The 1,153,433-nt window shown below is 39.2% G+C and overlaps 2 protein-coding genes, 1 long non-coding RNA gene and 1 pseudogene across 15 annotated transcripts in view; 2 read left to right on the plus strand and 2 right to left on the minus strand.

The window, feature by feature from the left end:
- WWC1 (WW and C2 domain containing 1) overlaps positions 1–498 on the minus strand; it is a 154,074-nt gene extending 153,576 nt beyond the window's left edge. The window contains exon 1 of the mRNA XM_047871447.1: positions 1–498. This exon is cut by the window's left edge and continues 105 nt beyond it. Within this exon, the coding sequence (XP_047727403.1) occupies positions 1–14 (14 nt within the window). The 5' untranslated portion in view covers positions 15–498.
- A 22,325-nt stretch (positions 499–22,823) lies between these two features.
- TENM2 (teneurin transmembrane protein 2) lies at positions 22,824–967,547 on the minus strand. Of its 3 annotated transcripts, none has more exons than XM_047877002.1 (29): positions 967,322–967,547; positions 888,472–888,747; positions 401,877–402,086; positions 324,679–324,913; positions 293,368–293,606; positions 241,820–241,942; positions 228,268–228,473; positions 204,719–204,914; positions 197,779–197,880; positions 174,278–174,472; positions 168,400–168,600; positions 166,495–166,680; positions 136,124–136,270; positions 109,643–109,853; positions 105,236–105,355; positions 101,637–101,898; positions 100,589–100,856; positions 94,850–94,993; positions 94,179–94,428; positions 84,140–84,160; positions 80,951–81,183; positions 79,560–79,714; positions 77,471–78,345; positions 70,808–70,983; positions 69,097–69,332; positions 39,067–39,363; positions 35,884–37,498; positions 25,228–25,358; positions 22,824–23,585 (listed from the first exon to the last, which is right to left on the minus strand). In XM_047877002.1, exons 1-29 carry the CDS (start codon positions 967,545–967,547, stop codon positions 22,824–22,826), a joined length of 8,298 nt encoding a protein of 2,765 aa, XP_047732958.1. The 3 variants fall into 3 exon arrangements, with proteins under 3 accessions (XP_047732958.1, XP_047732949.1, XP_047732966.1); XM_047876993.1 differs by having other exon boundaries at positions 166,468–166,680; XM_047877010.1 differs by lacking the exons at positions 84,140–84,160; positions 241,820–241,942; positions 401,877–402,086; positions 888,472–888,747; positions 967,322–967,547 and adding exons at positions 339,236–339,247; positions 513,181–513,307 and having other exon boundaries at positions 166,468–166,680.
- On the plus strand, positions 123,279–123,839 carry LOC125172481 (40S ribosomal protein S11-like; annotated as a pseudogene).
- LOC125176114 (uncharacterized) lies at positions 921,209–969,949 on the plus strand. 11 transcript variants are annotated; one of them, XR_007156128.1, is made up of 8 exons: positions 921,209–921,341; positions 923,565–923,712; positions 929,767–929,876; positions 933,410–933,519; positions 935,175–935,342; positions 940,074–940,225; positions 950,449–950,567; positions 968,229–969,949. It is a non-coding gene; the product is annotated as an uncharacterized LOC125176114 (long non-coding RNA). The 11 variants fall into 11 exon arrangements; XR_007156127.1 differs by having other exon boundaries at positions 950,449–950,487; XR_007156130.1 differs by lacking the exon at positions 933,410–933,519 and having other exon boundaries at positions 950,449–950,487.
- The last annotated feature ends 183,484 nt before the right edge of the window (positions 969,950–1,153,433 follow it).

Raw genomic sequence — 1,153,433 nt, forward strand, 5'->3', positions numbered from 1 at the left:
TCCGGCCGGGGCATCTTCCCGAGCGCGGCCCGCGCTCCCCCATGCAGCTCCCGGCCGCCGCGGGGGCACCCGGCTCAGCGGCTCCGGCCGGCCGTACCCGGCCCGGGCGGCCGCCGAGGCACCATGATGGGGGGGTGGGGAGGTGGCGCCCGCGGACTGGGGGCCCTAGTGGGGGCTGGCCGGGGTGGCGCCGCGGTCCATGCGGCCCTGCGGCTCCCGCCCGGCGCCGCCCGCTGCTCCCGCCGCCGGCCTCTCACGCTGCCATGTGCGCCCGCAGCGGCGCGGTGCGGGCCCGGGTACGCGCCCGGCCGGCGGGGCAGAGCAAGCCAAGCGCAGCTGCCGCCTGCTCTCCTCCGCCGTGCGGCGCGCTGCGCCCTCCACGCCGCCGCCGCCTCCTCCTCTTCCTCCCCCAGGCCGGGCGCAGTCGCCCCTCTCCACTGAGCCGTTCTGCGCTCGCTCGCTTTGCGACTTCTGCCTCCGCCAGGTGCGGCTCGGGCGGTGCAGGTAACCGCGCTGCCCCGGAAACGGGAGGCGGAGCGCTGGGCGCCTGGGTTCCCGGGTCCCCTCCCCGCGCCCAGCGCTGTGAGGGCGGGTCCTAGGCCCCGAGACGCGCCCCCTCGTGGGACTGTCCGAACCGGTGGCCGCCCTTGCAAGGGGAAAGGCAGACAGCCCGTACCTGGGTCCGGGACAAGGACTGGAGCCCCAGGTGGGGGAGCAGGACCCGCTATGCCTCTGCTTTTCAACGCTCCCGGCTCACTCCACCCCGTGTCCAGGCTCTTGGTACAGGTGGCCCCAAATCTTACAACTCCCCACTTATGTAGCATCAGGAGTCAGGAAAGAAGTGGTTAAATGGAAACATTCTTGCGAATCAGGGAACATAAGTTTTCCAGGATCTCTGGTCCCTTCCCCCAACACACTCACCATCTGTCTCCCTCTCATTCCATTCTTCTCCCCGTGTTGTTTCACCATCCCCCCACCCCTGTATTTGCTAATGTAGCTAGCTCTCCTCAGGGTCCCTAAGATTAGGAGTACATACTATGAATCCCCTCCCCGGGGAGGACTTCCAAAGAGTGTCAGGGGAAACATTGTGTAAAGTAATATAATGATGGTGTTGTTAGCTAAATTGAGTCCTTAGCCCTTCCCAAACTGTGCGCTAGCAGCTTCACATGGGGCTCTGTCCTGTGATACTTTGAGGTAGGTATGTTATGGATTTGGGGGAAAATACAAGACAGCAAAACAAAGTTCCATTTTGAAAAAAAAATTAGAAGAAATTTTAAAATCGTAATATTTCTTGAGAAATTAAAAGTATGTAATTAAATATAAAAAGGTGGCATCATTAGGTTAAGGATCAACTGGCTTGTCTGTGTTTCCTGAATGTATGTTTTACCATTTTTGCCTTGGATATTTGGCAGGAAGCTGGCCTGGAGGACTGGAGCCTATTGCGGTGTATCCTCTTGTCTGAGCCCCACAGTCTCCCAGAGGAGCCAGCATCCTGTGCTGTATGGGCCAGAGTGTGCTGAGCAAGGGAAGGAATCCCATGCTTTTGGCCTCATTTTCTCTTGATAGGTAAGACCCACCATGGCAGTTCCTTACCTCCCATGCAAAGTCAGTTACTTCCCTGAGGCTAGACCTAGAGCTCAGTGTTTAGCCCTGCCTACCCTCCTTCATTCCATAGATGCCATGCACAGAAGTCCAGAATCATGGGTCTCAGACTGGCCCACAACACCCCTAAGTAGGAGTTCTTCATCCTTTTAAGGGGGATTCCCACAGCCCTCTTCACTTCCTCTACTGGGCCAAACTTTCACAATATAAAAACCTATTACTGATTAGAGCAATAGCTCAAAAGCGAAGCCAAAATGGCACTAGGTGCTTCACACACACAATCTCATTTAGTCCTCACAACAACCCTTTGGAGTAGGGAATACTTATACCCATTGCTATTGATGAGAAAACTGAGGCTCTAAAACGCTGTATTATTGGCCAGGGAAACAGAACTAATAAGTAGACTCAGGTCTGTTTGTCTTTGCCGCTCAACCATTAACCTATACTTTCTTTCTTCTTTTAATTACTCTGTAACTCTTGGACCTACCCATGGTCTGGATCTGGAATATTATGGATACTGATGAATGCTTATCTCTGTTGATACTTGCTTCATAAAGATTTTGCTAAGAAGCAAATTCTCTTCAGTCTGTTTGGGTCCCAAACCTGTCCTATTTTCTGCCTGTGTGACCTTGAATAACTTGCTTAACTAAAGTCTCAAGTCTTAGGTCTGAAAAATATACAGATTTCATAGGGATTTTTAAAAATTATTATTTAAAAACGTTTAAAATGTTTATTTATTTTTGAGAGAGAGAGAGAGAGCGAGAGAGAGAGAGCGCACACAATTGGGGGAAGGGCAGAGGGAGACACAGAATTTGAAACAGGCTCCAGTCTCTGAGCTGTCAGCACAGAGCCCAGCACAGGGCTTGAACTCACAAACCATGAGATCATGACCAGAGCCTAAGTTGGATGCTTAACTGACTGAGTCACCCAGGAGCCCCCATGGGGCTTGTTTTAACGGCTAAAGGAGATGAGACATGCAGAGGGCTTGGCACCCACTGTAAGCCATCCTCTCAGGGGCCTCATTGTGGTACATTTGGAGCTACATGCCTGGCAGCAAGCAATGTCCCTGTGAAGTATGAATCAATGAGGTATTTTCTGTTCCAAACACAAACCCATGTCCTTTCCATCCCTGCAAATTGTACGTAGTTGCTTGTGACAATCATCCCAACTGCTGATTTCAGTTTTGTCTTCTCTTGCAACCCAGCCTTCTCACCTGTTGGTGTCAGTTGCGAAGGGAAACACAGTGTAGACTACCAAATCCTGCTTTCTTTTTAGTCCAGGTGCCCAAGCCCTGGATTTTCCAAATGCCTTGTTTCTTTGGATCTTTAGATGTGAGCAGAGGAGCAGGAAAGAGAGACCAAAACTGGAACTGACTCCTTAAAGCCTTGGTCTGCTTTTCTGTCCCTCCTACTTCCATTCTTCCCCCCAACACACACAAAAGAATCCTAGGTTATCTCCCAGAAGCTGCAAGCAGGGTGAGGTAATAAAACAGATGACTGCCTGCCCCATGTGATGGCGGGTGAATCATCCCCAGGCATTCTGCAAGGCTGAAGACAAACGTGAAAGGGATTAAAGGTAAAACCAGCCCAGCCACGTGATAGGGCAAACTGGACATTATTCTACAGGTGACTAAACTGCAGGAATGTGAACTGAAGACAAGAAGCCCAGCCTCTCCCGGCCTTCCTCCTGGGGCTGTGTCTGGCTGCCCGTGAGCTGAGTCGGAGGCATGGCCAGTACCGGAGCTGAGCAGAAGTGACTATAGGACAAGACTTTCTTCGTGTACTTTCACATCTAGTGGCCCATAGGAGACACCTGAGCCCAGGACAGGTTCTCTTGTTTTTTGTTTTTTGTTTTTTAAGCTTATTTATTTATTTATTTTCAATATATGAAATTTATTGTCAAATTGGTTTCCATACAGCACCCAGTGCTCATCCCAAAATCTCTTGTTTTTTAAAAAGACGCCCACTTAAAACCTTGCCCCCTCTGCATGAGCAAAGAAGAAAGGCCAGTTTGCACATATGTGTTTCAGAGAATGTTTGAGTGGCAGGGTAACATATTTCATGAAGATGGTAAGGAGGAGAAATTAAGCTTTAAAAAAAAAGGAACAGAAATGTCAGCAGTAGTTTCTTGTTAGCTTCTAAATTCTTCAGGGAAATGAAGGCTGTGAAGACCTCTGCTGAGATTTTTCTTCCTATTCCATGTTTGTAACTCCCTGCCTCATGCTGTCCTTCCCACACACACTTCCTTTTGTATGATTGAGCCCAGAATGTCCCTTTTCTATAGCCATGCATTATTTGAGGTTCATAACTGGGCTCATGGACTGTTCTTTTCAATGATGGGAAACATGTCCTAAGCCGGAGAAAATTGGGCTTGAAGAAACCTTGGCAATAGGAGAACCGAGGTAGAAGAGATGGCTTTTTAATTTATTTCTGGGTCCTCAGTGCTTAATACAGTGCTTGAAAATAAATCAAAATAAGTCTAGCACAGCCTACTCATTTTACAAGTAGAAGGGGTGTCTGAATAATGACTCATTGCCCTTGTTTTTACCAGTTCCATTTTACAGATGTGTAAACTGAGATTCTAAGACATAAGGTGACTTTCTTGCAGTGACATAGCATATAATAGAGTCAAGATTCCAACTCAGCTCCTTCTAGTAAGTAGGTTTTGGCTTCTGAATTCATAACTGTGTGGGCTCTAGAGTGTCAGTGAAAGAGGAACTTCAGGACACAGTCTGGTTGGAAGGGGGTAGAAGAGTATCCAGGAGATTATCTTGAACTCCTGCTTTCATTGGAATTGCTTATCTACTTGGAGTGGCTGGACATGGGAGCCGGCATACTGAGGTCATAGCTGAGTTTACAATGAGAGGGCAGGATTGAGGCAGGGGTTCTGAGTTCTAAGCAGAAGATAGACCAACCTGGGGCGCCTGGGTGGCGCAGTTGGTTAAGCGTCCGACTTCAGCCAGGTCACGATCTCCCGGTCCGTGGGTTCGAGCCCCGCGTCGGCCTCTGGGCTGATGGCTCAGAGCCTGGAGCCTATTTCCGATTCTGTGTCTCCCTCTCTCTCTGCCCCTCCCCCATTCATGCTCTGTCTCTGTCCCAAAGATAAATAAACGTTGAAAAAAAAAATTAAAAAAAAAAAAAAAAGAAGATAGACCAACCTGATTCTTTACCTCTACCAGTGCTTTCAACAAGACCCTCCTGGGGGATTAGGTATCAGGGGTTCGAAGCCCAAGCTGTCACCATTGGAAGGAGGAGCACTTTTCTCCCCATGCTGCATGCCTCTCTCCCCCCTTTTTTATCCCTTTCTTGTTCATTTACTAACTGAACTGGATTTCTTCTGGACAGGAGGCTACCCTGGGGCTGGTAGGAGAGGTTTTGACTTTCCCATCCAAGAGTCTTCTGGGTACTGGGGGCTAGGAGCTGTTGAGTCTTTCCCTGGAGGATGAGGAAATGAATTCTGCACTGAAGGAGGAGGTGGAAATCTCAGTTTCAAGGGTGGGGGTGTGGAGAGGAGAGAGAGTGTGTGAACAGAGGGAGGGAGTTCCTGCAGAGCAGTGCTTTCCTCTGCCCCCACCCCAGCAGCAGCAGAGGAGCCCTGGTGGGAAATAGGGGTGGGGGTGCAAGTGCGGTAACCAGCAAGCTGGCGGAAAGAAGCCTCTCTCGAGTATTTATAGAGCTTGCATCGCCATGGTACCCAGGCGCTGAAATTAAACTCCAGCCCAACTGCTTAGAGACGGGTGGGAAGAAAGGCTCTTTACCTGTCCATTGCTCACAGTTTGATGTCTCATTCTCAGAATTTTAGATGAGCAATCTGAGGGAATTTTGTAAGATACTGGCAAGAAGAGTGTAGGGCTGGGGCTTAAACCCAGATAAGTTGCCTCAACAGGGGGGCTGGCGGAGTAGTGGAAAATACATAGGCAGGGGAGAAGAAATCCGTGCGCGAAACTTGGCTCTGCATCTTGGCTATTGTGTGGGGCTTTGAGCATATGAGACTGCATCTCCTTGAGCCTCAGTTTCCTTGTTTGTAAAATGAGAGCAACAGTACCCACTTTCCTGTCAACATGTGACAACTACATGAGCTGATGTAAGTGAAGCACACTCTCAGCCCCTGAAACACAGTGGTTCTTTTAAAGGGGGGTCCCTTTCTTTCTCAGCAACTTAGTCATTTATTCAACCAGACTCTTGTCTGTCAGCTGTGTACCAGACCATGGGTGAAGCACTCAGGACACAGGGTGGTTTCTGGACTCATGGAGTTTAAGTTTGGCAAGGGGGATATACAATGTACCAATCAACAACTGAAGAAGTAATTGCACATTGTGGTCAATAACAAGACAGGAACAATGGTGCTATGATAAAATTTCATAGGGTGGGGATTGGTAGAAAATCTACTTTACATAGAGCCAAAGGAGAAAGCCCTTCTGAAGGGTAACATTTCTCCAGAAAGCTGAGGTGGCCAGCAATGTCAAGAGGCAAGGCATGTACATTCCAGCCTATGGGAGCAGCAGAGAGAAAGACCCTGAAGATTTGGTGTGTTCAATGCCCCCAAAGAGCACTGTTTCCATTCCACTGAAAACCACAGGAGGTTGTTTCCATGAGGGAAACAAGGTAAGAGGTGGTCACCCTAAAATCTTGCAAGGTTCTCCAAACACATGACTTCCTGCTCTGTCATTGACACACTGATTCAGACTGAACAGAGCTCTTTCTCCTCAGCCCTGGTTACTCAGCTGGGTACTTAGCCTCCAAAGGTCTGAAACAGCTCAGTAAAAGGTTAGATCCTTTGTTTACTCCATCTTTAATTTTCAAAAGTTTAATTGTGTGTCTCAGTATGGATTTCTCTGGGTTCATCTTGTTTGGGGTTCACTAAGCTTCTTGAAGCCGTAGTTTGATGATTCCTGTCAAAGTTGGGAGTTTTTCAGCCACTATTTCTGATTCCTTTTACAGTTCCACCCTTTCTCCTCTCTTTGTGGGACTCCCATCTTTTATTACAGTTGCACAGATCCCTGGGGCTCTGTGCTTCCCGTCCCCCCCCCCCCCCCCCGCCTAGTCTATTTTCTCTCTGTTGTTCAGATTAGGTCATGTCTGTCCGTTGTTCTCTTTTCCAGATCACTGATTCTTTCCTCTGTCTCTTACCTTCTGCTCTTGAACCCAGGCACTGAGCTTTTCATGTCTGAGTTGTTAAATTTTTCAGTTCAAACATTTCCATTTGTTCTCCTTTATGTCATTTATTCCTCTGCTAAGGCTTTCTTTCTTTCTTTTTTTTTTTTTTTTCATTTTGTGTTAACTGTGTTTATCATTACTTATTGATGCATTTTTACCGTGACTGCTTTAAATTTTTTGTCAGAAATTCTAACATCTCTATTGTTTTAGTGTTGGCATCTATTGATTGTCTTTTTTTTAAATTCAGTTTGAAATCTCCCTGATCCTTGTTATGCTGAGTGGGTTTTTTTTTTCTTTTTCTTTTTCTTCTTTCTTTTTCTTTTTGTCTGAAACCTGGACATTTTTATATTATGTTCTGAGACTCCGGATCTTATTAAACTGGTTGTTAGCTGGCTTTCTCTGATACTGTTCCAGCAGAGGTGGGGGATGGTTGAAGGGGGTGGGGAGATATGGCACCCGGTTACTGCCAGGTGGAGGTGGAAGTCCAAATTCCCACTTGGTCTTGTTGACACCTGGGAGGTACCCTTTGGCCTTCTCTGACACAATCCCAGGAGTGTTGGGGCTCCTTATTAAAGCCTCTTAAAGAGGGAAGCTTAGGGTTCCTACTTGGCTTTTGCTGGTATGACTGAAAATTGGGCCACGTTTTTTTTTTTTTTTTTTTTCCCATGGTATTTAGCTAGAGTAAGATGGTTATTGTCTAAATGATTTCTGTGTGCTAGTCTGCCCCTTTTCTGGCCCTCTGGCTGACTTTTGTCAAACATTTTTTGTATGGACCTATTGACATTTCTGGGTTTTCTGTTTCTCCAGCACAACAGTCAGGGACATGTGAAGCAAAAAATCCAGGGAACCCGTGTCATTTCTCAGGTCCTGAGGTCCCTAGCCACCTGCCTCCTTTTCTGCACTTGAAGAGTTGTCCTACATTTGTTTTCTGTATAATGTCCAAAGGTCTTGGTTTTACTTAGTGGAAGGAGAAGGGAAAAGTAAACCTATTCCTTCTTTCTAGAAGCAGAAGTTTATTGCTTACTTTGAGCCAACAAAACTCAGTGTGTCTAAGTTGGAATTCACCCCTTTTCCTGCAGTTAGTTGCTTCCCTGTTCCTCCTCCCCACTCTACATCCCTATTTCCATTCATGTTTCCTACAGTTATCTAAGTAGGAAACTGAGAATTCTGCCTTTGTGGCCTCCCGTACTCTCTTCCTTCTTTTTGACCTAAGCCCTAGCTCAGGCCCTTTTGTCTGATTCTTGTCATTTGTTTTTTATTTATTTTTAAGAGAGAGAGAGAGAGAGAGAGAGAGAGCGTGCAAGCACGTGTGAGCAAGCTGGGGGAGGGGCAGAAGGAGAAGGAGGGAAAGAATCTTAAGCAGTCTCCACGCCCAGCCTGACATGGGGCTCAGTCTCACATCTGTGAGATCATGACCTGAGCTGAAATCAAGAGTTGGATGCTTAACTGAGCCATGCAGGCACCCCTGATTTTTTTTCTTTTTTAATGTTTATTTATTTTTGAGAGAAAGAGAAAGTGTGAGTGCAAGCATGGGAAAGGCATAGAGACAGAGGAACAGAGGATCTGAAGTGGGCTGTATGCTGATAGCAGAGAGCCTGATGGAGGACGTGAACTCACGAACCGTGAGATCATGACCTGAGCCAAAATTGGATGTTTAGCCGACTGAGCCACCCAGGTGCCCCAAGACTGTTGTCATTTGAATGGTGTCTTAACTGATCTCATGACTTGTATTCTCCCCAATCTCTACCCCTCCAGAATACCTCCTAATCTTTTTGAAGTGACTGTCGACAGGTACATTCCTCAGAGTTAAACTGGAATATAGACTGAAAATGAATACATGTGGAAAATGTTGGCTTTGATAAAGAGATTTCTTTACGGAAGGACTTCTCAGAGCATTCGGTGTACCTACATCCACAGTGAATTTTTCCAAGAAAGCCATACAGAATGCAGAATTGCCCGAACTTTTTGAGTACCATATCCTATTTCTTCCTGAGGCATCTCTGGAATACGGTGATATAAAACAGAGGTTGGCAAATGTTTTCTGTAAAGTACCAGATAATAAATATTTTCAGCTTGGGAGGCCATATGGTCTCTGTTGTAACTACTCACCTCTTCTGTTGTAGCTGAAAGCGGCCATACACAGTATGTAAACAAGTGGCTGTGTGCCAGTAAAACTTCATTTACGAAACAGACCTCTGGCCTGCAGGTTTTGGTTTACCTACCCCTGTTCTAAAACATTACTTTAATTACAGAGACTTGGGTGTCACCCTAGACCTCTCCCTTTCCTCTACTTCCTGTGTACATTCCACCTGCCAGGGCCTCGAACCCTATCTCCAAAGTATATACATCTGTTGTGGTCTCCATTTCCACTTGTGCTACTTTAGATGCAGGCCGCCATCACCAGCACCTTATGCAGCTCCCAGCTGGCCTTCCTCTTCCGCTTATCCCATCATTCTGTAGAGTGTGACAGAACATTTGGTGTTAACCTCTTAACAGCTCTTCACTGGTCTTAGGATAAAGTCCCAGCAACTCCGTGCGTGTTGTAGGGTCCAGTGTGGACTGATCCTGGTGTGCTCTCCCAGTCTTGATTCCGTGCCTCCTGTATGACTGAGTTTGTGTATGTACCTTATACATGCTCTCTCTCCTCGCTCTGGACATGCACCCAGGCTCTTTTTCCTGTTTAGGCTACTCTCGCTTTGTCTTCAGCTGGTGAATTCTCCTTCAGCTTGCAGCTTAGATGTGCCTTCTTTCTTCACCATCCACGGTTGGGTTATGTGTCCCGCCATCTACTTTATTCTTTAGCGATCTGGCCTTATCATTAAAAATTTTTTTTTTAAAGTTTATTTATTTTGAGAGACAGCGCACCTGCCTGCAAGCATGGGAGGGGCAGAGAGAGAGAGAGAGGGAGAGAGAGAGAGAATCCCAAGCAGGCTCCACACTGCCACAGATGTGGGGCTCAAACTCAGGAACTGTGAGATCGTGACCTGAGCTGAAATCAAGAGTTGGTCACTTAACCGACTGAGCCACCCAGGCGCCCCTCTAGCCTCATCATTTTATTTCTTTATTTCTGTTTTTTTTTTTCCTTTCTCCCAACTGGACCGTAAACCCTGTGAGGATAGGGTTGTTTATTTTATTTTTCCCACATCCCCAGTGCCTAAAGGCAGGCCTGGAACAGAGTGACATGGGGATGTGTCAGAGGACATACCTGATCAGGGCCTAAGATTCCCTGCCACCACCTTTTAACCATTTTTCCTCCTTGTCGGGAGCAGATGGCATTAATCTGCTGGAAGAATTATGAGTCCATATGCCCCTCTAAGAAATAATTTGCCCATCTGTGGTGAGGAATAAGCATGCAGCATCCAAGGGTCCTTATGGAAAGATTTTTCTTCCTCGTTTGAGTCGGAAGGTTCTTTCTCAAAAGTCTTTATTTGAGAGCTCTCTAACTTTCTTTACAGAGTTCTATATCTGTCAAAACATGAAGAAGAAGCCAAATGCAATGATCCACAAGTGTATCCTGGAGTACCTTTTTAAACAAAAAGCTACAAAGAGCATCCTTGGGACAGCTGGGTAAACACGAAGAGGAACTGTGTGTTAGACACTATGATGTCAGTGTTAAGGGTCTCACAAGTGGTCATGGTACTTACTGTAGTTATGTAGGAGGATAACCCTAGTTCTTAGACAAAGGCAGAGGCATTTAGGGCAAAGTGTCATGATGTCTACAACTTATATTCAAACAATTTGGCGACTAGTTGAGCATTTCAGAGGGAGGGAAGGAGAGAGAAGACACATATGGACAAACATGTTAATTGGCGAATAATATCAAAGGTACTGTATATTTTATTCAGCTCTCATCTTAGCAGCATCTGGCATGGGATACACCTCTGAAAATGTTGGCTGAACTGTGACAGCAACAACTAGATGGCCTAAAAGTGTGCACCGAGTTAAGATGATCTATTGTCTTCCTATTTATGAACTTCAGATATTGGGCTGTGAGCAGCTTTGTAACCACAAACCAGCCAACAGTCATCTCTCTCCTGGTAAACCAAACGGTCTGAGCTCCAAATATGTTTCAAATTGCTTAACATTTTTACAGTAAGCCTTTATAAAGGAAACCAAACAAAGATAGGGAAGACACTTGCCCAGTTATAGTCCAAGTTAGGGAAAAGAAACCTGGGTTTGGATGTGACTGTGATGTTACAGTCTCTGATCCAAAATAAGGATGGAGACACGCTCTGGCCCGTCTTCTTGGACAGCTCTCTGGATGTCCCTTTACGAGCTCAGCTGCAGGTGGCATGCAGCCTCCGATGTCCACCCCATGCTCCAGTTCAATGACTGAAATTGCCTGGAAGGCTGAAGACTTGCACCTGCATGGAATCAGCAGGGATCCGTGGGCAGGTGGAACCCCTTCCCTGGCCTCAGTCACTTGGTGTCTTACGTTGCTATTTCATGGTGATCATACATAAGGTCCAGCCCAGAAGAGGAAGCCCCTACATTTGGCAGCCCTTAAGTCAATGTGACAGGCCTTCAGAGACTGGCTTGCCCTCCGACATGGCCATGGGCCAGAGGATGGGATGAGAGCAGGCATCAGTTAAGCCCCGTAGGTGTCTCATCTCTGTCACCAGGGACTTCTGGGGTGGGGGTGGGGACAACAATGAGGGATAATAATGACAATTGTGGCCACTGACTGAGCACTTACCTGTTCCAGGCACTGAGCTGGCACTTCCCACATTTCTAGCCTCAAAATTTAAGTAACCCAGGATTCAGCCCTGGGCCTGCCTGACATTAAGATGCAGGCTATAGCGTAGCCGATGCAATGTAAGCAACTCCCCACCCCGGGAATGTAGAAGAGTCCAGTGGCACATGGGGTCTTGGTAAAGTTCTAGATTAATCTAAATGGTGGTATAATTCATTACGAGGGCACAGAGAGTAAGAAACTCCTCCCTTCCACAGGTTTTCTTGTTTAGCTCCAGCACCTCTGAAAAGAAACTAATTTCCAATCAGCAAGTTAATAAGTAACACAGTTGCCCCTACGAGGGTCAAGGGTCACAAGCGTGCTATCAGTGAGTGCCTAGATTGGGCAGGGGGATTCCTGAGGGAGGTGGGAGGCAAATTCTGTCTCCACTGGAACCACCGACATGGACACAGCCCACGGCCTGGAGTTTGTTCGGCAGAGCCCTCCTGTCTGCAGGGAGGCCAGGAACTCCCTTCTTCCAGGTGGTGGGGAAGCTCTCCATCTGTACCTTGTCTGATGAAGCACGAGCTGGGGCTCGCATCACAAATGGAGCTTCTGAGCCAGAAAGCTGGCAAACCGTAAGTCCAGAGAGCCTCTGAGGAATGAATGAACGCGTGTGTTTTGTGAACTTCAAAGGGTCATGCACAAATAAGTGACAGGTGCCTGAGTCTAGGCTTTGGTGGTGACCGGGAGCTGTTCCTGAGCCTGATTCTTCAGCTTCGCCTCTTGTACTGAAGATGAGTTGGGCTGACTTCTTCCCATCTGCACTCGAGAACCAGGGCCTGGGATGTGGGCTGTGTTTTTGGGACAGCGTGTGTTGTGTGCCTGGAGGTAGGGAGCGTGTATCTGCACTCTCAGATGTCTGTGGAGCCGACAGACCTGGTGGCTATTGCCACAGAGGTCCACTAGTGTTGCTGAATCCACCACACCGGTGACGTTCTTTTGTCTCTTTCCCCTTGCTGTGCCCTTCAACAGAGATGCTGGCCTGAGAAACAAACAGCAACACACACACACACACACACACACACACACACACACTTCATGATACTTCTCTCTCTGCTCCCCGCACCCTCTTCCTAGATTGCTTAAAAGCACCCCCTGCAAAACACGCTGTGTTGCACCTCTCCAGAGAGGTGAGAGGTGGGTAGAGGGTGTCTTGGGTTGAGTTCCCCTGGGAAAGACTCTGGGCTAGAGATTTGCGTGCAGGCTGTTTTTTAAAGAGTGCACCAGGACCACCTGGGAAGGAGTTGAGGGCCCAGGATTGGGCAGCATGGAAGTCAGGCTGTGATGGCACACCAAGGGTGATCTCAGCCAATCCTCTTTCCAGCTCTGGAGCTGGGATAGCCCTTCACCAAGGCACACAGCCTGCCTTTGTACCCCTGTATTGACCAGACCAGTGCTAGATGACTCCCACCCTTCTACCAGACCTACCAGACAGCTCCCTTCCGAGAGGGGGGCTTTGAAGTGTCTGCAGGCAGCATTCTTGGGGCTGGTGGGGGGGAAAGGGGTGGGAGGGAGGAATAAATGCCTGAGTCCCCAACAAAGGGATCTGTGCCCACTGCAGGGGGTGGTATGCACTGTGGCCCAAACAGTCTTTGTGAACTGGTTAAACCCACCCTTAAAATTTGGAAGAATGTAGAAAATGTTCTCTGGCTGCTTCTGCCACAGTTATTATTAATTTTATAATGGTGCCAGGCCAGAGTTCCTGACCCTTGAGTTTCAAAGTGCCCACATCATTGAAGTCAACAGAGAAAGCTTTTATAAAATTGTGGTTGACACCATGTTAGATTAGTTTCAGGTGTACAATAGAGAAAGCTTTTAACCCATGGATATCCCCTGTCTTTTCTTCTCCCCATGCCTCTTTGACGTTTTTATTCTCTTTTGTGTCCTACCACCCCAACCCCACGCCAGTCTCCTGGAAATTTACTGATTTCCATGATGTAGATATCCCCACCATGGCTCATTTCAAGCCACCAGGGTGATGTCACTGAACGCAAGGCTGGGAGGAGACCCATGTATCAGCCTGGTGAGTGGTTCCTGAGTATAAGGAGTCCATGCTGTGTGGAGCCTCAGGGAGAAGCTGGGTTTGAGGCCATGAGGCAGTGGGGTGAGGCCTGCGTGTCATTGGTAGATGAGGGCTTGTCTGCCTTCCCTCTGTTCTTAGGGCATCATCCATGCTCCATTTCAGGGGCTGTGTGACCGCCAGCAGAGGGGCAAGATGGGAGGGAGGAAATAAAACATGACCCTGTCATCTCAGGTCCTAGCACCTCCCCCCAAGTGCCAGGGGAAGGTCCTCTCATTTGGACTGCTCTGACAGTCATCAGTGTAACGTTCATGAGGCTGCCCCTTGCTGCAGACAGAGCCCACAGCTGTTCTGTCTCAGGAATGCTCTATGCCTCTGGCTTCTCAGGGAGGTCTGGGGGGTGGAGGGAGGATCTGGGAGGGGTGGGGCAGAGCAATCAATTCTCTCCTCCTCTCTGGGCTCATGGCTCGGCTCGTGAACTCAGCTACTGAGAACTCCCGGATGGTGAGCCGAGGAGAATCAGGGCAGAGCTTTATTAGTCTAGTTCTAGAACCCCTGGCTTGGGGGCTGTTCCTTGGATGAACATAGGCAAGTCCTGGTAAATGTATCCTTAGGGAGAATTAGCCTCCCTAACCAGAGGGCAGAGGCTTCTTTCCAAAGGCTGTGGTCTGGGGAGAAATGAGGGAGGGAAGGGGTCAGGGGAAAATGAGCTAGAGCAGTGATTCTCAATGGAGGGTGAGCCCCTCCTCTGGCCCTCATAAGGCATTTGGCAATGTTTGGAGACATTTTGGGTTGTCACAGCAGGGACACTCAGGACACACAGACAGGGAACCACCACTGGCATCTAGTGGGTAGAAGGCAAGGATGCCACTAAACACCCCACATTGCACCAAGCCAGCCCCCATGACAGAGCACCCCTGGCTCCAAATGTGCTGATGCCCAGATTGAGGAAACTTGCACTAGAGCAGAGGCTGGTCCGATGGGCAGAATAACCTCTCCTTACATGGTTGACACTGAGGGGTAGTCTTGCTCTCCATATACTCAAGAGGAAAGGAGGGAGTGAGGGACATCTAGTTCCCTATACACAGTTCAACCCAAGGAGAGGTTCTCTAGGCTGGTGTTGATAAGAGGTTTCCTGTCTTCCCAAGGGAAGGAAAAAGACCCATGGTAGGTGGGCAAGAACCTTGGCAGGAAGCCATGAGGGGCTGGATGCCTTTTTGGCTATTAAGATGCAGTCTGTATCTTCCCAGGACACTAGTGATACACAAGCCCTTTTCCTTTCTTCCAAATCCCCATCACCCACTGTGTAGTTCTTTCCCCAGCACTTCCACATTGTGTTGCTATTGTTTATGTTCCTCACTAGTTCCTGGGTAGCTGTGTTTTATTCATCCTTGTATCCCTAGCACCTGGCTTTTCAACCGAACACCTAAGCTATGTTGGGCACTATTTATTGATAGAATGGACAAAATGAGTGATGTCAGTAGATATCCTATCAGCAGTTAATGTTTTTTGTCCAGGAAGTTATCTTCCTTGGGGGAACCATCCCTTCCCTCTTCTTTATGGTCCTGATGGGATTTGGGCCCATCCAAGTTCTCTGGGAGTTTGAGGGAGAATCTCTCTGCCTTTTCCATGGGTACCATGGGGACATAGGTGAGAGGGTGCTAGTAATCATCTTTCCCACATGTGGAGAAAGCCCACCTGGGAATAAAGCCACATCTCAAGGGAAGCAGAACTGGAAGGGGAGCAAAGACATCCTTTGAGTGTCTGGATCCAGCCATGTCTGAAGCCATCATGTTTTTGAACTTCCCAGTTTTTGCTTTGAGTTAGTTGGGGTTCTGTCACATATCATCCTGATTAATCTAGTGATGCCACCTGGGGGCAGAGCCAAGTACTGTTCATTGTCTCCATCTCCCGTAGCTCCTGTGCTTGCCTTAAAGGCAGCTGGACAGATTGCTTCTGGCCAGGGGCCCCGCCTTGGAATAAAATCTACATGAGGTTGTGAGATCGAACCCTGTGTCAGGCTCCTTGCTGACAGCGTGGAGTCTGCTTTGGATTCTCTCTCCCCTCTTCTCTCTGCTTCTTCCTGCCTGTGCTCTTTCTATCTCAAAATAAATAAACTTAAAAAAAAAAACCTTAAAAAGGTGGAGGGAAAGTAAAGAAGCATGTTAGAATGAAATCTGCATGTATTTGGCTGAGCTAACACTAAGATAAGGGCTGTGGAGGGGGTGGCCCAGGAGTGGACATGATGGTAATAGACTGGGAACAGAACTTCCAGCGCCCTGGCAGGGGCCTGTTTTGTTGTGTACCTTCTGGTTAGTTACTTCAGCTCTCTAAGCTCCTCCTGGCCTCTCAGGTGGTGGTAAAATTCAAATACAATCCATGTGGGCAAAAGGGTTTATGAATGCATAAGCGTAAGGAGATCACTTTTCACTGCCACTGGAGTTGGTTTAGAGGGAGAAGGCAGCCAGCGTGGGGAGCCATTGGAAGGGTGTAGAGAAGGGAGAGGGGGAGAGAATGAGGGGAGCACTAAAGACAGGTGGGGACAGGCAAGAGGAGGTTCTGTTCTGTTCTGCCCAGGCCTGGGGACCCTGGAGCCCTGGGAAGGCTTGTGGAGCTGGTTTGGGTGCCAAGTGGTCACCTCCTACTTACTGAGAACCCAGATAAGGACCCAAGCAAGGCATTCCTAGTTCCTCTCTGGCAGGATGGCCACTGGGAAGGTTGTCCTTGAGGGGTCACAGGCCTCCCACCGTTAGGGCCTGCTAGCAGAGAAAGGCCCTTTTGCTTTATGTAGCTTGTGTGGTAGGAAGATGGAGGGGGCGGTAGAACCTTGACTTCTTCACAAATCAAGACTTCAAGACTGGGACTGTGTGTGCAGCTAGTTTCAAGGCGGGAGCCCCACCTTCAGTCCTCACTGACTAAGAATAATAGTAATTTGTGGTCAGTCAGTAGCCATCCCTATATGCTAGGCACTAGATTGGGTGTTTATTGCAACAATCCTGTGAGATAGTATTCTACCAATTTTACAGGGGAGGAAACTGAGTCTTCAGAGGTTAAGAGCCAAGGCTTAGTTAGAAAGTAGAACAGTTGGGATTTAAAGCAGCGTTTGTTTTTTGTTTTTGACTCCAAAGACCATAATTCAAAAAAGGCCTGATGTTTTTCCTGAATAGTAGCTTACTATTTAATATGCACTTGTTAGTGACCGGCACTGCCCAGCACTTTACATGTAAACCCGTCTGGAGCCGACAGACGCAGCTCTAGGAAGATTTTGTGGGAAAGGCCGCCATCTAGTGGCCAAACTGCAAGCCCAGCATTTTCCAGGAAGAAGTGATCGCTGGGGAAGGTGGGGCTTTGGGAAACAGGAGAAGTCAGTGCTGGTGCAGCCTTGCTTTTGGAGGGCTGCTGCACAGTCATAGTGCCAGCTCTGGGCGTCAGAGGAGGCTCAGGCTGCCCAGCTGCCTCAGGATGGAAGGTGGGACTTGGGTGTGGCAAACCAGAATTGTCCTGGAAAGTCCCAACTTGGGCCCCTCAGAGGCTCCCTAAAGGTAAGCCTTAGACTTCTTAAACCCCTCTCCTGAGGTGTTGAGTACTTTCACTGGAGTGGGATGGGGAGGAGAGACGTTGGTGCACATGAGGCTTTCCTTGGAGAGCTACACTGGGATCCTGCCCTTGATGCTCTGTGTCGTACAGACACTATCCCCAACACGCAGGGAGTCCCACAGCCTCGTCCTCCCTTCTCTAATGGTGTTCTGAGGAGCTCTCCTTCTGTTCTCCCCAATAGCCCCAGTTCAGGTTCTCAATCTGGGCTGGTACATTCGGGCTGTTACAATTTCCCAGGCTCTATTCTGTTGGCTCCCCTTTACTCCCTTCTTTGCTTGTGGAAGGATTTCCTAATCGTGGAGGGTGGAGGACCCCATGTAGGCCCCCTCCAGCCCTGCAGGAGAATGTCCAGCTTCCTGGCCTGATTTTCATTCCTGCTTCAATCTCTCCCACACTCCTCATCCCAGGCCCGCGCCACCTGTTGGGCTCTGACTTGGTGCTTCTCAGTCCTGGCAAGGCTGCACATGAAAATCACATGGGAAGCTTCCATGCCTCCCCGTGCCCACAGCCCTGGAGATTCTGGTTTAATTGACCTGGGACCTGGAGGTCGTAGGTATGTTTCAAAAGCCCCCAGCTGATTGTAATACATGGTCAGGGGGCTCATGCATAGTCATTGTTCCAGCCTTTCTGGACTTCTCCCCAGTCGACTTGCATATTTTTTTCTCTCTCCTGTGTCTAACACATACTTCCCTCTCAGCCCAGAGTGCCCTCTTCCACCTTTTCCAAATGACACTCTCTTACCTGTGAAGGCTCAGCACAAATGCTCATGGAGAGAACTTGCAGCCCTCTCCTCTAGGCTTCACATTTTTGTTTATTTTCTTTTAGAGAGTGTGTGTGTGTGGGAGGAGCTGAAGGGGAGAGAGAGAGAGAGAGGAAAGAGAACGAACATATCTTGAGCAGGTTCCATGCTCAGTGTAGAGCCCAACTTGGGGCTCAATCCCATGACTCTGGGATCATGAACAGAGCTGAGATCAAGAGTTGGACGCTCAACCGACTGAGCCACCCAGGCACCCCATGGGATGCACATTTTTATGCATCACTTCTATGTGCCCTTGAGCCTACTGTGTCCCATTGATTGGCTTGTTTCTCCTCACACCTTGGACTATGAGATCTTGGACCGTGAGATACTTATCTTTGTATGCCCAGCTTCTAACATGCTGGACAAAATTGTGCTCGGTGATTGAATATTGATGGATATCAACATTGATGAGTGTCTTTCTCACATAGTCTGTCTTCATGTTGCTGAGACCTTCGACCTTGCAAATGTCAATCTTTCTGAAGAGCCCTTGAGGCTATGAACCAGGGTTTCACACTGAAAGTACCTGTTCATGTTCCCTAGGTCTGGAAAAGGGGAATTGCCACGTGGAGTGCGATTTGAGGGAAGGTCCTCCTTCATCTTCCCAACCCCTGCATAAAAATCTCACCCATGTGATGAATGGCTCATTCCTCAATTTTCACACTTAGAAAACCTGTGCCTGGAGCAAAGATTTAAAAGTAATAAAAACTAACATTTCCTGAGTACTTAGCATACGTTAGTGATACATACAGTATCTTATTTAGTCATCATGGCAGCCTTGTTCTTACTAATCCTCACGTACAGGTGAGGGAACAGAGGCTCTTGGACATGAGTTACATGTAAGAGACTGCTTGGGCTCACTAATATCCAGTCTCCTCTTCTGAAGGTCAGAGTCAAACTACATTTTCTAGTCTCTCTTGCAGCAGGTGGGTCCATGGATATATGAGAATGGAGAGGGTATGTCTCATTTTCAGGTAGGGCCCATTCAAAATAAAATAGTTACACACGTGGTCTTGGGTCTTGTGTCATCAACCAGCTCAATGGAGAGGATGTTGAAGATTCTGAAGACCTAGAAGACTGAGCCACAAGGTGAAAGGAGGCTGGGGCCCTGAGTGACTGAATGGAGCAGAGCCATTCCCATCCCTGACCCACAGTGGATGACTATATGAGTAAGAATTCAACTTTTTTTGTGTTAACTTATGCTGGGTATATCTCTTATACAACAGCTATTACTATTTACTCTAATGTAATCATCTCAAGCTCCCATGTTTAGGGAGTCATGGAGTTAGAACATGTTTCCAGGCAGGCCGTCTTTGCACAATTCTATCCCCTGCACTGCCTTTCCAGAATTCTGTATCAAGGTACAAATGCTCTGGGAGAGGTCAAGAATTTCCTCCCGTCATTCTAGGACCATTCTAGCCTGAGAAAAGGCAGGAGAGGATTTTTACCCAAGGCTGTCTTCCCCTTCCATGTTACTGATTCATGTGTGTGTATTGTGAGGGCTTGGACTGGTCTAGGTGTAGGAGGAAACTCATAGATAATTCAAAGATGGTTGGCATACAAGAGGAGAGTTTCAGGTTCTAGTGAATTTCTGGTGACATTTTGTGATTCCCTGTCTGCCACACTATTTGGCCACCCCTTTGGGTCTACCTGCCACCTAAGAGTCTGGTTGGGGCAGGGGAGCTCTGGGCTAAACAAGCTCCCCACTGGCTTCTTGCCTGTGATTAACTGTCATGTTTTGTCCCACTGGCTGCTTCTACCCAGGGTGACACAACAGAGTAACACCTTTGTAGCCCCCAACAAAACAGGATTCAGGCTGGCCCCATGATCAGTTGGAGGCTGCTCTGTGAGTATATATCCAAGTGACCCTGACACCATTCAGATTAAAGGCAGGTAGCAGCTGGACCAAAGCACATAGGAGGAACTGATTCCTGCCTCCCTCCTGAAGGGAAATGGTGCAAATTCACGGCACTTGGCAAAAGTGTTCACATATGCTTCTGAGAGGGAAGTTGTCTGAAACGTGTTTGTTCCCCTGTGTGGTTTACTGAAGCCTCGCCTGTTGTGCTGATAATGCTAACAGGGCCCATGAGACTTGACAACCTGGTGTAAAGCAGGCCAGCCTTGCCTCTCTCTCCCTTTCCTTCTGCCTGGGGAAACCACCCCTGGCCTGGCTGGATGATTGGGAAGGCAGCAGTGACTCGAAGCACTGGAAGGGTCTCGGTGGTGTCCTCCCTAGACCTCCTGGGGAGGCCTTGAAGTCAGCCACAGCTAGGCTTGAATCTTATTCCACCACTTACTGGCTGTGGATAATTAGCTTTAGTTTCCTCACCTGCAGAATGAATGCTACCAGGAGCTTGTCCTTGCAATCCAGCCACTCAATGCACTTCCATTTCCTTCTGAAGTCCCAAATGCCTTCATATCAGGTCAGTGGCCACCAGCCTTCTGCTTCACCTCACACAGATGACCACGTCAGCCATACTGTGTCCAGAGCACTTGTTTATGAAAAGACTCTCTCTTGTTTTTAATGAAAGAAAGACTGAAGGGTTTTTTTCTTTTTAATCTGTGCATCTTCCGGTTCCTGCTAACCTCTTTTGAGTTCAGACTGTCTCACCACAGATCCTTTGGATATTCTGTTCCCTAGGTCTGGAATGCTTTTTAGTCTCTTCACCTGGTTAACTCTTTCAGCCCCCAGCAACTTCTGTGATGTTCTCACTCTAGGTCACCTCTCCAGTAATGTGCTTCCATAGCTTTATACATCTATCCTTCTTGGCGCTTAATACCCCTGCCATTTTCACTGCTTAGTGTAATGATTTGACTATCATCTGTTTACATCCTTGGCCCTTAGTTTCAAGAGGCGAGGACCCATGTTTATGCCTGCCCACCTCCTTTATCCCCAGAACTTAGCACAGGACCTGGCACATGACAAGCTCTCTCTATAATGTTGCTGAATGAATGAAAGGTGAGGATTAAATGAAAATATTGTGTGCAGAGCACTTAGCACTGTTCTTGGCATTAGTAAGCATCAATAAATATTAGCTATTGATTATGGTATTCCTCTGTGGCCTTGGTGGAAGAAAATTCATCTAAATCATAAGTGTTCTCCTTATTTGGGTTGCCCCAAGTGTGCAAATATGGGAGTAAATTAATCTGGAAGAAAATATAAACACACACAAATACATGCACATCTCCCAGTGAGGTGAGAGGGTTTGCCCTCACTTCCTGTCAGCACTTCCTGGAAGTAGAATGTGGCATCAGGGAGAAGCCTGACTGTCCCTTGAGGGCTGGAGGGACCCACCCATGCATGGATCCAGCCCCAGGCCCAGACTTTTCTCACTTCTGATCCATGCAGAAAAGGGGGCTGCAGATGTAGGCAGAGATCATTCTAGCACTCAGAGCAGTTTGGGGAGCATTGAGCTGCCTTCTAACAAAAGTTCCTCCCAAAGTTTGAAATACCAGCTCAGCCTGTATGTCTAGGAAGCTCCCTTTTCCTCCATCAGCCTTTACATTTTCCTCACCTCAAAGCATTTCCACAGAAGACCAGTGTCCACAGGAGTTTTAGAGACTTTATTTATGTATAAACAATTTAAACACTTTGCCATAAATTATCTTTGCCTGTCCCTAGTCTTTGCTTAGCAGCAAATTAAAATTAATATAAAAACTCGATGAACAATTCATACATGTATATTACAAAAAAGTTCCTGTACCAAAGTTCTTATTAGACTTTTTTTTTATTTTTTATTTTTTTGTGTTTTTTTTTTTTTTTTAATTTTTTATTTTCTCTCCTCGTGGTGACTGTCATGTGATTGTCTCAGTTTCTGGACCAAACAAACACACTAATAATTTAAAATCTGAAACGGTGATTGTGCCTTGAGGCTTATGTATGTACAGGGTGATCTGAAGTGGTGCCCATTAGCAAGAGTGTCACAATGCCACACCTCTACTGCAACTGATACCCACGAACTACGGAATCTAAACAGACTACACCCTGTAACTGCGTATTACTGTCCACAATGGAATCTTCAAAGACAAAAGAGTATGAAATTTATCTGTAGTGATTATAGCCACCATTTTGAATTAAATTGTACACTCTGCGCTCAAATAAATTAACTCAGGCCGGACTAAGTTGGGACCTGAGAGTTAAGTGCTGAACGGTATTATCTCGCTTTGATTTTTTGATAGTAATTTCCTTTTGTGTGTGTGTGTTTTTAGTTTTTTTTTTCTTTCTTTAAAAAGTATTTCCAGTGCTCACTCTTTCACTTGTATCCCCCCCTCCCCGGTTGCTACACACAAATCACCCCCAAAGTCGTGTTTTCAATGCACCTGTACTGGTTGAAACGAAAACGTCTGTGGTATTTGTCCAACGAGCAGTCTGAATCGGTTTCCTCAGCTGGTCTGTGACGCTGGCCCTGGTGGATGTGTCTGCGTCGCTCACGTGTGGATGAGTGAGGTAATAGAATAGGAGGCCTTCTCGTCTTCACGTCTTTGTTTTTCAGTCGTGTGTACATGTTTTGTTTTTTTGTTTTGTTTTTTTTGTGTTTTGTTTTTCTGTTCTCTTGTTCCTTTTAGACATTTCGCGTCTTTTTTTTTTTTTTTTTTTTTTTTTTTTTTTTTCCTCTGTAGACCCAGAACAAGTGGGTCATATTTTAGGGGAACTTGAAACATTTTGTGTGTTTGTTCATTCATTCATTTGTTTTGTTTTCCTCAGAATTTTCAGCCAGGCTTTAGTCTACTTCAGGATGTGGGACTTCTTGCTTGGATAGTAGCATTTGAACTCAAAAAATGTGAGCTTCCTTGCCACTTGGTATCCTAAAGCAGCCCGGCCTTAGTGCCCCTGTTAGGTCTTCATCTCCTTAGGAGAGGAGATAACAGTTACTCCCGCCAAGCCATCCAGACAGGGAATGGCAGCAGATTATTTTGTTACCTCTTTCCCATCTCATTCTGTCTTAAAAACTGGATGTTGCTGCTACTGTCTGCAAGCTCTGGGTATTGCTCTACAGGAAGCACGTAATACCCCTCATAACCTTGCACACGTCCCGTGCTCAGGAGCTGCTGCTTCTCGCCCTCAGTCCACAGGCGGCTCCCCTCTCGCCCATCCCTGGCTTTCTGCTGCTCCTTGGCCCAGGCAGTGCCCAGGGCCCTCTGTCTCGCCTGGTCCAGGACGCGGGCCTTCTCTTCGTCCAGGGTGTCGGGGGTGAGGCCGTAGCGGATACTGAGCAGCAGCGTGGAGTACTGGAATTCAATGTTGGTGAACCTTCGAGTCCTGCCGTTGACTAGCAGTGTGGGCTGCGACACGGTCACATTTACCCCGCTCTCTAGCACCTTGCGGCCGATGGTGGTGCCCAGTGTGACCAGATCACCGTCGGCCGAGCCAATCTTCACAAAGTAGTGGGTGTCCTTGCCTTCAATGCTGTAGTGCATCTTGTCCAGGTAATAGGCATTGTTCAGCACGGAAGCCACCTTGCGGCTGTCCTCACTGGCAATGCTGGACACGCCGGTAGTCACTTGTCCTTCTTTGATGGCAAACATGATGCCTTTGCCGATGATGGGTGTGGTGGTGGCAAACCAGTGGCCTGCTTTCTCTCGGATGTTGGCATGGAGCTTTTTCGAGATAACTTGCCCTTCCAGAGCCATGAAGGCCTGATTATGCCTCTCAGTTGTCTGCTGGACACCTGTAATGAGCTGTGGGCAGAAGAAAACACAGAAGGCTGAGATGATGGTCTGGGCAGCTCTTTGCATGGGCCAAGAAGCTCATTAAAAAAAGGCTCAGAAAGGGGAATGCTTGGACTCCCTGTAAGAACTAGTCTTCTATCTGTAACGATGCCAGCTAATACGTCCTACCTTTTGAAACTAGCAGAGGCTGGCTGGTTCCCAGTGCTCTGATGGTGTGACCTGTCCGCCTTGTAACCGTGACCCTAACTAAAAAGACAGTACAGAGGTTTGCCACCTTGCTGACATCTATACCCAGGCCTACCCACTTACCATGTCTCTCCATTATTGGAGAAGAGAGAGTCACTCTGCCCTCAGATGGTTTGGCAGCTGCCTTGCACACTTCAGACCCAGGACTATTCTGACCTGTAGGGCAGGGTGTTTGTTTGAGAAGCTATGAACCCTGCTGCTGTGACCTAGATTTTTTTCGAGGCCAATGCCCTGAGCATTCATTAACTTCCTTGGGTTAAGACCTTGCTACTCAAAGCATGGCTAGCAGCAGAAGAATCGCTGGGACCTGCCTTGTTAGAAAAACAGAATCTCAGGCCTTATTCCAGGCCTACTGAGTCAGAAGCTACATCTTAACGAGGCATACCCTAGGTGGTTTGTGTGCATATTAATGTTTCAGAAGCACCAGACTAAGAGGTTCTGGCACTGTGGGCCAGAGGGAATATCCCTGGGCTTTGAGTCGTTTGCTTTGGATCCTAGCCCCAGTTCTGCAGAGGGACGAAATCACCATTATCTCCTTGGCCTTGAGCTCTCTACTCACAAATTACAACTCCTCTCAATTGGTGGTTGGGGGACAGGCTGGGATAATGGAAGAGGCTGTGTTTGGGAGGTAACAGCACTTAGATAAATGAGAGAAATGATGGCTATTCATCCACTGAGTGGTCCCCGAAGGGCAGAGCTGAGAGGACGTTGTTCTCAATTACCCACCAGCTCCTCCTTGTCTCTCTCTAGTTACACAGTGTGGATGATTATTCAGAGCAGCTGAGACCTTTCAGACTTTTATGTTGCTGGGCACTGTTCTGTAACAGGGGTTATCTGAACACTGTTGCCCACCCCTCCTGTCTGACCGTGCCAGTGTCTCCGCAGCACCCAAATGGAAACTGACCACCTCTCGGTCATCACTGAAAGACCCAAGCACAAATTATGTTCTGAAAACTCAATCTGTATACATTTGGGCCATAAAACGCTGAGGTTTTATGTCAGGCATAAAAATGTTCTTTAATGGGATAGAAACTGCAAACCACAGTTATATTATGCCCCATAAAAGCAAAAAGGGTTATGATCTTATAGGCAGTGCAGATGGTAGGTTGCTACTAGGTTTCTCGGTGCTATTGTTAATCAAGGAGTGACTCAAGGGTATATACTGAACAGATAATGATACCACAATTAAGGTCATAATTGAGGTTGGGAAGAAATATTTGCTGCGCCAGACAGGTGATAGCCCTGACATTCGCTTTCCTGGGAAGTCACAATGTTTCAGGCACCTTTTTATACCCAGCTCTGATGTTTTCCTCCCCTACTGATGTGCCCTTGGCTCCCATGCGGTTCTGTCTGCAACAGGGAATGAGGACAATAATTCATATTCTTGGCAGGAACCTCCGCTTACCTGTCCATTCTCACTGGCTTGACTCTCTGACAATTCATAGGGAGGAGGCACGAAATACATTTTGGCTCTTGGGAAGCCAGGAATTATGTTGCTAAGCTGAAATCCAAACATCACAAGCCAGCTTTTCACATCTATGGTGGAAACAAAAATAAAGATTTCTGAATCATGATGGATGGAAAGCAGTTGAGGATCTTGGGGAGAGAACAAAACAAAATGGGTGGTTGGGTGTGGAGTCCAGCAGGGGAGGGAGGCAAGATCTTGTGAAGGTCTCCTGGTCTGGACCCAGAGCTGCTTTACATGGGTCCTAGGAAGGATGTTCTTCCAACCTTGGTCACTTGATAACCCCCATGTGGTGATGTAGGAGGCCAGTGCTGGCTGAAGATCTAGTTTTGATTCCCCTTACTTTGTGACCTTGGGTAAGTTCCTGCCCCTCTCTAAGTTTCAGGTTCTTCAGATGTGAATTGGGATGATAGCTAGACCAGTGTTGTTGGGTTGTTGTGAAGGTTGAAGGAGAAATCCATGTAAAGGACTTGTCACAGTACCTGGGACATAGATAGCTCAATAAATATGAACTCCTTCACTTGGCAAGTATTTAAGGAGGCATCTGTGATAGGCCAGTTAATGTGTTTGGAAGATGGACATACAATGATCAACTAGATGGATAAGTGATGATTATTAACACTACGTAAGACATTGGCAGGGGCAGGAGGCTGCCCTGAGGCTGGCTTTTTATAGAAAGGGTGTTCCAAAGGTATATGGAAGGCCCAAAGTCTTCTGGCTCCTGAGACCTTTTTTTCAGGTACCTACTCTTCAGAGAGAGGCCAGGAGAGTGCTCTTGCATGCCCAGAGTAAGACTTCCCTTCCCCTGCCAGGGTCATGACTGAGTCCCTTGTTTTGGGAATTCTATCTCTTGCCCCATGGTCCTGCTGTCCATTGACTGATTCAGGCTCTCAGAGTAAGGCCGAGGCCCTCAGGCTGCCTTGTCTCCTTTCACAGTGATCAGCAGAGAGCCTGGGACATGAATCCCTTGAGCACTCAAAGTCTCACTCATGGCACCGGCCTGGAGCCCAGCAGGAATCTCCCTTTTATGCTCCTTATCCCTGTTTATAATGGGTACCCCAACATCATGCCCTATGTCTCTCCACTTCTCCTACTGTTGCTGGGCCTGGAGGTACAAGTGCTCCTTGTTGCAGTCATTACTGACCCCTGGGCCACTCACTCACCTGCAATTTCTTGGTGATTTCCTGCTCCACTGTCCTTCTCTCCACCTGTTTCTAAATTCGTTCTTAGTGACTTCCTTATATAAGGATTAATCCTTCCAACTTTCTGGCCTCTTCATTCCTTCGATGCCCCCTCCCCCAACCCCCATATTCATCCTCTGGACCCTGTCATCACCAATGATTCTGATCTACCATTATCTCAATCATGCACATCACCCTCTGACCACCACCTGGACTCCTTTCTAGTTTACTCATTTTGTAACCTGACACCCATGCTCCTTGATCCTCTCTCCCCCTCCCTGGGACCTTCAAAACCTCCTGAGCTTCTTGTCCCTGTTCCTCAACATGTTGGTCTTTTTTCTTACCTAGCACATATCCATAGCCAATCATTAGAATCATTCCTTGCATATATTCCCAGATCCTGTGTCCCGTTCTCACTTTATCACTTGCTCGGTGAAAATCACAATTTTGGTTAAATCCACATGTTTTCCCATTCCTTATTTGGACCTGTGCAGCTGAATATGTCTGGAGAAACAAACTTAACTACACTGACTGGTGTCCCTTTAAATTCTTGACCGTGAACCTCAATTGTGCCTTCCCACTGCCTGACAATATTCCCTTCCTCCATCAGTCAATCTCCCATTCTGCTGGGTGATGTTACATTTCTCCTCTCCCCTAACACCCTTAACATCTGCTTTCCCTTCTCACTAGAGCAGCTGACATTGTTTCCTATTCTGAAAACAAAAACAAAAACACCCTGATGCAGCCAGAGGGGAATTCCCCTAAACTCTCATCACATTTACTGGCCTTCCAGCATCGGTACCCGTATTTCCCACCTTTTTCTTGTTAATCTAGATGAGCTGTTAAAGTCAACCCTCCGTGTGTGCAGTTGGTAGCATCTTTTCTTGCCCACCCAAGGATATCACTCCAGCAACTCTCTCTCTCTTCCCCATGGCACCAAATTATTCCCTCTTCCAATGGATCAACCCTGTCAGCATACAAAAACGCTACCAAATGTCCACCTTAAAAGAAATTCCTGGGGCACCTGGTGGCTCAGTTGGTTAAGTGTCTGACTCTTGATTTTGTCTCAGGTCATGATAGCATGGTTTGTGAGGTGGAGCCCCAGGTTGGGCTCTGCCTGACAGCATGGAGCCTGCTTGGGATTCTCTCTCTCTTCCTCTCTCTGCCTTTCTCCACCTTATGCATCCATGCTCTCTCTTTCTCTCAAATATTTATATTAAAATTTATATTAAAAATTATATAAAAATAAATTTATTGTCCCTATTCTCCCATTTGCTACCATCTTTTCTTTCACTCTCCTTGATAAAAACTTCTCAAGATTAAAATAATTCTTTCCACTTCTTGTTTCCTATTCTCCTTTGAACCAGACTTTGTCCCCAACTATTCCACTGAACCAACTCTTGTTAAGGTCATGAATGACCTCCATGTTGCTAAGTCATATGTTAATCTTGGGTCCTTATCTTATTTGACTTATCAGAAATATTTGACAGGTTGAATGCTCCTGCTTTCATTTTCTTCTTGACTTTCTGGCCAACACATTCACTTGCTTGTCCTTCTCCTGTGGTAGCCATTCTTTGTCCCTTCTTGGTTCCTCTTCATCTGCCTCATGATCTCTTTTTAAAAAAAATTTTTAATGTTCATTTGTTTTTGAGAGAGAGAGTGTGAGGTGGGGAGGGGCAGAGAGAGAGAGGGAGACACAGAATCTGAAGCAGGGTCCAGGCTCTGAGCTGTCAGAGAGCTGGATGTGGGGCCCGAACTCATGGACTGCGAGATCATGACCCGAGCTGAAGTCAAACGCTTAACTGACTGAGCCACCCAGTTTCCCCCTCCTGATCTCTTTAATGTTGGAATGCCCTAGACTCAGTCTCTGAACATCTCCACTCTATCTACTCTCACAAACATGGTTATCTTATCCATCCTTAGGGCCCTAGCTACCATCTAAATGCTGATGCTGACTCCAAAATTTTTATCTCCATCCTGTGTCTCCCCTTGAACTCTAAACTAATATATCTAATTACATTTCAAAGTTTTGTCCAAAACTGGACCCCTGATCTTCCTCCCCAAACCTGTCTCATCACAGACTTTTCCATCCCAGATAATGGCCCCACTCCATCCTTCCAGCTACCATCCTTAACTCCTTTCTTTTCCTTGCTCTCCACATCTAAATCTACTGATAAATCCTCTACTTTTTTTTTTATTGAGGTAATATTCACATAACATAAAATTCATCATTTTAATCATTTTAAAGTGCAGAGTTCAGTGGCTTCTAGTATATCCACAATGTTGTACAACCATCATTACTCTTTAATTCCAGAACATTTTCATCACCTCAAAAAGAAGCCTTATACCTATTAGCAGTCGTTCTACATTCTCCTTTCCCCTCAGTCCCTGACCACCACCAAACTGCTTTCTATCTCTGTGCATTTGCCTATTCTGGACATTTCTTATAAACGCAATCATAGAATATGTGACCTTTTGTGTCTGGCTTCTTTCACTTAATGTATTCAAGGTTCATCCTTGTTGTAGCATGTACCAATAGTTCATTTCTTTTTATGGCTAATAATATTCCATTGTTTGTATATACCACATTTTCTTTATCCATTCATCAGTTAATGGATATCTGGGTAGGTTTTACTCACAGATTTTTGTTTGAAAACCCATTTTCAGTTCTCTTGCTTATATACAAACTTAGGTGTGAAATTGCTGAATTGCCGAGTAAAGGGTGAAATCCTCTACTTTTACTTTTAAAACAGACCCAGAATCTGTGTCCATTTCTTGTCACTTCACCACCTTGACCTTGGCCCATCATCCCTCACCTGGACTTCTAAGTGGCCTCCCTGCTTCCATCTTGCTGCCCCACAATGTCTTACCAGCATAGCAGATAAGACAGAACCAGGCTTTATTTTATTTTTTTATTTTAGAAAGAGAGAAGTGAGAGAGCATAAGCAGGAGAGAGGGGCAGAGGGAGACAGAGGGAGAAACCCAAGCAGGCTCCATGCTCAATGCAGAGCCTGACGTGGAGCTCAATCCCATGACCCTGGGATGATGACCTGAGCTGAAATCACGAGTCGGACATTCAACCAAATGAGCCACCTAGGTGCTCCCAGAACGAGCCTTTAAACCTGGAGTAGACCATGCCATGCCTCTGCTGAGAACACTCCAGGAAACCCCCTTTTTTTCTCAGTGAAGAAGCCAAAGTCTTCCTACTGGTCTATAAGGGCACTCATTATCTGTTGGACCTCAGGTTCTCCCTTTCTCTTCCTTGCTCACACAGCTCCAGCCTTGATGCTGTTTCTGGAACATGTCAGGCACACACTCATCTTGGCTTTGCATCGACAAACTCCTCTGCCCAGAGTGTACTTCCCTAAAAGTATTTTCTGGTTTTCTGACCTCTTTTAAGCCTTGTTCAAATGTTGCCTCTTCAATAAGACAAACCCAACCACCACATTTAAAATCTGTCCCCCTTCTCCACCACCAGCAATGCCAAGTCCCCTTACTCTGTTCATTGTCTCCACCCCTCTGTCCCTAAAGTAATCACATTCTAACACGCTGTATCATTTGCGTACTTATTGTTTACTGTTTGTCTCTCTCAGAATGTAATTTCCTTCCGGGCAGGGAGGTAAAAGCTTTGTTTTATCCACTGATGCCCTCCCAGGTCCTATGATAATGCCTGGCACAAAATAGGTGATCGGTAAGATTCCATGGAGTGAATGAATGAAAGAACACTGAATGTACGTGGCAAAAGCTGCCCTGACTAGTGTAAGTTTGACAGAGGAACTAATGGTACCTAAGAGAATACTTCTGAAGAGGTTAAGAAGACTTCCTGCCCTGGGACTGCTGTGAGGGTTTTAATGTTAGCTTTGCTACTAAATATATAGGCATAAAAGAACCTTCTGATGAGAGGGACTCTGGGATCCACAGTCCATCCATCATCCTTAGGCACAGACTAGTTCCTTCACTAACTTGGTAACTACTCTGTTAGGGATAGCCCATATAAGAGTCATTTAAGAATACAGATTTGCAGTTGCCTTAAGAAGTGTGTTTGCATCAAGCAGTGAGAAGCCTGTCTCTAATCCAGCAATGATCCTATATTTACAGAGCACCTATTCTGTGCAAGGTAGGTGCTGGCTGCTGTGGAGGATAAATTTCCCCACTTTGGATATTCATAGTTACTCAGTGCAATTGTTTTGCCATATCCAGGTATTTAGTTACTGATTGAAAAAACAAATCTGCCTGTTCCATTTAAGCCCATTTTATTTTTACTTTCTAATGTTTGTTTATTCATTCAAGTTTATTTATTTTGAGAGAGACAGAGCATGAGCAGGGGAGGGGCAGAGAGTGAGGGAGAATCCCAAGTAGGTTCTGTGCTGTCAGCACAGAGCCTGATGTGGGGGTCAAACTCATAGAACTGTGAGATCATGACCTGAGTCAAAAATCAAGGGTTAGACGCTCAACTAACTGAGCCACCCAGGCTTCCCTCAAAATAAATAAACTTAGGGGCACCTGGGTGGCTCAGTTGGTTGAGCATCCAACTTCTGCTCAGGTCATGATCTCATGGTTTCTGAGTTTGAGGCTTGCATTGGGTATTCTGTCAGCGCAGAGCTGGCTTTGGATCCTCTTTCTGTCCCCTTCTCTCTCTGCCCCTCCCCCATCATGTGCATGCATGACCCTCTTCCCCCCCTCAAAAATAAACAAACTTGACAGCACGCAGGTAAATGGGGAGGGGTAGAGAGAGAATCTCAAGCAGGCACCATGCTGTCAGCACAGAGCCCAATTCAGGGCTTGAATCCACAAACCATGGGATCATGACGTTGGCTGAAATCGAGTTGAATGCTTAACTGACAGAACCACCCAGGTGCCCTCACTTAAGTCCATTTTAAAAAAGAAACTTTATGTTACTATCATAAATGGGAAAGCTGACTCACTTGATGCAAACAGAATAACTGTAAAATTAAAGAAAACAAAGCCATGCAATTAAATTAGAGAAGGATTTTTGTTACCTGAGGGAAGTCTCAGACCTGCTCTCTCCGTTAAAAGGGGGAGATTGGAAGTGTTAATGAGGTGTGAAGTACACACCAGCATTGGGTGGAGACTCTTTCCTAGACTGGATTGGAAGAATAAAAAGCACTAAAGAGGCGAACTTTCCTCATCTGTGTTTCCATGTTCTTTAATACCTCATCTGTACACCATATAAAATCATCCTGTCTTTTGTCAGGGGTACATAGGGTATGTGGGGAATTCCCAGAAAGGCATGGGAGGTCTTGCTCTCAAAGACTCTCCCCATCCTGATATTTTCACTGCAGGGATCCCTCCTTAGTTAGTACTCAGGAGATGATGTTGAGAACCCCCTGCCTTTGAGACTGGAAACTTTAATGGCCACTCGCATGAACACCCATAGCACAAGTCATCTACCTTCTTTTTCTTTCCTTAAAGTTTCTAACGTGGCTGAGTTTCGGAGTCTAAACCTATTCTGAAATGTTTATTCACATTCTCATCTCCTCCATTCTGCTAGAAGGCACTTTCAGCACCACACAAACACCCCTCTTCCTTTTTGAAGTAATTAGTGTTATCTGGTGACAGGCTCCCTAAATAGTCTGTAGAGAGGGAGCCACTGGGGCAGGAGCCAGCGGGGTGGACGCTCCTAATGGCTCATTACTGTCCTTCTCTCATGTTCTTCAGAGTACATGATTATGTTGGGGCCACGGAGCATACTGTCTGTCTCTGAAAACACTGTCAGAACAGCATCTTAGGTGTTAAGTGTAGATCTGAGAAGAGGGTAATGTGAGAAAGAGGTTGCGGCTCCCTCTTCACTTAGGGAAATTAAACTCCACAAAACCCTATCATGCTCACAGATGCCTGAGGTTTGTGAGCCCACAGACCCACCAGGGAGAAGAAAGGGTGGAAAGAAAATACAAGTCATGGCGGATGACACCTAGGGCATTTGCTTAGCTCACATCTGTCTGGGGCTTCAGGTTTGCCGAGCCAGTGCCACTCAGGCCAGAGTTTGGATCTGTTTCAGGGTGGATCTGGAGACCCCTCCCCACATTCCTTAGAAAATTATGCAAAGGTGGCATCTCCACCCCTCACCTATGAACTCCACCATGTTTGTGGCTGCCTGTAAATAACAAATGCATCCCTATCCTTTATTAGCCTTAGCACTGCGCTAGGCATTTCACACTTAAGGACTCATTTACTTTTCATAGCCCCATGGGGTGGGCGCTATTATCACCCTTTTGCTGATGAAGAAATAAAGCCTCAGAAAGTTGAAGATCTCATCCAAGTCACACAGGAAGTGAGGAGCAAGGCCAAAACTGGGGTCTTGAGGTGTACCTAGGGTTCTAACATCGGAATGAACAGGCCTAAATTACAGGCCAGACATGGGGATGAGCACAGGTCCCCATTTGTTCGGGACTGAGGAGCTTCCTGTGATGTCCAAACTGGAAAAGACGGAGGCCCTGCAGGTTGTTGGGGGAGGGAGTCTGCCTCCCAGTATGTTTTTTTACATCCTTTCCCCTAATACCTGTTTATCACAGATACATTAATTGTCAACATATTACCTTAAAAAAATACTTGTTGGAAAGGGTGCTGCTTAGGAGCCCATGGGTGGGAAAAGAACCACTTCTGGCCTTCTTTCACCCCTCTGGATGGCTACACCTCTGCTCCAGCCTGGATGTCTAACGGGCACTCAACACTGTCCTCTTTCGTACTTGGTTCTCAGGAGGAAGCAGAACCTCCCCCCAGCCTCAGCAGCTGCCTCTTGCATTCAGAGAGCTCTGTTTCCAAAACATTCAACGATTTCTTTTGAGCACTGGAGAGAGAAGGTTCTGTTCTCTGTGTTCCTCCTGACTACATCTTAATTACTTCTGCTTAAATTGTGAGCGGCAAGTTCAACCACTCTGCTTGTCTCCTAAGTGGCAAATTAAGACTAATTTAGACGGGGTTTACAGATTAGCCAACATTCAAACAGCAGAGAATGATTTGGTGTTCTCTGCTGGGATCCTCTCTCCAGGGGGCAGCTCATCTTGAATGGGCAGCAGGTGTGGGCTTGTGCCTGCTATGACTCTGCCTGGGCCCTCCTTTCCCCAGCTTGGACTGTTCACATCAGCTCTATACACGTGCTTCTCTAATGCCACCTTTTATTTTAGACTCTTTTGAATGGTTTCTGGATTCGATTTTGTTGGACTTAGTTTTTTGATTCCCATTTATTGAGTCTCCATGAAGCACTGGAATGAGGAAAGGCATATTGCTTTTCAGAAAATTCTGATAATTCTTTATTGTCCTTTTCAGAAGAACCAGGAAAATAGCTGAGGGGGTCAGTGAGGTTGACTGTGCTCTGTGGATGATGTTGTTTGGGACTTGGCAGCTCTAAGTGTCCATTCAGCCCACTCTGAGAAGGCTTCCTTTTTATTTGACACTAGCTGCCTCATCCCTAAGTTATCCAGGGCTTTGGGAAGCACAGTCTGGAGGGTGAGGGAATTCTTTTCCTAAGGCTAAGATAGGCATGGTCTACCTTCCTATTCTCATTGCTTCCTATGTCTTGAACACTCTTCCTTTTCTTCTACCCTTCATAAAGGTCTCTGCTCAAATGTTGTCTCCTCAGATAGCCCTCTGTGAGCACCTTTAATATAGGAGAACTTTCCCATCATTCTCTGACTAAAACCTTATCCTATTTTATCTCATAGCACTTATTTTTACCTGATATGTATATGTATGTTTTCCTGACAGGTCCTTTAATTTGAAACTGCAGTGAAATGGGGGATAAAAGTCATTCTGAGCCATGGGGAAGAGAGATCATGGCAGGACCTCTCAATGAGGTGTGGTGGGGAGAACAGGAGGGAACTAGCTTGCCCATAGTTCCTGTGCTCAAGGGGCACCAGCTGCTTCAGTTGTAGGGGGAATGCTGGGCTCAACTTCAAAGGCTCTGGAACTTGATAATGAGATACCACATGGCCACAAGTTGATCTTTAAGGTCATCTTTCTGTAGCATGGGACATTGAGGGCAGCCCTGTGCTCAACTAGTTGCTGCTTCCATTTCTGAGGGTGGGCAAGTGACCCCTGGTCACCTGAAGGTAAGGACCTTTTGGGTTTGATGTCTTCTTGGCTCATGGCCAAGAGCTGTGGGTTTCCCAGAACTTGGAGGGTCCTGGACTTGGGGTCCTTACTGTTTCTACTCTATAACGCATGGACAGGTGAGATGACCCTGGCTTCCTTGCTGAAAGTTGGTCTCTTTGCATCTATCCATCCATCCATCCTGATTTTCTTATTTTCCTGAGGATAAGGACTTTATCTTGTTCTCCACTGCATCTCTGGTACTTAGTCTATGTTAGATATTATGAAAATATTTGTTGAATGGGTGAATGGATGGAAGATAGATGGAGGTATGTGGATGGATGGATAGGGACCCTCATTTTACCAATTTCTCACTTTTCGTGAGGAAGTAGATTATTTGCCCTCCTCAGCCTCTCTATCCATACCCTTCTCCAAGCTTCCCATGTCCTTTTGACTTTTGTTCATAGTATTTCTTTAGCCTTGAGCTCATATCTGCCAACCCAAATCCCCTTCATTCTTCATGCCCAGTATGACATGAGGCCCTTCTATGCACTGTGTCACAGTTTTCAAATTTGAAGTCATCTACACACACATACACACCCCTTTGAGAGAAGGGTATTTGTCTTGTTCATCCTTGTATCCCTAGAATCTAGCATAATGCCACTGTACAAATGCTTGTTGAATAGGTAACAGACATCTATACAGTAGCACAGATTTAATTCTGCTTTGCATTATAATTGGCTGTTTGTGTTTGTATCTTGGCAGCCTGGTTGTGAGGTCAGGAACTGGGTCTTAGTCATCTCATGCCTATGGTTAATGCTTCATTTGTCAAGATAATAGTAATAGCATGAGCAGATACTCTTTTGTGAATATTGATTGTCTAAATTTGCCAGGCACTAAACTTTACCTGTATTAAGTACACTTACTTCTTGCAGTTACCCTGTGGGGTTAGTTTATTAGTGCCTTTCACAGAGAAGAAAACTACAGCTCAGACAGTTAAGACACTGAGCTCAAAGTCCTTTGGCTTGTAAGTAGAAGAGAATTTGAACCAGATATTTCTGACACCAGAGTCCCATTATTTCCCCCTTCATAAGTCTGCTTTCCTCTCTTGGGGTAGGAAGGGCTCTTATAAAAGCTATTTCAACTAAATGGGCTTGAAAATGGTCAGGACATCTTCAAACAGATCTGAAGACTGCTCTGTACTGGTGTCACGTGACTGTTCTAGATACTGTACAGACCAGTGTTTATAGCTCTCCAGGATTCCCCTGTCATCAGCAGTAAGACCTTCTTTTGAAGTTTCTGACAACCTACCAGGACAACCACCCCACAGGGAGCCACTGCCCAACTGAGGTGGTAAAGTCCTCACCTGTCACGTAGTTCTTCAAATCCAGCTCATTGCTGAGAGGATTGTTGCTCTTGAACATATACAAATTAAAGGGGGCTGGCTCCTTGCCCACGTTTTTCCACATGGTATAGTCTGGAGAGGTCCATCGTCCTGCCAGCACATCATAATCACGCTGAGTGAAGTGGACCAGCTTGGTCAGGGGATCATAGAGTCCACCATGGAAGCCAATGACCATCTGGAAGTCAGGGTTAGAGTCATAATAAATCTCCCCATAGGCCGTATACTGCAGTTGTTTGATCATGAGACCATTGATGCTGAACACAGCCAGAGGAGTGCCTGTGTTATCTGAGGCAACGTAGTACTCCTCCCCACTGCTGCTCTCCATGGCAAAGAGGTGACCTTGGAGGTCATAGTAGAGTGAGGTTATCTCTGAGTTGGAGTGATTATAGACATGGGTGATGCGGGTTGGGTTGTGAAGGTCAGAGTAGAAATACTGCAGGTGGTGGCCCAGGTTGGTCTTGTAGGAAGCCCGCCGCCCCACACCATCGTAGCGGTACTGGACACTCCACCCACTGGCCTTGTTGTAGGCTCTTGTTAGGAGACCCTTGGAGTTATACTCAAAGATGTCAGCCCCTCTCTGGCACAGATAGCCATCATCATCAATTTTGTATTGCACATCACCGAGTCTGGTTATCCTATCCCGGAGATCATAGCGCAGGGGCATAAGGCGCACACTATTTCCCGGGTTCAGCAAATGGAGGTTCCCATTGAGGTCATAGCTATAGCGCCAGGTTGGGCGGTCATTGACAGCCACACTCTGGAGCTGCCCATCTCCATCATAGTCATAGGTATACTTTGTGGTGTTAGCATAGGGCCCCAGTTTTAGCTCCCTCTTTATCACCCTTCCCATACTGTCATACTGCACCGTCATCCAGTACATAAGGGACCGAAACATCTCATACTGGACTTCCTTGATCCGCCCGTGGGTGTCAAAGTGTTTGCTGAGGGTCATTACAGCAGTGGTGATGATCTGGTTGATGTCATAATAGATGACTCCAAACTTGCCAAAATGCTCCACCTTGCCAGAAATTTCATCATAGCGGTAGAGGTCAACAGGAAGGGGAGTCTCACTTATGACGGGCTTGATGCTTGCAATCCGGAAGCTGTTGTCATGATAGGTGTAGTCAAACCTGGCATTGACCATGCCTTCCTCAGAGAACCTGTAGATCTGCTTGTCCACAAGTGGGCCAATCTTCCGGTACCTGATTGTGCAGGAGAAACCTCCACTCTGGAGACTGACCATTTTTAAAACACCAGTGGTCTCATCATACCCAAAAGTGACAGCAGTACTGTCATAGACAATCTCTGATAGCTTGGAGAGTTTCCCATACTTGTAGAATACCTGACGCCCAGTGCCCAAAAAGGATGTCTTGAGGATGCGGCCATCATCACTGTAGTCAAAAATGACTGAAGCATTGCTTTCAGGGGGATTATAAATGTTGCGGATGTAGCCAATGGAGGTATGGGTGGACATGCTGTGCCGGGCGACACTGGGCATGGTGACGGCGTGGAGACGGTCGGAGGAGTCATACTCAAATATGTACTGACGCTGACTCTGAAGCAGGAGGACCATAGACTGGAGGAAGGAAAGAGGGGAGGAACATATGATTTGGTTCTTTAGGACCAGGCACTCAAATGGACAGAATCTGTTCCATTCCCCAAAATGGTAATTCAAAAGCCATGGAAGGATGGGGAAGTTTATACCAGAGATTATGACTAGATTGATTTCACTGGGCATGCTAACTCTGATGGATCATGGTCACTACCCAGACCAGTGCTTCCCAAACTTTACTGTGCATATGAAATAACCAGGGATCTTGTTAAAAGGCAGATTCTGATCTAGTAGTTTGTTGGGGGAGAAGGGGGGATCTGACCTGAGAATTTGCTTTTGTAACAAGCTATCAAGTGATCCTGATGTTGGTTGGACCATACTTTGAGTAGAGAGGGCTTGAAGGACTGAGGTGATAGGCACTGAGTTTGCCTCCAGGCTCAAACAAGAAATCCTGTGATTGTTTAGAAATGACTACCATTGGCCCAGCAGGAGACAGGTATGACACACATACTATGCTTTGATCACCCCTCATTAAATCTAAAGAGAAGGTATATCTTCCATTTATAAAATACTGAGAAGATTACATAACCCAGAATCATCAAATTTGGGGGGGAATAAAATGGCCTCAAACTTCAGGCAATTGGGAGATTCTTGCCTTCTCTCATCAACCATTCTAGTATTTTGTGGCATAATGAGAACAGGATTCAGGGGTGACCAAAGGGACGACAGCCCCACTCTTATAGAGAGGGTCACAGCTCTGTCTACAAGTGACTACTGTAATTGCGAGGCAAGAAAGGAAGAAATAGAAATGGAACCCCTATCAAGGTGAGTACAGATGAGAGGTCCAGGCTGAGCAAGCCCCCGCCTAATGACTAGATGACCAGGACAGCCTTCATGAGTCTTGACTTGTGCCCCCAAGGGATTCCTTCCTTCCTTCCTTCCTTCCTTCCTTGATTTTATTTGTTATTTTTTTAAATTTACATCCAAATTAGCATATAGTGCAACAATGGTTTCAGGAGTAGATTCAACCAAGGGATCTCTTCTTACTGCTGCTCCAACCTGACCCTTTCTCACACAAAGACCTGAATCTGGCACTTTCAGACACAGGGAATTAGGTAGAGAGAATCCATTGGCTGTTTCAGCCAATAGGTCAAGTAGGAGGATGTTGCTCTGTGTGCTTGAGATTTAAGCAAAATTCCCTACCCTGATAGCTTAACTTCAGGCAAGGCATAAATGAATCACTGCATTTCCAATTCATAAATAATGATTAGCCGTGATACCAGTGGGATAATTCTGTCTGCTTCCGCAGCACTTTTTGGGTTTTTTTTTGGGAATAAAATTAGACAATCCATTCTTTTTGCCATTACTGAGTGTCTAGCACTTTTTTTCTTTTGGTAATAGTGATGAGCTATGAATAACATTTTCCTTCAGATTTTCCTCCCTCCCAGTGAGGATGGAAGTGTGAGGGGAGAACTTGTAGAGTCAAAGTAAAGATGTTCAATGTCTTATGGCAAAGCATATCAGGTCAGCTTAAAAAGAGGAGTGTGAATAAGGGAAAGCTCCAGCTGAGTGAGGGCAGCACGTTCACTTACCTTATCAAGGTAGGAGTAGCTCCACACTTTCCCATCAGCAAACATGCGGGACACAATTCGTCCCTGCTTGTCAATGTCTGTCCTTTCACTCATGGCTCCACGCTGAAGGCCAGCCAAGCGCCCATTGAAGAAGTATGAGACATTGACTGCTGCCAACCCACTACTGGGGAGCCAGAGGAATGGGCGCCCCACCTGGTCATAAATGATCCTCAGAGTGAACTTCCGGTGATCATCATAGATCTTTTCTGTCCGAATATTCCGGTCATAATCAATGGACAAGAGATTTCTTCCATGGACCTAAGAAAACACAATGGGCTTGGTATGAAAGATAACACCTGGGCATGTTGGCTTATATGGAGGACATGGCTGGCATGGCTAGGGAATGAGTGTGCGTTGGAGGAAGAACCCACCTTGAAGTTATTTAGAGTAGTGTTTTCTAAACTCCTTTACATCATGGTACACAAAGAAAATGGTAACATTTGTAGGGTGCACTAGGATACAAAATGAGGCTGCTTATGGTCAGGGATGACTAATCTGGGTATGGCTGCCCTGAGCAGTTATGTAGGCCATGTACTACACAATTATAAGGAATGCCATCATGTCATAGAGAGTGTGAATGGTGAAAAATGTGCACTGCACGAATTAGCCATACACAATAGCCCTGGGCACTGGGGTTCTGACTGTTCTGCCTGGCCACCTTGGAGAGCAAGATAATATGTATATTTGCACACTTTCAACCCTCTTTTTTTTTTTTTTTTTTGGCACATCACCAGCTGAGTAGTTAATGATATTTAAGAGCAGATGCCAAGATTTCTTCTGAAACTCAAGTAAAGGTAGCTAGGAGGGTGGGGAGGTTGTCTAAGAAATCCATATTTCACAAAGACCTGGGAATAAGAAGGCTTATTGCTATGTGAACCTCTTTACTCCTATCTAGAGAAAAATCTTGCCACTGTCAAGGATGCAAGATATCAGTGGAAGACCTTATCAGGGCTGGGGAATTCCAACAAAGGGAACTGATTTACTTAGATTTGAAAGGAATAGTGGAACACATCTAGACATAATTTAATATTTATTTAGAAGTTGATCTGAACAGTGAAGAGCATCTGTCCCAGAAGGCAGAGCTGGGTGACTAGACTCTGGTTAGGGGCAAAGGAGAGGGACTCTTGAGATTCAGCTAGTCTTGACTGGATAACTGGAAGTGAATAAAATGAGGCTGACTGAGCCCAGGTTCTTTCAACATAATTGGTTGCAAATCCAGACGTCCCTGGGGTGACTACTGAAGGCAAAGGAAGATGTACACAGGCAGAAAGAAAAGTAAGAGACATCTGGTACCTCCTTACCTTACCTAATAATTTAATAGCTCCTAACAGTAATAATGATGATGGTGATGTTGATGATGGTGGTGGTGATAACTTTAACACATGCTGAGGGCTAGACATAGGCATTGTGTTAGGTAATTTGCATCTCTTGTCTGAGTTGGTGCCCACAAGGACCGCTTGACAAGTGAGGAAATGGCCTGAAGCAGACAGGTTACATACTTGCTCAAGGTCACATAACAACGAAGTGGTAGGGTTGGTCTGGAACTTAGGTCTTCAGACCTGATCCATTTAACCACTTAAACATTTAATCAGCCATACTGATTCATGTATTATATATGCATTGTTTGCCCTGAGGTGTGAAATGCTGAGGAAACTGTAAAGCATAGCATAGCCCCTGAAGTCTCCATGTTATAGCCTGAAAATACCACAGACTTTTGTTTTCTAGGGTGCCTCATTGTACACAGGTAAAGAACTACATTTCACAGCTTCCTCTGGAGAGATGGGTGGCTGACATGATGTAAGTGGTAGTTGTCATCTGGGTCTCCTGGGAACCTTAAAGGAGGATGACATAGCTATGATACAGGCACCCTTTTGTTCTTCCCACTCTCCTCCTTTACCTGGGTGAAATGTGGTTATGATCCCTGGAGTTCTAGCATTCACCATGTAAATATGGGTGACTTTGAGAATGGAAGTCTCAAGGCTGATGGTCATTCAGAGAGAGTCTAGATCCCTGTTGACCTAGGTGTCTTTAATGGTCATCCATACCAGCCATGAATGGCTCACCTCTAGACTCCTTTTATGTTATAAAAAATAATAAGGCCATATCTTATTTAAGCTCTTGTTATTTCTAATGCCTGTTACTAGCAGTTGAGACTGAACTAAACAAAGATAAGCCCCTCATACTTTGGCAGGTACTGTGCTGGGTACTTTATATACCTTATCCCAGTTTAATTCTCACAACATAGTTAGAAATTATTTTATATATGGGCAGTTGAACTCAGAGGGGTCATAAATCTAGATTAGTGGTGGAGGCTGGATTTGAACCCAGGACTACTTGACTCCTCAAACCATTGCTATTTCCATGGAGTCATCCCAGGGAGAAAGGGATAAAACACTTAAGATAGAACATTTTGGAAAGAAAATACATCAAAGCATGGATATAGGAATAAAGGTGGTGAGCTGTTGGGATTGAGACCCCCAACTTCAAGTGGAGGATTCATACAATCAAATGTGCAGCCATGGGGAAGAACAGTCAAGAAAGTAAAGGGAGAGTGGTAGGTTTTTTAAAAAACATGTCCAAAAGTTAATGCAGTCAGAATTATTGAGGATCTTGATCCCAAATTAGAGTCACCATATCCAAAGGAAACCACTAGATGGGGTCAGAATGATAAATTCCTCTGGAAAAAGAAATTTGGCTTTATTGGGTTGCTTCGTTTGGAACAAATGCAGAAGGCCATCAAAATTCTTAATCCTATGAGTTTGAAAATTTTAGTTTTTTTTTAAATTTTTTTTCAACGTTTATTTATTTTTGGGACAGAGAGAGACAGAGCATGAACGGGGGAGGGGCAGAGAGAGAGGGAGACACAGAATCGGAAACAGGCTCCAGGCTCTGAGCCATCAGCTCAGAGCCTGACGCGGGGCTCGAACTCACAGACTGCGAGATCGTGACCTGGCTGAAGTCGGATGCCTAACCAACTGCGCCACCCAGGCGCCCCGAAAATTTCAGTTTAAGACCTTGCCAACATTTTATTAGGCAGAATGAATAATTTGGCAACAATGAGGAAGGATTTTTAGGGTTTCCTGAGCCAACTGCTGGGGACTCCTTACCATACCTCTCTATTTCCCATCTCCTTGGTCATCCTTCTATCCTCCTCTTTCCTTACTAATTTTCCTTTTTTCTTCTCTTTGCTAATACCATACAGCTCCCTGTGAATTTATTATTTATTGAGCATTAAATCTCTGCTAATGTCAGGCTTGGTGCCTCCTCTGGAATGCAGGGATGAACAACACCAACAAAGCAATGCATTTTGAGAATTTATGATGGGCTTAGTGTGTTCTCAGAGCTACCCTTGTTTTATCTTATTTAATCCCCACGACACTCTCAGGCAAGCACTATTATCCCCACTTTACATAAAAGGAACAGATAGGTTTAAGTGCTCTGTTCAAGCTTATACAAATAGTAAGTGGTGGAGCTAGGATTTCAGTCCAGAGCTCGCTGTCTTCACCCCTAGGCTGTACCACCTCAATGACCAGCTGCTCTCTATCAGGCATGCAATTTTAAGCCACCTGTGATGCTCTCTCAAAGCACTGCTGATGGGCTGATTCTGCAGCTGCTGAATCAGCCCCCTAGGGAATACGGGCTGGATGATTCTGTTGTGTACTCTTGGTTAAAATACAGTCGGATTAATAAAAGTCCCTATCTTCAGCTACCTGAGAGAGACCAACAGGCAAATCGTATAAATAACAATATATAATAGTATGTATATGTATCTGTGTATATATATGAATATATACTATAACATGTAGCTGTAGGAGAGAACAACACGTAAATCGTATATACAAGCATGACTATCATTGTAACAATTATATTAGTATGTGAGGGTGCTAAGACTGCCGAAGGAACTGAATAGTGGGCAAAACCAGCAAAGGGGTTCCTAAATTCTGACTGCCAACATTTGGGTTTATTGCTACTACTTAGAACTAACAAGGGCTCTGACCCCTGGCCTGGGTGCATCAACCAAAAAGAAGTAATAACCATTACTAACCATTAGCCATTGATACTTTAAGCTGGGATCCACCATGTCCTTGGGAATGCAATTTAGTTGTAGCACTGGTTCAAATGAACTTTACTGAACTTTATTTTCCTCCCCCTAACTTTATTGACATATAGTTGATATACATCACTATATATGTTTAAATTATGTAGCATAATAGACTTATGTGTATAATGAAATGATTTCCCAAATAAGTTTAGTTAATATCTGTCATCTCATACAGATAATGGTTTTTATTTTTCTTTAAAAAAATTTTTTTTCACTTTGTGATGAGACCCCTTAGGATTTTACTCTCTTAACAGTTTTCTGCATATCATACAGCAGTGTTAACTATGATCACCATGCTGTACATTATATCCCTAGTACTTATTTATCTTATAACTGGAAGCCTGTAGTTTTTGACCACCTTCCTCCAATTCCCACCCCCCACCCCACCTCTGGTAACCATAAATTTGATCTCTTTCTAAGTTTTCATTATTTATTTATTTTTAAGATTCCACATATGAGATCATACAGTATTTGTCTTTCTCTAACTTATTTCACTTAGCATAATATCAAGAACCATCCATGTCATTGCAAATGGCAGGATTTCCTCATTCTTTATGGCTGAATAATATTCCATTATAAATATATACAACAACTTTTTTATCCCTCCATCTGTTGATGAACACACAGGTTGTTTCCATGTCTTGGCTATTGTAAGTAATGCTGCAATGGACATGGGAGTACAGATATATATCTGACATACAGCTTTCATTTCCTTTGGAAATGAATTCCAGAAGTGGAATTGCTGGATTATGTGGAAGTTCTATTTTAAAAATTTTGAGGATCCTCTATACTGTTTTCCATAGTAGCTGCACCGATTTACAGTCTTACCAACAGTGCGCAAGAGTTCCCTTTTCTCCACATCCTTGCCAGCATTTACTCTTGTCTTTTTGATGGCTGTCCTAACAGGTGTGAGGTGTTACTGTGGTTTTGATTTGTATTTCCCTCACAATTAGTGATGTTGAGCATCTTTTCATGTACCTTTTGGCTATGCATATATCTTCTATGGAAAAAATGTTTATTCAGGTCCTTTGCCTATTTTTATTATGTATGTATGTATGTAGGTAGGTAGGTAGGTATTCATTGATTCAAGTAATCTCTATGCCCACGTGGAGCTCAAACATGACTCTGAGATCAAGAGCTGCATGCTCTACTGAGCCAGCCAGGTATCCTCCCCACTTTGCCCATTTTTAAATTGGATTATTTTAATTTTGCTATTGAGTTGTAGGACTTTTTTAAAAAAATATTTTGGATACTAACCCCTTATCAGATATATAATTCGTAAATACTTTCTCCCTTTCTTTAGGTTGTCTTTTTGTGTTGTTAGTTGTTTCTTTTGCTGTGTAGAAGCTTTTCAGTTTGATGATGTCCTGTTTGTTTATTTTGATTTTGTTGCTTGTGCTTTAGGTGTCGTATATATATAAAAAAAATCATTGCCAAGACCCATGTCAATGAGTTTTTTCTTGTTTTCTTTTAGGGATTTGATAGTTTTGGTTCTTACATTTAGGTCTTTAATCCATTTTGAATTAATTTTTGTGAGTGGTGTAAGATTTGGGTCCACTTTCATTCTTTTATAAGTGAATATCCAGTTTTCCCATCACCGTTTTTTAAAGAGATTGTCTTTTCTCCATTGAGTATTCTTGGCTCCCTTGTCAAATATTAGTTGGCTGTATATGCTTGGGTTTATTTCTGGGTTCTCAATTCTGTTCCACTGGTCTTTTTAAAATACCACTACTGTATTAATTACTATAACTTTATAGTATAGCTTGAAATCAGGAAGTATGATGCCTCTTGCTTTGTTTTTCTTTCTCAGGATTACTTTGGCTATTCATGTCTTTTGTGGTTTCAAATTTTAGGATTTTTTCTCCAACTTCTGTAAAAAATGTCATTGAAATCTTGATAAAGATTGCATTAAATCTATATATGCCTTTTGGGCAATGTGACAACCATGAAGCAATATTTCATTGTTGTGAGTTGCATTTTCCTGAAGATTAGTGATATTGAGAATATTTTCAGGTGCCCTTGGCCACTTGTATGTCTTTTTGGGGAAAATATCCAAATCCTTTGCCCATTTTTAAATCAAGTTACTTGCTTTTGGATATTAAATTGTATAAACTCTTGATATATTTTGGATATTAATCCTTTATCAGATGTATGATTTGTAAACATCTTGTCCCATTTATAGGTTGCCTTTTCATTTTGTTGATGGTTTCCTTTGCTGTGCAAAAGATTTTTATTTGGTGTAGTCCCAATAGTTTATTTTGGCTTTTGTTTCCCTTGCCTGAGGAGACACATGCATGAATATGTTACTAAGGCTGATGTCCAAGAGATTACTGCATGCTTTCTTTGAGGAGTTTTATGATTTCAGGTCTTAATAAACTTTGAATCTTTAATCCATTTTTATTTACTTTTTTGTATATGGTGTAAGACAGTGGTCTAGTTTCATTCTTTTGCATGTAGGTGTCCAGTTTCCCCAGTATCATTTATTGAAGAGACTGACTTTTCCACATTTATATTCTTGTTTCCCTTGTAGATTGATTGACCATGTATGTGTGGGTTTTTCTCTAAGCCTTCTACTCTATTAATCTATGTGTCTGTTTTTGTGACGGTATCATACTGTTTGGATTACCTGAGTCTTGTAGTATATCTTGAAATCAAGGATTGTGATGCTTACAGCTTTGTTCTTCCTCAAGATTGCTTTGGCTTTTCTTTTGTGGTTCCATACAGATTTTAGGATTCTTTGCTCTAGTTCTGTGAAAAATATTTTGGTAGTTTGATTGGGATTGCATTGAATCTATAGATTTTGTTGGGTAGTATGGACATATTTGACAATATTAATTCCAATCCATGAGCACAGAGTACCTTCTCCTTTATTTGTGTCATTTTTATTTATTTTTTCATCCATCTTATAATTTTCAGAGTACCGGTGAAAAACCTGTTTTCTGGTACACCTCCTTGGTTAAATTTTTTCCTAGGTACTTTATTTTTTCTTAAAATGACTGAAGTTTCTTTCTTATTCAGGCTAAGTCCAGGAGACTCTCCAAGGTAGCTGCTGTCCTTCCAGGATGCTTTAATATTATGGTACTTTTATATAGATACAAACTTCTCTGACATCTCTTTCACTTCATTTTTTAAATTACTTTTTGATTTTTATTATTGACGTATAGTTGACATAATATTAGTTTTAAGTGTTAACATAGTGATTCAACAAATGTAAATGTTACTCAATGCTCACGGTGATAAATGTAGTCACTGTCACCATACAATGCTACTACAATATTATTGACTATATTTAATATGCTGTACTTTTCATCTCCATAACTTACTTATTTTATAGATGGAAGTTTGTACTTCTTAATCCCCTTCACCTGTTTTCCCTTACCCCTAATCCCTTCCCTTTGGCAACCACCAGTTTTTTTCTATTTATGAGTTTGTTTCTGTTTGGTTGTTTGGTTTTTTAGATTCCACATATAAATGAAATCATATGGTATTTGTCTTTCTCTGTCTGGCTTATTTCACTTAGCATAATGCCATGTTGTCACAAATGGCAAGACTTCATTCTTTTTTATGGCTGAGTAATATTCCTCACACATATACATGCATGTAGGTATGTATCAAATCTTTATTGCTTCCATATCTTGGCTATTGTAAACAATGCTGCAATAAATACAGGGACACATGTATCTTTTTGAATCCATGTTTTTGTTTCCTTTGGCTAAGTACTCAGTAGTGGAATGACTGGATCATATAGTATTTTTATTTTTAAAATTTTGAGGAAGAGCCATATTGCTTTCTACAGTGGTTGTACCAATTTACATTCCCACCAACAGTGCACAAGAATACCCTCTCCTCCACATCCTTGCCAACACTTGCTATTTCTTATCTTTTTGATACTAGCCATTCTGACTGGTGATATCTGACTGCAGTTTTGATTTGCATTTCTCTGATTATTAGTAATGTTGAGCATCTTTTCATATGTCTGTTTCCCATCTGTAGTCTTCTTTGGAAAAATGTTTATTTAAGTCCTCTGCCCGTTTTGTAATTGGATTATTATTATTTTTTGGAGTTGTATAAATTCTTTATTTTAGATACTGGATATTAACCCCTTCTTGGCCATATCATTAGCAAATATCTTCTCCCATTCAGTAGGTTGTTTTTTTGCTTTGTTGCATTCCTTTGCTATGCAAAAGATTTTTATTTTTGTGTGGTCCAAATAGTTTATTTTTGCTTTTGTTTGCCCTGTCTAAGGAGGCATATACATACATATGTTTCCAAGGCTGTTGTCCACGAGGTGACTGTCTATGTTTTCTTTTAGGAGTTTTATAGTTTCAGGTTTCACATGTACATCTATAATTCATTTTGAGTTTCTTTTGTGTATGCTGTGAGAAAGTTATATTGTTTCACTATTTGTATGTAGCTGTCCAATTTTCCCAACACCATTTATTGATTAGACTGTCTTTTTCTCATTATATATTCTTGCCTCCTTTGTCACTGATTAATGGACTATATAAATGTGGGTTTATTTCTGGGCTCTCTATCCTGTTCCATTGATATTTTTGTGTCAGTACCATACTGTTTTGATCACTATAGGTTTGTATTTATATCTTGAAATCAAGGAGTGTGATACCTCTAGTTTTGTTCTTCTTCCTCAAGGTAGCATTGGCTATTTGGGGTCTTGTGGTTCCACACTAATTTTAGTATTGTTTGTTTTATTTATGTGAAAAATGCTATTGGTATTTTGACAGGAATTGCATTGAATCTGTGGATTTAATTGGGTCGTATGGACATTTTAAGAACGTTACTTCTTCCAATCCATGAGCATGGTATATCTTTACATTTATTTGTGTCATCTCCAATTTTTTTCATCAGTGATTTACATTTTTTTAGAGTGTGGGTCTTTCAGTTCTTTGGTTAAATTTATCCCTAGGTATTTTATTCTTTTTGATGCAATTATAAATGGGATTGTTTTCTTAATTTCTCTCTGATACCTTGTTATCAGTATATAGAAATGCAACTGATTTCTGTATGGTAATTTAATATCCTGTGACTTCATTGAATTCCCTTATTCTAATATTTTTTTGGTGGAGTCTTTAGGGTTTTCTATACATAGTATCAGGACATCTGTGAATAGTGACAGATTTACTTCTTTCTTTCCAATTTGGATTTTCTTTATTGTCTAATAATTCTTGCTAGGACTTCCAATACTGTGTTGAATAAAAATGGCAAAAGTTAGCATCCTTTTCTTGTTCCTGATCTTAAAAGAAAAGTGTTTGGCTTTTCACCACTGAGTGTGATGTTGGCTGTGGGTCTGTCATATTCAACCTTTATTATGTGGAGGTACATTCCTTCTGTACTTACTTTGTTGACAGTTTTTATCGTAAATGGATGTTGAAGTGCTTTGTTTGAATCTATTGAGATGAGCATGATTTTTATCTTTCATATTGTTAATGTGGTGTATCACATTGCTTGGTCTGCATATGTTGAACCATCCTTGCATCTTTGGAATAAATTCCACCTGATTGTGGTGTATGAACCTTTTAATATATTGTTGAATTTGGTTTGGTAATATTTTGTTGAGGTGTTTTGCATCTATGTTAATAGTGTGTGTGTATGTGGTGTGTGTATGTATATATATATATATGTATATGTATATGTATATATATACACTGTATGTATATATATATATATATATATATATATATACATATATATATATATACATACACACAAACACTCTGGTGTGTGTATGTACACACAAACACACACACACACGCATATATAGTGTGTGATACAAAAATCAAAGTGATACCAAAATCAAAGATACCACACACACACACACACACATATATATATAATATGCATTATTAATTTTATTATAATAATATGCATTATTAAATTTTGGTATATATATATGTGTGTGTGTGTGTGGCATCTTTGATTTTGGTATCAAGGTAGCGTTGGCTTCATAAATTCAGTTTGGAAGAACTCCTTTCTCTTCAATTTTGAGAAGGATAGGTACTAATTCTTCTTTAAATGTTTTTGGTGAATTCACCTTTGAAGCTGTCTGGTTCTGGACTTTGGCTTTTGTTTAAAATTATGGGTTTGGGGTTCCTGGGTGACTCAGTCCGTTAAGCATCTGACTTCAGCTCAGCTTATGATCTCACAGTTGGTGAGTTCAAGACCCGCATCAGGCTCTCTCTACTGTCAGCACCGAGCCCGCTTTGAGTCCTCTGTCTCCCTCTCTCTCTCTGCCCCCCCCCCCGCTTTCTCTCTCTCTCTCTCCCCAAAATAAATAAACATTAAAAAGATTATGGATTCAGTTTCATTACCTCTAATCTGTCTATTCAAGTTTTCTATTTGTTCATGGTTCAGTCTCGGAAGGATATGGGTTTCTCGGAACTTATTCATTTCTTCTAGGTTGTCCAAATTGTTGGCATATAATTGTTCATAGTAATCTCTGTTATCCTTCATATTTCTGTGGTGTTAGATGTAACTTTTCCTCATTCATTTCCTTTTTTATTTGGGCCTTCTTTTTTTCCAAATGAGGCTGGCTAAAGGTTTATTGATTTGTTCATCTTTTCAAAGAACAAGCTTTTAGTTTCATTGATATTACTATTTTTAAGTTTCTATTGCATTTCTGTGCTGATCTTTATTATTTTCTTCCTTCTATTAACTTTGGGTTTTTTTTGTGCCTGTTCTTTTCCCACTTCTTTAAGTCATAGATTGTTCATTTGGAATTTTTCTTGTTTCTTGAGGTAGGCCTGTATTGCCATAAACTTCTCTCTTAGAACTGCTTTTGCTGTGTCTCATGGATTTTGGAAAATTATGTTTCCATTTTTATTTGTTTCAAGGTATTTTTAATTTCCTTTTCATTTCCTCATTGACCCACTGGTTGCTGAGTAACATGTTGCTTACTCCCCATTTTTTTTGTGTTTTCCCCCATTTTTGTTCTTGTAAATGATTTCTAGTTTCATACAATTGTGGTTGGAAGGTATGCTTGATACAATTTCAATCCTCTTGAATGTATTGAGACCTGTTTTGTGCCTCAACATATGATCTATCCTGGAGAATACTCCATGTCCACTTGAAAATGATGTGTATTCTGTACTTTTTTTTTATTCTGTACTTTTTTAAATGAAATGTTCTCTCTCTCTCTCTCTATATATAACTATATGTAACTATATATATATAACTATACATATATGTAACTATATATATACATATATATATGTATATATGTAACGTATATATATACATATATATGTATATATGTAACATATATATACATATATATATATAGTATATACTTTTTTTATTCTGTACTTTTTTAAATGAAATGTTCTCTCTCTCTCTATATATATATAACTATATGTAACTATATATATATAACTATACATATATGTAACTATATAGATACATATATGTGTGTGTATATATATATATATATATATATATATATATATATATATATATGACATTAAGTCTATCTGGTTTAATGTGCCATTTAAGACCAAAATTTCCTTATTAATTTTCTGTTTCCAAAATCTATTCATTGATGTAAGTGGGTTATTAAAATACCCTACTATTATTGGATTACTGTCATTTTCTCCTTTTATGTCCTGTTAATATTTATTTAGGTGCTCCTATTTTGGCTGTATAAACATTTATGAATGTTACATCTTTCGTGGATTGACTGCTGTATCATTACATCATGCTTTTTCGTCTTTTGTTACAGTCTTTGTTTTAAAGTCTATTTTGTATGAATAAAAAAATCTTTACTTTTTAGAGAAACCATTTATTTTTGAAGGCATGATCAAGCGATTATTTATAATTCTCAACTTAGAAAATCAGAAATTTCAGTGATCACAGCAAAACATGGACAGTTTTTGCAAATTCTAACACATCTATGTGACAGAGTTGTGCCTCCAATAAGAAATCCTGCTTTTAAAGGACTTGGAATGGTGTAAGGAAACACATATGTGATATTAATAAAAAACAGGAATAAAATTAATTATATAGTGTGGTCTTTACCATGTAAAATATATGAATATGCATTATTAATTTTTGGTTTTTTAGCGGGAGAAATAAGAGCATGCAAACGACTCTTTTAAAAAGGCATTCTCTTTTTACGATAAATGTTAACCTTTTAAAGTAATTTTAATTTTTTAATGTTTATTTATTTTTGAGACAGAGAGAGACAGAGCATGGATGGGGGAGGGTCAGAGAGAGAGGGAGACACAGAATCTGAAGCAGGCTCCAGGCTCTGAGCTGTCAGCACAGAGCCCGATGTGGGGCTTGAACTCACAGACCATGAGATCATGACCTGAGCCGAAGTCGGATGCTTAACTGACTGAGCCACCCAGGCGCCCCTTAAAGTAATTTTAAAGAACAATTTCTTATATCCTTCAATTTCCTGAAAGAACATTGTTCATATATTTTTTTTAAATATAATTTATTGTCAAGTCAGCTAACATACAGTGTATACAGTGGCTCTTCACTTCAGGAGTTGATTCCCATGATTCATCACTTACATACAACACCCAGTGCTCATCCCAACAAGTGCCTTCCTCAATGCTTATCCCCCATTTTCTCCTCTCTCCTGCCCTCCTTCCCCATCAACCCTTGGTTTGTTCTCTGTATTTAAAAGTCTCTTACTGTTTTCCTCACTCTCTGTTTGAAACTCTCTTTTTCCCCTTCCCTTCCCCCCATGGTCTTCTGTTAAGTTTCTCAAATTCTACATATGAGTGAAAACATATGATATCTGTCTTTCTCTGACTGACTTATTTCACTTAGCAAAAAAGGGGGCGTCTCGGTGCCTTAGTCTGTTGAATGTGTGACTCTTGATTTTGGGTCGGGTCATGATCTCAGGGTCATGGAAACGAGCCCTGAATTGGGCTCTGCACTGAGCATGGAGCCTGCTTAAGATTCTCTCTCTCTCTCTCTCTCTCTCTCTCTCTCTCTGCCCCTCTCTCTTGCTCGTGTGCTCTCTTGCTCTCTAAAATTAAAAAAAGTCTATTTTGTCTGGTATAATTATATTGCTATTCCAGTTTCTTTTTGTTTCCATTTACATGGAATATCTTTTTCCAGCCCTTTACTTTCAGTCTGTGTTTGTCTTTAGGTCTAAAGTTAGTCTCTTGTAGGCAAGATATAGATGGGTCTTTTTTTTAAATGTTTGTTTGTTTATTTTGACAGACAGAGACTGTGAGTAGGGGAGGAGCAGAGAAAGAGGGAGAGAGAATCCTAAGCAGGCTCTGCACTGTCAGCACAGAGCCTGACATGGGACTCCATCCCACGAACCACAAGATCATGACCTGAGCCAAAATCTAGACTTAGCCCCTCAACCATCTGAGCCACCCAGGCACCCCAGGTCTTGTTTATTATCCATTCAGCTACCCTCTGTATTTTAATTGGAGTATTTATTCATTTACATTTAAAATAATTATCAATATTTACTTATTGCCATTTTGTTAATTGTTTTCTCATTGTTTTTGTATTCTCTTGGTCTCTTCCTTTGAAATTTGATGGTTTTCTTTAGTGTTATGTTTGGGTTTTTTTCTCTTTATTTTTTTTTTATTTTTTTTTAAATGTTTATTTATTTCTGAGACAGAGAGAGACAGAGCATGAGTGGGGAGGGTCAGAGAGAGAGGGAGACACAGAATGTGAAGCAGGCTCCAGGCTCTGAGCTGTCAGCACAGAGCCTGATGCAGGGCTTGAACCCACAAACCATGAGATCATGACCTGAGCCGAAGTCAGTTGCTCAACTGACTGAGCCACCCAGGCACCCCTATTTTTTTGTATATGTATTGTAGGATTTTGTTTTGTGGTCACCATGATGTTCATATATATTTACATATATATAGTATATTTACATATATGCATAGCATACTTACACATATATGTCTGTTTTAAGCTGATAGTTTTTTAAGTCTGAACACATTTTAAAAGCACATTTTAATGCCCTCCCCCATTTTATATTTTGATGTCTTATTTTACATATTTTGTGTATACACCTTAACTACTTATTATAGTTGTTAATACTACTTTTGTCTTTTAACTTTCATACTCACTCTTTAAGTGGCCAATTTACTGCTTTTGCTGTATTTGCCTTTACCAGTGGGATTTTTTTTCTTTCATATTTTCTTAAAATTTCTAGTATGGTATTTTCCTTTAGGCTTAAAGAAGATCCTTTAATATTTCTTATAAGGCTGGTTTAGTGGTGATGAACTTTTTAGCTTTTGCTCTGCTGGTGAACGCTTTATCTCTCCTTCAATTCTGTAAGATAACCTTGCCAGGTAGAGCAAACCTTGTTTGCAAGTTTTTTCTTTTTAGCACTTTAAATATATCCTGTCACTCCTTCTGGCCTGCAAAATTTCTGCTGACAAATTTTCTTTTGCTGCCTTTAAGATTTTCTCTTTAACTTTTGCCGTTTTAATTATAATATGTCCTGGTGTAGATCTCATTGAGTTTATCTTGTTTGGAACTTTCTGTCCTACAATGGGCTTAGATGTCTGTTTTTCCCTCCACAGGTTAGGGAAGTTTTCAGTCATTATTTCTTCAACTAAATTTTCTGCCCCTTTCTCTTTTCCTTCTGGGACCCCTATAATAAATATCAGTATGATCAATGTTGTTCTAGAGGTCCTTTAAACTATTCTCATTTTTTAAAATTCTTTTTTCCTTTTGCTGTTCTGATCAGGTGGTTTATACTATTCTGTCTTCCAGGTTGCTGATCTGTTCTGTACCATCTAATCTGCTGTTTAGTGTATTTTTCTAGTGTATTTTTCAGTTCAGTGACTGCATTCTCCAGCTCTGTGACTTCTGTTTGGTACTTTCTTGTATTTTGTAACTCTTTGTTGAAGTTCTCGTTGTATTCATCCTTCTTTATCCTGAGTTTAGTGAGCTCTTTATGACCATTACTTTGAACTCTTTATCAGGTAAATTACTTTTTCTGTTTTTTTCCATCTGAGGTTTTATCTTGTTCTTTTGTTTAAAATATAGTCCCTTGTCTCCTCATTTTGTTTGTGTGTTTCTTTTTATGAATTAGGTGGAACAGCCAGCTGTCCTAATCTTGAGAGTGGCCTTATGTAGAAATGTCCCCCTGTGTAAACAGTATGTGTCTGGCAGGATGGCTGGAGCTGGAGTGGATGCAGATCAGGGAATCCTGGGGTGCTCTGTGCTGGGGCTGCTCTGTTGAGACAGTTGAGCTGAAGCAGGCATGGGCTTGGGGGGTTTCAAGGGTTTTGCCTCTGGCTGTTCCCTAGTAGGATGGCTGTTTGCCTCTGGCTGTTCTCTAGTAGGATGGCATGGGCCAGAGTTCCCACAGTGTGCTGCATCAGTGTATAGGTCTTTCACCTCCTTGGTTAAATGTTTTCCTAATGATTTTATTCTTCGTGATGTAATTATAAGTGGGCTTGTCTTCTTAATTTCTTTCTAATAGTTCATTATGTATAGAAACAAAACATATTTTTGTGTATTGATTTTTGTATATTGTAACATTTCTGAATTTGTTTTTGCTAACAGTTTTTGATGGAGTATTTAGGGTTTTCTGTATTTAATATTATGTCATCTGAAGATAGTGACAGTTTTACTGCTTCCTTCCCAATTTGGATGTCTTTTATTTCTTCTTCTTGCCTAACTGCTCTGGCTAGGATTTTCAATACTATGTTGAATAAGAGGTGAAAATACAGGTTTGAAGGGATACATGGGATCCCTGTAGCATGGGATACCCCAATGCTAATAGCATTACCAACAATACCCAAACTATGGAGATAGCCCAGATGTCCATTGACTGATCAGTGAATGAAGAGGTGGTATATATACACAATGGAATATTACTCAGTCATCAAAAATTGGCATTTTCAATGACACGGATGTAGCTAGAATATATTATGCTAAGTGAAATAAATCAATCAGAGATGGAAAAATACCATATGATTTCATTAACATGTGGAATTTAAGAAACAAAACAGATGAACACATGGGAAGGTGAGGGAAGAGGAGAGAGGGAAACAAACCATAAGAGACTCTTAATGATAGAGAACAAACTGAGAGTTGATGGAGGGAGGTGGGTGGGAGATGGGCTAAATGGGTCATGGATTTACATTAAGGAAGGCAATTGTTGTGATGATCACTGGGGGTTTTATGTAATTCATGAATCACTGAATTCTATTCCTGAAACCAATATTGCATTGTATGTTGGCTAACTAAAATTTAAATTAAAAAAAAAACCCCAAAAAACACAAAGACACACACACACACAAAACAGAGGTGAGAGTAGGCATCTTTGTCTTATTTCTGATCTTGGAGGAAAGGCTTTCAGCTTTTCATCAATGCCTTTGATGTTAATTGTGGGCTTTTCATAAATGGCCTTTATTGTGTTGAAGAATGTTTCCTATGTACCTGCTTGGTTGAAAGTTTTTATCTTAAATGTTGAATTTTGTCAAAAGCTTTTCTGCATCTATTGAGATAATCATATGATTTTTACCCTTAATTTTGTTAATAAAATAGGTCATAATGACTGATTTCCACATGTTGAAACATTTTTGTTTCCCTGGATAAAAAACCCCACTTGCTCATGGTGTATGACCCTTTATTATTGAATTTGGTTTGCTAATATTTTGTTGAGAAGTTTTACATCTATGTTCATCAGGGATGTTGCCTGTAATTTTCTTTTCTTGTGGTGTCTTTATCTGGTTTTGGTATCAAGGTAATGCTGGCCTCATAAAATGAGTTTGGAAGAGTTTGCTCCTCTTCCATTTTTGGAAGAGTTTTAGAAGGGTAGATATTAATTCTTTGTATATCTGGTAGAATTCACCAGTGAAGCTGGACTTTTGTTTGTTGAGACTTTTTATTTTTAATCTTTTTTTTAATGTTTATTTATTTTTGGGAGAGGGAGGCAGAGAGAGAGGGAGACACAGAATCCAAAGCAGGCTCCAGGCTCTGAGCTGTCAGTACAGAGCCTGGTGTGGGGCTCGAACTCATGAAATGTGAGATCATGACTTGAGGCAAAGTTGGATGCTTAATGAACTAAGCCACCCAAGCACACCAAGTTTTGGTGTTTCATTTTCATTTCTTTCAAGAAACTTTCTATTTCTCTTTTGAATTCTTCTTTGATTCGTTGATTGTTCAAAAGAGTGTTATTTAATTTCCATGTATTTGTGAATTTTCCAGTTTTCTTCCTATTACTGATTTCTGGTTTTATATTATTGTGGTTGGAGAAGATGCCCTCTATGATTTCAAACTTCTTGAATTTTCTAAGACCTGTTTTGTGGCCCCACATATGGTCTATCCCCCCAAAATGTTCCATGTGCACTTGAGAAGAATGTGTATTCAGCTGTTGTTGGATAGAAGATTCTGTATATGTCTGTTAGGTCCATTTCGTCTATAATGTTGTTCAGATCTGCTGTTTCCTTATTGCTTCTCTGTATGGATGATTATTGAAAGTGGGGTATTAAAGTCCCCAACTATTACTGTATTGCTGTTTATTTCTCCTTTTAGTTCTGTTAGTTTTTCTTTTTATATATTTAGGCGCTCCACTGTTGGGTAAATAAATATTTACAACTGTTATATCTTCTTGATGGATTGACTACTTTATTACTATATAATGATCTACTTGGCATCTTTCTACTATTTTTAGTTTAAAGTCTATTTTGTCTGATAGAAGTGTAGGGATTCCTGCATTTTTGTTGTTGTTGTTAATACATGTTTGAAATCTTTTTTTCATCTCTTCAGTCTCAATGTCTATGTGTCTTTAAGCATAACATGAATCTCGTGTATACAGGATATTGCTGAATTTTGTTTTTAGCCGTCCTGCCATTCTATGACTTTTCATTGCAGAATTTGATGTGTTGATGGGTAGGACTTGCCATTTAAAAAATTGTTTTCTAGATGTTTTGTAGATCCGTTGTTATTTCTTATACTACTTTTTGGGGGAGTGCTTGTCTTTTGGTATAAGTATGCTTGGACTTTAATATTTTCTTTTGTGTATTCACTATAGGTTTATCTCTTATTACCCTGAGGGCTACATAAATAATCTTCAAATTATTATAATGTATTTTAAACTGCTACAAACTTAACTTTAATAGAATTCCTAAACTTTATACTTCTCTTTCTTGTCACATTTCAGGTTATTTATGTTATAGTTTACATATTTTTTTTATTATGTAACTAATAATAGATTACTGTAGTTAGGGGTTGTTTTAAAACATTTAAAAAATATTTATTTTTGGGGGGGAGGGGCAGAGAGAGAGAAAGGAGAGAGAGAATCCCAAGTAAACTCCTCACTCAGTGTGGAGCCAGATGCAAGGGTTGAGCTCACAAACCGTGAGATCATGACCTGAGCCGAAACTGAGAGTCAGACACATAACCAACTGAGCTACCCAGGTGTACCTTACTACATTTATTTTATAACTTTTAAACTAGAGTTGTGAATTAGATGCCACCATTAACATATTACAGAATCTAACATTGACTACATGTTTACAATTAAAAGGAGTTTTATGCTTTCTTATTTTTTAAACATTTACTTTTAAGTACTCTCTATACCCAATGTGGGGCTCCAAGATCAAGAGTTGTATGCTTCATGGACTGAGCCAGCCAGGCACCCCTCTTTTTTTTTTTTAATATTAATTAGTATCCTTTTGTTTGCAATTAAAGAACTCTGTTTAGCATTTCTTGTAAGGCAGGTGTAGTGGTGATTAACTTCCTCAGCTTTTGTTTGTTTAGGAAAGTCTGTGTTCCCTTGAAAGTAATCTCTACACCCAATGTGGGGCTCAAACTCATGACCTCAAGATCAAGAGTTGCACATTCTACTGACTGAGCCAGCCAGGCACCCCATGTCTTTGACTTTTGACAATTTAATTATAATGTGTCTTGGTGTTGGCCTATTCAAAGTCAACTATTTGGGAGGTTTTGGGCCTCATGGATGTCCATTTCTTTCCCCAGGTTTGAGAAGTTTTCAGCCATTATTACTTCAAATATAGTTTCCCTTTCTCTTTGTCTTCTTCCTCTGGAATTCCCCTAATGCAGATATTGTTTCTTTTGAATATGTCTCATAAATTCTGTAGGCTTTCCCTACTCATTTTTATCCTTTTTTCTTTTTACTACTCTGGGTAATTTCAAATGTCCTATATTCCAGGTTATTGGTTCTTCTGCATTATCAAGTCTGCCTTTGTAGCACTATACTGAACTCTTCAGTCACTATATTTTTCAGGTCTAGGATTTTTATGTTTTCTATTTTTTTTAAGTGTATGTATTTTGAGAGAGACAGAGACAGCGTAAGTGGGAGAGGGGCAGAGAGATGGAGAGAGAGAGGAGACAGAATCCCAAGCAAGCTCTGTGCTGCCAGCACAAAGCCCAATGTGGAGCTTGAACCCACGAAACTGCAAGATCATGACCTGAGCTGAAACCAAGAGTCGGATGCTTAACCGACTGAGTCACCCAGGTGCCTAGATGTTTTCTGTTTCTTTGTTGAACTTCTTATCTTGTTCATTAGTTTATTAGTTTCCTTTGGTGATTCCTTGCATTTGTATCTGCACATTTGAGTAAGTGGTCTCGCCTTTAAGACTTCATGGATTTACTTTGGTAAAGACAGTTCTTCACTAGTTAGCCCAGTTTGGGTTTCTGGATATGTCTGATGGTAATGTCCTTGGGCAAGTGGGCCTTGCTTCAGGGTTAATTTCTGGGCAAGGCAACTACCTGAGCTTTGAAGTCATGGGTGAAAACAAGCTGCAGTGGACTTCTGGCTTGGTTCCTTGTCCAGTTGAGGCTGTAGGATGGGCTCTGTGGTTTCCTGGTTCTCTGGTGAGGCTTATTAGACTGTTGGGCCTGGGTACTGTATTTAATCAAAAAATGGGACCATGAATTAGCTTCTCTGCCCTGGCAGGATAGCAGAATGGGATCTAGGTCCTTCACAGCTTATTGTTTAGGAATCCAAATCAGGGAAGAGTTTGCACTGAATTCCCTGTCTACACAGAGTCACTGTTTTTGTTCTGCAGAAGAGGAAAGCCAGGGGCTCTGCATTCTTTCCAAGTGCCACTGTAAGAAGGGCAATGCAGCTTCCTATGTGATATGGTTAGGTTCTGTGGTAGGGCAGGCTGAAGGCTGTATTCAGCAATAAGCAGGGCTATGAATTAGTTTCCTTGTCCACGTGCAGCAGCAGAACTAGTTCCAAAGCTTGTAAGACTCTGTGGTCTTGACTCAAGCCAACCCTTGCTCCAAGTTCCTTAGCTGAATAGGGCCACTGGATTTGCTCTGTAGGCTATCAGCTTGTGTGCTTACCTCTCAGCTTGCTGAGAGGTATATAACCACATTTCAGACATTGCCACCAGCCCCTCTGGCCAGTCAGGATGGGAAATCACATTCAGCAGTGGGTGTGGTTATGATTTAGCTCCCTTGCCTGGGTAGAGTAAAAGGGCCCACTCCAAGAACCTTCAAAATTTTCTGAATAGGCTTTCTGGTTGGTAGTGGCCAGGAGCTATATTAAGCAGTGGGTGGGGCTGTGAACTAACTCCTCCTGTGTGGGCATACCCTCCTTGTCTGGTACTGGTTGTACTTTGGGGGTGATCAGCTCTGTCTGCCTTCCTCTTAGCTTTTCACTACTGGGCCATTCAGCTGCCAGGTGGTCTCACCAGCCCTCCCAGTCAGATGGGGCTGGGAGCCACACTCAACAGTGCATGGGGTTATGGTTCAGCTCTCCTGCCTGGGGAGGGGCTCCAGGGCCAGTGAAACTCCTCATTTGAGGACCTACATCAGGCAGATTTGCACCCTGCTGAGTTCCATGTTAAGATTGCACCAACAATTTGGTTCTGCAGATGAGCTGCTGGTTGGGAGTACTACTTGGGCTCTGTAGGTAAGAACTTGGTCTGCCAAGATTGGTGTGCTGGCTGTTGGCAAGCTTCTCCTTTTGTCTCTATCATAATCAGTTCCTAGGGTTCAAGCCCTGCAGATTCTCCTGTAGTTCTTGTGGGGAAAGACTGGAGTAGGAGCTTTCACAGAGTAACCCACAGGCTGTGTGTGTGTGTGTGTGTGTGTGTGTGTGGCTAGATGTCCCATCTGGTTCCCTTTCACCCCTGGAGGACCTGAAGGCTCAAGGGAGACCACTCTACATGGTGCGGCACTGGCCTTGGGGAGGGACCATGTGGTCAATATGTAGCTGTTCCTCTTAGCCTTCTAATCCAATCTGTCTTGGTCTCTGTGGTTCAGGGGAGTACTTCAGCCTCACCCCCATGTTCTAGGATTGTGTCAGTGGTGTCCTGTCCATTAATAGTTATTTATTCTTGAGAGGGGGAGAGCGACTTACGTCATCATCTTGGTGATGTCACTCTGAGTTAGCTTTTGAAATGTGTAATTTCTATAAAAATGTGCAATCCTTCTAATAATTAAGTTTACTGGAAGCTGAGCCAAGGTGTTTAGGCCTGTTGAGTAATCAAGTATCTTTAATTACTAGGGTACCATTTGTGAAGAGGAGATGCCTCGGCTGTGGGGTGTGGGATGCGGGAGGGCTGGAAAGGCATGCTCAGTACTTCCTGGGCATCTGCCTCCAGTTTAGAGTGTGCAGGAGCTTTAATGTAGCCACACTGTTCTTTTATTCTGAATTAAATTACCCATCTAACAATATTTAAATTAACCTTGAGGCTTCCTGGAGAACATAAAAGTTATTTTGAATTATTTTCACTGCCAGGATCAGCACAATTCCCTTCCCAGCCAGCTTGGTAGGTATTCAGTGACAGAGAAACCAATTTTTAAATTAATACAATTTTGTGTTTGTAAGGAAGCCATTATTTTTAATTATCGGGCATTTTCCTCAGCCTGGCTTCCCCAGTTAATAAAACTCAGCTATTTAGCATGGTTTTTATTTTTGCAGAGGGCGGACTTTGGGAAGTAGTTTCCCCTGTGGAATCTCCTCCCAGAATGTTTTGATCTCACCAAGTATACGCCTGTCACAAGGAGGCTCGTAAAAAACCCTGAGAAAAGGAAATGCTGTCGTCAAAATGGCCCTGCTGGGCCTATAACCAGTGATTCTAACTTAGCTCGAGGGGCAATGACAGGAGCTGGTGATTTGAGAAACATGAAGGAGGAAATTAACACTGGGCTGGATCCCCTCCAGGAAATGGCATTGTTGCACGGCAGGAGAGGTTTCAGATAGACTTGCAGAGGAATACCTTGCCTGTCGTGTTTTGAGTGTGGGAAACCCCAAAAAGGTGGTGGGGGGGGAGAGCTTTCCCATGCCTGGAGGCATTTAAAAGCCAATTTCCTGCCTTGGAGAGTTTAGGTATTCATCTACCCAGAGGAAAAGTGAGGCCAGGATGACATCTTCATTTCCTGTCTGGGTCAGTCCTCTGGGATTTATAAAGCAGCTCTCCCTAGTTGCCATACAAGACTCAATGCTACATTGGGATCAGTGCTTGTGCAGACAAAACAACTTGCTATAAATTTAAGATTAGCTTAAATAATGCATAATTAGAGGGGTAAGCCTCTGCAAACACATTAAATAATGTATTCCCTAAGCAAACATTATTTTTGGATGGCTTGCTGTTTTGGATGATGGTGAGGTGGAAGGGTAGACCTGAATTTGAGCTTCAGTTTTAACTCTGCAGTTTTGACTCTGATTGGCTTTGTCATTGCAAAGCAGTCTTTCACCTTGAATGCCTCAGTTTCCTTATCTGTAATGGCCTGTGAACTGCTGGTGGGTAGGGACTTCCTTTTTCTTAGTGTCCATGTTATTTTTCAAAGTGCTTGGTACTCAGCAAACATTTGTGAATAAGAGGGTTGAATTAGACCCACCATAAGAACCATGGCAACTCTGACGATGTACGGTTCTAATATGGAAAACTGGGAAGAGAAAATGTGATCTCCAAATAACTGAAGGGCTTCATTCCAAAGAGCAATTAGAGTCATTCTGGGAGGGTCCCCAAATCTGGAATTAATAGAGGTTTCAGAGAGTGGATTTTCATGACGTTAACTTAAAATCCCATTCATCAATTCACTAAATATTTACTGAGCACCTATTATGTGCTTGTTACTGTGACCGGCACTTAGGATAGAGCAAGACAATTATGGCTCTTGCTCTCATGGAACTTACAGGTCAGAGGAGGGTAAAGACACATGAACCAACCATGAAAATATTAGTGCTGTTAGGAGAGTAAACACTGGGAAGGAGGGAAGGATACTTAGAACTGGGCACACAAGGACCTTTTCTTACAGGAAGTGCTGCCTCCGTGGGGGCTTGAAGGAGGAGTAAGACTTTACAGGTGAGGGCAGGAAAAGAGTTGAAGAGAATAGTCCAGGTGGGGAGGTCAGCAAGTGAAAGCCTAAGAAGCGAAGGTCCCACACTGGTAGACAACTTAGTTTCAGGTGCTGTGGGAATATTCTAGTAGAGGTGGGCGGTCTGTTGGCATAGATGTGGCAGAAAAGAGAGGCATCTGTATGTAGACTCAGCCCAGGCAGCCTGAACAGACTTGTACCTGTCACCTTTCAACCTGAACTTTCCAGAATGCAAGTATGTTTTTTCCCCCTAGCCTCTAAGGAGGACAGTAGATAGTCCAGTCTGCAGATGAATGCTCCTTTGCACTCACCAATGTGTCAATCTGGGGAGGACTTGTGTATTTCTAAGATCCTTACCAGGGTCACTAAGGGCCTGTCCCTGTGACCTTGCCCCTACCTAGTTTGCTCCAGTCACGCTAGCTCTCTTGCTCAGGATATAAGCAAGAGTTTCTTCTGCTTCAAGGCATTTGAACATGCTGATACACTGGCATAGGTTTGCCTCCCATCCCATGCCTGGAAAATCCCTATTCTTCAGTTCTCAGCTCAAGTGTCATTTTCTTTCTTTTGAAAAATATATTTATTTATTTTGAAAGAGAGCATGAGTGGGGAGATGGGCAGAGAGAGAAGGAAGAGAGAGATAGACTCCTAACCAGGCCCCACACTGTCAGCACAGAGCCTGACGTGGGGCTCTATTCCATGAACCGCAAGATCATAACCTGAGTGAAAATCGAGAATTGGACACTTAACCGACTGAGCCACCCAGGTGCCTCTCAAATGTAATTTTCTTAGTGTGGCCTAATCTAAATCAGATATTCCCTCTTATCTGCACCCTGTATTTTTCTTTATGGCACCCATCACAGTGTCTTTATATTATTTGTTCATTTATTCGATTATTAAATGTTTCCCTTTGCTAGGGCATGAGGGTCTTTTCACTCTTCCAGCACTCCATCCAAAAATAGGAAGTCACCCAAAAGTAATACTTGGTTGGGGAATATGTTGTTTAACGTGTTTGCAGAGGCTTGCCCTTCTAATTATATATTAAGTTGGTATTAAATTTATCACAAAGTCCTGTCTGCACAGGCACTACTCACATTGAGTCTTGTCTCTTTGGTTCACCAATATACACTGAGTGCCTAGTACAGTGCCAAAACTCAGATGTTTGGAATATAAACTATTGGTGCAGGATGAAAGCACTGTGGCAGGAAGGGGCTGGTAAAATTCAGGCTTTCATGATAACTGTGAGTGTTAACAGAGCTGCTTGAGTGGGCTCCATGCAGAATTGCGTTCACAAGCATGTGTCTGCATGCACAGTTGCCTCCCATCTCAGTCCTATGTCACTGTCATTTGGCACAAAGGCAAAACTAACACAAGCCAGTGTGTAATTACAATGTCATATTAATCACATGAAAACCAAAACCAAAATTACTAACTCCCACCTCTTCTTGGGAAGAACACTAATACCACTATCATGATGGAAGATGATCTTAGAAGTGATTTTTCTTTTGTTCTGCTACCTACTCATGTAGTTGTTTCTTACTTCTACAGTCTCCCAGCAAATTGTAATCAGGAGGAAATATCCTAGAGGGTGGTTGTATGCTTCCTTTTCAGAGAGAATCATGCACTAAATCCATTTCAGGAAAAAGCTGAAGTTTTAATTCTCAGTAGAAGAGGAGGTTGGTTTCTGTTCTTCCAAAAAATCTAGAAAAAGACTTTCTGGTGGAGATGCATTATTAAACCCTCAGGGCCAGGAGTTTACCTTACGGATTAGGCTCTGGAGGGATGTAGAATATATTTGGTGTGTGTGTGTATGTGTGAGAGAGAGAGAGATTTAACCTGCTATATTCCTTATTTGGGTGTAGCACCCCATTTCTGTAAGGTTTCCTGTGTTTAGATGTTTTTACTGAGATGTCCATCACAAGATACATGTGTCCATGTGTGACCCAATCCTGGCCAATCATAGATCTGCATCTGTACCAGGTTAGACACCTGGGATTATTACCATTTTTTAAATATAAGTGCTGTGGGAGATCCTTTCCTCTGGGTTCAGTAAGCTAAGTTGATGTCAGCCTGAAGTCAATTTTGGCCAACTCTGTCTGAACCCTCAGTGTGGAAAGGTCATTGGTCTACCACGGGAGAAAATGAGGCCAACTGCCAACAGAAATAATGCTGGATGAAAGGGGACCATGAGAAAGAGAGAAAAAGAGATATCAGCCTGATGACATCATTTGGGCCTTTGGGGACCCATTAGGCAAGACAATGAATGCCCCTTTTTTATTATGCTAGTTTGAGTGTACTTCCTGTCTTTTGCAGTGGAAAGATTCCTGACAGATATAGGGCAAATGTGTTGGTGAACTCATGCCTGCTTTGGGTGAAAGGTGGGGGGTGGGGGGGAATTCACACACTTCTTCTAAGGAGGAGCCTTAAGGAGGCATGTCCTCACCTCTTCTTCATGTATTGTCTGAGTGTCTACCACATGGCACTTGTCACCAGGGATACAGTGGTGAGATGGTTCCTGTGCTCATGGAACTTATAGATGCCCTGATACAACAGTTTCATGTGCTTTTGCAAGGCTGGGGAGAACAGAGAAAGGAGTGTAGTGGAAAAGACTTTCAAATGAGATTACTTGAGACATCCTTAGGAGACATAATGAAAATTATTCTCACATTGAGTTTGGGCCAGGAAGAAGGGACTAGCACTCCAAATTTTGTCGAAGCATCATAAAGTTTTTGGTGGAAGGATGGTCTATATTTACCATCTTACATTAGACCAGCCTATATGGAAATGCTATTGACACATTACTCACCTAAGAGATGTTCCTGACTGGATTGCTGTGAGGAGGGCTACCTAGGTGGCTTAGAATTTCACTGGGCACTGGTCTCTCATGGTAGCTTCACTGGAAATTTTGGTTTCTTCTGAATCCTAGGGAAGCTCAGAGCCTTGGGGCCTTGCATAATTCAACTGGCCAGACTTCCAGGAGCTTGATAGTCCCTGGAAAGGTAAGTCTGTTGTCTTCAATGCTTGATACCCTCAGTTGCTGCACCACAGGTTCTCTGCAAATTCCCTGCTTTCCATGAAGGAGCAACACTTTCTTCCCTATTCCAAGATTCAGGGCTGGGGCTGCCAGAATGCCACGTGTCTGTCATCCTAGTAGGCCACCTCACAAAGTCTAGACAGCCACTCAGTTTCCCAGTCCATATGACTTAGGGAGAGGAACCCTCAAAAGGAGAGCATGATACAGCAACCCTGCTACTTGTCAAATCCTGTTAATTGTGTGTACTAAATCGCTCTCAGATCTTTCCTTCCCTCTTCTTTCTCTCTTTAGTGTTAGTGATTTAGTTCTTTGTTTGGATTACTGCAATTGCTTCTGTGCTGTCCCTGTCTTCCTATCTTGTCCCCTTCTGATCTATCATCCTCCACATCTAAGGAAGCCTGAGAGGTCTTTCTAAGACTACACATCCCAACACATCACTCTGCTAATCAAACCCTGGAACAGCTCCCCATAGTCCTCTTGATAAATGTCAGCCTAGCAAAATATGCTTTTCCATGTGCTGCCTCTGGCCAACTCTTTTTTTTTTTTTTTTTCCTGCACCACAGTGTAACACATTCCCCTTCCCCATGGCCAAACTGAGTTAAGGTTTCCTGAAATGTTCTTCCCTTTTTGGACCTCTTTGTTGTCTCACAGGCAACACTGTTGGTCTCATCACTCCTTCCCTGTATCTTTGCCAGGCTAATTCCCACTGCTCTGCAGAACTGATTCCAACCTTTCTGTATGAGGGGGCAGAGAACCTGCTATGTGTTCAACTCTTTTGGTTTTTTTCTTCTTAGGCACCCAGAAAGACAACATTTCCTAGGCTTCTGTGCAGTTCAGTGGAAACGTTCTCACTAGGGTGGGTGGAAGTGATGTACACCATGTCCATCTCTGCTCATTCAGCCCCTCGTTCCTTCCAGAGCAACCTGAGAGGTCATTTGCTTACTGTGGGGGGGTGGTCACAAGACAGCAAATGCCATGAATCATCATTAGGTCAAGCTGCCTGCCTTATGTGGAAGGTGATGTGGTAAGCTCCTGAGATTTCAGGGCTTATTTATTATCTGGCCTCATCTCATCCCCTCCTGACACAACGAACTATCCAGTGTTCCTTGTGACACTGCCTCTGTTACAGCTTACACCACACTGTTTACATTGGCCTCTCTACTAGATTGCAAGCTCTTTACTGGTGAGGATTTAGTTTTCTCTCTCTCACCTCCATAGTGCTTGGCATATAGTTGGCACTTAGCCCACATCTTTTTAAAAGAATTTATAATATTGGTTTAATTTGCAGCCCAAATGCAGAGGAGACTTAAATCAAGGAGAAAATTTAAAAAAATGTGTTAGTTATACACAGGAAAACAATTACAGCTATAAAATGTAATGTTCTCCTCTAAGAGTCCATTTGACGATGGAAGTCAAGACGGAGTGAAAAGAAATGTCAGGCCTGGAGGTAAGGAGAGAAGAAACTGCTTGCCTTGTGGGGGCCAACAGGTACCTGTGGTTCAGGGGCTGCAAACTTCCCTGCCCTGGGCTCATAAAGAATCTGACAAAAAGGACACTCCCCAGTTCTCTTGATCCACATCCTGCCTCACCTTTCCTTTACACCTTCTTGCAATTGCTTTGCTCTCCTGCAATTTCTAGGAGTTGCTTTTATTTCATTCACTAAACAATTTATGAATTGAATTAAAATAAATGAGATGCAAATAAATTCCAGGCTTTCTCCCTCATTTTCAAATTACATTTTCAGTCCACTCAACCTGTTATAATCTCATAGTGATTTTCATTTAAGAGAGCTAAATGGATATGTGATTATTGTTACAGGAACTAACACCAGACAATTAAATGTTGAGGTGTTGATAGATAAAGCTGTGTTTTGATTTGCATAAACATGATGCCAGCAAATCTAAACCTGGCAGAAATTCAGTTATAAGATTTGCGTGCCTAACTTCTGCTAATTGCCACAAGTACCATTATTAAGATTTTTAATATTCAGTGTTGGGATTATAGCCATTTTATTTTAGGGCCACATTTATCTTTATTTGGAAAACTTAGTCAAAAAGCATAACTGATTTATCAGAGAAAAGGCATGATTACTACTTATAATCAACTTCTACAGTACAGCATATCAAAAATCAATTACACAGGCCTGAAATCCAGTCATTAAGGATTTAGCTACTAATCTCATTTCATTTTTTGTCTTTGGGAAGATAGTGCCGTTTGCAACTTTGCAGATACCAGCGTTGGAAGGAAAACATGGGAGACTGCTGATAACCTAATGTGAACAATGAAACTCCAGCTAGATGAAAGCAGAATCTTAATATGCAGTGGCCTGGCTCTGCAGGGAGGTAACCTGGGCTGGGTGGATTTCAATCCAATAACAGGCAAAAGTTACGCTGATGGTGACACTTCTACTCTTTTCCATTGTTTACTGTCTTCCTAGTGCTTATCTTAATCATAATTATTTTAGTTATTTATCACTGTATTCACTATCTGCCCTTCTTGTCCCTTTCCCCCATCCCTGACTGTAAGCTGCAGGAGGGTAGGCTTGGTGTGTCATATAGATCTTCAGTGCCTGACAAGTGGTAGGTGTTTAGTGAATATGTGAATTTGGTGAAGACTGGGATCCCTGGCCCCCCCCCCCCCCCCCCCCACCATGGGGAAAGAGGTTAGCATGATGTTAAAAATCAGTCAGATGAGTGAGTAGGGCAGGACCCCGATTATCTGGATGACTATGAATTTAAACAGGAAGCTATGGGGCTTGGTGGTTAAGAATACTGGCTAGTGAGCCAGACACAAATATGGAACTGGGACTGAGTCCTGGCTTTGCCATTTTCTAGCCATGGTGCCTTTGGACGGGTTATGTACCTCCCAGAGCCTGTGTTTCTTTATCTGAAAAACAGGGATAACTATCCCCATGTGGTTGTTGAAAATAAGTAAAGCACTTAACATACTGCTTGCCTCACGGAATCCTCAATGAGTATTGTGTCTTTGTTTTTAAAAGAAGTAACTTTGGGGTCAGTTGCCTAGTCTGGGGAAGCTATGGTTTGTTAAAACTTTCTGCTTGGTTAGCTTGTTATTTCCTCTTGGGAAGCCTCCCCTTATCACCTTAGGCTGGGCAATCTCTCCTGCTCTGTGATTCCATCAGGCCCTGGATGTTCCTCTCACTTATCCCATTGGATTATCCTGCATCTATATATTCTACTGGACTGTTAACTCCTTGAGTGTAAAGAGTACATTATAAAATTTGTATTCTTTCAGTGTTCATCAAATTCCTCAGCACACAGTAGGCACTGGCACTCGGTGCTAAGTCGTTTGTCAAATTGGCCAAAGAGTGAAAGTTGAGAAAGAAGATGGCAAGTGTGACAAGAAGACTGAAGCTATCTCTAGCTAGAGCATAAGGTAAATCCCCACCTTGTTTTCTCCTAGGCAATGGAGAGGTTTTCCCAAAGGGACTGGGCTTCTAACTTCTGAGGGAAAGACTTTGTCTTTTCCAGGGAAGAAAGGAGTAATGGAGGCTTGGGACCTAGGAAATTTGCTCAGCTCCTGAGCAAAGGGTGTGTATCCCCTACTGCTTTGTGGTGACAGATAGGGTGGAATCACTTACCCGGAGCTTCCTGCCAAAGATGGTGACTTTGCCTTTAATCTGTTCCTTTCTTAGGCGCCACTCAATGGAATTTAGGCCATTCTCCATGGGCAGGGAGATGTTGCAGCGCCCAATGGTTGGGGTGATGGTACCTGCTAGGACATGGGGCTCACTGTGGAAGCTGACACCCATTCCATTGGCATACATCACCCTCAGGGTACCGTTATTACAGAGCTGGTAGCTGTTCCGCACTTGATCTGGAGAAATGTAAGTGGGGGTGGGGATATGGAAAGAAATTATCCACTCTGTTAGTCATAAGAGAACAGAACCCCTATTTTTATAGGTTTCCATGGTACTTTGCAGCTGTCAGTCTAAGGCTGCCTTCAATTAGCACCCATACAATGTTAAGGTGAGTAGCAGAGATGCTACTGATCCATGGAAAGAAAAACATTATTAATATGTGGCACTCCAGAAATAATTATGCTGTGATATTTTTCTTTTACTCACTGAATACTATTAATAGTACCTTTAAAGATGTCTATTGCCTACACAATTTGTGTCAATCAAATCCCTAATCTTTAACATATGGTAAAAAAAAATGACTTAATTTTTCCCCCCTTTTGCCTACCACCTAACCTGAAGTTGATGGTATAGCTACAGATCAGATCAGGAGAAAAAAAGCAACCTTCTTGCCCCTCATGCTTCTGCTGCTGACTCCACTATGATGCCACCTTTACTTAAGAGAACTCTGAAGAGATTCAAACAGCTTAAGGTAGACTGAGCTAGGGGTGCTGATAACACGCGTTTATCTCCCCAAAGAGAATCTACACTAGTCAATCAGACTTCTGACCTTTTCCTTATCAAAAAGTTCCAGGAAGGAAATGTGAGTCCAAAACTCCTTTTACAGATACGTTTCTTCCTGATTATTTGGGCAAAGGAGTCCAGCTGGGCTGGCCTCTGAGATGCTGACTTTTGGGATTGTGAGCAAATGTGTATCTGTCACTCCTGCAACTGCAGCCATCATGCAGAAAGACAGAATCTACATCATTAATCATTTGGCAGAGCAGAAATAGAGTCATTGAAACAGGCTCTGTCGTGGGATAATAGTGCAGAAATGTCACCATTTATCTACTGAGAGGACACTTTTATCCTCTGACAACGGGCTAGCCCACTGACATTATATCTTAATTAAAAGAAAAATTAATCTGCACAATTCCTTTTCTTGCCAGCTCTTGTGCTTGTCCTGGAATTTGTGTCATGTCAAACAGCAATAGTAACTATGGGGTGGTCAGAAACCTTTGTGATCCCAGTCTTGGCAAGAGATTGCTAAAGGCTTTGATTCCAGGACAATCAACTCAACAAACAAGTGGCACCAGAATGGAGCCAAAAAAGGAAGAGGTGAACCCAAGAGGATAAATAGCCTTTGAGAAGCTAACTCTGTGTGTTGGGTTAGTGGGGAGTGCTGATGATGGAGAGGTAAGAGCAAGTGGGTATGACAATTGACATTTTCAGATAAGTATGTAGACATTCCTAAATTCCTGGACATTTCGTTTAGTATAGATGACATTCTTCTGAATCTGATTAAGTCATTTTCTATAAGACTGACCTCTTGTAGAATTTGTTTTCTGTGGACACTTGAGTAAAATAGCAAGGTAATAGGTGTTCCATGGTTCTGGAGGTCCTCCCAGGCTTGCCTGGGGTCTGTGGGTGAGTTTAGTGGGCAGGGGCTTACCTTGTACCACCGTGTAGGAGGCCTCCACTGAAGACAGATTGGTAATGACAGTGACATCATCATCACGGTTGGAGTTCTCAATGTCAATGGTGATGGATTTCTCCATTTCCCGGTGCAGACTGGTCACCACCCCCGTGGGGCGTGTCACATTGGTCAGGCGGCCCTCGTGGTCATAGCTGGAAGACAGACACACTGGTTGGAAGCACAGTTACTCGAGCTGAAGGCTTTCCCACCACTCAGAACCTCACAAGGCCAGAGAGAGGTTGGGAGGTAGAATGGCTGGGTAGTGTATCACACAGAGGCTCCTTGTCACAATCAGCAAGACCTGGCATTGGAGACCATCTATGCTCATACAATTTCATCTCACTTGCCACCTCAAAGTCCTCTGGACAGTCAACCTAGGCCAAATATCACCTCCAGACCTTGGCTCAAGCACAGCAGGTCTGGCAGCCTATCACCCTTTCTCTGGTTTTATAGTCTCAAACTAACCACAGCTCCCCAAGCAGCCTTCTTAGACAGTTTTCCCAATGAATTACTTGACGTCACCCAAGTCTACGTATACCAGTGATCAAGTTCTGCTGCTAGAAAGTTGCCTGAAATTGGGCCCTTCTCCTTTATCTGTATGTCATCTTTACTTTTTTCTTGAACTGTGGAATTGTTTTTTCTGCCTCCTTTAGCAAAAAGCCTTGCTATTCCACTTGGTGGAACATTTTCCCACTCTGAAAGTTTCATTGTAATCAGAAAGCTGGACCTTCCATATGCCCAAGTAAGAGACTCTTTTTAAGGTCTGAGCATAGAGGCCTTTGAGCTTTCCCAGATGATATCTGTTACTAGAGATATCTGTTACCAGAGAGGGGAGGAAGGTAGAGGAAAGAAGGTAGTTTGCTTAACCTTTAGGTGTGACTCCCTCTGGACTGGGGACAAAGGTGGTAAGTTCTCAGTGATGGAGACTGAAGCTTGTACAGCATATGAACAGAACCATTATGGCCTATCTGGCTTTGTTGCTTAGAACTACGGAAGCAAATATGGATGGAAAATGGCTTCAGAAAGACAGTAAGTGATTTGAGAAAACATGATAAGAAATTTTTGCTTCCCGGGATGTTTGAAGGCAGAGAACAGAACCACATTAAGCTGGGTGGCCAGTTGGACAAAGGGAGGGAAGAGCTTTGAATGAAGGGCCCAGCATTTGGCTCTACCCTCATCACTTGCCCAGGGCACTAGGCAATAGGTGGTACAGATATTACACTAACTGGACCACTATAGACACAGGTGGGAGTCAGGCCCTCCAGGTCAAAGGGACTCCCTTTTGTCTTCTTATCTATTAAAGAAACTGCCTCTCAAAGATGTTATTTACTAATAGTGACAAATTTGTTAAATGATTAGGTAGATAGCTACCTATAAAGCCACAAAAATTGATGACAGTGATTTCTATCTATTGGAATGAAAAAATGTATATTATTGAGTGGAGTATAAAAATATATTCCACGGATAGTATAATGAGTATATATAGAAGAAATTGTCTTAAAATATAGACATCACAACATTAAGGGTGGTTTTTCTACCTGTGTTTGTATGTTCCCCTATTTTAGGAATTATTTCTAACCAATATGCCTGACTGTTAGGTTTTCTGATTAGAAACAAAAGGTATTTAAATGAAATAGTAAATGCCTAAGAGTTGGTTTTTTTAAAAGATAAAACTGACCAACCTTAAAAGACAAGAGTTCTCAAAAATCAGAGATGTTACAACTGATATGACAGAAATACAAAAGATCATAACAGATTACTACCAAGGAGTTTCAATCAGTAATCAAAAGCGTTCCAACAAACAAAACTACAGGGCCAGATGGCTTCACTGGTGAATGCTACCAAACATTGAAAAACTTATTGATAGAAATCCTTCTCAAACTCTTGAAGGAACTATTCCAAACTCATTTTATGAGGCCAGCATTACCCTGCTACCAAGATAGGGGCACCACACAAAAAGAAAATGAATATCTCAGATGAATATAGATACTCCAATATATTCATATTTAAATCAAATACAGAAAATAATATTCAATAGTACATTGATAGATGTATTACAGGGATGCAAGGATGGTTCAACAGATGCATAAAAAGCATCTGACAAAATCCAACACCCATTAATGACAAAAACTCTCAACAAAGTGGGTATAGAGGGAATGTACCTCAAAGGTCATATATGACGGATCCACATACAACACCATACCCACTGGTGGGAAACTGAAATCTTTTCCTCTAAGATCAGGAACAAGACAGGACAACTAAGAAAATGAAATGCATCCAAATAAGACAGAAGTAAAACTGTCATTATTCGCAGATGATGACTTAACGTAAAAACTTAGAACCAATAAATTTAGTAAAGTTGAAGAATACCATTGTGTTTCTATACACTAAGAACAAACTAGCAGAAAGTCAATCCCATTTACAATTGGATCAAAAAGAATAAAAAAGCTAGGAAAAAATTTAACAAAGGGCATAAAAGACCTCTTATACTAAAAGCTATGACATTGATGAAAGATAGTCCATTGTTCATGGACTGGAATAATCAATGCAATCCCTAACAAAATTCCAATGGAATTATTCAGAGAAATAGAACAAATAGTTCTAAAGTTTGTATGGAGCCACAAAAGCAATGTTGAGAGAAAGAAACAAAGCTGGAAGCATCATGCTCCCTGATTTCAAACTAAATTACAGAGCTATTGTAATCAAAACAGTAATCAAACAGTTTTTATGAGCATAAAAACAGATACACAGATCAATAGAGCAAAATAAAGAGTCCAGAAATAAACACACACATATATGGTCAATTAGTTTACCATAAAGGAGCTAAGAATATACAATGGGGAAAGGACCGTTTCTTTAATAAATGGTATTGGGAAAACTGGACAGCCACATGCAAAATAATGAAAATGGGCCATTATCTTACTCGATACACAGAAATTAACTCAAAAGGATAAAAACCATTAAACTAGAAGAAAATATGTGGTAAGCTCCTTGATATCAGTCTTGGCAATTTTTTGATTTGACACCCAAACCAAAGGCAACAAAAGCAAAAAAGATGTGGGACTGCATCAAATTAAAAAGCTTCATAGTAAAGGAAACCAACAAAATGAAAAGGCAACCTACAGAATAGGAGAAAATATTTGCAGATCATATATCTGAAAGTTTTAATGTCCAAAAAATATAAAAAAAACCCTCATACAATTCAAGAGCAAACAACCTGATTAAAAAATATACAGAGGATCTGAATGGACATTTTCCCAAAGACGACACATGGATGGCCAACAGGTACATGAAAAGGTGCTCAACACCACTAAGCAATGGGAAATGCAAATCAAAACCATAATAAGATATTACCTCACACCTATTAGAATGTCTTTTATCAAAAAGAAGTAAGTGTTGGTGAGGATATGGAGAAAAGGGAACCCTTGTGCCTTGGTGGTAGGAATGTAAATTGGTGCAGCCAGTATAGAAAACAATATGGTGGTTCCTCAAAAAAAAAAAAAAAAGAATTACCATATAATCCAGCAATTCCACTTTAGGTATCTATCCAAACTCAAAAAGATATATGCAGCAGCCCATGTTCATTGCAGTGTTATTTACAATAGTCTTGATATGGAAACAACCTAAGTGTTCATCAGTGGATGAATGGATAAAGAAGATGTGGTATATATATACATTCAGCCATAAAAAGAATGAAATCTTGCAATTTATGACAACATGGATGGACCTTGAGGGCATTATGCTAAGTGAACTAAGTTAGAGACAAATACCACATGATATTATATGTGGAATCTTTAAAAAACCCTGAACTCATAGACACAGAGAACATGGTGGTGGTTACCAGAAATGGGGGATGAGTAAAAGGGGTCAAAAGGTATAAATTTCTAGATATAAAATAAATATGAGGATGTAGGGCCACTTGGGTGACTCAGTCAGTGAAGCGTCTGACTTCGGCTCAGGTCATGATCTCACGGTTCATGAGTTCGACCCCTGCATTGGGCTCTCTGCTGTCAGCACAGAGCCTGCTTTGGATCCTCTCTCTCTCTCCCTTTCCCCTGCTCATGCTCTTTCTCAAAAATAAACAAACATTAAAAAAAATATGAGGATATAATGTATGGCATGGTGATAGGTAATAGCACTGTACTGCATATTTGAAAATTGCTAAGAGAATAAATCTTAGAAGTTCTCATCACAAGAAAAATTTTCATAACTCTATAGTAATAGATGTTAATTATACTTACTGTGGTGATCATTTCACAATATATACAAACATCAAATCATGTTGTACACTTGGAACTAATATATATCAATTTTACCTCAATAAGAAAATAAAACACTTCTAAGGGTTTGCCTATGAGGTGCCTGATGGAGTACTCGACAACAGACAATATCCTCAAGTCCCACAGTCAAGCAGGGACTTGTATGAGGAGTTTGTGGTCTGGGATCCAGGCAAAGATTGAATTCCAATGTACCTGGACACATACAATGGTGCTTATGAGAGAAGTGGTAGAAACTGGAGATTCTACACAGAGGAACAGAAGTTTGGGGCTGAGGCCAGGATCTCAGGGGTCACAGGAAGAAAAACATGTTCTCTCTAATTTTCAAAGAAGAGTAAGTTTCCTACAACCGTGCTTACTTGCCCAGGGAGTATCTTCAGATTCAGGTCTTTTTGCAAATAAGTCTACACATAGTTTCAAGGTGCTATGAATTCCTGTAATGGGATCTCAAGGCCATTCAAGGGAACTACTACAGCCTTGGACTGTGTGGGGCTGAAGGTTGCTTTTGACTCATTTATTCAAGTATTTACTGAGTGCCTACTATGTGCCAGGCATTGTACATGGCACTGGGGGCATGACTAGAAACAAAATGGATGAGAATCCCTGTCTCCATGATGTGTACATGATGGGCAGAGTATGTCAGATGGTAACAAGTGGCAAGGATTAAAATAAGGGAGAGAGAGAGAGAATGTGTGTAAGAGTGGTTGTAATTTTAAGTATGGTCCTGTGCCTTTCAGGGATACAGGCTACTCTTCTCCAGATGATCATATGTAAAAGTACCATGAAACAAAAAAAGTTCACCATCATTTTAGGAGGAACAGGAAAACCTCATGCATTTGAACCCCTATAATGGACAATTTGATAATAGGATTTACCTACACTATGAAAAAGCAGCTCTTCAAAAGAGAAAAAAAATCATGCAGTTTCTATGTAACTTGTGAACACTTTTAAAAAGCGTACTGCCCATATTGTTATTAAACTAGGGACCCTTCCTGGAAAATACTGTCCCAGTTAGAGCTAACGTCTAAAGATGTACCTGAGGCTGAACTTCTTTATTATAGTCTCTAAGTCAGGCCTAATTCAGACTGGCCTTCTGAGAGTGACATTGGTTTGTCCTCAATCAGATAAGGCAACATATTGTCTCTGAAAAGCATTGGTCTTTAGGTAGAACTGCTAGAAAGGAAGGTGAAAATCTATGAGGTGTTTGGGTTACAGTATAGCTTTAACCTAACTTGGTGTGAGAGTTACAGATGGCACTAAGATGGTGCCTTAGGGACAGTGTCACTGGCTGGTAAAGTTTGATCAAGTCCCAGTGCCCTGGAGGATGCTAGGATGCTTCAGAAATCTGAGAAAGACAGCTTTGCCCAAAGAAAAAAAGAGCAAGGAAAAGCAATTCTACAACGCAGTAAATTTCCAGCAGGTGGCAACAGCTTCCTTTGCATGCTCCCAAACCCATTTGACTACCAACTGGAAGTGAACATTCCTGAATCTAGAAGTGGATCAACAATAGGGTCTTCTGTTCTCTCTCTTGTATCCCATTCCCTCTGCCGACAACCTCTACCCAACTTACTAAGTTCTCGGCCAGCAGCAACACCTAGACAGAAAGCAAACAAGAACTCCAAATACAAGTAAGCTTCACTGTCAAGGAGAGCCAGATACTTATAAATTCCATACCAGACTTAGTGGTGACTGGGGGAATCACGCCTTAGAAATTTTCCCCAACCAGCATCCCACTGGTTAATACCTGCAGCAGCAGGCAGTATGACCAAGCGCTGCCTGCAGGAGTGATGGAAAACAGCTTTTTGGCAAAACAAACAGTGGGACTATTAAGTATGAGATAATTGTTAGGGGAAATATGACCAGCTCTCACATCTTTTAATATACCTAGCACTTTATCTGTATTGATCTGCTTCTGCTAAAGAGGAAATTCAGAGTTTATCTACCTGTCTGTGCAATCAAGTGTGTTGCTGGACCTACTGGCAAATTACAGGAGTCCCACCAGGATCTTGCCTTTTAGATTCTAATTTCCGCACCCATGGCAAACATGAATAATCAGCAAAGTTAATGAACACTTGCTCTCCCAGGTGCTGTGCATGTCCAATGTCCTGAAATTGGAGGGGCAAGCAGGCAATAGGAATTGGAGCTCTTGTTAGGATGTTCTCTGAAGTTCAGTATCAGAGACCGAACAGTGCAAATCACTTAGAAGTCAGGGAGAGGGGACATGAATATCTTGAGGCCACAAGTTGACATTAAAGTTAGTCACATTAATGTGACTAAACAATTCTAAAATCTACATGGACAATCAATCCTGCTGCAAGCTAAGGTAGGGTACTTTTAAGAAATGCTTTACAAATGTACTTACTCATAGAAAGTTGTCCATCCTGTTTCATCACTCTTGGTGGCTAGGAGGCCAGTGTTCCCATCGTAGGTCATGAGGCCAAGCTCCAGATTCTGTGTGGACACGACTTTGAGACCTCCATTGGTGCCCACGGTGAGGGTGATGATCTGGTTGTCAGGCATGAGCAGGTGGCGGGGCATGCCACTACTGTCCCGACGGATCTTTAGGGAATTCCCATTATTGTCAATCAATTCGGTGACATCATTGTCAGCACTATATGTGAAATTGTACAAGTACTCCCCTGTCACCAGGCTCACGGTGTACTGGTGGATGCCATCAGCGTTGAAAACATACAACTCCTGTTCTCCGGGGGATGCAGCCTCATACTGGTTGAAAGCATTAAGAACAGGCTTGTTTTTGCTGACCGCCCTAATCCGAATATTTCCAAGATCTGCGATGTAGATGGTACCATCTGGAGCTACAGCTAAGGATGATGGGGAATTCAAGATGGCATCAGTCGCATAGGCATCGTCTCCTGAGTAGCAGTTGCAATTGACATCATTTTTGCAGTCACAGTCTGAGGCTGCCCCAGCTAAGAGGCAGATCTCCCCATTTGTTGTTACCTGGCGTAGACGATTAATCTTCTTCTCATCGGTCTCAGTGATATAGAGGACCCCAGTGTGAGAAATAGCAATGGCACTGGCTGACTCCAGAGCGGAGTGAATGGCTAGTTTGCTGAGTGAGTAGTCAATTCCAGGAACCTGGCAATGCATGGGGCGTCCTGCAATGATGCTGACTTGGTGATTCTCAGTGATTCGAAGGATGACGTTGTTCTCAAGAACATACAAGGAGTTGTCCATGGGGTTGACAGCAAGGTCTGTTGGCCACTCCAGGCGAACCTGTGGATGACACGGCATTAAAGAGCAGCCTCTAACATGCCCAACATTGAACTGTAGGGCACTTATACTGGTTTTATGCAACTGGTGAAAAAAAACTTTCTTTTTTAACCACACTGTATAAGAAGTACCCATCATCAAACCACTTGCCCATTGCCCATGTCGAGTGTACACAATGAAGAAGAGGCCAAGTAACAAACATCTCCTATTATATCATCTGCTATAGCTGGAGGAGGTCACCAGCTCTACTCTTGATGTTCTTCTCAGCCCCAGATGATTGGACCAAGGTCAGAGTCATATATAGTTGGACAAATAATTCACTGCACAAGGGGCTAAAGTAATTCCTTCTATCCTCTGCTCATCCAGCCATAGGCTTAAGGAGGCTATGTTCATATAGAGGTGGAACTTTTATCTCATACACAAAAGAAGCCATGCTGTTTGGAAGATGGCCCTGACCCAAGGGCAGCCAATGCACAGGCTGGCTAGTGAACTACAACTTGGGCATTCGCTTGAAGAAATGAACTGGACCTTCTCTGCAAAACTGAAATGAAAATCTCTGGGGCAAGTTTTCAGTTTGTTGTGGAATTTGAGCTGAAATTAATGAGGTTGATTGAAGGTTGAAAAGGCCCTCATAGGAAGGGCAAGCATATATTCCAGGTTGCTTGAGGATCCATATAATAAACATCATTTTCTCCTGCTGTCCATTTAAGTGAGCCGCTGTTCTCTGCCCCCATAAGAACTCATACTAAAGGAATATCACTTGGAGGAATATTGTAGAGGGCTCTGCTCTAGTTACTACTTCACAAAGTAAAGGTTTATATAGTGAGGATGCAATCATTTTAGATTAACAGTGAAGTTCTGATTGACATATAACACAGTATAGTACATTCTCAAACCTGCAATAATGATGGAGAAGAGAGGTAATTACACAGTAACTCCTACCCTGTAATCTGCCACGGCTGGAGTGTGTCACTAGCTACACTTTTTGAGCTGAATCCCACCCTCCCCCTTTCCTTTCTCTCTTGCTCTCTCTCTCATTCTTGTCTAACATTTCTCATTCCATTTTGCTGCCTAGTTCATCTCAAGCCTTCTACAAACCACCCTGTAATCTGTATCTATATCTCTTCCTCCCATTCCACTTTCAACCCAAACAGGCTGCAGGTGAGAACTTCAGGCCAAGAACCAGGTGTGGCACAGTGATGAGAAGTAAATCCCACCTGGGCCACATCCATGCTGGAGTCACAGCTCAGTGGCCGGACAGCAGTGAGGTCATTGGAGCCCAGCAAAGTGGAGATGATTCCATTCTGGTCAACCTTCCGGATCATGGTGGCATCAACAAAGTACATGAGTCCGTTCTTGTCCACTGCAATACCTGATCAAGACAAACAGCGAACGTGTGTCTCTTGACAAGGAGTAGGGCTTGTGGGGGTGGAGGTGGGGATGCCCTATTGGGCATTAGCTTCTTGATCTTCTCGAACTCGGGAACATACTGGATGGATTCGCAGACCCAGAGCAGTGGCTCTCAGCTTTTTAAGGTAAAACCCTTTCTCATAGGCACTCTGTTGAGATCTGCATAATTACTAGGGTGCTAGCTACATTACCACCCAATTGAAGAATGAACTTTGGGCTGCAAATGAACCAAGACTGCAAATGAATGAATGGGGAAATAACTTGGCATCTGCTCTCTTTAGAAAAGAAGTTATTTTCCAAGTTCATTGCTTGAAAAATTATTGGTAGTAAATTACTTGAATAACCTTCACAACTAATTACAACAATGAGGTTCAGAAACAATGATTCCTGTAGTCACAAACTTCCAATTCAAAATATATCCTCCAGGAAACATTCTCAATTAAGCCTTGACTCTACTCGGTACGCCCTGGGGGAACACCTGTTCTAGCACTCTCCTGGTAAGATGCAGACAGTGGCTTCTATTTCTTTGGCACCTTCACCCTAGTGCTCATGCCCAAGGCCATTCATCCTTAATCCATATTGCCAGATGCTTTAGTGATAGCTAAAAATGTTAATAAGAATTGGGGCTTCAAAGGATCAATAGGTCTTTATCCCTAAGTATCTTTGGTCCTTTTCCAACAGAGATCCATCGGTTCTAAGAACACCTCCCCCCTAATCCCAGACTCTTGGAAATTATACCCATTCTTAATTGCTACCATTTATTGGGCATTTACAAAATGTCAGGCTCTGTGCTTATGACTATGTACACTATTGTCTAACATAAACATCTGGGAGTGGTTGGAGCCCCCCCCCCCCCCCCCCCACTGGGCTCTGTTCTGTCTCCAGCCCACACAGCTGTCACTCTGGCTCATGGAGCTAATATTTCCCTCTGATTCTGTGACTGGCAGCATTCAGAAGTCTCCAGGAGCAATCCAACCCACTTTCCGTTTGTAGCATATGTGGGTGATGAAGTTTACTTCAAATAAACAATTTTTTTAAATACTCACCCACACACCAAAGCAATCTATAAGAGTTAAATTATTGTAGAGAAAGCTGTATTTGTGACTGCCTGGACTTAGTTCAGTTCCAGTTAAGAAGAAAGACAACCTTGTGGCAAGGTCATTCTGGAGGAGGGGTTTTCTTCTTTTGTAACCTTTACCTCGAGGGCTCATCAGGGTTGCATCCACAGCCTTCCCCCCATCTCCACAGCGGGCTTCATCAAAGGGCAAGCACTGCTCTCCAGTCCCTGCCACCACTTCTGAATTCCCAGCCAGGTCTTTAGCTCCACTCAGAGACTTGACTCGGTAGATTCGCCGACTGTTGGTGTCAGACACGTAGAGAGAGCCGGACACAGGGTCTACTGCCAAATAGTACTTGTGTGCTGGGTTGTTGCTTTAGAAGAAGCAGAAAGAGAAATGAGAAGGGGCTATGCAGCTGGTCTACTGGATCAAAGAGATGACAAAAATCCTGGTAAGACTCTGTTTCTAGTGTCTTTCCACTTTATTGAACTGGAAAGAATCTAGCATAACAACCTAGTGTTCTAACATATCATGGCTCTTAGCTATTTCTTTTAATTGGACCTAAGCTCTTCATGCTATTTAGAGAGTTCATCCTTTCCCATCATACTAAAATACTATTGCTTCATTTAGCTGGTACAAAAGATCCCAGTCTGGTCCTGCTTTTGTGTCAGTGTTTTGTGTGTATCAGCCTTCTTTATTTTCCCCCATGGGTTTGATATATTTCTCAAGTGGGATTGAGGAACACTTCCATGAGACAAGGTTTTCTTTTAATCCATGCTTCCTTAATGTCTCCAGGGCACTAGATCATTAATACTAGGGCAACCTGGAATTTTCCTGACTTTCTGATGGGAGGCTCCCAGATCGATCCCTAGTCCTCAGCCTCAGGTCTTCTCTACTATTTCTCAGTGTGGATATGAATAAAGTTGGCATTTTAAAAAAATGATATTTTGCTGATATCACATCCAGAATCTATATTACTGAGGGAGAAGGTACAGTTTTAATATTTTATGTAATGGTGAGGTCACAAACGTGGATGAAGAGCTGCTAGGGCCCTAAGTGACACTAGACGTGTTTGTGAGAAATGTAATAGGAAGGCACTATTCCTCAGAGACCTGGACCTCTTTCTCTGCCATGCATCTAGCTGCCCTATATGTTGCTGATAAGGATAGGACTAAGCCACAGGAAACTCTAAACTCAGTGTGACCCAGCTGGTGACCTTAAGTCTTTTGGCTGTGTTGGGTCCTAGACTGCTTATTTGGATAATGAATAAATCAGATCATTTCTCATGTCCCTTTTGGCTCAAAACCCTACAGTTTCTTCCCTTTGCAGTGTCTGTCATTTGTTGGAGGTTGAGACCAGAATAGGTATTCATGCTATTCCTATACTGGTTATTAAATCACCACCTCTAGGTTGCAAACAGTGAATGCCTCTCTGCCTTAGGATGCCACATGCCAAAAATCAGCATAGGCCTTTTGTTTTTCAGTTATTTCTCAATTGTAGTTTGGAATTATGGGAAGAAAGGGGATGGAAGAGGTGAAGGAAAGGTGAGGGTGATGATAGTGTTGGATGCATTTGTTCTGTAGACATTAGCTGGTAAATTACTAATTAAAACACCCCCATTTGGATTCTTCCTTGATTTAAGGAAGAAAAGAACTAGGAAGCTATTTTTAGGAACAATTTGTGAGTCAAGACCATCTTTAATTCCAACTTCTCCTCAGGTTGCTATTAAGACACATAATTGAACTAGAAGTCAAGGTCTTTCTAAAATTCCAGCCTAGATAACTAGTTTAAAAGAGTAGGCTACCAGGGTTCCATTCCTTTCCGTTCCTTTCCTTTCCTTCCTCTTCCTCTTTCTCCTTTTCTTTTCTTTTCTTTTCTTTTCTTTTCTTTCTTTCTTTCTTTCTTCTTTTGCTACTAAGTCTTTAGAGAATATCCACATATGCAAATTAGGGCAGAAAGGGAAAACTTCATGCTATTTTTTTAATTAGATGCTGTACTTTGTTACCGAATGATAGTAGCTGGCTAGCATCATGAGCAGAAGGATCAGGGCACCGCACATCTGTGCCTATCTGTGAGCAAGATAATTAATTCCGGACTTTCTTGGGAGCCTGATTCAAAGAGCCTTTTCAAAAACTCTGGTAGAAGAGCAGACAATTAAGGGTGTGAGGTCAGTTCTTGTCGGGGTCTCATTCTTCCCCATGGCCTCATACTTGCTCCAACCAAGATTCTTACAGAGAATCTCAGGTATGGACAGCCCATACTTCCACATTTGTGGCTACGGTGAAGGTCAAATGAGGTATGTGAGTTTGAACTGGGATGTCCTTTCAGGGCATTGTAGATTTATTTTTGCTTGGCCCAGTTGGGGTGCCTATAGGCAGACCAGTTTGGGAGTACCTGAGGAAGAGGCAGAAGGTGCATACGCATAGCTTTTCCACTGAAGTTGATGATCTTATACAACTTGACTCCATTTTTGTCTAATTCTCACCTAACATCAGGAAGAAGCCCCTTCCATGTTTCATTTCAAGAAGTGAGGAGAAACATTCCCTTGAGTATTAAAATACATTATTTTGTTTTTCTCTCTCCTTCTAAATAAAAAGGTCACTTTTCTTCCATTTCAGTGCAACCTTGGGACAAGCTGGAGTTTTCCTAGCTTTGTAATGGGAAGCTCCCCAGAGCCATATGCACAAATATGTGTGTTGTACACTCCATATGTGAATTTCACCAGTATGGTTTTAAATGATAACCTGGAGCAGTTGAATGACAAAGGCTATTTAGACAAAAGTACTTGGTCTACACCCTTCATACTACTTAAAAGTGATTTAACTGCATGAAAATTCCCAATGCATCTGACTGTTGGATTCATTCTGACCAGCAGATTGGCAATTAACTTGTTTTTTTTTTAAATGACCATATATCCAGGGGAAAAAATCATTAATGAGTTGAAAATGAGTTTTTGACCCGTTTCCAGTTCATTAAAGCTTTTGTGAACCCAGTCCAGCATTTACAAAAGCCAGAAGTTTGCCTCAACTGTTTAGCCCAATTATGGACCGCGCTGAGCAGTCAGGATAAAAGTTCGCTGAGGGTTCATTATCTTGCACTTGCATCTCCCGGAAATTCTAATTACTGTCAGCTTATTTGGTTGCTTTTTGACTGCATTTCATAATTGCTAAAGCTTATCATATCCACAACACACAATTAGCACATAAAAAAGTTACTATATTTGGTACATAAAAATACACAACATTACACAAGAAGCACAAAACAAAAAGCAAACACAAGGAAGCAAACGAACCATATCAAATTATATGGGAAAGAGTTCTTCGTCTTACCTATGTTTAAACTCTTTATTTCTTTATAGAAAGAAAACAGAAGGAAAAAGAACAAACAGTTAGCTGAAGAATTGATGATAAAGCAAACATAACATTTTCATTTCTTGCATAAAGGGACCCAAAAAAAGGCACTCGTCTTCCTTTTTTTTTTCCCTTCTAGCTGACAGCTCCTGGCTCAATTACTTGGGGAACACCCCTGATTTTGGACTCTTCCTGGCCATTGAAAAATCTACAGAAGAATGCTTGAATTCTCTGACCAGCAATGTGGCTGTCACATGACACAGGTGGCAACAGGTGAAAGAGGTCTTTTGGCTAATGAAAGATGGCAAATAGTTTCCCTCTTGAGTGCCAATACTGATTGATTAGTGATGCCTGCCAGGAGCACAGAAGTAGAAGGATTCTGAAGCCAAATGCCAATCAGCTGTAACAAGTGCTGGGACTCATTTATAATGTCTGCCCTGGGTGTGGGAGGGAACCTGGTGCCACCTGTGCCACCTATATGTTATTGGTGCATCACAGGGTAGAGTCAGTACCATCCAAGACAGCCTCTTCCCAAATCCATCTGCAGTTTGGCAAACATTCTGTTGAACCCTGAGAGTCTCAACCATTTCCTATCCCTGTTCTATGACACCTTCCCTCTCCCTAACTCAATTTGCATGTGTGGGGCCCCTTGTATGCATTCTTTCCTACAGATAACATTCATACATGAAATTCATAGATATTAATATTCTCTATAATTGGAGCCAAAGACTCCATTTACCATTTCTTTTTTGGAAAAGTGGTAAAAGTGTTGCTGTTCTTTTTTTTAATTTTAATTTTAATGTTTATTTTTATTTTTGAGAGAGAATGTGTGAGAAGGGAAGGAGCAGAGAGAGAAGGGGGACAGAGGATCTGAAGCATTTTTTAAGAACAAAAATACATGTCAATTTCAACAGGAAAGAGGCTAGAAGTTAATAACATTAGGGCAAAGAGGAGAGATGCTAAGGCCTCAAGTAAAGAGAACTGCTTCTCATTCCTGAGACTTCTAGGCCAAAGTGGAAGGAGTCTCTAACCCCCTCTTTCCCTCCTGGCTGAGGGAGGAGGCTTCAGGGGAGGGACAAAGAGAACTAATGCCCTGATTCCTGCTTAGGTGCAGCCTGGGCCTCTGCCAGGGGCCATGATTAGTGGTGGGTTTGCACAGGGATTACATTTTTATATTTTATTCCAATGTGTTAGTTTTCGTTAAAAAAAAAAGTTAATTAAATGATGCTGATAACTCCTGAGCTCTGACTGACATAGTGCAATTTAAGATTCATTCTGCAAAGCCTGGTGTGTCAGGGTGGCAGCCGGGAATTCTCGCGTCTATTTTATATTGCTTAATGAAAGTGAAATGTTATCTGCCACCAGTGGTAGTCATATTTGGCTCTTAATTATTGCAATATCAATTCCAGTGTTTTAGTCAAGATTTTGTGAAAAGACTGGATGGGATTTGGGTCTGCAGACCTGACCTACTTCTTTCCTAAGAACATGTGCTTTAAGTTGATTAATATAATATCTATGCTGGGGAAAGGAGAAGGGCAGGAGTGGCAGACCAAGTCACTGAGGGTACAGTCCAAATGATCATATGGATATGAGCTTTGGAGACCAACTGAGGTCACCAATATTCCAGTCCAAGGCCATTGGCAGCATGGGTACTTAGTAGCCAACAAACCAAAATAATGGCATTGAGTCAATCGATGTAGATCAGCACAGGTGCCTTACATACAAAGGACAGGCCAAGGCTTTGTGTTTGCAATAATGCAAACCCTTTAGGCACAGCCTTCAAGGGCAGAGTGGTGTCTTAGATTCAAGAAGTGAGATGGCTTAGCTCATCAACATTTGAGACTGTTGCCTCCTTCCCTTCCAACTCCCTCTGTGCCACAGAATAGGGTGGTATTGGAGTGGCCACAGTTTGTTTGTTTCAGTTCTAATGAAAGAGAAGTTAGCTGGGATAAATTCAGTTTAGGGGGGACATGCTTATGTGTTAATTAGTTAATTAATATGCTTAAATTAGTTTTAGGGGGACATGCTTATGTGGCTCATATGTGGTCCTTTCATTATCTAGTTAGATTACTGCTAGTGTTGGGGTGCCTGGGTGGCTTGGTCGGTTGAGCGTCCGACTTCGGCTCAGGTCATGATCTCACGGTCCGTGAGTTCGAGCCCTGGTTCGGGCTCTGTGCTGACAGCTCACAGCCTGGAGCCTGTTTCAGATTCTGTGTCTCCTTCTCTCTCTGCCCCTCCCCTGTTCATGCTCTGTCTCTCTCTGTCTCAAAAATAAATAAACTTTAAAAAAAAAGATTACTGCTAGTGATTCTGGTATAGGAATGGCTTTCAGGAAAGCTTCTGCCCTATTGTTCAGACTCACTAAGCATTATTACTGGAAGTGTAATGCCCAATGTCACCAAATGGGTGTGGTGTGGCTTGCTCCAAGTGGGGCCTTAGCTCATTCCATTGATGTTATGGCTTCCACAACTTGAGAGACATGGGACCAAGGACAGATTCCAACAAAAGGGAGGACACTGGTGCATGTCTCCTTTAACTCAAGCAGTGTGTCCTGAGCCCCTGATGTGGACCAGAAACTGTTCCAGGCATCAAGGGGCAAAGATGCCAAAGGTGTCTGCTCTACAGAAGCTTATACACTAGTGCCCTAAAGACTTACACAGAATATTTCACTATTACCAGGACATCAGTGACAGGCTGGTTAATGAGTGTCAACTCAAAGACTATTTAGATTATTCACTGTACAAGGAAACCTGAAATTCACAGAAATATTATTAAAGAAGCCTGATAAAGATTTTTCCAAATTTTACAACTCTAACAATGTTCATAACATCACCAGTAATCAGTTGTAGACATGAAACATTTACTAACTTATCAATAATCTGAAACAAATCTTGACTATAGCTATGCCAGAGGAAAGACTGAATATTGCTCTATTCTTTTTATAGGTAATGACATTACACAATCATTGTCATATTAAAAGACAATCAAAAACTATGCAGCCAAAAAGTGTAGGAAAACAAGTATCATGGAAGTGTAATAGTAGTTAATTAATAAAACATTTTAGGTAATTCATCTGGATTTTGTGATGTTTGCACTAATTATCAGCTTTTCAAAATGTGCAATTTCTGTTGGTTTCCTTTTTCATCCTAAATAATACTACATTTCATTCAAAGTTATGTTAAGATTTAGTCCCCATGAAACCTGGACCTGCCTTTGGTAAAGGACTTTGAAAACAGTGCCAAGAACTGCCCCAAATTATATGGGGTATTGTTGTTATTGTTATTCTGGGTAGGGGTGATATGTTATATTTTGTTTCCTGACTTTGGTATTTATAGCCTGATCACATGGGGAAAGCATATAACTAGAACTTTATATTCCTCCCTATCATTCTATGCCCGTATCAAGAAGGGTCTTTTCTCATTGAAATTCTCAGGCAAAGCTTATCTTTGGTGAAGCTTTCTTCTAACTTCTGCTGCTCTTGCCCTCTTTCTTAGGCTCCCATTCTCTTGTGATTCTTCCCTCTCTATTACTAATACATCTGGCCTGGACAATTCCCTTCCCTGAAGATCTTCCCTGATAAAGCTATTGCTGTTGATCCACATCAATAGTACCATCAGAATCTCAGCATGGGAGAGATAGAAGGATCATACCTCAAGATCATAAAAGCCATATATGAAAGACCACTGCAAATATCATCCTCAAGGGAAAAAAACAAGAGCTTTCCCCCTAAGGTCAGGAACACGACAAGGATGTCTACTCTCACCACTGTTATTCAACATAGTGTTGGAAGTCCTAGCCTCAGCAATCAGACAACACAAAGAAAGAAAAGGCATCCAAACTGGCAAGGAGAAAATCAAACTCTCACTCTTTTCAGACAACATGATACTCTATGTGGAAACCCAAAAGACCCCGACAAAAAACTGCTACAACTGATCTATGAATTCAGCAAAATCACAGGATATAAAATTAATGTACAGAAATAGGTTGCATTTCTATACACCAATAATGAAACAGCAGAAAGAAATCATGGAATCAGTCCCATTTAGAACTGCACCAAAAAACATAAAATACCTAGGAATCAACTTAACCAAAGAGGTAAAAAATCTATACACTGAAAACTATAGAAAGCTTATAAAAGAAATTGAAGATCTCTCTCTCTCTCTCTCTCTCTCTCTCTCTCTCTCTCACACACACACACACACACACACACACACACAAATGGAAAAACATTCAATGCTCATGGATTGGAAGAACAAATATTGTTAAAATGTCAATACTACCCAAAGCAATCTACACATTCAATGCAATCCCAATCAAAATTGCACTGGCATTCTTCTCAAAGCTAGGACAAATAATCCTACAATTTGTATGGAACAACAAAAGACCCCAAATAGCCAAAGCAATCCTGAAAAAGAAAACTAAAGCTGGAGGCATCACACTCCCTGACTTCAAGCTGTATTACAAAGCTATAATCATCAAGACAGTATGGTACTGGCACAAAAACAGACACAGAGATCAATGCAACAGAATAGAGAATCCAGATATGGACCCACAAATGTATGGCCAACTAATCTTTGACAAAGCAGGAAAGAATATCCAAAGGAAAAAAATCTCTTCAGCAAATGGTGTTGGGAAAACTGGACAGTGACATGCAGAGGAATGAAAATGGACCACTTTCTTACACCATACACAAAAATAAACTCAAAATAGATGAAAGACCTCAATGTCAGACAGGAAGCCATCAAAATCCTAGAGGAGAAAACAGACAACCACCTCTTTGACCTTGGTTACAGCAACTTCTTACTTGACATGTCTCTGGAGGCAAGGGTAACAAAGGCAAAAATGAACTATTGAGACCTCATCAAGATAAAAAGCTTCTGCACAGCAAAATAAACAATCAGCAAAACTAAAAGGCAACCGACAGATTGAGAGAAGATATTTGCAAATAACATCAGATAAAGGGTTAGTATCCAAAATCTATAAAGAAGTTATCTAACTCAACACCCCCACCAAAAAAAACCCAAAACCAAATAATCCAGTGAAGAAATGGGCAAAAGACATAGACACTTTTCCAAAGAAGACATCCAGATGGCTAAGAGAACACCTGAAAAAATGCTCAACATCACCCATCACCAGGGAAATACAAAGCAAAACCACAATGAGATACCACCTCACACCTGTCATAATGGCTAAAATTAACAACTCAGGCAACAACAGATGTTGGCGGGGATGTGAAGAAAGAGGAACACTTTTGAACTGATGGTGGGAATGCAAACTGGTACAACCACTCTGGAAAACAGTATGGAGGTTCCTCAAAAAATTAAAAGTAGAACTACCCTACGTCCCAGCAAGTGCACTACTAGGTATTTATCCAAAGGATACAGAAGTGCTGTTTCAAAGGGGCACACATACCCCAATGTTTATAGCAGCAGTATCAACAATAGCCAAAGTATGGAAAGAGCCCAGATATCCATCAAGTGATAAATATATAAAGAAAATGTGGTATGTGTGTGTGTTGTATATATACATGTATATATGTATATATACACACACACACACACACACATATATATATATATATATATATATATACACAGCACACACACACATACATACACACACACAATGGAATATTACTTGGTGATCAAAAAGAATGAACTCTTGCCATATGCAACAATGTGGATGGAACTAGAATGTATTATGCTAAGCAAAATTAGTCAGAGAAAGGTAAATACCATACAACTTCATTCATATGTGGAATTTAAGATACAAAACAAATGAACATAAGGGAAGGGAAGCAAAAATAATATAAAAACAGGAGGACAAACCATCAGAGACTCTTAAATACAGAGAACAAACTGAGGGTTGCTGAAGGGGTTTTAGGTTGGGGGATGGGCTAAATGGACAAGGGGAATTAAGGAGGACACTTTTTGGGATGAGTGGTGGGTATTATATGTAAGTGATGCATCACTAAATTCTATTCCTGAAATCATTATTACACTATATGTTAACTAACTTGGATATATAAAAAAAGAATCTCAGCATGGGAAAGTGTTTTAGTTGGGGAACAAAAGCATTTTTCGTATCATAACATAATTTTATATTTGGAAAATAAAAAGTTTTTTAGTATTTCAAACATTATGGAAAGTGTGAGATTCTTATGTTTAGCACAAGAGGCCAAGTTAAAAAAAGGCAGAGAGACACTGTCCCATACCTTATAATTTATTGCCTTATATTGGGATCCAATTCCAAAGATGTTCTCAATTGAGGAGGAAGAAAGATTTTTCTGTGCCAGAAATTCACTCTAAGGTGTTAGTCACTGACAAATTTACTCTCTAAGGCTGGGGTTTTCTAAGGATTACCTGGAGTGAGTGTAGTTATAAGAAAGGGAATATGCCACTAAAAGTGGGGTATCAGGCTTTTTGGGGAAGTGCATGATGAAAATGTCTTGAATGCTGGTGGAACTGCAGCGTACAAATGATAACCATTTTACGTAAGAATAAGGCTCTTTCTAACATTAGAAGTTTTCCAAGTGCGTAGAACTCTGCCCCTGTATATTTTTGTATAGACAAAGGAAGGAGGAAGAGAGAAGGAACCATGGGAACATTTATATAAAATTCTGACTCAGATGCTTAGATCTGGGGTGGGTAAGTGAGATACGGATGGGCACTGAATCCTGAAACTAAATCATTTAGCTGCCAACTCACAATGGAGAAAAGACATAAGCAAGACAGGTCTCTTTCCCCTCCTCCCTCCCTCCCCTGGTTACTGTTTTTGAAGAGAGGGGATTGACAGCCTTAGTTTTCAGTTATGTGGTGGGAAGAAAAGAAAAATCAAACCAGTATTCTTGTAAAAGCTTAACTTCTAATCGTCTCTGGATACCTGGCTGATGAAAGCAAGAACAAGTCTAAAGGCAGTTAAAACAGAAAAAGAAACCACACAGCTATTGAGGGAAATTGATAGTTACACTCCCTCCAGCTGTCCTTAATGTCACCATGTGGGTGTGGTGTGCTGCTCTGAGTGGGTCCTTAGCTGTTATCATTAATGTTGTGGCCTCTACAAATTGAGAGACCTAGAATCAAGGACAGATTCCAAGAAAGGAGGATAATGGTCTGTGTCTCCTTTAACTCAAGAAATGTGCCTTAAGCCCCCAGTGTGGACAAGGCATTGCTCTAGGTATCAAGGGGCAAAGATGCCAAAGGTACCTGTGCTATGGAAGTTCACACACTAGGACCCTAGAAGACTTACATGGAAATAACTGAAAAACAAGGCAATAAATGGGGTCACTTTTGTGGAAAATTAGAGTTAAGTGACCCAGAGGAGGGTGGGAATTATTTCTGCTAGAGAGGTCAGGCTTCATGGAGAGGGGACCTTCAAAATGAGCATTAAAGATGGACATGATGAGGCTGATTAGACAAAGTATTTTAAGTAGAGCAAGTAGCATGAGTCCAGGTTTGGAGGTGGGAATGTAGTAGGCAAGTGCTGATTTAGCTCTGAGCACCTAGACCCATGACAAAGAAATAAGGGCCAGACAATGGAGAGTTGGTTATAAATGTCAGATTTAAAAATGCAACCCTCATGGAAAAGCAGAATGCTACCTTCACTCCCTTCCCTGACTCCTGCCATGGCTCTCCACTGCCAACGGGATTCCTGAGAAAAGGACTCTCCAAAGATAAAAAGGGAAATGAACATCTTGGGAAGGGGACCTAGTTGGGTAGCTCTAGAAAATGTGGTTTGTCTGATTGGCAATTTGACAGCTTGAGGATTATCTATTTGTCTCCTTCTCCTCTCTCTGTTTATCTTTTGCTCATTATACTCTTCTAGTCTACCCCATGACTTCCCCTTCTTTATTTCCATGATGGGTGGTTGTTGGTTCTTCTACAATACTCATCCTGAATTGTCTCTACTTGCCTAGGTTCCCATCTGTCATCTTCAAATGGGTGCTCTTTGAGCCTTGTGTTTCATCCCCTTCTAGACCTTTAGAGCCCAGCACATGCTTGGCTCACATTATGTTCAGTAAATGCCTACTGGATCACTGAATCTGTAACCTTCTTGGGGGTGAAGCTGGGGTTTTCTCCTCTCTCTCTCTCTCTCTCTCTCTCTCTCTCTCTCTTTCTCTCTCTCTCTTTTTTAACTGCCCAGTGCTTGGCACAGTCTCAGGTCCCAGGAATAGTCAGCAGTACTTGCTGATGGTCTAATCACTGATCTCTCTCCCAGAAGGGGCCGCTAAAATGCAAGTGCAACCTGTGGCTTCTTCTAAGTCCTTCACATGGTAGCTGAGGCTACTTTATAAAGCACCACCACCTCCTTGGTTGCTCAGGTCAAGATGCTCATCATAATCCTTGATTCTTCTTCTTCTTTTTTTCTTTTTCTTTTTTTCCATTTCTTACACCTGATCCATGAACAATTCCCATCACATTTACTTTGAAAATATATCCCAGTTGGAATACTTCCTTATCTCCCCTGCTACCCCTCTAGTCTACATCACCATCACCCAGACCCTGGTCAGCTATTACAGCTTCCCTATTGGCTTCTCTGCTTCCACTCTTGCACCCCTACAGTCCATTCATCTACACAATGGCCAGAATAATCTTTAAAAAGGCAATAAGATCATGTCAACTCTACTGTACTTTCTACTTTAACCTCCAACAGCTGTCCATTGTAATAAGAATATAATTTACACTTGTCAACAAGGTCCGTAAGATGCTGAAGCATTGATTCCCTACTGACCTCTCTGACCTCCTCTGAAACAGTTCCTTCTGAGCTTACCACCATGCAACCATATTGGACTCTGTCAATCCCTTAAGTAAACCAGATTATTGCCTGATATTAGGGCTTTTGCACAACTTCTCTCTGCCTGGAATACTTTCCCCCAGATCTTCACATGGCTGACCTCATCATTTAGGCCCCATCTCAGATGACACATCTCAGATGTTCCCTAACTATCTTATGTAGCTTCCTTATCCTTCCTACTCCACACAGTAGTCCCTAATTATTACCCTGTTAGGTTTTCCTTAAAGCATTATCATTTTTTAAATTTGTCCACATGAATTGGTGTGAAGTTTCCTATAAAACCATAAACACAACAGCTAGGGCTTGCTTGTTCCTACCCTCTCCCTCATGTCCTAGCAGATAGTCCTTGGCACGTGGTAGACATTCACCAAGTATTTTGTCCCTTATTTATAGAATTCATTTATCCCTCCACTTACAGATCACTTTCTAGGTTTTAGGGCCTGGAGTCAACTTTGCTGGGAAGAGAGTTTATAAGAACTTTCATCCAGCACAGAGGAATCTGGACTTCAGAGTTAGTAGCAAGCAATGACCAGGAGGAATCTACCAGGTGTGGCCAGAAATTAACTAGCAAGGACTATGCAGTAATTCTAAGTCATATCCTAGTGAATGTGCAAAGACCCAGAGAATTTATAGAAAGGTAGTACATAGAGGCATAAAATATAAACATTTGAATTAGTAAATGAACATTAGTGGTTCTCAAACTCTCATGTACATCACCATCTTCTACAGAGCTTGTCAAAGATAAAAACTGCCTTGGCTCATCTCTAGGCTTACTGAATCAGTGCTCTGGGGTGGGCTCCAGGAGTCTGTATTTTTAAGAAGTGTCACTTTAGAAACCACTGAAACAGATGAACAGCTTGAAGTAGTGGTTCTTTCATTGTTTGGTATGTATCAGATTCTTGTGTGGAGATTCTTGTGTGGATTCTTGTATTTACAAATACAGCTACACAGGTCCCACACCAAGCACTATGACCTAAAGCTTTCACCCTTGTTTGTTTGTAAGTCAGGTGTTAACAATTGTATCCAATATGTGTGTGGTGTTTTATAGATTCAAAAAGAATTTCCCCAACTATTATTTGATTACAGGCCTAGGTTTTGAAGCTCAGCCCATTTTGTGGGATATATATTCTCTGGAGAACCCCCAATTCAGCCATCATTTGCCCAGGGAAGTTTTGTAGCAATGGGAACAATAGAGCAAAGGAAGGTTTTCTGTGTGGCCACTTACCGTAACTCCAAAATGCTGGTCACATTTCGAGAAGGAAAAATGCGCCTGATGTAATTGAAGTCTCCAACGAAGAGGCTCCCATCAATTCCAACGGCCAGAGCTACTGGGGCCAGTAGCTTGTTGCCTTCGGCAAGGCCATTGCAACTAGGACAGGAAATGCTTCGTCGGCGGCCATTGCCCATAATGCTGGTGATGATGGCAGGCTGCTGGGTCAGGAACTGGTTCTCCCCGGTGCCCTTGTGTAGGATTCCTGGGGAGCAGGAAGTGGGGATAGTTACTGCAACCCTCTGGGGAGGATACTTCTATTGGCTTACTGAGGGTGAGGGGCAGTGGCAGAGAGAAGAGAAATAGTAGGAAACTTTGATCTTTGGAGAACTTGCCTATTTCCTCATGATGCTGTAATGGAGTGGCTGAACCCCAAGGCTAAGATATTGCCTGTAGGGATAACTGAAGAAGAATTGTGAGGTACACTAAAGCAGATGGTCTGGGAAAAACAGCCTGAGATTCTTTGACATTTAAAAGGAGAAGGTGGGAAAACCTATGAGTGTTTTGGACATTTGATGAAAAATGCTAAGGGAAGGGGAGGGGCCACCACTTAAATGTCAAGGCTGCCGAGAAGTTTACGGAGGGGAGATCAGGATGTATTTGGGAAAGTAAATGTGCCCACATACCACTTTTAACATTGAGAATGTGATGTTTGTCCAGGGACCAGCCACCGAGATTGGAAGGGTCTAGCTCGAATCCTTGAAGGAGGGCTGTCCTTTTCTCCCACAGTATTAGACTGGGGCAGGTCTCATATTCAAACCCAACAGATACTGAAAGATAAAAGTGGGTGGGGCAGAATGGAGAAAAGAGAGTTTACTTGATTACTCCAAAGCTTTCCAGCTGGAATGAGAAACACATGTTCATGGTAATACAGATTCCTTTCCAAAAGCCCACTGAAGGAGGTGGGTTGATTGCTTTTTCTCCTTGTGATTCCACACAATATTAAATTCAGATTTCAAGCTGAACTCAACCTTGAAACTTACACAGTAGTACTCTGTAGGGATAGAAAGACTTTTCCAATGAACAGCTGGCTTTCAAAATATGACCCTAGTGATGTGGAAGGAGGAGAAGAATCATTTAAAAATGAAATACACCTCTCCTTTATAGATGGACAGGAGACTGTTTCTTTCAGCCTGCTGTTCATGGCATGCATTTATCATATTCTATGTTATTTATTTTCGCTCACTAGGAGGAAGGCCTATGGAAGCATAGTGGCTCATTTATAAGGAGATTCTGTAGGCAACAGCTTGTATAAGTTAAAGCTCTTTGTACGCTCACTCAGGATTCCAGAGAGTGCCAGGCAAGGCAGGCATGGGGACAAAGCCTGCCAATTATGTGACAATTCAGTGGGGAACAGAATCCAAAGACTGTAAAAATCCTACATTTGCCACATGGACAAATGGGAGAGGGAGGTGGGAGATGAAGGACTTCAGTTCTAACTCTGCTCCAGCTCACACTTCCTTGTGGCTCTGTTTTCCCATGTGTAAAACAGAGCAAGTGAAACCTCAATTTCTCAGAGAGATGTAGTAGGGATAAATGAGACAAAATGCCAAGATGCCATACATTTTTAATTGCAACATTGCTTTAGAAATATGAGGCACTGTTATTATTGCTATTCCTACTACATTAAATTCTTAACTATGTGTGTCACCTTTGGGGATTCTCCACAGCTTCTTTTAAATCCTGAGATATAGGAGCATCAATATGAATTGGAGATACATTTTATTAAAAAGAAACCCCACATATATTTCTTAACTTGTCCTCTGAAAATTCCAAGAAACAACAACGAAATCAGTGGCAAAGAGAATTTCTAGTGCCTAGCTTGTGGCCTTGAAATATTATTTCTCATTAAAAGGAAATCAGGCAGGGCTCCTTGAAGAAATGGCTGGAGCAAGAAATGAACAAGATGAGACTAGGGTATTTTATCATACCAGATAGCAAGGAAGAAATCAAAATCTCCTAGGGTTATGTCAAAAGATAGGGAGTCAGCCTGAAGAGTGTCCCACTGACCAAAGATGGGATAGTTTGACCCTCAGTAGAGATAATAACTTCAATGGATTGAAACATATTAGACACATTTTATTCTATGAGTTCATAATGGTATTAGAAAATTAATTTGCCACTGTTAGAGGATGTTAGAGAACAAACTTATTATATTGAAAACAGTATATAAAGGCAAACAATCAAGAATTTATTTCTTCTTTCTTATTCGAACTCTACCTCCTATAACCAAGTAGTTAATGGGAGAATATCTCTATGTAAAAGTATTCTAGCTAATAAATGGAAAAGCAATGAAAAAATTAAAATATGACTTTGCAATTCTTAATGACCTAATGGATCTAGGTAATGAGCATCAGTGGCCTCTGAAATCACAAAAGGATAAACAAGATGACATTAGGTGCCTCCTGATGGGAGACAACAGTACCACCTATCTAGTTGTCCTGCTGAAAAAAAAAAAATTAGAGAATAAAATACTCAGGAATTAATTTAATCAAGGAGGTGAAAGACCTATATGTTGAAAACTATAAAACACTGATGAAAGAAATTGAAGAAGACACAAATAAATGGAAATATATTCTGTGCTCATGAATTAGAATAATTAACATCATTAAAATGCCCACACTACCCAAAGCAATCTATGGATTCATTGCAATCCCTAACAAAATTCCAATGGCACATAAAGAAACACAAAAATAGAACAAACAATCCTAAAATGTGTATCAAGCTGCAACAGACCCCAAGTAGTCAAAGCAATCTTGAGAAAGAACAAAACCTAGAGGCATTACACTCCCTGATTTCAAACTATATTACAAAGCTATAGTAATCAAATCTGTAGTGTGGGCATGAAAACAGACACACAGGTCAATAGAACAAAATAGAGAGCCCAGAAATAAACCCATACATATATGGCCAATTAATTTAAAGCAAAGGAGCCAAGAATATACAACAGGGAAAAGACAGTCCCTTCAATAGATGGTGTTGGGAAAACTGGACAGCCATGTGAAAAATAATGAAACTGGATCACCATCTTATACCATACACAAAAATTAATGCAAAATGGATTAAAGACTTGAATTTAAGACCTGAAACCATACAACTCCTAGAAGAAAACACAGGGGGTAATCTCCTTGACGTTGGTCTTAGTAATAATTTTTTGATTTGACACCAAAAGCACAGCCAACAAAAAGCAAAAATAAACAAGTGGGACTGCATCAAATTAAAATGCCTCTGTGATGGGGTGCCTGGGTGGCTCAGTCAGTTGAATGTTCGACTTCGGCTCAGGTCATGATCTCCTGGTTTGTGAGTTCGAGCCCCACATCCGGCTCTATGCTGACAGCTCAGAGCCTGGAGCCTGCTTCAGATTCTATGTCTCCCTCTCTCTTTCCCCATCCCCTGCTCATACTCTGTTCCTCTCTCTCTCTCAAAAATAAATAAACATTAAAAAAATTAAAAAAAATTAAAATGCTTCTGTACAACAAAGGAAATAATCAGCAAAATGAAAAGACAACCTACTGAATAGGAAAAAAAATAGTTGCAAATCATATATCTGATAAGGAGTTAATATCTAAAATATATAAAGAACTCATACAACTCCATAGCAAAAAGGCAAACAATCCAATGAAAAATGGGCAAAGGATCTGAACACACATTCCAAAGAAAACATAGAGAAGGCCAAGATGTTCATGAAAAGATGCTCAACTTCATTAATTATCAGGGAATTGCAAATCAAAACCACAATGAGATACCATCTCATACCTGTCTGAATGGCTGTTATCAAAAAGACAAGAAATAACAAGTACCGGTGGAGATGTGGAATAAAGGGAACTCTTGTGCACTGCTGGTGGAAATGTAAATTGGTGCAGCCACTATGGAACACAGTATGGAGGTTCTTCAAAAAAAAAAAAAAAAACTAAAAACTACAAATAGAACTACCATATGACCCAGGAATTTCACTTCTGGGTATCTATCCAAAGAAAATGAAAACACAAACTCAAAAAGATATCTGCACCCCATGTTCATTGCAGCATTATTTACAATAGCTAAGATATGGAAATAGTCTAAGTGCCCAATAACGGCTGAATGAATAAAGAATGTGTGTATATGTGTGTGTGTGTGTGTGTGTGTGTGTGTGTGTGTGTGTAGTATTATTCAGCCACAGAAAAGAGTGATATTTTGCCATTTGGGAAACAGGGATGGACCTTGAAGGCATTATGTTAAATTAGATAAGTTAGAGAAAAGACAGATACTGTATGATTTCACTTCGATGTAGAATCATCTAAAAAAAATAAAACAAAGCTCACAGATATAGAGTTAGATTGGGTCTTGCTGGAGGCAGCAGGTGGGAGGTGAAAGAAATGAGTGAAGGGAGTCAAAGGTACAAATTTCCAGTAATAAAATAAATAAGTGTTGGGGATATAATGTGTGGCGTGGTGACTGTAGTTAATAATACTGTATTGCATATTGTAAGTTAAGAAAGTAGATCTTAAAAGTTCTCATCACAAGAAAAAAAATTTGTAACAATCTGTGTGATGGATGTTAACTAGATTTGTGTATATATTGCACCCAATATATACCAATATGGAATCATGTTGTACACCTGAAAACGAATACAATGTTGCATGTCAATTATACCTCAGATAAAAAAAAAAAAATCAAACCTGAACCTGAAAAAGCCTCGAGTCTCAACTCTCAGTTTACAGGAGATAACAGAACAAAGGAAGACATTAAACAGCCACAGGGGTGCAATCAGAAAATAAATTAGACTATGGAAAATTCTACAGACAAATAATGCACTTTGTCCAAAATAAAATATAGAACTTAAAAAAAGAGCTAGAGATAGAAGGGAAAACCATAGATTAAAGAAATTTAAGAGAAATCAAAATTGCAAAAGGTGGATCTTATTTGGATTCTGACTCAAACGAAGCACTAATATTTTATGATACTCATAAGACAATCAAAATATTGAATAATGGGCTATTTAAAGATATTAAGAAGTAATCATTTAAAAATTGTGATAATTATATTGTTGTCATTCTTTTGTAGTGTGTTTTTGAGATACATTGTGAAATATTATGGATGAATTTATATGATATCTGAGACTTCCTTCAGAAAGTCATGGGAAGCAGGGAGGTGGATGAAAGGATGGACTTGATAATGTCAGAAGCTAGATACATGGGGGTGCATTATAATACTGCATCTACGTTTTGATGTTGGATATTTTTTTGATATTGGTAAAGGCTGGTATAATATTTGATTAGCTACTTTATAGTAAATGCACTAGTTAGTTCAATAACATTACTATCTTTTATGAAGTTAATAACTCCCTTTGCTGATGAGGCAGACTACTAGGGCCATACCCTGAGCATGTGAAACCTGCTAGGTACATGATGTTAGGCATCTTACTTACCCTCTCCCTCATGTCCTACTGCACAATGGGGGTTATGAGAGTGCCTCCCTGATAAAATTATTGACAGGCTACCCCATACAAAGGATTTTAGCTCAGTGCTCTGCACAAAAGGAGTGTCTGACAAACATTGGCTTCCAACTACCATGAAAATTTCTAAGTTTGCTGGTTTCTTATTTTGGTAACTTATTATAGTTCTTGGAAATCACAAGGCTAGTGGTGAAGAAAATACAGGATTCTGGATTTTAATTAATCCCACCCAGACTTCCACAAGTAGGAAAAGACACTAGGTATGTTGATATCAATCTCAGCTCACAACTTTTCAGAGATTGGTAACCAACAGACCCTTCTCTTATGGTAGTCTTTCATCAGTGGGCAGTTAAGCTATTCCCTAAAAGGCATAGCTTGAAACACAGCACGTGGCTTTCACACCCCCTCCATCTTCTGATTCTCCTGATGCATTCTGGGAATATGATCTAGCTCCTGCCCACCTCTTTCCCCTATCTTGAATATTCTCCTTGTCCATACATTTCAGCCACACTGCCCTTCTCTTTGTCCTTCAAACACACCTTAGTCTTCTCACTTTTTCTGCCAGAAAGATAATGTTTTGTTCCTGATTTTCACATGGCTCCTTCTTGCCATTCAAGCCTCTGCTGAAGTGTCACCTGCCAAGAAGTCTTCCCTGAATGCCCACCCACAGTTGCTCCTCCTTCCCAGTAAATTATTTTTGCTTTAATATTAGCACTTATCACTGCTTGATATTTTCTTGTTCAGTCTGTGTTTATTATCTTGATCCCCCACTAGTACAGAAGGTCCATGAAATAGGACTCTTGTCTATCTTACTGACCAATGCATTCCTATCTACTGGGATAGTGCGTGGCACATATTAGGAACTCAATATTGATCAAATTAATGCATGACTAAATCCAAGGATCAATAAGGAGTTGAAACTGAAACATACCAACAGCATCAGAGAGTCCGTAAACCCTTTGGCCATATGCATCTGTCTTATCCCAGATGAAGGTGTAGGCCAGGTTGGGAGAGGCCTGGAATGACTTCTGGAAGAGGTGCCCCTCTACAGCTACCATCAGATGAACCTTGATAAGATTCAGGGGCACCGTGGACTGGGTCATGGTGATCTTCAACAGAGACTTATAGCCTGCGGTCCTGGAGCTCAGGTAGCGAAGCTTCACAGTGGAACCAGGGAGCTCAATTTCTTCATGAAGAACCTGGAGAGGAAACATAGGGTGGACATGAGACATGCTTCATCCAGTGACCCCCGGGCAGGTGGGCTGCTCACAACCCTGAGTCTGCCTGTCTGCTGCTGCCCTCACAAAGCATCATGCCTTATGTGGGGTGCAAGAACCACTACCCACGACTGAGAGAAAAAAAAAACAACCAAAACTTTATCCTACACCATGGAGTAAAGGGGTTGAGGTTATGATTTTTGGATTAATAATTATTCCTGGTCACTGTTGTGTTTCTTTTTAAAAACCACACTGTTGGCAAAAGATGTAAATAAGAACAGCAGGCTTTATTGCTAGCTGCATGTGAGGAGGCCACAAGAGGCTGTAATTATATGAACCTGCAACTTCCAGTGACAATTGGTATAAAGCAACAGGGAGGCAATAATGTAATATGCCCTCTGTCCTAACACTGATGTAGATCATTAAAGTGCCTCTTATCATGTATCTCTGTGACTAACAGGAATAAAAATGCAATTTGCAGGTGGGTTGCACATATGTATATTGTTTTTTTTTATTTTATTAAAAGCTCCGTTGACTGCCAAAGTCTTGAATGACTATCTGGAAACATCTGGAAGATATAGGAGAGATTCAGTTGTCTCTCCAGTGGCCATAAATTCTATTGTGTTCCTACTTTTTGTCTCTCTCCCTTAATATTAGTCTCTGGCCCACCCAGAGAGTGAGATATGGTGAGAGGAAGTTGGCCAGCCTGTTTGGGTTAGGGTAGGATTTGAAGAGACCTACCCTAGTACCTGCCATTCCTACCTGGGTCTCAGGCACGATGGGATTCTGCCCAGGGGCGGCGCTGAAGAAAGTGGACAGCGGGGAGGAGATGATGATTGGATCTGGTCGGACAAAGCCACTGAGGTCACAGCTGGGGATGGAGTTCTCCTCAGTCTTCATTACCAGGGTGTCCATGGCGTAAAAGCTATTCCATGGCAGCCACACGGTGCGCTCCTGGCTCATGAATGGGGCTCGCTCGAAGTGCAGGGTCAAGGAGGCACCCCCATTGGCAATCAGGTCAAACCTGAAGAGGGGGCAAGTGGGCTCTTAGGAATGAACTTAGCTTTAGACAAGGCAGGGGCTCTGAACTGTGCACCTGAGGGCAGTAGGAGGGGCAGAGCACACGAGAGATGAACATGGGCTTTGAAGGCAGATGGTCTGAGTTAAAATACAATCTCTATCAATGACTTGTCCTGTGATTCTGTGAAAGTTACCAACCCTCTCTGAGCCCCAGTGTCTTCATCTGCGAATTGGGACTAATTATACCAACTTCACAGTATGGCTGAGAGAATGAAATGTGACGACTGCAGAGCAGGGGTCAGCAAACTAAGCCCATGAGCTAAATCCAGCCCGCCACCTGTTTTGGCAAACAAAAGTTTCATTGGAGTACAGCCATGCCGATTTGTTTACTTATCTTCTCCAGCTGATTTTGTGCTACAAAGGCAGAGCTGAGTAGTTGTAACAGAAACCATATGGCATGCAAATCCTAAAATATTTACTATCTGGCCCTTTACAGAAAATGTTTCTCCACCCCTGCTGTAAAGCACTTAGCATCATGCTAGGTTGATACAAGTATTCAATACATAGTAGAGTTATAATGATCAATGAATGCTAAGTCATGGGAGGGGCTTTCTTCTTATCTACCTGGGCTGTTTTATATTTACATATATATATATATATATATATATATATATATATTTCATAGAGGCTTAATTTTTGAGATACAGTTGACATATTAGTTTCAGGTGTAGTACAACATAATGGTTTGATATATGCATAAGGTACAAAATGATGGCCACAAGAAGTCTAGTTAACATCTATCACTACACATAGTTACAATTTTTTTCTTGCAATGAAAACTTTTAAGATTCTCTTAGCAACTTTCAATATGCAATACAATATTATTAACTATAGTCTCCATACTGTACATTACATCTGCAGGATTTATTTATTTTATAACTTTATACTTTTGACCCCTTCATCCATTTTGGCCTGTTTCTGATATATTTTTTTAAAGTTTATTTTGAGAGAGGGGTAGAGCATGAGTGGGGGAGGCAGAGGGAGAGAGAGAGAGAGAGAGAGAGAGAGAGAGAGAGAGAATCACAAGCAGGTTCCCTGCTGTCAGTGCAGAGCCCCACATGAGGGCTTGATCTGAATAACCGTGAGACCGGAGCTCTCAGTGCAGAGCCCCACATGAGGGCTTGATCTCAAGAACTGTGAGACCACGACCTGAGCTGAAATTAAGAGGCAGATGCTTAACCTGAGCCACCCTGGCATCCCTTTGATAATTGTCCTTAAACCTTATTCCTGTTTGTTTTTCGAGAGCTGAACAAAGGTATATTGCTAGTAAGGTAAAATAAAGGTAGTTCTTTCCCAATTAACAGAAAAGAAGGAGGTTAATGGAGAGAAGTCTCCCAATTTTGAGTTTTATTCCTCCATCAAGATCTCAACTGTTTGAGGGAAGTAGTGCTTTTCTGTTCACTTCAGAATTTCCAGCAGTTAACAGAGCTCCTGGATCATAGTAAAAACTCAGTGCAAATATACAGACCCACTTGGCTTCACCCAATTTGGGTAATACTTTTGGTGTTTTTTGTTTGTTTCATTTTTTGGTTGTTTGCTTTGGTGTTTTTTTTTAACAGACAAAAATGAATGAGCAAGAAGCACATGAACATTAAGGTGAATATCAGAGCATGTATGGCACAACAATTTATTACATGAACTTGTTTGTCTATTTATTTTGGGGAATGCATACTGCTGGGGATAGGATGGGTATAGGATGCAGAAGAGAGTCAAATGTTTTGATGTGAAATTGGTATGAAAGAACCAAATCATCAATGTCTGTGGGACACCCCACTATATGACAGATTGTATAATTCCTCAGAGCATTCCCAAATACATCCTGTTACTTCCAGGGCTTTGCAACCTGAACAAGCTGAAGAAATCACTAATCCTGAAGGTTGGATAGATGATATGGGAAGTGGGTCTGGGCTGTAATTAGTCAAGAAGCAGCTCAGAAGGATGGGGCAGCATAAGGTAGGGACAGGCAGCAGGCCAAGGACTTAGAAATGTCCTCTGTATTGTCATAGGACTGTGCAGAGTGGGAACACTGGCTTCTAAGAATGAACAAGGGCCGAGGTAGTTCTGCGTATTACATAGTCACCGTCCTAATGCTTTAAAATAGTTAGATTTGACTACAGAAATGTATGAGATATCAGAAAGTTTGTGAATACTGAGATTTTGATGGAAATCATCAGATGTCTTCTTTGGGTTTCAGAGGTGGGAATATGAGAATAGGGCTATTGTCAGCTGGTAAATTTTGAAACTACCAGCAAGGCTACCTTAGAGCATTAGAAAGTAAGGCCTGACTCTTCACCAGAGAAAGGCAAGACTCATAGTTCTTATCCACATGCTATGTCCATGATTTTGCAGACTGCAGTTTTATGGAAAAAGTGTTACATCAGATTTACAGCAACCATCTTCTTTTACATTTGGAATAGAATGCAATAGTTTAAGGGCTTGGGTTTTTTGTTTATTTGTTTGTTTGTTTTTTTTTTTTTTAGCCCAGGGTGGTTGAGTGATTTCCCCATCTCATAGATTTCTTTTCTTCTTCTTCTTCTTCTTCCTCTTCTTCTTCTTCTTCCTCTTCCTCTTCCTCTTCCTCTCCTCCTCCTCCTCCCCCTCCTCCTCCTCCTCCTCCTCCTCCTTCTTCTTCTTCTTTAAATTTCAACTCCATGCCCAGTGGATTAAGGAAATAACATAGCTTTCATCTTGGTGGGGGCTGCACGGGTGCATGTTTCCAATCAGAAGATAATAGGAAAAGGTTGCCTCCTTCACACAGCAGGGTGACAGCTAAATGTATTTAATTAGACTTTTCTGATTACATCCCACCCCCTCAAAACAGGCACAAAAACAACACAGCTCCTAAAGCCACAGATGAAAGCAGAAGGGGTTCACCACAGGACACTATGTCATGTGGATGCTTGTCACCCTGCACTGACTTTGATTTAAAATAGGAGAGAATTTCCAAGAGCCAATTTGCCTTTTTATTTCTAGAATCTGCCCTCCCCTAGCTGCAATCCCAGTACATGTACACACACAGAAAAGTATTTACCTGACAGGGAAAAAGGGAGAATGATGGTTATTGGCAGCCTTGGACAGGCTGGCCCTTCTATTTGTTTTTCATGTTAGATACTATACCACAAAGCAAAAAAATGTATTTGGGGGGATCCACACTAGGGGTCTTGCCTGGTGGTCACTATAGTCCACAAGGGGAAGCCATGTGGTTCTAAGCCAATAGCATGATCTGTCTTTTTGCCTGCATCCTCAGTTCTGAGTAGGTAGAACCCCACAAAGATACTTACGTGCCATCTTGGCGGGTGATGGTGTAGCCATATTTTGGGTACTTGACAAAAGACACATTCACACCAACCAGAGGAGTCCCATCTGTAGTTACTACTTGGCCTCGAATGAGAGAAACCAAGCTGAGAGAAAAAGAAACACAAGTCTTGAGCCACACACAGGAAAATAAGACAAGGGGGCATGTCAAGTTCTTCCATCTTGCCATTCTCTCCACCCATCCTCATCTGGTTGCTAAGGTAAGAAGACTCTCAACATTAATTTCTGGATTCACATAATCACACCTCATGGAGAGGTCTTAACGCTTGCTTTCCTTGAGGAACAGAGCTGATGACATGTTGGAGTGAAATCCACGGGAAGCATCTCTAGTCACTTGGCTGGCCAATGGGGTCTCCTGTGCACATTCCCTCTACCCTTGGCCTTGCTCCATTTCTTGACATCATTTGGCTTTTGTTTGGCCCGAGCTTCAGGCTGCCCTCATCACTCGCGCTTGTGCCTTAGTCTGGCACAGAGAGTATTATACTCGGGTGAGAGCTTCCCCATCTGGCTACTCATTTCCTTTTTTGGTCTTGGAGAAAGGCAATGTTACTCTTCTCCTCCAGGCTGGGATGTCAGAGGGAATGGAGAGAAGTGCACAGAGGTGTTTTTTTATGGGGCTGGGACATATACATACATTGTTTTTTTGCTGCTCTTTAAGAGCAAAATTTCTCACAATCCATGACAGCCTGAGGAAAAGAGAGTATTGGAGCTTTACGTATTTTTTTCTGGTAGAACTATCCTGGGTTCTGACTTCCATGTAACTATATTTCTCTTATATCAAATTCCTGCTATCTTGGTGGGGCAGGGGCAGGGGTGGTTGAAATCCCCCTCAACTTTTTTTCCACTGTCAGAGAAAGCTGTCCTCTCTCCAGATCATAGTAACTAGAACTTTTGCAAGAATGACAGTATCAACAAGCAACGTCTGGGAAATCCCCTAAAGCAAGAGAGATGCCACAACAGTCCTCTCAAAATCCATACAGGGAGAATGCACATGCCTCCTCTTACCTAAATTTTCTTGACTTCATAGAGAAATGGGTTACTGAGAACTTCCATTTTTGCACTGAGTCTCCAGCCTATTAGGCAGGTCTGCAGCTATATTGTTAGCCTTCAAGCCACTGGGCAATTTGACAAAGGCAGAGAGGTTCTCAGGTTTCCAGGTTCCTGGACATACTCCCAATTTCTGGGCTAGGTAATCAAGCTGACCTATTCTTTGCCAGAATCTTGTCCAAGTCTGTTTGATTTTTGGATTGCACTTACTTCTGCTATCTCAGGTGGGATGCAGGCATGGAGGAATGCTTTCTCCTGGCACCTCTCTTTTTATTAGCAATAACTACCCCCAGCCCCTGCCACGGTTCAACTCCAACCCTTTGATGATCTCATGAGGGTTTAGACTGTTCCACTGACAGCTCTAATTGTCTGCTACTGGCTGCCTGACAAATGCATCCCATTTTTAGCTGGTTCCAACCATAATGCCAGAGGCTTTTGAAAGTGGAAAACTAAATTATGAAAATAATTCTTTTGTTCAATTCCATTTCCTTATCTTAGTGCAGACTAAGATTTCTTTCATGCCTTCCAAGGCACGATTTTAAAATCGATGTGTGTTGATGACCACAAGGTACAAAGTGTTTATGATGAGAAAACAAAGCTGGGAGTACATCTCACAGTGGGTTTTTTCCCCTCCTTTTTTTTACACAACTGTTATTTATTTTAAATCGTTCCTATAGCATAAGACTTTACAGAGCACCACAGGAATAAAAGGGGCCTGGTTGCCTAGGCTTCCTACTCTCTATTTTCCTAGTTCCTCATTGTTGCTGGCTTCATATCGTTTCCAGGCAGACAATTCACAGAAAAGACTCAGCTGAGACATGCTATCAGTTCGTTTCTATTTATGATTATTGATGTGTAACAATTATCACATTATCTAGATAGTGAGATCTGCTCTATAAATTATAGTGGTGGAGTCAAGGCATTTTAGTTATTTTTGTATGCCATTATCTTGGGGAAACGCCTTCTTAGAAGTCTTGAATTAACTTCTTTTTTACTCCTAGCCTTCTCCTTCGTTTTTTTTTTTTTTTTTTTTTTTTTTTTTGGTCAGAGGATAATACGCTAAAATTCACATGCTTGGTGAGCTTCAACCTATGTCTTGGAGTTACATTTTGTATTTCCGAATTATGTATCTACACCAACATGCTGGAGTGTGGGCTCATTTGGGTGGTGCTATTTATTGCTACTTTCAAAGCATCAGAGAAGCTTTCTCTAAAGCAAGTTTCTTTTGCCCAGATCTCCGGGGCTGCTATGGTCCACAAATATTCTGGAGTCCTTACCTCCTCTTCTGCATCTTGGCTGTGGCTCAAGGTGCCTTCTGGAAGTGTTAACTTTGGTGAGGAGGATAAAATTGAATTTTAAGGGACAAAAAGGAGAATAACAGGAAATTACTGGATTTAGGGTAGAAAAAATGAAATGTTAATAGGAAACTGAACAGAGCATGGGCTTTGGAAAGATGCATTTACAGTATTAGCAAACTGTATGTAAACTATAGTGAAATGCTTATGGCCTGGTGCTAGGGCCATTCAGGACTCTTGGGCAACAGGAATTATGTTCATAATTAAGGGAAATATACCTGTAGAATCCCTGTCCAAGAACTAGGATTTAATAAGCAAGTACTTTTTTGATCAGATATTTATGGTTTCTTTTTATTTTTGAGGGGTTCTTGTATTAAGGTAATAATATAACTGTGTGAGTATATTCTATAGTATTATTCTAATTTTATCAATCAAGAAAATGAAGTTTATAAGGTTAAATAAGTTGTCTAATATGACACGGCTAGAGGGGTGCCAGGGCTGAAATAGAAGAGGGCTGAGATGATTTTTTTTTTCTTTTTAGTAAAACTAGGACAGAGAGAGGCTAAAGTTGCTAGCCCAATGTGACCTTGCTAGCCCAAGAGCCCTCATATTAAAAGAGCTGTCAGGAAGTGGGGCTGCACAACTTCCCAGAGAGTTCTAAGGGGTTGTAGAATTAACTGGCTGTACCATTATTCCTTACCTCCCCATCCCACCTTTGCCAGGCTCTCCCAGGGAGAAGCAGAGTCTGAGTCATGACCTGCTGATGCTTCCTCCCCAAAGTCTAAGGTGGGGGCACCAAGAGAATCATTTATAAAGCTAGGGGCTCCTGTAAGAAGTGAGAGCAGGTATTTTATTTGCTGGCTGGAAGGCTGCTTGGGCAGCGTACTTCCTGAGTTGCTTCTGGGCCTCCCCAGAATGAAGTAGGATAAAGGGAACTAAGAGAAGAATGGCATGAGAAGGATAGTTAGTGGGGTGAGGAGGCCAGAAGTGCCCCACTCAAGTTCAAGGTTCCTAGAGGCTTCATGAAAGAGGACCCAGCCATCCATTCTTACTTTTCTACAGAAAGGAGCATAGAGATGAGACAGATATCCCCAAGAAGACTACGCCTGCCATCTTCACATCTGCACATACCATCGACATCTGGACCCAGACCCACCAAGAGCAAGATCTGTGATATGTAGGCAGACCGTAAGAAGTCCCCTGCCTCTCCTATCCTTTCTCTTACCTCCAGAATCAGAAACAGTGCCTAGAAGGGAGAAGGGGATGGGATGTCTCAAAGCCAACTCTTCCCCCTGGCTCTCCTCTCTGGGTGTACAGTTCTAACTTGTCCTGGGAGGAAGGGCCAAACTTACTATATAATAAATCTAGAATTTGCTCCTAGAATATTCATAAGTCTCAAATTAGCAACTGAGAGCAAAAGTAAACATAAGAGAAACTCTATCATTGTGCAAAGAGGGGTAACATGCCCCAGCATGACATCTTGCCCAAAGTAGGCAGTTAGCAGATGCAATTGATGGGGTTGCTGTGCAGATTAGAGATGGTCTATATAAAGTGTCTGGCTCATAAGTGCTCAATAAATTCTAGCCACTGGCATTATCTTGGCTCTAAGGTGCCAGAAATGATAAGCTATGTTATTAAGTTAATAATTGCTTTCAAAAATACTCTATTGAATGAAGTATTTCAGTGATGATCAAACAAAAGCCACTACCAGAGGTATTTTATAAAGAGAGATAAAGTAATGAAATGTTGTAAAATAATAGATTATAAAAATGATCTAAAAACCAGACAATCAACAGGTGTCTCCAGCAGGTTCTAGGTTGAAGGTGGCCAAATCCTACAGACAGATGAGGACTCTGCTCTGGATCTGACCCATAGAGAGCAAGGGGCCTTCTGTGAACCAGAGCAAGGAGCTGCCCTCATGGGGTAGTTTCCAGGCCAACTGGGCCCATGGAAAAATGGGAGCACCTCTTCCTGCTCTGATAGGGAGGCAACCAGCCACCTTGGGGTCTGTGTGGACAGAAGGGTGCCCACCTGCTATTGAAGGGGTTGTCTCCAGGAATGATGTGGGTGCTGTCTTTGCCTGCCAAGAGCTTGATGCGGTCATAGAAGGACTTCACGGCAGGCGAGTCTGTCTGGCCCTGCTGAATGATGTCCAGGGGGTCCCGGGACCCTCGGCAGAGCAGGCTGTTCTGACAGGCGGACTGCAGGCAGCAGTCAGGGTCCAGGCAATCCACCAGGCCATCTGGAAGGGCAGAGGGAGAGCCAGGGTCAGTGCATTGCACAACACAAAGCTGCTGAGAGATGCTAACACCTTTGTCATGAACAGCATCAACCCTTCCCAAGGGCTTGAAGTGGCAGGTTTCACACAACAAGTCTAGTTTAATTCCAGTATATATGCATAGAAAATAAAAGACTGAAAGGAAATAATTGAAAATGTGGACAAATGATTATCCCCAGGTAATAGATTAGTGTGTTTCTCTCCTTCTTCTTTATTATACTTTGCTAGGATTTCTACTTTTTCTGTTATGAGCAAGTATATTTGAGTGGTTGGAAATAAAACCAAATATTTTGCTTTTGGATAGAGCAGCACTAAAAATTACCCATAGCCAGTTCTCAGGGCCTTGTGCTAATTGGGTGCACAAATCATCAAAATGCATGGGATTCCTTAAATCTCAGTTTAATGGAGAAAAATGTTCCATCTCTGCTCCTTGTCAGACAGGGAAGGTACTGCTGACCAGTGTGACAACTGGGTGGGTGAGTTTTGCATTTTCTGGGAAATGTGGAAAAATGGCTTTGGTTCCAGCACCAAGAAAGTAAGCTATCAGTTCACCCGATCGTTTCTGGTGCCACCTTGCTACACACCCGTAACACTTTGAACATCCTGATTTACTAGGTCCTTGGCCCTACATCCCTTTCCTGGGCTGTTTCTTATCATTCATGTACCATTCAACAAATATTTGAGTGCCATCCATGTTCTGGAAATGCAACATGGTATGAAGAACAAAGAATGATGGGGTTGGTCCTTAAGAAGCTGACAGTACAGTGGGGAAACAGATGCGACTCATCTTTTACAACCCAGACTAGGTATGGGCACCTCTTCTAGGAAGCCTTCCTGGTGATGCCTCTGACTAGGTTATGGTACTCCTGCTCTGTGTATCCCTGAATCACAGTTTCTCAAAGAATGGTACTGCATCAAAATCCCATGGGTCTCAAGGGTCTATTCCCGAGCTTCCCAGGGAGAGCCTCCAGGAACAGGTCCTGGGATCTGCCTTTCACCCATGCTTGCCCGGTGATTCTAATGCACAATAAATTTTAGAAACCTTTGTTAATGCCAACTTCCTTGGGCTAGAATCAATTATCTCTGTGTGCTTGCTTTCCTGTCTGGAAAATGAGCTCTTTGAAGAGAATAACAGTGTCTTATTCATTTCTACATTCATGCCTTACTTAGTGCCAGCCACAGAATTGGGTATTCAACAAAGGTTTGTTGAATGAATAAATGACTGTTTCCCATTCTTCACACGCGTGTTAGGGCTGAGCATGGGAATGTTTCGGGTAGTGTTTGCTCTTTGGAATTCCCTATTAGAATGGATTAGTTGGCCAACCCTTATTCACTCTGCTGGGAATTGACTGAACACACAGTGGAGAAGATTGGGGAATAACTTGCTTGCACCTCCCAGATTTGATAGCAAGACACTTTGGGGCCATAATTAACATCATGGAAACATGTACTCAAACCCTGGGCTGGGACTTGACAGACACTTGTACTGGAACACTGAATCAGAGGCCTGGCTGCATGCTTTAAATTTACTACAATGTAATTTTTTGGCATTACTCTTTTCATTTGGTTCTGCTAACAAAATTGAAATATGTAATTTCACCGAAGTTCCACTGTAATTTAGCAATTAATGTACAATTATTTTAATGCATTACTTTCTTTTTAGCAAACAAACAAATTAGGAGGTTGTGTGTTTTGCTTGGCTTTAAATTACTAAAACTAGCCTCTCATTTTCCACATGGGCAAATGTGGCTTCAGTGCCTCGTAACACATTTAGATTTACAGAATTTCCTAGAAATGCAGACCCAGGAGGGTGAGCAGGCGCACACACTTTAAATTTAGAGACTTTCGAAATCAAGGCTCTGAACACCTCTGCCTGATATGCTGGCTGAATCAGGTGCTCCCTAGAGCCTCACAAATCTCATACCCAAGAAATGGGGCCAGAGAATTGTATCTCAGCAGCAGGATGATGCTGGAGCACCATCACAGACCTATGTTCAGATCGTATAGTGGATCCCATAGCCACTGGCAGAATAAGAAAAAGAAAAGAAAAAACGCATAGCATTCTGCCTTTAACATCACCTTCCGTGGACCGCCTCCACCAGACAGAAGGAATCCACCACGGAATGCCTGCTTTGGATTTAAAATTATCCTGCTGAGATAGGTTGGTAGTGCTTCATTCAGCAGCTACAGAAACTTCGCAGGTGAGAAAAAACACACTGTTAGTAGCACTATAGATTTCTTTAAGGCCACTGGCCTCTTCCCATTAGAAGTTCCATCTGTCTCTGGTGGTCTTTCCCTCCTGAAGCTGGGAACATCTCCTACCCCCTATCCGATTTACCACCCCTTCCATCTAACCAGGTTGAGAACCTCATCAGGCTCAAATAATAACCTGGGACAGTTTTTCTATTAAGCACTCAACACTTTTCTCCCCAACCCCTGCTAGTCTGCCACTCATTCTGGACTTGCAACTTCTTCCAAAGGGTGGACCTCAAATTTCCCTACTGTTTTGTCGATTCTTGGCTTTTTATTTAAGGGCCTGTCTGGCAGGAGATGTCCCATAAACACATCAGCAATCGCAGATGGCAAATGCTAAAAAAAGAAAAAAAAGGATAGAAATGATTTCCTCCTACATGTTTGCATTGAACTGCTCCAGAGATTGTGCATTTGGGGTTCTATCGGTTATTAAGTGTGAGCATACGTTATTCCTGTAATGACCTCATCATGTTGCATGATTATGGGCTGCTGCTGCCGAACACTTTCAAACGACACTGTGAACTTTAAATTGGCACTGCTATCTCCCAGCGGCCTGTCAGTCATGAGAGCCGCATCTTTATGCCAGCAAGCCCCTTGCATGGAGTCTGACATGGCAATCTTCAGTAAATTACCCTGTCACTGACAATCTTGCAGTTATCTTGCAAACAATCAAGCAGGCAATCAAACTGTCCTGAATTGCCAGTTCAGGACCCGAGAGGCTGCCAGCGTCTCTATTCAAAAGGGGCGCGAGAGCAGCACAGCCCTCCCGTGACATTGGCCGATTTCTTTCTTTATTTATCCACCTACTTGTTTGTCTGGTGGGCTTTTACCCAGTGAGGGTGGCGAAAGAGGTGTGCAGAGACCTCAAAAAGGGCCCAATTCTGACTCAGCGTTTTGGGAAAATGACCCAGGCCATCCTGAGCAGGCCCCACAGCAGTGTCCCACGTTTGCCTAATGGGTCCTCATTTACTTCACTCTGTGAGATGTGGCCATGGAGAATTATCTAGGTGCTTTCTGTCAGGATGCATGCTAAATCACAGCTCTGGCTATATTCCACGTGTGTATGTCATACGCTAATTGCAATGGCCATTTCAGAGAAATATGGATGTGGAGAAACTTTCTGGGAACAATGTGGGAGGCATTCTTTTTACTGCTTTTGATAAAGAAAATCAGAGAGTCTTCCATAACAGGTCTGGCAACGTGAAGCAAAAATCAGGTTGATGCTAAATTGATTCCTTTGAATTAGAATTCCTAAAGTAAAAACCCAAAAAGTCTACACAGCATCAGAGGGAGGTTCCTGGCCTCTGGAATCAGACAGATTTGGGATTGAAGCTCATCTCCTCTAGTCCTCGGTTGTGTAAGCTTAGATAACCAATCTTGCCAAACTTTAATTTCTTTGCCTGTAAAACTGAGTTATAATAATGCATATAGCATAGGGTGCTGTGATGGGGAATAAATGAACAGATACGCACACACACACACACACACACACACACATCAGTTCGGCATAGTTTGTGTTCAATGAACTATAACCAGAAACCCTGCAAAGTTTTCAACTTTTTCAGTTTATAAAAACCAGACATGGCAGGGCACCTGAGTGGCTCAGTTGGTTAAATGTCCAACTTTAGCTCAGGTCATGATATCACGGTTTGTTGAGCCCTGCATCAGACTCTGTGCTGATAGTTCAGAGCCTGCTTCCAATTCGGTGTCTCCCTCTCTTTCTGACCCTCTCCTGCTCATGTTCCGTCTCTGTCTCTCAAAAATGAAAAAAAAAAGTTAAAAAAATTAAAAACCAGACATGGTTATAAATGAAATTAATATCCCCTATTAGAGTCATTCACTGGTATTTGCTATGGGTAGGTTGAATCCTGTCAAAAATGCTATGTTTCTAAATAGCAATAGGTAAATGGACAGTATGAATAAATGCTATGGGTGGAACGAGATTTGCACATATCCTTGATTTAAATCCTCACATAACCCCACAGAGCAGAATAATATAACCCTTAAGCTGCATAGTCTGGATCAGGCTGTCTGGGTTTGACTCTCAGATCAGGTACCCTATCTGCTGACCCTGGGCTAGTAACCGCTCTGCACCTCAGTTTCCTCGTGTACAAAATGAACTGATGACAATGATGTTAGAAAGCACAGTTTGGAGGATTAAAGCAGTTATTACACATATAGTACTTAGAACAGTGCCTGGTACAGTGACTACTCTGTTAACTGTGTGTTACGCCCATTATCACGCCATCATCCACTCTATAAAGTTGGAAACTGAGGCTCTGAGAAGCTGAGTAAGTTATACAAGTGGCTACGAAGGAATTTTGGATAAAAAGTAGGAAAAGGCAACCAGTGAGATCATTACTCTTTGTCTTCTTCATTATCAGGAGGAGGTGATGTTTCTTTCCCAAAGGGAGTGTGAAGACAGGGCAGTGAACACCCATGAACTCTGGAAGTATGGGTGGCCGTGAGATTTAATTACCTTTGTAGGCTTGTCTACTCCTACAGTTGGGAAAGAATCTGGTTGGTTAAAATGAGCTTCTAAAAGGAATCAACATGAGAAACGAGATACCTGGGGATTTATTCCCTGCACTGCAGGCTGCTGGGGACCACACTATTTATCTGTGAGATTCAAAGCCCCCATTCAGCTGTTTACCATTGGCACAAGGTGGCACTTGCCTTCTGGGCTGGCTACAAGTTTGTGCCAGCTGTTTCCAGCCCCTGCCTAGTTCGCTCTGTTAGATTTTTAAAGGAGTCCCTTTAAAAGATTCAACCTCAAAGCCTTAACTGAACACTTACTAGTGAAGCTATGCTCAGGGGGAGGAGGCCACGGGTTAATGGAGAGGCTGCAGAGAGCCATAGTAGATACTGGGTATTTCAGAGTTGGTTGAAACATGAGCATGTTTTCTGTTTGGGGAAGGCTGCCTGAGTCTGTACATCACTCTTACAGGGAAGGGACATCTCCAGGAATGAGAGGGTGTTTATTTCATTCATTTCACTTATTTTCCTCTTTGATCTCTGTAAACTGGGCAGCTTATGGAGAATCCAGATGAAAGCATTTTGTTCAATTTTGGTGTCATTTATTCCCTGTAGCTTGGTATGCAAGTGATTCCCTTTATAACCTGCATGAACTCTCCAGCTTTCTTGGGTATTAAAGGCTTCAGAGAAACATCTAAATTTACTCTTCTTAGTTTCATTTTGTGACAGGGTGGCATGAATCGACTCCAACAACTCACTTCAGGTGTCGTGGGTAGCTCTGTTACAGTCTGCACATAGCACTTGACGGGAATGGGTTATCATCTCAGATTTTAAAATTGAGCTTCACTCTTTCCAGATTATGGTTTGGTGAGTGGCATCACCAACCACCAAATCTGCCTTCCCTACTCCTTGGGCCAAGAGGCTGGTTAAAACCTAGGCTTTGAAGAGTACCTATATTTCCATTCATCAGATGTTCAAGAATAGGCAAACTGAATCAATTATGGTAGAAAGTTAGGACTTGCAGTTACCTTAATGGGGAGGTGCTGGCTGGGAAGGACACAGGAGAACCTTCTGATTGCTGGAAAGGTTCTAGATCCTCACTTTATGCACCTGGCTATATAGGCTATATATATATACATATATGTGTGTGTGTGTGTGTGTGTGTGTGTGTGTGTGTGTATACACACATAAATATATATATATATATATATATATATATACATACATACATACATACATATCTATAGGATGTATACACACACACATTCATTCATCGGGATGTATATTTAAGATTATGCAATTTATGTACTTGCTAACAGACTGACTTCAGGCAAGATACCAACCTGCCTGTGCTCTGTCTTCCTTATTTGCAAAGTGGGCATGATGATACCTCACACGAGCAATGAGAGGACTAAGATAATCCACGCAAGGTACATGAACAGTTGTGAGCACCTAGCAACCTAGCATGTGCTTCAGAATCTTTTCTATTTCTTTTCTGCTTTTTGAGTCTTCTTGGCATCGTATAGGTTTGTTTAGCACACAGAGTGAGGTACTTGCCAAGTTCTCATTTCCCTAAGGAAAATACAGGGAATCCAGGAGGTGGACCCAATAAATCCTAGGGTCATTCTTGAGATCAGTTAATGATGGAGAGGTAGAAAATTAACAAAGAGTGGAGGGAAGGGGGGAGGCAACAAGTTGGGGCAAGAAGGAAGAAGCCTATGCTGTTTGGTTTTTGTGATGGAAATAAAGGAGTGGTGAGGGCTCGCTGGCAAAGGCTGGAAGTGTCTGAATGGCCAGGCACATAAAGAGGTTCTTGAGTAAAAAGAAATGAGGCAGCTGTAGTATTCTTTTTTGCCTTGGGAATTATTTTCTTTTAAGGTGAGCTCTTTCAGGACTGTGTCTAAAGTGTGTGGGGTCCCTAGCAAATATTTTTTGTCCGGGCCCCTGTCTACATAAACAGTTTGATTTACCCAAATTGAGGGGCGCCTGGGTGGCGCAGTCGGTTAAGCATCCGACTTCAGCCAGGTCACGATCTCGCGGTCCGTGAGTTCGAGCCCCGCGTCGGGCTCTGGGCTGATGGCTCAGAGCCTGGAGCCTGTTTCCGATTCTGTGTCTCCCTCTCTCTCTGCCCCTCCCCCGTTCATGCTCTGTCTCTCTCTGTCCCCAAAATAAATAAACGTTGAAAAAAAATTGATTTACCCAAATTGACATATCAGCACCATTCTGGCAGGCTGATCTCACATGATCTTGCAAAATTTTCCTCCAGCCAGCAGGAGCAATCTACTTGCCAATCTGTCCACTAGAATTAAGGCTGGGCAATGGGCCCTGAGATATCTCATAAATGCAAATCCCCAAATATCTCTGAGAATCTGGTCAACCTCACATGCATGGGGATGGGGTAAGGAATGAGAGAGGATCAGAAAGCACCCTGAAGTGGAGAAATAGGGACCAGGGCTCAGGTGGGTCCTAGTCTGGGCTGGCGTGCTTCACCCATACAGCACTGCTGACCCTGGCCACTCCCTGCCACTGGAGGAAAACTTAGAAAATAACAAAGGTGGGGGGCACTTCAAAGCTCAAGAACTCACTTGCCCAGAGCAGCACTGGATTCTTGGTCCAGTTAGACAAATAGCAAAATAATATGGGCTTTAGAGTCAGAATGGTTAAACCCTGTTCTATCATTCATTAGCTATGTAACCTTGGCAAGTGAGGCAAGTGACCAACTTCCTGTGACTCAGTTTTCCCACCTATAGAATGGACTTAATACCACCTACTTCACCAAAGAGCATGGAGATTCTATAAGATGGTGCACATGAAATGAGATGATGAAGATATTGCACTGAATACACAGGAAGAGTTCAACTAGTGGAGGCTATTCTTCATAATATTTTCTGCACTCCACCAGGGAAGGTACTGTTCCATTTGCATTTTACCCAATGCCTGCTGACAAGTTGGAAGTGAGGGATAATTGAAAGTATTCTGGCTTGATGTAACTAAAAAGTGAAAGGAGCAGGCAAGGCTGACTTGATTTAACCTGGCAATATGAGATTAGTTCTTCATTGCCTCTGTTAGGTCTCCCACATTGCCAACCTTTTAAAGCAATAGATTGGCTGACAGGGTGCTCATTTGGAAGGTTTCACCTGCCATTAATACCCCGGCTGCCTGATGGACCATCGTTACACAGGCATCCCCTCCCTCCCAACCAGAGCAACCGCCATTCTTAAATATTGCAAGAAGTGGGATTGTATTTGTGCTGCTTCTGGAAGTCCTGTTGGAAGTTTTCCTCTCTCCTCTTTCCAACTCTTTTTTGACAGTCCCTGAGTTCCAAGGCCAGAGATCCCTGCTCCAAAGCACCTTTGGCTTTTCTTACACTTAGCAATGGAAGATCAATCATGTCTGACCAGAGATCTGGCAGAATGGAGGCCCACTGAGAGCTGCTTTTCTTGGTTTCCTACTCTTCAGGACACGTGTGAAAAAGAAAGCAAAGGCTGCTTAGGAAAACCCAGGCACTGTTACTGAAGACAGGGATATAATCTAGATAAGACCACTTTTTAATGGGACTCTAGCTTACCGGGAAGCTACTGGGGCATCTGGTCAACCCCTCACGTATGGGGTTAGGGGTAAGGGTTGGTAGAAATTTTGTGACAATGAGCTTGTAGTGTGTATCCAGTTTTTATTTTTTCTTTTTTTTTTTGAGTGTTTATCAAAAGTAAACAAATGGAAAACAAAAACAAAAACAAGCACCATAAATAAAAACCTTTAAAACCAATTCTTCTTAAAATATAACCAGCACTGGAATCACCCGGGACCTTGTTAAAATGTAGATTCTAATTCTCTGGTCCTACAGTGGTCTGCATTCCTTATGTTTCCAGGTAACGCTGATGCTGCTGTTCTGAGCCCTGACTTCCAGAAGTCAGGCTCTAAACCACTGTTGGTCAAGGCATGCTTCCTGACCTCCTGCCCTGGAATCACCTCAGTGATTTTAAAATGCTGATTCTTGCTGTCACCCAGGCCTACTAAATTTCTGAGCATGGAAATGGAAAATTGGCATTTTAAAGAAGATTCCCAGGTCATTCTTTTGCCGACTAAATCTCAAGAACCCCTGCTCTGAATTATTGAGAATGTCCCACAAATATCCATAGCAGTATATCTGACTCTGAGAGACTAAAGTGGTTTTCCAAACTGGGGGATGTTAATGGGGGTTCCCTGAAACATAGAAGCAGAGGTGACACTGGAGGATACAACTTGGGAAATGTTGGTGAAGCAGGTAAGCTAGTTTTTTTTTACAGCAGGACTTCTCAGAGCCTTTGACATGTGAATATGCATCATGAATCTTTAATATTGCAATGGAACATGAAGCATTTCCTGACCATGGACCCCTTTTGTCCCAGAGCATCTCCCCACAATAGTCTAGTGCAATACAGGTTGGGAAGCACTTCATGGACACAGAGCTCTAGGTTTGGGAGCTCTGTCCTTGGAAGGACGAGCCACACCTTCATCTACTCAATACTCACAAGTGGTAGCCCTATCCTTGAATGACCTTCTCACCTTCTCACAAATGCACACTTTGGGATGATTAGGTGCAACACACAACACATCATCACTACTAGCACATTAGCTCAGAGTCCCTGTCCTTGGGCTTCTAGTGCCCCCCAAAGCCAGTGTATTTCAGCAAAAAGACCCTATGTTAAGTGACACAACCTTGGAGGGGGGGTCAGTAGGATGAGGAAGCATTAATGGCAACCACGTCTAATCAGAGCTAATGGTTGGCACTTATGAAAAGCTTACTGGGGTGGGGGGCATCTGGATGGTTTGATCCATTCAGTGTCTGACTGTCGATTTTGGCTCAGGTCATGATCTCAAGGTTCATGGGTTTAAACCGCACATTGGGCTTGGTGTTGGCAGTGTGAAGCCTGCTTGGGATTCTCTCCCTCTCCCTCTCTCTCCTTGCCTTCCCTGCTCATGCATTCTCTCTCAAAATAAATAAGTGAACATTAAAAAAAAAAAAAGAAAATCTTACTGTCTTACTGGGTGTTAGGCACCATGCTAAGTGCCCTACACTCATCCCCTCATTAAATCACCACCAGATTTTCAGGCATCATTAGCACCACTGTTTACAGATGAGGAACTGGAGATTTAGAAAGAAAATAACTTGCAGAAGACCACACAGCTTCTTGCATGTTGGGGCTGGGTTTGACCCAGTTTGTAGCACTCTGAAGCCAAGTCCTACATGGATCTGCAACATAAGGTCTGTTACAGTAGAATGTTCCAAATGGCTAACACACAGGAGTCATTGTGCCCACCACTATGACATGTTATTATCTGCACTAAGCTCTTTTACCTAAGGCAGGACTATGCCAATCAGAAGAGGAACAATTTAAATACATACTGGAGGGAGATTTACCTTTTGAAAATCTGGGATGCCAAGTGTTTTAGCAAGCCCTCTGCCCTCGCTCCCTCTTCTGGTAGGTGGACCAACACAGGGCTGTTCCTCTGCCAGCCGCATAAGCTCCTCTGTGCTTTGACAGCCTACACCTTGCACCTTATCCAGCCATCATCCCATATGCTCATAAGAACACTTTGAGGTGGCTTCTATGATGTCCATTTTGCGGATGAAGAAGTTGAGGCTTGGAGAGGTTAAGAGCCTTGTCCATAATCACACAGCTAGTAAATGATGGAGGAGTGATTCACCCTCTGGCTGTCCACCTCCAATGGCTTCTATCCTCAATTCTTCATAGGAGGCTATGAGTAGTCATGGCCTTATAAAGGTATCCGGTGAGTATTGTAGGACATGGGGAACAAAATACTAAGGCTTCAGAAAACATCTTCATTTTCTAGTTGTTCTTTCTCTCAGCCTGCTCTCTTTTTCCTTCCCTCCTTTTCCTCCCTCTGCTGCTTCTCCTCAACCAAACAGAGCCTCTAGGAATAATGATCTCACTTGATGAGAACTGGCCCACCTTGGACGTTCCCTGACAGGCCTCTCTGGCACAGTCTCACCCTTGTTAGCCTAGGGCCATGTTTTTTTATACCTGGGGGATTTCTATCCTGGCTGCTGCCATCTCCCCACTTTTCTGTTACAAAAACTACTGGCAACAGAGAGCAAGGGTCTCTGATCTCAGCCACCGATGTCCCCAAATACTCACCCTCTGCCCGCTGTTCCTGGCCTCTTTCAGTCCAGTTATTCCCCCCTCCCCTGTGCCCCTCATCAACCTTGCTTTCAAAGAGCCCACTGACAGGTCAGACAGAAGCCAGCCCAGCAGGGGGTGGCGGGCTGGTGGGGTGGCAGACAATGACCTGCTGGGCCCCTCAGAAAGAAAAGGGGCTGTCACCACCGGCAACACCTTTGAGCAACAAGCTGGAACACTTACTTTCCGTCTGAGGAGAGACCCCGTCTCCTGGGGGGAAGGCAGGGGACTGTTCCCCCCACCCCTCCTTGAGCTGAGAGAATTAGCAGAGGGTAGGATGTCTGTCCTTTTGCTGCATGAAGAAGTTACCCCCAGACTGCCAATTGGGAGAAGGGAGCAGACTCAGCTATTATACAAGCTTCCTGCTGGATTAAGGAAATCTGAAGTACTAATTCCTACACATGACTATTGCCATGGTCCATGTACTATGCTTAGCAGTCCCTGGAGATCTCCTTGTTTCATTTCCACTTCCACTCTAGGGGCAGGCGTAGGGGCTAGGAGCCAGTATTGTACTCCCAATTAACATCACAGGAGCTGGAGGTTTGCAACTTATTGGCTGTGTGGCCTTGGGCTAATTAGCTTACCTCTCTGAGCCTTAGTTTTCTTATCAGTAAAGTGGAAATAATAACAACAACAACAATAATAATAGTTTAACAGGGCCTTTGTCAAAGATTAAATAGACCTTGTGCAAAGGCATTTAGTGTATAGCAACAATCTGTTTACTCTGGATTTATAGATGGAGAACCCAGTCCTAGAGAGGTTAGGTTACTAGAAAGGGTTGGGCAGCTGCTCATGACTGGCAGAGGTAGGATTCACACACAGGTGGCCCAGCCTCAAATAAGCTGATCACTCTCACTACTTTACGCGTCACCAAGCTGGCCATGGTTTGTAAAGTCCGGCTTTGCTCAACAGTGATTCTTGGCAGCCCCTGCCTTTCCTCTTGTCTCAGAAGAGTACTATGGAGCTTGTATACCTACTGCTACCATCCCACAGGAGGTCCATGTGCAGGGTGAGCCAAGTTGAAAATAGAGATGAAGAGAAGTATAACTGTGTGTTCATGTCTTACTGAAAATAAATCATATATCTTACATTTAGATTTTCTTTGCATTAATAAAATGGTATGAATGGTAGGTAGTGATTTGGATGTCATTGTATGGGTGTATTTTTAATCCTAAAATGAAATGTATTCATACTAAAATAATGTATTGCATTAAAGACAAGTGCTGTGTATCCTAGAGTCTTCTCATTAAAACCTTCATTCATTCAATTCATTTAATAATTAGTTGGCCAAGACAGAGAGGGACCCAGTAGTTAGGAACCTAGATTCTAGAAGGGAAACAATTAACAGATAAATGTATATAGACTTAAAATATTTTTTTAATGTTTATTTATTTTTGAGAGAGAGACAGAGTGTGATTGGGGAGAGGCAGAGAGAGAGGGAGACACAGAATCTGAAGCAGGCTCCAGGCTCTGAGCTGTTAGCACAGAGCCCGATGTGGGGCTTGAACCCATGAACTATGAGACCATGACCTGAGCCAAAGTTGGATGCTTAACCAACTGAGCCACTCAGGCGCCGCTAAAAAGTTTTTTTTAATGTTTATTTTTGAGAGAGAGAGAGAGAGAGAGAGACAGAGAGACAGAGAGAGGGAGACACAGAATGTGAAGCAGGCTCCAGGCTCTGATCTGTCGCACAGAGCCTAATGTGGGGTTCGAACTCACGAAACCATGAGATCATGACCTGAGCCGAAGGTGGATGCTTAACTGACTGAGCCACCCAGGCACCTCTACATGTATAGTAGACTTTGAGAAGGTGGTAGTGTTTTAAAGAAAAGTAAGGCAGGACAAAGGGTAGGCGAGTGATGGAGGAGGGGGTTTGCTACTTATCTTTTTTTTTAAATTTTAATTAAAAAAATTTTAACATTTATTTATTATTGAGAGACAGAGAGAGACAGAGCATGAGAAGAGGAGGGGCAGAGAGAGAGGGATACACAGAATCTGAAGCAGGCTCCAGGCTCTGAGCTGTCAGCACAGAGTCTGATGCGCGGCTCAAACTCACAAACCATGAGATCATGACCTAAGCCGAAGTCAGACGCTTAGCTGACTGAGCCACCCAGGTGCCCCAAGGGTTTGCTACTTTAGATACAAGGCTTTCCAGAAGTGTTTGGGGAGACACCTGAAATGAGGAAACAAGTCATGGAAACCTTTGGAGGAAGAGCATTCTGGGCAGAAGAAACAGCAAGTACAAAGGCCCAGGGTGGCAATGTATCATCAGAGTAGAAACAACAAGATGGTGGACGTTGGGCGGGATAAGGGAAAAGAGTAGACAGAAGATGTAAGTGCTGAGTAGAAGCAAGAGCTCACTAACGCAGAGCAATGGAAGCCACTGTTGCGACCTGGACGCCATTCTGTGGGAGATATAATGCTCAGGGAAGGTTTGCATGGGGGCATGATGTGATCTGACTTTTAAAAGGATTCTTCTTTTTTTCAGACAGCCAGGAAGATGATGGGAATACAGACTGAGCATGCCTACCAAAAGCAGTTGACCATCTTTCAAAACAAGAAGAAGGTCCTGCTGGAAGAAATTGGCAAGGAGAAGCTCCTGCAATACTACAAAAACATTAGTCTGGGCTTTCAGACACCTAAGGAAACCACTGAGAGCACCTATATTGATAAGAAATGCCCCTTTACTGGTAATGTGTCCATTCGAGGGTAGATTCTGTCTGGTGTGGAGCCCAAGATGAAGATGCAGAGGACCACTGTCACCTGCGACTACTACCTCCACTACATCTGAAAATACAACCGATTCAAGAAATGCTGCAAGAACATGTCTGTGCCTCTGTCCCTCTGCTTCTGGGATGTCCAGATCAGTGACACTGTCACTGTGGGTGAGTGCTGGCCCTTGAGCAACACTGTGCACTTTAAGGTGCACGAGGTCACCAAGGCCACCAGCACCAAGAACCAATTCCAGAAGTTCTATGACTTGACATCTGCCCATACCCCAAGAAAAGAAAGTTATTTTCCCAGTCTTGGGCCTAGCTAAAAAAATAAAAATAAAAGGATTCTTGTGACTGCTTTGTGTGGAATAGGCTGGAAGTTGGAAGACCAATAGTCCATCCTAGTGAAATTGGTGGCATGATCTGGGTTGAAGTGGAAAGATATTACAAAACCATGACCTTGATGGTTGTGAATAAATGGAGGGCCAGACAAGGGTGCATGCCCAGATCTGTGCAGCAACATTCATAGACAAAGGTGGCACATGAGAAATTCAGGAATGACCATTGCAGAAGACCACATGATAGTTGGGAAGTGACAGTAGTGGTGTTGGACACCAAAGGGTGCTTCGAGTGATGGGCGCCAGTGGGCTGGACGTTTCTCCCTGGATCTGCTCTCCCTGAGCCATGTGTTTTATGAGCGAGCATAGCAGAAGTAAGAGTAGGGGAAGCTGGCCCCAGTGACTTCAATGTCCCTTTCTCTATGGATTCCCCTTTCCCTTGCCTCTCTTCTCCCAGAACTCAGCAGCCTTGGACTCTTTGGAGAACCTAATATACAACTACTTTCAGAAGAAGGGTCTGGGAGGAGCACAAGCAAAACATTTAGAATTAGGAGAACTGGGCTCCAATCCCAGTGCTTCACTGTTGACTTTGGGCAAACTACTCTCTAGCTCCTCAGTTTCTTTGTTGGCTAAATGCAATCCTCCATTGTTAAATGTCGGCAACTGATTCAAAGATGTTTTGTAGGCCAGATATTATCTGAGTGAGCTATCCAGATCACTGGGTTGTGATCTCTGAGGGAAAATACCATTCATTGTAGCATGAGTGGGTGTGGGATTGAGGAGGATACTTTAGAACAGGGACCAAATAATGGATTTCTGATTTTGAAATGTTATGTATTACTTGACATGATGGGCTTTTGGTTGGGAATAATGTGTGTGTGGTTAGAGGATCTGAAGTCACATTACACAGGGAGATACTAATAATTAGACCTGTCATTTCAATAAGGTGGCATTCAGGCACTTTCTATAAACTTTCTAGTCAAACCTCACAAAATGTCTGCGAGGTTGGTGTTGCTGTTCCTAGTTTACAGATGAGGAAACAGAGGCTTGGATGGGTTAGGTGCTTTGCCCAAGGAAGTAAAACCAGTAAGAACTGGAGCCAAAACTTACACAAGTCTGCTTGACCCAAGAGCCTGTGGACCCTGGCAGAAAAGGGCACAACATTGACTCTGTGCCTGAGGGGGAATGGGAGAAGCTCCAGGAAGTCACAAAGGTAAGAGACCAGGGCCAGCTACCACATACCCTCTCCTACCATGCTCTTCCCACATCTGTCCTTTATTCCAGTGCTCTTAAAAATGGTGACAGATCCCGGGAAGTTGGGGCCCTGAGCCCCTCTCCACAGTCCCATCTCTGTGGCAGGTGAGTACAGTGATGAACCCAGGGTTCATATGCCAATCAAGTTGCCACTGCCTTGGGATGCAGAACTTTTTGGCTTGTACTCCCCATCAGGTGACCCAGGGATGCCACACTTGGAGGAATCACTCTCTGTTAGCACTTGGGTTTCCCTCAAAATGACACCCATTGTGTCAAGTCAGTGATTCCCAAAGTGTCAGTATCACCTGGGTACTTGTTAGAAATGCATATCCCTCGGCCCTGCACCACACCTACTGTATCAGAAACTCTGAGTGGGGCCCAGAAATCTGTGCATTATGCCTTCCAGGTGATTCTGATGCCCACCGAACCATAAGTGTTTTCCATGTATTAACTCATCTGAGCTCACAGCATCCTATGAGGTGGCAGCTAGCATTACAGAGGACAAAACTGAGACTTTCAGAGAACAGTTTGCCCCTATTCATACTGTGAATTAGTGGTTGATCCAGGATGTGAACCCAGAGCTCCCTGGTCTCTAAGTCTCTTTATCACCCTGCCAGGCTGTCTCCCCTTGCAGCGAAAGATGCACATATGCAATGGAAGAAACATAAGGAAAGGCCACTGTTTCTCCTCTGCTGTAAGCACATGTGTTTAGGAATAACCCAAGAAGATAGATGATTGCAATTTTGAAGACCAAGATGCTAAATGGAGGAAGGCAAGGCAAGTACTTGGGGTGAACTTCACTCTGCCCATCAAGGCACATAAGACCTGGCTCTCTCTGTCCAGACCTGCTTCCCAAGCCTCACCCTCCACCACTCTCCACACAGGGTTGTCCTGTCAGTCTTCTCAGAGGTCCCCAGATGTGTGCTGCTGCCTCATGCCTCTGTACCTTTGCCAGTTTCTTTGCCCACAGTGCTTTCCCTATGTTCCTGAGTGAAGTGCTCTGTAGCTCTCTAAATTCAATTTTACCTGCTCTGGAAGCCTCTGAAGCCCCTTCCTTCTCTGGGCTGCCATAGCCCCTCAGCCTTATTCTTAAGTGTATTTTTTTAAATGTTCATTTATTTTTGAGAAGAGAGCACAAGCAGGGAAGGGGCAGAGAGTGAGGGAGACATAGGATCCGAAGAGGGCTGTACACTGACAGCAAGTAAGCTGGATGTGGGGCTTGAACTCACCAACTGTGAGCTCATGACCTGAGCCAAAGTCAGACACTCAACCGACTGAGCCACCCAGGCGCCCCATCGTCTTTATTCTATCCTGAGTATATGGCTTTGTAGTGTCTGGTTTCACATATGTTTCATCCCCTCCACCAGACCTTGGATTCTTTGTGGATGAGTCTGTCTTATTCACTCATGTGGTCTGGCTGTGTGTGTGTGTGTGTGTGTGTGTGTGGCTGGTATAGGGCAAGGTGTTTGTTCACCACCATCCATGACAAGAGGTGCGAACAGGGCCAGGACTAGGGTAAAGTGAGGCTGGCTTCAGTGCACAATTAAAGGGGCTCACTCTCTTTCAGGTGCATGGGTGCCTAGTCTAGTTCTTAGGTCTCAGATTGACCTTATCAGTAATGCCAGGCACACATTCTCTTGAGGGTGACGGGGTCCCTGTGGGGGCAGCATGGCATAGAGGAAAGTGTGCTGGATTTACAGACAGGGAACCAGGCATCTGGCCCAGATCTGCCCTAGCCTGCTATTTGGCCTTGAAGAAGTTCCCTTCCCTCCCTGGGATTTTTGTACCTGCTGGAGAATCCATATTTTAGCCTCTCTGCCTCTGACATTCCCAGACTCCATGATTACTGTGAATCAAAGAGGTAGTGTTCCTCAGCGTGTGTGGCCACAGAATTCTGGAAACGGGCTTAACAGATCAATGCTGAAATACCTTGAGCTCAGGAAAAGGGAGGGAATTCCCCTGGAAAGGTTTGGTTTTCAATGTGCGGGGGGGGGGGGGGGGGGGGGGGAGAGAAGGGCAGGCCCTGACACAGAGCTTTGGAGCACACCTTGCAGTTTCCTTTGGATTCACGTTTGGCCACATAGTTCTGGCCCCTCTCCAATCCCCCAGAGCTCTTGGCTGAGAAGATAGAAAGTCAAATAAAAGAGCACAGGCCTTGGGCAGCTGCTCGTGCTGTGCTACAGAGAATGTCTAGCTATTTAAAGTCCAACTGCTCCACTTTCCCTGCTTGTACCCTAGCATTCCAGTGCGTAAGCACTTTGTGGGAAAAATGCATCCCACATAAAAACTGGGGGGTGGGGAAAGCTAACGCCAATGCTATTTTTCAGAATGCTACAGAATTCATGTTTCTGAGGGGCAAAGAGTATTAAACACTCATAGATTGCCCTGCTCAGGTCCTGGACACAAGAGTCAGCTGCTGCAAGGGGCCCTCAAAGAAGGTTCTTGACTTGCATTCTGAGTCCTGGCATAGCTACATTTTAGCTGTGGGGCCTGGGTAAGCCAATCCACTTATCTGGCCCTTAGCATCTGCCTCGATGTAAAGGATACTGAAGGCTCTTCTGGGCTATTGTCGTGGTTTTTTGGGGCAATGTGGGTAAAGTCTTAGTAAGTGCTCAATGCATCACGTCTCTGACATCAAGCCAAAGGACACTCCCTGTTCTGGAACTGTCCAGACCCCTCAGATATGTCCCTAGGAGGTGTTAATATCTGCACCAGATTTCTCATTATTGGCATTATTGACATCATGCCTTGTGTTGGGGGCTGTCCTGTGGATACAGGATTATTTTGCAGCATCCTGGGCCTCTACCCACTAGAGGCCAGTAGCATCTCCTTCCTTCCTCCCTGCTGTGACTCATAAAATATCTCCTGATGTTGTAAAATGTTCCTTGGAGAGTAAAGGTACCCCTGGTAGAGAAACACTGGTCTGGACTGAGGGGGGATTGTGGGAGCAAGAAAGCTAATCCTGGCACCAGAGCTCTTGAACCTTTATTCAAATGCTGGTCACAGGCACCAAGAGGGTACTTGCTGCAATCCAGGAAGTTTCTCTGGCCAAGAAAAAATACAGGAAGCCAACACAAGGCTATAAATGATACCTCTTTGCCACCAGTTAAATCTGTGTTTTGATCCTTTAATTCCCTAAAATAAGTCCACAGTGTTTTAAATTATTAACTTTTTTTTTTGCAAATTATGCATTTCAATCACAATTTTATGAAGAATATTTGATTTGTCATCTAATCAGGGAAAATATAATCCCTTAAGAGACACTTAATAATCATTTAAACTACTAAAAACTTCATTATAAAACACTGAAGGTGTGATGTTAGGTAAACCCATGAACGTTTACCCCACCTGCCAACAATTCCATGGTCAAATACATTTAGTGTGAAAAGGTCTTCAATGGACAAGTTTTCTGTTTAAGGTGACTTTTACTGAGGCTTCTTTATAAAAAAATTCTGTACTTGTTTGACCCTTCTTCAGAAACAGACTCCAAATTTTGTTAGCATTTTAGAAATGAGCTGCTGCCTTTACAGTAGCAAAGCAATCTATCACAGTGGTTAGTTGGAAGCCTATTTTGAATATTACTTTCTCAAACCTCTGTATCCTTATCTGTGAAATGGAAAAACTATGAAGAGACAGATTCATAGAACCTCTGTTTCTGCTATGAGGACACAGACAACATACCAGGAGGATACAGATGGGATAATTTAGGAGTGTGACATATGCTGTGAAGGAAACACCACAGGGGAATGGGAGAGAGACAAGGCTAGATTTTACAGGTCAAGACAGGCCTCTTTGGGGAGGGGGCACTGGAGTGAGAACGGAGAATGGCTGCAAGGAGCCACTCATGCCAAATGCCCAGGTCAGAGCATTTCTGGCCCTGGGTCAGCAAAGGCCCTGAGGTGTGCCTCAACTTAGCATGTGAGGATGAGGGGCTGGCCAGAGAGGATGCAGCAGAGTGGCCGTGGAGGGCAGTTGGGGACAGGTGAGAGAGAAGGAAGGGACATGTCATAGAAGGCCCTGCAGGCTAAGGTGAAACATTTGATTTTGATTTTAACTACATGAGAAGCCCTTTGAGGGCATGGCATCTGATTTACAATTCAAAATGATCTCTCAGGCTGCTGTGTGGAGGAATAGACAGCATGATGCAGGAGCAGTAGCGTAGACCCCCACCTGTTGGTTGCCTTTCCCATTACCCAGATGCATAAAAAGCTCTGCACAGGGCTCACTGCATGTAAACTCTCAACCAATGTCACTGGTTATAGTCTTTATATGCAATAAAGAATGGATTCTATCTTTTTTTTAAGTTCCATAGAAAACTGGCCCCCAACCCTCAGTTTCCTAAACAGAAGGTTCTCTAGTTAAATATGTTCCCAGAGGTCAAAGATCTTATTTACACTAGATGATCCAGAATAATTTCAGCCCTCTGTTGCCATGTGGTCCTCAGTTGGGGTTAGTTCTGCTTCTCTCCCAAGGAAAAGAGACCCAGTGCCTGGCCAGCTGGCAGTGGCCTCACGGCCAAATTTTCCTCCTAAGCATTAGATATATTGTCTTCCTCTCTGGGAGCTAATTGGGGACTCTGTTTATGACTCCAGATACATTTGCCACAAGGTCTTTGGACTGCAAGGGGAATCCTCATCCAACCCAATTAATAGAGCAATGTTGCACTTCTAAGCTGACCCCCACCCAACCAATCCATCAACGTGATTTGCACACATTAATCAAGGCATTTACAATGGGTTCACCAAGCTTCATCTCTCATTGGATGAAGAAATGGGACTATTTGGACTTGACAACTATAACTCTTCCAGAGTCCCTGAAGTCCTAAGCTTGGCTCTGCTAAATGCACAGACAAGGTGTTATTAATTAACAATTGAGATAAATGCCGGAATAGCATCCCTGAATCATGTCAAACCAATTTGGATGGTTATGGGATGGGGAAAGGGGGGAGGAGGCCGTGGGCAAGGGGTGGGCTTTGTCTGTTCCAAGTGCTTTGGACAGACTCCAGTGTTATTTCTCCTCATTTAGACCTGGCTGGAGTGCCTGGAACTCAGGCCAGCATCCACATCTCTTAACCCAAGGCAGCCTCCTTTGGAGACAAACAAGGAACCAAACTTCGCAGATGGAGGAGAGCTGGAAAATACTGTTGTGAAGAGCAGCCTGAGTGGAGCCTTTAATTTAAGGAGAGAAATGTAGAAGCTGCTGGTGGATGGAAGAGCCACAATCAGGGGTTAATGACCACATAGAATGGTGGCTTTGAAGACTCTCCTAGGAGAAAGACTGAAGACATTGGCCTCCATATTGTGATGGGCTTTCTCTCCTGTCCTGTGGCCGACACCCACACTCCGTGATAGTCACTTCTCTATGCTCCAACTGAAGGAAGGTCTTCCACTCTGTCAGCCCTGACTATAATAATTATAATAATGTGTTTATACATCTTATTTTTCCATATGGATGTGGACTCTTTGCAGACATGTATCATATCTTATTATTTCCAGTGTCTAACATTCAGTAAACCCTCAATGAATCTTTGTTAAACCATGAACAAATAGCTAGTGGATGGGTGGATGGATGCGAATCTCCTGATGATGGAGAGTTAAAGGAGTTTTAAAATTTGAAGGTTTTAAAGTTTTTTTTTTTTATTTTGAGAGACGAGAGAGAGAGAGAGAGAGAGAGAGAGAGAGCCAGCACAAGGAGGTGAGGGACAAAGAGAAGGAGAGACAGAATCCCAAGCAGGCTCTGCATGATCAGCACAGAGCCTGGTGCGGGGCCCGAGCTCACGAACCATGAAATCATGATCTAAGCTGAGATCAAGAGTCAGATGCTTAACTGACTGAGCCACCCAGGAGGCCAAAAGGTTTTTTTTTTAATTTGGAAGCAAACATTGGTCACCTCTTCATCTGGGAATGGAAAACACTTCTAAAACACACTCAAATTATTCACTCGAAAACTAAACATGAGAAAGTGTTAATATTTTTTCAATTACTTTTTTTTAAGTTTATTTAGTGATTTTGAGAGAGAGAGAGAGAGATTGTGTGTGTGTGAATGGGGGAGGGGCAGAGAGAGAATCCCAGCTAGGCTCTGCACTGTCAGCATGAAGCCCAACGTGGGGCTCGGCAAAGGGCTCAAACTCATGAACTGTGAGATCATGACATGAGCTGAAATCAAGAGTCAGAGGCTTAACCGAATGAGCCACCCAGGTGCCCCACTTATTTCTTCTTGAAATAAAACTCCCCTTTCCTCACTTTACTTCTTTTGTGTTCTAGGAATTCTAGGAGGGAGGGTTTGGGGTGTAGGCACTATGACCTTGGGCTGGGTCAGCCCACTCAGTGGAAACTATTATTTAAACAAGTTTGGGTCTGCAGACCACTTGTAGCAGAATCCTCTGGGGTGTTTGGCAAAAATGCAGATTCCTATATCCCATATTTGACTTAATAAATCAGAATCTCAAGGGCAGGGGCCTAGAAATTGAAATGTTTTTTAATTCCTTTTTTAATGTTTATTCATTTTTTCAGGGAGAGAGAGAGAGAGAGAGAGAGAGAGAGAGAGAGAGAACACATGAGCAGGGGAGGGGCAGAAAGAGAAGGAGACACTGAATAAGAATCAGGCTCCAGGCTCTGAGCTGTCAGCACAGAGCCCAATACGGTGCTGGAGCTCACAAACCGTGAGATCATGACCTGAGCTGAAGTTGGGTTCTTAACTGACTGAGCCACCCAGGTGGCCCTAGAAATCTAAATTTTAAGCAAGCTCTCCAGGGTGGTATACAATGCCAATTATTGATTGGGCTCCATCTATGTGGATTCGGCATCCGTTCTAGAAAATAGCAGCAACATCACTACTAATGACATTAGAGCTGGCAGCAGCCAACATGTGGGGACATCCCATGAGCCAGGCACTTTGTGAAACATATTGCATATGTTCCTCAGTGAAACTTCACATCTACTAATGGAGGTGGCATTATCATGCCTATTTCAAAGACAAGAAAAGACTTTGAGGAGTCAAGTTACTTGCAGAAGTGGGACACAAAGACTGATCCCTGAGCCTAGGCTTTTAACCTTTATGATGTTAGGGTGTCACCTGAGTAACCAGAGAAGTGACAGGAGAAGGAATAAAAGTCTAACTTTCAGGGCTGTGTTCAAGCAACAGAGGGAAACACAGACAGCTCGCTAATGCAGTAAAGCAGGATGTGATGCAAGTGGGACCGTGGACAAGCTCAGCTTAGGAAGGGCTTTCTCCCACCCCCTCCACTCCAGGCCCCCACCCACAGACTGGAGAGGACATCCGATGGGATTCCATGGGCACTTCAGACAGATTCTCAGGTTGGCTTGAAATGATGGGAGCTGGGCTTTGTAGAGACAGAGGGCTGGAGCTCCTGACTCTTAAGTTCTGGTTGATAAAAGGGTGTGGGGAAGGAGAAGGGCCTGTCTTTCTAGGCCAGACGGTCTAACAACGCTTCCCCACTTCGAGGTTCCCACTTTTAGAGGAAATCTACACCCTTTCTCCTACCCCTGGCTGTGATGAACTAAATCTCACACCTCTGACTTGGTGGTGATAATTAAATATTATCCGCCTGTCACTTGATGCACATGTTGTGTGTATTCTCAGACTTTAATGAGCTGGTATTTGTCTTCTGTAAGCAAAAATATTTCTTTGAGTCTCTTCTTTTTCAAATTGGGGTGAGCAGTTCAAGTGAAGATCTCTCACTATTAAAAAGACAGTCTACTTGCTGGCATGTGTATCTGAACTGTTTCTACTTCTTCTTAGGGTCAATGGCAGGGAAAGCCTACCCCTTCAGAATCAGCCATTGCTTTCCTGAGGTTAAGTTAGTGGTCACATGGTTGGGGGGGCGGTTGTTGGGAGACTTTGAAAGGGATGGGATAAGGAATGCAGGGAACCAGCATAAACTGGTTCTGTGGGATATTTGAATGCAGCTTTTTCCAACAGGGCTTCTCCTATAAGCACCGCAGAATCCAGAAAACATTTGAGTGAAAATTTTCTCAAGTCTTCTAAGGAAGGCACTTAGCTAGTACCATTCTAGATGCATAGGAGAAGAGTTAACTCATTCCATATAATGAATGTCTTAGGACAGTGGCTCTCAAAGAGAACCTGCATCAGCATTACTTGGAAATTTACCAGAAGTTAAAATTCTTGCATCCCACCCCAGGTCTGTGGAATCAGAAATTCGGGGGGATTTAGCAATCGGTGTTCAATCAAGCCTTCCAGGTGGTTTTGCTATAAGCTAAAGTTTCAGAACTACTAGTGGCCATAAAGCACCAGGGCTTAATTCTCTCCCAGAGGAGCCCAGTGTGAAAAAGGCCGTTAAAAGGGCTTCGAATATCTGCGTCAATATTTGTATCTATATCTATCTCAGTTTAAAATAAAAAAAAAAACATCTATCACTTTAAACTGAGATTTTTTTTTTTAAACGTAGAGTGTTCCCAGATGAAAAAATGATTTGCCTCTTCCAACTCACTTTGGATGAGCATCCTGTTACTTCCCCATTCATGAGGTTCATAACAAATGTGTTCATTGCAGCTGCTCCCCAGGCTGATATTCATGTTCTGTCTGGGTGCCTCCTCTGACCTACTGTCAGGTTTGGGAGCCACATAGCCTTGCTTGAGAACTCCCAAAGCAGGAGAGAGCCTGGGGCAGAACTCCTACCCCCACCAAAACAAACAAAAAAGTGATATAATTAGTGTGCTGCAGGATTGGATCTGGAGTTGATGAGGAGCAACTTTAATATTTATCAATAAACAGCAAAGTGCTTAGCACACCTCCTAGGGAAGTAATTAACCATAAAAAGGATACTCTGCGCTGAGGAATCTCCTCCAAAAAAAGAACTCAGTTAATTGTGAATTGCTTACGCCAGGTGAGAGACAATCCGTGTCTACCTCTCTCACCTGACATAAGCAACTCTGAATTAACTGGGAGGTTCTTTTTATAAACACTATGCGGAGCCTTTTTTTTTTTCTTGGTGGCTAATTACTTCCTTGGGAGGTTTGCTTTAATAGTTCCCATAACAAGGCCATTATTGTCTTTAGCATAATCACTGCCTCATTTGCTTTTGTGCCTTGCCTTTCTGATGCTCTGCCTCTGCCCAGCGGGAGGGACCCTGCACTGTGCTTGTAGCGTAGTCCTCAGACCAGCACCAGTCGCACCTATTGAAGTCTCCTCTAGCTCCACTATTTCAGGAATTTGGTTTTCTCCTGGAAGGAGCTGCGATCAGGGAGGGGTAGGGCTGGTGGAGAAGGACATAGATGGTGCAGGTTATGTTGGGGAGACTGAGTCCCCCTTCCCTATGTGCAGCATTCCAGCCATTTGCTATGCTTTTACCTGCTGACATCTGCAGTGGGGAAGGGCACCAGAGCAGCAGCTCCTTTCTGCAAGAGGAAGGAGCTGATCTATCTGTAAGCAACCACTTTGCTAAGTGAAATCACCAGGGACCAGGAAAAAAAACCAAAAACTGAACCTTGTCAGGATAGGTAATGTGATTTTGACTCAGTCTTGGGAAAAAAAAAATGTATGGATATATGCAGTTATGCCTCACTTCATTCAAAAATGAATTAAAGTGGCTTCTGTTTTGGCTCTGTTTCAGTAAGGTAATGAATGAATGGGAGCTCTGTAAATTACATTGGCTCTATAAACTTTTTTGATTGGTGTACTCCTATCATTATATGTATGTTAGCTTATTTACACATTATGTACATGTATAACAGCAAGAATATATTATGGAAATTGCAAAGTGTCTATTAAGAGGACGAGGAAAAGTAAAAATAGAATATCTAACACTTTCAACCATCACCCTGATGGATTACACCCCCTTCTGGACACTACCTAAACTGACCTTGGGGTCATGAGGGCAGGAGATGACACTTCCAGAGCACAGGGATTGACAGAGTGGGACTATACACATTTTTATTAAATCAAATAGTTGAATGCATGGATCCTGTTACACTCTGAAACAACTTGCACTCTGAGGGAATTCTGACCAGTTAGTAATTTTGGTGGGAGTGGGTCACACACCTGTACTAAAGCCTAGGGAGCACTGGTCCACATTCTTAGGAAATCACACAGCCCCTATGCTACTGCAACTCCATTTATCCCCAGAATTTTACCATTTCATCAGGGAATAATACAGGAAAGAAAATTCAATTCAGAGGTTCAGAACAGGGATTGGCAAATTTCCTATAAAGGGCCAGAGAGTAAATATTTTAGGCTTTATCAGCCATGTGGTCTCTGTCTAACTATTCAATGCTGCCTTTGAGGGTGATACATAAACTAATAGGCAATAGGCTATCTTCCAATAAAACTTCATAAATGAACACTGAAATTTGAATTCTACACAGTTTTCACATCTCTTGAAATATTGTTCTTTAGATTCCCACCCCCCCCCCCCCCCAACCTTTTGAAATGTAGAAACCAGTTTTTAGCTATATAATGCCAGGCAATGCATTGGATTCAGTCTGTAGTTTGCCAACCACTGTTTGGAAAGTGGACTTTGGAGTCAGATCTGGGTTTGCGTCCCAATTTTACTATTGGTAGCTCTTATAAAGTTACTTAACTATGGTCTAAGCTTCAGTTTCCTCATTTGTAAAGTAACATCTCAAAGGGCTGTAAGGATGGAGGGATTGCCTGTGATGTCTGAGCACAGCATGAAGCACATATTGTGATCATCATCATCGATTTGTTTGTAACTTCCAGCCCTGAAGGGTCAGGCAGGAGCAGGGACCCAAAGGCAGAGCCAGGGCCCAGCCACCTTTCTGTGGTGGTGCTACTTGCCAATCCAAAGCCAGCATCAAACCCCAGTGCCTTCAGCCTTGTCTCCAGGAGCCCCCCGCCCCTGGCCCAACGACGCCCCCCCCCCCCCCCCCCGTTCTTTGCTGCATTTGCTTCAAAGGAAATGTTACAACAACATTTGACAATAGTATAGGGGAGGTCTTTCAGGAAAAAAATGACTCATGACGGAAGTATACACAATGCTCTGCTCTTGAGGGGCTGGGAATTAGAAGACGCTTGCTCACCTCCCTCATTATCCTTGTTATCAGCACAGGAGGTTTCCATGGCAACGTTGCATCCGGGCCCTCTCCAGCCGGTCTGGCAGACACACTGCCAGCTGTTCTGACCCAGCGTGCATCTCCCGTTGCCGTTGCACAAATCAGGGCAGCCATCTGGTTGGAGAAATGGAGAGGATGAGAAGGAGGGACGTGAGGCCATGCTGGGGTTGCAGGGGAGCCATGCAAAGGGGGAGCAAGGCCGCAGGGCAGCCACTGGGCCAGCCTCAGAGTGGGGCCCGTGCCTGCCTTCGAAAGAGTCAGGGAAGCAGGCAATGCATGCAGTTGCAAGACAGTGGGGTCCCAGATGCAGGGGATCCCCAATGACACTGACCTGTGTGAAGGGGTCTGAGGCAACCTTCCCAAAGTGGGGAATATTCCAGAAAACTAAACCAGCTCTGAGCTTAAAAGCCTAGGTAGGCTGTTATTTCTAGCCAGTAGCTCAAAAGTGAGGCTACCTCCAAAAAAATTTTTTTTCCTCCATTTTTTTTTTAGAAGTACCTTCTGCAGAAAAGAGAAAATTCCCTATCAACCCAGGATGGAGGCAAAGTGCCCTCCATCATTCAGAATCTCAAGGATACACTTATGTATGATTATTACAAGCTTCTTGTGACCAAGAACTGGATGGCTCTGCTGGGCCATTTTCATATTTTTGTAATATTTAGTTTTAAGGGGGCACTTTAAAATGTTGGCTGTTTATCACTCAACCTATTTATATCATGATTTAAAAATACTGCTGAATCTGAAGGCTGTGGAAGGAGTGGGTACTCAGTGTCATGAATGGGGAAAAGAGAGCAATGTGTATGTGCATGGGGAATGAGGTGGTGCTCGAGTAATTCCGATTTTGTGGTAATATTTTCTTTCCTCTTTTCTTTTTCCTGCGGTGGGGAGGAGTACAAAATCAGCAGCCTACCTAATTCCCTAATCGCTCCAGCACCCCAAAACTCTGCACCTACCACTCTTCTGACCTGAGCTTGGGTGCCAGGAGCCCGGGTGAGGGAAGAGGAGGAAGGGTAGCAGGGAGCACTAACAAGGGAGGGGAAAGTCTTCCACCGCCTCCCCCCCTCCCGGCAGAGCCTCTGTCACCCTTTATAGGATGTGGAGAGCAGCACTGAATTGGTAGGATATCACCACACTCCCAAAACCTACTTGCTGGCAAGATTTCCTGGATATGTTTTCATTTTTCCTTTAACAGCTTTATTGAGCCATAATTTACATACCATAAAATTCACCTGTTTTAAGTGCACAATGCAGTGACTTCTGGTAAATTTACAGAGTTCTGCAACCTAGGTATGTTCTTCTTACTTCATTTAAATATACCCCAAATGACCACTAATTTAATTGTCTCAAGAATGTAACTTCCCTGAATATCTATCTCTAATTCTGTCTCCACCTCTGTCACCATATCTATCTCCAGCTCTTTCTATATCTAGTTTTAAACCACACAAAGTGCAGCGGGCGGGGGCGGGGGGAGGTTGGACTGTTGTGAGGGGATGAAGAGCTTTGCAATGAGGGAGGCAATTGATGTGAAACCATTCTGGCCCAAGTCTTCTGAATCAAAAGCATGCATCTCCCCCTACTTCTCTCTCCAGGGTTCCACAGGCCTTAGAATGACATTTTAGCTCTCTTCTCTTGAGTTTCCCTTGTGAGAATGCCAACAAACCTAATCTGTGCATGTGGCAGTGGTGGGAATTGAAAGGACTCCCCCCAGGAGGAAAGGTCTGGAGTGTCTGAAAATGAGTTGAAATTTGCTTATTTAAGATATCTTACATTTGAAAATTCTTCCCTCCCATCCTTTCCAGATAGTGTATGGGTTAGGACCTGAGAGAACAGGATAAGGAAAGGAGGAGAAATTCTATGTGGGGGAGTCTCTGTGAGGAAGCTGAGCTGGCTTGAGAGGAGAAACAGGAGACTGTTACCAGAGAACCTGTTTCCTTTTGCTGTGTAGCCCAGCACTAAATCCAGGATGCAAACAAAGCATAAGTGTCTGCATAGCTCAAGAAAGACTTGCTGGTATCCACACTTATTTTTACAGATCCCAGACCCAAATTTCCATTCCTTTCCTTACCAAGGAAGTGACCATGGCCCTGCCTGGAGAACCGCTGACATCCCCTTTGTTCATACTGTGGGTGTGTTCTGGGAGTGGAAGCCATCAGTTTCAGAGAATTACCACAAACATTTCACAGGAGCAAAATGAAACTCAGTAGGAAAAGCCCAAGGGACTTATCAGAGGTTCTCAAGGAAAAGAGTGTATCTCCAACCTCTTGCCACCTCCAGCTTTACAATTTCCACCAGTAGAGTTTTGGTTGAATGGATCACAGGGAATACACTAAATGACAGACCTAGCAACATTTGCTCAGCACGCCATCTATTATATGTGCTTTGTTATTTAGCCACTTTGAGGTCTCATGTTTGACTAAAATCACACCCAAAGTCTCAACAGAAGCCTCATTGTGCAGGAAACCCACGTCAACTACATAAAATTTAAATTTGCAAAGAACACTAGCATGTCAGTCAGAGATAGGCACTCTAAATATCTGTGCTCTTAGATTGAAATGAAGCTTTTTCCCCCTTTCTCTTTCTCTTTTGATTTTTTTTCCTCCCCCCAACCAACCGAAGTGAGATAAACAGACCACAGTAGCAGGTTTTCTCCACATCATATGAGGAAGATGAAAACATGAACAGTGGGAAGCTGGCAAATCTCTGAGAAGTTTCGGGGTAGCTGGGAATTAATGGACAGCACTTTGCTTTTAGCTTGAAGAGGAGGAAAGTAGCCTTGGCAGGTGCGTGGTGTTGCTAGGCAACCCCAAGCTATCCCCAGCACAAGTTCATTTGGCTGATGGCCTTCTGAGGAGGTGATTCGTTGTGTTTGTAAAGTGCAAAGCCAGCTTCTGCTTAAGGAAAAACAAAATGTAGGAAGTAATTAGTCTGGAGGGCAAATGGGAGTCAGGTGGCAACTTTTCTCTGGAGAGGATTTTACAACTAAAGTTGGAATGGACTTATGGGCTCATGCTTGGGGATCCAAGAGATCTCCCATATGGAGTCTTCTGGATTTCAGGCCAGCACTGCTGACTTCCTTCAGTGTCCACCTCTGAGATCACTGATATAGAATGTGGTAAGGCACATTTTTTCATTCTTTGCACAGCTAGGCAGCTGGCTGTCTGGAGACTCCAGGTTCTATCATGACCCTAGGCTAGTGGGTCTCCACTGAGGCTCGTTAGTTCCTTTTTCTTCTTTTAGGGGACATTTGGCAAGGTTTGGAGACATTTTTGATTATCACAACTTGGGGAGGATGCTACTGACATCTAGTGCATAGAGGTCAGGAGTACCGCTTGACATTCTAAAATGCACAGGACAGTCTGCATAACAATACAGCTTCAAATGTCAATAGTGCCAAGGTTGAGAAACCTTGGCCTGGACCCTCAACTCCATGAAACTGGAGAGTTCCTTGTTTGCTGGCCTCATGTCAGGCACATTGTAGATGCTTGAATGAATGGCCAGTCAGGTTGTGCTGTATCATTTCAGCCTGCCTTATCTATAAACTCTTCTGAGAGTCATGAGAATATGGGAGCCCCCTTCTCAAAGATCAAAAGAGAACTTTCAAGGCCATCAGTGATATCTTGGGCTGGTTCTATCAGAATTCCAATGCCTTTGCAGGGTGGAAATGATATAGTTTCTAAGACTTATACATACAGAATTTCAACCACTAAAACAACAACAACAACAGCAACAACAACAACAACAACAATCCATCAACACAGTTACCAGGTAGGCAGGCTTTTTGCCTTGACAAAAATTAGACCTAATGCAGAAATTTGGGATTAAAAAAAACAACAACCCAAAACTCATACTTATACTCCGAAGACTCCCAAATCTTTACCTCCAGTCCTCTGAGGTCTATACATGGACTCCAACTCACATCTCAACATCTCCATCTGTTCACTCACAAGTACCTCAAACTCAAGAGAATTTGGCCTCTTTACGCCCACCCCCAAACTCTGATCCATTGATCAATGAATGGCACCTCCATGTACCCCAATGCCACAACCTTAGAGTCATTCTTAATACCCTCCACAGTCCTCCACCACCTCTGTCATCTCTTATACCTTGTCAACAACCAAGTCCTGCCTGATTTTTATCTTAACAATAAGAAGTCCTACTTGTCCTTCCTCCTAAATATCTCTGGAATCTGCATTTTGTTCCCACTCCCACTGCCTTGCATTAATCCAAGCCTCCTCATCTTTGCTCTGGACTCTTGTGAAAGCCTCCTAACTGGTCTCCCTGCTTCCAGTCTTGCACCACCATCCACTTCTCTATGTTCAGGAAACTACACAAAACACATCCACAGCTTTCCATTGACCCCAAGGTAGAGGCTGAAGTCTTTCACCTGGCTTACAGACCTTATGTGAACTGGTTCTCATGTCAGCCCATCTCTGTATCACTTTAGGCTTTGGTCAGATCAAAACTGTTCAGTCTTTCTTCATCTGCCTAACTTCAACCATTCTTCAGATCCCCACCCAGAAGTCATCTCTGAGAAGACATTCCAAAGCTCCCAGTTCGAGGCTAGCTACACCTGTGATAGTGCTTTTATCCTGCCCTATCCTATCCTACCCTACCCTACCCTACCCTTGCTTACCCTGCCCTACCCTATCCTGCTCTGCCCTAGCCTAGCCTACCCTATCCTACCCCACCTTACTTTATCCTATCCTACCCTATCCTATTCTACCATATCCACCACACTGTATCAGAACTGTCTAGCATCTCCTTGATACTTGCTATCCCTGTAGCAGCCACTCCTTAAGACATTTTACTGTCACTTGCTAGAAAATTATTGCAATAAATGTGTACATAGCCAACTATAATTTGAATGGTGCCTCTAGACTTATGCTGTGTACAACTGAACAGCTTCCCTGGGCACTCCTGTTATGAAGTAAATCTGTCAGGGAAGGTGCCATGTCTATCCTGTTTACTCTTGGATTGCTAATAGTCAATAAATAGGGAAATGAATGAATGACTTTTAACTGAACTCAGAATCTCCAATATCTTTGGCAGAGTGGAAATGGAATTGTTTCCAAGACTTTACTACACATGGAATTCCAAACACTAAAAAAAACCCCCAAAACCAAACAACAACAACAACAACAAAAACCTCCAATGACACAGTTACCAGGTAGGCAGGCTTTTTGTCTTAACAAATATTAGGCATGAGGAAAATAATGTCTAAAGTACAGTAAAAAGGGGAGCATAAATGCACTTGAAGAAAGCTGTAATTACCATAAAAGGCTTTTCTAAAAAAGCATCAAGGAATGTTCTGCCATGTGCAGCAATTTAGAGGTAGAAATAAGTGGCTAATAGTATATAAGGGTTGTAAGGGGTATGTAGTGTATAAGGGGTGTAGAAAGAGAAGAAGGATCTTAACATTCAGCATCAAGCACACCTTAGAAAAGCACACCCTACCCAGATAGAAATGAAGGTGAAAACACAAAACAGGCTGTGTATAAATGAGGACAGATGACAGGAAAGCTTGAAAAGTGATGGATCCCTGCTTGGCTCAAGAGACCATTAGGAGAGCTACTGCATCCTGGAATAAACCCTGGTGGAAAGTCTTCTGAATCAAGGGGAAAACCTTAACCTGGTTGGGGTCAGAAAATTCTGGGATTAAAACCTAGATTCGCCTCTTGCTGTCTGTGTGACCTTGAGCTGGTGTTTCACCTCTTACTCCTGTTGGTAAAACTCTGTATCTTACAAATTAATCTTATTTACTGTCCTTCCCAATATAACCTGCATGAAGGCTGGGACTTTGGTCTCTTTTGTTCACTGAGATATCTTCAGTGTCTAGAAAAACAGTTGGCATATAACAGGCATTTATTAAATGTTTGTTGAATAAATAACTCAACAAAGGTGATGATGATACTTTGTACAGATGCCAGAGGGGTGAAATGAAATTATACAGGTAGAGGTTTTAGCATAGAGCTTGGTATATTGTGAATGTTCAATAGATAGTAGCTCTTGTAGTTCGTGTTGATATGGCTGCTCTTGCAAACATTACAGTTAGTGCTGGGCTTTTCTCTGGGGCAAAGTTATAAGCGCAGGCTATTTCTCTTTGCCTTACCTCCAGGTCAGGATAAAAAACACAAGCCTATCCTGTTTCAGGTTAAAAAAAAAACCTCCAGTATTCTCAGTATATGACTGCATCCAAGAACCCAGCAATGCCAAGTTGGTCTGGGTAACTGAGAGGAAAACCCACTGAAGCTAAGGGCAATTCTGAGGGGCAGGAGAGTTGAAGGTAGAATAAATGGTGGCTTTTTCTCTTGGATAGGATTGTACTTTGGCATGTTAACTTAATTAGGGAACCCCTCTCTTTCAATTGTTTTAGATATCACTGTTTTCTGAGAGCTGGGCATTGTTGGAATTGAGAAGCGGATACACACTGGAAATATGTAATAGAGTCTTCCATTGCATTCCAGAACTCTTTGGAATTGAAAATAGCTGAGGTGTTGGGGACCGTGTATCACCAGGGGTTCAGCAGCCATTTATACTAAACAGCAGTGGCAGACACTCAGAAAATTAATTTGGTGCTTCAAGACACTCTGGGGAAAGCTCAAACTAATTTTAGAAGACTGGCTGCCAAAGAAGCATTCTGGTATCCAGAAAATGGAAGTGCTTGTCCCTCTTGCTCACCTGTGTGAGGAGGAGGGAGCTATATAGGGACTCTGTTTCTAGGTACAAATTGGCATGGAAACTCAGCCATGAACCTGTACTTGAATGGCTGCTTCTGCTTTGTTAGGGAAGACATGGCAAATCCAGAGACAGATGTTTTTCTCTGTTTCAGCAGCCTCTGTATGTCTTAAAGGGTTTGTGTAGGAGAGCATATGGGGGATGCTGGGTAGGGATGGCTGGGAAGGCTAGTGATCCTTTCCATGGTCCACTGCTCATCTTCTGCTCATAAGGCAGAAATCATACCCCTCAGCCTTAGGAGCAACAGAAGCAGCAGAGCCTCTGTGCAAGGGGACATAAATTTGGATCCAGCTGTCTATGTTGCACGTTTCCTGGATGCACCTGGATTCTCACTGATCAGCATCATTTCTGTCTGCCCAGGAAAAGGAAGGCAGCAGGCTTAGCCTTGGCCTCAGAGAAAATGGTGAACTTAAAAACAAATTCCTTCCACATTGGAGAGAAAAGGGGAAAGGAAGATACATCTTTTTTTTTTTTTTTTTTTTTTTTACCTGTTTTGATGCTTTAAGCTCCTATTATTGCTTTGTTTTTCTGAACCAGTAGAAGATAATGGGGGGTGGGGGGAGGAAACAGTGTTTAGGCAACAGTAGCTGGAAATAGCTCTTCTTGGGAGGGGGGAAGCTCCTGTCAATTACTTAGTGAATTCAAGACTGAATCATTGTCACCCAGTAGAACCAGGGTTTCACACAAGACTATGCTTCCCTTGGGGGAGCTTGCCTTCTTCCTCTGGAACATCCTTTTTATTCCACTTCACCTAACACAGGAGGATGTCGTGGGCTAGTGCTGGGAAAACATCACCATGTTGCTAAGGCAAAAACAACTGATACCATGTTGAAATCTGCTGAAAATGCACCAGGGGTTTCTCCAATTGATTAAATAGGAACAGTGCTTCTCAAAGCGTGGTTCTGGGACCAGCAGCATCAATGTCACCTGGGAACTCATTAGAAATGCACATTCTTGGGTTCCATCCCAGGCCTACTGAATCAGAACCTCGGGGGTGGGGCCTGGAAATCTGCATTTTAACCAGCCCTGGGGAGGGAGGGATTCAGATGTCTGCTCTGTGTGAGAACCACTGCTTTAGGGTTAAGTCCCGAACCTCTAAAAGGGCCTTGAAGGCCCTGCATTTATCTGGCCCTGTCCATTTCTCCCTCTCAGGTCACATCACATCAGGTTCTGCTCCCTGAGCTTCAGCCACACTGCCTGGCTGGGTTCTAGAACACAGCCTGCATCCTCCTCTTGGACTTCTGCAGCTCCCTGTCCCTAAACAACACTCCCTGCACTCTGGTTAGAGCCATTCATCCTGGGTTTAGCCAGTGCTCCTTCAGAAGGCTTTTTGACTTCCAGCCTGGGGGTCCTCCCTACTAGGTGATGTCATGGCACCACCCACTCCCCCTCCTATAGCACTCCTGCTTTGTCTCACTTCCAATTCATCCTTTGTTTCAAGCAGTGGGTCTCAACCTGGTGTGCATTAGAATTGGCTGAGAGTTCTGAAAAATCTAGATGCTAGACTGCACCCCAATTAAATCAAAATCTCTGAGGATAAGACTCCAGCATCAGTATTTTTATTTTTTTGAGCTCCCCAAGTGATTCCTGTGTGCGGCTGAGAGTGAGAACCAGCAGTTTAATGCCCATCATCCTGGGAGCCTCTAAGCCTCCTGAGTGCAAAGACTCCGACTCTGTTGTGTATGGCTGTTTTCCCAGCGCACACCCCAGTGCCTAGCATTACAGGTATTTGTTGAATGAATGCATAAATAGACCGTATGTGCGGTGTTTCTGCTGTTTCACTGTGCCCTTGATTCAGCAGCCAGGTAAAAGTAAAAGCTCCCCGCAGTCTACATCCCAAGCCCCTGGCTGGATGGCACTTCTCCAAGCAAAAGAAACAGCTGGTTGCAGCACAGGGTCCAAAACCAAGCTGATGACAGTGACTGTCAATAAGTGTGGGAGTAGGTCCGTGCCTTCCAACTTGGAAGAAGCTGACGCCTCCTGACTGAAAGAGACAGAATAGAGCACCCAGCGAGGTAGAAGAGAGCACGTTGGTAGATTAAGAGGGTGACACAAAGGCATGGATGACAATAATAAGAAAGTCCAATGGTTTAATTTGGTTCTTGGAGAATAATCAAGTTGTCGTACCTTATGTTGCTTATTCCCACAGCTGTCCGGCAAATAATGAATGTGGTACCTACCCGGTATGGAAATAGGGACAAAGATGCGACTTTGATTTCTTATTTGTTATTTTTAACCATCCAATTTCTATACCCACTGAGCATCCTTATAGCCACAGGAGGGTCATAAAAATACAAATAACATCTAGGAGGCCTGTGGGCACGGACTCGTTACTTACTGCAGGGCTGACGGCTCTCTTTTAACTAGTGTAAAAGGAGGCCAATGATAAATTGCTGTGTGTTTGGTGGTTGTTGCTGTTTGTAGCACAACTTTAGGAAATGTAAGGAAATCACTGAATGCTTGTTTCTTATAGATGGTAAAAGAGCTAGGTTTAGAATCTATCTCAAGACTATGGGTTTTAAATTCTGGATTTTAACATGCTTTTAATATAATAACAATAACAATAGCAGACCCCCCAATGGAGACATTTCTGTGTGCCTGGCCCTCTTTTACGTGCCTGGCAAGCATTAGCTCATTTCATTGTCACACCTTATAGTGTAGGTACTATTATTATCCCTGTTTCACAAGTGAGGAAACAGAGGCACAGAGAAGTGAATTAACTTGGCCAAATTTGCAGAGTTGGTTAGTGGTGGAGCCAGGATTTGGCAGCAGACAGACAGACTCTGTAGCCTCTGTTCTCAACCAGAGTCACTCATGGTCCTTGTTTACCCGAAACTGTTTTAGCACTAAAAGTCCCTAATCCCAGGAAACTTCTTAGTCCCGGGAAACTTGGACAACTGGTCATCATCAAGGACAGGGACTGAGCACTGGGATCTTTTCATTGGAGACGATAGAGGTGGAAGGTAGGGCTGGAGGTGAAGGCCTCCAAGGGCAAGAGGGAAGGTGCCTAAAACATACTGGTGTCTCCTCAGGCCAAAGTCCCAGGTCAGCTCAGTAGTCACAGGGCAGAACTTGGTGTGTGAAAGAAATGGGCTCTGGATCCGGCCTGCCTGGGTTCAAATCCTGGCTCCACCCCTTGGCTGCATGATCTTGGGCAAAAATGATAAATTCTTTATTCCTTACTTTCTTCATCTGTAAAACCAGGACAATAAAAGTACCTTTTCCAGAGGGTTGGTTGGCCTTTAAAAGAGAAAATACATATCACATGCTTAGCATGATGGATAAATATATGTAAATGTGTCTAGTAAAATGCAAGATGTGTAAATTTTAAGTAAATGCACATAGTAAATGTTTCAAAACTGATATTATTGTTGTTGTTTAAAGTAACCTCAAATGCTAGCAGAAATGTTTATGTGGCTCAGGGAATTCTTCGATTTTTCGCTTGGCAATGAGGAAGGACTGTACACTATGGTTCAAAACGGGATTGGTACAGTCAGTATAGCAAAGGCCCCAGGAAGATGCCCTCCAAAGACTGAAATGGAAGTGAGAAAAATGAGGTAATTTCCTGAGAGTTCCATGAGTAAGATCATCACATAATGGATGTGACATGTTATCCAAAGAAGCCCCCCCTAAAATGTAAGAGGCATGTGAGGTGAAACTGAAGTCACAGGGAGTGGACATCTCAACCAGGCTCAGAAAAGTATGTTAACAGAGAGGTGTGGTCTGCCTGGGGTGTGGAAAGGGGGCCACTGAGGGACATGGGGCAGAAGAGTGACTTGATCTGACTTGAGTGTCTAAAGGATTCCTTCGTGCTAGGAGAACAGACCAAGGATGCGGCAAGGATAGAGTCAGAGAGGATGTCCAGGAGGAGGCCATATGGATAATTTCTGTAAGTCATACTGGTGGCTTGGTGGGGCATGGGGGTGCCCTGCTACTGTGACCCAACATGGCAGGACTAATTCTATATGTTTTTAGGGTTCCCTACACATCCCTCCAATAGAAAGACTTGTGGTACAGATGCGGAGCAGAGGACAAAATACACTGTCCAGAAAATAGCACTCTGGGTGATACAATTAAATTAAGAGTACAGATTAAACTCTTGAGGTGGGAATCAGCAAATAAACAAGGTTGAAGAGGCTGGATTTTGTGGTGATTCTGCCCTTGTCTCCATGTTGCTTTTCCATATTAAAGGCAACATGCAGAAGTGGAGGGAGAGGGTAGCATGGGTGGAGGAGAGCAGAGAACTACAAAGTCACCCAGGCTCTCTCTCCAGGTTCAGGGCTGCCAGTGTTACACAGAACAGCTCCAGCAAATGACCTCCCTGACTTTCTTGATGTAATGACTTCAGACCAAGAGGCTGCATTTAGTCTGCCAGCTTCATCTAGTTCTTGGCAATAGAGCTTCCTTGAGCCAACCCCAAACACCCTCCCAGGTTATTTCAGCTGGACTTTTAATCCCTTTGCACTCTGTTTATCCCCATAGATCAGCTTGACACGTCTGAATTGCGGCATTCAAACACTTAAAAAGCTCCATGTACCTGTCTATCCTTCCATCCATCTATTCATCATCCATCTATGTATCAATTATGCACCTCTGTATATAAATATATACATATATTTATATTTATTAATCTGTCAAGACTTCCTTAAAAACTAGTCCCTCCAAATTATCTGAAGACTTGTTTTTAAAACACTGTGTATCAAATGATCTCATACAGTAGCTGTATTTTATCTTGTTTTATGTTACCATCTACCTGTACAGAAACACCAAAAACATTTCAATCTCTCCTTTGCTTCTTCACTTTCTTTTCTTTCTTCTGGATGAAATGGCATCTCCCACCCCCACCCTTGTTCATTAATCCAGCACCTTCTATCATTCACTCCTTCCCATCCTTGTGACCCAAGTAACCCTGAGTCATGAACTTTTCCTGTTCTTTGAATCTCTGTTTGCACGTATTTTTCTAGTCCTTTTCTTAACACAGTTTTTAGGTGACCAATAACCTGGGGGGGGGGTCTTTGGTTGTTATATGTTCTTTATAAATTTTGCGATGTCTCAATCAGGAGGTTCATTTATGTGTGGCACTTATAAAAAATAAGGAGGTTTTTGTTTTCTGAAAAAATATAGAACGGGAGTCAGAATTTTAAAAATTTGGCCTATGCTATTGTTAGGTGCTATTCTTCCATTTTGCATAATGAATGTACCCTTAGGAAGGTGAGAGTTTCCTCTTCGAAAATCCTCTCATTTACAGAGAAACAAAAATCCCTCCTTTCAAATATATTTCAGACATGCAAAACAGCAGCATGTTTCTGTAAAGTCACATTTTAGCTAAATGGATAATTGAATGGTGAATGGGACCTGCTCCTCAGCTGCTAACCTGCAGCGTTTCTATACACACACACACACACACACACACACACTCCCAAATTGCAGCACAGCAATCCCCAGGAGGCAGAAAGCATGACTGATTTTTCCAATAAAGCTGAAAAATCGATAATCCTTGTAGATGGAACGCTCACATCTCTAACCACCTCAGAATTTCATCTCCCTCTGCTATCCCTCCCCAACAAGCTTCTGTCTCTGCCCTGGCACAAGTCACCGATTCCATACCGCCAGGATTTAGCCTGAGTTCTATTCCAGTTCTACTGAACGTACCTCTTAGAGAGGCCCTGCAATGCGTCTTGATTTAGAGATGCTTGGGTTTTATGTGGCTCTGGGAAATGTTGTTTAGCTTTTCCGGAGCTCCAATAAGTTCTGATGTATGGCCGTGCATGCCTGCATGATTAATGGCACATGCAAGGACTTGGAGCCTTCAGAGGTCACCCTGTGTGTACTGAATAATACAGCGCAGATCCAAAAATACCCTTGGATGAGAATCCTGGCTCCTCACAAATGCAATGGCATTGCTTGCTTTAGTTGACATTGCCTGAGACTTGGTGCCTCTCACTGACTGTGCTTCTAAGAAAAGTCACTTCCCCCCAACAGACATTTTTAAGATAAAAGGGGAATAATTTTGGTTTCTTGGCTATTTCTCTATCAAGTATCAGAGGTACCAGGATAAGTAAGAAGGCTAGGAAAACTAGAAGGCTGATATACTAGACTCTGACAGGACTTCCAAGCTCATGGTAGCTAGGCCATGGTGGGAAGAAAATTAAGCATCTGTGCAAAATATGCTATGGTGTGCAATGCTATGGTTGAGAATTTAAATGCACCAAAGTCAAGAGATTCGAAATGATGGTTCCCACAGCAACTATAACTCAGTTCTCTGGTGAATATAAAATTAACTTTATTGCAAAACATGCTGTTCAATTTACGCCTTAATATAGTCATGGCAGAGTTACAGTTGCTGTGAGAACGCTAACTCTGAATTGTTTTGAATAATTAATTTAATGAAAAGTTGGTGGAAATGTGAACTCTGATAGAAAGTCAACTTAAATTTAGGGAAGTTGGCCAATCATGCCTATGCTGAGGAGTGATGATTCATTTTGGGAATCTGAAATAACTTAGTACACTCTTTGGCCTGGGGGGCACTGATAAAGCAGAGAGCCCCAAAATACACTAACAGGGGGATTGTCCTCCATCACTGAAGAAACACTCCTGCAGGTGGAGACTTTACCAACAGATGAGGGTACCTTCCTGGCACCCATACACTCTGATTTTGCTGCTGGCCTCCCAAGTAACCCTCTTGGCACGATTACCTAGGGTCAAAGCAGGTGATCCAAAGAGTGCATTGTTACACCTGGGCTCTGTCAAGTAAATAGAGGATTAGAGCTCACTTCCCCTTGTCACTGATGGTTAGGACTTATGTCAATTGCTTTCCCTCTCTGAGCCAGTTTTCTCACCTGGATGATGATGAGGACAATTTCCACCTCACAAAACTGATATGAAGATTCGATGTGAGAAGGTGTGCTAAGAATTTAGCACTGGGGCTGGCAAGTTTTATGGCCAGTACTCAATAACTGTTAGCTGTTATTATTCAGTAGATCAGTAAATTCCAAACATATGCAAAACCAATTCTTTGGCCTGTCTTGTTATTTCCTTCCAAACTGATTTAATAGAAACCTGAACCAGCAGGCAGGGGGGTGATAAAGGCAGAAACATGAGTTGGCAGAAAGTTTTGTAAGCAGGAGTTTGTATTCGGTAAAGATACTTGAGACCACTTCTTTTGAAGTTCTGGAAACAAACCAATCTATCATCCCTTCTACTAGATGACTATTTCTCCTTTTTTCCACCACATCATCTCCTTCTCCACGAACCATTTTAGATCTTTTCCTCCTAATTCCTCTCCTCATCATGAAATTTTAATGTCATAGATACATTCTATATCTGCTTATTTATTGCAAATATATTTGTGTTTTATACATGAAAAGGGTAAGAGTTTTGCAGTCTCCCAAAGAACCACTTTTTATTCTGTTTGGGCTGACACTGCCCTCATTTTGAACATATGTGCTAGATTACAGGCCAACACATCCCTTGTTCAAGTCCTCACGCTCCGAAACTCAGGAGAAACCCTTCATTTATTTGGTCATTTCCTTTGCTATTCCTTCTTCAAATCTAGCTTTTGACTTCTAGCAAATGGGCTATTTAACTCACGGTGGCTTCTCACTATATCCTTCCCAACTATTCTCCTTTTTCTCTTTCTCTTAAATGATTCCGGAAGGTCACACCCAGAGAATCTCAAGCCAGCTAGCACTCCTTGAGCACCTGAGGTATTCCTGTTCCAAGGCAGGGGGTAATTTAGGTTCTTTCTGGATATGATGTTTTGCTGCTGAGTGCCAGGGTTGGCCAAACCAAAGGAATTGTCCCTGCCAGAGATCATCTTTCTTGGGAGGCACTGTCAGGGTTTTAATAGAAAGGGGCAAAGCCAAAGCCTGGGAGGAAAAACAAATGAAAAGGAAACCCCCCAGCAATGTGCATTTCTAGCTTCTGAATCCATTCCCAGCTTGGCTTTAACTACTTTATGTATCCGTCTCATGCTGTTTTCAGGGCCTCTACCTCCTTCCCCTCAAAGTCTTGGCTTGCGGCTTTTTACCTCACTGTGATTGGTATCAGTAACATTTTAATGTCTCCTATAAGACATGATTTTATAACACTGCAATCGTTTGCGTTTACTGCTCAGAAAATATTTTAAAGCTGCATTACTTAGCGTAAACCCATCTCACCGGTGATGGAAGCAGTAACTTAAATGTCAAGGTAGAGCTGTCCTAGTATGTGGAGATCAGTCAGATGCAACTTTAAAGTGACTTGTTGGTCTGGCCAGGTACGTAGCTAAACCTGGAACTTCTTTACCTTGGCTTCTCAAACTTGAGCATGGCTGTGAGTGGAAACTTCAGTGGCTGAATTCCCTGCTGACCTGGTGGGGGGGCGGGGGGTGCTCGTTTGTGCTTCCCTGAGTTTCACTGTTTGCCTTTAGGAGTCAGTTTAACACAAAGTCCAGTTCAGCCAGGCGGGCTTGAATTTGCTGGCAGACCTACCATGGGGATCACCTGTGCTGGCATTCTGTACACTGTACAACAGGCTTTATTGGATTTGGCAGCATTGAGAGGACCGGGTGCTTCCCTATTTTGAACTTGTAGAGTATCACCCTGGGGCTATTATGACAGAGATGTCCCCAACAGGATGCCCCTTTAACTTCCAAGAATGAATGTGTGTGTATGTGAAAAATATACATGATGGTTTGTTTGAGTGATTCTTTGAGAGGCACGATGAAGGAATATAAGGAGAAGCCTTGGCTTCCATTCTGAATAGTCAAATGAAAAGCACAAGGTGATTCCTCCCAAGGCAACAAAAAAGCTATCTTTTTATATAGTCAGGTATAAAGAAATACTTGAGTATATAAAGAGATGGCTTTTTAAATCTACATACTTAAAAAAAATTCAGTATTGATTTTGATCTATTGGGATGAGCCACACAGACTGGCTGATTCTGGATGTTCAATCAGTTGCACTTCCGACTGGATTGAGGAGGGATTTCCAGGGGTTTCCCATGAGATCTTTAAAGTTCTCACTCCCAGAAAAGGCAGTGTCACTGGACTCTAGCGAAGAGTGTCCTGATTTGCGGGATCAGATGCGAAGCTGACGGGTATGACAGCCTTTGTAGCTCCAGTGTCAATAAGTCTAGTTAGCTCTTCAGCACATGCATTTACAATGGCCAGGTGTTTCGCTGGGTTTGCATCTGCCTCTGAAGGATGTTTATGGCATGCTCGCATGCAGAGAATGTGAATGATTATAGTGGAACATCATGCTGGGAACTGTTCCCAGGAATCAGTAGCCTGATCTGAGACAATTTGGAAGGAAGAGCAAGGCAATCTAGAAAACGGAGGATACTTGTGCTCTGCTGTCCTGGGAAAAAGATCAACAGGTTTACACTGCTGTACTGGAGTCTTCTCTCTGGGTCATGCCTGAAAAGCCCAAGTAATTCCCCTGAGTAGAGCAGGACACAGAGCATATATGCCCATAAAGCAGAGGAGAAGGGGAAGGACAGGGGAATGGTGTAGCAGAGCCCTTGAACCCAGTCTAGAGGGGAAAATGACTGTGGCAGAGTTCCAATCACTCCTGGTCAATAGGAATTTCTTGGGTGTTCCACTCATGGCAACTTAAAGAAGATCTTTGTTTCTGGCCCTCCCTGCACTGCTCTGGTTTCTGTCCCCGTTTTCCATGACCACTACTGCTAATTCACTGTGGCCAAGGAGAAGGCACAACTGTCAGTTCTGTACGGGAAAACCTTCTCCTTCACAGTTGTAATTCTATCTGCTTAAGGAAGAGGAGGGAGACAGGGAGGGGCTCTGGACAGCATGAATTATTGGGCACTGTTACTAAAATACAGATATCCAGATTCCTGCAGATACCTATTTGGAGTTTCTAGGTTGTGAGCATTTGCCAGAGTAGCATTTCAGAGCATGGCATCACACCAATGACCAATGCAGAGATGTGTTGTAATGGGTGCAGATGAACCATGCTAGGCCTGCCGAGAAGTCAGATGGGCACACACACATGCATGCACACACAGACGTGTACACACTCACACGCACGACAGGAATTAGTCACTGGCTCAGTTTGCTCATATATATTGTTGAGATCTGGGGCTTAGCTGTCAACTGGAGCAGATGGAAGGAAGATAAGCCAAAAAGGGCAGCAGAGGAGGCAGTAATGGGAAACCTTGTCTGTGCTTCTTGAATGCTGTAATTTGCCAATAGTGTAGACCATGGATTTAAACCAATGAGTCAACCTAGCTGCCTGTGTAAAATACTTTCTAATGCTGCTCACTTCATGTTTGGGGGCAATAGCTACCTGCTTGCCTCACGGGCTTATTGTGAGGTTGACTGAGGCAACACAAAGTCTTTTGAGCTCCTTGGAGAAAATTCACTTTGTAAGTGCAAAGTATCACATTATACCCTGGCAGTGAGACTCCCACCAGCAAAAACCAGTTACCAGGAGAGTAGGGACATCAAAGAAAAGAAGCCAAAGCTGTCATTGCTTTGACATTGCTCATTCCAGGCAAATGATGTTCCCTAACTTGGTACTAATCTTGTACTGGAGCTTAGCGTCAGTGGCCACAGATGGGTGATCCATTTGGCCCCCAGCCCTGTCTGAATGGCTTGTATAGCATTTCAACAAATTTTGAATTGCTTGCTAACATTTGAAAATGGGGAGAATATGCACAACAATCCTGATATCTGGCTTCTATTGAAAAATCAGAAAATTTGGTAAAACTAGGTTTGCATTTCTATATGGCAACATTCAGTGGGAGGTGGGTCATGTCTGGCCTCCACAGAAGGGGCATTCACTCTCCAGTTTATTACCGTTCCCTGATGTCTTACACTCTTTTCAGTGCATTCATATACTTTTTCTTTTCTTTTCTTTTCTTTTCTTTTCTTTTCTTTTCTTTCTTTCTTCCTTTTTTTTTTTTTTTTTTTTTTTTTTTTACAGAAAGGCAGACTGCCACAAGCAGTGCCTCATTTGGATGTGTCTGGAGTCTTGGAAGCTTGACCACTCTATGTTCTCCTACAAATGGACCCTGAGAGCTTGTTTGGAGGTTCCAGTAGTGGGTATGGCTACTCTTATATTCTTGACCCAGGAATCATCCTCTTCTATGGGGGAAGGTCGTTCTCTCTGACCAAGCACACAACTTTGGGAGGGACGCACATGGAGCAGTGAAGAGGAAGGGGACACCCGCCTAGCCAGCCAGATCAGCCGAATCAACCCTGGCAATCAACGGGGTGACAGATGTCTCAGCCGGATCGCCCCCATATCTACGTACATTGTTCTTGCCTCATCCACATAGGGGTGATTGAGTTTACAACTCTTTCTATGGGTTCTTCCCTCCCTTCCCTTCCCATAGGTGATGAAGATACTGAATTCATAGTGCTCTCATCATGCCAACTCCCCTAACAAAGGAAAGGCCTGTTCACCCACCTCCTGCCGGGGGAGAAGGAAAGAGAATTTGGTTTATCCCACTTCTTCCCTTGCCAGTAATTCCACCCTAAAACCTCAAGGTTTTCATACTTGGAGATGTCCAAGAAATAATCCAACTAAATTAGATTATAAGCATTGAAAGGTTTCCATAATAAATAAAAATATAGATATAGCTAAGAGAAGATGAGATTTAATTAATGAGTGTTATTTAACAGAACAAGTTGTGTCATATACGGAGGATTAAAAGATAAAAAAGGATAGGAGGGAAAATCAAATTTTAATGAGTTGCCATCTTCATTTTATTTAACTAAATTTCTTCCGCTGTTGAAAATATTAACACTTATGAGGGAGTCATTTGTGTGTATCCACCCAGTTTGATACCTGGCTGCTTTCTTTTATGTAGTTACATTGTGCTACAAATGAATTTAAACTACCATTGGAAGTTTAAGGTTTCCATCCTTACACTGATCTCCTTGGGAAGCTGTTAGCAGGAAACAGCATTGAAAAAGAAACCAAAACCAACTGGCAGAAACACCAGAAAGGGTGCCCTGCATTAGAAAACAGCAAAGTCTCATGTGGGCAAAAAGACAGCTGAGATCTGAAGTTCTTGAACTGTTACCAGCCTCTGTGCCAATCACTTCTTTCTTAGTCCTGTAGCCCAGGGCCTCACCCAGGGGAAGTTTATGTTGCACCCAGCACTCATTAGGTGCTCAATAGATGTTTCATGAATGAATGAATGAATGAATGAATGAAGTTGTCATTGCTCAGCTGGAACCAGACGGAGGAGGTGTGGACCTCAGACATGGCATAGGATGATACACATGTGGCTCTCTTCTTTATGTTTTTAATAGTCATGTTCCTGCAACCAGCAGTCAGATCCTCACTGGGCTGTTTCTCTCTCCCTGCTTTGCTCTTGCTCCCTGTGTTCTCCTTCTTACAGTCATGGAATCCACATGTCCCAGTGAGATTCTCTTGTAGGAGTAGAACAGGAGGTGGGCCCAGACATCTGGGTTAACACAGGACATTTAGCACCCTGACTTCTCTTTTTGGAGTTCTGGGCCCTATGGGTGGCTGTGTGCCAGCCCTATTGCTTTTCATAAATGTCCACTCCGCAAAGAAATTCCGGTAAGGGCATGAACATGTAGTGTTGATGATTTTTAAACTAACATTTATGGAGCATCAAGCACTGTGTTAAATGCTTCACTAATGAGTGAAGTGCTCCCCAAAGTAGGACACAGGTATCACTATTCCCAGTTTCCAGATGGGAAAAATGCAGGTACTGAAGATAGAGAACTTGCCAAAGATCACACAACTTGCAGTGGATGGGGGCTGAATTGAGATCTGTTTGATCTAAAGCTCATGCTTTAGTTGATTCTAAAGCTCATGCATTTAACTCCTTTGCTACATAATCCCTATCACCAGCCCCACCCTGCGAATACATTCTAACTACAATTGTAAAGCACTGACAGTGAGTGTTAATAGTTAGCAAGGAGGGAAGATGTTACATTCTACAAACATAACTTGCAGGAGATATTGGGAGTTTGGAGTGGGTGTTGATATGTATTATGTTTCAAGCTGTTAATTCTGGGTAAACTAGTTTCTGTCTAGGCTAGGCTTCTGGATGATATGATAACATTTCCTGCATCAGACCCCCAGAGAACAGGTCTGTAAGTGAATGCATATAGATCTTTCTTGGTCCCATTAAATGGAAATAAAAAGTTAAATTAGTTCATATTCAGAGTCTGGTGAGAAGCCGATAGCAACATGCTTAAGGGACCCAACTCAACTTTCCTGCATTCCCTGGATTAATAGGAAAAAGCTCATTTCTCTTACCACCTCTAATATCTTCTTCAATCTCTCTCCCTATTCATGGGAATTGCTATCATCAGTGACATTTGGGCTTCCAGGGCTCACATACACCTAATGTAGAGAAACAATCTCACTGCCTATTGCCAGGATGCTCTCTGCAAAGCAGAAGCCACTGCCTTGAGTTTCGTGTCATTAGAGAGAGCACATTTCAGTGCAGTAACCTGACCGGTGATTGACAGCTTGCTAACTTGTTGGAATGAAATCGGGTACAAACGTTTCCTCTGTGCTTCTGAGGTGGTTATTTTATAATCTCCGGGAGCCCCCACCCCCTGGCATTGTTTCTAGACAACTAGACAGGGCTGTCTGGCAATCCCTCTTGAAGTTCAAGCATAATTTTAAAAATAAAGAAATGCAATTCACACTTATCAGAGCCTATCTCTCTGCTTACAGCTCTAGACAGATGACCCTTCTGAGCCAAGTTCTAACCAACTTCACTGCTAATTTGACCAGGTGCTGCTGCAGCTAAATTTGGAAACTGTGGGACAGGATTCTCAGCAATTTAAATCCCTATGGACAGCAATTTTGTGGGACATTTTGTCTCTAGAACATCGGTTAACCCCTCCTTTCTCTGGGGTCTGGTGGGATGTGGTTTTTGTAATGTATAGTTTGTGCTTGTGTGGTGTTGGGGGTCACACACAATTAGAGTGAGCTGCCCTAAAGAGCCATGCCAGAAACTGCTGGAAACCTGAAGTCTAAGGGACATGGAAGCAGTTGTGTCTCCATTCCTTTTGCAAAATAATTCATATGAGAATGGGAGATCACAGGGGCTCTTTAACTTGTAGTTGAGCTGGCTGAAAATGGAAGCGACCCTGAACCTAAATGAGAAGGAACAAGGAGGTTTTCTCAATGGGCTGGTTGTGTAGACGATAGGGGTCCTAACTGATCTGAATTGGAATTTAGAGGCTGGGTGTGTTTGAAGAACATGTGAGCCTCCCCCAAGACCCCCAGGTCTATGGAGGGTGTCTGAGGTGAGGGAAGGTGAGGAAACAAAAAGGATCCTGTGTTGCCTATTCTATAGCCCAGCTGTGGGACAAAACCATGATGGGTGAAAGATGTGCTAGAGGCAAAAAATGAACAGCTGTTTTCTCAAAGGTTTTTGGAACCAGCTGATAAAGATCCCCAGTGTGGAGGAGTGTGGTGTTCTTTCCTTCACTGTGTAAACACAGTGGGGCTTTAGTCGAGTGGGCACAAAGGGTATTGGATGATAAATCCCTGGCAGTAGGGGAAATACCGTGGGGCTCCACTGAAGTGAGTTCTGTAAGCAGCAGATCACCACGAGGGGACCAAGCCTGAAGAATCCAAATGGGCTGAACATGAGCATGTGAGACACCCTTGAAAACTTCTAGGAATGTTTGGGATGAGAGTGGGGAGTGAGCTTTGCAGTTGGGATGAGCCATGAAGTTGGAGAGATGATGTGAATGATTCCTTACTTGTGAGACAGACTTACAGGGCTTGGAGTGATTTGGGTTCTGTCAGTCTTAAAATAGAACCCGTGACAGGCTAGAGTGTGTCCCTGTTCTATTTTAGGAGTGTCTTGTGTGACCTACCCATCTCATTTTGACTGCCATCCCACCTCACTTGGAAAATTATAAAAACCTCTGCTAAATTAATCTCCTTACTTGACCCTTGTTGGCCAGGAGTCATCAAACACATCTTCACTGATCTGGGAACAGAAAGCAAGTTATACCACCACGGACCATAAAATGAGGTCGCTTGTGGAGAATACCATTGTGCAAATTACAGGAAAAGACTGAGAAGGCTACTTACAGATCTTAATAATAATAATAATAATAATAATACATGCAAAAAACAAAAAACCAAAAAAACACTGTCTGGGAGCTTTTAATTACTTTGCAGTTGTTTTCTCCTATCAGTGAGGACAAAACAGGCCTTCCCCTTATTGATTACAATGAAAATATGCTTTTAAAAACAAACGCTTTATTTAAAACTAGGGATATTTTTTTAATTAGAGGAAAGATTAACTAAATGCATTTTCTCTTGTAATTTAATCCATTCTAATTATCCTGAGAATGTTTATGATGAAATACTTAGCTTTCTCCTAGTTGCTATTTCATGTGGTTTCTTTCTTTATTAACCATGAAGGAAAAAGCTCAGAGGCCGTCAATGGCATGGTGGCCTTCTGTGGGTCTACTTATAATTATGCATTCAAATGCATGATGAAAAGGATGAAGAGGAAATCAATAAACCCTGACTGTGGAGGTTTTTTGAAATGCTGGTACCCTGTTTTCCAAAGGCAATAAAGACAAGACTTTTGAAAAGAGCTCGTGAAATAGAGTGCTATGAAAGAAGTGTTTGGTATAAGATTGAACCCTATTAGGCAGGCAACTTGGGAGGAAATGCAAAATCTGTTTCTTACATAAACATCTGGGATACTATGTATGGCTCCTGATAACCCAGGAGATGAGCAAGGAATTGCAAAGAATCCCCAGATGTTACTCATGGGTGTTGCTCCAAGGAGTCATGCAATTGTACCACTGGAGGAATGAGGGTAATCGTGCAGTTCACTGGACTGAGTAGGGGACAATCAGTGCAATTCTTGAGTCTCCAAAAGGCATTTGTAACTCAGCTGAGTTCAGAGTTGAGTCTCCCTGAGTTATTCTTTGAATTCAGAGTCATGAGGAATGGGAAAGGAGTCCAAAAAGGAGAGACCAGGACAAGGTAATCTAAGAGACACTGACCTGGCAGCATCTTCAACGTGAGAAATGCCAGGTTCCTTCTTAAAGGAAGACAGTGTCCTTCCAAACTCCTGTAGAGTATGTCTGTGGTCCCTAGTTTGAGGAATGCTGGCTTAAAAGAATTGAAGTTTTATTCTATTCAATAATAATTCCAATCTAATACTTCAAAGGAAAACACTTTTCTTTTGAACTGTACTTATCATAAAAATGAAACCCAGAATTAAAAGGAAATTCTCATAGACCTCTTGGCTTCTCTGGAATGTGTCCAAAAAAATCTAGATGGAGAAATTTTGGTTGAAAGAAGCAAACCCCAATTTCATAATAAGCCTCCATTAACATGAGGATATTCAGATGTTTGATTCCATGTGTAAGTGGGCTGTTTGGTAAAATAAGCAGGTTCAATTTCCAGGTAAGAGAGCTAGTTTATATTTCCCTGTAAGAACCCGATGCCAGTGAGTTATAGAACAAAACTTTGCTTGGGAAATTGGTAGTGGGTAGGTGTTATTTTTGAAATGCTACTAACTGCTTGATGGGTTGGAGGCAGTATATAGGAAAGGCAGGTTGAAGGTAGCAGAAATGTCTTAATGAAAAATTTATTTTGATAGTCTTCCCTTGCTTTTATCTGACATTTGTAATAGATAATGATGATGGTGATGGGCCTGGGGGATGATGATGATGATGATGATGATGATGATGATGATGACGATGACAACAACAACAACAACATTAGCTTACATTTGCTTGGCTCTTGCTTTATGGTAGGAACTGTGCTAGTACTGTGCATATAACTCAGTGAGGTAGGTCATCTTTTCAGTATTCCCATTTACAGACAAAGAAACTGAGGCACACAAAGGTGAGGACACCTGCCACGATTTGATCTCAGATAGACTGACATGCAAGCCTGTATGTTAAGCAGTTCATCATGCTTGTCTTGCCCCGAATCCAAGTGAAATGGACATAGATAGATAAACCTGTACTCAACACCATATTTTTAAAATAAAAAAAAACAAATATAAAGGAATAAAGTGGACTCTGATTATTCAGACTATGTAAGTTTTTCAATGGAGAAAAAAATCTCATAGTTAACCATATATAAATTGGACCTGAGATGCTAGGGATGAGACGAGCAGATAGACAAACAAAAAAGTATCATCGACTATCCTCAACCATTCAAAAAAGCATCATCAGCAGAGCCAACATTACACTGTATCTTGTCCTCTCATGTAAAGTGTATATTATTGGATCCTACATGGAAACCCTCTCTGTGCCTTGCAGAAGAGAGAAAGGTTTCAATGTGCTAGAGTGGTCCATTCGTATAATTTTGCATCAGAGTAATAAAATTCAGGAGATGGACCAGTCCTTAGAGATCATCTCATCCAAGTGTGTTCTAAATTCAGTCAATCACATATTGCTTTCGTGATATTTGCAATATCTGCACTGTTATTTACTTAATATTTTTCTTTAAATTTACTCAGGCCTGATATTGGTACCCAATTTTGCCACATCCCTTAGCAATAATACCAGTATATTCATGAGTTTGATGAGGTAGTTATAGTTTTTCAAAATATGTATTTTTAAACACTCTATGTAACTATTCAACAAAATATATTTGCACACCAATGAAAAGCATTTCATGTCTTTGGACTACACTCTGTAAAGTGATTATATGGTCCAACCCCCTCATTTGCAGCAGGAAGAAGCTGAGGCTGGGAAGATGGGTGACTACTTTAAAAGCACCCAGAATGTCTGTGGCAGAGCCAAGCCTAGAACACAGATCTCCCCCTTCCTCCATCAACCTATTCTTCACGACAGCACCACAAATAAGACAGAGTGACGAGCAAATGTCCATCACAAATATCTAAAGGGAGCTCAGATCTCTAGGGCCCTCTTTGTGTTCCTTTCCTTTTAATGTAAAGTCTTGAGGGAATAATGTGGGATCTGAGAATCAAAGACTTGGAAGGAACTGGTTCTTAATAGATTGAACAGTTGATTCTTTGTAGAAGCTCAAGTGACAGAGCACTCACTACATAACATGATGGCAGAGCATCTCCCCCTGCTGCTTTTCTTTTCAGCAGCTCTTATTCTTACATGTTTTCCTTTGAGTGTAGAATCTTCCTCATGCTAATTTTCACCTGTGGGTTTCTGTCCTAAGAGTCCCAAACTGTAACAGTCCATATTAAGGTATTTACTTGTTGAGTCAGGCTCTGGCACAGTGGGCCACAGGCTGGTACATCAACAGGACCATCTAAACTATTAAGGGTATGGCACATCAATGCTCCAAGTCACTGTTCCTCCACAGAACTAAAACATCAAGGTTCCTTCCACTCTTTTCTTTGTTGATGGGAGCTCCTTTCATGGGCACATATTACTAAATCACATAGGAAACAGTACAAAAGACCATTTCCACTTGCATAGCCCCACATGATCCTAGGAATCGAGTCCTCATGATTCTGAAATGCAATTGGAGATCAGGACCACACAGACAAAAGAACCAAAATAACCATTCTGTGAATGGTTGAGCCATTAAGTTAGGGTGAGCCTTATTTTCCAACTAATGTTTAAAGCCTTTCATCAACATCCAGGCCAAGAAAGGCTCATCACACTTTCTTGTGATGAGAATCTTATTACTTGTAAGACATTTTTCTCTTTTGATTTTATTTTTTGAGTGCATTGAAAAAGTGTTCCTGTAACTTCTACCTTCAAGTCCTTGTTCTGAGTTTGGGTAAGGAAACCTGGGTAGATTGCCTGATCCAGACTCAAAGAGAACTTCTGGGCATGTGGTGGTTCTTGATCTTCAATGAGGAGGCTCACATTTTGGGCACATTGTGGGGGGAAAATCAGAAGTAGAACATCTTTTGTACCCCACAAAAAGCTTGTCCATAATCTTTAACAGTGAAAGACCATCCCTTCAGGTTTTCACTTCACAGAAGAATGGAGCTCCTAGCATAGGTTCTAATAAGAGCCCCCGGAAGAATAGGTTAATTAACCAATCAGAGAATTAGCTGCTCCCACAGACCTGGTGGTAAGGATGGCTCCACAGTGGCTAATTTCATCTCAACTTGATCTCATTGTGGAGTCATGAAAGCTTGAATGTTCAAGCATAATAGCTACAAAAAAATGTTTTCATGACCGAGAATGAAACTGGAACAAGATGCAGAAGCAGCTGTATTCAGTCTGAAGTTGGTTAATTTTGATAGTCACTTCCTTCCCATCTTGTTCCCTGTAGCTCTCAAGCTCTCTCCCTCTTGGACTGTGACCCTGTCTACTTCTGATGACAATCACTTAATCAGCACATCAGATTGTCGCACGGCTGGTTTTACCTTGGGTAAAGATTCATTTTCCTTATTAACATCACAAGAACCTATTTCCTTCCCCAACCAATTAAAGATGAAAAATAGAAGGGCCCAGTGCAATAGCGAGAAAAGAAAACTGTTCTGACTTGTGGCACACAGCAGGTCACCCAGCCCCATATGGGCCTGGGAATCGAGTCCTCATGATTCTGAAATGCAGGTGGAGGTCAGGACCACACAAACAAAATAAATAGTTGTAACAACCACTACAGGCATTGCTCACTATCCAGACATCAAACAGTTCACCTAGGGTGGGTGCCTGGTGGTGGTGGATTTATTCTGTGGGTGTGTTAGTTTGTATTACTCAGAGCGGATGTCTGGACAGCCCACAGTCAGCAGATAATAACAACAATCCTCAATTAGCATTTAGTTTCTCGGCTTGCATTCTGCGGCAAAATGTTATTTCTCCCTTGTACTTCGCTCAATGATTCTGTATGCAAAACACACTAACAATTACCTCATTTCTTTATAACAGACACTTGTTTGAGTTTACGATAGTTCACAGTGATTTTTGACCTATTCTGTAGTCCCTTTATGCCTTGCTGGAATGGTCTTTGGATGGTCTTCTGAGGTTCAATCCCCAGTTCAGTAAGGCACGGCAGGTGATAGAAACAACAACCCATTTTAGGATTATGTTTAAAGAATAAAACTAATCTAACCACACAGTGCACTTTCTGATTTATTCATAAGAGTAAACTGCAGCTTATCCAAATAATACTAATATATTCCAAAGATAAACATGAATTGTGGTTCATTTGGATTCAAAGCATATTTCTTATCTATGCAATTCTGTAGGCTTTAGCCATACCTTATATTTAACTTGTTAGAAAAATGTAATATAGAATGATTGCTTGGTAGAATCCAGTCTACCAGTATGTTCACTTTAACAGTATTGAAATGTTATACCTTACATTTAAATCTTTAGTAATATGTACTAAATTTCCAAATATAAAAAATAATAATTCAGTTGGAAATTCCAGAAATTCACTTGACCAAACATGGATAGATCCTACTTGATTTTCAGAAGTCCGTGTTTTTATCCTCACTTCCCCCTTCCACCCCCATCTATATTCTTGCTTTCTCCAGCAAAATAAATGTGATCCACAAATAATGATGCAAGTTGTTCAGGTGACTGTTGGCAATGATTCTAAGAACACCACCTCACCACAACCTTTTGAAAATAGGCTGCAGACAACCCTTGTGCCCCAACACTAATCACCTAGGCTCTGCCTTACCTCAAATTTCCTAATGTGTTGTTTACAGACTAGGTGCCATTTCATTCTTATTTATTTTCTCTTTTCAAAATACAGCATTTGAGGCTTTGCTTGGAAAGGACCAAAAAGCCTCTCTTTCTTTTCTTTTCTATCCCTGAGGAGGAGGACCAATTCTGGGCTTGTAAATTGTCACATTTACTTAAAATGAATTGACAGGAGTGTCTGCTCAAAATAAAAGTCTAAACCTCCACATAGAAGCTTGGAGACCAGAGGTTGAAAAGGAAAACAAACAAACAAACAAAACAACAACAACAAAAAACCAATTATGTGCATCCAAACATCTCTACATTCTGAATAGCAAATCTCAACAACCAAGGTATGTTTGGCTTTTCTAGAGCAAGTCCCAGTGAACACAACCATGAGGATACAGCACCTATCTAGAAATGAAACTAGGGAGCCCTAGTTCCTCACAAGAAAAGACTTTGGTGACAAATACTTTGTAAACTTACATAGAGTGAACCCAAAAGTCACGAGAGATCACAGTTCTGGACAAGACACTTCCCTGAACCCAAACTCCTTTCATTTACTTCCTTTACCTGACACATGAATTTGCCTGTTTTCTATGTCTCCCAAGAGCTCGTGTATGTTTAGCACACACACATGTAAAACTTGAACCAGCCACTTCAAGTAGCAGAGACATCTTCTCCCAATCCATCTCACCCATAAGACTGCTAGAATGAAACATCTCCTGTGTTCTCTTGCTGGCCATATCCCCATAATTTCCTACTGAGACTAGAGGTACCATCATCCCATTTCAGCTTCAAGGCTCCAGACACACTTCAATTCAACCATTATTGTCTCCCTACTTCCACACTGGACCTTCTCCCTTTGTCTGACAACCTTCAAATCACAGCTGGAGGCCTTTTCCTAGAGTGAATGTTGGCCAGCCTCTCTCTTCTCCTCTCGATCCATCAAGCCCTGTACAACTCTCCAATTCAGGGGTTGGCCAATTGTTCCTATACAGGGCCAGGTAACACATGGCTCTGTGGACCATGCAGTCTCTGTGGCAATCACTCAACACTAAGATGCAATGTGCAAGCTGACAGTCTATCAATGAATGGGTGTGGCTGTCCTCAAAAAAAACCCCACTTTGTTTAATGGACACTGAAATTTGAGTTTAATAGTTATGTGTCAGAAAATATCTCTTATTTTTTTCAACACTTAATCAACATGAAGACTATTTTTAGCTTGGAAGCCATATAAAAAAAAAGGCAGCAGGTCAGATATGGCCCCTTTGACTGTAAGTTTCCAAACTCTACTCCAATCCATCTGGGATGCGCTATTGTGAGCTATTCCCAGAGTGAGGATGAGTTGTAGGTAGGGGAGAGCTAGCAGGCATCATGGTGGGGCAGCAAACTCTCAGCAGATGTGGAAAGGGAGAGCAAAGGGGCGGTGAGGCTGGATGGTGTGAACTGAAAGAAAGTAGGATTTTCTACCTAAAGGTTATTGGTTGGCAAGAGCTTTTTTTTTTTTTTTGAGGGGAGCAGCCTAGGACAATGGAGGTATGGGGGGTGGGGGAAGTCTTTAAATCACATGGGGCATGCAAAAGTACATCAGGAAGAACACCCCTGAAGAGAGGAAGCTATTGGTAAGAATTGTAAACTGTCTTGGTAGTGGGCTGTGCACATCCTCCCTTGAGAGTTTTCTGAATTATCCCCCAGACTCTGCAGGGAACAGAAGATGAAAGAAGCTGCAGGGGAGCAGTATCTGGAGCATCACTGAGAGATTGCAGAAACAATTCACTGCCAACAGACTGTCCCGACAGGGTCCCAGTGCTATAGTCATGGCCTGGATTGGCACGCTGCCCCTCAGATGTCCAATTACATGGAAATGGGGTAAATATAATGCAGAATTCACTTTTTCTCTGCTTAACCACTCAAATGAACAGCATGGGAAATTGAGTCTGACCTCATGAGTCAGCCCTGGACAAGTTCTTAACCCTGTCTCTCCCTCCAGGTACCCAATCTGTTGACTGGGGTCCTGGGGCTAGGACAGAGGGGAGGCCCCCAAACTTGATGGCTAGATTCAAAGATAACTCCAAGAAGGCAAGTCAGTAGTTTGCTTGGAAACTTCTCCGAGAATTTCCTTGCAAGTGAGTGTATTAGCCAACTTGAGCATGAACTCAACCCAACAAAAACAAATCCTAGAGGTAAAATGACACTCAATTTGACACCTTCATAACTCCGACTGTCAGAGGGATATGGAAAACCAAAGAGCGTTGGCTCCCATCTTCTCAAAGGGATAACTGGATACATTCAATCCAGTATTGTCCTACCCTAAACCACAATATTGACCAAAAGCAATCAAAATCAAAACTGAAGAAACTTGGGAACGATTACTTCTCAAAAAAGAAAACCATCTTAAAAAAATTTTCATCAAAAAACTTGTAGAGAGAGGTGGCTGAGTGAGAATGACATGGGACTAGAGGTGGAGACGTTGATCAGTGGTGGTGGTGATGGGGAGGGTCAAGAGCCCAAGGATGACACCTTGCCTTGATAGCAAGAGGGTGCTCAAACCTATTCCAGTGGTACCTGGCTACCCAGGAAACCTGGGAGTCCTGCCTGTATCTAACCTTGTCTAAAACAGCTCAGGTGTTGCTGGCAAGCAGGGATCCAGTGATCCATCCAGCTGGGAGGGTATTCAACAAGGAAGGACTTGCAGACCACGGTCACGTAGGGTGCTTGAAACCTCCAGGTCCTGACAATTTCCCATGCATGTGCATTTCTCCCTCCCCGAATCAGTAATTTGAATGGATTTACTTCTCTAGTTTTGTTCTTTTCCTCCCAATATGGAATTCTGGAAAAAAGGGAAAGACTTTTCTAGTTGGGGACCTTGTTTTTCCCTTCTCTATCCCCTTGAAGATTTGGAGAGGCAGCAGGAATGTTGTAGAGCACTCATATCCCTGAAGGAACAGCCAGTTGCAACGCACGACCATCACTATAGATCTACGATTTATGAAAATAAAGCAATATGTGCCTGTTTCGGTGCCTGCCGTTTGCCTACCAATGGTGCAGTGTTCACCATTCCAGCCCTCTCGGCATTCACATTTGCCATCTTTACAGGTCCCGTGCTCAATGCAGCGGGGGTGGCACACGCGCTGGTCACAAGCTGCGCCTGTCCAGCCCTCTTCACAGCGGCAGGCTCCCCCGATGCAGACGCCGTGAGTGCCACAGTCTACTGAGCACACTTCTGGAAGAAAAACAATGATTACAGCTCAACACCACAGCTGGCAAAACCCTCCACTGGAGGCCAGACCACACACATGGCCTGGGTCCCTGGAGCAGGCCCCAAGGCCCAGCAGGTGCGTCACCTTGGGAGGCCTCTCCACTGGCTGGGTATTAATTTATTCTTATGTAGTTTCTAGAGCAGTGGTTCTCACAGTGGGGTCCCTGGACCTGCAGCACCACCATCACCTGGGAATTTGTTAGAAATGCAAATACTTGTGCCTTGTTTGGACCTCCTGAATTGGAAACTCTGGGCATGGGGCTCAGAAATTTGTTTTCACAAATCCTCCAGGTGGTTTTGATGTGCACTAGAGTGTGAGAATGAACCACTGTTCTAGAGCTTGAGGCCATCCCAGGAGGAGGTCACACAGTGGCGATCCAGTTTGGCAAAGCTACCCAGGAGGTGCCATCTGAAAAGATATATGTGCATCCTGACTCCCTAGTCAGCTGGGACTTTTTTTTTCCCTGTTGAGAGCCTGAGCTGACCACCAGCCAGCTGGAAACCCCACAGCTCCATTCCCCTAATGATTGCACACTCACCCATCACCCAGATCGGCACCTTGTGGCAATGATGACCTCTATGATTGTGCTGCATTTACACAGCCTCTTTCTCAAAGGAGCTCAAAGTCTTTTGTGCTTGGGGAGGAGACAGACAGACAGATAAACACTCGCTGGCGTTCCAGACCTCTCACTCGAGGACAAGCACGTGCCAGACATTCATCCTTACGACAGACTGCTAAGGGAGGCATGGCTCATTGTGCCAGGGGAGGGAAAACCCAATCAGGAGGGGAAGTGACTCACTCAAAGTCACACAGCATGTAGGCAACACGGTTGGGTCTCAGATTGAGGGCTCCCCCTTCCCCATCCTCTGCAGAGCATGGCCTGGACCACCAGCATCAGTGTGGAATCCAGAGGTGAGTGGGCTTAGAAGACGTCTCAAAATAGCCCATTTTAACGGACTCTTTTTTTTCTTTTGGAATGAAATATTCATTTCTTTCCCATTGTAGGCAAAGCTTCACATATATTCCCTTCCTGATTGCCATGGCAATCTGACAGCTGTCTCACTACCCAGAGGAAGGGGGCGGAATGATGATCGCTTGCTTGGATAGGCACTTGTCACTGTGAATGGAACCATTCTCAGGTAGGTTGGGACTGGCTTGAACTGTTGAACCGTTCCCTTTTAGGGTCACTCGGGAGGGAAGACACATACTCTTAATTTTAGGAAAATAAAGTGTATAGTGCAACTTCATTATTTTCCTGTCACTGGAGTATTGCAGAGCTTTATAACATGTTCACACAGCACCCCAAGGGAGCCTCTTTTCTGTTTTATAGGACGTTCCATTCAGTTTGTCTGGGACTGAATTGTTCTGTTTTGTTTTCTGGTACCTTTAGGGAGTGTGCATAAGAAAACCTATAATGCAAATGGAAGCATTCCTCCCGGGCCCCTCATCCATTTGTAGTGATGGAACAAACGAGGCACAAGAACCTGCGGTATTTTTGTGTGTGTGTGTTTGTTTCTCAGGATCACAGACTTCATGACTGAGAAGAGAGTATGATAGGCCCTATGCAATTAACCTAAGTCCCTTTATCCCAGTGAGAAGAGTAGATTCCCATCCATTTGGGCTCATGGAAGACCATAGGGCATGAGTATTGGGAAAAGTGAGGAGGAAACCTCTTGGCTTACCAACAGAGCAGTCGGGACCCATCCAGTTGGGATCACAGCTGCAGAGACCTGTGTCGGGGACGTAAGTGCCATGCCCACTGCACTGGTCTGGGCACTGGACTCTTGCCAGCTCACAGTTTAGACCACCCCAGCCAGGGCTGCAAAGGCATTCTCCATTTACACAGACCCCATGGCTGGAACAGGTGGGATCCAAGCAATCAACTGAAAAAAAAAAAAAAAACAAAGAGGACAAGTATTGATCACTCATGGGAGTGGGCCATGAGACACCACCTTCCTGCTGAAGAAGCCAGTGATTCACTAATTCTTATCCTCTTGGGAGCAAATGGAGCAGCCCAGGTAATACTTACGTGGTCTCTTGAAGAACAACCCATAAAGAATTCAAGGATTTTTATGTGCCCAAACACCGAATCTCCAACTTGAAGAGAACGTAAGAGAGAGAGGGGATTTTTCAAGCAGAGCTTTAGTGGGAACCAGATATAGAGGTGTGTCATTCAATGTTGAGAACCTTGTACTTCTAAACATTAGTACTTTAATTATATCATATCAGAGCTTCTGAGCCTGGAACATGAATACTGGTGATATCTCTACATGTATCCCCAAACCCAATTATCCCTCACTATCAGAGAGAAAAAGAAGGCTCATTCTAACTTCACTAATATTTGACTTCAGATGGTAACAAAGGATTAAAAAGAAAACCAATGAAACTTATAAATGAGTCACTTTCCTAATTAAATTTCACTTAGGCTAAGTTTAAAAGTAGTTTCCATTCGTTGTCACACATCTACAACAGGAGTCAGTAAAAAAAGCAGTATAGAAGGGGTGAAGCTAGGTATAGAATGATCCCAAAGAGGTAATATTCCTAAATATAATCATGAGTGGACTGAATGGCGGAGTCTCTATCTGTGGCACTGACATTCCCTCAGACTGTCAGTCAGAAGAGTTAATGGTCAGATTTTGGTCACTGTCATTCTTGCTAGTTTTATCGTCTGTTTGGCCATCTAAGTACTCAGAGTGGGTATGCATCCAGTAGGTAACTTGAAGATTCCTACTCTAGATTCAACTCAAAGTGAGCTGCCAAATCTTCTCAACAAGAGGACTTTTGCATGGGAATTTGACTCCAAACCTTGGATGTTCATCCAGCCCCAGAGTTGGATAAATAGGGCTTTTTAGAGGAAGATCAACTTCCTTAGGTATTTCTAACAAATGATACAATGGCATTTGAAGATGAGAGAAATGTACACCGTGGGGTTTGGATGGCAAACAGTGGTTTTGCAGAGAGCTCAGATGTTGTCTTGTGAATCAGAGAACTAGGGAAGTCTCATCACCTTATTTAGCTAAGACATACATTTTCTTCATTTTAACAGCTTGGAAATCAGCCCTCTCGGCCTAGGTTAAAGCATTTTCTTCTGCCGTCATCTGGGGGCACAGCCAGCTTGAGACCACTTTAAATTCTTTTTTTGAGGTTTTTTGGACCACTCTGCTGCTGTAATTTAGTCCCTCATGTGCATGTGTGCCATCGTGTAGTTCAAATTCTCAGAGATTTTGATTTCTCTCTTTGCCTGATGCCAAGATTGAAACATACAAGATTTTTGGCCTCTTAAATAGTTCACCATGACACTGAAATGGCAACCCTTTGGGGTCCCAGCTTTTTGTACCATAGTATCAACTTTTTTTCTTCTTATGGCATACAAAATAATGGTATGTTTTAAAATTGATGATACATTGGCTCTAAATATGACATTTAGATTACCCATGCCACAAATGATTTCATTCTGGGGTATGTCAGACATCAGGAACTTGAATTTATTAGAAATCACACTATTCCATGAAGTTTCCAAAGAGCAGTGCTCCCTTGAGGCAACAATATGAATTTTCAGTGTAAAGACATGTTTCTGATCTGATCCATTTGAATCTTCTCAGGAAGGTATTATTTATGAAAACCAGCTCAAAACTATTTGAGCCATGGGGAAACAGCAGCTGCCATTGATTATAAAAAAATAAAAAATACACCCTCAGAAAGGGGAATTTCAGTGATTTATTATTAGGTGGAGACGTTTATGATGATGCTACTTGCTCTGGTTGCAATCACTTTAACGGTTGAATTCATTGTCTTCGGTACTATCACTTCTGATGATATAACCTTTTCTAACACGTTCAAATTTTCTCAGGATGGTGGAGTGCATCTGGAGGTAAATGAATTGAAAGTTTCAAACAAATAGAAGACATTTACAAAAAGCCTGTGCAACGTCTTTGGCATCTGTCTTGTTCTTAGAACAGTCAAAAAATATAGTAGGTGTTCAATACCCAGTTGCTACAGGAATGAATGGCAGACTGCTATAAAGCATTTGTCATTACCGAGAAAAACTATGGAGAACTAACAACAAAGAAATGGTGCTAACAACTTCTTGCTTTTGGGAAGCATGCTGTGTCATTTGGGATCTGTACAATATGAGCTAATTCATTCAGAATCAATCTTGTCCATATTCTTCTAATACAAGGAAATCCCAAAGTTGTATTTTTTTCCTCTCTGCCCATCTCTAATATAGCAAAATCAAAATATACACAGAGATATCTCATGTGCTATGTGTCTCAAAAACTATCCTCCATCTATAATTAGCTATTTACAATGTTTGGTGAGGTGCCAACAGCTAGGAGCTTTCAAAAACTTAAAAAAAATATACCATACACTTTTTCTTAAAAGGATGAAATAAAAAGTAATATACACCTCCCTAAAAGAAAATAAGAAAATATAGTTTTTCTTCCAGACAAGTTAGCTTTCTCTTCTCTATCTTAAATTATAGTATGGAGAAAAGAAGAAAATCCACTGAGATATATTAGTCCAGGAGTGGAATGTCATCAAGAGAATCATTTATTGTATCTAGATATATGAGCCAACCCTTTCAGTTATACAAGTAAATATGCTTTTTGTGCTATACAATTACAGCAGCTGATGGAATAACTAAATCCAGACTTTAAGAAGAGCAGTTTCATTATGAATTTTAAATTTGGTTCCAATTTCATGAGATGGTCTTGTGGCCACATCCTTAGAATCTTTAGCAGGCAGGAGGGACTATGGCATCTTACAAAGCTTTATAAATAGAAACAGTGTTACACTTAAAAGGGGGACAGTGGCCTTTACCAGCTAAGAACCATGTGCCTTACAACACCAGCCCCTTGGCAGCTGAAATCATTAGAACTCATTTAGTCTTGGGCCCTCTGTAGGTTTGACAAAAAAGGGTTGTGAATGCAATTTCTATCCCTAAGGATAAAAAAAGAGGTCAAGGAATTTTACAAACAATATGTACTATAAACCCCTGAAGAACCATGAATTACATTTATGAAGTTAAATGTCATTGAAAAATGACTCAACCATGAAACTGACAAGAAAACATGGCTGACTTGAACTAATATGTCAGTTCCTCTCTCATCACCTGCTCACTCCCCCAGATATCATTAAATGAAACCTCGTGAATCCATCCTTTCATTTTCTTGTGCAAATTTGTTAATAGTACAACAATGTTTATACAGCAAAAACGGAGGATGGCAACTATTGATTTCGTTGCCATGGCCATTTCAGGTAAATTGTCTGAACGTTATGACTATGATGAATATCAGAAATAAAAAGCTAAATGGAAGAAAAAGTGCTGATCTAGAGTTTCTGATTCCATTTCCTATTTTGAAAACAGCATATGAATCACCTCAATTCATTCTTTTTGGGTAGCAGAAATCAATAGAGGAGATTTCATCCTTTTATAATGATCCACGTGGCTTTCTTGTTTTGTTGGATGGTTAATTCATTCCGAACATTTAAATAAGACTGGTTGGTAGAGTAAGAAAGTTGAGAAATCACTTGAAATTCTACTCACAAAGATATGTACAATCTTTACTGGAGGGAAAAAAAATTCTAAGACGGGCAATGTCATTGCTTTATCATTTCGTTCTCGCCAAATGATGTATGCAAAGGTCGTTTTAACCTTTCTTGTCATGTTATTGGCCTCTCCCATGTTTTCAGCAAATGCAGCTTTGCCTTCTGCAATCCATTTATCTTTAAGAACTTTAACCTTTCAAGCAGGGTTATTAAATCAGTCCTTCCTCTATCCAAACTCCCAATTTGGTTTTATGATGCAGATGGAGGGAGGCTACCTTTTATAATAGAGGGGAAAAAAAACATATAGAGTGTTGAGCAAATGAAGATCTGGGGGTCAGACTTCTGGGTCCCATTAATGGCATTACCACTGATGTATTGGAAAATCTTAGAAGAATAATGTCATGGAAGCTGACTCTTTGTAGCCATAGTTCTAAAAACTATGAAATGGGAGATTTCAGAAGGAGAGCTTTTGTATGTTTATCTAAGGATAAGCTACTGTCATTACTTTGTCGTGAGGGCTGTAATGATTTTTTTTTTAATAGAACCCTGGAGATCTATTACTTAACAGGATGGGAGAACAGATCCACTTGAATCTGAGAACCTCATAGCACCTGAGGCCCCTTTTTCTCAGCTTGGCAGTGAGAAGCTGAGAGGCAACACAGGCATATGGCACCTAACAGAGTCTTTTCTAGGAGGACATTCTGTGTGGTCTTCTCAAGTTGTTTCACATGGGGTAGGTGGTGGGCTTCACTTTTCCCCTTAGCTTGTTGGGTGAGTTGACACTTTTTCCACTGGGCATGTGGGAGGGAAAAGTGCTGTTTGAGTTGCAAGGGGATGTTTGCCTGGGAGACACATGTAGAAGAAATGTACTCAGCTGGAAAATAACAACTGAGCCAATTTGAAGGGTGGGAGTGGGCCAGGGATAGAGAGCATCAAGGCTCTTACCTGACTACGAACTCTGGTTCATGCTTTATATTGAGAGAAACAAGAGATGAACAAGCCGAGACTGTACTATGGAAGCACAAATACAGAGGGGGAAGAGTGACAGGCAGTTTGTCAGAGTTCCTTCGCCTTATAGGTCTCAACACCTTGTACCAAATAACTCTTCTACAAGCACTAACCAGAGTGACTAGGACTGTAGCTGGCTTCTGATCAGCTCCAGAGTGGTGCTCCTTCTCAATCCCTGTACTGCCTCCTCCATGCCGCCTTCCTGCTCACTGAGTCTCATCTCTGATAGTGTCTTTTCAGATTGGATTCAGTTTATTACACCCCTAACTTTTCCCATGGGTGCTAGAGGCCACCAGAGTGCATGTTATACTGAGCATTTCAGAATTCACCAAATTCCAGTCCTGTGCTACACACCCACCCTCCTCTAATTCTGTGTGATTTAGGTTACCAGGACAATGTGCCCTACAACATGTCTCTAAATGACATGGCTGTCTATTGTCTTTCAAGTCTGACTGCTTTCTGTTGGTATTAATTTTTGTAAAATGTACACATACATATATGGGTACTAGATTACCAGGGGCAGTTTAAAAAAAATAAAACAACTATGGGGAACACAGGGAGATTAAGGATTCTTGTTTATTTATTTATTTTTCTGGATAGCTTTAGTAATTCCCAAATCAGAGGATTTTAAATAAAGCAGAAGAAAAGAGGAAGATCGGGAAGAAGAAGAAAAAAAAAGGGTAAAGAAGGAGCAGGAAGGGGGGGGGGAGGAGGAGTTACAGGCAAAGAGAAGAAAGATAAGGCAGAGAAAGCAATTTAAAGAAGTAGCCAATTAACATAAAGAAGGGTAAACAAAGCATTCCTTCCAGAACCTCTCCACAGCCCTGTATTTTCTACAACTTCAGAAGTCTACAAAACCCAAGGCATTTGAAGTTCTCTGCGCAAAATGTTGAAGTTTCCTTTGCAAAATGTGGAGCCTTGGATTGGGCTCCTTAGCAAACGTCTGAGCCTGTAGTAGCCTCCCGCCTCTGCTGCTGCCCAGCCTGGCCCTGCAGCACTTACCTTCCTCACAGTGCTCGCCTTTGTGGCCAGCGGAGCACACACAGTTCCCATCAATGCAGGAGCCATGGCCCCCGCAGGAAGGATCGATGCACTGATTCATGGGCACATCACACTCTGCGCCTTTCCAGCCGCTGTAGCACTGGCACGTCCCTTTGGAATATTGTCCGTTTCCACTGCACAGGACGGGGCAGGCAGCTGCAAAAACCAGAGACAGAACACCAGGTCACAGGGGGCAGTGCCTGAAGGGTTGTGTCTGTCTATGGAGGCAGAGCCCACCTGGCATTTCAGCTTTGTTTGCAATGTTAGAGGTTGGAAACTCTGGTCATGGAGGTGCGGAGCCATCTTCAAATAAACAATTACTATCACAATGACAACAACCAAAATGCTACTAGTAACAGCAGCTACCACCAATTAGATGCTTATTATGTGCCAGGCATAGGGTCAAATGCCCTATGTACAATTTATTCCTTAATCACCATAATCGTTCTATGAGGTGGAGGCTAGACTCTGGATGCCTGTTTTACAGATGAGGCTCAGACTGGTCAGATTAGGCAGCCAAAGCCACAAAGCTCAAAAGAGGGGGAGTCCCCTTAGAAAGCAAGTTGGCCCAACTCTAAGCTGTGCACTTGATCAAGCTACATGGATTCATGTGTTATTATTAGTGGTACAGGAGATTAGGATCCATTTTGCTGAGTATTTAGCTAATTGGCTTCTATTCCTGACAACTTTATGTCCATTAAAAAGAAGTGGGATGGGCTGTGGTTGACACACTCAATCTCTTTATGTTTTAGCTTCCTTATCTAGACTACAAAGAGATGAATGTGTAATAAAGAATAGACTAAACATGCCTGGACTATTAAGAAAAAGAAATCAAGAAGGGGAGGGCAAACCGAAGATCTGAAACTTGTAGTGGTTCCTGTCCCAGCTGGGACTCCCCTGCATTTGTGCAGAGGAAGAGGGCTGAAAGTCATCGAGGACCATCTGGTATGAGATTACCCAATGTTTTTCACCAATCTCGGCTCAAATGTGCCAATTCACCACTTTTAGAGATCAAGACTGGGATTTTAGTGGTCACCTTCAGTCTTTGGACTCTTCCTTTCAGAATCGGTTTGTAAAGAACCTAAGTTTCCAATGTGGCTTCTCATTTTGGGCCTAGAAGGAGGGCACAACTGCCTGCTTTGGAGCTGGCCCTCAGGGGCCTTCAGAAATGACCAAGAGAGATGTTTCAGAGGCTCCTGGTTTACCCATGATTTGGAATGCATGGGTTCTGAGAATTTTACATGTACATGTATGTGTACAGACCAAACTATGTCACAGGACAGGGATGCAATTAGATCGCTGCAGTCAGTGGTGCCACCCTGCCTCATCAACTGTCCCCTGTTGTCTTGTATCTATCTTGTTTTTATAGTAATTAGCTTTCCTTCTGTGAGAGTCTAATTTCCCAGAAATTTAGTAAACCCCTTGAGGACAGGACCATGTTCATCAATGTTGATTTCCTTTTAGCTCTGCAGTCATCAATGTTGATGTAAGTAAATATTTCTCCTATGTTCCTGATATTTAGACATCGTCAACTAGGAGGTTATGGCAAGCACTAAATGGCCATTTATGAAAGACATGGAAAACACAGTTTGTGGAATAGACCTCATGCTGTACACCTGGTACCTTTTTCTGAGGTTTGTAACTTAATTACAAACTTTTCTGAAAAAAAAACATCTTAAAGTTGACATATGGTTGAGGGATGTCCTGCCCTCCCCCCAGTGTTTTATTATAGGATAGTTGTGGAAATTATTTGGGCTATGATTCTTAGCAGAATTCTCATCCTTCTGAATCTACCAGAGAAAAATGAGTTCAAAAGTAAGAACATCAAAGCCACATAATTGACTCTGGATAGACTCTCTTTAAATGTAGAGAGCATGCTTTCTATTCCAGGATACTTTAGCAGAGGTCTGTACAGAGTTGCTACACATGCTGATTGTCTAAGGCAGGGTAGAAGAAAGCTTTGAACCCAGGGTGCCCAAGATACAGGTTAGGGACTGTGCAAATGTGAGGAAGCATGAGAAAAAGTATGGTCTTTTGAAAAGTTTTGAGAGGGCTTTGAAGAAAAAGTAAATTTGTTCCATGTCAGTTTCTCATGAAATATGCTAAGTTCTATGTCAGGAATGGCAAATGTGTGATGTAAATTACTATTCTCCCTTCCTGTACCTCTGCAGACATCATCAATTGATCATGGCATCTTGTTGCCCTGAGCCTAGACAGAGCCTCAAACCCTCAATGCAGTGCCCAGGTTGAGACCTGCAAGAAGGCAGAATTGGCATTTCAAGAGAAAATCCACTTTCCATTTTTGATCTAGGTAACATTAAAGATATCTCTTCTACTGGCAAGACTAGAATCGGCATCATTTCTTACCCCACTTCTACTCTAGCCCACTGAAATAGGAAACTAGTGAGAAGGGTGGCCACACATACAGTGAAATGAGCTTCCAAGGGCTGTTTCTGAGTTGAGGATTATATATTGGACAAGCTGCCATGAACAGCAGAGAAAGTTACATCAAATCACCCCCACTGGACCCTCACTGCACCTTCTTTCCTCTCAAAGGGTGGAAGAGGGTAGAAAGTAAGGGGTGAATAAGTATTATCTTTATTAATTGATAAAATAATTACAATTATTTTATTTATTCATACTGCAACTATTTCTCTTCTGTATAAACTCCATGTGGTGAAAAAAAATAGGATTGTCTAGAAGGTAAGAATGGATTTTATTTAAAACCAGGTGCTTGGGAAATCAAATTTAAAATGTGACCTACTTAAATTACTCAGGGGAAGAAATGGAGACTCGTCAGGTCAGAGAATTCTCCACATTCTAAATGCAGCTTTCCTTCAGTATGTTTGCTGCATGACCACTGGGAGTGTGGTAAGAAATGCAAAACACTGTGGAATTCTCTGGAAAGCAAGGCACTGGATGGACTTGGCTGATGCCACATAAAAAGTGGAAGCAGCTTAAAGAGGAATGAATTTTTCTAGTAATCCAGGTGCCACTGGGGGCAAATGCAAAAGCCAGATGAGAGCCTTCTAGTGGTCACTGGGCTCACCTGCATGGAGAGCATCATCCCTCAGGAGTAACTGATTCATTCTCAGACATAACTCAACCCAGACCGTCACAGTATGTAAGGCTCAGCCTGATCCTCATTTGAGAGGCCGAATGTGGGGACCTCCCATATTCATAACTTTTCTTATATTTTTACTATCACAAATCTACATGATTGTTTTCTTTAAATGACAGCTTATAGGACAAACAACTCTTGACTCCATGCTCTGCCCAGAGGTGATATGGAGCAGAAGCAGAAAGAGCAAAAATTTTGTTGTCAGAAAGACCTGGGCTTAAAAACCTGGCTTGTCACTTACCAGCTTTGGGAATTTGGCCAGATCACTGCATTTCTCTGAAATCCAATTTTATCTTCAATGTATCATTTTTTCAGACTTAATGGGAGCATTAAGTGCAATTATGCATGCAAGGACTCAAAGTAGTAGCTGACACATGGTTTACAATGACCAGATGTTCCCTCTTGAAATTCCAGACTGAACCTCCAAAATGACTTCAAGGGTTAACAAAATAAAAAATGCAGTGTGTCTCAAACGTGTGCATGCACGCACATACATACCTCCACCACCACCACCACCAGGCTATCAAATAATACTAATGGAAAGAGTTCATCTTCTTCTTTCCGCAATCTTCTCTGGTTGTGGGTGGGAGGTGGTTTTGGAATCACATGTGGAGTGTTTGATGTCCCTGCCTCTCTCTCCTCTTCCTGAGGCTTACAGTAGCAGAACATTGTGCATTCAAGCTACTATTTAAAATTAATTAAGATGTTTGCACAAAGTGACTATTCTTGTTTTACAAATCTAGTAAATAGAAGCTCTAAGACTTACGCAGAAGAAAAATAAATTACTGCTGCCACTAACAAATGACAAGTTAACAGGCTGATGACAAAAAAAAAAAAATGACACAATTTAGATTCACCTAAATGTGTAAAGCTCATTTTAATGATCAAGCTGGAAGGTTTTTTTCTCCCCCAAGTTCTCGGTAAGGGATGAAATGAATTATCAGTGTTATTTGCTCAGTGGGAAGTAACAGGACAAGCCACCCATATCTTCTGTTTTCTTTTTTTTAATGTTTATTTATTTTTGAGAGAGAGAGAGAGAGAGAGAGAGAGAGAGAGAGAGAGAGAGAGAGAATGAGTGGAGAAGGGTTAGAAGGAGAGAGGGGGACAGAGGATCTGAAGCTGGCTCTGTACTGACAGCAGCAAGCCTGACGCGGGGCTCGAACCCACAAACCATGAGTTCATGACCTGAGTCGAGGTCGGAAGCTCAACTGACTGAGCCACCCAGAAGTCCCTCAAATGTTGTATCTTTTAAAAATTATTTGAAATATGATTGAAAGCCTCTGTGGAAAAGAGACTTGAGAATACTTGAACCTAGTCATCTGGGTAAATTGTCAAACTAACACTAACGATTAATTGGTTGTCTTACTTCCCAGTTAATCAATAAATACTTATGAATAACCTAATATGTACTAGTAGCTGGGTTAGGTGCTAGGAAAAGAATTATGGAGAAATAAAGATGCCTTATTGTCCTGAAGCAATTGAGGATCTAATATTTGGGTGATAAAGGCAAAGCAAAGCTCAGTATCCTTAACACCAAAACTGGTGTCCCATGGTCTTTCCACATTGTGGAATTAGCTTGGTGCTCAGCAAAATGGGTTAGGAAAGAGAAGTTTCATTTCTTGCTAGGTCCCTGCAAGGAGCTCATCTGCAGAACCAAGGTGGGGAAGTACTCTGACCAGGGAACTTGGTGGGATGCAGATCTGCCTGATTTGGATTCTTAGATGAGGACTTTTGTGGGCTCTAGGGCCTAGTTTGCCCGCACCCAGGCAAGGAGCTGAATCATAGCCCTACCCACTGTGAAGAGTGTCTTCTAGCTCCATGTGACCAGAATGGCTGGTAACAGCTCCTGGAAGCTGTGTAGTCCAACTGTGCTTGAGCCAAGAGGCAGACAGGAAGATCTGACTGCCCCCAAAGCAAAGCTAGTACCACGCATGGAGGCTTTCTGTGCTGTTCACAGTAGGGGGATTAATTCATGCCAAGGCTGAAAGTAGCTCTCAACCCCTCCCACCTGAAGAGCATGTTTGGAAGTTGAGAGTAGTCTGGAGCCTTCCTTCTCCCTTCCACATAGGCAAGGGGGCTGAGACATAGCCCCAATCAGTGTGAAGTGTGTCTTTCAGCCTTATCTAACCAGGGCTGGTAAGAAAAATGTGAAAGCTGCATGGCCCAGTAGTACTAGAGCTGAGAATAGGGGAGGTAGAGCCAAATTTGCAGAGCGAAGCCAGTAGACCTGTTTGGCCCCAGAACTTGGAGTATAAGTCAGCTTGCATTAAGACAACAAAGAGTTTTACTGGTTTTAGAGTGGCTTCCCCCACAGTGCCCTGGCAGGAAATCTTATTTGTGGCCCTGCTTAATGCTGAATATTGCCTTCAGCCTGTGTGACCAAGGAACCTGCATAGCTCATTCAACAACCCTATATACAGTGGCATTTGAACAAGAGCATAGCCTGTGGTTTCCTTTGTCTGTAGAGCAAAATGAGTGGCCTCATATGACCAAGAATTCAGTGAATACCCTGGCCTGATTCAAACTCTCAAACAATGAACTGTACAAACCTTGGGTCCTGGTTTGTTGCCCTGACTAATTCATAGCCCATCTATAATACCTAGCTCTAACCATTTATGAAGCCTGATCAGAGAATCCAGGCAGCCATGAAGCCCATCCCATAGCTTCACTTGGGTAGAGAACCAAGCCAGCAGTCATATCCAACTATTCTTAGCCAGTGGAAAATCCCTTCACCCTTGTCCTCAGGGCTCAAACAGTTGTCCTGCCCCAAAACAGACCATAATATCAGGCTCTACCTGCCCAGGGACATTACCATAAGACATATTCAGAAGCCCAAAATGAGCTGATTGGTGAGGAACTATATCTTCCAAAGCAAACCTGTAAAATCTGCAAGAGAAGTCTCAACATAAAGAATCAAGGACCACAAAAAAATTAGGTAAATATGACACTACTGAAGGAAATTATAAAATTCTATACTGTACTGATCCTACAGAAATGGAGATCTATGAATTGTGAGACAAAGAATTCAAAATAATCCTCTTAAGGAGGTTCAGTGAACTCCAAGAAAACACAGACAACTAAATGAAATTAGCAAAACAATGCATGAACAAAATGAGAAGTTTGACAAGGAAATAGAAACCATCAAAAACAAAACAAAAACGAAAACAAAACTCAAGTTGAAAAATATAATAGCCCAACTGAGAATTCAATATAGAGTTTCAAAAGTAGTAGACTTGACCATGCAGAAGAAAGAATCAGTGACCTGGAGGATAGAATATTGGAAACTATCCAGTTAGTGGAGCAAAAAAGAAAAGAATGAAAGAATGAAGAAAGCCTACAGGAATTCTAGGACACAATGAAAACAGATAACATTCACATTATCTGAATTCCAGAAGATGAGATAAAGAGAAAGGGACAGAAAGTATATTTAAAAGCCAGTAATGGCTGAAAACTTCCCAAATCTAGGGAGATAAATGGAAATCTAGATCCATGAGACTGAAACAAATAGGTTGAACTCAAATAGGGCTACACTGAGACACATTAATTAAATTGTCAAAAATCAAAGGTAAAGAATTTTAAGAAAATCAAGATAAAAGAGAGAAGTAATATACAAGGAAACCTGTATAGAACAATCAACAGACGTCTCAACAGAAAATTTTCAGGCTAGGAAAAACTGGGATAACATATTTCAAATACTGAATAAAAATAACTGTCTACTGAAAATTCTATACCGGGTGAAACTGTCCTTCAGAAACAATGGAGGAATAATGACCTACCCAAATAAACAAAAGCTGAGGGAGTTCATGACCACCAGACCTGACCTACAAGAAATTCTAAAGGAGTTCTGTGAGTGGAAGTGAAAGAATGCTAATTAACCTCAAAAACAAAAACAAAAACAAAAACGTAGTGTAAATCTCACTGGTAATGGTAAATATATATATAGTTAGATTTTGCAATATGGTAATAGTGGCACATAACTAACTTACAACTCTAGCTCTAGTTCTAAGTTATACAATTACATGTAAATTGTAATAGCAATAGCCTAAAATGTGAGTGGGAGAAGTATAAAATATATGAATTCTATTGAAATTAAGTTGTTATCAGTTTAAGATATTATAAGTTTAAGATATTTTATGTACCTCTCATGGTAATCCCAAGGGAAAATCTTGTAGCAATTACACAAAAGAATACAATAAAGATGCTTAAGCATACTAATGCCAAAAGATATCAAAACACACAAAAAGCAGGATAAGAAATAAGGAACAATGGATCTACAAAACAAGCAGAAAACAATTAACAAAATGGTAATAGTGTTTACTTATCAATAATTATTTATTAAAAAAATTTTAATGTTTATTTATTTTTGAGACAGAGAGAGAGAGAGAGAGAGAGAGAGAGAAAGAGCAGGAGAGGGGCAGAGAGAGAGGGAGACAGAATCCTAAGCAGGCTCTGTGCTGTCAGCACAGAGCCCAATTTGGGGCTCGAACCCACAAACTGCGAGATCATGACCTGAGCTGAAACCAAGAGTGGGATGCTCAACCCACTGAGCCACCTAGGTGCCCCTCGATAACTACTTTAAATGTAAATGATTAAAATTTCTAATCAAAATACAAAGAGTGGCTGAAAGGAAAAAAGACAAGATCCAACAATATGCTGCTTACAAGAGACTCACTTTAGCCATAAAGACACACAGAGAGTGAAGAGATGGAAAAAAAGACATTTCAAGTAAATGGTAACAACAACAAAAAGGAGGGGTAGCTATATTTATACCAGACCAAATAGACTTTTAAAATGATAAAAACAAACAAAGAAACAAGGAAAGTCATTATATACAGGGGTCAATAAGAGAAATAAGAGAAAAACAATTGTAAATATTTATGTACCAAATATTGAAGCACCTAAATACATAAAGTGAAAACTAACAGAGGTAAAAGGAGAAATAAACGATAAGATAATAATAGTTGGGGACTTTAATACCCCATTCTCAACAATGGATAGATCATCCAGACAGAGAATTGATAAGGAAATAGCTGATTTGAACAACAGTATGACTAAATGGACCTAAAAGACATATAAAGAACCTTCTATCCTACAACACCAGAATATACATTCTTCTGAAGTGCACATAAAACATTTTCTAGTATAGACCACATGTTAGACCACCAAATAAGTCTTAGAAAAATCAAGGTTAAAATTATAACAAATATCTTTTCAGACCACAGTGATCTGAAACTAGAAATCAATAGCAAGGGGAAAATGGGAAAATTCACAAAAACATGGAAATTAAACAGCATCCTCCTGAGCAAACAAATGATGAAAGAAGAAACTAAAAGTGAAAAAGTTTTCTTGGGACAAATGAATATAGAAATACAACATACCAGAGCTTATGGGATGCAGTATAAGCAGTTCTTAGGAAGTTCACAGCAGTAAATGCCTACATTAAGAAGCAAAAAGAACTCAAATAATAACATAACTCTATGCCTTAAGGAACTAGAAAAATAAAGAACTAAGGCCAAAGTTAGCAGAAGAAAAGAAATCATAAGGATTCGAGCAGAAATAAATGAAGTAGAGAACAGATACACAACAGGAAAGATTAACCAAACTAAGAGTTGGTTCTTTGAAAAGATACACAAAATTGACAAACCCCTCACAGGACTAACCAAGAAAAAAACAGAAAGAATCCAAATCAACAAATTTAAAAATGAAAAAGGAGACATAATAACTGACCACACAAAAATACAAAGGATCAGAAAAGGCTACTGTGAATAACTATACACCAACAAATTGGACAACCTAGAAGAGATGGAAAAATTCTTAGAAAATCTGAAGAAACAAATTACCAGTAAGGAGATTGAATTAATAATAAAAAATCTCCCAATGAAGAAAAGCCCAGAACCAGAATTCATTGGTGAATTTTACCAAACATTTAAAGAAGAAGTAACACAAATGTTTCTCAAACTCTACCAAAAAATCCCAACTGGAGATCCTGTTTGGGAAAATGAGAGTAATCTGGAATGGCTCCTCTTCTTACATCCAGGCAAGGGGGCTGAGAATATACTTCATGAGGCTAGCACTGTCTGATACCAAAACCAGAAAATAACACTACTAGAAAAGAACACTACAGGCCAATATTCCTAAAAAATATAGATGCAAAACTTTCACCAAAATACTAGTAAACTGAATTTAGCAACACATTAAAAACATCATTCGCCATGATCAAGTGGGATTTATCTCTAGGATGTAAAGATGGTTCACAAACATAAACCAATTAATGTGACACATTCTGTTAATAAAAGGAAACAAAATAATATCATCTCAATAGACACAATAAAAAGCCTCTGACAAAATTCAACATCCACTCATGATAAATACTCTTAACAAATTAGGCAAAGAAGGAATATATCTCAACATAATAAAGCCTATATATGAGAAGCCCACAGCTGACATCATACTCAACAGTGAAAGGTTGAAAGGTTTTCCTTTAAGATCAGGAATAAAACAAGGGTGTCCACTCTCAGTCCTATTCAACAAAGTACTAGAAGTACTAGTAAGAGCAGTCAGGCAAGAAAAAGAAATAAAAGGCATTGAAATTGGAAAGGAAGATGTAGAATTGTCTCTATTTGCAGATAACATTATTTTATATACAGAGAATCTTAAACATTCAACAAGAAAACTTAGATCTAATTAATGAATTCCATAAAGTTGCAGGATACAAAATCAACGTAAAAAAAAATCAGTAGTATTTCTATATCTTAACCACAAAGTTTTAAAAAATAAAGAAAGAAGTTAATGCCATTTACAATAGCATCAAAAGCAATAAAATACTTAGGAACAAATTTAACTAGGGAAGTGAAAGATCTCCACTCTGAAAACTGTAAAACACTGATGAAAGAAATCAAAGAAGACACAAATAAACAGAAAGGTATCCTATGCAATGTATTTGAAGAATTCATAATGTTAAAATGTCAATACTACCAAAAATCATCTACAGATACAACGCAGTTTTTATAAAAATTCCAATGGCATTTTGGTCCACAAAAGACCTCAGACAGAAAAAGAAATCCTGAGAAAGAACAAAGCAGAAGATATCATACTTCCTGAGTTCAAGCTATACTATAAAGCTATAGTCATCAAAATAGTATGGTTCCAGTATAAAAACAGACACATAGACCATAAGAACAGAATTGAGAGTCCTGAAATGAACCCAAGCATATATGGTCAACTAATATTTGGCAAGGGAGCCAAGGGTATTTACTGGAGAAAAGATGGTCTCTTCAATAAATGGAGCTGGGAAATTTGGATATTTGCATGTAAAAGAATAAAACTGGGCCCCTCTCTTACACCAGTCACAAAAACAACTCAAAATAGATTAAAGATTTAAATGTAAGACCTGAAACCATGAAACTTCTAAGAGAAAATGTAGGAACAAATCTCCTTGACATGGGTCTTGCTAATGAGTTTTTGGATATGACACCTAAAATACAAGCAACATAATAAAAAATAAACAAGTGGGACTATATCAAACTAAAAAGCTTTTCCACAGCAAAAGAAACCATCAACACAGTGAAACACAACTTTCAGAATGGGAGAAAATATTTGCAAACCCCGTGTATCTGATAAGAGGTTAATATCCAAAATGTATAAAGAAGTCATACAACAAAATGGAAAAAACAAACAAAAACAAAAACAAAAATTTAAAAATGGGCAAAGGGCCTAAATAGTACTTAATATAAAAAAGATATATGAAAGACTAATGGGTACATGAAAAGATGTTCAACATCACTAGCCATTAGGAAAATGAAAATTAAAACAACGAAATATCTCCTCACATATGTTAGAATGATTATCATTAAAAGACAAGAGAGAAAACCGTAAATTGGCATAGCCACTAAAGAAAACAGTATAAGGAACCTTAAAAAACAGAAACACTGTGATTCAGCAATTCTACTTCTGGGAATATACTCAAAGTAAACAAAACCAATAACTAACTTGAAAAAGATATCTGCACTCTCATGTTCACAGGAGCATTGTTTACAATGGTCAAGACATGGAAACAATCTACATGTTCACTGATGGGCGAATGAATAAAGAACATATGATATGTAGACACAATGGAATATTATTCAGCCATAAAAAATGAGGAGATCCTACCATTTGCAACAACATGGATGAAACTTAAAGGCACTATGTTAAAGGCAATGTCAGACAGAGGAAAACAAAATTGTCCAATCTCACATGTGGAATCTGAAAACCAACAACAAAAAACTAAACTCATAGAAAAAGAGATCAGACCTGTGGTTACCAGAGGTGGGGGGGCGGGCAGGAACTGGAGGAAGGTAGTCAAAAGGGACAAACTTCCAGTTAGAAGATAAATACTGGAGATGTGATATACAGCATGATGACCATAGCCAACATTGCTGTATGATATATAGGAAAGTAGTGAAGACAGTAAAATCCCAAGAGTTTGCAACACAAGAAGAAAATTTTTTTTCTCTTGTCTTTTATCTTTTCTTTTTATGAGAAAGCTATCCATATGAGAGGATGAATGGTAGTTGTGATCACTTCACCATCTATATAAATCAAACTATTGTGTTGTATGCCTTAAACAGTGACATATGTCAATTGTTTCTCAATAAAGGTGCAAAAAATTCCATACAAAGATCTAAATAGAAAAAAAATACAAAAGCATGAGAAGAAATACTGAAGACTAATTTTATTTTCTTGGGAAGAGGATATGTAAGGAAGACAGATTCCAGAAACCGAGAAGGAAAAGATCAGCTTTGATTACATAAGATTTATATTTTCTCTACTACAAAGAATGCCCTAAACCAAATTAAGGGATGACCAACCCCAGGAAGAAATATTTTTAACACATTTTACAGAGTAGAGTTTGATATCTGAAATACACAAAGAGCTCTTACAAATCAATAAAAAAAGAGACAGATGAATGAAAACCTGGGCAAAGGATACAGAAATGTAAACTGCCAATAAAAGTATGAGAAGACACATAGCTTCACTAGCAGTTAATTAAGTATAGATAAAAATAATGAGGAGAAATAATCCTTGGCTTATTATATTGGGAAAAAAACATTTAAAAGACCACCAGGACTGCTGTGGCTGAAGGGAATGGGCTTTGTCAAATCCAGTTGGTGGGGGCAGAAATGAAAACTAGCCTTCAGGTGCTGGGCATAATTTGTCACTGTCTGGATAGCTCCCCGGCTCACTGTGCCCAACCAAGAAACCTAGTGATCAGTGCCTCAGTTTTCCCTCCCTATTAAATGGGCAGGGTGATAAAGAACTGTTTGTGTAGGAAGAGTGAGGAGGTTGGAAAGTAGAAGGAACAATTACAAAAGTACAAATGCAAAGATCATCAGCCATTCTGATCACAATAGTCACCTGTGACCCAAACAGCAACCCCTACTTCCTGCCTAGAACACTCAGACACTAGTTGGTCTCAGTGAGGGCAAGATCCAGCAGGACTCCCGTGAAGAGAAGGAGAAAGCAGAGGGCGCTTCTGACAGACAGGGGCAGAGTCTCTGGCTCAGAGGGCCAAAGTTCAGGTGCACCAACTTTCTCATTCCTGTTCTGTCAAATGGCACATTAATAAGCAAGAAAGAGATTCAGGGAAGAATTTCCAGAAGGACAAAAAACTCATCAGGTGTGTCAGATCTCTGACATTCAGGAGCCATGTGGGGAAAGACGCACACGCTGACTTAAGCACGAAAGTATGGATGCTTTAATTAATCCGGGGTGAATTTAATTGCTTTAGTTAAGTGGAAATCGGGTTAAAAATGATGCAGAGCATGCTGGGGTGTGTTAAAAACATGACATATGAGTTGGATGAATCGATAAATTAAAAGTGCACAGATGTTTTAATTAAACCCAGGGAAGTTAACGAAGATCACAAGAGACTTTTAAGCCTATGATTAATTCAATTCATTTAAAATACCTGTAGAGATATGGGGATGCCTCCATTTTGAGAGTTATAAAAGTTCTCAATCGGTAAGTGCTTAAGCTGTTCTTAAAAAACGTCTAAGTTTGTGTGTGTGTGTGTGTGTGTGTGACTGAACAACATTAATTACATAATGAATATTTAAATTCTTCATAGTACATGGTAAGCCTTTCTGCAGCTCAAGTCCAGAAATGAAGTAGCTTTTTAGTTACTACGGTTTAAGCAAGGAGAAGAGTCTGCAAATTATTGGCATCTTGTTACCTACAAGCACGGAAGCTTTTGAAAGACCTAGGGGGTCTATTTTATTCATTGCTGTCTCCCCAGCCAGTAGAGCAGAGCCAGGCTTAGGAGGCAGCCTGAATCTCCCTTCATTTTTACTCACTGTGTGACTGTGTACACTATTTGCAGCCTTGATTTCCTTATCTTTAAAATGGGACAAGAATTCAGGAGTACTTACCTCATTGTGTTTTTAAGAGGATGAAATAATGCCTATAAAGTGCTACGTACAGGGCCTGGTACACAGTAAGAAATCTGTAGATGTGACTTTATTATCATTTTGATTAGAGAAAAGTGTTGTGACTCACCCCATCATAAGGGGACAAGTCACCCATCCCAGCCAACTCCCTCTCTAAACACTGGTTTATTTACCAATACAGGTTTTCCTAAAACCATACTGCTTTCCTAACTCTGTGCATCAGATCAACAGCAAGTTCCCCCAGGGTTAGGCACTCTGCTTCCTAAGGCTGCTTGGCAACTTATGTAGTCATCTATAAAGGGGAAAAAAAAGTTTTTAAGTTTCCAAAGCAATTTAACTTGGGGGAGGGCTGACGGATTTAAGTCCTGAGAAGTGATTTGTTTGGTAATACAGCAAGCATGGGAAACGTGAACAGCCACTTTTGGAGGCTGTGGGTGTGGACTCGCTTGGGGCCACCAAATAATGGGCTCTGTCCCTTGTACACTGTGGAGGCAAGCCTCCTCCATGTCTGTTCGGCAAGCTGGGGGTAGGGATGAAATTGACCTTACTGCTCCTGGGCACAGTTATCATTGGACAGTCTCAGCAGAGTTCAAGGGCAACGTGATCTAGACTCAGACCTGAATGTGCACAAGCGTCTTTTGGGGATCCCATTAGAATGCAGATTCTGATTCAGAGGGGCTGGCATAGGGCCTGAGGGGTTGGATACTTTATAGTCTCCCCAGGTTGGGGCTAGTACCCCGGACCTACTGACTGAATCAGACACTCTGGAGGGAGCTGAGCAAGCTGTGTGTTAACAGGGGATTCTGATGAGTATGGTTCTAATTCCATACCTGGGCAAGTGTCTTAATTTCTGTAAGCCTCAGTTTCCTTAGCTGCGAAATGGGGATGATGATGATGATGTATGTTACAAAGATAAAATGAGATAATAACATAAACCCTTCACATAGTGCCTCAGCCATTTTCTGCAATGTTTTCCAAGTGTATCTGCTTTAAGCCCTTGTCCTGGGCCCTTGCTGCCAAGGAATTAACTGCATGTTTTCTCAGGTCAGGGGTGGGAGGAAGGAGAGGTAGGATTCAGCCATCAAACTTCATGGGGTGTAGAATGACTTATACAGGTAGCCACCATGGCTCCTGGCCCTTCTGCATTAATGGGGATTGTGGGGAGAGAAGGCGGACAGAGGGAGACAGGTATGCAAGGCAGAGGGTCTGAAGGGACAATGCATGGGGTGCATCTATGCTTATTCCATGGAGGATTGGTGGGGCCTGAGTGTCTTTCACTGAGACAGGCGAGGCCAGCTGAAAAAGGGGGAGGGGTTCTTTGGGCCAAGAAAGTTCTGAGGGAGGTGTTTCTGGGGTGGTGGGGAGGACCCCTCCACCAGCAGGGAGGGGATAAGGGGCTTGTTTTTCCTCTCCTGAGTGCAGAAGTCCACCGAGGGGAGCGACTCATGGGGAGGTGGGAAAGCAGGTTATGAGGCAGAGTCCAGCCAGGAGGTCGGACAGCCTGAGCTGCACATGGGGCCTAGACAGTTGTCACTGACCTCCATTCAGGGAGCCTTCCTGCCAAGCCTGTCTCCTGTGTGGCCACTGGGGCTATATGCCTCAGAGTCAGCCAGACTCAGCCTCAAAATTGGGCCATGCTATGTGTCCTTGGGCAAATAGCTAACTTTCCTTAAGTCTATGTTTATACTGTAAAATAAGGATAAAAACATTGATTTCAAAGACTCATGAAGACAAATGCTATCTAATATTTATGGAGCACTTGATACATGTCAAGCACAGCTCTATACACTTGACATGAATTTACCTTTTAGTCCTCACAGCAATGCAACAGGTAGTATTTCAATTCACCTCCATTTTACAGATGAGAAAACCAAGGCTCATGGAGGTTAAGTAATTTTTTAAAATGGGTATAGCTAACTGGAGGAGCATGGATTCAATCCCAACAAACTTAAAACTCTACTGCTTTTGTGCTTAGTAACTGTGCTCTTCTGAGACAAGGCACATAAACTCTGAGATCAATGTCAACTTTTTTTTTTTCTGTTTTATTCCTCCTCCTTCCCTCTGACCCTCCCTCCTTCCCTGCATTTAAATTTGTGCCTCAAAGTTGGCTGATTCATATCACATGATTAATCTGGTAAATTAGAATCTTGTTCTCCAGTGCTCATTTGGGTCTCGCACATTTTCTGGCAATGTTTTCATCTTTACAAGTCTTGTCCCCTAAATTCAAGTTGCCAAACATTTAGAAACCACATGCGACTTCCTGGGCACCAAAGTGGGTGCAAGGAGGTTTAATAAAGAGGACTGTTAGACACCCCAGTCTCTCCTCCATGGACCAGTGTCCCAAACAGCAGTGCTTTCAACAATAGCCAAAATTTGGAAAGAGCCTAAATGTCCATCAACTGATGAATGGATACAGAAGATGTGGTTTATATATACAATGGAATACTACTTGGCAATGAGAAAGAATGAAATCACACCATTTGCAGCAATGCGGGTGGAAATGGAAGGTATTATGCTAAGTGAAATAAGTCAGCCAGAGAAGGACAGATATCATATGTTTTCACTCATATGTGCATCTTGAGAAACTTAACAGAAGACCATGGGGGAAGGGAAGGGGAAAAAGTAGTTATAAACAGAGAGGGAGGGAGGCAAACCACAGGAGACTCGTAAATACAGAGAACAAACTGAGGGTTGATGCAGGTTGGGGAAGAGGGGGAAATGGGTGATAAACATTGAGGAGGGCACTTGTTGGGATGAGCACTGGGTGTTGTATGTAAGCCAATTTGACAATAAGTCATATTCATAAAAAAAAAAAAAAAGAGGACTGCTAGAAACTTGTGATCCAGCAGGAGAAACCAATGTGATCACCCAGCTGGAACATGGCCCAGCATGAAGGAAGGGTCACTGCCACGATGTTGCCAAGACATAGGACTGTGGGGTCCTATCTGGGCATGTTTCAGCAATAAGGTGGCCTGAGTCCTGTCTGGGGATGTTTCAGGGTTGCGGTGACCTGCGAGCAGCAGTTTGATAGGAAAGGTCGGGATTGATGAGAACCTTCCAGCTGAAGAAACAGCATGAGCTAAGAAGGAGAAGCAGGGCTATGATGCTTGATGAGTGACAAGTAGCTGGAATCTATGATATATGGGCTCTAGTAGGAGATGGTGATGCAAAAGGAGCTTAAATCATGGAAGACTTTGAATGTCATTCCAAGAATATTCTTTATTCTCAGAATATAGTCCCTGGCTGCCTGCATCAGAGCCTCCTGGGAGGCTTGTTTAAAAATGCACATCTCTGAGCCACAGCCCAGTCCTATGGATTCAGAATTTGCTGGCATAGGGGGTGAGCCTGGAAATATGCATTTGTAACAAGTGTCCACATAAATGTCTTTAAACAAAAGTTCAGTAGCCATTGTGGGAGGCAGCTAGGAGCCACTGAAGGTGTTTGAGGAGAGTAGTGACATGCTCCCACGTGCTCTAGAGAATGCTGGAGGTTGTGAACAGGGAGAAATGGCATCAGGAAGAGGTTGGCAGCCATATGAACAGGGCTGTGACTGTGAAGGCAGAGAGGAGAAATGAAGCAGAGCGTGTTGGAGGTTGATGAAACAAGAGTCAGCAAATGATGTGATGAAGGAGGTGATGGGATGTCTCTGGTAGCTGGGAAAATGACTTAGATAGTAGGCTCCGAAGTCAGAGGGACTTTGTTTTGAATGCTGGCTCAGCCACTTTCCACTTAGTAAAGTCTTGTTTCTCTCCTGTAAAGTTTCCTGGGGTTCAAACCCTAGTGCACAATCACCACACAAACTGCTTGAAAAGTGCATCTTCCTTTGGCCTCACGTCCCCCAAGCTGAATTTCATGGTCTAGAGTTAAGAGCCTGGCCAAGACTGCCTGGTTTGAATCCCAGCAATACCACTTCCTAGCTGAGTGATCTTCAGCAAGTTACCTAACCTCTCTGGGCTTCATTTTCCTCATCTATAAACGGGGACTGTAGTTGTATATAAAATAGGGCTATTGATGGTAAGGTGAGATAATTATGCAGTTGCTTAGTACAGTGGTTGGTGCACAGTAAGAACTCAATAAATGTCGGTGATGATGACGATGAGTTTGGCTTTAGTGTTAGAACTCCAAGAGGGACTGGATAGTGGGTAGATTTTCCAGTTAACAGGAGAAAAATGGCAAGATCCCTGTTGTCTTTTTTCAAGCCTCCCAGAAGCTGGGTAGGAGCTGAAGACAACCCCCAGAGAGAAGGCTTTATGTTCCCGTGGTTGTGGCATTTCTAGGTCTCCCCTGACAGCTGTTCAGCAGCAGGAAGTGTCATTTCTAATAGCTATTAAGTACGCATTACCTAACAAGTAAGGCTCTCGTGTTTTAAGCTTCTGCTGTAGGTTTGGGGCCTCAAGCTCACAACCAAACAAGCCATCGGAGAAGCCAGTGTCAAAAGAGAAAAATCAGAAGCCTTGGATATCTTCTGAAATGCAAGGCTGTTTTGCCAACAACCCAAGGAAGCATCTCAAGCCAGTGAAAGACCTTCAAATAAAAGTAAATAAAAGAAAAAAAGGAATCATAATTAAAAAGCATGTAGGCCACAACAAATAGCATTTAAGCAAGGAGGAAGTTATGAACGGCAGATAGTAATAATAAAAACTGTAGACTTAACAATACTTAGAGCTGGATGGGAGAGGTACCTGATGGAGAATGGGACAAGGTACCAGGAAAGAAATGCCATTTGTCCTCAAGCTCTGAATCTGAACACATTGCTTATTACACTGCACAAATAATGAAAATCTATACCGGAAGACACCCTTCAGTATAGTTCCCTTGTTAGAGTCTTTCTCCATGGAATTTTCTCCACATGCCCTGATGCTAATTGGCTACTTTTATAGATTCATATAGATTCATTTCTTCATAAACTTATCATCTTAACAATGTCTACACCATTCAAAGCCCACATCACAGCATTTAAGACTCAACACTTATACTTCCCACTTGCTTAATCATGTGTATCCAGCAGAATGGAAGCTCTCAGAAGGTAGGGCCATGGCGTGCTTGCTCATCATCATATTTCTGGCACTTAGTGAAGTACCTGACTCATACAAGGCACATAATAAGCATTTGTTGGATGCATGAATAAGTTCTGTCCCCTCAACTGACTTGGAACAACGTGTTAGAACCCTTACACATTCTTTTGATGTGAGGATCAGTTCCATTTTGACTTCTGAGCCTCCCCGGACCCCAGCTCAGTGGGGGATGTGGAATGAATGCTCTGCAAATTCACGCTGACTGATTCCTCCGTTCACCACAAGGCTGTCTTCAGATGCCTGATGCAGACTGGCAGGTGTATAAGAAGACAAGGAACTGCTGTCTGCACCACACATCTGAGGGCATGGGAGGCGCAGTGTGAGGTCAAGAGAGTAAATCCGTATTTCTGTCACTTGGACACATACCCGGTCGTTCGGATGTGATGGGAATCTCACTTGCTAACATGGCAAATTTCTCCCCTGGCAGGAGGGCCTGAGTCTACCTGCCACCTGCGGTGGCAGAAACTGGCAGCACTGGAGGCATCCTGGGCACAGCTGTCAGGGAAGGAACAAAGGTGAATGCGGGTTTGTGTTGAGGGGGGACTTGGGTATTCCTAAGACTTTTATCAAGAAGGAAGAGAAATGATCATGGGCTAGAGCTGGGAGGTGGCAGGAGCCATTCTAGCTGGCAGGGCCAACTGACTTTCCTTCCTACATTTGCTAGCATGATTACCTCACCCTGTCTGCCCCACTTATTTTCTTCTAACAGGAGCTTCTTGGGCTCAGAAGTTGGGTTTTAAAAAAAAAATTAATGTTTATTTATTTTTGAAAGAGAGAGTGTGAATGGGGGAGGGGCAGAGAGAGAGGGAGACACAGAAGCTGAAACAGTCTCCAGGCTCCTAGCTGTCAGCACAGAGCCCAACATGGGACTTGAATTCACAGACCTTGAGATGGTGACCTGAGCTGACATCGGACGCCCAACTAACTGAGCCACCCAGGCGCCCCAGAAGTTGTTTTTAAGTAGCAATCTGCCATAGCCACCAACAAACTGTGCAGGACCAATGGGATAGAGCCTCATAGTGTCTCTGCTATAGGGGTGGTGGGGGAGGGGAGATACATGTGCACACACATACACACACTTACACACAACCACATTCTAATATTTCTTTTATTAAAAATCAGAGGTGTATCTTTGATACGATTCACTGAGGAGGGCACAGCATTTTGCTAAAAATGTGCAACTTCAACCTAATCTCGAGAAAACATCAGACAAACCCACATTGAGGGACATAGTAAAATATACCTGACCAGTACTCTTCAAAATGGTCAAGGTCATGAAACACAAGGCAAAGACTGAGGACCCTTCACAAACTGGAGGGGACATAGGAGACATGACAACTAAATACAATGTGGGATCAGAACCAGAAAAAGAAGGGAAAAATTAGAAAAAAAAAAGTCTGTAAATTAGTCAATAGCATTGCTTCAGTGTTAATTTCCTGGTTTCAATAATTGAACCATTATAATTTAAAATGTTGACATTAGGTGAACTCTGCACAGCAACTCTATGTACTGTTTTTGCAATTTGTCTGCAAGTCAGAAAGGATTTCAATATAAAAAAAACTTCAAACGTGGGGGGTAGTTAAAACAGGATTTATCTCCTATTGTTGATATGAGAAAGGATAAAGTAGTATGTTTTAAGTACTTCACACAGTGCCTTCTACATATCTAATACTTAATAACTATTTGTTATTATTAAAAAAAAACAATTTGAAGTGGAGCCTTAACTCAGGTGCTAATCATTACATTTATTCACTTGAAACTCTTACAGTTAAATTTGAGTGCCTATTTTTACTGGTTTCTCACTTCATCACACAGGTGTAGTTAGTGATTTTTGTTACTCTGAGGAGCCGATATTTATAAAATGAAATGTTAAAGGGTTGCATCTTTCTAGAAGCCAGACTAGAGTACATGGGCTCAGCTCCACTTTTGTGATTCTTGGTGTGCAATAAGTGTATGAGAAGCTGACTTGGCTTGAATGCTCATGACCGTGAAAATATTCCTCTCTCGATAAGGTCAAAGGTAGCACTAACATGTCCTGTTTATTGCAATTGACAAGTTTTCTCTTTTCAAATTTTGGATTTTGACATTGTTCTTTTCAGAATAAATTTATCAATGTAAATGTCATGAGTTGACTTGGAGAAATATGTTAAGTAAATAATAATATAGATAGTCCGTGAATTTATGATTTTGAAAATCATAAAGGTGGTACATGAAAGAGCAAGGTTCGGGGAATAAAGGGCTTAGAATATTTCCCAATATCGTTAATAAAGTAGCTTAAACTGTGTCCATTTCAAAAATCCTAAGGAAGAAATATCTTTAGGGCAAAGAGGTAGATTTTTACTCCTAATACTCTTGAACCAACTTTGCCAAGAAAAAAATAGGGAAACAAAGAGAAAACAGTTTTATTCTTCAAATACTTCAATTTTGCCCACTGTAGGCATCAAGAGCTAAATTAAAATATACAACAAGTTCAAAGGCTGATTACAGGAATAGCTCCTGAGTATGCAGGAGTAACTACTCTTAACAGCCGCTCAATATTTGTTTCACAACGATCAATTATATACCATGGCTAATGCACACTTGGAGTGTGCGCCCAGCCACAGTGCAGGTGGCGAATGCAAAACTCACACCGAGAGTCCTTTTAAGCAGCTAAATGCACACGCCATTACAGATCCATAATGCAGAATGGACGCCCGTCTGCAAATGGATTTAAAGCGAGGAGTTCTTAAATGGCTGAGGTACTTAGGGCTGAAAGGCCAGTAACTGGATGTGCTGCCAGAGCACACATGGTTTTTAGGATTAATAATACATCGATGTGTGTCAGTGTTAATATACATTTACAGCTCATGGGCCATGCAGCGGAGGGCTCAGCCCATTTGCAGCCACATATGAAAGAACTGTTCTGTCCTTCCTTTCATTAATGTCTTCACTCCTAGGAAAATTAGATTACGCAAGAAAGGCCATTCAAGCAGTACTGAGGTTTTCCCTCCTTTCCAGCATTCACAAGGAAAAGTGTTCAGTGCAGTGAAGCCTTGTGTCATCCACCTTCCCCCATCACGGTGCCTCAGAACCTGGCCAAGCAAAGCACTCAAGGGTCCACGGTCTACTTGGTGATGTGCCCACATGCCACTTGGTAGAGTATGCTGAGGCTTCTTGCTCTGCTTCCCTTTTGTATCTGACAAGTTTACCAAAACTTTCACATTACTTAGTGATGGAGGATATGTCTGTAGGTGGTATCATTTAGGGATTGGTCTTGTGCATGTGCAACCAAATCCAGAACTTCAAGCACAAGGAACTCCTCTTTGCTTATCACTCAGCACTCAGAGAGCTGGGAATCACAAATCTTTGGAATACTGTGAATGTTTGAAATGCAATTTCCCCCAGCAATTGTGGTGAGAATGGGGAAAAGGAGTGGCGCTAGTTAGCATTTACAGAGTAGCTTTATTAATAAGTGCCTCTCTCTGAGCATCAAGGCAGGATGATGGTCTTTTAATGAGGGGCACATAAAAATAATGAAAAGATTGTTTAAATATATAAATAATACAGTGTGATATACATCAATTAAAAATGGTAAACATAAACTCTTAGAGGGATCACAACATGTTCTGCTAAGAGCTTTGGGTGTGTTTGCCTCATACCATCCTCACAATGAACTTGTGAAGAAACTCTGCATTTTTCCAGAGGAGGAAACTGAGATTCAGAAATGTTAGATCACTTGCTCAGGGTCACAGAGACACTCAGTGGTGGGGCTGAGATTCAACTCAGAAATGTCTGACTCCTCAGCAAGGGTTCTGAACCTCTTCCTCATTGCTTTCCACACTGGGATATGACCTGCTGGTGGGTGAGGAATCGGCATAGCTGTTTTTTTGTTTCTTTAAAGTTTATTTATTTTGAGAGAGAGAGAGAGCCAGAGAGAGTGAGCAAAGGAGGGGCACAGAGAAAGGGTGAGAGAGAATCCTAAGCAGGTTGCACGCTAACAGTGTGGGGCTTGATCCCACAAAGTGTGAGATCATGACCTGAGCTGAAATCAAGAGTTGGATGCTGTGCCATCAAGATGCCCCAATCAGTGTAGTGGGTTTTAACTGGTGTTTTTAGAAGATGAAACAGAAAAAAAGCATGGAGTGAAGATAAGTGTAGTTTTGTAAAAGGTTAATTTACCTAGAATATATACATGTGTGTGTGAGTGCGCACAACATATCTGAAAAGGGCGAGAAGCTCTGCTTTCTCTTACGCTTGCCTTTGACAGAGACACTTGAAGGTTATGCTCAAGGTCTTTTGCAAGCTAGGTATGCAGCCCCTAAGTCCCCTGGTTTTGTGAGAGTCATTTTCTCTTATATTACCTTTCCCCCAAGAATCCCAGGGCCCCAGCAATTCTGTGCAAAGGAGTGTAGATAAATTAATAATACAATTTAAAACCGATTCCACCAAGATAAATAGCGCTTCCTAGATTAAGAGTGTAGCTGGCCAGAATGAATGAAATTTACTAACCCTGAGATGCTTAATCTTCCATTACATAGAAGTTAATGATTATAAGAAAGGAGTGATGGTAATTCACTTTTGGTTTTACAGGAAATCCAACCATCTAATTTTTAGCAAATCTTTCTTCTCAGCACACCTCGATGCCAAGGATAACCTCCCTGCTCTTCTAGGTAAATTGGCCAATTGTCATATATTAAAACCTGCTCCTTGCTAAAGGGTTAGGTCTTCTAGCATGTATGGGCTTACAAGTTGTCCCAGTGGAATTCTGGAGGGCGTGTGGGCTTCTTTGGTACCCCCTCGCCCCCTCAAAGAAGTCTATGTCTTGTTATCCAACCATAGCAGGGAAGGAGTGGTAAGTACCTTTAGCACAGTCTGCTCCTAGAAATCCTGGGAAGCAGTGACATAGCCCGGACACACATTCGCCATTCCCGTGGCAGTTACGTGGACAGTCTTGCACTGAATCTGAAAAAGAGAGAAACTTAGCAACTACCCTTTCCTCTGCTTGCTGATGAAGCAATTTGGTAATCAGTTTTGAAGACCAGTGGTAGTGTCCTCAAGTGCCCACAGGGGACCGGTAGCGAGCGTGAGTGAGTGAAGGGAATGGGAAATTAAAGGGATGAGGGCAATGTGGACAATGCATGGAAGTAACCACTGCTCTCTATCTGACTAACACCCAGGCAGGAATGCAGGGTTAGTATTGCTGCAACATCTGCTTTTGCAAAAGAAATGACTTATTTGGATTTAAAACCTGAAATTTCCCATGTCTGAATGTTGACAAGTTTAAAACATCATGAATGTTGTCCCCTTCCCTCCCTGTGCCCCCTACCTGCCCCCTGCCCTTTCAGGCTATCAGTCTGAGATTTGGTATGACATGTGGGATATCAGCCTTTAGCCTCAGATAACGGGGAGGAGTCTCCAAATGACAGTGGTGGTTCCTGATCTCAGGTTTGTAGAGTAAAAAAATTCCTTGCTTTAAGGAAAGAAAAATCCAAATGTGTAAGACTGACCAATTCAGGCACTGTTTTGGATCCATTAAGTAGTAGGTTTTAGGTCATATGAAAGTCCTTTTATGCCTACCTTTTTCAGATCTTATTTTTCATGAAAACCAATTAGTTCCCATTTGTTCTAACCAGCATAGCCATCTTATTTCATGATTTACTTTTCTATGCATACTCTTAAGTCATAACTTCAAAGGGATCATTTTGGAACTTTTTCGTGTTAACTTAGGTCTACAGAGACGAAGACATACTCTTAAAATTATTATCATTATTATTATCAACCTCATTTTTTTTTTTTGCCTTAAATTAAAATAAACACTTAGACTTTCAGGTGCCAAATTACTAAGATGATGAAAAACACAAGCCATCATGGCCAGAATGTGACCTTTACCCAACCCTTGGGGAGTCAGGGTCACTGACCTGATGGATGTTGCATGAAAGACTATCAAGTAAGACCGTTCCTAATGGAGTAACCTGAGAGTGGTAAAGAAGGCTTTTCCTTTAAACCAAATTTTCCAGTTACTCCCACTCTGGACTGAAAAGCAAAATTGTGCATACTGCTTTCTTTCTAGTGTTTCCCTTCCTAGCCCTCTTCTTCCAGAACCAAGCTGTAGTTGGTTTCTGGCACTCTGAGGAGAACTCAATGAGTGTATTTGCTTTTATGAAATCAGGTAAAAGACTACAGACTCCATGAAGCCAATTTCTTGAATGTTTATCAATTAACGCTTCAGGTTAAAACTCCTTGAGGTTGGCTCTGTGGGTGGGCTGAGAAACATCCAAGTGGCTACTGATTTCCATTTATTCATCATACACGCATTCATTCAAGAAGCTTTAGGTTGAGTCATGAAATAGCCACTTCTGCAGATCAAAAATCAGCAATTTCACATGGTTTGGGGAGACAATTCTCCATGTCTCTAATCCTCCATATGGTTTCTGAAGGTCTTGTGAACTGACACACTGCCTTAGTTTTGGACTATCTTTTCAAGGTTGTCTGCACAGTGAACCACGTTGGAAGACAGATATAGTGTCTTTCTCCAGAGCAAAGGGCAGGTTTACTTACTGTCCAGTATAATAAAGATAATATTTCCCTCTAGAGCAAAGAACAGGCAGGCTCACTGCCCATTCTGAGAGACTCAGGTGTAATAAACTCAAGATTTCTTTTCTGTGATGCAACCTATTGCATGTGCGGGTATCATGGGACCCTGTTCATGTAGCCCTGTGGGAACTGGGGCTTGGAGGACCAGCACACATACTAATATCTGGATATTGCATTGTTCTGAGTGATAAAGGCCCTTGTCTCTGACCCAGGAGTTTCATGCCTTTTGATAATATCTATGAAATTGTGGCAAGCTAACATGTTAGCTTACAATTAGGGTGAGCTCTTAGACCTGTCATATTCTTGAAGTATGGTTCACTTTATTAACTAAACACCTATTCTATGCGAGGTACTGTAAAAGGCATTGGTGAATACAAGGGTAAATAAGACAGGGAAGGTCCCTGCCCTCATATAACTTTCACTGTCATGGAGAATACAGGTCACCCCCCCCCCCCCAATATATCAACAAATAAAACAAGGAAAAGTTGTGATAAGTACTTTGAATAGAATAGGATACTTCGATAGGGAGTAGCAGGAGGAAGATACTCAGGGAGGAAGGCCAGAAAGGGCCTCTCCATTCCATGCAGGTGATATTTAAGGGTGAGCTGGGATAGGCAAGTGAAGAGCTAGTTACAAAGTCTTTCATATAGTAGGAATAGCTTATGTAAAGGCCCTGAGGTGGAAAATAGCAGAACTGATCCAATGTGGCTGGAGGATAACAAAAAGGAAGGGAGTGCCATGAAATGAGTTTGGTGAGGTCCAGGCAGGGGGTCAGATCATATGGGGCCCTGTAGGTCATGCAGATAGTTGGATTCTTTTCTGTGACCCATGGGAACAAGCCGTTTTCAACACAGAAATAACACTATGTCCACTTTGTCCACTTGTCCACTTTGCATTTTAAGAAGTCACCCCTATAGTGAGGTAGAGATTGCTTCTCCCTCGACCAGCATCCAGGTCAGGGAATGGTTTGGTACAAACTGACACTGCTGAGGGGAACCTGGGTGGCTCAGTCGGTTGAGCCTCTGACTGTGGCTCAGGTCATGATCTCATAGTTCTTGGGTTCAAGCCCCATGTTGGATTGTGTGCTGACAGCTCAGAGCCTGGAGCCCTCAGATTCTGTGTCTCCCTCTCTCTCTGTCCCTTGCCTGCTTGTGCTTTCTCTCTCTCTCTCTCTCTCTCTCTCAAAGTAAATAAACATTAAAAAAAAAAAAACAAACCCTGACACTGCTGAGCTCAAAGCACCCTGTTTCCAAACTTACCAACTTTAGAGATAAGGCAGCAGAGGTCAAGGGAGCTCTTTGCCACCAGAGTCTCATGCAAAAGGATGGAGCTCTTTGCTGCGCTGGAGGACCTCTCTTGCTCTTTAGCTGAGGTATTTATCCTTAATGTCAGTTTACAAAATACCTAGCTCCTGGATATCTTCCTTCCCCACCTTCTCTCAATCAAGGAGGTTTTTATATCAATTTCTGTGTTCCTGTAATTCCCACAATCACCCTTTCATGCGTGTGTCTTCTCTCATCAGGCTCCATGAGGAACAGACCAGATGTGAATCATTCATTGAGGTATTCTCAATGTACACAGCAGGTCCTTGGTAAACAGTTGTCAAAGTGTGTGCACGCATGTGTGTGTGTGTGTAGGAGGGTAGGAGAATCCAATATAAGCAAAAGCTGTAATGATGAGTACTTTTCATTGCATTTTCTCAGCATTTCTACAGTTTTGGAGAGAAAAAGCAATCACATGGTGCTGTTGAAATATAAAAGGAGCCCACACTTTCAGTCCCCCTTTTGCAACACCGGATTAAATAGTACTGTTGTGATATTATCAGTTTTCCTTTCTGTCAGCCTGGTTTAAGTTTTCTTGAGGAACAATGGCAGGTGCTGAGAGGACGCCCAGGAAATGGGGTTTTTACATAGGCAGAGGGTGGCCTCTAGTAAATCTGCACTGCACTTTGAGTATACCACTCTGTTGTCCCCTGAGATGAAACTCATTTCTGAAAGCAGCTGCTTCTTTCCAAAACACATCAAAAGACTTCCCTGAGTCAAAGGTATATTTAGTGTGATCGCTGGTTGACACCCGTCTAACATTTTTCCTTCTGTTTCATATCGCAGGGGCTTTCGGCGCTCCTGGCTGCTCTTGACGGAGAACGTTCTGATAATAGGTATGTGTGGGAAAACCTCTGAACCAAATAAAACACTATTCTTTTCCCTGCATTTCAGGCCAATTACTATCATTGCTCTATCAAGATGTCTGCCCAATTATTAGGCCGATTACCTTTGACTTTCTGTTTGAGCTACAGTCCAGACAAGAGAAATCCTCTGGGGAAAACTGCTATTCTCATCTCTGACAGGGGAATGAGGGTAATGGCCTGGGGGAAGGGCATCTCACTACCACAACGTCTGTGTCTATATGGATAAAGGAGAGGGAAGGCAGAAGCCATTACTAGATAATCTGGCCCCCAGAAAATTTGCTGTGCAGTGGGAAAGGGACTTATGTGGCTGGAATCCAAAGCAATCCAGTGGTTACGAGCACAGGCTCTGGAATGTTTGGATGCTGACTCCACCCTGGATTAGGGTGTATGACCTTGGGCAAGTTGTTTAACTTTTCTCAGTGGTGGCTTCTCCACTAGAAGATAGAATACTGGAGGTACCTACCTCACATGACTACTCTATGGGTTGACTGGCCTAGTACTCCCAGAGGGCCTGATCCAGAGGTGAGCGCATTGTCAGCATTCCATAAATGTGTACTTGTTTTCGTTATTAGCCATTTCACTGAGTCCTGTAGACACCAACTAAGCCAGCTGCTGTTTATGGCACGTGGTTTTATGTTTGTACTAAACCTTTTGAGTATAAATATAAGGTGTCAAAAATATGTAATTTCTCATGTTCTCTCTTTTTTCTTCTGCGAGAGAGTGAGTGGGGAGAGGCAGAGAGAGACAGAGAGTGAGAGAGAATTGCAAGCAGGCTCCACACTGTCAGCTCAGAGCCCGATGCGGGGTTCAAACTCACGAACCATGAGATCATGAACCTGAGCCACAGTCGGATGTTCAACCAACTGAGCCACCCAGGCATCCCTCTCATTATGTTCTTAAACTTAAGATTGCTTAAAAAAAATTAATGTTTATTTATTTTTTGAGAGAGAGGCACACAAAACTAGCAGTGGGCGTGGGGGTGCAGACAGAGAGGGAGACACAGAATCTGGAGCAGGCTCCAGGCTCTGAGCTGTCAGCACAGAGCCCGACACAGGGCTTGAACTCACAAACCATGAGATCATGACCCGAGCCGAAGGTGGACGCTCAACCGACTGAGCCACCCGGGTGCCCCAAGATTTCTTTTAATCTCAACAACTCAAACTACTTTTTTCCTCTCGTGAGCTGGTTTTTATCAAACTTTTTGCTTCTCTCTATCCCCCATTGGTATGTAATCTGATGCTGGAAATTTTCTGTCACTGAGGAAGACGTTTTCCAGTGGCTTCCATGATACAAAGTTTATAACATTAGTTTAGAGCAGGGGTTGGCAAACATTTTCTGTAAAGGGACAGAAAGTAAATATTTAGGTTTTGTTGGCCAAACTGTCTCTGTTGCAACTACTCAACTCTGTTGTTTTAGCTGCCAGAGACAATATGTCAACAGATGAACATGGCTGTGCTCCAGAAAAACTTTATTTATAAAAGCAGGCAGTGGGCCAGACTCAGTCCATGGGCTACAGTGTGTCAACCCCTGCTTTAGACCATTTGGCTACTCCTGATAGGACCAATTTTTCCTTAGCAGAGGGAATAAGGTTTAGCTGTGATGCTATGGTCAATACCAAATCCTGATTTTATACAATTTGGAAGTTGTGGCTATGGATAACAAACTGCCACCTGCATTCTAGGTTGGCTTACATAGATCTTTCAAGAATCAAGGAACCCCTCAGAGAAATCCATGTGGCCAATAGAGAAGTTCTGAAAATGCAGTCACTAGAAAAAAACAGCTGTACAAGATGGGCTCCTAGAAAACCATCAGCTCTCATTCAGTGACTACTAGCTCCATTGTAGACACGTTCCATATGTAAAGTCACATCATCCTTCCCTTCAACGACACAGTTATTACATTTTCACAAATGAAACTGAGGCTCTGGGAGGTAAGTGACTTTCCCAGTTAGGAGGTAGGAAAGAAAAGCTGGGATTTAATCCTCCATTACCAGGTCTTTCCTCATGACACTACCTTATCGAGGCTTCTCCAGTGAACCTCAGCATGCCCAACTAAACACGTTGGAGACAACATGCAGAAAGGCCCAGAAGGCCATGCCATTTCTACCATGTCTACATCCTGGGACCTGGAGAGACTCAGTTTTCTGAGCCTCAGTGTATTCCTCTGTGAAATGTGTCTAACACTGCCCCAATTCACAAAATTCACAAATGTTCTACCCAGGATCTGTTATCTTCGTCAGGATAAAAACCTGATGACAAAATAGATATAATGAAAATATCTGTTCTTATTTAATTGTTAAAGTCCTTCAGGTTTGCTTTAGAAAACTTTGTAAAATCTTCTCAAACTAATGGCCCTTTCAGGGGTTTATAAGCACATATAAGAGGAAATTTTGAATAAAACCATAGCTTCTCCTGTGAAAGCTAATAAAAAAAAACAGGGCTAAAACATGCCAAAAGTGACAAGTGCTTAATTAAAGCATTTTGAGATTTACCTACGTGGGAACGAAGATATGATTTTTTTCCTTATGTCTATATCCTTTTCTTGATTTATTTTTATGGCTTTTTAAAACTTTTTATTTTGGGCTTTCCTGGATTTTTAAGAGAAATTCTGAGCTGACGTGAATGGTCTGTATCTATTGGCTCCAGTGCATGTTTAGAGATTTATAAACTTTATGTTATTTGATTCTCACAAGAGCCCTATGGCATGGGTCCTAGTTCTATCTTACCATGAGGAAACTGAAGCTTGGAAAAGTCTAACAATTTGTGTAGGTTGTGTGGCCAGGACTTGAGCCAGTCTGTCTGATTCAAGCTATTTACCACAACTGGATCCTGTAGTCAGTCTTCCCATTTTAATCAGGGCTAGTTTTAGGTGAAAGATACTATGAAGTCTAACTAAGGGATTCTGGTTTGGTTTCTCATACAGTAGAAACTACATTGGAAGATGTGCCTTCTACAGAGAAACCCAGAACATTTCCGTTCTTCGCCTTGTGGCATATCACCTCAGAGACCCCACACCTACCTAAGACAACAGTGTTGAAGGAAACCATCTCTTTGTCTTTGCCATCATTGTAGAAGGCCAAGTGCCACAGGCCCACATCCAGGTACTGTACAAACACGGCTTCATTTTGAACGAGGGTCTGTATGCTCCGGCGTTCCCTGGGTGACTCAACCACACTCCACTTCTCCTTCCCATCCAGACGTTCCATGAAGTCATACTAGGGTAAGAAGAGACAGTGCCATGTGTGAAAGAGGTAAAAGATCTGGTCTCATGACTAGTACCTTCCCCTCCCAGCCCATTAGTTAACTGAGGAATGTTTGAGCACATTTTACTATGAGCTCATCCAGTAAAAGAAGAGTCACAGAAGTTGTAATAATAAGCCACCATTTATTATGCTTATAATCATTGCTAATAATTTTATTTCTATAAGGCTACAATCCCTTTTCTGCAGTTTGAAATCCAAAAAGCTTTAAAGCCCAAACTTTGATCATTCTTTGTGTGTGTGTGTGTGTGTGTGTGTGTGTGTGTGTGAGAGAGAGAGAGAGAGAGAGAGAGAATTGGTCCAATCACTACTAGGTTATATAATATCTAGTATGTGCCAAGTATAACTTTTTTTATAATTCTCCAAATTCTGGATTCCAAAAATCATTTGGCTCCCCAAGAATTTCAGATAAGGAAGTATAGACCTATGTTACCGGCTACAACTTACTGATCATTTACCAAGGGAAGGTGGAATAGAAGATTAGTTAAGAATGAGGGTTGTGTTCACTATATTGTATACCTGAAACTAATGTAACATTGTATGGAAAATATATTTTAATTAAAAAAAAAAAGAATGATGGTTGTGTAGCCAGACTATCTGTGTAGCCAGAATCAGGCATTAGCTTCACCCATCTGTGCCTCAGTTTCCCTATTTACAAAATTGAAAATAATAGTACCTATGTTATATGTTGTTGTGAAGAATAATATTTATAACAGTGCCTGGAGGAGAGCAAACACAAAATACATGTTAGCTAGCCAGCTATCATCATCATCATCATCATCATCATCATCACTGTCATCATTTCATTCAATTCTTGAAAAAATCCTAAAGATAAGTACTATTTGTATCTTATTTTACAGATAAGAAAACTGAGGCTCAGAGAAATCAAACAACTTGTCAAAATCACACAGCCACTAAGTGACCAAGTAAAAATTTAGACTTAGATCTCTCAGATAAACCAGCAATTAAATATTATACTGTTTCAGTGGAAACTGGGCTAATAACTAGAAGGGATCAATGAGAGATAAAGTAGTCAGTGAAGGCTACCAAGATGAGGGGAATGGGGAGCAAATGTAACCCAAGAAAGCCCTGTCCTAGAGAATGGTGAAATACTCTGGTGGGCAAGTTGGAGCCACTGATGATACCTGAGCAGTGACTGATGCAATGGAAGGAATGTTTTGAGGAATTCATTTGCAGGCAGGATACGAAATGTTCTAGAGGGGAGGATGAAAAGAACCAGGTCAGTTGGGAAATTGCAGAAATCCAAATATGACGTGACAAGGGTCTTGATTAGGACGGTCAACGAGAAGAAGAGACAACTTTGGAGGAAAGTTTTTAAGAAAGAAGGGACACTGTTCGACCATGGGCTGGACAGAGAGGATGAAGGAAAAGGAAGAGAGGACACTAATGCCTCTTACTTGACAAGAAAATCGATAAGACCCCTGTAGAAATGGTCTAATCTTGTGAATTCTTCAAAATCACAGCACAGAAAAGTCAGTTGCTCTGTGACTTCCAGAGAACATTCAAAAGTGTAGGTCCCTAGCAGATAAAAACCACCACTGTGGGATTAAGCTTTCTCTCACCACTTCCCCTCCATAAAAAAGGATTTTATAGGTTACAGACATTTACTATAACCTCTTTCATGAAGTTCATAGAATTAAACTTCAGGAATCTATTAATGTGACTTCCCCATCATTAGGATTGCCAGTTTTTCCCAACTGAAACATTATCATTGAAAACAAAAGAGTCTGTAATTCTAAGCACAAAGACTTTACCATCGGACAAACCTGGGTTTGAATTCTGACTGCCTTTTGCTATTGTTTAAAGTTGATCAATCTGCTTTTAGACTCTTCCTGGTTTGCACATTAGGGAATAATAATACTCAACTTTTGGACATGTTTTAAGGATGACATGACATAATGCTTAGGGCAGCATCTTGAAGGAGTAACAATTTTACTAAGTACCTCATGACTATGAGAAACTTAATGGCAAATTAGAGTGATCAGAGAAGTACCTGGTTCCAGTTTTTCCATCTGGGGGCTGGAGATGGTCATTGCTTAGGAAGTGAAAATTTCCCCATCTCTGAGAAAACAAGTATTTGTATTTAGCTTTTCTCTACCCCATATCCCATTGGTCACACCTGTCTTTATGGGATAAAATAAATGGTTTGAGGTGATACAACAAACCAATGCTTCTTTCGGAGACCTCTGTAACCAAAACATTTGTTCCTTAGCAACCTCGTAAATGTTCAACTACCCAGACCCATGTCTACAAATTGCTGTCAGCCAGAGTAATGAGTGTAACTTCCTTGGTGCTGAGGTGAGAAGAATATACTTCATTTGGGGCCCACGATATCACCCCCATGAGGAAAAGTTTGGAGAAGGTGATTACTTGTGTGGGGGGCCATTGCTCACGATTAATTTGGACATTACTCATCTCTTGCTGAACTGACTGGCTGGCTGGCCGGCCAAGAGCACTGAAATGGGTTAGGACCAGCAGCAGTTCTAGCTGTTCAACCAATCAGATTACTCTGGGAAAAGGTATGTGTCAGAGGAGAGAGAAGGCATCTATTTGGCTGGCTCCTCTGAGTCACTCCAAAGAAGCATGGAGGGCAGTTTTCATTTAAGGAAGAATCTGCAAGCCAGGGCTGTCAAACAGGGCAGTGGGACATGTGGATGTGATACAATACAATGCCTGATGTGCTTCAATCCTGTACCCTCTATTGTGCTTTGCTTTTTTCAAATCACTCCTCACACTCTACAATCATACAGCTTATTTTTATGTTTATTGTCAGTCTACTCAGGAGAATGTAAACCCCAGGAAGGTGGGAGGGGGAGGGGTTTGCCTGTCTGCTGGAGAGGTTAAGAGGACTTCTGAGCTAGACTACCTAGGGTTAGAATCCTAGCACTGCCACTTACTTGCCATGACACTCACACAAGCTATTTAAATTCTCTGTGCCTCAGTCTCCTTATCTTTAAAATGGGGACAATAATTGTGTCTATGTCAGAACATCGTTGTAAGGATTAAGTGAACCAATTCATGTCAAGCGCTTAGAACAGTACTTTGTGCATGGTACACATGCCCCAAGGCTTCAGTTTTTTTTTTTTTCCACAGGGCTCAGTGTTTAATCTCTCCAGCTTCTTACACCTTATGACCATCACAGAGGTGAGGGAAAGAGAAACACCGCTTATCTAGCCTCTCACCATTTCCAGACAGGAGACAGAGGCATAGTGCCAGTAGTATTGGGGTTCCCTTGCCTACTGCTGCTTAAGAAACTCTAAAAGAAAAAAAAAAAAGAAACCAGTACCACAGATCAGTGCTACAGATTGCAAATAAATATGCAGTGAGGAGCAAGGCATAGATCAACAGCGCTGGTGGGGAGGGAGTGTAACAAAGAAACTCCCGCACCAACAAGTCTCCCCCAACTGTCCTCCTCCTCAAACTCCAAAGTAATTCCTCTGTCATCCTTTAGCCTCACACATGCTGAACAGAGGAGCAGGTCAGAAGGGTGAACTGGTGATGTGGAGAGTTCCAGTTCCTATGTTGCTGCTTTTTCTCAGAGCAAGAGTTATAAACAAATTATAGTGGACTGGTTGGTTAAGACTGAGCCCAAATTCTTTACATTGAGACTGGGGAAAAGCCCCAGCACGGTCCGCCATTCTCTGCAGGGGGCTAGATCACGGATTGCCCCACCCTCAGTGACATGCTTGGCTAAGGTGGGGAAGGTGGGGAGCCAGCGGGCATTGGCTTACTACTCCTGGGCTCCCTTCACCCCAGAGTTATAGAAATCCCATTTTTCAGTTATAAGAGGGAAACGTACGATACAGCAAATAAATACTACTTCAATATAGCACCAAATAAATTAGGTAACATAGTTGGAGACAGAGAGGAAGGAGGCTGGGGGCTGAGGGAGTCCTTGCCACCCTGTTCTAAGGTCAAGGGAAGGTAAAAGGGACGGGGAAGCCAACAGGGATGTAAAAAGAGCCTTTTGAATCTGAAGGACAGCTCTAGATTCAGACAAAGAACTGAGGAGGGGTCTGCTCCCCATCCTCTACTCTTGGAGTTCACTCCTCCATCTCACTGATCTCAAGCAGAGTCTGATCAGTAAATATTAAATACCAAATTAATAAAATACTAAATTTGTAAATGAATTCCACTGAAAAGCAACAAAATTGGAATGTATTCAAGGTTTTGTCTCTAATAATAATCACTTGCACTCCCTAATGCACTGTATTGAAAGAAAGAGGACAGGATAGAGTTACAGACAGCACGGCTGAGTTGCGGACCACCTGGCCATGCAGGACATGCATGCAATGGGATGTTGTGGTGGTTGCACATTCCCATAGATCAAGATTTGAGAGTTGACTGTAGGAGGCCATGATGACATCCCGTTCCCAAATGTCAGCGGGGTATTGTACAATGCCTGCTTTCCTTCTCAGGACTTCCCTTGTTCCTTCTCTTGTCTTCCCTTCCCACTTTGACACTGTTTCTTAGTGCCCACCGTGGTAGTGATTGTTGATCATTGTCTACATCGGGGCTCTCACTCTTTTTCAGCCTTCTTGCTGCCTGGTGGGGAGCACATGGTGGTTTTCCAGTCAATGGAATATAAGCTGTGGGATGAGCTCCACTTCCAGACCCTGCCATAAAACATCCTGTGCAACCTCCTACTTGCTCTCTCTTCACCTCTATCTGCCTCTGGAGGGTGCCAGAGCACCTTTACAGCCCAGGATGGTGGAGCTACATGCCAGGAATGGCCTGGATCTGAGCATGAGCCCTTGGAGGAAGGCTGAAGTCACAACATGAGCAAGCAATAAACACTTATTACACCAAGCCAATGAGTTGTTGAGGCTTCATTGTTACTTCAGCAGAACCTATCTTGATGTCATGCTTCTCTTTGTTCCCTGTTACTCCCCAAGGTCATGGTGGGTTCCCGCATATTTGCCATGGAGTCAAGCCCCAACCTATTTTGTGTGGGGTGTCTGTTTACCCCAGTTTGCCCAGGAGTGTCCTAATTGACACTTCTTGTTCGTCCTTTCACTACAGAAAGTGCTCCAGTCTGGAATACATAGTTACCCTACTCACAGGCGAACAGGCACTAAGCAGCATCACAGAGCACCATTTATCATTCCTGTAACTTTGGGAAGGTTGAAGGCTGGTAGCACAAAGTGGATCAATGCAACCAAATGCAGAGACTGCCTTCTAGGGTGGGGAATGCAGGAGCTCAGTGAGAAGCTGGTTTGCAGGGAGGCCATCTAGTCTAGGAGAAACTCTGCTCTCTCGGATTCCTAGACTGCAGGCTGGCCAGCTTGCTTGGCAGCCTGGCTGACACTAGAAGGAGGCCATTTTCCAAAGGCACAGGCCCTGGCCAGAGTTTCTTTTTCATGACCCAGCACTGGGGATTGATAACTTAGGCTTGGTACCAGGGACATCTGTCTCCTCTGTTCCAAGACCTCATCACGATCAGTCCTGGATATAGGGATGCTCAGGAGATCATGCTGTGCTTGGTTGACTAAGAGGTTGCTTTATAGCACATTATATCTAATAGATTTGCAGAAGCCCTGGAAGAGATTAGGAGGCACATGACCAAATCCCGGTAGGGGGTGTACGTGTGCATGGGCTGGCTGTGGGAGGAAGCCTGTCTCCCAAGGCAGCTTGTCTCTCTCGACTTGGCAATAAAGCCACCCAGAGGGTGATAGCACAACAGCCCAAATAAACACCCCCACCACCCCCAAGTTCTCTATTTTTCCTTGGCCTTTGAAAAATAACCTATGCCGGCATTCAACGTAAGGGCTATGCCTTTGAGTCATCAGTCATACCAAAAGTGGCATGAAAATGCAACTTTTACGAGCGCTGGAGAGGCAAAAAAATAAACCACAGCAAATATTTGACTGATCCAATTATAAATCTCCCCTACTTCTTGGCAGAGACCAAGGAGGAATGGTAATTAAGATAACTTAGTGAGTTTGCAGGATGAGCTGCAGGAGAGAGAAAAGGAGGCAGGACCATCGAGCAGGGCCTGTCACTCTCCCAGAAGGGAGAGCATCCATAGGCAGGGAGTGCCGCCAAGAGATGCTTCTGGAAGCCACACCGATACGCACCTGCCAAGGAGGGCAAGGTTAAAGACAGACTCATTGCCCTTCAGGAAGATGTTATTACTGGGTCCAGGACCCTGAGTAGGGGGAAAATAACTTCATTGCCATTTGGAATGTCTGCTTGCTGAGGGTCGATGTGGACGGGAAAAGCAATAAATGTTGACATTTCCCACGGACGGCCTCCCTTGCTCCGTGCTGGCAGCGTCCCTGGCCTCTCAACGTCTGATGTTGATTCTACCTCAGATGGCAGGGCACGCTCAGCAGTTGGTAGGATGGCAGGGAAGCAGCGTGTGTGAGTGAGGGCTGCTTGAAGCCACATTACCACAGGGTCTCTGGTCGCATCCAGGGACGAGTGGTAGCAGTGGGTCACTCACAAGGGCCTGTTCATCTCCTGCCTCCAGCCAGGTCTGTGGCAAAGTGTGACCGGCTGATTCCTCATTCAAGCTCAGCACAAGTTCCTTTCTCTCCTTCAAAGAGGCTGAGTGCTGAGGGGAGTGTGGAAGGATGACAGCAGCAGGGCCCTGCTCCAGTGGGGGCTGGCTTCCCTTTGCGTGGCCCTGCCCATCTTGGTTAGGATGCCATTGCACTTCCCACTTCCAGTGTCCAAGTCACTGAACCAGATGCCGCTAGGCCCAGATGTATGCACTGCTGGGGCCGCTCGTCCACCTTCTATGAGAAAGAACCCCTAGATTTTGCAGGGACACAGCACCTGGATTTGCTGACCATAACAATGCTCTGTGCAATATTCCACAGGTAAGGATCAAGCAGACTAAAGATAGAGAGGATCCAGCACAGAGTACGGGAGGGCACACCTACGTGGGTGGAATCCCTGATTCTTCTATCACATGTCTTCCTGCAGCAGTGGGAAAAGTAACCATCAAAAATAAGATCTATCATCTGGGCACTCGCTATGTGCCAGGCATGATGGCAAGTGCTGACATATGTTATCTCATCTCATCCTCCCAGAAACCTTATTTGTTCCCCACTTCTCAGGAGAGAGTAATGGCTGTGACAGGAGTAAAGTAACATACCCAGTGCCACTGACAGTAGCTGGTGGCCAAGCACAGACCTGAACTTGAATTTGCATGGGTCTTAACAACTACGGGAGGTCACTTCAAGTTTTCCAAGAACTTGGCCTCCAGCATATCTGGTCATGGGCCTGCTGTGTAAGTCTGCTAAAGATGCTGCTGATCAGAGAAGGAACTGGAAGGCAGAGCCCAGCAGTGCTAGGGCCAGACTTGCAAGCAGGTTGAGGACGGGGGATGCCCCACTGGAGTAGATGATAAAGGGAGATAAAGGGTGTCAGGAAAGGTGGGGATGGCTTTGCTGGGTGTCGGCCATCCCTGGTCTATAACCTCCCTTTGCCTATCTCCCAACTTCTTTGTCCCTGTAGTCCAGCCATACTGTTCTCTGTGTCTGGAACATGCAAAACTCATCCCAGACTCAGGGCGCTTGGCAGGAGCTGTTCCCTCTGCCTGGCCTACTCTTCCTTCTGATCTCACACCTGCCTGCTTGTCAGCCCTCTGCCTCAGCACGGCAACTTCAGCTCGGGGGCCCCCAACCCCCAACCCAAATGCCTCTACCACCACTTCTTTCTATCCTCAGCAAAGACGCATCTCTCTTTGAAAAACCACAACTCATTATCTTTTAATTTATAGTCCATCTCGTTCTTCTTGGATACAAGCCTCTGAAGAGTGGGAGACTTGTCTGTTTGACTCACCAGAGCATCCCCAGTGCCTAGAGCAGTGCCTGGCACATGGTTGTTACTCGGTAAAGGTCTTGTGTGATTCAATGACAAACATTTAGTCTCAAAGGAAACGGTGTGGGAGTGAAGTCTATACCGACGCAGTGGAGTTTTGGTGATAGGACCACTGAGAAGATGTAATGTCTGCAGGAAAGGTTTTAGGAAATTTTAGTCAACATTCTGCAGTTTTCTTGTATTTTTATTTGCTAACTGTTCAGATGACACCATAAGGGAACATTTAATGAGGCCAGGCACTGTTCTAAGTGATTCAAATGTACTACCTTATTTGATGCTTACAGTAGCCCTACTGAATACGAATCATTACTCCTCACCTTGCACATGAGGAAACTGAGGCACAGGGAGGTTACTTAACTAGCTCAAGAGTTGGTAAGTGGTGGAGTTTATGTCTACACCCAGGCAGACTGCTCAGAGGGCATTCCCTTAACCCACTGCATTATAGGCTGCTCCATGAAGCAGACAGGCAGCCAGTACCTGGTGTTGGCCAGGCTTGCTCGGCTAGAGGGAGGTCAAAGTGTTATATTCTCTTGTTCCCGGGAAGGAGAAAGTCTGCAATGGGTCAAGGGCAGGAAGGTATGTGGTGACATAATGAGACTCCCAAAGAAGCCCACAGAGCTTCTAGCAGGAGAAGTAGCAGTATAAACAGAAATATATTTGGCACAAACAATGCGTTTCATTTTCTGAATCTCATTTCTTTGGCTCAGAGTATCTCTTCCCTCTCACAAGCAGCTATGTTAAGACAAATTGGGGTGCCTATGGTTTAGGGGGTACCAGCCCATGTGTAACGAGATGAAACAATTGTACTAATATCATTGGGGGAAAACAGCCTTTTAACAAACTGCTTAGTGTAGAAAGTAAGAAACCAGGGAACATGGGTGTGAGTAGGACCTTCCTGAAAGGATGAAGGCAGAATCTGTTTGGTTACTGGAAAGAGAGGGAGCTACAGAGAGGTACAGGGAAGGGAGGGTAGAACAGCAAGATGTGGGGGACCCCCTAGGCCACAACACAGCCCCTTCCTGACACTCCCTCCTCACACTCCCAAATCCAAAGGAAAAAGAAAACTAAGGGAAGATGTGACCAAATTTCTTACAGAAACCAGCAAAGAGAGAGAGCACCAGTCCTGGAAGTCAGAGGGCAGGAGAGTGAGGGTCGAGTGATACAAAAGGATTAAACCACCGGGACTCAGGAATCACAATCAGGCTCATGGGGTGCAGACACACTTAGCCTGGATGTGGTTGGGCAGGGAGCCCTCTTAACATCTGGCTTTACCTGGAAGGCCTAAAGTTCCCTAGACTGAGGTTCAGAGAAGAGAAAGATTGGAAGCACAGCTCATAAGCGTGCCTTGCCCAGGCTTTATGTTACAAAGGAAAATGAATGCAAAAATATTGGTGCTTTCAACCAATGCTGAGCACTGACTATGAGCCTAGCCCTGCTCTGGGTACTGGGGGTCCAACAACAAGTCATGTGGACAAGACTTCTGCCCTCCAAGGGTAGGCACTGCTATAGGCAAATAGAATGCCAGGGGGTGATGAGCTTTGACTAAAAAAAAAGAAAGCAAATCAAAGACTTCCCAAATGCCAATCAACAAGTGAATGGACAAATTATAGTTTATCCATATAATTGGAAATCTACTCAGCAATAAAAGGAATGAGCCACCAATACCACAACATGGTGAATCTTACAGACATGATGCTGAGTAAAAGAGGCCAGACACAAAAGGACACAGGGTTCCCTGTTTATGAAACTCGAGAGAAGACAAACCTCATCTCTAGAAAGCAGATCAGTAGTGGGTTGGGATGAGGTAGGCATGTAGCACAGGAGGCTTTCGAGCAGTGGCAATATTCTATATCATGAGTGTAATGGTGCTTACACAAACACATACAGTTTTTACGTTTTAAGAATCAAACTTAAAATGTGTGCACTTAGAATGTGTGCATTGAGGGGCGCCTGGGTGGTTCAGTCGGTTAAGCGTCCAACTTTGGCTCAGGTCATGATCTTGCGGTTTGTGAGTTCGAGCCCCATGTTGGGCTCTGCTGACAGCTCAGAGCCTGGAGCCTGCTTTGGATTCCATGTCTTGCTCTCTCTCTGCCCCTCCCCTGCTCATGCTCTGTCTCTCTCTGTCTCAAAAATAAATAAAACATTAAAAAATTGTTTTAAATGTGTGCATTGGGTGGCTTGTAAACTATACCTAAATTAAGTTGATGTGAGACAAAGATAGCAGAGTATGTGATAAAGTGTAAAGGAGGATCCAGTTTTAGACTCCCTTGTTAGGAAAGGGCTGAGGGCATGGTGTTTGGGCAGAGACCTGACAAAAGTAAGGAAGGAGCCAAGTTATTACCTTGGGGAGGGACATTCCAGAGAGAGGGAATAACCAATGCAAATGCTCTGAGACAGTGAGTTTGGCGTGACACGGGGAGAGCAGGAGGGCCAGGGTGGTGGGGTGGAGGGAGTAAGGAGGAGATGGCTGGTTAGCCAGCCTATAGAAGGGTGGTCAGTGACATGCCATCAGACATTTACTGAGCCCCTACTATGGACAAGCATTGCTGTGAGCACTGCAGACCTAATGGGCAACCTCATAGGGCTGACATTCCGGAACAACTTCAGATTTTCCTTTTAGCAGTGATGGGAGGCCAGTGGGAGATTTGCAGAGACTGAGTGCTCTGACAAATGGTTATAAAAGATGAGACCAGAGCCTTCTTTGTAATAAGAAGCAAGCTTCTTTCCTGGTGTGTTCATCGTGCCTGGTTCCTAGGAGGGCCCTTTGGGCTTGGCAGTGGCTTTGCTGGTTTGCTGGCTGAAGATAAGCAGATTATGGGTTCTGTCAATTCTCCCCGAGGTCCCCCCCCCGCCCACCCGGCACCATATATCAAGCCTAAAATTGTGGTTTTCAAGTTTCAAAGGAGTATGTTTTGAATGTCTCTGAATGGGGGGTGGTGGTATAGGGGGGATGAAAAATGAATAAAAATAGATTCGTTACCACTACTAAAGGGTGAGTTAGCACTCTCACAACCACTATGGTGAGCATCTCAGCCAGCCTTCTCCTGTAGCTGTTTCAGAGTGGGATTCCCAAGGGAAACAGGGGTAAACCTTAAACAATGAAGCCAGGGCAAGGCAGGGATAATGCACTCCCTGCTGGGTGACCCTTCCTGTGAATTCTTGGAGGGGTCTTAATGCCAGCGCCCACTAGCCACACAAGGGCAGGGCCAGCTCTGCCTTGTCCATTGCTGCAGCACCTGACACATGGCATAGAGTAGGTACTCAGTTAATGTGGGTGGAATCCAATATTATCATGTGCCTTTGGCAAAAACGGTGGCTCTATCTTAAGGCAGGATCTCCCTGGGAGATTGTTAGCCCTTTCATATGAAATTTTTGAGAATAGGGAGAAACAGTTAAAAATTCTAAGTCCTAATCTCCTATTCTGAAGACCTTCCCTCAGTACATCAGAGTGTGTGTGACTCAGAGCTTTGTGATGTGTGGACACTTTTTCCTTTGATTTAACATGTGCTCCTAGCTGGGGCTGTGTACATGGCTGTAAATGTGCAACAACTCAACACGGGGTCACAGCCTCTAAACCTCCAAAGGGGCCATCTTCCTCTGTGGCTCCTGGTCTTTTAAGAGCCAGCACTGAGAAGAAAAGCTATGCCATCGTTGGTGAGTGATGGCTCAAGAAAAGCACAGCTTCTAAAATGACAATCGTCATGTGAAGCTTCAACACAGTGCCCATAACAAGGGGTATCTTCACTGCCCTCTGCTTGAAAAGATCTTTCCTCTTTCTTTACCTGCTTAACTTGCCTTCTGAGACTCAGCTTGTGGAACATTTCCTCCAGGAAGCTGTCCTAAAATCCCACACAGGTTACAAGTGGTGGACTATTTTTATGATCTTGAACCTCCTATACCCAACTCTTTAATAAAAATCACAGCTAACATTTGATTAGTTTATTATACAAAGGGCAAGAACAAACTCTGTAAATGATATATGGCAGCAGCTTCAGGAAACATACAAGAGAGTAGTGTTAGCAGGAGTCATGCCATCCACCTCTCCCATCCCACAGAGAGCTGTGCTTAGACTGGACATGGCTGGAGGCAGTGGGCATTGGGCCCCAGGGGAGGGATCCCAATCCCCTGCCACCTCACATGTTTACAAAATGATTGAGAGGGGACAGAAATCACTTGACTGAGGTGGAAGAACCAGATCTTTGCAATCTGGATTAGTAGCTTGAGGAGGACCAACTACAACTCACTGTGTGTGCCCGTGCTGGTTTCTGCCAGAGGCCTCACCATTCTTCCTGTAGAGACTGCTGGTTGCTAAGTTACCTGTGAGTGAGCTGTAAGAGTTGTAGACCAGTCAGATTGATTGATTGATTGATCTCTGCAGGGTGCTTACTATTTGCTAGGCATTATCTCATTTATTCTCACAACCACCTGATGAAGCATAGTCCTCATTTCACAGATGATGAAACTGAATCCAGAGACAGTTGGCCATAAACATTCAGCTACTACATAGCAGAGATAAGATTCCAACCCAGAGCAGGCCAATTCTCAGTTCTTGTTTTCTGCCCCGTCTGCACCTCATGGCCCTCCCTACATGATGCTGCCATTGTTGCTTAACTCGTTAGGTCTTCATCTCCTTAATGTCGGGCAAATACCTTTCATCTCTGTATCCCCAACACAGATCACAGACCTTTGGTGAACATTTGTTGAATGCATAGATGAATTGATTTCACACTTTCTTCCCACAAGCTCATGCTCTCTCATCATGCTGCCTTTTGATCCAACCCTGGAGAAGGGTGGAAGGTATTTCTCTGAAGACCAAGTGAGCCACAGTGTAGAGGTCAAGTTCAATGAAACTGATGAACATCTCAAGGCTATTCCAAGATGCACAAAATCTCTACCATGAGGCCAAGAAAATGGAGGTTTTAGCTCTCAGTGCCTTGCTGATGTTGAGTTCCTATTTACTGCACATTCTTATCTAATTGTCTTTAGCCTATGGCTTATCAAAAATGTCACATTTGGCTCCTCGCCCTCCCAAGATCAATAGGAGGATCTTCTGGGGACTGGTTGTGAAAATAAATCAAATATATCTCTGAAGAGAGGGAGTGAACTGGGAACATGTCCAGTCACAAAATGGCTTCCCAAGCACTAAAGAGGAACAGAATCACAGGCACTGGCCAGCTTCTCTCAGGGCATGGTCTCAATCTTTCATCAGGCAGCAGCGTGACCTTGGGCAAGTTACTTCAGCTCTCTGAATCTCCACTCTCCGATCCCTAAGCCAACGATAGTAAAAGCACCTACCTCTGAAGGCCATTAGGAGTCGGGCCAGGCTCATGGTAAGCAATCAATGTCAGCTATTCTCCTGGCTATTATTATTGTTATAAAAGTTTGACATATTGTAAATCCTTTGTGCCAGCAATTCCACTCTTAAGAATTCATCTTAAGGAAATTATTAAAAAAATACATGAACATAAACCTGCAAAGATGTTTACTGTGGTAGGATTATAATGTTGAAAGAGGGAGATTGATTAAAAAAATTTAATCTTTAGAATGGACTACTTTTGAAGCATTTAAAATGAGTTTATGGAAGAATATTTAGATTTAGGAAGATGTTTCCTACCTTTCTTTATGCAAAGAATCAAGGTAAAAACTATGTGCAGTATAATCCTATATTTGTAAGAATGGTTGCTATATGTGAACAGAAAACTGTCTGGAAAATATACCAAAAAATGTTAATGTTTTCTATTTTTCCTAGCATCATCATATATTGCTTTTATAATGAGAAAAACACAAATAAAGGTTATCTTTTTAAAAAATTGAAATTTGTTTTGTTTGGGGACGTGTGTTATAGAGGCTTTGGAAAAACACGATAATAGTAACATATCATTTCCGTACGCAGACACAGTTCTAAGTGCCTTATAACAATTGCCTCACTTAAATCTCACAACGATGCTATGAATGTATAATAATATCATCTCCATTTTACAGCTGAGGTAATGCAGACACAGAGAGGTTGAGTGACGTGTCCAAGGTCACACAGCTTTGAAGTACTAGAGTTTGAAATTCATGACCAGGCAGTCTGGACTGGTCCATACTTTTCTGCCCATGTCTTTCTGTGTTGGGAACAGCAGCATTAGGCACACCACAGAGTATTTATTTAAGCTTTATTTTTGTGTATTTATATATTAAAAAAATTATATTTAAATCTCCACACTGACTTGACACATGCAACAGGGTGTATTATTGGAGGATATTTGGAATTAATGAAAGGCCACTTAAAATGAATATCCTTAACAAATGGGAAAATGATTAGGCCTTTATCTTGAAGAATGAAACTCTAATTATGAACACCTTCTTCTTCTCCCAGACTTAGGGTAATTCAGGTGATATTAGCAACTATGCTCTAATTGTTAGAACGCACACAAAAAATGTGATGGGAAACATTTCATTGTCTCTCAGCCTCATTGATTGCAAAACACATCCTGGTTTCAGAGATGTCAAAGATGACCATTATGTGCATCTCCGAATCGATGGAGTACTCGAGAACAATACAGCATCACTTTGGCTTGACTGGTGTAACACAATCAAAAGGGATCTTTCGGTAAACATACTGGACGTCTTTGTCAAATGTCCTAGGACCTCTCTTTATGTTATTATAATCGTCTTCTTGAAGTGCCGATTCTGTCACCTTGTTACTTCTCGCTGCCGCATATTTAGCTATGTTACCTCAGCCAGATCCACGTTTACCAAGGCTTCCCCAGCAATTTAGAGCAGACCTCTGGCACCACTCTCACGGACCTAGTGAGATTCCCGTTCAGGGCATGAGTTGTAGTTTTATTCTGTCGGGTCTTGCGTTGTGCTCTGTGCAGCCTGCTCCCACCAGAGGGGAGAAAAAAGAAAGGTCTGACGGCTGTACCCTGTATGTACCAGCGCTGCAGCTCTGAACTCTTCCTCAGTTGTTTCACGTGTAAAGTGGTGGTAGGCTCCTAATACTGCCTACCTCACTATGTTGTTGGGAGGATAAAATAATTCATGGGGAACAGTCCCCGGCACAGTGAGCCCCCAGCAAATGCTTTCTATTATTACCTTAACTAGTGTTAAATGGAGACGGAGCTCTGAGTGGAGAACGTTTTTGTAAGTGATCAGGTGATGAATGAATATTTTTGTCTTGTAACAACTTTTGCTTTCCTATGAAACATCCTTAACCTGAAAGAGGCTTCAACAAACATTTTAAAAGCCATTAATTTTTTGTGAAGATGTTGGAATATAGCTTTCCTTACTATCTCTGACCATAGACTTGAACTTTTCCAGCTCTAATCTATTAGGAAGCTTATTTATCTACACGTGGCTTTCTTTGAAAGCACACTGGTGTGCTGTGTGTTTGCTCAGATAAAGTTGTATGAGCAGCTGTACTGGTGGTTCCTGTTCTACCAAATGCCCGACAGAGAAGAAATGCAAGTTTGTGCTAGAAGCTGAAACCAGAGGAGCAATTTCCAATGAACATGTAACATGTCCCATAAAGGTGAGATAGAGATAGAGACAGAGGTAGAAATAGAGACATATTTAGTGAAGACAGTTTCAAAGCTTATTTTAAGTTTAGGGTCCAACCTCTCTCTGTATTTAAGGCAAGGGATGTGAGTAGTTGTTAGATATCTTAAGCGATTTAGCCTTGAAACTATGATTTCCTATTGTGCCTCTTTCAAGCTTGTGCATCAATTTAACTGAAGAGTATTCAGGGGCTGTAAGGGAAGTGATTAAAGAAAATACTGTTGTATATATATATTCATTGTGATTTTTCTCAAAACAGTGCAAACAAAACAAAGCATGTGAATGAATTGAATCTTGAGAGTGACATAAGATTAAAGTCACCATCTATAGCCTCCTAATGCTTGTTTTACTCAAAACACTCATGCTTGTCATGGATGCACTTTTCTTAAAGAGAAAGACATTACAACAATTAAGAAAAGTATAAAAAATATGGTAACAAATACTCATACTTGAACCAAAGGAATAAATGTTAACTTTTTGTCATATTTATTTCCAATCTTTGTGTGTGTGTGCTGGAGATGGGGAGGGAGTTTGCTTTATTGTTAATATTTTATTATGGATAAAAGCAAGGGCTTTTTGAACCTAATTCTCAGTCCTGTTCTCCTCACCTACTCCTAGAGATGAACACCCTCAGGAGTTTATTCTCTCTCCCTGTATCTCTATCTATGTGGCTATATATAGAGAGTTTTTCTCTCTATTATGCATATAATAAACATACATATACTGAGATTAACATAGTAAATATGGATTTGAACTATACACTATATTTTATGCTTATGCATATAATAAACATACATATACTGAGATTAACATAGTAAATATGGATTTGAACTATACACTATATTTATGCTAATAAAACCATCCAAACTTTTATCCATTTTATTCATGGGGTTCTATATCTGATCGCACTAGAAGATAAAGGTCCTTGCTTAGAAAATTTGCAAACTCCTGAATTATAGCCCCTCTGAGAGTCTATGCAGTCTGAATATGTGATGTAGTCCTGCCCCCTCTTATTCATCTCTGTCTTCCCAGTTTCTTTCTCCCCAAGTTCCACGTTCTCAAGCATTACCCTTCTTGAAAAACATCCACAGCCTCCTCCCATGCAGCCCTCTCAACACCAGCTCTCATATAGAACTCATGCATCCCTGGAGATTTCTCCTTAGCTCTGCTTGGTAGCTGCCCAGGGGGGTACCCACTCATTTAAGTGGCAGTTTTGGTTCCTGTTAGGATACACCAGACAATCACAAGAGATCTCCTGAGAAAGACATTTTAAAAAGCACTTTTAATCCAATACAGAAGAAACCAAGTCTCTCTTGGTTTCACAAAACCTTTCTCCATATCTCAGATTTTTTGGGAAAGGAAGAGTCTGAAAAACACACCTGTAAAAATACGCCTCCATCCAAAATGAAGTTAAATCACTATGTGATGTGCTTTGCAAACTGACAGTCAAACCCTGATATTCCCTCTGCATGAAGCTCACAACTCCACAGGAAGGGGTAAAATCCAGGGAGATCCCATCTGACTGGTTAGTGGGCACTGAGAGGGTGCAGAGATGGCAGCAGGCTGAAAGAAGCAGTGTGTTCAGAGCACTCAGTGCTCCCATGTCCCAGGGACCTAGCCAGTCCCATCTGTAATTGAAACAGCCTGCTGTAGGGGCACCTGCATGGCTCAGACAGTTGAGCATCCGACTCTGCTCAGGTCATGATCTCACGGTTAGTGGGTTAGTGATTTCAAGCCCCATGGTGGGTTCTCTGCTGTCAGCACAGAGCCTGCTTCAGATCCTTTGTCTCCCTCTCCCTCTGTACCTCCCTGCTAGCGTTCTATCTCTCTCAAATATCAAAAAGTAAACATTAAAAAAAACAACTATGTGCCGTTTACACACAAGGGTGAGAGAGAAGGGGACACAGAAAGTGAGAGTTCACTTTTAAAAAAGGCTCTGAATCAGGTGCACCTGGGTGGCTCAGTTGGTTAAGCATTCCACTCCTGATTTTGGCTCAGGTCATGGTCTCATGGTTCATGGGATGGAGCCCCACGATGGGCTCTGTGCTGTCACTGTGGAGTGTGATCAGGATTCTCTCATTCTCTTTGCCCCTTCTCTGCTCCTGCTCTATCTCAAAATAAATTAAAAAAAAAACACCATGTTTTTTTTTAAAGGCTCTAAATTAGAAAGGGATAAACCTGAGAGGGCAGAAGCTAACATCACTAATCACCATCTATAAATTTGCTTTAAAAAATGTCATATAGGGGAACTCTGCTGATGAAGACACATAGGAATGTTTGCTTAGCTCATTTTATCGTGGTCCATGCATGCTCCATCTCCCAAATTTGCATGTATTTCCTATGATCATGGGGCAATTGGTGGTGTCCTAGATACTTCTTCTTTATTGTTTATTGTGCCTTGTGGCTAGTTTACTTCTTATCCTACAGACACGTCTCAGTAAAAAGCATCAGGGGTTGACAATGTCTACTTCTATCTCAGTGCCATAGAATCCCTAGTATCTCCCTCTAAGAAATCTGCTGGAGCTGCAAGCCCACCCTCTGCTTCCAAGTTCCATCTGGAAGTCACTGGGCTCATGGCTCCATCAGTCTGAGTGATGAAACAGACATTTTTAATATTTGCTAAACAGGACTGTGAAGAAGGTGAGTCTCAGCAGGGCTCCCAAGCGGTAAGTGCATCTTGTTGTCTCAGGTTAATCATGTACCTCATTTGCCGATTATTGACTTGTTCTCACAAAGGATTTTACTTGGCTTGACATATCAGTAGCAATCAGTGATAAACTGTCAAGCAAACTTGCTCACTGCCTTAACCACCAAAGACCCTGACTTGCAGTAACAGCTTAAAATTTCCTTTGATGTCCAGCACTGTAGCCAGGTCAGATTATCATTATTATCTTTAAGTCTGATCGGTATCCTTCCTAGAACTGGGGTTGAGCAAATCTGACAGTTTGTAGGGTTTCAAATACCTGGAAAGATGCACTAGGCTTCCTCACTCACCTTCCTCGTAAGAATTCAAATTGGTCGGTTGAGAATGGCTTATATCGACTTTGTTTTGTTTTGTTTTTGTCTTGGTCTTAAAAAATGCAAAGGAGAGTGTCAAAATGTTGCATTTCAAAGACAATAGCTACCTTTCAAATGGACAAAGATTAAACAACGGTAGCATTCAGCTTATGTAACGGTTCAGGTAAATAAAATGGGCACACTGCTGCTGGTAGGTAGGAATATATGAAGAGTAACTGGTGTAAACCTACAGAAGGACAATTTAGCAATCCATATTAATTCTGTAAGGGTTTACTTTCAGGGAAAGAATTAAGGGTGTACACAAACACTAGCCACAAGGACAGGTATCCCAACATTTTATTGCAAGTCGCTAGGGCTTTTCGTTGATTTATCTAGTGCTCCACTTCTCAGGGTCACACCAGATTGCACTTCCTGCTCCACTGAAGTTAGGATAGGACTCGCTTTGGTCCGTAAGACAAGGGGAATATCCAAGCAGTCCAAGATGCTCTACCTTCCTTCACTACAGGGAACTAGTAAAGCCTGGATAGGGGAAGTTCCACGGGTCTGTGTCCCTGAATGAGGCTCACCTGGCACCAAGTCTTCCTTCATCCATGTGAACGTGTAAAGTGGGGTTTCCAACTTCAGCACTACTGGCATCCTGGGAGGGATAATTCTTTGTTTGGGGGGTGTCCTGTGCGTGTGTGACAGCATCCCTAGGCTTGACCCACTAGCTGTTAGTAGCAGCTTTGGCCCAGTGTGACAACCATAAATATCCCCCAGACATTGCTGAATGAATCTGGGTGGAGGGGAGGGCGAAATCATCCCTGGTAAACAAAAAATGCCTTCTACTATTTTAAGTCCTTTAGATTCTTAGGTTGCCCCCACTTTACAACTTAGAGATTTTATTGTAGCAAAAACATATGTAAACATTTATCGAAAGGGGACTGCTTCAAATGATGGGTGTTTCTGCTCCTTTTTGTTTGTGTGTTTAGAATTTTTTTTCTGCAATGAAAACACAGTTTGTTCTTCCATAAGAAGGGAAAACACTAGAAAATTAATTTTAAAAACTGTATTTGCATAATAACTCATCTATATACAGTGTTTGCTAGGGCCACAGAGAGTTTCTTAGTACCATGAAACACTCGTATCTGGTATTTTTTTTAAATTGACGGGGCACCTGGGTGGCTCAGTTCGGTTAAGCGTCCGACTTCGGCTCAGGTCACGATCTCACGGTCCGTGAGTTCGAGCCCCGCGTCGGGCTCTGTGCTGACAGCTCAGAGCCTGGAGCCTGTTTCAGATTCTGTGTCTCCCTCTCTCTCTGACCCTCCCCTGTTCATGCTCTGTCTCTCTCTGTCTCAAAAATAAATAAAAACGTTAAAAAAAAATTTAAATTGTGCTTTAGTTTACAGCATGTTTTCCCATTCTATGTTTGTGGTGGTGGTATAATTACAACAACGTTGTGAGCCAGGTAAGGTAGGTAGACAAAGAAATGGAGGATAAAAGAGGTTAGGGGACAAGGCTTAGGTCTCCTGGTTAATATGTAGCAGGGCTTCCATTCTGAGTTCTCTAATTCCAGGACTTTCTCCCCTAATGCCATGTTGCCTCTGTACCACTGTAAAAAGCCACTTTCAAAAAGTCAACTGGGACACACTCTGATTCTTGAGAAATATAAGCAGGTAAAAAAGGATTCTCTTCTGTATTTAATATCCTTGGACAAGGATACTAAACCTTGTAGACTCTTGGTCAAAGCATGATACTCAATAAAATTTAAGCATAGCTATTTCATGCAACACAGCCAATAGAATTTCATAGTCATCCCCCCCCACCGCCTCCCCATATCTTTCTCTTTCTCTCTTTCCAGCTCAAATGAGTCACCTTGGCTACACTGCCAATCCCCATAGAACTTATGTTCCTTGATAGGATATGCCAATAGAAATGAGAAATTCTATAATGGTTCGAGATGTGAGTTAGTCACCTATCCCTGCAAGGAGCTAAGTACCGTCTCCTCAAGGAAATGTACCTCATCAAATGGACATGAATGCATGTAATGACAGCGACTGAATGTGAGAATGTGTAGGGAGTTGTTTTTTTTTTCTCTTTTTCTTTTTTTTAAGAAGTGTCCCTATATTGTACCTGTCTTGTGCATTTCTAAGTATCTGCACTGTGTCTCGCTTACTTGACCCTGTAACACACGCTAAACTCCCAAATTGGCAGCTGGACTGAAACCCTCAGCGTACATCAGCCCATGCCTATTCATTTCCCTTCCCTTGAACTGTGATGAGGCTGTCCCTGGAGTGGAGCTATTTTGAGAGGACGACCGCTAGAACAATCACTAGCCTGGCAGGAGATGGACAGTGTGGTGTAGTCACAAAAGAAGAAAAGACATTGTCATTGAGGGTTTGAGTCCTGAATGTCAGAACAGCAGGGAAACTGGGTAGAGTATGTTTCTGCCTGCTGTCCACTATCACTCAGTTACAGAGTTACCTACTTGACTTGCCATGATCATTTGCTTTTCCATGATACTAGTTGTTCAGAGCATGCAAGGGAAGGGGGATAACAGTGCTTTGGAACAGTGTCAGGAAGAAGCATTTTTCTCCAGCAAAGCACCTTGCATCCAACTGGCTGAGAGGAAAGTTATTCTCAGCTGTGCCCAGAGGCATGTTCATATTTACTCGAATAAGGCCAATAAGCAGATTTCACCACCACTGCAAGTGGTGCTGTAGTAGAATCAGTGGAGCCTGAAGGTCAAGGAGACCACCTCACAATTTACTTAACTTCCCAGAGCATCACCCTGCTGCCTGCCAGAAGTTACAGAAATGCCACAGGGATTCCTGCCAGCCCACTTCCTCTCTTTCTCTTGATGAGAATCTCTTTGAAGAGCAGATACAATTTTTGTATCGGGAGTTCTGCTTGGTCAGGGGCTGTGTTAACTCATCCCTGAATAATCAGTGCCTCAACCAATAAATATTTTTCTGGATGGGTGGATGGATGGAGGATTTATTGATTACTACTTTACATATTGGTCCCTATAGCATGGACTGTGTATGCTAAAACAAAACAAACAGAAAACAAAAAGCCCCCAAAGCCCTCCTCTAAGGCTCTGTGATACTTTCAGGTTGTAAAGATGGGGCTGCAAATAAGTTTCATCATGAGAGCCAACACTGGTCAGTTGGTAGCAGCTGCCTTGAGGGTTCTGTGGGAGGTATCTATGCATTGAGATCACTGAGGACAAAGTGCAGCCCTCGATTAGCGATGTCTGCCAGGAGCCAAAGCCAAGGAAATGGTGGCCTGATGCCTTTGCATTTGCCAATGGGTTTAGAGCTCGCAATTCTTTCAATTCAATTTTCTAGATGAATACCTTTCCAACACATTTTAAAGTCATCTTTGACTGCATATAATGGGTAGTTAAGGAAGTTTTCCTTCCACTGGGGTATTTTCCTAATGTACTTCTTTATGTACTTGCCGGATTTGAAAGCAAATGAGGCGGGAAAGCCCTACGTGGTTTTTCTCAGGATATGCAATTCTTATTGGAAAAGAAAACCAAGCTAGGTGGGTGTTAATTTATCCCCAATGGTGGGTATATAATAAAATCTCTGCCAGGACAAATTAAAGGAGGGGTGAGAGAAGAGACAATGAAATTCATACTCTAATCCAGTCTCTTCATTCCCAACATGGGATAATCTGACTTTCAAAGTGCTAAGGATGTCCCAAGGAACTCAGTAGAGGGTAGAACAGAAGAACAGAAATCACAGAGAAATGGCTGAATTTTGGTCAGTGTTACACATCTCTTTTTAAATTCACTGGGATGTCTCCTAGTGATATTTTAACAAACTAATACAATAACTAGAATACCTGAAAAGTGCCTGAGGATTCAGCCCCAGGGCTAGCAAAACTGGCTTCTTCAGGTAGGAATGTTATCTTTTTTTTTTTTTTTTGGACACACCATACAAACAACATAAACTATGCCATTTTACATTCTAGTAGTGTTTTTTTTTTTAATTTTAAAATTATTTTTTATTTAGTTTTTGAGAGAGAGTCAGAGAGCAATTTGGGGAGGGGCATAGAGAGAGAGGGGGAGACACATAATCTGAAGCAGGATCCAGGCTGCCAGCTTTAGCACAGAGCCTGACACTGAGCTCAAACTCACAAACTGTGAGATTATGACCTGAGCCAAAGTTGGACACTTAACTGACTGGGCCACCCAGATGCTCCTGCATTCTAGTAGTTTTTGAGTGTATTCACAATGTTGTACAACTGTCACCACTATCTAATTCCTGAAAATTTACAATATCCCTAAAAGAAACCTACCATACCTACCAGCAGTCAGTAACAATTCCCTCCTCTCTCACCCCTGGCAATCACTAATCCCCTTTCCATCTCTATGGATTTGCCTATTCTTGACAGTATAAATGGAATCATACAATATATGGGCTTTTGTATCTGGATTCTGTCACCTAACACCATACTTTTCAGACTCATCAATGTTGTAGTGTATAACAACACTTCATTCCTTGATATAGTTGCATAGTATTTCACTGTATGCATATATCACATTTTGTTTATCCATTCATCCAGTTCATGGGCATTTGGGTTGTTTCCACTTTTTGACTATTATAAATTATGCTGCTTTGAATGTTCATGTATATGTTTTTATGAGAAATAACCTTTTCAATTCTCTGTGTATATGCCTAGAAGTGGAATTACTGGGTCAGATGGTGACTCTATGTTTAACTTTTTGAAGAAATGTCAAACGGTTTTCCACAGGAGCTGCACCATTTTACATTCCTACCAGCAACATACCAATGTTCCAATTTCTCCACACCCTGCCAACACTTGTTATTGTCCAACTTCCAACTATAGTCATCCTAGTGGGTGAGGAGTAGTAATTTTTTAAAACTCATATCAAGTATGTTCATACCTGGGCATGGGATGGTGGAAGTCCTCTTCTTATGTAAACACCAAAGAGAGCATCCTTCCCAAGGGAGATATTGAACTTTAAGAACTGGGGTTGACTGATGTGAATCTGTGATCTCCAAAACACGCCTGGTGGGACTTCTTGGGTCACCCGTCGACCAACTTCTGCTTCACCACTGTCTATGCTGCTGTTTTTCAATGACCAGGGCACTGGAAAGCAGGAATTGACATCAAGTCAGTGATATCTGTACACATTTGTTGGTTCTACATTTCTGTTTAATTGCATGCCAGGAGTTTCAAAAAAATTACGATTAAACTCATGGCAAGTTTGTCTTTAAGTATAAACTCATAACCCAGGGCATGTGAAATACTGGCACCATGCTTTCTAAACTTCTTTGATTACTATTAACTGATCAAATATAGTAAGAGCTGGAGTCTGGGAAGCACAGGTAAAGCTTCCAATAACCTCGAATATGACTGGGGTGTAAAATTATCAGCAGGGGAGAAGAGAGTGATATTAATTTGGCACCAAATCTAATTCTTGTAGCCTTTAATTATTCTTTCCAGCCACAGACAAGTCCAATATACTCTCTGACATTTTCATAAATTAAAATAGAAAGAAGCAACTGTGAACAAAAAATTCGTCCAAAGTAAATAACTGTAGAAAATAAGGACTTGATGTCAGACTGATCTAATATTGGGGGTGACTCCTTCCTTGAGTTAGCAGGAGGGATCTAAGCACACTGTGGAAATCACACCTCTGTCATGGCATCATCATAGCATCTCTGTTGCATTTGAAATCACGAATACAGAAAATATTGGTTGCCCACATTGAGCTTCCTTCAAAACTTTAGTGAAAGGAGTTCCAGAAATACCTATTTTTAAAGAGGATTTAATAGCAATGAACTCGCCAGTACCTTCTACACTTCTGAGGGTGGTTTTATTTGCAAGCACAGAATTCAGGAAAATCTGGGAGTTGCTAGTAGTCACCCAAGGAAAGCAGTTAATCTCTTGGAGTCTCATTTCCCTGATCCCTTAAATGGGAACACAACCTAGATGGAACCTAGTTTTATCATGGTAATTTGTGATTTGTTCAAATGGGACTTCTGAAAGAAGTTCTGGGGGACTTTTCACTTTTCAACCCATCACTTTGATGGCCTTGTGGATTGGAAAACCTCTTCTGCCCAATGGGCAAAGGATGGGAATCAAGTTCCCTTCTGCATTCTGGAACGGATGGGTTCTTGAGAAAATATTTATCTATATTTGGCAACAGTCCAGAGTAAAAGATTTGGATGGTCAGGAGAGGTTGTGGGAACCACAAGCAGCTGAAGGCTGGCACAAAGTGTTAGTGAAGCTGTCTGACTTAGCAGACCTGGTCTGTCACTATTCTGGCCCCTGCATTAAGACAAGACTCATAAATGACCTTGATGCTACTTTCTCCATCTGTAAAATGGAGAGGTGAAATTTTTGGATTTCTGATGGTTTTCCATACCTAAATTATAAAAGAAAAACACAGAATGACTTGAGGGTGAGAGACTAAGACGAAAATTACCAGGTGTACTCACAACTGCAAAGAAAAGACTCTCCCCCTCCCCGTTCCCCCGTTTCCCCCGTTCAGAAACCAGCCAGGGCATGCCTGGTTGTAGTCTGACATAAAGGCGGGAACCAGTCAAGTTCTGCTGAATGGTTTGAAATAAAGGCGGGAACCAGTCAAGTTCTGCTGAGCGTTCAAATTTAAATGTTAACCAACAACAGCTCTGTAACCTCTAAAAAATATCCCTAACTTGTTTGTGCCTGTCTATAAAAGAAGCTGTAAGATCCTTACTCGGGGCCTCTTAGCATCACCGGCAACGAGTGCGCGGAGGTCCGGGTTCGAACCTGCAATAAACGACCCTTGCCGCTTGGCTTTGATTCTGGACTCTAGTGGTTTGTTTTCGGGGGGTCTCTCGAATCGGGGCATATCAAGGGTATGAAGTTATTTTTTTTTTCCTTTTTATTTTTTCTTTTTAAAACAAGAGAGGGAATGATTCATTTTTATTTAGCTCAATAGGGGATCAAATAAAAAGTCAGCAAGGGCTTAAAATAAAGCAGGAGAAACAATGGTTGAGATTTTAAGAAGAAATTCTTGACCTCTAGAAAAACAAAACTAGGGAACAGGTTTCTGAGGGAAGTTTGGAAGCTCTTGTCACATAATATCGCCAAGGAAAGAAATAGATAGTAAGTCCCGAGTGGGTCAAACCTTTGGATGCAACTAGATGGTTTATTCCTCAAACATGTTTATGTGGATAATGGACATGGAATACTTCTCTGTAGGGGGAGGAATAATGCATGGTATGGAAGAACAGAGATTCTGGGCGGAGACTTGCTAAGTGTATCAATTCTCTATGTCTTAGTTCCCACATCTGAATAGTTGGGATACTATTACTTATTTCATAGGGTTGTTGTGAGGATTTAATGAGTTAATCCATGCAAAGCTCTTAATTTTAGGCACAACAGAAGTCCTAAATAAAAATTAGCTACCATTACTATTATTATCAATAAGGCTCTCAGCCTAAATAGAGTGTTGTTGATTTTGCTGAAATAATGGCATGTCCAGGGGGAAATACTTGTTATCATCCATTAATCAGAGGCTCTAATTATTATAATTTGAACTAATTTGTATGTAAAAATGCTGCTTTTGGCAGACTTCCCCCCCCCCCCCAACATTAGGGTCTTTGGGGGGAAGGGATATAATAAAAAGGACCCAGTAAGGAAGAGGTGTAATAAAAAAGACCCCTGGGGAAGAATAGTTTAGGGGCCTCTGATAGAAACCAAAAATAAACCCAGCAATCACAGTGTGGCAACAAGTTAAAGAAATTCATTTAAAATAAAAAAAGAATTTTAAAGAAATTATTCATCTTTAAACTTAATAAGATGGGCTTTCCTTCATGTCTGTTGGGCTTTCAGGGGTTGCTGGGTTAATGACAGGATATGAAAAAGAAGCAGGAAATCAGCACCCATGAGCCTGCTAATCTACTGTTGAAACCTAAATGGATTTTGATAATGTCAAGCCCAATGAGGATGCAAGAGATTCACAAGGGAGCCAGCTGCCAGAGAATGGTTGCTCTGGAGGAATTCAGACAAGGAGCCTCAGGGGCTTGGTTTGTACAGCAGTGGGAGCCCTGTTCTTTTACTAGACCCAACTTCAGGACACCATCTTCTGTAAATTAGCTGCTACCATCAGCGAGTACAGGCTGCCTTTTCAGTATTCACACCTCCTCCTAGGATTTCATATGCTCCCCTTCTTCATTTCCAATCCACTAAAGGAGGAAGTACATTGGGTGATGAAGTACAGGTTTTGCAGCCAGACACAGTGGGTTTAAATTCTGTCTCTGGTTCTTCCTTGCTGTGGACCTCTAGCAATTTGCTTAACCTCTCTGGGTCTCCATTCTTCTTTATAGTAACTATCTCATAGGGTGGGAGTAACAAATGGAAGTATACAAAGGGCTTTGTACAGAGCCTGGCACATAATAATAGCAAAATATATGCTAGTTAGCTTCATTTAATTAAATAAAAAAATGAAGAGCTATATGGGAAAGCACCTGGCTTTCTTTTTAGAGTAAAGGATTTTCCTTTTTAAAAAAATTATTTGAGAGAGAGAGAGAGAGAGAGAGAGAGAGGAGAAGAGAGACAGAGAGAGAGAGAGACAGAGAGAGAGAGAGAGAGAGAGAGAGAGAGAGAGAGAGAGAGAGAATGAATGAATGAATGTGTATGCATGTGAGCAGAGTATCTTATGGGAAGGGGCAGAGAGAGAGGGAGAGAGAATCCTAAGCAGGTCATCCTGGAGCCTGTTGCAGGGCTCGATCCCAGAACTGTGAGATCATGACCTGAATTCAAATCAAGAGTCAGACAGTAAACCAACTGACCACCTAGGGGCCCCTAGAGTAAAAGATTTTCTAAAAGAAAAAGAAAAAAAAAACATTGCATGGATATGTGATATATATGTTTATGTATATGTGTATATCTATGTTTATATATTTGTATATCTACCAATCAAGAGACAGTGTCTAATTCTTCTGGAATAGACCTAACTATGGGAACAAGTGTAAAATTGTTGGTTGGGATCTGTTCCCACTACTGATTTTTGGTGGGACTTTCCAGAGCTGGTATGATTACTTTACTGATAAACCTGTTTTATTGAGTAGCCCTGAAATGAAGGTCCAGGTCAGCTGCACCTTCACACTGATGCTGTCTTTTCCTTTACACCCAGCCTTCACTCCTACCATCAAATAAGTAGACTCTTTCTCCGAGTGTTCATAGCATTTACTCTTAAGTCTACTGCAGGGTCCAGCACCTGTTGTTAGGTCCTATAATTGATTTTGCTTGCCTTCGTAAGTCTCTCATATTAGACACTGCACTCCCTGAGGTCAGATAGAGGTGCAAATGCATCTTTGGGTTCTATAAGGTTTGCACCTGGCAAACCATGGATGATTTATAAATGCTTGCTGAACTGAATCAAGTTTTACCTGCCCAGCTGCTGGGGTGTTTTAACATAACCCCTGTGACCACCAGGTAAAAATGAGTGCCTTAAAGTAGATTTACTTTGAAAAGTTGCATGTAAACTGACTCCCTCCCCCCCCCCCCCCAAGTAAAACCAAAAGCTTGAAAACTTTATGGGGAAATTTACTATTTAAAGGAAACTTCATTGAGAATCCTCTTCAAAAATCATGAATAAACTCTTAATGTATCTTTTGTATAAAACCTTATAGGTAAATAAGCAAACCAGGGAGACTGGAATATAGTGGGAAGGTTATTAGATAACAACCAAAAGCGAAGGGTCTTATTCCTGATATTTAACCTTGGACCTTTTGTGGAAAGAAACAGGGGTGTAAATGAACTTTGTTTGAACTCCCTCCTTGCTACTAAGCAGCTGACTAGTTTGAGGCAGTTCTAGCTCTCAAAGTCTCTGTGTCCTTATCTACATGAGAGAGGTTTGGACTCAGAGTATCTTATGGGACATTACACTGTAGTCTACTGTGTTCTAACAGAGAGAGCTAGGGGGTGAGGAGGGGTGAGTCATCTCTGGATATATGCTACAAAGAGTGTGTGTGGTGTGTGTGTGTGTGTGTGTGTGTGTGTGTGTGTGTGTGTGTGTGTTTGTGTGTGTGGTCCGCAGGAGGGAGGAGAGGTTATCCGATTTCACTTTTAACAAATTCAATTCGTTTAACATAAGTTACAATTACTATTAAAAGCTAGTGACTACTTTCAAAGTAAATTCTCCAGATAATGGCAACTGAATTCTGCTTTTGCAAAGTGGAGTTTTCAATACTTTTATATAAAAAAAATCTTCATTTTGAAATAATTTCAGATTTACAGTAACATTTTTAAAAAACAGTACAAAGAATTCCTGCATATCATTCACCCAGATTCCATAAATTTAATACATATTTGTTTTATCATTCTTTCTTTTCTCTATTTTTTTTCTGAAGAATGGGGAATAAGTTACAGATAGGTTGTTCCTTTTACCTCTTGATTCTTCTATGTGTTTTTCCTAAAAACAAAGGCATTCTTTTTCAGAGCCACTGTACAGTTATCAAAAACAGTAAATTAACATTGATACAATGTATTTCTAACTTAAAGATCTGATTCAAATTTGCCAGTTGTTACACAACATTCTTTGTAACAAAGGAAAAAAAAAGCTTTTCTACATAATTAAAAAACATCTTTAAATTGAGTGTGCAGGGGCGCCTGGGTGGCTTAGTTGGTTAAGCGTCCGACTTCAGCTCAGGTCATGATCTCACAGTCCGTGAGTTCGAGCCTCATGTCGGGCTCTGTGCTGACAGCTCAGAGCCTGGCAGAGCCTGGAGCCTGCTTCGGATTCTGTGTGTCCCTCTCTCTCTGACCTGCCCCCATTCATGCTCTGTCTCTCTCTGTCTCAAAAATAAAACATTAAAAAAATAAAATAAATTGAGTGTGCAAAACTTCTGTAATGTTAAAAACAATAAAAAAGGAAAAAAAATGTTATGCAAACATTGCCTTGAAAGACATAAATAGGAAAGCAGGCATTTGTAAACTGCTGAAGCCAGTGTGGGGAACCATCTCAGTAGCTCTGTTCCTAGAGGTCAAGTCCCTGGGCTGTTGTCCAACAGGAGTGAAGATCTGTGCTGCTCCTGAAGGTCAAGGAGGCCAGCACCCTGAGTCAGGCTCCCAGTCCTACCAAGAAGGATCTAACTCTGGGCTCCTCCTGGCCCTGCTTGTGTTCTAGGACCCCAACATGGCTAATTCCTAATGAGGTGCCACTGAGAGACAGACAACAAGGAAGCAAAGTAATCACACTTTCTATCTTTACTGAGAAGATCTGAGACCTCAGGAGGCATGTTGGACAGTGAAGCTGTCAGCCCTGGGTTTGAATCCCAGCTCTGACAACTACTAGCTGTTGCCTTTGGGCTAACCACTCCCTTTCTCTGGGTTTGTCTACTCATCTGTATAATGGGGTGGTTTCTGAGGATTAACCAGGGTAACATATGTAGCACCCAATCTGTGGCACTTCTACATCTTTCTACCCAGGTGTTGTGCTACCCAAACACAGCCATAACTATTTTTCCCAGATTTAGAGTATAAATTTATGATGGTATAGTTAAAATATAGGCTGCCCAGCATAGGTACAATGAACTAGTGTAGGTAACAATGAGATAAAGGGCCACGGGGTGGGATAGGACTCAGTGAAGCAGGAAGTCATTTTCTAGAGCAGCTGAAATCAATATTCAATGAGTGATCAATATGTCTATAGATAAGGAGGGACCAGTCACGTGAAGGAAGGTGCTAAAAGCAGAAAAAACAAAGTCACAAGATCATGAGTTCCAAATTGCCCATGTTGCTGTATACTCTAGCTGCTTTTCAGGTGGACAACTCTCTGGAGCCTACTTTAGCAAAAATCTGCCAGATTTTATTTAACAATGACTAACAAGTGTCCCAAGCAATGTTGTGGAGATCATTCATTCATACTTGATGCAACAAATATTTGTCAAGCATCTACGACAGCGCTAGGTAATTTTTGCTCAACATCAAATGCAGGGATGCATATCATACCCCCAGTATCCCTCATCCAGGCAGCAAGGCATGGTCCCAGGGACTCAGTGTGGGCTTCAGTTGGTGGCATCAGGAGAAGATTTAAACAGCCATCCCATAATCATTCAGTGAAAGACTGGCCACCACCCTTGGGTTCTGGGTAGTGACTGAGCATCATGTCCTGGCAAGGAGCACTGAGTCCCACCCACATTTCCCTGAGCTGCGGCTTCTATGTCAAACTTTCCTCCCTATCTATGAGATGCAGGACCAAAAGTGGAGATGATGATCATTTTGCCCTAAAAAGCAGATGCTTCATGATGGTTCTGGCTGATTCATCTCCAGCTTAAAGATGAGATTTCTTGGATTTTTGAGGCAACACTCTAATGATCAATTTTATAGGATAGTCCACCTCTATAACTCCACGGAAGAGTGCTCATGTAAATGTGAAGCTATTGCCTATTTCAGAAACACGTACCTAAAATTCCAACCAGTTAAATAAGACTGATGTCGAGCAAAACGACAGCCTTCCATAGCCACATTAGGAGCTAATCATTTCAGAAAATGTTGCCATAATTCATTTATGGAAACAGCGAGACTATTCCCCAAACAAGTGATAACGGGAATGGACTCATAGTCATAGCCGGGAAATGAAACCTCATATTAATACTTCCTAAACTTAACCGAACTCCAGAGGCACCTCAGCATAAATCTGCCTTACAGATTATTCTGCCTCACATATTTTTATCTATTGCAAATAAAGTTGAATTCAGATTATTGCTTCAGTCATTACACCTCGTTTCCATTTATTTGGGAATCAGGACAACCATCTGAAGCTTCTGTTTAACCAAGAGATAGGCAAAGAGATTCTCCTAAGGACATTAGATTCACTGCCTTACACTACAGCTCCTCTGAATCAGTCCATCAGCCTTCACCCTGCTGCTGGCTGGCTTTTCTTCAGGAATAGATTTCTATCCTCAGTGTTCACTGCTCCCATGATGTATTCACAACATCACACAGCAATAATGATTTTTATAAAATCCTTCAGCAGTTGGGACTACATGTGGCCTTTACATCTTTTGAAACCCAATTTGTCACCTTAGATAAAAATGGCCAACTCTTTGCCACTAGGGGAATTAACAGACATTTATTTATCTGACCATTCAGGTGAGCATGATTCTGCATTAATATGTAGTTCAGTTTATTAGTGTTATTTATAGCAGCTAAAATTTACTGAGTGGTTACTGCTGGCCATGCCATCTCCTGATATGTTTCTGACTTTTCCAGTTTTCAGATTAGAGAACCATGAAAATACAGTGACTTGCTTAAGGTCACACAGCTCTTAAGTGGTAGAACTGGGATCCAAAATATGAACGCTTCCAGAACCCACATTTCTAATCACCCCGCTGACTGCTTTTCAGACATTGGCCTAAATACAAGACATACAAAGAGGTGTGTATCCAAACAGGTGGCAGGGACCACCCTCTGGATGTACAAGTCAACTCTGAAAGGGAAACGTGCCAGCACAAGTGAGGATAAATGCACTAGGGAGGGACATAGATTATCTTGCTATTAATACCCATGTCAACCCACAATGATGTCAGGTACAACAGAAATTATACAACTTAGAACGGGGTTGTGGGTAGCAATCAGAAGCTAAAATCAGCAATATGAAGCACGTAAGCAGTACTCACATGTAACAAAGGGAGAATAAGATGGCCTCCAAACTGAGAGGAGTTGTTACATTGGTATGTAGGCTATTGGTATATTTGCCAGTAGACGTGCAGTATTGTAATGGTTGGCTCAAACATAACCACCCCTTGCCCTTCTGGGAACTTCACTGACTTTGAAAAAGCCCCATGTAGAGAAGTGATCATTTTGAAACCCTGGGCTGTGTTCATTGAGAGGCTGACAAGAGCCAGAGGAAGAATTACCAACCTCCCTGCTAATCTGGCTCCTAGTACCATGCATTAAGCCAACTAGTAAAAATCATTATGAAGTTTTTGCTGAAAGGGCAAGTGTAGAAAAACATGTTTCTAAACAGAATAACAGTCTTTGCCATTTTTTTCCAACTTGCATACCATCTGGAAATTCTGATTTTTTTTTCAAAGGGTAGGAAAGAAATGTGCTCCAGGCACAAATAAATGTTTACAGCTGAGTTATAAACCGAGAATGGTGGGGCTTAAAACAGACAGTCTGGCAGTGATGGAACTCAAGCTGCAGTGAGACAAATAATGCTGTGGGGAACGGGCCAGCTTGTTTTGCACATTGGCCCTTGTGAATGGGAAGTCTTGCTTCCCACTGACCTCATCAAGCAAATGTTTGAGAAGAAGTCTCCACATCTGGGTTGGTTCTAATTCTTAGAAGGCAAAGGGAAAAGATGAAGCAGAACGACTCTCTATCTTGATATTCTGAAGGCAGCCTTCACCTTTGGAAACTACAATACCTCATAAGAAGTGTCAGCCCGTGGATGCTTGTTAAATGGAGTAACTGAGAGATGGCATGATGATGTCAGTGACAACTAATATTCCCGGATCTCTTATTAACTGCCTGATGCCACACACCATGTTTTACAAGCACCGTCTCCTTTATACTGGATGCCAAGTGTGAGGAGTTCCATTTTACAGATGAGGAATTGGTGGCTGAGGGAGGACAAATGACCTGCTTATGTTCAAGCAGCTAAGTGATGGAGCTGACAGTTGTAACCAGCTGGACCAACTCTAGAGTCATATGTTACACAGAATTTGTCGATGCAATGTTACCCAAAAGATGCCCAACCCTTGGTCAAGATGGAAAGGCTGATCTATTGGGAGTTTGGTCTCTTCTGCCTCATCTCCTACAATTTATAGTTGCAGAACAGTCCAATGAGAGCAGACATAGGTTTGCAAATGATACAGAGTAGTAGACAAACTTCCATAATGGGTCAGGTAACAAATATTTTATGCTTTAGTGGGCCATCTCATCTCTGTTGCATCTACTCAGCTACATTGCTGTAGTGCAAAAGCAGCCATAGGCAATGAATGAATATGGCTGTGCTCCAATAAAACTTTATTTGCAAAAACACATGGCTGGCCTGATTTGGTTCATGAGATGTTATTTGCTGACCTCTGATATAGAGGACACCTTGACTTTAAAATGAGTGATAGGTTTTGAGAATGATCCATGAAATTCTACTTGGGAGTTTATTCTTTCTTAAGATCAGTGCACAAATTGGCTACATGTGATGTGCCCTTTAAAAGCTCTTGTATTCTTTGCCTCTGGGCCTAGCCAATCAAACTGGATTCCCTTATGTTATCTGACCAGGTCAGAACACTGTATTGAATCTTCGTTCTCAAGGCTTATCTAATCCCAGATCTATAGAAAAAGTGCTCTGTGCTCTTGTAATGAAGATGTATGAGTTCATTCCTTTTAACATAGAAATACACTCGAGATGGTGAGTGATTCTGGCAGTCTGTGGGCTCCCTTTTCTTGATGTGAAACCCAACAACCAAACCAACCACATTAAGGTTTAATTGAAAGAGAGAATGGAGAAAAAATAAACCATGAACAACAACAAATGGAAAAGGGAAGACAAAGCCCAAAGAACATACTCTCCTAACTAATTAATCAAGTGCTTTGTTTCCACTAACATATCAGAGAGTGTAGGCTGCCCTGTCTATTAGACTCCTTTCCAAATCTGAGCAATGTAAACACTCCTAAAGACCAAGTAATGAAATCTCTATCGATGTGCCATCTTAGATGGAACTCACATACCCTTGTTTTGCTTACATTTTAATTTGCTTCTGCTGGATACTTACCCAGTAATTGCTTAATAAGATTAACCTCCCTGGCAATGTGTGGTGTATCTTGATTAAAACATTATCAGAGTGAAGGATTATCGTATACCACAAAAAAATGGAGGGGGTGTTATTTAATTAACTTATTGCCAATATATCTTGATTGTCTCTTTGAAACACTGGAAAACTAGTCGATGGGAATTGATTCAGGTTATCTAAATGTATAGAATTGGGGAGTGGGGAGGAGGGAGGTCACTAGGTAAAGAAATTGAAACCTGAGGTTCACTTTTTCAAAAAGACATAGGTGGCTGTGAGAAAGCCAAAATCTTTCTAGTTATTTTTTTAGACCAAACTTTACAACAGCTTGAGAGATCTGCTGTCTTCGGTCATAAGAAGAGTACTCTTTGGTGTTCAGAAAGGAGATGTTCCCAGTTTTCGTTCAACTTTATTTTAAATTCTCACACTTTTTCATAAGAGTCCTATTGACAGAATTCATTGGACAACAATTTGGCAACCATTTTACTATCTTGTAAACTCATTTGGAAAATAACTGGTGATGTTACAGGACTTAAAAAAGCATGTTGCATCTGAGGGGGAAATTCTGGTCTTTCCAAAGGCACTGTGGAAAGTGCTTCTTCATTTAATTGAGAGACACTGTACTCTTAGTTAGGACTTGTTCTCTTCAGGGAATCTTCAGTTCTGCTGATATGGGATGTTCAAGTGGGGGTGGGAGTTGGAAACAAAACTTAATCACCAATGCGCAGAGTGGCTGACCTTAACTTATGGAAGTTAGTGCCAATCTGTGAGTCTCTTCGGTAAAGGATGCTATTTAAGAAGCATTTGCATGTAACTTCAGAATGTATACATACCAAATATATACCTGTGCCCCATGAGCAAATATGCATATTCGCTTTCAAATGTGTGTTCTGCATTCTTCTCAAGGGGCAGGGTGCTGCTGACTTGTAGATTAAAGGGAGCTTAGGGATCAGAAGCAGCAGAGACCCCCTAAAGCGTTTCTCCAAGAGCAGCACCATGGACCTCTTGGGCAGGATCATTCTTCGCTGTAGGGGCTGTCCTTTTACTTAACGGCATCTCAGCCTCTCTCTGCTAAATGCCAGTTGCACCTCCTCTAACTGTGACAACCAAAGAAGTCTTCAGACACTTGCCCAATGTCCCCTGGGGGCCAAAAATGCCCCACAGAGAAACACTGTCATAAAGGAAACAGGAGCTGTGGATGGTGTCAAATACTGGAGGGAATGGACTACACATCAGAGACCAACAAATCTGGCTTCAGGCTTTTTGGTCAGTTAAGGCAGAACATGATCTGTTAAGGCAAGATATACTTTCCATTTTTAGATCTAGTTTTAGTTACCTGCTAATGGAAAGCATATAATTTCATCCTCAGATAAAACTTTTTCATGCTTACTTAAAGGTAATTTAGTGTTATGATTAGGATGGATGAGTAGAGCGATTCTTGAAGATGGGATACAAAGAAAGACAAAAAAGTTACACTCGATGCCATTAGGACAACTCCAGGGAGAATAATTTAAGCAACATTAACATCTCAGTATGACTAACGTGCATCTCTAAGGGAAGATGAATTCTGGAATCTTCTCTGTGGGAAATGATGGTGCTGAGGAATACCCCAACAACTTGCCCAAAGATGCACAGAGCACAGACTTGAGTTTAAGTCTGTACCTGCCTACGTGTTTGATTGGGGAAAGTTTCCAAAACACCCTGGGCTTGGTTTCCCTGAGATGATACCCTTCCTTTTAGAGCTGTTGAAATTAGGCAATGTTCAGCTTGGTGCACACCAGGTGTCCAGTAAACGTTATTTCCTTTCTTGTCTCTGAACTATCTCTGCGGGGTATTTTAAGAAACATGGGGGTAAACTGTGCTAGGTGAACTGTTCTGATGTGCTAGGAGGCAGAGTGGAAGAGTCTGTGTTTGGAGAAGCCCTTCCACACCATCTCTCCTGTTTGTGATTTCCATCCTGACTCAAGCACACCCCACAGTCTGCCATCGGCTGCTGTTGTTTTTTTTTTTTTAATTGCCCCCTGTCTCTACCTCCTCACAGTCCTGCCTTTTCTCTTCCTTCTTAGCACCTTGTTAGCACCTATTTTTTTTTTTCCTGCAAGAATACAGTTGCCTGATTGCTTCAATAAACATCTCCATTGTCCCCTTTACTGTTCTGAGGAGAGAAGCTTTGTTCCCTGAGTTGTCAAAACTCTGTTCTATTCTCTCCCAAAGCAGAACAGCTCAGAATCTTTCTCTTTCCTGCCAGGCAGCCCTTCCTCCCTGGGGAGACTGCCTCTCTCCTCTGGGGAGTGGGCTCTGGTCTAGCGGCACGCGCAGCCTGCTGCTCTCAGCTTTCTTGATTAGGCAGGACTTTCTCCTGCTGCTGCTGCTGCCTCTCCAGCTGCTGCTGTTGCTGCTGCTTCTGCTCGGGCCTTGGGAGGCTTTCAAGTGGCTCCAGATAGCAGAGGTATGCACATTGGTCTGGGAAGGCGGGGTGCCAACTCTCAGTGGCTCCAGCCAAACGCAGCTAACAGACAGGAACAGCAAACAGCTTTTAACAGGGGCACCTACGAAAGGCAATGGTTTTGTACCCCCCCCCCCAATTTCTTTTCCTTTTTGTGTACCTTCCAAAATTTGGATTAGAAAACCTAAACCGGTTGGCGGGAGCTCTGAATTTCCCTGTGACCTCAAGAGGGCAAGCAGCAGCTGTAACCTCACCTTTGCCTCCAGATGGCATTGTTGCCACATCATCGCTTCCTGGTAGGCCGGTCCTTATCCCATTGTTAAAGGTGTGTCCATCTGCCGGCTGCAGTTGCCAATTGAGTCCGAGCAGATGCATTGCTGCAGGAGAGACAAAGTAATGAAAATATGAATAGATAATTCAGCAATGCAAATGTCAAGGGGGGAGGGCCAGGTGCCTCTTCCAAGCAATTGCCTTTTAAGGAAGCTGCACTTCAAAAAACAAAAAAACCCAAAAACAACATCAACAAAAAAACCCCAGCTTACCCCAGGCCTCAGGGATTAGCTAAATACAGAAAGGGAGGAGATCCGGGTGATTAGGTCTCCTCTCCCTGTGCTGCTGTTCACCACCTTTGGTGAGACGATTGCCAAGGTGGGGAGAAGAGGAGGGGGAATCAGAGTTCAGGCCTCTCTACCATGGAGGAGAAAATGTCCCTCTGGAATCGCTGTAAAGAATACTGCTCCATCACATCTAACCTCTCCCACACTGTGGATGCAGCTGTTTTTAGACTGAGGGTCCCAGGGCGTTGACAAGGATAATTTCCCCCAAACTACTCAAAACAGTCAGTGTCGAAACAAGGCTCCCCAGATGGGATGGTCTGCTGCTGAGACTGTAGTTGCACTAAAACAGCAATGCAGCAAGTATTGCCCACAGCTGGACTGGCCCCTGTAAGCTCACCATTCTAGTTCAAGCTCTCAAACTGCCTTTCCTTTCTACCTCTCTTCCTGCTAAGTGGGTACCTTTCAGCACACTGTAGAAAAAGCTCAGGGGTGGTTGTAGAATGGGGTCCTTTCACAAAAATACTGTGATGATTCCCTCTCACACCCTGCACCCTCACCCACGCTTTCCCACGGGGACAGAGGGAGCCGGAGTGCCAAGGTGCTATCTTTGCTAATGAGACAAACATGTTTGTAGGACTCTTGCTTTATTTCCACGTATACTGCAAACCTTCAACACAAACTTCCTTCCTTCTCTCCTGTCTTTCTTGTCACCCTGTGCCAGCTCACCACTTCCCAGGTGGTTTCTCAAGCTCAAATCACCCCATCTTCTATGGTTCTGGGGGAGTTGTTTTTGCTACGTGGAATGAAAGGCAAATCCCAAACACCTGTATTCTTTCAAAGTCCCCATCTAAGAAATGCTTCATTTGCAGATAAATAAGGAGCACACTCCCCTGCATACTGCCCGTTCAAACAATAACCACACTGTGTCTGTCTGGCATTTCAACCGGACATAGGTTGATGCTGTTGCTAGGGTTCCAGCGCTGCAGGAGAGAAAGGGCTGTTGACAGGGAAAGGTTCCGGGCATGATGTGGGATGGGAGAAACAATTAACCACAGGAAATGCAATTAACAATGCTTAGGAAATTGTTCACACAGCAATTAATTCTGCATGCCTACCACCACTTAAAGTCAGGCTGCATTCTATTAAGGTTAAAAACCTATCTTCAAACAATACAGCTCAGATTGATGGCCGCAGATTAATGTGCCAAGGTGTCCCTGTGTGTATATCTGCTTTTTTATTTTATTTTATTTTTTTGCATACTTCCCCATTTCAGAGCCATGTTTTTTTCCCCCTATACATTACTTTGAAGTGTAAGGCAACTCTTTGAGATGATAAATACTAATAAGAATAAGTGACATTTACTATATACACTTTCTGTCAAGGTAACACCTAATTTTCTCCTGCAGTTTATCCGTTATATGTAGGTCACTCACTTGAAGAGACCGGATTCTATTGCCTCAAATAATGACATATTTTCACTGTACAGAGGTCAGGAAATGAGAACTAATCGTGGCTGCTTCGAGATAACGATAGCTTCTGATTTGTAATTACCAGGTGAAAGGGAGCCAAGGAATTATCTATTTTAAAATGATTCCCTTTTTTTCTTTTAAATGCCGCTCTTGGGTCTTGGGACTTGCCTTGAGCCTGCTTGCTGCTGCAGTGGAGGTGTGGTTCCCTCATGAAGGGTCTCCCTGCGTTTTAAGATATACACAGACCAGTACTGCAGGTGCAGCTGGGCTCAGGCCTAACAAAGCTTTGAGTTTCTCATCTAGAGAAGGAAGCTGTGGGTCTATCAGGCAAGAATGACAATCTGCCCAACGCCCCATCAGTGTGAATCTCTTTTCAAAGCTGTTCCCCTCTTTGGAAACCCAGTCTTGGCACTCCAAGATGAGGAACATACTGCAACCGTCAACTTCAACTTTGAGAGAACAGCAAGCAGACAATACCCTAATCTTCTTGTGCATAAGGAGGGGGTTCATGAAACTAAGTTCTGTTTGCAGAAACGCTCACCCCTCCCTTTTTGTTTCGGGTTACATAGCATCTTTTTATTAAAAAAAAAAAAAAAGAAAAGTATTCTGAAAACAAGAAGATGAGAGATGGGGTGAGAAGGGTTAGGGTCAGAGGAGACAAGTAACTGCTCAGACAACTCCCAGAAGTGAAAAGAAAATAAGAAAGTGAGATGGAGACAGGCAAAGGGGAAGAGCCAAATCTGCTGAGTGTAAGCTCTGTCATCCCAGCAGAAGCGAGGCAAAAAAATGAAACTCAAGTTTGGGCATATTTTCTGTTGTTGAACTGAACGTTAAGCAAATAAGTGAGAATTATATCAGGGGTATAACCACCTTCTTTTGTTTTTTGGGAGGGACGCTGAAATAGGCTTTTGTTTGTACTTTGTTTTTTTGTTTTTTTTGTTTTTTCTTGGTCAGCTATTCCTTCTCTTTTACTTGAGTAAGAAAATGAGAGTATCTTTCTGGCCTATGGGGATGGACTAAAGTGTCCTTAGGATAAAGAAGACCCAGGAGAGCTGTGAAATAAATGAGTTTCCTGACTAATGAGAACTCTGTTTCTTATTCTGCTACTGATTTGCTATATGGCTGGGGCTGAGAAATCCGTGTCTCCATCAATCTCTCCCTTCACCTTCTGAAAATATTTCCCTTTACAGGTAGAATAATGGCTGCTGAGGGCTTGAGAGAGGTCAAGTGTCCACAACACCCTCGAAGATCTAGCAGAATGTCTTGAATATAGAAGGCATTCCATCCATAAATGTTTACCAGAATAGATAATGACACATGGAGTTAGATATGAGGGGCTGGATTGTAGGACATTATACTCTCACAAATCAAACATATGGAATAGAGAGGCGTGAAGGGTGGACTACAACAGTGCTGGCAGCAATAGGGACAAGACTACAAAGAGAAGCTATTTTGGGTACTAGTGTTATCAGTACCTGCTGCCAGTCCTTGAACCCCTTCTATGGCCAGCACTTTAGGAGCCATTCTACAGATATTACCTTAAGATGTATGACTCGCATCTCTGGTTGGTACTATCCCCATCCCCATTTCATAGACAAAGAAACTACTGACTATGAAGTTTGATCACTGGGGGATTTCACAATCAGAGGAAGGTAACAGTGGAAGTGGTTATCTGCTTCATATTTCATAGTGATTTGGGTACAAATTATGGTTTGCAATGGAATCTCAGCAAACCTGGTCTTTTGCTCGAAACTCATGATAATCTCACTGTGGTTGACGAATGACCATTTTCCATATTCAGCACCTCTTCCTGAAGGGGTGATATCTCCTGTCTTGTTGAATTCAGATATGGCCACATGACCTGGCAGCACACACTTTGTATACCTTTTTTCCTTCTGCCACATGGTCAACTTGGGTCTTGAGGAACGATAACATGGCTCAGACCCACGGCTGATGAGTGGGAGAATACAGAATGAATGAATGAATAAACTGTTACTGTTATAAACTGCTGAGAGTTTGGGGTTCTTTGTTTTAACAGCATGCCTGAGACTTCCCTAACTGATAGGTTCGCTTACAGCAGCCCCAACTCTTCCATGGGGCATACGTTCTAAGACTTGCCTTCCTGGTGGATGCCTTAAACTGCAGAATAGTACTGAACCCTATGTACACTATGCTTTTTCCTGTACATATATGCGTATGATAAAGTTAAACTTATAAATAAGGCACAGTAAGAGATTACAACAATGACTAATAATAAAATAATTATAAAAATATACTCTAATAAAATTTATGTGAACGTGGTCTCCCTCTTTCTCAAAGTATCTTCATCTTGTGATGCTGTGAGACAATAAAATGTCTATGTGATAAGATGAAGTGAGGGGAATAATGCAGGCATTGTGACCACAGTGTTAGGCTCCTGCTGACCATCTGACCATATGTCAGAAGGAGGATGGTCTGCTTACTGTGGTTGACCACGGGTAACTGAGCCTCAGAAGGCAAAACTGAAGATAAGGGGAGCTGCCATGTAAGTAAACTAAGATACTCCATTTGTATACAACAGGGCTCTGTGCATTCCTTAAAGTTATTTATTTATTGAGTCAGGATCCTTTCTAAAACCCAGCCAGGAAAAGTTAGGACTACTACATACTTAAGGCCACCAACCACAAAAATAGCTCTTTAAATATTATGTCATAGTATATCCAGCTGTGATGCACTCTAATTTGGACTTAGAAAGTCTCAAGACTTTGTTTGAACACTGGCATCATCAACTTACATTTTCTCCAACAAGACATCCTGGATGCAGTGGGGTGGTCCCCTCTCTCACTCTCCACAAATGCTCTAGCAGCTCATCCCAAAAGGTCCTGTTCAGACCATCCTAGGGTCAGAAGTGAAATGAGTTTGGGAGGTCCTCTCCCTAATGTGACTCACCCCTGTCGGCAGCCAAAATGCACAATTTATCATGACTTGACAGGCTCTGCTCCAGGGAGACCCTCAGATGGAACAGTGGGGCTCCATGGGTCAGCAAGGATGGAACAGGGAAAGGTTCCAAGTGGAAGTTCATGTAATCCAGGTGGCAGCTGGGAAATCAGCCACTAAAAACACAATAAGCAGCCAAACTCTGAAAGTATCTCCCTGGCTAATTGGAGAAAACTTTCACCAAGAGCTGAAAGTGAACCAAAGCAGGATGAATAGACCACACACAGATTCCAGATTTCAGCAAGAATAATAAACAGACCTATTTGGAGTTAGGGTGATAGTTCCTTAGCAGAGTTGCCTGTTTTTGTGCCACATGGGCTCTAAAAGAAATACTCAGAGGTAACCAAGTGAAGATTAAGGGAGAGGGGTTGGTTGCAGGTAACAGAATTCCCCAGCAACTGCAAGGACAGGAGATGTAGGCCTTGAAAAGTGGCAGCATGGAATGGGGGTTGTCTGAAATAGTAATTAGGGTATGTGTGGGTCCTGCTGGGTGCCACTTAGAACCTTCCATGTTCATTGGCTGGCAGAGGATCAACCTGACAAGAGAGTCAATCAATATGTCAGCAGCGCTTCTCAGAGAGCTGCTCAGCCCCTGCTTGTCAAGGAGGGCAAACACGGGGGCCACGGATGCTCTGTGTTTGCTGAGCAGGCCTCCAGGAGCAGGGGGTATCTTTAAAGATCAGGCTTGTCGATACATAACCGGAGGAAGAGATTGGGCTTTCCCTTTGAAAATGGAAGGCTTGAGGCCAAGCAGAGCTTAGGAAGTGGGAGGAGGGAGGCTTGCTTGCTGGGTCTTATAGCTCAGCATGCGGTCAGATTCACAAGGACCTTAGAGATGATGGCAAAGCTCCTTCAGAGACCAGGTAGGCTGGGACTCCCTGCCCCTCCCCCCCCCCCCAACCGCATCAGCCAATTTAGTCAACAATGCCAGGACTCCTGTGGGAAGTGTAGCCAATTCCCCAAGTGCCACTGCTGAGAGGAGAGAACCACTGCAGAATAATCAGGGCTCAAATACACAAACACTAACCCTGAACTTGCACAGGGAATCTGCAAAGGCACTTTTGTAAGCTGTAGTCAAAATTAACACATGCAGATGAGCCTGCTCCATGAGGATGTTGACAATTAACAATTATTTTGGCAATGCACCAGGTACTGGGCTAATTATGTTAACTGCATCATTTTATTCATTACTTATCATTCAGCAAATATTTATGGAGCACCTACTGTGTGTTAGGTGTGTTCTAGGCTCCAGGAATAAAGAAGTTGACAGAAGGAGTTCCTTGTTCTCATGGAACATACATTCTAGCGGGATACAGAGAAACTAAACACACACAAATGAAAAGTAGAGGATGAATAGGGTTGGAGATGCCAGGGCCTGGGGGTGAGTAATTCAGTTTTTTGTTCAGATATAGACCAGTCAAGGATGGTGTCCGATAGGTAACATTTGAGCCAAAGCCCAAAGGGAGTGAAAAAGCAATTCATGCTGACATCTGGGGGAGCTTTGAGGTTGGAGTGGGGTCAGTGGGAGAAGAGAGTGCAAGGTGGTGGGTGGAAGGGAGTGGGTGCCCTTGGAGAGACTTTGCCATGTATCTAAGTGAGATCAGATGAACACCGGAAGATTCTAAAGAGTGTGAAAGTCTATTTATTTCCATTCTCACTCAGTGACATGGTAGTGTAGTCTACCTCTTCTAGATAAGGAAATTGAAGCTTAAGGAGGTTAAGTCACATGCCTAAGATCACACAGCCAGTAACCAGTAACCAGGAAGTCTGGAAGTTAAACCCAGACACATGTAACTGCAGAGTCAGAGCTCTCAACCCCCATACTGCCCTGCTACTGACTTACTCAACAGTCCTCAATAGAGGCCATTAGGCCCCTAATTCTCTAAGTGAACCGCTACTTAGTCAAGACTGAACAGGGCAATGGGCTACAGAATTACTTACTAAATACTGTCAAGGCTCACTCAGCAACAGACACCTCCCTTTGTAGGCAGTGGTTAGTCCTCTGATAAATCTGTCCTTGGTCAGCGACCAGCTTGCTACTTAACTGAAAGGAATCGCGATTGTCAATAGAAAATAAATCTGTTTGGCAACCTCAGTTCTCAGTCAGGCAGGCTAGCAATCAATATGCTTGGTGACTTTTTCCTTGGTCAGTTTGCTTATCATCCTTTGGGGACCTTGAATACAGTGCCCTTTTCTCAGAGAGGAGGGGGCCCACTGCAGTGGATTAATGGTATCCTTTTTAGGAACACTGTTGTGCCTAAATTACCTTCTGCCTAAAAGAAGAAATACAAACAAAGCCACGTGGGATAACATTCACGGAAGTGCCTTAAGTCTTAGAGGAGTTTAAAAAATTTAAATATAAAGGAGTTAAAAAAAATCCCTTTCAAACTGCCTTGGTGGAATGATTTCTCTTATTCCACCCCTCCCCCTGCCCCCACTGTATTGCAATACACTGAATGGAATGAATTTTCAAAGCACTGCAGGGAAGTTATGCCCACAAATCCCTTTACTAGTAATGGGATTTGTGTACCTATCTCCCAAGAATGCTCTGAAAAGTTACTTGTCTGTGTCTAACTTCCAGCTTGCAGCTTCCAAAATGGTTGCAAAGTTTCTGGCCCAGGAATGACACAGAAGAGGAAGAATGAGGCCCAGATAGGATACCAGAATCCTGACAGGACCAGCGGAAATGAGAGGGGGCTTTGGAGAAATGCACCTGAATTCACACCTCTATCTGCACTCTCTTATCTTCCAGCCATGGTGCTAAAACAGGGATTTTGTCTCTGCCTTCCTAATGCTTGTCCCTTGCAAAGGCAGGGAGGCTTTCTGTCCCCTCCTGCACGTCTGCCAAGAGAACAAGGTGACAGTTGCGTGAGGCAGCTCTGAGACCAAGGAGCAGCGTGTTCTGGAGACAAGAAGAATCCACATGGAGGGAACCAGCGCATTAATCTATTTTCATGACAGGCTCAGGATAGTACAGCAAGTGGGAAGTGGTATGAGATTAATCAATTCCTGTGTTTGGAGGAAACAAATGGGACCCCTTGCAGCTTCAGGATGCATGGGGCCCCCAAGCTGGTGTGACTCCTACCCCTCGAGTCCCCTTACACCTGCCACTGTGCGCTGCAGGTGGTAACTCTGGACACTGTCGGGGTGTGGTGTCTGGTGTGCTCAGGTGACCTCTAACAAGGCCCTTTGCTCTCAGCATCACCAGGCGGATCAATATGTAAGACAGACACATATGCTCACAGCTACTGTCTTTTCCTTGTGCACAGTCTCCAGGAACGTACCCTGGAGGATTGGCGATGCTGGCCAGGCGTCCCATTGTCCACTGAGCCAGCTTATCCTCAGGCAGATAAACACATGCCTGGAGCCATTCGCCACACAGGGTATCATTTCCCACCCAGACGACTCCTTTCCTGCCGCTATTTTTCCCAGGAAAGAAATAAAATAAAAGCCTTTCTTTCTCTAAGAAAGTACCCATGTGATCAACATACCTTTAGAGAATGATAATATCAGTAGGTTTTATTCAGCAAATAAATCATGGTCTCGGATTTTAAGAGCTTTTGTGATAGCAAAACACATCCCCGCAATCCACACGCATACACCTAAACGCATCTTTCTTCTCCCTCAGAAGCTTGTCATTCAGTGTTGACAACCCAAACAATATTTGTCTTTCTTTAAAGAACAGCACCCGGCAGCCCTGTTAAAGAGGGGGCCAGTCCACAAGACTACTTACTACAAAGGAAAGGTGATGCAGGCTGCACGCGGCATGCGGCCACTAGACTCATAGGAAGCAGACATTATGAATGTTTTAGAGGATAAGATGTCATATTGATTGGTAGATGTGCAGTGTATGCTGGAACAAAGAGGGGGAACTCTCCTGTGGAAAGTAGGCTTCGCAAGAAGCCATGGTGAGGGGCGTCAGGGAGGTGGCAGTTGGGGCATTGGCCATATTCCTAGGACACGTTTCTTCCCTCTGCTGCAGCAAATGAAGAAATGAAGGATCTGGTCTTGCTTCCCTCCCGAGTCCCAGGCACCCCCCCCCCCCCCCACCACCATCAAACTGCTTCCAATGAACCCTCTGATCGAACTGTGGAGGCTACAGTCAAGCAGCCAGAAATGAATAGCAAAGCCAGGGGTGCCTTAGGAATGGGGTGAAGGAGGAACCATCCCCCTATCCTGGGTCTTTGAGACTCATTCCTGTCAGGGTTTAAATCCCCGTTCTGCTACTCATAAGCAGATGACCTTGTGCAAACTAATTGACCTCTCTGAGCTTCACTTTTCTTAGCTAGAAGAAAAAGTTAGCATTTTTATCAAGTACTGACTCAGTGCCTAACATCGTGTTAAGAGCTTTATACGCATTATCTTATTTACCCTTTACAAGAAGTCTAAAATAGGTACTATTATTCTTCCCATTTTACAGATGAGAGATGGGAGGCAGTATTGGAAATTTACCCATACAGACACGGCTGCTAGGTGGGGCAGGTGTTTATAGAACCAAGTGTGCACTTTCGGCCACAAAGGGAAGAGGGTGATCAAACTGACCTTACGATGTGGTGTTAGTATAAAGGAGGCAGGAATCCGTGAGTATCGAACACAGAGAAGGCACTCAAGAAATGTGTCTTACTTTCTGCTGTATCTTGGGTCATTTTGCCATTACAACGAGACCCATTGTAACTAATGTTTAATTGAGCTCTTGATGTGTGCCAGGCGCAAATTTTATCAAGTGTGTGTAATATTTTCCCATTTTGCAGATGAAGACATTGAGGCTCAGAGAGCTGGAGTAACATGCAGCTGCTAAGTGGTAGAAAGGTGTGACTTGAACCTGGGCCATGACACCTAACACCTGAGCATCGCATCATTCCAGCTCACAGCAGGACAAATATCAGCTCCAGGCACCAGGAAAGACTAGGGATGTTTATTCATCTAGATATTCTTCTCGCATTTGCCTAATCCCCTTTCTGAGAAACCTCTTAGGCTTTCTTTTCTGCATTATATCAGAAGGGCAGAGCCACCCAGCTCGAAGGTCATCTGGTCTGGTTCTTGTACAGATACTGACCTTGAGCCTCACGTAGGTGAAATGACTTGTCCAAGGTCATGATGACCAATGACTAGCTAAGCCAGGATTTGAAGCTTGGTCTCCTAACTTTTTGTCTGGTGCTCTCTCTACGGTCCTCTTCCATCTCTTTAAAGAACAAAGGATTCTGGGGCGCCTGGGTGGCGCAGTCGGTTAAGCGTCCGACTTCGGCCAGGTCACGATCTCGCGGTCCGTGAGTTCGAGCCCCGTGTCAGGCTCTGGGCTGACGGCTCGGAGCCTGGAGCCTGTTTCCGATTCTGTGTCTCCCTCTCTCTCTGCTCCTCCCCCGTTCATGCTCTGTCTCTCTCTGTCCCCCAAAAAATAAATAAACTTTGAAAAAAAAATTTTTAAAAAAAAAGAACAAAGGATTCTGAGGCCTACGTGCAATGCAATGCCTTATCAGAGAACATGAGGGGACCTCAGCGAAGCCTCCTTCTCTCAGCCTTTTAAGATTTTTATTACTACTATTTGCAAGGTAAGGGATGAGCAAAAATAACCTGTTTATAAACTAGTCAACAAAATGGGTATCATGATCCTTCCCAATCCTAACTTCATTACATCGGGTTTCTATGAAAAATTGCTTCTACTGCAGGAGCTCATTCACAACGAGAAACTAAAATCACCATTTTTCTAATTCTACCTGGTCCAAGGATGCCATGGTCGATACAGACACGGCTCCCTCCTGCACAGAAGCTGGGCAATATTTCAGGAGTGAGGAATGAGTTAGAGAAATAAGGATGCTGAGCAAATCCTGCATGTAATTCTCATGTCAATTTGGTCATTTGTTCAGCAAAGCCAAATTAGGCACACGGGGAGACTGCTAGTGTTCTTTTCAATGTTTAATTTCTGACATGGTTCTCTCAAGGATTTTTTTTCTGACTCAAATAAAAAATCTTGTATGAGCAAATTGGGCTTGATCTTTCTCTTAACTGGTTTTTAGTTAAGTGGATTTTACATGCCTAACCTGAAACATTTTAGAGTTGATTCTAATGGAAAGAAACATTGCATTAAAAAATTAGTTCTTTCTCTCAGAGCCTGATGACACAGGAGGAAATAAAAACCCAGAAATCCGGTAGTCCTGGTCCTCTGATATGTTTAACATAACAGGGTCAGCTTCTTACTGAGAGAAAGATTATCTGGTAGAAGAAAAAAAGGATACTTTGTTTTTGGAATGCAAGCCACCTGTATTGTAAAAAAAGAACTACATTTTCATCTTCAATTAGATAAATGACACAATTAGACTTATTTTGAGTTTGTGACAATTTACTTAATAGAACTAATTTCAGGGGTTTTATGTGACACTCAAGTCCCACACATTTCTTTCCTGCTAAAGGTACACATTTCTCTCAACAGGTAGCAACATGGTAACTACTGTGGCACTTTTGGCTTATACAAAGCACTGTGATGACAGCAGAAAGACACTCCACATTGTTCATTATTAACTGCCCTCCCCTCTTTGGCTTGTGCTCCACTCCTCCCCCCGCCCCCAAACAATCTCTAAAAGATCCCAATTCTGGTATAATCCATTTCACCTCCAGGTGGGGGTTGGTGTCTTCTCTGATCCCAGCCAGGGAAGAGAGATTCTCCCTGTCCTGCATGTTCAGAGCTCAAGAAAGGTGAACCTGTTTGTGAAATCCCCCCACTCGTTTTTTACTACTTAGTTCTTTTAGACTTAAGTTTCTAAATTGTGTCCCTTCTGGTCTTATCTGGTTTCAGCTAATCTTTAATACAGGACACTAATGAGGTAGGTATTTTATTATCCCTATTTGTCAGATAAAGCAACTGAGGCTTGTTGCAGATACAGACACGCCCAAGGTGGAGAGTTGCCAGTTGTTGTTTTTAAAACTGTTAAATCTGGCATCCCAATCCCATAGTTAGGACTAATTCTCAGAGACCTCATTGTCCTTCTGCAGCCCCAGGAGTAACCTCCCAACTAGTGTCCCCAGATCCTCTGAGCTTCGCTCCAGAACTGTCAGAAAGAAATGCCCAGGGGAACCAGAGTTGGGTCTAACCTCTGAACTTCTCTGGTTCTCTACCCAGAATGTTATTTGCATTCTGCTTCTGGTCCAACAGAAACAGAATGCAAGCCACATATGTTATTTAAAATTTTCTAGTAATCACATTAGTAAGTAAAAACAAATTTAATACTATGTTTTTTAACCCTATATCCAAAATATTATCAGTTCAGTATGCATTCAACATAACAACCATTAATGAGGTATTATACACTTTTTTTTGCACTATGTCTCCCAAATCTGGTGTTTTACCCTTAGAGCTTATCTCAATACAGACGCTAAATTGTCAGTGGTTAAAGTGAAACGTGGTCCTTCCAAAACAATAAAAGTATGTTAAATAGATAAATGTTTTCTACTGCGTCAGTTTTAAAATTTAAATTAATTACAGTGAAAATAAAGTGAAAGATCAGTTCTTTAGTCACACTGACCAAGTTTCAAGTACTCAGTAGCCATATGTGGCTGCTAGACAGAGTAGTTCTAGACTACGGTGGCTTTGCAGGGTTCTCCTAGGCTCTTCTCCTCTGTGCTCGCAGGATATTTTGTACCCACATCTATCACAGCATTTATGGCCTTATTTTGTCTGTGTTTGTTTATCTTTGAGAGAGAGAAAGAGAGTCAGAAAGAGAGAGAGAGAGAGTGTGTGTGTGTGTGTGTGTGCGCGCGTGTGCCAGGTGGGGTGGGAGGGACAGAGAGTAAGGGGGCAGAGGATCCCAAGCAGGCTCTGTGCTGACAGCAGAGAGCCCAGTGTGGGGCTTGAACTCACGAACCATGAGATCATGACCTGAGCTGGTTGGATACTCAACCGACTGAGCCACTCAGGCCCTCAGCGTTTATGACTTTAAATGGTAATTACTTACTTACTGATCATCCTACCTGCTCCCTGCTGGGAGCACCTTCATGGGCGAGAGTGAGTCTTCATCTCCCTTTTTTTGAATTTGCCCCAGCAAGTGGCATCAGGCCTAAACACAATGGCATTCAATAAATATTTCCTAAATGAAAGAATGGTTTGGAATTGAGTTTAAAAACTCCTAATTAGTTGGGTCTTATGGTGTGCCAGGCTAAGAGCAATAACGGTAACAGTAATAAGTGATTTGTATGGAATTCTGACGTTGTGCCAGGTTCTCAATTCCTACCTGCTTTAGAGACATTTCTCTTGATCACTACCCCCTGCCCCTAGGCACCTTTGAGGGCGGAACCATTATTCCCATTTTCCAGATGAGAAAACGGAGGCTTAGAGAGATTAAATAATGTGCCCACTCCCACACAGCTGCTAAGTGCCAGAGCCAGACATGTGCAGAAGCATCTTCACCCCTTGGCAGGGCTTCCCTCACCTCAGTCTTCAATGACCATGGTCATGACTTTTACTAAAGCCGAGAGCCACTTGTACTGGCACATCCTTGCCACATTTAAAAAGCAGTCCCCCTTTTTAAAACTCTAATCCATTCAGCCTCATCCCAAAATAGTATCTGTGAAATAAAACGCTTGCTGTATTAGTTATAAGGCTTTGTGATACATTCAAGTAAACATAACTATTGAAGTAAAACAACACGGCCACATACCACACAAGGTCATACCCTGTAGGTTCTACTAGTGGTATGCCTACCATACTTGGGGAAACGTGAACTTGTAACTTTTGTCTTTCTGTCCCCATAGGCCAAGCATTATTTCTGTGTTTTCTGCCCTCAGTGGCAGTCTAACAAGGGAGGAGCAGTAGAGGAACAGGCTGGAAGGAAGGTTTCCCCATGCCTACCTCATATTTCTAGTATAAAAGCAAAACACAAGACCTAACCTCCCACCCCTCCACCTTGTGGGTTTTTCTTCACTTCTTCAGGGCCAGAGGACAAACACTGCTTCAGGGAGGCTACATCCATGGAATCAGTCCTTCCTGCTGAGGGATTTCCTATCTTATGCTAGGTAATGCCAAGAGAGTCTGGAGTCTGTTAGAATCCAAGAGCCCCATCCTCCCCACCTGCCTTTTCCCCCAGCCCTGTGGGGGAGGGGCTCCATAGTCCATACCACCACAGTTGTGCTCTTGGGCATTGCAATTTCTACTTACTTCATAAATTCACCAGCAATCATTATATCTCAGATACTGCAAACCCTAAATGCAATTTTCAGTAAGAATAACAGCCTACACTAATATAGTGCTGACTGTATGCTAACCACTGTTCTAAAAACTTTAAATATGTAGACATGAGATTGTCATTTCTGATAGATCAACTGTGATAGAATATCAGTAGTTTTACTTGGTCCATCTTAAATAAATTAATCACTTAATACAACAGCTCTAAAGACAAATACTTTTATTATACCCATTTAGAGCTGAAGAAAGTATGGGAGAGAGATTAAGTAACTTGCTCAAGGTCATTCTGTCAATAACAGTAGAGTGGGGCTTTGAACTTGGGGACTCTGGCTCAGAGCTCTGAACTGCAATGCTTTCTGCCACTTACAGTACAAGTATCATAAAAAGAATGCTGTCTTGTACCTAAAGGCTGGAGTCTGTATTTCCGACATATTGGGTAAAGCATACTTAAAACATTTTTTTTTAACATTTATTTATTATTTAGAGACAGGGGAGAGTCAGAGAGAAGGGGAGACACAGAATCCAAAGCAGGCTCCATGCTCTGAGCTGTCAGCACAGAGCCCAATATGGGGCTTGAACTCACAAACTGCAAGATAATGACCTGAGCTGAAATTGGATGTAAGCATCCAACTGAGCCACCCAGACGTCCCTTGGATAAAGCATACTTTTGCGGAAACAACAGAACATGGTAGTTAGAGTAGCTTTGGAATCAGACAGACCTGGCTTCAAATCCAGGTCTAGGCCCTGGACCTTAGTATCTGTGAGGCTCTGGGAAAGTGTGCTTTTTGATTTTTGATCTTGTGGACCCTCAGTTCCCTGATCTGCAAAGTGGGGGTGTTAAAGGTCCCTAGTTCACAGTGGGGTTGCCACGCTAAATGAAACAAGGCAGGCAAAGCACTTAGCTCAGCTTGACACTGCGTGAAGAGCTCAGCCAGCAACAGTTGTGCCATGGACTGGTCAGAAATAACATTGTTCGCCTGGAAAAAGGTATCTTTCAGATTCCAAACAGCTAGGTTTCAAGCAAGTAGTCCATTCCTAAATTGGAGAGGGCCTGCCTTCTGAATGAAAACTACAGAATCCTGTGCAGGAAAACTGGAATCATGTCCTCCAGACTCATTTTACAGAAGAGGTTACAGAGACCTAGAGGGGTTAAATACCTCGGCAGGGAGGCCAGGCATCATTTTTGAGAACCACAGATCCCTGATCTCATTCGCTTCCACCTTACTGCGCTGACTTGATGCTGTCCTTCTGGAGTGATGCTTTAAAGAGGAGTCTCAGACCTGCTGACCTGAATCACATATTTCATGCACGTGTGGTATCATTGGCAGCACTAAGCAGCGTTTGGGAGGTGCAGTTGGGGTAGGAATGGGAATTCTTAATGATTTCCACCAACTTTCTCCAAAGCAACCACAAATATACAGCTTCTAAGTAAAACCTGTGTGTTTCCTATGCAAATGTAGCTTCAAGAAAAGGCCTCAAGCCTCCCTTTCTCTACTCAGATCACCACCTCGAATCCTCTCCTATGTTAATATTTTGGAGAACCACTGCATAAAAACACATTAAATGGCAATATTTTCTGAATTTAACCTTATATCTGCAAATTCAGGGTGCTCATGTGATGAGCCGTAACAGGACAAAGGCTTGTGTCGTGTGGGAGAGCTCTGTTAATAAACATTTCCTAATCTGCTATTCTGTGCCTGGTGCTGAGCTAGGCTCTGGGGGTGCAGGGATGACTAAGACAAAGCTGTCCTCAAAAAACTTAGTCCTGGCCAGTCCTGACCAGCAGGATCAGAATTCTTTGAGAACTTATTAGAAATGCAAATTATTGGGCCTCATTCCAGACCAGCAAATCAGAAACTCCAGCAGGTGCAGGACCCAGGTATCTGTGGATTGAGGGACCTGTAGGTGATTCTGATGAGCTCTCAGGCCTGTGACCCACTGGAAGCGTGTGAAGCAAGGCTGATGGCAATTAGGGAAAGGTAACATGAAGGGAAGGAACAAGCTCCCCTTGTCTGTTTCCAGGAAGGTGGAGAAGGTGAGAGAGCCCCAAACCCTCCCTCCAGGTGCACTAGGTCTCTGCCTACAGGGGCAGGATGTCAGAAAAAGTCTGGAAGAAGCAATATAGAAAAGAGACATTCAAGCCAGGGTGGAAAGATGGAAAAAAATGCCAGACCCAGACTTGGGCCAAAGCAAAATGGTTAAGCAGGTAAAGTTTCTTCTTAGCATGTCTGCTCCCCTTTCAGTATCTGCTCTGTGTCTGTTCTGCCTGTCCAAGACGGACAGTTATCAGACAGACTCACTGTCACTTCCAAACTCAGCCGTGCCACTTGTATGAATGCTTTCCCATCACGTTGGAAGTTTCCTGGACTCCCCTCCAATTCTCTCAGAACTGTGCTTTCCAAACTATCAACCACTTCCAGAGAACTTAAAAAAAATCTGTTGGAACTAGATATGTGAATTCATCCACAGCTCTCCCAAGCGCTCACATTGTCTACCATTAATGGATGTGCAATTACAGAGGAGATTAATGATTTAAGTCAAACATATAAACTCTAAAGGTAGAGATTTTAGGCATGATGCCAATTAGGGCAAGGGAGATATTTTTAGAGAGAAGGTATTGTAGACAGTGGCTCTGAGATGGCAAGAAGGGAAGGTTTCCCCCTCTACTCTGGTTAGCCTTGGCCATGGAGGTGCTGACCAGGTGCAGATGGGCCTTGGGGGATCTCTGGTCTGTTTGCCAGAATGACTGCAACCCCTTCCCTGCTATCAGGCACAGAGCCACCCAAAGCCAATGATCCACTGGGGTAGTTGTGGTGGGGGCATCTTATTGTAAATACCTGACTGTAAGCACTCCCATGGAAAGTCCATTTTTTTATAGTCCATGAGGCTGAACTCAGGAGTTTGAGCTATGTATTAGTTTAGGAATATTAGGGATTAGCTTTACCTGGCTTAGGCATAAAAGGGAAATTATTGGAAGGCTGTTAAGATAGCTCATGAAAGTGAAGGAGTAGCTGGGCAGTCAAGCACTGTCTTTATTCTCTGTCACTGGGCTTTCTCCATGAGATGGAGACAATGGTCATAAAGAATACCAGAATCATAACCCCATGCCCTTGGGACACCAAAGAGAAGAGAGCTTTATTTTTCCAAATTCACATATAGGCATCTTAGGCAAGGACTCTGGTTGTCTTGGTTGGGGGTCACTGGCTTTCCTTAGGCCAGTCACTGTAAGATGACACTGTGAACTCTGTCTGGGTGCCAGGTTGGACCCAGATAAGACATGAAGAGTGTTGAGTATAGACCTGGCCACCAAGTAAAGTTGCCAGATTCAGCAAATAAAAATACAAGATGTCAGTTAAATTGGAATTTCCCATGCAATATTCCGGGCATACTTATACTAAAAGCATTATTTTTTTGTTTGTCTGAAACTCAAATTCAACTGGGCATCCTGTGTTGAATCTGCCAACCCTATCACCAAGGGAACTGATGTGAGTCATTCGGGTTTCCCATGTTGTATCTACAACAAGTTGTTTAAAACCTTGAAGAAGTACAGAGTTCTTTCTAGAGGAAACCAGTGTCCATGCCTGGAGGTACCCCTGAACCCATTCTCCATGATGGGTTGGCTGTCTGACCAGAAGGGAATCTGTATCAGGCATCTACACTTTCCACAAAGTTTCACAACTGCCTGGCTGTCTTATGTAAAGCACATGGGTTACTCTTTTTATCAATCATACTGATCCTTTGGTGGGACTTAAGGAATTCATCAGAAAATTCAGCTAGGATCAAATTGTGAGTCTACTCTTGCCAAAGCTCCTAGAGCAATCTGATATTGATAGTGTCAGCGTGAGACTAACTAGCTGGTGGGTACCCATCTCTCAGGCTGGGTGTTGGTTTCCTCCTCTTGGGAGGCTGACCACAACCAGTTTGTAAGGTTGGCTGCTCCTTAGTCTCAGCTAAACATTTGGAACCTAAAGATCTCTGCAAGCTCCATTTTCACCAATGGCGTTGATCCCTATAAATATTTACTAAACTTGCTCTGTAGTCAAGGCACAGCCATTTTTTCTTTTCCTCTGGAAGGAAGTTTATTACAGAAAGTAATAGGTGATGTCTTCTTACTACCCCATAAATCTGCTATAGTACCTGTGTGCTGAACTTCTTAGACAGCAAGAACAAACAGTTGTTGCTGAAACCTTCCACACAGAGGAAAACAATAAAACCAGAAGCAAAAGCAAAACAACAAGCAAAACTTATACAGAGATTTTTTTCTCTGTTAGAATATTTAACACAAGGTCAAGCTGCCCAAAGCTGAAGTTCTATTATATTTCCTAAAGTAGGAAAACCAAACAGTTCAATTTTTCTTTAGACAACACTTTCTTATTCTAGTGATCAGCAGTGAATTTTTCAGCACCAAGTATCCAAGAAATAACCCTGAGCTATGGGGTGCATACCCAAGCTCAGATTTAGGACACACAAAGCCAGTTCAGGGGCAAGGTCAGTTCTAGACAAGGTGTGGAGCTAAGTAACTTTTGCTTTGTGTTCTCCAATCTGTTAACAGAAGTGATGGTTGGTGCCTGAGAAACTCTGGGTAAATTATATGATAGTTTTAGTGAAGTAAAAAGCCAGTTTCGTGGCCTCTCAGCAGCGTATTTAGATTTAAGGAGAAGACTGTATTTCTTTTTTTCTGAGAAAGCCCCATGCACTTAGGATAAACTCCTTAACGAAGTGCCAATGATCTCAGAGTTGACCTTCAATGTCCTTTCCACACAGCCTGTGCTGCATACCATGGTCAGGAGCCAACTTTCATCAGGTGAGGGTGACTTGGTTCTCTATAGGCTTTCTGGGAAATGTGCTTCAGGGTCATCTCCTAGGCGTGTGTGTGTGTGCGTGTGTGTGTGCACGTGCGCGCAAGCGTCTATGTGTGGTGTGGGTAATTTTCTGGCAGGTGTACATGTGACCACTTTGTCCATGGGAGGGATTATTATTTTAATAAGTTGCTTTAACTAGTTAATTTTTGCTGAGATAGTCCTTTTCTATACTCCGAATTTGATATCCTTATTTTTTATATAGAAACTGGAAAGCTGATTGACCCTTGCATGGATATTGAGTGGTTCTATTTGGGTATGCTGCTGTATATCCTTGAAGGGCAATGACTAAGTTTGTCTGGTTCACTATTGTACACCCAGAACCTAGCACAATAAAAAGTCTTTATTCAGCGCCTTCCTTTGCTGAGCACTGTGCTAAAGGTTATTTAAGAACTATCTCATTTAGGGGTGCCTGGGTGGTTTTATTGGTTAAGTGTCTGACTTCAGCTCAGATCATGGTCTCATAGTTCATGAGTTCTAGCCCCATGTTGGGCTCTGTGCTGACAGTACAGAGCCCGGAGCCTGCTTCAGATTCGGTGTCTTCCTCTTGCTCTCTGCCCTTCCCTCACTCATGCTCTTTCTCTCTCAAAAATAAACATTAAAAAAATTAAAAAAAAGAACTATCTCATTTAATCTTTACAAAAGCCCTATAAGACAACACTTTTATTGTGCCCACTTTGCAAGGAGGAAACTGAGTCACAGAGAGGCTAAGAATCTTGCTGTGCTCATGTAGCTAGTAAGTAGAAAAACTGGGATTTGATCCTGAGCAGTCCGGATTCTGGAGCCCGTTCTCTTACCTTGTACCAGAAAACAATTGTTTTATAAATACCTGAATAAGTGGATGACTAGTACCCTAAGATTAAAGTGCTTGGTGACAAAACTGTGGTCTGACCCTTAGTTGTCAGGCCCAGAATTCACATAAAATTCTCAAAAAGTACTGTCCATTTCTGCATTTCTCCTTCTGACTCAAGTCTGTGACCTTCTAGATCCTCTGCTGCTCACTCTGATTCCACCCTCCAGAATGTGTGTCATTCTTACAGTTCTATGACATGAACTCCCTGTTCTGGAATTGCTGACTGCTGATCCCCATGCCAGTGGATAAATGTTTAGGGGGACACCGCTTCTGAGTGCTATTTTCACTTTCAGAGTGGCCCTCAACATTCAAAGGAACTGTAGGCCAAGCCTCCTGATGTAAGGACAAAGTTCCTTGTTAGTGTAGCTACCCCTCCCCCCGCCCCCCAGACCCAGAAGAGGCCCGCCTAATTTCACACCTTGAAAAGAACAAAGAAATAGAAAAGATCCAAACTGCAATCATTCCCCAGATCACTGAACAGATCACTCTGATTTAGAAGTTGTTGTTTTTTCCTCAGGTCACTCATCCACTCCCAGCACAGCCTTGCCGGGTAATGCTACTCATTGTGGGAGTTACGTTAACTTATGGGTGGTCTCTTCATGTTCAGAACTTTGCCTCCATCTTTTCATGTGTGATTTATACAAGCAAATCTTGAATGGTGGAGTTTCTGCCATTCCACAGGACATGTGCTTCTCTAAATCTATACCAAAAAGGCAGCCTACTTGATCTACAAATATGTTTGCTCTTTGTAACTCAAGCCTAGTCAGTAGACAAGAGAACATGGAAGAAAAATCTACCCATATTCTACTCTGCTCCCCAATCAAACCGCATACACCCAATACTTGGGGCTTCTTTTTACCACATCGATTCCAATTTTCAATTCCTGTTGGAGATACCTAGTGTTCTCACTATCGCATCATCTGTCGATGTCCACTATCCAAAGGAACAATTATCTAACACCAAAACACAGGGAATGTACAAAAACACAAAAAAAGAGAAAGAAAGATTCTACTTTCCAAACCAATTTCCAGGAACTGCTACTAAAGACAAGTATCAAACACTTTTCTACTTTAATCATTTTCAAAACTTTTAATGAATCTCCTCTTTTAAACAAATAATGCCATTAGCATGGATGCTATGCAAATGAAATGCAGGGCCTGCTTTTGTTTGGCTTCCTTGAAATTGTTTCAGAAACCTGATCACATCAAATATTTTTCAGTTTATGCAAAACAGAACCTCTCAATACATTTTTTTTGAAGAGTATGTAGTTTTTCATTTGCATGTTGGTCCCAAGTGGTAAATTTACACTTTGAATGTAGGATTAACAAATTTCCATGTCTGAACTGCATTTTGAAACTTAATCATACAGAAGTTACTTTCGTATGCCAAGAGCCTTAAGAATCTGAAACTGAATGACCTTAAAGGTACCTGGATGCAGGAGTTTAGCACACAGGTGGCACCAGGGACACCTGTGTCCCACAGGAACACCATTTTTGCAGTTACCTATTACATACAGTGTTCTCTCAAAAACGAATCTGTGGTCATCTTGGAAAATGCAGGAACGAGCATACACTGCCTGCAGTTAAAAAACCATTCAGATCCTGGGATCCACAGATCTGCATCCAAAACCCCTTTTTCAAACTGCTCTTTCTCAGTTTGGCAAGCAGGCCGGCCGGTGCCACTCTCTCACTGTCAATGAACAACATTATGGCTTGAGAGAGCTATGCATGATCACACTTACTGTAGCATCAACTATTTTTTTCTTAATTGTCCTGAGATCCTAGAAAGGAAACAAGCGTCTGTGCTGACAGAGGAGCTCAGCGTGAACTCTCATTTTTCACATGGAGCTAATTAAAAACTGAAATTAGTTAAATATGGAAATGACACTTGCAAGCACTTTAGTAGAATTCTGGCAAAATCCCTCTGGAGTGCTGTGACATTACCTGCTGCTTCGAAACTCCCCAACTGAATTTCACAGTTAAAAGGCTGAGCAAAGGGAAAGTTATTATTGAGATTTCGGATTCAGAATGTGTCTGTAAAACTCCAAATTAAATTTCACGGCTGGCCCTTGAGTGGTTGGCAATATATAACGCAGGCCAATAGAGTGGGCTGCTAACAATGTCCCTGCAAGCAGGCGCTCCAATTACCCCTCTTTAGGTATGGTACTGTGGGTGGCACAGTGCAACAATCAGAAGGTTAACGGATATATTTCTCTTGGAATCTGTCTCAAGGCGCTTCATACACGCACTGATTTCAACCCAAAAAAGAGGCTGTACTCATGCATGGTAGTATGATGGGTCCAATTGTGAAAACTGAGCAGGGTTTCTTAGGGGTAACAAGACACACTTTTTACATATGAATTCTCCTCATAGGTTGGTCTATCTGTAAACGTATAGGTATGTGTATACATAAATGCATATAAATGTGCATGTACATATATGTATGTACATGTCCACACACACACACACACACATATATATATATATCCTTCTGTATATGTATGTCTAATAGGCATTTCCCAGTTTTTATTCACAATTGTGATACCTTATCTTGAAGCAGGGAGATCAAACAGCTTCAGTCTTAGGGGAAAGTGAGAATAAATAGCCTTTCCAAATGGGCAATGATGAAGAGGGGCCTTCCAGAGTAGGTAGGAAAAGCACCATCCAGGAGGTCAAGTCCCCGTTAACAGGCAAAAGCAGTAGCATTTGCTCAAGGGCAAATTACGGTGTTTGTCTACATCTGCATACAATTTAATTAAACCCGCCTATGTGTCTGACGGCCCTGGATCTGCGGCAGAGTATTTGGGAAGTCCATACTCTCTCCAAACAACTGGAGTGTTGTGATTTTATTGTTTTTCCGACACCCCATCCATTTGCCCTTGAGGAATTCCCTCCTCCTGGACCCTGGCCACGACTGAGGCAGGCATGGTGTCCCTGCCTGGGCAGGCCAGAGAGAGGGGCTGATGCGTGCCAAAGCCAGCCCCGCCCCTCGAGTGGGCTGGCAGGGAGCCGTGGGCCGGCTGGCCTGCCAGGAAGAGTCCTCTGGCAGCTCGGGGCGCGTATCTCCCCATCTCACTCGGGCTTTGCTAGACCGAGGCCTGGAAATCGTTGCGGCTTACCCAGCTGGATGGGTGCAATGCTGCAGCTGTACCATCAGGCTGGCTTATTTTTATTGAATTTTGAATATCCAATTTCAAAGCAATTCAAATGAATTTGCCCAAGGCCTCGGATCAGCGTGGCTGCTGACACTCTCTGCAGTAGGGTTTCGAAGTTCATATTTCTAAACAAAGGCAAGATTACAGAAGCTTTCCTTGTCAGGACCAGCGCCTCTAAAGAACCCTCTCTACCAACTCTATTAGGTCCCATGCTGACAGCAGTGAAAGCTGTTCCGATAATCCGGGTCCAGGTCCCTCACTGCTTAGGCCGGGGTGGGCAGGCAAACTTTGTCCACTGACTGAAGAAAGATGGAGGAGTACAGTAGAGGTGTCTAACAGGATGCGGAAGGGTCCAGGACACGGAAGTTGGCACATGTAGCGTTGTTGGACAGAGAAAGTGTGCAGAAGTAGGGCAGAGGCAACTCCAAGGTCAAGGTGTGCCCATGCCTCGCCCTTCAAGATTCAAAAGAAAAACAAAGAAACCCTATCCATGCTCTAAGAGCAACCGAAGAGATGCCGGGAACTCTTTGTCTTGGGGAATCTTTCTAGCAGCTCCAAAAATCTGTCTTCCCTCACCCCCGCCATTCCTTTCTAATCCTGCTACACCCATGCCTAGGAGCCACAGCTTTTAAATGCACAAAACAAAACTCAACCCTCATGGTAGAAGACTGAAGAGCTATGGAGAAAAAAGTGCTTCCTGAGAAAAAGCCCAACACAGCATCTCAGGACCGATGGTGGCTCGACATTTGAGACACAACCTGCTCTTAATTCTTTCAGTAGGATGTGGGAGACATTCAGGGCTTGGCATTCACTGAAAACTGTTTTTAAGCAGCCTTGGGACAAGACCAATTCAATAACTACTGGTGTTCACAATCTGTCAACTCCTCCCCTCAGGGGTTAAAAAAAAACCCGACAAAACCTGAGAGCAAAGAGCAAATTGGGACATGAAGACTCTGAGTGACACTACAGTCAGCTTCATAGGAGTGGGGTGCCTGTTCGTTCTTCCTCAGCAACGCACCCCAGCTGCCAGCACAGTGCCTGGCTGTTAGTACGTACTTAATGGATATTCGTGGAATGAATGGATGAATGAACGAACAAAGGTTGTCATCTTATGTCACCATGGGTACAATATGGGTTTTAGAGTCAGAAAGGCTCCTAATATGGCCACCATTTAATTGCCATATAGCAGTGGACAAATAACCTCTAGGCTTCAGTTTTTCAACTATAAAATGTCTTTAACAGTAGTACCTGTGACACAGGATTGTTTTAAAGATGAAAGGAGAGAATGAAAAGAAAAGCCCGTTACCATTTGGAAGGGGTAGGTGTCAAGCTCTTCCTTTGCATGTATCCATCTGGACAAATCACAAATCTTTGTACCTGATAATGTACGTTCCCTTTGCATCCTTCCATGGAGTCTGCCTCTTAAACAGGAAAATATTCAAATATGTAGAAGTCCCAGTTTTGAAAAATTTGATAGTCCTTCAAAAGTGATTATTTTGTCTGCTCAATGCAGTCAAACTTACAAACCTCAAGTGTATGCTGTAAATGAGGGAGCCATGGTTTTCCTTTAAGGACTAGTTCTATAGATTTAGATACAGAGTAAATACATAGAAATGAAAACGTAAAATAAATAGCACCAGGATAAAGTAAAAATCCCAAAGATCGAAGTAAAGGAAGGCTGTGGATGTCAAGAACCCAATGGCTGGAGGAGGCTGGGGGAGCTGGGTAGATGCTTCTAGAAACCAGAGGTAAGAACAGATACCCACAGGTCACACCCCTTTCATTGTACAACCCAGCCAGTTTTAAATCATTTGCTCCTTTGGGCAAACAGTGCTGCTGGTTAGTTATCCAGGAGATGTTTTTAATTACGAGCTGAAAAAGTCATTCTGTAGCCCTGAAACCAGTGCCCTCATGCCTAAGAAGTGCTTTTTAATATTTATACATCTAAAGAGGGTTTGCCCTTCCAGACATAGAAAATCATTAGGAAGGCTTCTCAGGAGGATATAACTTTGGTCAAGGTCATGCACAAATCTAAACTTCAGATTTCAGCCAATGCTTACCAGTAGGTGCCACTTTTGTGCCACAAACCATTTCTGGCCTCTCTCGATTTTATTTCTAGGTTATCAATTTTTAAATAGAGGAAAAGAACAAAAATATGCTTGTGAGACAATTCTGAGCATATAAAAGTTGAAGAAACTTTTCTGTTTTTCCTCGTTACTTGGCATATCTATTTAATAGAGCTTTTTTGATTTTTACTTTTTTCTTCCAGCACAGCAGATGAATGGGCGACCCAGGAAAACTGCACTCAAAGAAACGTCTTGTAACAGTTCTAACTTTGGTTTGGCATGTCACCTCTGTAACGATATCAGGGAGAGGAAATATTCCGTCAAAGCTGTGAGCATGGAAGGAAACAGCCTGGATGGTGTCCAAAGACATACAGTATCTTAGCAACTTCTGAAGTTCAGAAAAGCCAACATTTCAGTTTGGGAAGCCGTCTGGTAGAAGTTCCGTCCTACCCCACCACCATCACTGAAAGACACACCTTAAGGTGGAAGTGGCCATCGTTTTCAGGATCTACTACCCAAGCTGCTGAAATGAAGTGGCTGTCAGGGTCAGGCAGCTCTTGTCGAGAAAACAAAGCAAAACACTACTGCCAGAAACATATGAAAATAGGGATAACCAGGTAGGTCAAACATGCTGTGATTGAAAAATGTCCTCTTCCCTCCTACTTTGCAAAAGCATAAAATTAATATTCACAGGAAGAAAAGGAGAGCAGGAGTCAGACACTATTCCAAGACCTTTCCTCTAAGAATGGGGCTTGTGTCTTTGCCTTCTGAAGGAGGGTTCTTTGAGAATCCTTCTCTCTCACTTATCTCTGGAAAATGAGAGACTCCAAACACCCATTAAAGACGTCTTGGGGATCACCTTATAACCCTCAGCCCCGTCTTTTGTAGCTAAGTGGTTAGTGCGTATTTGTGTGGGTCAAGGTCGAAATCAACTTTATCTATATCCTCAACATTATCCCCCACATCTGATACTGAATGTTAATCCTAACAATCTAATCCCTGGCCCCTCTCAACCCAGCCCAGTATGGATCCTAATCCTCAGAGAACCCAGTATGTAATTGACACATAAGTAGAAATCCCTGCCCCTCTCTAAATGAAGCCCAGCTCAGATCACCTGTACTGTGACTGTTCCTTATACTTAGGCAATGAGATCACTGGGTAGGTGAAACATGTCATTTCCAGGGAAGAGGAAAAGTGGATGTTTGTTAAGCATTTTCTTTCCCCTAACAACTATTGTCCTTCAAACATCATTCAGTGACAAGACAGGAACGTTACTAAATCTAATTCTATTGTCTTAACTTTTCCATTACACATGTGAAAATAACTTAGGAAATACATTCCTACAAGATTTGGTGACCAAACCTGGACATTCAACCTCCAAGATATCTCTCTCATAACTGTTCTACTCTTGGGCTTCCCTGCTTCTGTCCTTGTTCCATCCACATTCTCTGCTTTCTGGGCTTTGAAATGGCCACCTACCTCTGGTCTCTTCCTACCTCTGGTCTTGACCCACTCACTTCATTCTGCATAGGGCTGCCAGACTGCTTCTGTGCTTCCCTTATTCAGAATTCTCAGCACCTTGCACATCACTTCAGAATCAAATCCAAACAGGCTCTTTTTCTTTTGTCTCTTCTTTCTAGTCCTGTCTCCATTAATACCTCAGCATCCTATATTTTTTTGGTTCAGTGTTAATGATATGTGGTTCACTACAACACCATGCTTTCCTAGGCTTTAATCACTGCGTTCTTTATTCCTGAAACGGACTTCTCCCACCTTATCTTCCACCAAACTCCTGTGCACCTTTCCAGGTAGAAGTCAAATAGCACCTCCTCTCTGATGTACTTGAAAGCTTCAGATAAAGTCATCCTTTTCCTTTCCCCACTCACTTAGTACAGAGCACAGTATGGTACCCTTAGTTTTGTGTATCACTGATTGTTTGCACATCTGTTTTTCCTCCTTGTGTGATGAGGACCTTCTGGAGAGCAGGGACTTTGGTTACTCATCTCTGCTTTGCTGGGGTCTCAGCACTTAGGAGGAAAGATTCAGTAAATGGCTGCTGATTGAATGGATCAAGGGCAGAGTCAGTTCTCAGGAGGTAGTCTAGAATCCACTCAAGCTTGGGAATGAGGCTTAAAAGTAAAACACTGACATGGAGGTTCTCTCACCTGAAAAGCCCTCAGCTGCTCGACTAGCTCTATTTTCACAACTCTCTTCTCCTCCCTCCATACAATTCCTTTCTGGGAGTTCTGGGACAGCGGTGCAAATAAAACTGCCCCCCACTCCCACCAAGGGTGAGAAAGTCCATATCTGAAGTTACTCTAGGGATCAGGGACCCAAAGTTGTAATCAATGAAAGAGACCCAAGAATACAGGGCAATCTGATCCTTTTTTCCTCCAGGCTCTGTTTTCCTGGAAACACTTATTTCTTTATGAAAAAAAGAAAGAGGAAAAAAAGCTCACAAGACCATGTTAAAGCAAATGCTTAGAAAATATTTTTGAAACATTTGGAAGTAATTTCTATTCACAAATTATCTCCATTCACAAAATGAAAAGGCAAATTATGCGAGCTGGATAAATTGAGAAAGAGAAGAAATAAGACTTAATGCTGGGAGCAGAAGAGGAATAGGAAGAAAGAAAAAGAGAGAAAGACTAGTAATTCTTGTATTTCTATAGTAAGTAGAATTTTAAAAGCATTGAACTTGTATTACTTCCTGTGAACGTACAAACAATTCCAAGATGCTGGTAGGCAGTTAATTTCTCCAAAAGGCAGAAGAGACAGTTTAAGCTAAATAAAGACAGGTCTTCCATAACCCACCAGTGGGAGAGTTGTGGCTAGCAAGTGAGAGGTAGATGAGGAAGAAATTCAAGAAGAGGGAAATTAGACAGAACAAGATGGAAAGATGGAGAAGGAATAAGGAAAGCTAACATGAGCGGAAGAAAGTGACAGGAGAGGATTCACTCAACATCAACAATGAATGGCAAAAATGGCATGATAAACTTTGAAGCCATCCTCTGCTTCAAAGACAGAGCTTCTTTCTCAAATACCCATAACTGAGAAAATAATCAGAGTAATCATTAAGCCAGTGGAGCCTCTTGATTCTTAGGAAGGTGAACCTACCGATGGTTTAGAGGCTCCAACCCTGGGCTGGGTGCTTGTGACCATCCTGTTGGGAATGCTGCTTTCCTTGTGATAACAATCAATAGTCAATAATCAATAAAAATTCTCTAACCAATAAAAATTAAATAGCTACATGTCTTTCAAAAGCAATTTGCTAGTTGCACGCTATAAGAGACCCAACAGTCGCAGGTAGAGTGACAAAAGTTCAGAATACAAACAATGGCAAATAAATGAGCAGAGAACATTTGCAGAGCTCAGATCACTTCTGACTGGCCCACCACAACTTGACCACTGCAAAAGGGTTGGCTAATCTAAAACTGGCGGCCATTTTCTTATTCCATTCAGTGCACTCTACAGCCATCCTCTTGTTTAGTCTTAATGATAATTCTGCAGGAACGGGCATTGTTATCCTTGTTTTAGAATGATAATCTGATACTGAGGGGGGTTTTAAACAATATCCAAATTTGAATCCAAGCCTTAACAGATCCAAATCCACATTCTTTCCACCTCAGTCCCCTGCTTCTAAAATTAATCATGAACTGTCTCCACTCCTTTTCCTTTAGAGGTCCCTCTAGCTGGGTCAGGACAAAAGGAGCAAAGAAATCCTGAGGGCAGAAGAAGCAGCTGCCTAATGGTACCTTGAGCATTTAGGCTCAAGGCAGGTGTACGGAGCATTAGCAGGGTGCCTGCTAGGAGAAGGAGCCCCAGGCAATGTCGGGTAGTCCTGGGTTGGCTCAGTCTGGTGACCCTAGAAGGTGTGCTCTAATCCCTTGTAACAATTACTTGGCACTTTATACCAACCACTATGCCAAAAGCTGTGCATGAAACATCTGACTTCATCTTTGTAGCTACTCTTGGAGGTAGATGCATTTACTATTACAATTTTACAGAGAACAAAACTATCTCAGAGAAGTTAAGTAATTTGCTCAAAGTCATATAGGTGGTAACTGGGAGAGTAGGGATTCTAGCCCTATTCTGATTCCAGAATATCTGCTGTTAGCCACTAAACAACCTGCTTTTTTCATGTCCTGCTAAGACACTTGGGGGATGCTCAAGAGATTAGGAAGCAGTAAACACAGTTGCTGAGTGTCAAGTCCACAGCATCTAGATTAACATGGAACTGGAATTCAGGAGGTCTGACTTTGAAGACACTCCTGCTTATCACTGATTGTATTACTTAAAGCAACTTATTTGACTTGAACCTCAATTTATTCATCTGTAAAGTGGAAATAAAATAAAGATAGCGCTTGTTCCTTGAAATACCACAAAAACTCACTATAGACCTGCTACACTTGGGAAGAAAGGTACATATCAATGTTAATAACTCAGATAAAATAATGGATTGATAGAAATTTAGAGCTCAAGTACCTTGAGGATTACCTATGGTCATAGAGCAAATGTTTGAGTGCATGTATGCTTTGCTTATGCAATTCCTGGCTGTGGGACTGTGGACAAGTCACTTGACATCTCTGAACCTTTGTTTCCTTATCTATGAAATTGAGATAAAAATAGTACAATCCCCACAGTTGTGGGGATGAAATGAGATGGTGTAGGCAAAGCCTGGCGACCTGCACATAGTGAGTGCTAGGTCAATGCTATGATTGTTTTGATGGGGAATCTGAGGCCCTAGGAAGGTAAATCCTTGTCCATGGTTACACTGCAAGTTAACAGTAGAGGAAGGAACAGAATATAGGCCTCTTGTTCATGCTGCTTCTCCTCAGCTGTACAACCTTTTATGGTGAGAAGAAGCAGGGGGAGATGGTGTAGGCAAAGCCTGGCGACCTGCACATAGTGAGTGCTAGGTCAATGCTATGATTGTTTTGATGGGGAATCTGAGGCCCTAGGAAGGTAAATCCTTGTCCATGGTTACACTGCAAGTTAACAGTAGAGGAAGGAACAGAATACAGGCTTCTTGTTCATGCTGCTTCTCCTCAGCTGTACAACCTTGGGCACATTACTTAAAATTTCTAAGGCTTAGCTTTACCATCTGTTAAATGGGGACAATTCTTCTCACCTCTACCAATAAGAGGGGAATTAAATAAGCTATCCAATCAAAGCCTTCAACCTGAAGCACCCATCTTTAATGCTCATGAAATGCTACCTGCTATAACTTTAGCTTCCTTCCATAGTTTTTCTTTCTATTCGGATTTGAAAGAGATTTTATTCTCAGGAATCAGAATGAGAAAGATCTTTTTCTCAGGGCTGTTTGCTGAGTCAGAGAAGGAGCTAGACACACCCATCACAAAAAAGGAACAATTGTGGAGTGGACAAAGACCAAACTAAAGGAAGCCACCCAGGAGAGGTCACTTACAGTAACATCATCTCCTGCATCAGCTTCTCCCTGAGGCACAGCACCTGGGATAGGTGCTTTAGTCCTCCATTCAGAATTCTTTCCCTTTCTGATTTGAGAAGTTTCTGTCAGCTCAGGTCAGAAGCACTGCATGACAGCTTTCTGCGGCAGTGCTCAATGTCACTGTGGAAGGAGAACAGTATTTGGACACTGACTACCTGGGTACCCGCTGCACGGTGGTCACTTACTAGCTGTGTGCCTTGGACAAGTCCTTTCCCTGAGCCTGCCTCATATGCCTGTCCACCACATTAAACCATGAGGTGCCACAGAAACATAAAATATTACTTGCTTTTCACTATCATTTCTTGCACTGTCTGCCCCTAGTCTGGAGGAAATGAGAAACTGTTGTGATTGCCTTTAAAAAAGCCAAATTTCCCATGAAGTCCCCAGTATTATATAGATGAGGAAGCAGCCTTCTTTTCCATTTGTGGTCCTGTTATGGGGGGAGGATGACAGCAAAACCCTGGACAATTGTAAGTGGCTACTAAGGCTGTTTTATGGTGAGAAGGATCAGTTACGGTGCTGTTTAGCCAAAGCAATGTGTGTAAAGCAGGGGGAAGTGGCACCAGACCATACAGATCAATGCCAGCTTCCTGATGGCTGATAAGGGCCAGCATGACATTATGCACCAGGACAGACAGCACTGCTGCCTCCTGAACCGCATGGCTGTCAACAGCCCCATTTCCTCCTCTCCCTCCTCTTCCCTGGGTTGCCAGAGCAGAACCATAGTCACCCATGAGCCTGGGCAGGAGTTGGGGGCAGGATCCCAGTGCCTGCTTGTGCCTCGAAGGTGTCACATTTGGGTTTCTGTATATCATTTGCCTTCAGCTTGGGCACTGTTCCACCAAAGGGCGATTTCATCTTTTGAGTGAACTTTTGATGAATTTGATGAAGTATTTTGCGCAGATGGTTCTGCATCTGAATAAGAGGAGCCCATCACGTCCAGCGCATGGAATGAAGTGTTTTATTTGTGTTTCTAAGGCAGCAAAGAAAGCTTCTGAGAACAAAAAAACACACAAACCAACTTTTTTTAAAAGCTTTTTTAAATCAACTTGTCTGGCCTTATTTAGCATTTATGAGCAAGATACATGGCATACGAGGGATGTAAATGGCTGTGGTGAAGTCCTTGTAGTCAACAGATAAATGGGAGGATATAGAAATAATGATAGTCCTGATCTTATGTGCTAGTGGTACCATTAAATGAGAATATCCATATCAACTGCTTAGCATACAGTAACTGCTCTAAAATACCACCTATCATCATTACTACTAAGAGACTATGAAGGATTCAGAGAAATCCTGTGTTATAGGTTGAGTTGTGCTTCCCCCACCAAAGGTGTTGAAGTCCTAATCTGTGAATGTGACCTTATCTGGAAGTGGATATTTGTAGATGATCAAGATGAGCTCATTAGGGTGGAGCTTGATCTAATCTATGACTGGTGTCCTCATGAAAAAGGAAAATTTAGGCACAGAGACAGACATGCACACAGAGAGAATGCCATGTAAAGACTGGAGCTGTGCTGTCATGGCCAAGGAACTGCTGGAAGCTGAGAGTGAGACCTGGGATGAACCAGGCTCAGACATGCATGGCTCACCTGACTCTTTAGTCTTTGACTTCTAGGCTCCAGAAGGGCAAGATAATAAACTTTTGTCACAAACCATTCATTTAGTGGTACTTTGTTATGCCAGTTCTAGCAAACCAACACACCCTCTTTCAGAGTACCACAATGGACATGTCTATAAAAGAGATATCTTAGAAGAGCTGTTGTATCTATTTTCAGAAAAGTAGAAACTTGAGTGTAAAAATCACTATAAAAAGACACTGCTAGTTTTTGGATTTATCAGACAATTTCAACCTTTTTTTTCCCCTTCTCTCTTGTTTCCAAGGAGTCTAGAAAAGCTTTCCTAGCTTCCTTTGGAGCAAGGGACAGCCACGTGATACAATTCTGACAAGATATAAGTAAAGTTTGGTTGGGGTGGATGTGTGTGTGTGCACATACAATGGGGCAGGGGGATAATTCAGGCTTTTCCAGATAAAAGGGACAGAGATCTTGAATCTTTCTCCCCTCTTTCTTCCCCCATGAAGGTAGATATAATGCCTGGAGCTGCAACAGCTATCTTGCTACAATGAGGCAGCAAAACCAAGGGGTAAAAAACCCTAAAGCACCAAGAGGGGCAAAGCAGAGAAAAAGGAAGAGTTCATGCCATGGATGTCATCACCGAGCAGCATCATCAGTGCCAGTTTCTGTAAACCTTGGATATCCAGCTAGCTATGTAAGGAACATAGAGCCTTGCAGTTTTGTAAACCACTGTTAGCATTCTTATGGTTGTTAGTTTATGATAACTTGTAGCTGAATGCCTCCCTCATTGAAGTGCTGTCTTGAATGGCCATCCAGAGAAGGACTTTGAGCCCTCCTTGTGAGTTTCAGTTTTGAAGTACATTTCATTTATCTTCCACTTCTTTCTGCCTATTTTGGTCTTCCTGCATGCCCTGACATGGACAACTGGTTAGGGAATGTGTCATCTTTCTGCTGTCAGGACAAAGGTAAGGTGCAGCTGACCAGAGTTTGCATGGCCAGAGGGACTCTCTTTTCTCTTTTCTTGGGAGCACTATCATTAAGAGTAGTTGCAAGGACTTCTGGGGGTATGGAAACACATGAAGTTAAAGTCACCAGGCACATAATTTTAGGTTGATGTCAGTAAACATATGGGTGAGGATGTGGACTTGGGAGTTGAATGGACCCATGTTTAAATTCCAAATCCCAACTACTGACCAGTGTGTAACTGTGGGCAAGTTACTCAACCTCTCTGAATCTCCTTCCTTAATTATCAATAGAAAAGTTAAGTCATTGGGAAGATTGGATCAGACATGAAATGTGAAGTTCCTATATATGGTATGTCCTTAATAAATGTCTGACTTCATTGTCCTTTGGGAAAGATTTACATTCAGGGGTACTTGTCATTACAGATCTTCAGGTGAACCCTCTTTTCACAGCACAAATTTGACCAGTTTAGTTAAATAACTTTTCAGAACTTAGCACCACAGCTTGCCTCCATGAAGGGGATTGAGGACTTTGGGCATGAAAAAACAGGCTCAAGAGGAATAAGTAACACAGAGTCAAAGCTGACCCACACTTGGCAATACAGGGGTCAGAGACTTCATTTTCATATTGGTGGTAAAAGAAGAAAAAATATATACCTAAAGACACAATTACAAACCAAGGATAACAAGATTTCTCAGTCTTGGCACTAATGACATTCTGGGTTGGATGATTCTTCGTTGTGGGTGGCAGTGCTATGCATTATAGGATGCTTAGCAGTATCTCTGGCCCCCTACTTACTAGATGCCAGTAGTGTTCCCCAACTATGACAACTAAAAATGTCTTCTAGACACTGTCAAATGTTCCTAGGGATGTGGTGGGGGTGCACTGAGTTAGAGCAAAGGGCAAAAGAGTGAAAAAGAGTCTCCCTGGGTGAATGTTACTGGGGTCGATAAGCAAGTGGTCCCCAATGCACTATAACCCCGCACAGTGTAAAAAGTAGTAAAAGAAGAAAGAAAAAAATTTTGCACATCTTTGAGCCCTGACCACCTCATTAATGAGCAAAGGTCCAGGTGACCAGTTATTACTCCATCGAGACTGCAGAACAAGGAGGAATAATATTTGGACTATTTCATTAATCTGTGCCAAGGACCTTTTCAAATTGAGTCTCTTAATGGGTAAAATATTTGACATTCTGTAAAAAGACCTAGTGGGTTCCAATCCATCCTTTTCACACAAAGCGCTTTTAAAGGTAAAAAAAAAAATCATAGGGGGAGCAGTTATGAAAAGGAAGTGGAACCCAAGAAGGAGCCTCATTCCTGTTTTCTAGCCACGACCCTGACTTGAATACAGAAAGCCATTCCTCCCATACACAGGCAGTACTATTTACCCTCAGCTCATCTCACATACCCAGACTATAAAAGATCTGCTAATTGGCGTAGGATTATGTGCATTTTACTTTCATTCTCTACTATTCCTAATGATTTTTCAAGGGTTCTTCCCCATGAACATCCTTATCCTTCATCATTTGCTTATAAAAATGCAGTCTTAGAGATAGTTGCTATTCATTTACACTTCTCTCAGGATCTTTTTGGGAGCCCTTGGTCTTGAGATTGTAAAACACTGTTCTAAAAGACTCTGTTGTATGTACCACGAAGCACTGAAGAGGGCAAAACTTGGAAGAAAGGCTGTTCTGCATGAAAATATTCATACACATTATTTCATTATACACTTGAGAAATGACAAGTTGGTTTGCAAGAATAGTGTAAAATGTTCTCTTACAATTTTACCCATGGTTAAGAGCCTGTTCACTCTGTTCCCAACTCCACTTTAAACTTCTCCTGGATGTCTTACAACTCTCAACCAATTTTTGAGTCCTAAAAGCAGGTTCCTTTCTATTTTAAAGAGGCTTTCAGACAGTTGTCATCTACAGTAATGCTCTTAGACAATAATGCCGTATTGTCCTGTGATTATTCTAACCAGCTGATAAGTCGACTAAATTTGAGTGCCATTTAAAGTAATTCTCTCCATTTATGATTGAACTATGGGCTTGTTGGGCATGCATCCCACATTTAATCATCATGCAAATGTGATATCTGATCCCTGATCTCCCTTCTTGGGGAAGCTGCAGGAGGACTCCAAAGGCTTCAGTGGTGGGTTTATGAGACCATCATGATATTCCTGTCGTGGGCTGAAGTGGAGAAGGCAGAGATCTGACATCTGTCTTAACCCAACTGGGCTTGGAAAATGGTAACTGATTTAGGAGTCCCTAAAGACCTGCACCATTGCTTAGGGTCAAAAACTGGATAGGAATGGGATGTCCAGCTTTGTGGCTGAGGCTTATCTCCTGCTACCCTGTAGCAGAAAGGGGACCAGAAGAGGTGAGAAGTAGGATAAAGACAAAAAGAAAGTACAGAGACATAATTATCTACTAAATTGAACCTCATCCATTCAGTAATTCATGTAACACCTTTGGGGCCTAAACTCTCTTGGTTAGTTTGGAAGCTGACTCTAAAATTCCCCAGGTAATCATGCCGTTTTATGCTTTACTCTAGGCACCTAGCATCTGAGAGGGTATTTCATGCACTTCAGTCAGATGTTAAAGCATTGAAAAGAAATGGAGACTTCAGCATGGCGCAGAGGGAGGGCAGAGGGGAGGAGGGTGCAAGCACATTCCCTGATGTCTGGCCCTCTCTGCCTGGATCCATAAACCCATAGCCAAACTCATCCATCTGACCCTTCAGCCTGGGTACAGTGAGTCAGCCTCACTTTCAGAGACACAGGCAGATGCATTAGAGTTTAAACCTGTTAATACAGTGAATATGTAGCATATTTATCATAATTTCAAACCTGCCTCTAACCAGCTGATCAAAAGGCAACTTTCTTCTTTGAAGATTTTTATTTGTAAGCTTCACTGCCCCAAATCAAAAAGGGCAATGGTACAGACTCCCAGGACCACATTCTGCATTTGTTAGGTGAGCGCCTTCAAGTCCTGGAACGTGCTTTTCTATTTATAAATGGGTATGCTGAATTTCCACATATTTCCTGATGCCTTTTTTTGGTTCATGAAATTTACGCTACGTATGAGCAATGTTATGGAAGCAGTTGGTTAGCCTTTTAGAGTTTAGTTTTAGCCCAATTCTGCTCTCCTTTTTCTCCACAGACTTTCATACAAAATCCAAAGTGAATGTCTCAGAAGGGGTCTTGATGGGTTTTACTGGATCAAAGGGCCCTCTCCTAATAAAGAAACCGCACAGAGATTTACTGAGCACATTAAAAAAAGAATAGCTCCTTGCCAATTCTGGTAGAATTACAAGCCAATAAAAGAATGTTTTGGCCAACCATGCTTTTAGAAAAGTGTGCAGTGATTTAAAGATGGTGTTAGTTTTAAGTTCTTAAGTTACACCGTTCTTGACAATGTTCTTGTACGGATCCAGGTTAGAAACCTGAAGGGTATATCAGATATTTCAGTCTTCTTCATCTCCAGTCAGTACTATGCAAATTCTATCATAAATCTGCCTTTTCTTCTTTGGAAGGAGGCTCTCACAGATTTACTGTTTCCCTATTTCCATGTTCCTCTCTAATCTACCCATTCACATACCCACTGATTATGGCCAGAACCTATGGATAAGTCGCCCTGTCTTCTGTCCCATTTCCCAATCTATCCTGAATCCTCAATCAATTAGTAAGTAAATATTTATGGAACATCTACTAGGTAACTATCATGATAGCATGTCATAATTAAAAAAAATGTTTTAATGTTTGTTTTATTTTTGAGAGAGAAAGAACGTGAGTGGTCGAGAGGCAGAGAGAGAAGGAGACACAGAATCTGAAGCAGGCTCCAGGATCTGAGCTGTCAGCACAGAGCCCGACACGGGGCTCAAACTCATGAACTGAGAGATCATGACGTGAGCCGAAGTTAGACGCTTAACCACTGAGCCACCCAGACACCCCAGCTTGTCATAATTTTATATTACATTCCTGCTTATGAATTTTAAGTACCTTCTTATAGCCAAACTAACCAAGTTAAATATTTTGCTAGCCTTCTAGGCCATCTATCACCTGGTTCTGCTCTATCTCACCTCCTATTTTCCACCGCTCTTCACTGGGCACCCTTCTCCTCACTGGCTGAGCTCCTCATCTCCCCTGCCCCATGCCTTATTAATTCTGGCCTCTCCCCTTCCTTGCTGCCTGCAGTGCTTCTCAACTCATTCCTACTTCAATTCATCTCCATCCTCCCAGGGCTAGGTCAGCATGGAAATGTGTTCACTGGGTCATCCTCAACTCCTCCAGTCTCTGAACTTTGATAGCCTAAATCCTAAATTGCAACTTAGCATCTGTATACTTTTTCTTTTGAATGAATGCACAGATAGCACGAATACTGATACCAATAGCTACTTTAAATGTCACATAGAAAGTCTATGAAAAAGGTATCATCATCATTATAACTGTTATTTATTAACCATTTCTTACAGTTAAGAAAAACGAGGCTCAATACATTAAATTTTCTTTCCCCAAAGTACGCAGTTGGTAAGGGTTGAGATGGCAGCCTAGCCAAACTAAATCCAGAACTTTCTTCAGGGGACTATTCCAATGCCCAGCTGGCCACTAAAGTGAGGAACCATTATAGACACAAATCAGGTTTCCTGATCCAGGTGAACAATGATGTCGGAAGTATGAAGTTTCAACGAGTCGTTATTTGAACCAAGAGGGCACAAAGGCCAGGAATTTTGTGTTGATAACATGTGTAAAAGAAAACGTATCTCAAATTGAAATCAACTCTCTTTATCATGAGTGCCTTTCTATGGCCAAGTGCCCAGACCTTTCTCAAGTTCCTCTTGAAACTCATCTTCCAGGACCCCATAGTTTCCTTGGCCACTAAGAGGGTGGACTCAATTCAGTTTCTTGACACTGACCCAAATCTCAGTCCTGAAAAGAAGGGAGGCCCAGAGTGTGCATGTGCTGACTTTGAGTTGCTGTATTAGGAAAGCCTCAAATGAATCACTGAGTTTGCTTGAAATTACAATAAAGCTTTGTATGATCTTCAAAGAGAAGCATGCTTGCGTGTGTTGACGAGCTTACGTGGGTCAAAACAAGACAGCAACCACCACCACCCCAAAAACCATGCTTACTTCTCCATCCCTGGCTTCCCTGCAGATTTTAGCAGGCACCCAGGTGGAACCTGACTCAAATTGCAGCTCATTAGCACAGAGGAATAGAAGTTTAAGGGAAAGTGTGTAGTAAACAATGCTAATCCTGACTTAAGCAGGAGATAGCGACCTTTCTCCCTTGCCTAAAACAAATCGCTGTTTCAGGCTGTGCGGGCCTGCTTTACCATTACCTGTTAATATGTCTGCAGGCAGAAGATGCAGCTGTGGCCCCATGAACAGGCTCCACAGTCAGGCTGAACATAATCCCTCATGTAATGAAAAACCTATTTCTATTTCTGAGGCCTCACTACTCTTCATACTGAAGAGCCTTGTGCCTGTCACACATTTATTGAAGCCTATTACTCATCTAGGCAGCGGGGCCCAGTTAGTATTTGGAATTATATTTTAAATCACAATTTTTCTATTATTTATTTTAGGATTCCAAGGCTCCAGTGAAAGCATGTCAGTGTTCCTCTTGATGCGCTTTCAAAGGCATTAAAGCCCCAAATCAAAATTCTTTTCTACGCAGAGAACCTTTCTGCATGTGTGGCAAAACTTCCGTCAAGATACCACAGTCCCCAGTCACCCCTTGTGTGCTAGAACCTCAGGATGCTACCATGATCACATGTGCAGGGGTAGAGATTTTAAGTCTCTCTCCATTCAGCATCAGAGTAATCTTTCCTGGGCCACCAGCTTTACTCCCTCCTCTCACATCAGGCTCTTTTCTTTGGCTTTCGAAGATAAATGGGTAGAGTCTCTTAGGATGCTGGGGACAGGGCTGTGAAGAGATCAGCTAAAACTGTAGCCTCATCATCCAATAGAAAAATAAGAACTGGCTTAATCTAAGTCAGAGGATTTTCTGAGCTGACCACGAAGCCTGAACTTCCATTTATTCACTAGGTCAATGGTGACTATGCGGTTCCTTCCTGTTCTATAGAAGCCAGTGGAAACTATAATTTTCTCTAGCTATTCATCTGGCCGCCTTCTCCCTTTATATCCCCAGGAAAAAAATACACACATCATATATACCACGGTGATGCAAAGGGATGCCTTCCTGGATTTTCTGTCCCTTGTGCACACTTGCTTCTTCTCGTAATATGTGTTTTCCCCTTGGCATACACAAATCTTCTTGACATTAGCCCCTACACTCTACTTGGCCTATCTATATGAATGAAAATCAGCCAAAATTTGATAGCATGTGCACAATGTCAAGAATCCTTTCAATTTTTTTTTTTCTTTTTTTGCAATTCACACTTCGTTCCTTTTCAGGTCTGGAGTCCTTCTCTACATTTCCACTGGCAGAGATTTCAGACCAGCCCCTTGAAGGAAACCCTGTTGTATATGCAACCTGGTTGTTGGGTTTTGAAGGGTGTGGTGACAAGCCAAGAGCCAATTCAATCCACTCTGGGTATCTTCTCAAGGAGCCAGGTTTTGGGTTTTTTTTTTTTGTTTGTTTTGTTTCATGCTACTGTCAGAGACACAGGCACAGTAAAGTTTTTGGTCAGGGGTGAGGCAGCAGTAGTGTTGTGATGAAGAAAGAATTACAAAGGGTGTGGCAAATTAGCAAAAGTACTCAGACATGCAATTATGAGAAGAGTTCAGACTCGGCTTTCATGTGATCTCTATTTTTTTTTTTCTTCATGTTTTGACAGCATTCTCCCTGGGTGGGGTACACAAGCGCTTGTTTAATAAACTCCTTAGTCATGCGAACGTGAGAGACAATTCTTTTTCTTCCTTCAGGACAAATTTAGTCACAGATATTTCAGTCGGGTCCACTCTCCAATTTGCTTCTGACATTAAAACAAGCCATTGGTATTTCACTACAATACAGATAGCACTGCTGGGTCAGCTAACCTTTCCAAAGGCTTAATTCCTGTCAGTTTTGAAGAGAAGAATAAAATACCATGCAATCAGCATCCACCTCCCTACAAAAGAAATAGAGATATTTTCTCCCAGACAGGGCCAAGACCATGAGCCCTTGGGTAGCCCTTTTGCCCTGACCACCCCCATCTAAAGAGTCAAGCTGCAGAGGTGGGGATAGGGTAGACAAGAGGTGGGATAAAGTTGCAGTCGGCATACCAGCACATTTTTTAAAAGTCTAAAATTAAGTGAACTGTAATGTATGTATATTAATTTTAATAAATCTGGACTTGCTCCAAGGATACTTAAAGGTAGAACGTAGAGAATAGGGGACAGGAGGGGAAGGAGCAGTGACATCCACATCTCTGTGAATGCAAACAAACGCTGTGAAAGATGAAACCACTGGAAGCAGGATCCAAAGCTGGTTTCCTTCAAGTCAGATTAAATGTAGCTGTCAAAACATTTCATTAAGATGTGCACATATTGAAAACTTTTTCTGACCAGAACTTTTGGGGCAGGATCTGTGGGAGGAGTAGTGTGGGGGGCCACACTCATACACATGCCAAATGGAGAGGGACTGACCTTCTTTCCCTTCTCTTTCCCAGCCTCCCGACCCCCACTCCCCACCAATCCAGATTTGGCTGAGTAATGAGTTGCTACCAGCCTGAACATACCTGTGTCCTATCCTAGACCAAGATATGCCCATGTAGGAATTTGGAAACCTTCCTAAATGTTACAAGTTCATAAATACATTGAATTCGACTAGGAGCTAAAAGTGTAGTGTCAGCTCAGATATTCCTGCTGGACCTTCCTTTATACCATGAAAATAGGCAAAATAAGTCAGGGAAAGGATCTAGTATAAAATAATTCTCCATCATGTCCATTCCTGATCAAGACTGAAGAGAAGATTTTTGAGAATGCCCTCACCTGATTAAAAAACAAATATGCTTGCTTTCTGGCTTCAAGGGTCATTCTAAAGACAGCACATCTGAAGACAAAGGTGATTTTTCTAAGCCTAACTTTCAGCGCTCCCCTGGGAGCCAACAGCCACACTCTTTCCATCTCTTACATCATTTGTAGTAGCAAAGACTGTAGCGGAATTACATGGGTATCAATTAGACACAACACAAGATAAACTAACCTTAGTGAGAAATGATTTTGTAGGGGGTGTTTTTACTGCCCCCTCTTCATACAACGTATTTGAAATATAGATTGATGTTTAACATTAGACACATGACTCTCATCTATTAGGCAAGAGCCTGCCGTGTCTATAAATTCAATTTCCTTTATCATGGTGGCTTTCTGGTTTATTTGGATAAATGTTGAGCTGTCCACTGTTATTTATTTAAGTAGTTCATGAGGGAACAGAAAGTTTAATGATGTGAGATGAGGGGGTGAAACAGCACCTCCAAGCAATTCTCAAGGATTGCTTTTCATCTCATTACCTTGGTTGGACTTATTGGTTCAAGAAATCATGCAGAAGATTACATGTCATTTGATGTGCTGGGTGTCACCTTTCCCCCATCCTTGTCTTCTAATTGTTCCATGTTTTATCTTGCTTAGCATATGGTATCTCACAGCCTGCAATGCTTGTTAGTGTTTCTAATCACTGTGTTCATAGCTTCTAGTGTCTTTTCCTTACTTCTTGTCTTAACTTCATCCCACTCTTTTTTGGTATGTATTCTCCTTTCTTTGGATTTTTACCCTTCACTGCTATGGTCCTGAGAAATGTAAGCTAGTCACAGGCCAGCTTCTTTTTTTGAGAAGCTTTATGGTTTTTAAAGTAAATTCAACAGGAGACAATGCCTTCATTGGGCAAAAACAGACTGAATAAAAATGGGCACAAGTCTCTACAATTTCTTACTGTGTAATGGTTAGACCACTTCACATTTCTAAGGAGAAAGAAGGATGGCTGACCATTTGTCATAACGATAAGTTAATAAAAACCTTTTTAGTATAAAAGCTTCTATTGCCTGATGGATCTGGGAAAAATGAAGCTCAAATGTCTTAACATCATGGCGCATATCATTTATGCAAACCATAACTTGTCCAGGCTTTCTCAGCTTTCCTATTAAAAATTTTTTTTTTAAATCTTAATTTTTGAGAGAGAGAGACAGACAGACAGACAGACAGACACAAGAGTGCGAGCAGGGGAGGAACAGAGAGAAAGGGAGACACAGAATCCGAAGGAAGCTCCAGGCTTTGAGCTGTCAGCACAGAGCCTGACGATGGGGCTTGAACTCACGAACCATGAGATCACGACCTGAGCAAAAGCTGGACACTCAACTGACTGAGCCACACAGGTGTCCCTCAGCTTTCCTATTAAGTGTACTATTTTATGGAGTTGCTTATCAGACTCTAGGTCTAGGGAAATTTTTCAAGTAAAAATGTCCTAGATGAGGCTGGTCAGCAGATCCCAGCAAACAATGTGAACAGCCAATCCTTTGCCTAAACAAAATTTTTGGTGCAATGGAAAAACATGAACTTAATATAATAAATTTAATACATTTCAAATTAATAAAAATAATACATAAAACTCATATACAAAGTGGCGAGATTTTTCATGAGAAAAAAGTCTTTAACCTACAATTCTCTCAAGAGAAGAGACACCTTTCTCAAGGAAGTATACAAATGTTATTAAAAGAAGTTTTAAGGGGAGTCTAGGTGGCTCAGTCAGTTAAGTGCCCAACTAAGTGACTGCAGCTCAGGTCATGATATCACAGATCGTGGGATTCTCTCTCTGTGCCCCTCCATGCTTGCACTTTCTCTGTCTCTCTCAAAATAAAAAAAAAAAAAGAAACTTAAAGGGAAGTTTACTAATTCAGCGAATGCCCTAGAAGTCTATATTTGTAAACTTTGGGCATAAGGTAGCCTTAAAACCAGTTTCAACAATGCTTCTAATTCAAAGGCATACCGAACTTCTTTGAAAGATGTCGTCTTGTTTAGCATGGCCCAAAGAACAGAATGCACTTGACAGACTGCCACTTACCTTTCCCTTTGGAATATAAGCAAGTCTAATCTAAACTTCATTAACGTGCCTCTAAAACACTCATGGTGTAATAGAAGTAAGCCTACGGATAGGATTGCATCATGACGGCAAAGGCAAAAGCAAGGCAATATACCTTTCTTTTATAAAGATCAGAGTCCCTAGGGGAGGGCCAAACGTGTGTGTACACATCTTTCCACATGACCTAACTCCACTGAAAACCCGTCCCAAGGGAAGGGCCTTCTCTAACAGCTATGAACACAAGTCATGACGAAAGAAAGGCAAAGATTGGAGGCAAAGCTGATCCTCCCTTCTCTGAAGCTTTGGTTTATTAGGGAAAAAAGCCTTTGAAACATGATACTTACTATGTATCATATAAATCTTTCTTTCCAAGAAAGGAGGACAATATTCTCTTCAGCAAAACTCTTTTCTTATCAACACATAGTTTAGGACTGCTATATTTCCTGAGACATTCTGATATTTACATATTTAAGGCTAGAAGTTGATAATAAAAAAATGAAATTAGTGGAACATGCAATGCATTATCCTCTCTTTTATGGTAATATTAAATATGCTAATGTAGTTGATGGACCATTTGCTCTCCTAACACAGAGGATCTTAATACAAAACATCAATTTAATAAATGATTTATTTGATGAGTAAAGGGCTCAGACAACAATTCTGCATGTCTATTCTTAACAACCAAAATGTGGATTTTCTAGAAAGGAATTTTCAGTGAAGGACACAGGAAGTATGATTTAAGGTGACCTTAAGAAAACTATGAATGTTCTAAAAGTTTGCTTTGGGGTCAAATTTCTGTCATATGAGGCTGCACAGCTAAGCTGGGCATTTTAGCACAAAACATTCTGTATGGCTTGTGTACACAGACCTAATTCACCATATAATATTCCTCTTCTCTATTTGGTGCCTTGTAGCAATTTCTTAGCACATCCTCATTTACAGAGAAGCAGCCAACAGACTTTCAGATTTATGCCATTATTTGCTTTTTCACCTTGAACTCCAACTAAATTCTGCCACACTTTTGTAAAATGAGTGCCAAATGGTGGCTGTATGCCAGACACAAACACTTCCCAGTTTCACTCATCCAGCTCTCTTGATTTCAGGGAATTACAGATTCCGGCTAGAGGGCTTAAACGTGGTGCTTACACAACCCCCCTAACTGTTCCTTTGCCTAAATGCCTTCTAACTTGGAAATGCTTGGGAACGGAGGCAATTACAACTTCAGGGAACCAGAAACTTCCCTTTACCTGGGGGAACAAGTAAAACCAGGGATCAGGGATTTCGGGCACTTGATAACGCTGTCCATTAATGGTCCAACTTAGCCCTAACTCTAATCAGCATTTATTAATTAAATAAATATTTATTTATGCTTACAAGGTGTTAGGCATTGCTGGGGATACAGTGATCCAAGAGCCTGGTTTTATGCTTTTCAATGGACCTCGTCTAGGAGTGTGGGAGCCAATACGATAATCGTAATAACTGTTTAGTTGAGCTTCTACTGTGTGTCAGGTGCCACCACATTTCACTGATTCTTAAACTCAGATGTGTTCACATTTTCCTATGTCTGAAACCAGAATGCATTTTACAACTGGTGTTTTCTTACAGTCATGGCTGGCCAAGCAGACAATGGTTTGCTGGTCTGACTATAGACCTATCTATTCATAGGGTTGTATGTCATTCCAGGTGGTCTGTGCCTACCTCTTTCCAAAACTACATAATAAAAATTATAAATGCTAAGTACTTGTCACAGTACTTAGGGGATACATACAAAAATGACATTGCTCATACCTGATGACATTGCATTTGAAGAAAAGTTGAATACATATATAATATTAGTGAACACCTGAAGTATCTTTACAAGGCAGGAATTATCCCACTGTTTTGGATAAGGAAACTATAGTATAGGGAGATTAAGCGGCAAGCCCAAGTCACAAAGCTTTTAAGTATACATATCAGAATTTGAACCCAGGCTTCCCTGAGACCAAAGCTCATTCATGTGATTTCCATCACATCAAGGTAGTACTTTTCTAATTAACATGGCAAGAACGCCTGCAATTGTGTTACAGGTAAAACGTAGAACGAAACAATACTTATTTACAGTACAACAGAAGCTATATCCAGAATTCTAAATCATGAAACATGTAAATATAAACAAACACATGCAAAGCTTAGGAAATGAAGAATTTAAAAGCTTCCTGTGGAAGGTGAAGGGTCTGTGGGCTTGATGACCACCCTAAGTGATGCAGTCAAATAAACAGAGCATGTGGGAGAGACACACAAAATGTCATAGCTTCACATCCCATTACTGCTTCTGAACTGATTGCTGACTGCCAGAGAGATAATGGTCAGAGAGAAATTTCAGGACAAAGGCCTGAATGGTGAGTTGACAGAAAGACAGTTGGTGAACACTGCATTCTCATTCACCCAACACATGCTCTGTGGAGCCACAAGGTCTTAGGCCAGCAGATCATACTGATAACACTTTCTACTTGTCATGGTCCTTGAGGGGCACAGGGTGGTAGCACTACTCACTCTTCCCTGGTTTTGCATTAAGAGGGTCTACAAAATAAAGACCAAAAGTTGCTTCCTCTTCCTTATCCATGGAGCTTGCCTGTCAGGGTGGGAAAGCCCTGTATCAGCTGGCTACCTTGATTTCTGACAGGTAGATTGTGGAGGAAAGCCAAGGCACCTCACCTCAGTAAAGGAACTTTTCTGAATGTCACACATGAGATATGCATGTTGCCACATGGCTGCTAGGTGATGGAGACCAGAGACCTAGCTAATGACTTAATTTGCTTTCCATAAATTGGCACATCCTCTGAAATTAAGAGTACAATTATGAAATGGCAGCCCCCACTGCCAGAGACTCACCAGTGTGTAAGCAGGGACAGGACTTTATTATCTGGTTAAGAGCACATTAGCATATCTATTAGATAAAAAGTCTGTTACTAACATCAGAACTGATAACATAACTGGGTCCCCTGACTTATTTGTGGGAAGTTTTTTTTCCTTCTCTGTGGGACTAAATACAAGCTTTGACCATCTGGGGCAGGGGAGGTGGGTGGAAATGTTACTTGCAGGATTGTTCAGATTTAATCACTACCATTTTGCCCTTTATATAATGGGAGGTAAATACACAATTTGGAATTCATACAGAGGTCAAGGATTAGCATCTCTTGGATCATCAAAGAACAGTGAGTCTGAATGAGAGGGCCAACATTTTTCCTAGGCTGTATCCTCACAAAGGATGCCAGGTGAGTGTACGCTTCTCATCATTTTCTGTCATTTTCTTTCTGTTTTCCCCAAATCTGCTCTGTTCAGTGAGATGGGAATACACAAAATAGCAGCTCTGAACACAGGATTCATCAGTCTGAGTCTCAACATATCAATTTTCAAGTGTAGCAACTTTAAACACATTGTAGGCTTTTAGTTTCCATAGAAAATAATCTCTCATTGTTTTCAAAAGAAACTGAAAGCCCCCCAAATTACCACACTTTTAACATCCTGACATGTTGATGGCCCGCGTTCTTCCCAGATCAAAGTGAGAGTGGCAGAAGACAGAGCGTTGAGCAGCTTACTTAAAACATAGTATTTCATATTTGGCAGGAATTACTGTAGTGAAAAAAGACAAGGTGACTTTCTAATATATAGATGTATTTTGGTTTGGCAGAGATCTGAAGAGCTAAAAACTAATTTAGGATGACATAAATGCTCTTATCTTTCTTACCCCCTTCCCTTCCCAACCACAAGAAGAGTTTTTGACAGAAACTCAGCATATATTGCGTATTGTCTTTAACTTGGGGATGACAGTCTGAGTCCTGTGTCATGGTGAACTGTTGTGTTGACTCTCATCTTAGAATTTCTAGGATTATCTTGATTTAAGCAGTAAAGTCATATATCACAAGCACCTTTCTTCCTTGATGTGGGTAGCCTGTAAGAACTTCAATGCCTTTTAAGGAAACGGGATCTATTTGACCTTAACCTAGGAGAAGAAAGCAATGATGTCATTCAGGGACTCTGCACTGTTACAACCTGTTGGAAAACCTTAACAAAGAAAGGGTCTTTGTCACCTTGAAAAACAGGCCATGATTTTGCAGAGGAACCTAGGGTAAATGAAGGATGAAGACAAGTGTGTATGTGGCAAAGTTTTTAGGTCATTACACTCTACCCATGGGTTGAAACACTATCTCAAGCCATCCATTAGGATGGAAACTTTTACCCTTTGCAAAGTTTTAAAGAGAAAAGTGGCTTGCTTTTTCTACCTTTTGGTTTGGATCAGGAAGTCAGATCTAATTATTCATTACGAAGTGGGATGGCAGCATCAGAAAAAAATTACCCACTGCACTTATAGTGGATGAGTAGTTGGACAATTGGCCAGTTGGAAAGCAAATGTTTTCTTTCTGTAAAAATGGAAACACTCCGAAAAGGTATTTTTAGGAAAAGAAGAGTAATGTAATCAAAGAGGGGCTGGCAAACCATGGCCTGGGGGCCAAATCCAGTCTGCCACCTGTTTGTTTGTATGTTTTTAACAACAGCACATGAGCTAAGGACTAGTTTTACATTTTAAATAGCCTTAAAAATATAAAAAGAATAATATTTCATGACACATGGAAAGTACATGAAATGCAAATTTCCGTGTCCATAAGTAAAGTCTCCTGGAACACAGCCCTGCCCGTTTGCTTACACACGTGTACGGCTGCTTCTGCCATACAACAGCAGAGTAGAGCAACTGTGACACAGACTTCACGACCCACAAAACCAAAAAAGATCTGCTATCTGGCTCTTGACAGAAAATATCTGCTGACCGCTATAACAGAAGAGGTTTGTGAAAACAGACACAAAAAGACCCAGGTTAAAAGACGGAGGAAGAGATATAGTTTCTCTCCACATCAGGAATCATCAGAAGATGGCTTGGGAAGGAAAGAGCTGAATTATTCTTCCTTATTAATGAAGGCAAAATCAGATACAGGGAGTTGATGCTACAAAAGGGATGATTTAGGTCTTATGTGATATTTGGAAATCATTAGGGGACTAATCAGGAGACTAAGGACCTAGTCTTTTACCCTTATAACTAACCAGCCATGTGATGGCAGGCTCTCTGGGCCTCAGCATCAACTCTTGTGAAATGATTGTAATCTGCCAATTTTATTTTCTGCTAGAGTGGATGTTGGGGCTGTGGGTATGGTTCAAATGTAATAATTACGGAAAAAATGCTTTAAATGTAAAGGCTTGCAGTTCTGAGCAAATACAAGTTTTCAATCAGTTATTGTTACGTATACTATGAGGATAAAAACAGTAGAGTTGACATAAAACAGGTGAGAAACTCTACATTAGTTACATGATCCAGAAACTTAGGGATCTCGAGGGATTTCTGGTGTTGCAGGCAATGAAAGCACTTGACATGCCTGAGGATAGAAGACAACTTCCTGAGAGGGAAGCTCTTCTGTATTTCATAGCCACTACTCCCTAGGAACCACATGGGCTAGGGCCTGAGTGATGCACAAAATGGTCCCCTTGTGGTTCATGCAGCTTCTCAAAGTAATTTATTCCAGGATGTTATGTACACTGGGAGAATCTGGCATAGGAAGAATCTTATGGAAAGTACATCATAAAAGATCGTTGGCTCCAGTTGTGTCAGTAGGAAAGGGGGAATCTATCCTGAGTTGGTAAAGGCCCACACTTCCAATATGCACCAGAGTTGACCTTATTCTGCTTTCACACTCACTCTCATACTGGATGTAAAGAAGAACTTGTCATGGGGCTGAGCTATTCCAGATTGCTCATTTTTGGAGTCTTCTCTCCACAGGTTTGAACATGAAAGGAAGATAATTTGATCTATTTGTCACAGCTCCTGGCAGGCCTGAACCCAGTGCCTGTCCATAAATATCTTGGGGCTGATGCTTAATTTCAGGACTTATAATGTTCTAGTGGAACATGGGGTCATGTATGAACCAGAATGGGCTCAGGTCTTAAAAACTCTGGTCTCCCCTAACAGGAAGGCTTTGATTTTTACGTTGCCCTTCTGTCCTTCCCTGATGGCTTGTTTTCTTGGTGGGCACAATCACTTGTTGCTCCCAACAGCACTTTTCTCTGTGTTTGTAATGTACTGTTTATGCCCTTGCAGCTTTGTAATTAATAACATACTGCTTTTCATCTTCAAAGTGATTTATACACATTAATTAATCCTCACCATACTTTGGAGTTTCTGCATGTAAATATCCATCATGCTTCCAGAATTTACTTGGGAAACCAAGACTCAGAAGGAAAACAACTTTGTCAAGGCAAAGGAGAAATGAATCACTAGGTCAAGATCAGCACTCAAAACCTTGACCCGTTCATGGTGCTTGCAGATCTGCTGTCACCTCTGGGAGAGTAGCCCTATGGCTCCACACTCACCAGCATTACTGCTGGGAAAACTGGCCCCTTCCATCATTTATTTTTGAGTCATAATGTATTCTTTAATACTCCAGGGTTAAAGCATAATCTTACCTAAAGCATACATAATAGAAAATGATGGATTATAATCTAATAAACTATCCTAAGATGCTCAGGTCCAGCTTCTAGTAGCCTCCAGACTGAGGATAAATATGTTTCCTAATCCATCATTTACAAGATACACACCCAATTAAAACATTAAACTCTCACTATATGGTTTCCCATTTATGTAATCGCCCTACAGAAAGCTATTATATTTTAACCATCAAGCTCAATACATCAGGCGATAGCCATCTATCTCTCTCTGGCAAGTGGAGTAGGAGGTACACTGGGGATGGTATTGGCAGAGGTGAGCAGTGCCTCAGTTTCTGTATCTGGGCTCCCCATGGTGCCCACAGGCTCAGCAGAACATTAAGCCTGAGAAGTGAGCTCATGGACCCTTTTTGCAGTTCCTGACACAAAGCCAAATCATGCAAAGACCCTGAAGGCAATTCAATTTGTTTCTACCAAGCCTCCCTGAACAGTTAGCTGGGGAAGTACACAAAACTACTTCTAACAACACAAAAGATTCTACTCAAGTGATTGAGAGTGCAACAGATGCCTTTTCACCTCCCTTGTCAATCCATGACTCCATCATTCATCGAGAGCAAGTGAGAAGCAGGCATGACTTTAAATTAGGAGTATATGGGTGTCAAACCTCAGTCCCCATGTGGAGCTGGGGTTTACAGCATCGAGGATTCTGCAAAGTTCCAGATAAACATGGTGCCTTTCCCCAGAGTGTCAATTTTCTCAGTTTTGGAGGTCATTACCAGGAGACACAACAGGAAAAGAATGTTAAAACTTATATTTCTACATTAAGGTGAGCATAGCAATATTATGGGAGAGAGTGAAAACTTCACATCAATTTTTGGCTTGTAATGGCGTTGGGCAGAGCCCCAGATCACTGGGGCTGTGTAGTCAACCTCCTTTACCATCAGGTAAGCTTGGGTAGAATGGTCTGGGAAGTCCTGGACCAATTCCTTCTCTGGCAGGCACCAAGCTGGCTGCCTGATGATGAAGGAAGAGTTCACTGCTGAAGGACAAGGGACAAAGTCAGAATAATCAGGGTTGCTTTTTTACCCCCCTCTCTTAAGTGAGAGGAGTTTCAGCCTAAGTGTTGAGAAGAATTTTGGAGTCAGCCTCTTTCTGCTGGTGTTTTATAGGTTTGTTTTGCAACATGGCAGAGCCCCAAATTGGGGAGGCCTGTCATGGCTGCCCTGAAACTAAGCCAGAGCCATCAAGTGTTTCAAATAAACTTTATCAAACATCACGGGGCCTCTGCCTGGGCCAGGAGATCTGCATTGGCAAGCTCAGTTGACAGAGCAGCAGCACCAGGGCTCTTTGCTGAGGCCAGGAGCTGTGAGCAAGCTTTGTGTCCAGACCAGGGTGCTCATATGCACATGGCACTCTGCCCCTCAGCTCTTGGCACCTGCTGCTTCCTGCAGTTACAGGGCTACACCCCATGGATGCAAACCAATACGCCTGGCATAGGAAGAAAAATACCACTGCAACTTCACCAACCTGCTATCCTAAGTTATATTCTGAGTTCCCAGAAGCAAGTTTGGCATGTGAGATGAACCTCACTCATGAACGTGGTGCAATTCAGGTTGAGACTAAAAGGACACAAGCAAAGGAAAGGATGTGGGCAACATCCACTATGCCTAGGTGACTTGATTCCACACAAAGACCTGGTTGGATGCTCTGACCTCTCAATCCTGTTTCTGTTCCACACCTCTGAAAATAAGCTAGCAATTTAACTTTCCTTTGAATCAAGATGTTCCCAGACATGCTGGTTACTATTATTCGATTCAGTTTTTGGCTGAAATTAACCCATGTTGCATGAATTTTAGAGCACAGACCTGGGTTAAAATCCAGTGATGGAAGACACTAGAAGACAACTTCAGGAAAGAGGGATGGGTTCACAGGAACAACAGTTTTCAGCTCATGTCCAAGAAAGAATACAGCAGGCATGCTTAATTCATCTGATAAATGTTAATTAGAGTCTTGAGAAAGAAACGCATCAGATTTAAATACATTTCAGGAGAGAAAAAGCACTCCCATCCCTCATTCATTTTTATGTCTTTCAGGAGCCAATAAGCAAACTGTACAGACAACAGAGGGCTTCTCCATTCATAAGCCCACAATCTCTGCCCCACCTCCTCATGGCCAGGGTCATGGAGCAGGCTGCCTTGACTTACCTATGAAGTATGCCAGCAGAATCGCCAAAAGGAGGGCTGCGGCAATGGCGGACAGGGCGGCACATTTCCAGCTGCAGTATTTGGAGGGCTTCTTCAGCTTGAAGGCCTTCCTGGAGAAGGTATTCCGGGGCAGCAGGCGGGGTGGTGGCGTGTAAACGGTTCCTGAGGTCAAAGGGTATCCCGGAGAAGAGCTGCTAAACAGGGGTGTGCTTCCCGAGGAGGTTTTAAAGAGAAAGTGCCTGGCAAGAAAAAAGAAAGAGTTAGCATGGACATGGGTGGCTCCTGGAGAACATAGACCTGCTTTTTCTTTCACTCTGCTTTATCTAGCTCTATACAGTCCTAGTTAACTGCTCTACTTTGTCATGGAAAAAGGGGCAAAGATTACATCTGATAGTGACATAAATTAATTCCATAGAGTCACATCATTTATGCATTCCATATGCATCTAAATTTTACCTTCCACAACAATCCTGAAAAGTATTCAAAGCAAATATGGAAAGTGAGTTACCGTTTGTAACTTGGAGATGATGATGATGATGATGATGATGATGATGATGATGATACTAAACAGTATCAGGTACTAGAACCTGCTATTTAAAGGCACTTGAAGAGTGCCTGGTTTGTTGGGTTAAGGTTGGTTAAGTTTAACCAACGCTCGATTTTGGCTCAGGATCTCATGGTTCATGGGATCAAGCCCCTCATCAGCCTCTGGGCTGGTATCATGGAGCCTGCCTGGGATCCTTTCTCTCTCTCTCTCTCTCTCTCTCTCTCTCTCTTCCTGCCCTCTGTCCCATGCTCAAGCACACACATGTGTGCTCTCTCTGAAAATAAAGATTCAAAGACACTTGAAATAATACTGTCACAACAACTTAGAAACTAAATATTAAAATATTTAAGATATGAGAAATCAGGCTGGAAGAATTCAAGCAACTGTCCAAGGATGTGAACCCTGAGCGCTGCCTCATGCTAAAGTGTGTACTCTTCAGTGTTACTCTAAACTACCTATCTTGAGCCTTCTTCCTGGGCTGTTTACCCTCCTCCATCTTGCTTCCTGTTCTGAGACTGCCTCTCTAGGTCATGTGATATTTTTCCTTTGGAAACATCTTTGCCTGACAATTAAACAAGGTGCCCTTGGTCTCTAGGACTATGGTGTGACAAGAGGGTAATGGGGTCTACTGTTGACACCTAATATAACCCTTCTTCAGGGTCAGGAGACTGTCACTCCAAGGACACTTCAAGGACCATAAATTCTCTGACAGATTCTTCTCTCTTGTGTGTGCCATTTATAAACTTCAAATGTGACTTGCCACACCTTATTTAAAATGATGACTGTCTTCCAGGAAATCTATAGTGAACTTCAAAGCATGGATTAAGTAGTGTCTAGAATCTGAGCAGCTGGAAGCTGGGACTGTGTCTTCTTTTATACCTTGTTCATTTTTATGTTCCCAGTAACCAACTCAAAGCTCCACATGCAAGGGGCTTGAATGAATGAATGGAGTTTCCTCATTTTTTTGTAAACTTAAGATCCTAAGATTCCAAAACGTTATGCAGGTATTTCCTTTCAAGTCTTCAGTAGGTGACCACATACTATGTGTCAATTACAATGGTAAATGTTTTATTTGCATGCAACCTCACATCAACCCTATATTATTACCATAGTTTTACAAATGAGAACACTGAAGCTGGAAGTTAGCAAGCAGGGTCATCGGGGCTAAAACTACAGTCTGCCTGGCTCTCAATGCTCCAGTTGGACCTACTACACCACACTACCCCCTGCATATGGGGCTTAGCAAGTTACCCTGGTAGGATTCTGAGGCAAGATCAGAGTTATTACAAATATTTGTGTCTTGGATGCTTCCAGATAAATCCGTGAAAGTATTTTAATCTTTGACAAAGATCACACAAGACTGATATGATTGACAATGATGTCAGAAAATGAGTGTCTGATTAGTGAACTATTTAATATAGCCAACATTAAAGCAAACAACTGATATTTAAACTTTATTTGTACTATAAGTATGTTTGATGATCTGAGTAAAGGCAAGAGGTTGGATTCCATAAATAAACTTTTGTATTCCTTATCCAATAGCACTCTTTTAATGTTCCAGATTAAAAGTGTCTTCTAGAAGAGGTGGCAAGTGGGCAGGGTTTAGAAGCAGTGTTTGGCAGCAATGTTCACCTGGACTGGAATCTCAGCAGTGCCATTATTGGACAAGTAAGCTCACACAAGGTACCTAATGCTGCTCTTAAAAGCCTCCATCTCCTCACTTGTAACATGGGGTAAGAGCAGTAGAGGTACCTCATGTCACAGAGTAGACTGTTGTAAAGGTTACACAAGATCATGTAGGAAAAGCACTTAACCAAGGGTGTGTCACATAGTAAGTGCTCAATGCATGATGAGTAGCTTTTATTATTAATTCTCAGAGCAACATACGGAGCCTGAAACATGAATTTTAATTTAAAGCCTGACAAATGTCCAACAAACACCTGAAGAGTTCTCTAAATCACTAAATAATAGTCCACTGCCTTACAATTAAGCTAGAACATATGCCCACCAGAAAGCCAGGGGGATGGGAAAATGCTGGAATTTGATTTAGAACTAGCTCAAATGTACTTCTTGAACAACTTTCCAAGAGTGGGTAGTGAAAACTGGAAATCAAACTAAAACCAAGGAATATAAATATATCTCAAGCTGTTATTGATAAATATTTAGAAATATGGGAACACCAGTTCTCAGCCCTACAGAGATCTTACCCATTTCCATGGCTTCAGGCATCACCAATATGACTCAAGTCTCTGGGTCTCCATTTCCAACAAGCTTCCTTCCTGAGGTCCAGATTCATATTCCACTTGTACACTGGGCATCTCTCTATCTCTACATCCCACAGCTGTACTGAACAAGTTACAGCCAAGCACGGACTCTTTACCTTCTCCTCCCCATTCAGATTCCTCCTGCAATCCTGTTATTCCCAGGTTCCTGAGAGACTGTAGCCATTTTTCACCTCCTCCCTTCCCCTCACCTTCTCCCATACAATGGGTGAAAGAATCCTATCAAGTTTACTTCTGAAAACTTCTCCCACCAACCTTCCCCTTCAATCCTCCTGCTAGCTTTTTCCCCAAACCACAAATGTCATTGTGCTCTGGCTTATAAATCCCTGATGATCCTCCAAAGCCTATAAGAAGAAATCCAAATCTGAATATGGGACCACACTCTTTGCAACAACTACCCAACTTTTACCCTTGTCTCTATCCCTGTGCTTCCAGCTCCCAAAATCTATGCTTCAGTCATGCCAAAAGACACCTCCTTCCTTAACCAGCCTGTTCATGTTGCCATGCCTTTGTGAATGATGCACAAGGCTTTCAGGAATGGCTGTTCCTCTGCTTCCCCACCCATCACACCCCAGCCAACTCCTACTCACCTTCCAAACACCTATTTTGGAAGCAAATTCCAAAAGCACCCCCACCCCATCCTCTATCACTTTTTGCACTCAAGCATCTATCATCTACTTGGAGATTACATACACTATATATATATATATATAGTGTATATGTATATATATGTATATATATATGTATATATATAGTGTATATGTATATATATGTATATATATATGTATATATATATGTATATGTATATGTATATGTATATGTATATGTATATGTATATATATATATATAGTTTATATATATAGTTATATATATATAACTATAAATATATATATTTATATATATAGTTATATATATATAGTTTATATATATTTATATATATAAACTATAAATATATATAAACTCTAAATATATATATAAACTATATATATTATATTATATATATAGTTATATATACAGTTATTTATATATATAGTTATATATATAGTATATATATAGTTATATATATATGTGTGTGTATATATATATATATAGTTTATCCCAGTGCCTGGCACCTGAGTATCAGTCATGTTTGTGGACAAAATCAGTAAATGGGAAACAATGTTTTGGCAACATGAGAGAAATCACAAGAGGAAGATTAAGAAGTTTAAATTGCTTTAATGTTATTTTTAATGTACTCATCTGTAAGAAATAATAGAGGGATAGGATTATTATTTTCTTTGTATGGGATTCCTTCCTGAGATCCTAAAATTGTCTCCTTGACAACACGGTCTATTTTCCACACTTCTTTCTAAAGAGGAAGTCAGATTGTGTCACATGTCACTATTCTCCCACCCCCTCCCCCCAATCAATCAATCAAGGCTTCCAATAATACTAAAAATGAAATCAGAAGTCCTTGCCATGGCCTACCTTCTGCCATGATCTGCCTTCCAGTGGCCTTTCCAGTTGTATCTTCTGCCACTTTAGCCCCTCTCTCCCACTCCATCAGGTACACTTGATATTCCACCTCACATCACACCTAACACATTTTCACCTAAGGGCCTTTGCACCTGCTGTCCCCTCTGCCTGGAAATAACCTGCACAGCTTGTTTCTCCACATCATTCACCACTCTGCTCCCATGTCACTTGCCCAGGGAGATCTTCTCAGCCCCCCCCCCCCCCCACCTTCCTTCTCTGTCATTCTCCATCCTATTATAACTGCTTTTTCTCAATTATGTATGTGTTTGTATGTTATTTATTATCTATCTCCACCATTAGATCGGAAATATGAAGTTTAAAGTAAACAGATATTTTGTAAAATTTGTTTACCACCGTATCCTAACATTTAGAATAGAACCTGGCACATAGTGATTACTCAACAAATCTTTGTTAAATGAATGACCTACAACCTTTCTGAGGCCAAAACAATGAATGTTAACAGGACAGCACTGTGAACATTTTCAATTTTAAAATTAGGATTCTTTCTGCCATGCTGACTTCTGTTTTCCAGACTTACAAGTTTGCATATATGCATATAGGCAGATGTTTATGTTTATATATACAAGGCCATTTCACCATAGGAAAACAAAGACAAAAACACCATATACTTTTCAGCACTGCATTAATCCTAGAAGAATAGAGCTCTCTTTGATATCATGGTGTCTGTGATGATCACAGCTAAATGAAACTCATTTTGTTATTGCTTCCCCCCCCCCCACCACCCCGCCGCTTTTTTCCTAGTTTCTGGTGCTTAAAATTATTAAACCAAAGTACCAAAGATATGTAGGCTCCTGTTTCTCCACAACACAGCTACACTCCAAATCTTTAGAAAGTTAAATTCAGCAAACAAATAAAAAAAGAGATTCTAAAGACATGATCTTCAGATTGTGTCCCATAAATACCTCCTTTGTGATCACTTGAGTGCTGTGTTAGAAAAGTACAACTTTCGAGGCTCCATCCAGACCTAGGGCTAGAGTCTGAGAGGTATCAGTTAAATAGCTCTCTATGTGCTTCTAATGTATCTTAAAGTTTAAGAAACTCCCTTCTACCCATTGTGCACCTTTCAAATGTGTCTGATGGCTAGTAGATGTATCTTTTTAAATGTGATACATCTAGAGAACATACTAGATGGTTAGTAGATGTATCTTTTTTAAATGTGAATTTTGAATGCTGACATCTTTAGGGGTAAAGTGTCAGGAAGTCTACAACTTACTTTCAAATGATTCAGCAAAAAATCTCTGTGTCTCTCTCTTTACAGATAGATGAGGCAAATGTGGCAAAATGACAGCAATTGTTGAAACCAGATGGTTATTCTTACGTTGTACTATTCTCCCAACTTTTCTGTCTGTTTGAAAATTTTCATAATCACCAAGTTGAAAAAATGAAAGCTTTGATTCACCAAGGATTGCTGTCACATGCTGCAGGGAAAAAAAAAAAGATAAATAAAATGAAGCAAGACCCACAAGGTAATGGTCTGGCCAGATGGTCACTGGGAGGACCAAGAAGGCTTAGGGGACTTCTCCTGATTTTTCCCTGAACTGGCTATTAAGACAGCTTTTCCCCCTCAGGGGCCTGCTCAGTATGCTCCGATGAATCATTTGTGATGCCACAACTGAACTTCTTCCCAGCGGTCGGTCATGGAAGTAGCTCAGCTCAGGACTCCAGGCGTCAGCAAAAATGTGTAGTTTCCAAATGCACTTGACATTTTTCAAGCACAACTCAATTGCTCTCAGAATTGGCCACTTGTGCCTCAGAAAGGAAAGGCAAATGAGGGGCCCCCAAAGTGCTGTCCTTGGAGTTTGCTAACACTCAAAGGGATAGAGAAAACCGGTCCTTGATGTGTTACAAAAAATAAACGAAGAGCTTACACACTTCTTCCTTTCCTAGCCATGTGGTTATCAGGGCTTCAAGTCGTAGCACCCAGCATCCTTCCTGCCACAGGTTAGGGGCTCAGAATGCCCATGGAATTGAATAGTAATGCTAAGGAAGGATTGTGGCTCTGTGTCCTCATCTCTGTACACTAGACTCCAGTGAGTTCTTAAGAATAGAGTGATCATCACTTCACCTGAAACTATCTTTTGATAAATGTCACTTTTCCTCATGTGAAAACAAAACCATTAAAAAAAAAACCTGAAAGAGACAGAGAAAGCGAGCATACCTAACAGCTATTCTCCCATGCATTTTACATGGCAGCATCTTGGCAAACCAGGATTTTGCTTCAAATTGGCTTAGAAAATTAAGGGCATACGTTTTCTCTGATTAAACGACCATGGAAAAATTTAAAAAGAAGTCTAACAAACAAGAAACTCATGCATAGCATCCATGCAAAAAGGAGCCCATCAAGTCAAAATGCTGTGAATTTTTATTTTATTCTTATGATACAGAAGGGGCTTGACTCATCTACAGAAGCGTTGAGAAGTAGTAGCTGGTTAAACTACTTGAGACTCCAACAGAAGATTTCTTTTCCTTTTTCTCTGAGTCAATCACAAGTAAACTCACTCATTAACCTCAAACCCTGCTAAAGAAGGAAACAAACAAACATAGAAAATCCCTCAACACCAAGTACCATTTTTCAGGTTGCAATCAGTGGGATCCTCAGAGGCAGTCTCCCTATTTTCGATTGGTTTGGCTTTATTCCCAGGGGGAAATCCCAGCAAGGCTTTGAAACAGAAATGCACTACACAGATAATTGCACTGCCTTAACTCCAAAGGTCAAGTTTTTGTCCCTACCCCCACCCCTCTCTGTTCTCCTCTCTCTCAATCTGTTTCCCACTATTTCCTCACAGTGCACCATTCAGCTAACCACCACAACTAATGGCTAACAGTACAGATGAGTTCTCTCTTGTTCATGAAGTCAGTTGCAGGAAACATTCTCCTTGAAATCAAGCAAAACTATTGAATGGCCTCAACATAGTGCCGTGTGCAAAAAAGCAGATCTAGTTATCAGAGAAAGCAGGTGTTGACTGTTGTTCTACCGAGAAAATTGACCTCCCCAGTAAATAAACTCACAGGTATTCAGAGTAGTGGATGAAAATATTGATACACAGCCCATTAATCCCTAAAAGATTTTTAATATCATACATGCAGTTGCTGAAATTTGATAAAAAGCCAGAGAAAGGATAGAAGCAGAGATGCACCTGGAGTGGGGATGGGGTGATCAGTGAGGGAGATCAGGTGTGCACTGGAAAATGGGAGATTTCATCACATTTTACTGGTCCTGGCTCTGCCCTTTGAAGCATCAGGTTTATTGTCTCTAAAGGAGTAAGTTTAATAAAGAGGCAGCCCATAAAGGGTACTGTAGCATGTAAAGTTACTGTAATTAGGTTTTCAGGAGTTATAATAAAACATTTAGCTGGAGAGAGGTTAAATAACCACCACACTTTCTTGCATCACTATTATACTCTCCACTACAAGAAGGAATGATGGTGGTAGAGGGGAAACTCAATGGGTGGAGTCCTGAGAGAGACATGGGGTATTGAGAGACAGAGACAGAGAGAGGGAGAGAGAGAAGCATACATGATGGGATGGAAAAAGCAAGAGAGATAATGAGAAAGATGATATTGGATACTGTACTGTTCAACCACTTCTTGAATAGCAAAACTAAGTTATTTTTAAGTGTTCTGTCTTTATTTTCCTGTTTGCAAATATAAAATGTGCACATTATAAAAAATCAAATACATAAATTAAAAAATAGAAAAATTTTATATACATGTGAGACAGACTGGTAAACATTTTATGTCAGATGCTTTCCCTACATTTAAACGTTCCTTTTTCTTATTACTTTTGACACGAATAGGATCATATCAAGGAGGCAGTATTAAGTGTGCATATTCTGAACTTGGACAGCCAGGATTTAGATCCTGGCTTTTTTTTTTTTTTTTTTTTTTTTGAGAGAGAGACAGAAGGAGAGGACAAGCAGGTAAGGGGCAAAGAGAGAGAGAGAGAGAGAGAGAGAGAGAGAGAGGAGAATCCCAAGCAGGTTCTGTACTGTCTGGCAGAGCCTAATGCTGAGCTTGATCTCATGACTGTGAGATAATGACCTGAGCCAAAATCAAGATTTGGATGCTTAACTGAGCCACCCAGGTGTCCCCTGGCTCCTATTCTTATCACTGTGTGACACTGGGTAAGTTACTTATCCTCTCTAGGTGGCCTCACCTGTAAAGTGAGGGAACGTTAGTACCTTTATGAGCTTGTTTAGGGGATTGGGTGATTTTGTTCATGTGAGATGCTGAAAATCGAATTTGATGTCCAGTGAATGGTCAATAAATGTAGCTACTAATCACTGGAAGGCAGGAATCATGTATATCTTGGTATTTACTAGATCTCCTTGACCTAGCACAGTGCCCTAGCTTATTTAAAATATTTGTTGAATGCATGAGCCATTCTAATTAGCACTGTGACTGGGACATTGCAGGCACCCCACTCCCCAAAACAATTTTATTAGGAAGGGAAGGCACTGAAGATATTACTAATATGCTTGTTCTCTCCTTCCAGTTGGGAATTTATGCTTGAGTTGAGAAATGAACTGTTGCTTTTAACATAAAACTTTAAAAATGTTTTTAAAAAATTGCTACTTCCTAAGTTTGAAAAAGAAGCCAGTAACCCAATTAGTATAATTAAAAGCCCATTTCATTTCACGATTCCCTAAGCTTAGACTCAAACCAATTTTGATTCAATGAAAAATAGGCTTTCAAGGTTTCTGATCCCTGAACCTTTTAGATCATAGGGGACCATCACTACATTTGCATATGCCATGAACAACAGGAAAATCCTCTATTTTGCCCTCTTCAAAATTTGCAGTCATACCAAAAATACTCACAGCTGGAATAATTAGCAACTCAATTTATTGCCTTCCGTTTTTTAAATAGAAGCTTCGACTCTTGATATTTAAATAGTGTCACACTGTGATATAACATAGCATTTTTCATGGTAAAACTTCTCTTTTTTCCCCCATGAAATGATATACTGCTCAGTGTGACAGGCAAGGTCTCTGGAGGTCACTAAAGAAACCTGGTGTTTTGTGAGCAAATCCATTTCAGAGTCTTTGGGATGAAATGAGGAGTCTTTTTTTTTTTTCCCCTGGAGTTGTTAACTTGTTGACTTTTTTCAAGTTAATTGGTAAAAGTCTTGATACAGTAGAGGAAAAAAACAAAGACTTCTGACTCTGACTTCAAACTTGACCTTGAATTCACCGTACACTATAATATGGGAGTATAGAGACGGCCATTTCAAATAGACTTGCATTTGTGTTCACAGGCAGCCAGAGGTAGATGAAGAAAGAATGCCCGCCATCAGATACAATCAACGAGCACAATGATTTCTCCCATCGAGTTTATTGCCTGTACCATTCAGAGAGTCAAAGAATATTCGAGCTGGAAGAAACCTTAGGGCATGTCCCTTTATCATATTCTGCTTCATGCTACTACATTTGTCCTGTGTGTTTGCCTTGTCTCTCCAGTCATATTACAAGCTTCCCAAAGGCAGATCCTATACCTTTTGCTTCCTGGTATCTTTCTCTGTTTATAGTAGGAGCTCACAGATATCTGCTGAAGGAACACAGCAATTGTGGAACAGTGGAAATGCATAGGCTTTGGAGTCAGGCATATCCGAACTCAAATCTCAACTCTACCAGGAACTGCATTAGGTTGGGAAAGCCAATTAATCTCCCTGAGCCTCAGATGCTTCCTCTAAAAACTGGGTAAATAACAATATCTGCATTACAGACCTATGGGAAGGGTTGAAAGAGATAATGAATACAATCTGTGAGCACAGAGGCTGACCCACAGGAGGTTTCTAACACATAGATATACCATATTCCCTCTTTTCCTTCTAAAGAATTCAAAATCTAAAATAGGAAGGTACAGGGCGATTGGGTGGCTCAGTCGGCTCAGCGTGAGACTTCGGCTCAGGTCATGATCTCTGGTTCATGACTTCGAGCTGCATGTCAGGCTCTGTGCTGACATCTCAGAGCCTGGAGCCTGCTTTAGATTCTGTGTCTCCCTCTCTCTCTGCCTCTCCCCCACTCACAGTCTCTCTTAAAAAATGAATAAACATTAAAAAAATTAAAAAAAATTAAATAGGAAGTCATGAGTCAACTAATAATTACTGAACATGGAATATGTATCATGTGGTACCAGATGTTTTGGATAAAATGGTGAATAAATCCTTATCCTCCTATGGAATTACTAATCGGAAAGACAGATGGAATAAACAAAACTCAAGTCCAGGTAAACCAACAAGTACATCAAGTAATTACAAACCGAGAAGTGCCATGAAGGAAAAGTGACTAAGAGGAAATGTGGGACTCCTGTAGAATGGTGACTCCTCTCTGAGGACATGATCAAAAAGGAGAGGTCTAAGAATAAGAAGGAGTTAATGATTCAAGGAGTGATGAAAGGGCATTCCTAGCAGAGGAAACAGCGTGTACAAAAGTCCTACATTGGGAAAGTTCTACTTTTTGAAGAAGTGAGAGAAGAACATGTGGCTGGAACCCAGTGCTCCACAGGGTGAGTGGCAGGAGAGGTAGGCAAGGGGAGAACTACACTATGCAAGGTTTTGAGGGCATGGAATCTGGATATTAATACACATACAAAGGGTCTTAAACTATGCCTTCTCTTCGAGCAAAGGGTGACAGATCTTTAGAAGCATTCCATTTATAAAAGAATTAAGACAGAAAAGACTCATTGGGAATTCAGTTGTCTTCTGTGATAAAAAGGGTTGGTGGCCTCGAGGGTTTTGGTTTTTGTCCAGAATATTCTAGCCATCCTCATTATTACTATCATTGTACATTTGGATATAGTCAGAAATCTCAAATTTAACATGTCCAGAACACAACTCTTGATTTTCACTCCAAAGTGTCCTTCTCTTTCAGGTCTCACCCCTGTTGGTCAAAGAAGTAATCACCTATCAGTTGACCAGGTGCCATCCCCAGAAAGCAGACTCTGAGAAAGAAATGTACATGCAGGAAGTTTTATTAGAAAGGGCTCTTGGGCACACCACGTGTGAGGGATTGAAGAAAGCAGGCTGGGCATAGAGAGAAGCTAAATTGTGATGTTTTAAGGATTCCTTGGTCAATCTCATGGGGTGCTCTAGAGTTTTTGGTCTTGGGTCATGGGATGGCTCTACAGAGCTGTTCCAATGTAATCTGAGAGAGCTGGGCCTTGTTAAACCTAGGGACCAGTCCCCACCTGAAGTCCAGTCTCAGAGAAGAAGCTGAGATGTGTGGGCCACCAACATTGCCAGCAACAAGGACAATTGTCAGTCCTGGTGTGTGACATCTGGCTGGGTGCCATGCCATTTACCTAACGAGGCTTCACCATGGTTCCTGTCCTTCCTATAATCCCCATTCATCATCAGTTCATTTCTCTCAGCCTGGAATAATACATACAGATATCCATCCTCTTGTTACCACTTAAACCTTGTGCCTGGCTTACTGCATACAGCAGCCTCAAATAGGTCTCCCTATTTCCACGTTGGCCATTTACATCCATGCTGTATGCAGGAGCCAGCCATTGTCTATAAACACAGATCACATCATACTACTCTCCTGCTTAAAACTATCCATCTCCTTTATACTTAAAAGTAACCCAGCTCCTTATGCAGGTCTATATAGCACCTCATTATGGTGTACCTCATCTCTTCCTGTCCTCCACCGGTTATGTTCTTGAGACTTCCACCATACTTTTCCCTGTCCTTCAAAGATGCCAAGCTTCTCTGCATCTCAGGGTATTCTACATTGTGTTTCCCTCTAGAAAGTTCTTAACTCAGATCTCTGCATGACTTCTCAGGAGACTGAAAGCAGTCTCCCTTCAAAACTCATTTCTCAGAAAAACTTTTTTGATCAGCTTTTTACTTTATACCCTACCTTGGCCAAGGCGGCAGCCTGGGGACTTTCCACCTCCAATGACTGATTTTTGAGGGATGTAGAGTGATGGTATTCATATAAGGCCCTGCCATATCATCTGCTCCACATTTATGCTTTGAGTAGCTATCATCTTGCTTATTACCTGCTTCACCCAACAGCATGCACTTTCCTTGAAGGCCCAGATTTAGTTCTCCCCACTGCTGTATCCCCACCCTCTGGAAGCATGTCCAGCAAATGTTTGGTGTTTGAACAATTTTTAGTAAATGAATGGATGAATGAGCCAATCTAGATCTTGAAAACTTTTCTATATGTTCTCAGGTCCACACATCTATTTATTTATCCTGTGGTGTCCTCTTCAAGGAATGCCCTGTCACCCTGAGTTTCAAGATTTTGGTAAACAGGACCATGTTCTCATTATGCCTACATATGTTTTTTTTTTTTTTTTTTTAAATCCTTTGAGAAACCTGCCATCTTTCTATTCTGAGGAGGCTTTTAGCACATTTTATGACAGCCTTCTCATTTTCTTGATCTTTTAGGTTGGAATTTTCCTCAACCTTTTTGTCATTCTTGAGGTATGTTAGCTATTGACTATTGACTATTTCCATTGAGAACTCACAATAGTTTTTGAAATAGTGATAATGCACTTTTGATTAATTTTTAGGATTCTACTTAGTGATGCTGTGCATTCTTCAGCCCTTCCCCTCCTCTCTTTCCTCAGCAACCCAATGGACATCTATGTTTAGGCATTAGTTTACATTAATCTCAGGGCCAGTTTCTGGTTTGTAACCAGGAACTCAGAGATAATCTTCCTACAACCCTGGAAGAATTTTTTTTGGTAAATGTACTTGCTCCTTATCTGTCACTTCTCTGCCCACCTACAGAGCAGTTTATCTTCATAGGTTTGGTATCTTTGCAAACATAAAGATTTCATGGTGCATTTTCTCTTCCAAATCACTTTTAAAAGAATATGATGAGAACAGTTTTCATCTCTGAAAAATCTTGTGTACACCCTCCTCCACCCAGATAAGAATCCATTTATCTTTCTCTACCCTCCCTCCCCTGCCACCTCTGTAACAAAGGAGTCTCGTCTGATACACCTTTATTTCCTTATCTTTGGTGCTTCAACAACTTCAGGAAAGTCTGATGAGTTGCATTTACCAAGATGCTGAATGGGAATCATGTTTAAAATCTTCCAGATGCTAATATATTGCATCCTTGGATCCATTTAACAGTATTAATCAAATCACATGTACTGGTATTTTGTGTACTGCCTTCAAAGTTAACCATTCTAAAGCATGTTTTGGAAACTGGCATTTTTTCTTAGCATTTTTCTTGGAAAAGATGGGAGCAAGAGATGGATTTTCCAAGCCTAACTATCTTGTTGCCTCTTCCTTGAGTAGACTTTTCATACTAAGGGGAATACATTGATTCTCTAGCTGTTTTCCTTAAATCAATTAATTAATTAATGAAAAATTTTTCCTATTGAGGTGAAATTTACATAACAAAATTAATCATTTTAATGCATACTATTCAATGGCATTCAATGCATTCAAAATATTGTACAACCACCCTCCCTATTTTGTTCCAAAACATTTTCATTACCCCAAAAGCAAACCCTGTACCCATCAAGCAGTAATTCCTAAATCCCTGTTCTCCTACTCCTAGCTTCTGGTAACCACTAATCTGATTTCTGTCTCTATGGATTATGGGTATTTCATATATATGGAATCATACTATATGTGACTTTTTGTGCTTGGCTTCTCTCACTCAGCATATTTCAAGTTCATCCCCACTATAGCATTTATTAGCATTTCATTCTTTTTTTTAATATGAAATTTATTGTCGAATTGGTTTCCATACAACACCCAGTGCTCATCCCAAAAGATGCCCTCCTCAATACCCATCACCCATCCTTTCATCCATCCCACCCCCATCAACCCTCAGTTTGTTCTCAGTTAGCATTTCATTCTTTTTAAAGGCTGAATACTATTCCATTGTGTGTGCATGTATATATATTGCATATACAACCATACACACACCACATGTTGTTTATCCATTTATACATGGAGGGGCATTATGTTGTTTTGGTCTTTTGGTTACGGTGAATAGTGCTGCTTGGTACATTTGTGTACAAATATTTGAGCACCTATTTTCAATTTTGGGGGGAAATACATAGGAAAATTGCTCAGTTTTATGGTAATTCTATGTTAAACTTTATGGGGAACATTTAGCTGTTTTCTAAATGTAGAAAATGATCAACCTTGAATTCCTCAGCAAGGTCAAATTCTAGTTGGCCCTGAACATGTTGCTAGTCTCCTTTCATCTTACCCATGTTATAAATTTTTTTTTTAAACTTTCAAATTACAAGAACAAAAACATCACCAAAGAGCCATGTGGCAGTAGCCACAAAAACAGTAATAATACTTTATATCTTACAAAATGTTTTAACATGCCAAGTGAACAGACTCTCATTTTAGGAAAGAGGTTTTAGTAGAAAAGTACTAGGGTTTATATTCTAGCAAAATGATCTATCCATGACATTTTTATAAAAAAGTTTTTATTGTTAGCACATAATCTGAGCACTGTATTATAAACAGTACTTACTCACAGGCCCAAATATTGTAGAACATGATGAGTGAATCTGTACATGGGTGGATTTCTTAAGTTTTGGCTCTGAGAGAGAAATTACATCTTATCCTAGAAGACAAATTCAGAAAGTCCTTCTCTAGAAAGAGTTTGAAGAAATTCTAGGTTTCCTACTTCTGTTGTGAGATCAAAGAGGGTCTGAAATATAAGATCTCAAAGTATCTTCTTCGGATCACCCAGTGTATTCATATATTACTAGCTTTAGGTAAAGAAAGCATTTCATGATATTTGGGAAATACTGGAGTGAAGAAAATTTAAGAGATTACTACAGAATCTTCACAAGCCTTTAATATTTTAAATATCTCAGTACTCTACAATATAATATTTATCATTCTGCTTATTTTATCACATAAGTTTTATATCCACCTACTTTCCCAGTCTTAAAAAGGTATTCCATGGGGTACACCTTTGAGAAATGAAATTCTAATTCATTTCCCTCTATTTCTGGATGAGTACACTAAGGCCCAGAAAGAAATTAAAAGGAAACAAACAAAAACCTCAATAATGGCTATTTCCTAGATTTTTGTAGGTTCTCAGGACCTAGTCACTTGGTGGAAAGAGTGAAGAAGGAGGGATGGAAGGAAGGAGAGAATGGAGGGAAGGAATGGAGGGAGGGAGAAAGGCAGAGAAAGAAGGAAGTTTTATTATGATAGAAAAATTAAAATTGGCAGATAAAGTATTTTATGTGATTTCTTCAAGGCTTAGGAAGAAAAACAAAACTGATTTATTCAATTTTTGCACAGGTAAAAATAATTCTTAAGTCATTAAAGCAATCCTAAGATGTAGGGATGGGCAGAGGAGAAGGAAAACAAAGAAAGAAAGAAAACTACTCTTCACTTTTTGTATTATAGATTTGCTTCCACATCAATAGTGTGTAGAGATTTCTAGCATTTAAGTTTGGGGCTCTGTTGCTTTTTTTTAAACACCCAAATAAAAGATAGTTATCTCTAATACAATTTATTTTCCCATTTGAATTTACACAGACCCTTCGAGACATGAACAAATATACAAAGACCTATCAGTTTACTCACCCACATTTCTTTATATGTGTAATATCCATAGGTACAATGTTTTCTTCTTATTTAGCACTCTTCTTGAAATGATATAAGAGCTCTTTAGGGATATTAATTAAGCTTTATAGCAACCCCTGTGACATGTCTGCCTGCCTACATATATCTGTTGGACACTTAGAAATTAAAGCTTTGCAGAAGTGTGCCATTTAAGTGTGTTTGTAGGCCAGCCACATACCCACTGACAATGCATTGAACAGATCCATACATTTCAGTCATCAAAAAATGCCATTAAAAAAGGCAACCATTATTTAGCATCAACATGTAAATATTGCCATGGTGCTTAATATACTCTCAAGCAGATCCTGCAGTGTCCCTGTCACAAAACAAGTCCCAGGGAAGCAGGTTCTGAAAGTGTGGCTTCCTTGGAAGGCTCCTGGTTTCCTAAATGCTGGGTTTCCTAGGGCCCCAGGCAAGGCTTTTTAAAAATGCAAGTGTCAAGGAAAACTGTCATGCATGTTTGCCTTAAGTACCCGAAAAGCTTGTCACTGCCATCTTGGAAGTCTTGACGAAGATGCGGTTGGACATGCTGAGGCATGGTAAATTGAAAGCTGCCTGACAGGGAGGTGGCATGTTAGACTAAAAGCCAGGTGCCCGCCTCCAGGCATTTTCTTTGCAAGCAGCAGAATTAAACAAAACTAAAGGAGAGTCTGGTCAGGAAAGGCTGTCTTTGCAGACATCTCAGAGGCTTGGACTTGAACTGGGATCCTTTCTGGCTCTTAGGTTTTGCTTGACAAAAGTTAAGTGGCTACATGAAAAGCAAAGTACGGTCTGCATTTCTGTGAGGGCAGTGGAAGGAGGGGAAGAGCAGTGTATGGAGAGGGTAGAGGCCAAGAAGGAAGAGGAAGGTCTAGGTCAGGGTCAGGCTGGAATAGCCTGCCTGTTCCAGGAGGCTGAACATGGCAGTGGTGAACCAGCAAACTATTGGTAGCAAGGAGGTTCAGAGCCTGGTTGCCTCATCTGTAACCTGGGCAGCCTTGGGAAAATGATTTGAGGAATCTGGGTTTCTTTGTATGCAAAATGTTGAAAACAACTGAAATATTTCATAGGGATATTGTGTGTATTAAATGCGCTCAGCACATAGATAACACTAAGGAGACCCTCAATAAATGTTGGCTTTTATCTATCAATGAATCCCATAAATTGCCTACTTGAAGGATAGATCTTTTCTTCTTGTCCCACTCGCTTTCCTTCCTTCCCTTCTCCTTTCCTTTCTTCAACATGGGATGCTTTGGGTAAGTGCTGTAAACTTTTATTTCTTTTCTTTCTGGTATACCAGCTGATTTTTTTTCCTTCCTACTTCTCACTGCAACTGTGACCATAACACACCTTTGAAGACTCCCCATCCCATATAGAATAAACCTTAGGTGCTTCACTGTGTCTAGAAGGTGTCCCCGACATGGGCCATAAGACATCTCTAGCATTGTCCTCTGAATTGTCCCCAGTTGATCCAGAATGCTTGCAAACTCTTGCTTTTCTGGCCTTATTCTCTTACCTCTTCCTCGAGAGCCCTTTTGATGGGGTATACTTTTCTATCAAAATGGGAATCAGACACTATCTACCTGGTTTCCCTGACCAGCGAGGTGTGGAAGTCCCCTACCATCATGTGCTCCCGTGTTGTCCTGAGCTTCTGTCCATATTACAGTGTTTTATATTAATATAAATTATCTACTTAGCTGTCTTTCTCCCACTAGACTGTAACTGTCAAGGGACAGGGACCATGTCTTTTTCATCCTTTACCCTCAGCATCTTGCATGGTGGTCAGCCCCTAATAATAGAGCCTCCATAAATGTTGGCTGAATCAAGCTGAAGTCCTATGAACACAGCTGGTAATGGGATTACCAACAGGAGGTGGGAAATACAAAAAATCCTTATTTAGCATAAAATCGGAATTTCAGATAAAGAAACTATAAAAGTTTGGCCTGAGGGCCTCTTATTGACAGAACCCTCACATACTTATTTCACAAAAGAGGCTGTCTTCCTTGCTGGATTTTCAAGCCCTTGATCATAAACGCTCTTCTATAATAGTTAGAACAATAATCCTGCTGTACTAGGCATTTCTCCTGGGGACTCAGAAACTTGACTAAGTCATCTTAGATATTCTTATAATATCCCCATTAGGTAGATGGAGGCAAGGTAGACAGGGAGAAGAGGCAAATTTAAACACTGCCAAATTATAAATGAGAAAACAAAAGGCAGCAAAGGTTAGGTATCTTGAATCACGTAGGCCACAGTGTAGCAAAATCTGGGAATAAAGAGAAAGAGCCCTACAGCTAGAACCAAGGAAAGTGAGTGAGTCAGATTTTCCCCACAGCTATACCTTTTTCTTATACTACACCTGGCACATGAGAAGGGAGTTGAGTTTCTAGAGTATTCTAATATTATTTAGTACATTGTCCCTTGAAAAAGAAAATTCTTTCAATTCTATGTTTAAAATCCAATACCGTAAACTTCAGGGCTCTTATTTCAAGCTCATAAAATAAAATTCAGGCCATTAAAGAATGAGGAATAAAGAGAGACTACAGCATTTGAATTGAACATAATTTGGCACAATCTATCAAAATTTAAAATGCACATTATATATACCCTTTGATCTAGCAATTTCACTTCCAGGAATTTGACTCTTGAATATAATCATGTAAGTATGCAAAGAAAGGTATATACACAAGACTCCTCATTACAGTTTTGTTTGTAAGAGCAAAAATGTGAAAGTGATCTAAGTGTCCATAAAGAAGAGACTGGTTAAATAAATTATGACAATCTGGAATATTACACATACTTTAAAGAATGAGGCAGGTCCACAAGAAATTACCTGAAGTGATTTCCACAATATCTCATGAAGTTAAAAAAGGAAGTTGCCAAATGGTATGTATAATGTGATCCCATTTATATTAAACAAAAACATGCTCAGACATCCATAAACATTTCGGGAAACCTAAAATAATAAACCTTCAAAAGAGATTTCCTTGAAAATAGGAGCAGAAGGGCAGGGCATCTTACTTTTCATTTTCTATCTTCCTGGTTGTTGAATATTTTTATCAAGAGAATGTATGCATTTTGTAATGAATGAGTGGAAAGACCAAATCTATTGCAATATGTGCTCTAATCTTTGTCTTAAATTCTTGATGATTCCTTTGTGGAAGGAAATGGAGCAGAATCTATTCAAGATGAATAGGCAACAAAGTCCCCTAATCATGCTGGAAACAGTGAAGCATGGTGAGGAATGCTTGAACAAGAGACCTGCTTTAGGGCACCACTCGGACATTCCAAGTGGGAGGAATTGGTGAGTCATCTGGTCCTCACTTCCCTCATCTATAAAATAGACATTGGACTATACTAGGTAATCTAAACATGGATTCCAGCTTGAAAATTCTGCCTCTGTGCTGCCAAATGATTCCCGCTACTCTTAAATGATCAAGCCAACCTAAATCTAGTTGACCTTGATTCCTTCTCCTGGTCCGCCTTCTGGCAGAATCAAAGGACCAACTTCCCAGAAGACAGCATGACTTTACTTCTATATTCTTATTGCCAGATCCTTTCTTCTCTATCTCTGACTCTCTGTCTCCACCTCTCTGCCTGAAATAGGCTTTGGCTTATCTCTGTGGCAAATTCTATACTTTGTCTTTCCCCGACTGAATGATACTGTGACCCTGAAGATACACATTAGGGGCAGGACATGAGGGGACTCCCATCCAAATACTGCTTCCCTATTTCTAGACAAGGCCAGCAGTGGTGAAGACTCAGAAAAAAAAGTACACTAAGACACGCATCATGTCCTTGGAACTTGTTCTCTCACCCACATCATTAGTATGAAATTCTAGGAGGGTTTAAATGCATGTGTACTACCTTCCCTCTATTACACTGAGTTTTAGTACTTCTAGTAATGCCAGATCAAATCACAGGGGTGTAGACAGTGATGGGCATAATTATTGACATTAGGACATGTTGCATCTTAGGACCAAGATTTTGTCTAATTAAATATAGCACAATTCAATTGTTACCTACATTGTGGTCCATTATGGAGCTGAATGACACTGCCTACCTGAGATTTTCACCAAGAAGAGAACAGAGTGCATTGTTGAGAACAGGAGCTTAAAGCATGGAGTTTAGATGTTTTCCATTCATGGTTTTATTGAAAAAGCAAAACCAAAAATTGTCCAAAGTAATTTGACTTTGTAAAGGTAAAACTGCATCTCAAGCCATTTTCAGGAGATGGGAAATGAATCGAGTTGTTTTGAGTTAACTTTCTCATCATGAGCCCTCGTAAAGAGCACTGGTTAGTAAGACAATAAATGAGCATGTTTTAATTAGAAAATGTGGAATCCAAGCAGTTTTGCAGGAAAGAAGATGATAGCTTCAAAGAGACATCAGGAGACTAATAAAAGTTAAAATGCATTAAGTGGCCATAGTGAACTCAAAGGTAAAGTTGTGGGATGTTTGAGAAGTGAACCAGAGAGGGCAATGAATCAGAAGGGGATGGAAATTAGTCAGTGGAACTTATTCTTTCTACTTCATATTGGAATCAGCTGTAAACCCCCTTCTGTGCCCAGGCAAGTGAGATAACCTGATGCCCTAAAATTCCCCCATTCCCCCACCCTGGCCAGAACTGTGTGTGCCCAGAGGAGAAAATCACTATCATCAGGCGATGAGAGAAGGCAGTGGGGCTAAGGCAAAACTAGCATTGAACTTGACTTTTTTTTTTTTTTTTGACCTGCCAGGTCTCCATTTTATAGTCTCCTAAAATCATGATGTTTGGTTATGACCATGCCCTTCTTCCTGCTATGATGTTGTATGTGGGTACATGATCCAGGTCTAGCCAATCAACATGGCTGCTTCTCCAGGTGTTGGGGACTGGGTCCATTGTGGGTATGTGACCCTCGTTCAGTTCAATGAAATTTAATGAAGGGGGTGTTGGTGAAATATCAGGAAAAAGATATCCTTTTCCTGTTAGGTTTCTAAGCTATGAGAATATAGTCTGTAGTTCCCACAAAGATCTCACAGAAGGTCTGGTTAAGAATGATGGATGGAAAGAGAGAAAAGCAAAGTTGAGGGACAGACTTCTAATGCCTGAGTTTACTTCTGTGAATCTAGTTCTTCCAGAATCTTGATTCTGCCCCAGGCTCTTTACCTTCCCAAGTTCCATCTTCCTGACATGCCCAAAACGACAATAATATCTATCCCACAGGGCTTCCACTCAGATAACATAAAGTACCTATTACAGTACTTGGCACAAAGCAGGTATTTAGGGGGTGATGATGTCTAAAAAATAAAACCACAAAGAGTGTTCACTTGTTTCCCAGAAGTGAAAAGACATTTAATAAGGCCACAGTCTCTCCTCACATGGATTCTGAGTTCTAGAAGATGGAGAAGATAATATTTGTGGTCCTCTGCCTTTGGTATACTCCTGGAGACACTAACATAGCAAGAGAGAACAGACTGAAGCTGAGAAAAAGACACCCACAAGACTCGGATGTACATAGCATTGTCCCCACACCCAGGGGGCTTTTAGATTTATTCTCCTTTTACTGATGCCAGGGTGGGGTAGATTTCCCCAGGTCCCAGCAAATGCTTAAATAGGCCCAACATCACCTTATGCCTTCTAATCCATGTTCCCTAGTAGAGGAAGTATGGTTGATAGGAGATTAAAAAGTTACTATGATTAAGCTTTCCATTTTAAATTCTTATCTAAGCACATACCAATGCAAGAAGAACAACATCGTCCACCTTCTTCTAAGTGCAGAGTTTTAAATCCATTTGTTCAAATAATTTTAAAAAATGAGATTTTCTTTTTATTTTAAAAGGTGCTTTTCATTACTCACAGTAACTTGGATACTATTCTACATCAATGAAAATACATTATTTCCTTTTACAATAGAAATAGATTTCTAGTATAATAGCAGTAAATAACCTTTTAATGAATATAATTTGTCAAATTAGCTTACATAAAACACCCAGTGCTCATCCCAGTAAGTGCCCTCCTCAATGCCCATCACCCACCTCCCCCTTCTCCACCCCCACCCCCATCAACCCTCAGTTTGTTCTCTGTATTTAAGAGTCTCTTGTGGTTTGCCTCCCTCCCTCTCTCTTTGTAACTATTTTTTCCCCTTCCCCTCCCCCGTGGTCTTCCATTCAGTTTCTCATGATCCACATATGAGTGAAAACATATGATATCTATCCTTCTCTGACTGACTTATTTCACTCAGCATAATATCTTCTAGTTCCATCCACATTGTTGCAAGTGGCATGATTTCATTCTTTCTCATTGCTAAGTAGTATTCCATTGAATATATAAACCACATCTTTATCCATTCATCAGCTGATGGACATTTAGGCTCTTTCCATTATTTGGCTAGTGTTGAAAGCACTGCTATAAACATTGGGGTACATGTACCCCTATGCATCAGCACTCCTGTATCCCATGAGTAAATTCCTAGTAGTGCTATTGCTGGGTCATAGGGTAGCTCTAGTTTTAATAAAAAATGTGGTTTTAATTGTCCTATCATGGGTGTGCAACATCTTTATGGGAGGACTAATTGTTGAGAAATGGACTTATAGATGTTTATACCCAACTGAAGCTTTAACAAACTGAAATACAATTTCAATACAATCTCACAAATAAGAAAGAAGGGTTACTCATTCTGTTGTGACATATAAGGCAAGAACAGTTAAAACAATGATGACAGAAATTGGGGGCATTTGCCAATTTCTCAGTCATTCTGGGTAAGAAGTGATTCTATAAGGGATTTAAACATACACAATTTTGAGGGTGAGCCTTTGTGGTTAGCACTGTCATGACCTCTAAGAATGAATATTTGCAAATATGACTCATAAAATAGCTTGAAATCATTTGGTGGGTTTGGGAGGGAAAAATACCTGTCTGAGAAAAAGTTTCTTACATTCTCTCCTCTAATCTAGAGAACGCAGCCCCAGTGGAGTGACCTGGCTGAGTGCCCTGTACAGGACTACAGTGCTGGGGACACAAAACTCCACCTTACAAAGGCAGGCGAGTCTGAGACTAATAAATCAAAGGAAGCTTCAGAAAAGTTGCACAGCCTACTTCCCCTGCCTGGGAGAACCATGAATGCCTTATCTGGCCTCTGTGAAAAGAAAAGGATCATTGGGGAACCAGAATTAGAAAAAGACTTGCACTTCATCAAGTCTATCCCTGTCTGAACCAGATAAAATATCCTCTGGGAAGCCTTCAGGAAATGCCCCAAGGGAGTGACACTTGATATTAGCTGAATGGGTGAAAGAGCACAGAGTTGGAAATATTTGGCTTTTTTCAACTGTGAACTTAACCCAAGAGTCTTCAACATTTAACATAGACTCAGGGCAGAGTCTTGTGCTTACAAAGCATGACCACAAGGTGGCCTCAATCCGTGATTGGGTCCCCATGGTCTAGGCTGCTGAGGGACAGTTTTTAAAAAAGTTCTCTTTACCTAGAACTTAGCAGGGGTTAACTTACAAGTAAGAAGTTCAAGTCCTTAAAGCCTTAATAAACTTAATAAGGCTTTAGTTTTATGGCGGGAGCCAAATTTGAAAGGGACAGCCTCTCCTTCGATAGCTCTGTGTTCAAGGATGATTCCAAATTTGCAGATCCACACCAAGAGCAGGTTGGAGTGGTCTTAAATAAGATGTGATGCTTGTTTCTTTCTTAATGCACCTAGTAATTTGCACACGTGCCACAGCACTTTATTTATTCTCTTATTAATGGTCTGGAGTGTGTTAAACACCACAAGTCGTAAATTGCAAAGCAGTAGATCAGACCAGGTTCTCTTTATTTTCCTGCCAATTGTCAGAAAGTGATGTGGGGTGCAGGGGTGCCTCTTCTAACTGGCTTTCTGTCTCCCATTCCCCCACCTCTTGCCTCCATCTGACAACCAACCCCTTGTCTCCATCTGCCAAGAAAAAAAAAAAAGACACAGCCTGAATTCTCATTGGAGAGTTTGCCTATTGAGCAGCTCAGTTATTGAGATTAATAAGCTGCCAGTTTCCAAGGAAGACTAAGAAAACTACAAAATTAAAGTGCACTGCAACGTGAAATGCTGCTGGTGGCCAGGCGGGATCACAGTGTCAAAAAGGCAAGGTAAAGCTATAAAATAAGGCTGAGCTTGAAAGGCTAACCTAAAGGTCTCATTAATTTCCATGTTGCCTCTGATGAGAATTTAGAGGGGGCATAATGTTTTGCAATATGGAGAAATCAAGCTGCCTATTGATTTGAAAAGTGCTTGAATATATTTGGTTCACCCAGAATGAATTCTGGTTTTCAACTTCACTTGAAAACGTTAAAAAAAAAAGTCCCAAAAACCCAAACAGGTTACCTTGGTTTAATATTCTCAAGATCAAGCTTGTCAGTGATTCTGTCAGAAAATTAATCCTTAGGTAGAAAAATCAATCTGAGAACAAGTTTGGAACAGTCTTCGGGCTCAGCATGGTGAGGATGTTTCAACAATCTTGTTGCTTCTCTGTGAAAACCTTATTTACTAAAGGTCTTGTGTCTTGATTCCCAAATACACACTACCAATAAAGCATCTAGATTAGGCTAAGATAACTTCATGGCAAAGACAAAAAGTGTATCTTCTAAAATTCTGATACCAAAATTAGATTTTTAAAATGTCACTCATCAAGCCCAATGTGCTCATTTCTTTATCAGAGTACTTACACAACCTCCTACTAGCAGGAATTACCATGGTACTCCAAGTAGGAGCAAGTGGTCAGCCATGTTACCCCTAGCCGTTTGGCTTTCTCTTATTAATCTGGCAAAGCTCTGTTTGAGGGATAAAAAATGTACAAATTACAGAACTGAAAAAGTAGCAGTGCTTCTTATTTCCACACTGTCAATTTGCTCTCACATTTTATCAGATGCAGTGTATTAAAACTCTGTAAATCAGCTCACACGGATCCTAGGCTGCCAGGGCCATGGAACAGCGAGGCCTCAGATTCAGCACTGTGACTGCCACCAGACCCAAAGTGCTGCAGAGAAGAGTCCCTTAGCTCTTGCTGGGCTTTTGATTTTGTCAGTGACTCAGTCTACATCCAGTAACAGGCCAGAATTCATCCCATAGATAATTTCTTGCCTTAGGTCACTTATAATGCATTGACCTCACCATTTCCACGGCCTGACATATTAAGTTGTTGTGTGCCATCAGAATAAGCATTGTTTTGTTTTGTTTTTCTAGTTCCAAAGGCACTATCATTTGGTGGTTATGAACTGCCATTTGGAGTCAGACCCAGGTCAAGTTCCAGCTCCACCGCTTACTTATTTGCAGAGGTGTAGGTAACATAATTTTCCCAAGCCTCAGTTTCCCTTTATTTAAGATGGGGAGAGCAACATAAACCTAACAGAAGGGTTAAGGGGTTCAATGTGATCATGATGTTAAAACTAAGTGCCAAGCAAAAGGTATTTAATAAAGAAAAATTGTTATTTGTAGACCTATGTGATCATGTAGGATAACTGCTAAATTGAACATATTTTCTGGAGAGTAAATTTTTAAAGAGAAAAAAAATTAACTGCTGACAGCTCTGAACATAGTAAATATGCTGTTATTTGTAAGGCTGAATTTCCACATCACATCTATTATTTTGGAATCAAAATATTTAGAATCAAAACAGCTACACTTAAGTCTCTTGTTACATACGTAGAGTTAATGTGCCTGAAACTGCACTTCTGTTTTCTGCCACAAAACTTGTTCCATCCTCAGAAAATGAAATCACTATCCAACCAGTCTCCTAAGTTAAAAACCTGGTCATCGTACTCTCAGTAGTCTAACCCACAGCTCCACAAGTGTTCATTCCCACTTGACTCTACCTTCAAAATGTACTTCACATCTATGAATGTTCACCTTCTTGCCAGATTGGTAGGAAAAAGCCAGATATGAGTACTACAGCTACCAGGAACCTAGCGGACACCAGGACACCTTTCATCTTAACCATGATGACATTCTCTAAACTGGACCTACAACAGACTTGCTGTACCTTCCACCATACCTCCAACATGTTTGCTATATGGCAGCTCTCACAATTCAAAACAAAACCAAACAATAGTATTTTATTATTTCGTTCTTTTATTTAAAATACATCATTGACTTTTCATTATTCTTGGGCTAGAGTCCAAAACCTTTAACCCAGCCCAGTGGCCTGCAACATCCTGCCCTCACCTGCCCTTCTAGCTTGCTTTCCCTTCCTGGCATCTTAGTCTGTCTTTCCCCAGCAGGTCATTGTTTTGCCACCTAGAACATTCTTCAAGTCTAATTAACACTTACTCATCCTTAGGGCTCAGCTCAAATGTCAATTTCTCACGCGTCTGACTTCTCTATACCTCACACAGCACTTAGTACATTTGTCATGGTGGGGAGGCATGTATCTAATCATTTGTACACTCTGTCTACATCCAGCCTGGAAACACCACAAGGGCAAGGGCTTTGCTTTTCTTCTTCACTGCTGAATCCTCAGTACTTGGCACATGATAGATAGGTTCTCATAGTTATTTCTTGAATGAATAATGGATGATGATCTTAAAAAGCAACTTGCAAACTTCTTTGTAACTTGGGGATTTTGATAGTTAAAATTAGGGCTTCTGGAGTTAAGGGTCTGATGGAGATTTTTTATGTATTTCTTTTCTGTTCACCCTGTGTCAAGATTTGTAAAGACAGGGGCGCCTGGGTGGCTCAGTCGGTTAAGCGGCCGACTTCGCTCAGGTCATGATCTCGCACTCCATGGGTTCGAGCCCCGTGTCGGGCTCTGTGCTGACCGCTCAGAGCCTGGAGCCTGTTTCGGATTCTGTGTCTCCCTCTCTCTGAGCCTCCCCCGTTCATGCTCTGTCTCTCTCTGTCTCAAAAATAAATAAACGTTAATAAAAAAAATAAAAAAAAAAAGATTTGTAAAGACAGAAAAGGAATTACTGACCAAAAATGGGAGCTTCTGGTCTTTTAGGGAGAAAGTAAAACCAGAGGGAAGTTTTATTCTGCCAGGGGATTCTCTTTACTGATGTGCTGCTGAGAGATTCAGAGAGAATTCAATAAAACACATAGAAGAAGGAAAGTTAGCTTCTGTCATCAAGCTACTTTGTACCATTTTAGACAGGAGAAGCTGACTTCAGAAATTCCCCAAGAAGCAGCTGGCCTGGAAGATTCCTGACCTTGTTATTCTCAGGAGGGAAAAGTGTAGATGGATGGTATCAACCAGGAATTGCACATGGATTTTGTTTCAAGATGTAAGTGGGTGGAGATAAAGATGGTGGTGATTTTGTTACACATCATATTAGATAAAGACAGTATTGACTGCTTGCATTTAGCTCCTCTGCCCTGAGTTTTTTTTTTTCCTTAGATTATGTTATGGTTTATACATGAATTGACTGGTTTTGGTAGTAGAAACGTATATGCACTGGTCTCTTACATGATTAACATCGGTAGAGAATTTTTAGGCTTTTTGTCTTGTGTTAAACTAGTAATTCGTACAGTCCCATTTTTGGGCTATGCCTCCTTAACCACCACCTTTAATTCTACTTGTCACGGAAAAAAATGGAAAAAAAAGCGCAGTCTAGAGAAGATGTAACATGCCTCATTAAGATGGATGGGAACGTCAAAAAGCAATGCAGAGAAGCAAGGGTTTGCTCCTCACTGGTCTAAAGAAACACGTTGGACTTGGCTTAGAGTCTCTGGGGGTGGCAGCATGCCTGCTCATCACCTCCCAGTTATGAAATTCTTCCATCACACCCAGAAGTCTGTGTTAGGGAGAGTAGAGGTGGTGAAGCCGTTTGTAAATTTCCAGTGCATTTTCGAAATTGATGACTACATCATGATCAGACTCTATGACCTGCCTTCAATGATTTCTCTCCTGGATATAGTTAACCAATCCTTATTTGGTATAAAAATAAGAATGGGAATCCTAGTATGGCATCATGCCCATAAAAGAAGGGCTCCCATGTCTACACTTTCTCTTGTGGGTAAGAAAATGATCCTATGAAACTCACAATGTTCCAACATTTGAATAAGTGACTTTGTTCAGTTCTACAGTTTCCAAGACTATATTAAAAAAAATACTAGGGAACAGAAACAAATAGTATGCTACAATCTTTGACTTTTTTTTCTACCTATCTATTAGGCAAATTATTATCCTCCTCTAAAAACCCAATTCAAACAGATACTCAGTTTGAAATGTTTCCTGATCATCCTGGGAGAGTTAATCACTGCATCCACTGTATGGTCACTTTAGTCTTAAAGTGTATTGTATACACTGCACTACCCCTCTGTTTATGTACCTATCTCTTCCTTTAGATTGTGTGAACTTCAAGGGCAAGTTTCATGTGTTACTCATGACCTCCCTAGCACCTCATATAGTGTGTTTGGTATACATGAGGGACTCAGTAAATATTTGCTAATAAGACACTGAATGATAATATTTTAAAAAGAAATGTAAAGCTCAACAATTCTATTAATTACTGCTGAAGTTTTCATATATGGGACCAGATGCACATCCAAGTTATATGTATTCATGAATTCCATGAACAGAGCTGCTGACTTCTGCACCCTGTGTTTGACTTCTGGTGATAGCCCTATCCCAAGGGCCTCACATTCTCTAATCTTTGGCCCTGGAATGCACTGATCAAAGGATATCCAGATGTTGTTCTTGCTTGCTTTTTTCTTCTGACTGACTTGCACTGATCAAAGGATATCCAGATGTTGTTCTTGCTTGCTTTTTTCTTCTGACTGACTTCAACATTTTGGCAATCCTATCTACTCAAGCTTTGTATTGAACTTGCCTCCTCCAAAACTTCCATTGAGAAGCCCTAATCCTTGGAGAAATGACAAATATATAAATGATTTATGGAAGGACTCTATAGATCAGATACAAATTCTAGGAAAGCTAACTTCAGAAAAATAGGAAGGTGACACACTTGGCTCTGCTGGTCCTCTCTCTACCAGATACTTGTCAAGATAACACTTGATTGCAGATGGTTTTGTAAAGTAAATCTCCTGGAAAATGAATTATTTTCATCAGCAGCTAGGAGACAGGAGATGTTTCTGCACCATATGCCTTGTAATCACCAAAGGGAGAATCTTTGTGAGGAGCAAACACTCTGATGGATTTTGCCCTGTAAATGTAACAATTAGGGCAATAAATGTAGTCTTGTATGTATTCATTTATCAGACATCATGCCACCTTATTTTGTGTGTGGAAACCAGTGGAGGTCCATCCAAGGTGGTTCAGAATGTCCCATCTCACTGAAGCCCTAGACCTCTTGCAAGTTACTTTGCCCCTACACATCTAGATTGTGCATCTTTAAAAAGGTGAAAGTAATGGTTCCTTCCTGCCTCACTCTATTATTTCAGGCTCTAATGAGATAATGCAATAAAGAATGAATACCAGGCAGATACAAAGTGCATAGTAAAAACTGGTGATGAATGGTGATGGTGGTCCTCTTCCTTCCTTCCTCTCCTCCTCCACTTTCTACAATGGCTAGTACATTTCTCCTTCCCTTTCTCCTCATCCTTCTCCTTCATCTAGTCCCCTCTATGTAGGCTTTATGTCCAGAAACTCTTTTTCAAACAAAAGACTGTTAATGTAAAAGAAGGTTGACTAACGCCCAACAAACTCTGTGGCAGAAGGAAAAAAAAAAAAGACAGAAAGTCTTATACAGCCTTAAAGATCACCACCAACTATGAAAATATCCTGAATTAAGCCATGTGGACCAGTCTGCTTTCAGCCTAGAAACCTTTTGACAAAGGTTTATTAGTGCAGTTATTTTTAAATGTTTATTTTTGAGAGATAGAGAGCGAGAGAAGGAGACAAGAGAATCCAAAGCACGCTTCATGCCATCAGAGGAGAGCCTGACACGAGGCTCCAACCCACAAACCGTGAGATCATGAGCAGAGCCAAAGTCGGATGCTTAACCAACTGAGCCACCCAGGTGCCCATATTAGCGCAGATGTTGAAATATATCTATTGTATGTAATATACACATATAATTTCTACTGACTTTCATATTTTAAGCCTCACAGATTAAGAATGTAGGCATCGTTAAAAATAACCTATATCATCAGAGAATAAAATTTATTACAGTTTAGAGTGACCACAGTGACAATGGTGCACAAGTTATTCAAGATCTTATAAAAATAGTAAAAGAATATTATAGGTACGAAATGACAGAAATGCTATGGCTTGCATAGTCGCTTCCAGCAGTGTGCAGAGAATTCACTTGCCATTACAGATTCCTTTTGTTTTTCCTCAAACCTAGCTTATTAACATTTAAAAACTTAAGTGAGAACTGTTTATTTATTTATTTTTTTTGAGAGAGAGAGAATGAGAGGGGGAGGGGCAGAGAGAGAGGGAGAGAGATAATTCCAAGTAGGCTCTGTGCTTTCAGTGCTGAGCCTCACACAGGGCTCAAACTCACACCGTGAGATCATGACCTGAGCCAAAACCAAAAGTGGGACACTGAACAGACTGAGCCACTCAGGTGGCCCTAAGTGAGAACTTTTTCAAGGGTCAGCATGAATTATCGCCTTTCTCTGTTTCGTTTTCATGGTTCTTTTTGGCAAGGAAACGATAATAACTGGAGCATACAAACCATGACAGGGTCTGGGGTTGGGGTGCAACAGCGTTCCCCCATCTAGCGGCCCGCCCACAGCCTTCGCAGTCATTCCTTCCCAGTCCATCGCACTGTGACCCACACACCTTGTCTCAGGGCATTAAGGTGGGCGTGGTTTTGGAGGACCAAAAGGGGAGGCAAGAAAGGGACAGAAGAAAAGGCAAAACAACACAAAGCCAGACATGGAGATCACTTTGAAACTCTTCCCTCCAACCTAAGTGCTGCCCCTTTTCTCTTGTTTGTTTTTGTACATTCTTGTTTGCCCCTCAGGCATCAAGCTGTTAGTGTGTACAGGAGGGATTAAAGTCAGACGGCATGTTGGATGAAATATAAATTAAAATTATACTTCTGTCAGTCTGGAATCAGGGATTGTTTCTCAAGGTCTCCCCAAACACTTAATTTCAAATGAGTCTTCATTTATTACTTCAGGAAAGGCCAAATGCATAATTTATCAGCAGCTTTCAGTCAATATACCCTTATAAGCATGTTTCCCATGAGCCTTTGAGTAAAAATATGTTATGCTAATTCTATTAGTTGGGTACACAAGATCTGTCTAAGAGAGTAAACAAGCATTAAAAGGAGACACATGTGAACAAAGAAATACCTATCAGCCTACCATCCAGAGTCAAATTACCAAGGGAACAACAAAGAGGTGGTATACTTGTCCTGTTATTTACACCAGAACCGTCTCCCCGACAAGAATCCTGAACCGTCTAGGGGACTCTGTGCACATGACTCAGGTGGGGCAACAGGTGTGACCGGCGATGGGGACTTACCTAGTCTCCAGTGGCACGTTGCTGTTTAGCACCCAGCTGTCCTGGAGTTGAACGGACTCCGGTGTGGTGGCCAGGTCATTGGGTGCAGGAGCTGGGGCGTGGATCTGGCTCCGCCGGTTGGTCAGTGAGTTCCTGTTGAGGGAGTTGGCAGACGAGTGGTGATGGGACAGAGTGTGGTTGTGAGGGGGAGGCAGAGGGGGCCTCAGAGTCGATTGGCTGTGGTGGTTTGGAGGACCTGCAAAGAGAAGAAGGAGAAATGGCCATCAGTGGCTGCAGGCTGTAGCCCCAGACACTGTGCAAACCTGAGGAACAAAGCCTAGAATCAAAGTCTTTAGGTTGGTAATTGCTAAAAGTCACAAACAAGAGAGAGAGAGAAAGAGAAAGACGGCATAAAGCGTTCCAGGGTTGGTTACTAACAAATAACATACTTTGATTTGCTTTCTTCTGTAGGCCTCAAAGGAAGAAGGAGGAACTAAATTAGTAAAACCAGGCTGGAGCGTATTAATCTTGAATATGTTAATCTTAAAGTGGAAGTGACACAGACCTGACAGGGCTGGTCACTGATGTAACAAGTCCCTGTACCATTTCCTGGTAAACCAGTACATTGAATGCATTCTTTATAAGCATTTTCTTTTTCTGAAAGGCAATGAGAATATGGTACACTCTAAGTCAGAGAGTAGCATATTTAAATATCTGTAGCAGGTAAGCAGGGAAGTCAAGTGGGCCAGTTGTGGACTGAGGTGATTTGGAAAGGGTAGGAAGCACACCTCACTCAGATCCAGGCCCATGTGGCCATGTGGGGATAAGGGCCCAACGCAGCCAAGTCTTCTACTTTTTCTAGGAAAGCTGAAGATCTGGACTTTTAGATAAAATTTCCTGTTTCTTAAAAATGTTGATGATTTTTTAAAAAGTGTATTTGTTTTAGGTGTTATGTATAGATGTATGCTTTTTTTTTTCCATGAGAGTCAAGAAAATACCTGTGAGCCTGCTCAGACATCAGGGTTGATGTTTTCAAACCTTGACCCTTACTCCAAATTGCATCCTCTTTTCTCATCTTGAAATCCTCTATCCTCATAGGAAAAATGCATAAAAGAGAACTATACCTCTGTGTGTATCTCCTTTGTAAATATGACCACAGATGACAACTCCACACAGGGTTTTCCTAGCAACCCACTCTCAATCTACAAAATGAAATATTTTAAGCATAATGAAAACGAAAGTAGTTCACTATGCAATGTAAGCCTATAATTTGGTTTTAATGGCTGCTGAAACATGACTTTTAATTTGTGTCCTTTTTTGAAGCCTCCAGTCGAGGTTGGCAGCTCACCAGGTGACTGCCAAGCCTTGTCATTTTGGCCCCTGCCAACTTTTAAAATCCTCAGCCCCTGCTGTCCTGGCTTTAAGAAGTTGGCTCACATCATTTAAACAAGCAATTTGACACAAATTTCAACTACTTGTCTCCTTATGTGGCCAGGCTACATCTCCAAAAGGTGTAATCTACATTCCGTAGCTCCTGTGAAGCCTGCAGAAATATTCTGAAAGAAAGACAACATGTCAAGAAGATGCTAGGTTTGGAGCGCATCATGACCAAGGAAAACAAGAAGGAAAAATAACAGACACAAGTGGTTCCCCGAAGTTTCTATCTCTGGGCTGAAATTACTTGGGGGATTTTTTTTTTTTTTTGGTCTCCAGAAAAAGACAACTAAAACTAAACCCCAGTGGGAAATGCCACCATACAGTTGTACAGGTTTTAAATCGCGTCCTCCAAATGAACCTGCAATTCATATTTTACATCAGGCACCAGTGACATTTTAAATATATCTTTGAGGGAGTTTCATAGCTGTAGCAGGCTATTACATTTTCTGGCTTTGTTGTCTGTCTAGTAATGTATTATTATATACTTATTTAGCGTTTGTCTGTCTCATATTAGTGGGAAGAGGTGAGAAAAGGGGATGAAATGATTTCATAATGATCCTTCAGAGATGCTATCCAAGCCCCTCACACAGGGTTAATAAATTTTCATGCTTTCCTTTCCCCTCCCTCAACTCCTATCCAAGTGGTGTCATTATTCTCCATTAGTGAAGTAATCTTGAGACTTGCCTCAGGAAGATGAGATGAATCAGTGTACAAGTGAGAACCCACCCTCCTCGGTCCCAAGCCCCAACTTCCCATTTCCCTTGGCCCCTGGCCCCACCTCCAGCACTCCAGACCACACACTCTCCCAAAGTACAAAGAGGCCATGTGAGGCATTTAATTCACTAAATGAGATACCAGAACTCTCCTGCTTCCTGTCTATTCATCCTGAGCTAAGGTTTCTGAGCCTGCTTCAACTTGTGTGGCCCTTCTTTGTCCATCTGTGTTCTGTGTGGGTGAAATTCCTGTGGTTTTACCTTTTGCTGATGCTATCCAGGGGTGCTGCCAAGGGGGAAGGGGAACCACGGACCCAGGTGCTATGTGGCATGTTTCCTATAAAACGAAGGATGAGCTTTCAAGTTAATTGCAAGAGATGTCAAGCTCCCTTTCCATTCTTTTTTTTTTTAAGTTTATTTATTTATTTTGAGAGACTGCACCAGCATGAGTGGGGTAGGAGGAGAGAGAAAGGAGAGAGAGAATCCCAAGCAGGCCCCACACTCAGCGTGGAGTGTGATGCGGGGCTCAATCCCACAAACCGTGAAATCATGACTTGAGCCGAAATCAAGAGTTGGAGGCTTAGTCAACTGAGCCACACAGGCTCCCCCAGCTCTTTTTCCATTTCTACTAAATAGAAGGCCCAGAGCTTCATGGAGGAGATGAAAGAATACATAGTGTTCTTCTCGCACTGCCCTCCTGTACAGCAGTATGTTATTTCACTGCGAATAAATCAAATTATTGATGGCAACAACAAAAACCATCCAGCATCCTCAGTATTAGATGGTTTCCTCATTACTACTGTTCATTTCCACTGTGACACTGATTATATTTTCTCCTTTATCTATCCATCCAACAATCATATTTTTCAACTATGTACAAGAAAAAGAAAAGACGATTAGAATACTGAGTGGGAAGAGCTACCACTGGGGAATATACAGAGAGACATGGAAGAGGCACTTGGCCACTGGTTAGGAGAGGAAATCTAAAGGACTGGGTTTAAGGGTTGGGTCTGCCCCTTTTAAATAACATGAACTTAGGCCTACAACTCCATTTCTGTAATTGTCTGAGTACTCACCCACCACTCCTGACAACAGCAGTAAGTGTGTGTGAGTCAACATGAAGGATGGAAAGGAGGAGGAATGCACAGTGCCACCACATATGCCACCTAAGGTAAGGTCCCCAACCATGTGCATGGAACACTGCTTGCTTCTTTCAGGAATAAAAGCATGGATAAGACACAACTGTGGCTCTCAAGGAGCCCAGATTCAAGTATAGCAGCCCCCAAGCTGGATATGACCAAAGATTCCGAGTCAAGATTTTGTATAGTATTCTAGATCGCTGACTTCTCTTGAAAACAAAAACAGAATAAAAACACTGAGTCTAATCTCTCATGGTAACAACAGGATATAGCTGAGTGCTTTTTTTGGGTGGTTTTCTGCTTTGCCATTAACCCTAACAATCCCAGTTTATTTTAATCTGACTGGGTGTAAGCATTTATGTTGCCACTGGTAGGCATTTAGGTCTCACCCATGGTACCTTAGCATTCTGGGTAGGTCACATATCTCTCATATAACAACACCCCTGCTACAATCACTCATTTCAAGCACTTTTTGTGTTTCCCGGTTTTCATTAGTCATCCAATGAGCTTGCTGGATGTGACGGTTTTCCATTTCAAAAATGTGAACAATGGCCAGCAACACGCCTTACTGCTTTCCAGGAAGCCAAATTACATGAAAAAGGCCTTCTCCAAGGCAACTAATGTCTTCAATGTATGCTGAAACAGAAATGATTAACAGCTTGATGAAGGAACCTAAACGTCCACTCTGAGTTCTACACATTTATTGGGTTTAATTAATGTGCATATTAATGGCTCTTCTATTACATAAATAGGAAATCACATAATAATGCAATTGAGCCACAAATAACTATGTAACATAAATGCTTACATAGTATCAATTTAATAAGTATGCTATTAGCAGGCAAAAGGCAACTGTCATTAAAATCACAGTGTTAGCCTATTATAGTACACCTGATTTATCTGGAGTACCTAGAATTTATTTTTAGGTACTGTGTGGCTTTTAGTCCTAGGAAGGAGGAATTGCACATTTATTCTTTGTGAAAAGCTAGGGCAGGACAGGTAGGACTCCTGGCAAGGGTAAGTGAATTTAGAGAGAGGCTGCTGCCTGTGTACTTAAAAACTAAGTGCTTCAATTGTCCTGTTTGCTTGTTTGGTCTTATTTGCTGGAAAAATCTATGCTTAGATTTGTTGATGCCAGAAATCTTGATCCTTACAGGGATGCCATTCCCATATTCTGTCCTTCCTAAATGCCAATTGGTTGACAGTGGAGTCATAAGAAAAATAAAGTAGTTCTTTGTTGTTGGGTCTAACAAGGTTAGCCATGGGGCCTGCAAAATCCTGGAGTATCAGCTCTTGTGTTGACTAGACTAGCAGAACTCAAACAGCGTGTGGAAACAACCAACACCCACATTGTATATATAATATATATATAAAGGATTTTCTTTGGAGTGAAGGAAGTAAATTCTTAATAATTGGCTATTGTTGTACTCTTCCTAAATAAACAGATGGAGGAGGTATTTAGGCTAGGTCTACCCTTGCCAAGGTGGGTGGGTGTAGAGGAGAGTAGGCAGGCAGGGATAGACTAAGATAGCTTTGTTTTGCTCTGTAGTCCACACTATTTTTTTTCCTGATGATTAAAATGATAAAATGTATGAACAAAAAAATTGTAAGTATAGGCCTGCCTAACTGCCAATAATTCACTCTTTTTGGAGATGGCATGCCAACTGTTGGTCTTTAAAAACTTCGACCCCTTGGACCCTGAGATGATGAATTAACCACAAACTCTCTGCCTCCTCCTACTGAACTATGTCATTGGGGCAAGTTACATCTTGAGAGCAATTTGAAGATGCTAGAAGTGATGCTGGTGTTGGCAGAGATTTTGGACTCTCTGGTTAGCGAAAATTGGCACCAGGACATGCTGTACAGATCTGACCTCAAATGGGAGGCAGAGGGGAATCAGATGGAAGATTTTCAAGAATAACAGCCTCTAGTTAGAACTGGGAGTCTGCTGCAGATAACCAGCTTTGTGGTTGGCTTTGAACCCCTGCTTGGCCACACTTACTTGCAGTATGACTACTTGAAAGTTATGTATTTGTTTCTTTGTTTCTTCATCTGTAAAATGGGTAATTTTACTTCTCTCATATAGTTGTTAGGAACATCAAATGAGAATACATCTATAAAAAGCCTACCATGATTCTTGGCACATATTAAGTATTAACAAATGTTATTAGTATATATTATGTGTTATAATTAATAATACCGATCATAGCAATAACAGCAATAGCAACTTTACCTCGTGAGGAACTCTAGCTTTCCTGCCTCTTTTGAGTGGTCGCTTTTAAATCAACATATGTTTAAATCAATATATAAAGGCAAAATCACCAACCTCAGACCTCTTCCAGCTTCAAATGCTGTCTACAGAAGGGCATTGTGACTAAGTGACATGACACAGGCATTAATACGCACAATCTCTAGAGCATTGCTCTAAGAGCTTCCAGAAATGGAACTTGGGATTCAGAAGCGTTCCATTTCTTGGCACAAAAACAGACACATAGACCAATGGAATAGAATAGAAACTCCAGAACTAGACCCACAAATGTATGGCCAACTCATCTTTGACAAAGCAGGAAAGAACATCCAATGGAAAAAAGACAGCCTCTTTAACAAATGGTGCTGGGAGAACTGGACAGCAACATGCAGAAGGTTGAAACTAGACCACTTTCTCACACCATTCACAAAAATAAACTCAAAATGGATAAAGGACCTGTATGTGAGACAGGAAACCATCAAAACCTTAGAGGAGAAAGCAGGAAAAGACCTCTCTGACCTCAGCCATAGCAATCTCTTACTCGACACATCCCCAAAGGCAAGGGAATTAAAAGCAAAAGTGAATTACTGGGACCTTATGAAGATAAAAAGCTTCTGCACAGCAAAGGAAACAACCAACAAAACTAAAAGGCAACCAACGGAATGGGAAAAGATACTCGCAAATGACATATCGGACAAAGGGCTAGTATCCAAAATCTATAAAGAGCTCACCAAACTCCACACCTGAAAAACAAATAACCCAGTGAAGAAATGGGCAGAAAACATGAATAGACACTTCTCTAAAGAAGACATCCGGATGGCCAACAGGCACATGAAAAGATGTTCAGCGTCGCTCCTTATCAGGGAAATACAAATCAAAACCACACTCAGGTATCACCTCACGCCAGTCAGAGTGGCCAAAATGAACAAATCAGGAGACTATAGATGCTGGAGAGGATGTAGAGAAACGGGAACCCTCTTGCACTGTTGGTGGGAATGCAAATTGGTGCAGCCGCTCTGGAAAGCAGTGTGGAGGTTCCTCAGAAAATTAAAAATAGACCTACCCTATGACCCAGCAATAGCACTGCTAGGAATTTATCCAAGGGATACAGGAGTACTGATGCATAGGGCCACTTGTACCCCAATGTTCATAGCAGCACTCTCAACAATAGCCAAATTATGGAAAGAGCCTAAATGTCCATCAACTGATGAATGGATAAAGAAATTGTGGTTTATATACACAATGGAATTCTACGTGGCAATGAGAAAAAATGAAATATGGCCTTTTGTAGCAACGTGGATGGAACTGGAGAGTGTGATGCTAAGTGAAATAAGCCATACAGAGAAAGACAGATACCATATGGTTTCACTCTTATGTGGATCCTGAGAAACTTAACAGGAACCCATGGGGGAGGGGAAGGAATAAAAAAAAAAGAGGTTAGAATGGGAGAGAGCCAAAGCATAAGAGACTGTTAAAAACTGAGAACAAACTGAGGGTTGATGGGGGGTGGGAGGGAGGAGAGGGTGGGTGATGGGTATTGAGGAGGGCACCTTTTGGGATGAGCACTGGGTGTTGTATGGAAACCAATTTGTCAATAAATTTCATATAAAAAAAGAAAAAAACCCAGAAGCGTTCCATTTCTATAAACAAACTATTGATGTTAATGACAGCAAAATAACACCAACAATAGCTGCTAGGAGTCAAGCTCTCCTGTGTGTCCGGTCCTGTGCTAAGTGCTGTACATAAATTATTTCAATTTGTTACCACTCGATCTTATGGGGTAAGTTTTCTTCTCATTCCCATTCTACAGATCCAGCCAGTGAGGCTCAGAGAGGTTAAGCAAAGCCCCAAAGGTCACGTAACTTAGTAAGAGGAATAGCTGCTTTTGGATCCCAGGGTTTCTTCCCCATTCTGTCATATGCAAAATATCAGGAGGCCCAAAATGCACTCACGTAGGGAGAGAACAGAGACCTCTGTCCTGGTTTATACAAATCACCCTGACAAATACAGAGGAAAAACTGGTTTAACTCACTTCTTTCCACATTTGCTTAAATGGCAGAATGAAAACTTACGAGGAATTGGAGGGAATTGCCCACCTCAAAGCTCTGCACCTCACAGTGCTGCTTGAATCAGGAGAAATAGGCCAGAACAGCCAAACTGCAGTGCAATCTCTTTTCTGTGCCTTCCCAAAAGGCCTTTCTCAAACTTCCTCCTCCATGTGCATCCTGGCTCCCATAACCAGTGGCATGAGGGATAAGCAGCAATTAAGTCTTTCGGAGACAGAAACAAGGGCACACTACGTCCCAGCTCATCCTTCCTGCTCTGACTGAAGGTACTTTGCCAACAGCCTGGGGGTAAGGGAGAGGGGTTGGGCGAGTCCAGATCCAGCCTCGTCCTGTGTTTAGAAAGAGGTGGAAAGAGATTTACTTGTGTCTAAGTACTGGACACTCGGGACATTCAGCTTGCTTGCTCCTTCCCTGTTGTAGCATCTACTGAATGATTTGTCCTCTCAAGAATAGACTTTTATTGTTACTGACCACTGGATGGTATTGCCGGCTTTGTAGGGCAGTGACTGATCTGCAGTGTTTCTCAGATGTGGTCACTACTGTAGCAAGCTGCAGCCCCTTCTCCACATTTCAGAATGGGGGGGGGGTGCGGAAAGAGAAGAAAGGATGAAGGAATGAGCCAAGTTATAACCTCTTTCTCATCTCCCGGTGCTCAGCTACAGCTTTGACCAGTGCCTCTCGGCCTGGATCGCACAGTCCTGGATCAGGGGACTGTCCTTGATAGAAAGGCCCCATTCAGCCTGAGAGGAGCACCAGAGAAGGACAGGGCTGTGTTCACTCATAAAGAATGATTTGTAGTTCTCTTGCTTACACTACATATATGACCTCAGAGAAAAAGCATTCTGAGTGCATTCACAACGACACACACACCAACACTGCATGGCAGAAGCAAGGGAATTGCCGTCACCAAGAGCAATTCTTTGCAGGCTTAGAAACCAAAGTTTTGTCAGCTCTACCTACATTCATAAAAAATTAGGGTTTAGAGGGACATCGTAGGTCATCTAAGAACAATTGCGCCCATTTAATAAGCACCAGCTGTGTGATAGGCCCTGTGTACATTTCACCTTATTTAAACTTATAATAACCTTCACAGTGGATATTGTTCTCCATGATAAAGACAAAGAAATGGAGGTGCAGGGTGTTAAAAGATCTAAGTTTCTCTCCTTACATGTTGTATTTAACTGTAATACATCTGGGCCCCTCCTGAGTGCATACTGGGCATGTCTCTTTCATACCCTAGATGCATGGTTTTATGTCATTTTTGGACTCTCCTGTTTTTCCTGCTAGACTGTGAATTCCTTCAGCACAGGGCTATGGTGGCTAGCAGAGTAGTGCTGAATGAAGGAATGAATGAACGAACCAATGAACACATCATGTCTCCTGGGGTTATTTTGCAGAACCTCAGCAAGGAGGGGTCAGAGCAGATTTCTGCCTCTGTTCTTTGGACATTTCTAGGCTACTAGCATCTGATGGGCCTTCCCTTATGCCCAAATCCTTATTACCCTCACAGGTCCTTCAACAGGGAGACAGCTGGACCCAGGGAGAAGGTGACTTTGTTCCTCTTTGTTCTTAGTTTTATTTTATTTTTTCCTGTTTCTGCCTGATCACCTATTCTCTCTTTTAAATAACAGATGTACAGGGGTGCCTGGGTGCCTCAGTCAGTTGAGCATTCAACTCCTGATTTTGGCTCAGATCACGGTCTCACAGTATTGTGGGTTTGAGCCCTGCATAGGGCTCTGCATGGAGCCTGCTTGAGATTCTCTCTCCACTTGCACTCTCTCTTGTCTCTCTCAAAATAAATAAATTTTAAATAATAGATTTACTGAGATATGAAATTCAGCTTTAAAACATGTACACTTTAGTGCTTTCTTTTACTATATTCACTGAGATATACAACCATCGGTACTGTCTGATCTTAGAGCATTTTCATTACCCCCCACTAGGAAACCTCATAGTGTTTAGCAGTCACTTCCCAGTTCCCCCAACCCCTGGCAAATATCAATCTACTTTCTGCTTCTATGGGTTTGCCTATTCTGAGTACTTCATATAAATGGTGATTCCCTCTGTTTTTTAGAACAATGTCTGTCTGTTGCAGAAGCCCATTGGAACCAATCAAAGTTAGATCTCAGATGGGGCATACTTCATACTACTTAAAAATATCTTTTCCTGGCAACTTGAAGCTGGTGTTCACAGGAGCTTGTTGGCTGAGACCCTACTGCTGTTGATATTTTTCAGAAGGAGATTGTTAGATATGACCATTTGAGAGCCAAATGTATACTTGAGGGTCCGAGGGGGATCCTGGAATTTGTTCTACTGCTTCAGGCATGGCTGTAATCACTGCAGACAGCCATTCTTGCTCAACTAAAACACAAACCCATGCAGGCGGGACTCAGGGTGGAGGGTGGAGGGAAAAAGAAGCAGGGAACTCTTGAATTGGGTGCCCAACCAGTAGCTGTACTTGAATGATGACCTTAATACCATTTGTAGAGGACCATCCTGCCCACGTGGGCAGGTTCTCACATATGATGGGGCAGAAAGGGATTTTAATCACAGGTGCCACATCATTATACCATACCCCTATGCTCATTCTTTGTGTTCTTCAATCATCTGGAAGGTATCACTTGAGATCAATGTCAACTCTATTAGCTACTTTCTAAGTGACAAAGACAAAAAAAAAAAAAAGACCACTTGAAATACTTGAGAGGAACCATCCTAAAGAGAAGATTTTATTGCAAAGTTATGTCTGAGCAGTGCCTATCTGAGCATTTCAATAAATCTACATTACCCTAGGTATTTTGGCATCCTCTGGGAGAGGAAAGCCTATCAGTAGAAAGTAATGATTTTGGGTTTTTCAATTGCCCTAAGGATCTTGACAATGCTATTAAGACCCATGCTTTCCCTGTCGAGAAGTTTAGGAGTGAAATTATTAATATGCCCAGACGTTATGTTGATTGTTGCACTGTAGCAGAAAATACTCTCTCTGTTATTTGAGCTGCATTATCACTTTCCCAAGCAGAGAATTGCATCAAAAATTTAAACTCCTCTCATTCCAGCTCATTGCATAGCTTTTCAAGGTCTTATTGTAAAATAGTCTGGGCAAAATTTGGATATTTCCCTACCCATGAAAGATAATATGTTTTTCACAGCCCAGACTATTATTTTTTTTTTTTTTGAAAAATAAAAATCACAAGTGGAATTTTCTTCTATCACGATGCCATTCTTTAGCTCTTTAACCAGGTTTTTGTCGGGGTATATTTCATTTTCTTTTCCTTTGGATGGTCACAATGTTTTCCCCTGATCACAGGGAGAAGATCAAAACAAAGATAAAATATGATTTTGATTTTAGGTTGAGCGTCTGATGAACAGAACGACGGAGACAAGCTCTGATCTACACCATTCATTAATATCAAGAATGACTGAAGCACACTAGATAAATGGCAAGGACAGGATAAAGGTTCTTGGAGCATTTTCACTACAAAGCTCAGCAGAATTATTTACTATCTGGGTGACCTTTTCCCCAAATCTCTCATGGTACACACCTTATAGGGCAAGGGAACTAAAGTTTCTCCATACTATATAAACAGAAGTCAGCTGAATGTCAGACCTTGAACTGCATCTGGTTTCATGTCAAGTGACAGCTGATGTAATGGGATGTATAGGGCATACTGCTGGAGGGATTTTCAGGATACTCTTTCTGCCTTCAAAATATACAAACACACACACACACCACAGCAAGGAATTACTAAAGAAAAATATCTGAGAGCTTCCTAAAGAAACATCTCCTCCCAGGGTTGCCTGGTGTAGATACTGTCAGAGAGACTGCCCTCTGGGTTTTATTCACAACTGTTCAGTGGTTTCTTTCAAAGTCAAAATTGTTTTGCTTTCCTAATTAAAGTGGATGAGACAGTGCTCACAGCCTTTTCTATCATGTAGCATGGATGATGAGTAGGAATACCCAGGGCTGAACAGAGAAAGATGAGGAAGTCCACCTCCACCCCACCCAAGAGTCCCAGGATACAAACAACTTTCAGAAAAAAAACTGGGACCAGTAGGATACCAGCGTGCTCTGCAGATCTTAGTTCTGTGGGGAAAGAGGAGGCAATGGAATCACCGTCTCCCACTGCCCCCTCCCACCCTGGGAAACAAGGGTTTCTTCCTAGCCATGGCTCGTAACAGGGCTTTCTCAGTCTTTTTGATACTCATCTCTCCAGTTTCGCCTGAGGGACTTCTGGAGTTAGACAATCAGAGTTATGAAGCACTTCATGTGTCTGTGCCTCTATTTCCCTGTTCAAAAAAGGGGGCAAATACCATTCCTACTTGGTCAAAAGTTAAAGGAGAAAGAACATTTTAAGTTAAAGTGCTTGGAAAATGCATGACAAATAGGAAGTACTTAAGAAATGTCAGGATTTATTTATCTTTCCCTGAACAGGCTAATTCTTTCTTGAGGCTGTGGAGAGAGGAGTGAAATAGACCCTGTGATTCAAAGATTATTATTGTAATGACTTGGAAAACTTCCTGTTGCCAGATATTTTTAAGGTAAATAGCACCATTAAGAATTAAGGATCTCTTTTCATTCTTAGGAGTTATAGAAACTCTAGGTCTCACAGACTACCAAAATAATCAGTGCTCTTGATTTCCACCTTTTGCAACTTAAACACTTGGAAATAAAACCACCTGGTGGTAGACAATATGAAGGGCCCTACATCAGCTTACCTTGTATAAATTCTCTTATTCCCTATGGAAATGAGCATAAGGAAGGCCCAGGTTTTCTTGAATCTTGGTGTTTCTATTTAGCACCAGCTCCCATTGCCCATGAAAAGCTCATGATAAAATCAAGATTTTCTTTGTTGTTGTTATTGTTGTTTTTGTTTTGCTCATGCTCATCTATGACCCATGCAGTTTGCTCTATCATGCAATTCACCACTGAACAACTCAGGCAGGTCCTGAGTTATTCATCACATTTAGATGGTTTAAGTCATGAATTAGCAATTTGTTTCTCAGGGCTTCTTGGGTTACAGAAACTCTTTAGTATTTATCATCTCAAATGGGATCATTCTTAATCCCATAATGCAGAGAGTGAGTAGTCTCTCTCGTGAAATATCAGATTTGGAGGAGAAAATAATTTCCATTTCTAACACTTCTTATCTTTCTAACACATTTTAATAGTGTGGTCTGGGAAGGCTTCTCAATAAGATGATATTTGATCAGAGACCTGAAGGAAATAGGGAGAGAGCCACCGCAATGTCTGGGGGAACAACATTTCAGGTAGACGGAAAAGGAAGAACAGAGACATTTTAAATGTGGGATGTGCATAGGGATTGGCCAGAATACCACCTGAGGTTTGTCTCCTCCATTAAGCTTCAAGCTTACTTCTCAAAGTAAACAATGAAGTAAGTAGGAAAGGTCCTGATCTTCACTGGCCTTTGATGTGGGACTGAGCCAGGCAGGCTTCTGCCTCAGGCCCTTTGCAGTTGTCTTATATTTGGCCTGGGGATACAGATAACTGACTGGCTCACTCAAAGTGGCTCACTCCCTTAAGGTTGGAATGTCTTTCAAATCTCCCCTTTAAGACACGCCTTTTCAGGCAACCTCAGCAGTCATATCCTCTTTTCTATGGTGTTTCTCTAAACCACATATCATCACATTTTTCCCCCTAGTAATTGTCTTTCTGCACTAGAAATTAAGTACCTTGAAAGCAAGAATGTTATTTTATTTTCTACTTGATCCCTGGCACCTCGAACACTTAGTAGGCACAATAAAGAACTTCTGAATTAATCAAATAATTAATACGTATGGCAAGAGCAAAGGAGTCAAAAGGAGAGTCCAAATTCCGACAGAAATGAAGGTCTTGCAAAGGGGCTGCTGCATGGTGTCATCTGAGACAAATCTCAAATGCTTGAACTTGACTAAAGTTCAAGAAAAAAATTATTGCAGGCATCCTTGCCAAAACACAGTTCTATATCACGCAAACTGTAGCAATTTTTTCTCTTCCTGCAGTAATCCAAACATGACAACAAATGCCTTACAAGCAGAAATCCCCATGGAACTAATGATGGCAGAGGCCTCTGACACACCCCAAGTGGGAATAGACACATTTCACTTCTAAACTCCGACTAACAGGATCTCCTGTGGCTCTCCGTGCCACTTGAAAATGTTCGCTTTCCATCACAAATTTATTGTATTAAAGGATCTTTGCTACAGGCCAGTGGCTTACCTGAACAGGGTGAATCCTAATTCATCCATACACTTGGTGGTAGGAGAAGCCAACTGGATGTGGCAAGGACAAAGGGTATACTGTAAAGGGTTTACAAGTCAAAAGCAGGATACATGGAGTTCTTCCTCCTTCAGGAAGCCCTTTCACATTGCATCAGATCAAGTCCAAAGGCTTCCTGTGTGCTGACCTATGTAAGATATTTTATGATTGCCCTGTTCTGGCACTAACATTGGATCTGACACTGGCACATTATATACTGAATGACTCCATTTGGCCATATTTAGCCTATTAGATCTTTATTAACTTTTCTAACCTGTACATGGAATATAATTGGAAAGAGTTTTCATTCCAAGGATTTTCTTAGTAGGGAGTCCAGCTAGATTAGATGCAAGTAGCCACTGGGTAAAGTCTTTCACATTCTCGGGGAGAAACCCAAAGAGTGACGGTTCTCTCTACAAGATTCCTTTTGTTTTCTCTCTAATTAAGTTCTGACACAAGAAGAGTGGCATATGAGCTATGCCCACTTGTGACAAAGCATTTTCAATTACTTCCTTGTTCATTCCTTCATTCACGTCTTCATGGGTTCATTCACCTGGCAATTCATTATTGAGCATCTATGCCGGGTCTGGTAGATTTTTGACATGGTAGATCTCTGGCCTCTAGGAAGGTAAACAGGTGGCAGATCTCCAGCCTCTGACCTTTTTGTTGAGCCTTAAAGATCCCATGGTAACTCTTCTATTTTTCTTCTGGTTGTTAACTACCCAAAGACTTCACTTTCTCACGAATGTTTTTATTCACATGTCAGCTTATGTGCAATAATTTTATAAGGGTCATTATGACATACTGCTCTGACAAGTCTTCGTATATGCATATCATTCGACTCCACATGAACCCCTTCCCCCTGTCCCCCTGTCTTATTTCCCAAGATGAACTCAATCTTCGGTCAAGTCTACATCTTCCAATATACAAGATTTTGTGCTAGGGTACTGTTTAAAGGGTGCTCCATGGCATACAGAGAAATTCATAAGAATGTTAATTATTACCTGTGGAGAGAAACTATAACATTTTGATTCATTTGTGTTTTCAGTTGAATGTGGTATTTATCAACTCTCTTTTATGTTTGATTGTAGATAATATAGCATGGTGAATTGGAGCCCTCTATTATGCATATGGAATACACATGCTGTATTGCTTTCCTTGTAAGATTAAGACTCAGAATTCTTGCTGTGAATTTTCAGTTCCATCAGTAGGATCCATATGGACTTTGGAGTAGTCTTTGCACACAAAAAATAGAGTGAGACATCTAGATCCACGAAGTGAAAATAGAGATGGGATTAATGAAGTTTTGCCACTTGAGTTTACTCCAATTGTCCCATCCCAATCTTTCAGCACATCTATAAATACCCTTAGCATCCTCACCCTCATTCTATGAATAACAGAAAAACCCATCATTTATAGATTTTTCTAATTAAAACACATGTATTCTAAACCAAAGAAGCCATAAACAGCATTGAGAAAAGTAGGCAAACACACTCCATGCTTTTTTTGTTGAGAAATTTTAGCAGAAGTTCTTTTTAAGATTTTACTTTTTAGGCAATATTTACACCTAACATGGGGCTCGAACTCATAACCCCAAGATCAAGAGTTGCAGGCTCTCACAAAAGAGCCAGCCAGGTGCCCCATATGACATAAAATTTAAGGGTTATCTCATTAAGGCACTAAACAAATAAATAAATAAATTACCTATTAAATCAACCAGAAGCAGCACACGATAAAACAGAGTATTATGCTACAACATACTTTTCACAGACATAAAAGCTAATCAACATACCATGACAGAAACTCTCATACATTGCCAGTGGGGATGTGAAATACACAGACATTCTGGAAAAGTCTGCCAGTTTCCTGTATTGTTACATTGACCACGAGATCTAATCATCTCAATTCTAGGTATTCACCCTACAGAAATGAAAATGTATCTTTATCTCAAAACCTATACATGGAAGTTTATAGCAGTTCTATTATGATCACCAAAACCTAGAAACAACCCAGATATTCTACAAGTGAATTAATACAGTGGGGTAATCTGTATGACAGAATGCTACTCAGCAATAACAAGGGACCAACTATTGATACATGCAACAGCTTGGAAACATCTCAAAGGTACCATGCTGAATGGAAGAAGTCAGTTTCAAAATGTTATATACTGTGTAACTGCATTCACATGACATTCTCGAAAAGACAAAACTAGCGCGGCCTGGCTGGCTCAGTCGGTTAAGCGTCTGACTCTTGATTTCGGCTCAGGTTGTAATCTCAAGGTTCATGAGTTGGAGCCCCGCATCAGGCTCTGCACTATCATTGTGGAGCCTGCTTGAGATTCTTTATCTCTTCTCTCCCCTCCCTCTCTCAAAATAAATAAACTTTAAAAAAGACAAAACTAGGGGGCGCCTGGGTGGCTCAGGTCATGATCTTGCGTCGGGCTCTGTGCTGACAGCTCAGAGCCTACAGCCTGCTTCAGACTCTGTGTCTCCCTATCTCTGCCCCCCCTCCCTCCACTCATGCTTTGTCTCTGTCTCAAAAATAAATAAACATTAAAAAAATTTATAAAAATAAGACAAAACTATAGTGACTGAAAACAGATCGGTGACTGCCAGGATTTGGATTGGGAGAGGATGTAACTACAAAAGGGCAGCATGAGGGAGGTTTGTGAGGGGACAGAACTGCTCCGCATCATGATAGTGGTGGTGGGGTTACACAAATCTATATGTGTCACAATTCATAAAATTCATAAAAGACAATTTTACTGCGTGCTACTTTAAAAGTATACAATAAAACAACAAAAATTAAACATGTGGCTGAATGTTAAGAACAGGACATAAGGGTTCCTGCGTGGCTCAGGAAGTTAAGTGTCTGACTTGGCTCAGGTCATGATCTCACAGTTTGCGAGTTCCAGCCCCGTGTCGGGCTCTCTGCGGTCAGTGCAGAGCCCACTTCAGATCCTCTGTTCCCCTCTCTCTGCCCCTCTCCCACTTGTGTGTGCTCTCTCTCTCCCAAATAAACATTAAAAAATAATAAAAAAAGAACAGGATAGAATATTTGGTGTTGAAGGGGACAGACTTGTGGCAGAGTATGAGCCACTCCAGGGAGAGAAGCTGAGGCTATTCTCTGTAAAACAAAGGAGCCAATCAATGCCAAAACTTGGAAATCTGTTTCCAACATATATGTCACATCCTTAAAAATAAGATAAAAAAAGCACCCTAGAAAAAACAAGAACAGGAGCACCTGGGTGGCTCAGTCGGTAGAGTGTCGGACTTCGGCTCAGGTCACGATCTTGTGGTTTGTGGTTTCGAGCTCCACGTTGGGCTCTGTGCTAACAGCTCAGACCCTGGTGGAGTCTGCTTCAGATTCTGTGTCTTTCTCTATGCCCCTCCCCTGTTCACACTCTGACTCTCTCTCTCATCTGACTCTCTCTCAAAAATAAGTAAACATTAAAAAAAAACAAGAAAAAAAAAAGAACAGAGTCAACATTGGTGTAAAACTTCTACTGTGTATCACGAATAGTTTTCGTACTTGAATTCATGTGAATACTGTTTACTGAAGCTCGTGCTCCTACTGCAAGCTTTCCAAGAAACTATACTGTGTAAAAAGGAGAAAGAATGGCTTTGCTGCACAACACTGTCAGCTTCTCTACTGACACTCAGCACAATCTGTAACCTTGTAGAAACATTAACAGCACTACATTATTCATCACAATAAGATTATTAGTTGATGGGAAACAAATTACAGAGCTTCACAACCTGCTATACTTCCTGAATGCATACAAGGCAATTTTTCATGAATGGAAATTGCTACCCGGGAAGAGAAACTTGTGTTTGTCTTCTGATAGTTCCAACAGGAGAAGGGATCAATTCTGGTGTCAAAAAAGGCCAATGAAATAAAAGAAGAGAAAAAATTTAAACGGTATTTAGGAAGACCTCCTCAGGGCACTCACAGCTCAGCAACATGTCCAGTAAAGATACAGACTGTAAGCTTGGAGGAATGGAGAAAGCATACCTGTTTCGTTTAATGTGATGGCACAGCTCTGCATGTTGCCATGGATTTATTGGAAAAGCACCTTTAGAAATATAGGAGATGCCAGCAGCGCTGAATACAGGTCTGGCCATCTATGCAGCCATCGAAAATGGCTTGGCTTGTTCTGGTCCCTGTGCTACAAATGCCAGCAACTAGCAAATGCTCATCTCATCTTTTACACCTCACATCCTCCTGAAATGCCTTCCTGGCCACTCTCTTGCCCTGCAGGTGGAATGCACCCTTCTCTCTGTCATGACCTCTAGGTAGCACACATAGATGTGATTTTCCCACATGCTATTCCCTACTGTCCTTGTCCCCTTGCATCAGGGTCTGAGCCCCAGATCCAGGGTCTGTTGGATGATGGGGTGGAGGAGCAGGACTAACGGCTGGTTGGTAAACAGATAAATGAAAAGGGATATCAAGGTTTCCAATAGCAACAGCCTAACCTGGGGAAACAGGTGTGGTGTAATTAGCATAGGTCTGTGCAGCTCCAGCACCTGTGACCCACATCAGTCCTGTCCTTCAGAGCCCAGGAGGTTCCTAACTACTGGGGCTGGGACTAGCAGAAAGGAGGGGGGAAGTGCAGGAAGATGACACTGCTTAGGCTCACAACAGGGACTGTGGCTTATGAGGTCTAGTCCCAGGAAGGGCATGAGGGCAAAGTGTGAGAGGTGAGAATTCTAACAAGGGTACTGTAGGCACTGACAAGTAACTCAGGATGTCCCGTTGCACCAGCTGCTCTTCTTTGCTCCTGTTTCTCTCTCAGTTTATAGAGCCTTGCACGTCTTATTTCCTTTTCTTTTCCCGGGCACACTGTTTCCCTTCCTCTGTCCTTGCCGCTTAGGTGTTCAGACACTTTCCACAAACACTCATGAGTACCCAGCTAAAATGCTATCTACTGCTTTGATACTTCCCACCCCTTTTCTTTGCTTCCAATCTCAGGGAAAATCAGTAAAAAAATCCATTATTCTGCCTACCTGGACGATTCAAGGTAGAGCCACCTGTGCAACCGTCTGGCTGAACTTGCAGAAAGCTACGGCTCCTCAGTTGCTATAGCTGGCCATGGAGCCAAGGACACAAATACCAGGCCCTGGAAAGCTGCCGTGGCATGGGCTGGAGCTGAACTTCTCTCGTGGTGCAGACTGCGACCTGAATGAGGACAGCCTTGCAAGAGGGCAGGAAGGTGCCAGAGATGTAGGCAAGCCCTGAATCAGAAAGGCGGGAGCTATCTTTGTCTTTCCTCTCAGGGATCACTCTGCCAGTCTGGTTAATACCCAAAGGCTCTCGACGCTTCTCAGTGCTCCAGCCAAACTCCCTTGTCCCAATTTCTTCCTCTGAACCAGCCCTTTCTCTGAGTTACATCAGTGGCTAGGCTTGTCATTAGTACGTGTTTTCCAGAAGGAAGCAGCCCTTTTCAGGTCCTTGCTTTTATTTTATTTTTTATTTATTTTTTTTTTTAATTTTTTTTTTCAACGTTTATTTATTTTTGGGACAGAGAGAGACAGAGCATGAACGGGCGAGGGGCAGAGAGAGAGGGAGACACAGAAACGGAAACAGGCTCCAGGCTCTGAGCCATCAGCCCAGAGCCTGACGCGGGGCTCGAACTCACGGACCGCGAGATCGTGACCTGGCTGAAGTCGGACGCTTAACCGACTACGCCACCCAGGCGCCCCAGGTCCTTGCTTTTAAAGGTCACTACCAATGTGGCATGTCTGCCTCCTTGTTGGGTTACATTTTGCTTACAAAGTGTGGTTTGAAGCCAAAACAGTTTGAGAGAACATGTGCATCTTTCCCCTTCTCTTGGGAGGGAATCTGGTGTTCTGAGGTAAGTGAAATGCAACTGTCCCATTCCATACCCATGTTCTATTTCTCCCGTTAAGAAAAGAACAATGTGAAGGGATGCTGGAGATTCACAACATGTGACAGCTTATAGTAGGATCTGCCACAATACTAGGTGAGTGGATTTTACTATTCTAGAAAACAGCCTTTCTCAACCTAACCAAAGGAAGTCCAGGGTAAGATGTGTTCTGGAGGAATTAGTCCCAGGTGGGCCTGATTTGAATGGGTTGGATAACTATAGATCAGGTAGCACCTTGTCTAAGGTGAAGTCCCAGATGCCTTCACTGTATACTTTTACGTAGTCTCCTATAGTACCATGTGTGTGTCACATTCATGAAAACACTTTACCATAGACAAGAGTGATCATAATATTTATAATACTAATAGCTAACTTTTTTGAGCACTCACTTTGTGCCACGTTCTAGCTTAAGAACTTTACTTTTATATCCAGAAAAATAATGACAAGATGGTTGTCTACTTAACATGCAATAATAGCAAGAGTATCTAAGTATGATAATCCTACTTGGTCCTCATAGTGACTCTAGGGAAGATGCTCATTATACAGACCAGGAGACTGAAATTTGAGAGGTTTAACTGACTTGCCTCAGGTCACAGAGCTGGAAAGGAAGAACCATCATCCCAGGCTACTGATTCCATAGGCCTGGCTCTTCATGCTAGGTGGTCCTGGGTCACAAATATGTCTTTTATCACACATCATTTCATAAATGAGGAGGTCCGAATGAGTGAAATTCCCAAATAACCAAAACTCACTGTCCAAAAATGGTAGATTTTTTTTTGAGGGAGAGAGCGAGCAAGCAAGCATGTGCATGAGCAGGGGAGAGGCAGAGGGAAAAGGGGAGAAAGAGAAAGAGAGAGAGACAGACAGACAAAGACAGAGATACACGGAAGGAGAGAATGAATCTTAAGCAAGCTCTAGGCCCAGCTTGGAGTCTGAACTGGGGCCCGATCTCACGGCTGTGAGATCATGACCTGAGTCAAAATCAAGAGTCGGATGCTTAACCAACTGAGCCCCCAGGTGCCCCAAATGGTAGATATTTGTATTTTACCCAGGTTGTATGGATATAATAATCCAAAATTGGAAGCTCTATTTGGCTGCATTTTTAAAGAGAGCATAATGAGCATAATTCAATACTTAATTAATGACTGAAAGCCTATTAAGAGCAAACATAATTGTGCTATATGCAGTCATATAATTCTGTATCTCCTTGTGATTTATTCTGTCTCCTTCCTTGAGGTCAGGCTGTCAGGTGTCAATCTTGGGTATCAATCTTCCGGACCTACTGCTCTGCTCTACACCACCACACCCACCCTTCCATTTTCTGTGTATCTCTTAAGTTCTTATTTTGTAGAAAGTTGTTAAGTTTGTTAAAGATTACATGTTAAGGAAGAACAAACGAGACTCCAGATGAAGGCCTAATGAAGTGCAGAACAAAATAAAGCTATTTTGAGAACATAAGAGGGCATTTTTAAAAACTTATTTCTCAACTTGGGGTTATATTCCAGAAAGCCAGAGTTGCCAAGGGCCTGTCAAGCACACTCTTCAGTGTTCTGAATTGTCACTTAGCCAGTTTCTACACAGGATCTTGTTTTTCCAGCTGGAATATTAAACTGGAAGGTGGAGATCACTGTATATTTGGAAAATGAACACTTGCCAGTGGTTAGGCCAGGGTTGCAAAGATAAGAGCCTCCACTCCAGGAATTTTGAATTTAGTTCTTTTCAACACCATGTGAAGGCTGCTATGGAGGATGAAACAAGGTATACTTGACTTGAACAAACCATGGCTCATGGACCATATTCAGCCCCTGAGCTAAGTAGACTGTTTTGTCTATTTCTGAAGGGTTGTAAAAAAAAAACAAAAACAGAAAAAAGAAAAGAGAAATATGTGATAAAGACCATATATGGCTCTGAAAGTGAAGTCTAAAATATTTACTATCTGGACCTTCACAGAAAAAATTGCTGACCCCTGGCCTAGAGGTAGCAAAGACTTCCTGGAGGAAGAGGTATATGAGCAGTCACATTATAAATTCATCAGGGTCTTTTTCAGTCTTGTTCACATATGCATATATGTTTATTATGTGTGTTTGTATTGTGTTTGTTTGAATGAATACATGATGAAGCAAACAGGTATAATTGGTAGGTTCAATTAGTCTTGATCACAGGCTATGGTTCCGGCTCACTCCACTGAGCTGTCACCTTCAGCAAACAGTCTCTTTCTAAATCAGACACATTTACATCTGCTCATTGAGGAAACAACTGAAAGAAAACAAAGCATAAAACAAAGAAACAATAGAGTTTCCTTTCTCAGGTTCCATATTACACCCAATCAATCTGTACAGAAGTGAGACATTCAAATATGGAATTACCGCAAGGGGTACGCTGCTAAGCATCCAATAAATTACACCTCACAGAAGTTAACATTCCCCCCTTCCCCTCCCCGCCTGCAATCAGCCTCCCCACTTACAACTGTTCACCTAGGCAGCTCAGTACGGACGATGGTAAAATCAGCAAACATATCTTTTTCTTCTCTGGTGTTTTATATCTTGCCTTCTATTTGAGCTTCATTGAAACAGAAATGTCACACTGCTATCTTTAGAACACTCAGAGAGTTTGAACTAAAAAACACAGTAGCTGATGCCCTAGACAAAAAGTGAGGGGATGCAGATTTCATGTCTGAACAGCAAAAGTAGACACAGTTTTAAAACAGCTATTAATCTGTGATAGGAAAAATAGCATAAAGGTGCAAGATCTTTCTTCCAACCACAGTCACAACCAAAGTTAAATAATCCAGCTATTTCTGAAGCAATTAGCAGTATGTATTATTTCCTGACACTCATGAACGGAATCATTTTGAAAATCAGTGCTCTTAACACGTTTCACTATAAAATCAATTACTTTTAAAAGAAAGAAGCTCATTCTCCACCCCAGGAACATATGATACACCACCTGCCTGTTCCAAGAGATGCTTCATTTTTTTTTTAAATGGGCTTATGGGAATGGGGTGCTCTCCTTTCTGGTATTATCTGCATTATTCTGGTATTATTCTGCAGTAAGGAATTTCAAACTCATCCCTATAGTTCTATGACCAATTCACAAACATTGTGAGTCTACACCATCAGGAAACTTTCATCTCCTTTTGGGAATTTAAGCTTTCTAAGCCTGATATGATCTTAATTATCAGAAGTACATCCTTGCCCAAGTTCAATCTCTGACATCATAAGAAAGTACAGTAGCTCCATTTCAGATGAGAAAAAGCTGATTTGGGGAGATATTGTATATATCTGTTTGCATAGAAGGAATCAGGCCTGAATTTATTTTCTTAGAGATGTTTCATGGGTAACATTTTCATTTTCATCAAAAGCAACCAATTTAAAAGTTTCTATTGGCTGTTGACAGTGTCCCTAGCAGGGGACCTTGGCTGATTACAAATGGCAGTGTTTTTCAAGGAGCAAAAGGTATTATCTTATTTCCAGAGAATATCATGTAAGGCATGGTCAGAACACTGGCACTACTGTGGGATTTTTTGCTTTGTAGAAATCAAAGGAAAAGAACTTCCCCCCAGCTAAGGCTGGCATTGATAAAGTTGTAAACATTACACAGCTATAAAATATGTTAAACATATCTGTAAGTGTTTTAAACTGGCCATCTTCTACCACAGCATAAACAGCAACTTTTTCTGGCCATTTAAAAGGTCATTTAATTAATTTCCAGTTTGGTTCAATTAACGGCATCTTGAAAAAAAATGTTTCTTTCCAAATAAAATGTTTTTCTGCTTTAGGAATGATCTACTCGCTGTCAGCAACTGGCTAAGCAACTTTTAAAAGAAGGTAAAAAAATTCAATTATTTCATATTAAACCACAAGTCATTTGTCAACAGACATCAAAATGAGGATTTTTGGAACAAGCCTGGAGTCTATGGCATTAAAACAAAAAAAAAAAAATCCTTTTGTTTGACTCATTAAATCATCCTACAATGTCACAAACTTATTTGTTCCTACAACAAATGGAACATTTTGTGTCTAGACATCCATCAAAACCTTAACAAAAATTAATTGTTAAGATATCTGTATTTGTGGGGATGTGTCTCAGGTCACGTCAAGTCTGTCATGTAAGTTACCTCTGAAAAAGTCTCCCCTATCTGAGATAGGCTAAACCCAATTGATCTTTTTATGTCTTTGGTCTTCTGTAGAAGAAAGTAAAAACTGCTATTTCCCCAGAGCACAGTAAAGAGATCTGAGCATGCCTCTTCTTTAAGCAATAACCATTAATATGAGTTCCGCTTGTACCAGACATCTGTAATGCTTTGGGCTGTATTTTCTGGTGTGATAACAGTGTTGTCTTGAGAACTGGTGCATGAAGAGGACAGAAGGCAGAGAGGCGGAGCTGAACTGCTCACTGGTGCTCCCATTGAAGGGACAACATCTTCTCTTATGGGAAAACAGAGCCCTGAGCCATAAAGGGAAGTTTCATAAATCTTCCCCCACCAATTGTGTCAGTCTCTATTCTTGCTTGTGGCCCATGTCTGACCTTGATTAGAACCCAATCTCCCATGTAAGGATTCAAAAGGATCTGACATAAGATCACTGAAGAACATCTCTCACATTCTTTTAGGTCCAGACCCCGAGTTACTTGACAATCCATTTTGTGGGCAATCTCGTCTGAAAAGGAGCCAAAAATCATGCTTGATAAGTTCCACAGACATTTATTGAGCATCTGTTTTGCACCTGGGCCTGAGCTCAATGCTAGGAACACAGTGGTGTCTAAGATTTAGTGCCCATCCTTGAGGTGTTCATAGTATAGTAGGAGGGACAGACAACTTTGGTAGAACCTGTAAGTGGTAAGAAAGGGGAATGTGCAGGGTGTTCTGAAAATGTCTTCTAACCACTAGAATGACATAATGAAAACTCATAAGCTTCTGTATGGACTCAGAATTTTCTAGACTAGAGCAATTTCATGGGCAAGCTCTAACATCCTGTAGGAGGTATTTGTCATGCTCATGGAAAAGTTTAGGAATTACCCTGCCTTTTTTTTTTTTTTTTTTTACAAATTTTTCCAATGCACTCTTGGGTGTTTCTTATGTGCCCTGGGATGATATAGGTACATCACTCCATCTGCAGTTATTACTGAATAATTAAACGTGCTCCTCTTCACATTGGATGTAATTTCAGGAACATGAAAGCTCTATCTGCCTAAAAATCTCCCTCCCACAGTTTTACTATGATGCCTGGCATTACATTAGGAATATCCTTTATGGGCCTAAGGAAATGAATGCCTTCATGACATGTTAGAGCTTCATGTTATCCGATTAATCTAATTATCGCTCAGTGTCTTATCAAGACTCAGGGGCCTGAGGGACTAGAAAACAGAATTGGTAAGTTTTGATGTAGGAGTGAAAATGAGATGGGAACCACAGGCATTCTGGGGGGAGGGTGGTTCTTAGAGAGGGTAAAGAAATGCTAATAGAAGAAATGAGAAGAGACAAAGATCATTTTCATACATACTTGTTTTAGATTCTTATTATGCCCCCTCCCAAGAAGGAGGAAGAGGCATAGGAAGAGAAAGAAGGGAAAAGGATGAAAGAGAAGAATACACAAAGAAGAAGAGAGAGAAGGAGGTGGAAGATAAAGAGCAAGGATAGAGAGGGAAGATAAGGAGACTTAGCTGTGATTGAATTTCCTTTCTTTGAAATGGAATAAACCATACCAGCCCACTTTGTGGACATCATTGGGCATAATGGGATAATGCTGGTGATGCCCCTGCCAAAAAAAAGGGCAGTCAGTTAGCTTTTCTAAAGTATACCTTTGTAATCATTGGCATTTATAATTCAGAACATCAGCCCTACTATAGCAGACATTTGGCTAAGGCAGAATCTACAAGGCTAGGTGCCTTTCAGAGTGGTACAGGCAGGCTCCCAGGAGACAAGCCAGCAATGGAAACTCATAGATGCCATCCTGTAGCCCCCAGCAAGCCAAGGCAGGCACCCTATTTTTGTCCTGAAATCAACCTCTTTCCAGCTGATGAATCCCTTCATTCTTAGTTCCATTCAAGCTAGAGCAGCTCTCCCAGGGGAGTTAAAGAAAACACCCCCAAAACTAGATTTTGATATTGCATGCATCACTTGCTTTCCTCAAACACAAACCATTTGCTCACGGAGGCATCCTTCCCCTCCCTCTCTATGTGCAGCACACATGAGGAAGCCCTCTGTATGGATTGGAAAAAAAAAATAAGGATTGATTTATGCACTTAAGGCACCCAGGGGAGTGACATAAACCCAGTTGGTGTCCCCGCATCCAGGAGACTACATTAGCACTACTGCGTTACCCCGGAGATGTGCAAAATCACATGTGGCTGACATCTCCCCCCACTCAGCAGCAAAGATGCCTCACAGGCACTATTTGCTCCACAATGTTAGTGAAATAATGGAATGTTCAAGAAAGGGGTTCCTTGTATTGTACAGCAATCATGAGACACTGGGAAGAAGTGTTGAGTGATAGAGAGATTTTTGACCTTGGACTGATGAAGTCAGCCCCACTGAAGGGGTGGATGTTTAATCATGAGCACACAAAACTAAAAACATAAAAAAAGTAGAAATCAAAGGAAAAAAATAAATTTGAAAATCCTTCCTCCTTCCCATATAGCATGTGTGGACACATACACACTATATACAAACACAATGGGTTACTTACAAGAAAATTCAAATCTCAAGCTGTTAATAACAAATGTTTGTTGTTTTGTTTTTTAATTACAACTTTTAAATTTGAGAGAACTGTAGATACATGCTCCATTGTAAGAATAATGCAGAGATATTCCAAGTACTCTTTGTCCAGTTTCCCCCAGTGATAATAACCATCTTTTTTAAATGTTTATTTATTTTTGAGAGAAGGAGCATGAGCAGGGGAAGAGCAGAGAGAGAAGGGGACAGAAGATCCAAACAGGCTCTGCACTGACAGCAGTGAGCCTAATATGGGGCTTGAACTCACAAATCCTGAGACTATGACCTGAGCTGACGTTGGATACTCAACGGACTGGGCCACCCAGGTACCTGATTATCTTGTAAAACAATAGCAGAATATCACAACTAAGATGCCAATATTGATGCAGTGAAGACATACAACATTTCCATCACCAGGAGGATCCCTCATATTGCCCTTCTGTAGCCATACCCACTTCTCCCCAACCCTTTTTAAAAACTGAAATTTATACACACAAATCTGAAGCATACAACTTGAAAAATTTTGATAAATACATATACCCACATAACTATCAGGATATAGACTTTCCATCACCCCAGACATTTCTCTTGTGCCCTTATCCTGTTAATCTCCAATGCCTCAACACCATGCTATGATTTCTACCACCATAAATTAGTTTTACATGTATTAATTCTATAAAGAGGATGATAAGTATACTATTTTTTAAGTGACTTCTTTTGCTCAGAACATTTTTGAGATTCATCCACATTGTGTGTTTCATCTCTTTGTATTGCTGAATAATATTCCATTGTATGATAATATCAGAGTTTGCTTATCCATCCATTTGAGGATGGGCATTTGAGTTTGTTTCCGGTTAGTGGTTATTGAGAGCCAAAGTTGCTATTAACATTCATGCACTTATCTACTCTTGAACATATACTTTTATTTTCTTCTGTTCTTGGAGAAGGATTGCTGGGTACATATTTAATTGCATAAGAAAAAGCAAACTGGGGTGCCTGGGTGGCTCAGTAGGTTAAGCGGCTGACTCTTGATTTCGGCATAGGTCATGATCTCACAGTTCATGGGACAGAGCCCTACACCGGGCTCCATGCTGTGAGCTTGGGATTCTCTCTTACCCTCTCTCTCCCTCTCTCTCTATCTCTCTCTGCCCTTCCCTGGCTCACATACTCTCTAATAAACATTAAAAAAAATAATAAAAACTGTTGCCCAAAGTGACTGTGCCAGTTTATACTCTCAGCACCACTGTATGTGAGCTACTCTATATTCTTGCCAGTACTGGTGCTGTTAGTGTTCTTAATTTTAGCCATTCTGGTAGATGTGAAATGACACCTAAGTGTTTTAATCTTTTCTACCCAAAGACATGGTAAAAAGAGGGTCCTGAGACACATTTTGCAATCTAATGTGTGGAGTAGACTTGTAGTCAGATCTCAGTCAAAGCTCTAGTTTCAGCATCTAGCTGGCAACACTAGACAAGGCTTGCAAGCTCAAGCTCTCCAGGTGTTTTTAATGCAGGTGGTCTTCCAACTTCACTTTGATAAACAGTGCTGGGGAATAAGTTCCATGTATTTCTGATGTATCCCTTCCAGTGGAGTCCCTTTTAGGTTGTGATAAATACTTTCTTCATGCTTTGGTCACCCTGAGTTGAAAAAAGCGTTAACCTATGTCATGATCTCTAAATATTTTATAATTTTTATGCTATTGCCAGGAGAGATAAAATTGGCTGACAGGTCAGACCAGCCAGTTGGACATTTTTGCCTACTCTGCATGCTCCTGTTGAGAAAAACAATGTTTGGCCCATCAATGGGCAACCCATTGACTCGCCTGCATGGTTCTTGGCAAGCACCCATGGACAGAAATGGATCAGAGCTGGTCCCCATACACTGACACAGGAGTCAGCAAGAGTACCTTGCCTGTCTTCTGTGTTCAGCTAACTAAGCCCAAGCACCAAGAACTGCACACCTGATTCTGTTCAGCTGTAAAGAATATGTATAAAGACAAATATGTTACTGAAGTTTTGATGTGGAGAGATGTTATAATCAGATCCCTGAGCTAAAATGAAGCAGCCTTTCCTTTGAAGGGTGTGTTTAGATGATAAGAAGACAGAAATACGGAGACCCACCACTTGGCTACTCTATCAGCAAACACAGTTGGTCATGCGTATAAGCACAGGGACAAGATTACATAATAGGCATTATTGTAAAGCATTATGATAGACTTTCACGTGTGTTTTATTCTGACATCTTTCTGCTTTACGGTCACACCTGGTATCTCTATATAGATACAGATATATCCTGAGAAGATTTGGTAGCAAGATGATGACCAGTAAAGAGAGGGAAAGGGGTGAGACAGATGGCATAGTGGGAAACACTGGGCTTGTCACCTGAAAGTTAACTCCCAACTTCCCCACTTATAAGGTGTAGGAGGGAATTTTATGGGCAAAATATTTAACATATTCAGGGTCCCAATTTCCTCATCTGTAATATGGAAATTGTGACATTTATTTTATAGGGCTACTGTAAGAAATCAATAAGCTGATGCTTGTGGAAGTCATCTAACCTGCAGCCTGAAACATTACCAGGACTCATATGTGGACTGAAACTGACAACGTACACCATGGGGACATAATTCTATTTTGAAGCCACCCAAGCTGCCTTTCTACCTCACTGGCAGAGGTTCAGAGATTATATAGGTAATTTAAATTATTTACGCATCAACTAATTCTATTTCTATTCAGATGCAAACCTCTTTTCTATTGGAAAAGAGGTGGCTGACAGACCAGGTGGTGTCCTCACATTGTGAATGAAAGCCTGAAAACATTCCACACTCTCCTCACGTAGCTTTGGTTAGAGTACAAGGGACAGACACTGGGTGGTGGTGGTGGTGGAATGCGTCTAAAATGTCTTAAATCCAGTAACAAGCTCTGAAGTCCAGCTGAGCCATTCTACCATTTCCTTGTTCTTTCTTTGTTACAGGAACATGGTAGGAATGCAAATTCTGATCTAGAAGGGGCAGTAAACAAGTAAGCAAAATGCTGATTTAAAAGTGGATTTACAAGAAGGGAACAGGGAGCAGGTGCTTCTGCTTGGGTAAGGTGAAGCAAGAGACTTCACATCTGAACTGGCTATTGAAGGATGGGTTGGAGTTCACCAGATAGTTGAGGAAAAAGAGGGCCCTGGGTACTGCAAAGAGGGTGAAGGATGAGAAGTTGAAGGTGGCTGGGATGTTATATTTAAACATGGGGAGGGGGAAATGAGATCAGACAGGTAGACCAAGTAGAGTGCAAGGGCTTTCCTTAGACTTGTCACTTCCTTGAGGGCAGAATACATGTGTCATTTGCCTTTGTGTTTCAGCATCTGGCACAGATCCAGGCTGAGAAATAGCACGGTTGGATTGGGTTTTACAAAGATGGTGGTGATTAACACCAATTAGGTGGATGGGCTGGAAAACAGAGAGGCTGGGGTCCAGGAGCTAGTTTGGAGAATGTTTCTCTAGACCCAGCTACAGATGATGAGGTCTGAACTAGGGCAGCAGAGTGGACTTGAAGAACCAGGGGAAGAGTTAAAGAATACTAAGGAAGAGGAGTAACAGAAATGGGAGATGAACTGGTTATGGGCCATAAGGGATAGGGAAGAAGTGAGGGTGACTACACATTTTTAGTGAGGGAACTCAAACAGACCATTCTAATAGAACCTAAAAGATCATTTGTTGGTCTTACTTTTCCATTTCATGATTTATTTCATTTTCAATATTGTAGTCTTTCCTCCATGGCTTTCCTTGTACACTGGCAATTCTGACTAACAGGAATTTAGAAAAGTGGTCAGAAAGTCAGACACATCTGAGTGTACATCTGAGTCTGGTGCTCAAAAGCTTTCAGGGGCACCTCGGTGACTCAGTAGGTTAAGTGTCCGACTTCAGCTCAGGTCATGATCTCACAGTTCATGGGTTTGAGCCCTGCATTGGGCTCCATGCTAACAGCTCAGAGCCTGGAGCCTGCTTTGAATTCTGTGGCTCCCTCTCTCTCTGCCCCACCCTTGTTCATACTCTGTCTCTCAAAAATAAACAAACATTAAAAAAGAATAAAAAATAAAAACTTTCAGACCAGAGAAAGTTTTTTGATGCCCTCAGTCTTTTACTTCCTCATTTGTAAAGTAGGGATACTACTATTACTCTTCTCACCGGGTTGTCTTCATAAAGAGTTTATGGGGTCATGTATGTAACAGCCTGTGTACAATGTCTTGCTCATAGTAAGTGCTCAATGAATGTTAACCACTGTTTTTTTTATTGTTTTTCTCTTTGGGTTTGTTGTTGTTATTATTATTGTAGTCATGTGTCATGGTCATTTAGCACATTTTCTGAGATACATTAAGAACTTTCCTCTTCCTTTCAGGCTTCCCATCTATGATAGCATGATTGCCCTTTCAACCTGCACTTGTCAAACCATAAGACACATGAATCATCTAGGTCATCTTGTCTAACTCAAGATACAGAATCTAATTTGAGAAGTCTGGGGTAGGGTCTGAGAGGCTGGATTTATCACAAGCTCCAGGGATGCCAATGTGCAGGTCTGTGGACCACTCTTTAGGGAACAAGGATCTGTATTCTCTAGACAATTCTAGAGAGGAGAGAAAAACTCAGACTGTAACCAGATTTTTTTTTCATGTATATAATTCACATTGACGAGGAAACACTTCCTGTTAGAGCAAATAGCTTCACTGGAACTACATCCTTTGTTTTCCCATCTACGCAGTTAACTCCTGTGAATGGGACCAACTCAAGTTTACCTTGTGTTTTGAGACTTTGAAATACTTAGAACTGAAATGGGCGATGAAAAAAACAAGTTCTATTTATTTTGTACACGGCAAGTGAAATCCTTGCACATCCAAATGTAATAAATATATTTTTCAATGTCTGTTCCATAATTTATCACACAATTTCTCTCTCTGCTTACTGTGGCTTATCATCAGGACAACACCAATTGGATAAGATGAAGACGCTGCCAGTAATTTTTAATATTATGGTGAAATCATATATTTTCCTAGATGGTTGATTTGATACAAGGCCTAAGCCCTGGTCCATAAATCTTTGGATGCTTGAGATTTGTAGTAATTTCATATTTAATCTTTAGCCTATCAATATATCATCAGGACCTGAGAAATGATTAAGAGGAACTTGGGAGATAAGCATGGGTGGTTGTGGATAATAACCTAATTCCAGATACATTTATAGACAGAGGACCCTGGGATGGGAAAAATAAGTCAGGTATTTTTTCCCCCTTGTATTGTTGATGATTTTTATTTAACTCCTAACTTGCACGTTGGGCTCCTTAAGGATGTTTTCTTAGGCTTTATAGATGCTGTCATGTTGTGAATGCCAATAAATGCAAAACAAAACAAAAAACAAACAAAAAAACCCACCCCAAAACAAAACAACCCACCACTGTTGCTTTTCTGGAAATTTTATCTAATTAAAGCCTTATATTCGAGTTTTAAGATCTCCCTCAATTATATACCTTCTAGAGTGTAGGCCTTTCCAAGGGCTTGGTAGGAGGATATATATACCCTCAAGGCTATGACTTTGCTTCATTCACTGCTGTACCCCTAACACTGAGAGTACATGACACATAACAAGTATTTTTTGAGTGACTGAATGTTTCTCACTCATTTATCAGAAGTCGCCAAGAGTCCCTTGGAAAACAGAGCATTTTTGCTTGCATAGTCTGGTGTCAACTTGAATTGTTGAGATCCTCCTCCCAGATCATTTCTTGTTGGAAGGACCCATCCCAGAAAAATCCTTGGAGGCTCTGAAATGCAGACACCTTGATATCATTCCCCTGACTTCCACCTTTACAACTCAACAGTCAGCTGAGACTCAGACAGGAGAGAGCTACCTCATATTGGCCTTGAATCGTCTGAAAAAAAAAAAAAACAGTGTCTTGATTTATTCCACTTTGAGTCACCACGATCTTGTGGGAATTTAGGAAACACAAATAAACTCGAAATAGAAATGGTTGTGATCCCTTCTCCCTCCAAGAACCCTCCCTGGATCTATCACCAATGCACTTTGATAAGCACTCAAACGTTTTTAGTTTACCTCTCATAAATTCTTCCCCACCTTCCATTCTCTATGCTTTCTATAAGGGGATTTCAGGAAGTAGACATAGAAACCGCAGCTTCTTTCCAAACAAAATGTATCAACCCTGAAGCTTCAGACCCATGCTGCTCTCTGAAAATGATTTTCTCTCAGGCCAGGAGATCACCTCCGTCTCTCCCTCTGGGAATCTAGGGAAACCTGAGCTCTTCTCCCTCACTTAGAAGAAAAGCCATAGAATAATGTGTCCTTAAACTATAATTTGCTTGCATTCGGCAGTTTCCTATCCAGCACCACAATAGTCTTCTATGTAAATCAGATTTATTTATTCATAGGCACTAGTATTCCATTACTTTCATCAAAACCAGTCAGGCTGCATTCAGCGGTTTCTGCATTCGTATAAACTAACTGGAAAAGCAATTAACATTCGCCAGCACTTTAGATAGTGGGGAGAGGGTGAGGGACCCCACCACATTCTTGATAACACAACCTCTGTAGGCGGATGGCAGTGCAAAATGACTGCTCCTCTGTGTCAAGGGAGATAAGAGAAGTGACACAGATTAAAACAAATTGTTGATCCATACCAGGGAGAAGCTAGGGAAACAATAGAAGTAAAAGCATAAATGTCAATTTGGGATGATAAAGGATACAATCTAAATGTAATATGAGAGGCCCCCAGACAAAAGCAAGAAATAGAGATTGCACATTAGTGAAGTATCAAAGTACTGGAACATTATAACACACACGCGCGCACACGCGGAGTCATATGCTCCCGGCATATGAAAATACAAGCAACACATTGTTGATTGCTCAGCAAACCCAATTATGAATTAACTGGCTATTGCAGAAATTCTCCAAAATTATGCTCATTTCAAGCTGCTCGGAAGAACATTTTGTCCCTGTGGTAAGTTTGCTTCCCATATTGGCTTCCTTTCTTCTGCTTCTTTTTTCTTTTAAGTGCCTACAGGCTACACACACACACACACACACACACACACACACACACACAGCTGCCTTGATTGTGAGCCTAACGGGAGGTTCTGGCCAAATGCTCACCGGTCTTTCTGATAGAAAGACTAAGAGAGAGGTCAAGCCACAAGGTTAAGATCTCAGCTTCCAAAACACTGCCACGTGGTTCCTGCCTCCCTTCCTGGTGGCGTGCTGGATAAGTCAAAGTCTGAGAATTCATTCCTACTAACTACTCTAGTATCATTTCTAGTCCTGTCGTTATGGTGACAAAAATCCAACCATGGGCTCAGCTGTGCTCCATCTAATATTATCAGTGAAACTTGCTAATGTAGCAGGTGGAGCTTATGGGGTGTGTGCAGGTGGCAATGTGTCCCACCCCCCTGCCCTAGTCTGCAGCTCATTCCTGATGGGCCTCAAATGTCAGCGTGGTTATTAATTACAAAAGTGGTCAGCATGATGCAGGGGGGCCTGGGAATTTGCCACATTCTGGAAAAGTTCTGTGTTTGCTCAACACACATCTCAGCACCTCCTTTTATGGACCAGTGGTAACTGTTCTTATTCACTCAATATAATTGTTTTGTTTTAATGAGAAAGGAATATAGACAAACCCTTCTTTATCTCCCCAATGCAATGCCAAAAATGCATATAGAAACCAATGATTTGAAAGGCAGGCTATGTGTTGTTTTATTATTATTTAAGCTTCCTTGAGCACTAACTTTGTGCTAAGTACTATAGTACTATACTAAATATCACACATCAGTGAACAGGAGCAGTCATTGTCCTCTCCAGCTAGTAATAACAACATTAACCACAGTAGTGATAATATATGGGTATGGTTACAAAAAAATTCTCCACTTTACAAAATAATTTGCCACAAGGTGTCCTTATACAGACTTTCCTCAATATATTGGAAATATTTTTTTAAGTTTTATTCATTTTGAGAGAGAGAGAGAGGCAGAGAGGAGAGAGCGAATCCCAAGCAGGCTCTGTACTGCCAGTGCAGAGCCCAATGCGGGACTTGAACTCATCAACCCTGAGATCATGACCTGAGCCAAAACTAAGAGTCAGATCACCTGACACTGAGCCACCCAGGCACCCACACATCCTTCTTCCTACTCCCTTATCTGAAGTGGAAATAAAGTCCTTGAACTTAGCAACTATTATTTAAAAATTACCTGTTATTTATTACCCATTATTATTAAAAATTACCTATTATTTAAAAATGACTTTACTTGGCTTCTTAGGGAATGTTCTCTTGGGCTAGAACAAGGATTTGCAAATTACCCTGGATTCTACGGGCAACTGGCTGGGTGAGCAAGTCTTTTACTCTACCTTAGTTTCCATATTATAATTTAGGAATGAGGGAAAAGGAGGAGGAGGAGGAAAACAAAGCTCCTCTGAGAATTCCTCCTTTCAAAGAATTGTCAGGTGCTTCTGATGCCTGGTGGCATCAAAGATGGGCCCTCCGCAGTTTGGAAGGCACTGGCACAGCATCCCCCTTCAGGAAAAGGTTTTCCTTCCTACCCTCTTCTAACCCCTTCCCTACACACCTCTGCACACAGGCTCTGAGTGAGAAAGCCAACTCAGCTCTTTAAGTAACAACAACAATGCTGAAATCACAGCCTCGGATGCTGCTATTCTGTGGATGGCAGAAGGCTGGGCAGGTGGTTTGCTCACCCTGAGAAGGAACTGAACTGCCCCGTCAAGGGCAGTGGACCACTGAGAATAAGTTAGGCCTCCCAAGGATTTTCTTTTTCTCTTTTCTTTTTCTTTCTTTCTTTCTTTTTCTGTCTTACTTTTTTTTTTTAAATCTGTTCTAGCACCTCCCTCCCTCTCAGGATGAGCCTAGCTCTGCACACTGGCGTCTCAACCTTTCAAGGTGAACCTCTACTCCTGGAGATGTGCTTCCCAGCAAAGGCTGGGGGAGAAGGGAGGGAGGGGGTCCAGATCAAAGCCGGCTTTGAAGTGAGTATAATTTTTGGAATGTTGCTAAGAGTGTAACACACAGTTCAGCAGGAAATTGGCTCTGGAAACAGCTTTGTAGTTGCTCCCCGGGACTGATGATTTCCCTGACCTGGTGGCAAAGGTGCGGAGCGGAACAGTGGGGGAGATGAAGATTGCGGACTCTCACCGATCTGATTTAAATTTTTCCAACCAGGTCCTTTGGCTCTGACTCGCTGAACAAATGTGTAGTACAATGAAGGCTGAAACAAACCCCAAGAGAAACTGGGGCTCTTTCAACAGCTTCTGAGCAGGTCCCAGGACTGGACAGGAAAGACAGTACGAACATTTTGCTTTCCGTAGCAGATTGGATAAAGGTATGTGGTAACGCAAATAGCGACCGTTCATTGTTGATTATGTGTCAGACCCTCTGCTCAGTGGCATTCAGCATCAAGTGACAGTCCACAGAAAGTGCTTCAAGGGTACCTGGTGCACAGCACGTGTTCAATATAAGTTATCAGCTTCTTCAATCCTCATCACAAACCTGTAAATTAGCTACTTTTTTGTACTCATTTTACAGATTACAAGTAGACTTACTTCCCCAAGGTCAGATAAAATGGCAGTATAAGTAATCAAAAGCATACCGGTCAAAATCTGAACCCACATTTCATACTTATATACCATATGTCTTGCATACAGAGCAAGCACAGTTAATAGTAAGGTCCATTTTAGAACAATTCATGCCCTCCAAATTAAGGAAATACTGGAGTTTCATAAAATAAAATCCTGAGTATGTTTTCCTATAGAAAAAAAATAGAAGACAGATAGTCTTTCTTGTTAGTACACAAGTTTTCCTCTCTCAGGGACGCTGTGAGGGCTGCTCTTTTGGTTTATGCTTTTAATTTCCGTTGTTGTTATTGTAGTAAGGGGAGGGACTGCAGAGTGGGGATTAGTGTATAATTGGTGAATCGATACAGGGGAACAAAAGATTTTTCTGGGAAGGGGAGATCTAGCTGCACGCTTTGAATATCAGTGGAGTAAGAGAGGCCAACGCCAGCAGAAGGGAGCTGGTAGTTGGTGGGGTGTGTAGAGGAGAAAAGAAATTCAATATGGAGCAAACTTCATCCAACAGGAGGAGAAAAGACACTTCCAAGAACGGATTCAGACACCTTAAATGAAAGCTTGGTTGGGATGAGATGTGACCATATGTTGTCAGGGATTTAATTTCTTCCTTTTCCTCCTATCTCTCCAACTCCCTTCTCTGTCGCTGTGGACTGAAATCACTTTGACAACACTATGTCTACTTGTCCTTCATGTGTAATTTGGGCTCTACCTCTTCTTGCATTAATGGACCTTGAGAAGTTAGCACCTCAGGGCCAGGAATAAACTGAAGCTTCTCTTTCCCATCATTTTATGCTGTTTTCTTTGCAGCCAAACGGGGAATGAGGGTGACCTGAAGGGTGGGTGGTAGGTGCAGTAACAGCCCCCTAAAGATGCCCATGTCCCCATCCCCAGAACCTGTGACTATGATAGGTTACAAGGTGTTCTGAGTTGAATTGTGTCCTCTCCCCACACCCCACAAAAAGTATGTTGAAATTCTAACCCCTAATACCTCAGATGAGACTCTGTAGATGTAACTAGTTACGATGAGGTCATATTTGAGCAGAGTGGGCTCTTGATCCAATAAGAATGATGTCCTTTTAGGGAAAAGGCTTTGTGAAGATACAGAGACACAGAGAGAACACTATGTGACCATGAAATCAGAGCTTGGAGTTCCTACAAAGCCCAGGAACGCAGAAGATTGCTGGCAAGCTACCAGAAGCTAGGGAGTGGTGGGGGAAGTCTCCTCTACAGGTTTCAGAGAGAGCATGGTCCTACTGACATCTTGGTACTTAGACTTCTAGGCTTTAGAGTTGCGAGCCAATGAATTTCTCTTATTATAACCCACCTAGTTTGTGGCACTTCCTTATGGGAGACCTAGAAAAGTGATAAGGATGGCAAGGGGGAATGAAGGCTGCAGATGGAATTATGGTTGCTAATCAGCTGTCTTTAAGATGGCAAATTATCCTGGGTTATCTGGGTGAGCTAAGTATAACCATAAGGGTTTTTATAAGTGGGAGAAGGAAGCAGAGACATGGCATGAAAAAGACTCAGCCTGACACTGCTGGTTTTGAAGATGGAAGAAGGAGCCATGAGCCAAGGAATCCCCTACAAGATAGAAGAGACAAGGGAACAGATTCTTCCCTAGAGCCTTCAGAAGGAATGCAGCCCTACTGACACATTGATTTTAGCCTCTTCAACTTATTTCAGACTTCTTACTTGCATAATTGCAAGATAATAAATTTTGTGTTGTGTTAAGCCACTAAAATGTGGTAATTTTTTACAGTAGCCATAGGGAACTGAAACAGGGGGTGATGCTGCCCCTGCACAAGGAAAACTCAGAGTCAGGCATGCCCCAGACCAAGTACAATATAGTAGAAATGGGAAAACTCAATCTCTTTTTAAAATATTTTTTAAAAAAACGTTTATTCATTTAGAGAGAGAGAAAAAAAACACATGAGCAGGGGAGGGATGGGGGGCAGAGGGAGAGGGAGAGGGAGAGGGAGAGGGAGAGAGAGAGAAAATATATCCCAAGCAGGACATGCTGTCAGCTCAGAGCCTGATGTAGGGCTCGATCTTACGAGCCTTGAGATCATGACCTGAGCTGAAAGCAGACACTTAACCAACTGAGCCACCCATGTGCCCCAGGGAAAACTCAATCTTGGTTGAGCCCCCACTTCACCCCCTTTACACCTACCTGGCTCTTCAGTTCAAGGCACAGAGAGGATGGCCTCTTCTTATACATGTAATAAGAGTAGTACTAACAACAATAGCTGCTCACATGTACTGATTTCTCACCAGACACAGGTGCCATTCTTAGCACTTACATGATTCCTTGCTATAATCTTAGTATTAGGTCCTGCCCTTATTTCCACCAAACTGAGGAGGAAACAGAGGCAAAAGATATTAAAAACAGAAAACTTGACCTAAGTTACACAGATAGTCAGTGGAGCCTTGACTGCAATGGTCAGAAACGATGAGTTTGTGAGAATTACAAGTCTCTGGAGTGAATGGGCCTCCTGGAGAGGGGATGGCCAGACTGAGAAGAGTCTGCAACTCTTGTCTCCTTTCTACATGTGACTACACTGAAGGGGAAAATCACATTGCAATGTGCCAAATACTTCAGTATAAGCTTTCTATTGTTTTAATTTCTCCACCACAAACTAGCAATAGATCAATGCTGAAGATATTCAAAATCTTGATATTGGTTTCAATTCAAAGTTGGCAGTAAGGGGATTGAGAAATGGGAACATGCTGCTCCCCCCTCCCCCATTTCAACTGTGGTGCCGATATCCTGCCGAGAGAGGGATAAAAAGAACATCTGTATAAATAAATATGCTTTGTAACATCACTTAAACTTATTCTTCCTGCTTGATATTAAAATATCATGGGTGATAGTATGTGAAGCTTACTGCTTTCACCACTTTATCAAAGTTTATAAAACCCACTGATCTTTGGCATGGAGTTAACACACTCAAATCCCATGCAAACAGGATGCACTCAGTCATATAGTCAAGGCTCTGGACTATGTAAGAAAAAGAGGCAGGGGCATGAAGAGTTAAAGTACTCCAACCAGCTAGCTGGTCAGGGAGCTCGGGTGGGTGACCCTGTGGTTCACAACATCATGATTGCACTACTCCATCTCACTGAGGTTGCTGCAGAGTTTTGCTGGAGTCAAGATGCTGAGGAATGAATGCCTCCAGGTCTTCTAAGAGATACCCCGTCATCCATCACTTCATGCTTGCCTGAACCTCCCTTGCTGTTTGGCCAATCCTGTTCCACTTGGGAATGCCTTCTCCTTTCTCTGCCCTTGCCCAAGGTATACCAGTGGCTGGCATAAGGAATAACGATCAGAGCATATACTCTGAGTAAAGCACTTCGACTTTCCACTTGCTCTTGAGAGAAGGAAAAGGTACCTTGGATTTCTATTTTCAAAACCACATTGGACTAAAATTACCTTAAGCTCCCATCCTTTCCTTTGTTTCTTATATTAACATCTAACTTACCTCTAATCCATTCCTTGGGTATCTCTGAAGTTATTCTGCAGCATTTTTTTTGCATGGCTATGAGGTTCTGAGATCTCAGAACACAGAGATAGCAGACTTGTGCCCTGACCTTAGGGAACTCAATGTCTCTGAGAGGAATATGCAAAATAATGTTAACTCACTCACTGCCTCTTCCCACTGACTTTGTCTAATGCATTTCATCAGCATGTGTTTACTCAGTGCCTACTATGTGCTAGCACTATGCTACTTGCTGGGGGATCCAACATGAACTAGAGAGGGCATGGTTAGTGACCCCTCAAAGAACTTCATTCAAGAGAAACTTAAAATGAATCATTCATGGGTTGTAAGTCTCCATTCCTGGTTGTACATATTTCTGTAGTCTAACAGTGCCCCTGGAAGGCAAGGACACTGTCAGGCACAAAGAAAACATCAAAAAATATTCATTGCATGAGTGACTGTTGGGGGTTGACCGCCCACAGCTTCCTGCACCCCAGCATGGGCTCTCCTATTGGTGCTTCCAGGATTAACCGAGGGTATCTCAGTTGTAGTGTTGGTGCCTAACACAGAGCAGGTGCCCAGCAGATATTTGTTGGTCTCATTTGGATTTATCACCTCACTACCCACTCTACAGCATGAATTGTCATTTCTGTGCAATGATTCCATTCTACAGTAATAATTAAAACCACAGGCAGTTATATTTATATCAGGGAAAACATGATATGATCATCCCTTATCACAAAAGGAAATATAAAATCATTCTTAATTCTAGAGATTGTTGCAGTTGAAAAAAAATTCAAATCTTCTAATAAGAAGTTTATATTTTGAGCTCTTAATAACAGGTTTTTGATGCATAAACATGCTTTTTTCCTAGGGTTTGTTTAACCAAAAAATATGTATTCATAAATTGCATAGTCCTCAATTTAGCAGAGATCTAAAGAGAATCTGAGAGTAATGATAGGTTCTTGCTCTTATGAATTTAACTGTGCTGCCATGGATTTACTTATTTTAATGTAACTTAGGATAAATTATTCCTCTATAAATATAACTCTTTCAAGATTCAGAATATTTCATTCTGTGGAAGGACATGATACAGTATCAGTATTCAAAACAAAGGATGCTAAGTGTTCAGAACTATGTGCCCATAGAAGAGTGATTTAATAATAGTAAAATTGTACTACAGGGTTGTGCTTCCCTTTTTTGGAGAAAATGAATATGAACTGAACTATAAGTTAGTGGGTTTCAATGATGGCTCTTTTTGTGCAAGAGCAGGTTGAATCTTGGATCCATAAAGAAATTCAAGGATGTTAGAAGTTCTTCTCCCAAACAGAACCTACTTTGCATGTCTTTATTCTTTTTATTTATAACAGAGAAAAAGAAAGTATTAAATACACATTTTGAAGAGGCAATTATAGTAAGTTTTGGCATCCTGGTTACCCCAGGGAATCACATCTATGAGACTGCCATTTTACGTGATTATTGCCCTGAAAAACAAATGCATTTCAACTTGCATGCCGATTTGATTGATTAGTAGTGGCTGCTTAGAGGACTGTTGAGAAGTATTGGCAGGCTGCATCTGCTCCCAGTAGGAAAAAGGGGCTGTGATCGATTAGTGATGTCTACCCTGGGTGCAAGAATGAGAAGTGATAACACATGTGTTTAGTATCTGCCAAAATGAATTGTAATGCCAAAATCAGGAGAGAAAACTCATTTTTTTCTGGTATTGCTGATATATAATTAAGCTACACATCCAAACGGGCCAGGTTTTTATAGAAGTCAAAATTAAGACCTATGCAACTTCTATCCTAGAAGTCAAGTCACTGGTCAGTAATTGTATAATAAGTCCAGTTTGCTCTTAAATTAAAAAATACATATATGTACTGACACAAAGTCTAACACTGTGTACAAATGTAGTCTGTGTTGGAAAAAAGCCTTACTCACAATTGCAAATCCAGGCATGAACTTCCAAAGGCTTAACTTTCCCTAACCACCTGACTTCTAATAATAGTCTCTTGTTCCATCCGTGATTTAAGTGCTATCCTGAAGTTATTTTTTTTTCTACCAAATAAAACTATTGGTTCAAAATCCTATTTATAGTCTGCAGGATAAAATCCTGCAAAGTTCTGCATTTGGGTGATAGAACAACACCCTAATTTGTATTAAAATCCCAACTATGTGTACTTTTCACTTAAAAATTAAACTCAAATACAGATTTGATGACTAAAAATACAGATTTGATTGTTAAATGAAGGCTACTCCTTAAGGCTCAAAGAGAACTTCTAACTGAAAGAGTGCTGCCAAATAAGAATGAATGGTCACACAATTATAAATGAAGGCCAAGAGTGGAGAACTGACAGAGTAGATCTCTTTAAGAGTAATTTTACAGTGACATTGCAACAATACTTTTGATAATCCTTCATTCTCATAAGCAGGGAGATTAAACACAATGATTACATTATGCAGCAGGACAAAGTGATCGTAGCTATGATTTTGAAAGTAAGACAATGATCAGACATTTAGCCCACTAACCCTAGCCAGTTTAATGTTCAACTTTAACCTCTGACACAGTATCAAGTAAAAACTAAAAACAAAAAAACAAAACAAAACAAAACAAAAAATCTTCTCTGTAGCATCCAAGATTTAAAGAATTGTGCTGTGAGTTTCTAGTTTGTTTCTCTCCTACCCTTAGAAAAGGAAGCTCTATCCCTTGGAAAAGAATAAAACTAGTTCAATTTTTGCTTTAAGAAAAAAGAGAAAAGAAAACGAAAATATAAAATTCAGCAGAAATGTCACACTGAGGAATCATAATAAGCATTAAGCATTATTTAAGTCATGCATAACCACTAAAATATATGACCCCTTTCCATAAATTGAAAGGCACTGTATTCAGCAGATTATGGGCCTCAAATGCTGAACTAAGGGAAGCTCCTAAGATGCCCATGCCTTGTAGACCTACAGATTAACTCTGATCCGTGGTAGCTTTCTCTCCAAGCAAGCACTACGCTCTGCCTGGAGAACTGCCAAGGTTGGGCTTTCTTTTCTCTTCCGTCAGGGGATATTTGTTGAGAACCTGTATGCTAAGGGCTGTGTTGGGGAGAGGGAGGGAGGGAGGGAAGGAGGGAAGGAGGCAGGGGAAGAGAAGGTAGAGGTGTGGATTCAGACCTTCTCCTCCAAGGATTTACAGCCTGCTGACATCTGGCAAATAGTCTCCAGAAGACACTTTAAGGCTCATCCGTTGCTAATGGAATGTGTGGTTCTGACAAGAGAAAGGCTAGAACCGGCTGATTCTGACAACAAAGAATTGGCCAGAAATATTACACACACAATCAAAGAAAATGCTCCACTCAAAACTAATTTTGAGACAGAAAATGTGAGCCCTTGAAAGGACCCTAGAAGATCATCAGGTTGAACATCCTCATTTTACAAATGAGGAAACTGAGGTATATTGACAAGTGATTTGCTCTCTTGTGGTTGTTTTGCTATAACACATGGTGTCTTTATGCAACAGAGAACTTCATGTTTTCCTAAGAGCTTCAATGCTTCAGCTCTATCAGATTTAATTAAGTTAGGGTAGCATGATATTTAAAAATTAGTTGTGTGGCTATCAATACCAAGTTGCTGATACTTTAATCTCCATGGTGGGGCAGCAGGACAGAAGATGGGGTAATACCTCCTCCTGAATTCTTAGGCCTATGAATATGCTAAAGTACTTTACAAAGGCATATATTTTCATTTTCAGGATGACTTAAACAAACTAAAGGCTGCAAGACCATCTTGACCAGACAAAAAAATTTTTTGCCTACTTTTATATATACCACTTTTTATTACCGAGTTGGCATCATGAGTGACAACATCTAAAGTGACAATGTTCAGCTTCTGATTCAGGATTTTGCAAACTAGGGTCTGTGAGTTCAAAAATGGAGATGTAAGGACACGGAGTTTAACATTTCAGATTTATGCTCCCTGAAGTTGATATTCTTCCTTCATTTGAAATGTCATCTGGTGTACATCTAGCATAGAGGGTCTATTTAATGAGACTCTACGGCAGTTCTCAAAAATACCTACTCCCAATCTCTCCCCTCTCCTTTTCCTAGTTTTCTCTTCTCTCTATCTTAATCAAGAGAATGTAATATAGCCAGTCAGCAGAGAGCCTAAAAAGAGAAATCAGAAGCAACATGGGGCATCATTCACATTGGACACCTCGAATGCACAACTTTACATACAGAACAATGTGAATGGCTCCCCCGTGGAGTTATCCACTCTGCTGTGTTGAGCATGCTTCTAAGCTGAATCAGATGGTCTATGTGGAGTCAAGATCTTGACTCTTAAGCCTCATTACAGACACTGAGGCCAGAGTGGGTAGGAGGTGCAGATGATTGCTTGGGAATGCTGTCCTTGAGTAGTTTTGTCAAAGGAAAAATTGAGGGGTTTGATCGTGGCCACTGAGTTCCGGGTTGGTGGATAGTGGTGCCTTTCTCAGAAAATCAGGGGTTGTACTCGGGCAAACAGGTGCACAGGCTAATTGTCCGCTCCCCAGCAGAGTTTGCTAGCCACTGGAGAGCAGGCCTGCGCCTTAGGAGCTCTTTGAAATGTTCACTGATTTGATTGTTTAGCACCACCCACAAGAGGCTCTTAATTGCATTCCTAGAGCATTGGCTTTCTACTGAAATTACTTAAAACACAGCTTAAGTGTTAAATCTGAACTGTGTAATGTGCAATTGAGGGTTTTTATTTTATTTTTTTTAAATAACCTCACTCCTGGCTGCCTCCTTGTAGGAAGCACTGACAGGTTCAGTGGGAAATCTTGGGGCTGGCGCACATTATAAGTTATCTCCTGCAGGGTTGGCAGGTGTGAGCTATGTCAAATAAATTTATTACAGTCTGTGCTAATAATGAAAATTATAGAAAAGCAAGATGAAAGTGCTCTACAGCCAGCTAATTTGAAGCTACCTTACTAGACAATAACAAGCTTCTAACAGTTTTTCCTTTTTTTAAAAAACACTAATTATGCTTAATGTTCCCTGTCGCATTAGCTTTCATGGTAATTATATTTCAAAACTTTTGCAATTAGGGTGCAGTTAATATTGTGGAATATTGCAATTATTTTTCATTGTGACACCTCTATTGAAAACTGGTGGCATAATGATCACATTGTTCAACTAAATCAGAACTGTAGAAATATGGCAAATGAACCAATTACACATTATTATTTCTAATTACAGATAATGTCATTTTCTCCGCTTTTGTCCAAAAGAATTTCTCAAACACAGATATCCCGAATTCTCCTATTTGTAGAGACTCCTTCATTTTCTCATCCACACACTGGTATATTCTTATATTAGCGCCTTGCTTGCTAAATTTAAAAAGGTCTCCTAGCGATTGCTTGACTTTCCTTGCGTCACCCCCACCCCCCTCTGGTGGAATTTTTAAGCCAGATGCTCTCATTGAAAAAAAAAATCCCAGCCTTGGCCCAGCTATTGACAGCATGCCACCGCCACGAGCTGGTGTGAATCTAGCTTCTCATAATCATCATTCATGACGGCTCATTTTTATTCATTCAACAGGTCGAACCTCTCATCTCATTAGCAGTAACTTGCTATGTCCAAAATACCTCCTAAATAACACCAATTTCCCTCTTTCCACCACAAAAGAATGAGGGTGGGGAGCTGATTTTTTTTTTTTTTACCTAGAAGTTTCTATCTAGGTATTTCTGACTGTCTGAAAACTGAATGAAAACCAATGAAGGTTTCCAGGAAACAGTTATGTTTGGATTTGGGGATTTTTTTTCCCTTTTACTTAGAATATTTTCATATATGGTCTCCCTAATAAAAAAGATTGGGACCATGAAATCATCGGGACTCAACATTCCCATTCACATGGTGGTATGAAATGCTGTGCAATTTCATACTTCAACCATGTCCTGAGAAATGCAGGCCAGACATTAATATCCAGCTTTACAGATAAAGAAACTGAAGCTTGAAGAGTTTCCCAAGGCCTTATATCTAGTCTGTGGCCATCAAGATGAGAGAAGCTCTCTTGACTTCCAACATCCTTGCAGTCAGGGAGACCTATGATCCCATCTGGCCAGGGGCTGAGGGGTTCCTGGGATGCAGCCCTTTCAGAGTTAACACCAGTCTGGTCCCTGGCCAATGGGATCCCTGGGATGATAATTCACTCTAACTACAGTTGAAGTTAACTTGTCTCTGAATGGGGAAACATACAGGTGAGAAATTTTCTACATTGGGCTCCTTTTAAGTTCTGACTTTTCAGAGTAGGTGACAGAGCTGTAAGTGGGAAATAGGGAGAAAGAAATAAAAATGGCCTTCAAAGCTGGATTTCACCACCTTCCTTACTGTTTTCCCAACGAGCTTGCAATCTCTGTGAGCAAGAGGTGGTGGGCATTTTTTTTTTTCATGTAGGCTTTAGCACCTCACTCTCTCTAGCCTGTGGTAGGTGCTCAATACACGTTTGTGAAATATTACTAATATTAATAGCTTGTGTTTATAGAACCCTTATTAAATTACTTTGCTCAGTAACATAAATGTATTTTCTCAATTAATACACATACCATCTTACTGAAGAAAGTATTACGCTACTGTTATTCCTTCTACACCAGTGAGGAAACTAGAACATAGAGGGTCCAGGTAACAGGGTCACTGTTGCCCAGGTAGGGAGTTGGTAAGGCAGATAAGGATGCAGTTCTGATGTTTCAACAGCCCACACTCTTAATTTTTTTTTTTTCAACGTTTTATTTTTATTTTTGGGACAGAGAGAGACAGAGCATGAATGGGGGAAGGGCAGAGAGAGAGGGAGACACAGAATCGGAAACAGGCTCCAGGCTCTGAGCCATCAGCCCAGAGCCCGACGCGGGGCTCGAACTCGCCGACCGCGAGATCGTGACCTGGCTGAAGCCGGACGCTTAACCGACTGCGCCACCCAGGCGCCCCTCAACAGCCCACACTCTTAACTATATGATAACACTTTGGAAAGAAGGACACTCATGGCTTATCTAACCCTGTGGTGGTGTTGACTCTCTGGGAGTCCGAAGGCAAAGCATCTCATTTAGGGGAAACAAATTTTCTACTTTGCTGCCTGGGGAACAGAAGTGGGCATATATTTCTCTGTTTGTTCATACTCTTGGTACAGCAGAATAGTTTTGCAGGTACACGGCAATGTTTGGAATTTCTCTGTAATCTAGTCTTGATTAAATTCACCTCTCAGATGAGTCCCTACAACCTCCTAACTAGTCCTCCAGCTTCTATTCTTGTTACTCTCCAATCCTTCCCCATCAGTCTGAGTGGTCTTTAAAGATGTAGTTAGAGCATGCCACACAATGCTTAAAGTCTATCAATAACTTCTCATTGCCATTGAAGCAAAACCTGAACCTCATGCCGTTTGCCTGTACTAGTGCCTTAACGTTCAGGTCCATGAACTACCTGAGGACTCAGGCTAGTGCAATGCCCATTCCGATTCAGAAGGTCTGGGCTGCGGCCCAGATTTTATATTTTTAATCAGCTCCCAGGTGATACAGATGCTGTGGGTCTGACTTCCATCTACTTTCCCTCTTATCTCAGGCTCTATCTAAGCTTCACACAATTTCTTCTGGTTCCTCAACATGACCAAGAGCTTTCCCGGCCCATTCTTTGCTATTCTTTTTTTTTTCCTAATTAATTAATTAATTAATTAGTTTTGAGAGAGTGAGCAGGGAAGGAGGAGAGAGAGAGAGAGAGGAAGAAAGAGAGAATCCAAAGCAGACTCTGTGCTGACAGCAGAAAGCCCAATGCGGGACTTGAACTCGCGAACTGTGAGATCATGACCTGGGCCGAAGCTGGACACTTAAAGGACTGAGCCACCCAGGTGCCTCTCTTTGCTATTCTTTGTAGGAAAACAAAAGCCTTCCCACTGTCTGCCCCACCCCTGAAACCTTGTTACATGGTGATCTCAATTTTACTTTCCAGATTTAGGCTTAATGTCACCACTTCAAAAGTCTTCCTCTCTATTCTAAGGAGAAGAGTGTGTGTGTGTGTGTGTGTGTGTGTGTGTGTGTGTGTGTGTGTGTTCTCAGCATCTGGTATATTTTTGTCACAGCACTCACACTGGTCATCATATTTTTATTACTCCAAGATTTTACATTCCCCTCTAGAATAGCAGCTTCATAAAGTCAGGGGCTACCTCCTTCTTAGGTACTATGAGGGCCATAGTGCTTAGAAAGGTGCTGGCTGGGGGTAGGTATGCAGTGATTATTAGATGAATGAACATGCTATCCAGTCAAATGGTGGATTTACTTTACATCAAAACATTCATGGGAATTGCTACAGTTTGAACTGCATTTCCCTTAGGCTGCCAAAGCTATTTTTCCCAGGAGTACAGAATAATATGTAAAAATGCCAGATTTGTTTTCCTGTTCGGAACAAATACAGCCAACCTAAGTGCCTCGCTCCTTTCATATAAACCGGGGGAGTACAAAAGCAAACTGTCACACACGATCACTTTCCAGGCGGAGTTGAAGCATTGCAATATGAAAACAGGTTCCCCTTCATAAGATACAGAGAGCTCCAAAACATTTAAGTGACATCGGGTCTCATTCTCGATGAGTCGGCTGCCATAACACTTTATTTATACAACTCATTCCATTTCTCTGAGGAGTTTTACAACCATCTTATCAGTTTTCCTCTTGAGGAGGTAACTCCATAGGAGGGATTAATCCTCTTATACTGGGGCAGCCCCAGGAAGTGAGTTATATTACTTGTGTCACAGAGGCAGAAGCTGGAGGCCAAGGAGGCTGGAATGGCCTTGAATCTGATATCTGGAGAAGGGCAAGGTAATGAAAACGACAAGGCAACCAAGTGCACCAATCACAGCAGCAGAGATTCGCCCCTCCATCCTGGAGATTCCAGCCCTGGTCCACACCTTGAATATAGCACTTTCTACACTTGGCTTTGAGAACTTAGATTTTTTTTTGAAGAGGACAGTCTGGTTCATCTCTGATACTCATGCAGCTTCTCAGGACAGAAGGTCCACACCTATGCACCCCCACCCCACGGCCCCCTCACATGCACCAACACCTGGAACCTGCTCCTAAAAAGCTGTTGCTTGTTGGCAGAGCAACTCCTTGGTCTAATTCAAGGTGGCCTGAAGAAATGCAAGGGGATTTGTTCTTCAAAATTAACTTGCGTAAACGGTGAAAAGCAAAGGGTTCAGCTCATATGCTGTTGGTGGTACAGCTCATACGCTGTTTCTGCACTGCTACAGCATTTTGTGGGCAATACGCAAACTTATAAAAGATCCACTGCCTATTATGTTTACCCTACTATAGTTTTATCAAAAGGAAATGATCATAGATGTACAAAGCAATTTTTATAGAAGGATGATCTTTGCAGTGTTTTTTTTTTTTAACAAAAAAATGCAAAGAGCAAAAATGCCTGACATAATACATCAGCATGATGAAATAACATTAATATGATGCTGAGAATAATATTTAATAACATACGTTAATATTAATAACTAGTATTTACAAGCAATTTTGAACATGCCAGTCATAGTGCTAAGCACATTATATATACTAATTTATTTTCTCTCATAAGGTTGCTATGAGATAGGTATTATCTGAAGATTAAGAAACTGAGATCTAAAGAAATTAAGACCCTACTTAAGTCACCCCATTCATCAGCATTGAAATGTAGATTCCAACTCAAATCAGGTGACCCCAGAGCCCCAAAGCTAAACTACACCGTTTCTGTGTGCTGGTTCATGCTGCAGTATATTGCCATATGAAAGAGGTATGTGTAGAGGAGTATCTCATGTCAGGATTTGAAAAACTGTATGACTATGAAGTTACATATAATTATGCATGTAATATATAATTATGTATAATAAATATGACGCATTTTTCTTTCTGTCCGTACATCAAAAGATATTTATTAAGCATCTGCTCTGTGCTCAGGAACAGTTCTAGGTTCGAGCAATTTGTGGTAAACAATTAACATAAAGTTTCTGCTCTTACGGATCTTCTATTTTACTATTTCTTAGGCATATCGAGAGAGAGAGAGGGACAGGGAGGGAAGCTATATATCCAAAGGTTACTAGTATCTCTAGGCGTGTCATTTTGGACAGTTTTAACTGTCTTCCTAAATCTTGTCTGTAAATTCCAATTGTTCTATGTTCATAGAATACAGAAAAAAAGAGCATAGTTAATTCATGTCATTAATAAAAAAAAGGTTTAAGGAATTAAAAGGCACATCCACTTCAAAAAAGACACGTCCAGGCTGTTTTTACTCTCCTGTCCCCCTGGGGGCTCCCCATGTGTCCTGAACTGCCCGTCTCCAACAGAAAAGCCCCCTGGGCTATCACCGAATCCTCCCCCTCCCTGGCAAAGTCAACACTGGCCATGGTGCCATGGATTACCATCCACCTGCCCTGCCCACCTCTGCAGTCTTTGTGCTTCCTGAGCATTCCATCAAGATGGGACACTCCAGGCTGACTGAAGGCATGACCTATTTCAGACATTCTCTTTCCACCACAGTCATAACCAGGTACTTATTAACCAACCCCATGATTAACAAGAAAATTAAGTCTGAAAACAGGGCCAAGCCTCCAATCCACTCACTTCAGAAACTAATCTGTGTCAGCCTCCTCGATCTAGCTCATTTGCAATTATTCCTCACAGCCAAATTTCCCTTCCAAACATGGGAAATGATATTGAAAAAACTTGCGTTTATAAATCATTACCCTAATTCCCAAATTTTACTTTGGATCATCAGAGGAGCCCTAATTAGAAAACAAATACAAATATAGAACTTCTCATGCAGGCCTGGGAAAGTTTTTTTCTTGCCTGCTGGGAATATCGTTTAACCTCTTAGGACCACAATTTCCACCTTCACGATACACAGATAATAATTCCTCCCCCACATAAGTGTTGGTGGTTTCATGTATGTAAAGTGCTTTGATGATTTTTTTTTTTTAAATTGCAAGGGCAGTGCCAATGCTGTTTCAAATCTCTCTGGCCCCTCACATCTAAGGCTTTCCTAATGCACCAAAGTGAAAGGTTTTCCTCCGTGTGATGTTTCCAGAGGAAGATATCATTCCTTTTTTCCCCCCCTTCCTTTTTTAGTGGGTTGAGGGCACAAACGGAAAGACACTGTAAGAAACGGTATGAGGTCTAACCATTTCAGGTGTGAAATGAACTTTCTCTGGCATCACCAGCAAAGAGCTCTGAGCTGCGGTGCTAACTCAACTCAGGGAGGCGAGCCAAGGCTAGAATAAAAGCCTTAATTGAGAACGCCTTTGTGTGAGCGGATTTAAGCAAGACCTTTCAAATTAATTTAACATAGTCTCTTTTATTTAATTCTCTTTGTTCAAATGTCAACTTTTTGTCAGAATCTAGTGTGCTGCTTTCCTTCTGTCCTGAAGGGCTCTTGCATGCTCGCCCAGCAACATTTTCTCCATCCGGAGAGCCTGTCTTCTGTGCAGAACTCTGTCTGGAGCAACTCAGGAGGTATTTTCATCCATCTGGACAGAGACCTGCAGCTCCTGCTGGTTTTTCCACTCACAGGCAGGGTTGCTCTCTAAATGGGTCGTGCTGGTTTCCACAGAAAGGCCAGATGTCTAGTGTCAGACTGCCCTGAGTTCTCATCCAGGCTCCACCACTTTTTCTTCCCGTAATCTTGTGCAAGGTACTTGCATCTCTGCGCCTCAATTTCTTCATCTGTAAAATGGGGATACCTAGTACTTCCTGGGCTGTTGCTGAGTTAACACAAAGCACTTGGCTAAGGGCCTGGCTCATGTTAAATGGGTTGTAACCACAAGTTATCATCATTATGACTGTCCTTATGATTTTGCTGGCTTTTTCCTTACCTGACATATCTCATGCTCTGCTCCCTGCCAGTCTTTAGCATTTGATACAGTTGGTGATGCTATTTTCTGACTCCATCCCCCTACCTACTCCTTCTGTAGCTTTGATGATGTTACATCAACGTGATTGTGATTCTTCTCCTAACTCTTTCCCTGTTTGTTCTCTTCTCTTCTATTTACGATTTTTCTAAAAACGTTGGAGGCTGTGTCCTCAGACCTCTCGCCTCCTATTGGTATACTCTCTCAGCCATGACAATCTGTCCCCCGCTTCAGATGTCATTTCTGTTCAGTGACTACAACATCCCAGTATTTCTTAACATTTCTCACAGTCTGCTTTCCTTCCTTGCTCTTTTCGTCCATTCTTCCTTTCTCTCCATCTCTCTTTCTGGAATTCCAGACCCAAATTTCAGCTGCCTGTGGAGCGTCATCATCAGACCAATCCATAACTGATTGGGGTCAGATGTGTTTCCTGCCTCCCAGTAAAGGTCCTCCTACCCGAAACCCAATCTTTCTTTTCCTAAGAAGGGCCCCATGGTTTTCCTAGCCATCCTCAAGAACTCAGAACTCCCTTTGATTTTTCCTTCTGTTTTATTCCTCCACATCCACACAACATGCAGGGTCTATGGCTTCTTTCCTGTCATAGTCCTGGCATCTCCCAGCCTCCAACGAGACACAGCCCAGAGTGCATTAAGCTCACTGCTGAGAGGCTGAGTTATGTCTTACATTAACCAGCTAAAGCTCTGCATTTCTGTAACCCCGCTCCCAGTTTGTCTTACACCTGCTTCCATGTGAACCCTTCCTCAAGAGCATCTGGGGAGCTTTTAAACACCCTGGTGTCCAGGCCCTTCCCTAGTCCTATTATATCAGAATCTCTGTGTTGGTACCCAGGCATCCACATTGCTTCAAACTCCCGAGGTGATTCCAATGTGTAATCCAGGCTGCCAGCTACAGCTTAAAGAGAGAGCTAAGCAAGAGTCAGCTATAAGATCAGTGCTTCTCAAACTTCAGCAGATGTTAGGATCACTTGGAGAGCATGGTAAAGCACAGATTGCTGGGCTCTACCCCTAAAGTTTCTAATTGTGCAGGTGTGGGGAGGGAGGGGTAGGGGGTGCTGAAATTTGCATTTCTAGCAAGTTCCTAGGCATTGCTGCTGCTGTTGGCCTGGGGGGGGGTACCAAACTTTGAGCATCATACACTAAACTATTCTACTGGAGGCATCTGAAGGTGAATTCACTAAGAGGAAAGTCACACTTCATTAGGTCTGAGTAGACTAAGGAATCCTAAGCAATGCTGTAACAAACGGCTCTTAGAAGATGACCCCGATTAGCAGGAGGTGAGAGGCAGTCACATCCTTTGTTCACAAATTCCTTATCTCTGCAATCACTTTGTCCATAGTGAAAAGACTAAGTTAATGTTCTGACCTCACTTACAATACTTAGGGTGATACTAGGTGCCCAAGAGATGCAAAACAAACAAACTATGGTACAGATTGCATGGACTGTTTGTGTGTGCTTTTCCAATTCAAATTCCTAAGGGATTTCCTAAGCTCAGGAGTTTAGGTATATCTGTTTCTCTACTTATCATTGTGCCTGTATCTATCTATCTGCCTATTAATCATTTTCTTTCTTCCTCCTTCCTTCCTCCCTCTCTCCTTCCCTCCATACCCCCCCTTTCTTTCTTTCTTTTTTCTTTTCTTTCCCCTAAAATAAGGACCTTTGGACTAGGCAGCTCTCACAAATGTGGCAAAGAATATGGATGCCAACAAGGCAATTGCAGAAATATCCCATTACTGAGAAGAATGTGGTTTCTCCTTTTTCATTTCATTTAGGTTTTAAAGGTAATGCTGACCTGATAGGCAGATAAATCTGTATTCAACATCTCTTGACAGAGATCATTGTAAATAGCATTCCTACCCGAATTCTTGAGACTTTATAGCAAGAAAGAAAGATGATGAATGTAATCTGGAATGGAGTTTATAAATCTTTTCAAGACCTGATTTTTTTCCTACTTTTCTGAGCATCTGTATTACAACCAGATCTTTAGCTAATATTGTTCTTGTTCTGAAAAGCAAAGTTTATGAGAGTTGTCTTGACTGTGAGCACTTTGTAAGAGAAGGATGAGTCTCTGAATTCTGAGCAGAGGAAAAAAAAAGGTACCACAGACTGTACTCGTTCAGCTAATGGCACAAATGAGACTTAAGAACCAAATGAAAGAGTAGAAATAGCGCAGGTCCTCATTGCTTGCTAAATTGGGGGAAAAATCCTACAAAGCTAAACTAAACCAGCTCATCAGTCAGTCCTTAGTCATATTCTAAAAGTGTGGATTAATCAGGAAGCGAGGGAAGAATGGAGCAGGGCCTCTGCCTCCCATTCTTTGAAGCACGCTAGAATGATGAGCCCAACATTATAAGCCTTTCTGCCATCAGAGACCAACCGAGTTAAGCTCATTTTGGGTGGTTATAAAGATTCATGCAGCAATTATTTAGAGGCTTGCACATCCACCCTTTAATCAGGCTGGGGAAATGCACATGCTGGCTATTTTCTGAATGTTTAGCAAGGAGGAAAAAGCAGGCATGATTCTAAAAGCAATTTCTCTCTAAACGCCTTGGAATTTACACTTCCCAGTTTCTATCCCTACACTCTTTGAGGTGAATCAGAGAGCCATCTATAAAAGTATCCAGAAAGGTCCTGAGAGGTTGATATGGGGACTGGCTTTGCCTCCCAGCTCTGACTCCCTCCGACCTCAAACACCACAAACGCAGCTTCAGTGATTGTCCCAGCGAGCAAGCTCTTTTCCTTCATGCCACTTCAGAACTTTCATTCTGTATCCAAGAGCCTTTCAATAAGGGCACATTTTCACCTCAGTGTTGGACTTTAGATTGTAAATGTTTCTCTTCCTAGAGGACAGATTCGAGTTCAAGTCTCCTTTCTACTGCCCCCATAATGTAGCACCAGTTCAGAAATATTTACTGAATGAATCCATGTATGAACAAATAGTAGATATCACATATTTTGGTCAGGGGCCACATATCTTCACCATGAATTTTCTTCCTTTTCTGCCTTCCATTCATAATCCATGGTTTGCAGATAAGACCCTTCCCCACCAGATTCCACCCTCATACCCAGTTATTCCCCCTACTCGCCTGAATTCAGACACACCTGCATGCAGGCTCTGCATCAGCATTTCAAGATCTCCCCAGGTGCACCATGTTAATACTGCCATGCCTTCACACTTGCTGGTGGCTTTTCCTGAAAACCCACCTGCCAGCACCAGCTGACTACTGGTCATGATTTAGGATGCCAGGCAGGTGCCAGCTCCGTGGGAGAGTTTCATCAGTCCCAGCTCCAGCCCAGGCTGGGAGGGGCCTCGTTGTGCCCTTCTCTGCTCACCCGTGCTGTCACAAACTAGGTTACGGTCTCTCTGAGGCCATGTACCTGCTCTTAGTAATGGCTCACTCCGTGTATATTGAATAATGTGTCTATAACTGTAGATTCTCGATAAATATTTGTGGGATCCAAATGAATTAGTTATATCATTTCAAGGCAGTAAAAACTACCTGAAAGAGACTTCAGCTCCTTATGCCTCTAAAAACATTACAGAAAACATTAAATATTGATTGTTACCTTTTAAGCCAGTGGTTCTCAAAATTTCCCAGACCAGCAATATCAGATACCACCATAGAACAGGTTAGAAATACAAAATTTCAAGTCCTGCCACCTCAGAACTCTTGAATCAAAAATTCTGATATAGGGCCTAGAAATTTGTATCTTACCAGCTGTCAAGGTGATTCTAGTGCTTGCTGGCAAGAACATCTGTTTTAATTAATTACAAGCAATATTTGGGGAACATCAACTTCAAGTCTTAGGTCCATTAAAACCCTAGGTCCTATGCTTGCTTTGATGGTTAGACTGATTTGGTCAAGTCAGCCAAATTCCGTGAGGTTTACTTTCTTCATCAATATAAAGCAAAGGGACCCAAGGCTAGTGACCAAAATGCCTACAGTAAATGTTTAACAGATGTCAGTTCCTAAGTTATTGTTTCCCAAAACATATGCCATCAAAGATTCATCCCAAAAATATTGAAGAAGAGGAGGAACAACAATGCTGCCTGGTCAAATAACTGAGAAGTAAGGCATCTATTCATGTCTTGGAGATTCTCAGTTCACCTAAGCATATTAAAGACTCTGAGAAGACTTACAACTTTCTTCAAAACTTTGATCCAGTCTTTTCCAAGCTTTTTCTATTTGTTTTCTTTCTCTCTCCCCTCCCTCACTTCCATTTAAAAAGATTTTTAAAAAATGTTTATTTATTTTTGAGAAAGAGGTGGGGGAGGGGCAGAGAGAGAGGGAGACACAGAATCTGAAGCAGGCTCCAGGCTCTGAGCTGTCAGTAGAGTGTCACAAGGGGCTCAAACTCACAAATAGTGAGATCATGATCTGAGCAGAAGTTGGAAGCTTAACCAACTCAGCCGCCCAGCCTCCCCTCCCTCCCTTCCTTTTTATTGGGGGAGGGGAGCATGTGCACAGAGTATGTGTGTGGGTAGCAGTGAGTAAGAGGCAAAAGCTTAGTTTCTGGTTATTTAGGAGGACAAAACAAACAGAACATTTCCACACTGGATTTGCATTTTATATTGTTTGCTTTTTTATTGGAATTTTGGAAAAAGAATGACCTCAAGAATTTTTTAGTGACATACTGAATGTTTAGAAAATATGAATTATTGTTTGGCAATCACCCAACAAACACTTATTGAATACATACTAAATGTCAGGTGCTCTCTTAGGTGTTGAGCATACAGAAAGAGGGGAAAGAACAAATCTGGATCAGAAAGGCCTGTATGAAGAGATGATATTTGAGCCAAGTTAATGAACAAGTCAGTCATGGGGAGATAAGGGGAAAGATCTAGGCATATGGAACAGGAAGAGGAAGGCTGTCAAGAGAAAAAACTTGGTGCTTCTGAAGAATGCAAAAAAAAAAAAGTCTAGTGTTGTTGCAGAGTGGAAAGTATAAAGAATAGAAATATAAAAAGTTATGAGTGTTAGGCTGGCCAAATCACATCACATTAGCCCAAGCACATGGTCTGGCTTTATTTTAAGTGCAGTGAAAAACATCTTTTTACTAAATATGCTGCTTTGGCCTAATTTTTAGGCATGAGAATCTTGCCCTATATTCTTGATCTTCACTGGTGAAACTCAGAAACTTCAAACACCAGGAAAACCATATTTTTTCTCTCCATCCACCCCATCCACTCACCTATCTCCTCAACCCTTCCTCCACCCCTCCCAAGAGTCACCTCTGGCTTCCAACATGCCAGGCACTATGCTTAATAGGTAGCAAACGTATAAAGGTAAGTAAGACAAAGCTTCCATTCTCAAGGAATTGATCATCTAATAAAATACTTACAATGTGAAAGAGGCCTGGTAGAGGTATAAATGATTGTTCATTGCATTGAACTACCTTGCCATATTTCCCAGAGAGTCAATACGCATACTGGGGCTAAATCTTTGGGTGGAATGAAACAGCACAGACTCTGATTACTTACTACGTACAATGTGTTATTTGACCATCTTCAAAAGCATGAGAAGCATCATTCTTTGGGTCCTGAACTTGCATAGAGCACAGAAACTAGAGTAATAAGAATTCAAAGCTGACACATCAAACTTAGTTCCTCTGTCACCCCTAAGACCTAATCTTCCTTAGGGGTTGGATCCTGTACTTGAATGATTGTCCCACTACATAGTTTTAAAAGCCCTTGGAAATTATTTCCTTCTTTATTTCATTAACCAACGTCTTTTCCCCTCTAACACTTTCTTGAAATGCCTCTTATAAAACTTTTTCTGTTTCCTGTGGCAAAGGAAAGGAAGAAAAATAGTAGCAACGAAGCATATGCTAAGGTAATTTAAGAGTTGTGATAAGCCAAAAGGAAAGATAAACAGCCTCCAGAAACCCACAGAGTTAAAGAGGTTGTTCCTTTATAAAAAAGTCTAATTGGACACAGCAGGGGTCTTGATCAGTGTGCCTAGTTGTTTTATGGGCAGAATTTTCTACTACAATGTAGGAAGTTAAAGTGTGTATTCAACTTCTCTGAAATTGCTTTTCTCATATCCATCATTCAACCTTAAACTGGTATGAGCAATTGTGGAATGGGTAGGATCATGGAAATGTATGTATAAACACTACTCTTGAGGTATGTAATGACCATACAGTTTGGTATGCCAACTCTTTGGAATCTGCCAACTCTTTGGCTTGAGCAGCTCCTCAGTTATTGTCTCATTTTGAATTTCTCTTGTGATTTCTATAGTCCGTGAATTCTGAGTAGCCCAACCCCAACTGTTTACAGGAGGTGCCGATGCACCGTAAAAAGGCAACAAGGGAAAAAGAAGCCCAGTGAAGAGACGACGCTCTACCTCTGTATAGTCTCCAGAGGAATCTCCGAGTTAATGTCAGGTTTAATAAGGGAAGCTGGACAAAGATTCTAAGTTCTCTAGGGGAGGGTGCTTGATTCTACTGTCCATGTAGTATGCCATTACTATTAATAAACAATAACGGTACTTGGCATGCCTGCTTCTCACTGTGCAAAGGAGAGACTATTTTTTTCTACACATTATCTTGAAGTATAATTATCCCTGTGTTATAAATGGTGAAACTAAAACACAGAGAAGTTAATTAAAGAACTTGCCCAAGGTAACAATAGTCCAAATGGGAAAGGGAATAAGGCATAGACTTTGGAACTCATAAGAGAGGGTTTTTCAGAACTGTAATGGAGGCAAAATAAGCCCATGGACTCCCATTTTTCCCTGCCTAGGAAATAGTTTTTGAAGTCTTTTTCTGGTCTTGCCCTCTGAAACAATAGGTTTTGAAAAGAGACACACCCTCATCCCTAAGTAGCTGCACAATGGATTCTGGATGGCACCTGCTGTGCCATGTAAGCTCTTTCCATGTGATCTCTGCTTTGGTTCAGTACCCTGACAACAGGGCGTGCTGCTGTACTACTGGTTCTCCACCTCAGGAAAGAAAGTCACTCCTGCATAGAGACCCTTGCAAATCCTGGATGCATTGCAACATGGGGTGTTTTTTAGATCAACCTAATTTGATCCAGGTTGTTCAGAACATGCAACTCGGCATGAATACGGGTATGTATCTTCTATACATGTACAAGGAACTGCAGTTAGCTTATATTAATATATGCACCTTACTTCCTCCATCTCGGAAAAGAGAGTTTTTCACATTTAATGTTCCTGAAATTAGGACTTTACAATTATTGTTCACTTTTAAAGTAGCATTTATTTTTTTCTCCCATGGAATGCTGTAATTCAGTCTATAGTGTGTTTACCATCAATGCCATTTATAATCAAGAATATATCATATTTTTTTGTTTCTATCACAAGCCCCTTTCACTAAAGGATTTGTGGATCTTAGAACAAAATACAACGACATATAAATAGAATTTACTCAGCACAGGAAGTCTCACTTTGTAAAAGTCTGAATCTTTTCCAAAGCAGGCTAAAGTCAAACCATAGAAGCCTCTGGGTTATTTTGAAAAAGGAATCTCAAACTGATCTTATGCTGCTATGAGAACATGGGCAAGTTAGGGCCAGCAGAGTCTCAGAGTTTCACAACTCATCAGTGTCAGACAGATTGCCAGAAGGAAGCCAGGGGAGCTGGCTCTGGTGTGACGATAGCCCTTTAAAACCAAGCAATGCCCAGCACCTGTGACACAATGGACATACTGCGGATATTTAATCAAGATGTGCTGACAGTCCATGGCTAACATCAGAACCAGAGGTGAGGCAATCTTCCACATTGCATACTCCCATATCAAAAATAACAACAACAACAACAACAACAAAAATACTTGATTTTGAATTCTTCTCCTTCTAGCTCCTCAGCAGTGACCTTAGCAGACCAGCATAAAACTCAGCTATGTTATAAAGATATTTGGTCCAGGCTCCCCAAACTCACCTAACCTTTTCATGACCCATGTAAGCTTTTCTTCCTACGTACTTGTTAAGTCCACCTAGAGAAGTATAGAAAGCCAGAGTAACTGTGCAAAGGAAACAAAGAATTTGTCCATTAGGAGTTATGATCTTACTTGGTAAATACATTAAACTCATCACTGAGAATAGAGGTTACATAGAAGAAACTGAATGCAGGTGAGAAAGCTACTGGTAGCTTAGGGGAAACCAAGGGAAATCAATTACAAAAGTAAGAGCATATTTGGAGAGTAGTGTAAGTCTAGGGTGGAAGAAGTTTATTAGTTCAGTGTGTTAAAACAAATCAGTGGTTTGAAACACATATATGCATGTCTTCATGTAACACAAAATGAGAAAACAAACTATGACTTAATATATGTGAAAAGATAGACAAAGCCCTATAACACATTGAGTACCTGGGGGAAAATAATAGAAGGAAACCATGGTGGCGGGAAGTTTGAGTCCATCAGAGATGAAACACTGTCCACTGACAAGGTACTGGAGTTTTCTGATCCTCAAATGTCTTATCTGGTAAGTAGGGATTTTAGTACCCTTTGTATATACCTCACCACATAGTAGTAATGTGGGTTTTAAATAGATACTGCACATGACAGGTCTCATCACCACCATCAAAGTCAATAAGCTAGATAACTGAAACTACAAGTTCAAATACCTACAGAGGCCAAGGAAATCACAGAAAAGAGTAAATGGAAAATACCTGCTCCATCTAAAAGGGACATCCTCTGCTTGGCTTAATTTATTTGTGGCTGTGATATAATGGAAGAGGTACTACATTTGTTGTTATTTCAAAAAAGAATTAAGACTACTCACATAAGATATCCTGATTTTCAATGTGGTCGCCTAAATAAAAACACTTAAAAAAATACCAGCAAAAACAAATGCAAGTAGCTTTGTAAGCTCATTTGCCCATTACCTCTGAAATAATGTATACGAGCTTGTTCCTTGAAATAGAAAATGTTATACTGACATAAGCGATGATTATTATTTAATATCATCATATGACCATTATCATTAATCCAGAGGGGCAACGTTTTTAGTCTCCTATCTTTGGGTGGGAAAAATTGTTTCTGAGCTTTTAAAGAGAGCTGACACACTGGGTGACACAAGACATCTTTGGAAATGGAGTAAATGTATTATGATTAGTTCTTGTTCTTTTCTTAGACTTGTGATATTTGAAAGAAAATATCTGGCCCCAGTTCTCCCAATACTATAAAGGTATATCATGTTCATGAACTGGAGGAATATTGTTAAAATGTCCACAAAATGTCCCAAAGCAATGTACAGATTCAATGCAATCCCCATCAAAGCACCAATGGCATTTTCTCAGAACTAGAAAAGATAATCCTAAATTATTTATAGAACCACAGAAGACTCTCAATAGCCCAAGCAGTCTTGAGAAAGAACAAAACTAGAGGTATCACATTTCTTGATTTCAAACTATACTATAAAGCTCTAGTAATCAAAACAGTATGTTACTGGCACAAAACCAGACACGTGGCTCAATAGAACAGAATAGACAGCCCAGAAATAAACCCATGCATATATGGTCAATTAATCTATGACAAAGGAGGGAGAAAGATACAATGGGGAAAAGACAGTATCTTCAAAAAATGGTGCTGGGAAAACTAGACAGCTGCACACATACAAATGAAACTGGACCACTTTCTTACACTATATATAAAAATAAATTCAAAATGGATTAAAGACTTGAATATAAGACCCAAAACCATAAAACTGCTAGAAGAAAACAGACAGCAAGCTCTTTGACTTGTCTTTTAGCAATATTTTTTGGACCAGTCTTCTTAGGCAAGAGCAACAAAAGTTAAAATAAACAAATGAGATTAAATCAAATCAAAAAGCTTTTGTACAATGGTAAAAAAAAAAAAGTACAACAAAATGAAAGAGCAACCTATTGAGTGGAAGAAGATTTTTCAAATCATCTGGTAAGAACTTAACATGACTTAATATCAATACAAAACAAAACACTAAATGAACAACCCAATTAAAAAGTAGAATACTTGAATAGATCTTTCTTCCAAAGAAGACCTACAAAAGGCCAACAGGCACAGGAAAAAATGCTCAACATCAAAACCACAAGGAGATATCACCTCACATCTGTTAGAACGGCTATTAGAAAAAGACAATAACAAGTGTTGGTGAGGATGTGAAGAAATAGGAACCCTCATGCACTATTGGTGGAAATGTAAATTGGTGTAGCCACGGTGGAAAACAGTATGGAGGTTCCTTAAGAAGTTAAAAACAGAACTAACATATAATCCAGCAACTCCACTTTTGAGTATTTATCCAAAAGAAAATGAAAACACCAATTTGAAGAGACATATGTTCATTGTAACATTATTTACAACAGCCAAGATGTGGAAGCAACCTAAGTGTTCACTGATAGATGAATGGATGAAGAAGATGTGGACAATGAAATATTATTCAGCCATAAAAAAAAGGAAATCATGCCATCTGTAACAATATGGGTCGGCCTAGAGAGTATCACGTGAAATAAATCAGAGAAAGACAAATACTGTATGATTTCACTTATATGTGGAATCTGAAAACACAAGGAAGCAGAAACAGAGTTGGATACAGGAAACAAACTTTTGGGGAGGGGAACAAAATAGATGCAGGGGATCAGGAGATACAAACTTCCTGTTATAAGATAAGTCATGGCCTATAACGTACAGCACAGGGAATACAGTCACTAACATTTTAATAACTTTGTATGGTGACAGATGGTAACTACACAGATCATGGGAATCGTTTTGTAATGTATAAAAATATCAAATCACTATGATGTACACCTAAAACTAATAGGATATTACATATGAATTACACTTCAATAAAAATAAATTATCCTAACATGACAGAAGAAAAAATGAAGGGTCCAAAAAGACAGGTGACATGGTGAGTTCTCAGTAAAATTAAGATTCAGATTGGATTCTCTGGCCCCCACTGTTACCAGGGCCCTTTTCTTTTTTACCATGACTTTCCTCTTTTGTTTCACAGATTCTTTTTATCTTCTGAACCCTTTCAGCAATTTGAGATCAATAAAGAGAGGCAGAAAGGGCCAAGTCTGCCCAGTGTAATAGGACTTTTTTCCTTCCCTGTGAATTATTTTCACAACCAATCGTCAGTCTCTTAAATTCTAACTAGTTTTCAGTTTTCAAGAGATGGTAAAGAAATGATAATACTAGCATCCTAATATTTAAATAAGTGGTGTCCCATCCTATCTCTTTGCATTTTTTTAAAGCAAATTGCTTGACCCGAGTGAGAAGAACATGAGAAGAACCTACATAGAAATAGGTGTGGGGTCATAAGCTGGTGAAGACCACTGCTCCTTATTGCAGCAACAAAACCTCTGATACAAATGTATCAAAGACAGCAGTTACTGCAGAAAGAGTAATGTGTAAACCAGTATCTTAAGCAGGCATAGTGGAAGGGGTGGGTGGGTAATGGTGAGATGCCCCAAGGAGATGGAAAAGGTCATTGAGATGAAAATAAGCTTGGGAACATGGAAAGAGTGCTCCATTACCACAGATGGGAAGAAAACACAGTGTCCAGTCATATGGAACAGAATGAAATGCGATTCCAGTCAAGTGTGAATGCCACTGAATGCATTGTAGAACTATTTGGGGAGCTGGAAGGAAGGAATAGGAGTCCTTTCCCCACCCCTCAGTCCACAGTTGGACATCAACACAATTCAAAAGCAGGAATTTGTAAGATCATCACTTAGATGAATGAATCTTTGTAAATCCTAAGTGAGGATGAGGGGTGGGAAGATGTGATAAAGAAAAATTGGTGGTCTTTCTGCATAGGGGCATGGACTATGCTGAGGTGTTAAAAAGATGTTACACCATTAGCTGAGTTTATTTATTTATTTTTAAAGTTTAAGCAAGGAGACGCAAAGTCGGCCTTTGGAGTGGAAAGGCGCAGGATGGGGGAACAGGAATGACAGATCACTGCCTTTATTGTTAGCTTCCCATGGTTGAATGTTCACTGATGGAACTGGTTCAACTCCAAGATGCTGTCTTAGAAACAATTATTGTTTTCCACTAAAATACAACTGTAGCAGAAAACATTAATTTAAGTGATAACTGTCCAAATTCTTCAATATCAAGAATGCGTGTATCCTCTCATCTTTGGATTTACAAGCCAAGAAATACGGACAATAAACAACAGAAATCATAAAACAAAAGATTTGACAGAAGATGACAAAAGAGAGTGCTGGCATTGGCTTGAGGGGAATCAGAGAAAAGCTGGTACTGGAATTCTAAAGTGCCACACAGAATAGTTTTCCCATACCTTATTAGTTTATTCAGATTCTAGAGTTTGAGTATTAACTGTATTTGCTTTCCTTACTGACTTTTGGTTTTCTGTGCCAACCTTGCTGTACTATGCCATCAACCAGAAATGCCTTCTTCATTCTTTACCTCTTCTACTACAGAATGAGGAAAACAACTTGGGAGCCAGGGTCTATCCCCACTACTTTCTTGGACGATTCTTTAGAAATTGAAAATATCCTCTGCCTACCTTTCCTCCATCCTTTGACTTCACTCACTATTTGTTGTTCTTTCACAATGTTGTTTACTGAGAGTCTGCTATGGGCCAGAACCTGTGCTAACTAAACACATAGAGTAAGTAAAACAGAACACAGGGAGATTTTGTTCTTGTCTTCCAGGAGCTTTAATATAAAACTGAATGTAGTCAAACAGCACAAGGAGTTCAATAAGAGAGAGACATGGGAAGGGAGATTAACCCAGACTAGGAGGATCACAAAGGTTTCTTGGAGAGAAGACCACCATGTGCAAAAATTCAAAGTCACAGCTGTGGCATATTCATGGAGTGGGGTGAATGATGAGAGATGGGGGCAGGGAGGGAGACAGAGCCTTTTACAATAGGCTTAGAGGTATAGACTATAACCAGGGAACAAGGGGATACCACAGAAGAGTTTCAAGCAGCAGAGAGACTTGTTTACATATGCATTTTACAGAGATTCTGCAGATAGAATTGTGAACTGGATTAACAGAAAGACAGACTAAAAGAAAGAAGGATCAATTAGAACCATTTATATCCCTGGGCCAAAGATAATATTAATTTGAGCTACGGGAGTAGCAGCAGGGATAGAAAAATATCTCAGTCAAAAATGATAGGGTTTGGCAATTTATTTTCGGTAGAATTGAGGGAAAGATGCCTTCTAGGTTTCTGACTTGAGCAAATGATTGGATGATGGGGCATGCACTGAGATAAAGGAGACCAGAGAAGGATCAGATGGAGGAACATGTTTGGGTTTAAATCTGTTAAGTTTCATTCCAGAACTGGAATTGACATTTGAATTGTCTATTGGACATCCTAGTGGAAATATCCAGGGCAGTTAGATACATTAGGTAAAAGATTTGACCTGGAAAAAGGGATAGCAGGGCCATAAAGTCATAACCAGTAATTTAAATTTTGAATGTGAATGATCTCCCCATGGGAGAGTGTGTAAAAAGTAAAGGAAAAAGGGCCTGGGTTTTAACTTGCAAATGCTTTGGCATTTAAGGGATAAACAGAGAAAAGGTATTCATAGGAAGACAGAAGTGGTCAGAAACAAAGGAAAGAGGAAGAGAAGTATGTAGAACCAGAGATGCCAAGGGAAAGGGCAGTTAAGGAGGAAGAACAGTCACAAACTGTGAGATCTGATTAGAAATGTTTACTAAATTTAGCAAATAGGAGGGTCTGGTGAGTGTAGTAGAAGTAGTTAATAACTAAGCAAAAATAATAGGTTGCAGAATAGGTGGGAAGTGAGAATAGAGTGAGAGAGGATAGAAAACACTTCCTAGAAATTTTTCACAGAGAGAAATAATTCCCTACATATTTAAATCCTGTTGGCAAAGATCCTCCAGGGAGGGGATACTACAGGAAGAAGGTGAGATCAGATGGGATCTAGAACACGGGGGGGGGGGGGGGGGGGGGGGGGGGGGGGAAGACGACTATGATGGTTTCCCATTGTGGCAGAAATAAGATAGGAGGCTTTGAGCTCTATACCCATAAACAACATCTAGCAGCTCTGTCTTGCTTCCTATTCAACTGGATGTTGATGTGTGTTGAATTGTTCCCCTGAAAAGATATGTTGAAGTCCTAACCCTTGGTATCAGTGAATGTGATCTTATTTGGAAACAGGATCTTCACAGATGTAATTAAGTCATCTTAATTATACTGAGTAAGAGTGAGCCCTAAATCCAATCACTGATATCCTTAAAAAGGGGGATTTGGAGACCCAGAGATACACACAGTAAGAAGATGACCATGGAAAGATGGAGGCAGAAATTAGAGTTACATTGCTACAACCAAGGAATGCCAAGTGTTGCTGGCAACTATTGGTAGCCAGGAGAGGGAAGGAAGGGTTTTCCCCAAGAGCCTTTAGAGGGAGCATGTATCAACCAACACCATGATTTTGGACTTCTGTCCTCTAGAACTGTGAGAGAGTAAGTTTCTATTGTTTTAAACCACCCAGTTTGAGGTGCCATCTAACAGTAGCTATAGGAAACTAATACAGATTGCCAAAACCAGGAATTCCCTAGACTAGTACCTAGAGATTATGGCCATACCACCAAAAACTTAGCATTAGAGGCAACTACCTCAAAGGCACCATCAACTCAGGGCAGCAGCTACTAAAAAAAATGAAAAAATAAGTCTTCCTTAGATAAACATGCATCTTTTCTCATCACGCCATATGGTACCCTCTTCTGTTCTAACAGTGATCAAGCTCACACACACAATCAGAGATGATTTTAGATCTACAAACATTACAATGACCTGCAGTCAACAGGCCCAAGTAGGAAGGCCTTCACTGAAGATGCATCTGCCTCTATACAGCTTCTGTCTACCATTGTCCTTTTAAAACTGGATCAATGAGAATGCCTTGAATGCATCTCGACTTGCACCAAATATTAAATGATATAGAGAGACCAAAGAAATGACCCTTGTCTTTAAGTGGTGACAATTTAATGTTGACACAAGTGACTTATATGCATGAAATACCAAGAGAATATTACAAATCAGAATGTAATGAAGTGCTAAATTGAATAAGGCAGACTGTAAGACTGTGAGGCAATTCTGACTCTGGCTCACGTTGGGCAGAGTTGGTTGGGAAAACTTTGGGAACAACATGGGACCTGTACTGAGATGGATGCTGGCTTAGTAATGAGGAAGCAGAGTGTTACATTACTCTCTCTGTTTTGTGCCATCCTAAGCTGGGGATTTTTAGTAAGTCTGGGGGCAGGGTTGGGATAAAGAGCTAAAGTCCTAACACCTGCACGGGGCTCCCTAATCAACAGAAACAAGTGTAGTCAAATCTACAGATATGATAAAAATGCTCCAGTGCCTAACCATTCAACACCTAGCACTGTCTCAGACACACAGCCCTTGATCAATACATATTTGCTGAATGACAATACACCTGAGAATATTAAATAGCTACCATTTGGAGGTTCTGACATTGTATTAAGTGTTCTGCATGCCCCCATCTTTTGTATTTTCTTTTGATCAAAATTTAGAAAATGAACTCAGTTTAAATGATAAAATAGTTATACAACATTTGGTTCAAAAATAGCAATCATTTTCCATCACCACCAATTTTTTCCTTCCCAGAGGCAACTATATTTACCTTTTTTTTGTTTGTTTGTTTGTTTTTTTACATAGGAGAGGCTGATCTTGGCTTTTTGCTCTACCTTCCCAGTACAGATGTATCTTTTCCATCTCCCCATCTTTCTTAGATAATGCTTAGACTGTAATTAAATGTTGACACTACTATGGCCATGTAAATGCTATTCAGAGCTAAACCATGTAGTAAATCATGAATATTTTTAAATTTTTTGATTATTTTTTTTCTGGAGTTGTCTTTTTAAAATTTACTTTAGGAGTGCCTGGGTGGCTTAGTCCATTAACCGTTCAACTCTTGATTTCAGCTCGGTTATAATCTCATGGTTTGTGAGTTTGAGCCCCACATCAGGTTCTGCACTGAGAGCTGGGAGCCTGGTTGGGATTCTCTCTCTCCCTTTCTCTCTGCCCCTCCCCCCTCCCCTGTTCTCTCTCTCTCTCTCTCTCAAAATAAATAAACATTAAAAAAAAAGATTTACTTTAATTTCTATACACTTATCACTCCAGAGACTGATTCCTGTGGGTCAAGTTCCTGTTGTACTACTTAATTACTAAGTATCCTTAGGCAAGTTACTTAACCAATCTGTGCCATAGTTTTCCCTTCTGTACAACAGGGATAATAGCAAAACACAGTGTAGTGGTGTCAATTTCTCCAGACAAAATACCACAAAGCATGTTGTGGTCAAACAAAGTTGAGTTTACTAACTCACTGCAAGGAGGAATGGGGAACCATGGAGTGCTTCAGTAGAAGGGGACTGTAGGGGGCTGTGTTATGTGATCTTAGAGAAGGCTCAAGGAAACAGGTTCACTCTGCATTTGGTGCTGTCGGAGAGGGGGTGATTCTGTGATCAGACATTTCAATGTATTGTATCTATAGGAAGGGTTGACAAGCAGAGGCTGATGCTATAACTGATAAAGAAAGAACACTCATTTCAGCCTGGAGAGGGAAATGTTTTGAATATTTGTGTTTGGGATAACAACCTTGTTTCTGTGTTTAAGCAATATTATAAAGTGGTGTTATTTTTATTTCATCCTAGCCACACAGTGGCCTTGTTGCGTTTTGGTGTTCTCCAAGATTGTTTCTACTAAAGGAGAGAATACCATGACCCAGCTGGGGATGCCAGGCTAGCTCCAGACAGCACCTCTGCCTAGATGTTGGCATCAGGCTGGTTCCTAGCACCAAGGGCTACTTTTCTCTTTCTCAGTGGTGAGGATTAAATGAGCTATCATTTACATATAAAAAACATTAGTAAAATGGTTGCCATAGAACAAGCCCTTAAAATGTTTGTTATAGGACACTAAAAGCACAGGCAACAAAAGAGAAAAGTAGGGAAAGTGGACATCAAAATGAAAAACCTTTGCTTATCCAAGGAGACTCAAGAGAGTGAAAAGGCAACCTGGAGAATGGGAGAAAATGTTTGCAAATCATACTTCTAATAAGTGACTGATATCTAGAGTACATAAAGAACTCCAATTCAACAGCAACAAACATCTTATTAAAAGCTAGGCAAAGGACTGAAGCACATATTTCTCCAAAGACAACACACAAATGGCCAATAAGTACCTGAAAAGATGCTCAAGATCACTAATAATTAGAAAAATGCAAAAAACCCCACAATGATCTATCACCTCACATTCATTAGAATGGCTACTATAATAAAAAAAAGGAAACAAAATAATCATCAGTAAGGACAGAGAGAAACTGGAATCCATGTGCATTGCTGGAGAAAATGTAAAATGGTATAGCCACTATGGAAAACAGTATGGCAAGTCCTCACAAAATTAAACACAGTTACTGTATGTTTCAGTGATTTCACTCCTGGCTGATATACCTAAAAGAAGTCAAAGCAGGTACTGGAACAGATGTTTGCACACCCATGTTCATAGCAGCATTATTCATAATAACCAAAAGGTGGAAACAACCCAAGTGTCCATTGACCTATGCATGAATAAACAAAATGTGGCATAGAGATACAAAAGAATATTGTTCAGTCTTAACAAGGTAGGAAGTTCTAACACATGCTACAATATGGATGAACCTTGAAAACACTGTCCTGAGTGAAATAAGCTGGTTACAAAAGGACAAATATTGTGTGATTCCACTTCTAGGAGATACCTAGAGTAGTCCAACTTATAGAGACAAAATAATATGGTGGTTGCAGGGGGTGGGGTGGGGAGGGGAAGTAGAGAGTGTTTTATGAGTCCAAAGTTTCTGTTAGGGAAGATTAAGATGTTTGGAGATGGGTGGTGGGGTGATTACAATACTGCGAATACATTTAATGCCATAGAACTGTATGCTTAAGAATGGTAAAAATGGTGGGGGTGGAGTCTGAGTGGTCAGTTGGTTGAGCGTGCAACTGTGGCTCAGGTCATGATCTTGCAGTTTGTGAGTTTGAGCCCCACATTGGGCTCACTGCTGTCAGCCTGTCAGTACAGAGCCTGCTTCAGATCCTCTGTCCCCCTCTATCTGTCCCTCCCTCACTTATGCCCTCCCCAAAATAAATATTTAAAAAGTGGTACAAATGGAAGATTTCCGGTTATATATATATTACTACAATAAGTGCTAGCTAAACTAAAAAACAGTATCAAACCTGACCTCTGCTCCAACTGTCTAATTCTTTCAAAATATTTAATGCAAAAAAATGCCATTTAATATTCATTACAACTGTAGAAGCTTTATTACTTTTACTACTGTTTTACAGGTTAAAAAAAAAAAAGGAGACCTAGATTATGTTGTTCAACATTATTGTGTTAGAAAGTGGCTGAGCTATAATGTGAATCCAAGTAGGACAGACCTCAGAGTCCAACTCTTAAGAATATGGTTACTCTGTATTATTTTGGGAGACGTCAAGAGATTTACCTGGGGCTAGGACTCTAACTTCTATTGAAACTGCCCATTGGTAAATGTAATCCATCTTTTCATTCAAGAGAGAACTGAGATATCTCTAATAAGGGAATGGGGCCACACTTTAAAGTGGCTATTGAAAAGTATGCAAGAAGCTACTTAAGATTAAATGCAGTTTTTAAGGGACTTTGGGAGAAGCTGAAGTTCTGGATAAAAGCTGTTAGGGCAGGAAACTGTTAAGATGTGGCATATAGCTACTATTTTCTGGGCTTGCCTAGGACCTCTTTGTGTATGTACCAAGGAACAGGGACAGAGATGGAGAGGTAGAATGTACACAACACTTATCGACCTTGGGAATTTTGTCAATAGCAAGATTATTTGCTGAGGAGGAGCAGTTCTGTGCCATATGTCACTTCTATGCTGCGCATCTCCAAAGGAATTACCTGTCCATCTTGCCTGTGTGCTCATTTGCACCATGGTACAGAAAAGCGGTTCCAACCCTAGCTGGGCTGGAAATTGATGGACCTTCAATCAAAAAGTGTATCTGTGTTGCAAGAAGGCACATCAGAAAAGAAAAGGTCTGGTCTCTGTTTGCTGTACTCCTGGGCTAGTTACCAGCATCAGGAAGGAGTCTTGAGAACCATCATTTCCCAATTCTCAGGGTAAGAGACATTGTTTCAGAGGCCAGGGTGAATCTCTAGGAGCCCAGGTCAGTGCTGGAGGCAGTATGCTTTTTCCACTTGCTGCTGGGTTGGCTTTTAACATTTTCAGCTAAGTGTTACAGTCCCCCAGGTCACATTTCTCATCTTCTGCCAGAAAGCGGTAAGGAGCTGCTTTGCTGACTGTAGGTCAGTGGCCTAGAGGGTGGAGCGAAATCCAGACTACCCAGGAGGAGGGTATGGGGGCCCTATAACTGGGACAGCCTGGTCAAGCTGGGCACAAGGGACTTACAAAAAGAATGTTAGAGCAAGAATGGAAGGTTAGAGACCTTTTGGTCCCAAGGACAACCTTAACAGGTAGGGAAGCAGTAGCACAGGGTAACTGAATGATTTGCCAAAGATCAAGCTGTGAATCAGGGACAGAGCAGAGAACAACCGAGTTCTCCAATTTCCACCTCAGAGCTGCCCCATTATGTCTGTGATTCCCAAACTTATCAGACCAGAAGAACACTTGAAGGGAGCCATAAAGTCACAGTTTCTAACCCCCTCTGAAATTTATTAAACCGAAGTCTAGGGGAAAAGTGTGGGGATATGTGTGCTTCTCAGAGAAGTGGAAGAGTATTGTGTGATGCTGTCATTATTTTTTTCAGACTTTAAAAAACTGTAGCCCATCCCCCTTAATATATTGTTTTCACTGCATTCTGTGCAGTGCATATCTATTTAAGCTACACAAATATTTTAACATTTAAGAGAGGGATGAGGAAAAAAGTCTCTGAAGTTAGGAAAGTTGGATTTGAAATCCAGGTTCTTCATTTCCCAGCTTTGTGATATGGGCAAGTTACTTCACTTCTCTGTGCCTAGTTGTCTCATCAATAAAATGGGTACAATGGCAAACCTTACTGCCTTGGGATGTGGTGGGGGGGGGGTCACATAACAGTAAATGAAGAAAGGTATATGAAGTGCTTGGCCTAACAGCTAACATGAGGGGAGGAAAAATTCTCAGGCTGAGGGCCGAACCCCATGTAGCTATGCACTTAGGGCAGGAGCAGTGGCTGTCTCTGTGACCTCTACACCCTTGAGACACCACCCTGGACTTGGCCACACTGCCCAGGGGCCTGGGAACTCCTCTGGAGGAGAAGCAGCCAGGGCCAACCACTGCCTGGGCCCCAGGAAGGGGTTACAGGGAGCTCTGAACATCTGACTCAGCCAGGTTGAGCCAGGGAAGAATTTAGAACCAAGTGGCTCACGCGCAAAACAAACTCATTGTGATAAAGGGAATGACGTTGGGACTTGATTTCCAGACCCTAAGATCACAGGTGAGAAAGGAAGTCTTTCCCAGACAGGTGTACCCTCTCTGGTCAGGAGTCCTACCCAGAGTATCCACCCTGTTCTTTGCATCGGCCCTGCCACGACAATGTGCCCAAGCAGGGTTTTTTAAAACCGTCTCATTTAAATATGAACTATAAAGGCCTACAGTGCCTAAAAACGTCCAAAACAGAACACAAAAGAGGTCTATTGAATATTTTTTATAAAATAAGCATATTCCCCACGTGGAGACATTCTGATCTGCCCTCCTTCCCTTTAATTATCTGTTTTTTTCCATCATACATGATAAAAATAAGTCAATTAATAAAATGAAGGGATGTACTGAAGACAATTAATTAATTTATTTAATAAATATTGAGCATCTGCTATGAATCTGAGATCAGAAACCCTGCGGTGGAGGTCTCCACATGATGGAGTGAAGCAGAGGAGACAGCAGAGCCTACAAAGGGCAGAAGATGAAGTCAAAATGCAGGACATGCGGAGAGGTGGCAAAGCACCTCACACCGTACAATGACTTTTAAAAAAGGAGTCAGTGTTATCAGCACAGGACAATCATCAATGTGCATAGTAATTGCTGTGAGCTCTTCAGAAAATCCAAAACTGAATTAAATTACACTGAGCATAGCTGCTTAAGAGGGCAAGACAATTTATAGTATGTTAGAGAAAAGAAATTCACCCAAACCTAAAATATAATAAGGGGGAAGAAGTTTCATTAACTTAAGAAAAATTCTGGGTACCCCCTTTTTGCTTGTCCCAAATCCAGCCCCATGGACGATGGGTGGGCCATCCTCGAATGGTATGCTTTCATTTTCATCAGAATATAGAAGTTCTAACATATCTGTGGCTATGCAGACAAATTTGTAACATAGAATATCTGTTTTTATAGGTCTAACTACAACCTCAAAGTCAGTTAATTCCTAGAAAAATTTAGTCATGAGCAATGATATTTAAGGACTCTTGTCTCCGGGAATGAGGTATATACATGGTAAAACTAAGGTTTATCTATGGATCAAGTTTTATCCCTGGGCTGTGCAATGTTTGGACATTTGTAGAATTGTCTTTTAACTGCAAGTGTTTTCTATGGCTTATGTGGGGGACATTTACAAGAAAATTTGACAGGAAATTCTTTAGCAAATGTATTATGGCATGGTACTGAGAATTTAGTCATCTGGGATGCACACATTATCTCTTTTAAGGGAAATTTATTTCTGGCCTCCCTATGAGAATTCATAGAATTTCCCTGAAGAAGTTGATTTGTTTTCATCTCATGGATGTTATGCATCTTGTCCTAAATGTGTTTCCCTTTTTTCTTTGGTTTCTAGGAAGCTTACAATCAAGTTTTCTGCCTATCTTAAAAAACGGAATGTGACTTTACATATGAGCCTATACATATGTTTCCCACCCTATCTCCCATACATTTTTCCTTCACCCTTATTGTGTCATCTAATTATAGTTTTCCAGTAAAAAAAAGTGTTATAAGCTATCAAATATTATGGGGGAGATATAAGAAAATGAACAAATGAATAGATGGTTGAATGAGTGAATGCATGGATGGCTGAATAAATGAATGGAGTTGTTCTCTACACTGGATCTTGGCCAAGAGGTGGGAAGTGATGGAGTTCTTGCTTTCTGATGCTGAATAAGTAAGGTAATCATTAAGTTAGGTAAGCAACTGAATTCTTGGGCCACTCACGGAAACCTGAAGCTGGCTGGTCCTAATGTACTATTTTTGTTTATAATTAACTAAGACATTGCTTTTTTTAAAAAGGGCTTGGGGCACCTTTAATGCACAAATGAAGACTCTCCAACGGAGACATCTCTTTTGCCACAAAGGACCAAATGAAAGGGTCCTGGCAGAGACTTCCTTTTTACATTCCTTCTGTATAGTTTGATGTTACTAATGAAGGTTTTAAACCCTTTATTTAGACTTAAAAAAAAACCCAAAATGCAACCTTTTATGAGAGGGGAGGTGAGCCAATGTTTTCAGATTATCATGTGGCTGCATGTATATTTTCTGCCTTGTATGCTGATAGCAAACTGCAACCCTATTCTGATTTGGAAGGTTGTCTTATTCTTCCATCTGCAGGATCCTCCATTATGCTGCTGCTGGGATCCAGATTTTTTTCCAGATGAGTTATTTCATAGGATTTGAAATTATGCTTCTGTATACAGGAAACAACTCTGGAGCTAACCCGCTCTGGCAGAAGATCAGAACACGGGATGAGCCACTTGCCAGAGCTCAGCTACCTGGAAGAAAATGCTTGAAGGGAAAGGAAAACACCACTCTTCAAAGCATCTCACTAGCTGTATCTGGATATCTGCTCGATTGGCATAGATTGAGGGTTAGAACAATTTGGCTCCGGAGGTGCTGAGGTTTTAGTACTGTCCACTAAAAAATACACTACCATCATAGAAAATAATGACAGTCAAGTCATAAAGGTGAAGTTTTCTTGTTGCTTTGAGGATGTTTTCATGTTGTCAAAAACATTTTAGTTGTGTAGTTTATGTCCAGTTTGTCTCTTTAGAACAGAGGCTCTTTGGGCAGGAAATGTGCACAGTGACTCTCCTAACGATGGGCTTCACTAATGTTAAGTATTAACAGCAACAAGAAGGGGCCAAATAAAATTTTTTTACTGTCATGTATGGGCTGAATATGTTGGAAGAGGTTTTATTTCACATAAGGAAGAGACAAAGATCAAATTGGTACCAGATCTTCAGAACACAAGGTCAGTGACAAGAAACCAACTTAAAAAATTCTGTGTAATTAACCAGCTAAACGTAACACAACCAATCACCTGGTCATTTTGTTTGTGTCAAGACACCTACAGAAAATCCAGCCCCTTTCATCAAATTCAATTCAGAACACGGAGACACAGCTTTGTACTTTGCATCTTCTGTGTCAAACTCTATTTTCGATCCTTTATGTCAAATCTAAATTCATGGCAACAGCATTCAGATCTTGATAGAATCCCCAAATCGCCCTAGACCCCAAATCCATTCCACAAGACACACACACACCTAAGAGTACACATATTTATACTGGATTTGCACTCACTTAGCTAAGTGAGAGTCAAGAATTTTGAATGACTGCCTGTTGGCTAGAGCTTTAGCAAGTTTTCATATAAGTACCTGCTGAAAACAAGGGTATTGCACAATCGGGTGTTCACCCCTCGGGTGAAGAAATCATATCCATACAGCTCTCATTTGGGATGAAAATGGACCCTCAAATGTTCTGTGGTATTTTCCCTGTTACTGAAGCTTAAATCACTATCAATCTTAAGCGAGCTGAACAAATTGATGTGACTGATGAAAAATGGATAAGTTTGACTCCGAACACACAGAACTGTTGTGTCCACCAAAATGAGGTCTTGATTAGTCAGAAAGCCAACAAAAATACCCTATCAACAACTTACAATCTGATACAATGTCAAAAAGGAAAAGAAATCACTCAGTGTTATCACTGAGAAAACGTTCTGTATAGCCCTGAGATACAAACTGACCTCTCTTATGGAAATCATCTTTGCCTGGCTATCTATATATGCATAAAAGGATATACTTTTTAAAAGCTCATTTTCTCCCTAATAATTGTCTGTTTTTAAAAAGCTATCAGCAGGTGCACCTCATTTCAAAAGCCTCTTGTCCTTCATAATACAATATTCATCACGATTACATAGTATGAAATAAAAAGCAGCAAAACATAAGCGAGGATAGTTCAATTAAATGCAACATAATCTCTGCAGCAAAAAGTGGTTCTGTAGCTAAAATCAGGTTCCAATGAAAGGAAAAAGGGAATATATTTCCACATATTTTTAATTATATAGAATTTCCTCAAACATGATTTTTCATAATATATTCCATTAAGTTAACATCACATTTGAAGAAAGAGCATTTTCCGATTTCATTTTAAGCCTGATTTTGAGCAATTACAGTGTCATTGTTCCGCGGTAGAAAGGTTGAATTCATTTACTGTGTGGTTATGCTAGTTATGATTGATGTCTCTTCTCCAAATGATAAACCAATCACCCCAATGATGTAATGTCATTTTAAGAGTGCCATAATCACATTTCTCTCAAACTAGAAGCTCTGATGAGTTCTAATAAAGATTTATGGTAGATTAAAGGCCTTCATAATATCAACAATGGATTGCTCATTTGATGAGAGATTTGATTAGGTAATTTTTTTGAAAAAGAATACGAGTTTACTAAATATATCAGGCCTGGCTTTGAAGAAGGGCATGGGCCATCATAGAGAGCAGTCCATCATTCCATCTTCAGAATGAATCATCTTCAGTATATTTGGGGGGTCCTCTCTAAACCAGAGGTTGAGGCCTGTGGTGGCATATTCTCGTGGATGAAGCCAAAACACAACCTCACCAAGGTGCACTCTTGGCATGGAAAGCTCCTTATTGCCTTTGATGCGATATGTTAATTAACATATTGAGACATATGTTAATTAACATAACTCCAAAGCTTTTGGGTCAGGAGCAATTAATTTCTGAAAACGTCTCTCTTTGGGCCATGGGTACTTAACCCTAGATGTCGTCCACTCCTATGTTTGTATGTTTTGTGAACATTTCACCAACAAGACATCAAAATAAGGCATGACCATTGCTGAGCCCAGGGCAATTCTACCTAAAATCCAGAGATTGGAGCTGCAGCAGTAGCCACAAAATCCTCACAGGTGGCACAGAACCTTGTGACCAGTGCCTCTGCTCTGTGCAGGTGAAAACCACAAGGATAATTCAAGTTTTAGAGCAATATTTATCATGGTACCATGCGATCAGCTTGTTAAATTCAAGTGAAGTGGTACATGCTGAGGGTTATAGGAGAGGTCACCCCCCAAACACTTTAGACTTGGCAAGGCATTCAGTATTCATGTCAAGGGAATGCATTTTAATCACAAAATCATCTAAACAAGCAAGCAAGAAAGAGTCAGAAGCCAACCATCAAAAAGCAAGAGATCTGAAATGCACACAAATTGGGCACGTGAGGGTGTCCAGGGTCACTCGGCTATGACCAGAATGGTAGTAATACAAAATTCAATATTCCATTGTCTCTCTACACTTCACCTTTGAGACCCGAGTGCTCTCATGTGCAGCAGTGGGCAAATCCCTCTCACTAAAGGAGGCCCAAGCCCTGTTAAGATAAGCAAAACCTCTTTAGTAACTGCGACCTTCAATAAATGTATCCTGGAACAGCAATGCCACAAAGCAACAAGCGTATTTCACCTGATGCTGCCCAGACCACCTTCTCCCCAGCCCTCGAGTCAGAGTTGTTACTCTGCCGGAGACGTGAGAATGTCACACAGACAACACCACACATTCAGACACCACAGTTTCCTTACCACTGCTGGAGGCTTGCTGGGGCCCTGAGCATGCTCTGAGCAGGTATGAATTGGGGGAGAACTCCTCATCAGGGTTGGTGTCCATGATTTGATGGGAGGTGTTGCTGTCTAGCAATGGCATCTGGCAGCTAACTGGTGGAGGATTATGGGAGCTAGGCAGCTGAGCAGATGGGAGGAGGCTAGACGAGGATGTAGGTGGAATGGGACGACCTGGGAAAGAGGACAGAGGGGTCAAAGGTCAGCAATGAGTGTCATGAGAGCATCCAGAGAAAGTTACATTGAAACCACCTCACAATATAAATATCCAAAAAAAAAAAAAAAAAAAGGAAAGAAAAGAAAGAGAAAGAAAGAAATGCTCCAAATGTTTTTTTTTGAGTGTTTTGATGTTTCTCCAAATGTCCAAATTCATACTGCAGGTAGCTACATATTTCACAAAATGAGCATGAGTGGAAATATCCATCTAAAGGGCTGAAGTGCAATCATTCAGGAAAACATCCATTTCTTTCTATCTTCCCTGTTACAGCCCTACTATAATTCCCTATAATCTCTCACTGGACTATCTCTTTTACTGGTCTCCTTGCTTCCTCTCTTGCCATACATCCAGACACTCCCTACTGTCTGCATCCCTTCTTTACAGCAGCCAGAATGTGTGTGTGTGTGTGTGTGTGTGTGTGTGTGTGTGTGTGTATAATGTTTATTTTTGAGAGAGAGCACGCGTGAGCACGAGTGGGGGAGGGGCACACTGGATCTGAAGTAGGCTCTGTGCTGACAGCAGAGAGCCTGACAAAGGGCTCAAACTCATAAACCGTGAGATCATGAACTGAGCTGAAGTCCGATACTCATATGACTGAGCCACCCAGCACCCCCAGAGTAATATTTTCAAGACAGAAATCAGGTTTCATCACTTTCCTGCTTGGCACCCTTCAATGGCTTCCCACTACATGTAGAAAGAAACCAAGACTCCTTGTGATGACCTACGTGTTTTGTCTCCTCTGGCACAAGCTGCTTCTTCCACCTTACTTCCAATAGTGGCCTCTACTTGCCCCCTTATTCTCCAGCCAATGTAGCCATCTTTACTTCTGTTGCTCGAACATGCCATATCATTCTGTCTTCTGAGTCTTTACATTTCCTGTTCCTCCGTGTGGAATATTCTCCCCACCTGCCATCTCACTGATTTTTACAAGCCTGCTCCTTCCCTAGAAACTTTTCCTGTTTGCCTTCTTGCAAGCTGCTCACCTATGTGCTCTATCCTATTAGCCTGTTTAAGTTTCTTCATAGCCCTTAATACTATGTGAAGGTGGACATCTGCCTACATTACTCACCGCTGTACCCTCAATAATTTCCTAACGAACAGCACTTGCAGAATGAATGAGCAACCAAACTGGTTTAGGGTAGAGGTAGAAAGGGCCACACATTTGTATCCTAAAGAATTTGCCAATGCCTCCACTCTGTCCACCACCGTTTTGTTCTTGTTTTGTTTTGCATACCATGGGGGAATTCCTACAAAGCTCGGCTACTCCAGGCAGGAGGAAGAGCAGCCAGCCCGCAGGTGGTGGGCAGTAACTTGGAGCTGCCAGAGGGTCAAAAAGTTCTCCTACCACACAGAAGCCTGCTGCAACCTCTCTTTCACATGGCAGGGAGCTCCTGGCAGCCAAATTGCTGAGTGAAGATAATTGCTGTGTGTACTTTCACCTGATTCACCCTTACATGTTGGGGTCCTTGCAATTGCTTGCATGCTGGTTTGCTCATTTGGGAAGTTCAAAAAAATGAGCCAAGACTAGCAGCCCATGGGATATGCCCTAGAGCTGGAGGTGTGGAAAGAAGGGTAGGGTGTTGACAAAGCAAACGCAAGAAATCAGGTTAGAGTTTCAACTCAGGCAAGAAGTATCTGAGTCAGAAGAAATGTGTTTTCCTGCTTTTAGATGGACTACATATGTGAATATGTTTTCAGCATCTCAAATGGATGCCATTTTTTTGTGGCCACCTTTACAATTGTATTTCTCGATCTATTCCTCAGGGCATTAAATGTTATTGTTAGATCAGTTTGGTTCAGTAAAATTTAAAAGTGAGTCTTATGTATAATCCACTCAATATTGAGAACATAAAAAAAAGACAGGGCCACCTAGGTAGCTCAGTTAAGTGACCAACTCTTGATTTTGCCTCATGTCATGATCTCATGATGCATGAGATTGAGCCCTGCCTAGGGCTTTGTGCTGACAGTGAGGGACCTATTTGGGATTCTCTCTTTCCCTCTCTCTCTGCCCCTCCCCTGCTTGTGCAAACATATTCTCTCTCTCACTCAAAATAAATAAACAAACATAAAAAAATAAGACATCATTCTTACCCTCATAGAGGTCACAGTCTAGTGGGGGAGGCAGACAGTAAGTACCATGTGATAAGAGGAGGAGGCATGTAATGACATGGTGTTGTCGAGGTGAAGGAAAGGGACACTTGGTCTAGCCCGGCCAGGGAGAGGTCAGGGTGGAAAGTTCAACAAGAATTCCCAGGACAGTTGATGCCTGAACAATCTTTGAAACAAGAGGAAATGGACCTCTGGTAAGAGGAAACATGACAAACAGTAGCATCGAGCCCCCAAGCCACTAGCTTATTGCCCTTTTTGAGGGTGGGAGTTGCAGAAAGAGACACGGAATAAGAGACTCTTACAGCTCACATGTTAGGGGCTCCTGTCCAGGAACACAGTTAACAAATCATCATCCTTGAAATAGAACAATGGGTAAGTGGAGTTTGATTTGAAAAAATCAATTTATGTATAACAGTTTGGAAGCCATGTAAGGCATGTTCCTACCAGAGGCTCTCACAAAGCGAGCCTGAACACCTCAGAGTTCCATCAGAGTTGGGGCTAACATTAATCAATACTTCTCCCATAGTTATCCCTCTACTAACTACCATCGTTAGGATTTTAACTGCCAATGTTTTTGTGCAATGACTGTCTGCCACTCACTGTGTCAGCCACTTTATATATAACATCTATTTCCCAAAATAATCCTATGAGGTTAGAATTATTATAATCCCCATTTTGTAAGTGGGGAAACTGAGGCACAGAGCAGTAAAACTCATAGTTAGCAGGTGACAGGGACCAGGAGTAAAACTCAGGTTTGTGTGTTCCAAAATCTACCCTCTAACCACTCTGTATTGCGTTTGCCCTAACAGCATGATGATGACAACGATGACAATGATGATGGAGGAAAAGGAAAAGGAGAAGGCGAAAAAGAAGAAGACAATGACCTATAAGGAGCAGGGAAGGTTGATTTACAAATCATGTTTCCTGTTTCCCATTTCCTAGTCCCAAGGCACTCTCAAGATTTCAAGTAAGAAACATTTCTTTGAATAAATGGTTATTTATAGCATCTATCATCTGGCAGAGTTCAAAGCTTTTCTTGTAATTTTGTTATGAAGTTCAAAGTGGTTCCTTCACAGCAGTGTTACCCTGTGCTTTCTTCAACGCCCTGAATTTGGAGGTGTCCTGACCAGGGCACAGTGAAGTCAGCGTTGTCGTCCACTTAGCAGTGAGGCTCTGGTAAGAACAGATTCTAACTCACAATCAATAGGCTTTAATGTTTGTATTATTGAGGCATATCTGGAAATGCATGTTGAAGAACAAGAATGGCTGGAAGCCAATTTTTAAATTCCTTTGAGTGACTGAGGTGGAACTGAAGTTCAAGTGCAATTTTCCAGGAGCCTGATATGATAGTTGCTGTGAAATCACTCTTTACATGAACTTTTTGAAATTTTGTTCAGCATGAATTCATATCATATAGTACAGACAGAACTGCTTTTTAATTTATACAAATATAGACAATGGAAGAGCAGTCATACCACAATGAAAGCACTGGGGTTACATCAATGTATTGAAATACACATCATGGAACTGTCTGATTCCTGTTATTTTCCTGCCTTCTTTAAATCTGTGCTTTGGTAACTCCTTAAGCTGCTTGATGGTACCTACCATTACTTGGGAAATTTCTCAGTCCCTAGATCTGCCCCCAATCAAATTGTGTGCTGTTCTCTGTTTGCTATGTCATTTGCTAATTTTGTTCACTTATGCTACATTTTTCCCCCGACTATTCCAACTGACAGAGACCATCTGTACAGACACAAACAGGTTCCAAAGTACAGGGGAAAAAGTTGGAACTTATACAGGCTCACTTTATAGACCATGATTTCTTACTAAAATACCTAGTGTGGGATGGGCGTGTAACCAGGGGTATGTACTTATCTAATTCCTACTTTATGCATTACACAGACGCCCTGACCCCCAAACTATTTCTGAAGTTTCATTTTGAATGTGTAGAGAGTCCCCAGAAAATAGAGGGAAACTTGGTTTAATTAATCTGTTAAAACAGCAAGAGGAAACATGCAAAGGCAGCAATATGTCATTCATTAAACTCATATGGTCTTGTGTATGTGTGGGTGTGTATGTGTGTGTCTTTTCCAAGATCCCCATGTAAATCAAAGTCTAACTAATTATCTGTGTGATTGGGTTCCCCCACAACCTTGAAAATGGAGACTAATTTAGATTTTACTAATTTATCTTTTTCCAAATGAGTAAGATTTTGAGATAGTTTCAACTCGTAAAATATTTCTGATTAAAAGATCTACAGCTGGACAAAGAAGTTCCCTTGATAACTAGGATAGATTGGTAGTTTTGGATTGCTGTATTGAGTAGGATTTGGGGGTGCCCTGGATTCAGTGGAAAACAGTGGCATGATCAATTAGAACAATCCTGGACCAGGAATAGAGGAAAGGCAGAAGGTGCCAAGAGCTTATTTGCCACCCATGATCCAGGCCTTCATTCACCAACAGCTTCAGCCATACCTGAAAACTTCCTTCATCCTACACCATCTGTGTTTGAAGGAACGTTACTCCAATTCCCATCACCTCAATTACACCACCATTTCCCTCCTTAATCTGATTTGGATTCAACTTTAGTTCTCCAAGAAAGGGCTACAATCTCCCCTCCATCCCCAAAGCAGTAAATATTATCTGTGAAATTGCTGGTCTGCCCAAATGTTGTTAATACATCCACTAATTTATGATAGGGACCATGTTGCAGATCAATTCCCAAAATTCACTTAAAACAACTGGTTCCTTTTTCATTCAAAAGATTAATGGCAAGAAGATATTAAGATATTCTATATAGACAATGCACAATTGATCTATGTAGTGACAAGTTGTAAGAATATTTGGTGGAACAGACAGAATGATCAGGAGACAGTAAAAAAACAAACAAGAAACCAAAAAACCAAAACCAAAAAAAAAACCTAAACAAACAAAAACCGAGTACCAGGAATAAGCAAACCCAAAATAATAATTTCAATGGCGGTATTACCACTTAAAAGTAAGATCTCGCTTTGTGCTAAGAAATGAGCAAATATTATGCATGTATTTTTCTTTTCAATACTCACAAATTTTCTATGAACCAAGCACTATTATCACCCCCATTTACAGATAAAGAAATAGGCTATCTTTCCTATCACTGCTCTGGTAGCAAACAGCAGAGATAGCTGGATTTGAATCCAGGCAATCTGACTCCAAAACCCAAGCCTTGAATGGTTCATTCTAGTATTTCTGCATCAGACAAGAATAATTGCTAACAAATGAATGGGATGTGAACCCCAAACTCATCAGTCCCCTTCTGGAATGTACCATTGAGGTTATCCTAGGGGAGGTAATTAACCATGGGCAGAATCAAGGCTCCTCCCGGAAATTACCACAGTGACCATTCACATCGGATAAATAATGATTTGTGAAGACAGGAAGCAATTCGTGAACCAGAAACTGGAAATCCTCTGTGGCTCTGTAAGTTCAAGAATTTAATAAAAAATAGCTTTTGAGTTAAAGTTGAGTATTGCAAAATAACTGTATTAACGTAGACTAAACAGTTGGTTAGAGAATTCAAACAATTGTCCTAATGACATTTCCTAGTACTTTCTGCTTATTCAGATATTTGACTAACCATTTTCCTCCCCAAATGCTTGAGGTTTGTGAAACCCATATTTTTGATGGCGATAAAGAGTGAGGTACCTATTTGTGTAAAGAGAAATAATTTCAGTATCTGAGATATTCCGTTCCTATTGCTTGTAATCAATGATTTTTTTAGAAATGTGGGCCTACTTGCTTTTGAGTTCCATGAGAACATTTTTCAGGAAAATATACCAGTTTTTGGAGTTCTGCCTAGTTCTGCAAATGTGGTTTGCGGAGGGCTGTGTAGTGGGACATTCTTCAAGGTATGATGGGCTTCAGTGACACACTGGGGCATGGTAGCCATAGTGACTGCCACAAAAGGCACAAACAAGGTACCCTGAAACTTTAGCTGAATTCTCTGCCTCCAGCTGAAGGGACATGGCCGAAGCCACCACACATCTATTCAGCCTGTATCATGTGCTAAGCATCAGGCTCAGGGATTTTATTTATGCCCCTTCCATAATTATTACAACACTGTCTAGAGATACACCTGAGAGTCATTACCAAGATGGCCACTCAGGTGTGTGAATTGCCACAGCTACAATGGATTATTCCGAAGCCTGGAGTTGCCAATTTATTCCATCCTCAATTTTCACCATGACATAAATGAAACCTTGGACTCCACTGGATGTGATCTTTTGCAAACGTTTGTTTCTGCCTTCATGCATGAAGTATTTCTGTGCACTATGCAACCCATTCCTAACTTCTTGGCCTGCCTCATTGTTTCTGTCCTCCAAAGCCCACATGAGGAAGAGAGAGGCATAGACTTTGGAGCCAGGCTGACTGAGCTCTGCTACTTTCTGTGTGAGTTTGAGCAGCTTACTTCACTTCTCTGGGCCTGATGATAATAACAGGGACTTCATACATTGTTGTGAAGACTGGAGAGAATATATATAAGGTCCCTAGAAATGTGTTTGACACATGGTAGATACAAGGGCCTAGAGGGAGCTAATGACACTTGGAGCTTATTGCTTCCAATTTGTTCAGAAACAACTACTGTGTGTGTGCATGACTGTGCCATAGGTAGGGAGGCTCAGGGAGATGCTGAGGCTGGAACAACGCAGCCTTCTTACCACTCAAGGGGAGACACTGCCTGAGAATGAAGTCAACAGGGCAGCAAGCAGAGATGTGCTAAGAAGGGAGAGACATTCCTAATGGCATCAATAGAGTACCTGGAATCAGCCAGGCCTGAAGCAACATTACCACTAATGTTTTCAATATATGAACTAATTTATTCTCTACTCTACCTTAATTTTTTGTTGTTTTGTTCTTTAAGCCAGCTTGAGTTGATTTATGTCACTTAGAACCAAACACATCCTGCCTGAAACTTATCATCAAGCCCAAGTGAGAAAATGACTTGGCCAATGTCACAAAGTTATTTAGTAGAACTGAAAATAGATTCCAGATTTTCTGTCTCCAGTATTATAAGAATTCCATGTTCTGTAAGCTGACTCACTTCCTTTTAAATCACAAGAAATCAAACATGTGGGGTCCCAGAGAAACCACTTATGGTGGAAAGTATCTAGATTTATAAGAATATTGTGGGTACTAAAGAGGACAGATACAGGCAGGTAGCTGTCGACTTGTTACCCATCAAGCATGCACTGTAGCAGCTGTTTGTCTTCAGAATTGGAGAGGAACTCAGATCACCTTCTAGCAGGTGCTGGGCCTTACATACACCACACTGATCTTGGGGTAGGGTTAGAGGGACTCCATTTCTTATCTACATTTTCAATTTTTAAAAAAGAACAGAGACAGTAGTTTTGATTATAATTATAGAATGCAGAAGACCACAATGAATGTAGCGTCTTAAATTAAAATACAGACATATATACGTTTATATTTTATACTGATATTATATTTTATATATTCCCTGTAGCAGCCTGCTTATATTTATTGCTGATGTTAGGTTGGATATGTCATTCTTAACAAGGGACAATGTTGCTCCCCAAGGGACATTTGGCAATGTCTAGAGATATTTTGATTGTCACAATTTGTTGTGGTGGGGAGAGGATGCTACTGCCCTGTAGTGGGTAGAGATCAGAGATACTGCTAAACATCTTACAATGCAGAGAATAGTCTTCCACAACAAAGAATTTCCAGGCCCAAATGTCAGCAGTGCTAAGGTTGAGAAACCCTGGGTCAGCAGGAGTGATGGCTTTAGATTAGTATAGTTTATGTTACATGGTCAATATTTAAGTTCTTTTTTCCAATTGATAAGAATTGGACAGATATTAGAAGTGAAAAATTTGATTCAGCGAGAATCAGATCACTCTCCACCCCCATAAGAAAAGTTCAAGCAAATAAATTTACATTGTCACTGGGACATTTATGTTAGAAAGCAGGAACATTTCCCTAAGTTGAGTCTAAGACGTCATTGGGAGAAATTATAGGATGCCTTTGTCTGGAGATAGGAGACCTGTTTACCATGAGATAGTTGGGCTGTCTTCACAGAGGCAAGAGATTCAGGCCGGAGAATGTTCCAACTCAGTTGTAGCTTATTGAAACTCACCTGAGGAATTTTCATAACCCCTCATGTCTTCTCAATGAGGCAATAACAGCCTAACTCATTTCATATCACCTTATTTGAAGTTTTTATTTTTACAGAAGACCTAATTGCCCTCCTCACTCACACTTCAGTGAACTCACTAAAGCCCAGCTAAGCATTTCTTGGAAACAAAGTGTTTTTAGATGGCCCTGACAAAACTATCCTGATTTCCCACAAGCTATTATACATAATTTATTGGAAGAGTGGCAGGCAGTTGGACTTGCCCCAGTGAGGGGGCCTCTTTCACGAGCGCTAGCATGAACTATCTTCACAGTTCGGGGCTCTATGCATTTGGGTGTTGTTACTACATCTAACAACTTGCATGTTTATATGTCACATCTTCCTGGAAGCATTGCACTTTGGAAAGTGTCAAATATAGATCAGGCTATAGATGGAATGTAGACTTTATTTTTGAACTAATATGATTTCTATACTTTTTTAATGCCAGCCCTTTCATATTCATAATGCCAAGTGAAACAGTGATTCTGTGCTGCTTCCCCTTTTGAGGACACAAATCCACTTTACCTGTGGTGACACAATCTTCAAATACCTTCTGACATCTCAGTTTCTTGACACATGTACCTAATTATATTACCCAGCTCCTTTAAGATGAAATAGCATTGTTATTTTGGTGATGTGTAAATGTCTAGATCAGTGGTGTCCAATAGAACTTTCTGTGATGAGGGGCATGTTCTATGTCTACAATGTTTAACACATGTGGTTATTGAGCCCTTGTAATGTAGCTAATTCAACTGAGGAAGTCAATTTCTAATGAATTTAAGTTTATATTCCATAGCCATATATGGCCAGTGGCCACCACACTGGGCAGTATAGTCTAGACTATGACTATAGCGTTCCAGTTATTAGTATCCCTCACTCCTATGTTTCTCCCTTCCATACAAGAGCCAACATATTTCTGAACGTACAAATTTGTTCACATGATGCTGCTTCTTTCAATTCTCCCAAGAGTATCCACAGCTTACATAATAAGGTTGCAACTCTTATATGGCAATCATCTTTTGCCAGATCTTCCTGTCCCCTATCCTCTAACCACATCAAAACTACTATACTACTGAATACCTATCTCTCTCTATTCACATGCCTCTGAGTGCATAGTAGGTATTCCCTTCTCATTGGCAGTCTCAACTTCCTCCCGAACACCTCCTTAAAGACTCAGATCAAGTACAACCTTTTTTATGTCTTTCCTGATCACCCGGCCCAGAAGTATCCAGAGCAAACTTCTATTGTTATACAACTGACCCTTAAAAAATGTGGGGGCTAGGTGTGCAGACAACCCATGCAGTAAAAAAAATCCACATGTAACGTTTGACTTAACCACTTGTAACGATTAACAGCCTACTGTTGACCGGAAGCCTTACCAAAAACATCAACAGTCAATTACACATATTTTGTATGTTATACCTATTATATACTGTATTGTTACAACAAAGGAAGCTAGAGAAAAGGAAATGTTAAGAAAATCATAAGAGAAAACACATTTACAGTACTGGACTGTATTTACTGAAAATCATCTGCACATAAGTGGACCTACACTGTTCAAACTCATGTTGTTGAAGGGTCAGCTGTACTTGTGATATGTTAGCCTATTTGTCTAAATGTCTGGCTTGTTCATGACACGGTGACTGGGGAGAAACTGTGGATTATACACCTTTGTAACATAGCACCCAGATGAGAGCTTGTACACAATGAAACAACAGTGTGATTGGATGATTACAAAGTTCACTCCACAAATACTTACTCAATGTATATCAAATGCACACAGCATTGACTTCACTGTTGGCTGCTGTGATTGTTGGTCTTGGGTATTGGGTGCCTCTCCATGTGTAAGTATTTTATTGGAAAGAAGTGATTCTGATTTTAAATGTATGTTTTCTACTTTTAACCAAGTGGCTAGAGTATTAAGTTATTACTTTGGCTGATGCTCAAAAAGACCCAGAAATCTGTGACAAGCTTGGAGAAAAAAAACTGTTAGATTTATTAGGAGGCAATACATGAGTCTCCATGGTGGCACATTTCTAGAGAATTTTCCAGGGTGGTGGTGTGATCACATTTTTTTGGACTAGCTACTGAGCTTAGACCTAACACTTGTGTAAGATATGATCCCACTCTAACAATAAAAGTTTCCCACTCTAGGGAACTGATGGGGAGCTGTGACCCAAGCCTACCTAAGAACATGAGATCAAAGTGCTGAACCATGTGGATGTTGCAGTCCCTTATGGAGTTGTCTGTCTGAGCTGAATAGCATGCAGAAGATATATTGGATGAACCTACATTACACTCCCAAAAGAGCTTAGTTGGGGGGAAAACTGCTGGAGAAAGATTTAAAGAAACTGCATGCTCATGCTAAAACTTAATTTTCAAGGGGCCTTGCAAAAACTCCCCCATGATATGTGGAATCTAGCTTACTTGTATGTTCAGTTCCTGGGTTCATGGTATATGGAAATAACAATATTTGATCACTAAGATTTATTGAGTTCTTTGTGTGCTAGGCATTACTTCCAATTCCTTTACATATATTATTATATTTAATCTTATAGCAAACCTTTGGGATAGGTAATATCAACTTCACTATAATGATAGTAGGAGACAGTTTGGTTGGGAGGAGTAATTTGAGTCCAGGCATGCTGGACCTAGAGCTCATAGCACACTGTACAGGAAATGACAATGGAATTTAGTTAACCTTTGTAAGGATGAAGTACCAATCACTGATGACAATGTGGTTGGCACTGAAACTAGAATAAAGTTCAAATTTTGGCAGAGCCAAGTTACCAAGTCTGGGTAATTTCAGATAAGTCACTTAACTTCTCCAGGCTCCAGGGTGTGTGATAAGCAGAATGTGTATAAAATATATGTCACAGATTAGTGTAAATATTAATTAAGACATTATATAAATGTTTTGAAGTAAATGTTAAGTATTATCATCATCTATTAGAAGGGTATGAGGTAGTTGTCCTAGTCCCCCTCTAGGACATTTTTAAAATTAAATAGTAACATATACAAAAGTACATTGAAAATGGTGAAGTGCTCTTCAAATGGTAATTGTTTTCTTTTTCAGTACTGGAAGCTTTCTTTTTCAAAAGCTTTGTCTGCAGATAGCAAACAGCTCTCAACTCTAAGTCTATGTTTTGCTATGTGCCTTAGAGACAATGAAGATAAAACAGGGGCTCTAGGCAGCAGATGCTGGACTGTTTCATCTCTCTGCTGCCTATACTCACATTACCCTACCTACTTCTCATTGATTGGTCCTTGATAAGATGCTAAAGATGAGATATATTAGGATATATATCATAACCAACAGAAAGGCTGAAAAGCTCCCCATTAAAGATATAGAAATATTCTGAAATGGGAATGGAAAACATAAACTAGACGTACGAGGTCTAGTCTTTTAGGACATGGATATCCTATACATTAGCTCATTCCTTCTCTGAACATCATTTGAAAGTTGTTGCCTTGTACCTAAAAAATCTCTACTAGTTGTATAGGGAGACCAGGGACTCTTACTGTGGCTACCAGATGCTAGCTAGTTGTATGACTTAGAGCAAACTTATTATCCTTACCAGGCCTCAATTAACATGTGCAATGTTACTGCACTATCACATGACAGCACCTAGTACTTTAAGAAATTTTATGATGTAGTTTCACATCTTTCCCTGTGCATGGAAGGTATTCCCTTCTCGCTGACATTAATTTCTTCTGAACACCTCCTTAAACGTGTTCAGCCTTCTTTATAAGTTTTTCTGGATCACCCCATCCACTGGTACCCAGCACATAATTCTATTGTTGTACTTGTAGTATGTTAGCCACATCAAACCCACAATGAATCCATATTCCAGTGAAAGAGGATAGTATTCACTAAAAGCTTTTGAGCATTCACGATGTTGTAGGCAGTATGCTTAGCACATTTCTTGGTTTGTAATTTAGGTAATCCTTCCAAAAATATTGGAAGGTACTATTATTATCCCCATTTTACAGATGAGGAAACTGAGGCTCATAGAGGTCAAGGGATTTGACCAAAGTCACACAGCAAGTAATAAACAAAGCCAAGACACAAATTCAGATCTCTAGAGTTAAACACACAGTTACTGCAGCATTAACTGTTGAAGGGTGGGTAATTCCAGCTAGGATAAGCTGGGAAGGCAGATTAGAAGAGATAGCAGTGTGGGTGTGACAAAATAATCTGTAGGGAGCTCTCCTCCATCATTAAAAAGCCACAATTTCAAAATACCATCCTGCCTGCATAGAAAATATGAAGATCAATAATTGGGTCAAGATCACAGGTGAGGTTGTATCCTAACAGGAATTCACAACCTGACTCACGTTTTCCACATCTTCTCTAAGTCTGGCTTCCTTTTTTCATGAAGGTCAGAATGAATCTTCAAATTTCTCTTTTCAGGCCCTGCAAAGGCAGGTGTGTGTGGTAGTGTTCTCTGAAGGCTCACTTATACACCCTTCAGGGAAAACTATGCATTAATATAGACAGCTGGAGACATGAAGAAAAAAAAAAGGTGGGGGGGGTGCTTACAGGGGACAAGAGGAAGCATTAAGGGAGAAAAGAAAGAGAATTAACTCTACCACTGGGAGCATGATAATCATGCCTACCAAATACACCAGCCTCTCAGCTACTCAGCCTCAGGACTGGGTGCACAGTGACACATCTGGGTCTAAAATAGTGCAGTGCTATACTATGGTTAGAAAGATGTGGAAGGGGAGATGTTTCAGAGGGTTTTCATGATGCCTAGCAGTCTAGTGGCCAGTTAGATGACAAAGGTGTATTCAGCTCATGAGAAGTTGTTTTGTGTGTGCATGTGTGCACATGCGTACACACACCCTTCCTTAAATTGACTAGAGTCAGCAAAATTAATACGCACCCACAGGGCCCTGTTGGAGAAGTCTCTATTTTCATAAATAATGCTTTTCTCGCCTTTTACAAGCCTGTTTGAAGACCTGCAGTGCATCCTGGCTACAATTCAAAGCCCATCTAATGAAAGCACCTCCACTGTCAGCAATGTTAATGTCACTTTAAAGAGTGTGAAATGTTGCTAAATGTGTCAGGAAACAATTAGATAACATAAGAGGCATGTTTTCTCAGTGCACAGAGAAATATATTATGCAGGCGGGAGATAAACACAAAGTTTTCTGAGCTCCAGCATATTCAGCACTCTCCCTCCCTCTCTCTTTTTAATCCAACAGAGAAATTGTTTGGCAAGAGTAAGCCCTGTTTCAAATACTTGGAGAAGGGAGAAAGGCCTGCTTTGCCTCTGACTGCTGTCGCTTGAGCCCTGTGCTATCAGGCTCAGCGAGATACAGTCTTCCACTCAAATTAAATGTGTGCCCTCCTAATTAGCATTATAAATATAGGTTTCTCTGAGCCAGAGTTGATAAAATTACAATGTTGGGCTGGAAAGGAACTGGTAGCTCTCCCATGCCGACACAATGGCTAGCGTTTGCACGGTTAGAACAATGCCCCCAGAGTCTGCCCCCATCTTAAGAGGTCAGCCTGGGGAAGGAAGGTAAATGCCAAGCAGGCTGACATTAGGACAGCAGCAGGGCCCAGATGCAATCTGTTCTTTGTATGTGGTGGTGTAAGGTTTGGCTCCTAAGCTCTGGGGAGAACAGTTCTTACTGCAAAGCTTCTTTGTAGAGTTTTGTCATCTTCACCACCTGTGGGATTCCAAATGAAGACTGGAAACCACAGGCAAGGCCTGACTAAACGGGATTATCCAGAGCCTCCATCCAGAATCGCTCTCCATGGTTCTGAAACAGCACCATGCCCTAGGAGCTGGTTTCTTTCTCCCAACCCTGAGAAATGTATGCCCAACTTCCTGGGGAAAATTTAAATTAGGTGAGGGAATTTTTGGAGGAGAGAGAAAAGAAAAGAGTCAATAAACAGAGACAAGAACAGAGTTTCTGGAAAAGGCATAGCCACTGAGTGATTGTCAGGGGGTAAAAGAAGGAAATGATTTGTTTTGACACTATTTTCAAATAATCACAGTTGTCAAGAAAGAAACCATTGCTGACCAGGGATGAAATGCTGAAAGACTTAAGGAAAGTGAAGATCTTACATGTTAGGTGACGCAATGATGTGCAATATGGGACAGGATCAAACAGGTTTGTGTGGGCAACCAATGAACCCCAGTGCGGTGGAAGTGATGTGATTAAAGTTAACATATGCAAAAAATCTCAGACTTTCTTTTCTTATGAAACCTTGCCACATTGTACAGAGGAAAGACAAAGACAATTGTGGCTAGTTTGTTACACAAATGTGTAAATCTGCAATGTCAGTAAATCTTAGAAGTTGGGGTTAGGGTTAACTTGGTGCTTGTATCCTTTGCTATGCTTCTATTTAGAACAGCTATTTCACTACCTCTTGCTCTTTTTTCCCCCCTGAGATTAGTATAATTCATAGGATAATCTGGATTAAAGTCAAAGAAAGCTTTGGCTAAAGACCACTGAATGCTAAAGATGGAAACTCAGATAATATCTGGAACAACAGTTTCATTGTACTGATGACAAAATTATGGCTCAGACAGAGAAACTGGCTTTTCCCACACCACACAGCGAATTAGTAACCTGAGTCCAAGACTCTGTTCACCAAATTACACTCCTCTTAATAATGTTCAAGTTGAAGGACAAATAGAAGACCAAAGTTCAAGTTAGGATGAAGAAAATCTGGTTTCACAACAAATCATATTTATGGGCTATAATCCTATACTTCTAATCCAAGATATATAAAACAGCTGCCACCTGAAATAAAGCCCAACATATAATGTTACACTCTTGTTTTCCAAACTATGTTCTCTAGAATACTGAGTTTTCTCAGTGTGCAAACATGTGTCCCAGAAGAGTTTCATGCCCAGTTTGTGCAGTATGAGATAGTATGAGAAGCATAAGAAAATGAGTCCCACTGGAGTCTATGCTCATGTGATCACATCTGGATTGGCTGATCCATTCCATCTTGGGTTTACATCATTGCAAAAACCTTATTGAGAAACTGGATTTATGCAAGAGAAGAAATTTAGACTGATGTTTGTGTTAGATATCATTTAATAGGCTATAGGCTCTCCTTTATCTAAGTTCCACCTAGTATTATGGTTCTTTAGGCATATGCCTTATCATTCTTTCTAGAGTGTCATCTACTCTTTTATTCATTCAACACATGCTTATTGAGTAACTACTACATTTCAAACTTTCTTTCAGCCTATGATGCTGCTCTAGGTGATTGTTGAATCTGTACTATTAGTGTTGTTGTTTGTAATCTTTCTGTCTCCCAGAGCACCTAATAAAGTACTTGCTCATAGAAAGTGTTTAATAAGTATTTGTTGACAAAAATGGAAAAGAGAGCAAAGAGCTTTCCAACATTTACTGAGTAACATCAGAATTGGCATCCTTATAGGTAATAAGCTTTCCATCACCGAGATTATGCAAGTATTCCTGAGCAGTCCTTGTTAGCAAATTAAGAGAGAATGTTTTGGTATTTAGTGAGAGGTATGATTACAGGCGCTTTAAATTCATCTCCAGTTCTAAATCCCTATAGTTCTAGGAGTATTCTTGTCGTTCTCCTTAGGAGTAAAAGAGACATAGGATCATTTCGAAGATGTCTCAAAAACAAGCAGTCTTCCCAGAGAGTCTCCCTGCCCTACCAGAAGTCATAAACACATTTGTCTTCCTGCCTTCTGCATATCTGAAAAATTTTAGCTCCCAGCTGAAAAGTGAGACCCATATAGATTCATGCATCCTTAGAGAACTTAACTCTATTTAAAGGAAACATGTCACTGTGTTGGAGCTTAAGCTCAAATTAATTATAACAAGTGTAATATTTGGCCAACCTTAGTCTCATGTTTCAACATTCCTGCTTGATCAGTTTCCAGAACTAAATGAAAGCCTATAACCATTTTCAATGTAATAACACTTTTTGCTTTTATGAATGCTTTCATCTGTGGATCTCAAAGCATGGTGCAAACAGTAATTAATGTTTACCTGGGAGGTAAGAGTGCATTTGCTCTGCTCATTTGGCAAAGTGGGTGTAGGATGGGGTGACTGTCCAGGCAAAAAGTGAAATTGCGTGATTCCTCTTCCAACCCATTTTTTTCTAACATTGTGGTAAACTAGTCATGTTGTTTAAGCAAAGAGTTGGCATATGTGCACTTAAACTAAAATAGTTTCTTTCCAGGACAAGAGAAGTTGAAATAAGTGATTGCATGGAAAATAAAAAGGACAATGGGGAAATCTCATCAGCGTTCCCAGAGAAGCCATCATAAAAAAGACTCTTGAACCTTGCCCTCCTCTTTTTCTCTTCCTCCCTCCCTTGTTTCCATTTATTAAACATATATTCCTTGAGAATCTAATATATGTCAGGTACTATTTTATGGGATGAAACTATGAAGTGAAAAACCAGAATTTTTGCCTTCCTGAGGCTTATATTCTGGTGGCGAGAGTGGAAAACCAATAAAAAATAGCAAAAGTAACAATAGATACATGACTCTAAAGACATACCCAAACACATACATTTAAGTATGCATGCATATATGGGCTGTAGGGGGAAAACAGAGAAAGGTAAGGAGAATGGGGGTGGAAAGGTGGGGTTCATGAGGGTGGATACTGCTTAATATAAGGTCATCAGGAAAGACCTTCCAAGTAAGGTAACATTTGAACAGGGACCTGAAGGAAGTGAGAGAGGGAGCCATGCTGGTATCTGGGGGGAAGCAAAGTCCAGACAGAAGGAGTAACATGAAAACAGGCTGTGAGCTGACAGCATGCCTGATGCATTTCAGGAATACCAAGCAGGTCAGGGAGCCTGCACTGCAATGAGAGATGGAGAAGAGGGAGACCTTATAAGCCACTGTGAGGTCTTTGGCCTCCAATCTGAGTGAGATGGAAGGCTTCTAGAGAGTTCTTGGGGGAGGAGTGACATGTCTGATGTTTAGTTTAGCAAAATCACTTTAGCTGCTGTGTTGACAAGAGCCCTAAGGAAGGCAAAGGCAAAATCAGGGAGACCCATTAGAATGTGACTGCAATAATCCAGATCAAAGATTACTGGGGCCTGGAATGGAGAGGTGGTGGTGGTGACAATGGTGGCAAAGATCAGAACCTGGACATATTTTGAAGGTCAAGCTAATATGTTTGGCTGATGCATTAATGCAGATGTGACAGCAAGAGAGTACTCAATAACAACTCTGTTTGGGGCCTGAATAAGCATGGCTACAGAGGCATGAGTCCTACCATATTTAGCCTATGCACTGGCTTTAGCACATAGTGTAAGAAGACATAACGGGATTGTAAACTACCATAAATGTTCTAAAGTAATGCTAATTGTTGCCTAGAAAACACTTCCAGACAGATAGGCGAATCACGATTTTATTCACAACTTTAGTAAAAAAATATGCCCCAGGAAAAAGGAGGTAAAAAAGGTTCTGGAACAGAGCATAACTGACACAGCAGACACCCATCTTTTATTTGACTTAAGGAAATCTAATAAAATCTAAGACGAGAGAATTGAGCTTTCATCTTTGTTTGGGTAAAGCAATGCTATACATATTCAAAGTTAAAATTTCTCAACATATACAGGGATAGGAATGGTCCAGAAAATAAGCCATTTTCCCCTGCAAACTCATATTCACATGTGGTACAGAGTAGTAAATTAATTTTGGTCCTGTTCTCTGATTTCTCCTTTAGCTTGACCTGATTTTCTTGCAAGCCTCAGGCACAGTTAATTTGTAGGGAGGGGTGTGTGTATATATTAGAGAATATGTATTTGTACGTGTGTGAGTAGATGGGGATCTTTGCTGAAATATTAATATAGCATCTTTTTTATTATTATTTATAGGAGAACTATAACTTCAGGGCTTTTAAAATGAAAAGAAATGGAAGATAGGTGATGTGAAATTATTTTTTAGTGTTCATACCCTTTGGTTGATATATAAATAATACAAATGAAATGGTAAACAGCATTAAGGGTACAATTATTGAGTAAGTAGAAATGTAGATTCACAACAGTATCAAGTTCCTAGTTATCATGATAGGGAAGCAGCTATTCATGTAAAGCTCTGTAAGTTGGGTGTTTTTTTAAAAAGTCTTATTTGAATTTTACTGTGGTTGACTCATCTTACTGCAAAACTAGAAGATGAATTTCTATCTATAAAATCAAAAGTCTAAAGCTTGGATAGAGACTGACCACAAATACACAATTTCAGTGTGCACAGAGTAAGTGAAAAGCAAATTGTGACAGTCTCTTGAATGAAACAGTTGTTTAATTGGTTCTGAGTGACCCACTATTCTAGACTGCCATGCAGCATTAATGGTGGGGAAACTGCTTCAAACCTTTCCAGGAAAATATGCCAAATCCTGTAAAGGAAGGCAAACATTTTCCTTAAAACAGCAACAAAGGAAACATCACCACAAAATCACATTGGAACCATCGACTTAAAAGTATGTTATGAGTGAAATTTCCTCTTCTCAAATGGAGCCTCGATTAAAATGAATGTCTGAGCCCTGTAATCTCCCATAGGGTTATGGAACCTTATTTACTTAAATTGGTTGGTTGTCCCCTGAGAGTTCTACCAATGGAGTGATGCGAAAACTCATTAGTGCCATTTTATTTTTAAATTCCACAGAACAGCCTCAAACAGAGCATGATCACTTCCCAGAGTGCTCCCACTGTGGAGCATCATTTACAACGGGAAGCGCACCAGTAAATCATAATGCCCATCACTCAAACAGAGCTTTCCATCTTCCTACTTTCCTGTATCACTCCGTGGGTAACAAATCCAGTTCATGACGACACCTGCAATGAAAATGTGACTTACACGCAGGACACATGTGCTCCTTTTTGTCTAATTCTGCAATTTTCTAAATGTTATGAGGAGGACACATAACTTGGAACTCCATGCTAACAAGAAATGTAAAAGAGCCGATCATGCACATTTGCTTTCTAATCAGACTCATACTCCGCTTATACAGTAGAGGCACAAAAGCAAAGAAACACCAATTACCATTAAGCCCAGATGTAAAGAGATCAATGCATGGGCTAACAATTGGGTGCTGTCAAACGTTAAAACCGCTAAATTCTCGTCTTGTTAAATCATCTGATGGCCACTTCTTCTTTAGTTAAATAGGGATAAATAATAAAAAACAATTTACAACTAAAAGATGCTAGCGTTTTGCAGCTGCTGAATGTCTTTTGGGGAGATTAGATTCTATAATGAGGAGATATAACCATCATTTTATAAAAGCTGTTGCTGTCTTGGGAAAAACACCACTGAATACGATTAGAAAAAGCCTTTCCTTCATGAACCTATTACAGTCATGTGCTGATTGCTTGGCATATGCTTAATGATATCTTCATAGCTGAAAAACAATAATTTGTTACTGTAAATCTTGACATAATATATTAAGTTCAACTGTGCCCTTATTAGTTCTGCCTTTGACTTGAGTGGTTTAAACTTGCAAAATCCTACAAAAGTTGATAAGCACATCAACTAACTACAGTTTTAATGTAGATGTATACATTTCCCAATAGCTTAATTAGAAGTTTTTCTCAAAGGGGCTCCTGGGTTTTTCAGTCGGTTAGGCATCCGACTCTTGACTTTGGCTGAAGTCATGACCCTAGGGTGGTGGGATTGAACCCTGAGTTGGGCTCTGCCCTGAGAATGGAGCCTGATTAAGATTCTCTCTCCCTCTCTCTCTTCCCCTCTCACCTGCTTTCTCTCAAAAAAGAAAAAAAAAGAAGTTTTGCTCAAATAATTTCAATATTATTTCAAGCATCTGTGGCTACTGGTTCTCCATTAAGGGTGTCTGAGATACAGTAATGGGGGAATGAGAATTATGGAATGGACAAAGCTCTGTGTGTACTGCAGACAGTATTAGGCAAGAAACAGCTAACATTACTATCTTTCCTTTTTTTAAAAAAAACATATCAATTAAAGTATCAAGTGACATAACTCTAACAGAGACATTTCTAAAAGAGTTGATAATTCTTTGATCAAAGAAATGAAGAGAGGAGGAAGCAACATGGCACTTCTGTTTGCTTCTTTTCCAACTTACCTCCCTCTCAAACAAGTGGGCTGCAGGAATCTCCCCCTATGTCCAGCAGAAAGACCCAATCACGTCTTGACCATAAGACTTTTTTTTTTTTTTTTTTTGCTGCTGCTTTCCACAAAAACAGAGATGTCCACTACAAAGCTTAAGTCCCAGAACTGTTTTACTCTTTATAGTCAAAAGTCTATCCTTGAGCTCTGGTATTCTTTCTATCCAAGGCCAAATTTGGAAGCCTTGCAGTAGGAACTTGTTACACCTTAAACCAAGTGATGATAAAACATCCAGAAAGGAAAAAGATAACAGGTTTTCTCACCTTATCAAATATTTCTGTAGTACTTGGCACTATAAAATCCTTGCTTAATATCATTGGTGAGTAGGACAAATCTGGATATATGTACCTTATTGTTTGTAACTTTTTAAAATTATTAACTATACACACAAGCAATAACTGGGTATCTTCTCGTCTAAGACCAAGAACTTCATACCAGGACTCAGAATCGTGAATCATGGGACAAACTAAGATAACTTGGCTGTTTCACAGGGTTTGTCCACCAGTGCCCTCTACCCGCAGCAGAGCATTGAAACACCTCCCCACGCCGCTCTTAAACTTCCACTTACTCCAAACAACAGAATTTTAACTTGTGAAACAGAAATCTCACACAAAGGCTGACACATTTCTTCATAAATAGGATTCAAGGCTTTGCTCTTCCTGGGTTCCATGGAGAAATTTATCTCCTGGGATTGGGGTAACAATTAGTGATTCATGCACTCTAACAGTGATAGTACTAGGTGGGAAAGATCACACATTCATGAATGAACATGAGAAAATTCAGAGTTGTAATTATTTAGCATTTTTAACGCCAAACCTCAGCTGCGTCACACAAATCTCTGAATCCAGCACTACAGACCTACTATTAACTCCCCGCAAAAATGGGGGGGGGGGAGGCAGGACATGAAACAAGATGAAAATAGTGGCTTTTTTTCCTTGCTTTTAATTTAATTTTAATGCCTTTGATTAAAATATGTACTCTCCAATTTGACACAGACCTCCCTATTCCCTCTTACTGATCCCTGGCTATTTCATTCATTCACATGGCCTAGCTGGTCCTTATGGGCCCTTGAATTTTCAATCCAAGGGTAAAATCTGTGGTGGCTCTATTATTTACCATTTAACATTTGAAGCAACTTGCATGATCTATCCAGCACTCATGACCTGTTCAACCGTCTGTTGTGACCCACCGATGTTTATTCCTCTGCATGTTCCCAGTGATATGCCACAGGGCTCTGTTGTTGGACATTCTCAGGAGGTTCTTTGAAAAACTGAATAAGGATACAAATAACAGTATTAACATATTTGTAGAGAACATAGGGCTAGAAGTAAAAGCTTATATTTTTGGACAAGAGAATGAATGAAGATCCAAACACATCTGAATCATCCAAACTGAAATCTAAGAGAGTAAATGTAAAGTTCTGTATTTAGGATAAAAGAAGAAAAATCCTACGCAAGTGCTAGCTGGGAAAATATGATTCCACGGAAGCACATATGAAAAAAGGCTTTGGGGTTTTCTATCAGAAGCTTTGTTAGGAGACACTTATTGATGTATTTCGCTCAAATAAATCACTATTAGAAGTCAAGGTTCTGATCAAGAGAAACCATACCTCAAGCTCTACTCTAAGATAGTCACAACAGGCTCATAGATACAGTGACATTTCAAGATGGCCATCTGTAAACTGGAACATATTCCTAAGAAAACTGTGATGATGGTATTTGGGGGATAAATCTGAGTCAGAGGAAGAGGTGAGGAAAAAAAAAAACAAAAAACAAAACACAAGATGCTCAGGTAAGAGACCTGGAGATAAGTAGGGTGGGTCTGGTGTGCCCATGAACAGATTAGTCCAATACTGCAGGAGAAGGTTGCCATTTATTTTGTTTGCAGAGGGGAGAATAGAAGCCAAGGAACAGAGGAGATAAGAAAAAGCATCCAGCTAAATAGAAGGACCCTTTTTCTAATGATTTGACTGATACACAAGTGGAATGGGCTTTCTTGCACAGAAGTGAGTTCACTGTGGGTGGAGGCATGCAAGCAGTTATTAGATGGCCCGAAGAGGGGATGGTAAGGAGGAAATCCATGTGTGGATAAAAATAGGGTAAGATGACTTCTGTGGTCTAGTCCAACAGCAAGATTTTCTGGTACCATGTCCTTACTGTCCTTAAGATAACATAAATTACAAAACAGATCCACTGGAGGTAGAAGGGTAGAAATCAAGTTCATTTATATGGAACAAAAAAAGAACAAAAAATGCTACTTAGGGCCAATCTAAAGAGGCTTTCTCCTTCAATAAATTAGTCCCTGGCAAACCTTAGGCTTGGGAATGTGGTTCATAAGCATGTCCCAGGCTATTAATTTGTTCATCAAAGAGACCCAAAATATCCTACCATTTAAATTTTCAATGTTATTTGTAGCATTTTTCTCTGTGGATTCATCTATTCCCAGCAATTTGATTACTGGCACCTTGTAAACAACACCTGAACAATCTTAAAAAGACTCCCCAGCACTTTCAGGCTATGTAGTGGGGGGGGGGTGTTGGGGGTATTGGGGGTGGTGGTGGCGGGGGGTGGTAGGTAGGTAGCAATGTAAGCACTGCTGACAGGCCAGAGTTTCCCTTTCCCTCTTTTCTGACTCAGGAGAATTTTTAAATCAAATGATTTGCCACTCAGGCTTTGTAGATACATGCGGATGAAGAAAAAATTTGAATGCAGGGATGCTGGATATGACCTTTTCCTGAGTTGCTGTGCTATCCTGAGTGAAAAGTAACATTTGCCATCATTCAGTCAGTTTTGACTGAGGGCTGACCCCCTGCAGGAGCTGGTCTACACAGGAGGAACACCACTGGAACCAGCCTCGGCCTGTGTCCTCAAGGAATTCACACTTGGTGAGGGAAATGGAAAACATAAATAGGGGGCTCAGTTTTCAGTGTGGTAACTGTATTCAAGGGATCTGATTAAAGTGGCTGGCAAACCCAGAAAAGGGGCAGTTAACATTTCCTGGGGAAGGAGGGTTGATGACAAATAAAGAGCAAAGCCAACTTTAGATTAGATGTTGCTAGTAGCTGAGGGTGAAAGAACGAGTTCCCGTATGACATCAAGTGGGTGTAAAGTAACAGGTGGAAAGGCTACGGGAAGAGCTGCCAAGGCTAGCTATCCAGATCCTCTCCCTGTCTCCATCTAACAATTGCACTGAGTTTTTGGTGCTTATGTTTCCAAAGAGAAACGGGGACATTAGAAGGCCATGTACTTGCCTCTGGGAACTATTCTGAAGACAGAAATGAGGGGATGGTGTTTTGGAAAAGTTTAAAGTTGGTAAATTTGGGTTGGAAATCACAAGCTGGGCATCTCTGCAGCCTACACAACACTGTCTATAGGTATGACACTGGATGCCTTCAATAGGTCTATATTCTCCAGTTCATGTCTGGTCCTGGCAACTTCTCATCTTATTCCACGGGCCAGGCTGTTTCCAACCTCTGTGACCTGCCTAAGACCAGAACAACTTGATATTAAAGTGTTCTGCACAAAGTGATGTGGGAAGTGTGAATATGTCTGATCCTGGATCTTTCTCTTAGTGGGAAAGTGATACATTGATCCAAGCTATGACATTAATGAGAGTGATTACGAACAGGTCTTTGATGTTAGAGTTATTTTCCATGCAGTCCTTTTAAAGGAAAGTAAATATCTCTGCCCCATCAAGAATGGAGTTGACATTCTCTGCAAAATTCAGAGAGAGAGGAGAAAGTAATGAAGGGGAGTGTTTGTACTTGAAAAAATCGAGACAAAGAAACTCCCATAGCAATTGTTCAAGTTATATTCTTAAAGTAAAATGAATTCTTTCCTAACTTGCAAAAAATGGCAAATAAGACTGAAAGTCGACTTCCAAATGTATGTCTTTGGCAGTCTCACACTATTTCATGTAAAATATAGTCCATTTTACAGGAAGAGTTGTAAGGAATTGGCTAAGACATGATGACATTCATGAATTCAGCATGACGGGAGGATAGGAAGAGGAGAAAGAAGATGCTAGAGAAGTAAAGAAGGAGAGTAAACATGAAAGATGGAAACACTGAAGAGGTGAAGATCAAAAAAGACTGAGAAGGATTTTTTTTTCTCATCCTCAAATCTCTAAAACGTCTTTTACATATATGAAAACTCTAAACTCAAATGGAGGCGAGATAAAGCCAATGAGACCCATTATGCCAGGAGGGAATCATGGAACATAGGTGAAGGAGAGCACATACACTCGAGTTTGCCTGAAACCGACTATTAAGTGGGAAATATCTGGCAAGTAACTCCCTGTATTTCAATTGAAAATGCCTGCTTAAAGCAGGTGTCCTGCTTCCCTTTTTCTTCCCTAGTTTGAGAGCCAATTACAAATGCCTTCTGGTGATTCAGACCAAAAAATTACCAAACTCTGTAACAGAACAAGGCTGCCTAGGAATCTGAACTTTGTTTACACAATTAGGAGACACTCACGTGCACATTCCGTAAATGACAAGGTTCCCGCAGCAAATTAACAAGAATAATTTTCCCATCTCAGGAGCTGTCAAGATGGGCCCTGTTGGCCAATTTATCTTACTCTAGCACATCTCTGGTGCTTGTCAATCAATATGTGAAACATTTGGTGCTGATTGCCATTTTTCTCTCCACTTCCTTTTGCCTCTTGTACCAGGCAATTTACTGCAAGTCAATCAAGGTCGAAGACGACCTTGTTTAAATAAAACACTGTTCAGCTTCTTTCACACCAACAATTTCAAAGACAGAATGAGCTGTATCTTTTACATTTACACTATCTTTCTTTCCACCACCCCCCCAACATTCTCCTAAAATGTTACCCTTGAGTTATAAGCCATGACTAAAACCACCTGGAGACTGAGAAAACTAAGTTGAGAAAGGGTGAGGAAATGTATATTTTAGATGCCGATCTTCACTATTAAAGAACCTCTCTGCCAGCAGAGAGGTCTTACATTAAAGAGCATTCATGACGGTCTTGCCAACACCAGGAAGCCCTCAGTCAGGGCAGGGCCACATGGCACAGATCATATACCCCTGATTATCAGAACATGAAAACACAAAGCAAGCAATTTAATGTATTTGCCCTGGTGATCAGGTCCTATGGTTGACAGAATCTTAGGGCATTTTGGGGATAGATCATACTGTATCCAACTTAACCTTTATTATCATCATTACATACACGGAAGAAAAATGTAGAGAGAAAGCAGCAAAGCCTGTTGAAGCTCTTGAGAATAATCTGCTCACAGGTTTTGTTTTGAAAACCTTGTTTTTCCTGCACACCATCTATAATCTTTTTTTTTTTTTTTTTCTGAATAAATCCAGCCCTGGTTGCTTAGTAAAATACAACTTTGCAACCCCACCCCTGCAAATGTTAAGAATAAACATTGAAATGAGTCCCGGCTAAATTTGACTCTCAAAGAAAGAAATACAGTTAGACAAATATAGAGTTTCCTGAAAATAGTAACATGCAACTTAACTGCTAAAGTACCGCTATGCTCTCAAAATGATTAGTGAGAAATCAATGTTTTTTAAGTGCCTACTATTACATATAAGACCCAGTTCAGTGTTTTCAAATGTGTGATTTCTCCCATTTTAACCTAAAAAAAAAAAAAAAGCAAACAAGATATTCTTATATTCTCAGGAAGAATGATCCCTGTTCTTTCACACTAAATGCAGTTGCACTGGGCTTGAACATATCTTGAGCTAGCTGATGGTCTTATTTTGTTTCATCATTAGTCACAAGTTACTGCTGATGAAGTTGTTCTTCCATTTGACAGTCTTTGAGTGTCTATTATGCATCAGGCACCGTGGAGGACATATTGGTGGGCAAAACCAAAGGACTCTGTTTCTTGGAGCCCAGAGTCAGGTCAGGGTGTAAGACATTAATGAAGTCATCTCAAAAATAAAAGTATTGTTACAAACTGAGAGCAGTGCTGTGTAGGGGTACTTAATGGTGGCATCAAGAAGCTGGGAAATTAGGATATAAGCCAGCTGAACTCTCACAGCCTGGAGCTGCCCACCCTAGCCCAGTACTGCTCAAATGTGGTCCATGAGTCCCAACCAAACAGCATCCAATGAGGGAAATACAGATGTTGTAAGAAAATGGTTAGGAACTTTTATAGCAACTTGACATGGCCATGATTACAGGCTGGATTAGGAGGAATGGGTCATAGACCATTTTGAGTGATGTCAGCCTCACATGGGGAGTCACATATGATACAGGCTGAACACAGGCCATGTGCATAAGGACCAGATTTAAAGGGTTCCTCAAGAATTGGAGAATAAAAGTCTCTTTCACCACACACAGTTTGATAAGTTCTGATATGAGAATGTAAACAATACCCGCTCCCTGCCTAATGTTCATTAAGCCAAATACTTGGCCTCATTCAGACCACAAAAGACTTTATTCTTGGTCTGAGAGGGCGAGATGTCTGAGCTGTCAGTAGAAGAGTGCCATGTAGAGCCATAACTGTGAGGTCTAGAAAGAAAGTGTTGAATTCAGTCAAAAAGAATTCAAGTTTCTTTTGGGTATACAGCAAGCACAATAAAAGTTAACTAATGAGGAGGGCCACTGAGTGCTGTGTTTATGCTCCATTTCTTTCTCTGGAGCTGGTAACGTGGGTGAGATCTGTCTAGAAATGTCATTAGACTGGACATTTACGATATGTACACCTTTCTCTGTATGTATAAGACACTTAAATAAAAAACTTTAAAATGTCATGATCAAAAAAGACAAAGGAAAAGGAATTTCCTCAGATTAAAGGAGACTGAAAAGACATGAACATGAAATGCAGTGTGTGATCCTAAAACCAACACTTGCCTGGGAAACAAGAGGTGAAACTGGCATTGTTGGGGCAACAGATGATGTTTAAATATGAACTGAGGGTGACCTCATAGATCGATGTTAACTTTGTTTTTTGGAAACTGGACTGGTGTTATGCAAGAGAATGTCTTTGTTCTTAGGAGAGAGAGAAAATGAGTGTTACTGAGAGAGAGAACAGTGAGGGAGAGAAGGATAAAGCAAAGAGATACAGTTGGTGTATCTGGTAAAGCGTGTACAGGTGTTCTTTCCACTATTTCTGTAATTTTGAAATTGTGCCAAAATAAAGTTACAAAAGGGAGAGTAGTTTTAAAATAAAATTAACTGTTCTTGAAATGAATGACCAGCCCAACTAGGTGGTACATAGTCACTCCAACAAATTGGGTGTTTTGAGCAATGGAAAGTCATGTGGCAAGGTCTCTCTCAGCATTCAGAGTCACTGGCACAATTACCCCTCAAATGGAGGTTGGGAAAGCTTGACAGTTCCCTAGGCGGACATGATTTTCAACACAGTCTGACATAGTCTGATAGACTAAACCTTTTTTTTTTTTTTTGACATTAATTCACTTGTGATTTTTACTGCGATGCTGAATATCTTATCTGGAGGTGGTCCTTAATGGTGCATGGTATATTTTATTGATGTTTCTTTTATTCTGGTGTTTATCTTCCTCGTGATTATATCTGTTGTTACTCTCTGTCTCCTTCAAAATGCTATTCTCTTGTGAGACTAGGCAGTGCTTGGAGGCTTAATGAGGCTTCTATATTGTTTGCTGATTTATTGGGTTCTCAGATAGCATGGGGGTGGGGAGAGAAAGGAGATGTGAAGAGGTAGCGTGCTCCAGGATCAACTAAACAGTTTGTATCAAGTTCATTTTTTATGTGTGTAGAATTCTCAAAGAGCGACCTTCAGTTACAGTGGAACCCGTACGGGAGAAACACACTAGTCTTTTTCTAATTCCTCCTATTACTTCTCTCTCATAATTTCTGAAGTATCATTATGAGATCCATGCATCACGCTAGAGGGTAGAATTCCAAATCTGTCTGTGGAGCTTGGCATAAAAGTCAGGGTCCCATCTCTTCTGCTCTGAGCTCCAAATTGAAGTTTTAGTCTTTCCTTGCCATCAGGCTTTGAGATTCAAATGCTTTCCTATTGTTCCTTTTGGCACTTCCTAAAGGCAAGGGGTGAGTTGTACTTGCCTTAAGTAAGAATATTTTTCCACCTATTGCATAGGTAAGTCAGTTTCCTTCCCATCCTTGGAAAATTTTCCCATCACCAAAAAAAAAAAAAAAAAAAAGAAGAAGAAGAAGAAGAAAGAAAAGAAAAATTGTCTTTCTCTAAGAGAAACTAAAAACACTGCATGTGCTCACTAAAATTAGGTCATAATGACAGAGGACATGGTATTGCATTTACCTTATATTTTGCTCTTGATTCTTTAAACGAACACACACTCGCATGCGTGTACACAGTCCTTCATTTCTAAAATAAAATTCTGTAAAAAAAAAAAAACTCCTGTATCTCAGGTTCTGTCTAACCTCTGCATTTTTCTTTCCTAAAAGCTATGATGCCTTGGTTTTCGATGCTAACAAATGTTATATGACAGGTTCCCCGATTTACTGCTCTGCACCCTTTTTAATTATGGATATATGAAGGAAAATTTCACTGAGGAAAACAATAAATCACCAGTGAAATTATTTGTTAGTTGAATGAGCTGAATAAACAGTTGGCTTCAGGGCAAAGATTCGTCTGGCATCTTTTAAGTCATTCCCCATTTTCCCTCTCAATTTCTACACAAAAGCAGGACTGGGCCTGCAGGAATCAGCTGGGAACGTAGATGTTGCTGCTTAAGTGAGGGAAAAGTAAACACTTGATCCACAGATGTCTTCAGTGTTGAATAAAATAATTTTTGCCAACTTTTAGTAATAATGACAGCATTCAGAAACAGTTGAGCACGCGTGGTATACATATGCCATTTCATTTAATTCAAACAATTCTGTTTACCTACACCCTCATTAACTTCTTTAAGCTAGAAAGGGGCAGGCCCAGAATTCAAACCAGTTTCTGACTCCAAATCATGAGCTTCTCAGCCATCAGGTGTCCACAAATTTCCTCAAAGATAACCACACTTCCTCCAAGAAGTCCTCATGTATTATTTAAGCTTTAAAAAAGACGGAGGCCAAGTTAAGGACTGAAACCCTGGTTCATGTTACTTTCTATCTTTACCATGCTCTTTTACTCTGTTTAGGTGATGGAGAAAACAGTTTCCAGTTTCTCTGGTAGAAAATGGAATTTCAAACAGAGTATGCACATAAGAGGCTGAGATGAGAATCACAGAAAAATGTGCCATCACTGGACTTCCTTCTGGGAGGTGAAAGAAGAATAATAAGATGGTTAGTTTCAATTTGAAAGCATGGAATGTGTCAGGAATGATAACTAGTTATTGCTATTTTTATAATAAATGTCTCCCTCAGAGTCACAAGCAGACATCGAACATTGGATGCTTCCACGTAGGAATTAGTTTAGCACCCATCCTTGATGTCCCTGTTGAACTTGTCCAAAAAGTTATCAAGAATCATGGCCACTTTGAACGAATTCATACAAATAGTCCTGACAGTTTTCAAGCTAGGACAAATGTCTCAGCTTTGGACTTCCTCTCACACCAGCAAATCGGCTGCCTGTAGCAAATCCCATAAATATCTCAGCTGGAAACTTTGTTTAAAGCTATTTAAATGGTCCCTGGAGCTCCCAACTTTGGAAACGTATTTGAGTCTGGTATTCAGATATTCACGTTAGAATTGCCAAGCATCTCTGTGGCTCCTATTGTATCATTAAGCTTCAGATTCCTGGTCCATATATTGATTAGATATTGCTTTATGTCGGACATTATGAACTTGTGTGGAGACAACTGCTCTTGATTTAGTATTTCAGACTAGTGACTCAAGTCTGCATTTCTTATGTGTATTTTCTATTGACCTCCATACAACACCAGGTGCAGGTTCCAAAGGGCTTCACTAGAACTTCTCCAGGAGAACCAAGATGGGAATCAAAGGGTCTTGGAAGGTGGAAGACAGCCACAGAGCTCTTTGGAGGCCATTTTGTTTATGGTTTCATGTTATGGTTCGTGTGGTTATGGCTTCATGAAAGATGAGCGACTCCTTCCTACCTATTACAAATGCATAAAAATTGTGACTACGGGCAGAAAACAAAAAGCTCCCCTTCAGGTAGCAGCATAACTAAGTTGTGTGTTGTGGTCTATGGTCTGTTGCTTTTGGCACTGACTACTTAGTGGCTCTGATGCACAACCATCTCCAGAGATTGAAAAAAGTGTAAAGAACATAAAATCTTGATGGTGTCAATAAGAAATCAGACACATACCTCAACAGGAAAATGGACAAAGTAGAGGTGAACATGAACTTCCCAGATACACACCCATGCACATATTTGTAACTAGATGAAAAGATGTTTGACCTCACTATTAATCAAATAAATACAACTTTAGAAAATGATGGGATGGATTTTTTTTTTATTAAATTAGCAACTGGACCAGGATTTTTAGTAAGTGTAATATCTAATGATGGGAAAAGTCTAGGAAATTCAGCACTCTCATGTAGTGACAGGAGAGTATATGCTGAAATACACCTTTTTTGAAGAGCGATTCAACCATATGTTCACAACCTTGAATCACTCAACTTACAGGACATTTTCCTGAGGTCATTATCAGAGATGGGTGTGAAATGGGCATGGTACTCACTCTATCTCTTTTTCTTTACTGTAAAAACCAAGAAACTCAACATCCATCAGGGGTGGAAAGCGTAAATAACCAGTAGTGAATCCATACATTCAACTGCATATAGTCCTTCAAATAGTATTCTTCAAATAGAAGAATATTAAGGCATGTGAGAAAATATAAATGCCATTATACATATATATGCACTTCCACAAAAAATACTGTAAGTTATTACTAGGATTATAGTTTTCTTCTTTATGTTTTTCTCTTAATTCCTTTCTGAACTTACCCAACTTAAAAAAGTGAACACAGAGTGCTTTGTAGTGTGTATAATTATACATATATTAAGATACATACATATTTAGATATCTATATCTATTTCTATATCTTTACTGGGAATCTTGCCCTTTTCTGATGTCACTAAGTTAATTACACCCACCCACAAATCCTATAGGAAATGGACATGGTAAGGCATGTTCTGTTTTATCAGAACGTTCACACTTATCACAGTGCAATAGATAAGGTGCTCTGACAAAAGTCCTGGTTAAGATTGTTTAAAGTGTGGCACTCTTCCTTTTTTGGTGAGGCAACTTCAAAACAGAGTGGGCAAACTCAATGATACATAAGTCTGAAAGTGTGTCTGCCCAGAGCTGGGTGGGGCCTGAAAAAGATGTCACATTTGTCACAGTAGCTGCCACCTCATTTGGAAAGCCCACAAAATCCTAACAGTGTCCTCAAGTAGTCTTAGATGTTTCCACTGTGTCTACAGGGGAAGGGGCTGGTCTGAAACCCTTTGGTGAAAGGGACTGTTTGTTAACTCCAATAGACAATTATGAAGGGCAATTAAAAATTCAAATTATGTTAATAGGCCAGAGAAAAATGACTGTTTGCAGAAATCAGTGGCAATTACCAGACATAATGGTTCTCAATTAGGCTGGAGGGGATTTTCAGTCATTCATAATTCACTATCTTAAATGTATCATAAAAAAGTAATTGTTACTTGTTAATAAAACTTACTTAAAAACAACTAGCTATCTTGTGTAGAAAGTAACTCTTCTCTCTCTCCCTCCTCAGTTGTTTTAAAAGGTATAGTCCCAATTTGAAAATGTGGTGCAGGCTGGTTTGAAACAAAATCAAACGATGCAAATGGGTTTAAAATAAAAAAGCTGTTTCTAGCCCTCTACTTTGAGCTTCCCAGGGGTAACCATTGTTTTATCAATTCAGGGAGTATTCTTTCTCCCAACCACTTCCCTGCTCCCATTAAAAAGGGGGGAGGGGGTGGGGAGACTGTCCAAGGAATATGTCATATTGATATTTTTAGTCAATTAAAGGTGAAAACATAAAAACATTATCTTGCTGCTTCTGTCGTGTTTGTTTTTCTCCCAAGGTTTTTGATTTTTTTATTTTTATATTCATATGCAGCTTCCATTACCCCTAGGAATACAGTCAGCATTCACGCATGTCCTTACAATTCTATTCTGAGGCAATGCAGTGTGCTGTATAAATTGCACTGTTCATGGGATGTGATTCAAGGACTCTGACCAGTTGGTTCTAAGCTTTATTTCTGGTGCTTCAGAGAGAACCAAAGAGGGCTACAAGAAGCAAGAAACAAGGAGAAAGGAGTCAGGGAAGGACTCTTAAATAACCCATGGATTCAAGGCATGGATTTTTCTCTTGCTGGGTACCAGCAGAGAATGCCTGTTTTGTCTACTCTTACGGATCACGCTGAAAAAATGACAATTGCGTCCTTAATTTTCTTGCCCAATCAGGAAAACTTAATACAACCTTAAGATCTAAATTGTAGTTCTGCATCCAACAGAAAGAAGGAAGCAAAGATAAGAATGAGCTCTTTCAGTCCCCATGCAATCACAGTCTCACTGTGCTGAGACACAGTTCAGCAATATTTCCAGAAACTTCTCTAAAAGGAAGCTCTAGGCTACTCTGACCCAGGACCTTTAGAGACATGACCTTATTTAATTTTTCATCATTATCCTATGAAGGGGGCATTTTTATAACCCAATCTTACAGCTGAGGGCACTGAGTGCTCAGAGTAACACTGAGTAACTGGCAGTACTAGCATTTGAACCCAGATATTTCTTGATCTGAAGCCTACATGCATTACCCTCCAACATATGGCTTCTTGGCTGAAATGGTACAGACATACACAACTGTGGGATGTCACAGTTTATGACTGCTAAGCTATGACTGTGCTATATTTTTCTTTCTTTCAGGGAAATGATGCTACTCACTACACTGACCAGTGAACATCTTAGACCACAGAATCAGCTTCACATACATAAATGATCCCAATTTTGAACATTTTTTCAGAAAGTATTTGGAGCAATGTCAACTGCATGAGTTTACTTTGAAAATAGCTACCAGTACAGAAACAAAGTATCTATAACCTGTCCTTCTTGGTCTTGGGTCTTACAAGTGGGTGAACCCTCAGTGGGAGCAGAAGAATCTCCACAAAGAGTCCTTCCAACATACATTTTGTAACAAGATCGACACATGGTTGGCTTCTGGCTGTCATTCACATCATAGTGTCATTCACTTCTCGGGTGTTTGCCCTTCCAACACCTTTAGAGTGGTAGACGGTAAACACTTGGTACTCTCTCTCACATACCCTATTTCATGTTTTTTCAAACATTGCTCACACTGGTACATTTTTGCTAATTTACCTATTCATATCTGCCTCTGCTTCCAGGGACATCAGCTCCATGAAAGCAAGGTCCTTGTCTGATGTGTTTACCACTGCATCCCTATCCCTAACTCAGCGCCTAGCATATAAATATTTGTTCACTAACGAAGACATGTTTATACAATTAAGTATTTGTTGTCATCAACAGTCAGGTATGGGCTGCTAGGAATGGACTTTCATCTGCAAGAATCCTAGGAAATAAGAGCAATCAGGTCCTAAGAAAATTTTACCTGGGGTTGGTGACAGTCATGGATACTGAACAACTGACATAATGACAAGGATTTAGAAAGGAGAAACCACAAGGTGTCTTTGCCCTCCCCCTTACTGAGGATGACTAGAGACCTCGGTATCTGAAAGCTGCAAAAATGAAGGGTCAACATTTCTTCAGTCGGTGCTAGACTGCTGGCCCACGTGGATGGTATGTTTTCAGTGAGATGGCAGCTCTATTCTCTGAAGTAGAACACTCTTCTCTTCACTAGCAATATTTCCCACTGTCAACTCAAGGCTGCTGATTAGGTAAAGACTATGATAATATTTGGGTCAACCAATCAATAGGAAGAGATGAGCTTTGAAAGAGAACTTTGGAAATGCTACTGTGACTTTCTTTACTAGAATTTGTTTCTGGATGGGATCTGATTGCAAACACTCCATTCTTCTGGACTCATCTAGTTAACCTTTTGTGCGTGTTTCTGCATTCTTCTTGATTAACAAGAGGGACAAAGTTGTCACTATTGAAGGATATACTTCTGGCTGAGTTTCAAGTCCTTTGACCAAAATATTCTATCATTTGTTTGAATTGTTTTTACTTTCCTTCTACAAATGCTTTGCACCTGATTTATAAGGTAAATGCGATTGATTCTATTTTTATATTTTTAAAAAAAGTTTCAATGATATTTGCAGATTAAAACAAATTGTTTAAATGTATTAGAAAGTAATAAATGCTTAATGAACTTTTCAAATAAGGATGCGTGCAAAGAGGGGAGAAGTCTTCTCTCTCATTCTCCACCCTCATGCTTCACCTCTTCCTCCTAGTAAACCCACTCTCTAGATGGAACTATTCTGAATGGTTTCTTATCTGTCCAGTGGTACACCAGTAGAAGCGTAACAATGGTTATCCAGAAACAAAAAGCTCTGGTTTGCAGCACTTGCTGATTTCTGTGGAGAAACTATTCTCCCCATCTACAAATTCAAGCTAAGGATATGATGGAATTGGGCAAAGGTATTGTACAATCGGTTCTATAAGACCACACGACTTGTCTGTACCACACCACCATGTGTTCCCTTCAGATTATCTGTTTCTCTTCCTCCCTTTTTCTTCCTTACTTCTCTTTTGCTCTTTCCTTCCTTCCCATTTGCTCTTTCCTTCCTTCCTTCTGTCCTTACATCTATACATGTACATAAACAGACATGTGAATCTGTATCGTACATGAACATTGTGGATTTTGTTCTGCAACTTTCACTTTTTCATGTGGTATATGGTAGCTCTGCATTTTGAACATTTCTTGATGCTCCTTGTGGCTGGAAACCCTGTGCCAGCTCAAGAGCAAAGCCGAGCATCATTTGATCTACGCGGACCAGCCTGTGAGCATGCGTGTGTGCCCACACACTCACTCTAGTCTATCTATTGTAAAAGGGGGTAATTCATCATCGGGCAGCAGGTCCTGCTCAGATGGTTTATTGTCCTGACCTCATTAAAAGCATGGAATCCACGCAGTGCCGTAAATCTATGCCTCTAAATACTTTCCTCTTTAAATTTTTAATACTGCACACATGAAGGGAAAGGTTAAAGCCAATTAAAAGAGATACAAATACCATTATTACAGCCCTGACAAACAGTTAGTTATTGGATTTGGTCGTTTCAGTTTAGAAAGCCATTATTTGTGTTCCTGAATGAATTAGTAATCAAGCTGTTTATTGACTTGTCTCATCTCCGAGATGCTAAATATATTTTTTTGGTCCATTCTCTCTCTCAATTGGCATCATTCCTACACACATAAAAATTACAGACAACTTAAGGTCTAAGTGCAAACAATAACCGCACAGCTGCATGTAGAAATTCACATATGGACAGAGCCATCATTTGCACTGTGGTCCAGAAAGGAGAGGCACTTGATTCATTCTTATGCAGCAAATAGTTGTTATTGTCGTTGCTGTTGTTCCCCCTCCCATTAAAGCTATTATAGGATACTGACAAATACTAAAAGCATTTAGAGCTGAAAGAACGCTGGGAAAATTGCTGTAAAAGGATTGACAAATGATGATCTTTCTGTCCGCAAGGTTCTTATTTCCTGTGCAAAATGGACCAAGAAAATAAAGAAAAAGACAGAATCATTAATGTAGGAACTTGGTCTTGTTTTCTGACATGAATTCATGTTTTCCATTGCATTTAGCCAAAAACGTGACTCTGTTTATGACGAGGCTGTAACATTGTCACTGTTTTAGGCTTTCCTGAGTGCCCCCTTCTCTCCTGACCCTCTCTTCACTCTTCTGGGAACATAATTTAGGTTCTCTGGGATCTGAGATCACCTAAGGGTATTTAAGAGTATATCTGAATTTTGACCACCTTGTTAATATAATTGTCCAGCCACAGGTCAAGGATATCTTGTGAGTAACAATGCTGACCACAATGCAAGATTGGCTTCAGAATAAAGGCACACCCACAGACTCACATCCAAAAGAACTTATAAGACTCTTAATTCTAGAAGTGGCCTATCATTTTTTTTTAGTATCCTGCCTATAAAAAGTCAAAGTCAGACTTTGAAAAAAAAAAAAAAAGAGGAAAGCTTACAGAACGTTACAGAGCTCAAATTTCAAAGGAGATATCAAAACACACACGTTCATAAGGAAAATCACAACACACACACACACACACACACACACACACACACACACAGAGAGAGAGAGAGAGAGAGAGAGAGAGAGAGAGAGAGAGAGAGAGGTGAAACATATTCCAATTAAGAGGATGTAAACCTAAAACCGAAAGGTTTTTTTCTATAGTCTTTCTTCTGGAAGGGCTAGAAGACTGTGCTCAAAGTGTGTTCCCTGGACTGGCAGCATGACCACTGTCAGAAAACTTGTTAGAAATGCAAACTGGGGGACCCACCCCAGACACACTAAATTAGAAATTTGGGTTAGGGCCCAACAATGTGTTTGAACAAGCCCTCTGGAGGATTGTGACACCCAGTGAAGTTTGAGAGTCTTTGTTCTACAGAATATACTTTTTTTTTTTAAGTTTATTTTTTGGGAGGGGAGGGGCAGAAAGAGGGAGAGAGAGAGAGAGTGCCAAGTAGGCTTTGAGTTGTCAGCACAGAGCCTGACCTGGGGCTCAATCTCACCAACTTTGAGATCATCACCTGAGCCTAAACCAAGAGTCTGAGGCTTAACCGACGGAGCCACCCAGGCGCCCCTACAGAATACACTGTCCATACTTAGCTGGTTCTCAAAGTCTGTCCTTGCAGTTAGCCATAATCTTTTAAACATGAGCTAACCACTCTCTTCTTTGTTTGCATACCATGCACCACAACACTCACCCTGATTTGTTCACATATCCTGCTCTCCTACTAGACTGTAAGCTACTTGAGGGTAGAGGCTTTATCTGATTCACTTTTTTATTCTCAGTGTCCAGCCAGGGGCCTGGGCCAAAGCAGGTACTTAGGAAATTAATTATAAGATAAAAAGACTAGAAAAGCACAATGAAGAAACACTTAGAGGTGTATAAATCCATTAAAGTTCTTAACTCTAACTCAGTATACCTTTCCTTTAAAAAACAAAGGAAAAAATGGTCAAAGGATCATTCTCAAGCTTCTTAAAAAAAATTTAATGGTTATTTATTTGTGAAAGAGAGGCAGAGGGTGAGTGGGGGAGGGGCAGAGACAGAGGGAGACACAGAATCCAAAGCAAGCTCCAGGCTTCCAGATGTTAGCACAGAGCCCGACGCGGGGCTCGAACTAGTGAACTGTGGTATCATGACCTGAGCTGAAGTTGGACACATAACTGATGGTGCCACCCAGGCGCCCCCATTCTTAAACAACTTGTAATCGGTTCACTATTCACTCTCTTGAGGAAAGCGGGAAATACCTGAACACACCTCATACTAATCGCCTCTTATGAAGTGTGCTAACAATCCAGTTGGTTCTGAATATTCCTATAAGGGTTTCATGTTCAGACAGGACCCGTCTGCCCATTTGACAACAGACATTCTCAAACTGAAAATAAACTGAAAATAAACAGAATACAGGCTATAATAAAAACCACAAGAACAGCCCAATGGATTAAGGATGTCAAACTCCTTGGAATTTCCTCACTATGTAGGAGGAAAGAGGGCAGTTCTTGGAAAGAGGAGATATCCTGAAACCATTCCAATGAGATCTCCACAAGGAGTTCAAAGACCTACAGGTGGAGTCCCTAGCCCTTTGTAGCTATGAGTGACACTCTGAAGATTTCTTGCTTACCCTTTATTTTCTACTATGAGATTTATCTTGGCATTACATCTAAGCTGTGAAGGTCTACTATATGCAAACTTGCTCTACCTGCCTTTGTGTCACTCTGATATCAGATAAGCTAGGTTCTAATCCAGGCTCTAATACTTTCTGGTTTCTTAACTTTTCTAAGCCTCAGTATCCTCACTATAAAATGGGAATAGTTGTAATAACGGAGGATTAAGTAAAAACTATTTACACACACACACACACACGCGCGCGCAAAGGTAGCCAGGTGTCTGATATAGTAAGAACTTACTACTACGACTACAATTAACTAATATCATATATTCTTAAACTAGAATCCATGGGCCTATAGAGATTTATGAAATGGACAAACTAATGTCCATAAACTCCCTGAAATAATCTGTAAAATGTTTCACGTTTGTATATATTCTTTTTCTCTGGGCATACAGTCCAAAACTTTAATCAGATTCTCAATGTGGCCCATGGCTCATAAGTGGTAAAGAACCATGGTGTTGGGGATTTTAGTAGTCAGAGCGTGTCCTCAGCAAGCTGGCAAACCAGGAAAATAAGGCAGTTTCTCTAAGGCTCGTGTCTCACTCTGAGCATGATGTGTAGTTCTGGGACCTCCATTTTTAATTCCACACGACGTATGTTTGTTTATTTTCCTTCTTCCACCTCGAAACAGGAAATAGTATTTCAAATGCATTCCACCACAAGGATACTCAGACAGTTAATTTTCACCTCGAACACCCCCAAGATTTAAAAAAGTAAGAGAGCTTCAATCTACTGCTCCCAACCTGCCAAGCACAATGTTCTTAGCAGCAGCAAAAGTCAGTCTGAAAAAGCTCCTCTGTTTTTGATGGCTTTCTTTTGATGCTGTCAGCCTGGGTGACTGAATGAGCAAGGCAGAGGGGCAGAAACAACACTGGACCATGTGCTGAGAGCACTCAGGCATGCTCTTGAACACTGTCTTAACCAGCTCCCCTACTTTGACCAAGTGGCTTCTACTCCAAGGTTCTTGGAGTCTTTATTGTCTGGTATGAGTTACACTGGATCCTAATTTCCCAACATTTTATGTACAAGGACCCAGATTTAATATAGAAATTATTATGCTACAATGCCATTTTTTAAATCAATTGACTTAAAAAATACACAAAAGAGTTAGCCCCACTCTTTGAAAATTAAAAAAAGAAGATATTTTTCATCTGTCTATCCAGAGGGATGAAAAATGTAATTTGTTCTGGCTACAGACAGTCAATGGTGAGCACAGGAGTTCAAGGACCCATTAAACAAGTATTTATTCAGTATTTATTAAATGTCAGTTACTTTAATATGGCTGAGGGTAGAGCATCAAACAAAAGCGGTTGCTGCCTTCATGGACATGATAGCAGTGACAGAGAAGGGAAACGACAACTAAAAATGCATAGACGTATAATTGTTTCAAATTGGGCTAATACACAAAGGGTTACCTGGACAATGGAAGAGAAAAAAGGATGTGGGGAAGATTTTAGATAAAGGTGTCAGGGCCAGCAACTTAGCTGAGGTCTGAGAGATGGTGGTAGCTGACCCTTCAAGAGGCAGAACTTTGTGGTGAAGAGAGGATCACCTCAGATCAGCAAGGCCTAGGGCAAGGCACTTAATCTCTCTCTGACTCATTTCCCCATTGGTAAAATGGGGATGATAATGGGACCTAGTCCATTAGGTTGCTACAAGGATTAAATTAGCTAATAATTAAAATTTGTTTAGGACAAAACCAGGCAATGTACCAATGGGTTGTTGCAAAATAAGTATCATGGACAGGTAAAAGCATGTGCTAAGACCCTGAGGTGGAAAAGAGCTGGGTAGGGTGTGGCCCTTGGGTGGAGCATCAGTGAGAAGGTGGAGAAGCAGCAGGGAAGGGGGAAGTTGAATCCCAAGTTCAATGGGAAGAGAGTAGAGAGTTTTGTCATGTTCCCAGGGAAAACCTGAAGTTCATTCTTCAAAGTTAAAAAATTATTGTGTCTGATTAACTTTTTGTATAGCAGATGATTCTATAATAGAGGCCCTCAAAGGGAACAGTTTCTTTAGGTAAGAAGTTTTAAATAAAGAACCCCTGTTTCATTCATGCTCATTAAACTATTTTCCCCCCACCTAGATACCTGTAATAATAAATATAATTTAATGACTTAGGTTCCTTGAGCTGCAGGTGTTGGAATATTGTATTTATTAACATATTTTAAGCCCTTTAAAAAGACTGCATTAATTCCTATGATAATTTAGTACCCATAATACATTCTCTGTTCTGAATAGATGTTAATCACCACAGAATGACTGATGTGACCGTGTACGAGCTAAGCCATGCTCTAACTAGTAGCTAGGCACTTTTAAATTCAATATTGTTACCGAAACTGTTGATTAAAATTTAGTTGCAATAATTGTGGAGGACTCAAACCAAGGCCGAACAATTGGATTCTCTGCCACTGAAGATGAATGAGATATTTCTGTTTGTGTTTCTAGTAATACTGCCCTTGGAAAAAAAAGTTTGGCTAATTCCAGTTACTCTGAACCACTGGGGTTTGTTAGCACTCTGATTAAAAGATCAGTAGGATGGTACTTCAGAGAAACATACACTAACCCCAAAACCAGCCTCGAGGCAGAGAGCAGGAATGCCCCCTTCTGGGTTGAGGATGGAAGGGGAGGGTCAATAATTGTGTGCCAATTTCCCCCTGGTGGGGGTGAAGCATGCTCTGGCCTCTGCCACAACCCTGGTACCCCAACAACCCCAACTGAAATTATTTTGGAAACAGAAGGAAAAACCCTATCATGAAATTTGGACCAAGGAAATGAAATGATCAAGTTGAAAACAAAGGAAAGAACAAATTGCATGTGCCAGGTTCTAAGATAAGGGCTCTCCCATGTATTATGTAACCACATAACCACCCTGTCAGGGAGGTACTACGGTGATTTCTCATTTACCTGGAGTTCAGAGAACCTAAGTAACTCACTCAGAATCACACAGCTAGTAAGTGGCAGGGTGCCCAAGTCTGTGCTCTTACCTTTTGGCCACAGTGCCTCTATAATTGATCAATCAGTAATTCAATTAATCATCCATGTAAGGAAGGACATTGAGAAGAATAATGAAATACATCATACAGTATTAGGTGTCAGAAACACTCTTATTTAAAACAAAAACCTAACAACTTTTCCCTTCTGGCTTAAAGGTTGGTGATGGGAAATAGTATTACTTGTATCTGTAGGGAAACCAATCTCTATATGATTGTCTTCCTTCAGCAGAGTGTGTTGGGACAGAATCAAAGAATATATTGGCTTCTGTCCACCAGCATGCTCACAAAGGCACTGGCTTTGGGGGCAGAGGTGGAGAGGGCTGAACTGCTCTGCATAAATACAATGAGAGAAACACTTGAATTTCTGGCTTGTTTGGAAGAGAAAGATTCAGCAGGGAACTTGGCAGGGATCTGGGGCCCCAAGTGGATAGATCTTTACTGACTTTGCTTCCTTGAACAGCAGAGACTGTGTAAGAAATAAAGAGACCATCAGATATTTCAAGTTCTTTTTACTGCTGGCATATGAAACTCTTCCTTTTTCTCCAACATTCAGGGGAGTCTGCTTGGCATAGAGCTTTTGGGTGGGTGATTTCATTTGCTAGTTTGTGATTTGTTGTCTTCACATCCTGAGGGAAAGGGGCTGAGCCCCTGCAACTTGATCCGTGTGGAGAGAAAGGAACAGCACTAGGTTTGCTGGACTGTTAGACCATCAGACCTGAGAGCTCTGGGGCAGCCTCATGAAGTAAAGGTGAGCCTCAGCACAGGAGCCCCCCAGACACACACAAGTTGTGGCTGGTTTGTGGAACAGGGGTTTAAGTAGATATCTTGGCCACAATTTTTTTTCTTTGTCCACATTAACATTATTCCCACAGGGGTGCCTGGGTGGCTCAGTCGCTTGAGCACCGACTCTTCCTTTCAGCTCAAGTCATGATCTCCCAGTTTCATGAGTTTGAGCCCTGCATCTGGCTCTGCACTGGCTGTCTAGAGCCTGTTTGGGATTCCCTCTCTCCCCCACTCTCTCTCTGCCCCTCCCCTGCTCACGCTGTCTCTATCTCTCTCAAGATAAATAAATAAACAGAAAAATTAAAAAAAATATTCCCACAGAGTTGAGAAATATTAGCATCTTCAGACAGATAAGTTAGGGCAGTGAGCTCAGTCACTTCAGCAAATGGAAAATGTCTGGCAGTCTTACTCAAAAGTGGTGAGACAGTCAGGGCCCAATCCCAGGGTTCCCACTGCCTGCCTGGAGCTTAACTCACAAGGAAATGCTGACAATTCAGGACGGCAGAGCCCACAGGAAGGGGTGGATTCCTCTGACAAATCTTTCCTGGGAGGTGTTGCCTACAGACTGCTCTGGTGTAGCAGCAGCCCTTCCTGACCTAGGACTAGGTGAGAGGTGAGTGGTGGCAGAGCAAAGAAGGTCTAAAAGGTTATTGCCAGGCTCCCTTCCACCATCCCAAGTCAACACTAAGTGGAGTCTGTGTTCTCCAAAGGTATGCCTGTGGAACTCCGTAGGGCTTTCAAAGAGAAGGGGAAGCATATCTGCTGTTACTATAGGGTAGACCGTTAAATGACTGGTGAGGAAATTAAAAAATTAAGAGCAAGGAAAAAAGACCCCCAAATCATGTACTGCATTGGCTAGGCAAAAAGGCATTCATTAGCTGTGACAGACTAATTGTGTGTGTCTTTACTGAGTCGGTGTTTCAACCTGCATTTCTGCTTCTACCTCCAGAAGCTGTGACTATATGAAAGAATCCAAACACACCCACCATTGTATAAACACACACACACACACACACACACACACACACACACACACACACACATCCAGATGTAAACAAATATATGTATTTAATACCTCTTCCCAAAAGCAAATTTTCAAGTGAGGGTACTTGAAAATTGGAAAATTTGGGGGAAATTTTCTCTCCAAAGACAGTCCATGCTTATGTAAAAGCTCCTCCAAAATCTTTTCTGATTTGAAGTTAGCCAGAGGAAGAAATCCCTTTACAGGGACCTGCTATCCATTTGCAAAGGTTGCAAGCTAGCAGCCCCCAGGCTCCATCTGGGACCTTCACATTTAATTGTTTGGTCCACACAGTGGCAGCCAGCACAATGTTTTCTCTAAGTCGAATTAGACATGGAAATTGGAGCTCTCACATAAACCCATGCCCTGTTTTTTTGTTGTTGTTGTGTTTTTTTTTTCCGATGCCTGACCCTTGCCATCCATTTAGCCATGAATTGCCTGGCTGCCTTAGACTTCTGATAGGGTGGTGCAGATTGAAAGTATGGAAAGCCATTCACTGAGGAGGCTGTGTTAATCATTCTACTACAATCCTTTGCCTTCCTTGTGAACTAGCCTTCCTGGACTCAGCACCTGAAGTTCCCTGATCTGTCAACCATTTTTCTGGGTCCAGAAGGCTCTGTGCTCTGTCTTCCAGGGGAAACTTCCAGGTTCCTCTTTTGACCAAAAGCCTCAATGAAGCCTTTCCTGACCTGCTGTCTGAGACTAGCTGCCCATTCCTCAGCACCCACCTGGTACCTGCAGCCATGGACAGGTTTTCCTTCCTCAGTCCCCACAGCACCCAAGACTATGCTTTACACATTTTTGTTAGCAGAAGTTCCCCATTAGACAGGGCTCCTTCAAGATGAGAACCATGTCTCATTTGCTTTGTCTTCCAGGGCCTGTCAGAGTGCCAGACACATAGAGGGGGTGCTCCAGAGAAGCCTTTTGAAATTAAGAGAGTTGATTGTCAACCTCCATCATTTCTGAGCCACCCACAGGTCAGGTTGGTGGTTAGAGAGGGGTCACAGAGACAGCAGGGTGATTCTCCACCCCCCACCTCCACCAAAGAAAATAGGGCTCTCTAGAAGTCCAGGCCACTCTTTTGCACCACCCCCCCCCCCCATTCCAGAATGCAACCTATAGGAGAGTTAAAAAATATTCAACTAAATAAAGTATCAGCTGCAACTTAGGATTGAGTTAAAACATTTTTTTTTAAAGGTTAAAAAAGCTACTTGCTCTTCAGGTCAGTAACTGTCATAACGATTTTTCTCTTGCCATATGCTCCTCTGAATTGCATTAATATGACATCTCTCTCTCTGAAGCATCTGGTCTCAGCCACTTCAAGGCACATGAGGAAGCTGCACATTCAGACTGAGTATATAATAACACAGAGAGGTATTTGCACGCCTGCCATCACAAAATACTATGTTGTGTTTCATACAGCATTCCAGAGATGGTGCAGGAGATAGTTCAAATGAATCGAGGCCGAATCTGGGGAACTTTTGTTTGCCTGTGTATTTTGTGTGTGTGTCTATAAATGCATGTGTCCACATATGTATACGTTTAATGAATTGGCAATCACCTGCATTGCTCAAACATAATTTCTTATTTCCTGTCAAAAAGATCTGAACATTTTAAGCATCAGATGAAAAGAGTCCCACCAATCTGCCAAATATGGACAGAGAGGTCGGGCATATCTATATTTCAGCACTGTGAAATACAAAAAGGGAAAATTTTCCATCGCAAGCCAAAAGCAAAGTAGCACTATTGCACAACATCCAACCACATTTTCCAGTCTAAGAAAAAAACCTGGCGAGCGATGCAGGCTTCTCCTCCTCAGTGGTAATGATCTTTGTCACACTGATAGATTTACTTAAAATTTTCCAAATATCTCACCCCACTTTCTTAAATAGTTCATTAAAAAATCCAAATGGGTTTAATCAAGTTGACCACACAACACATGGTTCCAACATCCATTCTTTTCTTGTCCTGAAGATCCTGGTGCTTATTTTGTCAGAAGCACAAAAAGTAGAAATGCAATTCCGTTTGTGCTGATGCTAAATGTTAATAGATTTGCCTAAATGCCTGATAATAGTCCCCCTAAAATTAGCTAGACTAGTAGTGCATGCCTAATGTGCTGTTGTTTTTGTTGTTTTACTTGCTTTTTGCTTCTCCTGCTTTTATCAGAGGGAAAAAAGGCCCCTAGAAAAAAGTCTACATCCTCGGTTGTGAAACATTTCCAGTGTCATATGTGAATTCTGCAGAAAGAACATATATTCTGAAACTATCCCACACTTCTGACATTCTGTCATGAAGGTGACAAATCCTAGTGCTCTAATGTTTCATTAAATTAAACATGAAATGTTTAATGTTTTGTTAAATTAAACATGAAGCCGTGACTTTGCACCGGAGAACCACAGCCTTCTATCAATTCCTCACATTCCTCCAGGTCACTTCTTAGGTTATAAAAACTGAGTTTTGTTTATTAGAAGCATTTTATCTCTCTCTCAGTTAAAATGTACTTTCTTCTAATGCACTTAGAAATAAAAACTAACAGGCAACCCGTTTTGGGGGGGCACTTAAATTATTTCTAAACTCAGTCCTACAGAAAACAGCTGGCAGACGACCCTGTAGCTAATTGTCTATTATAACTTTTTTCAAGCATTTGCAACCATGACTGAGAAGCTTCCAGAGAGCAGAGGTTTAGCATTTTCAATTGGGTCTCAAGCCCATTTCACAGATGGGCATGCTATTGCCCGAAGAATGAAAGGATTGCTAGACAACTGTTGATATAGATCCTTGGACTAAAGAAATCTCAATCCCCTTTTCCTTATCTGTGACAATAGAAATTGACCAGGAAAACAAGGCAAAACAATTCTGGTCTGGGAGTGTATTTGCATAAACAGAGAGAAGGATGCTGGGCTCTAGTGACTGCTGAATACAGGTTTTGATGAAACCCTTCAAAGCAGCAGGTAAACAAAACCTGGGCACTGTAGGGAGATGATGAAATGGAGTGGAGGCAAACAGTAAAATAAAATAAAATAAAATAAAATAAAATAAAATAAAATAAAATAAAGTGCTTCTTTTTTACCAGTCCAGCCAGTTAAAAGTTCTAGAGTTCTTAGTATCACATCCAGAAGATCATACGACAGACAGAATTTCCAAGTGTAATTTTATAAAAGGCATTAAGATGATACTTTTTTAAATGGAGAACAAAGTCAACACTATTATGTAGCCACCTAAAAGGGACAAAAAAATGCATGTGCTCCATGATGAAAGTGCCTGAATATTTTTACATTTTTCTTGTGATTTAAGTGGGTGAATGAGGCATCCAAATGAAGTCCCCCTAATTGTCACACCAGCCACAGCAGAAAGAACCATCCCTTAAGGGGTAAGCTGCACAGACCCTTCCAGTCATCAATACTCTTTCTGTGTCAACACATAGGTTCTTGTCACTGGCCCAAAACTATCAAACAGCCCGGATTTGCTAACAGGTCCTTGCTTATAACGCCTGCCTGAGAACCCTTCTCCCAGCTAGTCCCCAACCCATAGGAACATAATTGATACTTACCATTCTGAAGCTTCATGTCTGTGAGGCAGACTAAATAAATTAAACTGATCCTGCTTTAATCTTCTTTTCTAGACCCCAAATGCCTTAATCAAAAGGAAAAACAAAAAAACAAATGTTCCCTGAGGTCCTTCTCTAAATCACCAGAGTATAAAAGCAAGGAATAGCTGTCTTTTTCACTGAGTGCCCAGAACCTGTCCCCTAGCATGAACAACAGAAGATTATTTCTAACACCCTTTTGGTTCCCTCCCCCAGCCATCTTTTCCTTCACTTGTATCGTCTGTGCCCCAGACAAGGCTTGAGTTACACTTTAAATCAAACTCTGGAAGAGACTTCCATTGGAAATTTGGCTTGGCAGACCTCCTGTAAAAATCCCACGTAAAGACACATTTGTTTCCTCCCTGCAAATGAACTGTGGCATTTGTGGTCCCTCTTCTTCTCCCCAGTGCATACTTCGCCTTTAAATGAGCTTAAGCTGCAGGACTTCATTTGGGGTTAGCTGTCCCGCAAAGCTCATTTGGCTCTTACCATTAAGGCAAGAGGCTCTAAAAGGCTAGCAAAATGCTTTTAACAATGTTTGAGGGGCCAGTCATATCTTGTTAGCAACAGCTGCACACTTACCCTGCTCTCAGGGCCTTGCCGAGCTGTCCTATTCCTTCTGGGATTAGGAAGGCAAAATGAAATTAACCAATCGTTAGCTGGAGCCACCCGAGCTGCACTAGATTCTCATTCTCCAAAAACCAAGTGAAGCAGCTTCCTCCAAAGTTACTCCTTCATCCACTTCTCCTAGCATACACAGCCCGCCAAGGCCCTGGCTGCTGTTTCAAAACGGCTACTCAATAAAAAGATTTTAAAGGCTGTGCCGGGAGCCGGGAGCTTCAGATCCCAGTTTGGCTTTTTCTCCATCAGCATTCCTCAGCAAGCCTGCACAAAGCGAGGTACGCTACATTATTTATGTCAGCTCTAGGCTCTGGAAAACACACACTGGCATCCTGATTACTAAGAATCCTCATGGATACAATTAAACCATTCCCACATATATCCCCTCCCCCCTTCCCAGATTCAACCTCTTTCAGAGGAAACAGAAGCACTTTGATGCGTGTCCCAACTCATCTATTAGGAACCAAGAGAGCATTGAAATATGGCCATGATGGCAAATGAGCCAGGGGGAAAGGACACTTTCCCTGGAGTGAGCAGATGACACTCTAGGGAGGAAAGCTCTGAGAATAGTTTGGGGCATGCCCTGCAAGTGACTGCCCTGGGTTGGAGGTGCTGATATGGAAGCAGCCAAGCTGTGACACTACAAAAAAAAAAAAAACATTCTGATGAATTCATGGAAGATTGATTTAGAATGGGCTGTTAAGGGAAGTAAGGCACATTTGGCAACATGACTAACCTTTCAAGCTGGATGTAGAGCAATCACGCTCACCCAACAAATGCTCCTTGGTGCCCCATCCAAGTCAGAGCACTAGATGGGAAGACCACTGATTTCACCAAGTAGAGCAATGACTCTGTCCCCACGTCTCCTCTTCAGCAAAATGAACAATTCTCCAAGTTGCAGTCCACCATTTCCCTTCTTGTCAGTAGCTCGACAACACATTATGAGCTGGGCATATTAGCCACAGTCAGGGAGAACGGTATGCTGGCACAGCAAAGGAAGGATGAGGACAGGAGCTTCCTCCTCTGTAGGAGTAGTGAGAAGGCTATGCAATTCTCCTGTTGTCTAGCTACAAAGTCCCTGCTTGGCAGGCAGAGGTGACTTCACTTTGTGAAAGCCCCAGGCACCCCTTAATGAAACAACCTTTGGCAGGACCTCACAGTGAAGTCAGTTTATCTAGGCAAGAAGTCAGCTTGGGCAAAGTCAGTTGTCTCATCCAAGAACACAGAAAAGCAACCTGCTTCTCTCCAAAGGTGTCCTTTGAATGTGCACTCCTATGTTTGCCAGTTTTTTTTTTTAAAGTGATGGCCACTTCCAATGGCTTAGTCCATCCCAATTTAGACAACTTGGATGTAAAATTGGTGTCTGAGATGGAAAGTATGGTAGAGAACACAGTGTAGGTCAGTGGAATGGAGCCCAAAGGGGGCTAATACACCCTTTGATACACAGCAAAGGAAGAAATGGGAAATTTGCTCCAGTATATGAAGGAGAACATCCCTCAGCAATAAACAGATGATAGGTAGCATAATAGAACACACACATACACACACACACACACACACACACAATCATTCACCAGCCGAGGCACCCAAAGATCTGATGAATGGAAAAGCAGATACAAATTGCCCTGTTGGAGGATTTCAAGCTGTAGTATTGGCTCCTGAGACCCCAAATCCTGGGTCATCTAGTCCACTGGCCCTTAAGGAGGCCTTGGCCACATGTGGGTACAAGTGTGCTCTCAGCTTAGGTGGTTCCACTCATTCTTGCCACTAAGGAATCCAATGCACGTTGTAATTTTTCCTGGAAAGGACTCAGAAGCAGCTAACTAGAGTGCCAAGAACAGAGATGATTCCTTGGGAGGAAGATGATTCAAGATTATCATTTATTCTTCTAATAATGAAGCAATAATCAACTTAGAGGCTGACCTCAGACTAGAAATCTTAGTAACGATCCCCTGGGGACCCCTCCTGTGGCCCTCCAGAGCTGCAAGGTGGGAAAAGCCTCAGGTTCTGCCAGTCATCTGTTCACCTGTGGACTGGTACCCACTGTTCAGCCTCCCTGAGCCTCAATTTTCTTAACTGGAAACTATAGATAATGAGACTCACTTCTAAGATTTTGAGGATTCAGTCTGAAATATAAGGTACTTAATTCAGTGCCTGGCATCCTGTGACCTCAGAATTAGCCTTGGTTATTATGCATTTTCAAAAGGTTATCAATTAAAAGGCACAAAACTTACACTGACTGGTTCACAGATTCCTGAGCCCCATCTCAAAGTGGTCCCGGAGCAATCAGATCATTACTGACAATCTGTGTGCAAAACGCCGTACTCATCACTATCATTTGCCTCCAATAAATGTGTTCACAGTAGTTGCCCCAAGACAGAGGTCAAAAAAAACTAACGAGGATATAAAAACAGAGTATTAAGAGGGGATTTATTTTTTAAGGGAATTTCAACATTTTAAAAATCAACTGAACCCTTTTCTGTTGATTAAACTGTAAACTAAACATATTTCAGAATCTTGATATCCAGAAGAAAGTTGCTCTACTCAAGATGGAGAAAAAAAAAAGTGGCCTGAAGTCCCATCCTCCAGAAACCTCTGTCCACTTATTTACATGCCCCCATCCCCCTCACACTACTAGGAACAGAGGTTGACAGACTGTAATCTAATAGAAAACTAGCATCTTAATGCAAAAGGAGAAGGAGAACCAAAGACATTAAGTTACTTCCTCAATTTCATGTCACCTAGTACAGCTTTGCTGGAATGCAGAGGCCTGACTACCTTTCAAATGCTCCCTCATCCCCACACAAGGCTAAAGATAAAACCAGTGGAACTCACGGCCAGTTTCTATTTCACCATCCAACATGTTGGTTTCATCTCAGTTTAGTATTTTGCTTTAATAATGTACATACAGGACCAACACTTCATGATTTTTTTTTCTCCAGAAAGAGATTACTTAAAATTTTAAGTTTTTCAATAAATTAGGTTCCACAAATCTTGCTAAGCCATTTTACTATCTGAGGGTTTTGCTACAAGTTTCTAAATCTTTCAAATGAGAAAAAAAGTTCTTTAAACTTCATAATTTATAAAGGCTACATAGGTTATTAATATCTTCGAAAAATACGGAATTTTGCCCATGTATCTCTTCTCTAACGATATAGTTAGTAAATATGTCTTCCTTCTATATAAACAATCTCAAGAGATCTTGAGCATGCAGTTGTTTTTAAGTAATAATCACTTCTTGCTTATAAAAACAAGAGCTACCAAAATGATACATCTTCAAAATAAATAGGGGCTACCACATTTCACTGATAAAAAATACCCACATGCATTGTGACTATATCCAATGAACAGCTGGACTGCACAGACATTGAGATCCTTTCTCAGAGTTTCAAAGAACTTTTGCTTTCTGTCAAACCACCTTAACAAAAAATGCAGAATGTTGCATCATATGCTGAAGCTATTTTTCTAGTTGAAACATGAATTATGAGTCCTTCTGAAACACATCAGCCAAATCAAGTTGTAACATGGCTGGGCTTTATTTGCTGCACAGATCACCACAGCTAATTCGTTTCTAATGTAAGTCATGCTTTTGCTTCATTAGCTTAACATTTCTCTTATTTTTCCTTCCATGGTACATACTAAAATAACCAGTGTTAAGTTGAACATTTCCCCTCAAACAAGGTATACTTCATTTGAGTGTTAACTCTGACTTTGCTGAGTCATTTGTACTTTTATAATGTGTGGGGTTCGAAGCTAGTTTTAGGACATGGACTTTTCTTGGTCTCCGTAAATAATATGGAGGTACTCTTGGTGATCTTTAAAATCTGTTTTTGTTTTTTTCCTCCTGTGGAAGCTCAAACTCAATTACTAATGATGAATATCCCTAAATATGTACTGCTGAGACTACCTAAGAGGCCTACGTGTGTCTTGTTGGCAAAATTGACAAACTCTCATTGCTTCCAGAATAACACAAGGAACTGCCTGGGGCACCTACTTCCTGTTTCCATAAGGCAGAACACTTGTTTAAGGCTATCTTCAAATTGGTGGTTTAAGAAGTTTAAGTGGCAGAAAAGATTCAGAAACTATATAAGCCTCATCTGAGTAACTTAAGTGAAGCAAAAGAAAAGCAGTCATTGTATTCTTTGAGGTTATAGTTAAGCTATTTAGGGATAGGACTTACAACATTTTGCTTGTATACAGAAACTGATTCAGAAAGTTGGTTTATTCTACAACATTCCAAGTATGTGCATGGGCAAGAAGGCAACAACGATTCTGGTACAGAGTCCAAACATGGAGAACAGGGATGGGGTAGAATGTGGGCCCTGTTCCCTGTGTCAGGACCTCTCCAGAATGAGATATCCTATATAAACTTTCCTGGTATCCTTTATGATGATGTGGCTTTATTGTCCTTTTCCAGACTCAGTCACCTGTGAAGGTAAGGTTTCCCTAGTGCTTTAGCAACACCATACATCAAAGGCAAAATCAAAATAGATTATTTACCCTAATGTAGATTCAAAGGGTTTTAATGGGTCTTACATGGTCATTTAATCCAAACCCCTCATAATACAGGTAAGGAGAAACATGAAGGAGAATATGTATTTTCCTCATGTCATTAGGACTATATCATAGGCCCTGTGACATTAGGACTACGGATCTGGGAAGATAACCTTGGCACATCAATTCCTGTTTTTTTTTTTTTTAAGTTTATTTACTTATTTTGAGAGAGAGCATGCGAGAGCAAGTGAGCAGGGGAGGAGCAGAGAGGGGGGAGAGCGAAAATCCAAACAGGCTTCACGCTGTCAGTGCAGAGTCTGACTTGGGACGCTATCTCATGACTGTGAGATCATGACCTAAGCCGAAGTTACAGTTAAATGCTTAACCAACTGAGCCACCCATGTGCCCCATAAATTCCTTTTTATATGGATTTATTATTTTCTATTTCTTCTCTTTCTCCTACACCAACCAACCACTTTCCCACACCTGAAAAAAGATCATGGTCAATATTTTTTTATTCTGTGATTTCTGTTTCCAAGGAGGAAGTTTGATTCTGGACACTATTCTAAAGAAGGCTCTGGAGGATTTTCAAATGCCCATTGTGAACAGCACCACAGCTGTGGTAACAGTCATTCCCCCAAAGTGTTCACAGCTGGAAAGCAGCCCCGTATTTTGCCATGTGAATAAAACCCAACCTCTTGGTCAGACAGAACTGGATTTGAATCTCCTTGCTGTTGTAGGTCTCTAACTTAGCTCCACCTTAAATATACCAGGGAGAATAATGGCACCTGGCTCACCTAACTCTTGGAGGTTAATGGGCAGTGGCTGGGTGACACTAAAGACTCTGTAGCTAGGCTCTGCTATCATCATCTTTCTATCATGGGCTCAGACACATCGTAAGAGAGTTACACATTCTCCTCTTGCGCTTACAAGCCCAGGGCAGAGCCCACTTATGGAGGAATCCCTCTCTGAAAGGCGTGTCTCCTCAGTGACCTGCAGTATCCTGTCTTGTATCACTTCATTGTGAGGAGGGTTGATATGACACACCCGATGGAGGCACCATGAACATGCAATTTTCTGCTTAAAACCACAAGGAAAACAGGACTTCAGATAACAGGGAATTGCGATTCAAATCCTGTTGAGCTACAGGGAATCAGTTATGGTCTGTCTCTGCCTGGGGATGCAGGCTCATCGATCCACACTCATCACCACTGGCCTGGGAAGGGCAGCTGGCCCTGACTCTCCTATTAATTAGACAGGTGGGGAATTTCCCGAGATCAGCATTTCCCAAGTGTTAGTCATTTTCCTATTGCCTCCCAGGCTTGTGCACTATCCAGTCCTTCCCTGCAACCACTGCAGCCACCATTCCATCTGATCCTCGGCTCTTTAGTTCACTTAATAAGTCAATCTGAAGAAAGATACTGTTTCCAACTTTACCTCATCCTAGCTAATAATATCTATGAAATTGCAGCTTAGAAGTGCTAACTATATATAACCACAATTGTGTGTGGTTATACACACACACAATTTCTAATATGTATTACACTAAACAGATTACTATCAAAGTTAGGTATTCAACAAGGTGCCCCTTACGGATGTCTTGTGTATGTGTCCTATACTCATTGGTACCCACATGATACTCGAACGTGTGTTTGGAAATACTGTCCTAAATGAAATGTTATTCTTTTTGTTTTGAACCAGCAGAGTCTCTACTTTGTGCCTTCTCTTCAGAATGCAGTGCCTCAGAGTGAAATGTCACCAGGAAAAGAAATGCTCTAAAAATGAAGTTTGATTATGTCCTATAGCCCAGATAGAAAACTCAGAGAAGAGCCCACATGCTACTTTTCATCCTGGGAACTGATGCCTGAATGTGTTAAAATGCTATTTATTTTCCGACAGGCTACTTGGGCCTGGCACCATGTAAATCCAAAGTGTTTGTAGAGGCTCCCCTGGGGACAAAGGGAAAATCATCTGTATAGATCAAATGTGTATTAGCTGCATTAGCAATTGGTCCCTGGAGACTTGATAAAGACCTTTTTATACAGATTTCACTGCACAGTTTTCTAAGAGCTTTCACTGAACTAGCCTTGGGTATCATGGGTCCAGGAATTCCTTCACTTCGTCCTACCCATCAGAAGAGAGAGATGGAAAATGAGAAGCCAAAGTGAGAAGTGCTACCTTCATTGTAGGCGAACCTCACTACCGCAGCCATGCTCCCTTCCCCCATCAATATTTCATGTTCTCACAGTCCTGAGAAAATTTATCTGTTGCCTTCTTGCATTGTAATGTGTAGGATGGTGGAAATATTACAGCACTGGTTCATGAATTTAAAAATTCGTCACCTTCTCAATTTAGAAAGCTGATATGTGGTTAGAACTTATGAAGGCTCTACAGGCTTGAAATGACCAAGGGCGCCAGAGCCCTGTTCCTGAGAAATCTGTGCAGTGAGGGCATGCAGTCAGAGGGTGGGGGTTGGCTGGAAATCCTGCTGCTGGGGCCTCAATTCTCTGGCTTATTGTCAACCCATGATTTGTCTTGTACCATGGCACTGTTTGAAAGAAGAGAGAGGGAAAATAATGCCCCAGTTGTAGGCTCAGTAGCAAAATCCAGGTTTTGAACAGACACAGACTCTCCCTGCTCTTTCAATACCCTCTCCACCACAGCACAGAGGTTCCCTGGGCTCTGCTCAGTTTTGTATGGTGTGTCCAACTGGTAAGCTCTCTGGTAAAGCAACTCTCAGAACCCTGGGCAATTATATAATGTTCCTCCAGTCTCCGAAGGGCTTCCCAGTCATTAAACTGGGTTGGTTTAACTCCTTTCCTTTCACTACAAGACACATTTCAGAGACATATACTGTCTTACAACTTCATCCCCACTCCCACTAACAGGGATGCTCACCATATTCTCCAGGACAGAAGTGCTTAGCCCCTGCTCAAGAACAAGTGGGAGCCAGTGACCCTAGCAAAGGTGGCAAGGAGGCATAGACACTTCTCAGTGCAGATGTAAACCTTTATATTTCCAATAGCTGGTTTACATAAACATGAAGGAGAGTTTAACTTGAAGCAGAATGGTTAGGGAAGAAATGAGTGTCAACTTCATCATCTCCTGCCCTGTGGCCTACCTTTTCTGCAGTGTTAAGTCTTGGAGACACCATCATCAGTCTTTGTGCCCACCTAGACACCTCAGAGTGACCCATAAACAAGTGACTGCTGCTTCTCTGTCCCCCTCTTGCCACTGCCCTTCTCCTTTGCCTGGACAGTTAGTCACACTACTGACCATCAGAGATAGGCATTGCTCACCAAGATGGTTTTCCTTGACCTGTAAGTATGAGACACAGATGGCATCAGACAAGCTTGATGCAAAGGCATCGGGGAGTTAATGTGTGCTCCAACCAACTGTCCAGGGGTTGTCATTCCCACAGACGTAGTCAGACACTTAGGGGGATACACTCGGGTTGCTGCTTGAAGAAGGTAATGCTTTCTAAGGAATCCTAGAGCATTAGATTTGATATAGAAGCATTATGTTTCCATGAGTAAGATTCACCAGTAAATAAAAATAAAAATCTTTATTCCTCTCATTTTGAGTCAACAAATGAAGTGTCCAGAATTCTGATCCCTGAGAGCTCTACATGAGGGCCTCAGCCAGGGCAGTGCCCACTCTCAGCAGGTAGGCTATTTTCAAGGGGAGGTCTACAGGGCAAATCTGTGCTGCTATTACTTCAACAGGGACAGAAGTAATTCTGGAGTCCAGAGTGATTTTTCTAATGCAGAAATCTGAACGTCACTCCTACTTAAAAATTCTCCACTGGATCCATCACTTATAGCACAAAGCCTTCATTCTGTTCTAGTATCTTCAGCTCTTTGCCCACCACCTGCCTTTTGCATTATGCTGCAGGAATACCATATTTCCTAGAAGACCTTACCTTATGGCACACCTCAGGCCTTTATATCTGAGAGTGTCTCTATTTAGCAAGGGTTTTCTTTCATTCCTATACTTCTTCAAAATAGTAAATAATTCCTACACTTCTTTCAAAACCAACTCAAACACCACCTGTCAGGGGATTTTCATGTCCTTTGTGCTCCAGGTATCACAGTCTAATCTTTACATTAAATGACTTGTTCCTTCTAAAGCACTTGGAACAATGACTAGTACATAGTAGCTGCTCAATAATTTTTAAAAGCTATTAGTATTGCCTCACCATCATATTAACCATCATATATTTATAGTATTTGCTCACCTGTCCCCAGTAGCCATGAAGCTCAATGACTCTGTTGTTCCACTAATATCAAACTAATGTTTGGCACATAAAAGGTCTCAGATAGGATGTGCTGAACTAAAATAGGACTAAAGCAGTTTGACTGTCTGGGAATTCTACAAGGTGCTTAGTTCCTTATTGTAGTTACCCTTCATGCAAAAATTTGGAGTCAGGCTTTTCTCAAGTCTCTTCATAGTAGAGTAAGTCATATGCTTTCTTTCGATTCTGCTTGGACACTACTCTCTGGTTCCATTACATACCAGGCCAATAACCAGAAGCCACACATCTTTGGAGGAAATGTAGCAGATGCCAGACAAGAGCTTGCTCTCCCCTATTACTCTAATCAAGCTATGTGGTAGAGTGCCTTTCTCTAATCTGATTTGAGAAGGGCCTTAATAGCACCGTAGAAGTTAAGAATGAAGCTAGTTCTTCAAGCAGCCCCTCACTTTAGTGGCAATTTTTTCTCATCTATTGTGACAAGTGAGGCCCCTCATTGGGGCCAATTGTTGCACTTGGATGCAAGCATGAAGTTGGAGGCATTTTTTTTTCTTTTAAAGGCACAAGTCAGCCCTTCCTGATTTAATTAGAGGGTTTTGTTTTGTTTTGTGTTGCCTATCTCTTGACCTTCCACTTGATTATGCAGCGAAGTATTCCTGGAGAGCAATAATCCTGTAAGCCTGACATAAACCCTCACAGCTATGAAAATGACAAAGCTGTCAAAATCTCAGCCTTACAACTTCAGACGGGGGTCAGCTCCGAAATGTAATTGTCGAGAAACTCAAGGGCCAGGTTCCGTTAAGAGATTTATAAAAAAAAAAAAAAAAAAAAAAGAGTCAAGGAAATAAAAGGTCCTAAACAAAGATGATGGGAGGCTTTAAATTTCAGTCTGTGCAAGAAACTTTTGCCTTTCTGTGCGTGCCATTAACACAGCGATTTTTAGTAATTTCGGTGGGAGATGCCATCTCCTTGGAGTCAGAGAAAATGAGAAAGTCTTTTTTTCTCCGAGAGTATGCAAACAGAAGCTTAGAAACATGTTTGCATTTGGATTGGATGATCTAAACCAACAAAGTTCAACCTTTTCACTAGGAGCTGTGAGCTGTTTGACAAGACCTACTTTTTATCAGGCAGGTTCAAAGTCTACACAATGCAGAGGCTTCTTTAATAAGAGGGACTAATAAGATTATTTCCTTAAAGATCTAACTTTGGCACCCTTCCTCCTCCCAGAGAGTAGAATAGATTCATTCTCTAAATTGCTTACCTTCAAAAGAAAAGCTCTGTTGACTGGAACACGGCCCCAGCATGGCACACCAAGTTGCTATTAGTAGGATTCTCATTTGGATTTGAAGAGGCTATTATTTTTGTCTCGTGCTCTTTTTTTTCTGCACTTCTTTTCTGTCATCAAAAAATTAACTTCCCAAACTAAGCACAAAGATTTTATTTCAATGGGATGAGTCAGAATCACCGATTGTCCACCTGTCACTCCAAATATCTTGCCTTTCCTCAGGGACATAAATAGCCAGTTACACACACACACACACACACACACACACACACACACACACACTTAGTAAACGTAGGCACATTTCTGGGCAAGCAGACTTTAAGGAGAGAGAAATGGGCATATCTGTATTAAATATATAGAGAGAATAAAGCAAATGGCTCTATTCAAAAAAATTTTTCCCAAGCTTGCATTTTGACCCATTTGGGATTACAACACAAAATCTTCTGTTGAATAGGGAGGTTTGAGAAAGAAAGATCATGTGATCATCAAATTGAATTCTCTCTAACTTCCTGCCTCTTGCCTTCCTGTATCACAGCTTATGTGATCTGCTGAAATAATGAGCCATTTTCACTCTCCCATCCATGGGTGGGATGATGTATAGCCACTTAAAACTGGCTGTGTTTAAAGAAAAGTGATTTGAAAATGGGGACCATTTAAACAGGTCACTGTATTTCTCAAAGGTGAAACAGTGATCAGTGTATGACATTTAATGATCTAAAAGAGCCATACAGAAGAATTTTCTCCTAATCAAACTGGAATCAACTCTCTTCTCAGGAGAAAAGAATTGAGGCCATCTGTGGATCTTAGTCCTTTCTGGCCTCTGATGACTGAATCTGTACCATGTATAGCTCTCTCTGTATCTTAATGCCTGAGTTCCTGGAGGATACCACATTTCACTCACTCTATGAAGTACATTTCCTTACTCATTTTAACATTTATGAAATCAGAATTCTTCTTGCAACTGATGGCATGTTCTAGTTTAATTGGCAAAGGTTTTTCTTTTCTTATTCATACATAATAGTGAGTTATTTTGCAAGTGAGTGCATTTTAGAATTGATGAAATATTGTCATAGATACTTAATAAATATTGTTTGGATAAATGACTGAATAAATGGGGCACCTCCTCCACGGTCTCTCAATACTTACTTAAGGTAAAAAATATATTTAACAACAAAGAACACCTCAAATTTTTGCATCATTGACTGAGATATAAATTTTTCTTAAAGTTTATTTATTGAGAGAGAAAGTGAGTGGAGGAGGGGCAGAGAAAGGGGGCAGAGGATCTGAAGCAGGCTCTGCGCTGACAACAGAGAGCTTGAGGCGGGGCTCAAACTCGTGAACCGTGAGATCATGACCTGAGCTGAGGTTGGATGCTTAACTGACTGAGCCATCTAGGCACCCCAACTGAGATATAATTTTTTAAAAAAAATGTTACATAGGGGGCACTGGGGTGGCTCAGTTGGTTGAGCGTCCAACTCTTGGTTTTGGCTCAGGTCATGGTTTTATGGTTTTGTGGGTTCCAGCCCCAGATCAGGTTCTGCGCTCACAATGCAGAGTCTGCTTGGGATTCTCTCTCTCCCTTTCTCTCTGCCCCTCCCCTACTTGTGCTGTCTCTCTCTCTCTCTCTCAAAATAAGTAAATAAACTTAAAAATAAATAAACTCTTACAGAGACATGTTAAAAATCAAACCAAACAACACAAAGCAACAAAATCTAAAAGGCAGGAGGAAAAAAAAGACAACAAAACTAAGTGTTTTTTCTCCCTGATAATAAATGTGACAATAAAAGGAAGGGAACGGACATAAGCTATGCCAGCCACTTTCTGTTTCTTTCCCAAGTTCCATGTAGCAGCGGTTCCTCATAGACAAGGAAACTGAAACTTCCAGAGGCTAAGACACTTGCTCAAGGTCCAACATGTAGTGAATATAAAGCCACATGTGAACCCAGACATGGCCAACTCTGGTTTGGCACTTCAGCCTGCTGACCCCCAAGAACAGTTCTTCTGACTCATGATTGGTCAGTGTTCATTTAATAAGGTGAATTTGGCCATACTGGAAACTAGTGTTCAGAATAGTAGTGTTTGTGTTGTTTTAATATACTCTAGGACAGTGGTTTCCAAGCCACTGCACATGGAAATCCCTAGGGATCTTTACCAAACTAGAGATCCCTGGATCCTTTTTCCCTTTTTCCTGGCCATTCTGATTTCACTAGTATGGGGTGTGACCTGGGCATTAGAATTTTAAAAGCTCTCCAGGTGATTCTAATGCACGGAAAGCTTGGGAACCACTGCTCTAGGAGGTTTTCATGCTGCCCTAGGGAAGAGAGACAGACAATGCATTCCTGGTGGGAAATTGCATGAGCAATCATATACAGAGCCTATTCACCAACTTGTTATTATTCTGCCTTTCTTAAGTCACACATGTCATATTTTAAGAGCCTCTGTCTCTTTTTTAAAAACTACATTTATTAAATCACCTTTAGTTCATTTTCCCATGGACTTGCTAATGACTTGCCATTAAATCAAAATAAAAGGAATTTGGTGTTTTATTTATTGTGTGTAGTCTTTTCATAAGTTAATACAGACTTTCATCCTTTTATTTACTACTGAAAACAGCTTGATCAATGTCCAACTTTCTCTGAGGACCAACACTCCTTGGTCTTGGTTTATGTAGTGGGCCAGCTGTATAGTCCTACCCCTAGGCCTCCCATGTCTGCAGATTTCCTCTCCATGACACAGCAGTTGGTTCAGGGCCGGACCCAAGTCCACACTTGAGGCAAGGACTATTATTAGAAAAGTTGGAGAACTGTGTCCTAAAGAATTAACTTCACCCAAAGAGAACTCTGACCTTTGCCCTTGGCTCCTGAGGGGTAGGTAATCTCTAAGTCCTGGGGATGTCCTGCCTCCTTAGTGTCTTTGCCTGGGGGCCTTGGGCTATACTGGATAGTCTAACAATGTGATTTATGGTGGGGGCTTTGAACCATGTGGATTAGGTTGACCTCTGGAGGGACTAGAAACTAAAGCTAAGCCACATGGATGGTCAGCTATGTCTCTGTGACTGAGCTCCAATAAAATCTCTGGACACAAGGGTTTGTTTCCCTGGCTGGCAATATGCAGTGCATATTGTCACACAGTGTTACTAGGAAAAGTTAGTTCTGTCCATGATTGTACTGTAGGAGTATGACAGGAAGCTCTGCTTTTTGAATTTTTCTGGACTCTGTTCCACTGATCTCTTCTGGTGACTTGAGTGTGTATCCTTTCATTGTAAGAAACCATAGCTATCATTATAAGAACTTTCAGTGAGTTCTGTGAGTCCTTCTGGCAAATTATTAAAACCAAAGGTGATCTTGGGTCCCCTGAACTTGGCAATGGGTGTCAGCAGTGAGGGCGGTGTTATGGACTTCTCTGACTCTGCAAGAGTGAATCTTCTTTTCCATGGGCAATTGATCTTCAGAGGATACAAGCTGGAGTTGCCAGAGGGCTATCAGAAAAGGCCAAACAGGGAAAAGAAGTGTCCCATGATATGGTCTGAGCCCCTGAAATCTAACTTGCCTGGATTACCCCTTAATTTCAGTTCTATGAACAAAATACTTCTTTTTTTCCTTAAACTCAGTCTTGGTGGAGAGGCTTACATGTGTAATTTATTACACTACTTCATTGGGTTCTCAAAGAGTCCATTAAATAGCATGATACACGGGGCACCTGGTGGCTCAGTCGGTTGAGCACCTGACTCTTGATTTCGGCTCAGGTCATGATCTCATGGTTCGTGAGATCGAAGCCTATGTGGGGCTCTATGCTGATAGTGCAGAACCTACTTGGGATTCTCTGTCTCCCTCTCTCTGTCACTCTCCCACTCCTGCATTCTCTCCCTCCCTCCCTCTCCCTACCCTCTCAAAACAAATAAATAAACATTAAAAAATAAATAGCATGATACATGAAAGAGCTTAGTATAATAACTGAAAAAGTCAGGGGCTTGATAAATGCTAGCCCATTCATTATTATTATTACTGTCATTTTGATTTTTAGTATTTCCTATTGAAAAACAATCTTAGAAGCTTAATGAGCCAAAAGTTAGATGATGATGTGCTGGCTGTGCTGACTCCAGGTGACTGGGTCCTACCTGTACTTCCAGTCCTCCCACAGCCTGAACTGGCATCCTCCTGCTCACTCAACTGCCTGCACCTGCCACTATTAATGCCAGAGTTTCAGATACATCTGGGAGCACACTTAGGACTGTCTGTGATAAAATATGCATATTTCCTGAAACCCAAAGTATTCTCACTGAATGTAATAAGTGGAAAGTTATTTTACAGGAAATGAAAATCTAAGATTAATACTCTCTGATGCCATCTAGTCCCCTCAGGACAATTATTCATTGTACTACAGCAAAATAAACTTGCAAAATGTGGGAATTGGTTTTCTCCTTGGGTTTCTAGGGTAAGTGAACCCCTGAAACTATTCAGATCAGTTCCTGGATGCTATACCCACCACCTCACCTCACTAAAGAGTAATCAGGTTTTTCAAAACACAAGACTTAAAGCATATTCATGGCTACCTCCCTAGAGTTGAACAAAGGTATAGGAGAAGACACAGTTTTAAAAGAAATCTGTCAGTAAATAGTCATTGATTGCTACTTATTAGCATTGTGGAAGGTAAGTTAAATCATCACTGACCTCAAGAAACTTCTCATATTCATCAATTCCCTCCACTGGTCAACAAATAGCTACTAAACTTGACTCTGTGCCAAGTACTTAGCTAGGTACTGGAAAACAAAATGCCCTTACAGATTTACAGTTTTAAGGACCAGCAACTCCCAAATACAGTTCATTCCAAGAATCTCAGCAAAGCCTTATAAAAATACAGGTACCTGAGCCTTTAGTCAAGATTATTGTATAAAAACTTTTCTCAGGAGACCAGAAACTTATTCTTTTACTAGGTGGCTCCCAGAACTGCTGTGCTTAACCAAATTTGAGAACCACAGGGATAGATGATAAAACAAATACATGAAGACAATCTAATACAAGGCAGTGTTTATCTGTAAGGTAGCAAATAGTGACACACTGAAGAGTTAGGTGAGGGAGACATCATTGCAGACAATGTCCCTCTTACACCCTCCAAGGTGCTATATAATAATGACCTATTCCAAGTTTATTCAAGCCACCAAATCATGAGACCTCCCCAGGCATTACCACAGATAAGTGAAGTTCATTCCCAGGTGGAGAATCACCAAAGGTGAGTCAAGCATCAGCTTGTCCAAACACAGACTCACCCCCTCACTCAGCCTCAAATATTGCACAGTTCAAAAGACAACATCTCAGAACTCCCAAGGCCATAAGCATTCTTGCCTGAAATCATTCCTTAATTCCCACCATTTCTGGGTGTTTTTTAAGTGTGATGTTGGCTTACTTTTCCCCTAGGGCCCATGTTTTCAATTTTGCTTTCCTGGTAATAGAAGCAGAGCTCTGACAATGAGACTGCTCCTTGATTCATTTGTCCAGAGATGGTATCAAGTGCAACTTCTAAAGTAAGGGAGGGGGGCACTGAGACAGACCTGGGTTTGATTTCTGGCTTGACCATTTACTGGGGAATGAATTTGAAAAATGTATTTCACTTCTCTGAACTTCAGTTTCCTAATCTTTATAAAGGGAGAGAGTCCAGGGTGAGAGTTAAATAAAATAATTTATTTAAAGAAATTACCATAGAAAATGGTCAACAAGTAGCAGAGATTACTATTATTGCTCCGATTTACTGGCAACTAAAGGCTTAATAACTTAAGACACGTGTAGCCCGAGAAGTAGTTTCTTCTCCTTCCTGCCACTGATAACGAGCTCCATTTCATTAAACCTCAGTATGGAACATCAAACTATGGTGGAAGGAACAGCTCTGCAAACCATGCTTCACTGCTATAAAAGACCATCCTTTTCCCCTCTCTATTTCTTCTCATACCACAGTAATTATAATCGCCTAAGAGAAGCTAAAGAAATAAATTTAAATACATTTTTAGAATAAGATAGTACAAAACATGCTTCCTTGGTTTTCGAATAAAAGAATATTATCTATCAGCCAGTTTGGGAGAAGGTTTTGTATGCTAATTAAAAATAAATTGGGCAGTCATGAAGGAACTTTCTGATACAATGGAAGTGCTCTAAAACTGGATTTGGGGGATGACTGCTTAACTGTATAAATTTACTAAATATCATTAAATTGTACACGTACAATGGGTGAATTATTTTAGTATGCAAATCATACCTTCATAAAGAGATGTGGCAACTAAAATTAAAAAAAAATAAAAAGGAGGGAGGAAGAAAGGAAAAATGAGGTTTAGTCTCTAAACCCTAGGTATTCTATACCTCTATTCTAAACAGTAATATTATTTTCACAAACCCTGAAATATCAGATCTGTGTCCAGGTAATGAAAAATTTGGATTTCCATAGGAGCTCTATAGGTCTGGTGCCTTCTGCTTCAGGGTCTGATATTAACACAGAAAACACAGGGGTGCCTGGGTGGCTCAGTTAGTTAAGTGTCCAACTTCAGCTCAGGTCATGATCTCATGGTTCGTGGGTTTGAACCCCACATCAGGCTCTGTGCTGATGGCTCAGAGCCTGGAGCCTGCTTCAGATTCTGTGTCTCCTTCTCTCTCTGTTTCTCCCCTGCTCTCACTCTGTCTCTCACTCTCTCAACAAAAAATAAAGATTAAAAAAATTTAAAAAAACAACAACACAGAAAACACATTAGCAAATAAAGAGATGTGGAAAACAAGAAATCTACCACTGGTTCATTTCTGTCTCCATTACAGACACTTCCCCCTGGTTGAGACTCCTGCAAGATGTCTTAACACTCTCTTTAAACCTCCCATTGATTAATATCTGATAATCAAATACTTATCTGTTCAAACACAGAAAACAAGGTAAGAAAGAGCTAAATATAATTAGGACGTTTTCCTCCCTGGAAGACCCCTGATTGGTGGAATTATAGGTGCCAGACCACCCATGCTAGGAGCAATAGGTCATTGTCTAGTCCTTGAGGACCACCTATGAGCCATCTGGCCCAGGGAAACATATTTGACATCGACTCTCTAAGAGGCAGAAACTTTGAGAAGACCAAACTAGTGATTTTTGGCAATTGTTGATTTGCTGCTTGCCTTGTCTATACTTGAGGCTCTTCCTAATACCTCCTCCATTAGGTATTTAACTTTGTCTCTTCAAGTCTCGACTGGTACATGCCTACAGTTGGTAGTCATTTCATTTTCTTTGACTATTCGGGGTTAATATCCCATCATAGGACTCATACAAGTTAATAGTTGGCATCTCAGGAAATAACCGCTAGTCTCATAGTGAAAAAAAAAAAAAAAAAAAAGAAGGTTGACAAGTCTAAACCCTGTTCAGACATCATTAGCTGTACTAAAATGCATGTACACTTACTCAAACCAACCTGAGTGCTTGATTACTCTGATGGGGGTCAGGAAGGACCCATTTAAATGATCAGAAGAGGCAACACAGAAACCTACCATTAGAAGCTTCAAATAATGTATACACTGCCTGGTACATAACTGATGTGATTACCTCAGGCTGTAAGGAACATGCTGGGCATGCCTCAACAAGTATGCTGAGATGCCTGGAGGGAAACTCTGAAACTCATTTCATTCTTAAGAAAACCACACATTTTAAGGAATTAAAAAAATTCAATGAATATAGTCAAAATAAGTTGCTTAACCATCCTAAACTCTCAGGTGCTTATCCCATATCATCATCTCATTGAATGATCCTACTAACCCATAGCAAAAGATATTTTCATGGATGAGTCATGGAAGGGTCGACAAATGTATTGGAAGAAATTCATTAAGTGTGAAGATAGGATTGGTCTTGACCACACTCTTCATTGAGGTCACAAGAGTCTTCAAAATGAAGGGTCCAATACTTACTGGGGTTTTTCCTCTTCAGCCTAATTGTCCTCACCCTTGCCCTATCTGTTAGCCCCACCCAGCCCTCTAAGCTAAATCAATGTACAGAAGCATCATGTCCCTAATAGTCCATGCATACAAATCATAATTATGAGTCACATTCATAATCATTTCCTAGGACACATTTCCCTGCCAGTATTGGATTCCAACCTACCTTACATCACTCTGGCTTTCCTGGATCTCTGGTTCTCTGTTTCTATGCCGACTCTTCTTGAGTCTCCCACAATACAAGATCTCAAATATCTGTGAGGTCTTTGTCTTAGCCCCCTTCTCTTCAACCCTTCTTTCTTTTCTTAGCTCTATCAGTGCCACTTATCTTGTTCTAGTGTATTTATCTGTTTAGAAGATTGGCATTCATCACTGTTAGTTCCATTAAGAAATGAAACAGGTCTGGGTTGCCTAGGCAGCTCAGTTAAGCACCAGACCTCATCTTAGGTCATGATCTCAAGGTTCATGAGTGCAAGGCCCACATCAGGCTCTGTGCTGACAGCTCAGAGCCTGGATGGAGCCTACTTTGGATTCTGTGTTTCCTTCTCTCTCTGCCTCTCCCTGACTTAAGCTCTCTCTCGGTCTCTCAAAAATAAATGAATGTTAAAAAAAAAAAAAAGAAAAAAAAAAGAAATGAAACAGGTCTTACTTTCTACACTTTCAAGTCATTGCACCCTGTCAGGCACATTCCAGGCACTAACTTATTGACTGAGAGATGAATAAACACTGTCTTTTATAATTTTTTTAAATGTTTATTTATCTTTGAGACAGACACAGAGTATAAGTGGGGGGAGGGGCAGAGAGAGAGGGAGACACAGAATCTGAAGCAGGCTCCAGGCTCTGAGCTGTCAGCAGAGAGCCCGACATGGGGCTCGAACTCATAAACTGCAAGATCATGACATGAGCCAAAGCTGGATGCTTAACCAACTGAGCCACCCAGGTGCCCCAACACTGTTTTTTTGCAGTATAACCACCCACCAAGAAAAAAAAAATTCTTTCAGCAGCCACACTGATTTCTTTACAAAATACAAAATTGCCAAAATATTCTCAGTTCCCTTAGCATTTGGTACTCTTTGACTTGGGGGAACAGAATATTTTCCCCCTAATGCAGGACTCTTAATCCAGAGGATAAAAAAGGGGGCTGTACTTATTTGGTTCAAGTCCTTTACTTGAAAGCTGATCATTTGGAATTAGAGCATTGTTTTTCCAGGCAGTAGTTTAAAGACACACAGAAGTAAGGTCCAGAATAAAGGAAGATCTAATAAACTCTAGAAATCAGCCTACTCATCTACTGGGACTACTGGATATAACTTTCCCAGTGTCATCTAAAATTAACTTGGTCCCTGAAGGAATTCGTTCACTAGGGGATCAAGAAGTCCCTGAAATGATTGAAGGGACCTCCAAAGAGTTACTAGAGATGCAAATAGGGTAGGTGTGTTATGTTACAACCATCACTGCCTTGCGGAAAACACACATAAAGATAGCAGCCCTTGGCAAAGCCCACGGGGCTGCCAACATTCCTGTGCTGATGCCCAACAGAACTGAAATTCAACAGAAATCAAGTAGCAGATTATGTGTGCTGCAAGACTTGAAAACTAACAGGCAGCCTAATGAGCATATTATAACTGCAGGCTCTGCTTGTTAACTGTTGAAAATATTTTCACAAGGCTTTGCGTATGGCAGGATAATGCTAGTTATGAAACGTCTATGCTGAAAGGGAACTCTGTATGAGCCAGGCTTGAGCAAGTCACCTGGATAATGTCAGTGATTAGAAATGAATCATAGCATGTGCTGGACTTGGGTGTTCCATGACAAACCCCATTGGTTTTCCCAGAGACCAGAAGGTAAACAGATTTGTCAGGCTCAGTGAAGAGAAGTTCATACCAGAGGGATGTATGGTGCTCTTCTGATCTATGAAGTAAAACCTGACTTAACACTTCCCTTGAGTAGGAATGGGAAAAATTCTTATATGACATCAGTGGCATTCTGTAAGATAAAGTTTTTAAGAGATTTCTTTGGGCATAGAGACATATATACATTATGCAGAAAAAAAAGGGACTTTCCAAGTCAGATGTGTTACCTCACACAGGTAAATATGATCACCCCAATTTTTCTAAAAAATGTTCCTGAGGTCAAGAGGGGCCAAAGGGATTAACAAGCCACTTAGCTGTTCGGTGGACACAGGCTGCATAATTTGGAAGTTGAACTTTTGTATTTAGTATCATAAGGAGTAACACTGTTACTCCTCTTATACCGGTATGGGCTCTCAACACAGGACAGCTGCAATTTTACAAAATGTGGTCACATGTGTTCCCTCATTTGGGGTTGCACACAACACTGGGTACTAACATTGGCCAAATTCTACCAGTGGAAATACTAAGTTGAGAGTGCTCTTTTGTGTTCTGGGATAGTTATTAAAAGTCACATACCTTGGCCCCAAGCCAGACCCACTGAAATAGAATCTCTGGGGGTGGGGCCCAGGTATCTGAGTTTTGGTAAAGAAAAACAAAGTCAAAATCTTCCATAAGGTTGATACCCCACAAACAACTGTTATCCGAGAGTATGGTAATCTATGGATGATGATGGTCTATGGACTGGGGATGTAGGTGCCCACTCCAAAATCCTTCCTTTTGATCCTGCCTTTAGGAACCTGAACTTGTTGCTAGACCTAGTCTTTACTATTAAGAATGTGTCACAGTTTTTAAGATTCCCTGAAAATACACACATTTGAGAAGATATTTGCATAAACAATACCTATCAGTTCACAGTGAATGAGAGCAAGGTGCAAGTCAGGGTCTCTGGATTAAACCTTTTGTCAGAAGTTAGTCCTTCCCAAACCCTTGCAATCTTTACATTTTGTGTACTACCCTTTAATTTTCTTGCAATCTACTTAAAAAAAAATATTTTGAGACAGAGAGAGAGAGAGAGAGAACAAACATGAATGGGGGAGGGGTAGAGACAGAGAATCCCAAGCAGGCTCTATGCTGTCAGCACAGAGCCGGACCAGGGGCTCAATCCCACAAACAGTGAGATTGTGACCTTTGCCAAAATCAAGAGTCAGACACTTAAGTGACTGAACCACCCAGGGGCCCCAAAATCTACCATTTAAGTGGACCTTGAATCTACTATTTTCCGTGTGTTCATGGAAAAAGAAAATTTTATATCATCGCAAGAAATGTAAAACAAGCATGACCTGCCATAAAGCAGGAAGCAAAAGTAAAAATAGATACAATGAAAACAAAACAAGATTCTAACAATGCTGAAGACACTCTCCTTGATTTCAAATGAAGGAGTCTAACAGGGTCGAAAAGGAAATAGCATCCTTGTGTGAGTCAGTCATGTCATGCACAAGGACATGCATTTAAAACCTCAAGTAATCCCCCCAGTATTACCTTGAGTGTGCCCAAGGGAGTGCTCCCCACTCTTATGCTGCCTCGAGGGCCCAGGGAAGTGCCTTCCCAGGAAGTCTGGGTTCAGGGAGCTGTGGAGGGAGGTTTGGAGGACTGAGGCCTTGGGCCTGGGGTCTGCGAGCCGCCCAGGGGGGGCTGTACAGAGGACGCTTGTGCAGCCCCCGTGGTCTTCCCAGTTTTGTCCATGGTCACCTAGGCTCTGCCTATTCATAAGACCGCCAAAGCCTCCTCATTAGGTGTTTACAGACGGCAGCTCAGAGGTGGGGACAACTGGGAAGGAGAGAGAGAAATGTTCTTTTATTCCAGGTTTGAAGCTCATCAAGGGTAGGGTTCAGCATACTAAGTCCTTTTCTGACTGTAAAGATAAAAAGATAAAACAGCTCCCTCAACCACAGTGGAGTTTAGTGTGTCTTTGACAAGCAGCATAATTAAGATCTAGCATAAACACAGAGCCTCTGAGGACAGTAAAAGCTGACTAAATGGGAATTTGTTCTGTTTGGCTTTTCTTTCCTTTATTTAGTTTTCCTGTGGAAGTTTCACTTTGAAGCAGGGCCGGCCCCAGGCAAAAAGTGCGGAGTCTGCGGATCTCCGGGAACACTACTGCCCCTGCCCCATCTAACTCCTTTCTGGGCTCTGTCCTGGCATGGGTCATACGCCTCGCCCATGGGAGAGCTTCCCGCACACAGCTTCCCTGTCCCCAGTCCACTGTGGGCCTTGTCAGCTCCTTTCATCAAAGGAGGCATTCAGTGCCTGGTTCTGTGCTATACAGTTTGAAGTTCTTGTCCTTTTTCCTGTTACTAAACATTAGGACTGTGTCCTAAACCACCAGAACACGAGCTCTGTGCTACACAGATCTGCATGGGGAGCAGGTGGCTGGCGGTGGTTTCTTTGTTGTTAACAAGGGGCTTTTCAAAGGAGTGACCCACTTACAATCTCTAAGTTGCAGAAAGCTGAGGAACATTGGGCTTGGTAGCAACGGGTCTTGATAGAGGTGACTGATAGGTTAGCACCCATGTGGTTATTGGTGGTGAGGCTCTGGCCCTGGAGGTAGCCTGCCTGGGCTAAAATCCTAGCTCTCCCATTCACTAGCTGAATAAACTCAAGTGTTTAACTGAGTCCTTCTACACGTCAATTCTCTCATCAGTACACAGGGCTGTCAGGATGAGTAAATGAAATAAACCATGGAAGGACTTCGCACAGTCCCTAGAATTTCATCAACACTCATTTTTATTGCTATTATCCATATTATCAAGTATCTGTATTATAAAAATGGTGTCAGAACCACCCATTGACCCAAATCAAGCACGATTCAGCTTTTGTGGGGTCAGAAACTCTTTTTGTAAGATCCATGTTTCCTCCTTAAGCTAATAAAGTAGATTATTTTCTGCCCTGCAGCTGTCAGCATGAAGTTTCCCCTCCTTCTCTTTTCTGACACGGTACTCATTCCTGACACACAGCATCACTCTTCATATCCTAGACAGTGGCCAACAGGCAGCGATCTCAAAGGCAATGAGAGAATTAATAATTACATGTGAAACATACGCAACCTTCAGATCTGAAATGACAGGTAAATAGCAATTTGAAAGGAATGTAATCTCCTTCCTCAGAAAACACTGATGTTAAAGGGTTTCTACATACCCACCACTCTGTCTCCTATCACGGAGGAAATAGGATGACTCACAATAAAGCTGCTGTGAAGCCCCACTGCCAGAAATGCTTGCAGGTGCTAGCACGAGGAAAAATGAGCATCTATCTTCCAGTTTCAAATTAGTCCATAATGGGTAATTTGATGCAGGCATTATTTCTAAACAAGAAATTCCCTAAATGCTAATTGCTTCTCTGAGCTGTTCAGTTAAAAGGGACAAATATTTCTGCTCATTAAAGGGGATGCCATTTAGAATGGGTCCTAGTTAATGCAAAGAAGCTTTAACTGGGATGCTGTAAGAAACAAGAGGTCAGGATTCCAGGGGTCAAGCAACACCTCCCACATACCATTGCGTCTGACTGAAGGGTGCTGGGCCAAATTTGGCTAAAAAATCAGGAGCTCTGACAACACCGGCAACTTATTTCCACATGCCAACCTCTGCTAAGTCCCCACCACAGCAAAATGGTCAAACACCTGTCAATGTCAGGCTAAGGTTAACAGGTAGAGATTCCCCTTCCTCATCAGCACTGATAACTTCTCTGTGTGGTATATAATAGGAGATTGTGACAAACTGGAGAGTGGATCCTTGTTTGCCTCCTGTAGGCAGCAGAATTTATGCCTCCTGTTGGCAAATACTGTACTAATACTATGAATGAGACAGGAATGAAGTAAAAAATTTACTCTTGGGGAGGACATGGCTGATGCAAGCTGCATTAGGACCTTGAAAAACGGCCAGAGAGAATTCCAGAGATGCCACCAAAAGACTTGCACGTGGACAACCCAGCTTAGCATCAACTTCCAATAGATGTGCAGTCTCCATGTTCTGGATGTTATTTTCAGGCTGTGGAGAATAGAGAAGGCATGGCAACTTCCATCTGAATGGGAGGAGACAAACATTTCGCAAAATTCTGCCTGCAAATGTACGTGCCTGTGGGCACCTCCCCGCCCCCCCCCCCCCCGCAAAGCCTGAACGAACTGCAAGAAATGCTTTTAAACAAAACAAGAGACTGTAGGAGTGTATAAATGGGAGAATTAACTTAAGACTCATTTGGGTATTGGTAATTGAGCTAAGATCTATGGGATGAGGAGATTAAGACAGAAGGTGAAGGGCAAAAAAAGTACATAGTATGTACAATTACAAAGACTGGAGAAAAAGAAACCATAGTGTTTATGAGAAATGGAAAGCAAGCCAGTATGGTTGGAAGCAGAGGAGAGAGGATGGTGTGAGATAAAGCTGGAGAGGCAGACAGGAGTTTAGATTAGAGCCCCTAGTAGGATTTTGATCTGTATCCAAAGAACAATGGTGTAAGGGTTTTCAGAGGGAGAAGGATACCCTATGATAAGACTCCAGTTAAACTGTGACTACATGGGGGTGGGGGATAAAGTAGACGTGAACAGATGCGTAAGGATGTTACATAGCTCCAGATGAGGAAAGGTGGTGGTGTCGGTTGAGACAAAGCCAATTCCTTTACAGATGCCTCTGTTTATATTTTTTTCTAGCTTTTGTAGTTTAAAGGAAACTCCTTCTTTTTCATTACCTTCTCTAGCATCTGTAGTGTCTCCTTCTTTTTTCTTTATCTTTCACAAAAAAATACTATTTAAAAATAATAGTCCAGGGCCACCTGGGTGGATCAGTTGGTGAAGAGCCGGACTCTTGATTTCGGCACAGGTCATGATTTCATGGTTCGTGGGTTCAAGCCTCTCTGTTGGGCTCTGTGCTTTTAGGGTGGAGCCTACTTGGGATTCTCTCTCTCCCCCTCCCCCACTTATGTGCTCACTTGCGTGCACACGCTCTCTCAAAATGAATTAATAAACTTCAAAAATAACAATACAAACAACAACAAAATGCCTTCTTACTCATACACAGATTTCCATTATTTAACATCTTATTTCTTTCTAAGGAAAAAAATTCTCATAGGGGTGGGATGTGCATTTTGTTTCTATTTTTTCTCTTCTCAAAGAGAAGAAATACTTCAGTGACATAGCTGTCTTGATGGCCATTATTTATCACCCTAGTGACATCTCTATGGCTCCCATTCACTTGCTAGATTTAGATGCATTTAACAGTATTGTCCACACTTACCTTGAAATCATCACCTCCCTTGACTTGTGGAGCCATGGAGCCTCATGGATGTTCTCTTGGCTTCTGGACCCCCTCACTCCCAGTTGCCTTTGAGGCTTTTCCCCCTCCCTTATAACTCTTCACTGTGAATTTCTACCAACGGGAGGTTTGTGGATGACTGCTTCAAGGTCATTCCCTTGCAGAATCAAGCACAAATCCACGTGGGTTTTTCCCTTAACTTGTCTTCTAGAAATCCACTCATATGCCTCATATCACTTGGAAAATATTTTATGGACCACCAATAATGTATTCCCAGAATGTTAGGGAGAACAACAAAATCTTATCTTTCTCCTAAACAGTTTCTTCCAACAGAGCTTTCTAACTTGTTCCTCTGTACCAGGGTGAAGACCCTCCAGTCCAGCATTTCAGTCCCCACTGATATGGCACTAACATTCCTTCCTGGTTGAGGTAGTTTCCCTCACCAACCAGAACTCCAGGTCAGCTTACTGCACAACTCTACTCAGTATCCCTCACTCTTGATTTTCTTTTATAAAATACACTTTTTGTTTTCCATCAGTTTCATTTCAGATTTATAGAAAAAGTGCAAAGGGCACCTGTGTCCTTTACCCAGGACCCTAATGTCAATGTCTGAGATACCCATAGTCAGTTCATCAAAAATGAGACATCAACACTGGCATGTTAGCAATAATGCAACTCCATACTTGTTCAGTTTTTCCTATCCAAGGATTCAATCCAGGACACCACCCTGCATTTAGCATGCTTGCCTTTTAAATTTCCACTGCCATGGCTTTGCTTTAATATCTCCTTTCCCCACGAATTTTCTCCCTGCAAACCTTCTAGCTTTTTCTTTTCTCTGGTATTTCCATGTGTGACATGGATCTAACTCCTACTCAACCTTCATGTGAAATCTCTCCATAGGACAGTTACCTACTTCTTTATCTTTCCTTCCAACTCTTCCAAGCTTTCTTCTTTGTCTACTAATTAGAGCCTTGCCGTATGCACTCACATCAACCTCGAAACGATCACATAGAAGGAATTCAACATTCTTGGATTCATTTTTAACCAGGAATGTAGCAAATGCATGTGGACGAGGATTCATTCCAAATATAATTCCTCCTTGCCCCCATTTTCCTAGTAAAGCAACCACTGAAGTCTTGACCCTCTGAACGGCCAACCTCTTCCCCCTAAGCTGCCAGGGCTAAAACAACTTTTTTCCCTTGAGGTTCATCAGCCGAAGCAACAGTTTTGAAATAAACACGTGTCATTTGTCATGCCCAAAGAAAATGTTTGTTTTTCTCAAACAAGTGTTTTATTTGGCAAACATGTGCCACTTGTAGCTTTTGTATAATGTGTTTGTGGAAGCAGCTTAAGATTTTATCTGGGTTCTGAGTGGACTGGTGGGTGACACATCTACTGTAATATATTCCTCAATTAAATAGGTGGATAGAAATAGAATTTAAATATTCAGGAATAATAATTGTTGGGGAGAGAAGCCCTAAGCGATATTCCTCACTGTCTATCACTTTTCTATTCTTATTTCTCAAATTTAGGGCTTATTAACATTTTTCTAATATTTTTCTCCAAGCGAGCAGAAAGGTGGATACAGAAGTGAAACTGAAGAGTAATAGAAAGTAACGTTATTATAATACTTTGCACCATCTAGTTGGTCATATTTGCTTGTCTCTTGATGTTTCTTAAGAATAAACTGTGATATGAGAGATAAAACCTATTTACACATGCATTTAGCAAAGAGAAAGAAAGAGAACAGCTAAGAGGTAGAAGTTGAAAAATAATAATAGGCATTTAACAAGTATTCACGTAACCTATTACATACGATTATATACTGCTTATACTTCTCTTCTCCCTTAATTCTCTAAACCAGCTCATGAAACTGTTATTATTGTAATCCCTATTTTACAGATGAAAAAACAGAGCCTCAGAGACTAAGTCATTTGCCCAAGATCATACAGTAGAAAGTGGTGGAACTTGGTGTTTTCTTGATCTCAAAGCCCAGGTTGTACTACACCCGCTCAGAAGGGAAGGTAAGAATATGTAATTTCAGCCTAGGATTTAATTCTAACTACGTAGAACAAAGCAGCATAGAGGCTTTTAACAGCAAGGAGAGACTCTCTCTCCAGCCTGTTTCTATAATTTTTTTTTTTAACATTTATTTATTTTGGGGACAGAGAGAGACAGAGCATGAACTGGGGAGGGGCAGAGAGAGAGGGAGACACAGAACCGGAAACAGGCTCCAGGCTCTGAGCCATCAGCCCAGAGCCTGACGCGGGGCTCAAACTCCCGGACCGCGAGATCGTGACCTGGCTGAAGTCGGACGCTTAACCGACTGCACCACCCAGGCGCCCCATCTCCAGCCTGTTTCTAAAGGCCTACAGTAATGTATATTTGCTGCACATCCTGGAGAATCCAGGAAAAGTGGATGTGTAAAAATTAAAGGTTTACTTCCCCTGCATGCTTTCTGTGCAGCAGGACTTGCAAAAGAGAAGAGGAGACAAATTGGAAAACTCAATCAAGGATAGAAACCTCAGAGGAGAAGGTTCTTGCAGAAACTGTGAAAACGTTACTCGACATAAAGCAAAATGCTTTTCGTGATACTGCACACGTTGACATCAATATTATCATGTAAATACCTGTTAACAGAACAATGCCTCATGGGGGTAAAAATGAACCACCTTTAAGAAAAACAAAAAGGCACTACAGACCTCCAGGCAGATGAACATGACCTCTGGTAACCACTCCCAGGGAGTCATTATGTTCTACTGTGTGAAACACTAGCTCTGGAGGAAGTCCCTAAACTTAAGGATGTAGACAACTGCTCTTTGTGGCTCCCAAGGAACTATTATAGTCAGTGAGGTAGACAAAACATGTTGTCTTCAAGTCTTGAGCAACCCCCTGGAGCCACACACGAACAGTCTCATCTCCTGATGCATGCTTCTGGTTGGGATGCATTCCAAACATGTCTCTGCACCTATGTCATGAACAACACCGGGGAATTGGTGGTGGAGTGGAGTGTCCTTCCAACATGTGCCACCATGCTGTGCCTTCATCCCCAAGTTGCCCCCAGGACACCATAGTGACCTTCAAGCCAGAAGTGTGTGTCTGACTTTTGATTCATACAGATGGTCTGGGCAGGGTCTAATGAGGTCATCATGAACTTACTCTAATTTGTCCTCAAAGGAAAAATGCAAGATAAGTAATTGGAAATCTAGATGTTTGTTTTAATTGTGGGCCAGGAGTTCCAAATTGTCTTAAGCACCGTGTGCATCACAAAAAGTATGTTTGCTCCCTTACATACTAAGAGAGGGTGGAAATCAAGACTACAACTCTCTTCGTGATTCCTAATTGCAGAATTTGAGAATTATTGGTCATCTTTAGGGTTCCAATTGCTTCCCCGGTGTGCTATGCAATCATTATTATCATTCATTTATTTGATGCATATTTACTGAAAATTTACTCTTTGTAAAGCAGTTGGCTATATTCTGTGGATCATTTCCATTTTCTCATATGTAGGGTGTGTATCACTTTGTACATAAAATACAGAGACATACAAAAATGCATCCATGTGCACAAATATAAGATATAATGCATGTTTTTAGTATACAATGTACTAAAGTGAAATAAAGATTATGCAAAAATTGAGATATGACAGCTAAAGCACCACTAGAGAACTGTTAATAAAGACATATGCTTTGCTTGATACAGTCTAAGGATATTTGACAGACTATTCTTACACACTTGGGGTTTACAATGCAGCCAAATGCATCCTGTGGGCAGTTACTGATAAAGTACAGACACAGAGAAATAGGAAGTTTTGGCAGAGATGTAACTGGCCATGAAATCCTAAGTCCTATTCCAGGGTTTAGAGTGAAAAATGAAAGGCCAAGTTATATTTTTCACTGATTACAAAAAAGGGAGAATCAATTTGATTGCAGAATATCTGCCCTACCAGTGATGGCAAGAAATTTTCAATATGGAAAGCATTTGAAGGAGAAGTTGTGTTTTTAGACCATGTTTGCCTGATGGATGGACTGTCACTTGGGGACTTCAGGCAAAAAGGTCTTTGCAGGGCTCAGATGAGGATAGAGAAAGGCGCACTGACAAGAGGCTTGGAACCTCAGGACTGCCTCTTCACAACCATCTTCTTTGAACCAGGAATCTCTGTGATAGAGGGGTTAGAGGAACCCCCCTCTTTTACATTCTGACGGGTCCAGGCACTTCAGCATTTATGTTTCTAGGTTTGCTTTTGGGCATGGACTATCTGAAAGCCCATTATTCCTTTCTCTATTTTGGTTCCTCTGTGTTAAAAAATGATGTTCTGGCAGTTGGAGAAGGCAAGCGTGTGCATTTTCTAAGTAGGAATCATGCAGAGTCGAACATTGCTTTACCCAAATAAAACTTTTTGCTTTCAGACTTTCAGTGGGCATGTTCCTTTTTTTAGCTTAAAAATTTTCTGGTCTGTATTAACAGCTTCTTTCACCGGCTTAGTCTCTCCCATTTTGCCAGCTGTGGACCCTGCCAGTGTGATTTCTTTTGTGCCCTGCTTTAAACAGTCTTAGAAACAGACCGTATTCTGCCATCAATCCATGCAGAGAAATCGCACTGACATGAATGGAAGCTCTGTGCAGGAATCAAAGCCAGGGCATGGCTTCATCATATCTTAAAAAAAAAGTCCTCTTTTTATTTTGTCTGTTAATAACAAAAAAATACACTCAAAGAGCTGAGATAGAGGTTAAATCAAGAAACCAGGCAATGAGAAACTGAACTTCCAGGATGTTATTTCTTTTATCTGTAAACTATAATAGGATCTAGTCCCCTTTTAAAAATGTTCAAGTATGAATACCTACATAATTACAATAAAATAATACTGGTTAACACTTATTAAGTACATATTATATCTTAGGCACTGTACTAAGTACTTTTTTCTAATATAATAACCTTTTAGGGTAAGAACTATTAATAAAGTCCTATTTTACCCTTCTGGTAGTAGCTGAGCCAAGATTTTGAACTAAGGCAGTCTGACAGTAGATAGCATATTCTTAACCACCTCTCAAATCTGCCTCACAGGCAAGGGCACCAAAGAACATTGTTGGCCCTGAAAAAAACAAAGGAAAGCACACACTAAAGTGGTTCATTTAAAGTAGTTGGCTGGAATCTAAACAACATAATTGAAAAGGAACAAAGACAACCCAAATTAGTTTATGTTAATGGTAAAATAATCATTAATAACAAGACATTCAAAATGTCCAACCAGCCTGGAAAATGACAGACCCATGGCCAGGGGCAGCCAAAATTGGCTGGGCTGTCCAGAGGAGAAACACCACAATCTGCTCCTTCCACCTGCTCAGGATTACTTCTGGCTCGTCTTCCACAAACCAAAGAAAGAGGGGGGCTTAGCTTTGTGGAAAGGCCAGGAGTTGGGAGGAAGTTAAAATGGTCATTGGCATACAAGTGGTTCTAGCTTCCTGCATTGGGTAGCTCTTGATTCAGTTGGATGCTATTAAGGTTATAATTATACTTTTTATCTCCAAACAGAGGTAGAATGGAGACTAGGAAGATGAAAATATGGATTTCAAATGGTTGCAATTATTTGCCTAGCAATTGTTTTTAAGGCCTATCTTGATTATTTGCCAGTTTGTTTCATTAATTCCTTTATTCAATCAGGAAACATTTATGTAGGTATTATGCTGGGCAACAAGGATGCAATGTTAAATGAGACACAGCACTTTCCTTGAGATGCTCACAAAATCATGCACTGTGACATTGTACTTTGCAGTGGGATACAAGGTGGCAGGGCCAGCTGCTTCATAAAGGTTTTGTGCCTCCCATTCCATTGTCAAGAGTTGCTCCTAGGACACCATCAGTCAGCTTTACCAGAATCTAGGTAGGGCCACATAACTATTAATGTCAAGAGAGAGGAAGTGATAGGTCACTGATCAAGAAACAGTGGTACTTCCCATGGTTGAATGGAAAGGATGCTGACGATCCAAGTGAAAGCAGAGACACCAACGAGAAGGATTTTGGCTTCCTGAATAATCCACTGGACTGTGATGAGAATAAATACGTTTTTCTTCTAAGTTGAACAACCAGGAGGATGCAATATTTTCTGCTACCACAGCTACCATTACCTTAAGACATGATCTATAAGCAAAGTGTTGTTGAAGGTCTATTCCATGATGAACTATTTTGATTCTCAGAAGATCTACATATTTCCCTTATTTTCAAGATCTTGTTTATTTCCTTTTTGCTTGTATATGCTGCCAGCAATTACTAAGAATACTCTCGTCACAGTAAATCAGTCAGGTGACTTTTTCTTTTTTTCTAAACATTTATTTATTGTTGAGAGACAGAGAGAGACAGATTGTGAGCAGGGGAGGGGCAGAGTGAGAGGGCAACACAGAATCAGAAGCAGGTTCCAGGTTCCAAGCTGTCAGCACAGAGCCCGACGTGGGGCATGAACTCACCAACCGTGAGATCTTGACCTGAGCCGAAGTCAGTTGCCCAACCGACTGAGCCACCCAGGTGCCCATGACTTTTTCTTGATGAAACAAATTTAATCTAGGAAATATTTTAACAGATTCCTTTACTGTAAATTAATCTAGGTTTCACATATTCTAAGGCATTTTTAACTTAAAAGATCCCTGGGGGGTGGGGGTGGATCACTTGAAAAAGAGAAAAGCAATACTTTCCATGAGCTAGGCACTGCACTAAGATACACACACACACACACACACACACACACACACACACACATCTATATATGGCTTCAATGTATTCTTACAAAAATCCTGGAGGAACCTGGAGCGAAGCATTGAATCAAGACCATACAAAGATACTCAATAGTGACCAGGATCTGAATCCATTACCTGACATCTACTATACCTGTGTTTTCTCAAACAGTGTAGTAAAGAATAATATGAACCCACTTTTGGCAAAACAGGTATCTCCATGGACCATGTAACCGCCACAGATTATTTATATCCCCGTGATTGCCATGGGAAAATAAAAAAAAAGGTTAAACAAAAAATTAACATACACGCCAACACCTTTAAGGCAAATTAATGACAAAAGAGAGACAACACAATATATTAGAAAGAGTATTCATTTGAAATTAAAGGTCTATGACTCCAACTCTATCTATTGCAGTGCTGGTGAACATTCTTGCCTGCCCCCTTCCACTAACAACCCCCTGGTTTCCTTTTAGAGACCATCTCTCCCATGCTCTGGACCCATGTAGTTTGAAAGCCTTGCCTCCATTCCCAGGTGCACAGGTGGGCACCTGATTCCACTACAGACAAAGCATGGAATTCCTCTGGTCACAGATGTCAGGAATAGGCATGCAATGGAAGCAGGGTGAAACAGATTTAATAAGACTCAAAGACTCAATGATGGGGTGTTTCTTGGAACTACTGCAAAAGATACACTTTGTCTTTATTGAGATAGCTAAAAGATGAGATGAGTACCTGGAAATGCCTGGAAAAAGTCAGACTGTAAACAAAGTGAGAAAGGGAAGCATGACAGATATACATCTTGCTTTTACATGGAGTCCAAAAGTGGAACTGATCTTGAACAGAAATGACCCAAGATAGAAACCCCTGAAATTAGCCCTTCGTGAACTTTTCTACCCTATAATCTCAGTCAATATATTTTCCTTCTTCTCTCTCTCTCTCTCTCTCCCTCTCTCGAGTAAAGAGAGTTCTGTCATTTGTAATCATATCAATAGCAGTAAAATCACTTCATTACTTGCTAAGTGACTTTCAGGAAAATAAAGGTTAAGCACCAATGGCTTTTAAAAAATTAGTATGTAAAACTTAAAAATAGAAGACTGACAAAAGAATTGCTGTGATTGAAACAGGGCTGGCCTACTGACCCACCCCATCTATTCTCCCAGCCCCTCCTGTACACGCAATCTCATGACTCACTAGAACACCATAGAGAACCTTGAACACCAAATGCTCCCTATTTCCCCATGGGAATAATCACCCCTCTACTTTGTGAGATTGTTGTGAGACACTATCTGACAAAGTGCTTGATACTAAGTAAGTGCTTAATAACATATGTTTAAGAAAAGAGTGGAGAAAATGAGACAAAGATTCTTAGGTTAAACTTTTGCATTTGACTCACTAGGAATTGTACTTATCCCTAGTAAGTGCCTTCTGACAGAAACATTCAGGGGATTTTAAGACATGGCACTACAATTTCCAACCAGCTATGCTCCAGGCACATGGGCAGGAGATAAGCTCTGAACAGAGAAGCATTGCCTGCCTTCTTTTGGAACACTGTCTCAATCTTTCCAACTAATTCCCAGGACAGGAGGGTCGTTGGGGAGACTTTACCTTCTGGCCAATTTGTGTACTCTTTTCTCCTGGCCATACTGATTGGTTCAGGGAAGAGCCTTGGTCCCACATTATTCCAATGAGATTCAATCTCAGGATCTTGTTATTTATATCCAGTAGGAAAGAGAAGCTCTACTATAATTTGGCTGTGTTGTTATACAGATAGATACGTAAGCCTAGACCTAGTGGAACTCATTATTATACATGGAGTCTGTCTAAAAATGACGCCAACAGAAAAAAAGAGAAGAGCCAAGAGATGGAAAGAATGTGTCTTAAGCTGATTTGAGCATCTGGATCCAACCTTATCTTTTTAAAAAAATTTTGTTTATTTTTGAGAGAGAGAGAGAGAGAGAGAGAGAGAGAGAGAGAGAGAGAGAGACAGCGCGAGAGAGTGCACACACATGAGCAAGCAGGGGAGGGGCAGAGAGAAAGAGAATATCCCAAGCAGGGTCCATGTTGTCAGTGCAGTCAGTACAGAGCCCAATGTGGGGCCCCAACCCAGGAACCACGAGATCATGACCTGACCCTAAATCAAGAGTCAGATACTTAACTGACTGGGCCACCCAGGAACCCCCCAACCCATCCACCAGTAGTGCCTTTAACTGGAATTTCCTTGTTGTGTGAGGCAACACATTTCCCTTAAAATTTTGCTGAAACCAAGTGAAGTTCACTCGCTCCTATTTTAAAGGGAGATAATTCTCTCTAATTATGTAAGCAAATAGCATTCCAGAGAGCTTGGACCTGAGGAATAGGGGATAGTTTTCCAAGCTACAATTTGAATTATAAGCATGGCATTTGGTTATAACATTGAGAGACAAAAAAAGAGAAAAGTGAGAAGTTTGGAAACTTTTGAGTGTGTGACAAGTTTGGAAACTTTTGAGTGTGACACTTTGGGTAAGGGGTTTCACTTGCTGGGTTCTAATATTCTCTTGTGTAAAATGATGACTGAGACTAATTCGGTGGTCACAACTGGCAGCCTATAGGCCAAGATGACCCATGAGTAGGTTTTGTTTGGCTATTCTATTTCCCTTACCTCTAGCCTGCCTTTTAAGAAAGTAAGCAGGCAGGTATTTATAGGTGTTGTGCTTAGTTAAAAATAACAGTAATTTAGTATTTACTGTCTTACATCTGCCTGCCTGGTACTCCTAGATATTTGGGTTTGCAATCCCTCCTAATGCCCTTTTAGGGCACTTCAGCACCACTATTCAATGTTTCTACCTCAGATTTGCCTATTTCTGAAGTCTGAAATTTGTAAATTTGTCAGTTTATTATGGTAGGACATATCTGAAGAGGGTTGAACATGGGCTAGCACACCTGCCAACTAAACTTCTATTTGAACCCTATGAAGTTACTATCCTGGGGATTTTCCTATTGATGAGAGGACTGTTCATACATTCAAGACGTGGATGATATAGAAGCATCCCACAGGGTCTGTATCTCAGCAATCAATCCATCTGACTTCTCTACTGCTTCCCCTTTTCCTGCAGGGCTGGAAATCAATTGTGTGTTAGCTACTCTCCAGGTCTGAATCCAGGGGGCCTGGGAATTGAAATGCATAGTTTCATTAGCCACATCAGCAAATAAAAACAAAAGGAAAGAAACGAACTACCCTAAATGAGTTCCCCAAATGAAGGGCATGTTAAGAGATAGTTGATTTATTTTCCCATGGAATTGAGAGGAAAATTAGGGAAAATAAAGCAAATTCTGGGACCACATTAAACCATATCATATGATATCCAGAAATGAGGGTGGGCTGAGACAGGAGACCAGGAGACAAAAACTCTGTATGTATATAAAATCTCTATACACGCATTCTCTGGCAGACTGTATATTGGCAGGGGCAGGGGGAGGAGGAAGAAATCCTGTCTTTTTAAAGAACTAGATACATGAAAAATTTTCCTGTTAGTTCAGATTGGCTCAAAATACCATGCAGGGCTGCATTAATGAAGATTAAGCATATTTAGAGAGAATAATTCAAAAGACTTTATCAATTTGGCACTATTTCCTTCAAAATGGAAAAACCTTAATTTAACAGGATATAGATGAATTCCTAGATTTATTGAAATATTTTGGAGTTGAATAAATGGAGTAGGAGTCACAAATCATTTGTTGCTGGTATTTTAGATTCTCTACCTTGAATTAAAACCCAAATAACACAAACTCTCAATTTTGTGTGATGTTCTAAAGAGAAGCTGGTACACATTTTGATATTTCCTTCCAATGTACGACATCCCTTTTGACCTTCTTTTCACCCCGTTTTGGAACAAAAGAATTACAGTGACAAATGCAAATGTGCACAATCTTGTATTCAGTGGTTGGCTGAGAGAAAAACATAGTTTTATATTTCCCTGGCACCCAAAACTCACTTAACTCCTCATTCTGGAGAAGGTTAAAAGCAGGTGATCAGAGAGTACTCAGAATGTAAACTCCCACAAGACAGGATCTATGCCATCCTTTGGCCAATGGATACACCTGTGATCACAATTCATATTACTTTAGTATGTCACTTAGCCCAAAATGGAAGGGTGAGTGATTTCCGTAAACAGCACAGTTCCTTCTTCAAATGATCTAACCAAAGGAAGAGAAGGAAAAACAGAAGGGGTAGGTGAGGAAGCAGCAAGCAATGAGTTTCCACCACATTCTACAGGCCAGGCTCTGTGTCCACTGTATTCACACACATGGCTTTATTTATCTCTTTCCCAAAACAAGCCACCCCCCACCAACCCCTGGCAACAAAGACTAAGCCTTTCAAGTTGCTATTATTCCCCCTTTTACAGAAGTGGAAACTGAGGCTTTGGAGATGACACAGTTTTGTCCAAAATCTCAAAATTATCAGGTGGTGGAGCCAGAATTTGAAGATGTGATTCTAGCATCTATTCTTATAATTACTATTCTAACTATGACACTGTTGCGGTTCTGGTCTGCGTTCTCTATGGAATTAACCTTCAATTTATTTTTTTAAAAACTCTACAAAGCTATAATTGATGGTCCAGTTAACTTTGCCTTGTGGTTTACTCAGTTTCTCTCAGAATTCCTTCCTCTCCCCCATTCACTCACAGGGATGCTCTTTATATGTCGGATGTACAACTGTAACCACCACTAGCTTGACCAAGGCCTTGCTAAATCTGTATGATTTCTCACCAGGACCAGGAGATATGCTGGCAGGCAAAGAGCCCTTCTTGTAACATTACAAACAACATAGTGAATTGGAATCACACCTGTGCTAGCTCTGGGAAGGCCAGCAGCATCTCTCGGTCAGGTCAGTGTGGAGGAAGAGGCTGGGCTAATGGAGGAGCTGCCTTGGCATTGGTGTTGCTGAAGAGTGCTATGCTTCCTCTCTATCATAAGTGCACACTGCCATGGCATCCAACTGAATTAATGAGTTTCCTGGGGATTGGAAATGATGCTGTGGAGGGCTTGTTAAACTGGAGTTCAGAAACCCTTCCTTCTGAAATGATGTGCTCTGGCTCCCATCGGTGCGAGCTGCTGCCAGTGCCGTGTGGACCTGCCCTGCGGCATTCAGTGGTCATCCATAAACACATCTTGCTCTTGCCCTGCACAGCCCCAGGCTTGGACCTCACCATCCCCCAGACTAATGTGACCCTTCTCGTAGACTTCCTGGGTGAGCTGAACCCCATTTGTACTGGCGAACAAAACTATCTTGGGGGAATGAGGAAAAACAAACAAAAGCAAGAGAGAGAGCAAAAAACCCCTCCGGTTTGTAGTTGGAGCCGATCAATGTTTTCATCTGCCATGGTGGGAACAGAACCTGAGCTTCCATTCAATTTCACAAAACACTGTCCTTCCCCTTACTTTGAAAAGTAAACAATCACCTTTCCTCCTTTTAAGTGGCAGAAGCTGCAAATCACATGATGCCAAAAAAAACCCCCAAAACCAAAAACCAAAAAAAAAGAAAAAAAACCAAACACCACAAGGCAAGCCAACTGGAGGCACGCAACTGATTAGAAATATGGTGAAGAAAAGTGCGTCCGTATTAGAAATTTTTGTTGTCCAGCATAAAGCTGGTCAGTGGGCTAGGTGAGCAGGCCCTGTGTTCCTGGAATCTGACAGCTACTTGATTGACTCACCAACATTTGCTTTTTAATCCAAAGCAGCTTTCCCATAATGTTCATTTCTTTTCCGCCAGCAGTATTTTAAGCTGAGGTGGGGAAAATTAAAAGCTACTAATTCCTTGGTGAAAAGATCAAAAAAGTACCCAAAAGGCAGCTAAGGGGACTTCTTGTCTCTTTAATTGCTCTCATTTCAGTTTGACTGCTCCCTTGTACTTTTTTGTTTTTACATCTTTTGCTCCAAGTGCCAAAAACCTCCTTTCTCTTGCATTTACGATAAAGCAAGTTACACAACAGTGTGCTGCAAAGAGCTGAACTTGGAAGTGATCTCAATGTCTTACTAAGGTGTGAGCTCACTCTCTTCCCAGGGCTGCACGTGGGAGAACCAGCTTGATCGGGCCACTGGCCAATTCGTGTTTCAAAGGCCAATCCTGGTGAGCTAAATATTATTAACAGTAATTCAGAAACCTCCTATTAAATTATAAGAAAACTTAGTACCAATATAGAAAACTGCTAATCTATGATCTTCACAAATACTGCCTAGATTGTGGAGGCTTCAACGTGAATTTAGACTAGCCACCTACTCAGACCCTTCCATTTACTGTTTGCATTCCCACAGAACCACATCAGAGTACCTCTGTTAATTTTGCCATCTGCCACAGAACTGGACTCTGTGGAGACAGTAAGTAGGAAAGGAGAAGAATCAATGCCTTCACCATTCTAGGGTTCCAGGACCTATTTTGTGCCTACCCCTTTTGCACATTGTTTTATGGGTGTGTATTTACTACCATATTTCCTAGTACATAGTATTGTTTACTTAATATTTCTTCCTTAAATTAACTCAGTTATTTCACTTAAATAAATTATCTGAGAAAAACACAATATTGCTACTTTATAACACAAGGAAGTTCCACACTAGTATTTATATCATAAATAGAAGGTAACAGCAAAAACCAACATACAGTATGAGAAACAAGTGGAAAGCAAAGTATTTAAAATATCTTACAAAATGCTATTGCTGGCTGATTATCAGAACTGGCCTCAATCCACAGAAAGTGATGGGAAGACCATATCCTGTTTCTTCCTTCATTATTCCCATGTCTTTCTGCTTTCTTAGATGTTACAGTGGCTGCCACAGAGCTAAATTGTATAATCCCCAGATGTGGCCCTTCCTCGTCTTATTCCTTATGTGTTTATCTCTAAGGAAATTGTGTATGTGGGTGTATGTATATATACATATGTATATATGTACATATGTGTATATATATATATATCATATGATATATATGATATATATACCTTTTACAAATGAGACACCTTATAGTTTTATGGATTAGGTTATATATAAGCTGAAAATACAACTGAAATAAGATTTTTTTTTTTTTGCTACAACTGAAATAAGTTTTCAAATGAGTACATAATTGGGGCATCTGGGTGGTTCAGTCCGTTAAGTGTCCAACTCTTGATTTTGGCTCAGGTCGTGATCTTACGGTTGTGACATTGAGCCCCGTGTCAGGCTCCACACCCAGTGTGGTCCTATGACCCCCTTGTAGAGTTTGATGAATTTATTAGAGCAGCTCACAAAACCCAGGAAAAGTGTCCTTGCTATTCACCAGTATATTATTCCATTTTTCATTCTCTTCCTTCTGCCCCTCCCCTGCTCGTGCTTTCTTGTTCTCTCCCTCTCTCAAAAATAAATAAATAACTTTTCATCCATACTTATCAATACAATATAGAAATAGAAATGGTTATTGGGATAAAGAGAAAAAAATTGTGCAGTGGACTTCTTACTCCTAAATTTGGTTCTTGAAATTCTAGGTTAGAGTTAAAATTAAACCGGAACTATTTCATGTGCTTCAAATCCATTAACATTTCCAACATGGCTCTTATCAGGGTCAATTTGCTAATTCTGAAGTCTATATTATAAGAAAAGAAAAAAGCTTAATAGAACAGAACATCTTCTGAAAAGTCTTGTCCTCCAAATTTGCCATCACTAGGCTCAATAGAAATTTAGATCTCAAAAAAATATTCTCATCATATATTTTTTAGATCTGCCATGTTTCCTGGGGGCTATCACTAATTATAAGCCATAATTCCCCAATTATAAGAAAAAGGAAAAAAAAAACCTCATGGAAGAGTTACACTATTCAAGACATTATAAAATTTCAGCATAAATTTTTGTTTTCTGCTAAAAAAAATCATCAGTCTCTGATGACCACATTTTCAACAACCTACCAATATATAGTTTTGTTTTATGTGTGTTTCTGTTTAAAGACATCTTATTTAATAGATATTGTTGATTCGTGAACCTTGAACCCATGGCCAACAGCACTGTGACTCCTGCTTGAACAAAGCCTACCCACCACATGTGTTTTCTCCATAAGGCACACCCCAGCCTTCTTGTGCTTATGATCATTAGATAGCCCTCCAGCTCTGCACTCAAGGGTCATCTTAAATTTTTTTAATGTTTATTTATTTTTGAGAGAGGGGGGAAGGGCAGCGAGACAGGAAGACACAAAATCTGAAGCACGCTCCAGGCTCTGAGCTATCAGCACAGAGCATGATGGGGGACTTGAACTCACAAACCCTGAGATCATGACCTGAACCGATCATGACCTTAAGCCGGGCTTAACAGAATGAGCCACCCAGGTGCCCTCCCAGGGTCATTTTAAGGCATCTTTCACTGCTCTGCACGTACCCAGCCTAAGGATCAAAGTGCCATTGAGTACTGATTTCGGGGTTATCAATACATTTCAGTGAGCATGCAAATTACAAGTATGAAATCCATGAGTAATAAAGATCAACTATATTACAAAGGCATGCTAGTATCAAATGGAAGTTTTCTCTTTGAGATAATGAAGGCTGTAAGACTGTCAACACCAAACACTACTCTTGCCATGTGATTCAATGTACTTAATGCCAACTGTGTGACCCAGCTACTCCCCTGGAGTATTGCCACTGGTACTTGTTTCATGATTTGGGAGATTCTCTCACATCTCTATAAATCTGAGATATTTGAGATTCTTCTGTGGCTTCCTGAAGCTTGGCCCTGGCCTCTCTGGAACACTGAAGGGTAGCTCACCACCTTTCACAGCACAGTATAAAGGTAGCTATATTTCTTTCCTTACTCCCTCCCTCCCCTGCTTCCCCAGCTCCAGCTCGATGCAGCCTTCTATCAAATTGTGCTGGGAGCAGGACAGATTTTGTGAACAGTGATCGTAAGAGATCTTTGTAATGCCAGGGCTTATGAAGCATTTCAGAAATCTGTCTATCTAAGCCACATTTGTACTGGTGTGTTACCTGATTCCAGCATTAAGAAGAGGGCATTGGCTAATACATCTCTTAAAACTCAGTTATTCAAGTAATTCCTGCCCTACTTAACGTTGTTCTAAGTCTACCGGTGCCAGGACTGCAACAGAAGGGTGGGTGCTAGTCAAGTCGCTGTATCTAGGACAATAGGAAATAAGACGTGTTCACTTTGAGTCTGCAGTGCAAGTGCCCACCCAATCTTGGGAATTTTTAGACAATGAAAAAAGTACATTTGTGACTTCACAATGTGTAGTCTAGGCTACTGTGGAGGATCATGTCCACCTTTATGCCCCACCCCTAATGAATTCTAGAGAGGTCCTTGGTTGGTAGGGCAGTGAGTATTTCTTCTAACATCATCTCTACTGTTAGGCTGTTGCTTGGTTCCGGGTTGCTAAAGACCTTTTGTCAATGAAGCCTTTGATAATTAACAGAGGACCTCTGAGATGCAGTACAAAAACCCCTCCAGCCAGCAGGCAGTGCTGTCACCTAACCCCCTGCTAGTCTACTTGGCATTTACAAGGTTGCATGCTGGATGCTTTCTTTTCACTTTACATTTAGGATGGAAACTTTCTTCTTTCCACCTCATTACCACTATGATATTCAGTACTACAATAAAGGACTCTAAAGATACCCTAAGCTCTGGGTGACAGCCCGATATGCGTTAACACTGTTGAAACCATTAGCTAAGGGCTATGTTGAGTGCAAGTCACATTAGACATTGATAACTGGCCAGGTAAGCACCCAGATCGGGCCATCACAGAAATCAGATGGAATAAGATGGCTTTCATGCCATTTCCATACGCTAAAGCTTATGTAGCCTACACAACACATATATGTATATATGACTTTTAAAGAAAAGCCTTGTGAGTCTAATGTAGGTTTTTATCCAGACTCAATAGCCCATTTTGGAATTATTATTTTAACTCCTTTTGTAGGAAAGATTGTGCTATTCTGCTAATGTTGATAAATTATGCTATAGACTGTGTACTACTGAGCTTATTCCTTGCAAAGAAACCTGCAGTGTTTTCTTTGTGAGAATGTCAGAGAGAGTTCTTATAAGGATTAAAGAACTATGTGAAACTTAATTTTCTATTCTTTCTCACCACCACACTCTTGTTGAGACCCTATTTCCTCATCACATTATTCTCACAGGTACTTATGTACTCTCCAGTTACAAGTTCACCTTTTGCAGTCCTCCCACTGGCAGATAATCTCCCTTGAGCCATGTTATGCATGTGTTGGTCCTGCTCAACAGCCTGTAATGGCTCCCTCTTGCCCAGCATGCTAGCTCTAAACACCTTTGTTGCCATGGACAAAGATCTTCACATTGGTTCTACTCTACTCAGCCAAACTTTTTTTTTTCTTCTTTTGAACACCCGTCTTCCAAATATACACTTACTGGTTTCAGCAGATTCCTCACATACATGATATGGGTGCACATCTGAGTATCCACATTCACTCACCCCTTTCTAGCTCACAAAGTCTTCTCTTCTTCCTCTAGCCTACAACAATACTATCCTCAATGGACTCTACAGCAGGAGTGGGCCAACTTTTTCTATAAAAAGCCAGATAGTAAATATTTTAGTTTCTACTGTCTATGTGGTCTGTGCCACAACTACTCAACTCTGTCTGTTGCAGCTTGGAAGGGGCCACAGACAGTAAGTCAATGAATAGTGTGGCTGTGTTCCAAGAAAAATGTGTTTATAAAAATAGGCAGTAGGTCAGATTTGTCCCATAGGCCAACCCCTGCCGTCCAACATCAAGACAAACATACCTATGCTCTCGAACATTCAGTTACGTGCACTTTCCCTTGAGTGACATATAAAGCTGAGCTTTGGTTCACAATTTAGAAATTAAGCCCCTTGATGACATAGGAAAATAATAGTAAAGCAAGACCAAGCTCATGTTTAAGTGCTTCCTCTGTATGAAGCACACTTCCAAAATCTTGGTACACTTTACTGGATCCTCACACAATCCAGGATGTTGGATTCTATTATTATCTATATTTTGCAGTTATATAAAGTAGGGCACTGTAGAGGGCTTGAAGTGAGTTTTCCTGAAGTTGCACGTGTAAAAAGTTGCAGGGCTAAGATTCAGAGCCACGGAGCCCAAGTGCAAAGACAATGCTACAAGCAAATTTGTCCTATCACTTCTCAAATACGGATTATGTCATATCAACACCGGCGCATTTCTTCTTTTAACATTTATTAAAAATTAATTAATTTAATGAGTGATGGGTCTGCTATGAAAGTACATTTATTCACTGTAAAGAGTCTGAATGATACAGAAATGGAGAAAAAGAATACAAATGTATCATTGCCTCTTCCAGCAACAAGCATTATTCACATTGTAGTATTTTTTCCATCTCTCTCCCTACTAAAGGACCAACCTGGACCTTCCCTGATCAGCTTGATTTGGACTGGATCAGCCCATCCTCTTCTCTCCTCTGTACATCAAACCAACATACCACAGCATGTAGTTTGTAGGTTGCTCTGTAATAACTTTCTCCCCTTTTGCGCCTGCAAATTATGTTTGTCCCAAACCTATTGATGCCAGTTGCATTCTAATCTAATTTCACAATTCAGTTAAATATAGCATGAACCAACAAAATAGTGTTAACATAAAGTGTTTTCTTAAGTTCTGTGCTTTGAAAAAAACAACATGCATGCAAATTGCTACAGATAATATTGTCAAATTAGTTACGGATCCAAGAGAAAAAAAACGATGGGGAATATGTAAACATCTAGAAGGATTCAGGATTCAGACTTCTTTGCAAGCCTTTTAATTTTTTTTTTTTTGCTTTATTTTGAAGAACTGAAAAATGAATTATACATGCTGAATAATGGGAGTGGTAGATGTAAGAAAGAAACAAGTCCATACTCTAAGAAAAAGCTTGGCCTTCCCCTTAAGATCAGTGGAAAAAAATACTTTCCTATGTTTTAACTTTTTAGGTATGTACGGATTGATTTTTTTCACTCTTTGCTTTACTGCTTTAAACCATCAATCACTTGGTGTGGTCATAAAGGATATGAAGGTTTCTCTTCTGCGTGTGTGTTTTCTTTTCACACAACTAGAAACATACTACGTATATTACTTGGTACACTTGCATTTAATGATATGTTTAGAAAATATTTTCTATGCCATCAAATATTCTTACAAAATATAAAACTCTTTCAAAATCTTTTAATGTACATATATCATATTTAACCTATTCTCTTTGTTGCACCTTTAGAATTTCCTAATTCTGCTCTTATAAGTAATTCATAATATTTATTCACTGAATAGTCATTGAGAATTTACTTACTGCCAGTCACCATTAAACAACTAATCGCTATTTAATATAAATTTGCACACCATTTCCTTGGATAAAATCCTAGAAATAAACCTGCTGGGTCAAAAGTTAACAGAATTTTAAACTATATATGGCTATACTGCATTATACCTACTCCAATATACCTGTTTGCCTCCCAGTCCCTGAGAATAGGGACCATGTCTTGTTTATCTTTTTATCTCACAGCACTGAACACAGAATGTGCCCAGAGTAGGTACTCAAAAAATGTTTATTGAATCTTGAATAATGAATAGTCCTTGACTGAAGTACTTATTTACTAGAATTACAGATTTTTTTTTCCTAAACACTCCTAGTAAAGTCAATTAAAAATCATTACTTGCATTTGTAACAGAAGGCAGGATAAGAGAAAATATCCAAAAGTGAGTACCACTTTTGTCAAGGATGCATTGAGGGTTTTGGTTAAATGTAGTTCTGAGTTACCAGCAGTTTGGAAACTCACTGAAGCATCTAAAATCTCAGGAGATTTTCCAGTAAGAGCTGGAAATTCTCAGGATAGAAATCTCATCTGCCAAGGGACCACCCAACCTGGTTTCCTCTTGCTCACTTTTCCTGGTGAGGAGATCTTATGAGGTCTCAATTGTGCACAAGGCCCAGCATGTCCTTTGGACCACTTGCTCATTGGGCAACATTCATTCTCTCAACAGATGCACTGGAGAGACTACCACAGACATACAGTGTTAAAGATAGGTTTTAGAAGTAATTTCAGAGAAAATCATGGGTGTCTGGATTTACAGGCTTGCAGACTACAGCCGACAATCCTCCACTTACTCACCTATCATTCTGTGCAGAATACACTGACATGGCATTTCTGAGACTCTGTATACCCCTCTTGATCCAATGATTGGGTATTACCTAGAGTTTCTTCTCAGTAAATTATAATTCCCCAATTTGCTTTAATATACTGTATTAGGCAACTGGGGCTGTCCCTGTACTAATTAAAGGAATGTCCACCTATAAGGTGTTTTTGTACTTTTCCTAGAGCTGATTAAAGCTAAGAAAGACTATCCTTGATGTAGCTATTGAGATGGTAAGTGGAAAGATGAAGAATACAGCCCAATTAGCACCTGGTTTGGTGTTTCTACAGCTAGGTCTAAAGATGGCTATGGAGTAAACTTAGGTGGAGTAAACTTTGGATACCTGGCAATGAAATTCAAGTCATCTCCAAGGTGTATTGACTATCCTGAGCACTGTCAGACAGATATGTATATAACACATTTCATACAAAGAAGCTGGTCTCAGCAGATCTTATCCACTTGAGAACCCAACTTCCTCCCTTCCTTTCTTTTAAAAATATCAAGGTGGCAGTTGTTCTGATTGGCAAGTGGGGCAGCCTTTCTTGCAGCCATGTAAGAACCCAGCTTCTGCTGTTGGCATGTGGGTCACCTGCTTCTTCTAGGCATGCCCTTATATTAGTTAATTTGTTAGCTTGCTTGAATCACAGTCGAGAACCCTTCAGCTTTGGTTTGCAGCAATAAATTCAACTGACAGCTGAAATTTGGAACGCTCACTTAATATTGATTCTGAATGTAATAACAAGCGACATGACCTTTTGGATGGTGTAAAATATGGCCGCCACAACATCTGTGCCACATTTCTTGCTGTTTAGTAATATGCTGTAACAGCATGGAGCTGGCATTAAAGCTAAGCTTTATTATCAAGCAGATCACTCCATCTCTCTGGCTTCATTTTAAAAAAATGCTTTCAGCTTCTGGAGCTGATATCGTGGCTAATACATGTTGCTGTTTTTGAGACCTCATTTCTCCTTCAGTAAGAAAGAGGAAGATATCTGATGACCAAATAGGAAGGCAGGGAAGAATAGGAAGGACAAGAAAAGCTACCTGACACCCCAAATTCTAATGGACCAGAAACCAACAAAATTCTCCACGGCAGTAGTAGCAGAGACACTAAGAATTCCCAACTGCATCCTTGAAAAATGTCTATAAAGTTGATGTCATTTAGCGATTCCCACAAGTTGTGAAAATATCTTTCCTTTTCTCAGCCAACAACTGCCCCCCCCATTAAAAAAAAAAAAGATGATTACCAGTGGTACTTGCCCTGACGCCTGAGAATCATTCTAATTTAGCATTGCCCTAGGAAATTCTAAACTAATTTTTCTAGGATGGATACAGGGATGCTTGCATCTGATTTACTCTCACTGTTTTTCTTTGAAGTCTTGGTATCTTTAAAACATTCTCCAAGTAGGCAGAACATCAATTTGTGCACTTTAAAAAATCCAATTTAAGCAGGTTAAAAATTGTCAAAATAGTCTAACCATATTTCTCCAACAGAATTTCCAACCATAGAGCACAAAAAATGCTAAACTTGAAAGCATTCTATCATTTCAGTATATTCCATGGCTGAGACTGGCTTGCACTGGGTGAACAGTAAGGATTTAAATCTCTTTATCACAAGAGGCAGATCTGGACTCTGAAACAATACAGTTTCTTTTTTCACTGTGGGGATATTTTGACTGTTTGGCTGAGCCATTTCTGGAGGGTACAAGCAAAAAGTTTTAAATCCTGTTTCTCTGAAGGGAAGAAAAAAATTAAATCATATTTAGGAAGGCTTCTCCTCTATAAAATATGCTTCCAAAATAAAAGACTTGTCAGTAGTTTCAAAGAAGCTAAACATAAAGAATAGGAAATAGTTTTATTCATTCTTCTGATTAATAGGAGACTAATTCTATTTAACAGGCAAACCTGGCTATAGTAGGTGCTGAAACTTGGTATGTTGGCAATCTATACAAAGCAAATTAATAGGGCACTCTTTGTATTAGGAACTGTAGAAAAAGCGGGTCTGATACTTGGTAAGTGTTTTATTCAAAGAAAATACCAGGTCTGGTAGGTAATTGAAAATGTCAGACTTTGAAGTCCTAACACAAAATGAAACAAGTTGGCCTGTACCCTTTCCCCAGAGAAAGCTAGGAGAACACCCATTAGGATTTACTTCCAAAAGAGTAGAGAGCCATGCTGCCTTAAGAAAAAAAAAAAAAAGAAAGAAAGAAAGAAAGAAAGAAAGAAAGAAAAGAAAAACAGCAGCTAATCAAGCCATAAGTGAGCTGTCCTGATAGTGAGACATTGGTAAGAAGAAAACCTCACACAGCTGACATGCCTTTAGGTAGATTTCCAAGACTGACAGGCAGCTATCACCAGTAATCCATGCTACTTTCTCCCATTAGATCCCAGGAATTATTAGGTTGTTTTTTTGATGTATTATTTGTTCAAGTATTATTTCTTTGACGAAAGATCAGAAACACTGGAGGCCACTCCTATATTCTAGAGAGCACATATTTATTTATAAAGACTGAGCTCATTATTCATGCATTATAATGTGGGTAAATGTGATTGGATTCTTTTATTGACAGCAGCCTAAGCCAGATGGCTGAAATGCCACTTTCATTTCAAGAAGAAAGGAAGCCTTCACAGAAAAGAGGAAGCCTGGAGTTGCAAGGTAAAATAGTTCTTAATTATCAGTCCCTGGGAATCTATGGCCCCCACTCTATTTACGTATTTATGATTAGAAAGTGAATTTCAAACTAAGGAGTTTTCAAGTACAAAGTCCACTATCAATAGCAAAGTACAAATGGCATTAGGTTCGAAGGACTGTAAAGGGGAGCTGGACCCAGATAATAAAAAACATGCCAGCTTGAAGATGAGTTTTTGGCTCTGGGTTTAGAATGAATCAATCCTCAAACTTGGCAAGCTATAATTAATTCCAGGAGTGTATCACTCATCTGTATAGTGGCTGCTCCCTCAAATAGAGATCTTATAAAACTCTCCCTGGTGAAATCAGCGAAGCCATCAGACACAGCCATATGTTCAAAGCTCAGAGAGGATTGGTCATGAGGCAGTCGTCCATGAATTGAGATGTTAACTGCCCAACAAAATTTTAGTAGCATAGGTTGAGAGCCTCAGGGTTGTTTCAACTGATACCAAGAAAGCCAAAAACAATAACAAAAACAAAAACCCACATTTCCTCCAACATTTAAATCTTCTCCTTTTCTTTTTTCTCTTCTGGCAATTGACTTCTCAGAGATACTGGGGTGGCTTTGTTGATAGCACCCACTAAGGCCAACAGAAAGGATAAAACGATTGGGAAAAAGAACTGCTCACACAGACAAGGTAAACAGGCGCGAATTGGATTATTCCAACATCCTCCGCTGAGGTAGGATTCACAACTAATCTGATTACATGAATATTATGAGCCACTAAGTATCTTTCTGCAGCAATTACCAAGCTTTCGTGCATAAAAAAAGGGCATTTTCTTCAGTGTTGGGCTCATCTATCAAGTGTTTAAGCTTCAAAGCAAAAGTTGGAGATAGACACACAGAGACAGACTGAAGTGGGCTTATAATCTATCAATGTTTCTCCTCTCCTCTCCTGTCCCATTTTGCTGCCCTTCCCTCCTTTTGCTTCCCTCTCCTTTCCTTTTCTTCTCTTCTGTTAAATATCGAAGGATTATTTTTACTCCTTAAAATACATTGAAATAATTTTCTAATATAATGCTGTTTTTTATCCCTTTAAATTCTTTTGGAATCACAACTTGGTATCAGCTGAGAAAGCTATGCCATCCTCTCTCAGCCATGGCACTGCCCAGTGTGACCAAAATATTCAAACCCTAAATTTCTAAGCTCCCTCTTAGGCCTTAGAGACGTAAGATTTAGGGTAAAGATAACAATGGCTGTGTAAAAGTTCATATGTGTTCCCTGTTTAGTCTGCCAGCAGTTAGCTTGGATTGCTTTTTATTTTTAATATTTATTTATTTATTTTAAGACAGAGAGGGAGAGCACAAGTTGTGGAGGGTCAGAGAGAGATGGAGAGATGGAGAGAGAGAGAGAGAGAGAGAGAGAGAGAGAGAGAGAGAGAGAGAAAATCCCAAGCACAGTCTGTGCTATCAGCACAGAACCTGACATGGGGCTCAAACAGTGAGATCATGACCTGAGCCTAAATCATGATTCCGTTGCTTAACCAAATGATCCACCCAGGCTTTGGATGCAAACTAAACCAAAATCAGACTTAAGTAAGCCACTGTATGCGAAGATCACATTGATAATGGATGACAAAACTGAGTCAAAACTCCTAGAAAACGTTATGGATGAGTCTTATAGACAAAGCATAATATGTTGGTTATAGGCTCAGACTATGGGTTTAAATCTTGCCACTTCCTACCTGGGGAATCAAGTTATGTGACCACTTTAAGCTTTAATGTGCTGAGGCACTGGGAAAATATTATCAATGGTACCCACTATTGTACTAGAGCTGGTTTACGAAGTCAAGACAAAACTCTTACCACATCCTAGGTAAACTAATCCTTATCACTTCTCTAGAATTATTTTGGACTTTGCTTTCCCTGGCTTCAGCCACCCAGAACTTCTCTCAGTTGCTCACCTGCCCATGCTCCCACCTGTCTCGCAGCCAAACATACCTTGCCTCTCTTGCCTCAGATGTTCTTTCCTAGTCACTGAGCCTTCATTGTTCTGCCCAGTTGACACTTCCTCAGAGGAATGCTTCAGGGATTCCCAGGACTACATCACGTCCTCCCTAGTCCCTAGAATGGAAGCTATGTGAATTAGGAGCTGAACCTGCTTTTGACCATTATTCTAATGTCAGCTAGGGACGGAGGACTTGATACATAGTAAGAACTCAGTAAGTAGTAGTTGCTATCATGGTACTATGCGTTATATCTTAAGAGGAGAGGTTGGGAAAAACTAATGTCTTTCCTATGGGTAGGACACTAAGGCACTGAGAAGGCAAGAAGTGGCATAGTTTTGGTGGCTTTGAATTTTTCAGGCGGACATGATCTCAATCAAATTGTGATTTTAATGAGCAACACTGTTTGCTGCAAAACTCATCAAAATCCAACTGTACACCTCTACTGAGCTGTGATTATTGCCAGGCATCCTAGGTTCACTGGCCATTGTCTTGAAAGCCATCCCTCAATGTGCACTATCCTTGTATTCATAGGCAATAGCCCAGGTATTAGTATTCAAGTTTGATCATCTCTCTGCAAATCCAGTGGCTAAATACATATTTTAATTGAGCCCAGGAGTGTTGACTTGCAGACATGGGGCAGAAAAAAAATCAGTAGAAAAATGGCAAGTGGAAGCAGCCTTTTGCCTTTGAATGGAATGTGATACTTACAAAACATCAATAACAATTTTCTACTGGGGAAAAGCCTGCAGCAAGAATAACCTGCTTAGGTTTTTAAGCTGCAACTCAAAAATTAGTGTTTCTTTTTCTTTAGAAAACAAAACTGCCACAGTACTCCAGGTAAGGGAGCTTTAACTGGATGAAATCTAATGCAAGTAGTTGTCTGTGATGTTAAGATATGGGAATTGCCATTAGCCAATGAAAAGACTTCCTTGTCCAAAATGATGTTAAGAGGGCTCACATTGATTAAAATGGGCAGTATAAATCCAGTAAGAAATGGAATGACTGGAGTGGGTGAGGATATGCCTTTGTTAAACATCAAACTGTTTATGGACTAAGATTTCTCATATCTACAGCATAAACTACATAAATTTATCATTAATACCAAGCACTCCATAAACTATACATCACTCTGCCCATTAATTTCACTGTCATATATACACATATTCATACAAAAATGACTTCAGTGTATATGTTTCTTTTTATATTTCTTTTTATATTTTTATACGATGCCTTTACGTACATTTATTTTCATATATGATGTCTTTCTCATGGCAATATTATTTGTAGTTCACTTATCATCACAGCCAATATTTACTGAGAACTTTTTCTGAGATAGGAACTGTTCCCAAAACTTTACATTTATTATCTTAATTGTCACAAGAACTTCATGAGAGAGGTGTGACTATTGTCTCCATTTTCTAGATGAGACCATGGAGGTTCAGGGAGCTTAAGTAAATCATCCATGGTCACAGAGTCAGTTAGTGGCTTTGCTGGGATACACCTCAGGCAGTTGGACTGCAGAATACTGGAACCACCCCACCAGTCTCTACCACATTGTAATCTCATGGCTCACACCATTCTAGAAACATCCCAAGCAAACAGAACAATACTCCTGTAGGCTTTGGGGGCTCCAGGAGAAGCCCAAATATGGCCCATCCAGAAATCATTAAGTCTGATATGGAGTGTCTGCTCATAGCAAACATTTTCTTAATAATATAGTTATTTTTTAAATTCCAAGGCAGAAGGTGAGATGCCACTAAAATTGGGTGGATTTTTGATCTTTAAAAATAAACTTTATGAACATTCTTAACCTTTCTAGTGGGTTTTCCAACTGCTTGTTTCTGTACCACATAATTATCACATAAAGAACTACCTACTTATGCAGAAGCAAGAAAGAGAAAACAAAACAAATGGAAAACATAGGCATGTTTGTTGTTTCATATTGAGGGTTATTTAGCTTGGATAATAAATCATTACAATGAATGTCAACACTGCACAGGGGAAGGGAGTAGTTAGTTGCATATGCTAATGGAAGACGTGCATTACTAATAAGGAAGAGAATGAACAACTCTAGCCACATGCTAGTTATCACTGCAAATCATAAAGACAAGCCATGTTCATGCAGAGCATATGACTGCTATATGACAGTGCAGGCAAATATTCACACGTCAACAGCAACAGCTCCCATACTCCATCCAAGACTACTGAAGAGTTTAAAAATAAAGCTTTCCTTGTCATGCACCAAGATGTCAAGTTTAAACACATCTGCCAGTCAAAGGGATTTTGCCAGTCTTTACCCCCATAAGTGTGGTCTAAAGGCTTCCAGTGTATCAGAGTTCTAACTGTAAAGAACTGTGATGTTATCCATCAATATCCTGTAGCTTTTCCCTTTAATATAGGTCTCAGATCCACACATCCTCTGCATCTGTATTGCCACTAGACCACCATTGTCTTAATACCGAACTAGAGAAAAATCTTCTTACTGTTTTCTTGCCTTCTTTCTCTCTAGCATAAAATAGTTTGAGGGTTTTTTTTTGTAGCTTTTTTATTGTGGTAAAATAAACAAAACAGAAAAATTTCCACTTTAACTGTTAAGTGTACAGTTTGGTGGTATTATTTAAATTCACATTTTTATGCAATCATCACCACCATCCATCTTTAAGAACTTTCTCATCCTTCCAAATGAAAACTCTGTCTCCATTAAACACTAACTCCCCATTCTGCTTCCTCCAGCTCCTGGCAACCATCATTCTACTTTCAGTGTCTATGAACTTAACTACTCTAGGTACTTTTTAAGTATAGAATCATACAATATTTATTTTTGTACCTGGCTTATTTCACTCAGTACAGTATCTTCAAAGTTCATTGTGTTCAGGGACACCTGAGTGGCTCAGTCAGTTAAGCATCTGACTTCAGATCAGGTCATGATCTTGTGGTCTATGAGTTCAAGCCCTGCATCACCTGACAACTCAAAGCCTGGAGCCTGCTTTGGATTCTGTGTTTCACTTTCTCTCTCTTTCCCTCCCCTGCTCCTGCTCTGTCTTTGTCACTCTCTCTCAAGAATAAACAAACATTAAAAAAAATTTTTTTAAAAGTTCATTGTGTTCAGGCATGTGTCAGAATTTCCATCCTTTTCAAGGCTAAATAATATTCCATCATATGGGTATACTGCATTTTGCTTATCTGTTGAGGAACAGTTTGTTTATTTCCACCTTTTTAAAAAAAATTTTTTAATGTTTATTTATTTTTGAGACAGAGAGAGACAGAGCATGAACAGGAGAGGGTCAGAGAGAGAGGGAGACACAGAATCTGAAGCAGGTTCCAGGCTCTGAGCTGCCAGCACAGAGCCCAACGTGGGGCTCGAACTCACGGACCGTGAGATCATGATCTGAGCCGAAGTCGGACGCTTAACCGACTGAGCCACCCAGGCACCCCAATGTTTATTTCCACCTTTTGACTATTGTGTCCAATGATGCTGAAACATAGGTGTCCAAATATCTGTCCGAGTGCCTACTTTCCATTCTTTTGAGAATATACTCAGAAGTGCAATCAATGTATCATATGGTCATTCTATGTTTAATTTTTTTTGTGGAACCACTGCACCGTATTCTACAGAGCTATATAGTATTTTCCATTCCCATAAATAATCACAAAGTTTCCCATTTCTCTACAACCTTTCCACACTAATTTTTTTAAATATCATTTTTAAAGATGTAAACTGAACCAAAAATATTTCCCTTCCATGGCTTCTAACTGCACTTAGGATAGAATAATAAATCCGTTACCAGGGCTGTAAGGCTCGACATGATGTGTTTTCTGCAAAAGCTTCTTTACTTCCACTCAACCCACTCTGCCTCCTTGTTTTGTTCTAGACATGCTCATGTACACTTAATTTTTCAAATATGTCAGACTTTTCCCCGGCTTAGGATCTTTGCACATACTAATTCCTCCATATTTTTTTTAAGTTCATTTTTGAGAGAGGGAGAGCACACATGCATGGGAGTGTGGAGGGACAGAGAGAGAATCCCAAGCATACCACATGCAGGGCTCGATCTCATGACTGTGAGATCATGACCTGAGCTGAAACCAAGAATTGGATGCTTAACTGACTGAGCGACCCAGGTGCTCCAAATGATTCCTTCATCTTGAAAGCTCTTCTCCCTCTATTTCCAAGACTGGCTTGGCCTCATCCTTTATGTCTCAGCTTAACTGCCATCTCCCCATCAATGGAACTAGTGACTTCCCTCTCCATAATTCCCTTTTTTCTCTTCTTGTTCTTTCCCCATGAAGCAATGTGCAATTATGGTCTTTTTCTTGTATATTTTATTATTCGTCTCCATACCTAGGTAGGGATCCTCTGGGATAAGAGCCCAGATCTTGTTGCTCACTGTTACATCCCCAGAGTTGAGCAAAGTTCCTGGCACACAGTAGGTACTTAGTAAATGTCAATTACATTTATGAGTAAATTACAGAAAAATACAGGCCCAGAAACAGAACTCAGTAGCAGGCCACAATGATAACCTCACACAGTTCTGGGAAAAGGTAGGAAGAAACATATCCCATGCAGATATTCATCAGCCCTGGCAACAGGCACTGTGTGTCTTTGGCCTGAAAACCCACACATCTCAATAACAATGGGATCAATTTTGACATTAACACGAATATTACTAAAGCCCAAGAGATACATTTAAATTCACCGAGCTCTGCAGCAGATAATATAAAAGCTCTAACTTGCTCTCTAGAAACAAGAAACTTTCATTTATGGCTTCCCAGCTCTTGCTAATCCTGCCCATTAGGCCAAAATATTGCATTTTACACAGGATGCAAGATCATACGAGAGACTGATGTAATACTCAGGCACAAAACCAGCTGGCAGATTTACCACTGAAATCCCCTCTATTCAGAAGGCACAAATCAGCCTGTGATGCCTTTCTTGACAGATTCCTGTGTGTTCCTCATTAGGGATAGATGAAAGAAGACAACCCTGCATTTGGGGGCTCAACTCCACCTCCGTGCATTTGCATACTCAGTCATTTGTAAACGGAGAGAAACACAGCCCCACATGTGCCCAGAGGTGACTGTTTATTCAGAAAGGTGACTTCTGACATTGACAATAATGTCAGTTTTCCATCTGCATATTTTAAGGTAATGAATCCCTCCTTTAAGTGCTTTCGTTCAGCATCTTGATTTCCTTCTTTCGATGAGCACAGTGACACCAAGACCTCTAGGTCTCAATCTGAATAACTTTCTGGGAAAAGCGAAAAATGCAATAAGGCTTCTTACCAGCCCAAGGACAGGCACCCAGGGTTGCTAAAAAGTGAGCACTGATACTGAAGTCCTTTCATATTCCTTAGCCCGCCATACTTGACCAGCTCAGGGCTAAAAGGCTCACCCCAGGCTGTGGATGAATCCTTCTCTAAAATGTGGTTTATCCCTGGAGATGTCTCTGGAACATTTGCTCAGGTAGCTGAGTGGTTCATCAGCATAGCAATTTGCCCAGTCAGCTCCATCCATCAGAGCGGAGCAGTGTGGCTGGTGGATGGGGAGACTCATGGCAGAGCTCCCCATGGACAGGTGGAGAAGGCACATTCATCCAGAGATCATAAATATGCATCTTGGCTCTCATCTTCTCTGCATGAGGGTGATAGAATTAAGAGGCAAAGAGGCAATCCTCCTGGCCCATAGTCTCCAGGTGCTCCTGTTCCACCTAAGAAAGTGCCCTCTTTAGATCTAAAGAGGCAGGCAGATTTGCCACATGTGACTTGGTGAGCTCACTGAAACACAAAGGGAAGAGAGTGCACTCTTTCAAGCTTTCAGATCACAAAGCTTACAAATCCCATCCAACAGAGGCTTACTTCTTGAGAAGCTACTACTTGCCAGGTGGAATCCGACAACGAGTAAGACAGCCTCTTGCTCCTTGGAGAACTGACAATCTAGACAATTTAAATTAAATTGCTAAATTAATTTAAATAGGATATAAGAAGCATTATGATGGAAAAAACAGATGGTGCCGTGAGAGCAGGGAAGAGGAACCTTACTTAACTGTGGGTGGCATGGGGGCGGGGGTCACTGAAAATCTCCCAGGAGGAGTGAAATTTGGACAGGGACAGAAGAAACAGAGAGCAGCTTGTGGGATAAAATCAGGCTATAAGAAGTGGAAGGAAAACTCAGCAGTCCTTCAATTTTAACCACAACTGTATGTATTTTTTGCTTTTCTCTGGAGCAGGAATGTTAAGTTGAGAATTTTCCAGCATCTCCCTGTTGGCCAGAATCTATCAAAAGATACCTACTCTATGAAGGCAAAATAAAGTGACACAGCATAGCCCCATCAGCAACAGTGGCTTGGAAATTGTGACTTTCACTAATGAAGACACCTCTCCCCAAAGAAAGCCCTGATTAACACTATGTCGTTTGTTGGTTATTCATTGGCTTCTGTGCCAGACAAAGATGAAAGTTAAAATGAAACAAGAGAAAGAAAGAAAAGGGGGGAGGGAAGCAGTAAATGAATGTCTGTCAAGCTCAACATGTTTGGAGAGTTGACAAAGGCTTAATTAAAGTAAACAGACAATTTACAGTGAGAAGATCATCCTACATGGAAGAAAAATTCTAGGTATTAAATGAAAAGTTACAAGTACCCACTGTCATTTATCACTTACTCAAAGCATGGGTGCTAACAGAGTTAGCAAGCTCCACCCCCCTCATTTGGTGTTAGCATGACTTTGGTCATTGAAACATACTGAGCAATTGAAGATCATGTGTTTGTGCCCATGCAAGACATCTTCTTTCTTTTTTCTTTTCTTTCCCTCCCCATTCCACCAGTAACAACATCATTATCATCATCATCATCATCATCATCCCAGCCCCATTCTGCATGCAGTGCCTCACTATCTCAGGTGGTTGCTATGCCCAGAGGCACTTGACAAGTGCCAATCACTTGGTAGCTTGAAGCTTCAATTTTAAACTCTCAGCATAAAGAATATAATGGGAAGAACTAAATGATAGACTTGGGAACTAAGAAAGCTTGCTGGTAAGAGTTATGCCTCCTATGGTCTGAGTAGGTAAGAAACAAAAGAACCTAACAGGATGGAACACGAACCAGTCTATCTCAAGTACTTTTTAAAAGTCTGTAAAGCGTTCACTTTCTTGGACCATATTTTTGTCTAAGTGGTGAGCTCTGTAGGGGTTGCCTTCATTGAGAGGGCTGGAATACACACTTTTGCAATGTTGAGCACCAATATTTAATGATGTGTGCCTTAGGGGCCTCAGTCCTGGCTTCTGGAAATGCTCTGCAAGGAGAAGGCAGGACAAAGAGAAAAGTGTAAATGTGGAACTTATAAACTAGATAATCAGTGATAATTGAAAAATAAATAAAGGGGAAAGAAAAAAAAAATCAACACTTCAGTTGGATTTAGGTACAGTATTTCTTGCGTGGCAGTCATTCTTCAGACCAAAAGACAGCAGCTTTTGGAAGGTAAGAGGTAGAGTCCTTAGTGTAATTCTTTTGGTAGCAATGGTAGGAAGAATTCTGATCCTTTTCAACCTCTGTGTTCACTTAATTGAAGCATCTCTAGTTGGAGGTTTTTAAAACTGGGTCAAATAAAGGGGAACAGCACCCTAAACGTTGATGCTACTTTATAACAGATTGAATATGCCGTGGCAGTAAATCTGTAAAAACCTTTGCCTAAGCACAGCAGTGAACCAGCAAGCAAAAGCCTTCCGATAAGCAGAGATCAATAACAGGAGAACATCTAAAATTGGCTTTTCATCCTAACTTCACCATTGCATGGTGACAATTGGAACTCTGCATTTTGAGGCATCCACTTAAGTTGGAAAGGGTCTCACAGAGGAAGAATAAACGGAAGCAGAAAAGAGGATCGGGAGGCCAGTAACTCTCTGGAAAAATGATTGACCATTGTAGACATTACACATGCTTTTTCATCTTTCATGTAGTCTCATGTATCTGCTCAAGAAGCTCCAATGATTTATGCAGATGGAAAAAACAGAAACAAAAGCAAAACCAGATGCCTAGATGGAGCTAAAGTTCTCCTATTTTACTCCCACCTAAGAGTAAAATAAGGGTGTCTGGGGATGTGGCAAGAGGGGATTTTTTTTTTTCTCCTGAAGAGCTGGTCAGATGGTTCACTCATTTGTAGAATATCTTAGATCTGTGTATGCATGCATGCACATGTGCGTGTGAGTATGAGACAGAGACTGAAAATTAGTCACTTTGGTTCTCTTCCAGAAAGCCATCTGAGAATCAAGAACAGCATGCTTCTCAAGCGAGCCCCTAGTTAGGCAGTACTTCTGTATCTGCGGGATTCTTTCCGGCAGAGGAACTGCTTCCGGAAACACTCCTAACCCACTGGGAGAAACATATGGGTGAGTCAAAGTTGATTACACTTTTCCAATCAGTGATAGTGCTGGATATGGCCTTTCTGACACTGTCTGTGTTTCTGTCTCTGGCCCAAGGGCTATAAGGTATTTGTAGGATGCCTCTATGTGGGAGGAGGATTGGCAAGGCCATGAACTCTGAATAACTGTCGGGAAGCTCAGGAAGCCAAGTAGGGAAAGTCTAGTTTCCTTAGAGGGCCTTAGGCTGGATGCTGATTCTTTGCATTAGGCCACATAGGTCCTCTGCTGTCTGGAGAGCAATTTTTGTGGGTTCATGCACCACTCGGTGATTTTAATCCTGTGTTTTCAATTTGTTAAGAATCTAAAGCTAAAATATTTATCAATTATAAAGACAAAGTTTTCTTTTGCATCGATACTGTTATTTTAATAGAACACATTCTTTTTCCACTGAGTTTTCCTAAGAGCAGGCTATACACCTTAAGGTGGAGAAACACAACACTGGGCCTTTTTCTGGAGTTAAGAAATTTCTTGCGGAAACTTAGATAACAAAATTTCTTTAGGACACTTTTTTTTTTATTCATCATACAGTATATTGGCAGAGAGCCTGCCATGTACCAGGCATCATTCTGGGTCTATGGGATATATCAGTGAACAAACAGACCAAGCTTCCTGCCCTGGTGGAATTTATGTGTTAGCAGGACAAAGAAAAAAGACATAATAAAGCATTACACAGCATGTTAGAAACTCCTAAGTGCCATGAAATAAAAAAAGTAAAATAAAAATCAACAGCATAAGGGGGTTTGAGAGTGAGGGGGTGAGTGGGAGAAAGGGCGATTTTTACTTTTCAACAGCATGTTCAGGATAGGTCTCATTGAGAAAGCACATTTTCAAAATGACTCAAAAGAGGTAAAATGGAATGTAGAAGGGAAGATGCATTCACTGACTATCTTGGCCATGCATAGTCCTGGATATATGTGCCACAGAGGCATTCAATGGCCACTTCTGGATGGAGATGATGTGGGAATTGCAGTGTGGATAGAGCAGCAAGAAGCCAGCTGTAGGTCATTCCTTTATTTACAAGTGATCCCGAGAATGGCTACCTACAAAGAAATATATTGTTGGCTCTGGGGGAAATTAGCTTCTGGGCCAGAAATCAAAATTATAATCCAAGTGAAAGAGAAAACAGGGAGAAAGCAAACAAGTTGGAGAAGCCTGGGCTCCCTGAAACTGGATGTTAGCACCAAGGTCTAACTCACAAAGACCCTATAGCACTGTGGACATCCTTCTATGTTCCTGTGGCCTCTAACAGTGTATTAAATTCTTTCCTTGTCTGACATAAAGTAATAACAGAGTGTTGTCACTGTCCTGAGCAACAGAAGATGAGATGACTTTATTTCTTGTTCTTTCGGAGGCATGTCACAGTGTCATATGTAAAAATAGAAGAAAAGCACTGGACCTAGGTAAGAAAAACCACAATTTACCAAACCCTTGGGGAGACAAGGAGTAAATCCACTGAGGATAAAATGTACCACACGGAGTCTGAATCGGCAAAGAACTGTGTGTCACTTTCTACTTGAACCGGTAGTTTAGGACAATCCAGCTACTCTCTATAAACACCCATGGCTACTCTCCAGGATAATGATGCTCAAGTATAACTGATTTCACATTCCTGAATTTTCATAAAAGATTCAAAAGGAATAATAAATATATGAAAAACATTAAAAAATAGGGACACAATGTTTTATTATTTTATACTGTGAAGCAAAAGAAATCCTGTCTCTAGGTGGGGGTTCATCAGTACCTTTGGAAACTAGTCCCCAAGTTATTCTTGGTGCAGGAACATCCAAGCACATAGCTGTAATATCAAGCAACACATTCCATGGTCTCCTCCCAGGTCAGCCATCCAGGAACTGGACACCCACCCTGCCGATTCACGTCCCTCCCAGGCAAAACAAAAGCTTCCCTGCACATCCAGGCTTGTCCATCACAGTGCTGTCTGAATTCCTGTTATATCTGTCCTTAGATCTCTGTGACTCACCGCCCCCCCCAAAAAAAAATCTGCCCTTCCCACTTCCTCATCACTCTTCAGCTCTTGGGCGCCAATGACTCTATCCTCAGGCAATTTTATGACACGGTGAAAGGCTCAGGACAATCTTCAATTTTTTTTCCATTTGCAGAATCAGAGTGCTAGCAAGTTGTTTCCATGTATAGAATGTGAGTGCTAACAAATAGCAAATGCTAATAAAAGCTAACATTTATGGAACACTTAGCATGTTCTGGGCACTTAGAAATATTTACTACTGAACGTTATGTGTGCTAAGTTCTCTGAATGCATTGGTATCTTTTTATCTTCCCCATAGCCTTTTAGTCATGAAAGAGAATACTGAGATACAGAGGTTAAGCAACAGTAAGTGGCAGAACTGGGATTTGAACCCAAGACTTTGAACCCATACTTTTAAGTACTCCATCCTATTGCTACTCCCTATGGAAAGCATTGTATTTATAAAAGATGTATTCATGCCAAGTAGTAAGCTCTCCAGAGTAAAAACCTTCTGGTAGAAAGAAAGACTAAGAGTAGGGCTATGGCTATGTAGAACCAGCTGGGCTATGCTTTTAGCTGGAGTTGTTACTGTGCCAGTCAAGGTCACAGCACAGAGCAGATAGCATCTAAAGTGCATAATGTGAAGAGAGTTTATGAAGGGCACCCTCTAAAAAGTTGTGGTCAGGGTTTGGGAAACCAGAAGAGATGGTGCAGTGCCCAAGGCAATGGCAAGATTTCCATTCCTTTTGATTGCCAAGTAATACTCCGTTATGTATATATATGTGTATATATGTACACACACGTATCTTTATCCACTCCTCAACTGATGGTTTGGGTTCTTTCCACACTTTGGCTATTGATAGCACTGCTGTAAACACTGGGGTGCAGGTACCCTTTCGAAACAGCTTTGTTTAAAAAAAAAAAACCACCAATGGAAACCAATTTGACAATAAATTTCATATTACAAAAATAAAAAACACAAAGATGTAAAAGAAACCTTGTTCCCATAAGATTAAAGTTATACAGGCTTGTACATACTAAGAACATAAGATAAATCCTGTAATGTTCTGGAATGTTCTTTGTCATTTGTAACTTTTTGTATAAAAACACCTATAACCCTGTACTAAATGTTCCTTCACTGGAGCACTCTTTGTGCCCAGGCAGCTGCCCTAACTTAGGCTAAAGACAAAATAAAACTTTTGTCTTTAAAATAAAAAAAAAAAAAAAAAAAAAACAAAAAACAAAAAACAGAGAAGTCATTGCCATTGGCAGTCCTGCAGGGGCAAGGAGAGGGAGGGATTGGAGGATCCCAGAAAGAGAAAATGGTCTGAAGAAGGCCACCTGAGAGGATGTGTGTCTCCGGGACAGGAAAATCCTGGTGCCAAGGCCAGGAGGAAGCTGGTAATGGGTGCCCCTGCCTCCTTTTCCTCTGCCCTCTGATCTCCTTCCATCCAGTAAGCCAGTTGGCAGCTAAGGAACAAGGGTGTCCATTGCTGCAGCCCACATCAGGTCAGTTTTAAGGACAGGGAAAAGGTCTTGAAGGGTTCAGAGCAATAAGAAGGACACATAGGAAATATGTAACATGCCATTATCATGATAAACTGGGACAATTCTCAACCTCCCTGGGACCCAATTTCTCATCATTATAATGAGACAATTGGACCACATGTAATTTACACTGCCTTCCAGCTCTGACATTTCAAGGTTTTATGAATCTACCCTCCACCTATTTCTCAAGAGATTTTCAAAATAACTTCAAAAAGTAAGACTAAAACAGAGCCCCCACAATGCAAACTCGAGGGATACTCTGCATTTTTTCTACATATGTGTGTCAATGAAAGCACGAGTGGCTGAGGTTGGGAGGGAATTTGTTCCAGAAAGTAACCAGGACATTGCCTAGCAGTCTAAAAGAAGGCTTGAGAATATGAAAATTGTCTTGGCAAAGGAATTAATGTAACACAAAATCCCTTGCTCTCTTTCTGAAGCAGAAAGAGGGGTACATAATAAAGTACTGCCTAATACACTAGGTGAATCTTAAAAGAGATGCCTCACATGCTTTTGTGGGATTCTGTATCACCAAAGTTGAAGCCCCATGCCTGTGTTCTCTCAAAGAACCAATGGACATATGCGGTTGGGCACTGAATGTGGATGTTTGGAGGTAAGGCCTTGGTTGGGGAAAAGGAGGGGTGGAATTGGGAAGAGAAGGTCGTATACTACTGAATCATACGAGGCTTATCTAAGTAGTCTTTGCAATTTGCTCCTAGGTCCTTGATGAGCTGTTTTTTGTTCACAAGGTTTCTGGCCAATTCTTGAGGTTGTTTGAAGAGACAGACATCATAGACTCTCGATGAGGGCATCTGCCCTTCTGGGGACACACTTGCTTATTCTCAAAGGCTGAAGTAACTGATGTATGATAATTTCAAGGATATTCAAATTTCCCCCCTGGCTCCCCCTATCTCTCCCACTAAATTGCACCATAATAGAATCATTCCTTTGTTTTGTCTAGACTCATGAAAGTTAATATTAACCCTTTATTAGGTTTCTGTTGATTTTCATCTTGAATAAGAAGGAAACTTGCCTCACCTCAAGACCCTTAAACCTAGGGTGCCAAGTATGTATAGGGGTGCATGTGTAGTAGAAAGGCAAGGAATGCTCACTTTGAACTTGACCTATTTCATGACTACTCTTATAGTGGCCTGAAGAACAAAAAAAAATAATAATAATAAATAAATAAATAAAATAAAAAGAAAAAGAAAAAAAGAAAAAAAAAGAACACACGCACATATATAAAAAACAGTATGCAAGTAGGAACCTATTTTTGTGTGGTTGTGACAATAATATTTATCTTCTGTTACCAAAGCACCTTCAACCCAATAGATGATATAATCTCAGTCTAACCAGTACCACCTATAGGTCATATGCACTAGAAAACGAAAGCTTGGGACCTGGAGTGGGTTGAAATAGCAACAAGTTCACTTACTAGTTGATGACCTTGGATGAGTCCTTTGCCATTAGTTTCCTCACTTAAAAAAAATGGACCAAATGAAAATATTAACACTGATTTTGCAGGCTTGATGTGATAAAATGAGATCAATTCAAATACTTATGACAATATAAGTAAAAGCGCTCTGTAGAACCTAAGTTACCTAAAATGCAAGGGATGATTATTATTATTCCATTTAAATTGATATGACAGCAGCATGCCCTTTGAAGGCAAATGGTGCACCTGAAGATTTGTCAACAAACCCAGCTGCCTGCAACAAAGACACCAGGAGTTTCTTAAAAATCTGTTCAGCATACTAAATATCAGATACAGGTCATGACAGGAAGCCAAGTTTTGAGGAAAAGTTCAATTAATAGAATGAATCATTTCTCCTCTCTTCGTTTTGCCTATTTTTAAAAACGTCTTAACATAGAGCCATAGTCAAGGGTAAAAACTAATCAGTACACCGAGAACTACCACAAATAGGTCTCTGAAGGGTGAAAAAAATGTGACAGATGTACAGAGAATCACTTGTAAGAGTATTTCAGCAACAGAGACAAGATGCTTGACTTAACAGATGTTTACAGTTAATAAATCCCATTTTAGGACTATTTTCACCGAATATTTTTCTAGTGATCTACCTGGCAGCCACCATGAAGGGAGCAGAAAAATATTTCATGTCGACAGCCTGATCAGAATGAGAAATCACACTCAGTGACAAGAATTCACTGCTACTCTGAGAGCTGTGGAGCAAAACCAGTGTCACAGCTGAATCCCCTACCTTTTCCTAGGTACTCATTAAAGGGTTCAGCTAAAGGCTCCACCTACTCTGTCCATTAGGAGAGGTCCTTGCAAAGCTCCAGCTGCATGCACTTCAAGAAACCTTTACCCAGAGAGTAAACAGAGAGTTTTCCCGTGGACAAAACTCACAGGCTGAGGTGAGGCACTGGCGAGTCTCCACGAGGGGCGGCCTGGTTTGCATTCAGTCTTGCCAGCCGCACTGATGAGCAGGAGAGGCTGGCCCACCATTGGCATGGGCTTGGGAAAGGGAAGCTCTTCCTTTTGTGTTCCCCTCTAACTACAGAAAATCACCAGCGATTCCAGCCTGACACAGCTGAGGCCTTCTCCAGCTGCGAAGCAAGAACATAATAGACAATATCTGCTCTCCCCTCCTCCCTTTTTCTCTCCATTCCCTGTAGACACACTCAGCATGAGGTTCCTGAGGAATTAGTTGCAGGAGGACGCCTCCCCCGCTGGCAGCCAAATGCCAACTGCACGTCCTGCCCATGTAATGTGTCTGACATTTCTGCATCTCTCTGGGTTAACGTTGTTTGACACGGACTTTCTGAAATACCTCTTTAAAAGGTTTGTGCATGTGTGTATGAGTGTAGGTGTGCACCATTTCTGTTGTTTCATGGCATCACTGCGTGTATTTATTATTATTATTCTAAATTATTCTCTTAGTTGCTGACACATCTCTGCTTTGGCATTTCCACTTAGGCAGAAGTAATTGGTTTCAGAAGGCTGAAAACCCTTATTTGAAACCATGTGCACATTCCTGTTGATGGATGCCATAAAATGTTCAAATATCATCTTCCCTTAAGTAAAACAAGCGTTAAAATCCAGAAGGACGAAGTGTGATTGACAGCATGGCATACTTACATTTTAACTACCTGTTGTCAAATTATTTTAAAGCACCTGTATACGAAATGGGGTCAGTGCTCCTTCTTGGTCAGTTACCTTTACATAGATCTTATCAAGTTTGAAAGGGATTATCTTTCCCTGTACTGGAAAGTACTTTCCATTTCTCATTGTGTTTCTTAATGGGCAAAGGGCTGATTAAGTCAAGATCTCTCTCAAACATTCACACAAGGTGCTGTTTCTGATGGAGAAGACAATAAACAGCTATTCATCATGGTTGGAAGCAAGATCTAGTTGTAGCCCTTATACCCAGAAAGCAGAGCTTTTTTTTCTTGTGATGTCTTTGGATATTTTTTGTGATTTTATTTTTAAAGAATGGCATGGCATGGCTGCTGAAATGGATTACACAGATGACATCAGTATCTGAGACAAAAGAAAATTCTACCCAGAAACAATGAACCCCAATGCCAGATGGAGTACCGAAGGCAACTAGATGTCTTGGCATAGCTACAGCAGAATGACCGACTAGGCACACGTGTGGGAACCACGTGTGTTTTGTACCACCACAATATCTGCCTATGTGAAGCACCACAAAATTCACTCTACCACTGGTGGAATTGTCAAAGACCACCCTGCAAACTCAGGGCAGAAATCACATTCACAGCATCCCCACGTGATGCCCAGAGGCAATATGGCAGCACAGTAAAGCCTGTAGAGTCTATACCTGGTCTGACTGCATTCAAATCCCAGCTCTGTCAGCTATTCATTGGGTGATTTTAGGCAAGCAGCTTAACCATACCATGCCTCAGTTTCTTCATCTGTACTATGGGAATAATAGAGACTACCCCAAAGGATTGTTTTGAGTATTGAGGTAATAAAGGCAAAAACACTTCAATCATTGATTTCACAAGCATTGCTATTCAGTCTCTTCCTGATTACTCAGCACACAAGAGAGACTAGGTCCCATTCCATTCTTGGTTAGATACTATTGTCTGAAGTTTCATCTCTACACTGATCACAAATTAAGCTCCTGCAATTTCAAACAATTTACCCCAGGTCTATTAGGAAAGGCACAGCCAGAAAAGTATCATTTCTTTTCTGCCGATAGTTCTTCACAAGATTTGAGACAGCTGTAATGCATCCTTAGGTCTTGCAAAGACCAAGCCAAGCTTGTTTGAAACAACATTTCCTTATATGGCAGTGGTCATATTTTTCTTCATCTTTATCATCTTTGCTTCATATTTGTTAGCGTCCTTAAGTTGCATCATATCAAATGGAACACAAGTTTCTGGAAGACTATTTCTTAGGCTAGATATGCCATATCCTTAATCTTAGAAATGACCAGGTATAGTCGATTCATAGTTACATGGCCAGCCACTCATTCTCTTGGCCCAAAATGTGTTTTTCAAATAGAGGTCTAAAGGAGGTTCCCCCCCTCCCCCTTGATATCAGTGTGAAGGATACACTCTCTTGTGTATAGACCCATATAACTAAATACTTATAATTATCCTGCGGCTAAAGAACCTTCTGAAAAATCAGTTCACAGCTCTCCTGGATGGAAATCTATATCTGGAACTAAGTTTGCCAAGCACCTGGGTGATCAGTCAGCCTAACCACCTTATTTTTCCCAAGATACTCAGAAACTTTCCCAAGCTCACATCAAGATAGGGCTGAGCCATTGTGAAACCATGGGCTAGTACTTGCTCAAGGCCTCTCTACATGGCCAAGCAGCATTTTCTTTCTCATGATCTTGCTTATAACCCCAGCCTATTTTTCTTCAAGAGAGATACACCAGTGGAACTCAATAGCTTTTCTATCATAGCAAATCAGTGCAGCTGATGGGTAATCCCTATTAAAATCAGGCCGTATGCAGGTGTGGGCAGTGATAAATGCTTAGAGTGATGTTTTCAAAGGGTGTTTCAAGAAGGGGCCCGAGAACTAAAGGAAGACCATGTGTAAGTCTTTTTAATTGCAATCCATCCCAAATTTCTTAGGCTGAAGGCATCAAGTCTTTGTTCAGTGGCACAGACATTAGTGTGGGCCTGCGTGGCTGATGTGTTGACTCAGCAGCACCATGTCCTCCAAAAAGAGAAGATTTGTTTCTAAACCCTTCCTAACTCTACTGACAGATGACCTTGAGCAAGAAAAGGGGAATTCATTTATTCCTTCCTAAAGATTCACTTATTCCTTTAAAAAAGGAAAGAATTTTAAAAAAATAAGAAGCCACTTTCTACCTTGCCTGACACAGACAAGGTGAACCTGAATATAAAATGTGCATTTGTAGCTTTTAAAAAAACAAAACTGAAAAAAGGTAGAAATGCTACTTTTAAAATATTTTCATATCCTGGAAGCAGTTGTAACTAAAATAAAAACAACAACAGACAAGCACAACTCAAGGCAAAGCAAATCTCAGGTCACACGAGTCTTTGGATCCCACTCAATATGTAAGAAGAGATTTCCCTGATTCTGCTCAGAGTGACCTTTTCCTGTTCTCTATCTTGCTGAATTTCATGGCACATCACATACTGCACTGTAATAGTTCTATGTGCATATGTCCACTGTGGAACTAAATTGTAAGCTTCTGAGGGACCAGGACAAAGCATGCTGCTTTCTGCCATCATAGCATATTGCATGATTTGACAACCTCCCATTGGTTCTCTCAGTATCACTCTTATTCCTCCAATCCCTTATATCTACATGGCAGGCAAAATGATATTTTATTTTTTAACATTTATTTATTTTGAGAGAGAGAGTGTGTGTGAGGGAGGAGAAGAGAGAGGGGGAGAGAGAATCCCAAGCAGGATCTGTGTTGACAGCACAGAGGGGCTCAATCTCACAAACTGTGAGATCATGACCTGAGCCAAAACCAAGAGTCAGATGCTCAACCGAGCCACCCAGGTGCCCCAAAATGATCTTTTAAAAACAAATTTCAGGTCACCTGGGTAGCAGTCAGTTAAGCATCAGACTCTTAATTTCAGCTCATGTCATGATCTCATGGTTTGTGGGTTCAAGTCCCGCTTCAGCATGGACCCTGCTTGGGATCTCCTCTCTCCCTCTTGCTCTGCCCCTCCACCTCTCACTTTCTCTGTCTCACACACAAAATAAATAAAACTCGAAAAAGAATCTCATGATTATATCCCCTTCTTAAAAATCCTTCACTGACTTCCATTTTTGTGACGACAGAGTTTATATCACTTTCTGAGGGTCCAGGAACCTCTGTAGGATCTGTTACCTGTCCACTCTTATCATGTGTCTCTCCTCATTCCTACTCCCTCTTTCTGCCCCAGCAACCCTGTCCTCCTTTCAGTTATGGGAACACATTATTTTCCTTCCCTGTCCACATGTATGATTTCTCCCCCTCCCTCCCACACCCTTCCCTCTGGTTACCTTCTATAAATCAGTTCACTTCTTTAGGGAAGCCTTTCCTCATATCATATTCAAGTCAAGTTTCCCTGATGTTACATACTATCATTCTATCCTATAAATTTTCTCCAAGACCTTCTGAAGGCATATTTCCTGATCCACTGGTGAAATAGGATATAATCGTATCAGAAAATGTTACATTCCTAAGTTCTCAGAAACCTTCTAAGGAGTGGAACTGTGCCACCAGAGGAGGAATTATATTCCCTTCTGAAAATAAAATATCAGTGCAGACTTATTTTGGGGTGGGGGAGTTAGAATCTACCATAATGCTTCATCAGCCACACACATCATTTTTACTTAAAAAAAAAAAAAAAAAAAAAAAAGAAAGAAAGCCCCAGGCTGTTTAATGAGCTCAATATTTTAAGAAGCTCCCAAAGGTTTAGAGAGGATCAAAGTGTAGGTGTATTACTGTATTATAGTGTATTTTCAAAGTTTTAGTTGGCCTTTTTTGATAAACTGCCTCTCTGGTATATCAGTCATTCCCAGCAGACATGTACCACACTTGGACTCCTCCCCCTTATAATCAGGCTCAAAACTTCAGAAAAAAGTTGGAGTCAAAAGAAAAGGACCATTGCAGGATCATTAGGGCAACACTGTCACCCACAATTCTTCAGTACATCAAGTTCAAGGAGAAATGCCATGACTCTGAGAATTGGACCCCCTAACTGTGGGTGGCCCTGGAGCCCACAATACTCTAAGAATGTTTATATCAACACCAACTGAAACACACAAGAGCAGGGGACTAAACCAGTCTGGAGTGAGGGCAGGGGGAAAAGGGTGGAGAAATTGTATTTACAGAGCATCTACTCTGGCCAGTTCCTCTGCTAGAGGCTCTATATCCAGTTTGTCATTTAGTTCTACTTGTCACTTGGCTGTTTTGTTAGGATTCTCCAGGTAAGCTGATAACTTTCCCGCTGAATAATGAACCAATACTGCAATTAGCCCCTATATATCTTTTCTGCTTAAAAAATAATCTCCATTACTTACAATATAGAATACAATATACACCCCCAAGATTGGGGGTAAAAAACAAAGACACTCATTCAAAAATACAGGTATCAAATGCGAATGCATAGTCATAGGCAGCTTTAACTGTGCTTCTGCCCCTCTCATCCTGACCTGAGAGATGTGGGTCACAGGACTCAGCATAGGATTCATAGAACTACTCAGTCCATAGAGAGCACTCTCTTTCCGTTGAACTTTTAACTTCCTTAAGTTCATCTTATTATGGCTACCTGAACATCCTTTTTTCCCTAACCTACTAAAGCATAAGTCCTTTAGAGACAGGACTCAGGTCTTACTTATTACTATATTCCTGTCAGTTCTTAGCATAATGCCTTCTACAGCATTGGTCCTAAATAATATTTTTTCACTTTTTTCTCAATTTCTCTAGAGTTCCAGTAAAAGTAATACTTAATTATTCCAATAGATATATAATAAAATCAGTACCATTGTTTGGTATCTTTTAAATAAATGAAGATAAATACATATAAAAATATGTGAATTGTTCTTTTTTTAAATGAATAACAGCAGCCTTTACAGACTGAAATTTCTTTACACATCAACACCTTGAATGTAGGTCACTGCAACTTAGTGGAATTCTTTTCAATACACATCATAAAACAATTTAACTTCCATGTGGGGTAGGGGGAATTTTATATACCCTTCTTATGAGTGAAGAGAATTAAAGAAAAACAGGAAATAGACCAATGGGAATAATTTTTGTTAATGATTACAGCGAATTGGAAGGAAAATGAACAACTAATTTTTCAGTAGGAAATAGTAGAGGATAGCACATTTTCAAACAGCCAGTTTGATAGGATGTGAAAGGTAAAACTAGACTTTTATCCTAGAAATCTTTAAGTAAAAATGATCACATAACTAAAGGTTTCTGACAACTGGAAACTAACAAGAATTAGAAAAGCTTCATAAAGAATTGTGGAAAGAATTGATAACATACAGAAAGGAGCTAGAATAAGAGCAGTGCCTCTCAAGATTATAAAAAACAGACAAGAACAGGAACATACACTCATTAAAATAAATTTCAGAACTGGGATTACCTGTTTTACTAATTCATGAAATAATTGAAAATAAAAATCATAGAATACTGTTGATATTGAAGACCAAATCTATGGCAAGTAACCAAAAGGCAAATTCCACGTTAGTCCCTTCAAATGAAAGGGATGGTAGTTTTCTTTCCCTACAGGAAAGTCCTCCCCACACCCTCACAGTCAAATGACTCAGAAAAGGCCCAATAGATGTTACTAGAATTTGGCAAAAGTATTCACATTTCAGCTGGGAATAAGCTTGAGGTATTACAGCCCAGAGGCATATCTTTAAGAAAGTTATAGGAGAACATAAATAGATTCTTAGAATAGAAATGGCTCTTTCAGCATAGGTTAATGGAAGATATGTTATCACTAAGTTGGGCAGGGAAAATGGAGAATTGATATATTAGGTTACCCAGGCTTGATAGAGAAATTGCCAATCTTTATGGAAGATTTGCAGAATATTTAAAAAAGACACAGAAGGAAGGGCTTTACGTGTTTAAATGTATCTTTCTCTCCATCTCTCCTGCCAGCCTCATGTTCTAAGTCACTGGGATATATGACTTGCTCCTGCTAATTCTTCCTCCACACATTGGCTTGAGGGGCTGTGTTTTGGCTTTTTGTTTTGCTTGGTTCTGTTCTGTTTTGTTTTAATGCAGATCTGGGCATGAGCCTTCTGCCCCTGACAGACATAGACAAATCCTCCAGACATCCTCTTTTTGCGTAGCTTTTTACACAGTTTCGATGGTTTATCTGTTTGCTACCCACTGTCTTGGTCAGCTTTGGCTGCCATAACAAATACCATCAACCAGGAGGCTTAAATAACCATCATTTGTTTCTCATAGTTCTGGCTGCTGGCAGTCTGAGGCCAAAGTGACAGCATGGTTGTCTTAAAAGGAAGGTCCTTTCCTTATTTTGTAGACTAAAACCTCTCACTCTGTCCTCATGAGGTGGAGAGAGAGCTGAGGTCTAGTCTCTTCAACCCTTTCTAAATGCACTAATTCCATTCTGGAGTCTCCATCCTTATTAGCTCATCCACGCCTGATTACCTTCCAAAGACGTCACCTCCAAATACCATCATGCTGGGGATCAAGGCTTTCACATATGGATTTTAGGGGACAAAAACATTCAGTGCACTCATCTTACCCATAAGAGTTCAAGCTCTAGGAGGTCAGAGAACTCTATTCTACTCCCTACTAATACCTGCATGCCTTGTGCTGTACTTGGAACACTGTTGGTAGTTCATAAAGATTTATGAGATGTATATATGTATTTCTAGAGGAAACTGTAGATTACCCAATTACTACCTGGGAAACACCAAAAATAAACTGCCTTAAACGATGTTAACATTTTTTATGTTTCCACAGAATATCTTAGTAGCTCATTAGTTGTGTAAAATCCAGCTCTGTAGATTAGTAATTTAGCTCCACAGTGTCCACATAACTCAAAACGGAAATAGGCAGATGCCATATGAATTTAAGTGGTTTGGGTATTAGCACAGGTTTTTAAGTAATCAAAGCTCTCAAGACATTTGTAGTTGATTCTCTATAATTTAGATGTGTGTGTATGCGTCTTGTCTTTGCATTGTACCACCCTCAGGGGACCATGGTTGTGTGTACCCTTATAGTGCCTATCCTGGTGCTAAGCATAAAGCAAATAATGAATACATTTGCACTGACCTATGTATCAATGTGAAAATTGGGTGAAAAGTGACCTCTGGAGCTGCTAGAACATAGAAGAGAGTATTTCTACATGAAAGAATCCTAGGACAGATTAGCGAACCTCAAATCCATTTAAAGAGGCCACATCAGGCATTTTTGTATGGCTAGAGCTGGGGAGGACAATGGGGCTCACTTTGGGAACTCAGCACAAATGCCTGCTTTTCTGTTACTGAGACTAGCTGGAATAAAGACCATGACTTTGGATTTTGGCCCCAGACACATTTTTTTAAAGGAGTTGTTTCTTTATAAACCTTGTTTCCCCAATTAAAATTCCTGTCTCATGGGTTGTAAAGTCTAAACATGATGCATTGAAAGGGGCACATTAGCACCTAATATGTGGTAGTTAAGACTTTAGAAAACTTAGGTCCATGTAAAGAAAGGTATGCGAGTGTTCATAAGATCATAATAACCCCAAACTGGAATAAAATCCAAATGTGCATCACTTGGTGGATAAAGCAAATATGGTTTATCCATGTCAATGGAGTACTCTTCAGCAATAAAAAGGAATGAATTACCGATACATGTGACAAGATGGATGAACCTGAAAAACATCATGCCACATATCATGTAATTCCAATGGTAAGATCTGCCCAGAAAAAGGCAATGGTATAGAGACAAAAAGTAGATCAGTGGCTACTTAGGGCTGGGAGTGGGGCAGAGATGAATAGCAAATGGGCAGTAGGGCATTTCTCGATGATTGAAATGTTCTAAAAGGGGAGGATGTTGATGGATGTAGGACTCCATGTATTTGATAGAAAGTCAGAGCTGTAAATTTTTAATGGATAAATTTTATGGTATGTGAATTATACCTTCATGAAGCAGTTGTGTTTTTTAAGGTCTATTAGAATGCTGAGGGAAACTAAGGAAGCAAGAGACCCATCCCCTCCCACCCCACACTTCATATTAGGAGAAGAGTCTCAGGGCTAAGCTGGAACTCTGCACAGAAGTGGACACAGAGGCTGTGGTTTCACTGGGCAGAATGATGGCAGGGCTGGCATTGCCAGAGACTCTTGGGAAATACCCTGATGCCTTCCCAGAGCTGGCAACAGTCCAGGATCATGTGGGGTGGCTCCTGCAGCCAAAGCCCATGGAACTGCTGGCCTGGGGACTGTGATGTCCCTCAGGGGAAGCCAGAGACCCGCTACCAGGACTATGTGAAAATGGAACATTTCGGTACTTCACATTCCTGCTTTCTCCTCTAGCTTTGCAGTCTCTTTCATTGTAATTATTAACCAATGGTAGGCAGCTCATTTGAGAAGTATCTCTAAGACTTGCTGTTCTGATGAGGATCTATACAGGCTTTGCTGGCAGCTTCCTGTCTAGAGAGGTTATTCAAAGAGAGACAGGCGATGTTGACACTGGTGCACAGTGTCACACAGAGACAAAAAGGTACCTGGAAGACCATCAGTCAGCCACAAACACGCAAGTCCCAATAACAGGGGAATAATTGACATATTAAAATCTATAGGTCCTAGGAGAATACTAAACCCATCACATTTTTCTAAAGAGATAGAGAAAGCACGGTGCCCACAATACATCAATTAAAACCTGCCATTTCCCCAAAGCTGTCAGCTTCAGAGAGGCTGCCAGAAGTCCCCCTTCTCCGAGGGCGTCTTGAAAATGAGCACCTGGGGCAGCCAGAGCTATTAATAGGTGGAAGGAATGATAGAAAATGTCACAATGCACCTTTCCAAATAAAAAGGTGTCCAGACTTCTCTGGGAGGGAAGCAGGAGAGGAAAATGGCCCAGAGTACTTAAGAAGTTATTGCATTTTCTTTTTCTGAACTCCTACAATATATTACAAGGTAGAGCTTGTCACTTCCAAGGTGTCTGGCCTCTCTGGCTGCAGTGCTGGAGTGTCTCAGAGCTTGATCATGGCTAGCGGGGTCGTCTTGCTTCGTTCTTTTCACAGAGGGGGCCAGAGAGGCATTGCTTCTGTTCCAATCAGGAGAGTAAGGACTGTTGCTGAGCTACAGCAGTGGGAAGGACGGGGATCCCCTGACACTTCTTCTACTGCCTGAAACCTAGTCCAGACAGAGAAGAGCACCTGGGAGCCCTGCATTCCCAAGAGCTTAACAGGCATACTCAGAATCCCCCACTATACTTCCGGATTGATCTCAAAATAACCTCCATGAATTTCTTGTCAGCTTAATGCTTTCCCAATGAGACTGAAGAAACACATTCTAGAGCTGAGGAAATAGGTTTCAGTTCCTACTAATTTCTAGAATTTGACCTTGGAATTCAAAAGCTGGGTGAGAACGGACAAGTCACTAGACTGCTTTAGATATTCCTTCTTCCAATTATAAATAAAATAGCCCAATGTAATGATTATTCAAGCTCCCTTCTAGTTTTAAAATTACTAGATTGTAGCAGTGAGGTAAGATTTTTGCCCCTGGAACAGACTCAAGAATGCTCTCAAATGAGGGGTAAGGTCAGTAGTCATTGCTTCAGTAGAAGCTGATTAAAACATCCATTCTTTTTTTTTTTTTTTAATAGCAAAGGTTGTTCTATTTTCCTCCAACCAAACTATCAAGCTTATAGTCGCTCTAATTTAACTTTATTACTCTTTTGTCTTGTCAATAAGAACATAATAGTGTCCTTAAAGAAGATGACAGCTTTTTTCTTCCTCTTTGAGGTTTATTTCAAACAATTTTCTTTCTCCCTAATGAGGCTGATCCATGTTTGCAATCACATATTGTGTTCTCTTAATGGGAAGGTTTCAAACAAGGAGAAGAAAAAGAAAAGGCTGCTTTCTTTTATTTATTTTTTGCTAGCCTTTTTGTCAGTTCAAATAGTTACCTTACACATCATTGATGAGTCATGGTCCCTGCAACACAGTGTGTGTTGAGAATGGTGCCTCTTCTTTGTTTTTTGTAAATGAGGTCTTGCCTAGCCAATGTGCTTACACTGCCCCACTTTCTGAGGCCCTGGGTCTCCAGGTTTTCTTCTGCAAACGGTAGGGGCCCAGCAGCTTTAAAGCTTTTTGATCAGGTTTCATGTGAGGAGACATTAAACATTAAGTGGCATATTGGAACTACCACTGAGGCACCATTAGTCAACAATTATTGGACTTTTAAACTCTGGTCTCAGCTACCCCCCTCCCCCCAGGAAGTACACGCCCAGGCCTCTTACTCAAAGAGAAAAGCAACCATGTGTGCATGATTGTTTTTTTTTTTTTTTCTTCAGTGTTGACAGGAGTTCAAGGATTCGGATTGCTAAGGATTTGGTGGCTCAGAACCAGTGTCCTATTCTAATGACCTGCACTGCAAAAGTGAATGAGTACAAGAACAAAGATGCTGTAAATCTGCCAGCATGACTCTCTTTAGCCTACTTCCCCTCCCCCCCTTTTTTTTCACAAGGTTCCTCTCCCCCAGTTCACTGGAGAAAACCTCCCTCCTCAGTCCCCACTGTGTTGAAGATTTTAATGGGGTTCTGATAGTAGCTGCTAACATACCAGCCATGTGGACATATACAACATAGCAAGCCCAAGTGAAAGTGTGCTGGGTAAAGAGTCTTAAATGTCAGGAAGTGATGTTTGTCTGACTTTAAGTCTGTGAACTCCACTTTTCTTTTTGATACTATCAAATAGTTGGGCTACATAATTTTTTTATATTTATCTATTTTTGAGAGAGAGAGAGCGCACGCAGGCTAGCAAGCATGAGTGGGGGAGGGGCAGAGAAAGGGGGAGACACAGAATCTGAAGCATGCTGCAGACTCCAAGCTGTCAATACAGAGCCCAATACAGGGCTCAAACTCACTAACCTTGAGATCATGACCTTAGGACGCTTAACTGACTGAACCACTCAGGCACTCCCGGGCCAAATAATTGTTTAAGGTTTTATCCAAATCTCAATTCTATGCTAGGTATTATAGGAATGGAGTGTAAAGGGACAGTGAAGCAAATGACTGAGAAAGAGGGAATTCTTAGAGAAACGTAGGAATAAATTAGAAGGATAGATTATTCAACAAGTTTCAAAAGCTCAGCATAAGAAAACTCTAGCCCTAAAATGGAGTTAGTTTAGGTTCCTGGAGAGGAGGGAGAATAATTGATTACTGTTTCTGATGAGTTTGGCAACCATATGCAAGTTATGGTTAGGAGATTGTCAATGAGGAATGGGGAGCTCATATAAAGAGGGCCTGGTATCCCACAGAGTGGTGCTTATTCTTTTTTTTTTATCCAATTAAAATAAAAAAGGGAGATTAAGTTCCAGGGGGAAGGGGGGCATCTGTTTGTTTATAAGCTTAGCACATTTGCTAGGAATAACTGCAGGTGCTGAATGAATGCATGACTGTCTAAAGTGACACAATTCCTTTCTCATCTATTAAGAACAAGGGACAAAGGATGGGGAAGCATCAGTGAGATTTGGCTTTTTTCTTCTGGAGAAATGAGAAGATGGGCAGTGAGAGGCAATGAGGTAGTTGAGAAAGTAAAAGGAGTTGCTGGGCCAGAAGTAAGGGTAATGTTTTCAGTATATTGAATCTAAGATAGAATCTAGAGAGAAGCAAAGATGCTGTGGTCAAGTAGCAGGCATCCTTAACATCACCTGTGTAGAGGAGATGTGTGAAGCAGGGTCGCTACTTCCCAGAGAGGGCTCATGATTGGCCACTTCTGAAGAACTACAAACTTTAGTGCTATACATGGAGCCAACAGGGCAATTTCTCCAGATTCCCTTTTCCAGATCATTAATGTGCTTTCTTCTACAGTCCATCCTTCCTTACACTCATCTAAATTTATTCATTCAACAACTGTTGAGTGTTTAATCTGTGCCAGGCACAGGCAAAGAAGCTAGAGAAGAAAAGAGGCTATGACAGCAAGTCCTAACATACATAGATCTTACCTTTGATAGTCATGAAGTTTAGGAGAAAGTAGAATATCATGATGAAAAAGAGACTGGGTGGAGAGGGTGAAATGACTGCACCTTAGGGTGTACAAGGGAAGATTTCTTCAAGGAGTTAATAGGTGAGCTCTTGTTGATTCTCAGATTGGTTGGGAGGATGCAACATGGCGATTGGGAAGGAGTGTGCCAGAAAGAAGAAATAAGAGCCTAGATTTTAAGATGGGAAAGAGCTTGGCATGTCTTCAGAGTCTAAAAGAGGCAGTGTGGCTGGAGCCCAGTAGGTGAAGAGGTTTGTTGAGGTCAAAGTGTGGGGTTGGTGTGAAAGTAGACATCATCAAGAGGGAATTAAGAAACTGGTTGGGCACGCTTTTTCTCACTAAGAGAAAAATCAAGATTGTGCTTTATTCTCCAAGATTAAGGATCTGGACACAGAACCATCTCCTGTTTGAACTCTACCAGGTACCTTTTGTGAATCCCTAGGCCTAGTAATAGAGACTAAAGGATGGTTCTTATCACAGCAGTATCCCAATTGTTTGCACAGGTAAGATAGGGATCAAGTAGGACATGGAACAGAAAAGAAATAAGAGAGATGCACGACATTGTTTCTCAAAGATTGGCTGAGCTGAGGTATAAAGCCACTGGGACTAGAAATGGGAAATCCTAGCAGAAGGAGAATTGAAGTTATATAGAAAGGGAGATTGAAGGAAGTAGAGTCAACAAAATGTCAATTGACTGCACAATCCAAGAGCAGACAGGAGAGGCATTGTATCAGATGGGAGTGTGCAAGAGGCCTCAAACTCCATTCAGCATATTTCAGAAGCTGCTGTCTCTGACTGAAATGCAAATGGTCCTGAATTTCTGAAATCACAATTATTTGCAAATGTTTCTGCATCCCTACTTCTGTAACCCCAGGTGATTGACTAAATGAAGAGAAGGCACTAACTGGAAAGGCAAAGATAAGGATTTGCCAAGTCATTGTTGATTCAGAGAGGTGATTTCTCAGGGAAATGAAAAGGAGAGAACATTCACAAAGCCAAACAAAGGCAGCCATGACCCTGCATTTGGAGTATAGTGTGCAGGACAATTGACTGCTAGGCTGGCACCCCTCGCTAATGAAAGGTTTTAGAAGTCCTTGTTCATCATCCTGGAACTGCACTCTCATAGCATCTTAGCTTGCACAGGGGAACAACGGTTTCCAGGAGACAACAAGGGTAGGAGAGGGTTACAAAAAATTACTTATTGCACTTTGCTGGGGGACTACACTGGAGGAGGGAGAAAATCCCATGTGTTTCTAGTCATTTCGTTGGTCAAGATGATGTCCCAATTAAGCACCAGCAACAGAAAAGAACAGGAAGCATCAGCAGAATAGGGTGGAAAGTGATCCTTCATGTTGTTTTACCAGTTACCAGCTCTGAGCTTTGGGGTAGGGACGAGAGAGGGACTAAAGTTTGATTATTATAATTACAGACCTAAGGCTTTTCTTGCTTCCTCAACCACTGTATCCCCCAAAGTCAAGCATCACCAACATAGGAGGAAATGGATGGGAGGCAGCAAAGAGCTGTTCCCAGTCACCAGGATGGAAAGCTGGAGCATTTTGTAGGCTTTTTCCTATTTATGAAGTTGCTTAGAGTTGCTTCAAAGTTGCTATTTAGAACACATCCTTAGATAGAGACTTCTGGTTGTCCAGGACTCTGACTTACACATCACTGGAATCCCACTAAGGGAAAGACAAAGACCTCGAGTTCTGGCTTTCTTTCCACAAGCCTTCGAGAAAGAGAATCACTAGAGGTTACTGCTCTTAGTCCAACAGAATAGCCAGAAGGAATATTTCCACTCTGGTCTGCTTTTCACAGAAAGACAGAATGACTCAAAGATGTCAACCCATTTTGCAGGTTAAAAAAAAAAAAAAAAAAAAAAAAAAAAGGACATGGGGCCCAGAAACAGAAGGACTAGTCTCAAATTACAGAGATAATCTATGACTGCTGAGCCCTAGCTGGAAAACCACTCCTGGCCTGCTGGCTGTAACACCACTCTTTCTACTCCTAGTGAAGGGAACACACAAGGCAGAATGGGTTTATCACAAGGAAGAACCTTAGCTCATTTTAATGTCATTTTTGTGGACATTATTCTCAAATTTCTCCCCTTTAACATGAACCAGTTTTCTGTGATACACTTTACCCCGCTTATAGCATTCATCCGTGCCTGAAGTACATCTTTCTCAAGTTCCTATGTTGAAGCTCTAACTTCTAGTACCATAGAATGTGACTGTAATTGGCAATAGGGCCCTTAAAGAGGCAATTAAGTTGAAATGAGGTCGTTAGGGTGGGCCCTAATCCAATCTTGCTGAAGTCCTTATAAGAGAAAAGTTTGCACACACAGACACCAGAAATGGGCACACAGAAGAAAAGGCCACCTAAGGACACAGTGATAAGGCAGCCACCTGTAAGCCAAGGACAGAAGCCTCAGGAGAAGCCAAACTTGCTGACACCTTGAACTTGGACTTCTAGCCTCTGGAATTGTGAGAAAATAAATTTTTGTTGCTGAAGCCACCCAGCCTGTGGTATTCTGTTATGGCAGCCCCAGCAAGATAATATGATCCCTTTAAGAGCTATTTATCAAACACTTAATTCATGCCAAGTCTGTTTAAGACATTGAAGCTACGGTGAGAAAGAATCCACATTTTGTCAATGGCTTCATGGGAATTACAGTCCTACAAGGGAAAAGACATGCAGTAAGTTATGTTACTGATGATTAGAGTCTTGGTACTTCTTCTCAAAGCCAATCACCCAGCTTAAGAAGTCTCTTCTAGGAAGTGAGAGCTTATCCAATGTGTGAAAAAGCATGTCTGACACAACATAAACTCAAACCTAACCTATCACTTAGAGTTCTCATAGCTCCTGATGGTACTTTCCTCTATGAACAATCAGGACTTCACAGAGCCAGAAGCTTCCACCACGCTGTTGCACTGTGAGATAGTGAGCAGTCACACATGGTGACAGGCCTTCCCAGTTAGGAATCTGCTGCCACCCAAGCACATGCAGGGGAGCCAGGAACCCCTGAGGATGCTCACCGATGAAGAAAAGTGTCAACAAAATCATGCAAGCACCAGAACAAGGAAGAAGAGGCAAATAGAAGCCAGGGGTTCAGAATGAAGGGTTGATTAACAGCAGTTACGACTGCTGGGGCCTCCCCAGGTATCCCTTTGACCCCAGAGGGAAAGGGACCAGTTTAATGCCTCCATGAGGCTGTCTGGAAATGAACCTCACAAAGCAGAGGCGATCTATTCCTCTGAGGTCTCCCTTCCACAGAGGTGATATATTGTCTTATACTTGGTTTGTGTAAGTGACAGAAATAACCCTGATAGGGTAGGGATGGTTTCTTTGGGTCTCTACTAACTTTCAGTGGCTTTTTTTTTCTTTTTTTAACAAGAGCAGTGCTACATCAAGAGGCCTGAACAATTCCTAAATTCCTGCAGCCATGACTGCCGAGCTCTTAATTATGTGGAGCCTCCATGTATCATCTGGCTGCCTCCTGCTTTCGTGTCTGGACTCCCTAGAATGATTGTAGACCCCCAGAGGGCTGCATACTCCACAGGACTGGACCCCTCAGCAGGAACGCATTAAATATTTGTTGAGTTGAAATGAAGGAGAAGATTGCCCGCAACTGGCAGCTTCCCAGCTGGGTTCTCTCTTCCTAGGAGGTACCAGCATGGACCTTCCGAAGCAGCAGCCAAACAGTTAAGCCTCTGCCAAAAGACAGATTTTTGGACTCCCAGGCTAGGGCAGCGGCTCTTGTGAGCAGGCACCATTCAGTAGCCGCCGGCGCTCTGTGACAGGCATGTTCTGATCAGAGGAGAGAGGCTTCCCACCTCCCAGGGAAACTTGTTGATGAGCAGCCTGCCTCTGTATGAAGCACAGAAGCTTTGCAGGGGCTCAGAGGCAAGGCGCAACGAGAGGACGATCACTTTAGACTTATCCATTTAAAATGCTTTGACGTACTGGCTAAGTACCCAGAGGTGAACTAATGAACTTAAAAATAGGACATGATTGGGAGCGACAGTAGTTGTCTTTCTAGAAGGCAGAAAGATTTGAATCTTAATCCCAGGTGTGACTCGGATGGATTCTACGGCCTTAGGCAAATCTCATAAACTCAGCATCACTTTCAGTAGGGAGACTGGTGCTTCTCTGCAGCCAGGTCCAGCCAAGGTTTAAAAAGCCTAGCTGGCTGCAGCCGGGGAAAGCAGGCTATAGTCCTGCTGGTTGGCCCCTCCACCACCCCCCCCCCCCCATAAGACCTCCTCCTCCTCCCTTTTGGCAACTCTTTCAGCCTCAAGGTCTTCAGATTTCAACAACATGCCTCGAGATCCCTCTGGGGTGGCCTCACTTGGCAGTATGCATTTCAGGGATCTTTCTTCTCCTAAGACTTTATATCAGCACCTCCAGCGTTTCTGTCCTGGGCCTTGATTCTACAGAGGTTCTAGGTGACTGGCTGCTAATCTAACAGCTTACAGCAGAATCCTCCAGGTGTTGCCACGACTCATATTTTCTCTGAGCAGATTGCATCTTTTACGGAGACCTTAAACATTTTAACTTGAAGAAGTGAGTGATAGAGGATTTGTAAACTGGTTTGATAACACATGGATTTTTTGGGATCTACAGATAGGAACCAAGAATGCAACCTATAAAATCACAGACAGGTAGATGGGTCCTTCTGTGTCCTGTGGCTTTTGGTTAGAAGCAGAAATGTTTATTTCTAAGACCTTTGGTAACATTTATCCATTTTTAAAGGTTTATTTTGTTATTTATGTAAACATTTTTTAACAGTTTTATTTATTTTTGAGAGAGCGAGTGAGCGCCAGTGCCAGGGCAGGAGGGGAGGGCAGAGAAAGGAGGAGACACAGAATCTGAAGCCGGTTCCAGGCTCTGAGCTGTCAGCACAGAGCCTGATGCAGGGCTCTAACTCATCAACTGCAAGATCATGACCTGAGTTGAAGTTGGATGCTTAACTGACTCAGCCACTCGGGTACCCCTAGATGTTTAATTTTGAGAGAGAAAGAGCACACAAGCACGGGGAGGTACAAAGAAAGAAAGGGAGACAGAGGATCAAAAGTGGTTCCATGCTGATATCAGAGAGCCCATTGCGGGGCTTGAATCCATGAAATGTGAAGTCCTGACTGCAGCCAAAGTTGGATGCTTACCTGACTGAGCCACCTAGGAACCCCAACATTCATCTAAACAATTTTTTTCTCCCCTTCCCCACTAGATTTTAAGCATCCTGAGTGCAGTCTACCACTCCCCATGGCACAGCATTTATCGGGTGCCCAGATAGTAACTGATGAAATGACATGGACAGCTCATGGAAATTTCTTGGTCCGAAGTTCTCACATTCAGCCCAACTCACCTTTAAAAAAAAAAAAAAATCTCCAAAGTATTTCTGCTTATAAAAGATTTTGTTTATAAAACTGCATTCATTTAGTATAAATTTTCTAACTAAAAGGAACTTGACATTTTATTTAGCCTGTACCAAGAAGGGTATGACTTCTATTTGGCTTTTTGAAATACTGAAATGGCCCTGTGTGTCCCTATGTAGTTTATCTGTACACCTTGAGAATCCAACATGGGAATGAGTGGGTAAGATTTATTATAAATATTATAGCAAGTCAGATGACAATTTTCAATATAACTGCCTGATGTACCACTGTACGATAGTAACAGAACTGTTTTCTCTTATTTTTTTTCCTTACATATAGCCATTTGTTGTCTTTACAGGACTCCAAGAAGAGCAAGCTGCATGATAGATACACTTGGTTAATTTGTCCATACCACACTAAACACCCAAATGTTTAGCTACTTGGAGACACTATCTGACCAACAGTTTCAATTTTTCATTCAGACCGTCTAAATACCGGGAAGACTGAAACAACGTGTACCAGCCTTCCACGAGTTTTGAAGCATAAGAATTGGGTTTGTGCAATGTGGAGAAAGAGCTGAAGGGCGGGGGGCGGAGAGGGAGAATGAACAGAATTGATTTTTGCAATCACCTCTGCTTCGTGCATCCTTCTCTGCCCTACAAAAGAGGGCAGTAGGTCAAGCTCAGTGTTTAATTGCCCCCGTATTCTTAAGGGTGCAGTACAGATTATGCTAATCACCCCTCTTAAATAATTCAAACCACATTAGTGAAAGCTGCAGAGTCACTGCGAAAAATGCAGACCAAACACATGAAAAAGCTATGGAAATGTGGAATGGTATCTGTTTGATAAAACAAGGATGAAATGATGAAACAGCATTCTTTTCCTTAACCAGCCAAGTTATTAACTGTAGTTATTGACGTTTATTTACAATAAGCAATCCTTTTCCCTTTTAGATTTTAACTCCCTACAGATTACTCCACTTCTAAAAGTGAGTGAATATTTCTCATTCCATGTGATAGAAAGGACTTTGAGATAAGACATGGGTCTTCTCGTGTGAGTCCTCACAAGGTAGCTCTACCAAATCTCAAAGATGATATGATGGGTTGCATGTTAAGGAAATTAAGAACTAGGATCAGAACCCGAAGGTGGCCATGAATGCTGTTCATGCCCTGTTCAAAACTCGCTTTCATCTGTTTTTTTGTTTGGTATTGTAAATTGTTCCCGCCAAGTATTTCCTAAGTTATAGGCAATCTCTAACACCCACTGGCACATAGTGGAAACATGACCTCCCCAGAATACACTAAGTATGGGGTGGTCTAAATTTGAACAACTTGGGGTCAAATTGTCACTCCACCCCTTACTACTTATGAGATGTGACCTTGGACAAGTTTCTGTCTGAACCTTAGTTTCCTTACATATAAAATGTAAAGAGAATTCCTTCCCTGCAGATTCATGTACACTGAGTGGTTGGCACATACACCTTGTCAATATGTGGTAGTCAATTCAACTGTAATACAATGGTGTTCTTTTTCATCAATGGGACAAAGTCTGAAATATTAACTTTGTGAAAATTGGGATAGTTTTCTGGTCTTAAGCTGACCACCAGAGCCCTTTCTGTTTAAAAGGAATAAATATGCTTGCATTAGCAGCAACATGTGTAAACCTATTTAAACCAGATCATCAGCTTGTTAAGAACTTGACTTCAGAAATCAGGGGACAGGCATTCTGACTCAGGTCTTTCTTCATGTGACTTCCAGAAAGCCTCTTAACTTCTTTGGATCTTAGTTTTCTCATATGTAAAATAGCAGCTTTGGGATACAGGCAGTAGATCAAGTTGTTAGTATCTTTCCCAAATTCCGCATTCAGTATCACATTAATAGCTTGACACCAGCCATGGTGAGAACGTTTAGACCCTGAAAATCAAGTCCTCAAATGCTGCACACCAGCCCCCACTCAGGCCTGCAGAGCCTGTTAACAATTTACCAGCACAGTGTTGAATACAGATTTTATCAGACGAATCATGTTTAGTTCCCTGATCTTATACTTCATTTGTATAGTTTGCAGTTTTATAGTAGTACCAGTTGATCAAAGTAATGGCTGATTGTGTAGCTTCACCAGTTTGTGTCTTTTGTTTGCAAGCAATGGGAAACTCAATGCAGTGATGTTGAGTAATTAAGGCAAAATATTAGGTTATAATACTGGAAAGCCTAGAAATATAGCAGGCTTCAAGGATGGGTTAATTCAAAGGCTTAGAACTCTGTTTACATTTCTTGGAGATTCTTTTAGCTCTGGCCTTTTTGAGAGCCCACTTCAACTTCAGGCTGGCTTCTCTCTTAGCAGCTAAAACTGGAAGCAACATTCTGTCCTCACAACTCTATACCCCACCAACTCCCACGCTGAGCTGCGACATCTCAGTTCCAGTTAGGAGTCCTATGAGGCTTTCTGATTGGCCCAGCTTAGGTCACATGACCTCGTGGCTACAAGGATAGAATCAACTGATAGGCTTAGCCTGCATCAGAGCTGCCTGAGTTCTATCTTCAAACAAACTGGGCACCACTGGCAACGGTGTGAGATGAGCCTGTTGCTGAGATAAGGAGGGTAACCAAGAGATATTCCTACCTGCATAGGAACATGCTTTTCTCTGACCACTGCACGCCAATTTGAGGAATCAAACGGAGAAGATGCTTGTGTTAAAGAAAATGCAGAAAATTATTTTGCCTTGTCTGCTGCAGAAAAATACTTTTTGATGGGAAAGAAGAATCGAGCATCAAAAAATTCAAGCTAATGAAGAGTTTGCACTTAGGACCATGTATTATACATGTTTCACTACATAATGAAAAATGAGAACATGGCATTCTTCACATGTTCAGTTACCTATAACCTGATACACCCAAAAATGAACAAGGAAGCCTTTTCACTTTCAAGGTTCTACATTTCAGGATCAGTTTGTCATATGTGGCACACCTACAGCCTGTTTGTAAACGGCAAGATTGGTTCAGAACTTCCCCATTCAATGATGGAATAACATTTTCTTGGAAACGTGAGCCATGTCATCGATCTCTGTCAGAAAATTGTCCGTACACGATAAAGTGAAGTGTCACTCCACGTCACTAATGAGAAATTTTCCCGTCCTCCCAACACTTCCAGCCAGGACACAGTAAATGGCAGAAGCAGATCTGACCAACAAACTCTAAAAGCTCACCTCGAATTCAAAAAAGCAAACTGTCAACCATTTGGCAGCAAGAAGAAAAATTATTATCTTTTAAGTCTTCTTAAAAATAATGTATTCGGTTCTTTTTCCCTCTATAATTGATCTTAAATCTCATCATATTGACTAAACAGGGCCTTAAGTGTGAATTTAACACTTTCCAAACCCTCAGATGCACTTAAGTTTTACATAATAGACATTACATTCACAGGGGACACATTTCTCCCTGGACATCTTTAAAAAAATCTAAAAGAAATCTAATTAAAATAAGCACAAACACCGTAATGGCCCAGTGATTTTTATATATCCTGCTTCTGGCAGTCGTCCTAGGTGCTAGTAACGACCATCTGAAGGAAAGCTAAATACAAAATACCTCACCAATCTGGAATTCAACTACCTCACGATTTTGTGGATTCAGAGCTCAGTTCCAAATCAGGAAGCACTTTTAAGTATTTTTTAAAATATTTTTGAGAAAGGGAGAAAGGGAGGGAGGGGAGAAGGAACAGAGGGAGGGGAGGGGAGAGGGGAGAAGAGAGGAGGAGTGGGTAAGGGGCAGAGAGAGAGGGAGGCACAGAATCTGAAGCAGGCTCCAGGTTCTGAGCTGGCAGTACAGAGCCCAAGGTGGGGCTCAAACTCGTGAACTGTGAGATCATGACCTGAGCCGAAGTCGGAAACAACTAACTGAGCCACCCAGGTGTCCCTCAGGAAGCATTTTCAAGATGATCTCTTGGCAGTCAAAATATATGTCACAAAGTTCAAGCCCTTGCTCGGTTTTTATTCCTCAGGTGACTTAAGTCCTCATTTATACACTGTTTAATCTCAACTTGCACATCAATTTGTCACATATGGCTATTTAGATTTCCAAAACCTGAACTAATTACAAACAGGCAATTAGAAAAACTGTAGAACAAATGTAACCCTATGCATGTAACCAGATATGCTACAATAGAAATGAAAAGTGACAATCATTTATTCATTTAATTTTTAATGAATACCTACTATTCACCAGGCATTGTGACAAGGCAATAAATACCATGAAAGCAACAAATGAGAAAGTGATGTTATACACAATTAAGAACAACAACAAGAAGGCTTATGGACTCAACAGCAATAGGTTGGGACCATTTAGGAGGTAAGCAAATAGTGCTGATTATCTCATAACAGCTCTGAGAGATGGATACTTGACTGACCACTCAGAGCCCATGAAAAGAGATTCAATTATATCAAGCATTCTGGAAAGGCAGAAACAACGTATTTTCAAAAGATGAAATGGTTTAAATAAAAAAAAATGTTTTTGCTATGAAGAAAATTAAGCTACCAATAGGATTACTCTTTCTGAAAGTATAGAGGGTTGAGATTTACCCTAATCAGACCAGGACTGACCATTACAAAGTTCAGAACAAGATGAAGATCAAAGAATAACTTGCTTTATATGGGGGGTGGGAGGGAGGGGAAAGTGGGTGATCGGCGCTGAGGGGGGCATCTGTTGGGATGAGCACTGGGTGTTGTATGGAAACCAATTTGACAATAAATTTCATATAAAAAAAAGAAACATCTCTAGGTTTCCTTTTAAATGAAATGCATCTATATTGGAGTCAGTTCACTGCCAACATTTATTGCGTTCCCACTATGTGCCCCCAAATAGACTAGAAATGATAGAGACGTTGTAAAAATCATATATATAAGACATAATCTTGTCATTTTTCTAATAGTTTACAGTTCAACAGATTATTTAGTCCAGATTATTTAGTTCAACTCCTTATATTTCAGGAAGACATTCAAGTCTAAATTGATCTTCCTCAAGAAATTAAATTCATTGGGGTAATCACTCTCAGCACCTGTGAAATATATTGCGGTATTTATTGAATTATTTTTTGAGCAGTTACTATTCAAAGTCATTATAGGAGGCACTCAATAGCTGTGAACACAAACTAGCATTTTCCATTTCTGCCAGGAGCCTCTGATCAAGAAGGGAGTAAGTGAAGAGCTTGATACTTTTGAGTAATGAGTAAGTGAAGTGTTTGATACCTTTGGTTCGAAATGTTGACTTTCATAAGAGGATGCCACAGAGATGTAGGGAAGGGAGGGACCAACTGACTGGTTAGGCAGAGCTTCACTGAACTCTAGCAGGGCACCACGTAGGCAGGGCACTATGGTCCAAGAGCCAGTCCTAAGCTTATAAAACTATAGGTTAATTCAGTCTCATAAGTGAACCTAGAGTTAACCATACTCACAAGAAAATGGTTTATACACACACACACACACACACACACACACACACACACACACACAAATAACTTGCTTTAGATCTCAAAAACTGAATAAATGATCATGCACTAGAAAAAAAAAAAAACATTAGACCACAGACCAGAAAAGTCTCAGTCAGCAGGTGCTGACAAATTTCAGCTCCATGGAGCACATGAAACTCTAAAAGAAGCAAACATCTTCTATCTCACAGAAAATTCTATTGATACAGGTAGAAAAAAAAATCAACTCTTCCCAATTAGAACTGCCCCCCCCCCCAAAAAAAAATGTCTTGAGGATAAAAACATTTTAGGCAACTGGTATACTGGTATGGGGTTTTTATTTGGTATTATTCTGATATCAAAAGTCAAAGATTATTTGCATCCTCCAGTAAGACAATTAACTGTGAGACATCTGACTTTGGCTCAGGTCATGATCTCATGGTTTGTGAGTTCAAGCCCCTCATCGGGCTCTGATTTGGTATAGACCCTGCTTCAGATTCTTTTTCTCTCTCTCCCTCTCCCTCCCCTGCTCTCTCACTCTCAACAATAAAACCTTAAAAAGAAGACAATTAACTGCACAGTGTCTTTGTACATTGGAACTATGGATGTTTCTGTCCAAAGGATCCTTGAAACTATACAGAAATCAGAGTGAGACTAAAAGGCTACCAGACTATATTACAACAGTGTATGGAATATCTTGTAACTTAGCAGACAATTTTCCTGCGAGAAGCTTTCTCTTGAAACTGTTAGGAATCCAAGTATATTCATATGCTGATTATTCTGCCATTCGTATTGCATACATTTAGTACAGCAGAGGATAAATGCAACAGCCAGTTTGGTAAATTCCTCTGGGGGAAAATAGGAGTTCAGCCTGTTAAGATAGAGTTTATTATGCTAATTTTTGGTTCCAGCAATAAAAAAAAAAATCAGCTTTTGTTCACAAACAATTGGATTGATAAAATCAGTACTTTTAGTATTGGTCATAGAAGTCCATGGAATAAACTGAAAACATATCTAATGCGAAGAAGATTTAAATAGAGTATACTCTCTGATGGTTTGGTTCCAGGTTGACAGGTCAGTGGGTAGGGAAGCAGAGTAGAGAGATGGATCACATCGTACAATAAAGAAACACTTTATTTATCACAAAAAGTCCAAGAAATTTATACATAATCCACCAGTTACAATGGTTACTTTAAATTTGTCGGATGATAGTAAGAATGGGTGTTTACAGAGAAACTCTTCAATGGGAGGCTGTCTTCTGGTTTTCAAAGCCAATGGCTCACAAACAATATATGGTCAGAAATGAGCTTAGAGATTGAGAGTATTACTCCTACCTTTGTCTTCACAGCCTCAGTCAGAACTATCCTAACATCCTCAGTTGACCTCAATTCTGTAAATTGCATAAGTGGCCAAAAATTCCCTTCCCTGCAACTATTTGGAAACCACAAGATATTTTCATAAATAGGTTTCTGTAGTATGCTCCAATGAGAACATTTACACTGCAAGAACAGAGTCACTAGCAATTCCAGTTGAAAGCTATTGAGAAGACAGAGGATTTTTAGGTTGTGTCATGGAGAGAGTTATTTCCAGTGGTGGAGAAGCTAGGAAATTAAGACCCATAATATGAACACTCTATATCTTTCCAATAGAATGCAATGCTTCTTGCTATGAGGAGCAGAGAGAGTTCTTTATAATCTCAAACTCCTTTTTTTTAAATGTTTGTTTGTTTGTTTACTTATTAGAGAGAACTGGGAAGGGGAAGAGAGGGGGAGGGGGAGGGAGAGGGAGAGGGAGAATCCCAACACAGGGCTGGAACTCACAAACCCCGAGATCATGACCTAAGCCAAAACCAAGAGTCGGACACTTAACTGACTCACTCAGGTGCTCCTTAAACTCCTTTTCTAAAAGGAAAAGTATCTCAAACAAAAAAATCTCCAAAGATTTCTACAAATATGCACAGCATGGTGGCATAAGTACCATGTGGGCATTTATTGCCAACCAGAAAATGACCTTCATTGAGGAGGAGAAATATTCTGAGTATAATTTCCTATAAACTGCTAAATTGAAATTTCTATTACAAAACACAAGCTAGTTTTGACAAACTGAAAGAAAATACAACAGATTCAATAACAGGGCAGAACAAAATACTCATAAACCTCCCCTTAGGCCTTAGACAGTCATTATTACTTTACCAGGACCATATTCCAATCTAGAGGAGAAAATTGATTGTTTAAACAATATTATTTAACAATCTCCCATTAATTGACATTTCCCAGTTGTTGGGTTCACCCAATTACATTAGCCTTTAAACAGGCAGCACACTTCCATAATTTTTAATAAAAATGGCCATTTTGCAAGATTTAACTTGCTAAATAAGGGTATTAATTTCAATAAAGCAATTAGCACATTTACATAATTTGATATTGTTATTTTAATAGAACACAAGAGCTTTAAAAGGCAGTTTCTAATACAGGAAGGAGAATAGTGGCCTATTCACATGCAAAAACTAAACTTTAGCTCCCTGATAAAAAGTTAATAATAATAGGTCTTTATATTTTAGAAATAAGTAAAATTAGAGAGTCAAGGGCTTGGGAGTCAGCATTCAATATGCTTCAGCATAAACACCTGGACAAAGAGCCAAGGTGGGAGGAGAAGGCAGAGAAGGAAGTCCCTTACAGGAATACCAAGAGGCTACTCAAAGGTGGAAAATGGTGCCTAGGTTTTTGATGATGTTTTTGCAATAGAGCAGTTTGGTGAATGTGCAGTGTTGACAAGGATGTTCAGTTAGAGCACAAGGGAAGGTAGTAAGAAGTAAATAAAGCAAAGTGGGGTTACCACTGAAAACATACTGCCAAATTTAGGTATGTATTGAAATGAAAGCATTTTCCTTCCTAATGATGTCTACATTCCAACATGACAAGTGTCTCTTCCTGGCAACTGCCTGGCAGTATCTTATGGCCAGTCTGGCCTGGGCTGCATCAATTTTATTGGGACCTCTTCCTCAGTTGTAGCTGAGGCTGGACATTTTTAGGAGCCTTTGTGGTTCCCACCTACCCTGTCCCAGGAGTGGAGTTGGGGTTCATTTTTGTTGGGTGTGTTGGTGGTGTGCAGGCCAATAGAACTCCAGTCTTCTATGCTGTAGATGAAACACAAAATGGAGCACACTCTGCTTAGCCACTCCATTTAAAATTAAGAAGCTTTACCTAATGCTTATAAACAAGGAGAACTGACAATTCTTAATGAAATAAAATGAGGGGAGGTAGCTTAACTTCATCCTCCTCAGTCTTCTTGAGATAAACCTTGCCAAAAATGAGGGGTAAGGGATGAAGCAGCGTGGAAGAAAAGAATTCTAGGAATAGGAACAGTGTGTTCAGAAGGCTTGCATCACACCACTGGCCCTCATCCCAAGAGTCAACTCAGTCTCCTTTTCACGTCATCTACATTTAAAATGGTTATGTGGCATGCTACCTGGAGCCAGAATGTTGACAAGGCCTGTGAGACAAGTCCAGTTAAGCTAAGTGCACGCCCACAGTCTCAAAGCAAGCTCCTAATAAAAGGTGAGTATCCAGCACCATTCTTAGCACTAAATGTGTTCATGACACGTTAGAGGAATCTGAATTCAAACCTTGTCTAGCAATGTTGGTAAGTTTCAGAATTGAGGTGGGTATGAACAAACACATATCTATGTTATAAGAGTTGTGATCCTCTCTGCTTCTCCACCACAGTGGATAAATTGCAGGTCTTTGACACAGTCTTTGATTCAGGGGGGTCTCAGATGATGCCTATTGGAGCCCCAACAAAATACACAAAAAGAAATGTCAAGAAACTAAAGGATTTATTACTGATTCTGCAAGCTTTACTTTGGGTAGAGTTGGAAGCTTCATTTTGGGATAACCATTTAAAATTTAAAACATACAAATTTTGCATTTGCACAGCTGGGGTTTTTTCAATAAAACATATTTATTAACCCATCATGATGACTTATTCTCTCAATTAATTACTAACAACAGAAATTCAAGCAATCAATTCTACAGGATAAAATTGAAGCTAAGGGAACTTGAGATGGTTAGAGGCATCCCTGGTCATCAGCAATCCCCTGAAATGAAAGGCACAGTAACGGCATAGATTTCTAAAAGTTGAAATTATTGTGTTTTTTAAAAAAGGAAGAACAAAGGACAGGAAAAGAGAGAAAGGGAAGGAAAGAAGTCCCTCTGTTATAACTTAGAATACTGGGATCATCAAACCAATGGCATCATAATGCCTTCCCCCATCAGCTAACAGTCTAGGTGGGTGACTAGACAGGGAGAAGTGACAGTGGAGAATAACTCTGATGCAGACAGCAGCTGTTGTGCACCTGGGGAGGTACATACATCACTAGACAGGGAGATGGGGCAAATGTGGAACACAACCCTTGGGAGTGGCCTTGAGTTGGCCCTTAAAGCATGAGTAGAAACTAGGAAAAAGCAGAGGGGTTGAAGTTGGATGGAGGAAGAGCATTTCAGGCCAAAGCTACTTTGAGAGAGAAAGAGAGCAAGGCTTCTCTGAGGAAAGGAAGGAATTCAGGGTAATGGTAGGCCTCAGCAAAAGATGTCTCAGAAAGGTAAACAAGGAAAAAAGGCCCTAGACCACTCCAGACCCTGGGAAGCCAAGCCCAGCAGAAATTTGCAAGCTAGGAGCCAAGGGTCAGATTTGCATTTGAGAAGACTTCATTGTGAGGCCTCACTAGAAATACTGGGGGAAGAAGGGAGGGAGTCTGAGGATGGTGTTGGTGGGGATAAAACCAGGTACACATACCAGAGATATGTAGCCAGTGAAATCCACAAAATTGATACTTTTTTTTTTTAATTTTTTAATGTTTTTATTTATTTTTGTGACAGAGAGAGACAGAGCATGAGCAGGGGAGGGACAGAGAGAGAGGGAGACACAATCTGAAGCAGGCTCCAGGCTCTGAGCTGTCAGCACAGAGCCCGATGCGGGGCTTGAACCCACAGACTGTGAGATCATGACCTGAGCCGAAGTCGGATGCTTAACGACTGAGCCACCCAGGCGCCCCCACAAAATTACTACTTAATAATGATTTAGCATGAGGCATAATACAATCACAAGTATTCACTGGAAGAAAAAATATGCCAGATAAATATGAAAATAGACACCATTTAAAGTTCACCAAAGAAGACCTTCAAAGCCTCTTTTGACTCACAAGGGCTTTCAGGAAGTACAGACATCCCCCTTTATCTTTGGTTTTGCTTCTCATGTTCAGTTAGCTTCTGGCTCCCACCTCTTACTGTTACCCTTTTCTGGACAACATCCCATGGGATATTTGTACACCCGATTGTTCTTGCATTTAGATCTCAGCACCAAGAGAAATCTTCCCTGATAACTCCACCTTAAGTGGTTTCTCTCTCTTATACATGCACACCTCTCTTCTGTTCCAGCACTCTAGGATTTTTTTTTCTTTGAGAACACTTCCCAAAATATTTTACCAAATTTCTTATCTCCTTCCTACTTTACCCCCAGTAGACTGAAAGCTACATCTTATTTGTCTCATATACCCCCCTTCTGCTAGTACCTGGGTTATGTCTGGACCATAGCAGGTGCTCTGTAAAATACTTATCATGTGAATAAATGAGACCCTTACAAATTTTTTTTTCATTTTATTTTTAAAGGAATTCTGATTTATATAGGCAGAGATTCAGATAGGTTAAGAAACTTGCCCAAAGTCACAAGCAAGTAAATGGAACAACTATTTTGCCCTCAGTCTTTTTCAGTTGGTAATAATGCTGCTGGAGACAAAGGCAAGTCACACTGAAGCTGAACAGGTGCGCTATGTGAATAATTTGGTATGTGTACTAATATTTACTGATTTAAGACACAGTGAGATATATAAAGCAACAATGGACCAAAGGAAAAGAACCTATCTGTGATTTCACTGCAACAACTATCTTGGGTCAATTACAAAGTACTCAGGAAATTCTGTCAGGAAGACAGGGGAATTCACGGATTTATAGTCTTGTGAGTATTAACACCGAAATTTACAGCCGCACTGGACACTGCCTTTTACACTATATTCAAGTCCTTGCTTAGTGGGATATATATCCAATTTGGAGAAATGAAGGCTTGTTTTCTTTCAGACTTTTAAAACTAAGTATCAAATCCCAATTATGTGGGAATACTGTACTGAGTGCTAAGGACACAGCAATGATGCAGATTAGTTGTGGTCCCTGCTCCAAGAGATAACTTTTTAAAGGGAGACCCCAAACTCACAAATATGTGGGATAAGTGCTATGAAGGAAATAAACAGGGTGATGAATTAGAAAATTCAGGCAGTACCAAAAACAGGACGGTCAGTAAAAGGTTCCATGAACATTACTTGTGCATCCATTTCTTCAAAAGATATTGAGTACCTACTAAATGCATATTTTAGAACCTGAAATTATGGTAGTAATGAGGGAAGTGAGGGAGGGAGCATTGCATACATCTAGGTGAAGACCATTAAGATAAGGTACATCAAAAGCAAATGGGAGAATGTTCAGTCTGTTTGAGGGATGTGGGAAAATCGGAGTATGACCAAGAGAGGGTGGGAAGAAGAGGATGTCTAGAAGCAACTGAGGCCAGATTGTGGAGGGCCTTTGAGGTCACTGTAAAGACCTGGGCTTGTATCCCCAGTGAGATGGGAGGCCTTTGGAAGGCTGTGAGCAGAGCTGGGACCATTCAGATTGTAACCAGCGCCCTCTGGCGGTTGTATGAAGAACACATTTATGAATGAAGCAGGAGAGGCAGGAAGAGTTTTGCAGCCAGGAGTGCCAAGTGCAAAGATCCAGAGACAGGGCAACTCTGGCACTGTGTGTGCCAGAAACAGAAAGAAGCCTCATGTGACCATAGAACAAGGAATCAAGGCAGAGAGTGGCATGAGATGAGCATGCAAGAGCCCAATCAGGAAAGGCATCAGAATTTCATTCTGAATACAAGGAAAACCATGGATACAAGAATCTTTTTATAAAGCCAGCAAATGCCTTAGGCCAAGGCTCACTTTATAATGCTTTTCTTTGCTCAGTTGGCCTTAGCCAAGAGTGGGACAGTAAAGTGCGTTTTATAAACACTAAGTACAAAAATACCTTAATTTTTCAAAGTGTGCCAATAGAGTTATAACTACTCAACATACAACCTCATGCCAATTTAATGATAGATGCAATGGTTACAATGTTCAAGTCCTTCAAGACTAAAGAAATCGAATATTACCATTCTTGTTCCAAAGAGGGTTTTTGTAGTTGGCTGCCTTAGCACACTCTCATTACCAATAAATTTCCTCATTTCTCCATGACTAGTCATAATGGAAACATGCATTTTCTGTAATTTAGGAGAAAAAGATCCAAGGTTCAAGTAGAAACATTTTTAAGGAAGTAGATAAAAACTTTAGGATTTTTCAGCTCTTCCAGACATACCCCCTGCTCCTCCTTTTTAGTCTACAACAAGTACCCATGAATGAACAAGGGTCCATTTTCCATAGCTTTCATGGAAAATGAGCAATACTTTATTCTGGCCACAGCATCTTTCACATTAGAAAGCCTGGCTTGATATGCTCAAAGAGAGTTTATCTCCAATGGGTACACTGATGGGGTTCAAAGGATTCTTTTTACCAAATATTAACAGCTAATCATGCAGCCAGCCATAGCCACATGCTTGCTGACACCAATAATTGTCTGCTTGTAGGATTCAGTGCTTGAGAGAAGGCACAAGTGACAGAGCTGAGCTTCACTGAGCTAGACACACAGGCTAGGGGGTGACACATGGGTATTCATAGCTGGAAGTTGACAGGGGAGATGTTCTACCAACTTCTACTTACCTCTAGTCTTGGGACAAATCTTACTCAACATCTTTGGGAATTTTATTTCTACAGCATGAATGGAAAAAAAATGGAGCTGAGAATTTCATGTCTGGGTTAATTTAATTTTAAAGCTGAAGAAGGAATGACTCATGTTTTAAATACACTTAGAAATATGGTCGTCTGATTTTTGAGAATCATTTGGAATTTCTCTCAAATCATATCAGAAATGAGGAACTCAGTCATGGTAGACATAATAATGAGCTCCCAAAGATGTCCATGTCTTAATCCCTAGAATTTCTGAATATGTTACCTTCCATGGCAAAAGGGACTTTACAGATGTAATTAATATTGAGGACCTTGAGATAGGTAGATTATCCTACATTATCTAGGTGGGCTCAATCTAATTCATAAATCTGTAATAAATGGAGAAACTTTCCTGGCTGCGGTCAGAAGGAAATGGGACAATGAAAGCAGGGTCAGAGAAACATGGCATTGCTATCTTTGACGATGGAGAACAGGGCCATGAACCAAGGAGGGCAGGCAGCTTCTAAAACCTGGAAAAGGCAAGGGAAGATTCTCCTCTGGAGCACAAAGAAACGCAACCCTGCTGACAGTTTGGTTTTAGCCCAGTGCAACTTGTGTCAGACTTCTGACATCCAGAACTAGGAGATAATAAATTTGTGTTGTTTTAAGTCCCTACCTGTGATAATCTGTTATGGCAGCAATAGAAAAACTAATGCATAAGGTTGTTAGTTGTGTTTGATACAAAATTAAGCCACTCAGTTTTTCATCATTCTTTTCAAATGATGTATTACCTTTTGTAAAACGTGCTAAATAATGATAGCTGATTATATTAACTGACTTCTCTGCAAATGGAAATGGGGATTAGGTATAACATCAAGCTAATGAATGGCTGAAGGACAAAAGGTCCTAAGGCTTTTAATCCCTTAATACTATGGTAAGTAGGATCAAAAGAGAGGAGATAGAAGTTTTCTCCTAGAAAATTAAGTAATTGGGCTACTAGAATTCAGGGATTTATTATGCTAAATACACATGCCTATTTCCTAATAAATTGCCATTTGTAATAGATTACTGCAGATTTCATTCTGACACAGCACACACCCTACTTGCTCTTCTGCATAACGCTCCTTCCAGATCGTCTTTTGAGAAATGCATATTATGTTCAAGTAACTAAGGGGCTTTACAGCTTCAGTATAGTCTGTAAACATAAGTTGTCCACTTCTGTTTTTCTGGTCTTCTCCTTTAATTCAAAAGCTCCGATGTTAGCCCAACACCTCTATTTAAATTATGGCTCCACATTCAAGCAGAGAGCACACATTATTCTTGTTCTCTTTTGAAGACATCTTTTAGGAAGATGCACTAAAATAAATACATGCAGTATTTCAGAGGAAAAAAATGCAAGTGAATAGAATCCTTTTACAAACAATGTAATCAGATGTGAGCATCTGCTCTAACTACTTACTTATAAACACGAGTGGGGAGAATCACTTAAGTATCAACAATAAATTCAGTTCAACAAATGTACTGAGTGCCTACTAGGGAAAAGCCTGTGTTAGCATATTGATGTGACGTTAGGCTTTTGTCATTCTTACTCCTAGAGATGGTAGAAAGGGGCCATGGACTAGAGCATTCTTTTCTTTCATCACTGCCCCCAAAACCATTAAGATGGTGTACACGCGGTCAGGATGCAATATTTTGTGCCCACATGTTGTTTTTCTTCCCTATATGCATGGCTAGGTTTTATGTTTGAGTGTGTGTGTGTGTGTGTGTGCGTGTGCACACGTTACCCAATTTAAGGTCAACTAAGTCTACTTTTTTTCAAATAAATATCATAGCATTTGTTACTAAAAAGTAATTGATATGAAAATGTGATTGGTGTTTCACATACTATGTTTTGTGGAACATTTTAACTTACTGAAGTTTTTCTTGGGAAATTGGCTTTGACAATGCTTTCTTTTTTTAAGTAGGTTTCATGCCCAGCAAAGAGCCCAAGGTGGGACTTAAACTTACAACCCTGAGATCAAGACCTGAGCTGAGATCGGGTCAGATGCTCAACTGACTAAGCCACCTAGATGCCTCAAAGCATTCCTTTTTATTATTATTATTATTATTATTATTATTATTAAGTATTCGTAGCCTTCTATAGTACAGAAACCAATCTACATTTGTAAGTCACAGAGCTTCCTGAATTCACTGGGACACACAACCCCTCTTCTTCAAGCACATTTCTTTCTCCCCATCTCAAATGTGTGTTTATCCTGTGGCATGCCCTTGGAATGCAGTTTTGAAAACGTTGTTTTAGAATGGGGCTTCCTCACCTGGGCACCCTTGACATCTTGGCCTGGGCAGTTCTTCGTTGGGGGCAGCGCTGTCCTGTGCATTGCAGGATGCTCCCCAGCATCCCTGGATTCTATCCACTAGATGCCAGTAGTGTGAAACAAAAATGTCTGCAGACACTGCCAAGATCCTTTCCCGGGGCAGGGGACAAATAACCCCCTGGTTGAGAATTACTCTTCTAGAGTGTCTGCTAAGGCTCTGGAAAGACCATCTTTTGTGTACTTAAATGCAAATATTCTGGTTATGTATTTTTTACTTCCTTCTTGCCATTATGTCCAAACATCATCCATGGCTTAGGCTACTTATTGTCAGTCATTCTGCACTCATTTTTAGTACTTTAAACATCCATTTTGCCTTTCACCTCCTGAGAAACACATTCTCTCCCTGTGGAAATTTAAGCTGGTCAAGGCATCCCCCTATACTTCAGGGCCCTCCGAGATAAAACCTTTAGGAACTTTTCTGACATCTTAGTGTTGTCTTAAACTCTCAATACTTGTCACCAAAGAGCTGTCTTTTCTACCTAGTCCTTTGTGATAAATCATTGAGACCAAGGGTACGGACTCAAGAATGGGGCTTGGTCCAGTGGGAACTCCACAAGCGTGTAGGCCAATTCATCTCACAAAGTGTTTCCATTCTAAAATTCACCTTGAAGGATGGTGCATGTTTTATTAGGAATGGGATCTCCTACCTGACAAAATTTCTTTCATCTCTTCTATTTTAACTACATTTCCAACATTTCCTGTCCTTGATTTTTTGTGTAGAATTCTTTACATCCTTCTTTTATGTATATACTTGTGAATACCTAAAAAACAATTTTTAACACATGAATTGAGTGCAACATCTAGTTTAGTTGTACACTTTAAGGACATAAAAACTGGAAACAATAATTATTACTACTTTGGAGCCTGTGCGTCTCCAGAATTGTCCTTGTTTTTACATACTTTGTCTCCAATTCACACCAAAAAAACAAACAAACAAAAAAATAACAAGAAAAATCTGGCCAATTAATATTACCACTGTGTTGATAAGGAAACTGAAGCTCAGTAAGGGTGAGTGAAATGCCAAAGGTCACAAAACTCATAAATTGTGAAGGAAAGAAGAAAAAAAAAACCAATCAAACCCAACTATTGATTCACACTAGACTTTCTTAACTGGAGCTTGCTTTGTTGTGCTTGGAAATTGGTTTCTCTCTAATTTGTCTGAATCATGATCTATGATATGACCTGAAAACCCTTATTCTTTTTAACATACAATGGATAAAATGATTCAGATATCAAACCTCATTCAACCTTTGAATTACCTATTTGACTTTAGCCCCTTTTAGTCCCTGAGGGTTATGCAGTCTCTGTGCTTTTCATTACCACCAATGGTTCATCTGGGATTTGTTCATCCCAGGAGATTTTTCAAAGCACTGTAACATACATTATTTCTGGTAAGGCAGAGAGGACAGGGGTGATTGCCCTGTTTTAGAGAGGCAGACACCAAGCCACAGAGAAGCTGTAACTTGCCCTGGTCAGCAGCTCTTCTGTGAGTGGACCAGCAACAGGACCCAATTTGTCAGACAATAAGCCCAAAAATGTTCCCCTCACACCACATGGCTTCAAAAGAGGTCCTCAGAGCAGGACCAGTTCTACCACAACAGAGAGAGGGATGGAAGAAATTATGAGGACGTGTAAAAAATACACTAAGACAAAGTGGACGATGGCTTTCCAGATCTTCAGTCTGTGAAAAGAATTGAAGTCCTCCAAGTTATGTTAGAGAAATGGTGTCCTTTTGATTCAGGAAATAGCTTTTATGGTATGACTAAAAGCAAATTCATATATGGATGATAGATATTCAGAATTTCAGAACAGCCAAAACTTTAGAAATCACCTACTTAAAATTTAAACTCATTTGCAAATTAGCAGGACTAAAAATCTAAGAGGAAAAGTAAGGCTGTTTGACAAATATAGAACAACTCACTGTAATTCCAAGTTCAAAGACACACACTGGTCTGTCAGAGTGAAGTTCTTTGCCTGCAAGTGCCTTTTGTGGTAGTACCTGTGACAATATTTGCCCCACAGAGATTACAGACCTTGTTTATTTTAACCCCCATTTTGCAGATTTAAAAACTGAGGCTCAGAGTGGTGAACTCAAGGGCACAAGTCTGTCAGTGATGCAGTTTTGATCCTGAGAGAGGATTCCAAAGATCACTCTCTTTCCTGTGGTCTCATTCCTCTCAACCAGAAAGGGAAAATATCGTGTCCCTAAAAAGCAGAAAAATATCTTCCTTTTTAAACATTAATAAAATCTCTAAAAAGATAAATGGTATAAAAACTGTAGCATGCTGGTAAAAGGCATTCAAGAAGGCAAAGAATTCAGAGTATGAAGTGTGTGCCAAAGGAATCGTTCAATTACAACTCTTAGGTTATTTTAGGATCTCTGAGAATATGTTCAACCTATTTCTAAGTCATCTCACTTTGAGACTTTAAAGCTGAGGACGTAGGAGGGGTCAGTTTATAGCTAAGTATGAAGCACTCAAAATAGTGAGTTTGTGGTCAAATTAAAGAAAGCAGGTTAGTGTGGTCCAGTAGTACTGGAAAATGTACAAATCTGAGTTAAGATGGCTTTATGTTAATTGCAGTCACTTGAAAATAAAGGAAATGGAAAGGACTTAAAAATTGATTTTTTCCTCCAGAATTTTGTATTATAGATACAGTACTGGCTTGCCTCAGAAAGTTGAGTTCACCCAGCTCCCCGATACTAGTGCTTAGTGTCCATTTGGATCGCTAAGACTTGCATGAAAGAGAATCTTCTATTTTATTTTTGCCCATTTCTCTAGAAGCCATTCAACTCATTTTATTAATTAAAAACATAAATAAAATACATTTAAAAAAAAAAGCAAAGAAGCAACTTTCTGAGCTCCTTGACCTTGGCTCATTCTGCATTCCATTGATTTCCCCACCCAAAGGCCACAATCTGGAAGTTATGTAAATATTAACAATAAAAGCCAATGAGTGAAACTGCTGTTAATTTCAACTGACATTAACCCATTGCTGATGAACGCTCATATCTTAGTAATAAACTCTCAGATGAAAGGCAAGGGAGTGATGTACATTTTACAGACATGGCACAAAAATGAGAAACGGGTGGTACTCAAGGAGATGAAAGCTGAAGTCGACAGACTACCAGATTGCTGGAAAAGACATGAATGTTAAAGAGATACCTAGGGATCCTTCAAAATAGTTTTCCAGTCAGCATCCACCCTCAAGTGACTTGTTCTCAAACCTTCCTGACAGGGGTCACAAAGGACCCCTCCATATCCCTGTATTCCCAGGCTGGTTTGGCATGAATGGGAGACGATATTCCTCATGGCCTGGAACGCTTCTAGCACACACTGGCAGCTGCCTGCAGTGTGTGCTGCTGCTGGAAGGATTCTACCATCCCTCCCAGCTCAACTTCCTTTTGTGTTATGACAGCAAGCACAGGGTGCCTCATCTTTGGACTTCCACTGTCCTTCTTAAAAGTCCCATTTGCGGGGCGCCTGGGTGGCTTGGTCGGTTAAGCGTCCGACTTCGGCTCAGGTCATGATCTCACGGTCCGTGAGTTTGAGCCCCGCATTGGGCTCTGGGCTGACAGCTCAGAGCCTGGAGCCTGTTTCGGATTCTGTGTCTCCCTCTCTCTCTGACCCTCCCCTGTTCATGCTCTGTCTCTCTCTGTCTCAAAAATAAATAAACGTTAAAAAAAATTAAAAAAAAAAAAAAAGTCCCATTTGCAACATGTAACTTCACGAAACTCAGTAACTTCAGAGGGCATTAGAAAATTAAAAATTGGGGCTCCTGGGTGGCTCAGTCGGTTAAGCATCTGACTTCGGCTCAGGTCATGATCTCGCGCTTCGTGAGTTCGAGCCCCGCCTTGGGCTCTGTGCTGACAGCTCAGAGCCTGGAGCCTGCTTCAGATCCCGTGTCTTCCTCTATCTCTCTGCCTCTCCCCTGCTCATGCTCTGTCACTTTCTGCCTCAAAAATAAATAAAACATTAAAAAATTTTAAAAAAAGAAAATTAAAAAATTCTCCAATAATGGAAGCATTCTAAAATAACTGAGTCCCCAACCTGAAATGGATCCCTTACGTGTCACCAACAAATACTAGAATGTGGCAGCAATATATTCTGTATTTAGCAGCTTGCATGACATATATAAAATGAGAACTGAAAAAGGCAAGTTTTGATTTCGCTGCTGTTCTTATTTTGCTACTTTGACGTTTTTTTCTCTGCCATTTTGACCCCATCATTTATTCTAGATAAATGGGTTCTATATGGAAAGGTATAGGAAATTGATTGAGAAATTAAGTTGGCTTAATTGTATTGTCCTTGCAAGTATTTTCAATTAAGTATTCATTAATTTTGGTACAATTCTGTTGAAGATTTCTATGTTCATGACCATAAAGTCAAAACATCCTAGGGGTCAAAACACTGAAAATGATGTTTTAATTCTATTGCTTTAAATCCTTCAATGGCTCATTTTGGAATAAATGGATTGTGATGGCCTCTTTTAGCCCCTTCCCCATCTGAGTCTCTACATGTAGCCCATGTTACCCATCTCTAGAGGCAGACTTCTTGAAATATCCTCAAAGAGATATCCTCAAAGAAATATCCTATCCTCAAAGAAGATGTATAAAGTGGTTCCCACCTTATACATACACACACACACACATATATACACACACTTTTCTCTCTACTTGGACATATCATCCCAGCTATGTTAAACACCTCTTTTCTTTGTCTTACAATAGAGTTTAAACTCTATCTCTTGGGTCCATACTGCCAAGCCAGCTATGTTTCTGCTATCATTTCCTTAGCCTCCCCTACCCTCTCCCACCACTGCCGCCCTCCCCACTCACTATCCATCCATTACTATCCATCTATTTCTGTACAGATTTTCTGTAATATTAACTTTCCTGCCTTTTTTAAAATAAATGTTTATTCATTTTTGAGACAGAGAGAGCATGAGTGGGGCAGGGACAAAGAGAGAGGTGTCAGATGATCAAAACTGGTCTCTGTATGGATAGCAGTGGCCCAATGAGGGGCTCAAACTCACCATGAAATCATGACCTGAAATGAAATTGGATGCTCAACCAACTGAGCCACTGAGCCACCCAGGTGTCCCAACTTTCCTGTCTAAGATCATGAGATCTTTAAGTTCTGGGGCTATGTTGGCATCTTTAGAGCCTATCACTGCATCATTACAATTAGTATTAAGTACTCAAAGGTCTATTAACAACAAAGAGTATGCTGTTTACAGATCATGAGCAAGGGTAGAAAGTTTATAATTATATACATCACTACTCCAGGTCTTTTTGAGCTAACATTTGGAAGGCCCACTTATGTTATATTCCCCAGCTCACCCATCTTGGGGGTGAATGCTACAATAGAGGGCTGTGGAGGTGGCCCCATGGCTCTGGGGCAGCATCGGGTGAGAGCAGAAGATAGAAGACTAGGAAAATATTCCAAGAATCTTACAGGATTTGAACTGCCAGAAGTTTCCTCTGTCTGGCTAGTAAATCTTAATAAGTTTATTCACCTGGTCTCATTTTATCACAAAAGCCAGCTCCTCTTACTGGTCTATTTTTTAGGGGCCTGCACTGCAGTGGCTTGTTGGGCTGTATACAGATAGCTCTCAGAACCTTGTGCTCACAGGCCTGGGAAGCCCAAGTCTCCCCAGAACAAGAAAGGTAGAATTCAAGGGCTTGGGCAACCCAGCCAGGTAATCATTTTCTTGTTGTTTCCAGTCTGTTCCACTGATTTAGCAGAGATGAGACCTAGAGATGCCCTTTCTCAATTTCTGAAACAAAAGCCAAACAGGGAAGAGATAAGATCTATGAAGAGTAATGAAGCCACTCCCTAATCCATGATACTTTATGCCCAGTGAAGAAATCACTTTAATAAACTCTCTCCTTGGAATGCCTGTGTGGCTCAGTCAGTTGAGCGTCTGACTCTTGATTTGGGCTCAGGTCATGATCTCACAGTTTGGGAGATTGAGCCCTGCATTGGGCTCTGTGATGACAGTACGGAGCCTGCTTGGGATTCTTCTTCCCTCTCTCTCACTAGTGCACATGCGTGGTCTCTCTTGCTCTCTCTCTCTCACTCTCCCTCAAAATAAAATAAATACACATTAAAAAAGAAAAGAATCCTTTTAGTTCTACATTCCTGTTTCCTTGAAAAAAAAAATCTCTGCAGTCTAATGCAAACTGGAGCACTAGAAAGTGCTGGAACATAAAAACCAAGATCCCTCACAAGGAAGTTATAGCCAAAGAGGGTTAGAAAACACATGGAAATCCCTCCATGTGATTACAGCCCAGTTTTAGGTGAGAAGTCTGTATGCAGCTCCCAATTCCATGTCCCTCACTTATTACAACATGGACAGCCAAAGTCAGAAGACAAGGCCAAGGTGACCCTTGTTTTTTGAGGGTTAAGCCTCAATGATTTGATGTTTCTTCTATTCAGGCAGGTTATGAAAACTTCCATATCTGGTACATAGGGACTGCTCAATGCTCTTGCAAAAAGATAAATACAGGCCTTGTCAGGAGAAATTTCATATTCTTAACAATGGTGAACTATACAATAATCTCAAGAGTCTCAATACTGGGGAGAATAGGAATTGAAAAAATGGGAGCAAAGGAAAAATTTAAGGTGGGAAAGGGAGGGAAAGGGTATCCAATCTAGGATTGTATATGTGGATATGTGTGTGTATATGTGTGTCCCTATGCACGCATTTGCATGTATGTGACAATGCATATGCATATGTATGTGTGCACATACACACCATGCATGTGTGTATACATGTTATGCAGGCATGTTCAAGTGTTTATGTATATTATACATGCACACACATGTGCCATGGTTCATAGGCATATATGTGCATACATGCATATGTGTGCCTGTGGGTACATGTATATGCATGCATATTTGCATGTGGGTATGTTCATGTGTGCCTGTGCTTCTGCATATATGCATATGTGTGAGCCTGTGTGTTTGGTACATGAGATCAGTACCCTATGTCCAAATTGGTAAAATAATTCATCAGGAAGATAGTACAAGCCAAATGAAATAGGAAGCTACAACTACAACGGTCTCAAGCAGCTTTGGCATAAGAAACCCTAAAAGAGTATTAGGCACTGAGAGTAAAAAGTAGCTTCCTGAAGTCTATGCTGTTGATTTGGCACCTCTTACCAGCATTTTATATTTTAGAAGAAAGGAAAAATAATCTTTCTAGGAGGATGGAAAACATGGCAGAGGCTTGAGGAAGTCAGGACTTTGTAACATAGACAAGGAGTGGGTATATTAGCTGAAAAATACACACACTATTGTATTCTTTTCAAAATGCTATTAAAATACATCCATAGACATACATAAGTGCGTACATACACATAGCAGCACCAACTGTGAGACTGTGAGGCAGGAATACACTGTGTCCTGACTGTGTCTTAGGCTTGATTTGTACAACCAGATGTGTCAACATGCAAACACTAAAATCTAGAGCTAGAGTGACTTTATCTTTTAATAAGAGAAACATGTACACACTAACACATATGGGTATTTGCTGAAAGAAATATTCCATCATTTTAGAGCAAGTTAATTGTCTTTTCCACTAAACTCCTACTGGGGTACAAACACTGAAAAATGTGTTCTCATTTGCTCATGTCTAGAGTCATGTTTTATTCCATATTAAAAAAAAAAGCCTCCTCAGTTACAGGCTTTTCTTCCCTTGTGGTGTTTCAATCTTTACTGAAGCTAAGTTTATGTAACTGATTAAAACTACTGAGCAAAGACATCAAAAAACCAATTCCTAACCTAAGACAGAAACAGGTATCATGCATCTCAAATACTTCTTTATAAAACAAAAAATAAAGAGGGCACTATGACCTGAATAGAAATTTTCTCAACTGACCAAGTTAGACTTAGCTACAAGTGCTAAAGAGAAGCTTAATGCTAAGGTCAAACTTACTAGCTTGTCTTACTTATAGGATGCACTTTGTTCTCACATTTTCATATTCACATTTATGAAACTGGAATTAAATTTGCATTCATGTGTTTATTACCCCCCCCCCCCACACCCCTTATTAAAAAATACCCTAACAATTACTGGAATCTCAAGATTGTTAGTATAATATCTCATCTAGTAAAAGACACAGTTTGAGATATTAATGAGGTTTACCTTTTTATGTTTATAACTTACTTTCTATCCAGTAATTCACTAGCCAAAGGATAGAAATGGAAGTAAAGCATCATTTAGGAGCTACTTAAAATCTTGCTGATTGGAGCTTCACCTACTTTATCCTGACCTTCTCTGTGGGTGAGGAAGTATGGCCTCTCTTGCCTTTTATTGCAGGATGGTGAAAGCTGTATTTATAAAAAAAAATACTTTTATAGAGATAGGAATTTTAAAGTAACTGATTTTGAACCATGCACAAGTTTTAAATAATGCATTGAAAATAATTTGCACACAATTGATATAACAAAGCTCGGTAGTGGCAAGATAAGAAACCACCTTTTTCTGAAATCTCAGTGGAAAGACAATAATGGAAATGATAGAAAGGCAGGAGGTGGTGGGATCAACAAACTTGAGAGACTTCAACTTGCATGACCTTGATATCCAAAGTCAGTGGCAAAGTCATCGTGCAAAGAGCAAGTGGCTGGTAATGGTGTAAGGAGATGGGCTCAGTGCAAAACAAGAGGAAAACGTGACAGAAAAAGAGGAGCAAGAGTGAGTGAAACACTAGGCACAGCTGATTTTTATAGGCATCACTGCATGGTTTTCAGCAGCTGGCACAGCATAAATGGACAACTGGTTTAATGCCCAGAAAATAGCTGACAAGGTAGGTACAGTGAAAGGTCAGGGGACAAAATAACTCAAGCGCATAGCTGGAAATACTGGTCAAGAGGTCCACACCAAGAAGGATGGAAAGAGTGAATACCACAGAATGTCTAGAGAGAGTTATATTGAAAAAGGACTGGGTTTTATGTGATCCATCAGTTGGAATGAATGTGAAAGACCCTCTTCAAATATGGAAAATACTACATCCTTCTGTATCCACTATCCTAGACACTACCCCTGGCCCAAAATGCAGTTGTTAACCTTAGTACATTCTCTTCCAGCTCAGAACCTATCCACTGTCTACTCTAATTCTACATCCTCGATTTTTCTTAACTGTATCCCCTCTTCTTCATAGCTATTGCCATTGGCATAGTGGTTAACATTACTGAATTCTGTCAGAGGAACTTACATTTTAACTTTTTTTTTCTTTCTTTTTTTTTTTTTTTTGCCACTTATTGGCTAAGAGACCTTTGGTGAGATAATTCATCCCTCACCTTCAGCTTTTCCATCTGTAATACCTGCTCTTTTGAGCACGTGAATAAGATGATCCAAGTAATGTACCTAGCACTGTGCATGGCACCCAGGAAATGTTATTTCATAAATAGTTGGTAGCTATACTATTATTACTTCAGTTTTAGTTTACATCTCCATCTTTCCACTAGTGTACTGCAAAAGTTCGTTAACTCGTCTTCCGCCTCCTGGATGGACTTCCTCTCAAATCCATTTACCATGTGTTTCCAGGTGATGTCTATAAAACACAGGTTTTTGTCACTTTTCTGTTTAAGAATCTTGTGATGGTTTCCTAATGTCCTTAGGTTAGAATTTGGATTAACCGTGCCAATAAGGTTATTTAAAATCTGTCCTTTGTTCCTTCCCTACAACCTTTCTTACTCTTTATGCTGTTACCAGTTTGGGGTGTATGTGTGTACGTATGTATTTATATGTATACACACACCCATACAAAAGGTCTCTTGAATTTCAGGTTCAAAACAGGAAGTTATAATGTTTCACTTCTTTCTCTCCTTTCATCTATCTGTATGTCAGTCCACCATTCAATTCTACCACTGAAGCAAACCCTTTGGGGGTTGTGCCTGATTCAGAAAGACTCCCCTAACTTACCCACGGGTGTGGGATGCCAGAGACTTCACCACCTAACTTGGCATTCTTTGTTCCAGATTATTGGACCAGATGTGGACACTTGACCAAGCTGGATCAAGCAGAATCTTTTTCCTTTCCCTCTCTTACTCAATTGTTCTATTACCTTGAACTATTTCTAAAATAGGTTTTGAGAGCCACTTTCTCAAAGATGTAAAATTTCAGGGTGTCAGCAGTGCTATTCTGCCATGTAAACTGAATGAAGGAAAATGGGTGTTACAATGGTAAAGATATGCAGAGACAAAGAAGATGTCCTAAAACTCATTTTTGCATTCATTCTAGCTCCCTTGTTGCACGAACAAGCAAGTTTGTGCCTGACCTGGATGCACTGGAGGGAGTGCATGAAATGAAATTCATATGAAATACAAAGGATTATACTTAGAAAAGGAAAAAAAAATAATTTTTGTAAAACCAAAGTAGAAAAGTGCTGGAGAGAAAATGAGAGAAGACCAAACCACCTGGGAAACAGGAGCTCACACAGGCAACCCACATTGTAGGAAATGGGAAGTACAAAGCAGGAAACTGACTTGGTGAAGGACATGTGGGACTGGAGTAGGAGGAGACAAATGTCCACCTTCTGCTCACCCCCATGGTCTCCTCCAGAGCTCAGGTTCAGTTTTGGGGTGCACTGGATTCAAATTCTGATGTGTTCACCTTTAGAGAGGACTATACTTGAGAGACCTCTTGAAGCACAGACCTGACTCATGAAGGGAGGGCCTCAGGTCTTAATGTGCGCATTTAATCAAAGACTAAGAATACTTGGGGGGAGGTTTCTTAGGAGATGGAAAAATATGGAATTTGTATGAGAAGAGAATGGTCTTTTGCTCTCTTGTATCTTCATCTGTACTTTCATTGTGCTTTGCACTTTACTAAAAAGCTGTGAGAAAGAATATTAGTCAATGTTGGCAAATGACCCCAATTATGTGGCACTGCACAAGTTTTATTTCTTGTTCATTGCAGGACAGTACAGATGGGCAGGAAAAAGGGGGAGTGGGCGGGAAGGAAGCCTCTGACCCATGTAGCCACTCAGGGACTCAGGCCCCTTCTTGTGGCGGCAAGGCTCTTCTAGGTCCTCCGACCCAGGTCCTCTCCATTCCTTCGGCCAGTGCCCGGAGAAATACAAAAGAGGATTGCATGTACAAGGATTTATTTTCCATCTCTCGAAATTGTGAGTGCTATTTCCTCCCACACATTCCATTGTCAAGAACTCACACACACGACTACACCTAACCTCAACAGAGGCTGAAATTCAACTTCAGTTGTCTGCTCAAGAGGAAAAGGGATAATGGATTCATGAACAATTAGTGAATATTTGCCACTTGCATTGTACCATTTCACCCTTGCAATGACCACTCAAAATTAAAGGTGCAAATGCTATTGTTCTGATAACATAGTATATACATGTATGATAAGTAGGTATATGAAACACATCCCCATTTTCCCCACCTCATGGTAGAAAGTACTCTTTAATTGTGACTTTTTGTTTTACTGAGTCTCTATATACAAGGATACGAACTTTCTGACTATATCTTAGGCAGCCACTAACCATCAGTAGGAATCTCGTTTTCTTTCCAACCCTACACACTATCTCAACAATGATTAAAATTTACCCAAGACAGCAAGAAAGTCCTGTTCATATTCAGTGATCAGAGAAATGGTTGGACCAGAAAACTGTCAGTATCACCCTTTTGCATTTGGTTAAATTGTAGCTTCTATTTTACCTTTACATAAGTCTCTGAACACCCTTTCCCTACGTGCTGGGGACTACCTACAAATCAGAACTACTTCAAGACCTATAAAGGCTATGGTGGTTTAGAGTCCTCAGGAGCAATAAAGTGTTTTGTTACCTGTATACATTTTCAGTCCGGTTTGGACTTCTACACCAAAGCCTAATGGAATACAACAGTTTAAATGCCCAAGACTCCAGGCAGGGTTCAAATACTAGGTTCTAGAATTTCTCAAGGTTTATCCTGTACAATTCATGCTATTATTTGTGGTGTGTTTTTAATAACACCTCTATGTGTTACGAGTCTAAAACATTGCTAAGCATAGAGCAGAGGACGCAACTGTGTACTACCATGAACAGCATGAATTAATCCTAACCTAGTGTTAGAAGAAGCCATCCTTCCCCTTCCCACCACAACCCGTAAGTACAAAGCTTTGCTGTTTATTCCCTTTTAGTTTCAAATTCAGAAATAAATTACAGTGGTAGATAAATGGTAGGAAGAATCTTAGGGGTAGACTCCAAGGTAATCAAATAAATAACATATTCTGAAGTTCCATCCAGAGTAACTAGTAGGAGGAAAATGAAATATGAACACAGATTTCCATCAATTATTCTACATTTGAAAAATTAGTTTCATGAGTTGAGGTATTATTTTTCTGTTTCATTCAAATATGTGTTCATCCATTAGCTGGTTTTATATCAGCATTAGACGATCACCTAGTTTGATCATCACGCACCCAACAGCAACAAGGTAACCACAACTGAAAGAGCTATTACAAGAAAGGCAATATTTACCATTAAGAAATAATTTCCAGTCTTCTAGCACTTTTCACATTCCAATACACCAAGATCACAGAGGTAGTCAGCATTCTAAGGGGTTTTCTTCATCAGGTGCTTCCGCAAACTCAAAGTAATATCAAGTTTCTCGACAGTGACTTTTGCCAACTTCAAGTTATTCCAACTCCGATCAATGCACATTACAGAACTGACTTGAAAACAATACACCCGAGCTCCTCTACCTCCATTCCAGATTCTACCAAATCTAACATATGCCCTCTTCTCCTACCTGAGGTGCCACTTCTTGGCATCCTAGGAAGAAGGCTCAGAAGACCTCACATTTCAACTTTAGGAATTCTAGCTCAGAAGCACTGTACAAAAATTTTTAAATACACAAATAAGGCTGATTCTTTCAACTCTAACAGCAGCAAGAAGCAAAACCAGTTAACTCATACAACGTTACTGTAATTCAAAGTCCCTCTATGAGATTTTATTCAAAGCCCCCTTTCTCCATTTTTCTGGCCTGCACATCCCTCTTCCATTGTGGCCCCTTCCCTTTTTGTCATTGCTGTTTCCATACCCAATATTGGTATTATATCTTCTGTTTGAACATATTTTACGTTCCTAATTATAGTGAGGGGTGAGGGTGGAATATTCTTTTATGAGAGGCATTTACTTTTCCCCCACAAGTAATGACTTCACTCCAAGTAGTAAGTTTTATATTATGGGCCTTACATTAAATGATGTATGAGGGATGGCTCCTCTTGGGGAAGATGTCCTGCGATTATAGCCCTCCAAAAAATAAAATTGTTCAAGTAAACACAAAGTTGGGTAAGGTTGTATCCAGAGAAATTATCTGTAGCAGCAAATAGGTGTCATTGGTCAAGACAGGGGCCCAGAGTACAGAGGAGACCAAAAAGATGACGGCCATGCCCCCTGCAAGGTTGGTTCCACAGATGAATTCTACCACAAAGTTCTCTAAGTAACCAAACTCAGAGCTGTCTGCAGGTAGTTTTTTACCTTCAAGGAAGGGCTTCTCTTAGTTCTTTCACTCCATGTCCTGCTCTTTCCTTCTGTCTCTTATGGCTAAGAGAAAGGACTGGAAAGAGAGACATCAACCAAAGTAACAACAAAAAGCAAAACAAGTTTTTGCCCTTGTTTACCCTCCCCTAGTAGCCTAAAAGAAAACTATGTGCTCCATCATACAATGACCTAAGCTATTGACACACTTTCCTAAAATAAGTCAATGAGCCTATAGACCAACTCACTGAAGTATTTGTTGGGTTCTAATAGAAATACCTTGGGGTTTTGGGGGTAGATTCCCATGATTCATTGCTTACGTACAACACCCAGTGCTCATCTGGGGGAAAAAATGAAAACTTTTCTAAATGATATAAAGTAATCTTTCTTGAATAAAATAAATTGTACCCAACTCACCTGTTGCTTAAATAAGGATTTAATTTATTCTTTGTAAAGCTGTATACAATTTACTGGGTCACCTAGCATACATTATACATGGCTTTGGATTGGAAGTTTCTCAACTATTTGTAGACAAGGCAAGGCATGGTATGAAACTATGACAAAGCAGGCTGAAAGGGCTGCTATGTGCATGTGGTTGTGTATGTATGTTCATGCATGAGTGCAAGAGAAAGAGCAAGACAGGCATAGAGCTAAAGCTGGAGTGAGCAAGAAAACACAAATAAAGACACTTGAAGAAAACAAAGCAGCAGTTCTTGGAAAAACATTTACGATTTAAAGGACTCACATTGTGGCAAAAACAGCCCTTTCTTCATTAAAACAAAGTGAAATTCAATGAGAGACATGGCCCCATAGAGCGAAGCAAGACCCAAACCAGAACATCAATGTATAAACAAGAATGTTGGTAAGGTGGAGATGTCCTTGGACCATAGAGAGAAGACCTGGAAGGAATGAGAAGGCACAGCTTTCCCAAGGAAAGACTTGATACTCAAACCCAAGCCATTCTTGCTTTCATTACCTTGTGTATGCGATTTAGTCACCCACATGTGGAAGATCAAATGCTATTTCATTCGTGAGTGAATGGGCAAGAGTTAAAAAGATTTGTTCATTAAATAGTCCAATCAGCATGCTGTATCAGTTACTATAGGTGTATTAAACCTTCCTTTGCCATTTCAGGGTGATTCCTCTTCTGCATTAAAAAGGTGTCAATAATTCTCCCTCACATCTCTCTGAAGGCAGGGAACATACTTTGTAGTTTTCTCTAACTGTTGCAATGTTCAAAATGGTGTGAAAATTTCTTAAATAAGCCAGTTCCTTTGATTAAATCAGGATATACCTCTAGTTGCTAAATCAAGTATTCTCTAAAAAGGGACTTGTAGGTAATAACATTTAAAGAAATATTTATTTTTAGTACAGTTCAAGTTTATTACACAATTCATTAAAATAAGACAATATTTATACAGTGAGGCAGGCAGATCCTCTCCCAGTGCAAAGCAGAAAATACTACAGTGCGGTAATAATGAAAGCTACAATTAAGTGTCCTACTAACTAGGATGCAGGCACTTTGCCAAACACTTTATTACACATCAATTCAGTGAACCCTTATGACAATGAATGAGGTGAAGACTCTCTGATCCTTTCTTTTCCAAAGGAGGACACAGAGCCAGAGCCTAAGTGACTTGCCCAAGATCTCACAGGTGCTTCATGACAAACAAAGCCAAAGTTGGCCTGATTCCAAAGCCAATGGTTTCAAACATTATTTGTCAGGAATCCATGTTATTTTTCCTTCTCACTGAAGCTTCACAGAGTTAAAGAGTAATTGCTACCATATGCTAATTTCATGCACAGTAATTTGAAACGGATATAAAAAAAATCATGATAATGCTGCTATTTTACACTTCTACCTTTCAAAGCTGTTCAGAGTATTCATAACTTCATGTTTATACAGCTTTAGCCAAGTCAAAAAGGTGCCTCATTTAACCATGAATTTGCAACTTATGCAAAAATCCTACATGCTCCAAGGGGGGGGGGGATGCAATGGTTGAGAAAAAAATCCAATAGCTAGAACACAAATATTCCATTTTCTATAGAACTGCCACATTTCTTATGTACATTTCTCCAGCAGCTGTTGTTTAGGAAGGTGCTACTGGTCACACTGAAAATGTGGCAGTTCTGTCCTATTAACATAAATATTTTTACCTGAATAATTCCTGCTGTTCTTTTGAAACTGAAATTAATTCATATTGCTTTCCCTCGTTTCCCCCAAAACTTACCATTTTTTTTTTAAAGCAGAGAACAACTGTGTGTGCTGGTGCTGAACCAAGCACATTTCTAAAGAGCGATTTTATTTTTCTAGCACAAGCTATACCAAGAAATGGGATAATGGTACTGAATATATAATCAATACATATTCAAATGGAATCAGTTTATTTTGCTTTTAAAAATGTATCCCCTCAAGATGGGCTGAGTTGTGATATTCACCATCTATTGCTAATGGTATCAAATCATTAGTGGCTGGCTTCGTGCTTCCTCTGAACAAGAGTTTCATATAACCCAGACTAGAATGGCCGCACTGACTTAATCACCCATTCTCGGCCCCAAGAGAGGATGCTTGCTTATACGCATATTGGTGTACAAGAGCAGTAAGGAGCAAGACATCGGAAGTAATGTGCTCTGGGTTCAGATCTCAGCCCAGTCCTTTTCCAGGTGAAGCTTAAACTGACTACCAAGCTTATGCATTCTCAATACAAGTGGGAGAATATTAACCACTTCAGAGGCAGTCATTGCACTGTCCTACAACCAGAGCTGCATAGAGGTCATAGTTTGTGTCAATGGGGACTTTGTAGATTTGTACAGTGAGCAACCAGAACATACAAAGCCTGCTCAGGGGTTGTGGGGATTCAAAACATTATGTGTCTAAAATAGCCTAGCCCCTAGTATGTAGTAAGTTCCCAGGGAATGCTAGCTTTTTATTATTTTTTATCTTGGTGTGTATTATCTTTTGCTTCTAGTTACACATTCTAATATTTAAAAGACTTAAGTACTATGGTCCATGTTTCATCTGATTCCCCTATCAAGGGGATTTTTTTTTAAGTTTTTTTGAGTTAAGTACTCTATCTTTTTAGATAAACTGTCTTTGCAAATTTCATTTCTCTTACCATGATTTATCAGGTCTCTGAAGAGGTCTGAAGAATTCGAGATGCCCTCAAATGCACTATGTAAAAATTCCCCCTAAACCTCAATATACTAATGCATTTGGAGAAGTGAGTTTGGAGCCAGACTGGGTCAAATCCAGCTCTATTTTTAGCTCTTTCATTTCTCCAAGTTCATCTGTTAAGCCTCAGTTTTCTCATTTGTACATTGGGGAGAATAATTCCTACCACAGAGCATTATTGGGGCTGCTGAGGAAGACAATGCATAGCGAAGTGTTTAGCAAAAGCCTGGCTCATGGGTGATACTGAACCAATCACCACTACATTATTACTAGCTCCTAGTCTGTATCTCTCAGCCACTGGCAGAGGGATATTAGATCCAGAAGCCTCTTAAGCTTCAAGTCATGCCACAGGAATGTTGCCCCATGAACTCAGCGGGGTTCAGAATTCTTAGAAAGACAATCAGCAGGGCATTGTTCTAGTTCTATCTTTGTTATTGTAAAGACCTGCTCAGCATACTGATTCTTATAAACCTTAGCAGCTTCATCTGTAAAACACGGCGATTAGATTCAGGGATGTCGAAAGAGGTCTCTTGAAGTACAGGCTTCTCTGATTTAAATACAAGGTAAAATAGGCATAACTTTTGTTAGGATTTTTCTCTTTTTAGTTACCTCTTTAGAGTTTGGATGTTACACATGTAGCCATCCCTGCTCGATGTTCACAGCACATTTTGCTGATGGGTCTAGCTATTCTTTTTACTGAGCTTGGAAGAGACTTCAGAATCCTACTCAACACAGTATTCCAATGTGTTGAGCCACTATCAACCCTTTGGCTTTTGATTTGAAGAACTTCACATATTTGCAATCGTAAGTACTTAGAGCTGTCTTTTGTAGTAGCCCTGTATTTTTTCTTGCCACTACACTTAATTTTTTGTAACTCGCTAACCATAAAATGGATTCTCAGTTTGGGGAAATTTACATGTAAGGTACCTAATTCTTTTAAAAAAATACAATTTTCAGCCCTTCTCTATTCCTCCCGCTGTGTGTTTCTAAGCAATGTGGAGAGGGGGGTAAGCCACTGAATAGGCAACTGCAGCTGTAGTGTTTGAAGTACAATGGCACTTAGAAAATCAGGGCTAGGTAGATGGGTGGAAAAGACATGCAACTAATTCTGGAAATCAAATAATTGTTTCTAGAAAAGACCATGGGCAAGAATGTTCTAATGTAGGGAGGGGTGCACCCAAAACCTGATGGAGAGACAGATACTATGGCCTGGTTGGGAAAGGTTAGGTCATTCAGAACAGCCAAGCATACCATAGAGTGGACTGGGAATATGGGAGACACAAAATGAGAAGGTGATCAGAAGGCATGATGTTTTTAAAAAAAAAAAAAAAAAAAAAGAAAGAAAGAAAGAAAGAAAGAAAGAAAGAAAAAGAAATTCACTACTTTGATTCGAGAGAGAACTTTAAAGGTAAAGACATAAATAAAAAACACCCCTCCCCCCCCCACCACCCTGGGCTGGGGGAGAGTAATGGTAAAAGGAATATTATGGAAAATAGCTCTTTATGTCAAATTATTTCATATAAATAAAGTCTCATATAATGAGAAAAAGGGCAGAGGAGAAATTCCCCTCTATAGCATTTGGAGTTAGGTTTATTGTCCTGTCCACAATAAAGGCAAATACCAGAGCACTTGTACCCTAAATGTGACAGCAATTAATATACTTAGAGCTTCTAAAGGTTTATTTTTTGGTGTTACATAACCCAAATCTTAACATGTTGGAATGGTGCTTATGCCAACAGAGTATAGGCACATAGCATTAAAGAATGAGAATTCCACTTGGTTGACTCAAATTTTATCTATGGATATGCCCAAATATGCCAGGCACTGTGGTAAATGCTGGAAATAAGGCCATGAACGAATTAAAATGCCTTCAAAGGGCTTCTCATCTAGCCTATAGACATTCATCAACCATTGAGACTAGCACTTACAAGGAAAAGTTATGTATAGAAAGAGGATCACATGAAAGGACACTTTAAAAAGCAGGACTCAGGGAGGCTGTAGAAGTTTAACACATTCTGAGTCCTAAAAGGCGAAGAAGAAAAATAAGGGGACAGAGCCCCAGGTTTCTCAAGTGGTAAGACATGCGGCACCCTGTGGCGGAATTTTTGTTTGCTTTAACTAGTGGGGAGGGGATGCTCCTGGCACCTAACCTAGAGCCCAGAATTGATAAATATCCTGGGATGTATAGGTCAGCTTCCTCTGAGAATTATCTGGCCCAAGTGTCAGTAGTATCAAGGGTGAGAAACTGAGCTAGAGTGAACAGCATCTCTGCCTCAGGCCTCACAGCGGCAAGAACCAGGCAAAGGTGCAAACTGAAGGAAGGTCAGGGGCTGCACTGATGCGGGAGCATGAGCTGAGGTCCCAATACGGCAAGGACCACATCGTGTCTCACAGGTACAGAGTTTGGATGGTTGTTTTGCCTAAGGTAGTGATGAGCCTCCTGAGATATTTAAGCAGGACAGCCACAGGCTGATTCCCTTAAAATTTACTGGCATGTGAGTGAGATGTAAGGAAAAAAGGTGAAAAGTGAGGTAAGAACCCAGAGAGGCATCAAGAGGAGACCGGGATGCTAAATATTAGCAAGGCCTCGGCATTAATGCAAGCATTTGTAATCACAGAGCAATTCATCATTTTAGCTTAGGAAGTTTTATCCACCTTCTTTCAGAACAATATTGCCTAATCTTTGCTCCATCTGTTTTCTGTTGATTTGTCTCAACATTTATGGAGTACTTTCATGTAAAGAAAGGGGAGGGTCACCATTTTGGATACAGATGAGGAAGTCAGCTCCTGATGGTACAGTATGAACATGCTAAGCATTAAAAGGTTAAGATAAAAGATGTGGTAAGAAATGACAGGAGATTATATTGTACTCTTCCATAGATGATTAAGAGAAGCAATTAAACTACTCTTGCTCTGTGTATTTCAAGAGTCATCTCAAGTTTTAACCTTATTTTACTTTGGCTTTCCTATCTCAGCTGGCTCTGATGTGAGTAGGTGGATGGGGAATTTGTGTGTTTAATTGGTTTTTTTTTTTTCCTCCCTCCTCCAGAAACACAGGTATTCCTCAAAAACCAGTCACAGATAATCAAATCTAGATAGCAACTTCCCAAATTCTAACCCTTTAATACACATCTCATGATCATTGCCAATTCACTTATCACTTGAATTCTTAATATTTTTCTGTAAATACATTTTTTTAATCACTGTTCTAGATAGAAAATCCATTTAACTAGACATAAATACAAGTTAGATTAAAAAACACAATTTAAGGGACTCAACACAATGTGGGGAAATTCAAGCTAACTATTCTTGTCTGATAAAGAGACCAACATGAAGCTGCTGCATTAAAAAAAAAAAAAATCAAATTCACAGATTTTAGAGAAGTATTCACGTCTATCATCAAACAGAAGCTTCCCTAATGGCCAAGAGTCAGCAATCTGGCCTGGCAATTGTTTTTGTACAAATGGTGAGCTAAGAATGATTTTTATGTTTAAATGGCTAGGGAAAAAAAATCCGAGTAAGATTAGTATTAAATGACATGTAAAAATTACATGAAACTCTAGTCTCAGTGTTTATAAAAAAAAGGCTTATTTGGAGTCACAGCCATCATTTATTGTGCTGTATCATACTATCTACAGCTGGTTTCTTTTTAAAATGGCTGAGCTGAATAGCAGTTACAAAGACTGTATGGCCTGCAAAGCTTAAGGTATTTACTATCTAGTTTTTTAAAATAAAAAGTTCGTTCCCTCTCCTGTGTGATCCACATCAGGCACTCTACCTAAAATTACTGTGTACCACCTGTGGTATATATAGCTCTAACACTGGAAAATTCTGTTTTGTGAATGAACATTGCTAAAGACTGGGGTTTTGCATGCCACACAAAAAGCAATAAAGCTCCAGAGAAGTGGGTATCCCTTTGGTAAATGACAACATCAAAAGCAAGAGTAGATAAATATTACACAATAATATACAGAACATATCCAAATTTCTGGCTTTTAGATGCAGACTGACTGGAAAAATGAATAGAAATAAGTTTGGTGACTGTTCCTGTTTGTGTACAAACAGGCTATTTATCTACTTGTGAGGATGATGATGGGTTTTTTCCTCCATATAAACAGCGAAATCCATTCTGATAAACACAGTGATAACACGGTAAAGTCTCAACTTCTATACTTAGTTTCACTTAATGCACTTACCACAGCTAATGAGAGCTATTTGTGCACACCTTGAAATTTAAAAAAAAAGGCCTAATTCTCCAAAGTGTGGGGAATGAAAAAAATGATCAGCAAGGTCTGTCTACACCAACAAGGCTACCACCACCAACTCATTTAAAGCACAACATACTAAGTAAGCAAAGGAATGACAGACTGAATAAGTGCATCATGATGGCTTCTCTGAAGAAAACAACACTCTGCTGTTATATAAAAGCAGTCAGGGGCACAATATGCCACTAATTTATCAAAGCTAAGTACAAAAAATAAAACTGAGTCACCTTAGACTTGCGGAAAATAATACTCCTCTGGTGAGTGGAGACCTCCGAATCTTGGGCATGCTGTGCAAAAGAATCACCACCTTTTATAGCTTTTAAAAGCCTGATTCCCAGGCCCCGCCCCCAATTAACCAGCACCAGGGTTTAGTAAAGATGCTCAGATGATGCCAATCGGCAGCCACAGCTGGGCACCATTGCTAGCCAACTATCCTACTGTGGGCCCCGCTGCTTGCAAGATGTTAAATGGGCTCACTTGGGATGAGAAATTGAGTTGATCAGGTGCACATGAGGTGGAATGAACAAAAGGAATTCTAGGAGGATATCACTTGAGAAGGCTGATGGGTTTGCAGATCTCTGAGAATACTAAAATTTTAACTTGAGGTTTATAGTGCCTGTCTAAAAATCTTAAGTTAATGGAATGTAAAAAGTTCATCCAACTAATTAGTCTGTTCTGTTTCCATGACTTAAGTTATTTTTAAAAGTTAAAAGGAATGATTATGCCAGGTTCCTTGAATTCCTCCTTAAGCTAAATCTTTGGGGGAACAGGAACTGGGAGTAAAGGATATTCCCATAAGCGACAAGCTGTCACACATGGCAATGATAGCAGTGCTGCCCTAGTCAGTACACTTTGAGATATAAATCAAACAAAAGGCATTGAAGGCTATCTGCATATTGGTTTTGGTGCTGAGTACAGAATCATCTGAGCTATATTTCTTCCACCATCATCCCCAGATCCCTTCACCCTGACTTGTGCTTAATAACCCTTGCATTAATCAACATGGGTTTTGCCCAGAAGCTTCTTAAAAGGCAGATGACAGGGGGAGGAGCATCAGTTATTAGCATATGACAGCAACAATTCCTCAGTTTACCCATTGAGACTAATCCTTAGGAGATTAATTTTTGAGTCCTCTGAATCAAGCCCAATTTTTGCTTCTAGGAACCCAGTCTGTCTTCCAGGAAAATTATGCAAGTATTTAAAATTCTCTTAAAAACTGAGAACAAACTGAGGGTTGATGGGGGTGGGAGGGAGGGGAGGGTGGGTGATGGGTATTGAGGAGGGCACCTTTTGGGATGAGCACTGGGTGTTGTATGGAAACCAATTTTACAATAAACTTCATATTTAAAAAAATAAAAATTCATTTATTAAAACTTCTAATTTCATAGAGCAAATGTCAAATAAAATTTGGCAGAGGGATTTTTTTTAGCATGAAAAGTCTCATTATTCTCACTTTTTCTGCACCCCATCAAACACCTTTGGCCAATCCCTCTCTTAACCAACGGGGACAAGATTTCTCACACTTTGGAGACTTAGTAGGGCATTTTCTGGTAGTGGAATGGTATGAATTAATATTCCTGGAGGCTATAATTTTGCATATATGGAGCACCATCTACACAAAATGCCAGGCACACTATCCTGACAGCTCATCACAAACCCATGAGTTAGACAATATTATCCATGAGTTAGACAATATTATCCCTAATTACAGATGAAAGAGCTGAGCCTCACAAAGGCTATGTAAAATGCCTCATATAATCAGTGGTCATTCTATGATTCATACCCAGGCTGCCTGACTGTAAAATATGGGCTCCCAATCTCTATACTGCCAACTGGATACATGCAGGGCAACCAAGCAGCACTTCTGGGGACCAATGGAAGATCTCACAATAGCATCATTCCCAGCACAAATGGATATGTCATACTACAGGCTATCTGCCACAATGCTATGGTATAATGATGCCATTGTAGAAGAAAACCCAAGGTCATTTGACAAACTCTCAGCAGTTCACCATTTTCTTTGTTAACCTATTGATCTTTTTCTTGGGGAGGAAGCATGTGACTAGATAGCAGGTCTTCCTACCATATCACAAACCGGTTATGGATAAATACAATTGTTTCTACCAGCAACACACAAACAAATTGGATAAGCTTTTGAGGAATATACTTTAAAAATCATGGGTACATAATTAATTGCTTGCAACTCAGGAAATGTGGTTTAAGTGATGCTGACAATGAAGTTCTGCCTTCAGTAATATTCCCATGGGAGTAATTCTCATATATTGGTCTAGGCACTGGTTGTGTCCAGTCACTAAGATGCTTATTAAAAATGCAGATTCCTAAGGTTCACCCAAACCGAATCAGACTATCCAGGAGTGATGATCTGGAAACTGTGTTTCCAACAAAGCCCAAGTGATGGTAGTATATAGCCAGAATTAGGAACTAATTCACTAAGTTAGAGTGAATAGGGACAATTGCCTCGGACCAATCCATTTGACTTTTTGATAAATATTTACTGAGCGAATACTGCCTGCCAAGCACTGTGGAACTTGGAGAACAGGCTGTGAACAGGGCAGATAAGGTTCATCATATGGAGTTTACGATCCAGTGATGGGCAACAGCAGTAACCAAGAAGATATATGCATAAATGAGATAATTTCAGGTGTGGCATTACAGGCTGGTAAAACGGGAAAGAATATGGTGGTGAATCAAGGAGGTAGATGATTAGATAGAAAATAAAGGCAGGGAGTGAAGAAAGAGGCATCCCACTTTCCCAAATGGTACTAGAAAAATAGCCCAGACATTAACCATGCAGGCAGTTTCAAATTTCATATCCCCAGTAGTTAGAAATTAGGACAGATCAGTCATTGCTTATCACATACCTGAGGCAAGGACAATGTCTTGGGGACAGATGGTTTGACACTAGGCCTGAAGTGCCTCAGCCTATAATCTTTCCTCTGCCCGTGGGGTTCCGCCCCTGTAATCTCCCCAGAGACCTCCCCGGAAACCCCTAGTTTTTCCATACACCAGGAACCACTACATCTCTGCCTAGATGTGGGGGACTTAGGGTTTGAACCAAGTTCTGTTTGATTGCAATGACCATGCTCTTTCTAAAAACTGTAAGATGAAATAAAGGATTAATATTTGGTGGGGGTTATTGGTGGTTGGGCAGCACAAGAGGATTGAAGAAATGGGATACAACAGAAAACTCTTGGCCCATGTCCTCAGCTCCATGGTCATTCACACTATTCACTTTAAACTGATCTTCACCAGGTAAAATGTCTGCTGATGGAAGACACAGTGTGGCTTCCTCAGGCCTCCACTTCCATGTCTGGCTCTGTTTACTTCCTTCTCTTGAACCTTTCCAGAAAAAAAAAAAAGAAGGAAATGTTCTTAGTTGTTCTAATTCTTAGTTTTTCCACCTATAAGTGAAGATGTAGTGAGAGCATATCTGTAGTCAGAGGACTAATAATTCTTATAAATTTTGCAGTTGAAAAGATGAGGAGAGATGATGCCATAGGTAGATGAAGGTAGGGGAGAATATAAATCACAAGGGCATGAGATTGAATGGCTATGGAATAAATAACTTTTTCCAGTGGATCCCAGTGTGTAGGACACTGGCCACTCATGAAGAGATAGTAGGTGTGATAAAGTGTCCAATAGCTTTGAGTCTCTATAACATTCTCACTGGAAATAACTTGTTTCCAATTTTCCATCAACCTTTCTGAGTACATTAAGGAGAAAGACTCAGTTTGTTGCTAGCATTTATATATATATATATATATATATATATATATATATATATATGTATATGTAACTTAAACATTGTATCTATACATAAAATTCTACTTGTTATTCTGGTGTTCCATTTTGAATAGTGATAAAATGTTTTCATTCCAAGTATATTTAAGTTAAAAGGGAGAAATGAATTTATTTTTTTTCAATATATGAAATTTATTCTCAAAATGGTTTCCATACAACACCCAGTGCTCATCCCAAAAGGTGCCTTCCCCAATACCCATCACCCACCCTCCCCTCCCTCCCTCCCCCATCAACCCTCAGTTTGTTCTCAGGAAATGAATTTAAATAAAGATCAAGCAAATAAATTATAGGTGGTATAGATGTGGCTAAAATGGTGATGGAAAATGGCTGAAGTTTGGTAAATGCTATCTAGCACAATCTCCTTTCTTTTTTTTTTTTAATTTTTTTTTTTCAATGTTTATTTATTTTTGGGACAGAGAGAGACAGAGCATGAACGGGGGAGGGGCAGAGAGAGAGGGAGACACAGAATCGGAAACAGGCTCCAGGCTCTGAGCCATCAGCCCAGAGCCTGACGCTGGGGTCGAACTCACGGACCGCGAGATCGTGACCTGGCTGAAGCCCGATGCTTAACCGACTGCGCCACCCAGGCGCCCCCACAATCTCCTTTCTTTACAGGTAAAAACCCTGAGGTCCAGAGAACTGAACTAAGTCACAGCCACACAACCAAGATATCAACCGACAATTTAGTACAGATTTGCTAGAAAGTCTTTCCCAAATAAGTACAGTACAGTATCTGTCAGAATTCAGAAACTTTCTAGCAAATCTGTATACCAACTCAGGAAAAACAGAGAAAGAATAGGTGTAAACCCTCCATCTGTCCTTTCTAGTTGTGGGCCAATAAAGAGTCACCAGATGTATCTAGGGGCGCCTGGGTAGCTCAGCCGGTTAAGCATCCAACTTCAGCTCAGGTCATGATCTCGTGGTTCATGGGTTCAAGCCCAGTGTTGGGCTCTATGCTGACAGCTTGGAGCCTGGAGCCGGCTTTTGATTCTGTCTCATTCTCTCTCTGCCCCTCCCATGTTCGCTGTCTCTCTCTCTTAAAAAATAAATAAAATAAATAAATAAACTTAAAAAATATTTTTAAAAAGTCATCAGACCTATCTAAGCTTTATTTTCCTCATTTGTTGAAAACAAAGAAACCAACCAACAATGCCAATACAAGCATAACAACACTTACCTTGGAAAGCTGTAAAAATTAAGGCATGTGACAATGTAGGGCCCGGCACACAGAAAGTGACAATATAATGCAACATTCAGTTCTTTCCTCCTGTCCCTCAAAATATGTTTTGAGATTTGAATGACTGGAAAGCATGTATTCCTTCCTAATTTCCACTTCTCTCATGCCAAGATGATTTTTCCATTCAAATAAGAGGTGGGGTTCAAGGGTTCATGGGGCAAGAATTGTGTTACACCTGAGGGACACTTTTTACAGAACGAAAATTAGTAAATTATTTAGTAAAAAGAAAAAAAAACAGAGGTTTTTTTTGTTTGTTTTTGCTTTTTCCTTTTTTGAGAGAGAGAGCTTAAATTGGGGAGAGGGGCAGAGGGCAGAGGAAGAGAGAGAGAGAGAATCTTAAGCAGGCTCCCTGCTGACTCTGGGCTTGATCCCATGATCCTGCGGTCATGACCTGAACCAAAATCAAGAGTTAGATGCTCAACCTGAGCCCACCCAGGTGCCCCCACTGAGAGCTTTTAAAAAGAGCAGATGAATAGGTAAGAACTGAGTTAAGCACTTTTCTCTTTCTGAAGACCGATAGAATTTAATTAGAACAGGACCCACTTCTCCAACTATGCTAACCCTCTGCTGGAGACCAGTGAAGAAACTGGGTGTGGGGGGGTGGAGATCATTTAAAATATCCCATTTTCTTCTTTAAAAGACCTATAGAGGGGCACCTGGGTGGTTCAGTTGATTGGGCATCTGACTCTTGATTTCAGCTCAGGTCATGATCTCATGTTTCATGAGACTGAGCCCCACATCAGGTTCTGTGCTGACAGCTCAGAGCCCACTTGGGATTCTGTGTCTTCCCCTCTCTCTGTCCTTCTTTTACTCATACTTGCATGCTCTCTCTCAAAATAAATAAATAAACTTAAAAAAAAAAGATCTACAGAGATAATTAAATAAATGCAATGGTCATCTCAACTTTCTTTGTCATTGCCTGTGTGGATGTTTGTGGGGACCATGAAAATGTGCCCCTCACATCTCCTGCTGTGGGAACAGAGGTGACGAGAGCCACAGCTGCTGTCCCGTTTGGATCCACCACTGTATCTGTGCTGAGGCCAGGCTTCCCACAGCCTGCTCCTAGTCACTGACTAAACACAGTGGAGAAACTAACTCGAGTCCATTTCTGTAGGATGCAAGTAAGCTCTGATAGGCAACTTTGGCCTGTGGACTCTTCACTGTCCTGGTTGACACTCTTCTAGAATATGCTGCTGTCCAGGGCTCTTCTTCCCAATCCTGGTTCCTTCCCACTCTCCTGCCACTGGTGTCAGACTCATATTGCCATCTGAAGGCTCTCCCCACTTCTACACCTGTGCTTCAGCCTTCACAGGTGTCCCCCTGCCCCTCCCCCCACCACCAAATTTCTTGCATATCTAATCCTTAGTGTCTGCTTCTCAGAGGACCCAAAATACACAACATTGTTCCAAAAGTTTAACTACTACCAAACAGATAACTCTGCCCACGCTTTAAAATGAGTAACTAGCTGGGGATTCAGACATGTCCCATTGGTTACAATAGAAAGGGAAAAAATGTTCTGTTAGCATTTTGTGTAAACTTATGACCACATTTAATCACCCAAAGTGTACCTTCACTGACTACCAGATGTGTCATTAACCATTTCTGAAAAAAGTGAAATAAAATCACCCAGCATGAGAATGCTGTGGAATAAGTCAATACTAACAGATGGTGTTTATTTTGTCACTGCTTGTGTTAAAAAAATTACCACCTAGTTCCATCAAATCCATTTCTTTAAGGTGGAAGCTTTATGTAAAAACTGCTACAGAAAATGCAATATTTTATCAGCTGTCATTGAGTTCCTTAAAATATGAGCACTTGTTTTCATGGTTTTCAGTTTTCTAGGACATGGTGCAATACGCAGGAGATGGGTTTGTATAAATCTGACACGATGGAGTATTTTGCCAGCAGCTCTGTCTTGCAACATGCAATCTGTTTTGTTTTTCAAACAAAGTTGGGACATGAGTCAGTTGGAACACGAGTGTTTCCAGGATCAAGATAGAAATTTCTCAATTAAACAACCTTCTGCAGTGTGATATAGTCTACATAACCAACAAAAGGGGACCATTTAAATACATTATCCCATGTTCATTTTAGACAGAGTCACAAGAAGAATCATAAAAAATGAGGAGTTAGAAGACTATGTAACAACAAGGAAAGTTCACAAACCATCAAGTGAAAAAAATCATCGTACAATAAGTAAAATATGATGCCATTTTTCTTTCAAAATACATACACTAAGAAGTAGTCCAACAGGGTGGCTAGGAGAGGTAATACTGAGCCAGGCTGTGTGAGTGTAAATCCGGGCTCTGCCCCTCTCTCTCGCTACCTTTATAACCTTGCTGAAGTCACTTGACCTGTCTCTATCCCAGGTTCTCCATGCATCAAGGGTGATAATAAGAGTGTCCATATTTCATGGGGCTCTTTAGAAGATCAAATGTAAAATTTTTTAAAGTGCCCAGCACAGCATGTCATACAAATATTATTGTTATTATTTTAATTTTTACTACATATAATTGTAGAGAAAGTCTTGGAAGCATATCTCACAATGTTGATAGTGACTCTTGCTAAACAATAAGATTGCAGATGATTTTCAAGTGTTTTTTTTTTTTTTTTTTTGTCTTGGCTTATTTGTTTAATCTAATGTTTTGTCACACATCCCAAGATATACCATTTGGAAAGGAAAGGAGAGAAAGGGAGAAGAAGGAGGAAAATTCTCACATGTTTTTGCCCTACCAAATTCTGCTATTATAAAAAGTGTGTAATTGGCTCAAGTGGTTTATTTTTTTTTTTTAAGTCTTAAACTCAAAGTACCTTGATCATTTAGAATTTCTCTTTAAATACCTTAACTGAAACTTCGGTGAACTCTCAACCTCAGTGCTAGCACACTTAGTGAACAAAATCACATATCAGTCAATGCGATGATGGAACAAAATGAAAACACTAGGTAAACAGAGAGAGTGTGTTTCCCTGATAATAAGTTGGAGGATCAGTGTACTCCCTTGCCGATGCTTCCATTTCACCCTTCCCCACTTTATAATGGCAGCTGAGCCTTCTCATTTTCTTTCAGAAAACAGTGGTCTCTGTAGCCTTTCTGCATATGTACTGACAATTATACTGAATGAACATATTGGTTATATATGTATATATGCTCTAAATAGGTAAATACAATTAAATGTTACATACGTGCCATTTGATTTAAAACAGCAGACTTAAATAAATCAAACTTTGTTTCTTGGTACCCTGTAGTACACCTGAGTCAATTGGCTCTGAGGTTAGCAGAGAACACATCACTAAAGCTCAATAGCAAAGTAGCAAATGAAAAAATTAAAGCTGAGATACCACTACCGCCATGCTCTAGGTATCCTTTTTGTTACATGTGTCTGACGACATGTTATAAGACATTTGACAACAGATTTTTCAACAAGTAGGAATCTGGTGATGAGACTGGGAGTGTTCTGGAATCTGGCTTTGTCTCTTTCCCCCAGAATTTCAACAGGTCTTTGGCATATGGGAAGTGGGGCTTCTAAGCTGAGAGATCTCTCATGTACCAACAGGTCTTAAGCTTCACTTGTTAAGGTTTAATATCTAAGTTAATGTCTAATATCTTTAATATCTAATATATTTAATATATAATGCACCAGTTCCTTTTAATGGCTCCAGAGTTCCAGCAAAGTTAAGTGATGGACAAATTGTACTTTTTTCTTAATCTTAATAGTTAGGTTGTCCTTCAAGAAAATTCCAGAACACATCTCTGAACATCACCTCATTCCATGAGATTGGCCATTGTGATACTGAATGAAGTTACCATAGAAACTCATCAAGTCCCACTTATGCCAAGACTTGCCTCCCTTTTCTAGTCTGTAAACACGTTTCCATTTTTAAAGCCCTCGCTCAATCAAAGTGACTGCTGTGCAGAACTACCTGGAGAAAATAGGCCCTCCACATAAACATGCAGCAACCTTTGGGCTATGACACCTGAGAGGAAATAAATCTTAACAAATGTGCTACAGCTCCTTTAAACACTTAAGTCATAAAGACATGCATCATTATTCACGCAAGATAGCAGACTTTTCCATCTCTAATCTAAAACATTAAGGATAAGAAAAGTCAGAGGCTCTACATAAAACCTGTTTTTTTGGCTATTAAAGCATGAAGTTGCATTGCTTAGGCATTTAATAAGGAGTTGCCCTACACTTCGCACATGCATATACTCAATGTGTCCTTATAAAGATGTCGTTTGTCATGGGATGGATAAGTGGACTGTGGCAAATAGTAAGTGATCAATAAATTCCAAGTCTTATTATGAGTCAGGAACTATTCTAAATGATTTAATGCATTATCTTGTTTAATCTTTATATCAATTGTATGAGAAACATAGATTTATTATTCCCATTTTATAGATGAGGAAATTTGATGCTAAAAGGTGGAAAGTGACTTGCTCAAGGTAATACTACTACTGATGGTCATGCTAGATTAGAACTCAGGTTATCACATTCCACCAGCTGATATTATCTGGTTCTACAAGTGGGTTAACCAATCATAACACTGTTGAAAATCCTAATGGGTGCTCTTATCCAGCTGTTGTGTTCCATCCCCTCTATAACCCTTAGCCATTTTTAGAAAGGCAAATGTACCCTGTAGTTAGCAACAGGGACACAGCTTTTTCGTTTTTTGATCACCTATCACAGACTACTGTGTACCTATCTGTCATGAATTACCTCAACTATATGTTGTTTAGATGATGTTCAGAATTAAAACGTTTTGAAGATTTCAATTTAAAAAGGCTTTTGTGTTTTCACAATACTTTTGTAAGCTCTGGGACCAGGTAGAAGCTCATAAGTAGAAGGTAGGAATGAAAATTCTCTGAAAAAGAATTACCAACGTATCAATGAACTGGCAGTACCAACCACTGAGATATTGAAAATGCATTTCCTCCCAACAGTACTTAAAAGATCATCTCAGGGGTCCCCTAGGAAAAAGAAAATTAGAGAGGGGAAAAAAGAGTGAAAGGGAGAGAATATTGCTTGCTTGATTGATTCAAGGTGGAATGTAAAAACCCAGACTTACATGTACTTGAGCTATGAAAACAGAAGAACAGACTTTATGTTGGCATTGCAGATTTGGGGTATGTGGACACAAAAAGAAGAGATAACTTTTTATCTTCACAGATGGCTTCATTTTTTTTCTCATTAAACCATACATTTGAGTCACTTTAAAAAAAATACAATTATATTCCACAGTACAAACATTCCACAATTCCCTTTTAAAGTTGGTTTTGGAAACTGCAAAGTTGGACAGTGATGAAAGGGAAGATGTAACTATCGATGACCAGCAAATCCACCTGAGGTTTCTATGAGTTTTGTTTTAAAATATGAGCCCAGGATGGAAACCACCAAGATAGCAGAGCACTAGTTGAGAGCTAATGATACAGATTTCATAAGATCTGATTTGGGTTGCAATTTGACCTCTCTACTCACAAACCATGTATTCCTGAGCCAAAGGCTCCTGTCTACATGTCTCAGTTTATCTCATCCATACAATGGTGATATTAATGAAATCTGGACATTTATTAATAGAACTTTCATGAATTAACTGAGATAATGTATGTGAGGGTGGTTCAGTATAACAGGTGTTCAATTAAGATGCGTCTTCTTATGACAGTTACAATAACTATTACTAATCTTATGATTAATGGGAAAAGGACTTTTGGTGATCAAAAGAAATAATCCAATCTTCCTATAACAGCACATAGCACGCTTTATTCTTACAATGAAATATTTTAACTACATTCTTCCATTGGTTCCCACCTTGCAAGAGAAGAAGAATAGACAAGAGTATTTGTGTTGAGGAATGTTTTCTTAAATATTACTCAAGCTCTGACAGTACAAGATTTCTTCATTTGTTGAAGACTCATTTTCTCAGCTTCGCCATTTATACTATGAGTGAAATGTCAGTGTGTGCCATTATTCTTGATATTTCTTGATGCAATTTTGATGCTGAAGGTACAGGGAATGAACTAGGAGTTTTCTGAATGCAAAAGCTTTCTATTCTGTGCCAATACCTAGCTGATGGCTCTGCATGTGCATACCCACACGAGACTCAACAGCCAGGTAGCTCATTTGGAAATACCATCAACTAACTGGGACAGGTAGCCAAGGCTGAGGCCATCTGTCTCATGGAGAAGAATCCAGTGTGTGCTAAAGACTTCATCAGAGAGGCTTGAGTATGTACTTTGTGCTTTTCCTCATCAAAATAAATTTGAGTGTTGGTCAGGATCATCTTACTAAATTATGACTGCAGAATATGAGCTGGCATTGTTGATCTCCTTGACAGCTGCAGAGGACCCTCTGGTTTGCCTCACCTCCACATCCACACAGTGTGTGATGTGTCCTTTTCAAAGCTTGGGAAGACACAGTCAGACACAATGGTGACCCAGCCACCCAAAAGGAATTTCTGTTATCCAAGTACTACATGCATTTTCAATTTAAAATTACTTCCAATTACATTAGAATCATCATAAATAAGAGTACAATGTGGTAAAGAGTGAAGTTGGCAGGCCATTCATAGATTGATTGTTATTAAAATCAGCATTATTATGATTCCATCAATTATTTCTACACTTTGGAACATTTTGTTTTCTTCTAGACCTCTTTACATGCTTTTGTGACTTTCATTACAATGTCAGGTGCCCCTTTCAAAGGAACATAAATTTTATGTCTGACAAATATGGTTTTCCCTATCTCAGGAAGCCATTCTATTTTGGGGCATGGAGAAAATGACAATGTTATTCCTAATGCTGGTTGTGTTTACTTCCTCATATATACCTATTTATCAGCAGCTTTTGGAACTCCATTACAGTCAACCAGATATTTATATAACAACAACAACACACTCTAGTTTTTAATGATGAACATATGGGCATTGTTCTACTTCACATGAACAGTGTTCTTCTAAGATATTAGTCACATTTGTGCAGCCAGGAAGTCAGATAATATCATAGTAACCATCTTTCCTTTGAGCAACGAGGACATAGTAGTATAAAAATGGCAGCCAAGGCAATGTCTATTTTCTTGACTTTTGTATCTATGATGCTTAGTGAGTAAGAGAGATATGGTTCTGCCTGCCACAAAGTACTGGCAGAGATGGGCAATGAATATTCAACCAGACAAATATACACAACTAATACAGATTATGATAACTGCTATGAAAGAAATAAGTGTAGTTGCTACTATTATTATCCATTAGTACACAACACTGTACTAACAAACATCCAACACATTAAAAAGATGCCATGTATTTCAACAGCAATAGGGATATATATATCCCTATATCATTTGGTTGAAAGGTTTCATTTGGGAAAAAGTAGGTATTATTTTCTTTCTCCTTTGTTATTTAGTTGTGTATCTATAATAAAACAACAAAGGGTAACCATGGTAAATTTATTCTCTCCAAAGCTATGAACAAAGAATCTGATTATATTTTATCAAGTGTCTAAGATCATGAGTCTTACTGTTATGTCCAAGGTCCCCGACTTGTCTAACACTTCCACACATACTTTGCCTAAAGGGCTATAGGCATCACTTATCTCTCCATCACTGAGCCCTAGAATTAGTGCTCCCATTCCAGAGAGAGTTCTCACACTGAAAGAGAATTACATAGCTGCTGCTGATCTCCATGCTAGGTCAAGACCTGTGTGTATAGATATAAATGGTCAATAAAGAATCACCATATATAAGGAACATCAACATTATGAAGCAAGAGAAATGCCTATCTCAAAGGAAAGAATTTGCCAAAATCCAACACAAGTTCTCAAAATTATTTATAATTATTAACCATAGAGAAGTGAAAAAGGATATTGTGCCCATAACAACAGGTTTTTATGAAAAAGCATTCTCTCTTTGTGTGTATGCTCTTTGTCTCTCAACATGGACAGCACACACACATACCCACGCACACCCCTCCCTAAGATAAGGTTTGCACTCCAGCATGGCAGTAAGGACAAAGCTAAAAAGTAAATGAGTGATTTGTAAGTAAAGCCTAGGAAATCGTCTAGACATAATTCAAAATTGAAAGAGTTGAACATATCTCTTCTTCATCTTGGCCAGTTTTGATGAGGATGTCAGTGCTGGCTTTCCTGCTGTCCAAAAGTTGAGCATTCCTATGTAGACTTTCATACGTCAAAATGGCGTAATGAAGCAGTTACCACTAATTTACATGGCAAAAATTTTGAGCATTCCTAGACCCCCAAATTACCTCTCTGAGGCTCTTCTGATACCTTAGGACACATCTTGCTAACGGATGCACAAAATTAAAGCACAGATGCTCACAGACACGGTTCAAAGCTGTGGCAGCTTGATGCTGAGATGCTGAGTATAATTTTGGGGGAAGGAGTTTGGCAGCACCACTGTGGCTGCTCAGGATTCCTGTTGCCTCTATAATGACTTACTGAAAAACAAACATTGAACCCTATTTTCATTTCTTCCTTTTTTTTGTGTGTGTGTAAAAGTGAAAATCCTCTTTGGATTTCTTTTTGTTAGCAAAAACAAATACTAAAGTAGGTCTTTTGTAAAAGCAAAGTGGCATAATGCAAACTTTCAAAAAGGCAAGGATATCTATATTCCTACATCACTGGCAGTAGAATCCAATAACACATTTTTTGAGGGCAATTTGACTATATATATGCATACATATAAATATACAAATATATCCTTTGATCTAGTGAGTTTCATTCTAGACATTTGTCCTATAGGAATTAAGCATTGACATAAAGATGTTCATTTCAGCATTGTTTATATTGGTGAATAAAATAGATACAATTACAAATGCCCATTAGTAGGGGAATAAATTCATTGTGTTTCCATCTGTGGATAAGCTGCACCTGTTAAAGGAAATAAGCTAGGGAATATTTCCTAAATGGGAAGATATTCATGGATATGTTATTAGAAAAAAGAAAGTTTCCAAAATCTATGTAATGTATAATCACCTTTTAATAAAGAAGAAAAGAAGAAAAACAAACTCTGTGTGTGTATATGCGTGTGTGTATGTGCATGTGTGTGTGTGTGTGTGTGTGTGTGTGTGTGTAAATCCTAGAAAAGTTCTAAAATAATTCAAACAATACTATTAGAAGTATAATTTGGACTTTGGGTTTAGGGAGCTTACCCAGCAATTCATAAGTGTGTATAATTATAGGGTAAAAACCTCTGGTTTCTAAGTTTAACTTCACTATTGTTTTAAAATATAAAAATAGAAAATTGAATTTGAAAAAAAAATTACATAGTTAGCAACTTAAATCACAACTTTGTGTTTTGTTTTGTTTCTGTTTTTGTTTTTTGTTTTTCATTTTAATTCCAGTGTAGATAGCATATGGTGTTCTATTACTTTAAAGTGTACAATACAGTGATTCAACAATTCTATACATTACTCAGTGTTCATCACAAGTATACTCCTTAATCCTCATCACATATTTCATCCATCCCCCCATCCAACTCCTCCATCCATCTCCTCTCTGGTAACCATCAGTTTGTTCTCTATAGTTAAGATTCAGAAAGCACAACTTCTTTTGGTTGCAATTTTAGTGAAAGTTTTCTAGAGGTATGAACATAATAACAACATTATTCCAAGACAGTTTACAACATAGAACCAATTAAGATTTATTCCTAAATGTGTGCCAAGCACCTAAAATGTGTCAAGCACTGAGTTCAGTTCTAGATTATTAAAAACTGCCTGTAAAAGACTCATGGTTTTACCGGGGATAGAGCAAAATAAGTCACTGTAATTCAGAATGACAGGGGTATATGCTAGATGCAAACTTGGATCTCAAAGTCCTGCCACTTCTGCCTACTAAGCATTACCCCACCTGTCTGGTGCTGTGTGTCCCCAGGCTCTCCTGCACCCACAGCATCTTAACTAGTTCCCTCCTATCCTCTGGTTTTCCCCACTGTGGGGAAATCTCTTTCTTGGTCCTTAACACAGCATCTGAACTGTAACTCACAGGCCCTTCTGGGATCTTGGTCTCCCATGGCCCTCCCACTTCATTTCTACCCTCCTCCTTCTTGCCTTTCAAATTACCACTCCCTCATTTGTCCCAAATCTTGTAACTCCTCTTTGTCTGGAAACCTCTTCCCCAACTCTTTGGCTGACTTTCTACTTATCCTTTAGATTTACTCCTTTTATAATTTTTTCAGGGAGTTTTTATTTTAACCTATTAGGGTCCCCCATATGTTTTTCCTTTAAAATTTTTTAATGTTTATTTATTTTTGAGAGGCAGAGAGAGACAGAGCATGAGTGGAGAAAGGACAGAGAGAGACACACACACACAGAATCTGCAGCAGGCTCCAGGCTCTGAGCTGTCAGCACAGAGCCCAACATGTGGCTCGAACCCACAAACCACGAGATTATGACCTGGGCTGAAGTCGGATGCTTAACCGCCTGAGCCACCCAGGTGCCTGATATATTTTTTTCTTAAAAGCTATTTGTTCTTGTTTTCTCTATAAATATGCAAGCCATAGAAAGACAGGGATCATTTCTTTCTTTATCACCATCCCCAGTGCCAAGTACTGTACCCAGCATAAAACAGGTTCAACATTGGCTGAAAGAATGGAGTGATTAATTAAATTATTAGGCTGGAAACCCTATGGGAGCACTAAGAAGGAAAGTCCACTGGAGCCTGGAGGATACTTTCTCTAAAGCCTGTGTCTTGAAGAATGACAAGGAGGAGACAAGGAAATGCACAGACAGACTTCTGATATTTAACCAGGTGGTTATAAAATCTGTGTTCTCTTAAAAATAAAGAATATCTTGGCCAATGAAAAGAGCTAACTTTTAAAAGAGCTGCTACCATGATGATACATAAGCCATAAATGCCATTTATTCCATAAAAGATTCCAGCCAACCCTAGGTGACCACTGCAAAAAAGGTTTGGCTTTCCCTTTTCTGCATGTGGAGACAGAGACTACTCGTCATCCAGATGATCAAATTATTTCTGCAGAATATTGACCTAGAACAAAAATCTAAGATGCTTACAATGTTATAGGGTATCAATTTCTAATAACCCATTTCAGGAAAACAGCCTAAGAAATTAGTTTCTAAGATTTCCCTATTAAATTAACCTTCCTAAAATAAAATCTTACATTTAGCATCAATAGAGAAATTTGGTTAAGAGTTGAATTATGAATACAATACATTGAAATTAATTGTCATTATATAATCCCTTAAATAAGTCTAATCACTCCTAATCTAAACTGAATAAAAATAATGTACATATTTGCAAAAGAAGCATATTTATAGTACTTGCTGATAACATATACATTCATGGCGGGATTCCTGAATTGAAAAAATGCTTTTATTTTAACAGCCAGAGCTTTGAAATCTAATGAATTACCTATTTTATTTTTATCACTTGAATCTCACCATATGAATGTGGAAAAATAAGTATCTTATGCAATGCAGTTTAACATATTATTAATACTATTTTTTTCCTAGGTAGATCTTGAAGACTGTATAAGTAGATGATAACACGGTAAATCATATTTTAAACTTAGAGAGAAGTCAGAAAGGCTATAGGAAATAGTCCTGTGGCAGCTGATATGAAATTATAGGTACTTCATCAAAACCCAGCCAGCCACAGCTACCTCATAACTCATGCTTAGAGCTTCATAATGTGATTAGGTTTTCAAGAGGGTGCATTTGTGTTTGGGTTTTCTTTTAATCACTTTATGTTCAGCTTGGCTTCCAACTGACTACTGATTGACTACAGTCATCATGGAGAGAATAAAGAGATTGTCAACTTTGCTGAAGAAAAGTTATTAAATTTTAGTTTTCCTAAAGGGAAACATTCCCTGCAACAGTAATTGAAAAAAATAAAATCTTTATTGACATTCTTTGAGGGAAAATACAATATTCAACATTTAGGCTGAAGCTAGATAGGTAAAGGAAATACAGATTTGAAGCAATTATACAGACAAAGTCAGGCAAGAAAATTGGCTGCAAGAGAAGGTGGCTTGTCTGCTGTTATCCTGTTCTGATTGGCAGCAAGGGTTTCTACTTTTTTTAACTTTCACTTAGTCACTCACATACTCACTCCACAGATATTTAAGGAATGTTAAAAATATGAGTCACCTTTTCCCTCAAATGAGATGCAGTCTAATGGGTGGAGGGGTGTGGAACCAAAGATTACTAAACAAATAAGTGGACCTCAAGGGGGCAAGTGCTATAACAGGAATACAGACTATGGGAACACAGAGGAAAGAAAAGAATGACACTGAATGTAGAATCTTCTTGTTAGCTATTTTTACCAATCTCCAGATACTACACTATTGCCATTGAAATGGAAAAGGCTCTTCATTGAGTATTTAGGAATCTTTTTCTTATAGCTTATTTTGAGAGGCAGGACTTATCTGCTGTATGTGATAACAATAAATGTTTCATATCTGGCTTTTAAAATCAAATACTTTTACCTGATTAAAAATATAACACATGTTCCTTATAGAGAATTTAGAAAATACAAAAAAAATTACAAAGATGAAAGAAATAGAGAATTCATCAGTAATTACACTGTTTTAAGATGGTCATAATTTTATTTCATATATTTCTAATCTTCGTGTGTGTGTGTGTATATGTGTTTCAGTTATATGTGTGTAATGAAAGTTATTCTTGCCCGTGACATGAACAGCCCTAAACAGACTATTTTGTAGTCTGACATTTTAAATTTTATAACATATTTCAAATACCATTCTATATTTTAAATGTTGTTCTACATCATAATTTTAAGAGTCACATATTATTTTATTGCATTAGTACATCAATTTATTGAACCAATTGCCTACTGATGAACATACAGACTATTTCTTGTCCTACATTATAAAAGATGTAATAGTTTAGATAAGTGAAATTTGGGGAAGAGAGCTTAATAATTTTAACCATACCTTGTTCAAATTTATCTTAAAATCTCTGATATTATCAATAAGTAGATTTACAATATTTTCTTTAATCATTATTATATTTTAAACCATATTTTATAACTGTATGGTCCAAAAAACCCTGACACTTTCTATAAGCCTTTATGTTGAAAAGTAAACTTTAAAAAATAATGATGTTTTTTGAGTTGTGAGACTTGAAAATGTGAAGAAAAGAGGGATAAGGTTAGTACACAGAATATTTGCCATAAATATCTATAGATTTTGCTGGAGGGAGTAAAAGTTTAGGTCCAATTTATCTATCAACCAATAGAAATGGAAAAATACTATTAGTCCCCAAAATAATAATTATTCAATAATTATTTAATCTATTTATTCCAGTACTAAGTCATGAGAAATGTCTTCTTGCAGAAATTCATAAGGATCTGTGTAACGTAACAAACAATATCCTCAATAACATAGTTGAAGTAAATGTAATTTTTGTTTTTGTAAAACTAATTTTTTGTCAAATTTTACTGATTATTAAGAACAATTAAAATAAACTATATTGAAGGACTCTTCATATATTATATTCATATATCCTAAGATAACTGGAAACACTGGAATATTGTTAATCATTGTTACACTAGGAGCTGAATAAGAGATTTGATGACATTTCTTTGTCCTCCACATGTTGAAAGGCAAGTGGAGGAGTCTGAACAGAGCACAGAGGGAAAGGCCACTGACTTCCTGGTGCCCTTTTCTGTACAACATGCATACATTTAGTTGAGAGAATTACCTACAGACATAGGCTGACACTAAGAGGTCATTTTCAGGTACTCTGTTCTCACATAGTTTAATTAGTTTGACTTTTTCTTGATGACAAAAACATTAGATTCATAAAAAGGCCTAGTATAATCTCAAATTTTTCTTTTTTTTTTAAATTTTTTTTTCAACGGTTTTTATTTATTTTTGGGACAGAGAGAGACAAAGCATGAACGGGGGAGGGGCAGAGAGAGAGGGAGACACAGAATCGTTAACAGGCTCCAGGCTCTGAGCCATCAGCCCAGAGCCTGACGTGGGGCTCGAACTCCCGGACCGCGAGATCGTGACCTGGCTGAAGTCGGACGCTTAACCGACTGCGCCACCCAGGCGCCCCTAATCTCAAATTTTTCAAGGGCATTTCAGGAGTGAGGAAAATGTATTTTTAATTCCATGAAGCATTGTTCCAGCAAAGGATAATTTAATATGGTGGATTACTGAAAACATATTATTTACAGGATATGAATGCAGAACAAAACTACAAAGAGTAGTCACTTTGCATAAAATTTGTCATCCCAAAGTTCCCTTTTTAGCTTCTGAAATGGAATTATTTGCCATTTTTTCCAGGAAGCCTTCCCTGAGTGATATCCTGTGCAGACATGAATGCATGTATTTTGTATGTGACAGAAAAATTTTATACTTACTATATTGCTTTGTACACTTTCTCAAGTTCACTTAGCTTGTCAAAGTACTCCTGAGTATCAGGTATTAGAAATAAGTATAAAGTATAGGTAAGCTAAGTTTTCCTTTTGTAACCTATACTTATATTCCTAAATAAACCAGGAGCCATGTCTGCTATTTTTCTTTTTTTATGAGGGCTGATTTATAGGGTAATGTGATTAGCACTGTGCAGAGAAGAATGAGTAAAGAAGGGTGTTAGTGAGTGAATAAAGATGTTTAATTTCAAAGGAAAAACCTCTGGATTAAAAAGAAAAAGGCTGAAGTTTGAAGTGAAGATAGCAGAGGTGGAAAAAATATAACCAAAGATTCACAGAATGAACCTACCACCAAAATGGTAATATTTATAACATTCACATTCTGGAAAAATTGACCATGTGTAGAAAAAAAGGTGCCATGTAAATAGATATAACAAGTTGTTGCCATGATGTAGGCAGTTTTTCAAAACTGGCTTCTTGAACGTGCTTGAGACTTCACATTGCCTATTCCAGGTTATTGCCAAATATCATGGGGTCAGTAAACACTCCAAAGGTTTTGGAAATTGAGACTGACCTCTGGCATTTCTATATTACCCAGGTGACCTAAGAAGTGTGAACTCCCTGGGATGATGGGGAAACATAGAGGGAGGAAAAGTTTCTTATATAAGTATTGGCCTGAATATAACAATATTTGCCTTGTATTCTCTATATGAGAATGTGACTTTCTGACTTAATGTAACAACTGTCATTGCCTAACGAATATTGAGCATGGGATAGATCCCTTTGAGTTAGGTACCAGTATTTTTTCTAATTATATCAATAGAAGTAAACATTGTCTGAAGAATAATCAAATTCTAGGTAGCAAAACTGGGATTCTCACCCCCTTAACAAGTGTATATGGGAGGCTAGACTGTCACATAAAGTACTTAAACTGTGGTCAAAAAAACATCCTAAGATTCTGTAAATATGGATCATCTTCAACCCCAGGGATGCTATGATAAAACTGAGTCAATCCTAGTGACACTTAGACATAGGAGTGGCATGTAGTGGAACATTCAGGCCTGGCTCTTCTAAATACAGATCAACCACATGGTGCAAAGATGTGCTGTGATGTACATATGAGTTTAGAACAAAAATTGTTAATGGAAAGATAGGACCACTGTTGTCTGAACATTTCTTTCTCTCTTTTTGTAAACCTTATGTGGCAATTTACTGTCAAATTCTACCTCCTCAAATTTATTTAAACATCAGCAGGTATACAAAAGTCTTTGTGTGTCACACCAAACAACAGGAAACAAGATACTTTATCTTCCCATTTCAAAAGAAGCACAGGCCATTAATAAACCATGCCAATCTCGTTAGACTACAACACTGCTTTTAAAAAATCTCATTATATCATATTGGCATTGGGCTTACTTGATATTTTCAGAGCGCTTACATATTACTGGGGTGATGTGTTTCTTTCTTTCCACCATTCATTGGACAGCACATCAGTTTGACAGAATGGGTGTTCTAAGTTGAAAATTTACTTTCTCGTATTTGTTTTTTGAGACAGTGAAATACAGAATGCAAATGTGGGGAATGCAAATTTGGAGCTGTCTGGGGCTAGAGCTTAAACAGAGCTCAACAACATAAAGATTGCGGTGTTTTGATAGGGAGACATTTATAAAAGCTGCAGTGCTGACAATATGACCAGCTAGTATATAAACACAATCTAAATTCTTGGTTTAGGAAGATTACATTTCTGTTAACTGATGCTCTTCTGATAAAAGTCCAGACACAATTACTCCTGCATCTGCATTGATCAATGCTACTACCACCTCCTGAGTACTAAGAGTTTTACATATTTATCTCACTTGATCTATCCCTAGAGAGAGATTCTATTAGTGCCCCCACTCTACAGGTAAGGAGGTTGAGTCATACAGAGATGATATACTTTCCTGTAGGTCACATGGCTAATAAGCAGCAGAACCTTGGTCTCAAATTTTTAATATCTTATTTTTTCGTGTGTGTGTGTGTGTGTGTGTTTCCCTGACTTCAGTGCTGCTTTTCAAATAAATGTTTTGGACTGTCTGCTTTGGGTGTCTGCCTCAATGGGAAAGGTTTTTGAATGTGTTACAGGCATCACTTGGGGATCTCTGCATATGTACTTTCACAGGAATAAACATTGTGGGACACCAAATCAAAGGTGAAGACCTACAGAACAAATGTTCAAAGATGTCCAGGTAGAACAAAGGTGATGGCACAACTGAATAATCAGTTTTTGACCCCCAGTGACCTGACCTGCATAATCCTGGAAATTCATTTGTCTCCATCAAAAGGGCAGCTGAGTTGACTAAACTGCATGCAGGAAGGTCAGATGGCTTCAGTAGAGTGACTGGAGGCACAGATATTCAATGCTAATATCCACACACAACCACACACCCTGGAGTTTATTCCTCTGTTAAAGAGAATGCAATACAGAAATTCTACTCAGCAATAAGTTAGCTTTTCCAGGAGTCTAATGACATCATTATAGAATATTCTAACTTTGCTCTGTGGATACAATGTCATTAGTGCCCCTGGGGTTTAAACCATGCTATCTCAGTTATTCTACACAGCTTCTCTCCATGTTATATCCTCTCCCATATGTCAGAAAAAATGAGAGCTTTTATAGACACAAAAGTGTCTGCAGTAGCCCCAAGAACACACAACATTATTTTATTCATCAGTTGTCAAGTGCCTGCAGGGTTCAAAGAGACAGGTCAACAGAAGGGTGTATGTTATATGAATTGTTCTACACTAAAAAAAAAATAAGATATTTGCAGGAAGGTGTCTCTAGGAGTCAAATTTAATAGAAGCTGCAGATTTAACTGGAGTCTCAACTTTAGTGCTTTTCTGAGACCACCAACATGGAAGTCAGTATGTGAACTATGATTTGAAATTCCCTTCCAATGATTGAATATTACATTCTAATGTGTCCACAGCATTTTTTTATGCTAAAAGCTGAAGCATGACCATCATATTCTTGCCAGCAATCTCAAGTACTTGAAATACAGTGTACCTAGTTGGTGTTCAGTATATCTTAGGGGCTTGGTAGAGATAATATATGTTCCAGAGAAATTCCCCAGTGGGAATGAGGGATGCGGATGAGCATCCCTCTCAATCAGTAGTGAGCAAACTTGTATTGGCATGGGGGCCAAGTAAAGTGTTAGTGGGAACCATTTATTATTCTAAAATTAGCATAACTTCATTTTCCCCTTACTGTTAAAGCAGTATACACACATGGAAAAATTGACACAATACTGAAAAATAAAATACATACATTTTCCATTACTTAAAACATACAGGATATTAAATAATAAAATATAATTTAATTATTTTATTGAGTCCTACCTGTGGGTACAGGCATAGAAATGGCCATGTGATAAATGGCATCTAAACAATGGTTATACTGCTATACAGTGAGTCATAACAGACATGACTGTTAGTACTTCTTACACCAAGTCTTGAAAACAGTATATAGTATCTTTGAAAATTCTATGCATTGGGCATTGAGGGATTGGGGAAGGAGACTTGGTCTCTCTTGAGAAATCAGCATAACTGTTCTGATGATAACAGTTAGGTAAATCATCAAATCTTTCTGCTTTGCCTAATTCTTGGCTTGCATCTCAGTAATTTTCCTCAGCAAGGTTTTTGTTTTGTTTTGTTTTTTTTTTTCTGTCATGCTATTATACACATATATATTCTTGTATACTTGGGTCAATAGTTGATCTGAAGTCCTTTCCTGGGAGAAATAACTACCTGAATGTACACCCACATTCATACCTATAAAGATATATTTTCATTCAGGAATCAAACATACTAGCCCCTGGTTTGATTTTCAGATCATAGAGATTTATTCTCATTAACTAAGAGAGCATATTACCATGCCAAGACTTCATACAGCACTGCTTAAGATTTTTTTCAATTCTAAGCTTCTACTGAAAGCCCTGCTGAGAGAAATGATGGGTTCTAAAGCTCACCTATGGGATTAGTGTTCCATTCACTTCTCTAGTACTTGAAGTTAGATTATCAGAAGGTCATGTGCCTGAACCTTAGTTTTTCATCAAGGGGAATGAATCTATACAGAATGAGATTCTAATGGTATGTCATTGGCTTTCATCAAAGGACACTATAAGATATGTGCATGTAAAGTCCACTTGAGTCTTGGTTATCAAGAAAAGCCATGGACAACATTGGCTATGCCATCAATTTATATCCCTGATTAAAAAACAAACAAACAAATAAAGCTGGACATGAAAAACGTATCTTGAAATTTGGTAGCTGGAAGAATTTTGTCTTAAGAAATTTCTATGTTTCTCTAACCCCTAAACCCATTTTGATAAAAACAAAACAAAAAACTACATAAGTACCATGACCTTAATATACTTTAAGTTTATTTAACTTTAACACTTAAGTTCAATATAAGCAGTTATGTTGATCCTTCTGGTTGATATATGCACAGTCTATTTTTTCCCATCTTGTTTTCTATTCTCTATCTCATTACTTTGATGAATATACCTTATAGTGTAGCTATTTCAGATATTTTTATGCAAAGGGGGTAACAAAAATTAATGCTGGTTGTTGTGTTTTTGTTGTTGATTTTAAGTTATCTCCTGTCTATTTTTTTATTAGAGAGTTTATCAATGATGGATGGTATAGACATGCATGTAACATACACAGACACATGCACATGATTCCTGGGAAATTCAGCACATAGGACAAAGATTTTATTTTACACAGTTTGGCAGATAATTTAGTTTGATAATTTACACATATAAACATGAACACATAGAGATATTTTTTACCTTATAAAGAAATTTTCATTTTTTAAGTTCTATAAATTTGCTATTTGGACTTTATCATCTATTTTTCTATAACTTTTTAAAGTTTATTTACTTATTTTGAGACAGAAAGAGAAAGCACAAGCAGGGGAGGGGCAGAGAGAGAGGGGGAGAGAAACTAAAGCAGGCTCTGTGCTGTCAGTTTAGAGCCCGATGTGGGGCTCGAACTCACAAACTGTGTGATCATGACCTGAGCTGAAACTGAGAGTGGGACGCTCAACTGACTGAGCTACCCAGGTGCCCCTATAATCTATTTTTCTAAAGGGACATTCTAATGATAATAGTTACTATTCATCAAACACTAATTCAGTGCTCTGTGCCATCTATATATTTAATATGATTATATTTGTTCTTTATAACAACTCTATCTAGGCAAAGTTATTATCCCCATTTTATAGACCAGGAAGATTAATCCATAAAAATAAGCAATTACTAAGAAATTAGAATTAAGATATGAACCCAAGTCTTGCTAAATCCAAAGCTCATATTTTAGGGGTGCCTGAGTGGCTCAGTTGGTTAAGCATCCAACTCTTGATTTTGGCTCAAGGCATGATCTCACCGTACATGACATGGAGCCCCACATCGGGCTCTGCACTGAGAGCTGGGAGCTGGCTTGGGATTCTCTTTCTCCCTCTCTCTCTGCCCCTCCCCGATGCACACACTCTCTGAATAAATAAATAAATGAACAAACATTAAAAAAAAAAAACAAAGCTCATATTTTAATCCACCAATCCATTTTGTCTGAATCTAGGCAGGTCCAGGTACAGAGCTTGATCTTTAATAAGTTATTTCAATAACACCAAGTCATGGTATTATTCCTGCAGGAAAGAGTACTATCAGCTTTCTTAATTAGACTTGAAAATGTACATCTGTTTCTTAGCAGTGGAATGCCACAGACACTGGAATCACGGTTGAAAGAAAGAAGGAAAGCAAAGGTTCGGCCACTTTTAATTCATAGGATACTTCTCCGGGCTTCAGTCATTACATCTTTAAGGTAGAGTTAGTGACACCTTCTGTAACAGTTTTAACAGGGCCATAGTGAATATCAAATAACGTAAACACTGAGGCAACATATGGTCAAGTGAAAAAGCTCAGTAGAAATAAAAGTTAAGATATCTTAGAATAAGAGAAAGAGTCTTTGTATAGCTTTATAATTTTGTTAAAAATATATCTCCTTTAATTTCTACATAACTGACTAATGAAAAACACAATTGCATGTCCCTGTTTTTGCTAAAGATCACACTCTTCCTGAGTCTTTCCTGTATGTGTTCTCAGTGCCAGAAATATGGAGTAGGAAAAAGAGGGCCAGGGTGAGTGAAACACCACCTTTTGAAGCATATCTTGCATCCATAGATTAAAAATTTCCCATCTGCAGGATGTTGCCCATACTACACAGTGTAATCTTCTACAATAAGTGTTCCATTGTTATATATCAGTTGATAGGCCATTGGCAAATAAGAGTATAACACCAGTACAATTTAGAATTTCATTGGTTAATACATAATTTCCCCCAGCACCTTAATGTTTTGTGTTAGAAATGACAGCAGAGAAACAGAAACATGGTTGAAGGCAACAAGTCAGAGAAGAGTGCAGTGGCCACCTCATGACTTCCACTTAACCCACATTCTTACTTTGGTTCATTTTGCCTATGTTCTGTCTTGGAAAGATTTATTGTATGATTCTCCCTGATGTTTGTGTATTTTGCTTTTATTTCCAGAGCTCAGCAGTCTTTACCTTTCATACCTTTTAACCAATTTACCTTTCACTTTTTTATAATCAATTTATATATATACACACACATACACATGTATACATGTACACATAAATTAGAAATTTAATAATACCCTACTAGTGTTGTATTTTTTAGGATTGTCATTGTCATTGTTGATACTCTGGTTACCAAGTTGTATAAGCTTTGAATGGTTGGCCTAAACTTAGATTTAGTGTAAATCACCTTCTTATTTTTTAATTATCTTTTTAGTGCTTGATTTTGTACTAAACAAGATTTTTAAAGAATGAATGTATTGCGTTAGAGCAAAAATGCAAGCACAGGTATCACAGGTTTGTTGTGAGGATTAAATGAGATAATGGATGAAAAACATTTATCTCAGCACACTGTGCATAGAGAGCTCAATAACAATAACTATCATGACTCGACATGTTCCTATCTTAGGAAGGGAGTTTGTAACTTCTATATTATTGGTAGAGTGAATCATTTGAGAATTGTGAATAATATTTAGGGAAATATTTGTGGCCATTATGTCCATAATATTTCTGGGAATATATCTCAATATATTTGATTTATATAAAATATATAATATTATAAATTATATACATAATATATATTATATAATGTATTATATATAATATATATCAGATGTTGTAAAGGAATGATATGATCATGGGTATTTATAAATTTAATGGAGATGTACACACACAGTTTTCATACAAACATACATGAAAATCTCAATATAAATTACAACAGGTTCATAGTTGCTAAATCTGGATGGATGTCAGAATCATTTGTGGAACTTTAAGGTGATATACCAGCTGAAGCATCACCCAGCTTGTTGATGAGAAGGCTTGGGATGGCAACCAGTCTGTGTAGTTCTATAAAGCTCTCCATATGACTCTGACTTTGGCTGGGCTTGAAAAAATGTCAAAACCTTAGTTATGAAATTCTTTCTTTACAAAATAATAGAGTGATGGCTAATTTCTGACCAGTTTTATGACTATGCTTAATTAAAATGAGCTTACTCTTTGGCTGATGGGACTCTTAAATGTTTCTCCAATTATTTCAAAGCTGTTATAAAATAATAAAATAGTCTCAAAATAAGTTTCATTTTAGTTCACATTATCTTTACAAAGCAAATGTCTACCAGTCACCACTATAGGGCTGTGGGTGGGATATATGTCTGAGACCAAATCCTGTTAGTGATATCTTGCATCTATGCTCCCTACATTTTGATAATGGAGGCCAAGGCTTAATTCAAAAGATGGAAGAAAAGAAAGACTGTTAAAGATTCCACACTTATTGTCATAATTGGGTGACTGTTGATAAACAAATGAGAGTCCTGTTACTTAATTTAGTGACAGAGGGCTTCCTAAACTTTCATGCTCAAGACAGTGCTAGGCTTCACAGTCTTCTATCCAAACAGAGACTAAGTTTCTGAGTGAATGTAATGGTTTGGGAGGCAGCAAGGTGGTAGGGATGAACACGAAGAGAAATGTGGCAATGAAGGATGGCAAAATGGACTGCCCAATGGGCTTCTTTGGAATGTGATAGAATTGCCTGGCAGACTGTTGAGAATAGCATGTGTAGCCTAGAGGTGGCTGAAGGAGGAAAATCTGAAAGAAGAAACCCTCAAGGAAGAAATGGAAGGGTAGAGATGGAAACTAGAAAGCAGCCTCCCTCTGAATGTGCATGTCATAAGAGCTAATAAAAAATGTGAGTATTAACTGTGTTACCTTGTCTGAAGAACATACCTGTGTAGTAATATACACTGTAATTTGAATGATCAAGTCTATGAATCAAATTTCCTGAGTGTCAAAGAGGTCTTTCAGTATAGAGAAAATTGTGGTGAGAAAGAGTAGGAGGAGAGAGGGGAATGGAGAAAGGTGAGGGGAGAGAGAGAAGAAATAAATATATTTGGCCAAAGAGAATGAAATTAATAAAATGCCATGAAAAGTACAGAGGATGTGGATTCACTGTCATTGACATTGGATCACATTGCCCTTTATAATGTGTATATGTTTAGTAAAATTGCACCACTTCCTTTGTCCTTATCTCTGGCCACCTTGGGAGTTTTGATCCTTAAAATTACAAAGAGGACAGAGAAGGATCACAAAGTACTCCCTTTTGGATGCCTTGGCATCCATCTTTTTGATGTGAAACATATAAAACCAAATTCTCAAAAACAATTTTCCACTGAGCATTTATTCAGAGCTCTGTTTCTCTGGTGATTCTTAACAAAGGTTTTGTTGCCAGTGCCCAGAGGAAAGACTAATTTAAATGTAGAAAGAGACACTTAAAAAATAATGTCATCTGTTGGCAAAATCTCTGAGGGTATTACCTTCCTTTCACACATGCAGGGAGCTAAACCTGATTGCATTTAGGGTTATCTTTAGCAGCTATACTCAGAATCAAAACATTCTCATGAGGACTATTGTTCTAACTAATCTACTTATTAAGCTTTTATTCAGTTTTAATAGTCTTTTATTAAAAAAAAGCTCAAAGGGGACCACAATAGATTTTGCAATTATTAGCAAGGAAAGCACAGCCTATGACCTACAACCACTGGTTTGTCTAAGAATGTTCCTCGTTTGAAAGCTATAGTTTAAACCATTGTGCTTAATTACAGGTGCTCACTCCCACATATGCCACACTGCCCCTGATCCCCAACAAACTACAACTAGTGAAAAGCTGGCTTTCCAACAATTTGGAGTCGGAGGTGAAAAAGTTTGGTAGATGTGATGCCTGACTGCGGTTTAAAGGAATAGGATGAAGTAGCTGATGGTGGCATGTCAGGAAAAAAAATCATACTAGAGAATATTTGTGAGTAGGACGTTCAAAGCTTTGTTTAAACCAATTCTTTGTGCTACCTAATACGAATTTGTGTCTTTCATTTTCATTATGCTTCCTCCACCTCACTGTCTTCAGGAGATAGAACAAATCAGTTTCATGTGTTCCCTCTTCTTTATGTGTTTTTTGTCTTGGGCAAGAGATGCTCACATATTTCTTTTGATTGAAAGCTATATTCACCAAACCAATTAAATGAAGATTTTGTAATTTCTTACTTCTTATTAAGGACTTTTCCCACAACCTAAAAACAGTATAATTTTAAAGTAGATAACTCTTTTTTCCATATACAAACAAATTACCCACCGTGCATGTGAACACAGATAGAAACCACAAACAGCTATAGAAATGTATAGAGCAATGCACCACATGATTCACGGAAACTTTGAGAACCATGGCAGGTAGAATCCTATCAAAATCATACTGAATTTCCTGGAAATAAGCCCATTACTTTTATTTCTTAAATTCAGTTTGGGAATTCCAAATGGAAGGAGCGGTCTATGGCTATGTTACATGTATGCTCAGTTTAAATGCAGGGCCGTATGATTGCTCATCTATTCTTTAACTCTGAATCAAATATTTTATACATTAGGCCTTTGCTACTTGAAGTCACTGTTTTCCAGACCATTCTCACTCAAGGTCTCTCAGAAAGGTTTTAAGAATGACCTAAAAACAAAAAAGGAAAATTAAACCTTACTCTGCACGGGCATTTTTTTCATTTCTAAGAAGCCAGGTAATGCTCAAAGGATCTACTTCCTCATTAGAGCACATGGATGATGCTCAAAGTCATATTAATGCAAGTGGGGAATGACCTAAGGAATAATAGCACTTAACATTTGTGGAACGTGTTTAAAATGTATTAAACACCATAATCAGTAGTTAATGAAACCTTATAACACCTTAATAAGAGACATAAGGGGTGTAAATGAGACAACAAACCTTGATAGCACAAGATAAGTCTCAATAAACAAGGGTTTAATCATTTATATAAGAGCTAAAATTCTGTCTTTTCATAAATGGGTCTTGGTGGAGCTAAGGAAGTCTTGTTTCAGTGGCCTTGAACTCTCAGGCTTAGCCCCAGGAAGGAGAGAAAAACATAAACATTCAGCTCACATAGGGGGAGTGACCCAGGTTTTTGAGAAAGATTTTCAAGGGTGAAAAACCCAGATCATATTTTCTGTGTTGGAGACTTTTCCATGAGAATTGGCATTTCAAAGTTCCAATGAAAGACTTCCTCCTGAGAAGCAAGATCAGTATCTTATTTGATTTGCAGGCAAGAAATAAACTTCAGAATGGAGAGTTCCTTACTGTGTTTTCCTTGCTTAGACTCCTGCAGTTTAGAAGACTGCTGGCCATATATTAAATGACAGAGAAACTGAGATGTTTATAAGTTTCATGTGAATTCTCTGGGCCTTATGATCTACACCACCATTAGATGGTAGTACATCTGCCATATTCCTATTATATTCAGTACCTGGGAAATCAATAGCAAGAAGCACTCCTATCAGTGGGATAAATGGCTGATTAAAGAAAAAGTGTGGATATTAGAAATGTCTGAGATATAGACTGTCCCCTCTTTCCGGTCAATGCCAATTATCATTGATTGTCTACTCAATTGCTATCAGTTGTTTCTCCAATCTCCCTCCTTCTTTCCTAACTGATCCCATTTTTGTTTATGCTGAATGATGCTTAGAGAAGGCTGGCCTCCCTCAGCCCTGCTGATGAACTATGCTTTGTCTAACTGTCTACTAATTCCATGCACTTGCTTGATCTTGATTGATTGATGGGTGAGCAGATGACCCAGCTATGTCTAAGGAAACAAAAGGAAAACAGGTTGGGTTGAATCCAGAAAATAATTTTACTCCCTGAAGACAAAAGAGAAATGCTTGAGGTAGTCCCACCCCCATGTTTGCCCTTCTTGGTTTGGATAAAGTCATGGGAGAGGGAGATGCTTGAAAACGAAGCTGAATGTGACTCTAAGGGCAAACATGGCCAACACCAACACAGAAATTCTCCAGTCCTCAAAGACATTGCTGAACTACTGAACCAATGTAGAAACCACTTACCTTCAGACTTGAAGATCTTTTATTTTAAGCCAGTTTTAGTTTGGCATCAAGTTATTTTTGAAGCTGAAAATAGCTGTAAGGATATATTCCTCCTCTCTTTTCCCCTCCCTCAGCATTTTCTCCATTGAAGGATTTTGTAAATTTATACAAGACCTATGTACTGTTTAAAAACTCATCAAATTTGAGTGCCTTACAGTTTTTAGTAGTAGCTATAACATATAAGATGATTAACTCATCCACTTTGCCTGAGACTGTCCTGTTGTTCACACTAAAAGTGCCACATTCCAGAAATTCCTTCAGTCGCAGGCAAACCTGTATTGTTGGCTACCCTAAATGTACAAAATAAAATCCAACATATAGAATTTTTCTCCCCTAAATTGAGAAATTATCTAAATAATTCAATGGTTTATTTTCTTCAAACATCTGGGCATATAAGTGCAAATAGAATTGCACTGAATTTAAAGTAATGTCTTCAACTGACCTCTTTGCTTTCCAGATATAAATTGAGGAATGGGAATCTCAGGCCATTTGTGGAAATAAACTAGTATAGGTTAACATTAGGATTAATATTACAAATATATGTATACATACATATATGAAAAGTGCCCAACATTTGAAGTGACATACTTGAACTGTTTCATTTAACTCACAAACATACCTAAAAAAATTAGTATTAATTCCCATTTTACAGATGAGGCAACTGACGCTTAGAGAACTTAAGTGACCTGCTGAAGTTGACTCAGCTGATACATGTTTAAAGAACAATTCCCAATACTTGGGAACAAACCCAAGTAGACTTCGTTTGGAATTGAAAGTGTCTCAAAACACAGTCAATACTTACGTGAACTGAGTTAGAACATCCTAAATGCTCACTACCATTTCTTAAAAGTTTCACTTCAATTCCTTCTAACCTACACATTTGAGAACAAGTCCCTGAAGAAAATGAAAAACATGTGCCTGGGAAAGTCCCTGCTGGTGCAGGTTCCCAGTTGGTACAAGTCTGCCTCAGGGACCTACTGATTCACAGAGTCTCTGCACCCAGCAGGAGGAAAGTCCAATTAAAGACAAATGTCACGTCTTGCATCTTTGCTGATGGGAATCACCTGTTTTACACGAATACCTCTGACTCTGGTCCAATGGAAAAGCACACAGAGCATTTCAAGCAGTGGAATCAGAGGTTACCGAAGCAGAAGTTATCAGCTAGACCCTGTCCTGTATTATCTGCTTGCAGGAGACGAATGAGAATGATGTTGGCGATTTTTGATCTGATTGTATTTAGAAGATAATGTCAATGAAAATTGAGTGTTGTTACTAGTGCAAAGTAAATGTCGGGGCAGACTGAGACATTTAAGAAAGAGTGGAGAGGCCATTTTCCAGGGTACACCATTCAATTTTATTAACATTAGAGCTATTACATACCACATGCTTTTTGTTTTGTTTTATTTTGGGCAAAAAAAAAGTAATAATAAGATAACTGAGGGAACTCAATGACCAAATATCAGAGTCAATTTATATACGAGTAAAACCCAGGATGGAAATGCAAGTGACCTTATTTATTAGTTAGTTTATATCTCTCTTTTTCAAAATACAGGACTCTCATAATAGCTCATCCAAACATATATTAATGGGTGTTTTCTGAAAGGTCAGTGATTTATTTATGGGTGCACCCTGGCACCCATGAAAATCTAAATGGTTTGAAAGTGTGTTAACTTTATCCCGCTCATATCTTATTCTGCCCCTCACCATACAGATATTTGTTTTGAAAATTATGAAGCAGGATCCTTGTACTTTTTGGAGACATTTGTGACCATGATAAAGATATTCATCCACTAACAATAATAAAAATATCAATTTTACTACTAAGAATAGTTTGATTTGACAATTTACTACAAGCCTTAAATATGTAATTTTATATGCATTTACCTTACTCATTTTTTTCAGTAATCCTATGATAGCCTTAGAATTATTGCCCATGTTCAGGAGAGGAAACAGAAGTTCAGAACAGGAAAAGATGTTGCCCAAGGTCACACAGCTGGGATGCAAGGAGAAAGCCTGTATTTAAAACAGAGGCTGTTTGACTTCAGAGTCCAAGCTTTACATCACTCTACTATACGCCCTCCACTTGCAGAGTCCACTTATAAAACAAGATTTATGGCACTTAAAATCATATTTTAAAAGGACCTCAGGTTATTTAGTCCATGTCCTGACTAGTATAAGATCAGTTCCATAAAGAGCTATGCCTGAAGGTTGTACAAACCAAAAATATAATGAGAGTTCAAGAAGGGTTTAGAGAAATTCTTGGATGATAGATCTTTCCCAGTTAGGGATGCCCCCTTTGAGGACAATATCACGAAGGGCAACTATCATCATGTCACACCAATGTCCCTTGGTGCTACTATAAAAGACAAAATACTGAAAAATGTGGACTATAAGTCTTATCCCATATGACTTTTTTATGTTCTTATGATTCTTAAAATATATCTAAGTAACCTATTTCTACAATTCATCAAACTTAACCATGAGGAATAACTGAATCTTGCTGTTACTTGTCCAACTGGAGGCAAAGGTGAAGCCCTTCTTATTAGAAGAAGGCATTACTATTTTTGTAGCTTGTTTTGTTGGAGAGAAAACGATTGGACTATGAGAAGATCTGGGTTCTTTTTTCATGTCTGCCTCCCAGGTGCTGTGTGACCCTGAGCAAGTCAGACTCTGAGCTTCACTTTACTCATTAACAGCATGACTGACTTGAAACTGGGGTGCTTCCTCCTCAGGGAAAGCATGGAAAAGAATTCACCAGTCAGCAAAGAAACAGACAAAAGAATTTGTTTACCTAATGCTGAAGTCTAGATGAAAAATAAATACCTTCTGAAAAATTCATCACCACAGGCCTCTCCTCAGGCAAATTTGGGATTCAAATTTACATAACCAGCATGTATCAGGGAACCCCAAGACACAAATTCAAAGCGGTCATGACTTGGTTGTATTTTGTAGAACCTGGCCGAAAGCCAACACATATTTCTCTATAAGGATAGAATGTCTCTACAAAGATGGAAGTCACCCTCAACTCAGGCCTCACAGAACATCCACGGATTAATTCCAGATAACACAAGCTCAGTCTCCAAAACTAAAAAACAAACAAGGAAACAGGGGTCCATGAGCAGTAATCAGCAGAAACAACAGAAAAAGCTTTACATATTGGAATTATAAGATTCAGATTGCAGCATAACTGTGTTTAAATATTTTTTTAAAGAATTGATATAATAAGCAAGAGAATTACACTATATAAGTCAGATTATAAAAAGACTTCTAGAAATAAATATTCTAAATAGAAATTGAAAAAGTGAAAAAATAAAAGCATCAAAATAAAAACTCAGTGCATATGTTCAATAGCATATTAGAACTGGAAGACATAAAGAAATTATCCAGAATGTTGGAGACACAGACAAGAAGATTAAAATATGAGAGCACCAGAGACACACAGGAAGATAAAATGAAAATGCTTTGCACATGGTTACCTTACTTTCCAGAAAAAAAAGAAAACAAATAGAATATGGCATAAGAGTATGGCTAGGAATTTTTCAAAAATTTTCAAAGTTTATTCTCAACAGGTTTCCCAGAAACATCAACTGAAGCCAGAGAATAGTCAAAATCTTTTAAGTCTTTAAATCACCAAGGGAAAATAAGTATTAATCTAGAAACACATAACTGGCTAACTATTATTCAATAATGAATAATACGTATTTTTCAAACAAACAAACAAACAAACAAACAAACAAAAGTGAGTCTGGATAAAAATCATCTGGAGATCTTATTAAACTATAGAATCTGATTCAGTGAGCCTCAGATTCTGCATTTCTAACAAGCTCCAAGGTAATGTTGATGATGCTGGTCCATGGACCATATTTTGAGTAGAAAGGTTCTAGGTAGTTCAGGAAGATGAAAATTAATCTCAGGAGAAAGATTGGGACTCAAGAAACAATAATGAAAATAGAATTTGTCAAATGTGGGTAACTCTACATAATTATTACTTGTATTAAATTATAATAATAAAATTTTATTTCATACAAAAAAACAAGTAAAATGAAAGAGAATAGTCAGAGTTAAACTATTCCAAGATCTTCATATTATTCAGATGAAACATAAAGATATTTGTAAAAACAAATGCCTTGGCGTAGATGAAGAGTTTTACAACTGTGTTCAATGGACAATAACAGATCTCAGAAACTCTCCAAGATCTAGCAACCCTAAATTTTATCAAGCAAAGAAGAACAGTTTTGTGAGTAAAATGGGGTGCTATTAATAATTACACTGGACAACAGACACGAAGCAGGATCATCCCAGGAAAATCAGGACAGATGGTCAGCTTCCCTCAAGAGCTGTGAGGTGTGGATGAATGAGCAGGTCTCTGGGCTCTTTCCCTACCATCTAATGAGAAATTCCCTCTTTTTATTTTATACTTTATTTTTCTATTTAAATGCTTATTTGAAAATAATATAATGGGCACCTGTTGATTTTGCCTGACTAGCATCAATTCCCCCTTCTTTTGGTAGTTACGCCTCAATATCCTTTGGGAAAACCACACCTGTCTCACTCCCTATCATTCACTATTGGTCTGTGCCAACTCTAGGAGTAGAAACATCTCCCAAGCCTGGCTAGTCAGATCATTCTACTCTCTCGGTCACTATAACTGGTTGCAGCACAAGCAAATGAGTCAGGACAGCCCAGTGAGAGTCAATTATGAGAATCACTAAAAAGAGATGGCTCTTCCTGTTGGATTTTCTAGTTGTAAGGCTTTTGTAAGCCTGCAGCTGCTGAGAATCAGCAGGTGGAGGGGAGTGTCTGAGATCCATGCCAAAACAGAGGGAGAGAGAGACACACACATGAGGTCCCGATGACATGGTCTGTAGCATTGAATCTAGCATATTATATCCCTGCACTCCAAGGTAAAGCAAGATAATATCTCCTAAACCATCCTTTGGTATTTATTGAATTTATTACTGTTTTTCTCTTATTTAGTTAAGACAGTTTGAACTGGCTTTGTCTACCAGCAAATGAAAGGAATAATTAATAAGATGTATAGTTTGTGAAAACCCCTTGACCAAATTAACTTGGCAGTCTCTTTCATCTCTAGTGACAGGACTGAAGTGGCACCAGATACATAAGAATGAGACTCAAAATTATTATTTTCCACATGCTATTATTCAAATCTATGGCCTGAAGCTGCTATGAACTTTTGAAATGCTTACTATTTCTAAAAATAGATTTTCTAACCCAACTCACCATTACAATCGGAAAAAAAAATGGGCCAGGTTTGCGCAATTCTACATTCCCATTCTAAGACAGGCAACTTATATAATTTTGTTTATGATCTGATTTTCAAAACATTTGATGTAACTGGTTTAGATCGTAGAAATTCAGCTAAAGCAAGAGGCTAGAATTAATGCTTTTGAATTTCTTTGCTTCTGATTCTAAATCTCATAATTATGAGTTATTTAAATGCCTCATTGTCAGTATTCCAGGGAGAGTCACAACAGTAAACAAGGTACCTTCTCAGTTCAAGGTGCCCTAAAGACATATAAGTAAAACTATCTATTGTTTTGCATTTTTCTGAACACTTAAGATTCTAAAATAGTATAAATTTGATTTATTGCAATACTTTGATTTTAAATATAATTTATTTATATTAGCAACTGTAATCATATATTTTGAAAACAAAGTTAAAATATACTATTGAACTGTTGTGTTCCCAGCACCCAGTAGTCCCTGACACAGAGGTTCATCAAATATTTGCTGAATGAATGACAAATAAATAAACATGTCTAAAATATATATTAAGAAAAGTATTAGGGGCTATAAAAAGCATAATAAAAACAGAAGAACATACTTACTGATAATTATCAGGTACTACTTAGACCGGGGTTTTGGAAGAATATGTATAATGCTAGGTGTTAGGTTAAAAAAATTATCTGAACAGTTTGGAAAAACAAAGCTTCATACATGTCTTTCCTGCAAAATTTCCCAGAGCCTTTAATATGCTATTATGCCTTTAAATATCCAAGAACAGAAATAAGCAAAGCAATGTTTCTTAAACATAATTCTCCTAATTTAAAGACCACATTTAATTTATTTATTAAGAGTGAACTTCAGACCCCAGTTTCAAGGGATACTCCCAGATTCTCACAACCAATATCTATAACAGAGCTTGACTAATGTTTTCTGTGAGAAATATACCACAAAGCATAGAAAAATCAGAGAGAAGCTTTTGTCATGAGTTCAGATACATTAACATAATTAACTACTGGCATTAAACTATTGATTGTTATTTTATATCAGGTGTATTTATAGAAATGAATATGATATTTAAAGTAATAGCTTAAATAATCTGAGAATTGTTATGCGACTTAGCAACTTGGAAGAAAGAAGTGGCATTTTCTCATTCTTCTGGGTTTCATTATAGCAAACACATCATATGGGGAGGCAGGTGTGTTTCTTGCATAGATAGAGGAATCCAACATCCACTTATTAGGATGTACAATTAAACTCTACAAAGAGATTTTTTTTTCCTGGGATCCCAACAAAACAGAGAGCTTAGAGGAGCAGAAAGAATTACCCTGGATGTAGAACTGATCTGCATAAACTCATCAAAGAATCATGCTGTGGATACACAGATTATTTGAAAGAGGAAACGTGAATATCAAGCCATTCTTTAAAAGAATGCCTGAAATAAAAAGAATAGTGTTTTATAACTCAAATGTAGTTCTGTAATTCTTATATATCAATAAAATGTGGATAAATATGTCAAAGAGAATATGAGTATTTCATTTGCTCCTTGTATTCGACCACATTTTGGGTTATTCCTTATTGATTTATGATTTTATTAAAGCCCTAGGGATGCGTTTTCCTGCATATTTCCAGTTGATGATTGAATGTGTATCTGATGTTTTGTAAAGAACACGTGGAATGCTTTCTTGCAAAGCTTCAACCTCTTTTAAAGCAATACTTATAATAGGAGTTCAATACGACAACAAATAAGCATCATTTGTTTCCCTCTTTATCTTATCTTTGTTCCACAGGAATTTAAATGCAAATGTGAAATAGAATGAACACCAACAAATGCATCAACTGCTCCCGCAGTATAATCATTGCAATCTATAAAGCATAACAGGCTCTCTTGTGCTGTCTGCTTACTGTCACAGTATTTTGTAGTTGGAAATACATTCTGTGGGTGTTATTTTGCAACCAAATTTGAAAAGGAACACTCTGAGGAATCATCCCAGTGTTTATGTGAAAAGAATGTAATGTTTGCCTGTGCATGTATGGAACAGCTTTATTCTTTATTTAACTTATTTTCACAAAACAATTAAGGGAAATGTATTTTTAGCATCAATAATTAAAACCAGGCAACTCACAGGGAGGGCTGATCTTCTCAGCCTTATCTAAGAAGAGCTTTCTCCCTTGTTACAAACAATATGCACTTGTTTACACTCTTTTAGCACATTCCATTCCAACTGATTGGCCAGTTCTTACAACCTGCCTCTTGCCCTTACCTGAATGCAGAACATCCCAACATTAGTCCTTCCACTCTGAGAAATCACCCAATGTGCTGCCACAGGTCAATCAGTTACATTTTTCAGTACTCTGGTCCAAGGGGAATGGGCTGGGTTTCTAGAACAGTGGCTCTTAATCATGCACATAATTCTCTAGGGCAACTTGTTAAACGCAGACTCTCAGGCTTCAAACCCAGAGATTTAGGCTCAGAGTGTTGGGTGGAGGGTACAAGAATCTGTTTTTAAAATGTGTCCCATTTGATATAGATGTACATGGTCCCATGTTCTACTGGTTCAGGGATTGGCAAACTAAGGCTGATGAGCCATATCTGGCCTGCTGCCTGTTCTTCTAAATGAAAATTTGTTGGAACACAGCAACATTTATTTATGTATTGTCTATGGCTACTTTTGTGCTACAATGAGAGTTAAGTAATTGTGAAAAGACCATGCGATCTACAAAGCTTATAATATTTATTATCTGGCCCTTCACAGAGATATTTGCCCATTTCTGCCCTAAATGGTATTGTATCGTTTTATGCTTCAAACTTAATGTACCAAAAGATTATGGTATTATAATATGTATGTCATTTCAGTATTGTCCTCAACAACTTCAAACTTTTCAGTGGTTTCCCATTACATTTAATTTCCTATCCTGGCCGATAGGCCCTTACTTGACATGGTCCCTGTGTCCCTCACAAACTTCGTTTCTTCTTTCTTATCCATAAGCCTTTGTTCACTGTATCACAGGCATACTGGCCCTTCTTTCTGGTCCTCAAACATGCCACATTTGTTCACATCACAGAGTTTTGCACTTGATGCCATTTTGAAAACAAGGCAGGTACTCTCACGCTTTTTAAAAAAAATTCAATTTATATTTATGAGACATTTACGATATTCTTAGGGATCATGCTAAATGCTTGGCATACACTAGAGAGTAAGAGAAGTTTGGCTCTTTCCCTTAAGAAGCTTACAATTTAATATAGGAAAGAAACATCAAATAACTAAATACACAAAATCTGCAATAAAATATTTCAAAAATGCTGTAATGTTAAACAACAGATGCCCTTGGAGAGAATAACAAGAGAGACCTGATTTGGTTTGAAAAAACAAGGAAGGCCTCTCTTAGCAAGTGACATTTATAGCAAGATCTAAATATGAGTTAGTTTTATTTGAAAATTTTGTTTTATTTTTTTATTCAACTTTCTACAATGGGAATACATGGAAGGATTTTCAGCAGATAAAGAACATGTTCCAATAGCTGGCTTTAACAGAGCACCAACCTCCTAGGTGATCTAGCATTTCGTACTTATCCATATTCTACATCAACCTTCAATGACTGATACAAAGCTATATTTTCTTGAACCTAGCAAAATGCTCTGCTTCATGTAACAAATGGTTGAATAAATTAAGAAGAACAAGTTTATTTTACAAACACATAAAAGCCCTCTCCTCCAGGAGTTAACACTTACCCTTAAAGAAGAACCAATTATATATCTATAGATTTATAGATATCTGTACCTATTTATATATATATAAAACTGAGATATAATTGACATGTAACATTGTATTAGTTTTAGGTGTACAACATAATTTGATATTTATATATTTTGTAAAATGATCACTACATTAAGTCTAGCTGACATCCATCAACACACATACTTACAAATGTTTTTTTCTCATGATGAGAACTTTTAAGATCTACATTCTTAGCAACTTCTAGATATACAATACAGTATTATTAACTATTATACACTCTGTACATTTCAAGACTTATTTGTTTTTTAATTGGAAGTTTGGACCTTTTGGCCACCTTCACTCATTTCTCTCACCCCTTACTGATCAAATTAATTTTATGTTCCATAAAAGTGAACATGTCTTGGATAAATCAACATGCTTAAGGCCAAATTATAAAGAGTGAAGAATGAGCATATATTCTAGTTGGTGGGGATGCTATGGTTCTTTTTTTTTTTTTTTCATCATTTTTGTCTGTCTCCTACTTTTGCTGTCCTTCCTAAGGAGATTGTACATTGAATATGGATTGCAGAAATTCTAGGAATTTGTACCTGGCTACAGTATGAAGAGATGACATTTGTTTAAAGAGATTCAAAGTTGCAGCACTTTGTGGCTTAGGTGTTCCCACTTATAAGCTATTCTTCCTTTGTTTCTGTCCTGCTCGGAATTAGATATATAGCTTACAGGGCTCAGTGCAAAATGAAAATGCAGGCCTTTTGTTCAAGTTGTTAATAACTTCAAGAGAATAGCAGTATGTTAAACCAAGTGTAGGGTCTTTCTAAGCACAGGGCACCTGCATAGGTCACAAACCCATGAGGCTAGCCTTGGTTCCTCTCTTTAAAGGTGGGTATTTCAGAGGGTCTTAGATGCAGCTATCCTGGGGGCAGCTCTGAATCACTGCAAAGGCCTCAGTCAGGCAGCCTGGGGCAGCTGAACTCTAAGCATTGGGGCCAAATCTTATGCTCTTTTTTCTTTGCCTTTGTTATCCTCTGACTGGCAAAGATGGTACCTGTATTGGACTTTCCTTGAATTTGAGACTAAGATCAGTTTGTGATATCAGAAAAGTAGAAAAACAGGACTTTCAGCATGCATTAGTTTTAAGCTACTTAGCCCTAAGAAACCCAGACAAACTGTCTTCTATATGCTCTAACCCATCTCATTGGAGTTCTGTATTGGTAACTGGAATCAATGCTCACATTAATAATAAAGTGTCCCTAATCCTCCAGGGGGAAAATGGCTAGTCTAGGACAGAATTTTGGGTTTAGAAATCTGTGTCTTGAACATTCTCACTCCTCATGCGTATTGGCAAAACCATTCCAACATAACTCAAAGACAAATTACTACAATTCATTTGCTAATACATGGCAGTATATGTCTTGTCTAGCCAAATAGTTTAATTAAAATGTACCAACACTAGATCTTTTTTTCTACCAAATTCACCCACATGCCTAAAAACACAGCTTCGTGCTTCCAAAATTTGAGCAAATGTAATGTGACTACTATAGCAAAGTATCATGATAAAGTGATTTTGCTTATGTTAAACACAAATTGGCAATTGGCCTAGAATGTATGTGAAGTAGGACAGTGAAGATTTTCAGATTCTAAGTTACCAAAGTAATGGCCATCTGTTGTTTGTGTACTATATGGGTGGAACTTTTCAAGAGAATGCCTTGCTCTCTCTTGGTCAAGGAATAGACACATGATTACAAACAGGAGATGAATCCATTGTCCTAGGAATTAGTCTTGAGCAGAATAACGCAAAGCAAAAATTGCGTGCAGTCATTTGAGGAAAACTGTTAGTGTAGATGTATCCTATTTGTGACATGAGACTACAGCTATGTGTTCTTGTTATTTGGTTCTCCAGCCAATTATAATGCCTTTCTTTTGAATCTGTTTATTTGTTTGAACTGATATTCTTTTCTAAGACATTTTCTTTATTTGGAGTCAGCTTCTATTGCTTATAACCAATGAACTAACACGAGCACAAACAGAAAGTGGCTACTGATCTCCCACAATTTTAAACAAGTAACAAAATTTTATATAAAATGAAGATGCCATGTTTATAGCCTATTGTGCGTATCATGTAGGCTTTGTTGATTTAATTGTTTCTCTAATTTATTTATTTAACACTTTTATTAATAATAGGTGCCAGCTTGGAAGCAACTGTACCACTGAGAATTCTAGTGCAAAAGTAGCACATCTGTGTTGGCATGGTGGCTCAGTAGATTGACCTAGATAATGAGTTGTAAAATTCTGCCTCTACAACAGTTACTGAACTATGAAAATATAAGCAAATGAGTGAAAATTCAACCCTTTACCCCCTATATTCCATGTTATTTCTGAATGTATTTTTTAGTAGGGTTATTACTTCATCTCCCTGCTGGGAAATGTGATTTGGAGGTATTTAGAGTCATTCCATCAACAGATCTTCCCTATAATCATTGTGTATTGATGAATGACTTTGAGATGAAGAGGCACAGGTTAAAAAAAAAGTGGATCAGCTATGTCATATGAACATAATGCTAAAGAAAATAACCCACCCCTGGAACAAGAGCTGGATTGAGGACTGGGAAAGGATACAATCAGGCAAAGGTGACATGGGGGAGGCAACAAAGAAAGCTTAAATAAATATGCCTTTAAGCATGGATCAGATATTGACTATTAGAGACAAGGACATCCTGAGAAGATGAAGCACAGGGAAAGAAAAATAGGCAGAAAATACTTGGCAGTATTCAGAATTATGTTATCCAATTTAGGTCAAGCATAAGATATATTTGTTACTTAAATGTATAGAGTTACTTCCCAATTACTTTATTTTTGTTGTATTCTTTGTTCTTTTATACCACTTATATATGTGTGTGTGGGGGGGTGGAGCTTTCTTTTTCATCAGAATGAAAATTTCACACTTAAATTGTTCAATGTTGGATTGCTGGGATCTTGCATATTATTGGAGCTCAATATTTATTGAAAAAATAAAGGAATGAGTAAATAGAATAATGGATGAAAGGCAGGAAACTAGCCTAGAAAAGTAGTAGAAGGACTTTGACAGTTGGTCTAAAGACTTTAGACTTTATTATATGACCAATAAATATTTGGGAACATAGATATCAAATGACCAGAGCTGTACTCCATAAAACAAATTAATCTCACAGCTTTATAACCTAAAGTGAAGGGGAAAAAGAAGAGGGATATGTTGGATTATCTGCTGGGATGTTATTTCACTATTACACATTCTAAGGACCTGATTGGAGAGACAATAATGGCAGTAATAAAAGGAAAGTACACATGAAGCTATAAATAGAAAAGTTGGTAAGCAATTAAAGAGAAAGAGGGATGGAGAAGAGCCAAAAGGAATGTGATTATGAACCTGGGTGCCTGCTAATGACAGAGATACCATTAACAGAAGTCAGAGCCATACTTGCCTGGTGGTTTGGGGAAGGATATGATGAATTACAATGCGGACATGCTGACCAGGATTCAGGAGGCATATGTTCCATTAGCTATTAGAAATGTAAGCATGGACCCAGCACAGATGTGGGCCTAGAGACTCCTCCTGCAGGAGGAAGTTGTTGAAGAAGATATAAGTGATAAGGAGGAAAAGAAAGGAGGGAAAGAGACCAAAGTCAAAAATTACTGTTAAATATGGTAAAGAGTTCGGATTTTATTCCAAATATAGTACATTGAGAAACCATGGATAGTTTTTAAACAAAGAGATGATACGTTCTGATTTAAATTTCCTTTTTAAAGAGAAGATTCTGGATGCTATATAGAGAGTAGAATTAAGGTGAAGTAATTGCCAGTCTCAGAGATTCATATCCTCAACTCCTCACTCTCAACCCAGGCTAGGTGGTTAAAGTCCTCCTTGTAGTCCTTCTTCTAGTCTTCTAAAACAAAACAAAACAAAACAAAACAAAACAAATCAGAACAAAGATCTACTGTTAACTGAAAGGAGGAGGAATAGACAACAGGGGAAGAGAAAAAGGTAAGTGAAATAGAATCCATAGTCCACGTTGCAGCTGCACAATCGAGGCTGAGATAATTAAGTTGCTGGGGAGAGGTGGCAATGATGACACCCAAATGCAACACCTGCAGCCTCTGCTCTTAACTGTATGCTACACTAGCTCCTTGTAGGTTCAGGATACTTTTTCAAGACGTTGAACTGACCAGGCTATCTTTGGGTAATGCTTGTGGTGGGTAAAAATTTGGAAGGTAAGTGCTTCCAATTTAAGAACAGAAAGACCTCTTTGTTTGACTTATCCTGGAACAAAGAGCTTAGATAATTTATAAAATCACACAGGTACTTAGGGTGAGGGATGGACACAGCAGACAGGCTTCCTGAGTCCCTTGAGGGAAACCAATTTTCTCACTCCATCATTTGACCTCTTTTCTATGCTGATCCTTAGCGGGAACTTGAGACTTACAGGTTGTGGTTGTAAACTGGGAATTTTTATAGTAGGAGGTCATGAGTTTAGAAGCTACACTGACCTAGAAGGTAACTTAAATGGTAAAGGTGAAACAGATCAGGAGTAAAAGAAATACTTTATTTTGTGAGACTGAGTACCACTTACTATTAATCATCATATATCCAGCCTCACACTTTGTTACTAAAGTTTTTGTTTGACCCTGACATCCATGTGAATGAGCTCACTCAAATAATGGTACTGATGTTCCAAGGAAATCAGTGTGAGAGGTGGTTCTTAATTGGAGGCTGCTGAGGAATATCCTGTTTTTGTTTTTGTTTTTTTTCTTTTCTTTTTCTGATTCAAATTTCTTTTTTTATTACGAAATTTATTGTCAAATTGGTTTCCATACAACACCCAGTGCTCATCCCAAAAGGTGCCCTCCTCAATACCTATCACCCACCCTCCCCTCCCTCCCACCCCCCATCAACCCTCAGTTTGTTCTGTTTTTTAAGAGTCTCTTATGCTTTGGCTCTCTCCCTCTCTCTGATTCAAATTTCAAGTAGGTTTAATGATGCTGATTTCCTATGAAATGAGGATGACCTTTTGTCAATATATAATGTCAATGCCCATAGTGCTTATAAACATGCTGTTTTGTACCCATAATAAGTAATGTTGCCCTCGCTATATGAAAATATTGGGACACCATGATTTAGTTTTTACTTCAAGACTAATGGTTAACAAGCAAAAAGACTGTTTAGACGCTTTTGTTTATACTCGCTTGCCTTCACAGTCAGAGAGTGGTTGAACTGTAGGCTGTCAATTTCTCTATGTGTAGCCAGTTACAGGGAATCTGGGTGACAAACACTTACAATCCATACCTGATCCATTCTACTTATACATTCACAGTAAAAATATTAGCCATTAATTTTCCATGTCACCTCTGTTTCTCGAGTGTCAATTCAATGTTTTTTTGCCTCCCAGCATCATCTGGTTTTACTTTCTGCAGTTGTTGTTCCTGGTTTTCTAAATACCCTTCATGTTGCAAAAGAAATGGCTTCATTTTGTTTGAGCAGCTATTATAAATAAAACCAACTATACTGTAATGAGTCTTAAAGCCTTAGTTAGCACACTTCTAACAACCTTTCAAAGGTGGATCAGCATTAAAGATGTATTACCGAGATCTCATAAAAGTTAAATATATTTCCCAGGAACTTTAGCTGAATTAGGGGCAAAGCCAGAAAAAAGAATTATTACCTCGACTTTAGCCTTTAGGCCATGTTATAAGAACAGACACCCCATCAAACAACTTCATAAATGTGAAGAACCTAATTAGAAAATTAATTCCCAATTATGCATATAGAACGAAGTCTGCTAAATAAGGAAGGGACCACAGCGGGGAAAGTCAAAGCAATGTGGAAATTCTTTCAGCTGGGAAACCTGCTTCTTACAGAAGGGTATTGAAATTGAGACCTAGGGAACACAATTTATTTTATGGAAAAGGCCCTATGGCTTCATTTCTCTGGCCTTGGGGATTTTCATTATTACTTACAGAAGGTCAGGAAGTCCTAAAACTCTTTGAAGCTTGGGCCACTGCCCATGGTGGGGGTGAGAATAAAGAACAGACAAAACAAAACCTTATCAACCATTCTTTTAAATGGGTAATTTCGAGTTTCAATGTATGCATGTTTTATCTCTATGGCTTAATTTCCATCTGAAAAACTAGAAAATACCCATGCATACATAGAAAATACCCAGTGCATATTTTACCTTTGAACTATGAATAATACTCTGTTTGTTGCTTGAGATACTTTGAGATGAATCTATTACTTATATAAGGATAGGGATTAATTTACAAGAGAATCAAATATATTACATTTACTTAGATACCCAATAGCATCCGTAAGATATGATGGTGATAGCCTAAGTAGCTAGTGGGCTTCTCTAAAACACACCCATATCACTCCTGTCTGTGTTTTCCAAGGGAACAGTCCCATTATACTACCTCTTTAAATGGGTCTCACATGCAATTAAAATGAAAATTATGGCCCCATAATGGGCCATGATGTAAGAACAATACATGCTCTTAGAAGGTTTCCTCATGTTTTTTTTTTTTTTTTTCCTGAGCATTGAAAATTATCTCTTTGTCAGCCCCGTGGCATGGTCACAATGCAAGGCCTCAGATGAGAGAAACGTGTTCATTAGGAGAATTGGATTACTAGGCAAGGTGCCAGGTTGTGTTGCTTCATTTGGAGGAGAAAGGAGAGCTGGGTTCTCCAGCACCACCTGCCCATCAAACCCCTGAGCATTTCCAGCCTTTCAGGTGAACTTGGAAAATGTTACCTTGCACCAACAAAGGAGAGGGCAGGAAATTGACTCCAAACCTATTAATTTAATATACTGTCTTACAAATCAAGATTATGTTGCAAGAGATATTAATGGTAGCATTAACCAGGAGTTATACACAAAAGAGGGATGGGACTTTCAAATTAAGATCTAAGGAGGGAATTACCAAGTATGCTGTCTGCAGTGTGAAATATACTTACAATCTGATTCTAGAAGTCATTATTTTACTATCAGTGGAAGCCACAGGGGCTTTGAAGGAGAAAAAGTCTGCTAAATAAGGATGGTACCATGATAGAACAAGAGGATCAAAATCGGGGCCACTGCTGGGGCGGGGCCATGGATTGAACCCTTCTCATTTTCCTGAGATGTTCTGGAAAGTTGCCCTAAAGTTTCTGAGATCAAAGTACATGTAGTATGAGAACAGAGCCTTCAAACTGTTTCCTAGTCCCTCAAACCAATTTCAACTAGTAATTAACTGATTCCCAACATCAAAAGGTGAGATATCCCAGGAGGAGTCAAAGAAGATCAAAGCCTGTGGTGAGGGGTCCCCCTGCACCCTATCCACCCTCCATCCTCTTTCCCAGACATCCATCCATCCGACTGCAGCAAGTGAACAGTCGCATTGCTTCTCACTAGAGACCAACATCAAACAGACTTCCAAATAACTTGCTGGAGTTTTCAAGCTCTGTTAGAAGAAAATGAGGAAGGCACAGGTATGCGACCATATGGTCCAGATTTTCTAGCACAGTCTAGGTTTGTAATATTCAGTCCTGTTGTCCCCATTGCTGGGACAGAACCTAAAACAAGGTCACCAAAGAAAACCTGGGTAGTGCCTGGCACACAGTATATGATAAGCCAATGTTAACTCCTGTCTTCTGCATATCACCGAACAGAATGCCAAATTATTGTATTTGTTCAAATATTTTGTATTTGTGTGTGTGTGTGTGTGTGTTGCACATTGGCTTTCCATAATTTGTCTAAGCCAGATGCTGGATACAACCCTGTCAGAGCTGGTCAGTCTCTGTGAAGAATGGGCCATTTTCTGTAACCCACTTACTGAGGCATTTTTCTACGACATTCTGAAATGTGCTTGATTAGTCCAGATCCCCTTGCTTTCATTCATACCCCTGGTTAGTTTCCAAGGCATTCCACCAAGGTGTGCATGCCTACAGATGCACCCAAGCAGATCCTTGAGATTGCTGTTCAGACAGAAAAAAATCTGTAGTCTAAGCTTTTACAGATTTTGTTTTCCAGGAGATTCTTTGAAACAAATTTTTAGGGTGACCTGCAGTCAAATTGTACCTAAGGACTGAGTATAGGAGAGCAATGAGAGAGAAAGTCAGGATAGGGATCCAGTTTCTAAAGTGGAAAGGGTTCTGTCAGTACCTTAAACTCAAAATCTCTACAGTTTATTTATTTTGAGAGAAAGAGAGAGAGAGAGAGAGAGAGAGAGAGGGCGGGCATGAGTCGGGGAAGGGCCCATTACAGGGCTCAGTCTCAGGAACCATGAAATCACGACCTGAGCCAAAATCAAGAGTCTGATGCTCAACAATTGAGCTACCCAGGTGCCCCAAAATGTGATCCTTTTCTTACGGTACTATGCTATCTGTGGAACCAACCTCTTTCTTCAGAGTCTCCATCAACATCTATACCTTCTTGGATCTTTACCCCCTCCTGGATCCATTAATTCCACCAACTTCCCATCTGTCTGGTACTTTCCAATGCTACTATGCTGATTTCAGTCCTTATGATTTCTCTAGACTGTAATGCCTCAGGACTGGTTTCCTTATTACAAACCATAGAAGATAGCACTGATGGATTCACTTGTAAATGTTACATTTTTATATCATCACACACCAAATCCTGGGACTCTGAGAGTTCCACACTGCCTAAAAGAGGTAAATAAATTTGAGAAATTGTCCTGTATCTCTAAATCCTATCCAGGTATTAAAGGGCTTCCTGATTCTCTCCCTTCACTGCATTCAACCTTTACCCTCCTCTGGATTTTTGACCCACATTTTCAAAAAGATGGAAGGAACAAGTGGCTTGAGTTGAATTATAGCTGTGTCCCTTTTATGAGTCATCTGGCTTGCCATAGTCTGTCTACTCCCAATTATATGCCCGACACTGGGGTTGAATGTCTATTACTTTTTAACTTTGCACTTGTACGATTATTTTTCTTATCACAAGGTGAGGGGAGATATGTAATGTTCTTATTGCTCCCATGTCTCTGTCACCAATCACCCTGGTCCACTCATGTATGTTAACTGCTTAGCTTCAGTACACTTGAGTTTGTGTCTCCTGCCCCATAGCTTTTGTGTAACTGAAATGGAACAGGCTAACCCCTAAGGAGAAGTTAGCCACAACTCAAAGTTTTAACACCAAAATTGTCTCATTTTCTAAGGTTCAGCTTGGTTTCCTCAGAATTACCTTTTACATTTTCACATTTCTCCTTTCTTTTGGCATTTTAATGGAAATAACCATACCTCCACAACATTTAATAACATCTTCCAGAAATAAGCCAGCTCTTTGATAATGACCCACTATACTGATACCATCAGAAAATAATACCCATGGAGAATAACACAAACCTTTTGCAGAAAGAATAGCTACAAGGTGAAAACCATTACTTGGAATGAATACAGGAAAGGATTTGTTGTTATTGTAATATATATTCTTTTTTGTTTTTCTTTTTACATATAGCTCCCTCAGGAATAATTTTTGTGAAAAGATAAATGTATCAAACTAACTTTTTGACTTTTCTTTCTCTAAACTAACACTGATAACATACAATGAAACTCTTATTCACTGGATAACATACACTGAAGGACTTATGAAAGCACTCTTTAAAAGCTGCATTGTCTATTTCCTTTTAATCATTCCTTGTTTATTAAAAAAAAGAGAAAACACCTCTCTGCTTTCTAAATGACATGTCCCTAACAAAAGGAAAATAACACCCAAGTTTGTCTTATGAGGAATATCAAAGAAGACTCAGACAGGGAAGAGTTTCTGCTCAGTTTCTAGGCTTGATTTGATTGGTGCTTGTTGTGACTCCCTATGGCAATAGCCCTAGTGCCCCTTATGGGTGACCACCATCGTCTTTCCTCACCCACCCCTCCTCTGTGTTCACACATTGCTGCCATCTCTTTCCATCCCAATGGGCAATTTACACTGATTCTTTCCTCACCCCAGCCGTGAGTCAGTCATCTTAAGAGATTAGGGAAATGAAAATTTGATTCTGCTCAAGGAGAGAGACCTGGTTTAGAATGAACCTCTCATCCTTTAGATTAATAAACTGAGACCTTAGAGGTCATTTGACTTGTTAATGTAGTTGAAGAGCCAGCGGGGGTGGGGAGGGGCAGGTCTCCTGCCTGCTGTTTTGAGAGCGAGTTTAGCATAATTGTTAAGAACATGGACTTTAATGTGGGAATTCTAGACAGAGTTCAGAGTCAAGTCTTGGCTCTGACACTTACTTTTTTAGTGATTTTGGAAGTTACCTGACCTTTTTGAGCCTCAGTTTCTTCTTTTGTCTAATGGAATAATGAGAGAAGCTGCATTTTTAAGGCATTTATCTTTTTGAAGTCTCCCAGTGTCTATAGGACAGTGTATGATACATAAAGCAGCTACCATTTATTGAGTGCATAATTCTACCCTTATTATTACTGTTTGGTCACCACAAACCCACCTATTGACCCTTTTTACAATCCTCTGGAATTGCCTGAGTCTTTAAATCCACACTATCTTTGGAAAGACCTCTCCCACCCTAAGGAAAAGAAGAGAGTATTTGCTCCGCATAAAAGAGAAATGGAGAAAACAGAAAAATGCTCATGTTATGTGAGAAAAACATGAGCTCAAACCTCAGGTTGCAAAGTACATTTATGCTGCCCTAGGAATTCTGTGTGAATCCCCCATTACCAAGCTGGTTTAATTTGTTTAGTTAATAACTTTATATGACCTGTTTTTATTTAGCATGTGTACTGGCAGCTTTTTTATATAATTTCTGAGTCCACAGTGGCATGCTTTCCCCGAACATTTATGACGTTCCACAACTCAACTTCCAAAGAAACCCATTATGAAATTAAATGGATCCAGGTGGATAATTTGAGAGGGTAACTATATTGCATGCAGCACAGACAATATGTAAATATTGCAGCAATCTCTCTGACATGGTATTAGATATGAAAGAAAATGAAATCAACAAAACTATGAGATACTGAATTAATTTACTTTCAAATATTAAAAGTAATGAATCTTCTACTTATTTTCAGATTCCTATGACTCATCTTAATGCTATGATAATTTTTAACTCCATTACATTACTTAACACATTACCATCATAGTACTCTCTAAATGAATGCCTAGCACATTTTCTCAACCATGGTTTGCCAGAAGTTGCGTTTATATTGTTGCCATTCTGGGTTCGAATTGGCTATTGTGAAATTTTAAAAAGTACAACAGGATGGTCAGCACTTGATTTGATGGTTTCTTTACAAGACAAACAAATAAATGAGAAAGAAGGTATAATCAGCCACAGCCATTATGTGAGATACAGAGAACAATACTCACAATACTCTATTCTGAATGTTAATCTATCTTGTTCTTCATTGGAAACGTGTCTTCCCTTCAGTTTTTGTACATATGTTATTAAATAAATATAGGACTTTGAAAATTCACAGAAGCTGTTGGCCTAATAATTCAGCAATAAAAGGAATAAACTACTGACACAGTGTACATCGTGGACGAACCTCAAAAAACTTATGCTAAGTGAAACAAGTCAGGCACAATAGAGCATATATTCTATGATCTCATTGACAGGAGATATACAAAAACAGGTAAATTTATAGAGACAGAAAGTAAATTAGTGGTCAACTGGGGTTGGGGGTGGGAATTGGGATTAATTTGTAAATGGGCATTCACATTTTATTGGAGGAACAAAAGTGTTCTCAAACTTATGTATGATGATGTTATCTCAGTAAAGTTACTAAAAGCACTGGATTGTATACTCAAATGGCACAATTATGATATGTAAAATACCTCAATAAAGCTGTTAAAACACCCAATAACCTGGAAGCTATAATTAATGCATACATGATTTAAAACTAATCGCATATGAGGCTGTTTGAGAGAGGAACTTTTTGATTTGTGTCATCAAAAAGTCATATCCTACTTTGCAGTGATACATAGGACATCTGGGCACTGAGCACTGTGGAATTCATGCGTCACATATGAAGCCATGTGGTTTACTTATAGAGGCAGTTTCTAAAACTCTCCTTCACAGAAGACACTGTCCCTCCTACTGCTTTACTTTCTTCCGAATGACATCCATACAGTGCGTCAGAAGTGCACTTAAAATCTACAAACAGTGTGCAAACTCAGAAGATATTGAGATTAGTCCTTGATCCCTTTTTTGAATTCAATGAATTTTGCTAAGTGCTATATTTCTTTCACTGAGCAATGCTGTATGGCCAATCCTTTTACAGTTTTATCATATCTTTCTTTTTTCTTCCTGTCTTAAATATTTTGCTTTTAGGCCCTACTATAATACTTGTGCTATACTTAATAGGAATGATCATACACAACAGCTCTATGTCACATAGGTAATACAAGTTCACAGTAGACTCAATTTGTTGTGCAGGGTTATGTCTATGTGTGAAGAAATACATATATGTAAACACTTGTATATAAAAAGCATGGTAAGTGGAAGTAAAAAAAAAATATAATACATCTTTGGAATAGCTACTTAAGTCTTTCTGTGAGCTGTGTATAGTCATCTCAGCAGAAAAGAGCTCATTGTGTAAAGAGCATCTACCCTGGCAAGTTGCTGTATGTTGACATCATGTCTCTCATCTCACATTCATTGTCTCCTCATTTCTTCAATACCTGATATTTTAGAAATCTGGGGTGTAGCCAAAGGGAAAGAGGTGCAGACCCTGAAAAGACAGATTGATTACTTTCTGGCTAAGGGAGCAGGGAAAACAGAAGCCACCAGTGAATGAGAGTCACTTTTGGGTCCGGCTTGGTGGTATGCTGGTGGGTCCTCTCTGTTATTTTATTCAATCCTTGCAACAGCTCTCTGAAGCAGGTTTTATCATTCCCTTTTCACTGATGAGGAAGTCTGGAGCAAGTTAACTAACTAGCCCAGGTTCACTGAGTTAGTAAGTGAAGCAGACAGATTTGACTTGAATCCCTATTTGTTTCATGATTAAAATTGATTCTGATGCCCACTAGCTTTTACTATCTTAGGAAGAGTTAGTAAACCATTACAGCAATGTGTCCTGCTGTCCTGTCAACCCAAAAGGACTTTTTGAGAGATGAATCAGCAAGAATTCTGGGAGGTAAAAAGAGTGACCATCTTTTTGAGAAACCGAAATACATTTTGTTGATTTATTTTCTGAACCATCCTGATAGATTGCTTATTTCCTCAATGAACTAATTGGAAGGCATATCTTTGTGATTACTATGAAATCCTTCTGCAATTGGCCATAATAGATAGGCAATCAATTATCGGCCCCCTATCTCTTATAGGTAACCACTGTCCATGGTTTATTTCACTCTGTGAGCCGTTCTAGAAATAAGTAGGTGACATACTTGGATGCAAATATAACTTCTGGGTTTTACAATTAACTTCTATGAACAAATATACTAACACAGGAAGACTTCATAATTCTGAGAGTTATCAGCACGTTTACTTTATTAAATTATTTATAGTAAAAATTCTCAAACTTGAGTGTGCATTAGATTTCCCTGGAGGGTGTGATAAAACACAGATTGTCTGGCCAGCTCTCATGTTTCCTACTTCAGTAGGTCTGAGATCTGCCAGAGATTTTGCAATTCAAATAAGTTTTCAGATGATGTTAATATGCTGATTTGAGGACCCCTTTTTGAAAACCACTCCCCAAAGGAAAGAGGAAAGGTCTATGTATCTAGGTATCTATTTATCTTTTCTAAAGCTAAGAAAGCATTTTACAATTTATTGCAAATTTCAGTATCCAAACCCATTTAAAAGTAGACACACCAAGAGTTTGACTCTGCTTTATGTTACTACATAACATCGGGGTCTTGATTAACATTTCAAAGCACATTTTTCTCATTTGCCAAGTAATTTTACAATTTTTTTATGTTGTTGTTGTTGCTTGGTTCTCGTAACCACTTGACTGATTGGGCATGACTAGTTTATTACTATTCTCCTTAGGTTATAAATGAGACAACCAAAGCCCAGGGAAGTTATGTGACTTGTCCATATAGCTAGAAATGATTGAAAAAAAAAATGAAGGCAAGTATCATAATAACAGTGCATTGGGCCAGGAATTTAAAAAGTTGGGACCTAATTTCCTCCTATAGGAGGCTCTATCTTCTTGGTGACAAATTGTAGATACAAATAATTCAATTTATTCGTCTATAAATGAGGGATAGACCAGATAGCCAATATTTCTTCTGGTTTCATTTTATTCATTTCTCTAATTGTTCATTGACATAAATATTCATTAAGACTTTACTATGCACCAGGAACTTCTAAGACTTGAAGATAAAGAAATGAGTGAGATACCTGACATGACATTCTTACATGTCCTGAAGCTAACATTCTAGGTCAAGACAGAGGAGTAAATTCACAAACCAGCTCATTTAAAATAGTGATGATATTAATTTAAAAAAAATTGGGTTAGATGATAGAAAATGACCGGCTAAAATGCTACTAAATCTTAGTGTTAAGGTTCTCCCTGAAGAAGTGATATGTTAGTGGTCCCTTGGATGACAAAAATTGAGCCAAGGCTATAAAGTGATAGGGAAAGCATATTCTGGGCAGGGCTGTATTAAAGGCAAAGATCTGAGCTATAAGTCAACTTGGCTTCTGTGAGAAAGAGGAAGAAGGCCAGAATTCTGGTATTGGGTGAATAAACAAATGGTAAGAAAAAACATTTGGAATGGTAGGTAGAGCCAGATCATTTAGAGTCTTAAAGGCCATGATAAGAACTTAGAGGTTTTTAAGCAGGGAAAGACATGACCTGATTCAGATTAAGATGACTCACTGATTCCACTGGGATTGAAGAAGTGTACAAAAGTGAGCATACACACACATAAAAACCAATTTAAAAATTTTTGACCTTTAAGTGAATGTTTTCTCCTATTTATTTAGTACATGAAAGAGAACATACAAATTAATACATGAGCCAAAACTGTGACTTCACCATTGATACTTTAAGGATATTACTAAGTATTATAAACATGGGCAACTCAAGTAATAATTAGGGGGAAGATCATATGGAAATTGCTAACAAACTCATTAGAGTGTGTTTAATTATTGCAGTGAAGGGTTAGCAAGAGGATTGGAGCTTACCAAATAAATCTGTTTGCACATGGATTGATATGCTTGTATCATAATTACTCACAGCTGTTGGATTTCTGAAGTTTATTAGGAACTTAATTCCAAAACTTTCATGCTGAAAAGATTTTTTAAGAGGGAAGTGTTAGCCCAGTGCCAGTAATGTGAGCAAGGAAAATTTTTCTAGCAATTCTTTTCAGCGATTACTTACAGAGTAACTACAGATCTTCTCATTATACATAATGAAGTGGACCTGCTCATTTTTGATTTTCATACACTTTGCAGAAAGAGTAAAGCCTCGTGATTGAAACTGCTTGAGCCCTGTGATGAGAAGTTGCATGTAATATGTATTCCAATTACAAAACGATCTCAGAAAACAGGGTTGATGCCTGATGTATTCATTTGAAAGCAATTCTTGGCTAAATTGATCTTTAAATAATCTATCTATACGCTTGTTAATTTAATAGATCAACTGACATCAGGAGAAGACAGGAGTGCTTCATCCTTCACACTCTATCTTATAGCTGACAACTAATTCTCCTTTCTTGGAGATTCATTTATTATACTTTATAAATTAGAAGAAATGTACAGGGTCCCTGAAATACAGCTGAGGCTATGCCCAATAGCTTCTTCTTACTTATCATCAATCAGAAAATTAATATTGTGCCTGGGCTAGCAATTTTGATCTCAGTCTAATTTTTGGTCTATTTAACTGATGGCTGCTGTCCTGACTTACAGTGCTACTGAGTGTAAATGAAGTGATTGATTATTTGTACCAAAGTGATTTCCTTTCTTTCCAAGGCTCTTTTTCAGATCAGCCTTTGATAAGTGCTAAGATTAACTAATGAGGACAATTTAAAAAGAAAATAACAACTTGAGAACCAAGTGTTATCAGTCAGTGAATTTCCCAATGTGTATGCATGTAGGCACACACACATTCTGCCTATGTAGAATAAATCATGGTATTAAAGATCTTTTATAAGCTAATGTTTTAACCCTTGTTGTCATGTACCTTGCATTCCAGACTCACAAATTACTAATTTTTCTTCAAACTTATGTTGGACTGTCATACATCTATACCTATGTCCATTTCATTCATTTTATCTGGAATGTTCTTCCTTATTTGAATTGGAATCACATCCAACCTTCCAGGACCAAATCAACATCTCTTCCTATGAAAAGGTTTACCTCATTCTATCCTAGGAAAAATCATTATGTACATAAACTCTGTGTTTAATACTATTATTTTTCATCACTTATAATGCAAAGAGTAACAGCAACAATCATAGTGACAGCAAACACTTAAATTGTTCTAAGTTCTTTGTTCACTGTTCTAAGTTCTTTGTATAATATAATCTCATTTAATTTTTATAATAGCTCACTTACATAGATGATTTTATTTTCCTCATTTGGCATATGAGCAACAGAGGCAATGAGAGATGAAATAAGTTGTTATGAATCACTCAGATGTTAAGAGGGCTGAGCCAGAGTTTGGACCCGGTCAATGTGGCTTCAGAGTCTAGTCTCTGAACTCCTACACTGTGCTACAATGCCAGCCTTGCAGAGGAGTTGAAAGCATTAGAATAAATCTAAAGTGCCTGGCGTAGTATCTTAAATATAATTCAAGAAGTGGTGATTATCTTATTATTATATGCAATAAAAATAAAATAAAGTAAATTATATGTAATGAATCTAATATAATATATTTATTGGTTTTTTTTCTTATGCCAAATGTCAGTCTATTGTTTTATGTTGATGCTTTATAATTCAGCAATTACAACTTTTATGCACAAATTTCAACTCACATACATGGCTGTGGTGCAGAATCAGCGTTCAATAAACATTAAGTAAGTGAATGAGTGAATGGAATGAATGAATAAACTAATCCAAGAAGCTTCTGGATGGGCTTTTCCCTTTCCTCCATGTTTCCCTGAGGCACAGTGCTAAATCCCTCAAAATCAGACGAATATTAAGCCACTGAAGCATGGATTAAATCAATTTTTTCCTTCCATTTCAATGAGTTATTATTTAAAATAAAATCTACAAAGCAATATTTTTAAAAGTCTACATCCCGAAGTAAAACATGGAAATTATCTGATTAATGCAGATAGCCACTCACCAATTTATATTCTTGAACTCAAGAGAATCATTTAGCTAATTGTATAGGTGATTATTATGCTTTTCACAGAAGTGTGTATCATGCATTTAGAATTTTTAAATTGCAACTCCAAGAGAATCTTCTTAAATCTAATTATTGTATACTTAGAATTTTCCATAATCAGCTAAAAGATTATTTATTTCTTTAAAGAAAAAGAAAGCTTTAAAATATGTGGAAATTCTCTTGTGAGAAGGTGAATTAAACATTTTTAAAAATAAGTAAACTTTTTTTTTAAGTGGATTGAAACATACATTAAAATAACTGGTCAATGGAAAAAAAAAACCTCTTTCTCATATATTTCTTGCCAAGTATTTGAAGGTGATAATATGATTTTTAAAATGTATCAATAATTCAGTAATAGAATTCTTAAACTTAGGGAAATTCTCTGATGTTTCAGAAAATATTTTGAGATAAAGGGCTGATAAAACTATTGAGTTTAGAAAATGGCTGAAATTCTTTGGACTACCTATGTGACTAGTGATTGGTTCAACTTCAAAAGTGCTGTTTCCTTGAATCTGGTCTACTGAGAATACAGATATGCACTTAGAGAACATGCTTAGAAAAAAATAAAAGGAAGGAAGGAAGGAAGGAAGGAAGGAAGGAAGAAAGGGAGGAGATGCTCAATGTGGTGGTCTGTTTCTGTCAGTGGCCTTGGATAGAAGCAATAGAAGAGCTAGTTTTCAGAACTGTCAATGGTCTGAATTCTCTTTTTACTCAGGGGTTCATCTCATTTTTTTTAAAGACACAAACCTACACTACTTGTATACTTATTTATAAGCTGTATACTTCTGGATCACATCTGCTATATTACATGTTATTAAATGTCCAGAACATACAAGGATGTGATAAAATGCATGAGACGATGTTCAACAGCTCTTTTGTGTGTTACATTTGAGAAACATGGCTCTAGACAATAGCAATATCAGCATTTTAAAATAAAGGATTTCCCATTTGGGACTTCAACTTGTTAGTAACCTGTAACATTTTGATTTGCCAAAAAGTTAACTCTGGGCCCATCAAGTAAAATTAATGCTTAAATCTTTTACTTAATTCCATTAAAACATCTCTTTTTGATGCTCATCTCTTTGTAGCCTAAAAATTTTTTTTCAAGGACAAATGAATGCTTTGGGGAGGCTTCCGAGGTACTGAAGGTTTGCTTAACAATTTCTCCCCAGCTAGGTTGGGGAACTTAAGGGATTCAGGTGGGATCACTGAAAGTTAAATACATGGTGAAAGAACTTTATTTACGGAGTCATCAATTTTTTTTATGAAGCAGGGACTACAGAGAGAACAGTGGACTATGAATCAAAAGATGTGGGTGCTAGCACCATAGGTGATTCTGCAACTAATTGGATGACCTTGATGAAATCATTTAACTTGTCTGCATCTCCCTTAAAAAAAAAATCAGCCAAGTTCCTCAGACATTTATGGAACCTCTTCTACATGCTTGGTATAATAAGACATAATCACATGAATAATTTTAACTTTGATACTTTTAAGCACCTGTTAAGACTCCATAAAGAGAATTTCTAACTTTTCTAAACATTTTCTCTAACTTTGTGGGATTTTAACATTTAAGTCATTTGCAAAGTCTATGCCAAATATCAGCAGAATGCCATGCTTGTAACAGCAGTCTGGATATGCTTCCTTGGGCTATATGGGAATGCAATCATTGGCCAAATATTCATTATAAACTGTAAGTGTCTTACCAATGGAAACAAATGCCAAGGTTTTCAAATTCCATATTTTCAATTTTCTTGGATCATCAGAATCACTTGTTGAGCTTTTCTGATTCCCATGTCCCAACCTTGGCATTTATGATTCTGTACATCTGAGCCACAAACTTGTTCCAAAGGCTGATTTTTCTAGCAACTAACTCAAAGAGGAAGCCCAAGCAGTTACAACCCCCATGGTGTTCATAATACAGAAACAAACCAGTTGCTCAGGAAAAGCCCAACCATTCCTTATAACAGGAGGAAATTTCTCTCTTGGGATTGAATCAATGAACCAAAGCAGAATTGCTGTTGGTAATAAAAAATACTGCCTTCACATTGGGACTACAAAATGATTTATTATGTTCTTTGAGATATATTTCTAGGGATGGATTTCCATTGATTAATCAAACTTCTCTTTTGAAGAACTGTACCTATAGGAGGGTACAGTACCTGACCATGTAAAGTTGTTAGTATTTGTGTAAAGATGGAGGAAAAGAAGAAAATAAGGAAGAAAAAGGGAGAGAAGGAGGGAGAGGAACAGAAGTACAGCTCATCGACTAAGACTGTGTTTCCAAGAGCCAAGCTAAACCACACAATGGGTAGGTTGATTGGCTTCACCAATTCAGTTCTCCTTTAGGAAGATCCCTGAAGTTAACACTTGGAAAGCTTCAGATGAAACTCTACCTGATATTATGAAGTAAATTTGCTTGGATTAAATCCAGCATTTACCATGTGTTTTCAAGAACATTTTGATCGATTTGCTCTTATTTTCCCTGAATGCCTTCTAAGAACTTTTCTTTCTAAATTCCACTCATTTTTTAAGGGCCAATTCAAGTCTTGTCTTTTTTTTTTTTTCCTTTTTTCTTTTTCTGGAAGCTTGTGCCAACAGTTCTAGCCCTAAACATTTCTTCTTCTCAAAACTTTTTGAACTGGTGTTAAGTGTTGACAAATAAGTATATCTTCTCAACCTGATAGGGTATAACCTCTTTGAGCAGGAGACCACACCAGATAAGTCTATATACCCCAAAATTACTTAGAGAACCTACTCAGGTTCTGCATTATCACCTTTTCTATGGTTGTATTTACTAAACACTGCTGGATCCCAAATACCAAGCTCTAGCTTAAACTTCTTACCTGAGCCACTGCCTTCCAGACATCTTCACATATATATAACGCTACTATCTCAAACTTAAATATCTAAAATTAAACTTCCATTTTCTCATAGATGTGTTCTTTCAGTGATGTTCTTTATTACAAAACCAGAAACCTTGAAAGTGCACTCAATATCTCCCTCTACTAGTTCCCTACTTGCAATGTATAAACTCTGTCAATTTTATCTCAGAAAATGATACAGGATAATGGCAGAAAAATCACACTTTGACACAATAAAATGCTTGTCAAGCCGTATCAACTGCTGTTTGTTTTGTTGTCAATGTGATCAAGAGTGAGGCATTTCCCTTCATGGAGTATTTTTTAAAAATATATTGAATAAGGGGCGCCTGGGTGGCTCAGTCAGTTGAGCATCCGACTTTGGCTCAGGTCATGATCTCACCATTCATGAGTTGGAGCCCCATGTCAGGCTCTGTGCTGACAGTTCAGAGCCTGGAACCTGGTTCAGATACTGTGTCTCCCTCTCTGCTGCTCCCCTGCTCACACTCTGTTTCTCTTTTTCTCAAAAATAAATAAACATTAAAAAAATTTGTTTTAATAAAAAATATATTGAATAAAAATAGCTAGATTTGTATAGTTCCTACTTTGTGCTGTGTACTATGCTGGATACTTTACTTTGCACACGTGTGTGTGTGTGCGTGCGTGCACACGCATGCACTTATACTAGTCACCTATACTGGGTCCAGACAAAGTAAAGGGACTGCTTTGCAAGTAAAGGGTGAAAAGCTTAATTACTTCAGGACTCATAATTGATTTATTTCTCTTAACTGGGGAGATTTAAATATAGCTCCAGTTGGTGGCTGCCTTACAAATATGTGATAAAAGCTGATTCAACACACGGTGCTGAGTAGACATTGATTTTCTACTCCAGCATCACTTTGGCATTTTATTACATTTACATGTATTCACATATTTTGTAACAGGCCAATTTATTCACAAAGAATACAGACCAATTTTGTCTAGGAGCATTCTCTATCTTGTAGAGTTACCTGGTGTATTTGGATCCAGGATGCCCTGCCTCACAGATCAGTAGGACTAATACTGCATGCAGGGCAAAGACTTTCCACTTTACTTTCCTCGACAGGGAGCTTCTAGAGCTCTTTCAATGGGGCCCCATTGAGGGCTGAAAGGATGGGTAAGGCAACATCCATAGAGTCTGTTTAAAACTACCACTTTGCACTGAAAATTGAGATAGCAGAATGAGACCCATTTGCAGATATTTCTCTGGCATTGAACGTACTGCCAGGATCAACAAATAATTGCTGAGCATGTCTTCTACACTAGGCATTGAGGTAGGTGCTAAGGGCCCAACTTGAGCAAAAGTGACCCATTTCTTAGCCTCACAGTGCCCACAGTCAAGACAGATGGGCAGATAAATAATCAGATAAACATAACCTACAATTTGGTTATGAAAGGGAAGTCCACAATGTTCATGAGTGGGAGTGTATCACAGGCATCCCAACTTAGTCTGGGGTGGTGGGGAATAAAGGGGGCTTTTCTGAGGAAGCTGAGTTTGAAACAAAATCTAAAGGAGGAATAGAAGTTAACAGGCAAAGTATAAGGGGGTGGGATGTAGAAGAGCATTCTTAGAAAGGTGAGATGAGACTAAACTGGGAAGAAGCAATGCCAATCAAAAAAGAAGTTCTCTGGGTGAGATCTCAGAGACTAAGGTGAGTCTTATGAGGAGTGAAGAGCCAGGCCTTTTCATACCATGTTAAGCAATTTGGTCTGTATATAATGACAATGGGAAGTCCCTCCTGAGTTATTTAAGGTACAATGTAGATACAATGATCCAGTTTCTGCTTTAGAACGATTAATCTAGTTGCAAGATAGAGCTGTAATTGTCAGGGCTCTGTGGACTTGGGGAGAAGAGCTGGTCCTCCAACAAGCACTCAGATGAGAGATGATGGTCACTTGGATGGGGTAGCAGCTGTGAATAGGAAGAGGCTAGGAGATAGATATTCAGAAAAAAAAATTCATCAAAACTTGTGGTGGGTAGAACACAGGACTGATGGGGAAGAAAATAAAAGACATGCCTAGAAACCACTTTGTCCTTTGTAGAAAAAAAAATATTCTCATTTTTATTTTAAACTTTGCCATTTGTCATTTATTCCTTTGCTCCCAACAACTGACTTCCTCTTTTTAAAAATATCAATACACAAGTGAGTTTTAAACTAATTCGTATTCGCTTCTTTGGGATTAGAATAAATGTATCATGGATTTGGAAATTAGCTAGGACAGGGAGGCATGGTGGAAACACATGGGCTAGGTAATCAGACTTGGGTTCAGTTTCCAGGTCTTAATTACTAGCCATGGACAATCATTTCATCTCTCTGCATCGTAGTTGTTCAATCTGTAAAATGGCATTTTAATACATACTTCACAGGTTAGTCATGAGGATAAAATAAAGGGTATAAAGTGTAGGTATATGGTAAATTCTCAGTAAAAGTTAGTTGCATTTCTAACTTCAGCAACTCCACATTGAAGAGGCAGTGATAGAGTCTGTCAAATTCCATGCTAGGGCCTAGAAAACCATATATAATCTGGCTTCTCCTGAACCATATTCTACTATATGCTCTTTAATTTCTATACCTCAGCCATGTAAAATTTCTTTCTATTTCTTGGCATACCCAGATGAGTTCTATTTTAGGACCTTGCTGTAGCTATTTCCTTTGCCTGGAACACTCTAGATCTTTCCACAGCTGGCACCTCCTCATTGTTTAAGCTGCAAATGGCAAACTCTTCAATATGGCCTTCCCTGTCCACACTCTATGAAGTAGTCCCCTTTCTTGTTATCTTCCATTCCACTGTTTCATTGTATTTTCTTCACAGCCTAAATCACTAGCTAAGGTTATTGTGTTTATTTACTTTCAAGCTTACAGATTGTCTTTTCCAACTATAATGCAAGCAACAAAAGGTCAGGATCTCATCTATCTTACATCCCTAACAGCTGCAATAGTATATGACACGCAGTAGGCATTCAATTAATGACTGTTGAATGAGTGAATAAATTAATAATAACCATAAGTACTATGAAAGAGGAGTAATCTCTGCCAATGATCAAAAACCCTGTTATGGTTACACAAGGGCTGGGAGCACTTTCCTAGATATCTCTATCTATCTATCATCTATCTATCTATCTATCTATCTATCTACCTACCTACCTACCTACCTATCACTTCCATCTTCATCACTTTGCCTCAGGAGGTGATTTCCCACTCTGGGGTTTTGCCAGTGGAGAAAATATACAGCTCCATTTATTTCTGCATTGCTAATTTCCTGTCTGAGCTGTGGCATTCTTAGAATTGCATTCCTAGGATACTGATCCTGGTTGTCATTAAATATACTAGAAAAGGTGATTCTGTTTTAAATAAGAAATGTTTAGGGAAGTGTGAGAAGTTTAATTTGAGATTTTTTTCAAGACTAACTGTTGCTGAAATCATCACAAATTACCTGGACCCTCTAAGTCACTCAAGGGAGTAGATTTGGACTTCCCACAGCATTATCCCATTTCTTCTTCTTAAAAACAAACAAACAAACAAAAAAAGAAAACTTTTTACACAGAGACTGAATCGCAACAAGATATAACAAGCAGTCCATTTGTGGGTGATTATAATGCACCCTGGGTGGTGTCATAGGCACAAGAAGTACAATAATTTCTCCAAATCCCAGAGAGTTTCATTGCCTTAATATAGCAGACTATATAATGATGAGAAAACCAGATGTCTGTATTTACTGGACACTGCAAAGGTGAGCATGGAATGTTATTATCACTTCATCAGTAAGCTTTAAGGGTGTTCAGAATCTGAAAAACACCATCCTGGTTTATGTTCTAGTGTGAAGTCACTTCATGTACCTATTCAGCCCTGGATTTTCCCACTTATTTCAACCATTTTGGTCCAGAGAGACTGGGGTATGATACAAGTCAAGTGAAAAATTTGTACCAAAGAGAGCATATGCATAAGATTTAAGTATACAAACATATAGAACCTTAAGCATATTCCATAGATATAATGTGGGTTATCTTATTTAACCTCACAAGAACCCTAGGTGGTAAGGACTATCAACGTCCTCATTTTACAGATGAAAAGACTGAGGCTGGCAGAAGTTAGGAAATTCACCCAAGGGCATTCATCTAGAAAGTGGTACACCAGAATTTAAATCTAGGGCTCTCTTTCTCAATCAATCTCTCTTCTTCATTTCTTTTAGAAGTGAAAACTTTAACACTAAACCATTTAGCCTGTTTCAACATCTTGTTCTACCCCTTTTATGCTATAAGACGTTGAATGTGTAAGCTCAACTTTTCTAACATAGAAAGGAGTGATGATAATAGGATTTACTTCATTAATGTTTTTCAGAGTTAATACAGTAGAGTACTCGACTTGTGCTAAGTGCTTAATAAATATGAAAATTATCCACATCAGGACTTTATGCAAAGCTCTATGCCTGACTCAACTGTGAAGATCCAATGGCAGAAGCCTCTTTTAGATGGTTGCCAATATATTTGGAACACAACACAAGCAATGCACAGTTAAAAAGTCAACGAGGAATACCAGGGTGTAAGAGTAAATGCAGATTCAACTGCAAAATACTAACAATAACACTGAGTAAAAGGCTTTTTCTATCCTTATTTAATTCCTACCATGTTCCTACAAAGTAGGAACTCAGGCCAGAGAGGTTATTTGTTTCAAGACTGTATAATTAGCAAGTAGCGGAAGCAAAATTTAAGCTGAGGTCAGTTCACTCTAAAGCCTCCATTTTTTATGCCATACTGCTTCCTTTCTACTGACATAGAAACTCAGGGATGGAGGGAATCAGCTTGTATGAGGAGGACAAGAATGTTGTAGAAAGGAGGAGGTGTTGACTGGGACCTAGAGCATATTTTAAGGAGGTACAACACCATGGCAGTAGAAAAAATGTCAGACCGTGAGCAAGGAAGAAAGAACATACAAGGCATAACCTTACGAGAGAAGAAAATGAACTCCAACATTGAAAATGTAAGGAAAAACAGACCAAGAAGAACTGTAAATGTTCAACTTCAGCTTTCGGGTCATCTCTACAAGTAATGGAAATGAGTGAGATTTTTCACTAGGGCACTGAAAAGAAGACAACAATGTCTTTGGAAACAATCCATATGACAGGAATATGCAATATAAAGAAGGAGAAGTCACTTCAGAAGTTGGTGAAGAAAACAACAAAAAAAGAGTAATGAAGACCAGAAGTCAGAACTGAAAGATAAATACAGATGAGTTACTGAAAGTCAGGTTCCAAGTAGGCTAGGGCAGCCTTATGAGGGCTAGGGCTGTGTGTTAAACTTTTTTCTAAAGCGTGGGCAGAGAAACTTGACATGTAACTTGACTGCTTTTCAACTGCAAAGTTCTCTAGAGATATATGGCATTCTTGTGAGCATCCTTATTTTGTGTAAACCTATAGACACTTTATTTTTGGCATCTTATTCAAAATAATGTGGAACTCTCTAGACATGTGTAGCATAGTTTAAAGTAATAGGGGTAGAGTTGGAGCAAGGATGAGTTTCTGGTCTTGAGGAATCAAAGCCTTATAAGGGCTTACTGGGACATATCAAATATACAACCTGAGGATATTGAGGTTGTTAGGAAAATGGTTGTTAGAATCATTGTTTTTTTTTCCACAGCATAATACCAACAGGTGAACTCCAACATTTGGTCTCTACATTGATAATAGGACTCCACAATCTCCTTTTCAAAGGAAACTCATATACTGAATAATCAGAGTCCAGATGAAATCCAGTTAATAGCTGAAATTGCTGTTTTCTTTAGTGTGTTGCCTTATCTCTTTTTAACAAGCCTTACTTACTAGGGTAATTGCATTGAATTCAATCCATTATCTATGGATTAATTCATTAGGGTGGTTTAAACTTTGGGGAAATGGATGGGTTTTAACAGCCCTCCCCTCAATTCCACAAATCGACACTGTAAAACAAGTCTGTGCCATTTTTATGGAGGTTCCAATTCATGAAATAAAAATCAATGAAGACATTTCCTTTCCAAGCCCTCATGTCATTGTTATGCTCCCTTGGTTGCATGGAAAGCCTTTGGGTAAAAGGAGGACAACTCTAATCAGAAAGAGAGTCATTGTCTTCAGAAAGCGTGAACAATGCATTTCTGGGCCAGTGCCCTTACCACTGTGAAGGCCCCTTGTGTTACTGCCTTCGGGAACAAAGCTACAGAACCAGATAGTCATTGTCAGTCAGGGGGCTGGTATGGGGAAAGTACCTAGAAACCAAGATTAATCTTTGTCTGAAAGCAAAATAAGGGTGATTATCACGAGAGTGTCAATGATTTCCTTTTTTCTTGATGTGGTCCTTTGCAAGTGATTTTAGTTGGTGAATAGATTTGGTTAAGTATGGCAGTGGTTCCCAAACACTGTTCTTATGGGCTATATCAGAGTCACCTAGAGCTTTAAAAAACAATAACAATTCTCAGGGCTCTATGAGAAAGAACTTATGATTTAGTAGATCTGGGCTCATGGCCAGGAATCTCTATTTTTAAAAAGCTTCAGGTGAGTCATATATGCAAAATCTATGTTTATAAACCACTGACCTAGACGTGTTTCTGTTTTCTATTAAAAAAAAACAGCCACTTAGTCAAATTGGTAGGGAAGACTGGAATTGTTTTATATATGACATCAATAAATGGTTTTAATTTTATTAAACATATCAACCAATCTCAGAAGCCATGCCAGAAATACACAGCATAAAAACCACATAATATTGTCCAACCTGAGACCATTCTGTGTACCTGGAAGAAACTTGTGTCCCACACTGAACTTCTGATCACATTTTGAGACCAGTAAAGAAAAAAATACTGACAATCTACCAATTTGTGGTATATATTATAAAAGTTAAAAATTGCAGGAATGTGATGTAATAGTTTTAAAATGTGTTCACAGGGGTGCCTGGGTGGCTCAGTCAGTTCAGCATATGACTCTTGATTTCGGCTCAGGTCATGATCTCCTGGCTTATGGGATCGAGCCCTGCATTGGGCTCCATGCTGACAGCACTGAGCCTGCTTGGGATTCTCTCTGATGCTCTCTGCCCCTCCCCCACTCATTCTCAATCTCTCCCTCTCTCTCGAAATAAGTACATAAACTTCAAAAAATAAAATATGTTCACAAACTCTTTGACACTTTTTTCTTTCGAAGGCAGAGCCTAATCTTTCTCCCTTTGACTGTGGGCTAGATTTAGTGATTCCCTTCTAATGAACAGAATGTGGCAGAAATAACACCAAGTCCCAAAGATGGGTCATAAAAGACATTTCTCCTTTTTCTCTTTTGAATCTCCTACTTTGAGGGAAGCAAGCTGCCATGTTATGAGAACATTCAAGCAACTTGTGGAGGAACCCCAGCTGAGGAAGAACTTGGGCCTCCTACCAGCCATGTGAATAAGCTACCTAGGAAACAGATCCTCTGGCTCCAGAAAACCCTTCAGATGATACAGTTGGTGCACAAATCTTGACTGTAACTTCATGAGAGGTCTTAAACCAGGGCTGTCTTATTAATCCACTACCAAATTTCTGACCCACAAAACTAAGAGCATTATTAAATACTTATTATTGTTTAAAGCCATTAAGTGGTGGGATAATTCATTACACAGCAGTAGATAACTGATATACCTGTAAAGACTTTCCTCGTGTAACTTACATTTGTTTTTACCTCCACCCTTATGTGTTCCTTTTCTGAGATACACAGACCCATAAAAAATTATCACATATACACCAGTACATATTTCATAATTCATAAGCATTGTTGTAAGTACAGTCCCTAAAATAACTGTATAAGTAATAATTAAATAATAAAATTTTGGATGGCATCAGCAAGGTGGTATATGATAATAAAACAGTTAAGGTAAACATGAGCTAAAACATAAATCTGAATACTAGGGGGGCAGATTTTAATCAGGAAATGGTTCTTGTAATTTACAAAGCCACATCATAGCAGATTAAACATTGGGAACAACAGGCGGCTGCAGTAGACAATGTGAAAAATCTTAGCCCTAGCTTTGCCAATATTTTGCAAAGAGCAAATTAGGAAGAGCAGAGGCTAGGATTAGAACACAGGTGAGGAGGAGGAATGCCAAAATTCAGAACCTGTACTCACCGCAAAAGGAATGTGAAAGTTCTCTGTTTTTGGTAAACCAGCCATGATTCAAAGTAGTGATTTGCTAAATGAGGCTGCAAGGAATGGAACACTGACAATCAGCAAATAGTTAAGAGGGGAACAGTTCCTTCGTGAAGCAGGATGAGTGTAAATGCAAGAAGCAACCTTGTTTATAGCTCTCTGTATTATCTTATGTATCTGCAGATAAACACTTCAGCTAAGTGTTTGGTACCAAGATTATAGAATATATTTTGTTATTCCCAACAAATTTTCTTGTAACGAAGTCCTAAGTTAAAAGATGCCATCAGCTGTTGTTAAAGAAAGGTTCCTGAATCTCAAAGTCTCAATGGACAGAGTCAAATATCTGAGGCCCATGACAGTCTTTTAAACTGGATGAGTACCTTGTTACATCAGGATTTTGTCTTTAGAGATTTTAAGAAGTAGTACCTAAGTTAAATAGTAAATATTGGCAAATAAAACTGGCAACCACCTAACTTTTAAATAATTATTGAAATCTCCCAAAGGAGATAGACTTTATTTGGTTATAATTGGGAAAAAAAGAAACAAAATCAAACAGTCAGCTGCTCCCCTAGCATCCTCACCTAACAACACACACACACACACACACACACACACACACACTAACACATACAACCAAAACCTGCATAACCAACATACAACTATTGTACCCAACTCATAGATGCACACAGAACCAGCACACACACCATTGACACATATTAACACAATCAACACACACACACACACACACACACACACACACACAGACACTCTTCCCAAAACTTAGTAGCTGCACAAGCAGGGAAAAAGATGGAAGTGGGAGAAAAAGATCAAGGCCTGAGTCGGTCTTGCCAGGATTCCTTCAGAAGCCAATGCCTGAAACAGCCAGTTGTGAGGCAATTGTGAATGGCGGGGAGTGTGCTCACCTAACGCATTCAAATTCAATTGAAAAAATCACTGTGCTGGCTAAAATAAATCCTGTTGGCCACAATGTAGCCTGCAGACTGCCAGATTGCAATAATGTCAGGTTTGGTGGCAAACACAGGGTTAAGGAGGAAGTTAAAATTGCATTGGCTAAGTGGACTGGAGGTGCTGAAAGCCAATCTGAAAGAGGGTAAAAAGAAAATTCTCATGCTTTTTTGAAATGATAAAGAGAAATCAGAGAAGCTGGGAAAAGGGGATTCACTCATTCCCGGTAATTTTGTGTAGAAATCACATCATTAAATAAAACCAGACAACAAAAATAATAATAGGTGGAACTTGGTACTGGAAAGTGAAAGAAATACAGTCTCCTATTTTTTCAGGGGTGGATGAGAGGACTTGACTAAATGATCTACATTCGAAGAACTTGGCTCAGAAACAAGAAATGGAAGCCCCATTTCTTGGGCTAGGAACCTCAAAGCAAATTTCACCCTTCTGCCATCTTGGGCAGTGCCTTACAGTGTCATTTTATTCTACTTTATTTTTTGGACAGGATTTTAAGAGAATTTTGTTTAAAAATGATCAGCCTTTTTTTTTTTTTTTTTTGGTTTGTTTCCCCTGCCACAAGTACAAACAATGGTATATTTTGTTTGGAAACAGCAGCAAGAGAAATGGATTGATGACATATGCAGCTTTGACAAGACAGTGAAAGAGTGGAATATCATAAAAGAGCAAACAAAACAAAAACCCTAAAGATGAAATGAAGGAATTTCTATCCTCCCGACCTCCTCTTTGGCTGTTTGGAATGGAATACACATACAGCAAAAATAGCTCTGAAGCCGTGTCCCTCCTCCTGGCTGAGGGTCTGTCATTTTCATCCTTGGAAACACTACTTTTAGCAATTGCCATGTCTCCAGTGTTTGAAGGATTTTCAAAAACACAATGTACTTGGAGAAGGAACAATTCCTTCTCACTTGAACTGTGTGGTATGGCTTAATCTTAGTGCTGAATCTTTTCCTCTGCGATCTTCCTAACAACTGAATAGGGGAAAGCGAGGACCCTACATCTTTGCCAACATGTGGATAGAACTTCTCAAAGGTAGAAGTTTACTATGAATCGCAACCTATTGTTTTATTGTTATCCAATTTGTTTTCTTTTAAAGATTAGTTCATCAAGGCAATATGCGTTTTTAACACATGGCTTTCTTTATGTCACTGGTTTTTTTTTTAATCTTTTTTTTACATTTTTATTTATTTTTGAGAGACAGAGAGACAGAGCACAAGTGGGGGAGGGGCAGAGAGAGAATGAGACACAGAATCCCAAGCAGGCTCCAGGCTCTGAGCTGTCAGCACAGAGCCTGATGTGGGACTCGAACTCACTAACCATGAGATCATGACCTGAGCCGAAGTTGGACGTTTAACTCACTGAGCCACCCAGGTGCCCCTATGTCACTCTGTTTTTAGGTAGGGTTTTGAGTTCTGACCTCTTGAATTTTACACGTTGGCTGGGAGGGACTGCCTAAAGGGGTTGTTTCTTGTAACATGTCTTTCTCAGCTAAGCTCAAGTTTGCTTTTTGATAATAAAAACCAAGTAAATGGAAGAGAACAGAGGTAGAAATACAATTAATTTCTCAATTTCACTCATTTTGCTTGAATTAATAAAGATAAATTGTAAGTATGTTAAAAATTGACACACGTATGTAATCTTATTAAGCTCCAGTATATATAATAGTGTAAACACATGCAGCTGTCAGCAGGAATCTCTCATAAATATACACACATATTAGCTTAACTATTTTTGCTTCTGAGAATTTTACAATATAGTAGGAACATCTTGGAAAAATGAAAAGGAGGTCAATTTTCAAATTTCCTCTGCATTACAATTACTTGAGAGCTTGTTGAAAATGCTGCATAAGAATTCCAGTCTCGGAAAGCCTGAATTCATAAACCTGGAGTGAGGCCTTGGAATCTTCATTTAAACACAACTCTCTACATGACTCTGGTGCAGGTGGGCCATGGCCACACTTTGACAACACTCTAGCTCACTTATTCAAAAATATGTGTCCTATGCTAGGTGTCCAGGGATGCAAAAAAAATGAATGAGGCAGAGCCTTTACTCCATGAGTTCACAGGGTAGCATTGGCAGTGGCACACAACTACTTGTGTTTATTTGACTGCTCCATTTCTACACTTAGTCAAGGGGGAGGACACTGGTGAAGTTCTTGTTCTCTTAGGAAGATTACAGGCAGTGAAGCAATCAATGGCTCTGAATTTATATCCTTACCATGGTGTAGAAGGTCTGAAATGATCTGGCCCCTGCTTACCTATGCCTGTATCTCTCACCATTGTCCCCACTCCACTGGTCTTCTCACCTTGGCGTTTGTGAATGTGGCCTACTCTCCCCAAGATCTCTCCAGTACTTTCTTTCAGTCATTAATGTCTCAGTTCAAACATCACCACCCCTACATAGCTTTCTCTGACAACCCAAATTAAAGCGACAATAGATGACATCCTCCAAAGTCATCATCTGGTTTTATTTTCATCACAGAAAGTACTATTGAAAATGATTTTCCTCACTCATTTAAGTAATTATTGCCAGGGCCTCCCAGTAAAATGCACTGAGATCTTGTATTTTTTTTCCCACGCTGTAGACATTTCTCCTAGAACAATATGTAGCACATATAGTACTTAATAAATACTTGCTGAGTCAACGAGTGCAAGAATAAATGAACATCCCATCTTTTCCATCCTGTCTCTCTTCTTACTTCTTAGTATTGATATGAAGATCAGCAAAAAAGAAAAAACGGATGTGTAAGGGACTTGAAAATCGAAAGCAGTCATAAATGCAAAGCATTCTCACACCACTATTATTATTAATTATTCAGAGCCAGTTGTGAATTGAGACATTATCTTCTTTATGAGAAGCCAAGGGATTCTTTAGAGCTAACTAAGGGTCAGGAAAAGTGGGGGATGGGAAGACAGAAAAACAACTTGGGATGTGGAGGTAGACCAGAACTCTAAATTTCTCTCAGAATCAGAGATAAATAAAAAACATTCTTCTTTCAAGATTGCTTCTCTCAAGAACTGAAAGAGGAGAGAAGGGTTGCAAGTGTAGCAATGGCAGCCCTTTCATTTACAAATATCAACATTTCAAGTGAGGGAAAGCTGAATTAATACATGTCCTCAAAGGTACAGCTTTTTCATAGCACAATCTCAGCTCGGTTGTTAAGAAAAAAAACAAAACACATAAACATTGTATCAAACATGGTTTGAGATAGATTATTTAAATCCACAGTATTATTAAAAAGGAAAATGCACGATCTCAACCTATTCACAAGTTGAAAAAAATAATGGACTGTGAAGAAGTCTTTGGCCGAAGAGTCACACCCTTATTTAAAAAAAATGTCTTTCAGTAAATTATGATTCAAGAGGGAATCAAAAGCTACCACAGATACACTGAAAGGGGTTAGCTTGAGGCTTGCTTCTAAGGAACATATGAATTGTTCTGATTTCTCTAAGTGCTCCCCACAGCTGTGCCCTGTCCTCTTGGTTTAAACCGATTATCATTATTACAGAGATACTCTCCTAATTGCACGTACCATCATCAGATCTAATAGCAGGTCTGAATTAGGCTGCAGCTGTTTAGGCTGCCCCGCATAACCAGCCACCCGGCTGACTGTTGACCTCTGAGAAGGTTAACAGGCATTTATTGACTCTTCACATTTAACACAACCCTACTCTTAAAATACATGCATATATTCATTATTAATCACACTTTACTTCTAATCACCCCAAAGAGATTTCCTCTGGTTCTACAAGCATAACCTCCCGATCAGTATGGTCCACATTAGCAGGGGTAGGAAAGAGTTACATGACTTGGAGTTTTGTCCATCACCACAAAGCTGTCAGTCCTGCTAATTTTTGAAAAAAATAGAAATAATAGGGAAAGGCCATGAAATGTCAATGGAAGGAATAGCAAAGGAGGAGGAAGCAGTTTTACCAAATGCTTGAGTCCAAGAAAAGCAATGAGACAAAAAAATAAGGAATGGTTTGTTTGATTTTATTCTATTGAAAACATTACACTCATTAAATATATCTTTTATATTACTAGGGCCTGTGCTTTGCTGCTAAACACTTCATACATATAATTTAATTGAATTCACAGAACAACTGTGAGAGTCAGTATTTTATGTCTCCATTTTACAGACCAGAAAACATAGGCTCTGAATGCTAAATAACTCATCTAAAATCATAAAGTTGGTAAGTAGTAGCAGGAAGGTCTCATCTACAGCAGCTTTTTCCAGAGCCAGTGCCCTTATGCCCCCTCTAATGGTATAATACCCATCTTACAGTTCAGTTTCACAGATGATGAAATATGTCTTGTCTAAAGAAATTCTATGTCTTGTTTAAAGAAAGAATGCCAGGTTTTGGCAAAGATTAGAAGTCAGTGCACTTGGTAGTGAGGAAAGATAAATTATTTATTTCCAAATGCAAAAAGGTAGCAGACTAAGGCAGCTATTTGCTTTCAGCTATACACAAGTTCTTCGGGTTTGTTATTGGTGACACAATACTGACTTGTACAGTGTCAAAAAGAAACACATGGAACTAACTTCCAAATAATTTTACAATAGAAAAATAAAGCAAACCAAAATTAGATTTCTAAAGTTTCCTGAAACGCTAGAAGATCCAGAATACTGGGCACATTCATAGGTGGCTATCTCACAAGATCAGAGAAGTGAGGACCTCTAGAAATGGGATGTATATTTCCCAGTTTGCCCTGGTTATAACCACATCTGTCTTGTAAAAATGGGATACTTGCTACTAAAAGACTATCTTCATTTATTTACCTGATTGGCCTAGCTCCCCTAAACAGGTAAATTTTTAGGATTCCTAGTGTAGAACCTCTTTTTCTTTCTTTTCTTTCTTTTTGGCACATAGATAACTTTATATAGGTAAAGTACTATTAAAATGAACATCAGTGGCAGAGGGGTGGGGGTGGGGGGCAGTGGAGATGGAAAGCCTGTAGGTGAGGATATGAAAAGCAGGTTGCTAACAAAAGGTGGGAAATTTATTGCAAAGAAGACAGACTCCCAGCTCCATCTCTCCAAAGGCAGGTGTCTGGGACAACTACTATGCTTTGGTATGGTTATGTTATGCCCAGACAAAATGAACTTATAAAGAGAATAATAAATAGCTTCCATTCTTCACAGGCATTGAGTGAGTTCTGACGTGCAGCAAAGTGAATGATGCTTACCATGGTTGCACATTACAATCACCATGAATGTTAACAAAATGCTCACCCAGATGAATTAAATAAGCAGGTCCAAGAGGATGTCTTCAGATGATTCTAATACATCTCCAGGACAGATAACCACTCACCATCTAAGCACAAGGGCACTAGGATCAAGGGGTGACCATATAAAGTCCTCTGCAGTCAGGCTCACAAGGGCACTAGTATCAAAGCGTGACCATATAGGTCTTCTGCAGTCAGGCTTCCTTGGTTCAAATCCCATCTCTGCCACCCACAAGCCAATTGTGGGTGACTCTGGACAAGATATTTTACTAACATCTCAGCTAGTAATGGCTTAAAATTAAAGTGAGAGAATGCACATAAAGTTCTTAGAATACTAATCACTCAATAAATGATAACCATTATCACTATCATATGTTGCTGATAGCATTGATTCCCATTTGAGGGACAGGTAATTAGTGATAAGTTTCGTCACAGTCCTCCTAAATTAGGAATCACTTCAAGACCTCCAATCCCAAACCTAGCACCTCAGTGAAGCAATGACAATTAATAAGTGATCTCAGAATCTGAGTCCATCACAAAGAACTCCAAAGAACAGATGGCTCAGCAGGAACTGAATTCTATCTTGCTAAGTACAAAAAACTCACATATGAACAAGTTAATTAATTAACTTATTCTTTCATTCAGAGTATACACAGAGTGTTTACTGTGTGGCAAGCATTGTGCTAGCATGCAGCTCTTTTCTCACCCAAGCATCATTCCGAGATTATTTTGCCTTTAGAATATTCAACAAATACATTGGGAACATCATGTCCAAAGCTACCTTTAGGCTCTGGGGCTAGAAAGACCATTATATGCGGACATATGGACCCTCCACTAAGGGATATTAGAGTTTAGTGGGAAGAAACTACATGTAATGTACCCAGAGGTAGAAGAAGAGAATTATGAGTATATAAAAAATAGGTGATATCTGAATGTTGGCGATTAAAACAAAATCAATTTGATACAGATCAATTACGGATCAATATTTGTTGGTAGCAGTTTAGAAGTTGATAGACTAAAATTACACATTAATTTTTTTAAAAAAAATTTATTTTGATATAATTTAAGATCCACAAGAAGTTGCAAAAATAGTACAAGAAATTCCTATGAAGCCTTTGCCCAGATTTCTCCAGTGACATCTTCTATAACTATAGCACATTATCAAAACCAGGAAACTGACACTGTATAATATTATTAAGTAAACCATAGACCTTATTCAAATTTCACCAGTTTTTACAAGTATTTGTGTGTGTGTGTGTGTGTGTGTGTGTAATTCTATGAAATTTTATCATAAGCCTATACAGTAATTTAAAAATGCATAGAAAACATGTAAGAAAAAGTATCTCAAAGTGATGCAATTTAAAGGGAGGGAACCTAACAATTAATTAGAACTAGGGCAATTAAATTAAAATTAAATTTTTGTACTAGAAAAACAAAAGGAAACACTATTGTTTTCAACACAGCAACTCTGTTCCAACTTAAGTTCAAAGAAATACTTGCATATTATTTATAACAGATTATACAAAAAGCTTTAAATGCAGAGGGCATTTGTACAGGCACAAGGGGGAGAGGTACATATGCAAAATGCAAAACCAGATAATCATCCTGGAAGGTTTCCCAAAGAACAAATGTTATATCTAAGTCAGAAGGATAAGAAACCTACATTCTCAAATAATTCAGGTGTGGAAGTAAACTAAAAAAAACAAAAATACCAAATGTACTTGGAGAAATTCTCAACTCATATAAGCATGTATTGTCCTTTTCATATCTGAGTCAACCAAAAGAAGAAGAAAGCAGTTTTTCCATGTTTTTCATCATAGCAAAAAGCAACACAGCTCTCCAAACCTTCAGTTCCCTCCTTTCTTCCTTTCCTTCTTCAGAAATGACTTTGAAAAAAAAATTGAAAATATGATTTTTCTAATACCCTGCCAGCCTTTTAAATGAATGCATACATGCTCATAATTACAAGTAAGGCATTTGCTATTTTGCATCAGTGGAATTTAAGAAATTAAAAACCAAAAGGGGGTTTTCAGGAACACAGCACAATTGCCTTTTTAATAATAGATTTGGCTCCTCTAATCCATTCTTAATCTAATTAAGACAATGAAAAGCATTGGGCTGCCATCTCAGAAAATGGCAAGGATGCTATAAACAGAGTGCAATAAAGTGATCAGTTCACACCCCATCAAATTTACTCACAGTCTGAATAACTGTTCTTATTTTCTGTGTTTCATTTTTACAAGTTAACAAATGTTTTCATTTGATTTCCATGGCTTCATCTTCCGATCAAGCACAGGCTGTGGGACTTCTAGTTCTGGGAAGCGTGTCATATCTGTTGAAGCAGCACCCAGTATGTGATTATGGAACCCTACAAATTGAAGCTAACATCTCCAATAAGCAAAGATAATAATTAAGTGGTAAACCTTTGGCATTGAAAACAGCAACGGTGTTATTAATACCCAAATGGGCACAAAAACAAACAGCACTGATGGAATTTAATTAAATCATTTTATGATTGTGTATTCTTCCCAAGCTCAGCTGATTACTCTGGTTACCCTGAGATGAGCATTTAAATCTGAAAGCTAAGATGCTATCTAATGGCCTTTTGTTCAAATATTTCCTAGAGAAAAAAAGGTGAATTTTTTTTTTTAATCAAAAGTAGAAATCGAGTACTGGAGCTGGGCTTTGGTCTCTATTCCCACTACCAGGATAAGAAATCTTAAGGGGATGAAGTTTTAGTCTAACTGAAGAGTTTTGCTTGGCTTTCTTTTTGTTCTTAAGTAATGAGCAACTCCGGGAGAAAATGGACTGTTTGATGTTTCCCTTAATCATAATTAAGATAGTTGGACTGTTTATTCAACTACTTACTTTATAACACTAAAGATTCAAAAAAATCCTGCCATGATTCAAGTCTGAGTCTCTCCTCCTACCACTGTCCAAATCTGTGGATGCCAATTGGAAAATCCATCATATTCTGAAATTATAACACAACTGAAGAACTATCACTTGCTCTTTGCTTTTGCAGAAGCAAAATTATAATGAATAATGACAGACAGTGAAGCCCAAATGGATCAAGATGTCTCGATGTCAGGATCAAGGGTCTATAACTTGCTAATTACTTTGTTAGAAACAAAACAAAACAAAAACAATCAACCAACCTGGATTCCAAAAGATACTGGCAGCCAATTACCCAATCAGTGAGGCTTCATAAGGATAGGGTCACCTGATGATATTTACTACCTACTAATCTTTAAAGAAGAGCCAGAGAGATAAGCAGATACTTCTCAACATATAGGACAAAAAAAAATTGCCCCATTCCATATTATTTGCAGCAACAAGGCAGTACACAATATGTAATGATAAAAATCCTTTTTAGGTGACAAAATGTATATTTCATTCTGAAATGAGATAAAGTTGTATAGAATGTTTATGAGTATTGTCAGAAGCTCTGTGCAGTTCTCATAAATTGTAATTTTACCCTTAGATTCCTCGTTTACATACAGTAACTAATATGAAGAATTCTGAACCCCCACAGCAAGATAAAGGCAGCATTTACTTCCAGTCAGAGCCATCAATGACAATGAAGCACACAGATAAGGAAGATCACCCTCTCACATACTTTATGAGGACTTTATGCTTATTCTATGGGAAAATAAAAGCAAGATGGAGGATGCGGGATGGATGAGCTTTAAGAAGCTGACTGCTATGGGGTATGGTATGCATGAACCATAAGTGGCTTGTCTTAATTCTCCCAGCATTCCCCACTGCTCCTTGTTCATTCTTTCAGATCACATTCCTTAGGGTGGACCACATGATCTTGTTGATCTTGATGTGTTTCTCTCTTCCTCATGAAATCGGAAAACCATAGGCTGGAAAAATCTTTTTAAAATTTTTTTTTAAATTTTTTTATATTCCACAATCTTTAAATCCAACCCAGTGAATCCAACCTAAAAGTGAATCCTATGAATCTTATGACGTGAATCCTAGGAATCTAGCCTAGAAGTGTTTCCTGCTTCCCAAATATAAATGTAAGAGAATATTTCCTCTTTTGCATGAGTTAATAGACCACACAACTCTACCCTTGTCGTATAACAAGCAAAAGTGGCAGAATAATGTAGTGAAAGTAATCAAGGCATAGAACTGTGGAGGCCTGGGTTCCTATCCTGTATCATTACCACCTCAGTGCAAAAGATAACCTTAACTTTCTCTCTGGGTGAAGATTTCTGCATACGCAAAAGGTAGAGATCAGAGGAAATCAGAGTAACTAAATGGCCCACAATGGGCCCAAAATGGCCTTCCAGCAAATATTGTTTATCCCTCCACAATTTTTATACATTTTTGCATTAGTTAATGACATTCAAAAACTATGAACTTTCTCAAAGAAGTTAGATATGCTGTTGTCACTATAGTTGTCTAACGCTGGCATATCCTTAGATGTATCAGCTGGACTGAGCAGCAGCATATGCCTTCTCAGCTTACTCTGATCACGTCATTTATTTGTCCAGGCAAGCGCGAGAACATATGATGAACTGGGAACCTGAGAACTCTGGACTCCTAACCTCTAAATATTCCTAAAGTTAAAAAAACCCACTAATTTATTATTGGTTGATTTTTAATATTTTTATGCTAAACCTCAATATAAATAAAAAGAAAACCCACAATAAAAATTCATGATTTTCTTTTTTCAGAACAATATAGGGTCTAACATTAGTGATTTCTAGGTAAAAATTTTTTCCACAGTTGAATCATTAAGACGCAGTTAGAAGTTCATCTACTTATTGACGTTTTCTTTAAAGCTGTGTTAAAAATAGGACACTAACACTCATATATACACACAAAGCTTGGCTTATTTTCTTCTTAAGAGAGAAAAAGGAATGGATCTGAGGACATGTATGTGTTAAAAACTAACTTCCCACTTTCACCAGGGCATAAACTTGGATTTCTGTGTGTTGGTGCTTGGATTTATGTAGCTTATTTTTCTCACTGAGTGACAGTGGGCTGGCTTCTGATGTCACAGCATCCAATACTGGTTGATGTAGGTGGGACCTTCAAGTTCAATTACCACCTTTTATAGATGAACAAACTGACCTAAAAGGTGTTGTCAGTTACCTGACTCCCTCTCTCTGCCCCTTCCTACATGGATAACTCTGGACAAAATAGGCAAGTTCCCATTTTCTCATTTGTAACATCTAGTAATACTAATAACATCCATCTCATAGTCTGGTTGGACAATTAACAGAACATGTACAAAGTACCTCACAGAGTTCTCCTATATAATAATAATGGCTAACATTAATTGAACTAAGATAATCCTCATCATATCCTTTCTATGAGATAAGTAATATAATTATCTTGGTATTATGAATTAGAAAATGAAAACACCTAGACGTCAAGTGACTTGCCCAAAGTCACAGAGTAAGTAGTGGCACCAGCATTACCACCACCAGTGGATTGCCCAGTCTGACACAGGAACCTGGGCTTTCAACCACTAAGTTCTTTGTGTCATGCTCTTCATACAGCACTTAATAGTTGGTAGGTGTTATTCATTTTAATAATGAAATTATTTTTATAACCAGACCTGACTCTTCTATGTCTCTACCTGCTCAGATCTGCCAAAAGGAAATTTTTATTCATGACCCTTCTGTCTTCGCTGTAGCCCAAATTTTGCAATTTTGCACCTAGAGCAAATGTGTCTATTTTTGTTATTGGAAACTCACCAATGGACATTTCCATTTCTGAACAAGCATTTTGAAGATTTTCCAAATGCCACCATTTGGAAAACCTTAGAGTTGAATGCTGCCACACTTGTCATTTGATGGTCTCATGTCATCTAGAAGGTCAGAGAGAAGTCATATATTAAAGTTCCCCTCCAAACATGCCGTATGTCAGAGATGTGCTACATAAATGTAGCATGCTTGTAGTCAATGTATGATAACAGTTTGTCATATACAATTCACTGAGTCCAATTGAAATTAATGAAGGGTGTAAAAATGACAGCTATCTGACATATTTCAAATCTCAATTTGACATTTACAACCTTTTAAAGTTATTTTTAAATGCAGCCGTGTTTAAAATGTATTGAATATATCATATGCCACTAAAACCACTGTTGGATGACTGGGTGTGTAGCCATGGAAATTAACACAGGGCCACATTCCCTGGTCTTAAAAAAATCATGCAGTATATCTAGATATAAACAAATAAGGCAAGGTATCTTATGAAAATTAAATAAATGCCACCTTCTACCTATCTGTTTTTGGGTGTGTGTTCATTTCTATGGAAATGTGTGCCTTGAGGGAAACTCTCATACAGGTGGAAATGTGCATGTAGAAGCTTAGCGATGGAGGAAATATAAACAGAGAGCAGTGGACGATGAAGACAGCTCTATTGGGGACAGCACAGTGCAGGTGTGAGCGGTGTGGGAGGGATGCAAAAAAAATTAGCAATGCTAGATTTTGAGAACTTGTGCTCCAGTCCTGGCTCCAACGATAACTCATGAATTCTGACCTTGGACATGGCAATGAGACTTCCTTGTTTATTTGTAAAAGAAGCACTTCAACAAACTCATGGGGTGTAAATCCTGATCAATTGAAGTAAATGTGTATAAATTGCTCAGAGTATCTAGAATATGATGCAAATGTATCATTCAATCTACATGTTAAATTGTCTCAAACTACCTCTTCATCAAGCCTTGACAAAATTCTCCCTTCCTCCCAGCAATCCCAATGCCACAATGTTGCTTGAAGAGGCATATGCAAGAAGAGAAGGTGGGGTCTCTGACATGGAGACAGCCTTCTTCTGTGGCATTACCTGCATGCAGCCCTAGACCAGGGCTTCCCCATATTCTTCTAGCAGCACAGTTCTTATGAGACACCCAGCAGGCCAGACTAAGTGGGAACCTCACACCTGTTCCAACCATGAATTCTCTTCTTTGATCTATTTTATATACTGAAGCATGAAGGAAAATCTGCTTGCTACCAAAGGGGAAAAAAAGAGATATTGATACTGATACATTAAATGACATTATGATCTAAACACAAAGAGTGATAGTATAAGCAACAGCTCCCTAAGAATAAGAGTGCAGGTGTATATGGGATTCAGCACTGAAAAGCCCTGGGGTATTGTCAGAGATAGTTATTGTGAAGGCAGATATTTTGGGAAGGCTTACAGTTATTGGTGGGTATAACCAAAGCAGGTGACCATTTCTCCTTATAAAATAATCCACATTCAACTAGTGGGAGGCCCAGATTTCCTTGGTATTCCCAGAGCTTAGTTCAGGCTGGGCACATAGTAACTGTATAATAAAATTTGATGAACTAATGCATTTATGAGGGATTATCTCCTTATGGATCCGAGAGGGTTTAATACATTGACATCTCCTGATATAGGGATCTAAGAAGATTGTAATAAAGAACTAAATATAGATTGCATAGTTTCCTGTGAAAAATATATTGATAATAACTAACACATCCAAAAGAAATGAACCAGAAGAAGCATCCACAAATATTCATCTAAGACTTGTGGAATAAAACAAGAAAGGGAGTCACTTAACAAATGCTACTTGATTCAATGTAGCCCGTCTCAAGCTTATCACTCAAGCCTGTTCCATCACTGTAGAAGAGTGAATTCACAAGCCCTTCATTGGCCTACATTAGATAGCACAGCCTAGCACAGTACAGCTAGGGTTCTCACATTCTAACACAGCAATCCCATTTATTTGCTGCTTCAGAAGTTCACTCTACCAAACTGCTCTACCAACTGCTGACTGTTCAGAGCCTGGAGTCAGCTTCAGATTCTGTGTCTCCCTCTCTCTCCGCTTCTCTCTCTCTCTCTCTCTCTCTCTCTCCCTCCCTCCCTCCCTCCCTCCCTCTCTTTCCCTCAAAAATAAATAAACCATTAAAAAAAAGAATAGCTGATTCTACCTTATAAATTACAGTCAAATTAAAGTTTCCAACCAAGTCTCTATTTTTGTGTGTGCTTTTATCTCCAATTGTCTTTAAAAAAAACATTCTAAGTTTTTTGCATCCTGAGAAAAGAGCAAATCAAATTCAAATTGACCAGTGCGAGAGGACTTGGGGAGAAGAGAAGGACGTGTAAGTGGGGTTAAACAGCAGCAAGGGGTGGTCAACATAAAATCATCTCAACAAATTGCATATTCTTTGCTGGATAACCAAAAATCAATGAAATTGTGGGCTTGAGTCAATAGACACAGATTAGAAATAGGACTCTACTCGTGTAAGTCTGGGCAATAACCTTTCTGATTCTCAGTATTGTCATCTCTAAAGTGGGAGCAATAATGCATGGCAGGCCTATTTCAAGGGGTTTTATGGCTGGACTCTGAACAAAGCACACAAATATCACACGAGGCATCACACAAAGCGTATAGTGAGGGATATGATGATAGAAAAAAAGAGGATCATCCTCCACCTCCCTCAAATGATTTTCTAAAATTTAAAGACAGGGGTAGAATGTTCACTCATGAACAACAAAGAATTGTTTCATTCATTATTATTTTTACTAATTTAATTCAAGTTTACAGGGTATGGATTTCCTCAACTGAAAAAGTTGTAATTGTCTGTTTGACCACAAGAAATGATAGCAGTCACTAAACAGCAAAATCACTAAAAGAAAAAAAAAGAATCTATTTCCTCTTCCAAGAGAAGACATTTGGGTGTCCTATCTGACAAGCTTTCAAAAACCTCTCCCCACCAAAGCACAAAAGCATTTTCAAGAAACACTGGACAACCCTCCAAAAAAATAATGTTTTGTTTTTTTGCAAATCTGTAGGCTCCTGTGAGACACAAAGCAACAAGCTCTAGTCCATTAGTATGACAGGTAGCGCTCTTACTAACAACTGCTTTTTACTCCTTCTGACAAATGTGCTTGGTGCCACGGTTGACGTTTGTGTGGTAATCAGGAGTGATGGAGAGGGGACGTCGGCGCTGCCGAAAGTGCCCCCCGATTTAATGTGAACGATTTGTCAAACGTGCTGTGATAGCAATGCTGTCAGACCCGGGCAGGGAAGCACTCTGTCATCTTTGCGCCAACCAAGGTCACTTTGGCAGGGGGAGGAGGGCTCTCGCCAATGAAATTTTCATGTTTATCAGTGATGTGCATGGCCTACTTTCACAACTTGTTTTTCCTTCTATTAACAGATAACCATCTCAGGGTGTGGGAGACACTCCCCTGGAGAGAAGCCTGCTACAAGAAACAGTCCCCAGGGTGAGCCACTTGGCATCACTGAGAGCCAAAAACCCAGGTAGTGAACAGAAAAGCCAGGAGCCCGTGTGAACTAACAGCATCCGGGTGTCTTTGTTCCTGGCTGAATACATCTGTCAAATATTTTGCATTTTAAGTGAAATGTTGATGGCATTAGTCATTAGCACTGCATTGGGTATTTTAGTTTTATAGTTTGATATCATATCTAGTTTTGTATCATCACCTTCCAGGCATCAAATATCTCCTATGCATCTAAAGAACCAAAGGTTGGATATGGTCTCCACATAGTGGGCTCAATGCCTTGGCTGTTTCTTTTAAAAGGTGGGTAAAAGGATGAACGTTGTTTATTATTAGTAAAAACACCCAGAAGCGACAGACTCTCTAGAGGAGGTTGGGTTAGATGTTTTCATTTCTTATTCCTGTCATTCTTTCAAGCATGTCTCACTCATTGCACTGGACACATATCCTAGACTGGATTGGAAGCAGGGGAGGGCAGGGAATGCATCTCATGGAACTGTGTATCATTATCATCCAGCACAGTATCTGGTCAATAAATATTGATAGCATGAATGAATATAATCCATGGAAATGAATGCCAGAAAATTAAGTGAAGTGAAGCAAAGATCTGGGCCAGAGATTGCCAACTGGATGCTGCATTTTGTTTGTAGATAAATAATACATGTAAAAAACAATGGCTTAGTGGATGGAAGAGAGGGAGTATAAGCCCCAAAGGAATGGTCCTCAACTGGTAGTGTATAGGACAAATTGGGCACATTGGCAAAATTCAGACTATAATTATACTTCGTTTATACCAGGCAACATTAGCCTGTGAAATGCTTACTGGGTGCGTGTGTATGTGTGTGTGTGTTTTAATTAGTTACTAACATTTGAATATTGGAAGCTTTTACCTAAAAGCATGGATTTTGGATCTACTGGGGGTGAAATATGATGATGTGGCAGTGCTGAATGGAGTACAAATAGCCACCCCCTTCAGACGGCATTCACTCCAGCTTTCCCAGTACCGAGAGGCTAGTGCAAGCTGCCATTTGTCACCATGTTTGCACTATTATTTTGTAATAGTAGGGAGGCATTTGTATCTATTACGTTTCAGTGAAAAGTGGCTCAGAGCACTGAATGAGGCCCACTTGCTCTCTATTTATATGATCTGCCCTGGCCCAGTGGGTCATGGGACTTGTGATGCCTGCACTGTGCTTTCTTGTGGCATTGCCTCCCTGATAGAATCAGAGCAGCAGCACTGCCAGGGAAGGGCTGCCAGAAAACCGGGCTTTTACAGGCTCTGATATGCAACACTTAAAATACTGATTAGAGGGGCTCCTGGGTGGCTCAGTTGGTTAAGCGTCTGACTGACTCTTGACTTCGGTTCAGATCATGATCTGATGGTCATGAGATTGAGCCCTGTGTTGGGCTCCCTGCTGACAGGGTGGATGGAGCCTGCTTGAGATTCTCTCCTTCCCTCTCTGCCATTCTCCCCCACTCATACTCTCTCTCTCCCCTCAAAAAATAAATGAACTTAAAAATAAAATGAAATAAAACACTGATTACATCTGAAGCTGCTCATCAAAGAAAGACAGTTAAGAATAAAATTATATTTGACAATACTTTAAAGTAACCAATCCTTTTGACATCTGTAAGCTCATGTAATTTTTGGCATAGCTCATAATACCATTCCCACTTTGCAGATGAGAAAACTAAGGCTTTAAGTAAAGTTACACCACCAGCAGGATGAATAATTAAGCCCAGCAAACATACTAAATCTGAATCTCATGGGCTAGGGCCAGAGTATTAGTATTTTCCTAAGGGTTCCCAAGGGACTCTAATGTGCAGCCATGGATAAGAACCACCCTCTTAGTGTAAGGGACTGATCTTTGTGTTTCTCCAAAATACATACGTTGAAGCCCTAACTTCTGATGTAATAGTATTAGTAGTCTTTGAGACGTAAATAGTTTTAGATGAAGTCACCACGGTAAGGTCCTCATGACGGTACTGGTGCCCTTATAAGAGAGCAGAGAGACAGTCTCTCACTCTCTCTCCCCCCTCCTTCCCTCTCCCTCTCTTACCATTTTGAGATTTCCTCCTTTTTCCTTCTACTGTGTGAGGGCACAGCAAGAAGGCAGCTGTCTATAAGTCAAGAACCCAATCACACCATCACTGATCTCACAACATCCAGCCTACAGAACTGTGAGCAATAAGTGTCTATTGTTGAAACAAACCAGTCTAGGGTATTTTATTATAGCTACCCAAAGTAACTAATATATTTAGATTGCCATTTTCCTCCTGATACCACCTGTCAGTGTCAAGCGATACGAACACAAATGTCTGGGCTCAAGGTCCAAGGTAGGCTGGGTAGACACAGAATGAGGTGCAGTAGCTAAGGTGCAGGGATTGGGCTTCTGGTCCTGGGTCTAACGATGTGTGCCTTGGTTGTGTCGTAAGGGATAGCTGACTAGAATCCATGGTTTTTCAAGCAAGTAAATATGAGAATCTTCTGGGGGAGCTTTTAACACTATAAACTTCCCTAGGCCCTACCCCTTATCTGGGGTTAGAGATTCTGATCTCTTGAGTGGCACTCAAATACAAATATTAAATTACTTTTTCTTTACTTTATTTATTTATTCTAGAGAGAGAATGTGCAATTGTGTGATCAGGGGAGGGGCAGAGAGAGAGGGAGAGAGAGAATCCCAAACAGGTTCTGCACTCTCAGCAAAGAGTCCAACATGGGGCTCCAATCCATGAACCTTGAGATCATGACCTGAGCTGAAATGAAGAGTTGGATGCTTAACTGACTGAGCCACCCATGCACCTCAAATACGTATATTTTTTAAAAAGTTCTTCCTGGCAAGCCAAGATACCTCAGTCAGTTAAGCGTTTGACTGTAGATTTCGGCCCAGATCATGAACTCATAGTTCATGAGTTCAAGCCTCAGGAGCCCCATGTTGGGTTCTGCACTGCAGAGCTTGCTTGGCATTCTCTGTCTTCTCTCTCTCTCTCTCTGCCCCTCTTCTGCTCTTACTTGCATGATCTCTCTCAAAATAAATAAATAACCTCAAAAATAAGTTCTCCATGAACAGACATTTCTCCAAAGAAGACATCCAGATGGCTAACTGACACATGAAAAAATGCTCAACATCACTCATCATCAAGGAAATGCAAATCAAAACCACAATGAGATACCACCTCACACCTGTCAGAATGGCTAACATTAACAACTCAGGCAACAATAGATGTTGGCGAGGATGCGGAGAAAGAGGATCTCTTTTGTATTGTTGGTGGGAATGCAAGCTGGTGCAGCCACTCTGGAAACAGTATGGAGGTTCCTCAAAAAACTAAAAATAGAACTACCATATGACCCAGCAATTGCACTACTAGGTATTTATCCAAGGGATACAGGTGTGCTGTTTTGAAGGGACACTTGCACCCCAATGTTTATAGCAGTATTATTAACAATAGCCAAAGTATGGGAAGAGCCCAAATGTCCATTGATGGATGAATGGATAAAGAAGATGTGGCATATATATATATATATATATGTATGTATATATATATATATGTATATATATGTATGTGTATATATATATATATACATATATATATATACATATATATATATATATACACACACACAATAGAGTATTACTCAGCAATGAAAAACAATGAAGTCTTGCCATTTGCAACTACGTGGATGGAACTGGAGGCTATTATGCTAACTGAAATTAGTCAGAGAAAGACAAATATCATATGACTTCACTCATATGAGGACTTTAAGAGACAAAACAGATGAACATAAGGTAAGGGAAACAAAAATAATATAAAAACAGGGAGGGGAACAAAACATAAGAGACTCTTAAATATGGAGAACAAACAGAGGGTGACTGGAGGGGTTGTGGGGGGGGGATGGGCTAAATGGGTAAGGGGCATTAAGGAATCTACTGCTGAAATCATTGTTGCACTATATGCGAATTTGGATGTAAATTAAAAAAAAAAAAAAGTTCTCATGATCCTGAGATCATGATCTCGTGGTTTGTGAGTTTGAGCCCTGCATTGGGCTCTGTGCTGACAGCTCAGAGCCTGAAGCCTGCTTCAGATTCTGTGTCTCCCAATTTCTCTGCCCCCCGCCACTTGCGCTCTATCAATAATAAATAAATATTAAAACTTTTAAAAAATATTTAAAAAAAGAACTACCACCACATGAGATGATGATGACCCTTCAGTGCTCAGAGTCTACGAAAAATGTGAAGAAAAAAAATGGCCAATGTACATCGCATCTGAACAGGTACAGTTACAGTAAGAGGATATGGTTATACCAAACATTTACATACATGTCATTCAAAATTGATTTCCCAATAGTTACACTAGATTTGATGTGGAAAATGACCACCATGTGATATCCATTCTACCCAATGAAGGGAAGAACTTGTTCAACACATAATCCTCAAGTGCACATGCAGATGGCCTAATTATTCTCAGTGGCAATAACATTAGGGGAAGACTTCTCAGAGGGGACATAGGGCTTTATTTAACGGGAGCACTTTGGGATGAACAGTTATTCACTGGCTCTTTTTGGATAATATAACTTATTTTAATCATTGCCTCTGAGAGTCACAGTGTGCCCTACATTGAATATTTATTCACTGTTCATATTCTTATATCCAGTGTATAGATAGACAAAAGCTGATTCATAGTAGGTTCTTAATATTGAGTGATGAATAAATACTAAAAAATTAAAAATTGACTACTGTTGTTTTCATACTCCTGTCTACCAAAATGGTCTTTAAGAAATAAAGATAGGGGCCCCTGTGTGGCTCAGTCAGCTCAGGGTCCAACTCCTGATTTTGGCTCAGGTCATGATCTCACAGTTTGTGAGTTTGAGCCCCACATTGGGCTCTGTGCTAATAGTGCAGAGCCTGCTTGTTTTTTCTCTGCCCCTCCCCCACTCACATACTCACATGGACACACACTCTCTCTCAAATATAAAGAAACATTTAAAAAATAAAAAAAAAATAAAGATGAACATAGAATCATTACATCTCCTGTTTAACCTTCCTTAATAATTCCATTAAACATAACATAAAGTGGCCTATAACATAAAGTAGAAAGCGTTCAGTATATTCCAGGAGCATATGTATGATCTGGCCTGGACAACATCTTTGATTTCATCTTTTGCTGCACTGACATGGGATGACTTGTCATTAATTGTAGTTCAAGGAACATACCTTATTGCATGCCTCCAAGTCTTTGATCCAACCTCTTCCCTCTGCCTGGATTATCATCCTCCTGTTTGCTTCCCTCATACTTTTCAAGGTGCAGCTGTGTGAAATCTAAATCTGTCCAAGTTGAATTAATCATTCTTTCCCTTTTTGCATCATCTACAACATTATTCATGGTGTCTTCATCACCTTATACCACTTAATAGTTGTATGTCTTCTTTCCCTGAAGTCTGTAAATTGCTAGAATCTTAGTAATAAGTTTACTTATAGCCCTGCTTTCTGCCAAAAGACCTGGGTCATTGCAAGCACCCATCAAAAACGGTTTAACACAGTGATATGTCTCACTTCCCATTTTGATACACTAGGTGTCAGAACACACTCTAGAGCATTCACTTTTTTTCAGAAAGGGAAAATAGTAGGCAAGTTTTGAATGAGAAGCCTTATAGAAACCCAAATCCAACATAAGAAGCTACTCACAGACATGGAAACCTACTAGATAATTAAATCACAAGAAACCTACCAAAAAAGATTAACAGAGACTAAATCATTTAAAACAAAGCCTCTGGATGATGATGAAAACAACACTGATCTTCAAGAACAATTTGCAATGCAAAGCAGGACACTGAAACAATGCCCAGCGACTCCATTTTGTCAGTGAGATGGTAACTCACTAACTAGTTGAGTTTTAAGACTAAAAGTTAAGGCTTAAGCTATTTTACCTGCTGTAGTTTTAATTGCAGAGTGTGTACTCATTTCCTGCCTCTAACTTCTAAAATTCTTGACAAATATTTCCTGAGCGCCTATTACGTGCCAGACATTATTTTAGTAGCAAATAAGACTGAGAGGTCCTGCTCTCATGTTTCATGTTTGCCTTTTCTTTTTCTTTTATTATCATCTACCATTTTTAGTCTTTTTACATTCAGTGCTTTAAAAAACCAGAATAGTCTTTTTTGATTTCACTCTAATCAGGATTCAGAGTTATGCAAATGGGAGAATTCATACCTTGCCCCTGAAATACACCAAAACCCTGAGACATATGTTACATGAAACTCCAGATCATGAAAGGAGGTACTTTAGAGAAAATACAGCACTTCTTTACAGTTTGCTTTCCATTTCACACTATGATGTTCCCATTCCTTCTGCTAGCTTTTACTTGCAAATATTCTGTGTTTAGCAAGGTTTACAGATACAGATCATTTCAGCTTCCCCTATGTCACCATTGATGAGCAACACACAATAGTGTAAGTTCAATTTCTATTTATCATACCGATTCTATGGCATTAAAGAGTGCTTATAAGTATCCTACAAGTATTTCTTAACCTGGACTTTCTTGTTTTTAATGCTTAGAAATGAACTGTGACACTGGGACACCAGCATGAAACTTCTCCCTAAAACAGATGACATTAATTAAAAAAAAACACCTCTGGATTAAGTTTCAACAATAAAACCTAAAATAATATTATCACTTCAAGTGTCCACTAACATTAAAGAAGCCATATGGTCTGTTCATGGATTGCTAACCCATAACATGGGCACAGTGGCATCACAGGTGGTTGAGCATCTAGCGATACTTCAGTTTCTACAAGCTTCTATCACACCACTGTTTCTCTTTCTCATACTGCTTCATCTCAGTAGATCTTTCTGTTCTTCTACACCTAAGAATCTGAAATCTCAGAATCCTATCCATCTCAGGATCCTTGGCCTCGAAGTTTCTCAGAAAGCCTTATCCACAGCTCATCCCAAAGCAGGTTCCATCTACCATCCAGGTCTCAGTTGAGCCATCTTTGTTGGCAAGAGGGTTTCCATGACCATCCCCTTCAAGGGAGCCCTCCTCATGGCCAGTTACTATCATATCCCTTTGCATTTATTTATTTCATAGGCTTTATCTCTATGAAGTTTTCTTTTGTCTCTTGTTTATGTATTTATTTTCTTTCTCCTTTCTGGCGCCATCACCTGAGAGAATGTAAGTTCTATTAATCAACGTTTCCTTTTATATCTTGTTCTCTCTCTCTCTCTCTCTCTCTCGCTCTCTCTCTCTTTTATCAGAATCTAGGAAAACCAATGCTTAGAAGCCTAGAATGCACTGAATTCATATCAACTGAAAAAATATATACATTTATATGAGTTTAAATGCATTCATGAGGTTATTTTTCCTCCTCAGTGGAGTTGAGTGAATAGTCTAAAATAGTCTCAACAACATATACTCTTCCCCACCCCTAAACTTACTTGACCCAAACCATGACCCAGAACACTCAATCTTCAGCAGAAATTGATAGAGAAATATTTTTTCTTTGCTCTGCCCTCATCAATAAAAAAATACAGATGGTGAGACAATATGAAGGCATGAACCCCAAGTGGAGAGGTGACACACACACGTCTTACAGATGGCCAGCAGCGGGTTTCATATGAGGCAGTGAGTTAAAAGGTCCTGGATATCAATTGGAAAGGAGAAGGAGCAGAAAATTGTTTGGCTCATTTTTCCTTCTTTGGCGAGAAACAGAATGAGAAACAAACAAGAAGCAGCTGAGGAATGTATGGTCCAAAAACACTCGATTATTCTTGATACCACAAAACTGCAGGAAAAAGGAATCTGGAGAGTAATACAAATGCTAGCAGGAAGAAATCCGATGGCATCTTTAATGATCATAACTATATTCACGGCCAAAGGATTCCCACGTTTCCTGGCAACAAAGCCTACCTTCTGTGGGTTGTTTTAATTCTACATCACCCCTTTCTCTTCCTTTTCCTTCTCTCTCCCCTTCCTTGATTTTCCCTTCTTCTTTCTTTGCATCCCTCACCATCTCAGTTCCTTTCTCTCTTTCAATTCCCATCATTAAGAAGTCCATACACACTAGGAAATGAGAATGAGAAACTGGTCACAATGGAATGATAATGAATGCAACTCTGGGTGAAGAAGTTTGCACTTTTTACTAAGTGGCAGCATAAACTAAAAGAGAAGATTTATGATAATAAATCATATTAATCAACTAAATTAATATACACTCTCAGCAATTCATTGAGTAACAATAACAAATATAAAATTGGGGTTAGGAAAAAATCCTCACCAAGTATAGACTTCAAGACACAAATTAAAGATTAATTTGTAATCTACTTGCATGCTAAGATCAAGGACATTATTTCATCATTTTTTATCAAATATGCAAAAACACAGCCATTCTCTCATGGATTCTCTTGATCTTTGAAAGTGCTCCTTATAGCTCATGGAATAAATGACAAATAAAACCCATGTACACCTTGTTCTGTTTTTATGCTGTACCAACTCTCATTTTCAAATACAAAAGAAGATATGTGTAATAATATGATACATTTTGCACCAGCATTGTCCAATATGGTAACCACATGTGGGTACTTGTATTTAAATGTAAATTAAAATTAAATAAAACTAAAAATTATACTCCTTAGACCAACCACATTTCAAGTTCTCAATAATTAAATGTGGCTAGCATCTATGTATTGGAAAATGCAGATGTACAATATTTCCATAGTTGTGGAAAGTTCTATTGAACACCCTTTCATGGAAAATATTTATTTTGCTAGGGGTAAAGAACAAGTTACAATTACTATATGAATTATCTGGCTGCTTCTCACATTTTTGTGTTCATTAGATAACAATGGTACAATTATTCAATAATGTCTTTCTCCCCTAATGGATTGCCAACTTCACCAGGGCTGTTTTGATTTGTTCTCACTGTAACCTCAGAGCTTGTCCAAAGGCCTCATACAATGCTGGAACCCAGTAAATATGTGTTGAGTGACTGAATGATGGAACAAATATCAAATGGCAGTGGCAAATAATTACAATAAATAGACGGCAAGGACAAAAAAAGGAAAGAGGCTGCCATTTAGTTATATAGAAACACAAGTAAGTGTCTATTTTCTTCCTTGTTCATCTGCCTATGAAGAACCCAGAAATCAATTCCACCCTTAACATATGGGGATCTTCTTGCCTAGATGAGCAAATGAACCCTAAGCGTATCAGTTGAGAAAACTGTGAAATTAATTGCGTTGACATCTATTTGGGCAGAAAACAGTTAACCCAGAGTGACAGGGTTATGATAGTGACTGAAAACTCCTTGGAGGCCCTCGAGGAAGAGTTGTTTTCATCTCATTATGTCTGCCTTGATAATTATAACCAACTCATCAGCTTTGAGTTGAACACCACATATAATCACTTTCCTGCATATTTTTTGAAGGAGGAAGCATAATAAGGTAAAATCTGCAGACTAATTTATGACATTTGTGGATCTATTTTCAGGAAAAGAAAAACTACTACTCAGTGGGGGATGTTAAAATTCTCTTTTAAATGGTGTAGGTTTTTCTTTTAGAACTGTGTTTAAAATGAAGAAAAAAAATCTTCTCTCTACAAAAAAAAAAAAACAAAAAACCAAGCATATCACTTAATATTTGTTCTATCAACAAAAAGCTTTCTAACTTGCTCCCCAAATCAATCTCCATTTTTAATTTCAAGAATATATTACTAGAAAAAAATAAAAACCCTGTATCTAGTGAAATGCATAGATGAAACACTAAATACAGGAACATACCCTTAACAAGTACACATAACGAAAAAATTATTAGTTCAGACTGAACATTAACATATTTGTGCAATAAAATAGCCTACGGATTTTTTTTTCTTGTTTCTTTTCTTTTTTATGGATTCCATGTATCTATAAATGAAAAAAAATAATGAAGCTCTTAATACTCTTCTCAGTTATCTCCCTGAGCTTTCATACACAGCAAGTTATTTGTCAGCTATCCTAAGGACATTTCAGTAATCAAAAACCAGTGGACAATTTTTAAAAATCACCAAATCTCTGTGCTAAACACAAAACAAAATCATTCAAACAAACAAATAATAAAAACTCCAACAAAGCCATCTGGCTATTTCTATTTCAGGTCATAGCAGCTAAAAATGACATTACAGAAGATTACGGAGTGACATGGTAACTACTCTTATCCAGAAGAGTTTGAAACAGAACAAAGGGTTTCTAAGTTATGCCATGGAGGCCACCAAACTCTTCTTGCTGGCAGTTATTTTCCCTGATGGAATCCAAAGAAAATTCTTAATATCAAGTTGGTGGTAATGTTCAGATATAACCAGATTTTAATTTTATGGGGATGAGGCAGCACTGGAGAGTTTTATGGTTTATTTTTAACTGTGAAACATTAGGTGTAGGTGGTTTTGTAAAAATCAACTAAAATGCCCATCAGCAAATTGGGGATCTGCATTTGTGTAAAGTTCCTAATTAAAAAGCATTGTTCCACCCTTCCTCATTCTTTGCCTTTGTTAATTCAGTGCCCTAATAGAAGGACACACACTCGCATAAAAAACTCCAAGCCCCTCCTTAACTTTCTACTTTCTTGGCACTTTCTACTGCTAAGACAAAACACAAAAGTTATGCACAAAGATAACAAGTTACTTGCTTTCCACTAGCACTGGTTTCTCTCCTATACATTTTTTGCCCTTTAATGTTTGCTTCCATGTTCATTTATTCCAAGTATTCATTATATAGCTCAAAAGAAATGCCTAAAAAAATTTTCTCTGTCTTCTGAAGTGAAACAAAACCCTTTAATCTTTGAGGCTTTTCTAGGAGAGTGCAGTTGCTCAAATGAAGTTCAAAAGAACTCCTAATGTAAGAACTTTCCTGATGGGGGGAATGTGTGATTAACCTAGAGTCTGAATTATGCTTGTCTAACTTAATTTCCAGTTTAAGAGAATCGCTTTTTTCCCCTTTACTTTGATAACTGCCAACATTTACATATATTACACAGTGCTTCCAACATTAAAATACTCTGACAATCATACCTACAACTCTAAGGTAAAATGTTAATGACTCCAGGAAAAAGAATAGCTGTTTGTAGGAAGGTTGTGATTAGAAGTACTTTAGGATTCACAGTAGGGTTCTGAATTGCCATAAATACCCCAGACATAACTTTTAAGATGCTTTTCATCTTCTAACATGGGGTGACCCACCTAATAAAGAGCAATAATATTCTCCCTCTCTAGACATCATTTGCTATCCATATTTACCCAAGCTGGCAAAATATAGAAAGATGATTCGTTCCAGCCTTTTTAATTACCAAAATTCAACTTGCTTTTAAAATACCATAGTCTCCCTTGAGATTTCAGGAGAGCTGGAGATCACCATGGCAATAAGAAAATGGTGCCAACATCATCTTGGCATCAACTCGTTACACATCTCAGGAGACTTTCGCACGGGAGAAAAATTGAACTTGTGTAAAAAGCAGGCGCTCTCCCTTCAATTCTTTATTTTGGGAATAAAATGACAAATTTCATGTTACAGAAGGTAAATAAGAAAATGTTGAAACCATATGCCTTCCGCTAATATACACAATTAAAATGCAATATCAATCTGCTCTCCTAGTATGTAAAGTAAAAATGGAAAGTTAACAGACAGTAGCCCACATATGACGTCCATGTGCCAGTTTTACTTCAGTTATTCATGCTTTACTGATCTCTCATGAACCAATCTCTCTGGTTGCAGGAGGGGTTAATGCATCTAAACTCATGAAATGTGGGTGTAATCTTGTTGCATCCTGTCATTCATAGGTTTGTTCATTCATTCTTTTAGTCAACATTTTCTATCTACATAGAAAAGCTAGGCAACAAAGAACTAGAGGTGGAGAGCATGGAGTAATCTTATATGGCAGAGTGGGTCAGAATATAAGTGCGTGTGTGATGATGAAAGAACACAGTACGTATGGTGGGAAACATCTGCACAGAATATTATAGAAATACCGAAATATAGGGGCGCCTGGGTGGCTTAGCCAGCTGAGCATCCATGTGTCCTGGATCTCATGTTTCTTGAGTTTGAGCCCCACATCAGGCTTTGTGCTAAAAGCACAGAGCCTACTTGGGATTCTTTCTTTTCCTCTCTTTGCCACTTCCCCCCTGATGCTCCTTCTCTCAAAATAAACATTAAAAAAATTTTAAATTAAAAACACTGAAATATAATACCATGTATAATCTTAAAAATAATACTAGAGCATCATAATGTTAAAGTATATGTAACAAACATTATGATGTAATAACATAATAGTACATATATATTAGTAGTGATGTAATACCATTATTTCTAACTATCTCTACTGTCCTCTCGCCCACTTCCCCCTCCTATGGTGTCAAATGCTTATTTTATCTGTTCTGTTTATGCAAAAAATTCCTAGCACATTCCAAGGGACATTTTAAATGTACATTTGATGCTCCAGCAATACCTGCCCCAATTTCACTATTTCAGCCAGAAGAAATACTCATAATTCCAAGAGGGGGGAGGCTGAAAAGTGGAGGGTTAAGCCATGGAGTTTTCCCTTAAGAAGCTAGATTAGGAAAAGCTGGGCTCTCAGCTGGTCTCTTCGTGTGTTCTTGGGAGCTCTAGTTCTAGTGTTATTTTGTGTTCTCCTAAGGAAAACTGATGGCTGGAGAAAACCTTGGACCTTTTTCTCTAAATCTAACTCAGAATTCCTAATGGAATTCTGAATATTTTTTTCCATCATTAACACAGAGGATTTACTGATGGGACAATCAAGAGTGGTTCAACAAAATCAATGGGAATTGGCCTAAGAGATTCTTGGAACTAAGGGTCTGTGGGGGTTTCCCTGGAGGAGGCACTCCAGTATAATGGGGAAAAATAGGAGTTTGGCAAAATCAAGTCAAGCTTCCTGCTTCCTGGCTATGGGGTACCATAGAAACCACTTAGGCTTTCAGGCTCTCAGTATCCTTCCCCATCTAGAAAATAGGGATGATGTTTACTTTTGCTGCTAAAGTTTACTTAAGAAAATGATAGTAAATGATCTGGCACATAATTAGCACTGAGTCAGTGTTGCTACTCCTCTGTTGCCCTCAATAGTTGTTGAGTCATCTAGCATAAACTTGCTATCGTACTTAAAGAGGACAAGGGAATACTGGGCAAGATAGTGTTAAGGAATAACTCAAATCAAAAGAGGAAACCCAAATACAGATAGGGAAGTTTTACCTTCCATTAACAACATCCTTAGGTAGATGTGAACATTTACACACTGAAATTACATTTAAACCAAACAATCATTCCGACTTTCCAATAGTCCCAGTGCTTAGTGAGTACAATTTCTTCTCCCTCTAGTTTTTAGGAGAATGGTGGTGAGGGGAGAGATGGTGGAAAAGGGTTTATACAAGGCTGTTCTTGCTGCAGATTTAAGCAAAGATCTATTTGTACATTACAAACATTAAAGTACAAATACTCCTACCAACCCTAGATCTGAAGTTCTGTGCCTAAAACAGCAGTTAGCTTATATGTCATGTTCTGACATAAGAGGCTTCCTTCTCCAGACACAAATAAGTCTGAAATTGCTGAAGGAATACTAAACAACTAAAGAAATCCAAATGGTTCTCTGTTTATTCTCCTTAATGAGAACAGCAATACGAGAAATATTTCACAAATGCTTCAGGGCTAGTAGTTTTTGAGAAAGTAATTGGTTTGAAAATTAACCTTTTGTTTCAGAATAGGTCTATTTACTGTGTATGTTGGTGATGTTAGATTTCATGTCATAAATCTTGATGAGGGACAAAAACCAGAGTGAGCTTTCATCAACCGCCTAGTCCTAATTTGCTGTGTAATTTCCATTCTATACAAGGGCCTCAGTTTCCCCATATTTCAAAAGTTGGTTTTAGGCTAGATAATTCTTAGTCGTACAGTTTCTGTGATTCAAAGTGACTAGCAAAAATGTAATTTTATTGCTTACAGTCTTTTGATTCAGTTTGACTAATTCCTCTTTTATCACTTGGTCTCCTGGTACCGTCTTTTCTCTCCACTTTTAATAAGTGAGGGACTGTCTTGAGAGATAGTAGCTGCCCATGTAAAAGAAGATTTATCTGATAATAAGGTGAGATGATTATCTTAAATCCTTGAAATTGATGTTCTTTAAATGAAGGACTCAAAAAAGACCCGATTTTGCACTGATCGGTCCTGGCAGTTTCAAATGAGTAATTTCAGTTTCGGGACCATTCCACGGTTTGGAATCATTCTATTTTCATTTGAGCTGGGGTCAGAACAAACATAATGCATTTCAAACTGCCAGAGCCCATCAGTCTTTCACTTCCTAATCTTTATTTGTAAGTAAAATTGCAAGGGCTTTGGTGTATCAAAAATAGTGTGACATAGGTGAACTGATCAGAGTTTCTTTTCCATCATCTAGTATAGCATATGATCAAAGACAGACACTCACTACTTGAGGTTAGATCTTTCCATATGAAAAGAGGCTGACATACACAATGCTTTCTCTCTCCACTATCTGAACTTTTGTCTCTATAAAAATAAATACTGAAGCATGCCACAAAATTGCAATTACTCTAAGAGCATCCAATTCTGATTCCAAGCTTTAAAAATATATTTTTTTTTATTATTTAAGACATTGTCTTCTATATGAAACAAAACAAGTGGAAATTACATATCTGTATAGAAGGAAGTAGGTTGCAAACACCATTTCTAAATTGATTATTATCTTGATTGAAACTGATTTCTAATATCTAGAAGAGAGAGACTTGTTTCATGACAACTCTGGTTTCTAGAAGCATATTCAGTTACTACACTCCCATGTGGGTTAGACTAAGCATTATATTTTTATAGATTATGTATTTTAAAGATTGAAATAAAATCCATGTGCTTTCTCAAATTTGCATTTTGCATATTGCATTTAGGTGCAAAGTCTTATGTTCTGTATCAATGAGAAATACAACTTCTATACTGGCTGGCTAAACAACTTCTATACTGGCTGGCTAAAGACAGAAGGAAGCCGAAAGTTGGCGCCTGGCATTGTATGATACAGTCTTAACGCAGTTTAATTTTAGTGGTAGATGCATCAAGCCAGATTTCTAATCTACTAGCAGATTTAAAGAATTTAAGCTCTTCTTAAGTACCGAATATTTTTAAATTGTTTCCACTTTATACAATATTCCTTTTTATCAGGCAGGGAATGTATCACTTAAAAGAATGTACATGGAAGTCTAGACATGCATGAGAAAAGACACATTTCGGCAAAGAAAGGTACCTGGCCTACATTCGGTTGTCGCCCAATACATCTGCATGATACGATTAACATGGTGTGCTAACAACCTGGCTATTACTCTGAGATGAGAGAAAGACAGTAGAAGCATTCTTGCTATACAAGGACCCATTCTAGAAATGCTTGTTATAAGCAATACAAAGGCCTAAAATGATGATTTATCTCAAAATCCTAAAGGAAACAACTGTGACCAAGGGCATTCTCTCCAATTTCAGGAGTGTTTCCAACGTTTTTTTTTTTTTTTTTTTTTGGGACAGAGAGAGACAGAGCATGAACGGGGGAGGGGCAGCGAGAGAGGGAGACACAGAATCGGAAACAGGCTCCAGGCTCTGAGCCATCAGCCCAGAGCCTGACGCGGGGCTCGAACTCCCGGACCGCGAGATCGTGACCTGGCTGAAGTCGGACGCTTAACCGACTGCGCCACCCAGGCGCCCCAGGAGTGTTTCTATGAAAAGAGCGTTAGACTTCAAGAAAATAATTATCATTGAGAGGCAAATCCACAAATCTTGGAGAGAAGATGAGGAAAAAAATATTTACAGCTTTCATTTAACTGTTAATTTTCAGCCTGTCTTCCCAGAGAGGCAGAAGCCTACACAATGGACATTGATCAGTCTCATGGATAAATGGAATTTGGCAAAGAGTGTAGGGCTTATAACCCTCAAATGCAGTTCAAATGAAGTCTTATTTTGAAGGCCCAAACAGAGAGGCAGATTTTGTGGCCATAAGAAGATAATCAAGTTAGGGATACATACTAGAAGACTTTCTAACAAAAGATAGCAGAACATAGAAAGCTTCTCCAAGGCTATACCCTTTTTATAAAACACTAGTATTTTTAGCATGAATGGACAGATAGGGCCAGATCAAATATTTCTGAGTCATTCAATTAAGATCAAAAATCATAATAGCTCTAAAATGAAAGGAATTCTGGTTGTAAGCAGTAGAGGGTTAATTCCACAGGGACATGGGCTGTGTCTGTGTTATCTGTTACTGTATGTTCAGAGACTAGGGGAAGACCATGTAAAGGATGAGAACTTAATAAATATTTAAGAAAGAACTGCTTAAATGAAAAAAAATCACACATTTCATAAGATGAAAAATTACACAATTATTAAAATGAGATTCTTAAAGCATAGAAAAAGACCACAATAACAATAATTTTAAAAGTAGGTTTCCAAATTTAAAAAGCATGATATAAACATCATTTTATTAAACATTTTACTGTATATACAGAAAAATATCTGAGGTCACAGTTTCTCCACAATATTTAATAGTATGGTTACATCAGAAAAAAAAAACTTAAAAAACTGTAATTTCCTAATGTATAAATAATACAGATTTTGTTGAAATAATAAGGAATTTCTGTTAAAAAATATAATAAAAGCTAAATATTGCCAACATAACTACGAATATATTCACATCAAGCCCAAGGGACATATCAAAAGCTTCTAAATTTAAGTCTTTAGAAGTGACCAGAGTTTGGTGAAAGAAAAATCCATGAGACAGGCAGAATGAAACCACATCTCTGAGGCACCATTTATGTGAGTAAAACAACTTCACAATCAATGTAAAATTTTATGGGTAACCAATAAGAGGATTGAATTGATGGTTCTAAATATGCTGAGGTGACAAAATGCCAGGAAGGATCTGGGCCGTCTTATACCCTTAAGTTGCATCCTATAAATAACACAGTTTAGAAGATCCACAAATGGAGAATTACAGTAGTCTAGACTTAAAGTAATAAAGGGGTTTACCAACGTTTCCACGTTGTTCTTGCTGAGCTGGGGCTTCACTTACATGTGGATAAAACAATGCTCCAGTAGTGACGGCAGGATGCTTACTCATTGATGAATCAGATGTCAACACGACACAAAGGCACACATAACTTTGGGATGCTTTTAAAATCACATTCCATAGAAGGGTTACTTGAAAAGAAAACCAACTCAGCAAGCACTTGGAGCCCAGGAACTGAACTTTGATGTGATTTTGATTCAGTTCCATCAAACTGGGTGACAGTCTTCGACGATGTTCAACCTGGGTAAAATCCTCACATAAAAGGGATGAGTGCTTCTCACTCTGGATTAGCATGTACTATAGTGAATAACTGCCCCCTGAGAACCACTATATTGATAGATCCCAGCTCCCTCACTGCATTTTCCTGTTCTTCTTTACTTGTTTGGATGCTTATCCTTTCAACAGTACACATTAAAATATATGTAAATTACAAAGCATTATGAAATTGCTACTTCTTATTGCACCACTGTCAGGGTGTTTGAGAGCTGGGAATACGTCTTACTCACTTTTCTTGTAAATTATTATTAAGTGTAATGCCAACTAGAACTTTATATGTGGCTACTCTGCATAGAAATCATATTAAGAGCTTTATATGCAGCATTGCTGCTGCTCAGAACCTCCTGCAAGATACTATCCCCATTTTACACACAAAAATTGATATACAAAAGTTTAATTTCTTTTGCAAAGTAGCATAAGGCTACTACATATGATGATTGTATAATATTGCCTACTGTGGCCACAACTTGTACTGATCATTAACTAAATGGTCAGTGAGTGAAATGCTTTGAGACCTGCCTCCAAGATCTGAGTAGAACTATCTTATTCTAAACCTACAAGTGAACAAGTGAACAAGTGAACAAGACTCACTGGAAATTGAAATTGGTTGGAAGAATGCCTGGATGATTTGAATATTCATTGTAAGTTAGCTGGTTGGGTAATAGGTATGACATTTACCTACAACAAAACAAAAACCACCAAATCAAATAATCTCACCCTTCTCCAAAAGAAAAAAAAAAGCCTCTATGCTGTTGATTAAATCTTGGAGAACTTGGGTTCAAATAAATCAAAGAAGTTTTTATTGTAAAACTTATTAGGGCTTTTAATATATTAATAGTTATTATGAAGTGCCACAAAAAGGCTATGATATAAATTATTTCTCAAACTTATTCCAGCAAGGAACACTTCCTTAGTAGGGTTTCATATTAGACTGATTTTCTATGGATTATATTTTACAAAATTCCACCCTGGGGAAGCTTGAGCGATCAGACCTCTTCAGATGGCTTAGAGGCTGACAATGTATAAAGATCAACTATGTTAGATCAACATTTTATTTTGTACAACTATGTTTCAGAAAACATGATTTGGCCCTAGGTAGACTAATATAATGAGCACTTTTTTTTTTAATAGACATACATTGTTTTTTCAAGAACAGAAAAGTAATGTGGGGGAAATTTCCTGCCTCATTGTATGCAAATGCATAGGGAAATTTTTTTTAAATGAAATTGTAGGAAAAAAGGGCCTGATTAAGACACAAAAGTATCGGGTCAAGATACCAAACCCATATATTCAAAAGGAACAAAATGTTTTGTTGGAGAAAAAAAGGAAAAAAAAACACTATCAAATTAAAGAGAAAAATATTGCCAAATATAGTATTGTTTCCCCATTTTCTGTACACACATACAACTGAATAATCAAGATGAAAATGTATTAAAATTAATTTAATATATAAATGAATGTTTAACAATTTTAATATCATAATGATATAATTTATTGGAAAAATAAATGAGTAAGAATAAAAGATAATCTAAAGAAAAGAGAAACAAGGAAGAGAGCCTTCCTCTGTTACATTAAACTTACTATAAACTTATAAACAGTTGGAGTAACATTGCAAAAAAACATATGTGTGTGTGTGTATATTTATACACACACACAAGTGTATCTGATAGAGCAATATATATATACACACACACACACACACACACACATATACACACACACACAAGTGTATCTGATAGAGCAACATATGTATACACACACACACGCATATATATACACACACACACACAAGTGTATCTGATAGAGCAATACACACACACACACACACACACACACACACACACACACACAAATGCCCTGAATAGACTTACTGCACAAGAGATTTAATATAGAATACAAATGAAAATTCTAGTAATAGATGAACTTTTTGGGGAAAAATAAAAGATCCTCTTGTGACACATACACAAATTTTTAGATAGATTAAAAAGTTCAATGTTATTAAAAAGTTATTTCTTAAATTAAAAGAAAATAGTATGTATTTATGGAAACTTATTATGGAGATTCTTTTATAGCTGAGAATCAATTCAACATGTCTAAAATATTAAGAAGACCTTCCTACATTTAAAAAATCTTCATGTGAAAAAACAACAGCAAAAAAGCTACTGGGGTAAAATATTAATAATGAATATAATAAGCAGAAGTTTACTACATCTTAAAAATATTAAGAGTACTTGTAAATTGAGAAAAATCTGATATTGTTTTAGACAAATATAATCAAGCTGAAAATTCAGTGGAAAGTGAATAGATCAAAATATCAAGTGTGCAACTTCAACAGAAATAAGTGATATATAAGTGTTTTAAATCATTACTATTGCTACTTATTACATAGACCAAAAGATTAAAAAAATCACACATTAAATGATTGGCAGTATTTATCATTTTCTAGTAAAATAATTTTACTTTTACTTCTTTATTTTTACAAATTATTTTATAATAAACATTTCATCAGATTTTTATAATTATGAAATTAATACAAGTTATATTTTAAAGCCACAAAATATTTTAAGACATAGACTTTGGCAGAATACTAATATGTTTTTGAGAGTGCTATTTGATTCATGAGAGAATTCCCACAGTCTGACAATGAATGCATGAAACAAAATCCTGATTTTTAAAATATTCATTTGTCTCGACGGGTTTAAAAGACAGATTTGAGTGAAACTATTGGTTATTATGTTAAATTTTTTTCCTGAATTTTCCAAATTTCCTACAAAGTCCAGTCTCTACTTTTAAAGTTAGAAAATACATATTTAAATAAAATGTGCTTAGTATTATTGCTATCATAAACTTGGAGTGTCTATGGGAGAGTCCAAATGGAAAGTGTACTTCCAAAAAAGCAAGTGATGAAATATGGTATAACATGTGGTGTTCAGCCTTCCTGTGTCTTCCATACAACAATTCACATTTACTTTTGAATTCGGACACTAGTTTTTAAAATACAAAAACAAAAACAATTACAAAAAACAACAAAAACCACCAAGTCTTACAGAGTTGTATTTCATTACTCATTTGCCGATACTCAACAAATGTTAAATATGTATATTATGCATTAAGGGAGCATAGAGAGAGACAACATATGACAAGTTCGTAGCTTTACAAAGATAGCAAAGATGACACATTCTTCCCTCATTGAGAGAAACATTAGTGTCATCTGATTTTTATGTTTCTTGGCAGATCTGAAGGAAAGTTTCAAGGATGTAACGATAAGACAAATTAAATGGGAGCAGCATAATGAAAACTACAAGTCCAAACTCCACTTGCTGAATAACCAGCATCCCCTATATTGTCCTTTATAAAATATCCAGTAATTCTACATAGGTTTTACAAGTCTCTTCCATGGTTTCAGTAATTCTCTAAAATGGTCTCATGCACATGTGCTTTTAAAAAAATATTATTACATTATTAGGTACCTATGGTAGATTTTATTTCATTTTTGTTTGCTTGTTCGAGCTTCTCAAGTGATAGTGGGAATAAAATGTTTTGAAAAGGTAATCCATAAGTAAGAATCAAAAGGAAATAATATACTTTAACAATGCTTATTTGTATCAATTCACTGGGATGAAAACTAATTGTATCTGTAGCTCCATAATTACCTTCCAAAATGAAGTTCACTCAATACACCCAACTGATGGAAAGAAATAGTACTATCACAGTCTGTCTAGAAATATGATAAGTGATATCTCAAATTAAGGAGAAATTCAATGCATGGATATTCACCACAAATATGCAAACTATTCTATAGCAAGCTACCATATCTAAATGCTGCCACCAGGTTTAGGCTATTAGCTATAACCAGGTAGACAATCAAGATATTTAGAATATGAAGACAAGTAGAAATTTCCCCCAAAATGCCAGTTTTCGACTATGTCATCCAGTAGACATTTTCATGTTGCAATTATGTTGCACACTCATTCCATTTATGATGAAACATATGGAAACTTAATTCTCTGAGAAGGTGAACAATAAGCCCTGGGAATATCACTCACTTTCAACAGATTGAAATGGTCTGATCACCTCCTGCCATTCCCTTTTTCTGAGCAGAGATGCCTCTTTGGATCTCAGCATGCGATTCTCATTAATGGCAGCAGAGGGGGGTGCTGGAGCTCTAGGTGACCATGCTTGTGCATTAAACCAGACTTTTGCAAACCACTGGGCTCATGGGCTAAGGGGAGAAAAGTGGGAATTTCCCAGCCCCAGTAATGCTTTCTGACATATAAAAAGGGAAAATAGTTACACCTTTCACTGCATCACTGTGGGAAACTAATTTGTTTTGACATACTGAGAAATAATCTGATGTTCGTATTTATTCCGAAAAAAGCTGTATTAGCTAAAAACAAATTTCATGAATAAAACCAGAGACACATAATCAGACATGTACATCTACTGAGCACGTCTGATATGTAGGGAATTAACTATTGCTCATAAACTTCTCTTTAAAGGAATCTAATTTCTATCACTTTGAAATCTTTCCCAATTCCTCTCTCTAGCACAACTAGGACCCAGGACACAGCTGTCTCCAGGAGCACATGGAAACATTATACCCAGAACACTAGCGGGCATTGATCCGACCCGCTTGTCTCATGCTTCTCCTTCCAAAGGGCCTTATAAATGATCTTGATTGAAGAGCTATTTCAATACTATTCTTGGCACAATGACAGTCACTGAAAACCTTTCTGAGCTACAGCCTGTTTCACAATAAGCTGACACACCACCTTATTTATTTATCTTCACTTTAAGAAAAGCTAATAGCCAAAATTCTTTTTAAACTTAAAAATGAAAAAATTGCCACTCTCTCCAAACTCCTCTGGTTGGGAGAGGCTTAGAAAAATATATTGGGCCTTAAAGATAACAGAAAGAAGGGGGGACAAACCCCAATGAGACCGTAGTGAGTGATAAGGGACTCGGAGTTACAAGTATTAAAAGAGATGAATTGCATTAACCCCTGCCCTACCCCATTATATTCACTGCCCACTGGAAACAACAACAGAATTACGAAAATCCCACACTCTCTAATGGGATGGTAATAGGATTCAGAGGCCATTAGGGTAAAGGCAATCCATATTTTACATTGTAATAAGCTCAGACTGAAGATGTTGCACCCCTCCTCAGAGATCAACAATTACCAATTTAACATTAACAAATCCACAAGCACTATCAAAACTGCAAAATAAACCCTAGTTAAGAGCGAAAGGTGTAGTTTTTATAACTGTCTATATATTTTTGTGAAGGGAAATCATCAACCTAAATTGAAATATATATATATATATATGTGTGTGTGTGTGTATATATATATATATTTACTCTGATACTGATTTCTCATTCCAGAATGATTTAGAAATGAGAGATAGTCAGATTATTATGGGGTAGTTACAATTTTTACAAACAAAACATTTTCTTTTTTTAACATTTATTTATTTTTGAGACAGACAGAGAGAGAGAGAGAGAGAGAGAGAGAGAGAGAGAGAGAGAGCATGAACAGGGAAGGGTCAGAGGAAGAGGGAGACATAGAATCTGAAACAGGCTCCAGGCTCTGAGCTGTCAGCACAGAGCCTGACTATGAGCAATAGTCGAACCCACAGACCGCGAGATCATGACCTGAGTCGAAGTCGGACGCTTAACCGACTGAGCCACCCAGGCGCCCCACAAAACATTTTCTTATGGCAAGTGTGTTCTAATTTTCAAAGAATTACCTTTTTCCTAAAAACATTTTCTCATTCAACCAGAAATAACTTATTTTTGGTTTTATTTTTCTACAAAAGATGTATGAGGGATTTAACAGAACACTCTTTGGAGAAGGAAAAGAATAGTAAGAAAGGCATGGACATTTTGACATCATCTTCACGAAAGCAAAAACTGGGGTCAGGAGTGTGTGTAAAATATTCCAAAAATAGGTATTACAGTTGTCTACTCAAGTCATTTAACAGGCATATATTGTCAGGTGCACAGAAAACTATTATTGTTTGATTCAAATTTGTATTAATTTGTTGTCTAAAGAACTTCAAGGATTGGGATGCCTGAGTGGCTCAGTTGCTTAAGTGTCCCACGCTTGATTTAAACTCAAGTCATGAGCTCATGGTTGTGAGATCAAACCCTACTTCCTGCTCCATGCTGAGCATGGAGTCTGCTTGAAATTTGCTTTCTCTCTTCCCCTCCCTCTGCCCCTCCCCTGCTCATGCAGCCGGCCAGGGTACATGATCCATCTCCTTCCCTCCCTCCCTCCCTCACTCCCTCTCTCTCTCTCTCTCAAAAAAAAAAAAAAAAAGAAATTCTAGGATCACTGTAAGGTTTCTGATTTTTTTATATAATACAGAAAGACAATGCATTTTTTGGAAAATATTTTGATTGATGAGCTCTTAAATGTTCTCCAGAGATGAAGAAAATAATTTATTATTAATCTCCCCATGTTCCCCTTTTTAACCTTCCTGACAGAACATAAAAAAATAAAATCTCTAATAAAAGATAGCAAATATTACCAAACTATAGAAAAATAGCCAGGTCTCCTTACCCTCACCCTCCCCATGTTACATCAGGTATGCTTTAGTTCTTCCTGAAACCTCCATTTTTCTTCCTGAATAACAATATTATCATTTAATGCAACTCTAATCATATACATGTATGGAGTGAATCCTATTTCATATATTTTTTAATAAAATACTGCCTCCTTTAGACACTAATAAAAACAAACAACAGTGAGCACAGGGCTAGATGATAAAAGCAGAAGGTAATTTAAAATAATAATAATGAGAAGATACCATATCTGAATGCTCTTCCCACCATATTCCTCATACCTCTCACCAAATTCGTCACACATTTGTGAATTAGAAGGTTGTATGGGGCACCTGGGTGGTCGGTTACATGCCTGATTTTGGCTCAAGTCATGGTCTCACAAACTGTGAGATTGAGACCTGTATCGGTCTCAGTGCAGAATGGGGAGCCTGCTTGGAATTCTCTTTCTCTCTCTCTCTCTCTCTCCCATTCTCTCTCTGCCCCTCCCCCCACTCATTCTCCCCCACCTCTCAAAATAAATAAACTTAAAAAAAAAAGTAGTAATACCTGGAACGCAGCTGAGTTAAATCATAAAAGATTGAGGTTGTTCACTCTTTACTTCCAAATTGACTCTTACTCTTAACCATATTTTGGGGTATTATGAAAATAATTTTCTACTTTGAGGGTGTGGCTTAACTTGAACAGCCAAAAACAACACACAGAAATGAAATGGGTGCTCTGACAATGACTGCGCACACCAGAAGCTACTCAGTCATTGAAATGTGTCCATAGATGGAGAGTGATGGTATGGGAGTCTGGGAAGTGTAAACATAGGTCTCTGGGTATTAAAAGGGAGACTGGCACTACTAGGGTGTTTGTTCAATTACAAGGAACCAGGAATAGTTCCAACTTACCAAATCTGAGAACTCAAAGGCCTTACTGAAACATTTAAGGAGAAGAGTTGGAAAAGACAGCAGAGAAGTATGATTTTGGGGGAAAAGATCCTCACATAAAATGAGATCCTCACATAAAATGTCCCCCAGACACACCTAAAAATAAATCAATATATATTTATTCTGTATTATAATTTCTGAATCTCCACTTTATCTGTAATCATAGCACTTAGAGTCCATGCTCTTTTTAAGTAGTTCTGATAGCCAAGGTTCCACAGAGGGGAGTCACCACTTTTGGGCTTCACTAGAACAAGTCTACCATCTGTTATAAGTTACATCCCCACAGACTAAGGAGACAAACACAACTAAAAAGTGTACAACCCATTTAATAAAGAGGATGGCTCTGTTCTAGTACTTATGGACTTGGATCGATTTCAAGGAAGGTAAGGAGAGGTAGCGGGCGGGTGACACCTAAGATTACTTTAAACTTGTCCTTGAGTCAGACTTGAGTCCAAGCAAGGATGTTAATCCTTCTTAGTCTCTTGAAAGATGTGGTATCTTTTTTTTTTTTTTTTACTTTATCCATGCATTATGATTGTTTATGCTTTTAAACATTCACTCAAGAGTTACCACTTAAATAAGCTTTGTGCTGCTACATATCTGATATGTAGGCATCATAATACATCAGCGCACAAGCTAGTACAAGGTTCCTGTCCCCACTGAGTCTAAAGGCTTATGTGGAAATGGGAAAACTGGGAGTTTTATAAATTGTGAACAGTGTTATAATAAAGGAAATACATTGTTAGAGAGTCACAGAGGGAGCTCCTAATTTAGATTTAGGGAATAGTAGTCCAAGAAAACTTCTGGGAGGAAGCAGAATTTAAACTGAGACCTAAAAGATGAATAGAAGCCAGCCAGGGGCACGCTGGAATGTTGAAAGAAGAGAAGAGGATGAGCATTTGCAAAGACACAGTTATGAAAACTGGAAGAACTGAGAGGGATGAACAGAGAATGTAGGAGTTTGAGAGAGGAGATGTCAGGGCACGGAGGCAGGGGAGCTGATGCATGGGAGGCACCCAATTACACTGTAAACTCCTTGAGGACAGGAAATCATTGTCTCTTTCTCATTGAATAACGTGGCAGCAAAATAAGTAGACTCTCCATTGGAAGCACTCTATCAATATTTATCAATTATCTCTTGGTGATGACTGAAGCCACTCTAGCCTAACATTCGTTTAAACACTCCACAAGATCACTCTCCAAAAATGCTTGGTAGGTTTGTCTGTTTGTTTATTCAGGCAGCACAGGTTTGCTGAGTGTATGTGTATGTATTTAAAATTGTACTGCCCTCAGCGCCCTCCATCACTTCCTCCTGTCTTATTTCTAACAGCTCCCCTCTAGGCATTTGTGTTCGCAACCCTGGATTAGGATTTAGCATGGAGGAAACCACCCTTAAAATGCAATCCACTAGGGTGTAAATAGACAAATATGGGATTATGTTATTGATAAATTAGTTCCCAGGGTGAGTGATATTAATGTGTGCAAGATGTATTAAGATCAACATCATGCAACCTCAACTTAAATAAATGGTAATCATTTTTTTCTCAAATTCAGAGGATATCTGGAGCCCAACTGTGCTGTTTTCTCTCTATTGTCAGAGAGTTCATAGCTACATGCCACTATGTTTTACACTTTTTTGTGCATGACTTTTCTAGAGAAAAACTTGATAAACATGCTCAACTGTGCAGCAATTTGCTGAGCGGTCAACATTTTTAGCTTTATATATAAAATAAATCACAAGTTTCTAATATATTTTCCAACATCAGGGACATTTAGTTCATAAGAACAAACAGAATTGCAACATATAAATCATCAAGTCATTCATTTGTAAGAGTTGGGGAAACTGAATTGACAGCTAAAATAGAAACAGGTTTTGGATGTAATAGTCAAATGTTTGGAAACAATCTACCATTTGGTTCTGGTAACATTAAAATATCTTCAAAAAAGTGTTCGAGAGAATCACCATCTCATAATAAACCAGAGTTAAGTAATTATAACTTGAGTTTCTGTCAAGGCTCTTGCCATGTAAATGTTCATTTATCTGAAATTTGCTTAAAACAAATAGATTAGATTCATTTCAGGAACAAGAATGACATGACTTTTTTGTTAACACTGATTAATGATTTTGGTTCCTAATGTCATTAGTAGACTATTATCATTTTGCCATTTGAAAAATGGTCTCTAGAATCTCAAGGTCTCATCTAGATGTGAATGTTTGCCCATTTCCTATATTCTACTGACCTCTAGAGACTATAGGTGTGTGTATATAAATCACATACAATACGTGTTTATAAACACATACAACATAAACATAATAAATGTTATATAGACTGAGGGAAAGAAGGATCTTTTTAAAGATGTTTATTTATTTATTTATTTGAGAAAGAGAGAGAGAGAGAGCGAGAGAGAGAGAGTTGCATGGGAGCTGAGGAAGGGCAGAGAGAGAGGAAGAGAGAGAATCTCAAGCAGGCTGTGCTATCAGCACAGAGCCGGATGCAGGGCTCGATCTCAAGAACCAGGAGATTATCACCTGAGCTGAAATTAAGAGTCAGATGCTTAACCGACTGAGTCACCCAGGCACCTTGAGAATAAAAGCCCATTTCATTTTAGAAAAATATGCACATATTATTTACATACATTTTCAAACAAGACCTTTAGGTGTATATGTTTAATAGTAAGCATGTTGATAGCACTTTCTCTATGTTCTCACAAGTATAGAACTCAAAGAAAAGTGAATTTTAAACAAACTAATCCTATCTTTGTTTTGTGACTTGCCAGCAGTAGGAAGTAACACAGAATTCAGGCACACCAGCTTGGCTTTCCCATAAAGCCAAATTTACTTTTAGTTGAGACTAGATCACTTCATGCGAGGATACCCTTCCCCCAAATCATACTTGTATTTCTTTCCCAGTCTTCCTCCTGACCCCATAAAGCGTATCAAATTTAGATGTATCTAGTGAGAGCTCAGATGGCTTTGTAACCTTTGAATTTTTTTCTCTTTGTTTCCAATTGTTAAATATATTCATAAGTGAAGCATTCAACATTAAAATAATTTCTAGTTCAGGACTAGATCATGAACTCCTTAGGAGTTATGTCTGGTTCATCTGGCATCCTGCTGCCTAGCACACTGAACATCAGATTGTGGGAAATTAATACTGTCACCTGGAGAAAAATACAGTATCTTACCAGGCATATGGCCACACTTTATCTTACTAGGAATATACCCATTATCTACCTTTAAATATTAATATAGTAGATAAAGATATTGATATAGATACTGTTACAGAGATAGAGATAAAAGTATGCACGTATAGGGGCACCTGGGTGGCTCAGTAGGTTGAGCATCTGACTTTGGTTTAGGGCATAATCTCATGGTACATGGGTTCAAGCCCCACGTCAGGCTTTGTTCAGACAGTGCGAAGCCTGCTTCAAATTCTCTGTCTCCCTCTCTCTCTGCTCCTCTCCAACTCATGCTTGCTTTCACTCTTTCTCTCTCTCTCTCTCTCTCTCAAAAATAAACATTAAAAAATTTTAAAAAAGTATCCACATATAGACAGGAAACATATGCACGCATGTATGTGCATATAAACGTGCACACACATAAAAAGGACGAGGCATCTCCTATATACACAGAACTCATGACTAGATTTGTCAATTATTTTTCTAATAGTCATCAAAGTTTTCCACTTTCAGTACTGCGTACTATATTACTGTTCAAATTCTATTTATATATGGGTGGAAAACTATTGGTCATTACACTACATCATCAACAACACCTCAGCATTTAAAAACTCGAAGTAACTTTCTTTCTAATACACTCAATTTTAATCTGGTAACACTATTTTTAGTATTAAGAGAGTTATAACATTTTTTTGCCATTTAGTATATTTGTGCTAAATATATTAGATAGTATATATTTTATCACTTATATTATATTATCGAATAGATTTAGAAACAGAAACATCTTACCAAGTTTTATTAGGCATCTTAAAGAGCAACCAGTTATTTATAGAAATGTTTGTCAAATAAGGGTAGTATAAGAGAAGAGTAGATTATTTACTAAGACATTGTTACAAAGTGGCAGATACGACTACAAGATTCTGAAAATGTCCAAGCCACAACTGATGTATAAGAAAAGGAGAGGAAATCAAATTCTGATCCTGTAGCAATATCCAGTAGGTGGAATCCTGTGTCCTGTTCTGCAAACTTGGAAAGTGGCTGGTAATGTCCATACCTATTCTGTGATTACAACCTCTCTCGAAAAGCCAGTCACACTTCCTATACTTTTACCATTTGAGCCTAATTCTGGTGTCTAAGAGGCTTTAAAGTCTTTGAAGTCCTCTGGGACTTTGACGACATACAGGGGGCGCAAATCCTAAATATAAATAGTTCTTCGAGGCAGTGAACTGATGATGGAAATGGGTGAGAACTGGTGTTGGAGATTAACTCAGTGGGGTTTGGGTACCAATAATCTACTTTTGCACTTAATACTGGAGTAATATGCTAATCAGAACCCTGATAACCTGCACAAGGTATACTTGCGTGATCCAAGTGGCCTTATAAAATGCCAACTAGGCACAATATCCAACTAGTTAATTCAAAATGGTAGGTAGTTGGTCTGGATAGTAAGTGAGGGGAATGACATAAGCCAGAACAATGAAACCAATTACTTCACATCATTCAGGCAGGTCGATTTACTTTTTTTGCCTCTTAAACATGAGAGTAAAATAAATAGAAAGAGGGGCACCAACATTGAAATTTAGTCAGTGAATAATTGTAAATTTTAGTGGATTTAAATTTCAGTGAATAGCTTTAAAAACCTATCCACTCAGACTTTTTACATAATTAGGTCTTCTGAAAGATAATTCACTGGTTTGGATTTTGCTGCTCAAATATGCCCTCTATACCATCAGCAGAGGTGCCAATGATTAGAGAAATGATTCATGTCAGGTAGTTAGAGAAAAGACAGGGGAGTCAGAGAAGAAATCTGGATAATCCCCATGCTGGAAATTCAAACCCTGGATAATCAGGACTGTACTTACTATACATGCAATTATGATTCTGTCCAGTTAAGACAAATTTGTAATCCATTCAGTTTCAAGCCTATAAAGTCACATTTCTCAAAAACTTGTATTTTGGCCTCCAATGGCTTAAAAAGTTCTCCTTGCTAGATTGTCTCCAATTACAGAAATCCTTCCCAAGTACAAGGCTGCAGAACTATATTAAACCTGTAGGATACCATGTAGCTGGCTGTTTTACAGAGCTTTACAGCGCACGCAATCCCAATGCATGATGTAATACTACTGAAGCAATTCACTGCAATCTGATAACACTATTTGACCAACTCACAAATGTTGCCACGCATATGAGGTGCAAGGAGGCAATTGTCTTTGAATAGAAGGTTCAGAATAGTAAGAAAAGGGAAGTACAAATAAATTTACATTAACTTTAAGAATCCCTCCCCAATCCTAACACACACACAAAGATTTCATGGGTAAACAAAAACAGGACTGCTATAGATTCAATAGATTTTTGGTCTACACAGCAATAATGGAGTTACTGCAATAACCACAGATGTATGAGTTGGGAAAAGGCTTGTCCACAGCTGTCTATCAGAAGAACTGAAGTCAACGGGTGAAAAAAAAGCTCAAACGCAAGGCTCAACTTCGGTACTGCATCAAAATGTGGTTGATGCCTAGCAAATAACACTTAATAATAGAGTTGTAAATTTCCATTAGTGAACATAAGGGTATGTGTATTATAGATTATAAGTGCTGATTTTTCTAGGGTTTTCAGAACTCTTTGAAAACACACAGAAGCAAAAACAGTCAAATGAGGCAGACTGGGGGAAACAGAAAAACAACAACAACAAAAAACAAACAGCTACATTCAAGGTACGAAACAATAATTTCTAAGCCTTTGGGATCTATTTTTTTCCCTTGCATTGTAATGCAGTCAAGTGCATGAGTGATGCCTTTTGTGTTTGATAATGTCAAGTGTGAATGTCATGGGCAGCCCCCATCTCTGATGGTATTAAAATGGTGGGAAGATAAAAAGCTTAGAGAAGTAAATGGAACAAATTAGATTAAAGTGGTTGGAGGACAAGGCGAAGCAATCATCTATAGCTTGGTTCCAAGGTGATGTTGGTAACCCTGTTCACCTGAATAGGCTGGTTAAATCAATTTCTGAGGAAAAGGGTGGCACTCCTCTTACTTAACTGTGCTAATAATTATTTCTGCTCCTTTTCATTATGAAGTTGACTGGATGGAAGAAAACATCTTGTATGTTAACATACACACTTTCATTATATAGTTAGGGGAGTCTCCACAGCTGAGTTTGTCAGTCAAATACACTATACATCTAAGAGTTTAAGGTAAGTTACTCAGGGTTTATAGGAAGTGACTGACACACAGACAATTCAGAAGGTAATTAACTTCAAAAAAAAATGAAGTATATACCTTCTCAGAAAGATGAAAACCCTTCTCAGAGAGATGAAAACCCTTAAAGATCATAAAAATCCATCCTAATCAATGACAGAAAAAAAGGGGGTGAACATAACATTAATTGATTATATACAGATAGTATGCAGAAAATATCACACCTTCTAACTTACAGGTCACATCTCTGACAAATAGTGGAGGTTTTTCTTATGAAAACAAATGCATATACACAAAATCCCTGCCTAATGAGGCCATGACATCTATAGTACATACGAGAAATTGCAATAATTACAATAAGGAGGCATTTCTCAGAACCACTCTCCCTCCCCTCAACATTGTTTCTCAACCTTACCACCTTGGTCTAGGCTAATGCAATAGAGAAGTCACTGGTTTCTGGCCTCTAGACAAAGGGTTCTCACTATTTTTTCAACAATGCTCCTAAAAAGTAAGGCAATATCTCACTAGTCACAATAGCTTCCTCAGCCACAATAGGATAGGCATTTTGGCATCTGTAGGGTGGGCAGGGGTGTAGTATGGACCCACTATTCCACTCTTTCTCCATTCCTTTTTCCAAAGGAATTCCTTTAGAAGCTTTCAGATCCCATCTTTTGAGTGGCTATTAAATACCTTGACCTGCCATTCAGGGCTCTCTATCATATTGCCATTACTCATTCTTTTTGGTGTTCTGTTCCACCTGACCCCTCACTTTGCTCATCAGGATTATTTTGTATTTTCACCTTTCACTCCTATTTCAAAGTCTACCACCCTCAGTATCCCCTCAACCTGCAGTGACCTTTTCTGTTCTGTTCTCTTAAGGAAGGAGTTAGAACTGAACACACTTTAACTCACTAGGCAATTCTCCAGGTATGGTTCACATCTTTTGTCTTCCTAAGGTTCTCACTGAAAAGACAGACATTTGTTGTTGTTGTTGTTGTTGTTGTTGTTGTTGTTAGAGGTACTACTTGGGACATTTAACTCAGGGTGCTTTGGGCATAGTCAGTGCTTGACAACTATAATGAAAACAGAGAACACCAAAAGTGAACAGCAAACAAACCAGAAAAAGAAAATCTCCCATCGAATTTTAAAGATTTTCTTATTTAAGAACAAAAAATAAAAAAATAAAAAAATAAATAACCACTATGGGTCGAGCACAAAAAATGTATTTGAATCAAAGCAAAATAACCAAAAAAAAAAAAAAAAAGGACCATTCCTCCTACCCAGTGGACTTACAGTGCTAATTATAAAATAGGAGTAGTGGACACCCATGCATTCTAAATATAAACTCTTTTTCTCCCAGAAAAGAGAAATGAATGCATGTTAAATCAAAACATCCTCTGGAGCATTTCATACCTCAGGAATGAAAACTGACAAAGAAGGGCTTCAATGTAAAAGAAAAATCCACCAGAAAAGAGCTCGGACTGAGGGTAAGAAACACTGAAGGTTCACCACACAGGTTGTACCCCTGTCCTATCTGAAGGTGCTTTTGTAGTCTCCAAGGCTCCTCTTGCCTTGGGGGAAAAGAATGTGTATATATATATATATACATATATATATATATATATATATATATATATATATATGTATATATATATATATTTACACACATACACAAAGTATGTGTGTATATATATATATATATATATATATATATATATATATTTACACACATACACTTCTCTTTGATCATTGAAATTGGTTAATTGAACATTTCCAAAAATAAATATTCCCACAGATAGAGGTCACTGGCTGCCTGAAATCGCATCTGTTCCTTCTGGGTACTAGAATCCCAGGCTCCTCTGGGACATCTTTGTCATTTTATCAAAGTGATTACCAGCAGAGTAGGGTCCCCTCAGCTTGTAGTGCTGATGTTTGCTCTCTGCATTCCTGTTTTCTCCATCCAGTTTTGTGGCTTTTGCTTTGGAAATCTGGCACTCAATATCCAATGTTAATTACATTTGCTAGGCTAAGGAAAATCCTATTGGACTAATTTTTCAAAATCATATAATGAAAGAACTTCAGTGACAAACCATGTAGGTTTTTGATTGTTTTTTTACAGATAGATCTATTAAGCACTTAATATTCAGGGGGAAAACAGTCTCAGAGCAATGAAATTCTATTACTTTAGAGGTTGCATGCTTTTAATTTCTTAATATTTCATTACATGTTGGCAACTGGTGCATATTTTTATAATGCGTTTGATCATTACTCTTCTCAGAGTATTCTATTTCAGTTCTTCCTCTGACATCATATTTGCATGTTAAAGGGTTTTAGCATTCAGGGATGAAATGTTCTGAATAGTAATGTGCAGTTAACTTGATTTTTTAAAAACGGAAAACAGCAAACAGACATTATATATAGGGACTAAAGAGAACAATCTCATAATTTTAAAATCCAACTCAAGTTTTAATAGCTTTCTATAGAACATCATAAAAGGTAATGATTCAATATTATTCATTAATTAGCAAATTATGCGAAATGCTATCAGCGGAGTTTGAGGAGAAGGCTCTTTTTCGTTGGCTTTTATAAGTCTACTGCATTTCTTTTTTTCCTGTAAAAAATGATCTTTTCTTTGCTCTCCAGCAACATCTACTGGAAAAGTCAGAAAAATGCTATTTATATGAATCAGATAGTTTGAGTAAGGATAGTTTTGGTTACCATCTGCTTAAAAAGTTCATGCTGAACTACCATCCAGTTTACAACTGAATTGTTTCTGCCCACTTTACCTCTACTGAAAAGGCAGAAGGGCAGTGGTTCACGGGCACAGACAGCCAAGCTACAACTTCAAATTTATCATCTCCTCACCTTGAAGAAGTCATTTTCATAAACAAAATTAAAACACATAGATGATGCAGACAACATATTTCTCCGGGCCCATCTTCTCAACACTTGCCACTTATTTAGGAAACAATCATCATCATCAGTGACAGTGTAACACTGAATAGTTGGGTAAAGTGGGAGTCAGAGAAAAGATTTTATGAGAGAAAGCTATGTCGAGACATGGACTGAATTTGAGAGGAACTACTTCAAGATTCTGCAAAGTTTCTTAAGTTGAAAAAAGAAAAGTACAGGTGATGTGATTTTAAAAACTCACTATGCTACCACCAGCATGACTCCATCAAACATGCTACAGCAGTTTCTTTTTCCCCTCGCCACATCTTTCTCTGCTCTTTTCACCATGATGGAAAAATGAAGTTTCCCCACACCTGTATGAGGGGTCTTCCTTCAGAACTTCTGTTGACTATCTCTCCGTGATGAAGTCTGATGAGACCCATCGTCTGTTTGGTCTCCACTCCCCAAAATTCAGCAGCTCCTGATGTGTACTCGTAAAATTGGATTCACGTGCTGCACCCACAAAATGCCATTAGATGGTCTGGCAAACACAAGACACGCCAAAGTAAGGTGCTGAGGAGCAAGACCAGTTTGGAAACTCAGGAAGAAAAAAAATCTTATCACAAAATACATACATACAATATCCTCTCATTCATGGTTGCTGGCTTCAACAATGCCACAGTATAGCAGCTCCTTCTAGGACCAAACCTTGTGTAGGCATTAAAGTCACCTTTCTAGATCTCATTCCGGAGAGGCATTTAACAGAATTTCAGACTTTTAATATTCAGATTTTCCCATCCCCAAAAAATTATCTAAAAAATTAACTCAAATATTTTAGGTAACATCCTAGGTTAAATACCTGGATATAATTTGGATTTCTATTATCCTTAAATAAAAACTCTGGCTAATTAGTTTTTTTCCTCTTGCTTTTTTTTTTGTTTGCATTCCCAAATCTCAGTTCATAAATGCCAACAATAAATTTTAGTAGCAAAGGCAATGAACACAAAATCAACGAAGATTGAGGTTAAAAATAAATTATCAAAACCTTAAAACAACAGCAGCAGTAATAAAAATCAGGTACCGGGAGACTACAGTATATTGCATTTTGTGTTTGTTCAATGTTAAAATAGATGTGAACCTTTTAAGCTTCATCCCAAAGCTCTTTAAAGGAGAAATGCCATCAAATATAATCTACAACTCTCATTCACAGCACACAAAAGGGACAGCTTCCTAAAAGCCACCTACAGCAAAAGTCCACCTGTATTCTATATTTAGGGTCCTAATGCAAAGTTCCAACTTGCACCTGATAATTAGCCCCCTTCATTATTGAGCTGCTTAAAATCCAGGAAGGCTTACCAAACAGCACCTCCAGAGTTAACTCCCACTTCAAACTGTCATAATTCAGTTATCCTAATTATTTACTGGATCCTTTTCTAAAACATGCCCTAACCTGATGTTTTAACTTCATATTTCATTTGGGACAACACTTAATCTCCATTTATGAAACATCAACCTGACACAGGTTAAGGAGATATAACCTGACAAGATCCAAACGAAACACACCCCAGCAACTAGACTTAAATAAACTCTACCCTTGCTTAAACCTCCAGTGAAAAATTATTATAACACATCAGAAGTTCAGTTAGAAGAAAAATTTCAAATGCCAGCTCCCTCTCAGGGTTTAAGTCCCGGAGTTCAAAAACAGGATCAATTGGATTATTTTTCCCCGTTAGCTGTTTAGAATTTAACATAATGCAAAGTGCTATTCTGATCAAAATAATCTTTGTCGTCTCTCTCCTTAAATAAAACGGAGGAGAAATCATTCAGTATAAATGCATTTACTATACAAATCTATTTTCAATTGAATTTGCTGCATGCTCTAATTCATCAAAATTAATACAGGTACTTTCTATGTTAAACAAAAGGAAGCCGACTGAAAAATCAGCTTCTGCTGCAGATGCCTTTCTCAATTACAAAACGGTGAAAACAGAGATTTAACTAAGCCACTCGGTCAAACCCTCCGATGGGCGCTCTTACCTGTCTCAGCTGAAGGCTTCCTTCCCTTGTTAGCAGCGTGCAACATCTCTAGCTCGCCCCAATCCTCACCACCGGTCTCCAATTACACCGCTAAATCCACCCCCCTGCCTTTTTTTTTTCTCCCTTTCTTTCTTTCTTTTCTTTCTTTTCTTTTCTTTTTTTTTTCCTTTTCCCTAGCAAGAAAATGCTTATTGAAAGTGATTAGTTTTTGTTGTCCCTTTTAAGTCCCTCCTGCGGGAAGGAACAGGGGAGCAATGTGACGCCACCTTTTAATCTTTTGTAAGAGTGAAAAGGCAGAAAAGGAACGCTCGATCAAACTGAGCTGCACACATGACTAAAACTCGCAGGAGAGGCTGCCGCTGCCTGGCGGAAGCACCGCTAGGCTTGAGTGTAAGAACAGAGAAGAGGAGAGAGTCAATGGAATGTGACAACGTATGTGCATCAAAGGCAGGAGGAGAGAGAGAACAATGAACGAGGGAAAAGCCAGTGAGGAGAGAGGGAGAGAGGGAGAGAGGGAAAGAAGGCAGAGAGAGGGAGAGAAGGAGAAAGACACACACAGAGAGAGAAAGAGACAGACAGAGAGAGGGAGCGAACACGGAGAAAAGACAGAGCGGGTTTCAGGCAAAGGATTCTGAGAATAAAGCCACAGTGCAGTGTCTGGCGGCTTCTGTTTTTATCTCAGCGAGCATGATACCCTGCCTCTCTCATTTAGAAACACATTCGTGTATCCTCCAGGTTTGAAAACTGAGATAATCGCAATGTGTCTCTGGTTTTGTCTGATTGGTATTTAACTGTGCGGTGTACCTGTGATTTTTAGGATGCATTTATGTGCAATTTATTTCACATATTTATTTATGTAGTCAAAAATGAAAGCTGCTAATTTCTATGGCAATTTGCAACGTAGTTTTACTGGCAGATGGAACTCTACTTATCATAACTGCTGACAAACTGCCATGGGTAAACAAAAGAAGAAACAAATGCTTCGTCTTGATAATTGTCTTTAAAAGAAAAAGCCCACACCAAAAATATTAGCACTTGCAAAAGCTATGTTGCCTGGTTAAAGTTTGAAAGGTGGTTTCTCTCTATTAGTTTTATTAATAAAGGCAAAATAGAAGGGAGGGTGAGATGTTTGAAAGAAAGGTGTTGGAAAAGAGGCTATTAGGAAAGTGAAAGCCTAAATTCTTTCTGGTTTCCCTCCAAATGTGACAACAGGCTTGCCTTCTTGAGTCCTGGAACAGAGTTTTCGAGTCACTATTTCCATAGACTTTTACTGCATCCTTCTGCCTTCCCGTACCATTTTAAAGTAGGTTCCATTTTAAAAATAAAGTCGAAAAGAAATGATTTCCTACATCAAATTGTTTCAAATGGTGTTTCACCAGCTTTGTTCCATTTCTACTCGTCATCTGCCACATGGGGGCTAGGATTACACAGTTAAATTCCCTAAGTGACCTCTTTTATAAGGATGTAAATTATGGATTCCAAGGTCAAGTGTTTGGTGTAAGTTATTGGTGAAAATAACTGCTTGCTTTCCATAGTAACCTGAGCTAGTGTGGTAGTAAGCCAGCAGGAAGAGGAAACACCCAAGCTTTTGACTGACCAGATTTTTGAAATTAAGCAATTCTAATAATGGAAAATAAATCCCATGTGTCCTACTTATAACAGTTATTATTTTGGAAAAACTAAAAATAAAAACCCACTCAGTCATTTCACTTCAACTGTTGTGTATCCCACCAGCATACCCAAGGACTCTAGGCTACTCATATTTTGAAGATCCTGTGTAAGCCACCAGATACAGTGAGAGAGCTGGTCCAGGAAAAAGGCCTTTCTCCACCCCGGCCACGGTGTTGTATCAAAAGAGGGACTGCTTGATCTTATTAAACTCGAAGTGTTATAGTTTTTGTGGTTTGCCAATCGGAGGGTATGTTTTTAGCTTGGGCCCAAATACAGAAGTAACAATCCCCCCGCTCTCTCCCTGCAATGCGATCAAGATGAAGCCCTACTTATGATTAAGGCAGAGCAGAGAATGGAGAACACACAGGGGCTGAACAGAAGGCAGCTGGCCAGAGAACATAGAATGCTCAGATGTAGCAGGGAAAGAAAGCTGCAGGGCCAGCGAGTCACTAGGGAAGTGGTGCCCTGGTAAATCCAAAATTCTCTGCAGACATTGCACAGTGTATTGGAAGCAGCCTCCTTTAAATGACATTATTGATACAGGTTCTATAGTTAAAATTAACTTTATACAAGGGAGTAAGCAGACTGAGAATTTTCTGCCAATAAAAATAAAGACTGTTACAAGAATACAACTATTTCAGTGCAATAAAAGCAGGGAGGGGCCCCCTGCTTATCGAATAGGATCAGAAAGACGTAGTCAAGGAAAGATAAAAATAAATCAAGGTGACGAAAAGATTTTTTTTAAAGTTATAAATGGTTGTCAGTGTTGTTTATTTTTACCATTTCCTTGGTGAGGAGGTAGGTACCCTGAGTAGACATCACTTGCAGTTGGATATAGGTAATGTATTCTTAAGATATCTTGAGTTAAGGGGGCTATACAGGGTGCCAAAGGTGGCCCAAATCATGTTATTATTTCTTAATAGAATATGACTTTTTACGAGACATCTCCCCATGGGACAGCTTTATGCTCATGTGTTTACACTGTGAGTATATAGTGGTTAAGTGCTCAGTTTTTGGAACCAGGTTGCCTGGGATTGAATCCCAATTCCACCACCTGCTTGCTGTGTGACCTTGACCAAGTTATTTTGCCTTTCTGTGGCTGTTTTATCTTAAAATGGGTGTAATGATGATACCTGCTTCATGGGGCTGTCACTGGGAATAAATAATACATGTGCTGTTGTGCGTTCTGTTCCTATCACATAGCAAGTGCTTCATAAATGTTACCTCCTATTAGGAAATCCTCCTAAGATATTTTTTTAAGTTTCTTTATTTATTCTGAGAGAGAGAGAGAGAGAGAGAGAGAGAGAGAGAGAGAGAGAACGCCTGAGCAGGGGAGGGGCAGAGACAGAACGAGGGAGAGAGAATCCCAAGAAGGTTCCACACTGCCAGCACAGAACCAAAAGCGGGGCTCAAACCCACAAACTGTGAATTCATGACCTGAACCAAAACCAAGAATCGGGCGCTTAAATCACTGAGCCACCCAGGCGCTCTGAGATTTTTTTAATAGCTAAAATAGATGATATTGTAGCATCTCAAAATAGCCAACTCTCGAAGACTTCTTCGCACTCGGACCTTCCTTATAAGTTCTAGTTGATCAAACTGCTTCTGGGTCTTTCCACTTGGATAATACACTTAAAACTCAACAAATTCTATAACCAAAGTCATGATCCCACTTCTCAAAGCAAGCTGTAGTTCTCCCAGTTTACTCACCTGTGTCAAGTGTATTATACATTTGTATACATTTGTACACATACAAATGTATACATTTTAGAGTCACCCAGAGCTCCTTTCTTTCTATTCTTTCTCATCATTCAATTATCAATAACTATCAAATAGCACCACACCCAACTTCTGTGTCTTAGAGTTATTATTTCATTTCCAGACTTCTAGTACATTTTCAATCTGGGTACTTTGGTCTGGACTATGGTAATAACCTTATAATGTAGCACTTCCCCATGCTTTTCTCTCCTGCAATACATGAAGAGTGGGGAAACACAGTACGCCCTCCCCTGCAGACACTTCTAAGGTCCTGACAAAGACCAAACTAAATTGTTACACCAGTGCCTTTCCCCTTCTCAAGAAAGCACTTGGAATCTAAGCGAAAGAAGGCGACATTATTCTAGGGATGACCTTGAATCTGCTCTAATGGATAAAACAGCTAATCTTTGGCTAACCAATTCTTTACTATTAGTAGTTTATTAGTTGTGATGCTTCTCAGAACTGTCATGACACAGCTATTGAAAACAACCATTTTAAGAGGTTTTTCTTTTATTCTCCCAATTCATCCTTCACAAGCCAGAATAACCTTCTTAAAATGCCACTCTGAATGACATCCATTCCCAATAGTTATTGATTGGTCAATTGAAAGTCTGTTTTATTTCATTATCTTAGGAATCAGCTTAAAAACCATCACAGGTTAAAAAAAAATGATAGTGAAAGCCATTATCATCTGAAGAAACAAAGAGTGTGCAGGAAAAAAATTGTAGGAAAAACAATTAAGGAGGTGTGTCGGGCTGATAATAAAATGATCATATTACTTGTTGGCGATTGTAGTATTAATTACTGGCCTCTTAAAATATGTAACTGATATCTTTTCTCATTTTAAATACATATTATTTACAAGAAAAAGATGGCCAAAGTTTCACAATTCTTTAGAGGACAAAGTAGAGATTTTTTTCCCCCTCATATTCAATTACCTCTGCGGTTTGACACCAACCTATCTGTGTAAACATTCATTGTATCACCTCTTCACAAAAGCATTAGGCTCCCTCAGCCTGACCATACACATCCTTTCCAGAGCCTCAGGCACATTCCTTGTTCTCTTTAGAATATTCTCTTCTCTTTGATCAGAACACATTTAACTCTTTATCCATCTCTTTATCCAGAACAAGGACAAGTTCCACGTCCAACGCAAAGACTTTCTTGGCCTTCTGAAATTTACAGTGATGAAATTGTTTTAATCATAGTAGCTACTTAAATACTCCAGGAAAGGTTGTATGTACAAGTGGGAGCTGGGCTTTGAGTTGTTCCTAGACTGAACTCCTGACCCTGAGATTTGCTTCCTGATTGTGGGACATCTATCAAATCCCTCCCCTTGTTCAACTTCACTCTTCTCATCTGAAAAATATTGTGATGACTTAATTAACTAATAAATGTAAATCCATTAGCATAATAACTAGTATACAGCCAGCACCTATACAATAAAGAATATTTAATAATAAGTGCTTATTAAATGACAAAGATGTATCCATTGCCTATAATTTCTAAACCTCATGACAACCCACCAAATGGCTGCTACTAGAACCAATTTACAGAAGAAGAAATTGAGGTTCCACAAAATTAACTACCCAATGTCATGCAAGGAACAAATGGCAAAGCCAACATTTAAACCTTTGTCTTTCAACCTTTTAGGTATTTTTATCCACATGATCATTGACAATTTAGCCTATACTGTATTTGGTTTATTATCTGGGTTTTCAAGTTTTGTACCCTATTTTTTCCAATTAGATTATAGACTATGTGAAGGCAATACTCATGTTTAAAACCATCTATGCATCTTTAGTATCTCCCATAAATGTTAAACAAAGCAGCTTGCCTAGTCAGTAAATGTTTGTTGACTGCTTGATCATCTGTGCTCATGGGGATTCAAGTTTTTAACCATATTTAAATTCAGCTACACTGTTGTTTGAGGAAATGGCTTCATCATCCTTTCTATGAAAAAATTCATAATTATACCAAATAATAGAAAAGATAAACATTACATATGAATGAAGCATGCAGATAAACATTACACATGGATGAGGCATGCAGATAGAAATGAATGACGTCCTCCACAAAAAAAGCTGTAAGAAAGTGATACTCATCAATTTGATTTGGTTCCTCATACTTGGCATTTATATTCTGCTTGAGGATAGGCCCCTCAGGTCACCCATTCCATGCATGGAAAAGTGTAGGTTATTAGCTGAAAGTCATCTATTTAAGGTTACACAGAAAAGCAGAAATAACCACTCAAATACTCAAGGTGTTCAGTCACCCTTAATTCTTTCTTTTTAAATAAATGCAACAATTATATTCTCATTTGTTTTCCTCCTAGCTAAGCCTACACAATGCTAAGGCAACTTGGAATAGCATAAAATATTCAGCCAACCAATATCACGTTTTTTGATGTACATAGTGATAAGCAATGTTACTGAATATTTAACATGTTGAATGTGTTTATTAATAGAGATATATACATACATAAAAGATATGTATGCATGTATATGTGTGCACATGCACACATATACATGCACACTTATTTTTTTGATCTCTGCCTGTCTGTACACAAGTGAAAAGAAAGAACTAAGAAATGTCCTGTGTGCCACATATAGGATAATCAATGGGATAAAATGCTTATTGTCTTGTATCAGTCTTTTGATATTCACATAAACTTCATATAGTCAGATATGTTGTTGTTCATTATTATATTCCTTGGACCTAGAGCAGTGCCTAGCATACAGTGGGTGCTTAGTAGATATTTATTTGATAAGGAATGAGTGAAGTCACCGCCTGATTTTGCCTAATCCATTTCTAGCAATTTTTTTTTATTCCCACCCAACTGGTTTATATATATCCAAATATATTTTGTATTTTGCTATCTCCATCTGTTATTTCCCATGCAATTTGTTTTGTTAAATGTATGCTACCCTTTGTTCAATATAAAAATTCCTCATCTTCAAAGAATCCTTTCTAAATTATATTAGCTCATAGTAAATGCTCTTTTCTTGAATTTCAAAAGAACCCATTGCCTGGGACATTTTATTACATACAATTTTCATACAATCTCGCCCTCCCTTTGGATATCTCATACTGTTGGTGAACTGTTATTCTTCTAATATCTATAGGTCACTCTTATTTCATCACATAGACTTTAAGTTTCCTGAAGGTTATAGGAACTGTCTTTACTTTTTTAAAAAATATAATATATATTGGTATTTCTTTGAGTACTATCTTGTACATTGAGTGAATGCATGCATGTGTGTGTGCACGTGTGTGTGGTGTTTGTATTGAAAGTATTCATAGGTATAAAATTCTATCATTCAGAAATTATGTGAAAGGGCTTATAACACAGTCTCTGGTCTTCAGAAAACTGTTGTTAGATCACTGCTAGAGTAGTGACAAAAATGCATAATTTTTTTTTTACCTTTTCCACCCCTTAATGGTATGAAAGGCTATTCATTATTTACTTGAGCACATGTTCAAAGTCAACCAGTGTTCAAATTACTGTCAAAATTAACTCCTTCCAACGAAATGAGATTCTCACGATAGGAAGAATTAGCAACTATCTTTTGGAAGGATACCATTTTTCCTCAATCACGTATACATTAGTTTGAAGTCAGCTTATGTTCACCCATCAACAACTAATCCTTAGAGAGGTTTCTTAACTCCATAGGGTCTCACCGATGGGGTCGTTCCAAGCTAAATTATACACTCATCTATTATGGGAGATTTGTCCTTCCTTGGGGAGTTATGATGGGAAAGAACACTGTGGAAGACCCTTAACTCTCATAAGCCTTAATTCTTGAACAAAAGGAGCTTTCTTAAGGAAGATTTTTCACCCTCATAGTGTTTCTATCTGCATTCACTGGGGATTCAATCTTCGAATAGTCCATAAATTGCTGTTTTTCAGAAAGAAAAAAAAAAAGACATAACCCCTAACATTTCAAAAGTCCTTAATGTATCCTTCTTGTAAAGAAGAGATAATTCAGGTTCATTTTCATATCTGTTTTCAAAATTGCAGTGAGTATATAATATGATAAAAGGTTTGTGATATAGTTTTCTGAAATTAGTTTATTGAATATTATAATTATATCATATCTTATTTAGCCAATTAAAACAAATTATTTTGCTTATAAAATTGCTTACATTAATTACCATGTTCTGGCATTTTGGATTTTGTCTGCTGAACAGAAGTCATCTTGTCTGTTTTCCATTTCTCTTTTGTGTAGTGATTTGAACACTCCCCCCACCCCCCACTTAAGTGAAAACCAAAGTAGCAGCCACATAATCATAAAATAAAAATGGAAAGAAAATCAAAAGGGAACCTCAAACCTCTGCTTCCCATGGTAGACCGAATAGAGTTGGCCTCAATGAAACTCTAAGTAAGAATTCACGTTCCTCTCCATTGAGTTGAATACAGGCTTTGGTGGACTATTTGGTTCTTGTTCCTGATGTTTTTCAATACGGAACATTTGAAAGCATCCAACCAGAAGTTGCACGATGATCACAGCCTTGAATGTATTCATCAGAAAAACACTTTCACTCTTGCAGGCTTTCTTTTCGTAGTAGCCAGTGTACTGCACTGTTTGCCGGTTTTTCCAATACTCTTACCCATGACAATCACAAAAGCAATTCACAACCTTACTTATCAGATAGTTCTGTTTTACAATAATCTGGTTGCTATTTGTAAAATCCAGGATAAAACAGTGCAATTTCTGATGCTGAATATCTGAAAAGCTCTGGAAGCTGCTACGAAGAGATATGCACTAAAATATGTAATTCGATGGACTTACAATACACATTCTGGAGGGTGCACACTTAAGTGTGTCTCAGAGTGTGTGACACCTAATGTGCCACTTTCAAGATTTGCAAGCAAACTCTGCATGTAAACTGTCCCCTTCCACTCAAAGTCTTTCTTAGCTCCAAATTTAACTCTTTTCATTAAAAAAAGGTAGAACTCTCCCCAAAAGAATGATCAATCCAAAAGACAATTGCCATTGAACAACAGTTTCCAGAATGAAATGAAAGTAGGGATCTCCATTAAATGGTTTATTTTATGTACTGGTTCCTAAATCTCTAGATTCACCCTGAAAACAACAACATATTTCTGACGAGAATTTAACACAAAAAAGTGTTGATTTTAACAGCTGACAAATCCCCTCTAATAAGGGGCTTAAAAAAAAATTCAACACAAACAAACAAACCACTTTCCAGTGATTAGGCTATGCAGATGTCAAAGAACACTGTGTCATATACTCCATGGAAGAACACAGATGACAGTTAAATCTTTTAAGGTGGAGTTTTCATGACTATGTGTTGGTGTGAGACAGAAATGGGAACAGCATGCACCACTGAGAGGCAGTGTAATGCAATAGAAAGAGTTATGTATTTCAATCCCAGATCTGTCACCATCTCAGTATGGTGACCTTAGCCAAATCATTTAACCACTGTCTGCCTCTACTTCTCCATCCATTAAATGGGACTAATACCTCCCAGTTTCCAATAATAAGATTACTAAAAATCATTAGCATACTGATAAAGACAGAGTATTCTGCATACTTTCCTTATGCATTCAAGTTCTACTAAAGCTAAATCTACTCCAAGGGAACAAGGAACAAGCTGAATGCTTTTCTTGAGGCTGCTGGGGCAACAACTAATAGACTGAGGCAATAAACCACTCAATAATCCTGCATTGGCTGAAAGAATTAATGCAGTTCACCTCTGCTGCTGTGAGTGCAGTACCATGAATTCAGAGGATGCTCAATAAATATTAGCTGATGATGATATTGACAGGGTGCTGTGTACAGTTACAGCACTAAGTGAATTACTAAATTTAAAATTGTTCAGAAAACTCATTGAATAATTATTAGCAATAAAAAAATCCTATCCCTGCCCTCATTTACTTTATTGTGATGTCATCTCATGCATAATAAGAACATCACCAATCCCTGGAACCTTAATAGCCCTACCCTAGTGATTTAGGAGAATAAAAATAAGGTTATCCTTCAAACTATATTCAGAATCTTAAAACTTCCAGTGTTATCACTCTGGCGCTATCCATTATCATTTCTTTTCTGGATTATTGTAGAGCTTCCTAATTGCTCTCTGTGATTTCCGCTTTTGGCCTCTGGGGCTGATCACTACACTAAGAACTTCTAATGTGTCCTACCTTTGTGTGTCCATATCCTTATGCAGTCCTCTCCCACAATGACTTTGGTATTGCCCTTATGACTGGCTTTGGCCAATGGGACATGAGCAAACACCATACAAATAAAGGCATGAGAAGCACTTGTGAATTGGGACCTGCCTTGTTGGAACAGTGCCACCCCCATAAAAGAAAGCCTTGTCTGGCCTCCAGGAGGAGAAAAGACTACGAGAGAGAGAGAGAGAGAGAGAGAGAGAGAGAGAGACCCAATCATTTCCTCATGTCCAGCCCCCACCTGAACTAGCAGCTGGATTTAACTATGTAAGTGAACTCAGGCAAGCCCAGCATAAGAACTGCCCAGAAAACATGCTGAAGTTTGAGAAATAATACACTTGTTTCAAGCCACCAAGGTTTGGTCTAATTTGTTATCTAGTAATAAATAACTGATATGGCCATTTACTGATTATTCTCAGTTCTGCAATCAGGGTGATTCTTTTTATAACATAAACCAGATAGATAATTTCATTCCTCTGCTCAAAACCCTCCAAGAGCTCCTCCTCTTCCTCAGGATTAAAGCCAAAGTCTTTCCAATGTTCTAAATATCTGACATGATTTGTCTTCCCCACAGTTTACAAGATCTCAAATCGTACTTATTTCTCCCTCATTTTCTTCCCATCGCCTACGGCATGCCTCTGCCTAGAATGTTCTTCCTTGTGAACATGGATTACTCTCTTGCCTATCCTGACTATTTTCTACATCATTTCTTTTTTCAAGGATGCTTAATCTGATCACCCTATTTACACTGCATTACTCTGTCATCCCAAGGTCTCCATTCCCCTTTCTGTTCTTTCTTGAATTCACTTAATGCTAATAAATCACTATAGAGTTTGCTTATTTTGCTTATTTTGGTTATCACCTGATTCTTTCATCAGAATATAAGCTCCAAGAGGGCAGGGAGTTGTCTCTTTGATTCATGGTGGATTCCCAGCACGTAGAAGCATGCCTGGTACACAGAATTGATTAATTAATTGTTTGCTAAATTACAAAATAAATCCTTCTGGGTTAAGGTGCCCAGAGCTACAGATTGATTTCTATGTTTAATGATAATATTGAGAGTGAGTAGAGTCTGTAAGTGAACACAGTTGATGCAATTTACAAAGATTTATGGAACATCACTTGATAGAGCACAGGAGTAGCCTGTGGTCAAAGGAAAGAGAAGGTCAAGAAGGTTCTTTGGGAAGTATTTTACCTGGGAGTCTCTTCAGCAGGTACTGAGAACAGCAATGAAAAGCAAAGAGAGGTGACTCTGCATAAGAGTAGCCACCCTGGAAAGGCTAAGGAGGAGCAGAAGAAAAGTAAAGGAGACTCTCCAAAGGGGCTTGAATGGAAAAAGCAGGTGGTGCAAGGAGAAAGATGCATCCAAAGGGTAAACCTGGTCTTTTTTTAGAAGACAAAGTTTGTATTGTGCTTGTACCTTTCTCAGGAAAAGCCTAAAAATAAAGAGAAATGCATCTGAGGCTTTGTCTTTTCATGTGGATACCAAGGTAGAGATTATACAGTGAAGAACACTGTTACAGGACCGGGGCAGGTGTCCAGCGACATGATGCACTGGTATTTATGCTCTATAAATGCATATATGACAAGGTTTGCCACCATTTTCTTTAAAAAAATTTTTTTTTTCAACGTTTATTTATTTTTGGGACAGAGAGAGACAGAGCATGAACGGGGGAGGGGCAGAGAGAGAGGGAGACACAGAATCGGAAACAGGCTCCAGGCTCTGAGCCATCAGCCCAGAGCCCGACGCGGGGCTCGAACTCCCGGACCGCGAGATCGTGACCTGGCTGAAGTCGGACGCTTAACCGACTGAGCCACCCAGGCGCCCCTGCCACCATTTTCTTAAAAAGCTAGCACCTGCTTTGACTGATCACAAAGTTGGCCAAGCACCAGTCATAGGCTTCCCTTTGAATACCTCACTTTGTGAAAAGTCCATCTCACAAAGGCACAGCCTGGGTTGGCAGTGTGGCCTCCAGCTTGCAGCACAGGTGTGAGGCCAATAATTTACCTTAGTTAGTGCAGAACAGACATGACCTGGGATGACTTCACTTCACCTCACTGACTCAATCTTTGTGCAAATCTCATCCGAAACCATCCATTTTCCTCCTTGCCCACACCTCATTTTCCCTGTTGCTCTGCAATTATTTATTATCTGGCTCAGTAATTGTATTGTTTATAGCAGCCATACAAACTCTATTGTTAGGGGAAAAAATGCCTCTTTGCCCAACTAGATTCTCTTGTGCGGGGAATAAAGGATGCTGGTCTCTTAGAGCTCTTAATATACAGCTCTCTACGTTCAATTTTCCTAAAAATGAAAATTGCCAAAAAGCAAAGTGTGCAGGAGATGTATGGTTGGATGCTACTGCAGCTTCACGTTCCTGCTGATGGATGGTGCCCCCCAAATATCTGGGAGCATGCGTTAGCTCACTGCCACAGCTCCTGTTTTCAGAGAAGCTGGCAAAATCCAACCCTTTGAATAGCCAGTCCCCATCCCCCACCCACCCTCTCTTTAACTGCTTCAGTTAGTCATTCCTGGCCTTTTCCAAAACCAAAACACCAACAGGCACAACAATTATGCCAGCCCAGCAGAGGAGGAGGCTGATGATAGTGGTGGGTTTCTGTATCCTTTTTTTTGTGTGTGTGTGTGGTTCTCATGTATATATTCCAGCATTTGATCCACTTAACATAAAATATTTACTTCATGATTTGTGGTGGGGGAAATGTCATTTAAAAAAATCCCTTTAGCTTAATTACAAAAGATGTAAATGTGGTCTCACTTGTGGAAAAGAGTTACTCTTAACAATGAGGTGTAAATTGGTGTCTGCTTAATCTGTTCACAGTAGGAATAAAGCCTAACACTCGCCTCCTCGTCCTTATTTTTGAAGTAGTACCTGGGAAATTAATATATTCTCTTGTAGCATCTCTGATTTCTTCAGGAAACAAGAGAGATGAATTTCAGGCTTGATCTTTCTACCAACTGTAGGGGCATTTCTTTTGTTCTGTTTCTAGAGCATCTAATTTGAACTGTGGGCCATAGCCACATTGCCTGACCTCAGTCACAGGCAGCAAGAGTCCAGCCTTCTTTGGCCTCTTTTCTCTCCCCAACAATTGTTGCCTCCTGCATATCCCAAAATGAAATAAAATTAATAGGAGAAGCAGTGTTATTTATACAATGACCTTGTGCTCCTGGGGAAATTGCAGGCACTATTCTTTTACTTATGATGTTTTACATTTCAAAGAACTTAGCTCTCTTTGATATTAAAGAACGAAATGTGCGATGTAATTGTTATTGTTTTATGACCTTTAATAGGTTAATCAGACTGCATCAGCTTTTTCAGAATGTGGTTCTGTTCCAAAGGAAATGACTGGGTTATTCATCAATTAATTTTGACAATGTAGATCAACATTAATAGTTGAAAGAATAAAGATATTGAGGTACCTAAATACTTAAGAATAATGGTTAATTTGATTACCTCACTCCCTCTGTGGGTAATAAGGGGTTTCTCAACATTGGCACTCTTGACATTTTGGGCCCAATCATGCTTTTGCTGTCAGGACTGCCTTGTGCACTGTAGGATATTTAGTTGTATCCCTGGCCTCTCCCATCTAAAAGCCAATGGTACTGCCACCCCTCACCATTCATGAAAATCAAATGTCTCCAGATATTGCCATATATTCCCTGGAGAGCAAAATCAATCCCAGTTGAGAACTGCAAGGTTAACTGAAAAAGTGGTGGTGATGGGGAGTCTTTCTGGGATTCTGAAATGTATAGTATTTACTGCCTTAAGTGATAATTAATATAATAGTAGCTAACAGGTACTGAGAACTCACTATGAACTAATTAGCACTATGCTAATTGCTTTATATGTTTGATCTCATTTGATCCTTAAAACAAACCTATGAGATAGTTATTATAATCTGCATTTTACAGTTAAGGGAATGGAGGCTTAGAGGAGTTAAATAATTTGCCCAAGACTCCCAAGCTGGAAAGTGGAACAGTCAAGTATGCATAAAGCCAGAGGTCCATGCATCAGCCTCTCTTCCCTTTCTGGGTTGCCTACTCTCCTTGTGGTTATAATCTGAGTATCTAAATTAAATTTAGGAGTTGATTAAGCACCACCATATTTAGGAAATTCACCTACAAACTAAAAAGGTCTAAAAAAATAAGACAATGCTTGCCTCAAGTAAAGTATAACAAATAGAAAGCATAATACAGAAATAAATAAGAAAAACATGTGGTAAGAGCCACTGAAAAGAGATCAGAGGTCAGAGCGTTCTGGATCAGTGTTTCTCAGACCTCAGTGTGCACAGGAATCATCTGGGGTCTTATTAAAATGCAGGTTCAGATTCCGTAGGTATGAATGAGGGCTTGAGATTGTTATTTCTAACCAGCTTGTAGGCAACGATGCAGCTGGTCTGAGGACCGCACTTTGAGCAGGGAGTCTCTATTGTGCTAGGAAATGTAGCTTCGATGCATTTGAGAAGTGAGGCCCAACAGTTTGTATGTGACATGCCAAGAAATCATCACCACAGAGTGGAAGGGGTAGGAGGGGGCGGTGGGGATTGCCTTGGCCGTGACAGCCACACTTGTCTCTCCCACTTCATTTGGAACACCGATGGCATGCCTACTCATGTTGACTGCCCACATACACAGCTAAACATCTGCCATTTTAAAGGACAAATATTAATTTGAAGCACGAAAACACCTACCCATCGAACATAACTTCTTTCTCCAGATTACATTCTTATGATCGAATTTGTGCTTTCGGAAGAGAATGCTTCTCTTTCCAACATACTCTACTGTCAACTACGTAAACAATATTTTCATCTCCCCTCCAGACATTGTGACTTGAATGACTAACTGCAACTTGCCAATAACTTACACAAAAGGAAAATATGCATATATATATATATATATATATATAGCCAAAACCAAAAAAGATTTTTTAATTGATTGCAAGTCACAATTAAAATTATAGTTATGAGGATTAGAAACTACACTGCCACTTATTTAGTTGTGTTCAGACACACAGAACTGAATCCTGTAATAAACATGCACAAAGTGGGGCACCTGGGTGGCTCAGTCGGTTAAGCGTCCGACTTTGGCTCAGGTCATGATCTCATGGCTAGTGGGTTCTAGCCCCATGTTGGGCTCTGTGCTGACAGCTCAGAGACTGGAGTCTGCTTCAGATTCTGTGTCTCCCTTTCTCTTTGCCCCTCCCAGCTTGTGCTCTGTCTCTCTCTCTCTGTCTCTCTCAAAAATAGATAAACATTAAAAAAAAACATTCACAAAAAAATGGTTTAGGAACTGATCTCCATTTGTGGTTGTGACCCCTTTGCCCAGACCCCAGTGACCACTGCAGATCACATACTGCATTATGACATCTGGATTTGACCATAAGTCATAAGGAAGGGGACAATTTTGAGTCACTTGACTCTGAACACAGTCAGCTAATTTTCCATTCACATTTCAGGGGGAAACAAGAGAAAAATGATTCACTGGGGTATAGAGAGGAGCCATATTAAAGCAAAGGCTGAGAGGCTAAGAACTGGAACCACCTAATTATTGCTATAACTCAGCTATAAAGTGGGAAAAGATTGTATTTGAAGTTAGAGGTCTCACAACCATTCAGACTGCATCGTATTGCTGGAGTAAGACTGTGAACTTAGGTTCATTCATTTTTAAGCATGGATTTCCTGAGCACCTGCTATGTGTCAGACTCTGGGATCTGTAGAGGAACTTTTTGTCACCCCTGTCCTCAAGGGTCAGCTAGGATCAAGAATTTCCTATTCATGAGTCATTTGTGTCACACCTTTATGATTTTTTTGCCATATCTACTACTGCCTATACAGATATTTACTCAATATTTTCTCTTTAGATAATCTCACTTTTCACAGTTTTAACTTGGCCTCATCTTAAGCAATGATAGCTGTGAAATTATATATTTGAAGTGCTTCTCAAGGCTGACCAAACCAGTTGTTAAAATATGAAAATATACTTCTGTGACTACTGGCAGACAAAGCCTGCCCCAGCTTGGGAGTGGCCACTACCACACCAGCCACCCAGGCTAGCTCCTGTATCCTACACCAATGATCCAGCAATGTGAGAGGGGTAGGGCTCGGTACAGGAGGGGCTTTCTAGTGCTCTGATACTATAATCTGGACACTGTCTGTTCTGACTGGCCTGAGCCCGTCCCTTAACTGTCTTTCTTCCACAAAACACTCAAGGGTTCTGTTTTGGGGTTTTTTAGAAAGTCTGTACATAGTCATCCTAAAAATAAAATAAACCCTTCTGCTCCAAAAGGCTGTTGCATAGTGGTTGGATACATTGGACCTACAGTATAAAAAGTTATACTTTTTCCAAGCTTCATATTTTCTCTTCTGTAAAAGGAACATAATATTAATAATTCCCAACTCATGTATTAAATCAGGGATTTTCAATCTCATTGCTATTAACATCATAGGCCAGATAATTCTTTGTTGTGGGTTGCTGTCCTCTTCATTGTATGATATTTAACAGCATCCCTGGCCTCTGTCCACTAGATGCCAGTAGCACCCCCCACCCCCCGCTCAGTCTTGGGAATCCAAAATGTCTCTAGACATTGGCTGATGTCCTCTGGAGTAAACAATCACCCTCAGAGGAATATAACTGGACTAAACAAATAAATCATGTAAACTTCTTGGTCTTGTATCTGGCACATATTATGACTTCAGTAGTATTCATAGCACTTATTAAGTGCTTTACTATATGCTTGGCAAGCTTCTAAGCACTCTAAATCTATTATCTTGTTGGATCCACACATGACCTTGTGAGTGAGGTCTTATTATTATTTCCATTTTACAGATGAGGAAAACAAATGCCAGGGAGGTCAAACCAATTACCTAATATTCTACAATTAGTGAGCAACAGAGCAGTGTTTCTCATGCAAGTAATATGTTTCCAAAGTCCAGGCCTTTGGTTTTCCTACCTTTGGAGAGACATCTCTGTAAAAATAGGCATCATGGTAATCATCATAATAAGGATGATTATTAAAAAATTAGCACACAATAGGCTAAGATTTTCATATATGAAAAATTATATTCCAATTAAAGAGACTGACAAGTATACAAGGTACCTGACAGGAAATTCAAATACAGATCGTCCATAATTAAATGTTTATATGCCAGTGGTTTGTGTACACACACATGCTTTTCTCAGAATGATTAGAAAAGTCTTAATTTTCCCCCAACTGATAGGGATTTAAAAATTGAAAACTTAACATGTCAAAAAAAGAAATGTGATCCTGCTAGAATTGGTATGATAAAGGGTTTAGGAAATCAGGGATTGTGTAGAGTTTCAGCGCTGTGCCTGTACCGTGGAAAGGCATGGAGATAACCAGGCTGTGGTCAACATGGTGGCCTAAAATAGGGATTATGACCAAAAGATGGGGGATGTATGCTGCACTCCCATTGGTTACTAAACCTAGACAACCAGTAGACATTGTAGGCACAAACACAGAGTAGGATCCATTCGTCAAGGCTGGTACAAGAGCACTTGGAAAGGTCCACTCACCGTGGTAGCTTGAGAACTACTACCCTTACCTGTCCTTCTGCTTGCCAGCAATGAAATGAAATATTTTGTTGCATGAATGCCCCCTGAAAATAATGTATAGGTATATATAGATACACATCTATTGTTCCCCCGATAAACAAAAATTCATACACAAAGATGAAAATCAACACAAATAAACACAGGATTTTATATGGAGTATGTATGCATGAAAGAAAAACTGAAATATAGACTAAGAATAACAACTCGGAAAGATACCCGTTATTTTCTTCCTCTAAAGTTTTTGAATCCAGGCTAACATTGAATTAATAACTTTGTCATTGTAGAACACAGAAAAATGGGAGCTTTTCTACATTTGACTGAAAATCTTTGCATTTCTACCAGTCTGAAATAGAAACTTGCAATTAAATCAATTAAGCAATGAAAATCAAATATTCCATTAAAATCTAATTTTCCTCATATCTGATTGGTTGTAACTCAACTGAGTTGGAAACAGATGAGAGAAGCAAAATGACTCGAAGTCTGAGACATGGAGACAGGAGAAAGGGAAAATTTTAAATATGTTCATAGAAAATTGAATAAGGACATTATATTTTCCTTCTGCTTGTGTAAGTTTAGCCATTAGGGGTTCCCCAAACATAGGATTTCAGAACCAATTCTGCAGATTGAAATGCAAGTAGCAAGATTCCTTTCTTTTCCGTCCTCTTTTTGCAAACATGTCCTTGAAGTTTCTTTTTCTTTAAGGAATTTGAAAAGGCTAGTTCACGCTCCTATTCAGAAGATGCTGTGTGTCTTTGTGCACTCCAGCAGGCCTGGAATTTAGTTGCTACAACCAAAAGACAGTCAGATTGGAATCCACCATGTTTGCTGATTCGGGAAGTTACTGATATCCAATAGGTCAAGGAAAGATTTATTCTCCTTATTAGCAAAATGGAGGAGCTTTTTCTTGGAGATGTTGGCAAAGACTAAGCCAGCTGACTTAAACATTCTTTCCCCCCTATCCTTATAGGTAATGACATAAGGTGGCTAGTTTCATCCCAGCAATCACCCTATGGACAGAAGGCTGAATCTCCAAGTACGAAGCAGAAAATGACTCCACTTATTGTCCAAAAAGCAAATCAGTGAGGAGAAAACAGTAAGTTACAAGTAAGATGCCTTTCCAAAGTTTGACAGACATCAGAATGGCCATTTGAATCTGAATTAAATGCAGTATATTAAATGTGAATTTTAAAAAATATATAATATGTAAATACGCAAAAGAAAAGAGAAAGAGAACATCCAGAATCCATAATGTTCTTCAAATTTTAAACACCAAGGTGCACTTTGGGTCAGTATTTCTGAGATGGTTTTTAAAAAAAATTCAATTGTGAGAATTACTTTTAATGCCTGAACTGTAGGAATCTTCCAGAGAGCTGTTTGTATATTTGATTGCCATAGCCAACTCCAAATTATGTGACTCTGAGAAAGTAGAGAAAACCACAGAACCTTTTTCAAGTGTCACTTGAAATGTGTGTGTGTGTGTGTGTGTGTGTGTGTGTGTGTGCGCACGTGCATACACACGTCTATGTGCTGAGGGAGAAAGGGAAGAGGGAATTTTGTGTTTTTAATTCTTAAATTAAAAAATAATAATTTAGAAGGATTTTATTTGCTCTGCTACTCACACTCCCCCCTAAGCATCTGTCTTTTCTGAATAGTTGGAACAGGTTGGAGGAGGAGGAGGAGGAGAAACAGAGAATGATAGAAGTTCCTTTGAAAATAAACAACCACTTTTGAGTTTCTTATCTCTGCTACCCTCTCAAACCCAATCCATTTCTTGGTAATATAGTGATTAGGAACACAGGCTTCCTTCGGAGCCAGGCTGCCTGGATCTGAATCCCAGCTGTTCTATTTACCAGTTTAGTGACCTTGGGCAAACTATTTTAGTGCTCTGTGCCTCAGTTTCCTGAAATGTAAAATGCAAATAACACTGTTAATATCCTAGGCTTGTTCTAAGAATTAAAAGCATTCTAAGTGCCTCTCATCCACAGCTGAGTATCCTCAGCCCTGAATGTACCTGCTAATGCTACATCTCCCATGGTAACAATGCTGTAACCCCCAATCTCTTTGGCCATTGGATTCATTTGAATAATGACAACTGTATAGTGAGGTCATTGACTCCAAGCATCTGATAAGAACAACCATCAGAAAACTAATGGAAAATAATCATCACTCCTTTTAAAAACACATATGTTCAAGTTTTTCAAGGAGTTTGATTTGGTTAATGTCTTTTATGTTTGGAGTGTAACACATCCAGCTACTGGCTAAAGAAATGGTAACCTTCCTTACTTCAATTTAGCCACTTTCAAGGCAGGTCCAGAGCAATGTCATCTGTTTGAGAGTCAAGATAAATAACAATTTATTTCCAAAAAGTCAGAGGGTAGTACCCACAGAAGTAAGTGAGGAAATGGATACTGCTCTGGTAGTAATTTTAAACAAAAAATCAAATTACGTCAGGGGAAAGCCCATCTGTTCCATTGAGTAATCCCCAGGAGCTCTTCTGAGGAGAAGTAAACCCTGTCTGAGGAACTCATGCCCCCCATGTACCACGCTGTTGCCAGATCTAAAGAGGATCCTTCCATTCTGACAGAAGGATGCCCCATCTTGCCATCCTCCTCCCCCTCTGAGGGAGACAGTTGGGCTCTGTCCAGCCTGCCCTGCCCACCTGGAATCTTCCAGGCCTTTCGGTCACAATACTGCTTTAGAAAGTCTGTGTGAAGGAGGGGGTTCTGGTATTTAACTCCATCCATCAATGTCAACTCCTCTTTCCCCTCTACCCCAACAGCTTGGTACATTTACCTAAAAGCTGAATAGCCTAAATGGATGGATTTTGTGCTGGTCTCATTAGAAAGGGAAATTAGCCAGGCACTGTTCAGCTGTGCAGAAGGCATGCTGATCCTGAAAGCTTATTCCAATCCCCACCCCCAATCTTTTTTTCATCACATATGATGTCCATGATCCCTTTAACATTTCTTAAATGTTTCATTATCTACCACTCTAGTTCATAATGAACACCAAGCTCCTGGTTCCCATCTCCTTCTCTCATTGCCCCACACAAAAGTGGCTACTGTATCTGGGCACTATGTGAGGGTCAGTGAGCTCTAAGTGCTTCCATGTTCTTCTACATCTGCTAATATATTCAGAGTTTGCTTTTGGAAATCAGGATTATTTACTGATATGGTAGCCAGTGTTTCAGTTCCTGCCTGCCCCCCAGCCCAGTTCACACCACTTTCCCCCGGCTCTGTGTTCCTGCCACACCAGCCCAATTTCAGCTCTTGGGTGCCCTGAATTCCCTGACCTCTGGGCCAATGCTCATGCTGTTTTGTGTGTCTGAAATGTTCTTCCCTACTCTTCATATAGTTCACCCTCCATTCTTTAGTTTTCAGCTCATGACTCATTCCTAAGAGAAATGTCCAACCCAATCAAGTTTGGTCAGCTTCCTCAGATATGTGTTCTCTAAAATGTTTCTGGTTCTCAAAGCATTTTTCCTCAGTTTGTAATTATATTTTTAATTGTTGCTTATTTGAACAATGTTTTGTTTCTCTACTAGACTGTAATTCTGTTCCATGAAGCAGGAACCATATCTCATTTATTCATTCATTCACTCATTCATTCTTGACTTACCATTGCACACCAACACCTATCATTGTGTTTGGCAACTAGTTGGTGTTTACTAAGTATTCACCAAACCAGTGAATATCATGACACCACAGGGGCTATGGTATTAGGATGTTTAAGAATATAATTCTCTTATTTCTCTATCAGTTTTTATCTTCTTAAAGACAGTAGGAGAAGGAATCTCAGTCCTGTACACAAAATATTTATGGAATACACAAGTCATCTTACCTGCCTGAAGCAGTTAACTCCGCCAATGGGACTATGAGTTACAAGGCTATTATGCCAATGGGTTCTGTACAATGTTAACATGCCCCCACCCTGTTATTTCATGGGGCATAAGAGTCCATCTTTGGTTCTTAATAATCTCAATGGCATTCAGCTTTAGCTAAATATGGTGGATTTCTAAGTAGTGCTTTTATATATATTTTTTGTTTTTAATTTTAGTTAACATATAGTATTATATTAGTTTATTAGTTTCAGGTATATAATATAGTGATTCAACACTTTCATACGTCACCCAGGGCTCATCATGACAAGTGTACTCCTTAATCCCTATCACCTATTTCACCCATCCCCCCCGCCCACCTCCTCTCTGGTGACCATCAATTTGTTCTTTATAATTAAGAGACAGGTTCTTGTCTAACCAGTGCTTTCTAATCAAAGACCAATATGACAGGCTCCAGGGAATCACAATAAAAATTATATGAAAGAATTATAATTCTTGAAAATAATGCGAAATGTGACAACTGAAATTTCCCGTTGAGCTAAAAAGAACTATTGTATTTTTGGCTCTGTCTAATGTATACTTCAGTCTATATGTTTTTGAACTTTAGGACTTTATCAGGTTCTGATTAATGACACATTTACCCCAAGCTATTTGGTACAAGTAGACCAAGGATTTTGTCACCTTGCCTAGCATGTTCATTTCTGATAGCTTTGCACTAACAATGGCCTAGAGATACTTTCTAGGGCATTTGAGAATTTGAATTAATAAGTAATAAACTAAAGTAATTTATTGCAGGTATCATATCATTCTTATTCTCCCTAGAAAACCCCCCACATAGCAGTTCAGTGAATGAATAATCAGAGAACAAGTGGCAAGGAGCTGAGGCTTTCTGTCCTTTGCTTGAGGGAGGTTTGCCCCATCCTCCTGTTCCCTTACCAATGGCCCAGAGGTCAAACCTTACTTGGGAGCCCTTACTTGTAAACCAGCTCTCCAGTGATTACTATTAGCAGTTCTGATGAAGAACAAGCTGGGGGCCTTTCGTATGTCATAGAAACAAACATTTTGCCCATCAAAGAAGGTACACAACAGAGTAGGATTGTGCAACCATTAACTTGTACAAAATTAATGACTGACCTTGATAAGAAGTATAGATAGATAGATAGATAGATAGATGAAATAATCTGAAAACATATTTAATGCATTAATTTAGATATTATTTATAGCTCCACAGAGATTTAATTCTTATAGTCAGATAAAATAACCTGTAAACTTATATCCTGATTATTGATTCATGGATTAATTTATTTTAAAAGATATATGTTTATACATATGTTTATTGCTTACAGGTAGATAGACTGATAGATTGATAAAATAGTCTATAACCTTATATTTTACTTACAGATTGCTGATTTCTTATGTGTTTATTGTGTTTTTCTCATGGGGATATGAGCAGATTGAGAGCAGAAATCTTGTATTTTTTGCTCACCATATCATTCCCAGGGCCTAGAAAAGTACCTGGCATATAGTGAACACTATCTGTTGAATTAATAAGCACTTTATGCTTTATCATACATAAACGTGTGTGCATTACTATATAAGTAGGTACCCACACAACCATTTGTACTGTACCTTATAGATGGCTCAAGGGATTTTTATAGGCAATTTTGATCATGCTTAATTTTTGCTTTCCATGTGACAGTGACTTTAGAATCTTTTCCCCTAAATAGGGCATCTCCACTATATCACGAGGTTATTCCCCATGTAGAAATTACTAGGACCAGCAGGGATGCCCTTGTTCAGCATGGTGTCTCGAGTGTTGTCACTGTGTCAAAGATCAGCCCTTCCAGAGCAAACAGCAGGCTACCAGTCACCTTGGGACTACTAACAAGTGCTTGGACACAAGCAGGGGTGTGTAAAGTATTGTGTATAATGAGGTTACACTTTCTCCCTCCTTGAAACTGTTATACCCATAAACTGACCACCACTTAATCAAAACAAAAAACAACTTTTGAGTCCTTGGTGGAACAAGAATATTTATACTAATATTCTAATCCTAAAAGGCAAGAGCTGTGAAAGACTCTGACAATAATGAAAAGCAAAGCCAACAGAATCTAGCACCATGATAAAATCTATGCTGGGTGCAATACACTTCAGGAGACACCTCCTGAAGCAGTGTGCACCATCGCCTGTAACTTGTAGCTAGGTACTTTCACTGCACCATATGCTGGTTTCTTTAAGTAACCCATTACACAGAAATTAAATATCTTGTGACAGATTGTTTTGACAGTGGAAAAAAAAAGAAAGCGGGAGAGAGTGGGAGAGATTTAATTTTTTTAAAAAATGCATTTGACTGAAGGCAAAACGTTAGGTAGATGTTAATTTAACAGATGTCTAGTTTTGCATCATCAGCCTGAAACGGGCAATTTCTGGCAAGTCTTCTCACCACATCGCAACACAAAATCCTCTCAATTCCACATGGATATGCCTTTCACAACCTTCCAAGTGAGCCATTTTCATTCAAAGGAAAATGCCTGAAATTACTCAGGGAAGATGCTAACACCTGGCAATAGTTTTGAAGGAGGAGTCCGTGAATGCACCAAGGTATAATGGAACAAAAGTCGGCTCACAGCAACTTTTTAGTAGAGAGAGAAAGCAGGAAGAAATGCATTCAACACTGCAAAAATAGCTAACACATCACAAAGTTACTGTGCATGGTAAAATAACCTCCACCCCCATACTGTTAACTGCTAACTATTTGTAAATATATGACACATATACATCAAATCTTATTTGCCATTATTATGAAGTTGTCTGAAAAATAAAGTCATTTTTTTGAAAAAGGACACTTTAAGACTTTAAGATTATTCCTAGAAAGCTTCTTTGCAAAAAGCCCCACCCCTCTAGGTCTGTATCTTTCTCAATCTCTCTCTCTCTCTCTCTCTCTCTCTCTCTCTCTCCCCCTGTATGTGTGTGTGTGTATATATATATATATATATATATATATATATATATATGTATGTGTGTGTATATACATATACACACACATACATATATACATATAACACATATAAATATATATAACTCTTATATAACTATATATATATAGTTAAGAGTTATATAAATATTGAGTTATATAAACTGTTAAGAGTTATATATTATTAAGGGTTATATAATTGTTATGAGTTATATTGTTAAGAGCTATAGATTATTGAGTTATGTAAATATCTGACTTTGTTTACTGTTATATATTGTTAAGAGTTATATAAATATCTAATTCATATATAAGTGAAGAAAAAGTTGACTGGCATAGCAGTTCATCAGTTGACATAATGCTAAATTTGGTATTCAGTGGATATTTAACTAAATTTAATTAATTTTGATTTTGTCATTTTAATTTCATTTGGGAGCCAATATATTTCAGTTTTAGACCACAGATAGCTTCATAAGCCTTGTAAAGTTCAAGTGTACTAGGTATGATGCTCATGACTCATAGGGAAAATATCCTATGTGAAGTAAAACAAGGCTTACAGATTTTGGAATGGTGTTATCCTCAGTCTTTTCATACCAAAAGATATGTTGATGTTCATTTGTTGGTAGAATCCATAAGGTTATTCTACTATGATTGGCTGAATTGAAATACCACCATAAACACAGGCCCTTGCACAGTTCCTATTATGATAAATATTTCTAGAAAGGAAAGAGGAAGGCATAAAAGGAGGGAGGGAGAGAGAAAGAAAAAGGAGAATTCCACTACAAAGGATTAAGAATTTATTTTTGTAGTTCAAAGGCTGCTCTACAATTCTGCAGGATTATTAATTAGCACTCCTTACTTTAATAGCAAAGAACATTTTACAATGAATGTAATAAAACATTTCACTCTCAATAAACTACAAATTCTATTGCTCCTCCCTACCCAATGCACAGATATTTCAAAGTATAGAAAATACCTTAGATAGCATGTCTGTGTGTGTGTATGTGTGTGTGTGATCATTTGATTCAGCATTTTTATTTTTAGGTATTTAAAGTAAATGGTCTATATCTTGTTTTCTGACGGAATATGGCCAAAGGCCATTTTTAAGGGCTGAGAGAGATTAATGATATGATGGCAACCTTTGGAGAATAAAACAAAATTGGTCTTGTTTCCAAACAATTCAATACAGTAAGGTGTGTATGTGTGTATGTGTGTACGTGTGTGCACATGTGTATGTGTGTGTGTATGTGTGTGTACAACTCTGTGACATGTAATAAATACTGTGTTAGAGAACAGTATCTCCAGGTAATTCCATTTTACTTTATAAACATCATAACCATAGGAAATGAGGAAAATTAGCCCTGAACATTCAAAGAGGCTAAAATGCATACTGGAAAAAAAAATTCAAAAGGGAGGTAGACGGTTTACACCAACACACATTCCCTCTCATGAGAGCAGTACCTAGTCAAGGACATGATCTGAAATTGAAAAAATCTGTAGGAAAAAAAATAAGCCACTATAGGACTGCAAAAAAGAATAAGAAAAAAAACCCTGTCAACACAAAAGATTCCTTTCTCACTCTCTGAAATTCTAATCCAGTCATCATGTATGCTTTCTAAAGCACCTTTCATCTGACTATCTCTGAGCCCTTTATGGTATTAAACACTCACTGAATCCCTGAGGTGGGTAAAATTATTCCAGGCATTTTACAAATGTATCTTTTCTCTCAAACCTCTCATCCTGGGGAGTGATAAGTCTGGGAATAAAAATCAGGAATCGATGAATGACTAGAGTCCTTATTCCTTTAACCTGTTTCATAATTACTTAGGGGAAAATTCTGTGATTTGCTCTGGGAAACTACCCTGATGAATTGAATGTAAGTTTTTGATTTGGTGTAAATTATCTTAATATATGTTAATGTATTCTTGCTCCTATCCTTGTCTCCACCTTTCCCCTTATCCCTTTAATTGGAAGGATTGAAGAATATGTTGGGATATGATAAAACAGAGAAATAGAAGTAATTAAAAGTTCAAAGAGGAAAAGAGTTTAGTGGGTATTTCCACCTCTTTGGGTCTTAGGAAATACTACAAGAAACTACAATTAGTTAGTCATGTGACCTTGGACTGAGCATATAAACTCTCTAGGCCTCAGTTTACACATCTGTAAAGAGAAGATTAAATTATATAAATCCTAAAGCCCCTAATTTCTCTACTATTTATTGTGTGGCTCCACATTTATGGCCAATATAGTTTCTGTGTTTTAGCATGTATCATTGTGATAAAAAAGAAAAATAAATCCAAGATAATTATTTCAAAATATTTCCAAAAATTAAATGTGGTTGAGAAGTATTTCTAATGTCAAAACCATTCTTTTTCCTTCTTATACCAATGTTCTTAATGGATCCTGAAGAGCAAATACTACAGTTTGGAGAGTACTGCCAGACAGATGCTAGTCTACCAAAATAAGTGGATCTCAAGTTTAAGTCCAATTCAGATAACCCTGTGCTTTGGACTGACATCTTATGAATGTATCAAGTGCAGTCAATGTGACTGCCCCTTTGAAGGTGAGATAAGTGGAGCCTCTGTACCCAGATTACCCAGGAGAGGAGGCCAGCCTGATGATTGAGGGGTCAATTATGGGGAAGGGGATAGAAATATGGCCTTAGAGTGTTAAGTTGTAAATTACCACACTGGAGTTGACAGAGAGATTAGTTCAGTCTTTGAGTGTGGAAGAAAGCCAAGGGACCATGGAATATCAGATGCTTAGTTGTCATTATTTCTGCCTAGAAGAGTGACCCCTCCCTTTTTTAACTGGAGTCCCTGCCAACATCTCTCCACAGGACACCTAAATGAAGAAATTATCAAATGTAGGCACCCATTCATGATCAATCCTACCCGTTCCTTCCTAATTTAGGCTTACATCTCAAAGAATATTTACCTTCTGTGCAACCTTCTGTCACTTAACTGTTCAGTTCAGCAGTTAAGAAAGACTTAGTGTTAGTCATCTAGGGGAGCTCTGAGCTAACAGAACACCAGGATCCATTTCTTGAATAAAGATTTCCTTTTAGGTCAGGGATTGAAACTTCAGCAGTATAAAGTTCACACTGTAAGGTTCCTGGGCAGATCATGATATTTATAGGAGATAATTCCAGAAGACAGTGACTCATAATGGAGGAATTTAAAAAGTCAGGCACTAGCTTCTGATATAAAAAAAAAAAAATAGAGGACATTCCATGTCTAGCTCTACAGCAAGTGACACGAATCACTTAGCCCCCATGTACTCTCCCTCAGGTGGTCTGTATTGCATGGTGATGAAGCAAATAAATGCTGGAAGAAGAATAGTGGGGTTCAGATCTCTGCTTTCCCCCTTCCTAACCTAGATATTTGGATAAGTTATTTAATTTCTCATGGGCTTATATTCTTCATCTGTGGGATGCTGATAACATTTGTTAATGCATGGGATTGTTCTGAACGCTGAATGAACAGCTTCATATGTGGTAAATATCAAGTAATTTTTTATAAATAATGTTATCATTTGCAAATGATTATTATTACACTTGAAGATGCATACTACACAACAGGACCAAGCTTGTTCCTCGCCAGTATTATTGCTGCTATTGGTATGTACTACCTGTCATGTACAGGTAGTACATGTACCATGTACTACAAGCATGATCATAATTTACACATGGGGGCTACAAAAGGGAGCCTTGTCCAGCAGCATGTACATCAGACATAATTAAGACTATTGTGCCCAAACTAGGAAGATAAAATGCGGTCCTAAAACGGGGTATTTAAAGAGGCTTTTTAAAGATTCACAAACTGTGAATGCACTCATAAAAGTAGAATGCCATAAATATTATGTGAAAGCATGAATCAGATTTTAGTGTAAGTGGTTTTTGTTAATGCCCTTTTATTGTACTTGACGTATAACGTGCCATTGGAAAATCATACATTTTTGAAGATGTAAAAATTAACTATGGTTATTTTCTTTATCTGAGTAGAATAGCAATTAAATCTTTAAGAAAATATGTTTATCCAGCAAGACTGTGTTTTTAATGTTGGACTTTCATAGTGCACAAAGTGCTTGAGTGATATCATTTTGGAGACGAGGATCTTTGATCTTTCTCCTAAGACTATTTTTAAGTGGCCATTTTCAAAGGCCATCAAAAAGACCAAATTGCAGGGCACCTGGGTGGCTCAGTTGGTTGAGTGTTTGACTTCTGCTCAGGTCGTGATCTCACAGTTACTGAGTTCGAGCCCCACATTTGGCTCACTGCTGACAGTGCAGAGCCGGTTTCGATCCTCTGCCCCCTCTTTCTACCCCTCTCCCTCTCTTGCGCACTCTCTCTCTCTCTCAAAAATAAATAAAACATTTTTAAAAAGACTAAACTGCTTGAATGAAGCTATAGAGAAAGAAAACACATGTGAAAACATATGTTTAAGCACTTACTTGCCAAAGATCATGGTTTGCAGTGTCACCTATGTCATCTCATGTAAGCTTTAGGACACCCTAAGAATTAGGCACTACCTTCATTTAATTAGGACATTTGCTATACTCAGAGACAGTTAATAACTAGACCGGCAACCCTCAGTTCAAACCCAGGTTTCTCAGGATCCAAACCCCATGCTTTTCACATAACATGACAACAGTCACAACAAGCTCAATCATTAGACTCCACCAGCATCAATTAGAAAATATTTCCAATAACTTGAAAAGGGGCACTGAACAATGACTATATCATTGCTGGTGATAGCAGACTATGTATTTAGATATTACTATATTGAAAAACAAACCTTTATGAAATATGCTTTCACAATGCCTTAAGTCATTTGAATAAATGTTAATTTCATCACATGCACATTCCTTCATAGCACATTTTGCTGCCTGAATTGTATTTTATGCTGTATATTTATTATTTTTAAAAATTTTGTGTCCCACTCTCTAATATCCACTTCAGGAGGTGAGGTCAAAACAATGCTTCATTATTATTTCATTATCTCTGATTCCCCAGTAGTCATTCAGTCTATATTTGTTTAAAGAGAGAATGAATGATGGATAAAAGAGTAAGTAAATAATGAATATAGAAATATATAAAAATATACATGGGTAGACATGTCTATGTGTTCCAAAGTCCAAAGTCTCATTATACAAAGAGATAGAATAAAACCGTATCTTATGAGTGGCAGGGAAGATGATATAAAACCTTCCTTTTACACAATTGAAACTACATATATTCCACTGCAACTATCATATTTCCAAGCTGTAATGCGATGTTTTAAATGTGCCCCTGGTATTATTATTCTAAAGGGTACCATTGATTTTCATGCTATGTAATAGCATACTTTAAAATAGACAGCTCGGGAAGATACAGTCTTCTGTGGCTTTTCTATCATAACATACATAAGTATCACATTCCGTGCTGGCATTCTCTCCTGGGCTCCATGTCAAGATCACTAAACCATGAAACATCTATGTATCTATTCACACTAAAGGGCCAAATATACACAACCATGTGGTAAATGAAGAGCTGAATTAAGCTCTTTGAAATCCACCCCTCCTCCTAGTACAGAATTACTCCTTGATTCTAAATAGTATGAAATGCAGTCAACCATACAATTAAAATCTGGGAAGGTGTCCTGGATTGAAGTAAGATCCTCAAAAAGATATGTTGAAGTCCTAATGCCCAGTATCTCAGAATGTGACTGTACTGGAAAACAGGGTCATGGTAGATGTAATTGGTTTAATTAAGATAAGGTTTTATTGGATTAGAGTGGACTCTTAATGTAGCATGATTGGTTTTCTCATAAACTGATGTGAAGACACAGGGAGAAGCCCACATGATGACAGAGGTAGAGGTTTTGGTGGCACAGATGCGGGCCAGCAAACACCGATAATTGTCAGCAAACCATCCGAAGCTAGGAAGAGCAAGGGAGGCTTCTCCCCAACAGATTTTAGAGGGACCATGGGCTTACTGACACCGTGATGTTGGACTTCTAGACTCCAGAATTGTGAAAAACTAAATTTCTTTTGTTTTAAGCCATCCAGTTATTTTGTTATGTCCACCCTATGAAACTTATACAATTGGCACTATATCTTGCACAGAAGAGAAAAATCCTTTAGGACAATGTTGGGGAATCTTGTTGATAATATAGCATTAGGTCTATTAAATTATTACTTGTATGGTATTTGTATGCAAGGCTGGCCAAAACAAAGTTATTCCTGTTCCTGTATCCATACCTCTTTGCTATGTGACTTTGCCATTCCTCTTAACAGGAAGCAGTTTGTTTTCCTACACCTCAAATTTGGGCTGGCCTTGTGGTCTGCTTTAACCAATAGAATATATCACAAATGACACTGGGCAACTTCTGGGTCCAAGCCTCAAGAGGCATTTCAGCTACTCTTTTTACCCTTCTGCAATGTGGTACCACTATTTAAGGAAGCTTGGGCTATCCTGTGGGAGGATGAGACCACTTGGAACAGAGACAAACCCTCTTATCTTATGCTCCCTACGCAACAGTTCTTTCTTAACCTTGAGTGTGCACTGGAATCACCTAGAGGACTTATTAAGACAGATTGCTGAAATCCACTCCTAATTTTTGATTCAGTACTTCTGGGATGGTGTCTGAGAATGCTCATTTCTAATGACTTCCCAGGTGATGCTAATGGTGATGGTACAAGTGACCACACTTTGAAAATCACTGCCCCAGACCAACCATTCCATTTAAGCCCTGAGATAACTCTAGTCATGTGACTGACGCCAGGTAAGTCCAGCAGAAGATCTGCTCAGTTGACCTACCAGCTCCTGAATTATGGGGTGGTTTAGTACACAGCAAGAAATAACTGGGACACCAAGTTATTCTGGCATTTTGTGTGGCTGACTTCTCACTCATTACTGGTTTTATAAAGTCTCTTAAAGTTTCACTGCAAAGAGATGCCTGGGTTGCTCAGTTGGTTAAGTGTTTGACTATTGCATTCCGGTTGGGTCATGATCTCACAGTTCATGGGCTCTAGCTCTGCAAGGGGCTCTGGGCTGACAGCATGGAGCTTGCTTGGGATTCTCTCACTCCCTCTCTCTCTGTCCCTCCTCTGCTCACACTCACTCTCTTGCTCTCTGTATCTCAAAAATAAATAAACATTTAAAAAATAAATAAATTTGGGGCACCTGGGTGGCTCAGTGGGGTTAGGTGTCCAACTTTGGCTCAGGTCACGATCTCATGGTTTCTGGATTTGAGCCCCACAGTGTGCTATTAGCACAGAGCCCACTTCAGATCTTCTGTCTCCCTCTCTCTCTGCCCTTTTCCCACTTGCTTGAGCTCTCTCTCTCTCTCTCTCTCAAAAAATAAACATTAAATTTTTTTTTAAATAAATAAATTTTCACTGCAAAGGCATTTGTAGTTAACAGAAAGAAAACTAGAGAATATAATGGTAGGAAGAAATAAAGTTCTTGCTTGGGTGAAAACAAGAGAGATGGCTTATATATATAGGAATACGTAAAGATAATGCAAAACATATGCAGAATAATTAATTACTTTTTTTTTCCTGCGTGACAATGACCCAGAGACATTTCTATCAAACTCTAAGGTACTTAAGAATCTTTAAGAAGCTCACTAACATTTAGATTACAGGGCTTGACCCCTCAATGATTCAGATGGAGACAGAAAGGGAAAGGACCCAGTAATCTGTATTTTTAAAATAACTACTCTCATTCCTGGTGGTTCTTATTCAAATGGTTTATAGACCTACAGACACCAAAGAAAGACCTGATGGTTAGCTCCTGGGGGCCAGACAATATTTATAAATCTCTATCAAGTTCACATATAGAAAGGCTCTTGAAAAATGTGTTAAACCACCTGCCTGGTTAAGAACATCCCCTCTTCAATATGAAGAACATCCTTTGTGACCAATTTCCTCTATTTGTAGTTATAATCACTTTCCTTCTCTCTTCTCTATTAGGCTTTTAAAAGATGGTGTAAAAAGCCTCCTGGTGAGAGAATTTAAGGGCTCCTGATTCACCTTATGCACTGTGGTGGATCCTTCTGTCTTCTGCTAGGTCATCTTGCCCCACCTTAACCACCGCCCCCCTGCAACCACTCTCCCTAAATACAACATGCCCACTTACCAGAGCATTTCCAGAAGGAGTGGGCACACTGAGTACACAAAGCGGCCACTGAGTAAAGTGGGGTTATTCCAGATCACCAGCTTTTCCTCCTTCCCCCAACTATAGCAATCATCGAAAGTTAATTCCTATTTATATTTCACAGCATGTGATTATATGCTACATGTGCCTGTGATCCTAATTCCTCAAATTATTGATTTATATATTAGCCATCCAAAATTAATATAATTTCAAAATATTTTGCTAATGCATCGGGTTTCAGAGAAAACATATTAATGTGGCTCACAACCTTCAGAGAGATGAAATAGAAGCCATTATATCTTCAGTTTAAACTTCACTTTAAATGCCTTTAGTAGTTTTCAGTCGTGTTTCACAAGAACATATAAATCAATTTGAATTATGGTCAAATTTCAATGTAGATATATTGATTCCAGAAGCCAATCTTACTATTTACATAACTAAACTTTGATGGCCGTGTGTGTGTGTGTGTGTGTGTGTGTGTGTGTGTGTTGATCAAAATTCCTGCTGCTCTAAAACAGACATTTTTCAATTTAGAGAGTAATTTTTAAAGTATTAAATTTATCCCAAACCCTTCTTCCCCAAAACACCTCACCCTCTGAAAAAAAAAAGTTTTACTTATAAAAGATAGGCTCCCCGTGGCATTTAATGAGTTACCCATCATTAACTCCACAGGATACAGTCAATAAATTTAATATGTGTGTACTTAAATGAAAGATCTGACAGCCATGAATTGTAAATGGGAATTTGGTATAAACAGAAATTTTTATGAGTAAAAAAATAAGAAAAACATCATTGGAACTTACATTAATGATAAATTCTTCCTGGCTACTTACTTCCTTCAGGTTTTATTAGAAGAAGGAATTGATGCTTTAAGGGCATTTAGGGACAAGATGGGGACAATGCACCATAATATTAGAGCAGAAAATCTCCAGTGAGAGGATTTTGATTTAGTATCTATCCTCTTTTCCATCTGATTCATAAGGGGGTGAAAAGCAGTATTGCTCCCCGTTCTGGGCCATTCACCCTTCCATTTAGAAACCTTCTTAACAAGAGTGAGAAGAAGGACTAATAGAGAAACCTAACTTTATTTTGTATCTAGGAGGCAATGGGGAGCCAGGAGAGTAACTTTTACGGATTACCTACCATAAGTCAAGTACCAAGTGAAGCACTTTATTTAAGTAATCCTATTTAATTCTTCAAAGCCTCAGTTTTCATATATTTTTGAAGAGATTCATAATTCTTATATTATAAACTGAGGCTTAGAAATTTTAAATCCCTTACCCAAAATCATACAAGCTAATAAATTATAGAACTAGTATTAGTCTACTTGACTCTTAAAAACGACTCTACTATATCAAAATGTTTAGCTTTTTATTCAGGGTGGGCACATGTTTTTTTCTGCAAAGGGCCAGAGAGTAAATATTTTTAGTCTTTGAAGGCTATACGGTCTCTGTTGCAGCTACTCAACTCTGCTTGTGGGTGAAAGCAGTGATAGTACCTAAATGAATAAGCATGGCTGTGTTCCAGTAAAAGTATTTTTTTAATGGATACTGAAATTTGAATTTTATTTGATTTCCATGTGTCATGAAATATCATTCTTTCATTTATTTTCGATCATTTCAAAATGTAAAAACCATTTTTAGTTTACAGCCATATAAAACCAACTGGCTGGCTAAATTTGGTCTGGGGGCCTTAGTTTGCAAACCCTTCCTTTAATTCCCTAAGCATCTGGGGGTCAAGGACTGTATGTTTTGATTCTCTAACTCTTGTGAGTACCTCCTTACAGCACCTGAAACAGAGTGGGCTCTTGCCTAACATTTGGTGATTGGATTGAGTATGTGGCTCTCAATGGTCTCCTTTTTATCTTTTCAATTGTGTATTCCTTGCTTTCTTTTTACTTGAGACTAAATTTACTCCATTGCTGTAATTTAAAATTTTTTCAAAGAAAAATAAAAGTTGTATCATTTAAAGTTACTGTACCTTAACAAATGCACCTAAAGTGGCACTGTTTTTGCATGCATGAAAGCTCAAAGCCTCAACAACTCCCATGAGCGATTAATCTTCTAACACTAATTAGATATTTGCTAATTAGCGTCTGATGTGTGAAATGAAAAAACATTTTGAAGCTGAAATGAATAGGGTCTAGAAAGATAGGGCTGTATTCCAGTTCCCCCCTTTCCATATTATTATCATATTTCATAAATATTAATAAGATCACATGATATCAGCCGCTCTATAAAATTATCTCTCTGAACGAAGGCTTTTGTTTGATATAATAGGGATGTGTCAATATTTTGCATATGGGAGAAAGCACTCAATGAAGGAAAGCATTTTTCTCCTCAATGTTAAAGAGATGTCATATTTCATGAATCACTTTTATGCTTCATCAGCCAGTCCTACTTTTTAACCTAGGCTACTTCTTCCTATAAGAGAAAGTGGAAAATTTTTCTCCAAATCATCACTTCTCTTCCTCTCTTACACTCTAATCTCATCTTAGTTTAAAAGAAAACTTAATAGAATGGAAAATATCTTAAACCTATGATTCTGTGCAATGAAATAATAAAAATCAGAATAGAATAGCCGATTTCAATAAGGAATTTGACTAGTAAAAGAGAGACATTTGAATTTCATTAATTGCATGCATGAGGACAGTCCTAAGAAACCTCCTTATGCCATCTTAGTTAAAACACAAAACAAAACAAAAAACTATGGAGAATGGGATACAGGTTTCAGTGCGTCCAACTCACACACATAGGCTGTAATATTCAAGTCATAAATATTAAGTCATGTTGTATTCATAAAATGTAACATTTTGATTTGGAATATTTCTCAAGTGAAAGCCCACATTAAACATATTTGGTTCTGAAATAAAAGACTGAAATAATAAACTATTTCAGTTGGTGTGGGATTTTTTGAAAAACCACTCACCTGTGAATGCTGGTCATATCACAAATTATATCTAATTACAGCATTGATACAGTAATTTGAAATGATAGCTAAGCACAAGTTGACAAAGGTGACATTGAAACATAATGACGATGAGATTATCGTTTTCTTAGGCTGACATTTTGTGATTACAATAATGCTGATCGAGATGATTAAAACCATAATGAAGGGAAAGCTCCAAGAACCAGAACAAAACATACTCAGACTAGAAAGAAGCCAACTATCATTTTGAATCCTGCTTCTTCAATATAAGTTTGCTGCCAGCATAAATTTAGGTAGTTGCACTAGTCCCAGAGACCGGAGGGAACTTCAGTTGACAGACAACATTTTCTACCTAGTCACGGAAGTTTTCAAAGCTGGAATCAGAAGGATAAGGGCATCTATGCCAATTTACCCATTTTCACTGCATATCATATTCCAATTAGCTTAGACATTGATTATCAGCTCCCAGATGCAAACCACTAATACACCATCTTCATTGATATCCAGTTATCAGTATCTTCAGCTTAAAATTCATAGTGATCTCAAGACTGAACTGCTGCAAACACCAAGTGAATGGCAAAAGTCTGGCAGACATTACCCTTTCACTTATGATTAAATAAGAATAAAACCAGACAGCTTTTAATTACCAACAATGGAGAAATGAGTCAAGGAGAATCATACCCAATCAAGACATCACCAGTCAGGGCTGACTGACTGAACCTGGGAAATGTACAATGTTCTGTACCTTGCTCAAAGGAGTCTGTTTAAATTGTATCAAGTTCGAAGTATCTGATGATACTTGTAATTCCAGCTGAATTCTCAACTTTATTTCAAAAATAGGGGATAAATGTGTCTCATTGTTTTAGAATCACCTTCCCAACTATTTAAGTATTCTCAAAATTGTTTTTCATTTACCTATGGTATTTGTTGTCTCAAAGGATCAAAGATTATGGATATTCACCTGGAAGCAATTTGCAAAAATTCTATGCCACCAGCTAGGTTAGGTACAATTGTCCCATTTTTCTGATGAGGCAACTGAGACATAGAGTGAAAGTCTGGACTGTCAGTACTGCCTCTTAATGGAAAACTTTCCAATTTCCTACAGTATCCTACATTCTGAAACATTTGAAAAGTCTTCCTCCTTCTTTGAAGTGTCAGCTGACTGTTTTACAGCTCAGATATCATGGTTTTGTTATCACCACTTATTTTTCTGCAAGTATAACAAAGCGGTATGCTATGCTGTGAATTACATGATGTTCAAATGTATCCCATTCCTTAGTAAAATCTATTTCATTTGTAATCTTCATCCGTATACATTCCATCCTAATGATATCCACCTGGGTTGTAATAACACATTTCCCCAAGGATCATCTATGATTTTAGACTTTGAAATGTGCCTAGGAAGATGGAAGAGGACAAAGGTCATGGGAGCCAGTAATAGCTTGCACAAGTCCACAGAGTTTCAGAGGTAGAATGTGGTGGCCTTTTTACAAGGTCTTGTTGTTGTTGTTGTTGTTGTTGTTGTTGTTTTTTCAAAAAGAATCATCATCATTCTGAGAAAACCACTCTTCCTGGTGGACGCAGCTCCTGTTTCTCTACTTTTAGTCAACCTATCCTTAGATCTTTTAATTTTTTATTTCATATCAAGTCTAACTACTGACACAATAATTTGAAATGATAGTTAAGCACACATGGACAGAGATTACACTAGAACATGATGATGAAATTATGTAATGCATATACTTTATATAGTATCTCATTTATTCCTGACATTGTTGTCTACATTTTACAGACAAAGAAATCCAGCTCAAAAGACTTTAAATCACTTCAATCCGTTTCCTCAAAAGCATCTACTTAGCACGTATAGGATATTGGCCATTGTGAAGGCCTGGGCATCTGATATTGAGCCAAAGAGACCGCTTAAAGCCTATGCTTAAACCAACTACAGGTGCTGGTCTGAGGTCTTAGGGGCAAGTAACTGATGAATTCCATCTCTTGCCTGGATCCATGTTAAAATCACATGTACTCCAAATTTTCAAAATCATAGACATTTGTCCTCTCTGAGTTTTTTCATTATCAGGAGTCATTATACTATAATTCATGGGCCAAATCTAGTCTGCTAAGCCATTTTGTATGGTCCACAAGTTAAGAATGCCCCCCCCCCCCGCATTTTTAAAGTGTTGTTTTAAAAAATAAAAGAATTGTAAAAAGAGACATTATGGCCCATAAAGCCTTAAAATTTACTTTTTGGCCCTTTATAGTAAAAGTTTGGTGACCACTGATCTTTATGAAGGAAGGTTAAATTTGGCTTCAAGTTCTTTTCCATGAGGGCTAAATAGCTTTGTACAGACACTATGTGTTGTTGGCCTTAGGGTTTTTGTGATACTAAGAATTATTTATTTGTAGCTATGTTCTAATCATTGTGGAAAATATTTTCTAGCTTATCAATTCTATTAAACTTCAAACTAAGCCCAGGTAGGCACTATTGTTATTCCATTTTTTCCAGTTAAGAGACTTAGGCTCAGGATAGTCAGGTATCAGAGCATACGGTCTGCCAACCAGGCAGGATTCAGGTCCCACTCTGTCCAGGCCCACTACTAGCCCAGAAGGCATTTATATGATAAAAAGAAAAATGTGTCCCTTCATGTTGGAGACAGACTACTGGGCAAGAGAATCAGGAGCTATATTTCAGGTCCACTTTTCTCCTTGGCCAAGCTTCCTGCACAACCATAAGCAGTTTGAGCCTATGATCCACTCTGCTATCCAATCCTGATGCATTAACCTATCTTCAGGGAGCATCTTCATGTTTTGTACCTTCTCCTGGGCACTGTGTGCTCACTTGTGACTTTGGCTTTTCTACAAGGAGGGTTTAGACTTCCTTTAGCATTATCACTGTGACCACCTCTGACAGACTCCTTGTTTCTCAGGCCTTGATTCCCCCAGCTCCCAATAAGACATCATTGCACTTTGCAGATACTGAATTTTTTATCATTCCAAGGCCTGTGGCAACCCTGCATCAAGAAAGTCTACTGGTACTGTTTTTCCAATGGCATCTGCTCACTTTGTATCTGTTTCACATTTTGGTAATTCTTGTGATATTTCAAACATCTTCATTATTATTATATTTGTTATGGTGATTTGTGATCAGTGATCTTTGATGTTACTATTGTAATAGTTTTGGGGCACTGTAAACCATGACCATATGAGACGGTAAACTTAACAGATACTGTGTGTTCTGACTGTTCCACTGACCAGCAGTCTCTCCTTCTCTGTCTCCCTCTCTTTCTCCCTCTCTCTCTCTTTTCTTGGGATTCCCTATTCCTTGAGACACAATATTGAAATTATGCCTATTAATAATCCTACAGTGGCCTTAAAGTGTTCAAGTAGAAGGAAGAGTCACAGATCTCTCATTTTAAATCAAAAGCTAGAAATGATTAAGCCTAGTGAGGGAGGCATATCAAAAGTCAAGACAGGCCAAAAGCTGGGCCTTATGTGCCAAACAGTCAAGTTGTGAACGCAAAGGGAAACTCCTTGAAGGAAATTAAAAGTGCTGCTCTAGTGAACAAATGAATGATAAGAAAGTGAAACTGCCTTATTGATGATATGCAGAAAGTTTTAGTGGTCTGGATGGAAGACCAAACCAGCCACAATATTCTCTTAAGACAAAGCCTAATCCAGAGTAGGGCCCTAACTGCCTGCAATTTGATGCAGGCTGAAGGAAGTGAGGAAACTGCAGAAGAAAATTTGAAGCTAGCAGAGTTTGGTTCATGAGGTTTACAGAAGAAGCCATCTCCTTAACATAAAAGTGCAAGATGCAGCAGCAAATACTGATGTAGGAGCTGCATCAAGTTACCCAGAAGATGCAGTCAAGATAGGTAATGAAGGTGCTTACACTAAACCACAGATTTTCAATGTTGATGGAACAACCTTATATTGGAAGAAGATGTCATTTAGGAATTTCATAGCTAGAGAGAAGTCAATGCCTGTCTTCAAAGCTCAAAGGACAGAATGACTCTCTTGTTAGAGGCTAAAGTAGTTGGTGACATTAATTTGAAGTCAATGCTCATTTACCATTCAGAAAACCCAAAGACCCTTAAGAATTATACTAAATCTACCCTGCCTACATTCTATACGTGAAATGACAAATAGTTGTGCTTGGATGATGGCACAACTATTTACAATTCAGTTTACTGAACATTTTAAGCCCACTGTTGAGATCTACTACTCAGAGAAAAAGATTCCTTTCAAAATATTACCAATGACTGACAATGCAATTGGTCACCCAAGAGCTGTGATGGAAATTCACAATGACATTAATGTTGTTTTCATGGCCGCTAACACAACATCCATTGTGCAATCCATGGATCAAGGAGAAATTTCAACCTTCAAGTCTTATTATTTAAGAAATACATTTTGTAGGGCACCTGGGTGGCTCAGTCAGTTAAGCCTCCAACTTTGGCTTAGGTCACAACCTCATGGTTTGTGGGTTTGAGCCCTGCATTGGGCTATGTGCTGACAGCTCAGAGCCTAGAGCCTGCTTTGGAATCTGTGTCTCCCTCTATCTCTGCCCCTCCTCATCTCATTCTCTGTCTCTCAAAAACAAATAAATGTTTAAAAAATTAAGAAATACATTTTGTAAAGTCTATAGCTATGATAGTGATTCCTCTGATGGATCTGGGAAAGTCAGTTGAAACCATTTTGAAAAGAATTATTCTAGATGCCGTTAAGATTATTTGTGTTTCATGGAAAAAGGTCAAACACCAACATGAACAGAAGTTTGGAAGAAGTTGATTTCAACTTTCATGGATGACTTTGAGGTTTTCAGGACTTGAGTGGAGCAAGTAACTGCAAATGTGGTAGAAATATCAAGACAACTAAATTAAAAGTGGAGCCTGAGGATGTGACTGAATTGTTGCAATCTCATGATAAAACTTGAATGGATGAGGAGTTGCTTCTTACGAATGAGCAAAGAAGGTATTTCTTGAGGAGGAATCTAATCCTGGTAAAGATGCCATGGAAATTGTTGATATGACAAAAAAGCATTTAGAATATTACATAAACTTAGTTGATAAAGCAAAGGCAGGGTTTGAGAGGATTGGCTCCAATTGTGAAAGAAGTTCTACTGTGGGTAAAATGCTATCGAACAGCATTGCATGCTACAGAGAAATTGTTCATGAAAGGAAAGTCAATCAATGCAGCAAACTTCATTGTTGTCTTATTTTAAGAAATTGCCACAGCCACTCTGACCTTCACCTTCTGCAATTACCCCACTTATCAGCCAATAACCATCAACATCAAGACAAGACCATCCACCAGCTAAAAGATTATTACTTGCTGAAAGCTCAGATGATGGTTAGCATTTTCTAACAATAAAGTATGTTTATTTTTATTTTTATTTTTAGTTTATCATTATTTATTTCTTGAGAGACAGAGTGTGAGGGGGGAGAAGCAGAGGGAGAGGGAGACACAACCTGAAGCAGGCTCCAGGCTCTGAGCTGTCAGCACAGAGCCCAATGTGGGGCTTGGACCCATGAACTGTAAGATCATGACCTGAACTAAACTCGGATGCTTAATTAACTGAGTCATCCAGGGGCCCCAAGTATTTTTAAATTAAGGTATGTAATTTCCTTTAGACATAATGCTATTGCACACTTAATAGACTATAGTACAGTATAAATATAATTTTTATATGCACTGGGATACCACAAACTTCATTTGACTTGCTTTAATGCAATATTCACTTTATTGCTCTGGTCTACAACTTGAAAATCTCATGAACTTGTGGAAATTAAACAACACCCTTTTGAACTATAAATTGATCAAAGAAGAAGTTAAAAGGCAATAAAAAGTTTCCGGAGACAAATGAAATAGAAACATGACATACAAGAATTTGTGGAAGAAAGGAAATAATTAAGAGTAGAGTAGAAACAGATGAAATATAAAACAAAAAAATGATAAAAAATATTAACCAAACTAATTGAAAACATAGATAATTGTCTCATTTGCAGATGACATGATTTTATATACAGAAAATCCTAAACATTCAATAAAAAAACTGTTAGATTCAATCACTGAATTCAGTAAAACTTATGGATACAAAATTAACATACAGATATCAACAGCAATTCTATATATTAATAACAAAATTTCTGAAAAATAAAGAAATCAATTCCATTTACTATAGCATCAAAAACAGTAAATTGCTTAGTAATAAATTTAACCAAAGAAGTGAAAGATAACTACACTGAAAACGACAAGACATTGATAGGAAAAAAACAGAAAAGACACAAATAAATGGAAAGATATCCCTGTTCATGGATTAGAAAAATTAATATTGTTAAAATGTCACTACTACTGAAAGCCATCTATGGATTCAGTGCAACTCTATCAAGATTCCAATGAAATTGTTTACAAATAGAAAAAAACACTCTTAAAATTTATATGGGACCACAAAAAGTCTAAATTTCCAAATAAACCTTGAGAAAGAACAAAGCAAGAGATATCACACTTCTTGATTTTAAGCTAAAAACTATAGTCATCAAAGCAGTATGGTGCTGACATAAAACAAATAGACCATTGGAACAGAATTTAGAGCCCAGAAATTAACCCAAGCATCTATGGTCAAACAGTACTTCACAAGGTAACCAATAGTACTCAGTCGAGAAAAAGAAGCCCTTTAATAAATGGTGCTGGAATAATTAGATATTCACATGTAAAAGAATGAAACTGGGCTCATATCTCACACCACTCACAAAAATTATTCAAAACAGATTAAATGCTTAATTTAAGACCTGAAACCATGAAACTCCTATAAGAAAACATTGGAACAAAGATTCTTAACATAAGTCTTGGTAATGAGGTTTTTGGATATGACACATAGAGCACAAACAACACAAAACACAAAAAAGTAGGATTGCATCAAACTAAAAAGCCTCTGCACACAAAAGAAAGACAACCTACAGAATGGGAAAATATATTTGTGAGCCATGTATTTGATAAGGGGTTCATATCTAAAACATGTAAATAATTCACACAGTCAATAGCAAAAATAAAGTAAAATAAATAACCCAATTAAAAAAATGGACAAAGGGCCTGAATAGATTTCTTCAAAAAGTTTTGCAAAGGGCTAGCAGAATACATGAAATGATGCTCAATATCACTAGCTTTTAGGGAAATGCAAATTAAAACCACAGTGAGATATTACCTCATGCCTATTAGAATGGCAATCAACAAAAACACAAGTGATAAAACAAATGCTGGTGTGGATATGGAAAAATGTGCATTGTTGGTGTGATTTTAATCTGGTATAACAACTCTGGAAATCAGTATGGAAGATCTTCAAAAAATTAAAAATAGAACTACCATATGATTCAGAAATTCCATGTCTGGGAATATGTCCAATGGTAAGGAAAAAACAAACTCAAGAAGCTATCTGTACCCCCGTATTCATAGCAGCATTATTTATAATAGCCAAGATATGGAAACAACTTCAGTGTCTATTGAGAGATGAATGGATAAAGAAGTTGTAATTATATAGATATAGACACAGATATAAAATGGAATATTATTCAGCCATATAAATGATAAAATTCTACCATTTGCAACAACGTGAAAATACCTTGAAGGGGCATTCATTAAGTGAAATATTGAAGTAAGTCAAACAAAGACAAATACTGCATGATCTCATTTATATGAGGAATCCAAAAAAATCATAGAAAAAGAGATCAAATTTATGGTTACCAGAGGTGGGGGTGAGGGAAGGAAGAATTGAAGGAAGATGGTCAAAAGGTGCAAACTTAAGGTTTTAAGATAAGTAACTACTGGGGATGTAATGGACAGCCTGGTGATTATAGCTAACATTACTGTGTGATATACAGGGAAGTTGTTAAGAGAGTAAATGCTAAGAATTCTCATCACAAAGACAGATGTTTATTCTTTTCTTTTTTCTTTTCTTTTTATTGTATCTATACAAGAAGATGGAAGTAGTTAAACCTATTGTAATAATTTCAGAATATAAGTAAATCAACCATCATGATGTGCATGTTAAACTTATTCAGTGATGTATATCAACTATCAATAAAACTGAAGAAAAAAAAAGAGGGGAGACTGAGTAATTCTACCCACTTGCTTCAGCCAGCATGGCTAGAGTGTCAAATGAGTAGGGAATCCTCTCCAAAACAGTCAGTAACTTATTTTGTGGACCCCTTGGGCTTCTCTCTAGAACCTTCTGGAAAGGCACATCCAGAAGGCACTGGTACAAGCAAAAAAAAAAAACAAAACAAAACAAAACAAAAAAAAAACAAAAAAAAAAAAAACAAAACAAAAAAAAAGGAGACAGGGAAGTCATCCAAATTTGGATTTTAAAAGTTCTATACCTTGGATTAAAGAGAAAATTGACAATAATTTTTGTATTAGAGAAGTGATAATTTAATTTACCCTAAAACAGCCATGTTAACAACATGCTTCTAATTGTGCAAAATATGAAGAAAAAAAAGAAAGGAATTATATTAAGGAGAAACTTTGTCTTGAAGACATGGAAAATGTTGGGTTCAAGGGACTCTTGTTTAGGTCTTCAGATGTTCTGCAAAGGTAGATATTACATTAGGGATTAAGGAACAATAGGAATGATGGTGCAGCATAGAAACATGGTTAAGAGAATGTAGAAAGACAGAGAAGTCTCGTTAGCTCTTATCTGTATTATCCCTAGACCATGATACTTATCCTCCTTTTTGACAGTCTCTCTTCTATCCTGCACATCAAATTAATCATCTTATAAATTGTTTCATCATGTCACACTATTGCTCGAATACCCTTCAAATGGTTGTTACTGAAATTCAAATCCAATTGCTTTCCCATAGCATTCAATGAAGGGCTGCCAGATAAAATATAGGATACCCAGTTAAATTTGAATTTCAAATAAACAGTAATTTTGCTTGGGACAAACAATGCCAAAAATTTCTTGTTGTTCACACAAAATTCAAATTTAACTGGGTATCCTGTAATTTTATTTGCTAAATCTTCAAATTCAAAGGGATTTCTAACCTGGCCCCAACCTCCCTCTGGAGCTTTATCTTCCTGCATTCCATTAAAATGGTTTTCTTGCCCCCTGAAATGCACAAAGAATATTCTTATCTCCAAGCCTGGCTCCTACTGGCACCCTCACCTGGAGTGTCTATTTTATTTTTCACTCTTTGTCCAGCAAGGTAGTACATCACAGTCTCCAATATGTATTCTTATCCCCTGAGAAATTACATCTATGAGATACATATGTTCCTCATTTGACACTTGATAAATACATATACTGTATCTATCACTCACACTGCTGATAAGATGGAATTCTTCGTTATTTAAGCCCTGAATTGTTATCCTAGTCTTCTCATTCCTGATCTAGATGTGTCCTTCATTATGGACATAGTCAGTGACTCAATATGGCTTGACCCTGAAACCGTAAAGCCTCTGAGAGTTTCAAGTGTCACTGTGGCAAGTGACAGAGCAGGCTTTAAACCCACTTAAGAATCAGTGTGTGTAACTCCTTTACCCTGGTGTTGATTTTTGTTGATTTGAGCCCTACTGAATGCTCTTTGAATTTTCCTTTCTATCTGTATGCATTCTACTTCATACCATTTCACTTACATGCTCTACAAGAGCTATGGCCACTGGGCCAGTTTCTCTGCCTGCAGTGTCTTTCCAAAGCTTCAGCCACAATTTATTGTATTCAAGCCTGTCACCAATTTCTCTAAAACGACCCTGAACATGGTCTCTGTAAGTTCTGGAAACTTCATTCCTACCAAATGTATTGGCTTGTTCTTCCAGGTTGTTGATTTTCTGATGCTCATCTATTGTTTTGCTTTAGTTCATACCAGTTCCTTTCATGTGCATTTTTCACCCAAGTCACATCTTCTCTGAACATTCCCATGTCTCGCTTCCTTGTCCTATCTCCTGAAATCCTCTACTTTCCCATCTTGAACAATCAAAGTGTTTCCTCTCTACTCATATTTCATCTCCTTCAGAAAGCTTTCCTTGATTATCCTAATCAGAAGTCATAGAATCTTAAGTTTGGGAGGAAGACTTCAGACTTCATCTCATCTGATATACTAGTTTGTATATTCGTTTTCAGAATACATATTTTATCTTCCTCCTGGATACATACTTTGGGAAAGTTGGGAACCATGCACCATCCAGTCTAGATTATCTGCCATGCTTCAGAGGATATATGTATGTATATATGTGTATATATATACACACATACACATACATGTTTATGACACACATATGAATACACATGAGCATATATGTTTACAGATATACATATCTCAGTTCCCACTAGTTGAAACTAAGTATTTCATATGTCTTATCTAATAAACTTTAAATGTCTTATAGAGACAAAAAAACAACTTTCATGGTCCTTAGATCTTAGGCAAATTACTTACTTTTTTGGTATTCGGTTTCCTTACCTGCAAATGTAGAGAATATTAGCTCCTACCTCATGGTGTGACTATGGGAGTGAATGACACAAAACACTCAAGGCAGCTTAACAGCTATGTTTGAAGACAAGTCTAAGTAAAAATGTGCTGAATAAATGAAAGATATTGTAGAGAGGTACTCTATTTCCCACTATATGTAGGAAATATGACCTAACTCACAACATAAATGAGGCTGTGAAAAGACAAAGTACTGGGTAATGGGGTTTACTGGAGACCAAATTCAGACAGCAAAATCCCTGAGTTGTAATAACTCTTACATGATAACTTGTTGGACCATTATTTATTATAATAAAGTGATCAAAAAACCTAACGACTTTGAACCGTAGTTTATTTTTTAATAAAAATTAGAGAATGAAATCTTTGAAAACAATATAAAGGAGGCCTACAGTTCTTGCCCAGTGCTTTGAAATCCCCAGTAGAAATACATACAGCATATTCTTGTACATAAAGCAGCTGTCATCCATAGCTTGAAGATGTAGGAAGCAGGAACAAAACATTAGGAACTCCTCAAAAATAAAGGAAACCAGTTTCAGCTACTTCTAATGTTTAGAAAAGTTTGCAAACATACTATTAGGGGTACTGTGATACTCTGATGCCATATATTTGAAGGCAGTAAGTGAAACCTCTTTAGGCTTCCCACGCTCCTTGCAGTCATGGACTTGTCTACCGCTGCTCTGTTTTCTTCGCATCAGCTCAGTGGAGCTGTGTACCCTCTTCAGCCTTCTCCACTCAGACGGGAGAGTTAATGCAGTTAGATTGCTCCTGGGCTTCTAGCAGGACTACTTAAAATGATATTACTTCCATCTGTGACGTGCATCACCAGCAGTGCTCACATTTGAGGGCAACAGCAAACAGACAACTAAGTCCGCGCGAGCTGGAAGGGAAGCCGCGTTCCCCACTGAAACCGAAGACAGTGACAGGGCTATCAATCTGTCAATTTCCTCAACAGGGGCACAGGCCTCCACCTACTTGATGGGGCTCTTGAGCAAGGCCAATTGCTCCCAGTTCGCAGGACCGGAAGGGAACTTTGCTCACGGATCACGAGCCCATTTTGACAACATGGGATTGATGCAATCAGAGTAAAAACTTAAATCAGGCCTTTGTTCTGATAAATGCCATATTGTAAGAAAACCCTCCTTGGGCCAAAAAGAAAAGTATAAAAAGCACCCATTACGCAGAATTCCTTGAGGATGAAAAGACATAATGCGGAAAATAAAAAATCAAGCTGAAGTATTAGGCTCAGGGCGTGACAAATGGTCAAAACTAAATAAAGAGTGCCTGCAGTTATGTGCATACTTAGCACTCATATACACAGATATTCATGTGCAAACACTCAGGTGGCCCTTTTCCAGGTTTATTGTTTATTATTATTCCTTATTTTAAAATTCTGTTCCTTGTAGAGCATTGTTCTCAAATTATCTGTGTGAACAACTAATTTTTTAAAAAAGTTTCCAATCTGACACAAAAATAAAGTATAATAAAAACTGAGTTACTAGAAAAATGGATATCATGGTAATATCAAAGTGCTTGTTTCTCATATTCTGAGTTTCTCTATTTACCTTGCTGTGGATTGGTAGCAGTTTGCTCTGCACATCGTTCTTTATTTTTTTTTAAATTTTTTTAACGTTTATTTATTTTTGAGACAGAGAGAGACAGAGCATGAATGGGGGAGGGGCAGAGAGAGAGGGAGACACAGAATCGGAAGCAGGCTCCAGGCTCTGAGCCATCAGCCCAGAGCCTGACGCCGGGCTTGAACTCACGGACCGTGAGATCGTGACCTGAGCTGAAGTAGGACGCTTAACCGACTGAGCCACCCAGGCGCCCCTGCACATTGTTCTTTAAACAATGATGCTTTAGGTATGTTCTACATGGTTTAGTACAAAGGACTATTCTCACAAAAATGGTCAAGGAACATAAAAGATTTTTGTTTGTGATAGATAAAGTCAGTAACAAACTGCACCCCAACTAGTTGAATTTTGGAAGAGTAGCCATTATCTTCTCTCGTCCACTCATCAGCTTCAAACACGTTTGTATACTTTCAAAGCACCCACAAATACTGGGCTCTGTGAAGTCTGTAACTTCTGTCATTTGTATTTTTTTATCAACAGAATAGATATTTTAGAGTTTAAAAGTGCTGAGAAGGGGCACCTGGGTGGCTCAGCCTGTTGAGCGTCCAACTTCGGCTCAGGTCATGATCTCACAGTTCATGAGCTCAAGCCCCACATCAGGCTCTGGGCTGACAGCTCAGAGCCTAGAGCCTGCTTCAGATTCTGTGTCTCCCTCTCTCTGCCCTTCCCCTCTAGCACTCTGTCTCTGTCTCTCTCTCTCAAAAATAAACAAACACCTAACAACTTGTTTTAAAAAAAAGGGCTGAGGAAATATATTTCAGCATTAGAAAAATTTAACTTAACATTTTTTATTGTTTATTTATATTTTGAGACAGAGACAGAGCATGAGCAGGGGAGGAGCAAAAAGAGAGGGAGACACAGAATCTGAAGCAGGCTCTAGGCTCTGAGCTGTCAGCACAGAGCCCAACGCGGAGCTTGAACTCACAGACTGTGAAATCTTGACCTGAGATGAAGTCAGATGCTTAACTGACTAAGCCACCCAGGCATCTGAGGAAAATGTAACTTTAAATCTGTGAGTCATTTGTACTTGTATAAGGTAACCCAGTAAGTCATTTATATCTGTACAAATAGACAAAACCCAAACAATCAATTCTTTATATGATTGTGCATGTAAATTCACTCTTTAAAAGGTTTTGAGTCTCCTCTTATCAACACTACTCTTCATCTCAGCTCTCCCTCTGTGTTTACTCCGTGTGTTCAGACACTCTGGGCTTAAGCTATAGGCTGGAAACTCTGTGAAAGGCATAAAGATTCTCCTAAGTGCAGAGGGTGCATACATTAAGATGTAATGGAAGAGAGATGATACTAAACCAGGAAGCATGGGAATGAATTCTAGTTATAGCAACATTACTTAAAATTATAAGACTCCAGATTGTTCAAGTTTAAAGAAGCTCCCTGAAGATCATGTTCAATCTCCTTATTGTAAATGTGCAAACTAGAACAGAAACTCAAGAGCAGTTGGTCTGTAGCAGGATCAAGAATCAAAAATCTGGCTCAGAAGGCCAGGGGGCAGTAATTAAACCGAAACTATTACTGACTTATTTGCTTTTTCTCCACCTAAGACTCTGATTTATAAAATTGAAAAAAATATATGCCTTTGTTTATTTACTCAATTACCAATGCCTATTATATATAATCCTATATGCAGAAAAGAGTTCTCCAGATGAAACAAGTCCAGTCAGGATCAGGCTTTCTTATTGTCTTTACCATTATTAGATACAAGTTTAAAGTGTACTGTTAGAGAAATGTTTCTCCTATTTTTAATCTTTCCACTTCAATCACTCCCACAATACTTACTCAAAAAAAATTAAAGAAAAACCATATGGGAATATATAATGTAGAATTTCAAAAATCCTGAAGATAGTTGTTGGTGACAAAGGACAGCCAAAATTGGGCTAAGATATTTCTACACACATGCTGTAAGAGACAAGAGTGTGAAGAGCTTCCAGCAATTCATTTCAATGAGTTCAATAGAGATTATTTTAATACATAGTAACATCAGTCATTGATTGAGCAGCTACAAATGCTGGGCACTTAATAAATGTCATCATATTTTTTGGTAAGTACCATACAGTGCATGATGGATTCAAAGAATGAAATTCTGAAAAGTTAAATAATTGTGTCCATTTACACAGCTAGACAGACAGACAGGCTTAAATCCCAGGTGGCTTAGTATGTGCCAGATATTACAGGGAGATTGATTCATGCACGATTTCATTTAACCCTCTCAACAAACTTCAAAAATAGGTATTATTAGGAGCACCTGGGTAACTCAGTCAGTTAAGTGTCCAACTTTGGCTCAGGTCATGATCTAACAGTTTGTGGGTTTGAGCCCCACATTGGGCTCTGTGCTGATAGCTCGGAGCCTGGAGCTTGCTTCAAATTCTGTGTGTGCCTCTCTCTCTCTGCCCCTCCCCCACTCATATTCTGTCTTTCTCTCCCCAAAATAAATAAACATTAAGAAATTAAAAGAGGTATTATGATAACTCAGATTTAAAGATGGAATTATCCATATCAGATTAAGAAATTCAGCTCAGTTAATACAATGAATAAGCCACAAAACTGAGATTCTGCATGTACTGCCCATGCTTTATTCTCCAATACCCTTTTCCTCCTGGTAGCAAGGGGCAGGATACTCAACTAAACTCCACTCACGCCTAGCCCATGATATTTTGCAGTCCATTTTGACTTCCAAATGAGCTAGTAGAACTGGAAAGGAATGACCTTTCTTATCTAAGATGAATACATTTCCAATTATTGCACACTCCTGTCACATTGCATCATTCAACATTGCTTCCTAATTCACAGCCCTCCAAATTGTCAGAATTTCTCTGGACACTTTAATTATTGAAGTTTATCTAAATAAAAAAAAGGCACTGTGAAATTTGTCAGAAGACTGATTTTGTACCACTATCAAAGAAAATGCTAAATACTTTGTATGAGCTTATTAAAAAGTATTTAATGAAAAGGTATAAACTTCTAGTTACAGGATGTAATGTACAACACAATGACTATAGCTAACACTGCTGTGTGATACATAGGGAAGTTGTGAACAGAGTAAATCCTGAGAGTTCTCATCACAAAAATAATTTTATTCCTTTTTCCCCTTTTCTCTCTTTATTGTATCTATGTGAGAAGATGGTATTATGGTAATCATTTCACAATATACGTTAATAAAATCATTAGGCTGTACACCTTAAACTTACGTCAATTATTTCTCAATAAAACTGGAAAAAAGTATTCAATAGACTTACGCTCAAACTTTCTTTCTTCTTTTTTTTTAATCCCAGAAGAGATGGAATTCCTCTGGATGTTTTAGAAAAGCTACAAGGTGACTAGATGCAATCATTTTGATAGGGCAGAATCATCCCCTTGTACACTAAAGATAAACTTTGTTTTCTTCTTGTGAGTGCAAGGACCTCCTAACATTGTCATCTGATTAAACTTCCATGCAATAAACATTCACTGAGTACCTACTGTGTGCTATGGTTGAAGTATAAGTAGTCATGGTTTTCACCTTCACAGAATTCTGAACCTATGATTCACAAGGCACAAATAACTGATTCGATGAAAAAATAACAGCAGGAGAAGTACAGAAAATATTATGGAATCACAGGTGAGTAAGCACCCGTTTCCATCCTGGTGGTCAGGGAATGCTCTAAGAGAAAAGGAGCCATTTTCTTCTATCTTTGAAGTATTAGCATCAATTTACCAAGTGGGACAAGGGTTAGAACATTCTCTGACAGAACTGTATAGGTATTGAGAGTATGGGAAATGTAAAACATGGGAAATAAAATGGTAGATTTGAAAGCATATCCTATAACTGCAGGAAAAAGTGAAACATTAATAACATGATATTTTAATCATCAAAATATTTGATATCCTGTATATATAATTTATGATGAGTGTCTCCTGAATTTCTTTCGGGGAGGTGGTGTTCTCTGTTGGATCTTCAGGCCTACTAAATATGACCCTTTGGGCTTACCTGTGCATGTCGGCCTATGTGATATTTCAAATATATCCTTTTTTGCATCAAAAAGTTAAACTCAAGAATGATTTGCTTTCAATATGGGAATGCAAAGTTTTAGTTGCTCTTTTTTGTAAATAACAGTTTTCTCCTTCCATTTGAGATATGGGGGACTGGAGTTGGATGAGAAAGGAGATTGATGGGGAGAATGGGGGACTCTTGATAAAGGATCTTATTTCCACAGAATTCATTCTTAATGCCAGGAGACAGAGGATTGATTGCATTTGAATCCATGTGGACTCTATGCTTTTCTGATGTATTGTGGGTTATTTAAGGGTAGAACATATGCCCTCAGAAATATTTGCATAAACATTTCAGCAAGATTCCACGATCTTACTTCTCTACATGACAGATCTGTGAACATTTCAGGAGCAGATTTCCACAGACACTGACTGAGATTTATTCTAGAAAATGAAAGTTCCAAATGTATGCTAATCGAGAAAGCATTATCCATGGTAGAGGGCATAAGCCAACCAATTAGCCAATGAATAGAAATAAGAAAGAAGGACATCTAACTTTCTAAAGGTAGGGATTCAGAGAAGTTCTATGTTTCCTGTTTTGTTTTTTTTAAAGTGTTGGTACTTATACAATAACTTTTTAGGAAGAGTTATAAAACAATAAATATTGACTATGAAGTAATCACAGAGTGTAAACAAGCCAAAAGAAGAAAAACATAAACTGTATTTCCAAAGCATTCAACAGTTGTTATTGTTGTTTTCTGATTATATAAGCAGTAATCTAGGCTTGTTATGAAACATTTAAAAAAATATAGAACCATGTATTCCCACTACCCCACTGTTAGCAATCTGTTGCAGAATATTCCATCCTTCCTTTCTAGGTATGTGCGTATGTGTGTGTGTGTGTGGGGGGGGCAGTGGGTGGGCAGTTATGTGTATTATTTCTTCTGTAGATAGGGAGTAATACATAGGCAGTTTTTGACATTGTTATCTGAATGCATGCATTCATATCTTGGCTATTTTTTAAGAGATGACACCCTGTTTTCTCATTGTTTCTAACTTACCTACTTATCTATTTAGTTATTTTTAAAACTCTGGATTCCTGAAATAGAGGTATTTTGTTGTTCATGAAGGCAGAAGAAGCTGTTATACAAATATTGGATATTGTTATTTTCTTCATTTTTTTGTGTTTTAATTATTCTTGTGAGAGAGAGAGAGACAGAGCATGAGTAGGGGAGGGGCAGAGAGAAAGGGAGACACAGAATCTGAAGCAGGCTCCAGGCTCTCACCTGTCAGCACAAAGCCCTATGGCGGGACTCGAAGTCACAAACAGTGAGATCATGACCTGAGCTGAAGTCAGACGCTTAACTAACTGAGCCACCCAGGCGCCCCTCTTCTTTTTTCTAAGGCCATAAATAAATTTATTACTCCTTGGACAGGTTTTTTCTTCCTCTGTTAGGTGGGTTGGTCATTTGCAAGGAAAGCAATCTCTGGATATGCAGAAACACACATTCACTCCCCAATCCATGACCTTATAATTAGGAGATAATAGACATATCTTGAAATATAATACTACTAATAAGAATAATACAAACTATCCTCTTCTAACAGTGTCAACCAAGTCATATGACTACTGAAAATACTTGCTAAGGAATAGAAACAGGTTTCACTATTTACTTCCCTATTTTCCCCTCACAGTTCTCAAAGAAGACTATAATCTGGTAGAAATTTGAGGTCCAAAGTTATTTCTACGTTAGAGCTCCTGAGATGAGAATATAGAAGTATTTCAGTCTAAAAGGTGATAGCCAGTGAGAAATTGCCGTGAGTCCATTAGAAATGGAAGAAAGTGAGAACTGGTCTTCTAAGTCACAGGGTATCTTTCATATAGAGAGGTCGACCCTATAGAAATTTCCATGTTCTTGAAATCTTATTTTCCTTAATCTTTTGCTAAGGAATTACCAGCATATCTTGCATTCTTTTTGATAGCAAATCCCAGTAGGGCTGAGCCATATGTTACCCCTTAGTTCTTGAATAGAGTGCTTAGGTTAGTACTTTGGAAGCTCAAGACCTATAAATAACTCCTCAAGGAAACACCATTATATAGGAGAATATAACCTTAAAAAAGGCTGACATTTGGATATTGGTCAAAATATTACCCCTTAGCATTAAAGTATGTCATCACAGTGTCAAAATATTGTGACACATTATGGTGTCACATCAGATGAACCCCCACAAAGTACCAGGCTAAGCAATCCATTTACACATATTTGCGCAAAGGAAATCCTTTTTGATATTCTAAAGGGTGGTGAGCAGCTTGAAGAGAGGGCAGTGTGTAATTTATGCACTTGATTTGGAAACTGGCCAACACATTTTGGGAAGATAGACACAGAAACTGCTCATCAAGCTGATTAACAAACACAAACAAGGGATGATTCTTGTTAACAGCACCAGGTTGAGAAATACCAAAATATTGTGTTTCCCATTAGACACTTGCAAGACTAGCCGTGGGCACCACTTCAGATGTGTTATTGTTTGTGCTGCTAGCTTTCTCCAGGTGGGATGAGAATTTAATTTATAGTAGAGAGAGTCCTGGCATTTCTTTTTACCCCATTATTTGGGAGGGTGTGAACATTTTTATATAGTAAGAGACTGATTCTCAACTCTGGTTGCATATCAGATTCCCTTGGTGTTATGGACTGAATGTTCCTTTAAATTCATAAATTGTAACCCTAATCCCAATATGATGATATTTGGAGGTGGGACATTTGGAAGTAATTAGGCTATGGGAGTGGGGGCCGCTATGGATGGGATTAGGGCTCTTAAAAGATAAAGCCACAGAGCGAACTCACTCCTACTCCATGTGAGGATATAGAAAGTCAGCAGTCTGCAACTTGGTAGACAGTTCTCACCAGAATCCAACCAGGCTGATACCCTAACCTCGGACTTCCAGCTTCCAAAACAATAAGAAATAAATCTCTGTTGTTTATAAGCCACCCAGTTTATGGTATTTTGTTATAGCAGCCTTTACTAAGACATTTGGGGAGTTGTTACAGAAACATCAATGGCCTGGGTTCCCATCACCAGTAATTTTGATATAACTGATCTGTGGGTGGGAAGGAGGCCATGCTTTGGTATTTTTTGAAAGCTTTTCAGATGATCATAATATACAGGCAGTTTCATAGGCTACTCAAAGTGTAATCTTCAGATCGTCAGCACCAACCCCACATGGGGGCTTGAAAATACAGAATTGAGTCCCACCCAGACTAACTGAATCAGAATCTGCATTTTAACATGATTCCCCAGTGAATTATGGACACATTATATTTTAAGAAGCACTACCATAGAGGAAGGAAACAGAATAATAGATATTTACCAATATTTGATAATAAAATAATACTGATTAAAATAACAGTCATAGCCAATGCATTTTAGGTGTTTACTATGTGCCGGGCACCTTCTCTAAACACTTCACATGGATTAACCCCATTAATTCTCAAAGCAACCCAGAAGGGATATATTTTCATTGTCTCTATTTTCCAGTTTTGAGATAATTGACATATAACATTGTGAAAGTTTAAGATGTACAACATAATGATTTGATATATGGGTATACTTTGAAATGATTATCACAATAAGTTCAGTTAACATCCATCACCTCACATAGTTACAATCATTTTTTGTGTGTGATGAAAACTTTTAAGAGCCATAATGTTTGTTCCTATTTTTTTAATGTTTATTTTTTATTTATTTTTGACAGAGAGAGAGAGAGACAGAGCATGAGCGGGGGAGGGGCAGAGAGAGAGGGAGACACAGAATCTGAAACAGGCTCCAGGCTCTGAGCTGTCAGCACAGAGCCCCACGTGGGGCTCAAACTCACAGACCATGAGATCATGACCTGAGCAGAAGTTGGACGCTCAACCGACTGAGCCACCCAGGTGCCCTTTTTCCTATTTTTTAAATGAGAAAGCTGAGAGAACTTGAGCAAGTTCTCACAGCTATTGGCGGCAGATTGGACCCCTGCAAGAATTTCTCCTCTGTATTAAAAAATAAAACACATAGCTTCACAGCCAATGGTGAATGAAGTTGAAGAATCTGACATTCTAACTTGCTGGCCTAATTTAGCAATGCTGACTCCACAGTGATGAAGGTCTACATGAAATGTGAATGGCTTTGCCATCATTACCTATAAAAAATTATAGTCAACATAGCCAAGATGAATATCCAGTAAATGTAAGATATTCTAGGGGCAATCTAGGGGCACTGTTATTTCTAAGGTACTCAAGCATCAGATCAGATTTAAGATTTTGAATTTGCATATTCACTTCATTCCAGGATCAGGAAGCCATTTGATTTCAGTCAAGGCCACAGAGTCATAGGTAACATCTCCAGAAAGGAAATATGGCACTAATGCTTTTTCTTCTTCTTCTTCTTCTTCTTCTTCTTCTTCTTCTTCTTCTTCTTCTTCTTCTTAAGAAGAGTTGCATTTGGGGAGTTATTTTCTCAAAGCAGCAAGGTTTCCCCTGGTCAATCAAAATTAAATATTATTCTATTAGGTGCTAAAGAAATGTTTGTTGAGGTAATGAATATGTATGTATACAAAGTGCCCTTTCAAAGGAAATTTTACTCTGTTTTTTGACATTACGTACTGGAAGCCCTTGAAGTGAATGTGGCCCATACATGGGTTTTATTGGCACATGTGGACTTTTTTTTTCCCCTCAATGAGGCAACATCAAATATCAGGGGATTTCACTTACAAAAACAGACATAAAATCCAGCTTCTAGCTTTTCTTTTAAAATTGGAAAATCTGGCAACACTGAGCCTGTGTTCCTATGAACAACAATCATTTAATACTGCATGGCTATTCTCACAGTAGTGAAACACATGCTAACAGGTTACCTGTTGCCCCACCTGTACTGGGCTGAATGGTAGCTCCAAGAAATATTTGTCTGTGTCCTAATTCCCAGATCCTGCAAATATTCTTTTATGGTAAAAGAGTGAATGTAGCCCTAGATGGCAAAAGATATGATTAAGCGTGATCTTGAGAGGGAAAGCTTACCCTGAATTATCTGGGTGGACCCTCAATGCCCTCATATGTATCATTACATGAAAAAGGCAGGGAGAGACAGACATACAGAGAATGTGGCCAAGGTGGAGCAGAGGTAGATGTAGTTGCAAGCCAAGAAATGCTAACAGCCTCTAGAAGCTAGAAAAGGCAAGGAGCAGAGGGAATACAGCCCTATGAACATCTTGACTTTGGACTTCTGGACTACAGTACAGTAAGAGAATAAATTTCTGTTGTTTTAAGCCACCCATTTTGTGGTATTCTGTTATGGTAGTTCTAGGAAACTAATATACTACCACTTGCACATAGGTGTCCATGCATTTACACGGGTGAAATTGCTCATTTTTTATTAGGATACAGACATTTTTGTTGGATAAAATGGACAAAGTAGGACATTGTAGCAGTAGCAACAACTCCTATCTCCTAGGGCATGGTATTCTCCAAATCTAGGCAGTGTCTCTTACACTAGATCTAGTTTATATTTGTTCATTTTTGTCCTTTGCCAGGATACTGTTATCTTAATATAAAAGATAGGGCTTTCCAATTGATTTATATTTTTATATTCCAACTTTATAAAATGCCAGAAGGAATATATTTACCATCAGGTATGAAATAAATAATATAGGCAAATAATCCTTGGAGACTGAATATTCCATAGACCTCATTTTACAAAGGGGAAAATTAGACCTAGGGAGAAAAATGAGGCATCCAAGGTCATAGAGACAATTAGAGCAGAGACAGACACCAATCATCTCACACCTGGTTAATTGTTCATTTCCCATTCCAGCTCCCTTTTATGACCATGTGAGCCCTAACTCTTAATTTTTGATCATTGAAATAAGGTTGACTGTGAAAACCGTTATTAGACTGCCATTTTTGTTTAAAAGTAAGTATAAACATGCTCTGAACCTATGAAAGGAGATGCTTTAAGTCCATCTCAAATTAGGACTTTTTTTTAAGCAAATTAATTTATCCATAACATTTAAATTACTTCATGTTTAACTATTAAAAGGTCTTGTCATAACATATGTATTGTCTAAATCACTAAAGAGTATGGATATTAAGAGAAATTGGACAGGGACAACTCAACTGGTGACTTTCTCAAGGTAAGAGAGAAATGCAAGAGAATATATACTAAATCCATTTATTAGAAAGGTTTAAAAAGTCTTAAGAAAACCTGAAAAACATGATTGCACTGTACAATTTGAGGGTTAATATAGAAAGTTCAGTACTCAAAGGATACTATAAATTAATATTGTGTACCAGTGTTCTTTTGGTAGATGAAAAAAAAAGTAAAGCTTTTTAATTAAATTTTTTCTAAAAACAATTTTTTTAAAGCAATCACAGACACTCCAATAAGGCAAGAGCTGACTGATAAAGTGTTGCATTAGCTAACTTTTACACCTTTCTAAGCCTCAGGTGGCCAAGTCACATTTGGACTCTATTCTGCATAAATTTCACACTCCAACACAACAGCAATATTTTCTTTAATGCTGAGCCCAAAGCTCCCTAAAAACACATGGAGTCTGCATTGCTGGAACTAATTCATGAAATAATAAGGATTTCTGCAACCAGTCAGAAGGCATATTAAAATGCCATGTCAATATTTGGCTGTGCCAAGAACCTACCATACCCAGTAATAAGCTTGATTCACTAATGCCCACTATAACCCTTACACAATAAATGCTTTTCCAGAGTTACTGAATAAATTCAGTGGCTTTCACCACATCTAGTTCTAGCCATGCCACAGCCTGTTTATTCAAAGTCAAGAATATTCAGAATTTGAGTATCATTTATATATCCTTCTTTTCATGAGCAGAGGTACTAGAGATAAAAACAACTGACCCTCTCTTAAGAAAAAAAAATCAAATATTTGAGTATAGAAATATTTATTTTTACTGGCTCAAATAATAGATTTATTTTAATCCACTTAATCTGAGATGCTCAAAGTTAATTTTGGCAACCGTGGTCTCTGGATATGAATAGCCTGGATGTTGTTTATTTCTGAGACCCATCTATCATGGCACATGATGGTCTGTATCACCCTCTGCCCTTCCAGAATGCTCAGTTAGCTCCATTTGACCATGTTATTGACTATTTGGTCCTTACATCATCTCCATCACACCAAATCTTGGCTAATTAACTAGAGGTGAGCCCTAACTGATAGGAGAAAATTTCGAGTAGATCATGGCAAAGAGTAGGGAAACACACACACACACACACACACACACACACACACACACACACACAGTCAAACCTCCTGTATCATGGTCAGAGCACTAGAATGATGAATCATGAACTGTATTCTGCAGAGGTCTCTGGCACCTTTTTGGAAGTAGAACAATCTGTCTCTAGAAGAATCTACTTTTATTCAGAACATTTCTATCTTCATCATCCATAGATCTAATGGGCCAACTTTCCATATTATCATCTTCATATAAAATCCCATCTTCCCACGCCTTACTGAAGAAACATGAATGAGTCTGTTTCTTGCAAGCAAGAGAGAAATTAACTAAAAACATTATATAAACCTAAGCATTCATCTGATGATGTTGCACCATTCTCCAGGTTTGATTATGTACTATTTGAGATATCTTTTTACTTCCTGCAGAGATCCTGCTGTTTCATAACCACTTTGTTTGATGTTATATGGGCATCTAAAGTATAGCCATCTTGATATGCATTGCTCAATAAGACCTAATCTAGCACAGACACATACTGGCTACAGAGTATACCAAAATACTTTAAAGCTCAAATGTGCACTTCCCCAACTGCTCCTTGCTGGGTATTTTAAGGCATTGGTTGATTAAATATCTGGTATCATTAACTTTAATTTTAACTTCAATTAAATGTTTAGGCTCCATTTAGTCTACACTCACAAAATGGTGAATCAGGGTTCTAATTTCCAACATTTTGTAACATGATTCTTCAGTTTCAGAACATTTTCTATGTTGTTTTCAACATCCTAAAGTACTCATTTACCATATCCTAAAAAAATTCATCATGTAAATGTCATATTGAAGTTAAAACTAACATTAAGTTAAAATTTAATTTGACATGTTTCTGGGAGTACCTATCTAAATCCAAACCAGCTATGTGTGTACAGATGTATGTGTGCACGTGTGTGTGTGTGTGTGTGTGTGTGTGTGTGTGTTAAAAAAATCACCTTTTGGTTGTGAATTACAGATGAAAAATAATTTCTAAGAAATGATAAATTCAGACACTTTTGACATCTAGATGAATTGGTTAAAATTTTCAGAATCTCCCTTGTCTTCTCTTCATGAACTAAAATTTTTACTTAAAGGTATATGAAATTAAACACTGAGCTTTGGGGTACCTTGAATTTTTCCTTTTTTTTTTGAAAGTAATATAACAATTTTGGCTCTTGAGCCTTTGGCTCCAACATGTAGTAATTTGTATACTACACACACAGAATCCTTCTTCAAGAAAAAATGTATTGTTTTAGCATAGACAATGATATTCCGGGCTGAATAATTCAATGTCTCAGAACTTCTGATGTTAATGTTTAATGTCCTTGACATTCCTCCTATGTAAAGGGTTCAATGATAGATCTGGGAGTGAAATTTAGATCAAGGACCTTAACTGATCAACAAGTCAACAGTTATTTAGTGAATTGTTATATACTTAGCACTGGAACAAAGCCTGTAGGAAATGTAAAATAAAGATAAGTCATAGTTTCTTCCTTGGAAGAGGTTCTAACCTGGATAAGGAGATAACATTTAGGCATAAGAAGCCGTGAGATAACTACATAGGACAAAATAGAACTAAATGTATGGTTGTCGGGTACCAACTATTAGATGTCAGTACAGGGAAATGACTGCATCCTACAGTGGAGGGGGGAACATAATGGATTGAACCCTGCACTGATAGAGGAAAGGCTGTGAATTTACCAGAGTTGTGCTCTCTACATTGTCTACAGAAACACTGCTACATAAAATAAGCCACCATTTTAAGTCAGACAACTTTTCTTCCCCAGTGCTGAATCTAATCACAGGCAGCCTGAGTACCACCTACATACGTGATTCCTAAGGCTCAAGAAACCTCTGTCCCTCCATCCTCCCAATGGTTCCCCTCTGGCCTTTCCTGAATCAGGTACACCATTCAATCATTTGGATTATTTTTGAGAAAATATAAAATAAATGTGGGTTTTAAAGTCACAAAACGTTTAGCCTGGTTCTCACCTGGTCCTTCTGTTTTCAATGTGTGACCCTGGGATGATTACTCAGACTCAGTTTTCATGTTGATAATAAGATTGTTAGAAAGTTAAATGATAGAATATATAACAAGCACCCAGCCTATATATGAAGTATTGTGGAGAGTGTAAGATCTCTCCCAGTCATGTTATTTATCCCCCTCCTCAATAAAACCCAGTTAACAAATACACGTTATCTGAAAACTTCAGAATGAGCTATATGAAATTACCAACATTCAACTGTTTTGTTTCACAAAAATGACAATGTTATATTATTCAGCCTAACATTACATCAATCTATTTTTCATCATTAATGTATTTTGTCCCATCCTATAATCAAATTAAATAGAGTTACTGGTCTCTTGGGATTTTGAAGGAGGGCTATAAAAGGCAGGTTTTGATTTTGGTTTTGGTAGACGAAAATCCAAGTTTTGGAGGTTAGTTTTCTTAGCACCTCTAATAGGGTCATTAGACAGAAAGCGAATGTCATTACTGAGCATGCAGATTTGAACAAGGAATAGAAAGAGAGGAAAAATAGAATAATGAAATATTTCTGTATAGGGCAGGTCTGACTCTTTCCCTCTTAATTCTCCCTAGCCTCCCCACAGCCTGCACACAACACTGTCTTTGGTGGGCACAACAGAAACCAGTCGACTGCTAAGTTGGATGGCATCAGCCTTTCCAAAGTAGCACAAATCCAGTAAGGACATAAGCTACTCAAGAAACTATACGTTTGTTTACTGTATATGCTTTTAACTGTTCCCAGATAAAACCTCCATTTGTCAATGACCCAGCAGGGAGTAAATGAAAATGCTTATTCAGACCCCTCAGCAGAGAGAGCTCCCTTAATCCGCTCACTGATGAGATAACGCTGTAGGATTACAATAATCAACTTGCAGTATGTCCTCTATTAGTGCTTAAAACTATAGCAGTTCATAAGCACTAGGAGATGTTTCTTCATTTACATAATATAGTGACAGACTTTCACCCTTCTGAGACCATCCATTATCTCCCTATCCCTTCCTTGAAGTATTTCAAATGGATACAATTATATTGAGGACCATTTAACAATCACATTCTAAATGCCTGAACTTATAAGTATGTATATATATATACAGATATATATATATACACATATACATATATTTGTGGGTGGAAGGGTATATAAATAAGTGAGATATATATATATATATGTATATATGTATATATCAGTGTGTATGTGTGTGTGTATGTCCCATCACTTACTTAAATCACCAAATTATAAACATATCTAGATATTAACAGTGACATTAAGCTTCTCAGCTTCCTCTCAGAGTGAGAATTACAATGAAGTGTCTGTGAGCCTGGTATGTAAATAGGGAAAGTAATAATGCACAGACTCTTCTTAAAATACTTTCTATATCACTATTAGTTTATGCGGTGACATTTTAAAGTTATTTCCCTCTACATCCTTTCCTAGTTAGCCAACGTAATGCCCACTGACAAAGAGAGAAGGCACTTTCTGATACACATTTTTTTTAAGTTGGTTAAAATTCATGTTATGAAATTGCAAAAGTTTAGATAATTCATTCAAACTTGGCTTTTTTCCATGCACTTTTCTAAAGAAAATTTAAAGTGTCAAAAATACATATCTTGTGCTCATTATTAAATGCTAAATACCACAGTGTTTTGAGCTGCCTCGTGGCCATTGTAAAGAAAACAGGTGTTCTGATAGATTATAAAGTGTGAGTCAGATGATGTGTAGGACAGAATTTTAATGAAGCTGCAAGCACAGAACTCTGACTGGCCTCTTGAATATGATGCTAAAACCCTGAAAGTAGTTTTAAAGACAAAATAGCAGGAACACAACTCAGAAAGCATTCATTAATAATCAACAAGTAAATGGGATGTGGAAAATCATTACATTGAGGTGCCTTAGCATTTCAATGCAATTTAATATAGCATTAGCCTAAGGAGAAGGTAGGTATAATTTGAAAGGACATCCAAGTCTTTGTGAATATGCAAATATACAAAGAATGTGTCTTAATCACCACATTAAGTTACTAGTCAAGACCACAAGCATGCAAAAACCACAGTTCTACATACAGAGATGCCACTGGAGATGGAAAAAAGGCTCAGGAGTGTGGCATCAAGGAATAATGATCAATTAATTAGTTCCTATATAGAGATCTTTTGTGAAACCATACTTTTCTACCTTTTATTTTTCATTAAAATGTCTAGAAAAGAGATATAAGAGAAACGGTACTTGGAATTTTAGGTGTGTGATGGAATTTCCAAAGAAAGAACTAGTCTACAAATAGGCAGCTCTTACATTGTGGGGAAGGAAAGAACTTGCATTAAGTTAGTGATATCTCATTAACTATGAATTTGTTATCTAGTTGCTTTTACAGAAGTCTAGATCATATCTGGTTTTTACTAACATTTTCCTCTCTACATGTCCCCCTGCCTTTAGAGATGGTTATATATAATTTATATCAATAATTTAGATACAAATATTAGCATTTATGTTTGCTGGCACTCATATGCAGTCATTATCAAGAACAATTTTTGATTAAAAAAACACTGAGTCTTTAGGCTAATATTGTAGCTATTTCAGAGCAAAGGTTATTAGAAGTTTCATCAAAAGAACAGGACTTTCACATGAATGAAATTTCCTTTGGCTAAATAAACATAATTAATAAAAAAAAACTGGAAATGAACTTGCCGCACATATTTATAGTGTAAACTAAACATTGTCCTATTATTTCCTCATCTACCCTTTTCAGTTGACTTTAGGCTCTTTGAGGGCAGGGCTCTGAAGACTTCTATCCTGGTGTCTCCAGCATTTAGCAGACTGCCTGACTCCAAAGCCAGTGGAAATATCCCATTGAGATTTTTTTTTTATGAATAAAAGAGTTAAATGTTTATACATGATATAGAACTCTGAAAAAAAAAACTATTAAGACTAAATGAAAAGGCAATTTACAAATGGTTTCTAAACTATATGTCTTTTGACTTAAAAATTATATAATCTAGGAATAAAACAATGTTGTACTTAACCTCTAAGATCCCCTGTGACATAAATAATGCTACTTTCCCATTATTTGTGTTACAGAGATACTTCACATATACTTTACTTGTAGTCTACATCTTGCAGATGGTTGAAAAATTATACTTTTGCCAGGTCTGTTTATATGCACGTAGTCTCAAGTGAATATGGGTATTGTTTAAGGCTTAAGTGCACTTTGCCAATGACATATTACCTATCATATTAAAAGGGAACTCATGTGAATGAGAGTCAAAATAACTATACAACTCTTACTACCAATATTTACCTTCAAGAACTTGCTAGACTAGTGTTTCTTACCATTTCCTTGGAGTTATTTTCATTTATACCTCTGTATCTATTGTTCGTGTTGTAGGAAATGCGCTTGCTCTGGCTTGATACCTATTTATGGTTTCTCTGTCAGTCATTCAAGCCCTATACTTTCTCTGAGAAGCCTTCCCTAATCTTCTAATGGGATGTCTCATTCCTCTGGATATCTCTAGTACTTATGTTCTAACAATCACTTGCCACTTATTTCATGACTATTACCATTATTTATTTTTATAGGAATCCTAGTAGTTCTAACAAAATTTCAACCGCTGAAGACATTGTTGCATGTCCCTCTGGGATGAACAAGGTTCCTATTAGTGTTGCTATTGAAATTCATATGTCAATAGAGGGTTTAAGAAGCACCAACTGTAATTAATATTGCTATATGATACATAGGAAAGATGTGAGGAGAGTAGATCCCAACAGTTCTCATCACAAGGAGAGATTTTTTTTTTCTTTTCTTTTTATTGTATCTCTATGAGATGGTGGTGTTAACTAAACCTACTGTGGTAATCATTTCACAACATATGTAAAAGCAAACTATCATGCTGTGCACATTAAACTTACACAGTCACATATGTCAATTCTTTCTCAATGAATATGGAAAAAAAAAGCACTGATCCATTTATTGCCTTATTTTCCTGACAATTCCTCCAGGAAGTCGATGTGGCCACTCCTAATTGGCTGTTCGTTTCAAGGTCTTCTCTACAAGATGGTTGTCTCCTTGAGGATAGGGTAGAAATAGTGTGTTTATTTATGTCCTGTACTTTGAATAATACCTACTCAACATGGGTTGATACTTAATGACACCTTCTGGAATGAATAAAAGGGAATATTAAGATTTAGTATGCTGAAATGTCACACGGCTAGTGAGTTGAAGAGCAGGAAGAAACCCCATCTGCATGCCTCCTAGTGACATAGTCTTAAGTACATAGTACTGCAGCCAAAAGAACAGGTAATCTGGACATTTAAAGAAACAGCTAAGAGAGTAGATGATTAAAGAGGAGACAATACTTAGATGCCTTATATTTCTTCCTTCCCAGAGAACTATAGCGTCAATTTGACCACGGTGAGACCCAGGAGAACAGAGTCTTAGCAGGATGATGACTGTCGGCCAACTCAATAGAAAAGCTAACAATAGGATGTCAGTAAAGGCTAAACTGCTTTTCCTTCCATAGAAGTGGCTCCTGAATGTCTAGGGTGAGATATTTTGAGAAACAGGAAAGCTTCTACTGAATGGATATGGAGGAATCACAGAACATCACTGACTACCCCAGGCTAAGAATAAGTGCACTTCATTACAGCAGATAAAAAAAATGTGTGTTCAGTTCATCCAGTCAAGCACACCTGCTCTAAAGTGGCCATTCCAGGGGATTCTGAGAGTGTCATGATATCAAAGATACAGCACAACATGCCAAAACAAAAATTTAGGAACATAAGTAATGAGGTTTCACAGAGTATCTGCATAGTTAAGTGTTTCCTACCAAACAGGCTCATAAGGCTTATCTATGTCTACTATAAAAGAGCACTTTAACTTCTGGGAAGCAAGCTTCACTTTCATTACCCCAGGTTTAGCTTATATTGCTGTTTACTTTCCTTTCACCGAATTTTACTCTATTATTAAAATAATATTCTACATTTTATTACCCCTGAACATCTCAAAGTAAAACATATTTTAGCACCCAAATAGGTATGGGCATACTTTAAGAGGTATTTTCAGAAACTCTCAGAATCCATGGGTCATGTAAGTGACATGTTACTAAGGAAGATAAAAGAGAGCTCAAAGTAAACCATTATTCCTTGCTTTCTATCCAATTAAATTAAAGCCAACAAATGGCCTAAACCCCAGTGGAATGAGAGTTACAGATTTTATCTCATGTCTATGAAAAATGAGACTTTGGGGAAACCTTTGTGTTTCAACTCTTCCACAATAAAATCATATCTTCAAACCAGTTACACCTAGTCCCAATTTCTTTCACAATCCAATCCCCTATCAATTCTTTATTTGTGTCCTAATCAATTATAATTTAAGAGCACTGACAACTAGAAGTGTTGTGTAGTTGCTCTTACCATCCTAGCTTCAGTGTAAGGTACAATACTGCAACTTATCCATTTAAAAATTATAAAAGGGGAAAAACACAAGAAAACTACTTCATAAAAATAGACACCAGAAAATCTCAGGCACAGGAAGAATTAAATTGCTTTTCCTAGAGTTCCATAGGTAATTCTGACATTGGTGTCACTAGAGAGCAATGGATAAACTATATTTTAAAAATAATTTTGTAATAAATCTCAGCCCTCTTCTAAACCTAAGAGCTGTAGTTAGGAGGCTAAATATACTGCCAAAGAAACATCAGTAAAAGGAAAACAAACATATACAAAAGATGTTATTCCTTTCTGCTTATTTAGAGGAACTAATAGTGCTCATGCTGTAAATCCATTACAGCCAGTGATTTCAGTGTGTCCCTGGAAGTGTAGGGATTATAATCTGTATAAATTAATATAAAGATGCTTATTAAGCACCATCATGTATCTTAGCATCTGGTGTTAGGGTATTCATTTTAACTGAACTATTTTGAAATGGTGCTGATGTAACTCAGAATTTAAATAAGCAAGATTTAGAGTTGCCAAAATAGCTATGTGGGCCATGCCAAAATTGTTTTTAGCAACAAACACCTATATCACAGTTTATATCAGAGATCTCTTGTTGGATACATGCACCATCTGAACACACAAGTATGTGCACTCTCAAGGGCATTTCCTGTATTTTCATGTCACAGTCCTTGTATTCCCTAGTATTTAAATCATTAAGATAGTTTTTGAGTTATTTATAACCAAATCCAACTGACATTCAAGGACTTTCGAATCTAGAGCCTCCCAGTCCAATCTGAGGTTGTCCATCTATGCAAACTCTAAAACAAAGGATCACATGACTCAAATGCTCAGTATTTCAGCTTTGCTTTAAAATCCAGGTGTGTTGCCCATAAAGGCTGATAATGACTTCCTGAGATTGTCTTTACAAATTGCTTAAACTGAGAAATTCTACCTAAAATCCTATTCCTCATAAAGTTTGAAATAGAGGCTTTCTTGGTATTTAGTGACCCAAAATGTGGAATCTCACTTTAGTTGAGCTAATTAAATGTGTGGTTAGAAATATATGGCAAATGTACCATCACTCCTTCATTCTATGCCAAAGGCAGGCATAATTAATTGATCATTAATCTCTTTCTATTTAGTTAGGCTTGACCTCCTAATGCTAACATCACAGGCTACCAGGCATATCAGGTAGTCGTGATTAACAGATTGGAGCTGGCACTTGCAATCCCAGTTCTCCATTTTTCGTATTCACAAAGGAGAAAATTGAGATTCAGCAAAAATGATTTCCTCTCTGCCACAAACCTAGTTAATGACAGAGTCCTTAAGACTGTTTTATGGCAAGTCCTCTAATGACAAAGGCATACAAATTCCTGACCCACTGTAGGAATTGGTGGCAAAGAAGCATTAAGGTTGATTAGCAGTTGGAGGTGATTAAAAAGAAACTGTTCAGTTCTAGAGCAGAGAAGAAGGAATGCTCCAGGGTGCAACTGCTCCTGGCACCTCCACCTAACTGTTGGGAGTTCGTGAATCCTACTCTTTCCCAAGGCCCAAATCACATTTCATTTTCTCACTGGAATTTTTACTTACCCTTTGAACCCTCCAAAATCAAAGTTCTAAATTTCTACTCTTTAGTTTGAATTCCCAATTTTTATTTCTCCTCCCTGGATGTCAGTTAACATTGCCTTTGTGTATATTTTATATCCTTGTTACTAGATCATGGATTAGTTAAGGATATGGGGCTATATTTATCTGGAATTTATGCTAATCCCTTATCACAGTGGCTCATTTATAGAATATGTTCAATAAATGTCTGTGGAATGAACAACACAGAGCAAGATGTAGAACAAAGTAGAGATAGAAGAAGGAGGTTGACTCTATGTTTAAACATGATGCCACCTCCTTCCCCCACACCATTTTTTTCCCCATCCTACAGAATACTAAACTTGGAATCTGTTTCATCTTAAAACGAGAGATGAAGAAAGGCAATGATTTAATAGTTGTATTTGTAAACATATATGCATGCAACAATACATTGAAAGTTTTGTAATTATAATTTAAGAAATGCAGATATGATGATAGGTAGAGTAACTTGTCCAGAAGAAAAACAACAAAAATAACAACTAAACTATACTAAATCATCAACGTCTTTTCTTTGAATGAGCACTAGATTTTTTTTCCCTATAATAACATTTTGGGAAAATAATTATCAAGAAATATTCATAAAACATAAACATAAAACATAACATGCCGATCCTCTTTATCTATTTCCCTCTTCATTCAAAGTGTCTTTCAAGAAAAAATGGCATTTTCAAAGGGAATAAAGTGAACTATACAAATCAGTGATAGTTGCATCTACATAAATTAGAAATTCACTAATTACATCACAAGGTGCCATAGGTGCAGTCGTGGACATTATTTCATGGAAATTCCTACTAGTCGGTACATGGTAAATTGTTTTAGGAAAGATAATAGCAACCATAGTGTTGCATTTAGAAGACACAAGAAAAAGAAAGTCACTAGTAACTTGTAAACTTTGAAGGCTATGTTACTAATGTATTAATAGAGCATGTTACAAACTGAACAAATACATATATCTCAGTACATATGAAAAATAAACATCAATTAAATTAAATTCAACAAATGTTTGTAGTGCACCTATTTGTGCCAAGTGCTGTCCTAGACTCCGGTTGCAAAATTACATGGCATATTGACCTGCTTTTGAATGGATAAAGATGTGAAATATATATAAGTAAAAACTTGATTTGTGAGTATAATTTGTTCTAGAAGCATGCTTACAATCCAAAGCACTTGCATGTCAACATGAATTTCCCCATAATAAATAATGGAAACTCAGATGAATCATTTTACAACCCAAAAATATTCATAAAACTGATTACAATGCTGCAATATAATACAAAACAATAAATAAAATGCGAAATATAAAGAAAAATAAACAAATTAACCTGCATTTAGCTTTGAAAACCTTCATGGCTGGTGTAAGGGACATAAGAGAGAGGAGCTTTATTATGTAGGATGACTTTTGCTATCACTAACGGAATCACTGCTATCTATTTGCTCCATGTAATCTTTTTCTGCCCATTATATATGCCCGTACAGATGTTGACTACAGTACAGTGTTAATAAACTCTTGTCATATACTGTATTTAATGTAACTGGCAATAAGGCAGCACAGGAAAGGGTCTATATCTGCAGGCAGCCTGACCTAGAATGAAGCAAAGCATTCCTAAGCTTACTCTTGTATAGAAAAGCAAAGGACTGCCCATAGGTGCTTTGAAGTGACAAAAAATACACTAGTGCCAGTTGGGGGCACCTTCCAATGTTCTGAGAAATCAGCGATATGTGCCAAACACCATGACCTAAGCCCAAGCATCTGACCATGGGAGATGATCATCCACAATCCCACAGTGAGAGAGAGAAGAACCATTGGTTCAGCTGTGATCATGTAGCATTCAGCATCACACACTACTTATATTACAAGATATCATTTATTTATCATGTTAAAATTTATTAGAAATATTTGCTTGTCTTGTGGAACACTCACAGAACAAGTTACTCCCAATCCAAGATTTTACTGCACATTCACACATGCACACATATATAGTATGCATGCACGTATATAGTATATATGCATATTGTATGTGTGTGTGTATATATATATATATATATATACACACACACACATTGTGTATATATACATACACACACACATATATATATACACATTGTGTGTGTGTGTGTGTGTATATATATATATATATATATATATATGGAATGTTCAGCCATTAGAAAGAAGGACATCCTGTCATTTACAACAACATGGATAGAACTTGAGTGTATTATGCTAAGTGATGTAAGTCAGATGGAGAAAGACAAAATACTGTATGATAGCACTTCTATGGGAAACTAAAAACACTGAACTCATGGAAACAGAGAGTAGAATGGTGGTTACCAGAGACGGGGAAATGGGAGAAATGGGGAGATGTTGGTCAAAGAGTACAAACTTCCAGTTATAAGATGAATATGTTCTGAGGATCTAATGTGCAACATGGTATTATAGTTAACAATACTGTATTATATACTTGAAAGTTCCTAGGAGAGTAGATATTAAATGTTCTTATCACAAAAACAAAGAAGTAATTAAGTGACTTGATGCAGATGTTAGATAACCCTCTGATGGTAATTATTGTGCAATATGTAAGTGTATTCAATCAACACATTGTATACCTTAAACTTGTACAAGTTGTTGGTCAATTATATCTAAATAAAACTATAAAAAGACAGTTAATAAATATAACTATGGAAAAATATGTTGATAGTGGAAAGGCACACAAATAGATGATAGTTCAATATCATTCTTTACTGGCTTTCATTTATATTTTAGATCTGAGATATGTTATCCTTTCATTCTATTTATCCTCATCATAGGGACTTGGGAGTCAGACTCAGGCTCTGCCAGTTAATAGCTTTTAAGCTGCATTGGGTTACTCAGCAATCCTAGGCCTAGAGTAGGATAATAAATAATGAATATCTTCATTTAGTAGCATTACTGTTAAAACTATGTGAGGCAATGCTTGTGAAGTGCTTAGCATGGTTCCTGGCACATGGTAAGTGCTCAATAAATGTTCATTCTTTTTACTATTTTATCACTAATAATAATGACCTCTGCTAGAAAACTCAAATAACTTTAATTACATATTAAATTCCAAATTATTAGATTCTCAAGTGTAGAACTGTTGCAAATCAAAACATGACAAGTGGCATAAGAAATATAATTCCAAAAAAGAATCAACCAAAATTAAATGTGCTAATTAAGTGTCGATTAAAGGTATCTCCCTTAAACCTCATATTTGAAATAAAACTGCAGAGTAAACACAACTTTTCAAGTTAATCCAATAACTTCGGCATTTTGAATGTCCTCAATTATTTCAAGTGAAGTAAAACTATCTCTAAGTACATCTCCCTTGTGAGGAAACTGACTCAACAATGGCTCAAGGGGAAATACAGCATTGCTTCTCACCACAATTAGAAATTTTAATATATTTAATTTAAGGACAATTAGTCTACAGTCAACGGAGCTTACACAATATGACAGTTATGGATAATACCCTGAGGTAGCAAAAATATAGACAAGAAGAATGACCTTTATTTGTCACACTGAGAAACAGTTATACCCTAAAATATTAAAAGATATGTCAGAGATTAGAAAAAAATGAGTTTGAGATTCTAATTCATACAGAATTTTGAGAGAGAAGGGTTAAGAACCCACTATTTTTCCAATAAAATTGACAAAATAAAAGGAAACCTCTACCATAACTTTTTTTTTATTTGTAAGAAACAGCTTCTAACATTGGCGTATTTCTATTCTGCTGTATCAGGTGACAAGAAAGTATAAACTGTCCTGCCAGTGTGTGCCTTTTAGTGGCATGCTTGGCGTGATAACATATAAAAGACAGCTGAAGTACTCTTTTGTCCCAACTGTATTTTTTTTCCCTCCAAATTCTGTGAATCTGTGGAGCCATCAGGATCTGGTTTATAATTTAATTGAGCTGAGGTTTACACTCATAACTAAACAATAAAGTTAAAGTAATGAGTTTCAATCACAGGACTGTAGCACATAGTTTAATTTACATAGATAATTAAAATCACCACCCCTACTGTCCTTTCTTTGTACTTGGAGCTGTACTAGCAAGATAGCTGGATATTACCAGTGTCCCTTTTCCATTAAAGAAAAAGGGAGGAAAGAAAAGGGGTGTGGAGAGCCATTTTAATGTAATTCACTCATCCCCTTTCAAAGAGGGAAGATGCTTCAAGTAAAATATGTTTGGACCAATTGGTTTTAAGTTCCAAGTGAAAATTATTCTGATAATTAAGGGAAGTTTAGCAAACTGGCATGAGTGCATCAATAGAAAACATTATTTCTGCCTTTATTTTCCTGCATGATCAGTGGGGTTTCCTTCATAAACTTGAGTTACATATCCTTATCTGCTGAGTCACAGAGCTCTTTCTATGGGCAGTAATTTCTCATTCTACTAATCATTTGCAAACTATTATTTAACTGTCAGATCTCCATGGTAGAGTGACAAGTTCTAATTTTATAAGTAGAAAGAAAAATACAATCTACAGGGGGAAAAAAACATAATCACTCCTACGGTAATTGTTATTTATCAGTGAATCCCTTACTAACCTATCCACAGCAACCTGGCGTTTATTTTATTTTTTCTTTTGGTTTTCATTGACTTCTGCAATTGAAGTTAGAGCTTAGCAACCTGATATTGTTTGACAGGGTTGAAGGGGAAGCCATTATTACTTGTGACACTAATGCCACCATTTGCATGATGTCACTCAGCCCAGGCTAGGGATGGGATGCCTACATTCATCCTGAATTGAAGATATGTAGGGGTGACAGGTATTTCTGAGAGCATAGCAGCAATCTATGTCCTAATTTTTATAGAGGTTGGGGATTTTATGTAAAAGAGGTATACTATGCCATATATTTCTTAGGTATCTTTGCTGGGTTACATTGCATTTTTAGTATTTTATTAAACACACTAAACTTTTTTGTTGACAGAGTACCATCAGAAGATGAGAAATCCTGTATTTAACGAGTAGTGACACAGAGCGTTGATACTACATTTCATGGCCAATGAGATACTCTAAGAAAAGTAAATAAATAAAAATACTTGGGAATAATACAGCTTAAGAATAAGAATGAATTAAATTTTTAAAATTTTTATTTCTTGAGAGGTAGGTGCTATTCTATTTATCTGAAAGCATGGCACACTTAAAATTACAATTAATTTACCACTAAGAAAGTTGATAGTTGAGTTCTTATACTTAAGAATGACATACAGAAATCCAATTACAAATTCAAAAAATGCTTCTGGCAACTTGTTTTGCTTTAATAATATGTATTAATAATTAACTGACATTTTACACTAGAAAAGTTGTTTAAGTCTGATGGCTAATTATGTGAGTGAAGATAGAACATTCACAAACAAATTAATTTGGATTTATTTAATTTAGACACATTTAAAAAGTAGTCACAAGATGATAGATCATTTTCAACCCCAGAAACTCATGTCTAGAAAGATCTTTAAATACTTGCCAGCAAATACTTCTACATCCCATTTAAGATTGATCCTAAATATACAACCACTCATGTTCTGCAACTAGAAAGTAAGAATTCAATGAAGTGAAACTATTAAACTGATAGTTATAGTTACACACACACTCTCTTTCCACACACTTACCTTAATGATGGGGCTAAGCATCAGGAAATGGACCAGAAGTCAAGCAACACTTACGTGTGATTACACCACATGAACTCTACCCTAGCAAATCTGGCCCTATTACTGAGTCTTATTTGCCAAAAATAGCTTTACATATGACTTCAGACATCACAGTATTTGCAATAGTAAGATGCCAAATTATTTTCATTTTCTGAAAAGAATTGACATGTGGTTCCTGATTTTGTATTCTGGCCTGGACCAAAAACCAACTTTCACAAAGTTAGCTGTAGTTAAAGCTAACTAACATGGTTTTCTCCATGTCCTTCACAGTGGAATCTTAGAAGAATGGTGAAGGAGTTTGTAACTAGGTAGAAATAATAAGTACAATTGCATGAAATTATTTGCATGCATCTCACTGTTCTTACTGATAGTCAATTTGGTGTTACATGGAGTCTAAGAAATATTGTTAGACATTCCATGTGAAATGTTATATGCTACTCTAAAAACACATGACAAAGCATGCAATACATAAAAAGTGAGCACTCTTTTAAGGCACTCATATCACAGTAAATCATTGCCATACTGACATTTCTATCTGGAATGCTTTACTTTTCTCGGTCCCTTGGTCACTTCCTACTCATGTTTTAAGCTTGTGCTTAAATATCAATTTCTTGAAACAGATTTCCCTTATCCAAGGTCATACAGACTATGCCTCCTTTAATACTTTCTCATCACCCCCTAAATTTCCCTTCATAGAACCTATCACAACTAGTGAGTATACATCTATAGCTTTTTCAATTCATGGCTACTACTCCTAGCTCCATGAAGACAAAGACCGTTTCTATTTATGCATTGCTATATACCCTAAGTAAATGCTTATTTTTTGAAAAAGGAATGAATGGATACCCAGTTTGTACCACTCCTGTCTTTTATGCACTTTATACAATATCTAGAAACCAAACAAATTGAATTTTTTAAGGAACATGGTTACCTGCTTTTTTCAACTCCCCTCCTATTCCCATTAACTTTTGTCTAACAACATTTTGGTTGACAACACATCCTTTAGTATCCTTTGTCAAGTTGTCTTTGTATCCATATGCATCCCTTGTTTTGTTATGGTCCCTGTGCTTTATTATTTAAAATCCACATAACCAAGTAGCAGCTAAGACCATCACATATTCCTCTGTTCTTGTGTGAAGCCTCAAACATAATATTAATGGTAGAATAATAACCATGAATTTTATAAACATATTTTGCATTTGACTAATTTGCACATGTTAAAGATTTGATGTAACTAATAATTCATCAGTCTCTTCCCCATGCAAACCAAGAAAATGATAACATCAGTTTGAATATCAAACATAATGATACTGAGGCAGCTTTCAATCATCACAAAGAAAATGATAGCATCAGTTTGAATATCAAACACAATGATACTGAGGCAGCGTTCAATCATCCATGCTAATGGAATAGATACAATCCATCCCCACCAATAAATGCAAAGTCTCACTTTACCCTTGATTTGTTTTTTCTCTTTAACCCATTATAATATCTGCTAAGAGGTGGGAAGATGGAAATTACCACTTCATTTTTTGCCTCTGCCCAGCCTCTTGGAACAGTGGTAACTGAAAGTAGTATTCAGGAAAAAGGAGAAGAAAGAGAAGGAAGGAACACATGGTAAGAGGAAGAAGAAGGAGATGAAGGAGGAAGCATGGCACCTCATAAAGAGAATATCAGGTCCCTAGATCTTGTGTGGGGAATTGTATTTTGTTAGAACTTCTGAGCTACCTAACAGAGGCTTGCCAATAGCAGGAAAGATAACTCAATGACATTAGACATGAATTCTTGATCAAAACTGAACAACTAAAGGCAGGTCATATCTCAGTATTATGGAGAGATATAATAAAGTTCAGTGAAGTTATCAGACTTGCATGTACACAACCTTCCCCTACAGAATCACATGGCTGTTCCTGGGCTTCCACCGCCAAGTGGTTAAACCAATATTTCTTCCAGTGAGATGCATGTAATTTTTCATTATATGGTTTCAAATCAAGCTCCAGTCTTGGAAAACAGAAACAGAAAATCAACATTGTGAAGTATTATAGATTTTGCATGTCTAAACAGCTGTGATGAATTAGTCACAGTTACAATGAACTGTAGGAAAAAATCTACAGGCAATATATTGCTTTTGCAAGTTTTATATTAAAGTAAAAGAAAACCCTCAAGTAATATTATATAATAAATTATTGTAACAGTGGTTGGCAGTAGGAGTAATTTAAATAAGATTAATTTAACAACCTTTAAATATCAATAAGTAATAAATATCTTCATGCATGGGGGTCCACATTTCACTTTATTTGGAAATAATGAATAATGCCAGTTGCCTAATATAACCCTAATAACAGAAGAGTAATACACTGCACTTTAACAATTTTCATTAGAAGAGCTCAAGTATTGCTTTCATTTGACAGGAACTGCATCTGTTCCATATTAGGCATGCAAAGTAAGTTCTGTAAAGAAGTTCCCAAATTAACTTTGCAAAGGAAAAGTAAAAAGGACCCAAACACTAAACTGAAGCCTGCTATCAACTTCACTGGCTTTACTTTTGCAATAGTTTGTTCTTAACTCTAATATAAAGTGTCTTGTCAAACCTCAGAGATAACTGGCTTCGGACAGATTTTGGTGCCTCAAATAATCTGTCGTGGAGTTTTTCAAAGTATTCATTTTTAAACATCAAAAGCAGTGGGGGGGGGGGAGGAGAGGATGTTATTCTTTTGGCATACATTACACACATGTGGCTTAACTTTCAAATTGCCACCATCCTCTTCCTCATCTCTTCCTTCCCTCCTTCTTCTCCGCTCTCTCAGATCATGTCTTACCCTCCTACCTGAAGACTGAACTCCTACCATGGCACTGTCACAGTGATACATCTAATGCACTGAGAAAAAGGAGGATGCAAAATGGCATATACATTATATTTTTGAGATTTTTTAATTATATGCTTTCAATGTTTAAAAAATATGGTAGTGGTGCTGGGTGGCTCAGTCAGTAGAGTATCTGACTCTTGATTTTTGTTCAGGTCATGCTCTCCCAGTTTGTGAGACCAAGCCCTGCATTTGGACTCTGTGCAGATAGAGCCTGCTTGGGATTCTCTCTCTTCCTCTTTCTCTGCCTCTTTCTCTCTCCATCTCTCAAAATCAATAAACTTTAAAAAGTATGGTAAAGATTTTACAATTTACAGTATGATTTTTAACTCTCGTTTACTGTATTTCCACATTCCCCAGAGTAACATGTATTACTTAGATTAGTAAATAATAACAATAATATATGAATTCCCAAATCTTTATTTTTAAGTTTAAATTAGCTACAGCCCCTGCCTGAGTCTCAAATACCTCACATAAAAATGTATGTATTAAAGTAATGAGTGTTGATTTAGGGAGTAGAAAGAATGAAAACTAAGTTGGTGGTATCATCACTACTCTGCATTAACCACGCAGCTGGACATTTGGTCAGAAAAGGAAAGAGAAGATGCATCGTGGCCTTGAGGAGTGAAACAGCACTGCTGAAATAAAGGAATCAACAGGTTTGGAGACTTGTTCCATAAAAGCTGGGTTTGACTATGAGTCTAAAATAGAACCTCCAAAACCGGGGAGGTGGGGTTTGCTTGTGTTGCTTTATTAAAATTTAAAAAGATGATATTTAACCTGTAAAGTGGTATGCTTTAATTAACCTGTAATAAGCCTGTAATTAACAAAATAAATAAAATATTACTCATGCAGAGGTTGGGTTTATGTTGGTGACTCTTAAAATCTACTTCCTAAGGGCGCCTGGGTGGTTCAGTCAATTAAGCGTCTTTGGCTCAGGTCATGATCTTGCAGTCTGTGAGTTCAAGCCCCGTGTCGGGCTCTGTGCTGACAGCTCAGAGCCTGGAGCCTGCTTTGAATTCAGTGTCTCCCCCTCTCTCTTCCCCTCCTCCCCCACACTCTATCTTTGTCTCTTTCTTTCTTGCTCAAAATTAAATAAACATTAAAAAAGTTAAACCTTACTTCCTACTTTGATAAATCAAGTGCTACTATTACCTTCAATGTTTAAACCAGCAGTCTTCAAAAGTTGTGAAGAGACGCTTCTGGAACGTTGTTAAAAATCCAGATCTCAGCTCACTAGTGCACATTTCAATGCATTTGGTTTTAGAATTGACACAGGAATGTGCATTTTTAGCATGAACCCCCACCTAAAACCATTACAATTATTCAAAGTCCATACTTTGTAAAACAGGGGATGCCATTGGGGATTCAGTGATTTTGACTAAAATCAACCATTTAACCAGCATGTTTTTCTAGGCTGATATTCTTAGACATCTTGAAAAGAAAAGAAATAACTTAACCATGCAAAATGTAATGTCCAATTATAACTAAATACTCCATTATAGACAGAGAAATATAAAAATATGTTGGAAGGAGCCCAACAAAGATTTGAAAATAACTAAGCTTTTCTGTATCATTTGTTCAATGAATATTAAAAGTTGTAGTTGAGCGAAATAGCAGTTAAAGAAAATGAACCAAATAAATAGATTGCAAAAACTGTAATCTGAAAGTGGCATTTTATTTGTGTCTTGAGCATATAACACATTTTTCTTTCATTAAATTGTTGCATGCTGTTTTCTTGCATCTATTCATCCTATTAGCTCCTGATTCATAATTTGACTGCTTATAGCCTTGATTCTTAAACAAAAAAGAAGAAATAGGTCACTCAAGTTCTTACACCAGAGGCTGCAGATGCACTCAGCTCAAATAAGTCAGTCACATCCTTAATATGGCCACAGTGCATCACAATATCATTATCACACACCCTACCCTGTCTTGGGTAAATATATGCATTCTGGCCATTTACAAGTGAAAAGTGGTCAGAGTTCATGTCAAAAATGAAATATTCCTAGCACATCTTAGCCATGCCAAAAATATCTAGAGCAAGCAACATGACCTAGTACTTTTTTTTTCATTTTTGCTTCCAAGTTCCCTACTATCTTTGTCAAATGTCAAGTTTGGAAAAATATTTCCTTTTTAGGGGTGTGACAATTACACAAATAATAAGAAAAACCAACTTTTCTCTTGACATACTTTTGTTTCACATTTTTTTTTCTTTTTCCACAGTACTGCAGCTGTAATAATTAATCAATTCAATAAATATTCATTTCTAAGAACTGTCACCCAAAACCAAAAGAAGGGAGAGGTGTGTGTCTAAGTCCAGCTACTGCAAATCCTCAAATCTTCCTCATTAAAGAAGACAAAAACAATTGAGCTAACAGGTCCTTAAGTTGTATCAACTCAGTTCAAGACAACCAAAGAGCTGCCCACTACAGAGTAAATAATGTGAAAACCGTCAAAAGGTTAGGAGAAACAGAGAGATGGAAGAAAGACATGGGGTATACAGATGGGAAGGGAGAAGTCAGTACAGAGTATAAGATGAAATATGAGAATGTATCAAACTTATGCCATTGACCACTAATAAGACACCAAATAAGACGACTTTCTGAATGCATCTATATAAAGGCCAAAACTAAATGAATGTGTAACCATTGTATGAAATGAAAATACATGTGTGATTGGGTGTCTACAATGAGTTATCACGTGGGACAGGTCATACTGCCCTGGTGGCCATGGGAGAGAGGATATGCAGAGGTGAAGGGCATGGTCCCTACTCTCAAGCAGCTCACTTAGCCTTTCGCTGTTCATGACACTGTTTATAAAGGCCAGCCCACAGAGCGTCCCAAGTAAAGTGCAAAAGAACATGGGTCATGTGATGGAGTTGAAGAGAGATGAGTGAGAATTTATAAGGCAAAGAAGAAAAAGAAGGGCAGTCTAGGTAGGAAGAGCAATGTGCTCCAATGGGTTTGGAAATGATAGGAAGCAGTATGTCTGAGAAGCAAATTATTAATGTGCTGAGAATCTATAGCTTAAATGTAGACCAAAATGTCTGGAGAGAAAAAGGAAAGGTTGAGTGGATATCATTCTGAAGATGTATGGAAATGATTCTATAAGAATAGAAGCTACTAAAGATTTTACAGCTGAAACAAAATGAGCACTTGCAAATCATGAAGAAAAACGGAGGAGGACATTTAGTATTTGGGGTCACCTAATATTTTTTTCCTTCTGCCAAAGAGTTCTCTTTCTTCATTACTTTTTTAAAAATACTTATTTATTTTTTGAGGCATAGAAAGAGAGAGATGGGGGGGCAGAGAAGGAGGGGGACAGAGGATCTGAAGCAGGCTCCGTGATGACAGCAGAGACCCCAATGTGGGGCTCAAACTCATGAATCATGAGATGATGACCTGAGCTGAAGTCAGACACTCAACTGAGAGCCATCCAGATGTCCCATCTTCCTTTTTTTCAAAAGTGAACTCTACTCCCAACTTGGGGCTTGAACTCATGACCCCAAGATCAAGTCACATGCTCTACCAACTGAGCCAGCCAGGTACACTGCTCTGTGTCTTCCTTTTAAGGAACTGCCTCTCTCCCCTGGCCCAAACTTGTTGGTGCTGGTTAGCCAAATACCTACTGCATCTCACCATACCCCTGGAGGATCCCATTTTCTTCCAGAACTCCCCATTTGTATTCTAGATACAGCTAGAAAGCAAACATGAAATGCAAGCTAGTTATATCAGACCATCAGACACTGCCTAGAATTTTGACTTTAGCCTAGTGACAGAAAGGAAAATAAAGTAAGTGCTCATTTTATCTGCCATCCCCTGACCAGGCAATTCTTCAACTGCTCACAATTTTCTCTATTTCCTACTACTTAGCCATCCAGATCACCTTGTTCCGACCCACTTATTTTTTTTATTAAAAAAAATTGAGACATTTTATGGAAAATTGATAGACAACAAGCTACATTGCAGATTACATTTTTATATTATTCTTCAGTGATTGGAAACGTACATATCATGTCTTCACAATAATAAAACACTCAATTAGGAGGAAAAGATATTTATATTTTGGGTTTATTATTTACTGGACCAAAGTCTCAAAAAGGTTGAAGTGATTATCAAATAGGACAGTTCAACTAAATATAGGATGAACATGCCACAGAGGGCTAAGTCACTTCCACTTTGTCACATCTGTTCTCAGGCTTCACATATTGGCAGACCTAGTGCACACTCTCTCTCTCTCAGACACATGCACACCTAACAGAACACACACACTCATATACCCTCCTCCTACGTATATAACTCATTGAATACAGAACACTTATGTCTATCTCTTTCTCTCTCATATACCTGTACACATACACTCAATTCACAGAACAAACATTCACATATATGTATGCATCCACATACAACCTTATACACACATACACACCCTGGCTGGATCAAGGCAGAGCAAATACCTGTGAACTAAGTGTGTCTTCTAAGTGCATTTTAGATCACTTCAAGAGTCACAACACCCATCTCTATCAATTGATAGTAGTTGGGAAACTCTCAGGAGTAGCAGCCTTAGATACATCTTTTCATTTTGACTTTTTTCATGGAAATTTCAAATATGCCCCCAAAGTAGACATAACATTAAATGAACTCCCAAATACCCATCATCCAGTTAGAAAACTTATCTACTCATGACGATTCTTCTTTCCTTTAAAGCTCCACCTACCCTCACTGTACAATAGAAAATTATAAGGGGCATTTTAGAAAGGATATCATTTTATCCATAAACATTTCAGTATACATGTCTAAAACAGGACTTTCTGGGGCACCTGGGTGGCTCAGTCAGTTAAGCATCTGACTTTGGGTCAGGACATGATCTCATGGTTTGTGAGTTCAAGCCCTGCGTTGGGCTCTATGCTGACAGCTCGGAGCCTGGAGCGTGCTTTGGATTCTGTATCTCCCCCTCTCTGTGCTCCTCCTGGGCTTGTGCTCTCTCTCTGTCTCTCTCTCAAAAATAAATAAACATTAAATAAATATACAACAGGAGTTTCTTTGTGAAGTATTCCCCAGTCCATTTCTAGTACTACTTCTCCAGCCCACCTAGCAATTCTCTGAGCTCTCACTCTCTTCCACTAAATTCCTCTTTTGCTCAGCTTCCCAGCATTGCATATGTGATCTATAAGCAAGGGATGCTACCTGAACCAGTAGCTGTGGTGGGAGTCATCTTATGGCAGAGCGGTGAAGGAAAAGGTGAGGTACACAGGGATATGTCTCAGTCAAAAACGGTTTACAGGGACAGAGTGGAAGGGACAAGAAGAGGGGCATTAGGATGAAGACAGGAGAGGAAGGGAATCAGCTGATCAGGAGGAAGCCCATAGACTGAAGTCATTGTATTCTGACAGCTCTGTACATTTTAGTGCACTTTAGAAATTTTTTGTTTCGACCGAGGATTATTGTTTTTTTAAAGCAAAAACCTTTCACCACAATGTTAAGTGAAGCTTCCCATCTTGGTTTTGTGACAAAACAGAAATGACTGCACATTTTTTTAGAACCTCTCCCCGCCCCATACAGAGAATATTTTCATTGTCTGAGTAACGACACTCCCACACAGGTTATCCTCTTCTGAAATCAAAGAGAGAAGATGATGAGACTTTTTTAAAATTTGGGATACAACTTAAAAAACACACACAAAAAGTGTAGTTTTTCTTAATTCATGTTTTGCCATCATGATAGAACCCAAAGGTTCTGCATGAAGCCATGGGTGCAGGGTTTTTATTTAGTGCTGGAGTGTGAGCTTCCAGAGAACCACTGCTTTGCTTGCTCTCTACACCTCCCCAGGACCCCTGTCAGCATGCGTGAGGATGCAGCTGTCCACTACTAAGCATTTAGACCAGAGGGTTGATGTCTCCAGTTGAATGGACTCTCTTTGGTTGAAAAAGATGACCCTGCTGTTCTTACTCCTCAAAGCAATTCAATTTCTCATTCAATAGTGAGACCTAAAATCAGTCTCTACATCAAGACTGTGTCTAGAGAGATGTGGGGAAAAATGCACCAAACCCCTCTAAGAGTTTCAAGTGCTTCCACATCCTGTGAACAGAACTATATAGAAAAAAAAAAAAAAGAGAGAGAGAGCAGATGGCACAGATGACAATGTAATCATAGAAACACAGAGGTCATGTTTCAAAGTTAAAAGCATGTGGCTCATTAGGACAACAAACTCGCCCCTCCCCTCACCCCCAGAAGACCAGAGATTTGTAATCTGTAACTGGTCAGAACTAAAAGGCCAGCTCACACTCTCTGATCAGCCTCCACAAAGAACTTCTTGACATAATTCTGAGGCTATTAGGATCTAATGATCTGAAAAATAGTTTTGATTAGAGGAATCCCAGATTGACAGACATCAGAGGAGAGCAAGGTAGCACCGTATCGCAATGAAAGATGCCATTTCTGTGATAATGAATTGACTGTTCAAAGTTGGGTCCTCCATTTTATTTCTCAAAGGAGACAACTGGCACTCGGGAACACTTAATTACCAAGTCACCCTGTCCCAAGCCACTTACTCTGTGGGTACCCAATAAATATTAATTAAGGAAGATGATAAACAGCAGCTCATTTGGTGGAGAGACAAGTCTGCTGTTTAGTGGTGCAGCACCTACCCTTCCTTATACAACACCACAGGTAGAAGAATGCAGCAAAACGATTTTCCTAATTGAAACCACAGGGGGTCTTTAGGTAACAGAATGTAATTACCTAACCTGGAATTTGGCCAGAGCAATGGGGTGCATGTGTCATGTTTTCAAAGAGGAGGTCATGATTGTGCAAAGGCAAGAGATCTTCAATTCACGTTGACATTAAGTGACAGACTGACCATGGTGAATGTTGAGTTGTCAAAGATAAATGATTATCCTGCTAAGATAATGCTTTATTGAGGTATTTTAGTGAGGATCTATTTTGTAGGGGAACATCTATTTGAAATAATTCATGAAAAGAGTCTGAGGAATAGACCCTCCCTGCTGCAAGCCAGAGGGTCTTTCCTTCTCTGTCCCCTCAATGTGAAAAGTTGCTTTTAACTGGCAAGTGTCAATAGTTCATCAGGCATCAGAGGACAAGGGAATGAGGAACAGGTTCTTGCTCTCTTAAATATTCTGCTAGGACTGGTTTGCTTCTCATACATCTTTCTTCCTCCTCAGGAATTTGATCCTCTTTGATTTTATCACCCTACTTGCTCACTCTGATCTTACAACATTGCAACAGTGTCCTCATTTAGCCAGAGAATAATATTTTGGCTTGGGAAACCAGCACTTCCTCCTCTTCAGCTCCCAGTGACCACCTAGAATGATTAAACTGTCTCACGATTCTAATTATGCAAGTACTTTTGATAGTTTTTCAAATTTAAATTTTACACTGCCCTTGTTTTTAAATCTGCAACTTATGTGCTTATGTGCTTATTTTATTTTGTAAGTCTCTCTAGGAGTACTGATTTAAATTGCTCCATTTTTTAGGACTACGAGGGAAAAAAATCAAATCTACAGATGGCTAGCATCTGTGGTTCTACAGTGTTAACATGTACAATAACACACAGTCTCTAATTGAATACAAGAACGTAACTCAATCGAGGGTCTGTGCTAACATCATAAACCATGACAGTGCAGCCCAAGCAATTAATAAATAGTAATAGCATCTCTCAATTGAATCGTAAGGAAGGGGCACTGTGATGGAAGTTTCTGTAGTACACTTTTCTTGAATTGCACCTGCTAACAAAGGAAAGCTGAATGCTCTTCTAAAATCATGTCACAGCCATTAATTTTTAATAGGTTGCACTAAAGAAAAACAATAACAACAATAAAAAGGAAGATGTATCATGGCCAAAGAGAAAGTGATTAATAACCAATTATTGTTGTTGGAGAAGAGATTTGGTCTCTGTGACACTGTTTCAGCTTACCAAAATCCATCTGAACCTACAGATCCCCTCAGTGTCATTTAAAAAATCGAAGTAAACATCAGAATTGAAAGAAGTAATACAAAGAGACAGGGCAATCTTCTAAAGCTACCTGGCATTTCTTCCTGCTGCTGATAAACATATCCTTGAACAGTTCAGAGAACTAAATGAGAAAGGAGAATTTTGTGAATATTTCGGGCAATAGGCCGAAATGAATCACATCAAGATCACAATGCTACCCTGGAAGTACTATTTTCTGCCCTAACTTCATTTCTAAAAGGACTTGTCCTAGTTCTGTTTTAAAAATCCATTCCAATTGATTTAGAATTCAAGATAATCTATATTTGTGGCATGGCTGCATTTCCTTTGCTTGCACTAGGAATTCTCTCCACTCGGGGTTCGTATGTGGTAGACAAGAGTATGGGAGAAGCTCTATAACATTCTGTAAAATCTTACAATCACTGAAAAATGAAACTTGGCTTTGAGGTCAGAAGAATCAGTTTTCAGCCAATGACTTATAATTTCTTGAGATGAAAAACACTGGATACTGACTATATAATGTTAGACTAATTTTAAAAACCCAAATTGTCAGGGCGCCTGGGTGGCGCAGTCGGTTAAGCGTCCGACTTCAGCCAGGTCACGATCTCGCGGTCCGTGAGTTCGAGCCCCGCGTCGGGCTCTGGGCTGATGGCTCAGAGCCTGGAGCCTGTTTCCGATTCTGTGTCTCCCTCTCTCTCTGCCCCTCCCTGTTCATGCTCTGTCTCTCTCTGTCCCAAAAAAATAAATAAACGTTGAAAAAAAATTAAAAAAAAAAAAACCCAAATTGTCATTGACTGCAATGGTAAAGGAACCATAAAGATTAAGCTTTTTTTGTCTGGTTTGTTTTTAGGTTGTGAACAATATTAATTTACATTATCCTAGACAAGACAGGAATTTCATTGTATGGACACTGGGCACTGGAAAGGATCCACATAAAAGAGGAACAATCAGGAATTCAAGAAAGCCAGGCAACCAAGGCACTACCACAAAGCATTGATTGCCCTCAGATATCCTGGGAACTTCCTTAACATGCATTACTCCCCAACTCCCATTATCCAAATTTCCAGGAGAATGTCTGCTGAAATCTGCTAAACCCAGCTTAGGTTGTACATCTTGCTTTTATTCTGTGGCCAGGGAGGCTGGGTCATAAAACACATGTGGCTAATCTAGGCCCATCCATGTGATCCTATGATCAGAGACTATGTTAAAGAAGGGAAGTAGCATGATTACTTACCAATTGATTGAAATATGAGTTTGCATTAATGCAACAAAACTGATGGTGGCATTTGAGAATTTTGATCTTGGGACCTTCTCAACAAATGTGTGTGGTGTTCATTTTAAAGTATTAAAATAAAAACTTCATATTAAAAAAAGTTTCACCATTATAAAGATTGTAGATCATATAAATAAATTCATTTGCTTTTGTGGATTGCAAATGTCACTTAACTACAGTTCATCAATTTTAGAGACCATATATTAAAATTATTCATAATAGTCTAAATGAAATCTTAAAAATATGAATTATTGCAGTTGGTTGAATATATTAGGTTTTTATTATATTAGTGTTTTTATCTAGGGTCATCTGTTCAGTCCAACTTTAAGTCTTGTTCATAACAGACTAAGGTAGACAGTTAGAAAAATAGCATAATTGGATTTTTTAAAAGAATCTTCTATTTTTCTAATAAAGAGTAGAGAAAACACATGTATAGTTATTTCTTTAAACCTTCACTTCACTTGAAATCATAGCCCTCTTCATGTATTGGCTTCAAATATGTCTCTTTCATACCTGTTTATATTTTTAACTCTCTCTATTTTTAGGGAAATCCCCTCCTAATCCTCTTTATCTGGACTGGACACATAATGTCATTACTTGGCAAAGGAATGATTATATAAATGAATGAATGCATTAATGAGCAAGAAGTCATATACCACATATAAGTACTGAAAGAGTTTCCTAACTGCACCCGAGTTGATTTTCCAAACATTTGATTATATTACTCCCTTATTCAAAAGGTTTTAAGTTAAGTCCTTATTGTCTAAAAAATGAGGTTCTACATGCTCCAAGCCTTCACAACTTTAGGTAAGTTTACTTTTCTAGATTTTTTCCCCTGGCAATTATTTGTTACATTTGCTGCAAGAAGTGTACTTTCTTAACTCTGGTACTATTGTTGCTCTCCCTCGTCTGATAGAGACAGCTGCCTGTTCTCTGTCTTATGCTCCATGGGAGAATGTTGAATTTCTAGTGTTAATAATAGTGACTCCCATACATACAAAGTACTAGTGGAATAAATCAACCAGTGAATGGATCATGAAATTCTAATAATCCTGTAAGAACGAACTCTAACATCATTTTCCCCATAAAGGTTATTCTAATTATTCCATCTAGAAATCATCTTTCTTCCCTCTAAACTCCTTTCCATTACCCAAGTAACAGATCATGTTGCCTCCTCAGCCAGGTGGGTCCTAGCCATACCTTCTATCCCCATGTCATGCTCTATGTCTATTACCTTATTTTATATGGGTTTTTGGTTTGATATTCTTCTTCTACTACAATATCACACCAATTCCATGGTGTCAGGGACCGTTTACTTACTGTATATAGATATATAAGCATATATGCTGAATAAATGAATGGATTTCTACAGAAACATATGTAAATATTATTTACTCCCGTGGACTCTAGATATTTGGCTCAAGTCTTTCTCACTAAAAAAATGCTTAAAAGTTAAGATAGCAGGTAATTCATCTTTGATCATGCATATCTCACTACTCTCATTCATTCAAATTGACAATCACAATAGTAAATGTTTATGGAGTGCTCACTAGATGCCAGCAACTGGCATAGGACAAGGCTATTCCAATGCTATATTTTATTGGATACTCACAAGAATTCTATGAGATAGAAACTACTGTTACTCCATTTTCAAATGAGTAGGTGAAGGCTTTGGAGAAGTCAAGTCACTTCCCAAACCACAATAAATTCAATGCCAAGGCCAGTATTGAACACAGGTATATCAGACTCCACAATCTATGCTCTTAATAAACATAGTCCCATGACTTTCCCCATTGTATTAATCAAGGTTTTCTGAGTGAATGCTTTAATGAATATGAACCTATTAGGGACAAAAATATCTTACTTTTGTTTTCACAAATCAGAACATGGAATCCCACAGTAAGAAGAAGGGCTCCTACCAATCACCTCACCTAACCCAGGTTCAATACCTATTCAGCGAGTACATCTCTATGATTTCCTGGCTAAGATTTTGTCTAGCTTCTGCTTGGAAACTTCTAGAGAAAAAGAACTGACTTGCTCTAGCAGTGGACCTTAGCACTGCAGGATGGTTCTGAATTTTAGGGGGAGTTAAAATCATTTTACAGTGAAGCAAAATCTGCCTTCCCAAACATTCCATTCGCACATCTATTCCCTTTCCCTCTGACCACAAGGGATAAGTGTAACCTCTTACTCACAATGGCTAGCACCATATCCCCACTGGGAATTCTCTGCCACAGGCTAAGCATTCCCAGATCTTTTTTGACTTCTTTTTACGTTTGCACAACAACAGGGAGAGCTTATTGTAAATATGTAAAGCTTTGTACAGATTATTAAAAATAGCCACACAAATTTTATAAAACTACAAAAGCTAAACATAAAATAAAAGAAACTATTTGCTCAAAACCTTCTTAATAGCACTCTGTTATTTAATGAAAGCTAACATATATTAATTCTTTCTTACTTTGTGCAGAGGCTGTACTCAGCCCATTACATGCATTATCTTACTGCATCCTTATGAGATATCATGATGCAGGTGCTATTATTACTAGTTTTGGTAACTTCATTTTCTAGATCATGGAACTCAGTCCCAAATAGGGTTATGCACTTCTCAAGGATGTTCAAGTAGTGAATGGGAATGATAATAATAATAATCTCTCATTCCAAAATCTGTGCTCTTATCCACTACTCTACATTGCCTCATAAATGGAAAACAATAAATAGATTTACTAAGTACATAATGCAATTTGAATTTCGAAGATTTTTATAATTTTATAATGATCTAAAGGCTTCTCTGCTATCTCATCAACTCTCTTACTCTACCAAAAGCAATAAAAGTTTACATTGGAAATACCCATTTAGCCTTTAAAATACGAACAATGCAACAGACATGAAATTAAAAAAAAATGTCCATTACGCTCATGCTGTCTCAGTCTTTATTTATGTCTTTTCAATCTAGTTTTATTCTGCTTTGTTAGGGCAGCAATTACTTGAGATAACATTGCCACAGCTATTATGTGATACCCAGAGATCCCACGTACTTTGCTCATTCTCTTGATGACTTCTGACCTCTTGGTATTCTTTAGAACAGGTAGTTAGTTGAGTGTGGGTGGGCAAGGGAGTAATGATATGAATATACAGGTGAATGGCTGTACACATTTAATTGGGACTTTTAATAAAACACCTTGTGGACTGTTTAGACAAGAGCATAGAGAGCTGAGTATCCTTGACAACAGTGTGGATATATAGCAAAACAAAAGAAACACCATGAGATTCACAGTAGGAGATCTAAGCAGTAGATCATTGGAATAACAGCTGACAGTCTTTTGGCGAAAGCTTCAAAATTTTTCAAATGTGTTTTGTGAAATGTACCATAGATAGTGGGTCATTAGAACATTTGAACAAAAGGCATTAATAATTGGCATGGTGACTGATGGACCACTGTAAAAAGTGATACTGAGTGTTAAATTTTCTCTCTGGTTACAAGTAATGGTTATAAGTAATGCAGTGACAATTGGAAAGAATAATCAGGGAATAAGAAATAAAAAATGGATTTTAGTGCCAGCTCACTCTATGTCATGGAGCTGAGTTCCCCCATAGGTAGAATGGGGCAAAAAAAATTTCCTAAAATATGTAGGGAACCCAACAAAGACCTCAAATAGCCAAAGCAGTCTTGGAAAAGCAAAGGAAAGCAAAGCTGGAGTCATCAAAATTCTGGACCTTAAGTTATATTACAAAGCAATAATAATCAAAACAGTATGGTACTGGCACCCAAAGAGACACATAGATCAACAGAATAGAAAACCCAGAAATAAACCTATAATTACATAGTTCATTAATCTTTGACATAGGAAGCAAGAATAACCAAGGGGAAAGACAGCCTCTTCAACAAATGGTGTTGGGAAAAGTAGACATGCATCAGACCACTTTCTTATACCATACACAAAAATAAATTCAAAATGGATTAAAGACCTAAATGTGACACTTGAAACCATAAAAATCCTAGAAAAGAACACAGGCAGAAACTTTCTTGACATTGGCCATAGCACCTTCTTTATAGGTATATCTCCTGAGGTGAGGGAAAAAAATAAAAACAAACAAAATTTGGGACTACACCAAAATAAAAGGCTTCTGCACACAAAGGAAACAATCAACAAAACTAAAAGGCAATCTACACGATGGAAGAAATTTGCAAATGATGTTAAAGGGTTAGTATACAAAATACATAAACAACTTATAAAACTCAACACCCCCAAAATAAATAATCCAATTAAAAAACAAGCAGAAGACATGAACAGACATTTTTTCAAAGAATAAATAAAGATGGTCACCAGACATCTGAAAAGATACTCATCATCACTTACCATCAAGAAATACAAAACTACAATGAGATATCACCCTACACCTGTCAGAATGGCTAAAATCAACAATACAAGAAACAATAGGTGTTGGCAAAGATGTGCAGAAAGAGGAAAACTTGTGCACTGTTGGTGGGAATGCAAATTCATGCAGTCACTGTGAAACACACACACACACACACACACACACACACACACACACAATGGAATATTATTCAGCTATAAAAAAAATTCTTGCCATTTGCAACAACATGGATGGAGCTAGAGAGTATAATGCTAAGCAAAATAAGTCAGCCAGAGAAAGACAAACACCATATGATTTCACTCATATATGGAATTTAAGAAAGAAAACAAAGGAGCAAAGGGAAAAAAAAGAGAGGGAGCCAAAGCAGGAAACAGACACCTAATTATAGAAAACAAACTGACCTCAAGGTTACTAGAGAGGCACAGGGTGAGGGGGATGGGTTAAATAGGTGATGGAGATTAAGGAGTGCACTTGTTATGATGAGCACAGGGTGATGTATGGAAGTGTTGAATCATTATACTGCACACCTGAAACTAATATAACACTGTATGCTAACTGGAATTAAAATAAAAAACTTAAAAAAAGTTTATCCTACTTATCTCACTGGTAATTGGAAACAATGCTCATGACAGTTTTGCAATACTTACATACTTCATCTGAAACTGAAGTAGATTTCATAATGACTGTGTGTGATATCTAACAATAGTAGAATTTATTATTTAACTCAAGGACATTCATACTCCTTCCAGTAAACAGCTCACACTTTTATTTATTTATTTATTTTTTCAACGTTTATTTATTTTTGGGACAGAGAGATAGAGCATGAACGGGGGAGGGGCAGAGAGAGAGGGAGACACAGAATCGGAAACAGGCTCCAGGCTCCGAGCCATCAGCCCAGAGCCTGACGCGGGGCTCGAACTCGCGGACCGCGAGATCGTGACCTGGCTGAAGTCGGACGCTTAACCGACTGCGCCACCCAGGCACCCCAACAGCTCACACTTCTAATTTAGGAATGTACTTCTTCCCAATCTCAGTGCATGAGATTCCATCTACCTTTAAGAGTGGACATTTATCCCTGGAAAAAACATTCAAAATAATTTATTCATTATGTCACTGTGATTGCTCTAAAAATAAGTGACCCATGAAGTATTTTCTCGAAGCCCTCTTACCATCTTGCAGTGAAGATGAAGTCACTGCCCAAACTTGAGGAATAGTGCAATACCAAGTCCTCATGATAACACTGGATTCCTGAATCTAGGTACCTTGCCCAAGGAATTCTCATTACATCAACAGATTCATTATCTCTTGTGTCTAGCATGCTGAGTTAGACTTATTGTCACTTGCAGCAGAGAGATTTAACTAATAAATCATGAGCTAATAAATCAAAAAATAACTTGAACCTAACTAATCTTGGTTTAAAAAGCCATGCTAATACTATATTATATATTAAGGTTTCCCAACTAGTTATGATGATGCAATTTTTTATGTCATAAAACATGGAACAATTTTGGAGGGATTACTGATAATATGATAGACATTTTGAGACATGTATGTATAAATTATCACTGCATGCAATAGATCTTAGTCTCCCATATCTAAAATACACAATATTAATTCATCAAAAAATTCATTATACAATAAAAAAAAACTAGCAAGTAACACAAAATTACATTTCATGAAAGAAGACAAAATGGGGGAGGTGGGATTCATCTGGAAAAAAAACGTAAGTCAAACATAAAGAGTAGAGTTAGTTGATAGTTATATACTGATGCTAATTTCTGAGTTTTGGCAAATGTATAAAGGTTATTTAAGGTGTTAGAATTAGTGAAGATTCTATCTTTGCAAGATTTCTAAGTCTACAATTATTCCAAAATAAAAAGTTAATAAAAAAACATTATTATATACATTTATGTATCAAGTTGCCAAGATTATTTTAACAGCAATATAAAGTGTGGTTCATTGTGCTGGGAAAGAATACCTTTACAAGCTGTGATAGTAGAGTAAAGAAATGCTAACTTTCTGGAGGTTAATTTGTTAATATATATCTAAATCCATAAAATCAGCAAACACTTTTGTCCCAAATTACTTCTTCCAGAAAAATTATTCCTAAAAAATAATATGATGTACAAATATTTATATAGGTGGATATTTATGTAGGTAGTGTTCTTTATATTAAAAATTCAAGCTATGTACATATCAAATAATAAGGATCTAGGGCACCTGAGTGATTCATCTGGCTGAGCATCTGACTCTTGATTTTGGCTCAGGTCATGGGATTTAGCTCCATGTCAGGCTCTAAGCTGAGCATAGAGCCTGCTTAAGATCTTCTCTCCCTCTCTCTCTCTCCCTCTGTCACTCACCGCCCACTTGCTCTCTCTCTCTCTCTTTCTCTCTCAAATAAAATATTTTAGAAAGGATCTAATAAATAGAAATTTAATACAATGGAATATTTTTTGTAACACACAAATCATACTGCAGTAGGTAAAAATACTTAGTGAAATGAAAGTTTTTTTCAGGTAATATTGGATGGGAAAAAAAAACATGTGATGTAATTTATGTTGTACAATGCCAATCATATTATTATTCATTTCTGAAAAGAATGCATATTTTTTAAGTTTACTTATCTATTTTGAGACAGAAAGAGACACAGCGAGAGTGGGGGAGGGGCAGAGAGAGAGAGAGGGAGAGAGAGACAGAGAATCCCAAGCAGGTTCCGCACTGTGAGCACAGAGCCCAACGCAGGGCTCAAACTCATAAAATGAGTCCCTCCAAAATTCATATGTTAAAATCCTAACTCTCAAAGTAGGGGAGCCCTTGAGAGGTCTTTGAGTCATGAGGTCATAGGTCAACAAAAAAGGCTCTAGAGAGGTCCCTAGCAACTCCATCCTATGAGCTGACTGCCAGAAATCTACAACCCAGAAGAGGGCCTGAACCCAGCCATGTGGGTACTCTGATCTCATTTTCCAGCCTCCAGACCTGTGAGCAATAAATTTCTGCTGCTTATATGCCATCTAGTCTGTGAAGTTTTTTTACAGCAGCCCGAAGAGACCTATGACAGTTAGTTAAAAGGACACATACAAGGGGTGCCTGGGTGGCTCAGTCAGTTAAGCATCTGTCTTCTGCTCAGGTCATGATCTCATGAACGGTTCGAGCCCCGTGTCAGGCTCTCTGCTGTCAGTGTGGAGCCATCTAAGGATCCTCTGTCTCCCTCTCTCTCTGTGCCTCTCCCCACCTGCCCCTGCTCTCAAAAATAAATACACATTAAAACATATTTTTAAAAAAGGACACACACAAAAACTTTAAGACTGCTAAAAAGGCATCAAACCCCACCATACTCACAGAGCTCACAAACACAATCACATATATATACAACACACAACAAATACATACATAAACACATATAACCACATGCATACACGTAAACACAAAGAAACATATACACATATAAATACATGCAAACACATGCACCCATACCTACAAGCACACAAACATGGAAGTGTGTGTACCCACTCACATACACAGACACGTGCAAGTCTGTCTAGTTCTGGTTTAGGCTGAAGGTCTTCAGTTTCCTCTGGTGCTTCCTTTTCTCACAAGTAATTTCCCACATGTGTGTGCAAATTCAGCTATCACCATCCTGAATAACTAACATTCTTACAGAGAACTTCCCAAAGTGAAATACATACCCAGGCCCCAAAGCAAAGATAACTGAAATTAGACTAGATCCCAGCCTGAATCCTCAAAGAAAATATCTCCACAAAGTGCTACACTGCACCACTATGAAAAATGAGATGACTTCAGGTCACTCCACCAGAATTCCAATGTAACTAGTATGTTCTTTTGCCTCCACTAAACTCATGCAACAATCTCTTGATATTTACACACGTATATATGTATATTTTTCTTAACTTTTACATAAAACATTTCATTAATTTGTTCACCGATGTGAAATATAATTACTCTTTTGATTTTTTTCTCCCTATCCATTTTAAATCATGGAAAATATAAAAAGGTGGACATTGGCACTGATTTAGTCCTCTGACTAATTGTTATCTTGCCTGGGCCAAGCATATAGGTGATGGGGTTATCATCCCCAATGTATATAGGCCCCTCAACCAAATGCTATTCAGTAGGTGAGTAACAAAGGTGGAAAAAGCATTAAATTATATTTTTCCCTCTAATGATGTATTCTCTTGGTATATATCTATCCACTGGTAATTTGTATTAGATATTATTTAGAGAATGGTACAAAAAAAATCAGAGAGTGAGCTCCCTAAGCACAGGACCAAAATCCTATGAACTCATTTCTATCCCCAACCTAAGCATAGCTCTGGAATATGGTAGCTTCTCTTGTATATTCATGTGTTTCAATCTTGAAATAGCATTTTTATTTTTCATTTATCACCACACTACTATACGCTCTGTATAAAAATCATTCTGGAAATAAGACACGATTTGATTTTTTTTCTCAGAAATTTGAGGGATACCTTACAGATAACAATAATGAGCATTTCAACTAGACATTAGGAAAGGTTTTAATATGAGTGTGTGTTTACAAATGTATAACATACATAGAACTTGTGTGTGTACATACATCAAGCTTCACATATGTGTGTATATGCGCCCATAGGTATCATTATTAAAGTGGCTATGCCCTACATCAAAAAGAAAAGATGTCTCTTAAACCAATAGTCAGCATTTTGCAGCCCAATAGGTACCAAGGTTCAAAATTGCACCCTATGTCATCCTAGGTTTGCTCCTATCTTCCCCCTGTAACTTAGAGTATTTAGGCATTTGGTGTCATAGTGACACAGCTCTTCACAGGCATTGCTGCTTAGTTCTTCAACCCACTGCACTTTGGAAGTAACAAAAGCCACTTCCCAGGGAGCTGTGAGGCAGCCTCTCAGTAACCAAGGTCTATCTCCCTGCCCCCCTCCTGCCCCAAATTCCATACTCATGACACAGAAGCGCAGTTAGAGATGAAAAATATGGTTCATTATCTTAGTAGCGCAGAGAAAAATGTTATGGCTTTATTTAGCAGTTGCTTTTATGCTTTTAAAAACATGTTAATTTCATTTTTTATGTAATTGTGCATTAAATCATCTCAGACAATTGTGTGATTTGGAAATAAAAGTCCAACAAAATAAGTAAAAGCTATAATGTGGTTTTATCCTTACCGCTTTTTGTAGTCTGTTTTTATGTTCCTCAAGCATTAGTGTCTCCGCTCCTTCCTGGGAAGATTAATCTGGAGGCTCGTAGAGACTCTCGTCTTCCTGTCTTTAGTTCTCCTGGTGCTCTGAGATTTTCCCTGTGGTTTCTTCATCTACTACTCATGAATTACCAGGGCCAACAACATTAGGACTTATAAAGTCTCATAATCCTTTAGTCAACATCTTAATAGGGCCGCCAGCTGGATGAAGACCTCAACCCTGGGGGAGAAATATTAAACAGATCTACACTGCCCTAGATAAAATGATGAATCCCAGGCTACTGAGTACACTATACTCACCAGAATACTGGTGATGGGTTTGTTGTTGTTTTGTTTTGTTTGTTTTTGTTTTTGCTTTTACTAGAATATAGGCAAGGAAATATATGCAATGTAATTCAGCATGTTTGGGAGAGGTTTTCCTTTTCCCTTAAAGGAAAGTTGGGCCATTTCATACATAGTGTCTTCTATAGCTCCTATTTTAAACATGTTATGAGGGCTGAGATGTTCTGACAGAGGTTAATGATGCATTTTGACTCCTGAGTGTGGCCCCTGTGTTATGAGGTGATTCAAGACAAGTTTCATAATACCTGATTTTTTTCAAATGTCTCTTAATACATACAAACAATCATACTCTTGTGTCTTACTTTTGTGTGTTTTAAGGGAGATTATTGTTGTAAGGCATTACACTTCCTTTAAGGCAATGTGCACTAGTTTGCTACGGCTGTTATAACAAAGTACCATAGGCTAACAACAGAAAGTTACTGTCATACAGTTCTGGAGACTAGAAGTCCAGGATCAAGGTACAGACAGGTTTGGTTTGCTCTGAGGGCCATGAGGGAAGGAAATTCCAGGCCTCTTTTCCTGGCTTGCAGACATTTGTCTTCTCCCTCTATGTCATCACGCCCTCTGGGTCCAAGTTTCCCTTTTTTATAAGGACACAAGGCATATTGAATTAAGGCCCACCCAAGTTACCCCATTCTAACGTAATTACTTCTTAAAGGCCCTATCTCAAAATAAGGCCACACTGTAAGCTAATGAGGGTTAGCACTTCAACATACAAATTTTAGAGAGATACCTTTCCAACCATAACAGGATGTGAAACGGCTTCTGATATCATTCGCCTGACTTAAAAATACAGCTTTCCAAAGACTGACAGTCTGAAAAATCACTAAAGATTAGCGTTTTCTTTCACAATTCTGAAATGGATTTATATATGATTCAGGTGGGGGTACATATAAAACACACAAAATCACTCTTAATTATTTGTAGGATAACCCTCAAGGCAGATATATGTATATATATGTACAGATGCACTAACCTATAATGTATATATATAACCAGCACTGAAATTAACCTCCACCTGAGGCTACTATGAAATGTCATTTAAGCAGCCAAACTTTCAGAGCTTGGTACTCTACCTGCCTGGGGAGCCTTTGTATTCAATTTATTGTTAAATAAAATAGCGAACTTGTCAGCTGAGTTAGATTACCAGATTATAATAAACTTTATTTTGGTTAAAGAAAAGGGTGAGCAAATATACCTGAAGAATAAATTTCAGAGAAATTAAAGATTTTGAGAGGTTATTTGTAACTATTTCTTTTTTTTATTTTTTTAATTTTTTTTTTCAACGTTTATTTATTTTTGGGACAGAGAGAGACAGAGCATGAACAGGGGAGGGGCAGAGAGAGAGGGAGACACAGAATCGGAAACAGGCTCCAGGCTCCGAGCCATCAGCCCAGAGCCTGACGCGGGGCTCGAACTCCCGGACCGCGAGATCGTGACCTGGCTGAAGTCGGACGCTTAACCGACTGCGCCACCCAGGCGCCCCATTTGTAACTATTTCAAGTTGAGCAGGAGAAGAAGAGGATGCCCACAAGCCTGTTTGAGTTAATTAGAAGTATTTAGGGAACTTGACTTAAAAACTAGTAGTGACTTTAAAATTTCTTTTAATAGTATTTAATATTTTATCAGGAGGAACTGATGTCAGAAGCCAAGAGTAGCACAAAACAGCTATGGAACTTAGGTTTAAATGTCTTTCATTTGACCCATTTATATTCCTTTTTCATTTCCTTAAACTCACACACACACACACACACACACACACACACACACAGCTAATTTAACCAGCTTGTCTGCAAAGCCCACTCATGTGATTATTCAGCTGAAGCTACCATTGGTTTAGTAAAACCCTGTGGTTTCTATTCTCCTTTGGGGGAGGGGGAGATGAGCGAACTTCTGGAAGGTCACCAGAGTTAAGGAGGCATCTTTAGTTTGATTATAGCCTTTAAACGTTTATTACTACTGGTGTATGTGGCAAGGTATTGGTGGGCTAATACCACACAGGGGTTGGGGTAAGTGTTTTACATGTATTATCTAATTTAATCCTCACAAAAATCCAATCAAGGTGAGGCAAAGGAGGATTCAATGGAGATTAAGTGACAGGATAAGGATATACATATCCTAAGGGGCGTTGCTGCAGCTTTTGAAAATTTGACATTGTGAAAGGCGAAGAAGCTGAATTCAATGTATTAGAAAAAAGATTTCCTTTGCAAAGTCTGATAGGTATTTCTTGAGGAATGTGTATTCCTCAATTTAGGTGAGAGAAGAGGGCTGGATAGTTCTGTTTTATTCCATTGTAGCTAACACTTATTGAGATGCTAGTGGCTGCCAGGCACTGATCTAAGCACTTTATGTATATTATCTTGTTTAATTTAACTGTGAAAACAGGTACACTATAAGATAGATTCTACTGTTATCTCCAACTTTCAGAGCTTACTAATTTTCCTTAGGTCACCCAATTGGGACTTCAAGGCCCTGGCTTATTGTAGAACTTGTGTCATTACTACTTTACTATCAGGCTATGATAAGATAAAGTAACCTTTGTTTTATCTGGCAACTAATAGGTAGCTTGACTTACCCATAGGGTGTGTTTATAAAAATTAGAGTATGGTATCTAAACTCTTCAACTGAATTATATATTACACGACTGAATATAGTATATCATTTAAAGAATTCTGAAAAAAAAAATCTGAGGTTTGAGCAACTAAATTATTCATTGTAAGGTTATCATAGTATTAATAAGGGAGAAAAAGCCAAACCCTAAATATCTTAATGATCCTGTTAAAGGAGGACTAAGATTATGGCACAAACATATGAATGAATACTATTAAATCATAAAAATAGCATTTACAGAGATTTGCAAACAGCATGGGAAGCAGCTACCCCTCATAACGTTTTAAGCAATATTGAATACTTTTTATAGTAAGTTTTCAAATATATAATAGTATTTGGAAAAAGGTCTGGGAGGAAATATATTGACATGTTAGCAGGGTTTATTCATTTCCCAATGGATAAACTTAAGGGGGGATTTCCATTTACACTTTGCAGCCCTTTTCAAATTTTGTATCAGTAGCATGTATTACTTATGTAATGAGGGACAAATCATATATTTATGGAAGACAATTCTGTTGCAATGAAATATTTTCCATAACTGAAATAACCATCTCATAATTTATGTACATCCAATATTCAATGACAGGAGTCAGTAAATTTTTTTCTGTAAAAGTCCAGATAGTAAATATTTTAGACTTGCAGACTAAGCACCAAAATTGAAAATATTATGAAGAGACATAACAAGAAAGAAAACAAATGTCCTTTCATTTTGGGGGGCAAAATTAAAAATACCATACTAATAATCAAATATATATTTTTGCAATACCCATCTACTAATTAAAAGACTGAAATTGTTTTTGTACATGTATGATACCATTTTGCTTCATTGGGGTTCAAAGTTAGCATTCCCTATCATCAAAATTTAAGGTACATATTCATCTGTTAATGCTGATCTATAGTGATATTTCATGTATTTCATCTTTGGAAATGGCTCTTCACACAGATAGGTGACACATGTGGCACTTGAAACACTGACTTGTAACTGCTTCTCTGCAATTTATAGTACACCAAGCGGTGAGCACCACACACTGTCTCTGTCGCAGCTACAGAACTTTGCCTTTGTAGTATGAAAGCAACCAGAGACAATACAGAAACAGAGTGTGGCTGTGTGCCAATAACATTTTATAGGGCATTAACATGAATTTCAAATAACTTTCAGGTGTGACAAAATATTCTTCTTGTGAATTTTAAACCATTTAAAAATGTAAAAACTTAGAAATTTCCAAAATAAAATCTTCTTAATGAGAAGACAAATCCATTTTTAGCTAATGGATCATTCAATAGGTGGCAGGCTATATTTGGTTTATGGGTTGAAGTTGGCTGATCCCTACTCTAGAAACAGGCATGCCTCTCTCATAAACGTCACTCAACAACCATCTCTGCCAGCACTGAATACTTCAACACATTCTTTATATGTATATGTAAAAAAAAGATATCTTTATGTAAAATGGTGCCTCTAGTTTCTCTATGAATGAGTTCTTTTGTGGGTAAAGAAATGACACATCCAGACAGAGAAAAGCATTAAAGAGACATTTGGAGGGAAATGTCTACAGAATCAAAGAGAAAATCAAGGTTCTGATATCCAAACTCAATGGTATATATTCTCTAGACCTCTGGATATTTTTTATGGAAATTCTAGGTTGTCAAGAAACTGTGCTAAACAAACCCATTATATTAGCCTTTGAAGAAATAACACCAAATATTTAGAATCTTAAACATAAAATAAAGCAGACCTACCCTATGACCCAGCAATAGCACTGCTAGGAATTTACCTAAGGGATACAGGAGTACTGATGCATAAGGGCACTTGTACCCCAATGTTTATAGCAGCACTCTCAACAATAGCCAAATTATGGGAAGACCTAAATGTCCATCAACTGATGAATGGATAAAGAAATTGTGGTTTATATACACAATGGAGTACTATGTGGCAATGAGAAAGAATGAGATATGGACCTTTGTAGCAAGGTGGATGGAACTGGAGAGTGTGATGCTAAGTGAAATAAGCCATACAGAGAAAGACAGATACCATATGTTTTCACTCTTATGTGGATCCTGAGAAACTTAACAGAAACCCATGAGGGAGGGGAAGGGAAAAAAAAAGAGGTTAGAGTGGGAGAGAGCCAAAGCATAAGAGACTCTTAAAAACTGAGAACACACTGAGGGTTGATGGGGGGTGGGAGGGCGGGGAGGGTGGGTGATGGGTATTGAGGAGGGTACCTTTTGGAATGAGCACTGGGTGTTGTATGGAAACCAATTTGACAATAAATTTCATATATTGAAAAAAAAATAAAATGCTAAAAAAAAAAACATAAAATAAAGCTACCAGGCTATATAAACTCCATTCCCCTGTCTTATGTTCATATGTTGTTTTTCCCCTGACTGGCTACTAGAGGCTTTAGCAGAACACAAGAGATGCTCTGAAAGATTAGTCAGAGTTTTAAGCAGGAAAATATTTGATGGAAGCTTAAAGAAGCTGAAAAGTGTGTTAAAATAAATTAACTGCCTCCTTCAACCATATCTTTCATGCAAAAGTGATGTATGAACCATCTACATTAGAATCATCTGAGTTCCTCATTAAAATGCAGAGTCCTGGGTCCCAGGTGTTTTGAAAAGCACCAAATTCGGAAAATCAGAGTATCAGATGTTGTTTCAGGAAAATGCTGTATGGTTTTCATTTACAAAGTATAACATTTCTAGATTTTCCTCTTTAGTAATTTACATACATAATCTGTCTCTTCTACTCACCTCCTTAGGAGGTATAAAGTTTTTCAAAAAAAGAGACAATACTCTGAGAAGTAATTTTGTACCCAGTAAAAAGGTACACATATTTGGAGCACTGGGGTGACTCAGAGGGTTAAGCATCCGACTTTGGCTCAGGAGTTTGAATTGCACGTCAGGCTCTCTGCTCTTAGTGCAGAGCCTGCTTCAGATCCTCCGTCTCCTGTGTCTCTGCCCCTTCCCCTCTCTCTCTCATTCTCTCTCTCCCTCAAAAATAAGCATTAAATTTTTTTAACGGTAAACATCCTTATAAAAATATTATAAAAATCAATCAATGCTTATTTCAGGCAGCCATCTGTATGACACGTATCATGGGGATGTTTTATAAACAGTGATGCAGAGAGAAGTGAGGAGTCCAATAAGGGAGATGACCAAGAAAGCGTCAATTTAGGATGGAAAAGAAGATACAAGTGACTACTGGAGTAATTATTACAAGTCAAGGCCTATCTACTACGAGCAGTCATTCAAATGCACAAAGCAGAGAAAGGAAAAAAAGGAGCCGAAAATTACAATTAGAAACTTTTCTAATTAGTCCCAGAAACAGTTCAAGACAACCACATACCTTCAAAGGGAGTATGAAATACCTGAAGTGTTTTTAAAAAAATCAGATTCCTGGATTCATTTCAGACCTATTGGCTCAGAATCTGTGTGGTGTGTCCTGAAATCTGTATTTAAAACCATCTGTCCAGCCATGCGTTAAAATGTGTTAAATTGGTCCACTCCCTGGGCACATGATTCCATTTTTTCCTTTGAGCTGTTAAAAGTCCTTTAATTTATTCATTCAACAAACTTCTTAGAGAACTAATTGGCCAAGGACACCATACACAATAAAAAAATAATAAACTTGCAGTGATAGCCTCAATTAGTCCAGAGTCTAGTAAGTAAATGCAGATACATTGGCTATCACAATTTATAGTGATAAATGTGACATCAGTAAATCCAAGATGCTAAGAAGACTGAAAAACTGAAACAAAGAAATCATTTACAGGTAAAGAGCTTATTTTTCCTTTGGGATACTAAAATCTATTCTTTTAAGATGACTTTTTCCAGATAGTGATATTTTTAATCCAAAATTATTTATTCAAGATTGAAATGTACCTACTTTGACCTTATCTCTGATGGTGTTTCTAAAAAGTAACCTTTGAACCATTTACATCAAAATTATCTGGATACAAATGAGACTGTACTTTGACTTTTTGTTTGAAGGCTTAATTAACTCTAGATTGTTCTTTATGGAATTTTCTTATTAGGCAGTTTGGGAAAGGAGAGCCCCACACATAAATTTATATGTGTGTTCAGAACAGTAACACATGAAAAAAATGTACCCCTGTTCTGTAATTCAATTTGTATTCTACTTAATTGAATAATTAGGGTTTTGAGTAGAATGAGGCACAGCAGAAGTTCTTATTTCCAAATATTTTGGTCTAGGAGAGAAGCCATGATAACTCAGAAGTTTAGATAAACCTGGGTTTGACTCAGGATCTAACTTAATACCTATGTGTCCTTGGATAGCTTACTCAGCCTCATCAAGGTTGTTTCTGCTTATATTTACTATATGGGATTTAGCAGCATGCAGGTTAATTCAGGTCGACGGCATGCACATCCTAAACATACACATATACACAGGTGCCTGCACCACACAAATGTATACACACACAAAGTAGTCATAATGATTATGCTTATTTTGCACTAGTATGAAGATACAATAAAATGACAGGTATACAAAGGTTAGAATAGCACCTGGACCATAGAAATTGTTCAATGAACAGTGGTGGTACTGATGAGAGAAAAAAGAAGAGGAGAACAAGAAAGTGAGGGATTTCAGCTTAGGGTGAAACAAACAAAACATTGAGAACTCATAAAAGAAAAGAGAGGAAGGTAAAAAAAAAAAAAGAACAACCTGTAAAAAAAAGTTAAAAGTTTACCCCTAATATATTGATAGCTTTGCTTTGTAATTAGATACAGGATTGCTTCTGTGCTATGTAATGTAGTAGCCACGCCATCCTCTCATTGACTGAAAAGACATCATTAGAATAAGCACAAAATAGAGTAACCACAGAAAAGGTTATTAGTATTTCATCTGAACTCTGAAAATGTCAAGCCATATAGGGCTGGTGGATGGTGATAGGAAACCCATTTCCAGTTATCATATGTTAATGAAAGGAAACAATGTGCTATCTACAAGGACAGGGAAAAACCCAGAATGAGCAGAGTCCAGAGTCTATGCAGTTTCCTACATTTCCAGCCTCATTAAAATATGCAGATCATATCATTAGGAGACAGTTTCCTGGCAGAGCCTTCTCCTAGAGTTCAGTTACAGGCACACATTGGCATTGTTAGTAAAATGATTTTAACCACAGCTATATTCTTATGTGTAAAAATAAACAAATAAAAAACAAGACAAAGAAGCAGAAGCAGCTCTTGCAAGCCATATTTTCATTTGGAAAAATTAGTTTTTCCTAAGCATGAGTCTATATTTTTTTTAAAAAGGACCATTGATGCTTGTTTTGTTCTTCCAACAATATAAAGAAACTTACATTACAATTTCATATTTCCCTTAAATTTAATGGAATATAGTTAATGGGATAACAGACATTACATCTAGGTTTAATTCAGCAAAATGATCAAGATTTGCTACTGAATTGAACAAACAGTATTTCAAAGACCTTTCTGACCAAACTTCAGTTTTAACTCAGATAAAAAACATTCTACTGTTCATCTCAATTCCTTTCTTCTTCCACATCTTTTATTTCTTCATTATTGCCTTGGCTCCTTTTCCCTTTCTTCCTTATTGCCTCTTTTCTTACATCTTAACTCCTTTCTTTCTTTCTTTCTTTCTTTCTTTCTTTCTTTCTTTCTTTCTGTCAATCACCATCTATTTCTTTCTCTTTTTTTAGTGGGCAAGGCAGTATTTTAAAAAATCTTACCCACAAGCCTAACAGAACCTTACACATGAACACTTTTCACATGAAGGCCCAGTGCAGGTAGCTACCTTGATGAAACTGGTGACTGAATACAAATACAGAATGGTAATAAGGAGGTGATTACATGATCAAAATTATTTTGTGGAAATCAACATTTAAAAGTGCAATAATGTGAAAGTACATGTAAACAATAGATGTCAGCCATGATGATGATGAAGATGATGATGATGTATAAATACCATTTATTTAGTTTCTTCTGTCAGTGGTTTGCCATGTATAGTGTGAGACCCCTTGAGGTCCCTGAGATCAAACCTATTTTCATCATAATGTTTTCAAATTATTATCTTTTTCACCGATGATGCAAAAGCAATGGAGGGTAAAACTGCTGGTGTCTTAGTATGAATCAAGGCAGTGGCAGCAAACTGTGCTGAGAGTCACTGTACTTTGCATCACTATCTACTTGTGGAGAAATGCTAGTGTCACTCAAAATGAAACAGCAAAAATATTAATTTTATTACATTTAGACCCTCCAATACATTTTGTAATATTCTTTTTAACTATGTTTTAAAAAGTTTATTTATTTATTCTGAGAGAGAGAGAGAGAGAGTGTGTGTGTGTGTGTGTGTGTGTGTGTGCATGAGTGGAGGAGAAGCAGAAAAGAGGAAAAGAGAGAGAATTCTAAACAGGCTCCATGTTTTCAGTGCAGACCCCAACCTGGGGCTCGGTCTCATGAGATTATGGCTTCAGCTGAAATCAAGAGTCAGACACTTAACCAACTGAGCCACCCAGGGATTCCTGTGATATTCTATGTAATTAAATGGCAAGTATGCATGAAACATTTTCGGCTAAAACCAATATGTAATAGTTGTCTTGAAGAAAAGCATTCAGGCAATTGTTTGAGTTATGGGCTGAACTACTCACTTTTTTTATGGGACATTATTTGTACGTAAAATGACTACTGAAAGGGACCCTATGGTTATTCAGATTCACATGTTCAACAGATATTCTCTCATTCTCTGGAAAATGAGTAAAGTACTTAGTTACTTTAAGGAAATTGACTGTTATAGTATTTGTTGCTAACTATAAAATTCAAATTTTCCAGGGATGGGGAGAAAACATAAGAGACTCTTAAATATGGAGAACAAACAGAGGGTTACTGGAGGGGTCATGGGAGGGGGGGATGGGCTATATGGGTAAGGGGCACTAAGGAATCTACTCCTGAAATCATTGTTGCACTATATGCTAACAAATTTGGATGTAAATTAAAAAAAATAAAATTAAAAAAATTCAAGTTTTCAAGCTTGTGCAAAACTTGAATGCACTACCATGAGCACAATAGCTTTCCAAGACTTTGAACACATCATTTTTTCCTGATGAGATGGATGGTGATATTTACAAATGTGGTTTCTGACATTTTTAAATGAAATGTGTCCATCTGTGGAAGATCAGCAATCTCAGTGAACCAATATTTTTCAAATCACCAAGGCATGGTGTTTGTTATGTTAGAACATTAGAAAAGAGATCCATTCCAACTTTAAGAAAGGCGGATGGATTTTAATTTAATAGAGCAAAATAATTTATTTGTATGGCTTCAAAAAGCTTCCATACTGGGGCACCTGGGTTCCATACTCATTTGGTATGACTTCATACTCATTTGGTACCCGAATTCAGCTCAAGTCATGGTCTTGCGGTTTGAGAGTTTGAGCCCTGCATCGGGCTTGCTGCTGTCAGTGTGGAGCCCACTTTGGATCCTTTGTGCCTTTCTCTCTCTGCCCCTCCCCTGCTTGCTCACACTGTCTTTAAACCTTTTTTTTTTTTTAAAGGTCCATACTGTAAATAATTTTTAAGAAACTACCATTTGTTGAGTTTCTGTATAAATTTGAAAATAATAGGGGCGCCTGGTTGGCTCAGTTGGTTAATCGTCCGAGTTCGGTTCAGGTCACGATTTCAGGGTCCGTGAGTTCAAGCCCTGCGTTGGGCTTTGTGCTGACAGCTCAGAGCCCGGAGCCTGTTTCATATTCTGTGTCTCCCTCTCTCTCTGACCCTCCCCCCGTTCATGCTCTGTCTCTCCCTGTCTCAAAAATAAATAAACGTTAAAAAAAAAGAAAATAATATCCATAATTTACTGAAAACAGCTAATCAAAAGTCTCCCTTTTCTATTTTCTATCTGTATATCCATAAGGACCAGATATTCTTCATATGCTTCAACCAAACAAATGAACCCAACGTGGCTAAGTAAAGATTAAAGATATTTAGAAAGACTAAAACAATGTGTTTCTTCCTGCTAATTTTTTGGAAATATGTTTATTTTTCATAAAGCATGTTTTTTTAATTAAAAATTTTTTAATGTTTATTTATTTTTGAGAGAGAGAGAGAGAGAGACAGAGTGTGAGCAGGGGAGCAACAAAGAGACAAAGAGAGAGAGAGAGAGAGAGAGAGAGAGAGAGAGAGAGAGAGATACAGAATCTGAAGCAGGCTCCAGGCTCTGAGCTGTCAGCACAAAGCCCAGTGCGGGACTTGATACCATGAACCTTGTGATCATGACCTGCGCTAAACTGACTGAGCCACCCAAGAGCCCTATAAAGTATGTTTTTATGTTAACATGTAATGAGCTTATTGTTGCTATTTTTAAATAAATAAATAAATAAATAAATAAATCTATTTTAACTATTTCTCAGTCTTAATTTTAATGCAATAAATATTGGTAGATATAATGTACATAAACAAAATTTCTTTGGGCCCCAAATTTCTAAAAGTGTAAAGGTATTTAAAATTTTTTTTCAACGTTTATTTATTTTTTTGGGGGACAGAGAGAGACAGAGCATGAACGGGGGAGGGTCAGAGAGAGAGAGAGGGAGACACAGAATCGGAAACAGGCTCCAGGCTCTGAGCCATCAGCCCAGAACCAACGCGGGGCTCGAACTCACGGACCGCGAGATCGTGACCTGGCTGAAGTCGGACGCTTAACCGACTGCGCCACCCAGGCGCCCCATGCAAAGGTATTTTAAAACTAAATTTCTGGGTGATGCTTTTCTAGGTACAACCAATATTCTTCTATGTATTTTATTTTTAACAGTCTAGACATTATTTAATAATTTGAGGCATAAGTTACATCATCTGCACTAAACATATTTCAATACATACCTAATTATAAGGTAATTCCCCTCCAAAAGAAATACCACTTACATAACAGGTGTTGCATAGATTTGTGCTCAGATTTTTTTATGGCATGGTCCAACAGTTACACTATTTTTCACAACTTCACAACACATATGCTTGTGGAAGCTACATTAGCCTGAGACATCTCAAACAATGCTAGGTTGGCAAACTTTTGAAGGTTTGCTAACTACACTGGAATCAGTTTGGGAAAAAAAGAGCAAACATTTTTTTAAAATGGAGATTTTCCGAGGATTTATACAGCTTGAAGATAAGCATGTCAATAAATGTTTTAAATATCATTTTTCAGGGTGCCTGGGTGACTCAGTCAATTAAGTGTCCAACTCTTGGTTTCGGCTCAGGTCATGAGATCAAGCCCCACGTCAGGGTCTGTGCTCAGCATGGAGCCTGCTTAAGATTATCTTCCTCTCCTTTTACCCTCTTCCCCACCCTGTTCATGTTCTCTCTCTAAAAATGATGAAAGATAGATAGATAGATAGATAGAGTCACTTTTCAAAAGCAATATAGTAACCACTCACTGTGGAGAGATAAACCCATTGAATGAATGAAAAACTGAGGTGTACTGAGGTCTTGTGGCTTGGAATAAAATGGACACCATGCATGAATTAATAATGAACTGCTATATTCCCAAACCTTCAGACTCAAGTGAAGACACAAGCTCTGAAAACCTGCATTAGGTAACAAAGACATTGACACCGAACATGAATGTGAAATTAAAATTATCTCATGGATAGTGCATTACAGTTTCAATATGCAGTACAGTTGAAATTTTGCGTAACTAAATTAATAAAGACTATAAGTGAACACTTAACTACTTTATCTACATCTCAACATTTTCATGACAAATTTGGCCAAATACATTTTTAAAATTTCATTATTTGGCAAATGGGGCATCCTATCCTTGAGATCACTTTATATCCAGGATAGACAAGACTTCCAATCCTTTGCAAATACTTTCAAGAAAAAATAATTTTTCAGAAGGGAACCTGAGAATCAGAGTGTTTGAGAACTTGCTCACACTTGCACCATTAGTCAGCATGGGAAGTGGGATTAGATCCCAGGCCCACTGCAAAGCCAGGGATCTTTACATACACTGATGTTCATGAAATATTTCCATGGCCAAGGGACTGTTCTCACAAACCGTGGACTACATATTCATGTGTCACTAATTTCTCACATGAAACTATGAGGTGGGTAACATTTTGGCTCTACTTTCTAAATTAGGAAACTGCCACATCCAGGTCACAAGATCAGTAATCAGTAGCAATGACGTGTGAACCTGGTCTGGTGTCACAGCCCTTATTCTAATGCTCTACCTTGTACTGCCTCTCAAGCTACTATGGTACTTCGAAAATATGCTTAATCTCACTGTCGTTACCTAGTTGTTTCTATGAAACAGTATCAGATTGGAAATTTTAAGTCACTTTTTTTTGTCAGGGATTCAAGTATTCACACCTATAAAAGTATAGCAAAGATAGCATTTTTAAATATTAAATACTTATCATTTAACATGGTCTTTATTTGGATCCTGGCTCTTTAAAAAAGTTTAATGCTTGGCTGTCTAGCTTGATGTTAGGGAAACACCCTGAGGAAAAAACTTGTATGTTACTGAAAGTGCTGGGTCATGCCTGGGATTAAGAGATTCATTCCTCTCTCTGTATACAACTAGTAAATATATATGCATGCACTTTTACCTAGTTACAATTTTTACTTAATTATATATGGGAAAGTGAGTGAACCTTCTAATCACAGAGATAATAAATAGAAATATATATATATATACACATATATATGCATATATATGTGTATATATATATATAATCAAAGAATAAATGTGCTATATATATATATACTGTACCTATTATATATAAATTATATATATATATACACACACATACACTATAACTGTGTATCTCTTTAACAACAATAACACAGTGAGAATGATTATATGTTTGTTACATAATTTCAGCAGGGTAGACATTCATATCTTCTTAATATGCAAAACCAAAAAGGTACATATTGCTCACAAGAAGTCTACATAGGTACACAGCTCAAAAGTAGTCATAAAAATGTTAAGGTCTTTTATGTTGGAGGAAATATTACAGAGGTGGGAAAGTGGCACGTGTTAACATACACATGGCAGTGATATCATCCAAGACCTGAAAAGCACTCAGTTTTTTGTTAGTGTGCTTGTTTTTCGTCTTTCAATTCCCACTCTAATTTGTTTATTGTCCAGCGGGGACACAGAGAAGTTATTAAATTCCTCAAGGTCGCACAGAAAGTCACAGCTGTTCTTGGGAAAAGGGGCTTATATATTCCTGAATCCCAGCTAGCTCCTATGGCTTCCTGCATCGGATGGGTCCATGTGGAATGAAAGAATGCTCTTAAGCAAATTCCAATTATGGTTTATTAACTGCACATGTAGCATTTATCTTCCAGTTTCTAAAAATAGCAGAACCAATTAAACTGTCTGTTTAGCACTTAAGGTTTTTTTAACTTTTAATTTTTCTTCAGATAAAGCCTTTATAGAAAGATAAATGGCACATTACAGATATGAGGGGAAGGGAGGAAGCCATCACTTCCCTTCACTACCACCATCTTCTTTGACCATCACTATGAAGCAACCATGGCAAGATCTTTTCTGCTCCTGAAGTGATATTATAACATCCTCAGCCAAGCAAACCAACCCATTTTAGGCATGATGGGTGGTAGTGAAAAATTTCTATTCAAGACGGTTGTTAATTTGAAATAAAAGCCCAACAAATTCTAATTTCTGTCCACTGTCAAAACAAGATTAAACAATTGCAGCAAGAAAAATAGCAGGCTGGTAAAAGGAGGCTTCACAACAGTATTTTACTTCATGCTTAAAACACTATCTATAATTCCCAATCAGAGCTATAAAAAGGGAGGCTCAATTTGATTTGAACTGTGTAGGGAATTATTACTTCTGAGATGCTTCTTTTAAGTCTCTCTTTTACAACCATTCTATTAAAGAATCACATGCCCAAATGAGGGCCACAGAGAGTTAGAACTAGAATTTCCACATGGGATGTCTTCAATGAAAAAGAAAATGCAGCAAGTATTTGCTCCAAGAGTTAAAGAGAGGATAGTGAAATGAGAGACACAGATTCTCAATGTGAGGGTTTACCATCAATGTCAAGAAACCACAAAAGGTCTCAGGAACAAAAGACTGGTGAGCAACCAGGGTCTCGGTTGCTCCGCTGGGAGTGGAGCTACATGCGAAGGAAGAGATTCTTCAAAACTGAGGCTTAAAGAAAAAAAAAGAATTTTCTTTGTAGCACACTGCTAGGACTCAGTCCACAGTCTCTTGACACTTAATCTAGTTCCTTTTCCACCCTATCACAATGCTGTGAAATGGACATTACTCTTTTCCCTCCTCTAGATTTTCAACACCTTGACTTTTTCACTGTTGTAGTATCGTATTTGCATGTCTATCACCACACACCTACCTGTCTAACAAGAGCTGTGGCAACATTATAGGATGCATTCAGACTGTACAGTTCACTACTCGGTTCTGTTGAATGTGTATGGTAATTATTTGACACTTCTGAGAGGAGACAACCATCATGAAATAATAAAATTGCAATTATCTTATCAAATTTAATATTCTATATATGTCAGAACTGAACATTTTAAATTGGAGAATGCCACTTCAGTGTAGCTGATTGAACTCAAATTCTTACAGTAATGTGCATTTTGTTACTTCTACTCTTAGTTTTGTCACTATATTAACCCCTTCTTTCCCATTGCCATGCTTTTATTTTTTTTCCTCCTTAGAAAAGTAGTAGAAAAGTAGATCCATTCCTTAGAAAAGTAGATCCATTCCTTACCAATGTTCAGAAATCCCTAATTAATGGGAAAGAATGCTAGCTCATACCCAAAGTGACAACAAACTGTGCTTGTATTTATAAGTCTAACTCTCAAGTACCCAAGTCTCCCTTAATGTGTCTCACATAGCAAGGAAGAACCACTAGCAATATACAGAGTTAGAAACAATGTCATGCCATTAAGTAGTAGTTCATAATATGGACTACATGCTTTCTGGGTTAGGGAATCCTCACTAGAGAAGCCAAAGTCTTTTATATTTTTTTTCCTTTTTTTTTTCCCCAGAAAACTAAGGCCCAGCGATTCTAAAGAAATTGTCCCGAATCACTCAGCATTCTAATGATGCAGCAGAAAAAGAACAGAGAATCTTTTAACAATCAATCAGCTGCTCCTTCATCGAATTTCTACAACCAAACTGCCAAACACTTTCAAAAAGGGTTTTCTTCAACGGGTCTCCCTCAATGAGTCTCTATAAATAATTTTAAAAGAATTAATAGCGCCTGAATTTTATTATAGGGTCCCTTTCTCATTGATTATAAGTAGCTAAACATCATGTGTTGCTTCTATGAGCCTCTGTGACAGGCTATGTGATATGTGATGATAGCATACGAAGGATTGACTGGGCTTTTTTCAGATCACTAAGTAAAAGCAACTCCTCTAAATTCCCCTCCATGGAATACACCACCGCACTTGGGGCTATCCACTACCAGATTAGCTAGAAAATATTATATTGGGTTCCTTAGTCCTGCAATTGGGGAAGAAAGAATCTTTCCATTTTTATTTTTAATGTTTATTTATTTGTTTTGAGAGGGGGACAGAGGGAGAGGGAGAGAGAGCCCAGGCAGATGCTGTCAGCACAGAACCTGGTGCGGGACTGGATCTCACGAACCCTGAGATCATGACCTGAAACAAAATCAAGAGTCAGATGCTTAACTGACTGAGCCACCCAAGTGCCCTGGTAAGAAAGAGTCTGAAGCTCTAAACTGAAAAACAAAAATAAACACCAAGCCAAATTAACTGGAAGTAAATTTTGAGAGAAAGACACTCCCCCCAAAAAGCAAAAAACAGGCACTGTGAATACTGCTTTTAAGGTTTGAATGCATTATAACATGGAATTTCAGAATCATACTGGAATTTCCAAGGGTCTACTGACATATTTGGAAGGACAATGTTGATCTATAATTGTGCTGAAGCCATACAAATTAAACAATTTATCGGCATTGATATATATAATTTCTGTGCTTAATATCTGCTAACTTAATTGATGTGTTGGTCATCATCTATTACTGCAAAACCTTCTATCACTGGATTATTAAAAATTTATTATGGTAGGAAATTTGAGTGCCCATTTGGTTACAGTCATACAGAAAGCTTTATATTCACAAATGACTAACACAGATAATCTTTTTCCATGGACCAGGACTCACTGGTCATTGCACTATTTTACAGTGGATATAACAGGACTTTAACGAGTAAACTTGCAAAGATCATTTATGTAGACAATTCATTTCTGGAAAATATTACATGTGCATACACAGAAGTACAAAGGGAGGGGACAGACACAACAATTATAAAGTTATAAGATTATGATGAAACAAAATGGATTGGCAGTTTTTCTGCAATAAAAGGAATAGAAGAAATAGAATATAAGATTCCAGTTACGATTGCTCCATACCAAGTTGCTATTCTGCATATTTCTTTTGATAAGCATGTACAGATGAAAAAATCCTGATGTCATATTTTTGCTAAGAATTTTTGTTTTCAATCGCCAATAAAAATGGATTATAAGTAAAAGTGTAAAAAGCTAAGAATGAAATAAAAACAACGGACAATCAGAAAAATAACCACAGAGTGATCTGCTAATGGCTAATGACTCATTAAACCTAACATTTGCATCATAAACCATGTAGGCACTTTCAAAAATGTGGCCCCGATTAAAAGGTTATACACAATAACAAATATTCTAGAAAATGCCAGCAAAGTCATGCTTTACTGTAATAGACATTTAGAGTTGTGTCTAACATTATTGCATTCAAGCTTCAAATTTAGAAAATTGATTTATAACATTAATCTTTACTTGGGAAAATAACAAATGCTTATCATAATCAGACTGTAATTAAAAAACAAATAGTCTTGCAAGAGTCTCTTTTTACTGTAGTTTACAAGATGCTATTTCTACATTGAAAAATATGTTTTTTAAGTAACCATCAAACATGTTTTTTAAAACCTAATTACACAGACATAAAATGTGCATTTTGATGCAGTGTTAGGACTAATCCCTAGTTTGATGATCTTCCTATCAACCTAATTTCAGATTAAACACACACACACACACACACACACACACACACACATACACACACACACACACACTTTTACTTTTTATCTGTTGTTGAGATTAAACACTCTTGGTAGAGTGCCTGATGGAATAATTTGATTAAGATAGTGTTTAGAGTTCCTATGCAAATCTAAAGGTACTTCTAATTTTTAATACAGGAAAACAGAAAGTCAGAATTAAAATATATTAATTATGCATCATTTGGAAGGACAGAGATGTTTACAAGTGGCATCATTTGAATATGGCAAAGGCAGACCATTCAAGGGAGTAACCGACATGTTTCCTATTGCGGAAGTGTCATGTGCTTTAAGGACTATTTACTTGCTCTTCCTGTGCATACTAAATGTTAAGACTGCTGCATTATTTGAGTACTACAAAGACAAAGTTGGAATGCATACAGATGCACTTCATTCAAGAATCAATGATTCGATGTTTAGGTTTCTATAAATTGCCTAAGTGAGAAAGTGGTATCTGAGTAGTATATATCTGTATTTGAGGATTGATTCCATCACAAAAAGAGAATTGCTATACACTTTAGAAGAGGTTAAACATAACTTTGCCTGATAGTTTTCCGAGCTCTGGAGATTCTGGGTTTCCTATATCTAAGAATTATGAAAAAAAAAATTGTAATGATGCCCTCATAGGCAAACTATTCTAGCCATCAAAAATATATGTAATGTAAATGTATTACAGAGAGCCTCCTTATTTCATTCAGATTTTCAATATAATGTAGACAGTTTCTGAACAGTTGAAGGTTTCTTTTTCTCCCTTTCCCCCATTTGTAATATCTTAGAGATCATTTTATGCTTAACTTCTCAGAATAGCATACATAGACATTCTAGTATTGCAAGGTAGAATATTATTATTTCTGAAAATTCAAGAACTTCTAGAAGCCCTGTTAGTACTCATGGTGGGTCATCATTCCAGGAAAATTCATGGAATGAAATGTGAATAGAATAAATGCCAGTTTATGGGTTTATATTTCTGATCAAGGTTCTAGTGAGTTGCAGAAATATCCATAAATATAAGATTGGACAAAATGTTTAATCAACTTTAGATTTCTGAATGTCATATTTATGAAAACTTCTGCCATATACATAAATCAAGCAGGGCCAGTCGAATCACCTATAACATAAAATTTTATTTCCACTGATACAGTATCATGGTATTCTATAAAACATGTTCTTTATTCATTAGAATTCCAGCTTCATTTTTGCTTTAATAACTATAAAATGGAACAGATACTTTCTCCAGGGTTCGTGAAGTTTAGGAGAGGCTCTTACAAGGTAGGTATTTTAAAAGGGATCTTCGAGTCTCCTCTGAAAAGGCACAGCGTCATGATTCTCCTCCCTCAAACACGGATGACCTATCTTATCTTCCTTTCTTTTTGTAAATTCTCTTTTACCTATGGTGAGCACAAACGTTAAGAATTGTTACTGAACTTCCTGCTGAATCCAAAATTAGAATTTATTTTCTCAGAACTGCCTGGGTAACCTCTGTTTCATTGTGTGCTTCCTGCCTTGATTACAGTATATAAAACATGGATAAACCTGGCAAAATGCCCTTACTCCAAACTACTGTACATGAATCCCCATGCAGCTGAGGTCTTCTTGTACACAGTCAAAGGGGATAGGAGTCTCTGCTCAAATGAGAAATCTATTAGTGACCGTTTACAAACAGAGTCAGAATTTGGCTAAAACATGAATAAGTAATTTTGCTATCCTGCAAGAAAGTTAACGATGTGCTTTCGAAAGATCATTTTCCATGAAAAACAATGTTTTTGGAAAAAATGAAAGTCAACACATTCATACATGAAAATTTCCATATTTATTTATTTATTTTTACCTAACTGGAAGAGTAAAAATACACTTAGTTATTATTTGTAAATATGTTCCCCGGAAGATGTCATCACAACATAAGATGTCAATGACTACTATAATTAGAATAAATGAGAGTCCCCAGAAACAAAAGCACAACAGTTTGTCATGTTGCATGTACTGAGACACATACAGCTTTTTGGACTCCATTAATTCAATTGAGTCTTTTCTGTTTTGGATATCAGACACTGTTGAGCTACAAATGTGGGTTTGGATTTAAGGAAGAGTTGCCTCTGCAGAAACCAACTGGACGTGAAACAGTGAGGCTGTGCCATGATAACAAGTAGGGAGGAGGAATCTTGAGCCACACAAGAAGACTGTAGCAAGGGAGTAAGAAGTGGAGAAGGAGTTCAGTTGTCTCTGAACACTGAAACGTCAAACTATCAAATTAGGGACTTTTCAGATCTAGTGAGCCATGAAAAGGGAATCATATTGGTAAGTTCCAGCCTTACCTGTTTCAAGGATACTTGATGGTCTTACAGTCTAAAGAAGAGAATACATAGCCAAACTGGGGGTCTAGTTTTGAAATCAATCACATTAGACTTTTCCTTTCTTAGAAGATATCACATCTATATCCATCTCATTAAGGAACAGAATCCTTACCTAGTCATGAGACCTGGACATTCAGGGACTTTGGATTAAGGCTAATACTGACAAGCCCCAGCTTTGTAATTTAGTAGCTCTCTCAGCTTCATGAAAAGAGCCATGTAGAATGCTTAAATAAACACACATGCAAGCATTTACCAAACAGGAGTGCTGACTATGTGTTAGCACCTAACATCGAATGCACTTAGAACTGATACCAGGGAGAAATTACACTCAATATCAGCTACACCTTAAGCACACCTAATACAGCATGATTATCCAAACTAGAGAGATGTGGAATATTTGGGGAATCTGGGTTTTTAAATATTTCCCATGGTAAGCATATCAATGTCACATGGCAAGTTTAATACACTTTATTGGGAAAGTTATGTATCATAAGTTAGACCCAACTGTATGAACTATGCATACTGATTATCTAAATTAAATTTGAATAGTTCAGCACATTTCCGGTAAATGCATAGTCATACTTTTTTTCAGAGAATTTACTTGGAGAGAAATGAGTCTCTTGCTAATACCAATAAAAGGGATTTGAAAGCTGAAATGGTATCCAATCTTTTCCTACAAGGGTGAATGACCATAATCTCCTATAAATTAATACGGTCAGGTCTGTTCTGAAGGGACAGGGTCTGTCTTCAATTTTTGCAGAACAGGTTTGTAAATGATTTGGACTTCTTCACTGCAGTGAGAGTATTTATGGCTCCTCACCTTAATGTTATAATGAAAATGGGTTCAATTCAAAGTCTTCTATCAGCAATACTGGATAACAGGAAACATAAAAAAGAAAAACAACAACAACAACTCTAATGTTGGATTCATGTTACAGGCTCACATTGGCAATTCATCATTAAAAGATTTTACTTTTTTTTTCCTTCCCCCAACTGCTATGAAAACTGTGTACCCAGATAGATGATTAGATTGCAACAGATGTTAACTTCTTTATTACTCATATATAGAAAGAGGATACATACTTGTCAGAGATACACTCATCAGTACTATGAGGCTGTAGATAGAATTAGGGTTTACCTGCTTAACACTGAAATATTTCCTTTATAAGAGGGACAAAATAAAAGAAAACAATGCATGTTCTCCCTCTAAGGCACTTTTATTTTGCAGATAACTTATTCTTTTCCTCATAGCTTAAACTCTTTACTCATTCCTGATAAGCAGCAAGGCTTCCAAGAAAAAAATATTATTCTGTGTCAGCAATGAAACCACATGGAGTGAAGATGAAAAATTGCCATTAAGTCCTCTGCAGCACTTCTGACCCCTACTTACCCAACAGTGAGTTGAAGCATCGTCCTGGAACTTTATTCATGTCTTTATCCATCCCACTTAAAATTTCAGTGAGATCCAAACCCAGAGCTTTCATCCACCTGCCTATTCTTTACCCACAAAGCAAACCTTCTAGATTCACACTTTAAATGTTTCTTTCTTATGCAATATAAGCTCTCTGACCTTCTAGTAATTGCGACAGGAACCAAATAACTAACACTCTTGAGAAGCTGAAAAGAACCCAATATACCATGTATAAAATCAAATCTTTTAAAATCCAAAAACACTCAGACACATACATTACAAAAAAGAGATGCACCTGCTTTTGAGTCCAAAATAGTTACCCTAAACACTGTCCTCTGGGCAAGTACTAGATGGTGAACAATGGGCAAAGATGACCCAGAGTGAAATAATAATTTTGAATTGGAATTCTGGCTCTGTTCTTTGCCGTATTTATGACACTGGACGAGTTTCTCTAAATCTCTGAGCTGTGTTTTCCTTATGTATACAATAGGGATAAATACAACAGCAGTCTTTTATATGACTGGTACAAAGTTTAAATACTATTATTAGGAAGCATGCATGCATGGTTATATTGCAATAGGTGACAATAACCCCGAGACAATGAGAACCAACAATTATTGTTTTGAGTTTTAGGATCCATGTCCTATACATATTGAACTGGAAAATATGGTCTGTTTTTTTTTGTTGTTGTTGTTGTTAAAGAGAAGACTGCTTATTTTATTTTATTTTAACTCAAGTTAGTTAACATAGAGTGTAGTACTAGTTTCAGGAGTAGAATTTAGTAATTCATCACCTATACATAACACCCAGTGCTCATCCCAACAATTGCTCTCCATAATGTCCATCACTCATTTAGCCCATCTGCCACCCACCTCCCTTCAAGAAACCCTCAGTTTGTTCTCTGTATTTAATAATCTCTGATGGTTTGCCTCCCTCTCTGTTTTAATCTTATTTTATTTTTTCTTCCCTCCCCCGATTCATCTCTTTTGTTTCTTAAATTCCACATATGAGTGAAATCATGTGTTATCTTTCTCTGCTTATTTTGCTTAGCATAATACACTGTAGTTCCATCTGTATTGTTGCAAATGGCAAGATTCCATTGTTTTTGATCACTGAGTAGTGTTCCATTGTATATATATACACCCCATTTTCCTTATTTATTCATCAGTCAATGGACATTTGGGCTCTTTCCATAATCTGGCTATTGTTGACAGTGCTGCTATAAACATTGGGGTGCTTGTGCCCCTTTGAATCAGCATTTTTGTATCCTTTGGATAAATGCCTAGTAGTGCAATTGCTGGGTCATAGGGTAGTTCTATTTTTTTTTTTAATTAATTAATTTATTTTGAGAGAGCGAGAGAGAGAGTGAAAGCAAGCACCAGCATGGAAGGGGCAGAGAGAGAGGGACAGAATCCCAAGCAGGCTCTGCACTACCAGCATGGAGCCCTGCATAGGGCTCAATCCCACCAACTGGGAAATCATGATCTGAGCTGGACATCAAGAGTTGGATGCCCAAATGACTGAGCCATCTAGGTGCCTCAGGGTAGTTATATTTTTAATATTTTGAGGAGTCTCCATATTGTTCTGCAGAGTGGCTGCACCAGTTTGCATTCCCACCAACAGTGCAAAAGCGTTTCTCTATCTCTACATCCTCACCAACATCTGCTGTTTCCTGAGTTGGTAAGTTTAGCCATTCTGACAGATGTGAGGTAGTGTCTCATTGTGGTTTTGATTTGTATTTCCCTGATAAGTGATGTTGAGCATCTTTTCATATGTCTGTAGGCCATCTGGATATCTTCTTTGGAAAAGTGTCTATTCATGTCTTCTGCCCACTAGTTTAGTGAATTATTTCTGTTTTGGGTGTTCAATTTTACAAGTTCTTTAAAGATTTTGGGTACTAATATAAAATATGGTCTGTTCTTATATGTTTTCTCTTGTCCTTGTAAGAATAGCACATTATGGTTTACACTTTTGGCCCTTTGGAGCCAAAAGAATTCATTGCATTCATTATTTAAGTACTCTATGGACTGTATTAGTGTAAAGAAAGTCCCAGGAAGGTGTGTGTGTGTCTGTGTGTGTGTGTGTGCATGTGTGTGTATATCTGTGAAAGTAGTCAACTAATTGCCTCTGAAACTTGACTGTCATATCTGTCTTCTGAGGATCCACTGCACTTAGGCTGTGTAGCTGATTTCTATCTCTAACTTATAATTATTATGCTTTTTACAGGCTACTGATGACTCAAATCAGTTAAGCTTAAATTTGTCTCAAGTATAATGTAAAACACTACACAATCAGTAGGCAATAAGTATCTGAAGTTACCGAGAATATTAACCTTTAGGTAAAATAAACAAACAAAAAACCTCATAAATTAGAATCGTATTACTGGAAATAGTTAATTTATATCTTATTCTAGTTTGTACCCTATTTGTACTATGTGTACTTCTCTGACATAAAAACTTGGCTACTGATTTTGGTATACTGTATTTATTTGAGATGCAAGTAAGGCACATGCAGTACACGTGCCACATTTATTTCCAGTAAAATTTTATTGCACACCCATCTGTGATGATAGGTGCTGAATAACCAGGTCTCAGGGCAGTACAATATCTCATAGAAACATTCAATATAATGTCTAGGAAAGGATGAGTTTGTTGGAAGGTAACAAACACATTGGCATCATGATGTCACGTCATTCTCCAATGACAGTGTGCTCAGTAGATATTTCTGTGAATCTTCAAAGTGTGTTGGGCTGCTCAGTTAAGTGCTAAAGAACCTCCTGGAAGCAAGGTGTCTCTTGGGGCTACAGGGTACACAAAACTCAAGGAAGGAAATATATAATGTGGCTTCTGTAAAGGAAAGAGGCCAGATCTCTCTTTTATTCTCTTCCAAATGTGTGAAAAGAACAATGGAATCCCCGAAGGGACTCCAAGGATCACGAAAAATAAGGTAAAATTAAAAAAAAAAAGACTTTCTGGGTTTCTATAAATCTTAATATTAAAAAAATACACCAACATATCTGGACACAAGCAAAAGATTTTACACCCTCTCCACCAAAATAACACAACAAAATGCCAACAGTGACACATAATGCTTGCTATGATACTATGAAGCTAAAGGATTTTCTGGTTATTGTAACACAACACTGCACTCAGTCTAGGCTTTCCTCCTATCTAAAGATGCACTGTGCTAACTTTTAACTTATCTGCTGCTGATTTGTAGGTTACAACTAAAGCAGAGTTTACAATGTCACTTATTTGTGAGTGGATGAGCAACAGTAGTTTATCTTAAAAGTGTGAGTTGCACAAATCAGACATTCCTGAAGTGATGGGTTTGAAAAATAAAAGGTATTAAATAAAAGGTATTAAAAATGAAAAGAGTCCCTTAAAAGCCTAGCCAGAGGCAAATAAAATAGAGATTTTATCCAACTGAAATTCAGTAGTTTTTTTAACCCCCCTTTTTTTTTTTTTTTTTTTTTGGGTTGTGTGTTGGCTTAGGGAAACTGACATTGTCTTTGTGTTTTACGGAGGCATTTATTTTTAGTTATATAGCTGAATCTCTCCAGCCCAATGAACTGTGGCTGTCTGTGGTGTATTCAGCAGGAGGAAAAAAAAAAGACACTTTGCCATTAGTTCTAAAAATATCAGTGACATGTCAGGGTCATCATCTCTATGCTAAGAACTATGGAGAGTTAACATAGAGATGAACTTATGTCTTTCACACTCAGCATCTTCGGTGCAAATGAAATTTTCAAAGAATCTTCCACAGTTTTTACGCTGAGTATGCATCTCAATTCAAAACCTAAACACAAGCACACCTACAGCAAATGAGATGGCTGGAAAACGGTGTGAGATGGGGCATGTCTAAACTCCATATGGGGGGTGGAAATGATTTTAAACCCACAGTACCTTATTAATATCCATAATGTAATACATAACATTATATACTTTAGATAAAATAATAAGATATTATACATATTCTAATTACTCATACAGGTTGGGTGGGGTGCTGGACTGAGTGAGCTACAAAATTCAGGCTGGATCGGGCTGTACTCGATTTGCAGCTTGAGGCCACTCGCTTAACTTGACTGGACTTTAGTTTTCTCAACTGTGACATGACAAGGTGGGTATCCATGATAACTCATCCCAAAGTGAAAATTCCAAACTTTAGAAAAAGGAGTGAAGCTATACGCTTAATTACGTTAGTCCTATTTTCCATGAGGCACAAAAGTCAAATGTATATATATATTATATAAATATATTTTTATCTAATAAATATATATTTATGTTATAGTCAAATATATAATGTTATATATATGTTATATATATATATATATATATATATATATATATATAAAATACTTGCATACAGGCACATTTATTTTTATATACAGGGATATGCAGAGTGATCTGGGGGCCTATCTAGTTTGCAAACAACAGACAAGAAAAATGTTTAGGAAATTAACTTTGTGCAACTATGTTCTGAATGCATATGCATCAGTTTATGTAACTGATTGAAAAAGAAAACTTGCCACTGCACACAAATTAAGACGGCCACTATTAAAAAAAGGATAAGAGGGGCGCCTGGGTGGCTCAGTCGGTTGAGCATCTGTCTTTAGCTCAGGTCATGATCCCACAATTCCTGGTTTTGAGTGCTGCGTTGGGCTCTGTGCTGACAGCTCAGAGCCTGCAGCCTGCTTCAGATTCTGTGTGTGTGTCTCTCTCTGCCCCTCTCCCATTTGTGCTCTCTCTCTTTCTTAAAAATAAATAAATCTTTATTTATTTTAAAGATTAAAAAAATCTTTAAAAAAGGAACAAGAACAATGACAACAACAGAAAATAACTAGTGTTGAAAAAGGATGTGTATAAATTGGGAAATTATACACTCTTGGTGGAATAGAAGACGGTATAAAGTGGAAAACAGTATGGTGGTTCCTCACAAAATTAAAATAGATATTTCAAACAATACAGCAAGTACAGTCCAGGGTATATACCCAGTAGAACTGAAACTAGGTTCTTGAAGGGGTGTTTGTACATTCGTCTTCTTCATAGCATTATTCACGATAGCCAAAGGTAGAAGCAATCCAGGTATCTACCAAAGAGTGAAGGCATAAACAAAATGTAGTATATACATACAATAGAATATTATTCAGACTCAAAAGGGAAGGATAATTGGGCACCAGCAACATGATGAATCTTGAGGACATTATGCTGGATGAAATAAGACAGAAGCAAAAAGACAGATACTGTATGATTTACCTAAAGTAGTCAAATTCATGGACACAGAAGGCAAAACACTAGCTGCTGGTGGTTGTAGGGAGGGGGTGGGATTGGGAGTTAGTGTTCAACGGGCACAGATGAAAAGAAATCTAAAAATGGACGGTGGTGATGCTTGTCCAACAAATGTGAATGCATTGCAGCTACTGAACTGCATACTTACTAACAGTTAAGGTGGTAAATCTTATGTTATGTATATTTTACCAATAAAATGTATTTTGAAAACAAGGGGGGACCCGGGTGGCTTAGTCAGTTAAGTGTTCAACTTGATTTCCCCTCAGGTCATAATCTCACGTTCTGTGGGAGCCAGCCCAGTGTCAGGCTCTGTGCTGACAGCATGGGACCTGCTTGGGATTCTTTCTCTCCCCTTTCTCTGCCCCTCCTCTGCTCTCTCTCTGGTTTTCTTATTCTCTCTCAGATAAGTAAACAAAACATATATATATATATATATATATATATATATATATATATATACACACACACACACACACACATAAATTCAAAGAAATAAAAATAATAAATATATATTTATATATAATTTTATATATTTATTATAATAAATAGTAAGGAATATATATAAAGGAAATTTGACTTAAACTGGAATATATTAGTTGTTATTAATGCTTAGAGAAACAACATTTCATAGTGGTAAGAGGACACATTCTGGAATTAGATTGCCTGCCTTTGCATTCTGGCTACACCTTTCACCCACAGTGTGCTACTTTAGGTAAGTTCTCTGACTGCTTTTTCTGATCTGTAGAATGAAGATAATAATAGAGTTCTCTTTGTAGCATTCGCCTCTTTCTGAGGCTAATGTGTCAATATAGTAAGGCATTTAGAAAGATATCTGGAAAATATTAAGTGTGAAGTGTTGCCTTTTGCTATTACTATTAGTGTTTTCACAAATAAAATTCTGGGATGTCTTCTTTTGTATATGATGTCAGGTTTATCTTCTTAGGTACAGCAAAGCTATCCTTTTTACTTGTTTGCCATTGAATTTGCTCACAATTATAAGTAAAAAGGTTGATTGTTTTTTTTAAATTTTTTAATGTTTATTTATTTTTTGAGAGAGCATGAGCGGGGTAGGGGCAGAGAGAGGAAGACACAGAATCAAAAGCAGGCTCCAGACTCTGAGCTGTCAGCACAGAGCCTGATGTGGGGGCTTGAACCCACAAACCGTGAGGTCATGACCTAAGCTGAAGTCAGCCGCTCAACCGACTGAGCCACCTAGGCGCCCTAAAGGTTGATTGTTCTTAAATAAGAAAGGTAGAATATTTTCTTATTTTCTTTTTTTTCGTGTAGTAAACAATATGTATTTTAAAATAATTTAGAAGTTTGGGAATGTAAACGGTCATTGCAGAAGACTAATACCTTGATCTCTGTGAACTGAAAAACTAGCAGTATCACCAATTCTTAGACAATCAGTAAAACGAAATATCACAAAACAAAAAATTCAAGTTGCCTTAGTTGTGCCTTTTTTTTCAATGATTGCACTTGCAACTCTTGCCATTACTGGCACATGTGTATTTACTAAATACTATTCCTGAAAATTTCTTGGAAGATAGGAAATTTTCCATGACTTAAAGAGAGCATTACACTAACCCAGTGGAAGGTCTCTAAAGCAAAAACTCATTTGCTTGACAAAAAAAAAAAAAAAAAAGGCATCGCCTTTTTAAAGAGGAGGTGCATATGGTATAAATAGGCTGTTTTCAGAGTTTCTAAAGAGTGGGTTCTTTCAAAAAGGACTTACTCATTTTGCATGAAATTTGGGGAGGCAGGGAAAGCAGAGAAGAGTCTTTAACAGCAGGAGGCAGATAAACTTGAATTATCTAAATCTTATAAACTTTCACCTATGCAATATGATTCTATACTATTTAAAGTGATTGATATGCTACTAACTGAATCACTAGCTAATGTAGCTGAGGTTTTCTACCCTCTGCCACTTCAGAGTGAACTGATAGAGATATCAAAGGAGAGAGAAGAGAGCTTTCCAAGATGGCTCTGAGGCTAAGAAGAAAAGAAGCTATCAAAATAAGTTTTACATTTTTGCCTAAGGTAAGAAAGGCCTGTGAGAAGAAACCATATGCTTCAAAACACAACTGGAAACAGCAGAGGGGACAGAGGAATTCTCACTCTTGTACTTGGCTCTGGTAATATTATTCTCTTAGGGAGCAGCCTAAGAATCAACTACAGTATTTTTCTCAGATGCAACATGACTTATGAACACAGATATTCAGATATTGGAGAATATGTACCTTTAATATTATCTGCCTGAACCTGATGAACAGATGGCATAAACTAAAATCAGCTTACCACAAATAATTATACAAAATGAAAATTAGATGGATGAAACCTAAAATTTGATGCTTTTTTATATTAAGTCAAAATTGGAAATAGATAAGCTCATTTATGTAGCTAATAAATTGAAAGCAGAACATCCATCTTATGTAAAAAGGAATACTCTGAAATGGGAATTAATATCCTAGTGCAAAAACACTTTGAAGCCCAGTTACCTCCAGCCAGTCTATACTGTGTTTGAAAATGTTTCTGCTAAATGGCACAGGAAAACCTCTGGAACAAAAACATGATTCATAAAAAATACAAACCTCTGTGTGTGCACACACATGCACATTCATCACAGTACATGTCGTTAATAAAATAAGAGAGTTGGAAAAGAATAACGAGTTGGATTTACTTCAATTTAATTTATCAGTGCTTATCAGGCACCTACTATGTATAAATTCCTGCTTTAGAATAAGCCACAAAAATAATTATCTACTTGTGGGATTATGCTGAGTAATTTAAATAATTAAGCACTCTTCTCTTGCCCTGGGATGCTCAAAGTGGTTCCGAGTCCCCATTTGACTAGCCTGTAAAGAAGCAACGAGACACAATGGGACATCTCTTCCAAGGACATGCCCTACTTTGTACTGCCAAGTTCGAGATTACAGAGTTGTCAACCCAAGAATGAACACTTCTGCTGCATTCTTCCCAGAGACCAGTGTTACCTCTACTAGAGATGTTATACCCCCAATTTAGGGCACAATGGCTCTCTTCAGTATAACCAGTGACAGAAAGTAAGACCACTCACAGCTTATTCAAAATTCATAATCCAGTTGTTCTTTCTAACCTCCTAAGGACAATAAATTGGTGCCCTCTCATCATCTTGCTAACAGAGACACTTTGCATTATTTTATGGAAAATCTATGAAATTGATTTGTAATAAATGTCTGTTGGAGGTCAAGGTGCAGCTAAGTGCAGCTGGGTGTCTTTTGAAAACAAGTCATGGCTGTTGTATACAAACAAGCTTGAAACCATAATCACCCTTGAATGATCTCTTGGGTCAATGACAACTTAAAAGCTATATAAACCCAAGGAGATTTGGGGATGCACAGGACAGCCTTTAAAAGCAAGAGCCAAATGAACTTGAATTATCAAAGATAACTGGGACAGCAGATTCAGTTAACTTCTTTATCAACTAAAATTAATGTACTGACAAATTAAAAGCAACAGTGAATTACATGCATTCCATATCTGGCAGAGACATCACTTGGAAAAAAAAATAAAAAGAAGATGGATAATGAAATGTTTTATTTTAATGTTCCCAAGAGATACATTTGAAAAATACACACATATATCAGCAACATGCACATAAGCTATGCCTTTGACATTTAGAAATGAAGCATTTCAACATACAGATCTTCCGTAACTTAGGACGGGGTTGCATCCCGTTGCAAGTTGAAAATATTTTGAGTCAAAAATTCATTTAATGCATCTATCCTACTGAATATCATTGTTAGGCTACTCTAAGCATACTCAGAACACTTACAGCACCCTACAGTTGAGCACAATCATCTAATACAAAGGCTAATTTATAAAAAAGTGTTAAATATCTTATGTAATTTATTGACTACTGTACTGAGAGTGAAAAACAGAATGACTATATGGGCACAGAATCGTTGTGAGTGTACTGGTTGTTTACTCTCCTAAAAGCGTGGCTAGCTGGGAGCTGTGGCTGGCTGTCACTGCCAGCATCACGAGAGAGTATCACTGCATATCATTAGCCCCAGAAAAGATCAAAATTCAAAATTCAAAGTACAGTTTCTACTGAATGCATATGGCTTTCACACCATCATAAAGTTGAAAAATCATAAGTCAAACCATCGTAAGTCACGGACCGTCTGTACAGGCTTTTTCAGGAAATTTGATATTTTGATTAGATTGACACAAGATACCTGTTTCCAAGAAGAGCTATACGGTAGTCCCCCTTTATCTGTGGGGGATATGCCCTGAGGCCTTAAGTGGATGCCTGAAACTGCAGAAAGTACCAAATGCTATATATCCTATGTTTTTTTCCCTATACATACATAGCTATGTTAAAGTTTACTTTATAAATGAGGTTCGATAAGAGACGAAAAAATAACTAATAATAAAATAGAATGATTAAATCCATATACTGTTATGTGGGTGTGGTCTGTATCTCTCTTTATATCCTATCGTATTATACTCAGCCTTCTTGCGATAATATGAGACGATAAAATGCCTATGTGATGAACTCAAGTGAGGTGAATGACGCAGGCACTGTGGTGTAGTGTCGGGCTACTACTGACCTTCTGACAATATGTCAGAGGGAGGATCATCTGCTTCCAAACTGTACTTGACCATGGGTTACTGAAACTGCAGAAAATGAAAGCAGAGGTGAGGAGAGACTGCTATACAGGCTTTTCATTTTAAAGCTCCAAACAGAACCCAAATGATAAAGTGTATATTTTGAGTTGGACTACTCAGAAATTCCTTTGTTCTGGTTTTTACTCAGTGAATAAGGAACTCTATGTAATAGGAATTTCTTTGGTTTCTCAAAAGAAAAAAATCAACATTAATGAGTTCATGTAACACTTGGGAAGACGGCATGAATATAAGAACAGATAATTTGAGGGGAGCCTGGGTGGCTCAGTCAGTTAAGTGACTGACTTGGGCTCAGGTCATGATCTCACGGTTCCTGAGTTTTAGCCCTGCATCAGGCTCTTCCAGCAGAGAGCCTGCTTTGAATTCTGTCTCCGTATCTCTTTGCCCCTCCCTCACTCACACTTGCGCACACATGCACTCTCTCTCAAAAATAAACATACATACATACATACATAACATACATACATAAGAACAGATAATTTTGAGAATTAGAAAGGTTAGAAAGGGACCTATGGATTAATTTATGATCATACATTGCTTTGTGCCATACTACTATAGGCCAAAAACACAGATTCTATTTTTCAGGGGGTGTGTCAGGAAGGATTGCAGTTGACATATTCAATCTTCCTCTATCTCCTCTCCTGTTTGCTAACAGCATTCCAGTTCTCTTTGAAGAAGCTTCTCTTCTCCAACTTTAGCCAACATTGTTTGGGAGGGGATGATTCTATAGCAGATCCCTGTCATAGACATTTAACCCAAGTCTAGATGATCATAATCATTGTAGTTCTGGGATTAAAAGTGCCTAAAACCAAGCCAATTAGAGGGCCAGGACTCTCGCTGGAGCTATGGTAGAATATAGCTTTTATGTTACCTTAGCTGGAATCCCAGATATAAGTCAGCCTGAGAACAAAGGTAACATAGCAGAAAACAGAATCCATATCTGGGTGGGTAGGAGAGAGATAAGAAGGGAAGGAGAGAGAAGAGGGAGAGAGGCAGAGAGGGAAAGAAGAAAGATCAAGAAATTCTTGGTATCGTTGTTCTTTGAACCCCAGTATTTAAACCGTGCCTGAAGCCATCCATATTCACTCCTTGATCTTCCTAATTACATGAGCCAACAAATTCTCTTTCATGTTTATGCTAGTTTGAACTGCAGTTCCCCTCATTTGAAACAGTAAACATCCTAACCAGTATAGCTATGCAGGTCTGAGAGTGTGTAGTATGCTTGTCGAAAAGGAAAGAGAATGTTCCCACCCCCATCAGCTTTCCAAGAACAAATTCTGTTCTTGTATTACCGAGGAATCACTCAAGGGCATTGCACTTACTCCCCTGCCATTCCTTTAATATACCTTTCTTGGTGATCCCCTGTGACCCTGTAATATGATTATGGACGTTGATGATTTACAAGAAGTGAAAATTCAATTGGAATGATTCAAAGTGACTTTGATAAACTACAATCTGGGGGACATGCGTATTCTTAAAATACACATTTTCATTGATTACCTATGTCCCTAAGCAGTGAAGAGATAGCAAATTATAAAGCTTAAAACCGTTACAGACAGGGATGGAGGAAGACTTTAAAACATGTTATAATTGGTTGGAGAATGATTCACCTAGTGAATATTCCAAAATGAATCAGAGTTCCTACATACCAAAAGATCCATTTCCCTTTTGAAATTTACATAGAAGAAAATTGAATGCATAGATGAGTGGACGACTGAACTGAGTTTGATGTTTCTGCATTGACTCAATTCATGACTCTAGTCCCTAAATTACCCATTCTTTTGATCCTGAATTAAGGGCAAATTTGGACTCTAGGGCATATTCTATCCCTGGCCTGTGAACTACATGAGGATAAAAGAGATAAAAGGAATCTTGCTGAGATTCTAATTTAATGACTTCTCTTAGAAACGAAGAAACTGAGGTACAGAAAGTTTCAATATGATTTGTCCAGAGTCCCGCAACCAGGTAATGACAGAATCCTTCAGAACTTTCCTGTCTTTTGTTCTGATAATGAGATTCAGAGATGTTCAGAATGCTGTGTTTCATTACCAAGGGAAAAAGATGGATATGTCTTTTACTCAAACAATAAGTGACTGGGCATACTTAACAATTTTTTCCTCAATTAGAGGAGAAGACAGATAGGTGGAAGATGGGTTTTCTGGGACAAAAAGAGTGGGCCATTTCAAGAAAACAAATGCATTAGAAAGAGAATTTTTGAATCTCTGTGTGAGCTGGAAAGCTTTTAATACTCTATTTTTAAAAAAATCATTTAACCTGTTGTTCCCAGCTTCTATTTTATTCAGTTGTATACAATATATTGCCAAATTCTCTCGCTCTCTGGGCTGTTTTCAATTTCTCACCCCACTTTTCTTGTGCTCTCTCTCTTCCACTATCCATGGAAATCTGACACGCTGTCAGAAAGCACACCTTCTCATTCCGCTCCCCCCTCACCTAAAGAAATTCATTTGTGTTTCCACAGCTGCCATATTGGTCTCTGACAATATGAATCTGAACTTGCTAACGGTGAATTTGATTTAATATCAGCACAGATGTGTGCAGCTAAATAGATCCATGCATCAGGGTTCTAATATGGGAAGGCCGTTTTGAATGAGGTATACCTAAATTTCAGTTCTCACATTATACTATCAGCACACATTGGTGGTTACCAAGGTAGTAGAAATTTACAGAATATCTGGTTCTAGTCTCATTTTAGCCACAAACTGGCTCTGTCACCCTGAGCACCCATATCTTTCCTCTGGATTTCTATTCCCAACTATAACTGAAGAGGTTAGAGTGGGCATTTTATTGACTCATAAATCTGAAAAATACTTGGTGAATTCCTACTATATCTTTGATATATTCATTAGTGAGAGAAGATAAGAGAGCCACAATGCAAACTTCCGTTATGGAACCTTCAAGTTTAAGATCACATCAATCCCTAATTTTCAGTGCATTCTTGTTTATAAAGAGCCAGCTGTTTAGGATTTTTTTTTTTAATTTTTGGAAGAAAAAAAAAAGGCCATCCTACTAAGAAGCCAGAAGCAAGCACGTAACAGATTTGAGCTAGTATTTTCAATTCTATTAGATGGTTTATTAAACCCAACAGTTATTTTTTCATAAGTCACTAATATACTTCTTCAAAGAACTATGTTGGCAAGGCTTTATGCTCTGATTTAATTCTTTTTAAGCCATAGAAAAAGCTATCACCTCCCCTCCCCAAATTTTGAGGAAATGTTCACTGACTGCAGCCTTAGGAAAAACACTTGCTATCTGGTGCGTGCTCCCAAAAGCACCCTTGAGAAAGGAGATGTTATCCTAGGGGTTCTCAGACAAGAGCAAGAATAAAGGAATAAAGCACAATAGGATTGGGGTAGTGACCTGGGTTATTCTTTTCAGTTTTCCTTATTTCAATATAGAATGCCTAACTTCAGAGACTGGTCTTCACACAGAGAAAACAAACATTAAAAATAATAAGTAGAAGAAGATCCTGAAAGCAGGATCCTGAAAGCCCAGGTACCTGAACCATGAAGACAAAGACCCTTTGCATAGTTTCCAATCATTCCTCTCTGGCACCACACTGTCTAGTCATATAAAGCTGTAATTGAAACCATGTGGTGTGTGCACAGGACTCATTACAGGCTTCTCCAGAGTAATCTCATAGCAGAGTCCTGTGGGGAGTCTCTGACAATCTTGGGGTCAAGATATTGTCGCTTAAATATGTGAAATGACACACGAACTTGTTTCCTCGGGGAAAACGAAACTGGTTTGAATTTAGTGTGTGTGGATAAATACTCCTGTCCCAAGTACATGTTTATGATTTTATTGACATCCTCTATGGAAGAGGAAATACATTTTATGAAACAGCTTAGTGATTCATTTCACAATATAAAAGGCAGCCATTATAATAACGCTCAAAATGGTGATTTTTAAAATAAAAAATAGGAAATCCTAAATTCTCGCAAAATATTACATTAACAACGGATATCACCACATTAAAGAGTCAGAACAGTGAAATATGATGTGATATTAATAGTAATATCCCACAGAGAAACATCCTTAGCTTTTGACTAATAAGTCATACCACCCATTAAGGTATCTAATTTAGCACAGAGCAAAAGTCATGAAAACCAAGCCGAGTTAAGGCAGGCTGAGAACAAGGCAAAGTTGAGAACACACGTTCTGCTTCAAACCTGAGTCCCCCTCATGAGCAGAGATCATATGCTGCCTCAGAGCTACTTCCTTTCTTCCTGAATGCTCCCAGTATCAACTATTTCTTAAGAATTACCAGCCTAGGGGCGCCTGGGTGGCTCAGTTCATTGAGCGTCTGACTTTGGCTCCAGTCATGATCTCGCATTCTGTGAGTTCGAGCCCCACGTCAGGCTCTGTGTTGACAGCTGGGAGCCTGAAGCCCGCTTCGGATTCTGTGTCTCCCTCTCTCTCTGCCCCTCCCCTTCTCATGCTCTGTCTCTCTCTCTCTTGTCAAAAATAAATAAACATTAAAAAAAATTTAAAAATATTAAAAAAAAAAAGAATTACCAGCCTAGAGTGGTGCCTTGGTGGCTCAGTCGGGTAAGCGGCATCTAACTTACCACTCAGACATGATCTTGTGGTTTGAGTTCAAGCCCCACATTGGGCTCTGTGCCGACAGCTCAGAGCCTGGAGCCTGCTTCAGATTCTGTGTCTCCCTCTCTCTCTCTGCCCTTCCCCTGCTTGCACTCTGTCTCTCTCTCTCTCGCTCGCTCAAAAATAAACAAACATTAAAAAAAAAAAAGGAAAAGAATTACCAGCCTAGAAAAACCCAGAGACTTCAGAATAGAAGTATACATATACGGAAAAGTCAAATAACAGCATATAGTCCTGAAGCCTTACTTGCTACATCCACTCCTTATATATTCAAGAAATATTTACTGCACATCAAATGAAAGATACAGTTTCTTGGTGCAAGTGAAGTAACAGGAAATTGGACAAGGTCCTTGCTCTCGTGGGACTTATATTCTAGGAGGAGAGAGATAATTAACAGGGGCACAAACAAGACACATTTTGAAAATAATGAGTTTCAAGTAAAATAAAACAAGAAAATATGATTGCATGTGTTAAGGGAGGAAGAAAGCAAGAAGAGACATGGGAGTTGTTTGATCGAAAGAAGTCTCCAGAAAAGTGAGGAAGAGTGTTCCAATCATAGGGAAAAGTAAGGAAAAGCAAGTATGAAGTCCCCTGGGCTAAAAATTAGCTTGCATTTTTTGAGGAGAATATAAAGAGTGTTTTATATTATATATAAAAATAGTTTTTAAAGAGTGAGCAAAAGGAAGAGGTGATATATTTGAAGTTAGAGAAGTACATAAGGGCCAGGACATGAAGATATTTGGAAGCTATTATGAACTCCTTTTGCTATCCTTCCTTCCATCCATCTATGCAACTACATGCTTTATTATGGACAAAGAGAATATTTTATTTTTTCTTAATGAAAATAAGGCTCAACTCAGTATTCATCTGAATTATAAAATATCAAAATACCAAAGAATGTTTATACAAACACACATGCGTGTGTATACACACACATACAAACACATCTTTCCTGTGTATGCACTCAAACACAAATGTAGCCAAGCTTAGCTGTTATTAAAGTCAGGAAAGTAACCTTCAATCCTGTTGAGCTATTGTGTCTGCAAAGGGTCTGGAGCCACCACACATGGGAGCCTGGGAGCATCCCACCCACCTTCACCTCCTGCTCGCCATAAATCCTCATTATCATGTTGTCAGCACCAGAGTCTCTTAACCTTTTCAGTGCCCAGGCTGACAGGCAGGATCTGCTTATTAATTTGCCAATGCTTCATTTCACTGCTGTCTGAAACACCAAACTCTCTCTCTCATCCCAAAGACCAGTACTAAGTACCCCACTAAAAGCAGTGAGCAAATGCCACAGCACTGCCTTTTTTTGTGTGTTTGTTTTTTGTTTTTTAAGCTTTTACATCTAAATTGGCCACATCACAATTTTAGTTGGGAAACTGATTTGGAAATGTCTATTTTCCCACACCTGTGAAACACATATAAATGTCTTATCAGGTAAGAAGGTGCAGATAGAATTCTTTTATGGATTAAAGACAATTAGGATACATATGGAAGTGAAGCATCTTTACAAATGGTGAACTCTTGTGTTTTTTTTTTTCTTTTTTCTCTTTCTTTTCTTTTTGCATTGATCTGCTACTGAGAGCAGGCTCGGAAGCATAAGAACCTGGTTAGTAAATCTCTTCTGATCATCCTTCAGCTGCCATGGGAACTCATATGTACGTTTACCACCTTGCATTATAAAGTGATATTACTGAAATTAAGGAATTCTAGTTTGTATTTACTTGAGCATGTAAACTTTCTTGATACATTTCTGCAAAACCAGTTTCTCTGATAATAAATGCATTTAATTTTCATTCTAACATGGTATGCATTGCTCCCTGGTGCTATGTGTTGGCTGACAACATCAGCTTTTGCACATCCCTAATCAAATTTTGTCTAACAAAAAGCTGAACTAAGCATATTTGTTTTCCTATTTATAGCAGCATGTGCTTACATAACATATGAGAAAGCAAGATTTTTTTAAAAAAATGATCCAAATCTTAAAATGCATCCATTATGTTTAGTTTAAATAAAAGCTATGTTCTCCCATTAAACAAGAATATTAAAAACAATTGGAGACAGACAGAAGCTTATTGCTCATTTTCCAACCAGTATAATCACTGTGTTCATCCACAATAAAATAGAACAGCAGGCAGAAATTTATTGCTCCTGGGGAAAATTTGCTTCCTCACCCTCCCCATTTGCACAATTGCCCTGGCACTGCTCCCTTCTCACATGCACCGTGTCTTTGGTAGCACTAGTACAGTAATGAATTATTACAATGCAGCCGGGGGGGGGGGGCAGGCCATTGTGCTGCATATAAGCAGCGATTTTGCCGTATCAATAATTCTGACTGCCACTGGGAACCACTGTAGCTGAAACAGATGTTTCATGTTGATAAGTAGGGACTGGGAAAGGAATTTTTATCCCACTGTTCATTTTTCTCTATTTCCACTACCCATACCTGGCAGCAGCTCCTCTAGTACAGCTGTCTCTTGCAAGCCAATCTGTTCAATCCAGGCTCCTAGGTCTCATTGCATAAATCAAACCCAGCCCTGGACAAGCCACAATCTCAGAGTACCCTTGCTGCTTTTCTCAGTGGAAACGCCTCTGTCACAATGAGAGACGCTGGGCCAATTGTGCTTAAATTAGTGCATTGTCACAATACATTAAGAAAGACAGCAAGGATAGGAGTTTTTTGTTTTTTGTTTTTTTTTTTTTTGAATTCTGCATTAACTGCTTTGTACAGAGAGTCACATATGTGGCATTTTGCACAAGGCGTTCACCTTCAAATGAAGCATTTGGGAGAAAGCCCAGAATTTTTGTGGGGAAGCAGTTCCATGTGATTCCAGTCAGATCAGGCACTAGTTTGCAAAGCATTCCCAGGTCCCTTTTAACGGAAATAAAATTTTACTGGCTCAGCCTCAGGTCAGAGATGCTAGCTCAACTATGGGTTGTAACACCTTGGTAGCTTGGTGAGGATCAAAATTCTTGCTAAGTTAACTAGAAAAAATAAAAGCCAACCAAACACTCAGGTCCAAACTATTGTAACATTCTTTAATGTAGACTAATTTAAATTCAATTTTATCTTACTTAAATAACTAAGTACATGTCATACAGTAATAATTTAAAACAGTTACCATTTATTTAGTACCTATTACAGGCCAGGGATAGTGCCAAATTCTTAACACATGTTGCCTTATTTAACTCTCACGATCATCTTTGGGGCAGGATTTTTTATAGCCATTTCATGTAGTAAGAAATTAGAGAGGTTCTCAGGCTTACCTAGGACTACACCACGTAAGCTATAAAACCAGGTCTCATATGTTCTAAAGCCCACCCTCTTGTCCACTTGTTAATTCTTTTTTTTTTTTTTAAGTTTTATTTATTTATTTTTTTAAGAAAGAGGGAATAGGGGAGGGGCAGAGAGAGAGAGAGAGGGAGAGGGAGAGAATCCCAAGCAGCCTCTGCACTATCAGCACAGAGTCCGATGTGGGGCTTGAACTCACGAACTGTGAGATCATGACCTGAGCCAAAGTCAGACATGTAAATGATTGAGCCACCCAGGTGCCCCCCCCCCATTTGTTGATTCTGGTCCCTGTGAATAATATCGCTGTGTGTGTGAGCATGTGCATTTTAAAGGTTGAGATGGGATGAATGAAAAAACTAGGATGGCTGTTGTCACAGAAGTTACACATCGAATAGGTATCAACTCTTCAAAAAGTTTAGGTGTTCACTAAATAACTTTTACACTGTTGTATGCCTGAAGATCGTCACAATAAAAAGTTGGAGAATTATTAGTGATAACAGTTCAGGCCAAATGTGAATGAAGGAAGGTGAAGTCAGGTTTCTGGACTGTGTGAAAAACTCTGCTGGTGGAGAACAGTGTACCAGGTCCGAGTCATATATTTAGGATGGCATAAGAAATTAACACACTTTAACTGGTTCAGGAGAAGTGTGAAGAGAGCTTTAAATCACAAACTTTCCAAACTGGAAGGCAGAGTGATTTAAATGATGCCAAACAAACAGAGGAAATGGGGCAAAGTGCCACTATCTATATTTGCAGATCTCTTCTGGGCTTTAGAGGTAGGGCACCAGGAGGGATGCTGAAGTGGACTAGACATATTCTTTTTTTCAGTCTAGTCTGAATAGATCCAGTCAATAAACAAAAAATGAGGTAAATGGATTTTCAGTGTCCCTTCAATTTTTGGAGTCCAAAGCTGGGCGGGTGGGGGAGGAACCTCAGCAAAAAGCAGAATTCAAAGTGTTTATGTATAGTTTTTTCATTGCAACTCAAATCATTTTTATTTAAATATCAGTTATTAATTAATATTGGGAAAACCTGGTTACATGGAAACAGGAAGAATCTATACTCCGATTGCTCAGCTTATCACTAGACCAGCAGCTGAAGATGTCCACCAAACCCCAGGGAAGATTAAACGTTTCACCACAACATTATTATTTACAATGGCACCATTTAGCCACGGCAATTAGCATGTACATAAGCACTGAGAAGAAACCAGGCCAGACTGAACAGACTGCAGTCAAGAGTCCTAAAATGAAATGGCTTCTCTCCATTTTTCTTTATGCTCCATTTGTGGTGTCCGGACGAGGGATAGTTTGGGCAGCCACAGCATGGAGTATGCAACATCCCAGCCAACATACTCAGTCTCCTGAACCAGGCAAGCAATAGCTAAGGAGTTGGAAAATCATGGGTTTTGGACTCTAAAGACCCTTTGAACTCTGCACAATTCCAGGTTAGAAACTTGACCTCCCTACGTTTTTCACCTGTAAAATGGGGATGATACGACCTGCCTTGTAGAGTTGTGGAGATCATAAAATATACATACAAGGTCCTCTTGACAACTGCTTTGAGTTATCTGCTACTGTGTTATTCTTCATAGTTCTTACCTCTGTCTTGGAAAGGATCCTTTTGGAATTGCTTGCTTATAATTTGTTCCCCCTTCTGGATTGTATACTCATGAAGGGTGGAAACAACTTCGCAGCTATACTTCTGTCTAAAAGTAGGACAAAACCTACTTAGTGTTTCGAGAATGAAGAAGCAAATGAACAGCGTAACTTTGTTTCCAATTATGAAGACACTAGACAATGTATTTGTTCACATTCGTATTGTTTATTTACACTCTAAGAAATCTGGAGACCTCTAAAGGTGATTTTGACTGCTATTATGAGTTTTACTACTGTTATTACTATGACTACTAGTATACCTCCTACTACTACTGTAAGCAGGTAATACTGATGGAGCACCATATAGCAATTCTTTCTAGGTGCTTTATATATAATAACTCTTAATTTTCATCTTAACCCTGTAAGATAGTTGCCATCATTATATCCGTTTTTCCAAGTGGAAAAACTAAGGCACAGTAAGTTTGAGCCTATGATCATAAATCTCAGTGAAGGAAAATGTGTACAATTCAATATTCACACGGAGTCTGATCATACTCATTTTGTGGCTGTTTTTCCCAGAACACTTTTTCAGTAATTTGTTTTACTATTTGCACAAATGCTCATTGGCTGCAAAAGTTGACTGAGCTTTTTACTTTCTGTCAATTGTTTCAGCCATAGATTAGAAAAGATTCAGAGTTCCCCTCCTATTTCCAGGTCTGCATAAACCATTAATAGCATGCTCTCTGAATGAAAACACTGCCAACAATATGATAGGACCTGGTGGAAGCTGGAAAATTCTGGAAGACGAACCCACTTTTACTCATTTAGGGGCAGTGATCTACTTCTGGGCAAGTTCTTGGTCTACAGGAGGAGTAATCTGGGATGTGTCTTTTCACTTCCATATGTTTCCAGTGAGATTACTTCTGCTTTTATCTTAGTCATTGGCTAGAAGTAGTTTCTGATTTGTTTCCAGACATTTCATTAGTTTTATACTGAAACTTGATTGTCCCCAAATATCTAGCTTTATTTGGTTGAGAGCTTATTCATTCATTTCATATATGAAAGTCACCAATGTAATTAAAAAAAATATTTATGTTTTAGTTTTGAGACAGAGAGAAACAGAGCATGAGTGGGGAAGGGGCAGAGGGAGAGGGAGACACAGAATCTGAAGCAAGCTCCAGGCTCTGAGCTGTCAGCACAGAGCCCGACACGAGGCTTGAACCCATGAAATGTGAGATCATGACCTGAGCCGAAGTCGGACGCTTAACCAACTGAGCCACCCAGGCACCCCACCAATGTAATTTTTTTTTTTTACATGACAGAGTTAAGGACAAGTCTGTGTGTGTGTGCATGTATGTGTATGACTTTGAGAAAGATCTACTGGATACTTGTTATGTGGAAATAGGAGACAAAATTAATATGTTTCTTGAGACTTTGTGGTTTCTCTTTATGACTAATGCAAGCTGTTAAAAACATGAGACTGACAGTATTTTCTCGATTTAGTAAAATCTCTTGAGATTATCTTATTTATCTACCACCCCAGTACCAGTACTATGAATTAAGGGAATATAAAATATAATTAATAAACATTCATTTGCCAATAAATATGCTAATATTTTAATGCTATTTTGAGTAAGTCTTTTTGAAGTTAATGAGTTAACTTCAAAAGGATAAAAAGACATGTTTTGAGTAATCATAAGTCAGATTAGTTACCATTAAATAAAACACTTTAAAATGCATAAACCATAATTGAATTGTCTTTTTTTAACTTTTAAAAGTTAGAGTTACTGTGTATAATAAGCTCCTTTTTCTCAAATTAAAATAAATATTATTTCACTAATACATTAGAAAATCATAGAAGAAAGACATTTTTTAAAATTAGTTAAATGTTTTTCATAAGTACTTGTATGATAATGTTCATCTGTTTTAGAACAAACAAAAATATTTTCTAAATAAAATTTCATTATAAGTTTCCCACAACTATAATCCATCTGCCATGAGAATTATTAAGTGTTTTTTAAAAGTTTTAAAGTAATAAAAACAAAGGATCCATGTATCTATTCACAAATTAGTTATCAAACTTCAGAATGTAGCGTATTTCAGGTTAGGTATATAATAGACCAGGGGTCAGAAAACCTTTTCTGTAAAGGGCCAGGCAGCAAATATTTTAGGCTTTGCATCAGATGGTCTCACAGCTGTGACTTCTCAACTCTGCCTTTGTAGGGCAAGCAGCCATAGACAATATGTAAACAAGTAGGCTTTTCTTAGTTGCTCTGCTAACACTTTATTTACAAAAACAAGCTTTGGACTGGATTTGGCACCCAGGCAGTAATTTTCTGACCACTACCACACCAGCACCACCAAATGCATGTGGAAGACAGCTATTACTACATGCACACTCACTTTCTTGGGTTTCATGATTCATTACATCAAAGTGGAGAAGGGATGGGAAAAAATGTGCTTTAAATGTCCTGATCACTTGGAAGGCTCTCACGGAATAAGACCCTTATCCTCGTCTCCTTCTTGATCTAAATGGCCACTATTCAAAGGTCATTGTTCAGCATGACCTCTTGTGCATTTGTCAACTTCTGTACACACAGCAACTTCATTTTTAGCTTAGAATGAATAGGGTTTAATAATCCATTCCTCTATAAGCAACTTGAACAGCTCCAAGGGAAGAAATCTAAATATATAAGGTAGGATTCCTATGTCTTCATTACTGACCTACAATAACAGAACAGCTTGCATAACTAACAGGACCTTTACACTCTGGGGATTAAGCATGAGAACCGTCATTAAAGATTTGACTTTATGCAATTTCTTTTTTTACCCATCTAGTAATTCTAAGACATATGCAAATAATACTATTTTTGAAAAATGTCTCAGAAATCTAAGTCTCTAATACATTTTGAGTTCTTTTAAAAATGAACTTTTATTATTTTTATTGGAAAAGTTAACTTGTTCATTTTATAGATTTAAATAAAACAAGAAATAATAGTAATATTACGTTATTTTTTCTGATAACATAGTTAAACTTTCATAAGATTGATAGCATCAAATGTTGGTAAGATTTTAGGGAAATGGACATCTTTTATTCTATTGGTGGAAGGTTGAGTGACATACTTATTTTAAGGGCAACTAGATAGTATTTATTTAAAACTTAAAAATGACATTCTTATAATCTAGCAAATCCATTTCTAGTTATCAACCTTAGCCACCCACACATGTGTGCTGGGGTGTTCATTGCAGCATTTTGTGTAATTAAAAAAATTGCAAAGAATATGAACATTCACCATTAGTTAAGGGTTAAATAAGACATTATTCATTAATGTAATCTAATGCTATACATAAAAGGAATATAAACCTAGTGATGTATTTCTTCCCTCTAATTTTGACATGACCCTCTCTCAGAAAATATTAGATGAAAAAACAAGTCAAAGAATGATAGGGATTTATAAAAAAATGATTAGATGCAGAGAAGCAAAGGAAGAGAAGGAAGAGTTTAAGCTGGCCTATAGAGGGTTCTCAGAGTGGAAGAGATTTTTTTTTTTAAGAAAAGGAAGAAGCATGCATTGTTTTCCTCTCGCCCCACCCCCCCACCTTTGTTATAACTGAATTTTTAAAACAAAAACCCGAGGACCAGGAGCTTAAGAGGTTGACCCATGGATACATGTCAGTAAGTGGCAAAGAAGGCATCAGATTCTAGGCAAACCTGACAATGACACTATGCGTATGATCCTTCTCTGTAGCTGCAGTGTCCTTCCAAGAGAACACAGACCAACTCTCTTCCACTGACTTACCCAGCTTCACAAGAGGATCACGGAAACTCATATTCAGAAGGGGAAAATGAAATTATTATAAAGTAGAGTAAAAAGAAAGGATTCATTAGAGAAAGCCTTTTCACACCTTTCACCAACACTACGTATGAAAGGAAGAGATCATTTTCCTTCCCTCCCATTTCTGTGTAAGAGGAAAGGTGAAGACCATACCACCGAACAGCAACTTATCTGCTGATGAAATAGGGAACAAAAGTACTTTGCAATTGATTGTCCTCATTAGAATACAATAAAAAGGGATTTGATAGTTAAATAAAATAAAATAAAATAAAATAAAGGGAGTTGATAGTAAAATAAAAACATAGCTGAATAAGCCCAAATTACACTTAAGGAAGCATATGCTGATAAAGTGTGCAAGATGCACAATAATATGTTTTATACTTATTTTGATGAGTGACTTCTAAAAACTATCCATAGAGTTATAGAGAAGTTTTACTTCAAAAATGGAGAGTTGAGAGACTGTTAAGAATGGAAAATTATGATTAGTCATGTCTAATATAGAGATAGGTAACGGCCACGGGCAAATGTTAAATTGCCTTAGAATATCACTTTGGACCACCCCCACCAGACAAACAAACAAACCAACAAACAAACAATCTCTGCTAGTAACATTACTTTTTGGTATATGGTTTGCATTATGGCAGAAATTGCCTTTTGGCTGAGCTTGCAAAAGAGTTAATACTCAGGTAAATGTTAGATTAATACATAGGAAGCCCAAAGGGCAATTAACTTTCCATGAAAGAGATCAGTCCTGGAAAGATTATATGCGTGGGTGAGCATGCAGCATTTTCAAAGCAGCCAGTTCTCAATTACCTCTAGGAATGGGGTGGGAAATGGATGCCTCCTGGGTCAATGGCTTGCTGGGAAGTTGAGGAGGGGGTTAACAAACATTGGTTTGGAACATCTGTATGCTGGTCAGGAAAAGCTAGCTGGAGTCCTCTGTGTGATCAGGACTAATTACAAATGACCAATTAGATACAACCAAACAATGCTACTGTTCTAATTTGACACAGACTGCTGATTTACTTGGGCACCTGGCTTAATATGTAAGCACATTGCAGATGCTTAAAAGGCTTGAAGAGGGGAGGAAAATGAAAGAGGAGAAAACCAAGGTAAGGTCATCTAAAAGCAGAGTAGAAGGGGTAAAGAAGGAAGAAATATGAAGGAAGATGGAGATATAAGACATAAGGAAAACAAAAGTGGGAAAAACGTCTGCCCATGATTAATATTACATGGCACTTTTTCTTGTCAGGGAGTTGAACAGTCACTACATTATTCAAGAGAAAATATTCTCAGTATTTCATTATTTTACATTTCCCCAATAACTACAGATATTACATATATGACTAATTTGGATAGGGAAAATGAACACATGCTCAAGAGCCACCATACCCTATTCCTAGATTCACAACAACCGTGGCAGCACTCTTGGTATGTAAGCCTGAATTAAGCCTCATAATCCTTTCCACAGCAAGGACTCGGAAAGCCATTTCCAATGGGCTGCAATTGGCACACTACATTCACGCTATCTCCCCTTTCCCCATTAGGATCACTGTCTGACTTCTACATTTCACTTAGCATTGAAGCTTTTATCTCAGGAACCTCATTGTATTATGGAAATTCTATTCAATAACAAAAAAAACATTCATTTTCATTAAATTGTTATAAGTAGAATGATCTCAATATATTATTTAAGAGACATGAAAATATGACTGTGTTATCTATAGTTATCTCATTAAAACAGGATCTGGTTATAACATATAAAGAGCTGGGTGGACATTTTTTAAAATAAAATCTATTTACTGCAAATAAATTATGTCTGAAAACCAGACAGTGGTAATTGGGGAAGGGTTAGAGCTACCATGTAAAACAGGACTTTTTCCCTAGCCACAAGAGATGGTCCAACATATAAATTAAATTAGATAATGCCTTTATACTGTAACTGAATTTGAATTGGCAGTAATGCATTATAGATAAAATGTTCTATCTTTTTAAATGTGGCCTTGGTAATGATTTAACATTTTATTCTTTTCAAGAAAAATATAGGTAGTTAAGAATGCTTCATGACTCTGAAAGTGGTGAATATTCATGAAATGCCATTGAAATCTTTGTGACTTAGTCTAACAGGAGTAGCATAAGGAAGAAGAGGGGTAATGTTATTAATAATAATATTTCCATTTCTAGACAACTTCCATTTGCCAATCTTTTGTGTATTTATATACAGTGTATTATTCATTCATGCATCGACTCTAAGAAAATGGTATCTTTACTCCAGTTTTCAGAGGGAGAACCCAGCCTAGGAAGGTTAAGTTAGTCTCCTAGTATCACAATAGAAAGAGACAGGATTCATTTCCAAGTGTTTTCACCACTTGATTTTAGTGCCCTTAGCAGTTGTTGAGTCATCAAATCATCGCTCAGAAAACAACTTATAGAGATTATTCATGTTTGTTAGCCACAAAAGCCGGTAGAGCATCTTTATAAAGCAAACCATCTCCTTTCCAAGTCTTCCAACTCACCACAGACAGATGTCCTATGATTTGAGAGCTTCTGATCACATTTGCAAAAAGTTGTCAGCCTACCTTATTTCATCAAGATATAACTCAAGTCTCATTCTCTCCATGAAACCTAACTCAATCATTCTGCCTCCTGTGAAAACACTCAGTGCCGACATACATACAGTACATATATAACACCTTACTTGGTTGTTTTCTCATAATAATGTTTGGCATAAAACACTTTCCTCAGAAACCATTAAAAATGTTCTTTTTTTCAAGTTTCATTTGATATGTTGATTGCACCACTGCACACCTAGAACCCTCATATTGGCAAATTGTTTACGTATGTGTATGTACGAAGCGACTACCATGTACTTGGTTTGGAACATGCAGAAGTAAGAGGGAGAGGCAAAAAACATTCTGTAAGGATGAAATGACATGAGCAAAGCTGCATAAGAGGAATATCTTGGGGATTCAAGAAAAAAATGCATAGTTCATTCTGGTTGGAGTACAAATTTCCTAAAGTTGGGAAGAGGGATTTAAGGCATATTATAAATAGCCTAGATTATCAGGTATTTAGCAGTAGAATATATTTTCTATGGAGGAATTTTTATACACTATATTAATCTGTAGAATATTGATAAGTAATGATTGGTAAATGATATTTTGGGAGACACTATGTTTAAGCAACGACTTCTTTGTTAGAACTCTGAAAGCTTCCAAGGCTCCTGGGTGGTTCAGTTGGTTAAGCATCCAACTCTTGATTTTAGCTCAGGTTATGATCTGAGGTTTCATGAGATTGAGCCCTGCATTGGACTCCACACCGACAGCACAGAGCCTGCTTGGGATTCTCTCTCTCTCCCTCTCTCTCTGCCTCTCCTCTGCTCATGTTGTCTCTCTCTCTCAAATAAAGAATTAAAAAAAAAAAAAACGAACTCTGAAACTTCAATGTGTTGAAGGTATTAAATACATAGTATTCTCCAAATTTCTCCGGTCATACTATACTTCCCCCTCCCAATGATACAATCCATAGGACACATAATGGGAAAGTGCTCTAATGGAAAATTGTTTAAAATAATAAACAGGTGATACAATAAGTAAGACACACATGGAAGCCACATCTATATTGGAGCACCTATGTATATGGCCACCATGTCGGTATTCAACCACTGAATATGTTCTATGTAGCCAGGTGGTTCTATTTGCTGATTTGCTAACTTTTGGACAAGAGAGTAGTTAGGTCAAATGTCATATTCAACTCAACCTTCAAACTAATCTAAATCTTATCTATAGTTTTCTTTTCTCCTGAGAAGGTCAGAAAAATTCACAGAACTTGATCTATTTAACAACCTTTTTTGTGTGTGTTTGAGTAGATATTGCCAACAAATAATAATATATTCTAATGTCACCTACTTTGTTAATATGGAATCCTGAACTAGATGTCCTGTCAATACATCTGGAGTCTTCGTTATACTAAACCTGGATACAATTCAGGGATAAGACATTTTCTGTTGTATATTTCTTAATCATTTTTAATGTTTTTTTTTATAATTGTTTTATGAAGTTCAAAAGTTCAGTAATAGAACAAAAAATCATTTTTTGTGATTATTGAAATACTAAATAATGATTTATTTAGAAATAATTTGTCTTGCATATTTTGAGAATAGAATATTGATGAAAAATATTGTATCTTATAGTTTAAAAATGTTTCCATGTATTATTAAATTTTTGATGATCTTAATGCATTACTATAATTTCAAATAGGTTTTTATTTAATAACTGTTTATATATTTTCAGAATATCTAAAAGGTGCCCTGTCCATCATGTTAATTAAAATTAAAACCATATTCATATAAAAAATTTTCCTTGGCAAAGAGATAAAGGGATTCCAAGGCAAAATAATTCAAAGTATGTTATCACATTGATAGTTCTGTGGTTCACATAGATATCTTTTTAATTTTAAATAAGCATATTTGCGTTATTCCTGGATGGTTCAGAGATCTGGTCTATATTGTACCTTTTGCAAATACAATAATTTAAAGATTAGAACGTTTTTTCTAATAAAAAGGCAAGATCATAATGTGTATTATGATATTTTATACCAAAAAAATTCTTAGACTTTGTCTTATTATTTTTTGAATTACATTAATATTCATATTATCTTCTCACTTTAGACGCTAGAGATAAATGTACAACTAAATAGAAAGACTGTTTTCTGGAAAGATACTAATAGTACAAATGTTCCATTGTTCTATGTTCAAGTATTAATCATATTCGGGCTTTAACTCAAAAAATAAGTTCAGTAAAAAATATTACTTAATTTGCTTCAACTTCCAGTTAGAAGCTCAAAAAATTTAAGAACATCAACCAAAAGCATAAAAGGAGAAATATTCTTCAGAGGAATAGTATAAAAGGAAAGTGTCTAAATACTAAGTCAGAATCCCAACCTGCTACTGTTACCCTTCCTAAGTTCTGAATTTAATTTTAAAGCCTTATTTGGTTATTCTCCCTGTAATAGTGCCTAGAATAATACACTGTGCACATTAGCCATTAAAAAAATGTTGGTTCAAATTCTAAACTGAGTGGAAAGCTCACACAGTTTCTGGAACGTAGCTACACTATGTAATCTGTGGTAAATTGATTTGAAGCCAATCAATATCTTATAAATTCACTTTGGGGGTAAAGACAATGAATTATTTGTTGTTAATAAAAATACTGTTAAGGGGGAAATATGGGAGTTCATGTGCCTATTATTCAAAATTAATTCAGTGTTTATTAGCAATATTCAAATAATCTTTTAGGAAGTAAAAGAACAATGTATTTTTTTCCCTTGGCAGAGTAAAAGAAAACAGAAATTTACTAATCTATGTGTTACGTTTTAGAACCACCTAATGGATTCTGAGATTCCCCTTAAAACACTAAGGCATTAATTTGTATTTATTTCATTTATCGACAGGCTAACATGAGATTCAGTCTTTGTCCAAAGGCTCATAATATGAAAGTTTAAACTTCAGGGGCCGGGGAATGTTTGTGAAGGATTTTGCTCTATCTAACCACCTTGACATTTGCTGAATATAAAGTTTCATTTTTTCCCCTCTTTTACAAATAATTCTCAGAAGTGTTGAGGAAATGAGGGGGAAAGGTAGCATTTAAAAGTTAACCAGAATAGAAAGGAAAAAATGTTTTTCACTTATGAAAAGCAGCACCAATAATTATTCAATGAATTTGGAAATCAACTCCAGCAGAGAAGTATATGAGATTCCTGCTGATATTGGTCATCTGAGAAATAATGATTTATTGCTGTTTGGTATATGCTTACTTATGTGAATACAATTTTCCACTGTGGAATCAAAAATAAAATAAGCGTTCCAACTGCTTGCAAGGTTTCTTCAAAGAGACGAAGAGAAACAAATTGGGCACTAATGAGTACGTTTAGCAAAACTGATTCACTCTGTGACTGTGAAGTGTACAACAAGCAGAAGAAAATATTCAGTAGGGTTACCTTAACCCGTTTTTATTTTTTAAGTGCAGAGAAGAAATGATAAAGGCTGTATCTATGGAAATGATAATTTAGAGTGATATTAGAAACCATTGCTTTTCAATCTTTTGTTGCTTCATGCTGCAAAACTCAAATGTTTGTAATTCAGACTTAAATACAGAGAGCTCATGTCTATGATGAGCTGTTTTGTGGGTATAAACCACTCACTGTGCTTTTCAAAACTTGGAATATCTCATAAAAAATCTATGGTGGCGAGTGAGTAACTGAACAGGGGTAAAAGTTTATTTCCAGGGCAGCTTTTATTGCATTAGAATGTAACTTCTATATATTCTCTCTTGTCTTGGTCATTATTTTCCTCAAGTGTAGATATACACTTAAACTTTCAGTTCATAGCAACATATAACAAAAAATATCCTAGAATCATAGCTTAAGTGTAAAGTGGTAATGATTCTCACTGTAAATAACATAAATGATTAAAATTCTTACTTTATTCTTATGATATAGTAGTGAAAGTATTATTTGCAGGCATTCTGAATGGAAAAGGGAGGAAAATCGAGTTTATCCTGTACTTTGTATATTATGATAAAAATGGACATGGATATATAAATCGATAAATATAAATCCCTAGCGGTGCATAGGGATAGAAGTGTGTAGGTAAGTATCCATATGCATTTCAATAGCAGGTGCGATCTATTTTGCAGAAAACTGTAGCTAGGTAAGGAGGAGAGAGAAATATAGAGATGCAAAACACGTGGTTTTTTTCACCCAATCTTCCGTTTGTAAAGATATAATCCCACTTTTTCAAGTAATTTTCTTCACTTTATACCAGATTTTTAATGTTTTTTCCCCTTGTTTTTCTTAAGAGCTGGGATATGATTTTGTCCCAGGTTTAACATTCTACAGAAACTCTCCTGCCATCTTAGCCATCAAGTTAAATATAGGGGAACTGACCTCATCTACTTTACAATTCTCTTCTGAAAATACCCTTCTTTTTCATAGGCTGATAAAACTAAGCAATGAAATGAGGTATGCCATTTGCCACTGCATGCAATGATTCAGATAAAAAGAAATTAGTAACTGTCTTAATAACCTGCAACCTAAATGTTGCGCCCTCACTATAAAAATTTCATAGCAATATTATGGCCGGGTGAATAATACAAATTTGTTTTATATTGAAATGTTTAATTTCTTGATTTCTGCGAGGCTTTAGGTGTGGGACTCCCCTCAAGTAAAACAGAAGATAAAAATACACTTCTCAGTTGTTTAGATGTTATTTCTGTATATAAACCACCCAACAACATATTTTGAATCATTAAAAAATCTTGAGTTTTTCGGGTCCAGCGGAGTGGTTAGCTTGTTTAGGAAGACTGAAAGTATGAAATAGCAGCAGATTACTTATTTCCACTTGCTATTACCTGTACCCTTGAAGACCGTGGACCAAATTATCTACTAGGTGTTGCCTGGCCCTGACGTTTGTAGGCGAAATGAATGATTTGACTGGATTTGAAATGGTTTTGTTACAAGACACTTTTTGAGAGCTGTCATGTTAGAGTTTAACTGATATGTTATTAATGGGAAAATGTCCATTTTAAACCCCCTAAAGCCCAAACCTGTTTTGGGACGATGTTTGTTTGTTTTGATTTTTGCTGCTAGGGCAGCCCCATGGGGCCACTTAATAGGCTGCACCACCTCTCATTCTCTCTGGTTATTCTAGTTGTGATGGTACTTCCAGCAGAGAATAGCTAAAATTAACAGACAGTAAACCAGACCCCCTGCCATCTCCAGAGGCCCAAATGCCAGGAATCTCAGAGAAAATTGTCAAAAATTTCAGATATTAAGGGAAAGGAGGAGAGCACAAAAGAAATTAATGAATGGTCCAGTCTAGAGAACTAGGGGAGACACTTAAGGGAGGCCTAAGTGTTTTTGTGACTATCTCCATCTGCTGAAGGCTTTCAGTTGATGGATCAGTTAATGCTGATTATCTTACTGTGTAAGTTACAGTGATCATAAAGACACCCATTTCACAGATAACAAAATTGTGACTTCAGAAGTAAAAGGCAGGATCGGGATTCAATCTTGGTAGATTTTTACATACATTATTATTATTATTAAATGTAAATTACACCATGTCACTCTGACCCCAAAAGCCCTCCAGTAACCGCTTTATCTATTAAAATAAAATTACAACTCCTTATACATCATGGCCTTATGTGATTTTGTCCCTATCTCCTCAACTGTCTCATCTCTTACGTCATTCAGCTCAGTCAGGCTTAGAGAATTTTCTTTCCCCTCAATCAATACTCCACATCCATTCTTCTCAGGAAACTTGGGCATGTTTTTTTCCCCCTCAGGTTTGACCATGGCCGCCTCCTTCTCATAATTTGCCTCTCTGTTCAAATTATATCTCTTCAGAAAGGCTTTTCCTGACCTTCCTGAAGAAGATCTCCACTGTTCTACTCACACATTACCATAGTGTATTTTCTATTCTGCAGTCCTCACTTGTGAATTTTGTCTTGTTCATTTTCAGTATCCCCCCGCTAGAACTACATCCCAGGAACACAGGGACTGCCTTGTTCACACCTATGTCTGGAGCACCCTGAAGGGGGCCTGGCATGGAGTAGACGTGCAGAAGGCAGTTTGGGATGGGTTAATTTAGTCCTCACAACAATATTTTGAGAAACATAGGAGGCAAGCTTACAAATGAATTCTCTACTATTCAAGCCACAAGCTTGCTGCATGGAGAAGAACAATTAAAACAAACCCAGAGGCAAAATCATGACCACTTTTCTATACACTGATGCTAGACCCTCATCCCTGCCAGGAGCAGTCTTAATGAGAGGCATTGATTCTGAAGGAGAAAATGGCTGATTGCAAAGCAGGTAAAACTATGAGAATGCGTTCAAAGATATTAACATCATAGGATTTCCATTCAAAAATTCCATTTATAGATTTGCCAGGACAGGGAAAAAATACACAAGTGCATATAAATACTACTTGGAAATGTAGAAAGCGGTGGATTTAACACCTAGAGGACATTACTGATGAAGAAGGATTTTTATTAGTGATGGAACATATTATCAGTTAACTATCATGAGCATGAGGGAGTCCAAAAGAACACAACACAAAACTGCCTTGTTTGAGGCCCTGTCCACCATTAAGAAACAGAGAAAATGTTTTATTCTCTATGCACTGAGCTCAGCTTCGACTGAACAACTATTCAAGGTGGATATCATTTTTAAGGGCAACCAGGGATAAAGATAATGTCCCCCCCCCAACCGTGTTCAGGGTTTTATACTAAAACAAGGCTACTCAATTTCAAGATAAAATCGGATACATCATTCAAGACTTCAACATGACAGCACAGGAAAAGCAGCCCAGGCAAATTAATCTTTTTTTTTTTTCCTGCAAAGGCACATGTGAAATTTAAATTTTTTTTTCTCAATTTCAAAACTTCTTTAAGTAGTCAACTGTGGATGAACATATATGAATAAAAAAGAAATAGTTGTTACCCTGGCTCACAGGTCTGTTAACACATTTCAGGTACTCAACAATTAGGTGCTACTGATTACGAACATACTTTTTAAATTTTTTTAATGTTTATTTTTGAGAGAGAGACAAACCACAAACAGGGTAGGAGCAGAGAGAGAGGGAGACACAGAATCTGAAGCAGACTCCAGGCTCTGAGCTGTCAGCACAGAGCCCAAGGTGGGGCTTGAACCCTTGAACCATGACATCATGACCAAGATCTGATGCTCAACGAACTGAGCCACTCAGGTGCTCCATACCAAACTGTTATTTTTAAAAATAGAGGCAATTAGCATCTTTAAGAATTTCAATCATTAAAGAATTCCTTAAAGAATTTAAATCCTTTAAATTCTTTTATTTTTAAAACATTTTTTAACGTTTATTCATTTTTGAGAGACAGAGTGTGAGGGGGGAGGGGGAGAGAGAGAGAGAGAGAGAGAGAGAGAGAGAGAGAGAGAGAGAATCTGAAGCAGACTCCAGGCTCCAAGCTACCAGCACAGAGCCCAATATGGGGCTTGAACGCATGAATTGTGAGACTATGACCTGAGCAGAAGTTGGACACCCAACTGACTGAGCCACCCAGGCACCCCTAAATTCTTTAAATTTTTAAGGAATTCTTTAAGAATTTCAATAACCTGTAAAAGTTTACCAAAAAAAAAAAATTACTGAAATGAAATGTGGTTGTGCCAATCCAAAGCACAGACTTTAAGGCCCTTGGGCCTTATTGCTTTAGAAGCTGTTGGGATCCATTTCCTACTAATCATTTCAATGTAGCCATCATAGTAAGAGTAACTGGTTTTTCCAAAAGCCCTTAATCTACTGGGGAGATAGCATTATCTCTATTTCTATACCATTTCGTCTTCTCCAAGAAGAAAGCATTTATTCAAATTTCAGATGTTTCGTTTAGAGATTTGCAAAAATAGTCATAGGAAAAAAAAACAGCACAGAGAAAATTTTCAATTAGTGTATGTGGATGGAAAAGTATAGAGTACCAGATGTTGAAACCAGAGGTTGGCATAGTTGATTCATTCTCTCTCAGTCTCTCTTTCTTTCCTTCCTCCTTTACTCATCCCTCCTCCTTTCTCTCTTTTTTCCTCTCTCTCTTTAAAATAAAAATTTAAACCATGAAAACATCCCGCCTCAAGGTTGTCCTTTCTCCACTCCCATTTCTCACAGAACTCCAGCTGGGAAATGACAAGGAGAACACATCTGCCCGCGTGGTTTTTATTCTAGGATCCTGAAAGGACAAGCTATTTTTGTGACTGGTGGAGCTTTTTGTAGTGAAAGTGATCTTTGAAATAATCATTTATGTATCAAAATAAATCTACAGCATACATGCCTTTTCTAGAATTCAACTCGCTGCCAGATCTCCAAATTCTCAATGAACATTTGCTGACAAACTCTCAAAGTAAACACTTCCAGGTACAAGGAACAAATAGTTCCAATTGTATGTACAACTGCTCACGTTTTGATAGAGTTGACAAATCGGCTCGGTTAAACACTAATAAAATACAAAATGGTTCCCAATCATGCCAAAGCAGTGAAAACAATAGCTGTGATAGGAGACATGTTCAAAATGCTTATGTTTAGGTATTTTTAAATGAAATGTTCGCAAGATTGTTTTAAAAAGTATTATTTTGAATAGCAGTACACATTACCTGAGGTGATATTGTAGTGTTGTTTTTATACAGTACAGCAAATATTAGGATTTTAGAAATCTATCTTACTGGAAGACTTGTAGAATTTAATACTCATAGTAACTAGCTATTTATGTCACAAAGGTACCCAAACACTTGCATAATTCTTGGGAAAATCATAATAACAACAATTGGGGATAGCAATAATAATAAATGCACTTTTAAACATGAATTATAAGCCAAGTAATGTATAAAAAAGTAAAATACTACAGTAATGATGAAGCTTGATAATTTTAGATTAGGCTTAATAGTTTCCCCAAGATCATACAGCAAGATAGTGGACAAAGTGGATTTGCAACCAAATCAGTCTGACTCTAGAGACAAGTACTATTGGCTAGAATGTGCTCCTTAATAGAACATTCTCTGTAATCTCTTTGTAAAACCACAGCCCTATGACAATATTTTTCTTATGCAATATTTTCTTCTTCAGACAAAAATACCACACTGCCAAAAAGCTATACGGGGCAGATAGATGAGGAGTATACAAAATGCAAAGAAGTTATTAGTAATAGGCCTTTTTTACATAGTGGGGCTAAGGTTCACCTCCACTCATGAAGATATAACACGTCAACATGAGAGCTGATGTTAAGAGTAGTGGAGAAGAATGGTACTCGATTACTTTAGTATGTCATTTCTCACAAGGAAGAATTTAAATTTTGGTTGATGAAGTAGTTGAACACATGTGTTGGGCAAAGGAAATGAGGAAAGTGGATGACTGGAGATGCCCAGAATATACAGAAAAACAAGCAGCTTTGTTTTTTAAGTGTTTTCCCAAGGTGGGCATTTGCATTATTTCTCCCACATGACTACTAAGTCTTTCATAGCATGGCCATTCTGTAAACTCGTGAAGCCTTTAATAATGTTTAAAGAAATCTTAAAATAATGCTGACTCTGGGCTCCTCTCTCCATTAGAGTGAAAGATATAAAATCTCACACCTACCGCAAATGACCAGTAGACTCTCAGTTGCCTGTTAGAAGTGGTGTTTACAAGAGTCACTGAGGGAAGCAAAGCCAACATGTTTGGCTGACTTTGGGGAAGAGATCAAGAGAAAAGAAAACTGAGGCACCCTGGGGGGCTCAGTCGGTTCAGTGTCGACTCTCGATTTTGACTCAGGTCATGATCTTACCATTGGAGATGGAGCCCCAAGTTGGACTCTACATTGATAGTACTGAGTCTGCTTAGGATTTTTTCTTTCCCTCTCTCTCTGCCCCTCCCCTGCTCCATGTGCACACGTGCACACGCTCTCGCTCTCTATGAAGATAAATATACTTTTTTAAAGAAAAGAAAATGGTGCCATTTTAAGCAGGGAAGGATGTATTTAGAACCCCTGAGACTTCTGGAGGATTTGGGATTGTGGGCCAGAGTTAAAAGGCAAGGTTGGAAATACGACATCCACTAACAGTACGGAAGCTCATGAAAGTCTGAGTGATGTGGATTTAAAACCACTTTTAAAAATGTAGATTAACTAGAATGTTAGAGATTGACTTCAGTGCACTCCTCAGGGACATGGTGTCCAGAGTCAGCACCAAGGGAGTCCCAGATCTTGAATTTATTTTGAAGCCCCTTCCATTGCTAGCCACAATGGTGAAGGGGAAGGAAGCAAAGAAAAAGCTTCTATTACCCAAGACTTTTGAAGGTTTTAAGGTTGTAGGACAAGGGAAAAACAGGATGGCTCATTGCTTTGTTACTCAAGGTTTTCCTTGTCCTTCATATTACGAAGGATAGAGTCCTAAGATTGGAAGTCTAATAAAAAATCTGAGAGCAATGTGATATGGGCACAAACTACTAGCTGCAAAATATCCCCAGTTCCTTCTCTTGACCTCTTGCATATAGCAGGATTTCGAAAGATCACACTATCCTTAATAATAGTAACAACAATGCTAAGGACCTTTGCAACTAACAACAGGTGGCTGAGCATTTGCTGACTGTCAGGCACTGTGACAGGGATTTCATCACTGAATCTGCACCACAGCCCTGTGAAAGGGGCGCCATCATCACGGACAGGGGCAAGAGCACTGCTGCTCCAGAGCTGAGGAAACAGACACAGTTACCAAGTTCATACAGTTACAAAATTGTAGAATTAAGGACTAATAAAATATAGTACCTGTACTTTGTTTCTACATAAAATGCACAAATGCTCAGGAAGGTAATCTAAAAGTGTCTAAGAGGGGAAAAAAAAATGAGGCACATATCGGATATCAACCGCTGTATGTTATGTAAAGATTAAAATACTAATATTGAAGTGTGCATTAGACTAGTGCCTGGCATACAGCAAGCACTTATTATCATTATTAACCCGTCTACTCCACAAGGCCATCCTAAGAGCCAGGCGCTATTTCCACGTTTTTAGAGATGAAGGCACGATGACCTAATAGGTCAAGACACTTGTTGACTCCAGAGCCCAGCTTTTTCCATCATGCCCTCCTGCTTGTCAAAAAGACCAATTCGCTTTTTTTCTTTTAGTTTATTGGATTATTTCCTTTCATTGCCCAGCTTGTTTTATCAGTCACCAGAATTACAGTTTTATACTGCCCTCATCTGTCTTGGGAGGAGTTAAATGGTATTTAGAAATATACATACTTACAACTCTTATATTTACATTTGCAACACTTACAAATAGATTTTTCAAACTACAGAGCAGGTATTATAACCAGACATATAAAGCCATCTATATTCTTCCTGGACATTAACATGAAACTGCACTGTGCAAAACCTTATGATAACTACATTTCATTGGCAAATATTTATTGCAGCTTTGATATTCTTACAATAAAACAGCTTAATCTATCATTTCAACTAGATACAAATTCATGATTTTTTTCTGTAGATTATACTTCTTTTATGAAACATTATACTCCCAGAGCTGAGAGTATGAGGTTAATAAAAAAACTGCAAGAAAAATATTTTCAATAATTTTGGAATAAGAAATATGATAAAAACTGTACAAGTCTCCATGCTCAAAGCCGAACAGATTTTTTTTTCACATAAAATACCAGTTTCAAATAATCAAAACATGACTTTCACAAAACCAAACAAGATGTAATTTTGTATTTCTGGGGGAATATTAAGAGCCTTTAAAAGATGTCTACTTTAATTGTACTGTGAGGTGAAGCATTCTTCAAGGATTGCTCTCTCAAAATAACTGTCTGGATAAAGTTCTGATCATAACAATTAAAAATAAAAGAGAAGAGACTGCAGTAAATTATAAATATTGGGAACCATTTAATAACCTTAGTTTTATTATAAAACCTAAGTCTGAACAGAGTCTCTTCAAAAGTGTCATGGGGTGACTTTTTTCTAATATGGAGAAACGTGATTCATTAAGATGGCTATGAGGAGGCCACATTGTGAAGGAGCTCACGGTTTGTATGTGAGAAGGGTTGGGGTGGTCATGATGAAGGACACTCAAGTTGTTTAAAGTACTCTGGAGATACTGCAAAAGAGATTGATTTACTCTTCCTGGGGGAGGGGGCAAGAACAACTATAGAGAAAAGGTAACAGTTGTACAGGTCCCTGAAGGATGCATATGAATGTATTAAGTATATTAGGTCAACAAATTCAAGAACATATGAAATGAGGAAAACTAAGAAAATTAGTGGGGTGCCTGGATGGCTCAGTCAGTTAAACCTCTTACTTTGGCTCAGGTCATGATCTCGTGGTTCATGAGTTCAAGCCCTGTGTTGGGCTCTGTGCTGACAGCTCAGAGCCTGGAGCTTGCTTCAGATTCTGTGTCTCCCTCTCTGCCCCTTCTCCACTTGTACTCTTGCCTCCCTCTTCTTTCTCTCTCAAAAATAAATAAAACATTAAAAACATTTTTAAATAAAATTAAAAAAAAAAGAAAATTAGTAGATGTGCTGGCCACTGGCCACCAATGGGGGTATGTCTTCTGGGGTACATGGAGAGAAGGAGATGTTTGAAAGAATTATTATCCGTTAGACAATTCATAACTACTAAAGGATTTGTACTAAAGAGGTATAATCCTGAGTACTACAAAGAGACAAGGGGTTTAGCACAGCTAACATTAGTGCAGGACACTTAAGAATTGACAGTGGGGAAGCAACGATTTCACCCCAGTAGACAGTCTCCAGTGGGAAGAGAGGGAGAAATGTATGTCCCACATGAGAATCTAACAGTTACCTGTGGATTTCAAAACACTTCAGATTGAACTTCACTTATGGCTGAGGCTCAATGAAAATGATTCCAGAATTGCTAACATAAAGCAAAACACCTCCTAGAGATGGATGTGTCCTGTTCTCTGTGCAAAGAGTAAAGAAGAGCAAATGGACTGTCCTTTACTACAGTGCACATCATGGGAATGGTTCGGTGGTAAAAAAGAGCAAATGTTTAAGGACAGTTATTAAAAGAGGAATGATTAACTTTGTAATATTTCAAGGAGGCATTTTTAACTCTAGGCACATCAATCCTTCACTGTCTCTCTCTCTGATCTGCATAAACACCATAATTGACAGCTTGTTAACAGTTCATTAAGAATACTAAAACCTTGTGATAAACAGCAGCCTGCCAACAGCACGGTGGATGGAATATGTAGCCATGCATTTTATCCACCTCAGAAATCAGCCTAGTTTACCAACAATAAGTCCAAAAGGTGGCTTAGCTAATCGATACGTTCACACAGACAAGCACTCAGACATCATGTCATAAAGCTCTCATTAAACACTGATTAGCAGTTAATTTATGTCTTTCAAGCTAGCTAACTTGGCTGAGGAAATGTATCCATGATCACTAAAAATGCTAAAACAATGTTATTTAAGTAATTTCAAGTGTTAAGAATACCCTCTGAATCATAGGAGGGCATTGAAAAGATAAAAGAAAATGTGCGATGCAAAAAAAAAAAAAAAAAAAAGGAACGAATAGAAAAGAAATGTAGTTTCCTGTGTGCCTTTCTTTTCTTACTGGTCCAACATGGAAAATTTTCATGATTGAAGTTTGAAATATGCTGTACAGGAGTCAACACAGAGAAATCTATTTGTGTTTTCCTGGTAAGAGTGCATCATAAAACTACTGGATGTTGTCCTTCCTTATCTTTGGATGAAAGCCTGATTATAAACTCATTTTAGTTGAACAAATCTTTCCGGACTCCCTGCTGAGCAGGGCATTTAAACTTTAAAGCTGAGAGGTCTTCATTTTCTGGACCCTGACAGTGTGTTCCTTGCAGCTCTGGCACCAGGATTCACGTGGATGCATTAAGATTCATGGGGGCATCTCACATTAAGGCCTTTAGCTGTTCCACTTTACATTTTTCTTCAGGAAAAGCACATCAAACAGACTATTGCTATCAGTGGCATGCATCCTAGTAACTCCCTATTCTCCCCACTGGCGTTGTGTTTTCATAGCAAAGGGAAATGTGAAATAAATACAGAACCATCATAGAGAACACCCTAGCATGGACAGAGACACAGCCTGGTAACGTATTGCAGCAAAGCCCTTTTGCAATGTAAGATATTGAGAGTTGAAAATCCCTTAAAAGGGTATGTACATATCTTTCCACCATTAGCTCTGAGCTACTGAATTTCCTAAAGGCTCACAGCTTAAGCCATGGACATATTGATTTGCTTGAATAAATAGGATCTCCCGGGATGTTAATTGGAAAAAGTGAAAAATTATTATGTTGAGCTGCATACTGTGGACTTCTAAAGTAGTCTGAATATTATGAAACTGCTAGCCATATGTGTGTGTGTGTGTGTGTGTGTGTGTGTGTGTGTGTAATTTATTTACTTTCAGAGAGAGAGAGAGATAGAGAGAGAGAGAGATCATGCATGGATGTGTGTGTATGCAGGCACAAAGCAGAAAGAAAGAGAGAGAGAGAGAGAGAGAGAGAGAGAGAGAGAGAGAGAAAATGAATCCCAAGCAGGCTCCATACTACCAGTGCAGAGCCTGACATGGGGTTCGATCTCAAACCATGAGATCATGACCCGAGCTGAAATCAAGAGTTGAATGCTTAAGTGAATGAGCCACCCAGTGCCAATAAATAAATAAATAAATAAATAAATAAATAAATAATCAAAGAGCATATTAGGTTACATCCAAATGGGACAGAATAACTCTTCTAATCATCAAACTATCATTACCACTATCATAAATGCCAAACAAATATGATGATTACTGCTTAAAGTCATGAGTATACTCTATCAATGGAGCAGGTAATTGTAACATTCCTAGGAATACTACCAAAAGCACAGTGTGGTACTTGAGAACAGTGTGTTAAGGAGTTTTATATGCATCAGCTCATAATATTCACAATAATCATCTGCAGTAGATTCTCCCATTATCTCTACTATACATAAGGAAACTGAATCTCCCAATGACCTGTTCACAGAGTGCACAGACCTAGTGGAAGGGGAAGAACCATTCTGAACCCAGACTACTGGTCTCCAAAGACTATGCTCTGGATTAGCACATTAAACTGGCCATTGAGTGACTCTCCCTATATTCACTGAAGCTTTCGCTAGAGTTACAAATAGGGATCACCTGTTGAACAGACTTCACTCCTTTTAAACACAAGAATGACATCAGGTAAGATGCCATCCCAATACTAGTCTGAACTCTAGTTAAATAGAGCTATAATAGGCACTTAATTTTAGTTGATTGAGAGCAAGGTTAATTTGTATGCAGTGGAAGTGTTAATTTTGGTTTAAGTGACTACTCTGTCAGAACAATGTTTTGCAACACAACCATTGATACTCAAATATAATTATCTTTATTGTGATTGTCAGAAAAACAACACTGAATAGCATGAATTAGTGGCCGAAATCAGACTATTTCTTTTGAGGTGTCAACAATGTTTTTTTTTTTTTTGGTATGACTTTATTTAGAGACTATGTTTTATCATAGGCATTATTACTGTTTACCTGTGACCTCAAAATACTTTTATGATTTCATAAGCCTTTTCTAATTCTGAAAATTTTGGCCCCTAAATGTGAAGGCACTTTCTGATCTAATTAATTTAGATTAGTCTTGAATTTCAAAAACATCAAGAGACATCTATCTTTTTCCATAATGGTCTTTAAACCACAAAAAAATTCATTCACTCATTCATTCTTTTTGCAACTAATATTTTCAGCATGTACAACATATGTTCTAGGTATATTAGTAAACAGAGCAAAGATTCCTGCCCCAGGACATTCTTCTGGGGACAAACAGCAGAAATATTAATAAATAAATGAGTTACAGAGTAGGTTCAAGGGTGATAGTTCTATGGAAAAAGGCAAGGGATATGGATGGCAAAGCAGAGGTGGCGAGGGAGTTAAATTTGTACATACAAATTTTTCAGAAGGTAGCATCTGAACTTGAAGGAGATAGTGCAGGACATGAAGATATCTAGGGGAAGAACATTCCAGACAGGGAAAACATTGAGAGAAAATTCGCTATGTTGCAGTGGGTCTGGCTTGTTAAAAGATAGTGTGCCTGAAAAGAGAGAGGCAGGGAGGACTGGTAAGGGTGACGTCACAGAGCGTCTGGGGTCCCACTGCAGAAATACTGCAGACAGCTATATCACACCTGGGCCACACTTCTTACAGGTACTCATGGTCCTCACAGTGGAACAGAGAGTCATATAGTGGTCTACATGAGTATTTGATTTGGTCCCAGGATGATTTAACAATCTAACATGATTCAAAATCAGAGAACTTTTCAAAAATTGAATGTGAGGATTCTCTAGAGGAATGAGAATCTAATAACCCCAATTTCATTCTTATGGGGCGACAGCTGAAAACTTTTCACTGATGTGCATTCTAGGTTGTGAAAACTCTTAGTTCTAGTGTTCTTATTTGCTAAGTGAGTGGCCATAGTTTGTAGGATGTAAAATTCTGTACTTACTTACATTCTTACCTTTTTACTCTCTGTCTACTATTTTAACTACTATTTTTCCTTAAAAGTTCAACTTAATTCAAACCGTCTCCATGAAATAAAAAAAAAAATGCCATTGAAATGTCCCAACCAATGTTCTCTGTGGCTGCAAAGTCCTGGCTGGTGTACTATTGACAGAGCTTAGAATGAGTCTCCTTTTGTTACTCAAAACTTGTCCTTCAACCTGATCTCGATTCCAATGAAACCTGGGTTTTTCCTTCTCAAATCTTCCCAGCCTTATAACATAGATATTTCCATTCATAGTTTACCTAAGAAAAGTTGCATAACTCATCCAGAGAAACAAAAAAAGTGATGTGAAAATTTAGGATTGTAAGTTAAGCTGTCTGGCTTTTGAATGAAAGCCATTTCTATGGTGTTAGGCATGGAATATGTAAAAAATATATAATGTAACTTTATAAAAGGAATCTCTTTGTTTCAGTCATTCATATTGAGCAGGACTTTTCAGAGCACTAAGCAAAACGGAAAACAATGCTTATGAAATTTTATCTTTGATCTACAAAGATAGATATCTAACCTAGCCATCAACATATTTAAATGATTATCTCTTTATATTTGTATATATATATATCTTTCAATTTATATATATATATGTGTGTGTGTGTGTGTGTGTGTGTATGTATATATATATGTATATATATAGTGCATTTATATATAAAATTTTAACTTTGGATTGCTTAACATGATTATCTACATTATTTGATTTCTACAAAATGTTTTATTTTATTTAATAATAACTGCTCTGAAGCAATTGTAATTTTAAAAAATGACACAAGTGTGTTTACTCATACATATATAGGATGACTCGTATTCATTCTTGATATCAAAGGTCAGTGTATAATTTACTCTTCACCCTCATCACCAATTGATGTTACCAATTTGATTTCCCCATTCTTGACTTTCCAAAACAAAACAAACCATAAGAATAGTTAACTTTTTCCTCCTGTTAAAAATGCATTCTTAGCATTTTTTTATGGAAAAAAATTATAGAAAAGTACAGATTGAATCCAACATTAATCACATAAAATTTTGGAAGAATCCAAATCTCCATGCCTTCCAAATAGTCACAGATTCTATTTATGCTCTGCTTCTTGTTCTGGATATGGTTGGATGGTCAGGGATTTGTTTGCCAAACTTGGCTTTTCTCATGTTTCACTGTGGAATAAAATATAATTAGTCTTTGGTTTACCAAATGGAAACATTAACATAGCATTAAAGCCATCCTTACAAAGTGGCACAATCAGTGAGTTCGATGATCACCTTCATTAGGGACTATGGGTACAAAGTATTGTAGTGATAAGTGGAAAATATTTTGATTCTACATGTTTCTATAAAACAGTTTGACCTGATAGGGGTGAGGGTTAGGATGCACATGGATGAACACAAATATTAAGTGATACATTATCCAATGCAAATTAGTGCAGTAAAATAAATACAGAAATGCCAAATGAAAAGTGGGGTCAGTCTTTGTGCACAAAGGGAAAAGGCACATGGATTATCAGAGAAAAGACGAATAAATGCCAACTCAAACAAAGGTACTGGCAGTACAGCCACATCCAGCCAGGGTACCAGCGTCATATAGCTGTCGACCACATCCTTGCAAAGTCAGACAGACCTACTTCAGACCCAGGCTCTCCCTCTTATGGCTGTGTATTGGTTGGCGAGTTGTTTGACATCTCTGAGCCTTTATTTCCTTGATTATAAAGAGGGAATCATTCCATGTATCTTTAGGAATGCTGAGAGACTTAAACTGGATAACACAGAGAAATCACTTAGCAGAGTGATTCTACGAGAGAATGAGAGAGAGAAACAAGTAAGTGCCTAAGTTCCCTAGGCCAGAAAAAGGATACACAAAAGGCTTGGTGCCACAGGAAGGCAATGTGAATGGATATGATCAATATTTAAGAGACCCATCTGGCAGTGTGACTTACAGAGGCTCCACTGGCCTGGGGAGAGGGGTGTAGGAAGATGGGCCGGGAGGGTGGGTGGCAGAGACCTTCAGGGGCAGAAAAAATGATGAAAAGGGACAAGGATATATAACTACAGAGATGTAAAAGAAGGGGTGATCTAAAAGACTCTGCTGGGAAAGAATCAGCAGGTGTTGGTGATAAATTGGAAGTGGAAGGTGAAGGAGGAAAATCGAAAATAACTCCCAGATAAGAGCTTTAAGGAGCTAGAAGAACACTGGTGACAGTAACAGAAGGGAGGGATTGATAGGTGTCCTTCTGTTACCTTCAACTTGAAACACCCAACTGACAGACTTATCAGCAAGCTCTTCTAAATTTGTAATTATAGTTAATTAAAATTAAGGGCAAGGCAAAGGGGCTGAGGCATCAATTAAGATACTAACACTACATTTTCTTATAGATTTGCTTTGAAATTTGGAGATCAATTTAGCAGTCGGTGAAAACAGTGACTACAAGAGAAGCAAAACAAAACAAACAAACAAAAACAAAAAACAAAAAAAACCCCACTATGCTCCATGATCAAATGATAATGCTGCTTGAGAAATAAAAGGGATCTGTTACATGTGACAAATTTCTATAGCATATTAAAGAAAAATATCGTGGTTTTCTGCATGGATCTGGTTAGGAGTAGGGATGTTAGTACTCAGTTTTATTGTACTACTCTATATGATCTCAGTAATCATTAAAACAAAAACAGCAGGAGAATAATTCTCATACAAGAGTAGAATCGAGGCGACTTCACAGTTGTACATGTTTTGGTAATCCTGCAATAAATTTGGCCTAATGTGGTGTTGTGCCAGTATTTGCATTGCCAACCACTGTCATCAGAAGCTTTTTAGAGGCATCTGACAGTCCGTTTATCTTGCAAATCGTTGCGGAAAAAAAAAAGTAACGTTATAGTTTAAGTTGCTTAAAAACTACTTGCAATTAGGAGCCCAAATGTATGTAAATCAAAACAACCCCAGCAATGTTTTCAGGATTGCTGTAAATGCAATACATGGATGAGAATTTACAGTGTTCCATAACCAGGGAAATTGTGATACCAGATTGCATTTACTTTTATCTTACCCAAAGTAACTTTATCTTCTGCAACCATAAAGAAACTGCGCTATCATATAAATCTATTTAAAGGAACTGGCACCGTTACAATAAAGACATCCATACACTGTGGTTTATTCTCCGAAAACTACCCAAATGCTAGTGTCTAACAACAGACTTTGGATTTCTTCTTGAATTGCCACTAAGCGCCCCCTCACGCTTACACACATATCTCTCAAACTATGTCAAAAGCAGGAACAAATTTCCTAACCCAAACTGAAAAGTCCTTGGCTCTCCAAATGACTATAAATTGCATGGCTAAGTGCATATGGCCACAGGGCTGTCACAGTTACTTCTCCTGACAATTCATCATAGCATACTAATTCTATAATATCATTACAGCGTCTCTTCTCACTGTACTGATCCAGCCAGTTAATTTAATCAACTAATAATAGATTCAGAAATGGATGCAAGGGGCCCTAGCACTTCAAATTATATTACTAGAGATGTACCTCGGTAAGGAGGATACATTCCTTGCCATTCAACATAACCTCCAGAAGTTAGGTTGGCCTAATAAGGTAGGTGAGGTTACCTGTGAATATTTCAGTTGGAAAATTAGAACGATGTAACTTTCTTTCAAAATCAATACATTTTTGTGATTGAAATATATTAACCAAGTCAACAGGAGAAAAACGAAACTCTTTGTAAGTGCAGGGTTTATATGGGGTATTAATAAGACATATGAAACTCGAAGTTTTGGTATAAGTAGGAGAAATCAGAGTTCTATGATTAACTGCAAAATGAACCATTCAAGGATGGACAATTAATTTTATTAAATTTTAATCTTCTCTGAAAATGTCAATGATAATTAGAAAACATTATTCTTTAACATCACAGTCCATCTTGCATGTCATGAAGAGTAATAACTTAATTTATTATGAAGAAAAATAGCCTGAAAATGCTAGAAAACATAGAACAGGTAAAATAAATGTCACAAATATCCATATATAACTTATTCAAGTATACAGTAAAAGCTGTAGTATTTTTGTAGAACACTATTTGAAGGAATAATAGGACTTCCCTTTAACACCTTTGTATGACAAAAGAAGTTGCCTATCTATCCTACAGTTAGACAGTGATTGACAGAAAAGTTCGAGTGTGGTAGGTCTGTCAGCCAACTTTCCATCTAGATTTGCTTTGAAATTAACATGTGGATTAATTAAATGCTACTCACTTGTCTTGGTGACATTTTTTACCTGTAAAGACATGTAAGGAAGGAGAACCTGCTGTCAAAGAAACTTTTATAACCAGAGAGTGAGGAAGTCACCACCCACTTGAAGGAAACTTATAATATGTTGTCCTTTTAAACATTAACTGATGTTTTATCAAGGTGATATCTCCCATGTAGGTTATGAATATTGGAATAGATCTGATCCTTCCACTGATTTTTCCACTAACAGAAAGGATAACTCTTGTTCAAAAGAAATGTTTATTTATTTATTTTGAAAGAGAGAGAGAGAGAGAGAGAGAGAGAGAGAGAATGAGAATCAGTTAGGGAGGGACAGAGAGAGAGGAAGAGAGAGAGAATGGCAAGCAGGCTCTACGTTCAGCCCAACATGGGGTTTGATTCCAAGAACGCTGAGATCATGACCTGAGCCGAAATCAAGAGCTGGACGCTTAACCAGCTGAACCACCCAGGCGCCCCTGAAAGGATAACTCTTGCTTCTCAGTATGGAACAATGTTCTCACAGGGCCTGAGATGAAATGACATACACCAGAAGCATAAGTGCTGGGAATGGACGTAGGATGGATTAAATTTTGTCTGCACCTCTTATTTTGTATTTCAATTTTTAATAATTTAAATTCAAGAGACTGCATATAAAAATCTGTATGTCTGTTTTTTATGGCAAAGTCAAGAAGTGGGACACTCACTCACCAGTTAACTAGGATCTCTAGCACTTCCAAATGGTTCCATAAATCAGTGGTTGAGTGTTTACCACTTTTCACCTCATATAAAAACAACTTTATCCATTTATGTCACCTACATTATCTACAGATCTGCAACTATTAAAATTTCCAAATTCTCCTTAAGCCAATCAAACTTTTATAACTTGATTCTTCTAATGCAAGAATGTTTATAACACATGTATTTATTGTAAGATTGTTACTTCTCTCTTAAAAGATCCTTTTAGATTTTCTAACTGTGATGATAATTTTACAAGATAGACTCAAGTATGCAGAGATATTGACCTTAAAACTCCATGTGGAATTGCTTTTATCAGTATCAGAAAATTTATAGCAATATGTATTTCTACAGAAAGTCAGTACCTACCTTCTATGAATCTTTCCTCTTTGTTAAAAAAATTTGAGAAAACTGCCATCATGATAATGCTTCTGTATTGCTATTTTGAGAAACAAGTGTAAATTCAGTAAAATGTCCACCCAATGTCACCCTCTGCTAAATGTGATTCAAATCATGTTTGCCTAGCCTAAATGCGAGGCATCTCCATGAGCACTGATATAACAAAACAAATAATTTTCCTTTCATCAATATACAACAGCTTTGTTCATTATTGAGAAACGTTAGGTGGTAAAGTATTGAGTGCTATGCATTTTATGCTTAAATCAATGTACTGTCTTGCAGTTATGCCACCTAATGTGTTTTTAAGTCATCCGCTACAGAGATCAATGTGATTCTTATTTGATATTCAGTGTTAAGTTCAGCCTCATAAATTTAGAATTGCACTCTGTTATTTTGATGGTTATATATTAACCACGTACTGAAAGTTTTATGATTTTATACTCAGCCTGGCTGTAAATCATACCGGTTCCATACGTGAAGCATAGGGTCTGGCTTGATTTTTATTGCTCTGCTCAGAAGGAAATGGATGGATGGCTGGATATTTGAGGGAGGTAAACCTACATTGTGTTTGGGTAAATACCTGAGGTCTGTGAGCATTAAAGGCATGGCTCAGAAAATTTGAATTAGACAACTCATTGCAACCGGCCTCATAGGCATGGATAATAATGCAATAGCAAGGTGTCAAAATTGGCAATCTTTTATATTAGTACCATCACTAGGAGGGGCCTTGACCTCTTATAAGTTCATAGGGCTCACTCTGTGGTGAGTGAATCTGACGAACATGGCTCTACCTGCATAAATATAAAGGGAATGACCTCACAAGGAGAGACAGAGTTGTATCATACTGTTAATCTGACAACTATACCTTATTTTAGGGCTTGAAAAATAAGAACAGATATGAACATTACTTCCTTTAAACAATAAAATGGGTTGTAACAGTGGAATAAATTTATGCTGTCATACAGCCACTTCTTATTTATGTAGAATTGAATCAATAATGATCATCAAAACCAGTAAAATAATAAAAAAAAATCCCACAGTAAAATCTTTAAAAAACATGCCAAAATGGTGCAAAACTCAATGTAATAATAAAAACCTTCTTTCATATAAACAATATTCCTCGGCTACAGTATAGATATTAGTCCAGTGTAGATTTTTAGTCATTAAATTCTATTGCAGGTTGTGAACATTTGGCAGGACTTCAAACACTCAGGCTCTCTGAAGATGCTTATTTAGTCCCTTTACTGTATTTTTGTCATAGACTGAAGTCACTTTTTTTCTTTTGATGGCATATTTTCAGACTCTGCACTCATTTTCCTAAGTTAAACATGCAACATCTTAAAGTATGACTAAACTGACAGACATGACAAAACATTTCAGAGGGAATTATGCTAGGCTGGGCCAAAAGTTTGATCAACCTTGATTTAGCAGCATTTAGCAGAAAAGTAATGGTCATATTTTTTTCCCCAAACCATTGGGGAGTACAAATTGACTGACCTTTCTATTTCCCCTGGAATGGTATTTCCTTGATTTCTGATTCAAGGGAGAAACATAGTTAAAAGGTATTTCATTATTTTTTTCATTGCTTCCAAAATTGATAAGAGACCATCTCATTATGACAAAAAAGTCTGACCTTACATACAAACCTAGGTGGTAACAAGTCACCCAGCAGTCACTTTTCTTACTGAAAGGCCATCTGTGAAACTTTTTGTGGGGCTTTCAGAAATCTTTCAAATAATTATGAAAGAAGAAAAATAAAAAACATGTTTCATTTGCAAAGTTTTGCATTTCGTTCACAGAACTGACACTGTGTCAGTGGTTCTCCAACTACAGTGAGCATCAGAATCACTTGAAGAATTTATTGACACATGGATTACTACCCACTCTCCCCATCACCAACCCCAGTTTCTAATTCAGGAGGTCTAGGGTAGACGCATCTTTCACAAGTGCCCTGGTGATAGACTTGAGCTCCTGGCCTGTGGATCACACTTTGAGAACCACTACTACAAACACTTCTCAATAACTCCAACTCCTCTCCCTCTGTGAGACTCCTTTGCAAAACAAAATTTGGTCAGGATGTAAAAGCTTTGGAAATTGTAAAAGCTTACTGATCTGGAGAGACTCAGGTCACCTGCTAGTGCAAAATAAAGTTTAGATATAGCTTCTAGGAGAACATTCAAGTCCCATTACACTCAAAATCATAGAGATTTATGTATAAATCAAATACCCACAAAACATTTCTTGGTCAACCTTCTGATAATACCTTTTAATGAAAATACTCACATTTAGGAGTGAAATCCTTTTCTGGTATTTACATTTCTATATTTTGTCCTTTTCCACATATATATATACACATATATATATATATGTATATATATATGTATATATATGTGTGTGTATATATATATATGTGCGTGTATATATATATATATATGTGTGTGTGTGTGTGTGTATATATATATATATATATAGTTTAATCAATAGTAATTTGGTCAAAACAGACGTATTTAAATATGAACATATTATAGATGTATAGATATTGTAAACAGACCACCTAATAATCAAGCTATAAAAAGTTAATTCCTCATGTTTTCAGGTGCATTTGACACATTGAGGATTATTCTTGCCAAATTGTTTGAGTTCTGACATAATTTAGTAGACTGATAGAGTGAGTCATTAATGTTTTCTAGATTATTTTATAATTTTGACTCTTCAAATCTCCTTGAACTCCATGGAGGAATCATTCGTTCTCTCTGTCTCTTTCTCCACCCCCCCCCCCACACACAAATGGGATAACAAATATTATAGCTGTCTAAAACTAATAATTTAGATCATATTCTTGATCTTGCCTCCGAAACTGATATTCGTCTCTTCAGTTGAAGACTGAACATATTCCAGAAAGATTAGACTTCTATTTGTATTATATGATTAAAAGCTAAAGAAACATTTTCTCAAATACTGTGTATTTCTAGGGGCAAAGGAATTAATAATTGATATACTAATTTTAAATCTACTTTCCTAGGTTATGAGAAATAGCCACATTTATATAAGTATATATTCATACATGTAAAAGTAAATATAATTTATGTTATAATTTTACTTTAGTTTTGATGACTTACATCACCATGCTCTTCTACACTTTGTCAGCCTCAGAGAGTTCAAGTAGGTTGCCCAACATCACAGAGTTAATCCCAGGGTGCTTCGGAATCCATTTTTTTCTAGAACACCCACTCTCATTCATTTCATGACACTACTTCTCTAAATTGACTGAATCTTCTCATGTAATATGTACTTTTAAAGAATTTTTCTGGGGAACACAATATTAAAACAAAGGAGCACCTAGCCAACTTTGGTTTTCAAATACTGGATCATCTGGATGCAGCTGGAGGTTCACAGCTGCAGTCTCCAATCATACACACACATTGCTGCCATTCTTTACAATACTAAATATGATGCACTAAAAATGTACATTAAAATACCTAAAATTAAAAATTAATGAGCCCTTTTTTTTAAGAACCCAGAAACATTCTAAATTCCTTTTGAGCCCATGGTCAACCTCTAACTTAAATAAGTAAGAATGACAGGAAAGTTGCATTCCTCTCAGGGATTCTTTCTAGAATAATTTTAGGCCTGCTTTATGTATACCAAGGAGGCTGTCAGTTTATCTGATCTTCAAACACACTGTGAACTCTATGGGGAGAATCTTTGGCAAATCAGGGACTGTTCACTTAAAATGAATTTAATCCCCACCCCCACCTTTCAATACAAAAGCTGAATTCTCTATAATAGTTTACTTCTTATTTGGAAGCTTTTGCTAATTTTTATAACTGAGTTGGCAGAAAATGCAGATATGATAAAGACATTGCAAAGAAGAGTTGTATGTCTATACCACAGAATGGAATAAATCAATTCATCGAGCATATGGCTTATTAGGCTTAAATAGCTCTTTTCCAAGATGATTCTGAGCACCATGTTTTGAAAGATAAGGTAGTGGGTTGTTGTTTTTGGATATTTGCCTTCATAAAGATAGGCCATCTGTCCCAACAAGTGAAAAGAGTCGAATGCTTTGATTGCTATTTTCCTAATCAACACCAATTCTAATATATTTTACCACACTGATTAACCAGATCTGACATCGTATCTTGGAGATGTTTGCTAGTATCATCACTGAAAGAATTTCCTGCTGTCCACAAATATTTCTACATACTCCATGCTGAACATGTAGGAATTTTACAGCTATAAAGAATGAAATCTTGCCACTTGCAACAACAAGGATGGATCTAGAGGGTGTAATGCTAAGTCAAATAAGTCAGTCAGAGAAAGATAAATACCATATGATTTCACGCATGTGTAGAATTTAAGAAACAAAACAAATGAACAAAGAAAAAAAAAAGAGACGAACCAAACAACAGACTCTTAAGTATTAGAGAACAAACTGATGGTTTCTGAGAGGTGGGTGCAGGGTGGGTGAAATGGGTGAAGGAGATTAAGAGTACACTTATGAGGAGCACAGAGTAATGTACTGAATTATTGAATCACTATATATTTTATACCTGAAACTAAAATAATATATGCTAATTATAATGGAATGAAAATAAAAATACATAATTAAAAAAAGGGAAATGTAGAAAATTTATTTTCTTTAAATTTTTAAAAAATGTTTTATTTACTTTTAACACAGAGAGAGACAGAGCATGAGTGGGGATGGGGCAGAGAGAGAGGGAGACACAGAATCTGCAGCAGGGTCCAGGCTCTGAGCTGTCAGGACAGAGCCAGACGCAGGGCTTGAACTCATGAACCATGAGGTCATGACCTGAGCCGAAGCTGGACGCTCAACTGACTGAGCCACCTGGGTGCCCCTGAAAATTTATTTTCTAATGGAAGGGAGAGACCATGCTAAAGCAATGCTGTTATACTATAATGAAAACATAGAATTTATACTTGGTTTAAGTGGGGGATGAAATTAATATTAATTACAAGGTTTGAACCCCCAAATTATTCTTTGATATTTTCCTTGTGACCTAATATTTTAATTTAAAAACACTAACCAAAGCAGAGGAATTTCAAAACCACAAGAAAATTCTACTATGAAATACCAACATCAGTGTTAGAGATTTCATCAAGATCACTCCTACAACTATGTATTTTCCTTATCATCAATGTGCTAAAACAAACAAACAAACAACAAAGAAATGGCATAAGCACATTTAATGCCACCAATATATTAAAATTTTACTTAAAAGTGTTTTCTCTATGTAAAGGAATTATATTCTCATTATTTATCAGAAAAACAGAACAACATGCAGAAATCATCCATTATCCTCTGTGTATGTGTAGCACAGTTAATATTTTTGAACTCATGCTTCTAGCCTGCTTTATACATAGGTTTATCTTATTTTTTTTGAAGCTTAATTGGTTCTATAATGTGCATGCCAATTTTTAGACTGCTTATTAACTTAACAATAGATGGGTGAGTACTTGCCTATGTTATTAAAATTTCACAATTACTTTTAAAATTGGCCCTTCAGGATATGGAAGTTTCTAGTATTGTTTTTGTAACTTCTGTAAGTTTATCCACTTTTTTCTGCCTAAATCTTTCCATCTTATTTTCTTGAGCACTAAAAGCTAAAAGTTCCATCTTTTTTTACCCCACACAATCAATAGTTACTCCTTGTAAAAAGAAAAAAAAAATTAAAAAATAGGAGTGGTTTAATTACTTATTCCCTAATTCTTTTCAAATGACATGTCTGAGGTCCTTCCTAGGTAGGTAGATATGAGTTCATTTTTTTTTTAATATTTCCCAAATGACTTGTGAGTAAAGTTGTCTTTCAAGCTCTATGCAATAAAATTACTTCATTATATTAAGTGATAGCACACTCTATGAAATAATTACATATATGTTTTTTTTAAATCATATATGAATTAGATTTTTGGAAAAACACATGGAAACCATGCCTAAAATACTATTTCTTGGCAGATACCTGGCCCAAAAGTAAGTACTTTAGCACATCTCTAACACACTCAATAAGCTTGCTATTATTAACTAAAGACTGCATTTCAAGTACATTATGGCATCACTTGAAGTAATAGCAACTGAAATGTACCTACTTAATGGAATCGATCTTTCATAAAGACTGCAGTAAAGTATTATCAGAAGTCACTTATTGAACTTTATTCTCAATGATATAATAAAAAGTAGCATGTCAGGAATAAAAATGTCATTTGTCACCTGAATCTCTGGCACCTCAGAAATGTTATCAAGAAGTAGGGGTATTCCTTGAGAAATACAATGAAAGTAAGGATTACTCATCTACTAAAGCTTCTCGCCAAAAGATTCCGAGTTCATTCAATACTCAGACTCAAACACTGAAGTAAGTCACACATATACATACAGATTATTCTTGAGAAAGAGCGATATTTATTGCATTTCTTTTTCCAAGCACATTCCTTAACAACTCCGGTTCCAAGATTCCCCTGGATTTGGGGAATTGAAACAATTCTAGAGATTATACTTTCATGGAGACTAATTTATTTTCTCTATGGTGTTTCTCCAGTTTTTCTCCCGTATGTTTGGTTTTCATGATAAATTTGTTAGATTTGATTCTTTGAGTATTGCAAAGAGATCACAATCGACCATAATGGAAATAAAGGGATTCAATAGAGTTTAGATCTTTTCCCAGAAAAAGAATGAGGGTTTGATAAAGTCTGACTCTTTGAATGAATTACTGAATACCAAAGTGATCAGAATGCAAGCACTAACAACTCTTCTCACTTATAGTACCTCAGTATTAAATGGGAATGGGTTTTCTCTCCAGGGGGAAGGTCCAGTTAAGTAAAAGTCAAAAATAAATGCCCCTTGGGCCAATTTCTGGCAATTTGTGCTTTTTGTTTGTCCTACAAGGAATTTTCTTTCATAAATTTAATTAATCCAAATATTAAAAGACTTTATGACTTTAAAACATATATTAATTTCTGTCCTTTTTTGAAAACCACAAGATCTGGAAAAATCAGATGCTAAGGTCAAAGTGGCAACAATCAACCAGAGGAAGGCATGTCTCCTTTACCTGGTATATATGTTTCAGCTCTTTACTGTTCCCATCACCTGCAGAACACATGAAGCAAATGTATCTATAACCACCACACATTCAGTCATTTATATTATCTGTCCGGTTCCTATAAGCATTTGAATTTGAGACTACTGTTTTTAAGTACCCTATATCTCTACAAACCAGTCACCACCAGCCATCACTGCAAGAGTGATATTCCAACACAAAGACAATAGTCCTGGAAAAGAAGATGAACTTGAATGTCCCAGAAGCAAGGGCAAAGCAAGTGATATATTCAAATGTGTATAGAATTAACCTACCCTCATTTCTTTTGTTTGCTTATTTGCATTCAATGTTTTCTCAAATGAATTGCTGGTGTGTATTTTTCTTGAATGTTTAATTAATACTGTAAACAAACACCTTATTTTTTTATTAAATTATTAATCAACAATTACATTTATCTGGCATCAGGAAATCCTATATTCTGTCCACTGTCAAATGTCCAGGTGGCTCAGTGGCCTGGCAGTTAAAGTGGCAATACCAAGACATATGCACAAGATAAAATAAAAACTTAAAGTAGGTAGGTACCTTCAAACCTACAGGAAGTCATTCCCCAGGGAGGCAGTAGGAAGCAAAAAATGTAACGAAGAACCAGAAGTCATAAGTGTCTAGATTCTAATGTTGCTTATGTAATTACTAAGTGTGTGATCGTAGATAAGACAGCCTTCTTGGATGGCAGTCAGCTTCCTCATTTGTAAAATACTTTTCACTCACAGTTTTATGAGGAAAAAACTGTGCTCATTATAATCTAAGACATTTTGTGAACTATAAATCAAGAAATAATATTGATGGTAATAGTCTTAAAAATCCAACTGATAAAGCAAGGATGGTGGTTTCCTGCTGATATTCATTTTCTTTTTATATTTCAAGGATTTGACCAGGCCCTGAAATATTCAATCTATTGTACTTCAGCATATGCAGCTAAGCATGCAATTGCAAAAAATAATTGAGCTCTTTAAGTCCATCGATAATACTTAATTCTATGAATATTCATGTGGAGAATAATGAAATTTCCACAGGCTGCCTAATGTCAGTCTGTAAAGAAGGAGAAGCTGATTTTGATTTGGAAACTAAAGCAAACCCATCATTAAACATCCTGGATGAGAACTGACAAGGTGAATTACTATACACTCTAAGCAAACTTTACAAGTAAGTTTAATTAAACAAAAGTCTATTCGTTTTCTGCAACCTCATTTAGAAGCATTTATTTAGGCGCAGCATTTCTACTTAGAGACTTGGCAAGCCACTATCTTTGACTCAATTACTAAAGAAACTCTAGGCACACTCCCAGACTTCTTTAAAGGGTCCCATTTGTATCCTGTGTATTCTTCTCTGGCTGAAATTAAAATGAGAGTTTTAACAGCACATGACAACCAACACTTTAGGTCTAAAGATGTAAAAAGGCTTAGTTCTTGGTTATCTGAAATCCTGGATTACCTAGCAAATCAATTACTTTATCTTTGCCTCAACAGATAATGTTATGAAATGGGAAGACCCAAGCCAGTTTCTCTTTTGGGCTGGTTGCTGGCATCGATCTGGTTTTTGTGAATTGCACTCCATCTAAGGCCAAGGTTTGTGGGGTTTACTTCCTGGAATTACAGGGTGAGGCTGAGTTAGGAAAAGAGAAGCAGAAAACAATTCTCGTGGAGCTTTGCTGAGTCCTTTGCAGAGCACACTGTCAATAACAGATATCTGTGAAGCCTTCACTTGCTTGATTTTAAATAGAGTGTAATAGCCTGGTATTACTCAGATTACTTTTATAAAAAACATACAAGAACTCCATGGGAAGGCTCATGTTGTGTGACTACCGATTCAAGAAATGGAAAGCTGCTCAATGGTTATATAATTTAATCCTCACATGAAGCCAAGGGGGGGAGGGTGAGTGGCGTGTGGCAAAGAATGTCTATTTGTAGAAACTGAGGAAGAGAAGGATCACATAGGCAATACAACTTGACCAGGAACCCAGAGCTAGTCAGCAGCAGAATGGGGGTTTGAGCCCAGGGGTAGGTAACCCAGTGTGCTCTTGACACTGTATCATTTAGAGATCACACATGAAGCCAAGGGTCAAAAACCACAGGAGCAGTCAGACTGGAAACAACTCAAATGTTGGGCAACTGGCAAATGGATAAATAATAGTACTTGTCAATAATAAGGAATGAAACACTGATATATTCTGTAACATGCATAAACTTTGAAAATATTATACTAAGTGAAGGAAGCTAGTCACAAACACTGCAGATTGCACAATTCCATTCATATGCAATGTCCAGACTAGGCCAATCCATATAGACAAAGTAGGTTGCAAATGGCTTGGGGTTCTGGCGGTGGGGTGGGGGAGTTGTGGGAGCCACTGCTAATGGTACTGGGTTTCTTTTGGGGACGTGATAAAAGGGTTCTAAAATTGTGCTGTTGCACAACTCTGTATATCCTAGAAGCCACTGAATGACATACTTTAAATGAGTAAATTGTATGCTTTGTGAATTATATTTCCATAATGCTGTTACAAAAAAAAAAGTTAGAGGAGCAGCATAAGAAGTATGAGCAATTGTTAAAGGGCACCAAGAAGTGAAAAGATAATACCCCACACCCATACACAGGATCACCATACATTTCACCAATCAGCAATAATGAGTTTCCCTTCACTGGAGGATGTGGTGAAAAATACACGCAAGTTTCACGCAAAAGCAATTGTGACAAACTTGGGAGGGAGTCGCTGAGGACTTGCTGACCAAAGTGGTTAAAAGGACTTCCTTCAAAGGTTTCTCTCTCTTGAAGGGGCTACACCAGAACATTACCATTTTCACTAGCTTGAACTCACCCCGCTTGAGGCGCAAGTGATAGTCAATCATAATATTTGCCTGCAGGAATCCTGCATTCACTGTAATGATAGGATCTTCTGATCTTACCCTATGCTGATGGATAGTCAGTCATTTTTCATAACCCCAAATCACCATCATTAGTTCTTTCTCAGGGAAATGCACCAGGAAATTCTCCAATTTCAGAGGCCTTTCATCTCCCCTCATGGCTCTCAAACACTACAGTGCCTCTCTCTACTACTCCTCTCTTCTACCCATCTTCAAGTTTAATGACTTTCTCTTGGCCTAGAGACAAGAGGAAAGGCACAGATGGTACATTTTGAGAGTTAAATTGGTTTCAAATTTAGGTGTCATTTTCTTCATGAAAGGTAAGTAAAGGATGGAAATAATTTACAATGCTCTATGAAACCATTATTTTTAAATAGAAGGAAACGGCTGGTGAGGGCATCGTGTTTCACATGTTTTAAAACATGCAGCTGTTCTCATGAATTTTGCTTAGAATTGAAAAGGAAATTTTTTTTATAAGAAAATGATTTTTTTTTGTTTTGTTTTAAACAGTAGGAGTATTCTCTGGTAAACAGATTCAGCCAAGGAGAGAAGGAGGTTAGCATTATATCTATACTAATTTCAAAGTCACCACCAACTTTCTGTGCTATTCCCTAGTGCAAGTTTGTACATCTTTATAATGCCTTCAGAATAATTTATCACATAGTAAAGATTTTAAAAAATCATTATCCTTTTGATATAAAAATCCTTATACTTCAACTTTAATATGTTCTTTTTGAAGAAGTTGCCACGTATATTTTACTCCTCAGAGAAATCAACAGCAGAGCACAAAGCAAGGTTTTTAAGATCTTCCAATCCCATTTAAAAGAAATTATCAAAGTTTTTTGTTGTGTCTATTTAACATGACACATACTTTTGGGTACAAAATATGAAGCCCTGTGCCACCCTAAGACAAAACCAAAGTTGGTGGAATCATTAGAAGGAATGTCCAAATGCTTCAGCTAATGGTTTAAAGTTAGCTCAATATTTAGAAGTAGTTCTTGCCCATGGCAAATATATTAATAGAGCATGAGTAAGCTATGAACAACACTGATTTATGTTTCTGTCGTTAGGGTACTTCAGACTGTCCTTTACTCTCCAAAATCAAAGGTGGCCAACACTGAAGCTTGGTGTGATCTTTGTAAAAGCAGTTACAAAATGCCCAGATGTCAGAGTATTATTCTCTCAATCTCAAGGATGTATTCTAAGACAATTTTATTAACCAAAGGTAAAAACCATCACACACACACACACACACACACACACACACACACACACACATGCACGTGCACATACATACACACAATGTCTAAGCTGGGAAATCTTTGAAGGAAGGAACTCGAACCACAACCAAATCCATTCTCCCTTGTTCCTTGTAAAAGGTTTACCTCAAATCCACCAAAATCTGTGCAATTTGGAACTTTCAGGCCTTCCTTTGTATTAACTTTAAGGAAATGTTCCTTTTATGAGGCTCTCAGAAAACTTCAGAGAGAGATCAAAATTCAGTCAAATGATCACTTTGCAGCCCAATCACATTGAACGACTGCATTGTCTGAGCATGGTCACCCAAGGGTGGATTAAGCAACAAGGCTGCTGGTCTCAGAGTTCTGATACTTCTGGCTCTGAAAAAGGCTCTTTAGACCCTTTGTAAGCTACAGAGTAGTGTTTGTTTGAAAATCTTTTCTGCTAGGAGAACCAAAAGGCATTAAAAATAGTAATGGCTATTTGTTGAGTATTTAGCATGTGCTGGGAATGATAGTATGCCTTTGGCTCATAGTAGTATCCCACCATGTGCACTGGAGAACTCCCTTTTGGTGGAAAATGGAGAAAGAGAAAGAGCACATCTATGGTTCAGAGAGAGTGTGGGGTGGGGAATATGAATCTGTTCATATGTTAGATATGGAGTTTCTTCCTAATGCTCCTCATATGTGTGTATCCATGTAGTAAATATATCCATGCTTGATATATGTTTACACTATTATGTTGTGTATTATTGTAAGTATTCAACTATTATACATACTTCTCACTATATAGGGTTGCACATACCTATGCACTGTGTACTTTAAATCCAGTTGAAGGAGTTTTTCAAGGCTGACTGTTTCTATATATGATTATAATGTTACCTCTTGCTTGAGTATAGGACTCAGGAAGTATAATAGATTCATTAGCTTATATAATCTCCACAATTGTAGAATAGCTATTTATATTCTTTAGTGTTATTTTACCAATGGCAAAAGAGAATCTCAGAAAACTTAAGAAATTGGCTGACTACCCAGCTTTAAAAGGGAAGAGGTGGGATTTCAAATCCAAGTCTGTTAGAATCTAAAACCTGAGCTTAACTACTTATCTCTTTTTTTAATGTTTATTTATTTTTGAGAGTGAGAGAGAGAGAGAGAGAGAGAGAGAGAGAGAGAGAGAATGAATGAGAATGAACAAGCAGGTATGGGCAGAAAGAGAGGGAGACCCAGAATCTGAAGCAGGCTCCAGGCTCTGAGCTGTTAGTGCAGAGTCTGATTCAAGGCTTGAACCCATGAACTGCGAGATCATGACCTGAGTCAAAGTCGGATGCTTAATCAACTGAGCCAACCAGATGCCCCCTAACTACTTCTCTTATTTTAAAGAGTGGTAGTGCCAATCTTGTCTTATTTTAGGAGGATTACTAAAAAGCTGTAAAAACCGAGGACATGTTCTATTAAAGAAAAAAAAAAGGAGGGCAGGGCCATTAACTATGTATTTGTTGGAGTGGAAAGAACATACTCTCTAGAGAGTTAATTGATCTCCACCTTAGTTTCTCTTCTACCACTAGGGAAATGACAAAGATAATCTCCAGTAGAACTGAAAAAAAGTCAGAACCACCTACAACAAAACTAATGTGTTAGCGAGTTTTTTTTTTAAGCGTTTTAATGTTTATTTTTGAGAGAGAGAGTATGAGCAAGGAAGGGACAGAGGGAGAGGGAGAAACAGAATCTGAGGCAGGCTCCAGGCTCTGAGCTGCCAGCAGAGCCCAATGTAGGGATGGAACTCATGAACTGTGAGATTATTACCTGAGCCAAATTGGGACTCTAAACCAACTGAGCTACCCAGATACCCCTTGTTAACAAGTTTTTTATCTATCTATCTATCTATCTATCTATCTATCTATCTATGTTTGTTTTTATTTAAATTCCAGTTAGCTAACAAACAGTGCAGTGTTAGTATCAGATGTACAATACAGTGATTCACCACGCCCATACAACAGCTGGTGCTTATCACAAGTGCAATCCTTGATCCCCAACACCTATTTCACCCATCCCTCCGCCAACGTCCCCCTTTCTGGTAACCATCCACTTATTCTCCATAGTTAAGAGCCTGTTTCTTGGTTTGTCTCTCCTTTTTTCTCCCTTTACTCATTTGTTTTGTTTCTGGAAATCCACATATGAGTGAAATCATATGGTATTTCTCATTCTCTGACTGACTTATTTCACTTAGGATGATATTCTCTATCTCCATCCAGATCACTGCAAATGGCAAGAGTCCCTTCTTTTTTATGGCTGAGTAATATTCTTATATATATTCACACACACACACACACACACACACACACACACACACACACACACACCACTTCTTGATCCATTCATCAATCAAAGGATACTTTTGCTCTTTCCATAATTTGGCTACTATAGATAATGTTGCCATAAACATCAAGGATGACTGTATCCCTTTGGATTAGTTTTGTTTGTTTGTTTATTTTGGGGGTAAATGTCTAGTGTGCTATTATACTACTGGGTCATAGGGTAGTTCTATTTTTAACTTTTTGAGGAAAGTCCATACTGTCTCCCAGACTAGCTGCACCAGTTTGCATCCCCACCAACAGTACAAGAAGGTTTCCCTTTCTCTGCATTCTTGCCAACATCTGTTGTTTCTTGTGTTGTTGATTTTAGCCTGAGTTTTATGTCATTTCTCAAATTTTGGAATGCAGTGCTCTGATAGGAAAATTCACAACCACACCTTAACTTGGAAAGCCAGGATCTTCTTAGAAAAACATTAATAATTTAGTTCTAAATGGATCATTGAAGCCTATTATCCAAAATCTGTTGCAATTTCTGAATGACTACATAACTACATTAATTGAGGGCAGGGGCTTTGATTCGAATTCACTTTTGAAGCTTGCAGAGGAGTTACATTTTTAAGTTAAGCACTTTAGCTTTTTATTGACAATACTTTACACTATCTCTTTTTTAAAAAAATAAAAACTTCTTGTTTTACAATAATGCCCTAAATGCTATAAAATGAGACTCTAGCTTACTGTCCATGATTCTCAGTAAACATAAATCCTAGAGTCCTGATTTGAGTAATTCCAAGCATCAGTCCCTCTCCCTACATTTCCTTGCTCTAGATCAAGTTTCTCTTGGACAGAATATGATGAAATTGTCATTTCTTATCACTCTCTTTAAGCTGAAAACTCCAAGATACTCATAGTAAGAGACCTGTTTAGATCATTTACCTGTATATGAGACATTAGCACATGAAATGCTAGGTCTTTACATGTGTACAGGATATAATTCTTGATCTCTGCTTTCATTTTCTTTACACTCTTCTCTCCCTTAGCCATTCTAATCAAGCATCTGCAACTGCCTCACTCCAGAATGCTCCATCACGTTATCAATGTCAAATCCAAAGACCTCTATTCATTCTTCATTGTAATTAAACACTTTGTAGCTTATGATATAGTTGACCTTGCTCTTCCTGATATCCTCCCAGGAAGAGAACAGATTCACCCTTCTTTTTTTCTGAGCACCTTTTCTTCATCAATTCCTCAGACTGTCCCCTAAAAGTCAGCATTTCTAAAATCCTGTCCTTGGGCCTAGTCACTCTGAACCCCCTGTCCCAGACATCTTACCCCCGACACAGCCCCACTTATAGCTGATAATTGAGATAGGGTGATAGTTTCCTTATCTCTGTTCCCAGGTTCACACTCTGCCTCATTTTCATTAGAACACTTCCAAGTGCCTATTTCATATCCTCATACAGAAGTCCAAGAAAATCTATACTCAATATTTTCCAAAACTGAACTTATCTCCCTGACAGATGTTCTCCTTTTCCTGCCTCTGGGTCATTTATTAACTTTCTCCTAACCTACTTATCCTAGTTGTTGTCCTTAGAATAACCCGTGAATCAGCCCACTTCTTATGAACCCATCTCTGCCCACTCTAATCAGTTGTTAGCCATTGTCAAGGCCTGGAAACTCTGCCTTCACTTCCTTCTCATCATTCTCACTGCCCTAGATGGGACCATTATTGACTCAGACTTCTCATCCCTCTTTCTGAACCAAGCCCTTCCTTCTCCAATACAGATTTTACATTTAGAGAGATTTTTTTGGAAAAAGAAAATCTAACCAAGTCACTCCTTTGTTAATAAACTCCACTGGACCCTACTTGCTTATAATGGTGAAGTCAAAATGCTTTGCCATGCAATTCTGTCTTCCAAAAGCTGGCCCATGGTGCACTATTCTCTTCTCTATTATGAAGCTGGTCTTCATTCCCTAACCATATAAGTATATTCACAGCTCTGAATCTATAGTTCTATTGTATCCTCAAATCAAGATGTCACCCATTCTCTTTCCTGACTGGAACAATCTCCCACTAGCTTCAAAGCCCAGCCCCAATATTAACTACTCTGTAAAATCTTTACTCATGGAAAAATATGTATTATTGCCTATAATAATGTTATTGCTCATATTAGATAGTAAGCATTGCATTAAGACCATTCAATCTTTCACTCATTTGCTTTTCACAACAAATCCATGGGTAGATACTTCCATTTTACCAATAAAGAAACTCAGGCTCAGAGAGACAAAGCAATTTTCCATGTCCCAAAGGCAAGGAAGTGGCAGAACTGAGCTTTAAACCAGACAGTCTCATTTCAGAGAATTGTGCTTAATTACTGTGCTATTCTACCTCCTATCACCATTTAGGTCTTTGTCTTCCTGCTAGGATGTGAGTTACTTGGGGGCAGGGATTATGTGAAATTTATCTTTGTATTTCCAGTTCCCAGCATGCAGTAGATATTCAATAAATGTTTGATGACTTGTATTCAGGATGAATGGTGCTGCCGTGTTCTCCGGTAGTTAAAGGTGCTAAGCACTGCAGACTCTGATTGGGTGTCTTGCATGGTTTGATCTCATCCCACATCTTGCTCTGCCCCTCATTCTGCTCTTTCTGGCTTATAATTGGCTTTGATCCCTTTCACAGCTCCTTTTATCACAAATTCTGTGAGTCTGGGATGGTTGCATCTCCATATTTACTGGATTAGACTTCTTAATTAACATTTAACTCCCTTTCCTTGAAGAACAAAATGAAAGCACGAATGAAATCACCTTTTCAAATCCCTTTTTGATATATAAGGCAGACCTCCCACTTGTGACAGGTTCCCAGAAAAGGAGGATGACCACTCTAAATGAAAATGATCTAATCCCCATCACTTTTACAGCAGGATCAATGTAAGAACAGGGATTTAAATTCTGTCCAATGACCTGATAGCCAAGGGTTATGAAGGAGACATCAGAAATTATGTTGAATCACTTGCATGTGATAAATCTATAAATTTTAAAAGCAGCCTAAATTGATTAAATATGGCAACAAGGAGAACTGTTTTAAAAAAAAAACACTAATACAAGAATGATCAGTACTATGCATGGAGTGTATATCATGCGCCAGGCACTTTGCTAACCATTTCACATACTTCACCTCATTTAATAATTATAAGAATAAGGGCAAGGTACACTATCATCCCCATTTTAGCAAAAAAGCAGCAAATGTTTCAAGAGCTTAGTGGTAACATGGCAAGGGCTGATAAAAACAGAGCTAGGTCTCAAACCCTTGTCTTTCTGACTCCAAGAACCCTTTACTTAATAGTCATGCTACCCTGCCCTTGATGTGTCCAAATCACAAATATGGTATTGACATCTAGTGAGATATGGTCTGTTGGTCACTGCCATAAAGCTGGTTAGTGACAGAGCAAGGACAAGAACCTAGGTCTCCAGACTTTTTCTTCTAAAGCCTCAAGCCTATTATTATTAACCAATATTAACATATAACATGAAATGCATATATTTTTTGTATTATCTTCATAATACTTTTTTTTTTTACAGGAATAAACTCAAAGTTGAAAAAGGTCATGATCATGGATATAGGCACAGTTTGTCTAGGGGAGACAGTGATAGAAATATTTCATATTTTTAAAGCATTAAGCCCACTTAATTGAACCTGGAGAACCTGCTTTTTTGATACATATTTCAGAAAATCCAACAAGGCATATAAGAACAGGTTGTCATTACTGTGTCTTCAAAGTGCAGACATCCCTCTTTCTTAACTACTATTTCAGCAGAACATTACTGTGCAATGTATTATATGCTATATATATATTTCCTTAGAAGGTATGAAATGATCTCTCTGTTATTCACTGTATGCCTAGCTCATTGGTTCATTCACGCACCAGATTATTGCCTAGTCAGAATGAGAAGGGTTGGTTTTATATCAGGCCATGGACACACATAGACTCAAAACGTTTGATTCTTAATCAATAAAACCTATCTTTCATAGGTTCCATATGTTGCTTTATAAAGTGTATTGCAATGACCTATAAGCCACTATTATTATTTTTTATTAATTTGATGCTTAAAATATGTTTTGCCATTTTTAAAACAAACTTTATTAAATCAAATATACAAGGACTCAGGTCTCGTAGCAAGTATAGTTTTATCAAGTGACTTCCCTAATCCGTTATCCTAATCTGTTGCCTTTCTGTTTTCCTTTCTCCTCCCTTCCTTCATTTTCTTGACTTCTCTTTTATCCTCCCTACCTCCCTTCTATAGTTTTATGACTCAATCAGACAAGCAATATTCTATATAATGTAGAAATATACACAAATAAGATGCAATCCCTATCATCAAGATTTCTTACAGTTTATTATAAAATGGTTCTCCCTTCCCCATACAGGAAATATTGTACACGGTCTGTACTTTCCAAGAACAATTATTTCTATTTTTTTAAGTTTATTTATTGAGAGAGATGGGGGGGGAGGGGCAGAGAGAGATGGAGAAAGAGAATCCCAAGAAGGCTCTGCACTGTCAGCAGGGGCTCAATCCCACAAACTGTGAGAATGTGACCCGAGCCCAAATCAAGAATTGATGCTTAATTAACTAAGCCTCCCAGGCGTTCCCCAAGAACCGTTTCTTTTTAATAAGGGGTGAATCATGCCTTCTCCAGAACCACAAGTTGACTAGTATTTTAAATGAGAGAAATAGATTGAGAACATTTCTTTAGGATTAACAGTAAACTACACACTGGGATTAAACCATACCTCTCCTGGTCTTTATAATCCTATCATCAAGGATTGAGAAGTTCAAGAGATCTACCTCTCCTTACCTCTTAACATCCAAACTCCTGTCCTCACTATTCATAACCTTAAATCCTTTTTATGTACTTTATCACTGAAAAAAATCTCAACCACTTCCCCAAATTTTTCTTTCACATCCTTGCTCCAATAGAAATCTACTCTCCCTAAGGACACTGTTCCCCCTGGAGTGTGCTCAACTGGTGTGGTTCTTCCTTGTTGTGCCCTCATACCACCAGGACTGCAGATGTGAAAAAGGGATTTGTTCCTTGCCACTAGTAGAACATGCTCCCTCAACGTTCTGCAAATATCCTCAACTTTGAGACTCTTGCCATCTGATTATAACACACATTATCCCTCATTCACTGATACCATATCTCAGCCCTGCCATCATTCCTCCTCTTTCTGGATGTATTCAACTCTTGGCACTCCTTAACATTTCAGTGGCTACTTCAGCACACACATAGGTGATCTTCTAGTACCTTAATGTTCATTTCTTTGAACTGCTTTTGCCTGTTCTTATCTTCCATCCAGATTCAACTACTCATGCTCATGGTCTTACTTTTTCATTGTTGGTATCTACAACCCCTCTTCAATCTCAATGTCATGCGATTTACTCTGTAATCACCACTGCCTATCTTCCTAGCTCAGGGGTATGAGAGACATGCCCTAACCCCATTAGTCTTTTGAGGCCAATGGGCACCTTCAATCAATTTATTTTATGACCTACTTATTCTATCACTTTTCCTCTAATCTTTAGCTTAACTTTCATGGTGAATTGTAATCATTCTAATTACTCCTTGTACTCACTTCCCCTCTATTGCTTTATGATATTTGGTATTGGCTTGGTAAAAACTACAGCCTTAGTCAAATCATACTCTACCTACTTTGTGTCTGCACTTAATAAAGTGTTGAACAAAATACACACACACACACACACACACACACACACACACACACACACACACAGACACTGACCATGAAGAGTAGTGAAGAATAGTATCCTCACTCTGTTAGTAACTTCTTCACACTTCTCTCTTTAACACCTCCCCCTCTATCCTCTGTCTCAGCTGATGACCATCACTGAAAAGACAGAAGCAACTACTGGAGAAATTCCACAGAATCCACCATGTATATACCCATGTACCATAATCTGCCCTCTCCCTTTACAACAGATGAACTTCCCATGCTCTTGCATTTATGAAAAAAAGATCTTATCCTTTCATCTTTTATGAACAGATCTTTCATTCCCTAGTGGATCATTCTCACCACCACACCAATATATAGTTATCTCTTACTTAAGAAAAAATAAACAAAAGAACTCTTCTGACTCCTTCCGGCAGTTGTAGCAAAACATACAGAAATTGTTGTCTTTATTTGTATCTTTAGTTCTTGTCATCCTGTTCTCTATTAATGCCACCACATTCAGTCTTTCACCACTTTCCACTGCAAAATTTGTTTCACGTCAGTTTCAGTTAATAGAACTTACCATTTCAGTTGGCAGAAAATCCATACCTCCAGTTGCTCAGGCCAAAGCCTTAGGCATCATCTTCTATTTTTTTTTATTTGTTTGTTTATGGTAGTAAGAGCAGAGAGATTGAGCTCTGCCTTCTTAACAAATTCTTAAGTGTACAGAACAGTATCATTAACTATAAAAACAATGAACTTATTTGTCTTGCATAACTGAAACTTAATACCCATGGAACAACAAATCATCCCCTCCCCCTTTTTCCTCCCCTCATCCCCTGGCAAGCACTATTCTATTTTCTGATTCTATACCTGATTAGATACCTCATATAAATGAAATCATGCAGTGTTTGTCCTGTGATTGGCTTATTTCACATATCATGTATGTCATCAATGTTGTCACATATGTCAGTATTTCCTTATTTTTTATGGCTGAATAATATTTCACTGTATGTATATGCCACTTTTTCTTTATTCATTCATTCATCAGTGGACATTTAGATTGTTTCTACATGTTGACTGCAGTGACTAACATGCCATAAATATGGGATACGCATATCTCCTTAGGATCCTGATTTTCATTCTTTTGGGCAATAGCCAAAAGTATGATTGCCAGATCATATGGCAACACTATTTTTAATTATTTGAGGAAATGTCATACTGTTTTCTACAGAGGTTACAGCATTTTCTATTCCTACCAATAGTGTATAACAGTTCAAATTGCTTCACATTCTTGCCAACACTTTTTTTTTTTTTTTTTTTTTTGCTAATGGCCTTTCTAACAACTGTGAGATGATATCCCATGGTGACTTTTATCTGTATTTCCTTGATCATTAGTAAAGTTGACCATATTTTCATATACTTTTTGTCTGTATATCTTCTTTGGCAAAACTGAAATCTTTCCTCTAAGAACAGAAATAAGGCAAGAATACCCACTCTTAACACTTCTATTTAACATAGTACTGGAAATCTTAGCCAGAGCAATTAGGCATGAAAAAGAAATTAAAGGCACCCAAATTGGTAAGGAAGAAATGAAATTATCTATTTGCAGATGACATATGCAGAAAACTCTAAAGACTTTACAAAAATCCTGCATCAAACAAATGAATTTGGCAACGCTGAAGGACACAAAATCAACATGGAATAATCAGTTGTGTTTCTACACACTAACAATAAAATAACTGAAAGGGAAATTATGAAAATAATTACATTTATAATAGCATCAAAAATAATAAAATACTTAGGGATTAACCTAATCAATTAGGTAAAAGATGTATATGCTGAAAACTACAAAATTTTGATAAAAGAAATTAAAGAAGACAGAAATAATGGCAAGACACCCCTTATTCATGGACTGAAAACAATATTGTAAAATTATCCTTACTACCCAAAACAGTCTACAGATTCAATGCAATTCCTCTCAAAATCCCAATGATAATTTTACAGTAATAGAAAAAAATCCTAAAATTCATATGGACCACAAAGAACACCAAAATAGCCAAAGAAATCTTGAGAACAAAGCTGGGGCCATCACATTTCCTGATATCAAAATATAAACTACAGTAATTAAAACATTACAGTATTGGTGTAAAGACAGACATATAGACATGTGAGGCAGAACAGAAATAAACCCACACAAAAATGGTTAACTGATTTTTAGCAAGGATGCCAAGAATATACAATGGGGAGAGGCCAGTTTCTGTAAGAAACAGTGTTGGGTAAACTAGGTATCCATACACAAAAGAATGAAACTGAACACTTATGCTACACACAAAATCAACTAAAATGGATTAAAGATTTAAAAATAAGATCTGAAACTATAAAACGCCTAGAAGAAAAGAACAAAAAAAATCATGGCATTAGTCTTGGCAATACTTCTTGAATATGATACAAAAATCACAGGCAACAAAAGCAAAACTAGACAAACTGGTGGAGGGGGGGCACATGTAGTGGCTCAGGAGGTTGAGCATCTGAATTCAGTTCAGGTCATGATCATGTGGTTCATTAGGTTGAGCCCCACGTTGGGTTTGCTGCTGTCAGTGCAGAGTCTTCTTCAGATAATCTGTCCCCCTTTCTCTGCCCCTTATCTACTTGTGTGCTCTCTCTCTCTCTCTCAAAAATAAATAAACATTAAAATAATTTAAAAAAAACCTAGACAAATGGGACCATATCAAGCTAAAAAGCTTCTACATAGCAAAGGAAATATCAACAGAATGAAAAGGCAGTCTATGTAGTGGGAGGAAATATCTACAAGTCATATATTTGATAAGGGATAATATTAAAAAAAGAAACAAGTCCTACAACTCAGTAGGAAAAAATAACAACTAAAAACCAATAAACCAACAAACCAACCAACCAATCAACCAACAACAACAAAAAAAACAGATAATTACAAAACAGGCAGAGGATTTGGGAGTCATTTTTTACTTCTCTTTTTCACACACTGCCCAGCTAATATATCTGAAAAAACTACCACCTCAACCTTCAAAATATATTGAGAATCAGACAATTTATCATCACATCCATTGGTCCTAGATACTGTCATCTCTTGTCTTGGTTACCACAATAGCCCCTTAACTGGTCTCCTCACCCTTGCCCCTTTCGCTCCATTCTAAACATAATAGCCAGAGTGATATTTAATAGGATATTTAAATAGGAAATCAGATCATGTCACTCTTATGCTCAAAACTCTGCATGGATATCCATTTTCCTCACAATAAAACCACAAATGAAAATTATCTATGATGCTTTACATGACCTAGCTCTGCCTCTGTCCTCACGTCCTACTATTCTTCCCAGTTTGCTTTCTGATGCAATCCCTTCGATTTCCTTAAATGCACCACGAATATTCCTGAATTAAACTTTTTGAATTAGCTCTTTCATTTGCCTGGGATGCCACATCCCCAGAAATCTGCATAATCTTTCACAACTTAATTCTTTGACTCCTTTAAGTTTTGGTTTGTTCAAATGTCGCCTTTTCAAAGAAGACTTCTCTGACATTCCCCAGTCTATTTAATACTGCAAAAGTACAACCACATACTCCTATTTTAATTCTTATAGCATGTATCAGTTTTTAGTATAGTGTTTTATTTACTTCTTTCTTTCCCCTTCCTTCTTCCTTTGTCTCCTCTCTCCCTCCTTTTCCTTTCCTCTCTTGCTTTCTTTCTCTCTCTCTCTCTCCATTTTTATGGTCTATATCTCCAAGTAAAATTTAAGTTTCAAGAGGGTCATAATCTCTTTCTAGTTTGTTACTGATACATCCCAAGCACAATACATAATAGGTACACAATAAATATTTTGAATGTAGCAAATGTTTATACTTGTTGTTAATCATTACTTAATATATTTAAATTGCCCTAGAGATCAGTTTACCAGTCATATGGGGAAGCCATTCTCATTTATGTTCCTGACCTACTCTCTGTTTTTAAATTAATTTATTTCTCCCTGAAATGGATAAGTTCTTCCAGTTTTTCCCCCTTTAATTAAAACAGCAGTAATGGAGAGGGAAAAAAAAAGATTTTGGATTGAGAGAATATGCAGACACACCAAAATTAGAAACCATTAGGAAACCCTAATGAACATTATATAAGCAAAAATGGATACAGAACTACCAGGTGCAAACCAGTATGCCTTCAGTCTCTTTTCTTTGTCTTCTATCCAACTATTAAGAGCTATTCAGAGGTTGCTCCTGGCCGTCTACTCTTATTTCTCTGTCTTTCTCCTTATAAGCTCAACTTCCAGAGATAATCTATAAACCACTATTCTGATGTTCATTCTCAAAGTGATGTCTCCAGTTCAGAGCTCTCCTCTAGGTCCCATTCTTAACAATTACATAATTATTGACATTACCTTTCTACTTGAATGCATTGTGTTACATAGCAACATCCAAAATGGAACTCTTGGTCAGCCCCTCAATTCTATCCTTTCCAAGGATTCCCATTTTCGTACATAAGTATCCATCCAATTGCTAAAGACAAAAATCCTTGATATCTCTTGTTCATCATTTCCTACATTCAAACCATCATCAAGTTCTGTATATTTTATCTTTCAAATGAATTTCAAACCATTTGCTTCTCTACCTTGGTAAAGACTATACCATTTCCCCAAAGGCTACACAATTTCTCCCAAGTTCCAAAAGAAATGGATAAATGAAATGCTACAGAATTCAGAGGTGTGGGAATTCACATATAATTAAAGAGACTAGAAGGGTCTTGATTCCAAGTCTAAGAGGACTTGGCATCTTAGATAATTCTTTGATGATAATGGGAATATTATTGATGTGTAGATTTGGGATAGCAGTCAAAGCAAAGGCAACAGTACAAAGACTCAGAGGAGGAAAGAGTATGCTCTAGAAAAAATACACAGCCCAGTTGGACTAGATCCGAAAATATATTTAGAGGAGAAGTGGGAGCAAGGGCTAAAAACATAAAATTGGACTATATTGTGGAGGGCATGAAATACCACAGAGGGACAGATTAAGTTGATTTGTATACTTCCTGCCTTCCCAATGTGCCTTTTTGTTCATAGCCATAAATGTGTATCAGTGGAAGTGGAAGACAGCTTGTATTCTCTTAATTATTCTGCATTTCACTAGGGTCTTTTCCATTCTGCATGTACAAAGGGATGCTCCAGAATATAGAACTTTTTCTACTCTTTTATTTCTATAACATCAATTATTAAGCAACACTCTATATTAGTAGAGCCATATGCTTATTATAATAGTAATTGCTTCCACATGATTATTTTCAGAGATTTTTCTTAATGTACTGAGATATTTATCTTTCATGCAAAACTACCTATTTTGTAAAAATACCAATAGCTGGGATACCACTGTGTTTATGATTACTATCCTCATTGAATCAAAGGCACCATATAGATGGAGAAAGTTTTAAGAATATTTAATACATCATTTACTCGATTCTATCTCCTCAAGGTGCCTTGCAGATTGTCTTAGCAGATGTGAATTTCCTTTTATCATGTGGAATGCAATTCTGTCCTTGGTTTGTTATAAATTAACAATCTGAAATAAAGTCCCACATTCTGAACAACAGCTAAAATATTTAATATGTCTTATCCTACAAAGAGCTAGTTGGTTTTTTTTCCCCCCTTTGGTCGATGCAACCATTTTAAATAGTTTTCTAGCTTTAGACTGATGAATTAAATGGATTTCTGAGATCTCCAGGTCAAGCCTATGTATGTATATATGTACGCGTATGTGTGTACGTGTGTATACACATATATGATGTTCCACCCTATAGGAAATAAGTTGCATAATTTTGAGAATGTAACCCAGTGATTTTCACACCTGTAAATGAACATTTTCAACTATATTATCAAGAACAAAGTACAATAGGACTTATTCTGGGATTACTGAAGGCATCATAAAAAAACTAAAAAAAAAAAAAGTGAGCATAATCCAACATCTTCTCATCTGGAGAAGAAATACAAAACCTAAAATAAGACATATAAACATTCAATAAACACATGGAAAGTCACTCAGCCTCACTCATATTCAAGTAAATGAAAAACAGAATAAATATATTTTCATCAAGAAATAGAAAAAATATTGGGAGAGTTTCCAGTGACTCCTGACCAATACTGTGTGTGCCCACATGATGCTAACACAGTGCCGGAGCAAGGGGCAACTTTCCTGTTGGGAAACTAGTGGAAGAGAATTACAATTTTGGATAACCATGTATGTCTAAGTTTTTCATGAATTTATTATAGGATGAGAATTAGGAATGTGCACTGGAATTTAGCTATAAGGATTTTATTCATCACATTGTTCTTTACAGCTTCTAAAAATAAATAAATAAATAAGTGAAAGAAATTTGAAAAAAGGTATTATGCTAAAGGAGCACTATGTACCCCTTAATTATTATGGAAAATACTGAATGCCATGGGAAAATGATTATATTTACTAAAAAAATTAAGGCTACATAGGACATGCAAATTGTGATGCCAACTCTGTAAAAATATTAATATCATACACATAAATTTTCATATATTTTACAAGCTATGTTATATGTTTTACACATATGTATATTCCTATATCTATGTATTATATATTAATATGTTAATATATGTAACCATATAATATATATACTTAGTATAGACATCATAAATATTAACAATAAAAATTTGGCCTTCAATAATTGTTAGTACTAAAATGAAAGGTTGGTAATGTTGGGATTTATTTCAAGAGTCCAGATTGCTAGGACTCTTTAGAGAGCAAGGAAAAGGACATTACTTTGTATCACATCCTATGGGACTTGGCTAATCTATTTATTCTTATTAAATAAGGAAGACTGAAAGTACCAAAACTTAGTACTTATCTTAAAACGTTAGACAAAAATGAGGCACCATCTGAGCATCCATTTGTTCATTTTGGCTCAGGTCATGATCACAGGATTGTGGGATGGAGCCCTGAAGAGGGCTCTGCATTGAACACGAGCCTGCTAAGATTCTCTCTCTCTTCCACTGCCCCTTCTTTTCAGCTCACACGCTCTCAAAGTTAGACAAAATTAACAAAATATACTCTAAATTTTAAACATGAGAGAATTAAAATTAAAGGATGAACTTGATGAAAAAGAAAGCGTGAGAGTAATACAGACAGGTAGAAAGCGTGAGAGTAATACAGACAGGTAGAAAGCTTGAAAGAAAAATAAATATATTCACATCAAATCTGGTTTTTAAAAGATCTGAGAGATAAAAATACAAGTATAGGGATGAGAAGAGAGACCCAAATGAAGTTACAGAGATTATAATAAAGTATATGAATACAGGACTCCAGAAGCAATAAGGATACAGAAACAGAAAGAATCTTTAAGAAACTGTTAATCAACTACAACACACTGAATGTTCCTATAAAAATAATGTTATGACCTATCTTCCTTGTACATAGCACTATTTGATGCTATTATTTAATCATTTGATTAAGTAGTATAAATGCTGGGTTATGGCTGTTGTAACACGGTATTGTATGCATAAGCATAACAGATAAATGTCAAGAATATTTCCTATACTCCAAGAGCTTCAAATTAGATGCTTTTCAAATTTTAGTATTTTAATTATATCCAACATTCATATGCTAGTTAGGGGTTAATTTCTCCACTTGAAATACCAAGAAGCAGGAATCAAAATCTCTGTAATCCAGGGACTGATTTTTTAAGACCTTCTACCTGGATTACTGTTTCCTTCTCTGATATCGCCACTTCTAATTTTGTTACCTTTCTGTCCAAACACCTGTGTGTGTGTGTGTGTGTGTGTGTGTGTGTGTGTGTGAGTGTGTGTGTATGTGTGTGTATGCATGTGCACTTTAATTAGATACTTTCTAAAACAGAAAAGTCTCTGCTGAAAGAAACTTTCAGTAATTTTCTCATGACTTCTTGGTCAGACTTTATTTCCTTAGGGTGAAAGTCAGCATTCTTGATCATCTGATCCCTACATATCTACTGATATATTTCTACTGCTGTCTAATAAAAGTCACTATGTTCCCATTAGTCTGACTAGAGTCGGAATTATATGGAAAAAATATTCCTGAAAAATCATCATTTTTACATATCTTCCCTTATTCTCCAGCTACCATACCAGTTGTTTTTAATTCATTTGGAATATCCATCATCTCATTTCCACTCGTATAAACTCTCTCATTTATAACCTAATTAAAACTCCACTCTTCAAAGCTGCCCCTATTATAACAGTCTGCTGACACATGCAATGTTTATTTTCTTATTTCCCTACTGAGAGTAGATGGAAATTTCTCTATAAATGTACAGAGGTGCTTGCTTTCTTCAATAAACAGTAAAGTACATATTTTTATCTATCCATATAAGAAGTGAAAGTTGACACAAGGAATTGAGAGAAGAAAATAGAAACAAAAAAATAATAAGGTATGATCAGTACAGATAGCTATGAACAACAAGAAAGACAATCTAACAGGTTGCCACAAGATAATGGATTATCTACATATTCCAAGGGGAGTCTGGCTCCTTAGACTTCATCTCCTGGGAAATAAAATGTCTAAAACAATATTCACTTAACATTTTGTCACAAGCCCATATCAATATAAAACTTTTGGCTACAAATCCAATGTATATAGTTTTGCATTTATATAATCTATCATATATGTGTGTTTGTATATATACTAATATATGCATGATAAAACATACTCAAAAATAGAAATTTTAAAGGAGAAATGAACAGAAAAGCAAATACAAACAGAACTTTTCATATCTTTCTGTACCCCAATGAGCCTTGATGCTCAAATCAGACTTTGAAAACCTAATCCCACTAATTTTAACAAGAGGGCAGAATGAAATAATAAAGAAATGAGCTCACTGATGCTGTGACTGATCCTAAAGTCCTGAGGGCAGAGGTCAGGGCTGGGAATGGAAGAAGGACATAGAAGAATATATTTTATGTTTTGCAAATAAATCAGCCTTCCCACCAAATCAAACACCATATCTCTGACAGACCCGGGAGAACTGGGTCTGAGAACTCCCAGGAGGCAAGAATTCTTATGAGGGAACAGAGAGAAAGTGGGTACTTTTAGGTGCATTCTGACTTGAGTGGATAGGAAAGCATAACTGGAACAGTGGCCTTGAGTCTTTAAGGGGAAGGCACATTGGTCCTAGAGGGCCAACAGAGGTCAAGTCAAAAGAGGGTCAGCGTAGGCCTCCCTTCTCTCTCACCTCTAAAACTGTACACTACCAAAAGTTGACAGTACTCAATTGGGCATTTTCGTATATGGCCTTATGTTGCCATCTCCCTGGACTCTGATCAATTTGTATTTCTTGATGTCTGTCCTTCTCAATAATAACCCTCATCCCAACTGAACTCCTCCCGCCATGAACTTAAGCAGACACAGACATACAAAGACACACGCTATGGTCTTGTGTAATGCTGACTATCTAGCAGCCCTTCCTTAAATCTTTTCAGAAATAAAATAGGAATCCTCCAAATTAAAGTGTCTTCTCATCTGAGATTACTTAGCTACTTTTCATCAACTCTAAATAAAAACAAGAACATAGTTTTATCAGCATCATGTATGTGTGTATTTTAAAATATACATATTTCACCAATATGCATAACTTTCTAAATACCAATTTTCTTTCTTTTTAAAATTCATTTCAAAGATCTTTTAGGATCAGTGAATGTGTGGTAGCATATTTCATGCATAGAATAAAGAAATACATTCCAATCCTCTTCCTGTGTCTAGATGCTCTATGTAAGTCCATGACCCTCTTTTTTATGTTTAAGCCAAGGAGAGATATCACTGTGGTGTCAGTCTTTTCCTATTCCCCTCAGGCCAGGGTAAATGTCCATGAATGGAATTCTCAAAGAACGTCAACTTGAATATTTCAGCCCCTTCCATTAGTAAACATGCTTGAATTTCAATTACTTTTTCTCCTTCACAAATACCCTTGGGATGCTAAGAGAACTGGCAGTATACTACATTGTGTGTGAGCAAAAGCCACCTCTGAATAACACTCAGGAATCCTGCTGATACACTTGTAGAAGAGCATTTCTTAGTTTGTGGAGCACTGTTCCCAGTTCTTGTTCCCAGCTCAGCATTATCCAACATCGCTCCAAGTCCTCTTTTGAGGCACTGGAGGTCTTTGTATATCACTGCATTTTTCTCTTCTAGCCTTTGCTTTATTGTCTTTCACTTCATTGTAACAGACTCCATAAACCATTTGCCTGATCAAAACTGAGCATAATTAGAACAAAGTCATTTTCCTCCTCTTTAAATGGCTTCCTCCTATAAAGCCCTGGGGTTTTCCTCAATCAGCTGAAATAGCTAAAGTTTTTAAAGTAGGTTCTCCCTCCATCTATTTCCTAAAAGTCCACCCCGATACTTTTACATTAAAATGGCTTTCAGTATATGTGTTGAAATCAAAAGTTCTGACTTTAATTTTTTTAGCACTGCAGAAGATAGGGATAGCGAATCATCCACTCCCCCTCCCTTCCCACATGCATATAATTATTTTCTTAATTTTGAAATGAAATTTATTTTCATTTGTATAATCTCATCAGAATACCTTAAAATTAGTTCAGAAATATGGTAAAGCAAAATTAAGCCCATTTTACAGGTGAGTCAAACTTATAAAAAAAACAAGCAACATCAATATTTTAAACACATGTTAAATTAAGCTAACGTTGTTTCTAGCTTTCTTTCTACCATTTTCATCACCTCTGGTTGCCCGGAATTTTGTATAGAAGTCAAAGTTGGTAACTTGAGTGCTCCAAAAGCTAAGCATACTTTAAATAAGTGGAGTACATTGAAGGGAGCTCAGGTAAATCAGATGACATGGGCCCATCTAGAGCCACTATGGTTAGTATTTCTAACCCAATTCATCCTGAAGGAAAGCTGGACAAGCATTACTGGACCTTGTACATTTCAAGAGAAGCCAACAATAAAAACTTCTACTTAAAATTGTTGGTTAGTAATGTCAAATTTTTTAAACATTGGAATGACCAAATAAAACAACTCATGAACTACAGTTCATAACCTCTAGGTTAATGACTGTTCTGTGAATCTCTTCCCTTGACCTTTGATGCCTTTAACATTCCTCAAACTGAGTTTAGGGAAACTGGGAAGGACAATCTTCAAGGTAGTTCTTTTGGCTAGTGCTGAATAATACTAAACATTAAATCACAAGTAACATTTTTAGCTTCAGGTATAAGCATTTGTACATAATACCTACATATCTGCAATTTCTATCCTGCTTACAAATCTATTACTTGAAATTTTCTCCTTCCCCTCACTGTGTCCTAGTTTCAGAATGGGTAAATGAAATGTCTCCTTACTTGGCATACACCTTTGCAAATGCTTTTTGCTTCACATTTTATTTTGCACAGGTTCATCCGGATACAGTCGTCTGTAGAAAATTTATACTATCAACTTCCTTGGCTTTAACCCATTTTATTTACAGCTTTAATACGTGATTGCATCTCTCTCCCAAATTTAAATTTAATTTGAACCTTGACAAACAACAACTAAACTAAAAAGTGACTGAACAATAAGCAAAAAAGTGAAGAGTTTTCTGAGTGAAGAGGCTTCTGGGGGTGAAGCGACAAGAACAGTTTGCCTCTCACCCAGTGACTGCCTTTGCTGCATAACTGAAGTGAAAGTACAGATATCAGGAACTCAGCAGCTTAAAACCAAATGATTATCCACCAAGCCCAATGTCTCCCCGAAGGCCTAGAGATTACACGTGTAATAATCAGGCTGCCCTTGCCAAAAGTAAGGCTTAGTGCTTCATTTTATTTATTGTATTTATTGAATGGAGCCATTCCTTGATAGCCCCCGGGAGCATTAACAAACATGAAAGCAACCACCAAAGGAAAGAAAGAAATATATAAATAACTAAAAACCATGCCACTAAAGTTTATAATCTGGAACATGCAGTATTGACACTCTTTCAAGTCCTCTGTTCTACTTTCAAGTAACGTAAGCATCGCTTCCATTTGCCAAAAACCTAAATCTTTAAAGTCTTGGACAGGTCCCTCTGCAAAACGTATCAGTCCCTCTTTTTAACGTACCAAGCAATGTGACAATGTGATATTCCTAAATTCTGCATCTAGTTCTACATTATTATCAGTTGTATTTTAGCATTGTGATAACCATATATTTAAGACTCTCATTAACAAACTTTTTGCAAAATAAGGTGCCTCTAATATCTGAACTTTTAGGGAATTGAGCAGTTATTAAAATCATAGCATCCTTTCATATAGGAGTAGACCAAGAAACTTTTGACAGGTGATATTTTTTTCTCCTGTCTTTATTTTTCAATCCATGGATGATTCATTTCACATTCCTTACAAATATTACTCTTTCAAATTTGCAAGCATAAAAAAAGAAAGCTTAAAAACACAATTTGGAATAATTGTCATCAAAATGGATTTAAAGTTTGTTTTGTTTTCTTCCATGTTTTTTGTTTTCCTTTGTTTTGTTTCTAAGGAATCGAGACAGTATTTTTTTCCATGGAAGGTTTTTTCTATAAAGTTTGGCTGGAAAAGAAATCATCCCTGTATCAACATCGAAAGCACAGTCAAGTATTACTATATTTCTGTAGCTCATTTACTATTCTTATTCCCAACTTTAAGAGCAAAATATGAGCCTTTGGCTATAATTATCTGGTGCTTATAGTAAGTTTTTACATCTGTTCCAAGCATTCTCTGTAAATTTTATATGTGCAATGATAAGGAAGAAGAAAGGAGTACAGTAGATTATAAAACACAAAATAAATTCAAGAGTATGCAAGCATAATAGAGTGGGGCAGAAAGAGAAACCTGGTAGCAGGTCTTACATGTGCATACATATAGGCTACTCTAACGAATTTATCTAGGGGCTGCTTTGTGAAGAGAAAAGAAGACTTGAGAAACTCACCTCACATGATGAACGAACGCACTGCGGTTGGTGGCAATAACCTATAGATACTCTTCCTGGTTTTAAGGAAAAATCCTTCCTCCCCTCAGAGTTCTGTCTTCCGGACTCAATTAACATGCAGAGAGTACCTGGGTGTGTTCAAGCCCTCAGGAAGAGACAGGAACACTGCAGACCTCTGCCAACAGGACTCACAATCTAATACAACCTATGTTCCCCAAACACACTTTACACAAATCCATTATGTGCCAAGAGCCAGCTTGTTTTATAAATGCATTTTGCAAAATGCAATGAAATTAACCCAACATTTGTATTTTCAACCTCAAAGTACATTATGAGAATTATAAATTTCCCAATTGACAAGAAATGAAAATGAACATTGTCTTTATTTACTTTGGGTGGAAACAGAGAAGGTAAAGGGAAGGCTAATTTTCTTCTTTATCCAAGGCCAGATTTAGTTTTCTCTAATTTCTGGCTCTCTGTTCCACAGACAAGCTTCTTTCCTTTGAGTTTTCTTTTTCTTTATGGATTTCTAATAAAATAACTAAAACTAGAATTATGTTGGAAAAAAAAACCCACTCAAGGATATTTTTAAGTCCCCAAGGTGAAGATATTGCCTAAGGGAGTCAAGAGTACACAGACCGAATTTTTTACAGTGTGTGCTATTCTGCATTTTTAAAGAGGCAATTAGTTATTCTTGTGTATTAGTGACTGCCCCATTTTCTCCATAACTCAGGTGATACAAAGGGCCTAAGAGAGGACATACTTTAAATGGGACATTTATTACCCCAAAAAAGGGATGATTCTAATTTAAAGTCACTGAGAAAGATATTTCTATAGATGCAGTCAAATTACACAGCAGCAAAAACTTGGCCTTGCTGTTCTGAACTCTCACTGCCATTTCTAACTATGCCATCTTTAACTTAAAGACAGAGTCAAAGAACCTGATAAAACCACATGGGCCTGAGAGCTGTATTTATTTAAAGCAAGTAAAGCCAACACAATGTTAACTTGGTGGCCAAAATGAGTATAAGATGCAAGGCTGTGAAGAAAAAGGAAAAAAAAAAGGAAAAAAAAAAGAATAAATTTATCATGTGTTCAGTGTGATGGGACTTTCAAGTTACCAGGTTACTAGATCATTTTTGTCACAGTAGCATGCAGGAAGAACTCTTGGCAGGAAAGGCTTTTATTACACGAGTCTGAAGGTTGGTTACCTGTGTCACACTACAGAAAGAGAATTTGGTTTTAGAGATCTGCTTTTGCATTCTAACTCTGCTTAGCAAAACCACAATTGGAATTTTTAAGTGCAATGTTTAAATAAGCACTGTGAACATCGAGTTACCCCCAAGATCCCACCTTGAAAATGAAATGAAAATATATGGGATACAAAGAAAAAATTCATTTTGTGAGCACCTATCTTTAAAATCTAAAATTGAACCCGAGAGCTTCTTTCTCAAAGTATAGATTCTTTAACTTCCTCTTCAGGAGAGGCATACCTAAAAGGTTATTGATTTGGTTCTGAAGGACAGCGTGTTTATTATGGAGGAAGCCATTGCAGGGTACAAGTGTGAGAAATTAATGATGGCTTTGTAAGTGTCCACGCTGTGGTGTGGAACCAGTGGGGCAACTGTCAATCTATATGATAATACATTCCCAAACTTCATAAAATCCGTCATGTGAAAATGCATTGATTTCTTTGTGAGCTAAACAGAATTTGTCAAAGAGAAAGAACGAGAAGTTTACTGAAGTTAACACCTCAGCCTGCAGAGTGGCTCACAACTCACTTTTTATTTGCTTAATGAGTTTATGATGGGACGTGCAAAATCTCTTATTTTTATTTTTGGCCCCAAATGAGAACAGAACATGCATTATGTACATCTTGGGAATATGTGGAATGCTGAAAATTTTTAAAAAAGAGAGAAAAGGACATACATTTTATCTGTACATTTTTAAAATAACCCTCTAACGCCTAAGCTTGAACTCTGGCTTCCTTACCTCTTTTGTGCTCTGCCAGATGCAGGCACAAAAGAGTCTCTCAGTACTTTCAAGTACAGATTTCTTTATGCAATTCTGACTGCGTTATAACTAGCATTACAGGGAAATCTCGAGACACTAGACTCAAGGGTTTATTTTTTACCCAAATATAGGGATTTATATAGACTCCCCAAAGGTGGAAATTGTTCATATATGATGCCTTAAAGAATACTGGAAAAAAGAGACTACTTTTGGTCTACCAAATACATTATTAATTATAAAGTTCTCCTACCCATAACAGTTCTAGGTAAATTCAAGGCAAGCATTTTTTGCTCCCTTTTGTTTCACTAGAAAACTCTCTTTATTAAGTTTTTAACATGTATATAGATTTTAAAAGAGAGGGTGCAGATTCTACCAACATGTTTAAATTTTGTAGAGATGGTTCCCACGAGACCAGTGAGAATACCACCGTGGAAGATTTGCCAAAAGACTTTGTTAAAATGTGCCATATATGCTTGGATAACAAGTGATTTTATTTATTAAGCAATCAAACTACTTCCATTTAAATAGTATTGGACACACACAGATTTGAAAAAGTACATCAGTAAATGGATTCAATGTATGCCTTTATGAAAACTTCCAAAAGTTAATTTCCTATCAGATAAGTGCCTTAGAGTGTTGAATGTGCCAAGTGTCAAAAATTTTGTTAAAATTCAAAATGAGTCAAGTACAGATTTTTCCTTGAGTGTGCACCTTGATTAGCTACACGAACGGAGGCATAAGTAAGACACATCTCCTTGTCCCCACTATAGAATAAATTATTTCCGAATTAAACACAAATTAAAATGCAACAGAGTGACATCTTTTTGGATATATGCGACTTACCCAGGAAATGATGTATTTTCAACACAGTTTTGAGATTAAACGATATTTAGCCATGCTTTTGCATTCACAACAAGCTGTCCGCCTGTGAATTTCTTTTTCTTCTTTTAAATGCAAGAAAATACTTAAAGCTGCTCTAGTAGAAGTTTATAATATTTTACATAAACATTCTTAACTGATCTGTTTGTAAACAGTTTAATGGTAATTCTTTCCACAAACACACAATATATTCATAACAAATTGCATAGCATTTGATGTTTTCTTCATAAATCAACTGTACCTAATGCAATTTATCTTTTAAGAGATGTTTTTGACTAAACACAGTTCTGAGTCACTAAGAAATCCAGAAATAAGCACCTTATCTCTTTAATGACTTGCCGAGGCTTCCCTATATTTACTGCTTAATGATCGGAAGCATTTAATTTTCAAAGTTTCATTAAAACCCATCTACAAAGCTGATGGATAAGCAATAGTGATTTGTGACAGAAGATGTGGGAAGCCATTAACCTACATAGGTACCAAGGAGGAAAGTGAACACAGAAGAGAATACTTTTTTGAAGACAAGTCTCTTCCTATTTGTCATTATTAAACTCCAGAGCATCTGTTCCAGGTTTGATCTTCAATACGGATATGAGGCATTGCCGCCTGGAAATGAAAGTCTAAGATAAGGTAGGATTCTTAAGAGATCTTCATGAAAAAAAATAACCCGGGTTGCCATTTACTGGGAAGGGGAAATCAATACGAAGACCTAGAAACTTGTGGCAAGAGGACATTTTCTAGGTATAGGTCATAGTTTATCAAGTTGCCTCTTTTGCAATGTAATTTACTTGCTAATAAGACCAACTGACTATAGCTGAATACTGTGTTATCATCGAAATGTGATTTTAAAATTCTCTCCTCATTTCTTGTGTGCTTGAGGTTTGCCGGTTTATTTTTCCCGAGCTCAGAGTGGGTAGACAAGGTCGATTTCAAAGAAAATGAATGGTTTTGTACTCCTCTTTATTAAAACACAGACATCCCAAACGCCACATTGCGCCATACCCAGAACATTAAAAGGTATTTAAGAAGCAGGCCTACCGTTCTCATCATCTGACTTATTTTCGTTGTCAGAATCGGTCAAAGTAAGGGCTGAGTTCTCACGACTGGACAGGCCGGAACTGCGTCTGGATTTTATCCCTCTCCCCCACAGTCTGATGGCGTGTTCTGGAGACATCCCTCCCTCTGTGTCGGAGTCGGCGTCAGACCCTGTGCTCAGAGAGTAGCCCTGATGAAGGATCCCCATGTCAGAACAGTAGCCACTTCGGTGTGGGGAGGGCTCACACATTCCCAATTCCGCAAGGGTGAAGTTAGTTCCTAAGGTGACAGCAACAGAGAGACCGATTATAAATTGTGAAATGCTTTACAAAGTTAAAATGTATTCTTACAAAAAACAGATGGATGCTTTTCCCATCCAAAAAACATATCAGATTCCCATGTTATACAGGAATATATGAGCATGAGTATTTAGGATATTGGGATACATTTGAGAACAAAAAAGTAAACATCTAAGATTAACTTTAATCCTAGGCCAGAATGCTCAGCTTTTGCTTCAAAAATGTTACAGCATTTACTGTTGTCTAGGTAGCACACGTAGCTGGAAAAAATACTGGATTTGGAATAATAGCTAATATATATCAAGCGCTTTCTTAGCTCTGGGCATCTTTTGGTTTGCAACTTTTATTTTACATTTTTATAGGTGACAATAACTTAATGAAGAAGATAATATTATGTAATCATTTTGTAAGGAAACTGAGGAACAGAGGAACAGAGAATTTAAGTGACTTACCCAAGGTCACACATCTAGATTGTAGCAAAACATGGATCTGATCCTTGAGCAGTCTGTCTTCGTGTCAAAGAACCTTAATCCTCCAATAAATGTGAGTGGTGGCCAGGAGACCTGGGTACCAGTCCCAGCTTCCCACTGGTAAGTCTCATTGTGGCAAGTCTCTTACTCCTTGAGCCCCAGTTTTCTCATCTGTAAAATCTGGGTATTAATCTCTTAAATTCCTCTCAGGATCACTGTGTATCTTCTATGTGATAATACCCACCGAACTCTTTTTTTTTTTTAAATAAACTATGTAATGTATTATTTAATTCAGCGTCTGAGGGATGAAAAGTCAGTCCTCATGTTTTTAAATGATATTAAACAATGTCTGTTTGCTCACACAACTTAGAACCACAAGTAGGTTTCAACTATGGAGCATGAATGTGTGCACAAATGGGAAGCAGAAGCAAAGAGGCATTTATTGAACGTTTATATGTTACCAGTGTTGGGCATGTGGCCAGGCAGTTGATAGGCTTTCAACCTCATTTAAATCTCATAATAGCCCAACAGTTTAGGTGTTGAGCATTTTACAGAGAGGTTAAATACTGTGTCCGAGGTCATGCTTAGGCAAGTGGCAGATCCAAGATACACCGCTAATCTGCCAATTCCAAGCCTTTGCTCATTCTACAAGGTGAAATGATCTCAATCAAAAACCAGCCTGTAACATTCTGGCACAGTGAATGCTCTATCTATGTGTGTGCTTTACTATTACAGCTTCTTAAAAGACATTTTAAGGTTTCAATGAAAATTAGATGGAGTCATGCGGTACATTCTATTTACTGACATATGAAACTGATTTTTTTTTGTCTTTACTCAAGCTATGGACAATGGGGGAAAATGCACTGAAGAAATGCACTTCAATGCTATAAGTGAAGAAAACCTTATAAATAACACCAAAGCCATGGTTTATGTTATGTACATTGATTATATTAGGGCCAGTCCCTATCAATCATATCCCCAAACTTATGATATAACTTAACTCCTCTATGATACTCCAAATACATGATGTTATTTCTTAGCTTTCATTTTTAAAAAGCCTTAAACAGCTGTTTGCATTAACCTAGTGTGACTTTACTTTGTAATAGACATATATTTTTTTTCTGAGGTTTTACTTTCCGTTCTTTACTATATGTTGATGTTCCACAGCCTTCTTTAGCTGTGTAAATGGGACCAAACCCAATTTTATACATAAATGTCTCTGAAGAGTGAAACCTATTCATTGGAGAGCTAACCCAAGCAAAATTTCCTGTGGGAATGGGGTAACTTCCTGCTATCTGGGTAGGAAAGAGGGACATCCTTACTGCCACCAGCATGCTCCCAAATGCTGTTCTGCCCAGTGTACTCTGTTCCAGTTTACATCCTCGGTAGTTAGGTATTGTCTCATAATTGTACAGTAAAATGTATATTTCCATTTTGGTAGTGTATAAAACAAAAGTTAAGTTCATGTATGTCTGATATTAAAATACTTTTCTATTTTTATCATCTCATTCTTAAGTAAACTAAATATTAACATTCTCCCATCTTGTTTTTAGAGCTCATGTTTGCTCTGGACAGGCATGAAATATAAGGCTTCCTTTACCTTCAATAAAAGAAAACACGTCAAACTAAAACATACATGTTTTTATTCCACATGTGGGAATTTTAAGCTATATGATTCCATTTGAAATGGAGTGTGTATGCATTAAGGCAACTTTCCTGATGGTTTTCCCACACCTCATTATCTGGAACAAGCTTCAAAGACCTCCTCAGGAAAAGAGAAACATCTGTGAGAGGAAAAGAAGCCTCAGTTTTCAGAGCATCCCATGTGCTTTTCAATCTTGAAGTAATAGGCAATAAGCCTAGGGCATGGAAATACATGGAATAAATATAGTCTCCCTTCTTTGGTTATCAAATTTACTTGATGATAAGAAATTAAAATATTATTTTTCTGTTAAAACAAACTTGAGATCATCATAAATTAGTTAAAATTTGCATAATTTTTTAAAGTAATCACAAATGTTAGAAAAAAGTAGAGTTCAAGAGTTTCAGCTTTAAGCATACAGCCCCAAAGCCACAAACAAACAACACTGTAAAGAAAATTGGAGGTACTGTACTCAATTCACCAGGAAAAAGTAACCAAGTTCACACTGGCTTACAGGAAGCCAGATTTTCCTCTAAATTCAGAAAAATTTTCCTCTAGACTACTCAAAAATATTACCTTCTAAACGCCTCATCTTCATCTTCCAGTAGGACCACAGTCCGCCAATGTTACCCATTTCTCACAATTCCTAGTTAGGTGCCTTTTGTCCTCAACTAACTCAAAGAATAGGAATCCTATTCTAAGTATCTGGGACAGATTCTGGACCAAGCCTTTCCCAAGTGTGCTGGCTTAACATATGAAGCCGGTGAGCCACATACACATTGGAAAGGAAAAGCTGATCTATCATTTATTAAATCATTCAGCAAATATTTATCATTCCTGGTGCTGTGATAGGCATTGGGGATATAACAGGGAGCTTTATAAAAATGGAGCCCATGACATTTACAGTATAATCGGGAAAGAGACATTAATCAAAGAATCACATAAACAACATACAATTTATAGAGTGATAAATACTATATAGGAAAAGGACAAGGAGCCATGAAAGGTCATCCTGTGGTCCAACTGTTCATTCTTTTACAGCTTGCCCAACAGATGTTCAGCTAGTGGTGGACTCACTAGTTGGAGGGACCATGAATTTTCTCCATGAAGTTATCAGGCCCTCTTCAGTTTGCTCTTACCATACCATTCCCAAACATTCCTCTATATACATTGATTTCAGACAAACATTTTTCATGTAGTTTGTCCTACAGTACAAAACCTTCGTGTCATACCCTTCAGCTCAGAATGTAAATAGTATAGGGGAATTTTAACACCATGCCAACTTATTGTTTTGCACTTACTTTGCTCATTGATGGAAGGTTGATTTTGCTTTAATTCATCTTGTATAATTATGTCTTTATTAAGCTCCATGGCAGCTTTGAATGGAAGAGAGAAACTAGTCATTGTGTGATTCTCCAAGCTAAGATTTCTAGTGGAAAACAGTCAACATTTCTTTCCTTCTTTACTTTCTTGCAGAAAGATAGAAAGAGTCATAATATTTCAGTATTCATGAAATACCTTCCATCTGCCTCTAATCTCTCTGGTATCACATTAAAGTGGGAATGTAGATAATGTTTCAAACTCATTTCATTTCAGGTATATGTTTTACGGTTGCTACTAATAAACTTCCCAGTGTGGCCTCATACTACATTATCAAGGCCAAAATCACTATTTCTATAGATGAATGATTGCACAAAATCTGTATTTACATCATGGAATTTTAGTATAATTTAAGGTGTTGGGAGAGAACCCCAATGTCTAAAAAATTGTTAGGTGGATCAAGATAGCAGAACACAAGTGTTTAAAAATAACTTTCTTGAGAAGTCTCTTCTACTTTAAGTTGTCTTTTTCTTGATCATAATCTCAATGTGTAACCCAGATCCTCTCCAAAACTTTTTTAGAGATAAATTTGGCAATAGATATCAAGAGTCATCCATTGATCAACTAGTTGTGCTTGGGGACACAATTCAAAGGAAAGATATGCCAGCACATTGTGATCATGGCTTTATTTTCTAAGTTTTTACCAACTTCTCACACTTTGAAATAACCTTTAACTAGGAGAAGCACATATGTCGCTAAGTCAGAATTATCATGTCATGGTAATACCAGGGAATACAAATAGCACTGGAAATGTCAGCATTTGAACAGATTTTCTACTATGAGGGCAGGAAGATAAAAGTTAACTGTAGTAATAGAGGAGTACAATACAGAAAACTTTTATTATCTAAATATTCACTATGCAAGTCCCCTGAATTTAAGAGATGAAATTCTACACACAAAAGTTACTATGAAAACATGAAAGCAGTCACTAATGATCACTTATAAAATTAATCCCCCCCATCCCCATCCACTTACTGCTAGCATCTCTTCTCATATCAACCACCATATCAACGTCTATGTCATCAGGTAGTTAGTGATAACAGAAAGTAATATGGTGCCAATGTGAGATTAAGTTGTAAAGCTTGTGAAGATGCAGATTTCCATGAAGTCAATAAAAGTGATGCTAAAAAACACTAGGATCATAAGCAAGGCCACATAATTACCATTATCTAACAGAATTAACCTGTTAACAAGAAAAACTAGAAACACATGTTGGCATGGTGGATTCTTCAAAAGACGACTTGACAGACTTCCAGTTCTGGATCAAGATAAAATTCCTCACTTCTCTCTACTTCTCCCACTAGGTGCAGCTAAAAACCTCTGAACAGTACATATAAAAACACATAAAAAGAGTATAAAAAGGGTTGAGAAGAAGATAGACCTATTAGGATCCTGAGAACTGAGGAAGGATATGGTTGTGAATTCCCTGGAGTTTCTTTTTGCCTTATATATCCCAGACCTGGTGTTGGAGAAATCTGCAGATTAAAGACACCAGTGCAAGCAGACAAAGCCCAGAGTAAAGCCTACTGTAATTAAGGGTCCTTCCTTACTTCCACAAACACCTCAGGATGGAATCGAGTGGGAAGCCAGAATTTCATCCTTAACCAGTAGGAATAAACCTTCCCAGACACCCCACATAAAGGTGTTATTGGTGGATATAAGGGGATCCTGGACTTCTATCTCCACCCAGTGGGGTGGTCATGAAGCACCCCTTCCTCTCCCTGCTGGCGTCAGAGAAGAATTAATGTTAAATTTCCTTTCACCATCACTGAAGGATTTGTGGGGGAACTGTAGTAAAGAGGTGCCCTTCTCCCTCTAAACCAAGTTGGTAACTTCAGAGTCGTAGTGAAAAGTCTGAAAACCCCACTCAGCTCAGGGGCAAGAGAGCATCACTTCTCAATCCATACCCCCTGCCTTGTCAAAGTAGGCCAAGTGAGGGACTTGGACCTTCCCCTCCACCTGGCAGGCAAGCCTCAGTGTCTCATTTTTCCCACTGGCTTGGTAGCAGAGGAGGCCTGCTAAAACAGAAGATTTAAATAAGATCCAGAGTTTCAAAACATAATAGCCAGGATACAATAAAAAAATCACTCATCATACCAAGAATCAGGAAAATCTCAACTTGAATGAGGAATGCTAATTATTTAAGTAAAAGGTTAATGAGCAGTCCTTAGGAAAATTAATGAATTCATCAATTTTTTTTTTTGCAAAATTCAACTCTGTGATTATGATGCAAAATTCAGTGTAAAGTGAAAGATGTATAATATAGTCATGCAATTTTGCCATAAAATGTGTATATTATGCCTCCCACAAAAATTGTTATTCTATATCCTTTTGAATAATTATAGCATAGTTTGAATAATAAATTGTATTAAACATAAAATCAAATATACTTTTGATAATCAGTTTTATTTTCTGAAGACAAAGTTACAATAAATTATCTTTACTATTTAATATGAAATATTGATTCTTTTTAAAAATTGAATCCATTTTTAAGCGGCCTTTTTCTAGCATCATTTATCCTAAGACAAAGAAAATCTCTTGTAAATAAACATGGGTCACTTTTCCTGAGCAAATGTTAGAGTGTACATTTTCAAGTCAGAAATGAGTATAAACTCCAAATTTTCTAACAAGTGTTTAAGAAAAGGATATAAATTGCAATGTTGTAGTTCTTTTTTATCACAGGAAATGAAGTAATTTTATCTGATGCCTTAAGCTTTTTCAGCAAAAAGTTATCAAATAAAATATAGCAATTATAAGTGATAAAACATAACTTTTAATTTTGATCAATCAAAATGTATCAGCAGATTACTACCTTATATGTAATATCGATACCTTACATTGAAATTTGAGCAATGATTGATATGCACAAGCTAAAAAGAATAATCACTTACCAAAAATTTGCCAATACTATCTAAAATATTATTTTCAAAGTCTAAAATCTACATATCTGTATATGCATTGATAAAAATTTTGAAAACTAGTGAAGAAACTACTTATGAATTTTAATGTTTTATACTTGTGTATACTAAAATTCTTCACATAAACTCCTTCTTAATGCCCTTCTAAAGTTCATCTGATTTTACATATTCAGATATTTTCCCAAATGTTGACAAAACTATTCATGAAAAGTCCTGTGGCTTAAAACTACAGAGTAGGTATACATGCATTATTATTCATAAAAAAAATTAAGTCAACTATTTAGATTTCAAAAATACACTTTAAGAATAATTTTTTTTACATATAGCACTAAAATGTTAATATTTTGAGATTTCTAAACTTTCAGATGAATTATGGGCTAGATGGGTGATGGGTACTAAAGAGAGTACTTGTGATGCACACTAGGTATTGTATGTAATGAATCATTGTATTCTACCTCGGAAGCCAATACTGCACTGTATGTTAACAAACTAAAATTTAAATAAATAAAAAAAGGGGAAAAAATCTCCATCTAAATGCATGATGTGTCACAACTTTCACAAATTTTAACTAGAATCATCCCCATGTCAATAAACTCATTCTAAATCAAGGAAACATCAAAATGGTTACTGACGACAGGAGAGTTTCCAATATCCTCCATTTCTCTGTAAGCTTTGTGACTTCAAAGTGAAAGGTGAATGTGGCATTCTCCTCTGGTATGGTGGCATTTTCAGTGTTCCAAACTGAACAAAGCCCAAATTGGAAAACCCAAAGCAGCTACAACAAAAGGTTCTGCAGAGCAACTGCCAGTTCATAAATAGAAATGAAATACCCAGTAACCTAGCTAGTTGGAGACTCCTTTCTGCTGATGAAAATTTCAACAAAACAAAACAGAAAACCCAATTCCGGTATTAAAAACTATGCAAATCAATTGTCTTACATAACAGCATTACAAAGGTGTATAGTCATCTGACCTCGTGAGACTCTGCCTCTTCAAACAAATTGCTTTTAGAGAGAGAAAATAAATAAATAAATACAAGTCAATAGTGAGTTAGCAGTAACGGTCTGGCTGTCCTATGTTTGAGAACAACTACCAGATTAGCTTGCATTTACTGAGGACCTCATAGTGTGGCAGGCACTGTTCTAAATGCGTTCACATGCAATTTTCCAATTAATTAGGACAGCAGCCTTATAAAATTGTCACTAGGTAGGCTAGGGTTAAAGTGGAAATTCCTGAATTTGTTTAAAAAAAAGTGCTTGTTGAACATAAATTCTTAGAATTATTTCTTCAGATGAGTCCCCATTTTATGCATTTATAAAATAAACATAAAAATAGCACCCACCTTCATAGGGTTGTTGTGAGCACTGAATTAGACAACACAGTTATAAAAATACTTCTTAAAACATTGCCTGCCACAGAGTAACCTTACAACAAATATAGCTATCATGATGATCATCAGCTTACAGAAGCAGAAACTTTATTTTTTTTAAGGGTTAACATTTTCTATTTTCTGAATTGATTTTACAAGTTTTGGAACAATCAATATTTCTAGGAATCTGCTCATTTTATCTATATTTTCAAATGGATTGATACGAAGTTATCAAGTATTTTTGAGTCCTTTTAAATTTCTGTTATACTTGTAGAATATTGTCTTTATTTTCATTTTTGACATTACTTATTTGTGCTTTCTTTTTTTTAAAATAAAAAATGAGTACAGTTGCCACATTAATTTCAAATGTATAGTATAGTGATTCAACACGTCTAGTGTTATGCTCTGCATACCAAAAATGTAGCTACCATCTTTCACCATACACTATAATTATATCATTGACACTATTCCCTTTTTGTACCTTTTATTCCCATGATTTATTCATTCCATAATGGGAAGGCTGTATCTCCCTAACCCCTTTCCTCATTTTGATCATCCCCTCTACCCCTTACCCTATAGGAACTATAAGTTTATTCTCTGTATTTATAGGTCTGATTCTGCTTTTTGTTTGCTTATCTTTTATGGGGGGCTTTTAATTCAAACATGAGTGATATCATATGTCATTTGTTTATCTAAGTCTGATTCATTCATGTCTTCTAGACTGATATATGTTGTCACAAATGGCCAAAAAAAAAAAAAAACCCAACTCATCCTTTTTAATGGCTGTATAATATTCCTGTGTGTGTGTGTGTGTGTGTGTGTGTGTGTGTGTACACACACCACATGTTCCTTAGTAGAAATACCATATGATCCAATAATTCTACTACTGGGAATTTACCCAAAGAAAATATAATCACAAATTTTAAAAAATAGGGGCGCCTGGGTGGCTCAGTTGGTTGAGTGTCCGACTTCAGCTCAGGTCACGATCTCACGGTCTGTGAGTTTGAGCCCCACGTCAGGCTCTGGGCTGGTGGTTCAGAGCCTGGAGCCTGCTTCCGATTCTGTGTCTCCCTCTCTCTCTGCCCCTCCCCCATCCGTACTCTGTCTCTCTCTGTCTCAAAAATAAACATTAAAAAAAAATTTAAAAAAATATATATGCACCCCTATGTTTATTGCAGCAGTATTTATAGTAGCCACGACATGGAAACTACCTAAATATCCACCAATAGATTGGTGTATTTTCTTTATTTTAACTGGATTTTCACCAATGACTGCTTTTGTCTTTCAAAAAACACATTTTTGCTTTTCTGATTCTGTATGTTTTTTAGTTTATTACCTTCTACCCTTATATATACAAATTGTTCTTTTCCCCTCCTTTGAGTTTATTCAATGATTCTTTTCCATATCTTTAAAATTTGAATCTTTACATCATCAGTATTCAGCCATGCTTTTTTATTATGAATATTTCACACTATAAATTTTTTTAACCACCACTTTTACTATATTTGTCAACTTTTGATTCATAGCATTTTCATTGTTGTTTAGATATAAACATTTTACATATCTATTGCACCTATTTATTAAGTTTCCAAATGTGATATGTTGTATATATTTCTGTTTTTGACTTCTAATTTAATTCTGTTTGCCTAGAGAGCAAAATTTTTATGTTACTAAACCTTTGAATAATTTTGAAACTTGTTCTATAAACTGATAAACTTTTTACAAGTGTTTTCTATGTATCTAAGAAGAACACATGTTCTCTAATTACTGAGTGCAAGGTTCTATATCTGTCAATTCAACTAAATTATTAATCATGTGTTCAATTCTTCTATACGGTAGTAATTCTTCTCTATGATTTGCTGTTTGCTTGTCTTATCAATAAATGAAAGATGTATGATAAAATTTCATGCAATAATTGGTGTGTCTTCCCATAGTTGTATCACTATCTGCTATTTGTCTATTTAAGGCTCCATTATGCTAAGTGTATATAGGTTTAGAATTATTACAGATTTCTGATAGATTGAATATTTTATAATTAATATACAGTGACTATCTCTAATAAACATTCTTGAAATAATATCTGATTTTAATATCAATTATATTTTAAAATGAATTTGTTCATTTCATCCAAATTACTATAGTTTATGAAAATACCTATGAATATGTGTAGGATCCATAACAATATCCCTTATTTAATTCTTGATTTGGAGTATTTGTGTATTTTCTCTTTTATCTTAATCATTCTTGCTAGGGATTTATCAATTTTATCAGTTTTTCAAAGGACCAGCTTTTGTATTCAGTATTTTCTTTTATTGTTTATTTTCTGTTTCTTTGATTTTTGCCCTTGATTATTTTTCTTTACTTAAGTTCAGGTTTTATTTGCTCATTCTTTTCTAGATTCTTGAGGTAGAAATATAGATCACTGACTTAAAAACAATATTTCTTAAATAAACAAGCAAGCCTATATACTTTCCCTATTCACCTGCATCCCACAAATTTGAATATGTTGTACATTATCATTAAATTCCAAATATTTTTTAGTTTCTCTTGTACGTCTTTGACACATGGGTTACTTAGAAGTGTGTAATTTTATTTCCACATATCTGTATTTGTCAAGATTTCTTTTATTGATTTCTCACTTAAGTACTTGATGGACAGAGAACAGATTCTCCAGAATTTCCTCTTGAAAGTCATTGAAACTTACTTTGTAGCTCAGAATATAGTATATGTTGCTGAATGTTTCACTGTAAGATAAAGTATATTTACAGTTTTATGTAGTGTTCTATAAACATCTATTTGGTTGAGAGGAATAACAGTGTTGTTCTATAGACCTTTACCAATAATTTTGGTATAGTTCTTCAATTAGTTACTGAGGAAAAGATTGAATCTGTAAGGAAGTATGTTTTCTTCTTTCTCTTTATACTTCTGTCAATTTTCCCTCCATTGCTTCCTCCCCGTCCTGTACCTCTCCTTCTTGTCTTTTTGAAACTGTTATTAGACACATATATTTTTACCTCTCCAGGGTGAATTAACACTTTTATCAATTTCAAATATCCATCTTTTTCTTTTGTAATACTTCTTGTATTAAAGACTATTTTCCTGATATAAAATAGTCAAGCCAGCTTTCTTAAGTTTACTGTATGCAGTAAACATATCATACATCTGTTTCTGTTCCTTTACTTTCAACTTCTCTGTGTCTGTATTTAAAGATATGTTTTTGTGGACAGCATGTATTTGGGACTTGGTATTTATCTGAGAATCTTTTCCTTTTAATTGGTGGTACAGCCCATTTATATTCATGTAATTATTGATATGGCTGGATGTAGTTTCATCATTCTGCTGTGTTTTTCCTATCTGTCCCTTTTTTGGTCATTCCTTTCTACTTTCTGTCATTTTCTTTCCTAGCTTCACTTGAGTTAATATTTTTTTAAAAAATTCATTTTAGTTTTTCTATTGATTTTTAAGCTATCTCCTCACATTATTATTTAGTGGTTACTTTAGGGATTACAATATGTATGCTAGGTCAGTCTATTCTGAATTCTGATCTTATATGCTGTTCCTTCAATTTCTGTGAATTCATAATTCCTTTATTCTAAAAATTTCTCAGCCATGGCCTCTTAAATATTTACTCACTTGTATACTCTTCATTCTCTTCACTAATTAAACTAAGTATTATCCTCCTTCTCTCTACATGTCTCTATTATATTTTTTAATCTCTTTTCTTTCTGTGCTGTTTGTTGCTAATTTCTTCTTGCTATTTTTTCCAGTTGACTAATTCTCTCTTTAATTGTGCCTGATCTCATATTTGCTGTATGAACTCAACTATTATTTCAAAAATTATGTATTTCATTTATAAAACTTATATAGCTTTTTAAGTATTTCTGTTCAGTTTTTCTATTATCTTCTTACTTGCTAATTTGCATATTATACATAGTTAAAAGTATGGATCTAACAAATCATGTTTTAGAACTTCAAAGATCAAAACTGGTTGTTAATTGATTTGCTTGCTCTTAATTATGAAGGTCTGTTTTCATATGAAATTAAGTATATTTATTTTAACTGACATTGGTTTAATTTTCAGAACTCATATGGGCCTCAAATGAAGATTTTTTCCTTCCTGAAAAATTTGCATTTGCTTCTCTCTAAGACATGTGGTACTATTATCACATATCTCTTTCAGGATTTGGTTAATGCAGGAATCTTAGTTTCATGTCCTCCTTCTTGTTCTAAGTCCAAGGTCCAATCTCCTAAATGCAGGTCTGATATCAGTGCTTGCTCTCAGTGAAGACCCACCATGAGCATGCAGTTCAATCTTCAGATTTTTGGTTTTAGCTCATTTTTGATTTTTATTTTGTTTTCATTTAGCTGCTTGGAGATTTATCTTATTTACTGTGAGGACTATATTATTGTTGTTTGGATCAGGCTACTTAATATTCCTATGTTTCAATTATCTCAGTTATAAAATGGAGGAAATTATAGCACTGCTTGCCTCATATGGTGATTGTGTCAACAACACAATGGAATATTTAGATTATTCCAGAATAAAATCAAAAGTCAATAAATATTACCTATTATTATTATTACTATTATTACATTACTAGTAAGTATAAAAATATGAAATGATGGCATGATTCCCTTTAAAAATTGTTTCTACCTCTATACAAACAGAATACTCTCCCAGTTAAACGGCATATATTTAGATATATTTAATGTTTATTCCATTAAGTAATATAACATTCTGCTTTCATAAAGGAAAACAGACAATACTTGCTATGTCAGTAGAGAAGCTACCAACATTAATTGAAATTTTGACAAAGACATGACATTTGCATTCTCAGCACTCATGAAGGTCCCTGTCTCCATCATGCACTTTGTTTTGAAAACATTTTGACTTTCCCATCACTGAAGGATTATTCTAGATCTCAAGAGTTAATTAACTCATCTACAGTCTGACATCTAATGAGATAGATAGATTGCAGTCTACCATCAGGTGAATATATGTATAGCAGACATTTTGCTTCAGTAACTAATCAGAGTCTACTCTGTAACCACAAATATTGGGGAGAAATGTTAATGATATACTCTTGTTTGTAAATCAATTCCTTTAAATCAACTGCTTCATTACCAATTACGATTTTGATACTTGTCTAAAACCATGTTAAGCATCCCACCACAGAGCTTGTAGAGAATGGCAAGACCATAGTTTCCTAGTGCCTGTTAGCATCATTAAACAGGGAGAGGATAATTGAAACTGAATCAAGAGTATTCTTTTTCTTCCTTTCCCACCTTGCTTCCTGTGTTCCAAACACATGTTGTAGGTTACAAGTACATGTAAAGCCTTAATTACATTTAGCATCTGGCAGCTGTTGACTTACAGAGAGTTGTTGAGTCACATAAACTCAAAGTCAAAAGGAAATTCAGGAATAGAAGGCAGAAGCTTGCTCAGTGGAGTAAAAAAAATCTTATGTTATCACAGCTGAAATACTCTAACCATCAGCACTATTATGTTCATGGTGTGAGTGGGTGACGCTGTAACTAATCAGTTGCAGCAATACCAGAGATTAACTTGCCACTAAAATACATCATTCCCAATGTAGTTAGAGCCATCAACCAAAGGACCTTATAAGCATTGCTTTTAATACTAGATGGATTCACGCAATGGAGACAACAGCTTTACAAGGATTTCAGCATATCTAGAGGCATCAACTGATGACTTTTTTTTAAAAAAGATCTTCCAACCACTCAAAAGTGTCACCAAAGTTAGATGTGCCAAGTAATTTAGTTCATACACTATTTTGGGAAGAAATAAGTCTCTTGAGAACTAGCAATAAGAGATAGAAACCTTTAATACTGGACACCATTTGCCACACATTGGCAATTGTATGAGTAGAGAATTATCAGAAATAACAGGTGTGGTCTTAAGAGAGATAGTCCTCAAAATGTAAATGTCAAGTTACAAAAGCATAATAAGAAAAATATAATGAGTGCTATATATTGTTTTTAGACACATATATACTAACAAGATAAATTTGGACTAAAAAAACATACACCAAATTCTTCATAACAATTATTTCAGAGAAGAATGCAATGGGGGGGGGGTGAATAGAGGGAGGAAGAGGATTTGAAACAAATTTCACAAAATATTAACACTTGTTAATTGCAAGGGATGAGTGTTTATTGTCTGTACTTTTCTGTGATTTAAAGGCTTTTCTCCCCCCTAAAAATTAAAAGAATCTAAACATATAAGTCTTGGACCAGTCTACTTATATCCCATTATTAAACATATTTACAAATCATATTTTTTTTCTATTAAGTCATGTCATTCAAAATTTTCATGGTTACATTTTGAAATAAACTACAAAGAAAAGCCTCTACTTGCATGCCAGGAATAAAGTTATGAAGCAAAAGTAAATGCAACCAATGGATAAGTAAACTGTGGGACATCCATACGATGGAACATTTTCAGGAATAAGAAGAAGTAAGCCATCAAACTGTGAAAAGACATAAGGGAAAGTTAAATGTATATTACTAAGTAAAAAAAGCCAATCTGAAAAGTCTATATACTGTGTGATTCCAACTGTATGACAGTCTAGAAAAGGCAAAACCATGGAGACCGTAAAAAGATCAGTGGTTGCCAAGGATTGAGCAGGGAAAGATGAATATGTGGGGCACAGACAACTTTTAGGGCAGTGAAAATACACTGCATGATATTGTAATAATGGACACGTCATTTTACATTTGTCCAAACCTATAGCATTTATCGCATCAAAACAGAACTTTAATGTAAACTATCAACTTTAGGTGATAAAGATGTATCATTGTAGGTTCATCAATTGCAACAGATATTTATTACTCTGGTGGGGAATGTTAATAATGGAGGATGCTATGCATGTTGGAGGGGTGGAGGGAGAAGGTATATGGTAAGTCTGTTCCTTCCAGTCAATTTTGCTGTAAACCTAGAATTGCTCTAACAAAATAGTCTTAATTTTTTTTTAAAGAAGTAAATGCAACCAAATCATTATATGACAGATATATAAACTCATGTACTTTTCTCCCTAGGAGAAAGACTCAAGATCTGTGTGTTTTAAAAATACGTCAGAAACACATAATCTAGAACTTGAATCCCTATTCCACCTACTTATGGTTTAATGATGTCCAAGTTAATTCCCTGACCCCTGATCTTCAGTCTCCACATCTATAAAATAGGTTTAATAATATCTATATTCATAAGGCTATGGAGACAGCTAACTACGTGGGAGCAAACACAGGAATACATGAGAGGGGACATAAACATAAAAGAAGAAAATCTAGCAAGTAGAACAAAGATAAAGAGCCTCATTCATTCATTCATTCATTCATTCATTCATTCATTCGATCACTATATATAAAGTGCTTACTAGCTGCTAAATCTTGTTCTAAAGCCTTGGGATATATCGGCAAACAGAAGAGATATGTATCTCTGTCCTTATGAAGCTTATATTTTAGCTGGGACAAATAGAAAATAAACAGTTGACATTATGAATAAGTTAAGTGGGGGCCCCTGGGTGGCTCAGTTGGTTAAGCAACCGATTTGGGCTCAGGTCATGCTCTCGCTACCTGTGGGTTCGAGCCCCGCATCGGGCTCTGTGCTGACAGCTCAGAGCCTGGAGCCTGCTTCAGATTCTGTGCCACCCTCTCTCTCTCTGCCACTCCCCCACTCATGCTTTAAAGATAAAACATTAAAAAAAAAGAATATGTCAAGTGTGTAGTGTCTTCAAAGGTGTTAAGTGCTATGAAAAGAAAACACAGAAAGTAGAGTGGTGAAAGTCTTTTGTATTTTGAATAATTTGATCTGGTAAGGCCTCATTGAGAAGACGACATTTACACAAAGACTTGAAGAACTTGAGAGAGTCAGTCTTTCCAATACCTGGGGCAAAAAGGAAACCATCAGTGTAAAGGGTCCAGGCAGGAATGTGCTGGTAAGTCCCAGGAGTAGCAAGAGGAACTCTGTGGCTGGAAGGCAGTGAGCAAAGGCGCCATCTTATAAGAAGGGGTCAGAGGGTTAAGGACAGCTGAGCCCCAAAGGGTTTGGGAAGTGATATTAAGGACATTTATTTTTACTAAGGACATTTATCATTTGGGGGGAGAGAGGTGATTTGTCCAATTTTCATTGTTAAAGGATTGCTCTACTAGGTTAGAATACTTAAGGAGGGGAACAAGAACAGAATCAAAGGGACCACCAGAATGCATTTGTGAGAGACGATCACAGCTCATTCCAGGTGCAAGAAGCAGAACAGTGGGCAGGGCGGGATTTCCTAATGGACTGCATGTAGGATATGGTAGAGAGAAGTTGAAAGTGACAATATTTTTGAACTGAAAATCAGAAGGATGGAGTTGCCATTAATTGTGATGAGGAAGACACACACAGAGAACAAGTTTTAATCCTGAGTATCTGAGTTTGAAATGTGTATAGTGCATACAAATTGAGATGCTGGGTAGGTAGCTGAATATGTAAAATATGTAGATACTTGAATGATACAGATTTGGGAGTCATTGGCTTGTAGATGCTGTTTAGAGCCATGGAGCTGGACAATAATATCACAGTGTGAAATAACTATACTTAGAAATAAAAAAGAATAAAGGACTGAACACTGAGTCAGTTTTACATTCAGAGTCTGGAGCAAAGAGGAGGAAGCAATAAAGGATTATGAAAATGAACAACCAGTGCTGTAGGAGGAAAGCCACAAGCATATGCCAGAATAGAATCTAAGTAATGAAAGCGTATCAAAGAGGAAGAGGTAATTAACTGTTTCAAGCACTACTGATAGATCGTTATGAGAACTGAGAATGTGGCATGATGATACAGAAACATGGTAATCATTGGTGACATTGTCAAAATAAAAGCAAAAAAAAAACAACAAAAAAACAACCAAACAAAAACAACCAAAAAAAAAAGAAAAGAAAAGAAAAGAAAAAAAACCACAAAACCAAAACCAAAAAAGAAAAAAAAAAGTTATGTGGAGGGGTACATGTGATAATCTTATTGGATTGTGTTTATAAGAAAATAGGGGAGAAGAATCAGTGGCAATAAGATAGACACATCTTCTGAGATGTGCTACAATAAGGAGTGAAGGAATATGGTGGTAGCTGCTGGGAAAAGTGGGTGAATAGAAGCTGGGGAAAGTCTCAGCATGTTTGTGTGCTGGTGGGAGTGGAAGGATAGTTCATTTAGAAAAGAGAGGTGGGAGAATTCTTGAAGCAACATTCTTGAGTAGACCAGTGGGAATCCGATCTTCCACAGAAGTGGGGGTTTCACCTGGGGTAAGAGTAGAGATTGTTCATTTATAGTGACAGGCAGAAAGCCAGAGCATGTGCACACAGATGGTGGGAGTGGGTGGATGGTTGATATGGATTTGACAGTTTTCCTTTGAGGATGGGGAGGAGGTGCTCGGGGTTAAGGAGAGAGGAGAGGAGATGAAGCTGCCATCTAAGAAGCAAGAGACAAGGCACAGATCAGACAGTATGTACAACTGCAGAGCAGAATTAAGGTACCACTTGAAATTTAATAAACTTCAAAAACTTCGGGAGCAAATTTATTACAGTGCACATGTAACAATGAACTCATCATTCACTAGGGCTGCTTTGATTCATATAAAAAATTAAATTATGGTAACTATATTCAGTCCTTAAAAATGAGAAAATATTAAATGCAATGTAAAAACACTGTTCTTAAAATGAATGGTTCTTACGTGAGGGGGGAAAGTAAAGCAATTAGGGTGATGTGTTATATGCGGCCCATATTATCCCTTAAAGGGTAAGTGGTAACTATAAATTCTGAATCCACAGAAATTAATTCATATCATATTGCAAACTTCTACTTTTCATCAGATGGTTGTACCTTTTTTTCTGACAAGAAATCTTTCTCTCAAAACATTGAAATTCACTTTTTTAGATCCATGAATGAATGTAACAAAAAGGCATGTTAATTTCAAATGACCCAGGGCCAGCTTATACAGTAGGCACAGTAGACACAGTCACTAGAGGCCATAATACCTTTAGGGGCCCACAAAAATTGTTTAATTTCTTTTAAAATCAGGAAAAAACCTTTAGCTTGCAGAAAATGTTCTTATCTTTAACAGTAATATGTTGGTCTTTATATTACGTAGTTGTAAACTACAATATTAAATATTTTTCAGGGAGGAAGAGGCCAACAAAGGCAGAAATACACAAGGCCCAAGAAAGCCATGGTGCAGCCCTGCCCCCTCCATGAAATCCTTACACATAGGGAAGGCCAATATCACAATGAACCAAAACACCAACCTCCTCAAAGGATTTTAAAAAGAAATGTGGATTGTGCTCTAATAGCGTTATCATCCTGAAATGCACAAAGAACATCTTCCCGTGCACAGACATCAAATGCTCTGGCCACTTGGCTGTTTTAGAGGAACAGAAAAAGTGCCTGGTCTTCATTTTCAGGTGTTCTGGCAAAGATACACCCAGAGTTAATATCATCCTGCCTCTTGTAATTAGTGGAACAACTGTTTAGCCATTACTGACAATTTCCTTGGCGATCCTCATTTTCCCAAGATGTGTCCCAGAATCCAGTGACTGTACCACATCTCTCTTCTATTTGGTATTCAGAGAGCACGTTTATTGAAGATTTTCAAAGCTAACTGCCTTAGGATCCCACATCATCCGTGGTAAGTTTGCAAGAATTACCTCCCCTGAGCAGCAGAAAAGCAGGGAGGTTCCTGAGCTTTCCAGAAATCACAAAGTGTAACTCTGACAGAGCCGAAAACTGAGATGCATCTGTCTTGCCTCTCCCTGCCTTTTTGTTTTTTGTTTTTTAAATCAGGGGTCACTCCTGGTAGACTGCTTCCATTTTAGAAAGTCAACTTTTCCCAGCAAAACTGCTACTTCTCTGGAATGATGGGCAATGAAATCCAAAGGGACACTTAATTGTCCTCTATTGAGATGTTTCTCTTTGCTGAGGTTTTTCCAGGTGCTTTATGAAAAACATTTGCGCTACCTGGCACTTTGTGAGCCTTCATCTGAAAAAGAACCTTTCCCTTATTAAAACAGCTTCACTTTCAAAGGGGACATCCGTTTTGTTTGCTTGCTCACAGGCCGTGAACAGGCCACCAGGGAAACTGCCGCTTCTCTGGTGGAAGTCCCACATGCCTATGTCACAAGGGGTTAGGAGCCTCATTAATTCCTGGGCTCTCATTTCAGGTTGTTTAGGGATCAGCAGCAGATTATTATTTCAAACACTTATTTCTTGCTTCAATTTCCTCTCTCTTAGAATTGGCTCCAAATCATTTTCTCTTGTGTACAGTGTGCTCAATCTCCATTCGGATAAGAAAATCAAAATAGTCCTTTCAGAAAACCTATCCATCAGCATTATCAGGAACACACCCCACAAAGGCTTTGGTTGACGTGCCTGCATATCTGGCAGGTTTTATGCTTCTTGGTACTTCAGTCTCCCTCAGAACCATTGTCATTATGTGGCTCACACAGACCCAAGGGCACCCAGCGTTTGTGTTTCAAACTGATTAGTTCAATTCAGTTCCACAAAGAGACAAAAGGGTATGCTAGGGACCAACCAAGGATAGAGAGACAGAAAAGCTGTGTCCCTGCTTTTGGGGGATCTCCAATAGGCTAACAAGTAAGACACACACACAATTACAGTATCCTGTTGTGTTCCTGATAAATTTATTTTTTACTCTACCTACATTGGTGGGTGTGGGAAGGCAGATGCAGCGGGGGAAGTAACTCTTTCTTTTTTCTCCAGAAAACCTGATTCTGCGTGGCAAACATATAATCTTGGGTAAGCCCCTTAATCCCTTGACTCCTCAGGTTTTCTTTGAAAATAAAGGGATGGGATCAGAAGGGTTGGCATCCTTCATTCAGTCACTCAACAAACATTTATGGCTTAATATTTACCAAGTCTGTAGTTGGTATTAAGACTGGTTATAAACACATTACATATAAAATCTCATATAATCCTCAGAACAAAGCTAGGAGGAAGGCATTAGGCTCAAAAGAAAGAAATAACATTTCTAACTAAGGCCATGTGATGATGAGGTAGAAAAGCCCTGATTTATGCATTTCTATTTTTGGCTCCAAAGCCTGGGTGCTCTCTCACATGTCATGCTTTCTAGTTGAATCTAAAGACTTTCAGCCTTAAATTTCTTTGACGAGGGGCACCTGGGTGGCTCAGTCGGTTGAGCATCTGACTTCAGCTCAGGTCATGATCTCATGGTTCATGTTCCTGAGCTCACTGCTGTCAGTGTGGAGCCCGCTTCATATCCTCTGCACCTCTCTCTCTCTCTCTCTCTCTCTCTCTCTCTCTCTCTCTCTCTGCTTCTACCCTGCTCACTCACTCTCTCAAAAATAAATAAGCATTTAACGAATTTCTTTGATTATGTAGTATTTCTAGTGAAAGTCTAGTCATCAGTCACTTTTCCAAATTAGGATACTAAGAGGTGGGGAGTGGGAGATGGGGCTCTTGGAAGAATCTGTAGAAAAAAGGCAAAACAGGAAAGTAATTATTTTATAAGAGAATGGCTTATGAATTCCTACAGTTTATGTTCACCCAACTGCTCAGATCAATGAAATACTATATAGATTATAAAAGTGAATTATTTCTTTTAACACCCATTTTGTTGGAAATACATGAGACAGAAGCACAGACATAAGGGATCCAGTGTAAGGAAGTAGAGAATTGAGCATCCCTTGGTCATAGTGAGTGACTGATATGTGACAATAACATTGGCTTGTTGACTTGTCAGCCTCGCTCAACACACCAGATCCTCCTCAGCAACACTGGCTGATGCTTACTACCACAAAGCCAGGATGTAGTGTATTAGCTGCTCAATGAACATTTGTTGAGTTAATGAATTAAATGAAGTTAGAGAGATAAAAGACAGAGAAAATGTACCAGTGTCATTCATTAAGAATGTATATTTTATCTGCAAAAAGTGAAAGCTTGACCTCATCTTTGCCAATTTTGATGCCTTTGATTTCCTTTTTTGTCTGATTGCTGATGCTGGAACTTCCAACACCATGCTGAACAACAGCGGTGAGAGTGGACATACCTGTCGGGTTCCTGATCTCTGGGGGAAAGCTCTCAGTTTCTCCCCACTGAGGATGATATTAGCTGTGGGCTTTTTATAAATGGCTTTTATGATGTTTAAGTATGTTCCTTCTATCCCGACTTTCTTGAGGGTTTTTATTAAGAAAGGATGCTGAATTTTGTCAAATACTTTTTCTGCATCAATTGATAGGATCATATGGTTCTTTTCTTTTCTTTCATTAATGTGATGTATCCCATTGATTAGTTTGCAAATGTTGAACCAGCCCTGCAGCCCAGGAATGAATCCCACTTGATCATGGTGATCTTGTACCCCAATGTTTATAGCAGCACTTTCAACAATAGCCAAATTATGGAAAGAGCCTAAATGTCCATCAACTGATGAATAGATAAAGAAATTGTGGTTTATATACACAATGGAATACTACATGGCAATGAGAAAGAATGAAATACGGCCTTTTGTAGCAACGTGGATGGAACTGGAGAGTGTTAGCTAAGTGAAATAAGTCATACAGAGAAAGACAGATACCATGTGTTTTCACTTACATGGATCCTGAGAATCTTAACAGAAGACCATGGGGGAGGGGAAGGAAAAAAAAAGAGAGGGAAGGACCAAAACCATAAGAAACTCTTAAATAAAGAGAATAAACTGAGGGTTGATGGGGGGTGGGAAGGAGGGGAGGGTGGGTGATGGTCATTGAGGAGGGCATCTGTTAGTATGAGAACTGGGTGTTGTATAGAAACCAATTTGACAATAAATTTCATATTAAAAAAATGTATATTTTATCTTATTCTCTGCACCCCTTTCTTCACTGTCCCTGACATTTCTACCTATTTTATAAATCTTAAAATACATATGGAGCACTAACACAGATAAAATATGTAAAACAGCTTTCTGTTTAGTGCTTTCACATCTTGGCAGTACTATGTTTATAATCGTTCTGAGAATTATATCTTTATATGTATAATTATATCTTTATATAAATAAATATATATATACATGTATATACATATATATATGTATATATATATTTACATATATAAACAAAACAACCTAGTCACTGCCATCATGTGGTCACTTAGACACCCCAAAGCCTTAGACCTTCTGAGACGTCTATGTAAATATTTGTGTATTTTTATTTCTCTGCATTCTACCAGGTTTTATTTCAAGCAAGAAATTATCCACCCCTCCCTTCTTTTTGCACATCACAGAGCCAAGTTTCCTGTGTTACACCGATTTCAAAATGTTCAGCACCATTTATCCCTTTTTTATAGTTCATATAAAGACATGGCTCCAAGACCTCAAATAACAAAAAGTTTATTTATGTATTTATTTTTGCATGGCATGCGCTGATGAGCTAGTCTGCTCAGCAAGCATTTCACAGATTAGACGCATGAGTATGGTTTCAGGCAAGGCTCCCTCATGTTTCTGCGCATTGGCTGATAAACACTTCAAAGTAAACCGCTCATAAATATGAAATGAAAAGCCGAGGAGTCGTTATGCACAGCTTTGAGATACAAATCTCTTTATTCCCTTCTGAAGTGGGGTTTGATTGACATAATGAGTCATAGATCCTGTCCAGGGACACACTGCCTTTTCCCCTTTTCTCTGGAGACAGGGAGACTTTAAAGAAATCCACTTTAGAACTTGGTGATAGACAGCTCACTTGAAAAAATAATAAAGTTGAATCCTATATTAAATAACTTATTATTTTGTGTTAATGCTGACTTTGACAACCATGACATATGTCAAAGTTTCACTACACATCAGAGAGACATTATTAGCTACAACTCTTAAGAAAAAGATTGCCAAATTTGAAAAAAAAAAAAAAAGAAGAAGGAGTGCCATTATGTCTTTTGTCATATATATTGTTGCTATACAGACTCTTTCTCTGGTAAGAGAAAATCACTACTTAAATTAATTCAGAGAAGAAATCTAAAATCCTGTAAGCTGAAAGGCTATGGGGAGTAATGAAGGGGGATAATTATTGTGGAAAATTCATTTTATAAATAAATATCTTCCAAAAAGGAAAGGATCACACAGTGTAACTTGCTATGAAAAATAGGTTGAAGAACAATTGGAAGTGGAGATTCAATTTAGTCTTGCCCACAAGTTCTTAATAATTATCTGTTTGCCTGAAAAAGATAAAAATTTCCACAAGGTCATACAATTTTGAACTAGATCGTATTTTGTAAATTCAAATGACTTACAGAAGCTAGGTAGTTAACATAAAGGAGCTAAGTCAGTTTATTGGTAAAGGCCAATAAGGAGTAGTGGGGGCCTGCAGAAAAAGAAAGAGGGTTTTGATAAGGTAGCTGTTATTCAGCTCCAGTAGATATCTGCCATTCAAAAAGATAGAACTAATGTTGCCCAATTTTGCACTGTTTTTAGAAAAGCCTGAAATCTAGATTCTATATGTTATTTATTTATTTATTTATTTATAAATAATGGCCAAAACATGTAATTAAAAAAAAAAAAGTACAATTCGAATAAAGTAGGTCTTTGGGCTGCTAGACTTTAGTTTCTGCTCTAGACTTTCTATACTGATTAAAGAAGATTTTATTAAGAAATAAAAGAGGAGGGAAAGAGAATAAAAACCTTAAATCAGAATGTTGAGACAGGAAGGGATTCTGAACTAATCTACACCAGTGGTTTTCATCTACCTGTCTAGGATCCCTAGGGATTCTGTTGAGAGCCTGCAGTGAGTGAGAAGGACCTGTTTAGAGCTGTCCCTTCCCCCAAACCCCTTCGAACAGAGCAGTTGAGCTTTTTTATTTAAACCATGATGTGGGCCAGAAAATTTTTGAAAACAGCTAATGGGACCATGCCCTCATTTGAGAGTTACCAAGTTACCTACTATCATTCCCCTACCAACACCTAATTGGCCCAGGGTTCAAGATTCCATTAAGTTTCAGGGTCAGATATCCTTTAATTATTTGCCTAGAGATTTAGTTTGAGAGTCACAGATTTAGTTTGAGAGTCTACTAAAATTAGGAGACAGTTTTCTTTTTATGGTATAGAACCAGATTCTAGAAGGTGGTCATCCAGCCAGGAACTATCACTGGGCTCCCATGGCATCTAGGTCAGACCATATCTAGTTCTTGTCAACCAAGTGAAGCAGAAGTGATGTGTGTCATTTAAACCCTGGAGTTTAAAAAGCAAATGATCCTCCTCCATGTCTTCTTTCCCATATGATGCAGAAGATCTAGCAATTATAGATTCAAGATGGTAGTGCCACTGATGAAAGACACCTTGTCCCCACAGTCATCACCTGGAGGAGATGAGCCCAGTCATCAGCATTACTGATTTCTGGCTTCACAGGAATGAAAAATAAATTTTGTTTGTGGCTAATCCTTTATATACATTTGAATTTCCTTGTCCAAAAATCTATAGATTTAACCAAAATAATGCAGTCAATATTGAATTGTTTGATGTTGTGTTTTATGGGAAACATCCACAACTATGAGATCCAAAAGATAAAATAGCCACTTTCTCATGGGAACTTGTTAATAACAATAAACTACTATTTAGTCAGACCTATTTTGTAGGAGCAGGAAAATGATATGACCTGCTAAAGGACATGGATTTGGGCAGTAGAAAAGCAGGAACTCAGATTCAGATTTTGGCAGTTCACAAAGCTCTCACAGCCCTACCTATGGTAATTTCTGTTGCAATGTCATGAGTTGGTGACTAAGATTTTATTAAAATCCTTACCAGTCCAACATAATAAAATTTAGCATCATTCTTACATGTCAGATGTTAAATCTCTAATTATTTGTATTATAAATTTAAAAATAAAACAACTTTGACTAATGTACCTCCAAGTAAACATTTGGACATAAAGAAATACCTCATCAATATGTAACATTATACTGTATTTCAATACCAGCAATTTATCTTTCAATAACAGCAAAATGTTTTATGAGATGTTTTCATACATATGAGAAAAGCGATAAAAGCATAACTTTTTAATAGAAAGAAAACAACAATTACATAAATTAGCATCTTAAAACTGTCAGATATTAAACCCTAATACAAGCCAAAATAAAAAAGGAGATACGCTATACCTATATGTGTACATGTACATATACAGCATATATAGTCATATAAATAATAAGGCAGTTGAGAAATTGGAAACGTTAATATACACATCCACAAGAATAACAAGAATCCTCTTTGATTCATCTCCAACTTCTATTAGGACCCACAACCAGCTCATTCTCAAACTAAGAGTGGTCATGCAACACAGTGCAAAGGGGCTTTGGAGTCCGACTAAATGAAGTTCAAATCCTCCAGCTTTGTAGCTCTGGGACCCTGGGTCAATTTCCTGGCTTCCCTAAATCTATATTTCCTCATTCATAAAATGAGGATGATAATATCTATCTGTCTTCAAAAATACAGACTAATGCCCACATCTAAGGAAACTAAACCTAGACCTTCAGATGATGAACATAAACCATTATAAAGTTAGATGAAAACTAAAGCATTGCTTCCTGGGACTGGAGTGGAGAACAAAAATCCTTTGGAGTTGACAGAAATATTCTAAAGTTGTATTGTGGTGATGGGAGTACAACTCTGATAATTTACTGAAATTCATGCAACTGTACACTTGAAATGGGAGCATTTGTGATTTGTAAATTATACCTCAATAAAGCTGTTAAAAATTAAACAAGTTGCATGCAAGTATTTCTATGTGTGTAGCTGAAGGTTGCACCTGTCAGACCCAGAAAATAACAATAGAGTCAACACTTGAGATTTACAGAATGTGGAAAGAACTATTTGAAGCTAATCTACTACTCTCATGTGAATTGAAAGGAGGTAGGATCTCTGGCTATGCAAAGAAAGCAAAATTATTGTAACAGGGCGACTTCTATTTTGATTCCATCACAAATTTTAGTGGCTAAAATATTCCTAGAATAATAGTTTACTCATTAACTTTGCTTTGAAAATCATGAAGGCACAGGTCTCCTGAGAGTCAAACACCATGCTAACCGTGAGGGGAAAAAGAATAGCCTTCCTAAGAATAAATCTATACCAGAATACTTTTCCATCTTGAGGTGTTTTAATCCTCTAGACTGAAAATAGTTTGATTAAAACAGGCTGCACTGGGATCATGCATTCTGTCTCAGTCCAGGAAGAAACAGCTGTCAGTCACATCTCTGTCCTCCTCCTCTAGTCCCTGGAGGACAACGTAAGCAAGCTGTCTCCAGGATAAGCGCTCCTCTGAGAATTGCCAGCTCCTCATGGCCTGCAGCTGAAAAGCAGCCATTCTGCTCATTCGTTCTATTAGCCCTTTGACTCCCCTCCTTCATGCACAAATATAAATATAATGCTTAAGTGAATGATTACTACTGTCCCCAAAGAAATTTCAATTAAACACTTGGAATCCCTAGGAATGGTACCTAGGGAGATTCCCCAAAAGAGCTGCAATTTGTTATGTATTATTAGGTCTGGCTTCGGATTATAAATCTTCTATTTTTTCTTTTCATGTTAGCTGGGGCTTCCAAAGAACCACCTCCCATATGATTTGAACAATTTTCCCCAAACTCTAAGCAGGACAAGCATAATGGAGTTATTCCTGAATAATAAACTCCTGGTCTGTTAAAAAGTTTAAAAGGTGGATGGGAGGATTTCTTTGTCTGCTACCGGAGTATGGGATGAGATAATCTTTCTTCTCTTCTCAAAAGGAGTGGAGGACATTAGGAAATGCATGGTGAGTATTGGGGTGGATTCTTTCAGGGAGTGTTCAGTGTTTCAACCCACTACAATCCTACAGTATTGTATGCATGGGAGCTGATAACTAGAATTTAAGCTCCATGAAGGGAGTATTTTGTCTAAATGACTTTGGTGTTCTCAGTACCTACAACAGTGCTGGCTATATAGACAGATTTTCTACACATAAATCTAAGCGGAAGGAAGGGAGGAGTGGAGGAGGGGAGGAAGGGCAGACTTGAATAGAAGTCCCTTGATAACTAGGACAGATGTTTCTGTACCACGTCTAGCAAAATTTCATAAAACATTCCCTTGGGCCACATTTACTATTGTATTATTTTGGAAGAATTTACCTAAGAACCAGATATTTGATAAAACTTATGTTATGCTATCCTTTTTCTGATTGTTTGTTGTGTTTTATTTACTGGGTTTTGTTCAGCTGAATTAAATGATCAGAGCTAATTAGACTATACTCAGAAGAAAAAATTCGTTTTCCAAAAACAAAAAACAAAAACAAAAACAAACAAAACAAAACTCAACAGAGTCAGTGGATTGTCAAATAACATTCTCTCCTATGATGACATTCTATGATTCATCTTCTTTTGGTGTGTCCAAATATAGTTTCTAAAGAAATCAAGAATATTAGTTCCTTTCCAGTACTGTAGCTTATATCAATTTTTTAAAGTATTATTAAAAAAAATTGAGAGGCCACTGAAAAACCTTATTTCTACCAAAGGCAATGTCTGTATTAATATCTCTCTTCAAGTATTCATTCTCCTACTAAAGAAGCAGTTTCAAATCTTCAGCAAATAATGATTAAAAAAACTTCAATTGAGACAAAATGTAAATAAATTTTCTCATTTTAATTCCAATTTTCTGTTATCTGCAATTGTTCCTGGTCTCCAAACTCAACATAATGAATACATAAATGATTAATGATTGAAGGTGAGCTTTTTGACATTGTGACTACACTTTTGTCCCCTAACAATGAAAGCTATGTGCTCCCAGCACTTGGTCATGGGCTAACTGATATGTGCAACCACCAAAGCTGGAAGGGAGGGAGGGTCTGTGAACATTGGTTTCTCACCTAGTAGTGATATCAACACTTGCTACCCTGCAAGCGGACTCTTTGCTCAACTCATGGAACCCTTAGTGATGCCTGCTTTTGAACAACTGACTCTAAAGCTAAGAGAAACATCTCTTAGGAATCAAGTCTCTGTGTCCTCTGTGAAATACTCATCAGTAATGTAGCAAGAAAATGCTTAAGATAGCTGAAATTCTCTTTTTACCATCAAAGGAGGCAGCATTTCTAGCCCTTCTGTCTCATGGCCTGGGACACCAGGAGGACAAAGGAGACGTGTGACAGGCTGATTTTAGTTCAAAATGGGCATTGTTTACCTACCTCGCACCCTGATATAAAGGCTGCAATGTTCCTTTTTTTTCTTCTAGCTCAGGATTGAGGATTATTACTCCAAGAAATTAGAAAGCAGACATGACATCTTAATCCCCTCCAAGTTTCTGCTGTGCCCTACCTTCCAGGATGTTTTTCCTTGTCACCAATCCCAAAAATCAGCAAGAGGGAAGAGGAAGGAATGAGACACTGAGTTATGAGAGCCAAAGTTCCTGAGCAATTGCCAGGAAGGTTAAGGCAACACAATCATATTAATGACTTTCTTTGGGAAACCTATATTTTCATTTTTAGTATCACTTGAATGGATATATTCTTGGTGATTCATCCAAAGCTGTGGATTTTATTTTCCTCTAAATAAAGGAATAATCAATCAATAATAAATAATTTCCCTTTGTACACTTGAGTTCCAAGCAGAGAAGAATTTCTTTTCAAAATTTCTTGATTCTACCCAGTGAGTCTTAGATTAAAAATAGCAAATGTGGGGTGCCTGGTTGGCTCAGTCAGTTGAGCGACCGACTTGGGGTCAGGTCACGATCTCACGGTCCATGAGTTCGAGCCCCTTGTCGGGCTCTGTGCTGACAGCTCAGAGCCTGGAACCTCCTTCAGATTCTGTGTCTCTCTCTCTCTCTGCCCATTCCCTGCTTATGCTCTGTCTCTCTGTCTCTCTGTCTCAAAAATAAATAATAAAACATTATTTTTTTTAAATAGCAAATGTAATTTGGATGGCCATGCCCTCAGCCACCAAAATGCTTTACTAAATCAAAGTTTCTTCTCTCTGCAGTTGTATATATACATACATGTATGGTGCATATATTCTTGAAGTAGTTGAATTCTGGTTCTAGTTTTGCAGCTACATAAATAAATAAGGTCAGATAAGTCACTTTACTCAATATTAAGATGATGAACTTAAATAATAGTTTTTAAGATTCCTTTCAGGCCTAAAATTAATATATTTTATGATGAATGTAATTATTACAATAAATATTTGCCTCAGTGATACTGCCATCCCATGCACTCTGCAATATGACATTTCTTACAAAGATCTGCCAAAAGGCAGACCACTGTGACACAAAGTTTAAGAAAAATGAAACCAAAATACAATTATCTCAGACAATTTAATTAATAATGATCTTATTAAGGAACAAATTCCTTTATTAATTCATTTTCTAATTCAACAAATGTATTTAGTTATAAATTCTAGTTTGATTTCTATTTTCCTTACACCCGAGTAAACTGAAAAAGAAAGATACCTTCTCCTGAACTACAACAGAAGTGCAGATTTGTCATAGTTAAATAACTCCAATTCTAGAGGTTCTAGTAGGTAAAGCCAAACATCTGGAAGCAACATATAAAATTCATATAGTTAATAAATGAGAATGAAACAAAGTATGGCATTTCCATATTGTGTGGAAGAAACATCAAGTTCTCAATGGCCAACCAATACTGTAGCTAAATTAAAACACAGAATGGAGGACATCAAATCATATCTAGATTTTGCTTTCTAATACTGTTCTCAAACAAACAAAACTAACAATTCCCTTTGCAGAAATGGCTGATTCCAAGGCTGTATATTTCCAAGCAGAAAATATACAAAAGCCTGGAGTATCCTGTAATATCAGAAAGTGAGAAAATGCTGAAAACAAAATAAAAACCCACAATGGTGGGTGTATGTCCCAGGGACTCAAGAGCCAACTAAGAACTCTCAGGGGCCAAACGGGAACACTATGGTCGACAAAGTAAATCAAGTAGTACTGACTTATAACCTAAAGTATAAAGTAAGTACCCAGGAGTCTGTATTGACATAAATGAAAAATTAATAAATAAATAAATATAGAGAGAAACAACTCTCTCAAAACAGAAGGATTCCAAGTCATTTATGTGGACACTCTGCACTCAATGAAGTGGAATAGAACTTCTCACTCCCTAAGTGTAATGTACTTTCTTTGAAACACTTCAAAAGAAATTCGTGTGCAGTACCCTTCTTTTAAAATGTACATTATAGAAAGGAAGACAAAAACAATAATTTTATAGTGAAGTACTTTTAAAAACACTAACTCAGTCAAATAATGATCAGGGTTAATATTAACAGCGATCAGTCATGTTGAAAGAATATGCTCTTGGGGCACCTTGGTGGCTCAGTCTGTTGAGTGTCTGACTTTGGCTCAGCCCATGATCTCACGGTCCATGGGTTCAAGGCCCGCTTCAGTGCTGACAGCTCAGAGCCTGTTTTAGATTCTGTGCCTCCCTCTCTCTCTGCTCCTCCCCTGCTCATGCTCTCTCTTTCTCTCTCTCAAAAATAAATAAACATGAAAAAAAAGAAAGAATGTGCTTTTGAAATGAGATGATGAGAAAGGCACTTTTACCTCTATATCCCTCCTACTAAAATACATTACCACACTCTAATGAGGAGAAAAATATCGGACAAATCTCAACGAGGGCTGTTCTATAAAATACCTGACCAAAACTCCTTAGAACTGCCAAGGTCATCAAACATAAGGAAAGTCTGGAAACTGTCACAACCAAAAGAAGCTAAAGAAGATAGGACTACTAAATATAAGGTGGTATTTTGCATAGGATCCTGGACCAGAAAAAGGACATTAGGGGAGAATGGAGAAAATCTGAATTAAGTATGAACTTTAGTTGAAAATAATGTATCAGTATTGGTCCGTTAATTGTAACAATGTGCCATACTACTGCAAGATTTTAATAATAGGAAAAATTAACTGTGGGGTATACAGGAACTCTCTGTACTATCTTTGCAATAATTCTATAAAATAAAACATTTTAAAAGTTTAAATCCTTTTAAAATAGAAAAGTTTATTTAAACATTTTGGTCCAAATGTGTTCTACTATGTCATCCTATCCAGAAAAAAAAAAAAAAAAAAAAAAGAGAGAGAGAGACAAATAAAAGTGATAGAAAAGTGGAAATTTATCGGTATTTAGGGAGATGAAGTGGAGATACTATTTGGTTAAACATAAATTTTACTTTGTTTCTTTCATTCTTTCTTTCTTTTTTTAAACCACAGGTAAATTAGCCAAATAATGTCTCAACTGTAACTTAGCCTCCAATCACAGGTGCCACTCTTTGGTTAAGAATAAGAGATCTAGGGGCACCTGGGTGGCGCAGTCGGTTAAGCGTCCGGCTTCAGCTCAGGTCACGATCTCACGGTCCGTGAGTTCGAGCCCCGCGTCGGGCTCTGGGCTGATGGCTCAGAGCCTGGAGCCTGTTTCCGATTCTGTGTCTCCCTCTCTCTCTGCCCCACCCCCGTTCATGCTCTGTCTCTCTCTGTCCCAAAAATAAATAAACATTGAAAAAAAAAAAAAGAATAAGAGATCTATAGGTTATCTTAATTACATGATTACTCCTTCATGAAATTTAGGACAGAAGGTTCCTTCAATCATCTGAAATGTGAAATACTTCATAAAAGTTCATGTACTACCTTCATATGAATCATTTAACAAGGTAGTAGTAACCAGATGACTGAAATGTTCACAGAAAATTCAAGAAACAACAAAAAAAAGCAGTTAAATTTATTCTTTGCTGAAAGAGGTACATGGTTCAGTTTAAAAATATCAAATAAATAAATCTAGTGATATCCTGACATTTTGGGGGGAAAAAAGAAAAAAAAAATACTTCAGCAGGAGCAAGAAAGGAAAGATAATTTACTCTTAGGACAAACCAACAGACTAATTGTTTGACTAATAGATACTGAGCTAAAATGAAATAAAATCCTATTTCTAATTTTAAAACATAAAAATGGAAGGAAAAAAAAAAACATGCAATTAAATTAGAACAACTCAAGGAGGAGCTTGCCATGACCTGTTCAAGAAGAAATGGCACACACCTATCACTTATCTAAAGTTAGACCCAAACAAGAATAGCAGAGACCCGGGAAGCTCACTGACAATATCTTCAGGGATGGCCTCATACTGAATAAGAATCTGTAGTGTGTCAGCAGAACTGCCTCCATTTTGCAAACGGAGAGGGAACAGAGGAAAGATGAGGAGTGACAGATGAGCAGGTTCCCATTTCTACATCTTTCTTACTTGCCTTTTTTAGAACCTTGTTGAAATAATCTTTTTTTCTTAAAAAAGCCTATTCAGGAATATTTTAGGTTATAAATCTTGACAGTATTTACTAACAATTTTTAGAGCACATAAGTTTAATAATTTGCCAATATAATTAATATGGCTTATGCCATTGTAGCACCAATCCACCAACATGCACTACATTATTTCGACAGTGTCATTCTCAAAGTCTATATTCAGTCAAACCTTATCAAAAATATACTATGTGCTATGGACTGAATTGTGTCCTCCCTCTCAAATTCATATGTTTAAACCTGGATCTTCCATGGGCTTAAATTAGACACAGGGCATTGAAAGGGATGGTTAACATGAGGTCATAAAGGTATGGTCCTGATGCAATAGAACTGGTACCCTTAGAATAAGATGAGACACCAGTGGTCTCTCTCTGCTATGTAAGTACACAGTGAGAAGGTAGCTATCAGAAAGCTGGGAAAAAAAAAGCTCTGGACCAGAACCCAACTCTTCTGGAACCCTTATCTTAGCTTCTGGCCTCCAAAGTCCAAGAAAATAAGTAAGTTTCTGCTGTTTAAGCTAACCAATCTATGGCATTTTGTTATGACCATTTAAGGTAACTAATATTATATAGGCAACTTAGAGTGGTCTCTATGTCATTGGGGTTTTCTTCCTTCTTTTCTGGGGGGAGGTGGGTTCTCTTCCTTCAAGGTATATGGTAAAATTATACTTCCTAAACCTCTCTTACAAATAGGAAAAAACACCTGATATATTTCAACCAGTGAAATGTCATCATGAGTGACATTTGTTAATTTCAGTGAGCATCTTTAGTAAGAAATCAAGCATGATTCTCCATGGTTTTTTTTTTTTTTGGTTTTTTTTTTTTTTTGCCTCTGCAAATGCAGTGTTCCAGATGTTCAAGTCTTTATCAGCTATATGTCTGAGTGAGGACCATGAGAAGCAAAGTCCCTAGTCAACCCACAATGGACACAGTGTGATTTAGAAATAAACTTGTGGGTTTGTTTTTATGTTTATTTATTTTGAGAGAGTGACAGAGAGTGTACAAGTGGGAGAGAGGCATGAAGAGGGAGAGAGACAGGGAGAGGGCGAGGGAGAGGGCGAGGGAGAGGGAGAGGAAATCCCAAGGGGCTCTGCACTGTCAGTGCAGAGCCTGATGTGGGGCTTGAACTCACGAACCATGAGCTCATGACCTGAGATAAAATCAAGAGTCAGATGCTTAACTGACTGAGCCACCCAGACGCCCTTAAACATGTGTTGTTTTAAGTCACTGACACGTTCCATTACTAACTGAGAGCAAACTTAGTTCTGCAGGGGAAAAAAAAGTAAAGCAAACAAGCAAGCAAACAAACAAAAAAACTTAGCCCTATAGGAGGGAAAAAAGAAAAGCAAACAAGAAGGAACTTTGTAATGCTCTCTTGTAGCTCGCGGAATAACCACTGCAAGCATATATATTACAGATACAATACTAAATACAAATGATTAACCTTTGTAACAACCTAAAGTGTTTCTAACTATCAACTGATATGATAACCTACTGGGAAAGCACAAAATGTTATTTTTGCATTAACATTTTATTAAAAATATCTATCCAGATCCAAGATAATTTTGGAATAGCATTTCAATTTCATCTCATCTTGTTGAACATTATTTGCAAAGTCTTTATTATTTATAAAGGTAAACAGAAGATTAATCTTACTTGATTTATGATAAAACATCCTGACACGTATTGAGATTGACATTCAAATTGGTCATATTTGGGGGCGCCTGGGTGGTTCAGTTGGGTTAAGCATCCAACTCTTGGTTTGGGCTCAAGTCATGATCTCACGGTTTGTGGGTCTGAGCCCTTCATCAAACTTTGCACTGACAGTGGGGAACCTGCTTGGGATTCTATCTCTCTCTCTCTTTATGCCCCTCTCCTGCTTGCACTCTCTCTCTCTCTCTCTCAAAATAAATAAATAAACTTAAAAGAAAAATAAATTGGTCATATTTTGGTGTGAACCTTTTATATTCCCAAGGCTAACTTAGTCTCCTTCCTCATTGCCACTTTCTGACATCACCTCACCATTGTGAACAACCTACGTCGCCCTCAGTGGCCACATTATTTTGTGACATCAATTCTTTACACAATGAGCTTCCTCTGCCTTGAAGTTTTTGTATCCCCCCATTCACAACTGGATGATGACTATTCATTCTATAAGATTCACCCTGCATGTCAACTGCTCTGAAAAATCTTGATCAAAATCTCCAGCAAAAATTAGCTCCTTCTTTAGATTCCCAAATCACTTTGTGGCTACCTTTATTATAGCACGTATTCCCCTTAATTATAATTTACCTGTTAATGTGTCTGTTCATTTTATTTTTAAATTCTAAGTGAGCTGAAAACATCTCTCACTTACTGAATTAATGTAGCTACAATATACTTGTGGAATGATTGGGTGAAAGTGTAAAATTAGAAATTGTTTCTGCCTGAAAATGTTGGATACTGAATAAAGTATACTCATGTTCATAATGTTTAGTTTAGTTTTTTTTTCCTTAATCGTCAAAGGGAAACAGGTTGCAAGCTCACCTGCTTTTATTTTTCTTGTTTCTGTTCTGTTATACATGCTTTTATAACACAGGAAGTTTAGGTATACTAGCATTTTAATTTGCTGGACTATGCTTTGTAATCACTGATTAGAAAGAATACAAGGAGCCTTAGAAGTCTCTACGGTTCTGTCCAAATTCCCCTTTGCAAACTTCTGATATGATTTATATTCCTCAGGTAATAAAGGAGCTTTCCTCAACTTTCTTCACAGCCAGCCTACTGAACCTCTTCATTCTCCATCTCTACCACTCCTGTGGGCAAGAACAAAAGAAGAAAAAAAAAAAAGCTAGGGAACAGAGATGCCTTTTCATGCTCTTAATCAAAGGTCTGTAGCTTCCTGAACTTGGCCTACACTCCAAGCAGCTCTCCCAAGTAGGGACAGTCCAGATCAGCTGGCTACAGTGGCCAGCAAAAACAGAGGAACTACAAATTACTGCACCCACTCTATATCCTAGTTCTCCACTCTGACAAAACAACAACAACAACAACAACAACAACAACAACAACCAAAAACACACACAGAAATCAAAAAGACTGACATCAGATGACAGGGTGGAGAGATTATTGTGGGTGCAAGTACAAGTTTACATCTGTTACAGTTTGGGAGTGGGGAGAAATGTATTGAAAACTCTTTAGGGGGCAGCACTGCACAGGTGTTGGCATTGGTAAGATGGGGGTTAAAATTAAACTCCATCACTTGTGAATGTCAAGAAGTTACTTCACCTGATAAGCCTTCATTTCTCATTTCTGAAGGTGAAGGGATTGTGATAGCTCCCCAGTTATGCTTGAGTTGACTCAGAGAGGTGTTGAACACAGCATGTGGCACACAGATCACACCTCACTCCCATTGAGGCGTATATGTGTTATTTGGCCCCTTAGATGAATATACAGGATCAGAGCCTTTGTTATTAATAACCATTGGCATTAAACTAGCAACTAATAATAGTTTTATTGGTTTGATTTGTAGGGATAATATAGGAAAATAGCTGGGATAGAATTTGGAAGAGGAGAATTTGAGGCATGGCTTAACCTCTAAGTAGCTGTATTATGATTCACAAGTCTGTCTTCTAGTTTCAATTTCCTCATCTTTACACCAAAGGGGTTAAAGCAATTGGTCTCATGTATAGCACTAATGTTTGACTCTCTTGGATAAGCCAGATTCTCTTACGTTGCATGCAAAATGAAATAGTGAGAATAATGGAGGTGGAAGGGAGAGGGCATGTTCACAAAAAGGTGTCACACAGCAGAAGGGTGCTGGTCAATCAAGTTAAAATAGGCAAGCAGTGTTCACAATAATTTGAGAGGCTCTAATTTGGCAACACACAAGTGAATTTCTATTCAACAATGGATTTTGTCACCTTTCTCTTCTGTTACATTTTTAACCTCTAAGCCCTCCACAAATTCTGATTTCAAAAGACAAAGAGGGCTTTGGTGACAACTGCAAAACGCTTGCAAATCAGAGCCTCAATTCAGTGCCTTTTTTAAGATATCAGCAGAGATTGCCACTACAAATAACACGCCCATGTATCATAAGAGGAGCCATTACTATGAAAATGAAATGTACCGACAGCATGTTAACACAGAGTTACAGGGCTAAAAGAGATTATAAGCACAACGGAAGAAAGGAATCAAAAAAAAAAAAAAAAAGGGAAGGGAAGAGGAAAAGGAAAGAAAAAAGAGAGAAGGAAAAGAAAGGAGAGGACAAGCCATTACTGAATGGGAATTCCTAGAACAGTAAATGAATTGTCTGTTTGGCCAAGTCTAAAAAGTGTCACTTAACTCCAACTTTCAGAGAGAGATGGGGCTCACGCATATGCTACTTATTAATTTTATACCATGAAATGTATGTGAAAATAAATTGATTTTATTTTCAAAAGACAAACTTTTAATATTCACATTGAAGGCATATTTTAAAGTTCCTCAAGTACCTTTAAGGAATTTTAAGAAAGTTTCACTGTTCTTAAATAATTCAAATGGTGGCTATTGGTATGTTTAAGGTTAGTTGATGTTTTTAAGTTTGGTTAAGATCATGGGGCCAGAATTTAACTTCTTGGGCTATAATGCAACTCCATTATTTTGTTTGTTTAATTCCAGTAAAGTTAAAATATAGTGCTATATTAGTTTCAGGTGTACAATAAAGTGAGTCAACAATTCCATACAACACGCAGTGCTCATCACTTAAAATGTATTCTTAAACCCCTTCACCCATCTCTCCTATTTCCCTACTTGCCTCTTCTCTGATAACCACCAGTTTGCTCTCTATAATTAATAGTCTGTTTTATTGGTCTCTTTTATTTTTTCATTTGTTTTGTTTGTTAAATTTGACACATGAGTAGAATCATATGGTATTTGTCTTTCTCTGACTTATTTCATTTAGCATTTTACCCTCTAGATTCAACCATGCTGTTACAAATGGCAAGATTTAATTCTTTTTTATTATTGAGTAATATTCCAAGGTGTGTATGTGTCTGTGTGTGTGTACACACACACAGACACACACACACACACACACACACTACATGTTTTTATCCACTCATCTGTCGATGGACACTTGGGTTACTTCCATATTTTGGCTATTGTAAATAAAGCTGCAATATACGTAGGGGTCCATGTATCTTTTCAAGTTAGTGTTTTCATATTTTTTGGGTAAATACCCAGTAGTGGAATTACCGGACCATATGGTAATTCTATTTTTAATTTTTGAGAAAGATCTATACTGTTTTCCATAGCCAACTCTGCTCTTTTCTGACTGTGTGAACTTCAACAAGCTTCATCTTAGCTTTCTCATTGTCAAATGGAGATAATCAAAGTATTCCATTCACAGGTTTTGGTGAAGTAATAAATAAAATAATTCATAAAAGCACTGGACATAGTAGGGACATAGTACGTAGTCAATAAATATAAGCTGTAATTATTAGTAGAGCTCAAAACACTTTAAAATGCTATATATTTTGTGATAAAATATGTATGCACATCAACTCATAATCAGATGCAGAAAAGATAAAGTATATCGCTGACTTAATAACTTTATTATAACTCCATTGAAACTATTTACTCCAACACAGCCATCATATAGAGTGAAGGCAAGGTAACCATTGGATTACTAAGTCTAGAAGGTGAACTGTTACACAGATTTTCTAAAGCTCCTTGATTTTTGAAGGGACCAAGCTTATTCCAGCCTTGCTCTTCTGAGTCTTACCTTTTTAAAAAAGTTTATTTATTTGAGTGATACAGTGAGCATGCCCATGTGTGAGCTGGTAGGGGCAGAAGAGGGAAAAAGAGAATCCCAAGCAGGCTCAGCACTATCAGCACAGAGCCTGATATGGGGCTCCAACTCACAAACCTTGAGATCATGACCTGAGCCAAAATCAAGAGTCAGACACTTAACCAAGTGACATCCCCAGGTGCCCCTAGAGTCTAACTTTTAAAGACATTATCTTCCCCACCATGCAAGGGTATCTCCATCCCCCACTTTGGAGCAAAGGGGCAATAATATCAAATATATCCACACAACCACAAACTAGAAACTAACAGTCTCCCATCTCTCTCCAACCCCACTGGAAGTAGTCTATCCAGTGCTAGCACCACGAAGCAGCCCTGAAAGAATGTGCCTTATATTACCTGGTCCAAGGACACAGAAAATAGTGATAACTCCCAAACTCTTTGCAGTTATTTTTTAGTTAAAAGAATCAAAGAGGTTGGGAGAAAGGATCTCTGGTAAAAATGTCTAAAATATTTATTTTTCTAATAAAAATAATGATCTTTATATTAACAATAACAACAACAGCTACCACTTAATATATATACTAGGTATGGGGTGCTTGGGTGGCTCAGTCCATTAAGCTTCTGACTTGGCTCAGGTCATGATCCCACCACTTGTGACTTTGAGCCTCACGTTGGGCTCTGTGCTGATAGCTTAGAGCCTAGAACCTGCTTCAGATTCTGTGTCTTCCTCTGTCTCTGCCCCCAGCTTGCTGTCTCTCTGTCTCTCAAAAATAAATCAACATTAAAAAAATTTTGGGGAGGCGCCTGGGTGGCTCAGTTGGTTAAGCGACTGACTTAGGCTCAGGTCACGATCTCATGGTTCGTGAGTTCGAGCCCCACGTCAGGCTCTGTGCTGACAGCTCAGAACCTGGAGCCTGCTTTGATTCTATGTCTCCTCTCTCTGCCCCTCTGCCTCTGGAGCTCTGTCTCTGTCTCTCTCTCAAAAATAAACATTAAAAAAATTTTTCAAGTTAAAAAAAAAACTAGGTGTTTCTTTAACAAATTTATCTAAAGGTTACATCATTAAACAACCTTACAGTGCTTGTAGGGGTCCCACAGCTAGAAATTGATGATACCATAGCCCTGAAGCCACTAGGATGTTCCCTGTCCCATTTTCTTTTATTTGCCCTAATAATCCATTAGGAATTCAGCCTAGTTTTCTTGTTCCTCAGTAAAGCCTTTATCCAATTACTTTTCATCTCCTTGTCCATTTTACTTACTGCCTCTATCACTGATACAAGAACTGCCTCTATCACTGATACAAGATTTCTTTTATCTTTGTTAATGACCTATTGCTTCATTTTGGAGTTTCTATTGCATGCACAATTATTTTTGGAGTTTAAATTCACATCCATTTCTTCCAGAGTGTCACACTACCTTAAAAAAATCCTCACCTGGTTTTACACTTGTATTTGCACATAATTCAGAAGATGAGTTTGTCTCTTCAATTTGGGACTCAGCCATGCCTGTATGCAGTACCTTCTATTCCTGGCTTCCTTGATAAGTGTGTCTCTATAGAATATTATTATTTTACTGCAATGTGTAGGACATGAAATATACAAGATAACTAACTGAATCAACAACGCTGAAAGACTATTCATAACTACTCAGATGTTCAGTGCTTCCATTTTCACTGTTGAGCTAATTAGTTTTTTGTTTTTTTTTTTTTTGTGATTAGTGTTTATGAACTCAACCCAGTACAAGCAAATAAAATACTGCACAGGATATTTCTGAAGTGATAGGTCACATTAAGAATCCTATGGAATGAATGCAAGCTACTCATGGGGATGGAACTGGGGCAAAGCCAAACGTCCCGTGCCAGATAAAATGAATTCTCCTCTCCCGACCATCTCCCCTGCAATACTGAAGCCTCTGGTTCAGTTGTCACAAAGCTGTTCTCCAGGGAACAAAGCCTGTTTCTGTTGAGGTGGGTGCAGCTACCAGCAACGGAGCCCTCACCATGATTCAAGTGCAGTTTAGACGTGCTAGAGGCAAAGGAAGCAATTTTCACAAAGAATAGCAGGAGCTATCTATACAAATGTAGAACAACATAAAAAAGCATAAAAGGTATTGATAATTAATTTAAAATACCATAAGGAAACCATAGCTAGAGTGAGGGGAAAAATAGAGCCTCAACAAAGACAAACAGAACTGCTGAAGCCATGAAAGAAAGTGCCCCAACACTCTGGACTGCAATTGCAACGCCCAAATTTTTTCCTGTAATTATGGTTCTACTTATCCCATCTTAGATTCATAGAAAAACTTGAGTGGATAGGGAATTATGTCATGCTGGGAATATAGAAATAAGTTTGAACAAATTGCCCATTTGTGATTATTTAAATAAAACATCATAATTGGAATATGTTGGTCGATAAAGGCAATTTTTTTCCTTCTTTCTCTTTTGTATAAGAACAATACACTAAATGCTATCTTGATTTTTTTTAACTGCATTTCTGTAAATACAGTATTTAATGCCAGGTGCCCCCTCAATTTTACATTGTGATAGGCTACATAAAAGGAGGAGTAAATGCACTCCAAGTTGTTTTCCACACCACTTGGGCTCTGAGAAGTCATTAAGAACATTCTCTGCTTGGGTATTGTCTTCCATGATAATTATATGCAGCTTGACTCAGTGGTACTCACATATAATGGGTCTCACTTTTACCACTTTTATTTCAACTGTGGTTCACTTGTTACTTATGTTTATATTCGCTGCTTTCACAGACTCTTTAAAAATATATCTCCCAAATGGAAGAGGTTCCCCTTCTCTTTTACCCCAAAACAAATTATACTCCCTTTTGCTCCCAACAAAGAAAAGATAGTTTTTGGTTATCGAATAATGATAGAACTTTCTGTACTGAGTTTTTCTCAGATGTGGCTAAAGAGGTGTAGATGTCCTGCATCATCACTTCTGCAGGCACACACATGCATCCAGGAAGGTTAAAAGGGCTTGGTCTTATATCCTTAGGCACCATCTGTCTTTCAATCCTGAAAAAGTCCCTAGTTGACAGGATTTTGCAGCTTTTAGATAGATATTTTTGAAATAATTTCTTATTTCAACTAGCATTTGGTAGAATCAAATGAGTTATTTTCTTTTCATAATATCCTTCAACAGATAATAAATGGAAAGTATGATGTAAATACCCACTGTGAGCAAAGTTTGGGTCTACACACTGGAGGAGACCTGAAGAAGAATGCAGTTGAAACCCTGCCATCAAAATTAAGGTGAAGACATAGATAAAAACATATGAATGTTAAAAGTGCCAGAAAGATGCTGTGGAGCCTAAATGTTATAGGAACGGTGAGAAAGCAGAAATGATGGTGGGTAGGGGAAACACACAGCACAGCTGACCCTTTGTTCTCAGATTTAGACAGGACCATGAAGGAATTAAACCACCTAAGCCAGGTACTATTTTAGGTCTTAGATCTTGTTGGCCAATGCTTGGTGAGTGGAAGCAATAGATGTCCATAGATGCCCAGCTTCTGCTTGAATCTCTCTTGTGACAGGGAGATCACTCTGTCACAAACTCTACTTCTCTGCATTTTGAAAGCTATTTCCTATGCGGAATTGGAACTATGTGAATATTCTACTTCTACCCCAGAGGTTACACAGTTTATACCTATGTGGCCAAGAGCATGAGATCTGCAGTAAGAGATAATGGGTTCAAATGCAGACCTTGAAGACAACTCTCTGGTGTCCTCTTTCCATGATGTTCTTGTATACCATAAGGTAATAATAATGTTTAGAGAAGTGACATGCTCAAGATCTCATATCTCATTAATGACAGAAATACAGTAAGAACTGAGATATCTGAAAAATCCAGTGACTTTGTCATTATGAAACAATTCAGGAAAATTCCAAGCTTTTAGCCAGGAAAATAACATGTGTTGTTCCCCCTCCGCCATAACAAGTAGTACCACAGGATTTAAGGCAGATTTTAATATTCCTAATGATTAACTGACTCAAATTCTTGGTGAGAAACTAGGGATATGAAAAACTAAACAAACTGTCTTAATGAGAAAGCAGCTCATTCAAACCAACAGTGATCACTACTCCAAGTAAGAACCCATGATTTCCATTCTCCATATTTCTTTTTCTTCTTTCCATTTCCATGTTCAAAACTGAAGTTTGGCCATTGGATATACACCTTCTAGATGGTTTAATTCAGTAATTTCCTGATAGATTCTTCCTAATTCCAAAGTCTACTCACTTCTACTTCCTCCTTCACACCATTCATCAAACCGCTAACATAAAACACAGAATAGAGTATGATACCTCCCTTCTCATGAACCCCAATTATCTATAGGATCATGTCTAAACCTGTTGGCAAGCTACTCAAGATTTTTTCGAGTAGGCCCAAATCTACTTACCCAAATCCTGCCTCACCTCACACTGAGAGGGGCTATTGTTGCACCAGTCAATGAACACTTACTCCTTATATTCCAAACGGTCAATAAAGTTTAGCTATCATAACATTTATCCTGGAAGGCAAAAGTTCTTCCACAACAATTGTCATTTACTTATTTAGTCAACCAATGTGCATTGATCATTATTATAGACACTAGGGATATGCTAACAAAAAATAAAAATAAAAACAGACCTAGTTCTCAATGAATTTCTCTTTCAATGGGGAAACAAATAATAAATAAATAAATAAATAAATAAATAAATAAATAAATAAATAAAATATATACTTTGTTAGTTACTGAGAGATACTAAGAAGAAAAATAAAGCAGAAAGAGAAGATACAGTATAATGAAAAGGAGGGTTTGAATATTTAGGTTGACAACTTACCGGATAATCAACCAGGGAAGATCTCAGTGTGAAGGTGATATTTGAGCCAAAAGCCAAAGAAGGTGAACAACTGCTTCAATTGTTTTTCGAGGGAATTCCAGGGATAGGAAGGGATAGCAAAGGCAAACGCATTGCTGTGTTTTGTATTGTGGAAAGCCAGTATAACTAGTTCAGATTAAGAGGGGAAGACACTAGTAAGAAAATGAGTCCCAGATTCACATCTCTGTAGAAGAGCATTTAGGGGTTTGTAGATCATATTGAGGATTTTACGCTTTTCATTGAATGATGTGGAGGACTATTGGGAGGTTTTGAGCAGAAGAATATGTCTGATTTATTAAAAAAAAACAGGGTTACACTTGATGCTGAGACAAGAACAACTCCGTTTTTACTTTGAACCTTGGCAGAAAGAAAATATGTCATCCCACTACATCTAGAAACTGTATCTGGAAAACCTTCGGATGCATCCATTTTTATCTATCTACACCCTCACTAGCTTAGCCTAAGCCACCATCATTTTTTATCTAATTTAAAACAGTATCATCATAAATGGTTTTCCATCATTAGCTCTTGTCCCCACTTAATCAATTCATTTTGCAGAAATTAAGATGATCAGTTTAATATATGAGACCCTGCAATGGCTTACCTATTGATTTAGAATATAACTTAATTCCTCATGGCCTGAAATGGCATATTGAATTGCTCTATTTCACCATGTTCTCCCTCTCTAATATCATCTCTGTGGCATTCTGAGGTATTCTAGGATTCTTTCCCATCTCTAGACCTTCACACAGTTGTCCCTCAACCTAGAGACTCCCCTTCCCCCCAGTCTTTTGAAATGATAATGCCTTCACTTTGTCCTAATGAAGTTGAAATGATAGTGTGTCAGGGAGGCTTTTTCTGAACATGCTATCTCAAGTATGTCACTCTGAGGACGCCTAGGTGGCTTAGTCAGTTAAACGTCTGACTCTTGATTTCAGCTCAGGTCATGATCTCAGTGTTCTTGGGATCGAACCCCATGGTGAGCTGTGTGCTGACAGCATGGAGCTTGCTTGGGATTCTTTCTCTCCCCCTCTCTTCGTCTCTCCTTTCTCAAATAAACTTAAAAAAAAATTAAAGTATGCCACTCCCTACGGTTCTGTTATAAACCATTCATTCATTCATTCATTCATTCATTCATTCATTCAATTGATATTTATTAAGTGCCTATGTACCAAATACTATCTTATGTACCATTCTTTTCTCTTCATTGCTTTATTCTAATCTGTGACTATATTTCATATTCAATTCCAGCCTTCCCAACTGGACCGAAAACTCCATAAATGTAGGAGCCATGTGTGTTTTGTTCACCATGGCATTTTTTTTATGATATGTGACAAGTAATCAAAAATATTTGTAGAATACATGAATAATGTTATTCAGAATTGTTGGTTTCTCCTTTAGGCTTCTACAGTAGAAATTAATTCATTAAAATTTCATATCTCAAGTAATTATCAATAGCTCTTTCTTCAGTAGGATGTAGCTAATCTGAGATATAAACGATTTCTTTATCATTACTGTTTCTTTCAAAAAGCCTAGCTTAGTAGTTTCATAAGTATAAACACTTCTTGAATTGAAATGATGACTGAGTAGAGCTTTGAGGTTTTCCCCAGTATCTCAACTGAATGTGTCTTGGGAGACTTGACTTTATTCTGTTTTAAAAGGGTATGTATAAAATTACTAAGATTATTGGTCAGTTCCAGAAGTATAACAACAAAGCAGATGCACTTTCCATGCTTCAAGTCTAAGGGCTTCCCATTATAATTTCAAAAAGTACCGAACTATGGCCTCCAAAAGCCTATAAAATATATCCTGCTTTCTTCACCAAATTCATCTCGTGGGATAATTTTCCTCCTTCATTCACAAAGGTCCAGCCACATTGGTCTTTCTCTAATCATGAACTACGCTGAACACCTTCTCTCCTCAGGCTGGTCCACTGACCATTCCTCTACCCAGAATGCTCTTCACGCCGATCTCCACTGCACAGGCTTCTGCTTCTCCTCCAAGTTTCAGTTCAAATGTTACCTTTTCAGACAGGTATTTGCAGAAAGCTCAGTCCTTTACTTACTCCTCACCATAGCGCTGTTTAAGTTCTCTATTATTTTTTTTCCTTAATACCACTGAGATTATCTTATTTATTTATAAATTCATGGTTGATGTCTCCACCATAGAATATAATGTTCAATGCAGCACAAATCTTGGTTTGTTCACTGTTACTTACCATCCTCTCTGTCTAGAACAATGACTGGCACATGAATGTACACAACAAGTATTTGTGGAATGAATGAATTCGTGCATGCATAATGAGCATACTCCATCAGCATTTATTATAAATAGTTGGCCAATGTATAGCTGTTGGACTGTGTGTAAGCCACAATCCACAAGACATAATTAAGAACAGGGGTAGAACAATTCTCAACTCTAATCTGGAAGTCATATAAGTGGCCCTGGATGAGATGTTACTTAAGGAAGAGTGGAGATTTCCTGAAGTGAAGGATGATGGACTCTAATCTGGGCAATTAGTTACTAGATTTGAAGAATTGGGCTTTTCTCCTCTCTAAGTCTCTAGGAACTAGCACACTTCCTGGCTCAAAGAAAATCTACAATAGATGCTTGTTGAATTGATCTGAAATTAGAACAAAAACCTGCACTAGGACATTTGCTGCTATAAACTCCGGCATCACTCAAACTATATTTAAACCATGTTTACTTATTTATAAGTATCATTTAAATAGATGAATATAAATTCTTGTCAGCTAATTTCCAGTGATTTACTGAAATGCTCTATTTCAAAATGTCAAGTGGCCATTAGCAGTAAACCTCCAAGAATTTATCTGCCATAATATTCCTACTTAAACATTGTCATTGCGTTACTTCATTTTATCGGTTTATTTTTAAAAATCTTTCTGAAATCATTGAAAGTTTCTAATAGCAATTCATTTTCAATTTAAGGTGATTAAAATACATAGAGCAGAAATGGAAGGGAAACCCTCTACAGGGATACTAAACATCATTATACCTAATTGCCAGTAGGGGCTGCTAAAGCCAGGCATGTACTTGAATTCATAAGAGTGAAAGGCACAATTTTTGAAATTTGATATCTTATGCCAAATTAGGTAAATTCAGTCCATCTCAACCCTTCTGGAGAGTTAGAGAGAAGTTATTTGGCACCTCACTAAATTCATCTTGTTTCCTTTACTCAGTAACTTATTTCAATCATCTTTAAGATATATTTACCTTGTCATTCCAATATGATTAATATCTCAAGGCATTACATATAAAACTAAAAACACAGTCATATTTATTATCTTTCTCTCCTATGTTTATTTATATAATTTTCTTTGGTTCTATCCAAACACAGTGTGAGCCAAATAACTGTTAATTCTCCTATTTAGGTCTTTCTAAATGAGCAGATAAAGAAGAATCCTATACACTCCCATATCTGCAGTTCACACTTTTATGATTAAATTAGAGTTCTCCTGGGAGAATCTCACGTCCGTGATTATGAGCTCAAAATGTATAGGTTAGAGTATTGAGAGAAAATACCTATCCTTCTTTAAGTAGAGACTTAATTGGCAAAGAAGAATCACTGCTTCTGAGTACAGATTGTGAGATAGAAAGTAATCACTTATGTGTGTCTGTACTGCTATCTGTAAATTTTAAACCTTAACAACAGTGTGCTTCTCTCCTAGAATGCATACAGCTCTATCACTCAAAACTAAGTTGTACAATTGAAAGGTGAATGAAAGCTACAAAGGACTCATATAATGGCTAACATTGACTGAGTTCCTACCATGGACCAATCACTGTTTTCAGTACTTTCCATAATCTATGTCTAATCTCCACAGCAACACTTCAAGGTAAATATTATCTTCACTTCACCATGAAAACCTGGACTTAACAGTTGGGTGACCAAGTTACTCAAGGTCACAATCTAATAGTATCATAGCTAAAAAGAATTCAAACTTAGATCTCTCAGACCATTATACAAAATGTTCTCTAACTTGATCTTGCATCAGAATAGTCAAGTGGGCCTGTTAAGACCCAAAACACTGGATATTATCTCCATAGTTTCTGATCAGTTGGCCTTGGGTGGGGCCTGATGATGTGTACTTCTTTCAAGTTCAAAGGTAATGATGTTGCTGATCCCAGACCATATTTGGGGAATTATTGTCCTACATCATGCTCTTGGTTAGAATGTCAAGTCCTGGTAGTAAGATTAACTGAATACTGGTCTTATTCCAGAGTTTTGTATATAGTTAACATGAAATTTAAAATATATCAACATAACATTTATCAAAATATTTATAGATGTTATTTCTGGAATTTCAGTGAGTTTTAGCTTTTGTTATACTCTTGTAAATTATTTGACTTTTAAAAATTGAGCACATATAATTTTTATTATTGGCAAATAGAAATCTGATTGCATTTTGGAAAAAAAAATAAAACAAACAAACAAAACCCTCAAAAGTGTGACATTTACAGAGGTGGCAGGATCTCAGCACCTTTCCTAGGGAGAATATACATACACACAGACACACATAATAAATACATACACACAATACATACACAAGTAGGAGCGTGCACATGCGTGCGCGCGCACACACACACACACACACACACACACACACACACCCTAATCTATAAAAAAAAAAAAAGATAAAACCTTCAGTTTTCAGCCCAACCTGCTTAGTTGTCCCCAATAAATTCACTGTTTCAAATCTTACTTTCCTTATCTGTAGGTTCAGAAGATTGGGCTAGAATCATAGTTAAAGGACTTTTAAAAGACTGGATAGTCTCAAAAGTTTAGTCCAGCTCTATATGCTATACTAATGTAAATCCTCCTTTCAGAATGTGAAGGAGAAAAAGGCCAAATATAAGTCACTTTTCTATGTGAGGGTCATTTCGATGACACCAGAACAAACTGAAGGGTGTTGGACAAGGTGCTTAAAGTTGCGGGGCCACTTGGTCAAAATGCCTCTGCTACAGTTTTACATTTTTAAATGATATCATATTACATAATGATAGCACATGGCCATTTCTATTCTGCAAATTATGCCAGCTAAAGGAAATACCCTGGTATTTATGAGATGCTTAGTGCATCTGTCACCATGACCTTATGGCCCAAATCAAAGTGATCGGAGCTATTAAAATGATTTCCCTATTTGGCTGAATTTTAAAGACTATAGTTTTGAAGTCAGTGGCAGATGACCTACTAATGGTATTTAATGGTTCTCTCAACAAATTGTGAAGTACCTTGAATGACCCACTAGTTAAGTACATAAAAGGAAAATTCCAGCTTGAAACATCAAATCTTTCATTCCCTCCTGTTTTTCTTTTGGACAACAGCATTTTATTTTCCACCTTCAAGGAGGAATGGGGAGAGTAACAAAGGGAGTAAAAAGGGAATTAAAATTTCTTGAGCACTGATCTAAACATGTGATATGAACCATGGTATCTGATCTTCACAAAACCACAAAAGAAGAAAATTTTATCTTCATTTTGCAAATGAGGAAAAGGTAAAGAGAATTTGCATAACTGAGGTCACATAGCCAGAGAGTACTGTTGTGAAATTTGAATGGCATCTATCTGAATCTAGAGTCCAAGTGTTTTCATGATGCTTCCCAGAAAGAGAAAAATGCTGACATTATGCCTCCTTGATGTAGGTGGGTAAAAGGGACAAGATGGGACCCGGAATCTGCTAAAGCTGGGATGTAACACGTGGTGAGCCCTTTAGACATGCTCTTCGGGTTTCATGTCTGTGTTAGTTTATTTGTTTTTTACAAATGTTTTTCAGCATTTAAATAAATGAGCTCATGAACAAGTAAATCAAAGAGAATCGAGAAGTTATAAAAGCCAAGGCAAGAGATTCAATATCCAGGCAGACTTTAAGGGGAAATAAACAAATAAAGGGTTAAACAGGAAATGCCACCTTGAGCTGAAATACAAGAAAACCATAACACAAAGAAGGCACAGATAACAGAATAAATTGCCCAAACTAGCCTTAGCTGCCTTTATTTCCTCTACCTTAGCAAACAACCTAATCATGGGCCTGGAAACAAGGAACAAGCAGTTGTCTGAGGAACCAAAGTCAAGGAAAGTTAGAGCATACAAATTCCTGCCAAATAATTTGGTCACCCTGGGAGTTGTGATAAGTCCTACAAGGCTCATGTCTGCAGGAGGGGAAAAAAATGTCCCCACTCTACATAACATTAACTTCAATATAACTTCTGGGTGATCCCTGCCTATCAGCCTCCACATAGAAAACAGGAAAAAGGCAAGAGAGAGAGACAGAGAGAGACAGAGACAGAGAGACAGAGAAGCTTGAAGAATAACTCCCATTTCTTTTCCCATCCTGGTGTGAATGTCCCTAAAATGCCCTATTATTTTTTTTTCTTTTCCTGTTTTGATACATTGACCAAATAAATGAGTTTCCATTTTATTGTTGGATTAAATATTTTTCATTTTGTGAATATGGATCACAGCTAGAACTGTAATATAATTTCTGGTGAAGAGCATCAATTTTTTAAAATACAAGTCTTTTTGACTTACATAGCAATTTTCTAGTCTCTTCTCACTTGCAACAAAGTTCCTTTGAAAATGGAGAATTTATTTCAGGGGACCTAAATAATCAGGAAGTAGGAACTGTTTATCCTAAGGAGGAGAGTTTAAAGAACAAAACAGGGAATCAGCATTGCAGATGGGTTTCAGATGTGTTTTTGTCATTATAGGAAGAGGTCCCTCTGAATATAAAAGGGATACTTGAAAATGAAGGTCTGAACAAACCCCAAAAGAAGTTCTTCTATAGCACTACACCCTGAGTGATCTGCCTGAGTCCACCCAAAGACAAGGCAAGAACTGGGATGTGGTGTTTTTTTTGTTTTTTTTTTTTAATTTTTTTTTTCAACGTTTATTTATTTTTGGGACAGAGAGAGACAGAGCATGAACGGGGGAGGGGCAGAGAGAGAGGGAGACACAGAATTGGAAACAGGCTCCAGGCTCTGAGCCATCAGCCCAGAGCCTGACGCAGGGCTCGAACTCACAGACCGCGAGATCATGACCTGGCTGAAGTCGGACGCTCAACCGACTGCGCCACCTAGGCGCCCCTGGGATGTGTTTTAAGACAGGATTCATCTTCATATTTAAGAATCTGTTGATCCAGGTTTTTTTCCTGAATGAAGTCCATTTCCTTTTTTGAGTCCTAACTATATTTTGATGTTTTGGTTTTTGTACTGCCTAGAGCAGTTTTAATGCATCAATTTTTTCATACATATTTTAGTTCCATTTGACTATAAGCCTATCCATTCAACAAATATTTTACTGAGTATCACCTATGTGCCAGAAGACAAACATTATTAAGATAAACTGAAGACTTGTATCTTACTTGATTTTGATTTTTCTTCATATGATTTATCTTCACATGATAAAAAGAAAATAACTTCTATTTCCTAGAGCTGCTGTTCGAATCAAATTAGATAATACAAGCTTATGGCCTGAAATATAGTAGTGTACAACACATTTTAACTATCATTTTTGCTAGCGGAGAGCCTGCCTATAATTCTAAATTATTTTCATAGTAAGATTCTGTAAGGCCTTTAAAACATGCAGATGGGTAAGTTGAGTCTGCTTTCGGTTTTCCCTCCATGGCTTTCCTAGGCTGTATGGGTAAATGTAAATAACCTAATTACATTTATGTAATGATCAATAATGATCATTGCTAACATGGCCTGAGGACTCCTAAATGCCAGGCAACAAGTGCCTCTGCATGTGGTTTTATTTCATTTGACACTAACAACAGGCCAATGTAAAGTACAGATGGTCCCTGACTTACAAGGGCTTGACTTAATAATTTTTCCACTTTCTGATGGTGAGAAAGCATTCAGTAGAAACCATACTTGAAATTTTGAATTTGTATCTTCTCCAGAGACAGTGACCACGAGGGGTAAACTGCCAACACACTTATAACCATTCTGTACCCACACAACCACCCTGGTTTTCACTTTCAGTACAGCATTTGAAAAACTGAATGAGAAAGTCAACATTTTATTATACAATGGGCTTTGTGCTAGACGATAGTGCCCCAAACTGTGGGCTAATGTAAGTATTCTGAGCATGTTTAAGGTAGATTAGGTTAGGCAACGATGGTCAGTGTATTAAGTACATTAAATGTATTTTCAACTTAGTGATATTTTCAACCTAATACGGGTTTATCAGGATGCACCCCCATGGCATCTCCATCCCGTGAGGGAGATCTGTATTATTAATATCTCCATAAAAACAAAAATAAACTGTAACTTATGGAAATTTTCTAACTTGCCTATAGTCTTACAGCTAAAAAGCAAAACTAGGAGACGTGACCTCATGGTAAATACACTTACCTACATCATCTTTTACAACAGTGAAACAAAATTCTGCCTGTCCCACAGAAATACTCTTGGTCTAAATCTCCTTTCACTGATTGCTCCTTAATGAAGTGAAGTCACCACTCTAAATTCACCAACTGTATACAAATTGATAAATACCTATTTTTAAATGTCTAAACGTGTATGGGTTGGCTAGTATGCATGAGTGCACATATGTGTTCCCCACAGGGAGCTGCAGTGTGGGAACTGACATGGATGTGGGAACTGACCTTAATGGACAAGATGACTTTACAAGGCATAGCTAATCATTCTACTGAGAAAATACTTTTTCATTCATTCTCCAGTTGCTCTTTTCTTTTTCAACTTCATGGGAGACAACTGTAAGTAGTCTCAAAAATGCAATTTACAATTTAAAAAAAATTCACTTTATAAATAAGTCTCACATGTACAGGTCTCACTTGTTAGATTTCAGTCACTTGTTAGAAAGCAGTTGATAAGTTGAGGACACATAGAAGAACACGGGATATCACAAATAGCCAAGGACCTAATTTTCTCAACTGGCGAGTGAGGCTGTGTGGGGAGAGAAGGCGAATGTTCCTTGAAATGAGAAGCCTGTAAACATGATTTCTAAATAGAAATTATTCTTTTAGGTTCAGCTGCCATTGGAAAAATAGTTAGGCCCTATTCTAACAATACATCCGCAGAGGCCTTAAAGTTAATTACAGCCTTATATTTACTCTGGCTCTATTATACAGATGAAAAGAAGATGGTTTAATCACTGAGGAGGTTTTAATGTGCATTTATCTCATTTTCTTCACGCTGTGGGGAAAAAACATACATTTGTATTTTATAAAAATAATGAACTATTTCATCTACTCTTCAATTATATGACATACATTAAATGAATCCAAGTTATTATAGTCACCTAATATATGCAGTAAAGCAGTTTTTTGTTTCTCTAATGTGTAACATATCTAAGACTTCTCCATTCTGAAATGGTTAATTTCAAAGTTTCCCAAGGTACTCTCCTCTGAGCCCCATTACCAACATATGATTGTCACTGCAACATGGCTTTACTGACACATTGGTGTTAAAAGGCAGTGACAGAGCCAACAGGAGAGAACCGAAGCCATTTATATATACTGTAGAACTACTCTGACAATCCAAAGGAACACGCCATCTGCATTCTGTGTTGCTGCAACCTACTGAACTGTGGGTTTGCAATTTCAGAATTCAGAATGTCATGCCTGGCTCCACTTTAGGGAGCTCCCACAGCTGCTACTTTTGCTTCCCTGCCTTCAGAATTCTGATGCTGAAGTTAATATGTGAGGACATCCTTGTGTAGTGATGGAGACATGGCAGTAGGGCATGCTAGAGTACCATATATTTTTATGTATTTATTTATTCAAGCTGTGTGGCCTTTTCATCCCCCCCTTTCCCTTTGCAACTTATCAACCTGAGCCCTCAGACACTCACACCCACACAATGATCTCAGCAGGCAAGAAGCAAAAGCAAAAGCAAATGCACTTTAGGAAAGAACAGGAAACCGACACTGAAATGGCCATTACTGGGCATTTCAATTTTACCTGTGGTTTCAGCTTCTGCTCAAAGTGCATGCAATGAATGTGGCCTGATTACCTTAATTCAGTGATATCAGCAATAATCACAATGACAGGCAGTGCCTAAGAGATTGCCCTTGACAGCAGAGTCACAGAAATGGAGATATGGAAAATTTCCGTTGAGCACAACACACAAAAGGAATAATGGAGAGATGCTCAGGGATCCATTTCCTGGTAGAAGCGTAGATGGTGACAGAGCTGAATTCACTTTGTGATTAACAGTAGGGTTGATGAGTGGATCTTTCACTGGTATCTTCTAGCATTTTCACTCTCAATTCTATGGGAGGATAAAGGAAGAGTTGAGATATAAAACGACCACAGAGACAGTTTACTGCTGATTTGGCTTAGCATGGGAAAAAGAAACTTCTAAAAAATGAGTAAGAATCAAATACGAAAATAAAATCAACTGATTTTAAAGGCAAAATACCAAGGACTGTTCCTGGAATAAGAATCATGAGCCAAGGGAAAGGATCCTTTCAGGTTACATTGTTGACCACTAAGAGGAAGGAGATTTTCTGCCCTTGATGACCATGCCATTTTAAATTAGGGAAGCCTAGGGATGACTGGGTGCCTCAGTCGGTTAAACCTCTGACTTCCACTCAGGTCATGATTTCAAGGTTTGTGGGTTCGAGGCCCACATCAGGCTCTGTGCTGACAATTCAGAGCCTGGAGCCTGCTTTGGATTCTGTGTCCCCATCTCTCTCTGCTCCTCCCCCACTTGCACTCTCTCTCTCTCTTTCTCTCTCAAAAATAATAAACACTATTTTTTTAATTAGGGAAATCTACTGAGCTAAGGGGTTTATAGAGGAGATAAAAGTCAAGGATTAAGAATATCCCAAGTCATTGATGTAATGGGAAGAATAGCCTAAAAAAATCACCAATGGATGATGAGAAGACAGATATAAGAAGACATTGATAGTAAGGAGTGTGAAGAAGAAAGAGGGGGGGGGGAATGCATCACCAGATGGCACTCTTTGTTTTAATTGATTAATTTACTGTGGCATTCTCAGAAAGGCATCATTTGCCACAATAAAGCACAACAATTTATAGGCTGCTTTACCTCTGGCCTACGCAGGTATGACACATCAGAATTCAGAGTGCGATTAGCACATCAGAATTCAGAGTGGATGAAATCCATTTGTTCCAGGCTTTGCTTCATTGCAATATCTCAAAAAATTCTTAAAAAAACTTTTAAAAGATAGGAAACTATTAGCTGAGATTAACTAACTCCACTTAACCTGATACCCCTACAGAATTGACTAGAGTTAACTTAAATAATACACACAGGAGTGTACATGTGTGTGAATAGGTGTAAATGTGGAGATACACTTGTAGCTATGTGTATTCATAGACATATACATAAATATATGTGAAGGTGTGTGTATATCCATCCCTAACAGAAAATAATACACAGTGAGAGGTTCTCCAATGTACCTCTGATCCCTTCACAGAAAGAAATGAAGAGACACCTAGTTGTGACTCAGGATCCAATCTTATCTTCCGTTTCACTGGTTGCCTTTAGTCTGCATCATTTGCTGCAGGGTCTTGGTCCTAATACTGCAACTCCTTGTCTGTGACTCTCTACTGGAATGGCCATTTATTTGTATCAGATTTGATATGTCAACTAGAGTTTGGGCAATTCCTCCATCTGTGATTTTCCACAATTCCTTCCTTCCTTCCTTCCTTCCTTCCTTCCTTCCTTCCTTCCTTCCTTCACTCAGCAAGTATTTATGAAGCATGCAATAGATGACAGGCACTGTTCTATCAGGCCCTATGGGTGGAGTAGTGATTAAGAGATAAAAACAAAAACAAAAACAAAATACAACCTCCCAACAAAACAAACAAACAAACAAACAACAAAACAAAACAAAACAGAACTGTGCCCTTATGGAGTTTATATTCCTGTGGTATTTTTACAAGTAAAAAGCATGAAGCCTGATAAAGGGGTACAAGGGGTGAGTGGCACGGGGATCACATGCAGCTTTTCAGTTTTACGGAGTGGGCAGGTCTGTACCCAGGGATGGTCTGTTCACTTCAGCTGTGCCCTCTATTTGTTAGGGTCTTTGTCTTTCTCTGTTTTTCCCTCCTCTTTGCTTGGGAACAGGAGGTATCGTATAGCTTGTGCAATACAAATAGGAAGGGTCCATTTTTAAGTTTATTAGTACTTGAAAAAACATCATCCCCACTCTGCCGGTTACTGACTTTGTAACAGTTCTCTAAACACGTTCTGCATTACTCTTAAATGTTCCTTTCAATAGCATATTCATCCCGTGAGGACCTTCATCTGAGCTAAACTTAATCTCAATTCTGTGAAGATCTCAAAAATCTGCTAACAGAAAATTACAGCATCATATGCTGGTCACCTTACACGTTACCACTTGTCAAAGAATGAGACAGAGAAAGCCAAATTAATGGAGAAAAATGGTCATGTTCTTTAATTACCTATGAAATTATTGGGGCAGACTGGTTAAAAATAAGTTAACAACCATATGGTACCATCTTACCTATTAATTTTGCAAAAATTATAAAATCGTGATGCAATCTGATGTGGCGCAGCTTGTAGTTGAATTACAACGGTACCTAAATTATGGGTGGCAGTGTAAAATCATAAAAGCCATTTGATCATTCTCTTTCACACATTAATCCATTTCTGGAAACTCATTCTAAATACATATGCAGTTGTTTATTGAATATTATCTATTTTAGTACAAAATGACAATGGTCTAATTACTTACTATGCAATGAATGGTTAAGTAAAATTTCATACATCAATCCAGTGTGTGGCATTTGGTGATTAAAAAGGAAATCGTTGAGGGTATATAAGGCTGATGGATAATTGGAAAAAAGGATGCAAAAGTATAACTATTCTATGTAAAGATGTACCCATATGGATGAGATGAGACCTAAAATAAAAATGGAAAAATAAAAATTTGATTTGTCAAGATGGGTAATATACAAATGTATATGTTATTAATGTATATTAATATTATACATATAATGTACACAATAATTTATGTACCAAAATAATTTCAGGTAATAAAATATTATTATTGCTCTAATATTATCACTACTATTAAAAATATAATTTTAGTGCTTGATGCAAGAAAATTATTGACCAAACCTATGAAATTGTATTAGATGGCAAATGTCCCACTTTTTGCTAAGTGTGTCATATCATCTTTAAGATGACATCTATCTCATCTTATGTAAAGATTCCAGGGCTTCTAACTATATTAAATCACATATTAAACATATTTTCTCATTTCTCTAAATTCAAGATTTTAATTCTCTTTAATGCCCTATTTTAATTGGAATGTTGCTAAATCCGTTGACAGTCTTACCAACCATTTTAACAGCCTTTTAATTTGTCGTCTAGAAAATTATAACTCTTCATTAACTTTGGGAGACACAGCATTGCAGTTGTGATATATCATTCCTCATTTTATTAACAATCTACTTAATGAAATTCAGGCTTCGAGCAGATGATGGTGATAATGTAAGCACTTGCCCTGGATTTTTTTTTTTGCCTTTAACAAAATTAAGAATTTACTGATAAGCATAATAGGAGAACAAACAGTCAATTCCTCAGGAGCGCAAGAAGTAAAATCCTAAAGACAGAGATTTTTGAGTCCTCATATGTATAATTAATATCCACAAATTGTTTTCTAAAATGTTCAATGTCTTTACAACGCCCTTTGCCACTGTAAGGTAATACTGAAAGGTTATGTCAGTCCCTCAATATTTATAAACATAAGTCACTTGGCTCAAAAATGGGGGATGACATAATCTGGTAGAGGATCTTAGTGAGCATGAAAATGACAATGAGGGCAGAAAGAAAGTGGAGAAGAAAGGACATTCCTTTCAGGATAAGTCTGGAGGTCTTTACTCTGAATAGCATTCACCTGATTTAAATATAGTTGTAGTTCTCACTCAACAGATTTCACAAACTGTGGTATTAGTAATGTGAAATTAAAGACTAGATGTATTCAAAGATCTAACAAGTCAAGTGAAGAGCTGGGACTGAGTCCAGTCAGAAGCAGAGATAGACAGGGAGAGTGATCTGAGAGGGATCTTATCTTAACGATCAATGGTCCCTTCCTTGGCCTCATTTTAGGAGAAAACGGAGGCTTACACAGGGTTAAGTGACATGTCAAGGTGACAAAGTAAATTAGTGTCAGAGTCCAAGTTAGGGTCAAGGCTTCATGAGGACAGTGTTGGCCTCTCACCAGGGTCCTGTCCGGTAGCATATATGCTCATGGCTTAGCTGCTGAACCCTCCACAAATGTCATGCTTTATCCTGCATCACCTTGGCAGCGTCATCCAAAAACTAGAGATGGTTATGAAAGATAGTTTCAGAGGGAAAAAGCATCTCTCACGAGTTTTTTTTTTTCCTTTTGTTCAGGTTTATGTAGCAAACATTGTAACACACTGAGATTAATTTTCACATAAGACCTATTTTTCCCATGGGAATCAGACATCATTTCATTTTTTGTTCCTTTCTCATATCATGACACTGCCCTCCCTAGGGATGATTTGTTGTATAGGTGGAAAGCTGCCCACAGACACATTCAAAATGAGACAGAAAAATCGAGCAAGTCTTGCCTTTGTCTCTTGACTCCATCTTTTCTGTTCTGGGCATTTGTGTATTTTGCACCGAAATTCAGGAGCTCCTTTTGAAATAAGTCTAAACAATACCTTACAGTTAAGGTAAATGGAGACTAATAGTACAGCAGATTACTAGATGGCCTACGGTATTTATTGTTCATTGTTCTAATAGTCATTTGATTAAAATACACCACAACCAGTCCCAACCAAATCACTTAACTCTATGCACAAACTCTTTAAATAATTTAATGCACATTTAGCATATGTGATTTTTGTATATATTCATGAACATAAATATATAAACTTATTTATGTATTTACAAATTTATAAATATATAATTTTTAATATTTTAATATATGCACTTTGTTCTGTGATTTATATAACACACATATTTAATATGTGTATATTTATGCACATATGCATATGTATATAACTATATACATGTGTATGGTCAAGTGAAAAAATTAAGAGTATATTCATGCTACCATTTCAATTATTGTAGGATTTAGTAATTATGATGCCATTGCAAAAAACGTGAAGTCTAAGGGGTAGTCATTTGACCTTTTAATCCCCTTTAATTGGACTTTAGAGAAATGAGACATAGGATCCCTACAATCATAACATTTAAAATTGGTTTAACAAAACATCATTGTAACAATATGGTACACTATATAGCATATGATGTTGGGATAAGATTTGTAAGGGGAATTTTATTTTAAGAAGTATTTTTGATTTCTGATGCATGCCTAAAACATTTAAAATTGTATTAAATTACAGTTTGTTATTTTTTCTCTTGACATTAGCATAATTTACAAGACTCAGAAACTTATTCTCGGGAAATTAGTGTCATGCACAAAAATTTATGTAGAATGATGGTTAGTGAAGCACCATAATAACCACAAATACACAAAAACTAAAATTCTACTGGAAAAAAAACGATTCAGAGGAAAGGATAGTGTGGATATATCCCCGTGACAATGACATACAGTTAATGAAATCTTATTCCAGAAGAATATTTCAAGAAAAAAAGAAAACATTCGTGATGTGATAAGTAAAAAGAACAGAGTACTAAAAGTACACATAATTCCAATTTTGAAAACACATTACATATATGCACAAGGAGCTGAAAGGCCAGAAAATAAACACACTAAAATGATAATAACAACTGCTGTCGAGATGCTGTCGAGACATAAGATGATACGTTGTTATAATTTTCTTCTTTATATATTTGTCATTCTCAAATTCTTTACAATAGAAATGAATTGTTTTTATAATAAAAAAGAATGCAATCCAAGTAATTTAAAAAGGCTCTTAGGGGTGCCTGGGTGGCGCAGTCGGTTAAGCGTCCGACTTCAGCCAGGTCACGATCTTGCGGTCCGTGAGTTCGAGCCCCGTGTCGGGCTCTGGGCTGATGGCTCAGAGCCTGGAGCCTGTTTCCGATTCTGTGTCTCCCTCTCTCTCTGCCCCTCCCCCGTTCATGCTCTGTCTCTCTCTGTTCCAAAAATAAATAAACGTTGAAAAAAAAATAAAAAAAACAAAATTAAAAAAAAAATAAAAAAAAAATAAAAAAGGCTCTTAAAGGCTGACTCCCAAATTATCCAAAAGCCCATGTAGCAGCCTGAGCCCTATTCCCCTTCTCAATGAAGCTTGATTATATCACTGTATTCAAAAGTCCAGGATCCCCCAAAGGCTGGGCCAAACCAGGCACTAATGAATTTGCTATTTTCTAAAAATATAGTGAAATGAAGACAGACTCTAGTAGTGAGCATTATATGTTAAATACTCTAATCATTAACAATACAATTAATTCAATTAAAAGGATACTTAATAAAATAAGAATAAATGGGGTTTAAACTAAGTCCCTCTCTGTCTAAGGTTCATTCAGGTCTCAGCATAACAATTATTTACATTTAGTTTAAACTAATTTACTGTTATTATCATTTTTATTAATGTCATCAATTTCTCTGATTCACTTTCACACATTCAAGGGGAATCAACAACACTAATTTTCCAGCCTATAATTTGTAAGTAACAACCAAGCCTGGTGTACATCCCTCATATGAATTTAATTTTTTTCTCTTTTTAGTTGTTTTGAGTTCAGTCCTGATCAAATGAAATTCAGAATGCTATTTATTTTTTTCCTAAAACACAAAACCTCCTACTCAAGGGTCACTGCAACTGTATCAAAGGAGAAACTAATTAATGTGTTTATTAAGTTTACTCGGAAATAAACATATATATGCAAGAGTGAAAATGCTTCTTTCTCTTTTTCTTTTTTTCAAACAAGTGCCAGGTGATAGCAACTATATACACAAACACTGAATACTCTAAGGAGGACTTTCTACAAATATTTTTAAAGGCTCCTTTTGGCTCTGAATAAAGTAATATACTGGGACTGCCACAGGAGCATGAGTCGGGCTGTGAGAAGCCATAATCCGAGTATGCTAAGAAAATGTAAGCAAAAAATTGCAAATAAAACTGCTTATATTCATGTAACTTGTTTGGCGACAGCCATATAGCATAAGGAAAGCTGCTATAACTCATAACAGCATCTTGTAATAAAACAGCTCTATGCATCCCTCTCAAACTGTTCAGTGCTCAGAACTCATCAGATGGCTGAGTAAGCATTACACTTTGGGACAGTAAATCTGTTTCCAATATGGTGTACATTCACAGATAGGCGCTTTAGTATTCATCCTAAGACACTTCCAGCTAAGTACTCATAAAGAAAGGGTAATCATATATTTAAATATCGGGATGCTATTTTCTCTGTCTATTTTAGTAATCTAGTTCACACTAGAGCAAACCTAAATGGATCTTAGGAAACCTTTAGCAAACTCAACCCTGACTCACAGCATAGAATCTCTACCTATAATGGTCTCCAGGAAACCTTCCCTTCTGCTCCCATAATATTCTGTGCTTCTGTGTGCCATGGTAGTTTCTGTGTGCTACTAGCATTATATGGCTGTTTTATCTCTATGGATTTCCTGAGTGCATGAACTGTACCTTTTCCATGTCTGTATTTCTAGCTCCTATACAAAACCAGAGACAAAGCCAGACATAGGTAAGGGTTTGATGATTGACTCAGTGATTCCCCATGGTTTAAAGTGACTAGTCTGGTTTGAGGTCCTGAATCCTTTCCACAGTCCTAAGGTTTGCACAGGGGTCACAATAAAGCAAACAGCACATGAGGTTTTCAAGCTGTTCACAGATGTTCATTTTTCTGAGGGATACATCCTGGTTTGAGCTTTGGAAGAGACTGCTTCTCTTCTGCTATCAGAGATAGGGAGAGTGGCTGTCTTACGTGCCTCAGGTAAGAGACACAAAATGGGAAACTTATTAGGGGAGACAGGAACATTCGCTCAGAAAACTGATTTTTTAATTTAAACCTCCTCCCATACAGATAAAGATTTAAGCCCTACACAGTTAGATCCTTTAGAACTCCAGGCAATTCTAAAGGTAAATTTATTGAGTGGTTAGGTCGATGTCAGATGAGCGTGAGCTCTGTTTAAGCAGGAACCTACACACCTCCCTGCCCCCACTCTCACCTCCATGGTGGTTTCCCTTGATTTTACTTTTGCATGTCTGCTCCCAGGTTGGGAACTGAGAACACTGTGATCTCAACGTTAAGTCTACTCCATGGAAGATTTCTGTCTTAGAAAAGGAACACTGCAGGCAGAGCCTGATGGCATATTTACATGCGGGACTCTGGGAGATGTGGGCCACAGAAAATGCTGCTTTACCATCCAGTGGTAACTGGAATTCAAAGGGGAAGGCATTAACCTTGGATGCACAGAGAATGGCTCCTGTGAAGTGTGAGGAGAGAGGAGACTGGGTGTGCCCTGGTACCTGGAAGATCTCATGGTTTGGAAACTCCTGGGCTCAGTCTCCTGGGCTGGACCATCCCCCAGGAGATCCCTGTTAACAAATGAATGTGTTTGAGCACATGGGATTGTGAAAGAGAGTTGTGGAGTTTACAAAGTAATTTGTCATAGGTATTTCAGCCACCATGACAGTTTGGTGGTAACAAATACTGGTTACAAAAATTTTCCTCATTAATAAACTTCACCCCACAAATCGAACTTTGGAGTAGGTACTAGAATGTGGACTGTACCCAAGAGTATACTTCACCCCAGGGGGTCTTGTCTAAGACCTGCCCAGAATCACATGGCTCACCAATGTCCAGCAAAGGCTTGAAGCTGTGTCTCCCTGCTTCAAGTTCTGTCCTGAATTGCTGAACAGTTGGAAAATCTGAGTTGCTGAGAATCTGTGTGAGGGAACAAGGGAAGCAGGAGGCAGGAGGTGAAGAGATGGGTACTTGGCTTTCTCCAGAGGCAGGGAATCTGACTTACTCTGATTCACCCTATCTATTTACACAGGAAACAGCAGGAGAGAAACACAAGGATGAAGAACTTGAGGTAAGGATGGCTGAGGACTTATCAAGGAGGCTGCAGCAGTCAGAGAATGGTCCCGCCCATCACTTAACAGGGGTGAAGAGGTGAGAGCTATCTCCTCTGGGTTCAAAAAAAAAGGAAAGAAAATAGTAAAAGAGAAAAAAAATGTGAGGAAGTGAGGAAAGCTAAAACCACGGTTTTGGTGTTTAAATAATACTTGCATGAATACTGCAAAGCCAAGGACAGACTTTCTACCTCATGTCTCCTACTTTACCCTTGGTAAATATAAACAGACGCTTTGCTCAGTGTAAACTCAACTTCGTGACTTTAGGGGAAAGAACAATGAACTTGACCAGCAGCTGATTTAGCTGGATGTATTCTGAACCAGAATCCTAACTCTAAACCTAGAAGCTTATGTGACCTTGGTGACCTCAGAGGCTCTCTAAGCCTGAGTTTCTTTATCTGTTAAATGAGTGGTTTGAAACAGATGGTCCCTACAGGTCTGTCTGGTTCTGATATTCTATGTTCACAGCACTTTTGAGAGAGTTACCATACCCTCATCATCTATGGTTTCCAGAGAAATAGCATCTGTCACATCAATGACACAGCATTTGTATCCCTCCCTTTATTTTTCTTCTGCTAAGGTGTTTTAATCCTGACAGTATAATAGAATAAATCACAGCCATCAGAGATGGGAGTGACACTGGCCACACACATTCGAGATAAACAGTCAAAAATCACTCACCCATGTCTTCCCCTTTGCCCACAGCCTCTGCTGTCTGACAACACTAAGGTTGAACTATGATTTCCATCTGGCTGCTCACATCTGAACACCGAAATAACCCTCTGCATTGTCTTAATAGCTGTAATGATACTTTGCTTTCCAGCAGCCTGTCCAGACCATCTCAATATTTGGATTTGATTTCTTCCCTCCAGCAAGTGTTGAAGGAAGTATGGTTGTTATAGAGTCAATCAACAAACATCACTTAGCACCTACAAATAGCAGCACTAAAGGTAGACTGCTTAGGTTTGATTTTCTTTCCACCACTTATGTACAAGCTGCCTGCCCGTGGGAAGGGTAACTAACCCTTCAAAACCTTGACTGTCCTTAAGCAGTGATGACTTTTATTTATGAACCTCATAGGTATGAGGCACATAGTAATCGTTCAGTAACTTTAGCGATTAACATTACTGTTACAAGTCCTTTGTCTCTATCTTAGACAAGACAAGGACATTATTACAGTGGTACAGAACTGCAGAAACAGATGAAGGTGATAAAGAGCTTCAAAAAGACAGAGTTCTCAGAATAATTGGCCTGGGGGCTAATAAGTCACATCAATGGATGATTTTCAAAATGAACTCTTACCCCGTCTTTGCTTTGTTTTCACAATACTTAACTTTGGCTGGCATTCCTGCTTCTATCTGGGAAAGCTATTTGTGAATGAGAAGCTATGATATTCCATACAACCAGCGATAGTTATGTTTGTGTAAGACAGAGGGTATTTTGGTCTTGAAAAAAAAATATTTTTCCCTCTTAAGAAAAAAGGACTGTGACACACCTGAATTAAACCACCTTTAAAAAGCCAAGGAATCACTGTCCATTAAGGATGACTGAAGAGCAAGAAGTCAATAATACTCACTGTGCCTTCCAAGGGAAGTGGCATGGGGTAGGAAGCTAGTGGAGGGTACATGGTCTAAGATAATGCAGAAAAGGATTGGACCCACTGTTCTGATCGGAAAAGCAAGACTTACGGATAAGGGCCATGATCTGACAGAAACATGCTTTCTTTGTGCTCTGCAAGACATCCATTGCTCATATCTGTAACTCTCGGCAAATTCAGTTCAAGGAGTGAGCTTATTGCCTTCAGTGTATAAATGAACTCAGAGACTCCAAGTTTCTGTCAGACACACTTGAACCACCTCTAGGAAGTGGAAGGCTGTTTCCCCTTAAAGTATTCCTGGAGGGCTTTTACCTGTTCTTCCTGCTTACACTCTTCCTTAGGATTTGTTTCTGAGAAGTCAGGGACTTCTTTGTACCTTAATAACATTCTATTGCTCTCCACCTGAAAAATCCTCAAATGAATTCCCACTGTCCCCTTAGCTCTGATTATCATGATCTCTGTATTTCAGTCTTTCCATTTTTAAAATGGGGTGATAGTGAATTGATACATCTAAGGTCACTGAAGAATACCCAGTGTTTCAAAAGTATGCAATGAGGGGTGCTTGGGTGGCTCAGTTGGTTAAGTGTCTACTTTTGGCTCAGGTCATGATCTCACAGTTTGTGGGTTCACACCCTACATCGGGTTCTATGCTGATGGCTTGGAGCCTGGAGCCTGCTTCAGATTTTGTATCTTCCACTCTCTCTCTCTCTGCCCCTCCCCTACTCATGCTCGCTCAGTCTCTCTCTCTCTCTCTCTCTCTCTCTCTCTCTCTCTCAAAAATAAACATTAAAAAAGTATGCAATGAGAAGTATTATCATTTAAAAAAAAAACAACAAAACTCTATGAAAGAAGATTCCTTCTGTTCATTTCATCTCTGACCCAGCCCTTTATAAAATGTGCTGAATCCCTGCCTTAGCATGCTGAATCCTTCTAATTCTGTTAAAGACTGAAAGCAAGTAGCTTACAGTATTAAGCTACTACATAATTAAACATTCTATGACAAATCATTTTCTTAAGATGTAAACTGAGGTTGAACAAAAGCAAGTTGTTCACACGGATATTAATTCTAGTTCTTACAGCTTTGAGATCAAGCCATTTGAGTTTCCTGGAAAGGGTTAATAAAAGACTTTATAAAGGTCTCTGAAATCTGAAGCTGAAATTACAGCATGTGCTATTATTACTGTTTTTGTTAGTCACCCAGAAAACAAGTAAGATGTGTGCTTAGAGGATATAAAAAAGAAACAAAATGCATGTTGGCTTTCACTCAGAGTTTGGCTAAAAATACATTCTGACATGCAGTGCACAGGCATGTCCTAGAAAGCTCTCATGGTACCGGGGGTGGCCAAGAGGCAGCTCTGGCTTTGTTTGGCAACAAAGATCACTTGATCATGCAGAGAGAGTAGGGGGTCTGGCAAAGTCAGCTTTGAGTATAAAAACTTGCCTTCCAGTGCTCCTTCCCAATCTACTGTGGCCAAACTGAAATAACACAGATGCCCTATGAGGAGGTGGAAAGGGGGTAGGAAAGGGTGTGGGAGAAATTTTGGACCAGATATGATCCCTCCAGATTCTAGTGTATGATGGGAACCTCTGATCAACAAACATTTATTAAATGTCTCTGTGAATGGCACTGTAGCTAGTACAAAAGGGGAAGGAAAGATGAATGAGGCACTGTGTTCATCCTCGAGGAACTTAAAGGGCATATTTACAGCTTGCTATTCTGCACAGAGATCTAATGTGATGGCTTCCAAGGGGGAGAAACCAATATCATGTTTCCTAGGCATGTAGTGAGAAATTGCACATGAACTAAAAGCAACAACAACAAAAACAACCAATCATGGAACTCTATATTTTTGCAACTTTCATAGAAATCTAAAAGTATTCTAAAATTAAAAGTTTGTTAATTAAAAAAAAAAAAACTAACCAAACATAAATCATAATGTTTCTTATGTAAAACAAAATAAAAAGCAAATCACAAACATTCTAAAATTTAGTAAATTTAGTAAATCTGTAATGCAAGCTCAGCAACTTCTTGTTAAATCAACCATTTCCCAGTGAAGATGTCCTATGCTGGCAGTTTTGGGAGCTACATCTCCCAGATAGACAGTCTTGATTTGGCCTACATAGTGTATCTCAAAATGATTTAGCTGCCAAAGGTCTTAACACACTTTGCCCTGAGAGCAAAGGCTGAGAAGAATTCTTGTGAATACGTACTGTATTTGGGAAGTGATTCAAAGGAGAAGTAAGGGACGGGGTGAAAACAGGACAGGCAGAAGGGGGAGCCAATATAAGGAAGAGTGATAGACTTGTCCACTGCTGTGGGTACCTGGTATTGGTGGTGCTGGAACCTTCCAAGGAGCCTTCGGCTGTGTTTCTCAAGATGAAGGAGAGAAGCATATATCATCAGGTTCCTATCCACTGACTTCTGAACCCACTGATCAAGGTGGCTCCATGGGTGCTAATTCTGGGATTGCTTATACTTGACTGTCTTCATCCTCAAGGGCATTCAGCAACTTATTGTCATAAAATTCCAGGGTGGGGAAAAAAGCCAGCATGCTGTGTAGAGCTTACTTAACGTGCTCCAAGAGTACATTACAACAACATTTAACACCTGAGGATTTCATGGAGAAAAAGATCCAGATTTCTCATTTTCTTGAAAAGTTGTGACATCTAGACTTGAATTCTCCAAAGGCACCAAACTTCCAGAGCTGAAAGGCACTGCCTGAACACACACAATCCAAATTGGGACAGTATCCCCCATGATACACAGTTGAAAACACAGCTTGCTTCATTCCTTAATCTTCTTACTGGTGTTCTCTTATGAATGTTGGACTTTTCACACTTACTTGAACTATTCCTAGACTTAAAAAATATTCACAATGAAAAGCAAGTAGGGACCCACCATTAACATGATCTTTCCTCACTGGCTTCATCTTTCAAAATAAACATACTTTGATGGTGTTTCTTCCAATAGTAGGCTTCAAATCACCATTACTGCTTTGATGGTGAGGATGTTAGATCCACTGATATAATTAATTGATTACGTGCTACATGCCAAGCCAGATGCTCGAATTAAATCCTCACTTTTAATGTTTAACCAAATGTCAGATAAGAAGTAGGATGGCTAGGGGCACCTGGGTGGCTCAGCTGGTTAAGTGTCTGACTTCGGCTCATGTCATGATCTCAATGTTTGTGAGTTCAAGCCCCACATCAGGCTCTGTGCTGACAGCTCAGAACCTGGAGCCTGCTTTGGATTCTGTGTCTCCCTCTCTCTCTGCCTCTTCCTCACTCATGTTCTCTCTCTGTCTCTCAAAAATAAATAAATGTTAAAAAAATTTAAAAAAAGAGAAGTAGGAAGGCTAAAAGAATTGGTTCACTTGCTTCTTCTGACTCAGAACAAAGAGGTGGATGCTGGCAACCGAGGATGTGCAATACTTGGGACACAGTGAGCAGATGCCTGCTCATTCCTGGTTTGGAAATCCTGTGTAATGAGCTCCTCATTACATGGCATTTACTAAGCAAAACCCTCTAAGAATTAGGAAGCTTGACTAAAACTAGAATTATGGGCTTTTGAGTAAAAAGTGAGATTCCAAGTCACTATGCTAAGCATGAGTCCCTGTATGTTTGAAATGCTATCAATTACCAAGGAAATGGTTATACTCTATATAGAGTTTGTCCAGTTACACTCAACCCCTTGAGATGTTTATATAAAAATATTGATACCCGAGTACAACCCCCCAGTGATTCATATTTAATTAGTCCTGGGAAGGGCTTGAGCATGGGAACTTTTCAGAACTCCCCAGAAGCATCTAATGAGGTTCCCCTGATTCAGACACAGAAATGGCAGGGTTCTGTGGCCACATTCACTGTCCCCTCACTGCTCAGCTAAGACAACTCAGCACTTTGCTGTAGGCTCCCTGCTGTTCAGTCTCTGGGTTTGTGAAGCAGAAAGTGTTAAGTGGGTCATCTCCAGGCAGGGCTTTTGCATCACATACAAATGGGGGTCAGAGTATAAGCATTCACCTAATTGTCACTGTAAACTAAGAAGAACTTGAACCCAAGGCTGTCAGGTGAACAGAGGTATTTTTAAAGTTGGTAGTGTCACCTGAATTTGCAGTCATTTTGAGAAGACTTTGTTTTGGCTATGGATATTCATCCTAAAGTTGACTGGATTTTTTTTTTTTGAGGACATAAGAAGTAGTATTTCTCCTTTCTATCAATGTTCCAGCAAACAGATCCATAGAAATATATTTAATCCACTGGAATTACTCTCTAAATAAATTCAACATTTTAGTTCAAAGTGCTACAAGTAAATTCTGTGCTTTAATTCCCATACGTGAAATGGACTTTAACTGTACAAGGACGAACTGAGAAACATGTATTATACAGTCAAGGTGGCTGTAGACGTGGAGGGATTTAAAAGGAAGTGTTTCAAACTATTTTTAAAATAAAATGCATCCCACTGGGATAGCAACTGCCCAATGCCTACTATTCATAAATCAGGGTGAACAAAGAGAAGCTTCACATTTTGTGGCTCTGGCCAAAGAAAAAGACCTAAAAAGGAAGGAGGATAACAGGTTCAGCTGGGAATAGAACAGAGCCCATCTGATTTGTTCTCTTTTTTTTTTTTTCTTATTCCCAAAAAGATCATTCTATCTTGGAAAAAAATGCATTAAAGATAATGCTCATTGTAACTTTGGGAAAATACTCCAAATATTATAAAAGACTGTTGGACATTATTATAAAAGTCTGTGTTGCACTTATTTTTAATATCTATGTGCACACTCAGTATTTGTTCTGATGGCTCCCAGCAGAGATTTATTACTAAAGTAGATCTGACTTGAGGTTGAGTGGAAAGGAAAGCAGTCAGTGCAGGAGGAATATTGAGTATCTTGGTACAAGGGAGTTTGGCTGCAGCAGAGAGAGAGAAAGAGGGCTTGTGAGATATGCATGCCAATTAAGGTGCTCAAGAAATGAACACGAATTCATTTTGGGTACACACCAGCCTCCTCTTCTTCATACGTCCCTGGGGATGCTTCTAGAATTGCCAGAGCTGAAAATTAAATTATAAACCTAAAACATGACACTGAAAATGTAATGTCTCCTTTGATAATATCAGTGGGATGATTCATCAGTGGGTGGGGCAGCACCACTCCCAGACCCAGACTGTAAGGCATGGTGAGTCCGACTTTGGCAATTACTCCATTTCTCCCAGCAGTTTCTCTAAAGCTTCCAGTTGGAATTACATCCTGTCACAGATCACACTGCACCAAAGGCCTCCTACACATATGACACAGTAGGTCTCCACAGAGGCATAAACGCAGTATGTGGCACCAGCGTGGAAAAGCTGATAGTATTACCGTGATACTCACAAAAAGCAAATGTTCATGCAATTCAATATGTGAGCGTCAGAGTGCATTGCAGAAAACTCTTGCAAGCTGGCATTTCACAATGTGGGATTGGATACTGTCATGATGGACAGACACACAACCCACATGTTTAAGTTACTTTTCCGAACTGTGCTTTAAATTCTTTTTCTTGGAACAGGAAACAAGCCACTAATAAGAATAAATTCTCTTGTAGTTTCATCCATGAGTCACTGCACAAAACTGCAGAGCACTTTGTTTATCTCTCTCTTCACAGGAGTCAGAAATCCATGGGTTGGGTATGCTGAGTCACCCATACAGAGGATAGTAGTAATAATAAGAGCTTGTGAAGGGCCACCAGAGATCAGATGGCAGAGGTTTCACCAAAGAAGTGGTCTATACATTAAGCCTTGTGTGAAGAAAATATTTGGAATGGGCAGATATGTATTCTACAAAGAAGAAATGGACATAGGAAGTACACACTATATTTGCTATCATTAGAGCCTTTGGGGGTCGGGTATGTAAAGTCAATGACTAAAGGGGAGAACTGGTATAAGACAAAAGGCAAGAGATGTGGCCTGTGGCAAAGAGGAATGTGAATAGACTGGCTACAGGCACTGGATTCAAAATTTTTAAGGCAATCTATAAGCCCAGCTAAATAAATCTAGGGGCTAAGTATGCCTGTGTGCATTAACTTTGTGATCTCTGATTTAGGGGTTCAAAAGGAGGCCAACTCTGAGTAGGGGAGTGGGAAATAAAACTAGTACTGTTTTATTTATTTATGCCTGGAAGAGTCGGTCAAGTTCAGACTGAGTAGAGGATGCAAAGTAAGTTCCTCCCTCCCCACTCTGTTTGGATGATCTTCTTTTTCCTGTCCATTGATCAGCTGTGCTCCTATGTGAGCTTCTTATTTCTTTCCTTGCACATTTTTCCTGGATGATCACACTGAGTCCCATGAACATTATTAGCTGTCAACTCCTGAATCTCTATCCAGCACAAATCTCTCAGCAGAATTTAGAGCTGTACATTCAACTGCCTATTAAGCATCTACATGTGCATGGCCTAAGGGCACCTCCAACTCAAAAGGTCCACAGTTGCACATACTAACTTTACCTACACACCAGCTCATCCCCTGTTTCAAAACCCCAGTGATTAGTACTAACATTTGGACAGTTGCCATAACCAGAAACTTCAGTCCTTGAATCTTCTTCTCTCCCTCACCTTGCTTGTCCCATCAGTTGCCAGAAAGTTTTGATCCCACATTCTAAACATCCTCAGCTTGGCTAGTCAAGTTATCAATTGGCAGAAATAAAATACACACTCACTTGTACACACACACACATGCCCCCACACACATGCTATGAGCTTTTTTTTATTTATTTAGCCAAAGATAGAGAACAAACAAGGTATTGTGATCATGTGGAAAAGAGGTGGGTAGAGCATGATGCTTTTTTTTTTTTCTGTACTTTACTTGCCCTGTATCCATAGGAGGTGGTCTGCTGCTGATGCTACTCTTTGCATAAGCAGGCACCTAAAAATGTTGAGGGGAAAAAAAAATCCAAATTCTTGTAGCAATGTTACATTTTTATGCTTAGGCTTATGTAACCATTCCAGGAGAATTTGAACTAACAATCTATGCACTTACATTTAAGGGCTTATTTACAAACATTGACCTTTCCTGTATCTTTAAGTAAACTCAACATCAAAAAGGTAATATTCTCTTTGCAGGAGAAGAAAGCAGTCAATGCCCAAGAGTTCCAAAACAATATAGCTGCCTCTAATTTTACAGTGTCCTAAAAAGTCAACAATCTTTGTAGCACAAAATTTTTCAAACCACCTCCATTATTCCAGTTCAGACTATTAAACTCTCTTGCCTCAATGAAATACACTCTCCTAATCTACTTCACTGAACGTCTTGTCTCTCTGTAATATATTCTGGAAACAGAAGCCAGAATTATCTCCTCAAAAAGCCTTCATGACCTGGTTTTACACTACCACTCTAGCTCATTTGTCCCCACGCCACATTCAGCTAACCTGAACTTTTAGATTCTTGGAATGACCAAGTTCTGCCATTTTTGGACCTTTGCATATGCCTTATCTTTTGCCTGAAAACTCCTTCTTGCCACTCTGAGCATCCAACTCCTTATCCTTCAAGTGTATGAAAGGATGTCACAATTTCTGACATTCCTGATGCACAATTCTGAGTTAGATGCCACTTCAGAACGAGACGCTATTTTCTTTTGTGGTGTTTATCAGAAGTACCTAGGTACACGTCTATTATATCTTTCTTCTCCAAGATTGCCAAGCTTTGTGTGCTTACAGACCATGTTTGCATTATTCATTACTATACTCTATAACCTAACACAGTTGCCTCATGGGTACCACAAAATATATTTAATTAGGGTAAAGGGGCAAAAACAGGGTGATGTTTTAGAAATGCAATACTATCTACGATATAAAAAAAAAGTGTCAGGGAAAGAACTAAGGGAAGGAGGCAATTTAAATGTTGAAGTAGTTTTCCAGTCTTGAAATGCTGGACACTTAACATGGAATGAGGAAGTTAGACAAAAAGATAAGAAAGAATAACCATCATAATCTGGTGAATATCAATATAAAGAAAAAAAAAGATAGAGACTTCTTGGAAGACCAAAATGTAAGAGTTGTGAAACTAGTTACCAAAAGCTAGGATATAAAAATGGAAACAGATTTTGAGGAAAAGACAATTAAGTTTCTTACTGGACTATTTCAAAAGACATACTCCAGGAGCAGTTAGAAAAGTCGAAATGGACCTTGGAAAGACCATTTATCTTAGACTTGAGCATTAGCAGGGTAGGGAGCATTTGTTATAAGGCCAGTTAGTATTCCTTACCCACTCATGATATCAGAACCAGACTTTCCTATTTGGAATTCATTCCACCAGCTTTAGGAGGCACTTACCACAGCTATCTCCAAGCACAAAGTAGGCTTAAGTCTAAAACATGGCCAGGTAAAATCCGAGTGACACATGCCCCATTTCTCTGAATCTGACTCTTTCCAGTGACGTTACAGAGGGCAGAGAATATGGGAGTGGGGTTATCATCAGACATCTTCAAATACATATCTCCAAGGAATAAAGACAATTATAGAGAATGAGAAATAAGAGATGGTATGTGTAAGCATTGTTAGATTCTCCAGGGATATAAGACAAAGCATCGTATTTTTTGCATAAGCTCATTTCAGCAGGAATATTGACTTACATTCACTTGTAACTGAAAAAGCCTTGCAGAGTGGAAACAGTGAATGTTGAAGTTATATGAACTAGAGTGTTATAGAGAAAGTGCCATGGAAAAGAAAAAGCGGAGGGATAAGGGTGAAAGTGGAGAATTACCACAGAAAAAGGGCAAAAAAAGAAATACAATTCAAAAAAAGTTAGATCTAAAGTTGAACACGGGGTTGACAATAGAGAACTGTTTAAAGGACAATAATTGGGCAAACATAAAGAGTATAGTTTGAAAAATATATATTTAATCCTAGAAGAGCAATAACTACAATAAAGAAAAATCCAGAGGAGACGGAATCACTAGGTGACAAGGACATAGAGTGATGACAATGGATTACTTTTCTCTAGAGTTTATACGGATAAAGTCTTCTCTTAATTAAACCCAGCCCTAAAATTCACATTTATATGCCATAAAATGAACATCATTAAAAAAAAAAAAAGCTTGTATCCAATGACACTGCCTTAGAGCATCTTTCTTTCTTTCTTTCACTTGTAAAATTGTCTGACTAGCAACTCTCTTACAGTGTGTTGGCATCAGCTGACAGTTGTTAGATGGTATCTTTCCTTCCTTTCTAAAAATAAGAAAATAATGTATGAGTTATGTTCATCTTTGGTAGCAAAAGTTATGGCATATAGGGAGTCAAACACGCTCTATCAATGACTGGAAGAAAACTTCTGGATTTGAAGATGTCAGAGTTTTTACAAGTCATAAGAAACAAATCTGAGGCAAAAAATATTTCTCTTGCATGAAATATTATGAGAGGCGGAGACCAGATGATGACCACTTTTGTTGGCAACAGGCTTAAAATGACAATCATGATAACCACCAGCATTTATTCAGTGCCTATTAAAATACCGGCAGCATCCATAGAATGATGAATGCATAATCATAATGATCCCAATAACTATAATGGTGGGAACTTTCACGGAGGGGGAAAATAGGATTTAGAGAGTCCATGTTCTAGAACTGGATCAAGCTCACAGTAATGGAACCCATCAGTACTGGAATACAGTTTAGCTGTGGGTCTGCATTCTTAACTGCTCTCCCCTATGCCTCTCAAAGGAAGCTAAAAGGATTCAAGTTAGTCAGCAAGGAGACAATGGATCATATTACACTGAACGGTTATAGATTCTCTTTTCCTAAAAAGAAAAAAAAAAAAAACAACTCAACAACACAGCCAAAAAATAAGAAGCAGCATTTTATTCTCAGCTGAGTTTATGAAAAGAAGTTCTGCCTAGAGGTGGGAGAATAAATGAATAAATTAAAAGCAATCTTTTCAAGGTACTTTTTAGCCTTCCAAATACTCACCTGACAAACTTTTGAACTTCACTAAAACTTAAAACATGTTCTTTGTAGGTAAAGGTCTAGGGTTTTCAAAACAGAATCTTTCTAACTGTTGCTTTGGGTGCAGTGGAAAAATAACTATTTTAAGACAATGATACAGGCAGAAATGCTCACAGGTTTCCCGAGTATTTCAACAACTCTTCTATACACTGATTGAATGAATTCAGGTAACATTTTAGCTTACTAGTGAGTTTTTAACTCATTAGCACAGGTTAAATTTATGCTATGCCAAATTACACAGAGTAAAACATATTGCCTGAATTATTTTAAAGACCACAAGAAAGAAAATTGGCTTATAAACTACCAAAATCAAACTTAGCCTAAAATGTATGTGTTTATGTCTTTATGGATTTTTTCAGTGCATCAAAGGGTAGGTGAAAGTGATTTCTGTGCTAGAACCGATTGAGAGAACTGATGGAAGCATATTTTCAAAAATCCAATCTTCCCCCAATTCTTTCTTCAACCTTGACCCAAAGAGACAGCCCGAGATGCAGAGAAAGAATTCAATCTCGGCCCCCTCTCAAGAGACTTGAGAGCTACTAACTGGAAAGAAAGGCTTTTTGAGCCATGAGAAGCCTGGCTGAACTCTCTGGCCCACTGGGCCTTGCCTAGCATAGAAACCAGTCAGTTCTGCTTACCTGAGCAATATCATTTAGATAGCAACACCTTTCTTGGTTAGTGTTCCAGGTTGAGAGGTTGTGCAAAGAGGTGATGACTATAGGGGAGGGCCAAGAATCGGTGCAGACAGCCTAGCACACATTCTGACAGCAGGAACTTTTTCCTACAGCAGTGGTGGAGAGCTAGTATAAGTGGGCACACTCGCAGGGAGTCTGGGACAGCCATGGAAATGGAGGCAAATGGGTGAGAATAGGAATATATATCATCAGAGCTGGTGGTCTTGTTCATTGTACATTCAATCAACGTTAGCAGCTGTAGTTCCTGTAGTCAGAAATGTTTAAAGGTGTCGATATTTAAAAGTTTTATAAACTGAACACCATAGCTTTTGACTTAGGCTTTAATGCCTTATTTTTGTTTATTTATTTACTTATTTGGGAGGTGATCAAACACCGTGGCTCAAGTTCCAAACATAGCTCTTGAATCCAACTTCCTGGATTTAAACGCTGTCTTCATCAATTCCTACATTTATGACCTTGGGATGATTTATTTAACCTCTCCATGCTTCAGCTTCCTTATCCATGAAAAAGGGGCTACTAATAGAATCCACTTCACAATATTGTTTTGAACATTATCTGAATCAATATAAGCAAAATTCTCAGACTGACATCTAACATATAAAAAGTGCTCAGTGAACATCAGCCATTATTCTTTTGTTGTTCTTGTGGATCATGTTTAATACACCTGAAAATGGTGAGACATACAGTGTGGACCAGAGTCACAGGCACATAAATATGCAAAGCAGAGCTCAGGTCTAACTTTAGGCTCCCAAGCCACGGGGAAATGTCTTGTGTGTCGTGCTGCTCTACACCCTAACGTCAGGGTCCCAAAGAACAAGCTCAGACAATCTGCCTGGGCACTTGGCTGACCTTCATTATTTAAAGTGGCATTTATTTCACAGGTTATCCTGGGGCTAGGTCTAACCAGAGATCAGACCACTGGTCAGTTTTGTCAGGTGCATTAACTCTCAGACTACTAGGGTGCTATTCAGTGCAGAATTAGTCATTTACTAATTACTAATTACTCCAATGGCCATAGACCTAAGGTCAGCATTTTTCACCCTTCACACCAGGAGGATCCAGAATAATAGAGGCCAGACAGGTAATTTGCATTGTCTCTCCTTAGCAGCAGAGGCTGATTCTGTGCTGAAAGCAAGCAAAGAAGATATAATTTGAGGAGAGCTTCCATAAGCTTCTCATGGGAACATCTAGCCTATCTCTCCTGCTGGGACCTGGCAGCTTCTTGCCTTTGATACTTGCAGATACTTGCAGGGGAACTGGACAGGGTCTGACCCTGGCCCCACATCACTTTTACTAGCTGGCAATTCTTTTCCACTCTGAGCAACGGAAGAGTCATCCAACTGTGTTTGCCAAACTTGCTTGAATGTGAGAAGCATGTTTGTTTTATGATCAGTGTCTTGGGTTTTAAATAAGAATACCACAGGAGATGATTCCGCCATGATCCTTGCTAATGTATCTCTAGGCTAATAAGTTCTGAAATGATCCTGCTCTTTGATTTCATGAATAAGAAAATAAAATGAGAAATGCATGACATTTAAAAATTATTGTTATTGCTGAGAGTAAAATTTATTTTAACCCTCTCTGTAGTAGCTAAGTTTCACGTTGAATGTGATGCTCACCAGATTGTATCTCCTGTTCTTCCTCTCTTTAAATATGTGCTTATTTACTTCCTGAGTTCAATTTTAGAACCCATCAAAGTAGATCCACTCAGACTCTGACTACACTTTCATGCATAAATTCATAGATGTCTTCAGAAGGAATTGCACTTGCATATGCAAATACTTTCCAATGCCTTTTCATTTCTACTTTTGGCCTGCACAGTTTTTAATTCATGCAAACACATTACACAAACAAATATGGGCTCAATAACAACACACGGCATGTGTGAATTGTTAATTGCAAAGCTATGAGTTTGATATGGCCAAGCAACTTCCATTATTATCAATGGAGAGGAACAAGATTAAACAGGAAGAATAAAGGTATATTTGAACATAAAATCCCAAGCATTTGATTTCATTTTATGTAAATATTAATAAGGGAAAAGGTGACAGGACAATCCACAATTCAACAATAATCTAGGATCTACAGCTCACTGCACAATGATCCAGAAACCAGGATGCACCTTTAATGAGACTAAGGAAAAAGGGTCTACATTTCAGCACAGAATCATAAGAAACAAGAGTGTATGCAGTAACACTATAAATAAAACCAAAAATACAGCAGAAAATGGAAGGCTTTCAACCATGCTGAATGTGCATCACCTTTCACAATATTTGTGTTTTGTATTAGAGATGCTCTTGGAAATAACAAATAAGGGTCCTATTATACTATACTGGAAATTTGAACACTCCCTTAATTAATTAAGCTGTGATTTTTCATATTTTCCCCCAATTCCCACTCATGCACTTTGGGGTCAAGAGACAACTCAGTGAAATAAAACATTTGTTGAAGTTACTCACAGATCAAAGACATGTGATACAGAGCAATTTTCAAGTAACCCACCCCTTGTTTGAAGTGTGCTTTATTTACATGAAGATAACTCAGAAAACGAGAGTGTAGATTAAATAAAAATTGTATCCTGCAAAGTCTACAATTGCAGTGAAAATACAATTTTAACTGTTTCTATGCTGAATTTTTAAATATTCTGTTAAATATAAAAACTGGAGGTAGGCTATGGGAGCATAGGAGAACATGTGTTTTAGAATAACCACTGGGTTACGTGTGTGTGTGCGCATGCATGCATGTGTGTATGTATGTGTATTTGTGTGATGGTATGTGTGTAACAGAGAGAAAATACACATGCATGGTGTTTTCTACCAGGAATAGAATTTCAAAGCTGCTATGACTGAATGTTTGTGACACACACCCCTTCCAAATTCTTATATTGAAACCTAATCCCCAGTGGTATTTGGAGGTGGGGTTTTGGGGAGGTGATTGAGTCATGAAGATAGAACCTTTATGAATGGGTTTAGTGCCCTTATAAAAGATGACCCAGAAAACTCCCCCTGCCCTCTTCAGCTATGTGAAGACACAGGAAAAGACAGCTGTCAATGAACCAGGAAGCTAGTTCTCACCAGACAATTAAATATGCTAGCACATTGGACTTCCTATCCTCCATATACAAAATAAATTTCTATTGTTTACAATCTACCAGCTTATGATCTTTTGTTACAGCAGTCCTAAAGAACTAAGACACAAGTTGAAGTATCTCATGAGGAGTTAAGTTAGCTGTAACAGTCACTAACAGAACATGAAACAAGAAATAAAGAATCAGGGGCGCCTGGGTGGCGCAGTCGGTTAAGCGTCCGACTTCAGCCAGGTCACGATCTCGCGGTCCGGGAGTTCGAGCCCTGCATCAGGCTCTGGGCTGATGGCTCAGAGCCTGGAGCCTGTTTCAGATTCTGTGTCTCCCTCTCTCTCTGCCCCTCCCCCGTTCATGCTCTGTCTCTCTCTGCCGCAAAAATAAATAAACGTTGAAAAAAAAATTAAAAAAAAAGAATCAATGTGATAAACAATGATGCTATAATCTAGCAGGCAGGGCCTTCACCCTTGGTACTGGTCAAGTGAACCTTCCAGCTCATTCACTGTGTTTTTGTGTATTCACTTGTGATTTTGCTAAGCTGTTAATGTAAATCACACACGACAAGGCTGGTACACAAAGCAGAAGACATGGAGCTAGTGAGTCAACGTAGCCATACTGCCTCTCAGCACTGTTTATGCTTTAGTCTATATATCCATACATTTACAGCAACCCCTGACAAGTGATAACAAACTTCCTCATGGATATTGGATATGAAGAGAATGCCAACTGTTAGCACTTGAGAAAAATATTCTCCTCCCTTAAGAAATCAAAATACTGTAAGACAAATAAGATTTGGTGTAAGTAGCAGGGAGAATTACATATGTGGAATTGGTTAAATAACATACATCAGTTCACCTATGCTCTGAAACACCGAAAGACAAATGCATAACTCAAGATTAACACCACATATGAGGTGGAAAGAAATTATATATTACACAGGATAGGGGAGGTTCGAATATGTTATAATCAATTTACCATTTGTTCAAACAGAATCTGAGAAGCTCAACGTGTAAAACAGTAGAAATTTGGACTCTGGGAAGTTTGTATGGGGGCGGGTTCAAGGGAAAGGAACAAAAAACAGTTTAAAAACCACAGCTAATTTTCTGTTCCTGAGGACAGGGATTCAGGATAGACTAAGGGACTACTCCTTATGGAGCCCAGACTTTGCTGTACCTTATTTCATCTATCAAAACCTGCTACTCTGGGGCTCCAAAGTAACCACCAAATTGTCAAGGGATACAGTGTCCAGGACAAAAAAGGCACTTCTATAATTCCCACAGGATTCTGATACAGGTCGATGAAAGAATTGTTCTCTTACACTAAACTCTAATGGGGAGATGATGCCAGGCAGGCTGTGCTTCGGTTTTTACCAACCTCAGTGATCGACGCACAACTGTACAAGTCAAAAACGTAAGGCAGCTCAGAGCAACTCAGTGAGGTCAGCTCTACATACCTTGTCTTGGAAACTCATCTGACTCCCGGTGAACGAGGTCTGTGACTCGGTTTCCATAGTGCATCCTGCTGTCGTGGTCATAGGCCTTCAGAGTCTCACTGGAGCTATAGGACTTTTGCGTGGGCACACGGCAGTCTTCGCTGTCCAGGGAGGAACTTGTGTAGCGGCACTCTTTGCCACACCGTCCCCTGGTCAGAGAGCGATGTCGCCTGTCCTTTACGTCCATTATCCCGGATCTGACAGAGAGCCGATGCTTTCAGAAAAGGGAGGCCAAAGTTTTGGTACTTTTCACTTGGCCACCTAAAAACATCAAAGGAAAACAACAAGACTGTGATTATAAGAAATGCTGCCTTCAGTTTTGACTCATGCTCTGACTCAGATAAAAACATAAAAAGGAAATGTGGTCAGACCACACAATCTCTTTTTGCAAATGCTTAATATATATTGAAATAATCAGCCTAAATAGAATGACTTGATACAGTAAGTTAATTATTTTGCTGTTTAATACATTTTGAGAAAAAAGAGTAGTAAAATAATTCATGTTTTGATTTCCCTATGTGAATACAGATGACATGATAAGTCTGTCACTACTGCAAGATTTTACTATGAAGCAGTTCAAAGCAAAACTGATTTTACCCATCTTTAATTGCATTCTCTTTTTGCTAGAGAGGGTTTGGGGTAAAGCAAATATCAACATTAAATAAATAAAAGTGAAAGAAAGGTGTATAAGGCATAAATACATGCTACTGAAGCTTTGTGATGGTACCAAGTCATGTTTGACTAATATGAAATTACCTAGTTGGGTCTGAAAAAAAGTAACATAAGCCATTCTTCAGAGGCAAACAATACTCTTCTGATTTCTTTAATGAACCTTCAGCAAATTCTAATCAGTTTTTTTTCTTTGCAGAACTGTGGCTTAAACACACCCGATCCCTCCCTTCCTTAGTCACCTACCAACAGAGATCATGCTCACAAGAAGTCTAACTGGTACCACCACCTGATCATCAACCTACGCCTGCACATGCTGTTCTCTTCATTGCTGGGATATCTGCTGCTAAGAAGAAAAATGGGGAAGAGCAGTGAATGCAATAGATAAGCTGATGAGAAGGAACCTCTTTAACATATGAACTGGCAACCAGAGAGCCCTTCAGTCTATCACTTGACACCCTTAGCCTGAAAGTGTATGCCAAACATCCTCAGAAAACACTAGCCTTCTGCCTAGCAAATATGACAAAATAGCTTAGATGCCTCCAAGTTTCAAATGATAGGCTCTTACTGATTTCATTGGCCATGCAAAAGAGCATGGACCATAGGGCGAGGGCCTGGACAGAATGGACATACACAAAATTTAATTAAAATGGGAAATACAACCCAGACCCAGCATAATGATTTTTTCTCGAGGCTACTGTTGCTCACTGCCTCTTCAATACATTAGAAAATATTAGGTGAACAGATCTGTAGCTTAGAACCCTCTGCTCTTCTTTGGCTATTCACCACATTGTAATGGGATGCCTATTTATACCAAAGAAATAGCCTGTATGCACAGTAATGTGCATGGAATCTGTCCCAGGACAGCAGAAGCCAAGTTATCCTTCTCTTGTCTTTATACAGTAAGAGTCCCTTCTGGATCTCATAAATGCTCCTACTTTATATTATTTATATACTTTTGCAAATACTGCCTGTTATCATGGACAATTTTGTTTGAAAATCAGCAATTAAAAAGAGAGTACACCTGCTCTGAACACCAAGCACAGTGGTGTTGCTGCCACAATCACTCATAGGAGAGCGAATCCTTAGTTTCCTGGAGCCTATAGTTCCTGACCCAGGAAGCTGAGAAGCATCTTTGAGAGTTACCTATCAAGACCCCAGGACCTGCTTGAAGGACACAAATACTCAATGTTGGCATGGAAGTTTTTGCTGCTATGTAGCCAATCCAAGTACCTTAACATTAATGCAATTTCTAGATGCCAAAAATCACCTTCCCTAGTTTAAAACATGTGATCTCAACACCTTGGAATTCATATTACAGACTGGTTAAGAGCATGAACACTGAAGTCTTGATTGGATGAAAATCTTATCATGGTGACTGATTAGCCAGAGCTTTTATAAAATTACTCATAAACTTTTAAGTTGAATTTCTCAACCAGTTAATATGGAAAATAACAGAATCTGTTTCCTAAAGTTGCCATAAAAATTAAAATAAAAACTGTAGTAAACCTCCTAATATACTAACACATGATAGGGGCTCTATAAGAAGTAGTTATTTTTTTCCCCTCTGAATAATTATTTTTTTCTTAGCTAAGTAGTTATAGACTTGCATAAGACAGAGGGTGGCAATAATAATATAAATTCTTAAAATTCAAAGTCCTCATTATAAATATCAATACTTGAACTGCACACAGATTAAAGAAGACCCTCAGCACCTATTAAAAGTATACAAGACTGTGCCTACCAACACTGTGGAGCCAGTGTTTCTTTGGGAAATTGGCTGTTTTGAGTAAATTTTATAATTTCTCTTCTGCTTCACTGTAATTTTTTTTTTTTTTTTACTTTTTAATATTTTTGGTGTTCCTGACTCAGGAAATCCTATCTCCTCTAATTTGTATTGTGTTTTGGAAAGTGGGCTGACTTTCTGTATGTGGTTATGTGATTTTATTTTATATATTTAAAAAAATCATGTTATAAGTGGAAGCCTAAATGCTTATTATCTATTCATAATGTACAAGAACTTCAGTGGATGGACATTTTGACATTCGGTTGTCCAGTGATCTTTTCCTGATAAATTCCTCTTTCTTGGCTATTCCCTTGATAGTTAAGTTTGTGAGCAATGCCATCTCTGGACAAATGAAAGAAATTTACATATGAGGTAAAAAATGGCAAATCTTAGTGAGAGAAAGTTAATTTCTTAATGAACTGAGCAGAATACACAGACTGTTGGCCAAAAGACATTTTGCACTCAGCCTGCCTGTTATTTAATTTTTTTTTTTAATTTTTGTTTATTTTTGAGACAGAGACAGAGACAGAGACAGAGTGTGAGCAGAAAGAGGCAGAGAAAAAGGGATACACAGAATCTGAAGTAGATCCCAGGCTCTGATCTCTCAGCACAGAGTCTTATGAGGGGCTTGAACCCATGAGCTGTGAGAACATGACCTGAAGTCATACATTTAACCAAATGAGCCACCCATGTGCCCTGAGCCTACCTGTTATTTAAAAGTTAGTTTTCAAGATTTAAAAAGACAAAACAGGAGAATTTATACTAAACTTGGATCTCCTGCTTATCATGAAAATTTGGGCAGTCTAGAAATTTCTGCTTCCAGAAAGTTGTAATAAACATATTTTATCTATTCTTCCCTCTAGGTACATTGAAAACCCCTGGATATAATATATAAAACAAATATAAGAAGAATATGAGAGGAAAAAGAGAAGGCAGACCAACTAGGGCCTTCAGAACTCATGAATACTGTGGCAAGTTCCTGAAATTTATTGTTGCCCTGTATATCCCAGACTTGGAGCTAAAGATACTGGCAACCCAGAAACATCAATAGGCACAGACAACAAAACCTCCAACAAAAGCAGGTTGCCTCTCGCCAAAGGATTAACAAAGAAAAGTCAAACAAGAAAGAAAATGTTGAGATAGTAACCACTTGCCTCTAGCCAAACAACATGGCGAACACAATGGTCTGAATTCCACTTTCACCAGCAAAAGCCAGAGGAAGAGCCTAGATTTCCACAATGCTGAGGTGACGAAGCATCCTAATCTCAAACAGTGCTTTCAGAGAGACAGCTAAGAAGGCAGCCAGGATTTTCATCTCTTCCAAAAAATAATGAGGCCATCCTCTCCTCCTAGGGAGCTTGGCCTTCCATCCCCACTGAGAGTAGTAAGATGCCACTCTCCTCTGCTGGAGTGGCATAGGAGGAGGCCTAGTGGAGAGTTAGGACTTTCACTTTCTCTAGCAGTAATGAGTCCTTCTGCCTCTTGTTGGTAGTTGTTAGTGTCACTTGATATTGGTAACAGTGGGAATAATAAGGAATAATGAGGCACTCCTATCCCTAACACCAAGGGTAGTATCAGTGGGAGCCAGAACTCCTCCACTGCCTCCCCACCCAACAGCTTCTAATAAGGAGCTCCCTGCCCTTGGGTATTGGCAGAGACTGAGTGAGAAACCTGGACTTTTATTCTAATCTAGCAGTAATGAGGTGGGATCTCTCTTCTGACAGAACAGTGTCAGAGGAAACCAACAAAAACAGAAAACTTAAGTGAGACATAGAATCTCATAACATGATAACACCAAATGTGTAGGTTTCAACAAAAAGAAGAAAAAAAAATTATACCAAGAACTAAAATGATCTTAAGCTGAAGGAAAAAGCAATCAATAGATGCCAACACTGAGATGACAAGACATCGGACTTATTGGACATAGATTTTAAAATAGCCATCATAAAACTCTTCAGTGAGCAATTACAGACACACTTAAATGAAATATATAGAGACTCATAAAAAAGACAAGAAGTCTCAGGAAATGAATAGAATATATAAAGAAGACTCTAAAAGAAATTTTTAGAACTAAACAATTCTAAATTGTTTAGAATTATTATTATTATTATTATTATTATTATTATTAAATTATCTAAATATATACAGTAGATGGGTTCAAGAGCAGAACGGAGGGATAAAAGAAAGAATGAGGAAATTTGAAAATTGGACAATGGAAATTACTCAAACTATACCACAGATTAAAAAATAGCCTATGGGAACAAATGCAAAGAGCCTCAGGGAGCTGTAGACCTAATATTTATGTCAGAGTCTCATTATGAAAGGAGAAAGAGAGAGGGCTGAGAAAGTGCTGAAATAGCAGATAAATACACACAAATTTGCAAAAGACATAAAGCTACACATTCAAGAGGCTGAACAAACACCAAAGAGAATAAATCCAAATGCATCCGTATCAAGACATATCTTAGTTAAACTTCAGAAAAGTTAAGACAAAGATAATTTTGAAAGCAGTGAAAGAAAAACTACATTAACTTACAGAGCATAGCAATTTGAATGAAAATGGTTTTCTCATGAGAAACCATGAAAACCAGAAAGAAATAGAACAATGTTTTTCAAATGCTGAAAAAATTGGAAGTTTCAATCCAGAATCTTATAACCAGTAAAGATATCCTTCCAGAATGAAGGATACAACATGGCATCACAAATAAAGAAAAAACTAAGATAATTTATCAATATCAAAAATAGAAACACAAATCAATAGAAAAGAATAGAAAACCCAGACCTAAACTCATAATTACATGGTAAATTAAACTTTGACAAATAAGGTAGGAATATGCACGAGAAAAAGACAGTTTCTTAACAAACGGTGTTGAGAAAACTAGACAGCTACACACTGGACCACTTTCTTACCCCATATACAAAAATAAACTCAAAATGGATTAAGGAGCTAAACATGAGACGTGAAGCCATAAATATCCTAGAAGAGAGCATAGGCAGTAATTTCTCTGACATTGGCCCCCAAAACATCTTTCTAGATATGTCTCCTAAAACAAGGAAAACAAAAGCAAAAATAAAATATTGGACTGCATCAAGATAAAAATCTTCCATACAGCAAAGGAAACAATCAACAAAACTAAAAGACAACCTACAGAATTAAAGAAGATATTTACAACTGACATATTTGACAAATGGTTAGTATCCAAAGTATATAAAAACAGAGACAACTCAACACCAAAAAAGCAAACAATCCAATTAAACATGGGAAGAAGACATAAACAGACATTTCTCCAAAGAAGACATATAGATAGCCAACACAGATGAAAAATGCTCAACATCACTCATCATCAGGGAAATGCAAATCAAAACCACAATGAGATATCATCTCACACCAACCAGAATGGCTAAAATCAAAAACATAAGAAACAAGTGTGGCAAGAATGTGGAGAAAAAGGAATACTCATGCGCTGTTGGTGAGAATGCAAACTGGTGCAGCCACTGTAGAAAGCAGCATAAAAGTTCTTCAAAAAATTAAAAACAGAACTACCCCAGTAATCGCACTACTGTATATTTACCCAAAGAACACAAAAACACTAATTCAAAGTGATACATGCACCCCATGTTTATTTCAGCATTATCTACAGTAGCCAAATTATGGAAGCAACCTAAGTACCTATTGATAGATTAATGTATAAAGAATATGTGGTATATAGGTATGTATGTATGTGTATATATAAATACACACACACACACACACACACACACACACACACACACATATATATAATGGAATATTATTCAGCCACAACAAGAATGAAATCTTGCCATTCGCAACTACGTGGATGGAACTAGAGGGTATTATACTAAGCGAAATTAGTCAGAGAAAGACAAATATCACAGCATTTCACTTACATGTGGAATTTTAGAAACAAAACAATGATCAAAGGAGACAGAGAGAGAGAGAGAGAGAAACTGAAAAACAGATTCCTAACTATAGAGAAAAAACAGATGGTTACCAGAGGGTAAGTGGTAGGAGTGGGTGAAATAGGTCAAAGGGATTAAGAGTACCCTTATCTTGAAGAGTACTGAGTAATATATGAAATTGTTGAATCACTATCTTGCACACCTGAAAGGAATTTAACACTATATGTTAACTACATTGGAATTCAAATGAATGAATGGATTTTTTTTTTTAATTAAATGTCTGGAGAGAAAGACAGATACCATATGTTTTCACTCATGTGGATCCTGAGAAACTTAACAGAAGACCATGGGGGAGGGGAAGTGGGGAAAAAAAAGTTACAGAGAATGAGCGAGGCAAACCATAAGAGACTCTTAAATACTAAGAACAATCTGAGGGTTGATGGGGGTGCGGGAAAGGGAAAGTGGGTAATGGGCATTGAGAAAGGCACCTGTTGATATGACCAATGGGTATTGTATGGAAACCAATTTAACAATATATTTAATAAAAAATAAATGCCTGGAAACATTAAAAAAATTAAGATAATTTACCACCAGCAGACTTAATTCTAAAAGAATAAACGTTCTCTAAAACAGAAAGGAAACAATGAAAAGAGAAATTTTAGAAATAATGAAAGGAGAAATCAGAAAGGAAAAAAAAGACATGGTAAGCAAAATTATGAGTAAACCCCATCCATTTTCTACTTTGGAGTGTTCCAAATTATTTTCGAAGATTAAAGTAAAAATTATAACACTGTATGATGAGGTTCTAAGTGCATACAGAGAACATATTTATGAAATTATATGATAAATGGGGACGGTAAAGTGACATAAAGGAAGGGTTTCCACAATTCACTCAAACTGGTAAAATGATGAAGGTCATTAACTGTGATAAAATATGTAAGTACAATGTAACAACTAAAAAAGTTATACAAAGAGATGTACTCAAAAACACTTTAGATAAGTCAATATGGAGTTTTAAAAAACATTCAATACTCACAGGAAAGTAGGAAGAAGAGAGAAGTAAAAAATAAAACAAAAGAATAGAAAACAAAACATAAAATGGCACACTTATTCATGAAATAGCAATAATTGTATTAAATGGTAAGTAGTCTAAATATACAAATTAAGAGACAGAGATCTGCAGACTAAATTAAAAAAATACGACCTAACTCTATGCTGTCAACAAGGTCACTTTAAATATAATGGTGTAGGCATGTTTAAAGAAAAACTACAGCAAAGATACACAATACAAAAATTAAAGAAAACAAGAGGGTTTATATTAATATTATTTAAAGCAGACTTTACAGAAAGGAAAATTAGCGGAGACAGAAAACAAAATTATGTAATGATGAAAGGATAAATCCTCCAGGAAGAAACAGCAACTCTAAATAGGTATGTACCAAAAACCGAATTGTAAAATATGTGAAGTAAAACATGATAGAACTGAAAAAAAAATAAATGAATACACAATTACAGTTGGAGATTTCAACATTGGAGTCCCACTGATGGATAAAGCAACTAGACAGAAAATCAAGAAGGAGACAGAAGAATTCCCCATGGCACAAAAAAAGACACTCAGATAAATGGAACAGAATAGAGAACCCAGAAATGGACCCACAAATGTATGGCCAACTAATCTTTGACAAAGCAGGAAAGAATATCCAATGGAATAAAGACAGTCTCTTCAGCAAGTGGTGCTGGGAAAACTGGATAGCAACATGCAGAAAAATGAACCTGGATCACTTTCTTACATCATACACAAAAATAAACTCAAAATGGATGGGTGAAACACATAAATGTAAGACAGGAAGCCATCATAATCCTTGAGGAGAAAGCAGGCAAAAATCTCTTTGATCTTGGCCGCAGCAACTTCTTACTCAACACGTCTCCAGAGGCAAGGGAAACAAAAGCAAAAATGAACTACTGGGACCACATGGAAATAAAAAGCTTCTGCACAGCGAAGGATACAATCAGCAAAACTAAAAGGCAACCAATGGAATGGAAGAAGATATTTGAAAACGACATATCAGATAAAGGGTAGGTATCCAAAATCTATAAAGAACTTATCAAACTCAACACCCAAAAAACAAATAATCCAGTGAAGAAATGGGCAAAAGACATAAATAGACACCTCTCCAAAGAAGACATCCAGATGGCCAACTGACACATGAAAAAATGTTCAACATCACTCTTTATCAGGGAAATACAAATCCAAACCACAATGAGATACCACCTTACACCTGTCAGAATGGCTACCATTAACAACTCGGGCAACGAAAGATGTTGGCAAGGATGTAGAGAAAGAGGATCTCTTTTGCACTGCTGGTGGGAATGCAAACTGGTGCAACCACTCTGGAAAACAGTATGGAGGTTCCTGAAAAAATTAAAAACAGAACTACCCTACGACCCAGCAATTGCACTACTAGGTATTTATCCAAGGGATAGAGGTATGCTGTTTCAAAGGGGCATATGCACCCCAATGTTTATAGCACCACTATTAATAATACCAAAGTATGGAAAGAGCCCAAATGTCCATCGATGGATGAATGGATAAAGAAGATGTGGTATATACACAATGGAGTATTACTCGGCAACCAAAAAGAATGAAATCTTGCCAGTTGCAACTATGTGGATGGAACTAGAGGGTATTATCCTAAGCGAAATTAGTCAGAGAAAGACAAATATTATATGACCTCACTCATATGAAGACTTTAAGACACAGCACAGATCAGCACAAGGGGAGGGAAGCAAAAATAATATAAAAACAGGGAGGGGAACAAAACATAAGAGACTCTTAAATAGGGAGAACAAGCAGAGGGTTATTAGAGGGATTGTGGGAGGGGGGATGGGCATAAAAGAATCTACTCCTAAAGTCATTGTTACACTATATGCTAACTAACTTGGATGTAAATTAAAAAAATTAAAATAAAATTAAAAAAAAAGAAAAATCCCCCAAAACATTATCAATCAACAGGGTCTACAAAACATTTATGGAATATTCCTCTCAACAGCAGCAGAGTACATATCCTTTTAAGTGTCTCTGGAATATGTATCAAGAGAGAACACAGCCTGGGCCATAAACAAAAATTAAAAATTTTAAAAGAATTGAAATCAAACAGAGTATGTTCTCTTAGCATAATGGAATCAAACCTGAATCAATAATAAAAAGAAGAAAATCTCCAAACACTTGAAAGCTAAAAAACACTTTCCTAAGTAATTCATGGGTGAAAGAAGGATCTCAAGTGAGATTAAAACATACATTAAAGTGGAGGAAAATGAAAATATAACATATCAAAACTTGTGAGAAACTGCACAAGCAGTGCTGAGAGGGAAATTACAGAACTAAACACATCCACTGGAAAATAAGGAAATCCTCAAATCAATAATCTAAGCTTCCATGTCGAGAATCTAAAGAAGAAAAAATAGACCCAAAATAAGGAGATAATAAAAAGCCACATTCAATGGAATTGAAAACACAAAAACAATACAGAAAAGCAATGAAACAGGTTTGATCATTGAAAAAATCAATAAAATTGGCAAAGTTCTTGCAAGACTGACAAAGAAGACACAAATTACCAATATCAGGAATGAAACGGGAGATCACTGGAGACCCTGATGACATGAACAAGATTCTTAAAGAATACCACAAAGAAATCTACAAAAATTAATTTCACAACTAAGATGAAATGGACCAACTCCTCAAATAACTAAGTATCCCAACTCACCCAATATGAAATACATCATTTGAATAACCTTAAACTAGTAAAGATATTTAATTGTATGTATATTATGTGTATAAATATATATATATATGTATATATATATATATATATATATATATATATATATATATATATGGTATAATATATACACCATAAAAAAACAGGGTTTATTCTGGGGATGCAGGGATGGCTCAGTATTTTAAAAACAATAAATGCAATCCACCGTATAAACATATTTCATAAAATATGAAATACATCATTTGAATAACCTTGTAACTAGTAAAGATATTTAATTATATGGTATATTATGTGTCTGTATATATATATGGTATATATGGTATATATATATATATATATATGTGTGTGTGTGTGTGTGTGTATAATATATATATATACCATAACAAAACAGGGTTTATTCTGGGGATGCAAGGATGGCTCAGTATTTTAAAACAATAAATGCAATCCACCGTATAAACAGGCTAAAGAAGAAAAATCACACAATAATATCAGTTAACGTAGAAAAAGCATAGGGCAAAAATCCATATCTACTAATGATAAAAACTCTCAGAAAAACAGGAATAGAAAAACTTCTTCAAGTTGACAGAGTTAACAACAAAAAACCTACAGATAATGTTACACTTAATGGTGAAAAACTAAAGTCTTTCCCCTAGGAATGAGAACAAGGAAAGAATGTCTGTTCTTATCACGTATTCAAAATAGTGCTGGAACTTCTAGCCAGTGCAATAACATAGGAAAGAGAAATAAAAGGCATATAGAGCAGACAGAAGGTATATAACTGTCCCTGTTTATAGATGGCACGGTTGCCTATGCAGAAAATCCTAAGAAAACTCCTAAAATAAATTAATTCAGTGAGATAATAGGATATAAGACAAACATACAAAAAAAAATCAATTGCATTTCAGTTTACTAGCAATGAATACACAGGTACCAGAATGTAAAATATGATACTATTTACCATCTTTTTTTTAAAAAAGAGAGAAATCCTTAGATGTAAGTCTAACAACACATATATAGAAATTAAAGGGTGAAAACAGCACAACAGTGATGAAAGAAATTAAAGATCTAAATAAATGGACAAACATGTTTATGGATTGGAAGAATCAACATGGTAAAAAAAAAACAAAAACAAAAACAAAAAAACAATTTTCCCCAAATTGACATACAAACTGAATGTAATTCCTATCAACTCCCAGAAAAAATTTTTGTAGATAGAGACAAGATTATTCTAAAGTTTATATAGAAAGGAAGAAGAACTAGAATGACTAAAAGTTTTGTTTTTTGTTTTTTTGTTTTTTTGTTAATAAGAAGAAAGTAGGAGGAATCAGTCTACCCAATTTTAAAACTTCCATAGCTACAGTAATCAATCCTGTGCGACACTGGCAGAGGGACAAGCACATAAATTAAAGAGAACACCATAGAGAACCTTGATACAGACCCACCAATAATACACTCAATTGATTCTTTTTTTTAAATGCAAAAGCAATTCAACAGACATAAGATAACGTTTTCAATAAATGGTGCTGAAATAGTCGGACATCAATAAGCAAACCCAAAAACAAACAAACAAAAGAGCATTGACTTATTTTCCTACTTTCAACAAAGATTAACTCAAAGGGGCACCTGGGTGGCTCACTCTGTTAAGTGTCTGACTCAGGTCATGATCCACTCAGGTCATGATCCAGCCCCATGTCAAGCTGCATGCTGGGCATGGAGCCTGCTTGAAATTCTCTCACTCCTTCTCCCTCTGCCCCTCCCTCACTTGCTCTCTAAAAATAAATTAATTAATTAATCAATTAATAAAAACTCAAAATGGATCTAGTTACTTAGATATAAAGCATAAAACTCTTAGGAAAGGCTTAGAAAAAAACTATAAAACTTTGGAAGTAGAAAGGAGGAAATCTTTAGACTTGACACCAAATGCATTATCTATGAAATGAAAAATTAATAAATTGAACTTTATCAAAATGAAACACTTGCTCTGAAAAAGATCCTGTTAAGAGTATTAAAAGACAATCTACAGACCAAGAGAACCTACATACAAATCATAAAACTGGTAAGAGGTTAAGTATTGAGAATACGTATGTATTTCTCAAAACTGAACTGTAAAAAATCCAGACAATCCAATTAGAAAATAGGCAAAAGACAAGAAGCAACATTTCACCAAATAGGACAAATGATAAATAAACACATAAAAGGTGTTCATCATCATTAGACATTAGAGAAATGCAAGTTAAAGCCACAATGAGATATTACTACAGCCTTGTCAGAATGGCTAAACATTTCTTTCAAATATAAAGTAAATAAAAATAGTGACAACACAAAGTACTGACAAGGATATAGAAAAACTGGATCTTCATGCACTGCTGCCCTAATGTAAAATGGCACAGCCACTTTGGAAAACAATTTAGCTATTTGTTTATTCTCCTATGTGTGTGCACACCACATCTTCATCCATTCACCTACTGATGGACATTTAGTTTGCTTCCTTATCTTGGCTACCGTATATAATGCTGTGATAAGCAAGGGGGTGCCTAGGTCTTTTGGAATTAATGTTTTCATTTTGGTGAAGAGATAAACAACTAGAAATGGAATTGATGGATTGTGTGATAGTTCTATTTTTAACTTTTGAGGAACCTCCATATTGCTTTTTGTAGTGGACACACCAATACAATGGTGAATAAGGGTTCCCTTTTCCCCACATCCTTGCCAACACTTGTTACTTCTTGTCTTTTTGATAACAGTCATTCTGACCAGTGTGAGATGATATGTGATCATGGTTTTGATTTTTCTCTGATCATTAGTGATGATGAGTATTTTTTCATGTGGCTACATGTCTTATTTGGAAAAGTACAGTTTTTAAGAAATACTGAATGTACAATTGCTATAAAACCCAGCAAATCTCCTGCTGGGCATTTATACAGAGAAATAAAAATTTGTGTTCACATAAAAACTTGTCCACAAATTTTTATGGAATAATGTTTATTCTTGATAGTCCCAAACTAGAAGCGACCCAGATGCCTTTCAATGGGAGACTGGTTAAACAAACTCTGGTATATCCATGATATGAAATCTTTCTCTGCAATAAAAGGGAATGAACTCTTGATACACATAAAAATGAGGGTGAATCTCCAGAGAGTAATGCTGAGTGAAAAAGCCAATCCCAAAGGTTATATACTATATGCTCCATTTATATAACATCCTTGAAATGACAACATTATAGAAATGAGAAGAGGGGCGCCTGGGTGGCTCCATTGGTTGGACGACCAACTTCAGCTCAGGTCATGATCTCACGGTTCGTGAGTTTGAGCGCCGCGTCAGGCTCTGTGCTGACAGCTCAGAGCCTGCAGCCTGCGTCAGATTCTGGGTCTCCCTCTCTCTCTACCCCTCCCCTGCTCGCTCTGTGTCTCTCTGTCTCTCAATAATGAATAAACATTTTAAAAAATTAAAAAAAAAAAGAAATGAGAAGAGATCAATGGTCTTCAGGGTTAAAGAGGGTGCGAGGGTGTGAGAGAAGTGGGTGTGGCTATAAACAGATAATAGGAGGAATCCTCTGGTGATGGAAATGTTCTGCCTCTTGGCCTGCCTTAACGGAGTCAATATCCTGGTTGTGATATGGTACTACAATTTGGCAAGATGTTAATAGTGTTGGAAATTGACTAAAAGGTACTAGGGGATGTCTCCGTAACACTTCTTGAAATTGCACATGATTCTACAGTTGTATCAAACTAAAAAGCTTAATTTCTTAAATTTTAAACAGGCAATCAGGAAAACTTGGGCTCACACTCCATATCATGGAAAGAAGTACCTGATCTGTGAGATTACTCATTATTAGTATTATTAGTACTATTAGTATTATCATTTTACCACTCCTTTTGATTTTTATCACCATTGTGCTTCACTTATTTGAAACCCCCCCCCACTCCTGGAAAATACAGGTTGTTATGTTTACGGCTTTTAGTATAAAGAAACACTGTTGTAGCCACTAGGAAGGACCACAAAGAGCCAGTTACACTGTGAGACGAAGCATTTGCTGACATATATTTCTTCTTAACAAAATTCTAAAGTAATAGGATATTGGTTTTAATCCAAATATGGCTATATATCCATCCTTTATCTAATAAAATGCATGTATTTCCTACTGTGGACAAGCACTCTGCGCATAGCTGTCCTTGAAAGTGAAGGTCAACAATTCATGTGGGGGAATGCAAGTTTAGAGACTGATTTTAAAAAGTAATTAAAATTGCCTTGAAGCAGTAGGAAAGATGGTAACCAAAATTATAAATCTTTTCCCCAAGCCTCTGCTTTTTCCGGCACTGACAAATGGCAATCATTGGATGGCAATGCCTTTGCCAGCTCGTTACTGCTATGCTGAGGTTTTATTCCGTTACATTCCACATTTCCTCCCTTGAAGAGTGTTCACACTGCTTTTTTCATCAGTTGCCTAAGTGGGTTCCATCACTTTCGCAGAACAGACTACAGAGATCTTGCCTGCAAGCCTTTGTCTAATTAACTAATCCTATGAGCTGTAACACAGTTCACTATTAACTTTTCAGATTATCCTACTACTTAAAGAGGTTGACTTGTTAATCACTGACAGACCATTTGAGATGTGTGCGTGTGGATGTTATTGTATTTGTGTGTGTACCTGTGTATGTATGTATGTATATGTGTGCATGAATGATGGATGCATAGGTGAATTTTAAGCATGTCCAATGGAGAGCTACTGTGTCCCTGTTATAACTAATACTGTAGGCAGTTGATTAAACTTGCCTCACCCTCATCATCATTGGTCTTGGATCACACCCTGGGCATTGTTTCACTGTGCTTAAACATTTGTATCTCATGAAGTGACTGGAGACCTTTGAGAGGTGTGGTACCAGGAAATGTCTACATGATTTGGAACTCTGTCAATTCTGAATACAGATTAATGTGACCACCTTTCTTTCTCATTTCAAGTTATGATACATCACTGAATAAGTTTGTCTAGGAGGGAGTGGGGGAGTCAGTACATGAACATCAAATAGTCTTGTTTCCTAATTTGAGCTGGTGTCACAGGTATATTAGAAATCCAATAAAAAGTTTCATTATGTGAGCATGTTTGTACTTTAAAAATATATTTTTTAAAAGCCCAATCAGAAAGCTCCTGTAGAATGTCTTTCTTCCTTCCGATAACATGTTAATTGGACTGACTACTTGTTTCTTAAATATTGTAGGAGCCATGTTTCTATGTTTAAAAAGATATAATGGATAATGCATGATCCTTTTATCCTTAACTGCTTTGCCAGTTTTGCCTATTACCCAAAGCAGAAATGCTAAGTCAACGTAAAAACAGTGCATTCACAGATTACTTTCCTGTGTATTAGAACTCCTTTGTGAAAGTGGTTTATTTTAAAATCTTTAAGGCACCAAATGCAATGTAATATAGAACCTCAAAGATAAAAGAGAGAGAGGCTGATACAGGGGAGGGAGTTAGAGACCCGCTCACTAACCCACACCACCACCCCCAAATAGAACTCCCATGGGCAGAATGTAAAAACCAGAGTGTGTACTCAAATATTTACAGTCTCTGCTCCTAGAAACATTTAAAAACAAGTCTGAACATAGGCATACTCCAACAGTTCTAGAGACAGAATATCCCTGTGACCTCTGGGTAGACTACAGAATATCTGGTTTAAAATCTACAAAAGTAGAAGACAGTGCCCTAGTAATTTAATGCACTAGTAAATAAGAGGTGAAAAGCAATTTGCTTTGTGTTCCCCTGTGCTGTTATATTGATATGTCTGGGGATAAAAAGCCAACTCTGGTTAATGTCCAGAGCAAGAAAGGATAAGCAAATTCACAATTGTGTTTTGCTCTCTAGCTTCAGAGCTACATGTTGCTGCTTTTAGAATCTGTTGGGGTGTCTGAAATCATGTGCACAGGAGATGGTAAGAGAAGTACCAAGATTATCTTCTGTCTATGAATTTTATAAATTGTGAAATGCAAAGACATTGTGGGAGCCAGCATACCCCATGAACAAAAACCATAAAAGGGCAAAAACATACCCTTACAAGTCTAGAGATTTGCCATCATAGCACAAGCTCATATGTTTATATTCTTATTTGAATAGCAATGAAAAGTCAAAAATCTATGTCAGATTGGTATTTAGTCTAATTCCATGCCTTTTCCCCCTCTCCCTTCCAAACTGTTTAACATTCAAGAAAGTCAGCATGGTTATACCTCCTGCTAAAATTTCAATATGAAATGTGCAAGTTTAGTGAAGTCTTTGCCTCCTCAGCTCCACCTTCCCCACATGCAGACCCCTCTGCTCTCTTCCCATTTTCCTATGTGCCTCCTGAGATCAGAAGTCGAACAGATGGCTGTACCTTAGGCACTGGCTAAGTTACCGTAACCGGAAAGACAGTCCCTCCCCTCTACTCCTCCCTACCATGCAGAGCTCAAAAAGGCAGTAGAGCAGACACATGAGCCTGCAGACTCAAAACCTAATGAAGGAAAGAATTGAACACACTCTTCTCATCCCGTTGAGTGTGCTCTTCTCATGCATGAGACTGAAAGCAGCACCAGATAATCAGAGGGTGCAAAGGATGTTGGGCCACAGGTTTCTAGGCAAAACACTGAAGTAAAAACATTGTCAACTCACGATCTTATTTAATGAATGCCTACAAAGTGTTAGGGATTGAGTTAGCTTCCTTATGTAAGTTAGCAATAATTGCACAATCCTGCCATATAGGTTTCCTTATGTGTGTTTTACAGGAGAAATGGGGACTTAGGAGGTTAAGTGACTTGCTGACTCCATTTATCTAGTAAGTGTTCATGCTGAGATGGGGGCTGAGAGCTGTCTGACTCTGAGGCCTACCTTCATTAAAAAAATAATAACTCAGAGAAAAGGGCAGTCTTGGGACATTCTGCCATGTCCCTTTTAGATATTGGATTTGTAGTTGTCTGAGAATGCAATGCAACTGTCTCATGAAAGTCACTAAGCACATCATAGTCCTGATGTACTCAATAAGGAAAACATCTGATCAACTGACCAGTATGTTCTTCTATACGATGAGCAATGGAAACAAAGGAGAGAGACATTATGGGAAATCTCATGACCAGCTGTAAGGGACAGACCTCAGTTTCCACATCTGGAAAATGAAAATAACATGGCTACTTGGAAGTGTTAATGTGAAAATGTCAAACCGGCACATGTGAATCCCCTAATGAGAGATGCTCAGATTGTGACAGACTTCACCACTGTCACCATCATCCTTATCACTACCCTCGATCATCAATATTATCTAGCCACTAAAAATTATAGTACCTGTTACTTAGTGATCCCCAAAGTACAAATTAAGTACTACTATTCCAAACAACATCTGTTAGGGTTAGTATCATAGCACTTTCCGAGGACAGACACATAGATACTAATAATCCCATTCGGTAAGCAATCTTTGCTGCATGAAATAGTTTCACAAACACTGGAAATGTGAAACTAAGATGGTCTATTACTACCACCCATTCTTTAGCAAATCAATGCACTTTGCCCCATATTTAATTTTAAGTTTAATTTTAATTTTTTAAGGTTTATTTATTTTTGAGAGAGAGAGACAGAGACAGAGACAGAGACAGAGCATGAGTGGGGGAGGGGCAGAGAGAGAGGGAGACAACAGAATGTGAAGCAGGCTCCAGGCTCTGTGCTGATAGGGCTTGAACTCAGGAACTGTGAGATCATGACCTGAGGTGAAGTTGGATGCTCAACTGACTGAGCCACCCAGGCACCCCTGCCCCATATTTTAAATAGACCACATTAAGTTCATCACCAAAATGATAATACATATAAGGGGGAAAGGACACACAAATGACTAGTTGTTTATAATGAACTCATTAGCTGTCCAGAAAAGTAGATTCTGGTAACTGGGAAATGTTGTCTGCAAGAACTAAATGTTGGACATAGAGATAGAGGCTCTGAGGAATTGGGATAAGTCTAAAGTATTCTGCCTAATAAAGAAAGATCCAGAAATTTCTTAAGGGAGTACGTAAGTGCAGGAACTGGACGCAGAGAAATCTAGACATCATGTGAGGAAGGATGTAAAAGAGGCATATTTAGAGAGGGAGTGGAGGATGCGATTCTCCCCTGGGGACTCTCAGAGTAGAATGCTGGGTAACATTAACCCTTTGTGCCCTATGCCCGCACCTAAAAAAAAAGATTAGGGGGAGGGCATTCACAGCACAATCTATAATCACCATTTTTGTTATAAATTTGATTGCACATGTGTGTGAGGATGAATTCAGTACTTTCTATTATTTTACTATTATGAAGAAGCAGATAGCATTCATTGAGGATTTACTTCAATTACATGGTATGAGAAATGAGGTAAGAAATCCAGAAGAGGATTATAACAAGAACAGTATTTTGGTCTGTATCTGAGATGCTTACTCCTTGAGGGCAAGGACCTTGGCTCCTACCTGTAATCTATCTCCAGGAGCTGGCAGAGAACCACTGTCAAAAAACACTCAAAAAAGCTCTGTTAAAAATAGCTATGCATTTACATAGAGGCATCTGAATAAAAAAAAATAGGATAAGTGTTTAAAAGGGCTTTGGCCATTTTGGTCTTTCTTAGTGTTTAAGTGTCCTTAACATATTTTTCAAGTCTATTGTTAATTTGCATGATTTACATGAGAATTTTCATATGAATTTTGTGACATATTCCCTTCTGCTTCATCAAACAAATACAATGTAAGTGTTCTCTTTCAAGATAGCCTCTACTTCCTTAACTAGGAAACAAAATACAAATACTGCTTTGAAAATTTTAAAATAGTACTCAAAGAATAGGAACTAGCCCTATTATGCAGAGAAGTCAGAATCAATGGCCTACCTTTAAAACATTTTTTCTGATTTGGAAAGTATGTGCAGAGTCCTAGCATGACTCTATGTCAGGAGTCAACAAACATTTTCTGTAAATATCAAAATAATAAATTATTTTCCTCATCACAGGGTCTGTCACAACTAGTCACTACCACCGTAGCACAAAGGCAGCCTGAGAAAATTCTTAAGTGAATAGGCATGTTTGTGTTCCAATAAAACTTTATTTCCAAAAAACCTAGAGAGCCTGATTTGACCTTCAGACCACAGTATGCCAACCCTTGCTAGGTAAACAGAGAGTAACCGAAAGAAAGAAGTCTGGAATCCTGGCCAATTATCAGCTTGAACCTAACCATGTTCACCAAGGATGTCTCAGATGAGGAAGATTTCCTTACCAGAAACTTCCCAACAGTGTTGAAATAACAGAACAAGATATTCCTGGTGTGGCAGCAATACCCACTCCAATATACCTAGAGAAAAGTGATTTTATTTAGGTTGCTGATTTGAAATTGATACAGCATCTTAGGCCACAAGCCAAAGCTGGGCTTCTCTTGAGAAGATAGTCTTGTAGTTAACTGCTCTCATGACAAAAGTCTGAAATTTGACCTTTTTGCATATGTGTTTAGATCTTGCTTGACTACTCTGGCCAATTATTATTTTGCCAATTATTTTCTGGCATTTAGGTTTGTCAGTGAATATGAGACACAGTGAAGATGATATTAAATTATTTCTTATATTACTCTTCCTCTTGTTTTATAGGTCTCTCTTATTCTGCATGTACGAGACAGAAGATGATAATCAATTTACCAAACGGCCAAAAATACTGAATGTTGAAGTTTCAAGATCCCAAAGAATACAAATCCCCAAAAGAAGCTCATGTTCATTCTGGCTGAAAAGAATATTTATTAAGAAGTAAGGAATGAGAATTTGGGTAATAGCTTAAAAGTTCATTTATACAAACCTCAACTGAAAGGACTCTTTGTAGCCTGTGCTTACTATTGTAGTTGGTTTGTAAATCAATAGGTGACTTGATACAGAAGATTAGAAAATGCAGAGCCCAATATAAAATTTTGTGCAAATTTAAAAATAACTCAGGAACATCAATCTCAAAATTATTTACTTGCATTCCTGCATTTCCTAATGATCCCTCAAGGTATACAATTATATTTTTACAGCCATTAGCACTGCCATTCACCAGAACCATAATGGTGTAATCACTCAGAGGTTCAAGGAAATGAAAGTCTCTCACATTTGCCTACTACCCTCTGTTGTCTAATATAGTATCAAATGTTACAACAGTGTAAACTCTTCCATACATGCAGATAAAAGCCTCTGCGGGAGACAGCCGTGATGAACTGCCTAAAATATTGAGGTAGCTTCTGATTTTTGAGAGGGGAATGTTCCCTCCCAAAGCAATTACCAACATCCCTTGTGCTATAAAATGTTTGTGTTCTAGTACAACTGCCTGTAAAGTGAGTCTAGCTTCTTCCAGGCCTTTCATTATAAAACTGGAGGGTCAATCTTTTGGAGGAAAGAATAAAGGCACAAAAAAGTCATCGAAACCCCTAGAAAGACATACACTCTTTCAATCCTGGTAATGAAAAAGAAACCCATGCTTGGTAAGTTAGTATTGGTCCTCAGTGGAGATTATGAGAAACCCTAAGTAGTCAGGATTGTAGGGAACAGCAGCTAAGGACCCAAAGCACAAATGGACATGTAAAAAAAAAAAAAAAAAAAAAAAAAAAAAAAAGAAGGGCACACACCAGAACTGAATGCCAACAGATTCTATCAAATGCTTTCCTGGATTCACCAGCAGCATGATAAGCTACTTCCTATGGGAACTCAAATACAACTTTCTAAGACTTTATGGAAACAGGAACATTTTAAAAAGTACCAGGTTGATTTGGCCAACAGGACCATTTGATGACAGAGAGCAGAGACAACTCAAAATAGAGTGAAAGAGGAACAAATACAGTACCATGCATCCTATAAAAACTCAACTGAAGTGACTGCAAATGGGATTAGACTATCCCTACTTATAAAAGGTGACACATGTATCAGGGCACATTCACATTTTGTGATTTAACATGAGTTTCGTACCAAATTATCCTTAACCTATGTACCCAGATATCTGAGACCTTTTATTTAGAAAAATGAAAATGTCCAAATTACTGCACATGCTAGGGACTCCATATCCTCTATGTCTTCAAAAACCACAACAACCATTTTATTTAGGTACTCCTATCTTCATTTTATAGATAAGGAATAAAACAAGAACATTAGCTTAAGATTATAGAGCAGAGGCCAGATATGAATCCATTTACCTGGTTTTAAACACAGATTTCACCAACAAATGCCAGATCCTTTTGTTTCTCTTTCATGTATTCCACTGTTTTTTTTTTTTGCACCAGGTTAAATTTCTACAATGTGAAAAATGACCCCAAATTTCAAGAACTTAGAAAGTACTACACTGTATACACCTACCTCTCATTCTTATCTATACTTTGGGAAATTAAATTTTATCTCCAGTAGGAAGACACTTCAAAAATAAATGAATGATTTTCTAACTCTTAATCAAGGTTAAATTCCATGACCTCTCTTTCTATGTTAGCCCCCTTTCCTTTATACCCAAGTGTTTTGTGTGATTTGATAAAAAATTAAACGTGGATTAAAATTCACTCCAGGGGAATTTTGCACCTCTCCTTCAGGTGGTTAGTGACAATTTGCAATCTCACAATCATGATAAAGGATCATTGTAATAAGGAGAGCTGAAAGGAGAGGGTCAATTGGTTCAAGCAGGAAAAGAGTCAGACATTCGATAACTGGGACTTCATTTAGTCTCTATGCTTTTTCCTCAGCAAGTACTTACCTGCTCCAAAAATGTATGAACTTTACTGAATGTTGTGGATAAAAAACAAGTAAGAGATAGGCTGTTGCAAGGATCTCACCCACTCTTCAGAAGCCAGGCCCAAGCACAGATCATGGATATAAGTTCCTTGCAACGTCAGTGCCATAGAAAGATAATATAAGGACCACATTATAAAGGTTTTGCAATCCCCATATCTGAAGTTTGACTGGAACAAGAGTGACCATATTGCCTAAGCGAGGCTAATCAGAATAGACTATCTTCTCCAGGAATACAGAAATATTTCGAGATAAAGGAGACACTGATTAAAATGGGATGGCTTCAAGTAGTTGCATCTGCAACGTACATACTTAGAAAATGTGAGATCAGAAACCCCTACTCATAAACAGATAAGCAGTTGCAGAAAAAAAACAGTTTGCAGAGTGAGAGAAGAATAAAGACGCTTTACAGAGATGTAGGACGGAGAGTCTGCACAATTTTCCAGTTCCTCGTTCTAGTATCTTCCAGGCCTGGGTATAATTCTTCACTTGGATTCTCAGAGACATCTGTATACTCTTAGAATAAATCTCCCATTTCAGCTTAAACCAACTTGAATTAGTTTCATTTATTGGGACCCAGAAAATTCAGTTTAAGAAACCAACACTTGGGGGCGCCTGGGTGGCTCGGTTAAGCATCCAACTTCTGTGCAGTTCATGATCTCAAAGCCCATGGGTTGGTGCCCCATGTAGAGCTCTGTGCTGACAGCTCAGAGCCTGGAGCCTGTTTCGGATTTTGTGTCTCCATCTCTCTGCCTCTCCCCCAATTCATGTTCTGTCTTTTTCTCTCTCTCAATAATAAATAAACCTTAATTTTTTTAAAGAAGCCATCACCTGTACTTACATAAAGTAAATTTTTTTGATAATACCATAACACAACTTTCATCTCCAATATGCTAGCATCCTACTAGCAAAAAACATTAAAATGGCCATGATGTTCACCCTTCCCTTTGTTTATCCATACTCTGTCTTCATCTTCTTGGGAAAGTTTTCACCATCTTCCATTGTACTTGGCTCACATACAAGTTAGCTGTTTGAGATAATAAAATCTTAGGCTGCAAAAGCTATTTAACCCATTTGCTATCTGACCCTGCACATATCTTGGGCATCCAGATGCCTCAATACAATTTGATGATGCTAACAAGTCTGTCTGCCAGTTTCACTTGCTAAGCAAATGTCAACAACATTAAATGTTCACACTATGTATACCGCTAACGAAATAATATTCAGATGGAAAAAAATACATGGCAACACTCTGAATAGGGGAAGACATATAGGAAACATACAGGTAAAAACATCTTGACTTAGTGCTTGTTTGCATCCGTCATAAGGAAGATCCTACAGTGTGGCAATTCCCTATCCAAGACCCCAGTGAGGGCTTGTGTTCCTTTGCAGCTGTTGGGGGAATTGGAGAATGTGACACACAGTCCGTGGGAAAACAGCCCAGAGTTTAGGAAAAAATACACACTACTCAACTGTCACATTTCCTAAATCACTCATGAATATATTTCCATATGCACTAACAGTGAAATTATTTCAAGGATGCCCCATCTTGTCTACCACATCAAGATTTACAAAAAAGAGAAGCTGAGAATGTGGGTGGAGGTGGGAGAGAATGTGTCCCCTGGGCCAGTAGCATGGGTTCACAAGCCTACCATGTTCATGCTAGCCCTAAAGCCAAGGATCAATCTTTCCATTCCTTCTGCAAAAGAAACAACAATATCTAAAATATAAAAACACAGCCTCTTTATTTTCAGACCAATCCTTCAGCAAAATAAGCCTTTGGGAGAACATGAGACCTTCAATTTTGAATCTAAAATAGACATTCAGGCTACTAGGAATTCTGTGTTTGACCTGGTCCCAGCCACCACAGATACAGTACAAACTAAGAAAATAATTTTTATTCTTTACTGCAAAAGGAGAATTCCCTAGCATTTCTGAAGGTTTGATAAATCAGGAGAGCAGATACCAGAATGGTGAAGGCTGACACATAAGAGGGTGTTACAGAAATATTCAAGAATTGGTAATATACGATTTATGGAAAATTTACTATTTTATCATATGGGGAATCACCAGAATATATATTAAAATCTAAGTAGGATGTGTAAAAGTTGGTGGGTGGGTAGAATCTACAGAATTCTACTCTGAGGTAGAAACACTGAATTGTTTACTTCAATCTGCTCATTTTCCTCCAGGATAATATGCAAGAGTTGAGACTCTGACTCCATACACATGGATTTGAATTCCAGTTTGAATTTCCTTTGTTATCTGTGACCTCTGAGCAAAATTCTTAGTCTGTCTTAGTCTCTCTTTCCTGTTCTGTGAAAAGAGGATGATAATCCTCACTTGACTAGGTAGTATTATAAGGACTTACAGAGACTGTTCCACAAAATATTATACAGTGCCTAACACAGAGTAAGCACTCATACATTCTAGCAAGTCTACATTAATTTGTTCATGTTCTTAAAATGGAAGAGGGAAGTGAAGTGATTTGCCCAAAGTCACAACAGGACTGTGACAGACATTAGCATAATACTATTCAGGAAATCTATAGCCTTGTATTATACTCAGAAATGTCCCCAGAGTATCTTTCATAGTGTATATATGAGACTAGAAAATATATCTCCTTTAACCCCTTTTTTTCACCAACGTTTGCTAAGCAACTTGTGTCTGCAGCAATTCTGCCCCTTGATCCTCCACCCCTCTTACCTCTCCTTTGCTATCCTTTTCTATTCTCACCCACTACCAGGGTATACACGTTTTATCACCTAGGAAAAACAATGGAAAGAGTTGGCATTTACACACCATTGCCTCTATGGCCTGCCTTGCTGAGTTGCACCATTTTGGAATCTCACAAACCCATGAACAGCACGCTTCTTGAACTCACTGGGTGCCAAAAGAAAGGGGAAACAATGAAAAAAAAAAAGAAAAAAAGACTCATTATTGAGAGCTTATTGTCTCTCAGACAATGAGATAGGAGCTTCTTTTGGATTACTTCTTTTTTTTAATTTTTATTTATTGATGATGATGATGATGATGATGATGATTTTGGATTCCTTCTTCCCATAACCTCGACAATCCCATCCAAAGATGCCCTTATTTTGAATTTGGAAATTAAATTAAACATCCCAATAATATTTTCTTAAACTTGATTCCATTTTAAAGTTGGTGAACCTTGGGCCCCTGGTCCAAAGTCAAACAGCTCATGAGTGGTGGAACCTGGTTTTGAATCCAGTCTAACTCCAGAATAGGAGCTGTTCAACTCTCCCAATAGAGAACATTAAAGAAATTGGAGGTCCAGGGGACTTGGTTGTTTATCCCAGGTTGTTTATTCTTGGTTGTTGTTTGTCTTTCAAATTGGAGCAATTACAGGGTAGCATTTTAAAAAAGTGAGAATTTATTCAGGGCAGGCTATATCCATACATGTTCCAGTAAAGTATACACGCACACACACACACACACATACTCCATGGGGAAGATTAATCAGAGAAGGTTTTTGAAGGATATAAATATTGAGGCTTTAATATTTCCATTCATTATTTGTGATCTGCATCTGCCACAAAAGAGAAATCTTCCACCTAGGAAAACTATCTACTCCTTCCTCCTGGACTTAATTCAGGCCGTCTCTCTACCTGAATGGGGATGTCAATGATAGCAGTGAAGACAGTGACGGCAATCACTGTAACAAAAGCTACCATTTACTGAAAGCTTACTTTGCATCAGAACCTATGCTAAGAGTTTTATGTGTATGATCTCATGTAATGCTCAATAGCAAGGAGGAGCAATAACAACTGTTCTCCCCAGTTTACAGATGACAAATCTGAGATTTAAATAGGATAAGTAACATATTTAAGGCCACACATGCAATAAGGGGCAAAGATAGGACCAACTGCCAGGAATAAAAACCTCTATGTATTGTATGCCACACACTTCACTGTCCTTATCATCCTTTTCACCTAATGCTGGTGTTCTTCAACCTTAGTGAATATCAGAATCACCCAGGCAGCTTGTCAAAACAGAAGGCTGTCCCATTCTCCATTTTTCAGTAAGTTTGGGATAGGGAGAGCACAAGAATCTGTATTTCTAACAAGTTCCCAGGAGATGTTGATACTGCTGGTCCTAGGATAATACTTTAAGAACGACTGACCTAATAAAATCTTTTGTCCTTGTACCTATCAATGGGACAATACCAGTACCAAACTCATAGAAATCCTGGGAGGATTTAAGACTTAGTGTATGGAAGGCTCTTAGAGCTAGTGTCCCAGGCAAAGTAAATATTACACACATTATGATGTTGGTCTTTATTGTTGTTTTTTATTGTTCAAGGCTAAAGACAAATTTTCTAAACAATCTAATCAGAATAATTTTCCTTTCTATATCTTAATATTGCCTTTGTGCCATTGCACATCAGTGATTATATTTTATTGTATGTTGCATGTATAGATATTTAACTTTGAGGATATATTGTCAACACTACAAGGCAGCAAATATGCAAATTTAGACTGTTTTCCTGTCCTCCATAGTGCCTAGCATAGTGCTCCACAAGCATACATTAAATTGTTTGTGGCTTAATAATGAAATGATTCAAAAGCAGAGAGTGAATCTAGAAGCGATTTAAATTATACTATTAGAATCAATTTAGCAGAAGATTTAGTAAGATCCCTTAGGTCTCCTGATTCAGAGTCTAATGCCAGCCCTTAGTTTGTTGCACAGACCTAGATATAGCCATGGAAGAGGAGATAAACAGCCAATGTAATTACAGTGACATAATGGTTACACTTTTATAGCTGAGGGGAGCAGCAAATAGGATTTTAAAAATCAAATTAAAACTGTCATTCCACAACATTAAGTTTCCAGAATTTTCATTTTTTAATATTAATGATTTTTTTCTTCAAAAAGGAACAAACAATGCTAATTCTACTGCTACAATACTGTTAATGAAGAAATAAAGAATAATTTATCATTGCATAATTAACACAGTACAGTTAAGCATGTTTTAATGATTTTGTATAATGGCCTCTCATAACTAGATGATACTTGTTAGTCATAGTGGGGAAGGAAAACTATCCAAGGAATCATTAATGAAGATGGATAAACTGACCAGGTGTTTATTTTACTCTTTTATATAAAGTGTTTACAAGATTTCTTGGTGTATTTTGGCACTGTTTTATTCCTGAGCCTGTAGGTGACCAGATGGTTAATAAAACATTTTAACTGATTCAAGAAATGAAAGGCTAAGGAATAAAAGGCTAAGAATGCAACCCATGCAAGTCAACAGGCTTTCTTCTTTGCTTCCAAATGGTACCAACTCTTAACTTTGCAGGTGCATGAGACTTTGAAGATAACAGAATACTGTTATCTTTAGCCATCTATAATACCTTAAAATTATCAGAATTAATGACAAAATTTATCAGAATTTTCTGTTTAAACCATTTTGGGAGTCAGGAAGTATGAAGAGAGGAAAAAATCAAAACATGAGTTAAAGGTGATAATACACATGATCTTATAGCGACTTTCTTTTAATAGTGTTCCCAAAAATAGACTTTTGAGTTATTGATGGTTGTATCTATAGGAAACACTGCAAAAATTTCAATACCTGCAACAAACACCTTTCAACATTCAATCAAAGCAGGTGCATATTCAGGTTTGAGTTATTATGTGGTAGGGGGTAAATAGTTGTGGTGGACAGTTACCTTTTGCCCATTGGAGAGGTTTTCAATAAGTGATCTACATGGCCACATCCAGCCTGAAGATACATTTATTTGACTCACATATTACTGAAATCCAATTTTAGTGTTCAACATATGCAATTTGAGAAATTGCACTTATAAAATATATATTTCCAGCTGCTCTTTAGAAATCAGTTCATTGAGCAACATTGAACCTATTACATACAATCTACAGAGCAGTGTTGAGGGCTGTCCCCTTTCAGCAGGGACTTGTGTCTCCAGATCTCTAGATTTACATATCTTCTGTTGTATGATACTCGACCCTATTTCATCATTTATATTACCTGCTTGACCCCTATTGACATTTATATTTGTTATCCTGATCTACTATATCCCTAGCACAGTGGTTCTTATGGTCCCCAAACCAGTGGCATCAGCATCACCTGTGCATTTGTTAGAAATACAAATTCTCAGCTGTATATCAGACCTACTGAATCAGAAACTCTGGAGATAGGATCTACCACTCTGTGTTTAACAAGCCCTTCAGGTGATTCTGAAGTCCATTTAAGTTTGAGAATCATCTCTTGCATATCCAAGCCTTAAGATGCATATTTATTCTTGGCTTGCTTTCATTTCCAGAAACCCGCGAAGGTTCAAAAATAGTGGGGACATTATTTTTGTCTTTATCATTTGTAGCAAAAATTTCATTGCACAAATTGAAAGAGAGGAACAGAGTCATCTCATGAGTAAAGCCATAGCCCTCTAATGCTTAGGTTTTCTGTATTCCAGCTGAAGTGTTTTTTTGTTTTTTGTTTTTTTATAGTTTATTTACTTTTGAGAGAGAGAGGGAAAGAGGCATTGAGAGAGGGAAACACAGAATCCAAAGCAGCCTCCAGGTTTGAGCTGTCAGCATAGAGTCAGATGCAGGGCTTGACTTATGAACGGTGAGATCATGACCTCAGCCAAAGTTGGATGCTTACCAGATTAAGCCACCGAAGCATTCCCAGTTGAAGTTTTATAGAGAGTTAGGAATATCAAGTTCCATCCATGTCTATACATATTCCTAAAACATTTTTTTAATGTTTATTTTTTGAGAGAGAGATAGACTGAGAGCAGGGGAAGGAAAGAGAGAGTGGAAGACACAGAATCTGAAGCAGCTCCATGCTCCGAGCTGTTAGCACAGAGCCCAATGCAGGGCTCGAACTCACAAACTGCGAGATCATGACCTGAGCCAAAGTCGGCCATTCGGCCATTTGTGCCACCCAGGTGACCCTATACATATTTCTAAACAGCAAGGTGTTTTTCATGATAGAAAGAAGCTACGGGAGGAAGGAAGAGGCTATTTTTGATACCATGCAATTCTAAACTGCAAAGTTCAAGACCAAAATATTTTGTAAAACTTTCACCTCACTTCCTCTACCTCCTCAAAGGCTAAGCACAGACCCAAGGGCAGAGGATGACAAAAGAGTATGGACAGCAAAAGGGTGGTTTATTTGGTAGACAGTAATGCAACAGACTACTACAGTATCTGACCACATCTCTGAGCAGCTCAACTGACATCAGCAGCCACTTTTCTCTGGACTTTTTGTTTTATTAGAAAATTTAACCTATATTTTTTAAGGGTCTTTCATTTGAATTTTATTTGCAGCTTAACACATTCCTAACTGGTATGGATACCCCATCCACCATACACATAAAAAAAGATAAAGAACATTTCATACCAAAACATATAAAACATACTCTCTTCAAATTATGGTTAGTAGAAGACTATGGAATTTCTGCCTTTTTTTCTTAAAATTATCAGTATTAAATTTTCAATAGTGTTCTTCGTCTTTTGCTTTATGAAATATGGAAAACAAATGGGTGTGTATCTCCCTTCACCTTAGATTACAATTTCATTAATTTTGACCATATAAGCTCTCAGTTTTCATTTTTCAAAATGTGACAGTATAATCTTGGGAATCCATATAAAAACTTATTCTCTGTTAGCCAACTTGACAATAGATTATATTAAAAATTAATTAAAAATTAAAAATTTAAAAGATTAAAATAAAAAAAACTATTCTCATGGATCTTAACTCTTACTCTCTCTGGATCTTTTCTAGCTCCTTTTTATCATTCTTGACAAGTTTTAATTACTACATTACTTTGTACTTCTCTGTATTATATATATTTTCTATTTTAGTTATGACACATTTATATCACACTAGTCCATTTAACTATGGTATAAACTTCAGGAAAGAGGCAATGATTGAGAACCCTTCTTTGACTCATTTTCTAATGTTTTTATGAGTTTTCTTTGCTTAATTTTCATATTTTTCTATAATGAAACTTTTCACTTATTTTAGTTGTGATTTCTTTGCTTTGCCTCAATTAATCTGGCATTTCATCCCCAGAAAATATTAGATACTTACAATTTGATTATTTTCTTTCCAAATAATTTATTCCTCACCAATTCTTGTCCTAGCAAAACAAATTAGGATATAACCAAGTCTTAGCTACAGAAATAGGTGTTGCAATACTGTTTATAATAAACAAATGTTTGGAAACAATCTGCTATCCAAAAATGGGAGAATGAATTAATCAACTGTAGTACCTCAAACAATGCAATATTTTGTAACCTTCAAATGGAATGGAATGATATGTATCTGTATATAAATATAGCTAGTGGAAAAAGCAGGGTACAAGGCATTACATAGGGTCTGATTTTATTTTATGGTGAGGTAATAAAGGAAAGTTGTATTATCTTTTTTGCATATTCTATTTTATCTGTATAACCTAATTTATTGATATAGTGCCTTAAGCTCTTCCATCAAAATCTTGATCTATATGTCTGTCAAATAGAAAGATCCCATCTCAGCATGGTGATATATGAGAAAGAAGCACAATTTTTAACTCTGAGAGTATTGAAGAAAAATGTAGATATCTTTACTGAAATGTTTTCAGAATATATGGAAGGATTAATGGAAAATTGCATGTTACAATATTCAGCAAACTTCCTTATCTTCTCACACAGTAAAACTCCCTAAAAGTTGTTTTACCACTTGATCTCCCCCAAATCTCACACCACATGGCAGCTACTCCACTTCTCTCTTCTTTCTCCTAGAGCCCTCCAAAATGTCTCTCCCTATCTCTGTATTAGTTTTTCTTTTCCTAATGTCCCCTTCCCTTCCTAGCTACTTTTTCACTAAGTAAATCAATCTAAAGATAGTATTCTCTTTCTGTTTTGTGTACTACTATCTCTACAAATTTTGGTACAGAAGCAGTCAAACAAAAGACCTCCCTTAACAATGTGGCAGGAAGGGGATTGGAGAACAAAGAATAAATTGAATTGGTTCTTTAACACCTGTATTATACTTTACTAATGGTCCTTATGTTACATTTTACTTTGAGGTTAATACAGTATTTTCAGACCAAATTACAACTTCTATAAGCATCTATTACCTTTATAATCAGTATCAAAAACAAACAAAACAAAAAAGCAAAAGATAAATGCCAAGAGAAATTACCTACCAGTTTCCATTATTCCCCCTGTTCTATTAAGGGAAGTACTCATCGTCTCCACCCTTTGTTTCTTTGCTTTGGATGAGTCACTCACAGCATAACATGCTTGACCAATAGATTTTATTTCTCAACAACTGGAGACTTGTTTTAACTCTGCAAAGTTTTAACTCACCCATTGTCAAGGGTCACTAACCCTGAATGACTATTACATTTGTAGCCAGGGACTACGAGAATACCGAAACCATATAGACAGTATCTTGCTCATTCACTTGCATCGCATGCAGTGCAAGTGGGCCTGCTCCAGAAAACATACCCAAAGGCACTTCATCATATACAAGGTGGGCACCACTTAGTGCAGGATCACATCCAAAAACTGAAAACCAAAGCCAAAGCTAAAGCCAAAAGAATGCATAATGCATGGGAATAAAGAACATTTAACAAAACAGCAATCACAAGCCTCATCAAGTTTCCCAAGATATTTTAGGAACTGCCATCAAAAACTCATTGTTTCTAAACATGTCTTTAATAATCTTGAGTTCCAAATAATTCTGCAGAGAAACAAAATTGTGATAGCATGTGTCCCAATGGCATCACCATATATTTAATGAAGAACAAACAAAGCACAAAGTAAAAATAAAACTTAAATCACACCAAATTTCAACTTTTGAACACATGTACCTCAGAGCTACTATTTCATTTAAATCAACACGACATATTTGCTAGTAGGAGGTTTTATACCTTAATTGAAAGAGCCTATAGTTTCTTGTTCTCTCAAAAAGACATTTACTTCTTGTAAGTGGACAAACATCAAACAAATATAGCTCTAAACATCACAGCACCCAACAATTGAAATCTATTTGAAATAGAAAGAATTTATAAGTACCAATGGTTTGCATAAAACTCATAGAAAAATATACCAAGAAGAAAAGGGGGGCAAGACTTTATAGTCAGCTTGTCATTCCCAATTAGCACCAATTCCCTTAACCATTTCATTCATTCTTACAAAGATAAGTGCTTTTAAATGGAAAACATGCCCTAAAGAAAGAACATGGCTTTTAGCAATCACCCTTTGGAAATAGGACCTTTATAATGGTGTAATTTTTGATACATTAAATAAAAGTCCTCATTACAATCATCTATAAATTCTACATTTATTCTAAATGTGGAAAAGATTACAAAGAAATAAAGTTTGCCATTCGAGAGTTTGCAATTTGCAAGTGTCAATAAGTATTATTAAAATTCTTTTAATGATTCTCCATTTCTTCTGCAATTTGACAGACTTAGGAACTACAATTTTGAGTGCAGAGCTCAAGACAGCGGAAAAAGAACTTTCCAAAGCACAGAATATTTAACCACATTGAATGAACACAAATAAATAAATTCTTAGTAGGTGCAAATGATTTCTTATCACACAGGAAAAAATCTAAACTCCCTTGTTCCCATTGCCTGGGAGGAACTACTTCATCTGACATCTGTTCTCACACCATCAGCCGTACTGGCTCCACTCTGGACACAAGAGTCTTCTTTCTATTCCTTGAACCAGCCAAGGGTATCCTCACACATGTGTATTAGCACTTGCTGCTCCCTCTTTCTAAAGGGGTCTGGACTTAGAGCTGTGTATGGCAAACTGTGACTCCTCACCATTCAGGTGTCAGCTCACATGGCCTCTACACAAAAGGACCTTCCTGGGTTGCCTTATCTGAATTCAACACTCATTCATTACTTCCTTTCAAATAGCCTTTTTTTTTTATTATTACTTCATCATCAGTAGTCATTACTCTCCCTAATAATCGACCTATTTGTCTTCTATTTATTGTTGAGACCCTCCTTTTCTTTGTAATGTAACTTCCATGAGAGACAGAGACTTACATTTCTTAAGTCCAGTAAATACTTGAAGACTGCATGAGAGAAGGTAGAGAAATTCAAGACAAGGGCTGGTTAAGCAGCTGACCCAGATAGAATCTGTACCCTATCCTGGAAGTAGGATAGCTGGATGAAGGAAAGACTTTGACACAGATGCATAATAGAGAGCTTCCATTTCATCTCCATGTGGAGCACAGCAGGGAGGAGAGCCCTTTCTCTATGCATTCAGCACTAAACATGGTTCTAACACAATTGGCTTTCTTCCTGAGCGTTGTTTGAAGACTTTGAATGAGGCAACTCTTAGGTGGGAAAGATCTGAAGAAGCAGATGTTCCTGAAACTGCCCTTTCTCTCTTGTCACCCTTTCTCTCCCTGCTTCTGCACACTTTTACTGTGATCCTTGGAAGCTCCGAAGTTCATGGTCACCATGCCAGCTGATCTCTAGGAGTGTATACTGTTCTCCGGTTAATCCATACTGAAGTGTAGAGCATGTCTTTTCTGTTCCCTATGCGTCAATCAAGCAACTTGTACTAAACATCTCAGAGAAAGGAAAAGCAGGAGATAAAATAATTTGCCAACTTCATTTTAAATTGATTTGGCAGGCAAGCTTTAAATGTGCCTATCATTTTCCCCTTCCAAGTTCCTTTGCCTTGTATGTAATCCCATCTGAGGTAGAAAAAGTACACATCATGGTCAGAGCAGAAGCTTCAAAATTTTAGCTTGTAATAAATTTAGATTGTTCTTAATTCCAGAATATTGATTTGAGGTCAGGCATTCAACAAGCATTTAAAGAGCACCAATTAACTATGCACTGAATGTGGCCCTAGATACTTCATGATTGGCAGAATTGGGGGGGAGGATATAACTGACTATTAATATATTAATCATCATAATGAGTAGATAAGAAACTATTACTGTCTTCATAAATGCTAAAATATCATTTAAGAAAACTCAATCTCTACTCTTGGTTTAAAAATATATATTAGTTGAGAAGTAAGTATCAACAGCTATTTCGGCATGAAAAAATTACTAAGATTTTAACTTTATTGCTTCTACATTTAAAAACAATTTAATTCTCTTGACAATTTTAGGAAGGAGGGTTTTCATTTAGGTTTTTTTTTTTTGTCATTAAAATGTCAAATCTAAGCCTCAAAGAGGTTAAGACAGTTACCCAGGCATACAAAATTATGAGCCAAGAATAAGAACCCAAACTCACGTTTATCTAATTCCCAAAGACATGGTTTTTGCATTCATCATGTTGCCTCATGGTCACAGTATGAATAAGATTATGTAATACTATAGAGAACTGAACTTCTTCCCAGAGAGCTATGACATGTGAGGTCAGGTTAAGCATCAAACTGAACATTTGTAAAATGCTTGGTAAAAACTGGAATGTTACAAGTGGTGACTTGGCATGACGTATTGTGTTAACTCTACTCCAGAGTGATCTAAAGGCAACAATGAAATTGTGCTGAGGGTGCACAGAATCTATGCTCAGTTGAATGAATCTAGCAGGGATCACTAGTTACTGGCCTTGCCCCGAGGTCTCCTCTTCTGCCTCAGTGCATATCTAGATTATCTTTCACAGTCTCCTTTATAATCAGAGGTGACTATATAATTGAGATCTACCAATGGAAAGGAAGCAGAAGTGATGTTGACCATTTCCAGGCAGAAACCACAAAAATCTCTTAGATGCTCCCTTCCCTATATAGATGGCCTAAATGGAAGTGATCTTGGAAGATATATATTGAAAATGGCAGAGTTTCTATCAGCCTGGGTCCCGCTGTACCCCAAAACAGTGAGAAAGAAAGCCACCCACTGCTATTCACCTGCCTACTACTGTTACTGAGGAATAAATGATTTCTTTGAGCTATTTTACAAGAGTAGTTGACCCATCTTCGTAAAAAGAACTAGATTCCATCATACTTGTTGAACTATACTGAAGGCTAATATTTACCCAAGTTTTGGGCTCAGCATTTCCTCCTCCTCAGTACTTTTCTTTACCACCTTTGGCACTTCTACTCTTATAGCTTTCTTAGTTTCTGCAAAGTTTTCCCTAACCTCAAAGAGGATATTTCATAGCCCTCTAAAATTTCCTCCCTTGTGTTTCAGAAGCAGAGAACAAATTAACCTTGTTAACTCTTACTTGAGCAGGTGCCAGGAGAATTCCATATACCAGGTCCCCAGAAAAGGCCTGACCTTGGCCCTGAATACATTTTTCTGCCTTGTTTAGTTTTCCTGAGCAATCTAAGCATTTTTTCTGTATTTAAAGTGAGTATAATGCTTTATCTCTTATGATAGTAAACTGATACTTACCTTGGCACATAGTAGGCATTCAAATATTCATCAGATATTATTTATCATTTATGACTTTAAGAAGATTGAGATAAAATTCCAATGTTATAGCTCTTTACATCAAGACAACATCATACTCAAAGTAAAGCTAACAAACAAAATCTCAAAACTCTACACAATGGACAAACTCACTGAACTATGGGCCAAATCAATGTGATTTTCTTAATCAAACTAAAAAATCTCACACTGAAGTCACTGAGGTGTCCTCCACCTTTTACCAAGATGAGATAGGTCCAGACACTTGGCCATGTTTTGGCATCTTTGGGGAATGCAGACCAGATATCATAAATTTGCCCAAATTGGTTAATCTGAAAGCACTGAGACAGCCTTACCTCATGTCCCTTCCTCACTAGGAAAAACTAAACAAAACAACTACTCCTTGGTCCATCCTAATTCCACATGAATGAAGGACAGAATGAAACCATAAAAACATTATCTAAAAGTACAGCAGATAAACAGCATTAGACATTAGCATGCATTGTAATTGTTTTAACTCCATATTATTACTGTTAGTCTTTAGATTTGTAGATTTCCCTATAGAATAGTGTTATTGCATTGCTTTGTTTTTGTAGCTTTGTGTGCTATCACATTTTGCTAATTTAGTTATTTGTTATTTATTTGAAACCAAAGCAACCCCTCAGCCAAAAGCAATTGCAAATACACAGCCAGTTCTCTTGCTTCTATTTGCTCTATAGGCACACACAGCTGGACCTTGGAATTAACTTTCACAACACATTCCCTTTCCTTCCAGATGCCACAATCCTTCTGAATATATTCAGAATACAGTTTCTAATCATCAGTACTGCTTCCTATTCAGGGATTTAAACACCTATAAGCTAAAGTTGTATCCCTAGAGAATGGTCCCATACTCTACTTCCATTTCTCATAGTTTATTCTTTCTCCGAAGAGAGAACCAATTTGCCTCAGTATATCACCACTTGGTCAAATCAACTCAAAACTGTCCAATCAACATAACCTCTCAAGCAAACAAACTAGGAATTGGGCTCATGAAAGAAATACAGTTAGCATTTACATCCATCACCACACTACTCAGAAGCTGTTCACTAAATCTATTCACTCAGCAGCATTCTTAGATGCTACAATTTTTGTATTGAGATGCACAATACGACAATCCCAGAACAGGTCAACACAGTAAGCTTTTACAATGCAATAGCTTTTCAGAAAGACAGACGTTTCTCTCTGTATAGGGACTTGCCACAGTTTAGGAAGAAGTGGGATGGAAGGGTCTCCTATTTCAGACTAGAGAGCAAAAGTGTGTAATGCATGTCAGACTCCCATCACATAATACTTCCATGGAATAGAACCATCTGGATGGTTTACTATGTATCAGTGCTGTGCAAGAGAGTATAATGGTACACAAATGCAAGTCACACACGTAATGTTACATTTTCTGGTAGCCACGTTGAAAATGTAAAAAAAAAAAAAAGAAACAGGTGAAATTAATTTTAACGATATATTTGAATTTACCCAACATATCAAAAATACAATAATTCCAACATGTAATCAATATTTTAAAATTTATCAATAAGTTATTTTAGAGCACCTGCATGGGTCAGTTGGTTAAGCACCCGACTCTTGGTTTCAGCTCAACGTTCATGGTATTGAGCTCCGCGTTGCGCTCTGTACTATAAGTGCACAGCCTGCTTAGGGTTCTGTCTCTCCTCCCTCTCTGCCCCTCCCCTAGTCACGTGCACTCTCTCTTTCTCTCTCTCTCTCTCAACATAAATAGACATTAAAAAATAAGTTATTATACATTTTTTATTTATATTGTCTTTAAAACCTGTTGTTTATTTTATAGTTACAGTGTATCTCAACTTGGATGAGCCATATTCCAAATGATAAATAGCCACATGTGGCTACCATATTGGACAGCCAGCTTTATGTTTGGGCACGACATCATGTGTTGGGCACAATATCATTTCCTGGAACAATCCCCTGTACCACTTAACTCTCCAGTTAGCTAGCCCTATTCACACTCAAAGCTCAGAATTATTCAACACATATTTATTAAGTGTGTACAATATTCCAGGCAGATCTCTAGGGTCAAAGGATAAGGAATGGACAAGACAAAGTCTCTGTCTTTCAAAGCATAGCAAGTACAAACATTCACCCAGAGAAGCTTGGTCTGATTCCTTGATAGAATAGGAGAGGACCTGTCGCTCTGTTAAATGCTTTTATAGTACATACTCTTCCTTCAGAGGATGGTTCCTAATTTAAATCATTTGCCAAATAACTACCTTAATAGACTGCAAAGATTCATAAAAGTAAAAATAATATCTCATTCATTGGTGCACCCCAAAGCCTACCCAGCAGTCTGTGCCTGGCACAGAGCAGATGTACAAAATACTAGTTGAACATAAGAAAGGAAGGAGAGAGGAAGGAGAGAGGAAGGAGAGAGGAAAGAAGAGAGGAAGGAAGAGAGTGAGGGAGGAAGGAAGAGAGTGAGGGAGGGAGGAGAGAGGAGGGAGGCAGGGAAGGTGGGAGGAGGAAAAAAAGGGAGGAAGGTGGGGTAGAGAGATATGCAAAGATAGAAGTGAGGCAACTCTAAAATATCAGTGAGGTTCATTAGCTAAATGGCATAGCTAGCTGCCTTAATTTACCATTCTCTACCTCATTTATACTGAGCCCTTTCTGAACTCTCCCAAGCTTCATACAATCAGCACTTCATACCTTGAATTTCATTTACTATTTTCCTGGATTTACTTCAACAATGTTTCAATTCTGGACATGTCCTAAAAATATGTATGAAGGGGCTATATATTTTATAGCCACTCCAGTACATTTTGAAAACTTTTTATCCAGTTTATATTATATCATATGCATTCAAAAGAAGCTGGCTGGCTTTTATCACTGTCATCTTGCCAAGGATCAAAAGAATAGTTGTAAGCTGCCCACACCTAGCTCTAATTACAGAGATTTGCAGATATTTCCTTGCAATGGCCTATTAACTCTTCACCGACTTAGTCAATCACAAGAATTTCTTTTTCAGGCAGTGATTTTTTTTTTGTTAAAGCTTTTTAGTTTTTGCTAGAACATATCATATATGTGTATTAGACACTTTCAAATTTATGTTTCAGTCAAAACTTCAAAATGTTTTATGACATCTGTTGGGTTTTTTAATCTCTTTACTCTAAATCCATATTTTAATCATTGTCTCATTTATTTCATCTACCTATAGATTCAGCTAAGTTGGTCGACACAGAAACTCTTTGCAGCCCTCCATCCCCACCCTTCCACCAACACACACAGCATCAATTCAGATTATATTAATGCTGATATTCATGAAGATCCATGGAAGCAATAGGCAAAGATTTGGATCCTCCTTCTCTAGGAAGGTAAGTGTGGTCCAAGTACCAGCAGCACAGACATCACCTGGGAACTTGTTAGAAATACATACCTTCAGGCATCTCCCAGGCATACCAAATCAGAGAATCTGGGGATGGGACCCAGCAATCTGTTGTATTATGGAGCCCTGTATGGGAGCCTCGTGTACAGTCTGATGCAGAGTTGAAAAACCCTGCTCTCAGTCAACCTCTTGTTCTGTGCTATGGTGCAACATTGAGACAAGAGTGAATTATCCCACTGTGTACTTGCTTTTGGAAATGAAATGGGGTACCATGATAGAGAAACATATTTAGAGAGCATATTTAAACTTTGAAATGATAAAAAAAAATAAAACTATAAACTGAAATTTACAAAGAATGGCACAAGTATTGGAAAAAAACACATACAACCAACTCTTAAATTGAAAATCCATCAAATTTCATTGTAAAGGGGAAAAGAAGTCACTGGGACTATTTTCAAATCTACAACATTTCTGAAGTCAGATTCCAAGTTGTCTTTCAGTTTTTGTTTATAGTATTTTTAGATCTCTCTCTGCATGCTATGTTTTCCTTTAGACACACTGCCAACTTTTTGTATCTGTCATCTGGTTTTGAAAATGAGGTTTCTCATCATTTTTTAAGCATTTCACCATTTCAATTGTCACACTAATGCTTGGTACATCTGGAAGTTCCTATGATAGGATGGATTTAGAATCTACATTTAAAAGCGTGTCAAATAATTACCAATATTTAATTTCATGTTCCTTCAGAAAAAAGAAAAATCCATTAGAGGTTCTACAGTTCTTCTTCCGTGCCATCTCCTAAATTAAACTTCATATTAAAAAAAAACTAGATTCTAGGATTTCTCAGGCTTCACATTTTCAAATTTAAATTCAAAAAAGCAGAAAGAAATGATATGGAATGAAGTGATTTATCCTAGGGGTTTGTTCTTTTTAAGTATAAGATAAACCGAGAATCGCAAGGGGAAGAGGAGGGGAGCAATCACATGAGCCAGGCTGGCATCCTCATGTTATTTCTGTATGTGATTACATATTGCTTTGGGGTTTCTATTTCAAGAACTAGTCATTTATTTTTTCCTCCAATACAAACGTATTCTTGATGACTAGGATACCATTTTAATTATTTTTAATAAAAATCATTTGGCATCTGTGACCTTTTATAGTGTTTCTGCAAAAGGTTCAAAGTATTAAACAAAAGTATCCTTCCATCCCCAAACTGTAATATGACTTCAGAAAGTTAATTAATGTCACAACCTGAAGGATTAGGCTGTGAATGTTGTTTGGGATGGTAGCAAAGAGTATAAACTTGGGAATCAAATTGCACAGGTATGAATTTAGATTTGCCACTTACTTGCTAGATGACCTTGAGCAATTCCTTAAACTCTGCATTTAAAATTTATCATCTAGGGGCTCCTGGGTGGCTCAGTCAGTGACAGGTCAAACTCCTGATTTCAGGTCAGGTCATGATCTCATGATTCCTGAGATCAAGCCCCGTATCAAGCTCCATGATGAGCGTGGAAACTACTTGGGATTCTCTCTGTCTCTGTCTTGGGATTCTCTCTCTCTTTATCCCCTTCCCCTCTAATGCACTCTCTCTCAAAATAAATAAATAAACATTAAATAAAAAAATAAATAAAATTTATCTATAACAAGTGAATGGAAATTTATTTAGCTCTTGAATTGTTGTTAGCAAAGATCAAATAAATCAGCCCATGTAAAGGGTCTATCACAATGTCTAATACATAGTTTCAAATATTTATGGACATATTTTACTGATAAAATTTAATAAGCCTCTCTGAAAGGATGCTTTGATAAGAAGTTCTTTCAGTTAGGGACAAGTTTATTAATACCTTCTGTCCTGGTATTAGCTGATTTTCCATCAATTTGTCAAAATGAATGATGGATAAGTAACTGCACAATTAGTGGGTGTGTCCAAGAAGATCAGATTAAGGGAGCTTTCTTGGGAAATTGGTGATAAGATGTGCCACATTCCCTGTAATCATCCCTTCCTATCCATAGGTGCCATCCACCTGTTCCTCTATTCCATACCCCACATCTCCAACACAAAACTACTGTCCATCATATACATATGAGGAAGCAGAAAGGTTCCCACTGCTCAAGAATCTGTGGGCCACATGCAGTTCTCTCCTGACTACTCTCTCCACCTAATGGACAAACAGTGCCTTGTTATACCACAAAGGTATATATACCTTATCTATATATACATAAATATATAGATATTTAGATATATGTATTTAATATCATAATATGAAAACACAATAAAATATAGTATAAAGGAATACTGACAGCCTTCAACTGATGATGGTTCAACTTACACATTTTTTGACTTTACGACAATGAGAAAGCATTATGTAAGTGTCCTTTGAAATTAGATTTTTTTTTTCTGGGCTAGCACTATGCAGTAGGATACTTTCTCCACGCGGTGGACAGTAGCAGCAAGCAGCAGCTCCCAATCACACACGCAATCCCTAGGATAAACCACCTATACACGTACAACCATTCACATTTTACTTTCAGTATAGTATTCAATAGCTGACAAGAAATCTTCAACACTTAGTTATAAAATAGGCTTGGTGCTAGATGACTGTGCCCAACTGTATGGTAATGTAGGTGGTCTGAGTAAATGTGAATGGGTGAGGTTAAACTAGGATGATGGGTAGGTTAGGGGTATTAAATGCATATATATATATATATATATATATATATATATATATATACACACACACACATATATTCCATAAAACAATGAACACTCATTTTAGAAAACACTGCATGAGTATATGGATATTTCCAGCCATTACATATAAATACACACACACAAAATTTTGGTAACCCACGGATATATATTTATTACAGTTTATAGAAGTAGCAATAACAATATTGTCTTCTCCTCTTGAGTCCTAAACAAGACAATTAAGCAGCAGTTAAAAGACGCAGAACAGTAAATGTGAAAGCCTCTGTCCCTACTCCTTTCTAGTCATAGAAAAGAAGAAACTTCTATATCCCAGATAGGAAAGGCATCTCGCTTCAGGAACCAGTGTCACCCCTTCCCAATCCCTTGGTTCCATGTCCTTAGGAGAGTAAGAGGAACTCATCTAATTGGTGAAAATGGGAAAAGGAAGTAAACAAGGGATCTCTGTTTCAGTCATGGCTGGGAGGTCTGGCATTGTTCGGGTCTACGTGTAACTGAGTGCCTGGCTTCCATTGGCAGAGGGGAAGTTCGACGGATGACAAAGAGTATTATGAAGCTGCTGTTTTGAGCTCCATCATCTGGTTCTTTCTTTGCTGGTTTCTACCTCAGGGAATAGAATGGAGTTATTCTTCGGTCCTTTATATGTCCTTTGTAAGATCCAAATTACCATTCTACAATATGCCTGTCTCTTAATAAGTTGAGAACATTTTCCCCTGTCATTAAATATTCTTTCTTCTATAACACCATCTTTAATTGCTATTCAGCATTTTTATTCTATGATGCTTTATGTCTTATTGAGCCAGTCTCCTATTATTAGATAATTGAGATTAAAAAAAAAATTAAGTTGCTGTAATTAAGTTTGTAAATAATACAAACATACAGTATTCTTTCTATACCAGTCTGTTCATTTACTGAGAATAAATTCTTAAAAGGACATTGGGTAGGTCAACATAGATGACTATTTGAAATATTTTTTAATGTACAGTGCAAAGTTATCCTCTAGAAAGTTTGGGTCATTTTATGTTTCCCCTACAAGTAAATGAGAATACTTATTTCCTTGAATACTTACTAGAGTTAAGGAATGGGATTAAAACAATATGTCAAATTTCACTTCCTGAGATTTCATATGCTTTAGGTAGTGGAAAAAAGCCAGGGTGCATCCTTTGTTTGGAAGGCACTGTTTAACTACAGTTTGCCCAAGTGTGAAATGCCAGATTTCCTTAAATCAAGTTACCTAATCTCTTGACATTAACAAATATTAGCATTTTAAGACCTGTTTTGAAATTAAGACAAAAGCAAACATCATTGCTAATGTACATCTGAGAGAGGAAGGAGAAAGAAACCATGGAAACCAGCAGAGGAATTAAAATGGCAACTAAGAATTAGGCACCAGAATAGAACCAGCAATAGGCCAGATGAGGATTTTAATTAGAACTGATTTGACAAGAATTATAAGGTGTTCCTTTGCAGTTTTCTTTTTTTCTTTTTTTTTTTTTTTCTCTTTTGGTCATGCTTTTTAGGAAGCCTTGATAAATCTTACCTCCACTGTACTTTTGCTTCTCATAAAACTCCTTAAAAATATCACAGGCATTTACTACACACAAACACAGCTCAGTTTTTAGGCCACAGGATGGCACTCTGGGTGCATATAAATGATGAAGTGCCACTCTTCCCCCTGGAAAAAAAGGCTCTCTGTCCCTAGGGAGGTTCTGACAGACATGACTCCTAGTCTTAACTCTAAGTCCAGCACCTATCCATGGGAGGAGTTTATAGTGACTAAGATTTCTCCAGAGAAGCCTAAGACTTCTCTCAGGTGTGTGTCTCCATACATCCAACACTGGCAAAGCACTTTCAAGAACACCTAACCTGTTAGCCTTCTCATTTCCTTGAAGGTTACACTTACGGGGAGAGAATTTTCTTCACAGAAAGCAGCTATATCCCCGAGATGAACACCTCAGGAAATGTAACCACTTCAATGCGTATGGATCACATGGTTAAAATGCATTTCCATATGGTTGACAGTTCCAAGCACCAAAAATAGCAGTGTTGTTTTTCTTTAAATATAATTAATATTCCGTTGTGTGGGAGTGAGGTTAACATGTGTTAAATGCAGTTGCAGGTAAAACATACAGAGATTTTTACCCATATTTGGACAAATGAAGTTGTCCTTATTATTATAGTTATCATCCTTATTATTGTTTATCATTAAAATGTGATGTAAAAAGAAAAGTATCCTTAAGCTTTACATGTTGGCCTCTGATATAGTCATCAGAACATTAAAACACATAAAAGATGACATAAGTCCTTGGAAGACAAAGTGCATTTAACCAAATCTTTAGTAAACTATAAATAACGGTAAAAATATTTAGATTGAAATTACAATAATGATTTACACTGATGGCACAAAAAAGGAAGAGGTTGGGGCGCCTGGGTGGCGCAGTCGGTTAAGCGTCCGACTTCAGCCAGGTCACGATCTCGCGGTCCGGGAGTTCGAGCCCCGCGTCAGGCTCTGGGCTGATGGCTCAGAGCCTGGAGCCAGTTTCCGATTCTGTGTCTCCCTCTCTCTCTGCCCCTCTCCCGTTCATGCTCTGTCTCTCTCTGTCCCAAAAATAAATAAACGTTGAAAAAAAAAATTAAAAAAAAAAAAAAAAGGAAGAGGTTGTCAGGCAAGCCATGGGACTGGTGAGTGGATGACAAGGAGATACTGTGGGTACAAAGTGAACTCCAGTCAAGGAGTTATCACAAAATAAATCAAAATTTAAAATATGACAAAATGACAAGAAGCCTTGAAAGCCAAGCTAAGGGCTTTAAGACATGATTCAGACACAGAATGAAGGCTTTGGGAAGGGAGGGACATTGTGTGATGGAGATACTGTTTTAAGATCAAGCAGGTATCTGTGCAGAAAAAACTGAATTAGGAAAAAAAAAGGTAAAGCATAGAGACTGAACGCATGGAGGTGTGTTAGAAGGATCCTGCAGTTGACTAATGTAACAAGAACTCAGGCAACAGTGGGTCAGAGGAAATGGAGAAAAATCTGCAGGTTAGAAAGATACTGGGAGAAATATGGACTGTCCAGACTAGGTGACTAAGTGACACTGGCAATGCAGCCTTCAAAATCGCAACTTCAGATATCCCAGCATCTGAATGAACACAACCTCCAATCCTGTCAGCCCAGTACAATAATTATCTGAGCTGATCTCCAAGGACTCATTTTTCTTCTTCTGTAGTCCCCTCCAGACTTCATTCCTTTTCCTGCTCCACCAGAACAATATCCTCAGAAATATCCTCAGTTCCTTTGCCCCTCAATTTAGTTGGCAAAACCCTGGATGAACCCACCAGCCATCAGGTGTTTCCCACCCCTACTGCATCCATGCAGATTGATAATGATGGGTCTTTCCCAACGAGACAGGAGGATATAGGTATAAATCCATGAGGCATGGCCTTAAATTATCCAGAAATTTTACTTTGCTATGTTCCACCTCCACCCTCAGCAGCTATGGTAAACATTTTCACATGCCCCTCCTTACTTTCATCTGATAATCTTGCTTCACTCCCTTTAAGAATCTCTGGAAACTGTGAGATGGGAAGTTCATCTCAAATCTAGATACTAACTGGGTCTACACCCATTTTTTTCCTGCCCTTTCATTATGATGGGGAAAATTTTCTTCCTCTCATTAAATGATATAACTACCACATGTGCACAGGATCTGAGTCCTATTCCTTCTGAAAGATGTCTCTTTTGTATTTTTGGTCTCATACTCTATAACTGATAGTTCTCATTCACACATAAACATAATTTAGAATATCACTCATTTAATTGTCAAAGTTTTTATGAGTATCTGCTACGTATCAGGTGTTCTATGAGTCAGGAATAGATCAATTAAAAAAAAAAACATACCAAAAGAATCGCATGAAGTTCTAGACTTTGCTAATGCTAATTTGAGTTTCATCTCAAAACAAATAAAACAAAACATAAAAATAAAACAATCTAAGTCCCATTTCTACACAGTCTTCTTCAGTGACCAACCATTACTCTGTTCCATTTCTAGAAAAACTTCTTCAGAGCTGTGTACATATAATGTTCCCACTTTTTCACTTTGCAATCACTAGCAAACCACTCCAATCTTGCTCCTGTTCCCATCAGTCCACTAAAACTACTCCAACTGAGGTCTGAAAAGATATCGTGTTGTCAAATCCAACCATTGCTTTTCAGTCCTCATCTCATTTGACTCCTTGGCAGCATTTGATTGTGCCGTCAATGCTTTGTTCTCGAAGTATGCGTCTTTTGACTTCTGTTATACTGCACTCTTGCTGGGATTCTTCCAGCTCCTTAATTATGACACTGTATATAATTCTCTCTATGTGAGCAATGATCGTCTTTCTCTTAGTCTGCCTATATGCCTCCACTCTTCAGGACTCAGCTTACATATCACTTCTTCCAAGAAGTCTTTTCTATCCAATGGATAATGTGAACTTCAATTTTTATTTCATGTTACCCTATTTTTTTCCTTCCAGAACCTTTGTCACAAATTTGTATATGTGCAAATTATTTACTGTTTGTAAGGGACAAAACTGTAAAAAAAAAAATTAGCATTATATGCCAATCTTATATTGCCAATCTAATAATGGCACCGTATACAATTATATACCTAGTGCCTGATATACAGTAAATAGTAGCAGAATAAATGGACTAGGTACTTTGCTCCCTTTGTATTGAACCATGTTTGAAATTGAATGAGACAGAGTCAAAAGTAACTTCTTGTCTTTTAGAGTGGATAATAATGAAAAGTTAGATGAAGTTCATAGTGCAGGAAAATTTCAAAGTGGACTAGTTCTAGGAGGAAATAACGTGATCCACTGGGGGACATGTTTAAGTTATCATTGGAACATCTAAAGGAAAGATATAGCACACTCATGGAGACACATGACTTCTTCATATCCATTCGACCCCTTTCCCATTGTATAGAAGCCATAATACTCAGTGGTTTGACCTCTCCTCAAGCAGTAAGCAACTTATGTTACTTTCATTCTCCCTTATCAGGGATTTGTTTGTGAGTCCAGATCTAAGCCAGTTGGTACAATACATTCAGTGACAATAGGGATTGGTTCAGGAATGAACATGAGGCCCAACCAATATAGAAAGACATGAAGAGGTTTCTTACGACATATGGGAACAGTTTTCTTGTTCAAGGAAAGTAAGAAGAGATGTGTCCTTTATCCCATTGAGCATAAAGGAGGAAGTATGTGGCCCTAACTGCTACTATTGATTATTCCATGTACAGCCAAAGGAAAGCCATGCTTGGGGAAAAGCCAACGTATGGATAGCAAAGCAAAAGATAGAAAAAAACTGGCTTCCTGATTACACCATGAATGGCTGGGTCAACAAACCCAGAAGCTTCCTAGCTCTGCTATTTCCTATTATGACCCCATAAAAGTATGGATAAATTATATACATAATTCTTTATCTTTTTTGGGAGTGAAAACTTCTTACCTGATACACATAAAACAAGGGCTGTGGAAAATGAGTGAGAGTCAACCTAAGAAAATGGACAAGTTCACTGAAAGAGCAACATCACTGTAAAAAAAAAAAAGGAAGAATGAAGCAACAAATGTATTATTTGTATTATCTATAAAGAAATGATTAATGATTAGAAAAAATAGTATAAATGGGGACAAATAGGGTAAAAAACAAAAGCCACCTATCAAGGTCACTTAGTTATCTATCCTGTTCCTTACAGGAGTATTGTTGGTCATACTAATCATATCAGTACAATAATATGTAAGAGAAGCCCCAGTGTCAGGTTTGTGAAAATGTATTTTTAGAGAGAAACTTCAATAAAATTCTAAAAAGGAATATTACAAATGAGTTCATTAATTTACCCCTTAATAAATATGATATAACTGCATGCAGTTCTCAACTGTTTTACCAGGATCTTCCTAGTACTGGGTCTAAGCAACACATCTGACCTCACATTACTCACAGACTTCTAGTAGAGGAAACAGACTAACAAAAGGTACACCACAAGTCTGGTTAATCCTGTTAAATGGAGGCAGGGGTACTGTCACTATGGCAACTACACTACCCAATGTTAATGGAGGTGGGCTAGGTGAGGCAACGTAGGGAAAGAATGCCTGAACTTTATGTCTAAGGAAGAGTAAGAGTAAGAGTAATCAGGCAAAGGAGAAAGCAAATTCTTGGCAGAAGGAACAAACCTAGAGGATTGAGAAATATATCATGACATAGCTCTTGAGGATGAAGTGTGACTCTTGCATCCTGACCTGAATTGTACCTCTGTGGTTGAAAACAGTGCTCTTACATAGTGTCCCCTCAGTCTATAAGAGGCCAATCAGCCCATTCCAAATTGGAAAATAAATGGAAAGTGTCTATTAGCCATGATGTTGTAGATTACCATTTACGGTTAGATAAATGAACACAAGATACCCTGAAGATACCAGATCTGTTTGTTTTCATTTTGAAAGGCAATGACTCAGATACCACTTTCTCTGGGATTTATCTCATCTGCTTATAGGAAAACCTATAGACTCAGGCGCATAAGGCCATTGCTCTGTTTATGAACCAAGTATGCAAATACTGCTATCTAATTACATTGTATACACCTCAATACAATGCACAATGGGCCCCCAGAAAGGTTTCTCTCAGAATATCTAATTATAAGTAAATAGCAGTCTCTTATTTTCTAAAATAGAAACTGAGCAACAGAAAAGCAACTTTTATCTGTGATCAAAAACATCTTTTCCTGATCAGTGGAGTGAGAATCCAAACAAGTTGACTATTTTGAATTCTTCACAGGCTTCTGATATGTTAAGACAATCTGCTATCCTGATTCTTATTATTTCAGTTGCTCTCTTTCTTGTGCCTAGGGAATCAGGAGGGAAGGCCAGTTTGCCTAGTCGTTTCATGGAAGGAAGTGTCCACTTTACAAAGGTAGCTGTGCTATGCATGTAAACACAAGCAGATCCTGGCCATCAGTGGCACAGGAAAAAAATCTCCCTTGCAAATCACAGAGGCTGAATAATTCACAATCTCCCTCAATAGCTAATTCTTGTCTTCAGAGTATTCCAATTTTGGAGAAACTCTCCTTCAGGTCTAATCCAAGTCTATCTTCATGGAAAATAACTTCCTATAGTATCAGGGAAGCTAAAGAAAATATTCTGTGTGGTGAGATTCAAGGGCGGGTAACTGAGTTCTTGTCCCCAAAATATCTCTCCTACTAATAGGACCTCAAATCTATGGATTGTAAGATATACTATTACTTTGCAAATGACTAATAAAAAAATATTGGCAATCAAACTACGGACAAATGCCTTATCATTTAATTTATTAACTTAGTGAAAGAGCTCTTAAGACTTATGTAGACATAGATTTTGATTGTATTATTATTTTGTGGAAAATATAAAACAAATTCCTAATGCTTCTTTATATATGGAATCTCACGCTTCAATTTTTCTTTTTTTTTCTTTTTTTTCTTTTTTTGGTTAGAGTTATAAATATCTGTGTTTTATCACAAGTAGGTATTCTCTATGCTGGAAAGCTGACGATTCAGCATTTCCTAAAACAAAGTTCCACATAGTCTTTGTGATTTTCCTCTAAACTGTTGACAACTATTCTCTAAGTTCTATTGTTGATGCTTTCTTGATCTTAGGTTTAAATGGGAGGTTATTAGGGCTGCCTGGGTGGCTCAGTTGGTTAAGCATCTGACTCTGGATTTAAGTTCAGGTTATGATCTCACGGGTTCATGAGATAGAGCCCCACATCAGACTGCACTGACAGCGCAGAGCCTGCTTGGGATTCTTTCTCTCTGCCCCTCTCTCACTCGTGCTTTCTCTCTTTTTCTCAAAATAAATAAATAGACTTTAAGAAAATGGACTCCATTAAAAAATAGATGAAATAAATGGGAGATTATTAAACAACTAAGACAAATCTTTTTTTTTTTTTTTTTTTTTTCAACGTTTTTTATTTATTTTGGGGACAGAGAGAGACAGAGCATGAACGGGGGAGGGGCAGAGAGAGAGGGAGACACAGAATCGGAAACAGGCTCCAGGCTCTGAGCCATCAGCCCAGAGCCCGACGCGGGGCTCGAACTCCCGGACCGCGAGATCGTGACCTGGCTGAAGTCGGATGCTTAACCGACTGCGCCACCCAGGCGCCCCTAAGACAAATCTTTTTTAAAATGTTCACTAAATGTCAAGTTGCTGCTTTTAAAATACTAATAGCAATTAAACTCAATCTATATTACTGATAATGCACATGACCTGACTGAATTTTGCTCATAATTCAGGTTTATTTAAATTACAGTTAAGAACTTGTAGCATAATATTAGTTTCAGGTGTACAAGACTTGATCGAAGTTTTTACTATGTGTATGCAATGACATTTCCATTATTATGGTCTCTTGCCAAGAGTGATTGAATGCAGTTATCAACTGTTTCAGGGATATTAAAATGTAAAAAATATAAACTTCTTAAAATTGATGAAATATGGACCTCCCAATGGAAGCTATTTATTCATTTATCTATTCACTCATTCAGTCATTAAAAATTATATTTATTGGGGCGCCTGGGTGGCGCAGTCGGTTAAGCGTCCGACTTCAGCCAGGTCACAATCTCGCGGTCCGTGAGTTCGAGCCCCGCGTCGGGCTCTGGGCTGATGGCTCAGAGCCTGGAGCCTGTTTCTGATTCTGTGTCTCCCTCTCTCTCTGCCCCTCCCCCGTTCATGCTCTGTCTCTCTCTGTCCCAAAAATAAATAAAAACGTTGAAAAAAAAATTAAAAAAAAATTATATTTATTGAGCTTCTACCATGTGACAGGCATGTGGATAAGGATCACAAAATGAGGAAGTGAATGGACTGGTTTCTCTAATCAGAAACTGAGAAAATAATGGATCTAAAATTACATACTGTTAGAGTTTATGACCTAATCATAAATGGGAGTTCCTAGTTTCTCACAAGGTATTTGTTAATGAAGAAAAATCCTGGGAATTACAAGAGAAACTTTTGCTATCCTGCCAACATGCAATTTAACCCTAATGGGAGAAACAATAGATAGGTTTCTGGAAATAAATAGATATATTAATCTTAGATAATGTTTACTTAGGGCAGAGAAAGATAAGACCAGACAAAACTAAGTAGGCCAAGGCATTTCTGCACTTGGATTGAGAAAAAGAGTATAAAAGTAGAGGTAGGCTGGGTGAGAGACATGTTAATACCACCCATCTGGGGCTATGGAAAGGGGCTGAGGGCATCTTCACTTCTCTCTGGACATTCTTAAAACTTTTGTGAGCTTCCCAAATTCTATAAATTTCTTGCCTAGATATCATATATGGACACTCAATCCCTATCTCATACATATCCCTGGATTTGGCACATCTGCCTGCTTCATGCTGTATTATACTATCACCAAAGAATCGTCAAATGGAACTCCTCAAAGAATTCTAAAAAGTAATCCAAACATCAGATTGTTTTAGAAATAGGGAAACCAGGGCCCAGAGACAGAATGCAAATAGAAAAAAAAAGTAGTCCACTGTATTCCTGTCATATATTCTTTTCTGACAATGGAGACATTCAATTTTTACACCTCCAGCATCTTCCAGCCACTGATTCAATGACATCTCTGTGTCAGATTTCTAAGAATGATAGTAAGTTCCCATAGAAGACATAACTTCCACAATTTGTGGTTCATTGAGTTAAACAGCTTAAAATACATACACATTCACATGTGCATACACACATATATCATTCCTATATGTTAAGTACTGCCTTGGAATTAGATGTATGAAAGACATAATAATGATATTCTTCTTCCTCTTACAGATTGCATTCTCCACAGAGAGAGGAGAGCATGCCAAAAGTCCATGTAATCATTACAATGTGGATAAGGTACCATTCAGAGATGATCTCAGAAATTCAGAGATGATCTCAGAGAGGAGGAGATGCCTGAGCAAAGATAATTAAGAGTTTATTCTATAAGGTAGAAAGGTTGGTGCAATGAATATCTTGATTTGGCCTAGTTAGTGGCCCTTCCTCCTGCATCTGAAACAGCAATTTCAATTTCCTGAGAGACCTCACCACTCCCTCACTTGTATTCCATGTGATTCACCCCACCCTTGATTTGGAGCCACACACATATGACCCAGGTCTCACCCATCGGAGTGAGGTCCCAATCAGGTCATTGACCTGACCACAAGATTGGTTTAGTAATGGATGAAGACTTTAGTCATACAAATGAGACCTGAATCTGGGACTTTTACTAAAATAAGTGAGAATAAAAGCAATCTCTCAGCTGGTGTTACCAGTAGAATAGACTATAATATGGAGCAGATGGCAGCCATCTTGTAATCATGAGGAAGAGCTTCTCTGAGAATGGAACCATTACAAAGGAAAGCAGAACTGACAGATGGAGAGTGAAGTCAACACCTGATAAAAATCATTACAGTATCTGGATACAGGTGTACTATGTCTACCTCAAATTTTTCAGCTGTGTGAGTTGTTTCCCTCTTTTACTAAAGCCAGACTGAGTTGTACTCTGTTTTCTGCATACAAAGGACTCCTAATGGTAGGTGTGGGTAGGCAATGCTCATAAGAAGAGATGGATTTTGGGGGCCAGAGGGTAGAGTGTTATGGGCTGAATTATTTCCCTCAAAATTCATATGTTGAAATCTTAGCTCCCAGTACTTCAGAGTGTGACTATATTTGGAGATAGCTTGTTTAGCTTGGAGATTAAACTTAAATGAAGTCATTGGAGTGGACCCTAATCCAACATGACTGGTGTCTTTATAAGAAGAGGAGATGATGACACAGACATGCACACAGAGAAGGCCATAAAAAGACACAGGGAGAAAGTGGCATCTCTCAGCCAAGGACAGAGGCCCTCCAAGGAAACCAACCATATTGACACCTTGGACTTCTAGCCTCCAGACTGTGAGGAAATCAATTTCTGTTGTTTAAGCCCCCCGGTATGTAGTACTTTGTTAATGGCACCCTAGCAAACTAATAGAGGCCGGCTCCTGGGAAGAAAGAATGTCAAAGATAAAGGACAAGGATTGTCAAAATGGGTACATTTAGAAAGACTGAGGTAGAGAGGAAATAATGTAAAGTATGTTCAAGTGGACACAAAGAGGGAAAGGGGCATATGTCAGCTTCATCACGATTTTGTTCTGTCTCATTCTCTCTTCTTTCACATATAATCTCTTTGTCCATGATGGAGAACAAGCCACACTGCTTAGTCTTTAGACATTGTGACTCAAGTCTTCAAACAGTTAGTTGTTTTGAAATGTTTCATGACCCACTTCTGCTAAATATAATCAGTCCTTCCTGCTAAGTTTATGGAATAAGCCCCTTTCACAAGGGCCCCGCGATTGTGATGTGCAGTCTGATAGAAGTCTGGCATTTTCAAGTTGGTCTCTTCAAGTAGCCTGGCTTCTAAGAATTGGGTTATTGTTGATTTTTGCTAAAATGGTTTGTGGCTCTATTTTGTCTGTGCACAACAGAGTACTGATGAAACAAAGTATAGTGTGGCCTTTAAATGATGACAAAAAAGCCTCAGTTTTTGAACTTTCAAAAACCTCCCAGCCTCAAAAACATGTTCTTCACTGTTACCATAATGAAGTCCTCTAGCTCCGGGAGTTAGAAGAAGAGTAAAAGTGAAGGGTGATCCAAAAGCTAGAGGAAGAGAAAGAAGAAACTTCCGTTCAAAACAGATTTTTAAAATCTGTTTAAAATTGTATTTGTTTGCCCTTAGCCTGGGTGTGAGGACTCATTATGGACTAAATTCCTCATGTTTCATCTGGATACACAGAGACAGAGCTAGGGCTGTAGCTCGAGGGAACCAGTCTCCTGTGTTATTTCCAGCTCTCCACTTGTTAAAGTTAGGCCAATGCTATTTTCTCGGCACCGAGTTCTATCAGAGACGTTTAAAGTGCTCTTTACTAGCTTGATAGAAAGCATCTGGGCATTCTTGAGTGTTTTCATGGATTTTTACCCATGCTCATAAAAAAACCATAAGGTTCTTTAAAAAAAAAACACCATTTCACTTCCTGATATAATTGTTTATTAATTTTCAGATCACTCTATAAATCATGTCCTTCATATGAGGCTGTCATGCACATTCAAACTTCTACATAGTAAACAAAAACAAAAACAAAATGCCCCCCCCAAAAAAAACAACTTAGAAATTATGTTTCTGTCTCATAGTCATTGATGCTAGCTTTCAATTTTGCCAGAGATATTTTCTTCTGAGTCACTATAAAAACAACTCCTTCTAAATGCTTTTTATACTTAGGAAAAAATGAAATCAAGTGCGTTCTTATCATAATAAGTGAATGTATTATATGTTAACAAGCATTTTCTCATTTTTATAATGGAAAAAATTGTTAAGCACTATTTCACTCTCCTTAATTGTAATCAAGAAGATTTGCTTTCAGACTGACATACAATAAACTCCCTGGTTAACAGCAGTCAACCCAAGGTGAGGTTGAAATCCCTGGGAACATGCTGACCCTCTCTTCATAAGTGCATGTCATTCTATAGATAGGTCAGGGCTTTATGGCCTCCCTAAAATATATATTTCCAACTGGTTTCCTGCTTGATAGTTTCAGACACTGAACTATAAATGGAAAAAGAAAAAAGAAGAACAAGGAGGAGGAAGACAACGACGATGAGGGGGACGAGGAAGGGGGGACATTATTTTGGTAAAATCCACAGTTGCACATACAATGATACAACCTTCTATTTATAAATAAAGTTTCAGTAAATTTGCAGGAGCATGCAGCCAGCTGCAGCTATACCAACTTTTAGAAAAATATTTATCTAATTCCTGCACAAACAGCAAGGTCAGGCTTTTCTTTTTCTTTTTCTCTCTTTCTTTTTTTCTTTTTATGTTCCACCTTCTCTATCAGGCTTCCAACCTCAGAGCCAGCCAATGGTGATCTCTCTCCCCAAGTTCCTGGAGTATTTATTCTTGCCACCACTGGTTGGCACTTAGCATATGCTAACAAACTTTGTTAATTATCTTTTTTACATACATGGCCTGTTTGTCCAAATAGCGGACTCTCCTTGACCATAAAGGCAGTATCTTAGAATGTTTTCCATCTCCAGCACACAGCAACGTGTTTTGCTAGAGTAGTTTCAACATTCGTTTTTGGATGATGGTGGTGATGATGCAGTCAAGGAGAGGCATTATGCAATGTGCCCTGTGACACGAAGACATCTTGAAAATTGCTATAATCTACCATCCAGCTTGGTATGTTGTAGGAAGTTAGCACATGTTTGGTAAGTTTTAAGCAATTTTTCTTCAGTCCAGGTAAGTTGGTATCCAGCTATCGAACTAATTTACACTGCATTTCTGTGTAATTTTATTCCTCTAGGATGTTCTTACTCTTTAAACGCTTCTTAGTGGCTCTCCATCCTGGCTTCATATCTGCATTTGCCTCCAAAGCTGTTTAAAATAAAGGTGGCAGAACCCCACCCAAGATCCAATATACGAAACAGATGGAGATGGAGATGGGATTCAAAATCTGCATTTAGAAAATACCTCTGCTGATCATTTCGATGTGCAACCAGGTTTGAAAACCATTGAAAACCCCAAACACTATTTCCTTGCCAATATTTGGCCTTTCCTTCCTTTTCTAAACTTTTTTTTTCAGACTTTACACATCAATTAAATCATACATGAAATAATGGTTAATGCAAAAAGAGATTAAATGTCTATAATTTGTATGTGAATAAAATATTTAATTAAATATTTAAATCATTAAATGTGAATGAAGCAATAAAATATGTTAATGCAATATTCCTGCATTTCTCACACTGTTTTACAAAAAGATTTAAGGCAGCTTTCAAAACAATTTAGAATAAAACAAACTTTGAGGGAACTGAAGCTGAAGGAATATAAGGGCAGAAAATAAGCATCTACAGAAAGAAGTGAGGGTAATGTTTGCAGACTGAAATGCATAGTGTCCTGTCAAAGGCATAAGGTAGTCCATAAATTCACTTAAGTCTGTGTTTCCTAGAATCCAAAACAAAGAGAGAAACACAGGTTCTGTATAATCTCCATGAAATAAAAGCAGCTCATTTTTCCAGACACTGATGGATCCCTATAAAAAAAAAAAAAAGACAACACTTGGGACGCCTGGGTGGCTCAGTCGGTTGAGCGTCCGACTTCAGCTCAGGTCACGATCTCGCGGTCCGTGAGTTCGAGCCCCGCGGAGGGCTCTGGGCTAATGGCTCAGAGCCTGGAGCCTGCTTCCGATTCTGTGTCTCCCTCTCTCTCTGCCCCTCCCCCATTCATGCTCTGTCTCTCTCTGTCTCAAAAATAAATAAAAACGTTAAAAAAAAAATTAAAAAAAAAAAAGACAACACTTGTAGCTGTGATTGCACCTCCCACTGAGTCATTCCTACAGACAATAGTGTTTTTTCTCCCACAATTTATTTTTTCAATTTTTTAATGTTTATTTGAGAGAGACAGAGAGAGAGAGAAAGGGGGGCAGAGAGAGTGAGAGAGAATCCAAAGCAGGCTCCGCACTGTCAGCCCAAATGCTGACGTGGGGCTTGAACCCACGGACTGTGAGATCATAACCTTGTGACTGTGTTTTTGATAATGATTCATAAAAGTTTAAGACTCTCTTTAAACATGGAGCCTGTTGTGTCAATATTCTCTATGTTTAAGGACATTCACTTGATCATCATCTCTGTAGAGGGATAATTCTGTTCTTTTTATGAAAAATAAAAATTGGGGGCTCCTGAGTGGCTCAGTCGGTTAAGCCTCTCGCTCAGGTCATGATCTCACAGTTTGTGAGTGTGAGCCCTGCATTGGGCTCTGTGCTGACAGCTCAGAGCCTGGAGCCTGTTTCACATTCTGTGTCTCCCTCTCTCTCTGCCCCTCCCTCACTTGCGCTCTGTCTCTGTCTCTCAAAAATGAATAAACGTTAAAGAAATTTTTAAAAAACTGAAACACAAATTGAGACACATGCTGGAGATGCTGAAACTCCATCTCTAGTGGTAATAGGAAAAGAAGGTTCCCTTTGAGTGGGCTAAACTTTTCCTCAGAAAACAGTTCTCAGTCAGCTTTCACACTGGAATAGTGCTTACTGTATAACCTAAAATGCCCTAGAGTTGAGCTATGCACTGCATTTTCCCTTAGATATGAGATTTCAATAAATATTCTACTCTGTTTCCTCTCCTTACTGGCTTTCCAGATAGAAATCTAGAGGTGATGGTCACCTGAAACTAACCTAGAAAACCTATTCATGTTGTATATGTCTTTCTTTTTTTTTATGTTTATTTTTGAGAAAGAGAGAGAGCACGAGCAGGGGAAGGGCAGAGAGGGAGACACAGAATCCGAAGCAGGTTTCAGGCTCTGAGCTGTCAGCACAGAGCATGACACGGGGCTCGAACTCACAAACTGCAAGATGACGACCTGAACCAAAGTCGCATGATCAACTGACAGAGCCACCCAGGCGCCCTTGTATATGTCTTTCTTCAGTGAGTACATTTAACTGAGAGATTAATCCAAAATTATAGGATCTGGATACAGAAACGTGAGCAGCCATAGAGCTGAAGATTCCTGGGGAACTGAAGTTCTGCCTCCCACTAGGCAATGGTCGCACGGCCTTGAGCAAATCCATTCCTCCCATACAATGTTAGCGTTTAACTCTATTTCACCATTTTTCTTGGCATTGTTGCTAAAATTAAATGTGAGGATGTCATTAAACATTTTTTGTAATGTATAAAATGCTTGCTAATTACAGGTATTAATTTTTCTTTGGATTCTTTATAAACAACACTAGCACAGAGGCTGAAGAGGAAAACCTGATCTCTTATGAATCAATGGACAGCAGCCACCTATAAGGTTACACACACACACACACACACACACACACACACACACACACACACGAGACCTGATTTTCTCCTCTTTCCTCAGTTTTGCACTTGAGTGCCATGTGGTTCTATTTTCATAGTCCTCATGTTACTAGCTCAGTCCTAGGCCTAAAGTCTGAAATATATCACTAACTCCAAAACATTCTTTTCCTGGCTTTTCATTTGCGATATCTGGACATTTATTGTGTGCTTATGATTTGCCACATTGCTCACAGGCACATACCTTCACATTTGACTTCCCACATAGACAGTAAGTCCCAGGAAGACAGAAGTCACCTATGGGGAGTAACTGCCTCCCCAAACCCTTGCAGAGTGTGGGACACAAAGTAGGCATTCAATAAGGAGATGTAACAGGGTTTCTCATGCATTTGTTCATATAACATTAGTATTATCATTATCCCCATCCTTTAGGTGAAGAAATTGAGGCTCCACGAGCTGGTGTAATTTGGACAAGGTAATGAGGCTAATGTGGCAGAGTTCAGATTTGAACCCACTTCTACAGAGCTCTCATGACCCTATTATGTATTATTTGCCCCTATATGATGTAAACCCTCCAAGAACTCAGGGGCCCCTTATGCAGCTAGGGTTTCGTGTGTCATGCATCAATTCTTATTTGTGATGAGATAATCTAGTTGGATTTATACGTATGAGCAGTAAGTAAAATAACCTTATAAAGTGTACAGTCTTTAAAAGAAAAATTTTGTATTGCCTACTGTGTTCTTGTGCATATTAGCTGAAATGTTCACAAATCGGTTCTTCACTCCCTTGTTACTAAAAGAAAGAATCTAAAAAAAAAAAGAAAAAAGAAAAAGCAGGGGGGTGACTGGGTGGCTCAGTCAGTTAAGCATCTGATTCTGGACTTAGGCTCAGGTCATGATCTGACAGTATGTGAGTTCAAGCCCGGCATTGGGCTCTGCATTGACAGTGCAGAGCCTGGCTGGGATTCTCTTTCTTTTCTCTCTCTGTTCCTCCCTTGCTCTCTCACACACATGTGTGTGTGCATGCTCGCTCACTCTCTCTCTCTCTGTCAAAATAAATAAACTTAAAAAAATGGAAAATAAAAGAATCTAACACTATCGGCTATAGGAATTATAGTGTCTATGAGCCACTAAAAATTTACAAACTGAAAGAAAAAACCTCTAGATTTTTAAAAGAAGCATTCATTTTTCAATAGTAAAAATTGAGAGTCTTTTCTCCATGAACTTTACTAAAGAGATATCATCCAAGAGCTCTTCTGTAGCACTGATTTTTGGGGAAACAAACATTGTAGTAAGTGCCAGGATAGTTTGAAGGCCTCAGTAAACTTGTATTTGACCCAAACCCTTGCATTGCAAAGGTCTGGCTTGATTTAGAGGTACAGTTCTCCTCGTATATGCTCAAATCATATCTCCTTTGTGTGGAAAAATAAGATTTCATGCACAATCAAGTTTATCTACCTCAAATCAATAAAAGCATTAAAACAGATATAAAAGAAATACAGTTAACCAATTTAAATATTATTGAAAGTCTTGTAGAACTAGAGATATGCTGAATGTGAAATTTCCTAGTTGAAAGGTGTGTTGAAAGCGTTTCAGGCAACACTAGAATGCTTTCAAATGATGCGCAGCCACTTATGAAAACTATTCAGGTGCTTTCCCTAATCTGAAAGGGAGTGCTTTTTCATAGCATTAGTTTTATAATGAGCCTTTTCAGGCAAATTTCAAAGGGTGCATGGTTCACATACTTTAAACTAAATTCACTCATAATTTAGCATCCGACAAAAGCTAATGCTTAATTGTCTCTAAAGAGGCTATAGAAGGAAAACATTTTCCTTATTCACAAACACAGAGCCAAACAGTGGGGCTCCCTCGCATGACCACCCCTCCCTAATTTTCATAGGAACAATGGCTCTGTAAAGAGCTGGCCATGAGGAGACAGGGAACACAGATGCCAGGGCGATTCAGGAGGCTGAGACTCACTGGCTTTGCACAATATTGCCTGCCACCCCTGGTCTGAACACCCTTGGGGATAAAGACTTTGGCCTGGAGAGGGGAGGGGATCGAGATGTGTAATTTATGTAACATGGGATATATAACAGTTTACTATTGGCTGACACCTTGAGATAAGTCATTTAAATTTGCTGAGCTCCACCCAGCATCCTGGATGCAAAATGAGTAGGCTGTGCTTGACAGATGGTCTCAATTATCACAGTGCTTAATAGGACAGACAGGCATAAAAGCCAGAGGCTGAGCTTCAGAGTTCTTGCTCTGCCACTCCCTAAAGTGACTTTGGACAAGTAAATAAAACTCTTTGCCTCGACTGCCTCATCTATAAAATAGGATAACAGTACAATCCTCCAAGGCTACAGTGAGTATTAAATGAGTTAATGGACATAAAGAACTCAGAACAATATCTGGTTTGGGTAAGGAAATGCTCTATACATACATGTAACTATTATTATTATATTCCTCCCACTTTTATATTCTGAGTCTCTTGGAAAAGCAACAAGCCATTCTCTCACTTTTATTCATTTATTTTTCTTTCTCTCTTGTGGGTCTTTGGATTAGTGGCATCCCTTGGTAAAACCTCTGGATGTTCTGTTTTTCCCTTTGTACTAGAACTTTTAGTTTAATATACAAATGCCTTTTGAGGTATAGGGTGCTGGGGAGAGGGAGTTCTTTTAAATGACTGCAGTAAGGAAGATGGCAGCTCCCTTGGAACACGATATGTCAAAATATAATGATTTGACAAAGCCTTCTGCGGAAAAAAAAAAGCAGCTTTTGAACCTGTCTACTCCTGAGATAACTGTAGAATAAAGCAAATGGCAAAAAAAGTATAAGACAGAAAACATAGTCTCGCTTTTGTAAATCTTTAAGATCTGGAGTAATTTTCATAATTGTGACACTTGGTACAGTTTGATAGTATCTTATATTGATTCTCAGGTTTTAAGACAATAATCATTACATTATTATCTGCAGCCTAAGCAGTGTAGCATAACCTCCTAATTAGGATAAAAAACAGAGCCAGGAGCAGCCACAGCAAGTCACAACAAGTCAATATTTTTAATAAGGATTAATTAAAAAAAAACTCTACAAGGTTGTATTAGAGGCAGTTCTGGCATGTCTATTGATTAACAGTTGGCATTACATCTCATAAAGGGCTCATTATGTAAAGCATCAATCTAAGTGTGATGTCCCCCCCACCCCTTAAATACTATTGATTTGTTTTGATGTGTCTTTTAAAGCACTGTTTGCGAACTGAGAAGATGGAGAACGGGGTCCTGGATTCACATTGTCCATCACATTGCAAGACACCCAAAAGAAACGGCAAAGGGGATTAATGTCTTCTGTTTCTCCCCTATAGCCAGCTTCTACTGACTTCTCAGGCTGGCAGAGAAAATCTGCTTCACTACACTGTCAACCAAAGGGATCCAGATTCGAAATAGGCACTATCAACTCCTGAGAAGGTTGTCTGCTAAGGGTGGCATATCCTGAAAGAGGATAGAGTTTTTTTCCTCTCCCCATGCCAGAATAATTTTATGTGTTTGTTACCCAATCCCCAATATTTCCTTTATATATTTATTTATATGCAAATAAACAATGGTGCCATTTGGGAACAACCTCCAGTGCTTCTAAAGACAGCAGCACTAGGAATCCACAGGAAGACAGTAGCCACAGGTGCCTGCAACTCATGAATATGCAGCTATGACATTTGAAACTCTTCAGCAGATTTCTCAACTCCTTTCTTCATTGACACCAATTCACTCCCAATCACAAGGGTTTTCAAGTAAACAACATTGGTTGGAAGCTGCTGCAAATATTTCCAGAAGTAATCTCAGTCCCTGCTTCTTAAAAAAAAAAAAAAAAAAAAAAACGCCTTTGTGGTTGATGCTAGGTGGCAGTGCTGTGTAATTAAAACTCACAAAGATTCCACTAGACTCGTGAGTCAGGCCACCTCCCCTCTAAACACAATCATAAGGTATAATTATGAGTAAAATACATTAGGAATTCATAGTTCCTTCTTAGAAACTCATTAAGAAGTCATAACAAAGCCTTTGCCACATGAAGGTATTTTTCAAAAACAACTTAAAACAGGATTAATCTAAGTGTATATGTTATGCATTTTTAAAATGACCAAACTAATACCAATAACTTACCACAAAATGTATTATTTAGATAAAACAAACTATATTTTTCTGTTACCTGTGATATCATGCATGTTATTTGAGGAATCTTCCACCAGTAATCTTTTAATGATGGAAAAATCTAGAATACCTGCAGTCTAAATGTCATACTGTAGCATCACCAGGAATCCTTCATTCATTTGTTCCAAAGATTTATCAAGACCTATTATGTAGGCTAAGTATAGCAATAGGCATGATGAAGAAAACAAATATGTATAATTCATGGTCCTCACACTCAAGGATATTACACTCTAAAATGAGAAAACTAAATAGCAGGTCGACAAAGTAGAATATAAGTGAGGCTTGCAAGAGGGCATATAGCAGCCTTGACAAAATGACTCAATAGGCTAGGATAAACCGTTAGTGGAGGTTACAAGACTTTGAGACTTGCCTGTATTCCTTCTTCCTCCCAGTGAAATCCTTTCCCCATAAATGATCTGCAGGGGGGAAACAAATCTATTTACTTTTTGTCTAAACTGAATCCTCTCCCACACAGTGTGGGAAAGGAACACTGGATTAGCTCTGGTTTTGAATGGAACTTTGGAATATGATCACTTTAGTTTTTTATTCTGGCTCTCCCTTTAACTAGACACATGACATTGAGCAAATTGCTTAACCTTTCATGTCTTAGTCCCATCATTAAGCAAAATTATACTGGACTTATCTCCTATGACTGTTATGAGGGTTAATGGGATACCAGTTTTCTTTCTGAGGTGATAAAAACTGTTCTAAAATTAGATTATGATGATTATGCCACTCTATAGATATAACCCGTAGATATCACTGGATCATATACTTTTAACAGGTGAACTTTGTGATAAATTTTCTATTAACAAAGGTGTCAAAAAAGATTAAACTATGGTATATCTATACCACAGAATACTACTAAGTAATAAAAAGGAAAGAAGCATTGATGTATGAAACAAAAACTTAACACATATAAAATGGTTTTGCAAAACCAGTGTATGCATTTAAAAAATATTAACTCATCTTTTGGCCCTTCAACCATAGGTCACATACTCTTGGGAAAGTCATGTAGGACACTGGGAAAACCTCTTGATGCTTCAATCTCTTTCTTTTTAAAGTGAGGCATTGGACTGTATTTCCCTATAAGAAGTTTTAGCTCCAAGATTACTGTAGATCAAGGAAATGGTTTCTGAGTTTTCTTAAGTTCTTATGCCAATGATTTTCCCTTCTCACAGGTAAGGCTCTGTATTATTGCTGCCCAGAAAGTGTCTGCAATCTTCCACTGAATGTATAGATTTTTTTCCACCTAAAAAAATCCTTACTTTTATACAGATTTTGGAAGCTGGACTGCTCCAGGAAGAAGCAGAAGGAGGAGGAGGAGGAGGAGGAGGAGGGAGGATAGTATACTGTAGAATAGTAGTTCTCAACTCTGACTACATATTAGGGTCACCACTTTTTAGAAAGCTTTTTAGAAGGTATTTTTAGAAAACATACTTACACCACTACCCACACCACACCTTATGCCAATTAATTCTGAATTTGTGGTGGCTCCTAAACAATGATTGTTTTTCAAAAACTCAACTGATGTCCATGTACAAGGAAGGTTGTGAACCAATGCTAAGTAAGTCCAGAGCAGGATGAAATTTTGTTCACCTAGAGTGATCATGAAAGAGAAGGCACCATTTGATCTGTGTCCTCAAGGCTGGTAAGAGATAGATGTGGAGATGGAATGCAGGAAGGGAATTTCTAAGGAAGGCAGACCACCCTGTTGCATCTTATTCTAGAAGATGAAGCATTCTTAGAGGTGTACAAATAACCTAAGAAAGAAGCAGAAAGAAATATATTCTGAAGATCTAATAGGCAGTCGAAATCCAGATCAGGATACTGGCAAGGAAAGGGACTTAAAAAGAAAGGAAGAAGAAAATGGACTCTGTGGTCAGAGAACAAGACGGTATGGAGAAAGCCTCCCAGCTAAGAACTATGTTTGCATGATAAGGTAAATCTGTCTGCTGCTAGCCAACTTCAGGGAATCCATCTTATTTAGTCAATGGGCCCCTTAGTCTTCTTGTGCTGGCTGTGACACCATACCTAATGTCAATCTCCAATGCAACCACCATCATTGCTACTGAAATCAGAATGTCAAATCTATTTAATCGAAAGCCCCATACACAATTTTCTTCTGTTCTTAAAGGAATAAGATAGCTAGAGAATACCGGTTACCTATCCAAAGAGAACATTGTGACAGAGATACGGATGTATAGACAAAGAACAAAGCAGGCCATAAAGGGAAAAATGGGGTTCTATTTTGTGCCTCTGAAATACAAGAAATGGGGGAAGAGTTCTGAATCACAATTTTGCGGTAGCCCACAAAAGGGTTAATTTGTCTCTGGATAATTGAGGATTGACTGTACAGTTTTCTCATGCATCTAGGCCCCTTCAGACACTGGAGCGATCTGTTGCAGCCAGCTAGAACCAGCTCAGAAATGGTGACTGTTACATTTTCAGGGATTGGGTGACCTAACTGATGTCAGGTTGGTGTCCTGAAGCTGATCATTCTGGGAATATGTGCACGATAAGAATTAGCAAATGCCACAAATCAGGGCTTCCTCACTCCTAGAATCTGTTGCTAAACATTTACCAGCACACCACTGCTTGAGGACACAGCTCGGTCTAGCATGCCATCCACATAGACTCCAATGTGAACATCTCCCCTTGAAACTACCATGTGAATTTTCCTCCTGAGGTAATCACCATGATGACCTTGCATCCCTTTATTCTGATGTTTCTTTGCTAGAAAAGTAGGCTTATTATTCTATTTCTGTCCAAATAATTAATCCTTGTAAAAATGGCCTACAGTGGCCAACTTGACAAGACATTGGTTACTAGCTTTGCAGTCGTTTTCAAACTCTACTGCACTAGTAGGTCACTTTTATTCAAACTGCAATTTCTGAAGACCCCATATAATTCAAAACTGGCACAATTTGAGGTAAATTTCCTCATAGGAATATAGATCTGCAACCATTAGTAGCATAATTGGGTTTTATTTCCACTTTTAATATTCTCAATATTGCTTCTAATATTCTATGGAGGCCACTATTCCAAATTAATAATATAGGGTATATTAGTGGTTGTTAGATCTTTTTAAAAAATATCTCTTCTAACTCCCTTTTCAAAATGTGTGCTTAGCGTTTTTCAACATGAGTGAGAGCATAAACTTTTAATGAATACCTGGATGGCATGATTATAATATAAAAGATACAAAGCAACAGTGAATATGGCAATGATATAGCAGAAATTGCCAACATTATTTGAATGAAAGAAACAATGTGGTTGAACGATACAAATAGGTATTTGAAATTACCAACTAAACTAGCATTGCTGATGGTAGTTTATAATTCATCTGATCTGCAAGCTTTAAAATTGCAAATCTCAACTGTAATTTTTTATAATTTGAAAGAAACCCATTGTTTCAACTTTTGCCTACAATATGCATTTTGTTTTATTATGTTAAAATTGTACTATTTCAAATTCACACAAAATGTGGCATACTAGTCACAAGAATAAACTGGGATACTTGTTAAAAATGGAGATTCCTTGTTTCTACCCCAATGTATATATGGGATAGAGTGCATTTTTTGTCAAGCAGCTCAGATAACATTAGAAAATTCTGGTGTGGGTGGTATAGGTGGTCCAATGAAACACTGATGTAATTCTTCTACTTTTTGAAAATCTAAGCAGAAAAAGCCTTAAATGAAAGGCTTCTGCTTATATAAAATGAAGTAGATTTATTTTTATACAGTTCTTCAAGTTTAACTTTGTATAAAGCAAATATACTTGAAATGCACTTCATCATCTGGGGAATGGTTCAATAAGCCATGGTACATCTATGAGCCAAAGGCCAGCTACCACTTTGTACCTTATCAGTCTTAAAAAGCTCTACAGGGAAAGCATTGTATCTGAAAGATTCATGCCACACCTCATTTTAATCATGGACACAATAACCCCCATCTCTTCAAAGTCATTTAGCTGTGAATTTTCAAGAATACATCAAGAAGATTTTCTATGGGCCCATCTGTGCGGCACATTTATTTTCTGTGACTGTTTTGCTGAGCACAATGAAAACCTTGACTACTAATGAACGAGGGACCCAGAGAATGGCAGGGCTGCTGCTGCCTCTGCGGCTCTTGGTGAGAGAAGAATCCGTTTCACCTGGAGTGGCAGCTGTAGGTTGATCTGCGGAAGCTGTTCAAGGAAAGCCTTTTAGTTGAGATGCTTCTCTTCTCTCTCTTCTACTCTCTGAAGGAATAATTTCTAGATGTTCCTCCAGGTCATAATGCCAAAAAGCTAAAAGCAATCTTCTCTACTGTGTTCGTGTCAACAAAACTTGGGGTTCAATGAGACATCAACCTCTGAAACTATTAGAGAGAAGGGAACTGGTGGGTAAGCACTATACATTTAGAAGAATTTGGGCTTTGGAGACAAATCTTCTATAACCCGCACAGATTTACTGTCTGTAAAAGGAGACTAATAAAATTTACCTTATAGGATTGTTGTGGAGAAAAGGAGATAAAGCATGTACAGTTCTTAGCAAAGTAATGACAACTGAAAAGCATACAATCAGTTAATATATATATGATATACAATATTTGTAATATATATGAATCTGATGTTAATGATCATCAGTATTACTAAGAACAGAAACAAACTATAATATCAAAACATCACAGCTAGTCAGCCTATGCATAGGACAGCCAATAATAATCTTCTTTCATGGTACTAAATATGAAACACCCACTGCTCCTGGGATTATAGTCTTGGGGACGTGGGATAATTTATCAGGTTAGCACTGGATGAAAGAAATAGTTACTATTATGTTATCATCCTGGTGAAAGAGTGAGGAAAACACATTCCTGAGCCAAGAACACTTCAATACAGCATTGTGAATAATAAATATATTTCTAAGGAAACTCATATTATAGTATGGGCTCCGGCATCTGATATGCCCAACTGCATTAAAAATGATTATTCTCTGAGTCCACATGGATATCTCAATGATAGATGATGATCAAACTATATAATTTCATCAACTCATAGATAAATGTTTATGGTATTTTATAGAATTTTAGTCTGAGTTAGACCAATATAGAATTCATAACCCATCACACAAATTTTATCCAGTTGGTTGAAATATAATTTTTAAAATATTCATAAAATCTTAGTAGATTGATTATAGTCCAATTTAGACACAACAGTTGTTATTATTTTTTTTTTTCAGAAGGGCCTAGGAAACTGGTTTAACCAAAAGCAGAACTGTGAGATAATTTTTTTGAGGAAGACATTAATCAGGGGACAAGAAAGTATTTGAAAAGAGAGACTGAAATGGAACCTTAAAGTCCTTCAAAGCTCCCAAAGCTTCCCTGGACCTCCCCCAAGTTTGTCCCCTTCACAGAGTTCCCCCAGGTATTTGTGAGTCCAGTAATTACCAGGCTACTTTGTTTTATCATCATTTGCTTATCTGGGTTTATTAGATTGCAATATCCTGAAGGGAAGGTAATACATTCTCATTTCTGTATGTTCTCCCATATTGCCTAATATACAATTTCACTGGTGTTTTCTCCATATACTGCCACAAAACTGAATTGAAGTGTGAACTCTACTGCTCAAGCTTCATAGAAAAACTTGTAAAGGCAGGCATTTAAAAAGGCAATGGAAGTGCAAACAGATTTGGCAGTTCAAGAATGAGTATTAGTTTAAGAAAAGGGAAATTTATTTCTTTTTAGGTCGGATAAATATTTTAATATTCAGAATTGCTTTCTAGAATATGATTACTTCCTTTCATGCATGCGTTCACTAATCTCACCTATCAGGAAGAAGCATAGCAGGCTGAGTAGAAATGGACTCTGCTCTAAATTGTTAGAGTTTCAGCCTTGTGTCAGCCACTACTGGCTACTTGATTTCTGGTAAGTCATATCACTAACCTGCAGTTTCCTAGTATGTAAAATAGGAATAACACCTACAATAATACCTACCTCATGGAGTTCTCATGTGAGATTCATGAAATAATCCATGCAATGCACTAAATAAATTTAGCCATCAATTTTACTTGAACCTATTATATTTATAGCACTGTGCTATTCAATGCATGAAGTTTAAGACATTAAGGCATGATCTACTCCTAGAAGTTTGCAACATACCGGATAAGCAAGGCACAAAGGGACAAGTTTACTGCATATGACTAATTGTTATATCAATTCAGTGGCCAATGAGAGTTGATATAGCTGAATAAGGGAAGAAAAGCATATACTTATTGAGCTTTATTAGTATCAGACATTATCCAGAAAACCAGACCTTGCTTTCTCTCTCTCTCTCTTTCTTTAGCAGTTGGGCTACTCCTGGACCCTGAGAAATGTGGGATTTCAAATTCTGGCACTTTAACAGAATTGAGTGAATTATGTGAGGGAAAAAAGTGGTTTTACAAAAAGCAGGAAATACTATAAAAATAAATCATTAGCTGCCTTAAATTAGAAACCTTAATCGCTCAGTCAATACAACTTAAGGAATAACAATATTACTAAAAATAACTAACACTTATTGAATTCTTTCCATATGCCAGGGAAGCTAAAGTGCTTTTCCTATGCATTCTCTCATTTATCCCTTATAATAGTGCCATGAAGTAGGTACGATTCTTACTCTCATTTTACAAATAAAAAAAAGGAAACTTGAAGAACTTAAGCAATTTACCCAAAGTGCCAAGATAGTGTGACTGCCTGCCAAGACCCAGCAAGAGAAACATGAGTAGTTCTGAAGCAAGTTGTGTGCAAGGGGCAGAGCTTTCTAATTCTTCCGGTTGACTCCCCTTAGGAAGCTAGAAGCTGCTGTGTTCACTGCTCCCTCCTACCCTAGGCTGAAAGAAATCTCCTCAGAACAACTTTGTTTCCATTCTGACCACAGACTTGAATAGAACAAAAACCAAAGACAAATGGCTTCCAAAATGTAAACTACAGGTAATATGTTTCAATAGTGTGATCTGAGGTTCATTTATTTGGATATCAGGAGCAACGTTTATGGGACCCAAAGATCTCACAAGAACATGAACAAACCAAGACATGGGAAAACATCAAGGTCTTCATTAACTTAGCTTAAATTACACTGGTCTTATCAAGAGGAGGAACAGGTAAGTGAGGCTAAGTAAAATCCCTGTACCTTTCCATCTTTTAGAAATGAAAGCCTTTAAAAGAGCTTTAATCCATGCCAATACACCAAAATAAAGTGACTTGCAGTCGAAATCTTAAGGTAATGTACACATTCTCTATGCCTTAAAAAAACATTAATTATGGGGCACCTGGGTGGTTCAGTCGGTTGGGCGTCCGACTTCGGCTCAGGTCATGATCTCACAGTCCGTGAGTTCGAGCCCCGCATTGGGCTCTGGGCTGACAGCTCAGAGCCTGGAGCCTGTTTCGGATTCTGTGTCTCCCTCTCTCTCTGACCCTCCCCTGCTCATGCTCTGTCTCTCTCTGTCTCAAAACTAAATAAATGTTAAAAAAAAAAAATAATTATGTCCATGTGGTTCTAGAGTTCTCTGGTGCATGCCAAGTTAGCAGTTCAAATTTATGAGACCATTCAACTGCTTTCTGCCCAGGATGTGGTACCTCAAAGGGTTTTGCTCTAAATTTCTAAAGGCTCAGTCATCTACTATTAGCTCAGAATGATTAAAAAAAGACATTAAGCTGTGTCAGTTTATCTTAATCATATCATTGCAAAGAATGAATGTTTACTTGTCATAAATATCAGAGACAATATTAAATGTCTAGCGAGAACCAACTAAAAATTTGTATACTGTTCCTCTCTCTCCCCGTTTCTCTCTCTTCTCTCTTCCTCTCTCTCTCTCTCTCTCTCACACACACACACACACACACACACACACACACAGATGTACACACACAAATTTTTCCAATAATGCACATCTTTCTCATGAGTTGATTTCAATTAAAAAATTGTATTAGTTATTTGGGGCACCTGGGTAGCTCAGTCAGTTAAACGTCCAACTCTTGATTTCTGCTCAGGTCATGATCTTATGGTTCGTGAGTTCAAGCCCCTCGCTGGGCTCTGGGCTGACAGTGCAGAGGCTACTTGGGATTCTCTCTCTCAATCTCTCTCTCTCTCTCCTCCCCTGCTTGCATTCTCTCTCTCAAAATTAATAAATATAAAAATGATAAAACAAAAGGTAAGAGAATATTACTTCCTTCTTGAAAGACTTAAATAAGAATATCCCTCTGTAGTACTCATGTAGCCTTTTACACTTTAGAAAGCATGCTTATGTATGCTGTCACATCTTGCTGTAAGGAAACTGAAGCCCCAGGAAGTTGGGTGGCCAGAGTCTGAGGACACCTGGCACAGACTGAGCTCTAAGTAACCGCTGGCTCCTATGTGCCTCCAATAGTCTAACCCTATAGTTGACTATAAACTCAAAGCCCATAGGCCTCAATTGACTTACTGATATGTTTTACATGGTCTAAACATAATTTTTCAGTTGACTTCCTTGCCAATATTTAAAAACAGTTCTTTTATAACATAAATAAAATATTTATCTCTGGTTAACTTTAAAATCAGAAGATCCAACACCTCTAAGCCAGTATCACTCAAGAGGACAGTGGGCAGGTGCTCAGTCGCTCTGCCTAAGTGTTTTCTGCCTTGCTTTGGCTTTGCCCCATTCATCTGTGTAGCCTTATTGAGGCATCTGAATTTAGACCCTGCTCCTATCATGTGTACTACAGCAAAGATTCCTAATCCATAGAGAAATGTCATTGATGTCCATCAAGAGAGAATGGGAACAGACTGAAATTTAGGAATCAGAATTTTAGAACTGGAATCAACTTTTATTCAGTCTCAAAGTTCACCATCAAGTGTTTTAAGGCTCTGGGGCAATCTTAGAAGACAATTCCTTGAGTTTTTCTAATACTAAAATCTAATTACCCATGCACTAAATTGGCTTCATTTTTCTAACATAAAGTTATCGTATTTAAAACTTGATTCTAATGCTCTTTTTTATATCTTACATCTTCTTTCAAGATGCTCTTCTTTTATGCATTTTTTTGATGTAGCAATAATTATTTCAAGTCACAGTAACTAACATTAGTTGAAGTCACTGGTAATCAAATGTTTCAATGATATGTACCTTAAGGTAACATATGATTTTGACAGATAAACATGGGGGGAAATTTATTTACTACTAAATATAATATGGTATTAAAAATATTTCTAAACCTGGGTCTATTGGGAGATTAAAGAGAGAGAGAGAGAGAGAGAGAAATCTTTGATTAGTGAAAAGATTGGGAAATATCAATTTTAATACCTTATTTATGGAATACAGAAGAGACAGTTGTAGCCCAAATAAATCAAGGGACTCAGATAAGATTACACAATGGCCAAAGCTTAGAACTAAAATTTTAAGTTACATGATCTGCCCAAATTATTTTCCATGAGACTTGGGACATGTTTAATTCTCTCTAGTATAGATTAAAATATTCACTCCCCTAGAATTGTATCAGATACTGTGGCAGGCTTTGGGAATCCCAAAACTAATTGCTCACACTTCCTCTTTCATGGGACCTTTTCCAGGGATGAAGGCAAGCAGAGAGATAAAAAAAATAAGGTGTCATAGGTAACATGACAAAAAGGGGCAGAAGAAAAAGACAGCACAAACATTTTTGTACATGTTAGGAATGGTCATGAGTTCAGTATTAAGTGGGATAAAGTCTGAGGGGACTGAAATGTAGTAGGCAGGGCAGGTGGGTATCTGAGTATGGTATGCAGAGTTCTTCTCTCCATCACCCTTAACTACTGGTGTCATATCAATAAATACATTCCACAGCAGAAGGGACTTGGGAGATGTAATTAAGGTTGCTAATTATTTAACCTAGGGAAATTATCTGGGATTACCCAGGTGGTTCCAACGTAATCACATGAGACTTAGAAGAAGAGCTTTCTTTTGGCTGAGAGAGTAAAAGAAGTCAAAGTAGTGGTAGGAGAGTTGGAAATCTTCCAAGAATGAGAAAGATTCAAGGCACCATTGCTGGCTTGAGATGAAGTGAGCCACATGTCAAGGAACTGGGAGTTTCACTCTTAAACCACAAGGAACTAAATTCTCCCAATCACTTGGATGAGTGTGGAAGTAGATTCCTCCTCAGAGTTCCAGAAAGGAATGCAGACTTGCTGACATCTTGATTTCAGCCTTGCGAGACTTTAAACAGAGAACCTTACTTAGATACACTGTGCCCAGACCTCTGACCCATGTACACAGTAAGATAATAAATAAGCATTGTTGGGGCGCCTGGGTGGCTCAGTAGCTTGAGTGTCCGACTTCAGCTCAGGTCATCATCTCGCGGTTTGTGAGTTGGAGCCCCACATCTCGCTCTGGGCTGACAGCTCAGACCCTGGAGCCTGCTTCAGATTCTGTGTCTCCCTCTCCCTCTTTCCTTCCCCCTGCTCATGCTCTGACTCTGTCTTTCAATAGTAAACGTTAAAAAATTTTTTTAAAAATAAGCATTGTTTTCATTTACTAAGTTCAAATTGTTAAGCAGCAGCAGAATACTAATATGGTATCTTAACTAAGGTTTGGGAGATAATGTAAAGGAAAAAATTCTTCCTCATTCTCTAGCATCTTGCAGTTCAAAAGGATAGTTATCTACATGTAAATCTGATCTTTCAGCTGAAGATTTACATTATTTAAAGTGGGGGTGGATGTTAGAAAGAAAAAGAACTGGTATCAAAGGAAAACAAACATTTAGTGGAAAGAGTCCCTTTACACTTAGTGGAAAGCATCCCCTAAGGTGCTTTGCATTGTTGTTTAATCTTCATACAAAAGTGGTGGAAGGATATATTATTCCTCCCATTTTACAGATGAGAAGACTGGGGTTGATAGGTATGAGTGACAGATCAAAGACCAAGAGCTAATCAGCGGGCAAGTCAGGATAGGATTTCAGATAAATTGGGTCTTGTTGATGAGGAAGCTCTCATGGTTCATTTGTAACATATGCATGAGGTCTGTCTGTTATTCAGACCACAGTTGTGTGTATTTACATGTATACAGCAAAAAGGGTCACTTTAAAAGCCCTGCTTGAAACAATAATTCCTGAGGTTTGAAGAAAGCTTTTGGCAAATAGGCCTCTAATCTGCAGGAGACGTAGTTCTCCCTGAGTAATTATTTCATTTTCTCTGCCATAATGTCCTCAGACAAGGACACCAGGCTTCCCTGGACCTGGCATCATAGTAAATTTGGCCACTGCAGCTTACAGTGCCTGGTGCTAGAAATGTGGCCCCTCAATTCCAGAATTAAGATTAGCAATCCTAAATGGGATTTCACTGAGGATGTCTGTGCATTTCTACTTCCTGTGTCGAGGGGCAAGAATCTTCTGGCATCTGCTTCAGGAAATCTGTGGATGCATTTCATCTGGAAAGCTGAGGGGATTTTCTCACACTCCGGTCCATCTCGCTCCACTGTGGTTTGTCCACATTAATCTTCTCGCTGATTTATCTCTTCTCATTCTGAACAGCTTGGACGCTATTGCTTCAATTGCTTTCTTTGGGAAATTATTCTGTTGTCTAATTGACCTACTATTAATTTTATTTTCTATTATCTAATTTATTCCACCCTCCTCTTTCCCTCCACCCCATAGTTTCAGGCCATTACTTCTTATTTCTTTTAGTTCCATTCAGTTGCCATTTTTTTCTTTCCCAGGCCTTATAATCATCTCTAACATTAGCAAATACTTAACAGGGAAGAGAGAACATCAACAGCGAAGACACAGAGACGCAAAAACTTTACATTATCCACTCACTCCTTCCACTGTGAATATTATATGGCAGATTTTCTTCTCCTGGACATTATAACTCCTCACATTTTTATAGTGTTCAAATTATCCCTTCTTTTTCTTCCTTCCAACCCCTTTTTTTTTAATTTTTTTTTCAACGTTTTTTATTTATTTTTGGGACAGAGAAAGACAGAGCATGAATGGGGGAGGGGCAGAGAGAGAGGGAGACACAGAATCGGAAACAGGCTCCACGCTCCGAGCCATCAGCCCAGAGCCTGACGCGGGCCTCGAACTCACAGACCGCGAGATCGTGACCTGGCTGAAGTCGGACGCTTAACCGACTGCGCCACCCAGGCGCCCCCCCAACCCTCCTTTTTTAACTTTCCATTCATTCCTCTTCCTTCTCTTTTAACTCTCTGTCTTCCTTTCTTTCCCTCTTTATGAAAGGTGCACTATTCTCATGTGGCTTGCAGAAGCAAAATGTGTATTTGATATATTTTAGAAAATACAAGAAAGTGTAAAAAATAAAATTTGAAAAAAATCCATAATCATAAAGACCAAGATAACAGCCAATAAAATTTTACTAGAGTCCTGTTACAAGTGCATGACTTATTCTAATCCACTGAGGGCTCTATCAAAATCAAAGCTCTCTAACCTTTTGTAAAGAAGAGTCTCTACTGTCCACTGTCTTCAAATGCAGAGGACTTTCCTTCCTACCCAGCCAGAAAGTTATAAATTTCTACAATAGTTCTAGGCAGAAAATTATTGTTTCAGTCTGGAGAGATGAGGGCCTGCTTCAGGAAAGTGGTGATAGGTAAGTGCTACTATCAAGAGGGCGTATGGGGTCAGTTCTTGAACTGTCATTGCAGATAGGGAATAGGAAAGGCATTTTAGAGAGAAACTGTGGTGTGAGAAAAAGAGGGACAGATTTTGACCAGGAGAAACCGTATCTGAAGAAAACTGAGTAGTCCTTCCTACGTGGGCAGGAAAGGTAACAGAAGGGATCCAGTGGAAATCTGGACGAGCAACTTACATTAGCCAGAAAGTATAAGGGTGGTGAATGTCAAGGAAACAATGTAGGGAACAGAGAGCCCTTGAATATTTCAAGCAGAGTCAAGACTCCACTACGCAAAATTATTCAATTAGCAGTGAGAAGTGATATTGTATGGTGAAAGAAGTATGTGTTCTGAATCGTACTGGGGCAGGTTCCAATCCCAATTTCTCCCTTGATAAGATGTGTGTGGCATTTGGCAAACTGAATATAATCACTATACCACAGGTCCCTCATCCATAAGATATGAATAATAATACCATACAGGAACTTGGTTTGAGTTCCCTGGAAGCAGAGCCTGAGAGGAAGAGTCATGTGTAAGTGACTTATTAAGGAAACTTTTCCAGTAGAGATTTCTCAGGACATCAGAGAGAGGGAAAGGGAACACACCAAGCAAAGTTTCAGACTAAGGCCATAGAGATTAGCTTCAACCTCCTCCTCCCAGGTGATGCTATAATACAAGTTACACCTCAGATATATCCTGACCCAAAGCAAGGGAGCTATTTTTTGTTTGTTTGTTTGTTTGTTTGCTTTTCTACTCCTAGGTGCCACACCAATGACCAGGAGAATGGGAAAGTCATTCACTGAAATATACTTGTCAAGGGGCAGAATTGTGAGGAGGAAAGCAAGGCGATAAATCTCACTGTGAACATGATTACACAAGCCAGCAAATGAAGAAGAGACATTGCTTTCTTCTAAAGGATACCTAAGCATAACTATGTAGTTAATTTTAGCGTGATAAGAAAAACAACTGACCATTATTGGTTATTTAAATGCTTTCCACTCCTCCTGCAGAGAAGAGTGAATCCTGAGGAAGGTAAGCTCTTTGCTGAGCAAGATGAGGGGGTGGGGATGCAGTATTGATATATTTAAAGAGAGGTAGGCAGACAGAAGAGGTAGGGAAGGGCAGATCTAAAGGGAAAAAGTGAGAGATGCTGCAGAAAGATCTAGAGGAAGAACCCAAAAGGATAGGAGATATTCTAAGAAGGTCATGACCACTGCATTGAGAAAGGAGATTTGGGGAACCCAAGAAATCTTTACCAGAATGTTCATAGAGTTTTGCTACATGGTATTTCTCCCCATAAAAAGTCAACAAAACTGGGGTGCCTGGGTGGCTCAGTCGGTTAAGTGCCCAACTTCGGCTCAGGTCATGATCTCACAGTTGTGAATTCGAGCCCCATGTCGGGCTCTGTGCTGACAGCCTGGAGCCTGCTTCAGATTTTGTGTCTCCCTCTCTCTCTGCCACTCCCCTGCTCGTGCTCTGTCTCTCTGTGTCTCTCAGTATCTCACAGAAATAAATAACAGTTAAGAAAAAAGTTAACATAACATACATCTTTAACTGGCATCTTTAGGAGTAACTATTGGGGCGTGTATGAATGTGTGTATTGGAGGGAACAATTGGAGGGAACATTGGGTTCCATGTGAGACCTGGGGACCCCTCTTTGTGCTTCTCACAACTGCCTGCCTTGGAGTCAATTATATTTGGGTTATGCAAGAAACCAGTTCACTATAAGAAAATGCTAAACAGCAGCTCTCAAAGCATGGTCTCCAGGCAGTCAGAAACAACCCAGAACAGAGAGTGGAAACAGTGGGGAGAGAAAGGAAACTGCATCTGAACTCAATTATATCAGCCAGCCAATCAGTTCTTCAAGGCACTGCATATTATTCCGAGTAAAAGTTAAAACAAAAAAGAAAATAGAGACTAATCATAAAAAAGCCTAATCATGAAAATAGAGCACACGCATCTCTAAACAAAGAGCTCTTAGAGCCAATCACAAGCCCAAAATGAAGAGATATACAGTACAGTTGTAAACTGGCTGAAGCATCAAGAAAAAATCTCAAGTTAATCAGAAGGCATTCTTTCTATACAGTAAGCTCATACCCATTACAATCCAGTGTGTTAATGACCATTACTCAAAATGACAACATCGTAACTAAAATCACCATTTGTTCAAGTTAATTTCTTAAAAATCTCTGATTTTCCTCCATTACATTTAATATTTATGAATCCTAAGTCACTGGAACTTCTCTATTTTCTGCTTATTACCATCATTTTCAGGATGTAAAATGAAGGTCATTAAAGTTGGACTTCTCCTTTTCTTTCTCATTTACCTAGCAGTGCGTCTTTAAAAGGCAATATAATTCCAATCAAGGGTTTGGCATACAATAACAGTTTTACCTTTGCTTGAATATTATGTTATTGGGAACAAAATTCAGGTCCCATTACCTTAATCAGCTACAAACAAATATTTCTCACTTTAAGCATAACCACTTTCTAACAAATCTGGCTAGAAAGTGAATACTTGAGTTAGGTAAATCCTGATTCCACTCTAACTTCTTTCATAACAGAGGGAAAAAATACTCAAAAGAAATTGAAACCCACTGGGGAAGAAGAAATGAAGTTGGTAGGAAGGTTAATGGCATGCTGGACATAATATTCTGTGTTTTTCTTCCTTATCCTTTCTTCTTTCCCTGGAATTTCTCATTGGTATCGGGATTCCTTTGAGATAGAATGTGTTTGGTTCTTGGAAGTCAGGGCCTCCCCACGTCTTCTGGGCATTTAGTGTGTAAATGAAGTAGGTTCAATATGCCACTGGGTTCCACAATCAAAGAAGATACTTTACAAATTTAATTTTAATTTTACAAGTCCTAGGATTCTAAAAAGGAAATGTATACCCTACGACAGAAATTACTTAATGGAAAAATCTCTAAAATTTAATCCTGTTGCACTTAAGATTGCCCCATGCACTCATTCACATGCTATTCCTCTCATGGCTTGGCATCACTGGGGAGACAAGTTTTAATTAAACACATTAAATAAAAAGGGAGATTTAAATCTCCATAAGATCCTATATATTGGGGGAAGACTTATTCTTAGACCTTGGTTCTGTGTAACAACTCTCCACTCCCACTCCTTATCCAAATTTAGAAAACACTTTTTGCAGGGAGAAAATTCCAGAAAAGTTTCTCTGGCATTGTCTTTGGACCCCTCCTGTACATAGTTGAGAAAGAGAGAGAGAGAGAGAGAGAGAGAGAGAGAAAGAGAGAGAGAGAGAGAGAGAGAGAGAGAGAGAGAGAGAGAGAAAAGGAGAGAGGAAGAGGTGGGGGAGAGAAGAGAAGGAGAACTTAATGCAATAAAATGGTGACAAAAATAAGGGCTAACTGAAAAGTAAAAGGCTCCACTCAGACTGAACTAATATGGAATGGTCTCTCACGCTGGGAAAATGAGTTGAAAAGAGCCCATACTGTGAATCAACTCCCACCATCACTGTAAAAAATAAATATGAAAAACAACAACAACAACCAAATGTTTAAGGCCAGTTTTTAGTTCCAAACTAAATGCTCTGCCTTTGGAGAATTCACATAGAAGAAAAAAAAATGGGGGGGGGGTTGTTGGAAGGAATTTCTACTTTACTCTAAATTAAGGAAAAGATTCAACCTTTTTCCATGGTTGGCTCATTATCATAGGAGGCAGTGGGTGGTGAGGAAAATAGAGCCTGGTGCACACCAACCTTGCAAAAAAAGTACCTCAAAGTACCAGCACCTTCCAGACCAGTAGTCTATGCCCCTTCCTCCTCAGCCATGTATAAAGGAGACAAAGTTATACCTCAGCCCAAGGACAATTTATATACCAAGGACAAAGTAGGATGGGGCTATCTCTTGGGCGCCTAAAAGAAATTCCATTGACGTTTGAAACAATAAATAGACAAGAAAGAAAAATGCAGTCTCTTTCTCTAGGAGCTCATATTATAATTTAGGGACTTGACAGCCAGTTGAAAATCACGTCAAAGGGAAGTAAGGTAATGCTACCAACCTCAATGAGTTTATTTCACAGCAGGGAGAAGATGCGAAGCGAAAGGATGCAACTTAGAAGGGTCAAGCCAATAGAAATAATAGCAGATACTGAGAAAGATGACACAGAGAAAACCGTAGCTCACTGCTTTCCTGAAAACGGCAGAGTCTCCCGTCAGTTACTGCCATGGCAATGGAAGGCAGATTCGATGCATGGGAGGGGATGGAGGGATATGGCATTAAAAGACTCTTTAAGTGCTGGGCCTGGGAAACTCAATAGATGGTGGTAACTCAAACAGTGGCCCAGAAGTTGATCGTGAATTTGATCCTTCCCTCCAGGGAAAAGATGAGAATGCCAGCTATAAGAAGGTATAAATTGCACCACCAGATAGCAGGCCGATTAAAGCAGAAACATATTACTCTTCGTGCAACTGAAAGTATTCACATGTCTTTATGTTCACAGTCCTTTAAACACAGAGCAACTCAATAAATTCTTATTTATGTGATGCCATCAGCAGCAGTAGTGCCTAGAGAGTCTCCTTCTTTGTTTATAGGCAGAAGGGGACACAATGCAGGGGATTTTTTTTTCCTTTCATATCAGCCAGCCACTGCCCTCCAAGTTGCAACCGTAAGATGGGGATCGAAAGATTTTGACAGTTTTACCATACATCTTTCTATTCACAAAGACTTCTAATCTTGAAACTGGTCCTTTGTTTTAAATCAGGCATCTATTGATTAACCGGGAGACCCAAGGCAGCTCACCAGGGGCTGAGGTGGGGTATACACTATGGAATTAGGACAGTTAAACACTGAAATCGATCCTGCCTTTCTCCTGCCGCTGTTGCTGTAGCAAGCAGTTTCTCTAAGCTATTAATTTTATTATTAGCACACCTGGAGGCATTGCTTCCCTCAGGGAAAAGCAATTCAACTGTGTGTGCTACACGGCTAGTGGCGGATGATCAATGGCATAGCTGGGATGGGACAGGGAGCTGCGTCCTGTCCCCGCCTATGTGAAATGTGGGGGTGATCTTTCTTGCAAAGCCGGGGACACAGAATGAGATGTTGTTTCTGATCTCCTGTCTCCACTCTTTCAGCAAACTCCGGTTACCCAAAAAAATGTGCTTTGTGTTTGTGAAAAAAGAAATGTGGAAAGAGAAGTCCTCTAAATTTTAGCTCCAACCCTGCCATTTCACTGTGTGGCTTCCTACAAGCCATTTCCTATCTAGTCTTTATGTAAAATAAAGAACTGCGAGGGACGTGTGTGTGTGTCCCACCCAGATCTGAGTCTGCAAACTGGCAGCTCACAGGCTTAACTGTCTTTTCCAGGGCAATTCTTTTGGCCAGTGTAATGTTGGTCCCCTAAACTGTGTAAAATTTTATGCAATTTTTGAAAACATAAATTACTGATTTTCAGAAAGCAGGATATTTCCTATAAGCATCTGGATATCTGGTTTCTCATTAAAAAATTGGATACACGCACAACACTGGACCTCTGTGGCATATTGTGCAGAGGAGTAGCTGTCCCTTTTAGAGAATGCATGTGCTCTCTGGTTCCATGTCTTCATTCAGCCCACACCACCCCATAAGGGTATACGTTCAGCCCCTGTACAGTTGAGATTGCCATCTCTTGTGGAGATTACCTCTCTAATAATTTAAATCACCTGAGAATATTCCAATACAAGCAACTTCCTTCTCAGACTATTTCAAATCTCTGTCTTCCCTCATTCTTTCCTTTTCCCCCTTTCTTTCTCCCTCCCTGCTTCTCTCCCAACCCCTCGTAATCCTTAACACAGGTGCTTAACAAGAGTTCCTTTTATAATAGATAATATAGCGTGGGACTTAGGGTATATCCAAGCCAATATCACTGTTTTAAAGATATCTAGGTGATTGGGTTGAGGTTCCTGGTTCATAATCATACGGAGATTATATGTTCCCATATAATAGTGTACACAGTACTGAACCAAGTGACCAGAGAAAACCCAAAGCACAGTATATTCATTTATCTTGTCCATGTCCTGGTGTTCTGCACTGGCTGGGGATGTATAAGTGCACCTTACAATGAGGAGAAGGTTTTGCTCCCAAAGACTCTATCTACTGAATTCTGACAGTACCAGGCAAAAATACGAAGAGCGTCACTGACCCTTGCAATCCAATTTCTGTATCCTCTAAAGACCATGCCTCTCTTTCTTTTAACTAATGTTTATTGAGCAAATACTACATGCTGGGTTGTGTTCCAGAAACAAGTAATGTGGATTAGGTGAGATCGCTGCCTGGTTTACCACCACCAGAACTCATGGGAATCCACCTATGGCTTCTAGCAAACCCTGTTGTACACTGTAAAAAGCCCATGCTTTGGAATGAGACAGATGTGAGTCTGAAGCCTGGTCTTGCCACTTATTAACTGTGTGTCCCTGTCAGGTCACTTAATTTCTCTGAGCTTACATACCTTGGTTCTTACACAGAACACTAATGAATTGGTCAAACGATACTCGTCTCTATTAAAACAGTAGAAAAAGAAATAAGTGCCCCTTTCTTTGTTGAGTCCAGATGGGATCTCACTGAATTTACTGTCCATCTTGGCATTCAGGATCTCAAATCAGGGAACAACTTCATAGGGTGCATGGTAAAACATGTTATAAACATCGGAGTAGTGTGATTACTGTTAAATACAGTCAGAATTTCAGTCAAGAGTTTTGCATCTATATATATGTACATAGTGTATATATGTACGTAAATAAAATAAACTACAACAATAAAAGTGTGGGAGGAACGGGTACAAAATGGAGCTATAGATGATATGGTAGAATACTGGTAATTATTGAAGTTAAATGATGGGTATACAGAGGTTCATTATTCTATTCAGTTTATTTTGAATTTAAATTTTTTAATATTAAACTATCCATTCTCTTACAAAATGAATATAACAATATCACTAATAACAGCTATCATTTATCAAAAATTTAGTACAGCCTAACTCTGTAACTAATGCATTATCAGAACACATCATTCCTTTATATATTGTCTGTAGCTACTTTCATGCCCCAAATGCAGAGTTGAGTAGTTGTAATAGACATTGTATTGCCCACAAAGCCTACAATATTTGACCTTTTACATAAATAATTTGCCTTTATCCCTGCCATAATATATGCTCATTAAAAGCTTCCACCTTTTCTGTATGAAAGACCAGTTCCCTCAGGTCTCTTGTAGGTGACTGAGAACTAATTGGACACATTAATTTAAGCTATTAATGGCTGATAATGGTTTAATATGTCACCACTCCCAGATAAGACACGAAAAGCCCCCCTTAAAATGCAAATGCTAGCACAAGGACACAGCTAATAAATCAATTCCAGGAAGTGAGATTACAGAGCCCTTTTGTGGTAGTGCACTTTTTTCCCCACTGAGATTGTCTTTACTGACTTCCTCCAATACATCCCACCAGCTGCTCTTGGTGTTTATTCTATTTTTATAATTTCACAGATCAGCATAAATATATCATAAGCCCACATAGGCTAGCTGGAATTCTCTACAAGAGTTAAACCCTTTTAGGAAACAAGCGAAGGGAAGTAGTATAGTTGTTAAGAGCATGATGTTTAGCAACTGACAGACTTCACTCCCTGCTCTGTTAGTAAATAGCTGTATAGCTATTCCCATCTCCAATGTCCGGATGAGGACAGCATTCATCTTCAGGGGTTTTGTAAGGATTAATAGGAAATTGTGAAGGAAGTGCTTATCACAGCTAACATTTATGGAACATTACTATTTTTACACCTTGTGTTGCAAATGTCAGTACCTCCCAGGGATAATGATCCCTGCTAAATTGGGTTTGTCCAGGGACCAAAAGTTAGTGTGCGTGACCTTCAAGGGCTGCTCCCTGTCCATCCCCCCATTCCTTCTCACCTTTATGAGTCCTTGACTCAAAACCCAATTTCAGAAGAAGGGGAACAGCTTTCATAAAGTCACAGGTGCCTCACATGGAAATCTCTTCCAAATTTATAATTCGGTTACTCTGCATGCTATCTTAATAGTCTACAGTTCCAGTAATAAAGATAGGTTAATTTTGCATTAGATGAGCTTTAATGTACATTTAGAAATCAGAAACTAGCTTATGTGTTCATTAGTGAAAATCTTGCTTAAAGTGGGTCATGCTGAACTAGAGGAAATTCAGAGGGTTTGGGAAGAGGGAAGGTGTTTTCCTTCATGTGTCATCTTCTATTATTTATGATAAATGGAATGGTTTTGAATCAGAGGAGCCTAATATGTGTCCCAATATGTATCACTGGTACATAATGGTGTGAGAGATCACCAGGGAAGCAGCTCTTCCCATGACTTGGGTATCCTGTGCCCAACTTCAGCAAAGGGTGGCTGGGGGCTGCTATGGTTTCACCTCCAGTGAGGTAACGCTTGGTAAAACCTTCCCAGTTGACACAAAAGCAGTGAGGCATCCTTAGCAGTGAGTTGGCCATATCTGGAGATGTCGTGCAAAGAACTTAGCCTTGAGATAAAACAGATCTGTAGCCGGCTCCTGGCTTCACCAGGAGTAATCTTGGGCAAAGTGCCTCACCTTCAGAAGTCTCAGTTTCCTCATCCAAAAAGACAGAAATAATGTTTGCTAGGACAAAGAATGGTACCTGTAGAGCACAGTGCACAATTTCTGTGAAATAAGCTATAAATAAGCTTATTATGTGTGAAGGTCCTTGAAGAGTACTTCAATACAGTAAACACTCAGTAAAGGGCAGTTAGCATCATCCTCACCACCTTCATTGTCACTGTCGTCATCAAAAGCTGACCGACAAGATCAAAAATTACTTTTATAGACCTCATAGTCTATCACACCTCAAATAGAAACAGTAATAGGCTCAAATGACAGTATGAACTTCACAAGTTAAACCCACACCTACAAATAGCTATTCCTCCCCTGGGCCTATGACTGACTAAGGTTAGAGGGAGTTGTATGTGAAAATGGAGAAGCCCTTTGTAAATGTTGAGAAGAATGTTTTTGTTTTGATTTCCCCCCACCACCTTTTGTCTGATATGAATTGTGCAGTAGAGAGATTCCCCAGGCTGTATACAAAGGAAAGAATTCACAGGCTCCAGTTAAAGTGAGCCGAAACACAAGAAAACAAAGATTTCTTCTGCCTAAGTTTCCCAGGTGTACATAGGGAATCAGATTCACACTTCCACTTAACAGTCACAGGACTTGCACACCTACAGTGATTTCCCAGGGGCTCAATGCTGAAAATGTACCCCAAGGTGTCAGGAACAAATGTGTGTAATGATGTCTGTCTTTCCTGACTACAACCACAGTGTACGAGTCTTAATGGATTTAAAAGAAATGGGAACTGACACTAAAATGACACTTTTTGTGAACAAGATATATTACATGTTCATTCCACACTCCTCCCCCCATAGGCGGCATTTTCCCCTTTGAGAGAAAAATGCTCAGTCTGTGCCTTAATACTGTGGTAGCAGCACAGATTCAAATGTGGGTGTTTTCCATTACTGATCTCAACTTTGCCTGAAAGGGAAACTGGATACCACACATAAAACTTCTGTGCTGCCTCCCCCCTCATGTCCACTGCATGTACTTATGTCCTACCATACTGTTTTTCTTTCTTTCTTCAACCTCCCGTAACGCAGACAGGTGCAAAGAGCATCAGCGCCCATCACCTTCCTGAATAAAACTCCACGTTTGTAAAACTCACAGTGTCAGAAGCCCTCAGTCTTTATCCCACCTCAGCAAAGTGTTCATGTGCTTTGATTTCCCAGCCCTGGTGGCAATGGTCAAAACCAACAGAAGATAACCGGTTTCCTTCTTCATTATCCTCCCTCACTGATGCAGTGAAAGACCACACTTTTCATGTGGTTTGTTCTGACTAGTGTAAGTTGTGTCAGAAGTCTGGAAAGTCCGTTGTCACTCCTGGGTCTGCTGTGGTTAACTGCAGGCACGTGGGGGGACTTCCAAATCTTACCCAGACCTCACTGTCTTCACACATAGAGTAAATGGGGATGAGAATTTTTTTCGTAAAGTTTTCATGTCTTTTACCAACACCAATGCACTGAAAGTTACTGTTTGGATAGCTGTGTCAAATGATGGGTTCCAGGACTGCAACCTGGAACTCAGCAGAAATGCCCTCACGGTTGAGGGGTATTGCCTGCACTTAGATGGGGGGAAAGAGGGGGAGCAGAGAGTATCAGCTTTGCTGTACCTAAGTTATACCTGAATGATATATAAAAAATCTTATCATCCAACTTCAGTACCGAGGGCTACTAAAGAATTTCTTGAGAATAAAATCATCACTTTCAATCCTGGGAAGCCATGCATGGATGTTACTAATGGATCTGGTAATGTGTCAGCATGCCAACAAGACCACCTTCTCTGTCTCTAACACAAAGTCATGTTATTTTTATGCAAAAGACTCAGAATTCAACTATTAAGAGGTAGAATAGTTTTTCACGACTGTTGGCTCTCACCTACTTCAAACCTTTATAAGCACACCTAAACAAACTGCCCATTTGATCTCATTGCAAGTGCATTTTAAGTCCTTAAAATAATTATATTACTTTCATAGTGGCATATATTTCATTATATATATATATATATATATATATATATATATATATGCATATGTAAATGTCATAGACAAATATGCTATGTCTTGCTCTTTGCCTCCTTGCCTACACCATATAGACTTCAGCTACACCCATCTCCCCATTTTCAAAATGACAATTTCCTATTACTAATATGCATTTTCTTCTGTGCAAAGGGGACAATAAAATTAATATGTTGGTGCCCATAATCAAAACCTTATCCTCAAATATTAGTTACTATTAAAAAAATACTGACACAAGAATTCTATTTGAATAAAAAGGTTCCTTTTACTGGACTTCTACCATCCTGTGTTTGGTCTTTGACCCTTCTAAGTACAAAACCCATTAAATTTAGCAAGGAACCATTTATGAGTTGGTTCCAGGTATTTGACTTTAATTTTTTATCAAGAAATCACTCAAAGGAGAATGAGGAATGACAACTGTATTAGTTTTCTATGATTGTGTAACAAATTACCACAACGGTGGCAGCTTAAAACAAAACATTTACTATTTCACAGTTTCTATGGGGCAAGAGTCTTGGCATCATCACCTGGGTACTCTGCTCAGGGTTTCACAAGGCTAGGGTCAAGTTGATGACTGGACCTGAACTGTCATCCAAGGCTTGAGGTCCTCTCCAAGCTCATAGGTTACTGGCGGCATTCAGTCCCTCGCGGTTGTAGGACTGACGCCCTCAGCTCCTGGAGGCTACCTGCCGTATCTTTCATCCAACCTTTTCCAGAACATGACACTTATTCCTTCAAGGCAACAGGAGGATATCTGTTTGCTCTCCTTCTTTCACAAGTTTCACCTAATTAGGTCAGGCCCTCCCTTAAATTTAAAGTTAACATATTAAGGATTTAATTATGTCTGAAAAAATTCCTCACATTTGCCATGAAAGGTAACTTAAACAAGGGAGTGTAATCCCATTTTATTCATAGGCCCCACTCACACTCAAGGAGAGGGGATTACAGAGAATGTGGATACAAGAGGGCAGGAATCTTGGGGACTATCTTAGAAATCTACCTACTCCAAGTATATGTGGAAGCACATGAATTGTCATTCACAGGAAGAAATGGAACAGTAAACAAAGAATTCCAGGAATGACCAGAAATAGAGTTTTCAACATGCAACCAATCTTATTCATGAAATTATATATGTATATTTATTACCTATAAGTATCATATATGTGCATGCATGCATCATGTTATGTATTCCTGGCACCATTTATTCATGTACTAATGAGCCCAAAATACAAAACAAAGGAAAACAGAAAAATAATTACTAGTTATACAATAAAAAAGCAGAGAAGAATTTAAACACATCTATAAATGTATAGATTTTAAAAACTGAAGCACAACAAATATTGCATAAATAAATCATATAGAAAGATTCAAGCTTCTAATAATACAAAAGAGACAGTGTTGCCTACTTGTTTAATAAGGAATTTTTAAAAAATTCTTTTTAACGTTTACTTATTTTTGAGACAGAGAGAGAAACAGAGCTCGAGTAGGGGCAGAGAGAGAGAGACAGACAGAATCTGAAGCAGACTCAAGGCTCCAAGCTGTCAGCAAAGAGCCCAAGGTGGGGCTTGAACTCACGACCCATGAGATAATGACCTGAGCCGAAGTCGGACATTAACCAACTGAGCCACCCAAGAGCCCTTAATTAGCTATTTTTAACAACGAGCCTGCATGGGTCGATATGAGTGGCTGAAATGGGCCCCCCTCAAACACTGATGCTGAGCGTGTAGCAAAAAGGAAGCAAGTGGGCCTTAAAAATATTTATAACCTTTGGGGCACCTGGGTGGCTCAGTTGGTTGAGTGTCCGACTTCGGCTCAGGTCATGATCTCACAGTTGTGAATTCGAGCCCCATGTCGGGCTCTGTGCTGACAGCTCAGAGCCTGGAGCCTGCTTCAGATTCTGTGTCTCCCTCTCTCTCTGACCCTCCCCGGTTCATGCTCTGTCTCTGTCTCAAAAATAAATTAAAAAAAAAACATTTAAAAAAATTAAAAAAAAATTTATAACCTTTAACAGATGATCATAGGGGAAGGGAAGGAAAAATAAGATAAAAACAGAGAGGGAGGCAAACCATAAGAGACTCTTAAATACAGAAAATAAACTGAGGGTCGAATGGGGCTGGGGTAAATGGGTGATGGGCATTAATGAGGGCACTTGGGATGAGCACGGGGTGTCATATGTAAGTTATGAATCACCGGGTTCTACTCCCGAAGCCAAGACTACACTGTGTGTTAACTAACCTGAGAATAAAAATATATATACTTATAGCTTTTGACCTAGAAACTGTATTAGGCTATCTGGTTCCTTCTTCCTCTGATGCCATTGTCCTTAGAAACCTGGGGTAAAATATTAAGGGGAAAAATTTACCTAGATAAATCCTTAAGAGATTTTATTGGGCACACGGCTTAAGTCACACCATGAGCATCAAGCAAAATGCAGATTCCAGCCTGGCTCCACGATAAAGACTTCGGCAAAAACAACAACAAAAAAAAGCAAGCAAACAAAACTGCCAAATTTCCAAAAATATATGATTTCTAGAATTAAAAAAAAAACACAGACATAAGAAATAATATTCAGAGCAAGTGTACACTTGGCTTTTCCACCTAAAGATCCCTTCCGGCTGTGCTGAATTATTTTCATCACAAGCAATTGTTTCAAGGCATACAGAACTGGTCATATTGCTTGTCAAAAATTAAAAACCTTGTCAAACTCTTCCCTTTGTAGCATTATAAACAGTCAGTTGTCAAAAGTGAGCTGTTTGCAAAAGCACCATAAAAAGGGGGAAATAATGGTCTATTTCCCTTTTATACTAAGTGAAGGGTTTGCTATAATTTTTAGCAGTCATTAAGATTTACTAATGAAGACTTGAGATGGAGTCTAAAAAAGGAAATATAAAGTTAAGTGGCTCATTTTGTGTTTTGAGAGGTAAAATATTAAGAGGAAAAAGAAGTGCTATCTCATCAATCATAAACCACATAAAGCTGGAAAAGTAATGCGGCCCTTTCCAGCAGTAGCCTCCGCTGAAGAACACCGTGGGCCTAAGGAGACTACCTTCTAATAGGTGAGAGGCTATTTCAATCTCCATACCCATTTAATCACAGGGCTGTTTGAGCACCGACTGCCAATTATCCTGAATTATGTGTCATATAGTAGGTTTGTGATCCGAGCTACAGTGCATTAGGGACCCAGCAGAGACCACCATGTTGATTTGACAAGGTTCTTAGAGCCGGGATGAATAAATTAACGCAACAGAATGATTCTGATGAACAGAAGATTGGAGCCAAGCTCCCAGAGATGGAAGATTAGTGACTAATCAGCTCTAACACCTGGTTTCCATAACACTCTAATAACAACTCCTTGCACTGCTGTAACAAAACACAACAGCCTCTGCCAGGGGGAGAAATGTGAAATAGCCTCAAAAGTTATGGCTTGGGGTGTTTTATTCATGACGGGATGTATTTCACCTGTTCTTGGAAATTAAGAGCAGCAGTAATCCTCCCCCCACCCCACCCCTGCCCTCTTTACAATGGGATGGAGGGCAGGGATGGCTGTGAATTCCAAACAACCAGGTTCCCAGGAGAACAGATTGGATGAGAAATCCACTGCCACTAACTTTTCAATTCAACTTACATCAGCTAAAGGGGGGGAGGTGGAGAGAGAAGGAAAGGAGGGGGGAAGAAGGTGGATGAAGTATTAGAAGAAAGAATCCTAATAGCCAATGCTGATCGGACTGTAGAGTCACATCCTACATTGAAGAGAGACCCCAGGTAACAATCCGGTCTGGCTTCTTACCTTTAAGGTTCAGGATAAACAGATGCAAAAGCCCCCAGACCAGTACTTTGGTTAATCTGGAGAAAATGCCAAGCTCCTAACATCTGTCATGTTTAGCGAAGATGGAAGACAACGGCCAGACATCTCATATAAAAGCAAGCTAAGATCTTCAAATATACTTGGCATTGCTGTTCCTCACCAAACACGTGAGGGAGTGCTGTTTTGGCCAGTGCTGGTAATCACCATCAGAGAAGGCGGACCTCCAAGACCAGGTCGACCCACTGTCAGTCATCCTTTTGGCCACCCCTTTCACTTCTTGAAAGGCAAGTCACTAATTCTGACATGTTTTGTTAAATCGGAAAGCACTTAACCGAGAATAGTTGATTCTCACAGAACATCCAAAATGTATGCTGAAATAGCATTTTGACATCTAGCAGATTTGAGATATCAAAGCATTAGCATGATTCTCTCACGACTGCTTCAAAATTTGTTGGTGCGTCTCTGTACTAACCTCACCGACAAATCTACGAAACTAAGAGAACCCGATTAAATGACAACTACGTGTCTGAAGGCACGGCTGAGGGTGAGGAAACGTAATTCGCATTGCAGAAGAAACAAAATCTGTTTAGCAGAAGACACATCATTTATTCTCCTCGAATTTTTCAAACACGATTTGCTGCACGAGAAGGAGATCGACACTCAGCCTCTCCAAGAAACGAGGCAGGTCAGACCGCCTTTGTACCTGCCATTCACAACTACAATTTCTATCCACACAACTGGACTTTCTAGTCACAATCTGTTTAATTCTGTAACTTAATCTCTAGCCAGGGGTCGGAGCATCAATTTAGATTTCGTGTTTCTTTTTTTATTCAGGTTATTTCCTCGCATAGGACACGACGCTGTGCCCCACATTTGGCTTGTCAGCGTGTGAAGACCCACGCTTTTTGCCGTGACTGACAAGAGAAGCCAACCGCACGTTGTCCCAAGGGCTGTTTCCAAATTTGGCCTCCCAAAGGGAAGCTTGCTAAACTCCTCTAGGCTTGCTTTAATACCGACCCATATTCACAGCTTCATTTGTTCTAACACCTGATTCCTTCTTTGCCTCAGCAAGCCTCACTGAAGGCGGACTGGAGGAAAGCAGCTGTTGTTTAATCTGTGCTGCACTAGAAGTCATTTCCTTCACCTCTTCTCCAGTTTTTCACCCCTGAACTCGAATTCCAGCCTAAATGTCAAAGGGGAGAGACACCTCCCTCAAATAAAGGTGTAGCAACCAACCTGTAAGAATTCATAGGTAATATTCTTTTAAATGTTTTATTTTCTTTGTTGAAATATTTCAGTGAGTATTGTTAAATGAAGTAAAGCTTCCTCTTGAAGCAGACGATCAAAGAGAAACTCGGGGTGGGGAGAAAAAGGAATCTTTAAAAGGGCTGATTGAACTTGTAATCATAAAAGCCACACTCTGGGACATTTGCTGAATGCCAGTCTGTTAAATGTTCCATCGTCTTCCCCCAAATTATAAATGCCCTAAACCAGAAAGTAGAAAAAAGGCAGATGTCACCAATGTTCTGCTGAGGAGTTACCCCTGCCACCACCAAAGGGGACTGAAGATATATTCACAGGAGCCAGTGAAGCTTCAGTGGGAATAGTGGGGAGCTATGTCATGCATACAAAGCATAGGTGAGGACACAGGTCTTAGGATAGCAAAATCCTCAAACTCTGAAGAGAGGCCTTGTCCGTGCCCCTAAAAGACACACTGGAGCTCTCTGAGGGGTATGAAAAGAGCATGGAGGTTTGTGGCTAATCTGAAAACATGCCATTTTTCTAAGCAACTGAAGCTCACAAATGATCTTCAAGAGATGGAACCAAATGCTATTCCAGTCTTGTCTTTTACGCAGTTCTACATCATAAAGTTTATGCCACACTGAACAGGCAGGAATTCCATATAAGGGCTTGAAACCTGAGACAGTGACTGCTGGTGGGTCGTAGAGCTTTTGAGAATGTGGAGAAACATATAAAAACCTCACTCCAGAAAATTTCAAGTATTCGCAGACACATAACCATGCATATACTGCTTCAGGGTTTTTGCCAAAGACAAGACTCACTGTAGAAGATAAAAATAATATAATTTATTTTGGTCATTTACAATGTCTTAGAAGCACACTAAAATCCCCAAATCAACTGAGTTCTTAGCTTCAAGATGCAGGAGGGAAAATGGTATGTTTGATGGGTTATGGTACACACAAAAAGGAGCCCTAATTATCACCCCTCTCTGCCCAAAGCTTCAATCGTGAAACACTGAAGGGGGAAGGGGAGGGAAGGAGAGAAGTTGCAAAGTGGAATCTATTGCTTTGCTCAATTTGCTATCATAAGAAGGAAGTCAAAGAAATGCTTTCTGATTGTGATCCCTGTATCTGAAAGTTTAAATGATCAACGGGGGCAAAAACATTAAGGCAAGGAGATGCTATAGGAGGTACCTTTTCCATGGGCACTAGATGGTACTTCATAAAATGGGAAAGATGCAATTCTTTACCTATAAAATCAGCATGTTGAGTGTACCTAACAGGTGGATATGGAAGATTAAATGAGTTAATGTGTCCAAAAAATATTTGCAGACTTTTAGGTACTATACAAATGTCAGCTATTATTTTTACCAAAGGGCTGCAAACTTATAATAATAATCAGATTGGACAAAAACACAGAAGGTGCTGGAATCCCTTCTGCTTGCTCCTACATTAGTCTAATGACCCGCCAGCAGAATATGTGCTCTGAACTCTGCTTAGAGTGCTAAAGAAGTAGACAGTTATTTACCCCAACAAAATTAGTGAAGTAGCCGAAGTTAGGAGTTCAGCCTGCAGCCATGTTAAACTAGTAATAACTATGTCACTTACACCTTGGATTTTCCAAATTATTTAAAAGAGGGATCTCCAAAGGAGATGGTGTGCTTCAAGTTTGGTCGTAAGAAAATCACTGGGGTGGAGGGAAGAATATATGAAAACTACTATTCACTTATAATTCTTTCTCTTGTTTTTGAGAAAAATAATCATTTTTATTTAATAATATGCATAATATATTAGTACAGTTACATACATATTTAATTTATATATGAATATATATATAGATACATACATACACATTAGAGAGTCTGGTTCATTATTCTACTGCTTGGTGTGATGCTCAAAAATTTTTAATATACAAGTTCTTTTACATATGCCACAGTATTTCATCTCCTGGATGTATTAGATCATTATTCCCACTATAGAGTCAAGGAAACCAAGTGTAGGAAAAGTGATTTCTACATCATCTTATCTAGCAAGACCAAGATAAAATTCCAGGTTTCAGCTCTAAGACCTACACTTCAGATCTTTACAACTAGACTGCACCCTTCTGAATTCAAGTTTTGGCAGAAGTCATCAGATTGGAGCCAGAGGACTGTGAAACAGAGTGGTGTTCTATCAGCATGCAGTGATCTTCAATCAGTGCAAAATGATCACAACTACTATTACCATGGATAATCCTTTAAGTGCTCCAGATACTCAAATATGGAAAAAGGAAAAAGGAGACACTTCTCTCAAATCCCTCAACCAAAAAAAAAAAAAAAAAAAAAAATTAAAGAAAATGAAAAAAAAACACAAAAGAAACAAAACAAAAAACAAAAGTGAAACAAACAAAAAACCCAAAAACTTGTTACCATCACTATGTTTATGTGTTATTTATAAATGGCATTTTCAGTCTTTCTTGCACTTTCCTATCTTAGTGTAAGGTGCTATATAAATGCTAACTATTGTTTGTATTTAACAAGCCTCATCCAGAGGAAAAATGTATACCTTGATTTCTACAGTAAGGACAAAAAAAAAAAAGCTGAAAGGAAATTGCCTATTCTGTGTTACAACACATAAACTTGACTTTCTCAACATTGTATTCTCCTCCCTGCTTTCTGGTTCAAAACTGTGTTCAGAGCCAAAAATTCATTTTCTTGGATATTTTCAAAAGGTATGTTTCAACAACAGGAATTAGTATAATTCTTGAAAACACCAAGTAATCTGGGGTTTTTTTAGTAAGTTTTGTGCGCACAGGTTGAGTGGCCAGAAATGGGTCTAAAAATACCCTATTTTCCTGAACGTGGAGATTTCAAAGGCATATGTGCTTCTGGGAAAAATAAACGTGAGAAAACTTTGTCCTTTTAGAAGTCAAAAAGAAAATGCAAAATTGCCTTTAATGTGTAAAATGAGATGGGTACTTAATAATTAATTTACTATATTAGTTGTAGTAAATTAATTACATTGGTACATTTCCATTTCTGAAACCTGTGTCTGAAATATGTCTTAAAAATTCAGTAACTGGCCATTTTTTCCTTTATGGTTCAGATGGCTCATATTGCTGATTCTGCAACTTAGCGTGCTTGGATACGAGCCACTTACATATAAAATACATATATTACAAAATCATAGAAACTGAAGGCTGGCAAAATCTTTAAAATAAGCTACTGATCCCTTATTTTGAGAGTAAAGAATGTCCCTTAACTGGAAAACCAAACAGCTGGGTCTATAAATAACAAGAAACCTAAATACGGTGTATTTAATCAACAAATAATTGCTGAGTAAGAAGCACTGGTTTGAGTCTGGGTATAGAGTTGTATTCAAAAACAGTAAGACCACATTAATGATCAAAATTAAGAAAGACATTAATTGACAAGGAAGATGTTTAACAACATGTTATTAGGTCTTTACTATGTAAATAAATATTCTCCAAAAGGGCAACTTCAATTTAAACACCTGTTTACTAACAAAAATTATACCTATCAGATTTGCATGCCAGGAAATTGAAGGGAGATGATTTCCTAAAAACTGTGTATCAAGTAAGAGGTACAGTCAGGACCACGATAAATATGAGTTATATGGAGCTGAATGCATCATCAAAACAGCATCATTTTCATGCTTGACCTTTCATACCATCACCTCTAATCATGTGTATGAATGTGAGGTATCAAATAGACAACAATGAGGGATGATTTACAGCACATCACAGTGAAAAATACCATAATGGGCCTTTAAATGCAACCTTGCCTAAGTTGTATAAATAATGTTAGTTCTCCTTGCTTGAATTTCCAGTAAAGAAAAAAAAGGACAGAAACGAAGACCTAATGGGAGATAAGTTAAAAAAAAAAAAAGGGGGGGAGGACATTTTGCCATCAGAATCTCTTCCTGAGTTTAAACAAAATGTTAACATTGTCAAAATTAGGTATAAATATTTTAAATGCATCCATATTAGTGGAAATACACACATTTCATAATATCTCCCTCAAATAATTTTGACCTCAAAATAGCATAAGGCTGTCATTATTATTATTAAATTTGGGGATGATTCCTTGTAAAAGCAACAGAGGAAAACTGGAATCATAGATTACCATGTGTCTGAAGTATTATGAACATAGGAAATGGGTAGACTTGTATGAAAACTCCTTTTATTTGCATACCTCCACTTAAAAATATAAGAAGATACTTCTCTGACAATTTATTTGGTGACAGAGTAAAAAAGCAAATGGAAAATTAGAAGTTCTGCATTCTTTTAAATTTAGGAATGTTCTAAAGTTGTAAAAACAATGAAGAACATAAAAGTTTAGAAAATATTTTAGAAAGACTTCTAAAGTCTTTTTGTAAAGAACAGGTTTTTTTATTCACTGTTACAAAATAGCGTAGTAGAAAATGGAAGGAAAAAATCAGAATGAAGCTCAAAATTAAAATACAACACAATTCAAAGAGTACTTTTAAAAAGCAACAAGAGTCTTTCAAGAAAATAAGAAAGATTTATGTAATGTTTAATGGATGCATTGAACTGCTGTAGCAGCCTATTTGGAGAATAATTTCACATTCACTCAAATGAATTTAGAAAAAAATCATTATAAATATAGAGATATTAGAAGAATTTTCTCCCATGCAGGAATTCTTTTTATTTTCCCAACTTAAATCAACATCACAAGCAATGCTGTTTTCTGGATGGAAAATCTAAGCATCCAAATAGCAAATGCTATAAAAATGTTTAACTGAAATGTTTTGCTACTTTATTTAAATTTTGTTAAGAAAGCAAATTGCACCTACATACTAAATTTGATAGGGGTTATTAGTTATCAGAAATTACAGAATCTTCCTTAATTTAACTCACATTATGAGTGAAGTCTCAAGATGTGCTACTTAAAATAACCTTTTTTTTTTGGAGAAATATACAGAGACTACCCATACATAGTACCTAGACATGAAGAGTAAAGAGAAGTGTTTTAATTCTAAGTCCCTTCTAAAGAAATCTAAGATTTCAGGCAAAATGCAGTAATATAGATTTTTCTGAATGCAAAACAAGACAAAAAACTGCAAGAGATGAAAATTATTGTATGTGGTATGTTGCTGTTTTGCAATGAAAAATTACTCAGTGTGTTTGTCCATCACTCCACCAAAACCAATGTATCTCACAACTTTTACTATATATAGAATTGACTATATAGGATTTTAATGTTTCCATTAACATATTCATATGCAAAAGTAGGAAGGCATTTATATATTTTGTCCCATACAGTAATATTTCTTTCACCCATGTTGAGCCAAAGACACACACAGACCTTTTCTGCTTCACAATATTATATCAGTTACCTATGTTAACCTGAAGGTAGGATATGTGGAACACACACACACACACACACACACACACACACACACACACACTCACACACACACACACACTCACATACTTGCACACACACATGCACACACAAATTAGCTGCTCCCTAGAAAGCCCAGGGAATCGAGAAAAATCAAAGATTTAAAAATACAAATGTCCCTGCTGTTTTAAAAGAAAGAATGAAAGGAAGGAAGGAAAAGGGGAAATTAGGAGGGAGGAAGGAAAATTCATTATGATAAGGAACAGAGAAGAGTAAAGGGCTAACAATAGAGTTGTTTCTAATAACATTGAAGGTCTCATTTAAGGGAAAATCAGGCCAACTCCTTCAGCATTTTTGCTGTCATAGGTTCTAAAATACTATTGCTGTTGTCCGCAAACTTCCTACAAAATCTTCTAGGAAAACCATTGCTCACATACAGCCCGTGGTTATTTCCAGCCACTCTCTCTGCCGATCTGCTTGAAGACTCTCCTCACGCATCTAAGAAATCCAAAGGTTGAGGAAATGAAACACGTGCTGACAGCAACACTCAACCAGCCTGCAGGTAACTGGGCATGTCAGACTTAGGCGAGTTATTTCTCCAGAGGCCGTGAAGAGGAGCCAAGGAAAGGAAGGGGCAGAGGATTTGTAGATAAGCATTTAATCTGAGAAGAGCCACGGAAGAGGGAAAGGTGGGGAGAAACAGTGAAAACATCCTGTCAAATGGTACCAAAGTTGACAGCATTCTCAACCCTGCCATCTATGAGAATCCCTCACGTCTGCTCTGTTGTCTTGTCCTTCACTCCTGTTCTCCCATCTGGGAAGAACATCATCTTCATTATTTGAAAAACTTCTTCAGGAAGCTGCTATCAGGGCATTCAAGCTTCAACTCCGTGCCCCAACCATAGGGGAACCAACTCTCCTGGTCTGTCCGGGACACTGGAGCTGCCTGGCACCTGGGACTCCCAGTGCTGAAGCCAGAAGCGTCATGGAAAAACTGGGTGGCAGGGTGGTCAGCCTACTTAACCATTCATTTCTTCTCTTGTGCTCAGGTCCCAACAGTCACACAGACATTCTTAACTAAATCAGGGCAAGAAGTAAGAAGGAATCAAAAGTGACGTTCTAAGTATATAACCAGAAGTTCAGGGAGGCCTCGGGAAGCCTATGCCATCAATAAGCCTTATTTACTAAAGGGAAAAAAAAAAAAATGCCTGCAGCGTTTAAATCCTATGGTAACTGTTAATCCTCTCCAGAAAAAATAAATAAATAAAATAAAAAAGAATGCAGCTGATAAATTACTTAACCGAAAACGTAATGCTCAAAGCAGTAACAACAATGCAATAATTATTGGACTTGATTAAACATAAAAATAAATCTGTCTTTTACTTCTCTCTCATCCCATTAGTACGTACAATGAAAAGAAAAGCCTTTTTAAAAGGTACCTCATGGCCAATTTTTCCCCCTTAATTCTGCATTGTAACAAACAAAGGTAAAATCAAAAATCATGCAAGCAAAGTATAAGATTTTCCCCATTATCCTTAGAAAGGTGACAGTGCCGATTAAAAACATGTTCCCATGAAGCTCTCAGCATATGCTTTTTTTTTTAATTCCTTGATAGTGGAATGCCTTATTAAGAGGAAAAGTATCACAAAGTATATGGCTTATAAATCATCAATATTTCTGGCAAACTCAATCTATTGGTCTCATTTGAAATGTACAGAACCTCTCCCAACCTCATTGACATAATGTTGCCTGTTCAAATGCCTGAGACTAAAATAACCACTTAATATCTAAAAATGAATGCTAACAGTATTGCTTTTCTAAAAGCAACAAGAAAAAGTTAGATTATTCAACAAAACATAGTCAAATTTGAGTTATTTCTGCTCTAAATGGAAAACTGTGGCCATATTTTATACGCATGTGTGCAAGTCTCAATGTGACTTTTTTTCCCTCTGTTGAGATACTTGACTTTGATTTTATTTTTATCATTTACGCTCTGAAATGCCAACACCACGCCATTCCTACAAAACACACTTTTATCCATTTTTTTTAAGTCTGCGTTCAAGTTAGAAAGTAAGTCATATCTCCAGATCTCGTTTTGTAAAGGTTGTACTCGCCACAGGCTTAACACAACGGTTGGAGACAGTGTGGAAGGGATCGATAAAGTAGTATTACCCTTTGTGATGGTGAGTCTCTGCAGGACATTCCGGCTTAACTCTGCTGTCTGTGCTAACACTCCATCCTTACCCACTGGGAGAGTGCACTAAAGCACAGCTACGGACCAAGGGCTCCAACGAGGATGAGAAACTCACTTCCTTCCCCTTGTTCTGGAGCTACTTTAATAAAGCTGGAGAAAATCTGGATGCCGTAAGAAAGAGTTTCAAATTTGAAAGACAAATGTATAAACACCCTGAAGTCTGAGGGCATAGGCCTTGACATTCAGACAGGTATATGCATCATTCGGGAAGTTTCACTTTGGCAGGAGGCCTATCAATGCAGCAATTCTTCAACCTCAACATGTCACTTGTGATTTGAAAGAGCTAACTACTGTGGTTGCAGGGAGGCAACAGTGCGATGTAATGAGCTTATATTAATTGCCTCCTTCACTTGCCAAGTGGACTTAGGGAAAAATATATTAAATTTGCCTCCAAATGAAATGTTTATAATTTTTCATTTGTCACTGTAAGAGTGAAATTACAACTCTATGGTTATGAATGCTGTAAGGTGTAAGGATATGATCACACTCTTCCCATTCATGTTAACAAAGAGTAGCTACCGCTCTGCAGGCCGGAGACTTGGAGGCTTTCATGCTGTACAACGTAGATCTGCTATAGTTCTTTTTTATTTTTATTTTTTTTCCCCTAATAAGTGTTCTGAGAGTTTCATTTAATTCAATAGACCTCACTTTTTTATTCTGGCAAAGTGAGTGATAAGTAATACAAATTCACATGTATGGCCTTGTGACGCTACAACTAACCTCAATCCTTTTCTGTGCCCCAGTGATCTTTCAGGCCACATTTTAACTATTTTCTCTGATACAAATATGGGCAGCTGCCTGTCACGTGTATTCCCTCACATCAAATACTCCTCCCATCAGACATGAACTCTTCTCTGAGCCTTGATATCCATCCTAGTTCCTAAGATAAAAACCAAGTCTCTTCTCAATCTATTGTACATTTTCATAACTGACCCAAACAATGACAGACACCGTACTCTAGAATGAATGCAAGTGAGTAAAGGAAGTTCTGAAGAGAACTTTACTTCCTGCCTCCTTAAGTAAATTAACTTCAAGGGATGTAAAACCAGCTTAAATATGACATTTTCAAAACCAAACAACTGGAGGAACCCTTCTCCACTCTAGAAGGAGAGAGGTAGGTTTTAGATTTTGGTATAATTACCTATTTCCTGTACTAGTTGGTAGTGGCTCCCCTGTGTTCTAATATTTGATAACTTATATTTACACTTTTCTCAAATGATACTGTGATAGATAACTACCATCCATTCAGCATAAAATCCATTCATTAAATCTTACAGGCTGCCAGATGGAAAAAAAAAAAAAAAAAACAGAGAAAAGAGATCTTTGACTTCATCATGCGGAACAAATTTATTTCCCCTTTGTCTCAACTTCTCCTGCCTGGACTACACCTGGCTGTTACTTTTATAACTTAAAGTGCCATTAACATGATTAATGAGAGAAACAGCTGCCCCGAGCCAACACCCTCAGCAATATTGAGAACTTGCAAAAGCTTGCACGCTGCAATTTCTCTTTACCATGTCCCAGATAAAATTGTGAGGTTGAGCTACCTACAGTCTCCAAAAGTGACAGGGGGAGTATTAAAAATATATTCCCCCATCCAGATCATGCCACAGGGATCACTTCCTTTTTCCATTCTGATAGCTATTATTCTCCCCTACTTATTAAATTGATATCTTTTGTATGGTTTTCGGAAAATACAAAACTATGTGTAAGGCACCTTACATAGAAGATACAATTGTAAGAGTAAGGCTTGCCCTCAAAGAACATAAAATCTGACGGAGAAGAGAAGTCAAACATACGAATGATTATAATTGGTAACTTCAGAGAACAGAGGTTTTGAAGTCAGATAAGCATGGTAACCTGTGCTATTTTGGAAGCATCGGGCTAACTTGGATTTCTGAGTGACAGTGTACTTACCTTTCAAAGCTGGTTGAGGAATAAACGAAATCCAACTGTAAACCCTCTGATCCAGTGCTCCAAAATAATATATATTTAACAAATAGTCCCTATTTTAATGAAGTTATTACAATGCACAGGCCAGTGAGGTAGAATACTAAAATGATAGAAAAAGTTTCAAACACGTTGGGAGGTAGAGGATGGCCCGACCTGGCTGGTAGCTCAAGGAAGATAACACAGAAGGGAAAGGGCTATGTTTAGTCATAAACACATTTGGCAAATAGAATGGGGTGGGGAGACTCTCAGGGGAGAAAAATAGGCACATTAAAAAATACATGCTTTAGGGGCTCCTGGGTGGCTCAGTCAATTCAGTGTCCGACTTCGGCCTCGGCCATGATCTCACCGTTCCCGAGTTCAAGCCCTGTGTTGGGCTCTGTGCTGACAGCTCAGAACCTGGAGCCTGCTTCGGATTCTGTCTGCCTCTCTCTCTGCCCCTCTCCGGCTCATGCTCTGTGCGTCTTTCTGTCTCTCTCTCTCACTCTCAAAAATAAATAAACATTAAAAAATTTAAAAATACAATTGCTTTAGGGGCGTCTGGGTGGCTCAGGGGGTTAAGCGTATGACTCTTGATTTCTGCTCAGGTCATGATCTCATGGTTCATGAGTTCAAGATCTGTACCAGGCTCTGTGCTGACAGCGTGGAGCCTGCTTGGGATTTTCTGTCTCCCTTTCTCTGCCCCTCCCCCACTTGTGATCTCTCTCTCTCTCTCTCTCTCTCTCTCTCTTCCCCTCTCTCAAAAAATAAATAAATCTAAAAAAAAAAGTATATTATTCTACATTCTACATCCATGTTGTTTGTTTATTTATTTATTTATTTATTTATTTATTTATTTATTTATTTTGAGAAGGAGAGAGAGAAACAGAAAGGGAGAATCTTAAACAGATTTTCTGTCTCCCTTTCTCTGCCCCTCCCCCACTTGTGATCTCTCTCTCTCTCTCTCTCTCTCTCTCTCTCCTCCTCTCTCAAAACATAAATTAAAAAAAAACTATATTATTCTACGTTCTACATCTATTTTGTTTGTTTGTTTATTTATTATTTATTTATTTATTTATTTATTTATTTATTTTTGAGAGAGAGAGAGAGAGAGAGAAAGAGAAACAGAGAAAGGGAGAATCTTAAACAGATTCCATGCTCCAGTGCAAGGCTTGATCTCACAACCCTAAGATCATGACCTGATCTGAAATCAAGAGTCTGACACTCAACCTACTGAGCTACCCAGGCGCCCCTCTACATTTTAGATTAATGTCAAGTACCCACAAAGAACGTTCTAGAAGATCAGCTTGGGAAAATAGGAGAAAGCCTCATTTAGGGAATATCACTGAAGATTTACTCTTTATTTGAATGAGGATCTTTGAATATTTTAGATATTTACCAGATCTTTAGAAAGCAATCTGGTAACTTTGTGCACGAGTTTTGAATTGGGAGAGACCTCAAACAAGGAGGTAGGACCCCGCTGATAGTTTAAGCTTGAGGAAACAGGGGCCTTTAATCAGAATAATGACAGAATAATAAAAAAAAAATGACAGAGAGGAGAAACACTTAAGTTGTAGAAAACAAAGGACTTGGCAATTAACTGGGTGTGGGATAAAACAGATGGAAGGAAAATAAAAAGTACATGCATTTCAAGAGGGGTCATCTGAGAATGTGACAAAATGTTAAACAGAAAAGAGTCATCAGTGTTGGAGATGTTATTAGCTTTCAGATCACATAGGTTAGCTTTGCTCTCAGGAAATTTGTTACATTGTTGAAAATTTGAAAAGCAAATTATCCTACCACTGGCCCTCTGAAAATTAAATTACTGATAATACGAACTTCCAAATAAGTATAATATCTTTGATAATATGCTTCAGGGTATCTTTAGAATCTTAGACACAGGGAAACTATTTTAAAAAAATTAAAAACAAACACTTTTTTTTAATTGAAAAAGGATGAATGCATTTATCCTTAAACCTATCTTAAAGCAACAGGGCATCTGCAATATTTATACTGGGTACAAAATGAAACCTTGTCACATGTTAGTTTTATTTACTAACCATTTTTCATCAGGATTTCATGAAACAAGGTCTGGATTTAACAGTACTAACAATGTGTCAAAACAGCAGTGTGGGAAGTGAGGGCACTAGGGAGTACCCCAAAACAAATCCACCCGATAAGAGGAAGCATTTGCTTCATGTGACAGAGAAAATTAAATCTTCATGCCTACATAAGTACATAAGAATAAGCCCAAGTTGAAGGTGGCATTAATCTCAATCACTGTTTATTTGTGGGTGTTTAGACATATTACATGCAGGGTATGTTTCAATTATTGTTGTTTTGAATGGAGCATGCAGCATTTCATTGTGAGGAAACCAGGGAAAGAATTTTCTCAGTTGCAGAACTCTAGTAACAAAGGAAAGAAAAAAAAAAAACTACAAAACTCAGTTCACTTTATAGCCTTCCATGCTTAGCTCTGTATTTATTTCAAAGGATGGAGAAAAGAAATCAAGAATAAACCATTCCCTCAAAATGTTATTAATAACAGAATTTCTTTACCTTGTTATACATTTTATGTTTTAAAAAATCACACATGGATCATTAAAAAAGATTAAGATATGTCTGAAAAGAATTTCAGTGAAAAAGTGGTTAACATTTATCATAGTTTTTCAAAACAAAATTGAATTCTACTTTATCTGAAAACTTTCCAATGCAATATTACTTTTTCTTACATATACAGCCTGCAACTTACCTAGGGCACTATTTATCATTTGGACAACTTAAGTACGCCACACACACACACACACACACACACACACACACACACACACACAATCACCTTGAGACAAACGACAAATTCTCTCTTGGGAAACTCAAAACTGTATTAAAATGATAAGTAGAAAGTCTTCACTCTTCCTTCACTAACTTAGGCAGACAAGTGTGATATACACACACCAAAAAAATCAAGGTTCCAACATGCTCCTGGTCATAATAATCATCTTTGCTTCCTCCAGTCCACAAAGTTTGTTCATTTTTACAAAGATATTATAAGCTGTGATGGAAAAATCAGTACCCAGAGGAGTCTTCCAATTATCCACACAGGTAGCCTAGCCTAGCCCATGTGGAACCCCCAATAGGTATGGGTCAGGATTTAAGGATTCAAAATAATCATTGCAAAGGAAGTGCTTGAATGAGTAATTTCTCTTTGGTATTCTATCCACCTATGGTAGTAAACCAGAGAGAAAGGAAGCAGAAATTTGGGTCTTACAAATGTAGCAAAAACACTGTAAGTGGTAAAATTCAGGTTTGTCAATTGTTTTATGTAGGTGGTACACAGATTCTACAAAAACACTTTCCAAACTACCAGCAATCACACCTCACAAGTATCTCTGTCCAAACAGTATATGTGCCACCTGCTATAAATATTCACACTTCTGAAATCTGGGCCCCACATCATAGACAATAAGCCAAAAAGAAATCTATTTCCATAGGTAACATGTATACTTTAGGTGCCTTTTCTATACAGAGATTGAGGCAAGGGATGTGGTCAGAAGGAGAAATACATCATATCTTTAGATTCTGCTATAGATTTTGGTTGAATCCAGGAATGAATCCACAAACTACCCATAAGATAAAATCATACAGGAAATAAAGAGACTTTCTTAAAAAGAAAGAAAGGATTTATCTTAAAAATATCCAAAATTAAAAACTGAAGGCTAGAAAATTAGTAGTTTCTGCCCTCAAACCAGCACTGTCCTATCTAGGAGGCAGTCCGAGTTTTAACATTAGTCACAAACTAGTAACTGCACTGTCAGCCCCAGTCTAGGTGTGAGTCCTAGTTCCACTACAGCTAGATGAGTGGTCTTAAGCAAAATCACCCTTCACTGAGCCTCAGGATCCAAACCCGTGAATGCAAAAACAAGGAGTATTGTTGTTAGAAGTTTAAATGAAATACTCTACATTGAACTTAGCACAACCTATATTACATAACATCACATAAATTCCTAGATATAAGGTGCACTTTTCTCAAATGTCCTTAGAAAACATCTCCCCTTTTAATATTTATGTTCTGGTATCTTTTATCAATGCTCTAGATTGGACTATATATTCCAGTATGGTATACTGTTCTCAATTGTTGAGCTACTATGATTTTTGAGTGCCTGTTTTGTAATGTTGTTAAATATTTTGAATATCACTCCTGTTGTTTGGAGAAGATATGCTAGCTTGTGACTTCACCCAATGTTCATTTGGATGCTGTGGAGGTTAACTTTTCAAAATGGAGATGACAACATTTAATGATGATTTTGTAATAATTCCCTGGGGTATGACATTACAACTCTAAGTGCTAAATGAAATATGCCCTCTTAAAGATCCTCTGCTAGTGTATCTTTGCTTGTTCCCCATATCCATCTTCTACTTTTCCCTGCTCTGCTTTGGAGGCTAGGAAAATAAACTCTAGAACTGCCTACTCCTACCGTATTGAATTCAGCCAATGGGAGGCAAGAGTAAGATTTCAGAGGGAAGCCCAGGGTATTTCTTCCCATTCTGCCTTCCCTCTCTCTGCTTCCCTTAAGTCTTCATGGTCCTGAAATTGGATGTGTTCTTCTTCAGCTACACTTTTACTGAGTAGCCCCTCCTTCATAGCTCCAGCTTACAGAGAGGCTCAGACAGCATGGTTTCCCTCACTTGTCCCATGCCTGGGGTAGCAATGACTGCCCCCATAGTTGCTCTCCACTGGGTGCTTTACCATTCTGTACCAATTCCCTTAAGTCCACCTAAACCTTCATACATACTTCCTTTATGAACTTCTCCTTACTGAAACCTTTAGAGTGTGCCATCTCTTTCCTATTAGGCTCCTACCTGACAGAATTACTTTAAAAAGCATTAGAGTGACGAGGTATGTTGTGGAGATCATACACATAGGCAGCCCATCGAGGTTCCACTGAGAAAATGACAACTGAGGCTTGAAGGAGGCAAGAGTGAGTCATGCAGCTACTAGAGAGAATAATTGTACAGTAAAACGTTGGATTGCAAGTAACTTGTTCTGCAAGTAGTTCACAAGATGAGCAACCATTTCTAATAAAATTTAACTTGATAAACAAGTGATGTCTTGTAATGCATGTAGTACATGATGCCAAATGTCACATGATCACAGCTGTGCCAATGGTTCTTGAAATTTGCTTTGATATGCAAGTGCTTTGGATTATAAGCATGTATCCGGAACAAATTATGCTCTCCAACCAAGGTTTTCCTGTACAGTGATAGTGAATAGCAAGTTCAAAGGTTTGGAATTTTCAAGGCAGGGAAGGAAACTGGTGTAACTAGGACAGAGTTGAAGGGGCAACGGCTCTTGGCATGTAAAGCATTAGACACATGGGCCGGCATGAGATCACCCAGATATGGAATGTTAGAAAAAGAAGATAGGAGGGCTCAGGAAGGAGCTACAGAGCTGTAGAGGGGAAGAAATTGACCAGCAACCAGCAAAGGATACTGAGAAGGAGAAACCAACGTGGTCTAAGCAGAGCAAGAAAGAAGAGTATCCAAGAAGTCAAATGAAAAATGAATTTTAAGGAGGTTTAAGTAATTGTATGAAATCCTGGAGTAGATCAAGTAAAATGAGAAGAGACTACTACGTTTAGCCATTTGGTTCATTGTTGACCTTGACGAAGGCTGCTTTGGGGAAGTGGTTGGAAACACAAATCAAACTGAAGTGGCTCAAAATAAAACAAAGGAGAGATATGGGTCAATTCTTTGGAGAATAAATTCAAAACAACCAAAAATGGGCCTCATATTATGCCAATGGATTTCTGTGTCTTGGCTTAACATTCCCAGTTAGAGTATCCTATAAAAGCTTAAACACCCTGTGTCTCAACAACTAAGATAGCAAGTAACTTGCCATGCAAAACTGTTAGACAGATACTGAATTTAGTCAATATATTAAATATTATAAGGTATATCATTATTCTATAAAGTTTATACACTCAATTTGGCCAAAACAACTGGTTTTCTTGTAAGAAATTTCTCATACACACACTAACACAGAAGTGTGCGTGTGCGCACGCACACACACACACACACACACACACACACAAAATTATACCTGGGTAGCATTTATGTAGTAGGGTGCCATGTTGCATCTGAGATTCCAACCAAATTCTATTTTGCAACTGACCTGAAAACCAATGAAACTTTACTAGGTTAAAAGAGTACTAACAACTAGATTGTACAACTTTCCCCTGAGAAGGAATTGAAAAGAATCATATTTGTTAATCCTCCTACAACGACTTCTACAGTATCTTTATCCCTCCTTAAAAACAATACAGGCTATTCTCTAGGAAGGGAAAATCAGATTCTATATAAATATTTCAGTCAATATGTACACTCTTTGGATGTGAGCCTCAAGCAAAGGTGCTTGTGAGCCCTGTCATAGGTAGGTGGCATGCACACTGGAGGAGGCATCAAGACCAAGCACACGTAGTGTGGGTCAGCAGTGTCCTGCTGCGTTTCCACATACTTTCCATGGTGACAGATGTCCAAATCTACCAAGAACTGTGCTAAACATCAGATACATATAAGTCACTTAGGCAAGGCTACTCCTTTACAGGGAGTTCATTCCTACAAGTACACAACAGCACAAAACAAACACATGAAGCAACAAATACTTTTCATATTAAGTCTAACACCAGCCCATGTTCCTTTTACTCCGTGGCACCAATGGACAGGAATATGAATCATAATAGGATTTTCTTTTTGGAAAAATAATGTTTTATTGTATAGAGAATAACATTTCCTCCATAAAAATGTCTGTATGGGCAAGTGAAATTTTTAATTAGCATAGCTGTTACTGTGAACAACAGCAGCTAATATTTATTGACTATTTAGTATGGTCTATGCACTGAGTATACAAGTGTAATCTGATTTATTACATAGGAGAGTACTTCCTACCCTTTTGTATTTTACAGAGAGAGAAACAGAGGCTCACGGGTTAATATTCATAAGTGGCAGAGTAGGGATGTGAGCACTGGCAGACTGACCTTAGTGTCTACAAGATATAATATCACTAAAATACTGGCTCATATTTAATGGATACTTACTATGAAGGATAACCTTGACATGGGTTTTATTTCCATATTTTCCTTTCTACAACTACTATCATCCCATTTTACAGATGAGAAACTTAAGCCATAAAGAGTCAAAGTAGATTTCCCTGGCTTACAGTGCCAAAAAGGGAACAGAACTGCAGTTTAAACCCAATTCTTCTGGCTCCAAAGAAAGCACCATATCCCACTGCACAGACACTTCCACTCCAAAGTTTAATTTAATATTATTATGAAACACAGGCATCAGGTTCAATATCAGGAAACATTTACAGCACACTTATTGTCAAGGCCTGTGCAAGCTACTACAATTGACTGCAAAGAATTTTGGTTCCATCTATCATTAATTTTTTTTTAATGTTTATTATTTTTGAAAGAGAAAGAGAGTGTGAACTGGGGCGGGGGTGGGGGGGACACAGAGAGAGGGAGACACAGAATCTGAAGCAGATTCCAGGCTGTCAGCATAGGGCCTGACACAGGGCTCAAACCCACGAACCGCAAGATCATGACCTGAGCTGAGATCAGATGTTCAACTAACTGAGCCACCAAGGTGCCCTCCCCACCCCATCTGTCATTAATCATAAAATAAAGATAAGAAAACAAAGCACAAAAGCTCATGAAAATATAAGGTTTGATACATTAAACATGATTCAAAATATATTCAAAATATATCAGAAGTAAGCATGTTATTATTTGAATGGAGAAGAAAATTCAGAGGATGAAGCTATCACTGGGGACTTGTACTGCAATTTTCCAAAATGAAGCTTTAATCAATCTTGAAGAAGAGAGATGCACTTTCAAAAATGGACAGGAACAGAATATGGAGAAAGACATGTGGACAGTTTTAGCAAAGACAGCTGGCAAATACGGAGGTAGTCAGTGCAAACTCAAGAAGAGTTCAAATGTCAGTGAAGTATGGACCGTATCCCATAAATGAAGAGATGTCTAACCTCAGGCATGAAATGATATGAAACACCACTTGGAGAAAATAAATTTTCTGTTCTAGGTAAGTACAAACAATTCAAACATATACATAAAAAGTAAAAGAAACTACAACTAACTTGAGGGTTGATGTAAGATTTTTCAGAACACCTAGATGGCATCCCCTGTCAGCATGTTTATGCTTACACTGAAAAACAGGCAGATTGATTTTCCCTGATTAAGGCTGCTTCAGTCTGGTCTGATGAGTAAATACCCAAAGCAGCCACATGCTTAGCTGCCCTCCCTCTGCAATTACCACAAATTTCCTTCCCTCCACCCCATCCGTACTCAAGGTGTAGATCTAAATTTATAATTCTTAATTTTTTCAGAGTAGGCACACATATCTGTCACCTGATGTTGCAATTTCTCTGCTCCTAATAAGAGGGACACTCATTCATTCGTTCATTGTTTACCAAATACCTACAAAGTACCAGGCCAGGTGGTAGGCTTTAAGAGATGCAAAAATAAAATATCATCTTGGTCTTTAAAGAGCTCACAATCTGCTTGAGGGAAACAAAGAAGTGAGCAGTCACAATATGTTGGCTGAAGTGCTGTAACAGTCCTGCATACAGGGTGCTATGGGATCACACATAAGAAAGCCTTAACTCTGCTTCGTGTGTTCTGGCATGTCTTCCAGAGAAAGAAATTTTTAACTGAGGTGTGAAGAATAAGTAGCCATTCTCCAGGCGGCTTAGAAGGGAAAAGATATTTCTAACAGAAAGTGAAGACTGCCCAAATGCCTAGGAATCTGGGTAACTATCAGAAAGAATGCTCCAGAGCTGAGTTTGAGGTAGGGGAGTGATCAAGAGGGACTTAGATAGCACAGGGTGTTTGAATTTGACTTAGTGGTTACATTTGAGTTTACAAAAATACATGGAAGGAGACCTAAAGAGTGGAGGGAGAGGAAGTGACCAGAATAAAATTCATGTGCACCTTAAAGTTACGATTAAAAAGATAATCTAATTTTATCATGTGATGTTCTCCCTAGTCCTAGAAAATTGAAGATACCACACCTTGTCAGAATTTGGACATAAAACTTGCTGATTAAAATACAGATAGATAGATAGATAGATAGATAGATAGAGATAGATCTATCTCTTTGTATTTCCCAGCTCTAAGTCAATAATGTCAGCTAGAGAACTGCCATTACACCTCCCTAGGTGTTAACTCTGACAACTTGTCAGCAAAGAATATTTCTTAAATAGTCATCCAGGTGGCCACAGGTGGAAAATGAAGAAATGATAAGAAAGTTTGGTCTTGTCAATTTACTGGAATTTTAGGTCAGATTCATGACCTGGCTTTTAAACAGGCTTTTAAACACAAGTCTTGGAGTGCCGGGTGGCTCAGTTCAGTTAATGGTCTGACTCTTTATTTCAGATCATGTCATGATCTCACAGCTTCATGGGTTCAAGCCCTGTATCGGACTCTGCACTGGCAGTGCAAAGCCTGCTTGGGATTCTCTCTCTCTCCCTGTCTTTCTGCCCTTCCCCACTTGCAGTGTCACTGTCTCTCTCAAAATAAATCAATAAACTTTAAAACAACAAAAACAACAAAATCCCCACAAGTCTTTGGTGATCCTAGGCTCTGAGGACTGGCCAAACTAAATTTGACACTATTGAGAAATGTGTACTCCTTGACTCAGACTCTCTATGCTCTGCACCTCCAGAAAAATGTCCAATTATTAGAAAGGAACACTATAAGATCATTGAGAACAGGCAACTTGGGTATTTAATGACCAGAAATAAGAAGGTTAACAAAAATAATGTATACTGGATACTGAATACCTTCTCTAGATTTGCTGCTTTAATGTGTTATTTAAAGCAGACTCCATTTTGGCAAAAAATTTATATGGAGGTGTGATTTAAATAACTTTTCATAGCGATGACCCAAATTAACTAGGAAAAGACTTGGAACCTAAAATGGTCAAAATAATAGCAAACCTCCCTTCCACATGTATATTTCTTTACATTTATAGGACATAATCACAGACTTAATTCTGCCTGAAGCTCTCAACAATGAGGCAGAAAGGATAGATTTTTCACATCCAGCCTACCTGAGCAGACACAGATAATGGACGGTACTTTCCAAGGACAGGCTGTAACATTGGTACAGGTGCAAAAATTATCACTAATCAGGAAACCAAATATGTAGGCATCTAATGTCAGCTGCATTCTGAGGACCAAAAAAAAAAAAAAAAAAAAGAACATCTGATTCTTCCCCTTCCATCTGAAAGTGTGTGTGTGTGTAACAAAGTTTTGTCAACATAATTGCTACCTATAACCATGAAATTAAAATAATAACGATAATAACAAGAAGAGCAACAAGTTTAATTTGATGTGTGAGTGACTATTTCCAAAATATTTCTCTATTCACTACCTAATACAAACCTCATTTTCATAACATGAAACAGGTAGGCATCATGATGTTTACTTTACAGACCAAAAACGTGAGATTCAGAAATTTCATTCAGGATTTTGCAGCAAGCAAATGCAGAAGCAGCTGGAGTTGTGTAATTGAATCTGCAACCCAATGTCACTAGTATTACAAGAAAATTTCCCAGTTCTCCTAAATTGTTAGAAGTGATCCCTTCCCTAATCTCCCTTAAACTGTATTCATACCCCTCCACAGGCAAAGCTATAGTCTACCTTTTATTAACAGTATGATTATTTCCACACCTTACTTTTCTTATTCTCTGCACTAATACCACAGGAAAAGAAAAGAAAACAAAACAAAAAACTTCTGTTAGGCCCAGTGTAAGGCTTTCATGTATTGTGTTCACCAAACCCCTTTGACTTCAATTTGGTGTCTAAGTCTTGTGGAAGGGACAGTTAATGATCATTAGTATCTGTGTTCTGTCTTCTTGATGGTCACTCAGCCAGACCACCTACTCTTCCTCTCCTGAAGTTCATGTCAGAGATCTAGCCAATGGAAATTGAGTGGAAACGAGGCCCACCATTTCTAGGCTGAGCCAATTAAGAAAACCCCCCATCTATAATCTTCAGTTCTTTTTCTCAGCCACTCATTAAATAAAGAAGACCCCCAATACCTCGAAAGACTGAAACCACAATACAGAAAGAGCTTGGGTACCTGAATAACATGATGGACACAGTCCATTCCTCTGGCGTCCCCCACTCCATCCCCTGCTTCCACCAACCTGTAGTGGACTGTGTGATGTGAGCAATAAGTAAACTCTTATGATGTTAAGCCAATGAGTCCTGGAGGTTATTTATTATACAGCTGTTAGCCTACCCAGACTAATACAACTCTCCATTATAAAAAGCTAATATCTACAAAGAACTAATATTCAACAGATCCAAAAGAGCATACATTGTGAAGAGATTTTAATAAGCTATTTCATATTGCTGACTGTGAGAATACATTTTTTGGGGGAAGAGGAAGCCCCACAATGCTACCCTTTCAAATAAAAACCTTCCAAATAATCATGACTTTTATGATCAAATTTTCTTATCATAATAATCTTTAGGTCATGTTACATAAATGCTATGAAGCACACATTGTATTATAAGACTAGTATCAAGATATTCAAGACATACTAATAAGCAAAGCATGGATGGACAAATCTAATTTAAGGCAGTCCTGCTGAGTCATTTGAGATATCTATCTACCCAAAATGAACATAATCCATTACCATCAAAATAACAAATTCCCCCAAATGCAGAGGGGTCTAGTTCTGTTCATGACTTTTATCAGCACAACATGTGGCTAATAATCATTTATCAAACAGTAAGGGCAGTGTTTTGCACTCAAATAATTATCAGTTAATGAAGCTTAAAAAAAAAGAGTCCCTTACATCTAGATTGAATTATTCTTTCTATGATGCTTACCCTCATATTCCTAAATACTTAAAATGTTCCCATAGCAAACGAGGACAGCTTATGTAAGCTAAAGAGCAATAGAATATTTTAGCCTCAGTGCATAATAGCAAGAATATGAGAACACATTCATTCAATTCCAAAATGGAGTCTATTATTCCATACTTGGGTATATGCCTTTTACGGTTACAAATATAGTGAAGGTACATCATAAAAATACAATCTCTAATGTCCTCATAGAATAAAATTTGAAGGCCCAACAATGCTACTCGATAGAAAAGATAAAGAGATAATGTGGCTCATCCAAAGCCACACAAGAACCTCTTCCTGAACTAAGGAAGACATCTTCTGAATGCCATTGTGGTGTCTGTTTGTCCCTGTGCCTTTTTATTCCCACCCTGCTCCAATGACAATTGAGATGACAGTTCTTATTGTAAGCTACGATACTTTCCATCCTAGGACACACAGTTTTCTGGTTTGGAAAAAGGGGGGTTACTGTTTCTAGGACTCTTATTGTGACTGCACTTGCACACTAAGGCAAAGGGTGCTGGATGCATAATTGCAAGGAACCCCAAAAGTTGGCAATAGGTTGGAAGGCTCAAGGAGGAAGGCTATGATATGACCATCCCTTTCACAGAGGATTTGGAGTCATAGCTTCCTCTCATATTTCTTTACCTCCAGGTCTCCAGAGGACTTGGCTATGGAGGCTATGTCTACCAAAATCTTCAAAATAAAATCAATGTACAGAAATCAGTTGCATTCTTATACATTAATGATGAAGCAACAGAAAGACAAATAAAGAAACTGATCCCATTCACAATTGCACCAAGAAGCATTAAATACCTAGGAATAAATCTAAACAAAGATGTAAAAAGATCTGTATGCTGAAAACTATAGAAAGCTTATGAAGGAAATTGAAGAAGATATAAAGAAATGGAAAAACATTCTGTGCTCATGGATTGGAAGAATAAATATGGTCAAAATGTCAATACTATCCAAAGCTATCTACACATTCAATGCAATCCCAATCAAAATTGCACCAGCATTCTTCTCGAAACTAGAACAAGCAATCCTAAAATTCATATGGAACCACAAAAGGCCCCGAATAGCCAAAGGAATTTTGAAGAAGAAGACCAAAGCAGGAGGCATCACAATCCCAGACTTTAGCCTCTACTACAAAGCTGTCATCATCAAGACAGCATGGTATTGGCACAAAAACAGACACATAGACCAATGGAATAGAATAGAAACCCCAGAACTAGACCCACAAACGTATGGCCAACTCATCTTTGACAAAGCAGGAAAGAACATCCAATGGAAAAAAGACAGTCTCTTTAACAAATGGTGCTGGGAGAACTGGACAGCAACATGCAGAAGGTTGAAACTAGACCACTTTCTCACACCATTCACAAAAATAAACTCAAAATGGATAAAGGACCTGTATGTGAGACAGGAAACCATCAAAACCTTAGAGGAGAAAGCAGGAAAAGACCTCTCTGACCTCAGCCGTAGCAATCTCTTACTCGACACATCCCCAAAGTCAAGGGAATTAAAAGCAAAAGTGAATTACTGGGACCTTATGAAGATAAAAAGCTTCTGCACAGCAAAGGAAACAACCAACAAAACTAAAAGGCAACCAACGGAATGGGAAAAGATATTCGCAAATGACATATCGGACAAAGGGCTAGTATCCAAAATCTATAAAGAGCTCACCAAACTCCACACCCGAAAAACAAATAACCCAGTGAAGAAATGGGCAGAAAACATGAATAGACACTTCTCTAAAGAAGACATCCAGATGGCCAACAGGCACATGAAAAGATGTTCAGCGTCGCTCCTTATCAGGGAAATACAAATCAAAACCACACTCAGGTATCACCTCACGCCAGTCAGAGTGGCCAAAATGAACAAATCAGGAGACTATAGATGCTGGAGAGGATGTGGAGAAACGGGAACCCTCTTGCACTGTTGGTGGGAATGCAAATTGGTGCAGCCACTCTGGAAAACAGTGTGGAGGTTCCTCAGAAAATTAAAAATAGACCTACCCTGTGACCCAGCAATAGCACTGCTAGGAATTTACCCAAGGGATACAGGAGTACTGATGCATAGGGGCACTTGTACCCCAATGTTTATAGCAGCACTCTCAACAATAGCCAAATTATGGAAGGAGCCGAAATGTCCATCAACTGATGAATGGATAAAGAAATTGTGGTTTATATACACAATGGAGTACTACAGGGCAATGAGAAAGAATGAAATATGGCCCTTTGTAGCAACGTGGATGGAACTGGAGAGTGTGATGCTAAGTGAAATAAGCCATACAGAGAAAGACAGATACCATATGGTTTCACTCTTATGTGGATCCTGAGAAACTTAACAGAAACCCATGGGGAAGGGGAAGGAAAAAAGAAAAAGAGGTTAGAGTGGGAGAGAGCCAAAGCATAAGAGACTCTTAAAAACTGAGAACTGAGGGTTGATGGGGGGTGGGAGGGAGGGGAGGATGGGTGATGGGTATTGAGTAGGGCACCTTTTGGGATGAGCACTGGGTGTTGTATGGAAACCAATTTGACAATAAATTTCATATATTGGGAAAAAAAACAATAAAAAAAAATAGCATTGTCTTATTATAGACACATTAAAATATTCCAGAGACAAGGGACTTGCTGGGAAGCAACAACCAGCTGGAATGAATGAAATAGCCACATCTTCCTGGTAATGTTGTAGTTGGGAGCATCAGTAGCATAGCCTGTGGTTACCATAATCAGAAATCCCCATGGAAGAGCTGATTTAAAGGAACTTTCCAAGTTACTAGTGAAACTGTTAAAATCCAATACAGTGGCATATAACAGGTATAATAGAAGAGTCCAGATAATTCACAAATAAATTATCTTTTATTTCTTCATCATTACAATTCTCAAATTTTCTTTTTCTGGAAGAACTTTTTTTAAGTCATGCACATTTCCAGCATGATTTCATTGCTAACAGAGGTGTGTGTATTCATATTAGAAGGGTTACCAAAAGTCAATTGTCTTTCATTTGGTGGTCCCGCCGAACAAGGGCTATCATTTTTCAAATCCAGGTGGGCACCTCTACTTTCAAACTTCCCTTAAGTCTGTGCCCCATGACTAGAAAAGGCCTTTGTAGCATATCGTGCCCATTCAATTGGCAGGCAAGTTCAGCCAGCTTTAGATGAAAACACTTCACTGTAGCTATTATTTTTAAAAATCTTGCCTATCACTCTATGCTGATAGTGTGACGCCTGGAGTCTGCTTCAGATTCTGTCTCCATCTCTTTGCCCCTCCCCTGCTCATGAGCTCTCTCTCTCTCAAATATAAAATTAAAAAATTAAAAATCATGCCTATCAACAGATCGTACTATGGCACTGGCAAGATGTAGCTAAAAGCTCTTTTCTCCTCATATAGTTCCACCTTTTTTTGAAAGGTGCTCTGCCTTCTTTATGATGAAACTGGTCATGAGTGTCAGTTTCTGGAAATAAACTTTTTTTCCTTCAATTAAAAAAAAATTACTTTCTTTGTTTTGGGCTTGGGGTCCCATCCCCCAGTCGCAGGGAAATATTTCTCATAAAGAAGTAAATGGACTTTGGAGACGTATGAAAGACTCTCTATTTAAAATTCCAAATAGTGCTATGACTCATCCACCTAGCTCTTGCAAGACTGACCATATGTGAAATTTGAACATAGATTACAGTATTTAAATTTAACAAGATTAAGGTGTGATTACATTGGTTATTTTGTAATTTCATACTTTCTCCATTAAGGGAAGTCAGCATTTAAGTTCCTCTCAGTCATTTTTAATAGCACGCTGAAGTGAGGAAAAAATGCTTACCATTTTAAGTTACGAGCCACTTAGTTTTTATCTTTTAATCAGTTATTTCTTAAAATACATCTATTTCACATCTTCTTCGCAAATTACAAGCCACTCTACTTTCCTCAATTTCTAATTTCTAATCTTGTTTTCTTAAGATAAATCTCCCCAATATTCACAGTGGAAAAAAAGAGCTGGAAGCCAGAAAAAAAATTTAAAAATATATTGGAATATCTATATTCAATTGATGATAGAAATTTCTATTTAACCATTTCTTAGGGAGGAATAGTGTATAATAGAGTGATTCCCATCCTGGCTTTTGCTGACTACAAGTATCCCCCAAGATATTAGTTTAATTCAAGGAAGTAAATCATGGCCGAACCCTAGTGAGAAATGCTGAATACCTGATCAGTTTCTTGGAGAGTCATGATGCACATTTGCATACTAAAGTCTCTTGGATGTCCTCCAGGAAAGAAATATATTGAATTTTCTTTAATTATATCATATCCCAATATATTTGAACATATATCTTTTTTTTTTATTCTTGAAGCATCTATTAAGATTTATCAGAACACTAGTGTTAAAGGAACACAGTTTGAAAAACAAATTACAGTTGGAAAAACCATAGGTTTTTGCCTGTGTTTCAAATCTCTAGCCTTGATACATCCAAGCTGTGTGACTCTGGACTTGTTACTAACCTTAACACTCTTTTCAGTTTTACAGTATTTACAGTATTTATTGAGAATCTATGGTGTTCGGGGGGCCTGAGGTTTCTGGGCACAGAGAACACCACAGTAAACAAAACAGACATACCCCACCCTCAGGGTAATTTGGGGTTACGTAGAAGAGATAGATGTTAAACAAATACATGTATAATTAAGAGTGTTGATAAGTGCCAGAAAGGAAAAAAAAAAAAAAAAAGAAAAAAAAAGTAACTGGAGGAAATAATTACAGGGAAAAGCTAAGTAGATTGAGTGGGCAGGGAAGTTCTGTGAGGAAGTGACAATTAAGTTGTGTCCTGAAAGAGATGTTAAGATCTGGCAGTAAAATGTTTCAGAGAGAGAGAAAAGCAAATGTAAAGGCCTCGAGACTAGTGTCGAATGCTTGCATGCTGACTTTCCTTAAGAGAGAAAATAAACCTACCAAGCCAGAGCTTCCTTAATTTCATTAGGTGAGCTTGTTGTATGTGAGGAGTAGCAAGAAGGCTAGTATGGCTGGGGCCCAGTGCTGGGGGCAGTAGTAGGGGAGCAGTCGGGGCAGTTAGGGGCACTAAAATACACCAGGGTCCGACTTAGGTCCTGTTGATCAGTACTCACATGAAAGAGTGTTAGTTTTACTCTAAGTGCAAAGGACACTGGAGTGGTTTCATCTGATCTAAGTTTTTTAAAAGGTTGTACATGGAAACAAGGATATCTGTTAGAAGATTGTTTCTTGAAAATAATTTCAGCTTCCTCAACAAAATGAGCGTATTAACTCTTAAGTCATATTGTTGTGGGAAAGAGTTAAAACCTATCCAAAAGCTTGGCATAGAAAAGGTGCCAAAATAGAGCTTCCTGCTCACATTTCTCTCCTGAGACATGGAGCCAAACCCATCTAGAGACTTCGATAGACTGCATTGACCTGCTCACTCCCAACCCTGTGCATTCCATCCAGCTTTCTGAATTAGAGCCTCCTGAGACTGTGTGCATTTCGAATGGGCCACAAAGAATGCCTTCTCTACTCTCCCACCTCTTCCCAGTGACAGGTGGGAGACAGCAGCATCGACTTTTCCTTATGAATTCAGAATCCCATCATTGGGGAGGGTGTCACCATGGCTATTAGGGGGTTCAAATGTGCTTTACTGTTGAAGCAGAACTAAAATGCAGGGTGTGAGGTAGAGAAAACACCAGAAACGAATCACAAAGCACCTCCTAGAAAATCCCTACGCTGGCCATTTGGATGTTTTGCCTTTTTAAGGTCAAAACCACTGCTTTAAAAACAAATGACCCACTTTTTTTTAACAAATAAATTGCAAGGGCAATAAAGGGATTCAGGGAGAAAATGTGTATTTAAGAGACTTAAAAACAGTCCCCAGGCAGACAAATCTAAACCCTAGCATCTAGGAATACATCTCTGTATGGTCATGAAAAGCAAGAAAGTGACAATATAAAGTCAGATTAGTGGTTACTTTCGAGGAAGGCCAGGGATTTATGATGTGATGGTATGTCATGTGTAAGACTCAGGTAGGAGTGGCGGGGTGCAGGCCAAATTCTATTTCTTGACCTGAATGGTGGTTACAAGGGTGCTGCCTCTTATTAACTTATTAAGTTATGTATTTGTTTTATTCATTTTTGTATCTGTGTTTTTACCTTAAATGATTAATAAGTGAAGAAGAAATTAAGAGCAAACAAATAAATTTTACATGTCACTTATTTCAGTCAAAGCCATGACACATATTTTCAAAGTCAAAAGGAAAACAGAGCCTGAATTTCACAAAATGACTTGATTTTTCCTGCAATAGGGGAAAAAAAATGAGAGTAATGATAGTGTCATATTTTCTGCAGAATTCTCTTTTCTGACTGTACATCATAAATCACTAATTAAACTGTTATTTCATTACAAAGTTTAATTTATATGTCACTTAGCTGCCCCCATAACTTGATATTGTAAGACACAAGTAAATAATTAAATGAGCAACAGGAAAGCATTCCTGTTGATAAAACTTTTGAGATAGATTATAAAACATCTTACCTTGCAAACTGGACAATTATTTTCATAATTCCTCATTTTAATTTCTAAATAGTAATTCTACATTAGAGTTGATAGGCTTTAATATGACAATAAGTAACAACTTTAGCCTTTCAAGTATATATATGATGTATCATATATATGTAAAATATATGTACATATATATGATATACATATATATATCATATATATGTAAAATAAAAAAAATAAAATAAAAAAGGTTTAGAATTATCTCTCTAAACTACCTTTTCCCATCCCAGACATCAAAAGGGAACATACAGAATTATAAAAGTCCCTAGTGATTGTGAAAGACATTTTACTTGTGGAAAATTTCCAGGTTCTTTGATCATTTCATCTTTGGTTATTTGAGCACAAATTCTCTTCATACCCTCATGATATAGCAGTTTGGTAGAAATTGGGATGTCTCATATTTGAGTACTCTGTGAACAATATAAATCATTACCTGCTAAGCAGGTAACAGAGCTCACTCTAAATGAGTGGCTTATCAATAAACAAACCACCCTCATTTCACTTTGATTTACTCTATTTTGGAATAGGTGTTATCTTGTTGTCTTCAACAAGGAGAGGACTTTCAAGACCTAAACACTGGAGAACAATAGCACGAGGGAAGGCATTCTTTGTACAAGGTAAATGGAACTACTGAGGCTACTGTATAAGATATTTTTCTTACTATAAGAGACTGCCAAATTATCACAGCATCAACAGTATGTGAGTCTACAAAACTGCTTTATTAACTCAGAATGCTGGGTTTTATATATATATATATATATATATATATATATGTATATATATATGTATATCTATCTATCTATATATATATATATACATATATATACACATATATATTTTTTTCAGAAGTTAGAAATACTACAGTATTAATATATAAGCAACAGGTTACCCTATTTTACCATTTCTTTTCCCTTCAGTTTTAAACCCCCTTACAATACCACAAACACACGAACTTAAATATTTCAAAGACAGCAAGAGATGCCAAGTCTAGCCATTCGTACAGAAAATGCTCATAGACCAAGGAATATTTAGAGTCATTTTACTCTGGATAAGGGCTTGACAGAGCCAGGTGTACAGCCAGGAAAGCATATTTTGCACTCCGAGTCTCTCAGCATGGAAGAGAGATCTGGCATGTGCTCATTTGCATGCCAGTACCCACAATGCTTTTCTAGTCACTTCCCCTCTCTGCACACCCACCCCCTGCAGTGTGAGGGCCCAACCTCATGTTGTAGTGAAAGGTTTGGATGCACCAGTCACTGAGGGCTACTCTCTGACTTGAAAATCAAGAAGAGATTGTGATGAGAAATACGATGAGAAATAAAAAGCAGGAAAACTCTCATGGCTTTCCCAGAAAAACTCCATGGGTTAATTTCCATTACAGAATAACCACTGATTAGGGCAAATGTTAAAAAAAAAAAAAAAAAAAAAGTTTGCCTCCTTCCTTCCATCCTATTTGGTTAAAGTGACAATAGTTCAAAATTTGGGAGTCCCATATACAATTCAGTATTTGTAATACCAAAAATGAGGTGAATGGAAGAGCCTTTGCCAGATGTCATTTCTATAATGGCCATCAAACAACCAGGCCTGAAGCTTACCTGAAATGTATGAGCAGTATTTGTGCATGCTACCTAAACAGTGTGGAGTGGGGGCTACCAAAAAATCATTTTATTTGAAAAATCTCAGGTATGTCCAAAACATATGCATATTTTTCTCTGCAGGCACCTCCTTCAGAAATTTATAAATAGATTGTCAGCGAAGTAATAAAGGCACTTGTTATTTTTATTCCTTAGCAACTAGACAAAACCCACTTGTCCCATCACTTCATTTGCCCACTAACAAGACAGCTGAAAGTCATAAAATTAAAGTGCTTTGCTATAGCCATACCCAACAACGCAAGAGTGACAACAGAAGCAGTTAGTAAAATGCAGGGCCCAGGGAATCATTTAGAAAGGAAAGAGCCTGAGAAGTCCAGTGCTGCTCAGACATACTGTCATTTTCCACACATGCTGCGTGACCATAGAAGTGCAGCAAAAGCCCTGTCAGCTTCCCAAAGCTTCCCGCTTTGCACTCGAGGAGTAAATGCAATGAAATGTAAATTAATAACAGTGCCAGAGTTACAGAGATATCTGTGAGTTGGCTTTTTTTTTTTTTTTTTTTTTTTTTTTTTTTTTTTTTGTAAATCATTCTAAAATTTCAATCCTTAATTGAGGAAACTTCGTGGTGCAGAACACTGCCAAGGCACGGTGAAATCACTGATGAAGACCTGCATTGAGCCTCTGGTCTGGTCATGGTCATGGATTTAGAGTAGCACTTCCCAAATCGTTTTGTTCACTGTCTCAAGCTCAAGATGCTCTCTCCACAGGTTCCCTTCAAAATAGGCTTCAGGGGGAAGTTTGAAAACTGCTACCTCTCCTTCTTGAATTATCTCAGGGCACACCAGCACATTAAAAGGCTCTGAGAATCCGTGAACAACAGGAACTTGCTTAATCCACTTTCTCAGCATTATTTGACCATGGGACTCTTAGGGTGGAGGGACTTCTTATTATATTTGGACACAGTATACCATAGAGGATAGTTTGGAAAATGTGGCTCTATAAAGCATGATGATATTTTAGCATGACACGACAGGGTAGGTTCCAAAATAACTAAACATTTTTTGGTTTCATTTCTTATGGTAGTCTTCTTGACAGAGCAAAACCTATGTACATTTTCATGAATTCCTAATGTTGGAGGCACAAAATGGACCCTGTCACACAACTGATTCCATCTTTACCACTTCACTAGCAATATCAAAGAAATGATAGGCAAGGGAGGAGCTCTGAGGGGCTGCCGACAAAGGCCTGCCATGCTTGGACAAGTACTCCTTTATAATCAAGGTGGTTATGATGTGATAGGTTCCTCAAATAAGAAACCATGAAAGATTACAAGGCAACATGCATGACCTTTATGCTGTTGTAAGGCAAACAGGATTGGGATATTTAGTAAAAATAGCTTATATCTAGTTAGCACTTTCGAGGTGCCCCAAACTCTTCTTATTACATTATATGTAGTATTTCATCTGTCCCTAAATGGAAAATTCAAATTAGGTTCTAATTTTCCCCCATTTTACAAATAAGGCAATCCAGGAACTGAGAGGTCACACAGCTAGTGAATACCACAATGGAAAAAAGATAATGCGGGACTAGTTGAAACATGATTATGGATTTGAATTTGCAAGCATTTTAAATCCTAAAGAAATTTCTCTATTCTAGTTTAAGAATCTTCTGTTCTTTCTGGAAGACATCATCTGATTCTGTCATTGTTTTATCAGAGTGAAACATTTTTACTATCAGCTGAGATAATTTCCCAGCTATGTTTTATTGTAATTTTTTTTAATTTGTATTTTTCAATAATGGAAACACTGGAATCCTTCATGCTTTCACATGTATTTCCTTCATTCACATGCTCAGATTCATACCAGACTGCATAACTTACCAAGGCAATGGAGAGGTACTGTCTATTCTATAATTACCTGTGTGGTTCATGACCTGCCAGTAAAGTACAAAAATATAAATATTTTCAGCCCATGGAAAGTGATTGCAAGTTTTTAAATACATGTTCCAAACAAAATCTGTCATTGGTTCATTCGCTTCAATAAGCGTAATTTTCACATACAAAACAAAGGCCCTATTCATCAGCACATAGACACAAGAACAGATCCATTTGTCATCTTTATCATTTAGCTTTAGATCAATTGATTATTGGCAGGCTATCTCTGGTGTGAACAATATAAACAGAAATATTCATCTCTAGAAGAAACTCAGCACTCAGTCTCATTTCATGCACAAAGAGACCTTGCCCTTGTATTTCACTGAGCTGAAAGCAGCTTTTATTGATTTCACATTGGACTGAATTTGTTACACTTTCTACAGCAATGGCAGAAACACTATTTGGTGATATTATGAACTTAAAAGTGAAACTTAGATTTTAAAACAGAATGGATGAAAATTAGAAAATGCTATAAATTTCTGGGAAGTCTGATAATTGCATTAATTTCACCAAAGTTCTTTTTTTTCTTAGATCTTTTACAAAAAGGGAAAGAGGATTAAACATTTATTTCATTACCTGATAAATGTCTAATAAACATCAACAAGTAAACCCATCCATCTTCATTCGTGTGTGCCATATATATATAGGCACTTCCAAGTCTGGATACATCAAAATTTGCAATATATATATATATATATATATATATATATATATATATAATGCAGGTAAAAGGAATATTTGTATGCATTTACTGTGATGTTCATATGATTCAAAATAATTACACTCCAATGTAGTCCAAGTCACTAAATATTCCCAAGAGAAGGCAAACTAAATCTCTAGTAACTAGGACACATTATTTGTGTTGGGGCTTTTTCAGACATGTCTAGAAATGTCTGACACACATATCCTTAACATGGACTATATTTGAGAGCTTTCTCTTCAGTTAAACACTGTATGAACAGCTGAGAAAATTCTGGACTTGTATTAAAACTGTACCCCTGTTTTAAACCTGTAAAACTGAACACTGAAACATGCTTCCCACTTTGAGAGGCAAGAAACTCCCTCTTACTAGCTTTCATATTACTTTTACATAAAGTCTTTCATACCACAATCTCTGGACAAATTCATAACCAAGTCTGAACCACACGTGTGTAAATGTACATAAAATTATTATTATGTTATTTGAAGTTCAGTTAGGCTGTTGCCAAGCCTTTACTTCTTCAGGTCCTTAAAAGTGAATAAACTTCATAATAAAATTTCTGTGCTATTCCATGTAAGTTTCCTTGGAATAAATGAAAAAAAAGAGTGCATGGTACATAAATAAGTAGAAGAAATCAGAACAGCTTGAAAGCATGTATAGTGTCTTGCTTTTCCAATGTGATTATTTCCTCGATAAAAAGTAGCAAATGTTGTATACAAGTGCCTCTGCCCGCGGTTCAAAATTGAGCCCCACACACTACACTGGCTTAACTATTAGGCATCTAAATGGAGCATGCGAAAAAGCCATAGTGCGTGCAATGCCTGGATGGCCGCGGTGTCTTTCTCTTTTACTTGGAGCTGCTGAATGTAAAGAGAGTCAACAGGGATTTATTGACCTCCCACAGAGTGGAAAACCATGTATTACCAAAGGGTTTGAGGTACATTTTTGAAGAAAAAGAAAAGAGCTGGCTCTTTAGCTATCAGCATGGAGAGTTCTAAGCTAGTGCTACCAAGATGTGAAGATGATCGTTAGGTAGCAGCTTCCACACAAGTGCTCCTCCACTGTTACCCGAATTATCCTCAGAAGTCATAAATGCCAAATGTTGTTGTGCCATTGTGATATATAAAAAGAAATTTATATTTGGTCTTTGTCCTCAGTTCCTGGCAAAGAGCTTTAAAACCCTTGGAATTTCACAAGTGGTAACGGTGAGAGGAATATCTTTTGCTCATCATAGCAAGCCCTTGCAACCACCAGGGAGTTTATGTTAATGAGGTGATTTTTGGAAAGTCTTTAAGGACTAGGTGCGTCGGCTGCCAGAGGAGCCAACCACAGGATTCCAGCCCCATTCTGAACTGGAAGGGAGAAGGGCTGGAGACTCGAGTTCAATCACGTGGTCAGTAACTTAATCAATTGTGTATTTGTAATGGGACCTCCAAAAAAACCTTCAACAGTAGGGTTTGGAGCATGTCCAGGCTGGCGAAAACACCAAAGTGCTGGGGCAGTGACCACTTGGAAGCTCTGCACCCTCACCCATATACTTGTGCTATACATTTCCTCCATTGGGCTGTTCGTGAGTTGCATCCTTTTTAATAGGCCAGTGATCATAACTGTTTTCCCGAGTTTTTTGAACTATTCTATCAAATTGTCAATCCCAAGGAGGGGGCTGTATGAATCTGTGAATCTCCTAATTAATCACTTGTCAGTCAGAAGTATGGTAGACCCAGAATAGCCCTTGGTGTCTGAAGTGAGGGACAAGCTTGTGGGACTAAAACCTTAACCTATGGGGTCTGTGCTAACTCTAGATGGTTGGTGTCAGAGTTGAATTAAGTTGCAAGACCTCCATTGGCATCCACAGAGAATCAGAGAACAGCCTGGTGTGGAAAACCTACTATTTGGTGACAAAAGTGCTTTGTAGCTAAAAACTAGACTTTAAGAACTAAAGAGTATTACAAGGTCAACTAATTATTTACCTACTTTTACCTTACTTTACTCAAAGGACACCTTGTTGAAAGCAGGCAATGTCATAAAACTTCCCTAAATGAAAAATAAAATAATGTTCAGAAATTCCCCTACACTCCATTTTTAATTGAGTCCCTTACTTTCCATTTTAAATGATCCCAAGATTTCCTTTATCATTTCCTGTCTTCTCAGTCTGCTTTCTAGGAATAGGACATCTTCCAATACATAGTAATCCCTGTTGGAGGAGAGGTTCACTAAAATAAACTTTAAATCCACAAATTAGTAAAATAAGCTAGGAAAAACTCCAAGGATATATGTGTTATAGTCCTGGATCAATCACTTGATGTACCTTGAGTTACTCTGAAATGAGTTTTGGGGAAGATCATCACCAATCTGCTAAGACTGTTCTGATAATTACATTAAATAATGTAATTTTGTGGTCAGGTTCACCCATCATTTTCTTGAAAATGCAAGTTTAATCATACTATATTGGCTTATTATATTACACATAATTTTACTTACAAACATTGCCATGAAAGAACTTTTACATCATCCTGACTGAAGAATAAATTCCTATGAGAGGTGTGTACAGGGTTAGCCTGAAATCAAAGCTGCCCGAATTAGAATTTTAACAAAAACTCAAATAATACATAGGACCATGGACAAATCATGTAAACTCTATATGCCTCGGTTTCCTCATCTATAAAAGACAGAAATTATATTTAATTGGGTTGCTGTGACAATTAAATTAGTGGATCATGTTAAACACTTAGAAGAATTGCCGGCATAGTAAACATTATATAAGAACTGGCTAGGATTGTGAGAGCTTAAAGCAGTCAATTTGTAAAAACTTTCAATTCTAGGACCAGTACACTGTTCTGGTCCTAAGATGTGTTTTGAAAACAAGATGATAAGCTAATTAAATTTAATTGATCCCAGGCTTGAATTTTTAAGCTTGTTACAAACCAGTAATTCTCCCCCCCCCCCCATAATGATTATCTTTCTCTGAACTGTCAGAAACAAGCTTATAACAATTCTAATACTAGCAGAAATTAAAACTGCACCACTAGTTTAACAATATAGGTGATCATTAAAGTGCACTGCAATTTTATGGTGAAGGTTGCCCAAGGAAAAGGGGAACAGACACAATCAGAAATGAGCAGGACAAAGAGAAGATAGAAGGAAATAGTGTATTTCATAAAATAATTGTAACACCTATAAGTAATTTTTTAATCCTATATTTGGTTCCCTCCCTTTTCTAATTTCTAGCTGTTTCCAGTGGAGACTTCTTTGTAATAGTCATTGCAGTTTTCTTTGAGTGTTTTCCTTTTCTCTTTCTCTCTTCCTTCCTTCCCTTTGCTTCCCATCCTTTCCCCCTCCCTCTCTTCTTCCCTCCTCTCTTCCATACAATAGCTGCCTTGTGCCACACTCCAATAGGTATTAGAGCTACAGCAGTCAATCAAACACAAACCTGTCTGCAAGATACTCACATTTCTAAGTGGAAGAGATTGGCACACAAGCAGATCATCACAGTCAATGCAATTAGTACACAGATAATCACAGATGGAAGCAAAAATGTGGAAAGAGTAGAGTGAGGAGGGTTGGAAAGAGAGGTAAGGAAAGTTTTCTGAATGAGGAATTGATCAAGTTGAGCCCTCAAGAATTAGTAGAAAATGACTTGTGGGCACAGAAGAAAAGGAATCAGCATGGTAGATGATCCACACAGAAGGGAAACCTGAAAAAGGCAAGGAGCCATGTGACCTGGGTAGGAAACTGAAAATCAGGTCTATGTTGTTGGACTATCTATACTGTGTGAATGTGTACAAGATTTTATGTAACATGTACTGTCCTTTAAAATTTCCCACACAATATAATATAGAAGTAGGATCTTTATCTAGTCTTCTTGACCATGTACATTTTTCAGAAACACACTAGGTCATATTTCTGGTTAAAAAACCTACTAAACAATAAAGACCTAACTTGTGCCAGACTGTTCTGGGCACTAGATACGGGAGTAAATGGGACAGGATTGATGGAGCATATAACCTAGAAGGGGAGAGGGAAAATAAATAGATACAATTCAAATTGTATCTATTTTGTATTTTAAAATAATGAACTTCTTCTAATTTAAACTATCAAGGGGAATTCATGAATTCGCTTAATATTTATCAGGGTCTAAGTTCCTACCTAAGCTTAGTGGTAAGTTTTACTGTTCAGATTTAGTTCAGCTATTCATTCAATCCACCCGTATTCATTGAGCACTTATTATGGTACAGAATATTCAATTAATTAAGATGCTTGGACTAGATCCACAAACAAATGGGCAAAGAAAAACTTTGAATTCCTTTTTTTCCTCCTTTCATTCCTCTGACAGTAGCAGCAGAAAAACAATCTTTGATTCCTGTCTCATCATAAAGATTTCATGAATCTAGAAATGTGCGTGAGTATCAGGAAAATAATTGATTAGAAAGCAAGAACGGCAGCAGTCGGGTCATATTCATGATTCTTTCTCTTAACTAAAATCTACCGGTATTGCATTTTTTTTAATGCTTCATTTAAACTATCCAAATAATAATAAAAAAAAAATACATCAAGGTGTCTATGTAAACACTTACAGCCCAGTGGCATTTTTAAAGAAATACATAAGCCCAACATGGGATCCTTAATGGACACAGAAGTCATGAAACCACAATAAGAAATGTAATGCCAACCACAAGTTATCTAATATTTCAGAGATAACAACATCCTGTAATGTTGTACAATAATTTTAAGGCAGATTGAACATAGTTGTGCAATTATCATAGGGGGAAAAAGAGTCTGCACATTTTTGCGATTTTTCTTTTTTGACACATTAATTGCTCCTCCATACACAAGGAGAACAAAAGCAGCAGCATGCCATATTTATTCAATGAAGGGTGAGCCACAGGGGTTGGGGAACATTTTTTCTCCAACACTAGCCAAATTATCTCAGTGCCCAACTTGTAAGAGGCTGCAATAATACTCGATCATTTCAGAGTGCTGGTAGGGTTATGCATCATTTTAACAGCACGATGGCAGATTGTGATCATCTTCATGTTATAGGAATCTAGGGATAAGTGGCAGGCATGGTGAGTCATTTTCATACATCCTCATTCTGCATGGAAACCTTAAAGAGATAGTCAGAAATTGTTCTCTTCTGGCATGCCATGCTCATTAACTCCAAGAGTAAGGAGGCTTGTGTATACCTGAAGGGTCACAGGCGAAATAATCAAGGCTTTTGGTATCCATTTTAAAGAACAACCCAAGGGAGAGCGTATAGTCATTCAATTGATAATGTGTTATCTAGTAAAAATAGGTTTCAGAACAAGGAAACTGAAATAAAATGGATAGGAAGCTCCATCAGGGCAGGAGTAATGTCAGTTGCCTTTACGGATTTATATATTTAGCACCTGGCATGGTACTAGAAACATGTAGGTGTTTAGTCAATATTGTTTACTGGATGGAGGAATGAACAAACGGATATATTATAAATGTTCAGTGTGTATGTTAGTGTTAGCTTTGCTCATGGAAACTATTCTCTTTAAGTCTGAGAAGTTGGCTATTTGGCCACTAAAATACATCTTAAAAAGAATTTTTTTTACTTGTCATCATAATATATTTGTATGCACTGAACAGCTACTGCTTAACCACTTGAATAAAAAAGATATTCAGCATGTTTATGCCAATTCAACTGCCATCAACATCCGAATACCCACAAAAAATCATCATCAGAGATAATCAGTTCTTTTGGTAAAGGCACAAAGCAGTTTGGAAAAACTTAATTGAAAACTGGACACAACTGGATGATGATTGATGATGAATGCAATGGTGATGAATTAATTTATTTCTTAATTAGCAGGCTCAGCTCCTTCATTTCCTCTAAGAGATTAGCATATTTAAATACAATATGTTATGTTTCCCCTATAAGATCTAATCTTTTAAGCACTAAAGTACTATTCGTAGTTCAAAGACTGTTTTAATAAAAAAGAAAGGGATAAAAATAATGCCATGTACAAGGAGAGCTGTGGAGGCACATGTTTTAGGAAAAGGTGTGTCTGTAAATAGGTTCTATATTTGAAATACAGATGTTAGATTAGGTTCTGCCAAGCAACTAAATCCAAACAATCAAACTAAAATGATGTATTACTGAAAAGGGGTTCCTCCATTCCCTCTAATGCCACAAACATACCATCTAGCGTCCTAAAAACAATACTCTATATTTTATATTAAATGATGAGCATTCTATTTTTCTGTTTATCTCTTCATTGTGTCTTTTTTTTTTAACTTTAATTTCTTTTAGGTTTAATTAGTTTCCTTTCTTTTCAGTGTTCTGTGGAGGCATCTTAAAAGCAGAGATGAGGGATTTTATTTAAAATCGGTGTGACACAAAAGTTAGTGAAGGATATCAGAGAATAAAGGAGTCACTTCACTGGAATGGCATTTGAGTCCATTTTCAGGCTTGAGGCAGTCTAGCTTGTACTTGGCTGATATTTATTTCTCTATCATCTGCTTTGGTAAATATAGATTTGGGTTGGATTGTTCCCTTATTCAATTATAAACACTTTACAGAGAGAGCCCAAGTCTTCCATTTCATTTCCACTCCCCACAGTACATGGTAAACTGCGTCCATGTTACACTCAGAAGACAGGCTATGCCCAAACTTAAAAACCAAGTCTGCATTACACAGAAGCCACAGAAACTAAAGTTATCAAGAGATCTCCCAAGTCTGGACAGAAAAGAATATTGAAATAGAACTTTCCCCACGGATCTCATCAACTCACTTGGGGCACCAAGGGATCACCTGAGGCGATGTGAATTAACTCTTAGTTAATGGAATTTTTGACCAACCAGAACTCCTGTTGCCTTACCATTCAAGATAGCAAAGCTTTCATTGTAATAGTGGCATTCATAACAAGACAAGTTAGCCCATATTGTCAGCTCCATAAATAATTGGGTCCCAGAAGGACTGGCAGAGAGCTTTGGTGATATATAGCTACCAAGTACACTGACAAATTGTGATCAGGCTGCCTTTGTTCGAAAAGCAGCCCGTCTCAATATAAACTCAGAATGGCAGGGGAATTGTGCAGCATAAAGCAGTCCGATAAATGAAGCTCCCATCTGTCACAGGGAGTTCCACCCCAGGACAGAGGTCACTGGATAATAATAATAATGATGAGAGCAATAATGTGAATAATGACATCATCATAATAATAGGTGAACGAGCTGTAAAGAGTACAAGGGGTGCCTATTGTCAACTCAGTGGCACTGAAGGGGAACTTTGACTGTCTTCCCAGAAGATGGGCAAATCAAATTCAAATGGCTATTGTTCTCAACAGGGGCAGAATCAGTCATAGGATTTTCAGTGCCATTGGCATCCTGTGACACAAGGCAGCTGGGTGACAGAAAGAATCTGTCAAAAATCACTAGTGTGCTTGACCCAGTACTGGGAGGTGCAGTGAGAAAATGCCCTGGCTCATAGTAATACTAACAAAATAAGAATGTCTTAAACCCCCTATGTGCATTAATACTTATGCCTTAAACCCCCTATGGACATTAATATTCTCTAACTATCCAGTGCACTGAAGGAACAATAAGAGACTAGCCATTTCTATTGACTGATAACTTCACCTGGTAGAACCTGTGAAATTTTTCATTCCTTCTCCATTTTGTTCTCAGAGGTGAGGGGGTGAATTAAATTTGTGAAACACCTGCTACGTATACCCTCTTGTTTTACATAATCTATGGAGTTGGCAGTATTGACCCATTTTAGGGGTGAGAAACTGGGAGAATTAATAACTTTCCCAAGGATATGTGATAGCAATTGGCAAAGTTAGAATTCACATCCAGATCCAACTCCCTCCAAAGTTCATACTCTGTAGTAAGTAGGCTGGATAATGGTCTCCTGAAAATGTACATTGTCTGAATCGCCCGCACTGTGAATATGCTACATGATAAAAGAACCTTGCAGATATAATTAAGGATCACAAAATAGAGAGAGTACCATGGATTATCCCGGTGGGCTCATTATCACAGGAGTCCTTTTAAGAGAGAGGCAGAGGGAGATTCTCGGAAGAGGCAAAATTGTGGCAGAAGCATGGGTGGGAGTGAGGCGGCAAGAGGCAAAGAATGCCCATATCACTTAGAAGTTGAAGAACCAAGGAAGAGATTCTCCCTTGGAAACTCCAGAAGGAAAGAGCCCTGGTGACACGTCAGTTTTGTTTTTTATTTGTTTTGTTTTTATATTTATTTATTTATTTTGAGAGAGAACAAGCAGGAGAAGGACATAGAAAGAGGGACACAGAATCACAAGTAGGGTCCCCGTTGTCAGCAATGAGCCCTAGGCAGGGCTCAAACCCACCAACTGTGAGATGATGACCTGAGGTGAAATCAAGAGCCTGACAGGTAACCAACTGAGCCAGTCAGGCTCCCCCCGCTGGTGACACTTTGAATTGAATTCCCTAAAGACACTGGACTTCTAACCTCCAGAAATGAAACAGGATTCATTTGTGTTATTTAAATCCACTAAGCTTGTGAAGATTTGTTATAGCAGCAGGAGAAAAGGAATACCCCAAGTAGCAATGCCTTTTTAATAAATTACTGGGCAAATGGACTGCTCTTGCATTAAGACACAGAAGTCATCTCTTTTTCTTTTTTTGAAAAGTTTATTTATTTTGAGAGACAGTGAGTGAGTGGGGGAGAGGCAGAGAGAGAGAATCCCAAGCAGACTCTTTATTGTATAGACCAACGAGGGTTGAACTCACCAACCATGAGATGATGACCTGAGCTGAAGTCTGATGCTTAACTGACTGAGCCACCCAGGCACCCCCATCTTCAGTTAACTAATAGCATATAGCTGGGTGGGTGGGGCACTAATAAGCTATTTCCTCACAAAAGGAGAAGGAAAGAGATGAGGTCCTAATGGATCCCGTTGATTTCTTGGTCTATGGAATCTGAGTCACCCCCCTGGGAATGTTAGCAGTTTCGTAAATCATGGACAGCACATAACTCTAATGAATGGAGGAGAGAAATATAAATAAATAAATAAATAAATAAATAAATAAATAAATAAATAAATAAATAAATAACTTCAGAGAAAGGAAACTTTCTAGACCTGCCCTTTTTTAGACTAAGCTTGTTGTGCTTTGTAACTCAAAGAAAATGAGGAAGGGCCAGAATAAAGCACCTGGAATTCCTGAGTACTTTACCTAATTAAAGTTATCAGACAGCTGGAATGTGCACGCCATGTTTCTGAATCTCCCGCCACCTACAGCATGGAGCTTTAGCCCTCAGACTCATGTTCGTAGCAAAAGTACACTCCACGCTAGTGACGAAGTTTAGACGGCTCCCGCAAGCCCACACACAAATGCAAGCCACTGCCACCGCCAGTGTAGTCACTGTCATTTAAATATTTTTTTTCCAAATTAAAAATATTTAATGAGATGTTTACGTCACACCCATTTGGGGAAACTAAGCTTTTATTTTAAGTATGAATAATACAGCTGCGTGGGTTTTAAAAATCTCCTAATTTCAATGTGAATACAGCACAGCTGCCTTGATGAGTGATCACAGAAGGGTGGCGGTGCCATTGGTTCAAAGTTGGAATATGTAATGACGTCTTATCATCAATGGCTCCTTTTTAAAAATAAACGCTAATCTGCCAGCACTGCATTGGTCCACAAAGGTGTCGGTCAACTGTGGTTCATATATAAGCCAGGCAAAGCAAAGCATGTGCGAAATGTGAAGTGTTGAATATATATGTGGATATATTTGGTTCTTTAAAAGCACAGTGGTCATCCTTCTTCATATGGCTTTGTAAGAATCGGCTTCGTTAGCATCAGCTGCACAAGTTACTCTTGCATGATGTAAAGCTCCCATCATCTGACATTTTGTTCTAAAAACTATTTTCAAAATGTCAGCAAGTCTCCAGACTTCAACTCACTGGTTAAGGCCTACTCAAAATCTGCTACTAGCAACCACTTCGTGGTCGGTGTGGGTTTTTTTTTCCCCCCTCAGTGAATATTCATACAGGAAAGAGTTCACTGTTAAGATACCAAATGAAGTGAATTTTTTTTTCTTCCTTTTAATCCCACAACATATAAGATACCGATTTCTAGCTCCAGAAAATATTCACAAAGGCAAATCAGACTGAATGAAATTATAACGGAGGAGATAAAATATGGGCATTCCAACAAATGGCAGTAAAGCATATAAAAACCATTAATGATTTCCCACTACTGCTAATTTTGAATTCTAGGTAAAAGCAAACACAATTAGGAAAATCCATAAATTGTGTTTCTGTTTGCACGTTATTGCCAAGCAAATCATTTTAGAGCCATTGTCTCAATTACCCACATCCATGTCATATCTAAGCCTCATCATGTTCATCAGGAAATAAAAGTTCATTCAATGCCTATAAGCACCACAGGACTATACTAATTTGGATTTCCCTAATTCACAATTTGAGGCTAGTTGATACAGATAACAAAGTTTACAATGACAGCAAGCAAACTGATAAAATGGACCATGCTTAAGGGAGTAAGTTTCTGGGCTTCTGCCTCTTACACTTCAAATCACACATTGCTGCAGTGTGGGCCACTTAGATTTGCTAGCTTAAAAGTATGGAGAAGAGTTAAGAGCAGGACACTCAGAAAGTGTCAGGACATTAAGTAAAATTGAGCATAAGGTCCTCAGAATGGTGGGTGACTAGTCCTAATGACTTGAACGCAACACACACAGAAAAGGAGGAAGGGCCATTTTCGTAGCGTAACAGTGAGGGTACATGTACACATAGATAGGGCTAGGTGTCTGGGCAGGAGTGACAGCTTAACGAGCAAGGGGGCAAGAGTCCTCCCCCCAAAAGGCCCTACCAAGCTTAGAATGCATGGAAAAAAATATTTTAGGAACACGTGTATCTATACACCCACAGCAACATACTCACATGGTTTTCAGTGCTTTTATACTAAGTCAGCTCATGGAGTTCAAATGTGCTAATATATAAGGAACTGTAGGCAGTGTTAACATTGCTTCATTTTTCCCCCCCAGTTAGCCACTTCATGAAGATATTTTAACTACTTGTCATTGATCATGATTACACACAAGTGAGTACTCCTCATTAAAAACCTGGCACTAATACACAAATAATTATTGACACAATTAAGCTTTGACACCGTGCCCGTCAAATTCCTTTTGTCCTCACTATGCATCAGTCCCACACTTTTCTTTTTTAAAAAGAAGAAAATTATCTGTTTTAATCAGAGCTAAACTCTCTCAAGTTTGTTCACAGTATAAATATAAGGAAATGCTGAATTACTAAAAATAGCCAGTGCTCTATCCAGTATATTATTAGCATTCATAAAGGGGAAATGAAAAAGCAATGTTCAGACACTGAAGGACAGACATCTAACACAATAAAAAAGAGTAATTCAGTATGAGAGTCCCCAAATAAGAGAAGTCTGTCATTGCCAATGACTGCAAAGGCAGTGTGGTGATGGTTATTTAAACAGGCTATATGACTGTATGAACGTATAACCGAATATATTATCCACAACCTGTTTAATTTAATTTCCCAACTTCTTAAAGTTGACAGAGTTACATGTTTGCTAATATAGTCAGTGCATAATTACTCTGGCCAGTATGAATATTTAACAAGTGTTGCAAAAGAATGATAACCATTTTTCTTTCTAAAATAAAAAAAAAATGGTGAAAAAATTGTAAAGCCCTACACAATCATTCCCATCAAGAAACATAATACCATCTCCTCTCTTCCAAATATTGTTTAGGCCACATCTGCTTCGAGAGAGCTTGAAATATTATCATAGAAATGTTTGGATAATTAGCAATTAATTTCCGTTGACTGATATACAATAAAAATAGAGCTGTGTATGCATGAAGCAAATCGCAGCGTGTGGTTTCCCTTCCCTCCTGATCACATTTCCACATGGGAAGAATCTGGTAGATACAAATTCTAAAGCCAGTCTGAGTCAACCGAATGGAAAAAATCTACCAACTACATTACACTGAAACTGAAGGAGGCAGAAAACAAAATAGATGTCCCGATATAAATATGGAAGAGGGTACTGCTGCCAAGCTCTACACCCCAGTCCTGCCCTGATGCACTCTGCAATCCACCTGGTTTTAATGGCAGGCAGAGAATAAAGCTTGAACGCTGATTTAAGTGTTTGTCTTTATTCTGCATTAAGCCATTGATAGCAAGCATTTTAAAAGAATCCCTATTGCCCATATGTATACTGATCCCATCTGGTGTCACTCTGCCCATCAGTCACCTGATACCTAAAGAATCAGAGGGCGCCTGGCTGACAAATCAGAAGGCAGAGCCAGAGACACTCAATGTGATTTATAAGCGCCCAACAGCAGTTCTGTCAGCACGCGTATCACATACCCCACACTATGTAAGATTCCATAAAAAGGGATTTTTTTTTATTACAAAGCTCCTTAATATTCTCCAATTAATACTATCTGGCATTTATGTCTCAGGCAAAATCTGAGTATTTATTAATATGAAATATTTAGTGCCAGCTTCTAAGAACATAAAACTACCTGAGGTAACCATGGTGGTGAGGGGCAGGTATTAGCTATGGAGTGAAGACGGCAAATAAAGAATGAATTAAGAGTAATCAGATATTGTGTAAAGTAGTGTGTGTCAAATGTCAAAGCAGCATTAGAATTAGCATTGTATTCAATTTAGAATTTTGCCACTTTTTAGCTGAGAAACTTGGGGCAAGCCATTCAACCTTTATAAAAATAAGTCTCATCACCTGCGAAAAAGAGTGAAATCCTTTTTATGATGTTAGTGTGGTAATGAAGTGTAAAAATATATGTTAAAGTGACAAGCATCTTTCTTTCTAACCAATAATAAAGCTGTGCAGAACCAAGTGTCATGAAAGCAATTAATGGCATTTCTGAGATCATTACAATCTCTGGTTTTGACTTTTCAGTCTTATTTACATTTCTCTCATCCGGAATCTTTTTTTTTTTTTTCATATCTGTATCTTCTGTTGTGTACGTTCAATATGTCAGTTTCATGAAATCTTTTATAGTTTATGTAAAGGATAGACAAATTGTACATAAAGAATTACATTGGGCATTGTAATAAAGTTTTCTGTATGACAAAATAATTTACTAACATTAACTGGTGATTGACTTCACTCAGGAAAAAGTGTTTCTCATATAAAACTATATATGTCAGAAAGCCTCCTAAAATTTATTTTACCAAGATCATTACAGATAAATAAAGAAGAGCTTACATCCAGAAGTTTAAGAATTTGTTTAAAGTTCAGGGCTTTATGCCCTACACTCTTTTTGACATTTGGTTATACACCCAAGATGCAAATCTATATAGCATACAATTTGAAGGTTTACATATCACAGAAAAATAGATGTTCCTTCTTTCAAAACAACTACCATATAGGAAAACTATTTTAATTCTTATTGTCTTCCTCTTTGTATCGGCTGTGGAAATGTTGACACTTAAAGGCAGATCACATAAAGCAGAAGTGATAAAAGGAAAATAGATGTGCACAATAGATCACAGAAACTTGGCCATACAAGTACAGTCATAGATGAAAAAACTGAGGCTCAGCCAGGTTCAATGCCTTGCCCAAAATCAGAGTTTCCAAGTGGCAGATGCAATTTATAAGACATTGGTCTACTACTACCTCAAGGTTCTTGCAACCAACCAAGTTGTCCCCTACATAAACATCAAATCATTTCTGGGAAGTCGCTGAACTCGCTGTCCCTCATGCCAGCCCTGGGTCACAGCGGAGCTTCATTAAGAAATGTGTTCTGAGTCAATTAAAAAAAAAAAAAAAAAGATTTTTTTTTCATTATCTTTCAAGTACTATATCTTGCTCTTAGAAACACAAGATATGCCATTTTACCTACAGCCAGATACCTCTTTGATTCTTTTTTAGGTAAACATTTCTTTGATTCTTTTCTAAATCTTTGGAAGCAAACATTAGAGATCCGAGCAGACAGTAATGAGGCTGATTCTGCTGCTGCTTCCCTATGTCTAACTTTCAAGCAACATTGGCTAAATCACTTTATAATATTACTCTTGAAGTAGTTATTTCAGAATTGATAATATAAATATTTTAAGCTATTAATATGAATAGACTTTTATTTTCTTGATTCTTAGTCTTAGAAAATGGATTAGATGAATTTTCTGGTCAGTTTGCTACCCCATCAAGAATGCAATGGCATCAAATTTTGAAATGTGAAAATGGCTGATTGGTCTTTAATGAAAGACTCTAATTTATACCAGTTTCTTTGAAAACACATGACTAGTTTCTGTTAATAGCCTAAATGATCACAGTTCCACCAATTAAACTTAACAAGCCAGTAGTCATTACAGCTCATATCAAGAAACAAATATATATTACTCACAACTATAAATATGGACTCAGAAAGGAAAAGTGATGGAATTAATATGAATCACAATTCTTCATCTCCCTTACTCTAGATAAGTTCTAAACTAGATTAGGGTCTCTTGTATAGTCATACAGAAATCTCATGGCTTGAGTCAACTATCAAGCTGTTACAGTAACCAAACATCTGGGACACCTGGGGCAATTCCTAAATTTAGAACCTGCACATGTTTTATTTATTCACTAGTGTTCTTCAAGTACAGGATGTAATAGGGTTCATATCTTTTTTTTTCTGCATAGTTTTATACTTATGAATTAACTTTTTACTTATGACAAATGATACTGATCTACTTACGGTACTAGCATAAAGTTTCCTTTTAAAAAGATTTTATATAAAAAGAAATGAGTCCAATTTTAGTAAAAACATTAAGTAGCGTTGAAAAGGAGGGGAGGAGATGGGGTACCTGGGTGGCTCGGTTGGTTAAGTGTCCGACTTCGGCTCAGGTCATGATTTTGTGGTTCATGAGTTCGAGGCCCACATTGGGCTCTCTGCTGACAGCTCAGAGCCTGGAGTCTGCTTCGGATTCTGTATCTCCCTCTCTATCTGCCTCTCTTCCATGGTGTGCTCTCTCTCTCTCTCTCTCTCTCTCTCTCTCAAAAATAAACAAAAAAATAAAAAGAAATAAAAAAAAAGAAAAGGGTGAAGGAGAGATCAAAGAAAATAGAGGAGGTCTGTTGGTGCTATAGACTGAATTGTGTTCTCCTCCCCAAATTCATATGTTAAAGTCCCAATCTCCAATGCGATGGTATTTGGGGGCAAACCTTTAAGAGGTAATTAGGGTTAGATGAGATCATGAGGGTAGCACCCTCATGATGGAATGGGTGGCTTTATAAGTAGAGGAAGAGAAAGATCCTTTTTGTCTACTATATGTGGGCACAAGTGAGAAAGTGGGAAGGCAGAAAGAGGACCCTCACCAAGAGCCAAATAACCTAGCACCTTGATCTTGCATTTTCCAGCCTCCAAAACTGTCAGAAGTATTTGCTGTTTAACCTACTCCATCTGTAGTATTTTGTCATAGCAGCCTGACAAGACTAATACAGTCAGAGAATTTAGAGAAATATATAGAATAGAAACACAACCAACACTCTGGGATGAAGGACACAATATGAGGAAGAGAATTGCCCACCATGAGGCTGGGATGAGCCACAAATTCAAATGAAATCAAATAGAAGGACTCCCTGAGGCTGCACTGAGCATGTACCACTTTTGGCCATCTTAGTAACAGGACCTATCCCCTTTACAATGTGAAAAAAATAACATAGGAAGGAAGAAAAATAGAAGTGGCACAACATGCTATCTTAATTAGCTCCATCCCAAAGGTAGGTCTGGAGAAATCTGGACAGGTATAAGCAAAAACAAAAGCAAAACAATGAGCGAAAGATTTAACATAGCTACATTCCCAAGGGTTTCTGAACCATCGTGTTCCCCTGTTATTTCATCCACTGGTTTATTCAAAACCAGTACTAAGAAACCAACCTAGTGACACTTCTATTGCTTTTCATCCATTCTATTAGTGTCAATACCTAGGAGGGAATTGGGGCTCGCTCTCCTGAGGACCGAGGCTGCAGATTGGAGCAATGACAGCAGTGTGTTGATTAGTTCAACCAGGAAGAGTCAGACCACAGTGAGGAGGAATGAGATAAACCACACGTCAAATAATAAAAGCTCAGTTGGATTGATACACAGATATGGGAAATATTTAAAGCAATACCTTAATGGACTAAATTTAGAAGATATTGGTTTAATGCCAAGCTTTTAAAACATAAAATATAATAAATACATTTAAAAGTTAATCACCTTCTTTCATCAAATATAGAGGTCAGAAGTTGTCCATATTTGTGTAATATATTAATAAGTGGGTTGGGACATGAAGTTGGAAGCTACTTTGTAACCTGTCTCATTAAAAATTGGTAATCTGTGGGGCACCTAGCTAACTCAATTGGTAGAGCATGCTACTCTTGATCTCAGGGTTGTAAGTTTGAGCCCCACATTAGGTGTAGAGATTACTTAAAAATATTTTTTTTCAAAAAGGAAAATTATGTACTAACATAATACTAGAAATAAAAATAATTTTTCCTTTTTTTACTTTATGCTTTATACTACTCTCAATGAACCAGGATAAATAACCAAGTTCATTATATACTTCTGTAAGAACTGTGAAAATACATGCCATTTATCTTTTAAGAAGCAAGGATATAAGGATTTACCTAACGGAAGGAAGGAAGGAAGGAAGGAAGGAAGGAAGGAAGGAAGGAAGGGAGGGAGGGAGGAAGGGAGGGAGGAAAGAAGGAAGGCAGGCAGAAAATTTTGATACATAAGATAGAATGAAATTTTCTATTTATTGGCAAACATTTGCTCTCAGTGGACCTATAACTCTAAGCCAAATTTAAGGAAGTCTGTTAATAGCTTAAAAGTGTATGAGGGTTCTACTACTCACTTAAAGGTGAAGTGTAGTACTTAAATTATTTGATGAAATAAATTCATATATTGTTCCTGTTTTGAAAGTGTTACAAAACCAGGATCAGTTGTGACAGTCATAGAATGAGATTAATAAATAACAACAATAATAAAAACCAAGCTCTAAACCCCAGAAAACCAATTTTGAAACAATTACAGACAACTATTATGGGGTGCCTCTAAACAGTTTTTGCTAAATTCCCTCAGCACAGCTCTGATGACAATAATGTGCACTGTGTATGCAATTCACTGCACACACTTGAAAATGTACTCTGATGTATTTTGTATTAATGAATAAAGCTACCAGCTTAATATACCATCGTTAACAATAGAATCGTTCACAAGTGTGAGGGTACAATAATGTTTTTCCTTTGTGACTTCACATCCAGGAGAGAGGTAATTTTTTGTGTGGGTGTTTTAAAGTCATTACTGAGGCTTCTGTGGCTACTGGAGTTACACCATTATGCTTAAATTCAAGCTACGAAAAGCCTAAAATCGGGAGGGGAAATATGTACTTAGAAGATAGTACTTTCTATATCCAAGATGGTAATGGTCCTTGGCAATGAAATCTGTGTTTGGCTACTAAAACAGTAAGAAAGGGGGTCAGAGACAGGTGAATAATGGTAGGTCTCTAACGTCTAAGTCAAAGAAATACTCAGCCTCAGTCAGGTCAGGCTCAGAATCTAATTCTGCTTTGACAGGCATTTTGTAAACTCTCCACTTGCTGAATGAAATCAACATTCACGACAGAGTCCTCAGAAAAATAAAACAAGAAGTAGAATGTAACAAGTGTAAGTTGTAAAATATCTAGTGCTAATAATGAATGCTAGGAACAGTCACCTAGTTAGAGAAGGCATTCACCCTCACTAATTTTTATCATTTCTCCTTTCAGTGTTTCATTGGATTTTGTACACATATGCCAAAAAAATCAAAATTCATTAGAAAAAGTGATGTCACCAAGATAATAGTTAGTGAAAAAGCTGTCCAATATCTATTAATGAGTCTTTGACCACATCAACTGACAGTTTCTTTTTAAGTTTCATATTAAAATGTTTCTGCTGTTAAAGCAATTATTTTTTTCCAAATCAATAACCATTTCTTCTCTTGACTTTCAAGAATCCCAGCCTTGCTGTTATTGTTTATTTTCAAACATGTTATTTAAAATAGCAAAGTTGTCACTATATTTTGTTAAATAGCACTATTATATTTGATAACTATTCGATGGATAAATATTCTGCAAACCACATTTCTGTAGAGGATCATGGCTTTCTATCTCTATGGTCTTGTAGTAAACATCCCTCAGAGGTTTGGAAGCTCTCAAGTGGATATCACAATTTAAAACTTCTGAAATTAAAAAAGCAAAAAAAAGATCTTTGGTTTTAATTTAGTCTTAACTTTTACTGGTTTTGTGGCCTTGGGAAAATTACTTAATTTCTGGGCCTTCATTTCTCTTTCTGGAAAATGTGAATAATAGCATGGCTTCCACTGATTATTAGGGAAATTAAATGAAACAACCTATATGTTGAGACTACGGGGGGGGGGTCTTTTGGAGGTGACAGGGAAGATAAAACTGAAGTCCTGCAAACCAAATACAACAGAAAAGCTGAAGTGGCTAGCCAGCCAGGTTTATTTTTTGTTTTTATCTCCTTTGTTTTTCCATTTGAGTGCCTTTAAACAATGCACCCACCTTCAAGTTTACACAATCCCTTGCATTTGCAATAAATAATAGTTGGCAGGCTTACCATAATTCTGTCTGCCTTGCCTCCACAGGTATTTGAGTTTCAACTTTGGGCAGCAAGTCCTGCTTGAAAGGATCAGGATTCTCATCCCTTCTCTTCTATGGAGTGGTCAGATATGATCACCAGGTATACATAGGCTAAGCTGCCAGGTAACAAGAGTGAGCACCACCTTTCTGCAAACAAAATCCCATGCAGCATACCTCAGTCAGAAGGCACCCCTGGCAGAGCTGGGCAGGGCTGTGTGGCATGGCTCCCTGGATCACAACAGCAGGAGACAGACAAAGATGCATGTGTCTGCCTCAGCTCTGACCTTCAAGTCCTTCTCCCTCCCTTGTTACCTTAGCCATTCACTGTCTTCAGACTTTATGTTCTCTCTCTCATCCTTCCTTTTCCTTCCCTCTTTCCTGGCCAGTGTTCAGCTTACCCACTTGGGGCTGTGCTGTGTATCTGCCTCCTGAACCACATGATTCTCTGATGACTATCTCTCCCTAATGCTGAATCCCTCTCTTCCCTGCATTTCAATCTGCTAGCATTGCCAAGTTCATGCCAGTGCTTTGCTAAAGGTTTCACACTCAGTGTCCTAGGAGAGCTTCCAGACTGTTTCCACTGAAGTTACCCTAGGCAAAGGAATGAACATATACCCCTGGGGGACCTGAGGGCTTAGCCCAAAGCAGCCCAAAGCAAGCCTAAAAGAGCTTTAAAGTATTATGTTTTGTTTTAAAAATTCATGTGAATTTTATATTCTGTTCCATAAATATCTCCATATTTGTGTTACTATTAAAATAATACATCTCCCCAATTTGTTGAGTAAAACTGATGCTCCTGGAAGATGTGTCATGTTAATCCTACGATATTTTGTACATAGTGTTACAGCATCATCTACCCTCTAGAGATTTACATATCCAAGTAGGGGTGGACTTCTTCAGTCTTGGTATTTCTTTCCACATGAAGGGTGATCTATTAACATAATTTCCCTGGCAACTCTGAGTATACCTCCCTCCCCCAGTATCTTCCAACGGGAGGCCAGAAGACTTAGTCTGCTTGGTAAATTTGAAAGGAAGAACTACTCAGCCATCACCCAGTCCCTTTCTCTCTCTTCTATTCGCTGTCTCTGTCTCTCTCCTTCCCTCTCTCCTTCTCCTCCTCTCCCTTTCCCCCTCCATAGGAAGCTTCTCACAAGATACACAATGCTACTTTCTCTAGATCTTTTTTTTTTTTTTTTTTTTTTTTAGCATTTACTTATTTTTTGAGAGACAGAGCACAAGTGGGAGAGGGGCAGAGAGAGAAGGAGTCACAGAATCCGAAGTAGGCTCCAGGATCTGAGCTGTCAGCACAGATCCCAACGTGGAGCTCGAACTCATGAACTATAATATCATGACCTGAGCCGAAGTTGGACACTTAACCAACTGAGCCACCCAGGCACTCCTAGATCATGTTTGAAAGGACCTGTCCAAACTCTCTGTATGATAATAGAGGTCAGAACAGGGCTTACCTTCAGGAGGGAACCTTCTGGGATGCTGGGCAGTTGCTGTATCTAGGTGGTGGCTACAGATGTATGTACACATCCAAAATATTATCAATCTGTAGAAGACTTTTTACTTTTTGTAAGTTGTATAACGCTGCAAAATTTAAAATTGCAGTAACAACAACAAAAACCTAAATTTTTTTAAAAAGAGGGGTTTGATGGGGCGCCAGGGTGGCCCAATCAGTTAAGCATCCGATTCTGGCTCAGGTCCTGATCTCACGGTTCATGAGCTGGAGCCCCACATCGGATTCTGTGCTGACAGCTCAGAGCCTGAAGTCCATTTCAGATTCTGTCTCCCTCTTTCTCTGCCCCTCCCCTCTACCCCTCTCTCTCTCTAAAATAAATATTTAAAACAATTTTTAAAAAGGGGGGGTTTGGTACTTCTTCCCCCTGAGGCATTTTTATGAAATTCCAAATTCTGTCTATGTCTAGCAGAGCATGTTTTTCCATTTCTGTTTTCTAATATCAGTTTTATCAGTAAAGAGGGTATTATTTTGATCTAATATTCTCTACCTATTTATTTGTCTGTTGATTCAGAACTCTGAAATACTTTTAATCAGTGCTACTCTAAAGGGTCTCAGTCACTAGGATGGAGATCCCTTAAGGAAAGAGCTGGCTGGCCCGTACCCTTCCCTATAGTGCAGGGTATGTGAGTTTGTGGCCTAGGACTCACAGTGGTATCTGAGACAAAGCCGAAGTCAGAGCTATATGCTCTGTCATAGGTGCTAGGACACAGGCTCTCAATAAGGACTGTCACCACCAGATAGGTAGGAATTCGATTATCCCACTCTAAAGTCAGGAAAACAATTAGCCCAAACACAGCTTAGCATGTAGTAGGTATTTCAAGAAGTGTCATTCTCTTCACCTTCTATTCCTTGATTTGAGCTTTTGTATCCCTACGGAAAATAAGTAACTAATGTATTATATAAAAACTACATTTTCAAGAAAAAATAAAAATATCTGCAACATGGTAAGAGAATTTCTAGATATCTAACCCTTCATCAATGTTTTAACCTAACCACACTGAGATATTGCTAAGCCAGGAAGCATTTTGTTCTATGCCATTTTCACAGAGAATATCAACAGAAATTTGGTGACAGCCTACAAAACTACATGCAGACATGGTCAGAGTTCAAGTTATGCTTAATTACGGGCTGTCAGTTACCAAGTGGGAAGTTCAAAATGCAACAGTTAACCAACATACGTGCTAACCTATTCCACAAGAAGAAAAACATTTTTTAAACAGCATTTAACATTTGCTACAAAGCCCTGGAAAGAAGCCAGAGGAAAATAAACAATTAAAAGATCGTTTCAAGTGACAAATCTACTTGTCTGAGCAAATAAGAGGATGGGACTAGCATTTGGAATGTGTGGGTATCCCAAGGAAAGTGGTGATAAACACTCACCACAGAATTTGCTGAATCACTGTCACTGTGTGGTGGGAGACAAACAGGGCTGGGTGGTCCCACCCAGCTAACCCAGGCTGTGCTGACAGGATGCAGGCAGAACTTTTCAGATTGGAAACAGAGATTGAAACTGCCAATGACATTTGGCTGAGAGCATAACCTTGGAAGCCATATTGCCCTGGGGTCACACAGGACCTTGTGAATGATCCAACCGCTCTGTGCCTCAGTTACCTCATCCACAAATTAAGAATCATCCCAGTACCTACCTCATGCTGTTGTGAGCATTACATGGCTTAATAAATGTAAATGCACTTAGAACTAGGCCTGACACATAGTCATCACCATCTGTGTTAGCTACTATTATTTTTGTCTTCCCAAACTAAGATGTTTAGGAAATCTCTTCATTAGTAGCACCATCTGCAGATTATAAACACACACACATATACACATAATGATCTATATTTCTATGTCTATAAAACCCATTAAAATTCCTGTGTCTTTCTTTGCATGGCCTGACTTGTTGTACACTGGGTTCAAATAACTCAATTATTAACTGTGCCCTAGCCATCTAATTGAATCTACACTCTTTAACCTTAAAAGATAAATGCCTATACCAATATGCTACAATACACAATGAACCTTACATATAAGAACATTCTACTAAGCTCCCAGATCCTTCCTTTTGTTTCCCATATTTCAACTAATCGTTAAATTTCAGCTCCCCAACTACCGCACAGCTATGGATTATAAATGTTGCCCAAGTTGTCCAACACTGGCCACTATGTTTTATGAACTCCAACCACATTAAAATCTGCACTGGATTATTTCATTGGTAATAAATACTAGACAACCTAGAATGAAAGAGAGTGTGGGATTCTGGGAGTGTGGTCAGCTTTTCCTACCCAACTATTCTCTAAACTCTTTGTGGATAAAGAACAACATCACATACCTTTTGTGTACAGGACATGGCCTGAGCCCAGTATGCACTGTCAGTTTATCACAAGTACCTCACAGACTTCTATATCTTGCAGACTTTCCATATTCCAAGCACCATGCTAAGTTACAGGTGTCATTTAATACTTATACTAGTATACTATTCCAATTTTACAGATAAGGAAAACAAGACTCAGGAAGTTAAAGTACAAGATCTGTAGAAAATCAAACACAAGTCACCTTCATCCCAGAGCCTGAGGCTCAATATTCCTAACTGGTGAATTTAGAGATTCTCTTTCCCATGATTCCTCTCCCAATCAACCTCCCTGCCTTGCTCTTGCACTATCACTTAACTGGGGGTTTCATCCTATCTTGCCTGAGCTATGGTAGTAGCTCTCTAACTGTACTCTCTATATGGCTTGAACAGTTGGTGCAAAGTGGGAACCTGGAAGATATTTGGAAAGGGTTCCAGGAAAGGAGTGGAGAGGTGGGGCTACCAGTGAAGGGTTCGGTCAGCTTCCCAGACTAGGCTGTCCTGGCCTGGAGCGTCCTCTCTCAATATTCCATCATTCCACACACATTTCCCTAAAGTCTCCTGTGTTCCAGCCACTTCACCAGGTTCTGGGGGCAGTGAGATCAACAAGGCACAGTTGCAGCCCTAGCAAAACTAATCAAAATGAGGGAGAAAAGAACAAAACTTCTGAGAAATGAGTACCTAGGGGAAAGAGTGCCTATTCTAGCAAGTTAGGGAAAGTTGTGTGACTTTAAAAATATGTACTAGCCCAGGGTCTAAAATGACAGATCAGGACCATCAGGCTTAATAAATAACAGCATTTCTGAAGAACAAAACTAGTCTTACAAAGGCAGGAGAATATAAGCCAAGGGCACAAGGTGTAGGTTTCATTTAGGCAATGTTTAGTTAGTAGCTACCATGTAGCAGGTAGCACATATGACCCTAAAAATACAAAGATGAATTTGACCTGGTCTCTGCCCTTGGCAAGAGTGCATCATCCAGGTGGCTAGATAAACATGCAACACACAGACTGAATAATTACAATGCAAGGTGATTAGTGCCATAAAAGTGAATGGAAAAAACAGGTACAAAAGTACAAAGCACAGAGCAGCCAATCTCGGCTGGAGGAATTAACAAAGACACAGATGTGATATCTGTGAACAGGATCTTGGTGTCAACTTTCCAAGTGACAGAATGAGGAGTGGCATTTCCTAGAAATGGTAGACTAGACAAGTGGTTCTCAAAATATGGTCCACAAGCCAGAAATATCAATGTCACCTGTGAACTTGTTAGAAATATACACTTTTGAGCCCCATCATCACATCTCCTGACTCAGATAGTCTGATTTTGGGGTCCAGCAGTCTGTATTTAACAAGCACTCCAGGAAATCCGTGATGCACACTCAAGTCTAAGACTCTTCTGGGCCAAAACATAAAGAAGCAAGAGATGAAAAGGAAACGGCAAGAAATAACCATCTATAGTAAACTGGGGCCAGTTCACAGTGAACCTTATAAGTCATTCCGGGAAATATCATTCTTAACCTAATCAGAGTCCCCCTTTTCTTATTAAAGATGTCACATGTCAAGGTTTTGCCTAGGTTCTTCCATTCACGCTTCAAAGTAACTCCTTATACTAGCGCTACGTTTTTGCTCATTTAACATATACGACCTTGGAGGCACAGGAAGGCCATGGAATTTGTCCCAGATTGCGAAAGTAATGTTTGTACTTAGCATCATACACTGCAGACTTCAGTATTTGCTGCTTTGCTAAAATGCCTTCTCTGGAGAAAGGGCCTGTGCATTGTGTCTCAGGTGAGGGAACTAAGATGCTAGAGTGTTTGAAGTAGATCCATGGTCCTATTAGTGTTTTAGGAAGCTCCTCCAGAAGGATCCTGGATAGCATAAGTATTTTGATGACAAGGTCAATTGCCAAAGGGGCTCCTCATGGAGGAGTTTAGGATACATCATTGCTTTGTTGTATAAAAAAACAGCAAAAATGAATATTTTAATGTGTTCACACCATCCAATATTTTATAGCATTAATGCAAGTGAATGCGAGTGGTTCGGAGACCAGAAGCTCATTACAGTAATTATTCATTAGTGGCTTTTTCTTTTTCCTTTTTTCTTTCTTTTTTTCTTAAACTTGGACTCTAAAGGCAGGCCTTTCCTTTTCAAGATCATTCCTTTTCAACCCATTTAATGCTTCCTTGTAGGGTCACAATGTTAATTTTAAGGTTATGTTTTAATGGCTTTCTAAATGACACTTTCATTGTAGTAAAATGAATGCATCAAGTCACTTTTGCCGGTAGAGATGTACTATCAACTCATAGAAGGGTATGAACATTTCTAAACTATTAATTTGAAAATGTATTAATAACCTGCATATTTAAAGAAACAGAATAAAAGCAGTGCTGTTTTCACTAGAGCTATTTAGTATAGGGAAAGCTGCATACAAATTGCTTTTTGAATCCCCTATAGACGATTGCTTTTGCTCATTTTGAAAACCCCTAATTCTCACTGAGAGCTTAGTTTTTAAAAGGGACCTTTCGTTCATACAGAAGGTATAAATTTGGGAAATATTTCCGCTTCTGCTAAACTAACCAAGTTCTTATTCTCAGCCTGAATCAAAATTATGAACCTTATTTGGACAAAAATGCCTTCCTGGTAGCTCCATGTCACCCTGCTTGGGAAGCTTCAGGCCATAGGGCAGTTTTCAATTAAATGTTAAGGAAAGTAGAGAAAATGCACCTGTGAATTCATTGCTCTATCTAGTGAATTTATGGTTCCACTATAAATGCACTGATTTAGAGATTATAAAAATAACTACGCATGAAAATGTAAATTCAAATATTAATACACCATTCTGGGGCCATACCCATTCACAGAAGTTGATCTTACACAATTACCTTAGTACATTAGAAACTCCATGGAGACTTAGCTGCCTAAAACTTTCCTTCACCACACAACTGAAATTTAAAGTAACAATCTTTAGGGTTTTCCTTAATGCACTGGTTAAGGTTAAATAATATAGATATGTTTTAGCTTAGAAATTAAACCAAAAATATTATAATTTGCAAAGCATTCAAAGCAATTCCATAAGGTAACATCATTACCATTTAATTTGGTTTTATTATTAATTATTAGGCCATCAGCATTCTCACTCTTAGAAATAAACGAGTTTCCTTTTGTTGTTTTCTAGTTTATAACTCTTCTATCTTCAGTTGATAAAGAGGAATTAGCACTTGGGACAATATATACACTGTGTGTTTTTCTAATTTCATTTTTTTAAAGATTGTATTTTTAAGTAATCTCTACACTCAGTGTGGGGCTTGAACTCCCAACCTTGAGATCAAGAGTCACATGCTCTATGCACTGAGCTAGCCAGGCACCCCTCTAATTCTATTTATATAACTTAACATAAAGATAAAATTAATATCAATTAATAACAAAGAGAGGGAGGAAATAATAGGGCACGTTGAGGGAAATATGTGAAAATAGAGAGGACACCTTAACGATTTGCCAAGAAATGGAGAAACACTTGGAAGTTGGAGACGGAAGATGTAGGATCCATTTTTGCCAGCTGGTAGAGACACCTCCTTCTTCCCCAATGGCTGTGGCCCTGAAATATGCCCGATCATCTATTTATATTGCTCCTCTCCCCAAACCCACGCTCATATCCTCATATCTATGTCCTGGTTTGCCATTTTTCAGAAATGGCTCAAGTTCTATATCTGTAGAAGTTAAAATTCCCAGCTTCTCTGAATGTGCATATGATGTTTTTTGAGGCTTTATGAGGTTGCTTCAGGGGCGCCCGGGTGGCTCAGTCGGTTGAGCGTCTGACTTCGACTCAGGTCATGATTTCACAGCTCCTGAGTTCGAGTCCTGCTTCGGCCTCTATGCTGACAGCTCAGAGCCTGGAGCCTGCTTCAGATTCTGTGTCTCCCTCTCTCTCTGCCCCTAACCCACTCGCATTCTGTTTCTCTCTCAAAAATAAATAAACATTAAAAAAAGTTATTGAGGTTGCTTCAAATCCAATGAACGATTAGCACCTGATATCTTTTCTTCCATGATAAGTCTGAGACAGGAAAATTACAGGTCAGGAGAAAATATAAATTCATGAGACATGGCTTCCCTTTCTGTGTGCATACTTCTAATTAGAAACATATTCCATCCCATGCATTCTTCATGTAGTGGTTGAAAGAGAGAAATCTAGAACAAGACCACCTGATGGAACCCTGCTATATTACTTACTAGCTATGTGACCTGGGACAGCTGATTTAATCTCACCAAGTCATTTAACTTACCATAAATTGAGTCAACAAGTCCTACTTGAAGAAATGTTGCGAAGGTTAATTTAAAAGTTGTGTGTAGGGGCACCCGGGTGGCTCAGTCAGCTAAACATCTGACTCCTGATTTTGGCTTAGGTCATGATCTCGCAGTTCATGGGTTCAAGCCCCACATCAGGCTCCACATTGACAGCTCACAGCCTGAGGCCTGCTTGGGATTCTGTCTCCCTCTCTCTATCCTGCCCCCCGCCCTGCTAGCTCTGTCTTTCTCTGTCTAAAACACATAAACATTAAAAAAAAAAAAATTTAAACACAGCTGTGTGTAAAGGGGCACCTCGGTGGTTCAATTGGTTAAGTTTGTAACTCTTGATTTCAGCTCAGGTCCCGATCTCACAGTTCATGGAACAGAGCCACACGTTGGGCTCTGTGCTGACAGTGCAGAACCTGTTTGGGACTCTCTATCTCTGTTCCTCCCCTGATTCTGACTGTGTTCCCTCTCTCCCTCTCAAATTAAATAAATAAACATAAGAAAAATAGAAGTTGTGTGTAAAGGACCTAGGGCAGGGCTTAGTACACAGTTGGTACCTAACACATATTGTCTGCAAATAGTACAAAGCCAAGTTATGTACTGGATATCATAGCCATCAGTGAATATTTCCATATATATGTGTATCTATACATACCTGTGTAAATAATTACTGGATCCGTTTATGAAAAACCATTCAGAATATGGCCGCTAACTCCAAGAAAAACACAAAATACAGGGAAAAGAACTATACAAAACCATTTTGTTAAACAGACCCCGTAACTAATTCTAAGCCACCTCATAGGATCAAAGGCACAAACTCTGCTCAAACCCATTCCTTAGTGGAATGAGTAAAAGTTATACTCCTCAATTCTTCCTGGTCCAGGCCAGATTACACGGGCTCTTTGAGTTCGCAGCATGCATCCGAATTTGTGATTGCATACTTATCTTAGTGATTACTTGCTTTCTCACTAGGCTGTAAACTCGGTGAGAGCAGGGGTTATGAAATTCCTCTCCTTTTAACACATTTTTCATTTGGCATCTCACTTTCAGATGTTCCTCCTCAAGTAAATCTACCAAGTCTCTACAGACATTCTGGAAAGATGGCTTTCGTACTTTAGAGCACATCGGAATCACCCGGAGGACTTCTTTGAACACTGACTGCTGAACTCCACTCCCACAGTTTCTGATTCTACTCGGTAAGAAGTTGCATTTCTATTAAGTTTCTAGGTGATGGTGTTAATTACTGTTCTAGAAACCACACTGTACATACACTTGAAGTGGTACAGCTATTTCCTTCCACTGTGAGGAAGTGCCATATAGTTTTCAAAGCACCACCAACCAGTTTTAACCAAATCCAGACACCTATGGTGAGGACAAATCAGCACTATCTAATCACTCTAGCATATTCATGTTGTTTTTCACATTTGATTATCTTAGGTTCTATAGAGAATCTTAGGTACTAGAAATTGTACTTGCAGCCAATGAAGATACCAGCTGTCATTTATGAAACACTGGCTATTACTAGGCATTGCAAAGGCCCCTGACACTAATGACTCCCTCATTTGCAGGTTTTCATGTACCACCACTGGATTATGAACTCCCTGGGGTAGGAGATGCGTTCTTTATAACCTTCCCAACTCTAGCACGGTGCTCTGTTCATAGCAGATGTTCAGGAAAGTTTTACCAAAGGAAGTAGTGAATGCCATATCATAAAAATAAAGCAATGATGCCCGTTTCTATAAGCCACACAAGAACATTATGTGGGAGGTAACCTTCCAGGAGAGATGTGAGTAATGAATGCCTATCAGGGGCAAAGTTTTATATAAAGTCATATTTTATATCAATTTTCACTTGAAATCTAGGAGGGGAAGGCAAACATATAAATAATTATATCCTAAGATGGTTATAAAATAAAACAATATAGACAAATTGCTATGGGAGTCACAACCTAATATTAGGAAGATGGACCCAGGATGGTACATCACCAAATCTCTTTCTGTCCTTATGGAAACATTTATGTTTTTTGCTTTTATTTCTTGGAATCCTAGAATTTTATTGATGAGAGGCACCCTCAAAATAAACTTTGTATTTAAAAAAATGTTTAATGTTTATTTTTGAGAGAGAGAGAGAGCGCGAGAGCGAGCACGTGAGTGGTGGAGGGGCAGAGAAAGACACTGAATCTGAAGCAGGCTCCAGGTTCTGAGCTGTCAGCACAGAGCCCGATGCAGGTGTCGAACTCATGAACTGTGAGATCACAACCTGAGCCGAGGTCGGACACTCAATCGACTGAACCACCCAGGAGGACTCAAATAAACTTTTACCAAACCATTTGGTTTATGGATGAGCAATTTGAGGTCCTGTGAAAAGTAAAAAGTCAAAGATCACAAGGCGAATATTCTTAAACAAATCACGTTGCTTGAATCCTAGACCAGTGTTATTCCTAACCAGATGAAAGCGGTGGCATATGAAACTATTCTCCATACATACACTACTGGTCTAAATTATAGCAGTCCAAGAGATACAATATTTACATCATTTAAAATTAAAATAAAATCCCTTTACTAACTCAGGGCTCAAACCAGATTTATTCAGAATAATATGATCTAACAAATCTACTTTTCTCAATAGAATTAGAAAATGCACTGCTGATATCAAAATCTCTGGAATATGGCCTAACTTGTTCTGGATATAAATATAATTTTTCTTTTTCTGTACTTTTGGCAGAATCATTTCCTTTCTGCATATACCTGCATATACCTTTATATAGAAAGCAGATTTAAACTTCATTTATCTTCCTTTAAAGAAGAAAACATTGCACAGGGAGATTATGAAATTCAATATTTTGAGAGCTTAGTTAAATAGATATACTTTTAAAATAGAATGTGAGGTATCCCATTAGGATGAGTTTTCTTATACACATACAATCCTGGATGTGTATATACCAGGGAATATAATGAGAAAAATCTAAAGGTCCATTTATTCTGGACTCATCCCTTATATGTTATATCCCTGGTTTACTGCAACTTGAAATAGTCTTTAAGATCCTGGGTCAATGAGATGAAAGAATGACCAGAATCCGGTCTGTTCATAGAAAGAATATGGTAGGACACAAAAGATGCATTAACAGCACAGTTAGCTTCTAAGAAGTGGAGGAGTAAAGGATTCTTCAGAAGATAATTATATTCTTCCTAAAGTTCACTTCTTCTCTAGATATTACTTTGCACATCAATATAAAGTTCTGATAATTTGTTGAGAAACATTCTAGGTACAGCTCACACCTTTCAAAAACCATTTGAGGTCCATGAAATTCTGTATAATGAGACCCACCTTTTAGGAGGAGAGCTGGCTCTGGGAATAGGCCTATCTTGATTATCTGAGGGGGGCACACAGAGTCCTTGACTTCCCCCAAATGTATTACTTTCAATTAGCTACAACGCTGACCTCCAAATCTACTTGGCTTCCTAATTCTGCCATTAGTCATCCCTTTGAGTTAGGTAGTAACCATCAAAGGTCACCATTAAAGTGTATACATGCTATGCTGAAGGGGAGTGTGGGCCATTAACATCCATTTACACATTTGCCTGGATTTATTAAGCTCATAAGCTGTCACTTGAGAGCACAGCCTATAAGGAACAGAATGCACAGAACAGGTAAATCAGCCTGGGGAGGGGAAGAGTAGGGGAGAGAGGGAGGGAAGGAAAAGGACAATGCAATTAATGAAATATATGCAAATATCAAGCCTGAAACTTTGACCATTATAAACCCTAGCAGAAAATATTTGGGAACAAGTTGCCCAATAAAATAAATTCAGCAGGCTCAGCACATTGCTCAAGCACACGAATCTTAAAAGATTCACTTCATTGTATTTGTTACTCATAATTAGTAAGGTGAATTTATAAGTCAGGACCTTAGGACTACAAAATCAAAGAGTCTAATGCTTTACCACATTTGGATTTCAACCACAAATTTATTTATAAATTAAGGTGTGTAGAATGTACCCGTTAGGTTGAATGCAAGACTATGGAAAGAAATCTGAAATCAAATAATTTAATCTTTCTGCCTCATTTTATCCATCTGGAAAAAAAATAGCTATAGCTATTTCCTACCAATTCTCACAGGGTTGGTACAAGATTTAAATGAGCTTCGCAATCTTTTTTGAGATTCTGTAGAAGCTGCTTGCAATATATCAAAGTATTTAAACTGTGTTCCCCATTGTATAAATTCAAAGTACTTGTCAGCACCCCATGAATGTTTTACTAAGGTCACCTGAAGGAAACACATTTATTCCAGGTTTCTATTTTCCACTCTAATCTATATAGAGCAAAGTTTTTGATCTTATCAGCTGTTTGATCTTGGCAGTTATAATCAAGGAGTTTCCTATAAAAAGAAAGAAAGGGCTACGCACTCATAGAGACTTTCAAAAACACTGCACTAAGAAACTGGAGACCTACAGTCTAGCCCCTCACTTTTCAACTGCTGGGGCCACTGAGCAGGACCCTAAGACTCCCGTCCCCAAAAGATGGTGGTATGTAATCTGGCCCCTGCGTAACTCTCCCGTCTTCGCAGGTACTACTGTCCCACTCACTCACTGTGCCCTGGCCCTGCAGGCCTTCTTTCTGTTCCTCAAACACTCAAGCTACTTTCAGCTTTAGTGTCTTTGCACCTGCTATCTATACCACCTGGTGTATCCCTCTGTCAGATCTTGGCCTCACTGGCTCTTTCTTCTCATTCATGTCTCAGCTAAAAAGTCCTCTTTTCTAAAGCAATTTTCCTGACTGGTTACCCACTGCCATGTTTTATTTGTTTCATATCACCACACCCAGGCTTTTATTGTTTCCATAATCTTCAACAGCCATCTGATATTATCGTCCTTATTATTTATTATCCGCCTCCCACTGGAAGATGGGACCATGAAAGCAGGGACCTGGTCTGCATTGCTAAAGGCTGAAAATCAAGCACTAAAAACAACAACACAAGAAAAAGTGATCTGGGCCCAGCCATCCTTGGCAAATATTTACTGAAGAAATGAAAGAAGTATCTTGGCACTGGGAGCCACGTGACCCGGTTTTCCCTGCAGCTATCCTCCTAACTAAATCTGTGACCTTTGTCAAATCCATTAACGCTAAGAGCCCGGATTCTTTATCCAAGAAATGGATACATGAAGCATATGCGCTTCTGCTCCGCCCTGCTGCACCCATGATGGGCATCTTTAGTTGATCTTGTCACTTTTCCACCAAACCATATGGGCCTCACATTCTTTGTCAACACAGCACTCCAAGCAGCCACTATTAAGACTTTGCTGATGGCATGTGAGATAAAAAGTTTTCACCAGATGATCTCCAATGATTCTTTCAGGCTCTGTACAAATATCTACGATTTAAGAAAAGGGCCAAAGAAAATAATATATTAAAGTCCCTTCCCCTTCTGTGTCTAAATCCAAAGTCCTATGTAAAAATTCTCTCAAGTCAAATCAAAAGTGCCAAAAAATTAGGGCCACACACCAGGACTTAGAAAGAGGACGGCAAGAGCTACCAATAAGAAACCTAAGTTCACAGTATTATATGATGGCTTGAATGTCTCAGAAAGACAACTCCCGATAACAACTAATTATGTATTTTCCTTCTCTTCTAAAGGTCTGAAAAGGCCCCATAAGAGTTTTCAATATTATGAGAAATAGTAATTTCACTTTGATGCTTTTTTCTCAATTCAAATCCCATTCTGGGATAACAGTCAGGATGACTTTGGAGTTTTACTAGGAACTGTTTACCTATCAGTCTCTACTTTCTCACCTCTTAAAGCAATGAGGTTCAAGCCTCATCTCTCACCAGAGCTTTACTGATTTGGGCCTTTTCTGGTCTGGCCTTCCCCCAGCCTCTCTTCCACATAGCACAAGACTGGAATTTATCAAATAAAACCCTTGCCTCTCTGACCCCATCACTTCCCAACTGAAAATGTTTTGATGTCTTCCTTTCTCTTCCATGGTGGTGCCTACACTCTTTACCACCCCCCCACCCAAGCCCGTCCCTGTGTAGGCATGCCTCAGCACTAAACTCCTCCCCCACTTGCCTCCTTACCATGCTCCAAAGCTCACTTCTCTCTGCGTGTTCAGAGAGAACCTAACCAGTCTGACTCAGCCAAGAGGACCAGACTCACAGACTGCTTCCTCTTCAGGTCTTCTCCATCCTCCACCCCATCCCCAGGACGAGATAGCAGTCTTGCTGTGAAATCATATTAAACTGTGTCTATGCTTATCACTTATCCCATTAACTTACAATTATATTTCATTTTCCCTCCTCCACCAGACAGAGTTCTTAGAGAACAGAAATGTTGACCATTACCTCTGTCTCCTCTGTGGCTAGCACAGTGGCCTTCCTGAAGCACATTTTTTAATTTTAGTGAATTTCTAAAATGTGACCAATTCCCTGCTTTCGAGGTTTGCCTTTCTTTGAAGTTTTTTTTTCTTTTTTGTTGTATTCGCCCAGTATTATACACTGTTATGAATTTTAAACATATTATTTTCATGTAGTAAACACAAAATTATCTACCAGACAAATTTCTACATACTTTTAGGACATTCACTAATTTGATCTGCATTTGGGCGAGGTACAACTAATATCCTCATTTTACAGATGAGAAAACTGAGACAAAGAGACACCAAGTAATTGGCCCAGGTGATACAGTGAAAAGGCAGTGAAGCAGGATGTGACCCAGGTGGCTCTTGGAATGGATGCATGCATTATATATAGGAATAAAGCAAGGTGGAGTCCTCAGATTACTGTACCAGGCACAACCGATGATCAGAACTAGGCAAGTCCTTGTCAGTTCTACCTCTACATTCAAAAAGCCTTTCTTAAAATACTCTATCTTCAAGACCTTCTCCAGAATAAAGAGTGAAGGATGAGAGCTCTTTGAGAAAGGCTGGAAGAAGAAAAAGCAAAATACACAGAACTCTGTACTCCCTTGCTAGGCAACATCTGCTCCCTCCCTTCCCTTTCACTTGTGATATATTGGCACATAAGCAGCATTGATACTCATGAGAAAAATTACAGTCATCAAGGTTATCTCCCCAAGAAGCAACTCTCTTTCTTTATTAATATGCTTCAGATTGTTGCAACACTACAAAGCCAAAAATAAGTTTTCTTTGATCAATAAATTGTAGGCTGAGAAAGAAAATACTAATTTTCCATTTCTTTGAGACCCAGCACTAACATATAACAGAGCTTTCCAAAAGGGTTCTCAGAAATCTGATATAGAATTATCTGAAATTACACTCGACCATTCCTACAAGATCATTCTGTTCTCTGCCACTTTAGAGAGGTGTCTTCTGGACTTGGCGGGCATTTTTTTAAATAAATCTTTGTGTAAAGATACATTTTTTTTTATTCCAGTGTAAGCTTGGCAAAGAAAGCATAATACATTTCCAAGTCAATCCCTGAGAGAACGATTGTTGAACTCTCTCTCCACTGTCAATTCTGGACTTCAAAACATGCCCCTTTCACCTCCAGAAGGAACTTCATTTTTAATCCAGTACAGAAGGAAATATCAAGCCTTGCCTTTCATGCAATAAAAATGTGTATAACAGCAAACAGCCTACAAAGTGGACGGATGCTATGAATAAATATGAATAGTCATGATGAAATAACTGCAACTATGTTGGAGGCACATTTAATCATATATTGAATCAGAGAAGTGGTGTCAGAGAGTAGAAAAAGAAGTGGATGGACACTTAGTCCTAGGATTAGAGTTACAGTACTAGTTTGGCCAATCTTTGAAAACAGCCGAGCTCAACTTGGGAAGATTTTTGTCCCCCAGGGGACATTTAGCAATGCTGGATACGTTTCTAGTGTCACAACTGGAGAACAGGGGGAGGGATGCTACTGGCATCTCAGGGGCAGAGGCCAGGGATGCTGCTAAACATCCTACAAGCCATGGGTGGCTCTCCACAATGAAGAATTATCTGGACCACTTTGGGAAAACCTGCTCTAAAATCAAATAGGATTAAATGAGTTCCAAAGATTCTATCACCTTTGTGATTCTAAGAGGTAGGGTCCAAATACCAGGCCCATCCCTTTCTCATTTCCACCAACATCACAAATTTGGGTTTTCATCATGTTTCCTTCTTTGCTTTTATGTTTAGGGTCCTTAATCTCTGTGGAGGAAAAGTCACAGAGATAAACCTAAAAAAAGCAAGACATTAACTGATTCAGTGAATCACTCAACAGATCTTTATTGAGAACTTGCTGTGTTCGGATCATTTGGTGAGGCCCCATGATACAGTTGTGAACAACTGATGCATCACTTAACAGTATTCCTGAGTCCCAATCTACAATACCTTTAAAACAAGTTTCTGGATCCAGTGGGTTAAATTTTTCAGGTTCTATAAGCTGTATATTGAATAGTGAAGGCCAATTCACTATCACACATACTTAAAATAGTTATCAAATAAGACACTGTGGTGGTAAACCTTAAATTCTTAATAATTTCAAAGATAAGAGAGTCTACTTGTTTCCACAGACACATGTTTTCATTTGGAATTAATTATAATAAAGTCTTACAAAGTCAGGCTAATCGAAAGGCCAGACTTGAGAAAGAAATGTTTGAATTATAAGATATCTAAAGGAATAGTTTTGCGCTATTTTACATTCCCAAAGCATATTTTGTTAAAAAAAAAAAAAAGCTTCTACATGTACTATCTCACATCTTTAAATCCGTCCTGAAATAAGTGTCTAATACTTTTTATTTTACCCATTCCATAGGTGATAAAACTGAGGTCCAGAGACAGAGTACCCTGAACCAATGCTGCCAGACAACTGGAGTGACGTGATGCCTTAATCAATCAGTACTAATGATTTATAGCTATGGTACGAAAGTATCAGCTCAAGCATATCTCTGTGGCAATCACAGAAATGAAACACTCACATCTCCTCCTGCAGGTCCCTACATCGCCGGCTATCTCTCTGGATCCACTACCACATTCACAAAGAGCCCTTGCTTCTTTCAGAATGTTCCCTGCCAGTGACTGCACAGGCTCACTCCTGTGGGATGAGACTTCTCCAGCAGATGACTTCGCCTCAAGTACTCTGTATCAACCTGTCCCAAGCTTTCTTGGAACTGTGCAGTAGTCTGAGACTTTTTCTACTCAAGCTGCCTTCCTTCTTCCCCTTCTTTCATAGGTGTCAGACCTACATTATGGTCTGAAACCTTCCCCTGCTACTCCTGCTTCCTCCCCTTTATCCTTCACAGATGTTTCCCTCAATAAATCTCCTGCATGAATAATCTCCATCTCAGCATCTGTCTCTCCAAGGATCTTAGCTAACACAGGCCTTTTCTGCTACATACATGAACAAGCATTGTCAGAAGGCTTTCTGTGTGCCATGCCATTTGTTAACTGGTTTATAAGTATGTCACTTAACTTCCAAAACAATAGTAATGTATAAGTATGTCACTTAATTTTCAAAACAATAATAATGTATTATTATTCCAAGTTTACAAATGAATAACTTTCCTGAGTTCTCCCAGTGATTTACTGGCAAGGTTAGGCTTCAATCTAGGCAGTATGACACAGTAGACCCAAGTTCTCTTCACCACTGTTCCATCCCATTTTCCCACACTTTCCCATCCCATTTTATTTATTATAGGTAAACATTACTATTAAAGCATGTTTAATTCATTCCCTAATTAAAATTCTTTTTTCAACATTGCCTGTGCTATTTTTTCTTGCACTATAATTTGTTTTCTATTTTTAAACTTATTTTTAGATTTCCAAATACATGAATGTGTTCTTATTCTAGCAGAATCAAACAATACAGAGACAGAAATACTGTTTATAACCAATTAACTACTGACCATGGCTTTCGAAAAGGTAAATTTCAACAAGAAGTTCCCTATCTGAATTATTCTTCATTCCAAGAAAGTCAGGTGCAGTGATACCTGAACTTACACTTTGAATCCTGTGTTCAGCTTAAATAAATGGTGGGCCATGGGTGCCCTAAATTTTAAGAGAATCAAGGGGGAAATGCAGCCCTTATTAATAAAAATAAATACGTATAACTGCAGTGAGGAGTCCATCGTATAAAGGAGATAAATGTCTATGTAGGTGTTCTCAGATTTTTTTTTTAAAGCCGGTGTAAGTTGCTCACCTCTCAGAAATCATTTTTATAGACTCTGAGACTAGCCCAGCCTCCTGAGTTAGACTCCCAGAACCAGTCCAGGTAGCCTGACTCCTTCAGTCTCCTTTCTGTGATCTCTCCTTTATTGTGCAAATTCAACTTTGGTCACCCACACACTCTTCTTTAACAAAAGTTACTTATTTTTAAGCCTGTGATCTTGGATCTCAGCTTCAAGGTCTTCCTGGAGTTTAGCCGTATGACTTTGTTATTTGCAAATGCAGGTTGACTCTTGTACTCTCACTTGATGCTAATGCCCTTTACTTCTCATTCAAAGTTTCAGACTATCTTCTCTCAGCAAACAGAGAATCCACGGATAAGGCAGCATTCCCTTCTCCAGTGCCACATTTCAACTTGATCTTTTCACTCTTTCTGTCAAATTCAAATGTCACTCACTATTCATGTGCATGGGGAGGATTCTAATATACACCTCTTTGGCTTCTTTCAAAATTGCTTCAATTTCTTCAAGTCAAAGGCCTTTTCAACCTTTGGAAATTATCTATGGAATCCATTAACATGACTTAGTGTAAAATACAGATGCTGTTGAGGGTTCAAGAGAAAAGAGAGAAGGTAAAGTTAAAAAAAAAAAAGTAAATAAAGATTTAATTAGAAAAGCAAAAATAAAATTAGAAACATTTAGATGTGGAATTTTTTCATGAAGAATTTTAACTTATTTGAGTGACACCTCTGAATATTGGTTCGTTCCTTTTACAGGTAAACTGTCACGGTAAAGGTCAATTTTTTTTAATGTTTATTTATTTTTGAGAGATAGAGCAAACGAGAGAGGTACAGAGAAAGAATGGGGGTAGAGAATTTGAAGTGCGTTCTGTTCCACGCTCACAGCAGAGAGCCCGATATAGGGCTCAAACTCACAAACTGTGATATCATGACTGAGCTAAAGTCAGACGCTCAACCAACTGACTCATCCAGGCACCCAGTCATGGTCAATTTTAACACGTGTCTTTGCTAGCAAACATTAATGATTATTTTCCTAATAATACAAATGGAAAGTTCAGTAAATTTAGCCCTCACAACTTGGCAACTGAGTTTTAGATATAAGAATTTTCTAAATTAACTCCTGATTTTTTCCAAGTAAATAAAAATGGAACTGGGTCTACCCATTCCTTTGGAATGGAATGGGTCTACCATTGACTTTGCAAAATTAACCTAATAATTTAAAATCATGTTTTTGAAGAGTCTTCCCATATTGATATGGGAAAAACTCAAAGTATTAAATGAATGAAAAGGGCAGAATCCTTTACTGGGTATATACTGTCAGCTCAAACTTGTCAATATGGATGGATGGAAAACAGAATTAAAAAGTTTGACAGAAATATGAAATAAATAAAATGGTCTTTCTGTGAACTGATGTGGCTCTTTCAGTGGTGGTTTAGGGAGGGGGAGAGTCATGAGGTTTAAAGATAGGGGATCATTTTCAGGGGCTAACAAAAGATACAGATCGTCATGCCCCTGGTCACATCCCTTTGAGGAGTAGAATGGGGATACAAGCTTGCTCAGATGTATCCTTTGTCTACACTGATTTTCAGAACTCTATTTATGTCTCATAAAGCTTGTAAATAAAACTGGATAGTTGTCTATGAGTTTTATTCCCACGATCTTTCTGCTCATTCCCAGTTTTCCAGGACCAGGTATAAGACAGTTAACTATGGTTATCTTTGGATGGGAAGGGGAAAAAAAATAAATAAATAAAATTAAAAAAAAAAAAAAAAATATATATATATATATATATATATACACACACACACACACACCAAATATATATATATACACCAAATATATATATATATATATATATATATATATACACACACACCAAATATTCCATTATAAGTTTTATAAATTTTCAACAATGAGTATGTATTATTATTAAAATTAAAATGTCATAAAGTAAGATAAAAGATGACATGAATTTTACACATTAGATTCAAGGGAGCTGACACTTCCTATATATTTAACTTCTTAAATGGGTCAATACTCTAAACCTTCATGGTAATCCTAGAGGCCGACATGAAATAATGGACCCTGACACTGCCACTGCCTATGTATGTGAGCACCTTTGTGACTCACCCTCTTCTTCTCCCAAATAATTGGATTATATACCATCAAGTTCCCATCTTTGTTAATTCTCCATCCCAATTAAGCCTGAAGGTCCCTGATCAATATTTATCTTCCAGGCAATGGCATGTTTGCCTTGTTGTTTCCCACTCTCTTTGACTCTCATGCACCCTTACCTGAAACTGCGTATTTTGACAATTTATCTAATGCTGCTTCCAAACCCCTCGATGCACATCACTTTCAGAACATGATTTGGAGACCATGGAATTAAAATTCTTAAATTTATACTGTTTTCCAAACAGCAACATCTCTCTTTCTTCTACTCCTATTACCGTGTGCTAATTTGACTATGTGCATTTGGAAAGAGGCCATTGTCATGATGTTATATCAATTTGGCCCATATCTCTTGAAGCCACACCTCTGCTCTAATTGCTCCATTCATACTGTGAATTTCCCAATCTTCCCTTAGGAAAGCTCCCTGGAATTTCAGAAGAGCAGCATGATGCCAGATTGTATAGATTGGAACATTTTCAATTCGTGAGATTCAACTGGCAATATTAAAGAATTAATTATAATGAAAATGCACAGAAACAGAGTCTTCAGTGAATTCCATCTGGGAACAGTCTTTTCTTAGGCCTCATATAATGTTTTGAACCGACTCAGCCTCCGATTTTCTCTTTGCTTCATGTAATGTGAACTATCGAATCTATGAGATATTGGACTTAAAATTTTGATAGAGGCTATCATCAGATTCCAACTTCTTCTCAAAACAACTTACCCCCCCCCAAGATGTATCTACATTTCTAGCCTAAATTCTGAATGTACATGAACATTTTTTTCCCCAAGGACCTGACTTCTATCTTAACTACTCTGAGATGTTATTACAGACACATAAAAGGACTGAATATGACTCAATAGGAAACTGCCAATGATTTACACATCTTTTATTGAGTTAAAACAGCTATTAATCTAAGTGGGAACAATCTATTTCCATTTACCACAGTGAAGTGAGAAGGAGAAAGACTATGGTATTCATGCCCTGCCAAACAAAATTCTTTGCTGTTTACCTGAATGATTTTTTAGGTACATTGGCTCATCTCTCATGTTTAGAAACAATGATGAAGTTGTTGCCAGGAAAACAGCTTCTGTGTGTCATATATGGATTAGCCTCCTCCTTGCCCTGCAAGTTCACTGTCAATCATTTTAATGTCCCGGCCTAACATACATTTTGCAGTGTGTATTTTGGTGTCAACTCACAATATGGCAGAATAAAGAAAAAAGTGACAAGGGAATTGATATCCAGTTCATGTCAAGGCATCCAAACATATGGCCAAGTGAACAAATCAATAAATCTAATGCAGAAATAAGGGAACACATTACTTACATTAATAATTTGGATAAGGCATAATAAAGGGAACGAAAACAGTAACAAAGGACATGATACAGATAAGTTAACTCAATAATTATATTGTACTAGTGAATAAAACATTCTCATAAAATTATTACACCTCATCCATTTAAATACATTATATTTGAGCATTAAGGTTTACTCAAAATGCCTATGTCTTGTGATTTCTTGACATGAGAAAGAAACTAAACTATCCAAATCTACATTTGTTGTTTGGAGTGCAGATTGGATATCCATGTTAATACAAACAATAATAAACATGGATACAAAACATAGGCTAGATGACAACCCTGAGCTCAGAGAAAGGACTTAGGGAATCTTTTGTCCATACAAAACATCTATGAACTCCTACTGGTTTTCTTAGTTCAGTAAGCCCTCACTCTCCACAACACTGATTTTTAAATGAGCTGATGACATGATGTCACTTTGGTTTCTTTTTGCTCTTTGCAACTTAATGAATATGCCAGATTTTTATGTTAATAATAATTATACCTAGAAAGTAAAGAGTTATACCTTGATACAGATTTTAACACAACTACTCACTCATTAGTTAAAACTGGCATCTCTGATACCTTGCTCAAGGTCCAGTGTGTTGTATTTTTCTCTTCTGAGTTATCAAAGAACTACAGGACACAAATTAGTGATACTGTTTATAAATGAGAACAGTGCATATAATTATACCTAAATAAATCAAAATATAGGGGGGATGTTTGTAGAAACATTTATGCAAAGTTATTTAAAATAATATAATGCATTTTTAAAATTTAATTTGTTTATTTGAAAGAGAGAGAGAGAGCAAGAAAGGGTCAGAGGGAGAGAGAATCTTAAGTTTAGCATGGAGCCCAATGTGGGGTTCCATCCCATGACCCTGCGATCATGACAGGAGCAAAATTAAGAATCGGGCACTCAACTAACCGACCCATCCAGGTGCCACATAAAATAATATAATTCATTAAAACATTCTTTGAAAACATAAGTTCAGAATTTTTGTCAGCCAAATGCTTTGTTTGCTTCCATCTCCCCAAAGAAGGCTATTCAAGGTGTTACTCCTTTTGAGAGACAGAGAGAGTAAGAATATGAAAGAGATAACTGAGAAAAATCTATGCTAGGACAAAACAACCAATCAAAGGAAAGAATGCATTTGCCTGTCACATTTCTGTCTTTCCTGCGATATTTCTTTTTGTTACAATGAATCCAAGTACACATTCTCAAATACAGGAAAACAGGTGCATGAGAAATGCTTGTACACACATTTTCCTTTGAGCAGAGATACCTTACCTTTTTCTGAGCCTCTAAAAGCTTTAGTTAAAATCAAATAAGATAGTATAGTTTCAGCTCATAAAAACCTAGATTTAGAAAGTGAAGATCCCAAGCAAGAAAAACATATTAAAGAATGTCCGAGGTAATGAAGCTGGTAAGTAGAACAGGTCGAGCCAAGATCTTCTTCCAATTTATTCTGGAAACTTCATAGATTTGATGTACTGAACTGACCAGTCAATTAACCAGATAATCTAGAAATAGATATGTTGAAGGCCCACAGTATGTATGTTAGGTCATACTATAATTAAACTGAATGAATTCTAGAAGTGATAAAGAATGAGCAGTAAACTCAAAGGGAAGGGGTACTTTTCAAATTGATTCTTTCATTTTCTACTATGGAGCCTCTCAAAATGGGACGGCTTTGATTGGTTAGTAACATGTACCTTGTTTTTTTGTTTGTTTGTTTTGTTTTGTTTTGTTTTGTTTGTTTGTTTTCTTTATAGCCAAAAATGGATTTAGACTCTTGGTGCAAGGAATGTGCCTCAGGTCCTTTCACACTGCCACCTCCCCCCTTCCCCCTGCCTCGCCCCCAGTAAACATGATTAAAGATGAAAAAAGCAAGGAAAGACTGTTTTAGCTTTTCTGATATATCAACACTAAAATTTGGGATGTTTCAGATTTGTTGCCAGATTCAGTGGTGGGCAATAGGACATATAAAAATACTAGCCAGGGGTGGCTGGGTGGTTCAGTCAGTTAAGCATCTGACTCTTGACTTTGGCTAAGGGTCATGGGATAGAGCTCTGTGTCAAGCTCTATAATGAGAGTAGAGGCTTTTTGAGATTCTCTCTCTCTCTCTCTCTCTCTCTCTTTCATTCTCTCTCTGCCCCTCTCCCTCCCCCATGCATCCTCTCTCCCTCAAATAAAAAAATTAATTAATTAATTAAAATAAATTACAAAAACTTCTAGCCACAGGGTAACTAGGCCGGATAACAAACTCTCTCTCCTTCAGGGGACTTCAGCTTCCTCACCTCTACCCCTTGGTCCTGCCATACAGTGGTTAGTTATCCAGGTAAAATAAAAGAAGTTGGTGGGAGACAAGTTAGAAAGTTCTTCTAATTCCAGAGTTTATTAAAATTCTTTATTCAAACTGCTCTGAAAGACAAGAAATAAGATTTTTTCCCAACACTGTGAATGAAGGTATACTATATAGCCAATAAAACTGTCTAATAATCTGCCAGCCAAAAGACTTTTGTCTTCATTTCCTTTGCTCTAAGGCCCTAAGGAACTTACATGTGGTAGGGTTGGGAACGTAATAGTTACTAACATTTCCAGGGCAAAGTTTGGGAATGCTGGTACCAAAATTAAATATTGAAAAACCAAAGAATGGACGTTCCACTCACTTTAACCATTCGGGTTAAAGTGAGATATTAATTGTACCTAAAGAGTTTAGAAGACTTAGATTGGGCAAACCAACATTCTTAAGTAATACCTATTTTCTGTTGCTCAATGCTCAGGATTGTTCTTTATAGTTTTATTACAAAATGTCCACTTTTTTGGTTAATGTACACTAATATGGGGGAACAAATAATAGTTTCAAGAATCTTTTAAGCTGAGTCAAAATTACTGTTTCTTGGTGAACATTTCATTACTCTGCATCCATTTCATCAAATGGGAGCTGTTTAGTTATAATTAGTTCTTGGGGGTTCTGTCCTCTTTACTTAAAAAAAAAAAAAATTAAAAGCCTTTAAAAGTGTTCTATTTGCCCATAAGGTTTAGCTGTATTAAATAGATAGTGCCTTACCATTTTCTAATATACAGTAAAAATACCATAAAGTTTTGCTATTAGTTAAAAAGTCAAAAACTCAGCAAGAAGTCCAGTTTTTCCTCTGAACTATCCATTAATGAAGGTTTCGACGTTAATTGCCTTTTCATTAAAAATTCTTTAAAGCCCTTTCTTAACATTCTATACAAAATCAAATTAGCTACTAAGCTTTGGGACAATCTCTCTAATTCTGTTGTGGACTCCTCTGTTCATTATTTGGATTGGTAAGATTAAGGAACAAACGTGTGCCTTTCAGATACTCTAGAAGACTGATTTTATTATTTTTTTTTTTTGCATTATTACCAAGCTTCCTTATTCAAGCTTTCCCATATGAAATGAGTCATATTAGGCAGAATCCTATTACCATGGACACTGATTAAAAAAAAAAAAAAAAAAAAAAAAAGAAAAAGGAAAAAAAAACCCTGCCATATAATGGAACTATACTCATGCCCCTAAAATATTACCTATGAAAACTGCTTTAGTTATTTGTTCTCACAAAGATGAGAGCCTACTATGTGGAAGTCACTAGTCATCAAGCACTCTTCTTGCTTCGACAGATGTTCATATCCTCATGTATGACTCAATTCTGCGAGTCCTTGGGCATGTTTCTGATTGAGCTACATATTTCTCTTCTAAAAATGGAGATACTTACAGTATAACTTCATTGGATTACAAATGAGGCAACAGAAGTAGAGCACTTAGCACAGCGTAAGGCCCTGTGCTAACTATTGTAGGCAAGGCAAAGATAATGCTTGCATCCAAAATGCCTATAGGCAAGTAGGAATGAAATTATGTGTAGCAATGTCTACAATGAAGGTAGAGAAAATGATGGGTTTTAAGATATCCAGAAGGGGCACTAAAAGGCTTAAAAGAGAGAAGAGGATAAGGGTGAAAAGAGAACAGAAATAAATATTGATTGGATGCCTTCTGTAGGTCAAGTCTTCTGCTGGGTAGTTGTGAATAAATTCCCCATCAAAGAAGAGATTAGAGTTACTATTATTATTATTACCATATATTATTTATAGCATTTTATTACTGAAGTATATATTTTCTTTTTTTATCTTTTTAAAAATGTTTATTTTGTGAGACAGAAAGAGAGTGAGCGAGTAGATGAGGGGCAGAGAGAGGAAGAAAGAGAGAGAGAGAGAGAGAGAGAAAGAAAGAGAGAGAGAGAGAGAGAGAGAATATGCCAAGCAAGCTCCGCACTGTCAGTGCAGGGCCCTATGCAGAGCTCAGTCTCACAAACCTTGAGATCACGACCTGAGCCTAAATCAAAAGTCAGATGCTTAACCAACTGAGCCACCCAGGCACCCTTGAAGTATACATTTCCATCCAAACAATTATAATGATTTTGTCAGATTCATATAAAAGCAATTTTTAAGTGTATAGCAAATTATTGTATTGAAATAAATTTACGTTATCCATGAAAGCCTGACAAGCATCACCAATGAGAACGGGGTAACTTAAAGATGAATCACACTTGAACACTTCCTAATGGGTGTAGTTTATGGACTGTGGAGATAAATAAGGATTAGATTCTTGTTCTACAGGGAGAAATTAATTTCACCTCTCCAGCTTCAGGTTCTTCACTGGTAAAGAGGAATGTTAATACTATGTCTCCAGTTTTCTCCAAGTTTTTTTTAATTAACTGAGATAACTCATGAACATCTTAAGCCTGAGCCTGGCACATTCTCAGGAACTGTTACCTAGTAAAACTGAGAGGAACATCAGGGAGTTGGGCCTTCAAATTTAACTTTCATTCGATACATTATTTTGAATATTAATTGACATTCTCAAAGGCATTTAATTCATATGTCATAGCAATTATAAAAACAAATACAACAACATTCCAAATTTTCAATCCTCCTTCCAGCCTCTCTCAGACACAGGATCCATATTTACAACACATCTGTCTGTGGATCCTCCAGACATACCCCATGTATTGAAAACCAAATCAACCTGTTTCACCCACATCAATTTATCGTTTTGCTTTTGTTTTGTTTGCACTCTCTATATCAATGGCTTCTTTTCCCATGCAGCTTTGCAGTTATTCCCAAATTCTCCCATACCCTGTCTACCACACATGTCCTCTCCTTGAAGAGACCTGAAAAATGTCTCTTAAATCTCTCTCCCACTTTCTTCATCTCTTTTGCCACAGCCCCAGTCCGGCTTTCACTGTCTCTCACCGGGAGTATAGCAGTGATAGACCAACACGCTCTCTGCCCACTAGATTCTTCCCTGCCCTAATCCCTTTCACATGATCAAAGCTAATTTTCTAAAATAGAAGTTGAGTCATGTCAGCCACCTGATTCAAACATTTTCAGTAGCTTCTTTGTAACCCTAGAATTAAGTCAAAATTCCTTAGCATGTAAGGTACTTTATGACTCCAAATTACTGTTCTAGCTTCATTTTCCAGTAAATTAAGCCTTCTCCCTAGCAATACAGGTTATTGTCAATATACCCAACATGTCACCTACATTTATCATTTCTATGCGATTTCTATCTTCTTATTTCCTTATTTTTCAGGATATAGTTCAGGACAGTCCCTCTCACCCAGCAGTAGAGACTGGTCCCTCTTTTGAGTCCATCACTATACAACCCTCTGAAATTTAGCTTACTTGTCCACAAAATGGAAATAAATGAGTCCCACCCAGAAAAAAGAACAGTTTGAACAACGTTTATTTAATACTGAGAAACTATAAATCAATATAGAAATAGTGCCAGGCATAGAACCAAGAACTTTATAGACATTATCTCATCCAATCCTTAAAGATTAAGCAGATACCACAAGTAAGGAAGTATATTCTCATTAAAACACACACACACACACACACACACACACACACACACACACGAGAAAAATTTACATCATCACTCATCTATAATGCTTCCCTCTCCTCAAAGCTGCTTCCACACCTATTACTTCTTTGATCAATTCTCCAAAAATTGTATTTTTCCCTACGTTAACACTTAATTACTTGACTTTAACTTGTCCACTGTATAGCACCACAAGCTGTTAACCAGAGATCTAAAATTATGTTAAACTAGGTGAGGTGTTACAGTCATGTTTGAAGGGTTAAACTGCATTAATTAATTATGTAAGTTAAGATTTCTCAGGAGCCTTGGGGCAAAGCACCAATTCATAGAGCAGGAGGAGAATGAAACAAAAGAACCTAATTAGGCATGTAATTAACTCTTTCAGTGATATGGTGATAACATGATACAATAAAAGTGTTATGAATATGCTTAAGGACCAGCAGGGTATGCCTGTTTTCAAGAATATAACCAACACTGGGATGAGAACTTAGCCCCTTCAGCCAAAACTTACAGATACATTTAAAGAACATCAATATGTTACCAACATTTACTGACTCTCCACAACTGAACCTCCTTTTTTCTGTAATTAAATATATTTTATCTATATACCTGGAAACACAGTGTCTGACAAAACACATTTTCCCCATAGTTTCTGATAGGCAGCAAATCTAAAAGAATTCAAAGGCAAAATGTGCTTTGTGCAAGTAGCTTATTTCATTTTGAAGACTAAATGCATTTGCAGAAAGGATTACATTTTGTTCGGCAATTTATTTTATTGACAAAACATATTTCATCACATATTCCATCACATTCAGTAGACAAATGCATGTTGTCAAATACCCTATTTCCTGCCTTTGATGAAAAACACATATTTTTTTAGAATCCATATTTTTTTAAATGGTGGAGTTCTACAGATAAGCTCCATTTGCTCTAAATTGGCCAAAGGGTGTCTAGATTTGGATTCTATCCTAAGTATATGGCTTCTTCTTTCAATATAATGCAAATTAACCTCAGAGGGAATATTAATGTCCATCTTCACCACAGAAACATCAAAATTCAGTTTACATTGTAACCATTATGATAGGTTCCTATTGTCTAAACATCAAACTCAAATGGTTCCCATACACTCACCAGATGCTAAAATGCAATTACCCTTTACAAGGTAATGCACATACAAAGTAAATATTTAACCTATTTGTATATCTGTTTAATGCTGATAATTCAATTATTGTCTTCCTTTTCATATTTGCCCTCATATCTGATATACACATTAAATTATAAATAAGTTCTTGGAGGTCAAGAAGAAGATCTGTATAATTTGTTCTGAGAAGCACTCAGCACAGTGCTTTATGAAAATAGGTGTTTAATCAATCCATGGCTCTGACACAATGGTAATGACCTTCCTGGCCAAAAAATCATTTATTACCAAAACACTTTGCTTTTTTTCATGTCAACAATCATTTAGTGAACACCTACAATGTGCCATGCACTATATAAAACTTTCAAGGCTGGGCGGGGGGGGGGGGGGGGGCGTGCACCTGGGTGGCTAAGTCAGTTAAGAGTCCAACTATTGATTTTCGCTCAGGTCATGATCTTATGGTTCCTAGGACTGAGTCCGCGTGGAGCTCTGCACTGACAGCATGAAGCCTGCTTGGGATTGTCTCTCTCTTCCCCTCCCCTGAGTGTGCAAAAGAGCAAGCACACATGCTCTTTCTCTCCCTCACACACAAAATAAGAAAACATTTTTAAAAATTGCAAGGGATGCAGAGATTGATAATCATGGTCCTTACTTTCAAGTGTTTACAATCTAGGAAGCAGGGTAGGCATGAAGATAAATACAGTACAGGCTGACACAAGCCAAGTGGAGTGTGTGCTGGGTCCAAGCATAGTATAACAGCAGGAAGCTAGTAAATGGTTAAATTGGAGAAAAGCAGGGTGTGCTTGACAAGCCGACATGAGTAGATTTTAACACTGAACAGAAGTTTTCCAGTGGATAACTCCAGCAGAATGAAGAAAGGCATTCCAAGAAGGGACACCCATGTGCTACAGTACAGGGAAAAGAAGTGTGTGTGTGTGTGTGCGCACGCGCACGTTTAAACCCATCATTCTATCAATATTACTGTAGTGTAAAGTATGAGGGGGACCTACCAGAGAAGACAATGAAGTGGTTGACAGGGTCTTGAGGGGACTTCTATGCCAAAGAGCTTGGAAAATCTTATATAAATCTTGGGAAAACCACTGATAATTCAACTGAAGTCAGATTCGCACAGAGAATGGATGGCACAGGTGTGCAGAGCTAATACAGCACAAGTTCAAAGCCTTCTGAGTTACTCCAAGAAACATGGAGAGAGTATAAGCAGAAGTATTAATAATAAGAATGAGAATGCAAAGATTCTAGATATAATTAGGAAGTGAAATGAACTGGGTTCCCATAAAGGGTTAAGAAGTAAAGTGTCACCTGGGCTTTTGCTCTGAGTAACCAAAATTTCAAAAATAGATACAGCTTTTTAAAGTCTTGGAACTTCATCTGTAGATGGAATGAGTTCACAAAACCTCCTCACACCTTACTCACTTTTTCATTTACCCACTCATCCAAGTCCACTTACATAATGAGGAATTGTATAAGGCTGATCCTCTAAGTCAGAAACAACATACTGTGAAAGTACAGAATACTGAGAAATATTCATGCTCCAGAGCATCTCCAAATAAAAACAATACCTACCCAAGTCCAAAATCTTTCCAAAAAGGCAGTTTTTGTTTTAAATGGAAAATAACAGTGGACTATACGCCAGAGCACCTGGTCCCAAGACAAGGTCCCATCTATCATGGGGTGTTGAAGCAGGAATTGAACCTCTGTGATACTTAGTTACATCCTCTGCACACGGGATCACCTCCTGTCCTACATCTCATAGTCTTGCAGTGAGTATCAAATATGACAGTTGCATATCACATATAGAAAAGTGAAGAGTCTTCTAGATAGAAGATGATATAATCATAAAGTATTATGATATTATTGTGTAAGATTTTTCAACTTTGCAAGTACTGCTCGAGTTTCAAAATTCTAACACTGATGCCTTTACTGGTCTTCAGTAGCATTAATTACTTCTGGCAATATTTGAATGTAAGAGATTTTTTTGTGACACCTCTGACCTCACTGGCTAGAAATTATTGTTGCCACATTCTATTCTTTCAACCCTTATATTCAATCTGTTATTAAGCTGTACCATTGATTTTTTTGAAATTTCTCTAAATTTGCCCTTCATCTTCAATACCACCGCCATCTACCTATTACTGTCTTGGACTAATTAAATAGCATCTGAGCTGTTCTTCTGTCTTTTGGTTGCCCACCCCCTTCAGGTTTCCCTAGTCTCTAAACTGTTACTAAACCAACTTTGTAATGAAGTATTAATCTAGACATGCTCCTCCCAGGTCAAATGCCCCAAATGCTTGCATCTCTAAAGGAGCTATCCAACATCCTATACTATACTTCTTCCCAGCTTCTCTTATTACCTGTTACTCTCCATCTATGCACTCCTGAATTCCTTTCTCACTTCTATCTGTGTTCCCATGGTTACTTCCACATTAAATGCCTGTCTCTCCTCTCCTACTCAGCTTATCTAAACCTTACACACCTGACCAAGCTCTGTATAAATTTTATCTCTTCACAAAACCTCACAAAGTTTAAAACCAGCCCATCTCAGAGTGATAGAATCTTTGAACTCATGCACCAGTGCCAGACTGTACCATATTTAGCCCTTAGATATACCATCTATCCAAGCCGTTAAGCACAAAGGCTTCACATCCTCTTCCTTCACTTACTATGTGAATGTGTTATTTCACCTCCCTGTGCCTTAGTTCCACCATCCAGAAAATGGGAAGTGCAAGAACACCAAATCCAGGATCCATGTGAAGATTATATAAGCATCAGGTCACAAGATCTGGGACACAACAATAATGAATAGGAACTTCCAGTAGCTGATTATTATTATCAGGCATATCAGTAGCATCTCTTTTATCTATCTCCATTTTGCTCAATACTCTATCATTAGAAATTGGCATAAGTCAGTCAACCTTAGTGGTATAAAAACATCAGATTCTGTGAGTCAAGATTTTAGGCAAGGCACAAGTGATTGGATCACCTCTGTTCCACAATGTCTGGGAAGACTGAAAAATCTGGGGTCTGAAACTATCTTCATATACGTCTAATTTGTGGGTAGAGGTGACCCAATGGCTGTAGTCAGAGTACCTTCATAGGGCCCTTTCATGTGGCCTTATGTCTTACAGTATGGTAGCCAGGGTCCAGGATGCATTCCCTGAGAGGGAGTGTCTGGCAGGCAAGTGTTCCAAAATTTCCAGGTAAAAGTTGCCTGACCTTTTCTGACATAGCCTCAGAAATCCATTGGTTTTAAGTGCATCCCTAAGACCAGCCCAAATCAAGGTGGTCGAAATATACCCCACCTCTTGAACAGGAAGTGGGCAGGCCATATCACCAAAGAGCACAGGGGAAGGGAGATATTATTAGTGCCTTTATCTTTGGAAAAGACAGTCTCTCACAAGTGATAGTTGTATAAAACTCATTACTTCCTCTACATTCATTTTGTTCATGAATAGTAGTAGTGCCCTGCCTGGAATGTACTTGGTATTCCCCAAGTAATTACTGCATAAGCAAACAATTTCACCTTAGTTTCATATTAGTCCTCTCCTCAGAACTAGAGTCTTCTTGAAGGCAGGAATTATACCATAGAGTCTCTAAACAAAGTCAATAGAAGTTATTAGAATTCAGGTAGATCAATTAGAACACTGTTGATTATTATGGGGATGTAAGAGAAATCATGAATTCATCAACCATAGAACAAGGGCATTCAAAACTTTAAGCAAGGAGAGAGGAACTCTGATTTTGGTTACAGGGTCCATAAATTTTAGTTATTTTTATATTCCTGGGACTATATATTTGAGAAATGATGCAAGTGATACCTAAACATATATCCCTAGAACCACAGCATTACTTCTCTCAATATAAACTAATTAAAGATGAATAACTGCAATTACTTCCTTTTTAATCCTTTCCCACTCGTGTTGAATTTGTGTCACCTTGTAGTATTTAGATCGCGTTCTATTTGCTCTGATTCAGATTCTGAGTCATCAAAATGTTGGAAATGGATCTGAAAATAGCCTGAATTAATTCTCTGGATTGCTGTTTATAACAGATATACAAGGGAAGCATTTTATAAATGTAAAGGAAAACTTATTTTGTTGCCAAAAAAAGTTGAGAAGTTTCTTCTCAGGCCCTAGGTATGTTAAAATAACATGGCAGAAGCGAAAGAAATGGCAAGACAGAAAGTTGATTTGCATGGGAAAGGGGGAAAATAGTCAACTATTAAAGCAAAAGGATCAGAGCCTTCAATGCATTTATCAAGAGCCATTTGGAGGGCCCTCTCAGTCTTCCAAAGCATGGCCTCAAGAAAAATGAATGTGCTCTAGCAGCAAGGAGAATAGAGAAAAATGGTGTCCTTGGAGGCAGTCACAACCAAATTGCAGTAAGCACAGACACAGTGGTCAGTGTGCTCCAAGTAGTCACAGCAGGTCTCCTGGGACCAGAAGAGAAACAGCATCACCAACTCACATCACCCAGGTGCCACTGGCATTGAAACAGCAGGAATCATTCACACACCATCTCCATCTGTGCCTTCCCCCTTTCAAGTGTTTGCTACATGACCAGAGGAAAAACACTGTCATTTGCTCAGACTGTCTGTCTAATAGCTGTAATTAAAGCCCTCTAATCGCCAAAAACCCAGTGTGTGGGAACTTGGCTGAAAATGTACACAGTGAAAGCACAAGGCCATCTTTACAGGGGGAAAGGTGAAGGGCACATTTTACCTTTCCAGAACCGGACAGCCTTCAGTCTGCAGGTGTGAGGGGGTGGAAGGCTGCTCACAGGTTCTGGCCATGGCCATTCTCAAAGGTGAAGTCAATGGAAGATGCAGGGCAGGAAATCTGCCACATCATTCCACCAATGAACAATACAGCAGGGCTTACTCCATGCTGGTCATCCAGCTCTTGAGGCAGCCTTTTACAGGCTATATCCTAGAAGATCTTTCCTGAAAGCCACTGAAAGGAAACGCCTACTGCACAAAACTCATTTGCTTTTATTGTGATTTTTTAAAGTTACTTTTGAGAGAGAGCTACAAAGCTTGGGATATCTTTTTTTTTTTCATTTCTTTTAATGCTTATTTATTTTTCAGAGAGAGAGAGAGACAGGGTACGAGTCAGGGAAGGGCAGAGAGACAGGGAGACACAGAAACTGAAGCAGCTCCAGGCTCTGAGCTGTCAACACAGAGCCCGACATGGGGCTCAGACTCACTAACTGCAAGATCATGACCTGAGCCGAAGTTGGACACTTAACCGACTGAACCACCCAGGTGCCCCAGAAATATCTCTTTTTTAAAGTTTATTTATTTCCAGAAAGAGAGTGAGAGAGTGTGTGTGTGCCAGTGGGAGAGGAAGAGAGAGAATCCTAACCAGACTCCACACTGTCAATGTAAAGCCCTACGTGGGGCTTGATCCCACAACATGTGAAATCGTGACCTGAGCTGATTTTAAGTCAGATGCTCAAATGACTGAGCCACCCAAGTGCCCCCAAAGGTTGAGATTTCTATGTTTCCAAAATATATGAAGCTTTTGGTATTGTTTTACAAGTCTGTCACAAATAAGCTCCCATGTAATGTTTTTACTATTATTGATAAAATGTTAACACCTATACCAGTACAATAATTATAATTAACATTTAACAGCACATTTGATATTTACCAAGCACTGTGAAAACTGCTTCACAGGTATTGTCTCAAAGTCCCAAAACAACTGGAAGTGATGATACGATTATATCTCCCATTTACAGATGAGAAAATGAGGGGTCAGGTAACCGGACCAAAGTCACATACTCAGTGAGCTGGCGGTACAAAGCCAGCTGGTCAGGCTCCACATCCCACACTCTTACAGTTTTACATTTATAAAGTCAAAAGATACCTATTTCTGGCAAAGAAATTTCTCATGCAGAAATTTTAGAAAAGTTGGTGTGAGCCTGGAAGTCTGTAATGTAACAAGCACCCCCCGGCGATGTTAATGCAGAGGGACTACACAGACATGGCTAGAGAATTAGTTAGAGTTTGCTTAGTTGACACAAAATGAAAAAAGTCATGCTTACCAACCCAGTGTTATTTTCAATTAATTTGCATCACTTTGGTTCATATCTATTGATACAAAAACCTCCCCAAGCATGAAAACTGGGTCTTAGAAACAATTTATTTTAGAGAAAATGCTTCTAAAAACTGACCATGCCCTCCTTAAGGGGCTCCCCTTTTCTCAGTGTGTTTTCAAGTTTTCTGTTTTCATCTCAAATAAAGTCTCAGTTGGGTCCTAATATGCATTTAACAGCTGCTAATCTCTTCTTTAATAAGAAAGCAGGCAGAAACAACGGGGATGGCAAGCCCTGAGAAGATGAGAGCAAGGCTGGAGTAATCAATGGAGGCAGGAACCCCAGCTGATGGGCTGCCGGGGGTGTGGTTCACTCTGCAGCCTCAAATCTCAAATTTAAATGCTTTCTTATAAATATTAAGTTTAAAGGCGTGCCTGAGGGACTCACTCGGTTAAGTGTCCGACTTTGGCTCAGGTCACGATCTCCCAGTTCACCAGTTTGAGCCCTGCATCGGGTTCTGTGCTGACAGCTCAGAGCCTGGAGCCTGCTTCAGATTCTGTGTCTTCCTCTCTCTCTGCTCCCCTCCAAACCCCACCCCCCCAACCTCCTCCAATTCACTCTCTCTCTCTCTCCCAGAAATGAATAAACATTAAAAAAACTAAGTGAATAAATGTTAAGTTTAAAGAGGCTTAGCTAAGACTTACTGACCATTCAAAACCAGCTCTCCTTTATTATCAGCACATACGTGGAACACAAGAAGCAAAGGAATGAGGATTGTATGGTCAGAACCATTCTCTTCCGTTAACGTGTCGTTTGTGTGGTTTGCACTTAAATGCCGTAGGGTTCATCAGATCAAATACTCCTACTTCCTTATGTTACTTCTCATGATTCTTGTTAAGTGTTTTAAAAATAATGCATTGGAGCAGAAATAATAGCATAAGCTACCTCTCTATTCATTTCCCAGACAATAACCATATAAAAGTACTATGTTTCCGCATAATTCATTGGCATGTAATATAATTCTAAGACTGAGGGCATTTTTGAAAGGGGGAAAATAGAGGAAAACTTTTGGCATGATATTTTTATAAGTAACATCAGTCAAATAACAACAATGAAAATTACAAAGGATTTGCACAAAGGCTCTCAGAAAAAAAAAGGAATCATCTAGAAAAGCAAGAAAATAGGAATAGTCATGGGCTGCATTTATTGAGCACTTGTTATGTACAGACTCTTTTCTAAGTTTGTTACGTGAGAAACATAAAAAAACACACCATGAAAAGTAACTTTAAGAGTCTTTCCCCACTACCCCCCACCTCCGCCCAGAGATGCAAAAGATAGGAGTTGCATTAGAAATAAATTCAACTCCACTTTAAAGTCAATGTATAAGTCTTCAACATTGTTGTGTTGCTGCCAAAAAGCACCATCTAATTCACTGATGTTGGATCTTAAACACATGGAAATGCAAACAACGGACTGTGACTAATGCATCAAAATACACAAAATGGATCATAATAACCACCATTTCTTGTGTATGCTACTTGTAGGTGAATGCCAAAAGATGGTACACTGCTTCCATATCTGACTATCCCTACACTGGTAATTACATTCCAAGAGCAAAGTGAGGCAGCAAGGATTGTACACCTTCATTATCCATTAACAGCATGCTATATTAACCTTTGAATATTTACCTTGATGCCAATTAAATATTTGTGATGGCAGCATCAATAAGGAAGAAAATCTTGGCCAAGGCCCCATTTTCCCTTGGTTTCTCTGCAATTCTTTGTAAATAGCATCCTGAAGTTTTAACCCATCAACCCACACAGACATACTAGATCAAATCATTTTTAAAATAAGTAAATCCTGACGATCCATTACCTCAGTAGGCCAAGGGAACAGTGCAGGCAAATACCCACCATTGACAAGCCAATGCCTTGAGCGTTTGACTTTCTAGAAAAAAGGCATTAGTTAGCATTTAGATGGATGACAAGGCAGCAGAGAGTGAAGTCTGAATCCAGCAGAAAGGCATCCAGCGTGCTCTGGAGTGTGTAAGCCTTCATGACTCGCTGACTAGATTGCAGACAAAAACGACTCACAGTGCAAGATAAAGAAAAAAACCAAACCATTTCAGCAGTTTTACAAAACCAAGGCTGCAGTGTGTCTGGACCAAGTCTACACATGTTGCATAAGACTTTCCCTTTAACAATTACAAAGCTGCACTGAGACAGAATTTACCTGCCTTTCCCCTCTATATTATCATCATTATTATTTTCTCTAAATTATTTACTATATTTATTCCCATTGCAGCCACCTCTTTTTCTATACCCCTCTACCAGATAGTATAAATAAAAACTCACTACGGAATAGCTGAGGAACTTCCTCCGTGTTCAGAGAACACAAACCAGTCTGGAATGGATTAATTATAGGCTTCAGCCTTTATGAAAAGTTAGGATTTGAGCTGAGGCTTATGCCTTACTCGAGTTTGGTCAGGTAGAGACCAAAATCTCACTAGGAAGTGACCTTGAAAATAAAGTACCGGGGCGCCTGGGTGGCGCAGTCGGTTAAGCGTCCAACTTTAGCCAGGTCACGATCTCGCGGTCCGTGAGTTCGAGCCCCGCGTCAGGCTCTGGGCTGATGGCTAAGAGCCTGGAGGCTGTTTCCGATTCTGTGTCTCCCTCTCTCTCTGCCCCTCCCCCGTTCATGCTCTGTCTCTCTCTGTCCCAAAAATAAATAAACGATGAAAAAAAAAATTAAAAAAAAAAAAAAAGAAAAGAAAGTACCTAAGAATGCTTGAAAGAGAGTGATCAGAAGGCCTGTGGCCCATAGGAGCCAGAAACAAAACAAAACAAAACAAAACAAACAAACAAAAATGGCGACCCTTAAAAAGCATTACAATTATGGAGAGGAAAATATAGTCAGGTAACAATACGGAGGTGAACCTTCTACCAGAGTTCTCAGTGTTAATCTTTTAAAAAAACAAATCAGGGGTCACCTGGGTATTTAGTCAGTTAAGTGTCCAACTTGGATCAGGTCATGATCTCACAGTTCATAGGTTGGAGCTCGGGATCAGGCTTTGCACTGATAGCTCAGAGCCTGGAGCCTGCTTCGGATTCTGTGTTTCCCTCTCTCTCTCTCTGCCCCTCCCCAGTTTGTGCTCTGTCTCTCTCTCTCAAAAATAAATAAATAAACATTAAAAAATAAAAATAAAAGCATACCTGAAAAGGCAACAAGGGAACTTCTCCAAAATTGAATTAAATGTCTTGTATCTCAGTAGGGATGGTGGTTATCAGGTAAGTTGAGTATAACTATCAAAACTCAGTCTGAACATGTAAGATCTGCTCATTTTATTGTATGAATAGGATTTATTTTATTGTGTTACCTTGAACTCACTTATAAAATAAAAATTTAAAGATAGGGGGAAAAACAGGTATTCTCTCCTTTAAATTCCTCGAGGGGCTCCCTGGTTCACCTAATAAAAATTGAAAAACCCAGATCTTGCCCATCGCTGCTAAAGCCCTACAGGATCTCCCCTGCCTATGCCTTCACCTTGACTTCAAGTCACTCTTCACTGATTCACCCCTTCCAGACAAATCCTCCTTCTTCGTGTCCAGCTAATCGGGAAGGCCCTGCCCCACAGCAGTCTTTGTGCTTGCAATTCTCTGTGCCTCCCCAAACATTCTTGCCCCAACTCTCCTGCTCCTCGGCAAAACTGTTCATGATTTCTTTCTATAAAATGGCCTTCCTAAATTACTACCCCGTCACCCTGCTTTTTTTCCGTTATAAAATTTCTATAATCTAAAGTAATCCTGTTCACTTATGAGCTTGCTTATCAGTTATCTCTTCCACTGGAAATCAAGTTCTGAGATTGAAGGAAGGGGGCCATTTCCACAGGGTCTAACTCAAGACCTGGCATATAATAGATGCTCAATAAGTAGTTGTTTGTAAATTAACATATACACCTTTTGTAACCATGTACCCTTATTACACTAGAAGTCTCTCCAGATCTGGGACCATCTATTTGTCATCTCTGTATCTCTGCTACCAAGTTCAATATGTGGCACGTATCAGAAGCCCATGAAATATTTGCTAATTTATAGATGTTTAAATTTAGATTTAACATACCTTACCCAACAAATTCCAAGAATATCTCATTTTGTAAGGAAATTCATTTGTCCCTAAAAATGTACTGACTTAGCTAATTTTATTTTTTATTTATTTAATGTTTATTTATATTTGAGAGAGAGACAGTGCATGAGCCAGGGAGGGGGTAGAGAGAGACAGAGACAGAATCTGAAGTGGGCTCCAGACTCTGAGATGTCAGCACAGAGCCTGACACAGGACTCGAACTCACAAGCTATAAGATCATGACCTGAGCTGAAGTCGGACACTTAACTGACTTAAGCCACTCAGACGCCCCTGGCTTAGCTAATTTTAAATCACAGCAGCTGAGGTTTACAGAGACTTTCCCCACCTGTGGATTAGATTTGGTTACCTGACTTAAAAGGATAAGAAAATCAACCTGCAGTGAATTCACCCAGGTTCCTTCCAGGTGACCTACGCAAGGAGTATAATGCTTACTCAAACCATTTCAAATGATCAGTTTTGGAGGAGTTTTTTCATTCATTCTCAGTGGACTGTATAAATATATTGAAAAAATTAGTGTTAGATTTTAGATAGTGACAAGTGATGTAGCTACCTATTCCATTTCTTCTGTGAGCATTATGAAGAGCAATGAAAAAGTATGAACTATTGATTCACACAACATTGTAGGCCAAACTCCTCACACGAGAATCCAAATCACACATCCCCCAAAATAGTATATAATGATGGATGATTCCATTCATGTAAAATTCTAGAAAATCCATATATATATATAAACATATATATATATGGTATATATTGTGTATATGTTTGTACATATACAGTGATAGAAAGCACAACAGTGGTTTCCTGTGAATGGAGGTAGAGGTGGGATGCACAAAGAAAGTTTGAAGCTAATGTAATTGCTTATGGTGAAGGGAATGCTTATTCATGGGAATATGCATATGTCAAAACTCATCAAATTGTACACTTTAAATTGGTGTAATTTATTATTCCTCAATAAAGCTGTATTATATATAAAATTAAAACCGGAAGTCTCCACTTGGAATGATTTTTAAAACTTTAAATATGCTATCAAATTAGCAGCATTTTAATTTTTGTAATTACTGGCTTTTTGCCAAAATCCTGCTGCAATGCATTATTACCTCCTTTTTGTGTCCTGAATATTTATATTTACCATCTGAAACTCAGCTGAGGCATCACCATTCTCTACTCTTACAAGATGTCATAGGGCATTTCTCATCATCCATGGGGTCAGTAAGCAATCCCTTGACTGCGCTTTTCAAGAAACACTGCCCAGAGATAACACCCAGTTTGAGGACTATGGATCAATCTCTCCTGTGAGCAAGGACTAGGAAAATCATCTTTTATTCCAGGCTTTCACCAAATATACTGATAAATTCACTTCCATTTTGTCTACATGATATCCAAACCCTTTTCCTCCCACTATGGAAACGGAAGGAGTCCACCTGGCCCTTCCTTCTTACACCTGGCTAGTAAGATAAGGCACTTAGTCTATAACTTGGGCAATTCACTATTCCCATCCATGACTGTGAATTTCTACAAAAGACACAAAGGTGAAGGGAGAGGTCAAGAGTTGATCAAGGTGGCCACATTCAATAGCATTAATACTAGTGACACTGTCCCAGTTAGCCCAATTCTTTGGTAAGGTCAACCTTATGCCTCTTGTTGCCAAATCTGCTGTTCTTACCTCCTTTATCAACCTTGTTCTCCTGGCTTCCTGATGATTCTAGAAACTACCTGACATTCTTCCAATATATTCCTTATCTACTTAGATTTCTTAAAATTAGAATCCTAGCTCATACAAAGTCTGGCACAAAAGACAGAACCAGAAAAAGGGGATAAGTAAAGAAGTGGCCTCCAGCCTTTAGAACCTCCCCCATGAGTGCTTGCTTCCGTGGAATCCTGGGTTGTAAGAGTGAATCTGGCTTAACTGACTTTCCCAGTACCACAGAATCATGTCCCAGGTGACCACTTAAGAGGACTGCTCTTTCTCCTTGTCATAACAACGTTTTGATTTTCCCAGTGAATTCTCTTTCTTAGAAAAGTCCACTAGAGTAACACAGTTCTCCCAATCTTGTGGTAGCCACACAATTATGCTCCAGCCAGCGGAATTGCCAGAATGGTGGCCTGAAGGTTGGGTTTCAGAAACTCTGGAGACCCTGCCAAATCATTAACTGTAATTTGTGGGGAAAGGAAATCCAAATCTCAGGTTGCAAGTCCAAAAACCACAGAGAGCTTCAATCATTTCACTCACCTCCCTCCCTAAATTAACAGCTATCTGAGAAAGAATTTTATTTCTTTGTTAAGGAAATGTCTGCTCATTTCCTTTGTTGTTGTCCCCCCCCCCCCCCCAAAGAAGTGCTTCTTTTTTTGGCATTCATCTGTAAGGGATCCTAATTTTAGAGATGACTATAGTGCTTTTGTTAAAATATGACTTTTGCCCTCAGACAAACCTAGTTCCAAATCCTAGCTCCCTCACATCTTGTTTGTGTGGCTATGCGCAAGCCTTTCCTTTAGGTTTGTTTTCTCGTCTATTTAATGGGAATGATTGCAGTATCCACCTGGCAGAGCCGGTTTATGAATTCAGGGGGAAGAGCCACACAAAATATTTAGCACACTCCCTGGGGAAACCAGGTTCTCATAAAATGTTAACTGCATTTATTAGCCGTTAGAACATGTTTTATTAGTCACATTTTGTTGGATTCACTCTGACGCTATAACCTAAATCTAGAGCAGATATCAGCAAACATTTTCTTGAAAGGGCCACAAAGTCACTACTTTAGGTTCTGTACCCCCAAGCATTTCTGCCACAACTACTCTGTGGCTGGAGCAAAAGAGAAGCCACATCCTATATGTATACAAGTGGGTGTGCTTTGTCCCAATAAAACCCCACAGAATATTAATGCTGTATAATTTTCACATTTTACAAACTATTTTTCTTTTGATTTTTCCCCCAATGATTGAAAAATATGTAAAAAATTAATACTCAGTTCACAGACTGTTTAAAACCAGACAGTGGGTCAAATTGGGTCCATAGGCCACAGCTTCCTAATCTCTCATCTGGAGAAAGAGATAAGTGCTGTACATGGCCATTGTGTGAGGCAAATATTCATTTCAAGGCCTCCACCTGCTGTTAAGTGACATGCTGATAGACAATATGCTACAACTTGATCAACAAAGCCAGTACTGTAACTTTGAGATCCTCCAGAGTATGTTATAAATGCTACATCAAGTGCCAAGATTTTCTTTACACTGAATTTTTTAAACTTTTGATAAAAAGTCACCAACAGCTAGTCAAGTCTATTTCTACTTGGTTGTTGGGAAAATTCTTTCTACTTTCATTATATTAAAGGCATCTTGAAAGGAAATTAACAGTTTGTCACCTTAACAGTGCGAAATTATGCAGATGAATACTGTAATTTATACAAGATAATGTCTTTTATTCATTTATATTCACAAGCATTTACTAGAAATATCTGTATTTAGAGGATTTTTAAAGAAAATACTTCACAAATGATAAAAATATCCCAAATCTAAAAAGATTTGCTTAACTATGTCTACATTTTTATTCCAAGATCTTACCCAATTTCCAACCAGCAATGCCTTAATTACTTGTATGATGTACCAAACTATATATACCTACAGTATGACATGAAATAAATGTCATTGTGAGGTTAAAACCATGTTTTAGTTTCTGTTTCTTATCTGTACTATAAGTACACCACACATCCGCTAATAGAAGCAAAATTTGTATTCATGTTTCTACTAAAATTGATATACATTTAATATCCATTATATTTTCCTTGATAGTTATCCATGCATATGTAAATTTTATAAACATCCAAATTTTGAAACAAGATTCAGCATTTTTTATACTCTCATTTGTAATCCTCCCTCCCCAACCCCCTTTAAGAAACTAAAATAGGCTTATGGGGCCAATAACACGATGAGCTATTCCACATCTGGTTATCGGAGGCATATTTCCTGATTAAAAAAAAAAAATCACAAAAAGCTGTTTTTATACGCTTGGTTTCTCCTTCTGTTATTACCCATTTAACAGTAGTTTCACATACAGCCAGGCATGTGCCAAACACAGGGCCAATAATGAAAAATACTGACTTAATATAATTTGCTTCCTTGGCTGCTGGGAAAGCAGAAAGCGTTGACAAACTGTTTTGTGTTTATTAGCGAAGCTATTGTAGAGGGTGATTGGGGTTTCATTATAAGGGGCCTGCAAACAGTTTTAGCACAAATGCCAATATACATTTTAGAATCGAGTGCAATTTTAAGTATTTTCACTCAAATGGTTTTGCAGAATCTACAACCCAAATAAAAAGTATATTGTGTTTTAACACCACCACCGACTACTATACTATTTGTCGCATTGATCTCCATTGTGAATGCTTCAAACCTTTCTACTTTCATGAAATGTAATGGGCAAATACATTCTCTAGAATCATGAGTTATGATTAGTTACTAAGCAATCAGAAAAATCACAGCAAGGCATACTTCTGAAAGAAATCAGAAAGAGTAAAGATCACTTCTCTATGTGTGTTACATAGTGAATCACACAATACCTCATCGATGGTACTGTATATATTAGCTAACCACCATGGGCTAGCTGGAAGCTCATACATCAATGAAAAGATCTTTGTCAATTGCTGTATGCCTCATTATCTCACTAAGATTTCTTGGCAACAATTAACAGTTACCCAATTCATAGAAATTGCCTTTATTATTTTTGAAGCAGCTACTTTCTTTGGCTTTAATGACTAAGAGAATAGAGACAGATGTCTCTGTTGCTAGGGAGACTGAATTAAAAAAAAAAAAACCTTTGAAATGAAGTAAATAAGCAACTACCATCTTTTTTTAAAAAGGAGAATTCTGTTGGTTTTGAATTAACTATTTGTTTTAAAAACAAACCAGCAGTAGCTCCACTTTTTAAAGGAAATACATTAGAATGGTTTATTACCGTTCTTCTCTGACAGTAATAAATCATTAAAAAAAAAGAAAAATAGGCCCACCTGTGCACTCAATATCAATTGAGGCTGATTATCAGGAACTGGTACTTTCTTTGTACTGGTACCTGAATTCAACAGGAATTGCCTTTTTATATAATCTGTCAATCCTCTATGACTAAAGAGAAAGCAGCCCCTCCCCTGAGTTAGAAACACAGGGGCCTTGCAGACAAGCTCCTGTGTGGAGTTGAGACAGCTCATGCCTTCTCTTCACCTAGCTCCAATCTCACCTGCAGACCCTTGGCCAGCTGTCCAGACACTGGAAAACAACTGATCCAAACCAAGGTAGTTGGCCACTGGACCTAACCCAAGCAAATTTTTTTCTTTTAAAATCCTTTCCATGTTCATCCCTCCTCCTCTATCTTCAATGTCTGATGCTCCATAATACACCAAATGTACTTCCATTTCCATATGCCCTGGACATGCACATCCTGTTCAAACCCTCCCATAATCTCACTTGTTCTATCACAATGCTTGAAGAGGAATGATACCTTCACACAAAAAGAAAAAAAAATAATCCAGTTTGAAATGAAATCACATGTAATAAAAATAATTGCAATCCACCTAAATTCTTTGAAAGAATCCCTAATCTCCTTTGGCATCCATCTAAAATCACCCAAACATCTTTTTTTACTGGCTCTAATTAAATCATTAACCAGGCATCAGCATTCAATTTAAGTATTAACTAAAAATTGAGCATTTTTTGAGCCTTTCTTGGTAGTAATATTTTGCTTAAATATTAGCATAACATTAAAACATAGGCAAATTCTTAATGTACTTTTTAAATGTTATATGCTATTGCCATAATTAAAAACCACCCTTGGGGCACCTGGGTGGCTCAGTCTGTTGGGCATCCAACTTCGGCTCAGGTCATGATATCATGAGTCACAGGTTCGAGCCCCCTGTCAGGCTCTGTGCTGGCAGCTCAGAGTCTGGAGTCTGCTTTGTGGATTCTGTCTCCCTCTCTCCCTGTCCCTGCCCAGCTCATACTCTCTCTCTCTCTCAAAAATAAACAGAAAACATTAAAATTTTTTTTTAATCACCCTTAATATATAAAACAATGTGCAAGATAAAAGTACTTTTTCTTAAGAAAATATTCCAAGTTTTACAAAGTTTGGACTCAGTGACCTGGTGATGTCTCCTAACACTCTTCCTTTGTGAAAACATATTTTCAGCTGCAAACGCTGGACTTCAAAAAATAAAAAGTTTATAAGAATTTGTAATCTGAAAATTTTCTGTACTTTCTATTGAAATTCTAACTTAGTAAAATGCAATTAGTATTGAAGACAGACCATCATCAAGGTCACAAATTGAGCAGTGCAGCATTTTAGGTGACTGTAACAGCTTTGGGGTCCATGATTCTGGGTTCAAATTACATTTCAACCACTTAAATGGGATGAGACT

Source organism: Prionailurus viverrinus, chromosome A1 (genome assembly GCF_022837055.1).
Source record: "Prionailurus viverrinus isolate Anna chromosome A1, UM_Priviv_1.0, whole genome shotgun sequence".
Taxonomy (NCBI): Eukaryota; Metazoa; Chordata; class Mammalia; order Carnivora; family Felidae; genus Prionailurus; species Prionailurus viverrinus.

What these genes read in the sequence shown, in the direction of transcription:
- TENM2 (XM_047876993.1), bottom strand. Translation starts at nt 967,547, where the DNA reads ATGGACGTAAAGGACAGGCGACATCGCTCTCTGACCAGGGGACGGTGT. An exon ending in AGGCGAGCACTGTGAGGAAG is followed by an intron (nt 168,601 to 174,277) that starts GTAAGTGCTGCA and finishes TTTTTTTTTCAG; the next exon opens with TTGATTGCTTGGATCCCACC. An exon ending in AAGCCAGTGAGAATGGACAG is followed by an intron (nt 23,586 to 25,227) that starts GTAAGCGGAGGT and finishes TTCTGCCCACAG; the next exon opens with CTCATTACAGGTGTCCAGCA.